This window comes from Nasonia vitripennis, assembly GCF_009193385.2.
Source record: "Nasonia vitripennis strain AsymCx chromosome 1 unlocalized genomic scaffold, Nvit_psr_1.1 chr1_random0012, whole genome shotgun sequence".
Classification (NCBI taxonomy): Eukaryota; Metazoa; Arthropoda; class Insecta; order Hymenoptera; family Pteromalidae; genus Nasonia; species Nasonia vitripennis.
Window position 1 is genome coordinate 1 of NW_022279600.1, and position 1,090,849 is coordinate 1,090,849.

The 1,090,849-nt window shown below is 37.1% G+C and overlaps 21 protein-coding genes and 6 long non-coding RNA genes across 48 annotated transcripts; 8 read left to right on the forward strand and 19 right to left on the reverse strand.

Moving 5' to 3' along the window:
• Positions 1 to 6,865: 6,865 nt before the first annotated feature.
• LOC107981821 lies at positions 6,866 to 135,905 on the reverse strand. The gene is made up of 4 exons (XM_031921489.2): positions 135,675 to 135,905; positions 135,098 to 135,222; positions 39,160 to 39,448; positions 6,866 to 7,112 (listed from the first exon to the last, which is right to left on the reverse strand). Exons 3-4 carry the CDS (start codon positions 39,414 to 39,416, stop codon positions 6,872 to 6,874), a joined length of 498 nt encoding a protein of 165 aa, XP_031777349.1. The 5' UTR covers positions 39,417 to 39,448; positions 135,098 to 135,222; positions 135,675 to 135,905; the 3' UTR covers positions 6,866 to 6,871.
• Positions 59,488 to 62,274, reverse strand: LOC107981823. Its single transcript, XM_031921490.2, has 2 exons — positions 62,191 to 62,274; positions 59,488 to 62,114 (listed from the first exon to the last, which is right to left on the reverse strand). The coding sequence occupies exons 1-2, from the start codon at positions 62,239 to 62,241 to the stop codon at positions 61,842 to 61,844; spliced, it is 324 nt and encodes a 107-aa protein (XP_031777350.1). The 5' UTR covers positions 62,242 to 62,274; the 3' UTR covers positions 59,488 to 61,841.
• LOC116415882 lies at positions 95,787 to 98,562 on the forward strand. Its single transcript, XM_031921476.1, has 4 exons — positions 95,787 to 95,964; positions 96,274 to 97,683; positions 98,265 to 98,461; positions 98,545 to 98,562. The coding sequence occupies exons 1-4, from the start codon at positions 95,787 to 95,789 to the stop codon at positions 98,560 to 98,562; spliced, it is 1,803 nt and encodes a 600-aa protein (XP_031777336.1).
• Positions 135,906 to 237,634: 101,729 nt separating the features above from the next.
• LOC100680454 (cyclin-dependent kinase 14) lies at positions 237,635 to 369,976 on the reverse strand. 8 transcript variants are annotated; one of them, XM_032601408.1, is made up of 8 exons: positions 369,770 to 369,976; positions 369,087 to 369,533; positions 354,693 to 354,782; positions 337,577 to 337,705; positions 319,097 to 319,293; positions 282,440 to 282,825; positions 269,903 to 270,447; positions 237,635 to 238,605 (listed from the first exon to the last, which is right to left on the reverse strand). In XM_032601408.1, the coding sequence occupies exons 2-8, from the start codon at positions 369,130 to 369,132 to the stop codon at positions 238,514 to 238,516; spliced, it is 1,485 nt and encodes a 494-aa protein (XP_032457299.1). In that variant the 5' UTR covers positions 369,133 to 369,533; positions 369,770 to 369,976; the 3' UTR covers positions 237,635 to 238,513. The 8 variants fall into 8 exon arrangements, with proteins under 8 accessions (XP_032457299.1, XP_032457300.1, XP_031777372.1 ...); XM_032601409.1 differs by having other exon boundaries at positions 369,738 to 369,853; XM_031921512.2 differs by having other exon boundaries at positions 369,623 to 369,853.
• LOC116415898 (dihydropteridine reductase-like) lies at positions 345,726 to 346,815 on the forward strand. The gene is made up of 2 exons (XM_031921522.2): positions 345,726 to 346,527; positions 346,600 to 346,815. Exons 1-2 carry the CDS (start codon positions 346,463 to 346,465, stop codon positions 346,697 to 346,699), a joined length of 165 nt encoding a protein of 54 aa, XP_031777382.1. The 5' UTR covers positions 345,726 to 346,462; the 3' UTR covers positions 346,700 to 346,815.
• Positions 369,977 to 384,605: 14,629 nt separating the features above from the next.
• On the reverse strand, positions 384,606 to 386,130 carry LOC116415897. The gene is made up of 2 exons (XM_031921521.1): positions 385,002 to 386,130; positions 384,606 to 384,917 (listed from the first exon to the last, which is right to left on the reverse strand). Exons 1-2 carry the CDS (start codon positions 385,106 to 385,108, stop codon positions 384,617 to 384,619), a joined length of 408 nt encoding a protein of 135 aa, XP_031777381.1. The 5' UTR covers positions 385,109 to 386,130; the 3' UTR covers positions 384,606 to 384,616.
• A 6,378-nt stretch (positions 386,131 to 392,508) lies between these two features.
• LOC116415883 lies at positions 392,509 to 393,152 on the forward strand. Its single transcript, XM_031921477.1, has 2 exons — positions 392,509 to 392,873; positions 392,953 to 393,152. Exons 1-2 carry the CDS (start codon positions 392,509 to 392,511, stop codon positions 393,149 to 393,151), a joined length of 564 nt encoding a protein of 187 aa, XP_031777337.1. The 3' UTR covers position 393,152.
• Positions 393,153 to 397,912: 4,760 nt separating this feature from the next.
• Positions 397,913 to 477,577, forward strand: LOC100118582 (pre-mRNA-splicing factor SPF27). The gene is made up of 3 exons (XM_031921517.2): positions 397,913 to 398,249; positions 398,348 to 398,613; positions 477,047 to 477,577. Exons 1-3 carry the CDS (start codon positions 398,163 to 398,165, stop codon positions 477,375 to 477,377), a joined length of 684 nt encoding a protein of 227 aa, XP_031777377.1. The 5' UTR covers positions 397,913 to 398,162; the 3' UTR covers positions 477,378 to 477,577.
• On the reverse strand, positions 411,601 to 419,694 carry LOC103317193. 2 transcript variants are annotated; one of them, XM_031921516.1, is made up of 5 exons: positions 419,571 to 419,694; positions 418,516 to 419,082; positions 416,252 to 418,071; positions 415,376 to 415,798; positions 411,601 to 411,790 (listed from the first exon to the last, which is right to left on the reverse strand). In XM_031921516.1, exons 1-3 carry the CDS (start codon positions 419,665 to 419,667, stop codon positions 418,013 to 418,015), a joined length of 723 nt encoding a protein of 240 aa, XP_031777376.1. In that variant the 5' UTR covers positions 419,668 to 419,694; the 3' UTR covers positions 411,601 to 411,790; positions 415,376 to 415,798; positions 416,252 to 418,012. The 2 variants fall into 2 exon arrangements, with proteins under 2 accessions (XP_031777376.1, XP_031777375.1); XM_031921515.1 differs by lacking the exons at positions 418,516 to 419,082; positions 419,571 to 419,694 and having other exon boundaries at positions 416,252 to 418,016.
• On the reverse strand, positions 419,802 to 421,194 carry LOC116415896. Its single transcript, XM_031921520.1, has 4 exons — positions 420,995 to 421,194; positions 420,773 to 420,892; positions 420,104 to 420,277; positions 419,802 to 420,026 (listed from the first exon to the last, which is right to left on the reverse strand). The coding sequence occupies exons 2-4, from the start codon at positions 420,822 to 420,824 to the stop codon at positions 419,824 to 419,826; spliced, it is 429 nt and encodes a 142-aa protein (XP_031777380.1). The 5' UTR covers positions 420,825 to 420,892; positions 420,995 to 421,194; the 3' UTR covers positions 419,802 to 419,823.
• On the forward strand, positions 446,537 to 447,614 carry LOC116415895. Of its 2 annotated transcripts, none has more exons than XM_031921518.2 (2): positions 446,537 to 447,241; positions 447,313 to 447,614. In XM_031921518.2, exons 1-2 carry the CDS (start codon positions 447,087 to 447,089, stop codon positions 447,593 to 447,595), a joined length of 438 nt encoding a protein of 145 aa, XP_031777378.1. In that variant the 5' UTR covers positions 446,537 to 447,086; the 3' UTR covers positions 447,596 to 447,614. The 2 variants fall into 2 exon arrangements, with proteins under 2 accessions (XP_031777378.1, XP_031777379.1); XM_031921519.2 differs by having other exon boundaries at positions 447,319 to 447,614.
• LOC100117424 (major facilitator superfamily domain-containing protein 6) lies at positions 448,344 to 829,297 on the reverse strand. 8 transcript variants are annotated; one of them, XM_031921504.2, is made up of 13 exons: positions 828,022 to 829,297; positions 827,470 to 827,869; positions 777,825 to 778,274; positions 720,404 to 720,525; positions 655,361 to 655,586; positions 655,144 to 655,278; positions 634,729 to 634,998; positions 634,406 to 634,664; positions 596,354 to 596,647; positions 534,318 to 534,418; positions 449,074 to 449,142; positions 448,928 to 448,996; positions 448,344 to 448,793 (listed from the first exon to the last, which is right to left on the reverse strand). In XM_031921504.2, the coding sequence occupies exons 1-12, from the start codon at positions 828,429 to 828,431 to the stop codon at positions 448,964 to 448,966; spliced, it is 2,769 nt and encodes a 922-aa protein (XP_031777364.1). In that variant the 5' UTR covers positions 828,432 to 829,297; the 3' UTR covers positions 448,344 to 448,793; positions 448,928 to 448,963. The 8 variants fall into 8 exon arrangements, 7 of the variants coding, with proteins under 7 accessions (XP_031777364.1, XP_031777363.1, XP_031777362.1 ...); XM_031921503.2 differs by having other exon boundaries at positions 448,344 to 448,796; XR_004226442.2 differs by lacking the exons at positions 448,344 to 448,793; positions 448,928 to 448,996; positions 449,074 to 449,142 and adding exons at positions 511,060 to 512,017; positions 513,232 to 513,400; positions 513,480 to 513,881.
• Positions 688,346 to 698,850, reverse strand: LOC107981724. 3 transcript variants are annotated; one of them, XR_004226443.1, is made up of 4 exons: positions 698,285 to 698,850; positions 697,880 to 698,006; positions 688,936 to 692,629; positions 688,346 to 688,866 (listed from the first exon to the last, which is right to left on the reverse strand). XR_004226443.1 is itself a non-coding variant. In XM_031921509.1 (3 exons), the coding sequence occupies exon 3, from the start codon at positions 692,620 to 692,622 to the stop codon at positions 690,853 to 690,855; it is 1,770 nt and encodes a 589-aa protein (XP_031777369.1). In that variant the 5' UTR covers positions 692,623 to 692,624; positions 697,880 to 698,006; positions 698,285 to 698,850; the 3' UTR covers positions 688,346 to 690,852. The 3 variants fall into 3 exon arrangements, 2 of the variants coding, with proteins under 2 accessions (XP_031777369.1, XP_031777368.1); XM_031921509.1 differs by having other exon boundaries at positions 688,346 to 692,624; XM_031921508.1 differs by having other exon boundaries at positions 688,346 to 692,629.
• On the reverse strand, positions 745,341 to 748,910 carry LOC116738635. Its single transcript, XR_004345159.1, has 3 exons — positions 748,092 to 748,910; positions 747,874 to 748,019; positions 745,341 to 745,965 (listed from the first exon to the last, which is right to left on the reverse strand). It is a non-coding gene; the product is annotated as an uncharacterized LOC116738635 (long non-coding RNA).
• On the reverse strand, positions 750,841 to 752,543 carry LOC103318145. Its single transcript, XR_004226446.1, has 5 exons — positions 752,516 to 752,543; positions 752,203 to 752,337; positions 751,977 to 752,096; positions 751,376 to 751,908; positions 750,841 to 751,302 (listed from the first exon to the last, which is right to left on the reverse strand). It is a non-coding gene; the product is annotated as an uncharacterized LOC103318145 (long non-coding RNA).
• LOC107981560 lies at positions 804,125 to 807,618 on the reverse strand. The gene is made up of 3 exons (XR_004226447.2): positions 807,108 to 807,618; positions 805,811 to 806,185; positions 804,125 to 805,687 (listed from the first exon to the last, which is right to left on the reverse strand). It is a non-coding gene; the product is annotated as an uncharacterized LOC107981560 (long non-coding RNA).
• Positions 829,298 to 872,935: 43,638 nt separating the features above from the next.
• On the reverse strand, positions 872,936 to 876,190 carry LOC100679825. 2 transcript variants are annotated; one of them, XR_004226441.2, is made up of 7 exons: positions 875,289 to 875,475; positions 874,909 to 875,190; positions 874,424 to 874,586; positions 874,137 to 874,347; positions 873,888 to 873,972; positions 873,105 to 873,271; positions 872,936 to 873,034 (listed from the first exon to the last, which is right to left on the reverse strand). It is a non-coding gene; the product is annotated as an uncharacterized LOC100679825 (long non-coding RNA). The 2 variants fall into 2 exon arrangements; XR_004226440.2 differs by having other exon boundaries at positions 874,909 to 876,190.
• A 572-nt stretch (positions 876,191 to 876,762) lies between these two features.
• Positions 876,763 to 880,605, reverse strand: LOC116415891. Of its 2 annotated transcripts, none has more exons than XM_031921495.2 (2): positions 877,221 to 880,605; positions 876,763 to 877,146 (listed from the first exon to the last, which is right to left on the reverse strand). In XM_031921495.2, exon 1 carries the CDS (start codon positions 877,826 to 877,828, stop codon positions 877,229 to 877,231), a length of 600 nt encoding a protein of 199 aa, XP_031777355.1. In that variant the 5' UTR covers positions 877,829 to 880,605; the 3' UTR covers positions 876,763 to 877,146; positions 877,221 to 877,228. Both variants share the same exon structure in this region, with proteins under 2 accessions (XP_031777355.1, XP_031777356.1).
• An 867-nt stretch (positions 880,606 to 881,472) lies between these two features.
• LOC116415884 lies at positions 881,473 to 884,349 on the forward strand. The gene has a single exon (XM_031921478.1). It carries the CDS (start codon positions 881,473 to 881,475, stop codon positions 884,347 to 884,349), a length of 2,877 nt encoding a protein of 958 aa, XP_031777338.1.
• A 451-nt stretch (positions 884,350 to 884,800) lies between these two features.
• On the forward strand, positions 884,801 to 885,626 carry LOC107981673 (protein phosphatase 1 regulatory subunit 15A-like). The gene is made up of 2 exons (XM_031921493.1): positions 884,801 to 885,332; positions 885,385 to 885,626. Exons 1-2 carry the CDS (start codon positions 885,260 to 885,262, stop codon positions 885,591 to 885,593), a joined length of 282 nt encoding a protein of 93 aa, XP_031777353.1. The 5' UTR covers positions 884,801 to 885,259; the 3' UTR covers positions 885,594 to 885,626.
• A 5,800-nt stretch (positions 885,627 to 891,426) lies between these two features.
• Positions 891,427 to 893,225, reverse strand: LOC107981613. Its single transcript, XR_001729486.2, has 4 exons — positions 892,819 to 893,225; positions 891,977 to 892,730; positions 891,838 to 891,895; positions 891,427 to 891,749 (listed from the first exon to the last, which is right to left on the reverse strand). It is a non-coding gene; the product is annotated as an uncharacterized LOC107981613 (long non-coding RNA).
• A 5,307-nt stretch (positions 893,226 to 898,532) lies between these two features.
• LOC116415892 lies at positions 898,533 to 904,647 on the forward strand. Its single transcript, XM_031921497.1, has 5 exons — positions 898,533 to 902,490; positions 903,167 to 903,333; positions 903,395 to 903,563; positions 903,626 to 903,777; positions 903,886 to 904,647. Exons 1-5 carry the CDS (start codon positions 902,424 to 902,426, stop codon positions 904,135 to 904,137), a joined length of 807 nt encoding a protein of 268 aa, XP_031777357.1. The 5' UTR covers positions 898,533 to 902,423; the 3' UTR covers positions 904,138 to 904,647.
• A 14,004-nt stretch (positions 904,648 to 918,651) lies between these two features.
• On the reverse strand, positions 918,652 to 1,004,915 carry LOC103316169 (inositol polyphosphate 5-phosphatase E). Of its 2 annotated transcripts, none has more exons than XM_032601400.1 (4): positions 1,004,799 to 1,004,915; positions 980,006 to 980,568; positions 932,529 to 932,982; positions 918,652 to 918,737 (listed from the first exon to the last, which is right to left on the reverse strand). In XM_032601400.1, the coding sequence occupies exons 1-4, from the start codon at positions 1,004,867 to 1,004,869 to the stop codon at positions 918,731 to 918,733; spliced, it is 1,095 nt and encodes a 364-aa protein (XP_032457291.1). In that variant the 5' UTR covers positions 1,004,870 to 1,004,915; the 3' UTR covers positions 918,652 to 918,730. The 2 variants fall into 2 exon arrangements, with proteins under 2 accessions (XP_032457291.1, XP_032457292.1); XM_032601401.1 differs by lacking the exon at positions 1,004,799 to 1,004,915 and adding an exon at positions 999,544 to 999,649.
• A 23,300-nt stretch (positions 1,004,916 to 1,028,215) lies between these two features.
• On the reverse strand, positions 1,028,216 to 1,029,076 carry LOC116415885 (uncharacterized protein K02A2.6-like). Its single transcript, XM_031921479.1, has one exon. The coding sequence runs from the start codon at positions 1,029,074 to 1,029,076 to the stop codon at positions 1,028,216 to 1,028,218; it is 861 nt and encodes a 286-aa protein (XP_031777339.1).
• Positions 1,029,077 to 1,029,962: 886 nt separating this feature from the next.
• LOC116415887 lies at positions 1,029,963 to 1,032,045 on the reverse strand. The gene is made up of 4 exons (XM_031921480.1): positions 1,031,989 to 1,032,045; positions 1,030,549 to 1,030,960; positions 1,030,136 to 1,030,453; positions 1,029,963 to 1,030,063 (listed from the first exon to the last, which is right to left on the reverse strand). Exons 1-4 carry the CDS (start codon positions 1,032,043 to 1,032,045, stop codon positions 1,029,963 to 1,029,965), a joined length of 888 nt encoding a protein of 295 aa, XP_031777340.1.
• Positions 1,032,046 to 1,042,103: 10,058 nt separating this feature from the next.
• On the reverse strand, positions 1,042,104 to 1,043,475 carry LOC116415889. Its single transcript, XR_004226439.1, has 3 exons — positions 1,042,654 to 1,043,475; positions 1,042,515 to 1,042,572; positions 1,042,104 to 1,042,426 (listed from the first exon to the last, which is right to left on the reverse strand). It is a non-coding gene; the product is annotated as an uncharacterized LOC116415889 (long non-coding RNA).
• Positions 1,043,476 to 1,071,527: 28,052 nt separating this feature from the next.
• Positions 1,071,528 to 1,074,366, reverse strand: LOC100680328. The gene is made up of 2 exons (XM_031921494.1): positions 1,074,114 to 1,074,366; positions 1,071,528 to 1,073,918 (listed from the first exon to the last, which is right to left on the reverse strand). The coding sequence occupies exon 2, from the start codon at positions 1,073,896 to 1,073,898 to the stop codon at positions 1,071,835 to 1,071,837; it is 2,064 nt and encodes a 687-aa protein (XP_031777354.1). The 5' UTR covers positions 1,073,899 to 1,073,918; positions 1,074,114 to 1,074,366; the 3' UTR covers positions 1,071,528 to 1,071,834.
• Positions 1,074,367 to 1,090,849: the final 16,483 nt, after the last annotated feature.

Here is a 1,090,849-nt window from a genome sequence, read left to right on the forward strand (position 1 = left end):
AGAGATTATGCAGTTGGAGGGCACAATGATGAAATTCAGGCCCAGTCGATGCGAGGGGCGAGTAACCTCTTCCCAAAGCGTACTCTACCGCCATATATACCTACTTTATTTAAACATACGAGTAATGAATTGTTTATAATAATCATGCCCGTACTAAACTGATATTTTTGTTCATTGGGTCTCGATTAGCAAAATAGAACAGTGTATGGTGATCAGAGTCGAAGCTAATTATATTTTAAACCATCTGTGTTCTGTATAAAAGTAGGAATTTTGATGATTTCATCAAAATCAGTAGTGTTCGTTGCGAGTGCGTAAAGTGCGCCTTTAGGCCCTATTAGACGATTGATACACAAGGACAGATGACAACTGCCAAGAGATTATGCAGTTTGGAGGGTACAATGATAAAAATTGAGGCCCAGCCGATGCGAGGGGCGAGTAACCTCTAACAAAGGCGTACTCTACCGTCAATTATACCTACTACATTTAAACATACGATTAATGAATTGTTTATGAAAATCATGCCCGGTACTAAGTGATATTTTTGTTCATTGGGACTCGATTAGCAAAATAAACAGTGTATGGTGATGAGAGTCGAAGCTAATTATATTTTAAAACATCTGTCTTCTGTATAGAGTAGGAATTTTGATGATTTCATCAGAATCAGTAGTGTTCGTTGCGAGTGCGTAAACTGCGCCTTTAGGCCCTATTAGACGATTGATACACCAGGACAGATGACAACTGCAAGAGATTATGCAGTTTGGAGGGCACAATGATGAAATTCAGGCCCAGTTGATGCGAGGGGCGAGTAACCTCTTCCAAAGCGTACTCTACCGTCAATATACGACCTACTTTATTTAAACATACGATTAATGAATTGTTTATGAAATCATGCCCGGTACTAAGTGATATTTTTGTTCATGGGGTCTCGATTAGCAAAATAGAACAGTGTATGGTGATCAGAGTCGAAGCTAATTATATTTTAAAACCATCTGTCTTCTGTATAAAAGTAGGAATTTTGATGATTTCATCAGAATCAGTAGTGTTCGTTGCGAGTGCGTAAAGTGCTCCTTTAGGCCCTATTAGACGATTGATACACAAGGACAGATGACAACTGCCAAGAGATTATGCAGTTTGGAGGGCACAATGATGAAATTCAGGCCCAGTTGATGCGAGGGGCGAGTAACCTCTTCCAAAGCGTACTCTACCGCAATATACCTACTTTATTTAAACATACGAGTAATGAATTGTTTATAATAATCATGCCCGGTACTAAGGGATATTTTTGTTCATTGGGTCTCGATTAGCAAAATCGAACAGTGTATGGTGATCAGAGTCGAAGCTAATTATATTTTAAACCATCTGTCTTCTGTATAAAAGTAGGAATTTTGATGATTTCATCAGAATCAGTAGTGTTCGTTGCGAGTGCGTAAAGTGCTCCTTTAGGCCCTATTAGACGATTGATACACAAGGACAGATGACAACTGCCAAGAGATTATGCAGTTTGGAGGGCACAATGATGAATTCAGGCCCAGTTGATGCGAGGGGCGAGTAACCTCTTCCAAAGCGTACTCTACCGCAATATACCTACTTTATTTAAACATACGAGTAATGAATTGTTTACAATAATCATGCCCGGTACTAAGTGATATTTTTGTTCATTGGGTCTCGATTAGCAAAATAGAACAGTGTATGGTGATCAGAGTCGAAGCTAATTATATTTTAAACCATCTGTGTTCTGTATAAAAGTAGGAATTTTGATGATTTCATCAAAATCAGTAGTGTTCGTTGCGAGTGCGTAAAGTGCGCCTTTAGGCCCTATTAGACGATTGATACACAAGGACAGATGACAACTGCCAAGAGATTATGCAGTTTGGAGGGTACAATGATAAAATTGAGGCCCAGCGATGCGAGGCGAGTAACCTCTACAAAGCTACTTACCGTCAATTATACCTACTACTTTAAATACGATAATGAATTGTTATGAAAATCATGCCGTACTAAGTGATATTTTTGTTCATTGGACTCGATTAGCAAAATAAACAGTGTATGGTGATAGAGTCGAACTAATTATATTTTAAAACATCTGTCTTCTGTATAAGTAGGAATTTGATGATTCATCAGAATCAGTAGTGTTCGTTGCGAGTGCGTAAACTGCGCTTTAGGCCTATTAGACGATTGATACACCAGGACAGATGACAACTGCCAAGAGATTATGCAGTTTGGAGGGCACAATGATGAAATCAGGCCCAGTTGATGCGAGGGCGAGTAACCTCTTCCAAAGCGTACTCTACCGTCAATATACGACCTACTTTATTTAAACATACGATTAATGAATTGTTTATGAAAATCATGCCCGGTACTAAGTGATATTTTTGTTCATGGGGTCTCGATTAGCAAAATAGAACAGTGTATGGTGATCAGAGTCGAAGCTAATTATATTTTAAACCATCTGTCTTCTGTATAAAGTAGGAATTTTGATGATTTCATCAGAATCAGTAGTGTTCGTTGCGGAGTGCGTAAAGTGCTCCTTTAGGCCCTATTAGACGATTGATACACAAGGACAGATGACAACTGCCAAGAGATTATGCAGTTTGGAGGGCACAATGATGAAATTCAGGCCCAGTTGATGCGAGGGGCGAGTAACCTCTTCCAAAGCGTACTCTACCGCAATATACCTACTTTATTTAAACATACGAGTAATGAATTGTTTATAATAATCATGCCGGTACTAAGGGATATTTTTGTTCATTGGGTCTCGATTAGCAAATAGAACAGTGTATGGTGATCAGAGTCGAAGGTAATTATATTTTAAACCATCTGTCTTCTGTATAAGAGTAGGAATTTTGATGATTTCATCAGAATCAGTAGTGTTCGTTGCGAGTGCGTAAAGTGCTCCTTTAGGCCCTATTAGACGATTGATACACAAGGACAGATGACAACTGCCAAGAGATTATGCAGTTTGGAGGGCACAATGATGAAATTCAGGCCCAGTTGATGCGAGGGGCGAGTAACCTCTTCCAAAGCGTACTCTACCGCAATATACCTACTTTATTTAAACATACGAGTAATGAATTGTTTATAATAATCATGCCCGGTACTAACTGATATTTTTGTTCATTGGGTCTCGATTAGCAAAATAGAACAGTGTATGGTGATCAGAGTCGAAGCTAATTATATTTTAAACCATCTGTCTTCTGTATAAAAGTAGGAATTTTGATGATTTCATCAGAATCAGTAGTGTTCGTTGCGAGTGCTTAAATTGAGACTTTAGGCTTTATTAGACGATTGATACACAAGGACAGATGACAATTGCCAAGAGATTATGCAGTTTAGAGGGCTCCATACCAAACCTGAGACCCAGTAGATGTGAGGTGTAAGTTAGATCTGCCAAAGAATTTTACAAGTCCATCTCTCCTACTTTATTCGAAAAAATTTATATACAAAAATCATGCCAGTTACTAAGTCATATTTTTGTTCACTGAGTCTCAATTAGCAAAATAGAACAGTGTATGGTGATCAGAGTCGGAACTAATTAAATTTTAAACTATCTGTCTTTCGCATCAAAGTAGTAATGTCGATGATCCCATCAAAATCAGTAGTGTTCGTTGCGAGTGCGTAAAGTGCTCCTTTAGGCCCTATGAGACGATTGATACACAAGGACAGATGACAACTGCCAAGAGATTATGCAGTTTGGAGGTACTAAGTGATATTTTTGTTCATTGGTACACAAAGACAGAGGACAAGTGCCTAGGGATTGTGCAGTTTGGACGGCACAATGCCGAACTTCAGGCCTAGTAGATATGAGGTGTAAGTTCGCTCTGCAAAAGCGTACTATACCGTCAATTATACCTACTTTATTCGAGAATACGAATTATGAATTATTTCTAAAAATCATGCCCGGTACTAAGTGATATTTTTGTTCACTGGGTCTCGATTAGCAAAATAGGATGTAGTGTTTGGCGATCCAGAGTCAGTAATAATTCGTTTTTTAACTATTTGCCTTTTGCATTGAATTGGGAACGTAGATGATTCCATTAAAATCAGTATAGTGTTCGTAACTATTGCGTTGGTAATAGCGCGATGTTTCTTTTGTATATATAAATAAATATATGATCCAATTCACGTACAAAAAATGACAAGTACTGCGAGGATTTTGGTGGAACAAGCGCCTCTTTTTCACACGTGTTTGTCGCTCTTCCTTTATATGTCTTTACTTGATCTGTCGTGTTCATTTACGTGCGTGCAGAACTTTATAGAAAAATCATATTAAAATAATTGTCTTTTTAGGGCTTACAATAACGGATATTGCAATAATATTCTCAAGACAAATAGTCTTATTCTTAGGTATTATAGCTAATTTTAACGAAATAGTGATCGACGAAATTTTCGAACAAGGTGCAGGAGCCTGTCTACAATGGTTTCTGTTCCGTTGTTCTGTGTTCTGTTTCCTTGTTTTGTTGTGGTACGTGAAGTTAGTAGCATAAATATAATTGGCTGATTATCTTAGATTAACTCCGTGTTTAAGGATTCAGCTAATCAGAACAATGGAAGGGATCTTATTGTATAGACAGGATTTCAAACAGCTGTTAGTGTAACAAAAACAACATTGATAAAGACGTATATACATACACAGTATATCATTGAAAATAAAATTTGTGTATATTCTAAATATTTAATATGATAATATGATTAGAGTGAGTCAATGGCTTGAGTTGATAACTCTTTAAAAAGAAAATAATATTTGTAGAATTTCATATATTGGAACAAAAGCTCTTCAGATAAGTATATTTATTGCTACATTTATGGACAATAATTATCAATTTTAAGAAATCCTTACTTTGTGGAAAATATTATTTTACAGGTAACTATTCAAGTTTGATGAAATTATTTTAATGGTTTCACAGAAAGTTTATTTCCAATCAAAAGGTAACAAATGAAATTTTGGAATAATTATTTTGAAGAAATATAAATTAATCTAAGTTATTTACTTTGATATATTAATAATGTAATAATATATCATTTTTTGTATGCTGATTTAAGCAGAGTTCTCAAGTAAAATAAATAAGGAAATTGTAAAACATTTGCGTAACGGTTTTAATTTTTTGCTTTTTAACTTGACTATTCTAATTATTCTAAATGCTTACCTTTGATATCTTCCTTGATGATTTCAAAATACTTTGTTACAAATTTTTCCACTGCTTTATAGCTTGAAATATGCCAGTTTTTGTAAATTCCAAGTACTATGCTTTTAATTTGATCAACTTGCAGTTTGGGTTCTTCAGTCGTTTCTGAGATTATTCTATTAATTTTTAAAAATTCAATAAATATTCTATAAAATTCATTGTCATAAGCTAACCCTTTTTCAAAATTATTATTAGTCTTTCGTTGGCATTTTCCATGAAATTCTGACGGTAACATTTTTTCTGTCAATGTTTTGAACTCAATTAGTTTTCTGGCAATAATGTTTGATGTTGATAGATTTTGATACTAGAAAAAATGAATTCTTTTATCATTTTACAAATTGAAAAATCAAATATTTTAGAACTAATTATTAAAGTAAGATACATAAAGTTGACTGACTAGTAAACACAAGTAAATATCATGCCACAGTCATCTCTTTCTGCCGGAGTCTCAAGAGTGTATATTAATAATATATGCTCTTGAGCATAATGATATAGCGCGTGAAATTGTTTTATATGTTATAGAACATTTCTTATAGTCGTATGTGCATAGTATAATCAATCAAGATTTGACTATCAATTACTAAAAAATATAACAATAAATAAATAAAAATTTACATAATTAATATAAATAGAGTTCTTTTCTATTTAATAGTCTATTTTAACAGTGCGATCATTATGATAAAAATCTTCTTTCACACTAAGTATATACAATTTGTATTTTATTTCACAAGAACAATTATATTCATCTTTCAAAATCTAATAAAAATAAATAAACCTATTATATTAGACATAAAATATATATGATTTTTGTATGGAATTTTAAGGCTGTGGCAGTTAGTGTATTAATATGTACAGAAATAGATATTTTAAAAACTTTTAATTCATTTTTTGAGCTTTTTTTGTGGCATTTCTAACCTGAAATGTCTATAATTTGAAACTGTTAAATCTGCATTGTCTAAATTTAGTGTGTACATCTAAAAAACATATGAATTAATAAAATGGTTTCAAATTAAGTTAATTAATTTGCTTGATAAAAAATCTGCATATGTAAACTTGGATCCGGCTTTTCATTATTTGGGTGCAAATTTTTTGAAACGACTTTGCAGGCAAAGTTTTTTTATAATACTGTATAGTAATTGATATTCAAATATTGAATCAATTGAAAGCTTTGAGGATAAACCGACTGTTTGCATTGGCATGGTATATGATACATTTAACTTTATCTATAAAAAAGGACTTGTAACAATTACAAAACTATTATACGGGTAGCATTTAATAAAAGGTATATATATAGATAAACAAAAATGGAAAATGAATTTATAAACTAAACATTTTAATGCGAATAAATTCAAAATTTAATAACAATACCTATAATAGTCATTATTTATTACTTAACGGCAAGATTTAAGTAATTTATCATGTCAATTTATGACATGATCAATTTTTAACAACTTATGAAAGAAAGAGATACCGATAGACTGTTATAAGCCACCTTTTTTATTTTGTACGTTAAAATAAGTGTAAAATCATAAATATAAGATTAAACTGATATAACTTTCTATGCGCATATTATAATTAAATCTTACCTTAGTGGGAATAACACTCAATATGTCCCAAATTATATTCTTTTCCATGAGGGTAAATAAATAAGTTAAAAAAAGATAAAAATATAGTTACCTGAATCGGTTTTAATTGTCTTTTATGTAAATGTTTTGCATCATTGCATGTCTTACATTCACAAAGTAAATTATTACTTTCGAAATAATCATTACTGTAAACACAGGTGATTTCTTCGCCTTTTGTATTTTTCTTTTCGAACTGAGATACATGATTCCTTCAACATTTGATGTATAACTACAATTAGCATTACAGTCATGGTTCACTAAAGCGATTGGTCCGAGTAATACTACATAGGTTTTCTTCCTACAACTATACATGATAGAAAAATCATTTCCTTCTTTAGATAATTTTTTCTCTTCTTCTAAAGTTAATGGGGTATACAAACCCGTTAATTCGATTTTCATATTTTTTTTAATCAATGTTTTAGCTGTAATCTTAGTTTGTCGTTCAAAACTTGAGTATTGAAATGTTTCTTGAACTGTATTTACTAAATTATTAGGATCAATTAATTCTAAATACTTATGTAAACTATCTTTGAAATCGTTCGAGTATAAATAAGAAACTTCTGGTAAATTTTTATTTATCAAAGTAAAAAATGTAGATATTGTACTGTCATAATCAACTTTTTCAAGAAACTCTTTTATAGTTTTAATGATATCCTGACTGTCATCCTTAAAAAGGTTTTTAACATTTATGTCATCAATTTTTTTTGTTTCAAATCCTAAATATGTATCTATAATTAAAAATTTGGTAATATCATCTATAAGAGAGATTTCTTTAAATTGCAACATTTTGAAAAAGATGATGTACTCGTATAGTAATTAGTTTTCTATAGCGTTAGAAGTAAAATACTATAAAGTCTAGAATTGATTATAAATTATTTCCAGGATCCTAGAAGTTGTTTTCATGATCCCAGAAGTAAAATATTATAAACCCTCGGATGAATTATAATTATTTCCGGGATCCTAGAAGTTTATCATTAGAGCCTAGAAAAGTTGCAAATTATTTCTGGGATCCCAGAAAAAATTGCAAATTCTTTCTGGGATCCCAGAAAAATGATATCCCAGAAGATCACCTTGTAGATATATATATATATATATATATATATATATATATATATATATATATATATATATATATATATATATGTGTGTGTGCATATATATCATAAATTCTATAGGCTATTGCTAAGAAATGGGATAGCTTAAACATCGATGTTCAACAAGAACACATCTTGGAAACGACGTACGCGTTAGTTCATCTTCCAGCGGATAAAATCAGTGAAGGCGTTACACACATAACAAGTATGATTGATCAGCTAGAAGAAGCTAACGATGGCCAAAAATTGCAAACATTTGCACGATATATCAGGTGATTTTGAAACTGCAACAATTTCAATTACAAATAAATTCTGTGGCTGACAAGCAAAGTGACATAAGTCCACTTTTCGTGTTTTCAAGAAAAAGCGGTTTCAATGTTTAGACTTATATGTAAGATCAAAGCAAACGACATGGGGCGAGATAGGGTACAGGTTAGTTCACACATGAAGTGTACATATCCATACATCAGTATGACCGGGTTAAACATTTGCTGCCTCAAAAGAATCGGGTTATGTCTTTGTTCGGGAACTTTATACTTATTCACACTGCGGCTTTCGCCCGCGAAACGCGCATTGCAAGACTTATTGCGTGGCAATCAGCACACCAGGTATACAACGTTACTCGAATGAGTTTTTAAAACAATTACAAAATCGTACTCCTAAGACAAGTCCATAAGTGCAAATCTAAAAGACACAAGTCCATTATTGATTTACTACCCCTAGATTTAATAAATTTAGATCGATTATTGGTTGTTTTTCCGAAATAACGTTTGAAATGTCTGGAAACAGATTGAAAGGTAATGTTTTGTTTTTAATCAACAAAACCAAGTCCTAGAGGAAACTACCACCACATAACTCATTTTGAAGTAGACTTGTGTCGTTTTGACGGGAGAAAAATCGGAAAACAGGACTTATGAACTTATTTATTGGGTGTATCCTAGCTTAAGGGCAACCTTTTAGCAACTCCCAACATCTTTACATGAAAAGGGTCTGTTTGAAGACATCGAATCCACAGTTCTCTCAATTTTCGCGAAAAGTGGACTAATATAATTTTGCCCGTCAGCCACAGAATTATAATTTTAAAAAATCAAAGATTCTATTGTTATCATTATGTCTAAACTGTATCTAAAATTACGAACTATTATTATACGTGAAGAACATTTTGGCTCCTTTTGGCCAATGTCATTTCCGTGTATGAGCAACCTATCCGTAGCAATAATACATGCGAGAACACAAATCTGCATCTTGGGAAGAGAATTGGACGTCACCCTAATATTTGGAACTATTTAGGTAATTACAAGAAATTCTACCTAACATGACCATGAAATGGGCCTTTCTTCATGCTTGAAAGTCGCATAGAAAATCGTGCATTCCAAGCGTGTTTAAAAGTTTGAATTTGACTAAGTAAAATAGTATATTGTGCAACTAGGGGGGGGGGGGGGGATCGGATTTTTTTCCAGAGAGGGATGAAAAAGCCCACTTTACGCCCTTGGTATGCAATATACTATTTTCGCGCTGTTAATTTATACCGTTATGGCCTATTTTTGCAAGTGAGGATTGTTATAAAAAATAAAAATTTTAATACATAAGAACTTCCAAATTCGTTGTGCTTAACTCGAAATGTACTATCGCCAGTTCAACTTTCGTGCATAAAAAAGCTATTCACGAGATCGTTGGAAAAAATACGGCGTGTAATGCTGGAAGAACAGTTATTTCAGACTCGGGTGAGGTGTTATTAAATATCAGCAATCTCGCTTAAAATAGCTTATAGCTTCTTTTCTACCCTTGTTGCACAATGTACTTGTTGTGTATTGTATCTAGTTATTTATTTAAATTTTGTATTTTATAAACAAGACTATGGTATATACTTCGGTATTAGTGAAAAACCTTGGACGAGTCTCGCGAGGTCTTACTGTTACTACCAGAAGACCCCAACAACTAGTAGAAGCTGACTTAAGCATTATGGAAGCAGAACGACTTTTTAGATTAGGAAGGCGAGTCATATTATAAGTATAATTATATACTGTGCACCGATAGTAGAAAAAAGGTGATAACGACAATCGTGAAATTCACTATATATGCAACGCAAGAACAGCAAGAATCACAATAGTCGTTTTTTTACTTTCTGCCCCTGATACATAATAGTACAGACAAGCATAAATCCGCTGTCACGCCTATCCGTGGCTTTAACAGTCCATTTTTGCACCGATCAACACGGTGCATTAATGGACTATTTATGCCACAGATAGGCGTGACATAGATGCAGATTTATACCACCCAGCGCTATAAAGTAAACGCGACTGCTGCGCCAGAGCAGGACCCCTATGAACATATATAAATTATTAAAACCACAATGTATCTTTGATTTACAATAATTTTAATGTTTTAATCCTACTTCAAAATTTAAAAAAAAAAAAGATGCAGCATTCTATTCATTATCCAATTGGCTGTTCATTCACGCGAGCGATCTCTGCTTCTGTTTGAATTCCTATAATCTCAATTAGTATAGTTAAAATTTAGAACGCGCTACACGCGCGTCTAATCGTTACGAGTAATTTGAATTTCCGATATTAAAAGTTTTTGGTTATAATATTTAACAATTTTTATCTTTTTTTATAAAAATTTAGCGTTGACCGTTTTATAATTTTATAGTACATATGTTTGGTATTACATTGTAATCCATATTTTACAGATATACTGTACCTGAATTATTGCTACTTATCTCGGCGTTAAGAAGAGTTAGCTTAGCAAGAAGTGTGTTAAATTTTTTTTAATAAATATCTATATTAATGAGATGTCGGTGCAGAGTACAGATTCTTACATAGTAATTTGACTAATCATAATAGAAGAGATTTTTTTGTTTTTCATTTGCTTTATGTTTGTTATATTTAAATGAAACAATTGGGTACGTGTATGAACATTTTCTTTGGTGCGGTATCCATGATTCGCCTAGAGAATACAAACCAACACAATTTTATAACTTTACAATAGTAGATTACGCAACTAGTGCTCAAAGAAGGTATTTACAATTTTTCTTAACGAGCTGCGCGAAATTCGACAATTTATACAGCATTTATTACTTGACCAAAATCTGGGCCATATAAGGAATGACATGCTGCATCAGGTACTTGTGTCAGTAATGTGCTCAGGGGTAAAGAATTCTTTTGTGCTCTTGTCGATAATAATTACATTGTAGCACTAGTGCGGGAATGTTCTATTTAGCGCGCTAGTCCCTGGAAGAAACGTTAACGGGTTTCCAGTTGGAAATAAGCGAGACCTGTTCCAATATTTACAGTTTCGGTTAATAATTTACCTATACAGCGAAATTACTTCAAATACGTTAACAGGCTAATTAACATATTTTCAGCTAAAAACTAGCCATAAACCTGCATTGCATATTAGCTAACATTTTTAACTACTTTTTAATAAGTTAACGGGCGAAACTCGTTGACGCTCTATCAGGAGTGTAGGAAATGCCACAACATGATAAATAATAGTTTTTTGCAAATTTCAAACGTTTACAAAGAAAATAACACACGATCTATCAAATTAAAACATAAAAACATTGAGTTCATGGACCCAAGTATGCTTATTAACTTAATATAAAAATTATTCAATAAGCGAAGCGCCAATAGGTACATAAAACTTAAGACTCCGACATCTTTGTAAGCATAAGAGATACAAGTTTGTAATTAACTATATTTATATTGCATAATGGTCCAAAAATATCTTAAGCTTATCATTATTTACAGTTACGATGTACAATCAATGGGTTACGCTCGATAATGATAACGTTAATCTAAACGCAAATGAAGCAAGGACAGATGTTGAATTTTTGGGTGAGAATCTTCAACAGAATCCTGGAGCAGGTACCAGCAAAAATAGTTTATTACGATACAAGTAGCGTAAGTGACACCTTCTGGCACGGCGATTTTCCGTGCTCGAAAATGTCATTGGAGACATGTGTATCGTACCATATTTTATAGTAGTGCCTGCTTTAAATTCGTCCAAGACACGCTAAGCCGTTGCGTAAGCAGCTCTTTCTGGCAGCGTGAGGCATCTGACCACTAAGTGTCTTAAATGTGGATTTAAGCCACGCATTGCTATAATAACTATTTTACGTTTAGGCGTAATCTACAAGTTTCCTCCATAAATTTTAACTTTACGTTAACTAGCTTAATCCAACGCGGGCTTCGCACGCTTCTTTTTTTTAATGTTGAAAGTTCAAAATCGTAATTAGGATGTTCGTAGGTTGATTGTAGTTGCAATAAAACTTGATCGTTCTTGCACTTAAGCATCATAATGATCATTCAGTTTAGAAATGAGAGGCGAAGTAAACTGCATTCCCTACATTTGGTCAAATGTATGAAATCATATTGTGATAATGTTTTGCTATAAAAGTACACTCACATCTAATACCTAAAACTGGCCATTAATAACAGACATTTCAATGAATTCAAAGAAAGTAATATATTCTCTTCGAATTATTAATAACATAGATTGTGGTTGGTGGTGAAGATGATTGGGATATGCTGGCGCCTAACCATCAGGCTTGGTTAGATCATCTGCAACACGAAGCTGCTCTTGATGCACAAGTAAATAAATATATATATATATATATATATATATATATATATATATATATATATATAAACAATTTTATAGAACTGTCTAGCATAAATCCGCTGTCACGCCTATCCGTGGCATAAGTAGTACTTTATTGCACCGTGCATATCGCCTAACTACGGTAACCTTACGGTGCAAAAAAGGACTGCTAATGCCACGGATAGGCGTGACAGCTGATTTATGCTAGACAGTGCTATAAAATATCGTACGATACACGCGTCATAAGTCGATCTTCATGGCACTCGCTACGCTCGGGCGCTTATACACGCCGTGCCGTAAAGTACGACTTATGCCACTAGTATCGTAAAGTATTATATTAAGTTAATTTCTATTAGGACAACGCTGATGATAATGCCGATGTCATTATTAATGCACATGTAGCAGACATTGACCAAATGCTTGATGATATTAATAATGAGCCGCAAGTTGTAAATGAGATTCCTAACGTATTGCCAAGACGTAAGTATATATGTTGATGAAATGTTTTTAATTTACCGGATTGCAATGATAAGTTTATAATTTTTGGCACTTCCCTGGTAGAAACGGTATCCAAGTTATTTGGAAGTTCTGAGGTTGTCAATCTCAGAACTTGGTAGTTTTCTTTGTCAGTTTCTGTTACAAAATGTAACGCTTTTTATCCTAGTTCTTTAGGTTAGTTAAAGTTCTTAGCTTTTTCACCATTTTAAATCGGCCAATTTTTACCAGGGTTACAACTCGTTTAGTTGCTTAACAATGAAACTATATTCATTGTAAATCTTAAGAATTTAATTAAAAGTATAATGTATAGCAGGAAACATTGAAATTAGATTTCAGTTTAAGGGAATGCAGAAGCCTCGTATTTTGTATTACGATGTTTTTAGATCGACATCTAATTCCGCTAAAACGATTCATCAAACTTAACACTATGGCACTACAGACTTGGTTTTTCATTGCAAGCTTTGTTTAATATGTTATATGTAATAGAAAAACACTGTTTTTAGCTCCCGCATCCCTTTAACTTATGTATTATTTGCAAAATCTCCAATTTCTCAACTATTTTTTGCGTTATATTAATTGTGTGAGTTGCGATTCTAAACTTTTTATAAATCCGGACATCTTTCTCTACACATTCATATCATAGCAAACGCTGGTTGCAGTATACACTTTACATAGGGATTATTGTTGAGAAACAATAATAAAAAGTAGAACAATGAACAGTGTTATTACAGACAGAGACTCTATCATATCTCAGAAACACGAAGTTACCACCATATGGTGTATATACATATACATCAATAATATTTTTCAATTACTAGGTCCGATTGACGAAATTCAGTAGTCCCGCATAATTATTTCTGGTACATAGTTAACGATCTTTAAATCTTCTGCCGGAATATCGGACTACATTTATTAGATTATAAAATATACAATAAAAGTGAGAATAATTTCATTGAAAGGAAATATTTTTTATTTTAATAAAAACTTATGTCCCGCATATAAACCCGGTGTGAAATGTATACTCTGACTTGCCATATTACCTGATCGGCAGAGGCGCGATAGTATTTTTCTTTGCCAATGTCTGTCTGCAAGACCATCTATTACATATAAGCTCAAATAGTCTTCCACCTCCTTTCGGATTGTATTTATTCATCAGCACCTTAGTGGTAACTTTAAGAAATAAAATCAGTTTAAAATCATTTTAAAATCAGGGGTAAGGGGAAGGTAACACAACCGCATAAGTAACATAATAGTTATTAATATTATATTATAATATAGATTGTACCAAATCTAGATCATTATTAACATAATCGATTTTTATCTACGATATAGAACCAGAAAACAGGACAAGAAGGCGTCGAAGAGGAGCAGGCAAAAACAATCGTAATAACAATTTGAATTATGTTATATTGTGTAAAGTGTATTGAGTTAAGGGACAGTTCTATTAAAACAGTAATTTATTTGTAAGTATGATAATATACGGCTCTTTGACAGTTTCATGAGAAGTTAATTAGAAAATATGTAAAAATTTCTTATATTTAACTATAATTAAATTTATTTAAAACAAATCTTGTTGAATAAACAATATTATTTTTGAATAAGTTAAATTTTACGATTGCAAAAATAATCATGACCTTAACTCAAATATATCGTTATAAAATATAACATGCCATTTAAATGTTATTACTGGTGAAAAATATGCACAAAATTTATGAGACTATTAAAAATATACGACTTTATATCAATTTTATAATAATTATTGTAAACAGATAAGGTAACTTAATCGCTAATGAAAATTTGTAACTTTATAAAATTTAAGTTAACTAGCGGCTTATGAAAAGTTAAGCACGATTTTATCGTCATTTTTCAATATTTTCTTTAACATTCGTTTAAATTCATACGTATAGAAAAACAATAATTCAGCAAGTTCACAATGAGGTTGTAATCACAAGTAAAAAATAACAACCAATCAGAGGGTGAACAAAAATGTTGAAGATGCTATTAAGGGGTGCCATAGTTTCCCGTTTGTAAATTATGGTCAGGTTGACTGTAGACAATGAATATGGTAAATCTAGTATCTACACTAAATAAAAGACCGAATCGTTTGTTAACGGATTTTCTCGAAATTATTCCATAGGCTCTTCTCATTGTATCGCGAATAATAAAATTTAGACAAATTCTTATTTGAAAAGATCTGAATTTTTACAGTTTATTATTTATGCACTTAACATTTCTCACGATCAAGAAAAAATCTTTACAATGCTGTAACAAGCGCTTATTTGATTACTAAGAATATGCGAGCACGACCGTGTTCCTACTCTTTGGTCTTCAAGTATCGCATGTAATAGACGTTTACACTTTTATCTGCCCCAAGTATGCAAGCACGACCGTGTTCCTACTTTGTGGTGGTTAGAAGATGCTATTAAGGAGTCCCATAGTTTCTCGTTTGTAAATTATGGTCAGGTTGAATGTAGACAATGAATATGGTAAATCCAGTATCTACACTAAATAAACGACCGAATCGTTTGTTAACGGCTTTTCTCGAAATTATTCCATATGCTCATCTCATTGTAATCGCGAATAATAAAATTTAATCGAATGCTTAATTTGAAAACATCTGAATTTTTACAGTTTATAATTTATGCACTTAACATTTCTCACGATCAAGAAGAAATCTTTACAATGCTGTAACAAGCGCTTACTTGATTACTAAGAGTATGCGAGCACGACCGTGTTCCCACTCTTTGGTCTTCAAGTATTGCTTCTAATACACGTTTACACTTTTAGCTTCCCTAAGCATACGAGCTTATGATAAAGTTGAATGTGACCAATGATGATTTTACTACCTATATAGGTAGTAAAATATCTGTATTTGGTTAATGTAGTTACTTTATCATTCATTTTTTGTAAACACGATGGCAGTATTATTAAAATCATTTGAAAAAATGTGAAAAGCTTTTTTGAATATAATAGCAGAATATTATTTTAGTATATTATATAACCTTTAAATAGCATTATAATCCATTATCAAATGCAATAACATGATTTCATGAAGTTAATAGTTAAATTTGTTTTAATAATTATAATTTTATTGAATATGCATGAGAAAATATGTACAGCTTACGTAACACGATTTCTTTTAGCTAGTGTAGTGCATAATATAAAGTCGTGTATATATATATATATATATATATATATATATATATATATATATATATATATATATATATATATATATATATATATATATATATATACGACTTTATATTATTACAGATATATATATATATATATATATATATATATATATATATATATATATATATATATATATGTGTGTGTGTGTGTGTGTGTGTGTGTGTGTGTGTGTGTGTGTGTGTGTGGCTTACATTGAACGATTTAAGTACACTTTTTATCTCTAGTAGAAATTGATTCTATTTAACATATTTTTGATTGAATAATAAAATGCATTGGTATAAAAAAAATTAAAAAATGAGAAAATTATGAATATATTTATGATGCGTGTCCTGTATATGAGTTTTATCTACTACAAGTTACAAAACTGAAAAATTAATCGAAATTTTCAAAATTCTTTGCAATTTAGTGTAGAATACAAAAAGTTACAAAAGGTAAAGTCAATATTATGGTTTTGAGGTTAGGTCTATTCTAGAAAATGATCAAGAAATGGAAGTAAAAGCGTTTTATCACTAGCTAGTTATAGGCTATTTCTCCTAGTCATTTTGTAGTATCCAGCTTATTTTAAATATTCGAATTTCTACCAGAGATGCTTTAGTGATGATCAAATTTAAGAAAATCTATTATAAAAAATGACAATATATTGTTTCACTTGGCGTTAAAAAACGATGTATATACAATGTAGTTTTTATTGTTATGTATATTCTGAAAAAGGCTGTTTCCTACATATATATAAGTGTATAGTGACCGTATAGGAAAACAGCTAATTTACTCCTATTTCGTAGTTGTGAAAAACGCGAAAATCCATACATTCGTTACAAAAACTATATCAATTCGAACTGCAAACTTCACACTACGTCTAAAGCCCACTTTACGCCCTTGGCACACATTATACTAATTGTTTTAAGGGTACGTTTTAAACATGAACTTAAATCGATTTTCTTATAAGCCACAGATATAATTTAATATCACAAATAATCACATAAATATGTCATATGTATAACACCAAATTTATCCAAAAAGTATGCTGCGTCTGCTCGGGTCGCTCTCAGATTTAAAAACTTTGGCCCTGCGGTCATCGAATGTGTACACCCTGCATTCGGAGTATCCTTAGACCGATCTGCCCTTGTTGCCGAGCACGGATCCGGTCCTATCTCCCCGCAAACATGATGGGAGGTGAAACGTATACTCTGAATTTACCATCATATGATTGGAACGATGTTTTAATCAGAGAATATGGTCCAGTAATTGGTTAATAAAATTGTTGAAAAATATCAGGCATTGTTCTTATTATAATTAAGATTTTGCTATCATACTTTAAAAAATAATTTCTTCTCAATTGATAAATTATGATAAAACAAACTATATTTTGGTAACTAATAATTCATACATATATTTATTATTGCAGCAGCAACAAAATTTGAAAATCAGTCATCGTAATCAAAACCACTTGCAACTATTAAAAGTCAAAATTCTTATTAATGCATTGAGAAAAAAGGCAAATTTATTGTAACTTTCTACATATAAAAATACACTAGAAACTAGAAATACAAGTGACTAGAGTTATTAGATCCTCTGGAACAAGCCTAACAAGAAATGTCACCCGCCAAATCCAAAATTTCTCATAGCCCTCGAGTTGACAATTCCAACTAGGACATTTAAGTAAAAACTGATACGGTGACTAATTTCTAAATAATTTAACAAATATCTGTACAAAAATTCAGATATCTAGCTTTTATATAACACAGATGGAATAGTAATAATGAACTTGGATGACGACTACTAAGACTATGGCTACCAATTTAACTTAAGTCACCAGCCAACATAACCAACATGTAAAATAATGTTTGATATCACTTAATTAAAAAATAATCAATAAAAATATAAGCCTTTATTAATAAATCATTTTTATCTTATATTGAATAGGTGTTATTATACTGCATCATAATAACCTCAAAAGGTTATGTTATATGCGCGCGCATGCAAATTCGGCTTCCCGAGTTGTTGCCGAGGTTTTTTTTAAATTTGTGAGAAACAATTCGTCTTTGGAACTCGCGATGTGCTAGTGTACTGACTAGTTCAACTCGTCAATTTTCTACCAGGGTTAGGACCGTGAGAATTGCACAATCTGCAGGATTTACTTGCTGTTATAAGGGCCTTTGATGTACTGTATAGTACGGCCGTTAATTTTGCAAAATGAACAAATAGAATTAAGCAAAATTGTAAAAGCTAACATGGGATATCGGAAAAGTGTCGCCCAGATTAGAATACCATTGATATTTACAATAACCAATATATGTATACACTGCAAACGTCCGAAAACCATTAAAATGCTTGCGTTATGCTTTGTACAAGAGATAAGATGATTAAAAGTTGTTTTGATTATCTTTTCATATTTAAGATTTTAACTCATTAAAGCTGTAAATATAGAAAACAAAAAACTTGCAATAAGCTTTGATAGCATAATTTTGGAATTATAAGAAATTACGTCCATTTTCATAGAATAGCAACACAATACGCGATTTACTATTCCGCCAACATAACAAATTAGTTCTTGTTGTGAAAGAAGCTTAATTTAATTAAAATAGACAACTGTAAAGTACTATATATAAATTTTCCAACATGTTTACTTTTTATTGATATTTATTCATAAACAAAACCATGAAAGGTTCCAGACATGGTGATGAGATATTTACTCTTGAGTTTCAGAATTTCAGAACACGAAAAGATTCATTATATATACCTAGACTCTTCGCCTCAAAAGATCAAACGTTCACGGCAAAATTCGGTGCTTCAGTCGTTGTTTTTAACAGTGTTCAGACGATCAAGGAAATCTGGAAAGTCATGGAATTTTCTGGGAAATGTATCAGAAAAAATAGGAAATTTCAAATAAAGTCTAAAATTTCTAAAATGCAACTTTGCATACACTAAATCAGAATAGTACCTTGTGCAACTAGGTTGGGGGAAGATTGGTGTTTTCTACAGAATATTGTAGGCAAAACTATAAATTGTAAATTGAAATTTATTGCAAAAACACTTTTCAAAGATTTTCAAAATTTTTATAAGCTTCATTATGTTATAAATTATAATTTTATAAATTATATATATATATATATATATATATATATATATACACTAAAAAAACGCTTATAACGATCAAGGTTCATACATATAAAGTATATATCGTCGCTCCCTACGAAGAGTAGCACTGTTCAAATTTCCCGTCATAAGTACAACTCATTTGACAAACGCTAGACTAGCACAACTCAAAATTTCCCGCGGAGACTAAGTAGCACAACTCAAACTTTAAACGCAGCTAATTTCTGTAAAAATTTCCCGATTTTTGTGAAGCTGTCCGATCATTTTTAAATATTCACAATTTACAACTTTTTACCTAATATAAAGTTGTTTTAAAAAATACAATATTTTACAAACATTTTTTTAAATTATTCATTTTTTTAGAAATCTACTAAAATTTCTGAAACCTTTTAAAAATTTGTCCAAGGGTTTTCATTAACTTAACCAACAAAATAAACCAATAAAAACGTAAAATACTCACAGTTTAAGTAAAATAAAGTCGCGAATTATGTTACTCTTGACCGCATTTCTGAACTGTGCCACTCTTCGCGGCAAATCGTGAGTTGTGCTAGTTTTTGTTTGTAAATTTGAACTGTGCTAGTCTTCATACGGAGGGAAGATATTATCTAGGCTGATCTTTATCTGGGATAAATAGGACTTATAGGAAAAACGCTCAAAAACGACCAAATTTATTTTAAACTTGTTTTTTATGACCCAAAGGGTGTGGACGCTCCTCGTAAGTGTTTTTTTAACCTCGTGTGTGGTTTTTAAGTACTCGTCTCCGTTTCGCTAACACCCACTTGCCTTCGTGGTAGTTCGTCTTTAATTCGAATCGCAAACTACACACTCAAGCTAGAACACACTTTGGCATAAAAAGTATCCTACTTCTTAGAATACTTAAAGAAATTATAACTCATCAGCACGCGCCTCAAAAAAAAACTTGGCGATCTCTTTTAAAACTATCTAGTTCAGTTAGTGGTTAACAACGTCCACTAAATCAAGAGCGTTTTTTTTTGTTGCGGAAATCCTGTAGGGTTTGGGAAAAATTCTGCAGATGTCAATTGCACAAGATTTTTTCTCCATCTAGGTGTTAAGACATTGCCCGATCGTGGTGTGTATAATACGTTGTGTACAAAAGTACGAATTAATAATAAAATTTTTCCATGGATGTAGAATAAAAAATATTCACAACACATCAACTGGCCAAGTGTAGAATGCTTAATTAATATGTACCATTGTGAACAATAAAATGTATAAAACTTTGGTATTACTTTAAAACTTATTCTAATGTGTATAAACATAGGTGTAGAAAAAATGTTATTTTGCGTCTATATTAGGACGTATAAAATATTTTTATGTTAGTGTAAAATAAATCATTACCAAACAAAAATAAAGTTGTGTATAATTTAATTGTGTATAATAATATGTGTTAAATACCAACCACTCGTAATTATTTTCTAAAAAATTTCAGTGCACAATATATTGTGTACAATTTGGAGGTATATTAAATATTGATTTCTTTATCGTGTAAATTTATACGTGTAGAACGATATCTAAATATTTATATTTTCCATGTGTGTTCAATCAAAAACACATTGCGCAGAATAAAAACTTCATAAACGTTTGTGTTATATTAAATCGTGTATAATTCTTATGTGTATGAAACTGACCCTGCCGATCAGTCGCTTAGTTTTCGATTAGCATTATTGTTAATTAAAAAAATTGCAAAAAGTTGATCGCGCGTACAGGCTTAAATAAAGGTTTAAAATGACCGCCCGATTGTTTACAGTTACTTCTTTCCATAAGAAACAATGAGCAATAATAAAAAAATACATTTTCAAACTTTAACAAGTGTTTTGAATCGTTTAAAAATTTTTACATTATAAACATTTTCTTGTATGCGGAATAGGTTCGGTGGAATTAAAAAATTCTTGCACATATTAAAACTGCTTTTCAGACCCTTTAATTTCTGCCCAGAAAGTCGTAATTCTACCGCATAGATTGTGAATTTTAGATGTCCGAAGTTAGCAATAATTACTAGCTTACCGAATCATGAAGTCGAGAAACGAAAGATTCGTTATTATAGCTATTGGCAAATACATTTTGTTCCCGTTTACTGCATATTCAGCAGATAAATGCTTAATGAAAGATAAATCAAGAAAGATATCCCGATCACTGGAATTCGTCGGCCGAGCGGCGTGGAAGCAGGAGTGGGGTTGACTGAGAGCAGTTGCGCTTCCGTGCGGCCCGTGTATTTCAAAATGCGTACGCGCGGTAAAATATCATTTATCTCGGGAACGGTAGCACTTATAGAGATGATTTTTTTTATTTGATATAGCGAAATGAGAGAACTAAGAATATGCCTTTCAAAATTTAAAATATTACAAAACTTCGCCCGAGTTTTCTGTTCAAAAAAGTATGCGATTTTTGTTTACTTTCTAAAAATAGTTGTGTGATTAAAATTTACTTTTGTTAGTTATTGTTCATCAAATCATACCACAAATAAACGTTTTAATGATAAAAATTTAAAAAGTACTTTTTTAATTTTTTCATAGTGTTTGTTAATCAAAACTAACTGTCCTTCTTTGTAAAAATGTTATAATTTTATAAAAAGTATAAAAAGTTATATATTAAAAATATTTCTTCATTCAATTGTACATAATTTCAGATTGTAAGAATATGCGTTTTTTTAAATAAAACGGCATTATCACAGTACAATAAACAATTACAGGACTCTTACAGTTCCTTCTTGGAATTCATAGCTTAAGCTCCACCTACTTTAGGACTGTACTATCCGGCACCCTCATTGGTTACTCGGATACGACTACATATAATTTTTGAAGGTTTTTAGCATATTATTAATGCAAAAATCAACTTTTTCGATTCGCGAGTCTCATAACTATATAAAAAATGGTCAAATAAACCAAAAATCTGAAGTAATTTTTTTCGATTTAAGGCTTCGTTTCAAAGTTTAGCGACAAATATGTCGAAAAACAGGTCTATTTTCAGTATTTTGTTATATTAGTTGCTCGGCTGAGTTTAGCAATAACTTTTTTGAATAGGCAACCACGGATTATTGTTGTACATACCTTTAGGCAATTTGAAGTGCAAAAATTTTTGCGTCTTTAAAAGCGTACACCAAACCCTACTTTTACTGCTCTACCGCCTGGACTATAATTCAACTTCATGCCAGCAAAATCTTCTCGCGGCCCGCCTATCTCGAGTGGGAAGAGTAGCAGCACTAAATCGGCGTCACAAGCATCTCTTCTTGCACTGACGACTTTTCTGCGAACCGCGTCGTCTTCGGGTTCCCGAGAACGATGGTTTCCGTTGCTGGCTTTAGGTTGCTACCATGAACGTCTTCGCTGATGCTGACCAGGCTTGTAACATCAGCCCGACCACCTCCTCTATCTGCTGCCATCGCCTTGGCGCGTGCAGGCTGCAGTGTAGGCTCCAGAGCAACATCAGACTTTCGGTCTTCTCATTTTTCAAGTCCGTTTACTTTTTATAGGTTTTACCTGGATATTCACTCTTAGCTTTTTTGTATCCTTATCACCGGACCATGGTCAGGGTGGCTGCGAACGGCTTTTGGACGTGTCCGGTGGTTCAAATGCAGGTAGTGGAGTTTGCTCGCGCGAAAGAGTGACCACGATTGTTCCGGACGGAGGGATTCGCGGGCTGCCTTCGCCAGCACTTGGAACGCTTGGACTTTGCGAGATGCTGGCACGAGAAAATTTGAACACTTGCATTGGTTCGATTGAACCAGGAGTTTTACCCGACAGTGGTTCCTGAATGGTCATTTCGTCGCTGCTAGAGCTACTTGGCTCCGGTGGCATCTGACCTTCGCTTTTCTGCAACTTTTTCGTGTTTCGAGTTTCGCGATCGGTGCTGGCGACGAGTTTACGTACAGTCGGAGCTCTGGTGGGATGCTAAAGCTCTCTGCCTAGTCCGAGATTACCGAAATCACGGTACACGTCGATTCGTCGTGATCCGCGGTGATATCGCGCTCTTGTGATGGGCTTGAAGGTCGTGCCGCGGTATTTGGATACGTGCACATTCACGCTTCTCTAAAAGAAGGCTATTTTCGCCTATCCTTTTTAGCATGACACTGGTTTTGTACCGAATGAAATCACAATAATCTGGTGCATAGATGAAGTCGCAATCTTTGGTTGCCGACAGCCATTGAATGCGCAGCTTTTCATCATCCTCGTGCACGTCCTACAATGAACGGCAGAGGTAGAAGTCGTTGAATTCGTTTCGAATCGCAAGCATCTCGACTTTCGGGATAATCAGTGCGCTTACACCGCATTTATTTTTGGCGGCGGCACGATGTGCAGAGGTTCCCGAGCTAGACTGTTGCTGGTTTTCGCGTTGTCCACATCGGTTCGGTACTTGACCGCGGCGCGCCAAACACTTATCCTGGCAGTGCGCCTGCGCCCTCGTCCGGGTTTTCTCCAATTTGTTTTTCGGCCAGAGCGTAGATCTCGAGACGCGGTAAATTCGGTTCACTTCGCCTTTTGCGATTACTGGATTGCGAGACAACGCGTCCACGTTCGCGTTCTTTAATTCCGGCCAGTATATGATTCCGTAATCGTAGCCTGTAACCCCTGCTTTAAGCCGGTTCAATCGCAAAGCCGGCATTTTCGTCGTATGAAAGTGCTTTAACGCTTCATGGTCGGTGCACACGACGACTTTTCTGCCGTCTAAGTAGCAGCGGAACTACTTCTTGGCAAAAACGATGGCGAGCATCTTCTTATGGAAGGTGGGTACTTGAGTTTGCTGCCTTTCAAGCATCGCTCGCATCCGTCTTGACTATGAACGATAGCGTTAGATCTGGTGCCTTTAGTACCAGCTCTTCAAATGCCGAAATTTTTGCCTTGCCTAAAACAAACTCTACGTCTTTTTAGAGCCTGCGGAACAACAGAAATGTAATTTCAAAGAAACCATTGATAAATTGGCGATTATAGTTAAATAAGCCAAGTGTTTCTTTTAACTATCTAGCAGCGTCGCCGTAGGGTAGTGACTATAGCATGGATTTTAGCGGGATCAGTCTTAATGAATGTTCCTCCAACTACGTGTCCCGGAACGTGCGATTTTTTTTAACAATTAGCACTTTTTCGGCTCGACGGTCATATTTGCGTTAAGGAGTCGTTTAGAACGTGGCGGGGGCGGTCTCGGTGCTCGTCAAGAGTTTCACTAAAGACTTTGAGGTCATCAAGATATTTTTAGACTTTCTCGCCTCGTATTTCTGTCATCGCCAAGGACATCGCCCTCGTGAATGGCATGGTTGCTTCCTTGAGGCCCAAAGCCATTCTATTAAATTGTAACAGCTGATTGCCGTATTTGCCGTTGGTTGCGTAGAACGCCGTTAGATGGGCCGAGTCGGGTGCATCTTAATTTGGTGGTACCCCCATTTGAGGTCCTCGACGGTGATGTGATTCGCTACAGCGAGGTGCTCAAAGAAGTCATTGGTGAACAGCAGGGGGTGAGAACTCTCCTCCATTTCTTTGTTCAGTGTTCGTAAATCGGTGACTAGCCGAAATTTCCTAGTTTCTTGAGCGTCTGGCTTTTTGGGCACAATCCAGAGCTACAACGAGTAATTGGCGATTGAAGGGACCACGATATTTTGTTCGCGCAAGTTTGCGATCTTTTTGATCATGTACTCCTTGATGGCTGAAGGAAAGCAGAAACAGTGGCCTCGAATCACCTTATCTGATTTTATAACTATTCTGTGCTAAAGTAGGTGAGTTGTAGGCAGGGGTTCTCCTTTGAGTCAGAAAACGCCTGCAAACTCAACAATTTGCCGTATGTACACTTTTTCCTCATCGTTGCAGCCATTGAGATCAGCCACCTCCATTATTTTCTCGGTGTGTGTGCGCCTCAAAGTTGCGTCCTTTTGTAACTAAGGACATTTTCGGAATATTTTGCAACATTTTCGGTGATCCCGTCGTTATCGGCTAGGGATAGTGGGTATCCCTGGTGGACTCGCATTCGAAAAGCTTGACTGTGGAAGTTTATTTTGATACCTCCGATTCGCTCGTATTTATGCACCCAGCACACACACATGACCACTCCTATTTTTGGCTATTAAATTTCTGAACAGCAGGTCGGGGTATAGATCTGCCAGCAGTACCCATCTGACTTTTATATTGTCATTGTTGACCCGTGCACTAATAATAATTTTAACCCACGGAGAAATTTGTAACGAGGTGGTTTTCTTGTGCCTGAGCTACGTGCTCAATCACGTTTATCCGTTTTCGGAGCTGTTTTTATTTATTTATTTACCTCCAGAGTTAAAAAACAATTGCATTCGATAAAGAGTTGATATTATTTGCACAATAACACACTATAACGACGCAATCCTGCAGAGGAAAACAATATTTCCTGTTCGCAGGTCCAGATTAACAATACTAAAAATACATGAGTACTGGTTAGTTATTGCTGTTTCTTCAGCAATAACATCCAGACATACAACATAACATACAATCTCCATTCATGCTTAAGGATAATATGAAACCATGTGGGACTTCCAGACACAGTTCATACCACCCTTCTCATTCATACAAACGTAGGTTGGGTTACAAGAATCCTTAGGCTCTCTTCGTTCCAACTCTGATGACAATATATATTATTTTCTAAAAAAAAAATTAACAGTGACATATAATCCTTTTAATATTAATATATACAAATTTTGTTAACATTTTCTTAATTATTAGTTACGACATTTTCTCTGTTGGGTTGAGCCTAGCCGAGCGCATAAGTCCAACCGCACCGGTAACTCTATAGTATGGAAACATTTCTTTGTGCTGATTAGTTGAGTCATATTTACAGTTTGATGTGAAAATTATTTCATCTATTATTACTATGACCCTGGTATCAAATGGCGGATAAGTTCTGGCCCGTTCTCTAGCGACTCGGTTTATACAGCAGAATAGCATAGCAGACAGAACTACAATTTTCACAGTTTCAGACAATGTTGAATGATGAATATTTAGCCTATTAATTCATCTAGAATGATTTTAAAGGGAAAATGTGATTTTCAAAACCTGCCCATTAAGAGTGAAAACCTAACCCTACACATGCATACTGTCATGTATGAGCTACAAGCGTGCTGTACTGACTGACTTTGTGTTGTTCAAGTGCAATTACTGTGTGAAAAGTGTCATCGATGCTCAAATTCACCAATGATGAGGTTTGCACAGATATTTCAAATCTTATCAGTATGTGAGCGCAGTCGCTGTCAACCACCAAATCTCTCATAATCATGCTAAATCCATGATATTGAAGTTTGATGTCTGTTCTTTTGCATTAAGAATTATTTAGAAACAGACTGCTATATCAGATTTTACTTAACAGTCTTGGTTCAGCTTTGCACCCTGAACCCTATGGCTTTGGCGTCAAAAATACAGGTGGGTCTATACATGAAAGTTGAATTCATATCAGCTAGAATGAATTCAACTTAATACAGGGTGTTTCATTTTAATCCGACCACGACAAAAAACCATGGAAAAACTAATTTTAACGAAAAATGACCTTAACAAAAGTTGAAGGGGGTAAAGGGGGCCATCGAATGACACAAACACCTATGACCTTGAACTCGATTTTCAAGGTCATTTGAGGGTAATGGTGATTTTTTTAAATAGGAACCTCTAATTTAGACCTTGGAATCGGATAGAGCGGAAAAAATTACGTCGCAAAAGATATTTTAAGTTTGCTTTGGTGACCTTGAGAAGGTCAATTCAAGGTCAAATAACAAAAAATCTGCTAAGCAGCTGTTTGTCTGGTTTTATTTTTACTGATGTCGAAAGATGACCTTGACAAAAGTTGAAGGGAGCAAAAGGGGCCATCTAATGACACCAACACCTTTGACCTTGAACTCGATTTTCAAGGTCATTTGAAGGTCATTGTATTTTTTTAACGGGAACCCCTATTTTTGACCTCGGAATACGGAGCAGCGGAAAAAATTACGTCGGAAATGACATTTCAAGTTTGCCTTAGTGACCTTGAGAAGGTCAATTCAAGGTCAAATATGAAGTATCAGCCTAAGATTGTTTTCCTTTCAATTTTTTCGTAGAATTATCATTTTGTTATTGTAATAAACATTAAGAGAATAATTGACTTAAAATGTGATTATGCTTTGCCGACTTTAAAGCCATTTTGTAAAGTCAAAAGTGCAAAAATGCAGTATCAAATGTTATGTGAAGTCCATATTTATATCCTAACTTTAGCGTTACCCAGGAACAACGACATGGACGTAATAGGATTGTGTTCCCTTTGGGGTGCTTGACTATAGTGAGTCCCCTTGCCTCTCACTTTTCGGGGTGCTTGATTAGAGTGAGTCCCCTTGCCTCTCACTTTTCGGGGTGCTTAATTAGAGTGAGTCCCCTTGCCTCTCACTTTTGCTCAAAATTCAACGCAGGTGCTCAAAGACACCACCATTTTGTTGGATACACAATTCAATTCGCTGCTGAAAATGTTCTTCTGTTCTGAGTAATACAGCTCTTGGGATGTTTTCACAAGCGGTTTGAATTCTGTGGATCATATCTTCCCTTGTTGTAGTGTCATGTTCATAAACAACATCTTTCAAATACCCCCACAAATAGAAATCGGGTGATGTCATATCTGGAGATCTCGGTGGCCATCGAACACCCAAATCTCCACGTCCAGTGCGTCCAATCCACCTGTCACGGTAATTTTGTTTAAGATATTGTCTAACTATTCGAGCATAGTGCGCAGGAGCTCTATCTAATTGAATCCACATTCTTGCTCTTGTGTATAAATCTACTTCTTCAAGAAGTACTGGAAGACGTTCTCTCAGGAACTGTAAAAAATTATGGCCATTTACATTATCATCGAAAAAGTATGGGCCTACAAGGTATCCGTTAACAATTCCACACCAAACATCAAGACTCCAACGATTTTGGTTATCTATCTGCCTATACCAATGCGGATTAACATTCGACCAATAATGACAGTTGTGTCGGTTAAGCTCTCCATTGCTTTTGAATTTTGCTTCATCAGAAAACATTACGTATTGAAAAAAGTGACGATCATTAGCAATCATTTGTCGTGCCCATTGGCAAAACTGTAGCCTTAACCTCATATCAGCAGGTGTGAGATCCTGAGTCAAAGTAATATGATATGGATGATAACGTTGACTTTTCAGTATTCTCCAAGCAGTAGCCATAGGTATACCACTTTGCCTTTGAATTTCACGGGTACTAACGTGGGGATTCAAATGAACCATTGCTAAAACGACCATTACACGAAGAACATCTTCGTTGTAATTACGACGTTCTCTAACCCGTGCTAGTTGCCCTTGTTGAGCTCTACGGTAAATCTCACGAATGGTTGTATGACTTGGATGTCTTCTATCGGGATACCGAATTCGATACAAGGCTGCAGCTTGTCGATAATTACGTCTAGATTCACCAAGAATCATTAAAATATCAACCCTTTCAGCGGCTGGATAATCAGCCATTGTTAAAAATTTATAACAAGTTCAATAAAAAATTTTGTTTTTACCAAACTGAACAAATTAGATAGCTTTCGATGAGTAATAAATTTTAATAGAAAAAATAAAGGTCAATGAATGAAAAAGAGAAAATGTTAAACAAATGATATTTGATTAGTTTGGCTAATCAAATACTATTCAATAACTAGTAAACTATTGAATACTAAGTGTAAGTAACAATGAGTAGATGATAAATTCATATAAAAAGAGATCTCTTATTAGAAAAATTGTCTATTTCAACAATGAGTCGCGGGAAAATTCAACATGAAAAATCATCTTTACAAAATAAATTATTTATTTCAACAATAAATTCAGGCAAAATTCGATGATTAGTAGCCGATGATTAGTAATAGACGAAAATTAGTAGCCAATTGTGTCCACGTCGTTCCTGAGTAACGCTAAAGATAGGATAAAAATTCGCTTACGAAAACATCCCAAGAACTGAATAGAATCCAAAAAAATGGTGGTGTCTTTGGGCACCTATTCAAATCTGTACATAATAAAAGTGAGAGGCAAGGAGACTCACTATAATCAAGCACCCCAAAGGGAACACAATCCTATTACGTCCACGTCGTTGTTCCTGGGCAACACTAAAGTTAGGATATAAATATGGACTTCACATAACATTTGATACTGCATTTTTGCACTTTTGACTTTACAAAATGGCTTTAAAGTCAGCAAAGCATAATCACATTTTAAGTCAATTATTCTCTTAATGTTTATTACAATAACAAAATGATAATTCTACGAAAAAATTGAAAGGAAAACAATCTTAGGCTGATACTTCATATTTGACCTTGAATTGACCTTCTCAAGGTCACTAAGGCAAACTTGAAATGTCATTTCCGACGTAATTTTTTCCGCTGCTCCGTATTCCGAGGTCAAAAATAGGGGTTCCCGTTAAAAAAATACAATGACCTTCAAATGACCTTGAAAATCGAGTTCAAGGTCAAAGGTGTTGGTGTCATTAGATGGCCCCTTTTGCTCCCTTCAACTTTTGTCAAGGTCATCTTTCGACATCAGTAAAATAAAACCAGACAAACAGCTGTTTAGCAGATTTTTTGTTATTTGACCTTGAATTGACCTTCTCAAGGTCACCAATGCAAACTTAAAATATCCTTTGCGACGTAATTTTTTCCGCTCTATCCGACTCCAAGGTCTATAATAGAGGTTCCTATTTTAAAAAATCACAATTACCCTCAAATGACCTTGAAAATCGAGTTCAAGGTCATAGGTGTTTGTGTCATTCGATGGCCCTCTTTACCCCCTTCAACTTTTATTAAGGTCATTTTTCGTTAAAATTAGTTTTTCCATGGTTTTTTGTCGTGGTCGGATTAAAATGAAACACCCTGTATAATGTTTCAACATGCCAATACAAATTAAGCAAAATTTCAGCTCTCTAGGTATGATAGTTTTCGAGTGAGAGCGAAATCAAATTTTTATTGATTTCGATTACTTTTTTCTCAGTTTTATTTTGGCTCTCTCAGACATCCACCTTTAATATCATAGATTTACCATGATTATGAGAGACACTTTTCACACAGAAATTGCACTTGCACAACACAAAGTCAGTCAGTACAGCATGCTTGTACATACTGTCATGTTTGAGAGCATGCATGTGTAGGGTTAGGTTTTCACTATTAATGTGCACCTTAAAAATCGTGTTTCCCTTTAAAAGACATTGTAGATGAATTTATAGGGTATATATATTCATCAATTTATGAATATTTTCAAACAATGTCAATGAAGAGCAGGATCATTGGATGTTCATCCGTTAAAATGAACTGCGGATCTCATCTATCGACCAATCGTCCGGATGCTTAGTATGTACCGAGCATAGCGCTCTCGAAAGGTTATCCGGGCGATTATCCCTCTCTCCAAGTAGTATATTAGATTGTAATCTTCTGTACATTAAGCTTAAATATATGAATGATTATCTTCTCTAATTCAAATCTGTTCAACCTTATTTTATCCACCTCCCATCCCCTCGTCTTCCTCTTCTTAGTCAGGACTGCGGATCCCTGCCTTGACTAAGTCGGTGCTAACTAGATGTGGATGTGAGACAGTGGTTCCTCCTGAAGCATCCCCTAATTGCATAGACCATTGATCATCACTCGCAGTGTCGGATGATCCTTGGTCATTAATTACATTCATCGGGTGTGCTTTTATCTTCTCTAATAACTACTCTGGCATAGAACTTACACGCGGTTCGCGGCTAACATAGATCAGACCGTTTCAGACCGGCTCAGCTATTGGTACATGCAGTCAAATCATGTTTTAATTATTTTTTGTTTATAAAAATGATCTTTCTAATAGTAAAACATTTTTTCAACATTATAAAGTGATATTCTTTTCACTGATTACCCATTGTATCGACTTCGTTGAATTTTAAATATTGAAATTCAAAGAAATATGTTTGCTAGGTGCTTAAGTGTCCCCATTGGTACTTTTACCTTGGTAGAGATCTTATTTGAGATTTATTAATAGAGATGACTATAGATAACTGATGAAAATATAAAAAAATCAAAAATTCACATCAGCTTGGGGTGTGCAGTCACACGGCTCGCGGAAATATATGCAACTACAAATTTTTATAAGATATATTTATATATTATAATAATTTCATACAATGGGTCTTGTGCAGACACAGTTATATATGAAACGGTACTTATGCAGACTTTTGAGAACTTATGCGGACTGGCGCATAACTTTTCGGGAATGCTTTAGCACAATGGATGTTGTGCAGACACTCTTATACATACACCGTCACTTATGCGAACGCGCTTCGCGCGTTTATAAATATATAGAATCCGTTTTATAAACATATAGAATACATTATTCAAAGTATATAATTTATTGTAATGTTTGTTTAAAACATCTATTTGATTATAAATTATGGTTTATTTAAAGAAATCTACTATTATATTATCTACTATTATATTAAAGTGCTTAAAGTCCCCGTGTGCCGTGAAGCCTTTCACATCTTTTCCCAATAACTTAACATCTAGAATATAATTTTGTGCCTTACAATTTTTGGATCTTAAAATTTATAACCTTAAAGTTTTTGGGCCTCAATAATTTCGGGTAATTTAAATATTCCTGTGTGCCGTGAAGCCCATTCATATCTTTTCTCAATAACTGACATATTTATATCTATTAGTATAATTCTTATCTCATTTGGATTTTTGGAAGTCCTATAAACTGTGTAACAACATAGACTTAAGGGTAACAATCTCAGACCCGTCTCAACGATCGTCGAAGCGAACATCGCCCTTGAAACCCATAAAGTCGACAGTAACAACAAGTTTGTAGCACAAAAAGTTCAAATAAAAAACTATATACTAGACCAAAGCTAATATGATAATACAAAGCAAAATAAAAATTGAAGATCTACAAATTTCAAAGGCCAGAGCAGACTGAGCAATCAAACCAATTTCCCCGGCTATCTATACATATTGGTACGCATGCGCGGACTGCATTGATAAATATCAGATATGTATATGAATATTATCGTTCAAAATTGTTATAATCTTTTTTAAATTGGCCACTTCTAAAGTTCAGGGCAGACTGAGGAATCGAAACCACTTTCCCGGCTATTTATCCATATTGGTACGAATGCCCAGATGGCATTTGTGAATATCAGAAAAAAAAATATATATATATATAAACTTACACTGCCTTCCAAAGTTTAGTCGGCTTTGACACTATGATTTTCTGCGTCAAATAATATATTAGAAAAATATTACACATAAACTTATAGGAATATTATCGTACAAAATGTTTATGATTTACTGATCATTCGCACAAAAATTGTCAATGTCGAGTCCATTAACTGTGTTTTGTTTGTAATTAATACTGTTTATAAAACGTACATTCTATTTCTAGACCATATTGCAGATACTTCTAATCAGTTTGATTGACAAAAAATGTAATGTCTCAAAAATATTAACTTTTAACAAAAGTAAACGGTTAGCCGAGTTAGATTTATTCTATATTACAGTGCATGTCAATAACAATATATGAAACATAATAATTTCGATTGAAACTAAATTACAGATCTAAAAATAAATATGATTAATCGAATAAAGTAAATTATAGTATATTAAATAATATAAGTTATACAATATTATAGTAAAATTACAATATTATTTTATTCATAACTGGGGGGGGTACCCCCCTGCTCGCTTCGCTCACCAACCCCCTAATTTCAATTTTTGTTTTTAATTGTATAATTTTATAATTTCTAAATCCTCTCATTACGATTTTGATTGTTCATTCCAAAATGATTAATTTTTTAATTGAACTCGCTTCGCTTGCCAACCCCCAATTTTAAAATAAGTAGTAAAACCCAAGACTTTATTTTCCAATACCCTAAAACGGTTGTCCACTTGCTTAGTGAGAGCCCCCGTTTCGCACCCGTACAGAACCACCGGTAGTATTATTTTCCTGTATATTCTTATTTTAACGTTTTTAGACAACAGCCTTGACTTAAGTAAATTACTCACGGCGAGAAGCAAGCATTACCCGAATGGAGTCTCTTGTTTATTTCGACATTAATCTCGTTTCTATCATTTATGGTTGTACCCAGATACCTGAATTCGCCAACCTTTTAAAAAGTAAAATCCCCAACTCTGAGATCTCCCTCCCCTCTGCAGATGCCTAGTTTATCTACAATCATGTACTTTGTTTTTGATTCACTCACTTCTAACCCTGTATACTCCGCCGCTTTTATGAGGATTTCCGCGTTTCTTGCTACTGTTTCCCTACAATCCCCCAGTATATCCAAATCATCTGCGTAGCCTAGTATCTGCGTTGTTCCATTAAGCGTTGCGCCCAGCTGGCTAATCTGCATTTTTCTAACGACATACTCTAATGTTAAGTTGAGCCCATCCCCTTGTTTTAAACCATCACGTATCGTAAACGGTTCTGATACATTACCGCCTACTCGGACCTTTCCCGTGCTTCCGTTCAGACATATTTGTATCAATCTCACGAGTTTTTTCGGTACACCGAGAAGTACTAGAATTTGATACATTTTGCATCGCTTAATAGAGTCGTACGCTTTTTTAAAATCTATAAATAGTTGGTGTATGGTTTCGCAAAATTTCCACTTTTTCTCTAACAACTGTCTTATGGTAAACATTTAATCGTTCGTCGATCTGTTGCGCCGAAATCCGCACTGATAATCTCCTACTATATCTTCCGTGAATGGAGTGAGTCTAGCTTGTATTACGTTTGACAGAACTTTGTAGCACGTTGCTAAAAGTGAGATAACCCTATAGTTATTGCAGTCTGTCTTATCCCTCTTTTTAAAAATCGGTATAATGATAGATTCCTTCCAATTTTCGGGTATTGTTTCATTTTTCCAGATGGCACATACTAGTTTATAAATTTTAGAAGTAAGCTCGACGCCCCCATATTTGAGTAACTCAGTGTCGTAAGACGCAAACTGATCAATTACCTGCTCTAAATTTTCGTAATAGAGATCCTTAGCTTCTTCTTCTTTGTCCTCTGTAGGACAGTGTACATTAATAAATACATATACAGGGTGAGTCATTTTAATCTTTAATCTCAATTATCTCGTTGGCAAAGCATGCCAGCGAAAAAAGTTTCGGGTAAAAGTTTTAGGATTTTTCCCTGGCTATCTGATGATGACCTTGACAATGTCATTGAGCATGACCTTCAAGGTCATTTGAAGGTCAAGTCGATTTTTTCAAATAGAAACCCCTACTTTTGGCACCAGAAATGGAAAGAGAGGGAAATTTTACGTTCGAACATGTGATTTTGGAAACAAATCATCTTTTGTGCGGAAATTACCTTTGACATCAGCCGAACCCAGGATGCACCATCGAGGAGGTTGTCAAAAGGATTTAGCATCCCATTTTTTGTTTTATTTGTTTTTTATTTGTTTTTTTTTTTGTTTTTTCCCTTTTTGTTATTTTTTTGGTATTTTTATGGAATGTTAACTGGAGTTAACCATTGATTAATTGTTCAAAATTACCGCCGTTTTGTTGGATGCAAAGATCAAGTCGAGCTCTGAATTGTCTTATGGTTCTAAGTAGAACATCTCGAGGGATTGCTGCACAAGCTGTACGAATGCGTTCGATCATATTATCTCGCGTTGTTGGCCGTTGAGCATAAACAACATTCTTAAGATATCCCCATAAGTAAAAATCGGGAGGGATTAAATCAGGTGAACGAGGGGCCAGGCAACTGGGCCACCTCGCCCAATCCACCTGCCATTGTAGCGGGTGTTTAAATAATCACGAACAATGCGTGCATAATGTGGTGGTGCTCCATCTAATTGGATCCACATTCTTAGCCTTGTGGCTAGGTCTACATTTTCTAGTAATTCAGGTAAAATGTCTCGAAGTAATCTCAAAAAGTTTACCCCATTCACGTTCTCTTCAAAGAAATAAGGACCAATCAAATAGCCATTGATGATTCCACACCAGACCATAACACTCCAGCGGTGTTGATTGTCTATGGGCCTGAACCAATGAGGATTTTCATCTGACCAATAATGGCAATTATGTCTATTCAATTCTCCAGTGTTTCTGAATGTTGATTCATCTGAAAAAAGAACGTGCCTGAAAAAGTCTTGATCTTGTTGAATCATTCGTATTGCCCATCGACAAAAACGTACTCGCAAAATCATATCATTTGGAGTTAACTGTTGTGTTAATGTTATGTGATAAGGATGATATCTTCTCGCTCTCAATATTCGGGATGCTGTTGATTGAGGTATACCTATTTCTCTTTCTATTTGTCGAGTACTAATGTGAGGATCAAGATGAATAATCGCTAGAATGGTAATAACACGAGGATCGTTTTCGTCGTATTCATGATGACGGCGTTGACGAATAAAAGCTCCATTTCGAGCTCTCTGAGTTAAGGTTTGAATAGTAACATTACTTGGGTGTCTCCTATTGGGATAGCGTTCAGCATAAAGTCTGGCAGCTGCTGCATAATTATTTCGACTTTCTCCCAAAATCATGATCATATCAACGATTTCGTTGGGACCATAATCAGCCATGATCAAAATCAAAATAATTTGTTACAGACCAGTAAACAGGGAAACAGATTTTTTTCAATAATAATTATCGATTTACAAGAAGTAAAAAACACGATTAAGCTTTTCTGCACTAATTTGCTATCTACATAACTGTTAAGAGTAGTTCACTCTCAAAAATTGACACTAATAAAAAATAATGGAATGACTTTGAAAATTTCTGGAAATTTTTGTGGGTAACATTTTCTCCTTGAATGCATTAGAGTTCAGCTAACCAGTTGTACTGTTATCGGCATGACCAATGACCTTGACCATTGAATTCAAGGTCAAGGCAAGGTCATATTCAAACGTAAAATTTCCCGCTCTTTCCATTTCTGGTGCCAAAAGTAGGGGTTTCTATTTGAAAAAATCGACTTGACCTTCAAATGACCTTGAAGGTCGCGCTCAATGACATTGTCAAGGTCATCATCAGATAGCCAGGGAAAAATCCTAAAACTTTTACCCGAAACTTTTTTCGCTGGCATGCTTTGCCAACGAGATAATTGAGATTAAAGATTAAAATGACTCACCCTGTATATACCATTCACCTTCGATGATGATGTACGAGAGCCTATCATTGACGGATTTGAAACTTTTAACCGAATGTATGATGCTTTTGCTTACGAGAAATCCGGTGCCTAGGGATCCCCCGCTTCCGGCCCCATACAGGTACGTGAAGTTACCCGATGCCAGTACTCCACCATCTGACCACCGCGATTCCTGTATTGCTACCAAATGTAGATTGTACCTATCAGCTTCCTTTATGAGTTCTTTAAACGCGCCTGCTCTGTATAGACTGCGAACATTCCAGGTTCCGACCCTTAAGACCCATTTGGTTTGGTTTTGATTTTTTTGAGCCATGATAGTATGTTAAACCCGCACGCTTCGGATCCTGTTCCGATCGCAGGTGAGTCCACTGTTCTAGAGGTAATAACCCCCATACCTCTCTAGAACTAAGTATGAAAGCTTTCCGACTTTGACAAGGACAGTGTCAACTCGTTGTCAGACACACTACGGTTTCATTCTCGCATCCTAACGCCCCCCTGCAAGGCAGCGCGCCTTCGCTGGCATCGTTACCGAGTAAGACCAGGTGACGAATCATTCTACACATCCCTATTCGGGGCAGTTGTCATCGCTCCCGCATCCTCCTCGGCAGCAGGATTTTTGCCCATTTTTGTAATGTGTGATGAAAGAGATAGATTAAGAGATGAGATAATGTGAAGTGTTTTTTGTTGTGGTGCTTGCGTAGTGTTTCTAGATGAATGCGTTCGACAGTGTGGGCTCATCACACCCACGCCTGTTCCTATCGGCTGTCCGCGGCTGCTTATTCAATTTATTCGCAGCTAACCTTTTTCTCAGGGGCTGTTCCTTAAAAAAATAAAAAATAATTAAACATAAAATAAGAGGTTATTTAAAAAAAATTATATTTTCTTAACACGTGCATGAAAAAGATCCGTTTCCATGCCTCTAAAGTGAATGGCAAGCTGCTCATTTCGAGCGTGCGAGAGAGAATGGCTATTCCCTCCCGCTACTCACAAACACTCAAAAATAATCAAATTTTTGAAAATGTTTGAAAAATATTGATATTTTTTGAAAGAGAGTGGTTTACGACTCAAAATGCGCAACTTACTATGCATGAAAACGGGTCTTTACAGGCACTTGTCAAAAAAAGTACAGTGTGCAACAAGGGGGGGGGGGAGGGTAATTTCTACCTCGGGTAAAATTTGTGCACTCGTCTCCGTCTCGGGCGCTTTCGGCGCCCTCGACTCCAACTCGTGATCAGATCTCACCCTTGTTAGAAATCGCCCCCCCCCCCCTAGTTGCACAATATACTATTTAAATGCAAGCAAAAGTTTTATAATGCAAATTATAAGAGTCTAATAGGCCTACTGGGGATACCACTTTTTTTATTAATATACGTTAATAACAAAAATTAAATAAATTTGATACTAAAAAACATTTTACTCTAATAATAAGTATAATAAACATTAAAGAAAAACACATTGTTGATGTTTATTAACAAAATATAAAAAACAACCGCACCAACAACATACTCTACTAAATTTACAGTATGCTCATGGCAGTACCCCTTGGGTGGTGTGGAAATCTGTCAGTACTTTCCGAATTGTATATTAAGTAAATTAATAGATAATAATTAATCATAGCATATTATATCCAAATGAGGCATTGGCGAGCGAAGCGCGGGGAAGTTATAATGAAGGCAAGCCAAAATGAGGGGGAGCTAATAACCCAAAATAAGGGGGAGCCAGAAACAATAAAATCACGTAAAAATCATTCATTATTAACCCAATAACGAAAGTTAGGTTAAAAATAACGTGAAAAAGGCATACTTTTAACCCAATAACCCAAATTGAGGGGGAGCCCAATAACCTAAAATGAGGGGGAGCCAGAAACAGTAAAATTACGTAAAAATCGTTCATTATTAACCCAATAACGAAAGTTGGGTTAAAAAAACGTGAAAAAAGGCATAATTTTAACCGAATAACCCAAATTGAGGGGAAGCTAATTTCTGAAACGGCGGCGGCGAAGATTTTTTATTAATATAGAGAGATATAACAAACACAGAATTGTTGGGATCAATTAAGTTTTGAATCTAATAATAACTGAATAAAAACTTAAATAATATATTAATCAGATACAAACCATTCTTGTGTACTTACTACGTATCTTACCATGCCTGTTTCATAAATATTAAACTGAGCCCATCATTGAACATAGTTGGGGGGGGGGGGGGAATACAGTTTGGGAAATAAGTTCCAGCCACATATACATAGATAGTGGGACAAAAGTACTTTTGCCCCGCTACTCGAAAATGCTTATAAACGCCATTTTCGCATTACTATTAAGGAAACGAAAAGAGCCTTTTTGATATAAATGCTATAAAAAATAATTTGTTTAAACAATTTTGCTGATACAAATAATTGCAAAATTAGGTCGCAAAAAATACAATCAATTTTAAATAGAATAATTTTAAAATGTGTGAGATGCGATATTTCACGCAATTTTCGTTCGATCGGGCTGAAATTTTAGAATGAGCCTCTTCTCGCACAACTTATAAAACTATGTTTTTCATCCCGATCTCTTATGTTTTTTTCAAATGCTGGCATAATTTGAAAATACGTACAGGCGTTGTAACAGCGCTTTTCAATTTTTCTACAATAAACAAAGTCAATACTGAACACTTTCCACTAACGTCAAATTAAATTATCACTTTTGCTAGGCGTCTTAAGACTTTCTTTCATGTAAATAAATAACGTGTTTTTACCTTTAGTTAATTAATTAAATTTATACTCACGAATGATTTGATCTCGTTTCTTCGCCAAGTTTTTCAAACAAAGCTCGAGCATTGTTAAATCTAGCAACATGACTTTCTGTACGTACGACTGTCACTTGAGTCGCTGATTCTTTCAATACCTTGGTAGCATCATTCATTTCAATGTCAAATCCTGATTTGTTATCATAATTGTCCGTAATAGATTTTGATTGAAATTTGTTAGCAATAGCCGAGACTTTTATCCCGCTTAGCTGTTTCTTTTCTTCCATGAATGACATTATTGAACTGGTATAATACAATCCAAAATATCCTACAAGAAATATTACAACTATTTATATATATATATATATATATATATATTGGATTTCAGTTGACGCTAAGATCATCGTAATTTTATAAAATATAATTATAATTATAACCCATCATGCACGTGGAGCACAAACCGGGCTATCAACGCCAGCGAATGTCTTTTTTAAGTCTAAAAATTTGTGTTCTTCTGGGCTTATGCTAGACTAGTATACCAATTTATATTTGCATTTTAAACCTTTAAATTTGAAAATCTGAATGTTTGATCCGGACTCCGACCACCTCAATACGGTAAAAAGATACCTTTTTATAGTAAAAAAGTAGCTGTAAAGTTTTAGTATGGGCCTGACCTTCTACTAGAAGTTATGTAGAAAACAAACATGATATAATGGCTAATAAGTGGTTTTACATTCAAATTTGACACTTTTAACCTAGTACATTTCATGTCGACCGATACATATCGGGTATCGTATCCGTAGACATGAAATGTATACATATTAGGCCAAGCTATAGAGCATTTTCACATGCCATAATTTATTACAGCAAACGCATTGTTCGATCATGTAAAGGATGATAAGCAGATGAAAGGGTATATGTTTTTCACTCACATTTCCGTTCCTTATTGTTAGTTATTAACAATTTATTGCAAAAAACGCGATTATTGTCTTTTTTTACTTATAACTTTTAAAATAAGGGAGCTATCAGTATGCCTCAATGAGATCATTTGTAGAGAATGAAAATATCTAAAAAATGAGAGGTCAAACGCCTCAATCGGATAATTAGATTCTGAGATGATTAGGAAAAACCGAAAACTAGGCGTTTTTTCGAAAATCCATAGCTCCGTCATTTTTTGAGCTGGACCTTTAAGGTTATTTCAAGGTCAAAGTGATTTTTTCATATAGGAACACCTAGTTGAGTCCCCTCGCCTCTCACTGTTCGGGGTGCTTGATTAAAGTGAGTCCCCTTGCCTCCCCTTTTGTTTTGTACAAAAAGCATCGATGCTATTTTTTTTAGAATCGAGCTATTAAAAAAAACTTAATATTAAAAATGGGCGGAAAATCTTAAAATCGGTGAACAGTTCAGATTTAATTAAAAGAACCATTGACGGAACCTATTTTCTTCGTAGATGTGTTTTTAATGATTACATTATCAAAATTAGTATTTCTGAAATTCGAACGTTACTAATTCACATTATTTACATAAAACAAAAAAATAAAAGGAAGTTTTAGTTTTATTTGCAATCAAAATAAGAAATGATGCTTCATTGAATTGAATACCTTTAATGTTTTAACGATTATTTTAATTTAAAATTTTAAATTAATAAAGTGTGACAAACGAAATATTTATGGCAATTACAGTTAGCTAAATAAAGTTACCGTAATTTTCCAACGTTTTTCCTTTTTAGGCGCAACCGTATACAGGCAAGCCTTATAATTATTACTATTTTTGATACCATTTTACTATTTAAATTTAATAGTAATCAATAGCTGGCTCTGAAACGGCTGACTATCCGCCCAACGAGATCGTTGATATGATTTTGGTTTTAGGAGAAAGCCAAAATAATTATCGTGGTGCGGCAAGACTTTATGCTGAACGCTATCCTGACAGACGACACCCTGACGAAAGAGCTATCAGACGTTTAACTCAAAGAGCTCGTGGTGGACACATGGTTCGTCTACGTAGGCGCCATGCGTATGATGTAAATGATAATCGAGTTGTAACTACCCTTGCAATAATTCATCTTGACCCACACATTAGCGCTCGTCGAGTCGAAAGGGAAATTGGTATTCCAAGAAATACTTTTTTAAGAATTATGAAGGTGCTTCAACATCACGCATATCATATTACTTTGGTTCAAGAGCTACAGTTTGAGCATTTCCAACAGCGTATTGTGTTTTGCCAGTGGGCCAGGGTTTTACAAATGATAGAAAATGATCCAGACTTTTTTAACTTTGTTCTTTTTTTCTGATGAGGCAAAATTTCAAAGTGATGGGGAACTGAATAGGCATAATTGCCATTATTGGTCTGATGTGAATCTTCATTGGGTCTAAACTGTAAACCATCAAAGACGTTGGAGTATTATGGTATAGTGCGGGATTATCAATGAATATCTGATCGGCCCTTATTTTTTTGAAGAAAATGTAAATCAACATACCTATTTGACACTAATAAGAGATGAACTACCTGGATTGATGGAAGATGTTGATTTAGAAACGCGACGAAGAATGTGGCTCCAGCAGGATGGCGCAGCACCCCATTTTTCGCGAATTGTAAGGGCTTTTTTAAATGAGCAGTATGGTAACAGATGGATTGGTCGAGGAGGTCCGGTTAACTGGCCTGCTTGCTCACCCGATCTTACATCACCAGATTTCTATTTATGGGGGTATTTAAAAAATACTGTTTTTGAGCAACAACCCACTACAAGAGCAGATATGCAGGATAGGATTCGTCAAGCATGCGCTGCCATTCCAAGACAAACTTTGCAAAACACCGTTCGCCATTTTCAAAGGTATTTGACTATGTGCCTTGAAGCAAATGGTCGTAATTTCGAACACTTGCTTCGAGGTTAATTAAAAATTTATTTACATTAGTGAGAGGCGAGGGGACTCACTTTAATCAAGCACCCCGAACAGTGAGAGGCAAGGGGACTCACTTTAATCAAGCACCCCAAAGGAAACAATCCTTACTACGTCCACGTCGTTGTTTCTGGGTAGCGCAAAAAGTAAGGTTAATAAATTTATAACAGAAGCTTCAACGATCTTAAAGTTTCCGTTAACAAATCATTTTGCCCTTGAGAACAAATTTTCAGGGTTCAGGATGTGTGGGTTTGGATGTGGGATTAGCATGCGTGGTGTAGGGATGTGTGGGACTGGGGGATGTGGAGTATGGTTGTGTGGGACCGGGGTGTAACAGTTTAGCATGTGAGGGCATCAAGTGTATGGGGTAAGGAAATGCGAGTTTGAGTTTTGTTTACTAGGATGTGTAAGTTTTTGGTTTGGGGTGTGTGGGTTCCCCTATTAAGCCGAAGATCAATTTGAACCAGCTTAGCCTGTGGTTCATGGAAAAAACTGATTTTAAACGCACTTTTCGGAGATTGACCTTGATTTGACATTGAAATGACCTCGAAACAAATTTCTAAATATGATTTTGAACGTAAAATTTCCCGCTATTTCCGAATCCGGGGTCAAAACTAGGTGTTGCTATATGAAAAAACCACTTTGACCTTGAAATAACCTTAAAGGTCAAGTTCAAGGTCAAAAACGTTAGCGCCATTGTGTGACCCCCTTTGTCCCCTACAACTTTTGTTTGAACTGTTTTTCTCTATCTAGCTTAGGTTCCGAGAAATTCGGGTGCGGCGATTAAAATGGGTCACCCTGTATATATATGTATATATATATGTGTGTGTCAATGTATACACACACACACGCACACTAATTTACTTATTTTGTTGTAGAAATACTTATCTTCGAAATAAAAATAACAAAGCAACTGCATAACCTTCTAAAAATCGCGAAAAATGCGACTTCTAATGACTTGTAATTTTCTGTGTTTACTAAGTTCCCCCCTGCTTGCTTTGCTTTCCAACCCTCCATTTTTAGTTAGAAATCAAATATATACGACATTACTAATAACAAATTAATAAACTAATTCTAAGAATACATTTTTGACATGTGTTACTACAAATATAGTCGAACTTTTATCACTGAACTGAAAATCCTCTATCAGGTCAACTTCCGGTTGGGGTGAACCGGAAGTTGACCGGAAGTAGACCAGAAGTCGGGCAGAAGTAGACCGCAAGTCGACCGCAAGTGAATATAATAGAGGATTCTTATAAGTATAACTCATTTTCAAAACTGTACATTTGAATAAATGTTTAACGCAGTATACAGTTGAACATACCTCAACGTTAATGTGACAGTTGAATTTCAATAATAATATAGTACCTTAAGTTCCTCCATATTTTTTTTATAAAAATTAATTTGAATTCAGTAAATTTTATTGCGTGAGTAACATTTCTTATAATTAAAATTGTATCAATTGTTTCAAAATTAATTTTATTTTTATAATCTTTTGATATCAGAAAAATGATAAAATAATGTATCATACATTCTAATCAAATGTTCTCGCATTTTACTAATATTAAATTGAAAATTGCATGGGCAAATATTAAATGCAATAGCGACTACAAATGATAGAGCAAAAATGCCACAATCATAATTAGTCTGATACTGTACTTGTTCAAAAGATATACGTAAATCATCTTTATTTGGAAACAGCCTATCAATAAACATTTTATGATCATCATCAAAACATTTTTCGTTAATACTATAAAAAATTTGTATTACATTGTCTTTGTACCACAAACAAATTCAGTGTCCGTTTGTACTTAAACCAAAAAAGTATTTGAATATATGTTTTATGTCTATCAATAGGTTGAATAGTAGACAACCTCTGAAAATTAACTGTGGATTGCATATCAAAAATCAAGTAAAATTTTGAACTGCTGTTGAATTCAAGTATATGGTTATCATTTAATTGACTTTTAGAATCAGAATAATTTCCAATTCCTTTTAAACTAAGTACATCTATAGTATCAAAAATGTGATCATAATCATGCAATCATAAATTGTGATACAACATAAAATAATCTATTTTTCATTTTCATTTTTATCAGGTATTTCTGCACTAATTAATTGGTTTCAGCGATTTGCAGCATACACTTTTTACCTCTTTTTTAAACAACTGTCACATCGAATGTGACAAATTGACGTAGAAAACTATAAAATTTTAATACATAACAAAATCACGTCAATGTTCTCGCCTGTGATAAATAACTATATGCATGGATGACATTTTTGATAATATAAAAATTTCACTTTGCTTACTAGATAATAATCAGACATTATATTTTTCTATTTGTTGACTAAAATTTTAGCGTCTTTATTTTCATGATAATCAGTTAAAATTCGAAAAAATTAAAGCATAAAAGGCAAAAATTAAACAATTTCTCAAACGAAAATTTCGAATTGAAATATTAGGAAATATAAAATAACAAGAGTTTAGAGTATTTTTGTTTTAAATTTAAAATTTAAAATTTATTCTTTTGACCCTCATAGTTTTTTTTAATAGCTTTAGTTTCAAAATTTTACCTTCCATTAAAATTTAATGCGTAATCTCGTGTTTCAAATCTTTATTATTTAAATTTTTTCACTTCCACTCCTATTAGGTATTGATAGTGGAAAAAAAGATCTTAACAAAACTTGAATTTTATTACAATTGCAACATATATTTTAACCAAGCGACGTTAGGAGTGAGGTGAATCGCACTAGTATTTAATTATGATACTTCCATCGTTTTATAATTTTTCCGTTTTTATCTTGAGGGGGTTAAGAGTCCATTCAAATTTCGACTACGTGCCGCAATGTTAATATCACATAGAATTAAGTTTAAATAATTTCAAGACATTGTTAAAACTACGAACTTTGTAAAATGTTAGGTAATTAGATTACTAAAAGTATGTCGTGATTTATTGTCATTTTGTTTTAGCAAAGTATAAATTATAAGTATTAACTAACTTTTATTTTATAACATTGTATGGCCCAAAATTTGGAATGATTTTTTAATACCGTAAGTCTCCTATCCTTTAGCCTTTCTCTCAACGTATTTTGGAGGTTAGAGTCATAATATCCAGACGTATTAGTCTGTAGGTTGCTTGGCCCTCGTTCTGAAACCAGGCGATTCGGACATATTGGCTGGTCCCTCTCTCTCCAAGCATTCCCACTCCTTTGCTGGGAATCACCAGTATTTTGTGGTTGGTTTATTCTATGCTGATCGCACGTCTGGCAGCACTGGCTTTGATGACATGTCAGTACTTGTACCTGTTGTGCCATTCTGTTCTGTGAAAAGATATTCCTCTCGTAACTCGACTGTTGTGACGTATACGGAGGCTGAATCGGCCGTAGTTGGCCAGGCGTATGGTTGTGTGGTGTCGACTGTTGACTTAGCCTTCGCTGAGGTTGCTGGTATATGTTGCTATCTTCTAATTCTGAAGTTGAGAGATTCTTGTTCGTTATTTCGAACTCGGCAAGCACTCGGCCGTCACAATATATATATATATATATATATATATATATATATATATATATATATATATGCACACACACACACACATATTTATATATACTAGCAAAAAATGCTCGCTATGCTCGCGATTTACAAATTAATTGTAATGATATTTAATTATTTAAAGTGTCTTTCTTAAATATACTATTAAATATTAGACGTACACTCGATGGTAGTTAATTCTGGTGAAACGTTTTTGAAATGTTCTAATCAGATTGCCGGATTGATAAATTCTAACCAATCAAAAGCGTTCAAAAATGTTCCACGAGAATTAAATACCATCAAGTACAAATGAATATATTTAATACGGCCAGCATTCTATAAAAGCAGTTATAGCTTCTAGTATACAGGAACGGTTTTAAATCTATAGAATAAATGAAAATAAATTTTAAATATTAAAAAATGTTTTCAAACTCTTTATGATTATTTGATGAAAGTATTAATTATATAAATAAGATATAACAATAAAATAATATTATTTGAATTTTTCTTTATTAACGTTTATAATATAATGTAAATTGTAGGATTATAACAATCATTACACTTATATATTTAATAATAATTATTATTATTATTATTATTATTATTATTATTATTATTATTACTATGAAGGGGGGACCACCAAGATCCCTGGCACTTAGGCTGTAAACCCATTATACCACCCTTCGTCAATACATAATACAATATTCACTTTTATATTAAATGATAATGATATCTTCAATCCCTAGCGAAAAAGAAAAATGAAAACAACTAAAGAAAACAGTTGTGAACAGTTATGAACTGCAGATGACAGCAGAAAAATGTCGCAATTAAGACACAGACAACAATAATCTTCTGTTGTCTTCAGTTTTATTTAGTTTGCTACAGTTTTTTTCAGTTGGCTTCAGTTTTCAGGTATAAAATTTGACAATTTTGTAAATGAGTATAAAATGAATATAACAGACAATAACTATTAATAAGCACAGACAACAGGTTTCATAGTTTAAAAGTTTTCTTCATTTTACGATTGTTATCTTCTGCATTTACTAGTTGTTTTCGAATCAAAACAGATATCTTCGGATTTCTACTGATTTTTCTTTTCAAAACACGCCTTTGATAACATAATAGAATAGAAAACTGTAAAAAACTAATAATACCTGTAAATAACTGTTGTCTTTGTCTCTAGTCCGACATACTTCTGCTAAAAATTTGTTTTGTTCAGTTATCTTCTGTTTTAGTCTAAACGTTTCAGATAAAAACTGTTACGCGCAGAATTTCTTTTCCACTAGGGATCAATATTAGTATGAAAAATTATGTAATTTGATATAAAATCATATATTATATCCTTACATAAAGATCAATTAATTTCTACATCTACTCTACATAATATTAATTTGCTTAAATTTCTGTCCAAAACGTCATTTCCAGTTCAATTTATTCAAATCCCTCCAATTCTAACAAATGTTTTTCCTAACATTTAAGAACATTTCTATCATTTTATTTTATTTTTTTGTGCGCCAATATTGTGATATTTTAATGTAAAGATGAAATTTTGCACTTTCCGGGTTTTTCAGGGAATGTTTCTGAACTTTTCAGAATTTAGTCTTCCTGGAATTCTAACGCTGATGATATATTTATGATTATAAACGAGGTTTTTTGTGGTTAAACTTTGTATAACTTGGAAGGTAGTATCATATAGCATGTATACTACATTTATAATGGATCAACCTCAGGATCATCCTAACACCTAGACATCGACTACTGAAAATAAAATTTTTTTAGTACATTTGCTGTATACTAAGTGCGTTGTATCATAGACTATGACTCGTCATTCGGAAGATAATTTTGATATCTGGACATCGTCTACTGGAAGTGGAGATTTACTTCTGGTACATTTGTTGTATACTAAGTGCGTTGTATCATAGACTACGTCTCTCCATCCGGGAGGTGATTTGGACACCTGGACATCGTCTACTGGAAGTGAAAATTTTATTTTTGATTTTCCAGACCTACATTAAGCCACACCTCTCACATCTTTTGCTTGGTCTTCCACGGCTTTTTGATCATCACTCTGATGAACGGCTCCTTCTGTCCTCTTTGACATTTCCAAACAGCGCTGGTTTCTTGGTGCTCTTCTGGCGTGGGTTATCGATCTGAAAAATTATATCTTTTAATTGTATGTGTATTTCCTACCCATACCATGGCTTCCTATGTCTTCTGCCGTGATAATCTCTGGGTAGGCTTGCTCTACTGCGTTGTAAAACAGACTTTTCTTCGGGGTTTCTGTCATTTTGTCTATATACTTATTGCTCTTGTATTTTCTGACAAGATCTTCGAACTTTAGGCAGAAGTTAAACGCTGATGCTTTGTGCTTATTAAACTTTAGATTCAACAGTGGTTTCCGAGCTGTGTGGGCGTTGTTTCTGAACTCGTTTCTTTTCATTTCTTTAATCGTTTCCAGCAGTTCTAGTGGGTCTTTTATATTCATTGTGTACAGATGATATTTGTCATCTATCTTAATTCAAGATAATTTTCCGTACAATGTTCTTATCGTGGTCGAGTTCTTCTTGGTTCAGTAAACTGTGAGCGTGATTTTCGAAAATATAAAATAATTTCCGTGATTTCAACTCCTAGAACAGGAAGTCTTCAAAGTCCTCTCGTATTCTGAGTCTAGCTTTAACTTGTATGTTCGCGTGATGTTAGTTTGTTTTAGTTTCGTATCGTTCACGTTTGTGTTGGATAAGTTCCCTGACCTGGACTGATTTAATTTACTTAGTCGTATTAGATCATATTCAGATGATCCAGGGAAGGACGGACTTATTAAAGTTGTGACCATCCGTACCACCAATTCCGAGTTCCAGCGACCTGTGGTGAAAGTCATCTTTTTGCCCACTGACGAGAGTGCCCAGAGAGCCATCTCCAGCATTCAATCGGGGTCCAGTCAAGAGTGAAGATCTGCTCAGCTGTCGTCATCTGAAGAGCTTACATACAACACCTACATTGTAAATTCCCTTAGTTCGTGGCTAGATAGCTTCTTGGTCGACTGTTTAATTGTAGATTTATTAGAGTCAAGTTTTTTTTGTTATTTAGTCTTAGCTTTGCTAACATTTTGCATTAGATCTTTCAAGAATATAGGCGAATTTAACTTTGTATTAAATATTGTTGTAAAGTTGTTAAACTTGTATAATTGTAAACTTGTTTGTTGATCGACAGTTCGTTAACTGGACTAGTTTCTCTCGAACTTGGCTTTCCTATCCTAAAAATAATTTATTGTTGTTTGCCGGACTCTTTGTTGCTGCGAGGCAGCACGAGGGAGGTATGAAATAGGGAGGTAAAAAATTAATATTTTTCAATGAAACAAATTGGAGGTTATTTCTTACAAAAAGAGCAAGTATTTCATGGTGATTTGAAGAGTAAGGGTAGCATCCCCTATTTTTTAGGGGTTGAAAACATACATTTTTTGGCATAATTTTATAATAAAAATGTTTAAACCGACTAAAAAAAAATTGGAAAAAATGTTTAAACATCCTTAATAACAAAATTTAGTTGACGTCTTTCGGTGTTTTCATAAATATTACCCCTAAGGGGGTAAACCACCCCTAACACAAAATAACTGTAAATATGTAATTCAATACATAATATTTCGTAGAAAGTTTGTATATAGAGGTTTTCGAGGTCGCTGATTACAAATCTGTTATCAGATTTTGAAAATTCAAAATGGCTGATCCAATATGGCGGACGGAAATATCGAAAAAAAATTTTATATAATAAAAAAGTTTTAAACGACTAAAAAATTTGGAAAAAATTTGTAAACATCTATAATAAACAAATTAAGTTTTTCGGTTTTTTCATAGATACTTCCCCTTAGGGGGGTAAACCACCCCTAACACAAAATAACTATAAGTATACTTCAATCCATAATATTTTGTAGAAGGTTTGTATATAGAGGTTTTCGAGGTCGCTGATTACAAATCTGTTATCAGATTTTGAAAATTCAAAATGGCGGATCCAATATGGTGGAGGGAAATATCGAAAAAAAATTTTAACTTTCAAAAAAACTTGTTTACAAATGTGTGATCTTTGTAGCCTGTACATGTGAACTAAAGAGCCTTAAACCCTAAACCCCTAAAGAACAAATAGGCTAAATGGTTGTGCATTTTAACCAAACGACTCCAAACCCCTAACCTCCAGACAAGCCGAAGGCCTATGCTTTACCGTAGACACGAGTATAGACATATTACCGATATTTTATTCTATCATTTTGTATGTAACAAATAACGTCTCGTTTTATGTTTCAATCAAAGATTATTTATTTTTCTGCTTTTATAAATTAGCATAATTTCAAAAGTAATTTCATAAATTATAAAGTATTTCATAAATTGCATAATTATATAATTTTATAAATTCAAAAAGTCCACAGTTTTTTGCAAATGAAAAAACATAGGTTAATAAAATTAGTTTATCAAACTCTTTTGCGTTTTGTAATAAAATTTAATGTTGTCAAACTTGGGAGTTTTTCATTGTTACAATTATTTCGTAAGCCAAACGTTTTTTAGATGAATTCTCGAAGTAATGATTATTGTATCTATAGTAAAATATTTACAGTCTGGAATTCCATAATAATACTATTTGATACGATTTAATGAATTTATCAAAAAATCTAAATTTAATAATAAATATTATTCTAATTATTATTATTATTTTTCATTATCATTGCTATTATCAGTATTACTGTTATTATTGCTATTGCAATTATGCTTATTCTTCTTCTTATTATTATTATTATTATATTACTATGATAATTTTTGTTATTGGTAAAAATACATAAAAGAATATTAATACTCGAACTTCATTTGCAATTAAAGAACACGTTGTTATTGAAAGGGAATTTTATATGCATTCATTAGTTTAATGAATGTTATCGTACATTCAATGATAATTCCACAGATAAATGTCTTTCACTCATAAAAGTTGTTGACAATATGTGCGAATCAGTATGTTCTTTTTTTAGATTGTTTTCATCGAGTGTTTACCTCAGCTGCCTGTGTTATTTTTTAGGCAGTGAGTGAGTTTTGTGGGTATTCTAGTTCGATGCTGGAAAGTACGAATAGTACGTCTTTTTGTTTGTCAGTGGTATCATACAGTTGTAGAAAATTTTCTTTAGTGATTTTATATAGATTTACATTATTCAATTTCAAAGTGAATAAAAGTTGAATAAAACCAAAAATAGAGTTTTCCGAACATCACAAAGTGGAACGAGAATTCTTCTCCAATGCATAAATTAATGATTTGATTCAATTTACATTCACTCGTTTTATTCTGGTAGAAATGTAGCAGTCGTGCCTTACATGCAAAAACACAGCTTGTATAAATTTTACCGCTTGTTTTCATTTTAGATTGAAAAATGAAAATCAATCCGTTAAACGTTCTAAACTTATTATTAGCATACTTTCAAGCGTTAAACATACCAGATAGTGTCACGAATTATCACGAAACAGAGTTGGCCGAAAAAATAAAAGAAATTTTAATAGATGCAACACATGATTTCAACGATGTAGAAATGATTACTGATGACTCTTTGGATTTTCAAGAAGAGTATAAAGACCATAATGTGGAAATAATTGAAGATGAAGTGCAACATCATTTTCCTGATCCGGATATAGCACCAACAAATCAATGTACAGCAGATAATGAAGAACTAGATTTTGAATACAAAAAAAGAGAGATTCAAAAAAGTATCATCTATTAGTCAGCTACGTCGTTGGGCTCATTCAATTAATAAAGGTGGCACGTATAGAGAAAAAGTAGCACAAATTTGTCAGTATACCCTGGATAATTTTCAAGCAGCTCTCGACAGTGGTTCAATTATCCATGATGAAGATATAATTCGATGGGCCTTACAAGCTAAAAAAGAAATTGGTTTTGATGATATTAGATTCAAAGCTTCTAAACATTGGTTACTCAAATTTAAGCAAGCACACCGAATAGTTTCTAGGAAAATAAATAAGTTCATAACAAGAAAAACACTAGAAAGTAGTGCAGAACTTACGGCTAAAGCTGAAGCATTTATCGATGACGTTAAATCGTGTATACCAAGGATTGGACTCGAAAATTTGTATAATACAGATCAGAGCGGATTTCAGCTAGAAATGCATTCTGGAAGAACATTAGCAGTAGAAGGAGAAAAGCAAGTGCAATGTCTGGTACAGTCAATTTCAGCAACAACGCATAGTTATACTATACAGCCACTAATATCAGCTACTGGACAACTGTTGTCACCGCTATTTCTTGTTTTAAAGGAACCAAGTGGCAAGTTTGGCCCTATTGTAGAACAAAACATATTTAGACCAGAAAACGTGTACGTGGAAGCATCCAAATCTGGAAAATTAACAACAAGTAAGGGAACTAATAACAATTTTTACATTGTAATATCGTTGATCAGTTAATTAGTAAGTCGTTTAATTGCAGATCACTTCAAAATCTGGTTGGAAAAAAAATTTTATCCCTATGTAGGCCATCACTCAATACTATTACTTGATTCTTGGAGTGGTCATTGTGACAAAGTTATAGAAGAAACAATGCCACAAAATAAAATTATTAACATAAAAAAATTCCAACTAGATCCACAGGAAAAATACAACCACTTGATGTCTATGGATTCCGTATTTGGAAAAACTTTGTCCGAACATTTTCTGATAATGTAATGTTAATGGATCATGATATGAATTTACATGTGAGAAATAATATAATTAAACTTCAATCATTGGTTCACAACCAACTGTCTTCACCGAGACATATAGATTTGTTTAAATATTCCTGGTATAAAAGCGGTTACGTCAATGAAAAACCAGATAAATTTGATAATCCTATAGATTTCAGTTTTGGAAAGTCTTGTGCAACACATTGTGAAATAGAAGGGTGCACAAACATTGCAATTGTACGATGTGGTTGGTGCAAAAAAGCATTGTGCTTTAAACACTTTTATGAGGACTACCATTATTGTAAAAACATCGTAATAATATATTTTATGCTCAATACAAAAAATGCACTATGGCAAAAGATAAAAGATTGTAGATTATTATTATACTCTAATATTATAAACAAAAATACATTATAAGTTGAATTTACAATAAAGGAATTTCAATAACATTCTGATAACAATTTCTACGGAAATTATAAAACTGCTTCACACACAGAATTTTCTTGTTTACAAATTTAGGAATTTGAGGTGGTTTGGTTAAAAAGCACAACCATTTAGCCTATTTGTTCTTTAGGGGTTTAGGGTTTAAGGCTCTTTAGTTCACATGTACAGGCTAAAAAGATAACACATTTATAACAAGTTTTTATGAAAGTTAAAATTTTTTTTCGACATTTTCGTCCACCACATTGGTTCCGCCATTTTGAATTTTCAAAATCTGATATCAGATTTGCAAAGAGCGATCTCGAAAACCCTTATATACAAACCTTCTACAAAATATTATGGATTGAAGTATACTTATAGTTATTTTGTGTTAGGGGTGGTTTACCCCCTAAAGGGTAGTATCTATGAAAAAATCGAAAAACTTAATTTGTTTATTATAGATGTTTACAAATTTTTTCCAATTTTTTTAGTCGTTTAAAACTTTTTTATTATATAAAATTTTTTTTCGATATTTCCGTCCGCCATATTGGATCCGCCATTTTGAATTTTCAAAATCTGATAGATTTGTAATCAGCGACCTCGAAAACCTCTATATACAAACTTTCTACGAAATATTATGTATTGAATTACATATTTACAGTTATTTTGTGTTAGGGGTGGTTTACCCCCTTAGGGGTAATATTTATGAAAACACCGAAAGACGTCAACTAAATTTTGTTATTAAGGATGTTTAAACATTTTTTCCAATTTTTTTTAGTCGGTTTAAACATTTTTATTATAAAATTATGCCATAAAATATATGTTTTCAACCCCTAAAAAATAGGGGATGCTACTCTTACTCTTCAAATCACCATGAAATACTTGCTCTTTTTGTAAGAAATAACCTCCAATTTGTTTCATTGAAAAATATTAATTTTAAGCCGAGATATTTAAAAAAAAACGCTTTTTGGGGGTTAACTTTAGGGGAGGTTTTTACCCCTTAAAAGTGAAAATTAGCCGATAAAAAAAATACGTGTCTCTTATTTTTTTATGTTCTACAACATATATGAAAATCATCAAAATCGGTGAGTTCGGGTTGGGTACCTTTCCTTGTGAGTGGTGGTGAGTTCTGTCTTGTGAGCAGAACAGTGAGAAAGAGGCGAATTGTGGCACGTGTCTTTATTGGATGATAGGCTGAGCTCTGCTCGGCTCGACGGTCGTCGGAGATCTCCCGCTATGCCTGCACTGCTCGCACCTATGAGCGCGTAATGCGCGATAAGGTGCTGCATCAAAACCTTCGCGCCGCAGAGCATTCGCTGGCTGTGATACGAACAGGCAGCCACGGGCTTACCGTGACACATTAAAAAAATGCTGCAGCTGATTCTAATATTTTCAGCGCTGCATTTAAAAAATGCTGCAGCCGATTCTCATATTTCCCGCGTTGCATTAAGAAAATGCTGTAGCCAATTCTCATATTTCCAGCGCTGCTTTAAAAAAATGCTGCAGCCGATTCAGATAATTGCAGCATTGCATTTAAAAAATGCTGCCGCTGATTCTGATATTTTCAGCGCAGCGTTTATAAAATAACCACCATTTGGATATATAAGTGGATATGTCATTGGATCAATGTGTTACTTATAAGAGGTATGTTAATCGGTTTATCATGCGTAGAATATATATCAATATCACGTTCGATTAAGGGATGGCCATCTTCACCAACAAATAACATTGCAATTTTATTACATGTAGCTTCATTATATCTATTCTTATCTAATTCATCATTTCTTGTAATAGATATTATAATATATTTTGGTTTGCGATTCTTTTCTTTAGAACGTCTTAATTCTACTTTTTCTACCTCATACATTATTTTATAAGCTTTAGCATATGGATTAAATTTTCTCAACAGACTGTCTAATTGACTTAGTAAATCTAATTTTGCATTATGATTACTATTATTATTTTTTCGTATAGTCGTTGTCATTTCATTATCCAAAACATATAATTGACCATATTTTCGTGTATCATTTTAATTTGGATGAAAAGCATAAACATTGTGATATACTTAACCACAAATTCTTATAACTTGGACCCATACCAGATAATTTGTCGAAATCAGCTCCAAAACTTGCAAACGCGAAAGAATTATATATGATCGTATATTTTTACAAAAATTAATACTTTCAGATGAAAATCCTGTAGGCCAATAATTTTAATTCTTCTGGGTAATAAGGATTTTCTGGTAAATTTATTTTACCTTTCTGACAACAATTAGAGAATTTATTTCGAATATACTCAAAAGCAAAATGTTTTGCATTGCAATATTTACAAATTTCAAACATAGGACCTAAATGATTTTCTGTAATTAGATTTTCATTGAATTGTATGTTTGCTATTCGGCCTACTATATTCAAAGTTTGAGTAAATGTTACATTTCTTTGAGTTCTGTTTTTAATATATTCATTATTTTTTATAACGTTATAATGAATAATAATAAACTTATTTTAAATTCAAAACCTTGTCCTATATGTTGAAAATTTAACAAATATAATAGAAAATTCTAAAAAACTATTAGACGTCTCAAAAAATTAAGTAATTATCTACAAAATGCCTTGAAAAATAATTTACCATGTTGGTATTATAAAAATACATCTTCAAAAAATACATTTTTAAATTATTACTATTCTTAATCATGCTTACTTATGATATTTTTATGCATTAATAAATTTATTTTAGCAAATAAGTAAACTACTACAACTGCTGTACTACAGCTGCTCATGTTTCAAATTATTGTCAACGTCAAAATTCAACAATGGATTCACTTAATGCAAAAAATAATTTGCATAAACATAAAAGTAATATATATATATTACATAATGATAAAAATATTTTACATCTTTAAAAAATTTTTCAGGATAATAAAACTAATTGTTTAATTGTAGGGAAATATAGAGCTACAGAAAGCGGAAAAAAATATCAATTCAAGATTTTAAACAATAAACATCAAAAGGCGATCCAAAAAAATTTGTAAACTAAGTTTTCAGCTAAAAGTGCATAAAAAATATTAAAATTTGTATACTGTATTTTCTAGAAAAATTACAAATAAAGTACATTAAAATCTGTGAAATAAACTTCTCATAGCCTTTCGAAGCATGCTGATTGACCCGGCGAAGTACCAAAAGAGTTGCTAAACTCTATGAATAACAGATTATAATTTTTTTTTTTACATGCATAAGTTTTAATTAGATTTATATACTTAAAAAAATACAACTAACTTTTTTAAAAAAATTTAATTTGCTTAGTGTTGATGTTGTATATTAAAAAATAACATTATGATATTTTGAAAATTTTTATTTATTCACGACTGAACTATAATAGCCAGATTATTCCCTGAAAAGCGGGACTAAAGTAGCATTTTATTCCCTTATATTTTTTTTCTGCAAAAAATTTTTTCCCGCAAAATGCGAGAAATAAATTCTTTATTCCCACAAAATGCGGGAATAGAGTAAATTTGCGATAAACTAAATTTAAAAAATTTGAATAAAATTTAAAAAATTTTGAAAGAATGTTAAAAAGTAGAAAAATGTATTTATTTTATATAAATAATCAAAATGATTGTTATTTTGTTTTATGATATATGAAATAAGTATAATAGAATAAAAATAAAATAATAATAAACGTATATTTTCATTAAAATGCCGATAACTAATTAAGTCCCACTTTTCAAGAAATAAAGTGGCTACATAGTTCAGTCGTGAATACAGCACTATATGCAACACGAGAGTAAATTCGATTATTTGCTCGGGCAGTAAACTCTTATCCGCGAGAAAAATCAACGACTTTACTCCCTTGTTGCATAATGTACGTTTTTTATTCGATTATAACGTAACATGGCTTATTTTGTTAATAAAAAACAAGACAAAAAAGACAGCACGTATAATTAAATATTCTAAAATATAAAATCAGGTGATAGTTTTTTGGATTTATTAGTTTTATAAATAAATCCAAGAAAGACAACTTATATATCTTTTTGTTTTGCTTCCTCCTAGAGTAAGCTTTGTAATAGTAAAATTTTGAGTTTCGTCAAAACTTTTAGAAAATACTTTTTAGTGTGTTTTTTTCTATTTTCTAATTTTCTAAAAAATGTTTCTAAAAGTAGCGATATCTTGTGCATTTTTTATAGGTGAGAATTATATTTCATGAAAATATCAAAAAATCAATTAATTTTTCGGATCTAAGATACAAAATTATTAATATTTAGGCGTAAACTGAACAATTTGAATAATTTAAACATATGGCGAATCTCGTAGGGCTTGTGTAGAACAACGTCTGCGTGGCTCAGTCGGCTAAGGCGCACAGCCGTACTTATTTGGCTTCGTGCAGGGTGTGGGTTCAAGTCTCCGATTAGACAGAATTTTTTCTGATGCAAAAAATTATTCTATATTTTCCTTTGAACTAAAAACTTAAATCCAAGCCTGCTAGCTACCATTTTCCAATCCCAACCTCAAACCGTGATAAGCCACGTGTAACCCAGCTGTGTTACTCGACTAACTATAATGGGCAGTTTGTACTTAAAAACAAGGTAAAAGATTGAATCCAAGAACTGCCCATTAAATTGAAGAAAAGGCGTTACATTCTACCTAAGAAATGGCAAAGAAAACTGTCCAGTTCTTAGATTCCATGCCAAGAACTGGACATTAAGTGGGTTACCGATTCTACCATAAATTATATTTATAAATTTGTAACTTTTTGAAATCATTGTGATGAATATTTATTAAGATAAAATTTAAAATTCATAGAAATACACGGCGATGAATACATAGATTTACGTAACAGGAAGACGTTACCACGTCACAAAACGGCGCCCAATGTAGCGCCCCTCTCTTCCGTCCGGCCCATCCCCAAGCTAGCAGACAGCAACACGTGTCTCCGCCGGCATAGCGTCAATGTCAGCCAAACTGCACACACCACGCATGCCACGCCAAGAAGAAGTTATTTTTGTGTCTACACAATGGCCGACCATCCGTCGCATAGCGACTCGTCCACCAGCGAAGACAAAAAGAAGGTAGTAAAGTTCTTACTAGAATACGTGCAAAGAAAATGCGAATCATGGAAGAGCAGAGCGAAAAAAGAAGCCGCACGCAGCAGCACAAAAGCAGCGCACAAGCCAAACGCAAGAAAGCAGCTCGAGCCGCAACCCGTAAAAATAAACAATAGTGCAAGTGCAAGTGCAATTGCAAGTGACAATCAAGGCACCGGCGCAAGCACAAGTGACAAACACGGTGCAAATGAAACGTCAGTGCTACACATATTAGGCTCATGACGTAGAGAAACACGTAACGACATACCACGCGGCAGAATACGCCGCAAGCTCCGAGAAAATCAGAGGCGGTACGGGCAAGAGCAGGAAAGAATAAGAATATTAGAAAACAGCGTCCGCTACACATCTGCACAAGCATCTGAAGAAGAGAGATTGACGCGCCAAGAGGTCGAAAAATACAACAAATTTAGCATGTCCGACGCACGGGAACGTCGTCACAAGAGAATAAATAAAGGTGCAAGAAAATTACACCGCCGCGCTTCCTTCATCACCGGCGACGACGACACCAAATGGCTGCTAGGAGCAAAAGAGACAGTGAGAGAGCCGCCGACAGCTGACGCGGAAAACACTCAAGAGCGACCCGCACAACCGACGGACAAGGCACGAGAGAATTTGGCCAGCGCAGTCAGCGCATTACAAGTAAATCAGCCAAACAGCAGCAAAACCTCAGCCACCGACACTCGCTGCAAGCCGAAAACCGAACAAAAACCGTAGACTCAAGATTCGAAAAAGACGCACAGCGCACCAGCGCGTAGAGGAGACGTCCTTTCTCATCCCTGCCACCCACCTTAAGCACAACAACAAAAAATCTAGAAACAACGCAGTCGATTATTATTAGGATATTAGCTATTAGTATTAGGATAAATAATAGAACAAATTATATACAGCGTAAACAGTATGCTACGTTGTATGGGTTATGAGTGCGAAATATCTATTTTGTAAACAATACGTCAGTAACATAAAAGTTTTTTTTCTTATTCTTCGTTTTTATTTCGCACATTCTATAGTTATTTAAACAATTGTTATTTTATTTTTAAATTCCTCAAGTTTAGTTATTTTTAGAGCGTTTTATAAACGTTTATAAAATGGTTTAAAAATGTTTGGTGCTATTAGGGAACCACGATTATTAAGAGTTTATAGAAATTGATAAAATACATTATTGACATAAATAGTATCAAACAAGGGGTCAAGCCTGGGTTAAATCCTGCAAAAAAAAAAAAAAACAAAAAGATATTCTTCATACCAAAAAATTTTGTTTGATGTAATTTGAAAAAAAAAATTCTATCAAAAATATATAAAATATACACCATTTTTATCGAAAAAAAATCACGTATATACCTTGTAAAATCATTGACCAAAATTCATGCCATTTCACTATATAAATAAGTGTTTTTAGTCACTTGCCATAGCTTTCTGAAAGATTCGGACCGTCCTCTTTACTCTATCCGGACTTAAAATGTACCTTAAACATGCCCCCTCAGACAGATTGAGAGACATTTCTAAAAAATATGAATTGAATATAGTTAGCAACAAATTTTTTTATCTAAAAAATATCAATTAAACATTGCTAGCAACAAATTTCCTTGCTAGCAATGTTTAATTGATATTTTTTAGATAAAATCCTTGTGCATGCGAGGCGCTAGATGTTGCGCACCTGTGTTGAGAGGCACAGAGTCGCATATTATACTTATTTTTTGTTTATTTATATATATTTTTTTTATTTTGCTTATATCTGTACCCTTTTCCTGTTAGATTTTCCGTATATACCGTTCAAGCTTATTTGAATTCACTATCCGTGTTTTATTCCCTTTTTGGATTTTTGCATTGTGTGTTGAGTAGTTAATAGCTATGATTTCGCACGGGCCCTTATATTCAGGTTTAAACTGTCTGACTTTGGGTTGATAGTGCGCAGTTGACGAGTACTTATTTACTCTGAATATTCATGCAAATTCTTCTATAACTCGGTTCATAAAGTGTGCTCCCAGGTCGGATATGAGGGTTGCGGGTGCACCGGAATAGCAAATTAGTTTTTCTGTAAGTGCTCGTGTTAGTTTTCTTGCCGTTGCGTGTTCGACTGGTACTAGTATACTAGTTTGAGGCTTTGGCCCGCAGAAATCGATTGATATTTTGTCGAATAGATGAGATGGGGTGTCCGTGGTGATCATTGGCAGTTTTGTTTTTACTCGCACTAGTTCCTTTCTGGCACCCTGTGCATCCTCGAACAAACCGTCTAATGTCTGCTTGACTCGTGATATTCTTTGATAAGTCTAGATCTGTCTTTGACCTTTGGTACTGGTGTTATTTTTAAATAAAACGATCGACATTGATTTTCCTCTAGAAGGTAATTCAAGCGTCGTCTACGGAGCAATCGGATACAACCGAGGCCAACAACATCCAGGCGCGTTCACGCATCGTAATGACTGTTACTGCTAAAGTTCGTACACACTTCAATATTTCGGATTCCGCAAAAGAAATATAGGACAAAATCAAAGCTGTATACGATGATGGGGCGCTAAGTAACGTGTGCGGTACTCTAATAGATTTGTGCATGACTACTCTAAATGATTGTAACACAACAGAAGAGTTCTTGGCAAAAAAGTGAAATGCCGCGAATCGACTTTGCGCCCATGGAATGGATGTGTCGGATTAAATGATGAATATGTTGATGTAAATGGGACCACCCGATGATCAATATCGTCTGATGAAAATGGCTCTCAGAAATTCAGTAACGAAAATGACAACAGATTCAGCCAAAAGAAGCATGCTTGAGGAGGCCGCTTAAAGAGAGACTACTGAGTCTCATGAGGCGCATGGTTTTTACTCTCGCGCACAATCAAAATACTCATCGCCACCATACAACTAGGGCGCTTAAAAACATCATACAAGAAAGCTAAATGCCACATTTGCAACAGATATGGACATCCTGCCGAAGAGTGCAAAGCGAAACGTAACTCAGCTAAAGCCGCATATACTCTCGAAAAGGATCTATCGGGCGAAGATTGTCACACGGATGATGATGAAGAAAACCCCACAGTATCGGCCAATTTTTGCACATTTCTTAGCTCCATTGCTACAAATAAAAATTCACAAGACCTCGATCCGTTGTCTTCTATATGGATTATAGACTCAGACGCGTCGAAGTATATGTGTTCTCCATAACACAACATATCCATGTTTACAAACTTTCAATCGTGTGACATCAAAAGTATCTCTATGGCTAAGTCAAGGAAAATCCCAGTCATAGGCGAAGGCAATATAAAAAATCAATCCAAATATAATCCTTGAGTGCCAAACAAATAACGGTTTCTGCCAGGTGACGCTTACAAAAGTTCTGAGCGTACCAGAGATAGTCTCTGATTTGATATCTATGAGTTGTATGACGGATAACGTTGCACATATCTCATTTAATGATAATTCTTGTATAGTAAAAAACTCTCAACGTCAAATTGTTATGTCAGCAGAGCAAATGAATAATGGAATTTACAAATTAAATCTTGCTACTGGTTCGAATAAAAACATCACACCTAATGAGTCTCAAACAATCGCTCTGTCAGCTACTACCAATAAAGCATCAATGTTTACTTGACATCGTCGACTTGATCACCTCAACTACTAATATGTTTCTTAACTCCTAAATCAAGCAGAGGGAATCCAGTTCTCTGATAAACTTAAGCCTCGCAGAACGCGAGGCATGCATAAATGGAAAGCAAGTCAAGAATCCGTTTCCACTATCGTACAAAAAAGCAGACTCTGTCTTAGAATTATTGCATACCGATTTATGTGAGATCAAGCCAACATCCATAGAGGGTCACAAATATTTCATGGTGGTATATGATGATTTTTCGAGAATGATTTTGGTTTTCCTGCTCAAGAAAAAATCTGATGCCACATAGTCTCTTGAAAAATGCATTCTCTTCGCACAGAATCAAACTGAATGAGCCAATCTTATCCCATGACACGTGGGAGCTAGTGAATTGTCCTCGTGAAACCAATGTCGTCGGAACAAAATGGGTATACAAACAAACTCAAACAATCGTCCGATGGAGAAACTAGATTCAAGGCAAGATTGGTTGCTCAGGGCTTCAAACTGAGATCGGGGGCATTGACTATCACGATATTTTCTCTCCAGTTGCAAGGATACTCTACAATAAGGATCCTTTTTGCGTATTCAGCTAAGAATGATCTTGAGATACGACACTTGGATGTGATCACAGCGTTTTTTAATAGTCCAATAGATACGGAAATATTTGTTACCCAACCAATAGGCCTGGAAATGAGAATAAAGTGTGCAGATTGAAGAAGGCTATCTATGGTCATAAGCAGGCCAGCAGGACGTGGTACATTAACCTGGAATCAATTTTTGAGTTAATGAAGTTAATCAAATCAAGGAAAGATCCATGTCTTTACTATTTATACAAGTTACCAGTTGATTGTAATAATATTTGTGGACGATCTGCTTGCTTTCTATGATCATGAAAAAGCCATCACCTGGTTTATTTCCGGTCTGCAAAAGAAGATTGCAATTAAGGATTTAGGTCCAGCTAAAAAAATACTAGGCATTAATATAGATAGGAATCTTGAAAAGGGAATAATCAAGTTGCATCAAGAAGACTATATAAAAAGAATGTTAACAGATTATGGCATGGGTTAGTGTACCAGTCGTTCAAAACCAATTGATCCAGGAGTGACCCTTTTGCCTAATTTGACAACAAAAATTTTGGAGGAAATAGATCAATTGAGGAAAATATTGTATCAAAACGCCATTGGATCGCTGATTTATCTATTGCAAGCTACAAGGCCAGATATAGCCTATGCCATCAGTCTGCTGAGCATATTTAAGACTTCCTACAACCAGTCTAACTGAAACGCCGTCAAAAACCTTTTTAAATATATAAAAGGCACATTACAGCTAGGATTGACTTTTAAAAGGGACGCCTATGGTGAAGTTGAAACGGTCACGGCTCTTCTAGATCCAGTGCAGAGTATTCAATTTATATTATTGTTAAAGAGCTATGAACATTTACTGCCTTGTGTCGTAATTCTGACGACAGGTCAAGAAAGAGAGAGAAAATTGAATATAATTGATGATTTAATTATAGGTCAGGTCCGGGATACCAGGCAGTGGAGTTTTATCAAAATAATAAGATTTTGTTGTATGTTTAAATAGTAACTGAAATATATTCAATGAATCGTTTTTATGTAGAATATTGCGTAAATTGGAATATTCTTTTTAACAAAAAATGCGTAAATCCGCTTTTGATTTTTACAATAAGTTTTATTGGATACGCGTTATTTTGCGTTACCCCTAACAAATTAAAGTGCGTTTTATAGGTGTCGTATAAAATCTATATATTATATTTGATTCGTAAATGATACGCTTAAATTGCGTTATCTTTTTATATTTAAATGCGCAAGTTAAATTTAAGTCTAAATGATACGCCAAAATTGCGTTATCATTTGAATAAGTTTAATTTGAAATAATATTTCTAAGTATTTCTACTCAAGGCGTAAATTGCTCTTGAGTAGAGACTAGTGCGCTTAAATTGCGCCAGAGCTAGTGAATATACTAGGCCGCGCAGGGCCTTTTATATCATTCTATGCGAGCGCGAATCGAGCCACCGAAATTGATCACACCCTGGCATATCACGCACGTGTGCAAATATTAGCGAGCAAAGCTGCGCACGCTTCGCCGCTGCCGCGTCATCGCTCGCTCCTAGACATCACGCATACATGTATTCATAGGTGAGAGCTACGCCGGTGCGTGCTCGCTCTTGTTACGCAATATTTATTATGCTCCTCTCCCGCCGCTGCTGGCTACTGTGCGGTGTTGTTTACGTGCCAGAGCGGGGCAGCGGAGCATTCTTGGATTTCTGAAAAATAGTCGAGTGACTTTAAAATTTATGAATTATATTATATTGATTTGATTTTAATTGAATCAGCGGATCGTGGGCGGGGTATTGCAAAGTGTTTGGATATTGTGAGGCCAGCTATGCATCAGATAAGACGAAGATGGATCCATTACGATGGATCCATTACGGGATATGTCTGTTAAGTCACAATTCCGATCTATAATTATTTATTGAATTTTACTTACTTGGGTTTAACTGCTTGGGCTGAAAACTCTGCTGCTGTACTGTGGTCAGGCTTATACAGGCTGGATTTATTCAAATGAAAAACACTTGCAATTAATTGACTTTCACGATTTATTCAAGATAAAGTTCTATATAGGTATCGGAATCGCAACCTTAGCACGGGTAACTCTTGTCGACGGATAGGAGCGTCGTACAAGAGTCCAGATCGAGTGTATAATTACAACTGGTTGCTCGGAGTATACGGGGGATACTTATTAACATCACTGATCTACTTATTAATCTGAGTAATCAGTTTTCAGCTTCGCAACGACTACGCTGATTTTGCTTAAATGCAATACGTCGCAGGACGTCACATGTCTTTCTGATGCAAGCAACTGACTGTAGGCAAGTCCAGCACTAAGGCGGAACTTCAGTCTCTGCCGGATGCAGTGGATGAAGCTCTTTGGCTCAGAAAAATCATTGGTGAACTCAAGCTTAAAGATGGGCATCCAACCATAATTATGTGTGACGATAAAAGTACAATTTAGTTCAGTAAGAACTCTAAATCCAGTCATGCGTTAAAACATATAAATGTAAAATAACACTCCATAAAAGAAAAAATAGATGAGCAAGAGGTTGAATTAAAATATGTTCCAACTAATAAGATAGTAGCAGATATGTTGACGCAGGCTGTTGGACCCACCAAAATAGAAGAATTTAGAGATAGTATAGGTATGATCAATGTATAGTGTAGTATTTTGTGAAAATAATTTAGTTTTTAACCATTGGGAGTAGACTTTCAGTCGCGACTATGTCTTTTGATTTTTTAGCTCTCAGTGATAATGTAATTGCCAATGTAACGGTTTAACTTTCCCCAAGAGACTGGATAGTCAGTCGGTTCCAGGATCAGGATAGGGAAAAGGAGCGAAAAAGAGTCTGTTTTTATATTCTCAACAATAACAAAATATATTTCTTAATTAAAGAATAGCAATTTGGAATCAGTTGTTAAATCCCGGCTGAAACAGAAATCAATTATGCGTCTTGTTAAAAATACTTCGCCTTAACAAATAGAATTGTTTAAACTAACGCGGTTGACAATTTACAAGAATATATACGCGATTTCGTTACAAGAATGATTCGGTGTTCGCGGCTGCGGTGTATCGGTTCGGTGGCGGATTTTGAGGTTACGAATTCATTCGGTACGGTGCAGTCGTGTGCGCACGGCTACGCCAATCCGAATGTGTCGTGAAACAACGATTTCGACTGCTCTGTGTGCGCACAGTAACAGCCGGGATAGTGTCACGGTGTTTTGAGGTTATCCCTCGGATTTGTGGAGTCGTGAGCGCACGGCTTCACAAATCTTCGTCGCTCGTCTCGTCCTTCTCTTTATCTTGTCTGCACACAGAGATAAAGCGCGTCGTGAGATGTCGGCGTAAGGCTGGCTTTTTTGGTCAGGAATTTACCTTTGTTTCACCAGGACGTGAGCACACGACCGGGCGAATGGCCGGCGGAACTATTATTACTCCCTTAACCCTGTGGGATCACAGTGGCAGAGGGTGGCAGCAACGTGTCGGAATGTAGGTTAGGATTTTACGGTGGCACCGGGTGTCGCCCACGTGTGCTCACGTAGACGAGGCTCGGTGTCGCTCGGGTGTTCCGGGTTGCCTCGTGTGCTCACGATGGCAATTCGGAGTTTCGAGTTTTGGTTCGTCTACCAAATCGTCACGTGGGCTCACGAGACGATTTCGTCGGCGTAGGTCTATCTCTCGCGGTTCCTTGTAGTAACGTGTGCGCACGATACTACCCGGAGTGGAGCTCGAGCAGAACTGCCCGTTGCGCGGCGCGATCCGCCTTATAAAGGCGCGCGGCGCGGATGTGCATAGGTGCGTTCACGGCGCACCGCGTGCGCCGCCTGGCGCGTCGCCGCTGAGTCGCTCGCTGGCTGCCGCGCTCCGCGCTCGTGCGGACTCGCCTTGCGAATGTTGCACGCGCGCGCTCTATCCGCGTCGTGCGGATTCGTCTTTTGTTCGTTGCGCGCGCTCGCTGCGCATGCCGCGTCTACTACGACCGCCTTCACACGTATTTACATGTGCGAGACTCATGTCTCGTCGCACAAAGGAGAAATTAAATTGTCGATGTCAATATGTTTAATCAAAGAATAAGCGTTAAAAAATGTTTGGTGCAAATGTAAAATAATGGAATTTTATTTTTATCGCGTCTCTATTAAGGGAATGTGTTGTAAACGTCTTTATAATAATGTACACGCATGTGTGTGCTATTGCGTGCGCAGCTACAGGCGAGATTATGTATGACAGAAGACATGACGGAAGATATGTATGTTTGGATAGCTAGTTCGCTCGGAGCTATCGCTCAAACCATACATCATATTTATAAAAATTAAAGTATAATTATATATTGTATCTTTCACTTATCACTTAAACCTCACACTCGTTTGGTACACGTGGCAATTAAAAAGTTAAATTACTACAGTGTCTTTATACACCCAGAAATATCTGGTCTTAGGGGTTTGTCGTGTAGATGTTTCTTTAAAATTATACCAAACATGTACGCCTCTCTGTATTTTGTTACGATTATTTCGCCTATAAAACGTGGTGTTTCTAATAGCTTTTCTTCTGTATGTAGCGTCTTTCTATCAAAGCGTTTAGTACCTCTGTGTTAAGGATTATGTCTTCTGCCAAGAATTAAGCAAGGTTGTACTAATGCGAGAACGAGTAATTATTCGAGCTTATACCCGAGTGAATAGATCTTTGGCATATGGATCTGTTTCCCACTCTGTTGCATCTTATTTTGGTCGCGCCTCGACTATTAAATAGCGTGCCATGGCTTCTCTCACGTGAAGGTTTCGTTAGAAGTTTGCAGGTTGTTATTCCTCCTTGCTCGGATTCTGATTCGGATTCTTCGGCGCGAGAGGGGAAGGAGAGCGGGCGAGCGAACGGCGCGTGGCGTCGTGGCCGAGACGAGAGCGGGAGCATAGCGCGCTGCCTTACCGACTTCGTCGGGACAAGTCAGGCCGAGTGAGCAAGAGAGTCCTCCGAGATCCCAAGGAGATTCGGAAACGTTTATAAAAATAATAGTGTCGCGGATTCGGGGCCGCGGTGCTAGAAAAAAAAATAGTTTCGCGGGTTTTGCCACGTCACATAGTCCTCTATTGTTTGCACAGATTTGTGAGTGCTTCCTTTTTTTATGGGACTAATATTATCGTGTTTGCTTGTATCGTAATGACGTTGGTCAGTGTTTCCCCTGGATGCCTTTGAAGCACTGCTCTCGAGCAAGGGTATTGTGCTGGCTCAATCGTCTATTTGCGGTGTAATGTGATAAAAATCTTTCCTTGGTTTGTATATGGAAAGAATACGTTTTAGAATGCTAAGATGACTGTCGCGTGAAGCTAAGGGAATATGTGTGGTAAGAATCAGCTGTAGAGAGTCTATGCTTTCGTATGGTGTTTCTGCACAAGGTTTTCTCTTATTGACATTCTTTTCATAGGATATCTCGTTGTTGCTTTGCACGCCGTTTTCGCATATTTTGAACACCTGACTTATCTTGTTTACTTATCTCTTCTACGTCTACAATGAGGCAGGTCCAGAATTTTTTTTTTTTTGCCAAATAGTGTTTGCCGGAGTTTGCTAACAGTTATTCCACGCTTGTAGGTTTATTACCGAGGTCTACATTACTCAGCTCGCTGTCTGTTTTTTGAGGGATTGGTCTTGATGTTTCATGACTATTTTTAGTGCTTGATGTTAGTGGTTGTGATAAGTCGTGGTGATTCAGTGAAGGTTCTATCTTAATAAGTTTGCGTGTTATTTCTACCTAGAACCACGTGCACGTCACACCCTAGTCCCTCTAAACTTATATTTATCCTACCTAAACTTAAATATTCTTCCGGGGTAACTCCGTTAATTGCAATCACGTATTGTGTATCAATTATCCCCCTACTCGTGGCATTACTCGCTTTAATCTATGTAACATCAGCTTCACTATCCGCATACAAACGTGCTTTCCTCTCCTTTAACTTTTCGCTTGTAAGCTCTACGGTTTTTTGTCTACGTACTGCTGTGGCAAATCTTATAAAGTACTTCCTATTATTTATTTTCTCTTGAACATTAGCTTCTTTATCCCGTTTCAACTTTTCTTTTAACTTATTAAACTGCACAGCTATCCTTTATTTGCTTCTTTGAATTTTCGATTTTCTCCTGATTTTTACTGATTTGCCATCTTCTCTTGTTTTGGCGTCAGTTTCGGATTTGGTAGATTGTTGCTTGGTAGATCTATTAATTGCCCGATACCCCTGACTTTAAAAAATCCCTAGACTGATTTGTAGAATTTCTGTTATCTTATCTTTTACTATTGTTATGATTGCTATTATTCTGAACATTGTAACGATTGTTATTATTGTTGTTGTTAAACCGTTGTTTCTTCTACCGTCATGGCGTCTATTGTCAAATTCTCTTTCATTTCACCGATTATCAAAATCCCGATTGTTTTGGCGATTTTTAAACCAGCGGCCATTACTCCTGTTGTCGTATCATATCTGTCATCGTGCCGATCATTATAATTTCAATTATCATCTCTATCATTGTTGTACTATTATGGTTGTTATAATTCCTATTATCGTATCCATTATTGTTGTTAGAATGTCTGTTATCCCCGCCATTGCATTCTTCCGAATACTTGCGTACGTTATTCTTTCGATAACCGCTATTTTGCTTTCAATTATTTTCTTAAGGAGCGCTATTATTCTGGGTCGCATTATTTTCTTGCGGCGCCGATACGACGTATAGTACCAGGGCTGGAGTGGGTACGGGGATGGGAGTATACGCTACTGGAGAGGCACTGGCAGCGGGTGCTGACACAAGTCTTTCAAGTTTTTCTTTGCTAAGTTGACAATTATTTATCGCGTTTTTTAACGGAAAGCATTCGACTTAGGTGTGGCCCACGGTATTACAGTATTAGCATACCTTCGTTTTGCAATCTTTTTTTAAGTGTCCCTGTTGTCGACAATAATTGCATACGCTTATACCCGTAGTGTATCTGACGGCTTTACTAGCTATTGGCGTGGCCTTTGGTTCATATGCTGCGTTTTTAATACTCATAAGCTCGGCTGCCCACGACGGAATTTTAGTCTTCGCTAATCGAGTCCGGTGGCTGACTATATGTGCAGCGCGCGCTGGTACGGTGTTTAAAGGCTGCGGCCTTCCTGATGGCTTTTCCGAGGCATAATGAATTTTTAGAATGAACTTGGTGTTGTAATTCTTCGTTTAGACCAAATAAGAATTGTTCGAGGGTCTTTTTATCAGAGTATTTATAGTCTCTCGAACAAACGTTAGAGACTTGTGGATCTCGATGGACTAGTAGGCAATAAACAAAAACACTCTCAACCGTTAATTGGAATTGATATACCGTAAGAAAAGGCTTTGACTTTTATTGAAAGATTGTATTTACAAGTGTATATACGATAACAGCTCGCCTCTCGAACCTTCTCGCTCTCTCTCTCGGCGTAACCGTCTAATTTTTCGAACATACCGCCTCTCTTGCTGCCTCGCAGCAACAAAGAGACCGGCAATCAACAACTAACATTATTTAAAGATAGGAAAGCCTACTTCGAGAGAAGCTAGTCCCTATCATGACTCTACCGATCGAATGTTCTCACTAAAATTTCTTTGGAATCAATCCTTATAACGAACATTCAATCAACAAACAAATTTACAACAATTTAAGTTTAACAAATTTATAATAAATTTAGTACAATGTTAAATTCGCCTATATACTTGAATAATCTAATGAAAAATTTCTAGCAAAGCTAATACTAAAGAACAAAATAATAACTTGACTCTAATGAATCTACATTTAAGACAGTCGACTAGGATGCTATCTATTCACGAGCTAAATGAGTTTACAGTGTTGGTGTTGTGTGTAAAATCTCTTCGATTGATGCCAACTGGGAAACTCTTCAGTCTTGACTGGACTCTAGTTGAAGGCTGGAGACTGCCCTCTACGCACTCTCGTCTGAGGGCAGAAAGATGACCTTCACAACAGGTCGCTGGATCTCGGAATTGGCAGTACGGATGGTAACAACTCGAACTAGACCATCTTTCCCTGGATGTACCGCTGTAATTCGACCCAGTGATCACTTGGACGGAGGACAGAGGTCGTCTTTCAGAAGCACCAAGTCGCCGACGACGAACTGTCGTCCAGGAGTCAGCCATTTAATTCTCTGCTGTAAATGATGTAATACCTCCAGTCGCGATCGCTCCCAGAAATGGTTTCTCATAACCGATAGATGCTTCCACCTGCAAGTGCGAGATTTTAGATTCACGTCTTCAAAGGGCTCGGGTAATACATTGAGAGGAGCGTTCACAAGAAAGTGACCAGGCGTAAGCGCCACCGAATCAGTGGACTGTTGATACCCTCTTTCAACTTAGCATCACTTATTACGGGAAACTTTTCTTGCAAGTACCGAAAACAGTCTTTCTCTTAGGATAAAGAAAAGAGCAAGAAAAATTCAGAGCGTCAATATACACTGAAATCATGTATAATACACTCATAAGAAAGCTTTCTAACATCTACCAACGTCTATAAATGCGATTTTCAGCGATTTTTCACGGTTTTTCGCTATTTACTCAAAATGTTGGGGGTATACGGACAAAACGGACATCGAATTCGGATTCAGCGCGTCAAAATATACTGAAATAAGGTATAATACACTTATAAGACATCTTTCTAACATTTACCAACGTCTACAAATGCGATTTTCAGCGATTTCGCGTCGTCCGAAGTTGGCGGGAATGCGGTACCAATATGGCCGTCTTCTTCTTATTTCCCCTCGTTGTGCCCCAAAATGGCGAACTCGTGGCGTCCCTCGAAGTTCAAATTTTGACCGTTGACCTCTAGCCTCTAAATCTCTAACCTCTAGTCCTCTAAACTTCTAATACGTTTAACCTCTAAACAAATAAATACTTCTAGTCGTCTAAACGTCTAAATTGTTACAACAACAACAAGCAGCTAGGCCCAATGCGGCCAACTGCGAGAGCGAATTCCAGGAAGTTTCTGGACGCTCTCCGACCGTTGCGACTTCGATTAGTCGAACGGCTGCCGAAATACTTTAACACACCTTCACTATGCAAAAAAAAAACTTTTCCGTACACAATACACTTATTGCCACGATACTGCATGCTCTGCTACCAATATTTATAGTCTCTCGAACAAACGCTAGAGACTTGTGGATCTCGATGGACTAGTAGGCAATAAACAAAAACACTCTCAACCGTTAATTGGAATTAATATACCGTAAGAAAAGGCTTTGACTTTTATTGAAAGATAGAGTGTATTTACAAGTGTTAAATCTAAGGAAAAGTAATGAAAGCTTCTGTATTAATGTACCGATGCGTGAACAACGATATTTTTACGGACGACACTGTGAGGCGAGTACGTGCGCTCACAGTGTTTCGGCAATACATACTGACTATACAATCAGCGAGAGCGGCAGAAGGCCGCTCGCGCAACCGGCGGAGAGAGAGAGAGAGAGAAAGAGAGAGAGAGAGAGAGTAGTACGCGTAGGGAAGCATAAAAGGAACAGAAGTAGACGGAGGGCAGGCAAAAGAGTGATTAAGTAATAGGAAAAATAGGGAATATCTTAACGAGATACCGGAATCGATGGAAGAGCAGGAAATGCAGTGGGAAATTAAGGAAAGAAAAAATAGGAAAAACAATATAATGATGAGAGGGGTGGGAGCGTTAGGAAAAAACATAAAAAAGGAGGTCAGGGAGATAATGGGAGAGTTTGGAATAAGCATTAGAAATATGGAGGTAAAGGGGAGTGAGAAGGTAAATATAATAACCTGCTACAACAATGTAGGAATAAGTGAGATAGAAAAAGAACTGATAAAAGTAGTACATGAGGGAATAGATAAAGGGGGGAGAGTAGTGTTAGCAGGAGATTTCAACGCGAGAGTAGGGGAGCAGCAAGGGGAAGAGGATATAGGAGAGAATAGGAGAAAGTGGACGGATAAGTTAACGAACAGAGAAGGAAAGAAACTATTATGTATATGTGAGGAACTAGGATTAGTGTTAAGAAATGGAAATACAAAAGGGGACGAAGAAGGAGAGATAACTTACATCGGGGAGGGAATGGGTTCGGCGCTCGACCTGGTGATGGACATAGAAACAGAGAAGGGAAGCATAATAAAAGAAATGGAAATCATAAAGCGTATAGAATCGGACCATCTTTTGATAGCCTTCTCAATCGAAAAGGGGGAAAGAGAAGATAGAACCGCAAGAGAGGGGGAGGAGAGAAAAAATAAAAGATTTAAATGTGAGGAGAGATGGGGGGCGGATTATAGGAACTTAATGAAAGAAAAGGCGAAAGAGTTAAAAGAGGGAGAAAGGAGCAACCAGGAAAGTTGGGAAAGTTGAAGAGGGAAATAGAGAACACGGCAGAAATGCTAAATTTAAAACCGAACGGGGGGAGGGGTAGGGGAGAAAAAAATAGAAAGTAGTTGGTGAATGAAAGAACAGAAAAAGAAAGTATTTAAAGCACTGAAACGATGGATAGGAACTAAAGGGGAGAGGAAAAAAGAAGAAAAAGAAAAGCTATGAAAGGAAAGGGCGATTCTAAGAAAATTAAGGGGAGAGAAAAATAGGCAATGGGCAGAAAAAAAGGGAGAGAGTAGAAAAATGCAGAAATATAAACGAATTCTGGGAGGTAATAAGATGGTTTAGGCCTAGGAAAGAAAGAAAAGGGGGAATGATAGAAAAACAAAAGTGGAGAGACCATTTCGAGAGGTTACTGGGAGGTGGGGTGGAAATAAATAGATATGATGAAGCAGGTCAAAAGGCCAGGGAAAAAAGAAGGGAAAAAAGAAATGAGGAGGGGGAAGAAACAGAAAATCTAGAGAGGGAAATATCACCATGGGATGTGAAGCAAATATTGGCGAGAATCAAAAACAATAAAGTCCCCGGGGAAGATGGTATAACGGTAGAGTTTTTAAAGGGACTTCCAATCGAATGGGTAGTGGAAATAACTAAGATACTAAATGGAATAATGGAAGAAGGGAAAATAGTAGAAAACTGGCAAGGATATACCTCATCTTCAAGGAAAGCAAAGAGGAGGAGGTAACAAATTACAGGGGGTATCACTACTGGACATTAAGTACAAGATGCTTACAAATATAATAGCAAGAAGGGTAAATGAATGGCTAAAATCAAAGAAGAAGCTGAAGGAGAATCAGGCGGGTTTTAGGGGTAAAAGAGGATCGAGGGACCACCTTTTCACGTTAAATAGTAAGGGAGGGAAATTGTATGCGGCGCTAATCGATTTCAAAACGGCTTTTGACTCGATAAACAGGGAGATTCTAATAGAAAAGATAGAAAGAATTGGGATAAAAGGGAAAGTACTAGAGACAATAAAGGGAATATATAGGAAAACAGAAAACAAGGTAATCACAGGTGATGGGATAACGGAGAGTTTCGTCACATAAAAGGGAGTGAGGCAGGGCTGCCCGTTAAGTCGAGCCTTATTTAGCATTTATACAAAAGATTTGGAGGAAAGAAGAGAAAAAAGAGGGGGGGGGGGCAGTAATTTAGGGAGTAAAAATTTACTGCTTGAAATTTACAGACGGCGTGATCGCACTAGAGGACACAAGGAAAGGATTACAAAGTATGTTAGGGGATCTAAGCAAATATTGTAAAGAAAATAGGATGACTCTGAACACGAAAAAAACGAAAGTCATGTGTTTCAGAAAGGGAGGGAGGAGAGGCAAGAAAGATAAATGGTGGTTCGAAGGGAAGGAGTTAGAGATAGTAAACGAATATAAATATCTGGGACAATGGTTTACGACGACGAATTCATACGGGTTGCGGGTAAAAAAAGGGGCGAGGAAAGCTAGGAACGTAACAAACATGGTATGGGGGATGTGAAAAAGGACTAGGATAGAAAGTTTAAAAAAGAGGATTTACTTATTAGAAGCGATAGTAAGGTCAAGCTGTTTGTATGGAGCGGAGATATGGGGATAGAGAGAAGAGAAGAAATAAAAAGGGTTCAAGGAAGGTACATGAAAATGGGGATGGGGTTAAACAGCAACACACCGGAATACATATGGAGGAGGGAGGCAGGAAGGCATAGTATAGAGATAGAAACTAGGAAGAAGGCAAGCAGATATCTAGTCCAAGTACTAGAAATGGGAAAGGAAAGATGGCCGTATATATGTCATAAGTAAGAACTGAGAGGAATGTTAAACAGATATCCATCAAGGTGGGGAATAGAGCTAGAAAAAGCAACGGGGGAGGTAGGGGATCGGGAATTAATAAGACTGATGTAAATGAATATAATGAAAATTTTTATCGTTTTTTCGTAAAATTGCGTATTTTTCATTTTTTGTCTAATACGACTAATAATTTTAATTTTGAGTTTTATAAATTTAATCTGAATAAAATTTGTATTGTTAATGTTGAAAATACTATTTTTTTAATGTAGTATATACGTATATTATGCTCCGCATACATATTTTAGTAAATAAATTAGAGCGTATTGATAAGATTTTTTGCGTTATTTTCGAAATAAATTTCTAGTTTCGCTTCTTATATAAGTCTCCGATGGATACATAGGGACATTTATTTGAATTCAAATATCGCGCGCCACCTGCGGGCAGGTTAGAATTAATGTGTCGGAGAAGGACAAAGCGACCGTTTTGCTGTTCTGCTAGCAGACAGCAAATATTTCAAAACACGGCTGATATAGTCCTGGGATGTGTTTTACACTGATTAAACACAGCTGATGTCTTAATACATAAAAAAAGTTGATATTTCTTAAAAGTGTTTTTAAATTAATCTAAGTAGTGTTTGTAGTGTTTTTGGGGTTATAGCTTATAGCTTATAACCCTTAAAAGAAAATAAAGTGAAGTGTTTGTCTAAAAGCAGAACAGTGAAGTTTAAAAAAAAAAATGTAAAATTCAGTGATTTTAAAAATATATGTGATCTATCTAAGATAAGGAATAGATTGATTGATATCAACATTCTATTTCCTGCGCTTGAGGAAATTTTGATTTACAACCAATGTCATGACACAGTTCAACTTGGCGAATTCAATCCGAAGCTTAGGGATTACGATACAAGATTGAGTAATGTGTAGTCAGCTGACAGCTTCTAACTCATGCAGAAAAGTTTGCGTCAAGAACCATGCTTGGGTGAACAACAGAAGAGCATAAGTGACATTTCTTGCTCTTGGACTTAGACACGCTGATTATCATCTATTTTGTGAGTTGATGGACTACTTAATACCCATGGCTCAGTGTGCATGTGACCAAAAGAAAACATAAGTATAAAGTGTTATCATTATCAAAGATAAAATGTCCTTTTTATCAAATTTTTCAAAAATTCATGCAATGCATTTTTTTGTTTGCAGGTAAGAAAAGCCGTACAGAACCCAGAGGTATAAGTAAATATACCTCATTATTGTTGAGAGTCAAGGTCTATGTGTGTGGAACAAAACTTGATCCCAAAGGATTTTGTAAGCACTAATTTATGTTACACTTTTAACAATTTTCATAAACTTTAAAGTTGATTTTCTCTAAATGTTGTTTTTACTGATTTCAGCTCACTGTCCGTAGGATTCCAAGTGAATGCATGGTTCTTTTGGGCTCAAGCTCAAGAAGGATACTTTGTACACCTGTAGTTCTGGTTTGAATGCAGGGATTTTGATTTGAATGTTTAGAAAATGTTTTATACACAAAAAGGTGCCAGAATAAGCGAAAAAAAGAAAAAAATGCAGTTTTTTCATCGCCAAATCATTTCTAAACATTTAAATTAAAATCCCTGCATTTATACCAAAACTACAAGTGTATAAAGTATCCTCCTTGGGTTTGAGCCCAGAAGAACCATTCGTTCACTTGGAATCCTGCGGACAGTGAAAAAGTTTACAAATTCTTGCACCGAGTGCCACAATGGGCCATCAGGAATAATGAAGGTTTTAGCATGATAAAATTGAAGGTATTTATGCTAAATATATCTATAAAAAATTTCAAATGATTTACTTAAAATTTATGAATTTTTCTCAGAGTTCTTTTTTTCAGGCTTTAAAGGTGTTGTGTCCCCTTAAATTTTAAGTTAGACTTAAGATGTCAAAAGCGTAAAACTGTAAAACGACGTAAAAGTGCCGCGACCTATGATAATTCGAATTTGCTAAATAACCTATTTACGTTTCACGAATTCTGTATGTATTTTTTGTAAAATACTGTTGTAACAAAAATGTTATAAAAGTGTAAATTTAATGAAACCGTAAACAGATGTAAAAACTATACAGGAAATAAAGATAAATACATACATACATACTTGACGTGTCATCATTTGTAACGTGGCCAATCTGGAGGTGAAAAACTCGCGTTCCAGCTTCGTCCCAAAGCCTTGATACTATTATTTCATTGAGTAATGCACGAAGGGAGTTCCGCGGGAATTCCACTGTTCGGGATTACTGTGGTGTGTAAGACGGGAAATCACAACGCTTTGATTCTATAACAATCTCCTTTATTGCGCTATTTCGTTACAAGTATTCGCCGCCGCTCGACACACACGTTTCCGGTCCTGGGCTCGCCTAGCGTCGCTGGGATGGCCGTTATTTCAACGAGTACGCCGAAGTACTTGGCACACGTCGAGTCACCTCGTCGCATATTAAATATACTATTAAATATCAAGTGGCGCGGCAGCGCCACGGAGATGAGTTTGAGAAGCAGACGAAGCCGCGGCGCCCGTGACACTATTTATTTCTATATTGGTGTTCGGATTTTTCATTATACAAAAAAAAAAAATACTTACCATTACTGTTGGTAGGTTTTTTGGCTTATTAGAATGTTTTCTGAGCTAAACTAATTTCCAACAAAAATATTAGTGAAAAGGCTACTTATTTTTATAATATGTGAGTTTACAATCCATAAATGCTAAAATCACTTTTTTCTTCTTCAGCCCGAACTGTGTTAGGACCGTTAAATTAGCCGCAAAAAGTGTTAGGACCGTGAAGTTGGCCGCACAGCTATAAACAGATGGGAATTGCTTTCTCAAGAAAATATAATAATATATTACGATATTTAGAATTAAGAGGTTGCCGGTGCATACTTTGCGTTACGGAGCGTCCTGTAACAGTAACTAGCTTGCCAGGGTAGCCGATGACAAGGTTCAGTTTGTTTCCGGGGTTTTAGTATAAAAATCATTCAAGTACGGTGTCTAGGTGTACAGGGTGGCGACGACGTCTAGATAGTTCGCCTCGTGGTTTTTGGTGTCTAGGTGAAAAATCATTTAAACGCGATGTCCAGGTGTACAGGGTGGCCGATGACGATGTATAGGTGGTGCGCTCCGTGGTTTTTGGTGTTTAGGTGTAGAAATAATTTGAGGGTGGTATATATCAGAACAATCGGTGATTTCATATTAGTGATAAAAATGTTACAAAAAAGCTGTGGTCGAAAGGTGATTTACTATTAAACATAGTAAATCACACGAGGACGGCGTCTAAGTGTACAGGGTGGTCGATGACGTGGTCTGGGTAGTTCGCACCGTGGTTTTTGGTGTCTAGGTGTAGAAATAATTTGAGGGTGGTATATATCAGAACAATCGGTGATTTCATGTTAGTGATAAAAATGTTACAAAAAAGCTGTGGTCAAAAGGTGCTCTGAAGATGCTTATATTTTGTTTTTACGACGTCGAATATGAAAAACTTAAAAAAAATTACTAAATGGATTGAAATCTCTAAAAAAAACTATTAAAAAAGTAAAAGGTTAGGCGAGTTTGATATATTCCGCAACGAAATTTCAGAAAGAAAAGAACTGAGATCAATCAAACAAAGTTTATTTATTTATTAATTTATTTATGACTATATACATAAGCCTTTTAAAGTTTAGTTTATTATCTTTAATCGTAATAAAGCGAGGAACAACTCTTAAGATAATTACTACGTAACTTGCCATGCCCGTTTCATTTATTTTGATTTCAACGCTATAAGTACAATGAAACGGGCATGGCAAGTTACGCAGTAATTATCGTGAGAGTTGTTCCTCGCTTCATTGCGATTAAATATAATAAACTTGACTTTGTTTAATTGATCTCAGTTCTTTTCTATCTGTAATTTCGTTGCGGAATATACCAAACTCGCCTTTATACTGGATTGTTGTAGACTCTTGTGAAACGTTTTTGAAATGCTCCAATCAGATTGCCGAATTGATAAATTCTAACCAATCAAAAGCACAATTTCAAAAACTGAGAATTTACTACCGTTGAGTATGAATAAATTTATTCAATACAGCTAACATTCTATAAAAGTAGTTATAGCTACTAGTACACAGGACTAATTTTAAAATTATAGAATAAAATAGAAATAAATTTTAAATATTAAAAAATGTTTTCAAACTCTTTGTAATTATTTGATGACAGTATTAATTATATTAACAAAATATAACAAATAATAATAATTAAAATTGTTTTCAATTTACATTCATAATATAATGTTAATTGTAGAATTATAACAGTCATAACATTATCTGCACTAAAATGTAACACATAATGCAATATTAACTTTTATATTAAATGATAACGATATCTTAAATTCCTAGCGAAAAAGAATAAATGAGTAAATAAAATAAATACAACAGACAATAGCTATTAATAAGTGAAGACAACAGTTTTTTCATAGTTGAAGTGGACACAACACCTTTAAATAATGAAAAAAAAAAAAAAAACAATTATGAGTAAAAATGACAAAATTAAAGTAAATCATTTAAAATTTTTTAAGTGATATTTAGTATAAATACCTGTAACTTTACTGTGCTAAAAACATAACTATCCCTGCTGGCCTATTGTGGCACTTGGTACAATTTTTTGTGAATTTTCTCACTGTTCGTAGGATTCCAAGTGAACGAATGGTTCATTTGGGCTCAAATTCAAGGAGAATACTTTGTACACCTGTAGTTTTCGTATGAATACAGGAATTTTGATTTGAGTGCTTAGAAATCGTTTGGCAATGAAAATACTGAATTTTTTCTTTTTTTTTTTGCTTATTATGCCACTTTTTGTGTATAAAAGATTTTCTAATTTCTACGAAAAAAGACTGGTGGCAAACTCTGCAAGGTAAAAACTAAACTAACGATTTGGATATTATATCAATAGAATATAAGACGAGGGAACGGCTAGTGTGCAATAAATAATAATTTTTAAATTTGCAACTTACTCTTGGTTTTATATCTTTTAGTAAAATATTATTTTTTGATAACTGCTGAACAGTTGATTTAACTTACCTGCTAAACTTCAAGTTAGAGCTAAAGTTTAGTCTAACCGATAATAGATGTAGTCACTTAAACCTCAGCTCAAAATAAAAAATAATTTCTTTTCCCGAATTCAGAATCTGAAAAAACATAGACATGTCAAATTTTGTTGACATTCATTATTCAGATTTAAAAATATTAAGGTACATATATAGCCATACTAATATTTTCCAAACAAACGTGATTGGAACTCTGCATCCTTTCGAATATTTTTCTAACCGATTTTTGATAAAGTCGAAAATTTTACTATTACAAAGCTTCTTATAGAAGGAAGAGATACAACTGCTGAATCGTGGGAAATCAACTAGCAAATAATTTCTCTTAAGACAGTTGAGACACCATTTTTCATTTTTAGAAAGTTTGAAAAAAGCAGATGAATTCATACCAAGGGATTTCAAACATGAGTAAAGAGGATCGCCTAGGGAGGATGACTGTTACACAAGATGTAATTAGATGAACTTGAACAATTTTTCTCACCTGTTTATGTGCGTGTAGCACCTTTTGTAACTAATCCTTGTAGGGGCCTGAATTGTTATGACATGAATGACTAACGCAAGAAGAATCAAGACATACAACTTATTCCTGCTCAACGGAAGAGGCGTTTTTGAAACGTCTTATTGGTGAAAACCACAATTATAGGTAAGTTCCCTGGCCTTTCATTGGTTATTCCTTCTATTTACATTAGTATTTTCATTCATATTTAAAGTAGAATAGAATAGCATTGTACCTTGCACTTGTGCAGGAAGAAGAACAGAGGTGAAATAGGAGAAAGCTAAGTGCCAAGGTTGCTAAATGCTATTTCAAAAATTTTTTTGAAATAGCATCAGTTAGGTAAGGTCGCTACAAATCACCTACTACAAATTAAAAATTGTACATTGTGCAACAAGGGGAGGAAATAAGCTATGTCAGCGCTGGTGAGTTCTTGCTGAAAACACCTCACCCGAGTCTGACATAGCTTTTATTCCCGTGTTACACACCATGTTTTTCCAAAAAGGGCATGAAAGGGACTTTTTTATGCGTGAAAGTTGGGTAGGAGACCGTGCATTTCAAGTCGTGCATAAAAAATTTAAGGAATTTGAAAAAATTGAAAAATTTATACAATTTAAAAAAATTGAAAAATTTGTGAATTTTGAAAAAATTGAAAAATTTGAGCAATTTAAAAGAATTGAAAAATTAAAAAAATTGAAAAATTTGAGAAATTTGACAAAATTGAAAAATTTGACAAAATTGAAAAATTTGAGAAAATTTGAGATATTTGAAAAACGGGTATTAACAGAGGGGAGAAAAAAATGTCTTCCCGCTTGAGCTCAAACATTTTCTAACACGCTTGAAACAAACGATTTTCTACGCTACTTTTAGGCATGAAGGAAGACCGATTTCATGCGCGTGTTGGAAAAAAAGATTTGTGTAGTTTCTTTATCATATAATTTTTAAATTCAAACGTGGTGAAAACGTGGTCTTTCTTACTAGTTCAGAAAACGCTATGGACTACAAAGCTGGTTTTTATTTTTATAATAATAAAGGAAATGTGATTAGGATACGAAGTAATCAAAGTTCTAAGTCGAAACAACTGTTATTTATTTTCAGAACTGGAGACTCATATAAAAAATCTTACATCTTGCTCGTCGTAGTTTTCCCCAAAATTTGTTCTTGATTTTAATAATATGTGAACAATACTGCATAAAAAAAGTACTGTTACCGATACAGTCGATATATAAATAAATATATTATATTCTTGAGATGCCTTATACACACAATTTTTGTAATAATAGCACCAACTTCACACTTCCACATTTGTTCATTCACGATCCATTAAGTTTTGAGACCATGCGCAGAACACCAACTCGATTTCATGCACTTTCGACTTAATATAGTCATACTAATCAAAAACCTTTAATTCCGACTAAATATAAAACAATAAGCTGTAAAAAATAAGAAATAAAAACATGAATTTGATTTAATTTAATATGAAAAATAATTTTTTTCGTAATATTTACAGTGTATACAAAATACTCAAAGAAACACCTTTATACAAAAATGAATGTTATTAATTTAAAACTAAAGTGGCAAAGCTATCAAAAAAAAATTATTTGTCCCATTCAAACAAGAATAAAAAAAAAATTAAACAAAAAATCAGTTGATGAATATGATTTCAAATAAAAAATGATATTCTAGAGACAATTGCACAAATTGAATAATGTTGTTACATTCAATAATCTAATAAAAAAATAATTCTAAGATGAATAAATACATAGGTTAAATTTACAACTATACAGTGTATTAATTCGCATAAAACACTCATCTAAACTTTTATACTTCTGGAACTGTTTCGTTTCATTCATTTTTACGTTATATTTAAAAATTTTAAAGTCCTCTCTAGTGATGGGCGATTCTTCAAAAAAGTATCGATGCCAAAGAATCGAATCGTCAAAAGAATCGATTTCTGAAAATCGATTATTTTCAAAAATAATCGAAGTATCGATGTCAGAATCGATACCAAATTTTCGTAGCGCGAAAAATTAAACAATTAATAATTAATTGAACATCAAATTAATACTGATAAGGTTATTTATTAATGAATGTATATAAAAATACATTAAATTTTAATTATTAAAACGGATATATATTATACATGATTTTAAGAAAAATCGTGATCACTTGATTTCAACTTTTTGAACTTGATTGAAGCTTTCGAGACACAAGCGATTTAGATGTGATTTAGAGGTTAGACTCACGTAGATGTTTTCTCTCTCTCTCTCTCTCTCTCTCCCTCGTCAGCTCAGAGTGGTAACTGACATAGAGAAAGAGAACAGAGACTACTGAAAATATATAGATATGTATACTGATTCCCTCTCCCCCCCCTGTTTTCGTGCGACACGATTCGATTCTCAGTTCAAAAAGAATCGATTCCCGAGAATCGCTTGTCGAAAATAATCGACGAAATAATCGATTCTCCAAGAAAATAATCGTCGATTTTTAAAGAATCGAGTAGAATCGCCCATCACTAGTCCTCTCCCATCCTGCCACAACAACTTTACAATTTTGTTCACACTTGCAATTACAAATTTTCATGAAAACTTCGACGTTTTTTATACAAGAATGACCGCTCACTGAATATTCAACAATTAATGATTTAGTTTTTCTATATCGGTTATAAAATATTGGGTCAATTAACATATCATTTTTGAGAATTCTATAAATAAAGTGTATTTTTCTCGTCAAATTTGATATTTCTTAAACAAAATATTATATTATCTCTAGGTTGCGCTATTTTCTTTTTACTTTTTCCAACATGTGACGGCCACCGAATAATTTAATTAAACTTAATATCGATAAATCTCAGTAGTGTACATCACGGCACGGCTCGGCCAAGTCATATATGTCCACACGATCGTGTGGACCGGCGGAGACGGCAGGATTCGTGGATAGGTGCCACTGGACACAGGACGGTTGAAAACTTAATCCTGATGTTTATTCGAAAACGATGATGTGACAAACGTTCGTCTATAGGACGAACAGTGGCTACTCTGCACGAAATGTTCAAGAGAGAGAGAGAGAGAGAGAGAGAGAGAGAGAGTAGGGCTATCGCCCAAATAACTGTAGTAAGAGATAGAAAGTCAGTAATTAAAAGCAGGTTGATCTGCAGCCTGAACTCGCACGTAAAATGCAGTTGATCGCTCGAACGTCCGTCCCGATTGCATTTGAAAAAACGACCGCGGAAACACGGTCCAGTGCCAGTCTGATAGTTATCGGATGGTAACACGGAGCCTCTCGTTATTCCTGATACAATAATCTCGATCGTTATGTCAGAACGAGTTTTTTATTTTGACTACAGTGTAAAGTGACAGGCGACTCTCTCTGTCTTTCTCTGCATCAATGTGCTGCGCTGATAGTAGCCGAAAGAAAGAATATATAGATAACATGTTTCGATTATCCCAGAGGCGTTATAACGGAAGATGCTCGCATAAATAATTATTTATGCATCATTGCATCAGGAACCGTCATAAAAAATAGATATGCTTTCTCCTTTAATATAATATAATTTTTCAGTTTTTAATCTAGAATGTGATTCTAAAGACCTACAAAAGTAGTAGACTGAACTTTTTAGGCACAAATATTTTTTTCACCACAACACGCGTAAAGTGCGTATTTTACTCCCCTCTAGCGGGGACTAAAGTGAGTCATGTACTTCCTCGGCCGATAACAGTTGAAGGACGAATAAAAAGGCTATATCATCATGTATAAATATAAAATAAAAATGTCAATACTACGGTAGTATTCAAGTTTCCAAAATCCAAGCGTTAATTATTTGCATACATTCTTGTATTTCAAAGACCTATTAATTCGTTAGAATTATACAATATATATAAATGTCACTTTAAGGACCCGAAATTACCAAAATCCAAGCAGAACAAAGAGCTTTGAAAAACATAGAAAGTATTTTATTATTACATGGGTTGAGACTAAATGATTTCTATATATCCAGTATCGAAAATAATTATGATGATGAAGAGTATAATAACGAATTATAAGTATGTAATGATGGTGAAAATTTAAAAACATCGATTGGTTCTTTGTCTGTCGATCAAAAAATATTGTATGATCTAATCATTAATGCTACAATTAACAATATAGGAAATAAATATTATTTTATCGATGGTCCAGGTGGTAATGGTATAAGTTATTTACAAAACGTGATGATTAAATATTTAATTTCAATGAATGTTCTGTTCATTACAATGGCCTGGACTGGTATTGCTGCTAATTTATTAATAAATGGAAAAACTGTCCATAGTACTTTCAAATCACCATTAAATATTAATGAACAAACTACACGTAGTATTTGTCTAAATTCAAAATTTGGTGAACAAATTACAAATGTAAAAATTATAATTTGAGATGAAATATCAATGGCTTTAAGACATGCTTTTGAAGCAATTGATAAATGTTTTCGTGATATATGTAAAAATGACCTTCCTTTTGGAGGGAAAGTTATCGCGTATCAGCATAGCGCTAATCCGAGACCTCGAGATGCTGACGCCGTCTGAATGGGCAAAACTAATAAAATTATTTGACGACACATTCATAAACAAGCGTGTTGCCGCGGTACTCTACAAAAATAACCTGCCGGTACTCCTAGTTAATGAGCGCTTTCAATTAATTCAGGAATACTGTATAGCGGCGATGGGTGGACACCGTGAAATGACGCAGACGTACAGCTAGATTGCAAACGATTTCTATTGGCGTAATATGCGCCCAGACATTAAGCGATTCGTCGCCCGATGCACCACCTTTCAAAGCAATAAGTTAGTCCGCGTAAAAACTCCCTTGTCAATACTAATCAGCAACACATTATCAACTCCATTCGCGCAGATAGCGTTATTCAAGACTTATTCTTTCAAGACATGTTGACAAAATACATCATTTTAATCCCTACAAAGCATGCAAGCGCTGACGAAGGGATGCGAGCCCTAACCGAAAAGGTCATTTGCGTATTCGGGCCACCAGTCGCTTGTGACGTCGGCCAATTCACAGCCAAACTTTTTCGATTCTAAAAAGACAAATAATACTTTACAATCAAATCAGAAATCAGAACGTAGAAAACCATACACTGCATTTGAACCCATTACCATGACTAGCGTCGATAACTTACCGACAACTGCTAACCCGTTTGAACATAGAGAGTTGTTACCCCGCGGTACCGACTATCGCATGGTAACCGACTACCGTGTGGTAAATGAGAAATTATCCAAAGAAGATAAATAAATCGAATAACAAACGAGTCATGCTGCGTAAAAACGCACTTACAATACACATATATTATTATTAATTTACTAACATTTATTTCTATTATATCCGTTAGATTAAGTCATGACCTTAAGTGCCTTATATAATCTCTCTGCTACGAGTAAATTTAGAAGTTTAGAAAATTATATTATTCATACATATAAAACACATTTTATTTTAGCTTTAGAAAAACGCACTCTTTCTACAGAAATCAATAGTAACAGAAACCATGATAAACTACCTCCTGAAATCCAGTACTAATAGAAACCATTATCAGCCGCCTCTCAATACCGTGACGTACCTCCTTAGATCTCCTGCTCTCCTGATACTTTTCTCGTCTTTCGGACCTCATATCTTCCTTAATATTGCAGTCAGAAAAATAATGTAAAATACTAAAATCATGTAAAAGCTCTCACCTACATTTTAGCATCGAAACCGCAATGAAATTTATAATAATTATTTTATACTAAAGAACAAAGTTATATTATTCTTCATGCGTATAAGAAAGAGGCGTATAGAGCAAGAAAGTGATTATAGCCAACTTCGGTAACACTGCTTTTGTATTCTGAAACCGATAAGTCCTCGACTAGACCTCTAACTGAGCAGTCACTTTATAATTTTCGCTCGAATAAATTTCATAGTATTCTTTAACCTTTTTGATCCTTGAGTTTTATTTTCGAGTATTAAAACTTAGAGTTATTACGTCATTTTTTTTTTCATTTGCTTACTGCTACAAAATACATAGTCTTACGACTATTTGATACCATTTCATCCAATTTGTAAAATAAGTATAATACAGGATTATACTCATAAAATCGAGGAGCGGATAGACCGGCTTGAGGACAGAGTCCACTCTACGGCTTTCTTACCCGGGCCTCCTGACCCGGCACTTTCAAACATCTTCAGGAGTGGTGACAGCAGCCCTAAGCAGCCAAACTTAACATATTCTCCTTGCAACAGCACCAGCCCTTTGCAGAACTTGTAAAACTGCCTTGACAGTGGAACAGTTAGGTCTCATTTCTACCATCAAAAGTTAAGTAATTAATTTTTATTAAAAACTCAGCTTCACACGCGGAGACTTTATTTTTTTTTCTCTTCTTTCGAACTTGTGCTTAAAATTTTAATTTTGAACTTTACTTTTACTGAATTTGATTTTTCTTTTTGATTTTTAAATACTATCACACTTAAATGATACGTAATGTTCGTAACACTTAATAAAATACATAGGCGCGATACACTCAGAGTGAAATTACTCAAACTTAAATTCTTTGAAAAAATCGTAAACGAAACCGACGGTACGGCTATCTACAGTAGCATAGAAGCAAAAAACATAGCTTATATAATCGAATTATATCGTGCTAGGCACGCTGATTTTAATTAATAATTATTTATACTGTCAATTCGAATTTATACAAGTGACAATATTTTAAATCTCGATTATTGTTTCAAATAATTTCAAATTTATTGAGGACTCAATTAATTATTATTTCATATTTTTACTCAACTACATAATCTTTACAGTACGTATTTTATATTTTTATAAGAGCGAAAATTTTATTATTTTTGAATTGTTATTATTTGTTAATACACCATTTTTATTTGCCAATTTATACAAATCTTACTTTTATTGCGACATTTGTATATATTACGATATTGTTATTTTCGTGTACACGTATTTGACTTTAATAAATTTTGATACAAAATGGCCGATGATTACGCGAATATGAATGCAGTAGAAATAGAGTATCGTATTCAAGAACTTGTGAATAGAGAGAGAAGATTAAATACACGGGAAGCCGAAATTGAACGACAGGCAAGAGAAGTTGAAATACGCGCACGTCAAGTGGAGGATGTTAATCAAATTAATAATTTAGATAACGTCGCGGCACTCGAAGCACAATTAAATGAACGCGAAGCAGAATTACAAGAAAGAATCGAAAGTGAACGCCGATTACACGCGCAAATAGAGAATTTAGAAGGCGCAATTGCCGATATTCAAGAGCAAGCTTAACTCAACGAAGCAGCTCTACCTCCAGAAAATTTTATAACACGAAGTATTGCAAATTCTACGCCCAAAAGTGAAAGATCAAATCCGCCTAATCGTAATTCTGATAGAACATATGAATTTCCTGCGCGTAATATTTTCGAATCGGGTAGCGGCGAGTCAAATAATGTAGGACAGCGCCGTGTTGCATTTAACGAGGAGAACAATCCTCGAAATGTCGAACAAAATCCGCAGCCACGAAACGTAGTTGATCCACCTAATAAAGATATTATACGGTCTCTCCCGCCTGTAAATTACCTACCGTCTAATACATTTATTAAGGAAGCTATCAAAGCAATTCCGATTTTTGACGGTATGAATCTTTTTAAATTCTTAAAGGCTATTAAAAAAATTTGCGATCAATTTCCTGCTGCCGCACAACAAGATCTTGTTAGTCTACTAAAATTCCGGTTATCTGATAACACGAGTACGCTTATTGATGACGTGCAAATTAACACGGTAAATGAATTAATTCAAACATTGAAAACTATCTTTGCTTCACACCAATCGTCAAGCTATTACAGAGGTCAGCTCGCGAACCTCCTTAAAAGAAATAACGAAACTATGCTCGCATTTATTGATAGATTCGCAGAAATTTATGCCGCGATTATAGACTGTACGTGCCTCGAAAATAACCGTGATTCTTTATCTCCGCGAGAAATATTAAACTTAGAGAGAGATTGCATTAAAGAGTTTTTAAGCGCATTACCGCCAGATTTTAGATTACAAGTAAATATGGCACATTAACGTTAACACAACTGTATGCCGAGGCAATACGTACAGAAAAACGTGTCGAAATTGATCGCATGAAACATAGAACAAATGCAGTTCAAGGTGCTCCGCAACAGAGCCCAAATCAGGGCCGTAATAATCCAAATTATTCCGGGAATAATAATCCTGCTAACAATAGTGAGCCCCGTAATGCTCCTACTAATAATAAAAATAGTGGAGATGTAAGGCGTGACTCAAATTATAACAAAGCTGTACCAAATCGTCAGGATCGTACGTATCCGCCTGACAATTCCAGACGCGCACCGCGAGATGATAATAAAATTTGCACTTATTGCGACCGCAGAGGTCATGAATACGATTATTGTCTAAAAAGACAACGTTTAGAATTCGAACAAAAATCGGGAAAAGACAATGCTCGGAACGACGCAGACCGATTTCCGAGCGCAGAGAAAGAGCAAGTCCGCCCAGTGAATCATTTGAGCAGCTCCCAGTCTACCAATTTCAAAATTATGGCACAACGCGATTAGGGAAAATCCCGGTCGTTAGATTGGAGTCCCGATTTTTTGTGGAGAAGTAGAGACTATGATTGATACGGGCGCGATGCCAAATATTGTACAAATTTCCGCTCTCAAGTTTCATTCGAGAGTCGATAGATCATCTCTCGCTTTAGTTAAGGGGATCGGTGACAACGCTATTCCCACGATTGGGCTAATTACGGTCGCGTTGACGCAGTTTCATTTCGCGCACGCCAATTTCCTCGTTGTAGCCGACGATTTCCCCATTTCGGTACCTGCAATACTCGGGTCGGAATTTTTAAGCGGAGGAGATATGTACATTGACTATTGCTCGGAAACATTACAATTTTTGGACGTTGAACTCCATTTTATACAGGAAGAAACGCGTCTAATTTATCCACATACGACCACTTGGGCTGTTGCCAAAACTCAGCCAGGAACCAAAGAAGGAGACGTCCCCAAAATCGAGGTATTTCCCGGAGTTTCACTCGGAGGAAATTTCGCAAAAAATCTCGAGGGCAACGCCATCGTGCCTATTAAAAATGGGAATTCTTTTCCGGTAGATATTAGAATACCGCTTGTGCCTTTAATTCCGCAAAATACGGATAATAATAACAAAGATAGAATTAATCATCGAGTTAACAATAGATATGCCGAATCTAGTTCATCGGAATATTTTATAAATACGCGTACCACTCAAGCGGAAATTCACGAAACGCCACGTAAGAACGCGGTATTAAATTCATCGAATTGCTTACTTAAGGCTCCTCAGCCGACCACTTTTAATAACGATAGTCTCAACGAAGCTTCATGTTTGAATTATATTACACGTGCGTCAAGTATAAACACTTTCACGTCTTTAGAGCCCAGGCCTTTGCTGTGTGCCGCACCATCGTGTTGTGCCCAGTCGCCAGTCAAAGCCGACTCGTGCTCACCTTTTATTATTTTTTCGCCGCGTGCTGCATCATTGAGTCATGCCCCGTCACCGCTCGAAGCTAATATTGTTTTCCCTTTACTTTACATCCGTTGCATCATCGTGCATCTCTCTGCCGAATGCAGCCGATAATGAAGCAATCATTGACGCTATACACAATAACTTATATTTTGATCTTGATTTCGATGACGAAAGTAAATGTAAGGAACCGCCCGGTCTGAACGGCAGTGTTCCTGATATAAACCATTACCCGAGTGCGGCTAGTGATTGTAAGCTTCAGCCAGTCGTTAAAGCTGAAAAATTGAATACTGTTAAATTTGATATTATTGAAGATTCTGATAAAAGTAAACCTATAATCATCGATACAGATAAAACTATATCTACCGATGACAGAAAGCTATCGGATGTTATTTCACCACCAGAGAAAGACGGGCAATGTAATCAGAACTGTGATAAAATAAACGTGCTTCGTATTTATGACGTCGCGAATAAACCGGAGCGCGCTGTCAGAAAAAGTAATCAAAGAGACTTCTCAGATTTACCAATGACAGTTGACACTCCGCTCGCACATACAAATTCAATCTCAAGCATTGATTGGAAAAATTTATTTACTGATAGAGAGTGGTATCCGTGGCTCAAACCGAATAAAAGACCCGATTGTCAAATATATAAACAAAAGCTGACTGACTACGACAGTGACTCACATACAGACGACTTACAAGGAAAGGTACCCAACCCGATCTCACCGATTTTGATGATTTTCATATATGTTGTAGAACATAAAAAAATAAGAGACACGTATTTTTTTATCGGCTAATTTTCACTTTTAAGGGGTAAAAACCTCCCCTAAAGTTAACCCCCAAAAAGCGTTTTTTTTAAATATCTCGGCTTAAAATTAATATTTTTCAATGAAACAAATTGGAGGTTATTTCTTACAAAAAGAGCAAGTATTTCATGGTGATTTGAAGAGTAAGGGTAGCATCCCCTATTTTTTAGGGGTTGAAAACATATATTTTTTGGCATAATTTTATAATAAAAATGTTTAAACCGACTAAAAAAATTGGAAAAAATGTTTAAACATCCTTAATAACAAAATTTAGTTGACGTCTTTCGGTGTTTTCATAAATATTACCCCTAAGGGGGTAAACCACCCCTAACACAAAATAACTGTAAATATGTAATTCAATACATAATATTTCGTAGAAAGTTTGTATATAGAGGTTTTCGAGGTCGCTGATTACAAATCAGATTTTGAAAATTCAAAATGGCGGATCCAATATGGCGGACGGAAATATCGAAAAAAAATTTTATATAATAAAAAAGTTTTAAACGACTAAAAAATTTGGAAAAAATTTGTAAACATCTATAATAAACAAATTAAGTTTTTCGATTTTTTCATATATACTACCCTTTAGGGGGTAAACCACCCCTAACACAAAATAACTATAAGTATACTTCAATCCATAATGTTTTGTAGAAGGTTTGTATATAAGGGTTTTCGAGATCGCTCTTTGCAAATCTGATATCAGATTTTGAAAATTCAAAATGGCGGAACCAATGTGGTGGACGAAAATGTCGAAAAAAAATTTTAACTTTCATAAAAACTTGTTATAAATGTGTTATCTTTGTAGCCTGTACATGTGAACTAAAGAGCCTTAAACCCTAAACCCCTAAAGAACAAATAGGCTAAATGGTTGTGCTTTTTAACCAAACCACCTCAAATTCCTAAATTTGTAAACAAGAAAATTCTGTATGTGAAGCAGTTTTATAATTTCCGTAGAAATTGTTATCAGAATGTTATTGAAATTCCTTTATTGTAAATTCAACTTATAATATATTTTTGTTTATAATATTAGAGTATAATAATAATCTACAATCTTTTATCTTTTGCCATAGTGCATTTTTTGTATTGAGCATAAAATATATTATTTTACGATGTTTTTACAATAATGGTAGTCCTCATAAAAGTGTTTAAAGCACAATGCTTTTTTGCACCAACCACATCGTACAATTGCAATGTTTGTGCACCCTTCTATTTCACAATGTGTTGCACAAGACTTTCCAAAACTGAAATCTATAGGATTATCAAATTTATCTGGTTTTTCATTGACGTAACTGCTTTTATACCAGGAATATTTAAACAAATCTATATATCTCGGTGAAGCCAGTTGGTTGTGAACCAATGATTGAAGTTTAATTATATTATTTCTCACATGTAAATTCATATCATGATCCATTAACATTACATTATCAGAAAATGTTCGGACAAAGTTTTTCCAAATACGGAATCCATAGACATCAAGTGGTTGTATTTTTCCTGTGGTTCCAGTTGGAATTTTTTATGTTAATAATTTTATTTTGTGGCATTGTTTCTTCTATAACTTTGTCACAATGACCACTCCAAGAATCAAGTAATAGTATTGAGTGATGGCCTACATAGGGATAAAATTTTTTTTCCAACCAGATTTTGAAGTGATCTGCAATTAAACGACTTACTAATTAACTGATCAACGATATTACAATGTAAAAATTGTTATTAGTTCCCTTACTTGTTGTTAATTTTCCAGATTTGGATGCTTCCACGTACACGTTTTCTAGTCTAAATATGTTTTGTTCTACAATAGGGCCAAACTTGCCACTTGGTTCCTTTAAAACAAGAAATAGCGGTGACAACAGTTGTCCAGTAGCTGATATTAGTGGCTGTATAGTATAACTATGCGTTGTTGCTGAAATTGACTGTACCAGACATTGCACTTGCTTTTCTCCTTCTACTGCTAATGTTCTTCCAGAATGCATTTCTAGCTGAAATCCGCTCTGATCTGTATTATACAAATTTTCGAGTCCAATCCTTGGTATACACGATTTAACGTCATCGATAAATGCTTCAGCTTTAGCCGTAAGTTCTGCACTACTTTCTAGTGTTTTTCTTGTTATGAACTTATTTATTTTCCTAGAAACTATTCGGTGTGCTTGCTTAAATTTGAGTAACCAATGTTTAGAAGCTTTGAATCTAATATCATCAAAACCAATTTCTTTTTTAGCTTGTAAGGCCCATCGAATTATATCTTCATCATGGATAATTGAACCACTGTCGAGAGCTGCTTGAAAATTATCCAGGGTATACTGACAAATTTGTGCTACTTTTTCTCTATACGTGCCACCTTTATTAATTGAATGAGCCCAACGACGTAGCTGACTAATAGATGATACTTTTTTGAATCTGTTTTGCACTGTTTTGAGACTTAAATTTTGCTTCGTTTTGCTACTTCTCCAAAATTCTACAGCTCTTTTTTTGTATTCAAAATCTAGTTCTTCATTATCTGCTGTACATTGATTTGTTGGTGCTATATCCGGATCAGGAAAATGATGTTGCACTTCATCTTCAATTATTTCCACATTATGGTCTTTATACTCTTCTTGAAAATCCAAAGAGTCATCAGTAATCATTTCTAAATCGTTGAAATCATGTGTTGCATCTATTAAAATTTCTTTTATTTTTTCGGCCAACTCTGTTTCGTGATAATTCGTGACACTATCTGGTATGTTTAACGCTTGAAAGTATGCTAATAATAAGTTTAGAACGTTTAACGGATTAATTTTCATTTTTCAATCTAAAATGAAAACAAGCGGTAAAATGTATACAAGCTGTGTTTTTGCATGTAAGGCACGACTGCTACATTTCTACCAGAATAAAACGAGTGAATGTAAATTGAATCAAATCATTAATTTATGCATTGGAGAAGAATTCTCGTTCCACTTTGTGATGTTCGGAAAACTCTATTTTTGGTTTTATTCAACTTTTATTCACTTTGAAATTGAATAATGTAAATCTATATAAAATCACTAAAGAAAATTTTCTACAACCGTATGATACCACTGACAAATAAAAATTCGTACTTTCCGGCATCGAACTAGAATACCCACAAAACTCACTCACTGCCTAAAAAATAACACAGGCAGCTGAGGTAAACACTCGATGAAAACAATCTAAAAAAAGAACATACTGATTCGCACATATTGTCAACAACTTTTATGAGTGAAAGACATTTATCTGTGGAATTATCATTGAATGTACGATAACATTCATTAAACTAATGAATGCATATAAAATTCCCTTTCAATAACAACGTGTTCTTTAATTGCAAATGAAGTTCGAGTATTAATATTCTTTTATGTATTTTTACCAATAACAAAAATTATCATAGTAATATAATAATAATAATAATAAGAAGAAGAATAAGCATAATTGCAATAGCAATAATAACAGTAATACTGATAATAGCAATGATAATGAAAAATAATAATAATAATTAGAATAATATTTATTATTAAATTTAGATTTTTTGATAAATTCATTAAATCGTATCAAATAGTATTATTATGGAATTCCAGACTGTAAATATTTTACTATAGATACAATAATCATTACTTCGAGAATTCATCTAAAAAACGTTTGGCTTACGAAATAATTGTAACAATGAAAAACTCCCAAGTTTGACAACATTAAATTTTATTACAAAACGCAAAAGAGTTTGATAAACTAATTTTATTAACCTATGTTTTTTCATTTGCAAAAAACTGTGGACTTTTTGAATTTATAAAATTATATAATTATGCAATTTATGAAATACTTTATAATTTATGAAATTACTTTTGAAATTATGCTAATTTATAAAAGCAGAAAAATAAATAATCTTTGATTGAAACATAAAACGAGACGTTATTTGTTACATACAAAATGATAGAATAAAATATCGGTAATATATCTATACTCGTGTCTACGGTAAAGCATAGGCCTTCGGCTTGTCTGGAGGTTAGGGGTTTGGAGTCGTTTGGTTAAAATGCACAACCATTTAGCCTATTTGTTCTTTAGGGGTTTAGGGTTTAAGGCTCTTTAGTTCACATGTACAGGCTACAAAGATAACACATTTATAACAAGTTTTTATGAAAGTTAAAATTTTTTTTCGACATTTTCGTCCACCACATTGGTTCCGCCATTTTGAATTTTCAAAATCTGATATCAGATTTGCAAAGAGCGATCTCGAAAACCCTTATATACAAACCTTCTACAAAATATTATGGATTGAAGTATACTTATAGTTATTTTGTGTTAGGGGTGGTTTACCCCCTAAAGGGTAGTATATATGAAAAAATCGAAAAACTTAATTTGTTTATTATAGATGTTTACAAATTTTTTCCAAATTTTTTAGTCGTTTAAAACTTTTTTATTATATAAAATTTTTTTTCGATATTTCCGTCCGCCATATTGGATCCGCCATTTTGAATTTTCAAAATCTGATTTGTAATCAGCGACCTCGAAAACCTCTATATACAAACTTTCTACGAAATATTATGTATTGAATTACATATTTACAGTTATTTTGTGTTAGGGGTGGTTTACCCCCTTAGGGGTAATATTTATGAAACACCGAAAGACGTCAACTAAATTTTGTTATTAAGGATGTTTAAACATTTTTTCCAATTTTTTTTAGTCGGTTTAAACATTTTTATTATAAAATTATGCCAAAATATATATGTTTTCAACCCCTAAAAAATAGGGGATGCTACCCTTACTCTTCAAATCACCATGAAATACTTGCTCTTTTTGTAAGAAATAACCTCCAATTTGTTTCATTGAAAAATATTAATTTTAAGCCGAGATATTTAAAAAAAACGCTTTTTGGGGGTTAACTTTAGGGGAGGTTTTTACCCCTTAAAAGTGAAAATTAGCCGATAAAAAAAAATACGTGTCTCTTATTTTTTTATGTTCTACAACATATATGAAAATCATCAAAATCGGTGAGATCGGGTTGGGTACCTTTCCTTGTTAGACATGTTGCTACTTGAGAACTCGCTCGAGATGACACCATACGTAATCAACTTTATAAAAAATCACAAACATTCCGAAAAATTTGATAGCGCAAGCTCGCAACCTGCGTTTAATTGCATAAACGATATTGAATTTACAATTGATTTTGACAACGAAGTCATGGTAATTTGTGATGATAACCTTGCTTATCATATGAATTCATCGAGTTTTGAGTCTCCCCCTTTGAATGTGCAAGGAGACGAACGAATCTCCATTGTAAAAAAACTAGTAAAACTTGATACATACACCGACGAAAAGTATCAAAGATTGAATCTTATGTGTGAAATGTATGCAGACGTTTTTCAATTACCCGATGAAGACTTACCTGCTACATTACTAACTGAACATAGAATTATTTTAAAAACCGATATTCCTATCAATGTTAAACCACATCGTCCTCCGGTAATCATGCAACAAGAAATGGAAAAAGAAGTTGACAAATTATTTAACAAAGGAATTATTGAACCATCTACCTCCGCGTACAATAGCCCGATTTGGATGGTTCCTAAAAAAACTGATTCAAAGGGCAAACCCAAAAAACGATTAGTTATAGATTACCGATAGTTAAATGAAATTACGGAACCAGATGCCTATCCTATTCCGAATATATCCGATATTATCGAAAAATTGGGCGGAAATTTATTCTTTTCGGTTCTCGACTTAGCATTGGGGTTTCACGAAATCCCAATTCGGGAGTGCGACAAACCATACACGGCATTTTCTACCTCTTACGGTCTTTATCAATTCAAAAGAATGCCCTTTGGATTAAGAAACAGCCCTAGTACCTTCATGAGGGCTATGAATGATATATTTGTTGGGTTGCAGAACAGAGAAATTTTCATATACATAGACGATCTAATAATTTTCGCTAAAACAATGGATGATCACGATAGGAAGATGTCTCTCGTAGTAGAACGACTGAGAGAATCTGGTATGAAACTCGAACCAGAAAAATGCGAATTCTATTGCCAAAAGGTAGTTTACTTGGGATTTGAAATAGGAATAGACGGAATTCGACTTAATAAGAGTAAAGTCAACGCAATGGAATTTTTTCCTATCCCAAAAACTCAGAAAAACATTAAACAATTTCTCGGTGCAGTCGGTTATTACCGTAAATTTATTCCTGATTTTGCAAAGGAAGCCTAGCCGTTGACTTCACTCTTACGAAAAGGTACGAAATTTGAAGGGACGGATGCATGCCAAAAGGGTTTCGATTATTTACGTCAATGTTTAACAAAAGAACCTGTACTTGTATACCCCGATTATACAAAACACTTCTACGTAACGACTGACGCCAGTCAGTTCGCTATTGGCAGCGTGCTGAGCCAGATTTATGGAAAGGACGATAAGCCGATCGCGTTTTATTCAAGAATTCTGAAAAATGCAGAAACTAACTACTCAACTATTGAAAAAGAACTTTTAGCCAGGGTCGATTCAGCCGCGCAATTTAGGCACGCATTGTACGGTCGTCGATTCACATTCATGACAGATCATAAGCCTTTAGTATGGCTTCACAATTTGAAAGATCCGACTACGCGTTTGAAACGATTCTATTTTAAACTCAGCGAATTTGATTATAACATTGTATATAAAGAAGGAAAGACAAATTACGTCGCAGACGCTTTATCGAGAAATCCACCGTCACTCGAGCCGGATGGCAAAATCTTTGTTTTGACTCTGGCCTCGTCTGAGTCAGATGAAATATTCACTCCAGCAGACATGCCTAGCACATCGTGCCGTGTCTTTCTTTTCGCGCCAAATTCCAAGGTACCGATAATTAAACATACGCGCAAACGAAACGTGATCCGATCCGATTCTACCAAGAGCGCGACTACGCCTGTCGAATCCGGTCACGACGACACAAATGAAAATATTGAAAATGAAACATCACCGGATGATGAAAATGATATCACAGCACTCGCTATGGACAATAACCCTCCAGAGTTATCCGACGCGGCTGTCAGTTCGATAAACAACTCGAGCGATCAATCGTCTGAGATGATTGAACCGCCTGCCGTTACATATGATATCATGAGACGAGCAAAGAATAACGTAATCGAAATACGTGACTCGTTTCTCATATACAAAGATAATCTTGCTTACTTTATCACAAGCAAGAACGAACCGGTCTGTAGTGGAGCGCAAGCCCTGCATGACGCAAACCGTTATGTACATCACGACAGAGTGGAGCTTGGGTCAGTAGTCACTCGGACAGTCAGTCGAAAGGTTCTTCTTGCTTTGTGCGTGAAAAAGGACGATCGTGTTCGAGTACAAGTCGACACACTTGACTTAGCTTTCAGTCATTTGAAAGATTATTTGCTTGAGAAAAAACTTAAAACTATTCGATTCTCGGTTTCGCAATCAATAGACGACGTGCCGTGGATCACTATTCGAGAAAAATTAGAACACTTATCGCAATTAGTGCCCGATACGAAGTTTCTCTTGTGTAAAAACCTAGTGCGTGTACCGGACGAAGAAGAAAGAATTGATATTATACATACGATCCATTCTTCACCCGTCAATGGTCACAAAGGAGTCACAAAGACGTACTTGCGTATTAGACAAGATTACTACTGGCCTTCTCTTAAGCAGGACATCCAGACTTACATAAGCCGTTGTGAGACTTGTCAATTAAAGAAACTGGTAAGACGTAAGGTTAATCAGCCCATGATCTTAACTGACACGCCAGGCGAGGCATTTGATAAAATTGCTCTCGATATCGTTGGGCCTCTGCCAACGACAATGAACAATAATACATATATACTAACTATGCAGTGCCTTCTGACAAAATACGTAATTTTATGTCCTCTTTCGGTAGCGGACTCTATACACATCGCGACTGCATTTTTGAACCATTGCGTGTACATATACGGTTCACCTAAATTAATTCTGACCGACCAAGGCTCAAACTTCACTTCCTCCCTTATGAAAAATATTGCAAAATTCTGTAAAATAAGTCAATGCACAACGACGGCTTATCGGCCTCAGAGTAATGGCAGCATCGAACGTATGCACCACGTCATGAAAGAGTATATCAAATGCTATGTAAAAAGCGAAACGACATGGGATGAATGGATTCACAGCGCCACATTTTGCTATAATACGAGTGTCCATGAAGGCACCCAGTTAACACCGTATAAATGTGTTTTTGGAAAATAGCTCGCGTACCTTCAGACCCCGTGCGTGTTGACGAAAAACAAAATAATGAGTCATATTTTTCATACCTTCTAGAATTAAAAAGGCGAATTAGCAAACTTCAGGAGATCGCTCAAGAGAACTTGAAGTCGGCTAAGAAAAGGTCAAACAAATATTACGATAGAAAAGTTAATCCTTGCACATTCCAAGTCGGAGATTACGTACGACTTTTGGCGGAACCAAAGAAGGGCGTGTTCGGGAACGAATTCTCTGGTCCATACAAGGTCATACGAGTAAACCGAGATAACAATAATGTAGATATTATTGTTAAAAATAAAATCAGAACTGTTCATACTAACAAATTACTTTTAACTAGATTAAGAGACCCAAGTGAGATAAGTAGTAGTGAAACTGAAACATCTATTTCAGACGAGGATCGGAACCAAGATGGCCTCGACGATCTTGATCAACCTAATGGCTAGCATCATCTTCACAACACTCTTTGCTGGCGCGACAGACGCCCTTATTGGATACGACTGCGGAAGAAAATCTACACCGAACATCACTACAATATCACTGCGTCATGTCGGTAAGTGCGATTTTAACAGCATGACGACCGAGACGGAAATGCAGTACGTAAATTTATTACAGAAAGCAGAATTTGAAAGAACTATGATAGAATCATGTCGAGTCATTATTACACAAAACGTTAAATATTGTGGTATGGGTTCTCATACAGCCGAAACTAATAAAGAAAGAAAATACGCAAAACGCATTTCTCGCGAAGCTTGTCATGAAATGTACAAATTCGGGCAATATAAAATTTATGATCAGATTATTACAAATTTGGAAACAAATCGTACAAACTACCGAACTGTTAGAGTCAAACGCTCAGTCGATGGTGACTCGAGATGCAAAGGAGAACTCTTTGAAGGTCAAAGTGACCTTCCTGTCCTACTTACCTTAGAAATTACCTTATCCACTTCTTTAGCCATTATACGTAGAAACGAAAATTCACTCATTCTAAATTCTGGAACCTCTTGTGTGTATTCAACTGAACAATGCACAGAGCAAGATGATACTTATGCATTTTGGGAAAAAACAGAGGCACCGCCCTGTGGTTTTAATAACTTCGTTATATTATTCGAGGGTAATGTAGTCAAAACATTTAGTAAAGCAGTTAACGCACGCGCCTTATTCTTTAACAACAACACAGGTACAAAGTTCGCGTATACGGACTCGGGAAACGAATTGGTATGCGGTCATACTTTGAAACTAACGGAACAAAGTAATATATATATATATATATATATATATTCGAAACCACAATCGGTAATTCTTTTCCAACAAAAAACGTGAAAATTAATCCAAAAGATATAAGAATTGACGCGTACTTCAACGCTAAAATATTATTTATTGCTCATCATTTCAAGAACGAACTAAAATCTTTATACCAAGACATTATCACGCAAAGATGCTTACTTGAACAACAAGTGTCAATCCGGACGAATTTGCATTCACCATTATGAAAAGCCCCGGCTATATGGCTATCTTTGCGGGTGAGGTCGCACATGTCATTCAGTGTGACGCTGTTCCGGTTAAACTACGGAGAACAAACTTAACGTGCTTTGCTGAACTACCAATCACTTATCAAAATCAATCTTATTTTATCACACCGAAGTCGAGAATAATAACGAATCGCGGAACACAACGCGATTGTAACAGATTATTACCTACAATGTTTGAAATTGATGAACGTTGGTATCAATTAGATCCGATTCCGACTACTGCAGACACGCCGCAGGTGCAGCAGCCTTTGAATAAGCCAACATGGAAATATACTGATCCGGGCGAACTCGCGAGAAGCGGTATTTACACAGATAATGATTTAGAAAGTTATAAAAATGCACTTATGTTTCCGGTAACAAAGTCAGCCGTATTAAATCAAGTTGCTCGCGGAATAATCGGAGAAGATGTTTCTACCGACGACTTAAATGTTTCAAACTTAATGAACGAAAATACATTAACTAGTTTCACTGAAAATACAGTAAATAAATTGTGGAAGAAATTTGTGACATTCGGATCAGTTAGCGCAGGCATAATGATGATTGGGATCATTTTAGGATTATTAAAATATATATTAAATACAATTATACATGGGTACACACTTTATAGAATTTATGGGCTCGGATTAAGAATGGTAGGAGCTCTTTGGGGTACAATAACAAATTTATTGATACACCTAGGCCAAGGGCCATTACCCAAGAAACAAAACAAAAACAATACAGACGTAAAAATTAGTGAAATTTCAACCTTTCCTCCAGACCTTCCTCCAACAGCACCTTCTGGAACTCCGCCTCAACTCCCAGCAATACCACCTAGAACAAACATAGAAAAACCTACAACCTTATACCCAAGACTTTCTCATTGTCCGACTTCCGATGTTTTGGATCAAACTCGAGCTCATTCTTCGCACGGCTTTGATTCTAACAGGAGGGGTGTGACGTCGGCCAATTCACAGCCAAACTTTTTCGATTCTAAAAAGACAAATAATACTTTACAATCAAATCAGAAATCAGAACGTAGAAAACCATACACTGCATTTGAACCCATTACCATGACTAGCGTCGATAACTTACCGACAACTGCTAACCCGTTTGAACATAGAGAGTTGTTACCCCGCGGTACCGACTATCGCATGGTAACCGACTACCGTGTGGTAAATGAGAAATTATCCAAAGAAGATAAATAAATCGAATAACAAACGAGTCATGCTGCGTAAAAACGCACTTACAATACACATATATTATTATTAATTTACTAACATTTATTTCTATTATATCCGTTAGATTAAGTCATGACCTTAAGTGCCTTATATAATCTCTCTGCTACGAGTAAATTTAGAAGTTTAGAAAATTATATTATTCATACATATAAAACACATTTTATTTTAGCTTTAGAAAAACGCACTCTTTCTACAGAAATCAATAGTAACAGAAACCATGATAAACTACCTCCTGAAATCCAGTACTAATAGAAACCATTATCAGCCGCCTCTCAATACCGTGACGTACCTCCTTAGATCTCCTGCTCTCCTGATACTTTTCTCGTCTTTCGGACCTCATATCTTCCTTAATATTGCAGTCAGAAAAATAATGTAAAATACTAAAATCATGTAAAAGCTCTCACCTACATTTTAGCATCGAAACCGCAATGAAATTTATAATAATTATTTTATACTAAAGAACAAAGTTATATTATTCTTCATGCGTATAAGAAAGAGGCGTATAGAGCAAGAAAGTGATTATAGCCAACTTCGGTAACACTGCTTTTGTATTCTGAAACCGATAAGTCCTCGACTAGACCTCTAACTGAGCAGTCACTTTATAATTTTCGCTCGAATAAATTTCATAGTATTCTTTAACCTTTTTGATCCTTGAGTTTTATTTTCGAGTATTAAAACTTAGAGTTATTACGTCATTTTTTTTTTTCATTTGCTTACTGCTACAAAATACATAGTCTTACGACTATTTGATACCATTTCATCCAATTTGCAAAATAAGTATAATACAGGATTATACTTATAAAATCGAGGAGCGGATAGACCGGCTTGAGGACAGAGTCCACTCTACGGCTTTCTTACCCGGGCCTCCTGACCCGGCACTTTCAAACATCTTCAGGAGTGGTGACAGCAGCCCTAAGCAGCCAAACTTAACATATTCTCCTTGCAACAGCACCAGCCCTTTGCAGAACTTGTAAAACTGCCTTGACCGTGGAACAGTTAGGTCTCATTTCTACCATCAAAAGTTAAGTAATTAATTTTTATTAAAAACTCAGCTTCACACGCGGAGACGTAACACGCTATCGTAACAGACCAGGACTTACACTTCCAGAATCGGGTACTGGAAAAGCTTGCGAAAATTTTTTAAATCTAAAAGTTTTGCACCACAGCTTACCACCCGCAATCGAATGGTTCAATAGAGCGCATGCATCACACGCTCACGGAGTACTTACGCAAATACGTGAAAGACACTATGCGATGAGGCAAGTGGACAGCGAATTTCCAACATGCGTACGACTAGTCGGAGCACTCCATCCAGCTTTACGCCGAGCATCGACGACGTAACGTACAAACAATACATAGACGAGATGACGACTAATTTAACGGCGCTACAGTCGACCGCGGCCATGAATCTTGTCCAATGAAAATACCGGTCAAAATACTACAACAATCGGAAACTCAACACAAAACACTTTTAGGAGGGCAAAACCGTCTTCCTACTAAAAGAACCCAAAAAGGAAAAGCTTGACGCGATCGAGTATCTCGGTCCGTTCGAAATCACCGATATTAACAGAAAAACGCACAAAGTGACAATACACAACAACGAAATTACCAAGACCGTAAATTTAAACAAATTAAAGCGGCCGAGCGAACTAGCCAGGCAGATGAACGCGTCGAAAGAAGAAACGAAGTAGGATGTTTTTTTTCTCGGCACTGGACGTGCCGCTCGAAAAAAAAGTAACATTTATACCCCAGAGAGGTCAGTCTTCGTCGCCTTGCTACAAGCACCAGCGAGCTACCAACAATAAACACTAACGCCAACTAATATTTTAGGGTAGCCGCAGGAAGCCGCCAGAAGAACTTCAACGCGATCCCTGACCCCGGGTCGGCCTATTCATTCGCCTATTCGAAGATAACGTAGGCTTCATCACCGAAAAAATTTCACCTCTCCCCACGTCCAGCACAGACTGGAAAATAATCCAGAAAGAGGACCTACGGCCGTAGTTCAAAGCGAGCGAAATGCTTGAGAAGCACACTGCGTTGGTGGCGCACGCGTTGGGCTCTCTCTGCAAAATCGGGGAGCTGCAGCAAGCGATTAAAAAAGCCGTACGCCAGACGGGAAAAGTGCTAGATTTGTTACTCGTACATAACATCGGGGATGAACCACGCCGTGCACAAATATCGCTACTTCCATTTATCGGTACAATACACAAATTCCTGTTTGGTACGCTAACAGAAACCGACGAGGCCAAAATCCAAGAGGCCGTAAGAACCATAGCAAATGACACCAAAACGACTGCTACTCTGTTGGCGAACCAAACAGAAATCATCGATCGCGCCTTATCCGACCCAGATACAAAGTTAATATAGACCACGACAGCTATTCTAATAAATAAGTCAATCACATCTGACAACGAAATCGCGATACGCAGCGCGGTACAAACTGTAAAGGACAACCTGTTGCAGTTTAAAATGGACACGGAAGTGACAGACGCAATTCTCTTCGCGACACAGGGCATGGATCATCCACGAATGCCACCAGAAACACTATTACACGCCGCGAGAACAGTAGCCATCACCGTAGCAAATGCAAAATTCCCCTCGCGGGGAGCGTCTGGCACCACCGGGTTACCGTCCAAGCCCCGGGCGAGGAATTGCATAGTAGCTTGGGTAACACGAAAACCCAAGTTACAACTTCCAGATAGAATCAACAAGCTACGCAAGCTCGGTGACGTATTGATCGCAGTTAACCCCGAACCAATCAGAGAAATTCGAAATAACGTCGCGTGCAAAATCCAAATCGCGTCAGGGCACGCACTGGGAAAGGCCGAACACTGCGATATTTGGATAAAACAGCTACGCGACACGGTGTGGCACAGAGAGAACATTTACATACAATGCCAGCGAGCCGAACAAATAACATCTGAAATAAGCGGCACGGGGGTACTCGAGTTACGCCCAAGGTGCTCAGCGCACACCGCGAACGCGCACTTGGCCACCTCGCACTCGCTAGCATCTTACGCAAACGCATCGGTTTTCGATACAGTCGCATTCATCGTATTCAACGTCTCCGCAATGCTGATCGAAACAAGTAGTATCGAAGGCAAAGCAATCGAACTGCAACAAGCAATCGAGATCGAAGCTAAAAATCTAGCAGAGAATTCGCATGGCGTGAAATTCGAAACTTTGGAAATTGACACGGCTCTTCGCGATATAACGACAAATGCGCGTGAAATCGCGGACCGCAAAGAAAAGTTATTCGAGTTAAAGAATTTGTCAAGCTTCACGTCAAAATTCAGCTACTCAAGCTGGACGGCCGTAATAATAATAATTTTAATCATAAGCGGCGTTTTAATTATCAAAAAGCGTCGCGCCGGTCAGCCGATGCGCAAACTAATTAAGCAGCAGGAAAAACAGCTAGAGCTGCAAACGTTGAGGGAAATGAATCGGGCTATGAGCCGTGATTAAAACTGTCATTTACGCGCAACGTTCACAAAATTAAAATTAAAACAAAAAGGAAGAAAGATTTCAGCCCATCCCGGATATCTAATAATTCTGACCCAACTACCCTAAGAAAAGTGTATTTTAACAAAACAGAGCGTGCAATACCCAAATCTTTTTCTCTCTCTCTCTGTACCCCATTCACCAGCAAGAGAATCCTTCCGTCCGCAGTTGGATACTTCTCCGTTCGTAGAGGTACGAAGGCTACGAAGCCGTATAACTGGGACTAATTTACGCGCAGTGAAACAATAAATGCTTTAATATATTATGCGCTCAAGAAAATAAAGCCAAATTGCGACTAGTACTAGTAATGAATGATTCTCTTTCAGGAATTAGAAAATTAAAGTGTAATCATTAAATAATTTACTATGTCACTTACATTATTATATGTTAGCTTTCCATGGGTTTTATATATTAATATTTTTGATAATTTCAGACGTACTACTATTAATATTTGGGCATAAAATAAAATAATGTCTAGTTAATTTTTCATGAAATATCATTTTCTCATAAAATAATCAGCAGAATTATTATTCAGTCAACTGCATATCTAGTATTAAAGAATAGAATTATGTACATACAGAAGCTCCGATCCATACAATTTGTGAAGCAGCAGCAGCTGCTAAGGATCAACATCCGCGTTCCCATGCTCACACTCACACTTACACACACAAAACACATTTGTCTAGCGTCTCGCACACAGAGGACGGAAGAGGACGAACCTATACACACGCGCGCACACTCTCACGATCCAACTGTAAGCTATTAAAAAAAAAGGGACATATACACACCCCTGCACTCTCCGGCACGGTGTTCCATTTTCTCTTATTCCATATTTTCTGTTTTTTTTCGGGCGACGGGGACGTCTGCTCACGCGACCTCGGACGTGTCACGGACGAACCTTGGGCTCGCCGGCGGCATCTCCGATGGCCTGCGTTTCCGGCGACGCGCTAGACGCATCGTCAGCGAAGGAACACCGCGGCCCGAAAGTCTCCCTCTCTTCAAGTGCAAAGCTGCACTTCAGCACGTGGAACCACTCGCCGTCGACGAGTCGCGTGGACGAGCGAGCGGGCAGATCACCGACAACTACGAGCGAGGACGGAGCTCCTCCAGCATTATCAGAATAAACGCTAATCACCGACACCAGGACTTCTTATTCCCTCCTCGTGACACCTCCACCTTTCGTCACAACTTAATGACCACTTCTTGGTATAGAATCTAATAACTGGGCAGTTTTCTTTGCCATTTCTTGGGCAGAATGTAACGCTTTTTCTCCAACTTAATGGGCAGATCTTGGATTCAATCTGCTTACCTTGTTTTTAAGTATAAACTGCCCATTATAGTTGGTCCAGTAACACAGCTGGGTTGCACGTGGCTTATCACGGTTTGAGGTTACAATTAGATAATGGTAGCTAGCAGGCTTGAATTCAAGTTTTTAGTTTAAAGGAAGTACATAATAATTATTTGCATTAGAAAAAATTCTGTCTGACCGGGGACTTGAACCCACACCCTGCACGAGGTCAAATAAGTACGGACGTGCGCCTTAGCCGACTAAACCACGCAGACGTTGTTCCACACAAGTCCTACGAGCTTCGCCATATGTTTGAATTATTCAAATTATTCATTTTACGCCTAAATATTAATAATTTTGTATCTTGCATCCGAAAAATTAATTGATTTATTGATATTTTTATGAAATATAATTCTCATCCATAAAAAATGCACAAGATATCACTACTGTTGGGAAATTTAAAATGTCCACTTTTTTAAACATTTTACTTAGCCAGTTTTTGCCTTTACGGCCATTTTAAATGGGTGCTTTTTTACCAGGGTACATTACTAAAATTTAAATTATATATTGATTAGCTGCGTTATCTCCATTAATAGTACATTACTAAAATTCAAATTATTTATTAATTGGCTAAGTAATCGCCAGATATATTTCAATAAACTTAAGTATATTTACCGAATACGTACAAAAAATTATAAAATTTTGTTTTATTATTTGTCAATTAACGGGATGTGGGAGCTGAAAACACTGTTTTTCTGTTCCATATAACTTTTTGAATAAAGCTTACAATGATAAACCAAGACCAGAGCGCCATAGTGTTGAGTTTAGTGAATCATTCTACCGAAAAAAAATACCAATCGGACTTTTGGTTTTTGTAAAAGTTGTGAAATACAAGCGGGTGTTTACATGTGTTTATGCGATTACAGCGCCAACCTCAAACACCAATTTTACTTATTAACTTTTTTTAATTTGAAACTTCATCAATATAATGAGCAGAGCGCTATAGGTTTGAGATAAGTGAATCATTCTACCGAAAGAAAATGTCAATACGGCTTTTAGTTTTTTTTTGGCATTTGAAATACTAAATACCCCGTGGTGGATTTGCGAAGCTATAGCTCCCACCTCCCCTTAAAACAGTTATCTAATAAACGTATTAAAATATCATTAAAAATAGAATGGCTTAGTAATTGCCAAATTACATTATTGTAAAATTTATAAGTTCATCATAGTATACATTTGTTTAAATAAAAACATGATTTAATAAATATTATTCTAATCAATTGCATTGCATTATTTGAATATATTATAAGTTTTATAAGATTTGGCTGAGCAATTGCCATTAACCCATTAAGGCCCAGGCCAAAACTGGATTAGATAGCATCAAACTAACTGTAGGAAACGGGGCATAACGAGAAAAAGTACCCATGCTTTTCTTTTGTCTTTTGCGATTGTTTATAAAAATTATTTAAACCAATAACCAAAAAAATCAATTTTTCGCAAATCTGATCACGCCAATCCATTTTACGGAAAAATTATGACAAAAATCTATATACAAATTTTTTCATGATACGTGCACGAAAAAGGCCACTTTCCATGCATGTAAAATAAATAGAAAATCGAGTTTTTCTTAGCAGCGGGAAAAAATTACTCCCAAGGGAGTAGTTTTTTCCACACTCTGCAGCCTATACGATGGATGTGTGTCTATATAAGCATTTTCGAAATTATCAAAATTTTCGAAATTTTCAAAATTTTCGAAATTTTCAAAATTTTCGAAATTTTCAAAATTTTCGAAATTTTTGATATACTATATTGTTTTACTTAGAAAATTCCTCGAATTTCCCATTTCTTTCATATGCATGATAAGTGGCCTATTCGTGCACTTATAAAAAGTACGGTGTGCAACAAGGGGGTAGTGGCTTTTTCAGACTCGGGTGATGTTTTGAGCACTTGTGTCCGTCTCGGGCGCCTCCGTAGACGCCCTCGGTTTCCACTCGTGCTCAAACCATCATCCTCGCTAGAAAAGCCAATGTTCCCCTCTAGTTGCACAATATACTATTTCTCAGACTGTTATTTGTTAATGCAAAACAGTGTTTATTGCTGTATTACATTAACAAATTACGGTCTTGGAAAATATTTTATGCAGGTTGTAAAAAATTGCAAAAAACGAAAGAAAAAACACAGGTACTTTTTTTTCGTTATGATCCGTTTCTAACAATTTTTATGCTATCCAATCCACTTTTCATCTGAACCAAATCTTCAGATTACATCTTGTAATATGCATGAATACCTACAGTATTAAAAAGATCAAATCTACACAAATAATTATTGGCAGCATCTCTTTCATCTGGACCGAATCTGTAGATAGCATTTTGTGATATATATATATATATATATATATATATATATATATATATATATATATATATGCGTGGTTCTCTGTGAAATCAAAGATGAAATTTTTAATTTTTGCCCAAACTGTATATATATGTTCTAAATGTTGTACCTGACTTCCAAAAAAAATTTCAGCGTGATTCCTTCATTTGGCTTTAAGTTCTAGCTGGTCAAAGTTGAGGTTCTAAGCAATTTTTATATTTTTTGCTTTATTTCAATGATTTGTAGCTCATAAGGGATGCATTTTTAACTAAAACTACCCTAATAATTTTTTTATGAAATTTTCTAAAATTTTCAATAAAAATACTCATGTGTTTGTATCGGTAGACATGAAATTTACTAGGTTATAAGTGTCAAATTCGCATGTAAAACCACTTATTAGCCATTATATCATATTTGTTTTCTACATAACTTCTAGTAGAAGGTCAGGCCCATTCTGAAACTTTACAGCTACTTTTCTACTATAAAAAGGCATCTATCTTTTTACTATATTGAGGTTGTCGGAGTCCGGATCAAGCATTCAGATTTTTATATTTTAAGGTTTACAATGCACATAAGGTAGCCTTAACAAGTATTTTTATTGAAAAATTCAGAAAGTTTCACAAAAAAAAAGTATCTAGATAGTTTCAGTTAAAAATGCATCCCTTATAAGCTGCCAATCATTGAAAATAGGCAAAAAATGCAAAAATTGCTTGAAACCTCAACTTTGACCAGCTAGAACTCGAAGCCAAATGAAGGAATCGCGCTGAATTTTTTTTTTTGGAGTCAGGTACAACATATAGAACATATATGTATAGTTTAGGGAAAAATTAAAATTTTCATCTCCGATTTCACAGAGAACCACCTATAGTGGTTATTTGTTTTTATATGTGGTTATATATATATATATATATATATATATATATATATATATATATAAATTAATGATAAAATAATATATATATAAATTAATGATAAAATAATATGTAATAATTACCGATAATAACTGGTAGAATTGACTTTTTTATCTGTTGTTATCTGTCATTATTTACCAACATCATCAAATATAGGTTATTATCGATTATCATGTTAATGCGGTTTATGCCGAGTAACTAATTTTCGTATTTATATTAGTTATATATTTATATTAGTTCGTATATACGAAAATTTATATTAGTTACATAAACCACATAAACATGATAATCGATAATAACCTATATTTGATGATGTTGGTAAATAATGACAGATAACAACAGATAAAAAAGTCAATTCTACCAGTTATTATCGGTAATTATTACATATCTAAGATTTTGTCGTCAGATTTCATATGAGTTTTTGTGATGGGGAGCATTCCTCAGTTTTAACTTGGCTCAACTGATTATTTTTCATATATTTTTATTCATATGGACTTCAGTGTTTTATAAATAAAAATAATTACTTTTAAGCGACCAGTGCCACGCTTATTCTCTGCTGAAAATTTGCACATACTATCAAACGCTTTTTAAGAATTTAAAAAAAATGTAAAAGCCATGTAATAATGCATGTTTTTAAAAACATATTATAAATACGTGTAAAACATGCACTAAGGTACGTATTTTAGCATGTACTATCACAAGCACTTTTTGGACCCCGACTTAGAACATGGGATAATACATGATTTAATACGTGATGTACATGAAAATAAAAATTTTCTGGGCTTCTATATTATTAATAATCAAATCCTAATGCGTAAATAAATTGTTGCATACTTCAATTACATAATTAAAATTTTATTTATTAATTTAAAAAATATTAAAAATCATAGTTATATTATTAATTGTAATCTAATTTTTATACGATATTTGTAGAAAGAGTAATATTCTCTTAAGTTGACTCAATCCCTCGGTGGATATTTAAAAATAGATTGATGTTGATTGTATCGGTCTTCTCGAGGCAAATTGATCGATGCGTAAGGAAGGAGAAAAAAACCATAATAGTTTTTTCTATTTTCTTTCTTCCCAATAGGAGAAAAAACTTTTACGGTATTATGGTTTATGGTTTTTTTCTCCTTCCTTACGCACAATTTGCCTCGGGAAGACCAATAGGGTCAACATTATTCTATTTTTTTAATTTTATACGCATATATTGACTGTAAATAATAGAATACAGATAAAAGTACTTGTCGTTTTTTTTCTAACTTTACAAAGCGATTACCCATCCACTTACAAACCCCGGCTAATGCTACTTAACTTTCGTGATCAATCGTCTATACTTCTGTCATCAATGCAGGACGGCGTCTATGTTGTATAGGGTGATCGATGACGAGGTCCAGTTGGTGCACTCCGTAGTTTCTGGTGTCTACTCTGTAATGCTCCGTAAACGATCCGTCGCGTATTGTCATCAAAATAAAAACAAACTAAAGTCATTATAGAATCTGTTCGGGGTTTTTCCGTTTCATCACTTTTCCCGTCAACACTCCAGGCTACAGCCGAGCAGCCAGCAGCGGCACAACACTCAAAGCGCTGACATAATAAAGGCATACGTATAATTATAGATATATAACAAGAGCGAAAATTCAGCAACATCTCGAAGCGCGCACTTGTACCGTATATAGTGCATATGTATGTTTGTGTGGAAGAGAAGCGAGCGATGACGCAGCAGCGGCGAAGCGCGCGCACCCTCTTATGCTTGTATGAATGTAAGTATGATGTATGAATGTGCGAATAATTTTGACGGATCAATCCATGCTTTCTTAGCTTCCTATAAAAGTCCATGCGCGGCCTATGGCTAAGCACTAGCTCCAGCACAACTTAATCGCCTAGTCTCTACTCAAGAGCAACTTACGACTTGAGTAGATAAAATTAGATAGATAGATATTTCGACATTTCATAAACTTGTAAAATTTATCCGAACTTGTAAATTTCCTTAATTCAGAATAGATAACGCAATTTAAAGCGTATCTATCAAAAACCTTTTGTAAACTAAAGCCTACTTATTAATTTTCTTTGTTAAAAAGAATATATGCAATCATAATGCAATATTCTTACTATAAAAGAATTGACTAAATATATTTATTTTATTATCGAAACATAATCTAAAAAAATCTCATTATTGTAATAATCCCCTACTACTTGGTATCCCGGACCTCTACATTCTTATCAAAAATATAACACAAATTAATTGATCTGGTGTCATAATTACGCCGCAGATTAGGTAAATGCGAACTACTCTTTCATAATAATTAAATATCCTGGACCAGGAAAAGTGGTGACCATTTCATCCCTATGAAAAAAATCACGTGATAACCCCGTGATAATCGCGTGATAATTGCGTAATAGTTCCAACCAAATTATCATGTGATTATCACGTGATAATAAAGCGATTATCGCATGATTTACAATAAACATTGTTAAATATTATTGAAAAGGCTAAAAACAACATTTATAAATGAAAAATACATGATTAATAAGAAATAAGGAACAACAAAAATTCTCTGATCGATAGTTGAACCCAGAACTTTGGCGTGATAATCCATTACTCTGCCAACAGAGGCGTTTGCTTTTTTAAAGCATAACGCATAAAAGCAATTTTTATATGCAGATATTTATTTTGATCTTTGAACTCTTTTAGTAATATTCTATTTGAAACTAATCTAAATAATAAAAAGTAAACTTATTGTGATTAAAACAATAATAGGCAATTTTTATTATTCTTTCATTAACTTCACAAAAATTCAAATTATAAAATTAATTAATGTTACAACCAATTATTATCTGAATCTCAATAAATTAAGATGTTATTATTATTTATTTTTATTCGGAATAGAATATCTAAAAAAATTACCTTTAAAAAAAGTAAAAGGTTAGGCGAGTTTGATGTATTGCGCAAAATTATCATGGAGTAATACAATAATCTATTTGATAAGGTAAGCCATAGTATAAAAAAGTAATGAGATCAATGGAAAATAGTCAAGTTTTAAATACTGTTACGTCCGGGCGGCCGCACGGAGCGAATACTCGCACGTTAGAAATAATTACGAATTCCGAATCGATGAGACCTTTTATTTAGCACAGTCCGCTTCCGCGACACCGCCTAGGGAAAAGGTAAAGAAGCGCATGATCTGACCGGTAGCTCGACTGACGGTGCGGTAGTGATAGCTCACGGAGTAACGAGGCTCAGAGTGACTTCCAAATATATTGAAAAGGTTAAGATACGATACTATGAACTGACACAATAACGTTGCATGTGACACTGATATTAATGTATGGATAAGGATAAGGACAAACGACTTACTTTGAAGGTGCTGGCTTGTAGTTACCGACTGGCTGGCTCTCTCTCGTTCTGGCGCTGTAGCTCGTCTTAAGGGAGCGGAGTTTTGAATGTAATAATTTGTACGCAAGATTTAATAGTTAAGAGAAATGATTTATTCAACTCGTCTGATTATAGACGGTACAAGATATAGGGCCTCGACTGAGTACAACTCGTGTCTGAGGCAGAAATTCGACTAAGTCCGAAAACTAGGCGAACGCTCCGAATCTAAGTTCAATTACGAAAAAAACAGTTTAAGTCGCGAGTTGGGCAAAGCTTCGCCCTACTAGTAAGAACTTCGGAATCCGAAAGATGCTCCTCCTTGCTCTCTATTGGTATTTATAGGGATGAGGGTAATACATAAGCATAGGGAAGGTTCTAGCCAATTAGGAATTTGAGAGGGTGTGTGTCTCAGCGGGGGTATTGTTTATTTATTGTATTTATGGTATTTTTTTGACGTTCTAATACATGAAAATAAAATTTTAGTTGTTCACCAATAAACAAAATGGCATGGCAAGTTACGTAGTAAGTATCTTGAGAGTTGTTCTTAATTGATCATTATATAACTTAACTTTAAGTTAAGTAAACCCTTTATTAACCAAACAAAATTTTGTTGCTTTATTATAATTAAATATAATAAACTTGACTTTGTTCGATTGATCTCATTCTATTTTATCGGTAATTTCGTTGCTAAATTATTTATAATTATTTATGTATTTAAAACTTGACTATTTTCAATTGATCTCATTACTTTTTTAATCTATGGCTTACCTTAGCAAATAGATTATTGTATTGCTCCATGATAATTTTGCGCAATACATCAAACTCGCCTAACCTTTTACTTTTTATAAAGTTATTTTTTTTAGAGATTTCAGTCCTTTTTAGTAAATTTTTCGAGTCTTTCATATTTATTCTAATAATAAAATATAAGCATTTTAAGCACCTTTCGGCCATGGCTTTATAGTAATACATATATATCTAACATGAAACCACTGATTGTTCTGTCGCAAGATATTAGTATAATGACCTTAAAGAATATTACCATGATGGAATGCTCTACTAATAACTTTATACTTTTTAGCATTGATATCAACTTTACATGTTGGTATTGCGTTTATTTTCAAGTTAGTTATTTTGTTTATACCTTCATCAGTATGCTCGAATAACATTAATTGTAGAATTACGACGGTATTGCTGATTATTAAATCAACTTTTTTAATATTTTTAAAACTACACCCATTGTCACATTTAGTATCGATTTCTTGCCAATTTCCAATATTATAATCTATAATTTCTTGTAACTTGCAAATTCTAATATTTTCTAGCAAGAAGAGATTGATTATATAATTACACGTGTCATTATGTTGTTGTTCATCGCATCCAGAACATCTAATTATTTCACTGACTTGGTTTCGAAGTATTTAGTAATATTAATAATTTATTACATAAACATAATAAAAATTCTCCTGCATCTTGCTGCACATGCGTCTTAAATTCTACTCCAGCGAACTCTCTTAATGAATGGATATCAACTTTTGTTTTATTAATATATTGTTGAAATACTGATTTAAAAACGTATGTATGATGACGTTGTAATAAAATTCTTCTAATAATTGTGCAGTGAAATAATCTTTGTGCACAGGCATTGGCGTAGCAAGAAAATCCATCATTATTCTATCTACGTAAGTACTATCTACACTATATTAAAACACTTAATAGCAATTATGTAAAAATTCACCGGAACTAGTGAATCATTCCAGGATGATAATTATTTTATGCTAGATATGTAGTACAAACATAAATACATAATTCTACTGAAAAAAAATCAGAATTAAGTACATTTTTTCGATAAAGAATGATTCACAAAAAGTGACCGGGTCATGAAACATTTCATATAAATTACATATATGTATGAAATAATGATAAATATTTATATTTATGTGATCTTTTTGGTAGTTGATAAGAAATAAAGTATATGTATACATATATCAATAACGCAGTAAGATTGGTCCAGATGTGTCGGATGCTGTAAATGATAATCTTTTTAGAGAAATATGGCAAATATGTTTATTTGTATTTATAATCTGAATTATTTTTTAAATCATATACGCCACATAGATACATATGTATGTTTTACATATATCATTAGTAGTGATCTTGAGATTGGGTCCGGATGAAAGGGATGCTGCGAATAATCATTCGTGCAGATACGATCTTATTTTTTAAAGATTTGCTTGTGAATATGAAATGACGCATGCTCTATGAATTTACGCATTTCACAAGACGTAATCTAAAGATTTGGTCCGTATGAAAAGGATGCTGCAAATAATCATTTGTGCAAATATGATCTTGTTTCATGCCTGTTTTTGTAAAGAAGCCTGGAAATGATACTATTGTAAATGATTATTTATATTAATATTAGTTGTAAATTTGCTCTCTGCGTTTCACGGGGTAGTGACCGTCATTAATTATTAAATGTAACATTTTTAATATTAACGCCCGCATTACAATTTATTTAAAAATGTGTCATCATATATATATATATATATATATATATATATATATATATATATATATATATATATGATGATGATAGTATTAATATATCGCTACAAAATTAACTTAACGATTACTTATCTAATATTTATACAATTTATTATTAAGGGGATGTCGTCCCGAAAGCTTACAGACTCAGTTTTTTATTTGCAAACTTTATTCAAAAAGTTTTATGTAATAGAAAAACAGTATTTTTTGGAACAACATTCCCTTGATTATATCTAACATTTGGATTTTGAATATAATTTCTGTGGCGATTATTTGGCCAATATTTTACATTTCAAATTTCAATATAATTATGTCGGATTCACCTTTTATTTACAACTGTTACGTGACAACTTTCCCGATTCGCATTTGAAATAATAATTTCAAATGTAGGATCGAGAAAGTTCTACACGTATAAAGGTACAGCGAGACTCAAGGCCACAAAAGTATCAAGTGGCTAAGAATCTCGCTAACCTAAACAACTTCCTCGCCAACGGCTAGAGGCGCACGTTCGGAGCTACGTTGCAGTTTCGGCGCGCAACTAGTTACCAGGCCGTGTAAGGTCTAATGAGTGCAACAAGCGTCGACACTATCACGCGGCTAAGGGGAAGTAAGCTGGCACGATGTGGGAGGTCCCGAACCTCTTCCGAGCGCTCTCGAACCACGCTGCTCTCTCACTCCGTGATCGGGCGACGAAGCCGGCGGACCATTAGAAAGATTTCTTTTAGAGCTTACATTTTTGTAGAACAGATTATTTAGAGAAAGGGACTTATAATTTAGAATTAATTAAGAGAAATTTACGGCCATTCAATTGTGATCAATTACTAATACAGAACAAGTAAATACAAACAAATTTGGTTTCAACATACTGGAATAATTCATTTTTGTCCAACCCCCTGGAATTATTAAATAAATCATTTGGAGAAATCGGATTCCTTGAAGCAGAATATTAAGAAGAAGGAATAAGATAAGAAATCAAAGTAAATTATAAACAGGACCAGGCAAATAACAAAATTAAAGGAGAGAATAAGAGAGTCGATCGTGGGAGCAAATCGTATAACTTGACCATTTATGCATTTGCTCGATAACTGTATAGTTGTCCGTCCCCACCAAACTCGTTAGAATAAATAATATTTTTTTGAGGGAGAATTATCCAAATTCTACCGTAACAACAACTATCAATATGACATATGATATTTAGTTTCAAGTGATAACTTGGTTATTCAATATGTTATTTAAATTTTAGTAATGTACTATTAGTGGAGATAATTTAGCCGATCAATAGAAAAGTAATATTTTAACAATTTATAATTAATGGCGATTACTCAGCCAATCAATATAAATTTAATGTTTTGATAATGTATTATCAGTTGCGATTAGTCAGCCAATTAATTTAAATAACTTAAATTTTATTAGTTTACTATTAGTGGAGATAACACAGCTCATTAATACATAATTTTTATTTTAGTAAAGTTCAATTAGTGGAGATAACTCAACCAATCAATGTATTGTTTAAATTTTGGTAATGTATAATACTGGTAATATATAATTAGTGGCGATTATTCGACCAATCAATAAATAATTTGAATTTAAGTAATGTACTATTAGTGGAGATGACGCAGATTTCAGTAATGTACTAATAGTGAAGAGTTCTCAGTAAATCAATATATAATTTATATTTTACTATTGTTGTATTAGTAGCGATTACTCATTCAATCAAAAGGTACTTCATATTTTGGTAATGTTATATAATTAATATAATTAATTTTTGAATATTTCAGAATAGACTATGTTTTTTGTGTAAATTTTCATTTCATCGTTTAATTTTCGTTTTTTACATTCGTTATTTGTAATATTTTTATTATTTTTGTATGCAGATGCATTATTTAAACATTTTTAATTTCTCTTTTGATGTTGTTCTTGATAATTCAACATATAACTGACTGTGACTGAATACTGGAGTGGATAAATATAAACTAACTTTGTCAAACGATTGGCCTCGAGATTTATTTACTGTCATAGCAAAGCTAAGTCTTATTGAAAATTGCCTTCTAATCATACCAAATGGTATTTCATCTAGTGATGGAGCCTAAATCGATACGAGGCAATAACACTTTTTTACCGGAATATTTTCCAGTAATAATTTCTGCTGTAAGAACATATTGTTTCATGTCTTTAATTAATTATCAATCTTGTACCATTACAAAGACCACCGTCAATGTCTAAGTTTCTTAAGCAACTAATTATTGCACTTTTTTTTTAATATTAGTTTATGCGGTGCTAATCCATTAGGTGTTAATGAATTCAAAAATTCTGTAGGTATCGTGTTTGTCAATTTGTCATCTGCGTCACTTTGGATTCGATCATCACTATAGTGTATATAGTGGTCTCCATCTATTCTTTCAACTATACTTTTATTTATTTTTAGTACATAAGAATTTAGAGATAATATCACTTTATTTTTTAATGTACAATTATTAGGATCAATTTTATGTCCAAAAATTTCTGTCATTAAATCACGTTCTTTCTATATTTAGTCATATTTTTGTTTTCACCTATGGCAAGTAACCAATTAGTTATATAATGATCAATTAGGGAACAACTCTCAAGATACTTACAACGTAACTTGTCATTACTGTTTTATTGTACTTATTTTTTTTTTTTTTAATTCTTTACAAGATTATAAATCGAAAATGTTCTCATAAGATTTTCTGAAAAAGGCTTTGTTTTTGAGTAAAAAATTAATCTATATCGAAAATGTTCTTTATAGCACAGTGTGGCTAAAATCCGCTGTTAAGTCACGCCTATCTGTGACTAAAGTAGTCCTTTTTTGCACCTTGTTTATGACACTCGCTACGCTCGTGCGCTAACCTCACGGTGCAAATAAGGACTACTTTAGTCACGAATAGGCGAGACTTGCGGACTTTAGCAGTCTGTGCTACAAAATTTTATACGATACTCTTGACTTAAATGGTTCAGTTTTACACGGCGCTTAGCGCTACTATTGCAACGTCCAAACACGCATAGTATTCTTGAAAAAGTTTTATCTCGGGTATCCCACAGCCGGTCTCGGGTATAACAACTCTAGCACTGTTAACGAGTTTTATAGCCTTCTCTTTTTGCCATCTGCCATTACATTGTCTGATTCTGTCCCACATTTTCTGCAGATACCCCGTGCGAACGTCACCGCGGATAGCATGCATATGCGCGCAAACAAGCGATCGAGGCAGACAGAGATTATCCGTATTTTGAATTTTTAAAATAGATCGTTTAAAGGTGGTCTCAGAAATGAGCGAGACCCGACCAGCCCCTCGAGGCACGGACACACTATTAACATTAACTAACAGTGTATTATCAATCTCAAAGTCCATGTTACACTGTGTTACACTCTGCATTATCTCTGCCGTTTCAACTGCGCTCAGTTCTCGCACTAATCTATATGAAATCCACACTACACCCTGTCTAAACTGCTCTGAGTTTATTGTTATATCGACAAAGTCGTCGGGTGTTGTGGTCTCGCACACATACCTGTACAGATCATGCATAGCGAGCCCAAGCCACTCTACGACGTCTGCATTCTGCGGTGGCCGCCTGATGGTGCTCAGCGCCTCACGACTATTCAGACGGAAAAACGGATTACATCTCGTAAACACCCGATGAATAACGATTTGCTGTCTCGGCTCAACGCCAGCGCCCTCCTGCAACCATAATGCTAATATATATTTTTTATTAATTTCCACACTTTACATTTTATTCTTGTGGTAATGTGCATGTGAGAGGGCTTTTACATTCATCATCATCATCATGATCATCAGTACCACCAGATATGCCCTCTGTGCTCCTGTGTCCTGATGTTTCATCAACTACCAACTCGGTGGCTGAGGATGAACCAACTGAAGAGGAGTAGAAGGAAGCAGTAGAGTCAGACGATAAGGACGATGCATCAGAGACTTCTGTGTCATCATTATCATTATAATCCTCGTTAATTCCCTCGTCATCGTTTTCTTGAAGCGACGTTATCGCGTGCACCTCAGATGGCGCTGGCTCAATCTGCGATGTATCGACATTCATAGCCGTGGTAGCAGCATTCGCGACGATTGATTCTGCCAGTGTCTCAGCAGCAGCAGCGGCAGCAGCAGCAGAAGTAGTAGTAGCCTCATTGGAACTACCTGTATCTGTTGAGGCTACGTCGGGTGATGTCTCGTCAGCTTCGATCTTGACAACTACGGCAGTAACACCGGTTGTATCTGCTGCTACTGCTGTAAGGTCCAATGGCATCTCGTTCTGCTCCCCCTCCTCATTATCTAGTTGTACGAGCGCAATCAGCGCATCTCCTTCAGTGTCAGCAATCAGTTTATCAAGATCTGTGCATTCAGATTTCACGATCAAAAATACGCTCACAACGGACTCTTGCATATGCTTTAAGAGAGAGAGAGAGAGAGAGAGAGAGAGAGAGAGAGAGAGAGAGAGAGAGAGAGAGAGAGAGAGAGAGAGAGAGAGAGAGAGAGAGAATCTTACCAAGAATTTGCTGATATTGCTGCATAATAGTTTGAACTTGCCAGGCAGTCTGCATACCACGACTCACGATAGACTCGCCGAGAGCACGGATAATATCCACCTCGCTCTCCAACAAGCCACGATTAAATAAGTACATAATAGTACGCAGACTGCAGAAGCCCAAAATATATTTTAACCGCTTCAACAAACAGCTGACTGAGCAGTGTTTTAAAGATCGACGCCATGCTTCATTACAGAAAATGCGTGCTGTTGGCTCACGTACAAGAACCGCGCTCAAGACGGTTAGCACGATTCTCAAGACTTGAAGCTTGTCCATTGTGGATTGTACAGTTCTCTCCGTTTTCGTGGCTACTGCTGGATACTGTTTAATGGCTAGCAGCTTAACTCAGACCTCTTTTATAGTGCCACTAAGCTATGAATCTCGACAGTAGAGGATGCTTTTGCGTAGCAAAAATATAGCCAGCTAGCAAAAAAGTGGAGTTCTTGTCACGATACTGCATATCAGAAAACGCAGAAGCGAGAAACTCTGCATAATATGAGTACTTTTTAAGAAATTCTCCAAGAATATATCAACTTGGTGGTTTCTTTTTTATTAACACAACCATTCTCACCTTATTCAGCAGCCTATGCAACGTATACTTGCGTCACTAAGCCATACGTTCTTGTGTAAGGTAAAATAACGCCAGATGTATAGTGTTTAATTAATATTTCTAATTATTCGGTTTCAGGCTACATAGAATTGAGAAACCTGATAATTTAGTACGTATAAATGGTTGTACTAGCAAAATATCAGCAATTTTCAAGATAAAATATCTAATCTAGTAGTATAAAAAGAGATTATCTGCGCATTTATATACTGAATGTCTATAAAACTAAAATTGGCGGGCACGCTCGTTCTTCACTTATAGAGACTGTTTCGGTTTATATTTATGTTAGTACCCCGTGTAGATGTGTATGCGCGCGCGCGGGTGTGTGTATGTGTGTGTGCGCGCGTGCGTGCGTGCGTGTGTCTGTGTAGCGTAGCTTTTACATAGTATATAGTACAGACTGATTCATTGATATTGTCTATCGATCAATTCTTTCTAAAATTTGTCGTTGTGACTTGTGATCGAGTGCATCGTATAGCTATTGGAATGTACATAACAAAGTTTTTATGTTGCGAAAATATCTGATATATATCGGTTCGATATACATCAGATATCAATAGTTTCGGAGATTTGGCCCCCTAATTTCGGAGATTTGTACCCGCACGTATTAGGCTAGTAGAAGCCCGAGGAGGTGTACTCGAGATAATTTTTTCAAATGCCATTATGTCGTGGCGAGAGAAAAAAACGCCATCACGACGCTTGAATAGAAGGTGTGACGGAATAGGTTTCGTAACCACTTAAAGTTTAGGGCGTGTAGAGTATCAGAGATAAGAGCCGCCTCGCTGCAACTGTAGCTGCAGTGATAACACACCCATCTCCTTTCTCGCTCTCTCGCTCTCTCTCTCTCTCTCTCTCTCTCTCTCTCTCTCTCTCTCTCTCTCTCTCTCTCTCTCTCTCTTTCGTCTTAGAAGTAGCTACCTTCTTGACATGCATGTTCTCTTGATACAATCTCGCCGTTTTCGTACCGATTTTTACGCGGTTTTCGATAATTAAAAATATATTATCGATTGTATTATCGACTAAATGCCAAGAGAGAGAGAGAGAGAGAGAGAGAGAGAGAATGAGAGATGCATATGCTGACATTACTTCTCCCGAATTCATACACTTTGCGTAAAAAGTGCATCTCAGTATCGTGGCTGCGAGCGAAAAATACCGTTCTCACGTAAACTCGAGATATTTTTTGGTCATCTGATTATTCTAGAGACCAAGATTCCACACATTTTACACTTTTTAATAAATCTGAGATGCACTAAGTCGAAATATAAGATATGAAGATGATAACTGGCGACTTCTGTCTCACGGTTTTGACGAAAAGTGCCAATGCAGGGCTTTTTAAAACTAAAAAGTGGTGGAAAACGTGTGTGGCGGGGGACGAAAATTAGCGCAGCTTCTCCAGTCCTTGACCAACTCTCGGAGTAACGAAGTGCGACTATTTTTTATATAGACATGCGGATTTTGAGCATCGCCGAAATCAACATGCGCGCGGTTTATCGGCATCGCGTTGTTTCACCACCACCGCGCCGCGACCCTATGCTGCCGCAATATTTGGAGGATGCGGTACTCGACGAGGAGGTTGCCGCTATAATGGCGAGCAGCCCAATTAATGTGGCACCGCTTATTTTGTGTAGCGAAGGTATTTCTCCGCAGCCGCTGTACCCGGAACTAGTGCCAGAAGTCGACGACGAAAGCGACGATGAAGAAATTGTTCGGATATGGCAGGCTCGGGAGGAAGAAGAGAATGCTGCGAGGGTAATGACCAGACAGGCCGAGGCTCAAGCCGTGGAGGAGGAGGAAGTAGCGAGAATTCGACTATTACGTGATGCTGAAGAAGATGATGATGATGAGATGGAAGAAGAAGACTGGGCTGCCGAGTAGGAGGAGGAGGATCCAGTGTATGACTCTGGATTAGAGTCGATGAACAGCGACGCTGAGACCGTCGAAATATCAGTGATAGTAGTAGCAGCAGTGATAATGATAGTGAAAGTGACAATGATGATGAACCATACGACCCGGCAAGAGATCCTGAAAAAGAAGCCCGGTTACACAGGCTTCTCGGCATTCAAGGTCATTTATATCATGTACAACAAAAAATATTATGCCTAAAACAGCGAAAGGGCTTATTAAAAATTAAAAATAAAATACGCCGTGTGCGGGATCGTCGAGTGCGATTTATGCGAAATCTCACTCGCGCTAAACGACGCGCCCTTCCCGTACTACAATGAGAACCTCGAGACTTTTGTTACGGCTGTGGTCGATTTTATTTAGTGCAGCTTGTGCAGTGGTGGTGACGGTGTCAAGAATGCAGGTTCTGGTTGTGTCCGGATTGTAACACGGAGCTGTTACACTGCCAACGGAATGAACTTATATAAAATATGCCTAATAATAATAATTATTAATAAAAAACAAAGTGTTAGTATTAGTGATTAGTGTGTAAGTTTTAGTATAAATAGTGTGAAGAACGCATGAACTGTCAGCAGCATATCAACACATCATCGTAAAAAAGGTGAGAAAATTTAAAATTAATAATTGTATATCTATCTATCTATCTATCAATCTATATAAATATGTGTGTGTGTGCGTGTGCGTGTGAGTTGCTCCGTAGCTCCTCAAAGTGCCCTGAAAAATCAAGTACTAAACTTGCTAAACGTTTAGCTCGTGGTGATTCAGGAATAAATCCTCTAGACGCTACTTGAAAGGAACACGACATTGCCCTCTCGAAAAATCCAAAACATTCAAAAGAGAAACGCTGCTGATACAATTTTAGCAGAGAAGGCGTGGGAGAGAGTGAAATCTAGAGACGCTGGTTTGAAAGAAAAAGCGACAGCTTTTGCTATAGAAAATACCATGAAGTTAAAATCAAAGCTTGGTATGGGTATTGGAAGAGGAGGAGAAGGAGGAGGAGGAGGTGGTGGAAGACTTAGATCTAATAAACTTAAGAAAAAGATTTCAAAGAAAAAGATTACACTGAAAAAGTCAATGGGAAAATCTATCGTCCCTGGCAACGATTCTCGCTCTATTATTAAGTCAGCACTAAAGATGGCCCGAGAGCATGTGAAAAATGTTAGTGGAAAAAGTAAAATTAATGTTTCACGCATATTGCCTGTTCCCAGCAAAGTAGATGGCTTTCTTCCAGCACTTATTCCACTTTATGCTGGCCTTAGTGCAATAGGCTCACTTGCAGGAGGAGCTGCGGGAATCGCTAAAGTAATAAATAAAGCAAGTGCTGCTAAAAAACAAATGGAAGAGCAAGAAAGACATAATGAAAAAATTGATATGTTGGCGCTTGGTAAAGGACTGTTTCTGAAACATCATCGTAAATGTTTCGGCATCTTTCTGAAGAAGAACAAGAAGTGTAAAGGAAGAAAAAAAAACTTCGATGAAATAAGATTGCCTAAACGTGCACTTACCGACTATGATCTGCTCAAATATATAAACTTAATGAATATACCAAATTTTCGAGGAGTTTTTATCCGAAATGCTCTGCCTCCAAACGGTTGTCGAGCCACAGAATCGGCAGTCATTAATCTGGACTATGAAAGTTGACCTGGCACGCATTGGGTAGCTTATCGAAAAATTGGTAATGAAGTTACATACTTTGATAGTTTCGGTGATTTACAACCACCGCGAGATCTTTCAAATTACTGGAAAGTATCTCAAGTTAAGTACAATTATCAGAGGTATCAGGAATTTTCAGCTTTCATCTGTGGTCATCTCTGTCTGAAATTTCTCTGCAATCAGCTCAATCGTAAGGATAATTTTTTACTATATAAAAAGAAATCTACATGAGTGATTTGAATTAGTCTACTCAAGATGGATGTTGAATCAATGACTCTCAGCCTTTCCGGCACCTCCTCGATCCTTGAGACGCACTATTTTCCTCCAATAGAACTGGATTCGGATAAGCAATACAGTATTGGAATTGTTCAGCTGCTAACTTTTAATTATATACCCAACGTCGATGAAAACTGTAATTAATTTTATGTTGGTCAAGAAATAATTGAACTACCTACTGGTAGTTATAAGATTGAGGATATTGATCGAACTCTACAAGGTATCCTCGATACTCGAGGTATAAAAGTTAGTATCAAGCCAAATAATACGTTGCGAAGTGTTATTATGTGTAGTCATGAAATATATTTTCAACCGACTGACTCGATTGGTCGTCTACTAGGATTCACACCAAGACTTTTAACGCCCTATATAAGTCACAACTCAGATTTACCAGTAGCTATTCTCAAAGTGAACGCTTTACGAGTTGAGTGTAACATTACGACAGGAGCATACCTAAATCAGCAGAAAGTTCATACAATACATGAATTTTTCCCAGCAGTTCCACCAGGCTACAAGATAATCGAGGTGCCTAAACAGATAATTTACTTACCAATATCTGTGAAAGTGATCGACCACCTACAACTACGCATAGTAGATCAAGATGGTGATTTCATTAATCTTCAAGATGAAATTATTACAATTCGTCTACATTTAAAAAGCAATTGAAATGGGTATTGTTTTTAATGCTGACAAAAGCTATATTAATAGCTCAGTATGTCGTCAGACAGTCAGGCAGCAACGAGTGATCAAACGATTAACACGTCAGAACAGTCAGTTTCTACAAAGTCTCGGTCTCAAAGTGCGTGGTGGTGGAGGAAGAACGGGACCTCAAGCGAGAAAAATACTGAAAAAATAACTTGTACGTTTATCTGTTGTTGCTATGTGCCTCAGAAAAATGGAATCAGTTCTTAACGTACAATCTCCTGTCATCTTTGATGAATCTGTCTCGCATTATGAGGTTTATGCGCATCAACCCTATACCTCACTTGCATTCAACAATAGTGATGAAATTCGAATAGCTATACAACATCAAGATTTGTGTGTTCTACCATCAAAAACTTCTCTACATATTTGTGGAAAGATTATTAAACGGGATGGACAAGCAGTACAACACACCCTTTTTGTGAACAATGTTATTAGTCATCTCTTTGAAGAAATTCGATATGAGATGAATGCCATAGAGATTGATCGATGTAAGAACGTTGCTGCTGCAACCTTGATGAAAGGTTACACATCTTTCTTACCTAGTCAACTAAAGTATCTTGAAAATTCTGGCTGGACATCTATTACTAACGTGGGAAATATACATAGATGATAATAATGGAAACTTTGATGTGACAGTTCCTACATCAATCATTTTTGGTTTCGCTGAAGATTATCACAAAATCGTTGTAAACGTTAAGCATGAACTTATTCTCACAAGATCGAGAAATGATTTGAATGCTGTTTTGCAAGAGGCTTTAATGGCGGACGGGAGACCGACGTATGAAGATTACAAAATCGAGATCAATCGTATAGAGTGGCTTATGTCCTACCTTGTGCTGTCAGGCCGACGAAAAATACAACTATTCAACTATATTCTAAAAGATATACCGATTTCGATGAGTTTTCGTTTATGGGAGTAGTATGAGTATCCAGTAATTCCAACAACCACGCAACATGTATGAACTGTGAAAACATCGAATCAGCTGGAAAAACCTCGTATTATTATTCTCGGTTTTCAAACAGGGAGGAAAGGTGAACGAAGACAAAATGCTAGTCATTTTGATCATTGTGATATTAGTAATGTCAAACTTTTCCTTAACTCTCAGAGCTATCCGTATTGAAATCTGAATCTTGATATTTTAAACAATCAGTTTGACATGCTTTACGATATGTATGCTAATTTTCAGAATGCGTATTATTCTGATAGAATTGTAATAGATCTCCTTTTAAGTAAAGAAGAATTCATTACAAATGCTCCACTCATAGTTATCGACTGCTCCAAAACAATGAATGTAAGCGTAATATACCCGCGAATACTACAGCGTATTGTCTTATTCTACATGCACATCGCATTGTCAAGTATAATCCTATAAGCGGTGATATTAAGAAACTTGTATAAAACGATATAAAGCTTGTATGAACAAACAATCGAATCAGTATTATTATAAACCATCAGTCATGATAGATTTTGAAAATGAAACGAAATAGCGTGGAGAATATCGTGGAGAACCTTGTTCTACTCCTACTAATAAAATTGAACGGGGGAAAAATACTTTTGAGAAATTTTCCACTAACACAAGTCCATGCCAGAACATCAAAGTTATAAGAAGTTCTGAAAGATTTTATAATATACATGTCTTTACAAATAATGTTTTGTGTACCTACCTTTTTTTGAATAAACTAAAATAAAAATGAATATTTTGATGTATTGTTTTATTAATCTTAACCTTTAATCCTACGAATCCTATTCCAAATTATCCATCACTGTTGTTATAATAGTAGTAGTAATAGTAGTAGCCGATCGCATCCCAGGTCGATAAAGTAAATTACCGATGCTCACTCGGAGCTATGGAAGGGGTCGGTAACGGAGGCACCACCGTCGACAACACTAGTTTATGGAAGGCGCCACCGTCGAGAACACTGGTTTATGGGGGGCGCCACCATCGACAACACTGGTTTACAGGGGGGGGGGCACCATCTCTCGCAGCACGGTCGATATGCAATGATCTGTCGGTAAAACAGGGGCCTACTAATATGAGTTACCATGCGTCGGTATTTGGTGTCCCAGAACTCGCTTGGCCCAGTAGCCGTGCAGCCCCTACTACTATCTTAGAATTAAAATTTTATTGGTGTAGGATAAATTCACAAAATTATGTTCAAATGATGGTTAAGATAACATTTTTTTTTATTTACATTAGTACAAATTTTTCGAAGGGAATCATTTATTACTAATTCTTTTCAGATAATCGTTGTTGAAGTCGTAATGTGTACTTATTCTTTAACCCTTTCGTGCACATAAGCGTTACAGCTATGGTGCGGGGAAACTGTTTATATTTCATAGGGTCCCGAGCCGCGCTGAATCCGAATCCGAGGTCAGATTTTGAAAATTCAAGATGGCGGATCCAATATGGCGGACGGGAATGTCAAAAAATCGAGATTTTGAAAAACAAAAATTTTTTCGTATTCTACGTGAAAATACAAATAGAAACTGTTCTTGGTGTTTTTTCGATATCTCTCTTAGTTCTTGAGTAAAAAATTCATAAACTTTGAAAATAACGCAGACTTATTTACCGTTCGTACACATAAGCGTTGCAGCCACATGAGTAGGAAACCAAAGTTTATGAATTTTTTACTCAAGAACTAAGAGAGATATCGAAAAAACACCAAGAACAGTTTCTATTTGTGTTTTCACGTAGAATACGAAAAAAATTTTTGTTTTTCAAAATCTCGATTTTTTGACATTCCCGTCCGCCATATTGGATCCGCCATCTTAAATTTTCAAAATCTGACCTCGGATTCGGATTCAGCGCGGCTCGGGACCCTATGAAATATAAACAGTTTCCCCGCACCATAGCTGTAACGCTTATGTGCACGAAAGGGTTAAATTAAGCCTATAGCCGCATACAGGCAAATGTAATATAAGGCACGAATTCTAAGACACATACATAATATCCACAGTCAAAAAAAAAGGGTAAAAGAAATTTAATCTCTTCACAATTTGCTAGTATTTGTTTTACATCTTCTTAGTAAATAGCTAACTCTCATATCTAAATAATTTCTATATGTACTTCGCGAAAAATCGTAAATTACTAGAGAAAGATATAGGGACGGAAGATCCAACTAACTATGAAAAATATCAAACTAATTGATTATTCGTCCTTTACGCCGATACTCGCAGATTTCACCGGCTAGCCTCATTTTCTTCAAGAAATTTATGCTGAAAATAAACCAGAAGAAAAACCTTAGTAGATAAGGACTGCCAAAAATCAAGGGGGCCAATTGCACAACCTGACGGTTCAAATAAAAATTCTTACGCATAATCACCTGCGTCGCAACCGGATCTCCGAATTGATAGTCAAGACTCCACAACTCGTCAACTTCAAAGCGATGTAGCCACGCCAACATGGGTTCCTGAATAACAGGACGAATCACCAAAAACTCGACCAGCATCGGAAGATCCGCCCCCAGAATGGCAAGATTCGCCCGAACTGACTCCGCCCCTCGGACAACACCAGACACTCACAATCGAGAAGCCAAGTTCGATTTTCGACGTACCACTCGGCCAATCTTATTATTAAATTGAAAATATCGCCGTGTACGTTCCTCAAGGTTTCCATGTTCACTCTTCAAAGATTTTTCTCAAACTAAAGCTAAGGCCCTCACTCCACAGTATTTAGAGCCCAGCGGAAGGAAAAACATATCGCACGCAATAAACATATGCGACAAAGAAATGCTAGCCATTCCATCCCAACTACGAGGCGTTTCATTCCGAAGAAAAATCCGACGCTCGAACAGTCGTGAAAGGGCCGATCTAAAAACAAAGGAGGCTTTCAGGCTCATCGACTGCCAGCCATACAACTTGACACTCGAAGACCCAATATCGCTGCCGGGCCGACAGCGAAATCTGGCCTGGGAAGTGCGAGGATCAGCGTTATAAATTTTTCGTTTTTTTTTTCTTTTATATATTAATCTTTTTCCACCAAATTTCCGTCCCGATCTTTCTACAGTCTAATCAATGCAGATCAAAAGGTGAAACACACTGTTGCGTAACCCGAGCTCACCTATTCGGCCTAGCTAGTTTTAATGTCACGCGGAGCGTCGAATGTAATGTTAACATAATAAAAGATGCGCCCGGCCGAAATAAAAGACATGCGGACTGGCCGTCGAGCAACTAGTTTCGAATAAAGTCTTCTAGAGTAAAGACCACGGCACGCAAGAGCGCGCGTATGTTAATTAGTTCAATCACACTTTAAGAGTCACAGCGCTCAAGAGTATTAATAATAAGTCTAAATAAATAAGTTGTCGGAATTTATAATTAAGAGGTTTTATGACGCTAATTCGTTAAATTAGTTGTAAAGTTATAAGTGCATATACGCAAGTAGTCAACCCAGAACCATACACACACACACACACACACACATATATATATATATATATATATATATATATATATATATATATATACGGATTCAATCATATAAATAAACGCCTACTAAGGATTTAGTACGGAGAGCAAAAACACATATTATTTATCGAAATAAATATTACTCCAAATTATACGCTCTCCCGTGTAAGATAATTAATTGATTAAATAGTAATTATTTGTCATCTATTATAGTATATATTCTGTCTCGCATTATTTTTCAAACATATTCTATCCTTGAGTACTCCCTGAGGAGGACAGAAGCAATCCCGTAACCACCGCGTCCGAATAATAAACGCTCGCGTTACCATAGCTTGTTAAGTCAATTGTTTAATTAACAAAAGGGCTCTCTCTCTCTCCCTCCCTCCCGGAGTTTCCGAACTCGGCATAACGGAGGAAGACGAGTGAGGTTTACAAAAATATTACAGCTTTGCAGTTATTTTACTCTTGCATTTTTTATTTCAGAAAAATAAATTATGTACAAGTTATGTAAACATACTGTTCAAAATTTTATGATTCAAGAGTACTCATTTAAAGCATCCATTCATATTTACAAATTATTGTACAACTACAACGTATTGTATACATGCTTGCTTACAATAATTCTCGCAATTGCTCGACTTTCTCCGCTGTACCGAGTACGGAAACTCGCAGTGCATGGAGTAGCCCTGCTGGAAAAAGTGAATAGAAATCGATTGAAATCGATTAGAATTCATCATTAAAGTCGATAAGATGTCAATTGACTTGAATAGTGAATCTTAATTCCATTTTTTGCATTAGAACTTGATAAAACGTGATAAAATACGATAAAAATCGATATAAGTCGATAATACTCAATATGAAAAATTGCAATTGAAATCGATAGACCGTGATCTTCTTGAAATTCTATCAATTTCAATTGTAATTTTTCATATTAAGTTTTATCGATTTATATATATATATATATATATATATATATATAAAAATCGATAAAACTTAATATATTGATTTTTATCGTATTTTATCACTTTTTATCAAGTTCTAATGCAAAAAGTGAAATTAAGATTCACTATTCAAGTCGATAAGTGATCTAATCGACTTCTATCGACCTTTTCCAACAGGGAGGTGGGTTTAAGAGTTCATGATTTTTATATAAACTTGCCGTACGTGGAGTAGGTGGATTTTAGTTTAAGATCAAATTATCCCTCTCGCTCGTCTTCCTCCGATGTGCCGAAAGGTTTTTAAGTACATTATTACTCTCAGGGAGCGTGGTGTAGTTGGGTTTAAGCACTTTGGTTTATGGTTTATTACTTGCTTCGCTCGTCTTATACCTTTAGGGAGCATGGGAAGCTGGGTTTAAGGGCTTTGGTTTCAGATTTTATCCTCGCTCCGCTCGCCTTCCTTCGATGTGCCGAAAGGTTTTTAAGTACATTATTACTCTCGGGGAGCGTGGTGAAGTTGGGTTCAAGCACTTTAGTTTTTGGTTTATTACTTGCTTCGCTTGTCTTCCTCCGATGTGCCGAGGTGTTGTTTAAATAAATTATTACCTTTGGGGAGCATGGAGTAGCTGGGTTTAAGCGCTTTCGTTTAAGATTTTATTCTCGCTCCGCTCGCTTTCTTTCGATGTGCCGAGGTGTTGTTAAAATAAATAATTACTCTCAGAGAGCACGGGGTAGTTCGATTTGTGCATTTAAGTTTTTGATTTTATACTTGCTTCGCTCGCCTTCCTTCGATGTGCCAAGATGTAGTTTAAATAATTGATTGAGCTTGGAGAGCGTAGGTTAAATGGGTTTATTCATTTCGGTTTTAGATTTATTTATTCCCTCCTCATGCTTGCCTCGCCTTCTCCGAAGTTGAGTCTAAAGCTTATTGCATTCTGTTGCAAAATTGATATAAGATTTATCATCGGTGACTCCGATATCCTTGTTAGTACGCAAGATTTTGGTTTAACAAAAATAAAGGACTGAATTTTGAAATTTATTTCGTATGAAGTTGTTATATGTATCATTTTAGAAATCTAATTACAGATTTGTAATCAGAGACCTTAAAATCCCCTGGTAGTACATAGCTTTTTTACGAATCTCGAGTTGTGCAGTAATTAACATCAACGAATTTGTTTAAAAAAATTATTTAGCAAAGCTGATATCAGATTTGTAGCCAGCGAGCCCAAAAAACTTCTTATAGTACATAGTTTTCTCTTTAAACTCCAATTATGCAGTAATTTGCATTAACGAAATTGTTTAAACAAATTAATTTGCAAATCTGAGGTCAGATTCGTAATCAGCGACCGCAAAAACACCTTGTAGTACATAGGTTTCTCTCAAAACTCTAATTATGCAGTAATTTGCATAAACAAAGTTGTTTAAACAAATCATTTTGCAAATCTGATATTAGATTCGTAATCAGCGACCCCAAAAACCCTGTAGAGTACATAGGTTTCTCTCAAAACTCAAATTATGCAGTAATTTGCATAAACAAAGTTGTTTAAACAAATTATTTTGTAAATCTGATATCAGATTTGTAACCAGCGACCCCAAAAACCCCTTATAATTCATAGGTTGATGCGTAATTAAAATATTTTACAATTCCAGTACATAGTGTAAAAGGGGCTTTATCGTTTTATTACATTAATATTGTTATTTAAACGTTTAGATTATTCTAATTATGTCTACATAATTCATACTTTTCATATATCTTATTATTCAACCGTGTTCAACCGCCGGTAATGCTGAAATTGAAAATTTTTACGAATTCAATAATGCGATTCTGGTAAAAGTATGTAAAATGTTCAATGAATGTTATTAAACTTAAAAAATCATTTTTTTACAGTAACTTTTATTCTTTTAGTACCCAATTAGTGTCCCGATATTCAAAATTTAATTACAGCAATTTATTTTTTCGGATTTTAAACTATACTGTGCCTTGTTTATTATACCTGTTTTATACGTGTACTATACGTATAGTATACATATAGTATACTTACGCAAGGTGGATTAACATCCCTGCTTTTAGTTTTTTTTTGGCATTCGAAATACTAAATACCCTGTGGCGCATTTGTGAAGCTTTAGCACCCACTCCCCCTTAACTACAATTTGACATTCCACAACAAAATATATTATTATTTTCTAATTGTAATTGATTAAGAAGGAGTTGAAGCCATACAAAAAGGTTTAAGTGTTACTTAACCTCAAAAATTGTTTAGGGTGCGTCCACAATTGAGCGTATACGTTAGGGTTTACAAGGGGTTTACGTAGAACATAACGTTTTGGGCAGTACTGCCAATCCACTGTAGCAGACTGCAGTTGAAACGAAGGAACACACCTGCTCAAAATTTAACCGATAAAAATGTTTAAATTTAAATTGTATGGTAATAAATTGTAAAATTCTTTTTTCAAATAAAATTTTAAAATGTTGTAAGAGAATGTATTATAATAAATTAGTTTCTGATTAAAAAAAAAGGTCTACCACTGTCTCAAAAAAGGAAAGGAGAATAAAGAACGCACATTTCCAAATGAAAATTTTATTATTATAATTAGTTAAATATCATAGTAAAATATATAGTAAAATAATAAAATTTTCATTTGGAAATGTGCATTATTTATTCTCCTTTCCTTTTTTGAGACAGTGGTATACGCTCAATTGTGGACGCACCCTTAGATCATAAATAATAAATCATCTCCCTTGCATGGAAATTCAAAATGCAGTGTTCCACGGTCGCTATAATAATAATTTATATTAGCTAAGCTTCCCTGGTAAAAATAACTTATTAAATCCGATTCAAAAGGTAATAGATTGTAATTGGATTTCTTAATCGGAAATTATTGAATTAAAACCTATTTAATCGATTAAAATCTATTTAATCTGATTATAAGTTTTAGTCGGTCTTAATCAGATTTAAACAGTTGTGTTTTTAAATAAAATGTTATATTTGTTGAAAAATACAACTGATTGAATCCGATTAAAACCGACTAAAAGTTATAATCAGATTAAATAGATTTTAATCAATTAAATTGGTTTTAATTGAATAATTTCCGATTAAGAAATCTAATTACAACCTATTACCTTTTGAATCGGATTTAATAAGTTATTTTTACCTGGGTTTATTTATGTGTAATTATGCAATTTTTCAAATAATAAAAACTAGAACACGAAGTAAAGGCAACAATATTGGTAAGATGATGCCACTTTTAGATACATTATTGAATAAAATAAAACTTTTACTAGTTAAATCAACAAAAACTCTGTGTTCCGTTTTAGCCTACGTATTACAAAACAATTATCAATTTTATTTCTGATGGTCCAAAGAATTGAAAGCAAACAATCTAAACTACAACTCGAGTTGGCGGTCACAATTGGTCACACTGGCTCCAACATCCCCTTAATACTTATTGCAGATGCCAAAACTCATGATAATGTTTGTCAATTAATTGTAATAAACAAAACATTTTCTACAGTAGGTGGTAGGCAGTGGGTTAATCAAGGGGTGGATTACACTTAATTCAACAAAAATCTGCGCTCTGAGGTAACATATACAATAATAAACAATTATCAACTTGATTTTTCATAATATGAATTAGATTGTAAACTAATAAATAGAACCACCTTACAAATCATAATCATGATTGATCATGTTGGCTGTGGCATCCCCTTAAAAAAATTGATATTATATTTGACTATGTTTTTTTACTTTTTTCTCAAATATTAAACAATGTTGGATGTATTACATTTTATTACGAGACATTTTGGAATGTTCCAAAATGAACAACAGAAGACTGATATAAAACGTTGCAAAATAAAAATTTGAAGCAGATTTTAGCAGAATGAATGAACCATCTGTAGACAAATCTTTAGCAAATATAATGATAACGTACAAACAAGTTACAAAGTATCCAGAGTAACCTTGAGGGTCATCCAGGGCTCTAAGTGCTAAATCAAATGTGTGCAAAAATCAAAATTATGGTTAGGTTATGTTTTAAACAGTCTGTGTCATGTTTGCAAAGATAATTTTTAGTGACATATACTATAAATTTTTATTAGAAATCATTCTAACACTAGTTTTCTGTTTTTGATATTGGAACATTCTGAATTGTCTTGCGGGTTTCAAGACAAAATAGAATACACCTTTTAACATTTCATGTTGCTTTCAATCCAAAAAACAAAAAAATAAACAAATGTACGAAAGTGTAATAAAATATAAGAAAGCATGAGTAGCTTATTATTTTAGGTAGTACTGTGTAAAGTTATTAACTAAATATCATTGAGAAAAAAATTATAAGCATTTTAATTTTTACCCATTTAAGGGGAGGTGGGAGCTATAGCATCGCAACTCCGCCACGGGGTATTTAGTATTTTAAATGCCAAAAAAAAACTAAAAGCCGTATTGACATTTTCTTTCGGTAGAATGATTCACTTATCTCAAACCTATAATAAGTAAAATTGGTGTTTGAGGTTGGCACTGTAATCGTATAAACACGCATAAACACCCGCTCGTATTTCACAACTTTTACAAAAACCAAAAGTCTGATTGGTATTTTTTTTCGGTAGAATGATTAAGTAAACTCAACACTATGGCGTTCTGGTCTTGGTTTTTCATTGCAAGCTTTATTCAAAAAGTTATATGGAACAGAAAAACAGTGTTTTCAGCTCCCACATCCCCTTAACATGTAATCTGAGGGGAATCGCATCTCCAGCAGCAGTTACTCTTAAATTTTATAAAAACTATTGTCCAGTTTTTGTTGAGAATTTTTGTAGTAAAAGATAAATGTTTAAAGAATTTGTATAATTTCAAAAATTATGATAAGGTAGATATGAGAATTCATACTAATTAACTGAAAGCAAAAAATTAACTCACTTAACCTTAAAAAATAAATCAAATCAGCTTCTGTATAAAAATTTTTATTAAAAGTTAGGACGAATAAAATCATTTAATGCCAATATATAATTAATATTTGGTGTATGTTCATTTATGCAGCTGCTTTAGTAAAGTAAATATCGTGAATCAACAAAAAATAAAAAGGACACTCATTTTGACTAAGGATATGGTCAAAGTATTACCTTAAAACATTTTTTCTAATACATGTTTTTGCCTTTTGATGTTCTTCAATATTTTCTTACACATTGTTGCATTTCCCATTTTTTAAATATAAGATAGAGCATACAAGGAACACATTGGTATCTCACTGGAAGTGTAAAATTGATAAAAATAAAAATATATAGGCATTATTAAGTAGTCATTAGTGTTTTGGATTCAGATATATATGTCAGTTTTTATTATTTGTAATTATGTTTTAAGACTTATCATTATTTATCTGTATTATTAAATACCTATTATTATTAATCATCCTAAAGTAACTATAATGATTAATTTAAACAAGCCCTATAGTATATTCTTATTCTTGTTCATTCATGGACTAACACTTAAATAATACTATGCTGAATTGAATTATTATGAAGATAATGAATAAAAAATTAGTAAATATAATATCTAAAAAAAAACTATAAATATATAACTTTATAATACAAGTGATGATAATAAAATGTTAAATTCAATTTTATTAAAAAATGTAATTGGTAATAATAATACTTGGACATTTTTAGTAAAAAAATGTAACAAACATTGATTACAGCATACCAGAAATTTATTTAAAACTTGAAGGATTATCATTTTTTAACTCTGGTATAAATTTGATTAATAAAAACATTCATTGTTTGGTATTAAGATTTATATCCTTACTATTATTGTAACAATAACAAAGTAAATCATATTATTCTTAGTATTAGAGAATTAAAGAAACAATCTAAAAAATAGGTTTTTGTATACATATTTGAAGATTGTACTATATTTTTTCACGTTACATGAACTAACTGGACTCAAGAAATGCAAATCACAAGCTACATGGGGATTGAGGAATCCAGTGCAGGGCTTCGAGGATTTAAAAGTGGCACTCCTCGGCCAACTTCATAGTACCAAAATAAATTGTGTACTGTGCGGCTATGTTCATGTTATACGGCGTAGCCAAAAGTGGCAGAACAGAAAGCGGTAAATATGAATAGTTTAAAAATCGAAAAAAAAAATTGCTATAATTAAATTTTGAATATCGGGTAATTAATAAGGTACTAAATGAATGAAAGTTACTGTAAACAAATCTGTTTACTTTAAAAACAATTATAAACATTCATTGAAATTTGTACGTACTTCTACCCGAAAACGATAAAGCCCCTTTTACACTATTGTAACGAGTTGAGCACCACAGCCAACTCGGCGGTCCAGCGCGGTGACCAAGTCTTGCGACTTGTCCAGGATTACGAACGTCGTCGACGAGAGAGAGAGAGAGAGAGAGAGAGAGAGAGAGAGAGAGAGAGAGAGAGAAGGTTTGTGTGACGCGCAGTGCATGGGAGAGAGTGCATGTGTGAGTGTATATCACCCATGGGAGGGTGATCTGGCGCGCGCGACCTTCACGACGATACACGCGTGCGAGCGCGATTATTCTGGCGTCGCGGCAAGTCGCAAAGTTGTTGGCGACTCGCATATTATTATTTTATGATTGTTTCTTTCGTTACGTTTATTTCGCGACTAGCAAATATAACCCTGGTCTTATTATTTTACGTGATTTGTCGTCATTTCTAAACCTCGCTCGCTTATTTCCGATTCCTGTTCCTTCCTGCGAATACCGTCGCCTCCGCGGGCGTTATTTATAAGTACTTATTTAATGCAGTTGAGCAGCCGAGCACACGCCAGGCGGCGCGTAGACCCAGCAAAACAGAAGCAGCTGAAACAGCTGCATGCAACGAAGGTGTTTCGCGGGCGGAAAGGAGTCCTCCGCCGCATCGAGGGAACGCGATCCAGTCGTTTAACGAGTTATTCGTTGATCGAATTTACACCCCGTTACAAAATGATTTGTTTAAACAACTTTGTGTATGCAAATTACTGCATAATTTGAGTTTTGAGAGAAACCAATGTACTATAAGGCGTTTTTGCGGTCGCTGATAATAATTTGTTTAAACAACACCTTAGCACATTGAAAGAAGGCGAGCGAAGCGAGGATAAAATCAAAAACCAAAATGCACAAACCGAACTACCCCGTGCTCTCCGAGCTCAATAATTTATTAAAAAAATACATCTCGGCACATCGGAGGAAGACGAGCGAAGCGAGGATAAAATCAAAAACCTAAATGCACAAAACCAACTACCCCGTGCACTCCGAGCTCTATAATTTATGTAAACAACACTTTAGCTTAAACCCAACTACATCACGCTCCCCGAGCTCAATAATTTATTTTAAAAAACTCCTCGCGCGGCACATCGGAGGAAGGCGAACGAAGCAAGGATAAAATCTAGAACGAAAGCGCTCAAACGCAACTACCCCATGCTCCCCGAGAGTAATAATTTATTCAAACAACACCTTGGCACATCGAAAGAAAGCGAGTAAAGCCCCTACTGAAAAAAATCAGATGACAATCAACTGATAATCAGCTGATAATCAGCTGATAATCATGCCAAAACGTCAGCTGATTATCAGGTGATTTCAGCTTAGTATTTTTAATAAAGCTGATAATTATAAATATGCGTTTATGTGAGATAAAATGTTGATAAAATGTTGATGATAATCAGGTGATAATCATTCAAAATTTGTAACCTTTAATACATTTATTATAAGTTGTTTAAAATAAGTAAAATTTATAAATTTCAAATAATGAGGGCCAATACTGGTGTTACAATCAGGATGATAACATGAAAACTCTGGCTGTGAGCTCCAATATTTTTATTTTTTAACAATTAAAAAAAAATTTGTTTAAATTAAATTATTGTAAAACAAAAATATTGGAGCTCACAACCAGAGTTTTCATGTTATCATCCTGATTGTAACACCAGTATTGGCCCTCATTATTTGAAATTTATAAATTTTACTTATTTTAAACAACTTATAATAAATATATTAAAGCCCTGGTAAAAATAACTTATTAAATCCGATTCGAAAGATAATAGGGTTTAATCGGATTTAAACAGTTGTGTTTTTAAATAAAATGTTATATTTGTTGAAAAATACAACTGATTGAATCCGATTAAAACCGACTAAAAGTTATAATCAGATTAAATAGATTTTAATCGATTAAATTGGTTTTAATTGAATAATTTCCGATTAAGAAATCCAATTACAACCTATTACCTTTTGAATCGGATTTAATAAGTTATTTTTACCAGGGAGGTTACAAATTTTGAATGATTATCACCTGATTATCACCTGATTATGATCAACATTTATCTCACATAAACGTATATTTATAACTATCAGCTTTATTAAAAATACTGAGCCGAAATCACCTGATAATCAGCTGACGTTTTGGCATGATTATCAGCTGATTATCAGCTGATTATCAGTTGATTGTCATCTGATTTTTTTCAGTAGGGGCGAGTATAAAACCAAAAACCAAAGCGCTTAAACCCAGCTACTCCATGCTCCCCGAGAGTAATAATTTATTTAAACAACACCTCGGCACATCGAAGGACGGCGAGCAAAGCAAATATAAAACCAAAAACCAAAGCGCTTAAACCCAGCTACCCCATAATCCCCCCTACCACTCCTAGCATTGCGAGTTTACGTACTCGACACAGCAGAGGAAGGCGGGCGAGAAGGATGATTACATGTAAATCTAAAATCCACCTACCCCTTACACTGCGACTTTCCGAACTCGGCATAGCAGTGGAATGCAAGCGACGTTTACAGCAATAGTACAGCTTCGCTGTCATTTTTCTCTCGTATTTTTTATTTTAGAAAAACAAATTATGTACAAGTTATGTAAACATACTGTCCAAAATTCTAAGATTTGAGAGTACTCATTTGAAGCATCCATTCATATTTAATCCACGCGCCAATTTTATAGCGAATGCGTGGCTTATGTCGATTGTAATCGTTTGTACAATGTTCATGTACAAATTATTCTACAACTACAACATAATTTATACATGCTTGTATACAATAATTCTCGCAATTGCTCGCCTTCCTCCGATGTGCCGAGTACGGAAACTCGCAGCGCGTGAAGTAAGTGGGTTTAAGAGTTTATGTTTTTGATAATTATGGCACTCGCTCGTCTTCCTCTGATGTGCCAGAAGGTTTTGAAGTACATTATTAATTTCGGAGAGAACGGGGTGGTTGGGTTTGTGCATTTTGGTTTTATATTTTTTTCTCGCTTTTTACAAATCTGATAGCAGATCTGTAATCAGATATCCTTAAATCTCCTGGTAGTACATAGATTTTTCACAAAACTCGAGTTATGCAGTAATTGGCATCAACGAAATTGTTTAAACAAATTATTCTGCAAATCTGATATCCGATTTGTAATCAGCGACCGCAAAAACCCCTTATAGTACATAGTTTTCTCTTTAAACTCCAATTATGCAGTAATTTGCATTAACGAAATTGTTTAAACAAATTAATTTGCAAATCTGAGGTCAGATTCGTAATCAGCGACCTCAAAAACCCCTTGTAGTACATAGTTTAAAGCGTAATTAAAATATTTTACAATTTCAGTATATAGTGTAAAAGAGGCTTTATCGTTTTATTGCATTTATATTGTTGTTAAGACGTTTTGATTATTCTAAAATGTTTAAATAATTCATACTTTTCATATAGTTAATTATTCAACCGTTTTCAACCGCCCGTAATGCCGAAATTAAAATTTTTTACGATTTGAATAATGCGATTCGGGTAGAAGTACGTACAAATTTCAATGAATGTTTATAACTGTTTTTAAAGTAAACAGATTTGTTTACAGTAACTTTCATTCATTTAGTACCTTATTAATTACCCGATATTCAAAATTTAATTACAGCAATTTTTTTTTTTCGATTTTTAAAATATTCATATTTACCGCTTTCTGTTCTGCCACTTTTGGCTACGCCGTATAACATGAACATAGCCGCACTGTACACAATTTATTTTAGTACTATGAAGTTGGCCGAGGAGTGCCACTTTTAAATCCTCGAAGCCATGCACTGGAGTATCGCGTTCTTAGTCGTCATATAAGTATGGGATACAGCGTTCTGATCACCTTTTTCTAGATGGGCACTACCGCGGTACGACAAGAGCCTTATATATATATTTTTTTTTTTTTCGTAAGCAAGAAATGTGTGAGATATATCCAATATCTCGCGCAATTTTCATTTAATCAGGCTATTATTTTTGTAGAAGTTTCCTCTCGCAAAAGCTAACAATAGTATATTGTATACCAGGTGGGTCTCACATTTGATTCTCACTTGATTCTCATATTCTTATCTGATTTTCATCTAAGGGTTTTCAATAGGGTGGAGATTGTAGTACGAGCCGAGGCAAAACATCCTTTTATGCTCGCTTTTTTAAAAATTTGTAATAGTATATTACGATACGTATGGCTTAAGTAGCACTTTATTGCACGGGGCATAGTCAACCCTAGCTACTGGTAATAATCGCTCGATTATTCGCGTAAATTTATCGAACCTTTATCGACGCGATTATCGCACAATTAACCGCGTGACTAATCGAAACATAAATTGTTTAATGAAATAAAATTGTTGAAAATGCAAAATTATTAATCGGGGTAGCCAATTTGGAAGTCACCATCCGGATGGTAACACCTACACTGGCCAGCGATTAGTCACGTGATTAATCCTGCAACTAATCACATCGAAAAAAGTTCAATAAATTAACCCGATTATTCTCGCGATTAATCACGTGAATAATCGCGCGGTTTTTTGTTTCAGCAGGGTAGGCGTTGACCTAAGCCTGCATTTAAGTCACGCTTATCCGTGACCTAAGTATAGTCCTTATTTGCACCGTATTTATCACATTCGCTACGCTCGGGTCCTAATCTCACGTCGTGCAAAAAAGTGCTACACATGTATCGTACCCAGTTGCGAAGGCCTAATGAAACGGTCTAATAAGTCCAAGTGCAAATACCTAATAGGAAAGCAATCTTATATGGTATTTTCACCCGGACTTATTAGGTTTTATTAGGCCCTTGCAACAAGGTAATTTACTACAAAACATGTACTGACACACACACACGCACGCACGCACACATACCACGCGGGGAAGCCTGACACCCGTATGTGGCGCGTCTATCGGGTGGCGGATGGGGGAGAGCTCGCTAGGATATATATTATACCTCGGAGGGTAGAGCAGCAGAAATAAAATATGCTCCGTGGACCAAATTGGCCCGCCGCAGTTGCCGTGCGGTGCAACCCGTAAGCTGCCAAAAGGAGATTCTGGGTCAAGAGGCAATCTGAGGTTGAGAGCCAAAGCCGGTCACATAGCCAGTACCAGTCAATCGGCTGAGGCGAGCGCGTGATATTGCTTAATGTCTGCCAGAAATTCTCCAGAGAGCCAAGCACTTTGTTCGGGGTGGGAGGTTCGAGAGAGTAGAGGTGGGCTAAAGCAATATCGCGTCCTATACCCTGGTATGATGTTCTCAGTCTGGCACCGCTTACAGTCATGTGTTAGGGCCATGTCAGCTGCCTCCATAGACGAGAGGATCGAGGGTGGTCCGACACATACTGGGATGAAGACTATTATCGAGCATGGATAATTTAACCAAGCAAGAAGAGAAAGCAGGAAAAGAATCTCTCGAAATCTGGAATACAATCCGGGGTGCTGAGCGAGAACGAGAAAGCATATGGAAGAAGATCCGAGACATGCTGGACTCTACAGATAATGTTGTGTCAAGCGCATCCAACATTTATAAGTCTGCTAAATGCGTTCTATCGGCGATTATCAATCAGGTTAAGCGGCTTGAAAGAAGACAAGTGGCGCTGAAAAAGAGCAAGGAGAGCCTTCGATTGATGCTAAGTATTATAAGTTGTTATTATATTTTATTATATCCTGATGGTAACACCAGTACTGGCCATCATTATTTGAAATTTATAAATTTTACTTATTTTGAACAACTTACAATAAATATATTAAAAGTTACAAATTTTGAATGATTATAACCTGATTGTCACCTGATTATCATCAACATTTTATCTCACATAAACGCATATTTATAACTATCAGCTTTATTAAAAATACTGAGCCGAAATCACCTGATAATTAGCTGGCGTTTTGGCATGATTATCAGCTGATTATCAGCTGATTATCAGCTGATTATCAGTTGATTGCCATCTAATTTTTTTCAGTAGAGTCAAACGCGGTGACGACAAGAACGCTAAATAAGCGTAAGGCAATGTCACCAAGCCAGGTAGAAAGGTGACAAAAAAACTACTCTAAGATAACAAAGAAAGATAAGGAAGTAGCTTCTGTGGTAGTCACATCAAACAGCCAATCAGAGGTGACTTCGGAAGAAAAGGCAGACCCACCCGGCAGGAGGCTATCACCAGAAAGGAGAAAAGGAAAGAAAAGAAATGGAAAAGGGAGATACATGAAGGCACTGGTGCCAAGAACAAAAATGGCACTATAAAACTACGAGAGCGACCCACCAGGCCTGATGCACTTGTTATAAAAGCTGCTGATATTTTAAGCAAAATAAAAGCGGACCCGAATCTGACGGTGCTTGTTGACAGCGTAAATAAGATACGCAAAACGGTGGCAAGAGATCTTCTATTGGAGCTACGACGAATCAAAGACGTGAAAACGCAGGAACTTCAAAAAGCGGATAAAGCGGTGCTGGTAGAAGAAGCCACAATCAAGAGGCTTCAGCATGAAGTAGTCTTTGAAATAAAAGACCTTGACATGCTTACCTCTAAACAAGATATTCTAGAAGCCCTGAGAAGAGAGTTATCAAAAGAGAAGGAAGTAGTAGGGGAGACGTTCGTAAAGACCCTCTGAAAACCTATGGAGATACGCAGACCGCCGTCGTACAGCTGCCTGCCCAGATTGCCCAGAAGGCGATCGCAAGGGGGAAGTTTAAAGTAGTTTAAGTTAATTACAGAATCAGGAAGATTAGTCAAGACATGCGATCACTAAGATGCTATAAATGCCTGGGTTTTGGCCATATCGCAAAAAAGTGTACAGAGACGTACGACAAAAGTAAATGCTGTTTTAAGTGCGGAACGGAAGGACAAGAACGCAGCATTACAGAGTGACCATGCAGCTGGTAGCTATACATGCCCAGCCTACCAAGCCGCATAAAAATAACTAAAGAAACAACGAAATTGAAGATAGTGCAGTTAAATCTAAACCACTGTGAGACAGCACAGGACCTACTTAACCAGTATGTCCGCGAGAAAGAGGTAGACGTAGCTATCATGTGCGAAGAAGGATTTATACGGGCTAAGGTAGCAGGTGTCACTGTTTACAGCTGCTACGCTTCACCTAACGCTCCAATCAAGTAGTTCGAACAACTGCTAGATCAGCTCATACAAGACGTAGTAGGGAGGAAACCGGTACTGATTGCAGGCAACTTCAATGCGTGGGCTGTGGAATGGGGCAGCATAAGGACTAACCATAGAGGTCGAGTACTCCCTGAAGCATTCGCTCTCCTGGATTCGGTCCTAGTTAACCAAAAATGTACCCGAACATTTATAAGCGGAGACGCAGGGTCTTTTAAGGACCTGACGTTTGTTAGCAGCAGCCTTATTGGCTCAGTTGCTTCATGGACAGTAAGTGAGCACTACACACATAGCGATCACCAGGCCATAATAATGAAGGTAGAAATATCAAAACAGGGACTTAACGCGAGTACAACGACTAATAGAGTTACTTGGAAAACGAAGGATTATGATGAGGAGATGTTCCTGTTAGCACTAGAAGAAATGCAACTGTCTGGAACGGCGAACAGCAAGGCGGAACGGGTGACGGTAAACATAATCCAAGCATGTGACGCTGCTATGCCTCGAAGAGCTGCATACAGTAGACAACCGCTAGTATACTGGTGAGACAAGGAAATTGCGAGTGCAGGTAGCGAGTGCCACTAAACCAGAAGACGAGAATAACGGGCAAGAAATAAATACTATAAAACTGGTACAGGCAAGGAAATAGTAGATGCCCGCGGACAAGAAATGAAGTACGCTACAACGAGTCTTAAGAAGAAAATCCGCGAAAACTAACGACGGTGTCTTAAGGAATTACAGGACGAGGTCGATCAAGACCCTTGGGGTTGACCGTATAAAATAGTAATGAAGAAGATTGAAGGAAGTTACGTGCCTCAAACAAAAGGCCCGGAACTATCACACCGGGTAGTGACCACACTATTCCCCAGGCAACTAAAAGAGCCAAGTGTCATCCAAAGAAGTGTAAATGAAGAGGCTATCCCACACAATCACGATTGAAGAATTATTAGCATTCTGCAGAAAGTTAGGAAACAAGAAGGCCCCAGGGCCGAATGGCAATACAAATATTGCATTGAAGCATGCCATTCACGCTCACCCACAGGTCTTCATAGACTTGTACAATACATGTCTAGAAGAGGGAACATTCCCCACAAACTGGAAGAAATAGTGACTAGTGCTTCTGTCAAAAGAAAAGAAACCACCTCAGGAGTCCTCATCATACAGACCGCTCTGCATGCTGGATACCCCAGGCAAGATCCTGGAACGCATTATCTGCGTCAGAATGGATCATTTTATAGAAGGAAAAGGTGGATTAGCGGAACACTAATATGACTTCAGAAAGAAGCGTTCAACTTTGGACGCAGTTAGTCTAGCGATTGACACTGCACAAACAGCGATAGAGAGGAAAAGATGAAAGGGAGGAAAAAAGAAGTATTGCGCTATAGTTACATTGAATGTCAAAAATGCATTCAATTCAGCCAGATGGAGTAAAATACACAAAGCACTCCGTAAGCAGGATGTACCCTTATATACAGGGTGGGCCATTTTAATCAAACCAGTCTAATAACTCCTAAATTAAGCCATGAACAGAAAAATTGTTCAGATGAAAGTTGTCCAGGATCAAGGGGGACATCTTTTTGTGCAATTAGTTTTGACCTTGATCTCAAATTTCAAGGTCATTTGAAGGTCAAAATTTTTTTTTAATAGGAACCCCTATTTTTGATAGCAGATTCGGAAAGAACAGGAAATTTTACGTCCGAAACGTCGAAAAGTCAACATCCTCTAAAAGCTCTGGCAGTCTATCTCTGAGCAATGCCAAATAGCTATTCTGGTTAACATTTTGACCGAAAAAATATGGCCCAATCAGGTAACCATTAATGATCCCACACCACACCATTAAACTACATCGGTTTTGATGGTCAATAGCCCTGTACCAGTGAGGATTTACAGGTGACCAGTAGTGACTATTGTGCCTATTTAATTAACCATCACTGCGAAATATAGCCTCGTCAGAAAACATAACAAATCTGAAAAAATCTGGATCATTTTGTAAAACTCCTAAAGCCCACTGGCAAAAGTTAATACGCATTAGAAAATGGCGTGGCCTCAGCTCATGAACTAATCTTATGTGGTAATCGTGATAGTGGAGATTATTCACTCAGATATTTAAAATTATCATGTTTACTTTAAAATTTACTTTTGACCACTAAAAATTTGTTAACGAATGTTAAACAAGCATCCTAGTGAGAGGCAAGGGGACTCACAGTAAACAAGCACCCCAGTGAGAGGCAAGGGGACTCACGTTAAAAAAGCACCCCAAAGGGAACATAATCCTAATACGTCCACGTCGTTGTTCCTGGGTAGCGCTGAAATTAGGGAATTATTTTGTTTTCAAGGTAAATATTTTCATGGTCATTGTCACATTGGGTTTGAATATTCATCATAAAAGTACATTAACTACGATTATTCTCTCAGAAAATGCGATTAAATAGCAATTACAGTATTTCTTAACATTTGACCTTGAAATGATCTTGTGAAGGTCATGAAAAAAATTTTGAAATACCATTTCGGATGTAAAATTTGAGTTCAAGGTCAAAACTAATTGCACAAAAAGATGTTCCCCTTGATCCTGGACAACTTTCATCTGAACAATTTTTCTGTTCATGGCTTAATTTAGGAGTTATTAGACTGGTTTGATTAAAATGGCCCACCCTGTATAAGAAGGTTGGTGTCCGACTACTTAAAGGACAGAATTTTCCCTGTTCAAAATATCTGGCTGGATATCCATGTAGATTATTCACGTGGATATTTACATGGATTCCACATGGATTCCACATAGTTATCTACGTGGATAATCCACATGGATATCCAGCTGGATGATTTAGAAAATAAATATAAAAAATTCTTTACATAATACTTTTTTTATATTTGATGACCATTAATGGTAGTACCATCGAGATGTTACCACCGTGGGTTAATTTTTTTTCTCCCTGCTACTCATCAAGCGGGGAGAAAATACATTTTTTTCGCTTGAGCTCAAACTTTTTATAACACGCTTGGAATTGACGATTTTCTGCGCTACTTTTAGGCATAAAAAAAGGCCCATTTCATGCGCGTGTAGGAAACAATAATTTTCTTCCCGCTTGAACTCAAATTTTTTGCTTCCTCCTAGAGTAATTTTTGTGGAACTACTCCGTCAATATCAATAAAATTTGACATGCATATCTATTTTTCGATTCTAAATTCGGGAAAAATAGTTTTTTTTATTTCCTTAACTACTTTTCTTTATGGCTATTTTTATGATTTTTGAATAACACTATTTTGCGTTTTTTCAATCATCCCATTTCAAACAATTCAACTATAATGCATTTGAAAGAGAATAAAATTACCTACTTTTCCTCATTTGGTCCTCGGGATCGACTGCTTCATTTGGCAGATGAAATGAAAAAGGTATTTGTTTTCTAAAAATTCATATTTCTTAAACTAAACCTCATAATTTTACGAAAAAAATCATGTCGATGGGTCATGTGTCAAACTATGTCATATTAGAATTTCAAGCAATTTGACTACTTATTTTTTCAATAATAAATCGAAAACTGAAAAAAATGAGTTTTTTTGTGTCTTGATTACGGACGTAAAAAGTCCTTATTGCACTTGAGATTTTGAGAAAAAGTAGATATTTTATGTGTTTTGGCTAAGTTTATTGCGCAGCTTTCACACCCCTATGATTCGTAAGATATCAAGGTTTCAATTTATTTTTTAAATTTTTTGATTCCTTTTATCCCTAAAACAATGTAGTCAAATGCTTCAAAATTTTATTTGGTGATACAATATAAAAAAAGCTATCTGCTGCTAAAATTTTAAACGATTTCGTTGAGCGGTGTTTAAGTAAAGATTATGTAAAAATCGTTTTCTCGAAAATTGCGCGAACGACCTATTAAATGAATAGCCTGTTGTTTGGATGGTTAGGTTGGTTAGGAGCACATGTAAAAATGCGTAAATTTCTGTGAAAAAAAATTGACGGAAACAAACTTTTGGACAATGAACCATCCAAAACTTATATATTAAATTATGTATCAAAAACCTCATACATTAGCAGGCATATATACTGTATATTAGAACAATATTTTATTTATTGGACCTATAAATTTAGTTTAGTAGAGGAAACTACGTGCCAATGAATCGGCAGCGGTTTTCTTAAACGCTTGGAATGAACGATTTTCTACGCTACTTTTAGGCATGAAAAAAGGCCCATTTCATGCCTAAAAGTAGCGTAGAAAATCGTCGATTCAATGCGTGTTAGAAAAAGTTTGAGCTCAACCGGGGAGAAAACTATTTTCTCCCCGCTTGATTTTGTTCTCCTGGTTCGAGCGGAGAGAAAATAATTAACCCACGTTATCTCTGTTAATACCCGTTTTACAAATCTCTCAAAATTTGAAATTTTTTCAAAATTTGAAATTTTTTCAAAATTTGAAATTTTTTCAAAATTTGAAATTTTATCAAAATTTGAAATTTTTTCAAAATTTGAAATTTTTTCAAAATTTGAAATTTTTTCAAAATTTGAAATTTTTTCAAAATTTGAAATTTTTTCAAAATTTGAAATTTTTTCAAAATTTGAAATTTTTTCAAAATTTGAAATTTTTTCAAAATTTGAAATTTTTTCAAAATTTGAAATTTTTTCAAAATTTGAAATTTTTTCAAAATTTGAAATTTTTTCAAAATTTGAAATTTTTCAAAATTTGAAATTTTTTCAAAATTTGAAATTTTATCAAAATTTGAAATTTTTTCAAATTTTTAAATTTTTCTTATGCAGGACTTTAAATTTACGATCTTCTACCCAACTTTTACGCATAAAAAAAGTCACTTTCATGCACTTATTGGGAAAAACACTGTGTGCAACACGGGAATAAAAGCTAGGTCAGACTCGGGTAAGGTGTTTTCAGCAGTATGTGCTTGACATAGCTTATTTTCTCCCCTTGTTGCACAATGTACTATGTATTTCTTGTTATACTATCTGACGTAAGAAATTGAGATTTAATGTCATTATAGTGTAGGCTTAAGGAGATGTCGACGCAAAAGCTTCGCAAATCTGCCACGGAGTATTTTGTGTTTCCAAACTTCTAGAAAAACAGAAAGCCTGATCGAATTTTTCTTTTGGTAGAATGATTTGTTAAAAAACTTAACACTACGGAGCTACAGACTCGGTTTTTCATTTGCAAGCTTTATTTAAAAATGTTTATGTAAAATTAGATTTTAAGTTTGGCGCTGCAATCGCATGAGTACGACGAAGTACGCATAAACATCTGTTCGTATTTCCAAGATTTTAGAAAAACAAAAAGTCCGATAGAAATTTTCTTTCGGTAGAACGATTTATTAAATTCAACTCTAAGGCGCTATAGATTTTTATTTGCTGTATGTTCGTACATACTTTAGCATTTACGTATATGTATAACGCCTGTACGACTGCATTCGTGTACTCATACAGACGACGTATACTAAACCGATTGCGACAGTACGAAACGGATCGCCGAACATCGTAGCGAGTGCTTTGACCTATGAGTCAGCACTTCTCATACGCGCGTATTAGTGACTTACTTTTGTACATCATCCTTGCACGTCAGATGTTGATTGGTCGATCGTTGCCGCATTTCATTTAATTTCACAACTCCTTGAATCGTTACCGAGCCTTTAAAAAGCCAGGAAACGATCCACGGAGCGCCTTTTGTACAAGTAACCTGTTGTCGTGTGGCTGTACCCGGTCAGCGAGTACGAGTGCTATTTCTCAGTACGCATCGTTTATTGAGTGTGTGCAAACTACTCATACTCTGCGTGCGAGATGTAGTAGACTCCTTGTTTTCTGGTAGAGAGTCTGCATCGTGCAATAGGCCCGTTAATAAATCTGGCGTTCGTGGTAACACAGCTTAGATAAGATCGTAAAACTTGCTACGAGTAATCGTGTAGAGTTAAGGCCAATCAGTATCTGACGTGCCACGAAGGACTATCCAGTTTCCAGGTCACAAAAGAGAACGAATATATAAATATAATAACAACGATACTATAATAACTAAACCATACAAAAACTGTAACATCTGCTGAGTTCCGGGTTGTTTCCAATAAAACAAAAATCATAACAATTAATCAGTGTATAATTATTATTAATAATCAATAATATCCATAAAACAACCTAAAACCATCGAGACGAGAACAGAAGGAGTAAACACGCTTGCTGACAACAACATAAGCCACACAAGGTAAGGGCAAGCAACATAGTCGTGGACATTTCCTAGTCCGCGATACTACAGCGTGACTATACTGCTGGGACACCAACAACGTCCACGCAAAACGAACCTGTCCGCTTTAGCAGGCAGCGGGGACAGAATACCGTCTGCGCATAAAAACGCGTCCGAGCAGACGAGAAGCGCGGGACATACTTAGATCTTTTAGTCTGCGTGTAACTCTAGTGACATAAGGCTCTCGAGATGAAGGCTAGTTCCTTTTGATTTAAATAATTATTTGTAGACTCGCGCAGCCCATCCTTATGTGAAGTACGGTCTTTACAATGCCATAACTTATTATGCTTTGAAAGAAAGCGCAATAAATCATACGCAGAGTTTCAACTGTCATTGTTTTTGCGATTTTATAAAATATACCAGATATGTATATTTTTTTTAACTATGTATTGAATTTGCTTGTTCCATTTTAAATTGTAATCGATGACAATCCTTAAATATTTAACGCTTTCGACCCTGTTAATTGTTCTGTCTCTTATTGTAATATTGGTTTGTGCTGGTACACTATCGACATAACAACACGTATTCAATGATAATTTATCTAGTGCTAACCTCTTAGATATAACTTCTAGGTAATTGTTTATATTATTTTGGGTATCTTTTCAATTTTCTCCCGATGCTACTATTGCCGTATTGTCAGCGTATGCCATAATTGCCTCACGTGGGTTTCCCCCAAGATATTATTAATGTACATGAATAGCAGTGGTCCCAGGATAGTTCCTCGTGGGACACCTGTATTTACTAATAAGAATTCGCTCTATTTTCCGCCTACTTTTACTCTTTGGTATCTTTTGTTTGGATAGCTTGCGAGAAGATGCAACGCCTGGCTTCTAATCCCTATACAACACTATTTGTTCAGTAATATATGGTGGTCAACCATATCAAAAGCTTTCGCAAGATCTAAAAAGGTTATAATAGTTGGTATTCGTCGATCAACATTATTGTACAGAATGTTCATTAAATTATTGAGTGGTTTTTTGTGCCGATATTCTTTATAAAACCAAATTTTTGCTTGGATATAACATTGTGTTTTTCAACAAAATCATATAATCAATTATGAATAATTCTCTCGAAAATCTTTGCGATATTTGAAATGAGGGAGATTGATCGATAACTAGTTATGCTGTACTTTTCACCAGATTTGTAAATCGGTATTACTTCAGCTTGTTTGAGCGGATCAGGCCAGACTGCTCTTTTGATACATAGATTGAATATATGTGTTAACGGTTCCGCAATATAGTTGCAAATTACCTTTAGCGTCTTAGTATTTATTCTGTCAACGCCACTAGTTTAAAGTTTTAAATTATTGATTATAGTTTTGACTTCTGTCGAATTCGTAGGTTATAAAAAAAATAGAATTTGCATTGAATTTGGGCAGTTTAAGTTTGGCATTATTAGGTTTTACAATAATATCAATCAATTCACGGCCTATCTTACAAAAAAAATTTGATCATGTTTGCAGCTATTTCTACTTTATCTATAACTTTATTATCATTAATCTTGTGAAAATATTGTCTATGCAGGATCCTTTAGAAAATCCTACAGGCGGCCTTGTGATACCAACAAAGCCCGTTATATATTCCTTTTTAAAGAAATTGTACAAAAATTCTTGACTTACATGATCATATTCAAGAAGATCAATATTGAAATCTCCTATTACTAAAAGATTTTTAGTATTTTCCTTTGTTATCAAATATTTATTTAAATCTAATAAAAACTCACTCTTTGGTATACCATGTGACCTATATATAGCAGAGATTTCAATATTATTACTGACATTTAATTTAATTTAGGTATTTACAATCTTAATCCTACCCTGTTGAACGATTTCCGTATTTTAAACTAAGTTCTTATTTACAAAAACAACAACTCCATCATTTCTATTAATCCTACTATCGTTGTAGTAGGACCTTTATTCAAAGTTATTGTCGATCAATTCATATATATTATGATTTACTTGCTCAAACTTTCAGTACAAATAACAACAGTTGGTTAGACTACAAATAATATCTTAACTTTATTAAAATTTGCATTTAGATTTCTTACATTTATGTTCATAACTAAATAATTTCTGTTACTTATTGCCTTATTTATGTTGTCAATACCACTGTATGTTTTTTTCTTTTTGCACTGAATCATTTTGTATCGTCGAGTTAATCAAAAGTATCCATAATGTTAGTAGTTTATAGATTTGCCGCTTTTTAACCTTGTATACGTCTGTTAAGCAGGTAGTAGTTGCTGATGTTGAAGTTTGAGTGGCTGTTGTTGCTTCTTTGCTGGCTCTGAACGTTCTTGCTGTGTTTTCTTTGTAGATTTCGATTGTTCTTGTTTTTGCGTTTGAGTTATCATTCTTGGATGGACTTTGAGGTTGTTCTATAGATCCCTGTTCAAGGTAAACTGGGAGTACAGCCGGTGAAGTAGGTTTTACCGGATAGTCCGTAAACTCGATGTACATGTTTATTTTTTATTTTGAAAATGCTGCATTGCTTTGAATCACTATCAATGCGTTTGAAGTCTAGATTTGTCTTGAATTTACAATTTGAGTATTCACAGTTTTAACATTTCATTGTATTATTTTTGCAGGTACTGGTATTAAGATTTTCTGCGCATTTAAGTCATACACTGCTATTGTTGCATTTTTGCCGTTACGCTCAAACCTCCCACAATTATAACAGGGTCTTATGTTGATTAAGTCATAGACTTTGCAATTCTGGTATCCCACGAAAATCTTGCTTTTATTTTGAATATAAGTTAAAACTCATAATTGTTTATTTGTAATATTACATGCAGATAATCATACTTCCAGTTTCAATATTTTTATACTAAACCTTCAATGATTTAGAAACACAAATATAATAACTTTTAGTATAATCATATTACTCATACGTTTATCACATAAACATACATTATTATAATAAATTCTTTTATCAATTCATAAAGTATACAGAACTTTTTAATACATCCTGTCTATTGTACCGGCATCACCCGTCATACCATATATGACTATGATTCATAATCATCTGAATCAACCAAGCTGATTTACTCAATCCGATTCATCTGTTTTCATATCAGATTTCGATACTGCAACTGGATACTTTTTTATTACCTAGCCAGGCTTTCACATTACTCTGATTTAAAATCAGGCATACTAATTTTGACTCGTCAGTCAGATGCATCAGTTTCAACATTATCCAGTAGCTCAATTTTAATCACATCCATGATTCATTTCAGATTTACTGATTTTGACTCATGTCAGATGCATCAGTTTATCATTATCCAGTTGACCCATTTAACTTTATCTGATTCATTCCAGATTCACTGATTTTGACTTATGTCTGTTAGATGCATCAGTTTTCACCATAGTCGTTGTCAACTGGATTATCTATTTTTCATCGTTGCATTTCTGTTCCACTCTTAATTAATTGTATTTAATAATCATTAATTTTAACAAATTAATAAATCAACTTTTATATTTTAATTAGATTAATATAAGAATGAACCAACAACTAACCGAAATTTAATTTGAAATCAAGATTATATATAATATATCACAAAACTTCATTCAATTATATCTAATTTAAACAGAATATATGAAACAAATCTTCTAAATTTAAAAAAAAAGCTTTTTATTAACTTGCTATATAGGTATTTAACTGGAATCCATAGGTGTACTTTGCTATAACCACTTATTTAACCAGTATCTAATATCAATCAACAAGTGCAATTTAATGTAATTACTAATTTAATCAGTACTTCAGATCAAGCAAGAAATGTTCTTTTCTGTAATTACTAATTTAACTAGTACTTTGCAAAATGTACACATACTAAAATTCGTGGAACAAACCTTATGCTATTACGTAATTAAGTCTCTTATTCTGTACCTTGCACATTTATAGTCATTGTCATATTTGAATCAATAACATTCAATTTCAAATGAATCCATGTATCTCTTGTTACATTTTTAATTTGAATCATATAAACAAAACTGTTTCTAGTACTGCAGTTGTACTTGTAGAAATATACTTTTATGTATATACTCTGAACTCGGTTGTACTTTTACAAATATACTTATATGTATATACATTTATATGGTACCCAATCATATTTTTGTTGCCTTTGATTTATTTTAATTTACATAATGAACAAAAACTAATTTTTATATACACTCATATTGTGTATATTTTATCTTATTGAAATAGACTAAAGAGGTGATTAGAATTTTATACAACTCATTCTTTAACTTAATTCATACATAATTTTATAAACATATTTGTCATCATAAAATATCTTTATTAAAGTGACTTTAAATTTAAAGCTATGCCACAAAATATTGCAAAGTTATTTTAAATAATAATCTCAAAATACATTTTTCATAATCAAATATAAGTTAAAAAAAAACTGTTTAACTAACAGTTAAACATAAATTAGTTTACCACTTGGATATTTTCCACCATCTATACCTTTCTCTCTTTTATGGAGGCTTTAGTTTTCGGGTGCTTCTGGACAACTTTTTTTATGCGTCACAGTTTTTATACACAGCTTGTATATTCTTTGTCACGAAATTTTTATAATATTGTAACTAATAACATTGAAACAAAATATATTTGTTTAATTCATAATTCAAATTTTTGCTATTGACAAGAAAGCAAATTAATTTTTCATATCGTTCATAATGTGTATTCTTTTATAGAAAAATACTTATCCACCAATGGTTAATCTGAGCAAATTTATTGCTTTTCATTCTTGTGCTCAATACTGTGATCATTAAGCGATTCTTCTCATAGTTTTTAATTATCCAACAAGTTGAAATCTATTATACTTCCAATTGTATCACTGGAATCATTCTTTGTTTTCTAGATTCACAAGTTTCAAACAACTTTTCAAACAAATACTTCTAGATATTTTTGAACATTTGCGTGGTTCCTTTTATTTCTTTTCTGAAGTTTCATTTTCAAAGTTATCACATTTTTAAAATGTCTTTCTTTTCACGTCTCACATTAGTCATTATATACTTCTTTTCAATTTAAATGTAATTTTATATAACTCAAATGCACGCTCATAATGTAGATTCAAAATAACTACATTTTTAAATAATAACGCTTCGTTTAAAATTTTCCTTTTCAATATTTAAACTCTTAATGAATTTTCCTTTTAATAATGCATGTAATTTTGAATTCACTTTAGCATTATCACTATTTAGAATCACTTATGACATTTTCAATCTTCTTATTTAAATGCAATCTGTACTACAATGCATTTCACAAACGGAGATATAGTAATCAAACAAAACGATTTAACACATTTTTACACAGTGAAATTATTTACTTTTTAACCACGTTATCTGGGCCCATAACCTATTGGAAATGGGTGAATATTAAATAAACCAATCAGTAATTTATACCAAACAAATTAAGTCTCATTTATTGAACTGGTATAAGAAAGAATTCACGTCTGATAAATACGACTGCTCCAGCGAGACGCCTGTGCGAGACTGAAACACTCGACAAAGGGTCTACAGGCTTTTGACGCATATGCGTAGTTTTCTCTCTTTCTAGACTCAGATTTCATGCTACAGTTCTGGACCTATACATAAACAAGTCGAGTGATTTTTGTATAGTGCGTAATATCGTGAAACAATATTTTCAGTTATAGTATAAATTCATAGCAATATTCCAACAAATGCAATAACATTAGCAATCCATGAGTCTAGATAAATAAAAAATAACATTAAAAGATGTAGTCAGATTTGAGTGTTGGGTCACATGGTACCATATCTGAGCCGCTAATAAAAATGTTGAAGATCTGATCCCGGCATCGTGTTCAGCAACCCCGAAAGCACCTGAGTAGCCGCGAATTAACCAATCCTAGTTGTTTTAGCCGGATTCGACTTCTAGTAAATACATTTTTTTTTATTTTTACTTTTTGCAACAAAAAAAAATACTTTTTGGTTTTGGACAGAGCGAAAGATCTAAATATTATGCGCCCAAATTTTACATACGTTCTATTTAGCATGAGAATTTTCTGCACTATAACAAATCTCAAATTTAAGAAAAATATTCTATACGCCCTATTGTATATGTGTGATATATGAATATATCGTCGGTCCTTACGAAAACTAGCACGTTTCAAATCCCACTAGAAGAGTAGTACTTTTCATTTTTCGCCGCAAAGACTAGCACTTTTCACTCGTTTGCTGCGAAGACAAAAATTATTAAATTATCATACGTTTTTCTCATACTACAAAGAGCATTAGTTTAAGCCGAGAAATGTACTACTCTTTGCGGCGAAAAGTGAAAAGTGCTAGTCTTTGCGGCAAATAACCGAATGTACTAGTCTTCTGTGCGAGATTTGAAATGTACTCCTCTTCGTAGGGACCGATGATATATGGATTAATGAATTTATATGAATAATAGCGTAATAAAGATATATTGGGGTTTGTATTTTGTTCTTTTAAATTTTTCATATAAGGTTCTTATCCTGATTTACCAAAATGAAGCATTAAAGAATAAATTATCGTATCAAGGTGCATACTGAGAATATTTATTCTTTGTGGTTCGTCTAAATTTGGATATATACATATATAACGATCTATAGTATGTAGCAATATATGATTATTTTCAGTACAATCATCGTCAGTTAATCTCATTATACTACTTATCCGCTTTTGCATTTTCTTCTGTTTTTACTCTTTACATCATTTTATAAACCTCAATATAAAGATTATTATTATTTAACAATTTTTCTAAATATTCTATTAAACTTAAACCAATTTTGTCAGTCTTACACTCGTTTATCCTATGTTTATTTGCTATTTCACACACAGCAGAAATAAAATATGCTCCGCAGACCAAACTGTCTAGGAAAAGAAACTCTAAAGACAAATCAAACGTGGATAGTGAGTTAATAACATTACTACTTCAAGCGGGTCAAGCCACAGAGCCCAGTCCCGCCGTCGATTCCGATCGGGTGAAAGCCCCGGTGGTCGGCGCTGACCCCATGGAGTTTGGGGAATGGGGGGTGCCAAACTCACTTAGGAGCCACAGAGGTTTGTCACCTGACCCCCGCTGCATGTAGAGACGCAGGTGATATGGAAATGGAGGTTGATGCAGACAGGGATAAGAGAGCTGTTTGCATAACGCAAAGGAATGCGCACTTGAACCGCCTTGGCAGCAGAATCGATGAATTGATGGACTATGTCAGGGACAGACACAATGTGCACAAACAAATTAAAGATCTTGCATAAATCATAAAAGCAAGCTATAAGAATCTCTGCATGGCATATGAAAACTTCAATGCCAACGTCCGGGACTCAGGGTAGGGAAACCCAGACAACCCAAAATCTTAGATCTCGGAAGGCGGGTACAATAAAGGAAGCCCCAACTACTCCGCAGGATAGAAATGGAGAAAATAAAGGAGAGGATAATCAACCTAAAAAATCAGCGTGGCAGGAAGTCGTCACAAGAAAGTCAAAGAAAAAGGAGAAAAAGACAAGCAAAGAAGACAAAAGTGTCCCTGGTGTTACATACCAGAATAGGACCAGTAAGGATAGGCCAAAACGGGCAAAACCTCCCAGACCAGATGCTTTAATCATCAAGACGGCAGGAAGAAACAGCTATGCAGACATTTTGTCAAAAATGGAAGCGGGAAGCGGCTCCGACACTTGACACACTAGGGAATAGTGTAAATAAAATACGCAGAACAGTTGCAGGAGATCTTCTGATCTGGTCTGAGCTTAAACGCACAAGAGAAGTCGAAACCTCCGAAACCATTGAAGTAATAGATCTTGACATGCTTACCTCAAAAGAGAAGGTACTATAAGCACTACAGAAGGAAATTAGCGAAGGGAACATAATAGAAGACTCTACGATAAGATCTCTGCGAAAGACGTACGGTGAGTCGCAGATTGCAATGATGCGGGTACAAGCTCAGATAGCAGCTAAGATCACTAAGCTACAGAAGATCAGAATAGAATAAGTAGGATCTGGGTAGCTAACCGCAAAAACGAACCGCTTAGGTGTTATAAATGCCTAGGTTTTGGCCATATCGGCAGAAACTGCACAGTAACTGAAGATAGATGTAAGCTTTGCTTTAAATGTGGAAAAGATGGGCATAAAGCAAAGGAGTGTAAGAACCAACCCAACTGTGTACTCTGCAAAGAAGTCACAGGTAAACAGAGTGACCACGCAGCTGGTAGCTATGCATGCCCAGTTTACCGAGCTGAAGAAAAAGCCACTGACAGACGAAGAAAATAAAAATAGTGCAGTTCAACATAAATCACTGCGCGACGGCACATGACCTACTGAGCCAGTATGTCCGTGAGATAGAGATCGACATAGCCATCGTCTGCGAACAATACAAAGACCAAGACAAACCATCGTGGGATAAGGACAGTATGCGCTAAGGTTGCAGGCGTACACATTTACAGCTGCTATGCTTCTCCTAACGCGCCAATAGGACAATTCAGACAACTGTTGGACCAGCTAGTACAGGATGCTGTAAGAAGAAAACCAGTATTGATAGCAGGCAATTCCAACGTCTAGGTAGTAGAGTGGGGCAGCCAAAGTACAAACAAAAGAGGACGAGCGCTATTGGAAGCATTTGCCCTCCTTAACTTGATCTTAGTTAACCAGGGATGCTCTTACACATTACGAAGAGAAGACGCAGGGTCCATCATAGATCTCACGTTTGTTAGCAGCTACCTGATTGGATTGGTAAAATCATGGACGGTAATCGATGATTACACAAATAGTGACCATCAAGCGATAATAATGAAGATAGGAAAACCAAAACGGAGATAAAACGGGAGTACAAGAATGAAAAGAGTGGGTTGGGAAACGAAGAATTTTGACAAGGAGACATTTCTGCTGGCTCCAGAAGAAATGCAGCCGTGCGGATCTCCGAATGATAAGGTCGAGAAGATGATAGGAAATATTATCCGAGCCTGTGACGCAACGAAACTGAGAAGAGCGCCCAATAATGGACGACCTCCAGTACACTAGTTCAATGAAGAAATAGACGCAGCCCGCAGCGAGTGTTATCGAACTAGAAGACGGGAACAGCGGGCCAGGAATAATACCACAAGACTGGTAGAGGTCAAGAAGTAGTAGAAGCGCGAAACAAAGAAATAAAGGATGCTTAACGGATACTCAAGAAAAAAATCCGAGAAAATAAACGGTGGTGCCCTAAAGACTTGCAGGACGAGATTGAGCTGGATCCCGGTGTGCGACCATACCAAGTAGTAATAAAGAAGATAAAGGGAGGTTATATTTCTCCTCATAAAAGCCTGGAATTATTAGAACGTCTTGTGACTACGCTATTTTTCCTTCAACTAGAAGTAACTGCTTTCCCTGAAGCGAACGCAAAAGATGAAATCATTCCAACAACTACCACAGAGAAACTACTGGCTGCATGCAAAAGGGTTAGGAACAACAAGGCTTAGACGGCATAGACAATAATGTATTGAAACAAGCTATACGCATAATTGGCGTAAGAAAGAACCAAGTCATTGTAGAACCAGGTGGACTAGCGAAATATCAATATGGCTTCAGAAAAAAACGTTTCAATCTTGACACCGCGCCGTAAGCTTAGTAGTTGACACCGATAGAACTGAGATAGAAGGGAAGAGATGGAAAAGAGAAGCCAAAAACTACTGTGCTCTTGTTACGCTGGGTGTTAAAAAATGCGTTTAACGCAGCCAGCTGGGGCAAGATACACGAGGCACTACGGAAAAAAGAGGTACCCGCATATATATGAAGGATTATGTCTGACTACCTGAAAATCAGAATCTTATTGTATGGCACGAAGAACGGCACAAAAACCTATGAACCAGAGAGGTCCCACAAGGGTCAATGCTTGGCCCATCATTGTGGGACATCATGTATGCTGGAGTACTCAGGCTAGGACTACCCGAAGGGGCAACATTTGTAGGATTTTCAGATAACATTGCAGTAGTGGTGTGGCAAAGCAAAAGGAAGAGGTGACAGAAATCGCTAACGAGGCAGTAGGTATAATCTACGATTACCTAAAGCAGACTGGACTTGTGCTTGCTAGCCATAAGACGGAGACTACTTTTATATCAGTAGGGAGAAAATAAAGACAATAACACTGACAATGGGCAGACACGAAATGGACTCTCAGCCGACCATTAAGTACCTGGAAATCACTATGGACGCCACACTAACGTTTAAGCAGCATCTCGAGAGGGTGAGCAATAAGGCTACAAAAGTCAGTGCTGCACTATCGCGACTAATGTCAAATGTGAGTGGACCAATGCAGGGTCAAAGGTTACTCCTAGCCAGTGCAACTACATCAATTATGTTATAAGGTGCCCCAATATGGGCGGACGCCATATTGGTAAAGTCCTACGCACAAAAGTTGTCATCAGTTTATAGGAGAAGTGCATTGCGGGTCACTTTTGCTTACCGAACAGAATTAGAAAATGCAGTGTGCGTTGTCTCAAATATGCCGCCTATGGACCTTCTAGCAACAGAAAGAAAGAATATATACAAAAAGAGCCGGCATTGTGACAATACACAAAAGAAAGTTTGGAAAACCGCGAAGGAACAAACCCTAGCTAAATGGTAAAAACGATGGGACTCCAGTGAAAAGAGGCGATGAACGTTGACATTTTCATACATCCCCCATTCACCAAGGTGATTGGGGATTCAAGATCAAACTCGTCTTTTTTATTCTGCATCGTCCAGCCGTCTGCTTACTGCAGTATCTTCTAGTCGTCTACTTCGTGCAGCATCGACCGGTAATTCTCTGGACAGACTCAACCCCGACACCTACGTCCCTCTTCATCGGTCTAAGAAGTGTTTTGTATTTACGACTAAGTGGCCTTAGTCCAGCAATAGTTTTACTCGGCTGTTTTGCCTTATCTTTCCCTTCTTTTCTCTACGTCATTTCTAACCTTCTTGAAAATAGACCTTACGTAGTTGTTTACAGCGTACCAACAATTCCATGACGTCAACATAGCTGTCATCATTGACTCAAGTGTCACTGTGGTCTGAAAGTAAAACTCGAGTTTTTCTCGCTCCATTTGGTATCGCGAATAGTCACAGAAGACATGTTCTACATCTTCGTGAGCACCCAAGCAGACTGCACAGTTTAGACGGTCTATTTTAAATCTATGTAGGTATGCCTGAAAGCATCCGCACCCCGTCGAAAACTGTGTGAGGTCATAATTGACCTCCCCATGTCCTCTTTGTATCCAGCCCTCTATTCTTGGTATAAGGCGATGTGTCAATCGCTTCTTATTATTTAAATCCCATCTTTTTTGTCATTGTCTGCTTTCATGCAAAGTCCCAGATTTCATTCTGCGTGTTGTCGCTTATCCGTCACTCTGCCTTGAATGTGTCCTTTCTCTCCATTACTAAAAGGTTAATAAGCGGCATGCTACTATGATGCAGACCACCTCGTCCGATACCATACAGTAAGCCGACGCGACTTTTTATGCCCTTCTCTTGTACACTGTCGATATCTTTTGTGCATAACTTTTTACCAACATGGCATCGGCCCATATTAGGGGGCCCTGCACAAAATAATCGATGTGATTAAACAGGCTAGAAGTAACCTTTGTTTTTGCGTTAGCCCTCCTACATTTGGCATCAACCTCGATGAAGTAGAGTCAACCTTTGCTGCTTCATCACTTACTACTTCAAGATGTTGTTTAAACGTTAGTTTCACATCGATGGTGAGTCCCAGATACTTAATGGTCGGTTGAGATACAATCTCATATTCGCCCTCTATCAGTGTTATCGGTGCAAATTGTGCCCGCATTTAAAAAAAAACGTAGACGATTAGGATAAAAAAAAATAATTTTTTAGGTTTGTGCGAGAGGAGTTTATGCTCACACATTTTTCGATGACAAAACTATAATGCACTTCCGTGTCGCGGTATTGCCTAAAAAGACGCATTCGATGCATAGTAGTTATTAAAATGAATCGAGCTTTGCTACTTCGGGGTTTTGGGGGTTGCTGAACATGAATATCGCGACGGCAACAGCCTCCGAGGTACCTGGTGCCCAGGGTGGACAGTATCAACGTCGTTTTCAAGAGTTTTATGAGAATTTGTAGCATAATTAGTCGATACTCGTTACTCAAGGGTTTCAGGGGTCACTTATCTCTCTGTAGTTTATGAGGTATGTGTGGATACTGGTTGTAGGTATTGCTGTGGAGATAGATTCTAGCGTGTACATTTATTTATTTTACAAATCTCATTTGATGGTTGCTTTTGAACTAAATCTAATACTTACTATTTTAACAACAGTTTGATGATTCTCTTTTAAGTTAGTGACGGATAATGTAATATATCTATCGAGAGGATAGTTTTTATTATAATTATTACCCTTAAAAATTCGTGAAATCTTTAAAATAAAACCTTTCTCAGAAGGTAAAAGATAGGCAAGTATTAACTGGTTTTTATTCACTATTAATTTTTTATTTGATGATGATATAATTTATTCAAATAATTATTTATATAAGTGACAAATTATGGTAAAAAATATATGATATCAAATAGTTAAATGGCAATTACGTATTTGAAATAAATTTATCAAATTATTCTTTAAAACGATTTATAATTTCATTGTTTTCCTAACGTTATTGTTAATTTACTGTCGGTATTCTACACTGCTGTGAACATACTAATTGGTCAGCGCGTCGCGGCCCGACGTTTCGCTCGCTCGCAACACTATCGGCTCACGCACCGTTGCCGCGTCGCGTGGCCGCGTATGCGCACTGATATCCCTGCGGACACACTGTCGGAGAAAATAGCCGCAAGATTCAAACTCTCGCAACACACAGGCAACCCTTCACTCACAGACAAACAAGATAGCGTGGGGCCGACTTGAACACCCTGTTGAGGTATATGGTTGCTGCTGCTGCGCCAAAGTTGCTCGTCATCTCCCCGCGTTTCTTACTCGCAAGGCGGTGACGTGCGTTGTCCTATTTGTCCGTCGCAGCCACTGCTCCTCTCTCGCCGTTTACTCGAAAAAATAAACGGCGCAATTAATCACATGCACTCTCTCCCTCTCATTCATACAGCCTTGAGACGGTCTACCCTGACCGTGCCAAACGCCGTTGTTGCACGGCGAAATTTCGTTGTGTTACAAATTATATAATTTTTGTACATGATTTTATTACATGAATATTTGTGACTAAAAAATCATATAATAAAAACATGTAATAAAATTATATAACAATATCATATACTGAATTCAACTAATTATATTCAACCGGTAGGTGCAGGAGGTCGTCGATGACAGGGTCTCGTTGATGCGCTTTTGATGTCTAAAATCAATTTTTACACTTAGACAATGAAAGCTATGGAACGCACTACCTCGATCGCGTTATTTTCAACTGCATGTATCTGAACAGTAAACATAACTGATTGCCTGACTCCATTATCGGTCACCCTAGACCGCATTCATGGCCGATATTGAGACGTAGATACAAAAATCTACAGCGCGCAATATATATCGACAGTCTCGTCATCGAAGACCCTTGGCACCTAAACATCGAGCGCAAACGGCTATTGCGAAACGATATCTGCATGTATGCACAAAAAGTCAAAAAATACACTTCCTGGGCCCCGTCATCAGTGACCCCGAATACTCAGAAAGTTTGTGCAGAGACAGTGTGTCAGCTGTTCAAAAACATAACCTTAAATTCAAACAGACAATGTAAACACATTTACTCTGCGCAACTTATAGAAATCTGTGGGAAAGCGATACCCAACTGTATTACTTATAGAAATCTGTGGGAAAGCGATACCTAACTATATTACATATAATAGCTTGTCCGACCAACTTCACGGTCCTACCACTTTTAGATTAAAGGCATTTTACACTAAAATAACATAATTCTAATCAACAAAACAATACATTGAATTAATCTAATACAAACATTAAACTAAGAAAAGATTGTTCAGACAATAATGACATAAAGATCATCATTTACAAAATGGACTGCAATGACTGTGACGCTACATTCATTGGCATGATCACGAAACAACTTTAACACAGAAAAAGAGAACGATGAAAGATCTCCTTTTGCAATACACTGGATTGCATAAACACTGGACACACATTTAAAATAGAATACACACATACATACTAGACAAAAAAGACAACGTATTCAAATGCTATACATACACCTCCACAGCCACACAATCAATAGAGCACAAGACACCAAATTCCTTATGAACCTATACAAAGAGTCAATAGACATTATAAAACTACACAACAAAAAACACAGAAAAAATGTAACTGTCTCGAGGACAGTCGATAGAAGTGAATACTTAAATAGAAGGTGTGGAGTTTTGAGAAATTTTGAAAAGTTTCGTTGCCAGAGAATTAAACGTATACGTAGTGAGAAATGTACTAGTTTTCGCAGCGGGACTGCAAATGTACTTTATAGTCATCGACGCAAGAGTTAAAAAAAAAATGTATATATATGTGTGTGTGTGTGTGTATATATATATATATATATATATTAGTCTTCGCGGCAAAACTGAAATGAATTAGTCTTTGACGCAAATTCAAATTCGTCTTCATTGAGTGTAAAGTAGTAATCTACAAGGATAAATTTAATTGTGACTTTTTTGATAAATTTTTATAATTTTTTGTTCTAGTGATTTTACTGCGTAAATAGCGGCCATTTTCTTATTTTTCCAACTCAATCGCGACTTTGACAGAGATGTAAAAATTTTAGGAGAGTAATTATTGATCTAGTAAATTTAAGATAGGCAAACTATAATACGAATAAAGAAAATATAATGAGAATAATAGTATCGTACGATATTTTATTACACAACGTACAACAAATAATTGCTCGTGGCAATTATTTACTACGTCCTTAAAGTTTTAATTATTAATGCTTTTTTCTTTAATTAATATCCGAGCAATTAATGCTTGAAATTGTTTAACAGAATATGGTTTTTGTTTTTTTTTTTCGTATAATTTTTAAATATGCGTGCTTTTATATTACTAATCTAATAAAACAGTATTCAAAATTTTCGTGTTCTAAAACTACTTATTCGACCGATTGTACTACCTTTAACACACGAATTAGCAATAAAAACAAAAGGTACTCGTTATGGCGTAAAAACCCTCACGGAATAGAGGGAAAACCGTAGCGAGCATAAACTTTATTCAACAAAAAGAAAGGAAATTGTACACAATAAAAGAATAGAAAGTGACTCTATGAGAGAAATACGTCTTAGAGAGACGCACGCAAAGACGCGAGGTACCTTAACGCACGCAGAGAGATCTCTATTACCCTGGGCTTTTGTAGCCTACGCCATCACCGCTACGTCGAACGCCGTCGCCAAGGGAAGACGCTGAGTCGCCCGCTCGTTGCACGCTGCTGCAGCTTTTCGACAAGTCCTGGTAGTCTGGCAAGCCGGGCCTGAGGAGGGAGTATAATGGTCCGCGACGTGCACCAAGTGCACCTCGACGTCTCGAAGATACGTCGAGGTACACTTGGTGCACGTTGCGGTTGGTGCATAGGCCACAAAAGGTGTTGCCGCTGCTCACTCGCCCCGAAGGAGTCAAGTCCAACACGTGGACACCTTCGCCAACAATCCTTAAGATAATGGCCTTGAGACACGCATATACTCACACACAACACGACGAACGTGGTCGTGAAATTTGATCGAAGCACGCTGTACATTAATAATCGCACACGAGGTGGCTAATACTCGCCCGCATTATTTCACCTGAACAGAGAGCGCAAAAAGAACAATGTTCTACGTACATTCATTCATGTAACGGATTATTATTCGATTTTCATTGCCCTCAATAATCTGAAGACAGTGATTACCCTGGTAAAATAATTCACCAAATATATAGCCAGTTGGCCAAAACTTCGCCAACATGTTAATAAAACCGCTGGTAAAAAGAGATCGATATTATAGATACAAATACTTGTATGAGCCTATACGCCTGCAGCTGGTATAACGCACATGCGCGACATGCGTGTCGCGCTCGAGCCATATGCTCTCCTAACTACGTATTCTAACCTATACAAAATTGTTTTATTTACTGATTTTGCGGCGTAGAGTGGGTTTACTATTCATCTTCTGTTTGTTCATCCATAGTATAACATTGTGAATGTGTTGTTTGTGCTATAAATAAAGTTTATTTGACGTGTTTTACTATTTGAAAATTGTACTAACATTTGGCTAACATAGGATCATATGATCAAAATCGATTATTAGTTAATATCGATTTTAATAATTTGCATGATCATTATAACTTTATCTTGTGTTACAGTGTGCGCAGAATACTTGTTTACGCATGCTTCTGTTAGAGGACACAAGTGTCAAGCAGTCAAGTCTGGTGATTAGCAATAAAAATATTGCGTAAAACGAAAAAGTACAAAAACTTTAGGGGACTAGCCTGAGTTAATTTGAGGGAAAAAATTTAAACTATTTTTGCGCATAAAAGTGTTAATATTTATTAAGAATAAACAAAACTTTTTAGGCTTTAGCGTATGTGCAACATATGGTATTTTTATTTCTTCGTTGATCAAGTATCCCTCTATGGACTTAGGGGATTATTTTTCTGAAAAAAAAAAAAATTAAAATTGCTAGGCATATGTATAAGTGCATGTTTACGCCATTTATGAGTTAGGTAGTATAAAGACGTATTTTTAAGTTTGAATTTTTTCGCCTCTGCGTGCTCACCGTTGCGACGTCGCATAGCACGTGCATGCAACGAGACGTACGCCGCCTGCCTGGCCCGCGCGCGCTGTCACATTTTTTGGCATCCTTACTTACTACCGTTGCTTTATTAAGGTGAATCACTGCTTACTCCGTATCTTTGTTTAGTGTAGCTTGTCTTTTTTGCGTGAAATTCGCAACCGTGTCGGATCATGTGTGCGTTCATCCGTATTTGTAAGTGTGTGCCTCGAGGCTCTAGTTTAAGTGTTCTTAGGAAGATGCCCACGTAGTGGACTTGGTTCCTTCCAGGACGAGCGAGCTGCGGAAACACCCTGTTGCCCTGGAGCCAAGCGTCTGGCTCCTCGAGAGGTCAAGGCGCGCTTGGTGCACAGTTGCGGACCATTTTCCCGCATCCCTGACCCAGCTTTCCAGACCTCCAGGACTAGGAAGAAAGTTGCGGCGCACAATGGGCGATTTTAAAAAATCTGGTTTAAAATTAGACGGCTTGGGCTAAGAATAAGCCAGAGGATTAAAACTTTACAGAAATAAAGTTTGAATCATATAGAGTAAATAAAAATTATGAAAAAGATAATTTGTCCACGTTCAATGCCGCTCGGTTAAAATATATATTGCAATAGTGATAAAATTCGAGTTTTGTTAAGATCTTTTTTCCAAATGTCAATTCCTAACAAGGGGAGGGGGGAGGGGGAAGTAAAAATTTTGAATAACAAAGATTTGAAACACGAAAATGACGCATTGATTAATGATAGAAGGTAAAATTTTGGAACTGGAAAAATTAAAATACTATGCAAGTTAAAAAAAACGCTGCCAATTCATTGGCACGTAGCCTCCTCCAACTAAATGTATAGGTCTCATAAATAAAATATTGTTTTAATATACAGTATAATCTGCCTGCTAATGTATAAGGCGGTTTTTAACACATAATTTAATACTAGCAAAGAACGCTCGCTTCGCTCGCGATTCACATATTGATTAAAATGATATTCAATCATTTTGATGTGTCATTATTATTATTCAATTAGATTGTCTTATTGAAAAATTTCAATTAATCAAAAAGCACGATCCTCTCTTAAAAAAATGATGGTCTTTGTTGTGAAGCATTTAATACGTGATTCAGATTGGTTGCTGGTTGGTTGCCTAGGCAACGTGATCAGAACTGCGCTTTAAATTCATAACCCTCAAAACAATCATAAGTCATAACCCTGGTAGAAATGTTTGAGATGTTTAAAATGAAATGTGGAAACCTTGATAATAAATAAAATATATGTAATATAACTAGCAAGATATTAAAGTAGTAATAAAGTGTGTGAATATTATTTATTTTTTTTTAAATGTCAGTGAGAAGTTCAATTAAAAGAATAAAGAGTTTGAAGATATACTGTGTCTCTTTGCCCAAAGTCGCCCTCGGTGAGGTTTGAGAGGTGAATTTAAAGAAAAGTTCAGTATCCGAGTCAGTAAGTTCAAGTCTATCATTATACAATGCTCTTTGAATTGTAAAAAGGCTACTAGACAACTAAAATATGACACTGCCACTTCCTATGTACCTAGAAATATGTAACCTAGATGATTCTGATTTAACTGTTTTCGTTCATATTTTCATATCCAGGCTATGCGAATTTTTTAATTGAGCAGGTCAAATTTTACTTATAGCCAGTTACGCAGAAACTACTATCTCTAGCACATTGTATTTCTGGTTTCTAGCATATTTTTACATGGAGAAAGTGATAAATGTTTTGGCTTTTTTGTCAAGGTAAAAGAAATCTATATGCAAAATATGAGCTTTCTAGACCTGTTAGTTTTCCAATGAGAAAAAGTGCAAAAATGAAGAAACAGTGAACGGTCTCAAAATCTCTAACACCTGTTAAAAGTCAAAATTCTAATTAATGCCTTGACGAAAAAGCTAAAATACATATCACTTTCTTCATGTAAAAATACACTGGAAACCAGAAATACAATGTGCTCGAGATGGTAGTTTCTGCGTAACTGTCTACAAGCAAAATTTGATACGCTAAATTAAAGAATTCATATGGACCTCGATGTGAAAATATGAATGAAAACAGTTAAATCATAATCATGTAGGTTACATGTTTTCTAGGTAGCATAGTAAGTATCCGTGTAAAATTTTAGTTGTATAGCTTTTTTATAATGCAAATAAATGTCATTTTAATGATAGACAAACCCACTGACTCTTATACTGAACTTTTCTTCAAATTCACTATTCAAACCAATGATTCCGACATTGAGCATTATTAATATATTTATTAAAAAATAGTTTTGAGGGATTTAGTAACATGTTACATGCTTATAAAATATTAGCAGACGTTAGTGTGCCACCTAACACTTATGGTAGATTTTCTACCAGTGTTATTAGACAGAGATAGAATCAAGAGCGCGCGAAGCGCGCCTTCAATCCTAGTTTCAAAAACGTTTCATAAGAATTAACTATACTGCCTAGTATAAATAAATCTATTTAATACAACCTATATAATACAACATTTTATAACAGTAGTTATAACCACTAGTTTCAATACATGTATATTCGAATAAGGTTTTACTATTTAAAAATTGTATTATTTAATTATAATAACAAACTTAATAAGCGTATCTTAGAATTTTAAGTAAATTTAATAGGGTGTATATATATATATATATATATATATATATATATATATATATATATATATATATATATATATATATATATATATATATATATATATATATATATATATATATATATATATATACATGAGTGGTTCTCTGTCAAATCGAAGATCAAAAATTTTCTTCTCCAACCCACGGTAAATATGTTCCAGAAACAGTTTTCGATGCACCTGAATTTTTCAGATTTTTGAATTACTTTTTACCAAAATAGTAGGAAGCCAAAGATGTCAATTTTTGCAATTTTTGGGTTTTCAGCACAAATTAATTAATTCATAGCTCCTGTGAAATGCTCACTTTCTTTCGCATTCTTAAAATACTAAAAACTAATAAGATTAGTTATTATAAAGTAAATCCATCGATACCCTTCCTACTAGAATGCAGTGTATACTAAGATATAGCAAACTCGACAAATTCAATATTTAATTGAATTAATAAGAATAAGGAACGACAACGTAAGGCGAAGTAAACATAAAAACATAATTAAACTCGAAGTAAAATCAGTTAGGAAAATCAATAATAATAGTAAATTCACGTAAAATAATAAAGATAAAATAGAACACCGAGATACATACACACGGATGGATGGATTATAGAAATGATTCAAAGCGATAAATATGACGCCGAAAAAGTGTATGTGTGCCACAATAAAAACGATGACGCTTATCCGACGGATAGATTAACAGATAACATTTTAGGAAAAATCAGAAGATTTGAGGATTTATATGAATATACGCTCGACTGCCAGGAGAGCAGCGCACGCGAGTTAAGTGCTAATGAGAATTATGAAGATTTTAATACAAGTGATTATTATGAAAATGATGAAAATATAAAACAAGATAAAAATAAAAATTTGGAATTTAGTGCGCTAATATCTCTATGCCACAGAGGTCAAGCACAGATTGCCAAAGATGATTATGAAAATTATGAAAATGAAATGATAAAAAGTTGTAAACGAATTGAGCAAAATGCAGAAATTGAATTGAAGAAGTAAAATTAAAGAAATTGAAGATTGTGATCCGAGAGAATATAATGAACAAATTCAAGAAGAAAAACAGCCCTACAGCGACGAGCATGGAGCCTTGGCGAGTCAAATAAGTCCAAGAGAAAACGCGAGTAAAAGAGAAGATTTCGAGAGAAAAATTCGGGATGAAGCACACGAGAAATTCGAACCGATGTACGCAAACGTTCCCAAAGAAGTCACACTTGAGAAAAATGTGCGTTTTCGAGATGAAAATGTAGAGCAATATTACGATTTCAAATCCAATTTACAGAATTCTGAAAATAATAGTAACAATATAATCAGAGGAATAAGTAATGGCGATGAAGTTTCAAAAATAAATAGTTGTAAAAAGCGTGTAATTAGTAAAGGTGCGATTCCGAAATCTATAAAATTGAGAAAGAAAAGAAGAAAAAAAAGAGAGCGAGAAGCCATTGAGCAAATTGTTGACACTTATCACGAACAATTTCATTTACCCGGGGAAAAACTTACTACTACGCACATAATCCAGCATCGTATTCCAACCATAGATAATAATCGACCCATAAATATTAAAACGTACCTCCCTCCTAGAGCACACACGGATCTAATCAATGAAAAAATTAAAGAATTTTTGGATGGCGGACTTATTTCACCGTCGAATTCTGATTATAATAGTCCGCTCTAGTGTTTAAGAAAAAAAGACGATAGTCATGGTAATCAAAGATACAGAATAGTTTTAGATTATCGAAAATTGAACGAAGTTACTATAACTGACAACTATCCTCTTCCGAACATTCAACATATTTTCGATCAACTCGGCGGTTCGACATATTTCACGGTTCTAGATCTCGCGTCGGTCTATTATCAAATCCCATTACACCCGGAAGATCAACATAAGACTGCATTTACTGCAATGAATTCTGGATTTTATGAGTGGAATGTTTGTCCACGAGGTTTGACATCTATGCCTGCGACATTTATGCGATGCATTAATAGAATTATATATAACACACCTATGAAAGAAGGAGAGAAGCCTGAAAGTGCTCTCACTGTCTCGCCCGAAGACGCGAAAGAATTATATTCACGGTCACTCGATGTTTGCGTATATCTTGATGATATCGATGATATCATTATTTACGCAAAAACCGTAGAAGAGCATAACGAAAAATTCGCGAAATTGTTAAAAAGATTAAAAGCCGCCAATTTTAAATTATCACCTGATAAATGTGATTTCCTCCGCACAGAAGTAAGTTTTTTAGGACATTTGATAAGCAATCAAGGAATCTGCCCCGATCCTAAGAAAGTAGAAGCCGTAAGAAAATTTCCACGGCCGAAAACTGTTAAAAACATATGCCAATTTTTGGGACTAGCCGCTTATTATCGGAGGTTTATCGACGGATTTTCAAAAATAGCTAAAATATTGAGCAATCTACTCAAACAAAATGTATCCTTTGAATGGAATGAGAAGGCACAAGAAGCTTTCGATATACTACGAGATAAATTATGTAAAGAACATGTATTCATTTTTCCCAACTTCTCTAAACCTTATATACTCACTACCGACGCTAGTCTGACTTGTATCGGAGCAGTGCTTTCTCAAGGCACGATAGGCCAAGATCGCCCAATTGCATATGCTTCGCGGGTGTTGAATGACGCAGAAACTCATCAACAAACCATTTGTCACTATGTTGGTGGAAAGACTCTTGAGATCCCGATTCACGTGCAACACGATGGAGGCTTAAATTGTCGGATTATAATTTTGAAGTCGTCTACAAACTAGGCCGAATCAATCTTCATGCTGACGCACTCTCTCGAAATCCAATCGAAGAGAATACAGAATCAGTAATTCAGAAAGTCATGCAAAAACTCGAGTCGAAAACGGGGACCAATCACCCCTAGAGTCAGCAACCACGGAAGTTACAACAGGACGAATGACGCGTACGCACGCAGGTAAATTAAGTCGTCCTGATTACAGAGAAAACCGAAAGAAAATTCCCAATGCAAATAAGGGGACTAAGGAATTTAGGGGGAAGGAGAGATCAGAAGAAAATGATAGCGCATCTACTAAAAAGATTACAAAAAAATCTTATAAATTACCTGTCAGCAATCAAAGTACGTCAGAAACAATTAATCTCGACGATATTGGCACACATAATGTCAGTGATCAAAATCAAGGAACTATGATTAATCATGAAGTCGACGATTACATTATAAATCCGAATACACAAAAGCGTTCTAAAAGTTATGGCAAAATGTTTGCTGAGACCCGAGAACAGCTGTCGATGCGCAAGGATAATTATTTATATTTCTTATCCTCTATGCATCAGCCCTGCGATGAAGGAGCACTACTTCTGGAGAGTCGTAAAGAAGTAACGCGGTTACACGAATTGACTACAGGAGAGTTAAGGATAATGCCGAAAAGCAACAAACGACACTTTATCATAATATTACGGGGACTTGAACGCGAAAGTATCTCGAAAATTACAGAAAATTTAGTTTCCGGTTTAAAGCAATTAAAATCATTTATCCTGAAAGAACAAATCAAATCAATTAGTCTTGCAAAAAGTGTCTCGATTGAAAATGTACTGAACTACTTTACTATTGAAAATGAGACGATGTGATTGATAAAATTCGAAGCACGCTAAGGGGATCGCAAGTTAAAATAATAATTTGTAAGGGTACCGTTATTTATCCGAGTTTAAGCGAGCGCGCAAAGATTATAGAGGAGTCTCATTGTTCTGCTATCGGCAGACATAAGGGCGTGAATGAAACCTATAAGCGCGTAAAGCAGCATTTTTATTGGGAAAATATGAAAATCGACATACAAATTTATATTCGGAAGTGTTTACCCTGTCAATTAAAGAAATTAGTTCGAGTCAAGACTAAAAATCATATGGTCATAACGGATACACCTGTTCAACCCTTTGAAAAACTTGCTTTAGATATAGTTGGCCCGTTTCCGCGAACAGAAGACGGACACGATAATATATTAACAATACACTGTTGTCTAACTATAAATTCTCTTGCGATCGCTCTTAAAGACGCAACGGCGCGATCGGTCGCCGACGCGCTGATAAAACGCTTTATCTGCACTTAGGCGCCCCTATCGCGATTTTGACTCATCAAGGTACAAATTTCTTGAGCAGTCTAATGAAACGAGTAGCAAAAAGATTTAGAATCACGCAATTCAAGACAACGGCCTTCACCCACAATCAAACGGCTCTCGTAAGAGAAGTCACCATGTACTTAAGCGAATATTTGAAACAATTTAACTCGCAAGACGAACAATGGGACCAATGGCTAGAGATGGCTGCTTTTTCGTATAATACGTCCGTACACGAAGCAACACAACACACGCCCTACGAGTTGGTTTTCGGAAGATTGGCTCGCTCCCCGTCGAGCGATCCACTCGAAACAGAGGACAGACTTCCGACGTATGCCGATTATATTATATACGACTTCATACGTATGCCGATTATACTACTAACAACAAGGTTGAATAATATTCAAGAAATTGCGCGAGAAAAACTAATAGCAGCAAAGTGGCGTGCAAAATATTATTATGACAGGAGTGCAAATTCACGAGATTTTAAGGTTGGCGATTATGTTTGGTTACTTGAAGGCGGAAAAATACATAAACTCAAAGACCAGTACGAAGGTCCCTATTTAGTCGTAGATATACTGCGTAATGGTAATATTAAGATACAACTAAAAACTAATAAGTATAAAGTAGTGCATATGAATCGCGTACGTATATCATACATTGAACCAGAAAAGACTTGAGTCTAAATTAATTAGATGATACATGTCAAATATAGTTTAAGTATAAAGTATGATTCTATTTTATTCTATTCAAATTAACATAATGCATAATTACAGTATTAGCGTTAATCGATTAAACAAGTGAGATAAAAATTGAAAAAAAAGTAGTAGAAAAATAACCGTTGAAATCTATATTTAAAGAAACTAAGCTTAAGAAAAAAATATAATCAAAAGATAAACTCGCCTCAAGATACACTGTGATCTGTAAGAGTGTACCAAGAAACTCGGTAGCACCTTCATAGCAATACTAGACACGAACGCTAGTGCCCTGATGGCGATTATATAGAGATATGCGCTTGCACCCCGATGGCAATGATATGTACATCATACATATGTCGATTATAGGCATAGGCAAGCGAGAATCAGTATTAAGCAAAAATTTTGCCTATACAACGGAAATCGTGATATAACTATTATAATCCGAGAAAATCTAAAAATTCTAGCTCTCAAAAAAAAAAAAATTTTAGTCATTTTCAAATAAGCAGGAGAATCTTTGTTGTGTTTCACATACATCTATATACTACTATTTTGAATGATAAGCAGAGCCATTTTAGTAATTTCATTACAATTTAAATAACAACAATCACATCAGCTCTTTCATTACACAATTAAAATTTTTTTTTCTCTCTCTATTATTTCTTCATCATAAACTAACAATGAATATTCCGAAGTTCACGCCATGCGATAAATTAACAAGGATCATTAAAAAAAAAAAAATTATTTGATATAAAAATTAATGAGAAAATACAAATATATGCTCAACTTTCACTCATAAAACTCACAAAGATATCACTTTTACTCGGACACAAAAACAATTATCACTGAGTTAAGAAGAATCACGTAGTTAACCATTTCAACACTCGTAAAACATTAATACAAGATTTTACACAACTCAAAGAACACAAAAGAGGAGCAATTCTGTTTTATTGTTTTAGATTCCGCCTACGTTGAAGAATCCAATTCTTAGACTACTTAGAGTTGAGTTAACTCGAAAATTCAGTTGAGTTAAAAATGGCTGTTTGTGATACCAGTACGGAGGATCAAGCCCTAATGAGAACTCTACTGTACATATCCACGAACAACTCCCCGAATTCCAAGCATCCTGAATACACCACCTATAAAGACAGACTATACACTTTCATACTATGGTCAGAAGGATAAAGTCATAAACCGGAAGTTCTAGCAGAGATGGGCCTCTGTTATAATTATTACAAAAATCAAGTCTATTGTTTTTACTGCGATTGCAGAATGTCTCAACTTCAACAAGGAGTGGATCTATGGATTAGACACGCCATCCTTGCACCAGACTGTAATTATCTAAGAACCCGGAAAGGAGAAGAATTCATAGAAAAAGTATGTTCAAGATTAAACTTTAATAGAGAACCACCACCAGAGAGTTTACATTGCAATGATCAAGATTCTAATTCGGATAGATCAGATATTGTAATAATGAAACCACTAGATCGTAAAATATGTTTCAGAAAGGAAGTCAAGATCCTTTTACTTCCTTGTTCTCACTTAATTGCTTGCGCAGAGTGTGTCGTCAAATTAGAAGAATGTTGCATATATAAACAAGCAATCGAACATATGATTCATCTAAAATCTTAAAGAGGAAATAACTTGACGATTCCATCGAACGTATAAGAAGAGAAAAAAATCATAAAATTATATCTAATCCGACCACTCAGAAGAATTAAGAACCATTATATAACGATTTCAACAAAATTCAGAGAAAATATTATCCGAACAATTGCAAGAAGAGATAAAATAAATGAATATATAGAAGTACGATTAAAAGTAGATGATAATATTATTGATATAAGAAGAAATAGTCATCGCGTGCAGAACTATCGTATAATTAGGTATAAAAAGAAGAGAAAAAAAAAATAATTATAAAAAGTACAAACCGTGCCCAACATTCCGAAACTGAACGACGAACGAGAAGTTGACTATACTAAACATTCAACAAGAACTAATTCATCAAGGAAGCAGTCAAACAAGGGTATTCTTGAGCCGACTTCATGTACCACTGTAACGTTCCAGAACAAGACTTCAAAACAATAAACAAATAAATAGAGATTAAGAACAAGATATATTTTATGAGGGGATCGGGATCCTTTTTTCTATTATGTTACGTTCGGGTTAATTAACAAAATATTTGACTACAAAAGGAATATTAAATTTCTTGTAGGACCAAAGACGTAACATTGAAAAAGGGAACATGATCCTGTGCATGCATTAGTTATAGAAGAGAATTAATAAATTTAATTGACAACTATTACTAAATATTAAGAATTACATAATCAATGAGGCTACATAGTGATACCAAAAGAATCATGTACTAACATGAAGGAAAACAAAAATTTACAAAAAAAAGAAGTTTTTGAAGAGTAAATACTATTAATATTATTAAAAATAACGATATCATTGTTAAATGCACATTCCCCCGATAAAGTACAGGGACCAATATAAAGGAGTATATAAAATCAAAACTATTATTAAATTTAAATTAAAAAAAGTTAAAGTTGCTTGCATTATAGCCATATTATATGCATTTGCATGACAATTATTAAGAATTATATCTAGAAAAACCAAAACAGAATAAAATCAAGAAAAAAATTAAGAATTAATTAAGCATTGTAATTGAAACCAAATGTATTAGCAATTTTTTTTTACTATTAAGCGATAGAATATTAAGTAACATCAGTATCTATACGAGTATTGTCGAAACAACCGATAATTACCTCATTTACAAACAAATACTGATTACTAAAATTAAGGATACCAGATGTAAAATGTCAATCAAAATATATATGCAAAGAGAATATCAGAAAATATGTTAATAAAGAAAAAAATACAATTCCATAACTATAAAGCATGTTATATAGATATTAAGAAATAATGTAAACGCTCGCAAGATAGAGAAATAAGATTAAGAAACGAAAATCACAAAAATTAATTGTGAGCGTCAGAGGCTCACCTCAGAACGCTCATCCTAGGGGGAAGGTGTGAAATGCTCACTTTCTTTCGCATTCTTAAAATACTAATAACTAATAAGATTAGTTATTATAAAGTAAAGCCATCGATACCCTTCCTACTAGAATGCAGTGTATACTAAGATATAGCAAACTCGACAAATTCAATATTTAATTGAATTAATAAGAATAAGGAACGACAACGTAAGGCGAAGTAAACATAAAAACATAATTAAACTCGAAGTAAAATCAGTTAGGAAAATCAAAAATAATAGTAAATTCACGTAAAATAATAAAGATAAAATAGAACACCGAGATGTATACACACAGTACGACTCTACGGCAAGAAGCCGAGCGAGACACACCGATATCCACGCACACATCTCGGCTCCACGGCGGGAACACAGCAGACCCAAGTAGAGAGAAAAAAACAAGAGGCCTACTGTACATCATGGACCGCGCATGCCTGAAAGCGATACACGTGCAATGAAGAGAGGCCGCGGAACGCGCAACGCTATCGGCAAGTGACACATAAGTCACGCGCGCTGGAAGCTCGAGGAGCCGCCAAAGAGGACACCGCGCAAGTCGGCTCAAAATGCACAGAGGAAGCTTCTATGAGCCTGCAGATAAGGAAGGTAAATCAGAGGCGAGTTTGACAGGAGAAGAGCACGAGGGGACTCGATGTACTAGAGGAGAGGATTACTCTGGTTTTCTGATTGGCCCTCTCTGCAACGTCACATGCTTAAAAAGCTCCAAATAAGGCAAGAAGCTGCATCTAGGTCTCCTAATTGGCCGAACACCCACCCCGCCGAGGAGACGAAAATCGGAGATCGCCTCTCCTACGAGAGCATAAAAGAGCCCAGCAACAGGTCCTCACGTGGTCAGTCTGCTTCAAAAATCGTTGCAACGCGAAAACTCTGCCCGAGCCCGGTCCGGTATAACATCTTGGAACTTAGAATATTTTCGACCGTTCGGGACTTAGAATATTTCGGGTTAAATTTAAATTTAAATAATTTACAGTTGTAGAACATTTACATTGTGGTTCCTTGTTTTCGATAAATAATTCAAAAGTTTTTGATAGTTGCGAGCGAGCGTTATCTAAATTCTGTGGCAAATTGAATAAACTGCATTAAAATTTAAATCGCGAGTGGATAATTAACCCGAAAGCTCCTGATCCCTGTCGCCCCGTTCAAATCTAAACCATCCGCTTTGGAAAGCTGAGTCGAAGTCGCTGAGAGGACGTGCGGGAAGCGGAGCAGGTCCGACGCAGAGAAAAAATATAAGGTAAGTGATTTCGATTGAATAAGCAGTATACTTCCATCGCGCGCTTCTCTTTCTCTCTCATAATTAGTGGTTTAAGTAGCATCATATTGCGATAAAGACCTCACGGTTAGGGTTACGTTTATTCGGCCAGTTATTCGGAAAATAGCAGAATCCGAATTAAGAAACTTAAATTAAATTTGTGCGTGTCGTGAAATTAATTCGGTTTTAAAAGACTTTCTGGCGGCTTCGCGCCCCGAAGCTTTGTCCCCGTCCGTGTTTAGGGAAGCAGAATAACCCGTAGAGTTACTGTCCGGCGACAGCTTTCAATAGCTTAGGACATAACACTCCTCAGGGAAGTATTTTTCACTATAGACATAAATATAGTTTTTTTTTGGAAATTTTATCACCTTTTATAAAAATACCCTTAAAGTCATATATATATATATATATATATATATATATATATATATATTTGTGTTATACCTATCTTATAAGACATTTAAACCTTAATATTGGTGAAAGTAAGAGTTCAATCCGGATTCCGACCACCATAAAATTCATGGAGATACCTTTTTATAGTGCAAAAGTTCCTGTATGGGTCTCAGAATTGCAGAGACCCTGTATCTTTGGCTGAAAATGAAGATATTCATAAATTTGTGCTAAAATGATTAAAATTCATATTTAAATATGTAGCAAAGCTTATGAGCAAAGCAAGGGCAGTAAATCACCCGAGGGAATAATCGACTTTACTCTCGTGTTGCATATAGTGCTTTATTCACGACTGAACTGTGTAGCCACCTTATTTCTTGAAAAGTGGGACCTACAACAGCTAAATTGACTAAATTGATACAATTTTTTTTTTAACATTTAAAATATTCAAAATTTATTCAAATATCTAAAATTTTGCGGGAATTAAGAATTTATTTCCCGCAAAATGCGGGAATAAAATAAATTTGTGGGCAAAAAAATATGAGGAAATAAAATGCTTCTTTAGTCCCGCTGTTCAGGGAATAAAGTAGCTATTATAGTTCAGTCGTGAATAAATATTATTTTATTGATGGTCTTGATGGTAGTGGTAAAAGTTATTTACATAACGTGATGACTAATTATTTAATTTCAATGAATGTTCCGTTCATTACAATGGCCTGGATTGGTATTGCTGCTAATTTATTAATTAATGGAAAAACACTATTAAATATTAATGAACAAACAACGTGTAATTTTTGTCCTAATTCAAATATGGTGAACATATTAAATTCATTGTCTAAAAGTTTGCAGACCCCTCTGTCTTATTATTAAAGAATACGAACACTGCCGTCAATTTTTTTTCACAGAAATTCATGCATGTTTACATGTGTTCCTAACCAACCTAATCATCAAAACAACAGGCTATTCATTAGATAGGTCGCTCGCGCAATTTCGAGAAAACGATTTTTATATTCTAGCTTTTTACTTGAAAACTGCTCGACGAAATCGTTTAAAATTTTAGAAGCTGATAGCTTTTTTATGGGAAATCACCGAATTAAAGCATTTTTAACATTCTAAAACATTGTTTTAGAGATATAAGGAATCAAAAAAATTAAAAAAAAAATTGAAACCTCGATATCTTACGAACCATAGGGGTTTGAAAGCTGTGCAATAAACTTAGCCAAATCACATAAAATAACTACTTTTTCTTAAAATCTCAAGTGCAATAAGGCCTTTTTAAGTCCGTAAACGAGCACAAAAAAACTTATTTTTTTCAGTTTTCGATTTATTACTGAAAACATAAGTAGTTAAATCACGTGAAATTTAAATGGGATATAGTTTGACACGTGAGCTATCGACGTAATTTTTTCGCGAGGTTATGATGTTCAGTTTCAGAGATATGAATTTAAAAAAAAATCACCTTTTTTATTTTATCTGCCGAACAAAGCGTCGATCCCGAGGATCAAACGAGGAAGAATAGGAAATTTTATTCTCTTTCAAATGTATTATCGCTGAATTGTTTGTAACATTGGAATGATTGAAAAAAAAACTGTTTTTCCCGAATTCAGAATCCAAAAATATATAAGCATGTCAAATTTTATTGATATTGCCAAAATAGTTCCAGAAATACTACGATATACATACATACACACACAAGCATTTCGGAAACAGGATGTGCTCTTATATATAAGAAGAATGATGTCCGACTATTTGAAGGACCGAATCCTATTATATGACACGGGGGACGGTACCAAGGCCTATAAAGTTACAGGAGGCGTTCCCCAAGGGTCAGTGCTTGGCCCACCGTGGAACATCATGTACGATGGGGTACTAAGACTACAATTACCTAAAGGAGCAACAGTCGGGAGCTTCGCTGACGACATAGCAGTAGTGGTAGTAGCGAAGCATAAAGAAGAGGTGACAGAAATAGCGGAAGAGGTGACCGGTATAATAGACGAATGGCTAACGGAGACGGGTCTGGAACTTTCAGCCACAAAACGGAAGTTATTCTTATCACTAGTAGGAAGAAGATGGAGGAAATTAAACTGACGATAGATGGATATGAGATATATATGAGCTTCTCAACCAACCATCAAGTACTTGGGCATCATCATCGATGCAAGACTAACTTTTAACAACATCTGGAAATAGTAAGCGATAAAGCAGCAAAAGCCGGCGCTGCTCTATCACGATTGATGCCAAATGTAGGAGGCCCAATTTAGAAGAAAAGGTTACTCTTAGCCAGTGTAACCACATCGATTATGCTATATGGAGCCCCAATATGGGCAGATACGATGCAGGTGAAATCATATGCCCGATTGCTAACCACTGTGTACAGACGAAGTGCACTAAGAATGGCTGCTTACCGTACAGTATCGGACAATGCGCTGTGCATTATTGCTGGTATGCTGCCGATTGACCTATTGGCAATGGAAAGTAAGGAAGTATTCCAAACTAAAAGAAGAACAAGTGACGAAACTCAGAAGGAGATCTGGGATGCAGCAAGAAAGAAGACAATTGCTAAATGGCAAACAAGATGGGATGTTAGTGACAAAGGGCGATGGACACATCGCCTTATACCAAAAATAGAGGATTGGACTGGAAGAAAACATGGGGAGGTCAACTACTACCTCACACAGTTTTTAACTAGGCACGGATGCTTCCGGGCTTATCTGCACCGATTTAAATAGACGACGGTCCGAACTGCCCAGCTTGTTTGGACGCTAACGAAGATGCGGAGCATGTTCTCTGTGATTGTTCGCGATACTAAGTGGAGCGAGAAGAACTCGAGTATTATCTCCAGACCAGAGTGTCACCTAAGTCAATGATGACAACTATGTTGACGTCGGAGGATGGTTGGAACGCAGTAAACAACTACGTAAGAACTATCCTCAAGAAGTATCCTCAAGAAGGTTAGAAATGACGAAGAGAAAAGAAGGCAAAGACAAGGCGAAACAGCGGATTAAAATATAGCTAGACGACGGTCGCTGAGCCGCGTCAGGGTTGAGGCTGTCCAGAGGATGGCCGGACGATGCCGCACGAAGCAGACGACCGGACGATGCGGAAAGAAGCAGACGCCCGGACAACGCAGAAATAAGAAACGTGAAACGTGATAACGACCACATCAATTAGAAGAGGGCATAAAAGACTTTCGCCCCCCCCCCGCGAAGCACTACTCGATGGTCGTACCGCGGGGAACAAGGGCACAGAAGATGGAGCTAGGTGCGACTTTACCGAGGGTCGATAAAGGCAAAGAGGGCGTTCCTTGGTACGGTTGGGTGTTTTTCATTTGACCGTAAACAGGATGGGTTTAGTTGGTGTGAATCCGACACACGGCTGACATTGCGGATGGGGCTGTTTCGACGACCCCATAAACAAAATCACGCTATGGTCTTTTTAGATTTTCCCTAACACTTCTTCTCCGAAAGAGAAAAAAAAACACACACGCACACACACCCATACGGACATTTTCTAAAAACACTTGATTTGAACTTCTAACACACCAAAAAATATTTTCAAGAAGTTTTGACGAAACTCAAAATTTTACTATTACAAAGCTTCCTCTAGGAGGAAGCGATAAAAATTATAATTTGGGATGAAAAATCAATGGTTCTAAAACATGCTTTTAAAGCAATTGATAAATGTTTTCGTGATATATGTAAAAATGACCTTCCTTTGGAGGGAAAGTTATTGTAACATCTGGTGACTTTAGACAAACCCTGCCTATAGTATGGCATAGAAAAAGAACAACAATCTTTGAAACACGTGTAAAAAGGAATGTTTTATGGTCAACATTTTTAAGACTATCATTAAGTGAGAATTTACGATTACAAAATCCAGATAATAAATTTAAAAATTGGTTACTTGCCGTAGGTGAAAACCAAAATATGACTAAATATGAATTACAAAATAATATAAGAGAAATACCAAAACAATTTATTTGCGAAAATGATTTAATGACAGAAATTTTTGGACATAAAATTGATCCTAATGATTCGACATTAAAAAATAAAGTGATATTGTCACCGTTAAATTCTAATGTACTAAAAATAAATGAAAGTATAGTTGAAAGAATATATGGAGACCACTATATATACTATAGTGATGATCGAATCCAAATTGACCGAATCCAAACACCTAATGGTTACTTAGTAATGCCACTAAATGGTCGTGTGGGGAGGGAACCCAACTCAAGGCTATTGGGATAAGAGACTTCCAGAAGCTGGTCAGAGCGATGATCTACGCCCCTTAAGTGAATTCTCCGAAGGTCGTGGTGAAGCACTTAAAAAGGCAGAACACAACACTCACACCGGACTCCTGGGTGGTCGCCGAAACCAAAACGGTGACAGTGGGCACCGAGGGGAAAAAGAAGGAGGAGACGGCCATTCGGGTGCTGCTGGAGAGGACTGAGGTCAAGGCACTGAACTTTCTGTGGAGGCGGCAGGGCACATGTCGTCCCGTTCAAGGAAAAGACAGAGGAAGAGCCGGGACAGACGGAAGTCGAGGTTATGGAAGTCGATCCCGGCCTTAATAAGGTAAATATAGAGGTAGATGCGGGTAGCGGTGCTTTCGAACAAGATGGCTGACCGGGAGTAACGCAACAGCGTGAACAATACGAATGGGGCCGGATCTGTACCAGACACCACCATAGAGTTTACGCAGATTAATCTGCACCATTGCAAGAGTGCCTAGGCCGTTCTGGCTAGACGTATGGCGGGGGTGCGTACAGACATTTGCCTAATCCAAGAACCTTGGATTCACAACGGCAAAATCGCAGGCTTAAACGAAATAGGTACACTGATCAGCGGCAGTCCTGTTTCGACTAAAACGAGCCTTATTGTTAAGGGGCTTCAGGTGGAGACGGTGCCAAAGTATGCTTTCCTTACGAGGAAGCGTGCCCACCAGAGGAAATGATCGCATCAATTAGAGAATGCGAAGCCGAAGGCAAGCTTACAATGGGTTGTGATGCAAACGCACATAACACATGTTAGAGCAGCACAGACTGCAATTCTAGAGGAGAAAGTCTATTGGATTTCTTAGCAGCAACGAACATGGACTTTCTCAATACGAGCAGCAGACCCATGTTCAGAAACGCCGTAAGGGAGGAGGTCATAGACATCACCCTGGCCTTCAGGAACGTGTGGTCCGAGGTTATGGACTGCAGCGTGTCGGAACTAGTCTCCATATCGGATCACCAACACATTGTGTTAAGATTCGGCGGACAAAGTACGCTCGACCAGCTCATAAGAAACCCTAGAAAAACAAACTAGGTAGGTTACAGAGAGGAACTTAAGGCCAAGATTAGTTGCTTCCCTGTCAAATACGGGACGACGGAGGACATCGATCACTGCAGTAGGATCCTAAGGGACATAATAATAAGCTCTTACGAGAACAATTGTGTACTTAGTCTGAAGAGGCCATCTAAGGGCGCTCCCTGGTGGAATAAGTGACTGGAGGAGCGCAGAAAGAAAGTAAGGCGGCTATACAACTGGTCCAAGCACACGAAGAGTGTCAAGGACAAACGGGCGTATATTGCGGAGCGGCAACTACAAGGCAGCAGGTCCGGACGGTATTTTCCCGGCTCTGCTGCAGCAGGGCATCGACGTATTAGTTCCAGCGTTGGAAAAATTGTACCGAGCCTGTCTGGCACTGGGATATGTGCCGGAAGAATTGGGGCAGGCGAGGGTGGCTTTCCTGCCGAAACCAGGTAAGACATATCACGCAGTCGCAAAGGACTTCAGGCCAATCAGCATAACCTCGTTTTTACTTAAAACCCTGGAAAGGCTGGTTGACAGATATATTAGGGAGTCATAACTAGTAGAAGCGCCGCTGCACAGCAAACAGCATGCCTATCAGACAGGAAAGAGTGAAGAAGCACGCAATACCAGCAAATGGCGCCAGGTGGATCAGCGTTATGCTGAGGACCAGGACGATAGTGGCTACCTGGGGAGCGTACTCTTGCAAAGGAGTGGTGAGGAAGGGATGCCCACAAGGAGGTTTACTGTCACCGACACTATGGTACCTGGTCGTGGACAGCTTTCTCTGCATCCTGAACGAGGCTGGTATAAACGCACAGGGATATGCAGACGACATCGTCATCCTGATTAATAAGGACGACGAGTACATGCTAGCAGGTCTAATGCAGTTCGCACTGGGCCTGGTGGAGAAATGGTGCATTAAAGTAACTGAGGGTTAACCCTAACAAAGTCAGTGTCATGCTGTGTACGGACAGGTATAAAACCAAGCCGATGGAAGGGATCCAACTCCATTGAGTTCCCCTAAAATTGGCAAAGGAGGTCAAATACCTGGGAGTCACACTCGACGCCAGACTCAACTGGGGGAAACATATCAAAGATAAATGCGAGAAAGCGATAGGCATTTTTTGGGCCTGCAGGAGGGCTTTTGGTAATTGGGGTCTAGAACCGGATAAAGTGAGATGGCTATATGATGTAATCATAAAACCAAGACTCACTCGCGGGGCACTGGTATAGGGCCACAAATATGAGTTGAAAACTCACACAGGGGCACTAGACAGGGTGCAAAGATTGGTTATGGGAGGAATCACGGGATCCATGCGAACGACACCTACGGTCGCTATGGAAAGACTGTTGGGACTCCCTCCACTAGGCAAGGTAATAAGGGCAAATGCGTGCCGGACGTTCTGCAGAATAGCGGAATCAACGAACTTTCGGATTTCAAGGATGTGGCACTTTTGGAACAAGTTATGCCGCTAATGGAAGAAAGAGGTTGTGACAGAATAGTGGAAAGAATTTATTTTTCTAAGCCGTTCTCGATCATAATCTCAGAAAGGGAAGAATGGAAGACGGGTTCACATGAACTCCTTGAACACAGTGTGGTGTGGTTTACTGATGGCTCAAAAAATGAGAACGGTGTAGGAGCAGGTGCCTGGGAAAAGGGGGACAGAAATTGTGTGCTCACTCGACCACTATGCTACGGTTTTCCAGGCAGAAATCAGGGCCATTACAGAAGCTGCTAAATGGCTTTTGGAGAGAGGCACAGGACAAAGAACTGTAAGCTTCTGCTCGAAGAGCAGGGCAGCTCTCATGGCGCTGAACAGTATCAGTATTGCCTCAAAAGAGGTACTAAGGTGCAGACAGGTGCTGGAATCACTGGCGGAACACAACGCGGTGAGACTGGTGTGGGTACCGGGACACTCCGGCGTGGTGAGTAACGAAAAGCGGGTAGGGGAGCGGACGGCATTCGAGCAAAAAGGTGCGCAGTCGCTGTCCCAACCTACAAGGTTAATAGAGCAATTAAAGACTGGCTCAACTCGCAACTGAGCGACAAATGGACCAATGCCAATGGGCAAAGACAGGCTAGGGCTCTGATGGGCAGCAGCCCACCTGAGGAGTGGCTGCGGACCATTGGGGGCCTAAGCAGGAATAGGTTGAGGCTGGCTGAAGGGACAATGGAGGGTAGAACTCCGGGAGTTGCAGGTGGTGCGAGCATGAAACGGAGACCACCTCCCACCTGCTGTGTGAATATCCAGCTTTCGGGGGGACAAGACAGAGGGTGTAGAGGGTTTCCATGATAGGGTTAGAGGGGCTAAGGTTAAAAAGCTTGGCAACAATTTCCCCGTGCAGAGGCCGACGCAGACACCTCCGCCTAATATGACTATGACTATGACTAAAGTACCATTAGTAAAAATACCTTAGTTAATCAATATATTATTTAAATTTTGGTAATGTATAATTATAATGGCGATCACTTAGACAATAAAAAAAAATTCAAATTTTAGTAATGTACTATTAGTGGCGATTACTCAGCCAATCAATGTAAAATTAATGTTTTTATAATGTATTATTTATGGCAATTATTTAGCCGAGCAATATATAATTTATATTTTACTATTAATGGAGATAATAATTAACTAATACATAAGTTAGATTTCAGTAATGTACCATTAGTAAAGATACCTCAGCCAATCAATATATTATTTGAATTTTGGTAATGTATAATTAGTAGCGATTATTCGACCAATCAAAAAATAATTTATAGCACAGTGTGGCTAAAATCCGTTGTTAAGTCACGCCTATCTGTGACTAAAGTAGTCCTTTTTTGCACCGATTTTATCACACTTGCTACGCTCGTGCGCTAACCTCACGGTGCAAATAAGGACTACTTTAGTCACAGATAGGCGAGACTTGCGGATTTTAGCAGTCTGTGCTATAAAATTTTATATGATACTCTTGACTTGAATGGTTCAGTTTTACACGGCGCTTAGCGCCCTCGCTCCCTTAATTTTCGTTTTTTACATTCGGTATTTGTAGTATTTTTATTATTTTTGTATGCAGATTCATAATTTAAAAATTTTCAATTTCTCTTTTGATGTTGTTCTTGATAATGCAACATATAACAGACCTCGACTAAATATTGGAGTGGATAAATATTGTTATGATTGTCTCTCTATCTTTCTTTAACTTATTATGTAGATCTACATTATTATAACTTTAGCGACTTACCTGTATCTCTATCTTGAACTTTGTCTATCTACTTCTGTATCAGTCCTCTTTTTCATACGTATTTCCAATGTTATCGATATTTCTGACTACATCGATATCCCTATACATTTATCAACGATTCTGGATATTATCACGAATTTCATCGTTACCTGATTTTTGTCTTTATCTCCTGATTCTCAGATTTCTCATCTATCCCCGGTCTTCGTCATTACGTTTTTTTTTAAGGTTTTGTCGGAATCGACATCTTTACCCATATTCCCGTCCTCCCTTTTTCTTTATGGTGAATTTTATTCTTATCTTTAATATAATTCTAACATTTTTAGCTTGAACTTCATCTATATTAAAATCTATATTTTTATTATTTTGTTATCTTTTTCGACTTCTTATCTATTACTATCTCTATGTAAATTCCAATTTTCGTCTTTATTTCTTTATTTTCTATTTCTTTTTGACACCCGGTCCATTGCTATGTTTTTTAAAACTTTTCATGTGGATCCACACGGAGAATTTCTGATGGCAGCTGTACCTAGAACGTCATAAGTACGGAAGCGCAATGCTCTTCGTAGAGAGAGACCGTAGTGCTCAGTGCCAAGTACAACAGTTGCCCCTGTATATGGCAGCTACGGACATTGATGGCAGGGAATGCTGCGGCCCGTAAAGGGACGCTGCGGTTTAATAAAAGCCGATGCGTACAGGTCGAGTTGCTGGCTACCACTAAGAAACGGACAGCACCGTTCTCTGAGACTGCGCTGCGTACCCTGTGAAACAGGAACTGTAGCCGTATCTTAAACGTAAGAGATGCTCTGTCCTTGCTCAAAGACGGCTCATGTCAGAAATTTTTCTCGTGTATATTTCTACCCTTTTAGAAACCCAGCGATCGGCGGCGGCGAAACTTTTTTTATAATATAGAGAGATTATCTGGATTTTGTAGTCGTAGATTCTCACTTAATGATAGTCTTGAAAATTTTGACCATAAAAAACTTCTTTTTACACATGTTTCAAATAAGGTGGCTACACAGATCAGTCGTGAATAAAGTACTAAATGCAACACGAGAGTCAACTCGATTATTTCCTCGGGTGATTCATGGCTCTCGCTTCGTTCGGGCAGTAAACTCTTACCGCGGGAATAATATTCTTCATCATCGTAATTATTTTCAATACTAGATATATGAAAATAATTTAATCTCAACCCATGATAATAAGATACTTTCTATGTTTTTCAAAGCTCTGTTCTGTTTGAATTTTTGGTAATTTCGGGTCCATAAAGTGACATTTAGATTTATCATATAATTCTAACGAATTAATAGGTCTTTGAAATACAAGAATGTATGCAAATAATTCACACATGGATTTTGGAAACTTGAATACTGCAGTTTCTGCCAAACATTTATTCCATTCTTCATCAGTACTAATAATACTTCCTGATATACAAGCATTTCCATATTTATTATAAATAATTCCATCTACAGTACGTATATCCGCAAATGATTTTGCACCACGCACATATAATAATAAAAGTCGTAGGAAAAATGCTTCACGCTTATTTGGATTTACAAAATACATTCTACTAATGAGAGATTTTATAAATTATTTTCTATTATTCTATTTTTTTTTTCTTTATTAAAAACCTAATGGTACGGAATTTCGTGATATAAATATTGCGTTGAATTTTTATCTTCTTTATTTAATTTAAACCAAGATGTTAATGTAGTATAGACATTTTTATCAATCATTTTGTGTTCACATCCTTCTTGATAATAAACGTATTGTTCATCTTCTTCATGAACAGTTAATCTTTTAATTACATAAGATGGCTCATGTAGTAAAAATTCCCATATGCGATATGTAGCTTCAGGTGCACATACATATCTGGTGGAGAGATGTTGTAATATTTCATCATATTTATATGTATCGTTATTTTCGTTTACATTGTCTTCATTACCTGGATTATGTTCATTTGCAAATTTAACAACAGCTGTATCAGGACCTTTATGAAAATATTTAAACAAATATTTTATAGTTTTAATCGTACTACATATTTCTACATTAATATGACATTCTAAAAGTAATAATAAATATGGATTATACGGTACGACAAAACTATTATCTGCGATCCTATATTTTTAAAACGTAATTTTATTATTATTTTTTCTTTGTCGGTATGAAGGGTAACTATCAGGATTATAGTGGGTTTGATTGACATAAGATTTAGGAAAATTTTTAGTACAACGTGTTTCATCTTCATTCATACAAACACAATTTTTATTTTGTGATCCACGGGGACCGTGTATCATATTATTTTTTACTATATTGTATAATCTTGGATATTTATTTTCATTTGGTATTTCAGCACTTATGATAGAATCAATTTGATCAGTATCTCGGAATTTATCATTGGTATGTAACCATAATAACATATGAATATGTGGTAATCCCCTTTTTTAAAATTCTATTACGTAAACATAACCTTTAACTTTACCACAAATATTATCTTTTAGTAGTTCGGTTTTTAAAATTTTAACTTTTTCATGGAAGACTCTTGAGATTAAATCAGGACGATCTATTGTGCTTTCATAGGGTAATAAATTCTCTTGAATTTCCTTCCAATTTGGATTACATGTCATTGTCATGATGGTAATATTACCATTTTTCTAATTCGAGAATTATTAATATGTGCCCGATTGGAAACGTAATCCACTAATCCTTTATACATTTCAGTTCTTAATTGTGGTTGGTGAGTACTTGAGTAATATAATCGACATCCTTCGATCCTTGTCCAAACAACAACAATGAATTGTTGTGATTAATTTTATAAATTCAAATAAGGATTGAAATCACTGCGACGTTGCAAACGTCGCAGCCGCGTCGATACGAGGAATCTCGTTCGATGCGGCCAAGCTCTGAGTGCGCGGAAGAAACAAGCGAGTTGGATTGTTGTTGTCGGTGCCAGCCTGACCTCGAGTTCGAGGAACGGGCCGGCTAACCGTCCACGTTAGCGCGAGAGTGAGCATCGTTGGCGCGAGAGTGAGCCTCGACGGCGCGCGCGCTGATTGGTCCTCCGCATGTCGCGAGCCAATCAGTGGGCGCCGATGTGCGACTCGCTATCCGCGCGGACTGCCAGCCAATCAGGCGCGAGGAAGATGCGCGGGCCCGACGAGCGCGAGTGGAGAGTAAGCGCGAGAACGAGCGGGAAATCGGGGAGTTCTCTCACGACTGTCGACGGAGTACGTCTCCCGAGGTTGTGCGAGTGTGCGAGAGTGTGAGAGAGTCATAGGTGCAGCGCGTTGGCACGAGCAAGTGCCGACACCCGGACGAGCCAGCAACCATCCGCACGAGAGGAAGGAAGCTAGCCAGTCCGCCATCATTGTCCGGAGGACCAGAGCAACCAGCAGCCTTGGCGTGGGAGAGCCGAGGAAGCTAGCCGTCACCAGGTCCACGAGAGTCAGGGAGGCGCCGGCGGGAGCACCGACGGACGTCCACCAGGGAGAGAGCGAGTAAGAAAGTATTAGAGAGAGAGAGAGAGAGAGAGAGAGAAAGAGAGAGAGAGAGAGAGAGAAAGAGATAGAGAGAGAGAGAGAGAGAGAGATCCGAGAGTGAGACGAGTGTGGTGCGGGCACACTAGAGAGAGAGAGAGAACTCGAGAGACCAGGGTGTTGGTGTACAGTGCGGGCGCACCCCAAGACGTCTTCTGCGCGAGGCGTCTGGCCAGCGCACGCGAGAGAGAGAGAGAGAGAGAGAGAGAGAGAGAGAGAGAGAGAGAGAGAGAGAGAGAGAACAGTGCGAGGAGACGCGTGTGCGTGAGATAGAGACAGCACAAGACCCTATAGCTGCGCGGCTGCAGCAGGTCGGGCTTGCCACAAGCGGGAGGCATAGCCCGCGCGCGCGCGAGAGAGAGAGAGAGAGAGAGAGAGAGAGAGAGTCAGCCGTCAGCGGACTGGACCTGGGCCTGTGGCCAGCCGTCTGCTGCACGAGCGTGGCTCGTGTTTAAGCGTCCCAGTGTAAGCCCTGCGTGGCTAAACTGTGCGCGGGAGGCACTACAGCCACCGTATTGTAGGGAAGGGCTGGGCGAAATACATGTGCAATAAAACTTAACCATTGTGTGTGATCATTTTCCCCTCTCCCTAGCGTTCTCCCAAACGTGATGATCGCGGTCAAATCCTACGTTTAGAAAAATCCTAGTGCATGCGAGGCTCTAGGTGTTGCGCACCTGTGTTGGGAGGCACAGCGTCGCATCACCACGTATGCTTAATCTATATGAATAAAACTGTAGTGTAGATTTATTATTATTTTTATATTCTTTTTTTGTACATTTTATATAAGGTTACCATCCTGGATGACCAAAAGGAAATAACAAGGATGTGTCATTTGGTCAAGATGTTTACTGAGAATATTTATTTTTTGTGGTTTTTCAGTTTTTGGATAAATACATATATCACGGTCAAACGGAATTTCGCCATCATTTCCTATATATACAACAGCAACTTCATTTCATGTTGCGAAATATGATTTATTCTTTGTATGATTATCACGTGTTAATGACATTACTATTTCAGGAGGTGTTATATTATTATTATGAGCATTAATATTTTCTTCGGGTATCTTTTCAAGCAAGTGCGGACGCTCTATAAACGAGTATGTTCCATGAATGAGGTCGCGGTGCCTCCTGGGTATGAGTGCAGGGGCACACTGCAGGGCCTTCTTATGAGGTGGAGGAAGCGTTTAAGAGGGGGTCCTCCCGTGACTGTAAGCGTGCCGACTCTGGAGGGTACCTCCGTTAACACCAGACTAGCACTCCTGGGCCGCCAGTAGTTGGAGGGGTCGGACCCGGCTTAGCCAGTCGGGAGGCTCGCCCTGCACAATGGTAAAGCGCACCAGCGCCAAATCCCGCTCCTTGTAGTAATGCCGGTTGGCGACCGGATGGGCCCTTGCTGCGGGGAGAGGGGGAGGAACGGACGAGGCCACCGGACTCTGGGCACGCTCTTTTACCGGGAAAACTCAGGACGAACTGCAGAAATCATCACTCGGACGAACCCCTGACCTCTAACACATAACACACGTAGTAGAAGAAGGAGATTTAAAAAAAAAAAACATGAATAAAGAAATTCAGCAAGCAGGTCTCAGAGTGCTACCTGCGACGAACATCCTAAGTGGACCATGGGGGCTGCCCAGCTCTCCTACTACACCGGTAGGTAACCTGGCCGGTGTGGTTGACAACAAGACAGGAAAACATGACAAGACGGGCGGAATCATCGTGGAGGCGCCACAAAGCTGCGAGGCTGCGGAGAGAAAGCTAGAGAAACAGCTACTCGCAATACGCAGCAACCTAGTGAAAATGAAGGCGAAGACAAACTGTTAGTCGCGCGATAATGGACGGTATGGGAGAGATTGAGGAATCAGTTGAGGTTGGGTTGTATGAGCTCCAACGTATGAGGCAACTCCGACAACTGACGAAAACCGAGGGACAACGGACCGACGAGGAACCGGAGACACCGGGAGCGAAAAGGAAAGCGTACAGACAAACTCCAAGCCCAGATCCGGGAACCTCTAACCAACAGAGTAACCCGGCTAAGGATGCTTGGACGACAGCGACGAATCGCAGAAAACGGAAAGTGACCACAGAACCGGAAACGAACACAAACGGGACTGGACAGGCAAGGACTCGAGAGCCCAAACCGCGTAAGACGGATTGCCCAAACCTGAAACCCAGGCGAGGTGCGATCGTTATCAAACCAGTCGAGGGCAAGACTTACGCAGACGTCCTACGGTCTTTACGACAGAACGTGGACCCGGCGGCTAGCCAAGTTAATGTGAGAGCTATACGCAAGACCAGAGACGGATCCGTACTCCTACAGCTCGACCACGAATAAGAGCCACAGGCTTTCCAGAGGACTATAAGGACACACTAGGACAGACTGCTACAGTAAAGGACATGACTTCCAAGGTGACACTGGAATTCATGGACTTGGACTGCGTCACAACAGCACAGGACATCGTGGACGCGATTAACCGCGAGACGGGGACCCCGACCGACCGAAAGGTCCACGTCTTTGAAGCGAATAACCGCGGACAAGCCTTGGCTGTCTGTGAGTTTGATGCAAAGGAGGCAACGGATCTACGAAAGATCGAATTAAAATCCGGTGGATTAATTGCCGGATTAGACCCAAGCTTCGCGTTCCGAGGTGCTGCAGGTGCCTTGGCTATGGACACGTGAAGGTTGACTGCAAGGGACCGGACAGACAAGACTGCTGCTGGAAATGCGGCCGAAGGTGGCATGTAGGCAAGGCGTGCACAAGCGCGTCTTCCTGCTTCCTCTGCGTTGGACGAGCCAACCAAGATCTGGCACACGTGCCTGGCACGGCCTCGTGCGAAGCATTTAAAGCAGCCCTGACTGAATGCAAGACGAAACAGACAAAATGGACCTGACTGAATACTTCAATGCAACCTGAACGGGAGCAGCGTGGCACATGCGCTGCTCCCATAAATTGTGGCGGAAACGGACGCGAACGTGCTCGTGATAAGCGAGCAGTACAGAAACCTCTCCGAGCCATCGTGGATCGCCAGCAGCTTGAACACGGTGGCGGTGTGGGTCCGAGGGGCGAGCGCGGCGCGAATTATAGACATTTAATCCAATTGTTTAACGTGTGGGCTATGCTAGGAGCTTCCCCACATGGGCCACGGGGCCGAGATGCGCTCGGCCAACGCGTCGCGGCTCCACCTTGAGCATGGTTTAAGGAGGAATGCACAAGGCATTTCACCCCAAACCGCACCCTTAGCTTCTCCGCGAATACCGATTCTCCCCTTGGCTGGGAAGGCCGCAGGGAACCCTTGGTGGGGGCCGGGACCCATCCAATCCCTAACGGCTAAGCAGGCCGCTCCCCGAGTTGAGACCGCAACTCACACGTCGAGGCCAGAGAAGAGTTCCAGACTCCGATGGTGCAGAGCACCCAAGGAGCCTTTCACTCAACCCCGGCCTCTAGCCCTAAGCGATCTGGGCTACAACCACTGCCACCACGTGTCCATACCCAGTGACCGGGGCGGGGCGGACGTAGTCCCCCCCCCCCCCCCCGCGGGCCTCCCGGTCGCCCGTGGTACCGTTTAACCTCTGGTATGAGGGCCGGTAGAGGTCTTGCCACCTCAGCACCGGCAGGCCAGCTCGGGTTCGTGGGTAAGCCAGGCCCAAAGGTTACCCCCCCCCCTGCGATAAATCAACAATCATCTTTTCAAAAATAAGATCTATAACAATAAACAACATAACATAACAACACAACGGACAGTAAATAATATAACAAGCAACTTTAACAACATCAGATACAATCATTCATCGGGTACACATTCAATCTTTATTCACATCGTCTTCGTTTATATATTCTTCATTCATCGCTTCTTCGTCCAATCTCGCCTTCATTGAATCTCTCATCCTGTACGCACGTTCAGTAAACTCACACAGACAATCATACTTAATTTTATCTTTTAAAACCCCACTCACATCCCATTTATTCCCATCCCAAACAATACCCATACTATCTAAATTTCTAAATCCAGCATACATATCGCATTCACACAACACATGCACCCAATCTTCTCTCGTAGCTCCACACATACATTCGGGAGTCTCATGTAGGTTCCTCTGGTGGAGGAACGCATTGAGACTCCCGTGCCCAGTCAGTATATAGCAGACCCTCAGACCAGGATCGAAGTAATCTCTCCTGGCCGAAAGCCGCACCATCTTTAATCCATTCATACGTAACTCGTCCATTCACACTTGCATCCCATCTCCTCTGCCATTCCTCATAAGCCGCATCTTCAACTCTCTTCTTTCTCGCAAAAACATCCATACCTTCCAATTCATCATTCGTAACTAAGTCATTCTCATTCATACTTAAACCCTAACGCACTTTATAACATGCACTCTGTTTCAAGCATTCCAGGTCCCACGGAAGCGACCCCGCAATCACTTGCATCGCCTCCATGGAAACCGTCTTACACACTCTCATCTGTTTAATTCCTCACGCACCTTCTTCTTTCGTAACTCACCACTCCACACACTCGCTCCATACATAACAATCGGCACAATCATTCCAGTTACATACACTCTCACAGCCCTCTTTTTCATTCCCCAGTCTTTCCTCATCACTCTCCTCATCGAACCTATCTCCTTCCACACACGTTCTTTGAACCCATCCACATGCATCTGAAAATTCATACCCACACTCAGGTTCACACCCAAATACTTCACGTCATTTACAAATCTCAACACTCCTACCTCTCGTTCGTCCACATGTACCCGTACCACTCTCTGCATCATATTCAATCAACCTTTAAGCATCATACATACCGTTTTCTTTTCAGACACCTCCACACCAGACCTACTACCCCATTCATACACTACACACATCGCTTCACTCATTCTACTCTCAATCATAGCGCTTACATTCCCCTCAATCAACACCAACAAATCATCCGCATATGCAACCACTCTTATATTCATTCCTTCTAACTCATTCAGCAACTCATTCATACACAAGTTTCACAGGGGTAGTCCTGAGATCGACCCCTGTGGAACAACCTCTGCTTACATTCTTCCAAATAACATTCATTCCATTACACATACACACCTTCCTATTCCTAAAATAATTTCTCCATAACTTCATTTCCGCTTCCGTACACCCATACACAACCAGCTTCTCCAAGATCACACGCCACAACAAGTAGTCAAACGCACCTTTAAAATCTACGAACACTCCTGCAACATATTTAGATTCACTCACTGATACACACTCTTTCACTCGTTCCCATGCATCCTCTGTACATTTATTCTTAACAAATCCAAACTGACATTCATTCCATTTTCCATGCATACGCGCCATCATACTCGCAACAAGCATCCTCTCTAGGACCTTACCCAGGCCACTTAGCAGACTTATAGGTCTGTATGACCTAGGTTCGGTCCTATCCTTTCCTGACCCTTTTAATAAAATAACCACTCTGGCCTCCTTCCACTGTTGTGGAAAGAGGCCCTCACTCAAACATCCATCAAATACACATTTCACATATTCAGGAATCACTCTAAACACACATCTAATCATTTCATTTGTAACACCATCCATACCTGGCTTACACTCATCAACCTCACCGCACTCATAAACTCATTCATACTAAATTCATTTTCGTCAACTTCATCCTTCTATCCATTGCCTTCTCTTGTTCACTCAGTCTCATCTCTAATCTTTCATTTTCTACACTCATCCTACCTATAATCTTTTCATACCTCTCCATACACCTATACAGACTGGGTGTCTCTGGTTTTGGTATTTTCCTACTCTTTACCAGGACCTTTCTCACCAGTTCCCTTACATTTCCCAATTCCTTGTCCAAGTTGTCGTAGTCCACATCCATCATTTCCTCTTCATTATCTTCATCCATCTGCGTGTTTAACACTAGTCCTTTTGTTACGTTACTGCTCATAGCTTCTTCTACCGTTTTCTGCGTCTCTACTCTTTTCTTTTCAGCGTTCTCTAATGCTCTCCTTTCTTCTTCTCTCTTCATCTTTCTCACCCTCTTTTCTTTCTTTGCCAACATTTCGTCCTGTACCCCCTTCTTTTCCTCCTTTACATAGTACTTCTTCGGGTCATCCTTTCCATCACCCTCGTTCACTGCGTCCGGTTTCCTTTTCCCCAACTGCAACTCACCCAACTCCATTCTTTCAACATTTATCACAACATCCGTTTTAACATTCAGCGCCCCTCCTTCCTTCATCCCCTTATCTTTCTCTACTCCCGAGCCTTTACTCCTGTCTGAGTCCTTACCCGATATCTCACCTGATTTCTTACCCGATTCTTTTCTTGGCCCCTTCCTTAATCTCTCCTGTTCCGCCCTCTTTTCCCCAGTCTTCTTTTTCCGGGCTGCGCTTCTCAGATGACGTCCAGGAGGGGCCATGCGCCAGAGATCCTCCCCCTGGCCGTCCTCAGAGCCAGAGCTTGAAGACGTACAAGAGTCGCAATCCTTCTTCTTCAGTCCTGAGCGTGAGCGCTCCTGGAGAGGTATCTCCCGTTCCGTTTCTGTCCTCACAGGGTTTGCTCCTCTGCCACGCCTATCCTCAGCTCCCCTCCCATCTTGATCCTCCTTCTTCCTTTTCTCCACCTTATCGCTAAATATTTCCGAGGCTTGGTTTTTAAAAGACATATCATCTGGTTCGTACCGCTTCCCTTATTGGCCGGAGCCGTACGGGAAGCGAACAATCACAAGGCACGATACAAGCAGTCCACCGGGGTTACGGCCCTACCCCGGTAAGGCAAGTACACCCCGTCAGCCGCCACAGCCAACGGGGGTGGTGGGCTTGGGACTCCTCACCCAGGAGCCATTCATCCCATAGCCGCCCACCTGAGCGTAGGATTGGGGGGTTTTATAGAGGACCCCACCTCGCGGCCGGGCGGTTAAGCCAAGCCCCCGTTCCCTACACCGCCAACGTACCAACGCTACGCCCTGCGAAGGTTGTTGAAGACGGTGCAAGGTTTACGGGCCAAGCGACGGCGCTCATCGCTTGGGACTAGAAACTCCGGGGTCGTCACGCCCGGTGGCTTCAGATCCAGCGCTCTGGTTTGCGTTTCCACACTTCTCAGGGTCTCCTTTCCGCTTGTGCGGAACGGTTCCTGAGAGTGGGGTCGGCAGGCCGAGGCACTGGATCCTCCACCACTTGCTGGGATTGGATCACTTTGGCGAAACAGGAGCTCGCTTGCGCAAACTCCTGAACTCGGGCCCCCTCGGCGCGACAAACCAGTGATCCGTGAGGGGGCGGATTATAGTCAGTGGGGCCGGAGAGACTATGCTTGGGCAAGGGTGGGCTCTGTCACTATTGTCAGTGTCTACCTTTCTCCGAACAATAGTGCGCGCGAATACGAAGACAAGCTAAAAGTCCTGGAAGACGTCGTCAGAGACCTTACTGCCGATGTAATCGTGGCGGACGATTTTAACGCGAGAGCGATCGAATGGGGGATGCCTACGACGAACAGACGAGGACGACTGATTCTACAAATGGCCGCCCGGCCAGAATTGGAAGTCATAAATGACGGAAACGTGTACACCGACAGACGACCCGGCTTCGGTAACTCTATACCAGATATAACCTTAGCCAAAGACAGGATGTTGACAAGGCTAAGGGGATGGAGAGTGCTCGAGGACTACACGGCCAGTGATCACCAGTACATCATCTTTAACCTGACCAGTGACGCTGCGTTGAGGCAAAGACAGAGTATGCGGACAACACGATGGGACATCGGACGCATAAACAGGGACGAAATCAAGAGGCAACTGCAGAACGTAGCAATCCCTTCTGCTGATCTGTCTCAAGAACGGACGGACCGAATCGCGGCTAATGAACAGAGTGCTAATGACCTGGAAAAGTATCTGCAGCGCATCTGCAAGGCCGCGATGCCACGGAAACGATACAGACAGGACAGAAGGCAGACCTACCTGGTGGACGCAGGAAATCGCCGAAATCAGAAAAGAATGCCTCCGACTCCGCAGACTAGCGGGAAGGGAACGGGACTCGGACGAAAGAGAGGCTATCTCGCGGGAATACAAACTCCCGAGACGGCTACTCAGACAGACGATCAACAGCACAAAACGACGGTGTTGGAGACGACTGGAAGACGAAGTAGAGTCAGACCCCTAGGGGGAGGGCTACAAGATAGTGACTCGCAAACTTGGCGTCTGGAACCCCCCCCCCCGAGACGAAAGACGCGGACACAATGGAGAGGATTGTCTACGATCTCTTTCCTACCTATCAGGACAGAACGGACGATACGGACATAGACACCGCAGTGGAATGTCCACTTTTCACGGTGACGGAGCTTCAGAGTACTGCAGCCAAACTGAAGCCTCGAAAAGCCCCGGGACCTGACGGCTGAACATCCCGATGCGCTGTTGAGGCTCTACAACGGCTGCCTGACGGTGGGAGTGTTCGGTGGGCCTTGGAAGGGCGCGCGGCTGGTCTTCATTGCCAAAGGTAAGGGGGACCCTGCTTTGTCGTCCTCCTATAGGCTTCTAAGTTTCCTGAACACGCCGGGTAAATTGTACGAATTACTGCTACGACCGAGACTATTGCAAGCGGTGGAAGCCGCCGGAGACCTCTCGGACCGACAGCACGGATTTAGACGAGGACACTCAACAATAGGAACTATAACACATGTGGTACACATTGTAGACAAGACAAACAATATATGTCATGGAGCCCGACCACTGGTACTCTTGGCAACGCTGAATGTACGGAACGCTTTCAATTCTGCGAGGTGGACGGACATCCTGGAGGCGTTGGAAACAACCTTTCGGGTGCCTGTCTACCTCTTGCGAGTTGTAAAAGACTATTTACGGGACGGTACTCGATAGAGAAAGTTGACAGCAGGAGTAGCACAGGGCTCAACCCTGGGTCCTGACTTCTGGAATATACTGTACGACGGACTGTTAAGACTAGACATGCCGGACGACAAGTGCCTCATCGCATACGCGGACGACGTGGCGGCTGTAATTACGGCACGGGACACCCACCTGGCGCAGCTAAAACTGAACCAGGTGATGAGACGCGTAAGCACATGGATGACGGATCACGGACTTCAACTGGCGCTACAAAAGACTGAGCTACTGCTACTAACAAGGAAACGTGTAGATACAACTATGAATTTGGGGACGGAACAAACGATTACCAGAAACGAAGTAAAGTATCGGGGGGTGACTCTAGATACGAAACTGACTTTCTGGGCACACATACGTAACGCTGCAGATAAAGCAGCAGAGACGACGAAAGCTTTCAGCAGACTCATGGCCAACACGCGAGGACCAAAACCGAGTATACGGCGACTTCTTATGAGCGTCACCCACTCGATCATGCTCTACGGAGCAGAGGTATGGGCGGATACGTTGCAGGTAAAGAAACGGGCAAAGGCTATGACGAGCGTTCAACGAACTGGGGCACTAAGAATCACATGCGCGTACCGGGCCGTATCTGAAAACGCGATCTTCATGATAGCGGGCGTAATCCCGATAGCTATCCTCGCGCGTGAGCGGAAACGCTTATACTTACGGAGTTCGAACGCTGGAAGGGCAGACGCTGCGACAGAAGAACGGACGAGGACGATGGAATAATGGCAGACGAGATAGACGACAAACGGACAAGGTCGGTGGACGCACGGATTCATACCGGAGGTCGGACCTTGGAAACACAGGAACCACGGCGAGGTGGACTATTACCTCACGCTACTGTCGGGACACGGGTACTTTTGAAAGTACCTACACAGAATGAACAGAGTGACCACACCGGAATGTACGTACTGCGGACAGGCTTGGGACGACGCGGAGCACACATTTTTCGGGTGCAGCCGTTGACTGGAAGTAAGGAATGAATGCGCAAAGTAAGCGCAAAGGACAGCGGCCCAGTTCGAAGTAATGTGATAAACCGTACCGGGCTGGTGTCGGGCGTACAGGGTGATATGTGTTTAGTAGGTAGGGGTGGCCGCCGCCGCCGAGTCCCACACTTGGAGTTCTCGCAAGGGAACACCAGTCAGTCCGTTACAAGGATTCACAGGCTCCTACAAAAAAGAAAAAAATATTTTCTTCATTTTCTATTTCATACATCATTTTATATGCTTTTGCATAAGGATTGTTTAAGTACATAAAAATTCTAATATGTTTGAATCAGGTTTATAAATGTTATAGTTATCTGCTCTATATTTATTTGCAATTTCATTGTCAATAATATACAATTTGCCATAAATTATGATATACCTGTCCACATATCTTTAATACTTGTGGCCCCGGATTATTAAAGTATACTAATTTAGACCCAAAACAGGCAAATGCAAATGAATTTTTGTAACCTCTTATATTTTTCATAAAATTATACTTTTTGAATTATTTTGAAATAGTAGATCCTTCAATTCTTGAGGATATGATGTGTTATCATCAAGAATAACCTTATTTTTATGACAACAATGATTGTATATTTTATGATAGGATATTGCTCCTTTAAAAGGTTTTGCTTTGCAAAACTCACATGTATTATCTAATATATATATATATATATATATATATATATATATATATATATATATATATATATATATATATATATATATACACACACACACACACACACACACACACACACACACACACCCTATTCAATTTACTTAAAATTCTAAGATACGCTTATTAAGTTTGTTATTATAATTAAATAATACAATTTTTAAATAGTAAAACCTCATTCGAATATACATGTATTGAAACTAGTAGTTATAAAATTTAAGTTATTTATTAATTGGCTGAGTAATCGCCATTGATTATACATAATTAAGGGGGCACACCACCTTTGAAATAAAAATAAAAAATTTTTAAATTTCATAGAAAAAGTTTTATAAGCATATTACTGATTTTTTTATCAATTTTTGATTAATTTTAACATAACTATCATGTAACTTTTTTTCTATGAAATTTAAACCAAATCCCCTCATTCATACCATAACTAATGTACTTTTAAACAATATCCTAGAGTTTGAGCTCATTTGGGCCATTCGTTCCTTTGAAATCTTACGGTAAGTGAATTATGGACTCCCTACTATACGTAGGTATTATAGCGGTATATAGAAGGTCTAAAACCATCAAAATAAAGGTAATTATGTCTATGAATAGTAATAAAAATTTGATTCATTTATATCAGTATTTATAAATTTTTAATGAAAAATTTTGATTTTAATTTCAAAGGTGGTGTGCCCCCTTAAATTATAAATCATATATTGATTGATTATAAAGTAATCGCCACTGATAATACATTATCAAAACATTAAATTTTTATTGATTGGCTGAGTAATCGCTATTAATTATAAATTGTTCAGATATTACTTTTCTATTGATCGGCTAAATTATCTCCACTCATAGTACATTACTAAAATTTGAATTACATATTGAATAACTAAGTTATCACTTGAAACTAAATATCATATGTCATATTGATAATTGTAAATAAAATGTGAATTCAACATAATTATATTGAAATTAGAAATGAAAAATATTGGCCAAATAATCGCCACAGAAACTATATTCAAAATCCAAATGTTAGATATACTTAATAATAAATTGTATAAATATTAGATAAGTAATCGTTAAGTTTATTTTGTAGCAATATATTAACACTATCATAATTTATATACAGGGTGAGTCATTTTAATCTTTAATCTCAATTATCTCGTTGGCAAAGCATGCCAGCGAAAAAAGTTTCGGGTAAAAGTTTTAGAATTTTTCCCTGGCTATCTGATGATGACCTCGACAATGTCATTGAGCATGACCTTCAAGGTCATTTGAAGGTCAAGTCGATTTTTTCAAATAGAAACCCCTACTTTTGGCACCAGAAATGGAAAGAGCGGGAAATTTTACGTTCGAACATGTGATTTTGGAAAAAAATCATCTTTTGTGCGGAAATTACCTTTGACATCAGCCGAACCCAGGATGCACCATCGAGGAGGTTGTCAAAAGGATTTAGCATCCCATTTTTTGTTTTTTGTTTTATTTTTTTTTTATTTTTTTTTATTTGTTTTTGTTTTTCCCTTTTTGTTATTTTTTTGGTATTATTATGGAATGTTAACTGGAGTTAACCATTGATTAATTGTTCAAAATTACCGCCGTTTTGTTGGATGCAAAGATCAAGTCGAGCTCTGAATTGTCTTATGGTTCTAAGTAGAACATCTCGAGGGATTGCTGCACAAGCTGTACGAATGCGTTCGATCATATTATCTCGCGTTGTTGGCCGTTGAGCATAAACAACATTCTTAAGATATCCCCATAAGTAAAAATTGGGAGGGGTTAAATCAGGTGAACGAGGGGGCCAGGCAACTGGGCCACCTCGCCCAATCCACCTGCCATTGTAGCGGGTGTTTAAATAATCACGAACAATGCGTGCATAATGTGGTGGTGCTCCATCTAATTGGATCCACATTCTTAGCCTTGTGGCTAGGTCTACATTTTCTAGTAATTCAGGTAAAATGTCTCGAAGTAATCTCAAAAAGTTTACCCCATTCACGTTCTCTTCAAAGAAATAAGGACCAATCAAATAGCCATTGATGATTCCACAACAGACCATAACACTCCAGCGGTGTTGATTGTATATGGGCCTGAACCAATGAGGATTTTCATCTGACCAATAATGGCAATTATGTCTATTCAATTCTCCAGTGTTTCTGAATGTTGATTCATCTGAAAAAAGAACGTGCCTGAAAAAGTCTTGATCTTGTTGAATCATTCGTATTGCCCATCGACAAAAACATACTCGCAAAATCATATCATTTTGAGTTAACTGTTGTGTTAATGTTATGTGATAAGGATGATATCTTCTCGCTCTCAATATTCGGGATGCTGTTGATTGAGGTATACCTATTTCTCTTTCTATTTGTCGAGTACTAATGTGAGGATCAAGATGAATAATCGCTAGAATGGTAATAACACGAGGATCGTTTTCGTCGTATTCATGATGACGGCGTTGACGAACAAAAGCTCCATTTCGAGCTCTCTGAGTTAAGGTTTGAATAGTAACATTACTTGGGTGTCTCCTATTGGGATAGCGTTCAGCATAAAGTCTGGCAGCTGCTGCATAATTATTTCGACTTTCTCCCAAAATCATGATCATATCAACGATTTCGTTGGGACCATAATCAGCCATGATCAAAATCAAAATAATTTGTTACAGACCAGTAAACAGGGAAACAGATTTTTTTCAATAATAATTATCGATTTACAAGAAGTAAAAAACACGATTAAGCTTTTCTGCACTAATTTGCTATCTACATAACTGTTAAGAGTAGTTCACTCTCAAAAATTGACACTAATACAAAATAATGGAATGACTTAACTACATCAAGAATTTTGAAAATTGACACTAATACAAAATAATGGAATGACTTTGAAAATTTTTGAAAACTGAAAAAATTACGAAAATTTTAGAAAATATTGAAAATGTCTGGAAATATTGAAAATTTTTTCATTTTTGAACGCATGTCACTCTCTTTTCATTTATGGGGCTAAAAGTAGGGGTTTCCATTTCAAAAAATCAACTTGACCTTGAAATGCCCTTGAAGATTCTGTTTAACGACAGGGTCAAGATGACCATTCGACAGCCGGGGAGAAAACTGAAAACTTTTGTGGGTAACATTTTCTCCTTGAATGCATTCGAGTTCAGCTAACCAGTTGTACTGTTATCGGCATGACCAATGACCTTGACCATTGAATTCAAGGTCAAGGCAAGGTCATATTCAAACGTAAAATTTCCCGCTCTTTCCATTTCTGGTGCCAAAAGTAGGGGTTTCTATTTGAAAAAATCGACTTGACCTTCAAATGACCTTGAAGGTCACGCTCAATGACATTGTCAAGGTCATCATCAGATAGCCAGGGAAAAATCCTAAAACTTTTATCCGAAATTTTTTTCGCTGGCATGCTTTGCCAACGAGATAATTGAGATTAAAGATTAAAATGACTCACCCTGTATATTAAATCTGATGACACATTTCTAAATAATTTGTAATGCGGGCGTTATTATTAAAAATGTTACATTTAACGACAGTCTCCACCCTGTAAAACACAGCGAGCAAATTTACAACCAATATTAATATAAATAATCATTTCCAGGCTTCTTTACAAAAACAGGCATGAAACAAGATCATATCTGCACAGATGATTATTCGCAGCATCCTGTGAAATGCTCACTTTTAGCACCAAAAATTACTTTATGAAAAACACAAACAAATAAAAACAATCAAACAAAATTTGAATAAAAAGACAAATTAATATTGAAATGAGAAATGCCCTTCCCGATAGGAACCGAGACAGATTAGGCGCCTCGATTCCGAGAAGCGATAAGAAACTCGGCATCGAAAACCAGAAAAAATTATCCGAACTCAAGGCGATGATACAAGAAATATAATTAAATATAGAAAAAAACAATAAGATTTTATTAATGTAAATTGAATATTGAGACACTTGCAAATAGAACCGAATTCGCGAACATAAATATCACGATGTAAAATTTTTAAGCGCCCAGGGCATTCGTTACGATCCGAATCCGAACCCGAATCTGAATCCGTCAACAACAAAAAGGACACACTCTAAAAGGACTTTATTTAACTAAACACCACAACGAAGCAGTGATAAAAATGATGTTCGCACACCAGTATACGACAAGCATACCAAGAATAGAAGGAAACAGCAAGAAGGAGAAATCGAGAAGACAAGATAATGAAATTCACTTACACATTCGCAAGAGGCACAACGCTTGCACTACATACACACGTCTTACGAATATATGTAATATTACTAGAATATAATATTACAACACAACAAGTGCACGTGTTCCAAAGCTGAGAAGTCGTTGACATGCGTAGCCTACACCATGGCGAACATACGGACCGACCGCAGAGCAGGTCGTAAAAGTGGCAATAACTCAGATAATAGAGCATGGCAACACATCGGAAGGCGAGAGAAGACCAGCCGTATTACTAGAAGAGGAGAAATTCTTATCGATACAATTCTGATTGGTCCACATTACTCCAAAATTCAAACGCCGAGAGGAGAACATTGACGTCTAAGCATCTAATTGGCCAAGTACTCACCCCTCCAGGAAATCGGAAGAAGACGGTTACAAAGAAGTGGAGGATGTATAAACTCTGTAGCGCAAGCCGTGGCGGCACTCAATCGTTATAAAATACTTGGACCATGCGGAAGCTCTGCCCGTTTCCGTATCGGTCCTCGCCTCTTTATATCGAAAGTAAATATTTAGACAGTCCATTTTATAAAATTCTTGGACCGTGCGGAAGCTCTGCCAGTTTCTTAAACGGTTCTAAATTTTGTCTCATTGAACGAAACTTTACCTCGCGAATAATGTTCTATTCCGATAGTGCGCCAGTTCGGTTCAATTAATGTTAATCTGACTATCTTGTATCATAGTCATAAATTGGTATACGCAAAACACTATAAATTTTATAAAATTTCGAACTTCCGTATGTGTACAACAGTGTATTTTTGGTTATGTCGAGACGAGCAGTTTAAATAAATCAAAAAAAAACTCACTAATTATCCGAGTGTGTCTATCATTTCTGCGGCCTCCCGATCCTATTGCGCTTCCAACTGAGAGGAAGAGCAGGAAGCGGGGCTGTTCAATCCAGATAAAATCAAAGGTAAGTGTCTTGCAATACGGCAATAGGCCACCACTGGATTTTCTCTTTCTCTCATCATTTTTTAAATTAAAAGCCGTGTAGTTCTCCTTTCTTAAGAATTAATGACGTAACAGACAAGAGTTACGTACAGCAATTAATAAGTCGCGCATCGGTTTTCTTACTGTTTCATTTGTTCTCGCGGACAGTTGTCTCCGGCTGTTCTTCAGGATCGCAGGGATAGCTAAGTACCGTCGGCACCTAAATCTATTACTTAGGTTGTCTGTCGCCCCTCGTAACCCCACGTATTAGATAACCAGTAAACGTTACTGACCGATAAAGACCGCCGAGTCTAGGGCATAACAGGTTATTTATCATTAACTTTTTGGTGCATCGCATCCGGGAAACATTTTTTAAACATAAAAAAACCGCTTGATTTTGGAAACTTTTAAAACTTTTGAAATTCGAATTATATTAAATCAAAAATGTATAAAGAAAATGATAATTATTTCGCAATTAGCGACCTGTTCTATTCCAAACAAAATTTTGCGAAGAGAGAATCGCTTTAATTAGCGACCCGATTTTTAGGACGAGGCAAGTCATAGTTATAAGCAAGTCGAACATAGCTTATCAAAGTATAATTCAGAAACCCCTTATACTTTGCACAAACCTCGAACGCTAGCCCATCAAGCCCGGAATCTTAGGCGAACCGTATTGAGCGAATATCGGGAAAAAGAATTAGACGGTAGCACTGAAGGAATCTCTGTTGCGCAAACCAAAGAGACTTTGACGCCTTCGAAAAAGGATCTCCTCCGAAACTGTTTCGTTTACGACCCTCTGTGTTAAAAACACAAGAGTCGGATAAGCCGAACTCGGGCGCTGACAGAGCCGTCGAACTAACCGAATCTCCCGCGACTCCGCCCTTCTTCTCAAATCTCGATCACGAGCAACAAAAAAATTTGACCGCTGATTTAAACGGCACTATTCAGAAATCAACAGTAGAAAAACGGGAGATAAGTTTATTAAACGGAGTAGTCCCCGAGTTAAAAATCTCAGAATCCACCATAGATAAAACCGCAAGTGATTTTTCAAACAATTTAAAAATAAATAAGACTACCGCGTTTATTGCAAGTGAGACGAATTCGCTACACGAAAACTCTGTAAATAATTTAAATTCTGTAGAATCAACGAAGTCAGTAGAGTCACCGGTAAATAAACAAATAGAGACATTATCCAAATATTCGTTAACTGCGTCCGAGGAAGAAGACGTGCAAGAAACCAAGAATTTACGCGAAAAATTCATAAGCAATTCAAAAACTTGATTAAGCCCTTGTATAAACTAGCGCGCCTCGCGCGGCCTTACGGCCGCGGTGGCTTGCCGCCTTGCATCGCTGCGCGAAGTGTTTTGCGTTTAAGGCACCACCGCTGACGCTCGCGCTTTGCGCTCGCCATCAGGCCCACCGATGCTTACGTATAACTCACGCGTCGCGCTCGCTATGTCCATCGACGCTCGCGATACGCGCTCGCTATTATTTAACGTTTGTGTTTTACATTCGCACTGTTATCTATTTATCAAAAAAACGAATCGATAAAAGATCGTTTTTTATCTCTTTCGTTTACAATTAAAAGAAGTGTTGGTATATAATATATGGCCATGCATAGATTACATTTTTCTAGTTCTTCTAGTATTTAACTCATAATTTTCAATATTGTTTATTCTGGAATATAAATTCATAATTTTAACATGCATTCTTTTATCTCAATGAGATTATATATTATAAATATAATAAAAAACCATGGTTATTTCCAAAAAAAAAATTTTTTATAAAATAATTATCTTTTTATAGAACTTGTCTCGGTTTTGCGCAATTTGAACAGAAAAAGTATTGGTCATATTATCATTTAAACAAAAGTCGTACAACAGTTTATTGGCTCTGTCGAAACGAGCTTGACTACTGCACATACATTGTGCGCATCGATCTGGCGACCGGCCGGTGACATGTCCACGCAGCCGTCTGCCGTGTGTCTTTTGACGTTTCGAAACAGCTTCCCGGCCACCGCTTACCGCAATGTGTTTCTCGGTTCAACTTTTCGGCGATATTATAAGTGAGTGCGTAGTGCAAAACGACAACAACGGCGTGATGCAGCAGTGTTATAAGTAGTTCAAAAATCAGAAGTGCTGCTATGGTGCCTTTATGTGTTTTAAAGCAGCATCTGCTCACCGCGATCTCGCTCGCGGATCGGCTGCTCGCGGTTTTTGCTTTGTAAAACGGTTCAAAACGTATTTAAAAGTGATGCACTCAGAATGGTTCTGACGATGCGATGTGTGAGTGTCAGTCCATTGAAGAATGCTTCAATATGGGAAGATACGTAACTCCAGCAAGAAACTTGACTTTTTGCTTGGAGGTTATCTTTTGTTTTTGTGACTACTCCTGCCTTCATTCATCCTTTTTAAAACAGATATTTATTGTGTCATGTGAGTTAAATCAGTGTTGTAATTGTAATCTCTCCTACTGGTGGCTATGTGGCATTGGTGTCAGAGGACATTAATCCAATTGTTTAACGTGTGGGCTATGCATTGAGCTTCCCCACACGGCCCCCCATGGGGCGCGGGGCCGAGATACGCTCGGCCAACGCGATCAATGAATGCACGTTAACATTCGATGACCTACCGATGCCTGGTGACATTAAGTGGGAAGTCAATCGGCCGCTCGGATGGGCGGCGGGATCCCATCCAATCCCTCATGACTCTGCAGGTCAATTCCCGAGTTGTGCACTGCAACTCAGACATCGAAAGATAAACTTTCTGCCCAGCATGCGGGCTAACCACCGCCATCACGAGTCTTTACCCTGTCCGGACAGGATTAGCTATCCTGCGGCTCCCCGACCCCGTGGTACTGATTTTATCCTCCCCAGTAGAGAGTTCACAAACGTCTCCACCTGAGTGTACTAAGCAAGCTACCACGTTTTAAATGTCCCACTCGTTTTTGGCATTGGCCAACCATACATTACGCCGGTGCGTTCCCAGGGCTAGAGTCCCAAGCAGCTAGTTAGAGCCCGACTAGCTTACAAGGGCCTGGGTATACTAGTTTTGGCCTTCAGCACCCTCAAGATGGTCCGTTGATCACTCGACTAGTTCCAACTCGGAACATTACTGATCCTTCCTCCTTCCTCTCGTGGGGGGTATACCCATGTTATTGGATACTTTAACCACTTTAATATGGCTCTCGAGATGGGTTTGTACTATCGGACATGGTGGTAATATTCAAAATATTACAATGACTTGTACTGCATGTTTGATTAATAACATATCTTTAATAAATTTTAATTTGAAATGCAGTGTGCATGTTATCAGTTTCTTAAATAGATATTTTTTCTTGCTTACGGGCACTTTAACAGTGATTATTAATATATTGCGTTTTCTGTTTGTAAATATAAACTATGTGACTGAAAAACATTTTTTGACGTTGTTATTCTAAAAGATCAGTGGACTCAATCTATCAATAATGATTTGTAAGAAAACTTTGTAATATATTTTCCTGTGTATCTAGGTGTACAAGCAATGCTACATTCATTGGCATCGTAGTCTACTGCATGCACCAGAGTATAATCGAAGATATTATTGACGTTGGTATCTGAAGCATCGCAATCTTGAAGTTGGAAGAAAGCTTCATTAAGACTCTGGCTGGAGGGGAGCAATAATTTCAAGGGCACCGGTCTCATGCCTGATCATCGATAACACTGGATTTTCCTTAGTGTGTGACTTTCAGGTACAATATGTTCTATATAATTCAAATACATTTCATGCAATTGATGACATCCTTCCCGCGGGCTATGAAGAGGACTGCGCGCGCCTTATTCTTATGCGACTTTTCGATGACGCGTTATCATGTGCGAGAGGGAGTACATTTAAAACCATTGATAAAGTAATACAATTTTTTGAAACGAACTTTGGGTCATCAAAAACCTATCATGAAATTTCGGGCGCATTCGAAAAAATCAAGCAGCGTCCATCAGAAAGCGTAGTATTGTATTCGAATCGATTGCGCGAAGTCGAAAAAGAGATTAAAAAAGCGGCAATTCGCGAAGGACGATCTTCAAGTAAAGATGATGCATTCTTCACAGGACTTGACAAAGATTGCATTAGATTTTTCATACAAGGGTTAAGGTGGGAAATTCAGACACGAATGGGCAGTCCCGCCACACTCCAAGACGCGCGTAAAAAAGCAATTGAAATTGAGCGAGATTTCACGTATACGGGCAAAGATGACGAAAATATCAGACAGGAAGAGGCTCGATCTAAGCCTAAAGAAACTCAACACGTAAATGTTGTAGAAACCGTCTCGGAATCAACGTGCCATTCGTATTTACAGGCATAGCCGCAGAATAATGCGAGAATAACAAAGATGAGTGGCAAAGCTGGGAAGAGTTCTATACAGCGGCGACAAGATGGTACGACACGAACAGGCGATTCTAACAACGGACGCAGAGAGAAGATACCAAGGCGATACCAAGGGACAGTTCCCAAAGAAGCCGAAACCGTACTGGTATGCGGCCAAGAGTACCGCGCGCCACCACCACTGGAGCAAACTCTACTAGCATCACTTACGCACGTCTTACCGACGGAACGCAAACAGCCTGGCGCCGCAGCTGCAAAGTGGTATAGACAATTACCGCAAAATTGCGCAACGTTGGCCCAGCCTTTAACGCGGCTGACAAAAAAAGATCAGCCGTTCGTTTGGGGCGATAAACAGCAATAAGCATTTGAGACGATAAAAGCTCTCATCATCTTGGCTCCAGTACTGCATTGCCCGTGCTTCGATCAGCAGTTCGTCATACAAACCGATGCAAGTGATACAGCGTTATGTTGGCGCAGACGGACAAGACTGAGTCCTCGAATTCGCCAGCAGAGTACTTACCCTCGCAGAGAGGAATTACACGGTCAGCAAACGAGAATGCTTGACTGTGCTTTTCGTCATACGCAAGTTTCACCAGTACATTGAAGGTTATACATTCAGAGTCATAACAGATCACAGCAGCCTAAGGTGGCTATGCAATCTCTGTAAGCTGACTAGAGTTAAACAGCGCGCACCACTAGGTTTCGTAGATAAACGTGTGGTGCAAAGGCCTTGGCAATAGGTAGCCGGAGATATTATGGGTCCCTTGCCGAAGTCTGCTAAAGGCCACGAGTACGCACTTATCTTCAAGGGTTTGTTTACTTGATGAATAGAGTGCGTGCCACTTTGCAAAGCCAACAGCAAAACAATACTTGCCGCACTCAAGGAGAGACTGATTTTGAGATTCGGTGCACCCGAGGTGTTTCACTCGAATAATGGTACCAAATTCAAAAACAAGACAATAAAACAGTACTTGGCAGAGCAAGGAATCCACCACTTGTAATTACCGCCATATCGCCCACAGGTGAATCCAGTGGAGCAAATAAACCGCACTATAAAAAAGAAATTTCCACGTTTACTCAAAATAACCATCGAGCATGGGACGAATACCTCAACGAGATAGCGTTTTCCCTCAACACCGCAGTGCATGAATCTACGGGGGCTTCGCTCGCAATGACGAATTTCGGCAAGCAGCCAAAAATGCCGGCATCTCTTAGAGGGAAAGAAGATCAAGAGTTTGCACAGTAGGAGGCTGTAGGAGCGTGGCGAAACCGCCTCGCCAAGCTGTCAGCTCTGCACGAGCGTGAAAATGCCCTGTCCAGCGAATCGCAAGATCGCCAGGCGGCATTTTTCGATGCCCGCCGACTAGTGCTAACTTTCAAGGTTCAGGCGATGTTGCAAATAGGAGACACGGATTGTTGTCTGCGGCGAAAGGCATCACGGTAAAATTGGCTTTTCCGTACATAGACCCATATACGATTACGGCCCAAGACGATTCGGATACATTCGAGCTAACCGATAAAAATGGAAAAGTGCAAAAGCTAGTGTCGGCCAAAGAAATGAAGATCTTATGACAAAGACGACGAGGAGGGAGACGACAATGAGTCTTGATCACCGGGGCAAGCGCGCCGACGACGAATTAGCAGGATAGAAAGCGTAAGCCCGGCTCGACTAAAGCAAATCGGCCGAAACAGCTGATGCCGACGGCGTTATCATCCCGAAAGGTGTGAGCAAGGTGCCGCAACGGGTGATTATTGACATCTTCATAATATATCATATTGACACGGGCTCGCCACAAGGAAGAAGGCGCGCGGATAAAGGAGTAGTAGCGCGTCGAGTATCTCCGGAAGAAGAAGGAGAAAGAGCCGAGATGCTACATCTGCGGCCACCCGGGCGTGAAGCGGTCGCATCAATGCTCGGAGCAAGCCGCACGCAAGAAGATCTTGTCAGAGATCCTACGGGACCGCAAGAAGAACTAGGGAAAAAGAAGATGTAGAAGAAATATTGGCTAAAGGGAATAAAGAATACCTCATTTCCCCTATATTCTGTGTATTCTTAATTGACTACCTGATATGCCATTTCACTGCATCCAAGCATCTCATTCTTTCGCATGATCGCGCAACGGCGCACAGTGTACCAAAATCAGATTTTTATGGCCAAAATTCGCTCGACAAGCCAAATCGCAATAATTCTTAATGAAAAAAATTGCAAAATACTTCTACGATAATTTCCGTTTATGTAGAACTACTTATATTCGATAACGCGTTACATACCCTATAAGAAAAATGGAAAAAGTTACAGCATTGGTTTCATAATCTATAAGGTGTTTAAGACCCCTTCAAGTTTCTAAAATGCCGATTAAGTGATAGTGGTTTATAAAATAAGGATCTAAAATATATTTTATCAGTTTAGAGTTCAGAGATCCAAAATCAGCAAGTATATATTCTTTTTTTTTCTTCTTCTTTTTTTTTTGTTCTTACAGTTTTAGAGATTTTAGTACATTTCGATTATAGAACATTTCGATTATTACGTTGTTCAGTCTTATATGTTTTCCTATTTTTCTTTTAAATTATGTACTCTTTTATTAAATATAAGCAGTTCTACACGGACGAAAATCATCGTACAAGTATTTTGCAATTTTTTTATTAAGAATGATTGCAATTTAGCTTATTGAGCGAATTTTGGCCACAAAAATCGGATTTTGGTATACTGTGTGGCGATACAGAGTTCTTTTAAAATTTTTATGTACTCATATTATTTTAAATAAAAGTCATAAATGTATTAAATATTTACGAATAGAAAACATAATTCAAGAATATTCAAATTTCTATGAGATAATTAATCTAAATTTTAAATTTAAAAATAAGTTACATAAAACATAACATTATTGTAAACAGAGAAAAAACGCGCCTTTTTATTTACCTCATGGGTGGTGTCAAAAAATAGATGTATTAATAATCATCACCTATTTTGTTATTTAGATAAATGTCAAATTAATTGTATTGGGGGTGGGCGAGCGGAGCGAGCAGGGGGAACCCCCCTAGTATATATATATATGTATATATACAGGGTGAGTCATTTTAATCTTTAATCTCAATTATCTCGTTGGCAAAGCATGCCAGCGAAAAAAGTTTCGGGTAAAAGTTTTAGAATTTTTCCCTGGCTATCTGATGATGACCTTGACAATGTCATTGAGCATGACCTTCAAGGTCATTTGAAGGTCAAGTCGATTTTTTCAAATAGAAACCCCTACTTTTGGCACCAGAAATGGAAAGAGCGGGAAATTTTACGTTCGAACATGTGATTTTGGAAACAAATCATCTTTTGTGCGGAAATTACCTTTGACATCATCCGAACCCAGGATGCACCATCGAGGAGGTTGTCAAAAGGATTTAGCATCCCATTTTTTGTTTTATTTTTTTTTTGTATTTTTTTTTATTTGTTTTTTCCCTTTTTGTTATTTTTTTGGTATTTTTATGGAATGTTAACTGCAGTTAACCATTGATTAATTGTTCGAAATTACCGCCGTTATGTTGGATGCAAAGATCAAGTCGAGCTCTGAATTGTCTTATGGTTCTAAGTAGAACATCTCGAGGGATTGCTGCTAAAGCTGTACGAATGCGTTCGATCATATTATCTCGCGTTGTTGGCCGTTGAGCATAAACAACATTCTTAAGATATCCCCATAAGTAAAAATCGGGAAGGGTTAAATTAGGTGAACGAGGGGGCCAGGCAACTGGGCCACCTCGCCCAATCCACCTGCCATTGTAGCGGGTGTTTAAATAATCACGAACAATGCATGCATAATGTGGTGGTGCTCCATCTAATTGTAAATTTCAAGTTTCTTTCTGTTTTATCTCTTTCCCAGCGTGTTACCATCGTATAACATCTACTGCAAACTTTTTGTCGCACCCAGTTTACATTTTGATTGGCTACTTCAACACAAAAGCATTCATAACGGAAACAGGTTTGCATCCATTCCCATAGCTCACTCGACTAAGCTGAAAGAGACTTATGAAAATTTAGAAATTGTATTGGGAAAAATAAAGTACTTGGAACATCAATGGAAAATTTGTGGTGATCTTAAAATTGCAACCATGATCTTAGGACAACAATCAGGTTTTACTAAAAATCCCTGCTTCTTGTGTTTATGGGATAGTAGAGACAGGGTAAATCACTACGTTAAGAAAGTATGGCCAACTAGAACACATTTTGAACCAGGATCGAGGAACATTATACGTACGCCATTGATTGACCCATCAAACTATCTGCTACCACCACTTCATATCAAACTTGGCCTCATGAAGCAGTTTGTCAAAGCTCTGGATAAAGATGGCGATTGTTGCTAGTGGAAGCTAGTGGAAAAAAAGCAAAATAAGAAAAAAATATAAACGAAAACAACTTTTCTCTATACACAAGATATTATGTGATTAAATAAGATTTTTTACAATTTTTCGATATCTTTTTCCATTTTTGGAAAGTTTTGATATGACATTTTAATCGGTTTAAACTGTTTCTTCTCAGTTTGACCTTGAACTGACCTTGACCCTGACGTGATGGGGCCAAACTGATTCCGGATTTGGATTCAGCGACCAAAAAAACATGAATATATGGCATTTTAATTTTTTTAACCGTTACTTTCCAATTTGACCTCGAACTGACCTTGAACCTGACGTGATCGGGTAAAACTGACCCCAGATTCAGATTCAGCGACCGAAAAAACATTAATGTATGGCATTTTTATTTCTTTTAATCATTTCTTCTCAGTTTGACCTTGAACTGACCTTGAACCTGACAAGATGGGGCCAAACTGATTCCGGATTTGGATTCAGCGACCAAAAAAACATAAATATTGTAACGTGGTGAGACTTTTGACGTGAGTGGAGAAAATCACAAAAGGAGACGCCGGGACCGAGAATCGATCCGGCGCTCCCGAGATCTCTAGGCGCGCGTGCTACCGCTTGAGCCAACGCCGCCCTATTTCGTCACACTCTATTCTGCCTCGATTACCGGCGTGGCGAGGGACGTTGTTTCCTCGTTACAATATATGGCATTTTAATTTTTTTAAACCTTTTCTTCTTAATTTGACCTCCAACTGACCTTGACCCTGACGTGATGGGGCCTAACTGACCTTATATTCGAATTCAGCGACCCGAAAAACATAAAGATAGATAGGTCTGATTTCTCGCGCAGACAACTTTTTTTTATTTTGTGTGCCGGTGTTATTTATTGAATTATTTTCGATTCACTCCTGAGTAGTACTTCAGCAAATATACATCATTTTTGTCACTTCCTGTTCATTTTTGGTATATTTTTTGTTCATTGCTGGTTATTTTCGGTCATTTCCGGGTCATTTTGTATTTTTCCGATTACTTCCGGTTCACTTTCGGTTCGCTTCCGGTTCACTACCGGTCAACTTCCAGTCAACTTCTAGTCTACTTTCGATTAACTTCAAGTCTATCCCAACCACTAAGGGGGGTTTTGGGAATGAAGTGAACTCATAGCCGGAGACTACCTAACACATTTTAATATAATAGAGGATTATTCAAATTTAATTTCTGTAAATTTTCAATCCTCTAGCTCATTCCTAACCTGAGCCGTCGGATTTTGAAACAGATTTTTAAAAATCTCCTACTGTGCGTCGGTGCCGCGATTCTAATTCAGAATCTTCCTCAACGAAGGCGTTCAGCTTGCGAGAAATTGCGGTAAGAGAGCTCTCTGCGTACAAAAAAGGTACCTTGCGTCTTTGCGTGCGTCTCTGTAAGTTAATTCCTTTCTCCTAGAGTCTCTTTCTCTTCTTTTATAATTTCCTTTCTTTAGTTTGTATAAAGATTACGCTTGTTACGGCTTTTCCCTCTATTCCGTAAGAGTTTTTACGCCATAGCAAACGCCTCTTGTTGAGCCTCGAAATCATGAGTTTTCATTTACAGAACCCTTTACTCACTGAACCCTCTTTTTGTCAGAGCTCACTCTAAGTTCTTCTACTTATTATTAGATCATTGTTCAGTGCAAAATATTAACAATAATATAAATATAAGTTAATGCTCCCAGCATAGTACTTACTTAGACTCACTTTTTGTAAAATCTTGTAATGTGATATGTTACCCCATAGAATATACACGGAAAATGGGTTTCAGCGATTTTTCGCTTGCTTGAGCAGTGGCGAGTTCTTGATTCCGCTTTTCGCGGTGCTGAAATCTGGTTTTCGGAAGCAAAGCAGCGAGTTTCGACGCGTTCTCCTGCCAGTCAGGCCTCAAGCCTGGCGGTAGAGTAGGAAGAGGGGGGGAGCAGAGACAAGGATAGAGATAGTAAACACGTGCGCTAATTGGCCCACGCATTATGACTTTAGGTAGTGGGGCGTGTGTCGAAAAAAGTCGTGGCGTGCATCCGAAAAACAGGTTCCATGCTTGACACGGAATGCGAAAAACCGTTTTCCGTATAGCGTACATGGGTAGTTTTCTGACAAATCGTGCGCGAACAAATAAATTCTTGCCCAAACTTAAGGGGATGTCGTAGCCAGAAATTGCGAGTTGTGGGGTCTACTGCTTGTATCACGTGACAGGTGGAATTATATAATGGCGCCATCTATCATAACAAAAATTAGCCGATAGATGGCGTCCCGCTTTTAAAAAGCGATACAATGTGAACACAATCAGAACCGTCCATTCTTGTCAATTATTAGAGACGCAACGGTCATGACTGTGGTTTTTTTGCACATTTTATTTTTTTTATAAATATATAATTTTTATACTGCACATGCGGTATAATAAAAAAAATTTTGACTTACAAAAATTTTGCATAACTAAAAAACTATTTTTCTATTTCCATTTTATACTCTTTTCAACTCCGTTGAAGAGGTTTTTTAAAGCGTCTACAACTCACTTTAGCATATACCATACATTCTTTTTTTTTTCTTGATAAAGTCTTATAATTTTGTATATTTCTGTTGTATATATGCAAATATACACACATGTTCTTGTAGAACAACTTCCAATAATATAGGAGTATAATAAAAATAAGCGTGGACTACAATAAATGTAGAAAGTTATAAAAAAGCGTATGAGATAGAGCATGTGATAGACATAATTGACATAAAGCGGTTTCCATAAGCTGTCATTGATGTTGTTTGTACAATATTTGTGCCAGCATTTTTTTTTTATTTATTGTAATAATTTTGTTTTGCTTTATATAATTTGTTTTTTTGCACCACAACTAATGATAATTTTTTTAATACAGAAAAAGTAAGCATGTACTGCACAATATATAGTAAGTAATAAAAAGTAAGAAATTTAACATACAATGAATTATTTCTGACATTTTCATGTTTTATTGTAAAGTACATTGCATTTTATTTCGCTTTAGTACGCATTTGTATCTTTTATTTATTTAATTTTTTTCTTTTTATTTATAAACTATTATAATAAAAACTAAAAATAGTATCTTGTGTACCAAGGGCGTACAATGGGCTTTCTTAGACCTAGTGTGGGGTATGTGTATGGTGGAATTAGCAGCGATAAACAGTAGGTTTGTTCGATTATTGAGATTGGACATGAACTGGACAGTCTAGTTCACTAAATATAGACATACTGCAGCATGCGCTTCGGACAGTTCCGGGCAGAACTGAATTGTCTAATCTCCAACATTAAACGAATCTAGTACTTAAATTATTTCTGTCCTCTGATAGCAATGTCACATAGCTACCAATAGGAGACATGGGAATTACAACATTGATTCCACTCTAAAAACAGATCACACAGTCACATAGATACTTATTTCACTGCACATAACACGATAAAGATCTGTTGTGAACATAATAAACACAAGAATAACGAAAAATCTATTATCAATCTTATGTGATGGTGAATCTTTATCAAGACAGCATCTAGCAAGAAGAATGTATCAGTACATCAGTAGAATCAGCAGGAGCAGTCAAAAATACAAGGGATAACCTTCAAACGTCAAAATCTCAAGTTTCTTACTGGAGTTACGTATCTTCCTATACTGCAGCACTCCTTGATGGGATGACACTCACGTATATCATCATCAGTGCCATTCCGGGTGCATCACTTTTAAATACTTTTCGTACTGTCTCATAAACGAAGAACCGTGAACAGACGATCAGCGTGTGAGATCGCGGGGAGCCGAGCGGAGGTTATGTCTCAAAACAGATACGGGCGCCACACTAGCACTTCTGATTATATAACTGACACTTGTAGCTACATCGCGTAGTCGCTATCACTGCGTAAAAATGTCCGAAAAGTCGATCTGAGCAAAATATCGCGGTTCGCGGAGGTCCTCAAGTGGCTTCGAAACGATCAAAACACGCACAGGCGGGAAGGCAGAACATGAACGTGCTAGCCGCTCGCCAAATAGACGCGCATAATGCTGCGCATAGCGCAGAAAAGCTGACAGCCTGTCGAGCTCACTTCTTCAGAGCCAACGAACAGCTGTTCGACTAAGTCTGGATGATAGTAAAAATAGGAATAAAACATTTTTTTATTCGAATTAATCAAATCCAGGACACATAGTTGCCGTTTGGCAATAATCTATCCATGTAAATTTCATGACTTTAGGAACGTGATGAAATTCCCATCTAATACTTATAAACGAATTAAAATACTATAAATAGATAATTTTAATAAATTTTTTTAATTTCCGGAAATAATAATGTTTTTTAATAATATTTATAATAATTTCGCTGAGATAAAAGAACTCATCTTAAAATTATGAATGTATATTTCAAAATAAACAATATTGAAAATTCGAAGTCGTGAGTCGAAATTATTCACAAGGAACTAAAAAATTCGCATATGATATTGGATACTTGTAGAATGGTCGTATATAACTAAAATAAGCTTGTATAAAACTACCGAGAGCACTATATAGAGCCGATATTTTCACGTAGAGCTAGAGTCTGCGGGGACCGGGTAGCAGTTCAAAAGGACCGTTGCTCGGTCCCCACAGGTTCTAGAACTTTGTTTATATCCTCCTCTATTTACATATGATATTGAATACTGATTTCGAGGTCGAGTATACTTTATTATATCATTTTTATCATATGTATATAGAGGAGGATCTAAACAACGTTCTAGAATCTGCGGGGACCGGGCAGCCGTTTGAAGCATTGTTGCCCGGCTATAAATATGTTTTTCGGTAGGTTAGGTACCTACATTGCCGACATTCTGGCTCCGACATCCCCTTAAGGCATATGCTCTAGAGGTCGCCACGATGTCACGTGTCAATTTTCAAATCGATTTGATCAATTCTCTTCGAGTTGCAAGGGTTCAAAGTTAATTATTTAAGCATTTTTTGCCAATTGTCAATGATTTATAGCTCTTAAACAACGCATTTTTTACTAAAAAAAACACGGAATGTTTTTGTTGTAAATTTTGTTCAGCTTTTCGATAAAAATGCCCTTATAGCCCTATATACATGCTATAACTGACCTATCTGCAATTAAAACCTCAAAATATGAAAATTTTAGTGTTCGATCAAAGCTACGGCTACCAAAAGATTCATGGAGATACCTTTTGCTTCCTCCTTGAGGAAGCTTGGTAATAGTAAAATTTTTAGTTTCGCTAAAACTTCGCAGAAACGCATTTAGAGGTGTTTAGAGTTCAAATCATGTATTTTTAAAAAATGTTCGTGCGGATGGGTGTGTGTGTGTGTAATGTAACGGGGCGATTCGACAGACTTCCTTGCGGCCGCGAAGATGCCGCACGTCACCTCAAGAAGATCTTTTTCCTGGTCGGCGTTCCCTTGATGACGGCCGAGTGATAGCAAGCGGACGTTAGCCGCTGGGTGCAGTGCTATCACCAATGCTTTGGCCTGCCGGTGCTCGATACAAATGCGTGGTGCGCCCGGAGCAGCACGCTTTCCTCCGTGTATCCGTGGGTAGACAGAAAGACACTAGCGTGTGGATTTAACAGAATGAAAATATATTGTCAGAATGTAAGTTGAAATACAGAATGTTACAGTGTTCCGAATACGACGCTTGAGCGCGCGATTGCGAGAAGGACGCGCGCGGTTTCACAGGCGAAGCCGGGCCGACGATTCGGGGCGACGAATCTCGGCCTTCGACGGCTTCGTCCCAGATATCGATAAAGATCTTACTTACTCGGTCGCTGTCCGAACGCTCGATTCCTCGTCCTCACGACCGACGACGACCTCGGGAGTAGGTGCTGGCTGAGGTGGTTCTGGAGCTATCTAAACACTCTTGTGCACCGGTGCGGTAATCGGCTCGCGGATATCGACAGTTTGCTGCGAATAGCTGTGATCACGGCCGAAGCGAAAACGAGTCTGAGCGCGTGCTCGCTTCTCGCGGAAAATCTCTTGTCGGCGCCGCCGCTGACGTCGTCTACTATCATCATAGTTCTCATCGCGCGACATATGAGCGCGCGAGATCCGAAATCTCAGTGCTCGTTACAGTACGTATACCGTTATGATTCTGGAACCACGCGATAGATCGTAATAAAATTTGACATGCATATAGGTATTCTAATTCTGAATTCGGTAATTTTTTTTATGATTCTGACCATTTCATGGCCATATTATAGCCATTTTTCGATTTTTGAAAAAATATTTTTGCTTTTTTTCAATGATATGATTTATACTATATATTTAACAATAGTGTATCTAAAAGAGCATAAAATTGCCTACTTTTTCCCGCAAGCTTTTCCAGATTGACCGTTCCGTTCCATTTTTATGATAAAAAGGTGATTTTAAAAAAAAATGTAATATCTTTAAAACTAAATTGTCAAACTATTTGACAAAATTTATGACAGTAAAAAACAATATCTATTTACTGTAAAAATTTTAAAACTAAATTATATAAATTTTACCAAAAAATATTGACTTGATTTTGTGATGTATTAAAATTATATATTTCTTAATGTAATTTTCATACGTGATTTGTGACATCAATTTGTTATGTACTGATTTCTAACGTACGTTTCATCACGTAACTTTATGACTTTTTAGAAAAATTGAAATATTTCAGATTCACGAAACATTTTTACATGATTTAAGTATGTTCTTTGATTACATAAATATTTAGTTCTAAATAATTACACTCTTAAATACTTTAAATTTGTTAAAATGGGATATAGGTGCTACCATGCAGATGGTAGTGCGGAAAATGGGGACTTTTACCTCAGAAATTAATCATTTTTAATACTTTCACTAAATTAAAGAATATAAAAAGATAATATTCATCACTCATTAGCCCCTATTTTCAGCACTATTATCTGCATCGTAGCACCTGTATGGCCACTCATTTAAAAAAATTTAAAGTATTTAAGAGTATAATCCAGGGGCGCGACAGCGCCGCGCTGGCAAGAAAAAGTAGGAAGTACAATTTGTCGACGGCGCAACCCTATATACTTTGAAATTGGGTTTTCTTAACGAAGATAGAATCGACATCGGGTCGATAGATCGATTCTAGGGAGGGGTTGTAACGAGTTGAGCACCACAGCCAGCTCGTAACGGTATGAGTACCGCTGCGGCGCGACGAAATCGCGTAGAGTCGCGTGCGTGATAATAAACACGTGCGAATTCGGCAATAGGCGCGAAAGAGATAGAGAGAGCGAGCGCGCGGGCTAATCCTTCAGGAGCGCGCTCAGATAGCTCTCGGCCTTCGCTAGATATACACGCGACTTCGCTAAGATTTCAAAGTTCGCGGTATTTTTTGTGCTGTGCTGTGTCCAGCGATTTCGAGACGCATTTTGTGTGTGTGAGTGTGACGCGAAGCCAGGTGACCCCAGCCTTAGCATAGCGGTCCAGGGTGGTTACGGAGTCTTGCGTCATGTCCAGGACTACGAGCGTCTTCGACGAAAGAGAGAAGGTTTGTCTGGAGCGCAGTGCATGAGAGATAGTGCCTGGTGAGTGGATATCACCCATGCGAGGGTGATCCGGCGCGCGCGACCTTCACGTCGATACACGCGTGCGAGCGCGAATATTCTAGCGTCGCAGAGAGTCTCAAAATTGTTGTCGACTCGCGTATCATAATTTATCATTGTAACTTCACTTTTACTTCGCGACTGACAAATATAACCCTAGTTTTTTTATTTAACGTGAGTTCTCGTCATTTCTGAACCTCGTTCGCTTATTTCCGATCCCTGTTCCTTCCTGCGAATACCGCCGCCTCCGCGGGCGTTATTTAAGAGCATTTATTTAACGCAGTTGAGCAGCCGAGCACGCGCCGGGCGGTGCGTAGACCCAGCAAACAGAAGCAGCTGAAACAACTGCATGCAACGGTGGTGTTTCGCGGGCGGAGAGGAATCCTCCGCCGCATCGAGGGAACGCGATCCAGTAGTTCTACGAGTTATTTGTTGATCTAATTCACACCCCGTTACATTGGAGCCCAGTTCGTGGGTCAATTAGGGAGGAACGCGCAAATATTGTAATTTTCGCGATTTTCGGCGCGAGCGAGAAACCGTTGCGAATTTCAGAGGGTCGCGCGAGCGACGTAAGCACCAGCATCCCCGTGTTGTTTACGTCGCGCTCAAATCAGGCGGATTTGAGCGACGTTCGAATTTATTCGTCCGTCGTATACGAATAATTCGAACGCAATTCACACGAGAAGTCTGCGAATAATAAGCGGAGATTTTTGTTGCCAGGCCGAGAACAAATATCTACCGATATTATCACACGACGTAGAATTAAATGACTCGGAGCAGCTAAACTTGAAGCTGACACTAGAATCGCATGCTCTCCGAGTCGAACAATTTTCTATTTGTGGTCGGGAGAATTTTAAAGCACTCTCGTTAGGATAGAGAGTAGCATAATTATTTTTTCGTGACGTCTCGTGTGAAAACAGAGCGTATATGCGAAATTGTAAGTTGTTTAATTATTAATAATTAAACAACAAACGGCAGAAAAACGGCAACACAAACGCGTGTAGCCGCGAAGTATAGCCCACGAACGCTATAGTGGAGCGAAGCGCGCAGCGGCGCGAGTGTGTGAGAGAGAGTACGTGCGCTTGCGGCGCTAAATAGAGGCAATTCTACAAGAACACGTTGGGCGCGAGACATACAGTCACTTCCACGGGAAGACGCGGAACAGTATACGCCCAGTTTTCAGCCAAGAAGACCTCAAGATTTCTTAAGAAGAGAACACACTCGACTCGCAGATCGATATATACGAACAATTCCGCGAAAAATATTTTCGTTTTTTTTTCGGATTTCTTTTTCGGGTGTATGAGTGCGTATATGCCTGTAGCACAAACTGTGCGTTGTAAGTGAGAGCACAGCGGTGCTACGAGTGCGCGCGCCAAAAGTAATTCGTGCTTATCTGGCGTAATTAGTTTTTTTTTACGGATTTCGCTCCGATTATACGAATTCGATTTTTCGTTTTATTCGATTTCGCGTAATAATCTACGTCACAGCGACGCGCTTATGTGTGCAAGTGTGTGAGTAGAAAGGTTGTATTTTTGTAGCTTACGTTGTAGCAACAAGAATACAATCTAGGGGCTATCTGGAGTGAGTGCGGAGGATAGGGAGCTGCCACGTCGTTGTTGAGCAACGGCGAAACGTTGTTAGAAGCAGAACACACAAACATGGCGAAGAAAGTAGAGAAGGTCGTCGAGAATTGGTGCTTGGGCATCGACGAAGAAGAGATGGACGATGCCCTCGAGAGTATGCAGTTGAAGCCAGACGGCAAGCGATTAGATCGCGTTGCTAGGCTAAACAGATGGCTCCTCGCAGAGTATACCGAGTCAGATTTTAGACAGAGCCTAGACACCTCGACAATAATGGCGCGAGTGAAGAGGGAAGAGTTGCGAAAGTCATTCATCGACGCAACAGCCGAGCAAGTATCGACACGCTCGATTTATACGGGCGATTATCACGCCGAACAGCCACACCCTCTGAAGCTGTTACAACAAGAGATCGAGGCCAACGAAGTCGTGGTGACACCGGCGATCGAGATGAACTACGGTCAACCGGCGCAAGGATTATGCCAACCGACAGGGCCTTACCTACAACTGCTAAACGCGATGACAATGCGAGACACGTACGCAGAAATGCCAGTCACTGAGGACAGTGAACAGGCACAAGCGCCAGCGTCGACGCCGGAAGACCAAGCCAGGTTAACGGCGCAGTTGGCGCAAGGACGAGACCAGAATGGAATAGGCACAATAGAGGTGCCGACAGGGAATCTGGTCACGACAGTAACCACGACAACGACGACAACGATGACAACTACGGCGAGCGAAGGCAGAGGCGAATATGTCTGGCAAAACGGAAAGTTCCGCAGTGTGAAGGTCACTGCACCATGCGCAGTCATGGGCGCAGCGGCAGTGACAAGCGGATTAGACGCCAGATCCTAGCAAAACGCTGCAACAACGAGCAATCGACCGCTCAACCGAGGTTACGGTAAAGACGAGCGTTGCAGCGCACAATACGCCCACAGTTACGAGGTATCAGCGCAAAATTCGGTAGTTCAGAATGACATGCTAAGTCAGTCGATAGCTGAGAATACCGCAACAATGAGGGCACTGATGTGCAAGATGGAGGCCATGATGTCACAATGGCCGACTAACGCCACCAGCAAGCGCGGGCAATCCACAGAGCTCACGCAGAGCCGGTCATGTGAATTTCCAGGATACCTATAGTATCAATCATATGAACCATAGCAGCTTCCGCGAAGACGCAGGCGCGGTGGCTGGTGGAGCTTTGAACACTTGGATCCCGGCGAATCCTCTCTCAACAAGAAGTCAGCCCCTCAGCGAGGACGCTCCGGACCTAGGAAAGAGAGAGGCAAGTCTCCTAGTCCGAAGTGCAAAAGCCAGAGGTCTGGCGAGAATGCCGGTCAATCGGACCAAAGAGAGCAAAAGAAGCCAATAGAATGCTTCAAATGCCGTGGAAAAGGTCACATTGCCCGAGAATGTCCCTTGGGTAAGGGAAACGGCAAAAAGGAGGAGTAGGCGAGGTTACTGCTCCTCTTGAACCGTCGAGGAGTCTTACCGAGAGGAGAGGGACGTGACGGAGGTCGTAGCCGATACCTCGCGCGGAACCTCAGGCGATTTTGATCGCATGGTCGCACTGTTGTCCAGCGAGTCCCGCCAGCCGACGATATCGCCCAATGAAGACGAGTCGCGCTGGTGGGTACAAGTGGGCATCGGAGGGTTCAGAGTTAGAGCTCTCTACGACCCAGGCGCCGCTATGACCGTGATGAGGTCGTTAGGACTTCAGATCGCTAGCGCCTGCGGTCGACCTTTGCGACAACGCGATGGCCGTCAAGCACAGTGTGCAAATGGTCAGACGTCGCCGATCGTGGGATTTGTGGACTTGCCATTCGACGTTGCGGGTGTACAACGCGACGTAACGGTGGCGATCATGCCCGAAGCGACCAACGAATGTCTAGTTGGGACGAATTTCGGACGTCTGTTCGGCGCAGTCCACGATCCAAATGAAAACGTCCTGTATCTGAAGAAGGAGCGAAAATTGTCCAACTTCAGGTGGCTGCAATAGCTACAGCAGGGGCGATAGATATCGCCGCGGTTGGACTCGCATACGTCAGTGACGACGTGCACGCGCAGATTCGCAGAATGCTGGACAGCATCCTGCCTAAATCCAATCGTACAATTGGACGGACGCTGTTGATTGAGCACGGGATAGACGTTGGATCGGCCAGGCCGATAAAACAGAAGTATTATCCCGTGTCGCCAAAAATAGAGGAGGAGATGTATCAACAAGTACGAGAGTTGCTTGCTGCGGGAATCATCGAACCCTCCGACAGTGCTTGGTCAAGCCCGGTAGTGATGGTGCGCAAACCGAACGGGCAATATCGTTTTTGCGTCGACTTCCGGAAAGTTAATGCGCTGTCAAAGGCTGACGCATATCCATTACCTAACATGGATGATATCCTTCGTAAATTGCAGAAAGTGAAGTACATATCGACGTTGGACCTTAGCAGCGCGTACCATCAAATACCGTTGAAGCCGGAGGCGAGAATGTCACGACGAGCCATCAGCCGGTCACCAGGGGCGTGAGAAAACTTGTGCGCGCGTCGCAATGTACTATTACTGGCCCGGTATGTACACCGACGTCGCTGAGTATGTTCGACGATGCTTCGTTTGTCAGCAATGCAAAGTCGAGCAGCGCTCGCCAAGCGGCCTGATGGGGAAACGAGTAAACATTCCGATTAAGCGGGCGAACGCAAAGACAATCCTGCTGCATCTCCGAGAGCGAGTCTTCTTGGTACGCGCGCTCATCGAGGAAAGCCATAACACATGGGACGAGCGATTGAGCGATATCGCCTTTGGGTATAATACCGTACCCTATTCCTCGACAGGTGTGAGTCCGGCTATCCTAATGTACGGGACTCAGCCGAGGAAACCTTCTGCGGCAAGGCGCGAGCAGGACGCGGCCGCAGAAAAAGAATTACAGCGTCGCGCGATCGATGCATGGCACGATCGCATGTGGGATTTATCCCAGCTGCGCGAGCAAGCGTCACAGAGGACGCAAGATGCGCAAGATCGTCAAAACCGTTACTATGGATCCAAGCGTAAACCGGTGTCATACAAAGTCGGAGACTTAGTGATGAGGCGAAATCACGTGTTGTCTTCTGGAGCAGAACAACGCTCCGCAAAGTTAGCGCCACCATATATTGGGCCGTATAAAATAGTAGAAATGCGCGGCACCAATACCTATCGACTTGTCGATGAGGTAGGCGCGCAAGTAGATCTTGCACCAGCTGAAGCCTTTCTTTCCGTCAGCGACGGACGAACAATCGCAGAAGAGCGAAGGAGATGGCGACGCTCAACCTCCGAGGGATGCGAGCGCAGAGGCGGGTACTAGCGAAGTACCAGCGCAAAGCGAGCGAGACTCTGTCTGCGAATAGAGCGAAGTAGCGTCCGAAGCAAGCGAAGTCGCCGGTCATCCGAAGCGAGCGGAAACGACGCGCGGAACCGTAATAAACCCTGCGATCAAGAAGAGAGGTCGTCCAGGAAAAAAGGTGTACACGGCTAGGCGTGTGAGACCGACGCCAGAGACTCCCAGAGCGGAGATCGACACCGAGAAGAGGAGGCCTGGTCGTCCGAAGGGTTCGCGCAACCGCGGGCATGCAACGACAACTACTAACCCGTCGACGTCACCGCGGAAAACGCGCGCACAAAGGACTGCGGACCTAAAGTAGGAATTTTATATGCTTAGGGATGAGTCCAGAGGAGCTGCAAGCAGCCTTTGAGCGGGTGATGGCCGCCTTAACCCGTGAGGAGGAGCGGCCCCATGTGGTCATCAGGGAGGTGGGCGAGGTAGAAGATCCCTGGAGTGACTTCCCGATGATGAGGTGGAAACGTACCTCGCTCCGGAGACGGAAGGAGAGGAAGAGGGGGCGTTGGCGATGTACCGCCAAAAACCACCTGCGCTGGCTGCTGGCGTGGGCGAAACCACCGCGACGGGTCTACGCCGCCCACGTGCGCCAGAACCAGCGTCGTCGCGGATCGGGCGACCCGTAGCTGCCCGACTGCAACGCGAGCCTGTCCTCCGCGAAGACAGCACCGCGGAGGGACGTGCGCCGCCGGCTGGCTCGAAAGCGATGGAGGAGCCTTCGAGCAAAGAGGCAGCCGAAGCGGCGTGGAACCAACACCGCGCTAAGTTGGTGGAGGACTGTATACGCAGTCGGTGCTCAAACACGGCGATGCATTCTGCCGGTGCGCCGGCAAATGGGCGCGCCTGCTCGAGGAGGGGCGAACGGCGTTTTACGCCGCAGAAGACGCGCGACGTAAAGTCGCTGAACGTCCCAAGCGGGAGGACCGCGATCGACACCTAGCTGCGGCGCGACGAAATCGCGTATAGTCGCGTGCGCGATAATAAACACGTGCGAATTCGGCAATAGACGCGAAAGAGATAGAGAGAGCGAGCGCGCGGGCTAATCCTTCAGGAGCGCGCTCAGATAGCTCTCGGCCTTAGCTAGATATACACGCGACTTCGCTAAGATTTCAAAGTTCTCGCGGTATTGTTTGTGCTGTGCTGTGTCCAGCGATTTCGAGACGCATTTTGTGTGTGTGAGTGTGACGCGGAGCCAGGTGACCCCAGCCTTAGCATAGCGGTCCAGGGTGGTTACGGCGTCTTGCGGCCTGTCCAGGACTACGAGCGTCTTCGACGAAAGAGAGAAGGTTTGTGTGACGCGCAGTGCACGAGAGAGAGTGCCTGGTGAGTGGATATCACCCATGCGAGGGTGCTTATTGTCTATCGAATAGATCAAGAATTCATGAAGTGCAATAGCAAGGAGGATATGCTTTGTAAAAGATGTGGAATCTCCCAAAAAAACTTTTTTCAAAAGTGAAAACCTTGGCAAGAAAAAGACTAATAAACGTAGTGAAATCTCTAAATATTAAAATGTCAAGTAAATGTTTTTTGCTATACGCATTAAGATATAAAATTAAAGTTAAAATTAGTTTTCCCAAAAAATGATACCACTACGTTTATTAGTCTTTTTCTTGCCAAGGTTTTCACTTTTGAAAAAAGTTTTTTTGGGATTATTTAGAACTAAATATGTATGTAATCAAAGAACATACTTAAATCACATAAAATGTTTCGTAAAGCTGAAATATTTTAATTTTTCTAAAAAGTCATAAAGTTACGTGATGAAACGTTTGAAATCAGTACATAACAACATAAAATCACTTCAATATTTTCACCAAGGTCTATTTAAAATAATGTTTAAATTTTTTCTTTGAAAATTATATGATTTGATATTGTGACGGCAGCTCCTTGAGTAAAATCATTAAAATTGAAAGTATTTAAAAAAATCATTAATATACTGTATATTTGAACAATATTGTATGGGTGGAGAGAAATATACCAAAAGCTTATTTTGCAGATAAATAAAAATACCAAAAGTTAAAAATACTGAAGAAACAAATCCCGTCAAGTAAAGTTGCCGTCGTGAATAATTTTTCGGCACTTTTGAAAATCGAATAGTCTGACCGTTGACACTTCCATCTTTAGGTAAATTTACCCTTCGGTAAGATATATTCAGCATTAATATATACAGGGTGGGCCATTTTAATCAAATCAGTCTAATAACTCCTAAATTAAGCCATGAACAGAAAAATTGTTCAGATGAAAGTTGTCCAGGATCAAGGGGGACATCTTTTTGTGCAATTAGTTTTGACCTTGAACTCAAATTTCAAGGTCATTTGAAGGTCAAATTTTTTTTTAAATAGGAACCCCTATTTTTGATAGCAGATTTGGAAAGAACAGGAAATTTTACGTCCGAAACGTCCGAAAGTCAACATCTTCTAAAAGCTCTGGTAGTCGATCTCTGAGCAATGCCAAATAGCTATTCTGGTTAACATTTTGACCGAAAAAATATGGCCCAATCAGGTAACCATTAATGATCCCACACCACACCATTAAACTCCATCGGTTTTGATGGTCAATAGCCCTGTACCAATGGGGATTTACAGGTGACCAGTAGTGACTATTGTGCCTATTTAATTGACCATCACTGCGAAATATAGCCTCGTCAGAAAACATAACAAATCTGAAAAAATCTGGATCATTTTGTAAAACTCCTAAAGCCCACTGGCAAAAGTTAATACGCATTAGAAAATGGCGTGGCCTCAGCTCATGAACTAATCTTATGTGGTAATCGTGATAGTGGAGATTATTGAGAATTCTCAATCTTGTTCTTCGTGGTATATCGATTTCTCTTTCAATTTGTCGACTACTAATTTGTGGATTGAGATGAACAGCTGCTAAGGCGGCTATAACATTAGGATCATTTTCGTTGTATTCGTGGTGTCTGGGTTGACGACGAAGATGTCCATCACGAGCTCTTCGAAGTAATCTGAGTAATGTGTCGTGAGTAGGACGACTTCTTAGAGGAAAGCGTTCAGCGTAGAGTCGCACCGCGCCTCTGGCATTGTTTTGGGTTTCGCCTAAGATCATTATCATATCAACAATTTCATTGGATTGATAAACGCCCATGTTGAAAATTTTGTTTATAATAAGAAAAACTATTTTATTTACATTCACTCTTTATTGAAATTGAAACTAAACCAAAATAAGAAAGTGGCAACAAAAAAAGGAGGAATTTTCAAAATGTATAATTTTGAAATCAAATTTGTTACTTCTTATTTTCTTACGTTAAGACATTGTGATTTAAATTGAAGACAGCGTGAGAACAATCGTTACAATTCATATTAGATTAAAGAAATTCAACTTAAAAAAAAACATCTAAACTGGAAGTGATGCACTTTGGCAAATACAATTATTAAAATTTTTTTGCATATTACAAAAGCGAAATGCTGTTTAATATTTTATCTTAAATAATGTATTTTTTAACACCCTACCTTTATTGTTTAACCATTTTTTACGCTTTTGAAACGTTAAACTTTTACTTGACTCTGCTTCGACCGTGAATGAATTGACAAGATTGATTTTTAACGTTCCATTTCCCACTCCCATTAAGAACTCAGATATTTAAAATTATCATGTTTACTTCAAAATTTTCTTTTGACCACTAAAAATTTGTTAACGAATGTTAAACAAGCATCCTAATGAGAGGCAAGGGGACTCACAGTAAACAAGCACCCTAGTGAGAGGCAAGGGGACTCACGTTAAAAAAGCACCCCAAAGGGAACATAATCCGAATACGTCCACGTCGTTGTTCCTGGGTAGCGCTGAAATTAGGGAATTATTTTGTTTTCAAGGTAAATATTTTCATGGTCATTGTCACATTGGGTTTGAATATTCATCATAAAAGTACATTAACTACGATCATTCTATCAGAAAATGCGATTAAATAGCAATTACAGTATTTCTTAACATTTGACCTTGAAATGACCTTGTGAAGGTCATGAAAACAATTTTGAAATACCGTTTCGGATGTAAAATTTCCTGTTCATTCCAAATCTGCTATCAAAAATAGGGGTTCCTATTTAAAAAAAAATTGACCTTCAAATGACCTAGAAATTTGAGTTCAAGGTCAAAACTAATTGCACAAAAAGATGTCCCCCTTGATCCTGGACAACTTTCAGCTGAACAATTTTTCTGTTCATGGCTTAATTTAGGAGTTATTAGACTGGTTTGATTAAAATGGCCCACCCTGTATGTATACAGGGTGACCCAATTTAAACGGGCACCGCTCATAACTCGTCAGGGACAGCCACAATCGAAAAAATGGTAGAGACCAAAGTTGTAGGATATCGAAGGGGCAACCCGATGGTGACCTTGGATTTGACCTTGAACGCGTTTTTCAAGGTCATTTGAAGGTCAACTTTGGATTTTTAAATAGGAACCCCATTCTTTTATTGCGGGAATGGAAAGAGCGGTAAATTTTACGTTCAGAATGGTATGTTCGGTTGCGGCACTGAAGGTCATCTCAATGTCCTGCAGCCAGAATGAAACCCCGCCTACGTAATTCCTCTAGCAACGCCAAATTAAAAAAAAGTGGTAGAGACCAAAGTTGTTGTATAGGGGGGGGGGGGGGGGGAGAATTGTGACCTCGAATTTGAGCCAGTCCTACAAGGTCATTTCAAGGTCAAATTATTTTTTTTCAAACTTTACTTTTACTTTGTATCCGAGATGAAATCCCTTCTTAGATGTTCTCTGTCCAGCGGCCAAGACGCAAATGAGCCCTCGCTAGCGTCCAAACATAAGTCTCGCTATTCCCCAAATGATCCCTTCCGACGGTTAACTTGCGAATGACTCCTCTAGGTGGTCGCCACCTACCTACCCGAACTCCTGATGTGCGAAAAATAAAAATGGCTCCCGAAATAAGCCTTTTAAAATAAGTCCCGCGCTCAGTCTTGCCACCGCGACTCCGTCGAACCTTCCCCTACGACGCTTAACTCACGAATGATTTTCAAGCAGGCGCCCCGGCCCCGCGCCGTACCTGCCGCCCGAACTTTCGATTTGCAAAAATAAAAATAGCCTCCGAAAATTGTCGAAAGAGTCTCACACTCGGCCTTCCGCCAAAAATATTAACGAAAATTTTTATTAAAAAGCCAATCATCGATACAGAAAAAGATTAAGTAAAACATCGAAGTATTGTAGAAAAACGTCAAAGTTTGATAAAAACGTAAAAAAAATATTAAATGTTTTATTTTTAAAAAATCATAAATTGATAAACCGTAATGCCAAAATATGAATAGAATTTTACAATAAAAAGCCATCGATACAGAAAAAGAAAAAGTAAAACATCGAAGTATAAAGTAAAAAAGTTTTTATATTTATTTTACACACATTTATTATTTGAATCAGAAATAAATTGCATTATGTTTTTTTAAATAACGTTGTTGTTTTTCCATTTAATTTATTCATAAATTATTATTGTTTTAAGTATACATAGATATACATACATACGTATGTTTGTATACATATGCTATACACACATACATGTAAACACGCATGTTGAAAATACATATGTATAAGCAGAATTATAAAGTTTGTAATACATACCATGTCGTCACACAGATTATACATACAATTACTGGCAACAGTTAATATAATTATTTAGTGATAATTCCACTGTATAAATATTTTAATTCTATTAGAAATATTTTTGCAGCAGAAATTGGTAGGTACTTAAATTTTTTGCACTTTTCTATTAGATAAGTAATAATAAACAACCAACAACACTAAAAAATGTATGTTCATTATTTAAACTTGTACAATATGTAAGCTGTAAAATATTGTATTTAACACGATAATAATTAATTAATAACATACATATTAATATAAAATATTGCATCTAAAGTTATGTTAATGAACAAAATTTTTATCTAACGTAACAGAATATTTATTATTGTTAACAAATGAAGATTGTACTTTTTACATCATTTCATTTAATATTAAAAATAATACGAATATACATTTTCTATTAAAATTTTTGTAGTAATGTCTTGTATAAAAAAAGTTCTGCAATACGTAATGAAGGTATTTCTTGAAGAATCAATTTACTTAAAATTAAAAAATGTTTGATATAATTTCAAGTCATAGCGATTATTCTAGAAAATATTGTTTAAGAGCTAAATATTCCGATTAATTACCCATATTTTAAATGTATGTATAAGTTTGATTTCACTTCATAAAATTTAATAAGTTAAAATAAATCTTTTACTAAAATACAATTTTAACTATTTTATAAGTTATCTATTAAAATTTACTTTTAACACTTTTGGAATTACAAAATATTTATTTATTATCTATTTCATAAAAGCTTCCTAATCAATAAATTATTTTATAATAAAAAATTAATAATTACTATTTGCAATTAAATAATTGTTTAAGTAGTTTTTTATTTATTATTTTTTGCAGAAAACAGTCTAAGTTCTAGTAATGCAGTAGAATTTTTTAATTTATTTAGATATTTATCGACTTCAAATACTAATTTAATAATTGAAAATATGTGATTTGAGTCATTTTTTTTATTTTTGTAATATTTATAATCTAAGTAAATATGCCGGACTATAGTCGAAGCGAAATTCTTGATATTTTATTGATTTTGGGAGAGTGTCGAAGAAATTATAATGCAGCAGCACAATTATATCGGAGGCGTTTCCCAAACAGAAATCATCATCCATCTCGAAGTACGATCCAGAGAATTGAACAGCGAGAGAGGCGAGGACCTCAAAGATCATGGTACGCTAAATGATTAAAATCTTTTCTTCTATTTTAAATTTACTACTTCGTTTAAAGTGCAACATTTTACACGCTTTCAGGATCCGGAGTCGAAAAAGTGGGTGCTGTTTGAAAAAAAATAATTTGACCTTGAAATGACCTTGTAGGACTGGCTCAAATTTGAGGTCACAATTCTCCCCCCCCCCCCCCCCCCTATACAACAACTTTGGTCTCTACCACTTTTTTTTAATTTGGCGTTGCTAGAGGAATTACGTAGGCGGGGTTTCATTCTGGCTGCAGGACATTGAGATGACCTTCAGTGCCGCAACCGAACATACCATTCTGAACGTAAAATTTACCGCTCTTTCCATTCCCGCAATAAAAGAATGGGGTTCCTATTTAAAAATCCAAAGTTGACCTTCAAATGACCTTGAAAAACGCGTTCAAGGTCAAATCCAAGGTCACCATCGGGTTGCCCCTTCGATATCCTACAACTTTGGTCTCTACCATTTTTTCGATTGTGGCTGTCCCTGACGAGTTATGAGCGGTGCCCGTTTAAATTGGGTCACCCTGTATATATATATATATATATATAGACACACACACACACACACACACACACTCTAAAAAGGCCTTTCGCTTCAGGCTTGAATAACTCTACTTTCGCTCCACTTTTTCGTAGGCGAAAAGCGCGTTTTCGATGCACGTGGTATTAAAAATTATAACTATTTAGATCATTTACAAACTACTTATAGATGTAATTTACATTAGTACTCTAGCGAATCTGACAGTTACAAGATGGTATTGAAGGTGCGTTGCTTAATAAAAATGCGAGTTGCGCCCATAAATAATATCGGCAACGCGAGCTGCGATACGAGTCAGCAATAGGAGTCCGCACAACCGTACTACGATGCATAGCATGCGCTTGTATCGTAGCCGTTTGCTCAGTGGTTAGAGCTCCCGCTTGTTAATCTCGGAGTCCGCAGTTCAAGCTTGCGTCTACTCTTTTTCGCTTTTCGAATCGTCTCTTTCATCCGTCACAACTACATGCTTTTACAAATGGTGTCAGTACGACAGACTATGTTTATTTCAAGTAAATTTATTTTTTATCCGCAATAAATGTAAAGTTGTTTAATTATGATCAAAATAAATTAAGATATTATTATAATAAGAGGCTAGTAAATAAAAAGTTTTGTAATAACTTCTTTTTACGCATAACCGTAAATCCAAAAGCAGGTATGCAATAATTATTTGTAGTTTGCTTTCATCGAAATTTCTATCATGCTACGAAAAAATTCGTTTGAACTTTTTCGCTATACTAGATAAAAGCACTTATGCGTATAAAGAGTTCTATTATTAACTACGTCTACAATATTTTTAGGAATGATCCGAGTAGCAAATGCTTGGCGATAAATATACTGAATATTTTCCTGTTTTCGCTTATTATGCAACCTTTTTATTTATAAAACATTTTCTACTTATTCAAATTAAAATGCCCGCATTCATACCAAAACTACAAGTGTACAAAACAAAGCACCCTCCTAAAATTTCAGCCCAAAAGAACCACTTGTTTACTTGGAATCCTACGGATGGTGTAAAAATTCCCGAACCATTGCACCGAGTGTTACAAAGGGAAAATGGATGTAATAAATGATTTACCGCGGTAAAAGTAGAGATAATATTACCAAATATCACTCGAAAAAATTTCAAATAATTTACTTTAAATTTGTAATTTCTATCCCAAATCTTTTTTTCAGGGTTCAACATTGATTTCGTCCCCTTAACAGAGTTATATGTGGAATAAAATAATTCTGATATTCCTTTTTAAAAAGTGATACCAAACATAAAGCCAAAAATGGATTAGTTGATTTTAATGAATCGAGAAATGTGATTAGTTAATGGCGTCACTGTAGCTAATATCTGATAAAAATTTACCATGATTGGTTGTTTTAATGGCGCTAAATTTAAAAATTATAACCTTAAAATGTAGCGCGCTCTTAAAAACACTTGGTAGAAGAAATAAGACATAAGTTTGTAGGATACTATGTGCCAAAGAATGGATAACGATTTTATGAAGTCTAGTAAAATAATAATAGATCAGTACAAAACAACAAAACTATAGAAATCTTTATTTTATTAGTCGTAAAAAATTTTAAGGAAAAAACTAGTTATACTCAATTGGATTAATTGAAAAAAATGCAAGAATTGAAATTAACTACCTACAAAATTTTAGATTTTTGCAAAGATTTCTACCTATGGAGTGTTATAATTGAGGTTTGTACTAACCTTGATTCCACAATTTAAAAGTTTAATTTTTATTAATCACATTCTAAATTTACAACTTTACTTACAAAACCAGTAGTAAGCCGTATGCAGAGAAAAGATAGAATAATTTTAATAAAGGAAGATATGTCGGAAAATACGTCGTATTTAGAAATTGTAAGAACGTTAGTTAGGCATGATTTCTCACGTGAAAAATCACGTTAAAAATGACGTCAGAAATCACTCATAAAATTGAAATATTTATTTTAATTGAAATGAGTTAAATTATTTTGTCTTTACTAAATATTATAAAAATAGATAAATATCAATGTTAACTATGAAAATATTTTAGATCTTTTCAATTTTTATGTTAAAGTATACGTCTAAACTGAACAAAGTTATAAATCTAACATATTTTCAGGTAAAAACAGTATAGAATTTTAAGACTCACAAATAGCTCAGGCGGTCAAATAATGGATTGTGAAGTGGAGGGCCGGGGTTCAATCCTCGGTTGGGGCAAAATTTCTTTTCATTTTTTTGCAGTCAGTTTATTTAGATTAGCAACAAATCTTTTTTTCATAATTTTTTAGTAAAAACAAAATAACTTAATTTATTTCTATTAAAACAAATACTTTCATGAGTGATAATTTCATGAGTGATTTCTGACGTTATTATTAACGTGAATTCTCGCGTGAGAAATCGCGCACAATAGTCACGTGATTTAACAAAAATTCAAGTGATCTATCGCATGATTAATCGTGTAATAGTCACGTGATTTTTCTTGTCAGTGTTTACAATCTGACCGAGACTGAATTGAAATTGTCAAACACAATTTTAGGTTGTTGAAAGGAACTCGTAAGTTTCGCTTTTTAGTTTGGAAGCTTAAACAATTTGCAAGCAAGTTTTTCCTAACGTAAATTTGGATGATTGTAAGAATTTGCAAGCACGAACGACAAATACGCAAGCAAAATTATGTGGCATTATCCATATATCAGGCTGTCATAATGAGTGATGCATGAAAACAATTGATGTTATTAAATAATTCACCAAAAGATGCAATAATAGAGCAGCTGAGTCTAGTTCAGAAATTGATGTAAGTAATAAGGAAATACATATGCCAGACTTTAAAGAACATCATTATATTTGTATTTCAAAATATTATACCTATCTTAAATTATTTATGTAATATAATGAAACCATGCATCGTAGCTAAAAATCATGGCTGACTTACATTCGCAGTATATATCTATTTTACTAATAGGTTACATGTTAAAAAAAAATATTCTTAGAAATATGTTTTTGTAAATTTTCATAGCAGTAAGAAATCATTATAATAAAATGAATAAATAACAAATACAATAGAAACATTTGTTTAAATAATCCAAAAAATTCGAAGTAAAGGTACAATATGAAGTAACCCATTTGCGAGTAGCTTTCGTAGAAAGTCACATTTATTAATCGTCGCTGAATTAACAGAGTCCACTTTAACTGTATTTACTTTTTTGACTATTTACACATTACTACTGTCCTTCATATATCTTTTCACTGTTTCCTTTTTAATATTGATTAACAACAATTCTAACGAGAAACCTATACCGTCTAGTTTACTCATTTTACTTTGACAACTGTTTTGAGCGATGATAAATTAATATAAATTGTCAAACATACAGTAATTTGTATAGATAAATATTATTTAAATCATCGTTTGATCTAATGGTAAATAATATTTTTTATATTTTCTTTGATGTAATGGCTAAAATGCAAGCCATGGCGTATTCAAAGAGCACATTTAAACTAAGTAGTTTTTCAAAATTGATTTTAATTCTTCTCTTTTTCTTTATAGCGTACGTCATAAAGTTTTGGATGTTGAGCCTTTCAGGCCTCTCTTTATGGATGGTCGTTACACGTGCTTCCCTTATTTTGGATTTCATTTTAGTTGTGTCTCAGTCAAAGTCTAAAATTGTCAGACAAGTGCGACAACAAGTTGTTCTATAATTTCCCGTCCGACACATCTATATCAGACATGTTATTAAATAATTTTTCAGATTTATTTTGTATTCAGTGCATTTTAGAAAAACTTCTCAGGCATGGAATATCAGAGTATTTCCTATACTCTTCAAATTTTCTAATCATTAAATATTGTTATGTACTGTACTATGCCGGTTAACCACGAATAAACAGCCGTTCAAGTTTTAAGAACTATGTGTCGGGAATCTGTATAAGTTTGTCGGATTTCAGTATGAAGATGACATCCTTCCACGCTGAATATAGAAACTTCTGTAACCATAAAATATAAATTATTTATTTATAAACTAACATTTCTGATTATTTTAAAGTTATTATAATAGTAAAATAGGCTTAAAAATGAATAAATTAACTATGAACATATTGATATATTTAACAAATTTCATAAATGAAAAGGAGCCACCCAACGTGTGCAAAAATAAGCACGGACCTGCAAACCCGACTACCATTTCTCTACAAAATATATATGTTTATAAAAGCACTGAGTTGTAACACCCCGTACAAGCTACGCAGTGTACGCATAAGATATTCAAAAAACTAAAGTCATCCAAATATAATTATAGAAAATACTCGGATATTTTCCGCTTCCCCACTCTTCATGCCGACGCTCCGGGCCACAGCTGAGTAGTCAGCAGCAGCAGAACACTAGCAGCGCCACTGGTCAGCGGCGGCAACAGCGGAAGCTACGGCGGGCGGCGAGTGTATAACTATATATTTAGAGATTGATGGTTTGATCTCTTCTTCTACGCTTCCTGATAGGAGATAAGGTAGGAAAGGACGAACAGACAGGGAATAATAATAAAACTGAGTGCTGATTCAGATTAGATTATATTAAACTATGTACAAGTTGACTAGGTCTGTTCGCACCGGCGGCCATGCCGAGACTGCCTGATAAAAGTGACTGAGCTTACAAGCTTCCCTCGCGCTCGCCACACCGTGGTGCTCCGCTAGGCGCCGCGTCGGGCCGCGTGTGGTGGTAGGAGGGGACCGCCACAGCTACTCTCCCACCCAGTGACAAGGGCGGACTTCCCAAGGAACGATGATGAGTTTCCTGAAGAGGGGGCCATGCCTGGAAGGGAGGCTGCGGATGCGTGACGTGGCGCCTGTGCTGATAAGGGCTGCTGAGCTCGGATGAAGCGAGGCTACGATGATGATGATGAGCCAGAGTCGCCAGGTCCTTATTGACTGGATGGACTTGGGCCCAGAAATATGTCCGCAGAAGCCTATGGCCAATGATGCTGAGTTGAAAAATAAAAAAAAGATGTCTGCCTGGGCTGCAGTGTCCTCGTGTGGAGGTTGCTGCGCAGCGTCCAGGAGTCGTTAGCGGAAGGCCTGAGGAGTAAAAAGGTCACCCTCAGGAATGGCTTTGATGATGTTGACGTTGCTGAGGCTGACGACCCGGAGCTCTGGGTTGTCGGTGTTTAAAGGCGTCCTCTGCTGAGCATCCACGGGTACCGGGATGTGCCAGGACGTCAGTGCCGAGGATGCGGTTGAAGGTGACGCTGCACGGTGGACTGCTGCTGCCAGGTCGACGATCAGCTATGCTGGGTTGTCGTCGGGAGGATGCTCCGCTGCTGGCAGGAACAGCTTGCTGGATGCAGCGAAGCCGCTCGGTGACAAGCGTGCTGGACGACGGCGATCGGCTGCTGGCGATGGCTGCATGATCCAGAGCGATGAGCTCGACGGCAATCGTCGGTGTCGTCGTCACGGTATCGTTGACCCAGCGATATACTGGACTGCGCGGCGTCTGTCGCTGCGAGCGAGTCGTGCGGCTGCTCGCTGTGCCGTGCACGACGCGAAGAGACGCTAGAGAAGAGCGCGCGCGATATGACGCAGCTTGGCGCGTTGCTGGAGCGGCTGAAAATGGCCGGTGTCAGCGTGAAGCGAACGGCGTATGTCGGCGATGTTGGCGTCCATGGCTGCGAGGCTGCTGATGATGCTGCGCTTGGCGCTGTTGAGCCTCGATGGGTCTGTCCGTGATGACGGTGGACGCGGCATCGGCGCGCTGGCAATGTTGTTGCCGATGATGTTAGTGATGCGCGGCGCGCGATGTGATGTGCGGCTCAGCAATGACTGTTTGCGCGCGAACGAGACAGCGTGGTGGGCGAGCGACGCGAAATGGCGGCTTTGCGCGACGCGACGGCGTTCCCGCCTTCAAGCGACACGTTTCGCAAGGGCGCGACGGAAAGAGCGACTCGGCCCTTGCGAGAGGATCTGTCTGTCCTGGTGATGCTGCTGCAAGGCGACAGGGACCGTGATGATGACCGTGGTGTCGGAAGCTAGCTAAGCTGCTGGTGTTGTTGCTGCTGGCTGACGCGGCGTCCGGCCTCCGTGCGTTGCTGATGGCTAACGCGGCGTCTGGCGTCCGTGCGATGAAGCTGGCTGGCGCGGCGTCCGGCGTCCATGCGTCGGTGCTCGGTGATGGAGTTGTTGATGCTGCTGATGTTGGCTCCGCTGCTCGCTGGTCTCGGGACCGATGTTGCCGTGTTCTGCGGGTCTCGCCGGCTGTAGATGAGCCGGTGAGAGTTGTCCTCTGCGGCTGTGCGTGGGCAGTTGAGGATTAAAAAGGTGTCGGCGCGGGCTCAAAATGGCCGACGCGAGACGTGGTGATGTTGAAGAGGATAAAAGCGTCGTCGCGCGGCTGTAAAGGGGCCGGCGCGAGAGGTGATGTCCAAAATGATAAAAGCGTCATCGCGCGGCTGTAAAGGGCCGCGCGAAAAGACGTGGTTTTGTCGGTGTAAAGACCGAGATGAGAGCTGGCTAAAAGCTCGAAATGAGCGAAGGCTGCTGGCAGCCGGGTGAGGAAGCCGAGGCGAGCTCTGAAGAGAGCAAGCTCGCGGTCAAGGTTTCGCGAAATGGCGCGGCGTCGAAAATAGCTAGACTGACTGATGAAAGTGACTGAGCTTACAAGCTCTCCCGCACTTGCTACGTAATGGTGATCCACTAGGCGGTGGAGCACAAAGATTAAAAAAAAAAGAAATTATCTTGTTTTGGGGAAACTATTGGGAAACATTTTTAACACAGGCAAATTGAAGGATTTTTTCTCTACTTTAATAATCTGGCATAAATCTTTGTCCTAATTTCCTCTATACTTATGTTTGAGGAGAAATAGTCAAAAAATGTCACAAACCATGGTTTCAGCGGAAAAGGCTTTCCCTTGTAGGAATCATTTTTCTCTTATTTTTCCATAAAAGTACATCATCAGACCTTCAAAAATCGCCCTGGTTATTTTCTGTTGCCCTATTCTATGAGGCACTGTTGCTTTTTGTCCAAAAAAAGCCGTCTCAGACTACTGTGCGGCGCGTCGGGCCACGTGATGTGGTAGGAGGGGACAGCCACATATATACAGCGAAGCGAGCGGCGCGACGTGCGCGTATGTGAATGTGCGAGAGTGGGAGCAGTGACGCAGCGGAGGCGCATCATCGAATGCTAGTATGAATGGAAATTGTATACAGGGTGACCCAATTTAAACGGGCACCGGTGATAACTCGTTAGGGACAGCCCTAATCAAAAAAATGGTAAGATTATCAAGGTCAACTTTGATTTTTTAAATAGAAACCCTATTTTTTTATTGCGGGAATGGAAAGAGCGGGAAATTTTACGTTCAGAGTGATATTTTTGTTTTGGGTAGCGAAGGTCATCACGAAGTCATGCAGCCAGTTCAACAAGATCCACCTGCGTAATTCCTCTGGCAACGCCAGAATCGAAAAAATCGTAGATACAAGTTGTACGATATCGAGGTGTTGCGTAACGGTGACCTCAAATTTAACCTGTTCTCAAAGGTCATTTCAAGATTAAATTTTTTTTTTCATAGAATACCCATATTTTCGACTCCGGATTCTGAAAGCGCGTAAAATTTTGCGTTTTAAATCAGATAGTCAACTTAAAATCGAAGAATGGATTTTTAACATCTAGCGTACTATTTCACTTTGAATTCCGACAACTGCTTGATGAGAATTCCAAGCACGCTTTAATCTAGGTAAGGTCGAAAAGGACCCAAAGTTCAAATGCGCCAGATGCTCATGTATAGGTCTATGGCTACGCAGATTTTAGGATAATTGTCTAACTTAGAAAAGGTCGGAGAGCGACGGACAAATCATAAATTTACGAAAAAGTAGGCATGACCAGAGTATTGTAAAGATAAGTAATAAGAGATATGTTGGAAAAGTCTCGAGTAGTTCGCTTCACAAATCCGATCAGCCCACGATACCTAGAGACCACGTAATCCACATGATGTGCGAAAGTCAAACGTGAGTCAAATAAAACTCCCAAGTCCCTAACCACCTCCGTGCGAGCAATAGCCGATCCGTCAAGCTCATACTGAAACGGTAGTTGCATCCTGCCCTTAAAAAATTACACTACCTGATATGTCATGATAATAGGTTACAATAAGGTTATCTTCAGCAATCAGTGCAATATACTATACTATGCCGCGAATGTCTCCAGAACATATTAATTATGTGCAACTCTAATAGTAAAAGAGTAAGAGAGGTATCCGCTAAGCGTCGCTGCCTTTTACGAAACCAATCTAAGTTTGGTCGCAACTATAAGTTTGGTCTCCACCCTGGCAGAAAATAACCCAACAGTTGAGTATGGTTGGCCAACGAACCAGCTAAAACCGTCACTTTGGCCAACAGTTTACCGTTGGTAAGCATTTCTACCAGGGCATAAATATACGCTAATGAATGTAATGAAATCAATTTTATATATGTCATTAAGGTTTAGCAGGTGAGATAAGATCAGCTGACTAGTGGTTATTAAAAAAAAGGTTACAATTTTCAATTTGTATTTACCGGTGCGTATTGTTTATTCGAGCCCTGCCAAGTGTCGGGCTGTCGCGTAGATCGTCCCCAGTCAACAAAATGTCGTCTCGGCGACGACGAAGGTCTTACCTCGGCTGCTCAGCGTATCCGTTTTGACGGACCGTGGAGAGTGGCGAAATTATGTTGTGTTTGGCTGAAATTGTTTGTAGGAATCGGGACATGCATGCGCGGATAAATAACACGGGCTTATTATGCCGTAAGCTTAGGCGGGCTACGGTTGCTTCCGCGACCCTAGTCTAGCTAATTATCGGGCTATTCGCTTTTGTATTTGCAAGAAAGAGAGAGAGAGAGAGAGAGAGAGCGAGAGAGAGAGAGAGAGAGAGAGAGAGAGAGAGAGAGAGAGAGAGAGAGAGAGAGAGCACTAAGTTAGCTTGGCGCTTACACGCACGGCGGACTTACAGGTGTGATGCCGTAGATGCGCTGGCGCTGGAGGTGATGCTCCGGTCGTTGTGGAAGACGCCGCTGCATAGAACGTGTCCGTCGGCTTGTAGATTAGCCGGTGGCTTCGTCCACGTGTGCTCGATAGCGCAGCTTGGATCAGAGAGAGACTTTCTAATCTCTCCGCTTTGAACTATCTTGTCTGTTTCCCCTTCTCTCGGGCTCCTTAGCGTCGCCCGTCTCTCTCTTTCTTACAGATTCTATGTAGGCGTTGCGATGGTCAGCCCGCTCACTCTTGTCGCGATGCTTCCTCAATTCTCCTTCTCTTTCTATGAGCCTTACATTGCCACTATGCTTCGCGTGCGGCTTCTGCCACCTCGATCGTCGTCTCGTTGCGCGTGAGTGTGTACGTTGTCTGTGTGTATGTGTGTGTGTTGTTACGCGCGTACTGTGCTGGACACATGCTGCGTAGCTTGTATGCATATGCACTGTCACAATATGTTTGTATACAATATTTTTTGTTTTTTTTTTAATTTATCCCCTTATATTTTTGCATGATTTAGTAACAAAATTTTTTTCTACTCCTAGCTCTTGATAGAGCAACGTATAATTGGCCATGAAATTGTTTTCGACGCATGTTAAACAGTATTTCTTCTTTAGATGGCGATAGAGTTATTCGTGGTGTTAATACTAACTTTTTTGTATTGTTTCCATTTAATATTTCAGCCTGAATTGAATATTTCATTAGTTTTTTTATTAACAACCTTGTTCCATTACCATTATCATCTTTTGCAGTAACAATGCTTATATATTCAACAGTCGGCCCTTCCATAATATCCAGAATTTTATTGTTGATATCTAAAACCTCATTGTTTGTAGGAGCCAATATAATATAACTTTATCCTTCAAACTTTCGTCATTTATTTTTATTTTATCTCCGAATATTTCTACAATGATATTATTATCTTTTATGACTATATCATCAGAAATTTCAAGCAATTCATTCTCTATTTCATACGAATTTGATCATTTTCCTTCGCCTACATCTAATAGCCATTGTTTAAAATTATTGTCATTATCAGATGCTAGATTTTCATTCAGTGTCATACGTATAAAATTTGACCTAATAACTTCAATACGACTACCATGTTGGACAAACGGTAATGTTTGTCTAAAATCTCCCGAGACAAGTAAAATTTTTCCACCAAATATTTTCTTAACATCACATAAATCTTGCACAAGACCGTCGACTGCTTCGAAGGCATATTTTGATGTTATAGATATTTCATCCAATATTATAATTCGTACTTCTTTTAACATTTGACCATCCTTCGAATTAAATTTTATGTTACATATAGTACTTACTGTTATATTAAATGGTAATTTAAATATTGTGTGCACTGTTTTTCGATTGCGTAAAAAATTTGTCTCAATTCCTGCCCAAGCAGCACATAAAATTGGAATATTCGACAGTTGCATGATGTTGTTACATCATCATATTTTTTGTGCGTATGATTATTTCTGGTAAGTTAAAATCACCTAAAGAAAATCCGTTTATTTGTGAATTTGTGTCAATTATATGTAATGCTAAGTTTTCACCAACACTTTTTTCATATTTTGGGTGATAAAACAAATGTTTCTATTTTTCATATAAATGTCTTGCATTAATAGGATTATGAAAAATACAAATAAATGTCAACAATTCACAAAGTGCAGTAAGAAATTGTATTTGAGTTGCTTTTTCTAAACATGTCACATGTGTACACACGTCACGGGTTTCTAATTACTATAAGAAGACGAGTAGAAGAGTGCAATGCGGTGGCGGCCGTGGCGCGACGACAGAACGTCTGCCTTGCAAGCCAGAGGATCTCGGTTCAAGCCCAGGGTCCGTCACTTTTTGGTTGCACTCTTCACTCGTAACAATAATATATTACTCAAATTATTGCAAAAAATAGTTAAAAATTGGGCTTACTTGCTAAGGTCTCTCGCGCACTCCTTTTCAATTGAAACCAAAATTCTTACAGCCAATGTTTGCATTTATTTGAGAATAAAATTTCATAGTGATCCGGTTTTTAAAAAGTCAATTAATAAAATTTGGTACGTAAAAAATTAGTTTTTGAATGAAAAATTAGTAGAACTTTTTGTCCAATAATCGATTTTCCACGTCCCAAATTTTATTAATTGTCTTTTGCTTCCTTCCAGAGCAAGCTTTGTAATAGTACAATTTTGAGTTTCTTCAAAACTTCTAGAAAATACTTTTTTGCAGACCTTTGAAAGTAAGCCCAATTTTTAACTATTTATTTGCAATAATTTGAGAAATATACTATATATATGGCGAAAAATTTACAAATCTTCCTTTTTTTTGTACCGAATATGAGTGCAAAGTTTTAGAAAATAAGATTATGATATAAAAAAAGTTAGAAAATTCACCAGAACCCCACCTTAACAATAATATCTGGTCTATCAATTGCAGTTTCATAATTTTTTTAATTTTCAGTTATTTTCTTCCAATTTGGGTAACATGTCATTGTTATAAATAAGTCTGGCTTTCCATAACAATTTCATAGTCATTGAATGAATATAATTTTGTTTTAAAAATCTACCACTTCCAGTAAAATTTGATGGTAAAATAAACATTTTTCTTATTTTTGATTTTCCGGATTCTTTTTCCTATGTAAATAATCCATTACACCTTTACATAAATCACTTCTTAAAACATTTTAATTTCTTCTTATAAAATAAAATCTTGAACTTTTAACTTTTACAAATGCATCAATTATTGCCCGTTGAGAAATTTTACACAAATTAAGATATAGATTAAATTAATTTCTCACAGAATGTCTATAATTATAAAATTGCAAATTTGAAATACTATTATTGCTATTTAATTTTCATATTGAGCATCCATCCGTATCATCCGTTCGGATAAATAAGTGGATATGTCATAGGGGCAGTGTGTTTACTTATTAACGGAATACTAATAGGAAATTTCTTGAATATCTAACAGTGTCGCGTTCTGCAGGAGATGGCCCATCATTTCCTACAAATACTATCGCAACTTCATTACAAGAAGCTTTATTATATATATTTTTATCTAATTTATCGTTTCGTTTAATCGGCATGGCCACTGCTTTTGGTATGCAACCGTTTTTCGTGCAACGTTCTTACTCTTCTTTTTCTACTTCATGCATCATTTTATAAGCTTTAGCATAAGGGTTAATATCTCTCAATAACCTATCTAATTGACTCAACAATTCTAATTTTGTATTGGGATTATTACTATAGCTTTTTCGCTGAATAGTAGCTAATTTACTATCAAGAACATATAATAGCCCATATTTTCGAGCTTTACTTTTATTCGGATAATTTATCATAATTAGCCCAAAAACTTGCAAAAGCATTATTATATGATAGAATATTCTTTTGAAAATTAACTCTTTGGATAGTCCTGTGACTAATTGCTCCAACTGATTTGGATAAATAGGATTATCCGGAAATTCCACGTTTCCTTTGTGATAACAATTAGTAAATTGTTTGCCTTGCAAATATTCAAAAACAAAATGCTTAGCATTACAATATTTACAATTTTTAGTCATAGAACCTAAATAATTTTTGTAAATCAATGTTTCATTAAATTGTAAATTTGCTATCCTGCCATTTATACATTATAAAATTGTCCAGTATCATCAATTTTTAATTTTTCAATTAATATGATTGGTTCTTTTATTTCATCACTGCACTCTATATCTATTTTTCGTCTTTTAAAATTTTTCTGTAAATAAATTTGTACTTATTCATCTATATTTTATTTTCTTTTGTCATTTAACATTTTTTCTTTCGAATTTTTTCTTTTTTATCATACTACTGTGACGAGGTGAGCTCGTCTGTAGCCGTTGCACAGATGATGGCCGAGTCCGCACTTTATTCGCAAGTGCGACAGTATCCCAACGGTTAGGGCACTTGACTCTCAGCTAAGTAGCTTGAGTTCGATTCCCGGTGCCGTCGCTTTCTTTTCGTATTTCCGAAAAATGCTCACCCTATTACACTACATTAATCATTTTTGTTATTCCAATAAACTTGCCTTTTACGCAGTGCTTCTTTTTCTTGTTCCATTTTTAATTCATTGCTATTCATTTTTTGCAATTTCACCGATCTTTGTTGTTTTCTCTATTTTTTTTCTTCTGCTTTGCAATCATTATCCAACAATATAGTTATATCAGAGTAATTAAATACATTAGAAACTGTCATTCGAATTTCCATTGGAATAATAGAACTAGTGTGAGTTTTTCTACGTCCACTATATAAATCCATTATTTTTTGTTGCTCAATAATTAAATGTCTTTAACTATTCTTTTTTATCATTTTAATTTTATGATTACATTGGAATTAAAACTTAATTTTTCATCAACACAAGTAAATCTATGACTGATGGTTCGTAAGAAAATCAGAGCAGAGACCCAGCGCGAGTAAAAGGACCAACAGAGTCGGTTGGAAAACGAAGGATTATGATAAGAAGATGTTGCTACTGGCACTGGAAGAATTGCAACTCTCAGGGACGGCGAACAGCAAGGCAGAACTGGTGATGGATAATATCATACGAGCCTGTGACGCGGCCATACCGAGAAGAGTGCCCAATTGTAGACGAACACCAGTATATTGGTGGGATAAAGAGGTTGAGAGTGCGCGCAGCGAGTATCACCGGACCAGAAGAAGATAACAACGGGCAAGAAAGAAATACTATAAAACCGGAAGAGGCCAGAAAATAGTAGATGTCCGCGGACAAGAAATGAAGGGCGCTAAGAGGAAGCTTAAGAAGACAATCCGCGAAAACAAGCGACGGTGCCTTAAAGAACTACAGGATGAGGTCGAACAGGACTCTTGGGGTCGACCTTACAAAATAGTAATAAAGAAAATTAAAGAAAGCTACGTATCCCCTCCAAAATACCCGGAACTATCACACCGGATAGTGACCAGACTGTTCCCCAGGCAACTGGAAGAGCCAAGTGTTATCGAAAGATGTGCGAATGAAGAGGCTGTTCCACCGATCACGATTAAGGCATTGATAGCTGCCTGCAGAAGAGTAGGAAACAACAAGGCCCCAGGGCCGGATGGCATTCCCAATATTGCATTGAAGCATGCCATCCATGCTCATCCAGAGGTCTTCGTAGACTTGTACAATGCATGTCTAGAAGAGGGAACATTCCTCACAAACTGGAAGAAACAGCGTCGCGTGCTTCTGCCAAAAGAAAAGAAGCCACCCCAGGATTCCTCATCATACAGACCGCTCTGCGTGTTGGACACCCCAGATAGAATCCTGGAACGCATAATCTGCGTCAGAATGGATCATTTTATAGAAGGAAAAGGTGGATTAGCGGAACACCAATATGGCTTTAGGAAGAATCGTTCAACCCTGGACGCAGTTAGCCTAGTGATTGACACTGCGCAAAGAGCGATAGGGGGGAAAAGATGGAAGGGAGGAAAAAAGAAGTACTGCGCCATAGTTACGTTGGATGTCAAAAATGCATTCAATTCGGTCAAATGAAGTGAAATACACGAAGCACTCCGGAAACAGGATGTGCCCTTATACATAAGAAAATTAATGTCCGACTATTTGAAGGACAAAATCCTATTATATGACACGGAGGACGGTACCAAGACCTATAAAGTTACAGGAGACGTACCCCAAGGGTCAGTGGGCTTCGCTGATGACATAACAGTAATGGGAGTAGCGAAACATAAAAAAGAGGTGACAGAAATAGCGGAAGAGGCGACCTGTATAATACACGAATGGCTAAAGGAGACGGGTCTGGAACTAGCCAGCCACAAAACAGAAGCACATATCTCTAGTAGGAATAAGACGGAGGAAATTAAACTGACGGTAGATGGACATGAGATAGCTTCTCAATTAACCATTAAGTACTTGGGCATCACCATCGATGCAAGACTAATTTTCAAACAACATTTGGAAATAGTCAGCGATAAAGCAGCAAGTCAGCGCTGCTCTATCACGATTGATGCCAAATGTAGGAGGCCCAACTCAGAAGCGAAGGTTACTCTTAGTCAGTGTAACCACATCGATTATGCTATATAAAGTCCTAATATGGGCAGATGCGATGCGGGTAAAATCGTATGCCCGAATGCTAACCACTGTGTACAGACGACGTACACTGAGAGTGGCGTCCGCTTACCGTACAGTATCAGACAATGCGGTGTGCATGATTGCTGGTATGCCGCCGATTGACCTATTGGCGATGGAAAGTAAGGATGTATTCCAAAGTAAAAGAAGAACAAGTGACAAAACTCAGAAGGAGACCTGGGATGCAGCAAGAAAGAAGACAATAGCCGAATGCCAAACAGGATGGGATGTTAGTGACAAAGGGCGATGGACACATCGCCTTATACCAAAAATAGAGGATTGGACTGGAAGAGAACATGGGGAGGTCAACTACTACCTCACACAGTTTTTAACCAGGCACGGATGCTTCCGGGCTTATCTGCACCGATTTAAATAGATGATAGTCCGAACTGCTCAGCTTGTTTGGACGCTAACGAAGATACGGAGCATGTTCTCTGTGACTGTTCGCGATACCAAATGAAGCAAGAAGAACTCGAGTGTTATTTCTAGACTAGAGTGACATCTGAGTCAATGATGACAACTATGTTTACGTCGGAAGATGGTTGAAACGCAGTAAACAACTAAGTAAGGACTATCCTCAAGAAGGTTAGAAATGACGAGGAGAAGAGAAGGCTAAGACAAGGCATAAAAATGTAGCTAGACGAAGATCACTGAGCCGTATCGGGGTTGAGGCTGTCCAGAGGATGGCCGGACGATGCCGCACGAAGCAGACGACCGGACGATGCGGACGATGCATCAATTACAAGAGGGCGTAAAAGCCTTTCGCCCCCCCCCCCCCCCCCGGGGAAGCACTACTCGACGGTCGTACCGCGGGGAACAAGGGCACAGAAGATGGAGCTAGGTGCGCCTTTACCGAGGGTCGATAAAGACAAAGAGGGCGTTCCTTGGCACGGTTGGGTGTTTTTTATCTGGCCGTAAAAAGGATGGGTTTAGTCGGGGTGAATCCGACACACGGCTGACATTGCGGACGGGGTTGTTTCGACGACCCCATAAACAAAGTCACGCTATGGTCTTTCTAATATTTTTCCCTAACACCTCTTCCCCGAGAGAGAAAAACACACACACACACACAACTGTGTACTCTGCAAAGGAGGTACAGGTGAAAAGAGTGACCACGCAGTTGGCAGCTATACGCACTGAGTAAAAAAAAGTTAGGGTTACACATTTTGCTTCTGGTTATACTGTATTAATCAATCATATTATATCAATCATTGATAATTTTCTAGTTTACAAACAATGTAGATGCGGTAGCACTAGTTCGAAAATTCATCTACTCTGGCCTATGGATTTTATCTGGTACTGGCCACCGGTCTTTCTCCGGTCAGGGCTCCTTAACATGCTTACTTGAGCAACTCCGGTAGTGGTAATTATAACTTTTTTTTCTCTCAGTGCATGCCTAGTTTACCGAGCCGGAGTAGAAGCCACTGACAGACGAAGAAACTGAAAATAGTGCAGTTGAATATAAATCACTGGGCGACTGCACAGGACCTACTGAGCCATTATGTCCGTGAGACAGAAATCGACATAGCATTAGAGTCCTGGACAAATATTGTGGGAAATGGACAGTATTGGTAAAGCGGCAATATGGGCATGAGGAGACGCTGCTGTCCAGGAAAAAATAACAAGACGTAATGAAGGCTTCATATGCGCTAAGGTCGCAGGCGTACACATTTACAGCTGCTATGCTTCTCCTAACACGTCGATAGAACAATTCAGACAGCTGTTGGACCGGCTAGTACAAGATGCTGTGGGAAGAAAACCGGTACTGATAGCAGGCGATTTCAACGCCTGGACAGTAAAGTGGGAGAGCCAAAGGACGAACGAAAGAGGACAAACGCTATTGGAAGCATTCGCCCTCCTTGACTTGACATTTGTTAACCAGAAATATTCTTACACATTTTAAAGAGGAGACACAGGGTCCATTATAGATCTCACGTTATTCAGCAGCTGCCTGATTGGCTTAGTTAGATAGTGGACAATGAGCGTTCATTACACAAATAGTGACCATTAAGCGATAATAATGGAGATAAAAATATCAAAACAGATATCCAATGGGAGGACAACGACAAAAAGAGTCAGTTGGAAAACGAAGGATTATGATAAGGAGACATTCCTACTGGCTTGCTAAGAAATACAGCTGTTTGGATCGACGAATGATAAGGTTGAGCAAGTAATAGGAAATATTACCCAAGCCTGCGTCGCAACGATGCCAAGGAAGGCTCCCAATAATATACGACCGCCAGTATACTGGTGAGATAAAGAAATTGACGCTGCCCGCAGAGTGTCATTGAACCAGAAGACGGGAACAGCGGGCTCGGAAGAAATACCACAAGACTGGTCTAGGTAGAGATATAGTAGATGCTCAAGGAAAAATCCGAGAAAATAAATGACAGTGCTTAAAAAAGTTACAGGACGAGGTTGAGCTGGATCCCTGGAGACGACCGTACAAGTAGTAATAAAGAAGATAAAGGAAGGTTATATTATCCCTACTAAAAGCCCGCAATTGCTGGATCGTATTGTAACCACACTGTTTCCCCTTCAACTAGAAGTAACAGCTATCCCTAAAGCGGAGGTTAATGAAAAAATCATTCCAAAAATCACCACAGAGGAAGTACTGGCTGCATGCAAAAAAATTGGGAACAAGACTCCAGGCCTAGATGGCATACACAATATTACATTCAAATAAGCAAGACGGGCAATTATAATACAATTCATGTCTCGAAGAAGGGACGTTTCCTAAGAACTGGAAGAAGCAACGCCTGGTGCTACTACCAAAAGGAGATAAGCCACCTGGAGAAGCTGTCTCATACAGACCACTCTGCATGCTGAACATTCCGGGCAAGATTTTAGAGCGCATAATTGGCGTTAGAATGGACCAAGTCATAAAAAAACCAGGTGGACTAGCGGAATATCAATACAGCTTCAGGAAAAAACGCTCCACTCTTCACGCCGTAAGATTAGTAGTCGACACCGCTAGAACTGCATTAGAAGGAAAAAGATAGAAAAAAGGATCCAAGAAGTATTGTGTTATTATTACACCGGATGTTAAAAATGCGTTTAACTCAGCCAGCTGGGGAAAGATACACAAGGCACTACGGAAAAAAGAGGTACCCGCATATATAAGAAGGATTATGCCTGACTACCTGAAATACAGAACCCTTTTGTTCGATACAGAGAGCGGCGAAAAAATCTATCAAGTAACCGGAGGGGTCCCACAAGGGAGTCGTCAGTGCTTAGCCCATTATTGTGGAACATCATGTACGATGGAGTATTTAGGAGCTACCCCAAGGGGCAACGGTTGTAGGGTTTGCAGATGATATTGCAGTAGTGGTAGTAGCACAGCAAAAGGAAGAGGTGACGGAAATCGCTAACGATGCAGTAGGTATAATCCACCATTGGCTAAAGCAAACTGGACTTGAGCTTGCTAGCCATAAAACGGAAGCTATCTTTATATTTAGTAGGAAGAAAATAGAGACAATAACGCTGACAGTGGACGGGCACAAAATAGACTCTCAGTTGATCATTAAGTACCTGGGAATCACCTACATACAAATGTAGGTAGGCCAACGTGGGGTCGAAGGTTACTCCTAGCCAGTGTAACTACATCAATTATGTTATACGGTGCCCCACAGTATGGGCGGACGCTATGTTGGCGAAGTCCTATGCACAAAAGCTGTCAACAGTTTATAGAAGAAGTGCATTGCGGGTCGCTTCTGCCTACCGAACAGTATCAGAAGATGCAGTGTGCGTTATCTCAAGTATGCCGCCTATTGACCTTCTAGCAACAGAACGAAAGAATATATACGAAGAAAGCCGGCGTGGTGACAATACTCAAAAGGAAGTTTGGAAATCCGCGAAGAAACAAACCCTAGCTGAGTGGCAAAGATGATACGACTCTAGTGGAACCAAGCGATGGACCCGCCGCCTCATACCACGTATTGTTGGCTGAACCAATAGACGACAAGGGGAAGTGAATTACTACGTTACGCAGTTTTTGAGCGGGCATGGGTGCTTTCGAGACTACCTACACCGCTTCAAGATAGAGAATAATCCAAATTGCCTAGTATGTTTAGAAGCAAACGAAGATGCGGAGCATGTCTTCTGCGACTGTTTGCAATAGCAATAAGAAGTGAAACAAGAAGAACTCGAGCGTTACTTTCAGACTAGGGTGACCCCTGAGTCAATGATGACAGCTATGCTAGCGTCAAATGATGGCTGGTGCGCAGTAAACAACTACGTAAGCACCATCCTCAAAAAGGTTAGAAATGACGAAGAGAATAGAAGGGAAGGACGAAGCGAAACAGCTAAGTAAAACTGTTGCTAGACGAAGGCTACTAGGTAGTAAATACGAAACGCTCCTCGGACTGATGCAGAGAAACGTAGGTCACAGAGTTAAGCTCTCACTCTCCTGCCCGATGCAGAGGAACGTAAGAGCTAGGGTTGAGTACCTCTAAGTGCTCCTCAGACCGATGTTGAGGAACGTAGGTAAATGAGTTGGAGCCCAGACTCCCTCACCTAATGCAGAGGAACGTAGGTGTCGGGGTTGAGTCTGTGCAGAGGATGGCCGGTCGATGCTGCTCGAATTAGACGACCGGACGATGCTGCAGGAAGCTGACGACTGGACAATGCAGAATGGAGAAGACGAGTTTGATTCTGAACCCCTAATCACCTTGGTGGATGGGGAAAGTATGGAAATGTCAAACTTCAAAAGAGAAGCCAAAAAAGGCTAGTTAACGGGCCCCACGGTAGTATTGTTCAACGATAGTACCTGTGGGGATCTGGTGTCGGAGGGTCACTTGTGTAGAGCCTGTTCAGTCTAAGCCACATTAGAAAAACACACACACACACAACTCCACACTGAGAAAAAAAAGTTAGGGTTACCGGAGAGTCCGGTAGCCAGTACCGTAGAAAATCCATAGGCAAGAGTAGATGAATTTTCGAACTCGTGCTACTGCATCTACATTGTTTGTAAACTAGAAAATTATCAATAATAGATAATATGATCGATTAATGCAGTACAACCAGAAGCAAAATGCTATTTACGAGCCAAACAGCGTAGGTACATTTAGAGGTTATGTTGGACTCCGGCTCTGGCTACAGGAAACTCTCCGGTTGGTGCTACTTTGTGTTATCAAGTAACCCTAACTTTATTTTTTTCTCAGTGCATACGGAAATTTTCTAAAAACACTTGATTTGAACTTCTAACATACTAAAAAAGTATTTTCTTGAAGTTTTGACGAAACTCAAAATTTTACTATCACAAAGCTTCCTCTAAGAGGAAGCAAAAGAGAAAGATACATAAATTTTGAGCAATTTTCATAAATTATTTAATGAAATATTGCAAAAAAAAACATTAAATAATGGGGTTACTTGCAAAAGTCTCTTTCTTGCGCACTAGGTTTCGACTATGACAAAAAATGAATGGTAAATGTTATTATTAATCTAACATGAACAAAGTTCAATGCAAATAATAATAATAATAATAATAATAAGTTCAATACATCAAATTTTAAAAAAAGCTTTCAAGTATTTTTGACAGAGGATAAACTGATTTTTGAGCAAAAAAGTGAACAAGAACCGGTGAGAGAGTTCGCTTTAAAATGACAGACTATTAGACCTTTAGACAGAGATACCTTAGAATCGGATGAAGACATGGCAGATAGGCTTGATGGTGAGTGTGGTAGAATGATGCGTGTATGTCGAAGCTTTTGCGTTGATTAATGTTGTCAGCGGGCGGAATCCAGGCTGAAAAAGTGTTTAGCTCGGCGTCGGTGGTGATAACGATGGCGCGCTCGTTGTCATCATTACAGCGCATGTAGAGTTTCCCGCCGATCACGTAGACTCGGTAACCCTGCCTTCTCTTGGCCTCTAGCCTAGCTTTCTAACGTAACTTGTGGATGTCTGAAGGAAGCAGCTCGTTGATGTTTATGAGCCCTTGATGGTCAGGTCTCAGAGCTTTTGCCTCCTACAACAAGCTGGTGTCCACTTCGAGGAGGTGCAGCGAGATGTCACGGGTATAGACTAGACCCATAATAACAAGAACACTTTTCGAGGTCTGTTCTTGCCGCCTCTTGACTTCAACGAGTTCACTGCGAAAACTCTCTGAGGTACACACGCGTTTAGAAAATCACAACACAGAATTACAAATAATCACCGCTACGCTCAATGAACACGCTGTTCTCTTAAACAACATCTTCAAAAGTAATAATGACGCTCAGCCCCTTCTACCTGTAACAGTAAAGCAAATTTAGGATACCACCAAATTAATCATCTCTCGCATACCGTCCGATCTACAGTTCTCTCCATATGAGATCGTTATCGCTACTCTTATTGCTCTGAATGTCCAACGCTTGATCAGTGAAGTGCTGTTTGCCGAGGAATTCCAAAGTACATGCCAGCACTTAATAAATGCACCCAAGTCCACCGAACAGGGATCATCTAGTGTACCACAAGCTCCATCACGACGCGATTTCAGGAGTGTCATCGTGCTATTCAAATCAGCAGCTATGCGTGACTTCATTATCACGCTGAGTCTGCGCAACTGAAATTTCTCAGCATCAGCCGTATTCTCGCAGACTGAGCAAACCAATATCGCCATTCGTCCGCTACCTGAAACCTGTCTTTGCTTTTCTTCAGCCTGTACGCTTAAGCTTTGTACCGAATTGGGCTACAAGGATGCCCGCGTGACTAACCTCGTGGTACAGGTTTGCAGAAATGCTGAATCATAATTCATACATACACAGCGCCGACAATCTCAATAAGTTTACGAAAGGACTATCTATATCCAGTCACGCCTCATCTTCTCCAGGTCCTACAATCTTCAACGATGGTAACAAATTAATAAGTCATGCCAATATAAACGGTTTAATTACTCATTTTAACGAAGTCGAATGCTTTTTACATCTGAATTCCAGACATATCTTTCTCATCACTAATAGTAAACTCAACAAACTTGATCCTAACAAATTAGTTAGCATCGAGAATTACTCGCTACTCCGGAATGATAGAGCCCTATGAGAGGGTGGTAGAGTTGCTCTTTACATCCACTATTCCATCAGGTGTAAACCTATCGCAATATCCGCCCGCAAAGCTATTGTGAATCGTCAATCGGAATATATAGTTATCAAAATATCTACTTGTAAAAGTAATAGCACACTTCTTGCTATAGTCTAACGTATCCCTTATTGTGCCTTACCTAACGACATTTTCGACGTCATCGCCGAGCACTGTACCCGATGCAATAACGTTGTCATTAACGATCGAAACTTTAATATGCTATCCGACTTATACAAGGCACAATTCATTCGTGAAGATATCGATTTATATTCGCTCTATATGGTGCCATCTACTGCTTCTCACCATACGTTAAATATTAATCGCGAGATGAGCCACACATGGCTTGATTTATTTTTGTCTCACAAACCGAACTTATTATTGCATACGACAAGTTATTTACTCCATTTATGATCAACCAAGACCAAATCGACTTAATTGTCAAATTTCAGCCCGAACTGGTCGCGCCGAAGGTCGCTCAACACCGCACAGTTGGCGGTTTTTAAAAATCTGTTTTAATATTAGACGGCTTGAGCTAAGAATAAACTAGAGGATTAATACTTTACAGAAATAAAGTTTGAATCATATAAAGTAAATAAAAATGATTAAAGGTTGATCTCCACGTTCAAGGTAGCTTAAGGTGGTCTGTTTGTAATATTAGTGCCAAATCGTGGAATTGACTTGAACCGTTTTAAAAATGGTCGGATGATCTTTTCTATATTGTTTCTCAAAACTATACAATAAAGGATGTAATTTCAAAGGATATTTCATCACGCTAGCATATTTTAGCCTGATTTGTGTTATTTTAAACTAATTTTTTTAGTCACTCCCGTAAATTTGGCACTTATAGCCATGACGACTACGTTAAACAAAGTCGGATGAGCTTTTCAATAAAATTCCTATAATTTACATAATTCATACTTCATTTTTGTATATTTTCAATCCTCAAGCTCATTTCTAGCGTGAGACGTCTAATTTTGAAAGGAATTTTTAAAGATCTTTTACTGCGCGGCTCCCTTCCATGCTCTTGGTTTTAGATTTTAATCTATATTTCCCATAGAAGCAATCATTGCGACTCATATCAATACAAACAATTTCTATAGTCTTGCAAAAGTAAAACTATTTTTCAGAACACGTGCATCAAGAACGCGCTTTTCGCCTACGAAAAAGTGGAGCAAAAGTAAAGTTTATTAAGCCTGAGGTCAAAGGCCTTTTTAGTGTTTTTGTGTGTATTAATACATATAAATACACCCACACATACATATAAGAGTAAGCACTTTCGCCTTAGATATTTGTATTTTTAACGCACAGAATGATATAATTTGTTGCCCTCCCATTGGATGTCTGTTTTGATATTTTCATCCCCATTATTATCGCTTAATGGTCACTATTTGTATAATGATCGCTCACCGTCTCCTCATTAAAATGTGTAAGAACATCTAGTTTTTATTTATTTATTTTTTACCGTTCAAGGATAGTCGGAATAGCGCTGCCACCAGCCGCGTATCGTGCGACAACCGAATACTAGATAAATTTTTAGAGGCGATCAACTCAGAAAGAGAGAGAGAGAGAGACCTTTTGTTAATTAAACAATTGACTTAACAAGCTATGGTAACGCGAGCGTTTATTCTTCGGACGCGGTGGTTACGGGATTGCTTCTGTCCTCCCCAGGGAGTACTCAAGGATAGAATATGTTTGAAAAATAATGCGAGACAGTATATATACTATAATAGATGACAAATAATTACTATTTATTCAATTAATTACCTTACATGGGAGAGCGTATAATTTGGAGTTATAGTTATTTCAAGGCTTTTCGACAAATAATATGTATTTTTGCTCTCCGTACTAAATCCTTAACAGGCGATTAGTTATATGATTGAATCACTATATATGTGGTTCTGGGTCGAGTGCGTATATGCACTTAACTTTACTACTAATTTAACGAATTAGCGCCACAAAACCTCGTAAATGTAAATTCTAACAACTTATTTATTTAGACTTATTATTGATACTCTTGAGGGCTGTGACTCTTAGAGTGCGATTGAACTAATTAACATATGCGCGCTCTTGCGTCGCGTGGTCTTTACTGTAGAAGACTGTGTTCGAAACTAGCTGTTCACCGGCCAGTCCGCATGTCTTTTATTTCGACCGGACGCATCTTTAATTATGTTAACATTACATTCGATACCTTCCGTCCCTATATCTTTCTCTAGTAATTTACGATTTTTCGCGAAGTACATATAGAAATTATTTAGATATGAGAGTTAGCTATTTACTAAGAAGATGTAAAACAAGTACTAGCAAATCGTGAAGAGATTAAATTTCTTCTCCCCTTTTTTTTGACTGTGGATATTATGTATGTGTCTTGGAATTCATGCCTTGTATTACATTTTCCTGTATGCGGCTATAGGCTTAATTTAAAGAATAAGTACGCATTACGACTTGAACAACGATTATCTGAAAAAAATTAGTAATAAATGATTCTTTTCGAAAAATTTATTCTAAAGTAAATAAAAATAAATGTTTGTCTTAACCATCACCTGAACATAATTTTGTGAATTTATCCTACACCAATAAAATTTTAATTCTAAGATAAATTAGAAAAACATAATGGAGTTATAATTCAATAACAGTTTTTACTGTGTCGTAATTCATAGTATTTATTCGCACGATTCCCGCCGAGGTTTCTTTTTATTAAAGTAACTAAATCATTTTTTATTTCAAGAGCTTAAGGAAGGGAAGCGATTGCAAAGGGAGAAAAGACGACTGCGCTGTAGACAGGATAAGATGGGTTAGATGGATTCCAATATGGGTGGTAATGAGACTATCCAGGTAAGAGTCATTGTTTGTCAGCGTCAGTTTCGGACATTGGGTCAGCGGAAGATTTCATTACATCTAAACTTAATTACGGAGAACTAAACGTCGTGTGTTAGGAGTCTAATGGCATAGCATAATGCGTATGCTGTCTATGTTTCGGCGAGGAACTTATTCTAACTTGTGTGTGTTTGTTGTGTTTGAATGTGTGTACGCTTTTTTTCGAATTTCCTTTGTATACAGTAGTTCCCAGGCCAGATTTTTCTACGGCCCGGAGAAAACTCTACGTGCACACATTCAATCGCCACTGAGGGGTTATTTAACTTTGTTAGTTTTTAGTGGGTATGAGATAGCTATGTTAGCTGATGTACAGAAAAAAAAAGGTTTGTATGACGGAAAACAGTTCTGTGGCGCATTTTTCTGTTGACGTTACAACGGGCCTTTTCGTGAGCATGAGTTCAATTTAAAAGTATGTAGTTGCACACCAGGCTGGTAATATTATTACTTCTCCTTCCATTTTATACCACAGCTCGTGCGTAATATAGGCTTCTATGCACGCGGCGCATGAATCCGCCGGTTTTATCTGTAGAAGATGTCTATTGCACTTAAAGGAAAGGTACCCAACCCGAACTCACCGATTTTGATGATTTTCATATATGTTGTAGAACATAAAAAAATAAGAGACACGTATTTTTTTTATCGGCTAATTTTCACTTTTAAGGGGTAAAAACCTCCCCTAAAGTTAACCCAAAAAGCGTTTTTTTTCAAATATCTCGGCTTAAAATTAATATTTTTCAATGAAACAAATTGGAGGTTATTTCTTACAAAAAGAGCAAGTATTTCATGGTGATTTGAAGAGTAAGGGTAGCATCCCCTATTTTTTAGGGGTTGAAAACATATATTTTTTGGCATAATTTTATAATAAAAATGTTTACACCAACTAAAAGAAATTGGAAAAAATGTTTAAACATCCTTAATAACAAAATTTAGATGACGTCTTTCGGTGTTTTCATAAATATTATCCCTAAGGGGGTAAACCACCCCTAACACAAAATAACTGTAAATATGTAATTCAATACATAATATTTCGTAGAAAGTTTGTATATAGAGGTTTTCGAGGTCGCTGATTACAAATCTGTTATCAGATTTTGAAAATTCAAAATGGCGGATCCAATATGGCGGACGGAAATATCGAAAAAAAATTTTATATAATAAAAAAGTTTTAAACGACTAAAAAATTTGGAAAAAATTTGTAAACATCTATAATAAACAAATTAAGTTTTTCGGTTTTTTCATAGATACTTCCCCTTAGGGGGGTAAACCACCCCTAACACAAAATAACTATAAGTATACTTCAATCCATAATATTTTGTAGAAGGTTTGTATATAGGGGTTTTCGAGATCGCTCTTTACAAATCTGATATCAGATTTTAAAAATACAAAATGGCGAAACCAATGTGGTGGACGAAAATGTCGAAAAAAAATTTTAACTTTCAAAAAAACTTGTTTACAAATGTGTGATCTTTGTAGCCTGTACATGTGAACTAAAGAGCCTTAAACCCTAAACCCCTAAAGAACAAATAGGCTAAATGGTTGTGCTTTTTAACCAAACGACTCCAAACCCCTAACCTCCAGACAAGCCGAAGGCCTATGCTTTACCGTAGACACGAGTATAGACATATTACCGATATTTTATTCTATCATTTTGTATGTAACAAATAACGTCTCGTTTTATGTTTCAATCAAAGATTATTTATTTTTCTGCTTTTATAAATTAGCATAATTTCAAAAGTAATTTCATAAATTATAAAGTATTTCATAAATTGCATAATTATATAATTTTATAAATTCAAAAAGTCCACACTTTTTTGCAAATGAAAAAACATAGGTTAATAAAATTAGTTTATCAAACTCTTTTGCGTTTTGTAATAAAATTTAATGTTGTCAAACTTGGGAGTTTTTCATTGTTACAATTATTTCGTAAGCCGAAAGTTTTTTAGATGAATTCTCGAAGTAATGATTATTGTATCTATAGTAAAATATTTACAGTCTGGAATTCCATAATAATACTATTTGATACGATTTAATGAATTTCTCAAAAAATCTAAATTTAATAATAAATATTGTTCTAATTATTATTATTATTTTTCATTATCATTGCTATTATCAGTATTACTGTTATTATTGCTATTACAATTATGCTTATTCTTCTTCTTATTATTATTATTATTATATTACTATGATAATTTTTGTTATTGGTAAAAATACATAAAAGAATATTAATACTCGAACTTCATTTGCAATTAAAGAACACGTTGTTATTGAAAGGGAATTTTATATGCATTCATTAGTTTAATGAATGTTATCGTACATTCAATGATAATTCCACAGATAAATGTCTTTCACTCATAAAAGTTGTTGACAATATGTGCGAATCAGTATGTTCTTTTTTTAGATTGTTTTCATCGAGTGTTTACCTCAGCTGCCTGTGTTATTTTTTAGGCAGTGAGTGAGTTTTGTGGGTATTCTAGTTCGATGCTGGAAAGTACGAATAGTACGTCTTTTTGTTTGTCAGTGGTATCATACAGTTGTAGAAAATTTTCTTTAGTGATTTTATATAGATTTACATTATTCAATTTCAAAGTGAATAAAAGTTGAATAAAACCAAAAATAGAGTTTTCCGAACATCACAAAGTGGAACGAGAATTCTTCTCCAATGCATAAATTAATGATTTGATTCAATTTACATTCACTCGTTTTATTCTGGTAGAAATGTAGCAGTCGTGCCTTACATGCAAAAACACAGCTTGTATAAATTTTACCGCTTGTTTTCATTTTAGATTTGAAAATGAAAATTAATCCGTTAAACGTTCTAAACTTATTATTAGCATACTTTCAAGCGTTAAACATACCAGATAGTGTCACGAATGATCACGAAACAGAGTTGGCCGAAAAAATAAAAGAAATTTTAATAGATGCAACACATGATTTCAACGATGTAGAAATGATTACTGATGACTCTTTGGATTTTCAAGAAGAGTATAAAGACCATAATGCGGAAATAATTGAAGATGAAGTGCAACATCATTTTCCTGATCCGGATATAGCACCAACAAATCAATGTACAGCAGATAATGAAGAACTAGATTTTGAATGCAAAAAAAGAGCTGTAGAATTTTTGAGAAGTAGCAAAAAGAAGCAAAATTTAAGTCTCAAAACAGTGCAAAACAGATTCAAAAAAGTATCATCTATTAGTCAGCTACGTCGTTGGGCTCATTCAATTAATAAAGGTGGCACGTATAGAGAAAAAGTAGCACAAATTTGTCAGTATACCCTGGATAATTTTCAAGCAGCTCTCGACAGTGGTTCAATTATCCATGATGAAGATATAATTCGATGGGCCTTACAAGCTAAAAAAGAAATTGGTTTTGATGATATTAGATTCAAAGCTTTTAAACATTGGTTACTCAAATTTAAACAAGCACACCGAATAGTTTCTAGGAAAATAAATAAGTTCATAACAAGAAAAACACTAGAAAGTAGTGCAGAACTTACGGCTAAAGCTGAAGCATTTATCGATGACGTTAAATCGTGTATACCAAGGATTGGACTAGAAAATTTGTATAATACAGATCAGAGCGGATTTCAGCTAGAAATGCATTCTGGAAGAACATTAGCAGTAGAAGGAGAAAAGCAAGTGCAATGTCTGGTACAGTCAATTTCAGCAACAACGCATAGTTATACTATACAGCCACTAATATCAGCTACTGGACAACTGTTGTCACCGCTATTTCTTGTTTTAAAGGAACCAAGTGGCAAGTTTGGCCCTATTGTAGAACAAAACATATTTAGACCAGAAAACGTGTACGTGGAAGCATCTAAATCTGGAAAATTAACAACAAGTAAGGGAACTAATAACAATTTTTACATTGTAATATCGTTGATCAGTTAATTAGTAAGTCGTTTAATTGCAGATCACTTCAAAATCTGGTTGGAAAAAATATTTTATCCCTATGTAGGCCATCACTCAATACTATTACTTGATTCTTGGAGTGGTCATTGTGACAAAGTTATAGAAGAAACAATGCCACAAAATAAAATTATTAACATAAAAAAATTCCAACTGGAACCACAGGAAAAATACAACCACTTGATGTCTATGGATTCCGTATTTGGAAAAACTTTGTCCGAACATTTTCTGATAATGTAATGTTAATGGATCATGATATGAATTTACATGTGAGAAATAATATAATTAAACTTCAATCATTGGTTCAAAACCAACTGTCTTCACCGAGATATATAGATTTGTTTAAATATTCCTGGTATAAAAGCGGTTACGTCAATGAAAAACCAGATAAATTTGATAATCCTATAGATTTCAGTTTTGGAAAGTCTTGTGCAACACATTGTGAAATAGAAGGGTGCACAAACATTGCAATTGTACGATGTGGTTGGTGCAAAAAAGCATTGTGCTTTAAACACTTTTATGAGGACTACCATTATTGTAAAAACATCGTAAAATAATATATTTTATGCTCAATACAAAAAATGCACTATGGCAAAAGATAAAAGATTGTAGATTATTATTATACTCTAATATTATAAACAAAAATACATTATAAGTTGAATTTACAAGAAAGGAATTTCAATAACATTCTGATAACAATTTCTACGGAAATTATAAAACTGCTTCACACACAGAATTTTCTTGTTTACAAATTTAGGAATTTGAGGTGGTTTGGTTAAAAAGCACAACCATTTAGCCTATTTGTTCTTTAGGGGTTTAGGGTTTAAGGCTCTTTAGTTCACATGTACAGGCTACAAAGATAACACATTTATAACAAGTTTTTATGAAAGTTAAAATTTTTTTTCGACATTTTCGTCCACCACATTGGTTCCGCCATTTTGAATTTTCAAAATCTGATATCAGATTTGCAAAGAGCGATCTCGAAAACCCTTATATACAAACCTTCTAGAAAATATTATGGATTGAAGTATACTTATAGTTATTTTGTGTTAGGGGTGGTTTACCCCCTAAAGGGTAGTATCTATGAAAAAATCGAAAAACTTAATTTGTTTATTATAGATGTTTACAAATTTTTTCCAATTTTTTTAGTCGTTTAAAACTTTTTTATTATATAAAATTTTTTTTCGATATTTCCGTCCTATTGGTTCCGCCATTTTGAATTTTCAAAATCTGATAACAGATTTGTAATCAGCGACCTCGAAAACCTCTATATACGAACTTTCTACGAAATATTATGTATTGAATTACATATTTACAGTTATTTTGTGTTAGGGGTGGTTTACCCCCTTAGGGGTAATATTTATGAAAACACCGAAAGACGTCAACTAAATTTTGTTATTAAGGATGTTTAAACATTTTTTCCAATTTTTTTTAGTCGGTTTAAACATTTTTATTATAAAATTATGCCAAAAAATATGTTTTCAACCCCTAAAAAATAGGGGATGCTACTCTTACTCTTCAAATCACCATGAAATACTTGCTCTTTTTGTAAGAAATAACCTCCAATTTGTTTCATTGAAAAATATTAATTTTAAGCCGAGATATTTAAAAAAAACGCTTTTTGGGGGTTAACTTTAGGGGAGGTTTTTACCCCTTAAAAGTGAAAATTAGCCGATAAAAAAAAATACGTGTCTCTTATTTTTTTATGTTCTACAACATATATGAAAATTATCAAAATCGGTGAGTTCGGGTTGGGTACCTTTCCTTGTTAGTACATTCTGTTTTTACATGCTGGGATTGTAAAATTTTATGTAGTCGAGGCGTGAATTCTAGCGTTCCCGATTTGTTCGGGAGGAAATTCTTGTCTAAGGCACAGTTCATGCAGTATAGGTCTTCTGTTTTTCTCATCATTACACACGGAGTGTTATAAATGCCGTTGGATACGCATTTGCTTTTTAGTAACACATCGAATCGTTCAGGATGCAATCTTGGTATCTCTCCATCTATGTGGCGGTTCGATTCGTTATGCTTTCTACCTGTTGGTGGTGCCATTCTGAAATATTTTATTAATTAATGTGTCGAATGCCTGTTCCGTCGAACTTTGTCGGTGGATGATATCATTAACACCTCTTCGGAGTCTGTGGGTGTGATTTGTGTAGCAGAGTGAATGTACGCACGGCTGTGGGGTTGGAGTTGCGTAAATGATTTCTTGCGTCGCGGGCTAGTTTTCCAACGATAAAGAGTTTGAGTTATAAGTTTTCGAGTCGAAGTTGAGTAAATTAATTTTTCGCGTGATTAAATGATAGATACATGCTTTTACTATGAAAATTATGGTTACAATGATTATCGCATTAATGCCAAAACCTAGCTTCATCATCGCAACGGTTTGTTTCCTGCTTCTGTGGTTAGATTCGATTTCCTTGATCTTGTTTTCCAATTCTTGTATTGATTCGGCATCATCAACGGCGGGCCAGACGTTTGCTGATGCATGTATTTGTTTGAAATTTGGTAACAGTTCTTTGTTTTCGTGCGCAGCAGCAAGTTTGAGGACGTGAGTTTGTACGTCTAAAAAGATTCTTGGCAGGTAGAAGAAATTTACTCCGTCTTGGATTTCGTGTACGCCGATTAACATAGTGGACTCGTGTCAACCGAAACATCTTGGTCTGAATTGAACTATGCCAATGCCGTCGATTTTTGTAGTTTCCGCTCTTTCTTGTAAACAGTATATCTGTAATAATTCAGGTTTACTGAGAGAGTATAGCCATCCATTTACTGCTGTGATTCTAGTTCAATATGCTCTGTGATTAGGCACAAATCTTATGTCGCATAGTGAGAATACGCCTTGACTTGGATTGTGTCTTCTTCGTAAATTGGTCGTTCGAAGTTGCAGAAGTAGTAATAAATTGACTCTTTACATCTACGGAAATGATCAGTAGTTAAAAAGGTGTGTTTTATCTTCGTCATCTGTCGTCGGCTAGTGCGAGGTAAGGTGCTCGAGGCATTATGTATGAGCTGGGCGTTGTATTTCTTGAGATGTTTTGGGGTATCGGTAGTGGATGTATTCGGTATAGGTTATACGAGTGTTTGTCTAGAAGGGGGATGAAACTTTCTATTATGATTCTATTTGCAATTTTTCTAATTTGGACCGTGGCGATCTCGTTTTGTCGTTCTGCTCGGATATGTTCCTTGGGGATTGGGAATTCGTATCCTGGGTTTATGTCGTGCACGTGTTGTTGGATATCTTGAAGTTGTAGTTCTGTATGTTTCCATATGCGAGTTTAATACAGCTTATACGGCGTAGAACCATTCTATGAGATGTACTGTGTAGATTAATACGGTGATTTAGTTACGAGCGTCGTACATGTTTCTTCCTAGAATTTGTGTTTTGGAAAAATACTCTTCTTGTCTGTCTTGTAGGTCCATCAAATTTTTAACTAATTTGTTAAATCTGCTTTGACTAAGGTGAGCCTGTTCCTCTACTAGATGCACTATTACTTTTTGATTCTTGAACAATTGGTCTATTTGTTCATTATAGTATACGCTGTCGTCTTCGGATAGTGTTTCGAAGAGAGTTTTGCTTAAGCTACCAATAAAACCGAATGGCACTACTCTTTTTACTATAGACGTGGGGTAGTTTGCCTTGCTGTCCAGGTTTTTATGAATTCTGCTGTGTCGTCGCGTAGTTGCCTGAACAAATTTTCTGCCTGCTCGTTTTTGTCTAGTAAACAGTTTGCCCTGGAGAAAAGTAAGGAACATTCGGCTCTTTCGGTGGGGCATGTTGTATTTAGAGCTTGTAATCGGCCTACGACGAAAGATCCGTTGTGATATAGTGAACCTATATCGATGAATGTTACTATTTTCCAATCTGCTTAAGTGAAACGGAGGTCGTCTCTTTTTTCATAATACACTCCTGGGTTGTGCTCAAAGGATGTGATTTTATAGTTTTTATACCCACAGACTGAAGAGGTTAATGATAATAAAATAGTATTTGAAAATTCCAAATTCTAAAACTAGACTACTAGACCGAGTGAACTACCTTAAACCAATTTAACAATTTCACTTTTAAAAAAGATTTAAGTTTCGAGGATGAAAGTAGAAATAATGATGATTCAAATAAGATATATAAGAAAAATATCGTATATCATGAAATATTAAATTAATAATAAACTAATAAAATATATCAGTTATTGAGAAAAGATGTGAATGGATTCACGGCACACAGATACCTTAAGTATACTTTAATATAATAGTAGAAGTAAGTATATATAAATTAATAATAAACAAATAAAATATCTCCTATTTTAGATATATATGGGCAACATGTAAATAATGCGCTATGAATTATAAATAATAATAAATAATAAAATATGCCAGTTGTTGAGAAAAGATGTAAATGGCTTTACGGCACATAGGAAAATTTAAATAGCCCAAAATTTTTAAGGCCCAAAATTATATCCGCCTCATAGATGATGTCTAGGTGTTAGGGTAACCCCTAAATGTTAAGTTATTGAGAAAAGATGTGAATGACTTCACAGCACACAGGTACATTAAGCACTTTAATATAATAGAAGAAGTAGAAGTAGATTGTTGGACTTTGTGCAAAAACAAGTAGGAAGAATGTTTTGATGCCTTTTTAGTGGAAAAATAGTATTTTTATAAAATGTCCGTACGGATGTATGTGTGTTCGCAGAGGAAAAAAACATGAAAAAAATGAAAAAAGTCGTTTTTCTGTAGCGCACAATAACTAGAGTGAAAAAGCAACTGTATAAATGAAAACTGCATCACTTGGATTTCAGTTTAATAATTATAGCAATGCGAAAGAAGGAGAGGGATAGAGAATTATATTGATATGTGTATGTAGTTGATTAGAAATAATTTTATCTATAAAACAAAAAAGTAAAAACTTTATAGAATTATACATGAAGTAAAAACAATTTTGATATCAAAGTAATACATAATGTTGAAGGAAGCTACGTGCCAAGGAATTAGCAGCGGTTTTTTTACGTTCATATACGTGAAACTGTAGTTTTATATCCTAGTTTAGTAACCTAATTACAAAGCAAGCATTTAAACAAGAGAAAAATGAAAAAACTTTATCATTTCTATCTACATAAGCAATGTATTTTCTACTTGTAAGCGCTAAGATTCTATGGTGATTAGTATACAAGACCACTCAAATTGTGTCTCAGTGCGATCGTGTGTTGAACGTTTGCTGTATGATATAATAACATTAAAATAATTTAAAACTATTAATTCCAGCTTAAAATGGTTGTTTACAGATTCTAGGTCAGAATTGTGCAAAAAATGGATCTACCAGAAAATAGAAAAAATAGTATAGTGTGTACCAAGAGCGTAAGATAGGCTATTTAGACTGAATGTAGATTGCAGTACGAGCCGCAGACGTGTACTACAATATCCACAGAAGATCAAAAAGCCTGCTTAGCCCTTGGTGTACACTATAGTTTTTGTAACGAATATATTGATTTCCGCGTTTTTTGTGCCTATAAGCGGGGCTAAGGTGACTTTTTTTTGACACGGTACCTTAAATTATTTGGTTCTTTAAATGTTATATATTGTTATGACCGGGTTCGGATAATAAAAATAACAACACGTTATTTATAGAAAATCACTCTTGAACTCGGACTCTTTATTCAAACGTAAACACAACTGTTCTCAACAGCTGACAGAACCAGATTAAACATAAACAATAACATCCGTGACGTCGTTAATCTCGTTGCTAAGGTCGCTATGCGCGATTCTTGGTGTTCGAATCGCGCAACGTTCAGGCTCGGTCACAACAATATACCTATATTTCTTTATGTGTACATGTTTTAATTATTTTTACGAATTTTTCAAAGAGCGGGCAAAATAGCTTTTTTGCCCGCTTTTTTCAGGCCGGTCAAAAAAGGCCACTTAAGGACCGCTTTTTAGGTCTAAAAAACGCTGAAATCGTGCATGTTTTACAAAAAATCTTTTTATTGCATTAATACAAAGTACGGTTGATTTAAGGACATAAATCGATGGATCATACAGCAACAGTCGTTAAATCAACAGCACAGGTCTGTTAGATCAACAGTGCCAGGGCTTTTGGATGGATGTTGTTACTCTTATTGAAGGGGATAGAGTCTGTTTTTTCATCTTGATTTTTTTCGCAGTTACAATTGTTACAAAAAAAATTATATACGTTGGTAATTAAAACTTTTGCATTTTGAAATTGCTGGCCCCAGGTTAACTAGAGTTATGTGAATCCAACGAGCATGGTGATCCATTCTTATCTAAAGCGTATGCGCATCAGCCCCAATTACCAAATAAACACATCATTTAGTACAAAAAAACTTTTAAATATCATAAAATTTACAACAAAAAACTTACCATCGGGCAATTCATAAATTTTTTTGGGTAATGAAGCAAAATAAAGATGATGTAAAGCATCCTCAGCACCAATTCTTTCTTCTGGATTTAATTTAAGAAGAGATGATGCCATATTATCAACTTCGGCAATATCGTACAATCTCGGGAATGAAAGGCCAAGTTTTCTTATAGGGTAAAATGCTAATCTATTGGGTTTATAAGCAGGTAACTGAGAGACTCCAGGCCATGTATCTTCAGTAGGTGTGCCAAGGATTTTAAAAATTTTATCCAGCTGATCATAAGTGCAACGCACACCTGGGAAAGTTGGCACTCCTGTTAGCATTTCTACAAAAATACATCCAACGCCCCACATATCTAATGAAGTAGAATATTCTGTCGAACCGAGTAAAACATCTGGAGGCCTGTACCATAAAGTGACTACTTCATGGGAATACGTATGTGATGGAACTGATTTCGCTCTAGCCAAACCAAAATCAGCTAGCTTTAATTCACCAATTTCACTTATGAGTAAGTTTTGTGGTTTCACATCTCGATGCAAGACTCGCCTAAAACGAAAATAGAGATATAAAACTTAAATAATAAAGATTGTAGTAAAAGAAAGAAACTCAAAAATAATGATTGCTTTATTTATTTTTTGGAGTAGAGTATTTATAGACTATTATTTTTAGGTGCTTATGAACATTTGCATACGTTAAAAAGATATAATTCATTGACTTCATAATCAATCGAAGTTTATCGAATTAATCATAGGGGATTTTACTATCTTCGATTGTCATAAGCTGCTTATTTCTACTTTATTATTTGTAATGTTAAAATATCGGGAAACATTTTATTTAATGGTATTTTTTAACAATATCTAGGAACTACCAAAATATTGTGCAAATAAAAATAACATAAAATATGCTCTTAATTGCTATATTCTCAAAAAGATATATTTGCAAAGCGTCCGCACTTCAATTACTAGTCATCACCAAAATAATTCAATCAAAGTCTAATTATAAAGTTGTGACACTTGACATTTTAATTTTTACACTTGTGGTTTATTCTTTTTTTTTTTTATTAAATATTTTCTGGTGAAAATATTGATGTGATATCAAAAACTCGGTAAATATTGATGGAAAAAAGTCCAGTTTTATTACTCGGGGGTTTTTGGGGTAGCTTAACACGATTTTCGCGACGGTCATACTCTCAGAAGTACCTGGTACCAGGGTAGACAGTATAAAATGTCGTCTTCTGGAATTTTGTTAGAATTTGAAACATAATTAGTCAAAACTCGTTACTCGGGGATTTTTCGAGGTCGCTGAATACGAATATCGTGACGGCAACGCTCCCCGAGGTACCTGGGGCCGAGAGTGGCCAGTATCAACGTCGTTTCCTAGAATTACACGGGAAATAAGTAACATATTTTGTTGAGACTCGTCAGTCGAGGGTTTTCGAGGTCGCTGAACACGAATATGGCGACGGCAACGCTCCGCGAAGTACCTGCTGCTCAGGGTGGCCAGTATCAACGTCATCTCCTAAAGATTCACGAGAAATTAATAACATGATTCGTCGAAACTTGTTATTCGGGGGTTTTTGAGGTCGCTGAACACAAATATAGCGACGGCAAGGGCCTTCTGCGTACCTGGTGCCTGGGGTAGACAGTATTAATGTCGTCTCCAAGGATAATGTTGAGCATAACACCATATCCATATTCAGTGACCCCTGAAATCTTTGAGTAACGTATTTCACTTAATTACTATCAAATTCCCACAAAACTCTAGGAGAAGAAGTGATACTGCCCCCCCCCCCCCCCCCCGGGAACCAGGTACCTCGGGAAGCGTTGCCGTCACGATATTCGTGTTCTGCGACCGCAAAAACCCGCGAGTAGCAAAACTGGACTCATTTCCATCAACATTTACGAAGTTTTTATTTATGATAGAATGATACGCAGATAATAAGGTATATGTTTTTCTCTCGCATTTCCGTTCCTTATTGTTAGTTATTAACAGTTTATTGCAAAAAAACGCGATTTTGGTATTTTTTTGGTTATAACTTTAAAACTAAAGGAGCTATCAGAATGCCTTACGAAGATGATTTGTAGAGAATAGAAATATCTACAAAATTAGAGGTCAAACGCTTCAATCGGTATAATAATAATTAGGTCCTGAGATAATTAGGAAAAACCGAAAAATTAGGCGTTTTTTCGAAAATTCATAGCTCCATCATTTTTTGAGCTGGAGCGCGAAAATTTTAGGGAAAAGTAGAGATTATAATGTTCTTTATATGTGCAAAAGTTGAGTGATGTCGGATTGTTAGTTTGCTCAAAATCGCGATTCAAAGTTTGCAATGAGTTTTTTTGGCAGACCTATGTGCTCTACCGTAAGTCCGATTGAAATTTCAAAAGAAGGGTCGAAAAGTTGACATCGTGGGCTACAAAACGTATATTTTAGTTTTTCGATCAAGTGCCTGGAAACATGCGAAAACCCGTTATAAAGTTCACGAAAATCGGCCGAGCACTCGCTCGCAGTCGAGTGGTCGGACGGGGCAGCGGCGGAGGAGACGCGTATGTATAGTAATAGGCGCGCGCAGCACCCACGTTGCCTATATTTGTACCAACATTTCTCAGTATCTACTACAGCTATTTGAATGATTATTTTTTTATTTTGGGGTAACGGAACCAAAGGAATCCGATTCTTCGGTCTGTTTTCTATTACTATACATAGCAAGTGCTCGGCCCTGACAGAATCTGATTTATTTAAATATCTATTTTAAGTTTTATATTTTTCGCCAATTCAGTTAAAATCTTCTTGTTTATTAATGTTATTACTATTAATATTAATAAAAATACTTTCTGAAATTATTATTTTAAAATTATTTGGTTCTTTATCTAAAATTTTAACATTTTCAAAATTGAAACTATGTGAAAAATTATTTATATAGGATGGGATGGGTGATATTTTATCTAAAGAGGTTTTTTTATGCTCATCTATTCTCTTGCTTAAATTTCTCTTGGTTTGGCCTACATAAGTAGCATTACAATTATTACAAGAAATCTCATATACGACATTAGTCTCACACCATTTATCCAGCTTATCTTTTCCTAACTTGATAATATTACTTAATTTATTCGACATTCGAGGTACAATAGTAAAACCATATTTTTTAAAAGAAGACAACTGTACAAAACAATTGTTCATGAAACGGAATCGACATAACATTTTTTATAGTAGGCACATTATTTTCAATTTTTGAATTCTAACACGATAACGAATACAACTATCAATAAATTTTTCCGGATAACTATTTTCGCTGAGAATTTTTTTAACTATCACTAAATTTTCTTTATGGAATTGTTTGTATGAGAAAAGAAGAGCTCTATATACTAGATTGTAAATAATGTTGCGTTTTAATTGGATTGTATGATTTGAATAAAAATTTAAAACTCTATTAGTGTTTGTAGGTTTTTGATACCAATTTTTAATAATACTATTGTTATTTATTGTTAAAGTAATGTCTAGAAATGGAATCATGTTCATATTTTGTAACTCATGCGTAAATTGTAAGTGTATATTATAACTATAAAATTTGTTTAGAATTAGATCTAACTCATTCTCTCTCACACATAAAATTGTATCGTCAACATATCTAAAATAAAAAAGAGGTACGCAGTTATGGTTATTTTTCAATTCACTGAGCACAGTAGTTTCTAAATCCTCCATAACTATATCTGCATACAACGGTGAAATAGGAGAGCCCATAGGTGTGCCAAAGATTCGTTTATAAATTATATTATCAAACAGAATGTATGTGTTATCAAATAAGAATTTTACTATCTCTATTATGTTTTCAAAAGGAATTTTAGAATGACTTTGAATTTTTTTAAAACGTTTGTCTAAACTGCATAAAACTAGCGCCAAAGGAATGTTTGTAAACAAAGAATTCACATCGAGGAAAACTAATATATATCCTTGAGGAATAATTATATTAGTTAATTTTTCTTTCAAAGGAAAGCTATTGTCAATGTGTGAAGCCGGATTTTTAAAACAACGTCTAAGAGTTTTATAGATGAAGTTGGCTAAAAAATGTGTGGGACTATTAACTGTTGAAATAATAGGTCTAAGAGGTACATCTTTTTTGTGGATCTTTGGCAGCCCATATGCTCTGTGTGTGCGTGTGAATAAGTGAGCTAGAGTTCCTTGGGGTATCTCCGCTGCGCAGTCTCAATACATACTTGTGATTTATACGCGTCTTCTACTGACTGAGAAACCTTTATGACTATTGAGACGTTATTGTCTCTTGTGATATTATTTTAGTTTATTAATATGGTACGACCATTTATTATTTAATTATTGTTTAACAACAAAGTTTATGATGTTCTATACTTTTTGTAAAAAATATTTTTATACACTTATAAGTTTCTTTTTCTGTTTTTCTTAATAAAGGCTTGAAGAGGTCCTCGCCCAGGACGAAACGTTGCCAAGTTTATTCATTAATATTGTTGTTTGTTTTTCTGGGAAACCAGGGGTTATCCTCCCACGTTTGACTCTACTACATTTATTTTTAAAAATAGTAATTTTAAGTTACACAGGCTATACAGGGTGAGAGACAAAGAATTTGAATCCTCATATCTTTTAAACTAAATGGTTTCATAAGCTGCACAAAGAACCTAGCCGAGGTGATCAAAAGATCGATATTTTTCCAGAATTCCAACCTAAATAAAGCATTTTTACTCCTGTAATCGTACGACATAGAAAACCCATATTTTTTAGTTTTTGATTTTTACAGCAAGTAGATATTATTATTTTATATTATCATAATTTGTTTTCAAATTTTTTGACTATTTAGTTTTAAAGATATGGATTTTTAACTAAAGAACGCCATTTTTATCATAACAATTGAACGGAACGGTCAATCTGGAAAACCTTGTGGCAAAAAGTAGGCAATTTTATGCTCTTTTTGATACACTATTGTTAGATATATTGTATAAATTATTTCATCAAAAAAAAGCAAAAATATTCTTTCAAAAATCGATAAATGGCTATAATATGGCCATAAAATGGTCAGAATCATAAAAAAATTTTTTCTCCCGAATTCAGAATCAGAAAACATATGTGCATGTCAAATTTTATTACGATTGGTCGCGTGGTTCCAGAATCATAACGGTATACGTAAATACACACACACACACATCCATCCGGACGGATATGTTCTAAAAACGCATGATTCGAACTCTAAACACCTCCAAATGCGTTTCTACAGAATTTTAGCGAAATTAAAATTTTACTTTTACAAAGCTTTCCCTAGGAGAAAGCAAAAAGTTGGCTCAAGCAAGTATGATGCGTAATATAAAGTCACTTCTTATGAACATCAGGTCCTGCGCACGGACGGGAAGTTAATTTTTGGTGAATTAGGCTTCGCTACTTGGAAAACTTTTTTCAGTTGGGTATTTAGAATTTTTAGATACTGTGAATGTGTTCAAAATTTAATTTACTTAAAAAAAGCCGGAGTAGTTTTATGAAAAAACCTAACTGTAAAAAATGGCACAGAGAGCAATACTAAAGATGATTGATAAAAATAATTTTATTGTGCTCGATAACCCTCTAAATTTAGAGCAATTATTTACTTTTGAAGGACTTAGACTGCACTACACTGATTCTAAAATACAATTCCAGATTTCTACTAGTGTTACTAGGAATAAATGTTTTATTATACACAAAAACAATATAAGAGAAAGTGATAAAAATAGTATTAATAAAGCTATCCTTACTTATAATGCGATGCCAAACAATCTGAAGGTACTAGATTTAAGCAAACGACCAGGTATTAAGTTATTCAAATACTAGATAAAACTGAATTGTTAAAGTTTTAGAATTTAACAATAGTAATAATTTGTTATAGCTAGCGAAAAATGTCTAATTTTGTTATCGTATCGCTGCACAGATTTAGGTTATGCAGAAGGAATAAAATATCAAATATACACACACACACACACACATACACACCCGCGCGGGGATGTCGATACCCCGTATGTGGCGCGTCCCCTGGGTGGCGGACAGGGGAATGCTCATCGGCGCGTCGAGGTTTCCTCAACCGGCCAAAGGGTAGAACGAAAATAAAATATGCTCCGCGGACCAAACAGGCTAGGGGAAAAAACCCCGAAGATGAATCAAACATGGATAGTGAGTTAATAACATTACTACCCCAAGCGGGTCAAGCCATAGTGCTCAGTCCCGCCGTCAATTCCGATCGGCTGAAAGCCCAAGTGGTCGAGCTGGCCCCATGGAGTTTGGGGGGAGGGGGGGCGGGGTAAACTCACTCAGTAGCCGCATAGGTTTATCACTGATGCATGTAGAGACGCAGGTGATATGGAAATGGAGGTTGATGCAGACAGGGATAAAAGAGCTGCATGCATAACGCAAAGGAATGCACACTTGGATCGCCTTGGCAGCAGAATCGATGAACTGATAGAGTATGTCAGGGACAGGCACAATGTGCACTAGTAAATTAAAGATCTTGCCCGAATCATAAGAGCGAGCTATAAGAATCTCTGCATAGCAGAAGATAACTTACAGCAATGCCAGCGCCCGGAAACTCAGGGGAGGGAAACCCAGACAACCCTAAATCTCAGATCTCGGAAGGCGGGTACAACGGAATAGGCCCCAACTACTCCACTGGATAGAAAGGGAGGAAATAAAAAAGAGGATAATCAACCTAAAAAGGCAGCATGACAGTCCTCACAAGTAAATAAAAAAAAAAGAGAAAAAGGCAAGCAAAGAGGATAAAAGTGTCGCTGGCGTTACAAACCAGAATAGGACCAGCAGGGATGGAACGAAGCGGGCAAGACCTCCCAGATCGGATGCTTTAATCATCAAGGCTGCAGAAGGAAAGAGCTATGCAGACATCTTGTCAAAAATGAAAGCGGCTCCGTCACACTGGGAAATAGCGTAAATAAAATACGCAGAACAGTTGCAGGAGATCTTCTCATAAAGCTTTAACGCACAAGAAAAGTCAAAACCTCAGACTTCCAAAAAGTAGTTAAATCGGTACTTGTGGAAAGCGCCACAATAAAAGCACTTCAAGAAGGAAAAACCATTAAAGTAAGTGATCTGGATATGCTTACCTCAAAAGAGGAGGTACTAGAAGGAATACAGAAGGAAATTGGCGAAGACAACATTATAGAAGTCTCTACGATAAGATCTCTGCGAAAGACGTATGGTGACGCGCAGATTGCAGTGATACGGGTACCAGCTCAGATAGCGGCTAAGATCACTAAGCTACAGAAGATCAGAATAAGATATGTCAACTGTAGGATCCGGGTGGATAACCGCAAAAACGAATTGCTTAGGTGTTATAAATGTCTAGGTTTTGGCCATATCGGTAGAAACTGCACAGTAACTGAAGACAGAAGTGAGCTTTGCTTTAAATGTGGCAAAGATGGGCACAAAGCAAAGGAGTGTAAGAACCAACCCAACTGTGTACTCTGCAAAGGAGGCACAGGTGGGAAGAGTGACTACGCAGCTGGTAGCTATTCATGCCCAGTCTACCGAGCTGCAGTAAAAGTCACTGACAGACAAAGAAAATGAAAATAGTGCAGTCGAATATGAATCACTGCGCGACTGCACAGAACCTACTGAGCCAGTATGTCCGTGAGAAAGGTATCAGGCGATTTCAACGCCTGGGCAGTAGAGTGGGGCAGCCAAAGGACGAACAAAAGAGGACGAGTGCTATTGGAAGCATTCGCCCTTCTTGACTTGGTCTTAGTTAATCAGGGATGTTCTTACACATTTTAAAGAAGAGACGCAGGGTCCATCATGGATCTCACGTTTCTCAGCAGCTGCCTGATTGGCTTAATTAGATCGTGGATGGTGAGCGATCATTACACAAATAGTGACCACCAAACAGTAATAATAGAGATAAGAAAATCAAAGCAGAAATCGAACGGGAAGGCAACGACAAAAAGAGTCGGTTAGAAAACGAAGGATTATGATAAGGAGACATTCCTGCTGGCTCTAGGAGAAATACAGCTGTTTAGATCTGCGAATGATAAGGTCGAGCAGGTAATGGGAAATATTACCCGAGCCTGCGACGCAACGATGCCAAGGAGGGCTTCCAACAATAGACAACCGCCAGTATACTGGTGGGATATCGAATCAGAAGGAACAGCGGGCTCAGAAGAAATACTATATGACTGGTCGTGGTAAAGAAATAGTAGACGCCCTACATAAAGAAATGAAGGATGCTAAACGGATACTTAAGAAAAAAATCCGCGAAAATAAACGACGGTGTCTGAAAGAGTTACAGGACGAGGTTGAACAGGATCCCTGGAAGCGACCGTACCAAGTGGTAATGAAGAAGATAAAGGGGGTTATTTCCCCCCTCCTGAGAGCCCGAAATTGCTGGATCGTATTGTGACCACACTGTTTCCTGTTTAACTGAAAGTAACAGCTATTTCGTAAGCGGTGGCTAATGACAAAATCATTCCAATAATCACCACAGAGGAAGTACTGGCTGCATGCAAAAAAATTGGGAACAAGACTCCAGGCCTAGATGGCATACACAATATTACATTCAAATAAGCAAGACGGGCAATTATAATACAATTCATGTCTCGAAGAAGGGACGTTTCCTAAGAATTGGAAGAAGCAACGCCTGGTGCTACTACCAAAAGGAGATAAGCCACCTGGAGAAGCTGTCTCATACAGACCACTCTGCATGCTGAACATTCCGGGCAAGATTTTAGAGCGCATAATTGGCGTTAGAATGGACCAAGTCATAAAAAAACCAGGTGGACTAGCGGAATATCAATACAGCTTCAGGAAAAAACGCTCCACTCTTCACGCCGTAAGCTTAGTAGTCGACACCGCTAGAACTGCATTAGATGGAAAAAGATAGAAAAAAGGATCCAAGAAGTACTGTGTTATTATTAAACCGGATGTTAAAAATGCGTTTAACTCAGCCAGCTGGGGAAAGATACACGAGGCACTACGGATAAAAGAGGTACCTGCATATATAAGAAGGATTATGCCTGACTACTTGAAAGACAGAACCCTTTCGTTCAATACAGAGAGCGGCAAAAAAATCTATCAAGTAACCGGAGGGGTCCCACAAGGGTCAGTGCTTAGCCCATTATTGTGGAACATCATGTACGATGGAGTACTTAGGTTAGAGCTACCCCAAGGGGCAACGGTTGTAGGGTTTGCAGATGACATTGCAGTAGTGGTAGTAGCAAAGCAAAAGGAAGCGGTGACGGAAATCGCTAAAGATGCAGTAGGTATAATCCTCGATTGGCTAAAGCAGACTGGACTTGAGCTTGCTAGCCATAAAACGAAGGCTATTCTTATATTTAGTAGAAAGAAAATAGAGACAATAACGCTGTCAGTGGACGGACACGAAATAGACTCTCAGCCGACCATTAAGTACCTGGGAATCACAATAGATGCCAGACTAACATTTAAGCAGCATCTTGAGAGGGCGAGCAATAGGGCAGCAAAAGTCAGTGTTGCACTATCGCGACTAATGTCAAATGTAGGTGGGCCAACGCAGGGTCGAAGGCTACTCCTAGCCAGTGTAACTACATCAATTATGTTATACGATGCCTGAATATGGGCGGACGCTATGTTGTTGAAATCCTATGTACGAAAGCTGTCAAAAGTTTATAGGAGAAGTGCATTGCGGGTCGCTTCTGCCTACCGATCAGTATCAGAAGATGCAGTGTGCGATACTCAAAAGAAAGTTTGGAAATCCACAAAGGAACAAACCTTAGCTAAGTGGCAAAGACGATGGAACTCCAGTGGAAAGGGTGACCCCTGAGTCAATGATGACAGCTATGCTAGCGTCGAAAGATGGCTGGTGCGCAGTAAACAACTACGTAAGGACCATTATCAAGAAGGTTAGAAAGGACGAAGAGAATAGAAGGGAAGGACAAGGCGAAGCAACTGAGTAAAACTGTTGCTAGACGAAGGCCACTAGGTAATAGATACGAAACGCTCCTCGGACTGGTGCAGAAGAACGTAGGTCACAAAGTTGAGCTCTCACTCCCCTGCCCGATGCAGAGGAATGTAGAAGCTAGGGTTGAGCACCTCTAAGTGCTCCTCAGACCGATGCGGAGGAACGTAGGTAACTGAATTGAGCCTAGACTTCCTCACCCGGTGCAGAGAAACGTAGGTGTCGGGGTTGCGTCTGTCCAGAGGATGGCCGGTCGATGCTGCTCGAAGTAGACGACCAGACGATTCGGCAGGAAGCAGACGGCTGGACGATGCAGAAGGAAGAAGACGGCAGGACGATGCAGAATGAAGAGGACGAGTTTGATCCTGAACCCCTAATCACCTTTGTGGATGGGGGATGTATGGAAATGTCAAACTTCAATGGAGAAGCCAAAAAAGGCTATTTAACGGGCTCCACGGAAGTATTGTTCAACAATAGTACCTGTGGGGATCCGGTGTCGGAGGGCCACTTGTGCAGAGCTTGCTCTGCCTACGCCACATAAAAAAACACACATGTTTTAGCAAGTTTTTCAGAAAGTAGATCTAACTGGAACGGCAAAAAACAAGGCTAGGCAGGTGACAAGGAGTCTTGTCGGAGCTTGTGACGCGATGATGCCAAGAAGATCACAAAACCATAGACGAGCACCAATATCTTGGTGTAAACAACTCGTAGATCGTGCTCATAGCAAATGTCATCAGACCCGAAGACGTGAACAGCTGGCACGGAAGAGACACCATAGAACAGGCATAGGACAGGACAAGGTTGAAGCCTGCAGCCAAAAAATGATAATAGCTAGACGTACTCTTGAAAGATTAATTAAAGAAAGCAAACAACGAAGTCTGAATGAGCTCCGAGAAGAAGTTTACAAAGATCATTAGGGCCGACTATATAAAGTGGTGATGAAAAAAATAAAGGAAAGTTATGTACCTCCACCAAGATATCCTGGGGTACTGCATGGAAATAGTAACGCCACTCATCCCTTTCCAGCAGGGTGAGCAGTGTATTATATTAAAAGAGACGAGCGAGAAAAGTATACTACCAGTCGCCAAAGAAGAGATACTTGCCGCTTGCAAGAGTGTAGAAAATAAGGATAAAGGATATTTCCGATGAAGTACAAAGTACAAAAGCTAGTGCTATCACCAAAAGATGACAAAACTTCAGGAGAAGCCTTATCACACAGCCTACTCTGCACGTTTGACTAACAGAGTAGAATCCTTGAGCGCATCACCACTGACAGGATGAAATGGTTGTCAACATAGCACGGTCAGCGATCATTGAAATCAGTATCGAAACTCTAACATAATTCGGTTAAGACGAGACTTAGACTTTAACGCGATTGTCACTATAAACTTAGAAATTTTTAATCATTCGAAGCCTAAAAGATTTGATCTTAACAGACTTAGAATCCTAACGTTTGTCATTTATCGTTTCAAGAGAGTTTATAATTCTTCAAAATACTTTAGTTTGTTGCGAGCGAACGTTAAACAAAATCTTGATACTTGGAATAAACTTGATTCAGAATTAAACCGCGAATGCACATTTAAATTCTTAACCACCTGACTCTTGGCGCGTCCATTTATACTCGAGATCTATTCGATTTGGAAGCTAAGCCGACGCCCTACTGAGAGGATGTACTGGTAACAGAGCACGTCAGACGCAGAATAAAACATTAGATAAGTGAAATACACACACATAGACCGCACGCCTCACTAAATATTCTTTTTCTCTCTTTGTCTTTATCATAATTCGTTGCACAAGTCGATCGCATCTTTCAAAAGTCTGAAATATTATTAAGGTAAAATGCCCAGTACTTGGACGGATATTGAGACAAAACCATAAAGTTATTGATTTTTTGTATGGACGAATATATTAAAAACTTTCAACACCGACATAATTATTTTTTAATTAAAACTTAACCAAACCTAAAACCATCAGTTTTAACAATAAAATTAAACTTTTAAGTGTGGCATCAAAATGCCGTACAATTGTACATCATTTGACGCGATTAGACTAGTGCAAACTTATAAATCAGCTTCTTGAATTTATTTCTGTTAAAAAAGTAATCAAAATCATAAATATATTATCCGTAATGGCGTTTACAATGCTGATTCGCTTTAGTTTTTGAGGTCAAAAGGAGTATCACAATAGCAAATATTTGAGTGTCCAAGTATAGGGCTAAATTTTCAATTTGTCCAAGTACTGGGAATTTCACCTCAGCCCGTGATTCAATGGTAACGATAGGAGTGATGTCCTACTTTATTGATTGCTAAGGGAAGCTGAGCTTAGCTTGCATTATCAATCGCAGTGTTTAATTTAGACTAAAAATACATAATGATCTGTGGCGGTTTCAAAAAACTTTCTGGCGGCTACGTAAGGCTGTTCCTTCGTAGATCGCGAAGGTAGTAAAGCAACGATGGTGCTAAGACTTTGTGTTTCGAAGCTTCGTTGTCATCCGTGCTTATAAAGCCAATGAACCCGTAGAGTTACTGTCCAATGACAACTCTCATAAGTTTAGGACATGAAAATTATAAAACTTATTTACTAAAAGGTTAAAAATTGAATCATCGTTACCTGCGATGGCAATAAGCAAGTCCACGTAAAAGTTGAAATAAAAAGAGCTTAACATTGCGTGGATCTAGTCCTCCACCACCCGTACCATACCTTTCCATATATTGTGAAAGATCGGTATGAACGTATTCAAAAACGAAGGTCAGAGTTTCTCTTGTATGAATGATATCGTGAAGCGTAACTATATTGTTGTGTTTCAACTCTTTAAGTAAGCTTGCCTCACGAATGGCAGTAAATGGAGCACCTTCCTCTTCTTGCAGTCTTATTTCCTTCAATGCAACTACTTGATTCGTTAAATGACTAAAGCCTTTAAATACTGTTGCATAAGATCCCTCACCTAACTGTTCCAATTTAACGTATGCTTCCGATTTTCCGAATGGGGAATCGCCCTGTAATGTAACGTTTTATTTTAAATAAGAAGAATATTTAAAAATTTTTTTAAATACATTATCCAAACACTATCGATAGATTTATGAAACTTAGCATAACGAAATTTCATTTAGTAACAACTAGCGTGATTTATCTCGCTCCTGACGTCACTCGGCTAAAATAATATTGTTCTCAGTAAAGTTTATTGTTATAAATAGTACATTGTGCATCAAGAGGAGAAAATAGGCTATTTCATGCAAGGGTGAGGTGTTCAGCACGAATCGGAGTCAAGGGCGCCGAAGGCTTAAAATACTGTGTGTGTATGTGTGTGTGTGTGTGTGTCTGTGTGGGTCCGTCCATATACCGTTATGATTCTAAAAGCGCGCGACCCATCATGATAAAATTAGACATGCATATTGCGCATTCCGCGCCAACTGAGACAAACCTGTACCCAAAAATCCTTAGAACCTAAAAATTTTTAAAAAATCATAAAAATTAGCGTTTTTTATCTACTTTCGATTACTGCGTGGCACTTTTTTAAATTTCGGACCTAGGAAGAGCTGCACGTCCCTTAACCTCAAAGAAAATACTGTATTACGACTGAAATGCTTATAACTTTTTACAGGAGCGGTCATTTATAATCAGCCAGGGCTTAAATGAAAGCTCTTTTATTCTACTTTTAATTTAAAAATTTATATTGAGTGCCTGTTTGTAAGTTAGCGATATATATTCTTATCAATTATGACTGTTTCTTTCCCTTCTTGATTTCCACACACACACACACACACACACACACACACACACATATATATATATATATATATATATATATATAGCTAACCAACAAACAGGGACTTAGTATAAACTTTTCAAACGAAAGTAGAACAAAAAAGCCTCAATTTAAGCCCTAAGTGGTTAAAAATGACCGCCTGGGTCGACAGTTATGAGGATTTTAAAAAAGCAAAAACGGCGCAGGCTTTTCTTTGACCTAGACGACGAATTAGTGCAATGAGACAAGCTCGAGCGAACGCGAGCATAGTGCGCATGCCTCGCGCATATACTCTAAGCGCATACTATACTGTATACTCGGCTCCGTGGAGTCAGACTATGCGATGCTGTACTATACTCTGTCTCTCTCTTGCCTGTTACACTCCGAGCTGAACGGATGTACTGCCGACTCATGGCTTATGCCACTTACATTCAACAATATATTTACAATTATTATTAACCTCACAGTGTCTTTATTTATCCACCACTCCAACATGGTAGCAGTCCATAGTTAGTATGTTTGAATTTATTCCTACACCGACCTTCGAAGAGGTATAGAAATACTTATAAACAGTGAGTTTAGAAGAGCCACGTGGAAAAGTAGTTAACGATTACTGTTAACGAAGTGAACCCACAGTGAAAATTATACAGTAAATTAAACTAGAATATTTCTCGAAAAATTTGTATACTTGTGAAGTATTGAAATTCGAATTTTCATGTCAAACGTCTGTCGACAGAAGAAAAATTTCAAGTGAAGATTAACCGGTCAGAAAGGGTTAAAGTAAAAAAAATATACGCTCAGTGACGAAGATAAAGTCCTCAGCTACTGAAAAATAAGGAGATTTTTGAAAAATAATTAAAATTTAAGTGCGATGCAAGCAGATTGAAGTCGGCAAGTAAAACACGTGGTGAAGTGCTATTACAGAGCACGTGGCAAATTTAGAGGTTAAGCACATGTTCTCGTATTCTAAGGAAAAAGTGGATCCAGAACAAGATTTAGAAGATAATGCAGCTGTTTGAAAGAAAAATATAAGAAATCCATTTAGAAGAATATTTTGTCTGATAATAAAACCAACGTCACCACAGTAGGCAATGCACGAGACCACAGCAACAGAGCAACCGGAGACTAGGTGTTCACTCCAGCCAAAATCAACGAGGTAATCAACAAGGCTACAACAAAGGCTACAACAGAGGCTTCAACAGAGTAAACTACTGAGGCCGTCAACGAGGTAGAGGACAAGGTCAACCCAGAGGCGAGTCTTCACGCCAACAACAGGGCGACTACACATCCGAAGCATGGCTGACACAAGTCTGCAATTCAGAGGTAAATCAGATAACTGCGTTAAATAATAGTAGCGAAAATTTAGGACAAATAAATTGGATTCTTGATAGTGGCTGTACAGACCACATTGTAAATTTTGTTTAAAAGAGCCTATTGAAGTAAAATTACCAGATGGTAAAAATTTGAAAGCCTCTGAAATCGGAACTGTAAAATTACTTTTCAAAAATTATTACAATGAAAAACAAGTAGAAGTAAAAAATGTTCATTATGTTCAAGGTATCAAAATATATTGAGTTTATTAAAAGTCACTGAAAATTATACAGTAGTACCCAAAAATGATAATGCCAAAGTTTACAATAAACGTAGAGAATTAATAGCAGTTGCTAATAAAAAAGACAATCTATATTTCATGAAAAGCTTCATAGTTAAAAAAAGTACTAAATTATGTATGTTAATTCGGTCAAACTGATTGATAAAGAGAAATGGCATAGGGCACTTGGCCATGTAAATTTTCAATATTTATCAAAATTAGTGAATTACATATTAGTCGAAGGCCTGCCGGAAAAGATTGAAAGAATTGAATGTGCAAATTGCATTGGAAGCAAAATGGCGAATGTACCATTTGAAAGTAATAGAACAAAAACTACCGAAATCTTAGAACTCATTCATACTGATTCGAACGGCCCACAAAACACAACTGGTTATGGTGGAGAAAAATATATTGTAGCATTTGTTGATGATTACAGTAAATGTACTAGAATCTTTTACAAATAAATCAGAAACTGCCAGTTATCTGAAAGAATTCGTAAATTTGGCAGAAAATAAATATAATAAAAAAGAAAAAAGGTTGCAATGTGATAACAGTAAAGAATATTTAAACCGTGAGATTTATGATTTTGTAAGGTCTAAGGAAATAGAACTAGTAACATGTCCACCGTACGTCTATGAACTGAATGGAGAAGCGGAAAGATACGATAGGTCAGCTATGGATATAGGTAGATGCTCGATGCGAGAAGCAAAAATACACAGGCGATATTGGCCAGAGATTATGAAAACTGTTGCTTATCTAAAAAATCGTACAATTGCCAATACAGCGGAGAACAAAACTCCTTATGAAATATTTTTTGGTAACAAACCTAACGTAGAAAATTTGAAAATTTATGGAAGTCGAGTCTTTGTAAGAGTTCCAGAAGCGCTGCGAAAGAGCAAATGGGATGATAAAGCCCAATTAGAAGTATTAATAGGTTATGTAGAAAATGGCTATAAAGTTCTAGTCAACTGCAGAGTTATTCATGCTAGACATGTACAAGTAGTTGAAGAAAATACTAAAATTATTTGCTTAGAAAAACTTAATGATGAAAAAGATAAAAATTTGAAAGATAGCGAATCTATAAATGTAGAAAATGAGATATTGGAAAATGAATCCGAAATTAATGACTATGATGTAAATTCAAATCGAACTAAATCTCATCTCTACTCAGACCTTCGGGGAAAGTAGAGATAACGAATTAAATTCTGATACTGACGAAAATGCTAATTCAAGCTTAAAAGTGCTAAGAAAATTCAATAAAAAGAAAAGTCCTGTAAACAGATATGGAAATCCAGTAACTCTTTTTATTTATGTAAATCACATTGATGCAAACGTACCGAATACATTTAAGGAGGCGTTAAACTGAAATGAATATACACAATGGATAATTGCGATGGACTTTAAAATTAATAGTCTAAAGAAAAATAATACTTGGCAAACTGTTTAAAAGACCAAAAGATAAAAAGGCCATCGATGTTAAATGGGTTTTTAAAAGAAAAAACAATAATGTATATAAAGCAAGACTAGTTGCTTTCCAACAAAAAGAATACATTGATAATGTCTATTCACCTGTAGGTAAAAAGCAAACTTGGATAATTTTATTGTCATACATCTGCAAAAATAATTTGTACATAGAACAAATGGATGTAGAAACAGCCTTTCTGAATGGCTATGTTAAAACAGAAGTATATATCAATTAACCTAAAGGTTATGAAACAGGAGACAATATATTTGCAAATTGCATAAGGTACTCTATGGACTCAGAGAAAGCCCAAGAGCTTGGTATAATTGCTTTAATAAATTCATGGAAAGTTTAAACTTTGTTAAGATACAATATACATACTAGTCTTTTTAGATGATCTTCTAATTTGCTGCAAAGATAAAAACAAAATAAAACAAGTAAAATCTAGTCTAATGAAAAGATTTGCAATAAAAGATATGGGAAAAGTTACTCAATACATTGGTATTGATATTGATTATAGTGATAATAGAGATAAATTGACCTAGAGTCAGACTAAGTATATTGAATCTTTAGTTTCTAAATATAATCTAGAAAATGCCAAACAATATGATACTCCAATGGAGACAAACTTAAAATTAGGTCAAGCTAGCGAAATAGATGAAACAATTAAGTATAGAAATTTGATTGGCGAATTATTATACAGGGTGTTTCATTTTAATCCGACCACGACAAAAAACCATGGAAAAACTAATTTTAACGAAAAATGACCTTAACAAAAGTTGAAGGGGGTAAAGGGGGCCATCGAATGACACAAACACCTATGACCTTGAACTCCATTTTCAAGGTCATTTGAGGGTAATTGTGATTTTTTTAAAATAGGAACCTCTATTTTAGACCTTGGAATCGGATAGAGCGGAAAAAATTACGTCGCAAAGGATATTTTAAGTTTACTTTGGTGATCTTGAGAAGGTCAATTCAAGGTCAAATAAGAAGCATCAGCCTAAGATTGTTTTCCTTTCAATTTTTTCGTAGAATTATCATTTTGTTATTGTAATAAACATTAAGAGAATAATTGACTTAAAATGTGATTATGCTTTGCTGACTTCAAAGCCATTTTGTAAGGTCAAAAGTGCAAAAATGCAATATCAAATGTTATGTGGAGTCCATATTTATATCCTAACTTTAGTGTTGCCCAGAAACAATGACGTGGACGTAATAGGATTGTGTTCCCTTTGGGGTGCTTGATTAAAGTGAGTCTCCTTGCCTCTCACTTTTATTATGTACAGATTTGAATGTAGGTGCCCAAAGACACCACCATTTTTTTGGATTCTATTCAGTTCTTGGGATGTTTTCGTAAGCGAATTTTTATCCTATCTTTAGCGTTACTCAGCTCAACAAGGGCAACTAGCACGGGTTAGAGAACGTCGTAATTACAACGAAGATGATCTTCGTGTAATGGTCGTTTTAGCAATGGTTCATTTGAATCCCCACGTTAGTACCCGTGAAATTCAAAGGCAAAGTGGTATACCTATGGCTACTGCTTGGAGAATACTGAGAAGTCAACGTTATCATCCATATCATATTACTTTGACTCAGGATCTCGCACCTGCTGATATGAGGTTAAGGCTACAGTTTTGCCAATGGGCACGACAAATGATTGCTAATGATCGTCACTTTTTTCAATACGTAATGTTTTCTGATGAACCAAAATTCAAAAGCAATGGAGAGCTTAACCGACACAACTGTCATTATTGGTCGAATGTTAATCCGCATTGGTACAGGCAGATAGATAACCAAAATCGTTGGAGTCTTGATGTTTGGTGTGGAATTGTTAACGGATACCTTGTAGGCCCATACTTTTTCGATGAAAATGTAAATGGCCATAATTTTTTACAGTTCCTGAGAGAACGTCTTCTAGTACTTCTTGAAGAAGTAGATTTATACACAAGAGCAAGAATGTGGATTCAATTAGATGGAGCTCCTGCGCACTATGCTCGAATAGTTAGACAATATCTTAATCAAAATTACCGTGACAGGTGCATTGGACGCACTGGACGTGGAGATTTGGGTGTTCGATGGCCACCGAGATCTCCAGATATGACATCACCCGATTTCTATTTGTGGGGGTATTTGAAAGATGTTGTTTATGAACATGAAACTACAACAAGGGAAGATATGATCCACAGAATTCAAACCGCTTGTGAAAACATCCCAAGAGCTGTATTACTCAGAACAGTAGAACATTTTCAGCAGCGAATTGAATTGTGTATCCAACAAAAAGGTGGCGTCTTTGAGCACCTGCGTTGAATTTTAAGCAAAAGTGAGAGGCAAGGGGACTCACTCTAATTAAGCACCCCGAAAAGTGAGAGGCAAGGGGACTCACTCTAATCAAGCACCCCGAAAAGTGAGAGGCAAGGGGACTCACTCTAATCAAGCACCCCGAAAAGTGAGAGGCAAGGGGACTCACTCTAATCAAGCACCCCAAAGGGAACACAATCCTATTACGTCCACGTCGTTGTTCCTGGGTAACGCTAAAGTTAGGATATAAATATGGACTTCACATAACATTTGATATTGCATTTTTGCACTTTTGACCTTACAAAATGGCTTTAAAGTCAGCAAAGCATAATCACATTTTAAGTCAATTATTCTCTTAATGTTTATTACAATAACAAAATGATAATTCTACGAAAAAATTGAAAGGAAAACAATCTTAGGCTGATACTTCTTATTTGACCTTGAATTGACCTTCTCAAGATCACCAAAGTAAACTTAAAATATCCTTTGCGACGTAATTTTTTCAGCTCTATCCGATTCTAAGGTCTAAAATAGAGGTTCCTATTTAAAAAAATCACAATTACCCTCAAATGCCCTTGAAAATCGAGTTCAAGGTCAAAGGTGTTTGTGTCATTCGATGGCCCCCTTTACCCCCTTCAACTTTTGTTAAGGTCATTTTTCGTTAAAATTAGTTTTTCCATGGTTTTTTGTCGTGGTCGGATTAAAATGAAACATCCTGTATATAAGCTCAGGCACAAGGCCAGATATATCATACAGCGTAAATTATTAAAGTCGATATCAAAGTTGCTTTGATCAAACTCACTATAAGTATGCAATGCGAGTCTTAAAATATTTGCGCAATACTAAAGACTTAAAACTAACATATTGTGATAATGTAAATAGCGAAATACTAGATTGTATGATAGATTCCGATTTCGCAAGTGACAATATAGATAGAAAATCAACGACCGGATACATAATTAGATTATTTGGAAATGTAATCTTTTGGAAAACCCACAAACAAGGTGCCGTAACAAAATGTTCGACATTTGCACAGTACGTTGCTCTATCCGAAGCAGTCTTTGAAATATTGTTTATAAGAAACTTATTAACTAAATCTTTCAATATATATTATTATGATCCTACAACTATATACGAAGATGATTCTGGAGCAATCGCGATCGTTAAATTCGTAAATTTTACTCCAAACTCATAGCACATCGAAGTGCAATATCATTATATAAACGAAAGTTACGAAATGGGCAAAATCGACATTGTAAAAGTTGACTCAAAATGTAATATAGCAGACATCTTCACAAAGAGTCTGGATAAAACAAAGTTCCTAAACAATAGAAAAGGTTTAAGACTAATCTAAAGCGTTTATACAAAATCCTAAGTTCAGTTGTAAAACCCAAGTAATAATCGCCAAGTTCAACTCTAAAACCCAAGTTCAAAATAATAATCGCCAAGTTCAGTTGTAAAACTCAAGTTCACTTGAAATGCTCTTAATTCAATTAATCTAAAATGCGATTGTATACGTAACTGAAAATCCACGTAACACAAACGTATCGAATCATAATGTAAAAATATCACGACTGCAAAATTCAGGAGGCGTATTGTAATATATGAATTTATACAGTCGTAATACATAAAGAGGTACTCGTCGCGCCATCTTTTTGTTGGCGACAATTTCGTGCAACGAGACAAGCTCGAGCGAACGCGAGCATAGTGCACACGCCTTGCGTATATACTCTAAGCGCATACTATACTGTATACTCGGCTCCGTGGAGTCAGACTGCGATACTGTACTATTCACTATACTCTCTCTCTCTCTCTCTCTCTCTCTCTCTCTCTCTCTCTCTCTCTCTCTCTCTCTCTCTCTCTCTCTCTCTCTCTCTCTCTCTCTCTCTCTCTCTCACCTGTTAGACTCCGAGCTGAACGATGTACTGTCGACGCGTGGCTTATGCCACTTACTTTCAACAATATATTTACAATTCTTATTAACCTCACAGTGTCTTTATTTATCCACTTAATGTATATTAAACAATGTTTTATCAATTGGGACTATAAGTTTTGTCGGAGGAAGCAACGTGCCAAATTTTTTAATACATCGGCACATCAGAGGAAGGCGAGCGAAAGCGAGGATAATATCTGAAGCGAAGCACTAAATTCCACTTACCCTAGGCCGCCCGAGTTAAAATAAAAGAATGTTTTTTATAATAAAGCACCGGCATATGAGGGGACGGCAAGCGTGAAAGTGGTATATAATACTACAGAAAACTTGGGACGAGAGTTGATTTTTCCTTGTATGATTACTGCCCTCGCAAGAATATTTTTTCTTGTGTGATTACTTGCAAGCGAAAAATCTACTCGCTCAGGCAGTAAATCCACCGGTAGGAAAAATCTGCTGCTTTCGCCCCTGTTACGTACTACTTTGGAAAGAAAAGAGGTCGACCACACATGCATACGTTAATTTTTTCAGATAATGTTTGAAAAAATTTCAATACATGTAGTTATCCGATTCACGGACAAAGAAATTATGGAAAAAATAAGACCGTTGTTAAAACTACGACAGACGGCTTTCTCGAGATTATCTGTCGTAAAAATACTCGAAAATCGTCATAAATGCAGGCAAATGTCGTAAAACAAATTTATAATCTTTAAAGTGAACAAAAATTATCGCTAACGGGTTAAATAAAAGCAAATTCTCCGGACCTAAAAAAATCTGTCGTAAATCTGTCGTAGAATCGTCTGCAACAGCGTGTAAACGAAAAGATGGGCAACGGTATAGCATCTTTCATGGCGGTCGCCAACGCCGCTAGGTGGCGATACACAAGGAACAGGGAATTAAACCGATTTCAATTTATAGTCGTAATAAAGTGAAATAGAATGTTCATTTGTTAAAATAGAAATTTTTATTGTAATAACTTGAAATAAAACCAAAAAAATTTATGAAAAGAGAATTTTATTAAACAGGCACATAAATATCAATGAACTTATGGTGACCACAATTGAAACATTTGAATCGGAGGATACTACTATTGATGTTGTAAATAAAATAAACTCTATTATTTTTATTCAGAATATTCTTGATAAGGTTTGTCATGCTAGTATAAAAATTAGTAAACTTTTCAATGTCAAGTATAAAATACAATCGTTTCCCTGTAGAATCTTCCTCTCTAGCAATACACATGATTTGTCTTTTATGAGCTAGCTGGGAATAATTATCCAACATAAATTTTTGACAGTAAAACTTCATATCGTACCACCAGTTTGACATGATTTTAGCTTTCAAAGATAAGATTCATATAAACTTTGATAAGAATATAAATACAAATTGCTAGTGCGTCTGCATAGAAACGAATACAAATACGTAATACATAACCTAAAACAATGGATAAGTAGAAAACCCAGCAAAATTCAAACGAACTAATATATAAACAGTTAAATTTCACTGTTGTCTATAATACGAAACCAGGTTTGGGGGGGGGGGGGGTAAAATAGCACAGTTACACGTTAATAATAGGTAATCATAGGTGTAATTGATTTTACATTTTTAGTACTACTTTAGTAATAACTAGTTATGAATAATTACAATGTTACAAAACATTTTGAAGATTTTAAACAAAAAGTAATTATCAATATGATTATTGAGCCTTGTCAATACTTTCTCAAAATAGAAATTCCATTAAAAAAAATACATATAAAAAATTATTTTATTTAATTATAATCAATTTGTGAAATTCGCGAGCGCCTTGCCCCTTTACCCAATGATGGGTTTGAGAGCGCAACGTCCGACATAGAAACGCGGAATACGGATACGGAATGGGACGAATTGGGCATGGGTCATAAAATTACCTAGAAATTTATAGCGTACAACAGATCTATCGTATGTTTAATATTGCCAAAAAAATAATCTTTAAAAATAAAAATAAGATAACATACGCAAAAAATAGACCTGTTGTTTCAGATAATCCATACTTGTTATTAAAATTTAACTGTCACATTAATATTAAAGTGTGCTCAACTATACAGTACATTAAATATTTATTCAAATAGTACATTACGATACTAGAGGCATAAGTCGTACTTTACGGCATGGCGTGTATAAGCGCCTGAGCGTACCAAGTGTGCTTAACGCCGTTTCATCAAGATCACTTCTCACACGTGTATCGTACATTATTTTATAACACTGACTCGCATAAATCCGCTGTCATACCTATACGTGGCATTAGCAGATTTTTTTGCATCGTACAGTTAGCGCCTGAACGTAATGAGGGCGATATGCACCGTGAAATAAAAAACTACTTATGCCACAAATAGACATGATATAAATGCGAATTTATGCCACGTAGTGCTACGATATTGTTTTACAGGCCACGATTGCGTGTTTTTAAAAATAACTAACATTGATGTGTCTTATATTGTTTTGGTAATAACTGTGAAGACAAAAAGAAATCATAATTATGATGAAATTAAGCAATATATAAATACCAAAATTTGTTTATCTCATGTAATGTTTGCAAGCTTATAAAAAATGTACAATACTTCGTTTTTTAATTATATCTTGAATGTTTATTGAACTCTAAATTATAATCAAAAACAATTCCAAGGTATTTCCAAGCTCTCTACACTAGTCAACAACCTATCCTTGATTTTTACTTCTATTTGTATCGGTACACTATTACAATAGCTTCCGAATGTCATGCAGACTGTCTTATTTACATTCAGTGATTATTTATTTACCGCTAGCCAGTTATCAATCACAAATAGGAATCTATTCATGTTACTTTGCACCTCTAACCAAGTCTCGCTTGTGGCTATTATAGTAGTATCGTCAGCATAAGACAGGATAGACTCCATATGGCGATGTCTTTCGAAACATCATTAATATATAGCACAAATAGCAGTGGACCCAGAACGGTACTCTGAGGGACAACTGTATTTATTACCAAGTTATTACTTTCACTATTTTTTATTTTAACTGTCTGATATCTGTTATCAAGATACCTTGAAAGAAGATCGAAAGCTTGACCCCTAATGCATATACAATGAAGTTTTTTAAACAATTGGATCTTATCCATTCTATAATTTTTCTGTTTTGAGAGTATTTTTCTATATTTAGTACTTTTAGTTGATTAGGAAGCTCATTATAAATATTTATTGCTTTCATATAGCTATTCTTATAGCTAATTATCTTATTAGTCTTAGGTATAACGATACTTCTATTTCTAGTAATACTATCTGATGCTAGGTATTTTTCTTTTAGATCATAATAATGCAGCTTTAAAAATTCAAGAGCAAAAAATTGTACTATATTTAAAGGATTGTCGTGTGATGGAAACTTATTTTTATTTATGATTTTTATAATTTTATTTTGTAGCTTTTGAACTTGGTCTCGACTATTACTATAGAAAAAAGCATAATAGATCATTCTGAGAGTTTCTGTAGGCATGGTTTTTGAAATTTTGTAAAAAATATATACAAGGTATTTTGTCTTCCCGATTATATGTTTCATGTGATTTTCCCACCTTAGGTTACTATCAAAAACAATTCCTAGATATTTAAAATTTTCTACCCTAGTTATATTCTTGTCAATAATTTTGATGTTTACTAAAGCTGGTACACTTCCGATACTGCTCCCAAAAGTCATACAAACAGTCTTTCCAACATTGGATGACAACTTATTTAATGCCAGCCACTCCGATATCACACTTAGGAAATTGTTCATGGTATCTTGGGATTCTATCCAATTATTACTACTGGCTATAATAGCAGTATCATCTGCATACGAAATTATAGCCTCGGGGGGATCTCCCTCAAGACATCATTTATGTACAGAATAAAAAGTAGCGGTCCTAAGATTGTTCCTTGTGGAACGCCTGTGTTAACCACAGGGCTATCGCTTTGAATACCTTCTATTTTGACTACTTGGTATCTGTCACTCCAATAGCTGGAAAGGATATCCAACGCTTGGTCCCTAATTCCAATGCAATAAAGTTTTGTCAGTAGTATGTTATGGTCAACAGTATCGAAAGCTTTGGCCAGGTCAAGGAAAGTTATAATCGTAGGCTTACTCTTATGAACATTATTATATAGTGCATTAGTTATGTACTTTAAAGCATCTTTCATACCAATCTTTTTCGTAATTTTATGTTTCTCACCTGATTTATAGACTGGCACTACTTCGGCCCTTTTTAAAGAATCTAGTCACATCGATTTCTCAATACACTTATTGAAAATATGGGTTGGAGGACCTGCAATGTGTTTACATAGCAGTTTCAAGGTCTTTGCATTTATCTTCTCAACTCCTCCATTTTTCAATTTCAGTGCATTGATTATACTTATTATTTCTGCTGTACTTGTTGGCTTTAAAAAAATAGCAATAGGATCCATGGCAGGCAGCTAAAGTTCAGTATTTACTGGTTTAACGATATTAGCACTTTCGATTTCTACCTATATCACAAAAGAAAGTATTCATATTTTGAGCTATCTGGAATTTATCAGTAATTTTTTTATTATTTATTTTTATGTAATTTATGGCATCATTGCATTTTTGAACTTTCCCGATTTTTGTATTTATTATTTCCTGAAGTTTTTTTGGGTTATTGGAATTATTTTGAATAAGATTTGATTCATATTTTATTTTAGCGTCGGTAATTACCTTATTTAACATTTTTGCATAAGTTTTATATTGTGTTTTTAGTTGATCGTTCTGCACATCTAGTTGCTATAAATTATTTAAAAACTCTTTAGTTTCACACGACCTCACTATTGCATCAGTTATCCAGTTTTTTCTACTAATCTGTTTTTTAGCTTTTTTCTTTGTTTTTTTTTCAATTCTACGCATAGAATTGGCAAATTCTATGCGTATATTGAATTTAGATTTGCATCTGGTTGTTTAAATTCAGCATTTTTAGGTTTCACAATATCATTACTCAATTTGCGGCCAATATCACAAAAAATTTATTTATTTTCTTCGCGCTATCTCTACTTAATCCGTAATTTTAGTATAATTAAGGGGACAGATATACATTAAATAGCCAAAAAATGAAAAATTCAATTTTTAATTCCTGGCTCAAGTAATCGAATACTAACAGGTTTACATTAAAATCACGTATTACTAGATGATTTTTTATGTTCCTTTTTTATCAGGCATTTATTCAGATTCAGTATGAGTTTAGTCTTTGGTATTCCATGAGATCTGTATATAGATGATATTTCGATATTACTGTTACCATTTATTTTAATTCTAGTATTTACAATCTTAATTCTAAGATTTTGTCTTTATTCTCCTTGATAAACTTGCAATACCCCGCACATGATCCGCGGATTAAAACTAAAATCAAATCAATATAATATAATTTATAAATTCTAAAGTCACTCGACTATTTTTCATAAACACAAGAATGCTCCGCTACCCCGCTCTGGCACGTAAACAACACTGCAGAGTATCCAACAGCAGCGAGAGAGGAGCATAACAAAGATTGCATAACAAGAGCGAACACGCAGCGGCGTAGCTCGCACGGACGAATATATGTATACGTGCTGACTAGGAGCGAGCAATGACGCGGCAGCGGCGAAGCGTGCGCAGCTTTGCTCGCTAATAAATGTATAGATGAGAGATATGCGAGGGTGTGATTAATTTCGGCGGCTCGAATCGCGCTCGCATAGAATGATATAAAAGGCCCTGCGCGGCGGCCTAGTATATTTACTAGCTTTAGCGCAATTTACGCGCACAAGTCTCTATTCAAGAGCAATTTACGCCTTGAATAGAAATATTGACTAAGAAATATTATTTCAAATTAAACTCGCTCAAAAGATAACGCAATTCCGGCGTATCATTGATACGCCAATATACATAATATATTGATTCAAACTTAATTCGAGTAGAATTAGGTGACGCAATTTATGCGCACTTAATTATAAATTGATATCACCGTAATCAACACTTACGCATTTAAAGTTAAAAGATAACGCAATTTAAGCGTATCATTTACAAACCAAATATAATTTATAGATTGTATACGACATCTATAAAAAGCACTTTAAATTAGTTAGGGATAACGCAGAATAAAGCGTATCTAATAAAACTCCATTGTAAAAATCAAAAGCGGATTTACACAATTCTTTGTTAAAAAGAATATTGCAATTTACGCAATATTCATCATATAAAACGATTCATTGAATACATTTTAGTTACTATTTAAACATATATCAAGATCTTATTATTTTGATAAAACTCCACTACCTGGTATCCCGGACCTGACCTATACTTAAATCATTAATTATATTCAACTTTCTTTCTCTTTTTTGACCTGTCGTCAGAATTACGACACAGGGCAGTAAATGTTCATAGCTCAATAATAATAATATAAATTAAATATTTTGCACCGGACCTAGAAGAGCCGTGACTGTTTCAAACTTGTATATCTCGGAAGCAACCTGCATTAAAACTGTCGTTGTATCACTACTTTTACTTTTGTACATATGCAGGGGTAGACTTTTGTTTGAAAAATTGCTAAAGTTCTTCCAGTTAATATCGCTCTCTATCTCAGCTGGACTCCAGTTCATGTAGATGTCCAAACCAACTATTTTTATTCTAAATTTAAATTTAAAGTTCTTCTTCCTTAACCTCACAAACTCCTTCTAGATTTTCTTTTAAAACAGATTCCGTTAGTTCCACATTATCACTATTTACACAATTAATAACTAGTTCTTTTTTTTTATTATAAAACATATTTTTAGTTCGAATCTTTTTCTCAAGCGTTAAACATTCTATAATTATTTTTTTTCATGTCTATAGACTTATTGCCTATGTTCTTTACTATTATTTTTGGAAGTTTTTTACGGAGTGGTTTAAATTAGTTAATCAACGCAGTATATGATACCCCAGGTGATACACTGTCATACTGCTTAGTCTCTAGTTTTTTCTTCAAGTTCCTTCCTAGTCTCTTGTTTTTTCGCCCAGTTTTTCGACTAGCTACTTTAATAGTAGATTTTCAGCTTTCAGTAGGTTGAACTTTTCAGTAATATCCCTGTCCAGTAATTCTTTTGTTGAACTTAAGACTTCCATTAACAGTTCTTTCCATACTTTCTCTGATTCCTTTAACGTTATTTGTACAATTAACAATCTTGCTGACTCACTTATGCTGTCGTTTTCGATTTTTAAGGTTACGTCTTTGTAGCTATGTTCTGGGCAGACCATGAAGTTGTTACTTACTTGCCTGCAATTTTTATCTTTCTGCGCCAAGCAGCTCGAGTGATACACTGCATCGCAGATAATACAAACGATTGTCATTGCTTTAGTTCGTTTGTGACAATGGAAACAGATGAGACAATTGTCACAGAGCGCGAGTGCGGTTGCCTCCCGACAAGTGTCGATACATAGAAAACATGAATTATCTTACTTCATGTATAGATTGACATCACATCTTATGAATAAATAATATGTTTCTTTTAAAGACGGTTGTAAAACAATGTTATTAAACAAAATTTAAATATAATGTTAACTGCGTGATTTCTATTTAATTAGAATAATACGAATGCAAGAAATTATTTATCTACGGATATACCATACATGTATAATGTGCTTCCTTCCTAAGGAAACTTTGTAATATTAATTCTTAGAGTTTCTGTACAAACATGTTGAAATTGTGTTCTGATGCATTTTAAGTCGAAAAATAGTGTTTTTAAAAAATGTCCGTATAGATGTATGTGTGTGCGCGTATGTATACAGTAAGGGGAACGAGGAGACAGAACTTCGGGAATCCAGGAGTGCGAGTGAGAAACATAGGAAACGCGTATTAGTGCGAGAGAGAAAGACTCTCCCTCCCTTAATTCTTGCTCATTCTCCACACCTCCTTTTTGAGTTGAAGGACAAGAGCAGAAGGAGTCCAAAGAAAGGGTAGAAAAAAAGGTCAGGCTCAATCGCGCTCGGCAAAGGGTCAGTTTTTTCCCTACGACAAAATATTTATTATTTCAAATTAGACAATATTGAGTACAAGTAATAAATAAAAAGTAATAATAGTTTTCAATTATTTCGTATAAATAGTTAATAACAACGAATTTGGAATTAAAAAAGTCAGTTAATAATTGCTCATTTTGCTTCCACCATTTTTCAAAATTTATAATAAGTTACTGTCATTAGCATTGTTAGTAAAACTTAAATAAATTTTAAGAAGTTTTTTTTTCATGCATGGGGGTCTTTCTTCTTCTCTTCTGATGAGATTCAGCCGCTCGATGATGTTAGTGGCGAGGGTAACCACGGCATCCCACCCACTTTGCGACTCGAGCAAGCACGCCCCTAGGCCCTCGGGTGTTAAAGGGCCGCTCCAATACTCCTGGAATTGCTGTCGTTCTTCCAGGAATCTTGGGCAATGGAATACGACGTGCTTCACGTCTTCGTTTACTCCAGGACATATTGGATACTCCGCGCTCCTGTACACTTTAATAAGATACAGGTAGCTGCGGAAGCATCCGTATCCGCTTAGCACCTGGGTGAGATGGAACGTGAGGAAGCCGTGTTTCCTTCTCGACCACCTGCTGATGTCCGGGATGATGCGGTGGGTCCAGCGACCCTCGCTGGCTGAATCCCACCGTTGCTGCCACTGCCGATATGTGTTGACGGCCCATCTTGAGTCAAAGTTGTCCTGTTCTTCTCGATCTGTACGCGACGCTTCACGATATTTTTCAGCTGTCTCGGATGCTAGGAGGTCGATGGGAGGTTGACCAGCGACTGCCGAGAGAGCGGCATCCGACACTGTGCGGTAGGCTCGGGCCACGCGTAGCGCGGCGACCGTGCAGGCCCGCCGACAGGGAGCTCCAAAGCTCGCATTCCTCATCAATGCATCAGCCCAGATTGGGGCTCCGTATAAAATAACGGAGCTCACCACCGATGCGAGGAAGGACCTTCGAGGCTGTTTTGGTCCCCCGATATTGGGCATGATGCAAGCGAGCGCACGAGCTACCTTTGTTGCCCTTAAGCCTGCGTTCTGAAGATGTTCTTTGAATGATAGTCGCGCGTCTAGCGTGACCCCAAGTTATCGGATGGAGTCTACCGATCGGACTTCCTTGTTACCAACCATGAAGGTAGCGTACATCCTCTTCTTCGTGCGAGAGATGAACACCGCTTCCGTCTTTTCTGCCGTCAAACTTAATCCATGGTCGCTCAGCCAGTCCGCTACTACCTGAATGGAGACGTCTCCGAGGTATTGCACCTCCTCAACGCTCTTCACAACGACGACAAGAGCTAAGTCGTTGGCGAAAGCCACCATTGAAACCCCCTGGGGGAGCCGCTGTCTTAACAGACCGTCGTACACGACGTTCCAGAACAGCGGCCCCAGGACCATACCCTGTGGTGCGCCTCCAGTAATGTTGTATGAGCGCACACCTGCATCGGTGTCGTAGAGCAGGATCCGGTCCCTCAGGTAGCTCGAAACGACTCTTCGTAGGTAGAGTGGCACCTTGAGATGTTCATCTAACCGAGTTGAAGGCGTTCCTGATGTCTAGGGCAATGACTGCGCACATGCGTCTGGCACTTCTACTGCCACCGATGGCGTTGGTGTCGAGCTCGACAACTCGGCTTATGGCGTCGATGGTTGAGCGACCCTTCCGAAAGCCGAACTGGTTTTCGGAAAGATCTCCTTCCGATAGGATGGCTGCCTCCAGCCTGGCACTTATTATTCGCTCAAATAGCTTCCCGGGTATATCCAGCATACAAAGTGGTCGGTAAGAGGATGGCTCCTCCGGGGGTTTACTCCCCTTCGGTAGGAGTACCAACCTTTGTACCTTCTACTGATCCGGGAAGTATCCTTCCTTTAAGCATGCGTTGAAGGTGTCTCTAAAAAGGCTAGGGACCTCCAACGCTGCGGTCTTGACTGCCAGGCCAGGTATACCATCCGGCCCTGGGGCTTTTCTGGGAATGATCTTCTGAGCAGCCATCCTCAACTCGGTTTCTGATACTTCTGGCGGCTCGGCTGCACCGTCCGCTACCATCAGGCCCGTATCTAGTGCCCTTTCCCGTTGTGGGAAAAGGTGGCGAACGACCCTGTCGAGGAAGTCGGGGCAGGTTGGCGTTGCCGCACCCCTGGCGTTGATCTTGTTCATGACCGTTTTGTACGGCCTGCCCCAGGGGTCGTTTTCTACTTTCTCACAGAAGTCGCGCAAGCACTTTCTCTTCGCAGCCTTGATGGCAGCTTTGAGTCTCTTCCGTTTAGCCTCATATTCCGCGGTCAGCTCCTCAAACCGCGGCCTATTCCTCGCTCTCTGGTGCAGCCTTCTGGCCCGCAGACACTCGCGGCGCAGCTCTGCGATTTCCTCTGACCACCAATAGACTGGTGGTCGGCCACGGGAGTTTAATTTTGTGGCCATGGACGCATCGCAGGCTGCTGTTATGGCCGTCGCGAGGTCTCGGCTCTCTCGGTAGGTGTCCCTTCCACCACTGCTCCCTCCAGGGAGCAGAGGAACAACTTCTCGGTCAAAGGAAGCTGGTGACCACCTCTTCTTCACAGCTCGCAGCTTTGCCCCGGATCTTCTGTTGGTCAGCTGGAGCCGATACACGATAGCTTGGTGGTCGCTACCCGTGTATCGACCTTAAGAAAGAAGACCGTGTAAGACTAACTTTCCAGTCATGCCCTTCCCCCACCATGATTGGATCGATGAAGGTCAGGTCAACTATGGACGACTTGCTACCCTTAGCGTAGGTAGAAGTCATCCCTCTGTTAGCGATCTCCAGCTCCAGTGAGGAGAAGGCTTCGAGGAGTGTGCGTCCGCGAACGGTGGTCTACGCGCTGCCCCATTCCGTCGCCCAGGCGTTGAAGTCCCCCCCGATTACAACAGGCAACCAGGAGGATTGGGCGCTGGTGACGATGGCGTCCAGGGACCTCGTGAAATTCTCGATGGTGTCGCCGGGCGGAAGATAGCAGCTGTAAATGCGTACCCCGGCTACCTCCACCCAGGTAAAGTTGGGGAGGGGGGCGGCCATATTGCGGGATATGTGGAGGCTTCCACATACCCAGATAGCCGCTTTGCTGGTACTGTCCCTCACCCAGCTTGGGTCCTCCAGATCCCTATACTCCTCACTGATGATGACGATGTCTGCCTTCTCCTCCCTGACCAACTGAGGCAGGAGGTCCTGAGCCATCCTGCAGTGGTTCAGGTTGATCTGGAGTACCTTAGTCATTTCTAATAGGTACTCCCAGGGTCAAACTCATCTTCTTCTTTCTGTATCATCCAGTCGTCTGCTTCTTGCAGCATCGTCCGGTCGTATACTTCTTGCAGCATCGTCCGGTCATCCTCTGGACAGACTCAACCCCGACACCTACGTTCCTCTGCATCGGGTGAGGGAGTCTGGGCTCCAACTCAGTTACCTACGTTCTAGCGACTTTTTACTCGTATATTTCGTCTTGTCTTTTCCTTCTTCCTTCTTCGTCTTTCCTGATCTTCTTAAGAATGTCCGCGGCATAACTGTTTACCGTCTTCCATCCTTCCTCTGAAGCCAGTAATGTTTCCATTATAGACTCAGGGGTAACTCTGGTTTGTACGTAGCCCTCAAGATTTTCTCGCTCCAGCTGATATCGTGGCCTCCTGTGGGGCCTTCACTATGGCCCCGCAGTCCACTACTTTATGGCCCTCTCGGCCGCATCGGTAGCATTACGCCGACCGGTCGACTGCGCTTTTGCAGTCCCTCGCGATGTGTCCAGCTTCGTGACACCTGTAACACCGCGAGGATTCTTCTCGCAGTCGAACTCTGCAGTTGACCCATCCGATCCTTATTTTCCCATTTTGTAGCAGCTTTCTAGCAGCTGCTGCCGGGAGTTGGATGGTCGCCGCTAGAGTGCCGCTATAGGACCATCTGATTTTAATGCTGTCAGGGGGCAGCACATTTGGCCCGATCTTTGCCGTAATCACCGCGGCTACCTCCAGTGCTGTTGCCGATTCGTCCATGTCCTTGATAGTGATGGACTCTTGGTGAGTCAGCAGCCCGACCTCTGCTGACCCGCTCAGGGTAGACGAGACCACTGTCTTCAGGTCTGCTGTTTCCGTACCCGGTCGCCCCAGTTCGAGGAGAAGCTCCCCAGCCCTGGTGCTCCTGATACGGGTGACCCGATCTCCTAGGGTTTTAAGCTCCGGTGCGGACTTGACCTTCCGGAGGATGTCAGCGTAGGAGGAGCCCCCGCTTGATGCCTTGATTTTGATGGTCTCACTCCGGCCTTAGACTCGGACGTGCCTTTGGCCGGTTTGCTGGCACCTCTCTGCTGTTGTTGTTGCTGCTGCGGCTGGCTGCCCTTTGTCCTCTTATTGCCCTTCTTTACTACGGTGGCCCAGTCAGGGGCCTTTGACTGGCCTTGCGTGTCGCCTTCCGCCTTCCTCTTTTTCGCCGCCGGTGGTAGTGGCGGCGATGGCAGCTCATGCTCCCCGGCGTTCTGGGGGATATTCTGGCGGAAGATGGGGGAGGTTTGGCATCCCCCATCCTTCCTCTTGACCGTCGGTGTTGCCAAGGCTGGGCTAAGATGGCGCAGTTTGGCATACTCGCCAAGCGCCTTGCTAGTAGCCCTAGCCAGCATCTTAATCTCCTTGTGGACATTGCTCCTTGGCAGAACAAAGTCCACAAGGGACTTAATCCGTTCGCTGAGGAGGGTAAAGGCTTTGTAAGCCTCCTCCTCGCGGTCCTCCTTCTTTGCTCTACTGTCACTTGTAGCATTGGATGCTGCAGGGGCCGAGTGACCAACCTCTGCAGCATTGCGGTCGCCGGATGACGACGCCTGGTAGCCCGCTTGCTCACTCCCTGTAGGCGCCGGTACTAGGGTATCCCTCCCCTACACCGTAATGGTATTCTCCTTCACTACCCTTTCCATATTTGGTTTATTTTCGGGGTTCCTTCCCCTAGCCGCTTTTTTTGTCCACCTCGTGTATTTTATTTCCACGATACCCTCCACTAGTGGCGAGCGTTCCCCTATCCGCAACCTGGGGAGGTGTCAGATGGGAGAAAACAGCAAAACTCCGCACTAGATGTATGTATGTATGTACGTATGTATGATTTTTTATGTGGCGTAGGCAGAGCAAGCTCTGCACAAGTGACCCCCCGACACCGGATCCCCACAGGTACTATCGTCAAACAATACTTCCGTGGGGCCCGTTAATTAGCCTAGTTGGCTTCTTCTTTAGGGTTTGACATTTCCATACATCCCCTATCCACCGAAGTGATTAGTGGTTCAGGGTCAAACTCATCTTCTTCTTTCTGTATCATCCAGTCGTCTGCTTCTTGCAGCATCGTCCGGTCGTATACTTCTTGCAGCATCGTCCGGTCATCCTCTGGACAGACTCAACCCCGACACCTACGTTCCTCTGCATCGGGTGAGGGAGTCTGGGCTCCAACTCAGTTACCTACGTTCTAGCGACTTTTTACTCGTATATTTCGTCTTGTCTTTTCCTTCTTCCTTCTTCGTCTTTCCTGATCTTCTTAAGAATGTCCGCGGCATAACTATTTACCGTCTTCCATCCTTCCTCTGAAGCCAGTAATGTTTCCATTATAGACTCAGGGGTAACTCTGGTTTGGAGGTAGCCCTCAAGATTTTCTCGCTCCTGCTGATATCGTGAGCATTCACAAAAGACATGCTCTACATCTTCGTCAGTGTCCAAACAGACATATATATATATGGGGCATTTTGCGTCAACTGAGACAAAGCTGTACCCAAAAATCCTTCTGACCTAAAAATTTTTAAAAAATCATAAGCGTTTTTTATTTACTTTCGATTACCGAGTGGCACTTTTTTAAATTTCGACCCTAGACAGAGCGGTACGTCCCCTAACCTCAAAGAAAATACTGTATTACGATTTAAATGCTTATAACTTTTCACAAGAACTGTCATTTTTAACCATTCAGGGCTTAAATTAAAGCTCTTTTATTCTACTTTTGTTTGAAAAGTTTATACTAAGTCCCTGTTTGTTGGTTAGCTATATATATGGAAATCAAGAAGGAAAAGAAACAGTCGTAATTGATAAGAATATATATCGCTAAAACTCTAGGAGACGACGTTAAAACGGTCCGCCCTAGACACCAGGTATCTCGGAGACCGTCGACGTCGCGATATTCGCGTTCAGTGACCCCAAAAAACCCCGAGTAGCAGAACTGGATTAATTTCCTTTAATATTTACAAAGTTGTTAACTATGCATTGCCTTTATGCAATGCACTTCTAAAATGCTTATTTTTAATGCACAAATGTATTTTTCAAAAAGTAATTTATCAATATAGGTCACAAAGTTTTTGGACGCACTCACGAATCGAATGCAAAAAACCGCATTAAGATCCAACTTACTGTTAAAAAAATCGACAGTTATCAGTGCTTTATTTCCTCGATAGAAAATATAGGTGATGGTTTCACGGGATTTTTTTTTACGTAAATATGAAGAAAATTATTATTCCTACAGTTCTAAACAATCCTTTGAATCGTTAATTATTATCATAACATATTTAAATCCATTTAAAAGGAATACAAATATATTATATTTATTACTTTTATTTGTTCTTGATATTATACCGAGAACAACGTGCAAAATTCATGTGACTAGTATAGGGTTTTCAGGTAGATCAACCAGACAGAATCTACTGATAATGTCCATTTCTAGACGAATTCTACTAGAAAACCCGGCAACGTTCATACCAGGGATGGTCCCGAGAAATTTCAAACTTTTAGAAAGTTTAAAAGTATAAATTCAAACTTTTTCTAAAGTTTAAAAACTTATTTTTAAACTTTCAACGTGTTCCCGTGAAATTTTAAACTTTCAGAAAGTTTGAAATTACAAATTTGAACTTTTCTGAAAGTTTAAAATGTTATTTTTAAACTTTTCAAACCGTCTCATTAAATTTTATACTTTTAGAAAGTTGAACATGATCAATTTCAACTTTTGGAAAGTTATTTAGAAGTTTAGATTTTCTTCTTTACACTTTTAAAATATTTTATGCGATTCCAAAGTATAAAGTCATCAATTTAAACTTTCTTAAAGTACAAATCTAAGGAGTTATTCTATTCCTAAAGTATAAACTGATTTATCTATACTTCCTAACGTCAATTTTTCTACTTTGGGGTTTAGAGTATACGTGCAGGTTATGCGATCTCATTCGGAAAATCGTGCCTGAGCAGGCCCCGACGAACATACGCGCTTATTTGCATGTCGAAAAACCCTCGGAGCATCTTTTGATCATCGAAAAATACTCGAAAGTACTTTCGATCGTCGAAACACACTCGGAGCATCTTTCGATGGTCGAAAATCATTTGGAGCATCTTTGGATCGTCGAGAAATACTCGATAGTCGAAAAACCCTCGGAGCATCTTTCAATCGTCGAAAAGCACTCGAAGCATATTTCAATCGTCGAGAAATAATCGCGAGTAATTTTTGATTGTCGAAAATCACTCGGAGCAATCTTTGATGGTCGAGAAATACTCGTGAATACTTTTCAATCGACGACGCGGTTTCCCGAAGGAGATCGCATAACTTGCACGTAGCAGACGACGCACTAACCTCGAGTCACAACAGTACGGAAGTGCGTCGCATGCCGCCATCTTCGGTTGCCCGGCGAAATATTTCCTCTTCAGAAATCGATTTTAAAAATTGATTTAATATTTAATAAACATAAGGGTAATAGTGGTTTTAAGCATTATTTGCCACGGACTATCGAATGGAAGGGCTTAGAGAACCTTACCTAACTTTTTTTATGCATCGATGCATTATACCTATTGCCGTAAAAAAACTTTACGACTCAGAGAAAAAAGGATATGGTAACTTTGTAGAGCGTGATTTGACCTTTAATTATCCCCCTCAGTTTCATTTGTGTTCACGCTATTTTTTTCTGAATCACCAAAAATGAAATGTGTCCGCTTTATCTGCGACATACTTTATATAACTATACTTTTTGTGTTAAAAAAAATTGACTTCGTATTAGTAACATTGTAACAAACTCATTTTGTGGTCACTTTACCGTGATTTACCTTTTTGAAGATTTTGACTTATAACTTGTTTTTTCGATTGAATCGGCAAAAGCCAATCGCTCCATTCATTTAATAAGTTCAGAATACATAAAAATATATGTTATTAAACAAAAATTTCCAACTTATCACTGATTATAAACCTACAAAAGTCCATTTTTACACGACTTTTTGCGATTTTTCGAGTTTTTCAACAATTTTGGCTTATATCTTTTTCATTTCACTATTACGGCGAAAACTAATAGCGCCATTCGATTCAGCGGCTTAATATAAATGGGAAAATATACTTCCAAAGTTGAAACTTTGGGTGCTTTGAGGTACGTGAAAAGTCGATGTTATGGGTTCAAAACCTATATGCGCATGGTTTTTGAGATGTATAGAAGCTATTTTTGCCTGGCCCGAGTGAAAAATGAAATAAAAAAAATTAACGCCCACCCTAGTCCACACACACGATACTCTCTCGCTCTTTCTCTCTCTCTCTCTCTCTCTCTCTCTCTCTCTCTCTCACGCACTTCTTCTCTCACGCACACAATCATACTAACTTAATAACTAAACCACTCCGGGTGTGGGACGAACCCTGCTTTCCGTTCCTCGAACACGCCGCGAAAGAAGGTCGCCTAGGATCCGCTGCTCACGGCGCTCGGGTCTGGGTCGGCAGGTCCTCTGTCGTGACTCTCTTTCTGCTTTCTTCTCTCTTCTTCTCCTCGTTAGTTCGTCCAGGCGTCGACGTCTCAGACAATGGGAACGACTCTTGTTGTCTGGGTCGGGGACGACTTTCGCAGTTCAGGACAGCTCTCAGCAGCTTCGACTCCTTGAGACTTCCTCGCATTGCTCTCTCCGGGGAAACTCCTCGAGTTCACAGCAACAATCTCTCTTCTCTTTTCTAGCTCGAGGTTTGTGCGAGCACCTCAAGATCCAGTACAAGACTCTATTTTCAGGCGAAAACGGACTCCTGTTCGCAAAAACACCACTCTACCTCTCCCTACGTCGCGCAGAAGAGAACCTCGCATTGGCCCCGCCACTCTACGCAGTCCTTCGAGACGGAGATACTGAGCAGCTGGGGCGAGTTCCTGGTTGTCATCCGACGATTTTTTTGTTAACGTAGTAGCTTTGCGCGTCGGTCCCTAAGCTTGGCGGGACATAATTAGCTCCATTACGCGTACGCAAAACCACTCTGTTGCACCCTCCTAGTACCTCCCACAAAAATAAACGAGGTTATTTCTTGGTGGGTCTAGTCGTAAAACCTTTCTTATTATTATCTTACATACTAAAACCTTGACCTAAATTTAATAAACTAAATGCTTAAAGCGAGATATATTAGATTGATATCATTGGTATTGAGTGACTTGTGACTATCTATTGAATACTTGTAAAATAATAAGTTTTTATCATTATAAACTTTGTTTAAATTACTAGATATTTTCAATTACCAATATCTTTAATTTACTTTTCTTATTTATGTTATTCAGAATCTTTAAATCATTAGGTAAATTATTGTATATTCTTTTATGTATCTATTTTTACTGCTATTGTTTTGTTCCTTGACGGAATTTGCAAATTCTTATTTCTTGTTATATTTATTGATGAAGAAAATTTCAATTTCAGTGTGTTATAGTGATAAAGTAAAGATTGTATTCTATATATTTAATAGAAGAGATATACTATTTGCGTAAGCTTCCCCCAAGCGATAATACCATAGCTTATTATACTATTAAATAATCCATAATTTATCATTCTGTTTTTTTTCATACAGAATTTTCGACAATTTGTGGAATAAGAAAATTAAATATTTGGTTTTGTTTACTAAATGTTGTATGTGCGCATCTCATTTCATATTATAATCAAATATTATGCCAAGGTATTAACATTTTTTAATTCGAGTAAGTTTTTTTATTAAATATAAAATCGAAATTATCTGGTACACTATCACGGTAGTTACCAAACGTTATATACGTTGATTTGTCTACATTGAGAGACAGTTTGTTCAGTGTAAGCCATGTGGATAATGATTTTAGTTTATTATTCATTTTTTTTTTCTACACCTTTCCAAGTATCATCTGAGACTATTATAGTAGTATCGTCTGCATAAGATATTGTATTTTCGTTATATAATAAATATACGTAAATGATATGTAAAATATCTGACCCCGACACATGACACATGTATTCCTATGTATTTTGGCTCGCTAAATCCGAATCCGGTACAAGAATGGCTTCATCACCTTCCAGTTTTATTTAAATTGCAGTTATTGATCAGAAAATTCGAGAAATAAACATTTTTGCCAATTTTTTGTTATTTACTAAGTTTACAGGATAATCTAGTATTAAAAAAAATATATTCTTTTTTGTTTATTTCGACCCGCGAAATACGAATCTGACACAGTTTTGATCCAATACCCTTCATTTTTTTTCAATCACGAAAATTAGTCAAAAAAATAGAAAAAAGCAGCTTTTTTCACGATTTCTGCGCTGTTTACTATACTTAAAGTCGAACTTTCTATTTAACAGATATTTTTTAACATTTTTTACACCAAAAAAAGATTCACTTACAATGCAGGGATTAGGAGACCCAGTATCAGCGGCTGGTCAGGGTGGGAAAGAGGGCCTGCAGTAGTCGTCATCCAGCAACCGTAGATCTCTATCGGTTGGCAACTTGGCCGCTGAAGAGTATAGGATTACAAGAAGAAGAGATAGGGCGTTTTAAATGTTTACCAAAGACAATAGTATATTGAGTACTAAGGGCGTAAAGTGGGCTTTTTTTAGGCCGAGTGTTGAGTTTGCAGTACGAGCCGTAGACGAGTACTGCAACCACACAAGGCCAAAAAGCCCGCTTAGCCCTTGGTGCACACCATATTTTTTGTAACGCATGTACTGATTTTCGCGTTTTTAGAGAAGCAGGCGAGTACTTTTGCGCCCGCTGCTACATTTTTTCGCCCGCCGGTTGGAAACCGACTACTTTTGTCCCTAATTTTAGGTCAAAAAAACGCGAAAATCGTGTATGTGTTACAAAAAGACTTTTTGTTGTTACGACTGTGGAGATTTTTAAGTATTTATAATACTAAATTATCGTGTAAACTTCGTAAATACGGAAACATTGGCGAAAATTTCCATTTCTCGAATTTACTGATCTATACCTGCAATTTGAATAAAACTGAAGGGTGATGAAGCAATTCTCTTATCGGTTCTTGCTAGTTTAGTATAAATACCTTTAACTTTACCGTGCTAAAACCTTAATTATCCTTGCTAGCCCATTGTGGCACTCGGTGCAATGTTTTGTGAATTTTTTCACTGTCCGTAGGATTCCAAATGAACGAATGGTTCTTTTGGGCTCAAATTCAAGGAGGATACTTTGTACACCTGTAGTATCGGTATGAATGCAATAATTTTAATTTAAATGTTTAGAGAATTTAGAAAATCTCTATATTCATACAAAAACTACAAGTATACAAAGTATCCTCCTTGAATTTGAGCCTAATTGAATACTACGGACAGTGAAAAAATTTACAAAACATTGCCCCGAGTGCCATAATGGGCCAGCAGGGATAATTAAGGTTTTAGCACGGTAAAGTTAAAGGTATTTATACGTAATATCACTTGGAGGTTAGGTCGAGCGGGAATAGAGAGCACATGCGTGTGAAACTGCTCTGACCAAAATTGGCTATAATAGGGAAAAAAGACGAGAAAAAAAGCTGAAAAGGTGAGAAAAGTGGGAAGCGGAAAAAAAGGAAGGCAAGGAGGGTGAAAGCCTGAGCGAAAAAAAGCGAAAGGGAGGAGAAGAGAGCAAGAAAAGATGAGACGGACAGGAGAGAGGTTAGACAAAGGAAAGATGGCGGGTGACGCGAGTGAGAAAGACAAGGACAGCAATATGGCAAAGGAAGATTTGACGACCGCGAAGGCGACAAAGAGAGGTAGAGAAAGGCCGAGAAAAGATGCCAAAGATAAGGAACAGGCAATCCAAATGAAGAACTTCCTGGAGAAAGAAAACTGCGGATTCGACGTGACCTTCGGAAGTAGGACCAAGGTAGAGCACTCGCCGATAAGAGATAGAGATAGCAGGAATAGAGATGGAAAAGAAAAGGAAGGAAAGGCAGATGAGAAAAACCAGGAGCAAGAAAACGGGACGACAGAAAGCAGCAGCGAGGGAGAAGGAAGCCTCGATGGCCAAAGCGAGGGAGACGGAGAGCTGGATGATAAGCAAGGAAATGAGAGAGAATCACAGACCCAGCAGAAGGAGAACAAAGATAATGATGGAGCTGATGGCGAAGAGTGAACGGAACTTAACCTAAACAGACTGATGGAAGAAATAAACAAACTAAGAGGGGAACTGGAAACAGTCAAAGAAGAAAACAGAAAAAAGGAAAAAGAATACGAGCAAAGCAACAGAGCATGGGAAATTTTAGTGTGAAAAATGGCAAATAAAAGGTTGGAGATGAACAAAAGATAAAAAAATGAAATAAAAATATTAAAAACTGGAGTAGAAAATCTGGAAAGCAAGGAAAGGCAGAAGCAGAACTCGAACGAAATAGCGGATAGAGAAAAGAAAAACCAAGACACGGAAAAAGAAAACGAAAATGAGGAAGGAGAAGAAGAAGGAGAAGAGGAACCAGGCAGAGAGTACCTGAACGAGATGCCGGACGATCTGGGAGAAGGAGAGTACGAGTGGGAGAAGAAGGAGCGGCTAAGCAGAAAGAAAAATATATTTATAAGAGGGCTAAGAACAGTAGAAAAGGGTATAAGAGAAGAGTTAACCAGGTTAGTAAGAGACTCAATGAATTTACCAATTTATATTAAAAAAAACGATAGGAGGGTTTGTAGTGGAATTAGAATCATTGGAAAATAAAATAGAAACCATGAAAAAAAGAATAGAATTAGCGAAAATGGGAATTAGGGTGGAAGACGATTATACAGAAAGGGAAAAGGAAGTAAGGGAATGGCTAAGAAAATTAGAGAAGCAGCATTATTTTATACATAGATTTAAAAAATTTATATAAAACAGCTTCTGCAAAACATTTATCCCATTCTTTATCATTACTAATAAGAACTCTTGTTGCACATGCTTTGTATGTATTGAACACGATTTCATCCTTTACAAAGCCAAGCGCGGTCTGTGCAAGGCACTTTTTCGTTCTCTGCGCAATGTTAAGCGCAGGAGCTTCCGCTCCAAGAGCAAGTCACACTAGCTCTAACGCAACTTAAGCCCCTAGTCTCAAGAGCAATTTACCAAAGACGATAACGCAACTTAACCCGTATATGTCAAACACCATATTGTAAAATCAAATCATTCATAATAATTTATTGAATATACTTATTCTCTTTCTCAATAAATACAACGAATTCTCATCATTGCGATGATTCTCCACTAGCTGGTATCCCGGACCTTTATTAATTATTATTAAATTAATCAACTTAAAATTATGAATTCATTTTACTCTACTTGATTTGGCGTCAAAATTACGACGCAGGTCAGAAAAGGTTCACTGCTTTTATTCGATAATAATTTGAATTAGCCTTATTATTTTTCATATAAATAAATGCACCCAGGACCAAGCAATGTGTTGACCGTTTCAAAGTAATCTCCAAATAAGGAGATATGCAGAGTCAAAGCTTTCTCATTGGTCGGGCGGTCCTCTAATAGCTGCTAATACACGCATATCAAGGGTGCTTGGAGCTAGTAAGAGACGAAGCTAGAGAGAGATAAGCGAACACTGTATAAGAAAATTACTAGTACATACGCATGAAAGAATTCACAGTGAGGGCTCTTCTGGGTATAAAAGGCCTGGGCCATAACACATCAACTTTTCACGCATAACTTTCGTCGGGACTTAGAATTTCATACGATTAAAATTGTCGGGACTAAGAAGAACTTTTGATTGGTCAGAACTTAGTATTCATTTGCACACTAAAAATCATCGCCACTCGTAAGCTTTGTCGATTCCAGTTCAGTACGCATATAAAGACTTTAACTTTTCTCGTTGAAACTATTATCAGGACTCTAATATTATTTGGTCACGATGGGACTTACAAGGAAAGGTACCCAACCCGAACTCACCGATTTTGATGATTTTCATATATGTTGTAGAACATAAAAAAATAAGAGACACGTATTTTTTTTTATCGGCTAATTTTCACTTTTAAGGGGTAAAAACCTCCCCTAAAGTTAACCCCCAAAAAGCGTTTTTTTTAAATATCTCGGCTTAAAATTAATATTTTTCAATGAAACAAATTGGAGGTTATTTCTTACAAAAAGAGCAAGTATTTCATGGTGATTTGAAGAGTAAGGGTAGCATCCCCTATTTTTTAGGGGTTGAAAACATATATTTTTTTGGATAATTTTATAATAAAAATGTTTAAACCGACTAAAAAAAATTGGAAAAAATGTTTAAACATCCTTAATAACAAAATTTAGTTGACGTCTTTCGGTGTTTTCATAAATATTACCCCTAAGGGGGTAAACCACCCCTAACACAAAATAACTGTAAATATGTAATTCAATACATAATATTTCGTAGAAAGTTTGTATATAGAGGTTTTCGAGGTCGCTGATTACAAATCTGTTATCAGATTTTGAAAATTCAAAATGGCGGAACCAATAGGACGGAAATATCGAAAAAAAATTTTATATAATAAAAAAGTTTTAAACGACTAAAAAAATTGGAAAAAATTTGTAAACATCTATAATAAACAAATTAAGTTTTTCGATTTTTTCATAGATACTACCCTTTAGGGGGTAAACCACCCCTAACACAAAATAACTATAAGTATACTTCAATCCATAATATTTTCTAGAAGGTTTGTATATAAGGGTTTTCGAGATCGCTCTTTGCAAATCTGATATCAGATTTTGAAAATTCAAAATGGCGGAACCAATGTGGTGGACGAAAATGTCGAAAAAAAATTTTAACTTTCATAAAAACTTGTTATAAATGTGTTATCTTTGTAGCCTGTACATGTGAACTAAAGAGCCTTAAACCCTAAACCCCTAAAGAACAAATAGGCTAAATGGTTGTGCATTTTAACCAAACGACTCCAAACCCCTAACCTCCAGACACGCCGAAGGCCTATGCTTTACCGTAGACACGAGTATAGACATATTACCGATATTTTATTCTATCATTTTGTATGTAACAAATAACGTCTCGTTTTATGTTTCAATCAAAGATTATTTATTTTTCTGCTTTTATAAATTAGCATAATTTCAAAAGTAATTTCATAAATTATAAAGTATTTCATAAATTGCATAATTATATAATTTTATAAATTCAAAAAGTCCACACTTTTTTGCAAATGAAAAAACATAGGTTAATAAAATTAGTTTATCAAACTCTTTTGCGTTTTGTAATAAAATTTAATGTTGTCAAACTTGGGAGTTTTTCATTGTTACAATTATTTCGTAAGCCAAACGTTTTTTAGATGAATTCTCGAAGTAATGATTATTGTATCTATAGTAAAATATTTACAGTCTGGAATTCCATAATAATACTATTTGCTACGATTTAATGAATTTATCAAAAAATCTAAATTTAATAATAAATATTATTCTAATTATTATTATTATTTTTCATTATCATTGCTATTATCAGTATTACTGTTATTATTGCTATTGCAATTATGCTTATTCTTCTTCTTATTATTATTATTATTATATTACTATGATAATTTTTGTTATTGGTAAAAATACATAAAAGAATATTAATACTCGAACTTCATTTGCAATTAAAGAACACGTTGTTATTGAAAGGGAATTTTATATGCATTCATTAGTTTAATGAATGTTATCGTACATTCAATGATAATTCCACAGATAAATGTCTTTCACTCATAAAAGTTGTTGACAATATGTGCGAATCAGTATGTTCTTTTTTTAGATTGTTTTCATCGAGTGTTTACCTCAGCTGCCTGTGTTATTTTTTAGGCAGTGAGTGAGTTTTGTGGGTATTCTAGTTCGATGCCGGAAAGTACGAATAGTACGTCTTTTTGTTTGTCAGTGGTATCATACAGTTGTAGAAAATTTTCTTTAGTGATTTTATATAGATTTACATTATTCAATTTCAAAGTGAATAAAAGTTGAATAAAACCAAAAATAGAGTTTTCCGAACATCACAAAGTGGAACGAGAATTCTTCTCCAATGCATAAATTAATGATTTGATTCAATTTACATTCACTCGTTTTATTCTGGTAGAAATGTAGCAGTCGTGCCTTACATGCAAAAACACAGCTTGTATAAATTTTACCGCTTGTTTTCATTTTAGATTGAAAAATGAAAATTAATCCGTTAAACGTTCTAAACTTATTATTAGCATACTTTCAAGCGTTAAACATACCAGATAGTGTCACGAATTATCACGAAACAGAGTTGGCCGAAAAAATAAAAGAAATTTTAATAGATGCAACACATGATTTCAACGATGTAGAAATGATTACTGATGACTCTTTGGATTTTCAAGAAGAGTATAAAGACCATAATGTGGAAATAATTGAAGATGAAGTGCAACATCATTTTCCTGATCCGGATATAGCACCAACAAATCAATGTACAGCAGATAATGAAGAAGTAGATTTTGAATACAAAAAAAGAGCTGTAGAATTTTGGAGAAGTAGCAAAACGAAGCAAAATTTAAGTCTCAAAACAGTGCAAAACAGATTAAAAAAAGTATCATCTATTAGTCAGCTACGTCGTTGGGCTCATTCAATTAATAAAGGTGGCACGTATAGAGAAAAAATAGCACAAATTTGTCAGTATACCCTGGATAATTTTCAAGCAGCTCTCGACAGTGGTTCAATTATCCATGATGAAGATATAATTCGATGGGCCTTACAAGCTAAAAAAGAAATTGGTTTTGATGATATTAGATTCAAAGCTTCTAAACATTGGTTACTCAAATTTAAGCGAGCACACCGAATAGTTTCTAGGAAAATAAATAAGTTCATAACAAGAAAAACACTAGAAAGTAGTGCAGAACTTACGGCTAAAGCTGAAGCATTTATCGATGACGTTAAATCGTGTATACCAAGGATTGGACTCGAAAATTTGTATAATACAGATCAGAGCGGATTTCAGCTAGAAATGCATTCTGGAAGAACATTAGCAGTAGAAGGAGAAAAGCAAGTGCAATGTCTGGTACAGTCAATTTCAGCAACAACGCATAGTTATACTATACAGCCACTAATATCAGCTACTGGACAACTGTTGTCACCGCTATTTCTTGTTTTAAAGGAACCAAGTGGCAAGTTTGGCCCTATTGTAGAACAAAACATATTTAGACCAGAAAACGTGTACGTGGAAGCATCCAAATCTGGAAAATTAACAACAAGTAAGGGAACTAATAACAATTTTTACATTGTAATATCGTTGATCAGTTAATTAGTAAGTCGTTTAATTGCAGATCACTTCAAAATCTGGTTGGAAAAAATATTTTATCCCTATGTAGGCCATCACTCAATACTATTACTTGATTCTTGGAGTGGTCATTGTGACAAAGTTATAGAAGAAACAATGCCACAAAATAAAATGATTAACATAAAAAAATTCCAACTGGAACCACAGGAAAAATACAACCACTTGATGTCTATGGATTCCGTATTTGGAAAAACTTTGTCCGAACATTTTCTGATAATGTAATGTTAATGGATCATGATATGAATTTACATGTGAGAAATAATATAATTAAACTTCAATCATTGGTTCACAACCAACTGTCTTCACCGAGATATATAGATTTGTTTAAATATTCCTGGTATAAAAGCGGTTACGTCAATGAAAAACCAGATAAATTTGATAATCCTATAGATTTCAGTTTTGGAAAGTCTTGTGCAACACATTGTGAAATAGAAGGGTGCACAAACATTGCAATTGTACGATGTGGTTGGTGCAAAAAAGCATTGTGCTTTAAACACTTTTATGAGGACTACCATTATTGTAAAAACATCGTAAAATAATATATTTTATGCTCAATACAAAAAATGCACTATGGCAAAAGATAAAAGATTGTAGATTATTATTATACTCTAATATTATAAACAAAAATACATTATAAGTTGAATTTACAATAAAGGAATTTCAATAACATTCTGATAACAATTTCTACGGAAATTATAAAACTGCTTCACACACATAATTTTCTTGTTTACAAATTTAGGAATTTGAGGTGGTTTGGTTAAAAAGCACAACCATTTAGCCTGTTTGTTCTTTAGGGGTTTAGGGTTTAAGGCTCTTTAGTTCACATGTACAGGCTACAAAGATAACACATTTATAACAAGTTTTTATGAAAGTTAAAATTTTTTTTCGACATTTTCGTCCACCACATTGGTTCCGCCATTTTGAATTTTCAAAATCTGATATCAGATTTGCAAAGAGCGATCTCGAAAACCCTTATATACAAACCTTCTACAAAATATTATGGATTGAAGTATACTAATAGTTATTTTGTGTTAGGGGTGGTTTACCCCCTAAAGGGTAGTATCTATGAAAAAATCGAAAAACTTAATTTTTTTATTATAGATGTTTACAAATTTTTTCCAATTTTTTTAGTCGTTTAAAACTTTTTTATTATATAAAATTTTTTTTCGATATTTCCGTCCTATTGGTTCCGCCATTTTGAATTTTCAAAATCTGATAACAGATTTGTAATCAGCGACCTCGAAAACCTCTATATACAAACTTTCTACGAAATATTATGTATTGAATTACATATTTACAGTTATTTTGTGTTAGGGGTGGTTTACCCCCTTAGGGGTAATATTTATGAAAACACCGAAAGACGTCAACTAAATTTTGTTATTAAGGATGTTTAAACATTTTTTCCAATTTTTTTTAGTCGGTTTAAACATTTTTATTATAAAATTATGCCAAAAAATATATGTTTTCAACCGCTAAAAAATAGGGGATGCTACTCTTACTCTTCAAATCACCATGAAATACTTGCTCTTTTTGTAAGAAATAACCTCCAATTTGTTTCATTGAAAAATATTAATTTTAAGCCGAGATATTTAAAAAAAACGCTTTTTGGGGGTTAACTTTAGGGGAGGTTTTTACCCCTTAAAAGTGAAAATTAGCCGATAAAAAAAAATACGTGTCTCTTATTTTTTTATGTTCTACAACATATATGAAAATCATCAAAATCGGTGAGTTCGGGTTGGGTACCTTTCCTTGTTAGATTCAAACGCGATCATCGTTGTGAAGACTTAGCATTTTTCAGTCAGTAGAGACTCTGAAGATTTTAATCATATCGGACTTGTTAAAGAATAGTTAGTGCGAGCGAGCGTCAACCAAATTTTTTCTATTTTTGAATGAGAATGAAATTGCGAGTGCACACTTTTAATCATCAAACTCCTATCTCCTGATGCGTTCATTCACACTCGAAATCTATCCGCTTTGGAAGCCAAGCCGACACCCCACTGAGAGGACGTACTGGTAGCAGAGCAGGTCAGAAGCAAAATAGACACGAGGTAAGCGAAATACTACTGGAGGCTATTCTTAGTTACATTGCGAAGGCATTCAGGCACCGACAGCGCTAAGACTTTGTACGTCGAAGCTTTGTCGTCGTCCGTGCTTATAAAGTTCATTAACCCGTAGTTAATTTTTAATATGGCCATAACTTGGAATTATGTAAAATAGATAACATTGTCCGCTATTTCAAATTATATTTATTATTGCCAAATTTTAAATATATTAGAAAATGCAAATATTTTAACGTTTATTCTACAACTGTATATTTATTTAATTCTAATAATCCCGATTATATATATGAAAATGTAACAGAATTGATTTGTATATATATACATATATATATACACACACACACACACACACATATATATTAAAGTTTTATAATCTCAAATTTTTATTTTATTACTAATAATATGTGCGATGAGCTTTGTTGATTATAAATATTAGCCAATTATTCATTACTAGGCTACTTCGGTTGGGTTATTTTCAACCAGAGAGATGCTGCTGTCCTGTCATAAATTTTCAATAGCATATGCTATTAAAAATTTAACCCTATTTCTGGGCAGAATTTCTAGTCAAAATTTTTTAAAATAAAGTACTACCAGAAATTCGTTTCAGAGTATTTTCAGTAATTTCATTCATTCTAACACTCATTGGCCATAAATTCTGCCCAGAAATAAGGTCATTTTTTTACTAGAGGCATAAATTAATATTTTGTGAATTGTAATAATCTTACTAAAATAAAAAAAATTCTTACACCAAAGGCAGAGAAACGTTTGGCTCTTCTGTGTGGTTGATTTGGGCCCAGAAAAACTTCAGATTTCGGTCGTGGAGGACGCCGAGGTCGAAGGATTACTTTAGCTTCTTCCCGGATATCTTCGTCTAACAGTTTAGAATCACTTGACACAGATAATTGCCTGTGTACTCGTTCATGCTCACCAATGTCTGACCAATCTACAAAACAAAAAATAACTTTGAGAATAATCTATTTCGTATATCTACTCAAGGAAAATGCGCCAAATATTGAATATTGCCCAATATGGACTGACCTATTTTTCTTAAAATCTTACAGCTAAATAATAATTTTGTGAAGTATTGAAAAAATAACTAGAAAAAAAGTAGCTCGGTGCATTTGCATAAGAATTCAATTTTTCATTGCTTTAATAATTTTTTATACAGTTAGATGCATTTCTACTGAATCGTACTTGCACTGTACTGTATGAAGCAAAATTTGCAGTGCGACGATGGCTCGGTGGTTAGAGCGCGCGCCTATCTCGGAGTCACGGGATCAATTTCCCGTCTCGTTTAATTTTTGTAAGGTTTCAATTGGAGAACGCCTATTTATTTAAAAAAAGGGATATCTGTTAACACGCACATAAAAAAACTATTTTTCTGGATAAATAATGTATGAAAAATCGAGTTATCCTTTATAGCTGGTATGAAAGTAACAGTAGGTGTAAAAGTACTTTTTTCTGCTGATCTTAGTCAAAATTTTTAAATTCAAAGTTTTTAGGAGGTTCATTACCGTATGTATCGGACGGAGAGGAGACGAGTCGGATTACGGCCTCGAGATTAACAAGCGGGAGCTCTAACCACTGAGCTAACGTCTACGATACAAGCGCATGCTATGCATCGTAGTACGGCTCTGTGGACTCTTATCACTGACTTGTCTCGCAGTTCGCGTTACAGACATGTGCGTCTGTGACACGTGCCAATAGTTCAGCTTGCTGCTGCGCTCTCTAAACATTGCTTCCCCCTCTCCACAGCGCAGAGAGTTTTGAACGCTTCTTATTCGTCGCACGCACACATGGTTAGGCGCACCGCGTTGGTGAGCAAAAGACTCACATGTGCACGCCAGCGGCCTGACGACAGCTTACTTCAGATTACAATGACTCGGGAACTAAACGACAAATCATTGTTCGCGAGGTCTCAAAAAATTCGTAATATCTTCCTTAACCTTACTTTAGTTTTTCAGCAAGATAATAAGAAGCGTTCGGCTACAATCAATAAAAATGTAGTAAAAAAACATTTTAATTTTAAAAATTAAAAATCTTAGAAAATTTAAAAGTCTTAAAAATTTAGTTTGTATCAACAGTAGATGTGTAGGTCCCACTATTCAAGATAACAAAGTGACTACGCAGTTAAGTCATGAACAAAGTTCTATATGCAACACGGGACTGAAGTCGATCATTCCCTTATGTGATTACTCCCACAGGAATAATCTACGACTGAACCCACCCGTGGGAATAATCTACGACTTTAGTCCCTTGTTGCATAATCTACTATTATTATAATTATATAAACAGTGAAGTTCTTGATTTTCTATTCATCTACCATGCGTAAAGAAGAGCCCACTGATGTTCTTGTTAAAAAACAGCAAAGCGCGTGTTAAGCCTTCGACTTCTACTTGTGCGCAGCCGTTATCTATTAGGGAAATTAGGTGAAGGTATACTTCTGCTGAGAGTCTGCATAAGTCCCGCTGTGTATGTACTTTTTGTCAGCATAAGTTACAGTACATAGAAATACACACACACACACACACACACACACATATATATATATATATATATATATATATATATATATATATATATATATATATGGGTTGCTCTCCGTGAAATCGAAGATATGAAAATTTTAATTTTTGCCTAAACTGTATATATATGTTCTATATGTTGTACCTGACTCCCAAAAAAAATCAGCGCAATTCCTTCATTTGGCTTCAAGTTCTAGCTAGTAAAAGTTGAGGTTTTAAGCAATTTTTGCATTTTTTGCCTATTTTCAATGATTTGTAGCTCGTAAGGGATGCATTTTTAACTACCCAAATACTGATACTTTTTTTGTGAAATTTTCTAAATTTTTCAATAATAATACTTTTAAAGCCCTATGTTTGATCCAGACTCCGACAACCTGAATACACTGACCTTCTACTAGAAGTTATGTAGAAAACAAACATGATATAATGGTTAATAAATGGTTTTACATGCAAATTTGCCACTTATAACCTAGTAAATTTCATGTTTACCGATACAAAAACATGTTGGTACATCCCTTTCTTTCAATTTCACATTTCTCCATTATTAAATTCAAATATAAATTATTTAGCTACTTCCCTAAATGCTTTTCTTCATATACAAATTTTGAATTAACATATGTAAATAAATCTAAGTTTACGCTATTTATATTGCTAATTTTATCGTTTTGAAAATGATACACATTTAAATAACTTCCCTTTTCTATGATTAGTAATTTTGGATGTTCTGTACGTATAAATTCTCTATTACAACGCATGATTTTATCATTAATAGCTAAAGCGAACGTTATACTATTCGAATTTTTTGCGTAAACAATTTCATGATTTGTATCGCTAACATATTTTGTTGCTATACGTTTGAAAAGAATATCAAAATAGTTTCTAAAACACTCCCCTTGCGGTAAAACTTCCCAAATCGTGTGTCCGCCTTCCATATCGATACAATATTTTTCTGAAAATTTGCACACCGTTCCTGAGCTTAATCTTAATTTATCGTTATTTAAACTAACCTTAGCACTATTTTGAATTAATGCTATTTTAATTAAGCCATGAACAAATACCTTTTTGCACGATCAAAAACTATCAGCGTAAGATGCACCTGAGCAAGAGTTGCCCTCTGCACTTTCGGCAAAATCTATTCGTTTTGTAATTGTTAAATTAACCTTTAAATTTGCTATTGTGTAAATATTATCTTAAAAATTCCTGTATCGTGAATAAGTTTACATTGTTCATGACTTGTTACATAAATATATTCCTGCTCTCCATTTTCTTTAGGAATAATATGTCCGAAGATTCCACAGCTTGATACTGTTCGGTGGATTTCTATTTTACATTGTATTACCGTGACTTCTCGGAATTTAGCGACTTGCAGCAGCTCGATGCTGAGGCTTGTTGAATTTACTTGTATTGTAGAAGTCGCATTCCCCTGAGTCCAGTAGAGAGAATGTTATGTTTGGTGTTGTTGTGCCATAGTCGTATCCTATTATAGCGTGGTTGTTTCGAAAAAGTGTAAAAATAATAATCATTTGAATAATCATGTTGTCCATATTCCTAGAAAAAGAAATATTTTAGTATCAAGTATGGCAACGATTTAGTTTATGTGTATGAACTGTTTTTGGTTTTCCATTGTAATTGATAGTTACATTACTATTCTGATGTACTTTCAAGATCTCGTATGGACCAAAATTATGGTTTTTCTCCAATTTTACTGTTTTTGATTCTTTTATTAACCAGACTTTTTCACCAATTTTTAAGTCGATTGGATCTCTAAAAAAAACTTTTTTTAAAGGTAAAAACCTTGGGAAGGATGAGTCGAAATGGTTATTATAAATGGAGATTAAGTTTACAAAAAGTAGTGATATCGTATAATAAAATGGCAACCATATATTCTTAATAATATCGAATCATTTCTTGTTAGAATATATTATGTCTTAATTTAGTTCTTACCTGTGATATTTCAACCTTATAATCAAATTTATTTTGTTTGTATAATATTAAGTTTTTTGTATAAAAATAGTCTTCATTGATACTAAATTTGGAGATCAGGACTAGGTCAGTTACAATTACAAATTTATTTCCGTAAGTATAATTTTTAAATGTTTTTATAGCATACATAATACCAAGAGCTTCTTTTTCATAGGTGGCATATTTAAGTTCTGCAAGCTGCAGTACTCTTGATGCATAAGCTATTGTTGTGTCTTTGCCTATCTCAATTTGGAAAATTACACAATCTAACGCGTATTGACTTGCGTCTGTCGTTATTATAAACGGTTTATCGAATTGCGGATATTGTAAGACCGGTGCTGAACATAATGATTCTGTGAGTTTGTCAAATGCAGTTTGTTGCTCCAATCTCCACGTAAATGGCCTATCCTTTTATAGTAATATGGTTAGTGGCTTGGTAATTTCTGCTAAATTTTTAATCAACCTTCTATAATAATTTACAAAACCTAAAAACTGTCTAACTTTTTTTACGTTATTGGGAATTGGGAATTTCTTTGCTGCTTGAATTTTGTTTTCATCTGGTTTTATACCTGCTTCACTAATAAGATGCCCTAAGAAACACACGTTTGTCTTGCCAAATTCACATTTTTCCGGCTCTAATTTGAGCCCTGCTCCTATTAATGCTTGAGCTATTAAGACCGAATCTTTCCTCTAATTCTTTAATCGTGTCACCAAAAAGAATGATGCCATCAATATAATTAAAACATATTTTATCAATATATTTGGCTAAAACTTTATTTATAACCCGCTGAAAAGTCCGGGCTGAGTTTTTAAGACCGAACGGTAGGACGACAAATTCAAATCTTCCTAATGGATGTAGACTAAATGCAGTTTTGTGAATATCCGAAGGTCTCATCTTTACTTGATGAAAGCCAGATTTTAAATCTAATACATCAAAATATTTTCTCTTTCCAATTAAGTCTAAAAATATTTCATTAATATTCGGAAGTAAATATGGATCGGCTATAGTCACCTCATTCAAGGCTTTATAATCTATTACCAATCTATATATTTTCTCTTTCATTTCAAAATTCAGTTTCTATATTTAGAATTAATTTCTCATCAATATTAAGTTCTTCTACTACTTGAGCGCCTTCTGGTATAATCGATGTCTATTGAAACGTATTAATATTTTTTTTCTTCAAAAATTCTTTTTTTATCCGCTTTTGATAGGTTTACATTATTTTCCATCATAATAGTTAATATCTCCTTATAATTCAGCTTTTTGGTTTTGGTTGGCGCTTTTTCATGCGTTTCTTGCTCTTGTAATACTGTATTTACGTTAAGTATAAAATTTTCCATATGTTTATCATCATTTTTCAAAAAATTTTCCAAGTTCTTAGGCTAGTTTTCATTTATCTTTTTTTGTTATGAACTTTGTAATTCTAATTTGTCATTAATTTCGTGGATTTCCAATATTGTGTTTAAAATGGCGAAAACATCATTATTAAATGTGTTTTCTGTGACACTATATTTTTTAATAATTGTTCCGCCTCATTTATCTCAGTATTCTGTTTTTTATGTGATTGTTCAGTTTGCTTTAACTGATCCTCTATGTTACTGATTTTGCTAGTCCTACTCTCTTCAAAAATCTCTTAATTTGCTTCATCTTGCATTCTGATTTTATCTATATTATTCTCATGATCCGTTTCTTTTAAAATATTTTGTTGTTCGATATCATATGCATCATTGTCGCGAATAATTTCTTTTAAAATTATATTTAGTGTTTCTTTTTGGCTCAACTTCATTCCGGTTTTTGTACTCGAACCTCTCTGTAATTTTAATTTTACATTATTAACCTCTAAGTATTCTTCATCTAAACGTAGTTTACTTCCTCTTAACAATTAAAATTCCCAATATTCCGTCATATGGAATCACAAAATCATTAGGTGCTACTTGAAAATCGAAATATTTGCCATTTAACGGTTCTTAGTTCTACTATACCTAATGTTTTTATAGAACTATTTGCGATACCAGATAATAATATTTTTTTATTTAGCAGTTGTGTTCCTATAGGAATTTGATTTTATTTTATTATATTTATTTGTGCTCCACTATCGACAAGTAAATTACATAAATTTTTAGAATAGGGATTTATTATTTTAACATATTCTAATAAATCATCCAATTTTAAATGATATATTTCTAGTTTGATTTCTTTTTCATCGAGTGATTGAACCTCCTGCTGATCGTGATCTTCATAATTTGCTCTGTTCTGATTCTGAGACGCTATTACGACATTTGTTTTAACAGTGTTTTCTGTATTGCAATGTATCGCAAAAGATATTCGAATAATAATAATAATAACAACACAGTTTAATGTTTGAAATTGATTTTTAATTAATTCTTGAATAATTATAACATTAAACCTTTTAAATTATTAATCATAGTAAACATGCAAACAACATAATAAATCAGAACTATTATGTCCAAATCTTTTTGTTGTCAATATTCTTTTTTATGATTTTAAATTTTATTAGTATTCCATATTTCTTTTTTTTTTCTTCAAACGAGCACATTATAATAATTAAGTATTTTATTTAATTATTTATCGATTAATAATGCTTTAAAATACAATTTAACCCATTAACGTCCAAAACAGAGAAATCGTAACTCTGTTTTCAACCGTAAATCTATCACATATTCCACGGATATATTCAAAGCAAACATACTTTTTCTGAAGTATTTTTTTCTCTACTTTTCATTTCTGGTATCAGCATTGCGTATTTTTCACTCAAAAATCCAATATGGCGACGTTTAAAAGAAAAAATGCAAAATTTCGATACTTTTTTTTTTTAAATCCAATTTCTTGTTGTGTTAACGTTGAGGACGGAACTTTATTTTTCAACTATGAGTGCATAAATGAGTTGTACTTTAAATTCAGTTTGGTCCCGAATCCAGAAATTCAATATGGCGGCTAGAAAATGGTGCCTGAAGCGCAAAATTTTGCCCAAACTTTCACGAATTTTTTTCACGAATATAATGCATTCGACGAAAAAATCAATAAGAATAAAAAGTGCTTAGAATCAATCAAGGAATATGTCTAAATTTTTTCACTGAGTTTTGAGCAACTTTTTTATTTTTGCCAATTGGCAATTTATGACAAATTGGAAAATTTCATCGAATCGTCTCGAAAAAATTCAGATATACTTCTTGGTCAATTCTAAGTACTTTTTATTCTCTAACTTTTTCTTATATATCGCTTTGTTTTGTAAAAAATCAAAAACCTTAAAATTCTTAAGATTTTTTGAAATTCAAAAAAAAAAATCAAAAACTTTAAAATGTTTTGTTCCATATTCACTTTTTGGTCAATTATGAGCAAATTTACTTCAAATTTGTGCCCGAGTATCTGTCACATTCCAGATGATATGATTTTTGCATTGAAAAATTCTCATTTCTTAGCCGTTGATGTACAACGTTTCCCGACACTTTTTGGCAAAATTCGGCAAATTGAATATAGTAATTAAATTCAGACTTTTTCGATTGAGAATTCAATATAGTTTATGAAACAATTCCAAAAGTTGCATAACTCAAATTTTTTAAGGTTTTTGATTTTTTACTCAAAAACAAAGTGTTATATAAGAAAAAGTTAGAGAATAAAAAGTACTTAGAATTGACCAAGAAGTATATCTGAATTTTTTCAAGACGATTCGATGAATTTTTCCAATTTGTCATAAATTGCCAGTTGGCAAAAATAAAAAAGTTGCTCAAAACTTAGTGAAAAAATTTAGACATATTCCTTGATTGATTCTAAGCACTTTTTATTCTTATTGATTTTTTCGTCGAATGCATTATATTCGAGAAAAAAATTCGTGAAAGTTTGGGCAAAATTTTGCGCTTCAGGCGCCATTTTGTGGCCGCCATATTGAATTTCTGGATTCGGGACCAAACTGAATTTAAAGTACAACTCATTTATGCACTCATAGTTGAAAAATAAAGTTCCGTCCTCAACGTTAACACAACAAGAAATTGCATTTAAAAAAAAAAGTATCGAAATTTTGCATTTTTTCTTTTAAACGTCGCCATATTGGATTTTTGAGTGAAAAATACGCAATTCTGATACCAGATATGGAAAGTAGAGAAAAAAATACTTCAGAAAAAGTATGTTTGCTTTGAATATATTCGTGGAATATGTGATAGATTTACGGTTGAAAACAGAGTTACGATTTCTCTGTTTTGGACGTTAATGGGTTAAGCGTGGTTTTATAAACTTATACGAATTCTGATAAAATTCCTATCGTTTTGGTATTTCCTTGTTCCGGTCTATCCGCTTGTTTCACTTGCCGTCAAGGAACGTGAAACAACCTTTATGTGGCTACATTCGCGATGTTCTCGCTCGCAGGCGATAACACCAAAGAAGAAAGATCTTAATAGAAGCGCAAAGCCCCATCCTAAAGTGAGGCACCCCGAGCGCAAGTACGCACCCTGACCACCGCAGCGCATCAGTCTAGTTTCTTGCGTTCTGACGGTAACCCCCTTCGCCTTGATTCAGCACTGAGAACAAATGATAAATAGCATGTTTGCAATATCTCTTTTTAGCACTTTGAATATGAAAACTAAGTTGAAGCATGACCGATATGTTACCGACTAAGCTGCACTCTGTTACCGTCAGAACGCAAGAAACTAGACTGACACGCCGCGGTGGTCAGGGTGCGTACTTACGCTCAGGGTGCCTCACTTTTAGATAGGGCTTTGCGCTTCTATTAAGATCTATCTTCTTTGGTGTTATGGCCGGCGAGCGAGAACATCGCGAACGTAGCCACATAAAGGTTGGTTCACGTTCCTTGATGGCAAGTGAAACAAGCGGATAGACCGGATCGGAACAAGGAAATAGACCAGAACGATAGGAATTTTATCAGAATTCGTATAAGTTCATAAAACCACGCTTAAATTGTATTTTAAAGCATTATTAATCGATAAATAATTAAATAAAACACTTAATTATTATAATATGCTCATTTGAAGAAAAAAAAAGAAGTATGGAATTTTAATAAAATTGAAAATTACCAAGAACAATATTTACAACAAATAAATAGTTCCGATTTATTATGTTGTTTGGGTGTTAACTGTGATTAATAAATTAAAAGGTTTAATGTTATAATTATTCAAAAATTAATTAAAAATCAATTTCAAACATTAAACTGTGTTGTTGTTATTATTATTATTATTATTATTAAAATTTCTCTTGCGCTTTAGCGCTTAATAGAACAAGCGAATCTCACGCTCCCTTCGAACCCAGAAGAACAAAACGGACTTCGAGCGTTTTATTATAATTAACGGTCTAATTTTCATTTATGTATGGGAAAAAGAAAATTTTTTAAATAAAGCGCGATTTCCCGGCTTCAAAAAATTTGTTTTTAAATTGTAACAATATATTTAGATTCTACGTTAAAATTTGCATAACAAAAATCTATATCAAACTCATTTCAAGCATTTGACAAAGATGAGTAAAAAGCTACTTTCCCTTTTGCACAAAAAATCGGGAGTTTTTCCACGTAAAACGAGATTTTTCGGCTTCAGAATTTATTTGTTGATAAATCTAACTATAAATTCGGATTCTTCGTCGAATTTTACATAAGAAATGATACATTAGAACCCTGAATTTTTTTCGTTAGGTAGATGCTTAAACTAACGCAATTTCGCAAGATATTTCGCAAATAACAATATTTGTGAAAAAAGATGACCATACAGGCACGGTTACAATATTTTTTTTCTTCATACCTCGGTCGAAAGTACGCATATCCCACATCGATTTCAATGTAGAAAGCCTAAGATTTGTGACGACCGCGCGTACTATAACCTCAATTTCTCAAAGCTACGTACCATCAGTGTGCAGTGTGCATCGAACGCCATAATTAAATTTCAATGAGTGCTACAGTTGTTAGGTTATGTTCCCTGATAGGAAATGTTGTGCTGGCATGATATTGAGCTTGATTTAATAAATATTGAATATTAACTTTTCATATTAAAATTAGTACGCGAATGTTTTGAACCGAAATCACTGTGAGTTTAAAGTGCTATAAAGTAGCAGTGTACAATTATTCAAACTGCGTGCTTCGTCTGGTCGCTCGATAAATCTAGCTATTTCACTTTTCGATGGCAAATTTCGCTCCCCGCATGTAATCGACCCCAAAATGCGAGCTCTTCCGCGATGTCGTCTGCTGATCCGTACTATAGGTAGTGTATATAACCTTAAAGCCACTATGGATTTATCGGTGTGGCGAGTCAGTGTTTATTTCTTTATATTTGACTTTTGCATGTGTTTTCGATGCCTGCCCCCGACCAGCAGCACAAGCTTCGCTCGTGCTGGCAAATGTCGGGGCAGGCATCGAATCCATGCAGAAAAGTAAGTAGCAGAAAGAAAGAAAGAAAGAGAGAGAGAGAGAGAGAGAGAGAGAGAGAAGTTTCGCGAGTGCCCGAAAGAGGGCGCTCGCGATCGAGGCCCGTCCAAAAGAGCAGTCGGCTTAAACGTGATTGCATTGTTTTTGATAATTGGAGTTAATTAGTAAATGGGCAGAAAGTTGAAAGCCCTGTACTGCGCGATATGATGTTCTCGGCTTCGCCTCGGGCATCATGTCGCGCAGTGCAGGAATTCCAGCCTTTCTGCCCTTGTAGCGTAATATACTATTAAAATCCCGGACCTGTTTCTCTCTCATTTTTTTGTACAAACGAAGTGATTCAAGGCTGGGGAGCGAAGATTCCTGCAACTTGGGAAATAAGAAACATCACACACACACACACACACACACACACACACACACACACACACACACACACATATATATATATATATATATATATATATATATATATATATATATATATATATATATATATATATAATGTGAAACAAAATTGACGGCAGCATTCGTATACTATAATAAAAAAACAGAGGAGTCTGCAAACTTTTGGACAATGAAGTATCCAAAACTTATATATTACATTATGTATCGAGAACCGCCTCGTACATTAGCAGGCAGATTATACTGTATATTAAAACAATATTTTATTTATTAGACCTATAAATTTAGTTGGAGGAAGCTACGTACCAATGAATTGGCAGCGGTTTTTACTATTTGCATTATTAAAACTTTGCTGTTTATTACCTATTTGAGGACAGTTTTTAGCTTAGTGGCTTTTTCTATCACAGAGTTGACATTGAATATTCGTTTGAAAAGATTTTGTCTTGTGTTGCGCTACTAATATTTTGACTTCTTCACATTCTGTGGCTTTATGGCCTTCTGCATTACAAATTTGAGAACATTATAAATCTGTTATTTGCAATCGGACTTCATACTAACGGGCAGTACTTTACTAGATGTCCAAGTTGATTACATCTTTTGCATATAAACTCTGGGCATGCTTTTATCATATGGCCCGCGCTATTGCAAAATTCACATAAACTGCAAATATCTGCCTTTTTTGTACAGGCAGTTAGATCATGACCACTTTCCTTACACTTCCAACACAATTCATATTCTATGATAAATGGGCATTGAGCCACTGTATGGCCCATTCAGTTTACACGCGTCTAATATATTATTTATTTTATTGCATAAAATTCCTCTTTTATTCAATTTCGATTCTATTTCTACCGCTTTTGTAATGGCTTCTGTTAAATCGGTTACTGCTCCCAATTCCATTCTGATTTCTTGCTTTAATCCTTCCTTAAAACCTTGAAAAGCATCAGTACTTATTTTAGTTTCAAACGCGGCCATTTCTGTTGCTGAGAAACCTTGTACTTCTTTGCTGTCTTTAATCTTCAGCACAAACTCTTGCAATCTATTGGCAAAACTGAGAACAGATCTGTCTGGTTTTTGCAAAATTTCTTCGATTTGCCCATACAGAGAGTGCACATTCTCAGTGGATGGGTATATTTGTCGTATTGCTTTTATGAAATCTTCATTAGTATTGATTGTTACATTTAACATTGCCTTGTATGTTTCCCCTTTTAATTTAATTTTTAAAACAGGAATTAACTTAGCTTGATCTGCTTGTGATGGCATGTTTCAAATTTTGGATGTCTTCATTTACCGAAATATTTTTTCCATCAAATTCTGGTACCAAATTAGCTACATATTTTAACGATAAGCGTAACGGATTCTCCGCCATGTTGATATCGTTAGCCCGATTTCTGCCAAGAAGATTCTCAAAATCAAAAGTAAAATTAAACTTTGAATTACTTGGGTTTTTAATTAAGCTAGGCTGGTCACTAATACCTTCTATATCTATTAACGATGTCTCCTTAACTCCTTGTAGAAATTTGATATTATTAACTGTTCTGTCTAGGCCTATTGGAATCGCTGTGGCTGGTGTTATAGGTGAAAATATTGAATGATCTGGCTTTTCTAGTGTCTCGAATTCTTCTTGTTTTGCAGGTGTTAGCGGTATATTTAAGCTTAGATGGTTTTTATTAAGCTGCTTGATTTGCTTTTTAATTATTCCCGTAGTACGCCCTGGTGTTGTATCTTCCTGCATTAATTCCTTATTTTCTTTCGAAATTTCTTAAATTTCTAGATTCAGTTTACTTTGTTGATTTGTATCAAGTGTTACTATTTGTTGGCTATTTTCTAGCTTTTTATTATTTATATCAGATAATAGTACTTGCTGACTATCTTTTATCCATCCACTGTTTGTCGGTGGCGATCGAATAACTTTCTTACGTTTTGTGAATGGGTTTTGATAAGAGATTACTATGTCCTTTATTAATGCTGGAAATTCACGAACAGCGTTTCTAGTTAATCTTGGCCTCTGTGTCTTGCTTTTATTTACTTCTTCCGTATTATCACTCATTTGATGATCTCATTTTTGTTACCTTTTTATTTATTACAAAATCTTATTCAGCCCAAATTTTAGATTTTCAAATTACATACAAACAATTCAAACAAAATTTTACTGTCCTACTTATATTTCAATGCTTGACTTACTTTCCACGTTTTTGCAGACTATACAAATTTCAGTCAGTTCGATTACCGCGGCTATACGCGTAACACCGAAATTTTAGTCGACTCTGCGATATAAGTAGTCTTTAAACGGTTTTAGGATTATGCATGATTCTATGATTTAAAATTTATTTATTTTTAGTCAATTCAATCATAGCAAAATTAAACAACTCCTCAAGTTTGTTGCCTATTTCTATTTGAAACTCTGATCGTTCTACTTGTTTGTTTACTATTTTTGGCTGCCTAACTCGAATAACTGAATCTATTTTTTTATTTAATTGTCTCAATTTTTCTATTAATTTAGATTTTTTATTTAATAGTTTCCGTAAAAATATCTTTTTACCGCCTCTTTTATGATTATTCTTTTTTACCGTACCTCTTACACTAATATTATATTTTATTGAATAAAATAACGCGCTTTTATATCGATTAATGAATTACTAATTACACGTTAGATTAGACATGCGCAAAATTAATTTCTTCACATATGTTTTGAATATTCTCGATTGACCTAGTGACACAAGCGCTACCAATTTGAAGCGCTTCGTTCAATCGCCTTGCTGACACTGCAACGTAAGGTGAGCGCGATCGCCGATGAGCGCAAGCAGGTCAATCACCTAATATTTCTTTGAATTCGCGATTTTATTATTTTGTTTTATTGATTGATTTTCCAATCTAACTATAGTTTTATTTGCAAATTTTATATTTTATCTATCTCTATTTATTCAGATATAATTTTATAGTTGTCTAACTGACTTTCCCGAGTTATATGGTTTTCGTTAGGATATTGCTTTTATGGAAAAGAGTAATCGCTAATTAAGCGATCAAAGAATAAGTCGCTTTTCAGCGTATTTAGAATAGGTTTTTGCACAAAATCGGTATGGATATTTATATATGTAATTAATATTTGTTTCAATTTACAAATTCAACTGTAATTTGATTAATTTGTTTTAATTTTTTTTTCTTTTTATGTAACTTTTCTTTAAAGACTCTATAATTCGATTCGTATCGGAACCAATGTTAACAATTCCGATGTATAATTATTTATTAATTTTACTTACGCGGTGGTCTAAAATCGTGAAAAGGAGGTTTTGCTAAGTCGAAAGAACCGGGCTTCGGGGCGAGTCCAAGCTGTTGCTATCCGCGTATTTGGCAATCTATGCATCGCTTGCACTTCAAAAATTAATCAGTAGGAATGTTCTTCGATGTTAGGACTCATATAACAGTTTCAATTCAAATTAGAGGAATTTGACTGAATCGAACTGGAAATGATATATTGAACGTGATATAATAAGCCAATTAATATTATGGAGATTTCCTAATCTAATCTCTAATCGCAATACCCCACGTGTAACAGGATTCCAGTGCTCGCTTAACTATTATGGGCAGTTTCTATAAGAAAACTTAATCTAAAAAGAGTGTTACATCTTGAAACAAAAACTGACAAGAAAACCTACTAAATTCTTAGATCGAGAACCTAAAAACTTGTTAGATTTCGTTTCTACCAGGGGTGCATACAAGCGACAATTGCGAAAAATTATTTATTTAACCATGTTTTAATAAGTTGCTAAGTTTAAAACATCGCTAGGTGTCGAGGTTCTTTGCTAATTCCTTAAAAATATGTAGACGAAAAACCATATAAAATAACTAAATAGTTATGTAAGAATTGGTTAACGTTTTCACCAGGGATAATCATATTTTTTTGAAATTGCTTCCTTCCTAAGGAAGCCTTGCAATAGTAATTTATGGAGTTTGTGTAAAAACATGTAGGAAGTGTGTTTTGATGTATTCTTAGTCGAAAAATAGTGTTTTTAGAAAATGTCCATACGGATGCGCGCGCGCACGTGTGTGTGTGTGTGTCGTATAACCTGTATCTCAGCTTCTACTCGGTGGATTCTAACCCACTAAGTCTCATTTTCTTTGTTTTTACTAGTATACATAATGGAAAAAAGTCCGTTTTTACATTTTGTTGATGCGTTTTTTTTCTGTGGTGATTTTATAGTTTTTCATTTAATTTTTTCTAATAAACTTATTGGAAAAGTTAATAAAAGTAAATTGCTTAATATCTACCTGAAAGAGAATAAAACTACCTATCTTTTTACTGCCGCTGTTACAATGCCGCTACCCTAAGCGGGTCTTGGGCGTTGTCGTCCAGATCGTCCTCAGGTTGCGGATAGAGGAACAGCCCCCTGAGAAGGAGGTTAGCTGCGAATAAATTGAATAAGCAGCCGCGGACAGCCGATAGGAACAGACGTGGGTGTGATGAACCCACACTGTCGAACGCATTCATATAGAAACACTACGCACGCACCACAATAAAAAACACTTTACATTATCTCTTGTTTCTTAAATCAAAAATTGCAAAAATCCTGCTGCCGAGGAGGATGCGGGAGCGATGACAACTGCCCCAAAAGGGGATGTGTAGAATGATTCATCATCTGGTCTTACGCGGTAACGATGCCAGCGAAGGCGCGCTGCCTTGCAGGGGGGCGTTAGGATGCGAGAATGAAACCGTAGTGTGTCTGACGACGAATTGACACTGTCCTCGTCAAAGTCGGAAAGCTCTCATACTTAGTTCTAGAGAGGTATGGGGGTTATCACCTCTAGAACGGTGGACTCACCTGCGATCGGAACAGGATCCGAAGCGCGCGGGTTTAACATAACATCATGGCTCAAAAAAATCAAATCCGAACCAAAAGGGACTTAAGGGTCGGAACTTGGAATGTTCGCAGTCTATACAGAGCAGGTGCGTTTAAAGAACTCGTAAAGGAAGCTGATAGGTACAATCTAGATTTGGTAGCAATACAGGAATCGCGGTGGCCAGATGGCGGAGTACTAGCATCGGGTAACTTCACGTATCTGTATGGGGCCGGGAGTGGGGGATCTCTAGGCACCGGATTTCTCGTAAGCAAAAGCATCATACATTCGGTTAAAAGTTTCAAATCCGTCAATGATAGGCTCTCGTACATCATTATCGAAGGTGAATGGTATAGATATGTATTTATTAATGTACACTGTCCTACGGAGGACAAAGAAGAAGAAGCTAAGGATCTCTATTACGAAACTTTAGAGCAGGTAATCGACCAGTTCGCGTCTTACGACACAAGAATAGTATTAGGCGATTTCAATGCTAAAATAGGTAGGGGGGAAATGTTTAGGCCTACTATAGGTAAGGAAAGCCTGCACGAAGCCAGCAATGATAACGGTATTAGGGTCATAAATTTCGCGGCGGCAAAAGATCTTATAATCAAAACTACGTGTTTTAAGCACAAGAACATACACAAGGCAACGTGGACATCGCCGGACGGGGCCACACAGAAGCAAATTGATCATTTCCTCATTGAAAAAAGACGTCATACTAATGTTCTTGACGTAAGGGCTTACAGAGGGGCAGATAGCGACTCGGACCACTTCCTAGTAGTAGCCAAATTAAGAGCTAGACTAGTAGCGAATCAAAATAGTAAGCGAGTAAACAAGGTAGAAAGCTTCGATATTGAGAAACTACGAGATAGAACAGAGCGAATTAGGTACCAGATAGAAATTAATAACAGGTTTCAGGCACTTGAAGAAGCAAACACATCGCCGGAGGGGAATGACGAACCGAATAGCTTATGGGGGGACATCGAAAAAACGGTAAAAGAGGCAGCGAACAAAGTACTGGGTAAAAAGAAAAAGCCAAAGAGCAAACCATGGTTTGACGAAGAGTGCGAACTCTGGTTTGAAAGACGCAAAAAGGCTAAATTAGATAGCTTACACAATAGAAGCGATAGGACCGTAGAAGAGTATTCTAACGTAAGGAAAAAGGCGGGCGCGATCTACAGAAATAAGAAGCGGGAGTATCAAAAGAATCTTATTAGGAGAATACAAACAAACAGTAAGGAAAATAACTCCCGCGAAATGTACAGAGGGATTAACGCCATCAGAAAGGGTTTTAGGAGTAGAGCGCAATTGATGAAGGACGAAAACGGGGACCTCGTAACAAATGACAACGAATTACTGTCGCTGTGGAAAAACTATTTCGATAAATTATTAAACGTGCACGAAAATAGCAAAGAATTAGGGGACAAAATTTACACTGCTGAACTCTACGTGGAGGAACCGAGCTACCAAGAAGTAGAGGCCACGATTAAACATCGCTAAAAGCGAAACGCTTTGCTTTTCACATAAGGCACTCGCCGATGTTTAAAGGTTAGCCGATGAATACACACATACACACACGCACGCGCGCATACACACACACACATAAAGTATGCAGATATTCAAATATTATTGATAAACTGTAATGGGGTAAGAGTTAACGATGAAAGAAGACGGGTGCGTTTGATTTAGGAACGTACGTTCGTTTTTAACATGTGTAGTATATCTATATATACTGATGTATATAGATGGGAGGACAACGTAAAAGCGGATCTAGTAGAAATAGGACGGGTGGGTGTCGATCGGAGGGGTGCATCTTGGGTGGGGTTGACACAAGACAGGGCAGCGTGTAAAGCTTGCGTAGAAGAGGCAATGAACTTTCGAGTTCCAAATGCCACCTAAAAAAAAAAATCCTTTTACTGTCGAAAATGTATACTATCATTCGTCGTTCTTTTGTCACCATGAAGCGCAATTTTTTGAAATTTTTTTAACTCGAAAACTAAATGTCGAACCTTTCTAAAGAAAACATGATTATTAAAGGTTATTAGGACTATACAACACTTTAATTCATAGTGATTTCATGGGGCAGATCCTGAGAAAAATATGAAAAACTGAAAAGTTGTTTTCCTATGTGACGCGATAACTGAAGTAACAAGGCAATAATCAAGTTCAAATTTTAGATTTAGTCAGCATTATATAGTACCTTGATCCCTTTCTTTGAGCTGTTTATGAAACCAGTTAGTTTCAAAGATATTAGGCTTAAAAATTTTGTTTTTTCACCCTGTATACTCCATACAACTGAAAACTGCATCATTTAGATCTCAGCTTCTATTTAATGGATTTTAATATATACCTAGGCTCGTTTTTTCTATTTTTTGTTTACCAATTCGTAAAAAACAAGATTTTTAGTTATGCATGTGCGTTTTTTTTTCGTGGCGATGTTTCGATTACTAGTGATTTTGGACACATTCCGCAAACTATCCTAACCATTATAACTCGGAAACAAAAGGTTGAACTTTTCTGGAAAAATCATTATTATTGAAGGTTATTATAACTATATAGACTGCTTTAATTCCAAGTCTTTTCATGAAGCAGATCTGGAGTCCTTCTGTTTGTTTCTCTTTGGCAAATGTCGGGCGTTATCGTAACGAATGTTAAAAAGCACAAAAACTTTAAATAATTATATATAAAGTAAAAACAATTCTGATATTAAAGCAATACATAATCTTGAAGAAAGCTACGGGCCAAAGAATTAGCAGCGGTTTTTTTTGTAGAGTCTAAAAATAACAATTTTATGACCTATATACCAGGACGTGTACCACAAAAAATAATAGTGCGGTTATGCACCACCTCTTAAAGATTTAAAAAAAGACTACTTTCCTTAGCATAAAACCTTTAAATCTAGACGAGGTAGAATTTAAGGTTAAGCATTACACATTTTTCATCATAAAAAGAGGTAGTACGTCGATTCTTTATGACTAAAAATGTGACCGTCAAACTCGCTTTAATGTGAGTAGAAAGATTTTCCTTTTTTTTATTGATAGAACCCTCGAATAGTCAAATTACTTTTTTGTCAAAGTACAATAACATCGAAAGTTAAAAAGAAAATATTTGTACATACCATACCGCCTATCTCTTTTAGAAGGCAAATTTCCATTCTGTTCTAATCGATCTAGGAACTCTTCAGAATAACCATTATAAGGCAACTGATTTCGAGTTACAGTATCATCAGCTTCCTCTTTTGAAATTGCTGCAAAAAAAATGTTTCATTGATTACTTGAATAACAAAGATTTAATTTTATATAAAATAATAATATACCACTGTTTCAAAAATAGCTCTCCCTCAATTTGGCTCAGTGAGGTAGAATTAAGACCTTTCACACGTTATTTTTAACCCAACTTCAGTTATTGGGTTAGTAATAAATGATTTCAAAGTAATTTCACTGTTTTTCGGGCGTCTCTTTATTTAGGGTTATTGGGCACCCCGTTAATTTGGACTAAGAATTCATTATTACTAACGTTATTTTTAACGTAACTTGTGTTATTGGGTTAAGAACAAGTAGTTTTGACGTAATTTCACCGGTTTTTGGCTCATCCTTATTTCGGATTATAGGGCACTTCCTTAATTTTGGTTTCTGGGATATTAATTGAGGTTTAAAACTGAATTTATTAAAAAATTAGTAAAAAGTCCGGAAAATCAAGGAGTGGAAGTTATCATGATAAGATTTTGTCAAATTCTTTCAAAATAGTGATAGATACATTAAAAAAATTATTGTCAAGGTGAATCTTATAGAATTTTGCAATATTACGTGTAGCAAAATTTAGTCGTGAATTCGAAATACGTCTTCAATCGCGTTATTTTATCTCCGAAAAGAATTTTTGTAAGTATGAAATATATTAAAATTTTCACCTTCATCATTTCCGCCCTCGTTCCTTTTTCATTTCCGCCTTCAGTCGAAATAAGTATATTTCGACTGAAGGCGGTAAGTTGCTCTTGAGCCATGACTAAAACGTTTAAGTTGCGCTGGAGCTAGTGCGACTTGCTTTCGGAGCAAGAGCTCCTGCGCTGACCATTGTGCAGGGAGCAACTGCACACACACACACGCGCGCACACGCGCGCGCCTTTCAACGCCTGGGTAGTAGAGTAAGGCAGCCAAAGGACGAACGAAAGAGGACAAGCGCTATTGGAAGCATTCGCTCTTCTTGACTTGGTCTTAGTTATACAGGGATGTTCTTACACATTTCAAAGAGGAGACGTAGGGTAGATCATAGATCTCACGTTTGTCAGCAGCTACCTGATCGGCTCAGTTAGATCTTGGATGGTGAGCGATCATTACACAAACAGTGACCATCAAGCGATAATAATATAGATAAGAATATCAAAACAGAGATCCAACGGGAGGGCAACGACAAAAAGAGTCGACTGGAAAACAAAAGATTATGATGAGAAGACTTTCCTGCTAGCTCTAGAAGAAATACGGCTGTCTGGATCTGCGAATGATAAGGTCGAGCAGGCAATGGGAAATATTACACGAGCCTGCGACGCAACAATGCCAAGGAGAACTCCTAACAATAAACGACCGCCAGTATACTGGTGGGATAAAAAAATCACACATTTTGCTAATATATATCTAAAAAAACTAAACCATACATTGTGAATTACGATTAATAAACGAACGCATTTACCGATAATAATCTATTGTACTCATTTCATCGCCCCGATATTTTCGCAGCAATCGTGAACTTAACACCTCACGGAGAACAAAACCATCGACTCTCACATGTAACATTTGTACGATAATATTCATATATTACAATAGCAGTCCGCGCATGCGTACAAATATTTTATAAGATAATATTTGTAGATTTTTCTAGTTTTTGCGACAATATGTGCGTGTGTATATATATATATATATATATATATATATACAGGGTGAGTCATTTTAATCTTTAATCTCAATTATCTCGGTGGCAAAGCATGCCAGCGAAAAAAGTTTCGGATACAAGTTTTAGGATTTTTCCCTGGCTATCTGATGATGACCTTGACAATGTCATTGAGCGTGACCTTCAAGGTCATTTGAAGGTCAAGTTGATTTTTTCAAATAGAAACCCCTACTTTTGGCACCAGAAATGGAAAGAGCGGGAAATTTTACGTTTGAATATGACCTTGCCTTGACCTTGAATTCAATGGTCAAGGTGATTGGTCATGCCGATAACAGTACAACTGGTTAGCTGAACTCGAATGCATTCAAGGAGAAAATGTTACCGACAAAAGGTTTCAGTTTTCTCCCCGGCTGACGAATGGTCATCTTGACCCTGTCGTTAAACAGGATCTTCAAGGGCATTTCAAGGTCAATTTGATTTTTTGAAATGGAAACCCCTACTTTTAGCCCCATAAATGAAAAGAAAGTGACATGCGTTCAAAAATGAAAAAATTTTCAATATTTTCAAAAATTTTCGTAATTTTTTCAGTTTTCAAAAATTTTCAAAGTCATTCCATTATTTTGTATTAGTGTCAATTTTCAAAATTCTTGATGTAGTTAAGTCATTCCATTATTTTGTATTAGTGTCAATTTTTGAGAGTGAACTACTCTTAACAGTTATGTAATAGCAAATTAGTGCAGAAAAGCTTAATCGTGTTTTTTACTTCTTGTAAATCGATAATTATTATTGAAAAAAATCTGTTTCCCTGTTTACTGGTCTGTAACAAATTATTTTGATTTTGATCATGGCTGATTATGGTCCCAACGAAATCGTTGGTATGATCATGATTTTGGGAGAAAGTCGAAATAATTATGCAGCAGCTGCCAGACTTTATGCTGAACGCTATCCCAATAGGAGACACCCAAGTAATGTTACTATTCAAACCTTAACTCAGAGAGCTCGAAATGGAGCTTTTTCATCTTGATCCTCACATTAGTACTCGACAAATAGAAAGAGAAATAGGTATACCTCAATCAACAGCATCCCGAATATTGAGAGCGAGAAGATATCGTCCTTATCACATAACATTAACACAACAGTTAACTCCAAATGATATGATTTTGCGAGTACGTTTTTGTCGATGGGCAATACGAATGATTCAACAAGATCAAGACTTTTTCAGGCACGTTCTTTTTTCAGATGAATCAACATTCAGAAACACTGGAGAATTGAATAGACATAATTGCCATTATTGGTCAGATGAAAATCCTCATTGGTTCAGGCCCATAGACAATCAACACCGCTGGAGTGTTATGGTCTGGTGTGGAATCATCAATGGCTATTTGATTGGTCCTTATTTCTTTGAAGAGAACGTGAATGGGGTAAACTTTTTGAGATTACTTCGAGACATTTTACCTGAATTACTAGAAAATGTAGACCTAGCCACAAGGCTAAGAATGTGGATCCAATTAGATGGAGCACCACCACATCATTACCACGATTTTTACTTATGGGGATATCTTAAGAATGTTGTTTATGCTCAACGGCCAACAACGCGAGATAATATGATCGAACGCATTCGTACAGCTTGTGCAGCAATCCCTCGAGATGTTCTACTTAGAACCATAAGACAATTCAGAGCTCGACTTGATCTTTGCATCCAACAAAACGGCGTTAATTTCGAACAATTAATCAATGGTTAACTCCAGTTAACATTCCATAAAAATACCAAAAAAATAACAAAAAGGGAAAAAACAAAAAAAAAACAAATAAAAAAAAATAAAACAAAAAATGGGATCTAAATCCTTTTGACAACCTCCTCGATGGTGCATCCTGGGTTCGGCTGATGTCAAAGGTAATTTCCGCACAAAAGATGATTTGTTTCCAAAATCACATGTTCGAACGTAAAATTTCCCGCTCTTTCCATTTCTGGTGCCAAAAGTAGGGGTTTCTATTTGAAAAAATCGACTTGACCTTCAAATGATCTTGAAGGTCATGCTCAATGACATTGTCAAGGTCATCATCAGATAGCCAGGGAAAAATCCTAAAACTTTTACCCGAAACTTTTTTCGCTGGCATACTTTGCCAACGAGATAATTGAGATTAAAGATTAAAATGACTCACCCTGTATATATATAAGATTCGAGCAGACTGATCAATGAAACAACTTTCACGCATATATATATATATATATATATATATATATATATATATATATATATATATATATATATATACACACACACATATATATATACACATATATATGCGTGAAAGTTGTTTCATTGATCAGTCTGCTCGAATCTTTCGATATAGTATGATCAGTAAATCATAAACATTTTGTACGATAATATTCCTATAAATTTATGTGTAATATTTTTCTAATATAGTATTTGACGCAGAAAATCATAGTGTCAAAGCCGACTAAACTTTGGAAGGCAGTGTAAGTTAAATATATATATTCATATAGATTTCTGATATTCACAAATGCAATCTGCGCGTTCGTATCAATATGTATAAATAGCCTGGAAAGTGGTAGTGAAAAAGTGACCAGAAGTGGCCAGTTCGGAAAAATTATAATAATTTTTTACGATAATATTCGTATACATATCCGATATTTATCAATTCAGTCTGCACATGCGTACCAATATGTATAGATAGCCGGGGAAATTGTTTTGATTGCTCAGTCTGCTCTGGCCTTTGAAATTTGCAGATCTTCAATTTTTATTTTGCTTTGTATTGTCATATTAGCTTTGGTCTTGTATACAGTTTTTTATTGGAACTTTTTGTGCTTCAAACTTGTTGTGACTGTCGACTTTATGGGTTTCAGTGGACGGGCGCCGTTCGCTTCGGCGATCATTGAGACGGGTTTGAAATTGTTACCCTTAAGTCTATTTTGTTACACAGTTTATAGGACTTCAAAAATGTCAAATGAGATAAGAATTATACTAATAGATATAAATATGTCTGTTGTTCAAAAAGATATGAATGGCTTCACGGCACACAGGAATATTTAAATAACCCGAAATTATTAAAGCCCAAAAATTGTAATGCCGAAAAATATTTGAGGCCCAAAATTATATGCTAGATGTTAAGTTATTGGGAAAAGATGTAAAAGGCTTCACGGTACACGGGGACATTAAGTACTTTAATATAATAGTAGAAGTAGATTTTGCCAATTTTCTATTGAGTGAACGCAGGTTGATGTTCAATTTTAAAATATGGAAGTGTAACCAAAGGTATAATGTTTTTATAGTTTCTGCTATTATAATAGCTCTACTACTATTCTTTACAACAGGTAGAATTTGCCAAAAGTCTCCTCCTAAAACTATTAATTTTTTCTCGAAAGGAATGTTAGTAATACATAGATCACATAAAGTTAAATCGATTATTTCTAGAGCCTTTTTAGGAATCATAGAAGCTTCATCCTAAATAATTAAATCTGTTTTTCGTAACTTTTCTTTATCAGATTCAAATTGTAAACATGCAAATTTAAAATTTGTCAAATCTAAAGGTAAGCAAAAAGTTCTATGATTCGTCATTCCTTTTGGGAATAATATTGAAGCTATACCAGTTGATGCCATTGATACAATTTTTTTATTCTGTGAACCTCGTTTTTCAAACTCAACTGTATAAACATAAATTAATACTTTACCAAAAATATTTTTTTGTTTAAAACAGTCTAACGGTAATGTGAGGCATATTATTTGGAGTTGTATTTTTTGGAAATTGTTTTAAAATTGATTTTAATTCTTTCCATTTTGGATTGCATGTTACATATCATAACTTGCAAGTTTCCAGCTACATCTGTTGGAGATCATATGAATAATTGATAGATGGCGGCAGCTACAAATTAGGAGTCGGAAAAGGAAAAATTGAAATTAATTTTGAAAAAAAATTCTGAACCACCTATCATTTAGATTTATATTTTTCAAAGATTCACATAGAAACTTAAATGGGAGGTTAGCGAACGAAGCCCCACTAGTATGTATATATGTATGTGTGGGTATGTTTATACGCATATATACACACAAAAACACTAAATAGGCCTTTCGCTTTAGGCTTGAAAAACTCTACTTTCGCTCCACTTTTTCGTAGGTGAAAAGCGCGTTGTCGATGCACGTGTTATGAAAAATGTTTTATGCACAAAAAGGTGGCATAATAAGCGGAAAAAAGGAAAAACATTTTCTAATCATTCAAATTCAAATCCCTGCATTATTACTGTTGTAATATTAAGTATTATAATCTTGATGAGATACCATAACGATACTCGTCGCGCCATCTATTGGCAGACAACGATTTTGTGCAGTGAGACGAGATCAAGTCAGAGCGAGCATATCGCGCATGCTTCGCAACTATACTCTAAGCGCCGACTACACTGTTATACTCTGTTCTCTTTCTTCCCTTGCCTGTAAGACTCCGATGTGATCGGACGTGCCGACTACTGGGCTCTCAAGCCTAACTACTTTGTCAATATACATTATTATTATTAACCTCAGTGTTTATTATTTATTCCACCACTCCAACAATTACCAAAACTACAAGTGTACAAAGTATCCTAAAATTTTAGCCTAAAAGAGCCACTCGTTCTCTTGGAATCCTACGGATAGTGAACAAATTTATAAAACTTTCTTTACTTTTGGTCAACTATTTTTGAATGTATCTTTATACACTAGTTTTTTATGAAATGTCACAGGTCTTATTTCTAAGAACTCTCTACAACTGGGATGTCATAATATACAGGGTGAGTCATTTTAATCTTTAATCTCAATTATCTCGTTGGCAAAGCATGCCAGCGAAAAAAGTTTCGGGTAAAAGTTTTAGGATTTTTCCCTGGCTATCTGATGATGACTTTGACAATGTCATTGAGCGTGACCTTCAAGGTCATTTGAAGGTCAAGTCGATTTTTTCAAATAGAAACCCCTACTTTTGGCACCGGAAATGGAAAGAGCGGGAAATTTTACGTTTGAATATGACCTTGCCTTGACCTTGAATTCAATGGTCAAGGTCATTGGTCATGCCGATAACAGTACAACTGGTTAGCTGAACTCGAATGCATTCAAGGAGAAAATGTTACCCACAAAAGTTTTCAGTTTTCTCCCCGGCTGACGAATGGTCATCTTGACCCTGTCGTTAAACAGGATCTTCAAGGGCATTTCAAGGTCAAGTTGATTTTTTGAAATGGAAACCCCTACTTTTAGCCCCATAAATGAAAAGAGAGTGACATGCGTTCAAAAATGAAAAAATTTTCAATATTTCCAGAAATTGTATATCCAGTATCTGTATGACCTACCATGAGTACTTTTACCGATACATTACTGAATTTAGTCTGTTTTTGGTAGTTTGATGTAAGCAATGCACCCAAATCTTCTAATTTGTTCTATCTTTTGAATTTTAATAAAAATTTTAAAATTAGTACCTCTTTATAAATTGAGTTGAGAGGGATGATATAATAAAAATGAATAGCTTTTTCTGTTGCTAATTCTTACATACTTGCCATTTGGATAATTTAACCATCAGTGTACTAAGTATCTCTATCCAATATAACGTGACATACTTTTGCATTTGTACCTAGAAGATTTCGAGAAAATATTAAATAATTGATCTTAGACAAAATATTCAATAGAGAATAATAATCTACAAATGTCATAATTTACTTATTTTCTCCAGGGCGTGTACTAGGTTAAATTGGATTTATTAAATGAGGATGAATAATCTGCAATGGCCTTTCTGCATTACTTATATTTTGTTTAATTGGTAAGTTTTCTATTTTTGACAGTATACATATTTACTAGGGTTGTGCGAGTTCCCGAAAAACTCGAGTCTGGTCGGGTCGAGTTTTTTTGTCGAGTTCGAGCCGAATTCCCGAATTTTCCGAGCTGCGGGAAATTGTCGATCGGCTCGAAATTTTTGATCAGCTCGTCAACTTCGAGCGGCTCGAAAAGTTCGATCGACTCGAAGTTATTATCGAGCAGATTAAAAAAAATTAATTTTTAAAACATTTGTTTTTAAAAATTTTTATTTTAGCGGCTCGAAAAAGTCGAGCGGATCGAAATTTTTGAGCAGCTCGAGAAATTTGAGCAGATTGAAATATTTGAGTGGCTCGAACAGTTCGAGCAACTCGACTCGACTCGAGACTTGACCCGAGCTCGTCGAGTCGAGTTTTCGGGCGGGAAACTTGACTTTTCTGGAACTCGCACAACCCTAAAATTTACAATCTCATTGAGTCTTCGTAATTTACATGCTGTAAACTATTTTCTTTCTTTTGTAACATTTTAAAGCAGTGCAAAGATGCATGACCTAATCAGAAGTGCCGTACAATCACTTTATTTTATTTGACTTCTGAAATTAACATATCGGGTGGATTTTCCACGAGTATCTCTTCTAATTTTTCATTTTTATGTAGTACTTACGTCTTCTACTTTAAAATCCTTGGGTACGCAAACCATGTAAGTATTTCAACGGTTCCAGGGATTTCAACTCCAGCTCATATAAGTGAATATTTTTATAAATGCATTGAAAAGGCGAAATAATGGCAAGTTTCTTGATGTAAAAATAAACTAGAAATCAAAAATATAACTTACCTGCGTTGATAGATCCTATGTACCAGTCTGTCTAAGAAATATCAGTTGCTGTATACAAAAAAGGTTCATAATAGGACTCGACTAACAATCAAACTGCGACATTCATGTAAAATCTGACATAATAACTTAAATCTACATAATTAAAGAGTAATAATGCATGTTTGTAATAATAATAATAATAATTATTATTACTAGGAAGGTACACCGGCCGGTAATTGAAACTTTGAATTCCGGAAACGGGCGCCATGACACTGCCAACTCCGGTCCGATTGTTAACTGGGGTTACGGACGCGCATGCGCCACGCGAATCGTTTGGGCTCGTTCGCAGAGCGCGTAAATATATTTTAACCGTGTAATTCGTAATTCGCGCAAGTCTCGTTTGTTTGAAATTGTCAGCCTCATTTTTAATAAAGTTTTTGCAATATTCAAATAATAGCGTCTGCGTTAAACTTGCTGACTCCTTGGTTGCTAGCATCTTACCCATCACCTTAGATACTCCTATGAATCGCAAATGGATGCCAAAAGCTGATACTACAACTTGGACTCCTTTGGAATTCATTTCCGAGTAAGAATAATTCATAAAATAATAAGACTTCTAAATGTAATTCGTCCAATAACGCTTTATGAAATTTTTCAGACTCTTCTGGAAATGGTCACAAAAACAAGAAAGACCCATCAATGGCAGTCTCTTACAGTTAGTAACCAAAGATAACAAGACAGAAGTTATTCCTGCCTAATTGACAAATTAAGATGCTTCAATGAAATCTCATGAAATGAAAGTAAAAGTGCGCATGACAATACTTATTTTTTATATTTTTTTTTTCCAAAAATCTGTAGCAATACTTATGTAAACAAAGTCGATGAAAAGTTGCATTTAATGTTCTTATTTATATCAGACTAGTAACTTAAGTAGTCAAAATGATGGGTGTCTAAAAACGACACTTGAATTAATGCATTTCCAGAATTTAATTGTTATAAAAATATCTTCTATAATTGTATAAATGTTCTGATGCATAAGTTCAAATACAAAAACATTTTTGATTACAATAAATCTATGTTATTTGTATAGCATATCAAACCTTATTTACACGTTTAAATAGTAAACTTATAAATAATACTAAATAAATGATGATACTAATATAATAAAAAGTATTAAGTAGCAACTGTGCATATTTTATTTATTTCAAAGATGTAGAATTTGTATTCGTGGCGTAGAAAGAAATTTATACTCGCACAGGTTTTACGATATGATTTTAGTTTAAATAGATAGTGTATAAAAAACTAGTTAGAAATAGCAGATAGGTTATAATAGTAATAATATTAATTTCAAATAATAATAAAATATTGTAATGGAGATTTTAAATTTTAAAATATCAAGTTATATTAAGTTTAAATTGATTGCAATAGTAAAATAAAATCATAATTGATAATTATTATATTACATGAGCAAAAATGTAAAATGTACAAATTATTATCAAATAACAAATAGAAAAGTTGAAAATGGTACAGGGAGGGCCATCTCGCGAAAAATCGGCAAGGCTAGGAAAATAGCGTGGGTGAGACCGAAGGTGGAGTGGAAGAAGATGGGAAGAGGCGGTAGCTAAGCTGAAAGCAGTGATGCTACAGGTCTATGACCGATATAGAGGGCGCAGATGCGGACCCAAAGGGATGGGCCTATGGAAAAGATGCGATGCGGGGGCAAAAGGAAGAAAAGTGTGCGAAGAAAAGTTCAGTCTGTATGAGAGTCTCGTCGAGGAGTTCAGCCGAGGTGGCTGCTCCTAAGTAACATCTAAGTTTAAAATTTTGTATTACAAGCCGTGGTGGCTGGAGAGTGGACAACAATTTTCAAAGATTTCAAAATATACATTAGTAAAACATACTTGTAGTAAAGTTCATTTAATTATTTTTTTGGGACATGCATCAATCACTAAAAATTTTATCATTTATCAAAAACAAGAAGGAAGGAGTTTACAATCCAGTAAACTCTGAATTTGCTGCAATCTTCTAAAAGAAAAGTAAGTGAAAATTATATAAGTTAATTAATAAATATTTAAAGGTTTGGGAATTTGTAAAGTGTGCAGGCTTTGAACGATGCCGCTTATTTTACAAATATATTTTAAGAGAACTTGTCAAGTTGCCTGGAGGGTTGGCTGGACTTCGCTTGTCGGAGGCCTTTTGACCTACAGTTCAACGAGACCTGTTCGTTAGTTTGGGAAGGGTTTTGAATAAATTCACCCGGGATATTAAAATAAATAAGGGAGCGACTCCATCCAGAGTTCAGTGGAAGGTGACTCAAAACGGAGAATATTACATTGTGCGCCGACGTTCGGACGTAACATCAGAAATTTAAAAAGTAAAGTAAAGGTAGAAAAGAAAAGCAAGCTATGCTATACAACTGAATTATAATATATACTACATATTATTATAATACGGCAAATGAATTGAAGTTACTATAAAGTCTTCTAAAAATTCTTGTATGTTTTCCAAACAGTTTGTGCTAATGGTCATTTATTTACGATTAAAAAGCAAAAAACAAACTTAATTGCTTTGGTTACTGCTGTTTCAGTAAACGTTGAATACGTTTTATTTTCTAAGTTTTTTAAATCATCAAATGAGGTTGCCCCTTTAACTCTGTGTAATATTAATTTTAAGTAAAATGACTCTTGTTTGTTAGGAATCACACAGATTAATCTTCCTAAAGTATTTGAATAGTTTTTACGTCTAATCCACTTCTTTTCCGTAAAAACATTATGTTATAAAAATAAGTGGCTAAATCACTTGAAATTTCTACATATTTCTTTCGACCTATTTCTTTTGGGGGAAGGGGTTTCAGATAAACATAAAGATCATAATAATTAGGTTTATACAGGCGCAGGAGAAGGTAAAAGGGTTAAACACACTTGGACGTGCGCACTTAACTTTCGAAGCCACTGGAGAAAATTAAGGGGGAGAATTAGGGGGGGGGGGGAATTAGGGGGAGAAATGTCAACCGGCGGCGAAACTTCTTTTATAATATAGAGAGATTAAACTATATTCTTTTCTTTATAAAAAATATATACAATATTTAGCAATTTATCAACATTCTTTCGAACTTCCAACTTTCTTCTAATCTTTTTTTTTTTATGTGGCGTACGCAGAGCAACCTCTGCACAAGTGGCCCTCCGAACACCGGATCCTCACAGGTAGTATCGTTAAACAATACTTCCGTGGGGCCCGTTAACTAGTCTGGTTGGCTTCTCCTTTGAAGTTTGACATTTCCATACATCTCCCATCCATCAAGGTGATTAGGGGTTCAGGATCAAACTCGTCTTCTTCATTCTGCATCATCCAGCCGTCTGCTTTCTGCAGCATCGTCTGGTCGTCTACTTCGGGCAGCATCGAACGGTTATCCTCTGGGCAGATTCAACCCAGACAACTTGCTTCTGATCTGCGTGTACCTGTGTGTGCATGCGTGCGAGCGTGTATGTGTGCGTGTATGTACGTGTGTGTACGAGCGTATGTATATGTGTGCGTGCGAATGTGTATGTGCGAGTGTCTGACTATGCTGTGTACTAGTGGTTGTGCTATCGCGTGCGCGCGTCTGCTTGACTCTATGTCGTGTGCATTTTTGGCAGCCGTAGTCCGACCCTTACTCCATTCTCACCAGCCTGTCCTACTCCTCGTTCCATCTGTATCTCTCACCTTCCACCTCTGCGACTATTATGACCTTTATAATTAGGCCTCCCTCTTCCTCTTCCTTTTCTTCTCTCCTGCTTTTTTCTCTCATGATGAGAGCCTTTGCTTCTCTCCTCTTTCTACAACACTGCTCTATTCTGCTTCTATCTTACCTTTGCATTTAGTTCCGCCGTCTTCTCGCATAGCATCTTCATGTCTGCCTTGGACTGAGAAATTATTTTTTTTTTATTCCTTCGTTTCTGGTGTCCTTCATCTCACATTCAAGTTCTTCCATAATCTCATTCAGCCATCCTTCTACTTCACTCTTCTCTTTCCGTTGGTTAATGTTCGCGATAAATTCTCTCTCCCACACCTTGCATCTTTCTTGTTTCCTCTTCTTCGCAATTCTGCATCCTTTTACCTTTCTTTCACCGCTTCTTTCCTTTCTTAACCTCTGAATCTTTGCGCTCCTCGCGAACGGATTCTCTGTTACCTTCTCTTTCACTTTTTCTTTCTTTACCTTATTCCCCGCTTCCTCTGGGCTTTTCACCTACCTTCTGTTCGCTTCCCTCAGTCTGCTTGAAACACTCTTCTAAAATCCTCTGCCTTAAACCTCTTGTCCTATACCGCCTATATCTCCTCTCTTTCTACCCCCTCCTTCCTCCTATGAATCCTATCGATGTTTCTTTTCTAATTCCCGCCACTGCCGCTAGGTTGTCTTTTAGTTCCCCCGGTGTTTCAAAGGTTTGTTTTTCTTCCCCCGCTTCTAGTCCTGTTCCAATAATATCCCAGATCTCCCTATTGCTTAGGCTCATACTCCAATAACTTCACTCCTATAGCTATCCTTGTCTCTCTCTTCCTTAATTCCCTGTTCAATCCTCTCGTTCACCCCCTTTTTACTGCCCAACCCTGTATCTATCCCTTATTACCTAGTCTGGCCTTATTCTTTACGCTACCTCTCACTCCACTTCAACACACTTCTCTCGCTTCCTCTCTGCTCTAAACGTCTCCTAAAATATGCGCCACCGTGCACTCCCGACTACTCTATCATCCACCAATTTAAACTCGTAATAATAATTACTTTAACCAACAATAGTCCCGACATTCAAATTTAGGTTATGTTGAAATCATTTTTTAGGGCGGATCGTATAAGCTTATTTTAGGCGAAAATAAGCTGATTAACAGTTTATTTTTAGCTTCTGCTATAAACTCATCATTGTTAAGCTAGCGATGCTAAAGCTTATTTTCCTACTAGGGTTCGAGATTGACATTATTTGACCTCATTTATCTCTGATTGCTTTAAAAATGTATTAAACACGAAATTTAATTATAGTTATAGCAAATTCTTAAAAATTTCTTTTGCTGTAATTACATATGTTAATTTAATAAGATTTTTATTGAAAATGTTGTTTTTTATTTTTTATTGATAATCTTAAATCTCTCTTTTCATATATCCTAAAATTACTCCGAACAAAACCATTATTTGCGATATGTTTGGCTACTCCCAAATCTGCTATAAATCTGCTATAATTAACAACGCTTTTGGGACAACCTCTGCCTTGACCTAAATTATCTCTAACGTTGGCCGGGCCTTTGCTATAAGGTATGTTCATTTAAGCAGAATGTCCGTACCATTCACTGTCTTTGTTGGCATTTCTTTTATTTTGTCCTTGAGATAAGGAAACGATCGCAATCATCACTTTTATGGTTAGCTTTGTTGTTGCATACGTAACAGAACCAGCGATTGGATTTTATCACTAGGCACTCTTGTTGCTAATGTTGTATCTAAAACATTTATTTTTATCTGTTCTGAATGTTAGTGAGCTTACTAATCTGGATGCTATTGGTTCTTTGTACTCAGGCTTCTTTAAATTAGCATCGTTGTCTTCTTGGATGCAGATAATAACCTTCCTTAGAGCACTTATATTTATTTTTTTTTTGTCTGTAGTTGTAATAACAGTAGAATCGTATTTCAGGCATGACTCCAATGTCTGCTGGATAGAATGTATTTTAGATCGTTTCTTCTACTCTGTTTTTCTGTCTCATTTGTTCATTCAGATTGTAGTTTTGTTCTTATTAAAGTTTACGTAGAGCTAACTTTACCTTTTCTGCTTACTTTAAAACTAAAAGTTTTCCATGGGCTCTGTTAAACCCGGGACCTTCTTATGATGATTTGAACTTTGAATTTTTTTCAGGGTAGTTTTAATCTCTGACACTCCAGTCAGCTGTGGTGTTTAAGGATCTATCCGATAAAGTAACATTCTTCTTGTCAACTTTGTTTTAAAGCAATCTAAGCATACTTCAAAACTCGCTTTTGTGGGTGTCTTGAATTTTCGCTCTCATATTCATGATGTTATTTGTGCAAATCCTCCATGCACATTTGAAGTCGATTTCAAACTAGGCTTTTTTGATTCAAGAACTTTGTTGTAAATCAGTGCTAGTTTGTCTACTGAGTCTTAGACCAAGCCTCGAGTAGCTTAATCTATAGATAAATTTAATGACCCACTTTGATCCTACATTCGAGCTGGTAAAATGACACTCTTCAATTCCCCAGTATTCTTGTCAGGAATCATTACCGTTATCCAACTCTCAGATTATCGTTGGTTAATACTCAATGGTACGCAAGCTCTCAATGGTGTACAGGCAAAGCAAACTCAGGACCGTTTGCTTACCGAACAATATTAGACGAGGCGGTCGGTGTTGTTGCAGGATTACTGCCCATAGACCTGCCGACAATAGAAAAAAAGGGATCAACGAGTGGCTGCAACGATAAAGAAATATAGGATGCAGCTAAAAAACAGACAATGACTCAGTGGCAAAATAGATAAAGTAGTACGACAAGGGACGACAGACCCCTTATACCGCCAAATATCAAAGTCTGGACAGGAAGAAAATACGGAAAACTAAATTACTATCTCACGCAGTTCTTAGCTGAGCATGTATGCTTCAGGACCTACTTGCATAGATTATAGACTCAAAGACTGCTCCAACTGCCTGGTATGCACAGACGCTGTCGAGGATGTCAAGCATGTCTTTTGTAAATGCTCACGCTATCGCAAAGAACGAAAAAAACTTGAACGCGACCTTCGGATCAGGTTAACACCCGAGTCGATTATAATAGCTATGTTGACTTCGTCTGAGAGATAGAGTACGGTAAACAATTATGCTGCGGCCATCCTGAAGAAGGTAAGATAAAGACGGAAATATAAAGAAGAAAGAAGAAAGAGGCAAAGCTGAAATGCCGCTTATGAATGTTGTTATACTGATGAAGAGGAACGTAGAAGATAAGGTTGAGGATTTGTGAGTACTTCTCGGACCGATGCTGAGGAGCGTAGGTAACTGAGTCAAGCCCATACCCCCCACCCGATACAAAGGAACATAGATGCCGGGGTTAAGTATGTCCAGAGGTTGAGGCAGGTTAAGATGACGGCAGGATAATGCTGCAAGAAACGAACAACCAGACGATGCAAAAAAAGCAGGCGAGTTTAATCCTGAAGCCCTAATCACTTTGGTGAACAGGAAGTGTACTGAAAAGTAAAACTTCAAACGAGAAGCCAACTAGGCTTATAAACGGGACCCACAGACGTATTGTTCAACGATAGTGCCTGTGGGGATCCAGTGTCTAAGGGCCACTTGCACATATCTTGCACCTCCCATGCGACATACCCCCCCCCCCCCCCCCCGCCCCGCACACACACACTGAAAAAGCAGTACTTTCTCACCACAGCGTGATTCCACAAAAATAGAAATGATAATATAGAAACAGTATCAAGTGCTCATGTGCGCGGATTACCCGTAAAAATGACAGTTTTCAGAAAAAGTGGACATAATAAATATTAAAAATTGGACATGAAGAAAATAAGTCGACAAGCATTTAAAATAATGATCTCGTAAATATCGCAACCCCAATCAACAGCAGCAGATTATAAAAACAAAGTATGAGGAAGCATATAATAGCAACCACATCATAAAAATCACAGTGATAAATTAAAGCAAGGCGGAAGATTTGGGATTCATACGCAAACAATGCTAGAGGACTAGAATAAAAACAAAGCACAAGCAAGGCGTTATTGGACAACTGTTCGAATTTAAATTGAACACCTGTTTACATCGTCGCAAAAAAGTGTGTGTGTGTGAGAGAGAGAGAGAGAGAGAGAGACGCAAAACAGCGCTAACACCTTCGTCATATTCGAACTAGCAATCGCCGTGCTCGGGCAACTTTCGAAAGAGCTGGCTAGCGGCACGCACATATATGACCAAGCACACTACTACCAAATAACGCGCGTGCACGAGATCCAAAATTCTCGCACGCTCGTATTTCATTATCGCTCTCTCGCGATAATCTGAGTGACCGTATCACTCTTCTTTCTCTCGTCGTAAGCGACCACGCAGCTAGTAGGACAACTGACACGGCTGCATGTAATCGTAGCTAATTATAGTACATTACGATACTAGTGGCATACGTCTTACTTTACGGTACGGCGTGTGTAAGCGCCCGAGCTCGCTATGCTCGGGCGCTTATCTCACGGTGCAAGAAAGGACTGCTAATGCCACGGATAGGTGTGACATAAATGCGGATTTATACCACGCAGTTATAAACAAACATTAACTCGCTTCTGATTTTGTATCACGAATAGTTACTTTCCACTATTCTTACCGCAAAACTAATTTGATGACTTGTGCCTTGTTACTAACGAAAATAAGGATAAGAGTTATAAATTGCTTTTTAAACAATTTCGGAAAACTTTGAACATAATATTGAATTTTTGCATTTATGGACGATTTAAGGTGTATCCACCCTTTTAATATTACACAATTTTTTCTCTTCCATTAAACAGTATCAAGCAGTAATATTGCATTAATCGGTTCAAGACATCTATTAAATAAGTAACTAACTACACTTTAAGTATCCTTACTCTATCTATTGAAATAAAATTATCTTAGTAGTAACGAAAATTGAAACTTAATAATTATGTTTATATATCTTTATATTTTGCATGCTTTGATGCATGCGTTTACCGTGAAATTTTGCTTATAACTACAGCAAGCATAATTTTAAAACGTACAAATACTTACAAAGTCGACCAAAACTATGGCTTAACCGCTTCTTCAATTTTTGAACGCGGCTGAGAGCACCGTTTTTTTTCTCTCTCATTGTTACATGTCCTGTAAAATAATAATAGCGAGTATTATAAAACTTAAGTATAACACAAATGATAGTATATTATAATTTTTTTAACTGTATTTTTGACATGATGATTGATCTATCATGCAATTCTCACACAACTAGGAAATCTTAGTGCGCTTCGCATACTTTTTATTATGTAATCCATTATATCTTTACAAAAATATTCTAAATTTCACCGCCTGCTGAGCACTAACAGTTTGAATTATTTGTAGGTTACGTAATAAAATTCGCGTTCCTAAATTCTTGTACCAGGCGACCAATCATCAATTAAGTGCTTTACAACGAAACCCATAACTTTTTAAAGATGAGATATCTTAAAACAATTATCAAAATTAAGTTTATTGATTTTAACGAACTTTAGTTAAATACATCTCTACAGTTTAGGGCGTTCAATGACAACATGCTTCAAAAATCAAAACTGCAACGAAATTTTGAATTCTTGGAATAAAAAACTGCTTTTTAAGTATAAGCTAGTAAACGCCTTATGCACTAACATATTTAAGGGTTTTGATAAAATCAATCATGCTAGGCTACTATAAAATTTTAGTGTGCGTATAGTCCTACACGCGCTTTTGGCGTCGTACTTAACTAAACAAACAGAGGCAGTTCGTTTCGGTTCGAGAACAGAACTGAAACTTGTTGACAATTGTTGCTATGCGAGAGAAAGAGGGAAAATCATAATTGATTATGAATATATAATTTATTAAAAATAATTTGTTGTAACACATGCACGATTTCCGAGTTTATTAGACCTAAAATGCGGCCCTAAAGTGGCCATTTTTTGATCGGCCTGAAAAAAACAGACAAAAATCTACTTCTACTATTATATTAAAGTGCTTAATATCCCCGTGTGCCGTGAAGCCTTACACATCTTTTCCCAATAACTTATCATCTAGGATATAATTTTGGGCCTTACAATTTTCGGGCCTCAAATATTTTTGGGCCTTAAGATTTTTGGGCCTCAAATATTTTTGGGCATTAAAATGTTTGGGCCTTAATAATTTCAGGTTATTTAAATATTCCTGTGTGCCGTAAAGCCATTCATATATTTTCTCAATAACAGACATATTTATATCTATTAGTATAATTCTTATCTCATTTGAATTTTTTGAAGTCCTATAAACTGTGTAACAATATAGACTTAAGGGTAACAATTTCAGACCCGTCTTAACGATCGCCGAAGCGAACAGCGCTCCTCCACTGAAACCCATTAAAGTCAACAGTCCTAACAAGTTTGTAGCACAAAAAGTTCAAATGAAAAACTATATGCAAGACCAAAGCTAATATGACAATACAAAGCAAAATAAAAATTGAAGATCTTCAAATTTCAAAGGCCAGAGCAGACTGAGCAATCAAAACAATTTCCCCGGCTATCTATACATATTGGTACGCATAAATATTAGATGAATATTATATGAATATTATCGTACAAAATTATTATAATTGTTCCGAACTGGCCACTTCTGGTCACTTCTTCACTACCACTTTCCAGGCTATTTATACATATTGATACGAACGCGCAGATTGCATTTGTGAATATCAGAAATATGTATGAATATATATATTGAACATACACTGCCTTCCAAAGTTTAGTCGGCTTTGACACTATGATTTTCTGCGTCAAATACTATATTAGAAAAATATTACACATAAACTTATAGGAATATTATCGTACAAAATGTTTATGATTTACTGATCATACTATATCGAAAGATTCGAGCAGACTGATCAATGAAACAACTTTCACGCATATATGTATATATATATATATATATATATATATATATATATATATATATATATATATATATATATATATATATATATATATATATATATATATATATACACACACACACACACGCACATATTGTCGCAAAAACTAGAAAAATCTACAAATATTATCTTATAAAATATTTGTACGCATGCGCGGACTGCTATTGATATATATGAATATTATCGTACAAATGTTACATGTGAGAGTCGATGGTTTTGTTCTTCGTGAGGTGTTAAGTTCACGATTGCTGCGAAAATATCGGGGCGATGAAATGAGTATAATAGATTATCGGTAAATGCGTTCGTTTATTAATCGTAATTCACAATGTATGGTTTAGTTTTTTTAGATATATATTAGCAAAATGTGAAGCCTCTCATATCTTTTTCGTGCAAATAATATAATAGTGCGTATTAATCTAATCACGCGCCGCTAGCTTACGTCACTGACGTAACCGATTTAGGCGGAGCCCGCTAACTGAAAATTTAAGAATTTTCTGCAGTTGCAATATATAAAAAATAACTTAATAAGAAACTTCAATTAATGTAATTTTTTTTTCATTAATCGAACTATGTTTTTTACATAGTTCTATCACATAAAATCAATTATGATTCAAAAATTGTCAATGTCGAGTCCATTAACTGTGTTTTGTTTGTAATTTAAACTGTTTATAAAACATACATTTTATTTCTAGACCATATTTCAGATATTTCTAATAAGTTTGATTGAAAAAAAAAAAAATGTAATGTATCAAAAATATTAACTTTCAACAAAAGTAAACGGTTAGCCGAGTTTGATTTATTCTATATTACAGTACATATCAATTATAGTATGTAACATAATAATTTCGATTGAAACAAAATTACAGATCTAAAAAGAAATATGATCAATCAAATAAAGTAAATTATAGTATATTAAATTATACAATATTATAGTAATATTATTTTATTCATAATATAACAAAACACAGAATTTTTGGGATCTATTAAGTTCTGAATCAAATAATTGCTAAATATAAAAACTTAAATAATATATTAATCAGATACAAACCATTCTTGTGTACTTACTACGTATCTTACCATGCCTGTTTCATAAATATTAAACTAAGCCCATCATTAAACATAATAATTTTGAGTTTGTGTTATAATACGTTTGTAAAAATATTGGTCTAAAATCGACTTACTTTGATTAATCTCACTTTATTTTTAATATGTAATTTCGTTTTAATTGACATACATACATACTCTTATATTAAATTTGTAACTCATTACACATTATGTTATTAACATGCTCAGAAAAATAATCAAACTCGCGCAACCTTTTAATTTTTTGTGTATATCATTACAATATCATTTTATTTAAATTTTCCTTGGAGATATAAACATTTATACCTAACATCAACCGAGCGACGTTAGTACATTATACAACAAGGGACTAAAGTCGTAGATTATCCCCGCGGGTGGGATAACTGCCCGAGCGAAGCGAGAGCAGTAATCATCTGAGGGATTGACTTTAATCCCGTGTTGCATATAGTGCTTTATTTACGACTCTGTTAAAAATCACGGATTGAAATCTATTGAATTCGATTAAAATTTAATCGACTTTGAACTTTTTCAATACAACCAATAGACTGCTCCATACATAGTTTGCATTTTTTGTCCTCAAATTAACTCCTGGACATCGTCTACAAGAATACCGGGTCACTCGATCATCATCTTCGAGCATAACTTACACCTACACGTACATCATTATAAATTACAATTTCAATTAACACTTGTTTAAAAAAAGTCTCGTGTAATTAATAAGGACGATTCGAATTATCACGCAAAATGCGGGAATAAAGTAAATTTGCGGAAATAAAGTGAATTTGCGGGAATAAAGTAAATTTGCGGGAATACAATGCTACTTTTGTGCCGCTTTACAGGGAATAAAGTGGCTATTATAGTTCAGTCGTGAATAATAGTATATTATGCGACATAGGAGTAAAGTCGTTGATTGTTCGTGCGGGTGAGAGTTTACTAGTTATAAAGAATTTATTAGTAAATCACCCGAAGGGAATAATCGACTTTACTCTCGTGTTGCATATAGTGCTTTATTTATAACTGAACTGTGTAGCCACTTTATTTCTTAAAAAGTGGGACCTACACTGAGAAAAAAAGTTAGGGTTACCGGAGAGTCCGGTAGCCAGTACCGGACAAAATCCATAGGCCAGAGTAGATAAATTTTCGAACTCGTGCTAGCGCATCTACATTGTTCGTAAATAAGAAAATTATCAATAATAGATAATATGATCGATTAATGCAGTATATCCAGAAGCAAAATGCTATTTATGAGCAAAACAGCGTAGGTACATTTAGAGGTTATGTTGGACTCCGGCTCTGGCTACCGGACTTTCCGGTTGTAGCTACCGGAGACTCTCCGGTTGGTGCTACTTTGTGCTATCAAGTAACCCTAACTTTATTTTTTTCTCAGTGTACTCTAGTGGAAATAAAATTTTTGAAATTTTGAAAATGTTCAATATATCACTTTGAAAAGTCCTCGAATTTCCCATTCCTTTCATATGCATGATAAGTGGCCTATTCGTGCACTTATCATAAAAAGTACAGTGTGCAACAATGGGGAGACTACGGCGCCCTCGACTCCCACTCGTGCTCAAAACATCCCCCCCGCTAGAAAAAGCCAATTTCCCCCCCCTAATTGCACAATATACTATTATTACATTTTTTTCCACTAGGGTACTCAGCTATCGGCATTTTAATGAAAATATACGTTTGTTATTATTATCTATTTATTCTATTATACTTATTTCATATATAATAAAACAAAATAACAATCATTTTGTTAATTTATACAAAATAAATAAATTTTTCTATTTTCTAACATTTTTTCAAAAATTCCCAAAATTTTGTGGGAATAAAGAGTTTATTTCCCGCTATTTACGAGAATAAAGAGTTCGTTTCTCTCAAATTTACTTTACTCCCGCATTTTGCGACATTTTACAGACAAGTACTGCAACCACACGAGGCCAAAAAGCCCGCTTAGCCCTTGGTGCACACAGGCCTGTGCCTAGAACCATTTCAACATGGCGTCGATGGCCAAAACCGACATACCAACCTCCAAAAAGTTCACTAGCAGCATGGCTCACTACTACACTCCCAGCGCGACCGTGTCGGTGTGAGCGCTCGGCCGAGTGATGGCCTGCAAGCATGCGCAGTAAGTTCGGCCGAGCCAAGGCGCGGATAAAAATTTTTGAATTTTGCTGGTTATGTGTATGGGTTGCAAGATATGCAGAAAGAATAACTTTCTGTTTAACAACTGAGCTGAATATCTTGTTCTTTTATTTAAAATTGCAGCTGTTATAAGACTTTGATTGAATATCGAGTCTTGATGATGCACAAGATTTGACCAACGCAATTTTTAGTCGAAGAAACTTTAAAAAACTTAATTTATGTGAAAGTGATGTATCGTATAAACTTGAAACTTGTCGTTCAAGCCATTTGCATGTAATTAAACATATTTATAAAGTAAAACCAGAATATCCAGTTCGTACCAAGTAGACGCTTTTGGCGAAGGTTTTTTCAGACCAACTGAATCTTCTAGTCATCGCTCATTCATCAAACTTTGGAAATATTTAGAGACACATTACAAGGGCTGGTGTATGAAATTTAAAGTGTAAAACATGCACCATTATTGAGATTTGTTATATTCAGTGATAAAAAAATTTTAAGACCGTACTTATTTTTTTATTGAAACGCAGAACTCCAAAACGGTAACCCTTGAAACTAGCTACCCCACGCTCCGAAATCCATAATATCAGTATTTTTTTAATATACTGATACGACCTCAAAACGAAGGAAGGAGAGCGTGAACAAGCAAAAGAACTACAAAACAAAAAACCTCAAAACTAGCTACCCCACGCTATAAGATTTCTAATAAAAAAGTATTTTTTAAAAAGCAAGTACGTCGGCAAATCGAAGGAAGGCGATCAAGAGCGAGAATCAGAGCTCCAAAACGAAAACCCTCAAATCTAGCTACCCCACGCTCCGAGATTCCATATAGGAGAATTTTTAAAAAGAGAGTACGTCGGAAACCCAGAGGAAGTCGAGTGGAGCGAGAACTTAAGCTCCAAAACGAAAAACCTTTAAGCTAACTACCCGACACTTCAAGGCTCCTTGAAATAAACTATTTTTAAAAGCAAGTACGTCGGCAAATCGGAGGAAGGTGAGCGAGAGCAAGAATTGTACTCCAAAACGGAATCACTTTAAACTAACTACCCCACGCTCTGATACTCCAAACACGAGAATCTTTTTAAACAAGACTTATAATTTGGCAAATCGATTTTTTATATATTATTTATTTTCAATAAAATACGGTATTAATATTTTTTAATTTTTTTCAATAAAAATAAAATAATATTTTCAATAAAATACAAATCGCAGGGAGGCGAGCGACAGGCGAGAAACCAAGCACCAAATAGAAATTCTAAAATCTAGCTACGTTACGCGCCAAGATTCTTTATTAGAGAGTATATTTCGAAAAAACGTATATAATAACACATCGAAGAGAGGTGAGCAAGAGCGGGAGACCAAGCTTTAAAACGTTTTGGAGCTTTGATTCTTGCTGTCACTCGCTTTCCTCCAGTTTGCCGACGTACTCTTTATTTAAGAATATTCGTATAAGGAGTCTCGGAGCGTGGGGTAGCTGGTTTTAAGGGTTTCCGTTTTGGAGCTTTGAATCTCGCTCTCGCTCGCTTTTCTCCGATTTGCCAACGTATAAATTATTTTTCAAAATAGTTTTTTGTAAGGAGCCTTGAAGTGTGGGGTAGCTAGATTTAAGAATTTCAATTAACGAAGAGTACGGTCTTTAAAGTTTCTAGTCACAGGCCTGGGTACATACCATATTCTTCGTAACGTATGTACTGATTTCCGCATTTACACACGCATACACACACATTTATGTATGTACATAATCACACACACACATACACACACACACACACAAAAGTATATTTGATGTGAACTATTGACCATTTTTTTAAATATTTTAGCGGGCATTTTTAATTTTTTTTTGCCCAGGGGCGTTTTTTATTTTTTTTATGCCCGCAATTGCGGGTAAAAAAAATGAAAAACACTCGCTAAAATTTTGTTTTGCCCGCCGGTAAAAAAACTCATCCTTTACCGCATAATAGGTACGAAAAACGCGAAAATCGTGCTTGTGTGAAGAATGAAACTTTGCATAGTTTTGTAATGGTTTTTTCTATACGCAACTAAAATTTCAGATCGATCTGAGGTCCGGAAGCTGAGATATTAGACCTCAGTTTCACCTTTAACACGCATTTCTTAGGCTGGGCTCGCGCGAAACGTACTATTTTGTTGATAGCAGCTAAACGCTTCTTACGATCTTGTTGAAAAACTAAAGTAAGATTAGGGACAATATTAGGAATCTTTTAATTCTTTTCTCTTGATCTCCTCCTTTTCCAACTTCAGATCTGCTACGTCAACCCCTACTGAAATAAATCGCGCGATTAATCGTGCGATTATTCGCGTGATTAATTGCGGAAATAATCGCGTTAATTTATCGAACTTTTTTCAACGCGATTAGTCGCACGATCGTTACCATCCGGATGGTAAAACCCAAATTGGCCACCCCGCTTAATAATTTTGCATTTTAAACAATTTCATTTTATAAAAAAGTTTATTTTAAACGAATCACGCGATTACTCAAGCGATTAATCGTGCGACTAATCGCGTCGAAAAAAGTTTGATAAATTTAAGCGATTAATAGCGCGATTTTTTTAGTAGGGATATGATCGAGTCTAATCGGTTCTTATAGTACTCAAACTGTAATCGTATTTTGAAGATAAGCGTTGAAGTTGGTAATAATCGGTTGTAATCGGAATCGGTTGAAACAGGTAGCGTCCGATTTTTCTCCCTCGCAAGCACAAAGAATCTACGATGTTTAGTATTGGGAGTTTAAAGTTGCAATGCGATACTAGCGGCAGCTTCGGGAATTAAGAAGCATGGCGTCAACAAAGTCTCTGTTTACATTGGTGGTATATGGGAGTACAGTATTTTCAGTCAATTTTTGAATAACAATTATTTTAAATTGTATGTAAACTCATTAAATCAACTTCTAGAGTTGACTATTATCTAGGGCAAAACGTATTTTTGTACCGAATACAGAAAACTTACTAAAAAAAGAGTCTGCTGCACTAATTCGTTCCTTAAGTACTGTAATTCCAAAATGCAGAAACTCTGTCATTGAGTTTTTACTAAATACTCAGCAAAGGAACGATATTTACCACAAATTGACTTAAAAAAATGTATTTTGAGTATCTGACGAAGAGTACGAATAGTCCATTTTTCAACTACCACTTCTACGTCATTTTTATTGTTTTCAATTTAGTAACAATATTCCTGTGACCAAATAAGGCTTAGATTTTAAAGAACTTGTTTGTAAAACCAATGAATATAGCTCAATTTTTTCTGCAGCTTTTACGGAGCACCACACATGTTAATCATGCCAGAATTTATAACGTTCTGGCCTTCTATCATGTATCTTGACGACGGTATAGCCTCACTCTATTCACACGGAGTGTGTAACGACACTGACAAGATTTTTTATCATGTAAAAGTTTATATTTCTACTTTTTTTTAATAAAGCTCCATAAGAGTCCTGTGTAATTCCCAAACCGAGCGCTCGAACCAAGTTTAAACTCCCAATATTAGGCCGTTCAAATTACCATATACTAACAAATTAATCATAAGATACGTGCGATTATAACTCATTGGAACCGATTAAAATCAATTTGTACAAATTTCGATCGATTAATACCAATTACTACAATAAATACCTATTTTAACTAATTAAAAAACCATAACATACTCTCTGGTAGAAATTCGAATATTTAAAATGGGCTGGAAACTATGAAATAGCTATGAGAAATAGATAGCCTAGTCATAACTTGTAATGAAACGCTTTTTCTCCCATTTCTTGAGCATTTGTTGGAATGAGCATATCCTTAAATCTTTCGTATTGATATTAGTCCTTGTGTCGTACACTAATTTCAAAGAGGCTTACGGATTTTAATCGATTTTCAAACGGCTTACACAATTAACAGTCAATTAGAGTATATCACTGAGAGAAAAGAGTCCTTGACACAAAGAAGAATTCTTAACTGCTAAGAAAATTGGATTAAAATATGGAGAAATCCAAATTAACAGTTAGGTTTTCAGATTTTTGAATTTTCGTAACTTTCTTTCCATCGACGTAAAATCACTAGCACTTTATAATTACTTGTTTTCACTTCTTATTATCATTTAGTATCGCTCTGAGACTATTCGATGTTGAAAGATTCTTTGTTTTTGCATAATATATTCGAATGATAGCACGATAAGTATCATACGGATATAACCTTACACATAACCCCGCTTTTCTGTGTGCATGAAACTATCACAAAAGTATTTATGCATACAGAATCTTGGACTACATCGAACAAGCCCTACGATATTTTAAATGTTGTGCATCAATATGCTTTCTTCCAGGTACGTAAAAAAAGCATATCACGCGTGAAATAGTATAAACGCATGTACGGGTCTCCGATTGCAGCCGACACGTTTCGACGCCTCGCGTAGTCGCGTGCCGACGAGTCGCGCTGTTGCTGCACTCGGTCGATAAGCTTTAGGCATAAGGTCGACTGAAATCAATTAAAATTTAATCGACTTTAATCGTTTTGAATTCATTCAATCGATCTATAAGAATTCGTTAATTAAACCCCTTACGAAAATAACCTGCACACAAACCTACAGAACTTTCTACAAAAATTGTTGTATGCCAACATACAGGTAATGTGCAGGATTATGTGTAAGATAATGTACATGACAGTCTGTAGGTAGACCAGTTGATAGTATATCAGGATGACATATAGAAATAAAACCTAAATGCAGTATGCAAGTTGGTTTACAGACAACCTGCAAGAAATTCTGCGAAAAATTCGCGACACAAAAATTTGTTGTTAAAATTAAATTAATGAAAAATAAAATTTTGGAGTTCAGGCCCACAGTTTTAGTGTTATTATCCGGATGGTAGTACCTAAATAGACACGTATATTATATTAAAGTTATTTATTATCAAGAATTATTATAGAACCTAGAGTTTTCTCCACATTGCTTGCGAGTCCAAATTTCCTGCAGATATTTATGCAGAGAGGTCAGCAGAAAGTTCTGCTCAAATTTCTGAACATTTGTTTTGAAAGCGAATGTCAAATATTTCGCGAATTTTTTGCAGAATTTCTTGCAGGTTGACTGTAAACTAACGTGCATACTGGATGTAGGTTTTCTTTAGGATTTTATGTACGATATTTTCTGCATGTTACCCTGCTGAACTATCTACTGGTCTACCTACAGACTGTCATGTACATTATCTTATACATAATTCTGCACATTTTCAAAGATTGGTTTCAATGTTACTTTAATCGACTCTAACAACCAGAACAATAACTATATTTCTTTAGCCATATTTCTTTCAACATCTTTTATTTGTAATTTTGCCAATAAATTTGGATCTGTTTGAATGCCAAATTATTTGAATATAATTGAATCGGTTTTAATGACTATTCAATTCTAAAATGGCTATAATAAAAATATTAAACTGATATCACCCATTAATTAGCAGACGATTTAGCACGATTATCAGCTGATTGTCATCTACCTTTTTTCAGTAGGGATTTATAATTACTCAAACTCTGTTTCTTATAGATCGGTGAATACAGAATCTGTAGCTGTATGTTCCCTAATTTTCATATAGAATTTCAATGATATTATTAACATTTAAAAGTATTATATTTTTAACTGCAATAGAAATTCAATTGTTTTTTTTTAAATTACATCTTTTTCCAGGTATCAGAGGAAGAAAAGATTAATACGATTGTCAGCAAGTTTACAAACCTTATGTATTCGCTTCCTAAACATAAAGTAAATGAAGGTATCATCTTTGCTGAAAATATATTAGAGAATTTAGAAGTAAAAGTACAACATGAGCAAATTAATACATCTTATGAGAATGTTAGAATGACAGACAGCATTAAATCAATTGGTCATCCAAAAAAAAACTAACTTATTATTGAAACGTCAAATACAATAACCAAATCATTTAATTTGTAAAAACTAAGTAGGCGAATATTTTCAATGCTTGACTGATTGCAATTAAAGTCTAATATTTTGCAAAATACTCTACAAAAATGAATATTTATTGAAAATGAAAGATTTAAAGAATTTTGATACAATTGTGCAGCTTTCTTAAATGATAAAGTTAATGTAAATTATTTAACAAGTTATATGAATGCAAATGATTTTAAGTTGCATAAGACAAAAATTAAACAATATATTACAAAAATAATTATTAATGTAAACATTGCTTTAAAGAAGTTTCGTGATCAAGCATTGAATGTGACCATATTGCATGAATTGGATTCATCTAAAATTTGCTGGGTTTTCTTCTGAACCCGATGTTAATATTTAGTATTGCCAACTTTGTGAGGAAAAGTTTAAAAAAATAGTAAATATGTATAAAATGATATAATATTGTAATCAAAAAAATTTTGCACACACTCATCATAAGTAAAGAGTTATTTATATCGGAAAAACAATTTCTATCAATTTGTATTCAAGTGTGTGTTTAAGTTTTGTTTGCAAAAATACGGTATTGAACCAAACCATTTACCATGTGCACACTTTAACATATACGTACACAGGTTAAATATATACAATAATATATACTCTCCAAGAAAAATGCGGTGTACCGTGTACCATTTGTTGTCTACCCCGGATGCAAAAGTCTAATAAAACCTAATAAGTCTGAGTGCAAATACCTAATAGGGAAGCGATTCTATACAGTATTTGCACCTGGACTTATGAGGTTTTATTAGATCTTTGCAACTAGGCTGTACACGGGTGGCCTTATAATTAAGCATTCAAGGGGCAAGAGCTTCAAGGATATCAGCAATAATTACCAAATTGTCGATTACTCTACAAGCAAGTAATGCATTGTGAAAGTTATATAAAGAGTATATTGGACTAATTTTTAAGATATAATCATGATTATATATATGAAAAACCAAATTGCTGGCATGTGCAGCAAGTCTAAGACAACATATTAGTAAATATAGTAAAATTCAAGTTTTATACAGGGTTAACACAGTTTGCACATTTCTTAAATCATTAGAGAATCTTGAAATAAAAACTACTAACTTTGGATGCTTTGTTAACAACATAATCAGTGTACTGTTAAAATGTTAGGTCAGAGTCTGGGAATAAGCTAGGTCCTTTCTCTTAGTTACTTAAATTCAATTTAATGTTGCTCATGCAATAGTTAAAGATTCAAGGCTGCTTGGATTAATTAAAGGAGATAACATTGCACTTTGCTATATTCAACTTAAGACCATTAGCCAAGGACTATTCGAAAATTCTATTCAAGCCATCTTGTATCTTGCTATAGTTCCTTGGAAAATTTACTATATTGAAAATCTTTATATTGTCCGCATAAGATGGCCAGTAATTTTATATGATAGCAAATTTTTAACTTTTACAATTTACTACTAATAAAATCAATAATTTAGTAGAATTTATAACTCGTAGTTAATTACAAGGAAGGTTGAATGAATTTATGTCTACGAGTTAAATAATCAAATATTGAACTTTATTAGTCAACGTTTCGGAGGCTTAAGATTTGTAAAGGTTTACCTTCTACTCTCTAGGTACCTTTACCTTCCTTCTCAAGACACAATTGCATTGTGTAAAGATGCATACAGTCAAGTAACTAACTAGCTTAGTCAGTGTTATTTATATATACTGGAAATTGGCTTACACTGTAAAAAACTTTTTCGTAATATTACTAACCCAGTAGTAAACCAAATGGTCCTACGCCCAGCACAGTAAATTTACAACGGTATATAGTAATTTTACTATTTTGCATGCTATAATTTTACAATGGCGGTAGTATTTTCACACTGAACGCGAGAATCTGACCCCTGTAAAATTACTATGCTAAGAGTAGTAAAATAATCCGACCTATGCTGGGCGAAGCAATTTTACAACAAGGATAGTAAAATTGCTAGATTTTTATAATTTTACGTAGCTGATCGTAGTAAAATTGCTATACAAAGGGTTGGAACCTCATGTAATTTCATTACTTTTTAGTGATTTTAAAAAATAATTTTTTACAGTGTAACGTGTGTGCTGCACGCGTTGATTTTGTTGTTGTTGAACTCTCTGAAATTGCTCCCTATTTCCACTGTACTCACCAATGAAATTTTTTGATAACAGTCTGAATTGGCTCTGCAAGAGCTTTAATTAGATATTATCGCAATCTCTCTTTTAGAAATGGAATATCTGAGTGGCCAAAGGGAGTGGAGGAGGAGAAAAGGGAGGCTTAAGCCTCCAAAACGTCAATTAATAAAGTTCAGTATTTGATTATTTAACTCTTAGAGATGGATTCATTCGACCCTTCTCGTTACTAGTGTTATTTAAAAAAAAAAGTTATACTACTCTAACCTCAAAATCACAACTTTAATGTGAATTTTCAGCTCTCGTAGTATAAACTATCGTATGTAACTTGTACATAAATACAGTATTTTCAAAACTCGTTACAGCACGTGCCTTTGGCTCGAAAATACAGTCTTTCTGTACCCGTTGCAAAATATACTATAAAAGTAGACTTTGATTCAAGTACCAAAACTATATATGAGTGTGACAATCTCAAAAATGTAGAATCAACTTTTAGCACATATATTCTACGTTTTTTTTTATAAAAGGGATGAAAAATGCAATTCAACGCACATCGTATTAAAAATTATTTATTATAAATGTTCTAACCCACAGACATCACAGCTTGCATTTGTACACGAATTGTACATCAAACAAAATCATATATTTGTTTCTAAGCCCTAGGTATAGCAGTTTTTTTAAACTTTGTGGCAAAAGAAACATACATTTTTTTGTATATTATGTACATGATGTATCAATATATTCTAAGGCCCTTAAGCATTTTCTTAATCAAACCTATCAATTATGAGGAAAAAAATACATATATTCCTTACACACATGCATGTGTGTGTGTTTATTTCTTGTGCAAAGATAAGAAATGCTTCTATAACAATACAAAAAATATTACCCAAAACATTAGATAGCATAAAAAATCCCATCATTTTTACTTCAGTTAATTTATTTCAGTTATGATATTTTTATAAATGCTTACATCAAATCTAATAATAAACACAATAATAATATCAATGATATTTATTTTAATCCTCACTATTGCAAACAAAATTTCACATAATTATATCAAACTACAATTTACAAGGTTATTATACCAAACTGATGTATACAATGCATTGTAAATATTCTTTTTGAATACCTTTACGCAGTGATAGTAACAAAAATAGTGATTTGCATCGTTCAGTTTCCAAATTAACAATTAAAAATATTATTAAGATATTCATCAAATCAAATACCATCTTTGCTTCTTGTCGCAGCAGAAGTTTTGTCTTGGCAGTACATGGCTATTTATCCACAACGCACATGACATAAGTGCTTATGCAGGATACATAAAACTTAACTCAAGTTATATCGCCAAAAATTTAGATTTTTACTAAAATCTATATTATGCTTTCTATAAATACTGTTCAACTGGATTCCTTTTATTTTTATTTTTATACTTCATAAAAAGCAGATTCATATTTAATATTTTCCATCAAACAATTGAATACATCAAGAATTTATAACAACCATTAAATACACGCGCATTCAAAGAACTAGAATTATTTATTTATTCTTGTAAACTAACGGATACGCTCCACCGCTTTTCAGCCTCGGTTCGGTTTCTTGGGCTGCGTCCACAATAAATAACCGTATACGTTTACGTACTGTCAGCAATGCTACCAATCTACTGGAGCAGACAGCTATAAAAATAAGGAACAGACTTGTTAAAGAGTATAACCTACCCTACTGAAAAAAATCAGATGACAATCAACTGATGATAGTCTAGTACATTTCAAATTTATCAATTTTTCCGGAGAGCATATTTCAAATACTTGAAAAAGTGGTAAATTTGAAATGTACACATAGTAGTCTTCGTTAGGAACAACAATATAATGAAAGTATACAATTTTTGTGAAAAAGAACCCGCGATAAATACATTTTTGCAGTTTTTTGGGGCTGCTGAGTGCTGACGCAATGGAGTTGCTGAGAAATGAACAGTCTGACTTAGAGGATTGTCATTGATCTGTTAAATTTTGCCGAAGAGTTAAATCATTGGTTATGGCAATGAATAGTCGGACGCCTATAGATAATTTAAAACCTGGAAATGCAATGTACAAGGTGCATACTTTACTATTGTCACGGAAAGATGGGGGTGCAGTTGACACCGAATAAACTGTATACATAAATACCCTACACAAACACATTTTTCTATACTAATAAATTCTATACAATCATTCTCTACACCTATTTTTTATTATTTTACTACACTGCAAAACTCTACACAAGCGTATAACCTTTTATTGCAAAAATGATGTAACAATAGGTTGTAACGGGGCGATTCGACCCGACTGAAAATAATCATATGATACTTCCGACCGAATTAATCCTCATATGAGAATCATATGAGTGTCGTATGATATATTGTGAACACGTGGCACTCACTAAGCACTTGAGCGGTGTGCTCTTTTAATTATTAAAGGTATGTGTTACAGGTGTGAGTGTTTTAAATGTAAATTTAACAATAATAATTTAATCGTGTAGTGTGGATTTCGTTGTGTGTGTGTAAAAGAACTAAGCGCGCGACAATTCGAATGGCGCGAACAAACCAAGACAATCTAGAGGTATGTACATTTGCGTCATAAGTATGATATAAAATTATCCATTTCGCAACCTCTTTGAGCTTTAAAAGCTTTGCAAGCTCTATAGCGAACAAATTTTTAATTAATGATGATTATAATTAAAAATACTTTGTCTCCATTCTATATTCCTGGCCGTAGTACTTACGCGATTTTACGTGCCCAAGCAATCGAAAAGTGACATTTATCTGTCCGAGCAGCGGACGGGAAATGACACTTTCCAGCCGCTGGCCCGTAAAAAATATTCATTATCCGCGTCGTTGATTGTTATTAAAAAAAATATTTTTTTAGCGATTTTTGGAATGATGCGACATTGTTGTGGGTCAAATGATCACCCTGACTCAGCACTTTTTATACAGATGTATAATATATACACATATTCCTTGATTAAACCACCCAAGAGCTCCAATTTTTCTGGAGGGGAAATCGTTGATGTCTTGTTAAGCACCCTGGTAGAAAAGCACCTATTTAAAATGGCCGTAAAGGCAAAAACTGGCTAAGTAAAATATAGAATTTTATCGACTTATATCGATGTTATCGCGTTTTATCAAGTTCTAATGCAAAAAATAGTATTAAAAATTAAACTCAAAGTCGATAAAAAATCTTATTGATTTCTATCAACTTCTATTAACTTTTTTTACCAGGGAATTCAAACATATGGCGAAGCTCGTAAGGCTTATGTGGAATAACGTCTGCGTGGCTCAGTCGGCTAAGGTGCATGGCCGTACTTTTTTGGCCTCGTGTAGGTTCAAGTCCCCGGTCAGACAGAATTTTTTCTGATGCAACAAACTATTCAATACTTTCCTTTAAACTGAAAACTCGAATTCAAGCCTGCTAGCTACCATTTTCTAATTCCAACCTCAAACCGTGATAAGCCACGTGTAACCCAGCCGTGTTAATCGATCAGCTATAATGGGCAGTTTGTACTTAAAAACAAGCTAAGCAGATTGAATCCAAGAACTGTCCATTAAGTTGGAGAAATGCGTTACATTCTGCCTAAAAAAACTGCTTAGTTCTTAGATTCCATGCCAAGAACTACCCTACTAAGCTGAAGATTAAAAGCAATAAAATTTGATTAATTTTAATTACATTTTAATCGTTCTTAATACTTCTAAACCTCGTGATCATTTTAGAAGAATCAATTTTAATACATTTTAATCGTATAGCAATTAATGCTTATTTTTAGCATTAATTTTAATCGTTTTCGATCCGCATTATCACTAACAATTCCATTTAATCAGCTATTTTAATCTATTTTAATGTCCTTGAAATCGCTGAAAATAATGAGGCAACGTCAGGTTTAATCCAAAGTAATCGTATAGTTTTTAAAAGACTATATTATAACTAACTGTTACAATGCCGCTACCCTAAGCGGGTCTTGGGCGTTGTCGTCCAGATCGGACGGGTGGGTGCCTATCACCACTACACAGCGCGTCCTTAGGTTGCGGATAGAGGAACAGCCCCTGAGAAAGAGGTTAGCTGCGAATAAATTGAATAAGCAGCCGCGGACAGCCGATAGGAACAGGCGTGGGTGTGATGAGCCCACACTGTCGAACGCATTCATCTAGAAACACTACGCAAGCACCACAACAACAAAAACACTTCACATTATCTCTTATCTCTTTCATCACACATTACAAAAATGGGCAAAAATCCTGCTGCCGAGGAGGATGCGGGAGCGATGACAACTGCCCCGAAAGGGGATGTGTAGAATGATTCATCATCTGGTCTTACGCGGTAACGATGCCAGCGAAGGCGCGCTGCCTTGCAGGGGGGCGTTAGGATGCGAGAATGAAACCGTAGTGAGTCTGACGACGAATTGACACTGTCCTCGTCAAAGTCGGAAAGCTCTCATACTTAGTTCTAGAGAGGTATGGGGGTTATCACCTCTAGAACGGTGGACTCACCTGCGATCGGAACAGGATCCGAAGCGCGCGGGTTTAACATAACATCATGGCTCAAAAAAATCAAATCCGAACCAAAAGGGACTTAAGGGTCGGAACTTGGAATGTTCGCAGTCTATACAGAGCAGGTGCGTTTAAAGAACTCGTAAAGGAAGCTGATAGGTACAATCTAGATTTGGTAGCAATACAGGAATCGCGGTGGCCAGATGGCGGAGTACTAGCATCGGGTAACTTCACGTACCTGTATGGGGCCGGGAGTGGGGGATCTCTAGGCACCGGATTTCTCGTAAGCAAAAGCATCATACATTCGGTTAAAAGTTTCAAATCCGTCAATGATAGGCTCTCGTACATCATTATCGAAGGTGAATGGTATAGATATGTATTTATTAATGTACACTGTCCTACGGAGGACAAAGAAGAAGAAGCTAAGGATCTCTATTACGAAACTTTAGAGCAGGTAATCGACCAGTTCGCGTCTTACGACACAAGAATAGTATTAGGCGATTTCAATGCTAAAATAGGTAGGGAGGAAATGTTTAGGCCTACTATAGGTAAGGAAAGCCTGCACGAAGCCAGCAATGATAACGGTATTAGGGTCATAAATTTCGCGGCGGCAAAAGATCTTATAATCAAAACTACGTGTTTTAAGCACAAGAACATACACAAGGCAACGTGGACATCGCCGGACGGGGCCACACAGAAGCAAATTGATCATTTCCTCATTGAAAAAAGACGTCATACTAATGTTCTTGACGTAAGGGCTTACAGAGGGGCAGATAGCGACTCGGACCACTTCCTAGTAGTAGCCAAATTAAGAGCTAGACTAGTAGCGAATCAAAATAGTAAGCGAGCAAACAAGGTAGAAAGCTTCGATATTGAGAAACTACGAGATAGAACAGAGCGAATTAGGTACCAGATAGAAATTAATAACAGGTTTCAGGCACTTGAAGCAAACACATCGCCGGAGGGGAATGACGAACCGAATAGCTTATGGGGGACATCGAAAAAACGATAAAAGAGGCCGCGAACAAAGTACTGGGTAAAAAGAAAAAGCCAAAGAGCAAACCATGGTTTGACGAAGAGTGCGAACTCTGGTTTGAAAGGCGCAAAAAGGCTAAATTAGATAGCTTACAAAATAGAAGCGATAGGACCGTAGAAGAGTATTCTAACGTAAGGAAACGGACGAGCGCGATCTACAGAAATAAGAAGCGGGAGTATCAAAAGAATCTTATTAGGAGAATAGAAACTAACAGTAAGGAAAATAACCCCCGCGAAATGTACAGAGGGATTAACGCCATCAGAAAGGGTTTTAGGAGTAGAGCGCAATTGATGAAGGACGAAAACGGGGACCTCGTAACAAATGACAACGAATTACTGTCGCTGTGGAAAAATTATTTGGATAAATTATTAAACGTGCACGAAAATAGCGAAGAATTAGGGGACGAAATTCACACTGCTGAACCCCACGTGGAGGAACCGAGCTACCAAGAAGTAGAGGCCGCGATTAAAAAACTAAAAAACAACAAAGCCGCGGGAAATGACTCTATACCAGCTGAGTTACTCAAATATGGGGGCGTCGAGCTCACTTTCAAAATCTATAAACTAGTATGTGCCATCTGGAAAAATGAAACAATACCCGAAAATTGGAAGGAATCTATCATTATACCGATTTTTAAAAAGGGGGATAAGACAGACTGCAATAACTATAGGGGTATTTCACTTTTAGCAACGTGCTACAAAGTTCTGTCAAACGTAATACAAGCTAGACTCACTCCATTCGCGGAAGATATAGTAGGGGATTATCAGTGCGGATTTCGGCGCAACAGATCGACGAGCGATCAAATGTTTACCATAAGACAGTTGTTAGAGAAAAAGTGGGAATTTTGCGAAACCATACACCAACTATTTATAGATTTTAAAAAAGCGTACGACTCTATTAAGCGAAGCAAAATGTATCAAATTCTAGTACTTCTCGGTGTACCGAAAAAACTCGTGAGATTAATTCAAATATGTCTGAACGGAAGCACGGGAAAGGTCCGAGTAGGCGGTAATGTATCAGAACCCTTCATGATACGCGATGGTTTAAAACAAGGGGATGGACTCTCTACGGTGCTGTTCAACTTAACGTTAGAATATGCCGTTAGAAAAATTCAGGTTAGCCAGATGGGCGCAACGCTTAATGGAACAACGCAGATACTAGGCTACGCAGATGATTTGGATATACTGGGGGATTGTAGGGAAACGGTAGCAAGAAACGCGGAAATCCTCATAAAAGCGGTGGAGTATACAGGGTTAGAAGTGAGTGAATCAAAAACAAAGTACATGATTGTGGATAAGCTAGGGATCTGCAGAGGGGAGGAAGATCTCAGAGTTGGGAATTTTACTTTTGAAAAGGTTAGCGAATTCAGGTATCTGGGTACGACCATAAATGATAGAAACGAGATTAATGTCGAAATAAATAAGAGACTCCATTCGGGTAATGCTTGCTTCTACGCCGTGAGTAATTTACTTAAGTCGAGGCTGTTGTCTAAAAACGTTAAAATAAGAATATACAGGACAATAATACTGCCGGTGGTTCTGTACGGGTGCGAAACGTGGGCCCTCACTAAGCAGGCGGACAACCGTTTTAGGGTATTTGAAAATAAAGTCTTGCGAAAAATATACGGGCCGCAGAAAGATGAGGAAACCGGGGAATGGAGGAGACTACACAATGATGAGCTACACAATCTGTACGCGTCACCAAATATTAACAGAATAATAAAATCGCGCAGATTGGGATGGGCAGGGCACGTAGCGAGAATGGGAGACGACCGAACGGCAGCGCGTGTCATGAAGGGCAGGCCGATGGTAACGCGACCTCTAGGTAGACCTAGACGTAGATGGGAGGACAACGTAAAAGCGGATCTAGTAGAAATATGACGGGTGGGTGTCGATCGGAGAGGTGCATCTTGGGTGGGGTTGACACAAGATAGGGCAGCGTGGAAGGCTTGCGTAGATGAGGCGATGAACTTTCGAGTTCCAAATGCCATGTAAAAAAAAAAAAATATTATAACTAAAAGCAATAAATTTTAATTATATTTGATTGTTTGTTAGTTAATCGTAATTAATGATGAGCCAAATGAAATTGTTTCTAATATAGCATATAATTGAAATCATTTTAATCATTTTTAATATTGGGAGTTTAAACTTGGTTCGCGCGCTCAGTTCGCGCGCTTGAAGGTTAACGATGATGGCGGCCAAAAAGTCTTCGAAATACACAGGGCTCTTATGGAGCTTCATTAATAAATGTAGAAATATAAACTTTTACACGATAAAAAATCTTGTCAGCGTCCTTACATACTCCGTGTGAATAGAGTGAGGCTACACCGTCGTCAAGATACATGATAGAAGGTCAGAACGTTATAAATTCTGGCATGATTAACATGTGTGATGCTCCGTAAATACTCCAGAAAAAATTGAGCTAGATTCATTAGTTGTACAAACAAGTTCTGTGAAATCTAAACTTTATCTGGTCACAGGTATATTGTTACTAAAATAAAAACGATAAAAATGACGTAGAAGTGGTGGTTGAAAAATGGACTATTCGTACTCTTGCTCAGATACTCAAAATACATTTTTTAATGTCAATTTGTAGTAAATATCGTTCCTTTGCTAAGTACTGAGTAAAAACTCAATAACAGAGATTTTGCATTTTGGAATTACAGTACTTAAGGAACGAATTAGTGCAGCAGACTCTTTTTTTAGTAAGTTTTCTGTATTCGGTACAAAAATACGTTTCGCCCTAGATAATAGTCAACTCTAGAAGTTGATTTAATAAGTTTACATACAATTTACAATAATTGTTATTCAAAAATTGACTGAAAATACTGAACTCCCATATACCACCAATGTAAACAGAGACTTTGTTGACGCCATGTTTCTTAATTCACGAAGCTGCCGCTAGTATCGCATTGCAACTTTAAACTCCCAATACAGTATTAAAATCGCAAATAATACATAATTCTATCGTTTTTGATCGTAAATGCAAATCATTGAAATTATTTCCCTACTGAAAAAAATCAGATGACAATAAACTGATAATCAGCTGATAATCAGCTGATAATCATGCCAAAACGTCAGCTGATTATCAGGTGATTTCAGCTCAGTATTTTTAATAAAGCTGATAGTTATAAATATGCGTTTATGTGAGATAAAATGTTGATGATAATCAGGTGATAATCATTCAAAATTTGTAACCTTTAATACATTTATTATAAGTTGTTTAAAATAAGTAAAATTTATAAATTTCAAATAATGAGGGCCAATACTGGTGTTACCATCAGGATGATAACACGAAAACTCTAGCTGTGAGCTCCAACATTTTTATTTTTTAACAATTAAAAAGAAATTGTTTAAATTAAATTATTGAAAAACAAAAATATTGGAGCTCACAGCCAGAGTTTTCGTGTTATCATCCTGATGGTAACACCAGTACTGGCTCTCATTATTTGATACTGAGCCGAAATCACCTGATAATCAGCTGACGTTTTGGCATGATTATCAGTTGATTGTCATCTGATTTTTTTCAGTAGGGTTTTAACTACTTATAACGCAATTAAAAGTGATGAATTTTAATTCTTTGTGATTGTTAGTTGATAAATCCGAATTACACCAATATAAAATTCGGCGCGCACTCCCTGTGACCCATCATGGCTGACCCGAAACACCGATACCGTTTGAAAGCATTCTTATAACTACGGAGCGTTCTTACTAGACTCAGTGATCGGCGATCTGGAGCTCCTAGATAGAAGTTGCATTACTCCACTCTCAAAAATTTGAGTGCATTAAAACTGTGCATCTTAGTTTTTATATTTAATAATATTTTGTAAATGTGAGATAATACATCATCGCTCCCTACGAAGAGTAGTACATTTCAGATCTCGCACCGAAGACTAGTACATTTGGTTATTCGCACCGAAGACTAGCACTTTTCACTTTTCGCCGCGAAATAGCACGTTTTACGGCTCAAATTAATGCTTTTGTAGTATGAGAAATACTTATGATAATTTAATAATTTTTGTATTAGCTGACTCTTTGCATGTGAATATTACTATGTACAACATCATCATATCGTAAACATCATCTATTGTTTAAGCATAAAGCCCCGCAGCCACTAGTGTTTTCGTGAAATGTGCTAGTCTTCGGAGCAAGGACGCAAAACGTGCGAGCCTTCTTAGGCAGCGAAGATATTATACTCTCTCCATGTAAAATAGTGAAATTTCACTGATTGATAGTGCATATGCGCTAATTTATACAGTGAAAAGTATGCAACTGCCAAATAGTGACTATTCACTGAATGAATTAGTGAAATGGTCACTGCTTAAATCAGTGAAAATGTCGGATTATAAATCGATTAGAAATGTACACTGAGGAACAAAAAAATTAATTTCTTTTTTTGTGTATTTATTTTAGACTTACTTTAGATTTGTAAAGCGTCACGAAGCAAGTTTCCGATTTGAGAGTAGTCATGTCCATCCGTTTTCCACCTGATGCCATGATAATTATGTTTGAGCCATTTGTTTTCCCTTTGCCTTTTGTCTGAGAGTTTTTTCCATGAGAAGGGATTTTTGAATGTTAGAACAATAGGATCTGCACTATTTTCCTTGAGAGGTATGATTGCTAATTCCTTTAGAATATAATCTTCTTCGGTTTGCTTGAAACCAGTCATGTCTACTGCATACTCCATTTTCCGGTGCAGCTTAGACGAGCTTCTTAACATCTCCACTAATAGGATTGTACTGAACGATGCGATCGTGTAAGATCAGACAGTAGGCTGAAGTGTTAGCAGGAAAATCTTTTTTAGCCTCAAACTCCAGACGTACATCGACAGGAGCGCTCTTGAGAGATTCGTTTTGTCGTGAACAGTCAATAACTACGAGTGGTGCAAAGTTGAGAAACGAAGACTTTGTCAGCAGCGGTGGCGGATCTCTTCCATAGTAGGATTTTTGAAAATTAGCGTACATATCATAGAGAATGGCAAACTGGTTTTTAGCTATGTCGAGGTTCATATTGTTGTATGGATAATATTGTGAATTCAAGAAAAGTTTCACATTACTCAACTCACAATGGTCAAATCGACTGGCGTTTGCAGTTCTCAATGATTTTCTCTTTGTTTGCAGTCCAAGAATCACAAAACGAAGTTTTTCCAATTGATTTGATGTTTTCACCGTCCAGGCGTGTTTAGTAGTGCTTGGGAGAAGAGGATATTCAGATAATTCCCAAGAACAGAAACACATGAAGATAGGATTATCTTTACCAATGAAATTCAATAGCTGGATTTTTTGTTTATCAGATGCAACAACATATGGCATCAACCACTCTATCTTTGATACTTTTACTTCGTAATCTTCATAAGTAGTTACACCAGATGCTACAGTACCTTCCTGGATTATTACGTTCAAGTCGCTTCTCGATCTTGTGAGAATGAGCTCATGCTTCATATTAACTATAATCTTTTTATAGTCTTCTGCAAAACCCAAGATCATACTCAGTGGAATCGCAACGTCAAAATTTCCCTTGTCATCTACGACCGATTTGATATTGTCTTGAATACCAAGCCAGCCTGCATTTTCCAGCATATCATTCTGATTCAAATTAAATGAAATCAATCCTTTCATAACACTGCTCAGACCAACATTTTTACTTTTATCTATCTCCACAGCATTAATCTCATAACGAATTTCATCAAACAGATGACAAATGCCATTGTTGACAAATTTAGTTTTAGCAAGTGCTGCTGATCCACCTTTTACTTGCAACTTTCCACATATATGGATAGAGCTGCGCGATGGTAAGAGACATAGATTTTGATGTTGGATAGAAATACGAATTTCATCACTGTTGTCAAAGCTTAATGATGAGTATGGTTGATGTGCGTGTACTTCGTAATGAGCAATAGACTCATCGAATACGACACCTGATCGAATGCTTAGAATTTCGTCCATTTTTCTGGAAGCAGCAAAGAATTATACACGTGAATTTTTTCCACGAACTTTTAGTCCTAAACTTTTCAGAAATTGAATGCTCTTGCGTGTTAACGGTTTGAGTTTCTTCGGTCGACTGATGACTGGTTGCCATGATGACTGATTTATATATGATCCAGAATTGTAAACGATGCCCATTATACAGATTTGATGTGAAGTCTAATAGTTATTTCCTCTCCTCGAAAATTCACTAAATTTCCATCCTGATCAACAATTTGAATTTGTAGATGATCTATGCACTTGACACTGACCGGTAGATATATGACGTGTGACAGAACTTCTATGATTTTATATCCCGGAGGCACTCTGGGAAAGAACTCATGGATTGTATGAACTTTCTTATTATTGATATAAGCACCTCCAGTAATATTGCACTCAACTCTGAGTGCATTGATTCTCAATATTTTCACTGGTAAATCAGAGCTTTGTTGAATGTTTTCTTCGAGAGTGCGAGGAGCAAAGCCAAGGAGACGGCCTATGGAATCGTGAGGTGTGAGATCTATCGGATGACTGCAGAGAATTTCACTTCTAAGAGTATTGTTGTTAGCTTTCAACGAGAATTCGATTCCTTTGGATTTCAAATTTGCTTGTAAAAATTTATTAATAGCATCAATCTCATAACTGCCAGTAGGAATATTAATAATAATATCTCCGTTTAAATGCAGTTTATTATTTGAATAGTCAACATTTGGAATAGAGTTAAATGATAAAAGTTCAACTAAACCCAAGACAAAATTTGTATGCTTCGGTAGTTCAATCGAAGGAAAATATTGCGCTTCTAAGACAGATGAGTTTTCTGAGAGACTCAGAGTGAAGCTATCTTCCATGACTGATCGGAAGATAATGATTCTATTCGTCAGTGAGCATCTCTTTTATAGTCTCCCAGCTAAGAAAAAGAGACAAAGATGACCACATATAAATGAGTCAAAATTTTGATATCTTTTATAGTTGTATTTCACTTCTTTCACGTTAAAATACAACATGAGATCTTTAGGAGGTTTAAGATCGCCAAAACTATCAAAATAAATCACTTCAGGACCACGTTTGCGATAGCAAACCCAGTGAGTGCCTCTATTTTGGAAGTCGTCCAAGTTTACCACTGCTGTTTCATTATGCCATGGACCATCGGGTGGTAGATTATTTCTCATGAAAACACTTCTGAAATCTGAGATTTTCATCGTATGAGCATATTTTTTTAGATCGTAATCAGTCAGTGCACGATTTGGCAAAGCTAAATCGAAGTTTTTTTTTCTACTGACTTGATGACCACGACCGATATGAGGTTTCATAAATAATCCCATTCCAGTTTTATAGGGCTTAAGATGAAGACCTTTGTCTAAAGCAATAGCTTCCATGGCCTTATTATGCCTCTTACTTTCTTCATGACTTTTTTGCGCAGCTTTAGCATCATTAACTGCTTTAGCTATTCCAGCAGCGCCTCCTGCTAGAGCACCGGTTGCACTTAGTCCTGCGAACAATGGAATGAGAAAAGGAAGAACTCCACCAATGTTTGATGGAAGCGGCAGAACACGTGGAATGATAACTTTTTTCTTTCCACCTACACTTTTAACAGCTTGACGTGCACCCTTCAAGGCTGATTGAATAACCTTGCGAGAACTTTTACTTGTTGACATTGATTTTTTAGCCGCAGTCACTAACTTATTAAATTTCAGTCCCATTCCAGTTTTTCCTTTTAATTTCATAGCATTGCTAACAGCAAAAGCAAAAGCTTTTTCGCCAAGACTAGCATCCTTAGCTCTGACACGTTGCATAGCTTCCTCAGCAAGCATCTTGTCAGCAGCTTTACGATCTCCGTTTTTATCGGAGTAAGCTATGTCGTGTTTTTTACAAGCCTGATCAAGCGGATTAATACCAGGATCTCCTCTTTTCATTCGCTTTTACAATTTAGTTCCTGGATCGCAGTATTGATATCCAGGAAGATGCATTTCAACAGGTAAGTTATTGATAACTTTATCAAGCAATCCATAGCCTTTCGGCTGTTTCTGAGATTTGTGTATGATCATCTCTCTTCGAGTGTTGATTCACAACTGACGTTCATGGTATAAAACGAGCGTTTATATTTCGAGAGCTCAATGTTATATTTTACTCTGTTGAGTGAACATGGATTTTACCGAGCAGAACGTCAAACTCCCTGTCACGAATTTTGATTTTGGAAAAGAGAAGAGAAAGAAGCGTCATGGGGAATTACTACCAGATAGTATACGAGCAGTATTCTGTGGTCCATCAAACTGTGGAAAAACAAATAGTTTATTGGCTTTAATTACACACCCCAATGGTCTTAGGTTTGAGAATTTGTATGTATACTCTAAATCCTTGAATTAGCCAAAGTATCAATTTCTCAAAAATGTCTTGGATCCGATTGAAGGAGTGTCATATCTTCCGTTCAGTGAGCATGAATCTGTAGTATCTCCAGATGAAGCCCTTCCAAATTCAATAATGATTTTTGATGATGTGGCATGTGAGAAGCAGGATAACGTCAGAGCATTCTTCTGTATGGGTTGACATAAGAGTGTAGATAGCTTCTATCTATGTCAATCTTATGCTCATATAGGAAAACATCTCATTAGAGATAATGTCAATTTGTTAGTAATTTATCGACAAGATGATGTAAATCTTAAACATATCTATGAAGATCATGTGAATACCGATTTAACTTTCAACGAATTTCGAAATCTTTGTTCTGAATGTTGGAAGAATGATAGATATGGATTCATCGTTATTGACAAAGATAGGCCGATGAATGAGGGTAGATACAGAAAAGGATTTGACTGTTTTGCAATAAAAAAGGAATTATGAGTTTCAAACTTACAGTTCAGTTGTAGACATCGCCACGTCAGCATGTCAGACTTCGAGAAAGAGAAGAATGTTCTTAGTGAGCTCTTGCGAGCTCGTGAGGGTATTAAAAAAAATACACTTTATTAAAACAGGAGAAAGATGATTTTGAAAAAGTCATCGGTGATAGTCTAAAACCAGTCATCACACCACTTGAGAAACTTGTTGAGATGAAAAGTGAAAGCCCACTACAGCAACCATCCAATCACATTTTGGATCAAAACAGCAGTAAAAAAATGAAAAAACGAATGAGAATCGATCGATCGAGTTTGCTCAACGATCAAAATAAGAACAATAAATCAAGTTTATTGGATTATACTGTTTATGATTATGATGATGATGATGATGATGATGATGATGATGATGATGATGATGATGATGATGATGATGATGTTTATGACACAATAATCAATTCTACATTTAGATCTGCGAGTGAAAAAAATGAATCAGCTGAAGACTTTTTATCATTGCTAGATAAAAGCAGTAGTGTATATGATTGATGATAAATATGTCAAAGTCAGAAATGAAAGTTATCCTAAAACGAGTGGACTGATGGAATTGCTATTTAAAAAATATCCGGATGATCTTCTTCTGAGCTCATCAGATCGTACAAATTATCGCAAGATTCTGGAAGCAACAAATGCTCATCGGAAAAAATTCAGCAAAGATGAATCTATACGAATGTCGAGAAGTAATAAATATAAGAATATTTTAGCACCAATGTTCCGCAGCACTCCACGTAAAAAGAACAGTAGCAGCGGAGGAGGACTCATACCTAAATATAAAATAGCTAAGAAAAATTCTTCCATTGATCTCGTCTACTGGGATGATCCAAACGAGCTTACTGAGAGACTTCGACTATTGATTGCCGAACGATCATCTGGAAATAATAATCACGACAATGAAATCCAGTCGATTATTGAGGAATTACGTGAAGCTGGGCATATATATTGATACGCAACTTTCTTCTTTGCATCAGTACTACCATGAGTTTCGATGTGTTTGGAAGAAAACTTGAGGGCTCGCAAGTGAGTGGTGGTCCTCCAGGCATTGGTTTCAATTTTACACCGGACGGTGATTTTGATCTAGAAAACAAGCGACTTTGCAACCTAGGACCGCCCAATCATTCACACGATGCAATCACATTGCATTCACTGAAAGTTATTCTACAAACTGAAATAAATTATATAGCTGCTAAAATTGCTGGAATCGGTGAAGTTATAGAAGAATACAAGCAGCAAGTTGAAAAACATCAATTGGAAGTGAATGCAAAATTGCGTTATCTTTATAGTACAACTCTTCGCAATTACTCTGGTGTAGATTATATCATTGAAGAAGTGAATAAACAATTAAAAGTTCGTATAGATGAATTTCCAGATAGATTTTCATCTACTGTAAAGGAAGATGGAACGTCATAGAGTAGCTGAAGAGCTGCACAAACCAGCACGTCGGCGATACAAGAGAAGAAAATATGACATACGTGATATATTTTCAAAGTATGCATGGGCCGTGCCAGTCAAGTCAAAGAGTGGTAATGATGTTACTACAGCTATGAAGTTAATACTAAAAGAAGGACGAGTACCGAAGAATCTACAAACTGACCAAGGAAAAGAATTTTACAATTCAATTTTTCAAAAACTTATGAAGAAGCACAATATACACTTATACTCTTCACATAGTACTCTTCATGCAAGCATATGCGAACGATTCAATAGAACATTAAAAAATGCAATGTGGACAGAATTCAGCAAACAAGGAAGCTATAAATGGTTGGATATTCTACCTAACTTCCTCAAAGCATACAATTTGAGAAAACATCGGACAACAGGAATCGAGCCTGAAAATGTTACACTGGCAAATGAGCGAGAAGTCAAGAGACGTTTTCCAAATGAAAAGTCGCCAGTGAAAAAACCGAAATTTAAAGTAGGAGATAAAGTACGAATAAGTAGGATAAAAAATGTTTTTGAAGAAGGTTACACGCCAAACTGGTCAACGGAAATTTTCACAATAACGCGAGTTGTAAAAACAGATCCAGTAACTTACCATCTCAAAGATTATTATGATAAACCCGTCTCTGGCGGCTTTTATGAAACGGAAATTCATAAAACTATGTATTCGGAAATTTATTTAGTAGAAAAAGTTTTAAAGAAAAGTGGTAAACGCGTATATGTTAAATGGTTAGGATTTAGTGACAAGCATAATAGTTGGATAGATAAAAATTAGATTGTATGAATTATTCAAGGTTCAAATAAATAAGAAAGCAATTGTTATTATATTTAATAATGTATTTATTCATGTAAATTGCACACAAGTTTGAACAAATAAATAAATAGTATTTAACAATTATCAGTCTTTGTATTTCATTATTTTAGCATGTGGTGAACTTAAAAGAAGTTCCACCCTGATATGTTATAAATAAACTAAGTTTATTTGCTGTGTTAGAGAGATTATTGAAAAGTTCTTGACCTTTCAAGATTGCTGATGAGATCTTTTCTGGAAGAAATATTTGAAAGCTGTCATCGATCTCGGCCACGATCTTCGTGCCGAATCTCGTCTTTACTTCCTTGAGCGCAGTCACCATGTATGCGTGATCTTTTTCTAAGTCCGTGGCTTTCTCCTTGGGCAAGAACTCGCGCTCAGCAATTTTGTTAAGTGCAGATAGATCCATTCTGAAAAGTAAAAATATAAGAATTTGTATTAGAGAAAATACTTTCTTTGAGAAGAAAAATAGTGAGAATCAGCTATGAACTTACTTGGAAATGTTAAGTGAGTCTTGGTTTCTTCTCCAAAGGCAGGTAATTTTCAAGCTCGACTGCTCGAATGTGCTCTTCACCGTGCTGCGTCGGTTGATATAGCCCATTCCCCACCATGATGTCTGCCCCTTCCATCGCTTCTTGTAGAATATCCCATCTATCGGAAGATGCCCCCTCCATCGATGGATTCCATTCGTGCATTAGCTCCTCACAAACATCGTATTCGATAATGATTTGTTCACCTGTATCGCCATAAAGTGTCACCTCCACTCGTGCTGCACTTTTTTCATTGGTCACTTCGTTCCCCCTCTCCATTGCTCTCTCGCTTTCTTCTTCAGTATTGGTCACTTCATACCCCTTCTCCACTTCCATCTCCCCCAGTCTTTCTTCTCTTGTATCAGCCATTTTTTCATCCCCCTCCATTTGAATTACAGCCAGCGCCATCTGTTCCTGAATAATTTGGTAATGACCCCAAGGCAAAGTGTCTGTGCTATGCGGTAATAAGTATCTTTTATCATCATGCGGACTTAGTGCTATTTTATTCTGTTTTTCAGTATGCACTACATGCAATTTAGAGCAAATGTTGCACTGCTCACGTTTAACAATAATTTGTTCTTCAAGACATTTCCGATAATCTTCGAACGTGATTGTTTTCTTCACAACACTCGATTGTATGCCTTTGGCTTTTTTCACAGTCTCAGATCCATCTATCAAAATACTATACATTTTGCTACGTAAACCAATAAATTCCGTCATAATCTTGCCACAGCATTCATCTTTCATTAATCCAGGCACTTTTTTATTAACATGCGGGATTCCAAATTGATTGTTCTCTTTGTAATCAGAAGTATCAAATTTGTGCAAGTCTTCTTTCATTATTTTATACATATCCACGTCAACGACTTCATATATTAGACTATCTGTGTCGGTGTAAAGGAGTTTACATTTGTCCCTAAGTCGACGCTTCATATATGAATAATGAAAATCGTATAACAATGTTTTAGACAAATCGAGAATGCTGAGACCAACGTATATTGGTTTTTTAATTGTAATACTTGTTCTCTTTAGCTGTACAGCAACCAAATTTTTATCAAAGATAGCACAACTATGAAAATTTGGTTGAGCTTCTGCTCCATATCGACTTGTAAATTTATTCACTAATCGCACATCAACGCGAGATCGTTCTCGCTCGATGTACTTACCATATACTGCATTAATTAATAACTTGTAGAAAAGCTTTTTAAACTCATTCTTGGCCTGCTTTCTCTTCTCTGTATTAAATTCAACATATGGTTTAAGCCAATCCTATGCACTTTTTTTAGTCGAAGTCCATTATCTAATACCTGTTTTAACGCAAGATAATGAATGACATACCTTTTCTTATCATTCAAAGTAGTCAACAGTTTCTTTTGCTTTGAGCTAGGGGGTGTACGATGCTCTGCACAAAAAGGCAAATCTTGATGATCATCATGTATTTCTTCAGGATACTCTAAATCTACTTCAGCAAAGTAGCCTGTATCAGAGCCTGTTGGTGCATTGAAAAAATTTGAATTCGTTTCATATTCGATCCATTTGAATTTTCCCACTGGTAAATACTGCACCATATCCCATCCATAAAGATTATTAATATCAAAATATAAGAGTGTCTTCGTTTTCTGATTCTTATCGTATGATGGTCCCATGTACGGATTGTTCGCCTTAGCATACCGATTGCAACATTGACTTATTCCTCCTCGAATGCCTGCTTCAATAAACATCAGCATATCTATATCTGTAAGAAGCTCCAATTCCACTTTTGTCATTTTTAGAGCTGCTGAAAATGTGAGACCTGGAGTCGTGTAAAAGTGTGCAGGACATAAACTATACGCTTTCAGAGATGTCTCTCAAAAACTTTCGAAGACTTCAGCTAATAATAAAACATCTGTTTTCAAGTACAAATCTGAATATTCACCCAAAGTTTTTATAGTAAACATATTCCATACTGTAACAACATGGTGATAGTCTTCGTCAATAATATGAGAATCTGTTAGTTTATTGTAAAACTCATTCTTCTCTGGCAGTTTTGTAGTCATCAACTTGTCCAATCCATCTACGAAATCATATGGAAATATACCTTTTCGTCTAAGAAGATTGATTTGTTCATCTGTAAATCCATCATTTTTAAACTCATTTACTGCTATCGGCACGGTTTCCAAATATGATGCAAGCTTTTCCAACGATGATGGTAAAAAACGCCATGAATCTATAAATCTCAGACTGATGTCACAGTCATCTATACAGGGTGTCCCATTTTAATTTACCACCACCTAAAACAGGTTAATAATTTGCTCTGAGAAAAAAATGTTTCAAATAAAATTTGTTGGGTTCGAAGGGGGGCATCTTTTGGCTATTTTAGCTGCGACCTTGAACATAACCTTCAAGGTCATTTGAAAGTCAAGACCAAATTTTCATATGAAATGTGCATATTTTTATGGCGGATTCGGATTCTACTAAAAAAGAGAAACACTTTTTGGCTGAATCATTTTTTTAAAAATCCCCAAATTTTTGTTGTAAATGGCTTTAAAAAAGTTGAAAAAATCACTAATATCTCTTATTGCCCCACCCTTTAAAAGAAGTTAAAAATTTGCTCTGAGAAAAAAATGTTTCAAATAAAATTTGTTGGGTTAGAAGGGGGGCATCTTTTGGCTATTCCAGCTGTGACCTTGAACATGACCTTCAAGGTCATTTGAATAAGATTTATCACAGATTCGGGTTCTACCAAAAAAGTAACACTTTTTGTCTTAACCATTTTTTGATCATCAATAGGTAGCTCTCCCTTTAACTGAAAAGAGAATTTGTCCTAGAAATAAGCTGTTTTAGATGAATGTTACTAGCTTCAAACAAAGACAGAGGTATCCTTTTGATCACTTAAGGCAAGACCTTCACGTCCAGCCACTTAAGGCAAGACCCCGTCCAACCACTTAAGGCAAGACCCTATCCAGCCACTTAAGGCAAGACCTTCACGTCCAACCACTTAAGGCAAGACCTTCACGTCCAGCCACTTGAGGCAAGACCCCTTCGTTCAGCTAGTCACGGAAATTTCAACGCCTCAAGTGCTCTATCAATTGCCCATTTTGTTGAATGCACATTTGTATTCTCTGCCGAAAACTTCTTTGGACATCTATTAATGTTTGTGGGGTGAACGCCTGGAATGCTGCAACAATTCTCTCCATCATATTTTGTGCCGTCGTCGGGGCTTCCGCGTAAACTCTCTGCTTCACGGCCCCCCACAGAAAGAAGTCCAATGGGGTCAAATCTGGCGATCGCGCAGGGAATTCACAGATTGGACTACCAATTCCAATCCAACTATTTGGGTATGTCGCGTTCAGAAATCTCCTGACAAGTAGTCTACGATGAGCGGGAGCACCATCTTGCTGGAACCACATGTCTCGCCTTATTTCTAGCGGAATGTTTTCTAGAAGAGGTGGAATTTGGTTCTCGAGAATATCTAAATAAAGCTCGCCGTTTAAATTACGGTCATAAAAAATTGGACCCACAACGTATTCCCCAACTATGCCCGCCCAAACATTAATTGACCACCGTCTTTGTGTACGGTGATCTCGCTGCCAATGTGGATTTTCTTCTGCATAATAATGCGCGTTATGAAGATTAACTCCTCCCATATTGTCGAACTTTGCCTCGTCTGTAAAGAGAGTCCGATTAAAGAAAAATGGATCTATGCGCATTCGTGTTTCCGCCCATTGACAGAATCTAAGTCGCCTGGCAGGATCACCAGGCTCAATGGCATGTGTAAGGTGCAAGTGATATGGATGAAATCTAAAATGACGCAATAAACGGGAAACTGTTGATCTGGGTACTCCATGCATTCGCTGAATTTGTCGCGTCGAAATATGAGGATCCTCGGCAATTACAGCACGAACCCCAAGTGCAATATGCTCTCTTGGGCCCGTCCGTCGCCTCTTCCTTCTTAAGTTACCTCCTTGAGCTCTTATCGTTAGAAGTTTAATATTCCTCCTAGTAGGATGACGAGCGTCCGGATACCTTTCAGCGTACAGCCTCGCTGCAGCCTTGTAATTGTCGTGACATTCTCCCAGAATCTTGATCATGTTGACTATCTCTACTGGCGTGTAGTCAGCCTTTATCTGTTGTAGGTAGATTTTTTAGGGAATATTTAATCTTACTAGAAATAATTTATTATAAGTATTTTTCTGCTCTGAAATTCAGAAAGTCAATGAAAACCTAATGATGAGAAGCTTTGAGGAGCTGTAAGAATTTACAAGCTTTACCAATAGAACGATAACGAAGCAAAAAAATGTCTTTTAGCGAGAAATAAAGCATTTACGAGAAAAATATTTCTTAAAAAGATGCGTACTTTATCAGAGAATCTGAATATGATTTAAAATATGTACAATTTTCATTAAAAAAACTAAGCTTGATTTTGATTCTCAGTTGAAAACATGCCCCTTACTGCTCAAACTTGCCCCAGATGATGTCAAACTTGTCCCAGTTGTGACCGTAAACTTGCCCCAGATGATGTCAAATTTTCCGCAGATGACGTAAAACTTGCCCCAGAGAATGTCAAACATACCCCGAAGATTGCAAACTTGCCCCAGAGAATGTCAAACACACCCCGAAGATTGCAAACTTCCCCCATGTGATAAAAAATGAATCAGATTAGCGTTCTAATGAACTTTGGTTCTGTTAATAAATTTTTTGGTAATTTCATTTCTTTGAAAAAGAGAGTATTTTCCAATAAAGTGATGGTTCTTTCTTAAAATGAATTTAAGGTTCGAGGTCAAGGTCATAGCCAAGCTTCAATTGCCGGAATAAAAATCGAGGATTACCGTTAAATAAATTGACTGACCTTCGAATGACCTTGTTGGTTAAGGACAAGTTCATGGCTAAGGTCATACTTGGACTTAAATTTGTAAAATTGTGTACGTTTCTAATTCCTCGGATAAAATGTAAAATTTTTAACTTCTTTTAAAGGGTGGGGCAATAAGAGATATCTAGTGATTTTTTCAACTTTTTTAAAGCCGTTTACAACAAAAATTTGGGATTTTTTCAAAAAATGATTCGGACAAAAAGTGTTTCTCTTTTTTAGTAGAATCCGAATCCGCCATAAAAATATGCACATTTCATATGAAAATTTGGTCTTGACTTTCAAATGACCTTGAAGGTCATGTTCAAGGTCACAGCTAAAATAGCCGAAAGATGTCCCCCTTCGAACCCAACAAATTTTATTTGAAACATTTTTTTCTCAGAGCAAATTATTAACCAGTTCTAGGGGGTGGTAAATTAAAATGGGACACCCTGTATACTTCGTAAATGAAATATATTTTTCTTTATTGTGAGGTATCAGAGATACTCGTCCATTCATTATTGTAGAAGTAGCTATCTCTTTCAAAATGAAGTGTGTGTCATAATTGAGGTTATGAAAGATAACCGGCACAAACCGCACAAACCTCGAATCCTTGTAATTTAAATTGCATGAATTGTGAGCTGCACCTCTGAAACTAAATAGAAAAAAAAGTCTTACATGTTGTATAGCATTTAAGTTAAATATTTGTATACATTAAAAACTAGCGTACCGTCCTGTTAGATGACAATGGTCTCGTCTCATTGGTTTTGGATTTTTGTAGAGTAGATCAATCTTTTCACTAATTCCTTTCAGTTCTCGAACAAACCATTTTGTCGGTGTCTCTTCATCTTCATTTTCTTGTCTGTATGATTTATAAACAGATAAACTGTCATCGAAGCTGCACTTTATATAATAGCCTATGCTATATGCTTCATGAAGCTGAAAAGCATTTTCATTTTTAGTAGGCTTTAACAAACATTCAAAATTTGCATAAATAACAAAAGGAACTTTTTCACTTTTATTGTAATCTTCAAATTTAAGAATTTATTCTTAAAGTCGGGCAAATTAATTCGACATTTATTTAAATTTTTGCAATCATTTTCATGCATTTCCAACCTTTCTTCACAGTAAAATATTTGTAAACACCTTTCACAGTGGTATGATTTTATATGAGATTTACTTAATTGAGTGCTTAAAAGTCGAGACAGATATTTAATCCAAACGTAGTGGTATTTAAGCAAGCTTCCGCCATCACCATGATTATTTTCTTCATTTTCATCTATGTAAAAATCTTGAATGAGGAGTAGATTAACATGTTTTTCTTTCTTTTCTTTTGTAATATGACATAGCGATACTTCAAACTTTGCATTGTACTTTTTTAATATGTATACATTTATTGAAATATCATTTAATTTTTGGAATTTCGGAACATCTTTGAGTTTCACTGGAAATTCTATATCACCAAAGTTCAGCTCGTTCTCATACAAACGATATTGATTAACTCTATTGGGATTAGTTTCACTAGGATGCAATGCTGAAAGTATAGCATACTTGAAACAATGATTATCATTATTACGAACATTAACACATGCCTTTTTCTTTTCTATAAACTTTGGAAGTGGAATGAAGGAACTCCCCTTGATTGGAGAATATTTTTTCATATTGATACACAAACTGATAATACTCGTCAGGGTCCAGCCAGAATCTTTCTCCTGGAATTCTTCAAGCTGGGTGAGAATAGGTTCTTTGATATGATCCTTGAATCATTCTTCCAAATTCGTTGACATGAATGCTATAACACTTTCACTTGTAAAATATTTAATGTCTGTCGTTTCCTCACCATTTTTTTGCATAGAAAATTCTGCGATAAAGTCAGAATTTATTTTTACAGCGTTATATTCCTTCAAGCAATCTTCTACTTTAACCTTGAAGAGCTTTTGCGCATCGTTAAAAAAACTTAGAATGTCTACATGCTTTATGTTTACAACTACACCTGTTCTAATTCGATTTTGAAACGCTGATTCTACATCTCGCCACTCAACTCTAGCTTCAGTTTCTTCCGATTGTAGACCATCTCCTTGCTGAAGATATAGTTGGAGTTGAACTTGCACACATGAAAGATGTGTCGTACAAGTTTGATATTTCTGCTTTTCTCCTCTTGCAAGATTAGCTTTGTCGATTTTTTCGTTCAATTCCTTTATTGTGGAATTGCACATGTCCAGCCAATAATGAATATCATTATTGCTCATTTCATGTATATTTGGCAAAGTATCACGCACTACTTCAACAAGGCGTTCAAAAAGTTGAAATGAAGCCATATTTACTTTTTCATTTAACACTCATAAAACAGAATTGTATAAAGAACGAGTTTCGTGTACTGTTGTGGACGAAGTCTGCTCCTCACAGTAAAAATTCTTGCTATATATAGACGAGACCACGAAAGAAAAGGAGGAAAATTTTAGAAACTACCAATGAATAGAAAGTTTGACAAGGAGAAGGGATATTTTCTTGGGAATGGATGGATTTTCTATCTTTGCTCCAAAGAGAAGTGGTCATCTTCGACATTGAAAAGCTGAGGAGTAAGTCATGACGAGGAGAAGGGATATTTTCTTGGGAGGGGATGAATTTTCTATTTTTAGACCATAGATGTTTCAAAATACCATACTAAAATATCCGGAAGAAAATGTTTATATTGTTGACATACAAGGATTTCAAAGAATTGCTGCGGATACTTTCATTTTCAAGGAAATTAGTTTTCGCAACATAAGAAAAACAGCTTTACCAACTGCTTACCTCTTCAAGTCTCCAATGCCGTGGGAAGAACTTACCGAGGAAGAAAAATGTATGATACATTGGCTAGAAAAAAGTCACCATGGAATTGAATGGAATTCTGGTGACATTCCATACCATCGACTTCAACATGTCTTACAAATCTTTACACGAGATGTTAAAAAGATATTCGTTAAGGGAGAACAGAAAGCACTGTGGTTGAAAAATTATTTGCCGAATACGTAAGTATTTATACATTCCTTCAGTTCTTTTTTTTTCATGCTTTTAATACTTCAATTTATCCACATTATTTTTTTTCAGTCTAATATGTAATGTCGAAGATCTTGGATGCCCTCCGCTCGAGAACATAAAAAGTAATAAAAATTACTTTTGCTTGCACCATCATCTTTCGATTAGAAGAAAACCATCATGTGCCGTCCATAATGCTCTTTCAATAAGAGCATGGTTATTAAATTATTTGTCTGAAAAATTTAGTCAAGACGAAGTTGATAATTATTGAAATGTACTATGAAAAAAATTATTGAATAAAATGATTTTTTTAGAAAAATTAAAATTTTGTACACAGTTGTTATTTTTTATTATAAAAAAATATGACAACTTTTATTATTAATTTGAAAAGGGATTGACATTTGTCATCACCTCTTATTCACACGTAGTCAATTTATTAGATTAGTTTATTTATTTACTTAGACTAAAACGAAGACAAAGAGCAGAGTAATTCAATTTAAAAATCATACCTAAATTTTCTTAAATATTTTACAATTTTTTCAACTTTTCTAAAAATTTCGTACACCTATCGTTAAATAAAACTTTGAATTTGGGAAAACTCCCGCCAGTGTCCGTCGTAGGTTAACCAATGGTCAGCGCTGGCGGGAATTTTCCGGAATTCAAAGTTTTAATTAATGGCGAGGTGTTCACAGTTCTTTAAATTTATTTTTTTTTATAATTTGTGTAAATTTTATTTACGTTTACATGATCTATTATTATCTCATCATCTATAATCCTCGGTAAATTGCGTTGTTGTTGCTGTGGTCGCTGTTGTTGCTGCGGCTGTGGTTGCAGCTGCTGTTGTTGCTGCTGCTGCTGCTGCTGTTGTTGCTGTTGCTGATGTTGCTGATGTTGCTGATGTTGCTGCTGCTGTTGACTGTCTGTCCTTTTCAATTGTAAAATACCACGGCGAGACCGTCTTCTTCGGGTCGCCGAGGCTGCTCAGTCATTGGGGATCGTCCAGACGAGTTAGCAGCTGGGGATAGCTGCGGCGGGTCAGCCGCCGGGGATCGTTGAGGCAGGTCAGCCGCCGGAGATCGACGAGGTGGGACAGCTGTCGGCGTTCGATGCGGCGGGTCAGCCACTGGGGATCGTCGAGGCGGGTCAGCTGCCGGCGATCGTCGCGGCGCCAATTGTTGCAAAACAGCATTCGGTGGTTGCGGCACTGCAACATTAAAAAAATTCAAATAAATTAATTAAAAACTTAAAAAATTCGTGACTTTAAAGTGGAGTAATAAGAAAATTAACTTACATGTTTCTACTATATCCATGGCCCAGGACACGTAGTCTAGCATCGTCAGGAGAGTCGGTGCGTTGGCGATCAGCCAACGTATACGCTCCTGAGCATCCTGTAGACTTCGTCGGCTCCGAGAAGTCTGCATTGATGAACTTTTCTTTGAAGACATTTTCTTGACAGCTTGCAAGAAAACCTGCGACTGACTCGGGTGTATCTTGAGGGGTTATTTATACTCGAAAACAGGAGCACACTTTTCATTATTTTGCCGAAAATCCTCGGATTTGCTGAGCTTCTTTTCCCACTACTATCCTGAAAAGTCCTCTACTTGGAGAAAAATGTTCCTTCCTTAATTTCAAAAACATCTCCCTTGACCATGCTCCTCCCCGTCAAATAAAAATTTCACTTGCCTTCGTGAGATAGTCTATGGGTACTTTTGCAGACCTTTTCCGAAAAATAATTGATTTTCACCGTGGGTAGCGAAACAAAAAGAAAGGTATTGCCAGCGGGTATAGTTTCTAGATTCCTGCGGCCCTCTTCGGTCATTCGTCAAACGCTAAAAGCCTTTACAACGTTCATCTCTGCAGGTATCTTCGACACTCACGCATTTTGGTCCACTGCTAGCGAAACGAAAAAAAGGGAGGGGTATCTTCATAAAACTTATCGGTGCATCTGCATCTTATTGGGGATTTCCTGCAGGCCTCTAGGAAACTCGTCAAAGTCAGTACGACGTGTTAATCTCCGCGCTCCCTGCAGGTAGCGCAACAAAATAAGGGATCTCCTGCCAAAAATGACTATCATAAGACCCGGCCGTCCGCGCGTGTATTTCAGGCCCTCTTCGGTCATTCGTCAAACGCTAAAACCCTTTACAACGTTTATCTCTGCAGGTATCTTCGACACTCACGCATTTTCGTCCACTGCTAGCGAAACGAACAAAAGGGAGGGGTATCTTCATAAAACTTATCGGTGCCTCTGCATCTTTTTGGGGATTTCCTGCAGGCCTCTAGGAAACTCGTCAAAGTCAGTACGACGTGTTAATCTCCGCGCTCCCTGCAGGTAGCGCAACAAAATAAGGGATCTCCTGCCAAAAATGACTATCACGAGACCCATCGGTCTTGGTGCATGCCTGTAGGTTACTCGTCAATCACTGTAAGTATTGTTTGTCGTTCTCTAGTCCTATCAGCTTATGTTCATCTTCGGGCTCTCTGCAGGCCTATCGGTCTGAGTGCATTTTTGTGACCATTGTCTCTACGCCACTTGTCAATCGCTAAAAGCGGATCTCTGGAAGGAAAACTGCCTAGCTTTTCTGGGAAAGCTAATTGGAACTTAAAATTAGGGGTGGTCCCACAAGCAGCCAACAGCATTTGTAGGCAGTGAGAAAATAACATTAATTATAGCATTAATATAACAGATTAGATTTATAAATGCAGTAATTAGCATCAAAACGAACCCGGATCCTTTGGGTTAGTCAGCTGGAGGTCAACCACTGAGCCATGAGTACTCGTTACAGTTAATACAAACATTTAGACTCGTGTACTTTAAGCAGCTTTAGATACTTATTACTTTTACAATATTAATTAACAATTGCTCGTTATTGCCTTAAAGCTGCTGTCCGACGTAAATGTTGGAAAAACATGCCTTAACAGGGGAATCCGCCCAGAATTCAAGTTTTCCGAATTTTGACCAAAAATTTTCTAAGTCTTCAATTTCCGAAAAACCCATGTGTGTCAAAATGTGCCAAAGTGTGCCAAAGTGTGCCAAAGTATCCCAAGGTATTCCAAAGTGTAGTAAATTTCCCAATTTGAATACTTTGGAACATTATGGCACAATATGGCACACTTTGGCACAAAATCCATTTCCACTAGGGAAGGAAAATAAAACGGTATCGGAGGCATATAAGCTCATTCGAATGCGATCTAAAGGTTATTTGTGTGAACCTTCTGTTAAAATATTTGACTTGATTAGTTTATTGGAGAGGGCTACACTAAAGGTTTTGAATTCTGGATAAATAAATGCTGACACTCTGTTCGAAATAACGTCAGTATGTCAAAAACTAGCACCAATTCCGTACGTCGGTTGCGAGCAGCACAAGGAGAAACTAACGCACAGAATTATATCTTTTTATTTAACAACGGGAATGTTTTTTATAACAAAACAAGTAAATAAAAATGATTCGATAGAGAAAGAAAAAATTAGAGTGAAAAGGAAGTTGTTAAAACTTTCTTATGCTCCGAATCATAGAAATAATTTTGATGTTCAGAATTCCGAATCTGTAAAAAAGAAAAACAAAAAAAAATGTTACGTCGAGTAAAAGAAAAAAGGCTGCATCTACAAGTGAAATCGTACCAAAGAAAAAACCTAAAATGTTATATGTTTTATGATAGCAGCTATGCTATATTATTTTGCATTAATAAAAAATTGTTGTTTTGTAATTAATACGTTTTCCATATTTTCATACATTTTATGAAAAATTAAATTTTATATGGCATACAACATTGATTTCAGCTGAAAAAAAAAAATTATCGGAGCGAGATCCGAACCCTGGACCAAAAGATCTGCAGCTAGCGACTCACGCCACTAGACCACGAATGCCAACAGCTTCAGTGTATTGAAAGTCGCATATGTTTATAGCTTATTAGGAATAACGTGGGGGGTTAAATTAAACCCCGTAAAGGATTATCTACTGAAAAAAAAGCAGAGGAAAATCAGCTGATTATTAGCTGATAATCTGCTGTTAATCGTGTCAAAACGTCAGCTGATTATCAGGTGATATCAGCTTAAAATTTTTATTTAAGCTGCGATAGTTACAAATATGCGTTTATATGAGATGAAATGCTAATGATAATTAGCTGATTATCAGGTGATAATCATCAAAATTTGTTTAACCTTCTTCATATTTTTTCGAATTTGTTTTAAATTAATAAAATTTATAAAATTCACATGATGAGGGCCAATACAGTTTTATCATCCAGATGATAACACCAAAACACTGGCTGTGAGCTACAACATTTTTATTTTTTAATAATTTGATTTGAACAAAAGTTTTTTAAAATATTAATAAATAAAAATTGTGTAGCTCACAGCCAGTGTTTTGGTGTCATCTGGATGATAAAACACTGTATTGGCCCTCATCATGTGAATTTTATAAATTGTATTAATTTAATAAAACTTCGAAAAAATGTTTGATGATTATCACCTAATAATTGACTGATTATCATTAGCATTTTATCTCATATAAACGCATATTTGTAACTATCAGCTTAAATTAGAATATTAAGCTGATATCACCTGATAATCAGCTGACGTTTTGACGCGATTATCAGCTGATTATCAGATGATTATCAGCTAATAATCAGCTGATTGTCATTCGCTTTTTTTCAGTAGGGTTAGCTTAAGCTTATTATCCTGGGGTGCTGAATTTTATTTATAATAAGTATTTCGCACCCGCCCGTGCTATAGGATATTTTGGTTTATACATTATTCAATGTAGCTTCTTGATTTAAAATTTATTTTTATGTTTAAAGGGGCATCGGTTATACATGCCTGTACTATATTTTATTATATGCGCAACAAAAAGGCTATAAAAGAAGTTCCCCACACGGGATTTGATACCCGGTCGGCTGTCGCCACTCGCCAGCTCCGAAAGCACACAGCGCTGTTTAGTACGTTTGATTCCCGCGAGAGGCTCTGTTACTCGTTAAATATCAGCCGTTCCGCCGTGCGACACGGCGATCTTTGTCGGAAACGTCTGAACGGAACACTTTCGGCTTTCCGATATTGGCAGTTCGGTCTCCTTCTCTCTTACTCTCTGGGCAAGGGCCTGAATTTCTGCTATAGGGAGCAATTTCAGAGAGTTGAACTAAATTTATATTTTTAAATATAAATAATGAAGTGATAAATATTATGCTAGTTTTGAAGTTATTACCATTGAGTTATTGTTTATTCAATATTTATTTGAAATTTTAAATTAATTAATTTTTTTCATGACAGAGCTATTTTTATAGTTTATATGGATATAAAAATGAGTAGTGAGGTTATAGTTGATGCATTGCCGTATATTGATCAAGGTTATGATGATCCAGGTGTCAGAGAAGCGGTAGATAAATAACGATTATTAATATGATAAGAATGATGAAAAATGATTGATAGAATTTTGGTTTCTTTTATTAAAAAAATATATTTAAATTGTTCCAGGCTATTGCAATGGTTGAAGAAGAAACAAGACGTTATAGACCAACAAAAAACTATTTAGAAAATATATCTACCTTAAATGTTAATAGTTTTGAAACTGAAGTTTTAAAACATGAATATGAACGATTGCAAAATCGTCTTCCTATGGATGTGCTAAGTATGAAACGCTATGAATTGCCTCCACCAGCTCCAGGTAAAATGAATGATCTTTCCGCTTGGAATGAAAGTGTTGAAAACAGTTGTGCACAGTTGGAGCACCAATCTACAAGGTAGGAAAAAACTAATAATTCAATATCAGTTATAATGCATGCTCTATTGCATTTATGCACGCTCTTTTTAGTATATAGAAAAGTAGGACTTTGCAAATATTAATGCATTTACTAAACCAAACTTTGTGCTTGGAAGTAGCAAAACAATTGTAAATTTTCAATAGAGGTAATTAAATTACCTGTTCATAGTCCTGGCTAATGTACTCAAAACTAGTTGATTTTAATTAACAAAACCTGTCAATTTAGATCTCCAAGCAAAAGTGGCATCTCTAGCAATAATAAGTATATGACAAAACTGATGACGGGACCAAACCAGAAACTAAAGATTTTGTAACCTAAAAATATAATGAACTAAATATAAGCATGTAAATATATATCTCTTACAAAAATTAACTTATTTATCCACTGACTTTGAAAAATTACGATCGAGTGTATGATTTGTATTATAATTTTTTGCAAGAGACATAATATATTTAGATTCTTCGACTTCGGTAGGAATATTTGTAACAATAAAATCAAGTTTTATGATTTTTTTGGCTATGATATAAGTGAGTGCAGTTTATTTCTATAAGCAAACATGTATTTAAATAATTTATGACTAAGCTTTGAATTTTTAGTCAATGATGGACATTAAGGAACAATTTTCTGCTACGGTGACTTTCTTTATTTTGATGTTAGTTTGCAACCTCTGTGATTTTTTTTAGAAATGCACCAAGCAATTCATAAGCTTTGCCACAGGCTTTAAATATGAATTTTAGCACAAATTTATGGATATCTTCATTTTTAGCCAAAAATACAGGGTCTCTGCCATTCTGGGACCCATACAGGTACTTTTGCACTACAAAAAGGTATCGCTATGAATTTTTTGGTGATCGTAGTTCGGATCAAAATCTTACTTTCACCAATATTAAAGTTTAAATGGCTTATAAGATAGGTATAATATATATATATATATATATATATATATATATATATATATATATATATATATATATATATATATATATATTAAGTTAATTAGCGTTAATTAAGTAATAAGCTACAGGTATTTTAAAATACCTGTAGCTTATTACTTAATTAACGCTTTGTCTGGAGTAGAAAAAAGTAATCTTATGAAAGAGATTTTAATGGAATGCCATATGCGTGATATCGATGTTCGAAACATTACATTTGATAGTGCTTCCTTGAATATCAGCATGGTGGAGAATCTGGGTGCCGAAATTTACGACAATACGTCAACTTCATTTTTTGTAAATCCTGTAAATGACAAGATCATTTATGCTTCTTTAGATGGTTGTCATATGCTGAAGTTAGCCAGAAATACAGTAGCTTCTACGAATATTATTGACGGCGATGGTCAAGTTATAAGCTGGAAGTACATAAAAGCGTTAGTTGATCTTCAAGAAAAAGAAGGACTACATTTAGCGACCAAAATACGCAGAAGGCATGTAGAATTTCAGAACGAAAAAATGAAAGTAAACTTGGCTGCTCAAACATTGAGTTCAAGTGTCGCGGCAGCCCTAGAAACTTGCGAAACTGATCTAGAGTTAGATGAATTCGAAGGTGCTAGTGCAACTGCTCGTTTTTGCAGAGTAATAAATGACTGTTTTGATTTATTAAATTCGAAAAACAAGTTTAATAAAAATCCCGGGAAAGCTGCTATAAGTCGAACAAATTTAGAAGAAATCAAAATTCGAGCCAACGCAAACATTCATTACATACAAAGTTTAAAAATTAATCATATAAGTATTATAAAAAGCAATAAACGAACTGGATTTTTAGGTCTAATTATAAGTTTACAAAATGCCGTGAAATTGGCCGAAGATTTATTTTTGGAAAATAAAAACGTCATTTTTGCTCACGTTTAAATTATCGCAGGATCATTTAGAGACATTTTTTTCTTGCGTGCGACGTTTTGGTGGATTTAATAATAACCCAACGACGAAGCAATTTAAAAGTGCGTATAGAAAATTATTCTCTCATGTAAGCATCAGTGTTCCCCTAAGCGCAAATTGTATACCAGACGACGATACGCTCCTTTTGAAACCCAATGTTCGCGATGGCAAGGAAACGAAAAATTGCGAAAATAACATTGATGTCGATGATTTGCAATTGCAAGAGATATGCGGTAAAATTCCACGGTTGTATTTAAGCGAATACGTTTCAGAAATAATCGCTTACATTAGTGGCGCCGTTGTTAAAGTGGTGAAAAAGAAAATACAATGCGAACTATCCTTGAAAAGTTTAGAGACAGAAGAAACCGAAGAAGTTTTATCGACACTTCAAAGGCGAAAAACCTATGGCAAATTAATATCCGCATCAAAAGATGTTATAACTATCTGTGAAATAGCTGAAAAAGTTTTTCGTGTTCAAAGCTCCTTTTATGTTAAAAATGTGCTTGAAAAGCTCATTATTTACACAATGAGTTCGTTACCGATTAATTCGCTATTTGTAAAATATGAACATGCCTATGATCAAGCGCCTCTATCTGATCATAGAAATCAAATGATAAAATAGATATTGAATCAATTTTTTCAAATACGGCTGCATTACGAAGCTTCTACAATGCAACAATTCAAAGAGAGAGTGCGAACCAGAAACAATAAATTGACGCTGTTTTACAATCAGTAAATAATTGTTTTGTATATGCTAATATTATAGTTATATAAATAAAAAATGGCACGTTTTCACCTTAAATATTAATCTTCAATTTTATTTATTGAAACACGCCAAAAACTAATGCTAAATTTTGAAGATTATCAGACTACGACTATATATACTATATTATAAATAGAATATTACATTTTTACTGTCATAGTTTATTAATTTATATAGTTATAAAATGAAAAAAAAAAAAATTCGATGTCAGTCGGGCTTGAACTCAAAATCTCGGCGCGGCAAAACGAGTAGACACGCGCCTTAACGCTCACAGCCACCGAAGCTCTTGGGAGAGAGAACGCGAAAGTCGCATATGATCATCGGGACCAGAAGAGCTTAATCGCAGTAGTTTAGGCTTATGTTTGAATGTTTGTTGTGTTTAAGTTTGTTTATGTATAATAAACTAGGTTTTAAATTAGCTTAATAGTGATTCTACTTCTACTTCTAAGGGTCTAAGCGTATAAGCGTTCAGTAGAAGAGTCGCATATTTATATTGTATATCAATAGATTTATCACAAATTTAAATAGTATTTTTCGTCATAAAGGGGTGTATATAATTTAACTTTTTTGTTATTAATATCAACATGCAATTATTAAAAAAAAAGTTAGTAAACTTATCTACGGTTCGGTGCGTTAATATTTACGTTTTTATTTATTCGCAAGTCCATCTACTTGTTTATTGTATAGTATGGAGTGAATTTGTCATACTCCGATGATAAAAAAACAACTTTGTTTAATTAAATAAAAAAATATTCGCGTTGTCGGTCTCGCGACTCGCTGTTTCAATCCGCTCAGTTTGCTGCGCATGTGCAAGCGTTGCTCCGCCCATTAGAAAGAGACGGACTGCTCTCGTTAAAGCAGTCTCTCTCTCTCGCACCGGGAGCCACTTTCCTCCTATCTCATCCGCGGTCTATACTTATTATGTCTATGGTCTTCCCGAGGCAGGTTGTGTGGTGAGAAAGGAGAGAAAGATCTTTAAGACATTTTCTCTTTTCTTCTTAACGTTTCAGAGAAGAAGAACTTACCATTATGGAGAAGATCGATACAAAGTTTTGTCGAGAAGGCGGTTCCCCGCCGCGCGAGTCGAAATTCTTGTCGTGTTTAGATAGCGCGGAGCATTGAGAAGAGAGTCGAGCAGCCGTGTTGACAATTTCTTCCGCTATTGACGTCAGAGCCTGGCTTAGGTTTGTTTTGTTTTCAGCTGGTGCATAAGGTGTGTGTATACTGTATTTAAATTTTGAGTGTCTTCCTTCTTATTAATACCGTTTTTTTGTAGGTGTATGTGTAGCATTTCGGAAACTAATCCTGTATTTAAATTGATCTCTCTGCCTTTAACCCATTAAAGCCCATGCTAAGACTGGTTGAGATAGCGACAAACAAACTGTGCTATCCTTTGCATAAGTGAAAAATAAAATATACGTATTTTTTCTTATGTCATTTGCAATTGTTTATAACAAATTATTTAAACAAATTACAAAAAAATTTATAATTTTCAAAATCTGAATGCGGGAATCGATTCTGGAGGTAAAATCGAGACGAAAACCTATATAACACTTTTTTGTCAGAGTTCAATTTGTTAGTGTAATGTAGGAATAAACAATTGCATGTTGGGGAGAAAAAGTGACCATGTCAAGTCCCAAGCAAAATCTATCTGGAATAGCAAAAAACAAACTGTGCCATCCTTTGTATAGCTGAAAAATAAAATATACGTATTTTTTCTTATGTCATTTGCAATTGTTTATAACAAATTATTTAAACAAATTACAAAAAAATTCATAATTTTCAAAATCTGAATGCGGGAATCGATTCTGGAGGTAAAATCGAGACGGAAACCTATATAACACTTTTTTGTCAGAGTTCAATTTGTTATCTTTATGTAGAAATAAACTATTGACAAATAAGTGTTTTCAGTCTCTTGCATGTTATGTGGAATCATATCAGTATTTTGTACTGATAAATTTTGAGATCTTATACTGTAATTGGATAAGTTTATTTCATTTCGCAAATCCTTCGATTTCCGCATTCAGATTTTGAAAATTATAATTTTTTTGTAATTTGTTTAAATAATTTGTTATAAACAATTGCAAATGACATAAGAAAAAATACGTATATTTTATTTTTCACTTATGCAAAGGATAGCACAGTTTGTTTGTCGCTATCTCAACCAGTCTTAGCATGGGCTTTAATGGGTTAATGCGGTAGTTTTCAAAATTGAAAGCGTGATTCAGATTGTTGACGTGACCAGAGTTGACGTCATCAAAAAACCTGACTCATATGTAGAATACGGCTATGATTTCATAGAAAAAATTAAAAATGTTGTAGTCCCACCGAACCACCGCTTAAACAGCCTTGATGTAATATCACTCTATACCAACATTGACAAATCATTAGTCAAGAAGAGCATCGAAAAAAGATATATACAAATTGTACCAAAATCCGAAATACCTCTCAATGAAATCTTGTTGGCTTGTGAATTACTTATGGAGAATACGTTTTTTCAATTCAATGGCAAATTTTACAAATAGCTATTTGGCACACCAATGGGCTCTCCGATCTCGGGTTTCTTTGCTGACATTGTCATGGATGATCTCAAAACGGATTGCTTATCTAAACTATCGTTCAAACCAACATTCTTTTATCGATATGTTGACGACAATATTACATGTGTGTCGAATGACAAAGTCGACGAAATTTTAAAAACTTACAATAATAGATTACAATTTACTCACGAGACCGAGATCGATAACTCCATTAGTTTTCTAGATGCTTTATTGATTAAAGACATTGATAAAATAGTGATTGATGGTACTGATTGGTACACCAAACCGAGCTTCTCTGGGACATTTTTAAATTACACATAACAACATCCTATGTCTCAAAAAATCGCCATGGTGTACAATCTTGTCGATAGAGCGATAAAATTATCCAACAAGAAATTTCACAATAAGAACATTCAAAACATCAAAAAATAACTGCATGAAAATCATTATCCACCCGCATTCGTTAACAAATATAAACGAAAAAGAATGTCAACGTTAACATCGAACACATTGTCAAGGCAACAGGTTAGCGGTAATGAAAAACGCAATATTGTAAGCCTACCCTATATTCAAGGGTTTTACGAGGAGACCAGTCATGCATTCAAGACTCTCAACATTGAAACTCTACCGAAAATAAATAGCCAAATGAAAAATATCATTATAAAAGGCAAAGACAAGAAAGATAAAGATCTAGAAAACAACGTTGTCTATAAACTTGAATGTAACGATTGCTCTGCCATGTATGTAGGCCAAACAAAAAGGAATGTGTGTATAAGTATAAATGAACACAAAAAAAAAATCGAAAAATACTGCAATCTCCGATCACGGCAACAATCTGAATCACACTTTCAATTTTGAAAACTACCGCATTAAAGACAGAGATCAATTTAAATAAAAGACTAGTTTCCGAAATATCATAGTATGAGAGAGAGAGAGATTTTTTAGATTTTAGATTTTATTTATTTATTTTACTGTACACTGTGTTGCACAAAATTTTATAAAAAATAAATACGTAGTAAATTAATAAATTATGATGTTGAGTGAGGTGAGACTGAGATGACTGTGGAGATAATAAGCTATGTGTTTTCAAGGGTGAAAAAGTAGTATCTGGCTTGTTTCTTGAAGTTGTAATGGATCTATTGTCGCGGAGCTGTGAAGGTAGTTGTATTACATAGGTATGAGGCGCTTATGTGGAATGAGTTCCTCAGCGTCTGTGTAGCGAAGGTTGGGATGTCCAGAGGTGTCATCTCACCCCTGACAGGACGAAGTGCGACGTGGAAGTCAAAATAGGCAGTGATGTTTGATGGTACTACTGTGTTAAAAAGTTTTCTTAGAAAGCAAGCCATGAAGTACTTCCTACGTCCGGCGGTGGTAAGCCACTGCAACTCGCGTCTGTAAGGGGTGATGTGCTCGTCCCTGAGAGAGAGAGAGAGAGAGAGAGAGAGAGAGAGAGAGAGAGAGAGAGAGAAAGAGAGAGCATATAAAGTTAAAGCTGGTAATAATCTCGCAGATATACAAAATAAAGTTTTCCGTCGTTATATTCTAGTTCAACGACGCTTTGCGTCCGCTACTAGTATACTGGTGGTCGTCTATGATTTGGTGCTCTTCTTGGCATGGCGGCATTGCAGGCTTGTGTGATGTTGAAGGGGGTAAAGGGGGCCATCGAATGACACAAACACCTATGACCTTGAACTCGATGTTCAAGGTCATTTGAGGGTAATTGTGATTTTTTTAAATAGGAACCTCTATTTTAGACCTTGGAATCGGATAGAGCGGAAAAAATTACGTCGCAAAGGATATTTTAAGTTTGCTTTGGTGACCTTGAGAAGGTCAATTCATGGTCAAATAACAAAAAATCTGCTAAACAGCTGTTTGTCTGGTTTTATTTTACTGATGTCGAAAGATGTCCTTGACAAAAGTTGAAGGGAGCAAAAGGGGCCATCTAATGACACCAACACCTTTGACCTTGAACTCGATTTTCAAGGCCATTTGAAGGTCATTGTATTTTTTTAACGGGAACCCCTATTTTTGACCTCGGAATACGGAGCAGCGAAAAAAATTACGTCGGAAATGACATTTCAAGTTTGCCTTAGTGACCTTGAGAAGGTCAATTCAAGGTCAAATAAGAAGTATCAGCCTAAGATTGTTTTCCTTTCAATTTTTTCGTAGAATTATCATTTTGTTATTGTAATAAACATTAAGAGGATAATTGACTTAAAATGTGATTATGCTTTGCTGACATTAAAGCCATTTTGTAAGGTCAAAAGTGTAAAAATGCAATATCAAATGTTATGTGGAGTCCATATTTATATCCTAACTTTAGTGTTGCCCAGGAACAACGACGTGGACGTAATAGGATTGTGTTCCCTTTGGCATGCTTGATTAGAGTGAGTCTCCTTGCCTCTCACTTTTATTATGTACAGATTTGAATGTAGGTGCCCAAAGACACCACCATTTTTTTGGATTCTATTCAGTTCTTGGGATGTTTTCGTAAGCGAATTTTTATCCTATCTTTAGCGTTACTCAGGAACGACGTGGACACAATTGGCTACTAATTTTCCTCATCGAATTTTGCCTGAATTTATTGTTGAAATAAATAATTTATTTTGTAAAGATGATTTTTCATGTTGAATTTTCTCGCGACTCATTGTTGAAATAGACAATTTTTCTAATAAGAGATCTCTTTTCATATGAATTTATCCTCTACTCATTGTTACTTACACTTAGTATTCAATAGTTTACTAGTTATTGAATAGTTATTGATTAGCCAAACTAATCAAATATCATTTGTTTAACATTTTCTCTTTTTCATTCATTGACCTTTATTTTTTCTATTAAAATTTATTACTCATCGAAAGATATCTAATTTGTTCAGTTTGGTAAAAACAAAATTTTTTATTGAAGTTGTTATAAATTTTTAACAATGGCTGATTATCCAGCCGCTGAAAGGGTTAATATTTTATTGATTCTTGGTGACTCTAGACGTAATTATCGACAAGCTGCAGCCTTGTATCGAATTCGATATCCCGATAGAAGACATCCAAGTCATACAACCATTCGTGAGATTTACCGTAGAGCTCAACAAGGGCAACTAGCACGGGTTAGAGAACGTCGTAATTACAACGAAGATGATCTTTGTGTAATGGTCGTTTGAGCAATGGTTTATTTGAATCTCCACGTTAGTACCCGTGAAATTCAAAGGCAAAGTGGTATACCTATGGCTACTGCTTGGAGAATACTGAGAAGTCAACGTTATCATCCATATCATATTACTTTGACTCAGGATCTCACACCTGCTGATATGAGGTTAAGGCTACAGATTTGCCAATGGGCACGACAAATGATTGCTAATGATCGTCACTTTTTTCAATACGTAATGTTTTCTGATGAAGCAAAATTCAAAAGCAATGGAGAGCTTAATCGACACAACTGTCATTATTGGTCGAATGTTAATCCGCATTGGTACAGGCAGATAGATAACAAAAATCGTTGGAGTCTTGATGTTTGGTGTGGAATTGTTAACGGATACCTTGTAGGCCCATACTGTTTCGATGAAAATGTAAATGGCCATCATTTTTTACAGTTCCTGAGAGAACGTCTTCCAGTACTTCTTGAAGAAGTAGATTTATACACAAGAGCAAGAATGTGGTTTCAATTAGATGGAGCTCCTGCGCACTATGCTCGAATAGTTAGACAATATCTTAATCAAAATTACCGTGACAGGTGGATTGGACGCACTGGACGTGGAGATTTGGGTGTTCGATGGCCACCGAGATCTCCAGATATGACATCACCCGATTTCTATTTGTGGGGGTATTTGAAAGATGTTGTTTATGAACATGAAACTACAACAAGGGAAGATATGATCCACAGAATTCAAACGGCTTGTGAAAATATCCCAAGAGCTGTATTACTCAGAACAGTAGAACATTTTCAGCAGCGAATTGAATTGTGTATCCAACAAAATGGTGGTGTCTTTGAGCACCTGCGTTGAATTTTGAGCAAAAGTGAGAGGCAAGGGGACTCACTATAATTAAGCACCCCGAAAAGTGAGAGGCAAGGGGACTCACTCTAATTAAGCACCCCGAAAAGTGAGAGGCAAGGGGACTCACTCTAATTAAGCACCCCGAAAAGTGAGAGGCAAGGGGACTCACTCTAATTAAGCACCCCGAAAAGTGAGAGGCAAGGGGACTCACTCTAATCAAGCACCCCGAAAAGTGAGAAGCAAGGGGACTCACTCTAATCAAGCACCCCGAAAAGTGAGAGGCAAGGGGACTCACTCTAATCAAGCACCTCAAAGGGAAAACAATCCTATTACGTCCACGTCGTTGTTCCTGGGCAACACTAAAGTTAGGATATAAATATGGACTCCACATAACATTTGATATTGCATTTTTGCACTTTTGACCTTACAAAATGGCTTTAATGTCAGCAAAGCATAATCACATTTTAAGTCAATTATTCTCTTAATGTTTATTACAATAACAAAATGATAATTCTACGAAAAAATTGAAAGGAAAACGATCTTAGGCTGATACTTCTTATTTGACCTTGAATTGACCTTCTCAAGGTCACTAAGGAAAACTTGAAATGTCATTTCCGACGTAATTTTTTCCGCTGCTCCGTATTCCGAGGTCAAAAATAGGGGTTCCCGTTAAAAAAATACAATGACCTTCAAATGGTCTTGAAAATCGAGTTCAAGGTCTAAGATGTTGGTGTCATTAGATGGCCCCTTTTGCTCCCTTCAACTTTTGTCAAGGTCATATTTCGACATCAGTAAAATAAAACCAGACAAACAGCTGTTTAGCAGATTTTTTGTTATATGACCTTGAATTGACCTTCTCAAGGTCACCAAAGAAAACTTAAAATATCCTTTGCGACGTAATTTTTTCCGCTCTATCCGATTCCAAGGTCTAAAATAGAGGTTCCTATTTAAAAAAATCACAATTACCTTCAAATGACTTTGAAAATTGAGTTCAAGGTCATAGGTGTTTGTGTCATTCGATGGCCCCCTTTACCCCCTTCAACTTTTGTTAAGGTCATTTTTCGTTAAAATTAGTTTATCCATGGTTTTTTGTCGTGCTCGGATTAAAATGAAACACCCTGTATATACATATACGTATACATATATATTATGTATACATATATACGTGTAATGCCATGTTCAAGGACATTCCGTATGTGTAAGGCCAACTTCCAGGACATTTTAGAGTTTCAAGGATGGTCCTTGAAACCCTCTATGTTTAACAACATTTTCAAGGACAGTCCTTGAAGTTTCAAGGACTATCTGCAGTTTTCACACTTAGTCCTGGATATTCCCACTCACATCCTGGATATTTTTACTTAAGTCCTGGATTATTTACAAGGACGTATATTTTGTTACAGCATGGTCCTTGATTATACCAGGTCTAGGAGTCCTTGAAGATAAGGCTATTTCGAAATATAAGTAATTAAATAAGTATGGTCCTGGAATATACCGGGTCTTGCAGTCCTTGAAGATATAGTTCTATAAATGAGTAATTTTAAGTCCTTGAAGTTACTTTTTTTAAACTAAAGTCCTGGAATATATTTAGTCTATAATGCGTACTCCCTATAACCTAATTAAACATTTTCGATAAATTATTATCAATGTCCTGGAATATCGTATAATAGATATTTAGAATTCTGGAAAGTCGGTTTTCATTTCGTTGTCAAAATATTAAGTTATACATAAGAAGGGCCCTGGATTATCATATAATAAATACTTAAAGATCTGGAAATTCGCTTTTTATTCAATTGTTGAAATACTACATTATATAACAAGCGTCCTGGAACATAGTATATATGTTTAAAATTAAAATATTTTGCGTTACGTATATTTAAGGTCGCGGAATATTTTTTTATGAATATAATATCACGATGTATATACATTTATATGATGTATATTATTTATAGAATAGCAAAAATGTATGATTTATTAACTGTAGGCAAGTTAGTATGAGTGTAAGGGGAGTCATAGGTAAGTGGAAGACGAATACTACAATCATTCTAAGTCATAAAGATTATTTTCTCTTAAAGGCATCGATTTTCGCGATAAACGTAATTGCAGAACAATTGGTAAGCAACATAAATAAGTGTAGGTATACACAGTAGTTAGTTTTTTGTACCATTTTGCGGTGGTATGCACCGCAGCATTTAAGGTACAGTAGAAGAACAAAATAATTTTAAATTCGTTAAAAAACATTTAGTTTTTTCTGTCAGTTGTACTGATGGATGTGCTATCTTAGCCTCATCTAGTACAAAGAAAATTGTTCTTTTTGATTTTCTTTCACCTGACATTTACTACGACGAATGCAAAGTTAGTTTGCACGGCAAATGTTTTGAGTTCAAGTGACTTAACGACGCTCAACATTTTCTCTTTACCCACTAACTAGATCACACAGCAAAATTTCTTTCTACGTGACCTATTACGAACTAATACGAAGGAAGTCAATTTACAATGACGATGCACGGATTTTACAACGCGCTCGCCTCGAATTAATATTTTTCACTTTTCCGCCTTTAGAGAAAAATTAAAAACCAGAAATATATATTTATTCCCTGCACTGTCGGTGTGCGTCCAGTTTTAAGTCAGTGTTTAATGCGTCTAAATTTAATCGTATACTTCGTGTTGAGCACATATCTCCTGTATTTGTATGCATATTGCAGTAGTGCGGGAAAGTATTTTGAGCAGCAGTGCGGGAAGGTACTATTTTGAGCACTTATATCGGTGCACAAAAATAAATTTATCACACTTAGTTAGGAAAAGTGTATCACGAGTTTACTTCTACGCAATGGCGTTTGTGATTTGAGCGTTAAGATACGAAGCAGTATTTGACTTCATCATATATGAGTACTTGGTATGTTGCTTGAGTATGCGGCGTCTACGTTCCTTGCAGCTCACGAAAAGGCAAATCTCCAGGTAAAAAATACAGAATAAGTATTTTAGAATAGATGTTCTCGAATAAGGGGTATTTTAAGCTCATATTTATTTATCATATCAAAATTACTTTTATTTAATAAACTCTTCAATCACAGAACATAAGAATGTAATACAAATATCAATTTGTAAATTACAGAGAAACAGATTTTAACTTTAGATAACATGGTATTTGTTTAAGATTAACCGTACATGTTTGTTTTCTTGCTTAATGATAACAACAATTTTTAAATGCTAACGAAATTATTACATAATGACTGTTAGAAAAAAAATATTTTGATTTGACTAAATCATAACATCTAGTTATATCTAACTTCAAACTAAAAATGACTTTGTTGATACATTTGATTGTATATTATGTAATAAATTGTTCTCCATTATTTCTATATCGATCGGGCGTTTTAAAACCCCCATAACTATTTAATAAAAACCAAAGAAGAAAACGTGCATGTTTTGCAGCGCTTATGAGTTACGGGTTATGGGGCTTTTGAAACGCCGAGCTTAGGGATTTTCGAAACAGCTCCCGGGCTTTAAGGCACTTCCTCAAAAGAGTCGATATATAGAGATCTCTTTAACATTCAGTCAGTAGTCTTAATTCTAAAGTCAACGGAAATTTGGTATCGTGTTACGTTTTCCTTTAAACTAATTTTTATTTTTCAAATAGTCTTATTAAATATCAAGACATGAATCTTGATCCAAATGCAAAATCTAAAATCATATAACTCTCTATATTTGGTATCAAAATTAAAACGTATAACGTGTCTTTTCTTAATATAAATAAAATAATCTAAATATAAGCTTTGTATTTAGCAGGATTGTTAACTAGATTAGTTAAATATGATCTAATCGTTTTTAATGGTTTATCTTTGATACATGGCAAATGTTGTTGCGCATTTCGCATTTGTGCATTTGAAGGTATCTTCTTCCTTATCAAGTAACTTTCAAAAAATTTGCACATCTGATTTTTTTTCATCCTCCGTGTATCTTTTGTAATTGTTTTTTGGTTTTACCATTGATGTATCTGTAAAAAAATGACATATGTAATTATTGTTAACAAGATATATTTTTCAAGTTTTCTTTTATATATACAAATTTGCTACAGTACTATACGAGCGCGACTATCTGATGATCAAGATCTGACACATTCTACTTTCGAACATAAAAAAATACGTACTACGAAATTTCTTATCTAAACAACATTCCCCGGAGAGCAATATATTGATAGCGGCTATTGAAAATTGTATTATTTGCATGTTCTCGACACTGGCACATTTAATATAGACGTTTAATTCGTTGTTTAGTAATCGTAACGTATTTCAAATGTCATTTCAAAAGGTCATGCTCGAGGTTATGTTTCATACTTAATTATCAAGTTTTCAATACTTAATTATCCAAGAAAAGCTGCTCGAAAATGGATTTAAACCATGAATTCTAAATTAAAAAAAAAAGTAGCCATGATTTTGACTGACTATACTATAGTGCTGTAGTGAATTTGTGAAATATTAAATCTAGTATCCATTTAAGATAGGATTTTGGTATTTTTTGACTAAAAATTCGAACATATACATTAGGGTGTCCCTTATTTCCAAGGTTGCAAAAATCTTCGCTCCCCACCCTTGAATCACTTCTTTTGTACAAAAAAAATGAGAGAGAAACAGGTCCGGGATTTAAAAAAAAATTTTTAACCGTGCCTGTAAGCTCATCTTTTTTCGCAAATATTGTTATTTCCGAAATATCTTGCGAAATCGCGTTAGATTAAGCATCTACCTAACAAAAAAAAATAGAGGGTTCTAATGTATCATTTCTTATGTAAAATTCGGCGCAGAATCCGAATTTATAGTTAGATTTATTAACAAATAAATTCTGAAGTCGAAAAATCGCGATTCACGTTCGAAAACTCCCGATTTTTAGTACAAAAAGGAAAGTAGCCTTTCTCTCATCCTTGTCAGATGCTTGAAATGAGTTAAATATAGCTTTTTCTTATATAAAATTCGACGCAGAATCCGAATTTACAGTTCGATTTATCAACAAATAAATTCTGAAGTCGGAAAATCGCGTTTTACGTTCGAAAACTCACGATTTTTAGTGCAAAAGGGAAAGTAGCTTTCCTCATCCTCGTCAGATGTTTCAAATGAGTTTAATATAGCTTTTTCTTATGTAAAATTTGACGCAGAATCCGAATTTATAGTTAGATTTATCAACAAATAAATTCTGAAGTGGGTGCAACGCATCACACGGCCACATCTGATACTTGGCTCGACTTTTTTCTGGTTGACAGTCAGGATACGGCCCTCTCCTACTGGAAAACTGACACAGCGTTCACTGCAGGGCACAACCTTATCGCTGCTACTCTTGATACTCAACTCCTGCAATTATCACCTGTATCATATCCTTTTGAAGACTTCAAATTAATCCGTGCTGAAGCTCTCATGAATTTTCTGGATGCATGTGAGTGGTCAGCAATTGTGACCTTCTCTCTTGACGAACGCGTGGATATCTTGAACTGTTCGTCCAGATAAAAACCATCACCGTGGTATACTATGGGTTTTCGTAAAAGTATACGAGAGCAAGACTGATTGTATGATCGGTCCTCTGAATCACGTCTACCTGCTGAAATCTATTCATTAGCTCGTTATCAAGTACATAGAGTCATTTCGGAGGCCAGGCTAAACTATCACAAATCTAGAAAGAACTTGAACATCTTGGCCTTATTGATTCAAAAAAAGCTCCACCTCACTAACTACTATAGATCAACTAAACGATCACATCACTTCAGTGCTGTATTATATGCTGCGAATGAGCCAGGCGTTGATGGTTTTTTGAATGAACTGAATGACTTTGAGTACCATGAGGACTTCACTTTTGTTGAGATTCTTGACATTGACGCTTCTGAGGCTATCCAGCATTTCTCAACACAGGCTCGCGGTCATGACTATGTTCCGTAATCATTCATTCTCAAGACACTTTATTTTGTCGCCGGTCATCCGCAGAATATTCAAACCCTCTTTGAATAAGTCCTGCTTCCCTCTAGTCTGGAAGAGGTCTATTAATCGTACAGTCAATAAGGTTTCTAAGCCCACTGGTCGCGTTTATATATTGAACTCTTTCAAACCCGTTTTCGTAAGGACCATAGTACCCAGACTGGCTTGATCAAGCTTACTGAGGATTGATCGAAGAAGGCCACCCTCCTCCTTCTGTTTGATTTCTCTAAAGCATTTAATATGGTGTATCATGCTCGACTCCTCAAGAAGCTCTTATCTATTGGTCTTGCTAAACCAGTAATCAGATGGTTACCGTCCTACCTCTTGGGAGGAGAGCAGGTTGTCTTCGACGACAAGAGTTCGTTGTCTCGTTTTCGTCCTCTTAACAGAGGAGTGCCATAGAGATCTGTCCTTAGCTCACTACTGTTATTTCTCTACGTAAACGACATCAACCAGTGTTTCGACCTTGATATGCTGCATATCATCTACGCAGATCTCTTGAGGTGTTATATGTACTTTTCATGAGGATGAGCAAAATTTCTGAACGTATAAATAGCTGGGCCACATTTAACAGACTAAAGCTTAATGTTTCTAAAACTAAAGCCATTGTGATTGACTCATTCTACATCAATAAATTTTCCACTTTGGTCAATAGCTTCATGGGTGGTCTAAGGGTTGATTATGAGTCTTTAGCACGCAGCCTGGGGGTTATCCTGGACTTGAAACTTAGTTGGAAGGAGCATGTGTCATATTGGTTTAAACGTGCTCATTCGCTTATATATCTTATTAGGATGCTTATTTTCCCCATTATTGACTATTGCTCTCTCGCTTTTCTGGATATCTCGCAAGAGCTTGACACGTAACGACAGAGGCTGGTCAATAAGTTGATTCTATATTTGTTGATTCTACATTCACCCACACTCACACTCACATACACTTAACTGCACGTACACCCTCACCCATCTACACACACGTTAACACATACACTAGCACACATACACGGAAAACACATTAAACTCTTATTTACCTACTGGGCTTACATTACATCTCTTATACTTATTATTTTTAAATTATATAACATAATGTACGCACAATAAAACTGTTATCTAATCTACACGGAAAAAAATTTTGAAATGCTACAACTCCTAAATCCTCGGAGATAAAACAATAACGTGAACTGTATTTTTATATTACGAGAAGATGCATTGCAGAACGTCCGAGTATGTTGGTATTGAATGAACTCGGTGTTGGAAATCCCTGGGTTGTTGACGTTCGAGTATTTCGGAAGTTCGCGTGTAAACACGCGCACCTCGGTTTTGGAAATCAGGGATTTCCAACGCCGAGTTCATTGAATACCAACATACTCGAACGTTCTGCACGTCACATTAGAATTGAAAGAAGTCAAATTTTTGGTTTCTACAAATACCAAGATTTCTTTGAATCAAGAATTCGCAACCCTAGAGGTGTGGCAGTTCAAAATTTCTTTCCGTGTAAATCTAATCCCTCCCTTTCCCTCTCTCTCTTCCACTTTCACTCTCCCTTTCTCTTTCTTGCTCTCTCAGGTCAATAATTCAAGGACATAGCATTAAAAATTACTAGTTTGTGATCAATCAAATATTACTTACTACTTATGTTTAAAGAACTGTCCGTTGATTCTTCACGTGCATGATTTGACTTTTTACTATTATGCAGTTTTCTCCTTTGTTCTGAATATGCTGTTACTGTGATACTAGTCTCCGAATCGTTACTTGAATTGAATACTTTTTGTTTCCTATTCTTCTGTTGGACCAAATCTGAAGTAGAAGAATCATTATGGGAATCGTTGCTACAGTTAAATACTAATCGTTTTTTTGACTTTGATTTTTTTGGTGGGACTACTTCTGGTGAAGAGCCCTCATTTTCAAAATCGCTCCCAGTGTTTGATAGCTTACGCTTCCTTGTCTTTTTTTTTAAATTTGCATCCTCTTGTGTAGAATTTAATTCTTCTTGTGATGAGTTTTCCGTAAAGGATTCGGTCATGTTTATTCTCTTATTGTTTTCTGGAGTTTCTAAATAAAAATTATAATGAAATATATGAGTGAATTGACAATAAATTATATAAAATAAGTTTATAGCACTGTGTAGCATAAATCCGCATCTATGTCACGCTTACCCGTGACATAAATAGTCCATTATGTGCTCGGTGGATTTAGGTTCATCAGTGCTATAAAATAACGCGCGATATACGTGCCATAAGTCGTATACCATATGTCATATGCTACTTGTATCGTAATATACTAATTTTAAATCGTCATTTGTAAAAAGACTAGCACAGTTTAAATGTTTTACTAGGCCCAACTCAACACATAATTAGCACAAATTTCTAATAACGCATTTTTTTCAAAATATCACGACAATGTAAGATTTTTTTTAAATACGTATGAAACAAAGGACAATTATAGCAAATATTATGATAAAAACCCTACTATAAAAATAATACAATTTTGTAGAACGAACATTACCATTTTCAACATTATGTTTAGACTCTTGTCGCTTATCAGTTTCCTTTACTTCTTTATCCTTAATATTTTTCTTCCAGAAGCTTTTTCTAGGTGCTTGGATACTGTTACTATATCTGCTACAGTATCCTGCTGATATACGTTTTCATGAACGGCATTACGGTGACCCATAAATTTTGATATCCAAACAACTTCACCGCCGGTAGCACCGTCATTATATGATTCGGTAGCTAAGTGTTTCCTCGTTATTGTTCCGCGAAGTAAATGAGGTTTATCTGCCCCACATTGTGTCGAAAATTTACGTATTGTATCACAAGTTCTGATATGCATATGTTTATGCACATTCTTGTTAGGAATTCCAAACACGTAAGGATTGCTGTACCTTACCTTAGCTAAACCTCTAAATTTAATAATAACATTAAAACATTCTCTTAAGTGCTTGTCTAACAGAATTGGAACCGAATTATACAATTTTCCGACGACCTCAAATCTACCGTATTGGGTTGCATGTTTTCTATCTGAGACATTCATATTTTTCCAATTAGGATGAGACTTATTTATAACAGTTATTTTTTTAAAATCATTTATTTCAATTCATTCCGTTTCCCCGGCTCTTTTCTGTTAAAATGCATCACTCCCACCAATGTTGCATCTGCAAGATCACGCCAAATATTATAATATTTTTTGCACCAAGCATCTGCGTCAATATCTTCAACGTCCTCGTTTATTCTGTTTAAAGTCTTTAATGCATTCAAATGTTTATTTTCTAAAAATGTATCTAATTTATTAATATCTTCTGTACTTACAAGCTCAACTTGCTTATTCTGTTTGTTTTTCAAGTAAGTTGTAGTTGCTATTTTATTAATATCTTCTCCAAATCGATCTTCGCACAATTTGGCATAACCCTCAACTTCCTTCTGAACTGCTTTTCTGCCTGGATCTTTACTCATCAAGATATCGCAATGATTAACTTTAGCTGCTTTTTTAATTAACATTGTTAAAGATGTTGCTGTTCCAGGGTGCGCAAAGCCACTTCTTGAAAACCCAGCCACCTTTTTAATTGCTAAACACGTGTCTTTGTAATAGTGTGGTCTCATAACCAATTCAAAATCTGATATTTCTGAATTAATCTTTCTGATTTCTATTAAAAAATTAGCATATGCTCTTAAATATCCGCAGATCATATAGTTTTGTCTAGCTTCAAGATATTTTTTGCAAAACGATTCACCACATTCTAGAATTAAAAAATCACTTTTAATGATTTCGAAATATTGTTCATTTTGAATTGTTGGTAGTATTTCTACTCTCATTCTTTCCGACAATCCTTTATCACAGTGCAAAAATTTTTGTCGGCCACGTAGAAGTAGTTCTCTGGTTTTGTTTGGAAGATTCTCTGTGTCTACTTTACAGTTGTGGTTTTTTATACTTAAATTTGTATAAGTACCATTACAATCAGGACAGACTTCCAGAGCTCTGCTCTTCATTTCTTTCTGTGGTTCAGGTCGTCAAGCACACAAGAATTTTCCCTTGTGATATTCGAAGTTTGAATTATGAATCACTATTCCTTTATTTCTGATAAGGGCAATGGCATTGCTTCTTGCAGCTGACTTTTTTGTAAAAACTACGAATGATTTAACTTCTGCTTGGTCCTTGTGCTTTTGTTCTAAATGACGGCCCAATTTACTAAATTTATCCTTACAATAAGGACAGAAATATTTTTTTCCATAGCCTTTATTATTTGTATTTTGTTTCATATCATACACCTCAGATATTTTCTTCTTCTATCGTTACGTTTTGCGCTGTTATCAATTGTTTAGATTTATCTGAAAATTAAAAAATCATCTATAATAATCTAAAATGAAATAGCTTCACTAACTAAATGATTCTACAATTTAACAAATTCTATAAAATAATTACTGTACATATAACTAAAATAATTATTTAGAACACTTAGTTTACGTTTAAAATGGTCTTTACCGTACCCCTAAATAAATTATCGTATTTATTCCCAGTTGCCAGTAAATAAAACACCGCATAGACTAACTTCTATAAATTGCAACGCAGAGATTTTTTAAAAATAGAAACGAGCCATCGCTTTGAAGCTTCTAGAAGTGAGGTTAGGCGACGTTTTTTTCTTTATAGTCGGAGATTAAATACAATACATTACGTGAAAGACAATGAAAAATATAAATTAATGCGAATAAAAATTAACTTAAAAAGAGACAAGAAAAATTTATAAAAATCAATATTGTAAAATTAATACTCACTTTTTTGTACTCGTGAAGCCTTCTTATTCTTTGGATTAGAATCTTTAGTATTTTTCGATAAAACATTTAAAACTTCAGATTCCGTATTAGAATAATCTATAAGACGACCATCTAATTTATTTTCTTTATTTTTATCAGATCTATTAGAGGTTGGAGATTCGTTCTCTACAATCTCGGTTTCCAGAGGAGAATCTGCTAACATATCAGTGTCCGGTTTTTTAGTACTTTTTTTTTGTTCTCGTGGAACCTTCCTATTATTTGGATTAGAATCTTTAGTATCTTTTGATAAAACATTTAAATCTTCAGATTCTGTATTAGAATAATCTATAAGACGACCATCTAATTTATTTTCTTTATTTTTATCAGATCTATTAGAAGCTGGAGAATCGTTTTCTACAATCTCGGTTTCCAGATGAGAATATGCTGATTGAGGTATATTAGTTAATTCTAATAAAGGTGTTGCAGGAACATTAGTATTTGATCCAGAATTTTTACAAGAATTTTTATCGAAGCTAGAATCTTTCTTAGAGTTTGTCGACTGCTTTTTCTTCGATTTATTCTTTTTCGCTGAAAATTCGAAAATAAACTATGAAAATGATTCCTCATTAATTTATTAGTTACATATAAACTAATTGTATGAGAAAAGAGAGATCAGGAACATCAAGAAAAAACCTAAGGAGGGAAGGGTGAGAAAAGCAAAACAAGAAATACAGAAGATGTGTAAAAAATAGATCCAACTATCCGAAACATTACTAATGAAAATTGAGATTTAGTTGTAAGCAATACTGCATCAGTAAAAAGTGAGATGGAACATTAGAAAGTGTAGAAAAGGCGGATTAAAAAGGTTTCAAAAAGATTATTTGTAAAGATGTGAAAAAAGGAATACAAGTAAGTGAATTTAGATTAAGATGAGGGCTTGAAGGGTGGTATGGGAAGATTGCGTAAACTGGGGAGATGTATCAGGACTAGTAGGATTAGAAAAAATAATAAGAAAGAGAATAACAAAACTTTTGAAAGGAAAAATAAATTATTTTTTATAAATCGATACTACTTACTTATTTTCACTAGATGAATCTCCCTACGATTTCGGTTAGATTGATCTGTATCTTTCGGTAAAACAATCGTAAAACAATCACTCCGAAAGGGAGACATTCAGAGAATCAGAAGGTGATTTCATTTCTTTACTGTTTTGTAATCCATGCGAGACGTCCGATAAATTTTTATCCTCCGACTGAGGTTGCAAAAGGCAATCTAATGTCGTATGAGTATCCAGTTTTTCCGATCCATTGGACATATTTAATAAGTCATCTATAGTCTCACGTTGCGAATCGGCTGACGCACTGATAAGTGGATCTTTTTTCGACTTTCTTTTTTGTCAATAGGTATACCTAATAAATCATCTGCTATAACACCAGTATCAATAGGAGAGTTTCCTAAACAATTTTCAAATGATTTAATTGATGAATCCAAATCATTTCCATCACTACTAGAAAACATCATTAAATCCAAAGCTGAAAATCATAAGATTTTGTTTAGGATTAGCCAGTACATTACTATAGCTAAAGAAATATATATATGCAAAACTTACATTTATCTTTTCCTTTCCTCCTTTTTGTTTTACGATTTTTATATTTCTTAAATGTTTTGACTACTGAATCATTTGATTGCAAAATAGAATCTCGAGCATCATTCGCTAATTTGTCCAGTACTTTGGGAGAGGAAGTTTTGCCTTTGAAAGTTGAAACAAAACTATATTCTAGATCTGTAATTTTTAAGTTTTATTTTTAATTTAGACGTTAAACAATCAAGTGTTTGTAAAGTTATACTGTTTTTCTTCAAAGTTATCAAGGACATGTTGGGCAAATAGCAGCGCTTTTCGATTCCAAATAATTGTAACATTCAAAATGATATTCACAATGAAAAACAGATATCAAAACACAATTAAATTAAATTTAATCTACCGATTTGCCGAAAGAAACAGTTGTTTATGTAAGTACACCTTCTATTAAACTCATAATAATAAGCTGCTGTTAAATTTTCGACAGATTAAGATATTCTTGTATATTAACATATATTTTTATGTATACAAAACCAGAGGGAGAAAGGTGGGGGGGGGGGTGATAATAAAATTTCACAAATTTGATTTTAATAAACGTGACTAACAAACAGCTACAGTAGTAAATTGGATTAATAATATTACAGGGAAAAAGGGCTTTTAAAGAAGAAAAATTCAGTATCAAAAAATTAATAAAATTACCACGAGTATTGTTCAACGCTGATTTTTCAATAATGACGGAACAATCAGCCATGCTTAGGGACTTAGCATGGTTATCACCCTCTCGGTTTTTTATAAAATCTTGCAGGAACTGTAAATTTTCTGAAATCAGATAAATAAATATAAAAAATTAACATGCAAAAAACATAATACGCTCCACGAGCGCATTTGTACCTTAAATATATTAAGAAACATATGTCTAACCTTGATGATGTAAAACAGTGCATGAGACTTTAATTCCAGCAATTTTAACCTCATGAAACTTTTTATTCGTAATAATGTTATTACTTTCAACTATCGGCCAAGTTTTGTCGCTGGTTAACTCAATTAGCGACTACATATTTCCGCTGCAAATAAAAGATTACTCATGAAAGTAACATAAAACAAATCTACAAAGTAGTAAAACATTGTATTAATTTTATCATTTTTATTATCTTTATTATTTTTTGTAATAATTTAATGACCACATATAAAAACTCCGGCAGAAATGGAATCATAGTTTCTTGGTAGTTCTAAGAGTGCCAATCTAAGAACTAGGAAGTTTTCTTTGTCAGTTTTTGTTACAAGATGTAACGCTTTTTATCCTAGTACTTGGGCGGTTCTTAGATCGAGTATTCTTAACTTGTTACTAAGTAGAAACTGTCCATGATAGTTAGATAACAAGTAAAATCCTAATTTCATTAAGATACACTTAGATTAGTAATATCCGAGGTTAAATGTGAAAAGCTCGATATCAAAGGGTTTAGATAATATAGTTTTTCGTAAAGCAAAGTATTAAATAATGGTTTACATGCGAAAAATCATTTACGAAAAATTTCGACTGATCCGAAACTTGAACCCGCCCCCTGCACGAGGACGGCCGCTCGCCTTAGCCGACTGAGCCACGTGGACATTGTTACATGACATGTACGAATTGCGCCATTATGCATAACTCAATAACTTTATTCTGATAACGCATAATCATTGATAATTATTTAGTTCTTATAGTTGTAAAGAATACTAGATCTAAGAACCGCCCAAGAACTAAGATAAAAAGCGTTACATCTTGTAACAAAAACTGACAGAAAAAACTTCCTACTTCTTAGCTTTTATCCCATTTTCAATCGGCTAAATTTTACCAGGGAAGCTAAATTAAAATGATTGTATCAATTATTGAAAAACAATTTTTGCCCATCCAGCTATTAAAAGAAATTAACTATTATAATATAAAAAAATCATTAAATCGACTGTTCAATCTATATAATCTACAGCCTAAGCGCCAAAAACAGTTATAACCATTAAACTATGTATGCAAGTAAGCTTTGCAATATTACAATTTATTGTACATGTACAATGGATTGGCAACCCATCGTATTGGCATTTCGACAAATAATGCTTGCGCGAACTATCTCTTTTTAGAATTGACAGATCTGGTGGTTTAGCCAAAAGTTTTTCTTGCTCTTTTAGTAATCTAATTTGATTATTTTACAACATGAAATCTAGGGAATCAGTAAAAGATTGTCCATAAACAATTGTCATTGTTTGATTGATAATTGCCGATCTAAATGTTAATTTCGTAAGGATCAAGGACTTCTCAACCGAATACGAGCTTTATTTCACGCGAGCATTAGCGACAATACTCGTTAGTCCACTTAAATGAGTTTCATAAAAAAATTGCGATTGTTCAATAAAATATTAATGAACAAATATGCTTTCAGCATTGGGACAACTAATTGAAATTGTTTGATCGCTTAATGCTTGTCAAATTAATAATCTCGTAAGGATCCAGGACTTCTCAACCGAATACGAGCTTTTCTTCCGAAGAGCATTGTTCAACCAAATACAAGCTTTTGTTCACGTGAGCATTAGCGATAATACTCGTTAGTCCTCATAAATGAGTTTCATAAAAAAATGGCGGTTGATCAATAAAATATTAATGAACAAATATGCTTTCAGCATTGGGACAACTAATTGAAATTGTTTGATCGCTTAATGCTTGTCAAATTAATAATCTCGTAAGGATCAAGGACTTCTCAACCGAATACGAGCTTTTCTTCCGAAGAGCATTGTTCAACCGAATACAAGCTTTTGTTCGCGCGAGCATTAGCGATAATACTCGTTAGTCCTCATAAATGAGTTTCATAAAAAAATGGCGGTTGATCAATAAAATATTAATGAACAAATATGCTTTCAGCATTGGGACAACTAATTGAAATTGTTTGATCGCTTAATGCTTGTCAAATTAATAATCTCGTAAGGATCCAGGACTTCTCAACCGAATACGAGCTTTTCTTCCGAAGAGCATTGTTCAACCGAATACAAGCTTTTGTTCACGTGAGCATTAGCGATAATACTCGTTAGTCCTCATAAATGAGTTTCATAAAAAAATGGCGGTTGATCAATAAAATATTAATGAACAAATATGCTTTCAGCATTGGGACAACTAATTGAAATTGTTTGATCGCTTAATGCTTGTCAAATTAATAATCTCGTAAGGATCAAGGACTTCTCAACCGAATACGAGCTTTTGTTCCGAAGAGCATTGTTCAACCGAATACAAGCTTTTGTTCGCTCGAGCATTAGCGACAATACTCGTGAGTCCTCATAAATGAGTTTCATAAAAAAATGGCGGTTGATCAATAAAATATCAATAAACAAATTTGCTTTCAGCATTTGGACAAACAATTGAAATACCTGAACAATTAAAATCGTTTTTGGGGGTTTATACTGATCTTTTAATGATCTAATTTAATTATTCAACAGCGTAAAATCTAACGGATTAATAGATTTAGATTTAGATTTAGATTTAGATTGATTTTATTTTTGTACATTATGTTGTACATATACATTATAGAAGTTTGGTGAAATAAAGATAATACTTGTTGTGTCAGGGTGTAAGTGTGAAAGTGAGTAATGGAATTAAGTGAGATGAGATGAAAGTGTGTTCATGAGATGAAATGTTTGCGTTATGTTTGTGTATTTTCCAAATTGTAGAAGTGATTTTTAGCCGCCTGTTTAAAGTGTGATATGGACAGGGTGTTACGTAGGTGAGATGGAAGGCTGTTCCAGAGGTAGGAAGCGCTGATGAAAAATGAGTTCTTCAGCGTCTCCGTCTTGAAGGGCGGGATGTCCAGGGGGGTCACCTCACCCCTCACAGGCCTGAGCGCGACGTGGAAATCAAAATAGGCTAATAAGTAAGAGGGTACTGAGGTGTTAAAGATTTTTCTAAGAAAACATGCCATAAAGTATTTCCTACGTCCGGCGGTGGTAAGCCATTGCAACTCACGCCTATAAGGGGAGATGTGCTCGTCCCTCCTTACACCGTAGATATAACGGATCCCCGTGTTGACAAGCCTCTGAAGCTTCAGGTCGAGTTCTTGCGTCAGGTCATAGTAAGCCAGTGAACAGTAGTCGATGATGGGAAACAGGAGTGCTTGCACTAAATGTTGGCGCAATCTGAAGTTAGTGCTCTTCCGAAAAAAGTAGAGACGATACATTAAAGAGTGAGTACGTTCGCAAATTTGTGTGACGTGCTCTTTCCATGATAGTTTGGAATCGAGCACCAACCCCAGGTTGCGTACAGATGATTCGTAGTCGACCTGGGCTCCCCCTATATTTATATAGGTGTTGGCAGTAGAGGGAAGAGCATTGATATAGTAGGGGGAAACCAGGACGATTGCCTTAGTCTTACTGACATTGAGCGTAAGCCTATTTAGTGCTGCCCAGCCCATTATCCTTTCGGCGTTAGCACTCATCCTGACAGAACAGGAGTCGAGCTCCTCAAGGGGGCATTGGCAGTAGATTTGCAAGTCATCCGCGTAGATTAGATGGGATACATCTGAATCTAGGCAGAAGCCAATGTCATTGATGTACAACGCGAACAACAAGGGGCCCAAAACTGACCCCTGTGGGACACCGGTGTTTAGTGATAGGAATGTTAAGAGTTCGTTGTTGTCACCAATGACGCCTGTTCTCTTCCGGAAAGGTAAGATGCAAGCCAGCGGATGACCTGCTTGGAGAAGCCGAAAGAGGATAGCTTTCCGAGCAGCCTGACGTGACACACTGTATCAAACGCCTTGCTGAAGTCAAATAGAAGTAGCAGAGTGACTTTCTTCCTGTCTATTCCAAGCCTGACATCATCAGTCAGCTTAATCAAGCCAGACTGCGTGCTGTGGCCAGTGCGAAAGCCAGTTTGGAAGTTGTCAAGGTAAAGCCTTGTTTCAAGATATTCAGAAATTTGCTTGTGCACCAGCCACTCCAGCGCCTTGGACAGGAAACAGAGTAGAGAGATCGGACGGTAGTCAGTTACAGCTGTTGGAGAGTTGACTTTATTTAGTGCTCTTACGAGCGATGATTTCCAGGCGGAGGGAAAGCGTGCCTCGCTCAGAGACAGGTTGAAAATTTGACAGAGTAAGGGAGCGAGTATTGGCAGTGCTTTAGAAACTACAACCTGTGGGATGACATCACTTCCTCTGGCCTGGGTGTTAAAGTGTGTTACTGCAGCCGACACGTCCGATTCTGTGATTTCCCTGAAGATGAAGTGTTCAGGGAGGTCCAGACTCTCCAGGGTTCGCAGATACTCCTCAACAGATGGAGCTTGAGGGTCATTTGAGATGGAGCTAAAGCGTTCGTTGAGAGCATCCGGAGAGAACCGAGCAGGTGAAGGAGTTTTAGAAGTAGTAATACCAAGATTCCCAAGCTCTCTCCAGATCTCTGCAACGTCGGTCAAGGAGGACAGGCGTGAATAGTAGAAATTCAACCTGGCCTCCTCAATCCGTTTATGAGCGTCGTCCCGCGCGATTCTATAAAAGTATAGGTCCCACGGTAAACGACTTCTGCGAAAACGTCTGTAGAGTCTGTTCCTTTCAGTTAAAAGGTCACGAAGAGCCGCGGTAAACCACGGGTGACGTTTACGTCCAGGTGTCACGGTCTTTAATGGGGCGAGATGATTTATGGCGTTCGAGATGTTGGTGTTAAGAGTGGTGATGCATTCGTCAAGTGATGGCGTGGCGAAGGATGACCAGTCACATGCGCTAAGGAAGTCCCTTAGCTTCTCAGCACAGATTCCTTTGTAGTTTCTGTAAGAGTATGTAGTAGGTACGTGGCGTGGAATCTGTACGTCGAGTGTGGACGTGATCAGGTTATGTCCGTTGATGAAAGGAGTGTCAGTCTTCCAGTGTGAGAGCAGGCGATCCTGCTCATCAATCAAGCACAGGTCAAGCCAGGTGTCAGAGTTCTGTCTGTGATGGGTTGCACTATATGGTGCAGAAATAAGGGAGTTCTCATCAATGAAAGCCCTGATGAAATTTGCGTCTTCAGATGAGGAAATCTGATCAGCATTTAAATCTCCCATGATGACCTTCGTGGAGTAGTTGTGCATATGCATTGTTAGTTGTTCGATGAAGTTAGATCCCAGGATAAAGGGTGAGTGAGGAGGGCGATACACAACTCCCACGAAGATGGGCGATATTTCCTTAGATGTGATTTCACAAAAAAGATACTCTGGCTTACCCGGCTTGCCCGACCATTCGCCGTCAGATGACGAGATAACGCTAGCAGTCAGTGAATGATGAATGTAGAGGGCCACACCTCCACCGTTCCTGTTTCTGTCCCGTCTGTACAAAGTGTAATCATCCAATGAAGGGATGGATAGTATCTTGTCACTCAGCCAGGTCTCAGTTACAGCCACTACGTGAAAGGGGGGACGAGTGGACAAAAAGAACCTGATTATCTCAATGTGACCCGTAAGGGAGTTCGCATTGAAATGACAGACCCTAAGACCCTCAGACAGAGACACCTAGGAGGCAGATGTAGATGAGATGAATGATTTAGATGGTGGTTTTGGCAAGATGATAGGTGTGTGTCTTAGTGTGTGATGTCCATGCTGGCTGTTGGCGGCGATCGGGCCAAAAAAGCCTCAAGATCAGCATCGGTGGAGATGATAGTGGCCCGCTCACTGTCCTCGCCAGAACGGATGTAAATTCTCCCATCCCTCACGAAGGAACGGCAACCTTTTCTCCTCTTCGCCTCGAGCCTGGTCTTGATGCGCAACTTATGGATGTCTGGAGGAAGGAGCTCGTTAATGTTGACAAGTCCCTGGTGATCTGGGTAGAGAGCTTTCGCTTCCTCCAGTAGTGCATCATCGAGTTCGCTGGTATGAAGTTTACGCTTCCTGGCTTTGGCCACTATGATGGAGCGGGCCAGCGCACTGGAGGAGAGAGTGACAGCTAGGGGTGGAAATCTGCTGTCACCTTGGGCGTTGATGGTGTTAGCGTCGAGTCTCCCCATGGTTCTGACGGTTGCAACATCCCGCCTTAGGACCGTGGGGTCCAGTGCAGCCAAGACGGTAAAGGCCAGGAGATGCAGTGACGTCTCCTGGGTGTAGGCTAGGCCGGAGATCACCACCACATTATTCGCAGAGCGCTCCTGCTTCCTCTTAACCTCAGCCAGTTCACTGCGGAGGTTGTTGATCTCCTCGGAGGCAGGAGCACTGCTGATGTTGTGCTGCTCTGCGGGACTCCTTGACGACAGCTCTTGATATTGAGCCTGCAGCTCGGAGATGGAGGACTCGACATTGGTTAGTCGAGTCTTGAGCGCAGGCAAGCCGTCAAGGGCTTTGAGGCGGCTTTCAAGAAGGCCAAGCCTACTCTCGATTCTTGAGACCCTTTCAGACATGGTGTTTTGTGCCTGAAGGGCCTCATTCTGGATCTTCCTAATGTCATCCAGCACCGCGAATATGTCCTTAAGGGACGTTTCGATGAACGAAACCTGTGTTCTTGCAGGCGACTGGGTTCTGGAGCCCGCAAGAGAAGGAGGTGCCGTTGTTCTTTTTGTGCGCGCCCGTTCCAGGCGTGCCCTTGGCTGACCTATTTGCTGCTGCTGCCGCTGCTGCTGTTTGAGCTCTCGTCTGCGTGGTTTTTGGTGTGACGGTGGCATATTCCTCCGCACAGACTGCGCAAGCGAGCGTTGCAGTATCACTAACCATTATAGACCTGATGTTGACACAAATGGAGTGGAACTGCCGATTACACAGCTCGCAGATCTTCATTTTCCCTTTGGCAGCTTTATTACATTGAGCACACGTGAGGAGCGACTCGGCATTCTTCACACCAATTCCACTAATTTTTGATGTTATTAAGTCTCCGTCGACAACTTACTGGCAGTCGATAATGTAGAGCGTGTTGTAAAGTAGTAGCAGGTGGTAGGTTATCGACTGATAGGTAAGCTAGAGACTTAATACTCTCGAAAGCCAGATGGGGTGCTAATCGAGAGAGGTGAGAATTGACCGACCTGTGATTGATGATGTTGCTGGTGGTGTTCCGTGTACCCGACAGGTGGCTCCACGTGGATCGCTTTGAGGAGAAATAGACGCCGTGCAGCAAGGAGAAAAGCCGTGCAAGTTTGCAGGTTAGGTTACAGCAGGTGATGTTGGAGCAAGAAATTAGCGTTGAAAGAAGTTGCAGCCTCCAGTGATTATTATCTCACGATGAAGGTTGCAGAAAGGCGCATGCAACAAACTACAAAACAATAGGCCCAAAGGCAGCGTGCGGCAGTAATAAATCTTAGAAAAGTAAGCAGAGCAAAGCAGACTGTTGTACTTACGTGCGAGAGAGAGAGAGAGAGAGAGAGAGAGAGAGAGAGAGAGAGAGAGAGAGAGAGAGAGAGAGAGAGAATAGAAGATTGCCTGTAAACAATTGTAATTGTTTGATGGCTTAATGCTTGTCAAATTGTTAATCTCGTAAGGATCAAGGACTTCTCAACCGAATACGAGCTTTTGTTCCGAAGAGCATTGTTCAACCGAATACAAGCTTTTGTTCGCGCGAGCATTAGCGACAATACTCGTGAGTCCTCATAAATGAGTTTCATAAAAAAATGGCGGTTGATCAATAAAATATTAATGAACAAATATGCTTTCAGCATTGGGACAACTAATTGAAATACCTGAACAATTTAAATTGATTTTGGAAGCTTTTATTGATCTTTTAATGATCTAATTAAATTATTTAACAGCGTAAAATCTAACGGATCGATAGAAGATTACCTATAAACAGTTGCAATTGTTTGATCGCTATGTGCCGATCTGAATATTAATCTTGTAGGGATCAAGGACTTTGCAACCGAATACTAGCTTTTGGTCGACAGAGCATTATTGACGATACTCGTTAGTCCACTCAAATAAGTTTTATAAAAAAATAGCGGTTGGACAATAAAATATTAATGAACAAATATGCTTTCAGCACGTGGACAACCCATTAGAATACCTGAAAAATTTAAATCAATTTTGGGAATTTTCACTGATCTTTTAATTATCTAATTTAATTATTTAACAGCGTAAAATCTAACGGATCAATAGAAGATTGCCTATAAACAATTGTAATTGTTTGATCGCTAAATGCTGGTCTTATTTTTAATATCGATAGGGTCAGGTAAAAATAAATTACCAATAAAGACCTAAATTATTTTCTCTACTATATCTATATTAGATCATATTTATTGCAATATATCAAACTTTGATATAATACGTAAATATGCATTCTACTTGAATATATACTAAGCATTATCACCCGGCATAATCATGCATAACTAATCAGGTTTAGATAATTTTATATCTTGTTTCTCAAGTAAATTTTCTCTGGCTAAATGTATGAGATTCAAGAAGTTGCACTGTTAATTTTGTACAAGAGTGATAAAATATTTGTACATAGCTAGGGAAATACATCAATTATTATTTTTTTTTACATATAAATAGATATTTTAATGTTGATGTTTGCGAATAAAAAAATTTATAGCTAAATATTGATTTCAATAATTTATAATGGGAATTCTGGAAATTGAAGTGTTTATTTTGTGTAAGGGATGGAAACATGTGTCATGCATACTGCATGAATATAAACTATAATATAACCATATACTTAGGTCTCGACGATAAGCATACATGCACCATCACCTCACATAATCATGTATAATGAATACAGCTATGGATAATTTTATGTCATGTTTCTTAAGTAAATTTTCTCTGACCAAATAAAAGAATAAAAATCATCTAATTAATAATGGTATTATAGGAGCTTTGAAAATTATTAGGTTATTTTTCAAAGTATATATGATTCGTTTACTCTGTTCTGCGACATAATTTTGTACATTAGTAATGCAAAAGATCAAAGTTTTATGATTTCTATGCCAATTATCTAGTGCGAGTAACGATTTGTTAATTATGTGTTATATGAACACTGTATTTTAATAAGGTATTAAAAAGATATATATTTCTAATAAGAAATACCCATGCAGTATTAACTTTTGTATTCTTAAAATATCTTTCTTTTTATGCAAACTAACTCTATGAACGTGTTGGTAGTGAGCGTTGTACATTAACATGTTATTAGCATCTTTTTTACATCTAAAAAACTACGCTATAAACCACATCCTTGTTTACAACTAAGTTATTATTAGCAATAGTATTATGAGAATGACTATATGGCTCAGTAGGCAGAGTGTGCATTGATACCATACAATAGTACCAGCCAGAGTCCTATAGAGATTTTCAGAGACACTTATGTATAAAACATACCGATGTGCTCGGAAACACTGCCTAGTGAGTTATCGTGGCTCTCATAATATTGTTACTGATAATAACAGTTGTAAACAAGGATGTAGCTTACAGCGTGGTTTTAGGGTGGAAAGAATATGCTTAAATTCATATAAAATCATTGACAATAATTCACTTGTGCATAATAATAGAACAACCTTGTTGAGCCACACTGCACAACTAACAGTTAAACAATTCACATGCATATAGATAGGTTCTGTTAAAATATCCGATTCACAGCTGTATTAATTTACAGCTATTTTTCATAGCTATCATGTTGCATACAATCATGATGGAACACCACATACTTTAGTAGGTAGTTTTTCTGACGTAATATATAGATTTAAACTTTATAAATGTAAATAGTATAAAATAATACTATTTTTATTTCCTAAGAGAGCAAGCAAAGTTGCGGATAACATTCTAAATAATGAACTTCCACTAGTTGCCATCACAAATATCTTTTACGTAAAATGAGGATACAAAACTTTATAAACATAAAATGCTCTGAAGCACCTTAAACCAGGGTAGATCAGTTGACGAGCATAAAAATTAAGCATTTGTTCTACTAATGAAACTTGAGAAAAAATAGTGGGCGCATTGGCATGCTTATGAAATGAATCTGAGCATGGCAAAATGAAGGAAAAGCTCTCAATAGCCCAATGAAGATGAGATGCCCTTCAATTGGGAACTCAGGGAAGTTTATCAGTTCGTGATGGCCCTGTACACTGACATTTTTTTTTAATATCAATATAATTTAATTCACTACATTTTTTAACTTTTTTTAATATGGTTAAATTTTCAGTATAAAATAAACAATTTATAATGTTTATCGCTTGAAGACCACGTCCAGAACTCTACAAGAATTTTATTAGAAATTATTGTTTTTTTTTCTCTAAATACATATTACATATATAAAAAAATTCTAACTAGCTCTAGTACTATCCTTATGTAAAGCTCTATACTTTGTATTTTTTATTATTCTGTGCAAAAATCTTTTTTTGTTGATTTTTTTTTATAAATAATAGCGTTACTAATTTTCACGTATAGTACTTTTACAAAGAGCATTTTTATGTATAAACTTTCTTTAAAGATTGTTAGAATAAACTGTATTGCAGATATACTGCAAAAATATGCTCAATTTTTCAAAAATTAGCAGTCTATTCTATAAATAAATTATATATGTATATTTATATATGTAATAAAAGAAATACTTTTTGGATGGCCATGCACCTTCTGGGTGTCCCTGCACAGGACTGGTTGCTCCAAGAGTGGGATTGCTCTTGGGCCTGTGGTTGTTGCGCTGGGCCAGGCGCTCTCAGCCAGGCAGGTCCAGTCCACCACAGGCTGTGTTCGGAGAGTCCCTGGACGTCGGTGCCTCAAGACGCGATGTCTCCCGGGGTTCTCGTTCGTTGGCACGTAGTGACACTTTGCTTTGGGATCTAGTTTGTGAATGTGCGCGAAGAGTCGATCAAATCATCCAATAGTGATGTCGAAATAGCCTTGATTGTCCGTCAAACTTTACGTCTCCGCAACGTCAATCCAACCAGCGTTTTCCACAAGCACATTCTGACTCGGATTGAGCTATAGCCAACCTTTCATGAGGATTGTCAAGCCAACGTTCTTACATTTATAGATTTCAATGGCATTGATTTCATAGCGAATTTCCTCGAACATGTGACAGAAAGCGTTGTTTACCAGAGTCGTGTGAGCTACTACAGCTCCGTCTGACTTGGCGAGTCTACCGCTAATGTATATCATACTACGCGAGGGTAGAATGTACAGATCTTGATGTTGAATAGCGATGCGAAATTCATCACTGTTGTTAAACGATGAAGCGGTGTAAGGTTGATGAGGATGCAATTCGTAATGAGCAAGAGACTCATCGAACGTTACAGGAGACTGTATGTTTAGAATGTCTTCCATTTTTCGCGAGACAACAAAAGAATATACAGATTACTTTCCAGCGTGGGTGACAGCGACTCTTAAGTTTAGGCTTTTCAGAAACTGAATGTTTCGACGTGTTAACGCTTTGGAGGTCTGTGGAAGACTGATGTTTCGACTGCATGTCGGTCTGCTTTTATACTCTCTACCTACTTTGATATTATAAACAATTCCCATTATTGGGTTGGTTTAAGATGTAATCTAACGGTAATTACTTCTCCACGAAAATGAACAAGATTTCCGTCTTGATCGACTATGCGTAATTGTAGATGACTAATGCTTCGGACGATGACCGGAAGATAAATGACTTGAGACGGCACTTCAATGATCTTATATCCAGGTGGTACTGCAGGAAAGAACTCGTGCATGGTGTGAACAAGTTGACCATTTATATAGGATCCTGAAGTGATATTGCACTCCACTCGAAGAGCGTTCACTTTGAGAATAGTTACAGGTAAGTCTGAACTATGAGTTAAATTTGCTGGAAGTAGTTACTGCGTGAAACCGAGTAGTGAGCCGATCGAATCACGTGGACGAAAATCGATATCGCAACTACACTTGATTATACTGCGAAGTGTATTATTGTTTGGTTGCAAGCTGAATGAGATACCCTTGTGCAGCAATAGTTCTCGAAGGTAAGTATCTATATCCTCGATTTCGTAACTTCCTGTAGGTAACACAATCACTTCTTTACCAACATACAACTTATTAGCGTCTGTATCGATATTAGATATAGAATTGAAGGTTAAGAGTTTGACTAAGCCAAGGACGTAACTTTTTATACGGTGGCAGCTCGATTGCTGGAAAAAACTGTGTCTCCAGTACGGAATAAGTGTTCGAAAGACTCAAGGTTAATGAGCTCTCTTATGACAGCTTGTAGGATAATAACTGAATCCTCCGTTATTCCCCCTTTATATACAGCCGTTAGACAGGAATTTGAGACAAAGATGGCCACATTTGAAGGTATTATAATCTTGATATCTTTCATGGTTGTACTGAACTCTGTCAACTCCCAAGTATACAACAGATCTAATGGCGGCTGAAGGTCTCCAAAACTATCAATGTAGATTACATCATTTCCACGCTTACGATATGCTACCCAATGAGTTGCTGGTCGATCAGCATCGTCCAGATTCAGAACAGCTGATTCATTACGATGCGGTCCATCGGCGGGTAACACATTTCTCATAAACACTCCACGGTAGTTAGGAATTTTCAATATCTTAGCATACTTTATAATATCAGCATCAGTAAGTGCTCTATGAGGAAATCTCACATTGAGGATGTTGGAATCCGTGGGTAAATTGAGAACACTGAGGTTAATGTTAAATGAATAATAGTAATTTATTTATATATGGCAATAGCCATAGTCGGCAGTACGTCCGTTCGGCTCGGAGTCTTACAGGCAAGAGAGAGAGAGAGAGAGAGAGAGAGAGAGAGAGAGAGAGAGAGAGAGAGAGAGAGAGAGAGAGAGAGAGAGAGAGAGAGAGTATAGTACAGTGTCGAATAGTCTGACTCCACGGAGCTGAGTATACAGTATAGTATGCGCTTAGAGTATATACGCGAGGCATGCGCATTATGCTCGCGTTCGCTCGAGCTTGTCTCGTTGCACGAAATCGTCGTCAAACAGTAGATGGCGCGACGAGTACCGTTTTATGTATTACGACTGTATAAATTCACATATTACAACACGCCTCCTGAATTTTACAGTCGTGATATTTTTACATTATAATTCGATACATTTGAGTTTTCAATTTCGCATACAATTTGTCATCGCATTTTACATTAATTGAATTAAGAGCATTTCAAGTGAACTTGAGTCTTACAACTGAACTTGGCGATTATTACTTTGAACTTGGGTTTTTACAATTGAACTTGGAATTTGGTATGGACATTTGAGATTTATCTTAAGCCTTTTCTATTGTTTAGAAACTTTGTCTTGTCCAGACTCTTTGTGAGGATGTCTGCTAAATTACATTTGGAGTCAACTTTTACAATATTTATTTTGCCCATTTAGTAACTTTCATTTATATAATGATATTACACTTCGATGTGCTTTGAGTTTGGAGTAAAATTACCGAATTTTGCGATTGCGATTGCTCCTGAATTATCTTCGTAAATAGTTGTTGGTTCGTGTAAATTTATATCAAATGATTCGCTCAATAAATTTCTTACAAACAATATTTCGGAGACTGCCTCTGACAAAGCTACATATTCAGCAAAAGTTGAGCGTTTTGTTACCGCACCTTGTTTGTGGGTTTTCCAAAAAATTACATTACCATATAATCTAATTACGTATCCACTTGTGGATTTTCTATCTACATTATCGGCAGCAAAATCGGAATTTATCATACAATCTAGTATCTCGCTATTTATATTATCACAATATGTTAGTTTCAAGTCTTTAGTCTTGTACAAATATTTTAAGACTCGCATCGCATACTTATAGTTTTATCGTAGCAACTTTGATATCGACTTAAATAATTTACGCTGTACGATATATCTGGCCTTGTGCCTGAGCTTATATATAGCAGTTCTCCTATCAAGTTTCTGTACTTTATTCGTTCGTCTATTTGGCTAGCTTGATCTAATTTTAGATTAGTCTCCATTGGAGTATCATATAATTTTGCATTTTCTAGATTATATTTAGCAGCCAAAGATTCAATATATTTGGTTTGACTTAAGGTCATTTTGTGTCTATCATCGTTATAATCTATATCAATACCTATATATTGACTTATTTTACCTAAATCTTTCATTGCAAATCTTTGCATTAGACTAGCTTTTATTTCGTTTATTATATGTTTATCTTTGCAACAAATAAGGAGATCATCTACAAAGACTAGTATGTATAGTGTATCTTTGGTTGTATTATGTATATATAGGCAATAATCATAATTACTTCTCACAAAGTTAATACTTTCCATATATTTGTTGAGACAATCATACCAAGCTCTTGGGCTTTCTGTGAGTTCATAGAGTGCCTTATGCAATTTACAAACTTTATTGTCTCCAGTTTCATAAACTTTCGGTTCATTAACATATACTTCTGTTTTTACATAACCATTTAAAAAGGCCGTCTCTACATCTATTTGTTCAATGAATAAATTATTCTTACAACAATAAGACAATAACATTTTTAAGGTTTGCATTTTTCCTACTGGTGAATAAACATTATCAATGTATTCCTTTTGTTGAAAACCTCTAGCAACTAATCTAGCTTTATGGACATTATTGCTTTTCTTTTTGTACACCCATTTTACATCAATAACCTTTTCATCTTTTGGCCGTTCAACAATTTGCCAAGTATTATTTTTCTTTAAACTATTAATTTCGGAGTCCATCGCAATTTTCCATTGTTTATATTCATTTGTGTTTAACGCCTCCTCAAATGTATTCGGTACATTTGGATCAATGTGATTTACATAGATTAAATGAGTTACAGGATTTCCATATCTATTTACAGGACTTTTCTTTCTATTAGATTTTCTTTGTACTTTTAAACTTGAATTATCATTTTCAGCGATATCAAAAATTAATTTGTTATCTCTACTTTCCCCGAAGGTCTGAGTAGAGATAAGCGATTTTGTTTGATTTGAATTTACATCAAATCATCCAATAGTGATGTCGAAATAGCCTTGATTGTCCGTCAAACTTTACGTCTCCGCAACGTCAATCCAACCAGCGTTTTCCACAAGCACATTCTGACTCGGATTGAGCTATAGCCAACCTTTCATGAGGATTGTCAAGCCAACGTTCTTACATTTATAGATTTCAATGGCATTGATTTCATAGCGAATTTCCTCGAACATGTGACAGAAAGCGTTGTTTACCAGAGTCGTGTGAGCTACTACAGCTCCGTCTGACTTGGCGAGTCTACCGCTAATGTATATCATACTACGCGAGGGTAGAATGTACAGATCTTGATGTTGAATAGCGATGCGAAATTCATCACTGTTGTTAAACGATGAAGCGGTGTAAGGTTGATGAGGATGCAATTCGTAATGAGCAAGAGACTCATCGAACGTTACAGGAGACTGTATGTTTAGAATGTCTTCCATTTTTCGCGAGACAACAAAAGAATATACAGATTACTTTCCAGCGTGGGTGACAGCGACTCTTAAGTTTAGGCTTTTCAGAAACTGAATGTTTCGACGTGTTAACGCTTTGGAGGTCTGTGGAAGACTGATTTGTTTATATTCATTCATAGACATTGTTTATATTCATTTGTGTTTAACGCCTCCTCAAATGTATTCGGTACATTTGGATCAATGTGATTTACATAGATTAAATGAGTTACAGGATTTCCATATCTATTTACAGGACTTTTCTTTCTATTAGATTTTCTTTGTACTTTTAAACTTGAATTATCATTTTCAGCGATATCAAAAATTAATTTGTTATCTCTACTTTCCCCGAAGGTCTGAGTAGAGATAAGCGATTTTGTTTGATTTGAATTTACATCATATTCATCAATTTTGGATTCTTTTTCCAGTATTTCAGTTTCTACGTTTTCAGATTCGCTATTTTCCAAATCTCTATCTTTTTCGTCATCAAGTTTTTCTAAACAAATTAATTGAGTTTTCTCTTCAACTACTTGAACATGTCTAGCATGAATGACTCTACCATTGACTAGAACTTTATAGCCATTTTCTACATAGCCTACTAGTACGCCTAATTGGGCTTTATCGTCCTATTTACTTTTTCGCAACGCTTCTGGAACTCTTACGAAGACTCGACTTCCATAAATTTTTAAATTATCTACATTAGGCTTTTTTCCAAAAAATATCTCGTAAGGAGTTTTATTTTCCGCTGTATTTGCTATTGTACGGTTTTTTAAATACGCGACCGTTTTTATGATTTCAGGCCAGTAACGCCTATGAATTTTAGCTTCTCGCATTAAGCATCTACCCATATCTATTGCGGATCTATTATATCTTTCCGCTACTCCATTTAATTCATAGACGTAGGGTGGGCATGGCAATAATTCAATTCCTTTAGATTTTACAAAGTCATAAATTTCTCTATTCAGATATTCTTTGCCATTATCACATCGTAATTTTTTAACCTTTATATTGAATTTATTTTCTACTAAATTAACAAATTCTTTCAAACAACTTGCAGTCTCTGATTCATTTTTAATACAAAAGATTCTAGTGCACTTACTATAATCATCAACAAATGTTAAGAAATATTTTTCTCCACCATAACCAGTTGTGCTATGTGGACCATTTAGATCAGTATGAATTAGTTCTAAAATTTCAGTAGTTTTTGTTCTATTATTTTCGAATGGTGCATTTGCCATTTTACTTTCTATACAATTTGCACATTTCATTTCAACATTTTCTATTTTATCTGGCAAACCTTCAACTAATTTATTATTTACTAATTTGTTCAAATATTGAAAATTTACATGGCCAAGTGCCCTATGCCATTTTTCTTTGTTAGTTAATTTTACTGAATTTACATACATTTCATTACTTGCTCTTTTTGATACAAAACTTTTCATATAAAACAAATTTTCCTTTTTGTTTGCTACAGCTATTAACTCTCTAGATTTATTAAAAATTTTTGCAATATCTTTATTTGCTAATACTGTATAATTTTCAGTTATTTTTGCAAGACTCATCAAATTTTGTTTAGTGCCTTCAACATAATAGACATTTTTTAGATCAACATATTTTTGATTATAATAATTTTTAAAATAAATTTTAACATTACCTATTTTGGTTGCTTTTAACATTTTACCGTCTGGTAATTTTACATCAACAGGATTTTTCAAATCTACACATTTATCAAAGAATTTATCACGTTTTATAATATGATCTGTGCAACTACTATCTAATAACCAATCGATTTCGCTACAATTTTCACCTGTTACATGATTTACTTCACTTGTTTTATCATTCTTATACTTTTCCCGAGGGTAGGTATAAGAATTGTTCGAGTCGTGGCATACCTGTGTTGTCCATGATTCAGATGAATAGTTGCCTTGTTGCTCGCTTGAAGAGTCACCTCTGGGTTGACCTTGTCCTCTGTCTCGGCCACGACCTCTGTAGTTTCCACCTCTGTTGTAGGCTCTTTGATGACCTTGTTGACCTTGACTGGATTGAGTACCTCGTCCTCGGTTACTCTGCTGTGGTGGTCTCGTGCATGTATTTTTGTAAAGTCCAACTTTTCCACAGTTGTAACATTTACCCTCGAACTTGGCTGTAAAAGTACTTACATTATCAGAATCGTTTTTTGTATAATTTTTCTCTTTAATTTTTGATTTGACATAATCTATTGTCTTTTGATCTTCTGGAATGCCATCAATGAAGTCTCCTATGTAGCTGTAGCTTGGTGGTAGTGCTCGTAGTAAATACCTCATCTTCTCTGTTTCCTCTAGTTTTCCACCAGCCGCCTTGAACTCGTTCACGGTTTTCTTGAATTCTGCGAAAAAATCGTCTACTTGATCAAAATTCTTCATATTTACTTCTTCCAGCTTTCCTCTGCAAATTATTTGTAGTGGCGTGGATTGCGTCGAATATATTTTATCGAATTTTTCCATCATGTCAAATGCTGACATTCTAATTGTTTATCAGATACAGTGCTTATTATAATTGTTCTTGCTTTTAAATCTTTTTTTCTGCCATTCACCTTCTTTATCTTTATATGCAGCTGTTATTTTACTAGTTGCAGGTTCGTTACACTCTTTATATTCTAATAAAATCATCAATCTTATTTTCCAACTGGAGTAATTTGCACCATCAAACACGGGTATCATGATATCTTCAACTTTAGCTTGCTTCGCCATTTTTATTTCTTCTTCTTTGACACGTATATTCTCGTACACTTGATTTTTCAATACAACAATTTTCTTGATTTCTTTTAAAAATATTTTTCTAATCTTATTTCTTATTTTCTTTGTTAATTCAATATCTGTAGCATCTAATTCATTCTCTTGTTTTACTCTATGTTTAAGCCACGAGAACATGTGCTTAACCTCGAAATTGCCACGTGTTCTGTACTAGCACGTTACCACGTTTTTCACTTGCCGACTTTAATCTATTGACATCGCACTTTAATCTTTATTAATTTTCAAAAATCTTCTTATTGTTTAGTACCTGACAACTTTATCTTCGTCACTGAGCATATATTTTTTGACTTTAACCTTTTCTTAACTGGTTAATCTTCACTTGAAATTTTTCTTTTTTTGACGGACGTTTCGACACAAGATTCAAATTTCAATGCTTCACAAGCATATAATCTTTCTGAGAAATTTTCTCCTTTAATTTCACTGCTCAATTTTTCACTGTGCGATTCACTTTGTTAACAATAACCGTTAACTTCTTTTCCACGTGGCTTTCTTCTAACCTCACTTTTTACTCCCCTCAATTTTACATTTCCCCGAATGTTAATGTAAAATTGAAAAAATAAAGTTAACCACGGTCTGCTACCATATTGGAATCCGTGGGTAAATTGAGAACACTGAGGTTGATGTTAAATGAATAATAGTAATTTATTTATATATGGCAATAGCCATATTCACACCCAATCCGAGTTTTGACTTTAACTTCATAGCGTTCGTTACTGAGTATACTTTTTCACTAATTCCTGCGTCTTTTGCGAAAACTTTCTGCCAAGATTGATCGGTTAAAACTTTGTCAGCTATATTTCTAGCTTCGATGTTTTCACGATTCTGCGAATAAGCTATGTCGTGTTCTTTACAGGCTCTATCGAGAGGATTGACTCCTGTATAACCGCGAACTAAGCGTTTAGCTAGTTTCATACCTGGACCACAATACTGATACCCGGGCAAATGAAGTTCAAACGGGAGTTTATTGATTAGACTGTTCACTAAACCGTGACACTGAAGACGACGATGACGTCGTTGCTGACAGCGTCTATGTATGATCATCACACCTCAAAGGTTTGATTACAACTGAGGCGTAAGGCATATAAGCGCGCTATTTATAGTGTCGTGCACAGTCGCAAACGAACTCTCGTGTTGATCACATGAACTTCAAGGAGCAGTCTGTTAGGCTTCCGATAGTAAACTTTGACACTATCGTGGAGCAGGAAGAAAGTAGGAGAAAATGGCACTGACAACTACTTCCCGAAAGCATACGAGCAGTATTTTGCAGTCCATCGAACTGCAGTAAAACTAACAGTTTACTCGCTCTCACAACGCATCCTAATGGACTGAGATTCGAAAATATATACGTTTACTCAAAGTCTCTCAATCAGCCAAAGTACAAATTTCTCAAGGATCTCTTAGAACCTCTCGAAGGTATACAATACTTTGCCTTTAGCGAGCATAATGAAGTTGTAGCTCCTGACAAAGCGATGCCCAATTCTATCATGATATTTGACAATGTAGCCTGTGAAAAGCAGAATCATATAAGAGCGTATTTCTGCATGGGAAGACATAAGAATGTTAAATGCTTCTATCTCTGTCAGTCATACGCTGATATACCCAAACATCTTGTGAGAGATAATATTAATTTACTTGTTGTCTTTCGACAAGATGACGTCAATCTAAATCATCTTTATGACGTTTATGTTAATTCCGATATGACGTATGTTAAGTTCAAAGATTTATGCATGAAATGTTGGATAGATGGTAAGCATGTCTTTTTAATGATTGACAAAGATAGTCCGATTAACAATGGTCGCCATAGGAAGGGTTTCGATAATTTTGCTATAAATATAGTACATGCATAAGCTCAGATTATCAGTCTGTCGTCAACCTCTGAGGCCTTAACATGTCGTACTTAAAACGTAAAAAATATATTCTGCATCAACTAGTTGAAGCTAGAAAGGCTGTTAAACGCGAGTACAATTTGTTGAAATTCGGGAAGGAAAATTTTGAGAAAGTCGTGGGCGAAACATTAAAACCTATTGTCGATCATCTTCAAAAACTCGTTACCGAGACGTCAAGAAAAAGTAATAATTCACAAAGCGAATCCAGAGAGAAGTCGGTAATAGAAGATTCTAATTATACATCAGATATAGGATCATACAGTAATGATGATAATGATCATGAAAAAAAGATTTCATCTATTACTAGCTCGATGATACCTATAAAGACGATAGTGAGAATACTACAATACAGAACGAACTTGTTGATAGACTACGTCTATTGATTGCTGAAAGATCGGCAGGTAACCCTAGTCACATTAATGAGATTCATTCAATCGTAGAAGAGCTTCGTGAAGCAGGCTATATGCATTGAGCTGCATGCTTGAGTTATACTCATTTCAATTATGAGTGTTGACGTGTTCGGACGTAACCTTAAGAGAAGTGAGGGCAATCGTGGTCCTCCAGGCATTGGTTTTAAAGTCACTGTTGAAAGTATTATGTCATGTAAAATAAAAGACTCTGTAACGTTGCCTCACCAAGTCAATTGAATGAAGCAGTTAATCTGGATACTCTACATCGTATAATCACAATGGAAATTGATAGAGTACACAATGTTACATCAAGATTAAGAACTGATTAGAACAATTTAGATGATATTATGGAGGTTCACAGAGATGAAATAGATGCTAAATTTAGAAGCCTAGATAATGAGATAAGAACTATAAAAGATATAATACTCAATATATCTGAAAACATTCACTCGTCAAACGTTAAATAGTGAACATCGATAGATGGAACATAAGAAAGTTGTCGTATAAAAAAGAGTTGCATAAGCCTGCTCGTCGAAACTATCGTCGTCGGTCGAATACCAAAAAACTTGCAAACAGATAGAGGTGAAGAATTTTATAATACTACATTTGATAGTCTTATGAAGCAATATAAGATTAATCTTAATCTACGTATAGCAATCTTAAGGCATCAATTTGCGAAAGATTTAATCAAACATTGAAGAATAAAATGTGGATACAGTAAATGGTTAGATCTAATCTAATAGAAGCATACAATGATAAAAAACATCGAACTATTGGCGTAAAACCTAAGGATCTTACTCTAGCAAACGAAGTTGAAATTCTGAATCAATTTTCATGCATAAGAAAGAGACTTTTGAAGAAGCCCAAATTCAAACTCAACGATCGAGTGCGTGTGAGTAAAATTAAGCTTAAGTTTTTGAGAAAGGATATACTCCAAATTGGTCCACAGAAGTCTTTACAATTGTCAAAGTATCTAAAACAAATCCAACTACTTACCATTTAAAAGATTATAAAGATCAGCCAGTGAGTGAAGGTTTTTACGAAGAAGAACTAGCAAAAGTAAAATATCAAGTGTATACCTTGTTGAGAAAGTTCTCAAGAGACGTGGTAATCAATTATTTGTAAAGTGGTTAGGATTCGATGATACTCATAACAGTTAGATAAATTAATCTGATATGTAAACAAAATATCTATGTTGTAATAATAATAAGAAATAAAGAGAAAGGGATATAAGCCCCGACTTTTGCCCACACCTGTGAGAAGCAACCATCAAACTCATCATCATCATCATCTGCGTAACTTACAAATGATTTATTTCTCTCCGTTACCTTTTCCTTTATTTATTTATTGTTTTATTTCTAATAAATACAAATACAAAAAATTAATTTATTTACATTTATACACTACAAAATTCAAATTTATGATCAGCATGATAGACTAATCCTAAAGCGTACTTATTAGCCTTTTCAGCCATTTCTTCAAATAGACTTTTATTTTTTTCAAGAATTTTAGAGGTTCTATCTGGTAGAAATACTTGAAACTCCTCGTTAAGTGTTAAAACAAATCTCATTCCGAATCTTGTTTTTACTGGTCGGATTCGTGTAACCATATAGGTCGCATCCTTCTCTAGCTCAGACATATGCTTCTTTGGAAGGAAAGTGTTGTTGCAAACTTTGTTTAATGCAGAGAGATCCATACTATAAGAACAAAATACAATATTATTAGAGAGGATAAACTAAGAGAAAGAGAGAGAAAAAGTATAAGTTAAGAAATTTTACCTCAATAAGTTTATCGTTGCTTTTGAGTTAGAGTCTTGGTCTCTTATTCTGAGGTTCTCCTCTGGATCGTCCAACGAATGAATGTGCCTGACCTCTCGCTCCGCTCCCTTTCGTAGCTCTCTCCCCACTATGTTGGGTTCCCCCTCTTCTACTGTTTCTTCTAGAACTCGTAGTAACTGCTAATCATCTAGAATACTCCAGTGACCCCAAGGAATCGTGTTTGTGCAGGTTTCGACAAGATGTCTCTTGTCATCAAAAGGACTAAGCGCTACTTTCTTTTCGTTCTCAGTGCGAACCACGTGTAATCTAGAAAGTATATTATTCTGTTCGCGACTTATTATTTTTTCATCGAACAAACATTTGCGATAATCCTCGAAAGTGATGATATTTTTAACAACTCTAGATTTTACACCTTTTGCCTTCTTGATGAGTTCACTATTTTAAATGAGAATGTTGTACATTTTATTACGAAGGCCGATGAATTCCGTCATTATATATCCATTGCATTCATCTTTCATAAGACCGATAACTTTCTTATTCTTGAGAGGTATTCCAAATTCATTATTCTCAGGATAATCAGACATATCGAATTTATCAATATCTTGTTTTATAATATCATACATGTTAACATCTTGAACCTCATATATCAAACTGTCAATATCAGTATACAATAGCTTGCAGTTACTACCAACTCTTGCCTTCATATAGCCGTAGTGGAAATCATAAATGAGCGTTTTAGAAATATCAAGTACACAGAGTCCCACATATATTGGTTTTCTTATTGTTATTTCTGTACGGGCTAGTTGTATAGCAACAAGATCTTCAGCAAAGATTGATCTACTGTGGAAATTAGGTCTTGCAATTAATGTCTCTGCCCCATATCGTCCATCCCATTTAGACACTAACTTAATATCTACACGTTTTCGTTCATTTTCCATTGTCTTACCATAGACGGCATTAATGAGAAGTTTGAAAAATAGTTTCTCAAATTCATTTTTAGCTTGTTTTCTCTTCTCTGTATAGAGATCAACGTAGAGCTTTAATCAGGAACTCTATTTAAATTTAAGTGCTCTGTAAATTTTCCTTAAAATGAGACCATGCTTCAGAGCTTGTTTGAGAGCACGATAACGAACTACATAGCGCTCTTTGTTGTAAAGCATAGTTAATAATTTGTTCTCTTTTGAAGTAGGAGACGCCATGTGTTCAGGACAAAGCGGAAGATCTTTGTGATCATCATGAATATTTTCAGGATAATACAACTCAACTTCTAGAATGTAGCAAAAATAGTGATCATCAGGTACATAAAAAAAAATTAGATTCGTCAAGATTTTCAACCTATGTTTTCCGCCTTCTGGCAAAAACCGTGCCATCGCCCATCCATACATATTGTTGGCGTCAAAGTACATTAAATGTTTTTCCTCTTCTTCAGGGTTTCAGGGCCTTTAGTGCATATATTTATTATTCGCTTTTGCAAAACGGTTTGAACACTGGCTCACTCCACCTCTGATGCCCTTCTCAATAAACATCAACATATCTGCATCTGTTAACAATTCAAGATTGACTCCAGTATATTTTAACATAGCATTCCAGGTCAATCCAGGCGTCGTGTAATAATGTGCAGGGTCTAAGCCATAGGCTTCCATACACGTTGAGCGAAAATTTTCAAACACACCAGCTAGAAGAAGCACATCCGTTTTGAGATAAATATCTGAATATTGACCAAGAGTTTTCACATTTAAGGCAGCCCACACTGTTTTTGCGTGTTCGTAATCAGCATCACTGAGATTACACTCATACAACTCACTGTAAAAATTCTCTTCTTGCAGCTAATCAAAAGAGCTTATATAATCGTAGGGGAAATATGTAATACTTGTAGAGATAAGTAATGACTATGTCTAGCAAGTTCTTTAGAAGTCAGACACAGAACGAGAAAAAACTTGCATCTCTTGAGCAGGTATGAACTTGTATCTTTCGAACATGCTAGATCTTATCTAGCTCCCTATATAAAGATGCTCTTCCGCACGACCGGCATCAGTTTGTCTCAGTGTGTCAAAGGAGAAGATCACTGAAGAAGATGGACTACGATCGTCGATATTTAAGGGTTCCAGAAAGTCCCAAATGAATTTATATTTAAGGAAGTAGCCATCCTTGCTCTCCAGGAATCTGCTGTGCCTCTTGTCTTCAACTTCCGACAGCCGCACAGTGGGAGAAAATGGGGAAAATTCGAGCCACGTGTCATTTTTAATCGTAGAGCCATGATTTTTTTTTAAACTCTTTAAAAAAGCATCAAGTTTAAGCTACAGGTGCGGAAATTATTGTATCACCTTCCCCTAAACCCATGCGACCCCTAGAAGCCACCCCTACCAAACCACAAGCAGTCTAACTCATCTATCCCAGGGAACAGAGAGTTAAATCGCCATAAGCCAGCTAATAACCTAAATACCTACCTCTAACCCGCTTAACCCCTAGAACCACCCCTACCAAACCACAAGCAGGCTAACTAGCCTAACCATGGGAACAGCAAGTTAAATTGCTTAATTTTTTCTTAAAATAATAAAGCCACACACCAGAAGCCAGCTAATCACCTAAATACCTACCCCTAACCTGCTTAACCCCTAGAAACCACCCCTACCAATCCACAAGCAATAAAACATGGTGTAAAAAAAAATCTTTATTCATGTCGATTTTTCACATTGAAATCATTTAAGATTTAATGTTTAGAGCGAAGAAATCGTCTCCTCGAGACTTAAACTTCAGTGTCACAGTTTAAATTTTGAACAAAAAAGGTAAAAGCACATAAAATGGCGGCTAACACGGGAACATCGTGAAAAATTTCCAGAATTTTTTACTTGACAATGATAGACTTTAGAAAAAAATTTACTGAAGAAAAAGTTCTTAGATTAAATAAAAAAATACGTTGAAATTCTATCAGAATTTTTTGAAAATTTCTCGAATTTATTATATTATAGTACAATTTAATATAATTAAATCTATTGATCATACGAGTGTTTGATGGTTCAATGTTTACTTTTTGAATTTATTAGATTATAGTATAATACGTACAAATGTTTATTTTATCATATGGAAAAAAATAAGTTTAAATTTAAATTAAGTTTTCTTCCGTCAAATCTAAGAATATTTCTCTTCAGTAAAATGTGTTCTATTACGTCTGTTATAACATAAGGCATACGTGCGTTCTGTTGATTCTAACTCTATGTATTTATTTTTTGTTAATTAATACAGCTGCGACTAAAGAATCAATCAACTTTTATTTCATATTTTCTGTTTCTACGTTAATAAACACATGGACTTCAATTTTAATTGAGGATGTAAAATTACTTGACTTTTTTCTTATATTTCATATCAGCAGTAGTGAGTTTTAAGATTTATTTAGAAATGAAATAATGCAGGATACAGACATCATATTGATTTTCTTAATAAAATAAATACTTAGGTGAAAACGAAATGGTATTTACTTTGTCAATAATAATTTTCTGAAGGGGTATAAAATTTATTAAATAACTACAACCTACAATTATTTAAGAGCTAAAATAATGTTACTCAATATAGAACACTCATATTTATGTCAATTAATATGGAATCATCCTAATGAGCAAAATTGTATTCTCGACTGTAGTTGTAAATGATGTAAAAAGAAAGAATGCACTTTCTGAAAGACATACACAGTATCTAAGAAACCAACTAACCAAATCATTTTTTCCAAAATATAAACTAAAATGGCAAGATGTTTCTCGAAAGAAAGATGTTTTTAAATCGAATTTTATGAAAATTGTTGTGTGATTCAGTTACTTGACGAAGCTTCAACGTCAAATATAAATACTTCAACATCAAATATGAATACTTCAATATCAATCATGAATAATGAAGCTTTAACATTGTTTACTAGTAATAATTCACGTACTTCTGAAAAATTTTCTAATGTTCGTAATATAGGTCGACCTCGACGACAGAAGAAGCAATGGTTAGTGCTGAGACTTTCAGGAACAATGTAAGTATACTTGAAACCGAAACCTTTTTGCAAATTTTATGAATATTATTATTATAAATTGATCTCGAAAGTTACAGATCAATTATCGACTTAGAGGAGGAAATTGCTTGTCCCACTCTCAATGCTGTTTGCAAAAACAACGACGAAGTTCACTGTACGAATCATAAATTATGTTCCAAGGATTCCGTATGCGCTATCAAAAATGCATTCGCACTAAGGAAATGGCTTAAAGAACAGGAGAGAACTTGCTTGAAGGAGTCGATGAGGTTAATAGCGACGCATTCGAATCCAGATTCTGCAGTAGAGATGCGAATGCGGAATTTTACTTATCAATGTATAATTGATAGTAAATAAATATCAATACATTTTTTAAGAGAGAGAGAGAGAGAGAGAGAGAGAGAGAGAGAGAGAGGGAGAGAGAGAGAGAGAGAGAAAGTACTTGGAGAGGAAAAATGGCATGCATAGGTTGTTCCTCACAGGTCAGGGCGTGGATGGGGCTCGCACCACTTTCTCTCTCTCTCTCTCTCTCTCTCTCTCTCTCTCTCTCTCTCTCTCTTTCAATTTTGTATACAACCAGACCCACACACACGCGCGCGCATAAACTCATGCATACTCGTACACTCACACTCTAATTATACTACATTCATATCAACACTCATAATTTCCATGCATATATTTTCTCACATGATCGTTCACTAATAGATATATTCATCATTCACACACGCGCGCACACACTCATACAACATGCCTACATTCTTTCGATACACTCCATTTCTCATTCACTTATTCTTACCACATTCTACATTTACTCACTTAATACATTCATACTCTCATTATACTGCGTTCATATCAGACACATTCATAATCTCTAGGCATACATTTTTTTTACTTATCATTTACTCATAGATATATTCATCCATACACATATCTTCTCTATTCATATCACATTCATACTTCAATTATACCATACATTCTTCGATATACTCAATTTATAAATATACATTTTACTTATCATTCACACACACACACACACACACTCACTCACATATACATCTACCCTATTTATATCACTCTCTAATTATTCTAAATCATAACAGTTTAATTAAATTTTCATTTTTATTTATTACAAAAATAAACAGTAATAACAATATAATATAAACTTTAAAATTATTTAAGTTGACATGTAAGTAGCGCTTCGGGTTGCGTTAATTTTCGGGTCCTGAGATTTCTGAGGTTGCTGAGGCTGTTGAGGCTGCTGCTGCTGCTGTTCTTTGATATAATCCACAATTATTTCGAGGAACTCATCCCCAACAAGATCCTCCACTGGGGGCAGCACGCAATTTCTTATGCAGGATCTTGAGAAAATCTCGTGCGGAGTTGGCGGCAGCAGAGTTTTACAGTTCAGTGTAAAACCTACATGAGATTGTACCGGTAGAGTCAATACCGGCAAACTGTAGTGGGAAACTTCACGCTGCGGTGATGACGGTTATGTGATGTTTTCCACTTCAGGTTTATAAATTACTACCGGTGCAATCTCTATTGGCTTATGCTGCTGCTGAAAAAGAATTAGAAGGATTAATTAGAGAGAGAGAGAGAGAGAGAGAGAGAGAGAGAGAGAGAGAGAGAGAGAGAGAGAGAGAGAGAGAGAGAGAGATTATAATCTATCAAGATAATTCTAAAACTTACTTGTAACTCCGCTGCCGACGAACTCGAGTTGTCCAGCTATGTCAACTCCTGCAGTAGATCATCGTCACACTAAAATAATGAAATATTATATATATATATATATATACACATATATATCTGAAAAACAATATTAAAAAAATACTAACAAACAACCACCAAGTGAGCTGCTTCACTTCATCCGCCGACACGATGGCTGCTATCAACTGCTGCTGCTGCTGTAAGTATAACAATTTATTTAGTTAACATGCGTTTGAATATATGTACACATTCATACACATGCATTTATCCGTATGGATCTACATTTCATTTATTAATATACACACACGTACATTCATTCATACAATCATACACACGCATTTGTACAATCGCACAGGAGGAAAGTGCTGGAATAATGAGGGGTTTTGGCACAGGAGGGGAAAGTGCCAGAAGTAATGGGGGTTCTGGCTCAAGGGAATGAGCCAGAAGTAATTGGGATTCTGGCTCAGGGGAGTAAGCAAGAAATAATGGGGATTCTATCTCAGAATGAGCCAGAATCCCCATAGCTTATCTACTGCAAATGAATGCGGAAAATAAGAAAGAGAGTACACAGCGTTTAAACACGGTATACACACACCTGGTGTACTAGCTTGAACTATAAAAAATATGAGTCATAGTTCTGACGTCAGTAGCAGAAAAAAATGTCAGCAAAACGCTCGACTCTCTCTCTCTCTCTCTCTCTCTCTCTCTCTCTCTCGCTGCCTAGCGTATGTATATAAGCCCGGCGAAATTCGGGCTCGCGCGAATTTCGAAGCGAACAGCCGAGAGAAACACACCTACTTCCCCCCAACGTTTGGTGGGGAAGTGGATTTTTAAACGATGTACTGTCGATATTCCCATAACTGTTATATACCCATAAGCTTACAACTAGTGTTAATCATTTTCGTATCATATACACAACATGTGACGTGGAAAAACATGCAAAACGATTTTTCTCTATTGATTCACAGCCCCGAATCCGCGACACTATTATTTTATTAAAACGTTTCTGAATCTCCTTGTGATCTTGGAGGAGATCCCGCTAGATATTCTCGAGTCGGGTTACTCGAGGATGATTGGAACACTTACACTTTCATTTCTGTTAGACTCTCTCTTTATTCACTTCTCTCGAATTCACAAAATTTCACTCCTCTGCGTGACAATACGATACTCCCAACTCTCCACCGCACGCTCTATCCCTCTCGCACTCACGCACACTCGAAACTCTATTTCGCTCGCTCGTACACTCAACCGACCCGATGAAGTCGGTAAGGCACCGCCCGGCGCTGCCGCGCCTTGGACAGCTCCGTCGCCACGCGTCGTTCGCTCGTCCGCTCTCCCTCTCTTCGCGCGCGCGCCAGCAACACAAAGCGGCCCCGACTTTTCAAAATCGGTTCTGAGCGATGCCCGCGTTTCTCTCGTTTCTCTGCGGGTTATCCTTCGTTTCCATGCGCGCTTTCTCCCGAAAGTTCCTCTCTAGTAACTCACGCACTCACAACTCACACGCTACACTCTTACAACACACTCATGTCTCTCTCTCTCTCTCTCTCTCTCTCTCTCTCTCTCTCTCTCTCACGTGAGTACAATAGTTCCTTTCCGCTTTGCTCCTTTTATAGCACTCTTACTGCCGCACGCTACCTTCGGGCCTATTGTTGTGTAGATCATTGCATGCGCTTTTTTGCAATCTTCAACGTGAGATAATAATCACTGGAGGCTGCAACTTTCAACGCTATTATTCTGCTTCAACATCTTTCTCTGTAACCTAACCTGCAAACTCGCACGGTTTTTCTCCTCGCTGGAAGAACGCCAAGTCGCTCGTCACGGCAGAAAAACAGCTAGAGGAAAAATGAAGACTTGTAAAATGAGTGTGAAAATGAGTTGTGTGACCAGCATTTCCACACCATATGTGTCGCCCTTAGGTCTACAATGGTGAGGGATGCTGCCACACTCGCCTGTGCTGCTTGTGCGAAAGAGTACGTCACCGACACGCCAAAGACCACGCAGACGAGGGCAAAATCAGCGGCAGCGGCAAATACATCTGCCAAGGGCACGCCTGCAACGGATGTGCCAAAAAAGAATAAATCGGCACCCGCATCGCTTGCAGGCTCCAGGACTCAATTGCCTGCGAAAACACTAGCGACGTCTGTCGAGACGTCCCTTAAGGACATTTTCGCGGCACTGGATGACATCCGTAAGTTCCAGAATGAGGCCCTTTAGGCGCAAAACACCGTGTCTGAAAGGGTCTCTCGATTTGAGAAAAGGCTCGCCCTCTCAAAAGCCGCCTCAAAGCCCTTAACGACTTGCCTACGCTCAAAACTCGACTAAACAATGTCGAGTCCTCCATCTCTGAGCTGCAGGCACAATATCAAGAGCTGTCGTCAAGGAGCCCCGCAGAGTAACAGAACATCAGCATTGCTTCTGACTCTGAAGAGATCAACAACCTCCGCAGCGAGCTGGCTGAGGTTAAGAGGAGGCAGGAGCGTTCAGCGAATAATGTGGTGGTGATCTCTGGCCTGGCCTATACTCAGGAGACATCACTGCAACTCTTGGCTTTCACCGTCCTGTGTGCACTGTATCCCACGGTCCTAAGGCGGGATGTGGCATCCGTCAGGACCATGGGGAGACTTGATGCAACCAACACCAACGCGCAAGGTGACAGCAGATTCCCATCTCTAGCTGTCACTCTCTCTTCCAGTGCGCTGGCCCGCTAAAATGCAAGCTTCACACTAGTGAACTGGATGCTGCCTCACTAGCGGAAGCGAGAGCTCTCTGCCCAGACCATCAGGGACTTGTTAACATCAACGAGCTGCTTCCTCCAGACATTCACAAGCTGCGCATCAAGGCCAGGCTAGAGGCAAAGAAGAGAAGGGGATGCCGCTCCTTCGTAAGAGACGGGAGGATCGACATTCGTTCTGGCGAGGACAGCAAACGTGCCACCATCATCTACTGATGCTGAACTTAAGGCTTTTTTAGCCCGTACGCCGCCAACAGCCAACACGGACATCACACACTAAGACACACTCATCCCCTCAAAACCACCATCTAAGTTATCTAACTCACCCACATTTTCCTCTAAAACATCTCCGTCTGAGAGTCTGTCATTTCAATGCGAATTCCCTTACGGGTCACATTGAGATGGTCAGGCTCTTCTTGTCCACTCGTTCCTCCTTTCACGTAATAGCTGTAACTAAGACCTGGCTAAGCGACAAGATAGCATCCATCCCTTCATTGGATGATTACATTTTGTACAGACGGGACAGAAACAGGAACGGTGGAGGTGTGGCCCTCTACATTCATCATTCATTGACAGCCAGCGTTATCTCGTCATCTGACGGCGAATGGTCGGGCGAGCCGGGTAAGCCGGAGTATCTCTTCTGTGAGATCTCAGCTAAGAGAGTATCGCCCATCGTTGTGGGGATTGTCTATCGCCTTCCTCACTAACCCTTTATCCAGAGATCTAACTTCATTGAGCAACTAACAACGCATATACATAACTACTCCACGAAGGCATCATGGGTGACTCTAATGCCGATCAACTTTCCTCATTTGAAGACGCCAACTTCATCAGGGCCTTCAACTCTCTTACCTTTGTGTTATATGGTGCAACCCATCACAGACAAGACTCTGACACCTGGCTTGACCTATGCTTAATTGATGAGCAGGATCGCCTGCTCTCACACTGAAAGACAGACACTCCTTTCATCAACAGACATAACCTTATCACGACCACACTCGACTTACAGATTCCACGCCACGTACCTGCTACATACTCTTACAGAAACTTCAAAGGAATCTGTGCTTAGAAGTTAAGGGTCTTAATTAGCGCATGTGACCGGTGTCCCTTACCACGCCATCACTCGACGAATGAATTACTATTCTTGACGCTTACCTAACGAACGCCATAAATCATCTCGCCCCATTAGAGATTATGACTTTAGGACGTAAACGTCGCCCGTGGTTCTTCGTTCCCTTTTAACTGAAAGGAACAGACTCTACAGGCGCTTTTGCAGAAGTCGATTACCTTGGGATCTATACTTCTATTAAATCGCAAGGGACGACGCTCATAAACAGATTGAGGAGGCTAGGCTGAAATACTACTATTCCCGCTTGTCTACCTTTACCGACGTTGCAGAGATCTGGAGAGAGCTTGAAAATCTTAGTATTACTACCTCTAAATCTCCTTCACCTGCTCGGTTCTCTTGAGATGCTCTTAACAAACACTTCAGTTCCATCTCTAATGAATTTTAAGCTCCATCTGTTGAGGAGTATCTGCGAACCCTCGAGAGTCTGGACCTCTCTGAAAACTTCGCTTGCGGATCATATATGTTGTTTATTATTTTTCATTATGGAGCAGATTTTACAAGAATAAAATATGTAAAAATTACTTTTTTTGTATAAAATATGTCAATATAAATATTTTATCATTTTAATATAGTTTGTGATGCGATAGGATAAGATACAGAAATACTTTTTTCAATATGTACTATTATCAAATATTTAAATTTATTTTTATAATGGTTCAATAAATCTGTATGTAATTCTGTTTGATTATTATTATAAATAACAATAAAAAACGATATAACAGATGATTAAAGCGTAGAAATAGCAACAAAAATATATAATAATACGACAAAATAATAATTAAACATTACATACTTCAATGATATATCGGAATTATACATGTGTATATATATGTACTTATATGAAAATATCTTCCTATATTATATAGTTATTTTGGCTATACTCCGCCTCATAGCCCCCCCCCCCCCCCCCTCACTTGGCCTCCCCACAAATAACGTAAAAGTCGTTTATTTTTATGTTATTTTTAAAAATGTACATGCCCCCTCACAGCCCCCCCCCCCACACACACAGAAATTACACGAATTCGGTATGATTAACTTACTCTAATTGTACTGTTGGTTCATTTTCAGTAAACTCTTCTGTAAAACTCTTGTATTTATTCCATATATCATCACCTTGAATATTTTCTCGAAGTAAAAACCATGCAAAAAAACTGTCTTAACTGAATAGGTAACATAACAGTGCTTGCTTCTTCAAAAATATCCATAATTTGAGAATCATATTCTAATAAACATATCACAATAGCTGTGTCTTTATATGCACTGTAATTTATGTTTTCGTGTGTTTTAATCTTCAAATGAGGTTGCGCCTGTTATTTTATTGAGAGAGAGAGAGAGAGAGAGAGAGAGAGAGAGAGAGAGAGAGAGAGAGAGAGAGAGAGAGAGAGAGAGAGAGAGAGAGAGAGAGAGAGAGAGAGAGAGATTAGATTAGATTAGATTAATTGCTCTTTATTTTTGTACATTTTGTTGTACATATAACAAATATAGTGTATTATGATAAAGGAATAAATAAAATTTGTGTAAGGGTATATAGTATAAGGTGTGTGTGATGTTGAGAGATGACATGAGATGAAAGAGAATGTATGTATGTTTGTGCGATGTTTATGTGTTTTCCAAATTAAAGAAATAATTTTTGGCTGCTTGTTTGAAGTGTGATATGGATAGTGTGTCGCGAAGTTGAGATGGAAGGCTGTTCCAGAGGTAGGAGGCGCTGATGAAAAATGAATTCCTCAGCGTCTCCGTCTTGAAGGACGGGATGTCCAGTGGAGTCACCTCGCCCCTGACAGGCCTGAGTGCGACGTGGAAGTCAAAATAGGCTAGTAGATAAGCTGGTATTGAGGTGTTGAAAATTTTTCTAAGAAAACAGGCCATGAAGTACTTCCTACGTCCGGCGGTGGTGAGCCATTGCAACTCACGCCTGTAAGGGGAGATGTGCTCGTCCCTCTTTACACCATAGATGTATCGGATTCCCGTATTGACAAGCCTTTGCAGTTTTAAGTCAAGCTCTTGAGTCAGGTCGCAGTAAACAAGTGAGCAGTAGTCGATGAGGGGAAATAGGAGTGCTTGCACCAAATGTTGGCGCAACCTGAGGCTAGTGCTCTTCCGAAAGAAATATAGCCGATACATTAAAGAGTGAGCACGTTTACAAGTTTGTGTAACGTGCTCTTTCCACGTAAGTTTTGAGTGAAGCACCAGCCCCAGGTTGCGCACAGATGATTCAAAGTTGACCTGGGCCCCCCCTATATTTATATAGGTGTTAGCAGTAGAAGGTAGAGCATTGATATAGTAGGGTGAGCCCAGGACGATCGCCTTAGTCTTACTAACATTCAGCTTAAGTCTGTTTAGTGCTGCCCAGCCCATTATCCTCTCGGCGTTAGCACTCATCTTGTCAGAACATGAATCGAGCTCCTCAAGGGGGCATTGACAGTAGATTTGCAGATCATCCGCGTAGACTAGATGGGATACATCTGAGTCAAGGCAGAGGCCAATGTCATTGATGTATAACGCGAACAATAAGGGGCCCAAGACTGACCCCTGTGGGACACCGGTGTTTAGTGGTAGGAATGTAGAGAGTTCGTTGTTGTCACCAATGACGGCCTGTTCTCTACCAGAAAGGTAAGATGCAAGCCAGCGGATAACCTGCTTGGAGAAGCCGAAGGAGGGTAGCTTTCTGAGTAGCCTGACGTGACACACTGTATCAAACGCCTTGCTAAAATCAAAAAGAAGCAGAAGGGTGACCTTCTTCCTGTCCATTCCAAGCCTGACATCATCAGTCAGCTTAATCAAGCCGGACTGCGTGCTGTGGCCAGTGCGAAAACCAGTTTGGAAACTATCAAGATAGAGTCTAGTTTCAAGGTATTCAGAGATTTGATTGTGCACCAGCCACTCCAGCGCCTTGGATAGAAAGCAAAGTAGGGAAATCGGTCGGTAGTCAGTTACAGCTGTAGGAGAGTTGATCTTGTTTAATGCTCTTACGAGCGATGATTTCCAGGCAGAGGGAAAGCATGCCTCACTCAAAGACAGGTTGAAAATTTGACAGATTAAAGGAGTGAGTATTGGTAGTGCTTTAGAGATTACAACCTGTGGGATGCCATCGCTTCCCCTGGCCTGGGTATTGAAATGTGAAACTGCAGCTAACACGTCCGATTCTGTGATGGCCCTGAAGATAAAGTGTTCAGGGAGGTCTAGACTCTCGAGGGTCCGCAGATACTCCTCGACAGATGGAGCTTGAGGGTCATTTGAGATGGAACTGAAGTGTTCGTTGAGAGCATCTGGAGAGAACCGAGCAGGTGGAGAAGATTTAGAGGTGGTAATGCCAAGATTTTCAAGTTCTCTCCATATCTCTGCAACGTCGGTTAGAGTAGACAAGCGTGAATAATAGTAATTCAGCCTGGCTTCCTCGACCCGTTGATGAGCGTCATCCCTTGCGATTCTATAAAAGTATAGATCCCAAGGTAGACGACTTCTGCGAAAACGCCTGTAGAGCCTATTCCTTTCAGTTAAAAGGTCACGAAGAGCCGCGGTGAACCACGGGTGACATTTACGTCCAGGTGTCACAGTCTTTAATGGGGCGAGATGATTTATGGGAGAGAGAGAGAGAGAGAGAGAGAGAAGTGCAAATGTAATAGAACTAAAAAATAGAGAAAAGCAAATAGCTTAATTGTATGAAGAAAATACGTGCTACATATGCATAATAAAATAAAAGAACAAGAAGAATTAACACAACAGCTGGAACGTGCACAAATAACACAACTACAGACATATAAAATAAGTCAAGCACAATCAGTTAGAATGGAATTAGATCGAACATTACAGAACGAAGATATATTTAATAAAACGGATATGGAGTGTATAAAAAGAAAAAAACAACGGGAATTATGCAAAAAGCCAAAAAACTAGCAAGGATAGTAATAAAGAAAACGAACAAAAACGAAACTCCGCAGGAACTCACAAAAGCAGTAAGTCATTATTTAGTAAAAAATAAAATGATACGAACAAATGCGATTACAAATAGGGAAAAATCAGAGGAAGTAATCGTAACGTGCAATGATGAGCAAAGTGTAGTTAAAGCTGTAGAAACTTTGAAAAATAAAATTAAAGGTAACGTAGCTATAGAAGAGAAAAACAAACCAAAAGTGAAAATTGTTGGCATAAATAACTTTGAAAATATGAACGACGTACAACTACAAATGGATATAAATGAAAGAAATTTTACTAACTACAAAGATCAAAGTTGCAAGATTTTCCACTCATATATTAATAAAGAAAAAGGAACATTATCTGTTCTAATAGAAGTAACGGCGGTCATACACAAACACATAAAAAAAACAAAAATAAAATATATGTTGGGCATAAAAAATGTACAGCATATGATGTTGTTGACATTAAGCCATGTTATATATGTGACAGATATGGACACAAAGGGAAAAAGTGCAGAAATCAAGCCACGTGCACTAAGTGTGCAGGTGCTCACAAAGCAAGCGAGTGCAGATCAGCAAATTTGAAGTGTACAAACTGCATATATGGTAATAATAAATATAAGACGAAATATAACACCGACCACGAAGTAACAGACTACGAGAATTGCGGAATATTCAAAGCCAGAGTAAAGAAATATATAGATACAACGGACTACAGTATCAAGGCTGAAATTCCAAGAGACATAGGTAAAATAGGTAACTATCTTAACAAGCCGATGACGGCTCGAAATACAAGTATTTCTGTAGAATCACTGAATTCAGTAAGTAAAAGAATAACAAATCGAACAAATCAATCATTAATAACGACATTATCAATTTTGATGAAATAGTACAAAAAGAAAAATAATTTATGATACTACAGAATTAAATAATAAATTAGCGAATAAAAATTTTGTAATATTACACGTAAATATTAGAAGTGTGAATGAAAATTTTAATAATTTGGAAGTTTTTATAAAAACGCTAAATAATAAACCATCAGTAATTGTGTGTTTAGAAACATGGACAATTCACCACATCGAATATTTTCAATTATCAGGATACAACATTTTTTATAACAATAATAAAAATAACAAAGTTGGTGGCGTGATATTATTTATAAGAGATGATATAAATGAAGATACAAAAATAATTGAAATTGATATATGTATCAATAATAATAAAAATTTCAGAATATCAGCTGTATACAGATCTCATGACTTACCTAAGACTGAATTTGTATCGTTGTTCAGAAAATTCTTGATTGAAAACAGAAATGTAAAAAGTCATTGTATAATTGGCGACTTTAACATGGACATAATATATAGGGATTCTCAAAATTATGATAGCAAAATTAATCAAGAATTTTTAAATAATTTACTAGCATATGAATATGTTCCATGTTTCCATGGTGTAACTAGACCTTCATCTGTTGGGCAAGGAGAAACATGTATTGATAACTTTTTTATAAAATCACATAAAATAACTACAAATTCATACAAAATCACGAATCTATTTAATGATCACTTTCCATTGTTTGTACAATTTTATAATATGAAAATAGTTTAAAACGAAAAAAAAAAAAAATAAGAAAACAAATTAACTATAACAAACTACGAAATATCAGCGAACACGTGGATTTGAATCAGATATTCACAATACAAGATTCAGATTGCGACACAGATGAAATTATAAAATTAATAAATTTATGCGTAGAGAAAGCAAGTAGTGTAGTTAAACAAAACAGATACGATAAAAGCTCGATACCAAGGAAAACATGGATTACAAAGGCAATAATGATTTCGTGCTAACAAAAAGAATTGCTATATAATCTATGGAAAAATAATAAACAAACTAAAACTTTACAAAAAGAATACAAGGATTATGATAAGATATTAAATAGGGTAATTAACGATGCCAAAACAAAGTATGAAAAAGATAGGATTAATGCTAAACCTATGGCAAATAATAAACGAAAAAATTAAGAAAAATAAAAAAGTAGATAATAAAATAAAAAACCTGGAATATTGTGGTACCAAAATCAAAGAGAAAATCGAAATAGCAAACATAATAAATAATGTCTATTGTACTCTAGGGAAAAAATTAAGCAAACAAATAAAAGAACCAAATATAAAACCAAAAGTAATTGAAAGTAATTGTAAAACAATATTTTTAAATCCTACCAATGCAAATGAAATAATGAAAGCAATAAAAGAGCTTAAGAACAAAGCAGGCCGAGAAGATAAAATAAATGCTGTGACTTTAAAAACAATTGCTACGCATATTGCTCTTAGCATATATTTTTTCAATCTCTCAATAGAAAAAAGTGTATGACCAGTAGCGCTAAAGAGCGCAGAAGTAATTCCCATATATATATAAGGAAAAGCAGGAAAAAGAACTGACGTTGCAAATTACAGACCAATCTCGCTTATTTCGAATATTGCAAAACTGTTTGAAAGAATTATCTACAGTCGTATGTATGATTTCTTACAAAAATGTAACATTTTTTCTAAATACCAATTTGTTTTTATTAAAAATACAGGAACTACATTCATAGATCTTGCAAAAGCTTTCGATACAGTAAACCATACACTATTATTAGAAAAATTGGTAAGATATGGCATTCGACGTAATGTCCTGGAATTGTTAAAAATCTATCTAACTGGTAGAAAACAAAAAGTAAGAATAGATGATAAATATAGTACAGAAAGCATAATTGACACAGAAGTACTACAAGGAACAATCCTGGGTCCGCTATTTTTTATTATATATATGAATGATCTCCTGTTATATATGTCTTAGAATTCTGTATTGTCGTATTCAGATGAGACTGTCATCATCTCTAATAAGTCATGGTATAATAGCATGGGGAGGTGCGTATAAAATCACGATAAGTCCATTACACAATATTCAAACTAGGTTGTTGAAAACTATTAACAAAAATCACTTTTCAATGAACAATCCTTTAAATATCAAACAAACGTTCACACTGGTATCAGTTATATATCATTATGACAAACTTAAAAATATTTACTCACTAAGTGAGTTAAAGACTAGAAATAAGAATATAATAGTGCCAAAAATGAACAAAGCAATAAGTGACAAGAACAGCTATATAGAGGCCATGAAAATATATAATACTCTACCAAAAGATTTAAAGTGTTTAAATAAAAGTAGAAAAATTATTAAGAAAGATATTAAGAAATTTATAAAATCTAAGTAAAATGTATATATTGATGGTAACATTTTTTTAATAAATATTGGATATAATTTATTGGAATATTAGTTTGTTTTAGTTTAAAGTTTTAATTTTAAGTTAAATTGTTAAGATATGTACAGGTAACTGCGTTTACTTCTGTAGGGTTTACTTTATGTAATTTTCTGGTTTAAAAATAAATGAAAAAAAAATGTGCATGTGGTAAACCTCTATTTCTATATCATATGGAGTTGTTCTTTTTGGAAATTTTCTCAAAATTTCATCGTTACCACAACGGTCTGCTCACATTCAAACTTATGCGTAAATTCATGATTTGTCCGTCGATCTCTGACCTTTTCTCTGTTAGACACTTATCTTATAATCTGCGTTATCACAGACCTATACATGAGCACCTGGCGCACACAAACTTTATGTTATTTTCGACCTTACCTAGATTAAAGCGCGGATGGAATTCTCTCCCGCAACGTATCGCTGTCATCGAGTAGTTATCCGAATTTAAATCTAACCTCAAATCATTCGTGTCGGCATTTAGTTAGTAAACTCTGTTATAATATTTTTCTTTATCTTTTATACATGTAAATGAACCTGAATTTGTATATTTTTGTAAGGGCATTTATGCCCGTTGATATGATAATAAATAAATAAATAAATAAAAAACAAATAAATAAAATTAATTTAAATTCTTTTTATTTTGGATTGCACGTTACGGTTATAAATAAATCTGTTCTACCACATTTCCTCATTCTAGCCATTCCATTCTGATAATGTTGTTGCATATATCTAGGACCTCCGATGTATGTTGATGGTAGTATATAGAGCTTTCTAATTTTTCCTTTTTTTCAAAATTATTAGCAATATTTGAAGCACTATTAACGACAGCATCTAATAGACGATAACATTCCATACTTAAGGGGACACAACACCTTTAAACGCTGAAAAAAAGAACTCTGAGAAAAATGTATAAATTTTAAGTAAATCATTTGAAATTTTTTATAGATATATTTAGCATAAATACCTTCAATGTTATCATGCTAAAACCTTCATTATTCCTGCTGGCCCATTGTGGCACTCGGTGCAAGAATTTGTGAACTTTTTCACTATCCGTAGGATTCCAAGTGAACGAATGGTTCTTTTGGGCTCAAACTCAAGGAGGATACTTTGTACACTTGCAGTTTTGATATGAATGCAGGGATTTTAAATTTGAATGTTAAGAAATGATTTGGCGATGAAAAAACTTCATTTTTTTCTTTTTTTCGCTTATTCTGGCACCTTTTTGTGTATAAAACATTTTCTAAACATTTAAATCAAAATCCCTGCATTCATACCAGAACTACAGGTGTACAAAGTATCCTCCTTGAGTTTGAGCCCATAAGAACCATGAGTTCACTTGGAATCCTACGGACAGTGAGCTGAAATCAGTAAAAACAACATTTAGAGAAAATCAACTTTAAAGTTTATAAAAATTGTTGAAAGTGTAACTTAAATTAGTGCTTACCAAATCCTTTGGGACCAAGTTTTCCACACACATAGACCTTGGCTCTCAGCAATTATGAGGTATGTTCACTTATACCTCTGGGTTCTGTACGGCTTTTCTTACCTGCAACCAAAAAAAGGCATTTTATGAATTTTTATAAAAATGTGATAAAAGGGTTATTTTATCCTTGATAATAATAACACTTTATACTTATCTTTTCTTTTGGTCACTATGTAGAATCTTCAAGTTAAAACTGCAGAAAATTAGCAGTCTAACCTCCAAATGTTTGATCCGGGTGCTCCAATCTCTGTAGCGGCTTTTTCTTCTATCACTGCAGTCTTCATAGAGTCCTTGGCAACTTTCTCACGTACTTCACTAAATTATTCGTTGATTGTATCATATGCAGACTGAGCCATGGGTTTCAAGCAGCCTATCAACCCACAAAATGTTGATAGACCACCGTCTCCAAGTCCAAGAGCACGAAAAGTAACCACTGCTCTTCTGTTGTTCTCCCAAGCATGGTTCTAGACGCAAAGTTTTCTGCATGACTTGATAGCTGCCAGCTGACCACACTCAACGCACACTATTTCAATCTTGAATCCTAATCCTTGAGCTTCAGATTCGCCAAGTTTAATTTGACCATGGCATTGTTTGCAAATAAAAGTTCCTCGAGAGCAGGAAATAGAATGTTGATATCAATCAATCTATACCTGACCACAGAAGTTCCTTCCGTTGCTGGAGTTTGTATCTTTCTTGCTGAACTTGAAGTTCTTGTCCTGTTGGCAGGTTCATCCTCGCATGTTGCTCCTAGAAATCTTCTTGGCCTCTTCTTGCCTCTTCCTCGAGAGTACTTCTTGTCAGGATGGGTACTCGCAAGCTTTTCCTTGGCATCTCGATTATCACACATATTTTTAAAATCACTACACTTCACACTTTTTTAAATAACTTCACTGCTCTGCTTTTACACTAACACTGCACTTTTTTTCTTTTAAGGGTTATAAGCTATAAGCTATAACCCCAAAAACACTACAAACACTACTTAGATTAATTTAAAAACACTTTTAAGAAATATCAGCTTTTTTAATGTATTACGACATCAGCTGTGTTTACTCTTTGTAAAACACATCCCAGGACTATATCAGCTGTGTTTTGAAATATTTGCTGTCTGCTAGCAGAACAGCAGAACAGTCGCTCTGTCCTCCTCAGACGCATTGATTCTAACCTACCCACAGGAGGCGCGCGGGCGCGCGATATTTGAATTAAAATAAATATCCCTACGTATCAATCGTAGCCTTAATAAGAAGCGAAACTAGAAATTTATCTCCAAAATAACGCAAATACATCTTATCAATACGCACTAATTTATTTACTAAAATATGTATACGGAGCATAATATACGTATATACTACAGCATAACGGTAGCATGGCAGCCGGCAGAGTAAATTGCGTACATTATTACACTAATAATAATATTAATTATTTTAATTTTATGGTTTAGTGTTAGCTATTCATTATATATATATATATATATATATATATATATATATATATATATATATATAATATTTCGAATATATACATATATATGTATATCCGAATTTATATATATATATATATATATATATATATATATATATATATATATATATATATATATATATATATATATATATATATATATATGTGTGTGTGTGTGTGTGTGTGTGTGTGTGTGTGTGGATATTTTTTGTTTCGAATTTAGAATTTAAAGTTTATTTTTCTAACTGTCGTAGTTTTTTAATATTTCCGGTTTCAAAATTGTACTTTCTATTACAAATCAATGTATATTTTTCGTGTTTCAAATCTTTATTATTTAAAATTTTTACTTCCCCCTACCCCCTGTTAGGAATTGACATCAGGAAAAAATATTTTAACAAAACTTGAATTTTATCACAAGGTTAATCGCGCTAGTTACTATTACAAGGCTTTCAGAAGAAGGAAGCAAAACTCGACAAGTAAAAAGTTTAATAATGAAAAAAATATAATACATTTCTCTTAATAAAAATCGTCTTAATAAAAATGGTATATTTTATACTTAAGACGAAAATCACTGGAAAAATGTTTACTTGTCCAGTTTTGCTTCCTTCTTCTGAAAGCCTTGCAATAACTAGCGCGATTAACCTCACTCCTTACATTAAAATATTTATTGTAATAGTGATAAAATTCAAGTTTGGTTAAAATATTTTTTCCTAAAGTTAATTGCTTAATATGTACCTGAAAGAGAATATAATTACCTATCTTTTTATTGCGGAACATTTATGTTATCGTTCGTCGTTCTTTTATTATACGCCATAAACCGTAATATTTAAAAATTGTTTCAACTTGAAAACTAAATGTTGAATCTTAAAAAAAAACATGATTATTGAAAGTTATTACGACTATATTCCACTTAAATTTTAAGTTATTTCATGGGACAGATCCTGAGAAAAACATCAAAAACTGAAAAAAGTCGTTTTACTATGTGATGCAATAACTGGAGTAAAAAAGCAATAATCATGTTCAAATTTTGGATTTAGTTAGGATTATATAGTACCTTGATCCCTTTCTTTAGGCTGTTTATGAAACCAGTCAGTTTCAAAGATATTAAGCTTCAAAATTTTGTTTTCTCACCCTGTATACTATGAGTCGTTTTTTCTACGTGACGCAATAACTTGAGTAAAAAGACAATAATCAATTTAAAATTTTTGATTTAGTTAGCATTATATAGCACCTTGATCCCTTTCTTCGAGCTGTTTATGAAACCAATTAGTTTCAAAGATATTAAGCTTCAAACTGTTGTTTTCTTACCCTGTATACTCTATATAACCGAAAACTGCATCGCTTGGATCTCAGCTTCAATTTAATGGATTTTAATCTATACCTAGGCTTGTGTTTTTCTGTTTTTGTTTTACCAATTTTTCGACAACAAGATTTTCAGTTACGCATGCGTGTTTTTTCATGGCGATTTTTCGATCACTAGTGATTTTAGATACGTTCCGCGAACTATCCTTATCATTATAATTATTTCTAGGTACATACATCATACGTGGACGGCGTCTTGGTGTACAGGGTGGCTGATGAGGAGATCTAGGTAGTTCGCACTTGGTTTTGGTGTCTAGGTGTAGAAATCATTCGAGGGTAGTGAACGCGAGCGAAGCGAGCGTTTTTTGGTAGTATATATTTAAATCTACATTTTTAAAAATGATTTATATTGATGTGATTTTTAGGCACTCGCCCCGTATAAAGAGTTTCGAAGATCTCACTGCAACTGTATATTATCGCACTCATCACCATGTATATCTATATATGGGACGTTTCACGTCAACCGGGCCATCAGTGCACCCAAAATTTGGGTTAACCTAACAAGACGTTTGAGGTCTCAAAATGATCGTCTGGTCAAGGGCTTTTGAAAAAGTTCTGGTCTTTTCAAAAATCCAATGTGGCGCATAAAATATGGAGCCTGAAACCCACGTTTTCATAGCACATTCAACAAAAACAATAGTAAAAATGTTCTAATTTGTGAAATATCCCACCAAAAAGCATGTACAACTCATGATAGGACATATTATTGACAATGCTGACGGAATATCCGTTTTATGTAAAATTAGATTTTAAGGTTGGCGCTGCAATCGCATGAGTACAACGAAGTACGCGTAAACATCCGTTCGTATTTCCAAGATTTTGGAAAAACAAAAAGTTCGATCAAAATTTTCTTTCGGTAGAACGATTCATTTACTTTGAGGTAGTTCACTTAAAAAATTAATATTCTTACAGATTGCTGCAATTTTTTAAATATATCCTATTATGTGCTCTCTATAACGTGATAAAAATTTGTACCCCCCAAAGGGTATGATTTTTCAGACTAAGTCTAAATTAAGTGTACATTTTGTTTAATTACGAAGAAAATAAATCTTACATCTTTTTCAAAAACTAGGTCATGATTTAAAATCATAATACAAATCAAGGAAATAAAAATTTGATAGGGCAAGCGGTGCTTTTTACAAAGTTACAGCAATCGAAAGTTTCAATTCTATGCTATTAGTATATCTATATATGCGCGCAGTTTTTCTCACTTTTCTAAGTTTTGAGGATATTTGATGCTCGAAACACTTTCTATCAATATTTTGATATACAAAACAAAAAATTCTAGAGTTTTCACACTTGATAACACTGCATAATATTTAAAAAAATTAATTTACTAATTCAACCTCGAATTAAGAATGACTAGGCCAAGTGAACTACCTTAACACTAGGGCACTACAGACTCGGTTTTTTATTAGCAAACTTTATTCAAAAAGTTTTATGTAATAGAAAAACAGAGTTTTTTGGGACGACATCCCCTTAAATATCATCACAATTAATTTGTTAATCGCGAGCGAAGCGAGCGTTTTTTGGTAGTATATATTTAAATCTACATTTTTAAAAATGATTTATATTGATGTGATTTTTAGGCACTCGCCCCGTATAAAGAGTTTCGAAGATCTCACTGCAACTGTATATTATCGCACTCATCACCATGTATATCTATATATGGGACGTTTCACGTCAACCGGGCCATCAGTGCACCCAAAATTTGGGTTAACCTAACAAGACGTTTGAGGTCTCAAAATGATCGTCTGGTCAAGGGCTTTTGAAAAAGTTCTGGTCTTTTCAAAAATCCAATGTGGCGCATAAAATATGGAGCCTGAAACCCACGTTTTCATAGCACATTCAACAAAAACAATAGTAAAAATGTTCTAATTTGTGAAATATCCCACCAAAAAGCATGTACAACTCATGATAGGACATATTATTGACAATGCTGACGGAATTCCAAAATCAAAAATGGCGGAATCAAAATGGTCGACATTATACCTCCACCAAACCCATTTTACCGCAACAAATGATTTTTGATCAGTTTAAAGTATCGATATGGGGGTTTTCAGGGTCACTGAATCTTATTTTAACCTCGACATTTCAAAATTCGAAATGGTGGATCCAAAATGGCAGACATTATACCACCACCAAACCAATTTTACCGCAACAAATGATTTTAGATCAGTTTAAAGTATCGATATGGGGGTTTTCGGGGTCATTGAATCTTAGCTTGACATCGAAATTTCAAAATTTAAAATGGTGGATCCAAAATGGCGGACATTATACCGCCACTAAACCAATTTTACCGCAACAAATGATTTTAGATCAATTTAAAGTATCGATATGGGGGTTTGTGAGGTAAATGGTTATAAATGTATTATCGGAATCAGTATTTGTGCACATGAATCTTATATTTTTCCGGTCTATTAGATTTAGAATTATCTGTCTGCGGTTTTTGCATTTACATTTTTCTATTGTTCTGTGTATATGTATATGCCTGCGTGGATGAAAAAAATATATAATTTAGCCAAATGAATCAATCTTTAATGACATTTTGTGCACTCTTATCAATTCTGTCTCCTCGTTCGTTGAGTTTTTACTGGTGATAAATGGCTTTCGTCGATATCATAAATTACTCTGTTCCTAGGTTTATTGGCATTTGAGTAATGCATGACTTTCAACGTTCCATTATTTTCTGGGATAAATCCATGCCCCATTTGTATGTTTGTGACAGGTGAACAATTTTTATCTATCGGTTGATTGCCACGTGCTGAAGATGACTTGATCAATATTGTGCTCATCCATAATGTTCTCAACGTAATTAGAAAACTTTTGAATGTCCGGACAAAATTTGCATTCATTCAAATAACAACTTGGTTTGGGATCCTCGCATAGAACGAAATTCAAACAATCTTTATAATTCTTCAGAATATTGTTTGAGATTTTTTCTATATGTACTGCGTCAATCATCGCTTTGAAATTTTGGTGTATCGTACATACACATACATTGTGTGTACCATAGGATCCTGCAAAGACACAACATTTTGGTCTCAGTTCCGCAAACTTGGTAAGCCCAATCGGATGTTCAGGAAACTGTTCTTTAAATTGATTATGAAGGTTCTTAATATCAGTAAATAATAATCTTTTCTGCACTTTTATTTTTTCACCATATAAATAAATACTGACGGTATCTTTTTTATTTGGCATAATTCTGCTGTTAAGATCATTTTCGTAAAAATTTTCAACTTTCTGAGTAGTTTCTGCAGGTATTGTTTTTCCACGTTTTGCAACAGGAGAAGCCAAAACTCCATCTGATTCTCTTAACTGTTTTGCTTTACGAGCAATTCTGTGAGACACACCAAATTGGTTCATAATTTTACGTATTGCCGAGTGTTCGGGCAAAATAGTAAGAATACTGACACGTAATGGATCGTTCTCCGGCAGGGACTGGAATTTGTTTTTAAGTCCAGTTAAAATATCTGTAAGATCATCTTGCATAGGTGCATCCGTGTTTGAAACCGAAGGTGAGTCAGTCTCTGATTCAAAATCAACACTCATACTGACGTTTGGAGATGATAAATCATGTAGTTTGTAAAAGGATTTTCTACATGTATTACAAATCAGTGAAGATGTTGGATAATCAGGATAGACATCTTGAAATTCTTTGGAGATCTACCTAAGAGATTTGCTGTGTCCTATATTAATATCAAATGGATTAACGCATCTATCGATACGATATTTTTCGTAGGAGAAGACATTGTTGTAGGATATGAGAAAGCACAACCAAAACAAAAAAAAATGTTAGAAATAACAAAATTACGGCTAGTACAGTTGAACAAGGAATTGCGATAAAGTAAGACTTACTCAACAACTGCCTTAAAAAGGATGTTGAAGAAGAAGTCACCAATGTATCTATTAATGTACCTATTAACTATCCTAAAAAGGACTGTTGGAGAAAAAGTCGCCGATGAATAAAGCATTCCTTGAAGAAAATATTCCTTTCTATGGGTTGCTAAACGTGGGAAGGAGTTGGGTGTGTAGGTAAAAAAGAGGGATGAATATATAAGGAATGAAATAAATCACTTGAAAGCAATAAATTCCTTTGCCACAAAACAGTTTTATTTGCTGAAGTCTTTGCACAAGTTGTCATTGGACACGAGCCGTGTACTTGCAGCATTAGGCTGTTGGAAGAGGGGCGAGGTACAGCGCTGGACCGGGCCTCCTTATGTGCCCTCCGCGGCGCTACTTCATTTGTAGGTAATGCGCAGCCGCCTAGCGGCGCGCCGCGGTGATAAGCGCTGCAGCATGCGTGGCGTGTTCGGCGGGTTGCGCATTAGCAGGGGCTTTTCGCGAGAGAGCCTGTGGGTGGGTTATGACAAATATCCGCCAGTTTATATTGGCTATATTGAATTTTGAAATTTCGAGGTTAAAATAAGATTCAGCGGCCCCTTAAACTCCCATACCGATACTTTAAACTGATTTAAAATCGTTCATTGCGGTAAAATAGTTTTGGTGGTTGTATAATGTCCGCCATTTTGTATCGGCCATTTTGGATTTTAAAATTTCGAGGTTAAAATAAGGTGCAGTGGCCCCAAAAACCCTCATATCGATACTTTAAAGTGATCTAAAATCATTTGTTGCGGTAAAATTGGTTTGGTGGTGGTATAATGTCCGCCATTTTGGATCCACCATTTCGAATTTTGAAATGTCGAGGTTAAAATAAGATTCAGTGACCCTGAAAACCCCCATATCGATACTTTAAACTGATCAAAAATCATTTGTTGCGGTAAAATGGGTTTGGTGGAGGTATAGTGTCCACTATTTTGATTCCCCCATTTTTGATTTTGGAATTCCGTCAGCATTGTCAATAATATGTCCTATTATGAGTTGTACATGCTTTTTGGTGGGATATTTCACAAATTAGAACATTTTTACTATTGTTTTTATTGAATGTGCTATGAAAACGTGGGTTTCAGGCTCCATATTTTATGCGCCACATTGAATTTTTGAAAAGACCAGAACTTTTTCAAAAGCCCTTGACCAGACGATCATTTTGAGACCTCAAACGTCTTGTTAGGTTAACCCAAATTTTGGGTGCACTGATGGTCCGGTTGACGTGAAACGTCCCATATATATATATATATATATATATAAAAAAAAATATATATAATATATATATATATATATATATATATATATATATATATATATATATATATATATATATATATATATATATATATATATATATATATATATATATATATATATATATATATATACACGCGCATACTTTTACTAATTTTTATACGAAGTGACCTTTATTACACTTTTTGCACTCACACTCACTATATATACTGAATATACATTATTCTACACTACGCCTCGCTACGCTCGGGTGCTAACTGCGCCGTGTAAAATAGAACCATTTAAGTCACATGTATCGTAATGTACTAAAATTGGTGAATTTTGTATTATACTCTTGCGTCCACTAAACACTTACGTATGTGTAGATGTGTATGACATACATATACAACTACCGCATATAAACACAAAGTCTAAAACGATACATCTTTAATCTTACTTGCTCTGAACGTAACACTATGCCTGATAATTATAAAAATACATATAAATGATCAAAATGTAAATCATTAATTCAATGATATATGATTACTGCATCAAAGAATCGACTTCTTAAACAAATATTAAACAAGATACTTTTACTAAATTGTAATTTATGCATTGTATACATTAATTAAATTGTAACTAGATTATACAGGGTGAGTCATTTTAATCTTTAATCTCAATTATCTCGTTGGCAAAGCATGCCAGCGAAAAAAGTTTTAGGATTTTTCCCTGGCTATCTGATGATGACCTTGACAATGTCATTGAGCATGACCTTCAAGGTTATTTGAAGGTCAAGTCGATTTTTTCAAATAGAAACCCCTACTTTTGGCACCAGAAATGGAAAGAGCGGAAAATTTTACGTTCGAACATGTGATTTTGGAAACAAATCATCTTTTGTGCGGAAATTACCTTTGACATCAGCCGAACCCAGGATGTACCATCGAGGAGGTTGTCAAAAGGATTTAGCATCCCATTTTTTGTTTTATTTTTTTTGTATTTATTTTGTTTTTTCCCTTTTTGTTATTTTTTTGGTATTTTTCTGGAATGTTAACTGGAGTTAACCATTGATTAATTGTTCGAAATTACCGCCGTTTTGTTGGATGCAAAGATCAAGTCCAGCTCTGAATTGTCTTATGGTTCTAAGTAGAACATCTCGAGGGATTGCTGCACAAGCTGTTCGAATGCGTTCGATCATATTATCTCGTGTTGTTGGCCGTTGAGCATAAACAACATTCTTAAGATATCCCCATAAGTAAAAATCGGGAGGGGTTAAATCAGGTGAACGAGGGGGCCAGGCAACTGGGCCACCTCGCCCAATCCACCTGCCATTGTAGCGGGTGTTTAAATAATCACGAACAATGCGTGCATAATGTGGTGGTGCTCCATCTAATTGGATCCACATTCTTAGCCTTGTGGCTAGGTCTACATTTTCTAGTAATTCAGGTAAAATGTCTCGAAGTAATCTCAAAAAGTTTACCCCATTCACGTTCTCTTCAAAGAAATAAGGACCAATCAAATAGCCATTGATGATTCCACACCAGACCATAACACTCCAGCGGTGTTGATTGTCTATGGGCCTGAACCAATGAGGATTTTCATCTGACCAATAATGGCAATTATGTCTATTCAATTCTCCAGTGTTTCTGAATGTTGATTCATCTGAAAAAAGAACGTGCCTGAAAAAGTCTTGATCTTGTTGAATCATTCGTATTGCCCATCGACAAAAACGTACTCGCAAAATCATATCATTTGGAGTTAACTGTTGTGTTAATGTTATGTGATAAGGATGATATCTTCTCGCTCTCAATATTCGGGATGCTGTTGATTGAGGTATACCTATTTCTCTTTCTATTTGTCGAGTACTAATGTGAGGATCAAGATGAATAATCGCTAGAATGGTAATAACACGAGGATCGTTTTCGTCGTATTCATGATGACGGCGTTGACGAACAAAAGCTCCATTTCGAGCTCTCTGAGTTAAGGTTTGAATAGTAACATTACTTGGGTGTCTCCTATTGGGATAGCGTTCAGCATAAAGTCTGGCAGCTGCTGCATAATTATTTCGACTTTCTCCCAAAATCATGATCATATCAACGATTTCGTTGAGACCATAATCAGCCATGATCAAAATCAAAATAATTTGTTACAGACCAGTAAACAGGGAAACAGATTTTTTTCAATAATAATTATCGATTTACAAGAAGTAAAAAACATGATTAAGCTTTTCTGCACTAATTTGCTATCTACATAACTGTTAAGAGTAGTTCACTCTCAAAAATTGACACTAATACAAAATAATAGAATGACTTAACTACATCAAGAATTTTGAAAATTGACACTAATACAAAATAATGGAATAACTTTGAAAATTTTTGAAAACTGAAAAAATTACGAAAATTTTAGAAAATATTGAAAATTTCTGGAAATATTGAAAATTTTTTCATTTTTGAACGCATGTCACTCTCTTTTCATTTATGGGGCTAAAAGTAGGGGTTTCCATTTCAAAAAATCAACTTGACCTTGAAATGCCCTTGAAGATCCTGTTTAACGACAGGGTCAAGATGACCATTCGTTAGCCGGGGAGAAAACTGAAAACTTTTGTGGGTAACATTTTCTCCTTGAATGCATTCGAGTTCAGCTAACCAGTTGTACTGTTATCGGCTGACCAATGACCTTGACCATTGAATTCAAGGTCAAGGCAAGGTCATATTCAAACGTAAAATTTCCCGCTCTTTCCATTTCTGGTGCCAAAAGTAGGGGTTTCTATTTGAAAAAATCGACTTGACCTTCAAATGACCTTGAAGGTCACGCTCAATGACATTGTCAAGGTCATCATCAGATAGCCAGGGAAAAATCCTAAAACTTTTACCCGAAACTTTTTTCGCTGGCATGCTTTGCCAACGAGATAATTGAGATTAAAGATTAAAATGACTCACCCTGTATATAGCAAATTATAACAATCATAAATAACAATCATTATTGCATTGAAAAATTAATAATAATAAGAATAATAAAAATTAAAATAAGAACGATATTTTAATTATAATTTTTAATTAACCGTAAACAAATTTTTATGCAATTTTTTACTATAATGAAATATTAATGACATTATACTTTGCAATAAAATGCAACAAAATCATTTATATACAAGATAAATGATAATTTTAATAAATTAAAAATAATATACTTAACTTCATCATTTTTCTATCAGCCTCTTGACTAGAGGCTGATAGAAAAATTCCTCTGCTACAAAAATCATAAACATTGAAGAACCTGCAACAATAAAATAAATTCCACAAAGTAAATGCTCAATAAAAAAAGTTTTAAACAATAATTTTTGTTTCTAATTTATAATAAATCACTCAAATCTAATAATTCCATTGAAGTACTTTATTGAAGGCAGGATACACATACATGGAACACTTGTGAAATTCAACTAATTATATACATACACGCACATATATCACTAATAATTAGAGAAAAATAATAACGATTAAACAATATTATTATGCACCAACAATACATGCAATACAATTTACAATTTAAAATTGAAAAGTCAAAACAAACTTAAATCATATTTAGTTAGTATATTAGGAGTGTGAACTTCAATATTAAAATTGGATAAACGATCCGAATCATAAACTACATAATTGTAACTATAGAATAACATCATTAGTAATCTAAGGCAACTTCACTCCTTACACAATTTGATAGCACGACTCCATGGCTTTTACGGAAAATCAGAAAATTATTAATTTGTTAAATACATAAGCTTATACTTTTAACGCACAGAATGATATAATTTGCTCCATAAATAGAATTAAGAACTATTTAGATAAGAACACATCTATTTCAGAGAGAGAGCACACAGTGGCGCTGTCGTCGTTCAGCAAGTCTCAAAATGTCGGCCTTAACAATACGACATAAACCGTCATAAGTGTTATACAAAGTGTCGTAGATGGCGGGACTGTCGTACGTTGCAGTGTCGAACTGTTATTCCGGCTCCGGTATAGCCGTGGCTGCTAGACAGATGGAAGTTTTGCCACTGTCGTGACTAAAGATTAGGCCCGTTACACGTAAAAAGGAAAAGAAACAAATAAATACTGACTTACCATGTTAAATAAGTATTATCCCATAGTGCAGCATTTATCAGGAATAGGTTAGTCTGTTTCCTTAGCTCCCTGTTAAAAATAATGACGTCATTTTATGACGGCTTTGAGAAGATTATCATTAGATGACGTCATTTGAAGCTACAGATTGGAACCTTTTGTGACGTCCTTTAATGACGTAATTATTTTCTACAGGTTGTACTTCTAAATACTTATACTCTTAAATAATTCAAAATTGATAAAATGGTCGCCTATATAGGTGCTACCATCCGGATGGTAGTACGGGAAATAGGGGCTAATGTCCAAGAAATTAATAATTTTTAATAATTTTACTAAACAAACACTCACTTTCCGTATCAACGAGTGAATCGACTTCGATATTTTCGAAGAATATCTTAATTTCTGGGCAATGTGATATCTCTACTTCGCGACAGTCCGAAATAATATCGTGTAATAGCTCATTACGCGGGTTCTCCATAATGGACGCGATTTGTATAGCTGCGTCTGTCTTCCTTTGAGGTGGAAGCGCATCTGTTTTTGACGCAGCTACTGTAAGTTTCCTGAAGCTGATTTAGTTATAATATATATTAATAAATAAAAAACAATATTTCTTTGACGTTAGCCTCCATTTTCCCATTGCTAGAATAATGCTATTGCGAAAAAGGTCTCGTTGATTATTATGATTTTCCAATCGTATTATTAATTTTTCATAAGACTTGCATCGAAAACGCGCTTTCCGTCTACGAAAAAGTGGAGCGAAAGTCGAGTTTGTCAAGCCTGGGCGAAAGGCCTTTTTAGTGTTATTGTTTGTATATGTATAAATAAACACACACAGATACATATATCTTAAGGCGAAAGTGATTTTTCCCTAAGGGCGAAAGTGAGCACTACCGCCCGGAAGCGAAAGTAGACAGCACAGCCTCCAAAATTTTCAAAATTTTTTATATTTTCAAAATTTTTTAATTTTCAAAATTTTTATATTTTCAAAATTTTTTATATTTTCAAAATTTTTTATATTTTCAAAATTTTTTAATTTTCAAAATTTTTTATATTTTCAAAATTTTTTAATTGTCAAAATTTTTTATATTTTCAAAATTTTTTAATTTTCTAAATTTTTTATATTTTCAAAATTTTTAAAATTTTCATAATTCTGCATAGGCAGGCTAAAAAGAGCGCTATTTAGGCCCTGATTATAAAAAACGTTGCACAACAAGGGGCGAATTGGCTTTTTTAGACTCGGATGATGATTGAGCCCTCGTGTCCGTCTCGGGCACCTGCGGCGCCTTTGACTCCCACTCGTGCTTAATCATCATCCTCGCTTGAAGATTTTAAAATATTAGATATAAAAATTCACATGCACGAATAAAATTGTAAAACTTAACGTAATATTTCACATTAAATTTTACATACTGATCTTTACGTACAATTATATTTAAAATTTTAAGTAAAGTTTTACAATTTAATTGATTCATGTAAAATTGTACACGTTAAAGTTCTAAATTATTGCATAAAATTTGATGTAAAATTTGGTGTGAATGTTTTTAACAGGGTATCATTACAATCCCTAAAATGTTTTATACACAAATCAATGGTCATTAAAATTCAACATTATTTTTTGCTGCAGCAGATCAATAAAAGTATCCAAATAAAACTAGTCAGTTTTATTTGGATTATGCAATTGACGAATCTGAAAAATTGATCTGTTTCATAAGAATACGAATTTCTTCTATAAAGCATGGTCAGTATATTGAAAATACCACCAGATAACACAACCGGTAATTAGAACAGGAAAAAAAGACGATGTTTCCTCTCATCGTCAAGTCTTACCCCATTACAGTTTAATGAAATTATCAACAATATTTGAATATCTGCATACTTTGTGTGTATATGTACTGTGTCTATGTGTGTGCATGTATGTGTGTTCATCAGCGAACCTTTAAATATCGACGAGTGCCTTATGTGAAAAGCAAAGCGTTTCGCTTTTAGCGATATTTAGTATTAGATACAATTAGAATTGTACATAATTTTAAACATTTTGATATTTCAACACTAAAATATTTATATATGTATATATTTATGTTAAAGAAATGATTCAACATTATTTACAGTTTATGAATAATACTTTTCAAACTTTTCAAAATTTTTATCAATTATTTATTGATTAATTTCCGATTTACCCCTTAAGAGTACTTCAGTAAAGATACGTTATTCTGGTCACTTCCTGTTTATTTTTGGTATATTTCCGATTCATTCCCGGTTATTTTCGGTCAGTTCCGGGTCATTTTGTATTTTTTCCGATTACTTCCAGTTCACTTCCGGTCGACTTTCGGTCTACCTCTGGTCAACGTCTGGTTTACCCTGATCCCTAAGGAGGCGTAGTTTTGGGGATAAAGTGAACTTACAGCTGGAGACTATTAGACACATTTTAATATAATAGAGGATATTTGTGCATAATGTACAGAAGATCGCAAACTGATATTCTATTTGGAGAGAGAGATAGCCCCGGACATATAAAGAGCCTCGCTGCGCTGACGGAGTCATTACCCAGTCCCTAAGGAGGTGTAGTTTTGGGGATAAAGTGAACTTATAGCCGGAGACTACCAGACACATTTTAAAATAATAGAGGATTTTTTGAGTCCGTAATAAACATTTTAGAATATTCACAATTTACAACTTTTTACCGAATTTAAAATTGTGTTCACAAATACAACAATTTTTTACAAACATTTTTTTAATTATTTACTTTTTTCAGGAACCTTCTAAAATTTCCGAAACCTTTTAAAACGTTGAGGTTTGTCTGTCTTTGTCCAAGGTTTTCATGAACTTAACATCGGATATAATCCGAAATGTACAAAAAAAATGTATGTATATCATATCGTTTAAATAGTCCTTATCATGATTATCCTCAGCATCATCTGATCTGGACCATGGAAATTTTCATTTAGCATTTTTATACGTCTAAACTTGTACTATGAGTGTATACAAAAAAAGATCTTTTTCTGTTTTAAATAATACATAAGTATGTTTGTATGTGAGTACATATACACGTACAAACATACTTATCTCTTATTTGAAAGGTACGTACGGTACTTTGCTAGTGTTTATTGTTAATATTTGCAAAAACAAATTATTCAAGAATTACATTTTCCGAGACGAATCTAGGCATTTATATGCAAAAATAACAATCGATGTTGGAAAATTAATTTTTATTGAATATTTTTACGAAGTATAGGGATATTTACAGAAAACATCGTTTCCCAAAATAAAGAATTTTAATATTACGTAGATTGAATATTTTCACGAAATATAGGGATATTTACAGAATACATCGTTTCCCAAAATAAAGAATTTTAATATTACGTATAATTGATTCCCAAATGATAATATAATATAATATTGTTCAATGTTATTATTTTATTATTATTAAGATTATAATAAGAATAATTATTATTATTATTATTATTATTATTTTTATTATTTTTAGAATATCTAACTTAGAGCTTATGATGGTATATGGATGTGAAGCTTGGAAGACTTATTTAGAAGTTTTAATGAAATTAGTTGCAGAAGCTCAAAAACAGGTTCAAACACTAAAAAAATGCATTCAAGAAATAAACTGGCAAAGAAAATCAATGCAGACCCAAGGAGGAGAAAAATTAAGATCTTTAGAAGCTGAATGGGTGAAATTAGTTTCAAAAAATTATGAGATAGAGCAAGCTTGTGCTAATTTAGAAAATAAAACAAAAATCAATTCAAGGATTCATACTGATTCAAAAGTTGTATACATCGAAGAACACAAAAGTCTCTTGTATTAAAATAACATTACATTTTTTATAATTATTAAATTTCACAAATCATGTTTTATTGTTTTACAATATTAGCATCAAAACTTCCTGTTAGAAAATTCAAGATTCATTAAAAAAAATGTTTTTGAAAGATTATAACACTTAATTAAAAACTTCCTGTAATGTTATTTACAAATGTAACTTCTCTAAATAAATAAGTAAATAAATAATAAATGAATAAATATTTTATAAGTAGTACCATGGCACCATAGAGAGTAAACAAAACTAACCTTGGCCTCCCACCCGAGCCACTGAGGAGGTCAAGGTCGAAATTGTTTATTCTCCATAGTGCCATTTGTACTTTGAAGAGAATCCCCACTCTTCCTCTTTCTATGCAAAGTGCCTCTGATTTTTCGAGACACTTTGGAGAGAACCCTTCCCTCAACAAACTCGTATATGATGATATAAATATCTTCTTAAGCTAATTGTATATTTTTATCTTTTAATATTTGATCTATTTTATCTACAAGCGTCTCGTAAAAATCTCTAATTGTACATTCAACATTGTAAGCAGTGAAATATGTGTACTGTGCATTTTCGCTATTTACTAATTTGTCTTTGCTAGAGTCACTCAACTTTTTCACAATAATTGCTGTAGCCTCTTTAACTTTTAATAATGACTTAATTCTAAGGTCTATTATTTTAGATAAGGCTTCTAACCTGTCAAAGGTTACTCTTTTAAACACTAGTGAAGGCTTACGCACTTTTTTCGCCCTAGACTCGCCAGAGTCTTTGTGTATTGTCGTCTCACCGTCCTCCAGCAATTCAAATGCACGATCGGAGTAGCTGATCATAAATCTGATGCTGAAGCCGGAAATGGTAATTCGCTGATCCAGCATATCCTTCTCGCTGTACGCCTGAAAGTATCGGTCAATCTCGTCAAGCTGCTCCCGGAATCGTAGCCAGGTGGCGAGCGGCAAAAATAGTCCGTCAAATTCGTTATTACTCGGTCAAACAATCGGATTGAAGTCATCAGAACCGACTGAGGTATTTTTCAGCCCTATGTAAATAATTTTTCCGTAAGATGTTCAAGCCGAATACCATGGGGAGAATTTAATACGGCCAGGCGTAAAAAATACTTTATGGCATGCTGTCTAAGAAAAATTTTTAACACTTTAGTGCCTACCTACATATTAGCCTTTTTTGATTTCCACGTTAAGTTAAGGGGTCAAGCCTGGGTTAAATCCTGCAAAAAAACAAAAAGATATTCTTCTTATCAAAAAATTTTTGATTTGATGTAATTTGAAAAAAAAAATCTATTGAAAATATACACCATTTTTATCGAAAAAGAACATGTATACATGGTGTTTCATTTTAATCCGACCACGACAAAAAACCATGGAAAAACTAATTTTAACGAAAAATGACCTTAATAAAAGTTAAAGGGGGTAAAGGGGGCCATCGAATGACACAAACACCTATGACCTTGAACTCGATTTTCAAGGTCATTTGAGGGTAATTGTGATTTTTTTAAATAGGAACCTCTATTTTATACCTTGGAATCGGATAGAGCGGAAAAGAATACGTCGCAAAGGATATTTTAAGTTTGCTTTGGTGACCTTGAGAAGGTCAATTGAAGGTCAAACACCAAAAAATCTGCTAAACAGCTGTTTGTCTGGTTTTATTTTACTGATGTCGAAAGATGACCTTAACAAAAGTTGAAGGGGGTAAAGGGGGCCATCGAATGACACAAACACCTATTACTTTGAACTCGATTTTCAAGGTCATTTGAAGGTCATTGTATTTTTTTAGCGGGAACCCCTATTTTTGACCTCGGAATACGGAGCAGCGGAAAAAATTACGTCGGAAATGACATTTCAAGTTTGCTTTAGTGACCTTGAGAAGGTCAATTCAAGGTCAAATAAGAAGTATCAGCCTAAGATTGTTTTCCTTTCAATTTTTTCGTAGAATTATCATTTTGTTATTGTAATAAACATTAAAAGAATAATTGACTTAAAATGTGATTATGCTTTGCTGACTTCAAAGCCATTTTGTAAGGTCAAAAGTGCAAAAATGCAATATCAAATGTTATGTGGAGTCCATATTTATATCCTAACTTTAGTGTTGCCCAGGAACAACGACGTGGACGTAATAGGATTGTGTTCCCTTTGGGGTGCTAGATTAGAGTGAGTCTCCTTGCCTCTCACTTTTATTATGTACAGATTTGATTGTAGGTGCCCAAAGACACCACCATTTTTTTGGATTCTATTCAGTTCTTGGGATGTTTTCGTAAGCGAATTTTTATCCTATCTTTAGCGTTACTCAGGAACGACGTGGACAGAATTGGCTACTAATTTTCCTCATCGAATTTTGCCTGAATTTATTGTTGAAATAAATAATTTATTTTGTAAAGATGATTTTTCATGTTGAATTTTCCCGCGACTCATTGTTGAAATAGACAATTTTTCTAATAAGAGATCTCTTTTCATATGAATTTATCCTCTACTCATTGTTACTTACACTTAGTATTCAATAGTTTACTAGTTATTGAATAGTTATTGATTAGCCAAACTAATCAAATATCATTTGTTTAACATTTTCTCTTTTTCATTCATTGACTTTTATTTTTTCTATTAAAATTTATTACTCATCGAAAGCTATCTACTTTGTTCAGTTTGGTAAAAACAAAATTTTTTATTGAACTTGTTATAAATTTTTAACAATGGCTGATTATCCAGCCGCTGAAAGGGTTGATATTTTATTGATTCTTGGTGAATCTAGACGTAATTATCGACAAGCTGCAGCCTTGTATCGAATTCGATATCCCGATAGAAGACATCCAAGTCATACAACCATTCGTGAGATTTACCGTAGAGCTCAACAAGGGCAACTAGCACGGGTTAGAGAACGTCGTAATTACAACGAAGATGATCTTCGTGTAATGGTCGTTTTAGCAATGGTTCATTTGAATCCCCACGTTAGTACCCGTGAAATTCAAAGGCAAAGTGGTATACCTATGGCTACTGCTTGGAGAATACTGAGAAGTCAACGTTATCATCCATATCATATTACTTTGACTCAGGATCTCACACCTGCTGATATGAGGTTAAGGCTGCAGTTTTGCCAATGGGCACGACAAATGATTGCTAATGATCGTCACTTTTTTCAATACGTAATGTTTTCTGATGAAGCAAAATTCAAAAGCAATGGAGAGCTTAATCGACACAACTGTCATTATTGGTCGAATGTTAATCCGCATTGGTACAGGCAGATAGATAACAAAAATCGTTGGAGTCTTGATGTTTGGTGTGGAATTGTTAACGGATACCTTGTAGGCCCATACTTTTTCGATGAAAATGTAAATGGCCATCATTTTTTACAGTTCCTGAGAGAACGTCTTCCAGTACTTCTTGAAGAAGTAGATTTATACACAAGAGCAAGAATGTGGTTTCAATTAGATGGAGCTCCTGCGCACTATGCTGGAATAGTTAGACAATATCTTAATCAAAATTACCGTGACAGGTGGATTGGACGCACTGGACGTGGAGATTTGGGTGTTCGATGGCCACCAAGATCTCCAGATATGACATCACCCGATTTCTATTTGTGGGGGTATTTGAAAGATGTTGTTTATGAACATGAAACTACAACAAGGGAAGATATGATCCACAGAATTCAAACGGCTTGTGAAAACATCCCAAGAGCTGTATTACTCAGAACAGTAGAACATTTTCAGCAGCGAATTGAATTGTGTATCCAACAAAATGGTGGTGTCTTTGAGCACCTGCGTTGAATTTTGAGCAAAAGTGAGAGGCAAGGGGACTCACTCTAATCAAGCACCCCGAAAAGTGAGAGGCAAGGGGACTCACTCTAATCAAGCACCCCGAAAAGTGAGAGGCAAGGAGACTGACTCTAATCAAGCACCCCAAAAGGAACACAATCCTATTACGTCCACGTCGTTGTTCCTGGGTAATGCTAAAGTTAGGATATAAATATGGACTTCACATAACATTTGATATTGCATTTTTACACTTTTGACCTTACAAAATGGCTTTGAAGTCAGCAAAGCATAATCACATTTTAAGTCAATTATTCTCTTAATGTTTATTACAATAAACAAATAAACAAAATGATAATTCTACGAAAAAATTGAAAGGAAAACAATCTTAGGCTGATACTTCTTATTTGACCTTGAATTGACCTTCTCAAGGTCACTAAGGCAAACTTGAAATGTCATTTCCGACGTAATTTTTTCCGCTGCTCCGTATTCCGAGGTCAAAAATAGGGGTTCCCGTTAAAAAAATGCAATGACCTTCAAATGACCTTGAAAATCGAGTTCAAAGTAATAGGTGTTTGTGTCATTCGATGGCCCCCTTTACCCCCTTCAACTTTTGTTAAGGTCATTTTTCGTTAAAATTAGTTTTTCCATAGTTTTTTGTCGTCGTCGGATTAAAATGAAACAACCTGTATACCTATAAATTATTAACCAAAATTCATGACATTTCACTATATAAATAAGTGTTTTCAGTCACTTGCCACGGCTTTTTGAAAGATCCGGACCGTCTTCTTTACTCTATCCGGGCTTAAAATGTACTTTAAACATGCCCCCTCGGACCAATCGAGAGACATTTCTAAAAAATATGAATTAAATATAGTTAGCAACAAATTTTGTTATCTAAAAAATATCGATTAAACATTGCTAGCAACAAAATTTGTTGCTAACTATATTTAATTCATATTTTTTAGAAATGTCTCTCGATCGGTCCGAGGGGGCATGTTTAAGGTACATTTTAAGCCCGGATAGAGTAAAGAAGACGGTCCGGATCTTTCAAAAAGCCGTGGCAAGTGACTCAAAACACTTATTTATATAGTGAAATGTCATGAATTTTGGTCAATGATTTTACAAGGTATATACATGTTTTTTTCGATAAAAATGGTGTATATTTTATATATTTTCGATAAAAATGGTGTATATTTTATATATTTTCGATAAAAATGGTGTATATCTTATATATTTTCGATAAAAATGGTGTATATTTTATATATTTTCGATAAAAATGGTGTATATTTTATATATTTTCAATAGAATTTTTTTTTTTTTTCAAATTACATCAAATCAAACATTTTTTGGAAAGAAGAATATCTTTTTGTTTTTTTGCAGGATTTAACCCAGGCTTGGCCCCTTAAATAGTAATTATCTTGAGAGTTGCTCCTCGCTTCATTACGATTAAATATGATAAACTTGACTTTGTTTGATAGATCTCAGTTCTTTTCTATCTGTAATTTCGTTGGGGAATATATCAGACTCGCCTAACCTTTTACTTTTTCAAAAGTTAATTTTTTTTAGAGATTTTAATCCTTTTTTGGAAAATTTTTTGAGTATTTCATATTCGACGTTGTAAAAATAAAATATAAGCATCTTTAACCCTTTGACCACAGCTTTTTTGTAACATTTTTATCACTCACATGAAATCACTAATTGTTCTGATATACACCCCTTTTGAATTATTTCTACACCTAGATACCAAAAACCACGGTGCAAACCACCTAGACCTCGTCATCGGCCACCCTGTAACCTAGACACCGCGTTCAAATGATTTTTACACCTAGACACCAAAAACCACGGTGCAAACCACCTAGACCTCGTCATCGGCCACCCTGTACACCTAGACACTGCTCTTGAATGATTTTTACACCTAGACACCAAAAACCACGGAGCGCACCACCTAGACCTCGTCATCGGCCACCTTGTACACCTGGACACCGCGTTCAAATGATTTTAACACCTTGAGACCAAAAACCACGGGGCGCTTCACTTAGACCTCGTCATCGGCCACCCTGTACACCTGGACACCGCGTTCAAATGATTTTAACACCTTGAGACCAAAAACCACGGGGCGCTTCACTTAGACCTCGTCGCCGGCAACCTTGTACACCTAGACACCGCTTGAATGATTTTTATACCTATAATATAAACTCTTAATTTAATAGGACGCCGCAGTAATATTTTTTTTTTATGTAACCCCGCCAGTGTAAGCAGACGCTACGTCCAAGACCCGACTTCGACTAGCGAGGTTACCCCTGAAGTCGGCGCCATAATGCCTTCCGGCCGACGCCCCCGGTCGCCATTCTGGGTTCGGCCGCTGAGTAGAGCGCACGCTCTCTCACTTTCTGTCATATTAGAGTCTTCAGAGTGTTAAGTTATAATAAATCCGAGAGAGTATTTCATTTGCGTCGCCTTCTCCTGTGTCCTGTCCATCAGCGATAGCGTGAAATATGAAGAAGAATCCTCTTAAATTCTGAAGTGGTGACCCCGTACAGAAGACGCTTCGGAGTCGGGTACAGCGCCATCAACCGACGCTACTCTCGCAACGCTCCATCTCTCTCACTCTCGGCAGCCAGCCCTCCTTTCTCTCTCGGCGCACAGTGGGAGAAAATGGACAAAATTCGAGCCACGCGTCATTTTTATTCGTAGAGCCATGATTTTTTTTAACTCTTTAAAAAAGCATCAAGTTTAAGCTACAGGTGCGGAAATTGTTGTATCACCTTCCCCTAAACCCATGCGACTCCTAGAAGCCACCCCTACCAAACCACAAGCAGTCTAACTCATCTATCGCAGGGAACAGCGAGTTAAATCGCTTTATTTTTTCTTAAAATAATTAAACCATACACCATGAGCTAGCTAATAGCCTAAATACCTCCCCCTAACCCGCTTAACCTCTAGAAACCACCCCTACCAAACCACAAGCAGGCTAACTAGCATAACCCTGGGAACAGCGAGTTAAATCGCTTTATTTTTTCTTAAAATAATTAAACCATACACTATGAGCCAGCTAATAACCTAAATACCTCCCCCTAACCCGCTTAACCCCTAGAAACCACCCCTCCCAAACCACAAGCAGGCTAACTATCCTAACCCTGGGAACAGAAAGTTAAGTCGCTTTATTTTTTCTAAAAATAATAAAAACCCACTCCACAGGCCAGACCGGAAACACGCAGAATCGTATAACCCGCCAGTTGCGTCATATAGTCATCTGCGTTGAAACATATTTAAGCCCCTTTACCACGTCAAGGTTGCAGTCTTCAAAGAGGTTTCTTTGTTGTTTTTTTTTTGTTTTTAATTTTTTTTAGTTTTTATATCTGTAATGTTTTATAATTTTTACATAGCAAAGTTGAGACATTTATTCAGGATTAGAATTACTAAATTATCATTTCATCAGAAATGTTTGAGCTTGTGAAGTTAATTCTTTAGTTTTTTTTTTCTTCAACATCTCGCAAGCTGCTTATGACTGGATCTGATAAAACTAAGCAATAATGAATTATATCTTCATTCGTCTTTCTTCTTTCATACATTCTGTTATGTCGAACTCGAGCATGGCGAAATATTTTGTTGTTGGATTCCTGGGCTTCTTCTGAAAAATATCCAATAGGTCCATCAAATTTCCTCATAATGTCACATCCATGTATTAGTACTTTATACACAGAAGGTGGCATTTTATACCACGGGTATAATTTGTAGAATTACATGCATTCTAATTAATAACTCTTCGTCTACACCGATAATTTGAGATACTGCTTTAGATTTGGCAAAAAAAGAACGTGCCACATTTCCTGTGTTAGTTGTTCCAGAACCTTGCTTGACTACATCTACCGTTAAACCAAGTTTGCTCTTTAAAGACTGCTGAACTAACGATTTTCTCTCTTTTTTCAAATCTTTATCTGAACCTCTTGCTGATCCTTTCTTAAAATGTAGATTGTAAGAAATATGTAAAATATATTCCATGGATCGAATCCAGGTGTTTAAGATAGGAAATCCCCATTGGTAAAACTCTGTATTGCCCTGAAGTTTTAAGACAAAATTCATATCAATAATATCTTTAGGACTATTGATTACTGAAAACATTGCATACGTTGCCATCTATCATGGTACATTTTATGTCAAATGCCATCTCCATACATTCAAAGTTATAATTTTTTATTTTCTTTAGCAATGCTGAAATATTTTCGTAATGTTTCTCGGTTACTTTATCGCTTTCTTTAAGAAATTTGAAATTTATTGGACGACAAATACGGATGAAGGTTTTTTGTTAAACCAAAAAATTTCGTTTTTTGTAGTCCTTAGCTGCAGAGGTACAAAATTATAAATAAATACAGATGCGTCAGTGGCTGTAGTTTGATAAACAGAATTATCATCGCTTGATTCAAGATCGGTGGAGTCGACATCACCAAAATTCCATTTTTGTCTTGTCGTCTGTTGTCCTGAAGCTCCAGCCATTCCCCACTTGCCCACAAATATTAATCTTTTCGTTGCATTTGTTAATACTTCTTTATCTAAAGTCATTAGAATCCGTTTTATAGTATGTTCTAGCAAAGATATAAAATGTACTTTCGTTCCACTATTAGAACAAGTGATATGCTCAGGGTAACAAGCTTTCTTAGCGTCTACGATTGCAGAATAAGGTGGATATCATTTATTTCCATGCATATTGTAAGTGTGTTTCCTTAATTTCTCATATGTTCGTTTTGTTAAATCTAAGTCCATAAACATTGCTAATACTTTATTTGTATATTCGGTACTAAATAAATTTTCTATAGTATCCGTAGTATTATCTGCTGAAGATGTTTGTTCTTTTAATTTTAGCGCCAACGATAGCTCCTCTTTAGAATGCTTTACAGAGATTTCACGAGCTCGTCTATTTTTTGTTTTTGAACATCCTTTGTCATAACTTATATGAGGTCGACCTATATTACGAACATTAGAAAATTTTTCAGAAGTACGTGAATTATTACTAGTAAATAATGTTAAAGCTTCATTATTCATGATTGATATTGAAGTATTCATATTTGATGTTGAAGTATTTATATTTGACGTTGAAGCTTCCCTGGTAAAAATAACTTATTAAATCCGATTCGAAAGATAATAGGGTTTAATTGGATTTCTTAATCGGAAATTATCGAATTAAATCGATTAAAATCTATTTAATCTGATTATAAGTTTTAGTCGGTCTTAATCGGATTTATTTATTTTATTAAGAAAATCAATATGATGTCTGTATCCTGCATTATTTCATTTCTAAATAAATCTTAAAACTCACTACTGCTGATATGAAATATAAGAAAAAAGTCAAGTAATTTTACATCCTCAATTAAAATTGAAGTCCATGTGTTTATTAACGTAGAAACAGAAAATATGAAATAAAAGTTGATTGATTCTTTAGTCGCAGCTGTATTAATTAACAAAAAATAAATACATAGAGTTAGAATCAACAGAACGCACGTATGCCTTATGTTATAACAGACGTAATAGAAAACATTTTATTGAAGAGAAATATTCTTAGATTTGACGGAAGAAAACTTAATTTAAATTTAAACTTATTTTTTTTCAATATGATAAAATAAACATTTGTACGTATTATACTATAATCTAATAAATTCAAAAAGTAAACATTTAGCCATCGACAAATCGTATGATCAATAGATTTAATTATATTTGTATGTATTATACTATAGTCTAATACATTCCAAAAGTAAACATTTAGCCATCGACAAATCGTATGATCAATATTTGTATGTATTATACTATAGTCTAATAAATTCAAAAAATAAACATTTAACCATCAAATACTCGTATGATCAATATATTTAATTATATTAAATTATACTATAATATAATAAATTCGAGAAATCTTCAAAAAATTCTGATAGAATTTCAACGTATTTTTTTATTTAATCTAAGAACTTTTCTTCAGTAAATTTTTTTCTAAAGTCTATCATTCTCAAGTAAGAAATTCTGGAAATTTTTCACGATTTTCCCGTGTTAGCCGCCATTTTATGTGCTTTTACCTTTTTTTTTCAAAATGTAAACTGTGACGCTGAAGTTTAAGTCTCGAGGACACGATTTCTTCGCTCCAAACATTAAATCTTAAATGATTTCAATGTGAAAAATCGACACGAATAAAGATTTTTTTTTAACCATGTTTTATTGCTTGTGGTTTGGTAGGAGTGGTTTCTAGGGGTTAAGCAGGTTAGGGGTAGGTATTTAGGTGATTAGCTGGCTTCTGGTGTGTGGCTTTATTATTTTAAGAAAAAATTAAGCGATTTAACTCGCTGTTCCCAGGGATAGATGAGTTAGACTGCTTGTGATTTGGTAGGAGTGGCTTCTAGGGGTCGCATGGGTTTAGGGGAAGGTGATACAATAATTTCCGCACCTGTAGCTTAAACTTGATACTTTTTTAAAGAGTTTAAAAAAAATCATGGCTCTACGATTAAAAATGACGCGGGGCTCGAATTTTGTCCATTTTCTCCCACTGTGCGCCGCCCTGCCCCGCCAGCCCATCCCTCAACAGGCCCAAGAAGACGGTATCGTTCCGGACGCAAGACACGTCTGGCACTGGCGGGGGAGTAGCTGTATATTTACCTTCTATATGTTGTACCTGACTCCCAAACAAAATTTCAGCGCAATTCCTTTATTTGGCTTCAAGTTCTAGCTAGTCAAAGTTGAGGTTTCAAGCAATTTTTGCATTTTTTGCCTATTTTCAATGATTTGTAGCTCATAAGTGTTACGTCCGAACGTCGGCACATAATGTAAAATTCACCGTTTTGAGTCAGCTTCCGCTGAACTCGGGATGGAGTCGCTCTCTTATTTCTTTTAATAACCCGCGTGAATTTGTAAAGATTCCCTACCCTCACCAACGAACAGGTCTGGTTGGTCTGTAGGTCAAAAGGCCTCGAACAAGCGAAGTCCAGTCAACCCTCCAGGCAACTCGATAAGTTCTCCCAAAATTATTTCATAAAATGAGCGGCAGCGTTCAAGGCCTGCTCACTTTACAAAATTACCACCCTTAAATATTTTTAAATACTTTTTATTTACTTACTTATTTATGTGGATATTTTAAGTTTACTAGGACGTAAGCTTCTTCCTTTCTTCTTGAAGAGATTGATTAATTTAGAAGAAATATTTAGAAATTGAAAACTCTAAACTCAGTATTTTTAACCTTTAAAAAAATATTTTTTTATTTTTGAAACTCAAGTGAACTTAATAGATTCCTTTAACCACCAAGGTATAGGTTACAAAATAAAACTTAAAAATTTACTTGAGAGCAGCCACCTCGGCTGAACTCCTCGACGAGACTCCACTTTCCTCCGCACGCTTTTTCTCCCTTCACCACCGCGTCGCATCTTTTCCCTTTCCAAACCGATTTTTCTGACAGGCCCATCCCTTTGGGTCCGCATCAGCGCCCTCTATATCGGTCATCGACCTATAGCATCGCCTCTTCCGCTTCACCTACGGTCCCACCCACGCTACTTTCCTAGCCTTGCCGATTTCCCGCTAGATGACCCTCCCTGTGCCATTTTCAACTTTTCTATTTGTTATATTATAATAATTTGTAAATTTTACATTTGTTTGATTATATAATATAATAATTGTCAACTATGATTTTAATTTACTATCGCATCAATTAATTTTTTTATTATAACTTTATGTATTAAACTTTCACTCTTTATTAAAAATGCTTAATACTATCCAAATTTAATATTATTATAACCTAGCTGCTATTTTTAACTAGTTTTTTATAACTACCTATTCAAACCAAAAACATATCAGTGCATAGCAGTGTTCGTATTCTATAATAAAAAAACAGAGGGGTCTGCAAATTTTTGAACAATGAAACATTCAAAACATATATTAAATTATGTATCGATAAACGTCTCATACATTAGCAGGCAGATATACTGTATATCAAAACAATATTTTATTCATTGGACATATAAATTTAGTTGGAGGAAGCTACATGCCAATGAATTAGGAGCGGTTTTTTTTCTCTGATGAGAAAAATTTTTAAGTTTTAGAATTATAAATTAATATAGAATCTCATAGTAATTTTAATAAGCAATGATATTTTATTCGTGAATTTTTAATACTTTCTTCTGTAACGAGCGGTCGCGAATTCATATTACGCGCGCTCGTTTAATCGCGCGATGTTAACTCAGCATGCAAACACGGTGTTGCCAAGTCGTGCGCGGAGGCGCGCGTGAGACACTAAGCGTGAAGGTAGACTAATTCAGGCTTGCGACCAGTAAACACACGTGCGCAGAGACCGAACTAAAGTATCCCGGTAAACGTATCGTGTCGACGAGCATCATCCGAGCAATCAACTCTCATGGCTAGCACCTTCGATCTCAGCTTGACGTCCAAAAGCAGCTATCTAGGAGCCTTCCGAGGAGCGGAGCAGCTTGGCTAGGAGGAACGCCTCCTCGCCACGAACAACAGCATTCCGTCGTTTGACCTTGATCACCGCAGTGCATAGACAGACAAGACCGAGTACTCGAATTCGCCAGCAAAGTACTCACCCCCACAGTCAGGAATTACACAGTTAGCGAACAAGAATGCTTAGCCGTGCTTTTTGCCGTATGCAATTTTCACCAGTACATCGAAGGTTATGAATTCAAAGCAGGGTTGCAAAAATGGCTAATTATTCATTTTTTAATTAATAATTAAAAGTTTTATTTATTAATTATACGGCCTATAATTAATTATTGAAAGTTTTAATTATTAATCATAAGGTTTATAATTAATAATTGAAATTTTTAATTATAATTAATAATTATAGGCCATATAATTAATAATTAAAGGTTTTATGCCTAGAAATATAAGAGATATTATTTAAATCTTAATTATGTAGTAAAATTACGTTATAAGAATACGTAACAAAATGTTTAAATTTGTTACTAATGACATACGTAATTTACGTCATCGCACCATGGACTTCCTGTTATGAAAGTTAAGTACCAAAATACGTGTTTCATACTTGGATGGGTGACCATTAACACATAAATCTTTTAAAATAAGTAATATTTTTTTCCTTTTTTGCCGATCAATCTAAATCTAAATTTTATCGCGAAAAGAACGAAACACAAGAGTATTATGATATAACTCTTATAGCTACAGTTCGCGTTTCAAAAGCATCAAAACATACATAAGGCTGTATGTGTGACTTCGAGTTGAAATTCGTATAACCTTGCTGTAGTGAATCTACGTGGTATATTATATTTCTATACAAAGATTTGTGAATGCTAATAGAAAGGTAAGTTGATATTTTTTATGATACACGTGTGTGAATTCTTTTATAATTGCTTACAAGAAAAATCGGAAAAAAATTATGTATACATTTGTCATGCAAAAAGCGGGCTGCTGTATAGTAAATATTTTTGTATAATATCTTAACAAATTTAAAACATTTTAAAAAATAGCAACGATATTTTATATAATTTTTCTTATTTATTAAATATCAAAAATAACAGGAAGACTTCCAAAACCTTTGTACTGTGACAGTGCATATGCCCTCACAACTGCTCGGCATAAGCCCAACACATACACGCGCGCGAGGCGCGCACACACACATACAAATACACATTGCGACGACTATCAAGGCGGCAGGAGCCGCGCGCGAAGCATAGAAGTAGAATAGGAGAGAAAGAGGGGGACAAAAGGAAAGCAGCATGACAATAGCCGACGCTGACTAATAAACGCGCAACAAGAAAGAACGAGATAGCAGAGTCGGATTCGCACGAAGCAATCCGATGGGCCCCGAATCGATCGAAGAAGGACTATCAATCAGCAGAGAGAAGCGCGACTCGCTCTCTCGACTCCCGATTCTGGTTGCGACCACACGTGGCCAGGAGCCGCGGAAGCCGGCCAGCCGTCGGAGCCGCTCATCTCTGAGGGCGCGGATCCAAACCAGACCGTCAGGCCGACATCGTGCCCAGGCTAAGGCAACTTAGTGCCTGCAGCTCTCGCCAACGCCACGAGGAGGATTTCAGTGGACCGCCAACCAAACGGCGCTGACGAGGTAGAACCCAGAGCAATCAGCCCGTTCAGCAGCGGCAACACGACGTTCATCGGTAAACCCGTGAGTCTGTCCTTTGTCGAAGAATAGCCCACCTATCTCTCTCTCTCTCTCTCTCTCTCTCTCTCTCTCTCTCTCTCTCTCTCTCTCTCTCTCTCTCTCTCTCTCTCTCTCTCTCTCTCTCTCGGTTAATTTGGCGCATGACACACCACGTGCAGAAGAGCACGAGCGAGTATATAACTTAGTGTAGGGCCAAGGACAAAGCCCGATTGTCGCGCATAGTGCGCCGGCCGATCTAGATGGTCGTCTCGACGCACAACAAACGCACACACGATTGCACGTAGTGCACATTGTTATTTCGAGGGAATAAACGTTCTGAGTGCAGATAAGGCCCGAAGGCTCTTAGCACAAATTATTAGAGTGTCATTATTGTGCATGCTAGAACCCTTGCTTCCATTCATAAATAAGCCGAGCACAGAAGGACTCCGCCACTCTCCACGGTCCGTCAAGACGAAGATACTGAGCAGCCGAGGCGAGTTCCTGGTCGTCACCCGACGATCCTTTTGTTAACGTGGTAGCCTTGCGCGTCGGTCCCTAAGTTCGGTGGGACACACTTACCCGATTCCGCGCTAGCAAGGCCACAACGTTACAGTACAATTGTTTTTTATACCAATTCTTGGTAAAGTTATATCTACTTTTGAGATTGCAGTATAGGCGCATTAACTCTAGACCTTAAAATAAGAATCTATTATTAATAAAAATTTGAAAAAAAGTGTATACAATCTGTCGTATAAATAGCAAATGTTAGAAACTGTGATAAAAACGTACTTTAATATCTCATGAGATTTAAACAAATTTAAAATATTAATTGTAAATTATACTTACGGCGTTCAAAATTCGTATATTCTTCTTTTACTAGCAATTGATTCGCGATGTCAACAAAAATTCGGATGGTTTTGTCTCTCTTTATTTCATATAAAGTCAAACCTCGCTCTAAATAAATATTGATTTGATCCAATACTGCAGGAATCATTGCATGCTCAATAGTTGATCTCTCATCTTCACTGAGTAGCACTCTTCGCACGTGACTAAATTCAGCCAATAATAACATATTTACAATTGTCTTTCTGAGACGAAGACTTGAAGCGAACTGAATAACAGTAGTATCCTTGATTAAGCGTTAATAAAACCTCGAGTAAGTACATACATACATATATACTGAGATTTTTGATAGGTATATTGCCATTATATAAGTATAGCATGCGTCTGTTATAGCTATAGATATATTCTGTACATACCTACACGGAGAGAAATGTATCACTAAATATTCCTACAATTTTCATAAAAAATTACTATACTGTATAGCAACGAGGAGACAACTCGACTTATATTAAATTTTAGTATACGGTATAGTAAAATTTCAGATCACCAGATTTTACTATACTACATAGCAATTTTTACTGTACCGCATATCAAAGTTTATAGATACTCAAGCTTTTTAAAAATATTTTTGCCCTTTTATTTTGTCGTCTGTTGGTGCTTTTCCTCTTATTTGTGTTTTTTGGGTGTTGCAGGCGAATTTTCATTTGTTTATTTGTTACATTTAATCTCGAAGTCGCATCGCACAGCATTTTATGATATCCTAATTTACATACATCGCAATATAATTATTATACATGTCGCAACCTATCAACGCATCGCTAGACTAATCGCATTTATATTTTTATATAATGTTCCGATCTGGAAGGTCCTTATATACTAACCGAACAGTTTTTCGTCACTTGCGAGTAGAGTTTACGAGTCGCCCCCTAGTGGCAGTGATGCGTGTGTGTGTGTGCGAGCGGCTGATACGAGTTGGCGACGAAGCCGACCGCCGGAGCGTGTAAGCTTGAATCGTGTAAGAAAGAGTTTGTAATAGGATTGAACGTATTGTGATTTTTGCTCCCATTACACACCGCTGTAACCCGAACTCCGAGATCCACTCATAAAATAATAGTGTCGAAGCTTCGGGACGGGGCTGAGACGCGAGTTCTCACCCCTAGATTGACCACGTCACATGTTAGATAGATTTTAACGGTCAATTTATAACGTTGTCCTTCTAGCGGCCATTTTTAACGTTCAATAACAGACACACAGCGTTATGAAAGTATGAAAAAAAAAATGTATTAAAGAGCTCGGTTAACCCGCGATTTTTCATAGTACAGTTAAGGCTCTCCGACAACACGGGTGCACGCTATGCCGGTTTATTTAACGAGTGAAATAGTACAGTCAACTTTTTTTATTATTCATGGTGTACTGTCGAACTCTCGGTGAACGCGGTCCGACTGCTGAATTTCCGAATTTGCTCCTGTCGACGACATACGCACTTAACAAATCCAGCACAAAGAAAGTACGCATTGGACTGGAGTACAGTGACGGCTACTATCCTCAGGTTATCAAACTCATGAGTGACGGACCTGAGTTCAAAAACGTAACTCTCGGCAAGAACAGCTGGGACCTTTTAAAAGATCAGTTTGACGCTATAACAGCATACTTTAACAATTCTTATTCGTTTTAACCATTAAATTTTTTAACCTCGTACGGCACCAGATCTATCGGAATAGATTGATCTATCGCAATCGACGAAAGACCTAAAAATTCTTAGCCTGCTACAGAAGACGAAGAAAAAGAAGTAGATATCGTTCAGACTGTTTGTAAAAAATTGGAAACATCTAACAACCCACCAGGCATCGTCATGCAACAGTCGACGTTCGAAGGACTCCGATTATACAGTTCACTGGTCGATCAGCATTTTAACGTTTTGAAAACTTTATTCGGAAAGGTAAACTGTACTTACGACTACGTTCTAGAATATTTAAAGGCAGCAATTGAAGCAGCAGAGGCGCAAAACCTTAAGAACATTTTGATAGATTTCAAAGAATTAAAACAGTTTTTTTCGCGACATAACGTTGCGATAAAGGGGGTTTGTAATGGATAAAATGGTCCACAACAACGACAGTTTTAAAGGACAATATTTGAGAATTGTATTATAAAAAATACTTGCGTGCGGTTTGCCGTTTATAGCAAAAGTTGTGCAAAATTATGTAAAATTCGAATAAGCAAATTAACCTCCTGCGTATACCATGTACATATTCTCATGGTACATTTTATATACGGACACCCGAGATTACGCAACAGATACACTATATACACACATAAATGGTAAGCGTAAATATATCAAATATATCTCTTCACAATGACATGCCACCCGTCCACTCTCTCAAATAGGAAAATATCTGGACCATTATTCAAAACCACGCGACAACAGGTACTCTACACATAAAAAATCGACAACAGACCACGCCGTGACAGACCCCAGATGTCTGCGACGGGAGATAATGCGTTAGAGGGAGACTCAATTTTTGCCTATTTTCAATGATTTGTAGCTCATACGGGATACATTTTTAACTAAAACTACCCAAATACTTTTTTTTGTGAAATTTTCTGAATTTTTCAATAAAAATACTTTAAAAGCCCTATATATATATATATATATATATATATATATATATATATATGTATGTGTGTGTGTGTATGTGTGTGTATTAAGGCTACTTTATTTGCATTTCAAACCTTAAAATATAAAAATCTGAATGTTTGATCCGTACTCCTACAACCTCAATACAGTAAAAAGATTTATAGTAAAAAAGTAGCTGTAAAGTTTCAGAATGGGCCTGACCTATTATTAGTTATGTAGAAAACAAATTGATATAATGGCTAATAAGTTGCGACGGAGTCGCCAGCGATCACCTGACGTGTCTCTCTCCTTCTACTTCTCTCTTCTTCCTCTCGATGGCTCGTCCGGGCGTTTTAACTGAAAGGAATAGACTCTACAGACGCTTTCGCAGAAGTCGACTACCTTGGGATCTATACTTTTATAGAATCGCAAGGGACGACGCTCATAGACAGGTCGAGGAGGCCAGGCTGAATTACTATTATTCACGCTTGTCTACTCTGACCGACATTGCAGAGATATGGAGAGAGCTTGAAAATCTTGGTATTACTACCTCTAAATCTTCTCCACCTACTCGGTTCTCTCCAGATGCTCTCAACAAACACTTTAGTTCCATCTCAAATGATCCTCAAGCTCCATCTGTTGAGGAGTATCTGCGAACCCTTGAGAGTCTAGACTTCCCTGAACATTTCATCTTCAGGGCTATCACAGAGTCGGACGTATTGGCTGCAGTATCACACTTCAATACCCAGGCCAGGGGAAGCGATGGCATCCCACAGGTTGTAATCTCCGAAGCATTGCCAATACTCGCTCCTTTACTTTGTCAAATTTTCAACCTGTCTTTGAGCGAGGCACGCTTTCCTTCCGCCTGAAAGTCATCGCTCGTAAGAGCATTAAACAAGATCAACTCTCCAACAGCTGTAACAGACTACCGTCCGATCTCTCTACTTTGTTTCCTATCCAAGGCGCTGGAGTGGCTGGTGTACAATCAAATCTCTGAATACCTTGAAACAAGACTTTATCTTGACAACTTCCAAACTGGTTTTCGCACTGGCCACAGCACGTATTCCGGCTTAATTAAGCTGACTGATGATGTCAGGCTTGGGATAGACAGGAAGAAGGTCACTCTTCTACTTCTATTTGATTTTAGCAAGGCGTTTGATACGGTGTGTCACGTCAGGCTACTCGGAAAGCTATCCTCCTTCGGCTTCTCCAAGCAGGTTATACGCTGGCTTGCATCTTACCTCTCGGGAAGAGAACAGGCCGTCATTGGTGACAGCAATGAGATCTCTACCTTTCTACCACTAAACACCGGTGTCCCACAGGGGTCAGTTTTAGGTCCCTTGTTGTTCTCGTTGTACATCAATGATATTGGTTTTTGCCTAGATTCAGATGTGTCCCATCTAATCTACGCGGATGACCTGCAGATCTACAGCCAATGGTACCTCGAGGAGCTTGACTCCTGTTCTGTCAGGATGAGCGCTAACGCCGAGAGGATAATGGGCTGGGCTGCGCTGAATAGACTTAAACTAAATGTAACTAAAACTAAGGCTATCGTCTTGGGTTCCCCCTACTATATAAACGCTCTACCTTCTACTGTTAACACCTATATAAATATAGGGGGAGCCCAGGTCAACTTTGAATCAACGGTCCGCAACCTGGGGCTGGTGCTTGACTCCAAACTTACGTGGAAAGAGCACGTTACACAAATTTGTAAACGTGCTTACTCTTTAATGTACCGTCTCTATTTTTTTCGGAAAAGCACTAGCCTTAGATTGCGCCAACATTTAGTGCAAGCACTCCTGTTTTCCCTCATTGACTATTGCTCACTTGCTTACTGCGATCTGACTCAGGAACTTGACTTAAAACTGCAGAGGCTTGTCAATACGGGGATCCGTTATATCTACGGTGTGAGGAGCGACGAGCACATCTCCCCTTACAGACGTGAGCTGCAATGGTTTAACACCGTCGGACGTAAGAAATACTTCATGGCCTGTTTTCTAAGAAAAATGTTCAACACCTCAACACCTACTTATCTATTAGCCTATTTTGATTTCCACGTCGCGCTCAGGCCTGTGAGGGGTGAGGTGACTCCACTGGACATCCCGTCCTTCAAGACGGAGACGCTGAAGAATTCATTTTTCATCAGCGCCTCCTACCTCTGGAATAGCCTTCTATCTCATCTTCGCAACACACTATCCATATCACACTTTAAACAAGCAGCTAAAAATTGCTTCTTCAATCTGGAAAACACATAAACATCACACAAACATACACACATTCTCATTCATCTCATTTCACTTCATTCCATTTCACACTCTTTACACGCACTAGCACCCTTACACAAAACACCCTTACACAAAATTTTGATTCTTTTTATAATATACTATAATTGTATATGTACAACACAATGTACAACAATAAAAAAAAGAATTAAATCTAAAAATCTAAAATCTCTCTCTCTCTCTCTCTCTCTCCGAACCAAGTCGACAACACCTAGCGTCTCTCCCCACCAGCAGACGCGGCTCGCGGCGTCGACGGCGTCTGCAAATACGCGGTCAGGGGTTCGGGGCCGCACACTATGGGCCATTTCAGGAAAAGTATTGTCAAAATCAAATTGCGCCTCTCAGGAAAGTGCTAGGGACCTAATTTTTTTTTAAATGAAGGTTGTACTTCTCAGATATAGGGAAAAATATCAGAATATTGTTTTCTGATGATATCGAGCGGGGGTATTTTTTTTACCTACATAACCTAAAAATTCATCTATTTCGGCCTATTGTACTAAGAAACGTGAATCCGGGACTTAGAATTATCATAAATCACGGACCTCTAATTTGATTAGCTTCGAATATTATATTCTAATAATACGGCACTATATAAACAAGAAAACATGTTATTTTGAAGTATTCTAACCTACAGGAATTTTAAATCTGAGAAGTTTCATTCTGTAGCATGAAAGATTTCAAACTTAACACACATAAAATTGTTGATAAAATAAAATATTATTATTCTTACCACATATAACGTACATAAATTGTTATATATATATATATATATATATATATATATATATATATATATATATACATATATATAATTATGTAACCTAGCCTATTACATTACATGTTAACGCTATAGTATTTACACGTTATATAGTAACAATTAGCAACGAAATAATAACTATGTGATACTATAAGTACCACTTACCATTACTTTATATAGATAATATCAGATAATAGGAAATATTAGGATATAACAAAAAATACTATAAATCAAAATTATATAAATTTTTCTGTCATTATTTGCAATTATTTGTTTTTTAATTTTTATTTGGAAATGGATATAGTGATAAGTGATCTTATTTGTCATTATTTTTTCAAATGTTATCATAGTGTATCATAGTAGTATCATACAGAGTACATGGAGTTCATGTTCAATTTTCTAAAATGATTTTTCTCTTTGTAATATTTAATATTGTCATGTTTTGATCATTTAAATATTATGAATGTATATAAAAATATATTATATAATATTTATATTATTTTTATATGCATTCATAATAATTTCATATTGATCGAAAATTGACATTATTTAAATATTACAAAAGGAAAAATCATTTTAAAAAATTGCGCATAAAATCTATATACTCTATGCACTACTTTAACAGAAGACGTTGTTTCCCATAACTAATTAAAGAATATATATTTATGTAAATCCTAGTTTTGAAAAGCAAGCAAATGTTATTTTTCACGAGGTGTTGTTTTATACAAAGTATTATTGTTTACAAAGTGTAATTTTTATAAAGTGTTATTTCAGTTACGAAATTGTTCAAACGGTAAGTTTTAAAATATTCAACAATTAGAATCTGTCGCCAAAGATAATAAAAGAAAATGATTCTGTGGCTCAAAACCAAAATGACTTGAGTACATATTACAAAAAAAAAAAAAATTAAATTTGCTAATATCTAAAAACTACAAAAAATTAATTAAAGTCGTTTTGCCGTAAATCCACAGAATTAGATTTGATAAAACTCATGATTGTAGCATTTTTTCGATAAATTTCTGTGGCATACGATAAATACTTACTTAAAATAATTAAATAAAATAAGATCACAGTTTCATCACAGCATAAATTCCGACAAATTAATGCACATCTTTCCAAAGATATAGTATGTTGTTTTTTTTTTTTTTTTTTTATTAAAATTAGGTGCAAAAATTATGAGAATAAATCGTGAGTGATATCATATAATTACTTTTACACAAAAAAAGACAAAAACGAAGAAATGCCAAAATTTCTATTTTAAAAAAGATACGCAAATTTAAAAATTCATCTTAAAAATTTTTCCTTGCAGAAGGCTAGAATCAATTTTTTTTCGGCATACCCCCTGTATATGTTAAATTTATTGAAGATCATACACGCTATTCACAAAATCATATATCGTTATAATTCATAAGATGGGCGGACGAAAAAGAAAAAATAAGCATAATAAGGTATGTGGCTTCGCCCAAAATGATGTTGAAATTTTAGAAATAGCGTTAAGTCTTGTAAAGAAATTCACCGTAGATGATACTGATTTATCCAATGGAACGCAAAATGAGAATAATCAACAGTGTGAGTCAAATATATTGAAACATATAGCAGATTCAGCTGCAGCATTTTATTTAGAGAAAAACTTGAATAAAAATTCTTACATAAGTTTATCTAAAGATTGTAAAATGAGAAATGCTCCCATTTATCCCTGCTATTCAGGAATTTCCAAAGCTTTGTCCGAATGTCTACCAAATGGTGACGATATTTGCGAGGTACAGATTGTGGTATCCATGCAGGAGATGTTAAATAAAACTAGTGAGCGACTTTGCAATGCAGTTGTTTTGGATTGGAGTGTCAACGACTTGATTGATTTAACGCTTTCTGTAACTGTAGGGTTCGATAGTTCTTCAGGCCATAAAAATGTACATCAAAAATGTAAGGATGCTGTAAATGAAAGCGAAGCTTCCGAGCAATCCCTCTTCGTTACAAGATTCATTATCATTAAAATAAGCTCCAATAAGTCTGATGGAAAATCATGGATCAATCCAATTTCTCAAAGTGTAAGGCTTTGTCGACATTGAGGATTGCATTCGAAAAAGAAACAGATGATTCGACCATACGTGAATACAATCGATTAGAAAATGAAATAACGAATATCTGTTCTTATAAATTTAGTCTGTCCGATGGAAAAACATTTGCGTTTCTTATGATTTTACACAAACTCTTTTTGATGGCAAATGTTTAAATGTAATAGTGGGAAATAGAGCAACCAGTAGATGTCCAATTTGTAAGATAACGTCTCATCAATTTGGAGAATTTGGCAATAATTTCACTCCTGTTGCTGAATCACTGAAGTATGGTTTGGGATTATTGCACGCGGAAATTAATACATTTGAGCATCTACTAAACATTTCTTATAGAATGCCATTTAAAACGTGGGATATTCGAGAACCGCTAAAAGGTGCATCTATAATAATTATGTCCATGATGTTTTATTCTGAGCCTTTTAAATGCAGAAAAAAGCTTAAATTAGACGAGTTAGAAAGGTTCTGTATAAATACATATCAACTGTACTACAATACGTATCCATGGTGTCGAATGAATCCAACGCTTCATAAAATTTTAATGCATGGTTGTCAAATTGCCAGGCAATTTCCTATGCCTTTAGCATACTATGCCTAAGATGCTAATGAGTCTTGGCATAAGTTTTATAGCAGAAATATGACAGAACACTCCAGACAGACAAGTAGATTAGCACGAATTACGGATGTATTTAACAGAGCAGTGCATATGAGTGACCCAAAACTATCTTTGATGTTCATAGGCAATCGAATAAAATTAGCTAAGAAGCGCATATTCTTTCAAAATGCACAGGCATTGAACTATATAAAAGAAACGTAAGTTTATTTACGAATTTAATTTTGTCATGAGCTCAGAATTATGATTTCATCCTCAATCTATTTTATAGGCATATTATGAACGAAGAAGAGTGGGAAGAAGAAAACCAGAACACAAGTGATGATGAAAGTAATATGACTTATGATAATTCTGATGAAGAATCTATAATGTAATTATTATGAAATAATAGAAGGTTATCATATTAATTGGAAATGGAATACTTATATCACATAGTTATTATTTCGTTGCTAATTGTTACTATATAACGTGTAAATACTATAGCGTTAACATGTAATGTAATATTTTAATTCCTGTGAGCACGATGGAGCTTTTCTTTCAGCGGTTTGACATGCTCCAGGATCAGCTTGATGGGCTGAGGGCTCTCGTGAGTAGGGGTTCGGTGCCACGTGGCATCTTCTCCGTCCTAGCAAAAGTGGGCGCCACAGTCGGCATGGAGGAATTGAATACCCGTATCTCTGCTCTCGAGACCCAGCTAGCCGATAACATCAGTGCGTCAAATAGATTGCTCGACACCAACAGGCTGCTCCTGGACGAAAATAGCACTCTTAGGGACGAGTTGCAACAAACGCAACAACTACTCAAAAAGCTTCATCGTGCTCGCCAGGACCATGACACGGGCTCGATGCCAGTTTCGGACAGCGGCCCGATGCTGGCCTCGGGTCTTAGTATTATTATCGAGCGTGAATCCACCGAGTTAGCGGGAGCACGAAAATGTTCCTCTCCTCGGATGGCACCTACTGGCGACGGCGCGGGGTCGGAAAGGGGCGATGCTGAGGGGTGCGAGGTCATAATCAATGGATTAATACAAAATGGTGATAATTTCAACGAGAAAATCTTGGATGTAGCTGCCTTCGCACTTCTCAGCACCGTCCTTCCGGCCCTGCAGAAGAGCGACATTACCAGTACTCTAGTACTGCGCATACGTAGACCAGACAGGGCTCAGAGAAATGGCACGACCGCGACAAAATCAGCGACACCTCGTGGTGTGCTGCCATCACTCATGGTCAAGCTTGGTCAGAGAAGTCATGCGAGCGAAAAGCGCACTGGCTAACAACTACCTGACCACAAACGACATCAAGCCCGGTGTTCTAGATCCGGAGGCTGCTGCCTGCTTGACCGGAAATAAAGTTTTTATAAATGAAATGTTGTCCCAGGAAAAATTCTCGTTGTTCAAAAACTTGAGGCCCATTGCACAGGGACTGGGCTTCAAATATGTCTGGCACGCGGGTGGCAGGTTCCTGGCTAGGCGCAAGGGGGGGGGGGGGTTGAGCGCGCGCACGTGTTTGCATCTGCTGCCGATTTGCAGGCCATTCTCACGGCGTGTCAGGCCGGCTCGAAACAACCTCGACGACAGAACACATGCATGACTGTCACTGAAAAGGACGTAAACTCTGACACTACTTCAAGTAACGGACCTGAGTCGGACCTGGCAAGCAAATCGGCTGCAGCTTTGCCGGCATCGTCGCCATCATTGACGACTGTATCATCTGCATTAACATCCATACAGTCGTCATCATAGCCATCATCATCATCCGCGCCCTCCATATGAGGCCCCTTGACAATGCGCCGGGTGCTGGGAGTAGTTTGAGGGCGGGCTTTCTCAATGTGAACTTGCTCAGAGCTCGCATTGGGATCGTCCGTAATTTTCTAAAAGAGCACCCCTCGTATGACATCTTCGGCTTTGCAGAGACATAGCTGGGTCCGATTGTGGATGACAGCCTGGTTAGCATCGGGGGATATTCCATCAACAAGCAGGACAGAAATGTAAACGGAGGTGGTGTCGCCTTATTTGTACGCAATTGATTGAAAATTAAAAAGCTTGTTTCTTCTGATACTATGGGTCTAGGAAAATCTGGAATCCCAGAGTACCTATTTTGCAGCGTACAAAGAGGCGACTCACCTCCGGTGCTTCTAGGTATTATTTACAGGCCCCCGAAAATTCCCATGCAAAAGGACTCAGACCTTTCTGATGTATTGCGGGACTTATGCGGCGAATTTAGTCATAAGATCATAATGGGTGATCTGAATTCGGACCTATTGTCTGACTCGGACGACGCTACTACTATCAAGCGTCTGTCCGAAGAGTTATCTCTTCAGATCATCCGGCATGGTCCCACGCATCATACCTCATCGTCTCATACATGGATTGACCTTATCATGACCGACGACAACGAGACGATTCTGGAATCTAAGAATGAGTGGCTGCCTAGTTTCGGCAAGCATTGTGTCATAGATGTCTCGCTAGACATCTACGCTCCCACTCCCGTGAGTGACACCTTCTCTTAACGAAATTACAAGTGCATAGACACTTCTAGTCTTGTCGACCTTGTCTTGTTTTGTCTTTTTGTGACTGGACAGCCAATAATTCCATCGAAACCGATCTGGAGGGCGCCTTATGCGTTTTTAATAACAATCTAAAATTAGCAATTGATGAATTGGCACCTTTGAAAACGGTTTGCCCACGTAGGAAATATGCTCCTTGGTCTGGACCAGAGCTGAGGATCCTCATGGATAAACGCAATGCTACACTCAGGCGCTATGAGCGCACGGGAGAGCTGAGCTTTTCGATAAGGTTCTTCGACTCACCAATGAGGTCGACATGCGTTCTGCTCAAGAGCGTGAATCCTTCCTTCGCCAACAACTATCGGACGCTCTTGATGATAACAGAAATATATGGAAGGTAATGCGTCATCTCGGCCTCCTGCCTGGGCGTAAGGACGAGGAGTTTTTTGGTTTCACGCCGGGGGAGCTAAATGAGCACTTTCCGGGAGTATCGGTGTCACCCCTCGAAAATATAGACAATGCAATGGAGACTATCTTACTTGCAAGCAAGGAGGGCTTTAATTTCAGCCCTGTTAGTATGAGCGATGTCGTCCTTGCTATATCACACCACAGCGTGGTCGTCAAGGCCCTCCCAATTATTGGCGAATTTATTCTTAATCTATTTAAATGCTCCTTTGCTCAGGGAATCTTTCCGAGAATCTGAAAGCAGGCACAGTTAATCGCGCTAAGAAAGACCAGCGCTCCTTCAAACGTTAAGGACTTTCGTCCAATTGCACTGCTCTGCTTCCTCTCAAAGGTACTCGAGAAGATTGCGCACTCCCAGATCACGGAGTATCTTAACAAAAATCATATACTCGACCCCTTCCAGGCCGGTTTCAGAAAACACCACAGTACATAGACTGCGTTATTAAAAGTGACCGACGACGTACGCATGGCTATTGACAAAAAGAAGGTGACGATTATGTTGCTGTTTGACTTCAGCTAGGCCTTTGATACCATCTCACCTTCTAAGTTACTATCTAAACTGCGACAGTTGGGGTTCTCTAGGGCAGCTCTCCTATGGATTAAATCAGGGGCGATCTCGGATGGTAATTTTGAATAAAAATGGAACCTCAGAGTAGCTTAAAACCAATCTGGGAGTTCCACAGGGTTGTCCTGGGACCCCTGCTGTTTCGTCTCTACGTCAATGACCTTTAAACAATACTCGACGGCACCGCAATTAAACATCTTTTTTACGCGGACGACCTCCAGATTTACAACCAACAAAGATAATTTCCTGGACGGTGTGGTTCGACTAGCAGAAGCGGCACGGCTGGTTTCTGGCTGGGCGGAGGGCTCCGGTCTGCGACTCAACTCCGGCAAAACTAAGTCCATATTTTTCGGTTCCATGAAAAACGTTAATGATATTAAATCATGGAACTTGCCTGGGGTTTCGTTGCCGGACGGAGTGGTCGTCCCGTTCAGTGATACGGTCGTGAGTCTTGGTGTTGTATTAGATAGCAAACTTACTTGGAAACCGCAGGTGGATGCTAGCACGAAAAAAGTTAACAAAGCCCTGTATAGCCTGCGGTTTATCAGGGGCTGCACCACTGACACTCTCCGCAGAAGGCTAGTTGAGATACTGATACAACCACACATCGACTACTGCACTGTGACCATCCCGAACGCATCGAATGAACAGAGAATACGGTTACAGAGTCTGAGCAATTCATGTGTGAGAATCATCTTCGGGGTTAGAAGGGATGAACACATCAGTCCCTACCGGAGGCGTCTTGAATGGCTTCGCACCGATTCCAGAAGGCTCTACTTTGAGGCCATTCTACTCTACAAAGTAATTCGGATCGGTGAACCCTCGTATCTGGCCTCATTTTTCAGTAAACACAAGCCGAGACCCTCCAGTAGGGGAGTTACTCCGAAGCTGAGCATCCCTACCGTAAGCACTGAAACCGGAGCTAGGGCCTTCCAGGTCCAGGGAGCTCGGTTCTGGAACTCTCTCCCTTCTACTCTGCGAAGCCTACCATCACTCGCCTCCTTCAAGAGGGCACTGCGACGACACTTGCTGGCCTCTGAATCGTAGCGACTCTGGGCAACGGAACCCCAGACAGTTTCCACGACTTAATATCATTAACATTTCTCGTGAAACCAAAAATAATAGACTTAGTTTTGCCGGAGTTGAGTCGCAGGTCGGAGCTCTCCGCCCAGTCAGAAACCAGCCGCGCCGCTTCAGCCAATCGAGCCACGCCTTCCTGAAAATTATCTTTGCTGGTGTGTAGATAAATCTGAAGGTCGTCCGCGTAAAAAAGATGTTTAATTGTACTACCGTCAAGTATACTCTGTAGGTCGTTAACATAAAGACTGAATAGTAGGGGTCCCAGCACAGATCCCTGTGGAACTCCCAGATTGGTTTCAAGCCATTCCGAGGTACCGTTCTTATTTGAAATTACGATCTGAGATCGCCCCTGTAAATTTGCTTTGCTGAAATCAAATAGCAGCATAATCGTCACCTTCTTCTTGTCAACGGCCATTCGTATGTCGTCAGTTAATTTTAGTAACGCTGTTTGTGTACTGTGGTGTTTACGAAAACTGGCCTGGAAGGGATCCAATATTTGACTTTTATTAAGATACTCCGTGATTTGGGTGTGAGCGATCTTCTCAAGTACCTTTGAGAGGAAGCAGAGCAGCGCAATTGGACAAAAGTCGATGACATTGGAAGGAGCGCTGGTCTACCTTAGAGCAATTAACTGTGCCTGCTTCCAGATACTCGGAAAGACTCCCTGAGCGAAGGTGCAGTTAAATAGATTAAGAATAAACTCGCCAATTATTGGGAGGGCTTTGACGACCACCCCGCATGGAACACCGTCGACACCCCTCGCTTGCGTGGAAAAATGTGATATAGCAAGGACGACATCGCTCATATTAACTGGACTGATGGTGAAGCCTTCCTCCCTCTTTTTAAGGAGGCTTGCAGTAATGCTCCTGCGCGTGGAGCCTGCGGGAGGCTAGATATTCTAAAAATAGAGAGAGAGAGAGAGAGAGAGAGAGAGAGAGAGAGAGAGAGACAGAGAGAGAGAGAGAGAGAGAGAGAGAGATTGTAACAATCAAGCCGGTACTTGCAGTTGCAACTCGTGCGAACTCGCAAGGATGCCTCGTGGCTTCGGCGCTGGACGGAAGATGCACGCGCTGTGCAGCCGGGTGGATGCCTCGTGGCCTTGGCGTGTGCGCGTGGCCGGGTGCTTCTGGACGACGAGTGGCGATTGACAGCACGTCTCGTAACAATTGATGCAAGTCCAGCTTCACTGGAGAACTTCCACACGGCGACACGCAAATGCACGCCGGAGTAGCAGCAGCAACTCCTTTGATTTCGCACGCACGCTAAAGCTAGAATTCGCGGAATCCAGAAAAGCCGTGACAATGAATAGCGGACTATATAGCGCGACCGTTCAGCTCGGCGGTTGACTGCTAAGTGGCCTCTCTCTCTCTCTCTCTCTCTCTCACTCAGATTTTTGGTGACGCACCCATGCACGCGTGCGGTTCTCCCTCTGTATACGTCCGAAGGGCTGTCTGCTCTCCTGCTTACCTTGCTACTGAAAAGACAATGTATTTACAAAAGCAGATATATTTGATACATAGATATGGTTAGAATATAATATGGGAGAGAGAGACACACACACATATATATATATATAATATATTTTTAAAATTTGTTTTAATTAAATAAAATAATGATTTATAAAAAAATTTTATTACATAAAATGATACTGGTACACCTGTACTTTAAGGTACATTAAATAAATACATTCTGATCTTTTTGTTGTGGTAGGATTTTAGTAAGAAGTTATATGATATATACGTTCGTGGAAGTATTTTTGTACAAGTTTAGAAAATTTTCTTTTAACATACAACATAATCACTAATTTTTGCTTATGTTGGAACTATTGATGAATCATCAAATTTATTTTCATTAGATCATGATATGTATTCGATAAAATCTAATTATTCATTATTTTCGTAACAGAATATAACTGCCCTAGTCACCAACTTAGAACAACATAATAGCCTATTGTATATTAAAACATAACAACCCTTAAAATATTAGAAATAAAACAAGAACTTTAAATTCAAAAACACACTTTAAATTCTCTCCATTATACTAACCTAATTACAAATCTTTATTATTTACGCAGTTTATTCAGTGTGTGATAGATAAAGTGTATGCCTCAAAACGTACTGCAGAATATAGTTTAATCCAAAAATAAAATTCCACTAAAACACTGTATGATCATAATTTCTGATAGTAGTAGAAATTAATTTTTGGTAAGTAGCTATCTTACATTTTTGGATTAGCTACTTCTAATTTTACCATTTCAAAAATGTAAAACTATTTTCACACAGGTATTATACAAAAATATCTTTTTTAAAATTTGCAGTTTTGGTGTTAGTTTTATATAAACAAACTTTTCACAGAATTCATTTTTTCTTATGAATCTGGTATGACATAAAACTTATACCCAATGGTTGGAGTTGAAAAATATTAAAGCTAGTAATAAAAAAACGATATTATTCCTAAATCAATTACGAAAATCTTACTCAGTAATAATGCCAATAAGATTATTCTACTAATTAAAATCCTTAAAGATTGCGAACTTAAAAAAAAACGTTATAAATCTGATATAATACAAGTCTAGCAGATGTTGTTGAGTACTTTAGTAAAATACACTAAGGGGACAAAATAATGTCAAAGGTTCTTGATTTGCCGGTAATATTTGTACACACATGTTCGCTCCGATACGTTAACTTACAGCGGCTCCCCCTATTGCAAATTTTTTGCAAGATCTGAGATGAGATCGCACGAACAAAGATCTGGTATAAGATTCTGTTCAAGATTCTACACGAGATCTTATCCTTTTCAACCACGAACCTACTTAAGAACTTAAATAAAATTTCATACGGATATTATTTTCATGATAAGAAAATTCATCTTCTACACAAGATCTTACACAAGTTCATATGTTAAAACTTATGTTTTACTTTAAAAACAATTTTTTTTTAAATTTCACTCAAAATCTTACAGAAGATCTTGCATAAGATCTTCAGTAAATTATCAATGAAAAGGTTTTTCTTTTGGTGTTACAAAAGATCTTATATCAGAAGTTACATAGAAATTGAAATTACGTATTTCTTCATGTAATTTGATACGTGATTTGTGTCGTCAGTTTATTATGTATTGATTTTAAACGTTTCATCACGTAATTTTATGACTTTTTAGAAAAATTAAAATATTTCAGCTTCATGAAACATTTTTACGTGATTTTAGTATGTTATTTAATTACATAAATATTTAGTTCGAAATAATTATACTCTTATTAAATACTTTAAATGTATTAAAATAAGTGGCCATATAGGTACTACCATGCGGATGATAGTGCAGAAAATAAGGGCTTATGACTTAGAAATTAATCATTTTTAATTCTTTCACTAAATTACAGAATATAAGAAAATAATATTCATCACTTATTAGCCCTCATTTTCGGCACTACCATCCGCATAGTAGTACCTATATGGCCACTCGTTTTAACAAATTTAAAGTATTTGAGAGTATTTAGTAGTAAGTATTTAGAACTAAATATTTATGTAATTCAATGACATACTAAAATCACGTAAAAATATTTCATGAAGCTGAAATATTCCAATTTTTCTAAAAAAGCCATAAAATTACGTAATAAAACATTCAAAATCAATGCATAACAAACTGACTTTACAAATCACATATCAAAATTACATAAAGAAACACATAATTTTAATACATCACAAAATCACGTCAATAATTTCACCAGGGATGTTACACTTACAGAAAAACCCTTTTTTTGACAATTGACTCAATATCTTATACGTAAACTTAAGTAAATCATTAACGAACAAGTTTTTACAAAGGAACTTATGTAAGATCTTATGTAAGAACTTGTAAAAGATCGAATATACTTTCTTGTGCAAAATCTTGTACACGGTCTTAGGTAAGATCTTGAATAAATATTTGATAAAGATAATTTTTCTTATTATGAAAGTAAGATCTTATATCAAATCTCATGTGAGATTTTACGTTGGTTCATGGTTAAAAATCAATGATAAGATTTTATAGGATCTTGGACAAGATCTTAAACCAGATCTTACATAAAATCGTTTATAGGATCTTATCTCATCTTTGCGAAAAAATTTCAATTTGGTCTAGCCCCCCTCCCTCAAAAAAAATGCGGTACAGTGTCATGACATGTAATCACGGGAAATTTACGAAATCAAGAATATTTAAAGCTATTTTGTCCCTAGAGTATATCACAGTTTTGAAATTTATCAATCATAATTTATGTATATTTCTCTGACCTTAATTTAAAATGATTAACAATTACATAAATACACTAAATATTTTTACTGTAAGTGCTTGAACCACCTTTTTTATGAATATTATCTTATTATTTTGACTTTAAAATAAAAAATAATCATTAAAAAAATGTTAATGAGTAGAATAGTTTTCACGTTTTGAAAAATCGAACAAAGTTCGTAGTAGTATCATGGTTTCGCCCATGTCTTACGAAAATCAGAAACTATATTATTTACTACAACTATTGAGTATTAAGTACAGGTTTATTAATAATATTAGAATAAAAAATAGATTTAAAAAACAATATGCCAAAATCGAGTGTAAATAGTATATTGCGTACCAAGGGCGTAAAGTGGTCTTTTTTAGGCCGAGTGTGGAGTTGGCAGTACAAGTCAAGTCGAGTTAGCCCGAGCCGCAGAGAAGTACTGCAACCACACGATGCCAAAAAGCCCGCTTAGTCTTTGGTGCACACCATATTTTTTGTAACGCATGTTTTGATTATCGCGTTTCAAACTGCACTTGAATTTCTTGCAAGTTTAGAAAATTTGCCAATGAATTGTGTAGCGGGCGCAAAAATACTTATAGCGCCCGGTAACAGCGGGCGCAAAAGTACTTTTACGCCGGCTCCTCGAAATTAGCGGGCGCAAAAGTATTTATGCGCCCGCTGGTCGGAAAATAACTACTTTTGTCCCTAATTTTAGGTCAAAAAACGCGAAAATCGTGCATGTGTTACAAAAAATAATTTTTGGATCATCTAGTTGAAGGCATTTGTGACATAAATAGTGAGATTAAAACTTACCAAAAATTAATTTTATTTGCCTAGAAAAAAAAAACACCTAAATCACACAGCATTTTATTTCGCTAACTTTTCTATAATTTTTACCAGAGAACTTTGTGATAACATTCATTGCCTTTTGCTCCTGAATACTTATGCAATAAAAAAGGTAAATTTTTTAGTTGGCATCGTTACCAATCGTAATTATGCTGGTGAAATGGATTGGTACATGGCTGCTGTGCATGTACATGGGTCTGTAATTGTGGTATCTTAATGTTCCCAAAATCAGCATTTAATATTTCGTTGTAGCTCTGTAAAGGAATAATAATAATAATAATTAGAAAAAGTATCGTCATGTGAACAGTTATATATATATATATATATATATATATATATATATATATATATATATATATATATATATTTTTTTTTCTAAGTAGTTCATGGGAATATTTTATTCTTAAGTATTTTACTGAAACAATATTTGAAAAATCAATCTAACAAGTTCCTGCATTTAATCCCTACAGGAATTTCTGTAGGTTACTTGGAAAAATATTTTTTTTTTAAATCCTGCAGGGGATACTGCTGGAAAAACCGCGAAATATGCATGCATGATTTCCTGCTGGATATCCCACAGGATATCCTGCAGGATTACCTGTAGGATTTACTGCAGAAAATCCTGCAGAGTTTATTTGTAAGGAAAACTTTTATTCTTTTGTCTCATTCCCGGAAACTCATCTCTGAAAAATATTCATGCACAAATCTACGATTTGTCTATTGTCATATAAAATACTATTATTTCATTTTTCTAGAGGTTATTAGTTCTGAATAAAATTAAAAGAGTATTTAAAATACTATTATTTATTTTCAAGTAAAGCAAAAAATATATTTACAAATGTACAACAAACTTTATTTATTTTTATCATTTTATTATTCAGTTTTGAATTTTTTTATTAATTTCTTTTTATCAGAATTAGCTAGTAAGTTTTTTCGGCTTTTGTCAACAAACTGAAGAAGATACTTTATACCGATGATGTTGTTATGGCCGGTTGGCGTCAAAGCGGGAAGGCTACCGCGCTCCGCTCCAGGTCCTGCGTCCCTTAAGATGCTGGTGAAACTCACCTCGAAGAAGGGCTGGCTGTCGACTCGATCGAGAGAGAGCTCGGCGTCGGTATGTGCGCCTCGCTCACAGCAGCGGTGTTCAGCAAGGTTCAGCGCGAGTTGGGAAGAGCCAAATAAGCAACACAGTTGTTAAGACAAAGTTTGAGCGTTTATTGAGCAGAACCAAAACTTCTAAATGCCCGCTGCCGCTCGCCTCGGCCGTGGCGTCGTTGGGCAAGCACCTTGCGTGTTTGGAGATTTGGAGCTGTAGATTCGGTGTGGTCTCGTGTGTGGCTCGAGCGGCTCTGATCGTCCCCGCTCAGATTTCCGCTATCTCTCCCTGCTCATCCAAATCTTTGCGAGGGCGCAGCACTTGCTTGCGTTGTCGCTTCCTGTCGCCATCAGAGCTTTCGGCGGGAAGCGCCCGAGGCGCCACAACTTTTCTTGTTCTTCATCTTAAGAACGGGAATTCACATACTCTTTAGCCAAATAAACTACCCTTTTGGCACAATCGTTCACTACCCTTGAGGTGTTTTATTTTTTCGCGACACTATGCACGAAAGATTGTTCTCCCATAACCTACATTCATATTTCAAAAACTTGTAAACCTTTGAAGCTCGTAAAATAGTTCAAACTTTGACTATTTGTAAAATAATCGAGGGTTTTGTCGTCTAGTGCCCTCATGCCCTGCTCAGACGTGTCAAATTTTTTTACATTTTGATCTTCATCATCCGACGGATGGCTTTGCAGTGATTCTACAATTTTCTTTTTAACGGTGATTTCAACATTATTGTCGCGAGCTTATACATGTGTCTTCACTGAATGTTAGTTGCTGCGACGTATCTGAACCTAAAAACATATATGATATAATTTATTAAAAGTGCTTTTAATCCCTGAAACAATTTCTTGCATATTCTTAATATTATGGTGTTACATTCAGTGTTTAAAGTTATATATCTAATTTTTTGCACAGAAACTTGTAAAATTGTATAGAAACAGACTACGATGACAGCATTTAATTAACTGTTGTTGTTATATCTCTCGCATCACACCCTATGGCTCGAGCGTGCAATTTTGCATACAGGTGTCCGATATGAAAATCAAAATTATATGAGCTAAGATAAAAACAAGTTGATATATTGTTCGAACATGTCAAAACAAATTTACATATAAAATTTCAGCTCTCTAGCTATGATAGTTTTTAAATGAGAGCCCAAAATAAGAGTTTTAGTGATTACTTGTTTTACGATTGCTTGTTTTACAATTTTCTTTTGTCTCTCATTTAAAAAATACTTAACTTCAAGTAATGACTCAAGTCAGCTTCTATGTGAAACTTTTTATTGATAATTACGGTAATTAGAATAATTGCTTAATGAGACTATATAATCATTATTTATTATACCTTGACATATGCAACTTCTGTTATTAAGAATATGCCAAGAATAAATAACCCTGTTAAAAATAAATACATATTTTTTGTATGTATCTTTAGTAGATACTAAAAACATGTAATTTGCCTGGTAATACGTATTAAAAATATGTACTGATTTGGGACTGACTATTTTAAATATATTAAATATAAATATAAGTATTTGATGTGGCCATAAATGGAAGTACCATAAGGATAATAACACCATTTATGGCTACATCAAATACTTATATTTATATTTAATATATTTAAAATAGTCAGTCCCAAATCAGTACATATTTTTAATATGTATTACCAGCCAAATTACATGTTTTTAGTACGTACTAAAGATATATACAAAAAATATGTATTTATTTTTATAGGGAAGAAATAAAATATCGACTTGCTTTGACTTGCAACGTTTGTATAGTACTACCTTAAAATAAATTTCTTACCAATTTCGATTTGTACAGATAAAAATTGGACAATAATTTTATAGACGTCTTACCACCTAAGTAGATTTTTTGATACATTTAAATAATAATAGATAGAACCAGAACAAATAGAAACGTTTTTAGATTAGGTTAGGCTTAAAGCGAGAAACTTTTTTAAAGCATTCATCTAGCTTTTGCATTGATGTGAAGTAAACACTTACTTGGTACTGTCTTAGTCTTTACTACTACCAGAAATATTAACGGAACTATGATGTGAAGTTATATTAGCACCTTCACTAATCGTTGCATTTTGGCTAAATGTTTGGCTTAGTTCCGATTTAGACTTAATTACTTCTGGAGATTCATTCAATAATTCCAAGGCTTCTTAATCTGAAATATCATTATTTGCAATTAATATAATAGTGAAAAAAATGTTTGAGTATCGCCAAATTATAAGAGCATCATTTACCTGACATTTCTATACAGTCTAGCATAGGTAATTTATTTTTTTTGTATACAACTGGTTTAGAGAGAAACTCATTTTTTACTTTATTATTTAATGACCTAAGTATTTTGATTAAATAATCTTGGGATACGTCAAATATATTAAACATTTGCCCAAGAAACTCAATGACTTTCTTACTCTTATTTTCAAATATTTTTACTTCTGTATCGGAGTAATACAATATACGTAACTTTGCCTCACAAAGATCTATTCTTCTCAATTTTATTAACGATTTTTCCTATATATTTCTTAATTCTTTGATCACAACCTTAAGAGCATCAACTAGTTTAGATTTATCAATCTGAGTTTTGAACAGTAGTCTTCTAAGAGCATCTGAATTAGATGGCAGATAATTTTTATCAAATGCTGAAATCAATATCTCAGTTATATTAGACAGATCCAAATTCTGTTAATCAGAAGCCATTTTTCATCTCTATACAGGGATCTGCTGAATTTTTTTAAAAAGAATATTGAAAGAATGTAATCGATATCAAAATTATAACAGCTTACTAATAAAATCAGTAATTAATGAATCGGTTTAGTTTTTCGCATTAAATTTAAAACCTGAGTACACTGTTTACATTCGCATATGTTTCCTTGTTCAGAAGTTATTTAAATTCATTCGTTTCAACGAGCAGCGAAATCATTAACAAATCCGGAATGAGAGAAAGGGAATCCACTAAACATTTTTGCGCTCTAAAGTTAGCGTTTGGACTCGCGGAATTTCGATTTTCTTACCAAATGAGCATATCTCGGAGACGATAACACCTAGAGTCGTAAAAATACGACAAAATTAAAGGTTTCCGTCTCTATTTTTGGGCAGTATAAGTTACTTAACATCCATTAGTTGTAACACATCGATATTCTTAAAAAACGAGAAAAATAAGAACGTTTTTCTGAATTTTTCAATAATATAGGAGCTGAACCTTAGTCAAAAAAATTTTTTTCGTCCCAAATCACCGCAGGGCACATTGCTTTCACTCAAAGAGATGATATAAGACTATATCAGGTTTAAAAAACAATTTATAGAGAAATAAGAACCTAAAGGTATGAACGTTGACGAAATGAAAATTGTGAAGAAATGCGCAAAAAAACGTTTTTTAAAAGCTAGGTCGTGTTAAAAACTTTTTTAACCGAATTTTATTGTTGCATTCATAGTTTTTGGGTATAAGGAAGTAATTGTCGACATGGGAGTCGGTATTCGAGCACTTTGGGAAATAAACGCCACCCTAATACACACACACACACACGCACACACACACACACACACATATATATATATATATATATATATATATATATATATATATATATATATCAGCATGACATGAATTTATAGGGAGGGACTTTAACGCCTTGTAAAGACACCCCTACAAGAAGAAGCCAAGGTTTGAGAAAAATCGGTGTTTGCATTTTAGCTCTTTACTTAAGAACCGCCTGACAAAATCGTTAAAAATTTTAGCAACAGATAGCTTTTTATGGTAAATCACCAAATAAAATTTTAAAGCATTTGACTACATTGTTTTAGAAATATAAGGAATCAAAAAATTTAAAAAACAATTTGAAACCTTGATATCTTACGAACCATAGGAGTTTAAAAGCTGGGCAATGAACTTAGCCAAAACAAATAAAATATCTACTTTTTCCCAAAATCTCAAGTGCAATAAGGCCTTTTTGCGTCCGTAATCAAGGCACAAAAAAACTCATTTTTTTCAGGTTTCGATTTATTACTGAAAAAATAAGTAGTCAAATCACTTTAAATTTTAATGGGATATATTTTGACACGTGACCCATCAACATGATTTTTTTCGCGAGTTTATGATGTTTAGTTACAGAGATATAAATTTTAAAAAATCACCTTTTTCATTTTATCTGCCGAACAAAACAGTCGATCCCAAAGACCAAACGAGGAAAAGTAGGTAATTTTCTTTTCTTTTGAATGCATTATAGTTGAATTGTTTGTAACAATGGAATGATTGGAAAAAACGCAAAATAGTGTTTTTCAAAAATAAAATAATGGGCATAAAAAAATAGTTGAGAAAATACAAAAATAACTGTTTCTCCCGAATTCAGAATTCAAAAATAGATATGCATGTTAAATTTTATTGATATTGACGGAGTAGTTCCAGAAATATTACGGTATACATACACACACATCCACACACACACATACAACACACACACACGCGGGTAAGCCTGACATCTGTATGTGGGGCCCAAATCAGGCCACCGCGTTTGCCGTGCGGTGCGACCCGTAAGCTGCCAAAAGGAGATCCTGGGTGGGAAGGCAATCTGAGGTTGCGAACCAAAGTGACCTGAACCATCTTAGGCTCCCGTTAACGGCAAGACGGGAGGCCGGTCACATAGCCAGTACCGGTCAATCGGCTGGGTGAGTGCGTGATATTGCTTGATGTCTGCCAGAAACTCTCCAGAGAGCCAAGCACTTTGTTTGAGGTGGGAGGTTTGAGAAAGTGGAGGTGGGCTATGGCAGTATCGTGCTATACCCTGGTATGATGTACCAAGTCTGGAACCGCTTACAGTCATGTGTTAGGGCCATGTCAGCTGCCTCCATAGACGAGGAGATCGAGGGTAGTCGGACACATACCGGGATGAAGACTATTATCGATCATGGATAATTTAACCAAGCAAGGAAAGAAAGCAGGAAAAGAAGCTCTCGAGATCTGGAATAAAATCCGGGATGCTGAGCGAGAACGAGAAAGCATATGTGAGAAGATCCGAGGCAGGCTCGACTCTATGGATAATGTTGCGTCAAACGCATCCAACATTCATAAGTCTGTTAAAAGCGATCTATCGGCGATTATGATTCAGGTAAAGCGGCTTGAAAGAGGACAAGTGGCGCGGGAAAAGAGCAAGTGGAGCCTTGGATTCATGGTAAGAAAAGCGGAAATGTTACTGAACCAGCAGCATATTCAGAAGGAGGACAAGGCATCACAGACGATAGAAGCATCAAACGCAGTGGCGACAAGAACGCAGGTGTCTTCGGAAGAAAAAGCAGACCCACCCTGGTAGAGAATATTACCAGAAAGGAGAAAAAGAAAGAAAAGAAGAGAAAAAAGGAGATACGCGAAAGCACTGGTGCCAAGAACGAAAATGGCACTAGAAAACCACAAGAGAGACTCACTAGGCCTGATGCACTTGTTATAAAAGCTGCTGAAGGAAATTCGTACGCTGATATTTTAAGGAAAATAAAAGCGGACCCCAATCTGACGGTGTTTATTAACAGCGTAAATAAGATACGCAAAACGGTGTCAGGAGAACATTTTTTGGAGCTACGACGCACTAAAGAAATGAAAACGCAGGAACTTCAAGAAGCGGTTAAAGCGGTGCTAGTAAAAGAAGCCACAATTAAGAGGCTTCAACATGAAGTGGTCTTTGAAATAAAAAACCTTGACATGCTTACCTCTAAACAAAATATTCTAGAAGCCCTGAGTAAAGAGTTCTCAAAAGAGAAGAAAGTAGTAGAGGAGACGTTTGTAAAGACCCTCCGGAAAACCTATGGAGATACGCAGACCGCCGTCGTACAGCTGCCTGCCCAGATTGCCCAAAAGGCGATCGCAAGGGGAAAACTTAAAGTAAGTTGGGTTGATTGCAGAATCAGGGAGATCAGTCAAGAGATGGGTTTTGACCTGGGTTTTAGCCATATCGCAAAAAAAGTGTACAGAGACGTACAACAGAAGTAAATGCTGTTTTGAGTGCAGAACGGAAAAACATGCAGCGAACGAGTTGAGTTGCGTTCTCTGCCGGGAAAAGGATGGAGAATTAAACAGTGACCATGCGGCTGGTAGCTATACATGCCCAGCCTACCAAGCTGCATTAAAAGTACTAAAGAACCAACGAAAATGAGGATAGTGCAGTTAAATCTAAACCACTATGAGACAGCACAGGACCTACTCAACCAGCATGTCTGCGAGAAAGAGGTAGACGTAGCTATTGTGTGCGAACAATACAATCTAGACGAACCATTGTGGGAAATGGACACTACGGATAAAGCAGCGATCTGGGCATGTGGAAACGTTGCTTTCTGTGAAAAAATGAAGATCTGTGAAGAAGGATTTATACGGGCTTCGGTAGGAGGTGTCACTTTTTACAACTGCTACGCTTCACCTCACGCTTCAATCGAGCAGTTCGAACAACTGCTAGATACTGATTGCAGGCGACTTTAATGCGTGGGCTGTAGAGTGGGACAGCATAAAGATTAATCACAGAAGTCAAGTACTCCTGGAAGCATTCGCTCTGCTAGATTTGATTCTAGTTAACCAAGGATGCACCCGCACATTCAGAAGAGTAGACGCAGGGTCTATTGTCGACCTGACGTTTGTTAGTAGCAGCCTTATTGGCTCGGTTGATTCATGGACAGTAAGTGAGCACTACACACATAGAAATTACTAGGCCATAATAATGGAGGTAGGAATATTAAAATAGGATCTCAGCGCGAGTACAACGACCAATAGAGTTAGTTGGAAAACGAAGGATTATGATAAGGAGATGTTCCTGTTAGCACTAGAAGAAATGCAACTGTCTGGAACGGCAAACAGCAAGGCGGAGGAGCAGACGGTAAACATCACCCGAGCATGTGACGCTGCTATGCCTTGAAGAGTCGCATACAGTAGAAGACCACCAGTATACTGGTGGGACAAGGAGATTGCGAACGCGCGTAGCTAGTGCCACTGGACCAGAAGAAGAGAACAATGGTCGAGAAAGAAATACTATAAAACTGGTAGAGGCCAGGAAATAGTAGAGGCCCGTGGAGAAGAAATGAAGGACGTTAAAAGGAGTCTTAATAAGAAAATCCGCGAAAACAAAAGGCGGTGCCTTAAGGAATTACAGGATGAAGTCGAACAAGACCCTTGGGGTTGACGGTACAAAATAGTAATGAAGAAGATTAAAGGAAGCTACGTGCCTCCACTAAAATGCCTGGAACTATCACACCGGGTAGTGAGCACACTATTCCCCAGGCAACTGGAACACCCAAGTGTCATCAGAAGAGGTGTAAATAGAGAGGCTATCCCACGGATTACGATTGAGGATTTGTTAGCCACCTGCAGAAGGGTAGGAAACAACAAGGTCCCAGTACTGGATGGCATTCCAAATATTGCATTGAAGTATGCTACTTACGCTGATCCAGAGGTCTTCGTAGACTTGTACAATACATGTCTAGAAGGAGGAACATTCCCACAAACTGGAAAAAACAGCGACTAGTGCTTCTGCCAAAAGGAAAGAAACCACTTCAGGAGTCCTCATAATACAAACCGCTCTGCATGCTGGATACTCCAGGCAAAATCCTGAAACGCATTATCTGCGTCAGAATGGATTATTTTATAGAAGGAAAAGGTGGATTTGCGGAACACCAATATGGCTTCAGAAAGAAGCGTTCAACCCTGGACGCAGTTAGTCTAGTGATGGACACTGCACAAACAGCGATATAATGGAAAAGATGGAAAGGAGGAAAAAAGAAGTATTGCACCATAGTTACATTGGATGTCAATAATGAATTCAATTCGGCCAGATGGAGTGAAATACATGAAGCACTCCGGAAGCAGGATGTGCCCTTATATATAAGAAGAATGATGTCCGACTATTTGAAGGACAGAATCTTATTATATAACACTGAGGACGGTACCAAGACCTAGAAAGTTACAGGAGGCGTCCCCCAAGGGTCAGTACTTGACCCACCAACTTGAAACATCATGTACGAAGGGGTACTAAAGCTACAATTATCTGAAGGAGCAACAGTCGTGGGATGGGCTGACGACATAGCAGTAGTGGTTGTAGCGAAACATAAAGTAGAGTTGAAAGACATAGCCGAAGAGTCAACCCGTATAATACACGAATGGCTTACAGAGACGGGACTGGAACTAGCCAGTCACAAAACGGAAGTCATTTTCATTTCCAGTAGGTAGAAGATAGAGGAAATCACACTGACGGTGGATGGACATGTGATTATTTCTCAACCAACTATCAAATACTTGGGCAACACCATCGATGCAAGACTAAGTTTCAAACAGCATCAGCAAATAGTCAGTGATAAAGCAGCAAAAGTTGGTGTTGCTTTATCACGATTGATGCCAAATATAGGAGGGCCAACTCAGAAGCGAAGGTTACTCTTAGCCAGTGTAACCATATCAATTACTCTATACGGAGCCCCAATATGGGCAGATGCGATGCGGGTGAAATCGTATGCACGAAAGTTGACTACCGTGTATAGGCAAAGTGCACTAAGAGTGGCGTCCGCTTGCCGTTCGGTATCGGACGATGCTTCTGCATTATAGCAGACATGCAACCCATTGACCTTTTAGCGTTGGAAAGAAAGGACGTATTCGAACCTAGGAGACGATCGAATAACAAAAGTCAGAAGGAGATCTGGGATGCCGCAAGAAAGAAGACGATGGCTGAATGGCAAACAAGATGGGACGCTAGTGGCAAGGGGCGATATACTCATCTTTTTATACCAAGGATAGAATACTAGATTGGAAGAAGACATGGGAAAGTTAACTACTACCTTACGCAGTTTTCCACCAGGCACGGATGTTTCCGGGCGTACCTCCATCGGTTCAAACTGGACGACCATCCGAACTGCCCAATATGTTCGGATGCAACAGAGGATGTTGAGCACGTCTTTTGCACGTGCTCACGATATCATTAGGAGCGAGAAGAAATTGAGAGTTATCTTCAGATCATAGTATTTCCCGAGTCGATTATGACGGTAATGCTGACCTCAGAGGATGGATGGTGCGCAGTCAGCAACTATGCAACGGACATTCTCAAGGAAGTCAGAAAAGACGAAGAACACAGAAGAAGACGAAGAGACTGAGTACGTATGTGTGTATGTGCGAAGGAGAAAATGAAGGATGACTATAGTGATGACGACCACATCAACCAGAAGCGCGCAAAAGCCTTTTGCCCCCCCCCCCCCTGCCCGCGAAGCATTGCTTGACGGTAGTACCGCGGGGTTTAGGGGCATCGAAGATGGAGCTAGGCACCTTTACCCAGGGTCGATAAAGGCAAAGAGTGCGTTCCTTTTTACGGCTCGGTGTCTTTTCACCTGGCCGTAAGAGGGATGGGTTTAGTCGGTGTGAATCCGACACACGGCTGACATTGGGGATGGGGCTTTTTCGACGACCCCATAAACAAGGTCATGCTATGGTCTTTCTAAGATTTTTCCTAATACCTCTTTCTTCGAGAGAAAAATAAAAAAAAAAACTACACACACACATCCATGCGGAGATTTTTTTAAAACACTTGATTTGAACTTCTAATACACCAAAAAGTATTTTCTAGAAGTTTTGACGTAATTCAAAATTTTACTATTACAAAGCTTCTCTAGGAGGAAGCAAAATTATATAAGCGTTTTCACGGGTTCTTATGTTTATTTCGAAAGGTATCAATGCAATATTATTATTGTTTTTTGGAACCGCAATGCAAAAACGGACATTACCTTTTACAGCAGTATTGCTGGAAATTATCAAGAATATTCAATAATCTGCCTGAAATATTTATGAATCTGACGAATCTGCCGATGTAACCTTCAGACAATATTGCCAAAAGATTGCTATTTGGTTGCTATGGAAACTAAAATTTTTTTGGCATTTTCGTCTGCAATATTGGATCTGCCATTCTGAATTTTCAAAATCAGATAACAGATTTGGAATGAGCGTCCTCAAAAATCCTTATATACAATTTTTATACAAAATATTACTCATTTAAGAGGTCAACTTTATTTTTCTATCGTTGATGTTTACAAATTTTTTTCAACTTTCTTTAGACAGTTAAAACTTTTATTATAGAAATATGCCAAAATAGATATGTTTTTAACCTCTAAAAAATAGGGGAAGCTACCCTTACTCTTCAAATTACCATGAAATACTTGCTCTTTTTGTAAGAAGTAACCTTGCATTTGTTTTGTTGAAAAATATCTATTTCAAGCTGAGATATTCAGAAAATATGCTTTTTGCGGGTTAACTTTAGGGATCGTTCTTGTTTTGTCAAAATGAGTGCTAACGCTGAAAGGATAATGGGCTGGGCTGCACAAAATGACCTTAAACTAAATGTCCTTGAAATTAAGGCATTCGTTTTGGGCATCCTTTACTACATCAATGCTTTACCTACCGTTGCTAACACCTGCATCAACATAGTGAGAGCCCGGGTCGACTATGAATCCTCAGGGCGCAATCTAGGTGTACTCCTCGACTTTAAACTTACGTGAAAAGAGCTTATAACACAAATATGTAAACGTGATCACTCATTAAAATGTACCAGCTATACTTCTTTTAGAAGAGTATCAACTTCAGGCAGCGCCAACACCTTGTGCAAGCGCCCCTCTTTGCTACCATAGACTACTGCTCATTAGGATACTGCGACCTGACCCTAGAACTAGACACTCAACTCCAGAGACTTGTCAACATGAAAATTCGTTTCCTCTATGATGTAAGGAGGGACAAGCACATCTCTCCTTACAAGTGTGAGTTGCGATGCCTTACCACCGCCGGACGATCAGCTACAAATTCCTTTTAGAACTGGAAAATACTTAATCTTCACCCAAACACCTGAGCTCTTTCATTTCATTCCACTTTACATGCTTCATCTTTTACGCACTCACACAAATTTTTTTATACTAGCGACTTTAGACGCGCTTCGAGCGTTCTAGTTATCATCTGTTTATCTATTGGTTTTTGAGGTTAGAAGCTCATGTATGTACCAAAACTAAACCAGAATTCAAATTTAAATTTTGAATCGTTTATCAAACGTGCCCTTTTCTCTATTGACCAATCAGATGACGTACAAGATCAAGTCAGATTAAATAAAGAAGGCGAAACTTGTGAATGGGATAATGCCATTTTAAGGTTATGTACCGCGAAGCTGCTGTCTGTTCAAAGCATCACTGCACAGGCGCGACAAACTCTCGATGTTTTTACTTGATTCGATTATTTTAAATATAATTAATTACGTTGTTATTTATAATTTTATAACGGAATTCTTATTTTTACAGCTTGGGTCAAGCCTTTTATAACTTGAAAACGTATTGCGAATGAAAAATAATTCCATCGAAATGCACACGATCAATTGGCGAGGAACATGTGATTCGATATACATTCGATATATTTTGTAAAAGGCGTGGCTCGGCTAATTGAAGCGGCACGGTTGGTTTCTGGCTGGGTGGGGAGCTTTGATCTGCAACTCAACTAAGTCCATATTTTTTGGTTCTATAAAAAATGTTAAGGATATTAAGTCATAAAACCTGCCTGGTGTTCCGTTACCGGACGGAGTGATCGTCCCATTCAGTGAGACAGTCGTAAGTCTTGGTGTTGTATGAGATAACAAACTTACTTGGAAACCACAAGTAGACGCTATCACAAAAAAAGTTAACAAAGCCATTTATAGCTTGCGTTTTATTAGGAGCTGCACCACTGAGACTCTCCGCAGAAGGCTAGTTGAGATACTTATACAACCACACATTGACTACTGTACCGTGACCGCCCTGGATGTGTTAAATGAACAACGCATACGGTTACAGAGATAGAACAATTCTTGTATGAGATTCATTCATTTATTCTTCGGGGTTAAAAGGGATCAACATATTAATCCCTACCGGAGGCGTCTAGAATGGCTGCGTACCGATTCCTGTAGGCTCTACTTTGAGACTATTCTATTATACAAGACGATTCAGGTCGGTGAACCTATGTGCCTGGCCTCATTATTCAGCAAATACAAGCCGAGACCCTTTAGTAGGGGGATTCCTCCGGAACTGAGCATACCTACCCTGAGCACTAAAACCGAGGCTAGGACCTTCAAGCTCCAGGGTATGTAAGCTGGTTAATGACGGGGGGGGGGGGGGGCTGAAAAGGCCAAGCAGAGGAGGACGTGTGTGCGAGCTTGTTGTGCCACGCAGCTGCTCGTATGACGGAGCTTGCTCTCTGTAAAGCAGAGCGGAGGACGGCCTACTCTAAGGTAGGCAGAGTGGGCGGTGAAGCAGGCAGGCATACAGAAAGACCTGCTGGGGCTCCTTGCAGTGGCTTCTTCGTTGCCTACATAACGGACACTGCTTGAACCTCTCTAGGTCGACTCTTGGATCAAGTCTGGATGAGGGAGGGCCGCTTAACCCGGTGAAGGCTACACTACCCAGTTCATAAAAGGGGGAAAGAGAGGGAGACTCCCAAGAGTCCTTATGTTTGAGTTTATTACAGGCCAATCCCAAATAGGGATCGGTTCACTCAAAAATGACTAAAAGGCGATATAGCCCGCTTTTATAGCATTGCCTAACCAAACCTTAAGTTGAGACGGCGGCCCCACCTGGTAGGTAAGAGAGCAGCAACGGATAACTTCCTGGTCTTAGCAAGTTACCGACCATGTGGCGCTAGCGTCAACAATGTAATAGTCTACCTAAGCGTAGGTAGATGGCGTTCGTGTATAAAGTATTGGAGAGAGGGGTATAGCCCTGGCCATATACGAAGCTTCGCTGCGCTGACGGAGTCATTCGCTCTCTGATATATGAATCTGGTCGATAGTTTGAACTGTGGATCTTATCTACTGTCCAATCATCCGGATGCTTAGTATGTAACGAGCATAGCGCTCGCGAAAGGTTATCCGGGGAATACCTTCTCTTTTCTAGTAGAACATCAGTTTGCGATCATCTGTATATTATACACAAATATATATATATGGGATAGCATTTTTTATGTACTTTTTTATAAACTTAAAAAATTACTACTTTACGAAATGATCAAGCTGTCAGAAATCATAGGAGCTCAGAAAAATTCTAAGCAACGACTATTTTCATGTATTTTGTGCTGCTGAACACGAAACCGACCGTATTTTTTACCGATACCTCAAGCGCTCGTCCCTAACCTCAAAAAACCATCCAAAATGTCTTTTTTACGCGGTTAAGAAATTTACATCTAGAGGAAAATCATTGACGAAGGCTATTTTTATGAATTTTGGTCCACTGAATTTGATCACGAAGCTAAATTTTATTTTTTTTACTTTTACTTCAGTGCACTTAAATAATGTAACTGATTACTGATAATATGGTTTATACTGTGCAATTTTTTTATTGATTCCTATGAAAGTTCTCTGCGTTTTACAGGGTTGAGACTGTCTTTATTACAAAGCCAGCATTACTTTATTTTTTTAAGTTTTTTAATTATATATTGTACTATGGATAATGGACTTCGTGCATTAGAGTATCTAAACACAGTAATTTTTTTGTCGGGAGAAACTAAAAACACATGTCCTTCTGAAATTTTTGTACCAGACGGTGCAGCCGAGAATCTTTTCTTTAGTGATCTTGAAGTTTTTTCGTAATCTTTTTTGGAATAGTGAATTGGAATAGTGTGATTGTTTGGAACTTTTGTCTCGCCCAGTCATAAAGTTGTTTAGAATTTAAAATCGCTTCCGTAGCTTTGGCCTGCAAGCTGTTACGAGTAGCTTCTCTTTTTAACACGGTTCCTACTCCGTCACATGAACCCTTTCCATGAGCAGTAGCATTGAAATGCCAATCCACCATTATTTGAAAATCTGTCTCATGATTAACCAAGTTCATCATTTGATATCTATTTTTATAGTGCTGCTTTGCATCATCTGTGACGTATATAATCTTATTCGTTTTTGAGAATCTTTTCTTTATTTCAGAAATAATCGTTTCTTGTAAATATAAACTGTGGCTGTATCATGAGTAGTACATTCAGAAAGTGCTATAAAACTACAATGCCTTGTTTCATTATCTTCTCTGTAATATAGTACTGCAACATTTATTGTACACTAATCATTGTTAAAATGAAATTGCTGAGCAGCATCCTGAATGACGTAAGCAACATTTTCAGAATAATCCATCTCCAGAAGCCCGTCGTTCTCTTGTAAATTGTTCTTCTGATCTTTTATATATTTAGATTGATTTTTTGCGATGAAATGATATGGTATAAGTTTTTTTAAACTCAAAGACAATTCAGAAATAAAATCATCCACCGGCCAAAACACGCCATTTTGGACGTAGTTCGGCGAATTTACTAAAGCTGATAGGAAATTGTGGACATTCTTCTTTAAAAGTTCGGTACAACACATAAAATCACATAGTAGCAATCTTTTTGGAACATACTGAGTTTCACTATTTTCGATAATTTTAACTACATCTTTCTTATTGGGCATAACTCGACTGTTAATATCAGATTCATAAAATTTGTTTACCTCTTTAATTGTAATTTCAGGTAAACTTTTCCCTTTTTTCGGATCAGGAATCGCTAAGATACCGAATTCATCTTTCAAATCTCTCGCCTTTTTTGCAATTCTTAAAGAGACATTAAACTCTGATTCTATATCGCGTAATGTCCAGCGTTCAGGTGCTATTGTCAAAATAGAAACTATCAATGGATCATTTGGAAGTAAAGAAGATAACTTACTTTTCAGACCATCCAACATTTGTTCTAGTTGAGTTTCTCTCGACAGATGAATTCTCTTATTTTGTCGTCTTTCATTTTCTTCCTCACTCGGCTCATTTAGAGAGTTAATCGATAAATTAAAATTTACAGAAGAGTACGACTTTCTACAAGATGAACAAATCATAGCTGTTTCAAGTATATCTGAATAATCTAACAAAAATTTTTTTAAAACTTTGCGAAGACTTTTACCTCTATGTCTATTAATATTAAATGGATTAATACATCTGTCAACATGAACTGTTGGAAAAGAATGCTTTGCAGTAGACTCAGACATTATAAATATTTTAGATGCTTCAATTAATCATGGACAAGTATAAAAAAGCTATATCAGCTTAAAAGTTAATTGTATCTGCTTCAAACTAATTTTTCTGTCATTAAAAATACCATATGGAAAGTAACAGCTAATAAATTTTGTAGAATTTGAAACAAAACTAATCTATAGAGAAAGATTCTGGACTACAACAGTATACAAAATAATATTATTTTAAATATACTTGAAATCAAAATTTAATAAATGAGAATAATAATCTAAACTTTGATTTAAATATTTTAAAAGAATTCTAGGTAAAACAACGTGTGATACAATTTTTACTAAAACTTTACCGTCAGAAAATATATCAAAGACAAGAGCAGCGTCTGCAACGTTTTCACAGTGATAGCAAGTACAACTCAATTAATATCATTAAAAAATTATAAGCTTAGAATAATTTTTAAAGTTTAGAATCTTTGTTGGTTACATTGGACAGCAGATGAAGTTGTTTCGATGAGAAGGTTTTGTAACTTATATTTCCAAAAATTCTGATTAGAAAAATATGTTTACCGCAAGCGAAGCAAGACCGAACGTGCACGCGCTATGAAATTATCTTTTAACTTGTTTTCGTTTTTTTAACAAAAATGATAATGATATTTATCTCTTGAAAATAAAATTAAGTAAAGTAAACTAACTTTACTATATGTCATAATATTTAAAATTAAAATATAAGTAAATATTTTGATATTTTTTACAATAAAAATTCTCTTTAGCGAGTATCAAAATATTACCAAATTTTGATAGTATTAAGTATACTGCAAACATAATATCTTATTGGCAATAATAATGATGAAATAAACAATAAATATGTTTAGTGACTGTTTTAATATAGCCCTAACATGAAACGGTTCTAAAAACATTTTAAAAACTTTTAATACCACACTTTAAAACGCTGGAATGAAAGTTTAAGAAATATTGAAAAAAACGATAAATAAACGATCGAATGTCCACACTTTTTGGATTTTATTAATTTGATAAAACGTTTATTTAATGTTATAAAGTTGTACACTGTAAATTGTTATAAAATTCTAATAAAAATAGTTAATCACTATAAAAGATTGTTTGTATTTAGACTATGCTTTACAGTTTTTTACAGAATCATACACTTTTTACATTTTTTTTATATTTATTTTTACATTGTTTTGCAGTTAATAACATTTCTAAATTTGATAAATTTTAAAAATTTTAAACTTTGAAAACGTTATAAAGTGCAAAAAAATAAAAAAATTGAAAAGATGTTTGATTGCACAAAATGTGAAATAAGTAAAAAAAAATATAAAATATAAAAGGGTAGAAATCTGTAAAATCTTGTAAAGCATGCTTCTTTACGGATCTCTACTATTTTTAGTATAATTTTATAGCTAAACAGCTAAATTTCTTTTTTATTTTGGTAATTTTTAGAATATCCCAACTAAGGCTTTTCAGAATAAATTCAATTACAACGCGGGCTTTGTTCTGATTACTTGTGAAGTTTATTAATATTTGGTCATTATGAACGCCATATGGAATTGACGTAATCGAGTTAATGAAATCAATAAATTTTCTAAAATGACAGGTATTTCAATCATTTTCCAAAAGGGATCAGTCCATTTCATCTATTTATTTCTTTGAATCCATGAATCAGTATACACGACCAAAAATGTTTTTAACAGGTATAAAGTAAAGGTCCGTCCATCTAATTATTTATAGGTTTTAAAGGCATTTGGTTTTAATCGAATGTACTTAACTAATAGAAACCAAAAGAAATAAGCTTCGTGTTCAAATTCAGTGGCTCAAAATTCATAAAAATAGCCTTCGTTAATAATTTTCCTCTAGACGTAAATTTCTTAACCGCGTAAAACAGACATTTTGGTTGGTTTTTTGAGGTTAGGGACGAGCGCTTGAGGCATCGGTAAAAAAGACGGCCGGTTTCGTGTTCAGCAGCACAAAATACATAAAAATATTCTCTGTCAATAATTTTCCTCCCGTCGATCACAGGATAAACGTCTCAACTGCGTGAAGAGTAGAGCATGAACTAGAGTACACCAAGAACCTAAATAGTGTTACAAAAAAGAAAAAAAATTAATATTTTGTGTGAAAGAAGCCTAAATGCAAATTACGAGAAATTAAAAAAGTTTATTGAAAATATGTCGAAAAAGCCGTGTATTAAATATGGACGGAAACATGGAACTTGCAACATTCAAATTACCATCAACTACATGCTTATGAAAATTGCTATTATGAAAGTGAAATTAATAAGCGTTGTACGTATAAACGATTATTAATGTAAAGTGGGAAATGATTTGAGTAACTAAATTCCAAATTCAGGTGTCAATTAACTAAGACCACCAGATAATAATAAAAATTTTTATTCGTCCAACAAATAGTCAAGGAATATATAAACTTATAAATGACCTAAAAAATAAGGTTGAGGGATTAATATTATCAACCCAATAACGCTGAATTTAGACTACCGGATATTAATACAAAGTCTAATTTTCTAAAACCTACAAATGCTAATGAAGTGAAAAACATAATTAATACATTGAAATTAAAAAATGGTGGAGTGGATGAAATAAATGCTAAGTCTTTAAAAGTAATCTGTAATTATATTGCCGTACCCTTAACGCATATTTTTAATTTGTGCATAGAAAAAGCTATATGACCAGATGCACTAAAAAAGGCCGAAATTATTCCAATATATAAAGCAGGGGAAAAACACAACATTACCAATTATAGGCCTATCTCAGTAATATATAATGTTGAAGTATTTGAAAGAATTATCTATAACAGATTATATGACTTTATCAAAAAAAAAAAAAAAAAAAAAAAAGACATAATTTCCAAACATCAATTTGCTTTTATGAAAAATATTGGCTCAAAAAATACTGTACAATAATAACGTAGATAAAACGATACCAACAATAGTAGCTTTTCTCGATTTGGCTAAAGCTTTTGATACAGTCGACCATAAATTGTTATTAGATAAGCTGTATTGTATAGGTATTAGAGGTCGGCGTCGACTCCTATTTATTTTATATATAAATGATGTTTTGAAGGAGATTCCACTTGAATCAGTTCCATCATATGCAGATGATACTGCAATAATAGCTACAGACAATACGTGAATAGAGGCGCAAAAAATATGAATGAGTTTCTTACTGTTGTTAAGTCGCAAATTCGATATTTTATTTATTTATCCTTACTTGCTTGCGTTTAACTGCTTGGGCTGAATTGCTGCTGCTGTGCTGTAGTCAGGCTTATACAGGATGGGTGTATTCGAATGAAGGACACTTGTAGTTGGCTGATTCTCACGATTTATTCAAGGCAAAGTTTTCTATAAAGACCGAAATCGCGGCTTAAGACTGGTAGCTCTTTGGTAGCGACGGATAGGAGCGTCGTCCAAAGAGTCCAGGTTGAATGTGTAATGTCCCACGTTTATACTCTTAAATTATATATTTGTACATCCTGCGAACCGGCAACCGTATGAGCACGTAGAGAATGCATACGGATCGTAGTTGCATCCGACTGCGACATTATACAACTGAGCGCCGAAAATCGGAGCGAGTGCTCTGACCTCTGTGTCAGCACTCCTCGTGCGCGTGAAAGACGACTACAGGTGTACGCGTCGATCCTTTGTGGCGAATGCTGATTGGACTACCACGATCTTTTTCATCTAAATTTCATAACTGCGTGAATCGGTACCGAGACTTTAAAAATCCTGGAGCCGATCCACGCAGTGCCTTTTTGCGTAGTGACTTACTCACTGTCGGCTACAACTGATTCTAAGGTGAAGCGGCGGTGTTTGTTAGTGTTAGTGTTGGAGCGTGCTAAATCCGTCCCGTGGCATAGCATACACCGGAGAGCTCTTTGAATACAGATCAGTGCCACAGAGAGAAGTACAAGCTAAGGTCCGTCGAGTGGAATCTCCGGCGTTAGCAAGAGCAGTTGACCATCCCCATTTTAAATTGCCACGTGAACGCGTGTAGATAATACAGTCAGCATCTGCCACGAAGGGTGATTAGAACCATCTAGAGTGCGCAGGATTATAATAATAGTAAGTTGTTAAGATAAATCATAGGTACTTTACAATTAATAAATAAATAAGACTAAACTTACTAAATACATCTGTAAAACGACAACATCCTAAGCTAAATATAGCGAATCTCTATCAACTCTGTAAACTGAACGTCTATGAAGTGCTCTGGGCTAATAAAAACATAACAATCAATATAAATAAAACCCTTGTGTATTAAATTGATAATAATAACTAAACCTCAATCAGAACAAATAAATTCGAATCAGCTTCGCAGTCACGACGTGCAGGTAAGAGTACTTTACTTGTGGACTAACCATCAGCATCCACACACGAAACGAGTTAAGCGGACATAACGTAGAGTCCGCATGACACCGAAGTGTCACAAGCGACTTGCCTGCAACGACCGTAAGTACAGCGGACACTCACACGTCCGCCAAACGCAGTCTAGGACAGAATACCGTCCGCACGCAAAATACGCGTCCGCGCAGACTAGCAGTGTGGGACATCCTCAATTCCACAGTCCGCATGTAACTTTAGTAACAGAACAGGCTCTCGAGCCGAAGGCTAGTTCTCGCAAATAAATAATTATTTGTAAGACTCGCGCAGCCCGTCCTACTATCTAGTACGGTCTTTACAAATGTACAAACACAACTGATCGCGCGGAGTATATAGAGTATACTCATCAACTTCGCTGTTCTACATATTATTCTGACTCAACGATTTTTTTTTGCTACTATTGTTATATACTAAGCTTGTACATAGGTAACTTAGTTTACCTCTACAAGGCTTGCAGGTATGCGCAATGTGAATGTATACTATGTAAGCTTTTTTCTTGGTTTAAATAAATAAATAAAAAAAATCAATGCAAACACCTTACATATGTAATCGCAAAGCATGTTATGATTCTTTTTGAGCATATTTTTAATCTCCGTATTCAGCGATAGACATGGCCAGAAGCACTCGAAAATCTGGCATTATTCCTATATAGAAGACTGGTAGTGGTGATAGTGGTGGTAAGTCTAACTACAGGCCAATATCACTCACATCAAACATTACAAAATTTTTCGAAAAAATTATTTACAATAGACTTTGTACGTTCTTAATGAAATGTAATGTAATTTCTGATAGACAATTTAGATTTGTAAAAAAAGGAGGAACTCCAGACGCACTCTACTTTATTTCGAATATTATTTATAAAAATCTTAATAAATGCAAGCCTATTATCAAAGCACTTTGAGATGTAGCTAAAGCTTTTGACACTGTGGATCATAGAATACTGCTGAATAAGTTCGAGAGTCATGATGTAAGGAGCAGTGCCCTAAGCTTTTTAGCAAACTATTTATCTGATAGAGAGAAATGTGTAAAAATTCTAAATGATAAAAGCGAGATCAAATCGCATACGAAGCAACATATTAAAGAATGAAGTAAGATTTTTGGTTTGTCTATTGTGTGGTCCCACGACCGGAGTCTCTAAGTGTACTAACTACTAAGTGTCTTGACAAATTTATTAACGAGCGTGTTAAGTCATTCATTAAGAACGAGCTACAGCATAACTCTATGTCACCTAGAGCCAGTCGTTCAAATCAGAAGGGATCCGGCAAGCATTTTAGTCGATAGTCGACAACGGATAATGATACTAGCACAGCATCAAGTAGTGACAATCGGTAAAGCTTGTCATGTTGTCTTTGCAAAGGGAGTTTTTGCTTCATGCATATTTTTAATTCAGTGGAATGAACTGCTTCGCTTGAGTTGAGTTTTGCAAAAGAGAGAGTTTATGCCTCAATTGCCTCAGAAATGGTCACTTTATAGACTGCCCGTCTCAAATTAAATGATTTTGTTCCACACCTGCACTAAAAGTACCACATTCCCTCCTAGGCGCCTGGAGAGGAATGTGCATTTTCGGTGCTGGTGTAAAGAAAAATAGTATACGCACCACGGGAGGAAAATTGAACAGCCCATATCTCGTGTTTGCCACCCTCGCCTTCGGCTCGGGTGACGATTTACACGAGATATGGGCTGTCCAAATTTTTCCTCCCTAGGCACGTAATATACTATTTTTGTAAAGGCAGACATCACTAGAAGCTACATTAGGAATTTTAAAAGATCAGCCGGGTGGAAGTTCAGTATCAGCTTAGTGTTTGATGGGTCCATGCGCAAAGATGTTGTCATTTCTCAGAAGATGGTGCAACGCTTTTCAGTTTTCGTTAACCCAGTGTCGATGTCAGTTATTGGTGTGAGCGCCGATACTTCTGCGGAATCTAAGGGTAAAGTTGATCTTTAACTGCGATCTTGATAAGACCGAAATTTAGGTTTTGATTTTTCTAACTTGTTGTTGAAGGAGGTGACCAAATTCTCGCCGAGAGAGGAAGAAGAGTGTTCGATATGGGAATATATTAGGGGTTTGAAGCTCGCAGATCCGGACTTCGCTAGGTATAAGAAAATCGAAGAAATTCTCAGGTTGACAGGGCTGAAGATAGGCGTTAAACACTCTCTAATTGCTTAGGCCACTGTCTTCGGGTGGATCCTGACGGGTAAAGCCGGTTTTCAAGGTGATTCCGATAAACCATCATTCGCACAGGTATGCCATGCCAACATTGAGTCATCCTGGTTCACTTTTCTCTAAAGATTTTACGAGATGGAGAAACTCTTTTCGTCGAAGCCGTTGCCAGAAGAAGACCAGTAATGTGAAGATTATTTTACTAAAAATATCTACCGTGATGGGAGATAAGTTTTATGTTCGTTTTTCTCTCTATGAAAGGGTTTGAGAGGTGTTGCTTGTTTTATTTGGGGAAGTGTAGAGCTCAGGACACTCGGCTGGATGTAACATATGTCAAGTTCATGGAAAATTACCTTAAATGCGGGCAAATTATCAGTGCTCTTCGTCTTGGCAACACATTTTATTTTACACATTTATTCTAGTGTATCTTGAAACTTCAGAACTTGAGAGCGAATTTCGATTTGTTTTCCATGGCTTGCATAGCAAAGTGTCACTCAATGACATTTATAGTACAGTGTGGCTAAAATCTGCTGATAAGTCGCGTCTATCTGTGACTAAAGTAATCCTTTTTTGCACTGTGTTTATCACACTCGCTACGCTCGTGCGCTAACCTCACGGTGCAAATAAGGACAACTTTAGTCACGAATAGGCGAGATTGCGGATTTTAGCAGTCTGTGCTATAAAATTTTATACGATACTCTTGACTTAAATGATTCTTTTTTCAAGTGTCAAGTGATGTCACGGAAGCCACGTGGATCCGAGATCAGCTGCCTAAGCTGCTTGCGTCTAATGGTATGGAGCTTGAAAAGTGGGCATCTTAACAGGCAGAGCGCATACAGAATATTTGAGCAGTTCTGTTCACTAGTTTGGGTATCGGCTCATGGATTGAAGTTGATTACAGCCATAGATCAATTTCGCTTTGAAGTGTGTTTGCCACCTTCTCCTTAGGTTGTTTCTAAGAGATTAATTTTTAGAAGGATCCAGTTTGTTCAATTCTCTTGGTTGGTTGTGTCCAGTTCTCGTCAAAGCTAACTTTATTAATGTTGTAGGATCTTTGAATTAATAATGTCGATTGGGATATTACGTTGTCAGGTAAGTTGCTTAAGCAATCTATTTTGAATGAAGTAGTTCTTGTAAAAAATTTGAATTTCATTGATACTTTATTTTAGATTTATATTTTTTTGCATGTTCGCAAAAATCTAATCTATGCATTTATTAAATTATCTGTAATATAGGTTAAAACACCTCAAGTCAACTGAAAAGACGCTTTATACAATGGTTATTATGCGAACAGTATGAACTATTATCTGAAAAAGGTTGACTCACGTGTACCACGTTTCAATACAGTATCGCAACAATTAGTTTTACTATTTAGCTCAACCAAGCCAAAAAGCTTGCTCAGTATTGAGAGGATGTGATTATTATTAGTATTTTTTTTCATACAAATGCGTTCTGAAAATACTCATGCATATTATCAAAGAAATATAATAAATTCCAAACTAAAACAAAACTCAAAACAATAGCTCACCTGGAAGCTTCTGCGTATAAATTCATCATTTCCTTGACTTGTTATACTATAATTTAATTCTCTTTGATTGGAATTATTCAGAAATGGATTGTGTGGATTGCCTAAAATTAAATTTTACGATCAAAAATATTTTAATACGACGAAAAAATATAAATATGTCATAAATATAACTAAATTTTTTCAATAGTGGCGAATGAAAATATTAAACTAAGTTTAGTGAGTAAGTCTCGTTGAGTACTGCTGCTGCAGTGATCGCGTTGAGCAAGTCGTGGAATCAACGATAAGTGATAACGAGTGTACGAAAAACTGGAATAGTACTAATTGTTACTTAACGATTAACGACATTTTAATCAAGTGCAATATTTATTTTAGAATAATTATTTTGTTTAACGGGACAACCCCTGAAAAGAGATTTATGATAGAAAACTAAAAATTGAAAGTAAATTATTTTAAAATTGTTCTAGTGATATATGGATATATTACCTCTACTTTTACCGTAGTAAATTATATATTACACCCATTTACGCATTGTAGCCCTCGATGCAATTGTAACGTCGCCACTATTTTTGCGACTTTAATAAAGATAATTTTTCATATTATGAACGTAAGATCTTATATGAGATCTTAGGTGAGACTTTACGCAGGTTTCTGTGTGGAAATTAATGATTAGATCTTGTTTAAAATCTTGGACAAGGTCTTATACCAGATCTTACATAAGATCGTTTGTAGGACCTTATCTTAGATCTTGCGAAAAAATTTTAGTATGGTAATGCATTGCTGCAAATTTACATAAATTAATATTAATTAGCTAAAAACTCACTCGCTAACGCTCGCTCGTTATATTTAAACATTGATTCAACTTATAAATATATATAATCCAAAAATTTATAATAATAGGAATATGAAACAAAAACAATAATAAAATAATATGCCGGCATTATTAACATATAATTTCATTTTAAAATCAGAAGTAATTACATCATAACATAAAAGCATAATACTTATTATTTAAAGTTAACATATTCGTAGAATGTATTGTTATTGAATAATATTATGTAGTTATCGAAAAAATATATTTATTTTGATGTGATGTGATGTATTAAACATGATACCGAAGATATTAGATTTTGTTTACGACGGACAAAACATCAGAGAAAAAGGACTAAATTTTACGTCAAGACACAACTACATCACTATAGACGATAAATGGGAAATTGCGGAATGGTGACGGTCATAGTTTTTTAGATATTCTTTACATTGATATCTGACGATGAGACAAATTAACTTTAAAAAGGCGCGATATAATATAGATGTTGATGTCATGTTAATTGAACTGCTTTGATTGGTTGTTAGAGTAGTACAACAGATATATGACATTATGATTGGTTTAACTAGGTTTTCTAATATACCTAACACGGGATCTGTTGCCATATTATGGCGCGTTTATCAAAGTTACTATGTAAGTTCTGTCTATTTATTAGTTAATACTATAAACTTAATTGTAAACTAATATAAAAATTTAAGTTAATAACATTGAAGTCTTTAATTTAAGTTGAATATAATAATAAGATAATTTTAACTTTATAAGTTAAAAAATATTCAATGAAAAAGTATATTAATATAATAATATAAGCCATGTTTCATGGAGCGTTAGGTATCAGAATCACCTCCTGGATGGCGACACATGGTTTATAATACAACGCACTAAATATGCAGCAAATATACTAAAAAAATGTTGACTTCCTGTAGACGACGTCCAGGTGTCAGGATGATGACTGAGGTTAACCCATTGTAGTTATGGTAAATGATGTATGGTGCTACCTTTAAAATTACTCCAAGTTTAACCACCAAGAAACCTCGTTTATAATTATAAGTATATTATCAGTGTTAAAATTCCAGGAAGACCAAACTTCCAAGAAGTACGGAAAAATTCCCTGAAAATCCGGAATGTGCGTTATTTCATCTTTACATTAATATATTGCAATATGGGTGCGCAAAAGAAAAAAAAAACAGTAGGAATATTCTTAGATGTTAGGACTCATGTGACAGTTAAAAAAACCGCTGCCAAGTCATTGGCACTTAGCTTCCTCCTATTCCGCTAGTGGAAGATAATTACATGTTTTCTAAAAAATCTGTACGGATGTATGATATTCTTTTGACGATTTCAGAGTTTAGATGCATGTACTCTATATGAGTCAATCAAGTAGAGGGGTGGGGTGTCAGTTGAAGGGGTGAAACCAAAAATTTGATTATTATAACTTTTCCTCTAAGAGGAAGCTATATAAGAAAAATTATAATACTAATAGTAAAATTTGATATAATTTTATTAATAAAATTTATAGCCTTACCCTGGTGAAAATATTGACGTGATTTTGTGATGTAATAAAATTATGTATTTCTTTATGTAATTTGTGACGTCAGTTTGTTATGTACTGATTTTGAACGTTTCATCGCGTAATTTTATGACTTTTTAGAAAATTCAAATATTTTAGCTTCATGAAACTTTTTTACATAATTTTACGTAAAAAAGAGAATGTTGCTAAAACAAGGCTTCAAAAATATGTCCTATTTATCTAGAGTTGATTGGTAAAGAGCAGAGTATCTACTTTTTTGGGCGTAATGTAAATTCATATTTTCTTTGAAATTTATAAATACAAAGGGAAATAATATATAAATAGTCTGTAAAATAGATAAAGTATTTCTATGTATCTTTTTTACGGTATATACTTTCCCTTTTACTGTTATTAAAGATAAGACTAAAAAATAAAAGTAATGATTTCCCCTTATGTAGGGTTTAAAACTAAATCAGCATGTCATGCAGTTACTCAATGGAAATTGATATTAAAAATTTATTGTATTGTATGTATTATATGTTAAAAAGGTAATATTATTTACTTAAAATAATAAATTTCAATTAGAATTGAAGGAATTTGAATAAGTTAAACTGGAAATGACATTTTGGACAGAAATTTAAGCTAATTAATAAACACGTGGAAACTTAAAACAGAAAAACATTATTAAGGGGACACAACACCCAAGGTTTAAAGGTATTGTGTCCCCTTAAGACTACAACAACGGAAAGTAAGAATTTCAAGTCTACTCCAGGAAATAAAGAGAAACAAAACAAACAAATTATGCTGGCAGAAAACTGTGAAAATTGTGACGAACCCAAATCCACTACAACAAAACAAAAAGCAAAAGGTAGAAGATGATAGTACAGAACATATTAAAGAGATAAAAAAACGAATCAAATCAGTATTCACTGAGATTAATAAAATGATTGAAAACAGTAATACGAAAGCTTTACTATCAGAGGTGGTGACAGCACCTGGGCAGCCTATATTGCAGTCAAACAATATTTGCATGTCATATGGTGATCTTAACTACCTAGGATCAAATAGAGCAATATTTTATTTCTACAGAGGAGTGAAGGGAAAACAAATCTTCACAAACTTGGTGGATAAGCTAGAAAGACAGCCACCGCATAAAGAAATCGTAATTATAGATGAGATAGATTTTACAGAGCCGTGCGAATGTGACTCTGCAAATCAACATAAAAAACCGCTGCCAATTCTTTGGCACGTAGCTTCTTTTAACATTATGTATCACTTTAATATCTGAATTGTTTTTACTTTATATATAATTCTATAAAGTTTTTGTACTCTTTCGTTTAATAGATAAAATTATTTCGAATCAGTTGTATATGCATAATCAATTATAGTTCTCTCTCTTTCTCTCTTTTTCTCGCATAACTAAGGCTTAGGTATAGTTTAAAATTTATTAAATAGAAGCTGAGGTCTAAGCGATGTAGTTTTCAGTTATATAGAGTACACAGGGTGAGAAAAAAAATTTTGAAACTTAATATCTTAGAAACTAACTGGTTTCATAAACAGCCCAAAGAAAGGGATCAAGCTGCTATTTAATTTTAACTAAATCCAAAATTTTCTATTCCATTCTATATGCGCCTGCGGCGCCCTCGACTTCAACTCGTGCTCAAATCTCACCCTCGTTAGAAATAGCCCCCCCCCCTAGTTGCACAATATACTATTCCTCCTGCGACTCAAGAGTTTTACAAAATTTTCATCCTTTTTAAAAACCTTGAAACTTTCTGAAGTTTTTTTTCACACTTTTTTGACACAAAAAAGGACCTATCTTTCTTATGTTATAATGAAGACGGGTAATGGGGGCGACGCGTGCATAAGACTATAATATAGAAAGTATAAGTATTTAGAATTAATTCTGAATCTATGAAATAAATAACGAATTTATTTCTAAATTGTCTATTTTGAATAATAAAAGAAATAAAAAAAGATAAGTGACACAAAAATAAATATAACTAATATTTTGATTACTATAAGGAGACGTAAGGTTTGTTGATACATTGTTAGTTAATGAATTAACATTTACAGATATATTTTTGTTTGTATTCGTGAGTAGATGGGAAGTTTCAGTACATTTGGATTTACTATTTAAATAAACATTATAACCTGAAACATGTAGAAAGAAGATACGCTAGTATTACTAAAAATAATATTCTGGAATAAAGCAAAAACTTTAAGATTAATGCAAAATATTTCAGACTATACAGATATTTTACGAGGATCGACAAAAATTGCACGCAGCAGTAATCTATTGGCATACACACCGACGGGGATATCGGCCGTGATATTTGGAACAAAAATTAAGAAACGAACTTGTGAAATTCACACATATATTAGTGTTAATGCATATACTTCTGGTTAGGGCTTGTAGTTACTTCACGTAGCATTTCTCTCGAAAATCTTCTATTCGCGTGGTGCCACTAGGAAAACTTAAAGCTGATCACGTAGCATGTATAAAACTCCAGAAGAGCTTGGCACTATATTTTGATGCAAAACATCTTATCTCGTGCTTTGCGGGTAGCGACTGTTGGTGGCACGATGCGTGACGTGTAAACTTCAGACAGCCCTATAACTTGTGAAGAGCCGGACACTCCTGGTTTGACGGGCTACTTTGGCAGCTAAAATGTAAATTTATACTATAATATGATTTTTTCTACTGATTCCTTAAGCGATAAACTTTTGTTTGATACCTAATATGTCATTTTTGGAGGCAGAAGTGAAAAAGTAATTCCCTACACATCCCATCAGACCTCAGATAGAAACGACGAACGTGCCGACAGAACACCTTTTTTACTGAGGGCGAACTGATCGGCTAAGTACCTGGGTGTGACGCTGGATACGAAGCTGAATTACGGGGCACATTGAGATCGCGTGTGCGAAAAGACGACGATAAGAGTAGTCCAGCTTAGTCGGCTAATGGCCAACGTGCGCAGGCCGAGACCAACTGTTAGGCGGCTTCTAATAGCGACCACTAACTCCTTTCTACTATATGGAGCAGAGCTGTGGGCTAACGCTATGGAAGTAAAGAAATACCGGAAGCTAATAACGGCGGTGCAACGTAAAGGAGCATTACGAATAACGTGCTCCTTCCTAAGGGTCTCGGGAAAGGCGGTAATGATAATCACGGGGGTGATCCCCGTCGACCTGCTTGTTATCAAGTGCAAGCAGATATACGAGGGTCGACTGATTTCGGATAGCATTTCGTTGGACACCGAACTTAACTATAATAAAAATTTTGAAAATAACGAAAGATTAGGTAACTTGTTTGTTTTGCCATAAACGTCTATAGGAAGTCCTAGATACATGCACCAAAGTTTTTTACCACATAAAATATCTACTTTTTTCCAGAACCTCAAGTGCAATAAGGACTATTTACGTCCGTAATTGAGGCACAAAAGAAATCATTTTTTTCAGTTTTCGATTTGTTACTGAAAAATAAGTGGTCAAATCACTTTAAATTTTAATGGGATATAATTTGACACGTGACCCATCAACATGATTTTTTTCGTGAGTTTATGATGTTTAGTTACAGGGGTATGAATTAAAAAAAATCACCTTTTTCATTTTATCTGCCGAACAAAGCGGTCGATCCCAAAGACCAAACGAGGAAAAGTAGGTAATTTTCTTTTCTTTTGAATGCATTATAGTTGAATTGTTTGTAACAATGGAATGATTGAAAAAAACGCAAAATAGTGTTTTTCAAAAATAAAAAAATGGCCATAAAAAGATAGTTGAGAAAATAAAAAATAACTGTTTTCTCGAATTCAGAATCTAAAAATAGATATGCATGTCAAATTTTATTAATATTAATGGAGTAGTTCCAGAAATATTACGGTATACATACGCACACACATCCATACGGACATTTTCTAAAAACACTTGATTTGAACTTCCAATACAACAAAAAGTATTTTCTAGAAGTTTTGAAGAAACTGAAAATTTTACTATTACAAAGCCTCGTCTACGAGGAAGCAAAACAAGTTATTCTCGATACTGGCACACCAATTTGCAACGAACGTGGGGGGTTGGCGAGCGAAGCAAGCAGGGGGGGGTACCCCCTAGTAATAATAAGACCCATTCGACGATGAATACGCGATCGTTACACGAAAGATGGGCGAAATGAAACACACGGAACCCGTGGAAGCAGAAACAATGGAAAAAGTAATCGATGGCTTGTTTCCTACACATCCCATCAGACCACAGGCAGAAGCGACGGAAATACCGGCACACGAGATACCTCCTTTCATAGAAGGCGAACTTATCGCAGCAACTTTGTCCCTCAAGAGCGGTAGGACACCAGGATTGGTTGGCATTCCTGCAGAGGTACTCAGGATCGTCGTGTTACAACGGCCTTAGCTGCTCTTGGAGATGTACAACCAGTGTTTGGTGCAGGAAGCTTTTAGCTTGCGGTGGAAAAGAGCGAGACTTGCACTGATTGAAAAACTAAAAAAAAAAGCATGCGAGGACACCTCTTATCGACCACTGAATACCTACCATCATACCAATGAAGATAGGCGGCGAGACTATAATAACGAAACCATCAGCCAAGTATTTAGGGCTAACTCCAGACACGAAACTGAACCATAGGGATCGTGTCTGCAAGAAAGCCACGACTAGGATAGCGCAACTTAGCCGACTCATGGCCAATGTCCGCGGGCCTAGGCCAACAGTCAGGTGGTTACTCATGGCGACCACTAACTCTATCCTGTTATATGGGGCAGAGGTGTGGGCCCATGCTATAAGTATGAATTAGTATTGGAAAAAGATAATGGTGGTACAGGGAAGGGGGGTCCTAAGAATAGCGTGCTCCTACCGGACAGTCGCGACCGAGGCTTTGATGGTGATCGCGGGGATAATCCCCGTGGATCTTCTTGCTATAGAACGCAAGCGGATCTACGAGGCTCGCTTAGCGTTGAATAGCACCTCGATCGCCGCGGATGAAAGAGAAATAACAATACCTAATTGGCAGACTAGGTGGACCGAATGTCCAAAGGCTAGGTGGACCAGGACCTTTATCAAAGATGTTGGCCCGTGGGTCGACAGGAAGTGGAAAGAGGTCAACTTTTACCTTACACAGTTTCTCTCTGACCACGGGTACTTTAGGAGCTACCTTTTCGCGATGAACAAAGTCGCTACACCGGGGTGCAAATACTGCGGTGACGAACGGGACGACGTGAGACATGTATGCCTGGCGTTGTCCCGCAACAAGAGAGTCCCACACACGGGGAGTCTTGCACGGCTCCTGTCATGGTGCATTCAGCATTTCTCCAACTCTTCAGATAAACAAAAAAAAAAAAATCATAATCTTTATTGCATGATATTATAGTATTTACAATGTTTTAGTATAAACATGTAAACATGTAAACTTTAACACTTCTTATATTCTGACTTAACCGGCCTTACAATCTACGGAGCTTTTATCTTTTATTTTTATTTCATTTTTATTTTTCACGTTATTCTTTCTCTAATCTTCCTTTTTCCTTCTGGCTTCTCTCTCCTTCTCTATGTCTCTGCTCTCCATTGTTTCTACCTTTCTGATTCTTCCTTCATCCTCTCTCCACTCAAACTCCTTTTCATCTACTCTCATCCTGATGTCGCCTTTTCTATAAAATTCCCCTCTTCTCATTGCTTCTTCTATCTTTCTCTCCCTTACTGTCATGGCCTTCTTTTTAGCTTTTCTCTCCTCCTAGCTCGTACATTGCTCTATCCTTATATCTCCTTCTTTTTTACTATTTCTCTCTTTTCAAATCTCCTCCATCTCCTCTTTTTTAGCGAAAATTATTTTCTCTGTCTCCTTGTTGTATATGTCCTCAATCTATTACCCTGTTCCGTCCAAAAAGTCTTCCGGCAACTCGTTCAGATCCTCCTTCTCGATCCATTTATCTCCTTTGTATACAATGATCCCTCTATTCCATTCCTTGATTCTTCCTTCCTCTATCCTCTTCCTCTTGCTTAAACTCACTAACTCAACCTCACTTTTCACTTTTTTTCTCTTCCTTTTTCTCCTTTCTTTCTCTTTCTCTCCTTGGCTTTGCCTCCACCTTTTTGGCATTTTCCCTTATCTCACCTATTATTCTGCCTATCTTCTCCATCTCTCTACTTTTTAAAGTTTTCTTTTAAAATTTCGACATCTTCTAGATTAGTCAGCTTCCTCTTCGCTGCTGCTCTTTTTCCTCTCTCCACCTGCAGTTTAACTTTTAGACGGCCGGGATTTGAGAGTTGGAATTGTCCTTGAAAAGTGGCTAAACTGGTGTCTGGTATCATGTATCAACTATATAAAACGTTCATATCACAGGGTGAACTGATATATCGGTTTTCCGGTCCTCTAAAGGTTAACGCTCTACTCCTTCATCTTCTCCTTCATATCTCTTAGTTCTCTTTCCAGTATTCCTTTTCGACTTTTCCTGGTTTATCTCTCATTTCTCTTCGAGGGTTTTCTTCAGTCCCTATGTTTCTTGTCCCATGTTCATCCTTCATCCTGCGCATTTTATTTGTTTTTCCTTTATCAAATAATTTTGATTTGGTTTCCTATCTGAGTTGTTTTCCTCCGCATACTTCCTGCCATTTCATCCCAGATATCTTAGTTTTCACATCTCCTCTTCTTTTACATACATCCTGCATCTTCTCTCTTCTTCCGTCTTCCAGTATTTATTACCCTTTATCTCACTTCCTAGCTTGAACCTTGCAATGATTCCTAATGATCCTCTTCTGTAGTCTTCTCTGTCAGTCAGGTATTCCGGGATTTCTCCTTGTTCTATGAGAATTTCTTTAATCTCCCTTGCATATTTTAAGACCCTTATTTCCTCTCTCCACTTTCGCCACTGCGTGTCTTTGTTTATTCTTTCAATCCCTTCTTCTATTCCTTTTCCTTCTTCTACTCTTCAGATCTATTCCATCATTGACAATGATATGATTCCGCATTACTCCAGTTCGTTTTTTCTCGCGTCCTTCCCTCTCCCCCTTTATTCTCCTCTCTTACCCTCTGCCTTTAGGAATCTCCTAGAATTGTATTTTCGTTTGCCTTTCTCAGTTTTCCTTCATACTTTATCACTCTTTTCCTAGTCCTCGTCTCTAACTTGAACAGTTTTGTTTCCCAATGGATCACGTGCGCCGGTGTTGTCCTCTCCAGCTTTATTATCAATTTCACATATCTTCTTTGTACCTTTTCCAGTTCTTTTTGGCTTTTTCAACCCCATATCTCCGCTTCGTATTGCATTATTGTGCTTCGAATGTTCTTATTTTTAACTTCCGATTTTTTCTGAATGTTGACTCACCTATTCCCCCTACCATGCTTATCAGCGAGTTTGCCTTCTCCTTTAATTTTTTGATCAGCTCCTTTTCCTTTCCATTTTCCTTCATTGTCTATCCCAGGTACTTAAATTTCTTCATCACTTCTAATTCCTCTCCCTTTCATTTGAAGCTCTCGTCCTTTTTTCTCCTTCCTCCGTTTTGAAGATTGACCTTTGTCTTTTGAATGTTCAAGCTCTAGCCCTTTTCTTTCTAAACCTTCTAAAACTTTTTCAGCATTTGTTTTAATCCTCCTGCGTTAGTTGCCAGTAACATTTCTTCTTCCCAGTACTATCTCTCTCCCTCTTGAATATTGCTCATCTCTCCTTTCAAGTCCGCCATTGCCGCGTTGAACAAAAGTGGACCTTATGGGCATCCCTGTCTCACTCCTTTCTGCGTTTCGAAGCTGCCTGCGCTCCTTTCTCCTATTTTCACTTCAAATTTCCTTTACCCTTTCTTTTATTTTCCTGCTCACTCCGAGACTTCTCATCATTCTCCTTAACTTTTCTCTCCTTATTTTATCAAAAGCTGCCTCATGTCCGCGAAACCTTTTCTCCTTTTTTCCTGAGCTCTAGCTCTACTGCTTTGCTTACCACGTATATTACGTCCGTTGTGCCTCTCTTCTTTCTGAATCCCATCTGTGTGTGACTGAGTCTTTTTTCTTCTTTCAGTTTCTTCTCCATTTTACCCCTTATCAGCTTCGCGTGTATTTTATATCCCGAGTCCATCAGTTTATCCCTCTGTAGTTTTTACAATCTCCTTTCTTGTACATTGGTGTGACAGTCCCTTTTTTCCATTCTTTTGGCAAACCCTCTCCGTCCTATATTTTTTCTAATATCTCTGCAAGTTCGTCTATCAGCCATTCTTCCCCATATTTGCATGCCACGTTCTAAATTCCATCTTCCCCCTGTGGCCTTCTTTTCTTTCAGTTTTCTTATTATACTTCTTACTTTTTCTGTTTCAATCGCGTCTTCTTTGCTCTCCTCATTTATGTGTGCCTTTTCTGTCTCCTTTGTCCTCTAGTTCTTCCACCTCTTCAAAGTTTTTTCTCTTTCTTCCTTCATATATGACAAATCTATTCACCATTTTATTCCCTTAATCTGAATTTCCCCCCCTCCCTATTAATTCTCCTGATCTGGCCCTTAGCCATTCTAGTCTATCTCTCTTATTTTTTAACCTTCTTTCTCTACTTCCTCCCTTTTAGGCCTCTCTTACCTCTACTTCGTATCCTTGCAGCCTTTTTTTGTTTTGACCTCTTCACCTCTCTCCGTCCACGTCTCTAGGAGGCAGATAACATCGAATGCCTGTATATTGTAGTTCCATCCCTCTTTTTCTATCCCTTTTAATCCTGCTACGTTCCAGCTTACTACCTTTACGCTTTCCTTTGTTTTTTTCGATCCCCTCTCTCTCCTCTTTTCTTCTTGTCTTCTCTCAATCTGCGTCTCTCTGAAAAAGTTTCTTATCTCTCTCGTTCCATCTGTATTCGATATCGCCGACCATTAGCCTGTTTCTCCCCACTTTCACGACGTGCCCTTTTTTCCCCCATTCCTCAGCCGATTCAATAAATTTCTCTCTGATCCTTCTCTCTTTCCAGGTTAAGTCTTGGTCGATGAGTACCTTTGTCCCTTTCAGCCTATTCTTCGCTTCCATTAATTTTACTTTCTCATCTCTATCTCTGCATTCTGCTCCTATTCTACTAGTGTTGCTTCCTCTAATTTACCACATTCTTTTTAACTTTACACTCACCCCAGTTGTCTCTCTATCCATCTCTCCAGCTTTGGTTTGTCCCATCCTTCTCGTCTTAGACCTGTCATCACTACGTTGTTTCTTTTCCTTTCTCTTTCTCCCTCCTCAATTCTCCACTCTAGTTCTTTCATCTGCAGAGTCCTTCTCCCCTCCTTCCTTGTCTTCTCACGTGGGTCCTTCTTTGATCTTTCCTTCTAGATTCCTTGCTTTGGTTTCCAGTGCCTTCTTCAGCTCCTCCCTTTTCTCACATTGATTTTCTACCTGACCCTTCATTCTCTCCTCCATTTTGATCCTTTTCCTTCTTCTCTCTTCCAGCTATCGTCTCAACTCCTCCAGTTCTCCATTTACCTTCTCCTTTATCTCCTTCAATTTTCTCTCCCATTTCTTCTTCCACTCTTCGATCATCTCTTTTCTTTCTCTTCTTTCCGCTTTCATCATTTCCCATATTTTATCCATTGTTCCTTGTACCTTCTTAATACTTTTTTTCTCCTCTGTATTTTTCCTTTCTCCTTTCGTTGCCTCACTATCCGTTTTACTCCTCTCAGCTGCTTTTTCCTCTTCTCCTACATTCTCCTTTTTTTCCCTTTTCTGGACTTCTTTCTTCTCTTTTTTCTCCTGATTTTTGTTTCTTTCTGGAGCTTTCCTCCAGGTTAAGCTGCTTTAGTACCTTTCTTCCTCCTCTTGCTCCTCTTTCACCTCTCTTGCCTCTCAATGTACTCGTTTCGCCTCTCCCGGATTCTACTCCTCTTGAAACCAATTTAAATCCTCGTGGGGTTCCGTATTCCTCTTTATTTCTCTCGTCCCCCTCTGTTCCTAATATTACCTGGATCTGGTTACTGTTAAGGTTCACGTTCTCTCTCCTCTTCTCCTTCTTTCCTATCTCCGTCCTTTTCTAATTTTCCTGACCTCACTTAGCTTCTTTTTCTCTTCTCTGTACACTTGTTCATTTTCACGCTTCTGCTGTGATTTATTACCTGTTACTTTCCCCACTTTTTACTTTCTCTCCTATACCTCACTCCTTCTCACTTTTTCACTCAATTCTATCAAAAACACCGCAAATTGTACGCACCTCATTCTACTGTGTCTGACGCTATCGAGCAAACCAAAACCTCTCCCTGTTTGATACCCGATATGTATTAAATGAAATTAAAAAAAAACATTACTAAAATTGAATATTTCACTTAAAGTAAGACGCTTGCACCGATATTTTAATCAGATGGAAACCATGAATAAATTACTAAATTTACTTGCGAATGATTCGACTTTCAAACTTTTAATTTCTTTTCTTTTATCAAGATTGATTAAACATTAATTATGATATTTTAATTTGAAATAAGATATCGAGCGGGCATATCTGGTAAGTTTAGGCGGGACATAATTGGCACTAGAAGCGCTGTGTCGCTGACTTACACATCGCGAACATAATCTCACTTTACATGTACAAGCGTTTCAAAGTTAATCTAGTCAGTACTAAGAAGCATTATCCAGTTAATAATTGGATAACCAAACAAAGTCTTAGCGACTAAATGTCCCTTTAAAAAGGTAAAAAGACTTTTTGAAAAAAAGACCTGGTGAAATTGCACTCGACAACTGCAAGCCGATCCCTATATCGACGGCGAAGCGAGTACTAATTGATCCCCATGACGTCGTGAAAAATAAATTCAAGCCTGCATAGGAAACGATAAATGCAGTCTTTAATTCAGTGAATCCTCTAGAAGCGAAACTAAAAGCTAATTGTACCTAATTTACGCTTAATAATGATTTTGTCCTCGAAGCAGACAACATAGATATAGATTCGCTCCGTACGTACCCAGCGTTAGCAGAGGCTTGTCAGGAGGTTAAAGAGGATGAGAAGCTCAATCCGCGAATCATAATTCACGATATTCTGGTAGGCGAGTGTTTATACAAACATGATGAGGAACCACTATGTATTTTTGAATTTGAAGTATTGCTTAGCTTTTCGTTTAAAACGTGTATCAGAAGTAGTGTTGCATATGTGTGAAGGTAATATATTCCATAGATATGCGGCGCTTATATGGAATGAGTTCCTAAGCACCTCTATCGCGAAGGTCGGGATGTCCAGGGGTATCACCTCATCCCTCACAGGATGGAGTGCTACGCAAAAGTCAAAGTAGGCAATGATGTAAGATGGCACTGCTGTGTTAAATAGTTTTCTTAAGAAACAGGCCATTAAGTACTTCCTACGTCCGGTGATGGTGAGTCAATGCAACTCACGCCTGAAAGGGATGATGTGCTCATCCTTTCTGACATGGATGTAACAAATTCCCGTGTTCATGAGTCTCTGAAGTTTTGTGTCAAGTTTTTGCGTCAGGTCACAGTAGATTAATGAGCAGTAGTCAATGATAAGAAATAGAAGGGCCCGCACCAGATGCTTGCACAGACTGAGAAGGGTGCTGTTTTTGAAAAAAAAAAATAACCTGAACATTAGAGTATAAGCACGCTTACATAAAAGTGTAATATGCTTTTTCCACGTCTGCTTAGAGTCTAGCACCACATTCAGACTGCGCACCGATGACTTATAATTGACCCAAGCTACTTATACTTATTAAGATGCACCTAACCTGATAGTTCCAGCCGCACTTATTGCAGATTCTACGTAACTTGCCTCTGCCGATAACTTTCGTACAAGTTTTACACGACGTTGCCATTAGCTGCTGATCTTGAGGTGTCTTCTGTACTTCTTCATCTTGAGTCGACTTAGAGCCACCGTCATTCATCATGGTATATTCAGTGAAGAAAGAAAGAGTCAGTGGAAAAACGCCCTTACTGATCTAGTGCGACGGGACCATCGTACACAGATGTAGCGGGCCACAGTGCGCGCTAGTGCGCCGGATCCTGCATGCAGCATTTCGCAAGACCGCGGCAGAGGCTTTATCTTTGAACGTACCGGGAGAATCATCATTGAAGCAGCGAAATTGCGCTACCCAGATTCAAAGACAACCAAGAGGGCGGTTCAAAAGTGCGTTAACCCTGTCCAACTCAATCTTAAAGTAAATCGTTTAAGATTTTCGCGCTGCTCTTGATGCTGAGGGCTTGGAAATTAAAGCCCTCTATACGCAAGAGGATAAATACTGATACTCGGTACTTCCTTTGCAGACACATTGACGCCGAGTACATCATCGCATACCTTCCCAACATTCATACGCTAACGGCATGCCTTAATCCTTTGACTGTAGGAGTAAGCAAATTGTTTCTCAAGCCTGATAAGGGGGACTCCCTAGCCGCGATCCTTTACTATAAACTTTTTAGACACGACAAGTTACATAGAGCCAGAGGTGGCGTAGCACTATATGTTTACGAGGCAGCTTGCTGCAGAATTGTCGGGGCATCAGCTAGAACAGATCCCTATCGACGTCGTCCAGTATTTCTCATAGCCGAAATTATCCATGGCAAAGATTATCTGTTGTCTCGTCTATCGTCCACCGAGAACAGGTTTCTAGTCGGACATAGAGAATGCAATCGTTAACTGCAATATAGTATTTCAGCAGTTAGTTCTGATCGGTGCTTTAACATCGACTGGAAACAGCATTCTCCGAGTCGTTCAAATCTGATGGTCTCGCTGCAAACTCTAGGTTTTTCCCCTATGCCTTTGCAGTCGACATTTCACTAGAACTCTGAATATTCTACGTTGGATTACATATGCTTCAACAGCGCGATAGCGTCCTCGTCAGTTACCCAAGTGATGCAGCCTGGTGTTTCAGCTCATGACGCCATTTTTGTCGCGTTCTCGCTTGATGCACCGACAATCAAGCCTTGCTCTATTACACGTCGCTCATCCAGATATTTTGACCAAATCGCCTTCATGGAGAATCTCTTTGAAATTGACTGGCCCACGGTGTGCCGGCATAGCGATGTCGATGTCAAGGTCCAGGATTTCATAGCAGTGCTCGTTGAGCTGTACGATAAACACGCTTCTATGCGCACTTTTGTTATTAAAAAGAAAAGCGAAACCATGATGGCTGAGTCTCTCCAATGTATAATCAAAGCCCGCAAGAAGGCACACGAAGATATACGAGACTAGAAGCTCGTTTAACCAATGGCACTTCAACCATCTGCGAAACCGAGCAAAACTGGAGATCCCCAACAGGGAGCATAGCTACTACTCGGACAAGCTCTCTGGTTGTCACAAAGCAAAGGGAATGTGGCAAATCATTGATAAAATGGGCTACTTCCCTTCGCACGTTCCATCGGTATTGTGCGACACTTGGCTAACGGTTCGCATGTCGCCCGATAAATAGTTCTACGTCGGGCACGTATAGGCGGATGAGGTGCTAAAAGCTTGTAGCGTAGCTCAACCCAATGCACTAGGCCCTGACGCAATGCCATTCAATTTTTTGAAGCCTGCCTTAAACACAGCCTTCCCACTCTACTGCATATTTTTGATACGACATCGAAGTCAGGAATCTTTCCTGCATTTTGGAAATGTGCATTTGCTTTACCGATGCCCAAAATTAGCTGGCTGCTTCGTCTGGAGGACATCAAGTTGATTAGCTTTCTTTGTGTCTCTTCAAAAATCTTTGAATACATAGCGTGCCTTAAAATCAATGCTTACATCTCGTCAAGGAATCTATTCAATCGCTTCTGATTGGATTTTCGGAAGAGGCACAGCACACAAATAGCACTAATCACGATTTTTGACGCCATCAGAGAGGGCATCGACGAGGGAGATGTCACGCTCCTCATATAAATCGATCAGTCATGGGCATTCGATCTGGTCAACGTCGGCCTGCTCGTTAACAAGCTGAAAGCATTTGGTTTCTCTAACTCAGCATGCAGCTGGGAACACTGATTTCTAACTAAGCATTTCCAAGTGGTGAGGGCTAAATCAGCAAGGTCATCAGTCTTTTTCTCTAGACTACGTGAGATGCCATAGGGTTCGCTCCCTGGTCCATTCCTCTCCATGCTGCACATAGATGACCTGGCGGGTGGTGCAACGGAAGCAAATATCATCTCCGTACTGATGACTTTTGCTTTTACGTTTACGGTAGCAACAAGGATGCAGCTAAACTTATTTGGAGAGTCAATCAGATTCTCGCGAACATCAGCTTTGGGGGGTCTCACAATGGACTACGTATCAACAGCACCAATACGAAGGCAATATGATTCGGCTCTCGTGGCTTCCTAAGAAAGCTTAATTCGCAGCATTTACCAGACATTTAAATGAATGAACAGGTCATCAGCACAGGCGACTCTATCAAGCTTCTAAGGGTCACTCTGGACAGTTGTCTAACTTGGAAGCCGCAATGCGGTATTACCAGCAACAAATGCTTCGTAGCGCTGGGTCACCAGCGTAGAAGCGGACGCTTCTTACCGCACAGCACTAAGTTCACGCTAGTCAACGCTCTAGTTAGGTCCTATCTGGACTTTCCAAGCAACTGGCAATGAAGTAGGAAAAATGCCTTAATGGGACACAACACTTTTAAACCGTGAAAAAAAGATTAACAAGGGAAAATTATTAGTAAATAATTTGATATTTTTTTTAGTGATACTTGGTAATAAAACCCTTAAATTTACCGTGCTTAAACACGAATGACCCCTAGTTACCCATTGTGGCACTCGGTGCAATCTTTTGTACACTCTCCGTAGGATTCCAAGTCAACAAGTAGTTCTTTTAGACTAAAATTTTAGGACACTTTGTACACTTTTAGTTTTGGTATGAATGCAGGAATTTTAATTTATGTTGCACTGTGTTTCGTTGAAGGACCCAGGAAATCAGACCATATGACCTCTGTGTACAAGAAGTGTTTCGTACTGTGTCAGACGGAATCGCATTATCCTTTTGCTTCTGGCTACTACGTTGGGGATGTCTACAGCTACTTATAACGACGACCACAGACTGCTACAAGCTATCGTTCAAGATTAGAGTTTCAAGGCTCTGGAATAGTCTCCTGAATGAAATAAAGAAGCTCCACATACATCCCTGCTTCAATCGTAGGCTGCGAGAGCACTGCAAGCTCATCGATTCAAGATTAAAGAAATTAAATCCCTAGTTAACACGATTTTAACCTTTAGATCTTAGATTGTTTTGGTTTTTATCAGACTTGCATCAATTTGTTTTTTTTTTTTATTTACAATATAAGGATGGATTTTAATATAGGGACTTCCTTTGTAATAGTTTTATGCTGTGATCACATTACTTACATTTAAGTTACGCTATTTTAAGGTTAATTTTAGGTTTATTTATTTTAATTTACATTTTCTGCGATTATACCCGATGTTTGGAAAGGCCTTTACTTTTTACTTTTTACTTTCTTTGTAATCTACGAATTTCGTATAATACAGTCGGGCGTTTATGTTTAACTAAACAAAACATAATTATCAGATTATGAAAATAAATTTCAAAAACATATAGGTGTGTAAATGATTTTACGCGAGTAATGCTCAAGGTGGAAACTTTTGTTAATGGCGCTCGGTCTGGCTATGATGATGGCAGTTCTAGTTCTAGTCTTAGTACCGGTGGTGATGCGAATAATAATGATATACGTTATAAATAAAGATTGTGATGTCAATGCATCACGAGTTTTCGTATCGCTCAGAGATATAGAGTCCGCTGATGCGAATGGTGGCGCGGACGCTTTCACGCCGACTGATACAGACGATTTTGAGATCTGTAAAAGTCGACGCCGCGTCTGGGGTCGCAAGTGTAGTAGGGGGGTCTGCGGTCACTCTGCTGGCGGGAAATCATCCTTCTTTTCAACGGACCGGTTGAGCAGTGTTGAGTCTACCACGGAAATAATTGTTTCCAATATTTTTGATGGCTCCGAGCAAGAGCGTGGAGACGTAGCCCACGCAATTCTCAGCACTGTTATGCCCTCCGTTGTAAGAAAAAATATAGTATCTACACGGTTGCTGCGTGCAAATACGAGCATGAACGACAGCTGCAAGCGCCTATCGCCGTTGGTGGTCCGTCTTTCGAGCAGAACCATTATAAAGGACATAATGCGAGCGAAACATAGAATCACTGGTCTAAGTACGCGGCATATCAACGTCTCGCATTTACCTTTGGAAACGAGTAATAGCCTGTTACAGAGTAAAATCTTCATAAATGAAATGTTAAGTAAAGAAGTATTTTTGTAATTTAATAGTCTGAAAAGTTTAACCCACGGTCTTGGTTTTAAATACGTTTGGCATAGAGGTGGTCGTTTCCTAGTAAAAAAAAATGCGGGACGGGGAATTGTCGCATTTGTTTAAAAATGCAGCTGACCTGCACGCGATTACTTCATCTTATGACTGTGCAATAGGCACTGAAAATTGTATAAATAGCGGTAAAGTAGAAAGTGTAGACGCAGCGAGCGTAGACTCACAGACGCTGATTAGTGAGAATTGACTAGATCGCGAGAGGGTGACAGGAGCAGAGTGTGACGGGTTCAGGGAGGGTTTTCTTAACGCTACCTCCCTATATGCGCATATGGGATGTTCCGTCAATTCCTGGACACTGCTTGGGCCCTCGTATCACATTTTCGGCGTGGCGGAGACGCGATTCGGGCATGAGGTCAATGATGTGTTCGTTCGGATAGAAGGATTTTCGATTATGAGACAAGATAGGAATAAGCGCGGCGGAGGTGTAGCTCTGAATATCAGAAATGACTATAAAGCCACGCTAATGTGTTCATCAGCTACACAGGTAGAAGGAAAGCCGGGTATTCCGGAATACTTAATGTGTCGGGTACAACAGGGCACCCTAACGCCGATATTCATTGCTGTAATTTACCGTCCACCAGGTATCTCTCTCGAAAATTCAAGTTTTACTGATGATCTGCGAAATCATTCGGTGGGATACGATCGTAGGATAGTGATGGGAGAACTGAACTGAACATGTTGTCGGCCTTACGTGATGCTAAGTTTTTCCGAGATCTCGACTGTGATTTTAATTGTAATGACGTGATGGAATAAGTGTAAGAAAACGTGATATTAGTATTATAAAAAGAAATGATAATCAAGCAATGTACGAACTGTGATAGGACTGCTGTGTCAATCAGCTATTCAAATGCTAATCGGACGGTACAAACTGTAACACTATTTATAATACTATGTATATTTTGTTTTTTTCAATCATAATAATAAAACTTATTTCTATTCGATTCTATTCTAATATTAAGGATTTTTTCTCAATAATTAGAGTGTTTACTTATGCTAATGTTAAGTCGCAAATTTTATCTTTTATTTATTTATCCTTACTTACTTGCGTTTAACTGCTTGGGCTGAATCGCTGCTGCTGTGCTGTAGTCAGGCTTATACAGGATGGGTGTATTCGAATGAAGGACACTTGTAGTTGGCCGATTCTCACGATTTATTCAAGGCAAAGTTCTCTATAAAGACCGACATCACGGCTAAAGACTGGTAGCTCTTTGGAAGCGACGGATAAGAGCGTCGTCCAAAGAGTCCAGGTTGAGTGTACAAACACAACTGATCGCGAAGAGTATACAGAGTATACTCATCAACTTTGCTGTTCTACATATTATTCTGACGATCGATCTCATCGATTTTGAGTTTTCGGCTTCGCAATATTGCTCAACTGCAATACGTAGCAGAACGTAACACTAAAATCTTTTTCAAAGGGGATTATCGCGACGCTTAGTAAGTTTTTTTCCTCTAATATTAAGAATTTTTATAACATCTCACATTAAAAGTATTATTCAATTTATAAATCACAATTTAATTACTATTAGATTTATATAGGTTTATAACGTACTCCAACAGTTCTCTAATGCTATTTATAACAAATATTTGGAATATACATATAAATAAATAAATAAATAAATATATATATATTTATTTATAAATAAATAAATAAATATATATATATATATTTATTTATAAATAAATAAAAAAATATATATATAGGCGGTAACTTTTGGCTTAAGACTATGTATCATCAAGGGGTGCGGTAGCGCCCTGATGGTAAGTATAAGTTTTATACACTGTGCCGTTGGAAGCGCACCGCGATCTCATATATACATTTATTTTGTATTATTATTATTTGCTAAATTCTATAATTTATACCAACTTTAAAGATTTTTGATATGATAGATATGATTACAAAAAATGGATTTACATAGAAAAATTAACAACAATGGATCGATGGATGAGTGTTCGGTTTTGTAGTCAAAAAAAAAATGGCACACATTTATACTGCGTTTAGCTTTAGCTGTTTAGTTGCGTACTTATAATTGCATTAGATAGTCACATCAACGTATAAGTTAAGTAACTATATATATATATATATATATATAATATATATATATATATATATAATATATATATATATATATTATATATATATATATATTATATATATATATATATATATATATATATATATATATATATATATATATATATATATATATTATATATATATATATATAATATATATATATATATATATATATATATATATATATATATATATATATATATATATATTAGGGTGTCCCTTATTTCCCAAATTGCTGCTAGCTCGGTTCCCAATACCCAGATCTATTGGTTATCACTAAAAACTACGAAATCAACTGAGAAACCCCTTTTAAAAAGGTTTAAGTCATTGTTTGGAGCAGCAATGGCTAACGGTGCTTCATACCATGATTCGATGTAAACTAATACAATAAATTTACATATGCTGTAAAATTTGTTTGTTTCCTGAGTGTTCACTTTAAATTGTTTTCTTAATAAAAAAATATTTAAAGAATAAATGGCCCTAGTCATCCATTGTGCATGATGATATGCACCAGGCCTACGAATTTGAATGTCATTTTTAACTCCTAAGAATTGTAGACATAACTCTAATAATTCTTTGTAATCTTCTCTAAAATGTTGCTTTTCTAAATGTTCTATTATAAATTTTTTAATATAGGGAATTTTTAGTTGCAATTGTGGTTCTAGCTCTTATAAACCGTTTCCAAGTTCTCTACATACCATGTTATCCCATTCTGAACGGAACCTTATGAAAATAGGATTATTTGCACCACTAGTACTAGGAAATTTTTCTAAAAAAGCTGCCCCTTAAATGATCTCTAAAACATGGTGCCTGCATGCTATATGCAATAAATCTTTATTTATCATTTGCTCTAATATTGCAGCCGCTCCACCTCTTCGTCCTAAATTTACATTCGTCGTGTCTACGCAAATAGCGTAGTATATATATGTGCACGGTATTTCATATTTCTTCTTAAGGGTTAACATGTTTAGATGTCGATATCACTATTGTATTTCTTTCAAGGATTTTCGTGTTTATTTAAATTTATTTAAAAATTTTTTATATATATATTTTCGTTATAAGAATATAAATTCATGTAATAAATAAAAATTTTGAGATGCGTTTCAGTTATAAGAGCTTTTTTATATGTTTTAGCTATAATACAATATGTATACTCATATAATAAATAAGGATTTTTATAAATGTCTATGTTATCTGCCACTTAACTTTTAAAAGTTTATACAAAACAATTCAAGTTGCATATAACATAGACATATGACTTATTTTTGGTGTTATCATCCGCATGGTGCTACCATTTATGGTCACCAAATATAATAAATGTGTCGCTTCTAAGTTTTATTTTTGATTAACAATTAATCAGAAGAGTTATTAGTATATGCTTTTATTACATGTTTTTATCGTATGATTTTATCATATGTTAAATTGAAATCACAAAAACATATGATAAAAGTACATATTTTTAACATATTGATAAAAATATATGATTTTTTTCAACCAGGTAAAATATATTATAAATAATGGATTTATATTTGTACTATCACCAAATCCGTAAATCCTATTACTTCATCAGTAGCATCAATAACTGATGAAGTCTTTGTCTATGCCTAAATATTATTAGAAATTTCGTAAGCACTCAGGATGGCTAGATGCTCATTGCTCAGAGACTTAGCCAGCGTCTAGATGCTGGCTCCTGAACAAATCAGCCATGTTGAAATTTCAACCAATTACGTTTGATAAAACAGGTTAGGTCGGTAACGAAGGCGCCACCGTCGACAACACTGGTTTATGGGGGGCGCCACCGTCGACGACACTGGTTTATGGGGGCGCCACCGTTGACAACACTGGTTTATGGGGGGCGCCACTGCTGGCAGCACGGTCGATATGCAATGCTATGTCAGTAAAACAGGGACCTACTAATGTGAGTTACCATGCGTCGGTATTTGGTGGCCCAGAACCCGCTTGGCCCAGTAGCCGCGCAGCCCCTACTACTGTTGATAAATGCATTAAACTGTGATGGGGTAAGACTTGACGATGAGAGGAAACATCTTTTTTTTCTCCTGTTCTAAATTAAATATAATAAACTTGACTTTGTTTGATTGATCTCAGTTCTTTTCTATCTGTAATTTTGTTGCAAGATATATCAAACTCGCCTAGCCTTTTACTTCTTAAAAGTTAACTGTTTTTTAGAGATTTCAATCCTTTTTAGTAAATTTTTTGAGTATTTCATATTTGTCATAAAAATAAAATGTAAGCATCTTTAGCACCTTTCGACTATGGCTTTTTTGTAACATTTTTATCGCTAACATGAAATAACTGATTGTTCTGATATACACCACCCTCGAATGATTTCTACACCTCGACACCGAAAACCACAGAGCACACCACCTAGACCTCGTCATCGGCCACCCTGTACATCTAGCACTGAATAATCCGCGTCACTTGATATGATAGAAGTGTGTGGGAAAGCAATATCCAACTACACTATACGTATAGCTAGTTTACAAGTGGCAATCTTTAGGGTCCTAACATTTTTGGTCCGGAGAATCTAGAGAATAAAGGGATGATTTGAACATTCGGGAATTATACATCCATTTATTTTGAAAATGAAACAGTTTTTTTGCAAAAACATGCTAATGATTTAAAAATTTAATTGAAAACAGTAATAATATGCATTTTTTCAGGATACTATAATATCCGAACACCAATATAGAAGTAAATAGCGTAGTGGCGCCGCGGCTTCGTCTGCTTCTCAAACTCGCCTTCGTGGCGCTACCGCGCCACTTGATATAATGACCATGCTTTATAGAAGAAATTCATATTCTTATGAAATAGATCAATTTTTCAGATTCGTCCATTGCATAATATAAATAAAACTAAGGTAAAACGCCCAATACTTGGACAAAATGAAAATTTAGACCTATAGGTCTAAATTTTCATTTTAGTCCAAGTATTTATTAGTCCATATTAGTCCAAGTATACTTGGACACTCGAATATTTGCTATTGTGATAAAATAAAAAACGTAACCTCAAAAACTAAACTGGATCAGCATTGTAAATACCATTACTAATAATATACTAATGATTTTGATAACATTTTAACATAAATCAATTTTTAAGGATGATTTGAAAGACTGCTCTCGAGTCCGATAAGAGCAATCAGGAACGTCGCTTCTTCTGAATACTCTCATCTTGAGAAATGTCGAAATACAACTGATGCGTTCGCGCGAAATTGCCGCGTTTTTATGGGCAGCGCCAAAAAGTTCCCCCACTCAATGCTATCGCCGCCGGGCGAGTGAGTGGAGGGAGTCGCCGCCGGTTGGCTCACTGCGATGCTCGCGAAGTCTATAAGGACAGCCTTATCCGCGCTTTGGTCATTAGTTGAAAAGCGCTGCTTAAAGAAACGTCTCGATAGACCAGACAAAAACGGCTGCTTGTAGAACAAAAGCAGTATAGGACATCCAAGGCCTTCTACGATGACTGCTTAATAAGCACAATGAGGACCGGTGCAGAACATTCGAGACCGACAACTACAACGACTACGACGACGACGCTGTCGATGACGACGAACATGGTCAAGGACAATTTGATATTCAAGGCCTACAAAGACGACGAGCATCCATCGAGGCATTCAACGGATACCAGCGGCTACTCAGAAGAAGAGGATCGGTGTTGAACATCCGAGGCTGACGACACATAATTTTATTTCACGGGGAACAAACTATTTATTGATCCAAGGCAGCTAATTCGAACGCGAAGCTGCCGCGAGTCTCTTTCGAGTTAAAAGAAGGACAAACTATTAAGGAAGGTTATTAATATAACCTCTATTGCTCAAGAGCAAATATATAATGTAGTCTACCCTACTGAAAAAAATCAGATGACAATCAACTGATAATCAGAGGACGTTTTGGCATGATTATCAGCTAATTATCAGCTGATTATCAGTTGATTGTCATCTGATTTTTTTCAGTAGGGTAAATCCATTAGCTCTTTTCAGAGCCCCAATATTCTACGTGGGAACTTCTATAAGAAGAAAAATATTTATTGTTTGAAAGAAATTTATTGTTAGCATTTAACTAGAGAATGCTGATAGTAGTTTATAAGACTCTATCTAGTTAAGATTAAACTATAGAGAAAGAGAGAGAATGCCAATAATAGTGAATAGGTTAAATGCATCATAGTTACTAAACTTATGATAGAAGTAAATGTTTTAGGGATATAAGACCTGGAAAAAAGAAAGGAAAGCTTATTTAAAGCTTTATTATCAAAAAGTTGTGTAATCGAAACCAGAAATGTCCAGTGTTGCTAAAAGTGGGAAATCTATCTCAAAGAAATTTGACTTATTGCAGTTTTTCGCCTTCTAATAGGGATAGAGATCTCAAACTTAGTTTAGAAGTGCGTTTAAACATGGCATGCAATAAAAAACCCACTTTAAATGATCCTGAACGAAAATTCAGTTCAGCGTAGCCAAAAATGTAAAAATGTTGTAAAATCTGTGACTGCGATGACAGCCAAATTCACATTATTGTTCACAACTCTTTATCTATGATAGATAAAGAGTTAAAACTTTATATAGATATGTATTTGAACATAATATATAATAGAAGCCCATTTGGAATGGTCCTAAACAAAAATTTAGTTCAGCGAAGCCAAAAATGTTAAAATTTTGTGAAATTAGAAACTGCGATGGTAGCAAAATTCACATTTTTGTTTATAACTCTTTATCTATGATAGATAGGGAGTTGAAACTTTGCATAAACTTGTGTTTATACATAATGTACTATAAAAGCCTAATTGGAATGGTCTTGAACAAAAAATTAATGTCAGCAAAGCCAAAAATCTTGAAATTTCATAAAAGGACATGAGTTGTTGGAACCAATTTTTACATTTTTTCACATATATTTTTGTCTATTATAGATAGAGATGCGAAACTTTGCAAACAGCTTTGTTATTCAATAATATAACATAAGAAAGCTTATCTATCTCATTATAATGATTGATTTAAATATTGAGCTCTAAAAGCATGTAATTCTGCTGGACCTTGAGGTAACGTTATGGGACTTTATAATCCTCAAACTATGTGAGTTAGAGTTTAAAATTTTCTAGGTAAGTTTATTTTGCATTAATATAATATCTCTTTTAACTGATTTGATCAATTTATTTCCTTTGAAAACATGCATTTTCATGAAAACTGAAATATATGGAATGATTAGCTTTTCATTTTTTTCTCTTAATTTTTATTTTTGAAACTTCGCATGCAGGTTTCTTATAGCCTAATAAAGCAGAAAAATGCATGACACAATATTAATGGTTTACTACATTAATTATGCTAAGATTTTTTTCCAACACACACACACACACACACACACATACACACACACACATACAATTTAATATTGATTATTATTATAAAATGATTTTTCATACATATGTAAAAAAAATATTCAGTTCTTATAAACTATTTTCATTTTAACTGTACATAAAAGAATTTTGTCAATGCAGCTGCTGAAAAAAACCAGTCTCTCAGTGCAGAAGCATTTTTAGACGCGCATACAGGAGAATTGTAGGCAACGTGAGAAACACATGCATCTTCATCGGTTGTCAGTTTTTTCAATGAGGGCAGTTCCAATCCACGAGGTTGTAAATGGTTGTTAGAGAAAGCAGCTGTTGCAACCATTTCTTCTTTTCGAGCCCTTTAACGTATATCTCAGAACTCTTGAGAAAACCCTTGAGGATGCACGGTAGCAGGCAGTAGGGGTGTGTCCTGAGCTCCAGAGCATTCCGTGGTAGTTGGCCTCCAGCCACCAATTCTCGCTCTTGTACTTGGCTGGTAGCCACCCCCTTGAAAAACAAACTCATTGTCGGGAATCTTAAAACCCTCGGCATCTACGATGTATTTCATCATCTTGAAGGAGGAGAAACTTCTCAGTCGATGAAGAACTGAAAGACTGATCTTTGGAGATTTTTGAGCTCCTTATATACCCTAACTTCTCGCTCTGAAATTTAAAAGCTTCCCCCTCTACCAATTATTCAATACTACCCCTTCTTAGCAACCACTACCCCCTCTCCTTTTAAAATCTCAATATAAGGCGGTGGTTTCACTGGGAAAAATCAATCAGTGCTCAGCGACCTAGTAAACATCAACGTCTCTCTTTAAAGAATCAAAGGCTTTCTCTAAAGATCATGGCTCAATACTTCAAGGATACGTCTATTCACCTGTGGAATTGCTATCTGAACGTCTTAGCTGGTGACGCCAGTTCTGACAAAATGATGTTTCAGTCAATGTATACTTCTTGAAGAAGAAAGGTGAACAATATATCGTTTTACCAAGACATTTGACTGCACAGAAGAAGGATAAACACGTCAACCTACTTCTCGTAGAGAGCGTATACATTGACAAAGATGAAGAAGAGCAGCAAGAGACAGAACCTGCGAAGCCATATCATTTCCATTATGTATGGATCAAAAATCTTTCTCGGCTATTACTGAGGCAACTAGGCAAGCACTGTAACAAAATACATCTGTGCGATCGTTGCCTACATTATTTCCAGACCGAAGAAAAATTGAATGAGTACAAGGTAGTGCTTCCAAAGGCAAGAGACAGCGTACTGCAGTTCAAGAACTTTGTGCACAGAAAAAGAGTACCGTTCGTTGTATATGCTGATTTTAAGTGTTTATTGGAACCAGTGGACGATCATAAGCGTGCTTACCAACAGCACTAACCGTACAGTGTCGGATACTTTGTCAAGTGCAGCTTCAATGACACTCTATCTTTGTACAAGTCATATAGACAAAGTACCAAGGAAGACACACCTGCCAGATGGTTCGTCAATAGTCTCCATGCTCTCGCTTTGGAATTACAAAATATGTACAAAAATCCAATAACGATAAGAGATTTGACGGATCAACAAAAATTAGAATTCAGCATGGCTCGTAAATGCCACATATGCAACAAACCTTTTAATGAAAAAGATGCAAAGGTTCGAGATCATTGTCATCTCACAGGAGAGTAAGTAATTTATCTCTCTCTACGTTTATCAATGTATATGCATAACTAAATATTTTCTTATATTTCAGATACCGAGGTGCTGTCCATAATTCATGCAACCTGAACCATCAGGATTCCAGGACCATTCCTGTGGTGTTTCATAATCTCAGTGGATACGATGCCCATCTATTTATCAAAGAGATTGCAACGTGCTTTCCTGGTCGTATATATCTGCTGCCTCAAACTAAAGAGAGATATATATCTTTCACAAAGTTTGTCGAAAGCACAGATATAACTCTGCGTTTTATAGACTCCTTCCGGTTCATGCCATCGTCCTTAGACAAGTTATCATCGTACTTGACGGAACTGGACATGTTAGAACGAGTATTTCAGAAAGACGGCTTCACTCCTGAGCAGATTACATTGCTGAAAAGGAAAGGAGTCTTTCCATATGACTATGTTTCCTCTCTCGCCAAACTCGACGAAGTAAATCTTCCGACGTAACAAGATTTCTTCAGCAGCTTATACGATGCTCATATCCCCGATGAAGATTACGAGCACGCTAAACGAGTTTGGCAGGAACTTAACATACAGACTTTAGGACAATACTCCAATTTATATCTCAAGACTGACGTCATACTCTTAGCTGAAGTCTTCGAGAATTTTAGAAGTAATTGTCTGCAGGCATATGGGCTAGATCCAGCTCAAATATACACAGGTGAATATATAACCAAGATAATCTTAAGACTATGAAAATGTGCAAAATACTTATATTATTCAAATATTTCTAGGTACGTTTGAATCTCTTGACGGACATCGACATGCTCATGTTTGTCGAGGGTGGAATCCGCGGAGGAATCAGCCAGTGTTGTAACCCCATATAGCACCCAATCTTGCGGCAATATTTCCTCAAGGTTGCATTTGTAGATTCGTCAGATTCGAAAATATTGTACGAAGGTTAAATAACCTTCAAGAAATTTCCCTGCAATATTGCTGTAAGGCATCATGTCCATTTTTTGATTGCATTTCTAAAAGACAATAAGCATATTGTGGCAATATTGATCAAAGATTATTTGCATCCGGATGGTAGTCCCCGAATAGGGCATGGGAGCCCCTGAAAAAGCTTATTTAATTTTTTTAACTATAGTGTTTTTCGCCTATATTTTACAATATTGACACAATATTACAAATAATATTCGAGCAATATTGCCACAATATGCTTATTGTCTTTTGGAAATGCATTCTAAAAACGGACATGATGCCTTACAGCAATATTGCAGGAAAATTTCATGAAGGTTATTTAACCTTCACACAATATTTTCGAATCTGACGAATCTACAAATGCAACCTTGAGGAAATATTGCCGAAAGATTGGGTGCTATATGGGCGATACGCGAAAGCCAATAATCCATATATTAACGAAGGTTACGATGCTAATGCTGATGAGAAGTACCTTGTATATTATGACGCTAACAACTTGTACGGCTACGCGATGACCGAGGCGTTACCCTACGGAAAATTCAAGTGGATAGCTGATCCCCAGACGCCTAATTTCTTCAACGTTCCTGACGACGGCCCAAAGAGATATATCCTCAAAGTGGATCTCGAGTATCCGATAACGCTTCATGGAGCTCATTAAGACATGCCCTTCTGTGCCGAACACATGTCTCCACCAGGTTCAAAGCAAAAGAAACTGATGACGACACTTTATGATAAGAAGAACTAGGTGATTCATTACAGAGCATTGAAACAAGCTCTTTCACACGAGCTTCGTCTGAAGAAAATTCATCGTGCTCTGGAGTTCGAGCAGAGTAAATGGTTGAAGCCGTATATTGACCTAAATGACTGAGCGTTTTGGACTTGTCCAAGACTCTGATATATCGGTTTCATTATGACTATATGCTCGAACGTGCTGGTGACAAGGGCAAGCTTCCGTACATATATATATATATATATATATATATATATATATATATATATATAATCATACGTTATCGGTTTTATTGATCCAGCTATTGTGAGTGCTGTCAAAACCGAGCCATTTTACAAATATTCTATTTCCTTTTCTTTTCAAGACTTTTTCCACTAGATATACATCCGGATATTTAGCTTTCAACATTTCTTGCTCATAAAAGCATCCAGAGATTGGCTGATCTTGATAGTCCTTTAGATGATACGTCGTTGGTTTAGTAGCAGCTACTTTGGTGATCGTGAAGATCTCAGTTGACCAGTTTGGAGTATACACTTTTTCAAATACTTGTTTCGCGTTGCTCACCCGTACTTTGTCACCGACTTTGAATTTTGACTTCTTCGCAGGTTTAACTTTATCAGTGAAACGATTCAATACATCGCCTTCGTTAGTACGCGATACATCTGTAGGCTTCATACCAATAGTTCGATGTTTGCTTACATTATAAGTTACTTATAATCCAGGTAAAATGTCTAACAATTTGTAGTTGCCGCGTAAGCTGAATTTTTTCCACATTGCGGATTTCCGAGTGTGGTTGAATCGTTCGCAAATGGAAGCTTTCATTTTGCTATACGTTGAGTACAAGTTGATCTTATATTTTTGCATGAAATTTTTAAAATTAGAATTGTAAAATTCTTTTCCTCTGTCTGTGTGTAAGCTTTTCAGTACTAGACCTTGACTCAGCACTGACTGAATCGCAGCAGCAACTTCTTTTCCAGTTTTTTTCTTCACGGGGGCTGCCTAAGCATACTTTGAAAATATATCTATTACAGTGAGCAAGTAATTGCAGCCTTTGTTCTCCTTGGAATAAAATAGCATTTCTACCAAATCGGCCTGCCAAGTTTCATCCAATCCTCGTATGACAAACTTGCGACGAGGATAGTTACGTCGAACAGGCTTGTGAAGTTCTTCTACAAGTTTTTCATGCTCCATTATAAGCAGTTTTTTCTAATGTTGTCGTTTTGAAGGCAGATATAGCATTAGCTTCGGCTATCTCTTTGAGAGCGTCTTTTATAGCTTTTACATCTGCTTGTAGTTCTAAAACTTGCCTATACATTTCATCTCTGTGTGCTTCAATTAGATAATCTAAATCCTTCCATTCCTCTCTCAATTTATCCGTGGCGTCTTGCACCTTTTTATGTTCCATTTGGTGTATAGTATGGAGCGTACCCAAGTCGACAGCTTGATTGAGTCTTTTGCATCTTTTGTAATTTTAAAATAATGATAATGCCGTTTAAGGAAAATGCTCAGCCTTAACCATCTTCGCGGAGCTCTTCTATGATCGAGTGAATCTCGTTTACGTGACAGGGATTACCAGCCGATTGTTCAGCAATAAGCAAATGTAGACGGTCGGCCCAATATACGTAATCCATAGGCATGTTCATTCTAGCAATTTTGTATCGAGGCAGTGCTCCACCTTCCTTCTTTCTCTTTCCGAAGAAAATAGGGCCGATGAAGTCCGTATATTTTTTGCTATTTGACGATCGAATATCTGCTCTAGGGTCTAGCTTCTTCTTGTGAACACTCGTTGCTTCTAAAATGCGATAATTTTTCATATCATCATAACTGACAATTTTTTTGTCAGGATTTCTGTAAGCGATCCAATCCATCAACCCAGCAGTTTTCGGATACTCGACATTGTCGACTACTTTCTTCTTATTTTCAAACTTCACTATTGAGATTCCGAGCATGAAGTTTTCATTCTCTTCGCGTAATCCATATATTTTGTCCAAATTCGCCTAATTAAGTATAGGTAAACTGGGTTTACTAATGTTTCATTCTCACTATCAACTGTATCATAAGCTATTTCAGCTCCGTCATCTTGCATAGTAGAATTCGCGAAAGAAGATTCATTATTTTCGTCAAATTTGTAAGTCTCATCATTGTCATCACTGCGTTTCTCAGGCTTAATCTTTTTTACTTTTCGTTTATGAAAATTTTTATGTAAGTTGTCCTCTGGTGTTACAACAGTGACCGATTTCTTACTTTCCGATTCAATTCGCTTTTGAAGCGGATCGACGATTGGTCTGAAAGTTTCTTCAACAGTTTTTTCGAAATTTTCCTTTCAAAATTTCAGTAAGTTGTATTTACGCTTGACAGCATTTCGTGCTTTGACCAACTGATGAAGTACGTTTTTTTCTTGATAAAAATCAGACATGTTAGCACTTTCGCATTCGATGTCAAACGAAGTATGTGATACTAAGCACGAGCTATATTTATAGCAAACTTATCAAATCCCTTTCAATATTGTCCAGCGTTGATTGGACTATCTTTGTCAATTATAAGAAATCCATGATTTACGTCTGACCAACATTGCGCGCATAAATCCTTGAAGCGAGCATATATCATGTCGGATTTTACATGGTCGTCTTACAAGTGCTTTAGATTCACATCGTCTTGTCGAAATACCACCAACGAATTGACGTTATCTCTCACAAGGTTTTTAGGAACTTGCGCGTATGACTGGCAAAGATAGAAGCAGTCAACCTTTTTATGCCTACCCATACAAAAAAATGCTCTGACGTTATTCTGCTTTTCACAAGCTATATCGTCGAATATCATTATTGAGTTAGAAAGTGCGCTATCTGGTGCTATAACTTCTTCGTGTTCAGTGAAAGGAAAATACTTTATACCCTTGAGAGGCTCCAACGATTGTTTTAAAAATTTACTGGCAAAAAAGCTCGCTTCGCTCGCGATTTACATATTGCTTAGAATGATATTCAATCATTTGATGTGTCATTATTAAATATACTGTTAAATATTAGATGTATCATCGATGATGATGAATTTTTGTAAAACGTTTTTGAAATAGTTTAATTAGATTGTCGGATTGAAAAATTTCAATTAATCAAAAAGCACGATTTCAAAAACGTTTCATAAGAATCAACTATACTGCCGAGTGTAAATGAATCTATTTAATAAAACCAACATTTTATAACAGTAGTTATAACTACTAGTTTTAATACATGTATATTCGAATAAGGTTTTACTATTTAAAAATTGTATTATTTAATTATAATAACAATCTTAATAAGCGTATCTTAGCATTTTAAGTAAATTTAATAGGGTATATGTATATAATGAAGATATCCATAAATTTGTGCTAAAATGATTAAAATTCATATTCAAAGCCTGTAGCAAAGCTTATGAATTGCTTAGAGCATTCCTAAAAAAATCACAGAGGTAGCAAACATCAAAATAAAGAAAGTCACCGTAGCAGATAATTGTTCCTTAATGTCCATCATCGACTAAAAATTCAAAGCTTAGTGATAAATTATTTAAATACATGTTTGCTTATGGCAATAAATTGCGTCACTTGGATCATCGCCAAAAAAAATTACAAATATTCCTGCCAAAGTCGAGGAATCGTAAATATATTGTGTCATAATACATATCAAAAATAAAGAAAAAAATTAATTAATTGCGTCTATGTTTGTTTTAATTGTTTTAACAGCTTCCAATCTACCTGGACCAAATCTTGAAAATGTTTTTTAGTAGAAATGTATATTTTTATCATATGTACCTGTCTTTACTAATCAATAGTTTTTTGTTTATAAAATACATCAAGTTTTGTGGAATAAATGCAAAAAAAAATCCGGATGGACGAATGGACAGACATTTTTTAAGTTCTTCCACTGCCAAAAACTAATTGAAACTTGATACATTTGATATTTTTTTTCAACAACTTGAAATATTGAAGTTCAAAGAACATTTCTACCCTAAAATAGATCTAATTTTTGCTTTTTACGAGTTTTGGAGGGTTTTTACAAAATTGACCAAATATAAAATTTTAATATAGTGTAGATACTTTGATTGATTAAGCGACTTGGAGTATACGTACACATTTTCAAATCTAATACCATTGGGATTAGTTATAAGCGCAAGCAAGCTGTTAGTTTTACCGCAATTCGAGGGACTGCAAAGCACCGCCCTTATGCTATCAGGCAATAGATCACCATGCCGTTTAACTTTTTTGTCTCGCTCAACGACGGAATCAAAGTTCGGTACCGGGAGATTGATAGGCTGTTCCTTAAAATTCATGCTTTGAACAGTCTAGATACTCGACATCGACTAGTCGCTCAGCTATAAATAGGGTGCTTATATACTCTCGCAATCAGTTAATCATAAACCTTTAAAGGGGAATGATCGTACACAGACGACAACGACGTGGTCGTGGGTTCGTAAACAAAATTATCAACAAGCTTACGGTGGAACTTCACTTGCCAGGATATCAATACTGCGGTCCAGGTACTAAGCTAGCGAAACGTTTATGCACAAGGAGATCCAGAAATTAATCAACTTGACGTAACCTGCAAAGAGCACGATGTAGCATATTCACAGAATCGTGATAACGACGAGACGAGAACCATTGCTGATAAAATTTTAGCTGACAAAGCTACGAAAAGAGCTTCTTCGAAAGACGCTAGTATCGGTGAGAAAATAGCTGCTTTTGCTGTTTTAAAAACCATGAAGTTAAAGACAAAACTCGGAATAGGTGCGAAGAAAAGAAGAACTAAGCAAAGCTTACGATTGAATAATATCGTAAAAGCTGCTGCCAAGTCTATGATACCAACCGATAATGCTCGCAAAGCCATTCTTTCTGCATTGAAAGCATAAGGTACTATTTCTACGCGTTTTACCCGTACCGTTCAAAGTTGGTAGATTCTTGCCATTCCTTGTGCCTATTTTCGCTGGGTTGAGCGCTGCTGGCGCACTGGCAGGAGGAGCTGCAGGTATCGCGAAAGCGGTCAATGACGCCAAAGCAGCTAAGTTACAGCTGGAAGAAACTTCAAGACATAATAGAAAGATGGAGGAATTGAATATCGGCAAAGGACTTTATTTGAAACATCACAAAAAGGGAATGGGTCTTTATAAAAAAAAACGTCACTCAAACTAATATTACCACGGAGACCGCTCATTGACTCCGACATCGTAAAGTATGCCAGAATTTTAAAAATACTGCATGTTCGAGGCGTGTTCATGAGAAACAATTTGCCTGTTGACGATCCTCGTTACAACGAATCAGCTGTCGTGAACTTAGATGATGCCAGTGGTCCTGGAACGCACTGGGTAGCATACCATAAACGAGAAAAATCAATAGTTTATTTTGATAGTTTTGGCAATCTTCAGCCTCCTACAGACTTGATACTGTACTTGAACGTTAAAGGAGTCAAGTGCAACTCAGAAAGATATCAAGACTATAATTCATTTAACTGTGGCCATCATTGTCTCAAATTTTTTAGCAACAGGCTTCATACTCCTCGTCGAACTATATAAAAATGCGAAAAGTCTGAGTTGGCTCATTTCCAATTTAACGATCATGGAGAATTCACGTACTCTGACTCTTTCCGGCACTTCATCGATATTCGAAGCTCAGTATTTTCCACCCATCGAATTATCACCGCATAAACAATACGTTCTTGGATTGGTTGAACCTTTAACTTTTAATTCGATATCCAATATCGATGAAGGAAATAATAAATTTTACGTTGGTAAGGAGGGAATCGTCTTACCTACTGGTAGTTACAACATTCAAGATATTGATAGTTACCTTCGTGAAACTTTGAGTAACAACAATACGCTCCGGAGTATTGTAAAGTGCGATCGTAAGATTTATTTTAGACCGCAAGATTCGATTAGTGAATTACTCGGCTCCACTCGACGCGTTCTGCAAAAAAATATGAAGCATTCTTCTGACTCGCCAGTTGCTATTCTTAAAGTTAATGCTCTGCGAATCGAATGCAACATCACTAGCGGTGCCTATATAAATGGGCAGTTAGCGCATACTATTCACGAATTTTTACTATTCCCGCAGTGCCGCCAGGATATAAGATCATCGAAGCCCCGTCGCAAGTCATTTACCTTCCAATCACATTCAAGAGCATAGATCACTTACAAATTCGCATAGTCGATCAAGATGGACATCTGGTAAATTTTCAAAACGAAACTATTACGATCCGATTGCATTTAAAACCAACGTAATGGGAATAGTTTATAATAGCAAAGTCGGTAGAGGTTATATAAGCAAACTGACATGTCGCTCAGTTATCAGTCGTCGGCGAAACGCCAAAGTACTAACACGGCAAAACATACAGTTCCTAAAAAGCCTAAATTTGCGAGTCATCGCTCCTGGTGGAAAATGAATTGTATACTATTCTGCTGTTTGACAAAAAATGGACGAGATTCTGAGCATACAGTTACCAGTAAGCTTTGATGAGTCATTGGCACACTATGAGCTGCACGCTCATCAACCCTACACGGTTTCATCGTACAACAACAGCGACGAGATTCACATCGCCATTCAACATCAACATTCAAGCCTTTTACCATCGCGTAGTTCGCTGCACATTTGCGGTAAATTAACGAAACCAAATGGTACTGGTCTAGCACGTACTAAGCTTGTAAACAATGCTATCTATCACATGTTCGAAGAGATCAGATATGAAATTAATGCTGTAGAAATCAATAGGTGTAAAAACGTGGATTTGACCACAGTCACGAAAGGCTGAATTTCACATAATCCCAGTCAAAGTTTAATAATGGATAATGCAGGTTGGTTAGACATTGCAGACACTAAATCACTGACCAATGACTCCGGCTACTTCGACGTGAACATACCGCTGAGTATGATATTCGGGTTTGCCGAAGATTACAGAAAGATCGTAGTCAACGTGAAACACGAGCTTGTACTAACGAGGTCGCGAAACGATTTGAATGCAATTATTCAGACGGCAACTGTTGCGGATGGTGTCGCTACCTTCGAGGAATATAAATTAGAATTGAGAAAAATTGAATGGCTTATGCCGTACGTCGTAGCATCCAACACTAATAAAATTCGACTTTTAAATTACATAGAAAAGAATCGTCCGATTTGTATGATTTTCCGCAGTTGGGAGTTATACGAGTACCCGGTTCTTCCAACCTCGACTAAAAATGTGTGGACTGTCAAGACTTCCAATCAGTTGGAAAAACCACGCTTCGCAATTTTAGGATTCCAAACAAATCGTAAGAATCATCAAGCTGCGAATGCCAGTCAATTTGATCATTGCGATATAAGCAACGTGAAGCTTTTCTTAAACTCGCAGTACTATCCATACGGCAACTTAAATTTGGACATCGACCGTTATCAATATGCCGTATTATACGATATATTCGTAAATTTCCAGAGCCCCTACTGCGATAAAATTTCGGAGCCCGTCGTAAATAAGAACGATTTTATTTCACGCTTACCACTCGTAGTAATCGACTGTTCGAAGCAGAACGAGTCCTTGAAAAGTGCTCCAGTTGACGTTCGTCTCGAATTTGAATCTCGAGACAACTTTCCAGCTGGAACCTCAGCTTATTGCTTGATCTTACACGATCGCATAATTCAGTACAACTCTGTCAGCGGTGACATCAAGATACTCATATAAGATGGAATACGCAGTGGACATGCAGGGCTTTAATAAACCAGGAAAAGACTTCGTCTTGAAGGAGCTGGCTATACTACCTCTCGAGGAAAACGCTGAGCCTATTGTACTCTTGTTCAAGGAACCATTTCCTTGGTGCTAATTAACTCAGAAGTATAAGCGTGAGAACTTATGGCTTGAACTTTATCATCACGGCTTAAGCTGGGACTCCGGTGATCACGAGTATACTGAAATAGGAAATATTCTTTGAGACGCACTCAAGAACGCCATCAACATTTTTGTCATGAGTGATTTAAGTAAGAAGTGACTCGAACGTTTTAACTTTAAAGTTACGACATCACTGATTGATTGATTGATATTGATAATCCAAAATGAGTCACCATATACACGAATCATAATGGAGCACACAAAGCCACCTGCACAGAACGTCAAACTCATGAGACAGTATTACTTGGATCACGTGTTAATGAAGTGGGCTGTCATCTCGTCCGATAAAGCATAAATACTCGCGTAATCCCTCATTCGAGTCATTTGATCAAGATGAGTTCAAACCGAAGTAACTCCGGTAACACGAGGCTCCCAAATGACGACGATAAAACAAAAAAAGATTCCTCGTCATCCTCCTCCTCTAAATAGAAAGAGTATTCGTAAAAATACAAACTCTGTACCTGAAAAAAAATGGCTACAAAAGATTCAAGTAGCGCACTTTAAACAGAAGATCAGAATGGGTAAGTCGCTTAGGCGACAGGCTCGAGATCGAAAAATCTCGAGTTCAAATACCGCTGACTTCAATTTTTGTTTCACTTACGCAAAATAATCTTAAAAAAATGTTTGTTTATACTTAGAGTCACTGAAAAAACATTTGAAATTCACATGTATTAGATAAGCTTATAGAGATAATTACATAATAATTTTCAATGGGTAAGTCGGCATGATGCTCGGCTGGCAACCAAAAGGTTCCAGGTTCGAATCCCCGCACACCCGAAATTTGTTTCCTACTTCGCAGTGAATTGGGAAGAAAAAGAATTTTAACGCAAGTGAAGTAGAATCAACTTGAATTAGTATCATCTTGAATTAGTATCATCCTGCCGCAGTATCATCTTTGTTTATCTACTAGCAAAGTATATCATTCTGTGCGTTAAAAGTATAAGCAAATGTATTTTAGCAAATTAATAATTTTTAGATTTTCCGTAAAAGCCATGGAGTCATGCTAGCAAATTGTGTAAGGAGTGAAGTTGCCTTTGATTACTAATAGTGTTATTCTATAGTTATATTTATGTAGTTTATGATTCGGATCGTTTGTCCATTTTTACTATTGAAGTTTACACTCCATATTTAGTTAGTATTTTAGATTTTAGTTTGTTTTGACTTTTCAATTACAAATTGTTAATTGTATTGCATGCATTGTTGGTGCATAATAATATTGTTTAATAGTTATTATTTTTCTCTAATTATTAGTGATATATGTGCGTGTATGTATATAATTTGTTAAATTGCACAAGTGTTCCATGTATGCGTATCCTGCCTTCAATAAAGTACTTCAATGGATTTATTAGATAAGTGATTTATTATAAATTAAAAACAAAAATTATTGTTTAAAACTTTTTCTATTAAGCATTACTTTGTGGAATTTATTTTATTGTTGCAGGTTCTTCAATGTTTATGTTGTTTGTAGCAGATGAATTTTTCTATGAGCCTCTTGACTAGTAAAGTATATTATTTGTAATTTATTAAAATTATTATTTATCTTGTGTATAAATGATTTTGTTGCATTTTATTGCAAAGTATAATGTCATTGATATTTCATTATAGTCAAAAATTATGATTAAAATATTGTTCGTATTTTAATTTTTATTATCATTATTATTAATTTTTCAATGCAATAATGATTGTTATTTATGATTATTATAATCTGCTATATATAATATATTTACAATTCAATCAATGTATACAATGAATAAATTATCATTTAGTAATAGTACATTGTGCAACAAGGGGAGAAAATAAGCTATGTCAAGCGTTGGTGAGGTGTTCAGCACAAGACGTAGACGAGTTCTGAAAACACCTCACCCGAGTCTGACATAGCTTTTATTCCCGGGTTGCACACCGTGTTTTTTCCAACAAGGGCATAAAAAAGACTCTTTTTATGCGTGAAAGTTGGGTAGGAGATCGTGAATTTCAAGTCGTGCACAAACAATTTGAGAAAATCGAATAAATTTGAAAAATTTGAAAAATGAGGAAATAATTTTCTCCCCGCTTGAGCTCAAACTTTTTTCAACACGCTCGGAATTGACGATTTTCTACGCTACTAGTCCGAGAGCCCGTGACAGCAATGCGTGACTCATTTCATTACACATCGGAAACAGATTTCTCCCTCACTGGGTGTGATTATAATCTTGCTTTTTATCGGAAGGGAAAAAACCGTCCTTTTGGTATACTTCAATGTTCTGAACAATATATCAAAGAGTGCGCCGACACAGGCAATTATCCAAACTGCAACGAATCAACGATGTTAATTTTGGAGAAATTCGTAGGCCAAATGTACAGATCAAAACAGATAAAGTTGACCAATGAAATGCGATTGGCATTATTCTCTAAAACGTACAAGTTCATGGATAAGGATGATTTATTTCATGTAAATGCAAAGAACTTTGGTGCAATTTCATGTCTACCGATACAAACACACGTTGGTAGCGGTAGTCATGAAATATACTAGGTTATAAGTGTCAAATTTGAATGTAAAACCACTTATTAGCCATTATATCATGTTTGTATTCTACATAACTTCTAGTAGAAGTTCAGGCCAATTCTAAAACTTTACAGCTACTTTTTTACTATAAAAAGGTATCTTTTTACTGTATTGAGGTTGTCGTAGTCCGGATCAAACATTCATATTTTCATATTTTAAAGTTTAAAATGCAAATAAGGTAGCTTTAACATACATATAGAGCTTTAAAAGTATTTTTATTGAAAAATTTAGAAAATTTCGTAAAAAAAAGTATCTGGATAGTTTTAGTCAAAAATGCATCCCTTATAAGCTACAAATCATTGAAAATAGACAAAATTGCAAAAATTGCTTGAAACCTCAACTTTGACCAGCTAGAACCCAAAGTCAAATGAAGGAATCGCGCTAAAATTTTTTTTTGGGAGTCAGATACAACATATAGAACATATATGTACTGTTTGGGCAAAAATTAAAATGTTCATCTTCGATTTCACGGAGAACCACCCATACATATAGTATCACAAAATTATATAATATTAGCATTTTTTTTTACATGGCATTTGGAACTCGAAAGTTCATCGCCTCATCTACGCAAGCCTTCCACGCTGCCCTATCTTGTGTCAACCCTACCCAAGATGCACCTCTCCGATCGACACCCACCCGTCCTATTTCTACTAGATCCGCTTTTACGTTGTCCTCCCATCTACGTCTAGGTCTACCTAGAGGTCGCGTTACCATCGGCCTGCCCTTCATGACACGCGCTGCCGTACGGTCGTCTCCCATTCTCGCTACGTGCCCTGCCCATCCCAATCTGCGCGATTTTATTATTCTGTTAATATTTGGTGACGCGTACAGATTGTGTAACTCATCATTGTGTAGTCTCCTCCATTCCCCGGTTTCCTCGTCTTTCTTCGGCCCGTATATTTTTCGCAAGACTTTATTTTCAAATACCCTAAAACGGTTGTCCGCCTGCTTAGTGAGAGCCCACGTTTCGCACCCGTACAGAACCACCGGCAGTATTATTGTCCTGTATATTCTTATTTTAACGTTTTTAGACAACAGCCTCGACTTAAGTAAATTACTCACTGCGTAGAAGCAAGCATTACCCGAATGGAGTCTCTTATTTATTTCGACATTAATCTCGTTTCTATCATTTATGGTCGTACCCAGATACCTGAATTCGCTAACCTTTTCAAAAGTAAAATTCCCAACTCTGAGATCTTCCTCCCCTCTGCAGATGCCTAGCTTATCCACAATCATGTACTTTGTTTTTGATTCACTCACTTCTAACCCTGTATACTCCACCGCTTTTATGAGGATTTCCGCGTTTCTTGCTACCGTTTCCCTACAATCCCCCAGTATATCCAAATCATCTGCGTAGCCTAGTATGGGCGTTGTTCCATTAAGCGTTGCGCCCAGCTGGCTAACCTGCATTTTTCTAACGGCATACTCTAACGTTAAGTTGAACAGCACCGTAGAGAGCCCATCCCCTTGTTTTAAACCATCGCGTATCATGAAGGGTTTTGATACGTTACCGCCTACTCGGACCTTACCCGTGCTTCCGTTCAGACATATTTGAATTAATCTCACGAGTTTTTTCGGTACACCGAGAAGTACTAGAATTTGATATATTTTGCTTCGCTTAATAGAGTCGTACGCTTTTTTAAAATCTATAAATAGTTGGTGTATGGTTTCGCAAAATTCCCACTTTTTCTCTAACAACTGTCTTATGGTAAACATTTGATCGATCGTCGATCTGTTGCGCCGAAATCCGCACTGATAATCTCCTACTATATCTTCCGCGAATGGAGTGAGTCTAGCTTGTATTACGTTTGACAGAACTTTGTAGCACGTTGCTAAAAGTGAAATACCCCTATAGTTATTGCAGTCTGTCTTATCCCCCTTTTTAAAAATCGGTATAATGATAGATTCCTTCCAATTTTCGGGTATTGTTTCATTTTTCCAGATGGCACATACTAGTTTATAGATTTTGAAAGTGAGCTCGACGCCCCCATATTTGAGTAATTCAGCTGGTATAGAGTCATTTCCCGCGGCTTTATTGTTTTTTAGTTTTTTAATCGCGGCCTCTACTTCTTGGTAGCTCGGTTCCTCCACGTGGGGTTCAGCAGTGTGAATTTCGTCCCCTAATTCTTTGCTATTTTCGTGCACGTTTAATAATTTATCGAAATAATTTTTCCACAGCGACAGTAATTCGTTGTCATTTGTTACGAGGTCCCCGTTTTCGTCCTTCATCAATTGCGCTCTACTCCTAAAACCCTTTCTGATGGCGTTAATCCCTCTGTACATTTCGCGGGGGTTATTTTCCTTACTGTTAGTTTCTATTCTCCTAATAATATTCTTTTGATACTCCCGCTTCTTATTTCTGTAGATCGCGCTCGTCTGTTTCCTTACGTTAGAATACTCTTCTACGGTCCTATCGCTTCTATTTTGTAAGCTATCTAATTTAGCCTTTTTGCGCCTTTCAAACCAGAGTTCGCACTCTTCGTCAAACCATGGTTTGCTCTTTGGCTTTTTCTTTTTACCCAGTACTTTGTTCGCGGCCTCTTTTACCGTTTTTTCGATGTCCCCCCATAAGCTATTCGGTTCGTCATTCCCCTCCGGCGATGTGTTTGCTTCTTCAAGTGCCTGAAACCTGTTATTAATTTCTATCTGGTACCTAATTTGCTCTGTTCTATCTCGTAGTTTCTCAATATCGAAGCTTTCTACCTTGTTTGCTCGCTTACTCTTTTGATTCGCTACTAGTCTAGCTCTTAATTTGGCTACTACTAGGAAGTGGTCCGAGTCGCTATCTGCCCCTCTGTAAGCCCTTACGTCAAGAACATTAGTTTGACGTCAGCTTCCTTTACAAGTTCTTTAAACGCAACTGCTCTGTATAGACTGCGAACATTCCAAGTTCCGACCCTTAAGTCCCTTTTGGTTCGGATTTGATTTTTTTGAGCCATGATGTTATGTTAAACCCGCGCGCTTCGGATCCTGTTCCGATCGCAGGTGAGTCCACCGTTCTAGAGGTGATAACCCCCATACCTCTCTAGAACTAAGTATGAGAGCTTTCCGACTTTGACGAGGACTGTGTCAATTCGTCGTCAGACACACTACGGTTTCATTCTCGCATCCTAACGCCCCCCTGCAAGGCAGCGCGCCTTCGCTGGCATCGTTACCGCGTAAGACCAGGTGACGAATCATTCTACACACCCCCTTTCGGGGCAGTTGTCATCGCTCCCGCATCCTCCTCGGCAGCAGGATTTTTGCCCATTTTTGTAATGTGTGATGAAAGAGATAGATTGAGAGATAAGAGATAATGTGAAGTGTTTTTGTTGTTGTGGTGCTTGCGTAGTGTTTCTAGATGAATGCGTTCGACAGTGTGGGCTCATCACACCCACGCCTATAATATTAGCAATAGAAATTTAAAATATAGTGAAAATAATTTGTTCTGTGCTACGAGCTGTTGCTGCGCGTCAACGTACTTCAGACCGCTATCAGAAAGACATATGTTACGATGCCATATTTTGTTATAGATTAAAATAAAATTTAAGATTTTAAGTAGTATGTAAATATTAAATGTATATACGTATATATACATGGTGATGAAAGCAATATAAGTGACTTGCTGCTGTCAGTCACAGGCAGCGTAGCACAAAATTTGTGGACAACATGAGAATGTAGTGGTCGACAACGACAAGCCTCAACCGTTCACAGGCTTATAGGATACGGGCTCTGCGATGATATATTAGCATGATGCAAGTGCTTTTAATAAAAAGGAGTGATAAGAAAGTAAAAGGATTACAAGATTCACGAAGACAGAGGAACGGGAAGGTTTAGTCAGAAAACATGTAAAAGGAAGTAAGAGAAAAAACATAGAAGACTGAGCCTTCAAAAAATAAATATATAATGTTTGGTTTACGTAAGAATAAATGCCCTACTAAAAAAGGGGGATGATAATCAGCTGATTATTAGCTGATGATCAGCTGGTAATCTGCTGATAATCGTGTCAAAACGTCAGCTGATTATCAGGTCATATTAGCTTAATATTTTTATTTAAGCTGATAGTTACAAATGTGCGTTCATATGAGATAACATGCTAATGATAATCAGCTGATTATCAGGTAATAGTCATAAAAAATTTTTTAACCTGTAGTATATTTTTTCGAAGTTGTTTTAAATTAATAAAATGTATAAAATTCACATAATGAGGGTCAATATGGTTTTATAATCCAGATGATAACACCAAAACACTGGCTATGAACTGCAAAATTTTTAATTTTTATTAATTTGATTTTAACATAAAATTTTTAAATATGAAACGGTCACGACTCTTCTCGGTCCGTAGCGCGTATGAGATTTTTAATTTTTTAGAGAAGAGCAGTAATCATTTACTGATCTACGTCCGAATTTTGACAACAGATCATAAATAGAAAAGTAATTATATATAGTAGTGTATTATTATCATATAAGACAGGTCCGGGATACCAGGTAGTGGAAATTTATTTGTGTCACATAATATATGAATAAATCAGCTTTGATTTTTACGAATAAGATTTTAAGTAAATATGCTTAAATTTACGTTATCTGCTTTAGTTCGGATTTTTATAAGTGTTTGACAAGTCTTTGATTTTATGACAAGTGTAGGACTGATACGCTTTAAGATACGATATCGTGCCTGACTCGAAATTTTATAAGTATAGAAACGATTCGAAATAATTCTAAGTCGTTTATCTTCTCTAGGCATGAGTTGCTCTTGAGAAGAGACTAGGCGCTTAAGTTGCGCTGGAGCTAGTGAGCTAATACGGGTTGTGCGGGTCCTTTTATAGGCCACGGAGAGAGCAGGAATCGAGCCGCCGGAAAATCTATCACATTCATACTTGCACACACTCATTCACACCTATATACAAAAATATAGGCGTAAGCTCCTCTATTTTTTCTTTGAGTATTTTATTTTCTTGTGAGAGCAGAGAGAGATTACTATGCATTTCTTCCAGCTTAGAGTCCTGCATTACTATTCTCTCCTCAAGTGAGGAGACCCTAACCACGAGTCTATCGATCATTTCTGGTACCGCTGGGCCAGGGTCTGATCTGCGACTGATGGCATCGAGCCTCCCACAACAAGAGTCTTCAGATCATTATTATACTCAATGGATAGGAATTGTTAAACGAATTCAATAATGTTGTAACCATGATGTATGAGATAAACATCTCTAGTATCAATTTCTTGCTTTAACTTCTCCCCGTCAGTGTTGTTTTCAACAAGGAAGGCATTCACTTTGGTGGGTAGGAAAACGTCGAAATTTGCATCTGACTCCAGCACCATATTCGCGCCAAATTTTGTCTGAACTTTCTTATGTTTGGATATTTTATACTTCTTGTTGATCTCCAAATCCTTAATTTTTTTCATAGGCAGGAATGGTGGAGCTTTTGCCACAGCGTTTAGCGACTTCATCCTGTAAACATAATGAAACAATATGTATAAGCTTATTATATTTATTTATGTATTAGTTATAAGAATATATTATACTCACATAATAAATTATCCTTTCAATGTTGACGTTGTTGTATCAGAATCAGATGAGGAATAATAATCCTCAAAGAAATGCAGAGGGAAGATAAGATCTTGCCGTACTGCACGAAACTACTTGTTTATTGCGTGAACGTTTTGAACTGCACAATTCTCCTTCCAGTCAGAAAGGTGATGTGCACACACCAGCGGAACTCGAAATCCTGGTGTCTTTAAGTATGGACAGCCAAGATTTTCTATATTACTAACGTCCGGGAAATATAGCTGCAGCCACTCTTTTTTCTGCGCACATTTAACCCAAACAATCACGTTTCTTATCGGTGATAAATCGAGGAGGCTGGAGCAAACTTCAGCTACCTTGTCATATGGAAGTTAACCATCGCTTCACTGCAACCCGTGGAAAGAATACTTAAGCCACAGATTGGCACACTGGACATCGCTCGACAAGTCTTACCAAGAGTACGGTGGTTGAAATGTTGCTAGTTGAGCTACTGCTGCTGGCTCGTTAGAATCAATGTAGGCCAACTTCTTTATTATAAATTCACCGTTTTGTCCCTTGGAGCTCTGGGTATCAAAAATTAAATCCATTTTATCTATGAAAATATTACTTATTATTAAGAATAAATTTATATATAAAATATTTCAAATATACTTACAAATGCTACAGCAAGCTTTCTCAACTAATGTAATGTAGAGCACAGTATACTGATTGAGTACACTCGAAAATGTATACAAACACGAAGCAGAGGACTGCTTAAATATACTCGAAATTTGTACCCCCTTCACTAAAAAAGCTTCTCAAGCTCGATTCATTCACGCTTACGACGTGCAACGTCTCTTTTTATGTTTCTTTGGACGAAATCAGCTACCCTCTCTCTCTCATACGTTTAAATGCGTTTCCCATAGTCCCCACTCAGGTATCTGCAGACGTATTTTCGTTCAAAGGGCACCAATTCTCTATAGCGCGCGCGGTGCAGCAGATACAGCTTGATCCTTGGATTTTTCGACCACCCTCTCTCTCGTACTTCTAAATGCGTTCCTTATAGTTTCCACTCTAGCGTATTTTCGGTGCATCGATTCTCTACAGCCCGCGCAGTGCAGTCGAAACAGCTAGATCTTCGAATTTTCCACTACCCTCTATCTCGTACTTTTAAATACGCTCCCCATAGTCCCCACGTAGGCGCTTGCAGGCTTGTGTTTTCTCTACACTGACTCTCTACAGCGAGCAGGAGCTGCAACCGATACAGCTTGACGCTACACAGATGCTCTGCAGGGTGCATCTTCACTGCGTATTCTTCGGACGAGGTCTGCTACTCTCTCCATCGTACTTTTAAATACTTTTCCCATAGTCCCCACTCAGACGAATTTTTTTACATAGCGCCTCAATTTTCTACTCTCTTTCTCATTTCTTCGCTACCCCTCTCCCCCGTACTTTTAAATGCGTTTCCTATAGTCCCCATGCGGGCGACTAAAGATGAATTTTCGATGCACTGACTCTCATCGATAGCCCTCATTTTTCACACCTAAAAATAATGAAACGCAATTAAAAATTATCCCCACCCTTGCATCTTATTTAAGTAAGAGTGCTGATGAAATTTATTTTAGTTGTCTTTCTACAGGGATTATTTTATTATCACATTGAAAGAAGTCTTCTACACAGATTATATCAGCAACATTAAAATAAACTAATAGTAGTATGGATATTACTATTTTACATTGAATTAAACGAATTATTTAAAATATCAGTATTCTGAATAAATAGAATTGAGTAAAAGCATCTAAAACACTTAAAAGCTCAAATTTCTTTAGTTAAAAGTTTCTTATCCCTCGAACAGATATAGCTAGTTTATTTGACAAGTATTGCACCCAGATGTGTGAGAACCAAATGCTTTGGATACACTTGCAAGTCGATAGTACCATTCGAATAGTAGCTCTCGGTAAAGTAATATCATGCGTACTTATGTATGCATGTGTAAATAAACACGAAACAGTTGAAAAAATTTTGTTTATACAAGTGATTTTAAAAAAAAATTTATCATCATCATCATCAATATCAGCATGGTAAATTTCTCTCTCTCTCTCTCCCTCTCTCTCTCTCTTTCTCTCTCTCTCTCTCTCTCTCTCTCTCTCTCTCTCTCTCTCTCCCTCTCTCTCATGAAAAATTCACGCAATCCTGGTCGATAATTAGTTCATCAGTTATTGAAAAATTAATTGAAAAGATAGAAGAGCCGGTAAAAAGATTACAGCAGCAAAATAATAATATATTGAGTGAACTTATAAAAATGAACAAACATTGAGAATGATTCTTGCAATTAATAATCACACAACAGCAGCAGCAGAAAAAGAGAAGAAACGGAAATCAACTGAAAATAAACCAAAAAATTGTAAAAAAAGTAAAAAAGAAGAAAGTAATCCAGAAAAATGTTTAAGAGAAATTTAAAAATTAGCCTCAAATGTTCCTCATGCCTTAAACCAAAATAAAGAAAAAACGAATAAGAATTCAAAAATACGATAAATTTTGTAATAAGTTGTATTTTTTGTTGTATTTATGTAGTATTATAATTATAAGTATAAAATCAGATTTTTTTATAATAAAATAAAACAAAGTTAATAATAACATTTGTATTATTCAATTGAGTAATCCTCATCCTCCTCCACTTTTTCTTACAAACACAATCACACAAACACACACACCTACACACCTCTCTCTCTCCACTACACCTCTCTCTCTCTCTCTCTCTCTCTCTCTTTCTCTCTCTCTCTCTCTCTCTCTCTCTCTCTCTCTCTCTACTGCATACACACACGTGCGCACTAGCTTTTTTTCTTGCGCATTGCTCACACATCTGGCAGTGGTCAAGTAGCAGGCACACGCACACTACTCTCACATTGGGCATTAGACCTCTGTTTTACCATCCAACACTCGTATAGTTGTATCCGATGGTAAAGATCTCTTTTATCGCTCTTCTTTTTTCTCATTTGCATTGCATCTCAAATGTTATAATAATATTTTACAATATCAATCTCAATATAAATTAAAATATATAAATTATAAAGTATACCAAGATTTGAAAAGCAAAATGATACAATATCAATAAATGTGTTTGGTCTAGATAACCAAAATATTACACCTCTCTATTTAACATCATGTAAAAAGAGTAATCATATAAGTCTTCTTTTACTCACAAATGATAATTTGGATGGTGGTGGTAAAAGTGATAAGTTGTTATCTCAATCACATTATGTGTACAGTAAAAGTCTGTCACGTTTAATCAGTAATAATTTGACAAATAGAAAATAGAAACTATGTTTGCGATAGATGTTTAAATTTGTTGTATAAAGAAGATGACTTAATAAAGCATGAAGAGCATTGCAAAATATTAAATAAATGTAGAATGAGACTTCTTAATGAAGAAATTAGTTTGATAATGTATAAAAATCATCGCTACAATGAAAAGTTACCTTTCATAATCTATGCAGACTGTGAGTGTTTGTTAAAACCAATAAGTCAAATAGAAAGATGAAAAAACAAACACACAACCAATACAAAGTCATGAAATTTATAGTATGGGTTACTATCTGAAATGCAGTGACAACGATTAACTATCAAAATATGACTTTTATAGAGGACCTGAAACGTCAAGATGGTTTGCTGAACAGTTAAGAAACATAGAAAAACAAATTAGTGCTTTATATGCGAACCCTTTACCTATACCAGTTCTATCTCAGACTGAATTAACAGATTATTATGATTCAAAAACATATCATATTTGTAAAAAAATGTTGAATGATGATACAAAGGTGCGTGATTACTGTCATGTCACTGGAAAATATCGAGGATCTGCACATGCTACCTGCAATCTCAACTATCAAGATTAAAAAATACTTCCAGTTGTGTTTCATAATTTAAGTGGTTATGATGCACACTTTATTATTTCTGATGTATCAAACCATTTTCCAGGACAGATTGATTTACTACCTCTGACAAAAGAAAAATATATTTCATTTACAAAGCATGTAGAAAACAGCAAAATTAAGATAAGATTTTTAGATTCATTTAGATTTATGTCTACATCATTTGAAAAGTTAGCATCATATCTTCAAGACTATTCAATTGTTAATAAGGAATTTAGTGATCTGAGTACGACACAAATAAACTGTAAACAAGAAAAGGTGTTTTACCCTACGAGTATATATGAGAAAAACTAGAAGAGTGTAAGTTGCCTGAAAAAGAGGATTTTTTCAGCATTCTCAATGACTCATCGATATCGGATCGAGATTATGAGCATGCACAATATGTATGGAGTACATTTAATATTAGAACACTTGGCGAGTACTCAGATTTGTATATGAAGACTGATGTTTTGCTGTTAGCAGACGTTTTCGAAAATTTTCGAGATCAGAGCACGAATGTTTATAATCTAGATCCTGCTCATTATTACACTACTCCGCGTTCTTCCTGGAACGCTATGCTTAAACATATAGGTGTACCATTAAAACTTCTAACAGACATTGACATGGTACTTTTTATAGAACAAGGAATTCGAGGTGGTTTGAGTCAGTGCTCTAATCGGTATGCAGTAGCTAATCATAAGTACATGCTTGAAAAGTATAATAAAGATAAAGCAAATGAATACTTGATTTATTTAGATGCAAATAATTTATATGGATTTGGGCTTTCACAATGTCTTCCGTATGATGAATTTCAGTGGCTTGAAAATTGTGAAAGTTTTGAATTGTTTTCCATCGCATCAGATGCTTCTCATAATTATATTTTATAAGTCGATTTAGATTCTCCTCCCGAAATACGTGATGATCATAATGATTTGCCATTCTGTCCAGAACATGCAAAACCTCCTGGATCTAAGCAAGAAAAACTTTTAGCTACACTTCTACCTAAAAGAAATTACGTTATTCATTATACTGCTCTGCAACAAGCTCTTTTAAACGGTCTTCGACTCGTTAAAATACATAAAGTTGTAAAATTTAAACAGTCTCCATGGCTCAAATCATATATTAATTTGAACACTAGTATGAGAGTAGTAGCAAAAAATGGATTTAAAAAAAAAACTTTTTCAAACTAATGAATACTGCAGTATTTGGCAAGACCATGGAAAATATTAGAATACGAGTAACAGTCAAACTAATGAGTCAATACGATGGAAGATATGGTGTAGAAGCTCAAATTTCATAGCCAAACTTTCACAGTAGTTCCATATTTAATGAGAATCTAGTTGCAATACAGTTAAATAAGATTAATATACTTATGAATAAGCCAATCTATGTTGGGCTTGTAGCTTTAGATCTCTCCAAGACACTGACGTATGATTTTCATTATAATTATATACGACAAATGTACAAAGATAATTGTAAATTATTATACACAGATACTGATAGTTTTATACATGCTGTTAAATGTAATGATTTTCATAAAGATATAAAGAAGAATATTCATAAATTAGATATATCAGATTATCCTGCAGACAATGTATTTAATATGCCACGTGTTAATAAAAAGGTCGTAGGACTTATGAAAGATGAATGTAATGGTTAGATTCTTACAGAATTTGTTGGATTAAGAAGCAAAATGTACAGTACACGTGTTAATAATCAAGAAAGTATGAAAAAAATCTAGGGTATCAAAGCTTTAGTTGTAAAAAAAAAACCATTGAATTTAATGACTACTTGGACTGTCTACGAAATTCATGCATTCAGAGTCGAGAGCAGTACGCTATAAAATTCAAACCTCACAAGGTGGAGACCATTAGACAGAGGAAGATTGCTCTCAGCCCTTACGATGATAAAAGATTTTTTTCAAGACAATACTACTGATACACATGCCTAGGGACACTACAAAATATCGCAAAATGGGTAAGTTCGAATTATACACATACGCACATGTTTCACATAAAATTCAATTTAGAAACATCTGATTTCAGCAAATAGCAGCGTGTACGATTCAAGGAAGAGCCAACTATACACTTGATGTATGCATGGAAATTTGCGCATCATGAAGCTCGATGTGGCAAGTGGGAGCAGGTCGCGAGTGATCGAGAACGTTTTAGGAGAAGAATTTTACAAATAAACGAAATTATAATGCCAGTATTTGTGAAAAAATTTAAGGAAATGTAAAATAAATGAACAATTTACATCAATTATAATTTATTAATGTCCTTTTTACATATCATTTTTATTAATCCAACTGTTGTGAGTATCGTCAAAACCTAACCATTTTACATAAACTCTATCACTACTTTTTTTAAAAACTTTCTCAATTAAATAGACATCTGGATATTTAGTCTTGACAACTTCTTCCGCGTAGAATCCTCCAGCTATTATATAGGGCTTCGTAGGTGAAACTCACTAAAGGTACTTTATCTCCAATTTTAAATTTATCTCGTTTAAACAAATTTAGGCTGTTTGACTTTTTCCTTTGAATTTGATTAAGAATACGATTAACTTTGCTTTTGTCTACTTCTGCAGGCTTCATTCCTATTGTCCGATGTCGACTATTATTATACTGCAATGTTAAATCTTGTAAGATATCCAACCATTTGTAGCTACCACGCAGACTAAATAACTTCCACATCATGCTTTTTAGAGTGCGATTAAAACGTGAACAAATTGATGCATTAAGATTACTATAGGTGGAGTATAGATGAATTTTATAAATTTTCATTAGTTTGTCGAAATCTTTATTGCAAAATTCTTATCCGCGATCTGTTTGCAAATTTTTGCAAACAGATCGCTGTCCGAGCATACTTTGAGAATACATCAATAACTGTCAGCAGGTACTTAAACCCTTAATTTTGCTTGGCATATGGAATCATTTCAACAAGATCTGCTTGCCAAGTTTCATCGATATCTTTGCTGAGAAAAGAACGACGTGGATAATTACGTCTAGCAGGTTTATGAAGTTCCTCCACTAGTCCTGCTTTCATCATGATTTAGAAGTTTATTTATTCCAGAATCCAAGATTTGTAATTTCTCTTGCAAATCTCTTAGCGTATTATTTATTCTAGAAAATTCAGCCTCAGTATTTATAATTTTATCATTTACTAGACTCTCCACATCCTGTAAATCTTTTTTAAATTTATCAGCTTTAAATTTCCATCACTTATCAGCTTGAATCCTAGTCTAATCCCAGGCGGTCCTCAAGATGTGCTTGCAAGAACTAGTTGACGTCCAAACATTGTTACAAAATAATTTCAGCTTTACGAAGCTCCTTAATGATTAATTGTATTTCATTGATATGGTTATTATTGCCAGCAGGTGTTTCAGCTATAAGTAATCTTAAATTATGTACAAGCTCATTTGGATCATCCCAATAACGGTATTCAGTATGGATATTTTTACGAGCAATCTTATATGACATAAGCCCCTTACCACTTGTATTAATCTTGAGAATTTTACTCACAAAATCAGTATATTTCTGACTTGTATTTTCACAAATATTTTCTTTCGCATTATAGTATTTTTGTGTGCATTCGTGTCTTTTAAAATCTTAGCATAATTCTTTTTTTCATTATCCGTGATTAAAGTGTTATCAGGATATTTTTCCAACAACAATCCCACTAGACCGAGATCATTTTTATACACTTTATTACCAACGATAATTTTATCTTTGTTAAAACTTATAGGAGTATTTCCAATCATTAGTTTATTATCACGCATTTTCCGCACTCCATATACTGTATCTAATGCTCGTGTTTGCCCCTTAAGCAACAATCGAATATTATTATGTCTGCCCATGCAGTAAAAAGCTTTGACATTATCCTGCTTCTCACAGGCAATATCATCAAAGACAAAAATTGAGTTGGGTTGAGCTTCATAAGATGATATGACGAGATCGTGTTCACCGAACGATAAGTATTTAATACCTTTTAGAGGCTCAACAAGTTATTCCAAAAATTTATATTTAGGTAGATTCAAAGATTTCAAGTATACGTAAATATTTTCAAATCTCAAACCATTAGGATGAATTAGAGATAAGAGAGCGTTCGTTGTACCACAATTAGACGGGCCACAAAATACTGCTCTTATACTGCTAGGTAGCAATTTTCCATGACGATTGTGCTGTTTTTTCTGCTGCTGCTGGGTCAAAAGATCGAAATTAATCGCTGGCAACTTTGCTGCCTGCTTCTTAAGATCCATCATGCTTCTTAAAATTTAATATCACGAATAACTCGATATATTATAAATATGAGCATTTATAGTACCCTCAGTTAGTCTCGCATGAGCTTGTTAAGAGCTAGTATCATGCATCAAAAAAAGGTACAGGTTTAGTGAATACATTGATTAACAAATTACCCATTAAACTTCATGTGCCTGGTTATCAGTACTGTGATCCAGGCACTAAACTTGCTAAATATTTAGCTCGTGGTGATTCAGGAATAAAGCCTCTAGACGGTGCTTGTAAACACAACATTGCCTACTCGAAAAATCCTGATAACATTCAAAAGAGAAACGCTGCTGATAAAATTTTAGCAGAGAAGGCGTGGCAGTGAGTGAAATCTAGAGACGCTGGTTTGAAAGAAAAAGCGACAGCTTTCGCTATAGCAAATACCATAAAGTTAAAATCAAAGCTTGGTATGGGTGTTGAAAGAGGAGGAGGGGGAGGTGGAAGGCGTAGATCTAATAATCTTAAGAAAGATTTCAAAGGAAAAGATTACACTGCAAAATTTGATCGAGTCAATGGGGAAATCTATCATTTCTGGCAGCGATTCTCGCTCTATGATTAAGTCAGCACTAAAGATGGCATAAGAGCATGTGAAGAATGTTGGTGGAAAAAGTAAAATTAATGTTTCACGCATATTGCCTGTTCCCAGCAAAGTAGGTGGCTTTCTTCCAGCACTTATTCCACTTTTTGCTGGTCACAGTGCAGTAGGCTCACTTGCAGGAGTAGCTGTGGAAATCGCTAAAGCAATAAATAAAGCAAGTGCTAAGAAACAAATGGAAGAGCAAAAAAGACATAATGAAAAAATTTTAATGTTGGCACTCAGTAAAAAAATGTTTCTGCAACCTCATCGTATAGGTTTCGACATCTTTTTGAAGAAGAACAAAAAGTGTAAAGGAAGAAAAAAAAACTTTGATGAAATAAGATTGCCTAAACGTGCACTTACCGACTACGGTCTGCTCAAATATGTAAACTTAATGAATATACCAAATTTTCGAGGAGTTTTTATGCGAAATGCTCTGCCTTCAAACGGTTGTCGAGCTAGAGAATCGGCAGTCATTAATCTGGATGATGCAGGTGAATCTGGCACGCATTGGGTAGCTTATCAAAAAATTAGTATTGAAGTTACATACTTTGATAGTTTCGGTGATTTAGAACTACTGGAAAGTATCTCAAGTTAAGTACAATTATCAGAGGTATCAGGAATTTTTAACTTTCATCTGTGGTCATCTCTGTCTGAAATTTCTCTGCAATCAGCTTAATCGTAAGGATACTTTTTGTCTATATAAAAAGAAATCTACATGAGCGATTTGAATTAGTCTACTTAAGATGGTTGTTTAATCAGTGACTCTTAGCCTTTCCGGCACCTCCTCGATCTTTAAGACGCACTATTTTCCTCCAATAAAACTGGATTCGGATAAGCAATACAGTCTTGGACTTGTTGAGCTGCTAACTTTTAATTCTATACCAAACGTCGATGAAAACTGTAATAAATTTTATGTTGGTCAAGTAATAATTAAACTACCTACTGGTAGTTATGATATTGAGAATATTTATCGAACTCTACAAGGTATCCTCGATACTCGAGGTATAAAAGTTAGTATCAAACCAAATAATAATACGTTGCAAAGTGTTATTATGTGTAGTTATAAAATAGATTCCCGACCAACTGACTCGATTGGTCATTCACTAGGATTCACTCCAAGACTTTTAAAGCCCTATATAAGTCACGACTCAGATTTACCAGTAGCTATCCTCAAAGTGAACGCTTTACGAGTTGAGTGTAACATTACGACAGGAGAATGCATAAATCAGCAGAAAGTTAATACAATACATGAATTTTTCCCAGCAGTTCCATCAGGCTACAAGATAATCGAGGTGCCTACACAAATAATTTACTTATCAATATCTGCGAAAGTAATTGATCACCTACAACTACGCATAGTAAATCAAGATGGTGATTTGATTAATCTACGAGGTGAAATTATTACAATTCGTGTACATTTAAAAAGCCATTGAAATAGGTATTGTTTTTAATGCTGACGAAAGCTATATTAATAGCTCAGTATGTCAAACTTTTCCTCAACTCTCAGAGCTATCCGTATGGAAATCTGAATCTTGCTATTTTAAACAATCAGTTTGCCATGCTTTACGATATGTATGCTAATTTTCAGAATGCGTATTATTCTGATAGAATTGTAATAGATATCCTTTTAAGTAAAGAAGAATTTATTACAAATGCTTCACTCATAGTTATCGACTGCTCAAAACAAAACGAGTCACTCAAACAGGCAGCTGTAGACGTACGTATGGAATTTGAATGTGAGCGTAATATAACCGCGAATACTACAACGTATTGTCTAATTTTACATGATCAAGTATAATCCAATAAGCGGTGATATTAAGAAACTTGTATAAAACTATATAAAGCTTGTATGAACAAACAATCGAATCAGTATTATTATAAACCATCAGTCAGGATAGATCTCAAAAATATAACGAAATAGCATTCCGTACACACCTCTCATGATAGATAAAAGCGCTAGAAGAGTGCAAGATGAAAAACAATGTAATACGTATCGTGGAGAACCTTGTTCTACTCCTACTAATAAAATTGAACGGTGGATAAATACTTTCGAGAAATGTTCCACTAATACGAAGTCTATGCCAGAACATCAAGGTTATAAGAAGTTCTGAAAGATTTTATAATATACATCTCTTTACAAATAATGTTTTATGTACATATCTTTTTTGAATAAACTAAAATAAAAATGAATATTTTGATGTATTTATTTATTAATCTTAACCTTTAATTCTACAAATCCTATTCCAAATTATCCATTACTGTCGATATAATAGTAGTAGTAATAGTAGTAGCCGATCGCATCCCAGGTCGATAAAGTAAATTACCGATGCTCACTCCTAACTATGGAGGGGGGGTCGGTAACGGAGGCACCACCGTCGACAACACTGGTTTATGAAGGGTGCCACCGCTGGAAGCGCCGTCGATATGAAATGCTCTATCGGTAAAACAGGGACCTACGAATATGAATTACCATGCGTCGGTATTTGGTGGCCTAGAACGCGCTTGGCCCAGTAGTCGCGCAGCCCCTACTACTATCAACAATATTTGAATATCTGCATAATTTGTGTGTCTATGTGTGTGCATGTGTGTGTGTGTTCATCAGCGAACCTTTAAATATCGACGAGTGCCTTATGCCGCAAAGCGTTTCGCTTTTAGCGATATTCTATGTCTAGCTTTAAATATTAGTTGCGGGCTCTGTCTAGGTGTTTGAGGTAGGCGATGACGAGGTCTACGAAGTGCGTGCCGTAGTTTTTCATATCTATTTGTAAATATTTATTCTAGGCTGTACCTAAGTGTTTGAGGTAGGCAATGACGGGGTCTAGAAGAAGGCACGTTCGGTAGCTATAAATGTCTATATGTGTAAATATCTGTTATGATAGTAATTTTTTGCAGAGGAGACCGTAAGCTTTGCATTTTCTAAATAAGCTTATTCTTACAACACAGGAAAATTGCAGTGAGGAACTCTATTATATATAATTATACGTAAAAACCGTATTATACTATTAACATAATATGATTATAGTATACGATAGCAATTTTTTTTACGCAACAAGTATAAAATTTGAATATTTTAACGAGAAAAATTGCTGGACTTTACAGTGAATTAAATCGGGCGTAAAGTAGTTTTAATTTAACTTATATCTAATTATCACAGGCGTAGAAGAAGTTGCGAGAAATAATAGTACATTAAATACAAAAATTAGCCTGGCACAATGAAAGCTCTTTTTGAATTTCGACGACGGGTTACCATAAAGTTTTGCTTTCATGCGAAAATTTTTTTTGTGGTACTTTTCACAAGATAATCTGCGGGCGACGGCTCTACTTTTTTCTGGAAATCTATTTTAAGCCACATACATGTACTATTTCATGTTCACGTTCTAGGATATCCTGTAAAAATTACATAGTAAAGTAAGTTTTCATCGTAACATTTTTGCATTTAAATATACGAAATTTGATTGCAGCTGCGGGCAGGTATACTATCACGCGTACAAACGCCTCCACGCATACGAAGGCCTCCTCGTGTATATACACCTTCACACATATGTACATCTTAACGCACGGAAACGTAATTATCTTTTATAATGCTGCTGGAGCTGTTTATTCTCGTTGTATGAGTAGCAGCAACCAACATTTGAGAGGTTTGATTAGGCCCCTGAGCTTCACGATTCTCTTTTTTCCTATATACAAAAGTATACAACGTATCTATGAAGATCAGTAACAAGTCGATAAGTGAAGTAAGAAATTATAATGTTATTTACTGTATAATAATAGATGATGCAAACGTACAGTGCAGAAAATCTCCGCTACTGAAATAATATATATTTTGGAGACTGCTAAGCAGAGTTTCATCGCAATTGTCACGTTCATAACTTATAATGCCCAAAGCTGAGATTTCCGCTCGGATTTTCGTCCATACGATTGTCATTGTGATGACCGATAACTTTGTCAAAATTAGAATCTTCATCTACGATGTTATCATTGTCATAATCTGTAACTTTGTCAAACCTAAGATACTGGGTTACATATTTACTGCAACTAGAGCTGATTTCCAATTGCAATTCATTATTACATACCTTTGTTAAGATCATTCTATTATGCGAAGTTATTTTATAGTGAAGTAGAAAAAACATACATTTTAAAACAGCCATAGAGAAAGTACAGATAAAGAAAGTAAACTGTGCATTATGGGAGGAACAAAGGGCAAATAAAATCAAGCTAATTAGTATATTTCGACAAGAGTGCGCAAGTCTAGATTCTACGTGAGCGTGAGGTTTGTCGCTCAAGCGAAGCCAGGGTGCATGAAAAGTGCATTTTACGCACACTGTATCGAAAAGGAAACAGTTTAAAATGCGCTAAGTTAAAACATTCATTTATCATCACTTCCTGGGGTAGTGTCTAACATCTCCTGCTCGAAAACATATGAGAGCTCATTTGAATATTTGTCACTGTTCCATGAATTGCTTTTCCAGTTAGTTCCAAGCTTCCAAGATTTGCTTAACGCATTAAATTTGATTTTACTATTTCTATATATGATTTTTTCAGTCAATTCATTATCCTTGGAATATTTAGAAGTTCCACTATAACAGCATTTTAAAAATAATATTAGTTATGCGAAACAGAATATATGATAAAATTTAAGATAGGTATTGGAATATATACATTACCAAAAAATTTGTTAAGCCCAAGACTTTTACGCATCATTGCATTCACAATGCGATGATATGATTCAACAACATTGTTTGTTCTATTTGTCTTTCTATAAACACTGAAATTTTGAGTCCAAGGTAGCTTTTTATTCATATAATATTCTATGAATTTCGAGATTTTGCTGTTGTTCAAAAAGTTTGCTTTGCATTCGTTCTCAATCAATGTGAAGTTCTCAATTATTTTCTCCACACCTGCACCGAAAGTACGACATTCTCTCCCGGGCGCCTGGAGAGGAATGTGCATTTTCGGTGCGGTGTGAAGAAAAATAGTATACGCATCACGGGAGGAAAAATGAACAGCCCATACCTCGTGTTTGCCACCCTCGCCTTCGACTCGGGTGACAATTTACACGAGATATGGACTGTCCAAGTTTTTTCCTCCCTAGGCACGTAATTACTATTTATCAGGTGGAAGCAGAACCGATGAATAAATTGCTTTACAAGCTTCATGATTTGGGGAGCATTGTTTTTGTTTTTTTTCTTTTTTATCAATTTATACTTTCTTGCGTTTTTATAGATAGCCTGAAATAGTTTGTAAAAAATGTAAAATACACAAAAAAATTATTTTTCGATACAGCGTGCGTCGAATGCACTTTTACGCACGCTTCGCGTGCGTTCAATCGCATTTTCGCCCCCTATATAAAAAAATAACTTTAAGATACATGTGAGCTAAAGTTAATTCTACGATCGTGTAGAATCAACTTTTGCACACTTGTATCGAAATATACTATCACTCACTTGGGCATAGTGAAAGTAGCATCCTAGCAGTTTGGAACTTTTTTTGAATGAGTTTGCGCATGGTCAACTTACAATCTGTTGTAATAATGGATGGATCCAACTCTGCAAGCTTTTCTCTCAGGTGGTTGAAGAGGTTGTTATATGATCCAGTGAGTTTATTATTCATCATCGCCCATGGAATAGGAACCTTCTAGAAAAAATAAGTATTTTGGGTAATATTATAAGGGGCCAAAGAAGCATATTTTGTCAGAAAAATAGTTTTGCAGGGCAAAAGTACATTTTTCCGTGCGGTGATTACTATTCTCGCTTTGCTTGAGCAGTAAATGCACCCTCCGAAAAATTATTCTTGTTCAAGCAGTAAACCATAGGAAAAATCTGATGCGTTGTAAGTGCCATCAAAGTATAATTTTGCTTTTTTAAAAATTATGAAGAATTCCGTATCGTATCATAATACGGTCCAGGCATCCTTATTATCCTTGCTCTTTACAGCTGGTATTAGCGTGGTCGTCAATTTTCTCCTGTTACCATCCCAGTCGTATGGTAATGACGTTTTAACTTTTGACAATCGGATACCCAATTCGTGGACGTCAGAAATATCTTTCAAAGTACCAATGTTGTAACCTTTCTCAGTCGTTCTTTTTCGGACACGACGTCCATGTAGTTTAACCTTTGAGTATTTGAAGTTTTTGACGGTCTCATTATTTTTTCATCAGCAATAAAATAATTATGAGAAACAGCAGAATTATTGGGGACGTAAAGTTATAATTTACGAACTCAAAAGCTCCTGCTGTACATACGTACAGGACACATTCGGGAGGCAGTCGCGACGGTGCTAATTGCCGTATTCCTCTACTTGCGGGTGAGCGACCAGGCGTGAACAATAACGTACACTCGCCTATTGCTTGCATTAATGCTCGTTAATCAAAGCTCTCTTAGGAAAAAGAAAGAGAGAGATAGAAAGACTCCTCGATGAGATTATCAACGCTTATCGTAGGGAGGAGTCATGGGATACATTTGTTAAAGCCCATGTATGAGTGGTCCATGTGCAGTGTATTATTTTCTGATTTTGTTGAAATGTGCTACTGTGCTAGTATACATTGTATGAGTAGGGATTTATTGCGGTTGGTTTTCAAGATTTCCAAAATTACGTGAAAACAAACGAATTTTACGTTATTTGATAGGGGGGGGGGGGGGGGTGACATAGTGGGATGGTGGTGGGAAAGAGTATTGCCAAAATAACTATTTAATATAGAAAGATATTTATATATGTATAATCTCGTGTCTGTATTTGCGTTTCTCGATTGTTTTCGAGGTGTTTGGCTCGACAGATTTTTGAATTTCGGAATGCGCGAGTTATTGATCATTATAGTTTAACTTACTATTTACACTTCTATATTCCCTTAAATGCTTGATTTCTCGTGTTAACCACAACATAAACTATTGTATGCATGTGAGTAACTTGAAAATAAACTGTGATTCTATTCTATTCTATCATTTTCTATCTTTAGATCACCACTCCATTGTACGCATGCGCAGGCCATGTAATGCATCTGCCCTCAACCAGAAGGCTGATATTCTAAAAATTTGCGTAATATTTAGTTTAAATTAGTTATATTCGAACAGTCAAGCTAAGTAGTGGTTCTCTACTCTCATGTACATATCTTACACTAAATAAAGTTTAGCCTTACGCTTTATTATGATACCTTAGATATTTAATTCATTTCTATCTATATAAAGGTACATCTGATTAAATTCGCGTGCACAGCGTATTTACACACTTGCATTAATGAGATTTTATGTTATATGCTAAGTCAAGATAAAACAGTTGTCAGACAAAGAGATTTAGAATTGAATTCTTGTTGAGATCATGGCACTCCCTTCTATCAACTCTTCTATCAAATTTTCAACTAAAACCAAAAGGCCAACATTTGCATTTATTCAAAAATAAAATTTCATAGTGACCCGATTTTTAAAAAAGACAATTAATAAAATTTGGTATGTAAAAAATCAGTTTTTGTATTAAAAATTAGTAGAATTTTTTGCCCAATAACTGATTTTTCACGTACCAAATTTTATTAATTGTCTTTTTTAAAATCGGGTCACTATGAAATTTTAATTTTAAATAAATGCAAACATTGGCCGTAAGAATTTTGATTTTAGTTGAAAAGGAGTGTGCAAGAGACTTTTGCAAGTAAGCCTAATTTTTAACTATTTATTTGCAATAATTTGAGAAATATACTATACAAATGGCTCAAAATTTACAATTTTTCTCTTTTTTTGTAGCGAATATGAGTACAAAGTTTCAGAAAATGGGACTATGATGTAAAAAATTTAGAAAATTCACCAGAACCCCACCTTAAAAAAATGTATTATTATGGCACTTTTTGCTATATTCGTTCTTACGAATATCCATGCCTTAAACAATCCATTGTTGCATCGTGCAGTAATTGCCCTAGAGTAGTATATAAGCACTGTAGAATAATGGACTTCTTAAAACGTGGATCCATAATTTGTTTGCGTAATTTAAAAAAAAAAATTAAAATGCTTTTATGCTATTATTTACCTCCGTTTCCTCCGGGAACGTTTAAATTACCACCACTAGTTTGATGAGTAGCTCCATAATTTAGATCTTGACTAGTAAGTTCGTTAAGACGATTTGAACTCAGTGCTCTAGGAATAGCATTGCTTGGGACTCCATGAGGAGCTAAATGTGTGACTTCTGCAACTTGATGAGGGTCTTCTGTTTGAGGCAAATCTGATACAAAGCCAGTGTCTTTGCGATAAAAATTTATAAATATAAATACTGCCAGCACTATTAAACAAATCAACCCATATGCCCGAAAAGTTGCAGTGGTACCTACAAAACCGTACAATATTTTACATATTTACATGAACTTTGTCTTTTTGTTTTATATATTTTTCTCACAATCATCACTAATTTAATTGATATGATCATTGATTTGAAATAAAAATATTGTAATATATTTTACACATTTTATATATACATATTATTTACAGCACCTATTATTTCTTTATATCTTTATTGAAAAAACTTTTAGGATACTGAGGATTCTGAAAGTAATATATACTATCTATCTAGAAACTTCAGCTTACAAAACTAGCGTGTCACGCGCGGGTTTACGTCAGTGGTGACTTGCCGCCTTGCATCGCATTACGATGCAAGGCACGACTGCTAATGCTCGCGCTTCGCGATCGCCATGCCCACCAACGCTTACGCTGCGCGTTTGCTATCTAACTTATCTACAAATTTTCTACCTAACTTTTTTTTATAGAATGCTTATACTTCGTGTTACAGCCAAAAACCAGCGTTTTTAGCTATTTTTGGATATGACCTTGTTTTGCGTATAATAAAGTGCGGAATTAAGCTTAAAATTAAATCACAAGGTTTTAGAGATAAAAGGAGTTCGAACACAACTTTTAGCCCGATCGATTAAAGCCTTTCAGAGATAATCATGTAACACCAAAATTTTAACTTAAAAATACACGTAAAAATTGAACAAAATGTGTCTTTATTTTTAAATAACGTTGAGGATCGGGTTAAAAAAAATAGTTTTTTAGTTTGTGCAAGAGGAGACTCCTCCTAAAATTTCAGCTTGATTGGTCGAAAATTGCATGAGATATCGCATCTCACACATTTTTCGCTTACAAATCTATAAAGCACTTTCGTACCGCAGCCGTGCCTAAATAATATCATGTAGAGTTAAAACCGCGTAGTTAAGTCTCCAAGATTCTCAGAGTATTGTAGACTCCAACTTTGGCAGTTTGATGCGCCTATTTTTGCATGTAAGCCTTCTATCACTACGCTAACGTAATAATTTGCTAAGAAACATAACGGTGGTAAGGAAAGATTGTTTGCAATAATGGAAACTTTAGACTGCCTTGAGTGGAATCGCTAAAACTCCAAGATTTCCGGACTCCCTTCTCAATAGCACTCAATATTTACTGAATATTGCATTAGGCTTGCATTTTAGTCAGATTCGACAATATTGCTAATGAGCCAAATAATATTACTGCAATCATCAGGCAATATTGCTAAACACCGAAATGTCCGCTTTTACATTGCAAGGTGAACATCACAACCCCTGCAGCACCCAATATTTTCAGAACATTGCCTCAAGGTTGCAATACCAGATTTGGTATTGCAACCTTGTATTGCACGGGTATAATAATGTTGCTGTGACTATTAGACAACATTTCTACCAGATAGTAAAATATTCAATCAATATTATCATAATATTTGAAATAAGTTTTCATTAATAACAATTTTTTTTATATCAATACAAAAATTTTTAATACTTATAAAATATTGTTTAATCTGGTAGAAATATTGTCCAATAGTCCAAGCAACATTTTTGTGCCCTTGTGCAATATTGCGGAATCTAGTAATGCAACCTTGATACAATGTTCTAAAAAGATTGGATGTTGTGGACAGACCAGCCCAGGCAGGACAAACATTGATAAGGGTAAAACGGACATAACTGTTTACAGCAATATTGCTCCAAACGCTCAGCAAGGTTATATAATCTTCTAAAAATATTATTGAATCCAGCGAATTTGTAAACGCAACATTCAGGCAATATTGTTGAAAGATTGAGGTCATATGGGGCATTACCTGATATCGCAATACTGCACCTAGCCACAATAATGATGCTGCAACTATTAGGGAACATTTTTACCTGATTGTACAGTATTTTAGTAGCATTGTTATAATATTGAAACATTTGCGCATTAATATAAAATGTTTTTATAATAATGCGAAAATATTTAAATAATTTTACAATGTTTATTAAATTTTGTACAATCTGGTAGCAACGTCTCTTGATACTTGCAGTATTATTGTGGCCAATTGTAGTATTGCAAAATCTGGTACTGCAATTTTAAGATAATGTTTCGAGACGATTGGATTTTGAAATGGTCATAAGTTTAACCTTGCCATCTAAAAACGGACATTTTAGTTAGATTTAATATATTGCCTAATGCTTGCAGAAATATTATTATTCTGCCCATCAGCAGTATTGTCAAATCTGGAGAATCTTGAGATGCAACCTTAAGACAATATTCAGTAAATACTGAGTGCTACAGGGGCTAGGATGCAAAAAGTTTTTTTCAAGTTACATAAATGGGATAACAGTCCTTTATAAAACAAAACTTCAGCTGCCTCCCCATATAGCACCCAATCTTTCGGCAATATTTTCTGAAGATTACATCGGCAGATTCGTCAGATTTAAAAATATTGCAGGCAGGTGATCGAATATTCTGGATACTGTCCAGCAATATTGCTGCAAAGGGTAATGTCCGTTTTCGGATTGCATTTCGAAAAAACAATAACAATATTGCAGTTATATTACTCAAAGATTACTTGCAATATTGTAAAATAAAGGTAAAAAAACATTAAATGAAAAAAATTATATAAGCGTTTTCACGTGTTCTCTTGCCCGGTTCGGGAGGTAACATCCGGATGATAGTGCCGTAATATACATATTGTTTTTTGATAATGCAATATAAAAACGGACATTACCACTTTGGACATACAGAAATATTGCTGGACAATATCCAGAAGATTTTATAATCTTCCTACCATATTTTCAAATCTGCTAAACCTGCCGATGCAACCTTTAGGCAATATTGCCGAAATATTGGGCTCTGTATGGGTCTAGACGCACGGCAGATGTGAAACATACGTTACATAATACTATACGAGGAAAGTTGTGACGATCATTGTTACAATTGACAAATATTATTATACATATATAGCATTAAATACGTTGAACGTGATCTTTTTAGTTTTTTATTAATTTAAACTCTCTTAAATATTATTATTCATAGCATAAAATAAGTTGAATGTGATCTTTATAGTTTATTATTGATTTAAACTCTTAACAAATAAATACTGTATTTTTAATTTTTGTTTCCTATAACTTTGGGGTCACGAGAAAGTTTAAAAATCATCTATGAATCACGTCTGTGCCAAAGGATTCCACAGGTTTGGCATCTTGGCAGTCTCTAAGATAAAAATGTTATCGTCTGATACTAAAAACGTAAGATTTTTAATGGTCGTGTTTTATCTAATCAAGATAAAGAGCGGATGAGTAAAAATTTAAGCAAAATCTTAAATTCATCAATTGTTGCTTTCTCCAAGAGAAAGCTTTGTGATAGTGTAAATTTCGATATCAAAGATTTTGATGGATTTCGATGTTTTCGAGGTTCCTAAGTCAGAAAAAGTGATTTTTGAAAAATGTATGTCTGTATGTATGTATGTATGTGCGTGTGTGACCAAAAATGGTTACCATGAACCCCCGAACGCATTTGTATTTTTCGCTGATACTTTACAGATTCATCAAGTATACCCTAATAAAGAACTGATCAGATTTTTGGGTTAATTGACAAAAATAACGTGTTTTTTAAAATTTCTTTTAAACATTAAAAATTAAAAAACAGTTGTTTTCGTTAATTATTGTTAGTTACGTAGGAACTGTAACCTATTCGTAATTATTTGAAACGCTCTAATCAAAGCTCTCGATTCACAAGAACTAATTAATGAGCTTGCGCCATTTCTAATCTGCAAAAATACCTTACAGCCAAGTGTACATGAGTGCGTTAGCTCAGTGGTAAAGCACGCGCCGTGAGATCTCGGGGATATCGGGTCAAATCACCCTCGTCGCTTTACTGTTTGTAACGGGGCTTGTTTTCTGGGGAAAACACGGCAATATCCGGCCAGATGACAATCCCTCGGTGCGGCGGAGAACTCTCTCGACGCCTGTGATTAACCCGCGTTGCAACGCAGCTCGTTGCGAGAGCTGCTTCGTGAACGTCGTGTTCGCACGTGTGCTATCTCTCCGCACTCTACTGTGCGGTGCCGGCTTCTCAGTTTTGGGTTGTTGCAACGACCGTGGTGGCGGTGGTATTCGCGGTGAGGACGTAGGGAACGGGAGAGAACAAGTCGGGAAAATGAATCTAGTCCCGATTAAAATAAAATAACAAAATAATGTATTGTGCGGCCAATATTGTTTCTATACAAATGTGCGCCGAGTTACCTCAATGTCGACTCGGCGTAGAGAGTATCTCGCGAAGCTTGCGTGCGCGAACGAAAAAGCCGTTACTTGGTGCCGCTGCACCGAGACGCAAAGCTGTAGCTGCTGCTACTGCTGACGCGATACAGAAAAAGGGCTCAGCCATACTTACTCGCAGTCGCCGTTCTCGGTAGGCGCATACCACACACTCACACAAACTCTACGCCGCTGGTGTTTCTGGCTCACTCCCAGGAGCCGACGTCCTCTCGTCCAGTCGCTGCTCGACAGGCCAGGTCGTCCTTCCCTATGGAAGCAGAAGTTGATAGGGACGTCTTCTTTTCGTGATCACACACACTCTCACTCTCTCGCACGCAATTGGTCATCGCTCGATTTGGTCTCACACACGTTAGCTGACGCATTCGCTATTATGGCCGGAAGCTATCTGTCTGTCCGACGGACCGCGACTTGTAGGCAAGGCCCCAAATCTTGCCTCGCACTGGCGCAACGTCGCGTTTCAACGATGCGCGAATCTACCCGATTTCGCACCTCGTTACATATTATTTATTAATAAAATAGAACTTTTCATTAATTGTTTGGAGCTGGTAAAAATTGTAAAAATATAAGGTTTTAAAAAGGACATCATTTTATTAAAGAAAAACGATTCTTTTATTCATCACATCTCTTGGAGAAAGCATACTGTTAATGAAGTTGGCCGCAGTTTTTTTTGTTAGCGTTCTGTCGCAAGTGCAAGTGAGAGATGGCAACCACGCATGTACAGAATGGACTATTTTCCTTCACTTATGGCTAAACATAAAATCAGCAATAAAAACACTTTTATTTATTCATGTATTTATTTATTGGACCAGTCATATTTACAGAGTATACCGAATAACCCGCAAAGGTAAACAGTGTTACCTGATCGCAGGATATACAAGGAAATATAAATACATATAAAAAACAATACTTATTCACTAAATTTTTACAAAATAACTAGCGCGCCACTTGCGGCCTGATGGCCGCAGTGGCTTGCACCTTTAAATCACTTCGCGACGCTGAGCACGCAAAACGCATCGCGTTTGGCATTTAAGGCACGACCGATGACGCTCGTGCTTTGCTCTCGCTATCTAACGTTTGTGTTGGTTATCTACTTCAAAAACCGTTTTTGAGAATTTGAAAAAATATTTGTCGAATGTTTGTTCTATTTATAATTTTAATCAATGACAATCCCTAAATATTTAACGATTTCGACTCGGATGATTGTTTTGTCTCTTATTTTGATATTTGTTTGCGCTGATATACTATTAACGTAGCTGCTATAAGTTATACATACTGTTTCATCAACATTCAATGATAATTTATTAAGTGCTAACAACTTAGATATTACACCTAAGTAATTGTTCATGTTGTATCGGGTGTGTTCCCAATTTTCCCCCGTTGTTACTATTGCCGTATGGTCAGCGTGTACCATAATGGCCTCATGATGGATCTTCCTTAAAATATCATTTGTGTACAGGATAAATAGCAGTAGTCCTAGGATAGTACCCTGTGGGACACCTGTGTTTACTAATAAGAATTCGCTCTCCTTCTTTTTATATTTACATTTTTGGCTTATATTGTTTAGATAGCTTGCAAGGAGATCTAACGTCTGGCGTCTAATCCTAATACAATACAATTTGTCCGCAGTAATATATGGTAGTCAACCGTATCAAAATTTTTCTTAAAATTTAAGTTACCTACTCTTTATCTCAATTGAATAGTGATGCTGAAATTTTGAGCGCATTTCGTTAAGAATTCATCGAGAGGTTTGACGTACCGCGTCCTTAAGAAATGGCCAAAGGTTTATAAGGCAGGTACGCCAGAGGAATCGATTTCTCTTTGTCAGCCGTCCTTTAACAATAGGACAGACCAACGTGAGTGAGTTCCTGCGTTAAATGGTTTGTTGCCCTGAAAAGGCCAAATTAGAATAGTTATATACGCTATACACGGGGTACAACCAAACTGTCTAAGCCTTGATCAAACTACAGCTCGAGAAAATCGGCACCGTCTTGGGGCTGAACTAATGGCAACCAATATAAATGCTAACGAGGGTAATATACGAAACAATCGTCAAAAAAGAAGTCGAGTACAAGTAAGATGTGTCAAAAGGCGAGTATCTGTAGATCCAATCGATCGGGGAAATAATTTAATAATTCTGAAAGAAGAAGGAGATGAAGCAGCAGGCGTAAGACCAGAATTGGTTGACATTGACATCAGTGCATCACCAGGTAATGTGCTACTACGATCGCCGAACGATTTCTTACTAAATAAAATTGTTGTAATATGTGAATTTACACAGTCGTAAAATTATACAGTAGCAGCCAAGAATGATGATGCCAAAATTTACAATAAATGTAGAGAATTAATAGCATTTGCAAATAAAAAAGATAATCTATACTTCATGAGAAGTTTCGTTGTACAAAAGAGTACTAAATCAATGTTAATGTTAATTAGGTCAAATTAACTGATGAAGAAAAATGGCATGGAGAACTTGGTCATGTAAATTTTTAATATTTGTCGAAACTAGTAAATAATAAATTAGTTGAAGACTTGCCAGAAAAAAATTAAAAGTACTGAAATGAAATGTGCAAATTGCATTAAAAGCAAAATGTCTTGGGCTTCAAAATGTTTGGGCCTTACAAATTTTGGGTTATTTAAATTTCCCTATGCGCCTTGAAGCCATTTACATCCTTTTTTAAACAACTGACAAATTTCATTTGTTTATTATTATTCATAATTCAAAGAGCACTATTTACACGTTGCCCATATATATCTAAAATAGGAGAGAATTTATTTGTTTATTATTAGTTTATATATATATATATATCTACTTCTACTATTATATTAAAGTATACTTAGGTTCATTTGTTGCATAAAATTCCTTATAATTTATGTTTCCTTAACATACTTACTAAATTTAGGTAAATAGAAATCAGTCGGTGTATATCCGTGACTTGTTAAAATAGAATTGATATGTTTCAGCGAGATATTTTCACGTATTTATTTTGTTAACAATGGACTGTAAAAATATGCTTTATATTTTTCAAATAATTCTTTAACATTTACTGGGTGATAAAATACGCATATGTAACTAAACAGGTTACACAGAGCTTTAGAAAATTCAATCTTGATTGTTTATTCCAAGCATTTGTCGCATTCTTCATCGGTGGTTATTAATTTTCTAGCTACAATTACTTCATGAAATGTTGCGTATGTAACATTTTTGAATGTTTTTAATTCTTCAAAAGATTGAGTCCATTTTACATGTAATAATAATAACCGTAAAAATATTTTTCACGATTCTTCGGGCTTACAAAGTACATTCTACTTATAATTGGCTTCCAAACTCTTCTTTGTTTTTTTTATTGAAAATGTAAAAATATTGTATATCAACATACGAGTACTGCCTAGCTTGCGGATCGTTCGCATTTAGTTCAAACCATGCAGTCAAAGTTGTGTTTAAGTTTTTATTAAGGAAACACAACATTTTAAAATCCCGAAAAAAAAGAATTATGAGTAAAAATGACATAAATCAAGTAAATCATTTGAAATTTTTTTCAGTAATATTGAGTATAAATACCTTTAACTTTACCGTGCTAAAACCTTAATTATTCCTGCTGGTCCATTGTGGCAATGTTTTGTGAATTTTTTCACTGTCCGTAAGATTCCAAGTGCATAAATGGTTCTTTTGGGCTCAGATTCAACAAGGATACTTTGTACACCTGTAGTTTTGGTATGAATGCAGGGATTTTAATTTAAATGTTTAGAAAATATTTTATACCCAAAAAAGTGACAGAATAAGCGAAAAAAGGAAAAAATTCAGTATCTTCATCGCCAAACCATTTCTAAGCATTCAAATTAAAATCCCTGCATTCATACCAAAACTGCAGGTGTACAAAGTATCCTTGTTGAATCTGAGCCCAAAAGAACCATTTATGCACTTGGAATCTTACGGACAGTGAAAAAATTCACAAAACATTGCACCGAGTGCCACAATGAGCCGTCAGGGATAATTAAGGTTTTAGCACAATATGGTTGAAGATATTTTTACTTATGTCACGTCAGCCTACTATGATCTAAACTGGCCGGTCAATACTCACGCTAATACCACGCTCGACCAAAGGAGTACCTCACCACGGTAAATGGAACTGTTCCACGGCAGGCATAACGGAGACCAACAAACCAGCAACAGTCGGCAACGCAGAGCACGACAAAACAGCCAAGCCACTGACACGCGCGACGGCAGATGAAAGGGCGTCGATCCTGAATAAACCAGGTCAAACAGGGAGAGACACCCCAGATCTACCAAACAATAAGGAAGCTATAAATCTCAGCCGAACGACCCAAATAAGCGGAAATCGATACGACCATGAGGGAAATTACAATAAAGAAAACCATTACAGCTGGCCAGGCTAGGGGACACGTACTACGGAACATGACTAATAAAAGGGGAGCCACCCCGCTGAGACATACACCTTCCTTAAATCCTGATTGGCCAGAACCTTCCCTATGCTTATGCATTACCCTCATCCCTATAAATATCAATAGAGAGCAAGGAGGAGTATCTTTCGTAGTCCGGAGTTCTTACTGGTAGGGCGAAGCTCTGTCCGACTCGCGACTTAAACTATTTTTCTGTAACCGGACTTAGACTCAGAGCGTTTGCCAAGTTTTTGGGTTTAGTCATATTTCTACCTCAGACACGAGTTGAACTCAGTCGAGGCCTTATATCTTGTACTAATTATAATCTGACTAATTGAATAAATCACTTCACTCAGTTACTTAATCCTTGCATACGAATTATTACGTTACAAACTTCGCGCTCTTTTGAGACGAGCTACAGCGCCAGAACGAGAGCGAGCTAGCCAGTCGGTAACTACAGGTCCGCTTCGTCAAGGTAAGTCGTTCCTCCTATCATTATTCACAATTTCACGTCAGTGTCGCATGTAACGTTATTGTGTCAGTACATGGTGTCTTAATCTAGCTAATATCAACTCGTACAGAAGTCACTCTGAGTTACGCTACTTGGTGAGCTATCACTATCTCACCGTCAGCCGAGCTACCGGTCAAATTGCGCCCTTCTTTACTTTTTCCCTAGGCGGTATCGCGTGAGCGGGCTGCGCTAAATAAAAGGTCTCGTCGACTCGGAATTTGTAATTATTTCTATCGTGCGAGTAATCGCTCTGTGCGGCCGCCCGGACGTAACACTTTATATCACTAAACAAATTTTAAATCATTTACTTTAATTTTGTCATTTTTACTCATAATCCTTTTTTTCAGGATTTAAAGGTATTATGTCCACTTAATCAACTCTTCTTCTGAGCCTTCCTTAAAGAATGCAAACTGTTCATTTTTTAAATGTACAGCTAATCGGTAAATTACGTGTGATAAAACGTACATTGCATATTGTAGTAGATTATATATTGCTTCTGGAGGGCTTACATATCTTGTATTTAAATATAGTTCATCGTAATTGAAATTTTCTTCTTCACATTCGTTTTCATTATTACCTTGACTCACTTTTATAAATGCACAATCATGCCCCTTATAACAATATTCAAAAAGATATTTGAAACATTGAATAGTTAAACATACTTCCACATTAATATGACAATTAAATTTCAACAATAAATACGGATTGTATGGAACTACAAATCGACTATCAGCTATATTGTTTTTATTGAAACGAATTTGTTTTCCACTGTTACTTCGTCGATAAAGGGTATATCCAGTATCATTAGAAGTATTTTGCTAATCAAACTATTTCGGAAAGTTTTTGGTACATATTTTTTGTTTTGCTATCCATACATGATGAATTTAAGTTATTTTTACCACAAGAGCCATGTATCATTGATTGCTTCACGATATTATGTAACCTTGGATATTTCATTTCATCAGGTATTTCTGTACTTATAAGTTTATCAACATCATCTGCATGGTTCAATTTATGATTTTTATGAATAAAAGCCAACAAGTGCATATGTGGTAAACCTCTTTTCTAAAACGCAATTACATAAGTATATGCAATACATTTTCCAAAAATGTTTTTTTTTAAGAATTTTATTTAATAATTCATTAACTTTTGGATTAAAAACTTTTTCTACTTAATCAGGTCTATCAATAGCTGATTCATTTTTTCTCAAATTTTATTTAATTTCCTTACATTTTGGGTTACATGTCAAAGTAATAAAAAGATGTGGTTTACCATACTTTGAACTATTGTCATTGAATCTAAAAAGTTTTGTTGTAACGATCGTGAAATTCCTGAAAATGTTGGAGGTAATATAACCATTTTTTCAATTTTTGCGTTGCCATCCTTACTTTTATTTTTTAAGTAATCCATGACACCTTTGTATGAATCTGTTGTTAATTAGTGTTGATTTTTATTTAAAAAAAATAATCGTCAACCTTCAACTTTCATTTGAGCATCAACAATGTATTGTTGAGTTAATTTTTCCAAATTTAAATAAGGATTAAAATCGTTTCTAATGCTAAATTTATGACAATAAAATTGTAGCATTAAAATATTGTTTTTGTTATTTTTATTTTTAATATTGGGCATCTATCTTTAACCTCCATTAGGATACATAAGTGGATATGACATAGGATCTACATGTCCACTAATGTACAGTATATTATAAGGTGTTCTATGTTTTGAATATGTAGTGTGCGTTTGTATTGGCCGTCTCAATAAACTGTATGCCTCGGTGTCACGTTGTGAAATTTAAAAGCACCGAGCGCTAAGCTATCTGACGGAGTGGGGTTAAGCAGGAGACTGTAAGAGACCATGGTCGACGAGCAGGACCTCAGAAGAGATTCGGCGCCCGAAGGGTCAGGTGCTCATTCGAAACCTAATAAAGACACCACCCAGAGTCGCTAAAATAGGGCCGTCTTCTCGTCCAAGTTTGTAAAGATCAACGAAGCAATCAAACCTCACCACGTCCACGGGAACGGGGAGGATTCAACCGAGCACTTAAGCCTCACTACGTCCACAAGAACGGGGAGAACTCAAATATTATCCGCCTCACCAGGTCCACGAGAACAGGGAGGAAATACGCACAACGAGCAGCGCTGCCACAAAAAGCCACTACAGACGCCTCAACCCGGGCAACGAGTCATCATCACCACGGACGAGCAACGGTGGACAAGGACAGGGTGTGAGTGTATAAATGTGTGTGTCTGCGCGCGATTCTAGAATAGTAAGTTTTATTTTAAAAGAGAAAACGCATCCATCGTTAGGAAATACTCGACTCTTATTGATTTAATAAAATAATTACATAGTTTTATGCTTTTTAAATTCAAGAGAGTTTTATTTATTAATTTCCCTCTTAAACATAGACCTATAAAACTTTCACTCATAACAAATATATACATACATCTCGATCATATGGTGTTGATCATTTTCACCTACAAATACCACAGCTACTTCATTACATTTAGCTGCGTTATATCTACGTTTTTCATAATTAGAATTGCATATTAAATACATTATAATTTCTTTACTATTAAATCCAAAGTTGTTGTTTTTCAAACTATTTTTTTCTTCCATTTTGACTTCGTGCCTCATTTTGTATGATTTAGCGTACATGTTTACTTGTCGAAAAAAATTATCTCATTCCTCTTATAGCATTAAGTTCATGGCACATTAGTTTGTAATCGTGATTACAAGGCGATTTCATTATCAATGATGTATAGTTGCCCATATCTTCTGGCTTCGTTTTCGTCTGAATGTAAGGTATAAATATGGTGGAAAATATGACCACTTATTTGAATAACTTGAAGGCTTTCCCGAAAAGAGCGTCAAATCTAGCTCCAAAACTTGCGAATGCAAGTGCATTATTATATTGTCTAATATTATTTAAAAAGTGTTTACTTTTTAAATAATACTCGTCAGTATTTCCAGAAACTAATTCTTTTAAACGTTAAGGATAAGTGATATTGTCAGATAATATAAAGTTTTCTCTATTGCAATATTTAGAAAACTTCGTATCACATAATATTTTAAATTTGAAATGTTTAGCATTACAGAATACACATATTTCACTCATGCTACCAAAATCATTCTCCATAATGGCTGATTCATCGAAATCAAAATCGAACATGGCATCTAATTTTGTGATTGAAAATTCATTGAAATTTTTAATATCGTAACCTTTTAATTTTTTGTAGTTATTATTATAATCTTATTACTTTTCAATTTTCTTCAGAGCTATATATATATATATATATATATATATATATATCTAATCAACTGAGCGACGTTAGGAGTGAGGTGACCCTGCTAGTATACAATTAATATTCTTAGAAAAGAACGATGATCTAAAAGACAGAGAATTGATAAGCAAAAGTGAATTCGATACTGATATAGACTCGAACAAAATAAATCAATTTACTTATACTTCGACTTTCGAGTCGAGTAGGAGTAACGAAATTAATTTCGAAAATCGTATAAATAATGATGAAAGCGACGATGAGTCGAAAAATGTAGAAAATGAAAATAGAGAAGATTTGTATTTAAAAAGAACGTCACAGAGAAAGAAAAGTCCTGTAAATAGATATGGAAATCCTGTAACTCATTTCATTTATGTAAATCACATTGGTGCAAATGTACCGAATACATTTGAGGAGGCGTTAAACTCAAATGAATATAAACAATGAAAAATTACGATGGACTCCGAAATAAATAGTCGAAAGAAAAATAATACTTGGCAAATTGTTGAAAGACCAAAAGATAAAAAAATCATTGATTGATGTTAAATGTGTTTTAAAGGAAAAACAATAATGTATATAAAGCGAGATTAGTTGCGAGAGGTTTCCAGCAAAAAGAATACATTGATAATGTTTATTCACCAGTAGGCAAAATGCAAATTTTATTGTCATACAGCTGTAAAAATAATTTACACATAGAAGAAATGGATGTTGAAACAGCCTTTTTGAATGGCTTTGTTAAAACAGAAGTATATATCAATGAGCCTATAGGTTATGAAACAGGAGACAATAAAGTTTGCAAATGGCATAAGGCACTCTATGAACTCAGAGAAAGCCCAAGAGCTTGGTATAATTGCTTTAATAAATTCATGAAAAGTCTAAACTTTATTACTTTGTTAGAAGTAACTATGATTATTGTCTGTACACAAACAATACAAGCAAATATCCAATATACATATAATTATTTGTAGATGATCTCCTTATTTGTTGCAAAAATAAACATATAATTACCCTATTGGAAATAATTGGGTGTGCCAAAGTGTGCCATACTGTGCCGAATTGTGCCAAATTCGGAAATTTGCTGCACTTTGGCACACTTTGGCACACTTTGACACACATGGGCTTTTCGGAAACAAACATCTCTTTTTTGACAAAGTATATCACAGTATAGCACAGTTTGGCACGGTATGGCACAGCATGGCACACTTTATTACACTTTGGCACACTATGGCACACTTTATTACACTTCGGCACACTATGGTACACTTTGGCACACTTCGGTACAGTGAGATATATTCCGCCGCCCGCGCGCCAAAACATTGCCACTGCACAATGCCGTCATATCGACGGCACGCATGGAGCTTGAAGTCCCAGTTATCGAACGTAACAATAAATAATTTAATAAAAAAAAAAAAATCTAGCGTCGGTAAGACTTGAACCCGGATCCTTTGCGTTAGTAAGCTGAAGGTCTACCACTGAGCCACGAGTACTTGTTACAGTTAATACAAAAATTTAAACTCATGTACTTCAAGAAGCTTTAGATACTTAGTACTTTTACAATATTAATTAACAATTGCCTGCAATTGCCTTAAAGCTGCTGTCCGCCGTAAATGTTGGAAAAACATGCCTCAACAGAGGAATCCGTCGGGAATACAAGTTTTCCAGATTTCGTGCAAAAATTTTCTAAGTCCTCAATTTCCGAAAAACTCATGTGTGTCAAAATGTGCCAAAGTGTGCCAGAGTGTGCCAAAGTATACCAAGGTATGTCAAAGTGTAATAAATTTCCGAATTTAAACACTTTGGAACATTATGGCACACTATGGCACACTTTGGCACACTTTGGCACACTTTGACACACTTTGGCACACAATCCATTTCCACTAGGGTAACGAATTAAAAGCTAGTCCAGTTTGCAATGAAAGATCTATGACAAATAAGCCAATATACACGCGTAGATATAAACTATAGTGATGATAGAAGTAAAATGACATTAAGTCAAACAAAATATATTGAATCTTTAGCTGCAAAATACAATCTAGAAAATATAAAATTATCTGATACTCCTATCTGAAAGATCCAGAGTGAGGCCCTTCAGGCGCAAAACACCGTGTCTGAAAGGGTCTCACGAATTGAGAAAAGGCTTGGCCCCCTTGAAAACCGCCTCAAAGCCCTTGACGACTTGCCTGCACTCAAGACTCGACTAAGCAATGTCAAGGAGCCCCACAGAGCAGCAGAACATCAGCACTGCTCCTGCCTCTGAAGAGATCAACAACCTCCGCAGCGAGCTGGCTGAAGTTAAGAGGAGGCAGGAGCGCTCCGTGAATAATGTGGTGGTGATCTCTCGCCTGGCCTATACCCAGGAGACATCACTGCAACTCCTGGCTTACACCGTCATGGCTGCACTGGATCCCACAGTCCTTAGGCGGGATGTGGCAACCGTCAGGATCATGGGGAGACTTGAAGCAACCAACATCAATGTGCAAGGTGACAGCAGATTACCACCTCTAGCTGTCACTCTCTCTTCCAATGCGCTGGCCCGCTCCATCATCGTGGCCAAAGCCAGGAAACGCAAACTCCACACTAGCGAACTGGATGCTGCCCTACTGGAGGAAGCGAGAGCTCTCCACCCAAACCACCAGGGACTAATCAACATAAATGAGCTGCTTCCTCCAGACATTCACAAGCTGCGTATAAAGGCCAGGCTGGAGGCAAAGAAGAGGGGGGATGCCGCTCTTTCGTGAGGGACGGGAGAGTCTACATCCGTTCTGGCGAGGACAGCGAACGGGCTACCATCATCTCTACAGACGCGGATCTTGAGGCTTTTTTAGCCCGTACGCCGCCAACAGTCAGCATGGATACCACACACTAACACACACACATATCATTCCACCAAAACCACCATCTAAATCATCCAACTCATCCACATGTGCCTCTAAAACGTCTCTGTCCGAGGGTCTAAGGGTCTGTCATTTCAATGCGAATTCCCTTACGGGTCACATTGAGATGATCAGGCTCTTCTTGTCCACTCGTTCCCCCTTTCATGTAATAGCTGTAACTGACAATGAGACCTGGCTAAATGATAAGATATCATCCATCCCTTCACTGGATGGTTACACCTTGCACAGACGGGACAGAAACAGGAACGGTGGAGGTGTGGCCCTCTACATTCATCTTTCATTGGCTAGCGTTATCTTGTCTGACGGCGAATGGTCAGGCAAGCCAGGTAAGCCGAAGTATCTTTTTATGTGAAATCACAGCTAAGGGAATATCGCCCTCCTCGCTCACCCTTTATCCAGGGATCTAATTTCATTGAACAACTAACAACACATGCACAACTACTCCACGAAGGTCATCATGGGTGACTTTAATGCCGATCAGCTTTCTTCATCTGAAGACGCCAATTTCATTGGGGCCTTCATTGATGAGAACTCCCTCACTTCTGTGCCATATGGTGCAACCCATCACAGACAGGACTCTGACACCTGGCTTGACCTATGCTTAATTGATGAGCAGGATCGCCTGCTCTCATACTGGAAGACAGACACTCCTTTCATCAATGGACATAACCTTATCACGGCCACAGTCGACGTACAGATTCCACGCCACGTACCTGCTACATACTCTTACAGAAACTACAAAGGAATCTGTGCTGAGAAGCTAAGGGACTTCCTTAGCGCATGTGACTGGTCATCCTTCACCACGCCATCACTTGACGAATGCATTACCATTCTTAACGCTCAAATCACGAACGCCATAAATCATCTTACCCCATTAAAGACTGTGACACCAGGACGTAAACGTCACCCGTGGTTTACCGCGGCTCTTCGTGACCTTTTAATTGAAAGGAACAGACTCTACAGGCGCTTTCGCAGAAGTCGTTTACCTTGGGATCTATACTTCTATAGAATTGCAAGGGACAACGCTCATAAACAGGTTGAGGAAGCCAGGCTGAATTCCTACTATTCACGCCTGTCTATCTTGACCGACGTTGCAGAGGTCTGGAAAGAGCTTGAAAATCTTGGTATTACTACCTCTAAATCTCCTTCACCTGCTCTTCAGATGCTCTCAACAAACACTTTAGCTCCATCTCAAACGACCCTCAAGCTCTATTTGTTGAGGAGTATCTGCGAACCCTGGAGGGTCTGGACCTCCCTGAACACTTCATCTTCAGGGCTATAACGGAGTCGGATGTGTCGGCTGCAGTATCACACTTTAACACCCAGGCCAAGGGAAGCGATGGCATCCCACAGGTTGTAATCTCCAAAGCATTGCCAATACTCGCTCCTTTACTTTGTCAAATTTTTAACCGGTCTCTGAGCGAGGCACGCTTTCCTTCAGCCTGGAAATCATCGATCGTAAGAGCACTAAACAAAGTTAACTCTCCAACAGCTGTAACTGACTACCGTCCGATCTCTCTACTCTGTTTCCTGTCCAAGGCGCTAGAGTAGCTGGTGTACAAGCAAATCTCTGAATATCTTGAAACAAGACTTTACCTTGACAATTTTCAAACTGGCTTTCGCACTGGCTACAGTACGCAGTCTGGCTTAATCAAGCTGACTGATGATGTCAGGCTTGGGATAGACAGGAAGGGGGTCAATCTGCTACTTCTATTTGATTTTAGCAAGGTGTTTGATACTGTGTGTCACGTTAATCTACTCGGAAAGCTATCCTCTTTTGGATTTTCCAAGCAGGTTATCTGCTGGCTTGCATCTTACCTCACGGGAAGAGAACAGGCCGTCATTGGTGACAACAACGAGCTCTCAACTTTTCTACCATTAAATACCGGTGTTCCACAGGGGTCAGTTTTAGGCCCCCTGTTGTTCACGTTGTACATCAATGATATTGGTTTTTGCCTAGATTCAGATGTGTCCCTTCTAATCTATGCGGATGACCTGCAGATCTACAGCCAATACCACCTTGAGGAGCTTGATTCCTGCTCTGTCAGGATTAGTGCTAACGCCGAGAGGATAATGGGCTGGGCTGCATCAAATAGTCTTAAACTTAATATCCTTATGACTAAAGCAATCGTCCTGGGCTCCCCCTACTATATAAATGATCTACCTACTACTCCTAACACCTATATAAATATAGGGGGAGCCCGGGTCTACTACGAATCATCGGTGCGCAATCTGGGTTTGGTGCTAGACTCCAAACTCACGTGGAAAGAGCACGTTACACAAGTTTGTAAACGTGCTCACTCTTTAATGTACCGTCTCTATTTTTTAAGGAAGAGCACTAACCTCAGGTTGCGCCAACTCTTGGTGCAAGCACTCCTATTTCCCATCATCGATTACTGTTCACTGGCTTACTGTGACCTGACACAGGAACTTGACTTGAGGCTGCAGAGGCTTGTCAACACGGGGATCCGTTATATCTACGGTGTAAGGAGGGACGAGCACATCTCCCCTTATAGGCGTGAGTTGCAATGGCTTACCACCGCCGGACTTAGGAAATACTTCATGGCCTGTTTTCTAAGGAAAATGTTCAACACCTCCGTACCTATCTACCTATTTTGATTTCCACGTCGCGCTCAGGCCTGTAAGGGGTGAGGTGACCCCCCTGGACATCCCGTCCTTTAGAACGGAGACGCTGAGGAACTCATTTTTTATCAGTGTTTCCTGCCTCTGGAATAGCCTACCATCTCACCTTCGCAACACACTATCCATATCACACTTTAAACAAACAGCTAAATCATATCTCTTTAAATTGGAAAACACGCAAACATGACACAAACATACACACCCATCCATCTCATTTCACCTCATTCCATTTACTCTTCACACTATCACTTCTTACACAACAATTGTTGATCTTATCTGTATTTTTACTATATTTAAATATTTACAACATAATGTACAACAATAAAAGCATCTAAATCTAAATCTCTCTCTCTCCCTTTCTCTCTCTCTGCTGTAAGACTCCGACTTGAACGGACGTGCCGACAACTTGTGGTTATGGCCACTTACTAAGTTCATTATATTACAATATATACACACAGTGTTATTATTTATCCACTTTTGAATTCCAACAAAAGTAAGAAGACAATATAGATATATAAGTGTTTAGTAGACGCAAGAGTATAATAATAAAAAGTTCACCAATTCAAGATTTTAAGTAATATGTAAATATTAAATGTATATACCTATATATACATGGTGATAAAAGCAATATAAGTGACTTGATGCTGTCAGCCACAGTAGCGTAGCACAAATTTTGTGGACGACATGACAAAGTAGTGGTCGACAAAGACAAGCCTCAACGGTACACAGGCTTACAGGATATGATCTCTGCAATAATATATTGTGATGATGCAAGTGCTTTTAAAAAAAAGTAGTGATACGAAAGTAAAAGGTTTACAAGATTCACAAAGACGGAGAGGAAAGGAAAGGTTTAGTCAGAAAATAGCTAAAAGGAAGTAAGAGAAAACACATGAAAAAGTGAGCCATCAAAAAACCGCTGCCAACTCATTGGCACGTAGCTTCCTCCAACTAAATGTATAGGTCCAATAAATAAAATATTGTTTTAATATACAGCATATTGATGGTTTTCAAAATACTTTTAATCTTAATTATTTTACCGAAGGAGCACCCGCCACAATATCAAATCATATAATTTTCATGAAAAAATTTAAACCTTAATATTTTAAATATGATGGGGTTTTCATAACATTATAAAATCATAAATTTTCTTAAAAAATTCTAAACTTTAGTTAGCGAGTGATAAGGTTTAACAAAAATAGTAATTTTTAGTTGTACCGGATATACAGGGTGAGAGACAAAGAATTTAAATCCTGATATCTTTTAAACTAAACAGTTTTATAAGTTGCAAAAAGAACTTATCCGAAGTAATCAAAAGATCGATATTTTTGCAAATTTCCAACTTAATTAAAGCGTTTTTACTCCCGTAATCGTACGACATAAAAAACTCATTTTTTTTAGTTTTTGATTTTTAGCTCGAAAACTAGTCATCAAAATGGTTTAAAATTTTTACAGCAAATAGATATTATTGTTTTTCATTGTCATAAAATTTTTTAAAACGTTTGACAATTTAGTTTTGTATATATTAATTTTTTTTTCTAATCACCTTTTTTATCATAAAAATTGAACGGAACGGTCAATCTGGAAAATCTTGCCGGAAAAAGTGGGGAATTTTATGCTCTTTCAGATACACTGTTGTTGAATATATTGTATAAATTATTTCATCAAAAAAAAATAGCGAAAATATTTTTTCAAAAATCGAAAAATGGCTATAATATGGCTATAAAATTATCAGAATCATAAAACCAATTTTTTCCCGAATTTAGAATCAGAAAACATATATGCATGTCAAATTTTATTAAATCGGTTGGTAAATATGTAATACAAGGTTATTTTAAAAATTTAGTCTAGGCATGGTGTAGAGTACAGTATATTTCTAATAAAAAACTTTTTTTAAAGGTAAAAACCTTGGAAAGGATGAATCTATTTTCACGTTTATTCATATAATAGTGACAATAATAGAAACATACCTGAAATTAAGTTTTTTTGAAATCATTCAATTTAACTGGGAAATGCTTAATGTCTAAATAAAGTAGTGAAATCGTAGAATAAAATGGCAACGATTTATTTTTAATAATATTATCGAATCATTTTTTGTTACAATTCATTATGTTTTAATTTTGTTCTACCGGTGATTTTGTAACTTTTTAATTAATTATTGATCAGTTTATAGAATATGTATTTTTTTAATGTTCTTAATTGATACCAAATCCGGCGATGACTAAATCGAATTTATCATTTTTCAGGTATATTTCGATTATTGTCACTATTATATGAATAGTATTATAAACGTGAAAACAGATTTATCCTTTCCAAGGTTTTTATCTTCGAAGAAAGTTTTTTTTAGAAATATACTATACTCTTTACTACGCCTAGACTAAATTTTTAAAATAACCTTTTATTACATATCATACTTGATTAAACCAACTTTTTTCACTCAAACTCACTATATATACTGAATATACTATATTCTACACTACGCCTGGACTAAATTTTTGAAATTATGCAGGCCAGTGCAGTGGCCTGAACACCTGAAGCTGGTGGATGTGCCAGCTCGACTTATATCTCTCAACCTCAGAGCACTCCTAGAGAACTTTTCAGCAACCTCGACTTCAGCAGCTGCACCTCCGCCAACGAGGCTATAGATTATCAGCCGCAAAATAACGGCAAGGCGAGCTGCTCAACCAGAGCCCCGCAAGTCCAGATACGTCTCCTCGAAGAAGAGGAAGTAGCCGGCAGAGAAGCAGGTTTCGACGAAGCGCAGGCTGACCGCTCCCAGACTATTGGGTTTTCGTCGTAAGCCGAGGATAGTCTCCAACGAGATCCTAGAGACTCCTCTATTCCCATCAGGGAGAACGGCAGCTTACACTCTTTATTCCCCGGTGTCTCTGGCCGAGAAAAAGGCCCCTCTAAAGTCTATGGCTACATTGGCGGTCGATCTCACGACCTACGACTAAAGCGCTCTGCGCCTTTTAGTCATTTTTGAGTGAACCGATCCCTATTTGGGATTGGCCCGTAATAAACTCAAACATAAGGACTCTTGGGAGTCTCCCTATCTTTCCCCCTTTTATGAACTGGGTAGTGTAGCCTTCACCGGGTTAAGCGGCCCTCCCTCATCCAGACTTGATCCAAGAGTCGACCTAGACAGGTTCAAGCAGTGTCCGTTATGTAGGCAACGAAGAAGCCACAGCAAGGAGCCCCAGCAGGTCTTTCTGTATGCCTGCCTGCTTCACCGCCCACTCTGCCTACCTGAGAGTAGGCCGTCCTCCGCTCTGCTTTACAGAGAGCAAGCTCCGTCATACAAGCAGCTGCGTGGCACAACAAGCTCGCACACACGTCCTCCACTGCTTGGCCTTTTCAGCCCCCCCCCCCCCTCATTAACCAGCTTACATACCCTGGAGATTGAAGGTCCTAGCCTCGGTTTTAGTGCTCAGGGTAGGTATGCTCAGTTCCGGAGGAATACCCCTACTAAAGGGTCTCGGCTTGTATTTGCTGAATAATGAGGCCAGGCCCATAGGTTCACCGACCTAAATCGTCTTGTATAATAGAATAGTCTCAAAGTAGAGCCTACAGGAATCGGTACGCAGCCATTCTAGACGCCTCCGGTAGGGATTAATATGTTGATCCCTTTTAACCCGAAAGAATAAATGAATGAATCTCATACAAGAATTGTTCTACCTCTGTAACCGTATGCGTTGTTCATTTAACACATCCAGGACGGTCACGGTACAGTAGTCAATGTGTGGTTATATAAGTATCTCAACTAGCCTTCTGCAGAGAGTCTCAGTGGTGCAGCTCCTAATAAACCGCAAGCTATAAAGGGCTTTATTAACTTTTTTTGTGATAGCGTCTACTTGTGGTTTCCAAGTAAGTTTGTTATCTCATACAACACCAAGACTTACGACTGTCTCACTGAATGGGACGATCACTCCGTCCGGTAACGGAACACCAGGCAGGTTTTATGACTTAATATCCTTAACATTTTTTATGGAACCAAAAAATATGGACTTAGTTGAGTTGCAGATCAAAGCTCCCCACCCAGCCAGAAACCAACCGTGCCGCTTCAATTAGCCGAGCCACGCCTTTTACAAAATATATCGAATGTATCGAAATGTATATCGAATCACATGTTCCTCGCCAATTGATCGTGTGCATTTCGATGGAATTATTTTTCATTCGCAATACGTTTTCAAGTTATAAAAGGCTTGCCCCAAGCTGTAAAAATAAGAATTCCGTTATAAAGTTATAAATAACAACGTAATTAATTATATTTAAAATAATCGAATCAAGTAAAAACATCGAGAGTTTGTCGCGCCTGTGCAGTGATGCTTTGAACAGACAGCAGCTTCGCGGTACATAACCTTAAAATGGCATTATCCCATTCAAAAGTTTCGCCTTCTTTATCTAATCTGACTTGATCTTGTACGTCATCTGATTGGTCAATCGAAAAAAGGGCTCGTTTGATAATCGATTCAAAATTTAAATTTGAATTCTGGATTAGTTTTGGTACATACATGAGCTTCCAACCTCAAAAACCAATAGATAAAAAGATGATAACTAGAACGCTCGAAGCGCGTCTAAAGTCGCTAGTATAAAAAAATTTGTGTGAGTGCGTAAAAGATGAAGCATGTAAAGTGGAATGAAATGAAAGAGCTCAGGTGTTTGGGTGAAGATTAAGTATTTTCCAGTTCTGAAAAGTAATTTGTAGCTGATCATCCGGCGGTGGTAAGGTATCGCAACTCACACTTGTAAGGAGAGATGTGCTTGTCCCTCCTTACATCATAGAGGAAACGAATTTTTATGTTGACAAGTCTCTGGAGTTGAGTGTCTAGTTCTGGGGTCAGGTCGCAGTATCCTAATGAGCAGTAGTCTATGGTAGGAAAGAGGGGCGCTTGCACAAGGTGGTGGCGCTGCCTGAAGTTGATACTCTTCTAAAAGAAGTATAGCTGGTACATTTTAATGAGTGAGCACGTTTACATATTTGTGTTATAAGCTCTTTTCACGTAAGTTTAAAGTCGAGGAGTAATCCTAGATTGCGCCCTGAGGATTCATAGTCGACCCGGGCTCTCACTATGTTGATGCAGGTGTTAGCAACGGTAGGTAAAGCATTGATGTAGTAAAGGATGCCCAAAACGATTGCCTTAATTTCAAGGACATTTAGTTTAAGGTCATTTTGTGCAGCCCAGCCCATTATCCTTTCGGCGTTAGCACTCATCTTGACAAAACAAGAATTGAGCTCCTCAAGGTGGCATTGGCTGCATATTTGCAGGTCATTTGTGTGGATTAGATGGTACACATCTCAATCTAGGCAAAACCAATATCATTAATGTACAACGCGGGTAACAACAGGGGACCGTAAACTGACGGACTCTTTCCGTGAGGTAGGATGCAAGCCAGCGGATAACCTGGCTTAGAGACGCTGAACAAGGATAGCTTTCTGATTAGCCTAATGTGACACACAGTATCAAACGCATGGCTAAAATCAAATAAAAGTAGAAGAATGACCTTTTTTTTATCTATTCCAAGCCTGATATCATCAGTCAACTTGATTAAGCCAGACCGTGTGCTGTGGCCGGTGCAAAAGCCTGTTTGAAAATTTTCAAGGTAAAGTCTTGTTTCGAGATACTCAGAGACTTGCCTGTGCACTAGCCACTCCAGCGTTTTAGAAAGTAAACAGAGTAGATAGATCGGACGGTAGTCAGTCAAAGCTGTTGGAGAGCTGACCTTATTTATAGTGCTCGCACCAGCGATGTCTTCCAGGCAGAAGAAAAGCGTGTCTTCCTCAGAGACAGGTTGAAAATTTGACATAGTAATGGAGCGAGTACTGGCTGGACCTTAGAAATTACAACCTGTGGGATGCTATCACTTTTGGCACCTGGCCTGAAATGTTCAGGATGGTCCAGATTGTCCAGGGTTCGCAGATACTCCTCAACTGATGGAGCGTAAGGATCATTAGAGATGAAACTAAAGTATTTGTTAAGATCGTCTGAAGAGAACTGAGCAGGTGAAGGTGATTAAGAGGTGGTTATATTAAGATTTTTAAGTTCTCTCCCGATCTCAGCAACATCGGTTAAGGTAGACAGGCGTAAATAATAATAATTCAGCCTAGTCTCCTCAATCTGCCTGTGAGCGTAGTCTCGTGTAATTCTATAATAGTGTAGATTCCAAGGTAGTTGACTCCTGCGAAATCGTCTGTAAAGTCTGTTCCGTTTGATCAAAAGGTTACGAAGAGCCGTGGTGAACCACGGGTGATGTTTGCGTTCTGGTGTCACAATCTTTAATGGGGTGAGATGATTTATGGCGTTTGTTAAGTTAGCGTTAAGAATGGCGATGCATTTGTCAAGTGATGACGTGGCGAGAGATGACCAGTCTTATGCACTAAGGAAGTCCTTTAGCTTCTCATTCTCTCCCTTCCTTTCCTTCGCAGTTTCTGTAAGAGTATGTAGCAGGTACATGGCGTGGGATCTGTACGTCGAGAGTGACCGTCGTACGGTCATGTCCGTTGATGAAAGGAGTGTCTGTCTTCCAGTGTGACAGCAGACGATTCTGCTCATCAATTAAAGTAGTTCTTACTTAAAATACTAGAGTTGTCAAAAATATGTTACCTATAATATTTAAAGAAAAAAACTCAATTGTTCATAAAAATCAAATAAAATTTTCCAAACAATTGCATTTTTCTTGATGAATATTAATTTTTTAGCTAATTCAAGATGGTGAAGTTGTAGATATTTATTTAATAAAGTAAACTAGCTTTGGTTTATTGAAATCGAATAATAATTAAAAAATTAACATGATACTTTATTTCATTCTCTTATATAAATGGTATATCGATGAATGAATTAGGAGAAATTTTAGAAAAAAATTGACAATGTACCTTAAGTATAGAACAATAACTAAATTAAATAAAAAAAAATAAATTAAAATTAAAATCCAAATGATTGTATGAAAGCTGAAAAAATGGTAACATTTTTTTGATAACTAGTATTTTGGGTAAGAACTACCTTAAGTATAGGTCAAACCAGGTGTCGGAGTCTTGCCTGTGATGGGTTGCATCATACGGCACAGAAGTAAAAGAGTTTTCATCAATAAAGGCCCTGATGAAATTGGCGTCTTCAGGTGAGGATACTTGGTCAAAGTTGAAATCACCCATGATGACCTTCGTGGAATAATTGTGCATATGAGTTGTTAGTTGTTCAATAAAGTAAGAAACTTGGATAATGGATGCATGCAATAGGCGATAGACAACTTTCACGAAGATGGGTGATACTTCTTTAACTGTAATCTCACAAAGCAGATACTCCGGCTTACCTGGCTTGCCCGATTATTCGCTGTCAGATGACAAGATAACGCTGGCTGTCAAGGAATGATGGATGTAGAGGACCACACCTCCACTGTTTCTGTTTTTGTCACGTCTGTATAATATGTAACCATCCAGTGAAGGGATAGATGTTATCTTGTCATTGAGCCAAGTCTATTTAGTTACAGCTATTGCGTGAAAGGGGAAACGAGTGAACAAGAAGAGCCCGATCATCTAAATGTGACCCGTAAGAGAGTTCGCATTGAAATGACACATTCTCAGACCTTCAGACAGAGTAAACTTAGAAACGAATGTAGACGTGATTTAGATGGTGGTTTCGGTGGGATGATTGGTGTGTGTCTTAGTTTCTGTTGCTTATGTTGGGTGTTGGCAGCGTCCAAGCTAAAAAGCATCCAGCTCAGCATCAATAAATATGATAGTGGCTCGTTCGTCGTCCTCACCAGAGCGGATGAATATTCTCCCGTCCCTCGCAACAGTGGCATCTGCTTCTCTTCTTTACCTCCAGCCTTGCCTTGATGCTCAGCTTGTGGATGTCTGGAGGAAGCAACTCATTGATGTTAATGAGTCCTTGGTGGTCTGAGCTGAAAGCTCTTGCTTCCTTTAGTAGGGCAACATCCAGTTCATTTGTGTGAAGTTTGCGTTTCCTCGCCTTGGCCACGACGATCGAGCAAGCTAGTGCAATGGAAAAGAGAGCGACAGCTAAGGGTGGAAGTCCGCTGTCACCTTGCGCGTTGATGATAGTTGCGTCGAGTCTCCTCAAGGTCCTAACGGATGCTACATCCCTTGTTACGACCGTGAAATCCAGTGCAGCCAGAACGGAGAAAGCCAGGAGATTCAGCGATGTTTCCTGGGTGTAGGTCAGTTCAGAGATAATCACTACATTATTCGCCGATTGCTCCTGCCTCTTCCAGTGATTTATATATCACGTTCAAGCTCGCAATACCTCCATCCTTTACGTTAAAATATTGCAATATTGGTGCACTAAAGAAAAAAAATAAAACGATAGGAATATTCTTAGATGTTAGAACTCATGTGACAGTTAAAAAAATTTCAATTAGAATTGGAGGAATTTGAATAAATTTATCTGGAAATGAAGTTTTGGATAGAAATTTAAGCAAATTAATATTATGTAGATAATAAGGTTGCAATAAGGTGCATGCAACTATTTACAAGAAAAGCAGTCCCGAAGGCAGAGTGCGGCAGTAACAGTGCTACTAAGTGCGACAAGAATATAACAGGTGTTGGAGAGAGATAATTATAATTGATTATGTAAATGTAATTGATAGCGGTTTTTTATTTTGCACGGACAATATTGCAGTTTAGTTGATTTTATTCACTACTATGATTAGTTTGTTGTAGTTAATGTATGTTTCATTTATATTATGATATTGCTTTAAGGTTATTTTATCTAGACTTGTCATTAGAGGAAAATGATATGTGATTGCATAGTGTAATTTATGTAATTTTTGTTTAATATTTTTACTTTTTGCAAAAATATTGTCAATGCAAGTACCACTAGAGTGTCTATCAGACGGTTTTGTTACTGCTTAGAAGCAGGGTGTAAAATAGGGGCTATAATATAGGGTGTTCATTTTTTTTTTACATGGCATTTGGAACTCGAGAGTTCATCGCCTCATCTACGCAAGCCTTCCACGCTGCCCTATCTTGTGTCAACCCCACCCAAGATAAACCTCTCCGATCGACACCCACCCGTCCTATTTCTACTAGATCCGCTTTTACGTTGTCCTCCCATCTACGTCTAGGTATACCTAGAGGTCGCGTTACCATCGGCCTGCCCTTCATGACACGCGCTGCCGTTCGGTCGTCTCCCATTCTCGCTACGTGCCCTGCCCATCCCAATCTGCGCGATTTTATTATTCTGTTAATATTTGGTGACGCGTACAGATTGTGTAACTCATCATTGTGTAGTCTCCTCCATTCCCCGGTTTCCTCATCTTTCTGCGGCCCGTATATTTTTCGCAAGACTTTATTTTCAAATACCCTAAAACGGTTGTCCGCCTGCTTAGTGAGAGCCCACGTTTCGCACCCGTACAGAACCACCGGCAGTATTATTGTCCTGTATATTCTTATTTTAACGTTTTTAGACAACAGCCTCGACTTAAGTAAATTACTCACTGCGTAGAAGCAAGCATTACCCGAATGGAGTCTCTTATTTATTTCGACATTAATCTCGTTTCTATCATTTATGGTCGTACCCAGATACCTGAATTCGCTAACCTTTTCAAAAGTAAAATTCCCAACTCTGAGATCTTCCTCCCCTCTGCAGATGCCTAGCTTATCCACAATCATGTACTTTGTTTTTGATTCACTTACTTCTAACCCTGTATACTCCACCGCTTTTATGAGGATTTCCGCGTTTCTTGCTACCGTTTCCCTACAATCCCCCAGTATATCCAAATCATCTGCGTAGCCTAGTATCTGCGTTGTTCCATTAAGCGTTGCGCCCAGCTGGCTAACCTGCATTTTTCTAACGGCATACTCTAACGTTAAGTTGAACAGCACCGTAGAGAGCCCATCCCCTTGTTTTAAACCATCGCGTATCATGAAGGGTTCTGATACATTACCGCCTACTCGGACCTTTCCCGTGCTTCCGTTCAGACATATTTGAATTAATCTCACGAGTTTTTTCGGTACACCGAGAAGTACTAGAATTTGATAAATTTTGCTTCGCTTAATAGAGTCGTACGCTTTTTTAAAATCTATAAATAGTTGGTGTATGGTTTCGCAAAATTCCCACTTTTTCTCTAACAACTGTCTTATGGTAAACATTTGATCGCTCGTCGATCTGTTGCGCCGAAATCCGCACTGATAATCTCCTACTATATCTTCCGCGAATGGAGTGAGTCTAGCTTGTATTACGTTTGACAGAACTTTGTAGCACGTTGCTAAAAGTGAAATACCCCTATAGTTATTGCAGTCTGTCTTATCCCCCTTTTCAAAAATCGGTATAATGATAGATTCCTTCCAATTTTCGGGTATTGTTTCATTTTTCCATATGGCACATGCTAGTTTATAGATTTTGAAAGTGAGCTCGACGCCCCCATATTTGAGTAACTCAGCTGGTATAGTCATTTCCCGCGGCTTTATTGTTTTTTAGTTTTTTAATCGCGGCCTCTACTTCTTGGTAGCTCGGTTCCTCCACGTGGGGTTCAGCAGTGTGAATTTCGTCCCCTAATTCTTCGCTATTTTCGTGCACGTTTAATAATTTATCGAAACATTTTTTCCACAGCGTCAGTAATTCGTTGTCATTTGTTACGAGGTCCCCGTTTTCGTCCTTCATCAATTGCGCTCTACTCCTAAAACCCTTTCTGATGGCGTTAATCCCTCTGTACATTTCGCGGGGGTTATTTCCCTTACTGTTAGTTTCTATTCTCCTAGTAAGATTCTTTTGATACTCATGCTTCTTATTTCTGTAGATCGGGCTCGTCTGCTTCCTTACGTTAGAATACTCTTCTACGGTCCTATCGCTTCTATTTTGTAAGCTATCTAATTTAGCCTTTTTGCGCTTTTCAAACCGGAGTTCGCACTCTTCGTCAAACCATGGTTTGCTCTTTGGCTTTTTCTTTTTACCCAGTACTTTGTTCGCTGCCTCTTTTACCGTTTTTTCGATGTCCCCCCATAAGCTATTCGGTTCGTCATTCCCCTCCGGCGATGTGTTTGCTTCTTCAAGTGCCTGAAACCTGTTATTAATTTCTATCTGGTACCTAATTCGCTCTGTTCTATCTCGTAGTTTCTCAATATCGAAGCTTTCTACCTTGTTTGCTCGCTTACTATTTTGATTCGCTACTAGTCTAGCTCTTAATTTGGCTACTACTAGGAAGTGGTCCGAGTCGCTATCTGCCCCTCTGTAAGCCCTTACGTCAAGAACATTAGTATGACGTCTTTTTTCAATGAGGAAATGATCAATTTGGTTCTGTGTGGCCCCGTCCGGCGATGTCCACGTTGCCTTGTGTATGTTCTTGTGCTTAAAACACGTAGTTTTGATTATAAGATCTTTTGCCGCCGCGAAATTTATGACCCTAATACCGTTATCATTGCTGGCTTCGTGCAGGCTTTCCTTACCTATAGTAGGCCTAAACATTTCCTCCCTACCTATTTTAGCATTGAAATCGCCTAATACTATTCTTGTGTCATAAGACGCGAACTGGTCGATTACCTGCTCTAAAGTTTCGTAATAGAGATCCTTAGCTTCTTCTTCTTTGTCCTCCGTAGGACAGTGTACATTAATAAATACATATCTATACCATTCCCCTTCGATAATGATGTACGAGAGCCTATCATTGACGGATTTGAAACTTTTAACCGAATGTATGATGCTTTTGCTTACGAGAAATCCGGTGCCTAGAGATCCCCCACTCCCGGCCCCATACAGGTACGTGAAGTTACCCGATGCTAGTACTCCGCCATCTGGCCACCGCGATTCCTGTATTGCTACCAAATCTAGATTGTACCTATCAGCTTCCTTTACGAGTTCTTTAAACGCACCTGCTCTGTATAGACTGCGAACATTCCAAGTTCCGACCCTTAAGTCCCTTTTGGTTCGGATTTGATTTTTTTGAGCCATGATGTTATGTTAAACCCGCGCGCTTCGGATCCTGTTCCGATCGCAGGTGAGTCCACCGTTCTAGAGGTGATAACCCCCATACCTCTCTAGAACTAAGTATGAGAGCTTTCCGACTTTGACGAGGACAGTGTCAATTCGTCGTCAGACACACTACGGTTTCATTCTCGCATCCTAACGCCCCCCCTGCAAGGCAGCGCGCCTTCGCTGGCATCGTTACCGCGTAAGACCAGGAGACGAATCATTCTACACATCCCCTTTCGGGCAGTTGTCATCGCTCCCGCATCCTCCTCGGCAGCAGGATTTTTGCCCCTTTTTGCAATGTGTGATGAAAGAGATAGATTAAGAGATTAGAGATAATGTGAAGTGTTTTTGTTGTTGTGGTGCTTGCGTAGCGTTTCTAGATGAATGCGTTCGACAGTGTGGGCTCATCACACCCACGCCTGTTCCTATCGGCTGTCCGCGGCTGCTTAATCAATTTATTCGCATCTAACCTTTTTCTCAGGGGCTGTTCCTCTATCCGCAACCTAAGGACGCGCTGTGTAGTGGTGATAGGCACCCACCCGTCCGATCTGGACGACAGCGCCCAAGACCCGCTTAGGGTAGCGACATTGTAACAGAATATAGGGTGTTCATACTCTAAAAAAAAAAAAAAATTATATAAAAGCTCCTAGCTGATATTATCTAAACCCATCAAATCAATATCAAAGTCTCCAACTATGTAATGATTTTCAAGATTCCACCAATCGTAATAAAATTTGACATGCATATATGTTTTCTGATTCTGAATTCAGGACAAAATTTTTTTTTATTTATGATTCTGATCATTTTATGGCTATATTATAGCCATTTTTCGATTTTTGAAAAAATATTTTTACTTTTATTTTATGAAATGATTTATATAATATACCTAACAATAGTGTATCTAAAAGAGCATAAAAGTGCCTACTTTTTCCACAACATTTTCCAGATTGATTGTTCCGTTCAATTTTTATGATAAAAAAGGAGTTTTTTATTTAAAAATTCATATCTTTAAATGAATATTGATTTGTCTCTATCAGTCTTCCCAAGCCAGGTTGTGTGGTGAGAAAGGAGAGAAAAAACTTCAAAACATTTTCTCTTTTCTTCTCAACGTTTCTACGAACAATGCCGCCCTCATCAGGAGACTGATGTAAAAAATTTGTATTTATTAAAAAAACTCTCGCCCTGTATACCCTGCATGACTAAACATTATTATTTTTGTTAATATTTATAACTGGTTATCTAAAGCTCAAAATGTTTTGAAAACATTTATGGTTTTATAAGGTAGAAAATGTCCGTGCAGATGGCTTTTTGTGTGTATGTGTGTATGTACGTATACCGTGATGATTCTGGAATCACGCGATCGATTATAATAAAATTGGACATACATATATGTTTACTGATTTTCAATTTGGGTACATTTTATTTCAAGATTCTAACCATTGTATGACTATTTTATGATCATTTTATGGTAATTTTATGTCCATCCCGTATGGAAATTTTCAACAGTATTATAACGCGAGAGAATCACCGTATGATTGTGATACATTTCGGTACATTATCGTAGACTTGTGCACGTTGGCGTACATTCGCGTACGTTTTGGGTGGAATTCGGACATTTAATACAGCATTATACGTAATCGTACGAAACATTGCTGCAATATGTACAGCTTTATATATTTCAGTGATAAAACAATTTTTATACGTAAAATTTCACTGTTCTAAAAAATACTCGCATGTGCATAAACGTAACTAAGCGTACGCGAACGTACGTGAACGTACGCGAACGTATTCGTGAACGTACGCGAACGTACACAATTATACAAGTTTATACACAATTGTACAGAAAAATAATATTTCTCAATTTTCTGATTTTTTTATATAGAAGTACACAAGAGAATTTTTAATGAATTGCGGGAGATGTTTTATTCATATTGAATATTTTATAAAAAATATTTATTTATGTAATAATTATATCTTAAGCTAGTTTACATATTTAGTAAGCATTGCTTTGTTAAGGAAACTTATATTATTTAAACAAATTTTTGTTTAAATCAAATTATTAGAAAATAAAAATTTTGTAGCTCACAGCCAGTGTTTGGTGTTATCATCTGGATGGAAAAATCGTATTGGCCCTCATTATGTGAATTTTATAAATTTTATTGATTTAAAACAACTTCGAAAAAATATACTAAAGATTAAAAATTTGTTGATGATTATCACCTGATAATCAGTTGATTATCATTAGCATTTTATCTCATATAAACCCATATTTGTAACTATCGTTTTGGCGCGATTACCAGCAGATTATTAGCTAATAATCAGTTAATTGTCATTTGCTTTTTTTCAGTAGGGCCATGTCCTAATAAATTACAATTTCCAATTTTTTTATACTTATTTAGTCGGTTATTATTACATATATTGTTACTTAGATTTCTTGTATTGTCTGAAATATAATGTTTTTGATAAAGTAATAGTAATTGCTGATATACCATTAGTCTATAAACAATTTGCTGCGCAATACGATTCTTACATTTTTTTTAGTAACATTTTCATTTTTAAAATTTATTAGTCAGTTTTCCGAATGTCCGAATTCCACTCAAAACGTACGTGAACGTACGCGAATGTACAGCATTGTAACAGTTACGTATTGAAATGTATTCCAAATGTACGGTTATTATTTCCATTCCGGATTTTTCGATTTTGGAAAAACTGTTTTTGCTTTTTTTTAAACTAAATAGTCAAGAGATTTGAAAAAATTATGATAACAGAAATTAGATAATATCCACTTACGGCACAGTTTAGCACAATATTGGCAGAGTTTGGAACAATTTGTCATACTGAAAATTAATAAAATTGTGTGCAATTTTTATCGCACTATCCGGCACAGTGTAGTACAGATTGGCACAATATTGGAACAGATTAACACAATATTGGCTCACAATGGCACAGTTTAGAACAGTTTTGGAATAGTTTGGCACAGTTTTTTTTTCACGAGGAAAGTTTTTCAGAATTATTAAAATTTATAAAATTCACATAATGCAGACCCAAATAGGTGTTACCATCCGGATGATAATACCAAAACTCTGGTTGTGAGCTCCAAAATGTGTTGATTTGTGCCAAACTGTGCTAAACTATGCGAAAATCATGCTAACTGTGTCAAACTGTGCCTATGTCATGCCAAACAGTGCCAATATCAAGCAAAACTGAGCCAATATCATTCGAAAATGTGCCATAATGCACGAAAATTGAGTGGAAAATTGTAGTTAAACTGATTATGTCATACTGATTATGCCAAACTGTTTCACAGCTGTGCCATAAGTGTGTCAAATGTCCAAAATGTTCACGTTTTGGCAAAGTTTGGCACAGTTTTGGCACAGCTCTGGCACAGTTTTGGCACAGATTGGCATATTTTTTATTTACACTGGGGAATCGCCATACGGTTGAGAACTCAGAAACTAAATTTTAAACTCTGAGTTCTAATGATTAGGGTAGTTCGTGGAATGTATCTAAAATCACAAGTGATCGAAAAATCGCCACAAAAAAAAAACGCAAAAGCGTAACAGAAATTCTTGTTTTCAACAAATTAGTAAAACAAAAACAGACAAAAATGAGCCTAGGTATAGATTAAAATCCATTAAATAGAAGCTGAGATACAGGCGTCTATATACGCACACACACAAACATACATCCGTACGCACATTTTCCAAAAACACCATTTTTCGACTCAAAATGCATCAAAACACACTTCCCACATGTTTTTACACAAACTTCAAAAATTACTATTACAAAGCTTCCTTAGGAAGGAAGCAATTATACATGAAGTAAAAACAATGCTGATATTAAAGCAATACATAATCTTGAAGGAGGCTACGTGCCAAAGAATTGGCAGCGGTTTTTTTATTGCTTAATCTGCAGTTTGGGCAATAATACATGGACGTGGATGCTTTATCGCATTTTTATGTACGATAAGATCCTGCGCATTTTAAACATATACTGTCATTTTGTACCGCTGTGGCCAAATCTTTCACAATTAAAGCATGGTCTTGCATTTATAATATCATGCACTTTGTAATTTTGATAAATTAGAAATACTTTGTTTTTTTTTGTATTGATGTATCTTAGTGGGAACTTATTATTGCTGTTTGTGTTTGCGCTCTTGGATTTTTGTATACGTGCACTATTAATGCATCATATTTAATATAGCGCGTAATTTATTGAAAGAAGCCTAAGTACATGCAAAATTTTGATTTGCTAGTATATGTACTGCGTTGTATTTATGAAATATTTTAAATAAAAAGCCAAACATTTAAAATTTAAAACTATATGGAAGTAGAATCTTTGTTAAGAGACCAGAAAAAAACGATGTTAAAATTGGAGTTAAACGGCGGATATGGAAATTTTGTTGGATTATAGTAAAGTATAGGATATAGAGTTCTATGAAACGGTAGAATAATAGTTGCGAGACATGTCGATGTTGTCGTAAAAGATATTAAATGTATAGGACTCGATGAGAATGCATCAAAAAATATTTCTCCTCTGACTTCGACTCTCGAGTCGATTAGAGGAGATGAATCTAATTTTAATAATAAAATTGATGGAGATGTATTTAGCAACACAGAAGAAAATGAAAATGTAACCGAAAAAGACAAACAAATGTGATATATCGATAGAGATAGTTTGAAGTAAAAACTTTACGTTGATCGATACGTGAGAAAAAGAGTTCGATAATATATCCAAAGAATAGCTCGCATAGAGTATCGGTACATTATTGTAGAGTAGATACATGTTGTAAATTTGAAGAGCCGATGAATAGCGTTGAAAGTGAAAATTGGAAAAAAACGATGGATAGAAAGATGAATAGTTTATATGGAAATAACACATAAATATTAGTTGATAAACGAAAAGGAAAAGAGATTCTAGATGTATAATGGACTTATACTAAATAATCTAAGGATGTCTTTTAAGCCAGGTTAATAGATAGAAGTTTTTAACAAACAAATGTGATTGATGGCATATACGCTTCAGTCGGAAAAACTTAAGCGTTAAAAATTCCATTTTGCTTTCCCCAAGAGAAAGCTTTGTGATGGTAAAAATTTCAATGATTTCAATAGATTTTTATTTTTTTGAGGTTCCTGAGTCAAGAAAAGTGGTTTTTGAAAAATGTATGTCTGTATGTATGTATGTGCGTGTGTGCACAAAAATGTTACAACTCCCTAACGCGTTTACATTTTTTGCTGAATTTTTACAGGCTCATCAAATATGATCTAATAAAGAAGCGATTAAATTTTGGAGCTGATTCGCAAATATTAAGCACGTTTAAAAAAAATTTTTGTTTATTAAGGCATTGATAACATTTTTTTTACTATAACTCCCAAATACAATTGTACATTTTGCTGAAACCTTACAGGTTTATCAAGTATAATCTAACGAAGAACTGATTAAATTTTGAAGCTGTTTGATTGAAGTAAAGTGTGTTTTTATTTAAATTTCTTCTTAAATATTACAAATGGCATATTTTGCCCAAAAATGATTACCACGATAACTCCCGAATGCAATTGTATTTTTCGCTGAAACTTTACAGGTTCATCAAGTATAATCTAACAAAGAACTACTTAAATTTTGGAACCGATTTTCTAAAATAAAGCGGGTTTAGAAAAAGGTTTGACCATTCAAAAATTAAAGAAAATTAAGCGTTTTGCGCTTCGCGATGCAAAGCGGCAAGCCACCACGTCCATAAGGCCGCGTGTGGCGCGCTAGTTTGTTTTGTATTTGTGGGAATAAAGTACTTCATTTTCACAAATGAGGGAATAAAAGTTACTTTATTACTGCAAATGAGATAATAAAGTTACTTTATTCATGCAAATGCGGGAATAACATTTTTGATGATTTCAAAATTCTTTCGATTTTTGGAAAAGTTAAAAATGTTTTAAACTTAAAACACTGAAAATTTTGAAAAATTTTGAAAATTTAGTTTGCATGACCAATGGATGTGTAGATCCCACTTTTCAAGACAAAAAAGTGGCTGCATAGTAAAGTCATAAATAAAGTTTTATATGCAACGGGACTAAAGTCGATCATTTCCTCGGGTGAATACTGCCCGAGCTTCGCTCGGGCAGTAAACCCACCCGTAGGGATAATCTACGACTTTAGTCCCTTGTTGCATAATATACTATTATTTTACCCAGGGGATAAGACAGGTAACTGCGAACAGACAATCCACTTGTAGACGACATGGTAAGATCCCACTTCATAGATACCAGAAAATGTTACAAGTGGAAGGGCAATGAAAAAGTGACGGACCTCGAGCATGAACCGAGATCCTCCGGCTCGCAAGGCAGAAGCTCTGTTGTCTCGCCACGGCTGTCACCCATATTAAACTTTTCTACTTGTACTTTTATAGTTATTAGACACCAGTGACGTTTCTCCACACATGACAATCTTATGAAAATATTTAAAATTAAAGATTTAGGTGAGATCAAAGGTTATTTAGAGATAGTTATTGAATGCGATTATATGATTTGTGAAATCAAACTAAGTCAAACTTAATACATAGAGCCACAAGCGTTTAAGTATCAATAACGAAATAGAAAATTGTATTGTTCTCTTACGGAGACAAATTTAAAGATTGATAAAGCTGAAAATCGTCAGTCTGAAACAAAGTAAGAAATTTAATAGGTACTTTATTGTATACAAGCTCAAGTACAAAACCAGACATAAGTTATAAGTAATATTATTGATTGATGCAGATGCAGATTGGGCTGGCGATTATTGAGACATTAAGTCCAGATCTTATTATATAATAAGGTACTTTGGAAATGCAATTGATTAGAAATCACGCAAATAAAAATGTGTAATAAACGCTTCGACGTACACGGGTAATGGATCATTATCTGAAGTTGTAAGCGAGTTAGAATACATCAGGAAGTTAGTAAAGATATTCGTCATGAATGTAAATGGTGGCAAATAATAGTAGATTTACAGACATTTCTAAGCACATTGAAATTTATTATCATACTTATCATGAAAGTGTGAAAAATAAATTGATCGAACTGCTTACGATTGATACTTTTACAAAAGCTCTTTGTAGAGAAAAGTTTAAAAAGATCTTTGCATAGATCACTGCACATTATTTTCGCAAGAAACAATTTGTGCAAGACAGAGCAATTGTTTTACTACTTCCAAACTGCCTTTTGTTTCTGAGATTACTGTGTTAATAAAGTGGAAATTGATTACTGTTCTATACTCATTAATTTGTACTATATCTCTCTACAAGTTTTTAGATGAAGCTTATAGTTTTTAATAAAAAAATCTTTAAAAACATTGGCACTGGTTGCAGAGGCAATACTAATTGTCAGAGGAGCTTCAGCATTAAAGTCTGTGGAAACGCGTGTACTTTCAGCGACGCTTTCTTTATTGTCAATACACCTTTTTGTCGATCTTGGCATGTAAGAACATTGCTTCCTAGGTAAAATCGACAATAAGAATTCCTAATTATCTTGGTGGATTAAATATTAAAAATTGTCACACTTTAAAGGAGAAGCCGACTAGGCTAATTAATGTGCCCCACTCGAATATTTTCTAACTATGGTGTCAGTGAGGATCCAGTATTGGAGAGTCACTTGCGTAGAAATTAATTTGTTTATTTCTATGTCGAGGCACACACGCACACACGTATATACACATATACACACAGCCATACACCCACGCACACATATACACGTAAAGATATTCATACTTGCACTATATATAAAACTCAAAAATTTAGAAATTTGCGATGAGAAATAGTATTTGTATGCCCTGAAAACTATACAAAAAATTTAATAAGAACTATTTTTGCCAGTTTATTCTTACAAAATCATGTTAATAAAATAGGTACACTTACCATACATAGCTACAAACATTCCACCAATGACAGCTCCACAACCTCTACCTAGACCATGATGTAAACCTTGCAATACACTCTGTGCACTCGATCGAAGATGCGTTGGTGTATTATGTGCAATATAACTACAGCATGCGGCCCATACAGCGGCGTGGGTTATTCCTTGCATGAATTCAAATGGTAATACCCACCAAGGATTCTTCAACCATGAAATGTATAAAAATCTTATGACGTTTCCACTTAATCCAAGACAAAGAACCTTAAATCAAAGTTTTATAAAGTAACTGAAAAATACAGTAGAAAAATAATATAATATTATATACCTTAACGTGACCAATCTGTCGAATAAGTTTGAAACTAAAGAAGTAGGCAAAAATCTCAGAAATATGATTTATAACTGAAGCAACACCAAATAAAGTTGGTGTACCACCGTAGTCTTGAAGATGCCAGAATAAAAATGTAAAAATAAGACCAATGCCAAATCCCATGAACCAAGCAACAAAGAGGAATGAAGCACATTTAAGATCTTTAAATTGCTGAAGTATAGTCACCCACTCCGGAATTTCTCGTGTTGTTTGTGCAAACATTTTAGTCTATAAACAAGAAATGCAGTTTATAACATAAGCTATTTATAATTAATCATAGTATTACGATAGCTAAGCAAAACAAGGTGATTTTTAGAAAACATTTTGAAAAAGCTCTATCTTGAAATGAGTTCTGCAAATGCATAATCTCCGAACGCGCTTCAATAAGATGCTACTACAGAAAAGGGTGTAAAAGATTTTTCAATGCACTATCGAAGGGTACAGCTTAAAAAGGCGCTTTCCTAAAAAGAGACAAAAGTGAATAACATCCGTTTCTTATTCCATTACTTAATTAGCTTTATAATAAAGTTGTTCTTAGGCTATGAGGTATCATATTTGATCGTTTATTGTGAATCAACAGTAAACAGTAAATGGCATCTGATTCTATTCTCAACATTTATAATATACTAATGTTTCTTATTCTATCAATATGATAATTATGTATTGTAATAATTATGGTCTCTAATTCAAACATCTCATCGATAGCGCCTTTTTTAACAACGTTTTCAAATAGCTCGTATTTGGACCACTTTTGGAGATACTGCCTTTTTAAAACATATTTTGCAATATTGTCTGTTTTAAATATGTCTATTTTTAAAACGCTTTCTAAGATAACACTTTCTGCTCAGCCAATCATTTATTATATTTGTATATGGAAATGTATTAAGCTAGGGTTTCTAGTCTAATTAGATTTTATTTTTCAAAAAAAATTGTTAAATTTGAGAAATATAATTGTTCGAAAATTAGTTTGATATGCGGAGAGAGAGCGAGAAGGTTCGAGAAGCTTGTCATCTTAATTTCAAATTCGACGGTTTTCGCTAGCCCGGCACTAATGAGGTTGCCATGGCAACGCGCGCTCGCTCGCTCCTACTCTGTCTCTCTCCACCTGTTTCGCGAGCGGTCTTCTGCCGCTTTCGCTGATTTGTTTAGTTCAGTTTTTCGTATTGTCGAAGTGCTGTGAGGACTCGCCTCACAGTGTCGACCTTTAAACAATATCGTTTGTTAACGCGTCGGTGCTCTAACACTCTTCTAATACTCTTCAATTTTCCATAGTGAATACATTTGTAATCACACTATTTCTTTTCAATAAACATCAATAGTTTTATGGTATACATAGTATACCTTTTCATCTCAAATTTAAAGAGCGTGTTATTATGTTTACATTAATTGTTTTGATCCACAAGTCTCTATCTAATTCGAGAGACTATAAATAATAATTTTAAAGAGAACATCTGTACTGAAAAAATAAATCCAAAAGAGAAAAAATAGTAAATTTTTGGATTTTTAAAATATATTTTTTCTAATTTAAAAATCGATAGATTCTTATAATACAATAAAAAAAAAAATACATCAATCAATAAAAAAAGGATTATTTTCGCAATTCATGCAATATTATGTTAGAAAGGGAAATAAACAAGTTCTAAAACCATCTGTTTTAACGGTGACACACCTTACTTATTTTGACACGTACATGTGAAGGTCTTCATTTATTTATATAAGAAAGTTCAAATGTAGCAACAGCAGTGATAATGAACGGTTCATAAATATATTGTCGTGCCCCATATAGCACCCAATCTTTCGGCAATATTGTCTCAAGGTTGCATCGGCAGATTCGTCAGATTCGAAAATATTGCAGGCAGATTATTGAATAGTCTGGAAACTGTCTAGCAATATTACTGTAATTTTTTTATAATAATCTTTGTAAAATAATCTTTGAGTAATATTGCTGCAATATTATTATTGTTTTTTGGAAACGCAATCCAAAAATGGATATTACGCTTTACAACAATATTGCTGGACAGTATCCAGAATATTCAATAATCTGTTTGCAATATTTTCGAATCTGTCGAATCTGCCGATGCAACCTTCAGACAATATTGCCGAAAGATTGGGTGCTATATGGGGCTCTACGAAGACTATTAAATTTTAAGTTATATTAACTAAGATTGATACATTAATAAACCTTCTCGTGATAATCTTGTAACTTATAAATTAGACTATTTCAACTATTATACGATATTTAAAAGATTTTAATGAATTTACCAGAAATATTTTATTGTTTTGAGTTTTTGAGTGGTCTAGATTTCGTTTCAACATGTGCAGAAAGACATTTCGTTGCGACTGATCGGTCGAATCTCGCGTGCGCTTTAGTCTGGAGAGTAGCTTCTCTCCAGCCAGCTTCGCTGGGGGTACGTATGAGCCCGGCAGTCAGGATCACGCGATACGCCTTCCTCGTCACCCCCGCACTTCAAACAAAACAAATTGTCTTGAGTTTTATGGCCTCTTTTCGCCCAGCTTGCGGCCTTGACCGGAGAAATCAGTGCAATATACCAAACTTAAACTCGCTACGGGTTAATACTAAATCCAAGTTTATTTTAATTAAAATCACACTCTACACATTGTTATAATCGTTTTTGTTGGTCAACATACAAGCCGATGGAGAGAAAAGAAGTGTTATTTTTCCATGTTTTCCCTATAGCCATATCCCGTTACTTGCATATCTCGCCACTATCCTAAAATCAACAACTAATTCCAGCGATTTTCTTTGTTGTGCGTTTTGTTAAAATTAATTAAGTAGGCAAACGGACGATCACATTTGTATGCTTATTTATAAAAATTAAAGTGTATATACGTACACTATCAATGTATAAATACATATGAAAATTTGGAATTAATGGAAGCGCTCATGCATACCCCTAAAGCACGCTGTTATTCTATTGAGAATTCAGAAATGCTAAGGACGTTACGGTTTATAGGATCATTATTTTTTATGCATAAATGAATTTCCATAGTTTTCCACTTACACGCATACACACACCCACACACAAACACACACCACGTGGGTGTGCCGATAGCTCATATGTAGCGCCTCCCCTAGGTGACGGATAAGGAAATGGCTATCAGAAAATAGAGTAGAAATAAAATATGCTCCGTTGACAAACAGGCTAGGGGATGGAACTCCGAACAATAAACCAATAATGGATAGTGAATTTAAAAATACAGTTCCCCAAGTAGGCAAGGTAATAAAATAAAATCCGACCATTGATTCTGATCAGATAAAGGCCCTGGTGGTTAACGTTCGCCCCATGGATTTTAAAAGTGAGGGGGGACGAACTTACGAGCCGAATACAAAGGTTTTTCACCTTGCCTCAACTGGAACTCTAAGAACAATTAATATGGCAGTAGAATAAATCGACTGCAACTAAGAAAGATGCACCTGCTTGGAACGCAGGAGCGCACAACTTGACCGTCTAGGCGACAAATTTAATTAACTGGTCAATTTTGTCAGAGACAGGAACAATGTATACAAGCAGATCAGATATCTTGCTCGGAGTATGAGCTACCCATTAGGCTCTCTGCTTCGCGGATGACAGGTTGCTTGGGGTAAAGGGGGCCATCGAATGACACAAACACCTATGACCTTGAACTCGATTTTCAAGGTCATTTGAGGGTAATTGTGATTTTTTTAAATAGGAACCTCTATTTTAGACCTTGGAATCGGATAGAGCGGAAAAAATTACGTCGCAAAGGATATTTTAAGTTTGCTTTGGTGACCTTGAAGAGGTCAATTCAGGTCAAATAACAAAAAATCTGCTAAACAGCTGTTTGTCTGGTTTTATTTTACTGATGTCGAAAGATGACCTTGACAAAAGTTGAAGGGAGCAAAAGGGGCCATCTAATGACACCAACACCTTTGACCTAGAACTCGATTTTCAAGGTCATTTGAAGGTCATTGTATTTTTTTAACGGGAAGCCCTATTTTTGACCTCGGAATACGGAGTAGCGGAAAAAATTACGTCGGAAATGACATTTTAAGTTTGCCTTAGTGACCTTGAGAAGGTCAATTCAAGGTCAAATAAGAAGCATCAGCCTAAGATTGTTTTCCTTTCAATTTTTTCGTAGAATTATCATTTTGTTATTGTAATAAACATTAAGAGAATAATTGACTTAAAATGTGATTATGCTTTGCTGACTTTAAAGCCATTTTGTAAGGTCAAAAGTGCAAAAATGCAATATCAAATGTTATGTGAAGTCCATATTTATATCCTAACTTTAGTGTTGCCAAGGAACAACGACGTGGACGTAATAGGATTGTGTTCCCTTTGGGGTGCTTGATTAGAGTGAATCCCCTTGCCTCTCACTTTTATTATGTACAGATTTGAATGTAGGTGCCCAAAGACACCACCATTTTTTTGGATTCTATTCAGTTCTTGGGACGTTTTCGTAAGCGAATTTTTATCCTATCTTTAGCGTTACTCAGGAACGACGTGAACACAATTGGCTATTAATTTACCTCATCGAATTTTGCCTGAATTTATTGTTGAAATAAATAATTTATTTTGTAAATATGATTTTTCATGTTGAATTTTCCCGCGACTCATTGTTGAAATAGACAATTTTTCTAATAAGAGATCTCTTTTCATATGAATTTATCCTCTACTCATTGTTACTTACACTTAGTATTCAATAGTTTACTAGTTATTGAATAGTTATTGATTAGCCAAACTAATCAAATATCATTTGTTAAACATTTTCTCCTTTTCATTCATTGACCTTTATTTTTTCTATTAAAATTTATTACTCATCGAAAGCTATCTAATTTGTTCAGTTTGGTAAAAAAAAAATTTTTTATTGAACTTGTTATAAATTTTTAACAATGGCTGATTATCCAGCCGCTGAAAGGGTTGATATTTTATTGATTCTTGGTGAATCTAGACGTAATTATCGACAAGCTGCAGCCTTGTATCGAATTCGATATCCCGATAGAAGACATCCAAGTCATACAACCATTCGTGAGATTTACCATAGAGCTCAACAAGGGCAACTAGCACGGGTTAGAGAACGTCGTAATTACAACGAAGATGATCTTCGTGTAATGGTCGTTTTAGCAATGGTTCATTTGAATCCCCACGTTAGTACCCGTGAAATTCAAAGGCAAAGTGGTATACCTATGGCTACTGCTTGGAGAATACTGAGAAGTCAACGTTATCATCCATATCATATTACTTTGACTCAGGATCTCACACCTGCTGATATGAGGTTAAGGCTACAGTTTTGCCAATGGGCACGACAAATGATTGCTAATGATCGTCACTTTTTTCAATACGTAATGTTTTCTGATGAAGCAAAATTCAAAAGCAATGGAGAGCTTAACCGACACAACTGTCATTATTGGTCGAATGTTAATCCGCATTGGTACAGGCAGATAGATAAACAAAATCATTGGAGTCTTGATGTTTGGTGTGGAATTGTTAACGGATACCTTGTAGGCCCATACTTTTTCGATGAAAATGTAAATGGCCATAATTTTTTACAGTTCCTGAGAGAACGTCTTCCAGTACTTCTTGAAGAAGTAGATTTATACACAAGAGCAAGAATGTGGATTTAATTAGATGGAGCTCCTGCGCACTATGCTCGAATAGTTAGACAATATCTTAATCAAAATTACCATGACAGGTGGATTGGACGCACTGGACGTGGAGATTTGGGTGTTCGATGGCCACCGAGATCTCCAGATATGACATCACCCGATTTCTATTTGTGGGGGTATTTGAAAGATGTTGTTTATTAACATGAAACTACAACAAGGGAAGATATGATCCACAGAATTCAAACCGCTTGTGAAAACATTCCAAGAGCTGTATTACTCAGAACAGTAGAACATTTTCAGCAGTGAATTGAATTGTGTATCCAACAAAATGGTAGTGTCTTTGAGCACCTGCTTTGAATTTTGAGCAAAAGTGAGAGGCAAGGGGACTCACTCTAATCAAGCACCCCGAAAAGTGAGAGGCAAGGGAACTCACTTTAATCAAGCACCCCGAAAAGTGAGAGGCAAGGGGACTCACTCTAATCAAGCACCCTGAAAAGTGAGAGGCAAGGGGACTCACTCTAATCAAGCACCCCGAAAAGTGAGAGGCAAGGGGACTCACTCTAATCAAGCACCCCGAAAAGTGAGAGGCAAGGGGACTCACTCTAATCAAGCACCCCAAAGGGAACACAATCCTATTACGTCCACGTCGTTGTTCCTGGGTAACGCTAAAGTTAGGATATAAATGGACTTCACATAACATTTGATATTGCATTTTTGCACTTTTGGCCTTACAAAATGGCTTTAAAGTCAGCAAAGCATAATCACATTTTAAGTCAATTATTCTCTTAATGTTTATTATAATAACAAAATGATAATTCTACGAAAAAATTGAAAGGAAAATCTTAGGCTGATACTTCTTATTTGACCTTGAATTGACCTTCTCAAGGTCACTAAGGCAAACTTGCAATGTCATTTCCGACGTAATTTTTTCCGCTGCTCCGTATTCCGAGGTCAAAAATAGGGCTTCCCGTTAAAAAAATACAATGACCTTCAAATGACCTTGAAAATCGAGTTCAAGGTCATATGGGTTTGTGTCATTCGATGGCCCCCTTTACCCCCTTCAACTTTTGTTAAGGTCATTTTTCGTTAAAATTAGTTTTTCCATGGTTTTTTGTCGTGGTCGGATTAAAATGAAACACCCTGTATATAGCTATATTATATAGTTGTTTTGAGCCAAGGTGAGATTCATCCCCCCTCGCCCACCCCCTTAGCCCCTCCTCAGCTCCTCCTCAAAATAACGTTAAAACGTTTTAAAAAACGCATTATTTTTAACTCTTGAAGCTACCCCTCGCCCCCTCTCACTGGTCCCCCCTCTGTCCCCCTCCCCTCAGTCATACTTCATTTAATATTTTTAGTAATAATATTAATTATTATATTAAAAATTCTATTTTTTTACGCTACCCATAACGTAAATAAAAGAGCCCGTTTTTTTCTAATGTCAAACATTTTAATGTTTTAGTATTAGAAATTTACATAGAATCTTATAGTAATTTGAATAAGCAATGATGTATTTTTTGTAAATTCTTAATACTTTATTTTGTAACGAACAGTAGCGAATTCATATTGCGTGCGCTCGTTTAGTCACGCGATGTTAGCTCGGCATGCAAGCGCGGTGTTGCCAAGTCGTGCGCGAAGGTGCGCGTGAGACACTGCGCGTGAAGGTAGACTAATTCAGGCTTGCGACCAGTAAAGGCCGTGACAGCTAAAAAAGCATAGAGCGCAACCACAAGGCACACCGGACTTGTGTGGCGCTGTGCATCGTTGTGTGGTCTATGCTTCTCGTAGTCGACCTAACCTATTGTAATCCAAGATCAAAATTGGAAGAAAAATAATTACATTTTAACACAAATAATTAAAATAAAAAAAATTACATAAAAACAAATCGATATGTTTAATCTAAGATTGTAAATAGTTGAATAAATTAATTAGTACGAGCGCAGAATGGTACGAGAACAACAAAGATGAGTGGCAAAGCTGGGAAGAGTTCTATACGGCGGCGACAAGACGATACGGCACGAATAGGCGATTCCAACAACGGACGCAGTGAGAAGAAACTAAGGCCCGCACGAGCCCGTTTTGTGACATGCCTGGGAGGCATGATAAAGGAAATAAAACCATAACCAAGCCTGAAAAACCAATAAGACCTTTTAGATAAAAATCTGAGGCCAGAACTGCAAAGGTTGACCCCTCGTATGAACTGCCACGTCTGGGACAGTTTCTGAAGAAGCCGAAACCATACTGGCAAGCGGGCAAGAGTACCGCGCGCCACCACCACTAGAGCAAACTCTACTAGCATCGCTTGCGTACGCCTCAACGAGGAAACGCAAACAGCCTGGCTCCGCAGCTGCAAAGTGGTACAGACAATTACCGAAAAATTACGAAACATTGGCTGAGCCTTTGACTCGGCTGACAAAGAAAGATCAGCCGTTTGTTCGTGGCGATGAACAGCAATCAGCATTCGAGATGATAAAAGCTCTTATCGCCTTGGCTCCAGTACTGCACTGCCCCTTCTTCGATCAGTAGTTCGTCATACAAACCGATGCAAGTGGTACAGGGCTCGGCATTGTGTTGACGCAGTGCATAGATGGACAAGACGGAGCACTCGAATTCGCCAGCAGAGTACCCACTGCCACAGAGAGGAATTACACGGTCAGCGAACGAGAATGCTTGGCCGTGCTTTTCGCGATACGGAAGTTTCACCAGTTCATCGAAGATTATACATTCAAAGTCATAACAGATCACAGCAGCCTAAAGTGGCTATGCAATCTCAATAAAAAGACAGTAAACAAGTACTTGACAGAGCAAGGAATCTACCACTCGTACTTACCGCCATATTACCCGCAGGCGAATCCAGCGGGGCGAATAAACCACACTGTCAAGAGATAAACTTCCACATATACTTGCAATAATCGTTGAGTATGGAACGAGTACCTCAACGAGATAGCGTTTTTCCTCAACACCGCAGTGCATGAATCTACGGGGGCCTCGCTCGCGATGATGAATTTCGGCAGGCAGCCAAAAGTGCAGGCATCTTTTAGAGAGAAGGAAGATCAAGAGGCTGCACAGTAGGAGGCTGTGAGAGCGTGGCAAAACCAAGAGAGTCGCAAGATCGTCAGGCAGCATTTTTCGATGTCCGCTGACTAGCGCTAACTTTCAAGGTTGGCGGCGTCACTAAGAGGAGACATGTATTGTCGTTTGCGGCGAAAGACATTACGGCAAAATTTGCTTTTCCGTACCTAGGCCCATATACGATTACGGCCCAAGTCGGCTCGAATACATTCGAGCTGACCGATAAAAAAAGAAGAGTGGAAAAACTAGCGTCGGCTAAAGAAATGAAGATCTTTTATGACAAAGACGGCGAAGAGAGGGACGACGGTAAGTCTCGATCACCGGGGAATGCTTGCGAGGAGAAGGCGATGAGCGAATCGCTAGATGCGTGTAAACTCGAGTCTGAGCTCAAGCCGACGGACGTAGTGGCAAAAGGGAGCGCTAGCAACGGCCTGGTAGATATGGGTCGACATCCGCAGTAGCGGAGAAAAGTTTCGGACCCGTAAAGGAAGCGACTCCGAAACCCTCTCGCCGCCCGCGCGGGCGACCTCGGAAAATCGTAACGGCAAGCTCGCCGACGGCGAATGAGCAGGATGGAAAGCGTAAGCCTGGCCAGTCTAAGGGTTTGACTAAAGCAAATTGACTGAAACAGCCAAAGCCGACGGCGTTATCATCTCGAAAGACGTAAGACATCATCATAATATATCACATTGTCACGGGCTCGCCACAAAGAAGAATGCGCGCGAATAAAGGAGCAGTAGCGCGCCGAGTATTTCCAGAAGAAGAGGGAGAAAGAGCCGAGATGCTACGTCTGCAGCCACCCGAGCGTGAAGCGGTCGCACTAATGATTGGAGCGAGCAGCACACAAGAAGATCTTGGCAAAGATCCTACGGGACTTTATTTATTCAAATAAATGTCAAATTAATTGTATGGGGGTCGGCGGGCGGAGCGAGCAGGATGAACCCCACTAGTGTATATATATATATATATATATATATATATATATATATATATATATATATATATATTGTAACTTGGGTTTTTGTGCAACCCAGTTACTATGCAATTTATCGCCCGGAACTTAGAAAATAACCCAATGGCGCCAGACGCTCTCCGCAAGCGTCAGAGTCTCGCAACTCTTTATTTCGTTGCGAGGTTCTGCGTAGGGTTTTGCTCGGCTAGCTGCAGCCCCGAGAACAGTAAGGAGAGAGGGTGGTTCGGGAGAATCTAAACACGTGGGTAACTAGACGATATTCTACATCCTATTTGAACCTTTTACAATCGAAACACAGATCCGACCTTATTAATAAGATAGCCTGTAAACATATATAACCGTAACAAACATATATCCGTACATAAAAGATACCCCACTTGATTTGTGCACGCCTTACGGCTCGAGGAACAACCGATTAAATGCTTCGTTACACACACACTTACGCTTTTGTCGAACGCGAATTTCGCAAACGCCAGAATGACCTATTTTAACATTGCCCTAATACCTTACGCCTCGTGCGTCCAGGTGCCGGTGTTCAGTATTATCCTACGATTTTCACTAAATTCTTATTCCTACGATAACCTGTATTTCGCACTAGCCTCGCACGCCAGGGCCATCTTCACGTCTTCGGCGCCTTGCAGCTTCACCACTCTCGCAAGGGCCGAGTCGCTTTACCCGTCGCGCCCTTGCGAAAACTGTCACTCGGCGCCGAGAACGCCGCCGCGACGCGTAAAGCCGCCACTTTGCGTCGCTCGCGCGCAAACGGCCATCTTCCGGCCGCTTGCGTGCCGCAAACGGTCGATACCGCGTCCACCGTCAGCACGGAGAAGCTGTTCGAGGCGTTGCAGCATCATCAGCAGCCTCGCAGCCACGGACGCCAGCATCGCCGAGATATGCCGCTGCTTCACGCTGACACTGGCCTATTTCAGCCGTTCCAGCATTGCGCCAGCTCGCGCCGAAGCCACGGCATCTCGCGCGTGCCCCACTCTCACGCTTCATCGGGCCGAGCTCCGTCATGTTGCACGCGCCCCACTCTCGCGTCTCTTCGCGTTCCGCACGGCACAGCGAGCAGCCGCATGCCTCGCTCGTAGCGACATACGCTGAGTGGACCAGCACATCGCTGGGCCTATGTTACGCTGACGACGACGCCGACGCCGGATCCTGCAGCCATCGCAAGCATCTGATCGCCGTCGTCCAGCACACTCATCACCGAGCGGCTTCGCTGCATCCAGCGAGCCGTCCCTGCTAGCAGCGGAGCATCCTCTTCACGTCGACGCAGCATAGCTGATCGTCGACCTGGCAGCAGCAGTCCACCACGCAGCGTCACCTTCAACCGCATTCTCGGCACCGACGTCCTGGCACATCCGGTACCCGAGGATGTTCAGCGAAGGACCCCTTTCAACGCCGACAACCCAGGGCTCCTGGTTGTCGGCATTAGCACCACCAACACCATCAAGGCTATCCCTGAGGGTGACTTTCTCACTCCTCAGGCCTCCTCAGGAATTGACGTAATCGAGTTAATTGAATCAATAAATTTTCTAAAATGACAGGCATTTCAATCATTTTCTAAAAGGAATCAGTCCATTTCATCTATTTATTTCTTTGAATCCATGAATCAGTATACACGACCAAAAATGTTTTTAACAGGTATAAAGTGAAGGTACGTCCATCTAATTATTTAGGTTTTAAAGGCATTTGGTTTTAATCGAATGTACTTAACTAATAGAAACCAAATGAAATAAGCTTCGTGTTCAAATTCAGTGGCTCAAAATTCATAAAAATAGCTTTCGTCAATAATTTTCCTCTAGACGTAAATTTCTTAACCGCGTAAAACAGACATTTTGGGTGGTTTTTTGAGGTTAGGGACGAGCGCTTGAGGTATCGGTAAAAAATACGGCCGGTTTTGTGTTCAGCAACACAAAATACATAAAAATACTCTCTGTCAATAATTTTCCTCCCGTCGATCACAGGATAAACCTCTCAACTGCGTGAAAAAGCAATTTTGGGGGGTGTTTTTTGAGGTTAGGGACGAACGCTTGTGGTATCGGTAAAAAATACCGTCGGATTCTTGTTCAGCAGCTCAAAATACATGAAAATAGTCGTTGCTTAGAATTTTTCTGAGCCCCTGTGATTTCTCATAGCTTGATCATTTCGTAAAGTAGTAATTTTTTAAGGTTAGGGAACGCGTAGCTCCGTCTGGAAACAAAATTTTAAAAAACGCCCCTCACTAATTGAAAGTACATAAAAAATGCTAAATTTTCCATATTTTAAAAAATTTTTAGATCAAAAGGAATTTTGGCGCAGAGCTTTGTTACCTTTGACGTGGAACTTCCCATATATATATATATATATATATATATATATATATATATATATATATGTGTGTGTGTGTGTGTGTGTGTATGTGTATTACAGTTATTACCTGGAATTTTTTGATACAGAGCAGTTATTTCCGGGAATTCCTGAAAGTTCTGTATAGATAAATGTGAATTCCGGGAATTAAAAAATAACAAAACATCTTTAATTTTTATGTTTCAAGTTAGATTTTAAAAAATACACAATGATAAAACAAAAAATTTAAGACTAGATCCACATGGCCCATAAAGAATGTCAAGCGTAGAAACACATTAGTCGAGAAATCCAAGAACAACTTTTTCCTATCCCTTTCAGTTACTAAATGACGGGGAAACATTTTTTTTTGCACAAAAACCATAAAGATAAATATTTTTTAAAAATTACAGCTAATCCTTCTGTATAAGTGAGGGATGGGATTACAATGACCTCGTTAAAGATAAAATAGCACTACTAGGATTAGGACGACATCGTCATAAGCTAAAAAAGTATTTCTAGCCCAAACTATTTCCAGCTAACGGAGATACATTCTTAAACATGCGAATAAAAGGCGATTATTTGTTAAAAAATGTAGCATTGTAAAAAATGACACATTGTTTTGAGGTCAGAGATGAGATTACAACGACGTTGTGTAAGTCTTTTTGATTCAAATGATCGCCGCATCGATAAAATAATGTCGAGAAAGACAGTAGGCGTGAACAAAGATATATTCCAACAACAAATATTGACACTGGTATTATTAATGATTAAACAGTACAATGAGGATTAGGATGACATTGGCATAAGCGAATAAAGAATTTCTAGCCCTACCCATTTGCAACTAACGAGGTACACTTTTAAGCATTTGAAGAAAAGGCGATTATTTTTTAAAAATTGTTTGCTGATCTTATGCTTTAGAGTTTTAGATAAGATTAATTACAACGACATTGTGTAAGTGTTTCTGATTAAAATGATCGCCGCATCGATAAAATAATGTCGAGAAAGATACTTTGTGTGAACAAAGGCATATACCAACAATAAATATTAAATTTTGTACTATTAATGATATAACACTACAATTAGGATTAGAACGACGTCGTCATAAACGAATAAACTATTTCTGGCCCTACGCTACCCTACAATCGCTTTAGGATATGCAGGACTGCTACAACAGAGTCGAGCGAGATCGACACCGTGATCGACGGAAAATCTATGAGCTCGTCTTCAACTTCACGAGCTCTCACCACTTGAGCTCGACAACGACCCCGTCTTCTGCAATGCCGACCTCCACGTCTATGGTTGTTCAACTCATACTTCAGCCTTCTTAACGGCAACTATATGCTCTCTCTAAGACCTCATACGATTGTTGCTTCGGAGTTCGGAATAAGTCGACAATAAACGTCAAGGTATTCCTTCTTGCGTTACAGTGGTTTGAATCTCGACATAAGCAGGCTGCGACGGCACCTCGATCACGGCGACCCCCCCCCCCCCGAACTCGGCTAGCCCTCACATATTAGTGCAGCAGAATTCGCCACAATTGGTGAGCGCCGCAACGACGACAACCGGAGCTGCTTCGACGACCAGCAAACGACACTTGGCGCTCAAGACCATCATTTCGAAAACGGCGTGTTAGACAACGAAAGCCCGAGAACAAGGTTGCGACAAAACGTCTCATCAAGTTTAAGGACGAGGGGGAGGCGATAGACGACAACGAGGAACCCATGCGGCCCTCATGGATCGGCAGTGCCGAAAGTCCGACCAACTTCACCGCTGGAGCTTAGCGTACCCGTGACACTCGGCCACTGCTGTCTACTGCTACTGCCTGCCGCGGCCCCAAATCCGCGACACTATTATTTCTATTAAAAACGTTTCCGATCTCTTCTTGCGATCTCGGAGGGGGTTCTGCTAGTTCTCCTCGAGACAAAATACCCGAGGACGATTGAAATAATTACACTCGAATTCTATTTCTCTCTATTTGTTATCTCACACGGAAACATACACACCCATCCATCTCATTTCACCTCATTCCATTCACTCTTCACACTATTATTTCTTACACAACAATTGTTGATCTTATCTGTATTTTTACTATATTTAAATATGTACAACAATAAAAACATATAAATCTAAAATCTCTCTCTCTCTCTCCCTCCCTCTCTCTCTCTCTCTCTCTCTCTCTCTCGATTCCGCCACATCTACCTTTCTCCCTTCGTCTTCTCGTCAAAACCTCTCCCGCTCGTCTTTTTTCACCGCTTCCTGGACTTCCTCGCGCTCGTTTTTTTCTTCAGCTTCCTCGCCTCCGCTCTCCTGCGTCCTATCTCAGCTTCAGCTGTCCTCCACGCCTTCTCTCGTACTGGCCGCCAGCACTCAAATCTTCTTCTTCTGGACCTGGTGTCCGATGGCCATTGCTCTCGACGTACTCTCCTCGCACTTTCTCTCTCTTTAACCCCACACACGATACTCGCAAATACCCACGTAATCCCACACCTCGCGTACGTCCTTACTTGCGGTCGGCCCGAGGCTCACTGTCGGGCTGAGCGCTGCGACTCGCGGACGGAACCAAGGAGCCTGAGGAGTCTGCTGCGAGTCTAAAAACAGACTATTTCGCAGCTGACTTCTCCTCGAGTCCCTCACTCCGCGTTCGCCCGATTGGCCCCGCTGTTGCTGCGCACGTCTCTATGCTCTCTCTCTCTCTCTCTCTCTCTCTCTCTCTCTCTCTCTCTCTCTCTCACACACACACTCACGAACAACATACGTTTCTCGTCGCAGCAGAGTTACAAATTCGCGCCCGCGATCACGCATTCCGGGAAAGCTCTCCCCTCGATGGCTTTCTTGGAAGTCGCTGTTGATGCTTGTGGCTCTGCTGTTTTCTCCAAAACTCCCGTCCTCTTTTCACGATGTTCTCTTCCTCTCCAGTTCTTACCACAACAACAAAACATACGCGGATTAATAATTGCAAAAGGCAGGCATTATATTATTATTCGCTCAGAAAAGGCAGCCTTGCGACGGATAATACACGGTCGCACATCAAGACCCTCACGCCCCAGATGATCATGGTTGCACAATTGTAACATCAGCAGGTCTTTGAAGACAAGATACGCAAGATCATAAGGAGAGGTCATTCTTCTTTTAAATTTTAAAGATATTCCTATGTTTTAGCCAAATACCGCAAACATCAGCATTATCCGATGCGTACCGCGAAGAGTTTGGTCGGACTTATGCATCATTGTGGCCCTGAATAGGGCCGATTGTTTGAACCATTTAGGATAGCTTCCGGGGCACACATTTTTTTAATGTAACTTGATAATTTTGCATGAACGTTTAGGAAAGGTAATTCGTCAGCGAGGTGGTAATACACGGCATTAAAGGCCTCAGACGCATAGGGTTTGAAGTCAAAAAATACTGCAGAAGTGACGAGCCGCGTGGTCCTTAATGTAGGAAACGGTTCACACAATCAGCCCTTGTTATGGCCTCAATGATACGTAAGTCAGACTAAGAACCTCCTCGTGGTATGCATCGGGTAATGCTGATGATGGCGGTATTTGGCTAAAACATAGGAATATCTAAAAATGACATAACTCGGTCAGGAAAAATCGTATAGGGTCGATATTTTATTAATGCTTGTTGAAAAGTGTACTTTAAGATGGTATTTGTTTTTTTTTTTTTTTTTTGAAGAAAAATGTTTGATAACCTAGGTAAACGTGCAAACTATTGTGTTTTTAAGAAAAAAAGTTGATAGGCCTGATTAAGACATAGCAATGTGGCATTATCTCGCAGCTATTGCGATGAAAATTGACCGAGTTACAAGCATTTAAAAAATGGCAATGTTTCAATAAAAAATTTTGCTGCGATAATTTTGTTGCGGAGTGTAGTTTGAAAGCGATTTTTTATTTTTGATTGTTCAGTTTTATCCGATACACGAAAAAATTAATTAAAGTAAATTGCTTAGTATGTACCTTTAAAGGGATGTCGGCGCAAAAGCTTCGCAAATCTTTCACGGGGTATTTTGTATTTCCAAACTTCTATAAAAATAGAAAGTCTGATCGAATTTTTCTTTCGGTAGAACGATTCATTAAACGTAATACTACGGCGCTAAAGACTCGGTTTTTCATTTGCAAGCTTTATTAAAAAAGTTTTATGTAAAATTAGATTTTAAGGTTGGCGCTGCAATCGCATGAGTACGACGAAGTACGCGAAAACATCTGTTCGTATTTCTAAGATTTTAGAAAAACAAAAAGTTCGATCGAAATTTTCTTTCGGTAGAACAATTTATTAAACTTAACACTACGGCACTACAGACTCGGTTTTTCATTTGCAAACTTTATTCAAAAAGTTTTATGCAATAGAAAAACAGTGTTTTTTGGGACGACATCTCCTTAAGAGAATAAAATTACCTATCTTTGTACTGCGAAAATTCATATCATTGTTTGTCATTCTTTTATTATACACCATAAAAAAGTGATTTTTCTATGAAATTTGATAACCGGAGTAAAAAAGCTATAATCAAGTTCAAATTGTGGGTTTAGTTAGCGCTATACAGCATAATGATCCCTTTCTTTGATCTGTTTACAAAACCAGTTGGTTTCAAAGATATTGAGGTTCAAAAATTCGGTTTTTTACCCTGTAAACTTTTTTTAACTAAAAACTGCATCATTTCTATCTCTGCTTCTATAAAGTGAATTTTAATCTTCCTAGGCTTTTTTCTCATTCTCTGTTCATTGATTCTTGAAGCTTGTTGCGCCACGCAGCCGCTGGTCCGGCGGAGTTCGCTCTTTAAAGAGCGGAGTGGAGAAAGGCCTGATCTTAGGCAGGCCGAGAAGACGGCGAAACGGCAGGCAGGCAGTGAGGCCTGCTAAGACCCTTATTTTTGGCCTCTTTGTTGCCTAGAAAGCGGATACTGTTTGGACCTCCTTAGGTCGACCCTTGGATCGAGTCTGGACGAGGGAGGACCACCCAACCCGGTGAAGGCTACACCACCCAGTTTGCAAGAGGGGTAAGAGGTGGAGACTCCGAGGATTCTTTGTGTTTGAGTTTGTTACGGAGCCATTCCCAAATAGAGATCGGTCCGCTCAAAAATGACCAAGAGGCGCGGAGCACTTTAGTCGGAGATCGCAGGATTGACCGCCACCGTAGCCGTAGGCTCCGGAAGAGCCTTCTTCTCGACCAGGGGCACCCAGGAGAGAGGGGCGCGAGCCACCGTCTTCCACGGTGAATGTAGCAGTGGGATCTCAAGGATCTCGTTAGAGGTTATCCTCGGCTTCCGACGCTGTCTCGGTGGCCTGGGAGTGGTCGGAATCCGCTTCATTGAAGACGGCTTCCCTGCTGGCTGCTTCCTTTTCCTCGAAGAGATGTAGGCGGACTTGCGTGGCCCTGGATGAGCAGCTCGCTTTTCCGGTATCTTGCAGTTGATAATCTGCAGCTTCATTGGTGGAGTTGGTCAAAAGCTCATAGGTTCATTGGTCCAAAAGCGCGAAAGAAGCGCTCTGAGGTCCGGATAAGCCGAGGGTCGCGCTGGTATGTCCACCAGCTCCAGGTGTTCGGGCCTCTCGGCGTTTAGCACATCGGATGACGACTCCGGGGTGTCTGGCTTCGGCTTAGGCGCTGGAGCGGCGAGGAGCGACAGATCCATCTTTGCGCTGTTGTCCTGGGGCACTGGTGCTGGCTCGGTCTGGGTGGCGAGGTCGGCTGTTGGTGGATTCCGACGCTGGCAGTGCTCTAGAGCGAGTGCTCGGTTGATCTTAGCGAACACCAAGTGCACGAGATCGCACTCAGTCCGCAGCTCTCGAAGAGTTTGACGTGTCTTCAACAACTTGGACTGATTGGATACTGATTACTGATTGGAAAAGGGGTAAATAAATTATACGAGGTCTTTTTTTAATCAAAAATCAGATTTATTGCGTCCTTGTGTACTGTGTAAGTAGCCTAGGCTCCGTACTTCAACGCAGACGTGGTCTGATGCAGGGAAAGGGATGCCTTGGCCTGGACCCGGCCCACCTATATGCCCTTGAAAGCGCCACTCCTATTTAGGGAGTTCGCATACTAGCGGTTCGGTGGGTGTGCTGGGGCGCATGCAGCGCTGTCAGGCGGGTTGAGGATAGCCAGAGCCTTGTGCGAGAAAGCCTGCTCTCTAAATAAATAAGAGTGATTCTTATGATACTTTTACAAAGTGATTTAAGAATCACTCACTTTCGAGTTATTCTTCTATATACATCATCCTTGTTAGAGTGATTTCTGACACTCTTTGATACCGACTAATAAAATCACTCTACAGCCCCGTGTGATAACTATCCCTTTCAACGGAGAAGCGTGCGAATTAACGCGTTTGAAAATGCCGTCAAAAAATTGAAAGCTCAATTATTTAAGGCTCAATTCAAGTTGTACGTACCATTAAAATATTGTTCGGAATCAAGTGTAGAATGAGTGCATTAATTAACTAAGGTAACTAAAATTAAGATGTTTGCGTAATGCTTGGCCAAAATAAGTAAGAGACAATTTTGTGATTAGGTCCCTGGTAGAAAATTAACGGTTTTAAGACCTTTAGACTTAGTTAACTGTTTTGATGATTTTTAAAACCGAGACTTGAAACCTGGTCCTCAACTTCACAATCCATTATTTTACTCACCGAGCCATTTTTACTTGTCCTAATAATGATAACTTGTAGATCATAATATAAATCTTAGTAATATATCATTTACGTGTATAGTCTATCTGCTGTTATTTAATAAAATTAGGAAAACAATTTTATTACATAATAAAAAAAATTAATTTATCAAGTAAACATACGTTTATTTTGTGTTTTAATCCTTATAAATTGTAGTGATTCTTCTGTACTAAATAATATGTATTATTTAGTAGTACAAATTTATATTATAAATATCAATTTTAACTTCAAAAATATTTTAGATCTTTTCAATTTTTATCTTGAAGTATACGTGTAAACTTTACAAAGTTATAAATCTAACATATTTTTAGGTAAAAGTAGCATAGCATTTTAAGGCTTACCACAGTACAAATAGCTCAGGCAGTTAGATAATGGATTATGAAGTTGAGGACCGGGGTATAATAGAAATATAAAAATTAGAACTTTAATTATTAATATAAATTGTTGTTCAGTTCATTATTCACGCTCGGACGAGATTGCGACATACCTCACTTTATTGTCCTAGATCCAACACTTTCGTCCTTGTATCGAAATATACTATATTGTGTAGGGTGTAGGGTTATTTTTCTATAAGGTTTATATGGTGTTTTTCCCGGGAGGATCTGAGCTGTACTACTCTTCGCCGCAGGAATCTGAACTGTACTACTCTTCGCCGCAAAAACATATACTGTACTACTCTTCGCCGCAAAAATCTATACTGTACTACTCTTCGCCGCAAAAATCTGAACTATACTACTCTTCGCCGGAAAATCTGAACCGTACTACTTTTCGTAAGAAATCTTAACCGTACTACTATTCGTAGGGACCGACGATATAAGTATTAACATGTATATAGCAAAACCACGTCTGTTACCTATTTAAGGATAACTATAAGCTCCTCTCCTATTCTGTCAATGTGTATGGTATCAACTCATCCATGTTGATGAGGTCTTAGCTAAGTTTGATATTGCCAAAAAAGCTGCACTAAATGAGGGATTTTCATTGGTCCCATATACCCAATTAGTATACCTTATAATTTTTAGAAATGACAGAAATCACTCAAACATTGAAAAGTGCAGAAATTATTTACCTGATTTTGTTAAGTATGCATTGATATAAATAAGTCAAAAATGCCTAATAGTATATTGTGCAACTAGGAGGGGAAACGGGCTTTTTCTAACGAGGGTGAGATTTGAGCAAGAGTTGAAGTCGAGGGTGCCGCAGGTGCCCGAAACGGAGACAAGTGCTCAAATCTCACCCGTGGTAGAAATTGCCCTCTCCAGAATTGCTTTCTACACACTGCACTTTTCTTGACAAGTGCCTGTAAAGACCCGTTTCCATGCATATAGAGTGAATGGTAAGTTGCGCATTTTGAGTTGTAAGCCACTCTCTTTCAAAAATTTTTAAACATTTTTAAAAATTTGATTCAATTTGAGTGTTTTTTGATAGCGGGAGGGAATAGTCATTTCCTCCCACACGCTCGAAATGAACAGCTTGCCATTCACATTAGATGCATGGAAACGGGTCTTGCAAGTGTTAAAAAAAATACATTATCAATAAAAATAATTATGATAGGATATTATAACAGGGGCGCGTGAAACGTGTTTGTAACATATTAAAAATTGTTACGATGGTGCATAATTACAATTTGGATTTTTTAACTTTTAACTAATTAAATTGAACGCGCGAATCACGCGCTGAAGTTTATTAGTCCTTTTAAAATGAAAGCAAATATAAGAAAAAAATATTTGTCAGTAATATATTACATACCTTGCCCTCCAGTGGTTGTGTTTTCGGTCTCATAGTAGATGATGTTTCTTGTAAGCCTGGAAGGTTTAACTGTTGAGAAAGTTGACTTTGTAACTGTTCTTCTCTTGTTGGTTCTGTTGGAGATTTTTCTGCATCCTAGGATATTGAATAGAAATATATAAATTTATTTTGTACGATATAAATGTTGTAAATGTTTTATTGCTTCTCACTAGCTTACAGGTTCTGCTGTAACGGGGTCATATTTAAAGTTTATTTGCGTTGCTGTAATTAATGCGGCGCCCATTAACACACTAAATATTGCAAAACAAATAGTATAATTTTTTTCTTTTGTATCAGGTCCACATGGATGATCAGGAAAAGCCGTACTATGATCTAAAGCGATTCCAACAAAGAACATTGCTAGTCCCCAACCAAGGCTTCCAAACATACGCTGATGACCATATCTGCAAAAATTGACAACATAAATTTTAATTAATTGTTGTAGTAATTTTTAACTAAATAAAAAAAGTTACAAATTGTGCCGGCCCCAACGTTACTGTCAAAGAGTTGAAGTTCGAGATCAATGAAATCACGATTCACTCGAAGAAGTGATTAGCCAGAATGCTTCTAAGAGGATAGATAGATACAATGCAGTCATCATGACAGAAAAGTACTCTCCTAAGAGAACGAGTCAAGAGCATTCGTGAAGACTGAGCTTCCATATTTGGATAAAAAAGCTTTTTCCCAACACGCGCATAAAATAGGCCTTTTTTCATGCCTAAAAGTAATCTAGAGAATCGTCCATCCCAAGCATGTTAGAAAAAGTTTGAGCTAAAGCGGGGAGAAGACTATTTTGATAGCAGATTCGGAAGGAACAGGAAATTTTACGTCCGAAACGTCCGAAAGTCAACATCCTCTAAAAGCTCTGGCAATCGATCTCTGAGCAATGCCAAATAGCTATTCTGGTTAACATTTTGACCGAAAAAATATGGCCCAATCAGGTAACCATTAATGATCCCACACCACACCATTAAACTCCATCGGTTTTGATGGTTAATAGCCCTGTACCAGTGGAGATTTACAGGTGACCAGTAGTGACTATTGTGCCTATTTAATTGACCATCACTGCGAAATATAGCCTCGTCAGAAAACATAACAAATCTGAAAAAATCAGGATCATTTTGTAAAACTCCTAAAGCCCACTGGCGAAAGTTAATACGCATTAGAAAATGGTGTGGCCTCAGCTCATGAACTAATCTTATGTGGTAATCGTGATAGTGGAGATTATTGAGAATTCCCAATGCTGTTCTTCGTGGTATACCGATTTCTCTTTCAATTTGTCGACTACTAATTTGTGAATTGAGATGAACAGCTGCTGAGGCGGCTATAACATTAGGATCATTTTCGTTGTATTCGTGGTGTCTGCGTTGACGACGAAGATGTCCATCACGAGCTCTTCGAAGTAATCTGAGTAATGTGTCGTGAGTAGGACGCCTTCTTAGAGGAAAGCGTTCAGCGTAGAGTCGCACCGCGACTCTGGCATTGTTTTGGGTTTCGCCTAAGATCATTATCATATCAACAATTTCATTGGATTGATAATCGCCCATGTTGAAAATTTTGTTTATAATAAGAAAAACTATTTTATTTACATTCACTCTTTATTGAAATTGAAACTAAACCAAAATAAGAAAGTGAACAAAAAAAGGAGGAATTTTCAAACTGTATAATTTTTAAATCAAATTTGTAACTTCTTATTTTCTTACGTTAAGACAAGGCAGGGGCAAGGGGACTCACAGTAAACAAGCACCCCAGTGAGAGGCAAGGGGACTCACGTTAAAAAAGCACCCCAAAGGGAACATAATCCTAATATGTCCACGTCGTTGTTCCTGGGTAGCGCTGAAATTAGGGAATTATTTTGTTTTCAAGGTAAATATTTTCATGGTCATTGTCACATTGGGTTTGAATGTTCATCATAAAAGTACATTAACTACGATTATTCTATCAGAAAATGCGATTAAATAGCAATTACAGTATTTCTTAACATTTGACCTTGTGAAGGTCATGAAAAAAATTTTGAAATACCATTTCGGACGTAAAATTGCCTGTTCTTTCCGAAGCTGCTATAAAAAATAGAGGTTCCTATTTAAAAAAAAAAAAAATTGACCTTCATATGACCTTGAAATTTGAGTTCAAGGTCAAAACTAATTGCACAAAAAGATGTCCCCCTTGATCCTGGATAACTTTCATCTGAACAATTTTTCTGTTCATGGCTTACTTTAAAAATTTTTTAAAATGTGGAAAATTTAGCATTTTTTATGTACTTTCAATTAGAGAGGGGCGTTTTTTTAAATTTTGTTCCCTGACGGAGCTACGCGTTCCCTAACCTTAAAAAATTACTACTTTACGAAATGATCAAGCTATGAGAAATCACAGGGGCTCAGAAAAATTCTAAGCAACGACTATTTTCATGTATTTTGAGCTGCTGAACAAGAATCCGACAGTATTTTTTACCGATAACACAAGCGTTCGTCCCTAACCTCAAACCCCCCCCCCAAAATTGCTTTTTTACGTAGTTGAGAGGTTTATCCTATGATTGACGGGAGGAAAATAATTGACAGAGAGTATTTTTATCTATTTTGTGCTGCTGAACACGAAACTGGCCGTCTTTTTTACCGATACCTCAAGCACTCGTCCCTAACTTCAAAAAACCACCCAAAATAGCTATAAAATTATACTAAAAATAGTAGAGAATGATCAGTGTACAATAAATGTTGCAGTACTATATTACAGAGAAGATAATGAAATAAGGCATTGTAGTTTTATAGCACTTTCTGAATGTACTACTCATGATACGGCCGCTTATATTTTACAAGAAAAGATTATTTCTGAAATAAAGAAAACATTTCCAAAAATAAATAAGATTATATACGTCACAGATGGTGCAAAGCAGCACTATAAAAACTATAAAAATAGATATCAAATGAACTTGGTTAATCATGATTTCTAAATAATGGCGGATTGGTATTTCCATGCTACTGTTCATGGAAAGAGTTCATGTGACGGAGTAGGAGCCGTGTTAAAAAGAGAAGCTATTCGTACCAGCTTGCAGCCCAAAGCTACGGAAGCGATTTTAAATTCAAAACAACTTTATGACTGGGCGAGACAAAAGTTCCAAACATTAACATTCTTTCACTATTCCAAAATAGATTACGAAAAAACTTCAAGATCACTAAAGAAAAGATTCTCGGCTGCACCGCCTGTTACAAAAATTTCAGAAGGACATGCGTTTTTAGTTTCTCCCGACAAAGAAATTACTGTGTTTAGATACTCTAATGCACCAAGTCCATTATCAACAGTATAATATTAATACTTGAATTTAAAATATGTTCAACAAAATAATACAAATATACAAAAATAAAAGTAATAATTAAAAAACTTAAAAAAAATAAAAAAAAGAATGTAATGCGGGCTTTGTAATAAAGACAGTCTCAACCCTGTAAAACGCAGAGAACTTTCATAGGAATCAATAAAAAAATTGCACAGTATAAACCATATTACCAGTAATCAATTACATTATTTAAGTGCACTGAAGTAAAAGTAAAAAAATAAAATTTAGCTTCGTGATCAAATTCAGTGGACCAAAATTCATAAAAATAGCCTTCGTCAAAGATTTTCCTCTAGATGTAAATTTAACCGCGTAAAAAAGACATTTTGGATGGTTTTTTAAGGTTAGGGACGAGCTCTTGAGGTATCGGTAAAAAAGACGGCCGGTTTCGTGTTCAGCAGCACAAAATACATAAAAATACTCTTTGTCAATAATTTTCCTCTCGTCGATTACAGGATAAACCTCTCAAATGCGTGAAAAAGCAATTTTGGGGGTGTTTTTTGAGGTTAGGGACGAACGCTTGTGGTATCGGTAAAAAATACCGTCGGATTCTTGTTCAGCAGCTCAAAATACATGAAAATAGTCGTTGCTTAGAATTTTTCTGAGCCCCTGTGATTTCTCATAGCTTGATCATTTCGTAAAGTAGTAATTTTTTAAGGTTAGGGAACGCGTAGCTCCGTCAGGGAACAAAATTTAAAAAAACGCCCCTCTCTAATTGAAAGTACATAAAAAATGCTAAATTTTCCACATTTTAAAAAATTTTTAGATCAAAAGGAATTTTGGGCAGAGCTTAGTTACGTTTGACGTGGAACGTCCCACATATATATATATATATATATATATATATATATATATATATATATATATTGTATCGGGTGGGGATAGGACCCGTAAGAGCTAGTCGGCGCGAGTGCAGGGTAGTGCGTCGTTGGCTCGGTGGTTAGAGCACGCGCCTTGAGATCTCTTTTAAAAAAAAAAGTAAAATTTTTTACAGTGGGATAAAGCGTCCATATTTTTTGCACATACATACCGTACAGAAACATAGCAATAATATGTATAGTTTTAAAAGAATTTATGTGCTAGGTGACCCTGGACATTTTTCCAATCAACATTTTGCCTAAAATATGTTTAAAACAAAGAACAAATGCAAATTTTTTACGGTAGGATACGTCCAATCACGTTATTTATTGATGTCATTTTATTACGTCATTTAATAACGTAAATTAACGACGTAATTGTTTTCAACAGGATATTCACCAACTTGATTGTATTGCATTGTACTGTCCTTGTAATTTAATAATTGTCATTATAAACCTAATCTTATGGAAAATTGTTTTTGACGCATATTAAATGGCAATTCTTCTCTAGAGGTAATAAAGTTATTCTTGGTACTATAACTCATTTTTAATATGTTTTCCACTTAAATTTTCTGCTTGATTTGAACATTTTAATAACTTTTTTACTATTAACCTTGACCCATTACAGAGACCATCGTTTATATTTAAATTTCTTAAAAGAATTACAATAGCACCAACTTTTAATCGTGATATGTGTGGTGAAAGTCCATTAGGAGTTAATGAATTAAGAAATTCTGTGGGTAACATGATATCTACTAGGTGGGGAAGCCTGACACCCCGTATGTGGCGCGTCCCGCGGGCGGCGAATGGGGGCGTGCTCGCCGAGGCACACACCGAGGGTAAAGCAGAAAGAAAATATGCTCCGTGGACCAAATGAGGCCGCTGCGTTTGCCGTGCGCTACCAAAAGGAGATCCTGGATGGAGATCCTCTAACGGTCTCTTTCTAAGACCTACGGTTGCGTGCCGAAGTGAACCAAACTATCTTTGGCTCCCGCTGACAGCAAGACGAGAGGCCAGTTACGTAGCTAGTATCGGTCAACCGGCTTGAGCAAGTGCGTGATATTGTGTGATATCTGCCAGAAACTCTCCAGAGAGCTAAATACCTTTGTTCGGAGTAGAAGGCTCGAGAGAGTGGAGGTGGGCTAGTGCGATAGCGCGTGCTATACCCTGACATGATTTACCCAGTCTGGCACCGACTACAGTTATGTGTTCGGGCCATGTCAGCTGCCCCCATACACTGAAAAAAAAATTTCGTAACCGCAAGTAAAGGTATTTCTTGGAAATTGATTTATTTGAAATTACAAAATATTTGGTTTTAGTGGAAGCCATAGCAAATATTTTAGTAAATATTTGTTTAAAATGTATGCTCGATTTGGTTACCCAGAATTTAAGTATATGTTTACTTAAATTCAAATGATTTATTAGGTTGAAGTAAATCTATTGTTAAAATGCAAAAACCAGATTTATTAAAATGCAATGTTAACAGTTAAGTAAATTATTTATTAAAATTTAATTTTAATAATTTTGAATTTACATAATTTTTATTTGACATCTATGACATAAATTATCTTCTCTGAAAACGGAAAATAAACAAATCATTTTGTAATAAAAAGTAAATAACTACTATTTGCAATCGATTAATTTTTATAATTTAAGTACTATTGTTTGTAAAAACTTTTGATGATATTTATTAAATTTCAAATAAATATTTTTTTAATACAAATCGAGAATTATTAAAGTTAAGGAAATGGATTATGTAAAAATTTGAGATATTTCATTGACAAATATTTTCTTATTTTAATAAATTATCATCTACAATACAAACTCTATTTATTGAAGTGTTCTTTTGACTTTTTTATAAAACTGTTTACTTAAATATTTTATATAATTTTTTGTATTTAGGAAAATATTGATGTGACCCAACAACTTTCAAATTCCATTTAGATTTAAACCATTCATAAAATAAAGTAAATATGTGCTTCAAACAAGAAAATATCAAATGCTCTTGATGCAATTTATCACTGTAGAACCAAAGATTTTGTAAAAATTACAAAATATTTGATTCAGTTGACTGAACAGTTAAGTTAGAATTTCAAATAAATTAAATTGGTGGGTATAACCAAATCCCTTTCTCGCACTAACGGCGAAAGAGAAGCGCCCCGATTGGCTAAGTGTATAAGCCGCGACGGAAGCGCCGCGTCTCCCGGTTTCCCGCTACTTCGAGTGCACGAGCGCGAGGCCATTTCAGTTTCGATGAGCGAGAAAGGCGGAGGTAATGTTCGACCGGTTCGACGAAAATGAAGAATTCTCTGCCTTTAGAACGTTGAATGCTAACGACTCAACGGGTTCTAATCAGCATCGGAACAAGTTTGACGTGCGTGACTGAACAAGCTGCGTAGTCCGCGAAACGCAAGAAGCCGCGACGTAAGCGCCGCGTCTCCCGCGATTTCTGACGCAACACGTGCGAGACGCCATATTAGTTTCGATCACCGAGCGAGGAAGACGTGCGCAATGTGACATCGCTGCGACAAAAGTGAAGTGATAAAGTGTAAAACGTTAACGACTAACCACTTATTGGCATCGGGAAAAGTGTGTCGTGCACGACTGAACAAGCTGCGTAGTCTGCGAAACGCAGGAAGCCGCCGGACATAAGTGCCGCGTCTCCCGCATTTTCTGATACAACACGTGCGAGCCGGCATACTAGTTTCGATCGCCAAACGAGAAAAACGTGCGCAATGTGGCATTGGTGCGTTGCATCAGGAAAAGCGTACGTGCACGACTAGACAAAGCCCTCAGAGAAGCTGCCGAGTTCGCAAAGAACGTCTTGACCGCTCTGCATGCTCACTCATTGTTCGCGCCTTCTCACATCAGCTCCGTCAACCTCTTTCATTATCTTTAACAAAGAGGAACAATGGCCGACGAAGGAGTCACCGAAATTCTACGAGAGTTGGAATTGGAAGACTTAAATGCTAACTTCGAAAGTAAGTAATTTTTCGTATAGTTCAATAATGATTTGCTTAAAAATAATATTGATACGGCCCTTTGTGTATTATTTGTTAGATTCAAGTAAATATTTATTAAGCGCATGCACATCGTTCATCTATTTTGTAGAAACAGTTTCATCATCTTATACGATCGGTTCGCGATCGAACGTGTATAACGTGATTAACCTCAAACTAGACACAACCGATGAACGACCTGGGCGCGATATTAGAATCAGCAGGTAGTTAGAAAAACGGACAGCTTTTTACTCATGACTCGTATTTCGAACCGCTCAAGATTTGTTAGGTGCACGCATAAATTAATTTTTTTTTCTTTCGGTTAAGCAAATATTTGTTGGATTGAAATGTATTGGACTATGAGGAGTTTAAGTATATTAATATTCGTTTGTTTAAAAAAAGTATTTTAACGTTTTGCCTTTATAAAGATTTTCTAAATTGCAATAAATCTTTATTAAACTAAGATTATTACTATATTAATACCCTTATGAAATTTTACTAGGTTTTAGTAAATTTTTATTAGATTACAAAATTTTAGTGGTTACTTTTAGACGTGCATATAAATGTGATAAAATGCGAAAACGTAGCGGGGGAGGGGAGGGACACTGCAGCCACGATGCCTGAGCGCTGGTACGTGTGAATTGATTTCGCACCGCTCATGATGTGCGACGCGGCTTGATAGTGTTGGCTCCCATCAACGAGCTCGAATGTCGTACGACGCTGTACAGCTTACTTAACCTAAAGTGTACTGTGCACCGAGCAGCTATGAATCAGAGCAGCAGTACAGAAAAAGATAGCGAATGTATTTTTCGTACTTGTTCTTTTTTACAGCAGTTACTATAGAAAGTATGCATATATAACATTAAAAAAATCTTTATTAGGTTTTAGTAAATAATTATCGAATAGCGAAATTGTATTGCTTACATTCAAGCGGGTAATATTTTTAACATTTATAGGATAATTTTATATGAAAATGATTTTAATCTGATTTTAATATTACATCAATAGAAACATAATTTAATTTTTTACACTTAGGCAATAAAATATCCTTGGCAGTTCTACCAAAAATGAACGAGGAGATGATAAATTGTTTGATACCAGCCATAGGAGATAGAGCCGTTTTTCTTGATTATTGGAAAAAAAAATTTAAGGAAAAAGATACTGATAACAATTCAAAGGAGGCTGTGAGTAGCAAGAGAGTAAGAGTTTGCTATTTTTATATTGTAGGGAAAAAGTTAATAGTTATCTGATTTCTTGGACACGGTTATAAAAATTGTAATTATTATTTTTATGTAGAAACAGAGGGATGATAACAATGGCGAAGGCAGTAGTGCACCAAAAAAAGAAAAAAAATGCGTTGAAAAAGAAAATGACACCATCAGTGCCAATAACACTTTATCCAGTGACATTTACAATGTAGCTTCAATTCCTTCTCTAAAAAAACTCCTCGATGCAAATGACAAAGGCAGACAAGTCCTTCTAAAATATGATTCATGCAAAGAACTCGATGAAGTGGACAGGAAAAAAATCTGTAATGTAATTGTAACTGAAATTATGAATAAGAAACAAAGATATTTAAAAAATATTTTTAATTAAATTTTAATTTTATTAAAAATATAATTTATATTAAAACTATAAAGTCAAATATAATATAAATATAAATTATATAAATTTAATATATTATATAACAGATTAATTAATGACGTTGCAAAACAAATTGCAAACAAAATTGTCGAGTTATTTCCGACGGAATCTGTCAGAACTTACTATGTACCGCCTATAAGTAAACAAGAAAATGAGAAGAAGCTACAGAAAAGCGGGGGTGCGAAAAAAAAGAATATGTCCATTCCATCTAAAGGAAAGCTCATGAGTATGTACAAAAATAGGCAATCGGAAAATAAAAAATTAGAACGGTTGCTGGCCCAGGAGAGCCAACGCACAAATGAAATACCTGACGCTGAAGGTGATTTAAAATAATAATTTTAAAAATAAGTTGATTGTTTGAATAAAATAAACATTTTGTATAAAATTTTTTTCGTAGAGTCTGAAGAAGACCATGAGGAGATTAAAGAAAGCGTAGACTGGTTGGCCGCCAATGAAGTTCCTTGGGACTTAGTGTTATCACACTGGAAAAAAACTACAAAAATTCGCTGCAAAGAATTAAAAGAAGAACAAAACAAAAACTTAGTAAATATTTTCCAGTCTGGAAGTTGTACGGTCATGTCCAAGGCTATGAGTTGATAGATATAGATTTCAAACATCTAAATTTAACTACAATTGATTTATCAATAGAAGCTTGGGATACATTTTTTGATACTGTAAAAATCAAAATAAACAAAAGAGATGGAACGGCTGTTACGTTAAATCAAAAACTAAGCCATGCTGAGAATTCCGGTAAACACTTATTATTTTATATTTTTAAAATTAAAATCTAACTGAACTAAATTTTATTAATTTATTTACAGATTCCAAGGTACTTTTAGGTTTGGCCTTGATATGTCACATGTATCCTGCAAAACAAATGAAACAAATTCAAGGAAAAGCTCATAGGCTGTCGATCGGTCTGTCTAAAGAAAGCATGTTTAAAATTGCAGAAGTGAGTGTAATGATATTTTGGCCAATTTGTAGTCTTGATATAAACTTCTCTATTGTTTTTAAGCAAATCATTTTCGTACATGATACTAATCTATAAAAATCAATTATTTCTAATCTATAAAGAATTTACGAATTTTAATTTTTTCAGACGCCTGGAGATATACAACGCGTTAAAGAGACTGCTAAAAAAGGCAGTTGCACAGAAGTTACCTATTCAACCCTATATTTTAGTAGTAGGCTCATTGGAAGAGGTTGATGACGTATACATTTGAGAAACTATACAAAGTGAACAGCATTTTGCAAGCTCTCGATATTTCTTTTAAAGCATTTCACGTGTTTAATCTCCAGTATCCTGTCTCTAGTGAACATGTATGGCTTATGATTCAAAAAGGTATTTACAAAATCAGTTTGCAGTATGATCTAGTAATTAGTTCTATTCAACATGTATTGAAGAAACTTAACGACGAAGAAAACCAGGCCACGTAAAGTAGCTTTCCTTAATTTATAACTTTAGTTTTGTTATTTAAATAGTATTCAGTGGAAGGTTAAAATGAACCTAAATAATCAAACTAGAATAATCTGCGATTATCATCACAATTTAATTTTAGTCTTTTAACTGTTTAAACTTTAGTAAAGTTGAGATATTAAATTGTGATATTTGTTACTTTTAAAGTATCAAAAAATAAGATTAAAACAACTTAGTTTTTAAACTGCGTTTAAAAAAATGACTTATATAATATTCGTTTGTTTTTTATTCATATTTACATAGTTTACCTATTAAACTTAATCATTGGTAAAATATGTTTAAATATAATCGCTTACGAAAAATGACTCAGCTTCCTATATTTAGTTATTTAAGTAACATTGCGTACATCGAAATTCGATAAAAGCAAGTTCAATTATTATTTTGTATTATCGATCAGTAAAGGTTTATCAAACTTCGATATAATACTTATCATTTGAAACAGACTGATTTAGTCGGTAAAAAATTAGAGATTAGACTATAACTTTTTTCAAAGAGACTGACTTATACGATATTATCGGTTTAAGATATATATGTAAAATAAGTTTCACAATGGTTTCTTGTGCTTTTTGTACTGATTCGTTCGCATCGCTCATATCATTAAAATTACATATGAAACTAAAGCATAACAATGTTTTCTATCATGAAGTGCAATGTAGTTTTAGTGATTGTTTTGACAAATTTAGTAATTCACATTCTGTATTAAGACATTTAAAAACTTGTCATAAAATACCTGAAAATGCGACCCTGTCTGAAGCGCCTGTACCCAATAATTACGAGCCACAATTAGATATATCCAAAGAAAAATCTCAAGAACAAATATTATCAGAAAGTTTTAATGAATTATCTGAAACCGATGAGGAGTTTTGTGATTCATCTATTAATGTGGACCAAAACGACGCTCAATTAGACCATGGTAGTAAACCAGAAGAAATTACTGTAGAAGAGTGTGTAAATAGGGTATTTTCTTATGCTTTACAATTCATAACACATATGTACGCTTTCAGTAATTTATGTCGAAAGTCGGTCAATGAAATTATTAGGTGCATGTGCGATGATTACATAACAAATTGCATTGATCTTATACAGAAAAAATTTGCAAGGATTTATTTACTATAACAGAATTAATAAAAAATGGTTTCAATCGATTCAAAACAGAACATTTGACATTTAAATATCTTGAAAAAATGAATTATTATTTCCCCCCAAAACAAATTATAGTAAAGTCATTTTTAAAAACTAAAAAAACGAAACGAATAAAGAAAATAAGAATTATTAAAAATAGTTTAAGTTTAATCCCTATAAATTTAGTGCTAACAAAATTTTTAGAACTGCCGAATGTTTTTAATACAATTTTACAGTATATGGAAAAAATAAAACATAACCCTTTTATTGATTCAGTCATAAAAGCAGATTTTTGGAAATAAATACAAAATAAAAATGAGAAAATAATATTCCCCTTGACTCTTTATTTTGATGACGTCGAGATCAACAATGCTCTTGGCACGCACAGAACTATTAAAAAAATTGGAGCATCATATTTATCAATTCCAGTAATACCAAATAAATATTACAGTAAGCTAGAAAACATTTTTCTTTTTCAATTGCATAGTTACGAAAATCACAAAAGTTTGGGCAATCAAAGAATGTTTAACAAATTAATTGATGAATTAGTCAAGCTAAAAACGAAGGGGATTTCGATTAATATCGACGGCGAAAAAAACAAGTATTCTTTGTATTAATGTTTATTGTTGGTGACAATTTAGGATTAAATACTATTTGAGGATTTACCAAAAGTTTCAATGCCTTACATTGCTTTCGAGTGTGTATTATTCCTAAAGCTAAATTAAAAAAGTTAACAAAAGAAAATGTAAAATATTTAAGATCAGAGGTAGACTATTCTAAACAGTGCGATGACAAAATATTTGGCTTACTAGAAAAATGTGCTTTCAATAAAATTCCTAATTTCCATGTATTACAGAATTTGTCAGTGGACCCAATGCACGATTTGCTAGAGGGTATATGCAGATATGATGTTGCCAAAATTTTAGATGATTTTATTAATGTTGCAGAATTTTTTTCTCTTGAGATTTTAAACGAAAGGATATCTAGTTTTAATTATGCGAGTAATAGCAATATTCCACCTCCATTAAAATTAGACTCTATTAATAATCATTTAATAATTTTATCAGCATCTGAAATGTTCCATTTAGTCAGTAACTTGGGTTTAATCATAGGCGACTTGATACCATTTAAAAATAAACAATGGCAGTGCTATTTACTCTTAAGAGAAATTCTGATAATATCAACGGCAGAGGCAATTACTTTGGAAATTATTAACCGATTCGAATCATTAGTTACATAATATTTGACATTATATAAACGCCTATTTAATTCAAGTTTAAAATTTAAACATCATAATTTACTTCATTACCCGCGCATTATGCGCATGGCCCACTGAAATTCATGTCTAGTATGCGATTCGAAGCCAAACATAAGCAATTAAAAGAAACTAGCAAAAATACAACTAGTCGCCTAAATCCTTCAAAAACTTTGTCAATAAAACATCAATTAAAATTTTGTTATAGGTTGTTAAAAAATCAAGGATTTACAAATAACATATCTTTTGGGACTGAAAAATTGAAGTTAAAAAATTCATTGCATTTCACACATTTTAAAAATTTATTATTATCAAAAAATTTTACTAAAAATTGTTATAGCTGGATTAGTATATATGGCACTCGGTACGAATGTAGTGATATCATTAACGTAAATTCAACTCCATTTGATGTATGTTTTGCAAAAATTGAACATATAATTATGAGCGATGCGAACCAAATCTTATTTATTTATAGGAAATTAATGGCAAAAAAAATGACCATGTCAGTGGTTATGAATTGTCGGACTCTTCTGAATGGGGAGTGGTTGATCACGAAACTCTAGTAGATTACCGTGCGTATAAAATACATACTACGTCTGATAGAAAAAAAATACGTTCTATCATTTTGTATCAAATGCACTTAAGATGTAAAAGATTAATAAAATACTATTCATAAATAAGAAAAAATGGCTTACATTAATGGTATTTACCAACTTTTTTCAAAGTAAATATTTGTTTGCCGTAACTATATTGTTATTAAAATTTCAAAAATATATAAAAAACTAATTTAGTTTGTATGCAAACAAACTTTTTATACAAGCAAATAAATATTTACTAAAATCTGCCCTGCTTTTCTCGTTTCCTTCTTTTCAGTAAATATTTCTACTTTTCAGCAAAGATTTTTTAGGTAAAAAATGTACTTGCTATGCAATAAATATTTATATTAAATCAACAAATAGGTAGAAAAAAACATAACTTTTCTTGTATGCAACAAGACTTTTATTGGATCAAATAAATATTTGTTTTAATGATTTTCGATTCTGACACAATCATTGTCTTTAGTAAATATTTTGATATTGAAATAAATATTTTTTAGACAATAGATAAATTATTTTGGGAAGTAATCGATTTGATCGAATGTAACTATAATTATCTAAGAGCATGATCGACTTTAGTTGAATAAAGAAAAAAGCATATTAATATAAGTAAATATTTACTAAAATGATTCAGAAAATTGTTCACACTTTTTATAATACAATAAATACCACTCTAAATTTTAATAATTATTTATTACACAAAAATAAGGTTATCTTGAATAAAGATTAGCTTCAATTGGATGCAGCAAAGATTATGTTCAATTAAGTAAATGCTCGTAGCTATGAGAATCATAATTTTTCAAAACACAAAAAATGTTTTTAATGTAAGTAAATATTTATTTAACCGTATTTTATGATTTTTAATCCTTATTTTCTATAATATAATATTATCTGTCTTTTAGGAAATATTTTGTCGGTAAAGATTGAAGCATACTAAAAAAAAGATCAAGTTTTCTTAAATATAACAAAAATGTTGTATAATTTAGAAAATATTTATTCCCATAGACGATGAAATCTTTTCAAATTATTCTTTTATGGCAAATTATTTTCTGTGTTGTAATAAATATATTCTTGATTTAAAATTAAGTAATCTTATAGCGAAACTGCATTTTTTTAAATGCAGTTACTTTTTTCTTAAATTGAATAAATATTATTTTAATATGATTAAAAAAATTCATATTTTCATTCATCATAATATATAATTTTTTGCATTTTAGTAAATATATTTTTGATGTAATTAAATATAGATTTAATCAGAGTTAAAATTATTTCTAAATTTGTTTGCTATTTTATAATTCTAAGAAATTATTTACTTATGTCAAGGATATATTCCTTCTACTATGGTACACTGCATTACTTAGATTTAAGTAAATATCTTCTAAGTACATACGTAGTAAATGATTTACTTAAATTAAAAAAAATTTGTTTAATTCTACCAAATTTTGTTTTCAGTGTAGACGGGGGAGAACCTGGAAGTGAAAACCTTAAGGGTGCCAACAACACAAGACGGTGGATATCCAATCCACAAATCAAGCAGCAGTACCAGTATAGGTAGCGCCATAAGTGCTGTAAGATACCGATACAAGAATGAAACGGTAGGCGAAGAGAGCCAGGCCACGAGGGAATGGCTACAAGCCCATGCCAGCTTGCGTGACAAGATAAGGAAGGTGAGAGAAATGGCCAGGGAAATGACCGAAACCCTGGATAAGCAGAAAGGCGTGAACTCCAAGATTGAAGATGGATTACCTTTAATGGGATCCATGTTAATCGAAGCTGTCATGCTTATTGACAAGATGGAGGATGCTGTGAAGAGGCAGCCTTTCCAACAACATAGAGCGGACAATGCAAAGTCTCAAAAAACGGCAAAGTCGAAGAAGAGGGCACGAGCACCATCTGACGGAGGAAGCGGTACCCCTGCCAAAAAAAAAAACAAGAAGGAGGTAAACAGCGCATCTTCGAAGTAGAGACAGCGAGGGGGATGCACAGACTTCTCATGGTCAGACACAATAGGAAGTATCTGCCAGCAGGAAGGCAAAAAAATACAGCAGAACAAACCGGGTGAACCCAACCGAAAAAGAAAGAAGAAAAGGCTCCACGTCAGAGGACGGATGCTATTCTTATAAAACCAGAGAACGGCAAGACCTACGCTGACATTCTGGGATAGATAAGGGCGTAGGTAAAGCCAGAAGAACTAAATACGGAGGTCAAGTTCGTCCGTAAAACAAGACAAGGTGGCGTTTTGGTAGAAGTGGGTAAGAGCAACGACAAAATGAAGTCATTGCAAAAAGCCATCCAAGACGCATTTGGACAAGTAGGCACGATTGAGAAGAAGATCTCCAAGACAACACTAGAGATCAGGAACATTGATGGACTTACGACGAAGGAAGAGGTCAACAGTGCTATCGCAGCCGTGACGGACTGTGGCAAAGATGATATCAAAGTCCATCTGTTCGAGCCAAACGCGAGAGAGCATTAGAAACGATTTTAATCCTTACTTAAATTCAGGAAAATTAACTCAACAACACATTGTTGATGCTTCAATAAAAGTTGAAGGTTGATGATTATTTTTTTTTAATAAAAATCAACAGCAATTAAGGATAGATCTATACAAAGGTGTCATCGATAACTTAAAAAATAAAAGTAACGATGACAACATAAAAAATGGAAAAATGGTTATATTACCTTTAGCATTTTCAGGAAGTTCACGATTGTTACAACAAAACCTTTGAGATTTAATGACAATAGTTCAAAAGTATGGTAAACCAGATCTTTTTATTACTATGACATGTAATCCAAAATGGAAGGAAATTAAAGAAAATTTGAGAAAAAATGAATCAGCTATTGATAGATCTGATTTAGTAGCAAAAGTTTTTGATGCAAAAGTTAATGAATTATTAAATAAAACTTAAATAGAAACAACATTGTTGGTAAATGTATTGCATGTAATTATGTAATTGAGTTTCAGAAAAGAGGTTTACCACATATGCACTTGTTGACTTTTATTCATAAAAATCATAAACTGAACAATGCAGATGATGTTGATAAAATTAAAAAAACTTAATCAAAGTAAAGAGGTTAGGCGTGTTTGATATTTTGCGTATCATCATGCATGTCAATAATTTGGTTTACAGTGAAATTAAAGATTAAAAAACAACTTTAATTTAAACAAGATTAATTAAAAAAAGTCGAGTTTAATCAATCATAATATTTTATTGATAATGCGGCAAACAAAAAATCGTTATGTTTATTTTAGGGCTGAGTCAAATGATTAACAATTTAAACCTAATTAATATATTGATCAATTACAAATAACTCTTAAGATATTTATTACGTAACGTGTCATGCCCCTTACATTTTGTTCATGGTACTTATACATTTAAAATATTTCATTTTATTGAAATAACAATTTTATAAGTTTATGTACATAAATAAGATATGCAGAAAGTAACACTTGCCATGCCCCTTACATTTTCTTCATGGTACATACTTGTTCATGGAGTTGTTTCATAGTAAGTTACGTAGAAAATATCTTGAGTTATTTGTAATTGATCAATATATTACTTAAGTTTAAATTACCAATCATTCGACTCAGCCCTCAATTAAACATAACGATTTTTTGTTTGCCGTATTATGAATAAAATGATATGATTGTAAACTTGACTTTTTTAATTGATCTCAGTTGTTTTTTAATCTGTAAACCAAATTATTGACATGCGTAATGATACGCAAAACATTAAACGTGCCTAATCTCTTTAATTTGGTTAAGTTTTTATTTTAGAGATTTTATGTCCTTTTAAGCAAACTTATTGAAGTACCTTCAGTTTGTTCTAAAAATAAAATACATGATGATGGGGTTCAGTTAGTGCACACTGGGATTTTTATTACGGGAATATCGGTATCTCTCGTGTATGGTATTCAGGTGCATGAGGTCGCCTATGAAAATGTCTCGGTGATACGCTTTATAGTTTTTGGTGTCTAGAATCAATTTTTACACTTAGACAATGAAAGCTACGGATAGCACTACCTCGATCGCGTCATTGTCGACCGCATGTACCTGGACGGTGAACATAATTGTTTCAAACATTTTCGCACCAAGAAGTACGGTGCACACTATCTGACTTTGTTATTGATCACCCTAGACCGCATTCGTGGCCGATATTGATACGTGGATACAAAAATCTACAGCGCACAATACATTTCGACGGCCTCGTCATCAAAGACCCTTGACACCTAGACACCGAGCGTGATCGGCTACCACGAAACGATATTTGCATGCGTGCTCGAAAAGTCACGACATCCACTTCCTGGGCCCTGTCATCAATAACCCCGAACACTCGGAAAGTTTGTGCAGCGACAGTACAGCAACTGTTCAAAAACATAACCTAAAATTCAAGAAGACAATGTAAACATATTTACTCTGCGCATCTTATAAAAAACTAAGGGAAAGCGATACCCAACTGTATTACACAACACATAATAGCTTCTGCGGCCAACTTCACGGTTCTACCACTTTTGGGCTAGAAAGCCAACTTCACGGTCCTACCACTGGAGAAAAAAGTAGAGATACTGTTTTGAGCATTCGTGATATATAAACTCGTTTATGGTGAAACGAAACGACTTTTTTACAAGTATTTTTGTTGGAAATCATAGTTTAGCTTAGAAAATATACTGATAAGTCAAAAAAACTCACGAACAGTAATGATAAGCATTTTTTTCTGTATCATGAAAAATCCGAAAACCAATATAGAAGTAAAAAGTGTCATGGGCGCCGCGGCTTCGTCTGCTTCTCAAACTCGCCTTTGTGGCGCTACCGCAATAAGTGCATAAATACCTGATGAAATGAAATATCTAAGGTTACATATTATAGTTAAGCAATCAATGATACATGGCTCTTGTGATAAAAATAACTTAAATTCATCATGTATGATCCTTAAGTATCATACATGATGAATTTAAGTTATTTTTACCACATGATACCTTAAGTATACTTTAATATAATAGTAGAAGTATATATATATATATTTAAATTAATCATAAACAAATAAATCATCTCCTATTTTAGATATATATGGGCATCATGTAAATAATGCGCTATGAATTATAAATAATAATAAAAAAATTAATTATGTCAGTTGTTGAGAAAAGATGTGAACGGCTTCACGGCACACAGGTACATTAACACTTTAATCTAATAGTAGATAGATATTTCTGATTATTATTTAGTGATTCCACCTTTATTTGTAATTTATTAAGTGTATTAGTTCTGTTATAAAATGTTTTTGCATCATCACATTCTTTTATTTTTGTGATTATATTAGGTAGATTAAAATCGGTTAAAAAAAATCCATATAGATATAAAAATAAAATAAAAATATCCATATAGATGTAAAATTCTATCGATCGTATTTAGCGCTATGTTCTAACCAACACTTTTTCCGAATTTAGGATGATCCGAAATTAGTTTATCGTTTTTTATTTTGATGGATTCTGTCATCATTTTCTCTGAAATTGACATCTGCATCACGTATTTCTACAAATGCACAATTATGACCTTTATAAAATTATATAAGAAGGTATCTTATACATTGCGCAGTTCAACAAAAATCGCTGCCAATTCTTTGGCACCTAGCTTCCTCCAAGTCAATTTATAGTTCGAATATATAAAAACCGCTGCTCGTCTTGTGTGTATACACGTGTGGGTGTGACTGCCCTAACAATAATTAAATTCAATGTTTGAAACTGTAAAGGTTTGTGTGTGTGTGTGGATAACGCGTTCGCGACTGAGTTTTATTCTTGGAAGAGCAGCCGGAACAGAGAGCGAGCGCCGGTGCGCACTCTGGTTTTGTTAGCCTTGGTGGTGATAGTGGGGGTGCCACTATTGTCACGATACATTTCGAGTATGATTTCCGGGTCACCTGACGGTCACTCTCGGAGATCATGCGCGAGACTGTTTGCAAGTGCGCGTAAGTTTAAACGGCCCGAATACCGCCTGCCTCGTTGAAAGCTCAACGAAAATGGCTTTAACGAAGTCAAATACAGAAGTAGAAGCTACTGTGAAATGCTTACTTTTTTATATTTTTAAATCGTTTATAATAAAAAAATATAAACAATTGAAAATAAATAAGCAACATGTAAATAGAAAAGTAAATTAAAAATTAAGATAAATGCCCTTCTCCATAGGAACCGAGAGAGATTAGGCGCCTCGATTCCGAGAAGCGATAAGGAACTCGGCATCGAAAGTCGGGTAAAGATATCTAAATTTAAAACGGCGATACAAAAATAATAATTAAATCACAATAGAATTTTATTAAATGAAATACAAAATATTAAGACAATTGCGAATAGAACCAAATTCGCGAACATAAAAAAAATATTTATGTAAAAATTCAAAGCGCGCAGGTCATTCGTCACAGTCAAGGTCCGAGTTCGAATCTAAATTTGAACTCGAATCATTATTTGCCAACAACACGAAGTACATTTTCCAGGAACATCTTAATTAATTAAACACCGCAACAAAGGAACGATAAACACGATGCTTGCACACAATACTCGACAAGCACACGGAGAATAGAAGAAAACAGCAAGGAGGAGAAATTGAGAAGACAAGATAAGGAATTACTTAAACATTCGCAAGAAGCACAACTTTCACACTACATTTGCACGTCTTACACATAATATTATAGAAAAATATAATATTACTACACATCAAGAGTATGTGTCTCAAAATCGTCAACACACGCATGGACCAAGTGCAGAGCAGGTCGTTAAAGTTGCGATAACTCAGATAATTGAGCGTGGGGATACGGCGGAAGGCGAGAAGAGGACCAGCCACATTACTAGAAGAGGAGGAATTCTTATCGACCAATAATAAAATTCTGATTGGTCCACACACTTCTAAATTCACACGCCGAGAGGAGAAAATCGACGTCTAAGCCTCTAATTGGCTAGGTACTCACCCCTCCGGGAAATTGGAAGAAGACGGTTACAAGAAGCGGAGGATATATAAACTACGGAGTGCAAGCTGAAAAGACTCTCAATTTTGATAAATTTCTTGGACCGTGCGGAAGCTCTACCCGCTTTCTGATCGGTCCTCATTGTAAAATCTCTGTAAAAACATTACTTCACGAATAAGGTTCTATTCAAATAGTGTTACGAGTTCGGATCGAATTATATCTATAGTGCAACCTTGTATCGCCGTCGTGAATTATAATATTCGAGCTTCGTAGTAATCAAAGATACGAACACCGGTGTGTGCAACTGTGTAATTCGATTGTGTCGAACAAAACCATTGAGTGCACTAAAGAAAAGACTACGAATCAATAAGAGTGTGTATCTTATTTCTGCGATTTCCTGAACCTGCTGCGCAGTCCGCCTATTTCCTTTGCGCTACCATCTGAAAGAACGAGCAGGTAACAGAGCGGTTCGAACCAGGGTGAATCGGAGGTGAGTGTTTTTTAATACGGCATTAGGCCACTACTGCATTCCTCTCTTTCTCTTACCCTTTTCACACTAAAAGCCGTGTAGTTCTCCTTTCTTAAGAATTCACGACGTAACAGATAAGAGTTACGTATAACATTTAATTAGTCGCGTATCCGTTTTCTTGCCGTTTCATTTGTTATTTCGGACAATTGTCTTCGGCTGTTCTTCAGGATCGCGGGGATAGCTAAGTACCATCGGCGCCCGAATCTATCATTTAGATTTCCTGTCGCCCTCCGTACTCCCACATTTTAGATAACTAGTAAACGTTACTGTCCGATGAAGACCGCCAGTCTAGGACATAACACTACAAAATAAGAATAAATTGCTAGACTAAGAATAACTAAAACTAAAGCTACTATACGCGAAAGTTTGAGTGTGAGGCTCTACAGTGTGCATGTGCGTGTATGTGTTGGGTTCTTGAGTGTCTTCTAGAGTCGTAGACCCTCCTGAAAGGCGATCGAGCCGCCCGCCATGGCAACTTTCCTAACATCTCTCACGGCAGCAGTAGGACCTAGCTGGTTACGGCGCTCAACACTGAGTGATGCGCTGATGCCACCTCGTTAACAGGCAGCGGGACGACCTTTACCAAAGGCCGCTTGAGGGTGGTCGTTGCGATGCGCAGAGTGGCTACTCTAGGCAGGCCGTCAGAGCCTGGATATAGGGCCTCGATGCGGGCCAGCGGCTACTTGAGCGGGGGCACCTGTCCTGCTCGAACCACTTCGAGCGCTGTTGGAGGTGGTGCAGAACTTCCTTGTGCCATCTGGTCCAGAAGTATTGATGCATCTGGCTGACGATTTTCCATCTAGGTAGACCTACAATATTCAAATTAGAATAAGGCTCAGGGGGAGCCGTCAGCGCAGCCCCAATGAGAAAGTGGTCTGGCGTAAGCGCTGCTATGTCTCCAGGGTCAGTGCTGAGGGGACTGAGAGGCCTGGAGTTCAAGCAGGCTTCGATGCAGGGTGTCAAGGTGGAGAATTCCTCGAAGGTCAGCGTGGCATCGCCGAGGAATCGCTTCAGATGGTGTTGGGAGGACTTGACAGCCGCTTCCCACAGTCCTCTAAAGTGCGGTGCCCTGGGTGGAATGTAGCTCCAGGAAATGCCGTCCGCCTGAATGGCTTCTGCAACTTCCTGGCTGAAACAGACTGCGCAGTTCTGAGTCTGCTCCCTGAAAGCTGGTGCCGTTGTCGCTGAAGACTTCATGGCACAGGCCTCTGCGCGCGACAAATCTTTTGAAAGCTGCAATTAAGGTTTTAGACGTGTAGTCGCATACCACCTCTATGTGAACTGCTTGCGTTACGAAGCACGTGAAGATGGCGACGTATCCTTTGTACGAGCGCTGACCACGTCCTTTTGATATGCGGATGGCAAAGGGAGCAGCGTAGTCCATTCCAGTGATGCTGAACGGCCTAGCTGGTGTAATACGTTTGCTGGGAAGCGGAGCCATCTGCTGCTCTATCGTGCGGCTTTGAAAGCAACAGCATCGCACGCATCGCCTGCAGAGTGACCTGACCTTGTTCCTCGCCTGAGGAATCCAATAGTTGCGGCTCACGTGGCTCTAGAGTAGTTGCGGTCCTCCGTGCAGCGTGGCTCGATGGGTGTCGCGGATGAGCAATTCTGTCAGGTGACTGTTCCTCGGGATTATCACCAGATGTTTCTTGTCCTGGCTCAGGAACGAGTACTGCAGTCGGCCGCCTACTCTCAGCAGGCCAGGTCCGCCGAAGAAAGGCAGCAAGTGCCGAAGAGGGCTGGCGCGGTGTACAGGTTTGCCCTGCTGTTGAAGAGCCAGCTCCTTCTGGAAATGGTGAGCTTGGATTGCTACGATGAAGCGACGGCGCGTACTGTCTAATTTCTCAGCCCTTAGCATTGACGGGGGTCGATGCACAGCTGGCAGTCAGTCATTCGCCGTCTCTTTCGGCTCCGTTGTCTGGATGTCGCTGGCACGGTTCGCGAAGAAGACCTTTCAGGAACTAGGTGACCCTCTGAGCCAAGCCAGTACAACTTGAGAGTCCGACCAGCAATAGACGTGGGACTAGTAGTCGTTGAAGTCAGCCTGTGCCTTAAACAGAAACCTGGATAGCAGGAGAGCACCACAGAGCTCCAAGCAAGACAGGGGCACGGCCTTGAGAGGAGCGACCTTGCTCTTGGCAGTAACCAGCGTAGATCGGCGGACTCTTTGAGTGTCCATGGCGACGACGTAGATGGCTGCTGCGTAGGCCTTCTCAGAGGCGTCTGAAAAGCCGTGCAATTGGATGGATGACGTGCTCGTAGTTCCAAACCAGCGAGGCACTCGCAGCTGCTTCAGAAGAGGAAGCTGCGCTCGAAAATTCTCCCAGTGCTGACGTGTCTCTGCATCTACGGGCGTGTCCCAGTCCTTGCCGGTGATCCAGAGAGCCTGCAACAAAATCTTGGCGCGAACTGTGACAACTTCGCTCGGGCGACAAAGTACTCCCGTGCGAGAATCCCGCCAGCAATCTGCTTTAAATCGGCAAATTTCTACCAGGGAGCTTTCAAATTTTTTAATCATTTATTATTTACTTTCAAAATAGTGATTTAAATTTAAACTATTTCTACGCTTATGTAATTTTATATCTACAAAGTTTGCAACATCTAAAATGTATTAATTGAGAAAATTTATTACTACGTTCAAGCGAGACCGCTGACATATTGTAGCTCGTATTATTGTATCCAATCACTATACCTGATATTAAACACCATACAAAATTTTTCTTTCCTTACAACAGTTATTTTGAGTTTATAATACTGCTTTATTGAATTTAGAAATACCCCTGGTAGAAAATTGAGCAGTGAAACTGCTCAGTAAAGTAATTCTTGGGTAGTACCAACTGCCCAGTTCAAATCATAATATACTGCTGAATGATTAATATAATCGAAAGGAGTATTATTTATACTACAGTTTTGCATAAATAATTCAAAATCAAATATCTAATATAATTTATTATGTATGTACACAATTAGCAATAATAAAATATTCATGCAAAGTTATGACGACAGCAACCTTGTAACTACCCATAACCGCGCATACTGTGTCTGCTATATCTGACCATATGCTAAGTAGACATATACGCTTACGTTACACTATGCAGCAGACAGTAAAGGTCGATGGTCGTCACGGTCAGGCCGTCGATAAGTCGCCTGTTCGTGGCTTAAAAGAAACGACGCATTTACTCGCTAACTTCTAAACGCGCTGTAGTGCTCCAAATTGCGCATTTTCTTATCAGCTATTTGTAATTGTACAATGCGTGAGAGTAGCAGGCAGTGGTCTAAAAACTATAGACAAATAACTAAAAAGAGAAAGCTTAGTGAAAAATACAGTCTCTTTGAAAATCTCTCCAGTGAGGAAAAAATTTCATGTGCTCAGCTATCAAAAAGTGCTTGCTCCAAAATAGATAATCATGCATGTGGTGTAAGTGATAAAGAATCAGTGTATTCTGAACACAGTGATTAAGAAATGCAAGAAAATCGTGAATCTATAAGTAGTAGTGATAATAATGAGGAAGATAACACAGATTTACTATTAGAAATTCAAGAGTTGCGTCAGTGGGCCATAAACTACAAAATTCCTCACAATGCTTTAGACTCACTATTAAAAATTTTAAGCCGTAAACTCCTGCCAGATCTTTCACTGTGTTCGAAAACATTTCTGGCGAGTAATATTCAATTTGATATCAACCCAATCGAAGTGTCGGATGGTCGTGCTGGAGAATACTACTACTTTGGGATTACGAATCAACTTCAAGAAATAGTGAAAACAGATGTACATACATCAAGTATTCTAGATTTGACATTTAATATCGATGGTGTTTCTCCTTTCAAATCTAGAAGCATATCCATATGGCCAAAACTTTGTAAAGTTTATACAGACAATGATCTTTACAAGTCTTTTATCGTGTCCATCAACTCTGGACACGGAAAACCCAAAAGTGCTACCCAGTATCTAAAGCAGTTTGTCTTGGAACGTAATAGTTTGACCTCATCTGGGATATACATTAGTGATAAACATTTTGATGTGAAAGTTAGATTTTTTTCATGCGACTCACCAACCAGGTCATTAATCAAATCTGTTCTTTTTCATATGGCAAAAAAGGCTTGTAAAAGATGCAATGTGATGAGTTATAAAATCGATGGTGTCATGGTGTTTCAAGATACACATGCTGAAAAAAGAACTGATCAAGATTTTCGAGCAATTGCAGATCCAGACTACCATAAAGGTGTGTCAATTTTAACTAAAATTAAACCACTTCTTGATATGGTCCATCAATTTGTTTTGGATCCGATGCACATCTTGTATTTGGGGTGCACGAAGAGAATTTTAGAGTTTCTAATGAGTTCATCTACTTTTTGCAAGTCACGATTGAGTTCTGTTTTGAAAGAAGAATAACAACGCAGAATCCAAGACATTCAGAAGGATATCCCAAACGAATTTCCGAGGAAGATGAGGCCAATAAACTCTTATGCCAATTACAAAGCAGTCGAATTTAAATTATGTATGCTGCGCCAATTCTTTAAAAAAATTGCTGTCAGATGAACTTTATAATCATATCATGTTGTTTGTGACATCCATTCGTCTACTTTCCCGAGAGCGACTGTAATCGACGAACCGTAAGTGTCAGCTCTCTACTTCTCTCTCTTTTTGAGAGAGAGGGAGAGAGAGAGAGAGAGAGAGAGAGAGAGAGAGAGAGAGAGAGAGAGAGAGAGAGAGACGATGGATGAAGTGTTTCTGATTTGTGATGGCAGGTTATTCCATAAGTATGAAACGCTGATATGGAACGAGTTCCTCAGCGTCTCCGTCGCGAAAGCAGGAATTTCCAGAGGTGTCACCTCGCCCCTCACAGGCCGAAGTGTGACGCGGAAGTCAAAAAAGGCCAGTACGTATGATGTTTCGACCGAGTTAAACATTTTACGTAGGAAACAAGCTGTGAAGTACTTCCTGCGTCCGGCAGCGGTTAGCCACTGCAGCTCCCGCCTGTACGGGGAGATGTGCTCATCTCATCATTGGAGATCGAGCTGAAATGCTTGTTGAGTTCATCTGTGCTAAAGCGAGATGGTGAAGGGGCCTTGGTCGCAGAAATTCCAAGTTTCTCCAGCTCTCTCCAGATCTCGGCAACATCAGTCAAGGTTGACAGGCGTAAATAGTAATAATTCAGCCTGGCTTCCTCGACTTGTTTGTGAGCATTGTCTCTAGCTAGCCTATATATGCGGAGATCCGAATCGAGCCTGGAGTCCCTGAATCGCCTGTAAAGTCTATCTCTCTCAGATACAAGGTCACGAAGAGCCGTGGTGAACCACGGGTGACGCTGTCTTCTTGGTGTCACAGTCCGTAATGGGGCGAGATGATTGATGGCGTTAGTGAGGTTAGCGTTAAGTGTAGATATGCATTCGTCGAGTGATGAAGAGGTGAGGGATGACCTGTTACATGCGCTAAGAAAGTCCCTTAGCTTCTCAGCGCTGATTCCTTTAAAGTTTCTGTAAGAGTATGTGTTAGGTACGTATCATGGAATCTGTACGTCGAGAGTGGCCGTGATAAGGTCATGTCCGTTAACGATAGGTGAGTTTGTCTTCCAGTATGACAGCAGGCGATCCTGCTCGTCGTGGCACCATAGGGAACAGATAAAAGGGAGTTTTCATCAATGAAGGCCTTGATGAACTTGGCATGTTCAGATGAAGAAAGTTGGTCAGAGTTGAAGTCTCCCATTATGACCTTCGTGGAATAGTTGTGCATGTGGGTTGTTAGTTGGTCTATGAAGTTAGAGCCTTGGAAGAATGGAGCATGAGGTGAACGATACACAACCCCCACGAAGATAGGAGAGACTCCCTTTGTCGATACCTCGCAGAAGAGATATTGAGGCTTGCCTGGCTTGCCAGACCATTCACCGTCAGATGATGAAATAACGCTAACTGTCAGTGATTTATGTATGTAGAGGGCCACACCTCCTCCCTTTCTGTTTCAGTCTCGTCTGTACAGTAGGTAGTCGTCCAGTGAAGGGATGGACGTTACCTTGTCGCTCAACCAGGTCTCAGTAACAGCTATTACGTGGAATGGGGAGCGAGTGGATAAGAAAAGCCTGATCATCTCAATGTGACCCGTAAGCGAGTTCGCATTAAAGTGACAGACTCGTAGACCTTCGGACGGAGATACCTTAGAACCGGATGAAGACGTGTCAAATGAGCTCGATGGTGGGTGTGGTGGAATGATCTGTGTATGTTGAAGCCTCAGTGTTGGACGATGTTGGCAGCGGGCGGAAACCGGGCTAAAAAAGTCTCCAGCTCGGCGTCGATGTTGATGATGGTAGCTCGCTCGCTGTCATCGTTGCAGCGTATGTAGAGTCTCCCTTCTCTGACGAACGTTCAGCAGCCCTGCCTCCTCTTGGCCTCCAGCCTAGCCCTTGTACGCAGCTTATGGACGTCGGAGGGGAGCAGCTCATTGATGTTTATGAGTCCTTGATGGTCAGAACTCAGAGCTTTAGCCTCCTCCAGCAAGGTAGCATCCAATTCGCTAGTGTGTAGCTTGCGTTTCCGGGCTTTCGTCCTTTTCAGTGACAGTCATGCGTGTGTTTTGTCGTCGAGGTTGTTTCGAGCCGGCCTGACACGCCGTGAGAATAGCCTGCAAATCAGCAGCAGATGCAAATACGTGCGCGCGCTCGCCCCCCCCCCCCCTACGCCTAGCCAGGACCTGCCACCCGCATGCCAGACATATTTGAAGCCCAGTCCCTGTGCAATGGGCTTCAAACTTTTAAACAACGAGAACTTTTCCTGGGACAACATTTCATTTAAGTAGACTTTATGTCCGGTCAAGCAGGCAGCAGTCTCCGTGTCTAGAGCCCCGGGCTTGATGTCGTTTGTGGTCAGGTAGTTGTTAGCTAGCGTGCTTTTCGCTCGCATGATTTCCCTGACTAGGCCCGGGCACGCAAGCTTGACGATGATTGATGGCAGCACACCTCGACGCGTCGCTGAATTTGCCGCGATCGTGTTATTGCTCTGAGCCCTGTCTAATCTACGCTGGCGCAGTACACGAGTACTGGCGACGTCGCTCTTCTGTAGGGCGGCAAAAACGGTGCTGAGCAGTGCGAAGACAGCTGCGCCCGAGATTTTCTCGTTGATATTATCAATCTTCTGAATTAGTCCGTGTATTATGACCTCGCACCTCTCAGCAACGTCCTCGCCAGTAGGTGCCATCCGAGGAGAGGAGCATTTACGTTTTCCTGCTACCTCAGTGGCTTCACGTTCAATAATACTAGGACTCGAAGCAAGCAACGGGCCGCAGTCCGAAACCGGCAACGAACCCGTGTCGAGGTCCTGGCTAGCACGATGGAGCTTTTTAAGTATTTGTTTCGTTTGTTGCAACTCGTCCCTAAGAATAATATTTTCGTCCAGGAGCAGCTTGTTGGCGTCAAGCAGTCTATTAGACGCGCTGATGTTATCGGCTAGTTGGGTCTCAAGAGCAGAGATACGGGTGTTGAATTCCTCCGTACCGACTATGGCGCCCCCTTCTGCTAGTGCAGAGGAGACACCATGTGGTACCGAACCCCTGCTCACGAGAGCCCTCAGGCCATCAAGCTGATCTTGGAGCATGTCAAACCGCTGAAAGAAAAACTCCATCGTACTCACAGGAATTACAATATTTGAGACACCCAGTAGGCTGGTGTCTCCCAATGGCGCATCCTTTGCACTATTCTTCTGCAAAATTGCAGGGTCCAGTGCAGATGAGTCATTAATCGACGCTGATGTGAGCGAAGAGGGCGCCTGTGAGTCGGTGACCCGCCCGACAGACGCATTCGGGCACCGCTGACCATCCTTCAGCTGTTCCGGTGAGGCAGGCGCCTGAGAGTCAGTGACCCGCCCGGCAGAGGTATTGCGGCTCGGCAGGCTGATCCCGCGCTGTTGCTGCATCGTGTTGGAGCGGAGAGGGGAGACCATCGCCGCGGTACAGTTGCCGCGATCGCCTGACCGTGTTTTTGCACACGGCGTCGACGCCGCGCGCTGCGTCTGATGGTGGGGCGAGACGCGAAGCGTCGCCGACTTAGCTCGAAGCGCTGGCCCGGCGCGAACGCTCACCTGATGTCTTCCAGGAGCCTCTTGCAGACTGTACAAAGCCCGACTAGTAGAGCAGTTTGCTTCACGTACTCGTCCTCGAACACGTGAGCCCGCAGAGGCATCGGGCAGCAGGAAAAAGAGCGGTAATCGGCTGCCCTGCTCGTAACCAGTACGCTGAGCGGACTTGCAAGAGTGGTTATTTCACCTAGCGACACACCTCGGAAGCAGCAACAATCCTCCAGGATACGCACGCACGCGATGGACAATGCTAAGCAATTAAGGAAGAGAATTAGAGTATTCAGCTCGGCCATTCAAAGCTAATGACAACGCGGGACGCAGCAGCATGGGTATCGCGGGCTTTTTCGCACTTTCTCCTACTCTCACAATTAGCGACACACACACACACTCACGCGCGCGGTTCTCTCTCTCTCTCTCTCTCTCTCTCTCTCTCTCTCTCTCTCCTAGACTGCGTTTGGCGGACATGTGAGTGTCCGCTGTACTTTCGGTCGTTGCAGGCAAGTAGCTTGTCCGCTTAATTCGCCTCGTGTGTGTATGCTGATGGTTCGTCCACAAGTAATGTACTCGTACCTGCACGTCGTGACTGCGAAGCTGATTTGAATTTATTTGTTCTGATTGAGGTTTAATTATTATTATTAATTTAGTACACAAGGGTTTTATTTATATTGATTGTTATGTTTTCATTGGTCCAGAGCACTTAACAGACGTTCAGTTTACAGAGTTGACGAAGTTTCGATATATTTAGCTTAGGATGTTGTCGTTTTACAGTAGTATTTAGTAAGTTTAGTCTTATTTATTTATTAATTGTAAAGTACCTATGATTTATCTTAACAACTTACTATTATTATAATCCTGCGCTGTTCAGATGGTTCTAATCACCTTTTGTGGCAGATGCTGACTGTGCGATCTACACGCGTTCACGTGGCAATTTAAAATGGGGATGGTCAACTGCTCTTGCTAACGCCGGAGATTCCACTCGACGGTCCTTAGTTTGTACTTCTCTCTGTGGCACCAATCTGTATTCAAAGGGCTCTCCGGTATATGCTATGCCAGGATTTAGCACGCTCTCAAGGTATTGGACGGATTTAGCACGCTCCAAACACTAACACTAGCAAACACCGCCGCTTCACTTAGAATCAGTTGTAGCCGCCAGTGAGTAAGTTACTACGCAAAAAGGCACTGCGTAGATCAGCTCCGGGATTTTTAAAGCCTCGGTACCGATTCACGCAGTTATGAAATTTAGATGAAGAAGATCGCGGTAGTCCAATCAGCATTCGCCATAAATGATCGACGCGTATGCTTTGCAGTAGTCGTTCACGCGCAAGGAGTGCTGACACAGAGGTGCAACTCGAGAATAACGGAATCTACGGGATTGATGAGTGTTGGGTGGTGATTTTAAATCTACTTAAGGAAACCCTTTCTTTCAACTATAATGCTTCTTCCTTCAGTTTCATTCTTTGCTCTCGTTTTCTTATTCTATCTTTCTCTCTTCTTTTTGCCTTTTCTTCCTCTGATTCTAGATGTTTGCTCGATTTTTTCGGATTTTTTTTCTTGCCTGTTGATTTTTTCAACAGACCGTTTTAAGGGCTTTTTCTTTTAATGGTTTGTTTTCAAGAGGTGTACTTTTTATCTCTTTATATTTGATTCTTCTGGTAGCTAGTCATTTCCAGAGCCAGGTTATCCAATATAAAAATATTTTCGCTGTTACGAACAAATTTTGTTTGTTATTTATTAGAACGAACCGGTTCTCTATTTTTGGTTTCTTCTTTTTGGGTTCTTCCTCACAACGCGTTAGCTGGAGTCTGCAATGTTGTGTCCTCTTTTTATTGACGATATTGGTTGTTATTTCTTTGCGCTGACTAGGTGGACTCGGCTGCACTAGCGGGTTCAACGGACTCGGCGGACTTGGTGGACACAGCGGGCTCGGCGGACTTAGCTGAGTCGACGGACATGGCGGACTCGGCGGACACAGCGGAGTCAACGAACACAGTCGACTCGGCCGAGTCGGCGTACGCTGCGGGCTCAGCGGACTCAGCTGAGTCGACGGACATGGCGGACTCGGCGGAGTCGGCGGACTCGATTAATGTCTGCTCTCTTCCTCCTGCGTATGCATCGTGACGTCAGAACAGGCTACTGCTTCAGCGGACTTGTTGTTTACCGTGACACACATATTTTTGGCTGAGTTGCTTCTACGTCCGTTTGCACTTGCTCTTGTTGTAATACAGGTACATGTGCGTTTGCACCCCATTCTGCGTTCACTTTACAAATGGTCGATAGCACTGCATTCTTTTCAGATTCACTTTTTCTGTCACTTAAGCGGTAATGCTCTACTGCTTGCCAGTAGTTTTCTTGTGCGGTTGTAACTGCACGGTGTGTTTTTTCGAGATGTTTGATAGCTTTATCAAGTATCTTCTGGCCGTTTCTACCACTTCAATATTAAAAGTTTTATTCGTGATGGTGATACGATGTATACGCAATGTAAACGTAGACTGAGTAGATGTGGCTTTGCTAAATCGTGCAGCGGCGAATAGCTGAGGTCAGCATTTCGTCAGGCAATGTACTTTCCACTTCACTTCATTTTTGTATGCGTTGCGACTTTGAATTTAAAAGTTGTGCTTCTTCTATATGTCATTTTTAAATCGAGCGATGGCAGCACTTACTGGATTATCGACTTCAGTTTTTATGCTACCTGTATTTTCAACATTTTATATAAAAGTTGGCGACTTTAATTGTTGCTTTACAATTTGTTTGATTTTACATTAAACGTTTGATTTTTCAGCGTATACTAGTATAATTAATGTTGTAACGGTTGCCAGTGCAATTAACGCACGTTGAGCACGTTACGGCGTCTCTCCGGGAAAGAATCAACATTCTGTATAATACTTCTGTTGTTACAGCTACTAAAGGCGCAGCATGTGAGAGAGTAAGAGAGACAGAGAGAGAATAAGCATCGAGAGAGATTTAAATTCAGCAACGTACAATGTTGCCACCTGCTCGCACACTACTGTCAAGAGTTGACAACAGTGTGTCAGAGGGCATAGGTAAATCTGTGCTCGCGCTAGCAAGCCATTCCGAGTCTGTCTTCGCTCCGCTCATTTTCGCGAATAGACACTCTGCGATTGCGATTATTGTGTGCGAGGGTTGCGAGGTCAACCGAACCGAGGACAATCCGTCCGAGACCATCTTCGCGTGGGTTAGAACGGCCATGCCGGCCACGTACATCTGTAAGTACTAGTTCTTATCAACTCCCGCTTACTCGGGCGACTTTAAGCCTCCTCTCTCTCTCACCTCGACTACATGCTGGTAGCTGGCATGCGCCCGTTTGGCGCGCTTGTGTAAGCCAAGCACCAATAAACAGTTATTCTAAGTTTTACAATAATCCGCGAGTGTTCATTGACTTTTCCTCCTTTTGAATCCACGTCCTGAGTACTTCTATCAACGCTGCGTGTTCATACGTCTTTACGTCCGTGCGCGGATAGATTATAGTCGGTAGAATCTAGTGCCTTCTGCACAGCCGACGGAAACGGTGAATAGTAGCATAAACAACAAACAACTTAAAATAATAATGACGGCCGAGCTACCGTCATAATGTTAAACGATATAAATTATTAATAGTTATTATGCTCAACTAACAATTCAGCAATAATTCACTAAAACTCATTAATTATTAAAAAATTTCGAATTCTGATACTTTACCGCTCTTTAGGGTATTGATTTATACTTAAAAACGAAAGTTGCGAACCATTGTTTATAGGCTTATAATAAACAAACTAGCAGTGTGAAAATTATTATTTTAGTCTCTAATTTGTTAATTAAGCATTCTCTACTTATATATAGTTTTAAAACTTTCAATTTATTTAAACTACAGTAACTTCATTAATAATGATTGAATTGTCAACTAGTATAAAAATAGTATTTTTAAAGATAATAGTTTAATACAGTCTTGAATAATTTATCTAATTTTAATACAAAACAAACTAATTTTTATTATGCCCAGCAGTAGTCAATTTAATGCCGGTCCTGGAAGATTCTAATTGCAATGCTGAGTTTCGCGATTTTTGTCTACTCAGATCTGTGAATTTCTTTTCCAATTTCTGATTTTCGCTCCTCGCAACAGTCTTAGTTAGTACATTATTTTGATCAAACATTCAGTTATTCGACGTTTTATTGTGAAAGATTCTAATTTTGCTTATTTATCGCAAAATAGTATTAATAATTTATTAGTTTATTTATAAAGACACATGGCGCAGGAGTAACGGAACAGGAAGTCGAAATAAGTTTGCCACACACAGAATTTGATGTAAAAAAAATATTCAATATATTTATTTATTTTGTTTTGAAATAGGGAAAGGAATTTTTATGTATTCTTTATTAAATTTAAATTCATTGAATTATAACGTAAACGAAAATAGATATTATGTGAAAATTGATCAGACAAAATATTTCATAATTAAATTGAAAATGAACTTAATTTTTATATGCAAAAATAAATTTAAATACTAATTTCAGAAATGTTGCTAGAGTAATGAATAAAATCTATTGCGTGATACGCCACGTGGAGACGTATGCTCAACGTATAGATTTAGGTAAACTTTTATGAGTTCTAGAAATTTATATTCCACGTAAAGATAATGAAATTGACGATACAATTATTTACGGAGTTGTTAGTAAATCTGAAATGAAGGATATCAAATGACGAAGTGCGTCCTGGGGTAACTGACTGGGGTCTGACGTAGCCAGCCCAGTCAGACGGCACGAAGCGGTATTTTTACACCCTTTTGGAGGCAGGTTAGTTTATTAATTTTGTGCTGGAGACGAGCTGTAGCTTGTCTCCCCCAGTTTGGGCTTAACGCCTTATTCCTGGGTGCACGTTAGTATAAAAAAAAATAAAATTGCTTTCTCAGTGAAAAAAGTTCAGTGAGAAATTACCAAATAATCACTACTGATGCTTGAGTTGATGTCACAGGATGTCACGTTCCTTGTGATCTCGTGGCTGCAGTGATTGAGTCTCTCTCTCTCACACGACGAAAGGGCTGATAAGGATGATGTGCGCTGCGGCGTGGTGTATTGTTTAGAAGTTGTAGAGAGAGTGAAGATGGCTCCGCACGACGCCAGCATGCGAGCGTACCCCGTGCTCGACAAGATAAACTCAGTAACGCATTTACATAAACGTAATGCTGTTACTGAGTTTAATTACGCGCAGACGCGACACGAGAAACCCCGAAGAGACCCGAGCCGCCGGCAGCAGCGTAGGAGCGAGAGAGAGCGAGAGAGCAGTCCGAGCTCCGAAGCGAGAAAGTAGGCGGGGCTAGCGCGCACTAGCGTACTATGTGCTTTTCGCTCTCGCGCTTCATGAAAGGCCCGTACCTACAAAAAATACTATTTCGGGCGCAAGTGCCCGCTTACCTTGATTCGCGCCAAACTTATACCTTGCAATTGTGACAATGGTTCGTCGTTATAAGAGGTTAAGTCCCGGTGGAAGGTGGGAGTGCGTAAACGTAAGTATTAATTATTTTTGTTTGCAGTAATTACATTGCTTCTGTTCGGTCGTAAATTTATTTACAATTTTCTTTATTATATTGTTCGTAGTTCACTCATTGGAATACGTTGCGCGCTTTCCGGGCCGACGATCGCCATATGAATGAGAGACTTCAGGGTTGTTTCGAGTTCCCTTTTTACGACTGGCATTTGGATCGGTTATTTTTATCAAAGGAGTTCCAGTTCGTTTCGAAGGCTTTTCCGTAAAGGTCGAAGTTTTCCAGGACCTCCTTGTTCTATATGTCAGTCGCTTCCCAATACATCATTAACCGCTGGATCGGGAATTGTTGAGGACGTCACGAATTCTTTTGTCTCTGAGTTCGTCCGTTTCGCTGTCTAGTTTAGTTATATCGACTTTGAATGCTATTGTAAAAATTGTGTGCTTACATATTCTACATTTGCTGCACGACTAATAAAATAAATATTTCACTAAATTTTTTCTTTTTTTTCATCAAATTCTGTACATTAAATTTGTCATTTTTAGAAAAATTATTCTTCTACCCTATTATTATAGTATAGGATGTCCCATTTGTCCGTGTATACGTTGCGTGGACCGTCATTCTACTGAAAGTCCGTCTCTTGTGGTTCGTCTGCTATCGTCTCCGCGTCCCAGTACGTCTCTCCTGCGGAGAATCGTTTGTCCGTCTCTCGTACTACATCGATGTTCCTTGGATTGGCAATGGTTCTATACCACTATTTATTGACTTGATGCTGGAGGTCCTGCCTCTGTCTAATAGAAGGTAGGTCGTAGTTGCTGGATCCGGGTTCTGGTAAACTGCTATCTCCTTGCAATCTTGGATGACTGGTGGTGACGTTTGTATTGCCGTCTCTGCTGTTGATATGTGACAATGTACTTGTGGTGTCAAATACTCCATGCTGTACGCTGTGTATCTCGTGTAAGGTATTAATGTAGGACGAGGTGGATAGTGGACAGAGAAGATGCCTCGCCTACGTGTAATAAATGCTTTATTGCAGTGTCTCTCCAGACGTCTGACCGTGTGCGTGGTCAGTGCAGAACTGAGCGGCGGCGACGGTGCTCGCTCGCTCGCAGCATGGCTGCTCTCTCTCTCTCTCTCTCTCTCTCTGCAGCGGTACGTGCCGCCACCTATCCGTGTGGTACCTACAGTACTCCCCCCGAAAAAAAAAAAATCTAGCGTCAGAGGCTGGAGGATGTTTACATGGATATTTTTCTTAGAGCTATTCGCTGGTGCGTGTGGTTCAACGCTTTACAAAATAATAGTCTATAAATAGGAACTGAGATCACAAGTGTTTGATCGTACAAGTATTTTCTTGTATTCGTAGTTGTACTTAAGTTTCCTTTGGTGTTTTGCTGATTTCGCACGTGTTGCTTGTTCGCGTAATTTGAACGTGGTTCGCCGCAAAGTAGTTGACGAGATTATTCGGAATTGCTATTTTGCAATTGGTGAGCTTAATGTAAAGCTGATCTCGAGAATGGAACAAGTCGCGAATGCAGAACATGTCCATCGCTTTGGTTTTTTTCTTACCTAGTAAGTTTACTATTTCTATAGACTTGACTCTAGTCGGAATCAAGCTATACAACGTGCTAACTAGGTTTTCTTCGTAGTTAATTTTGATTGACAAGATTTGCTCACAGCTACTTAGAACTAAGACTTGATCGATATCTAATCCTAAAATATTTACATGTTGTACATTAGGCAGTTTGGAAAGCAAGGTGTTGGCATGTTTTTGAAAGAAAGTGTTGTTCTCTAAATCGATGGATTTGATAGACTTCGACTCGTTCCAGATTAAGTCTGGGATCAAGTGAGTTCGGAAGGTTTTTGCAGCTGAGTAATTAAATTGAAACTTTTCCAACACGTTACTTCCCGAAATCGCTGCTACGCTTAAGTCTACGGTATGTTGGTTTCTGCTTTGACTGTCGGTGAATACCAACTCTTCGAGTCGCTGGTTGCAGATTACAAAACTAAAAAGTTTGTCCATGGGGACTTCGTTGCACCCTACCATTCTTAATGTACGTAGATACGAGAAACAGTCTTTTGTTAGGAATTTAAGTGATAAGTGTAGATTGTTGTACAGGCTTAACGTGCTTAGTTTTTCTAATTCTAAGTTTTCTTCAGAGCCCCCGGGTGTTTTACCGAGAACAAGCTTGTGGACTGCGAAGTGATCTGCTAGGATTTTGATCGTTTCGCGAGTGATCGCAACCGCTGAGAGATCGACTAGGTGCTTGCCTACTCGTCTCGTAGAGTTTTTACAACGATTTGCGCATGCTTTGAAAAACTTATTTACAAAGGGTGTCTCAAAGACGTTTGCGTTTGACGAAAAACTAATGCTACGAAAGGTAAATGTCGTTGCGTCTTCTAGCATTTGGTTTAGGCCATTCGGACCAGAATATCTAATGCTAGATGAGTCGAAAGGAATACCTAGGCGATGAAAAATCGAATTTTCATGGCATGCTATATACAAGTTAAAAATGTCGTCCGCGCTAAGGTAATTCCACAGCGTAAGCACTGGGTCGCTTTGGTTGAATAAGCGAGTAAGGTTATCCGGTAGGATGGAAGTTTTCCGTTTGATCGCTTGTGCAGGTAGCAGCGCGTTTTGAGTGATAAACTGATCCGGTTTAGTCTTGATGTGTGACTGTTTGCCGTTGGGATCAGTGAAAACGAGTTCTTTTTTACAAGATTTAACCTGCATCGCGCCCGATGATGCGAGCGAGTTGCAGAGTACTGTCGCTACCGACCCGGATTTTTTTGTTTTAACGCTAACGATTTCGAAATCGGTACAACCTTGATCTAGTAGACATTTGTGAAGAGCTGTTTTGTTAACTCTATATCGGATGTCGCGTAAAAACAGTCGGAGCGCTGGCTCGTTGTTTACAAAAAGTTGCGGTAATTGAGGATCGTAGAGCACCGGGTGGCTAGAGGAGTTGTGATGTCTGGCCATGAGGAGATGCGTCTCCCGGCGGTCGAGTGTTGTTCGGAGATATGACTCGAAAAGTTCCAACTCCCGGTCTGCCCGGAAGCAGTCTGCTCGAGTTTGCTCGTCAGCTGAGGCGTTTCTATACGCCCTGAGCTGAGATCTCAATTCGCCTACTTTTTCCATGTCTAAACTGATCGGAATTTTTAGTTAATAGAGAGTCTATTATTGTGGGCACTACGTCTCCTCGCACATGAAGTTCGCTTCGCGTGACTGAATTTACTCAGTGTTTCTATTTCTCCTAAGAATGTTCGGAACAAACTTGGTGCGCTTAGGCGTCGGTTGTGTAGGAGGAATAGGTTGGATCGTTGGTTTTTTGTTGTGTTTTGGAGGGAGAGGAGCGAACCTGACGTGTTTGGGTGCGGGAGGTTGAGGTAGTGGTTGATCCGGTGGATCGACAGTAGGAGGGGTCGGAGGTGCAGGTTGATCTGCTGGATCTTCCGCAGGAAGCTGCACTGGCGCGGGAGCGTCCGCTGCGGGGCGAGTGAGAGCTCCGCTTGAAGGGGAAGGGATCCTGATTGGTTCAGGCGTGGTAACCTTAGTGCCGTCAGGATCTTCTTGAAGGATAAATGCTGGCTTCAACCGTTGCAGCGTTACTGTTTCCTGCGTGCCGTTGAAGTCTATGTTGAAAGTCTGGTTTTGCATGTTGCGGGAAATGACTTTGTGAGGGCCAGTGTAAGGCCGAGTCAATGCGGGCTTGATTGGTTTTTCTTGTAGCCAAACGTGGGAGCACGTTTCCATGCCTTGATGAAGGAATGGTTTAATTGCTGTTTTGTGGCTGACTGGCACTGGTCTCAGTTGGTGCATAAAGTCGCGAAATTCGTTGTAGAAAATGCGAACGTTTGGCTCTTCGCTGGTGAGAGGTGAGAAATCACCCGGGATTTTCACTGATTTTCCAAAAACTAAGTCGGCCGGACTGGCGTCTGTGTCTAGACGGATGCGTGTGCGCAGTCCCAGCATGACTGTTGGAAGTAGTCTGACCCATTCCTGGTTGTTTCCGTGGCACATGAGAGCTGTCTTGATGTCTCGGTGGAGGCGCTCCACCATGCCGTTGGAAGCAGGATGGTATGATGTTGTACGAATCCTGTTTACTCCGAGGATTGACAGGAGTTCGATGAACAATCTGGATTCAAACTGAGCATCTTGATCGGTGGTGATCGTTGTCGGTGCGCCATAACGGCAGATCCAGTTGTCATAAAGGGCACGAGCTACCGATGCTGCAGTGGTGTCAGCAATTGGAATTGCCTCAGGCCATCTCGTATAGCGATCGATGATGGTGAGGAGATGAGTGTAGCCGTGGCTGTAGGCGAAAGGTTCTACGAGATCCAGGTGGATGTGATCGAATCTTGCATCTGGAGTGATGAAATGCTTGGGCAAAAATTTGTTGTGCTTTGTCACTTTGGATTGCTGACAAGCTAGGCACGTTTTGCACCAAGTGGCTATGTCGCGACTCATGTTAGGCCAGACGTACTGTTGGTGGATGAGTCGGGATGTGACTTTAACTCCAGGATGCGATTGTGAGTGGAAGTTGTCGAACACTTCTTTCCTCAGTTTCTTCGGGAGGTAAGGACGAATGACATCTTCGTGGATGTCGCAGTAAAACGCTGCGTGCTGGGAGCCCCATGTAAGCTTGCGAAGCTTCAGCGGATGGTTTGCATCGTTGAGGATCTCCTTCAGCTGATCGTCCTTTTCTTGCTCTTCGCTCAGCTGTTTCGCGTCGAACAGCGTCGGTAGCTTGAAGGCGTCTAAGTTTGCTAGGACTTTACGAACTTGTGTGTCGGCTAGCAGTTCGGGATCGCTCCAGTCAAAAATTGCAGGCGAAGTGAAAGCGTTGATTCGGGAGAGTGCATCCGCAACGACGTTCTCTTCTCCTGGGAGATAGTGTATCTCGGTGTTGAACAGGGCGATATATGATAATCTGCGAGCGCGAATGGCTGGCATCTTGTCAGAGTTCTGTTGAAGAGCGTAGATTAAAGGTTTATGATCCGTGTAGATTTTAAATTCTACGCCTTCGAGATAGTGGTGGAAATATCTGATGGCTTCGTAGATGGCCGTCAGCTCTCGGTCGTACGTAGCATACTTCTGTTGCGCAGATTTGAACTTCTGCGAAAAGAAAGCTATCGGTTGCCAAGAGTCGCCTGGGCGTTGTTCGAGGGCTGCCCCCATTGCTGTGTCGGAAGCGTCGGTGATGAGGCGCAGCTCTGCGTTTTCGCATGGGAACGCAGTGAACGCTAAATTTATAAGGTCCTCTTTACATTTCTTGAAGGCTGCTTCAGCTTCTGCGGTCCATGGGACTGGACGTTTGTCCTTTTTCTTGGCACCTTTCAAGAATTCATTTAGCGGACGTTGCGTGTCGGCAGCGTGCGCGAGCAAACGTCTGTAGCTGTTCACAAGACCCAGGAATCTTCGTAGTTCCTCGATGGTCTGTGGCAAGGGGAATCCTTGAACCGCCTTGACTTTCTCTGGGCTTGGCTTGAAGCCGTTTGGCGTGATAAGATGACCCAGGAAAACGAGTTCGGAGACGCCGAGACTGCATTTCTCGAGATTGACTTGCAGCTCGTACTCCTTTAGGCGATTAAGCACTATTTCGAGGTGCTTTTGGTGCTCTTCCTCTGTCGTGGAGGCAATAAGTATGTCGTCAATGTAGACGAATACGAAATCTAAATCTCCTAACGCTGAGTTGATGTAGCGTTGGAACGTCTGTGAAGCGTTTCGAAAGCCGAACGTCATCACTTGGAACTCGTAGAGTCCGAACGGAGTGATGATCGCTGTTTTGGGAATGTCCTCCCGGGCCACCGGTATCTGGTGGTAGGCTTGGCGTAAATTGAGCGCCGAGAAAATCTTTTTGCCGTGGCAAAAGGCCATGCAGTCGTGCATGTGCGGGACTGGATAACGGTCTGGCACTGTAGCCGTGTTTAGTTTTCGGTAGTCACCGCATGGACGCCATTCCCCGTTTTTCTTCATTACCATGTGTAATGGACTTGCCCATGAGCTGTCCGAGGGGCGACAGATGCCCAATTCGCACCATTTGCGAAACTCCTTTTTGGCTGCCTTGAGCTTGGCTGGAGATAACGGACGAGCTCTTTGCGAGGCAGGAGGACCTTTCGTTAGTATGTGATGAAATACGCCACGTTTCTTGGTTGATCTGAACTGATCAGGACCAAAAACTTTGGGATACTTGTTCACGATGTTGGCATACTTGTGGTTCGGTGCCATAAAAGAAATTTGCACGGGCTCTACTGATTTGATAAAGGCAGGAGCGTGCGTCAACTGATTGCCGTCTACCAGTCTCTTTAGCTTGAGATCTGGTAGGAGATGGTAATGTTTCAGGAGATCGGCTCCTATAATCGGGTGCGGGACATCGGTGATGGTAAAATTCCACGCGAGTTTCTATGGCAAGCCGACGTCCAGTTCGCGACGCGCGACGCCGTAGACGTTGATGGTTGTGCCGTTGACGGCGTAAAGCTTGAATTCAGTTGGCTTGCCTTGCCAGTTTGATGGCTTTGGGATTACCGAGATGTCTGCGCCCGTGTCTATCAGAAAGACTTCTTTCGAGATTCGATCTCTTACGTGGAGACGTGTGGCTGCGTGTAACCGGCTGTCAGTCTCCACGACAGCAGGATTATTTAGTTTTCCTGGTCCTTGGAATTCTTAGGTTTTCTTACCTTATAGTCCTGACCCGGAGCGTGCTTCCAGGTGCAAGGAAGTTCGCAGTTCTTTGCCTCAGTGCCGAATTTGCGGTGGAAGAAGCAGAAGCTTTTATCGTTTGAGAGTTTCGACCTGGATTTCGATCTCGCCGGAGTGGAGTCTCGGTTTTTGGAATTTGAACGAGACTGGTTGCGTCGATTCTTGGTTTTTGAGCGGCTGGCGTGGTTGCTGTTATGTGAGTTTTGGACAGCAGCAATCAGTTGATCGATCTTGTCGATGGGAGTGATGGCGGGCTGGCTGTCTGACTAGCGCGTTGATGTTGTGCGATTGTTGAAGCACATCAAAAGCCATGTCTGCACTCTTAATGAGTTCCGATTCTTCCTTGTAATTCCAGACCATTAGCTGAATCTGAGCTGGGAGACGGTTTCTCCAGAGAGATATTACAGTGTCTCTCGGTACCTTGTCCTGAGCGAGACTGATTAGTTCGGCGAGGAAGTCGGATGGTCTTTTGGAACCTATTTCTAGACCTTTGAATAGTCGGTCTAATTGTTGCTCCGGAGTTTCAGCATAACGGTCTGTTAAGATCTTCTTAATTTGCTGATATTTCTGCCCTCTTGTGAGGGTGTTCAGCTTGAATTGGATGTCGACATGGATGTCTTGTGTTAGATATCTCATGACGAAGTTAAATCTGGCTTCGTCTTCGTTGACGTTGTGTGCCAAAAATAAATCTTCTAATTGGCTGAACCAGCCCTGTGGGTTGTGTTTGTAGAAGTTCCAGAAAAGCAAATGCCTGGTACTTGAGAAGGCAGATGCGTAGTGCTGTTGGCCGAGATGAGGGTCTCCCTGCGAGAGATTCGGCAGGGGTAACCCGGTTCCCAAGTTTTCCGAGTTGGCAGCTTGTGACGGATGTGTGTCTGTGGATCCTGTTGGCCTCTTGCAGTCGTAATCTCGATGCTGTTGGACTAGAGCCAGGCGTTCCAGAAACGCGTTCAGTTTACAGTCCAGCTGCTGGTTGAGCCGTTCTGTTAGCTGTGCTAGGTCATCCGCAGTGGCGTAGTTGACTGCTGATGACTGCTGTTTGTTTAGCGGGCTGTGCTCTTTCCGCCGCGTTCCTGAGTTCTGGAGATGACTGTCGTTGGCCGATTCCGCAGTTGGGAAGTGTGTCTGTCTGCCATTTGCTGTCTGTGTCGTTGTGCTGGTTGAACGTCGGCACCGTGTTGGCTGAATGTGGAAACTCTGCATCTTCCATTGCGTTTGGAACGATCGGTCGCCTCGAGTGGTTGACGTTCATCGTGAAGGGAGAATTTGACGAAGAGACAGTCGTGAAAGTCGGAGTGAGCTGCAATGTCTCTGAACTCGTCGTCGTAAACGAGAAGGTTGGGCTTGATTGACTCTGACTCGTTGTAGTTGTTAGGGTTGTTTCTTCGTCTGCACTCGTATTTTTTGTTTTGATTGGGGAGTGCGTGAGTGTCATTTTCGGTTTCCTTGGTTTACGAGAGGAAAAGGGTATTTGAGGGATTTCTTTGCCCGACCTAAGCGTTAATCCCGGTTCGTGCTCATTCATGTGCGGCGAGACGCAGTGCCGTGCCTAACGAGATGTTGCAACAAGACGTACAAAATTATTATTTGACTAAAGTGTACTCGCAGGTACATATAGAGGCAAAGCAAAGTCTTGTTCAACCGCTAGCTAAAGTATTGCTGACGCTCTTAAAATAAATTTAAAAGAGATTTTTACCTCGTTAGAAGGATGATGAGCGAAAGGTGCTGTTGGCTCTCGTGTGTGACGTCAGATATACTCTCCGAGGGGACTGCCGTCCGGGGAAAGAGTACACTGGACTGTCGTGCACGGGAGTTGCGTAGCACTGGACAAAACAAAGCGATAATTAATTGTTTGTCCCGAGAAATGCGGTTCGTCAAATGACCGCGTCGTTGTAAAATAATGCGCGTGAAAAATCGTGCGTCGCACTGTACAAAAATAAAGCGAGGTTGCAACTATGTTTTGATAAGTCGAGCGCGCGACCGTTGCGCTGTACCGCGAACTGTTTACTCGACTCGCTCGCTGTTCTCGGAATCCGAGTCGGCGCCGCTCGCAAGATGGTCGCTCGGTGTTGTGTTTTTGTTCGCGCGCGCACTGAATTACCTGTAGATTTCGGTCTCGGGGATATCGCCTTGTGCGGCGCACGACGCTCGACGAATCCGTTGACACTGCCGCTGAGGAGGTTCCGGATGGTCGTCGTCGGGAGATGCGCTGGTGTCGGTGGCCTCGTGCGAGGGACTTGGGTGAAGCGCCGTTGACCGGTGAAGCTGCTGAGATGAAGGGCTCCGGTGACGGTGGCTTCACGCAGTGACCAAAGTCCCACGGCGATGGCTTCCACGTGGCACGACCTTGAGGTGTCGCAGTAGTGTGCGCCGGCGTGCCAGCACGCACACTTTGTTTAAGCTCAACGCTTGTCGTTGCGAGGCTCTATACGCGCCGGCGTGCCTGCACGCGTATAGAGTGAAATGGCGGCGGGTCGCTAGGACCTGTTGCCGCAGCTCGACACGTGTTGAGACGTGTGTCGAGGAGGCCGAGTTGGCCGAGGATTGTCCCTCTCGTGTGCACCGGCGTGCCAGCGTGCACCCGGAAGGTGGCGGAGTGCTGCGCGTTGGATGACGCAAGCACTGCCTGTCTTTGTCTGCCGTCGTGCAGCACAAAGACACCGCTGCTGGAGAAGCACAAAGCTGCGTGGTTCGCTGCTCCTAGAGATGTTCCAGTCGGGGTCACCAATGTAGGACGAGGTGGATAGTGGACAGAGAAGATGCCTCGCCTACGTGTAATAAATGCTTTATTGCAGTGTCTCTCCAGACGTCTGACCGTGTGCGTGGTCAGTGCAGAACTGAGCGGCGGCGACGGCGCTCGCTCGCTCGCAGCATGGCTGCTCTCTCTCTCTCTCTCTCTCTCTCTGCAGCGGTACGTGCCGCCACCTATCCGTGTGGTACCTACATTAATACCGACTGTATCGTCGGTATTTCCAGGCTTTTGGCCTTATTTACTGGCACTCTGCTTTTTGTTTTATTAAGATTTTTCCGCCTATAGCATGTACTGCATGAAGGTATTGAACAGCAATATTTATAGGCTAATATAACTATGGCAATCAAAATTAGTGGACTGATTGCTGCGGACGAGATGTATGTTGTACTTAAATACTTTTCTCTCTTTTGTTGAGCAATTACAGCAAACTTGTCATTAATTTGCTGGAGTGTGATGGGTCCTCGCTTTTCGCCCATCGTTGAACTTGCTGTTTTTCTCAGTCCGAGAATTCCAGAATTTCTTTGACAGACTCGTAGTCCTTGATCATATTGAACGTTGTAAACGATAGGTTGAATGCCAAAGCTGGGTTATACAAATAGGTTTTATTTGTTTGTAAAATATTCACTCCGTACAGTATATTCTGGTTAGTGTGAGCATAGCATTGTCCGCGTAGCGTGAATATACCCGTTCCCGTTATTGTCAGTTCTGCCTTTCTTTCCTCTTTGCACATAATTCTCATCTGTACTGGAAACATGGTTGAATACAGCCATTGGTCCGTGCTTTCTAGCTTACTCCAATAGGGTGTGGACTGTGATGATATAGCCAACTTACATAACCGTAAGGTAGCTGCAGTTGGCCTAGCTAACAATGCGAACTCGCACGGACTATTTTGGTTGTCCAAGTTGAATGGTAAAGTCGGTAGACATATTAGGACGTTTTGGTAGTTACTACAAGTATTCATGTAGTCCTTTGTAGCCAATAAGTATTGCTGCATATCGTGGGACACTATTATGTGATAATATTGCGGTATTAAAGTTACGTATGATGTCGAGTTTGTAACTACTTCTTTTGGTATTGGCAATGGGTGAATTTTGTACTGTGAGTACCTAATTTTGTCGAATAATAATGGGTGCAGGTGTCCTTGGGTAGCTGTTTCAATAGTATTCACTAAGGTTTTATAGGAATTTATGCTATTATCCAATGATTGTTCGAACTGGTATACCCATTTATTTAAAGTCTCGGTGACTAAGGTATGCTCCACCAATACTTGTAACTGTGATGTTTTATTTATTATGTTTGACAATTGTTGGTGTTGCTGATGCAGTATCATTTTGTCTTTCGCAAGTTCTTCATGCATTGATTCGAGATTGGACTTTACTATATGTGTTTGTTTGGCGGCAAGAGCTGATATGTTAGCCGTCCTATGGTACAGAGCATCGATGTCCTGATTGAGTTGGTCTCTGTCTCCTGCGTCCATAGTCCCGAAAAGTTGTCGACTGACCCAACCAACAAACTCTAGCGGGGCTCCTCGTTTTGCTAGGGCGTGAGTATATGGTCAAAATTGAGGGAGGATGTTGGCTGCTGGTTTTGCAAAAAATACATCAATGTCTAAATTTAAAGACTTTAGTAATTTTAAATCTTGTATGAACTTGTGCGTTGGAATAAGTTCCCGGCATTCCTCAATACCCAGCTTCTCTTTATACGTGTCGGACATCTTGACCATCTGCTTCTCTCTCCAAATTACGGGATTTTCCTATTTACTGAGGTCCAAAGTTACTGCGATTCTCGATTTAGTTCTTTGAATCTTCACCTCACCCATATACTCGTAGTATATACCTGGGTTTTGCTTAAGCTCTGTAAGTTTGTAGAAAGGTGGACTCTCCACGTCCAATCCTTGGTAGCTCGGCAGCCAGATTAGCGTCAGAAGCAGTGTTCTCCACATCTTTTAGGCGTACTGAAAAGATAAATATTTATTTTTACTAGCTGCTCTATCTATACAATTTTTCTAATTTATCTTTATGTTTAACAATTAGTTTTCCTTTCGATGATTCTACAACCACATTATTATTTTCTCTGATTTCTTTTACTATGAACTGTCCATTATAATATTTATCTAATTTCCCATATCTTGGTTCTTTTAGAACTCTGACTTCTTCGCCTACCTCTAGTTTTAGAGGTCTAGCCCTTTTATCGTAGTACTCTTTCTTTTTAACTTTGGAATTTATTAAATTGTTTCTGGCTAGGCTTTGCATTTTTTTTAAGCATTCTGTTAGTTCTTGTACGTAATCGTTGTAAGTTTCAAGCTCAAATTCGTCCGGAAATCGGTGTGGTGCTCTGGCTGGCGTCTGTACACTATCTCGAACGGTGTAAAACCTGTTGATGCATGTATTGATGTACTATACTCGTGCATGGCAAATGGAATGACCTTGTCCCAATCTTGTTTGCAAGACGCTTTACTCCTTAAGAAATCCGCAAGGACAGCGTGACTCCGCTCTAGCGATCCATTCGACTGCGGATGATATGCGGTTGTAGTATTAAGTTTGAACTGATAAATTTCTGACAACTCTAATAGTAGTTTATTTTGAAAACTTCTGCCTCTATCACTCATATGATACGGAGTACTCTATGTTGGGTAAACAAATATCTTGTTAAAGCGTTTGCGATGGTGATGGCTTTTATATTTGGAATAGGTACAGCTATGCAGAACTTGGAAAACTGACATTGCATAGTGAGGATGTGCATATTCCCTTCGGTTGTTTTACACAGCGGACCCACTGTATCGATGGCTACTTTATGGAAAACTTCCGAAGGTGTATCAGTGACGACCATGGGTTCTCTGGTTTTTATTCTAACTAGTTTTTGTTCTTGACATTTTTCACACTTACGGACGTAGTCATGTACGTCCTCTTTCATTCCTTTCCACTGATATGGCTCACGGATGCGTCTATACGTCTTACCCATTCCTCTGTGTCCTCCGAATAGAATGTTGTGATAGTCCTCTAACACAGCTAGACGATACTCCTGAGCTAGCACTTTGCACGTTCCGTAGCAGAATGTTATCGCTATTTTAAAATGTTTAAAGAAGTTCTTGAATGTTTGCACTAAAACTTTTCTAGGAAATGTGTCCGTGAGTTCACATGTTCTAGCTATCCTGAATGAGCGCAGATTCTTTTCTGTTATAAGTTCTTTTAACGTTTTCAGACACTTATATAAGCTGCTGGGTTTAACTTCATCGCTTACTGTTTCGGTTACCACCAGGCTGAAAACGTATCTCTTGCGGTTGATGGTTGTTATTACATCTCCCACGTCAGCTTCAGCTTTCGTTAGATCGTCTCGATATATGGCTTCAATGTCTGTAAGCAGTTTATTAGTGCTTGTAGACAGATTTAGATCTTTAGGCACGAAGTGAACTATATTGTCCTTTAAATAAGTCACACACTCTCTCGCACTTAATAATTTCAAGCTAGTCATAGCGGCGATCGGCTCTGCTATACTGAAACGCTCCGACTTAGCTCGGTTTGAAAATTATTATTTTTGTGGTCCGGGATGTCGTGGTATTTGAATTTCTTCTTATTATTTGACTTATGCGTTAGTATTTCGTACTTGGCTAACGTATTGTAGCCAAGACTAATATAGCTAGAAGTAAATTTTGTGTTTGAATTTTATTTTAAGTTTTTCACTTAAACAGATATATTACTGGTTACTCTCCTTATCTAGAATTTTCTTCAGAGACGTAATGCCCTTGAAATATTCTAGAGACAAAAATTTTATAGTATAAGCGATTATTAGTATGTCGTCGTTGACTAACGTATTGTAGTCAAGGCTAATATACCTGAAAAGAGAATTATGTTTTCATTAGTTTAAAAAAGATTTTCACTCAAACAGCTGTATTACTGTTTAAGCTACTCGTCTTAATCGGAGCTCTCTCCTGAGACGTAATGTTTCTAGAGTGTTCCGTTTGACAAAAGTTTTGTATAGTTGACCTTCAGAGGACGTATTGCCTCTGAAGTCGTACTACACAGATATTAAAATAAAAAAAATGTTAAAATATATATTTATATCAGAGGCATATAATTTTATTGTTCTCTACGTTTTAATGTTTTTTTTTTTTTTTTACATGGCATTTGGAACTCGAAAGTTCATCGCCTCATCTACGCAAGCCTTCCACGCTGCCCTATCTTGTGTCAACCCCACCCAAGATGCACCTCTCCGATCGACACCCATCCGTCCTATTTCTACTAGATCCGCTTTTACGTTGTCCTCCCATCTACGTCTAGGTCTACCTAGAGGTCGCGATACCATCGGCCTGCCTTTCATGACACGCGCTGCTGTACGGTCGTCTCCCATTCTCGCTACGTGCCCTGCCCATCCCAATCTCCGCGATTTTATTATTCTGTTAATATTTGGTGACGCGTACAGATTGTGTAACTCATCATTGTGTAGTCTCCTCCATTCCCCGGTTTCCTCATCTTTCTGCGGCCCGTATATTTTTCGCAAGACTTTATTTTCAAATACCCTAAAACGGTTGTCCGCCTGCTTAGTGAGAGCCCACGTTTCGCACCCGTACAGAACCACCGGCAGTATTATTGTCCTGTATATTGCGACGTTGTACGTCGCAGCCGAGCAAATCGTGCGTTGCTGTTTGCGCGGCAACCTCACTCGATGCGAGGAAGAAAAGGCGATCGGTTCCAGCGAGGCCCGCGTTTTCTCGGACGCGAGCTACGTCCCGGGAATTCGTGGAATTCGCTGGCCGACGTACCCAAGGGGGGAGCTCGCCGGTTCGAGCTGGCGCGAAACGAGCAGCCAATTAGCACGTCTCGCGCCTCGCGCAGCCAATCGGGCTACGTTATCAGCCGGGCCCGACGGACGACGGCGAGACGCCGAGCGCGCGCGGCAGAGCGGCTCGGCAGTTCCTTTCCGAGCCTTGCCGATAACACTTCGAAGTGACGAGAGCGCGCGAGAGGGAATCACGAAAAGAGTGAGAGTGAGAGATAGAGAGCAGCAGCGCCACGACCTGGACCATCGCTCCGAGGAAGAGATCCCTCCCCGGAGACGACTATCCAGCCGTTCAGCCAGAGGAAGGAAGCCGGAACGGGAGCCAGGCCTTCATTCCCCTGTCTACAGAGAGAGAGAGAGAGAGGGAGAGAGAGAGGAAGAGCGAGAGAGAAAGAGTACGGGAAGCCAGCACCTCCTGGGCTAGCGAGGCTTCCACTGAGGGACGAGAGACTGGTGTTCGTCTCTCCTACATCAGGTAAGAATTCTTGGGTTGCTCGGGATACTCTCGGTGCGAGCCATTAGGCCGCCGAGAGAAGCGAGAGAGAGAGAGAGAGAGAGAGAGAGAGAAAGTCGCGAGTGTGTACGAGAAAGAGTGAGCGAGACGAGAGAGCGGTGTACGGTGCGGGCGTACACCTCGACGTCATCTACGCGGGGCATCGGGCCAGTGTACACGAGAGCGAGAAAAGAAGAGAACAGCGTAGCGTAGAAGGATCGCGGGAGAGTGTGTGTGTGCGAGAGCGAGAGAGAGAGAAGCATCGGGGCGTCCGAGAAATCCTCGCTGCTCGGTAGCAGCAGGTCGGGCTTGCTGCCAACGCGCGGCAAAGTCGGTGCGCGCGAGCATCGAGAAGAGCGGGAGAGAGTAGAGAAGGGAGGGCAAAACAGATAGCTACGCCGGCGTCGGTTCAGGCATCGCCAGGCCGGGACCGCTGGCGCGAGCTGTTAGTGAGCGCGCAGATACGTGTGTGCGTGCTCGAGAGTAGAGAGGGGGGGCCGCGTTGGTTCGGCCGACAACGCTGCCGTGAGCGCGCGCTGTGCTCGCGAGTATACGTGCGGGAGAGAGAGAGAGAGCGAGAGAGAGCGAGCGCGCCGGCCGTATCGCTACTCGAGCGGGTCGCGCCGAGCCGAAATTCGGGTGTGTGAGAGAGAGAGCGCAGACGGGTCAGACTGCGCGACGTCAGTGGCGAGAGACTCGAGGCGCGCGCGTGTATATGAGAGTAGAGGTGTGACGGCGAGCCCTGCGTGGCTATTGTGTGTGGGCGACTACGGCCACCACGTTGTAAGGAAGGGCTGGGATAAATATACGTGCAATACAAGTTACTAAATTGTGTGATTACTTCCTCCTTCTTTCCCCCACGTTCTCCCAAACGTCGGCGATTACATTAAATCCCGAGATTAACGAAAAATCTTGGCGCGTACGAGGCGTCAAGTGTTGCGCACCTGTGTTGGGAGGCACAGCGTCGCAATATTCTTATTTTAACGTTTTTAGACAACAGCCTCGACTTAAGTAAATTACTCACGGCGTAGAAGCAAGCATTACCCGAATGGAGTCTCTTATTTATTTCGACATTAATCTCGTTTCTATCATTTATGGTCGTACCCAGATACCTGAATTCGCTAACCTTTTCAAAAGTAAAATTCCCAACTCTGAGATCTTCCTCCCCTCTGCAGATGCCTAGCTTATCCACAATCATGTACTTTGTTTTTGATTCACTTACTTCTAACCCTGTATACTCCACCGCTTTTATGAGGATTTCCGCGTTTCTTGCTACCGTTTCCCTACAATCCCCCAGTATATCCAAATCATCTGCGTAGCCTAGTATCTGCGTTGTTCCATTAAGCGTTGCGCCCAGCTGGCTAACCTGCATTTTTCTAACGGTATACTCTAACGTTAAGTTGAACAGCAACGTAGAGAGCCCATCCCCTTGTTTTAAACCATCGCGTATTATAAAGGGATCTGATACATTACCGCCTACTCGAACCTTTCCCGTGCTTCCGTTCAGACATATTTGAATTAATCTAACGAGTTTTTTCGGTACACCGAGAAGTACTAGAATTTGATACATTTTGCTTCGCTTAATAGAGTCGTACGCTTTTTTAAAATCTATAAATAGTTGGTGTATGGTTTCGCAAAATTCCCACTTTTTCTCTAACAACTGTCTTATGGTAAACATTTGATCGCTCGACGATCTGTTGCGCCGAAATCCGCACTGATAATCTCCTACTATATCTTCCGCGAATGGAGTGAGTCTAGCTTGTATTACTTTTGACAGAACTTTGTAGGACGTTGCTAAAAGTGAAATACCCCTATAGTTATTGCAGTCTGTCTTATCCCCCTTTTTAAAAATCGGTGTAATGATAGATTCCTTCCAATTTTCGGGTATTGTTTCATTTTTCCAGATGGCACATACTAGTTTATAGATTTTGAAAGTGAGCTCGACGCCCCCATATTTGAGTAACTCAGCTGGTATAGAGTCATTTCCCGAGGCTTTATTGTTTTTTAGTTTTTTAATCGCGGCCTCTACTTCTTGGTAGCTCGGTTTCTCCACGTGGGGTTCAGCAGTGTGAATTTCGTCCCCTAATTCTTCGCTATTTTCGTGCACGTTTAATAATTTATCGAAATAATTTTTCCACAGCGACAGTAATTCGTTGTCATTTGTTACGAGGTCCCCGTTTTCGTCCTTCATCAATTGCGCTCTACTCCTAAAACCCTTTCTGATGGCGTTAATCCCTCTGTACATTTCGCGGGGGTTATTTTCCTTACTGTTAGTTTCTATTCTCCTAATAAGATTCTTTTGATACTCCCGCTTCTTATTTCTGTAGATCACGCTCGTCTGTTTCCTTACGTTAGAATACTCTTTTACGGTCCTATCGCTTCTATTTTGTAACCTATCTAATTTAGCCTTTTTGCGCCTTTCAAACCAGAGTTCGCACTCTTCGTCAAACGATGGTTTGCTCTTTGGCTTTTTCTTTTTACCCAGTACTTTGTTCGCGGCCTCTTTTACCGTTTTTTCGATGTCCCCCCATAAGCTATTCGGTTCGTCATTCCCCTCCGGCGATGTGTTTGCTTCTTCAAGTGCCTGAAACCTGTTATCAATTTCTATCTGGTACCTAATTCGCTCTGTTCTATCTCGTAGTTTCTCAATATCGAAGCTTTGTACCTTGTTTGCTCGCTTACTATTTTGATTCGCTACTAGTCTAGCTCTTAATTTGGCTACTACTAGGAAGTGGTCCGAGTCGCTATCTGCCCCTCTGTAAGCCCTTACGTCAAGAACATTAGTATGACGTCTTTTTTCAATGAGGAAATGATCAATTTGGTTCTGTGTGGCCCCGTCCGTCGATGTCCACGTTGCCTTGTGTATGTTCTTGTGCTTAAAACACGTAGTTTTGATTATAAGATCTTTTGCCGCCGCGAAATTTATGACCCTAATACCGTTATCATTGCTGGCTTCGTGCAGGCTTTCCTTACCTATAGTAGGCCTAAACATTTCCTCCCTACCTATTTTAGCATTGAAATCGCCTAATACTATTCTTGTGTCATAAGACGCGAACTGGTCGATTACCTGCTCTAAAGTTTCGTAATAGAGATCCTTAGCTTCTTCTTCTTTGTCCTCCGTAGGACAGTGTACATTAATAAATACATATCTATACCATTCCCCTTCGATAATGATGTACGAGAGCCTATCATTGACGGATTTGAAACTTTTAACCGAATGTATGATGCTTTTGCTTACGAGAAATCCGGTGCCTAGAGATCCCCCACTCCCGGCCCCATACAGGTACGTGAATTTACCCGATGCTAGTACTCCGCCATCTGGCCACCGCGATTCCTGTATTGCTACCAAATCTAGATTGTACCTATCAGCTTCGTTTACGAGTTCTTTAAACGCACCTGCTCTGTATAGACTGCGAACATTCCAAGTTCCGACCCTTAAGTCCCTTTTGGTTCGGATTTGATTTTTTTGAGCCATGATGTTATGTTAAACCCGCGCGCTTCGGATCCTGTTCCGATCGCAGGTGATTCCACCGTTCTAGAGGTGATAACCCCCATAACTCTCTAGAACTAAGTATGAGAGCTTTCCGACTTTGACGAGGACAGTGTCAATTCGTCGTCAGACACACTACGGTTTCATTCTCGCATCCTAACGCCCCCCTGCAAGGCAGCGCGCCTTCGCTGGCATCGTTACCGCGTAAGACCAGGTGACGAATCATTCTACACATCCCCTTTCGGGGCAGTTGTCATCGCTCCCGCATCCTCCTCGGCAGCAGGATTTTTGCCCATTTTTGTAATGTGTGATGAAAGAGATAGATTGAGAGATAAGAGTTAATGTGAAGTGTTTTTGTTGTTGTGGTGCTTGCGTAGTGTTTCTAGATGAATGCGTTCGACAGTGTGGGCTCATCACACCCACGGCTGTTCCTATCGGCTGTCCGCGGCTGCTTATTCAATTTATTCGCAGCTAACCTCTTTCTCAGGGGCTGTTCCTCTATCCGCAACCTAAGGACGCGCTGTGTAGTGGTGATAGGCACCCACCCGTCCGATCTGGACGACAACGCCCAAGTCCCGCTTAGGGTAGCGGCATTGTAACAGCGTTTTAATGTTACATTTGAAAATTTAATTTGATTTAATACCGCAAGTATAAGGAACTGGCCGTATTGCCAGCGCATCAACTCGCGCACAAAAATATTGTTCTGGCCGAATTCTACTTGAAGAGGGAGCCGTATTGCTCCATCCCGTTTGAGCTCGGTCGAGCGAATGAGGCTGAGGAGCTGGATAATGATGGAGCTACTGCGCCGAGCCACTGCCGTGCGCTTCCCCCTCCAGTGCGCCGGTGCTACTACTGCTGCCGCTTCCCCTACCAGGCGGCCGCCGCTGCTGCTCGCTGATTGGTTCGGCACTGATCACTTTTTTGATATACTCCCTTTTCGGGATTTTTTCGCGTTCGCATTTCTCGCGCGTCGCTCGCGGAGTACATAAGTCCGGACCGTTACAATACCGAGCAACGGTGCTGTGGCTGGACATTGCTTATTGATGTCGGTCGTAGCTGGCCCATTATCCGGCATACTTACGGGACTTACACCGTCGTCTACTGGTTTTTGGCTGTCCTTATTACCGGCTTGTTCAAGTCTCTCGTTCTCTTCCATTAATTTGTCTGGAAGGTTCTGATGAACGAACATTTCATCCTCAGATTCTTCTTCGCTGTCCTCCTGCTCTATTGTTGATAGATTTTTCCATGAAGGTGCTTCCGTCAGTTCGCCATGTCAAGCAGTAGAGCAGGCGTTAGTGTTTTTCAGAGGGGATTTAGCCCGGATTGAGCTAGCATACTTCTGTGCGTGCCCCAGCATCCATTCCCTCACTGTACTGCTTGGTATTGAATTGTTTTTATTAAATCTTCCGGCAATCCGTCCGCTGGTTTGGACGGTGACGGTGATAGAGACTTAGCTTTCCGCTCTAGTACAAAGCTGGACGCGTTCTCGATATTCCACTCTTCGTCTGTGAAATCCTCGCCCGCTGCAGTATCCTCCACTATAGTTAGCCGGGAGCTGTTCCATATAGTTGTCCCAGCATAGCGATGACTTCCCATTATAAGTTGTCTCCTGGGGCCTCTCGTCCACCGAACCCAACTCCTCTGCGCTCACTTCTTGGTCCCCTTTTGTACTATTTTTCTCAATACGTGACAACTCATCTAACTCTTCTTCGTTACATACTTGTCCTGATACGGACCTTCTCATAGTAGAGTGCAACTGAGGGTTCAATAATTCGCCTTCACTGCTGGAAGACGATGAGTCTTTCATAAGTGTTTTCAGTATACTTTTTGTTAATTTTGTTTGTGCTGGTAAAACGGACTTCACTTTTCTTATGGGCTTATCTTGCAAAACTTCCTCAACTTCGCTTTCCCCCAAGCTTTTACCTGAATTTAAAGCTTCTTCTGAATCGATGTCACTTTCTGATTTTAAATCGTTTCCTATTAGGCTTGGAAGAATCGACCTTTTTCTTAACGGTATAGGCGGTGCGTCTGATGTATCGTTGTTGTTCTCTACCGTTAGCGTGACATCCGTGGTTTGCTCTTCACTTGCGGACGAAAATTCTGTTACCTCTGGCTCTGAAAAGGCCACAGTCTTCACCGTGTCCTTTCTCCTTTGTCTCAATCTTTTTGCAATAGTACTTCCGTCTAAATTGGCCTGCCCACCCTCCATACCAGCAGGAATCGGTGGTGCATCTTTCCTTGAACTTGGTTTCGGTCCGGTTTTCTTTTTGTCCGTTTCTTTCGTATCGTCCCACTTTTTTTTGCTTCTATTGTGCCTAATCAACGATGTTTTTGTTGGTTTTGGCCTAATGGGCATCACTCGCACCTCCTCCCCCTGGTTTTCCTTTCTTCACTTTTACTCTCATCGTCTGAATTCTCTTGGTCGTGCTTATCGACTGGATTTCTAGACAATGCGTCCGCATTGACATTCAGTCGTCCGGGTATATACTTAAAAGTGTAATGATAATTTCGCAAGCGCATTCTCCATCTGTTAAGCCGACTAACAGGCTCTTTTAAAGAGCCCATCCAGTTTAGAGGTTTATGGTCTCCGAACACCGTAAAGTGCCTTTCGTACAGGTAGTGTCTAAAATAATCTACGGCTTCTACCATTGCCAGACATTCTTTTTCAGTTGTTGAATAACTTTTCTCCGTCCTGATCGGATGTCCACTCCCATTTCTTGTTCTTTTGCAAAAGGGAATTAAGGGGTCGGGCTTTGTCCGCGAAATCTTTAATGAAGCGTCTACAGTATCCCGCTAATCCAAGAAATTGTCGGATTTCTGTTTGATTTGTTGTTTTCGGAAAGTTCTTAACTGCCGAAATTTTACTCGGATCTGGTTTTACTTTATAGCAGTCAATTATATGTCCAAAATATATGATTTCTGGAGTTAAAAACTGACATTTATCTATCTGCAAGCGTAACCCTGCATCAGATAGTCGGTCAAATACTTTATAAATTTTCTCCTCGTGCTCTTCTCGGGTCTTTGCATAAATCACGATATCATCTAGAAAAACGTACATTTCTACACACTGTCAACCCGATAAAACGCAGTCCATTAAACGTTGGAATGTTGGGGGTGCGTTAGCCAAACCAAATGGCATACACACGTACTCAAAATGGCCATACTTGGTGTTGAAGGCAGTCTTTTGAATATCCTCCGGTTCTAAATCTATCTGGTGAAAACCCATAGCTAGGTCAAAAACCGAAAAGTACTTTGCGCTGTCAATTTGTTCCAAAATTTCTACAATGTTAGGTAATGGATAAGCGTCCTTTATCGTTTTTGCATTTAATTTACGATGATCAATCTCCAATCTGTATTTCCTTTTGCCGTCCGTGCCCGGTTTCTTGAGAACAATTCTGCAAGGGCTGCAAAATGGACTGGTTGAACGTCTGATGACACGTGCATCCAGGGGTTTCTGTAGTTGATTAATTAACTCCTCTTCTTGTCCGGTTCGCCCTCTTTTATATTTAACAAGGACTAGTTCGTCGTCCGTCGTCCTAATCTTATGTCTCACACAGGACGTTCTTCGTGCTTGATCGCCGGGCAAATAAAACAAATGTGAATATTTCTTCACTATTCGTTGTATTTGTCTCAATTCGTGTCTCTTGTGGCACGTTTTTCTCACCTTGGCCATAATAAACTTTACTCTGTTTTCTGCATTTCTCGTAGCCTCTCCTTCCAGTGGAAAGTCCAGAAAATCATCATCTTCACTTAGATCAAACTCTTCGAGATCATGCGGCGAAATTTCAATTTCTACTGGGTCTTCTCTCGTGTTAATTGCCATAGCGTAACAATAACCCTTTTCATTAGTTACTCCAGCTTCCCCTATATATACTCCCGGGACGGTCTTGATTAGCCTTAAGTAGGTCTGTCCTTTTACTGAATCTTCCGTAGCTGGGATTCTCACGGGTACTTTGGCTCTTGCTGGTAGCTTGAAGATCCTGTTGCCCTTTGATTTATATCTGTTTGGATTAAACGTTCTGGTTGGGAAGTCCTGAACTTTAGAATCGATGGCTTCGGACTCATAAGGGAACTCGAAATTTTCTACTGTTGTCTGGGTGTTCTCAGCAGGTAGTATTTCGGGACTTATCGGACCATATTTTATGTCCGCGTCCACTTCATTTTCAGGAAAGTTCCTATGCACAAAAGGCACTGATGTTATAGGGTGACTTGCGGTGATTAGTACTTTATCGCCGAACATAATATTCACTTTCTTAATATTAACTGAACCGAACATAATATTAACTGCTCTTGCTAACGCCGGAGATTCCACTCGACGGTCTTTAGCTTGTACTTCTCTCTGTGGCACTAATCTGTATTCAAAGGGCTCTCCGGTGTATGCTATGCCAAGGGACGGATTTAGCACGCTCCCAAGGTGTTGGACGGATTTAGCACGCTCCAAACACTAACACTAGCAAACACCGCTGCATCACCTTAGAATCAGTTGTAGCCGCCAGTGAGTAAGTCCCCACGCAAAATGGCACTGCGTGAATCGACTCCGGGGTGTTTAAAGCCTTCGTACCGATTTACGCAGTTATGAAATTTAGATGAAGAAGTTTGCGGTAGTCCAATCAGCATTCATCAGTTCACGCGCAAGGAGTGCTGACACAGAGGTCAGAACACTCGCTCCGATTTTCGGCGCTCTACATGTTTTGCAATCAAGTTGCTTCGTCACGTTCGGATATACATTGTGTGTGTGTGTGTGCATGGTTGCAGTCACGCAGGTGTCATTTGTATATAAATACATGCAAATATTCACATGTACTCTTACATACATACTTAGTCATACATACACACATGTATAAACATATATTCATGCAATTTGAACATGGCACATTACATTATTATTAAGGTGTAAATCTGATAAATCATATTAAAATTACAACATTTTTTTAATATAATCTAAAAGGAGCTTTGCTTTATTGTAAAATTTTTTAAATACATCCGTAAAGTTTGTAGCAAAGAAAAATCTCAGGCAAAATTTAATAATTTGCAAAAATACTAAGTATTTTTGGAATCATATTGGCTTGACGATTCGTTTTGCACCATAAACTTTTGCGTATGGATGATGTCTTTAATTGAATGTCTCTGTTTTCATTAAAAAGGCAATAAATTTGTATATATGTGTGGGGAATGATCGTTAAGTAATAAATAAGTTGATTTTTATTTTTACATCTAGAAAGTGTAACGGGGTGTGAATTCGATCAACGAATAACTCGTAGAACGACTGGATCGCGTTCCCTTGATGCGGCGGAGGATTCCTCTCCGCCCGCGAAACACCTCCGTTGCATGCAGCTGTTTCAGCTGCTTCTGTTTGCTGGGTTTACGCGCCGCCCGGCGCGTGCTCGGCTGCTCAACTGTGTTAAATAAGTGCTCTTAAATAAAGCTCGCGGAGGCGGCGGTATTCGCAGGAAGGAACAGGGATCGGAAATAAGCGAACGAGGTTTAGAAATGACAACAACTCACGTTAAATAAAAAGACTAAGGTTATATTTGTCAGTCGCGAAATAAACGTGAAGTTACAATAATAAATGATAATACGCGAGTCGCCAACAACTTTGCGACTCGCTGCGACGCTAGAATATTCGCGCTCGCACGCGTGTATCGACGTGAAGGTCGCGCGCGCCGGATCACCCTCGCATGGATGATATCCACTCACACAGGCACTCTCTCTCTCTCATGCACAGCGCGCCACACAAACCTTCTCTCTTTCGTCGAAGACGCTCGTAGTCCTGGACAGGCCGCAAGACTCCGTAACCACCCTGGACCGCTATGCTAAGGCTGGGGTCACCTGGCTCCGCGTCACACTCACACACTGCAGTGACAGTTAACATTCACATACTGCAGTGACCTAACTCACACGTTCAAGAGCGCGTTCATGAGTATATATATATATATATATATATATATATATATATGTCAACATTCGAAAGTTTTCCCCACCGTTCCTTGTTCTACTTTACAGATGTTTCACAAAGGAACGATATATATATAGCTTAGAACGCACATGTCAAACAACGGCAATAATGCTATTCTATAACGTAAATATAACCTATACAAAAAATCTTGTACATTGTATATTTACATTTTACATTGTAATTTAAAAAGCTATTAAAAATAAGAAGATTGAAAAAATTTTTATTATTTTCAAAACAAATTTGAAAAGTAGATAAATTTTATCCTCAGAAACAGTAATTTTTTGTAAATATATAAAAAAATTCGCATGAGGTTGAATAAATTGAAAAGTTATTTTATATAGTTAATATGAAAAATAAATAGATGATAATTATTGTTGGGATGTGAGCGATTATTATCAAAGGATATTGTGATAAAGTTTTTGAGAAGATTTATAAAATGAACAGATACAAAAGAAATTTAGAGATTGGAGATGACGAAGCAATAACAAAAAGAACAGCGCAAAGATATAAGGCTGCCATTAATCAAGAAGTAAATTTAGACGAGGTAAAACATGAATAATATTAATCAATGTAATTACAATTTGTAAAGTGAATTATATTTTATAATAAAACGTTATTTAACCAATGTTATATTGTTTATAGGTTCAAAGTAGCGAAAGTTCATTTTTCGAGGATGTGGTGGATGCACATATGACAAATAAAGAAATCTTATGTGCAGAAAACAGTAGTGATGTTACGGTCAGTATAATACAACAATTAAAATATTTTTTGTAATAGGGGAACATTATTTTATGCAAACTATGTTTACTGATTCGCATTTATGCTAATTTACTAATTAATTCATTAGCACGCAGCTTTAATCAATGTGTTAGGTATAAACTACGCATACAAATTATGTTACTTAATTGATATCATTTTTATAAGTCTGTATTATCATTAAGCAATAAGACTAACAAAATTGATATGCGTGGCTTATATTTAGCTTTAATACTGAAAAATACTGACAAATGACGACAAACAGTAAGCAATACTAGCTGTTGAGTTGAAATTAGGACATTTTTATTATATTATTTGTTATTATATTTTGATATTTATTTGTATTATGAAATATGGACCATTATAAATAATTACTGGGGCTTATTTTATCGACCTGTACTCGTACCAAAGAAACATATATGGTAAAGCATGTTTATGCACTTTATAATTTTACATGAATTACACTAAAATAATATATTTAGTTAGTATCTGTATTATTTTTTTAATATTCAAAAATAGCATCTTTAAACCTCAATATTTTAAATAGTATAGGGTCCTCATAACCTCAAAAAAGTTAGCAAGTTATAAGGTATAACAAAAATAATAATTTTCAGTAATACAGGGTATACAGAGTAAGAGAAAAAGATTTTAAATTTGAAAAGATCTTTTTTTTCCCCAAAATTTCAACTTAATTAAAGCCTTTTTACTCCCGTTAACGTACGACATGGTAAAACCATTTTTTTAGTTTTCGATTTTTAACTTAAAAAGTAGTCCCCAAAATAACTTAAAATTTTTACAGCAAGTAAAGAAAATTACGGGAAAATCACGAAAAAATCACGTGAGATATTCGACTAATTTCAGCAAATTAAAGCAAATAGCTTAAATGGTAGAGCAATGGAGTTTCACGCCAACGTCTTGGATCTAAATCTCGATCAGAGAAAATTTTTATTATTTTGATTCTTATTTATTGTTAATTATTCATCTTCCTAATTTATAAATATTGTTTTAACATTTTTAATAATATTCCTAAGTTGTATTATAAATCACAAGATAGTCACGCGATTATCACGAGAAATTTTTTCGAAATATTCACGTGATTTTCTCGACATTTTGTCGCGATTTTCCCGTGATTATCACATGTTTTTTTTAGTAGGGCATATAGTAGCCATAAAATGGTCAAAATTATAAAAAAAAAATTATGCATGTCAAATTCTACTACAATTGGTCACGTAATTCCAGAATTATGATTGTGTACGTACATACACTCGACCTACCAAACACCTGGGAAGACCGATTTGAAAATGTGCAAGTGTAATGCGGTCTTTGCGTAAATTAGGTTAGGCTGCAATCGGTTCCTGTTAGCGTAACTTTCGACAGTCTAACCTAACCTGCGCAAAGACCACATTACCCTTGCAAATTTGCAAATCGTTCTTCCCAGATGTTTTTTCCGTTGATTGTACATACACACACACACAACCATCCGTACGGACATTTTCTAAAACACGTAATTTAAGGTGGTTAGTTTCCCTTAATGTATCATTTATTCCGCATTTACATGCAGCACCACATACATGACATTCAAGACAGGTACTCTCTACTAAAAAACTCACGTGAGTACTCACGTGATTACTTAAGATTAATCACATTATTAATCTTGAGATAAATTGTTTTATTACATAATCACGTGAATACTTACGTGATTCTTCACGCGATAACTCACGTGACTTTTGTCAGTAAGTATGCCATTTTGAATGAAATGATAAATCTAATGAAATATCACATGATTAATTATCTGATTTTTTTATTTTTGGCTGGGATTAATTTCTTGATTATATAATTGCATGATATTTTTCTAGAGTAGGGCTACCTTCTAACGGCTGCAGAATATAAGTGATTAAAATAATTAAAACGATTCAAATGAAACAATTAAAATTGCCGATTAAAATAGATTAATTATTCCACTTTCATCGGGAATTACGCTTCATGTTAATAATTTTTAATCGACTTTAATCTCCAAGTGTTATTAGAATAATGTGATTTTTCATGCGAGTTATTCGCGGGATTTATCTATGGATAATGTTGGCCATTAATTACGCAATTCATCGAATTAGTAATCGCGTGACTAAGCTCGTGATTAATCACGTAATTATTCTAGTAGGATGGGCGTAGAAGACCAATTAAAGGACTGTTTTCGTGTGTAGGTGGACAAGTTTTAGAATGTCTGCGTGTGTGTGGGCGCGCGTGTTTTTTTGTGTGTATAAGTGGATATATATTAATTGAAGCTAGGTGCCTATGAATTAATAGCAGTAGTTGTATTTAAAAGTAATGGTTGCGTGATTTTTAAAATCGCGTATGATGTACTTCAGACATACTATTTATCTATATGTAAATTTGTTTACGTAATATCTATAATTAAATGAAATCAACATATTTTAATTGGTTTTTCAGAATCGCATCTTGGCAGAATCGAATGACCTAGATTTGAGTAGTTACCTACGCAGTTCTTTATTAGAAAATGATAAAGAATATCTTCACCAATCATACAGTAACCCTAAAAATTTGGATGAGATGTTACATAATGTAGATTTTCTTCAATCCATTACGACTCCTGTTGATGTTAAGAAAGGAGAATTATTTTGAATGATACTTAAATTTTGTGTTACGAATAAGTTAGCAGTTTCGGCTATGACCAATCTTTTTAAGTTATTTAATGTTATTTTTAAGTCACCAGTTACGCCTGATTCGCGATATTGTGTGGATAAATTGTTGAACCCAAAAGAGAGTGCCGAATTTCATGTGGTATGTCATAATTGTTCAGCGTATATAGGTAAATTAGGCGAAATAGCGTCTGTCAAAGTTTGCCAAATATGTCAAGAAGAACTAAATTTAGACCATTCAAGTAATAAAGTTCAATAATAACAAAAGTTTTTTTATTATTGATCCATCGACACAAATAAAAGATTTAGTTCATTTCTATGAAGATCATTATGACTATTTAATCAGTAAAAGGGTTTCTAAACCTGGCTTTATAGAAGATGTATATGATGGAAAGGAATATCGCGCATTTGTTAATTCACTACCGCAGGAAGATAAGTATAGTTACTTAACTGCTGTTTTTAACACAGATGGAGCTCCAAAATTCAAAAGTTCGCAGTATTCTATTTGGCCTCTGTACCTTATGTTAAACGAATTGCCTAAACAAGAGCGAATGAATAAGTTAATCACATGTGGACTATGGTTTAACAAGAAAAAGCCTGATATGAGTGTTTTTTTATCGACGTTTGTTGATGTTATGAATAAATTAACGAATGAAGGAATTTCATGTAATGTAAAAAATGAAAACAAACTTGTAAAACTCTACATCGTCACATGCTGTGTTGATTCTGTAGCCCGTGCTCCTGTTCAGGGTCTTAAACAATTTAATGGTAGTATGAGGTATCCTTTATTAACATATTCTGTAGATTGTCGAGAACATGAAAAAACTGTTAGTGATATGATGATTGCAACTCCTGATAACCCAATTGATGGTATTAAATATCCATCACCTCTTATAAATTTGGGAAACTTTAATATTATATCAGGTTTCATAGTTGACTACCTTCATTGTTCCTTAGAAGGTGTTGCAAGGCAATTTACAGAATATCACTTGATTTCAATGCGCAAAGATGACCTGCACGAACTTGATCTAAAAATAAATAAGATTACTGCTCCTCGTCAAATTTCATGTTTAAGCCGGCCTTTAAGCTCCAGAAACGATTGGAAAGTACGCGAATGGGAAAACTATGTTTTGTTTTATAGTGTTCCAGTTTTGGTGGATCAGTTAAGCAGAAATCATCTTTTTCATTGGATTCTCTTTGTTGAAAGTATGTATATACTATTACAAAGTAGTATTGATATTAAGGATTTAGATCGAGCCGATCAGATGTTGCACGAATTTGTTGCTAAATCGGAAGAATATTACGGAATAAAATCAATGACGTATAATGTCCACCAGCTACTACATATCTCTAAAAGCGTATTAAATTGGGGACCCTTGTGGTGTAATTCCACATTTTCTTTTGAATCAGCCAACTACAATTTATTAAAAGCCATCCAATGTTCAAAGGGAGTCATGTTACAAATCGTAAGATTTATTAATATTAACCATTTAATTTCTGTTGTACATCCACATGAATATGTATATCCACATGCGGATGTTTTAGTCAAAATGTACTGTGATGATTTTCTCAATTCAAAAGTACAAAATTACTGCAAAATAACAAATATTACATACTTTGGCCTAGGCAATTACGTACCGAATAATTTATTAGAAAAATTATAGTTGTTTGAAAATTCTACGAAGCTCTTTTTGAATATGGTTAAAAGTGGATGCTTGTATGAATCTTCTATTAGAAGTAAAAGAAGATCAAATAATTCATATGCACAATTAAAGGATAAAAGATTTGTGCAATTTGTTAGTTTTATTGCTGATGACGAAACTAAGCAAGAATTTACTATTTGTAATATCATAAGTACAAGACATCGCTTCAACAATCTTTACAAAAACCTCAGAGTGATAGAGAATATTAACACGGAATCAATAATTATTAAAACTGATGAAATCATGACTATTTGTATTTTCATGCAAGTTCTTGAAGTCATGTATATTTGCCCTTTACCTAATCTACTTCATTATTAAATATAGAAGCTAATTTCAAAATGTGCGTAAGCAATTAAATTAATGTGTCTACTGTACAATTAATATCATATTATATTGTTAATTAACGTATTTGATAACATTAAACTTCATCTGTATTATTACAATTGTAATTTGTATATTATTTACACTTTCGTAGTAAGTTACTTTTAATATCTATTATGTTGTAGCTATTAGCCGGTAGGCAATTCTGCTTCTTACAGGGATTTATATGTAAATTTAAATTTATTGCGGTTAACAATGAATAAATAAATATTTAAAAAAATATTTTTATCATTAGAATTAATAATAATAATGATATTTGCATTTTCACTAACGATTCAACTTGAGAATCACTTGAGAATCACTTGAGAGTCACTTGAGAATCATTTGAGAATCACTTGAGAGTCACTTGAGAATCACTTGAGAGTCACTTGAGAATCACTTGAGATTTTGGCATGACTCTCACTTGAGAATCACTTGAGATCTCACTTGATTCTCAAGTAAGTTTTATCCGTAGGGCTACATATTTTAAAATTGGAAAAAAAAATTAATCATTTTGGAATGAACAATCAAAATCGTACTGAAAAGATTTAAAAATTATGAAATTATACAATTAAAAACGAAAATTGAAATTAGGGGGTTGGTGAGCGAAGCGAGCAGAGTACCCCCCCCCCCCCCTAGTTACTAATAATCTAGTATACCCATGGGACTGGAAAAAAATCTAGTATACTACGCTGCTGTTTGCCGATATACAACAACAATATTTAGCTACATAATAAGCACAAGGTGGTAGACAACTGCCTCGCAGTAGCAACTTTCCAGAAGGTTGTCAAATACATTTTCTTATAAGTTTAATTTAAATCATAAAAAGGTTATAAAATCAGTTCAAAAACACCTTTAACAAAGTAAAATGTTAGTGACTATAAGTTATAAAGCAATCTCCACAAATCTGTATCTTTGTATTATATTTCTAATATTTCATCTAAAAAGTTACAGTTTCAAATGGATCATCAAATGTTTGCACTTTGAAAAGTTTCTCTATATGCTTACCTATGTGCGTTAATGAATGTAGCAAAATCAGTTCTATTACCCAATTTTCAAGCATACAAAATTTCTGTTATTCTCTTTTTCTTTTGTGCAACATGAGAAAAGAAACTATATTGGACTAAAGTGAGGCATTTTTAATACTTATTCAAGCCTTGTGCCAACACTTCGCCTTTGCTTAAATTAGCTTATTTTTTTCGCAAGTTGCACAGTTTAATATTATTACGATGTATAACAAATATTGAACTTTACTAGCACATATAAACATAACTAACCTGTCAGCATCTTCACCAAGGAGTGTTATAACAGCAGAATCTGCTAACGTTATAGCTGGGGCAGAAAAGAATTCTCCAACAATAACTAGCAGTAAAAGTAAGAAAAAAGTTTTTTGTATATCCTGTAACATATGAATAATATAAATATATATATATATATACATTACATATTATTTATAAATAAGTTATTTTCTACCTAAAGTCTTATCAATAACAATATTTTCATTTAAGTATATCCTGTAACATACGAATAATATAAATATATATACATTACGTATTTTTCATAAATAGGTTATTTCCTACTCTATAGCTGTATCAATAAAAACATTTTCATTAAAGCAAGAAAATCCATAACTTATTATGACCTACTGTAGTATATTAATCAGGGAGCATTTTAGGTTACACCAAGCTATAGAAGAGATAGGCTGTAGGCATCTAGGTTCACACAAATTCTGGATCACTCCCTCCTTTTAAAGTGATACAGTCCCTGAAGAGAAAGAGAGATCGATAATCTCTCTCTCTCTCTCTCTCTCTCTCTCTCTCTCTCTCTCTCTCTCTCTCTCTCTCTCTCTCTCCCTCTCTCTCTCTTACTGGTGTCTACTTTGGCTACCTCCGAGAGAAAGCTTTGTAATAATAAAATTTTCGCTTTCATAAAAAACGGGTTAGACATTCAGTCTACGGTTGTTGACGTTCGAATCATTTTTTTTTAAATGTTCATATTAATAAGCGTTTGTTTTTTATATGTGGCATAGACAGAGCCAGCTCTAGGTAAGTGGCTCTCTGACACCGGAACCCCACAGGCATCATCGTTGAATAATCGGTTCTAGAAGCACCTCATACAAAAGCTCTATGGCCTCGCATCTGGCGATATCCTGATAAGGATTTTCAGTCTCGTGTTCTTCTTCTTTTCTCTTCGTCTTCTTTAACCTTTTTGAGAATTGCTACTGTATAATTGCTCACTGCACGCCACTTATCCTCTGATGCCAGTAAAGCTGTCATAAGTGACTTAAGTGACACTCTGGTTTGCAGAAAGCTTTCTAGTTTTTTCAGCTCTCGCTAATACCTTAAGCACTCGCAGAAGATGTGCTCTGCATCCTCGTTTGTGTCCAAATACATTACGCAGATTCTTCTGTATGTTTTTTTTTTAGTCCAGTCTTCTATTTTTGGTATGCGGTGATATGCCCATCGCCCCTTACTGCTGGAGAACACCATGTTTCGTATTTGTAAGCCCATCACTAATCCTTGGAGGAGGCTTCCTGTAAATTTGTAGGCTTCTGTGCCATTTTCTCCCTGGTTCAAAAAATTACTTGATTTATCACGTGATTTATCAAGGGATTTATCAATTTATCACGAGATGTTTTGTTATTATTTATCACTTCTAACAGTGCTCGTTTTTAGGGGAAAACTCGGCAATGTTAAACCGGATCTCAATCACTTGATGTGGCGGAGAACTCTCTTAACGCCTGTGATTTGCTCGCGTTGCAACGCAACTCTCTGTAAGCGCTGCTTTGCGAACGTCGACTTTGCACGTGTGCTATCACTCCGCACTCTCCTGTGCGAAGCCGGCTTCTCAGATATGCGTTGCGATCACCTGTTGCAACTTCCGCGGAGATGACGTTATTCGCAATTAGGACGTAGGAAAACGGGAGAGAACGATTCGGGGAAAATAAACGAATCCCGATTAATATAAAACAAAGAAATAATATACTGTGCGGCCAATCTTGTTATTATACAAGTATGTGCCAAGTCACATCGATGTCTACTTGACGTAGAGAGTATCTTGCGAAGCATACGCTCGCGAACGAGATGACCGCTACTAGATGCCGCTACACCGAGTGCAAAGCTGTAGCCGCTGCTACTGCTGACGCGATACATATAAAAGGACTCAGCCCTACTTACTCGCAGTCGCCGTTTTTGGCAGGCGAACACCATACATTCACACATACTCTACGCCGGTGGTGTTGCTGGCTCACTCACAGGAGCCGACGTCCGCTAGTTCGGTCGCTGATTGACAGGCCGGGTCGTCCTTCCCTATGAAAGCAGCGGATGGCTGGGACGTCTTTTTCTTGCGATCACACACACTCTCACTCTCTCGCACGCTATCGATTGTCGCTCGATGTAGTCAGTCTCACACACTGGAGCTGACGCGTTCGCTGAAAGCTATCTGTCTGTCCGACGAACCGCGATTTATACGCGAGGCCCCGAATCTTGCCTTGCGCTTACGCAACGTCACGTTTCAACGAATCTATTCGATTTTTCACCTTGTTACACACTTGATAAAGCACTCGAAAAATCAAACAATCAAACAATTTTATTATGAAGAAAGGCTTTGAAAAGCCCTCCACGCAACTAAACAAGCAGTTCGTAGTCAGTCGTGGGCTTTGTACGTCTCCGTCCGAAGATTAGCGATATTGTAACACGGCAAAATTTCGGCGTGCAACAACGGCGTTCGGCGCAGTCGGGGTAGAGCGTCTCAAGGCTGTATAAATGAGAGAGAGTGCAAGGTAATTAATTGCGTCGTTTATTTTTCTCGAATAAACGTTGAGAAAAAAGCAGTGGCTGTGACGGATAATTAGGACAACGCACGTCGCCGACTTGCGAGTGAGAGACGCGAGGAAACAACGAGCAACGTTGGGGCAGCAACAGTAACCATTTACCTTGATAGGGTGTTCAAGTCGGTCCCGCGCACCGTAAGACAGCTGATACAGGTAGCGGAGCCTCTCGTAGGGTCTGCTTAAGTAAGCGTCTGATGCAGCAGGACCAGCGTGATAGCAGCTTGCCCGCACAATCTTTAGGAGTAAAAACTACAGCGTCTCGCGTTCGTAGTGACAGATACCAACCGAGTCAAGGGCTCTGACGACGGGACATTAGGAGTTGCTACGGATTCCACAATCAAGAGCTATCTTGTTTGTCTGTGAGTGAAGGGTTGCCTGTGTGTTGCGAGAGTTTGAATCTTGCGGCTATCTTCTCCGACAGTGCGTCTGCTGGAATATCTGTGCGCATGAGCGACCGCACGACGCCGCCACGGCGCACGAACTGATAGTGTTGCAAGCGAGCGGGCCGTCGGGCCGCGACTCGCTAACTAATCAGCGCGCGCGCACAGCACGGTGCACGGTGTGAAAAAATTGTTTTTTCGTATTAAAACCTAATATCTCACGATTGAGTGAACGGAATTAGATGAAATTTGGTTAAAGTATAGTTAGAGTTGGAAGGCCAACAATAGTTTTCGGGGGCCCCAAAATTCAAGAAAAAACGCCTATTTTGCAATTTTAGCGATGCAATCTTTGCTTTTTTCAATATTTATAATATTTTTTGGGAAAAAACTATGCGACTTACAAATTTTTGTCTACTGAACTTAATTCCATCGAGAAAAGTTATCTTAATTTTTTCAGTTTTCAAGAGAATCCACTTAAATATGATAAATCGTGTATTTTTTTTACCAATAGCGAGTAATTAAGAATAAACCAATACCGTAGTTTCATGTATATAATATTAATATGAATTAAACAGTTTTCTAATGAGGGTGGCATTGTCCACCGAAACGTCGAAGGAAGAATAAAGAAAAATCCTGGTTTTGTATCTCCTTTCTTATGTACAAATTGCCTCGGGAAGACCGATAGAGCCAAGATCATTCTATTTTGAATAACCACCGAGGGATCGAGTCAACGTAAAAGAATTACTACTCTCTATACAAATAATTGTAATCGGAACTAAAGTATTTGGAAAAAAGGCTGGCAAGTTCAACATTATCGGAGGCCCTGGAGGAACCTCAAAAAATATTGGACGGAATACTTGAGTCGCTTCTCAAGTTTTTCACGAAGAACCAAAATGTTCAATTTCGCTTTAAGCCCGTCTTAACAGACGAGATATAATCGCGATACTTAGACCTAGACATTCTGATACACACGGCTCTTAATCTCTTAAACTCAATTTCATCGCACTTAAATTTAGACGATTTCCACGTAATGTGAGCGATTTTCTTTTTACCAATCGCTTCTATCAGATCAGCGTCATACCATATCGGGTAAGAACTAAGGGACCGCTTCGAGATTGAAACGGACTGAGCAATGACATCACATAAAATGTTATTAAATTTATCAACAGTCAGGTCTGGATCATCAGACAATGAACTAAAAATAGTCTTCCAGCTCTCCTCCGACAGGCAAACTCTAATTGCCTCAAAGTCGGCAGCATAAAATTTACGTTTACAAAGTTTATCTGTACGAGACTCTACAGTATCATTACATATACTGCACATAAACACGCCAGGAATGTGATGATCATCGCAGAGCATAATATCCTCATTGAAGTCAAGCTGCGAGATAAAGTCCCTCTAAGCGAAGAGAAGATCAAGTGAGTAGTCCTTCATAGGATGGATCCGAAAGTGCCGAGTCATGTCCATTGATGCACAAAAGTTCAGGATGTGGTCAGCAGAAGCCCCAGTAAAGCAGATTGAAGTCTCCAAGCAGGATCATACGATGGTCAGGATACCTATTGCAGGCATCCTCGAGGGCACTTACATGACTGGAGTACACCTGAAGATAAGAATCAGGGCGTAAGTAAGATGCAGCAATAAGAAGCTTACAGCTTTTTAACATAACTGATTTAAACATTTTCGCACAAAGAAGTACGGTGCGCACTGCCTGACTCCATTATCTTCCGAACGGCAGAGCCCCGGGAGGGTGGCATTTCTGCCAGGACAGTTGGGTGAACCCTGAGATTTCGGTAGCCTCGGTATACCCCCCACGAGAGGAAGGGGGAAGGATCAGTAATGTTCCGAGCTGTAACTAGTCGAGTGATTGAAGGACCATCCGGTTGGCGAAGATCAAAACTAGTATACCCAGGCCCTTGTAAGCTAGTCGGGCTCTAACTAGCTGCTTGGGACTCTAGCCCTGGGAACGCTCCGGCGTAATGTATGGTTGGCCAATGCCAAAACGAGTGGGACGTTTAGAACGTGGTAGCTTGCTTAGTACCCTCCGGTGGAAACGTTTGTGAACTCTCTACTGGGGAGGATAAAATCAGTACCACGGGGTCGGGGAGCCGCAGGATAGAAATCCTGTCCCGACAGGGTAAAGGACTCGTGGTGGCGGTGGTTAGCCCGCATGCTGGGCAGAAAGTTTAACTTTCGATGTGTGAGTTGCAGTGAACAACTCGGGTATTGACCTGCAGAGTTATGAGGGATTGGATGGATCCCGCCGCCAATCTGAGCGACAGGTTGACTTCCCACTTAATGTCACCAGGCATCGGTAGGTCATCGAATGTTAACGTGCATTCTTTGATCGCGTTGGCCGAGCGTATCTCGGCCCCGCGCCCCATGGGGGACCGTGTGGGGAATCCTAGTGTATAGCCCGCACGTTAAACAACCGGATTAATGATTAATGCCTGACTCCATTATCGGTCACCCTAGACCGTATTCATGGCCGATATTAATACGTGGATACAAAAATCGACTGTGTTCAATATATTTCGTCAGTCTTGTCATCCACAGTGCAGCAGCTGTTCAAAAATATAACCTCAAATTTAAGCAGACAATGTAAACACATTTACTCTGCGCAGCTTATAGAAAACTGTGGGAAAGCGATACCCAACTGTATTACACATAATAGCTTGTGCAGTCAAGTTCACGGTCCTACGAATTGTGGGCTAGAAAGCCAATTTCACGGTCCCACCTCATTGGAGAAAAAAGTAGAGATACTGTTTTGAGCATTCGTGATATATAAACTCATTTATTATGAAATGAAACGGATTTTCAACAAATATTTTCGTCGATAACCATGGTTTAGCTCAGAAAACATAATGGTAAGCCAAAGAAACTCACGAACAGTAACGATAAGCATTTTCTTCTGTATCATGAGATATCTGAACACCAATATAGAAGTAAATAGTGTCACGAGAGCCGCAGCTTTGTCTGCTTCTCAAACTCGCCTTCGTGGCGCTACCGCGCGATACCTGATGCATTCATCCGTAAATAGTACTCTGTCGTCGCAAGGGTCTTTTTCGATCCAAAGTATATTTTAGTCTAATGTATATTCTTTATATAATATGTACTTATATTATGCATTCAAATCAATTCAATATAATAATGGTTTTGTTGGCCTGCATATCATCTGCATTTTTTGTAACTTTTTATTTCTGAATTAACTGGCTATTACTATTGTAATATGCGAAAATGGCAATAGCGATAACTCCGGAACAAATACTAGTGTATATACAATTTATTTTATATAAGCTACTCTATAACCCAGATATCTTCCGTAGTCGATATTTACATCGAAAACTATATCGCTAAGATAACCTACAATCGGTATATAAATACAACGTTAATATCGAATTTGCCAACCTTTGTTGTTTCGTTTGCCGAACATTCGAAAGCGTATTAGTTGAAAAAATTGGCGAGTAATTGGTTTATTGGTTCTAGCATTTTCTACCAAGGTAAACGCGTGTATATATACACATACGTGTATACCCTGGTAGAAATTTCCGATAGCGATGGCGGTCCTTGCAATGAAAAAAAATAGTCATTAAAAATATTAAAAACTATCATTTTATACAACGGGTCTTGTGCAGACATACTTATAAGTTGTTCATGATGGTATTGTTTTTATAGTCGTGCTGCGGTGGCTTATCAAGGGGCGCGGTAGCGTCCCGACGGCAAGTATAAGTTTTTATACACTGTGCCGTCGGGAAGCAGCGCGATCCCATTATACTTTGAATTTTCTAAATAACCTAAATGCGTTTTATTGTTTTCAATGATTTCTTGTCTGATATGTCTTAGATGCTTATGTTTGGGTAATGTATCTTAAAGATTTTAATAAGAACTTTCTAGTGATCATAATATTTTGCTTTGAAAATTTCTCTTTTAGCAAAATAATTATGATCAAAAATTAATTTGCGATGATTTCTTAAAATTTTGGTCATGTGCGATTCTCATCTTTTTAAGTACAACAATACAAAATATGTCATGATAATAGGTTATAAGGTTAGTAAGCTGTTTCTATTTACACATATAAAAAAGCAAGAAGTTGTTGAGTAAGGTCACCTAAGCATTATCATAAAGAATATGTGAGAAACGAGGATTAAATATTCTAGGCTAGAAGTTGCCATTTGTGATCGTGGATCAGTTTGTGACTATATGCAGCTTAAAGAGGCTCACACGGCAGCGCATGTATCGGGACTCGTGTAACAGTGTAAATATAGAACATAGCCTAAAACAGTGCGGTGTATCGGAGCTTGTCGGTGTACGGGTATAAAGACTCGCTATATAATCGAATTCTCTTAAATCAGTCTGTGTCCGTGGTTATACGTTTGCTGAAGAGCCCTCGTGCTTCCGATAGTGTACCGTTCGACAATAATTATAATGTGTCTAATAAGCGCCGAGAGCGCCAGCCAGGACGTAATGCAAGCTCTCGCGTAAGTATATCATATACGACGTGTAAATGTTTAGTACAGAGTAAACACAGCAGCGTACTCTATATCAACTGGGAAAGTCTCGGAACCTTTGGCTCACATCGAAGGATTGAAAATTTGACACTGGTCAATCGCTCCAGGATATGTTGACTGCGACATGAGAACGCGATACCCGAAGGCAGGGGAAACAGCTCTTTAATAAGTAAGATCACGATTGTTCTGTTCTTTCGCAAGCTCATACGCTACTGTTTTCCCGAAATGAGCCAAGGGCTACAATGTTTTCCTCTTGATCTTCCGCAGCTTAGAAACAAGTTTGAGGCGGGATGCGACTGTGTCAACGATCTCACCGTGTTCGGGGACGAGAAGAACCACTAGGATGCGAGGGAGATGGACTAGACACATTGAAAAATCTCACCGACATACTGGACTGCGATATCAAGAACGAGACCAATAGTGTGACCAGCGGCCCCTTTGTATAAGCTCGTCTTCAACTTTATGAGTTCTGACCGCTCAAGCTTGACGGTGACCCCATCGATTGTAAAGACGACCTCTACGGCTGATGCTGGTTGTTCGACTCGTACCAGAGCCTTTCTAAGCGGTAACTATATACTCTTCCTCCGAAACCTTATACGTTTGTTCCTCCAGAAAAAGCCAAAAATGAACGACAAGATCTACCTTTCTCTGTTACAGCTCTTTCAACCTTGTCACTTTTTAACCTTTTCAAAACTGATTTCACTACATTCACTAACGTATATATTTATGAGAATATATAGAGAAACTTTTGTAAGCTACAAACATTCGACAATTCTTTTAAGAATTTCGTAAATTTTTAAGAAGAAATAAGAATCATAATACAAAGATACATCATATTTGTGAGGATTTGTAATAACGCTTGATTATTGTATAAATAAACTTAACTTACAATATGTTCATATAATTTCTCTTTGTCGTGACCTGGATGTTGGAAACTCCTTCGTGGCACGGCAGATGCTGATTAGTCTTTTTCTACACGATCACTCGTACGTGATTGATGTATGGATGATACAAGTTGTTTTATGGGTTCCCACTAACGCCGGTCTGCTATCGACGGGTCCTTCGCCTATTGTTCGATGCAGACTCTCAAACCAGAAAACAAGGAGTTTACTATATTCTGTACGCAGAGTTTAAGCGGTTTTCACATACTCAATAAGCGATGCGTACAGAGAGATAGCACTCGTACTCGTTGACTGGGTAGCAGCTACACAACAACAGGTTACTTGTACAAAAGGCGCTCCGTGAATCGTTTCCTGGTTTTTTGTAGCCTCGGTGACGAATCAAGAAATTGTGAAATTAAATGAAACGCTGCAACGATCGACCAATCAACATCTGACGTGCAAGGATGATGTACAAAAGTAAGTCAGTTTTATTTATTTATTTATTTAAATCCAGAGTTACAAAACAATTGCATTAGATACAGATTTGATATTATTTGCACAATAACGCACTATAACGACGCAATCCTGCAGAGAAAAACAATATTTCCTGTTCGCAAGTCCGGATTAACCGGATTAACCAGTTACGCGGACATTTTTGCCAATTTTTCGGTATTTACTTAGATTACAGGATAATCGAGTATTAAAAAAAAATATTTTTTTTGTTCATTTTGACCCGCAAAATACAAATCTGATACCAGATTTGATCCATTATTCATTTTTTTTAATCACAAAAATTAGAAAAAAATCAGCTTTTTTCATGATTTTTGCGCTGTTTACCATGCTTAAAGTCAAGCTTTCTATTTAACAGACATTTTTTATATAATTTAAGTCACTAAATACAAATTTAATTTTGTTTTCCAGTGATCGCAGTTCTCTATCGGTTGGCAACTTGGCCACTAGCGAGTATTGGATTATAAGAAGAAGAGATAGGTCGTTTTACATATACTACATTTTTTTGATTAATTTTTGTAATTGAAAAATGAAGGGTAATCAATCAAATCTGACATCAGATTCGTATTTTTCGGGTCAAAAAAAAAACAAAAAAATATATTGTTAATACTCGATTATCCTGTAAACTTATTGTTAGTAAATACCGAAAAATTGGTAAAAATGTCCATTTTTTAAAATTAGTGCAAATTAAATAAAACTGGAGAGTGATCAAGAAATTCTTGTACCAGATTCGTATTTAGCAAACCAAAATACGTAGGAATACATGTGTCATGTGCCATAGTCAGATATTTTTGTTTTTTTTTTGTGTGCCAGTGTAATTTATCCACTGCCTAAAAATCATGTTTTGATGTCATTGTTATTTTATACCAAATTATGACTTCTACATTTTTTTATTATCTTTAATTGGGCGTAATGTTGCATGTTGAATCTTCATTTAATGGTGATTGAAAAATTACATGTGAATTTCTTTCATTTATTAATAAATTTGCTGCTATACCAGGCCATGCTACATGTAAAACACTTATTTTTTCTTTATTTAAATGAGTGATAATTGTATTTAGTAAGTAGCTTTTTCCACTACCTCCAGATCCATCAATAAAGAAACACTTCACTTGATTAGCTTTATTAATTACAATTTTTATTACTGCACCCAACAATTTCACGATGTTTACTCGTTACAGAGCTTATATTGTATAATAAATCATTTTTAATTTCATTTGTTGCATAAAGTTCTTCATAATTTGTTTCCATAACATCCTCACTAAATTTAGGTAAATTGAAATCAGTCAGTATATACCAGTGACTTCTTAAAGTAGAATTGATATGTTTCAGTAAGATATTTTCAACTATTTATTTAGTTAACAATGGACTGTGAAAATATGCTTTATATCTTTCAAATAATTCTTTAACACTTACTGTGTGATGAAATACGCATATATAACCAAACAGGTTATACAGAGCTTTAGAAATTCAACCTTCATTGATTATTCAAAGCATTTGTCCCATTCGTCATCGGTGCTTATTAATTTTCTAGCTATAATTACTTCATGAAATGTTGCGTATGTAACATCATTCATTTAATTCTTCATAAGATTCAGCCCCTTTTACATGTAATAATAATAATCTTAAAAAACTCTTTCACGATCCTTCGGATTTACAAAGTACATTCTACTTATAATTGGCTTTAAAATCTTTTTTTGGTGTCCATTTCTTTGTTTTTTTTTTTTATTGAAAACGTAAAAATATGGTATATCAACATACAAGTATTGTCTAGCTGCGGATCATTTGCATTTGGTTCAGACCATGCAGTCAAAGTTGTGTTTCAGTTTTTATTAATCAACTCTTCTTCTGATCCTTTCTTAAAGAATACAAACTGTTTATTTTTTAAATGTACAGCTAATCGGTAAATTACGCGAGATAAAACTTACATTGCATATTGTAGTAGACGATACATTACTTCTGAAGGGCTTACATATCTTGTATTTAAATATTGTTTTATTTCATTGTAGTTGAAATTTTCTTCTTCACATTCGTTTTCATTATTACCTTGACTCACTTTTATAAATGCACAATCATGCCCCTTATAACAATATTCAAAAAGATATTTGAAACATACTTCAACATTAATATGACAGTTAAATTTCAACAATAAATATGGATTGTATGGAACTACAAATCGATTATTAGCATTAGAATATTTATTAGAATTGGTTTTCCATTGTTACTTCGTCGATAAAGGGGATATCCAGTATTATTAAAAGTAGTTTGCTAATTAAACTATTTCGAAAAGTTTTTGGTCAATTTTTTTGTTTTGCTATCCATACATGGTAAATTTAAGTTATTTTTATCACAAGGGCCATGTATCATTGATTGCTTAAGGATATTATGTAACCTTGGATATTTTATTTCATCAGGAATTTCTGCACTTGTAAGTTTATCAACATCATCTGCATTGTACAGTTTATGATTTTTATGAATAAAAGCCAACAAGTACATATGTGGTAAACCTCTTTTCTGTAACTCAATTACATAAGTATATGCAATAAATTTTCCAAAAATGTTTTTTTTAAGAATTAAAGAATTAAAGAATTATAGTAAGGATTAAAATCGTTTCTAATCCTGAATTAGTGACAGTAAAATTGTAGCATTGAAATATTGTTTTTGCTATTTTTATTTTTCATATTGGGCATTTATCCAAAACCTCTATTAGGATACGTAAGTGGATATAACATAGGATTTACATGTTTACTAATGTACAATATATTATTAGGTAATTTAAATATATACATATATCTCTATATATGTTGATTTCTATATGATAGATATACGTCGTCTGCTGGAGTCTCTGCTGTCTGACCTGCTGCTGTGACCGCTGCTGTGTCCCCCTGGGTGTCCTTCGTCCTTGCACAGGTGTTGTGACTTGTGTTCGTCCTGCTGTGTTCTGCTGGCGGCTCCAACTTGTGTTTGTTGCTCCTCCCTCATTTGGCGTAATGGCAGGTGTCAACACCTGCTTCCACTGCAGTGTTGCCGTGGAGGAGGGATCTGGAGTCGTGTGCAAGGTCTGCTTTGCGACCTTTCATGTGTCCTGTGGAGGTAGAAGTAGAGCGTGGAAGGCCGGCAGGCTGAGGTGTTGCATGAGCAGCAGCATTCTTCTGAACACCCAGAAGTTTCCACAGACTGATGGAGACTCTGGTGTGAACTCCAGAGCGGCTTCTCCATTAGCTCAGGGTGCGGATGGTGGCAGTGCGGTGCTCCACAACATAGATCATCGCCTGGGCACAATACTCTCTCAGCTCTCCTCGCATATGCAGCTGACTCGCACCAACTGTAAAGATATTTGAGCCCTTGAGAGAGAGGTTGAGGACATCAAGGCTAGATTGGATAGTCAGGCAAGCCCAGCGACTGGCCCTGGTGGCCCGCCTGGAGGTAACGAACTCAGCCCTGGCTCTTCAATGGACTGTGAGTTGCAGGACAGGATTCGCAGATCCTCTAACCTGATGCTGTATAACGTTCCTGTTCAGGCTGATGTTGACGACATTGAGGCTGTTCGCGACCTTCTGACCAAGATTAATGGTATCAACACTGGTGCCATCACAGTCCATCGCTTTTCTCGCCCATCCAGGAGCAGCGCATTTCCTCCAATTCTTATCCGTCTTGCATCAAGTGCAATATGCAGCACTACAATATTTTTAGATGTGACCGTAATCTGTCGTCGCTTGGAGTTCAAAGGGGTGGAGGTTTCCTGATTGGAGTGAAGAAGTTCCTCCAGTCTCAATTGGTCCCTTCGGATGGTACGATTGAGCAGATTATAGTCAGGATCTCACTGTCTCGCTGCATCCTACTTACGCCATGATTCCTCTGTTCAGGTATACTCCAGCCATGTGAGGAGCCTCGAGGATGCCTGCAATAGGCATCCTGACCATCGTTTAATCCTGCTTGGTGATTTCAATCGTCATCACATCTCCTGGAGTTTGGACCCTCTGTCGTACTCATCAACAGGCTACATTAGCCCTGTGCTGAAAGCCTCTGCGGACCATATCCGGAGCTTCTGTGCATCAATGGACATGTCTCAGCACTTCCGGACCCATCCATCGAAGGATTATTCGTTGGACCTTCTCTTCGCTTCGAGGGACCTTGTCTCTCCGCTGGACATCAATGAAGCTATTCTGCCCTGCGATGAACATCACGTTCCTGGTATATTTATGTGTAATGTGTGCAGTGTACCCGATGTATCCCGTGTATTTAGATTTTGTAAACGTAAATTCTACGCTACCGACTATGAGGCAATCGGGGTCCGCCTTTCGGAGGTGAACTTGGAGACTGCCCTCAGTTCACTGTCTAATGATCCTGACGCAACTGTTGATAAATTCAATGTCATTCTAAATGATGTCATTGCACAACACGTCCCAATCTCTAGACAGTCCCTTAGTTCATACCCGAAATGGTATGACTCTGGCCTCATCGATGCGATCCGTAAAAAGAAAATCGCGCACATTACGTGGAAATCGTCTAAATGTAAGCAAGATGAAATCGAATTCAAAAGACTGAGAGCCGTCTGTCTCAGAATGTCTAGGTCTAAGTATCGTGATTACATCTCGTCTGTCGAGTCGGGCTTAAAGCGCAATTTGCGAACGTTTTGGTCTTTTGTGAAATAATTGAGAAACGACTCTTGTATCCCGTCCAATATGTTTAGCGGTCCCTCCAGGGCCTCCAGTGATGTTGAAGTCGCCATCTCTTCTCCAGATATTTCGGTTCTGTTTTTAGAACTGATGCTCTGAAGGACATCGACATGGTTGATGATCCTACATTTAGCCTCTCTGACATCGTACTGTCTACCGAAACCCTACGTGGCATTGTGGCCAATCTCGACGACAACATCAATGGAGTCTCGAATTATCGTCCCATTTCGACTATTGGCTGCATCCCCAAGATTCTCGATGCGTACTTGGCATCTGAATTATCTAACTCTCTTCTTGCGAAGTTGTCCTAGTGACAGCACGGTTTCATTAGCGGCCGATCGACTTTAACGAACCTCTTAGTATTTAATGATTTTGTGTCCGAATCTTTATGTATCCGCATTCAAACTGATGCTATTTATACTGATATGTCGAAAGCTTTTGATTCTGTTAACCACAAGCGACTTATATCGAAGCTGTGGAACTTCGGTTTGCGCGGCAAACTCTTTGATCTCCTACGTTCCTATCTAACTGACCGATCGCAAGCAGTCAGAGTCAATGGGGTGGTCTCATCTCCTGAGCGTGTAACGTCGGTTGTTCCTCAGGGCTCCCACTTGGGGCCACTCCTATTCTGCATTTATATCAACGACCTTGTACCGAAGATCGAATCTGCGCAAGTTTTAATGTATGCTGACTATGTAAAGATTTTTATGCAGGTCTCCTCTGTTGCGAATGCCGCTAGACTTCAGAGGGACCTGGGTTCTCTCTCCGCGTGGTCGATCGACAACGGCTTATCTCTTAATGTTAGTAAGTGCTCTGTAATCTCGTTCTGCAAAAGCAGATCCACGCTGTTGTTCGACTACAGCATTGACGGTGTCGTTCTGCCCAGAGTGGAGTCGATCAAGGACTTAAGTGTAATCTTTGACTCGACATTAACGTTCTGCCAGCAGATCGATGCCGTGGTCTCCAGGTCCTTCCGCATGCTTGGTTTTATCGAACGATCAACCGTTGATTTCTCGGACTCCTCCGCAATTATTTACCTTTTCAGATCTCTAGTTCTATCTCATTTTTTGTACTGTCCTCAGATCTGGTGTCCTCATTGCCAGTATTAACAAACTAGAATCTATCCGTCATTCCTTCCTTAGATACATAGCTTATAAACTTGGTAAACCTCTACATAAATTCTATCACGATTACTCAACAATTGCGGAGGAGTGCGATATTCTAACCGTTGACTCTATCCTTTATCAGTTCGACTGTGTGATGACGTTTAAGATCGTTCGAGGGCTCACTGACTGTGAGAACCTGCGTGGTATTTTTGTTAGAAGGACGGCCGCTTATCCAATTAGAAATTTTAGACCTGAATGAAAGCACCTTTACCTTGAATCTGGGCTTTTATAGCTCTGTTAATCGTATGAAGCGTCAGTGGAACTCACTGCCGCAAAGTGTTCAATGTAATGAATCTGTTATATTATTTAAATCATCAGTTCGGTCTTTATCCTTAGCTTATTAACTATGTGATTTGACTTTCTGTATTCTGCGGAGCTATACTAGCTCACCCAATTTATTCCTTGTACATCTGTTTAACTCATCGCTTTGTATTACTATCATTTTATTTTATTTTTCTTTTGTAAATGGCGTTTCGCCCGTTGAACAATAAATAAATAAATAAATAAATAAATACTAAAAGACTCTATAATGTCTTATGCAGACGACACAGTCATCATCTGGAGTGATGACTCGTGGTCGGCAGCACAGGACAAGATGAAATTTTTTGTTAGCAAGGTTATTAAATGGCTGATGTTAAATAAACTATCGTTTAATGTAAATAAAACTGTATACATAACCTATGGCAACTACTGTGATAGTGTTCCAGAGGATATAAATATTAAAATTGGAGGCAATTTTATAAATAGGGTTGAATGCCATAAATATTTAGGGTTACATTTCGATTACAATATGAAATGGAATATACACATTGACTCTATTGTAAAAAGAACAAGATATTTAATTTTTGTCTTTGCAAAAATTAAAAGTATAATGGATAGAAAAACCTTAATGATGATCTATCATGCATTCTTCCAGGGCCTAGTCAATTATAGAATAATTGCCTGGGGTGGGGCATGTAACAGTTGTATGTACTTGATACAAGGAGTACAGAAGAAGTTATTAAAAATTATTAACAGAAATCATTTTGAAACACAAAATTCCCCACTAACAGTTAGGTAGTTGATCCAAATTGAAGCAATAACATATCACTATGGGAAACTAAGGGATATTTATAGTGAAAATACGGAAACTACTAGGAAAAAGCGTATATCATTGCCAAAAATTAACAAATCTATAAGTAAGAAATCAGCTACTACATGGCTGTGAAAATTTTCAATTTACTCTCTAATGATCTCAAAGAGTTAACAGTTAGAAAAGTAACTATAAAAAATAAATTAAAGGATTTCATAAGAAATCTAATAGTATAAAATGTATTAGAGACACTAGTTTAACTTCTGTTATAAGTACAAGGAAGAATAGTACGAAAAGATTAATTTTAGTTTTTAGTTTTTAAACTATCTGTATAATTATTGTGCCATACCTATGTACAGGCAACTTGTTTGCCTCTATAGGAAGCCTTTAAAAGGCTTATGTATATGGTCATAAATAAATAAATAAATAAATCTCGATATTCTAGAGGTTGACCATTTTCACCTAAAAATACCTCAGCTACTTGATCATATTTAGCTACGTTATATCTAGTTTATCATGATAAGAATTGCGTGTTAAATACATTATAATTTCTTTACTATTAAACTTGACGTTATTGTTTTTCAAACCTTTTTGTTCTTCCATTTTGACCTTATACATCATTTTGTATGATCTAGAGTACTAGAGCTTGAACAGCACGCTTCGTGCACCCTAACCTACAAGACGTTTAGACTTCTTGACTTTTTTATATAGGGATATGTTTACTTTTCGAAAAAATTATCTAATTCCTTCAATAGCATTAAAGAACATGACACATTTTTATTATCAATGATATACAGTTGCCCATATCTTCTGGCTTTGTTTTCGTCTAGATTTAAGGTATAAATGTTGTGGTAAATTTGACCACTTATTAGAATAACTTAAGGGCCTTTTCCGTAAAGAGCATCAAATCTAGCCTCAAAACTTGCGAAGGCAAATGCATTATTATATTGTCTAATATTAATTAAAAAGTGTTTACTTTTGTTAGTATTTCTAGAAACTAATTCTTTTAAAAGTTAAGGATAAGTTATATTGTCAGATAATACAACGTTTCCTCTATTGCAACAATTAGAAAACTTCTTATCACATAATATTTCAAATTTGAAATTTTTAGCATTACAGAATTCACATATTTCACTCATGTTACCTCAATCATTCTCAATAATTGCTGATTCATCGAAATCGTACATGGCATCCAATTTTGTTATTAAAAATTCATTGAAATTTTTGATAGCGTAACCTTTTAATTTTTTGTAGTTATTATTATAATCTTGTTACTTTTTAATTTTCTTTAGAGCTATAAATATATATACCTAATCAACCGAGCGACGTCAGGAGCGAGGTGACCCTGCTAGTATTTATTGTTTTAATTCTCCCTGCTTCAACAACTTTAGTATTTTGGACTAGATTGCTATTAACAAAAACAATGTCTTCATCATTTCTGTGTATCCTACTCTCGTCAAAATAAGTTTTATAATATTCATAATCTAAACCACTCAGTTAATACAAATGCTAATTCCATGCTGTGAAAGATCGATTCAGTTGCAGGTAGAGTTGGTTTTATCGGGTAATCGATAGAGTCAATATATCTATGAATTTTCTTTTTTAAGATGCTGCACAAGTTTGAGTCATAAGTATGATGTTTTGTATCTAAAGTTGACTTGTATTTTTTGTTACAATAGTGAAAGTTACTACACTCAGCATAATCTTAATCACAATTACACGTATTATGCTTTCCAGAACATTTCAAACACCGAATCTCATTATGGCATTTCCTGGTATTTTGTCCAAATCTACCGCACTTGAAACATGGGCAAACGTTAACCAAGTCATAGGCTTTGCATTGCTGATATCCAACAAATATTTTGTTATTATCTGGAACTTCCATTAGGACCGTACTCACGCTGCTATGATTATTCTTATACATGTGTAGAACTTGTCCTCCCTTTTCAAAATTACAGAAGATGATTTTTGTTCGGATTTTTTTTTCAGCTGTAAGACATTCAATAACTGACTTCGTGACATCAATATTGCTGTTGTTGTTTTTTCTTACGGATATTTTAGGAACTTTTTCCTGAGTTGGTTTAGAGTACTTTACGGCATCTGAGTAGGTAAGGAAATTGTTGTCAGTTTTACTTCTGGTGTTTTGTAATTTTTTTCACAAGAGGTCATTTTTCTCAGTTAATTCATATACACTACATATTCACTGAGGAGAATATGTACTTGAAATAAAATTATTTATCTTTATACTGTAGAGAATTAAGATAACCGTTAGTCATTCATTCGGGCTGTGAGCTCCAATATTTTTGTCTTTCAATAATTTAATTTAAATTAAAAATTTGTTAATTGTTAAAAAATAAAAATTTTGGAGCTTAGAGCCAGAGTTTTCGTGTTATCACCCTGATGGTAACACCAGTACTGGCCCTCATTATGTGAAATTTATAAATTTTACTTATTTTAAACATCTTATAATAAATATATTAAAGATTACAAATTTTGAATGATTATCACCTGATTATCACCTGATTATCATTAACATATTATCTTACATAAACGCATATTTTTAACGATCAGCTTTAATAAAAATATTGAGCTGAAATCACCTGATAATCAGCTGACGTTTTGGCATGATTATCAACAGATTATCAGCTGATTATCAGCTAATTATCAGTTGAATGTCCCCTGATTTTTTTCAGTAGGGACACCAATGTGTAATTCAGACAAACAATGAGACCTACAACGCAAAGGTGAAGGCAACGATAAAAGTGAGAATCATTAAGATGACCATCACTATCTAGTACAATATTTTATGATATAAAGTTTTTAATAATAAAATCACTAAAAACTCTGTGTTCTGAGGTCACTTACGCAATAAGGAACAATTATCGATTTGATTTTTATTGATTCGGAGTATATCAAAAGCAAAAAATAAAAACTACGGCACGAGGTGAGGTCACAATTACTAAAGTTCGCTCCGACAGCCCCTTAACTTCGAGCAAACATTGACTAGTTCATTCTTTTGACGAATGCGAGCAATTTGTATTATAAACTCTATCCACCAAAAATCATTCGGGTGTGTAGAAGCATTAGTTCATAAGCGCAACGTTTTAATATGGAACAGATATGGCTTTGCTATATGTATTTAAATACTTATATACAGTAGAAAATAGTATAAGAATCAAGAGGAACGGTAGCGCTCCAATGGCAAGTATAAGTTTTATACACTGTGCCGTCGGGAGCGCGTCGCAACCCATTATACTTTAAATTTGCTAAATGACCTTCTTACGTTTTTCGTTACATAGCAATTTTTTGCTGATTTAGTACTTCTAGGGCTTAATATGATTAATAGAAACTAGCAAAAAACGCTTGCTTCGCTCGCGATTTACAAATTAATTGTGGTGATATTTAATTATTTGACGTTCCATAATTAAATATACTATTAAATATTAGATGTACACTTGATGGTAGTTAATTCTTGTGGGACGTTTTTGAAATGCTCCAATAAGATTGCCAAATTGATAAATTCTAACCAATCAAAAGCACGACTTCAAAAACGACTCATAAGAATAAATTACCGTCGAGCATAAATAAATATATTCAATACAGCCAACATTCTATAAAAGTAGTTATAGCTACTAATACACAGGACCGGCTTTAAAATTATAGAATAAAATAGAAATAAATTTTGAATATTAAAAAATGTTTTCAAACTCTTAGTAATTGTTTGATGACAGTATTAATTATAATAACAAAATCTAACAAAAAAATAATATTTATTGGACATTTTTTTATTTACATTTATAAAATAATGTAAATTGTGAGATTATAACAATCATAACATTTATATTCTGTACTAAAATATAATACATAATACGATATTTACTTTTATATTAAATAATAACGATATCTTCAATTCCTACCGAAAAAGAAAAAAGGAAACAATTGAAAAAAAAGGTTATGAACTGCAGATGATAGCAGAAAAATGTCGTAATTGAGACACAGATAAGAGTAATCTTTTCTTGTCTTCAGTTTTATTTAGTTTGCTAGATACTTCACTTGGATTTATTTTTTTCAGGTGTAAAATTTTACAATTTAGAAAATAAATAAGAAAATAAAAACAACAGACAATAATTATATAAGTGAAGGCAACAGTTTTTTCATGGTTCAAAACAGTTTTCTTCATTTTATAATTGCTGTCTTCTACGTTCACTAGTTTGTTCATAATCAAAACAGCTATCTTAGGATTTCTACACATTTTTCTTAACTTTTTTAAAAACATGCCTCTAAAAATATAAAAAAGGAAATTAACTTTTGAAAAAGTAAAAGGTTAGGCGAGTTCGATATATTCCGCAACGAAATAACAGATAAAAAAGAACTGAAATTAATCAACCAAAGTCAAGTTTATTATATTTAATCATAATGAAGCAACAACATTTTTTTTGGTCAATAAAGGGCTTACTTAACTTAAAGTTAAATTATATACTGATTATTTAGAAACAACTCTCAAGGTACTTACTACGTAACTTGCCATGACCGTTCCATTGTACTTATGGTGTTTTTATGGCGATCTAATACATAAAGAGAAAATTTTAGTTGTTCACCCATATACAAAATGAAACGGTCATGACAAGTTACGTAGTAAGTATCTTGAAAGTTTTTCTAATTGATCAGTATATAACTTAACCTAACTTAAGTTAAGTGAGCCTTTTATTGACAAAAAAAAAAAAAATGTTGTTGCTTCATTATGATTAAATATAATAAACTTGACTTTGATCGATTGATCTCAGTTCTTTTTTATCTGTTATTTCGTTGTGGGATATATCAAACTCGCCTAACCTTTTACTTTTTTAAAAGTTAATTTTTTGAGATTTTAGTCATTTTTAGTAAATTTTTTTTATGTATTTCATATTTCTCCCAAAAATAAAATTTAAGCATCTTTAGCGCCTTTTGACCATGGTTTTATTGTAACATTCTTATCACTAAGATAAAATCACTGATTGTTCTGATACATTACCCCCGAATGATTTCTACACCTAGACATCAAAACTAAGTGCGAACTACTTAGACCTCTTCATCGGTCACCCTGTATACCAAGACGCCGTCCTCGTATGATTTATGTACCTAGAAATAAAAAATCACGGAGCGCACCACCTAGACCTCGTCATCGGCCACCCCTTACACCTAGACACCGTATTCGAATTACATCTACACCTAGACACTAAAAACTACTTGTGAGCAAGCATGCAGAAAACCGATGAGAAAGCAATATGTATCTGTGTAAAACATCTATTTGATTATAAGTTACGTATTATTTAAAAAAATTTATATTGTTTAATATTAATTTCTCTTTCTCTACTGATAAACTCATGTAAGGGCTCTTTATATTAAGAAAATAATTACATAACGATTTTTGTCATTTCATATTCACAAACACATAGCTTTGAAAAAAGGATCACATCTGCAGAAATAATTATTTGCAGCATCCTTTTCATCAGGATCAAATCTGCAGATTACATGTTGTGATATGCATAAATGCATTCAGCATTAGTCATTTTATATTCACAAACAGATAGCTTTAAAAGAGAGATCATATTCGCACAAAAACTTATTCTCAGCATTCTTTTGATCTTGACCAAAACTGCAGATTACATTTTGTGATATGCATGAAACCATACGGCATTCGTCATTTCATATTCAAAAAAACATAGTTTTAAAAGAAAGATCATATCAGCACAATAAAATTATTCGCAGCATGCCTTTCATCTGGACCAAATCTGCAGATAACATCTTGTGTTATGCATAAATGCATACAGCAATCGTCATTTCGTATTCACAAACACATAGCTTTGGAAAAAAGAGAATTTCTGCACAAATAATAGTTTTTAGCCTCCTTTTTTCTCGGCCAAAACCGCAGATTTTATCTTCTGAGATGCATGTGCGTCATTTCATATTCACAAACACATAGCTTTAAAAAAGGAGTATATCTGCACAAATATCTATTTGCAGCATCCCTTTGATCTCAACCAAAACTGCAGATTTTATCTTGTGATATGACTGAATACTTTGTAACGGGTGGGGATAATGCCCGTAAGAGCTAGTCGGCGCGAGTACAGGGCCGTAGTGCGTCGTTGGCTCAGTGGTTAGAGCACACGCCTTGAGATCTCGGGGACGTGGGGGCGAATTCTTCTCGTCGCTTTACTTTTGTGCGAATTAGTTCCCGAAAACCCCGTTACAACTTACAACATTCGTCATTATATGTCACGAACACAAAACTTTAAAAAAACGATTATATCTGCACGAGTATTTGCAGCATCCCTTTTATGTAAATCGATTCTGCAGATAACATTTTGTGATATGTATGAATACGTAAATCGTCTTTCTATATTCACAAACAAAGTAATCTTCACACACCGAAATAATCTTTCCGCGGTATACCTACGAGTTTTTGGGTTTTCGGCTTTTCCGTTCCCAGAGACCTTTCTTAGTAAACATGATAATAAGCCCAAGTGGAAGCTCGAATGTCGCCGTTTTCCTTCGGAGACGCGCTGCTCGAATTGTCACTGAGTTTATTTTTCCTTAAAACTATAGGCGAACAGGGCCAGCTGCAAACCATAAAAATTCAGATAAAGCCCGACCGCTCGAACTTTTACGACCGTAAGTGCTGGGAAAGCTTGGAAGGTCGGAAATCTGGATACCCTCCAGATAGCCGAGCTTCGAAAAGGTCGCCCGCTTAATTCAACAAATCTTTTCCCGAACCGATTCCACCCCCGGCTTGTTAAGTGCCCTGGCAGAATAACGAAAAAAAAACTATTTTTAGCGACACTGCATATTCTTCAGGTTAAATACTAGATGAATAGTTATAAGTTATATGCATAAGTTTAAAGATTGTTCACGTTTGCGTCGTACTCACTAAAACATTCTACGGAATAATCAATAATGTACTAACTATATACGATAAAAATATTCAAATTAGCTACAAAGAAAATGAAAAAAAATAAAATAGGCATATTTGAAATAATTATTAAACCACATCGGGTACGATTGACAATCCCTACAATTATTATTTTTTTTTTTTATTATTTACTATTAAGTCTACTTTTAGAAGATCGCACTCGTTCATTATTATACATCGATAATTAAACTCATTGTGAACCGTCAATGAACTATATTACTGCACACTTTACACGATTAAATTATTAAAAAGTATGTTAAAGTTTACGCATTAAAAGGAAATCACTATTTCAACGCGTCGTGCGATCTACAATTAATGTTAAGTTACTACAACTCTTATTATATTTAGTAATCATTATTATTATCATTTTGCGTAAAAAGGACTGAGTTTTTTTCTCTTTCACCACAAAATTTTATAGTTATATAATTTACTACTATGATCTCAAACGAGAGAGGGGAGGGGCGGATAAGATGGCGCACTACCCTATCGAAAATAATGACGTCATAAAATGACGTTATTGAATGACGTTATTGAATGACGTTATAAAATGACGTTATAAAATGACGTTATTTTCTGTCAGGAATTGGAACGAAAAATTACGTCATTTTTTCATTTTCAAATTGATTAAGCAGCAAAATGACGTCATTTGCTTTTCAAAATAATGTTCATACCTAAGTAAATGACGTTATTTTTCTTATTAAACAGGCACCAAAAAAGGTAATAACGTCATTTTCATACAATTTTTGTTTCGCGCATTGAAAGAAATAACGTTATTTTCATTAAAAATAACCTCATTTTCGTGGAATGACGTAATTATTATAATTATGAGGATTTCAGTTCTACGAATTTTTTGTTTGGTTTCAGGGACAACTATTAATTATAATTTGTATGATTTTGTCTTTTATTGCTTTATTGTTCATTTTCAAAAAATAATTATCGATAAAAAAAGCTATTTTAAGCATAAATGTCACTTTTATACAAAAAAGTTTGCATACTAAAAACTATTACAATTTTCGTATTGATAACTTTCTATAATCTTTTTCTTGAATCATTAGATTCAACTTTGGACGTATATTGGTCACTTGATTTTTTTAAAATCTTTATCGCATTCACATATAATCGTTCTTAATTATACTAATTATAGATTTAATAATTAAATAATGAAGAACACTAAATTTGTTGTACATTAGAAACGTTGTACGTAACAAAATCCTATACGATGAATACAATTTTTCAAACGCTAACATATTCTTTTGAACTATTAATAGATTCATCAACTTGAGTCTGATCATCTGAATCGATGTTATTCTTATTGTTGGAATCAAGTTTCATTTTTGAATGTTCTTGGGAGATTATTATTCCCAATTCTCGTCCAAACTTATTTATCCGTGAATTTCTTTTTTTCTTTTCTTTATCGGTTTCAACATTAATTTGGATAATACCTCTTTCAACCAAATATTGTACATAACCCCCTGAAAATGAAAATTTTCTAAAATAATTGTTAAATAATTTTTAGAAAACATAAAGTAAATATTAATATTCATACGCTTCAAAGCTTCCTTTTTCCTTGGTGTTACGTCCACTCTATCCTCGTAATCACCAATTCTTTGAACTTGAACAGCTCTTCTGACAAATTGATCTTGGCTCCAAATGTGTGGTACGACGAGTTCTCGCAAAAACCCATATGAAGATTTAGCAGCTAAGGCATTCTTCCAATTGCGGTTTGGTACTGATACACCATAGTGGATATGAAACATGGTTTTCTGCAGAGATTAAATTAGCAATTATTTCATAAAAGTATTTTAAATAATTGTATATATATATATATACACACACACACACATTGACCAGTAATCCAGTCGTTGCATCTATCTCCGTATGCTCCCATTTCGTAAGTCTCTCTTTTCTAACTCAGAATTATCATAATCATCCGAGACATACAGGCAAGCTTTAATTTTTTTTTTTCATATTTCCTTGGCTTTTTTGTACTTTTATTTTTATGAATTTTCTCATCTGTCTGTTTATTTTTTAAATTTTTACCAGATGGCCCTGCAACTGCATTCAGCATCAATGATACAGATGGAATATTGTTTGACTTTATTTTCCCTGATTGATCCACAGTTTTATTTGTAATAAATTAATGGGTTGATTGTGAATATAAAACAAACTATGCTTTTAATACAAAACTATTATGATTCAATAGTATAATATAATAATTATGACTATGCCTATAAACTCACCTTTTGATATTAATCGAACTGGTTTTAGTGGTGGGCGTTTGTTACGCTTAAGTGGTTTAGAAACAGATTTTCTGTTAGAACAAAACACTGGAGATGAATGCGGCCTGTCTTGATTTCCTGGGGAAACATCAGGAGACTCTGGCAAATGTATTTTTTGACGATTTCCTGGGATAACAGCAGGAGATACTGGCGAATGTACTCTATGATGCTTTCGTGGGGTAATGGCAGGAGACGCTGATGAATCTGTTTTTTGACGTTTTGCGCGTCTACTACGAGAAAACTTATCCTGATCTATCTTGGAGGACTTTTTTAATATCAATGAAGGGGATTCTGGTGAATCTGAAACTGCGCCAGTGGAAGATACGTGTGACAGTATATTTTGATCAGAATCTGAGGGATCATTGCCAGCAAGAGTCTCAGACAAATTTTTCTTTCCACGAATCTTTTCTAACTCTCTCGTCAATCTTGCTATTATCTCATCTTTGTTCTCCACATCTTCAATGCTGCTGGACAGTGTCGATTCGGGCAATTTCTCTTTGGTCCTAAAAATTAATTTTTTTTTCTCCAAAATATTCAGTTTATCCGTCACATCTGGTTCTTCTCTTGATTTTTCATAATGACCATTCTGAAAAAAACAACTACATTTAAATATCTATAATTATGTGTGAGTAAGTGTAAAAAGTCATAAAAATGCGTAAAATAGATACACATTTTTATGAAATAAATTGCAGGTGTGAAGGAAGTTAAGATTCATGAAGGGGACGGATACACCTTAAATTGTTAAAACATGAAAAATTGAATTTTATTTTTATATTTGTCTTAAATTGTTTAAATAAACCATTAAATTATGCTATACATTAAGGTATACTGTAAAAAAATATTGAACAATTTTTATATATGGCATATATCAGGTCAATATTTCTTTACAGGCTACAATTTATAATTTTCATTTTTTCATTCACCGCCCTGGTAGAGAACTCAACTACTTTTAAGGAGTTTTTTTAATTTTATTAATAACTTTTAAGCTATAAACCAAAAGTTATTGATTATTACTCTTTTTGGAAATACCAGAAGCTGATGAATAGATATTTGTTAAATTATGTAGATTTAAGTTGTCATGTCAGATTTTACATAAATGTCCTAGTTGGAATTGTTACTCAAGTCCTATCATGAACCTTTTTTTGTATTTAGCGACTGATATTTTTTAGACAGATTGGTACAGAGGATCTATTAACCCGGGTGAGTTATATTTATAGTTTCTAGTGTATGTTTACATGAAGAAACTTGTCATTACTTTGTCTTTTCACTCTATGCATTTATAAAAATATTCGTCATAAGAGCTGGAATTGAAATCCCTGGGTACGCCAACTTGGTTTTGGATGACTTTCGAATACCAACATAGATAAGTTCTTGATCCCAAGCATGTATAATTCTTTTGTAATAATAAAACAATGTTTAAAGTAGAATATGACCCATGTGATGTACTTTTAATTTCTTTTTGAACACCCATGTGAATATTATGTTCATCTTTGAAATGCTTACATGGGTGTTCGGAGGGAAATCAAAAGTACATCACTTGGGTCATATTCAACTTACATTTATTATTACAAAAGAATTATACATGCTTGGGATCAAGAACTTATCTATGTTGGTATTCGAAAGCCAGCCAAAACCAAGTTGGCATACCCAGGGATTTCAACTCTAGCTCTTATGAGCGAATATTTTTATAAATGCATAGAGTGAAAAGACAAAGTAATGGCAAGTTTCTTCATGTAAAGATACAGTAGAAACCAGAAATATAACTCACCTGGGTTAATAGATCTTCTGTATTAATCTGTCTAAGAAATATCAGTCGCTAAATACAAAAAAGGTTATGATAGGACTAGGGTAACAATTCAAACTGGGACATTTATTTAAAATCTGGCATGACAACTCAAAACTACATATAATTAAACAAATAATGCATGTTTGTAATAATAATTACTTTAACGAACAATAATCTCGACATTCAAATTCAAATGAGGGTTATGTTAGAATCAGTTCTCTGGATAGATCATAATATAAGTTTATTTTAACCGAAAATAAGCTTATTAATGACTTATTTTCATATTCTGATATAAGCTTATCGCTATTAAGCTAGCTGATGCGTAAGCTTATTTTTCTACCAGGGCATAGGTAAGCTTTCTTTGTTTCTGGGCATCGATAAGCACATTTACAGTTACAGATCTGTTTCAAACAAAATTTTGTTATTAAATTAAAGACTTTGTTAAATTAAATTTATTTTCAAATCCCCACATATGCTTCAAGCAGAAATTCAATGCTTCAGATCCATTGATTTTGATTGATTTGATTGATGTAAAAAGGCTCATCCATGCCCAGAAAAATATTCATTTTGGCCTTTAATCTCCTAACATGTTTTTTAACGTACAATAATAAAAATAAAAAATAAATAATTTTTTCCCATATAAGGTGCACATGTTTCCTTAAACACACATTTCGTTACCACATGTACACTTTGCAGTAGATTACGCACCTTTTTAGATGGATTTTTTCTATTCCTATTTAAGTTTGACTTTTCTTTCTGTAGTGCTTCTTCAGCCAATTGATGAACAACAGTACTCCTACGTTTCTTTGGTTTGGGCCATCTTTTGGATCGATTTATCAGTTTATTCTGATCATCTGAAAGATAAAAGTAATTAATTATTGAGTTAAAGTTAATTTATGAAGTATTATTTTTTTTTAAATACTCACCGGTAATATCTAAAATTGCTGCAGGTTTGTACACAATTTGGTCATCTTCATCAGTCCCATTAGCCACATATGCATCGTACGGGAAAATCGATTTTGTTGAATCAAAATCTTTTATATTACTCGTAGATATAACATCGACTTCTCCTTTTCCAACATACAAACGAACTGCAGCGTACAGTTAGTGGCTCTTTCCATTATGTTCAGGACCGTTGCTTTGAAGTATTCCACCGTCCACATGCTTTTTTGAACTACCTTCCTCCTCTGAAAATCCGCTCTCATTGTTGTCATCAGCATCCATTACAACTAGAAAAGAACGATTACTTTGTGATAGCATCAGCAAGAATAAAGAACGATATTGAAATATATATGCATAGATATTAGAGAGATAGATTGTGGGTGCAGGTTAGTGAGAATGGCACCTTTAACCCTGTGTATTTTGTATTATGTTATTGATATGAAAACAAGCAATCCACTCCATAAGTGATAGAAGGTATGTTGTAACACTCAAACAATAATTCTGCCATCAAGTTTCTAGAATAGATTCAATTCAAAAAAGTTTCAGTTAAAATAACAGGGTGATTAATGCATCACTCAGTGTCGATTCCCATGGGGGTAAATGTATAATCAAATATTTGTTCTTGGGCTTGAAAGTGAGTGACCACATTTCTATAAAATTGTATTTTTAGCTAGAACCTCATCGCTTCAATATTCGCAATATCATTTCCAACTTGAATATCCCCATCTGAATTTCTCAAAGTAGACATGAATGATGTTAGGTACTGCTCTTACATCTTTTAATTCGAGCAACTCCATTTTTTAACTTTGAAATATTGTACACTTTATAAAGATTAATACATTCTTGATTTTTTTCTGAAAATCACTCAATTACTATCTCTCTCTTAACATGTGCCACTTTTGATAACCTGTATACGCAGTCTATCTCTCTTTTTTCAATGCATATATATATATATATATATATATATATATATATATATATATATATATATATATATATATATATAAGTTGAAACTTATTGCCGGCTAAAAAAATAACCTTGTAACGTATCAGATACAAATCATGTACAAAATATGTAGCAAAGCAGTAAATCGATTGCTTACCTTGCGATGAAAATATGCGATGGTTTTACCAAGTTTGACTGCTGGAAAAAGCATGCGAGCTCGAACTATTAATGAAAAAACTCTCGGGCATAAGTACACATATAAACAGAGCCGCGAAAACACACTTTATTCAGTCTGTGAGTACAGACTACATTGTACACCCCCCCTACCCCAGCCTATAAAAGTATATTTTTTGTAATAATAAAAATACTGACCGATGTATTTTAATTAGCTCTATCCAAAAACATCGCCAGATTAAACTGCTCCACCTTATATTTCTAATGAAAAATCAATAAAGATTTGGGGAAAAAAAAATTATCTTAGTTTTGATACCCATATCTTTTGATCTATTTGATAGCCATATCTTTTTAAATAAACAATATTTCAAACTGCCCAAACTGCCCCAAACTGCTCTACAGCCATATAATACTGCTCCGTAGTAATTTTTATCGGCTCCGCTATAGTTAACTGCAAAATAAGTAAAATTCATTTTGTCAGAAATGAGCTGACTGAAGCGCGTAGCGCGCAGCCGCATTCATTGCCGTATTGCCGGGATAAAGTTTAAATTAAGGTAAAGAATTCATGTGTTTCAAGCTAAGTTTCTAACGAAATAAATTTTTTTATTATTATTTATTGCCAATGGTGTTTAATGAAAACGTATTTTATTTTAGATTCTGCCTTAGGTGCCACTGTATTAACTATAAGAAGGAGATTTTTAGTCAAATAATCTGTGATAATCTAAGAAATAGCGATGGCAGTTTTATAATACTAATAGGTAGTGAGAAAGAGTTAATTCTGACACGCGTGTGAGGTTGCCAGTCAAACGAGTGGGAGAGAGTTATCTTTCGCACGTGCATCAAATATTGTTTTTCAATTCAGGGTGTGTAAACTGCGACTAAAAATTCGTATGACGCATAAAGCGGCACTCGACACACACTGCATCGAAAAGTATATATTTTCAAGTTTACTAATATCAATACAGTAAAATAAATTTATTCAACTTCAAATTTCCATAACTTAGAGAAGATCCTGATCTAATTATCCGCGCGAATCACTGTTCCAAAAATAAAACCACTTCAGTGCCGGGATATTCTCGCAGGAGGTGTACACGTCGCTTTTGGAGTCCTCGATTCGGCGCTCATTTAAATGCAAACTTGTACGGAAACACGCGAAAAACCAAGAGACGAACTATTTTCCCGAAGAAAGACAATAGCGTGTAGCGTATGTCAGGGGCTGATTATGACTCGGCTCGTTGCGTCGTATATTCTTTCGCTATATCGAGCATGCGCGAATCAGCAGGGGATCTCGATCAGGACACGGATCGTTTCTGGAATCCCTGCAGCCTTGTTTTTTTCTTCCTCTAATTTTGGATTTTCCCGCATCTCGAGAAACTCGCCAGATGAGCAGATGCGCGAAAGATTAATTAACGAAGCGACGCGAACGACGCTATATGGATTTGCTTACAAGTTGTCGCGTCGCGCTTCGGAATATGGGTCACATACTGCGAGACGTACAAAAAGCTTTTCGCCGCGTGTTTGTAACTTTGAAAACGGCAATTTGCTTATCGGAAGCCTCAATGAACTTGGGAGATACAGACATTCGGAGCAGTCAATAATGAAAATTCTTTGCATTTATAGTTTATGTGATAAGTGGTTTTAGATTTTTCTTTTATTTTACAATAAAATTTACAAACTTACTAGCAACAATTTCATGATAAGATCCACTGACTTCAAACTTATATCGTATATAATAACACGCATCGGTCTTATAATATGGGCCTTATTTATACTATTTAATAATTTAATAAACGTCCTAGTAAATGATTATATATTCTGTAAACACGGTTGAGCCTCTCACTTCGTTGAATCTTCAAGCATCGAAAAACTGTGCTAACGCCTTTTTCATCCTAGAAACAGTCAACGTACTTATCAAATAGCTGTGTGTCCTTCGTGCGTCGCAATTGCAGTGAAATCCTATATAAACTCAATTCTTTCAAACGAGCCTGACGCTGCGCCGCTCCAGCCTCCTCTCTCCAAACGAGATTGCAAACGCAAAATATTGCTGCTACTTGTAGTTTGACATTGCTATGCATCTGAAACGAATCATAAAAATTATAAGTCATTGACATACTAACTCTTACTTTAAACATAGTTAAAAATATTTACCATGTAATCCATAAGTTTCTTCAAAACATCTTCGTTTGTCATTATATGGTCTCTCGCTCGGTCTCCGTCTGCGTCGTTGGCCAGAATACAAAGCGCTTGCTCTTTTACATCGGCAGGATGAACTGGATCTTCGAAAGCCAAAATGACAGCTTGCATTACATGCGCCGCATGATCAGCCATGATTCAATCCATGTGAGTTTTGGTTGACAGGGGATTTCTTAATAAGCCTAACGTTTTCATCAAGACAGCAAATTCCGGATCAGCGAGTAGACGAAAAATTTGATCAGTTCCTAATCACGTTAATATCTGCGATTTTACTCTTTGCTCTGCTTGAAAAGCTACATTCATCAGAGCCCAGATTCCATTCAGTCTCAGCGCCGGGTATGACCTTTTAGTTAAAGAGCAGAGAAGTTCGACTCCTCCGGACTATAGAATTGGTTCCTTGCTAGGACTGAACTCTAAAAGTAAGTTACATAAAGTATCCGATGCAACGGTTAGTAGATCGTCTTCCTCCTCGCTTTTTCCTAAAATTCCTAAAAAGTCGTATTAAATGATAATTTACGATATTTCGCTTACGAATGAAAGTCTAAAAAAAACGTACCATTAGATCCTTTATCCGTCTCGCGGAGCAGCTGCATCAATGGTCTCCAAACGGCGTGATCCTGGAAAGTGGTTCGAAGCTGTTGAACACTTGGTTGCCAGCTCAGATTATGCTAAAGATCTGAAAATAGATATACAGAATTTAATAACAAATTTAAACAACATACCAACAAAAATCACAATTCACCAACAAATTTATATCCTTGGAGGTGTAATACGATACATACCACCCATGGGTGATAGTCAAATAGGCCACTACGTTGCTTACTGCTATACTGCTCAAAAGCGATGGATTGAAAAAAATGATCTCTTGAAAAATAGTGTTGTTCTATCCGACAAGCAGTTGCCATCATTCAAAGTTTCTGCAATTTTGTATGTTAAACGTTAAAGAGTGCTCTTGTTATAAAAAACTATTATTAATTCTAACTTGAAATTTCAATAGTTGAAAATTGTGTTTTAGTATTAACTTTAAGACTGAATTTAAGTGAAATAAGCGTTTGTGAAAAGTAGAACAGTAAAATATTGTAATATTATTGATACCTTTATTTATATTATGTGATTAAAAAACAAATAAGTATTGTGCTCCGAAACGGTACATGCTTCAAGCTCCGAAAAAAATATATTTATAGGTTATAAGTACTTAGCTTGTGTATTAAGATTGTGAGTTAGCGTCAGTACCTATAGATGGCCCTGGGGGTCACAAATACTCGAAAAAAAGAAAATATGTGTTCGAGTACTTATGAAACGTAAGAATATTTTTACAAAATCAACAACAATAAAATCATTAAGTACTTGTATTAAGTTACTTGGTTCATTTATTTTCCATCTCAGTTACCTACACTATTTTCTAAACTGTTTAATCTTGTCATATAAATTAATTGTTCACCTTGAAATTAATTCAAACTTTATCCCGGCAAAACGGCAATGAATGAGATCCGCGCCTGCGCGCTACGCGCTTCAGTCAGCTCATTTCTGACAAAATGAATTTTACTTATTTTGCAGTTAACTATAGCGGAGCCGGTAAAAATTACTATGGAGCAGTATTATATGGATGTAGAGCAGTTTGGAGTAGTTCGGAGCAGTTTGAAATATTGTTTATTTAAAAAGATATGGCTGTATCAAAATTAAGATAATTTTTTTTTCCCAAATCTTTATTGATTTTTCGTTAGAAATATAAGGTGGAGCAGTTTAATCTGGCGATGTTTGTGGATAGAGCTAATTAAAATACATCGGTCAGTATTTTTATTATTACAAAAAATATACTTTTATAGGCTGGGGTAGGGGGGGGGGGACATTGTACCGAGAACAACAAGTTTTAAATCCGGTAATACGCACAACTCTCGGCGAAATTAAGTCGTCTCTGCCTCGAGTCATCAGCGACACGTATTTTCGCTTGCAGGTATTTTCGTGAGAAAGTCTGTGGGGTCTGCTGCGGCTGAACGGCTGAAGTGAGCTGAACGCGGCAAATGGACGCAACGTCGCAACGATCGACGGGACTAGCGGGAGTCGTGGGAGAAGCATGGAAGGAGCTTACGAAAATGCCACCGAGATGGCGCCACAGGTGGGTTAACAATGGAAATATGACCGTTACACGCACAAGGGAACAAGAAACAGATACATCATATGGGTTAATATATCTATAGGTATGCGCGAACTGTCGTGAGTCGACGATCTACTTTATGCTGTATATAAATAACGGTCAAGTGATGCCAGCATTATTACAACAATAATCACATTTGTTCATCGCTGCATTGATTACGTCGGAATAATTTCATTAAACCTTGACAAACGTTTTGTGTTTATCTTAGTTCAAATTTATATCCAGTAGTGTTGAAAATATTTCAGCAAATATAAGTAAAAATATAACGCACACACACACACGCACACACATACACACACAAGAAAATTTACAATATACTTGTGCATAAAATGTTTAAATTTTAATACAATCCTTGCATCACATATCCATACATATATCAAACGTACCTAACCTACTGTTATGTATAGATATATGTATAAAAGTAGCGAGGATTATTAGGATGTAGAGGAGATGGAGACGTGCGTGAATGTGTGAGCGGGTGTGAGTGTGTGCGAGCCGCGAGGGAGTTGGAGTCGGCAGGCGACTAACGGTGTGTGGCACTTGGTCGGTGACTCGCCTATTATACGTACCCCTGTACTGGTTATACAACTTAAATAAAAGTATATTACAAACTACCTCTTACGTCCTTTGGCTCTGAGTTACCTTTATTGTTCTCACCTCAACATACATACACAACAAGTTGGCGACGAGGATCGAAGAATCCATTACACGGATAAAATATCGCATTGACCACGCGTGAAAGTGATACGATGGCACCCACAACGGATGGAGAGCAACAGACAGCACAGCCTACACAGCAGCCTCATCGGACACAGCTACACATACAACCTTTCATACCCGGCACGTCTTTGTGGAACCGATGGATTCAGAGACTGGAAGAAGCTTTTACTATCATGAAGACAGATGCGGCGGACAAGGTGCCAAATTTACTGCATTACATTGGTGAGGAAGTATTTAATAATCTGTGCGACAACTATGGTTCAGAAGATCCATATAGCAAAACGTACGAGGACCTGAAAGAGAGACTGAAAGAGTTATACGCCCCGAAGGCTCTCGAAATCGCGGAAAATTTCAAGTTTAATTCTCGGAAACAGCAAGACGGTGAAGATATACAAACATTCGCAAACGTACTCAACAAGTTAAGTCTCATGTGCGAATTTGGAAGTTTCCAGAAAACCGCGTTGCGTAATCAGTTTGTGCTCGGGCTAGCAAACGTACGGATTCAAAGCAGACTGTTAGAAACAAAGAATTTGACCTTTGAGACAGCACTATAAACAGCTTTAGCCATGGAACTTTCCGAAAAGGAAGCAGGAGCGTTTAACAGAATTCGGTGTCGGTCGACTATTTACATGCAAATAAGAGTCCAAATCGTAAACAGCAAAAGTCAAACTTTAACCATAAATCCGAAAAAAGTTCGACAAATACTAAGACAAGCAAGCCGCAAAGTAATAGAGCGATCACGTGCTACAGGTGTGGAGATAATCACACAATACCTCATTGCCAAGTATCACCGAGAATAACATGCAATTTCTGTGGACGTCAAGGACACATGGAAAGAATTTGTCTAAAGAAAAGAGAGGAGACGCATTACGTCGATGAAGAAAACTCAGAGGAGGAATACGTAGATATAGTGGAGATTTGCCCAGTAGATGAGCCAAAGCTGCGAGACAAGATATACACAGTCCTAAACATACAAGGTAAACCGATCAAAATGGAAGTAGATACCGGCGTAGCAGTCACCTTGATGTGGCATCATCAAGCGACAAAACTATTCCCGGAATTACAGATCAAGAAGACGACATTACGATTAGTCACCTTCTGCAAAACTACAGTAAACGTCACCGGTTACTTAACGGTAAAGGTAACTTACAAAAATAAAGACTACTAAGTGAAATTATATTTAACAGAAGTCGAACGCGCGCCGTTACTAGGACGCGAATGGATACGCTGTTTGATTTCAGGGGGAAGCGCAAGTGGCTTATTCAGTGAAATTTTACAAGTAGAATTTAATGTACAGGATGTAAATAAAGAAGTGTTTATAAAAAAATTATTTAACAAATATACCAATGTAACAGACCCAAATATCACTGGAATAAAAAAACTTACAGCTTCGCTAACCCTCAAGCCAAACGCGCAACCGGTTTTTCTAAAACCGCGACCAATTCCGTTTAAACTGACTCCTTTAGTGGATACAAAATTTGATAAGTTGATAAACGACGGCGTTTTCGAGAGAGTAGACACATCGGAGTTCGCGACACCAATCGTACCGATTTTGAAAATAAACGAAAGGGGAGAGGAGGTGTAAGCGCTTAATGTACGGCGTCGCGGCTGCACCAGCGATATGACAAAGAATGATGGAAAGCATTTTAGGCGGTATAAAAGGGATTAAGGTATTTTTAGACGATATACGCATCGCTGCTACAAATGTAACGGAATTTATCTATACTTTAGAATCAGTAGTACAGATTCTTAACAACTACAATATAAAAATTAATGTAAAAAAATGCGCCTTTTTCGAACACCAAATAAGCTATTGCGGGTACGTAATAGATAAACAGGGTCTACACAAGGATCAAATAGTAAATTCGAAGCAATTACAAACATGCCTACACCCAAAAATATGTCTGAGGTCCATGCTTTCATAGGTATGATTAACTATTACCATTGTTTCATTAAAAACGCTTGTTTCATTAATCTCTCCTTGCCTTTTCTGCCGTGTCCAGAGCACATCCGACAGTTGAAGAAATGAGCCACGTGCTTACCTCTTTTGTGCAATCATCTTTGCAGAGGAAATAACTCGGCCATGCTGGCATCAGGCCAGACAGTGGCCAGATTCTCCGCATTTATAGCAGATTTTTGTAGCTTGATCTACACTATATACTATGACAGTGCCCAAGTGGCTGAAAGCTACGAATTGCTCTATCTGAATCACACCATCAGGAACCTTTACCACCTAGACATCGTCCCGGTACAAAATTTGCATCTAGGTACACAAAATTACGAAGTACACTACCTGAACCACGTCATCAAGAACCTTAACCACCTAGACACCGTTCTGGTACGTAGAGCACACTTCGATTCAGAAAAAGATGGAGTTCAACACCTGGACAACGTGATCGAAGATCTCCACCACCTAGATACTGTCCTGCAATGTAGTGTACGCCAGATGCAAAGGCTACTATGCGCACTCCCAGGAATTCGTCATCGGGAATGCTACGTAGTCACCTAGACGTCACCCCGCTACGCAATGCACGTATGGATAATACAATCGTTAAATTAAAAAAATGTTTGAATACATATGTGTATATCCATAATTTCAGTCAAGTATATTATTTAAACCCCTAATCACCTTGCTGGATGAGGGGTGTACGGAAATGTCAAACTTTAATGGACAAGCTGAATAGGCTAGTTAAAGGGTCCCACGGAAGTATTGTTTGATGTTGGTGCCAACAATTTAAACGACTTAATATACAGCAAAATTGTATTAAAAGCCAAAAATCTACGCAAACATATTAGGCACACGTTCTAGCTTCCACGACGTCAAATAGAAACCCTGGCGAGAAAAATCACGTGATTAATCACATGAGTGATTACGTGATGGATCACTTGAATTTTCACGTGATAAATCGCGTGATCTATCACGCGACTATTTAGCGTGATTCTTACGTAAGTGAGAATGGTGCTAATCAAAATAAATTGACTACAAAAAAATGAAAAAAACTGCCTTAATGGAGGATTGTACCTTAGTCCTCAACTTGAAGATCCATTATCTTACTTCCTGAGTCATTTTTATTTATCCTTATAACAATGACTTAAAGATCATATTGTCGCTTCCTACGAAGACTAACACAGTTCACATTTTCAAACAAAAACTAGCCCAACTCACGATTTGCCGCGAAGAGTAGCACAGTTCATAAATGCCGTCAAGACTAGCACAACTCGCGACTTTATATTACTTGAAATGTGAGTATTTTGATTTTTATTGGGTTATTTTGTTGGTTAAGTTCATGAAAACCTTAGACAAAGACAGGCAAACCTCAAAGTTTTAAAAGGTTTCGGAAATTATAGGAGGTTTTAAAAAATGATTGTAAAAAATTATTGTATTAGTAAAAACAATTTTAAATTTAGTAAAAAGTTGTAAATTGTGAATATTTAAAAATTTATTTATTTATTTATAATTACCAGAAGAAATTTAAAATTGAAATGTTCATTAGAATCTTTAACTCTTCTTCATTTGATTCTAGGTCTTCCTTTTTTATATATATATTTTAAATCTTTTTAGAATTTTCGTTACCCCGATAACATCGCGTGCCGGGCATTTTAGGGTCACGCATGCTGGCCGCTCGTGCCGTCATTGTGACGTCCCCAAGACACCTTTCGTTGGAATTTTCAACAATTTTTTTTCCTGCCATTTGGGAAGTCATAATGTTGACATTTTGGCGGCATAGCGTGCCAGCACGCGTGCTCACATTGCGACGGCACGAAACTTTGTCAGAATGACGGCCATGTGTGCCGGCTGTATGCCACCGGCACGAACGAAGGCAGAATGTCGGCATTTTGCAGTCACGCCGTGTTGGCACTCATGGCAGCAATATGACGACTTTTTGAGGAGCTACCTGACGGCATTGTGCTTTCGACCCGTGTTCAAAATTTATTAACATTTGGCGCTGTCAGAGTGCTAGCAGAATGCCTGCTGGGAGTGCTGCTCGCTATGACAGCATTCTGTCGTAACGAAATTCCCGCAGAATGCTGGCTTTGTTAGCTGCGAAACTTAGAAAATTTTAAGCCGCACAATTCACGAAATAAGGCTTTTCAATGTATTATATTTTAAGGCAGTTGATTTTGTTAATTCACCTATACCTGCCCAGCACAATGCCGTCATTTCCGTGTCCCGGAGCAGGGGTACCTGGACGTCACGCGTGGCCCATTCCGTGCAGTCTCAGTGCCGTCATTCGGCCGACATCATGTTATCGGGGTATCCCTTCCTCATTGTTTGCCAACAGGACTATGTCATCTACGTATTCTATCGAGCATACCTTTCTGTTGCCTATTGTCAGCCCTCCTTTCTGCACTTTTTCCCTCTCTTGTTCTAAGTCTGCCAAGGCAATATTAAACAGCGCTAAGCTGAGTGGGTATCCTTGTCCTACTTCTTTTTCCGTTTTGAGCTTCCTCGACTTGGTTTTATCGATTCTTACTCTGCTATGTGTATCCCTGTACATTTCCTTCACTTTCTTTACAGTTTATCTTTTATTTTTTTCTTTTCTAACATTTTCCATATCTCCTCTCTTTTTAGTTTGTCAAATGCCACCCTCATATCTGCGAAAAATAAGAACACTTTTCCTTTTTTTATTTCTTTCTCCACTATGGCTTTAACTACATATATTGCATCCACAGTGCCTCTCTAACCCCATCTGTGTGTCGTCTAGTACTTTCTTCTCTTCTAATTCTTCTCTCAGTTTTTTCTCTATTATGTTTGCATATATCTTGTATCCTGTGTCCATCAAAGTTATTCCCCTATAGTTTTCTGCCTCATCCTTGCTTCCTTTTTTGTATATTAGCCCCGTGTTCCATTCCACTGGGAAGCCGTTACCTTCTCATATATCATTTAGGGTTTTGTAAAGGAAATCTTTAGCTCTGCCCCCCCCCCCCCCAGAATATCCATGCTTCATTCTGTATCTCGTCTTCTTCTGCTGCCTTGTTCTTTTTCAGTTTCCTGATTGCTTTCTTGATCTCTTCACGTGTAATGTCTATTTCTTGTCGTCCTTCTTCGTTATGTTTCTCTTTTCCGTCTTTTTCTTGATCTCTTGCGTTTTTCGTATCTTCCTTCTCTTCTTTTTACCCTCCGTCTGCGTTTTTTTTCTCGTTTAGTTTCCTGAAGTGTTTCTCCCACTCTTTTCCTGATATCTTCTCGCTGGGATTTTCCCTACCTTTCCTTCTTGTTTTGTTCACTACGTCCCAAAATCCTTATTCTCCTTTTTATTTCCTCTCTCCTTTTATTTATCTTTTTATTTTTGTTATTACATTCTGAACTAAATCTTTGAGGTCTCTCCAGTCCTTTGGCATCCAGGCTTTTCCCAGCCAGTCTCTATATTCTGCTATTCCTTTTTCTGTCCAGTCTGTTGTGAGTTCTTCCTCTTCCAACTCTACCTCTTTTTTTAGTTTCAGAGTCGCTTCTATCGGGAAGTAGTCCGATCTTCATTTTCCCCCTATCAACATCTTCTCTATCGTTTCTCTCTCTCCCTTATTTGTTATCATGTAGTCTATCGTTGAGCAGCCATTTCTTCCTAGGTACGTCCATTTTCCCTTCATATCACCTTCTATGTCTCCGTTCACTATGTGCATCCCTATTTTTTCCAGTTTCTCTATCATGTATATTCCTTCTTTATTTATGTTTTTGTCTTTCGATTTTCTATTTTTCTCCTTGACTTCTATTGTAAGGGGTTTTTCTCCTTTTTTAGCTGTTCTTGCATTGAAGTCTTCGTCTATTGTTATTATTTTTCCCTTTTCCTCTTGTTCGCAGATCTTCTCTATCTGTTCCCAGTTTTTTCCTGTTTCTTCTCTCATATATACTACTCCCGTTCATAGCTTATACTTTCCATTTCTCATGTTTGCTGTTATTATTTCATTTGAATGTTTCTCTCCCCATATTATTTCTAGGTCGTTATTCTTGTTTTTAATTGCCATCATTACCCTTCCTCTTGCTTTTCCCTTTTGATGAGACCTTTTTGCTGCTTTTGTCCTGAATTCATATCCTTTAAATCTATTCTCCCATATTTCGCTATTTTTCACTTCTACCTATGTTTCTGATAGACCTATAATATCGAACTTTTTACTCTCCACCTTTTATATTTTCTTTCTCGACTTTGCACCATAAACAATTTGTATACTACTCACTTCAAAAACATATCCGTTTTCCACGGCCGCCATTTTCATCATCTTATTAACTTAATTAAAAATGTTAATTTATCAAATAAACATTTTGATAAATGACCATATATGGTTCAGCAGTTTCGGGCTCTTAGAAGGGGAAATATAACCTCTCATTATCTTCTTCATTACTACTTGGTACGGTCGCCCCCAGGGGTCCAGCTCAACCTCGTCCTGTATCTCTTTCTCGTCCTGTAACTCTTTCAGGCATCGTCGTTTATTCTTCTGGATTTTCCTCTTAAGTATATGTTTAGCATTCTCCAGTTGTTTATTTAGGGCGCCTACTATTTCTTTATCACGACTAGTCTCGCAGTATTTCTTTCTAGCCCGCTGTTCCCGTCTTCTGGTTTGCAGACACTCTTTGCAGGCTGCGTCGATTTCTTTATTTCACCAGTATACTAGCGGTCGTCTATTGTCGGGAGTTCTTCTTGGCATTGTTGCGTCGCAGGTTCGGGTAATATATCCCATTACCTGCTCGACCTTATCATTCGCTGATGCAGACAGCTGTATTTCTTCTAAGGCCAGCAGGAATGTCTCCTTATCAAAATCCTTCGTTTTTCAGCTGACTCTTTTTGTCGTTTCCCTCCTGTTAGATCTCTGTTTTGATATTCTCATCTTAATTATTATCGCTTGGTGTTCACTGTTTGTCTAATGATCGCTTACCATCCACGATCTAACTGAGTCAATCAGGCAGCTGCTGACAAACGTGAGATCTATGATTGACCCTGCGTCTCCTCATTGAAATGTGTAAGAACATCTCTGGTTAACTAAGACCGAGTCAAGGAGGGCGAATGCTTCCAATAGCGCTTGTCCTCTTTCGTTCGTCCTTTGGTGGCCTACTCTACTGCCCAAGCGTTGAAATCGTCTGCTATCAGTACCGGTTTTCTTCCTACAGCATCATGTACTATTTGGTCCAACAGCTGTCTGAATTGTTTTATTAGCGTGTCAGATGAAGCATAACAACTGTAAATATGTATGCCTGCGACCTTAGCGCGTACGAATCCTTCATTACGTCTTGTCATTCTTTCTCTCAAAGCGGCATTTCCGCATGCCCATATGGCCGCTTTACCCGTATTGTCCATATTTCACGATGGTTTGTCCAGGTCTCTGTATTGTTCACAGACGATGGCTATGTCGATTCTTGTCCCGCGGACATACTGGCTCAGTAGGTCCTGTGCAGTCACGCAGTGATTTATATTTAACTGTACTTTTTTGATTTTCTTAGTCTGTCAGTGGCTTCTACTGCAGCTTGGTAAACTGGGCATGCATAGCTACTAGCTGCGTGGTCATTCTCCCCCTTACGCCTTCTTTGCAAAGTACACAGTTTGGTTGGTTCTTACACTCCTTTGCTTTGTGCCCATCTTTTCCACATTTAAAGCAAAGCTTATTTCTGTCTTCAGTTACTGTGCACTTTCTACCGATGTGGCCAAAACCTAGACATTTATAACACCTAAGCGGCTCGTTTTTGTGGTTAGCCACCTAGATTCTACAGTTAACTCATCCCATTCTGATCTTCTGTAGCTAAGTGATCTTAGCCGCTATCTGAGCTGGCACCCGTATCACTGCTTTCTGCGTGTCACCATACGTCTTTCGCAGAGATCTTATCGTAGAAACTTTTATAATGTTCTCTTTGCCGATTTCCTTCTGTAGTGCTTCTAGTACCTCCTCCTTTGAGGTAAGCATGTCCAGATCTCTTATTTCAATGATTTCTTCTTCCTAGCATGCTTTTATTGTGATACCTTTCACAAGTACCGCTTTTACAGCTTCTTGGAAGTCCGAGGTTTTGACTTCTCTTGTGCGTTTAAGCCCTCTTAGAAGATCGCCTGCAACTGTTTTGCGTATTTTATTTACGCTATTCCCCAGTGTGTTAAGTGACATAGCCACTTTCATTTTTGACAAAATGTCTGCATAGCTTTTTCCTTCTGCAGCCTTGATGATTAAAGCATCCGGTCTGGGAGGTCTTGCCCGCATCTGTCCATTCTTGCTGGCCCTGTTCTGGTTAGCAACGCCAGGGACACTTTTATCCTCTTTGCTTGCCTTTTTCTCCTTTTTCTTTGACTTTTTTGTGACGACTTCCTGCTACACTGTCTTTTCAGCTTGATTATCTGCTCCTTTGTTTTCTCTAATTCTCTCATGTGGAGTAGTTGGGACTTCCTTGGTTGTGTTCCTCGGCGCTGGCATTGCAGTTATCTTCTGCGATGCAGAGATTATTATAGCTCGCTCTTATGGTCCGGGCAAGGTCTTTAATTTGCTTGTGCACATTGTGTCTGCCCCTGACATACTCCATCAGTTCTTCGATTCTGCTGCCAAAGCGATCCAAGTGCGCATTCCTTTGCGTTATGCACGCAGCTCTCTTATCTCTGTTTGCATCAAGCTCCATTTCCATATCACCTGCTCCTCTACATGCAGCAGTGGTCAGGTGATAAACCTCTGCGGATTGTAGGTAAGATTGGCCCCCCCCCCCCAAAATCCATGGGGCCAGCGTTGACCACCGGGGCTTTTACCCGATGCGAATCGACGGCGGGACTGTGCACTGTGGCTTCACAGTGATCCATCACGTGATTGACCGTGTGATGAATCACGCAAGTTTTTTCGACAGGAAAGCCAGGTCACTATCAAATTTTCACAAAACAAAGAAACATTTTTAATAATTTTAATTAATTTTAATTTATTTAATAATTTTTATCAAAAATAGTCTCGTTGTCTAGCTAAAGCAATTCTTTCAAGGATAATTGGTTAGAACGTTGTAGGAATAAAGGGAGAAGATGAAAGGACATGGGGTTACTTAAGAGGGTTTGATTAATTTGTCTACAGGCAATGTGGCTTGATGATAAAGAAGAAAAATTTTGGGAAAAGAAATAAGGAGGTTTTGAAGTCAGAGCAAGAAACGCGAAAAAAGGGAGAGAAAGAGGGAGAGTGAAAAGGGGAACGGTGATAGCTGTCAAATTAGCAGAGAAAAGAGAGAAAATAGAATGGAAAGAAGAAAAGACAAATTAATTTATAGGAGCAAAGATAAAGAGAAGGGGAGATAGATGGTGTATAGGAACAATAAACACGAGAGAGAAAAAAAACTTTAAGGAAATAGAAGAGATGGTGAGGAACGCTAGAAGTGAGAAAATGATATAGTGCGGAGACATAAATGCGAGAACGGGATATGAAGGAGGTGAAATAGACGAAGAAGAAAACAATAAGGGATTCAAAAGACGAAAAGAAAAATAGACAAGGGAAAGAATTACTTGAAAAAGTAAGAGAGATGTGCCTAAGCATAATAAACGGAAATACAGAAGGAAACGAAGCAGAAGAATACACATATATAGGAGTAAACTAAATATTAATTACAGGTTAGAATCGGATCAGAACGCAATGGAGATAAAGACAAGCAAAACGAACTGGAAAAAAGAGAAAGAGGAAGAAAAAAGTATAGAGAGGGTAATATAGACGGAAAAGGCAATAGAACAATTCCGAGAAAAACTGGAAAAGGGAGAAGGGACAACGGAATAGTCAGAACTGAGAAGAAAACTAAAAAAAGCAATTACAAAAAAAAGAAACGGCACGATAATAAAGAAAAATAGGTGGTGGGACGAGTAATGCAAAATCAAGAAAGCAGAGGTAAGGAATCTAGGTAAGGCTATAACGAAAGGAGCAGGAAGAAAAGAGTATGTTAAAACGAAAAGAGAATGGGGAGTATTAGTGGAAAAGAAAAAGGAGGCGAAAATGAAAAAGAGGATAAGAGAAGCGGGAAAAAATAAAACAGGGAACAAATTCTGGGAAGTGGTAAAATGTAGAAAAAGAAAAATGAGAACAAGATGTAGCAGCGCGATAAGGAATGAGGAATGGATAAAACATTTCAAAGAACAATTGGGGGAGGAAGAAGAGAGAGAGGTGGGAACAAGTGTACAAGGGACAGAGGAGGTAGAAGAAGATACGGAAGAAGAAGAACACATTACCGAAAACGAGGTGAGGAAAGTAATTAGAAAAATGAAAAAGGAAAAAGTACCATGGGCAGACAGGCTTCAAAACGAGGTATGCATACACGGGAAGGAACAGGTAATAGGATAGATAACTAAGATCCTAGATAACATATGGAAAGGGGGAAACGTACCAGAGCAATGGAAAACAAGACTAATAACCCCGCTATTCAAGAAGGGGAAGAAGGAGGACGCAAAGAATCACAGAGGGATAACTCTTATAGACACAGGTTACAAACTATACGCAGAAATAATAAGGGAAAAGATGGAAGAAGAGCTGGAGGTCAAAGAGATGATAGACCATACCCAAATGGGCTTCAGAAAAGGGAGAGGCACGGCGGACGCGATTAACATATTGAGTAAAACAGTAGAAATAGAGTTGAAAAAGAAGGGAGTTAAAGTCTACGCGTTTTTTGCAAATACGAGAGCGGCTTTTGACAAGGTGAATAGAAAAGAAGTGTGGGAGATGATAGAGAAGCTAGGGTTAGGAGTCAGAATAAGGAAAAGAGTCAACAAGCTGTATTGCGGAAAAGGAGTGAAATCAAGATAAGGAAGGATAGGATAGGTGTGTTTGCGCTACACAAAGGGGTTAGGCAAGGGTGCTCGCTTGGCCCGACGCTGTTTAATGTAGTGACGGCAGATACGGAAAAGAAATTGAGCAAGGTACAGGAAGAAGGGATAGTTCTTAGAAGAAAGAAATTCCGTCAATCTTATACGCGTACGACCTAGTGATGCTAGCGAATATCGCGACTGGATTAAAGCAGATGCTAAGGAAATTTAAGAAATTAATAGACTGGAAAGGTTTAGAGTTGAATTCGGACAAATCCTAGATAATGGTGTTTAAAAACGAGGAAAGGAGAAAGAAGGAGGATAGGTTCTTCTGGAAAGATAAAGAGATGGAGGTAGTAAAAAATTTCGAATATCTAGGGTATATGTTAAAAAAAACGGGGAAGAAGAGGCACAAATTAAAAAGATAAAGGAAAAAGCAAGTACAGTAATGCGCTCGATCTAAGGATTGACACCTTGTCGTGTACCTGTTGGGCCGGTGAGAGGGCTCCTCTGGTCGATTTTGCGGCAGATCTCAGACCCGGTCCCGGTGAGAGAGAGAGAGAGAGAGAGAGAGAGAGAGAGAGAGAGAGAGAGAGAGAGAGAGAGAGAGTGAATGTTTTCGGTTGTGTTTGATTCCCTGTAAACAGGCTCACAAATGTATGTAGATCCCCGTAAAAAAGGCTCTCACTTTAGTGCGAGATCCCCTTAAAAAGGGCTCTCCCTTACTTCGGACTCTCAACGGGCCTGGGGGTGAAACTCATTCAACTCTCTTCGTCTTAGAGGGAAAAGAATGGAATCTGCCTATCATACCGACTAGAGGCTCGGAACAATCCTCTAACTCGGCGAAGGCATAAGTGCTGGTTGGGAAACACTCACGAACACAAACGTTACACTTCAACACTCCCATACCGCCAACCCGTAAGGTCAGTCTACTAAACATGACCTGGCTGCCCTATCAGCCGACGAAGAATCCCGCCTGACCGACAGTGTTGGTGAGCCGGTTGGTGACCAGATAGGGCCATGTTTGGTTGGAGGGGTGGGGGCTGCTGCTAAGGCCACAGGTGTTGGAGTCGGCTTTTTTGCGGTGGGTGAATTTCTTGGGGGGCTGACTGGTCCGGGAAGCGGGGGCAGGGCTCAGTCCACACATTCTAACACATACGTTCACTCACTTATAAAAAAAAATTATGTTATAAAAACGGTTGCAAAAGTTCCAGCAACAAAGGAGCTCCCCAGCTCAAACCACGTCCTTACGGACGGTATTTTGGAAGACCGGGCGGCTGTCGTTGAGACGATAAATACCGGTGAGAGTTCCCAGAAGAGTCATCGGGTGGCTGCGGGGTCCACCCCAGCGGCAAATACCGATGACTCCTCGGGAACAGAAAACGGTAATAATAAGAAAAGAAATAGGCATGCGAATAGGGAGCTAACCTCGGGGGCGAAGATAAGGGCAAAGCGTCTGGAGGGCGTTCCTGGGGGTCTTAGGCTGGGACCATTAAGGGCGCACGCAAAAGACAGCATTTCGACAGTTCCACCCTTAAGGGAGCGTAAGAAGAGGTCGGTTAGGGACGCTCTAAAGAGTTACAGCTGAGCAGTTGCCACTGACTTAAAGGTGGCTACCGGTCAAGTGACCGGAGGAGCGTCTTGATGAGGACCAGGGAGAGAAGGTCCTGAAGGCCTTGAAGGGGCAAATGGATGACGCCCCAGACGAAGGCTATTTTACAAGTTTTTTGGACAATTGGTTTCAGAGGAGTGCACAGATCTTCCGCTGCAAGGACCAAAAGGACAAGGAGTGGTTATTTAACAATGCCACTAAATGGTCGTATGGGGAGGGCACCCAACTTAAGGCTATTAGGATAAGGGACCTCCAGAAGCTGGTCAGAGCGATGATCTACGCCCCTAAAGTGCATACTCCGAAGATCGTGGTGAAACGCTTGAAAAGGCAGAACACCACACTCGCACCGGATTCCTGGGTGGTCACTAAAACTAAAACGATGACGGAGCATTTTTGTGAAAGTAGTAGGGCTAACGTCATCCAGTTTGAGGAAAAGACAGAGGAAAAGAGAGGACAGATGGGAGAAGAGGTGACATAGGTCGATCCCGGCCTTAATACGGTAACCAAAGAGGTAGATGCGGGTGGCAGTGCCCTACATCAAAATGGCTGATCGGGAGAAACGCTACAGCGAGAGCAATATGGGTTGGGCCAAATCTGTACCAGATACCACTATAGAGTTCACGCAGATTAATCTGCACCATTGGCCGTTCTGGCTAGACGTATGGCGGGGGTGCGTACAGGTATTTACCTAATCTAAGAACCTTGGATTCACAATGGCAAAATCGCAGGCTTAAACAGAATAGGTACACTGATCAGTGAATCCCGTTTTGACTAGAACGTGCCTTATTGCCGCCAAGGGGCTTCAGGTAGAGACGGTGCCAAAGCACTGCTCAAGAAATCTATGTACAGCTACACGGAGAGACCTTTTACGCGGGATATCAAGTGTATTCATCGAGTAAACGCATGCGTTACTCCCGTTTCCGGGTGAATGTTCACCTGAAATTGCAGTGAACGGTTTACAGCGCGGAATAGCATGGCTGCCACTGAAAAGCAAGTGTAGTGCGCTGTACGAGTTGACGCGCGCGGCGGGATAACTGACTATATACGCACAAAAACACATTTTTACTTATAATTACTACAATATTACAAACAAAAAGCATTTGTTTAACATATAATAAATACTTTCTTGAGAATATTCGTGGAAATAAAGCAATAGACTATCGATTCTTTGAACAGTAAGACGTATCTTAATGCGGTTTTTTGCCCTAGGAAATTTATTACCTGGCCAAGCAAACATTATTTTTCTGACATTACTGAACACCTCAGGCCGAGATCTTGAATTAAAAAAAAAAATGGTTGAAAATGACCGTCCCTGTCAAAAATGCGAGCTATTTGAAGTAGGTTAGTATTGTGGCTTATTATATTTGTTATAATTTTATTGCATTGTAAAAAAATTGCAATATAACTTTGTAAAATCATGTGTAGTTATACGCACGTAACCTACTTATTAATTTAAGGGGAGGTGGGAGCTATAGCTTCGCAAATCCGTCACAGGGTATTTAGTATTTCAAATGCCAAAAATAAAAACTAAAAGCCCTATTGACATGTTCTTTCGGTAGAATGATTCACGTATCTCAAACCTATGGAGCTCTTCTCATTATATTGATGAAATTTTAAATTAAAAAAAGTTAATAAGTAAAATTGGTGTTTGAGGTTGGCGTATCGCATAAACACGCGTAAACACCAGCTGTAATCGCAACACCCGCTCGTATTTCACAACTTTTACAAAAACCAAAAGTCCGATTGGTATTTTTTCTCGGTAGAATGATTCACTAAACTCAACACTGTGGTGCTCTGGTCTTGGTTTTTCATTGCAAGCTTTATTCAAAAAATTATATGGAACAGAAAAACAGTGTTAAGCCCTATTTTTTGTAACAATTTATCATCTCAAGCAAAACACGACGCGCGCGCGAAACGCTTACACATGTGACTAGCCAGTGACTAGCGTTCACTGGAAAAATCGGTGAATGCCTCTTGACATTCGAGTAACGTTCACGTCATATACGTGTAAAGCTCAATCACCTACAGACTCGCCGTAATCACACGTTAAAACAGTGGCGCCACCGGATATTCAACGGTACAATTTTCAATAACCGAATATTCTGCGTAAAAGGTCTCTCCGTGTAGGTTAAGCTACAAGGCCATCGAAGGCGAACGAAAAGTCATCATGATCGCCGCGGCATACGTTCCCTATAAGGAAGCGTGCTCCCTGAAGAAAATGGTCGCATTAATCAGAGAATGCGAAGCCGAAGGCACCTAGCTTATAATGGGTTATGACGTAAACGCACATCACACATGTTAAGGCAGCACAGACTGCAATCCTAGAGGAGAAAGTCTATTAGAGTTCTTAGCAGAAACGTACATGGACTTTCTCAATACGGGCAACAGACCTACGTTCCTAAACGCCGTAAGGAAAGAGGTCATAGACATCACCCTGGCCTCCAGGAATGTGTGGTTTGAGGTTATGTACTGAAGAGTGCCAAAAGAGATCTCCATGTCGGACCACCAACATATTGTATTCAGACTTAGCGGACAAAGTACGCTCTATCTACTCATAAGGAACCCTAGAAAAGCAAACTGGGTAGGCTATAGAGAAGAACTTACGGCTAAAATCGCTCACTTTCTTGTCACTCACAAGACGGTGGAGGACATCGATCACTGCAGCAGGATCCTAAGGGACATAATAATAAGTTCTTTTAAAAACAATTGTGAACTTAGACCAAAGAGGCCAACAAAGGGCGCTCCCTAGTGGAATCAGTCACTGGAGAAACGAAGGAAGAAAGTAAGGCGACTATACAACCGACCTAAGCACACGAAGAGTGACAAGGACAAACGAGCGTATAAAGCGGAGCAAAAAGAATATAGTTAGAAGCGATACTGCAAAAGCTGAAGAACGTTATCAGACACGGCCAGGCTGTGCAGTGTCCTGCAGCATCTAAAGAAGCCACTGACTGACTCGATTTGAATGGAAACCGAGGACTGGGAGAAAAATGGACAGAAGGTCCTAAAGGGCCTGATGGAAACCTACTTTTCAGACTTCAGGGAAGGAGCGGGGTCAGAGGCCGTACGACTGACGGCCCGCGGAGAGAACTGGAGTCTGGCGAAACGGGTAACAGACAAGGCAAGGATCAGGTAGGCTATAGGGAGGTTTGAGCCTTACAAGGCGGCAGGACTGAACGACATTTTTCCGGCTCTGCTGCAACAGGGCATGGACATATTAGTCCCAGCCTTGGAGAAACTGTATCGAGCTTATCTAGCACTAGGATATGTGCTGAAAGCATGGGGTCAGGTGAAGGTGGCATTTCTGCCCAAACCAGGTAATACACAACACAAGGTCGCAAGGGATTTCAGGCCAATTAGCAAGACCTCGTTTTTACTTGAAACTCTGGAAAGACTAGTTGACAGATACATCAAGAAGTTATAACTTGTAGAAGCGCCGCTGCACAGTAAGCAGATTACGTTCTAGACAAGGAAGTCGGTGGACACAGCGCTGGTGGAGGCAGTTAGCTTTATTCAAAGGGACATGAATAACAGGGGTTTGGTATTTGTGGCTTTCCTAGACATCAAGGGGACTTTTAATTACACGACCGGCGAGACAATTTCGGCAGGCATGGAGGAGCACGCAGTATAAGCAACTGTCGCTAGATGAATCAGCTTTATGCTGAGAACCAGAAAGATATTGGCAACCTGGGGAACGTACTCTAGCAAAGGAGTGGTGAGGAAGGGATGCCCACAAGCAGGGGTGCTGTTGCCGACACTATGGTGCCTGGTGATGGACAGCCTGCTCCGTATCCTAAACAAGGTGGGTATAAACGCACAGGCATATCTAGACGACATCGTAATCATGTTAAGGAGGGAAGACAAGGACTTGCTAGCAGTCTAATGCGATTCGCACTGGGCCTGGTGGAGAAATGGTGTGATAAAGTTAATTGACCCCAACAAAGTCAGTGTCATGCTGTGTACAAACAGGTATAAGGTCAAGCCGATAGAAGGGTTTCAACTCCATGGTATCAAACTAAAATTGGTAAAAGAGGTCAAATACTTGGGAGTCACGCTCGACGCTAGACGTAACTGGAGGAAACGTATCAAAGAACAATGCAAGAAAGCGAGAGGCACTTTCTGGGCCTGCAGGAGGGATTTTGGCAATACCTGGGGTCTAGAACCGGATAAAGTGAGATGGCTATATGATGCAATCATCAAACTAAGACTCACTCATGGGGCACTGGTATGGAGCCACAAATGTGAGTTGAAAACTTACACCATAGGGCACTAGACAGGGTGCAAAGATTGATTATGGGACGAGTCACGTGATCCATGCGAACGACAACTACGGTCGATATGGAATAACTGTAGGAACTTTCTTTACTAGGCAAGGTAATTAAGGCAAATGCGTGTAGGACTTTCTGCAGAATAGCGGAATCAACGAACTGTTCGGACTTCAAGGATGCGGCACTTTTTGAACAAGTAATGTCGCTAATGGAAGAAAGTGGTTGCGACAGAATGGCGGAAAGGATTTATTTTTTGAAACCATTCTTGATTGTGATCCCAGAAAGGGAAGAATGGAAAACGGGATCACCCAAACTCCTCAAAAACAGTGTAGTGTGGTTTACTGACGGCTTAAAAAATTATAACGGCGTACGAGCAGGAGTTTGGGAAAATGGACACATAAGAGATTGTGTGCTCACTTGACTATCATGCTACGGTTTTCCAGGCAGAAATCAGGGCCATTACAGAGGCAGCCAAATGGCTGTTAAAGAGGAGCACAGGGTGAAGAACTGTAAGCTTCTGATCGAATTGCAGGGCAGCTCTCATGTCGCTAGATAGTATCTGTATCTTTTCAAAAGAGGTACTAATTGCAGACAGGAGCTAGAATTACTGGCGGAACACAACGTGGAGAGACTAGTGTGGGTACCAGGGCACGCCAGCGTAGTGGGTAACGAAAAGGCAGACAGGCCAGCAGGTAGGAGCGCGGACGGCGTTTAAGCTAGAAGGTGCGCAGTCGCCGTTGTTACCTGCGAGGTAAACAAAGCAATCAAAGACTGGCTTAACCGGCAACTGAGCGACAAATAGACTAACGCCATAGGACTAAGACAGGCTAGGGCTCTGATGGGCGGCAGCCCACTAGAGGAGTGGCTGCTGACCATTAGGGGCTTAAGCAGGAACAGGCTGAGGCTGGCAGTTGGCTGGCCGACGGGACATTGGAGGGTAGGATTTCACCTGTGGAACTTAGGACTAAGAGCCTCTGGGAGCTGTAGGTGATGCTAGTATGAAATGGAGACCACCTCCCACCTGCTGTGTGAATGCCCAGCTCTCGCGAAGACGAGACAGAAGGAGTGGGGGTTCCTACGTCGGGGTTAGAGAAACTAAGGTCAAACAGCTTGGCATCAATTTGTCGAGTTGCCGAAGCTATAAACAAGGCTTTATAAAGTAACTTTTTAAGATACAGGAGGCACAGCACAATGAGCTTCGCTTGAGTGCTTGACCGGCACGTCCCCGTGGAAGGGCCGCCGCAGTTCACCTCCGCCTAACTGATTATGGCAATGACTAATGAGCTCGATGTGGGGGCTAGGAGAAGAACTCTTTAGAGATAACTGGGAACTGAGGATGAGGCTATATGATACGATAGTAAAGAGCATAATGGAATATGTTGCGGAGGTGTGATGATGGAAAGGTAAGGAAGAACTGAAGAAGATACAGAGAAGGTATATGAAATGGGTAATGAAAGTAGAGTGATACTCCGGAGCACGTACTACATTTGGAAACAAAGAAGTGCAAACTCAAAACAAGGACAAGAAGAAGAGCTATAAAATACGAGGCAAAATTGAGCAAGATAAAAAAAAGGTACCTTGTGAAGAGAATGCTGGAGAACTCTAGAAAAAGAAGAGGAAGAAGAATGGGAAAGATAAAGGAGGAACAAAACTAAAGAAGAGGAACTGAACAAGAGAAGCTGGGCAATTTCAGAATATCACAAAAGGTTGAAAAAAGGAGAACAGATGTGGGTTGAGTTGGAAAGAGTAGAAAAAGACATATAGTGGCAGAAATGGGAAAGCGAAATGAGAAAATCAAGGCAGGTGAAAGATGTAAAAAATTAATAAAACCGCAGGGTGAGATTTCGGAATATCTATAAAGAAAATGGAACACAGGGAAAAAAGGCTGGCTGGGACAGCAAAATTCAGATCAGGCAACGAAGCAAAAAGATACAGATTATGGATGAAGGAGGAGAGAATATGTAGGCTATTCAAAGAAGAAGAAGAGACGCTCGAGCACATATTCGTAAGGTGCAAGAAAACAGGTGATAAAGACAATAACTAAAAAAACATTTTGAACGGGGAAAGGAAGAATCTGGCAGCATTATACAGAATCATATGAATGAGGAAAGAGAAAAAGAAACGGGGAGAAATGTAAGAAAAAAGAAATTAGGCAGAAAAGAGAAGCAGCAATTAAAAGAAAAGTAAGAGCAATCAAAAGAAAACAGTAGCAAAAGGGAAGAGAAAAAATGCAGGAAAAGCTATAAGTAGTAAAAGAAATAAACTGGACGAAGGAACAAGAACAGTGCATGGACATTTCGCAGGAAGTGGAGACGAGAGGAACAGTCATAGAAACAAAAGTTACTAGGAAAGAGTCAGAAAACGATACAGGTGGAACAAGGAACATGGACAGGGAAAAAGGAAACGGAATCGAGCAGATAAGCAAAATACGTGGTGCAACACGGTAGTGAAGAGGTTAGCTAATCCAAAAATAAGTACAGAAAGGAGAAAAGCAATACAAAAGGGGAAGATGCCGTTCAGAGAAAAGAAAAAAGAAAAGGAGATGAGGGATTTGAAGGAGGAGATAGAAGAATGGAAATCAATGCAAGATTTGAGAGAGAAAGAAGCGAGGCATTGGAAAAGAAAATTGAAGAGGTAAGTAAGGACGTAGAATTATTATTTTTTATCTTTCCCTTCATTAAGGGAAAGATAAAAAATATGTAGAGAGAGATGGACGAAATGAGATAAGGGATGAGAGGAAACAAAAACAGAATCAAGGCAGTAAAGAAGAGGCAGGAGATGAGAAGGGGGAGAAAAATTGCAAAAAGAAGAGACGGAAAAATTTTGAAAAAGAGAAGGGTGAATGCTGCAGGTAAAAGAATAAATGATAGCAGGTAAGGTATGGGAGTAAGGTTTGATAGTGCACCTGAATAACTGGACCGAGGAGGACTCTGTTAAGGATTGGCTGGAGGATATTATAGAGGGAGTGGAATGGAAGTTAGAGGATGCCAGGACAGATGAGATCAAGAAGGTCATTTTTAAAAGAAGGGAAGATATGAAAATGATCTGGGAGAAAAAAAACCGAAATTAGAGAAGGAGGGAAGATCAGACTAGACCAATGGCTTTCCTTTGAAAAAAGAAGGGCCAAAGCTCTAATAATGAGAGAGAAGAGAAGGAGGAAGGAAGAAAAGAATAAGACTCCTACAGGAAAGAGTGAGTTGCAGAGATTGAAGAAGAGTTCTTACATACTATTGGGACGAGAAAAAAGAGAGAATCGTCAAAAAAGGAAGAGGAAATGATCAGGGGGAAGAAGATAGGTATAAGAAGTGGAGGTTGGGAGAGTCAGAAGAGGAAGAGGAGGAATAAATAGAAGAATAAGAAAGAGAAAATTGAAATAATGTTCACACACACACACGAAAAAAGTGAGCCTGGGGGACACCGGCACTCGTGTGCAGAATGATAGTCGCTGAATTATACCGATACAGCACATACTTGTGCTTCCTCGTTCTCAGCACGCTCTCTACAAAGCATGCGCGCGCATAGTGTCACAGAGGCATGTTTTCATTCGGTTCGGCGTGTGGCATCAAAGTTCTAGTTGTAGCATGTAATGTGTATTACATTTGTTATAATTTTATTCAGAGTGTAACAAGCGGCCGCGAATTTGTATCGCGCGCGCTCGTTTTGTCGCACGATGATGGCTCGGCAGCTGAGCACGGTGTTGCCAAGTCATGGGAGAGATGTGCGCGAGAGGGCGCGCGCGAAGTTATACGAATTCGGGCTAGCTAACTGTTCAGACACGGGCGCGCAACCGATATTATACACCCGGGTATAAGCATCGTTGAGACAAGATTCCAAGACTCACGAGGCCGAGACCATCCTGCATTCTGATCGATCGCGCGAGTTCGAGATCACCCGCATTCCAGACCACCAAGAAGCTGCGCAGCCAGGCTAGGAGGGACGCCTTCTCACCATCAGCCGTCGAGAGACCGCTGTCGACCATGCACGCCTATTCCAAATAGTACCAGAAAATAGCCTTTATTGCGCCCCGGGTAATTTATAACGTGACCAAGCAAACCTTATTTTTTTTGGCATTACTGAACAGTTTAGCCATAAAATACATAAAATATCTACCTTTTTCCAAAATCTCAAGTGTAATAAGGTCTTTCTACGTCCGTAATCAAGGCACAGAAAAAATCGTTTTTTTTCAGTTTTCGATTTATTACTAAAAAATAAGTAGTCAAATCACTTGAAGTTTTGCTGATACCCCGTATGTGGCGCGTTTCCTGGGTGGCGGATAGGGGAATGCTCATTGGCGCGTCGAGGTTTCCTCAACCGGCCAAAGGGCAGAAATAAAATATGCTCCGCGGACCAAACAGGCTAGGGGAAGAAACCCCAAAGATAAATCAAACATGGATAGTGAGTTAATAACATTACTACCCCAAGTAGGTCAAGCCATAGTGCCCAGTCCCGCCGTCGATTTCGATCGGGTGAAATCCCCGGTGGTCGACGCTGGCCCCATGGAGTTTGGGGAGGGGGGGGGGGGGCAAACTCACTCAGAAGCCGCAGAGTTTTATCACCTGACCACTAATGCATGTAGTAACGCAGGTGATATTGAAATGGAAGTTGATGCAGACAGGCATAAAAGAGCTTCATAACGCAAAGGAATGCACACTTGGATTGCCTTGGCAGCAGAATCAATGAACTGATACAGTATGTCAGGTTCAAAAACAATGTGTACAAGCAAATTAAAAATCTTGCCTGAATTATAAGAGCGAACTATAATAATATCTGCATCGCAGAAGATAACTTACTGCAATGCCAGCGCCGAGGAACACAGGGGAGGGAAACCCAGACAACCTCAAGCCTCAGATCCCGGAAGGCGGGTACAACCAAGGAAGTCCCAACTACTCCACATGAGAGAATTAGAGAAAACAAAGGAGCAGATAATCAAGCTGAAAAGACAGTGTAGCAGGAAGTCGTCACAAAAAAGTCAAAGAAAAAGGAGAAAAAGGCAAGCAAAGAGGATAAAAGTGTCCCTGGCGTTGCTAACCAGAACAGGGCCAGCAAGAATGGACAGATGCGGGCAAGACCTCCCAGACCGGATGCTTTAATCATCAAGGCTGCAGAAGGAAAAAGCTATGCAGACATTTTGTCCAAAATGAAAGTGGCTATGTCACTTAACACACTGGGGAATAGCGTAAATAAAATACGCAAAACAGTTGCAGGAGATCTTCTAAGAGAGCTTAAACGCACAAGAGAAATCAAAACCTCGGACTTCCAAGAAGCTGTAAAAGCGGTACTTGTGAAAGGCGCCACAATAAAAGCAGGCTAGGAAGAAGAAATCATTGAAATAAGAGATCTGGACATGCTTACCTCAAAGGAGGAGGTACTAGAAGCACTACAGAAGGAAATCGGCAAAGAGAACATTATAAAAGTCTCTACGATAAGATCTCTGCGAAAGACGTATGGTGACACGCAGAAAGCAGTGATACGGGTGCCAGCTCAGATAGCGGCTAAGATCACTTAGCTACAGAAGATCAGAATGGGATGAGTTAACTGTAGAATCTAGGTGGCTAACCACAAAAACGAGCCGCTTAGGTGTTATAAATGTCTAGGTTTTGGCCATATCGGTAGAAAGTGCACAGTAACTGAAGACAGAAATAAGCTTTGCTTTAAATGTGGAAAAGATGGACACAAAGGAGTGTAAGAAACAACCAAACTGTGTACTTTGCAAAGAAGGCGTAAGGGGGAGAATGACCACGCAGCTAGTAGCTATGTCTGTGAACAATACAGAGACCTGGACAAACCATCGTGAAATATGGACAGTACGGGTAAAGCGGCCATATGGGCATGCGGAAATGCCGCTTTGAGAGAAAGAATGACAAGACGTAATGTAGGATTCGTACGCGCTAAAGTCGCAGGCGTACACATTTACAGTTGCTATGCTTCTCCTAACACGTCGATAGAACAATTCAGAGAACTGTTGGACCAGGTAGTACAGGATGCTGTAGGAAGAAAACCAGTACAGATAGTAGGCGAGTCAATGCCACCTATTGACCTTCTAGCAACAGAAATCCGGCGTGGTGACAATACTTAAACGGAAAGTTGGAAATCCGCGAAGGAACAAACCCTAGCTGAGTGATGGACGCACCTCCTCATACCGTATTGTTGGCTGGACCGACTATTCGCGATACGAAATGGAACGAGAAGAACTCGAGCGTTACCTTCAGTAACGGCTGGTGCGCAGTAAATAATTACATAAGGACCATTTTCAAGAAGGTTAGAAATGACGAAGAGAATAGAAGGGAAGAACATGGCGAAACAGCTGAGTAAAACTGTGGCTAGACGAAGGCCACTAGGTAATAGATACGAAACGCTCCTCCTAAACACCTTGGTGGATGGGGGATGTATGGAAACGTCAAACATTAAAGGAGAAGCCAAAAAAGGCTAGTTAATGGGCCCCACGGAATTATTATTCAACGATAGTACCTGCTATGCCTACGCCACATAAAAAACACATATACACACACATTCATACGGACATTTTCTAAAAACACATATTTTAACTCCAAACACTTTGAAACATGTTTCTACCGTGTTTTTGATGATGTTAAAAATTTTACTAATACAAAGTTTTCTCTAGGAGGAAGCAATTTACATACAATTCTTTTTTAAAAACCTGATTTGATTTCCAAACACCTCAAAACATGTTTTTAATGTTTTTTTTTTTAACAAAAAATTTTACTTTTCCAAAGCTCCCGCTAAGATGGGAACAAACACTTTAATAACATTGTTAAAAGACGTGTGTATTCTGTGCCTACTTCTGATAAACTTATAGCGATTGAATTGCACTTATGTCTTGCAATCCTAGTTTTTTGTACAAGAATTTTATGCACAAGTTGCTATCAAATAATCAGCTTATTTAACATTAATTTAGTTTACTTACTGGTAATCTATAGACAATTGAACTAAACACTGGTTTGACCCACCCTTTGTGTTCTTTTTCCTTATAATTTATAGCATAACTAACTGACACTGGACTTTGACCAACAGAGACTTGTTTTGTACTTCGACGATATCTAAAAAATATCTCTTCGTCATCTGACGTATATCCAACAGCGTTCTGATTAAAAATATTCTTTTCTTCATCAAAAATAATTGGTCGATCTTGAATATTTTGATAATTTCCGTATGCCAATCTATTATCTTCTGTATTTAATAATTTTCTTGTTTTGTGAATTTTTATTATAAAATCGTTCCATTTTTGTAATCGGTAAAGTGGCATTTTATCATTTTCAACGTTTTGTTTGTCTTGAAAAGAATCGTCTTTAGTTGAAATGTCCAAATTTTTTATTGATGATTTTCCAATTATTGGGTCGTTAAAGGTAAATTTATTCTGTAAGATAATTGATGGATTAATATGCATTCATGAAGATTTATTAAAAGCATTCGATAAGCCAACTAACAGTTTAAATTCATTACGACTATCTCGGAATTGTAAGTACATTTTTACGGACGCTTGGCAGTGTTCGATCAAATTTTCCTAGATTTATCGTAGTCCCAGAAATTCGCGAAACTCGCCATTGTACCACCAGATATTCTGTATATGTGTTGCGTGCGTGCGTGTGTGTGTGTGTGTGCACTATGGTATCCAGGGCACTAGGGAGAGGTCACTCGCCCCTTTTTTACTGTTAAAAGTGACTGATTTTTAAAAGGCACTTTGAATTTGCATTTGTTATACTACCTAGGGCACTTTGAAGGGTTCATCGCACCCTTACCTTGTTATCTAAGAGACACTTTCGATAGCCGCACGTGCACACAAAACTTATCTTAAGGTGATGTTCTCGTGACTACATGCATCAGAGGACTGACGGGATTTATTTTCCCGCTACTGTCTTAAAATCATATTCTGTGTGTGTATGTGAGTGCGTGTGTCTATAGGGACAACGTATAAGTTCAACGCATTTACCATGCGGTCCCAGTAAACATTTGAGGTAATATAATAAGTATGATGGATGTTTGCAATAGGTGGTGGATACAGTATGGATAAGTGAGTAGAAATATATAACGTTTTTTAATATATTTATTCATTAAACTAAAAAAAAAAAAAATTTTACAGCTGAATCATTATAAATAGTTGTATTCAGGTTAGTTACTAAAATGTAAAAATGTAAATTGATAAATTCATAAATTATAATAAATATATCTTCTGTTGCTTAATGTACATTTTTATCCTTTAAAACTTTATCTATCTTATCTACTAGTGTTTCTTCAAATTCGCCTATAGCGCTTTGAACATTATAAGAAGTAAAATACTTATATTGAGCATTTTCACTATTCATCAACTTACCTTTATATTATTCGCCAACCTATTTAACAATAATATTTATGGGATCTTTTACTCTTAAAAGATACTTAATCCTATAATCGATGATTTTAGATAAAGCCTGTGAAAGGTTACACGTTTAAATACTAATAAGGGCTTAAGTTGTCGATTCGTTTTCGCTCCACCAGTCTCTTGCCGCTCCACCTTTTCCTCAATCAGTTCAAAAGCTCTATCCACGTAGCTGATTGTAAAACGAATTGTAAAACCAAGAATGGTGATTCTGTGATCCAACAACTCTTCCTTGTCGTAAGCGTGAAAAAATCTATCGATCTCGTCAAATTGTTCTCGAAACCGCATCCTACTGGTGAGCAAGAAGGCGATTCCGTAAAATTCTTAATTGCTGAGTCGGACGACAGGATTAAAATCATCATAACCAACTAAAGAATTCTCTAGTCTCATCTTGTCCATCGTTTCGTCTTGTTTACCAGTCATCTTCTTTTGTGTACTATCTGGACTTGAGATCGAGGATACTGTGATCTCACCTCTCTAACAGGGTCGGTTTATACTCAAAAAGTCTTCAAATTTGGTAGGGGTAAAGATAATGAGAGTGTGATCTTTTAGAAGTGGAAGACTAATAAAATTAGTTCTCTTAAGATGGGTGATCCAATATAAATTTACCGCTGTACCACTTTTATTGAATAGTGTAAGTTATAAGCTCATATAACTCACTGCTTCACAGCTTTCTGCTGATGTAGTAATTTCGTCCCCACTGCTGCGTGTATTTAGCCAGCTCTTCAATTTATATGCATTGTTGAGAGCACAATTTAACCGTAAGTATCCCGATTTGATAGCGTGTTGCACACAATACTTTTCACACCAAAGTAATCCGTGAAAAGTTTGACAACTCTTTTCGTGCTCTAAATCAATAATTTCACGAGTTTTAATCTTATTCAGAAATTTTGCCTTTTCCTTTTCACGCTACTACAGCCATTTCTTTCGGCACCATACGGTCTTTATTATCTTTGAAAAACTCAAAATCCATACAACGACTGACTTGAAAATGCGTTGGTGGAGTGATTTATAGTATTACAAAAAACGCCATCTGTCTTATCTACTAATACTTGTCGAGACGAGACGATCTCTAATAAATTGTCATTGTTGGGTTTCGTGAATAAAAGAATAGACTGATCACCGAGGTTAAAGGGGATGTCGGCGCAAAAGCTTCGCAAATCCGCCACGGGGTATTTTGTATTTTCAAACTTCTAGAAAAACAGAAAGTCTGATCGAATTTTTCTTTCGGTAGAACGATTTATTAAACTTAACACTATAGCGCTACATACTCGGTTTTTCATTTGCAAGCTTTCTTAGCGCATGTGACGGATCATCCCTCACTTCCTCATCACTCGACGAATGCATATCTACGCTCAACGCTAATCTTACGAACGCCATTAATCATCTCGCCCCATTGCGGACTGTGACAACAAGACCCGATGTAGCGTACGCAATTGCATTTTTTATTTAAGCGTTGTATTTATAATGGATTAGTGTAAATTTACACTTTACAGCGGCGCACGTCGGCACCGGCCGAGTGTGGATTCGCGAATCAAAATACCGATTATCGCGAATCGAGTCCCGAGATGCAAACAAGCTCGGCTGTGAAAGACTCGAGACAAAGCCGAAAGAGATTCGGCGAATGTGAACATTGATATGAGGCGGACAAAGCCTCTCGCATGACATTTGCGATAACCGCGAATATTCTTAGCGCCACCCGCATTTTGTCAATCTAATTTTAAGCGTAAATTAATTCTAATAATATTTTGAAAACTATGTAAAGCGACGCCAGAGATTCGGGGAAAATGACATTAGAAAATGCGCTCCGAGCCATCACCAAAAATATGCCGTGCTGTGTCGGGAAAACCCAAGGTTTTTCCGTGATCCGGAAAATTTACCCTTGCGAGACAGACCGTGCCGTGCCGGGAGAACGTATGGTTCTCGAAAGCTGTAGTCTCGCGCGGGTGGTTTTCCGGGCAGAAAATCTCTGGTTTTCGAAACCAGGAAAATGGGTCAGAAACCGGCTGACAAATGTCAGGACTGGGGCCGAAAGGCTGACGTGATACCAGGCGGTGGCTCGGAGGTGACATGATCGCACAATGATCGGGGGTTTCTGCGAAATGAAATCCAGAGAGGGGTAATCTCGGGCGAGCGCTTAAAAGGGCAGCGCGACACGCGCTCGGCTCAATTGACCTCTGGCCTCGCTGAAAGAATAAGGTAATCGTCGTTATAATTTTTTCATCCATTAAAATGTGATTTCTACAAACACCGTTTTTTCCTCAAACCTAAGCATTGTCCTTTACACCCTATTAAAAATTTTACTCAAAATCGTATTTGAGAACTTACGTAAAATTATACATCAGATCTTCTCGAAGATCTTGTGTAAGATCGTACATAAGATCTTATCAGCGATTTTCGACCAAGAACGAAGATCTTATGGAAGAGAGAGAGAGAGAGAGAGAGAGAGAGAGAGAGAGAAAGAGAGAGAGAGAGAGAGAGAGAGAAATTCAATGAAATTTCGCACTGTAGTCAAAATGTGACAATAGTGTGAGGGGTCAGCAAATCAATGTGCGCGCATTCTGTGCGCCAGTTTCGTTTTAACCGAGATATTTGTCGCAAGTCCCGTTATCTTGTCTTCATCTGCGTTATAGTTACTTAAAATATAATAAACGTAGCTCTTCTAATAATCGGGTGGCTGTTACAATTTTTATTAACTTTTATGGAGTTATTATTATAATATAGTCTAATTATAATTTTTTCAATAAAATTTTAATCGATTTGAAGGGCATTATTCATTAATAAATAGCCAATCGATACGAATACTGATTTTACGAATAGTTTCGAATATACTCGAATGAACTACAATAAAAAGAATTACTATTTTTGCACTGTTATTCAATTGTTATTTATCAATGTATATAAATCTGTTTGAATAGCAATTAATTTTTTTATAGCGAATTAATTTGTAATTTTGTCAACAAACTTGAATCTTTTCGAATAGTAATTTATAAGTATAACATTGAATCGATCCTAATCTTTTATAAAAGATCAGTTTTAATATTTAAAATAGTACATTAGGATAAAAGTGACATAAGTCGTACTTTACGGCACGGCGTGTAAGCGCCCGAGCGTAGCGAGTGCGCTTAACGCCGCGCCATGAAGATCGACTTATGACGCGTGTATCGTACAGTATTTTATAGCACTGACTAGCATAAATCCGCTGTCACGCCTATCCGTGTCATTATCAGTACATTTTTGCAACGTGAGGTTAGCGCCTAAGCGTTTCGAGGCGTGACATAAATGCGGATTTATGCAACGCAGTGCTATAAATCTTTATTTCAGCCTTAAAGGACCAGAAACGGGCTTGGTTTACAGGATTGGTTTTAATAGTACTTTAATCGTTTCAAATAATGAAAATAATAATCATTTTTCTAACATGATTTATTTGTGAATTTATCAATAAATTTGAATAGATTTATAAGGCAATTCATTTATATAATATTTAATTGATCTTAATACATTTTTACGGCTAGATTCAATTTTACTACAATTGGTTCAGATAATGAAGAAAGAATCCCTGTTAAAAATACTAGAATTATTTAATTGACGTATTAAATTATCGATGTCAATCGGTCTCAATCGCAATCTAAATATAAAATTAAAAATACTATCTTATCGACTTTTATGCGATGATTATTTTAATGCGGTTTAATTGGGAATTTTGCAATAAAATTGAATCTATTTATTAGTGGATATTAAATCGGTATAATTTTATAAATGGGATTGACAACACTTTAAGTGACTCAAATGATCGGAGTTTTGTAATATCCCTTATGAAAAAAACTTCATATTTTCATTAGAATCGATTAAATTTATTGCAAAACTAATCGATTTTAATTGACTCTATGTTTCTTAATACGACCAATTGGTGTCGCTTTAAATGTTCATATTGACAAGTGACAAGATGTCTTCTCAATACTGTATACTATAGATGTCTTCTCAATACTATATAAGAAAGATCAAATGCAGTAAGATAGACTAGACTCATTAACTACAATTGGTTTGAATTGAAACTTCATTAAAATCGATTAACTTTATAAAATGTCACATGATTAAAAACAATTCATGTCGATTCAAATCCATTAACTCCACTATATACACATCAGTTAAAAACAATTGCATCCCGAATGGAAATTGAAATCGTACGTTTTTGTTATTGTTTTGTTCAGTAGGAACGAGGTTTGAACGTAGAAAAAAAGCGAACTCTGAAAGTAGCTCTAAAATAAGTAAAATTATATTTGAAAAATAAGAGTTTAGAAAATTACGCTGTTGCTATCGCTCGATGTTCACTCGATTGAAACGACGCTGAGACTACCAGAGCTCTCGCACTCTGGCTTACAAAAAAGCTCGGTCTGCTGACCTGAGGCCTGATGTACGTTAGGTTATAAAGACTTAAACCACAACCTGGGTTTTCCCCAGCTAGGCCCCGTGTGGTCTCGCAATAAAGCTCAGACTTCGGACGGGAATTTCCCGCACGCAGCGTCGCTTATAAAAAAGAACCGCGTCCTCTTTATATTCCTATCATAAAAGATGGGACAAAGGTACGCGCTTCTTCGTACAGTACGTGCTAGCATGCCTAGCAATAAGCTTAACGCAGGTATACATACTTCGGGAATTTTTCATTGAAAATGGACGCTCTCAATCCAACGGTTATATTACGTGACACTGCCGTAGATTTTTTTTTTTAGATTTTTGCCGTATGTTCACGTACGTTCGACTACGTTTTGGTTGAGATTCAAACATTTTGTACATCATTATACAGAAACGTACGCGAATGTACGCGAATGTACTAAAATACAACAAAGTTCTACGTGTCATTACCTTATTTTACTAATCAATATTTTTATTTGAGATAGTTGCATACAGTACAATTAAATAATATTCGATGTTATTATAAATATAAAAAAAAAATCATTAAAATCGTTTTTTTAGTGAAACACACCCTGCTGAAAATCACGGATTGAAATCGATTGAATTCGATTGAAATTTAATCTACTTTAAACTTTTTCAATGCAACCAATTGACTGCTCCATACATTGTTTTCATTTTTTACTTCAATGAACTCCTGGACGTCGTCTACAAAAATACTGGGTCACTCAATCATCATCTTCAAGCAAAACTTACACCCACACGTACATGGTTTACATTACAATTTCAATTAACACTTGTTTAAAAAAAGTCTCGTCTAATTAATAAGGACGATTCGAATTATCACGCACTATGAAGTTGTGATAGTGTAGTCGGTAACATGTCTGCTTATCAATCTAGAGGTTCCCGGTTCAATCCCCCACGACGGCTAGGTTTTTTTCAGTTGATTAACGTTAGCTGCAAAATGCATTTAAGGCAAATTTGTAAATTAGCGCGAGCAAAGTAACAAATTCGTAAATAAATTGATATAAAAACTATTTAAACAATCAGATTTAATTCATAAAAACATTGAATCGATTCCGAGTCTATATCTTAATTCCTTTTTGAACATTACAAATTGATTCAATTTATCATATAATGATATACTTATCTAATTAAATTGATTTCAATCGTAATTTTTTAATCAGTTTTAATCGACTTCGATATCATACATTTTACGCTTTAATAGATTTAAATACTTTAATTTAAATACCTCTTAGCAGGGCAGATACATTGGTTCTGATTTAAATAAGCATTTAAATAATCCCCCTTTAGGCTATTCATATGGATTCTGGACGTTAAGTTTAGAAGTATCCTCTTTAGAAAAGTGATACCGAAAAATTGAAGCCGAAAATAAATTGGTTGGGGCCTTGCGTATAAGTCGTGGTCCGTCGGACAGAGAGATAGCTTCCGGCCATAGTAGCGAACGCGTCAGCTCTCGTCTGTGAGACTGACTACATCGAGTTCTAGCAGCGGTTACAGCAGTAGTATATGGGCTGGTATGGAGAGACTGGGCGTGGCCTAGAGTGACGTCACCAGTCCCATAGCTGGCGCCAGTTGTTGTAAACAGAAGCCCATGTTTATATCAACAGTAGCTGATTAGGTTAATAAACATGATTTACGACCGCTACTGTCATAAACAGTCTGTCATCGATGGGTGACTTTTGTTTGTTTACTTATAAATAATTATAAATAATTTTTAAACAAAAGCTTTATTACAGCATTATCTGCTGGTAGCGCTCGAGCTGGCCTTTCAGCTTCTCCATTGCACGTTTTTCAGCTTCGATACTTGCGAGAAGCGCATCGCGTTGGGCTGCTAATTTTTTCAATTCTGCCATGATGGTGGCTGCCATGATTCTGCCACGTGTGTGCTCTCTGTAGGGACTCAGAGCGGACTGATCGGTGCAAGTCGTTTCATAAACGTAAGCCGTTGGCAAAAATTTCTGCACGTAGGTAGAGGGGGACCGCACCTCTTCACTCTTTGCCTTTTAACGACGTTCGTTGTCTTAAGAATGCGAGACCATTGGTAACGCTATACTCGGACTAGATTATTTGTATACACTTGAGCTCCAGCGTCGTGGGCGAACGAGGGCTTCCACTTCGAGGAAAAAATGAAGTAATAGGATCACCTAATAATGGGAATTTTCTTGGCGTCATTGAATTACTTGCTCAGTTTGATCCCTTTCTGGAAGAGCACATTAAACAGTATGCTCACAGAGGCTCTGGCACAGTCTCGTATTTATCGAAAACTATATACGAAGAATTTATTGAGTTAATGGCTACAAAAGTATTGAAGCGTATTATTAATGAACTACACAGTGCTAAATATTGGGGACTCGCAGTAGATTCTACCCCATATATATCCCACGTTGACCAGTTGTCAGTCATTTTCCGATACTACTTAGAAGGTCACGTTTATGAACGTTTTTTACAAATAAAAAGTCATAAAGGTAGGTCGCTTAGTAATGACGTATTAGATTTACTACAGGAGCACGGTATCGATATTGCAGGGCAAAATTGCAGAGCTCAGACCTATGACAACGCTTCCAATATATCTGGTAAATATATTGGACTTCAAGCTTGCATTAGAGAACAAAATGAATTAGCGTTTTACGTTCCTTGCGTTGGCCATTCTCTAAACTTAGTGGGAGAATGCAGCGTCGATGTATGTCTTGATGCTACAAATTTCTTCGGAATTTTACAGCGGCTATATGCATTTTTTAGTGCATCGACACATCGATAGGACATCTTAATGACTGAAAATGCTAAAGTAACGAGCTTATGAAAAACGAGATGGTCATGTCGTGGAGACGCCACAAAAGTTGTAGTAAAGGATCATGAAGGTATTTGTAGGGCTCTAGAAATCTTAGCGAATGACGAAGAACAAAAACGCGATACTCGGAAAGAAGCTCAAGATTTATTGAAACATATAAGAAAGCTTGAAAATGTTTTTATGGCGATTCTATGGAATAATGTTTGAAATCGCTTTAACGCGACTAGTCAATACATTCAAAAAGTTAATACAGATTTAATTTCTGCAAATAACATGCTTCTATCATTAGTAGATTTTGTGACGGATTTGCGAGATAGATTTTCTGATATTGAAAATCAAGCCAAACAATTGAGTGCTTTTGTGGATCAAAAATATTCTGATGCAAACAAACGAAAGGTCACAAGAATACTAACTGACAAGGAATCACAAGCTAGTAGCTTAAGCCCGGTTGATAAGTTCCGAATAAACACATTTTATGTGATTATAGACAAACTAGTTGCCGAGTTGCAGAAACGGAGTGAAGCATATGATCGAATCATTCAACTATTTGGCTTTCTCACACAATTATTATTTATAGAGATAGATGTCTTAGAACAAAAAGTAAAGAATCTCGTAAAGATTTACTCTGACGATTTAGAAAGCGATTTATCATTAGAATTAAAACAGCTTATCTAAAATCTTGTGTCCCTTAAAAGTTTTAAATTGGCTCCAGGATATATTGCTTACAGGATATTACTTACACTTCCAATCGCAAATTGCGAATCAGAACGATCATTTTCAGTTCTAAAAAGAATAAAGAACATGTACATATCAACGATGTCAGACAACAGACTACCGGCTCTAACAAGATTAAGCATCGAAGTCGACTTATTAAGATCAATTGACTTTGATGACTTAATTAATGATTTTGCTAGAGCAAAATCAAGAAAAAAATGTTTCTAATAAAATAATTGTTTATATTGTATTTATGTCATTGTATTTATAAATATTAGTTTATAGCAAATTAATAAATCAATTTTTTATATATTTGATAAATTGCCTTTTTCGCTGTCCTTAAGTGGGCCCCTTCTCGATTTCAGCCCCGGGCCCCATAAAGTTGAAATCCGCCCCTGCTCTTGTCTCGAAGATATTTAATTCAAAGTCAGCAGCAGCAGCAGCAACGGAAGACTAAAATGGATCGTGCAAGAAAAATGATTATCGTGCCCGAAGATATATTTTCGCGCATGCAAAACGTTCAGCCAGCAGCAGCACCGCCAGTAGTAAACGAGTCGTGTGAAAACTCTGTTCAAACGTGCGGCGACAATCTCTCGAGACTCGATTCCGAAATGCACCCAATTCTACATTCGAATAAATTTACAGATGAGCGTGAAAAATGTCAAAACTATTTACAAGTACTGCGACGATATCTGTTTTTCAAAGATTCCGAACGTCACGCTGAACACGACTACGAGCGCAACGTCGACGAAATAGAGGCCACATCGGCACCAACGAATGAAGAAATAATACTCGACAGCGTGCCCAAGAGTTACGCTCAAAAAACGCGCCTTCTGCTGAAACACTGGAAAACCGTTGCCGGCGATCGTCTCAAGTGGGATAGCACTGGCAGAGTCAGTATAGACGGCCGGCCCATACAAGATTCCAACATTATAGAACTGATTAGCGACGTTGTTGCACGCAGGAAAAAAACACTGGATCAGTCCGAAGTGCCCATCGGCCGTTTACCTTTCGCCAAATTCATCAAGACAGTCGACACGCCGATAAAGCTGATTGGAAACCCGGAAATAGTGAAAATTGGTAAAAATTTGACAGAGCCGAATAATACAGCGAAAAGACGATTGCCTAGTAAAGAGAGTATCGAACGCGTTGATGGAAATACACAACTCTAGCAGCACCAGCAGCACCAGCGAATCACCGGCATCGCCTGCTTTGACGAGAAATCGAGCAAAGAACAAGTGGCTACGTCTCGCAAACTTTTAAGCATGGCGCCGTCGTCGTCGTACGAGCAGCAATACTACGATGTCTCGCACGAGGCTGGATACGCGGGTGCGCGCAATCTCGTGCGTGTAAATCAAAAAGGCAAATTATTTAGCGCGGCTGACACGCGGGAGAAAGAACGTATATACGAGTGGCTTAGTAATCAAGACGCCTATACTCTTCACAGACCCGTTAAGCGTAAATTTCCGCGATTAAGTTACAACGTGAGCAACATTGACGACGTATGGGAGTGCGATTTGCTTCAATTAACCACGATCAAAGAGCACAACGACGGATACTGTTACCTACTCGTAGTGGTGGACGTATTGAGTAAACACGCGTGGCTGGAGCCTCTACGCGATAAAACTACAGCCAACGTCACCGCAGCCTTCGGACGAATACTCGAATGCAGGAACGGTCGCGTCTCGATACTCTTACAATCCGACAAGGGTAAGGAGTTTGTAGGCTCGACGTTTCAGGAATTTTTGAAAAAAGGCGACATCAAATTCCGTACAGCTCGAAACCCCGATATCAAAGCGGCTGTGGTGGAAAGACTAAACCGTACTATACGCGAACGAATGTGGCGATACTTTTCTCACAATAACAGGCAACGTTACATCGACGTGGTGCAGCAAATCATCGAGGCTTACAATCATACGCAACACAGCGGTACAAAGATGCGCCCCTGTGACGTGAGCATCTACAATGCTGCGAAAGCGCGCAAAAATTTAGCGAAAAGAGCTCGTCTGCAATCGACTTACAAGAATCGCGAAAAGATGGCGTCAGGTGTAATCAATAAATACAAGCCCAGATCTTACGTACGCATTAGTCGCACGAAAAATACTTTCGAGAAGGGATACGAAAAAAACTTTAGCGAGGAAGTTTTCAAGATTAAGCGCATATCCAACAGACAGCAGTTAACAACGTTTATCCTGGAAGATTTGAACGGCGAGGAGATTGACGGCTTTTTCTATCTCGAGGAGCTCGCTCACGTTGGCACGAAACGCATGTCGGGCGCTGCAGAGCAATTCAAAGTAGAACGCGTAATTCATACAAAGGGTCGTGGCTCGAAGAAGCAGCTACTCGTCAAGTGGGCTGGCTATCCGGACAAATTCAACTCGTGGATCAAAGCCTCTGAAGTACAAAAAATTAAAAAATGGACCAGAACGATTTTTACCTAGTTCTGCCTAGCAACAGCAGTATGACGTACTACAACGAAAACGCCACCAGCTGCTTTACAACGCAGCTCTCGCGCAAGCTTAGACTCAGCGGGAATTGGTCCGTTGCGCTCGTCGAAATTCACGTGCCGAGTACTGTCACGCACATTCAAGAATCGGACGCCTTTTACACGTTTAAACAGTCGGAAAAGGCAGAGCAGGAAACGCATTTTTTTCCGCACGGCATTTACGACAAGATCGAGCAACTAGCCAACGAAATAAATAAATCAGCCGCCTTTCACGATCACCTGCGTCTCGAAGTTGCACCCTTTCAAAAGGGCTACTACATGCTACAGCGCAAGTGTGCCTGCGTTGATCAGCATCAGACAACGTTTAACGAAAAAATTTGCCGTATTTTCGGTTTCGAAGATTCCGAGACTCGGCGAAAAAACGGCACCTTTGTCACATCGTCAATGGGCGTGACATCGTGAGTGTAGTCGTGCTAGGAAACAGACCAGCATCGCTTTCCGGAGCTATTCCCGATCAGCTCTACGTGTACACGGATGTATGCGAGCAAAACACTGTAGGCGACACTCAAACTGCTCTACTGCGTATAGTTTCCGTGGATAGTGCAAAGTACAAATTCGGCAGTAATATCGTGAGACATTTTGCACCTGCTCATTATATTCCACTTTTACATCACAGTTTTCGCTCGATTGTCATAGATATAAGGGATCAGCACGGAGTGCGAATACTATTCGAATATGGAACGCTGACGGTTACGCTTCACTTTAAACGTAATCGCTAGAGAGATTAGATTAGATTAGATTAGATTAGATTTATTTGACGTACAATATGTTGTACGATAAATTGTATACAGCAGCAATAGTAGTACAGCAAAAATGTGTATTGTGAAAGTATGATAATGTGAAGATGGGTCAAGCGAGAGTGTGTGAGTGTGTGCGTTTGCGTGAGTGTGTACAGGCGTGTGTGTGTGCGTTTGAGTGAATGTGTACAAGCGAATTCAAGTGTTTGTGTTTTCAAGCTCAAGAAAGTGCTCTTTAGCTAGTCTCTTGAAACCTGAGACAGATGTAGTGTTACGAATGTGAGATGGCAGGTTGTTCCATAGGTATGAGGCGCTGATATGAAACGAGTTCCTCAGCGTCTCCGTCGCGAATGTCGGAATATCCAGAGGTATCACCTCCCCCCTAACAGGCCGAAGTGTCACGCGGAAGTCAAAGTATGCCAGTACGTATGATGGTACGGCTGTGTTAAACATTTTTCTTAGGAAACAAACAGTGAAATACTTCCTGCGTCCGGCAGTGGTTAGCCACTGCAACTCCCGCCTGTATGGGGAAATGTGCTCATCTCTTCTTACACCATAGATGTACCGAATTCCTGTATTCACGAGCCTCTGAAGTTTTAGGTCGAGTTCCTGCGTCAGGTCACAGTATACGAGGGAACAGTAGTCTATAAGAGGAAACAGGAGGGCCTGCACTAAGTGCTTGCGCAACCTGAGATTGGTGCTTTTCCTGAAAAAGTAAAGCCTGTACATTAGTGTGTGAGCACGCTTACACACTTGTGTAATATGCTCCCTCCACGTAAGCTTAGAGTCGAGCACCAATCCCAGATTACGCACGGAAGATTCAAAGCTGACCTGGGCACCCCCTATGTTAATGAAAGTGTTAGCTGTTGAGGGTAATGCGTTTATGTAGTAGGGAGAGCCCAGGACAATTGCTTTAGTTTTAGCAACATTAAGTTTTAGCTTATTCTGTTCAGCCCAACCAGTAATCCTCTCAGCATTGGCACTCATCTTGTTTGATAAAGAATTGAGCTCTTCGAGGTGGCATTGACTGTAAATTTGCAAGTCATCCGCGTAGATGAGATGGAAAACATCGGTATCAAGGCAGAAACCGATGTCATTGATGTACAATGCAAACAGCAGTGGACCCAGAACGGACCCCTGCGGAACGCCGATGTTGAGACGCCGAGGAGAAGAACGTTCGTTATTGTCACCAACGACGGCCTGCTCTCTACCAGAGAGGTAGGAGGCAAATCAGCGGATGACTTGCTTTGAGAAGCCGAAGGTGGATAGCTTTCTCAGGAGCCTGACGTGACACACAGTGTCAAACGCCTTGCTAAAGTCAAAGAGAAGGAGTAGTGTTACTTTCTTTTTGTTTATCCCAGCTCTGGCATCATCAGTTAGCTTAATTAGGCCAGACTGAGTGCTGTGACCAGTGCGGAAGCCTGTTTGAAGATTATCTAGTAATAGCCTTGATTCAAGGTATTCTGAGACTTGCCTATGCACTAGCCACTCCAGAGCCTTGGAGAGAAAGCAGAGAAGTGAAATCGGACGGCAATCAGTCAGGGCTGTTGGTGAGCTGACTTTGTTGAGTGCGCGCACAAGTGACATTTTCCAGGCAGATGGGAAGCAGGGTTCGCTAAGGGACAGGTTGAAAATATGACTTAGTAAGGGAGCAAGAACCGGCAAAGCTTTTGAGACGACAACCTGTGGGATGCCGTCGCTCCCCCTGGCCTGAGTGTCAAAGTGCGATACCGCAGCCAACACGTCCGATTCCGTTATAGGTTTGAATTCGAAATGTTCCGGGAGGTCAAGACTTTCCAGGGTAGCAAGATAATCCTCAACAGCAGGAGCCAGCGGATCATTTGAGATCGCGCTGAAATGCGTGTTGAGTTCATCTGTGGTGAATCTAGATGGTAAGGGGGCCTTGGTGGCAGAAATTCCAAGTTTCTCCAGCTCTTTCCAGATCTCAAGTGGTAGAGTCGTTGTTAAAACTCTTACGGCTAGATGGAGCGTTAGTGTAAAGAGCGAGAAAGCACCGACCTCAAACAATGTGCAGACGCCTTAGAAGTTCTCCCTCGATGCGGTAGATGTCTCCTCGATGTTGATTAGGAGCCGAGACAGACGCCGTGCGAGCGGGAAACCAAGCCAAGCCGAGCCGAGTAGATTTTGAGTTTAGAAGCCGTGCAGAAAGTTTGTGCAGAAAAGATGTTGAAAATAAATTGCAACCTTCAGCGATTTATATGTCATCGTAAAGGTTGCAAAAAAGAGCGTGCAACAATCTACAACAAAAGAGGGCCCGAAGGCAAGAAGCGGCAGAAAAGCAGTGCGAAAGTAGGAGCAGAATGAAAAGCTGTCAAAGCGACTCACCAGAGAGAGAGAGAGAGAGAGAGAGAGAGAGAGAGAGAGAGAGAGAGAGGAGGGAGAGAGAGAGAGAGAGAGAGAAATATCAACGCTATGATATGATGAGTCACTACATGCGCTACTATAACAAACAAGTAGGCGGTGGAGGAGTGAGACACGTCTATTCCGGTTCAACGTATCAGCGCGGACGAGGTGTAGGTGCGTGGCTCGGAGGTTTATTTCGCAAAATTCTTCCGTACATCGCTTCCGGTGCCAGAGCTGTGGACAAAGTGGCTGTGCGCACAGGCATCAACGTGTTGGACGACATTGCAAACAACGGCTCGAATTTCAAGGAGGTGTTCAAATATCGTACTAAAGAGTCTGGAAACAAATTGAAGAGAAAAGCTCGTGAAAAGATAGCACGTACATCGAGTACAATCGGCTCTAGCAAAAAACGCAAACAACATACGACAGGACGGAAGAAGAGAGTCACGAGAAAAACGAAGAAGAGGCCTAAAAAGAGAAGTACTCAGTAGCAGCATCAGCAGAGTTTGAGAAGTGTTACGGATATTTTTGGTCCTAGGCGTATTTAGTTTGGGGTAACAATGGCATTTTTACATTCTCACTCGACGGAATTCATGTCCAGCGAGCTGGATCTTTTCACGCTTTCAGCCACCCAAACGTCCATTGAAAGCAGCAGCTTTCTGCATTATAAGCCTGTGTCGTCTCTTAGCGACGATGTCGACGCACCATTGGAATTTGTCGTGCCGGCAGGTAGCGAGCATTACTTTGATCTGGCTCACACTATGCTTCATGTTCAAGCTAAAATTGTACCCACTGACGAGGCTACCGCAACGACCGAAGAGCTTAAAGTCGGACTGATCAACAATTTCATGCATTCAATGTTCAATCAGATTGACGTTTTTTTCAATCAGAAAATTGTTTCGCCGCCTAATAACGCCTATCCTTACAGAGCGTACATCGAGACGCTTCTTAACTACACTCCGGCTTCTAAAGAGTCACATCTTACAGCGAGTCTGTGACACGAGCGGCGGTTTCGATTCGCCAGCTAATGCGGTGAGCACTGCCACAGCACCTATGATCGTGAACAAAGGGCTGGAAAATCGCAAATATTTTACACAGAATCGACGATACTTTGACATGATTGAACATCTACATCACGACCTATTTAATCAGGATAAAATGCTGATTAATGGCGTAGAAATGCGCGTACGTCTAGTGAGGAGTAAGGATGCTTTTTGTCTGATGGACGCGACAACCGATGGAAAATTCAAACTCAGCATCAAAGAAGCTACACTCATAGTTTGCAAAGTAAAAATCAGTCCTGGAGTTTTACTGGCTCATGTGCAAGCATTATCGAAAACCACGGCTAAATATCCCATAACGAGATTCGAAGTTAAGTCGTTTACTCTTCACTAGGGAATATTGGGTGATTCGATCGACAACGTTATACACGGTCAGCTGCCGAAGAGAATAATCTTGGGCTTTGTGGAAAACAAAGCATTCAACGGAAACCGCGCGTTAAACCCTTTTAATTTTCAACACTTCTCTATAAATTATATTTCTCTCAACGTCGACGGCGTACAAATTCCAAGCAAACCTTTGCAGCCACGTTTCACGGGTCTCGACAAACTCTACATTGACGCTTTTCAAACACTTTACACGGGCACAGGCGTGCATTTTCTCAACGAAGGTTTTGGCATCAATCGCTACAACTATTACAAAGGCAATCTTTTGACGGCCTTCGATCTCACTCCTGATTTATCGGCACACTGTACCACACATTGGAATCTCGTGCGCTCGGGTAGCATACGCATAGAAGTGAGATTTGAGACAGCTCTTCTCACTGCTATTAACTGTATCGTTTACGCAGAGTACGACAACGTTCTGGAAATCGACTCTAGTCGCCAAATCGTAACGGATTTTAACGCTTGATGCGCACGCACACTCGACCGCAGCGCCTCAAAAAAATTAATTATTTTTTTTGATTCGCGCTTCATAAGGCGAATGCGTTGACAGTATGCAGTTAGTCTCCCTCTCAAAACAGCCAGCACCTAACGTACTCGAGCAGCAACAGCATCATCGTCATCATGACGGACTACGTGATCGATATTCAAGGCATTCGGGATATAAATAAAAAATTTACTCCCAAAGAAGTCGGAGTTTTATCTCTCCAGAGCCGTATAGTTGGTCATTGGATCATTCGCGCGCCGTGCAGTTTTACCGAATTATCCGCGGATATGCAGCAGACGAATAATTACTGCACTCTCGATGTACACGGTTTAGAGTGGCGGAGATATCTCCTTCAAGAATCTGCGTCGTAATCTGTGCAACTTGGTGAAAGACGCGCGCCGTATATACGTGCGTGGCCAGGCAAAAGCCAAGTTTTTGGAAAAAGTAGTGGCTCGAAGAATCATCAATTTAGAAGATTTTAGTGCGCCTTCGTTTGACGAACTCTCTATGCAATTCCCTAACGTCTTGCTATGCACCAGCCACGGTATCAAGAAATTCGAGAACAAGAAAAATTTTTGCGCACTGCGTCGAGCCTATCAAATCAGAAGGTGGATACATTCAATCGTTGCCAGTCCTCATCGAAGCGACCCGTACGACATAAATAGCCAAGTAATGTACCAAGCTATATTAGATTACGATAGGCTGCAGATGGAGAGATATCACTATCCCGAAAGATTTCGTGCTAGCGACGTTGCGGACGGCATTAAAAAAGAAGCTGACGAGAAAAAAGACGGTGCGGTAGAAGAATAGTACGTAGATGCACCATCATCATGAATACGCGTCAAATAATCACAGCTATTAGAGGATTAAAAGCCGATTCAATAGGAGTTTACGCTGCTAATCACGTTCCGAAATTGCTATCCACACCGACAGCTATTGTAACGAATCTCGACACCTCCGATCAGCCAGGATCACACTGGGTTGCCATCTTCATAGATAAAAATGGATACGGAATTTACTTTGACAGTTACGGAGTTGCACCCGTATCAAAGCATCATCTTGATCGACTCGGAAAAAACTGCACGCCATTCGACTGCAATAAAAAACAAGTGCAGAGCGTCGACTCTAAAGTATGTGGCGAGCACTGCATTATGTTTCTGTATCATATATGTAGTGGCATTTCTTTGCGAAAATATCTACGTTTTTTTTCATCAGACTTTGTCAAGAATGACGCATTAGCCGTTAAGTTTTATCGAAGGCTCATGAGAAGAATGCAAAATAAAACAATGCGTCATCGCCATCATCGAGTCAACGCATTCCCACACACGAGTTCTACAGGACGGGGTTACTGTAATCAGATCTGCACAGCCAAGACCGGATGTTTGTTATCTGAACGTTAAACAAAACAACTTCTATCGATATCAAACGTGTCTCGTTTCACTATGGAATGTAAATACTGTAACGGCCGTTTCTAGAAAGAACTGCGACTCGTTGACGCTCGCTCTTTGTCCTCCCATTCTTTATAAAGGTGTCGTGGCGCAGTCGCCAGCCATCAGTCGTAAGAACACTCTCGTCAAGTAGACCTCGTGTGTAAAAAATCTTTGCAATGGATTCAGCAGCACCAAGTGCCGAGTCTTGGAAAAATAAGCTGATCACCTGCAACTTGTTGTACTCGACGACGTACGCGCTTAACAAATCAAACTGCAAGCGTGCAACCATAGGCCTGGAGTATTACGGCGTTTACTACAGAGCAGTGTTAAAAATTTGTGCCAATGGATCGCCAGCCAATTATGTGACACTCGCGTGGACTCAATTTTAGATTATATAAAAGACGCTTTGAAAAGAGAAGAGGCTGAACTGTGTCGTGGAATTCTGAAAAATGTAAACTCGTTCAAACAGTATTACGCCCTTCATAAATATAAAATCGACGAAATTGTTAAGACAAACTTAAATTTCGCCACTGTAAGCGTCGACGTTTTAGATGTAGTTTTAACAGAAATCTATGCGTTTGGCTTAGCCAGAATCGCAAAAGATGTGTACGACGTTATGTTTCCGCTATAACTTTTTGTATTCATCTCCTATCGTTAGTTTCTAAGCTGTAAATATGCTTCATTGTTCTACGCACACACACACACACGCGCGCATAAATATATCATGTATTCAATTTTTACTGTTTTATTAAATAAATATAAGAGTGTATTAAACAAAAGTTTCTCTATTTTAATGTGTACAAATCCCATCAATAAACCCCAAAGCTGGAATTTATAGTAGGCTTTGCCGCACCGTGTAGTAGGAAATCATACAGGTTACATATTATTACAGTGCAGAAAGGATCAGAGCCGGCGCTAGGGCAATAAAAGCCAAACAGCAGGTATACGCGAGCGACAGGTAGACGGCGGCTTTGGCGGACGCGCACGAGTATGGCGTAGAGAGGGGAGAGAGAGAGAGAGAGAGAGAGAGAGAGAGAGAGAGAGAGAGAGAGAGAGAGAGAGAGAGAGAGAGACAAGCGGGTCCAGTACAGCAGCGGCTGGAGCCACCGCGTCAGAGCTCACGGGCTACTATAGTGTAAAAGGAAAGGGGGTTACGGGCTGGTATAGCGAGAGTCGCGCACGTGCGTTCGAGCTCGGGGCCGGTATGGAGTAGACAGCAAAAGAGAGAGAGAGAGAGAGAGAGAGAGATAGTCGCGCTCGGGTCTGCTTGAGTAAAAGGGGGAGGGCTGGCATCGTATGCGTGATATAGCTTTTGTTTAAAAATTATTTATAATTATTTATAAATAAACAAACAAAAGTCACCCATCGATGACAGACTGTTTATGACAATAGCGGTCGTAAATCATGTTTATTAACCTAATCAGCTACTGTTGATATAAACATGAGCTTCTGTTTACATAAACAACTGGCGCCAGCCACGGGACTAGTGACGTAACTCTAGGCCACGCCCAGTCTCTCCATACCAGCCCATATACAACTTACAGCTTTGCAATTTGGTGGAGCGGCATCGAGTAGCGGCCTTCTCGTTCGCGCACGTATGCTTCACGAGATACTCTCCACGCCGAGTTGACATTGATGTGACTTGACGCGTGCTTGTATAGAAACAAGATTTGACGCAATACATAATTTCTTTCTATCGCGAATACCGCCACCTCCACGGGCGTTGCAACAAGCAGTTGCGATGCAAATCTGAGAAGCCGGATCTGCAAAGGAGAGTGAGGAAAAATACCACACGTTCAAACTCGACGTTCGTGAAGCAGCTCTCACAGGGAGCTGAGTCGCAACGCGGGTAGATCGCAGGCGTTGAGAGAGTTCTCCGCTGCGACAAGATATTGTGATCCGATCTAATATTGCCAAGTTTTCTCCCTCAAAACCGGGCCCCGTTACATCCTAGTCAATTTAAAAACCGCTGCCAATTCTTTGCCACGTTGCTTCCTTCAACAATATGTATCGCTTTAATATCTGAATTGCTTTGACTTCATATATAATTCTATAAAGTTTTTGTACTTTTTCGTTTGATAGATAAAATTATTTTTAATCAATTATATATAAATAATCAATTATAAGTCTCTCTCTATTTTCTCGCATAGCTATAATTGTTTATATAATATTTTTATATATAGTTGATGGCATGTCATCGGTACGAAAAGAAAATTTGTAAACTTTTTATTTATTATTCAATTTCTTATTCATTTATTGCATTTATTTAGCTTCAAGTATTTTTCTACTGTGCAATCACATTATTATAAATAGGCTCACATACTGCCATCATACGGGAGGTATACGTGGGTGCCTTACTCAAGAATTGACATTTGTCACGATAACGCGTGCCGATTACCAAAGAGAAACAAACAGAAAAAGGAACTCTGCACGTTGGGGTTAAAATTCCTCCTTCTCGTTTTTCTCCGAACATGCTCCATGAAATAACTTAAATTTAAAGTAGTCTATAGTTATAATAACATTCGATATCATCATGATATGATCATGATGTTTTTAAAAAAAGTTCAACATTCAGTTTCCGAGTTATAATGGTAATGATAGTTCGCGGAACGCATCTGAAATCACTAGTGATCGAAAAATCGCCACGAACAAACACACACGCATAACTGAAAATCTTGTTGTCAACGAATTGGTCAAACAAAAACAGAAAAAAACAATCCTAGGTATAGATTAATATCCATTAAATTGAAGCTGAGATCTAAGCGATGCAGTTTTCAGTTATATGGGGAATTCTATGGGAAAAATGCCTTTTTCTGGTTAGAGCAACCGAAAAAACAAATGTTGGGGCACGAGCCCGTAACTTTTCGTTTTCTTATTGTACATGTTTAGAACAATGCAAACCCACGTTTCAACATCGAAAAAGTGCCTTGTGACACTGTTTTATAGGCCCTTCAAATTCGTCGAAAAATAGCCATTGTTCAATGGCATGTACCTAATGCATAAGGGCACAAACGCATTTTCAACGCATTTTTTTTAAATTGGAGCTTTTTCTCCGTTCTTTCATTTTACTAGAATACATTTTCTGTCTGTGCCTTTATTTTCGATGTTGAAACGTGGGTTTGCCTTGTTCTAAACATGTACAATAAGAAAAAGAAAAGTTACGGGTGCGTGCCCCAACATTTGTTTTTTTCGTTTTCTCCAACCACAAAATGGCATTTTTTCCATAGAATTCCCTATATAGAGTATACAAGCTAAGAAAACAAAATTTTTAAGCTTAATATCTTTGATACTAATTGGTTTCATAAACACCCCAGAGAGAGGAATCAAGGTGCTATATAATGCTAACTAAATCCAAAATTTTAAATTGATTATTGCCTTTTTACTCCAGTTATCGCGTCACGTAGACAAAACCGCTGCCAATTCATTGGCACGTAGCTTCCTCAAACGAAATTTATTGTTCCAATAGATAAAATATTGTTTTCAAAAACAGTATGTGAATGCTATTTTAAATATTTCAAAGCTTAATTATTTTGTTGTAGGAGCAATTTTCTTATAGCAAAATATATATAATAATCAGAAAAATCCGATCAAAATCTCTCAAAATCGCGAAAAAGCAGAGATTGATGAAAGGATAACTCTGTAAAAATAAAGTTATCGTATTAAGAGAATAAGATTGTAATCTAAAAAAACTTACGTATAATTTTACTATAAAAAACAAATATATATTGTGCCGTATAATTATACTCTCAAAACATATTGCATAGGGACAATTCATAGGGAGGGACTTTAACGACGTGCAACGACACCCCTATAAGAGGAAGAAAAAGTTTCGAGAAAAATTGGTTTTTACTTTTTAGCTCTTTACTTGAGAACCGCTTGACGAAATCGAAATTTAAAATTTTAGCAGCAAATAGCTTTTTTATGGCGAATCAGCAAATAAAATTTTGAAGCATTTGACTGCATTGTTTTAGAGATATAAGGAATCAAAAAATTAAAAAATAAATTGAAACCTTGATATCTTAAGAACTATAGGGAAAGATGCGCAATAAACTTAGCCAAGACACATAAAATATCTACTTCCCAAAATCTCAAGTGCAATAAAGCCTTTTTACTTCCGTAATCGGGGCACAAAAAAACTCAAATAACTTGAAATTTTAATGGGGTATAGTTTGACACGTGATCCATCGACATGATTTTTTTCGTTAGGTTATGATGTTTAGTTTCAGAGATATGAATTTAAAAAAAAATCACCTTTTCATTTTATCTGCCGAACAAAGCGGTCGATCCCGAGGACCAAACGGGTAAAAGTAGGTAATTTTATTCTCTTTCAAATGCATATTAGATGAATTGTTTGTAACGATGGGATGATTGAAAAAAACGCAAAATAGTGTTTTTCAAAAATCAAAAATTGGCCAAAAAAATAGTTAGAAAAATAAAAAATAAATGTTTTTCCCGAATTCAGAATCCAAAAATATACATGCATGTCAAATTTTAATGATATTGACGGAGTAGTTCCAGAAATATTACGGTATACTATAACACTCGGTTAATACTTTTCTGCCGTGTTATAACCAGGGCCAGAAGGGCCCTGTTTATTGTAAATTAACGTCGGGCGTGCAGAAGGCACGGCTCGGCCGACTCAGATCATGCACGTGTTTTTACACGAGCCCGCGGAGGCGGCGTAGGTCGGGTCGTAGGGAATAACACACGAGAAGTTTAGATAAGGAAATGTATATTCAATTGTAACTATACACGAAGGTGCAAACGCCGCACACTTCGACGAACGATAAAGAGAGACGAGAGATATTAATTACCCCGTCGACATGAGAGAGTGAGAGTGCAGGTACTTACAACTCAGTAGTGGCAGTAGTACTTGACGCAACGGACGCGGTCCAGTCTCGGACGTGGAGATGCAACAGTTCGGACGGGCGTCGCAGCGACTCGTCGGTAACGCACGGACGAATATCGTTCGCTCTCGGGATGCTCGCAGGACTCACAACAAACCCGCGTATAGTAGTAGCGCGAGCTACTCGTGTGGATAGCGCAGCGAGACTAACTCTAGTCGCGGCTCTCCCGGCCGCCGGCACATCGTTGTCATATCTCGCCAACGCTGTGCGGCCAGGCGGCAACCGCGCTACCTATGCTTTCACTCTCTCTGTCTCTATCTTGCTTCGTTTCTCATTCTCACTCGTTTCGGCGCTCGTTGGCAGCTTGCTGAAACAATAATCTTATTACAATTAGTACATGATTAGCCGTTAGACATTTGACGTGCACTCGGCCGTCACAATACATACACACACACACACGCACACACATCCATACGGACATTTTCTAAAAACACGTGAACTTCTATCACACCAAAAAGGATTTTCTAGAAGTTTTGACGAAACTCAAAATTTTACTATTACAAAGCTTCCTAGGAGGAAGCAAAACGACTTATAGTATAGAGGGTGAGAAAAAAAAATTTTGAAGCTTAATATCTTTGAAACTAACTAGTTTTATAAACAGCCCAAAGAAAGGGATCAAGATACTATATAATGCTAACTAAAGCCAAAATTTGAATTTGATTATTGCTTTTTTACTCCAGTTATCGCGTCACGTAGAAAAACGCCTTTTTTCAGTTTTTGATGTTTTCCTCGGGATCTGTCTCATAAAATAACTTAAAATTGAAGTGGAATACTGGGTACTAACTTTCAGAAATCATGTTTTTTTTAAATAGATTCAACATTTAGTTTTTAAGTTAAAACAATTTTAAAAAATTGCGCTTTATGGTGTATAATAAAAGAACAACAAACGATAATATCAATTTTCCGCAGTAAAATGATAGGTAATTTTATTCTCTTTCAGGTACATATTAAGCAATTTACTTTTATTAACTTTTCCAATAACTTCATTAGAAAAAACTAAAATATCAAAACTAAAAAATCACTATAAAAAAACACGTACACAAAATGTAAAAACGGACTTTTTTACCACTATGTTCTAGTAAAAACAAAGAAAATGAGACTTAGTGGATTAAAATCCACTGAGTAGAAGCTGAGATACAGACATACGCACACACACACATACACACGTATGGACATTTTCCAAAAACACCATTTTTCGACTAAAAATGCATCAAAACACACTTACCACGTGTTTTTACATAAACTCCAAAAATTTCTATTACAAGGCTTCCTTAGGAAGGAAGCAAAATACATATTAATTGAAAGAATACACAGACGATTTGATTGAGTGAATACTAATACTTATGCATTCGAATCCGATTAAATCGGCATTGTTCGATCGTTTTAAATCAATTTTAATGCCATCATCATATATTACGCGCACTTCATGAAACGGTCACCACTCTTCTCGATCCTATGCGCGTAAATGAATTTACATTGTTAGAGAAGAGCAATGCACATTTACGGATCTGCGTCGTAATTATGACGACAGGTCATGCAATAGAAAATTGATTCTAAATTTGCGTATATGTATGTATGAATAGAGATCCGGGATACCAGGTAGTGGGAAAATGTTACAATAATAAGCTTTCTTTAAGTTATGTTAAAGTTAAAATTAATATATTTAGTCAATTCTTTTATATTGCATAAATATTGCATATATTCTTATTTAACAATGAAAATTAACAAGTCGTTTTTTATGTTACACGATGTTTGTTATTAGATACGCATTAAATTGCGTTATCTTGAGCGAATCGCGATATTTTTATAAATATAGAGTATAATCTATATTGTACATGAATTTTCAAATGATATGCTTAAGTTGCGTTATCAATTTGAGAGAAATTAACAAGTATTTTTTTTATTATATAAATTTTGCTATTAGATGTGCGTTAAATTGCGTCATCTAAAACGAATCAAGATAATTTTATAACCATAGAAAATATTCTTTATTCATACTAAGTTTTTTTAATTGATACGCTGAAATTGCGTTATTAATTTTACAGTCTAAGAAATTTTACAAGTTTTGAATCTATCTAAATAATTCGAAGTATTTCTACTTAAGGCGTAAATTGCTCTTGAGTAGAGACTAGTGCGCTTAAATTGCGCTGGAGCTAGTGAATAAGGATAGGCCGCGCATGGCCTTTTATAGGGAGCTAAGCGAGCGCGAATTGAGCCGCCGAAATAAATCGCATAATCACGTCGTGTCACGATAGCCGTGGCGAGCGGAAGTTCGTCGCGTAGCGAAGCACAAATTTTTTATAAATGTCATCAATCGCAAATTGTTAAGACTGTGGTGTGCAAAATTTGTGAAAGTGTATATCATACAAGTGAGTTTGAAAGATTGGGTGGAACTCTTAAACTAAGTGCAGTGCTTGGAATCTGTAATGAACACGATGATAGAGAATTAACCTTAAAAGTGAATAGCAGAACGCTGAGTAATGAGGCGAGACTTCTACTTGGTCAAGTGAAGATACATGAAAGAAAAAAATTAGAAATTAGATATTAAAAGAACTTCAAAATAAAATAAATGAGAATGAGGATGAACTACAAGATGATAATTTAAAACGTGAAAATGGCCTCTTGAGAAAATTGAACAAAGAACTCAAAGAAAAAAACCATATTATTGAAACAACTATTAGAAAACCAGAAAAGCGATAAATCAATTGTTAAAAGCAGAACTTTTGCCGAAGTTATCACAAGTGATACAAATTACAACATGCTAAAAAGAGTACTTAAGATCATAGTAAAAAGTTTGAGAAAATGAAAATATTGAAAAAGTAAATCAACTAGTTTCAAACTATTTAATTAAAGACAAAACAATCCGGACGAAAAGAGTAAATAAGAAAAAGAATAAAGTAATTATAATTTGTTTGGATGAAGAAAGTGTTAGTAAAGCACATAAATTACTTAAAGCAAAACTGTCAGAATCATGTGAAGTCAACAAAGAATAAGTAATGAACCCTAAAGTAAAAGTAGTTGGAATTGATAATTGTGAAAATATGGACGACAAAAGTATATAGAATGACATAAATGAGATAAATTTTAGCAATTTTAAAAGAAAATGTATTATCTTGAACTTCTACAAAAACAGTAGAACTAAACTGCAGACAGTGACTTTAGAAATGCCTGGCGAAATTTACCAGCATTTTGGAGAAAATAAGAACAGACTCTTTGTTGGATATCAAAACTGTAAAATCTATGATTATTGTAATGTAAAATCATGTTTCAATTGTGGCAGGTTTGGCCACAATGGTAACAAATGTAATAATAATGGTATCTGTTTAAAATGTGCTGGGGAACATAAAACAAAAGAATGTCAAGTCAATAAAATTATATGTGCAAATTGCGATTTAGCAATAGCAGGTATAAGACAAAGTATAATATAGAACATGTAGCAACAGATAGCCACGAGTGCCAAATTCCGCAAGCTAAGTTGAAAAAGTTTGTTGACCTCACCGATTATACTATACAGCCTACATTACCAAGATACGTTGGTACAGTAGAAAAAACATCAGCTAAATGTATGATAAAGAAAGTGTCGGGAATATCTACGAATTCACTACCATCAATCAATACACAAATATCGGAAAGATTAAGAACCAGGGAAAAAACAAAAATGAATCAAGATCACAATTTTCGAAGATATAAGCAAGTTTGAATGTGAAGTAGAAGATATTAAAACGCTCAATCAGACAATAATAAAGTAAAAGAATTTAACTTGATTTCTGCAATGTACAGCTGCCATGATATACCAAAGTTGGAATTTGTAAATAATGTAAGAAAGATTTTGTCCAAGCATAGAAATATTAAAAACCATTGTATATTTGGGGATTTTAATATTGACATATTAAAAAAAAACGTAGTGAAAAATGTAACTAGTGAAAAAACAATTAGTAAAGAATTTATAAATAATTATCTTGAACATGAATATATACCATACTTTAGAGGAATTACGAGACCGTCTCGTCGGTCCCTACGAAGAGTAGTATGGTTCAGATTTCCTACGAAGAGTAGTACGGTTCAGATTTTCCGGCGAAGAGTAGTACAGTTCAGATTTTTGCGGCGAAGAGTAGTACAGTTCAGATTTTTGCGGTGGAGAGTAGTACAGTTCAGATTTTTGCGACAAAGAGTAGTAGAGTTCAGATTCCTTACAACCTTTCCATAGAGCAAGAAGTTCATCTAACCATTTGTGTATATTATTTGCTGAATGGCGATCGTCCAATTCCATTACTCCAATCATAATCGATCTTAACGCACCATTATCTATGAAATGGCTTGTTAAACCCAAATAGCTTCTGTTATTTACAGTATCAGTCCAGATATCTGTTGTTAAAACTATATCATTTAGTTTAGAAAACATATCTTTCACATTATTTGAAAGTGCTTTATACTTGTCTTCCATTGTCTCGGTTATTTGATTCCTATTTGGAATTTTGTAAAAAGGCACCGTATAGCTAACGAAAGTTTTGAAACCTTCTTTTTCCACTGTGGATAACGGCATCTTATCTTTAGCCAGCATAAAAATAAGTCGTTTCGTAGTTTCAGCAGCCTTTGCACCATCATCTGAAAGTCAATAAAAAATGCCATCATTAAAAATAAATGTATACTGTAAATATTTATAAACATATTTGTATTTTTAAAATAACGTTCAATTCTGTCTTTTTTTCAAATGATTCTATAATTTACCTGCGTATGATCGCTGATGTTCAAAAATACTATCTACCGTCAATTGAGATTTTTTCCGCTTCGGCGTTGCAACTGTAGGGGTCGTAGGAGTTGTAGGCGTCCTCGAGATCGAATTTTTTGTTTCTTCGTCACTTTCCTTGAGGTTCAGTTTTTTACAGGGCGATTCCTCATCTACCTCTGTCTCATCAGAAGCTTTTCTTTTAATTGCTCCTGTCAGAACTTTGACATTGACTTTTGGATGATGCCGTCGTAAGTGAGCACGTAAATTTGTTGTATTGCCAGTTGATTTAATGATGGTATTGCAGACTAAGCATTCCGACTCCGACTGGTCTATCCTTCAAAAATACTTCCAAACGTCACTCTTGAATTTTGACACTAGATAACAAACAAAATTTAATTTTAATATTATGTACATAGAAACTTTGAATATTAATTTATAAATACAAAAATATCCAGTCAACTATCTCGTGAGAGAGATTTCACTGCGATTTAAAAAAAATGATTGTAAAGAAAAAATGTAGTTTCTAGAAATATGAAAATAATAAAATTAGGTAATTAGGTAACTATACTATGCGTACTATTGGATAAATATAAATATGAAGAGTTTGAAAGGTAAGGGAGACAGGATCATTCTCTGCACACGATTAATTGTAATCTTAGATTCATTCAGAAGACTCAACCTCAACCAAACGATAAGACTGATAAGCTGAAAGAACAATAGTATTAAATTACGTTATATTGTTTTCAAGATTTTTAAACAACATATAAATAACCAGTAGTGTAATTGATATACCTATTATAATATTCAATTATTAAAATTTTAAAAATCTTCCTCGTCACTACTAACGTCGCTGCCGTTAATTAAAATGGTATCATCTAAGTCGTATGAATCAAAATCAAACAAAGTATTTAAGATACTTTTTATGCGTGACAAATTTTCTTCAACTTGCATTTTTACTTTAGCAGTAAAACTCCAAAATAAAGTATTTTGTAAGGTTTTTGCATTGCGTTGCAATATTAATTCAATATCAAGAATATCTTGCTTATATAGATTACTTTGATCAAATAATCGATTTTCTAATAAAATTAAAATATATTTCTGTTGTTCTAAATATTTTAAAAGATCATCTATTATTGCATTATTCATCTGCAAAAAATTTAAGAATTTCAATTTTGAATTGGTTGTAGACAAAAAAATAGTTAAACAACTAACTAATAATAATTACCTAATGCATGCTAAAACGTGGACCGCTGACTCACATTTCTCGCAGATCAAGATTACATATATATCGCTTACCTTATTATTATATCCATAGTTTTCTTGAAGCCTCGGTCAGCTTGCTCTGAGTTGCGTTTTGAAGGTTAAAATTTCTTGGAATTCTGTTTACGCAGTTCGCACTTCGCAGCCTGGGAGCCGTCTTTGTTGCGATCGTCGTCTCCGTCTCGTACTCCCGTGTCGGCCGTGTCCTGCTTGCGTGTAAGCCGCCTTCCACGTAATGGTGAAGTCGTGTATTAGGAAGCACTGAATTAGACTCGACGCACTCGAAAATATCCGGCTCACAGTCGTCTTCGTTTAGAAATAGTTTCTTACTTTCTTGTCTTTCTTGTCTTAGATTTTACTTTCGTTCTCGTTGATCGCACGGCTCACCTCGTTTGGCTGCTGTCGAACTTGTGCTGTCGATTGTCGAACTTGGCGCACTACGCAGTGATGCTACAGGCATAGACTATATAGTATATAATGTTCGTAATTTCGAAACCCGGGCGTCCGTTTTTCTGTCTCTCTCAGACACAAGCAACTCACCTATGGCTGAGAGAGAGAGAGAGAGAGAGAGAGAGAGAGAGAGAGAGAGAGAGAGAGAGAGAGAGACAGAAACACCAGCGCCCGAGTTTCGGAACACGCACAATATCTCATGACTTTGACATCACTGCCCGCGAGTCGTGAATCTCGAATGACGCTGTGGCGTGAAATATAAATCGGACATTTTTTTTAATATCGGAAGCCGATATCTCCTGTAATATATCGTAATATATCGATATTCCGATATTATCGGTGGAGAAAATATCGATAAAAATTATCGATATATCGCGAAGAAAATATCGATATCTCTGAATATCGATACATATCGCCCATCTCTAGTACATCACCCATGTTTGAAAATATTGCAAAATCTGGAATCTTTATAAAAACATGTCACATATATCTGTGTTTAGTATATTTAACTTAGCTATAATATATAAAAAATAAATATTTGTACTAACCTTTTCAAATTTGTAAATAAAGAAAAATCACTAAGCCCGGCAAAACGATGTTTGCAGTAAGCAAAATAAATATTTCTGCATTGAATATCTTAAAATTGTATGATTGATAAAAATAATATGTTTTTCTTTAACTGTTACAATATATACAGTGCAGCGTGTTTTGTAGGTTATACGCATACATGTAAATGTGCTCTAAGTGCTATGCCACATTGACCACGAAGCTTTGTAGACAAAATTCTATTTTGCCGAATGTTCTAGGTCCACCGACACCGTTCTAGAGATGGGCGATATGTATCGATATTCAGAAATATCCATATTTTCTTCGCGATATATCGATAATTTTTATCGATATTTTCTCCACCGATAATATCGGAATATCGATATATTACAGGAGATATCGGCTTCCGATATTAAAAAAAATGTCCGATTTATATTTCGCGCCACAGCGTCATTCGAGATTCACGACTCGCGGGCAGTGATGTCAAAGTCATGAGCTACTGTGCGTGTTCCAAAAATCGGGCGCTGGTGTTGATGACAGATGACAGGCTAAAGAAATTGCGAAGCAATCTCGTTCCGGAATACCAGAGGAATTTCGGTATTATTTATCCCAGCCTCCTATTGAAAGAACACAAAATCCAATAAAATACTGGAACAGGATGCCAGATTCCGCCTTGTCGAAATTAGCTTTACGCTATTTAACAGTTATTGCAACATATGTACCATCAGAGAGACTTTTCTCTCAAGCATTATTAATTTTGACTGAGAAAAAGAAGCAATCTGACGCCGGAACATTTCCAACAATTATTATTTTTGGCAACTTTGCCCACAGAATATTGGTGTTTATAAAGCAAACTATTTTTAGATTATTTTTGTGTATCACGGTAACTTACATGTAAATCCTGATAAAATAAACAGTACTTTTCTATAAAAATCTGTCTAAACATAATTTGACATCTGCACTTTACTTTAATTAAAGAATACTATTTTTTTGATAAGCTCCGATTTTATCAATATTTTAAAAATCGATATTTCAAGTACGATATTTTATTCATATCGATGTGTAATACGTATCGATACGTAATATCGATATTTTTCAAAATATCGCACATCTCTACCGTTCACTGTACCGCTGTACCGTACGGAAGCGCCTATAGGCACTCGGTAGTGTGTGCCGAAAGTAAATAAATTAAAAATTGATTAATTCGAATTAAACAGTTTGCTGTTATTTACTTTAGCCAATCGCAAAGAAACACGGTCCGACGATCGCGGGGGTGCCGAGTGCCGTGCTTTGAACGGAAATTAAAAACGGTCTACAGCATGCCTGAAGATGACGCATAGGCGCTTACTGACAAGTAACACCGACCATTCCGTAGTACCGCGTAGTCTGTCCGCGTCCCTCGTTTACATGGTCGTCTCGTTTTTTCTCTTAAAGAAAACTTTTGAAAAAAAGGATGTTCCTAACCTACTTAATTTTGCAGTTCATTGTGCATCTCACTTTTTGTTGTTTATATGAAAAAGACGTTATTCACTATATTAGTAAGTTAATGAGAATTTTCAATAATACATTTTTTCGAGGAAACTTTTTTTATTTGATACTTCTTACTTGATTATTTTCGGTTAGAATCTTGGCAGACATTTTATTGTGAGAAAAATGTCCAATGAAAGTTAATACGATATAAGCAAACTGGGCAATGTGGATAACGATAAGTGCATTCTCGTAGAGTTTATAAATGAGAGAGATCATGAAGACAATGAGTTGCAATAAGTAGGGTATCTATGCTGGATAGAAGGTATAGAATCGTTGAATATTCATGAACATATTGAACGTAAAACTGGCATTACCATACATTGGTCTAATTGTAACATTGGGAGTGCAAAGTATATGAAAACCTCATTAAAAAATGCTTCTTTTGAGAAACATAGAGCAAGAATATTAGCTTATGGCAGTGAGTATCAAAAATTCATATATAACCCTATTGCGGGGTATATAGTTATGTTTTATTCACTTCAATCAAACATTTATTAATTTATTTTTATTTTATTATTGCAATTTTAGATTGGGTTGACATGAAATCAAAATAAAAAATTTGGAAAAGTATAACATTGTTGATAGTCCCACAAAAGATATATTTAAAAAGGTTAAAAATAAGCGTGATGAATCCGATGATGAGTTTTCACAATCTCTAATTCATAAAACAAAAAAGAGAAAGAAATTCAAACCAACTGAAGAGAAATCAGAAAGTGACGATAGAAAACTATTAGAAAAAATTTTGGCTAATAAGAATTTGCACGAAATAGATGATTTGGTAACAAGTTTATTTCAACGCATATCTTATATTCAAATGTTTTCTTTATATCAATTTTATATTTTAAAATATTATTATTTTTTGTCAATTAGGAAGGTGCGTGCATTATATTATATTCATTATATATATATTGGATTCAGAGATTGACGAATTAAAAATTTGGTACCAGTGGGATTTAAGTTCCGTCTAATAAGGTAATTGGAGGGCGCTTTTGGCCTATCTGTCTGCTATTTCATTTCCATTAATGTTTTTGTGGCTTGGGATCCAGACTAGTTGAATGTTGTTGCCGGATTTCGTTATAAAATTTATGTTGAGTTTACAATCTAAAGCGGAGGCAGGTATTTTAGCATTGGGATTGCTTGATTTTATAAAGGCTAGAGCCTGGTTAGAGTCAGAGAGAATAACATAATTTTTAATGATATTGGATTTAATGTATCTTAGCGTCATTAGGACCGCGTATAGTTCTGATTCCGTACTAGTAGTTAGATTTGAAAGTTTTTGTTTTAAGATTATATTTTTGTTTTCGAAATAGAAGGCGTATTTGTGTTTTCAGACTGCAGCGTCGGTGTAGAAACGGTTAAAATCGTGGTATTTAGTCCTAAGGAGTTGGTCTGAAAATTGGTCATCGTTTGTTGTCTAGGTATCTTGGGTTGCCACATTTGCATTCTTGAGTTGGCATTGTAACGGGAATTCATAAGTTAAGGGTAGGTCTGTTTGGAAAATATTTTGAAGTTTATTTTTACTTAGGTTATATCTATTGATTATAGTTTTCATTATAAATTTGGATTTGGATTTTTTGTTGTTTTTTATATTTTCAGCCAGTAGTTGGAGTTTAGGGATGAGAGGGTGTTTTCTTAAACTGCCAGATTTTAGGAGGTATTTGTCTATTAGAGTTAATCTACGGTGAGAAAGAGTTGTTTGATGGGATAAGTTGAGAGTTAGGTCGTTGGATGCAAATTTTGGGAGTCCAAGACAGATTTTTAAGCCCGTATTGTGTATTGGTTCTAATTTTTTAAGATGTGTCTCAGCTGCGTTTGAAAAATCCCCACTCAAGAATTGATCGCGTTAGTGCTTTATATGTGTTTATTAAAATCGTGGGTTTTACTCCCCAGGATTTGTTAGAAAATGCTTTTATTATATTTAAGGTGTTTTGTGCGCGTTTTTTAATATAATTTATATCGGTCAACCTAAGTTTTGAGTCGAATATTACTCCTAAGAATTTAACTTGGTTGGTTAGATACACGTGTTGTCTATTTTAAGAGATATGTTTTTTAATAATTTTCTACGGTTATGGATCAGTATAAAGTTTGATTTATGTGGAGCTATATTTAATTTCCTACTTTTTAACCATCTTTTAAGTTTCTTTACCCCTTCTTCCAGTTTTAGATTAGCTATTCCTGGGTTTATATGAGAAAAAGTTAGTGCGTAGTAAAGTTAGTAAGTAGTAGTCAGCAAATTGGAGGTTTTTACATTCACCGATGTTTCGGGTTATATTTCTTACGTACAAATTAAATAGAATTGGACTAAGTACCGATCCTTGAGGAAAGCCTTTGTTTGTAGTTTGTGTATGGGATATTTATGGTTTCGGCATCTGTATTTATGCAGAGTTTTTCTATAGTGGCTTTTATTTTAGGATCTTCGTAATTAAAGTTTGTAGTCTTTTGGTTTGTAGTTAGGAATCCTTTTAAACCTCCAATCATTTGCCAAATTGAATTTGTCGGGGTATTTACTCCTAAAGATTGCATAAAGTTTTGAGTGTATTTGGACTTCGTGGTTTTTGTTAGTGATTTGAGTGCGTTCACTGATTCGATATATTTCAAGTAATTTTCGGAGATTTTATTATTGCGATATGCGTCTAAATTCGATTTTCTGATTTCTACAGCGCAATCGAGCTCTGAGTTCCACCAGGGTGGTTTGGAGTTAATGACTCTGTCACCTTTGGATATCTTTGCTCCAGCATCCATTATAGTGTCAATGATTAGAGAATTTATTTTGTCATAAGCTTCTATTGCGTTTAAAGAACTAAAGTCAGTGTCATGGGTTTTTTCTTCCAGGTCTACTCCACATAGAGTGATGAGCGTTGAAGTCGCCACAAATTACTACTTTATTGAAATCTGTAATATATTTGATTAGATTTTTGATAGTTTTAATTTCTGTTCTGATTCTTTGATCCCTGTATAGATTAAAAACCGTGATGGTTTCTTTGTGAATTTTTATTTCGGTGATTAAAATTTCGAATCCGTTGAATTTTTCGGACAAAGGAATATTTTTAAAACTTATGTTATTTCTGACTGCAGTGCTTAATCCACCACCATGAGTTTCGGTTAAACGGTCACTTCTGCTGATATTGAAATTTTTTAGTCTAACAATATCTTGGCTATTTAGCCACGTTTCTTGAAGACACGCAACATTGTAATTATATAATAGAGAATCTAATTCATACGCTTTCCCCTTCAGGCTACGACAATTCCACTGCAGAATTTTGAAATGCTTGTCTAGGGCCATTTTACTGTCTTACTATCGGAGTGGGCTTTAAGGTTGCAGTGCAGTTGAGAAGTTATGGAATAGATTTTGGAGAAAATTTTTTTATGTCTAGTTGAGAGTTGGGTAAGAAGCTTACGAATCACCTTGGTGTAAGGGTGTGTAGCGGCAGATGTTTGTATGGTAGGGCTATGGAGAAAGAGGTATTTGGACGTTCTCATTGTGTTGGCTGGTATAATGGTGTAATAGCGAGGATTGATTGTGATGATTTTAAAGCCGATATTATTTTGGTCGAAAGAATCAGAGACGCGGCTGTAATAGCGAAAGTTGGTGAAAAAGGTATTGGCGGAAGGTTCCGTCTTATTTGAAGCTATTTGAAGTCGCACTTTATTGAACGAGATGTATGATAAGTCTATAGGCATGCGCTTATTAGGTATCACAGATATACTTATAATTTTAATGTTAAAAATTTTATTAAAAACTATATTGATCACGTTTGTTCTACGATTATAACGATTACTATTTACATGGATAATTGTTTTCGTGGATTCAGTTGAATCCCTTTTTCTTTGGCAAGGATTTCGGTTAAGGTAAAAACCGTCGCGTGCATAGCGGCATTTTGTTTTACTAGATCGAGAATGGAATCTATGAGTCTAATTTGTCATCGCCTTGCTTTTGCGAAACTGCAGTATGTCTTGGGATATAGTCCGATACCCGGCGGTTTTCTGGAGTTTGAGTATCATCGTCGCTTAGCTGTACTGTTGGCGAATTAGATCTTCTGCGTTTGTTTATCTTTGCGGGATTATGAAGCAGGTTCTTGCTTTCAAGACTAGGATGTTTACTAACACTGTTGGTTCGAGCATGAGGATAAGGGCTTTCTGTTTGCGTATTTCGATAATGATTGAGATATCCCGAGTAGAATAAACTTTTCGCGTGATTGAGAGAAATATTTTTGGTCGCCATGGCGTATTTAATTTCTTTCTGTTCTAGATATTTTAGGCATGATTTATCCAGGGCGGAGTATTTCCCTTTACAATTGATACACCGTTTTGATAAGGTACAGTTGGAAGCAGAGTCATGCTCCGAAGAGCATTCCGCACAAACGGAATTTCGGATGCAGTTGCTTGCTGAATGGCTAAATCGGTAACAATTTTTGAATTGCAAAACGTTAAAAATGTAGGGGTATACATTAACAGAGACGCCGAAAAATTTGACTTTTTCGGGAAGTTTGATGGATTTGAAAAATATTTTAATCGAGCTTATTGGCTCAAGCTCTTCGTTCACTTTTTTGGAAATTCTTTCGATTTTCACGTCTTTATAATCAGATTCTATGGCTAACTTTAATTTATCAATAGAATAAGTAGTATCGATTCCGTGGACTTGGCCGATTTTCAGAACTTTGTAGTTGGGGATGTAATATATCCAGTGCTCATAGATAGCTTTAGGAGTTTCTACCGTGAGATTCGCTTCCTCAAGTGAGGAGAATGTCAATTCTATTCTTTTTGGGGCCCACTTTTCGGACATTTTCGAAGTTGATTTGTGCTTTGATTAAGATTTCGCCTAGTCTAATGGGATCTATATGACCGATATTATTCTTGTTATTAGTTGATTCTATGTGGACTATGAATGGGGCTTGGGTTTTGCAAATGTATCTATTTATTTGAAATTCTGTAATGTTAGGGTTTGTAATGGAAGGAGACATTTGTTCGTCAGACATGATTTCAATTGTTGGGATTATAAATAAAAAATGAAAAATAGCGGCCAAAAGTAAGTTTAAATTACTACTTTTCAAGTTATTCTTTATTTCGAGAAATTGGTATTTGAAGCATAATTTTCTAACTATATGTTACTTTTTTATAGATCAGTGTATGAAAGTTTTTGGAACACCAAAGAACTGGGAAACCATATTTCATTACGGTGTAAGGAATAAATGTGGCTATCACAGACAAAGATTAAAACAAAAAATAAAGTAGTAATTATTAGGGATTCAATCCTGCACTACGTATTATTTGTATGGTTTGAAACCAAAAACGTATCCAAAAGTTATATTTATATAATGTAGGAAAAACGAGTCAAAATTGTGACTCATTGACGTTCTCTGATATTGTTTATGTATTCTCAAGAAGAGAATTGTTTATGTATTCTTACAAAGTGCATTTTCGCAAGTATGTCAAATCGCTATAAATAATATGAGACATAAATAAATGTTACTTCAAATTTGTATTTAGATATTATTATTTTGATTGCTCCCTTTTAATTGTATGTAATTTTTTAAGGGATTTTCTGAAGAATTTGTTGTAGAAATTAATGTATAAATCAGCAAAGATCCCTGCAGGAAAGTCTGCAGAGAAGTCAGAAGAGATCTCTACTGAGCTGAGCATATAATAATGTCTGCAGAGAGTCCCAATTCCCTGCAGAGAACTCTACAGAGATCTCAGTAAATTTTTCTGCAGGGATCTCTGCAGATTTCTCTGCAGGTTTTTTTCGTAAGGGAGGTGGGATCGAACCTAATGTTCCCGACACATGTTGACTTCACGTATATATTACCTTTCCATCAGAACGTTATTACATTTTTATTTTGTTAAAAACTTAACTTTACATTTTTCCGCTTTATTGCATTTTGCCATTAAATCTCAACGCTTCTAGAACTATCATATAACATTTCTTCTAAGATGCTTCTTAATTACTAAAAAATCATAATTAAAGGAATATATTTTATATAATCTGAGACGGCAGGCCCCGCCCGGAAGATAAGAGAGCAGCAACAGATAAGGCGTAGGCAAATTACCGACCGAGTGTTAATAGCCAGTGTAAATAGTAATGTAATAATCAAGTGAATAAACGAACATCATTTATAAATACAATATAATACTGGCTTAATCCCTTAATTAAATATTATCATCCACTCCTTTCCCCCCTTCAGATGTTTCACCGAATCAGGATGGTAGTACCCTGTTCTATATAATATACACGCGAGCATATAATACCCGGACCGAGCGACGGCCGGAAGAAATTTTACTTGCCAATCTAGGTAAATTAAGGTTATACCGGGCGAAAGCGGACCGAAAAATTTAACACAAATATATCGAGTGAGAATCTTTGTTCTGCATGCAAACCCTGCTTCTAACTTCCATTTCAGTCAGCCAAGCAGAGAATCATCCCGCCACTCTCCGCAGTCCGCAGTAAGCGGAGACGCTGAGTCAGCCGAGGCCGATCCTCGTCGTCAAATCGACGACTTTTGTGACACGTTAGCTCCTTGTGCGTCAGCCCGAAGCTTAGCAGGTTTCATTCAAATAAATAACGCGCGAGCTAGAAGTCAACATGTTACAACACTATACAGTATTGTAACATGTTGACACACAATATACAAAAGAACCCAACAGTTGATTATGGTTGGCCAACGAACCTGCTAAAACCGTCACTTCAGCCAACAGTTTACCGTTGGTAAGCATTTCTACCAGGGCATAAATATACGCTAATAAATGTAGTGAGATTAATTGTATATATATCAAGCATCAAGCATAAAAGTTCAGCAGGTGAAATAAGATCAGCTGACTAGTGGTTATTTAAAAAAAGGTTACAATTTTCAAAAATATTATTTTAATGCACACTTGCCGTCCCGTCGTCTTATAGTCTACGACGTGTACTGACTTTAAACAACTTATTTATTACTTAACGATCATTCCCCACACAATTATGCACATTTATCGCCTTTTTAATGAAAACAGAGAAATTCAATAAAACACTTCATCCATACGCAAAAGTTTATGGTAAAAAAAGAATCGTAAAGCCAATCTGATTCCAAAAATTCTTAGTATTTTTGCTAATTATTAAATTTAGCTTGAGATTTTTTCTTTGCTGTAAACTTGGACGGATAAATTTTAAAGATTTTTACAATATAGCAAAACTCCTTTTAGATTATAATAAAAAAATGTTGTAATTTTAATATGATTTTACAGATTTACACCTTAATAAAAACAATTAGAATGTTTCATCAATAAATTATAAGAAGACGCGACGGCAAGTGTGCATTAAAATAATATTTTTTGAAAATCGTAACCTTTTTTTTAATAACCACCAGTAAGCTGATCTAATCTCACCTGCTGAACATTAATGCTTGATGCTTGACATATATAAAATTGATTTCACTACATTCATTAGCGTATATTTATGCCCTGGTAGAAATGCTTACCAACGGTAAACTATTGGTCGAAGTGACGGTTTTAGCAGGTTCGTTGGCCAACCATAATCAACTGTTGGGTTCTTTTCTGCTAGGGTGGAGACTCAACTTATAGTTGCCAACATTTTACCTTGTAAAAAGTGTTTTTCAAACTGATTTTCTACCGGTTTAATGCGTTTAATTAAAGTTCAGAATTACTATGACTTCTCTAGAGCCTTATTATCTTGCATATCTTGTCTTTGAGGACCTGCTGCTGTTGCTATTGAGCAACCTAGATCATTTCGGACGTGAGGGTCTTGATGATGCTGGCGGATAGCGGCGGTAGGCTTGGATTTGTGGCCGGGTGTCACGGATAAGCTAAGCTTGAGGTTGGTCGGACTTTCGACACTGCCGATCTATGGGGGCCGCGTTGGCTCCTTGTTGACGTCTATCGTCTTCTCCACGTCCTCGAACATGATCAGACGTTCCGTCATAAACTCGTTCTCATCCTCTCGTAAAGTTGAAGACGAGCTCATAGGTTTTCCGTGGATCGCGGTGTCGATCTCGCTCTTCTCTGTTGTGGCAGACCTGCATGTCCTAAAGCGATGTGCTGGTGCCCAGTTTCCAATCCACCGATATGAACCAAGGGTCACAAGATGTTCACACGTCGTGTTTGTGATGATCCACGCGAGTGCTTGCGTCGAGTCTTGGCAGATATTTTACGTCAAAGTTTTGACACATTAATTTTGTCGAGAAGGTGCACTAGCGGTAGCGCGAAGGTTCTTTGATAAACGTATGACTATGCACAATCACGCACAATAGATTGCTGTAGATAACCTTATTGTAACCTGAGGTAAAAGTACCAATGCTAGAACAAATTTGAGGGGTTTTTTAGAGTTGATAGTCGTTTAAATTAATAAATGTATATTCATAGGTAATTCATACATCATTTTGAAGTTCACATTTTTACGAATTCAAACGAAATTTCAAACTTTGATTTAGACTTATTGCTTCCTCCTATAGGAAGCTTTGTAATAGTAAAATTTTAAGTTTCGTCAAAACTTCTAGAAAATACTTTTTGGTGTGTTAGAAGTTCAAATTGAGTGTTTTTAGAAAATGTCCGTATGGATGTGTGTGTGTATATACCGCAATATTTCAAGAACTACTCCGTCAATATCAATCAAATTTGACATGCATATCTATTTTTGGATTCTGAATTCGGGAAAAACTGTTATTTTTTATTTTCTCAACTATTTTTTATATGGCAATTTTTTGATTTTTGAAAAACACTATTTTGAATTTTTTTCAATTATCCCATTGTTACAAACAATTTAGCTAAAATGCATTTCAAAGAAAATAAAATTACCTACTTTTCCTCATTTGGTCCTCGGAATCAACCGCTTTGTTTGGCAGATAAAATGAAAAAGATGATTTTTTTTTAAATTCATATCTCTAAAACTAAACATTATAACCTAGCAAAAAAAATTATGTCGATAGGTCACTTGTTATACTATATTTCATTAAAATTTCAAGTGATTTGACTACTTATTTTTTTCAATAAGAAAACAAAAACTAAAAAAAAATGAGTTTTTTTGTGCCTCGATTACGGACGTAAAAAGGCCTTATTGCACTTGAGATTTTGGGAAAAAGTAGATATTTTATGTGTGTTGGCTAAGTTCATTGCGCAGCTTTTAAACTTCTATGGTTCTTAAAATATCAAGATTTCAATTTTTTTTTTTTAATTTTTTGATACCTTATATCGCCAAAATAATGTAGTCAAATGCTTCAAAATTTTATTTGGTGATTGACCATAAAAAAAAAACTATCTGCTGCTAAAATTTGAAATTTTGATTTCGTCAAGCGGTTCTCAAGTAAAGAGCTAAAAAGTAAAAACCGATTTTTCTCAAAACTTTTGCATCCTCTTATAGGAGTATCGTTGCACGTTGTTAAAGTACCTCCCTATGAATTCATGTCATACTGATATATATATATATATATACAGGGTGAGTCATTTTAATCTTTAATCTCAATTATCTCGTTGGAAAAGCATGCCAGCGAAAAAAGTTTCGGGTAAAAGTTTAAGGATTTTTCCCTGGCTATCTGATGATGGCCTTGACAATGTCATTGAGCATGACCTTCAAGGTCATTTGAAGGTCAAATCGATTTTTTCAAATAGAAACCCCTACTTTTGGCACCAGAAATGGAAAGAGCGGGAAATTTTACGTTCGAACATGTGATTTTGGAAACAAATCATCTTTTGTGCGGAAATTACCTTTGACATCAGCCGAACCCAGGATGCACAATCGAGAAGGTTGTCAAAAGGATTTAGCATCCCATTTTTTGTTTTATTTTTTTTGTATTTTTTTTTATTTGTTTTTTTTGTTTTTTCCCTTTTTGTTATTTTTTTGGTATTTTTATGGAATGTTAACTGGGTTAACCATTGATTAATTGTTCGAAATTACCGCGGTTTTGTTGGATGCAAAGATCAAGTCGAGCTCTGAATTGTCTTATGGTTCTAAGTAGAACCTCTCGAGGGATTGCTGCACAAGCTGTACGAATGCGTTCGATCATATTATCTCGCGTTGTTGGCCGTTGAGCATAAACATCATTTTTAAGATATCCCCATAAGTAAAAATCGGGAGGGGTTAAATCAGGTGAACGAGGGGGCCAGGCAACTGGGCCACCTCGCCCAATCCACCTACCATTGTAGCGGGTGTTTAAATAATCACGAACAATGCGTGCATAATGTGGTGGTGCTCCATCTAATTGGATCCACATTCTTAGCCTTGTGGCTAGGTCTACATTTTCTAGTAATTCAGGTAAAATGTCTCGAAGTAATCTCAAAAAGTTTACCCCATTCACGTTCTCTTCAAAGAAATAAGGACCAATCAAATAGCCATTGATGATTCCACACCAGACCATAACACTCCAGCGGTATTGATTGTCTATGGGCCTGAACCAATGAGGATTTTCATCTGACCAATAATGGCAATTATGTCTATTCAATTCTCCAGTGTTTCTGAATGTTGATTCATCTGAAAAAAGAACGTGCCTGAAAAAGTCTTGATCTTGTTGAATCATTCGTATTGCCCATCGACAAAAACGTACTCGCAAAATCATATCATTTGGAGTTAACTGTTGTGTTAATGTTATGTGATAAGGATGATATCTTCTCGCTCTCAATATTCGGGATGCTGTTGATTGAGGTATACCTATTTCTCTTTCTATTTGTCGAGTACTAATGTGAGGATCAAGATGAATAATCGCTAGAATGGTAATAACAGGAGGATCGTTTTCGTCGTATTCATGATGACGGCGTTGACGAACAAAAGCTCCATTTCGAGCTCTCTGAGTTAAGGTTTGAATAGTAACATTACTTGGGTGTCTCCTATTGGGATAGCGTTCAGCATAAAGTCTGGCAGCTGCTGCATAATTATTTCGACTTTCTCCCAAAATCATGATCATATCAACGATTTCGTTGGGACCATAATCAGCCATGATCAAAATAATTTGTTACAGACCAGTAAACAGGGAAACAGATTTTTTTCAATAATAATTATCGATTTACAAGAAGTAAAAAACACGATTAAGCTTTTCTGCACTAATTTGCTATCTACATAACTGTTAAGAGTAGTTCACTCTCAAAAATTGACACTAATACAAAATAATGGAATGACTTAACTCATCAAGAATTTTGAAAATTGACACTAATACAAAATAATGGAATGACTTTGAAAATTTTTGAAAACTGAAAAAATTACGAAAATTTTAGAAAATATTGAAAATTTCTGGAAATATTGAAAATTTTTTCATTTTTGAACGCATGTCACTCTCTTTTCATTTATGGGGCTAAAAGTAGGGGTTTTCATTTCAAAAAATCAACTTGACCTTGAAATGCCCTGGAAGATTCTGTTTAACGACAGGGTCAAGATGACCATTCGTCAGCCGGGGAGAAAACTGAAACTTTTGTGGGTAACATTTTCTCCTTGAATGCATTCGAGTTCAGCTAACCAGTTGTACTGTTATCGGCATGGCCAATGACCTTGACCATTGAATTGAAGGTCAAGGCAAGGTCATATTCAAACGTAAAATTTCCCGCTCTTTCCATTTCTGGTGCCAAAAGTAGGGGTTTCTATTTGAAAAAATCGACTTGACCTTCAAATGACCTTGAAGGTCACGCTTAATGACATTGTCAAGGTCATCATCAGATAGCCAGGGAAAAATCCTAAAACTTTTATCCGAAACTTTTTTCGCTGGCATGCTTTGCCAACGAGATAATTGAGATTAAAGATTAAAATGACTCACCCTGTATATATATGTGAATAAAAATTGACGGCAGCGTTCGTATTCTATAATAAAAAAACAGAGGGGTCTGCAAACTTTTAGACAATAAACCTTACAATTTCATACATTAGCAGGCAGAATATACTGTATATTAAAACAATATTTTATTTATTAGACCTATAAATTTATTTAAAGGAAGCTACGTGCCGATGAATTGGCAGCGGTTTTTTTTAGTAATAATAAAAAACCGCTGCCAATTCTTTGACACGTAGGTTCCTCCAAAAAACTTATAATTTCAATAGATACAATATTGTTCAAATATACAGTATATTAATGATTTTTTAAATACTTTCAATTTTAATTATTTTACTGCAGAACCAATATAATTGGTAGTTCTAAAATCTGGTCTGTAGAAGTAAACTCTGTCGAACTTAGAGCATTCTCATTTACAGATTCATCTATAGGAATTTCATTTATACATGCTGACGTTTCAAGCGTAATACTGTGGTTCTCAGTATCTTTATCTAAATTTTGTTGCGTAGATCCTTTGTCACTTTCAGCAGGGGCTGATATTATAGCGTCTGCTAAGATTTTGAACTGATGTGATTTTTGGTAAAGAGCGGTTATTATGTTTAACACTTGTATCGGTTTTATCTAAATATGTAAAACATCTAAATGATTGTAAATAGATTATTTGTAAATATATGTACAATTATAAATCACTTATTGATAGATGATTATATACCATTATTTTTGTGCTTGATACCAAGCCAGTAATCGTAGAGTCCCTTCTTTTCAATATTACCAGTCCATTGACCCCTTGCTTCAGCATTATGAAATTCTTCTAAAGTTTAAGAGTCTTAAGTTTGCTCAAATACTTCCAAAAATTGATTTGCTTAATCTTGCTGGTGTATTTGATTTCCTTGATTCCTTAATTATTTTACTGCAGAACCCGTCACAATATCAAATGATATAATTTCCATGAACAAATTTAAACCTCAATATTTTAAATACCATAGGGGTCTCATATCCTCATAAAATTATGAATTGTCTTAAAACATTCTAAACTTTAGTTAGCGAGTTAGATGGTTTAACAAAAATAGTACTTTTTAGTTATATAGGGTATACCGGGTGAGAGACAAAGAATTTGAATTCTGTTTTTTTTTTAAACTAAACGGTTTTATAAGCTGCAAAAAGAACTTATCCGAGGTGATCAAAAGATCGATATTTTTGCAAAATTTCAACTTGACTAAAGCTTTTTTACTCCCGTAATCGTACGACATAGAAAACGCATTTTTTTAGTTTTCGATTTTTAGCTTGAAAACTAGTCATTAAAATGGTTTAAAATTTTCCAGCAAATATATATTATTGTTTTTATTGTCAAAAAATTTTTTTTAAATGTTTGACGATTTAATTTTGAAAATATTAAATTTTATTGAAAAATAACCTTTTTTTATTATAAAAATTGAACGGAACGGTCAATCTGAAAAATCTTGCAGAAAAAAAGTAGGCAATTTTATGCTCTTTTAGATACACCATCGTTAAATATATTTAATAAATCATATAAAAAAAAGCAAAAATATTTTTTCAAAAATGATTAAAATTATTAAATTAGCTATATGGTCATAAATAATCAGAATCATAAAAAAAAAATTTTTGAATTCAGAATCAGGAAACATATGCATGCCAAATTTTATTACGATCGATCGCGTAGTTCCAGAATTATGACGGTATACACACACACTCAGCCATCCGCACGGACATTTTCTAAAAACGCATGATTCTCGTACTCCAAACACCTCTAAATGCGTTTCTAAGAAGTTTCGGCGAAACTGAAAATTTTACTATTACAACGCTTTCTCTTAGGAGGAAGCAAAAGTAAATCACCTATTTGACTACAATACGGAACAACAAAATGATGCCTTGTCCCCATGTTCCATACCTTTTGTACATAATAAGCGTTAGACATTATAATAATTTTCTTTTATTATAATATTTTGAATTAACAGGGTTCATATCAATAAATTATAAAATTGAATAACATAATTAAAAGTACTTATACTTTTATTCGATATAAAAATTTTGTTTCACATATAATCTTTTACACATCAATTTTTCTTGCGTTTGTCTACGTAGAACAATATTCAAATAAGTCACTTATAATAGTTTAAATAATTATAAATCATAATTTTTTAGTTTTTATCCTTTGGATTTCTTTCATCTGAGTTTCCAACTTTTTCTTATCCTCGGCTATTTTTCTTTCTTCTCCTTGTAATTTTTTCCTCTTTTCTTTTTTTTCTTTTTTAAGACGCTTTTCTTTTTCCTTCTCTTTTTGAATCCTTAGCCATTCATTTGACGTTCCAGCTGATGGTAGTTTAGGTTTTTTAGAATTTTTCAGTTTTACTTCTTTTTCTCTGGTAATTATTGTTTAGGCAATGTAGAAACTCGATTAAAAGTTACAGGATCAGTGACATCAGTGCCTGTAATAAAACAATGTTATATTTAACCTATTATAATTAACATAATTATACAGTCAATAATTAAAATCTAATATACGTTGATTAGTCAGTGTTTTATCATTCTCCTTGTTCACTTGGCCTTCGGTTATACTCGTAGTTGGTTGAAGCTCTAATACATTATTGGTTTCAGGCAGGATAGCAATATTTTCAAAAAACTCAGCTTTCAAAGGTATTAAAAGGTTGCAATTATTAGAATTATCCATCAGTGTTAAAGGTGCTATTATTTGAGAGTTACAGCTGTTTACACTGACTGCTCCAAAGTCAGTGTTGCTAATTTCTTCAACGACCACAATATTCTCATATTCTGACTGTACAACACTTTCTTTGATAGGATTTCCTTGAAGGGATGAAATAGTCCTACGTCAATTGGCTGAAATATATGAGTTGCTTGCGGGTACAATGAGATTAACTCTATGCTTCTCTCTCTGCAAAACTTGACTAAAGGTATACTACAGTGCGATGAGTGCCCATCAATGTAAACGATAACTGGGAACTTGATTTTTTCAGTTACTAGCCACTTGTAGAATACATTTGTGAAGTATTCATAAAATTTTTCGGTTGTCATCCAACCACTTTCTGACAATCCTATTCCTCAATTACTAGGGAAACTGTCGACTACCTTCTTAGGTCCTTTGACTTTATAGGTATACAAAACCATGGGTGGAGCTCGTACACCACTGGCACTATACATAAATAGAGCTGTTACACTTTCCTTTTTGTTAGCATCTATCACTTTATATACAGTTCGAGCACCTTTCTTAGCAAGCACTTTTTCAGGCTTTGGACACAGTTGGATGTTTGTTTCATCGCAATTAAAAATACTTGGAAGTTCAACATTGAATAAATTCTTATCGTCCAAGTAACTGTGTACTTCCGCAAACCAGTTTCTTAACTTTTCCTTAGTAACAGAAGCTCGATCAAGTCCTAAATTTTTTTGCTGTGCGTACTTTCACAACAGGATGTCGTTTACATAAACCTTCATACCAGTACCTGTCTGGTCTGATATCGACAAACGGTCAGGCAATCAATTAAAGCTTTTGGGCCAAATAGGGCGTGTCACACCGAAATTGTTATTCAATTATATGTACCAAAAATCGTTTCTAGGGTTGTTGTTTAATAAAAGAAAATTATTATAATGTCTAACGCTATTCCATATTATGTACAAAAAGTATGGAACATGGGGACAAGGCATCATTTTGTTGTTCCGTATTGTAGTCAAATAGGTGACTTACTTTTGCTGTCTCCTAAGAGGAAGCGTTGTAATAGTAAAATTTTCAGTTTCGCCGAAAATTCGTAGAAACGCATTTAGAGGTGTTTGAAGTACGAATCATGCGTTTTTAGAAAATGTCCGTGCGGATGTGTGTGTGTGTGTGTGTGCATATACCGTCATAATTCTGGAACCACGCAATCGATCCTAATAAAATTTGGCATCATATATTTTTTCTGATTCTGAATTCGAAAAAATTTTTCTTATGATTCTGAATATTTATGACTATATAGCTATTTTTCAATTTTTGAAAAAATATTTTTGCTTTTTTTTAATAATATCATTTATTAAATATATTCAACAATAGCGTATCTAAAAGAGCATAAAATTTCCTACTTTTTCCTGCAAGATTTTCCAGATTGACTCTTCCATTCAATTTTTGCAATAAAAAAGGTGATTTAAAAAAAAGTACTATTTCCAAAACGTAAATCGTCAAACGTTTAAAAAAAAATGTTGACAATAAGAACAATAATATATATTTTCTTGAAAATTTTAACCCATTTTAATGACTAGTTTTTAAGCTAAAAATCCAAAACTAAGAAAAATGGGTTTTCTATGCCGTACGATTACGGGAGTAAAAAGGCTCTAAGTTGAAATTTTGAGAAAATATCCATCTTTTGATCGCCTTGGCTAGGTTCTTTTTTCAGCTCATAAAACCGTTTAGTTTAAAAAAAAACAGGATTTGTGTAAAATAGCTAGTAACCAAAAAATTGCCATGAAAAACTGATGCCAACTCCATTAACAGTATGTTTTCTCCAAGAGATGTGATGATTAAAAGAATTGTTGAATAAAATTTGTAAAATGAGTAAAAAACCGCTGCCAATTCATTGGCACGTATCTTTCTCCAACTAAATTTATAGGTACAATAAATAAAATATAGTTTTAATATATCTATATATCAAGGGTTGGATGGTTCACTGTCCAAAAGTTTGCAGACCCTTTTGTTTTTTTATTATAGAATACGAACACTAACGTCAATTTTTTTTTCACAGAAATTTACGCATGTTTACATGTCTTTCTAACCAACCTAACCATCAAAACAACAGGCTATTCATTAGATAGGTCGCTCGAACAATTTTCGAGAAAACGATTTTTACATTTTAGCTTTTTAGTTGAGAACCGCTTGACGAAATCAAAATTTAAAATTTTAGCAGCAGATAGTTTTTTTTATGGTCAATCAACAAATAAAATTTTGAAGCATTTGACTACATTGTTTTAGAGATATGAGGAATCAAAAAATTAAAAAAAAAATTGAAACCTTAATATCTTGCGAACTGTAGAGATTTGAAAGCTGTTCAATGAACTTAGCGAAAACACACAGAATATCTACTTTTTCCTGAAATCTTAAGTGCAATAAGGCCTTTTTGCGTCCGTAATCGAGGCACAAAAAAACTCATTTTTTTTCAGTTTTTAATTTCTTAATAAAAAAAAGTAGTCAAATCACTTGAAATTTCAATGGAATATAGTTTGACACGTGTCCTATCGACATAATTTTTTTCGCTAGGTTATAATGTTTAGTTTTAGAGATATGAATTTTAAAAAAATCACCTTTTTCATTTTATCTGCCAAACAAAGCGGTTGATTCCGAGGACCAAATGAGGAAAAGTAGGTAATTTTATTTTCTTTCAAATGCATTTTAGCTAAATTGTTTGTAACAATTAATGCCCGATGTTAAGGTAGAGATATTTGTAATTTTTTCAGTAACGGCGTTGATGGACACGTGAACACTGCCGCTGACAAGTACCTATACGTAGACTCGAAAAACACACTCACTACATGTTTTTATATAAATTTCAAAAAATGCCATCACAAAGTTTTTTTTAGGAAAGAAGCAAAACAAAAATAATGATGAAAATAATGCAGAAGATCAATGCCACAAGCACTTCGTTAAGGGCCCTCTGGAGTATAGATATAGCTATACAAAAAATCCTAACTTTTGAATCAATTAGTGCGCCGATGACGCTGGAAATTATCCTTGCAATTGTTTAATATACCCTTTCTACAGGCAAGCGACCTATTTCGTTGTCTATAAATTGCAAAAAATGGTTATTTAGTTATTACTCGTCTTGGGGTTAGTATAAAAACAAAAATAAATGTGTTGTTTTTACGTTTTGTTCTGACAGCATAAAAAGCATTAATTTTAAATAATCATTTTTTATTCACTGAGCTCACGAAGGTTTACGAGCTCGTTTTCCCGCAGAAAGAAAATATCAGACAATAACATACATACAATTTTCAGCTTCATCGGTGCGCCAGTTGATTTAAAAGTTAGGATGCATTATACTATTTTTTTACTATATCTATACCCCCGAGGCCCTTTAATTCTTATTTACTGTAGTTAGAATAAGTGTATTGAATCAGTAGTAAAAATAGGAAAAACTCACCTTTAAATTTGTATCTAGTAAGGGTATATCAGCAAGTTTTCTATTTTCATGGAATTCCTTTACCTCTATATTTGTATGGATCGCATTATCACTATTAAACTCATTATCTTCAATATATCTTGAAGTGTTTGGAATTTCATTTTCTTTTAGATGTAATTGATTAAATGAAATGTTATTAACTGTTCTAAATTTTGTGTCTGTAATGAATATTTCTGGTGAAAGTTGATTGTCTAAGGATCTTTTGACCATTTTTTGGTCAGCATCCGGTATGTATAAATAATTTGTATGATTTTTATAAAGCATACACGATGTAGCTGGAGGTTGAATAAAACCAAGAGGTAGCGTGAAGATGATCCAACAAGACAAGGAGGCCAAAAGAATTAATTTACCTTTCTGCCACCTACGATAAATTGGAGAAATTAATTAAATATGTATCAGAAGATAATGTAGGATTTGCATACAAATGTCCGTACTTATTTATTAATTGTGTGTGTGTGAGCGCGCGGGTGTGTGTGCGTGTGTGTGTGTGTGTATTTATTAACACTTACTGACCTGTCAGCCCATGAACCCCAAAACGGCGCACTAAAGAATTCTATAAATGGTCTTAAACCAATCAGTAGCCCGCACTGACCAGCATTCATGCCCATTTGTTTAAAATAAACGCCCATAAGTGGAAAAAGTGAGCCAAATGCTGAGTAGAAAAAAAAGTAAAACGTCTTGACAGTGAGAAGCTCTTGGTCTACAGCACCAAAGAGATACTCGATAAAATCATTTTTACCGCGTATTTTGTGCGTTGCTTCTTTTGGTTGAGGATATATACTAGGGTCAACAGTGCCTTCAGCTTCTGGATTTACAATAGGTCGTGCTCCAGGCACTTGAGGTAAATTTTGACTAGTTGAAATACTTTCATTATCGTATGTCTCTGCCTTGTAATCATATTCCTCGTGCCCGAAATTTTGCATGGTTTCGTATTTATACCTTTTCTAAAAATTTATGGATGTGTATATGACTTAGAAAACAATTTTTCTTAATATTATTGCTTTTTACGTTTTTTAGCGATGATTTTGATCCGGAGAACTGTTTTTCGCCAGCCAAGCTCTGAATCAATGACACAGTACACAACGTATTACTACACTGTTCAATCAATAAGAGAGCTACTGCGTCCGCGCATAGCGTATTTTTGTCTATCTATACCGTCATTCTCCTAACCTCTAAAATATAAAATTACAAAGAATTTTCAATATCTAGACTAGATGCATTATTTTAACGCTTATAAAAATAAAAAATATGTATGTGTATGGGATTGTGCATTATGTAAATATGGCCTATTCTAAATCTGTGCGGTCATTCATATTAACAATTCCTTAGTGAGGATAAAAAAGTATATACAAACAAATATAAATGAATACAAATGCATGAACTGAACAAAAGTGTATTAAAGTGTGTATTTCTGTTCTGTGATGACAATTTTTTTATATGTTTAGGAATTTAAAATATTTGTATACACTTTATTTACAATTATAAATGTATCAATTCATTTTTTATTTTCATATACATAAACTGTATATAACTTGTATAATGTTGTATACTTTGGCATTCGAATTCCATACCGAATTAAAGACTACTATGAAATGTATCATGACATATTACATAAATATTTCATATAATATTACAAAATAGTATAGAATAAACATTACATAAAAAATTCCATAAAATATTTCTGTATTATTACGTGCAATGTTTATAAAATTTCTATATAATTGTGCGAAGTGTTTGTCAAACTTAATCAAAGATTCTTTCTAAATCGTTTTGTAAAATAGCCTATAAAATAGCCTACATAGTGCATACAGGCTTACAGAACATTTGTTCAAACATTGTTATATACGTCTACATACAGTCAAACATGTAGGATGCTGTGCAAGACAATATATACATACATGAAAATATGTATATAAATGAACCAGTTCATAATATTGTCTGTTGAAATGTAGACAAACAATTATACGTATTTTTTTGTACAATATACCATATATTAAAATAGTTTAAAAAGATGATTGATAATATATGTACTGTCGTGAAAGTAGTAGAAAAGCAGAATATATATATATATATATATATATATATATATATATATATATATATATATATATTCTGCTTTTCTAATAATAAAACATAATATAAATAATAAAACATACATATCCCGAATTCGAATAACTTCATATAGTTTTTAATGCGTATTATTGTGCCTATAATATAATATATCTTAACAAAGATTTTTTTAAATATTTGCTTAGAAAAAGAAAAATTGTAGTACATTTAACTTTATAGTCAGAGTTTTTGCACATGCATAATAAGCAATGATAAAAAATAATAGAATTTCGTTTTAATTTTATTTTATACAATAATGTTAACTAACTATGAATCTTGAGTTTATAATCCATTATCTATAATTATATCCTTAATACTACATGTTCACGTGGTAGTAGTTGTTTTTTCTTAAACTTTTTTGAAATTGCGTTTTTTGATTATTATACATATTATTATTATCATTACACACAGCAAGAAAGATGTGAATGAAATGTTTTGAAAAAAAGCAATGAAATAATTAGACGGAATATTTCTTACACCTTGCAGCAATCTTCCATATAAAATTAATTAATTAATTACCTCAATCAACATATTTTGTGGAATCTTTACGAAATAGTTCATAAATAATCTTGGGCGAGGGTAAAAATGTTGAAAAATAAAAATTAGGAAGGGTAAAGATTAGAAATTCAAAATTCATAAACTGAGATTTTAAAATGAAAGAATTTATATAATAAAAATGTTAAATTAAAATATTGCAAAAGATGATATTTGTGGTTAAAATATTGCGAAAGGGATATTTTTAGGAATTTCTGAATTTAGATTTTCAAAAATTATACCTTTCTACTATTTTGGGACTTAAAATTTTACCTTTGTTATAAATCAATTTGTAATTTTCTCCTTTAAGAATCTTTTTTTTTCAAACTCTTCACCCTTACTTAATATTTCTTTGAAAGCTTCAAAATTATTTTCAAACATATAAAAAAATTATTCATAGAATATTCCTTTGATATTCCGTAAAATATTTTTCAAAATTATATTAAAATTACTAAATAAAAGAAACGTTTAAGGATTAAATAATTTTTAAGTGTTAAATAAGTAATTTATGGAAAATTTCATATATATTCTATTGAATATAGCCTTAAATTAATTACTAAGTATTTTACAGAATTATGTCATAGAATATTTTTGAATTCATTTCGTAATATCAAGGAGCGTGATAGCACACCGATGGCAAGTATAAGTTTCATACACTTTGCCGTTGAAAAGCACCGCGATCAAGGGGTGCGGTAGCGCCCTGATGTCAAGTATACGTTTAATACACTGTGCCGTCGAAAAGCATGGCGACTTACTAATATACTTTAAAATCACGTTTTAATTTGCATTTTAAAGGTTTTTTCATTATTTAATTTGATCTGTTTATATGAGCATCTAATTTTACCGTGTATATGAGCATCTTTAGAAGACTTTAATCAGATCTTTCTAATCATAGCACTGTTTTCTTCAGAAAATTGCTCCTCTAGCAAGATAATAATAATTGAAAATTATTTGAGAAAATTTTTCTTAATTTTTGCCTACCCGCGATTCTCTTTTTTTTCCAGGTCATCCAGTTTAACTTTGGAAAAAGTAGGTTATATCGTCGCTCCTGAAGAAAAGTAGTACATTACAAATTTACCACAAAGTTTAGTAGGGAAGGGTGGGGCACAACCGAGTAAGGTGGGCCGGTTTGTCACTGTTATATTATTTAAATTAGTCAATGATTGGAAGCCAATAATTATAAAAATGCGTTATATACGAGTTAACCATTAAGTGATATGCAAATTTAAACAAAAAAAAAACGTTAAGAATTATTATTACAAAGCCAAATTCGAAGCTGCAAAAAAATGGTTGGACTCATTTTTCATGAATTTGTCCAAAGTTACATATAGTATACTTGTCCGATCGAAAATATATCCATAATATAGTTCGAATATTGCGCTTTCAAGCTCTATTTTTTTGTTTTTACCTAAAATGTTTTTTTTAAACAATATGCAAGTGTTAAAAAAAGTCATCAAAACGGGGCACGAGTAGCACCTTGAATGGAGACGAGTAGCACACGCTCTCCCTTTCGATAAACAACTGTTGGATTCTTTTCTGCTAGGGTGGAAACCAAACTTATAGTTGCCAACATTTTACCTTGTAAATGATGTTTTTCAAACCGATTTCATACCCGTTAAATGCGTTTAATTAAAGTACAGAATCACTACGACTTCTTTAGAGCCTTATTATCTTGCGAATCTTGTCTTTGAGGACCTGCTAATTTTGCTATTAAGCAACCTAGATCATTTGGGATGTGAGGGTCTTGATGATGCTGGAGGATAGCGGCGGTAGGATGGATTTGTGGCCGGGTGTCAAGGATATGCTAAGCTTGAGGTCGGTCGGACTTCCGACACTGCCGCGTTGGCTCCTCGTTGACGTCTATAGCCTTCTCCTCGTCCTCGAACTTGATCAGACGTTCTGTCGTAAACTCGTTCTCGTGCTTTCGTTGCCTAACGCGCCGTTTTTGACTGGATGGTCTTAAGCGCCAAGTGTCAATTGGTGGTCGTCGGAGCTGCTCCGGCAGTCATCATTGCGGTGCTCGCCAATTATGGCGAACCCTACTGCACTAATATGTGAGGGCTAACCGAAATCGCTATAACGGAAGAAGAAGGTAGACCTTGTCGTTTATTTTCGACTCATTTCGAAGGAACAAGGGTGTAAGGTCTTGGAGAGAGCATATAGATGCCGTTGTGGAGACTGAAGTACGAGTCGAACGACCATACATGTGGAGATCGGCATGGCAGGGGACAGGGTAGTCGTCAAGCTCGAGCGGTGAGAGCTCGTGAAGCCTCATTTCTACCAGGGCATACATATACGCTAATGAATGTAGTGAAATTAATTGTATATATGTCAAGCATCAAGCATAAAAGTTCAGCAGGTGAGATAAGATCGGCTGACTAGTGTTTATTAAAACTATATATATATGGCGATGGCTAAATATCCAGTGCCAACTGACGCGAAGAAACTGAAACAGGCGGTTGGCCTGTTCAGTTATTATCGGCGATTCATCAAGGACTTCGCCAAAATCGCTAGGCCACTGTTCTTGCTCCTACAAAAAGACGCAGAATTTGTCTGGGGCGAGGAACAAGAGACCGCGTTCAACATATTGCGAGAACTCATGTCGAAAGAACCAGTGCTTAAAGCTCCCGATATGTCGCAGCCTTTCATTGTCACGACAGACAGCAGTGATTGGGCCCTCGGCGCAATTCTGAGCCAGGGAAAACTCCCGCCGGTAATTGCCTGTTCTTCTCCTTAATAAAATTAGCAAAATTGCATCTATCAGCGACCGAGTTAAGAGATCTCCTCCTCGAGTCGCCAATGCTTCACGCTTGTGGAGAACCGGCCGAAACTGAAAGGATTTTGCGCTCTGAGTCCGAATACGGAAACATCGACTGCGCGTTCCTCTTCGCGCATGCCTTTAAAATGAACGTGTGCATACATTACGACGTAACACAGAGCAAACGCATTTTCTGTCATATCGTAGTGGACGGCGCTACCGACATGGCACATTTAAATCTATCGGGACTACACTTTACGCCATACGACCGCGTGAAGGCTCGACAACGCACCGCCAAACTACCCGAGATACGACGCGCGCCTTCGCCCTCGGGCGACAGCGATGAGGAGATGCCACGCTCCCCAGTGCTCGGAAGAAAACGAAATAGAAAACCTAAAGGATGGGTGATAGACAATCAAAGCAAAACTCGCGAGCCCGAAGATAACGAAAAGGGCGAACGCTGCGGAAGCAATCAAGAATCGATCGCTAATCAATCGCCTGTCGAATCATCACCAGGAGCAAGTCCGAACAATCACGGCGATCAATGAAGTAGCGCGTGTCAACCTCCCGCTGACAATCCTCAGCGAAGCCCAACCGAGGACGAGATGTATCCTGCACAAGAGCCCAATGAGTCGCCGAACGAGCAAAGCCCACACGGTCCGCTGCAGACAAACGCAGCAGCTGTCTCGGCATGCGACATCGGCGCTAGTAACAGGGGCGATGGGCGTACCGACGCGATCGCGGCTGCTGTGATCAAAGACGCACTCGACAGTAGCAACAAACTTAAGCAGTGCGTCGTCGCAAAAGCGAGACCGCCAGGCAAGAAACCACCATGGGCGATAGCTAACGGGCAAGTGATATCGCCGTTTGTACACTTGAAATCCTACAACGTACACCCATATCGGTATAGAGAGAATATGGTGTATTTGGTCTCGGCGGACGATTATTTAGGAACTGAAGTCCAGAGATCCCTCATCGAAAGGGGTTACCTAAAGAGCGATGAATTGCAAATTAAAGGATTTAAAGTCGGAGAAATAAACGTAACATCGTATCAAGGGTTGGCTCTGGTAGGCGTATACATCAAAGCGCACATAGACATCCGACCGTTAAAAGTGGAAATCCGTAAATGCTTACGTACGCTCAAAAACGTGCTGAGGTCAAAAAACATTAACAGCTTCGCCATAATCCGCGATCTCGAAATACTAACTCAAGCCGAATGGGACAAATGCATCGAGTTATTCGATAACTTATTCGCAAACGAGAAAATAGTTGCCGTACTGTATAAAGATAACCTGCCAGTACCACCGGTGAATTTGCGCTATAAAGTAATCAAGCAATACCACGAGGCAGCTATGGGCGGCCATCACGGCGTGAGCAAGACGTACGGGAAGATCGCCAACGACTTCTATTGGAAAAACATGCGGCAAGACATAAAGAAATTTGTCGCCCGCTGTCCGACTTGCATGACTAACAAGTTAGTGCGAATAAAAACCAGATTGCCAATGCTAATTAGCAATACTCCGGCCATGCCTTTCGATCAGATTGCCATGGACATTTACGGGCCCCTGGAGGCGTCGGACAAGGGAAATAAATATATTTTATCAATTCAGGATATGCTCACTAAATACATAGTCCTTACTCCAACTCGGCACGCCAACGCGAAAGAAGTAGCGCGAGTATTGACTGAAAAGGTAATATGCGTGTTTGGGCCGCCAGCCGCCATCGTAACTGATCAGGGAACCCATTTTCAAAATAAAGTATTGGAAAAACTTGCTGCAATTTTCGGTATAGAGAAATTCAGCACGACGGCATACCATCCGCAGTCAAATGGGTCCATAGAGCGGATGCACCACACTCTAACCGAATACTTGCGCAAATACGTAAAGAAAATCAACAAGTGGGATGAATGGACTGCATTGTGCCAGCACGCATACAACTCAACCGAGCATGAAAGTACTCGCTACTCACCGCACGAGTTGCTGTTTGGATTTAAGCCGCGTACTCCATCGAGCTTTCCTCGTGCTGCAAACGTATTGTCCTACAACGAATATATAGATAATATGACGTCGAATTGGACCTTACTCCAAACAACGGCGGCGATGAACCTCGTTCAGTCAAAGTACAGGTCAAAACATTATTACGACAGAAAGCTAAACATGAAACATTTCCGGGAGGGTGAGTTGGTATTCTTGTTAAAAGAACCCAGAAAGGGTAAATTTGCCACCGAATACCAAGGCCCCTTCGAGGTAATCAAAATCAACCGAGCAACGAACAACGTAAAAATCCAAAACCGTGAAATAGTAAAAACCGTACACATTAATAAAATTCACCGGCCGAGTGAACTTGCAACTAGGTCGGAAAGCCTCGACGAACAGCCCGAGGAATAGTCGTTTTTTTTACCGTTTTTTTTGCGCGGCACCGGGCGTGCGCGGTACTACGCAAAAATTATTTAAACACCTAAACAAAAAAAAAAACGGTGAAGCCATCAAAACAGCCCGGTGAGCCAAGCGGTACATTTATTTTTCCAACTAAAACCGGCCAAAAACATCGTTCGTTTTTCAGAGCGATCAGTACCCGCGCCCACTCGGAAAACGACAGCGCCGAAAGGAACCGCAACCAGCCAATCTATTTATTGAAAGAAAACTTGGGCTTGATCACAGAAAAGATCGCGCCGCTAGCGACATCCAGCACAGACTGGAAAATCATTCATAAGACGGATTTGCGTCCATACTTCCAAGCAAGCGCAGTCTTGGTGAATGCAGCTTCGAACGTCGTACAAGCATGCGGTCCTAGGTGCCAAAATTCAAGTCTAATCGAGGAAGCGACATCAGCCACGCGTCAAGCGGAACGTGTAACAAGCCTTCGAAGGCTCGACAAGCTAATGATCGCGGTAAACCCAGAGCCAGTGCGGGAAATAAGAAGCAATGCCGCCTGCGAGGTAAAGATCGCGTCGGGTCGACAAGTCTCCAATCCCGAAGTGTGCGACATCAGATTCAGGCAGTTGAGAGATACCTTCTGGTTGAGACTGCATAAAGCGAACTCGTGGATATTTTCCGCCAAATCACCGGAAGATATATTTATCCAATGCCTGCGATCCGAGCACGTAGCAAACGCTCGCCTAACCGCGTCCCGCGCTTTCTCGACTAACTCAAATCAATCAAAATTCGAAACTATAGAGTTTAACGTATCCGAAGTAATTAAGCTTCTAAACGAATCAGAAATTGCCGAAGCGGAATTCAGAAACGCAATCGCATCCGAAGCAGCGAATCGGGTAAAAAGCTTGCACGGGGTCAAGTTAGAAAACATAAAAGCAGGGGCGAGATTACACGAGATCGCAAGTAAAGCACGTGAAATCGCGCACAGGAAGGCGACCGCCCTCGAGCTCGAAAATTTGGGCAGCACAACTGCAATCTTCGGGTGGTCCTTAACTTCAGCCGTAATATCTATAGCTATCATAATCACAATCGGCTGTATAATCTATCGGCGGCGTTCAAACGGAGCAATAAATCGCTTTGTCAAACAGCAAGAGTCTCTCCTTATGCTAGAGCAGATGAGCAGGTATTCACGAGAGAGAAAACGCGCCGAGCGGAATCAAGAATAAAAAAAAAAAAAAAAAAAAAGAAAATTCTTATCCGCTCTATATTTTAACTATAACTATGATTATCAATTACGAATAAGCCAAGCTGCGTACCATCATGGACAACGCCCTAATACATAATCAAATACAATTAAGTCCGTTTCAATTTTATACTTTTGACAATATAACTTGTATAATACATAACCATTTACAGTTAGATTGATAGTATATAAGAAAATTGAAGCGCTTATTAAAACAGACTGCTCAGCGATGAGCAAGCTAAAAATAAATACTGTATCTAGGTTAATTTTCACATATATGCACCAGAATATGTCAAATAATTTTTGTGCGTCATAAAGACATTCTAATAACCATGTAAGCCTATCGATAACAACCAAATATTCATAACAAACATTTTATAATCTTTTGTAAGAGCTCCGCTCGAAAGAAATGTAAGACAGCAGCGGCTGCCAGGGTAGAAAAACACCCGGGCTCACAACACAGACATACATTCAGATACTACACACACCTTTGGATTAGAACCCCAATCAGCACCTCGCGAGGCTCAAGCCTCTGGCATCCCACGACACACATAAAATAGAAATTTTTTTTAACACTTAGAACAGATACACACTCGAGCGTACACGCGACCTCCATGCGTCGTTCCTGGATAGCCTGTTTTTTTTTCAGGCGACGAGGGCGTCGGCCAGCGCGGTCCGGGCATGTCACGGACGAGCCCCAGGCTCTCCGGTGACGGCTCGGGTCGCCGCTGCCGACGGCGCATGCAATGCTCCGTCAGCAGAGAACGGCGGACTCGGAGAGTTCGCACGGGCAAAGGTGCATCGGGTTGCACCTTCGCGCGTGCGACCGCTAACCGTCGACGAGCCGCGTCGATGGCAAAGCGGGGAGTTGATCGGCGGCAGAGCTCGCGAGCGGAGCTCACAACCTGCAATAAAGTTTACTAGAGCAAGGTCAGTCGTTGTCTTTGGGGCAGGACCCCGTCATCACCCGTCACATAATATATTGTAGATTCATTTGTTCATAACATTTAAACGTTTTTCTTACTTTTCTCACTCACCCCATTCACACACAAAATTACTTAATCCATCTAAGAAATTTGCAGTTAACAAAATGTTCCACAACAATAAACAAATTTACAAAAAAAAATTAATAAACAAACACGCTTGAACGACACAATCCCGCCGCCGCTGAACAATACCGTACCCCAAGACTGACCACCACCCACCTTCGCCCAGCTAAACTATAACGGACCCCGAGCAGGCCACCACTTTGGATCAATACCGTCCCCCAGGCCAGACGCTCCACCACCAGACCCCAATCTTGCCTCTCCCCTAGGATAGATACCGTATCCAGAGCCAAAAGCCCCTCCATTAGACCCAGGCCTCACTTCGCCCATGGATCGGTAGCGTCCCCAGACCTTCATGCCCCGCCCTACTAGGATCGATAACGTACTTCTTTTACTGTTGGTTGACGTCTTATTAGTGTTTGCTTTGACCAGCCATTCTAGGTAATGATGGGCTAACGTGACAATTGCTACATGTTTCTTAGTTCCTGAATAAGGTAAAACTTTTAATGTTTTGCCTGGATTGACTATAAACGCATGTGAAGTTTGAATTTTTGGCACGTAAGGAGTTTTAGAAAATCTTCTTGCAAGGTGTCATCTGATTCTCTTGTATGGTTGTTTATCATAAGAATTAAGGGGGCACACCACCTTTGAAATTAAAATCAAAATTTTTCATTAAAAATGTATAAATACTTATATAAATGAACCAAATTTTCATTACTATTCTTAGATATAATTACCTTTATTTTGATGGTTTTAGGCCTTCTATCTCGAAAAAAAGTTACATGATAGTTATGTTAAAATTAATCAAAAATTGATTAAAAAATCAGTAATATGCTTATAAAACTTTTTCTATGAAATTTAAATCAAATCCCCTCATTCATACCATAACTAATATACTTTTAAACAATATCCTAGAGTTTGAGCTCATTTGGGCCATTCGTTCCTTTGGAATCTTACGGTAAGTGAATTATGGACTCCCAACTATACGTAGGTATTATAGAGGTATATAGAAGATCTAAAACCATCAAAATAAAGGTAATTATGTCTAAGAATAGTAATAAAAATTTGGTTCATTTATATAAGTATTTATAAATTTTTAATGAAAAATTTTGATTTTAATTTCAAAGGTGGTGTGCCCCCTAAATTACCGTTGAGTATAAATGAATATATTCAATTCAGCCAACACTCTAGAAAAGTAGATATAGCTACTAGTACAGGACCGGCTTTAAAATTATAGAATAAAATAGAAATTAATTTTGACTAGTAAAAATGTTTTTAAACTCTTTGTAATTATTTGATAACAGTATTAATTATATTAACAAAATCTAACAAAAAAATAATATTATTTCAACATTATTTTTATTTACATTTATAAAATAATGTAAATTGTGAGATTATAACAATCATAACATTTATATTCTGTACTAAAATGTAATACATCATACGATATTTACTTTTATATTGAATGATAACGATATCTTCTAATCCCTAACTTAAAAGAAAAATGAAAACAATTGAAAAATAACGTTATAAACTGCAGATGATAGCAGAAAAATGTCGGAATTGAGACACAGATAACGGAAATCTTTTTTTGTCTTCGTTTTATTTAGTTTGCTCGATACTTCAGTTGGATTTATTTTTTTTCAGGTGTAAAATTTTACAATTTAGAAAATAAATAAAAAAATGAATTGTACTTATAGTGTTTTTATGTCGTTATTATAAAATACGTAAAGAGAAAATTTTAGTTGTTCACCAATAAACAAAATGATTATACATGCGCTATAAAAAAAAATTATACCTGCACAAATAAATATTTCCAGCATCCCTTCGATCTTGACCAAAACTGCGGATTTCATCTTGTGATATAAATGAATACTTACAGCATTCGTCATTATATGTCACGAACACAAAAAATTGAAAAAAAGGATTATATCTGCAAGAGTAATTATTTGTATCATACCTTTTATGTAAATCGAATCTGCAGTTAACATTTTGTGATATGACGAATACATAAATCGTCATTTCATATTCACAAACAAATAATTTAAAAAAAAATTATATCTGCACAAATATTTAATCCCAGCATCCCTTTTATCTGGACCAAATTTACTGATTAAATCTCATATTTAATCAAATATTTAATCGCAGCATCACTTTCTTCTAGACCAATTTTAAAATAATCTTTATTCACCTATGTATATATATATATATATATATATATATATATATATGTACGTATTTCAATATTAATAATGTACTATTAGTGGAAATAATTTGGCCAATTAATAGAAAAGTAATATTTCAACAATTTTGTAACGAGGAACAACGTCCCTCGCCACGCCGGTAATCGAGGCGGGATAGGGAGCCAACGAAATAGGGCGGCGTTGGCTCCAGCGGTAGCAGGCGCCTAGAGATCTCGGGAGCGCCGGATCGATACTCGGTCCCGGCGTCTCCTTTTGTGATTTTCTCCTCTCACGTCAAGTCTCACCCCGTTACATTGGCGCCCAGTTCGTGGGTTACTTAGGAAGGAACGCGCAAATATTGTAATTTTCGCGATTTTCGGCTCGAGCAAGAAACCGTTGCAAATTTCAGAAGGTCGCGCGAGCGATGTAAACACGAGCATCCCCGTGCTGTTTACGTCGCGCTTAAATCAGGCGGATTTGAGCGACGTTCGAATTTATTCGTGCGGCGTATACGAATAATTCGAACGCAATTTACACGAGAAGTCTGTGGATAATAATCGGAGATTTTTGTTGCCAGGCCGAGAACAAATATCTACCGGTACTATCAAACGATGTAGAATTAAACGACTCGGAGCAGCGAAACTTGAAGCTGACACTAGTATCGCATGCTCTACGAGTCGAATAATTTTCTATTTGTTGTTAGGAGAATTTTAAAGCACTCTCGTTAGGATAGAGAGTAGCATAATTATTGTTTCGTGACGTCTCGTGTGAAAGCAGAGCGTATATGCGAAATTGTAAGTTGTTTAATTATTAACAATTAAAAAACAAAAGGCAGCAAAGCGGCAACACAAACGCGTGTAGCCGCAAAGTATATTCCACGCACACTATAGTGGAGCGAAGCGCGCAGCGGCGCGAGTGTGTGAGAGTGTGCGACCGCTTGCGGCGCTACGTAGAGGCAATTCTACGAGAACGCAATGGGCGCCAGGTATATAGTAACTTCCACGAGAAGACGCGGAACAGTATACGCTCAGTTTTCAGCCAAGAAGACCTCAAGATTTCTCAAGAAGAGAACACACTCGATCTGCAGATCGAGATATACGCGTAATTCCGCGAAAAATATTTTCGTCTTTTTTTCGGATTTTTTTTTTCGGGTGTATGAGTGCGTATATGCCTGTAGCACAAACTGTGCGTTGCAAGTGAGAGCACAGCGGTGCTACGAGTGCGCGCGCCAGAAGCAATTCGTGCTTATCTGGCGTAATTAAAACTTTTTTTACGGATTTTTATTCGATTTCGCGTAATAACCTACGTCACAGCGACGCGCTTAGGTGTGCAAGTGTGTGAGTAGAAAGGTTGTATTTTTGTAGCAACAAGAATACAATCTAGGGGCTATCTGGAGTGAGTGCGTAGGATAGTGAGCTGCCACGTCGTTATTGCGCAACCGCAAAACGTCGATAGACGCAGAAGACACACCAACATGGCGAAGAAAGTAGAAAAGGTCGTCGAGAATTGGTGCTTGGGCATCGACGAAGAAGAGATGGACGATGCCCTCGAGAGTATGCAGTTGAAGCCAGATGGCAAGCGATTAGATCGTGTTGCTAGGCTAAACAGATGGCTCCTCGGAGAGTATACCGAGTCAGATTTTAGAGAGAGCCTGGACACCTCGACAGTAATGGCGCGAGTGAAGAGGGAAGAATTGCGTAAGTCATTCATCGACGCAACGGCTGAACAAGTATTGACACGCTCAATTTATACGGACGATCATGACGCCGAACAGCCGCACCCTCTGAAACTGTTACAACAAGAGAGCGAGGCCAACGAAGTCGTGGTGACGACGGCGATCGAGATGACCTACGGTCAACCGGCGCAAGGATTAGGCCAACTGACGGGGTTTAATCTACAACTGCTAAACGCGATGACAATAAGAGACGCGTTCACAGAAATGCCAGTCACTGAGGAGAGTGAACAGGCACAAGCGCCAGTGTCGACGCCGGAAGACCAAGCCAGGTTAACGGTGCAGGAGGCGCAAGGTCGAGACTAGAATAGAGTCGTCACAATAGAGGTGCCGACAGGGAATCTGGTCACGACAGTAACCACGACAACGACGACAACGACCACAACGACGACAACGGCGACAACGACGACAACGACGACAACGACGACAACGACAACTACGGCGAGCGAATGCAAAGGCGAATACGTCTTGCAAAACGGAAAGTTCCGCAGTGTGAAGGTCACTGCACCACGCGTAGTCATGGGCGCAGCGGCATTGACTGGCGGATTAGACACCAGATCCCAGCAAAGCGCTGCAACAACGAGCAATCGACCACTTAACCGAGGGTACGGTGAAGACGAGCGTTGCAGCGCATAATATGCCCAGAGTCACGAGGTATCAGCGCAAAATTCGGTAGCTCAGAACGACCTGCTAAGTCAGTCGATAGCTGAGAATACCGCAACGATGAGAGCGTTGATGTGCAAGATGGAGGCCATGATGTCACAATAGCCGACTAACATAGCGTTCAGTACAAGGGTGGAGCCACCAGCAATCGAGAGTAATCCACAGAACTCACGCAGAGCCAGTCGTGTAAATTTCCAGGATACGTATAGTATAAATCACAGCAGGTTCCGCGAAGACGCGGGCGCGGTGGCTGGTGGAGCTTCCAACTCTTAGATCCCGGCGAATCCTCTCTATTCGCAACCCCCAGTAGTTGCTAGGGGGGGGAGGGGGATGCGAATGCGACGAACGCGTATACGCAAGCGCTGAGTGAAAGTAGCAACTACGATGGGTCGCGAAGATGGAACAACCCACAGGTCCTGCGGTGAACAAATGGGGGAATAAGTTCACCGAGGACTCGTCACAGAGCGTTGAAAACTTCCTGCAACGCATGGATGGACGCAGAATGCTGGACGACCTGTCCGATGCGCAGATGTTAGCGTCATTACAAGAAGTATTGACGGATAATGCGTACGAGTGGTTACAGAACCGGCTCTCCGAACAGGGAGAATGGTCTAGCTCTGACGACTTCTGTGAGTGCATCAAGCGATGATACGGGAAGACGCAAGGCCAGCTACTGAGCGAAGTAAATTCGAGGACGCAGGGGCCTGGCGAACGCGTGCGGGTGTACGTGAATAACCTGCAAGGTATAATGCGGAGGATGGTTCCCCGACCAGACACTAGCCAGCAACTGGATCGGATCTACCATAATATGCTACCTACTATCAAATGCGGGCTCCAGCGCAAGGATTTCTCCACCGTGGAGCAGTTGCTCGAGGCAGCAGTCGAAGTCGAGGCCGCTCTAGCATGCGAAGCCTCGTATCGAGCACCTCCGAAGCCCGGTGTAGCAATCGTCCCCGAATGCGCCATTAAGGGCGAAACGCCGAAGACTGGCGGTAAAACGCCGGTGGCAGCCATGGGGTTTGCGGGGCAAACCGACACCCTGTCCTTATTGGTTGACGCCATAGGCAAGCTGTTTGACACGAAGCTTGCAGCAATGGCGCAACCGGCGAAACACGCCAACGCGGGAGGAGGCAACAAGAAGTCAGCCCCTCAGTGAGGACGCTCCGGACTTAGGAAAGAGAGAGGCAAGTCTCCTAGTCCGAAGCGCAAAAGCCAGAGGTCTGGCGAGAGTTCCGGTCAATCGGACCAAAGAGAGCAGATGAAGCCAATAGAATGCTTCACATGCCGTTTAAAAGGTCACATTGCCCGAGAATGTCCCTTGGGTAAGGGAAACGACAAAAAGGAGGAGTAGGCGAGGTTACTGCTCCTCTTGAACCGTCGCGCGAGGAGTCTTCCCGAGAGGAGAGACACGTGACGGAGGGCGTAGCCGATATCTCGCGCGTAACCTCAGGCGATTTTGATCCAGCGAGTCTCACCAGCCGACGATATCGCCAAATGAAATCGCGCTGGTGGATACAAGTGGACATCGGAGGGTTCAGAGTAAGGGCTCTCTACGACCCAGGTGCCGCTATGACCGTGATGGGGTCGTTAGGACTTCAGATCGCTAGCGCCTGCGGTCGACCTTTGCGACCACCGATGCGCCGGCAAATGGGCGCGCCTGCTCGAGGAGGGACGAGCGGCGTTCTATGCCGCAGTAGACGTGCGACGTAAAGTCGCTGAGCGCCGCAAGCGGGAGGACCGCGAGAGACAGCTGGCTGAAGAGCGGCGCCAGCGCCAGCCCTTGCCGAAGCCAGAGCCCGCGCACGCCGATTTCAGGCGTCAGGACGGTCTAGCGCGCCGGACGAATTGCGGTGTCCACGCGCGAAGAGCGCGGAGCGCGCAGCAACACCGGGGGCCGCAGACAGGACGTCTCAGAAATCCTGTTACGTCTGCGGACACCCCAATGTGGCGAGGAGCAACAAGTGCCCTAATTTCCGGCTGCATAAGGCCAAATAAAGCCTAGGCACGAGTACACCCAAAAAAACGTGTTTTTCTTTTACTACCCCAGCATTCCCAGATCCATGGTCGCGACGCACGATACGACGGTTCGTCGCGGACGTAGGAGGGTAGAATCGCCATCTGATCGATAGAGATCGATTCTAGGGCGGGGGGGGGGGGGGGGGGGTTCTAACGAGTTGAGCAACACAACCAACTCATAGCGGTATGAGTACGTTGGGCACCAATGTAATGGAGTATAAATTTGATCAACGAATAACTCGTTAAACGACTAAATCGCGTTCCCTCGATGCGGCGGAGGACTCATCTCTGCCCGCGAAACACCTCCGTTACATGCAGCTGTTTCAGCTGCTTCTGTTTTGCTGGGTCTACGCGCCGTCTGACGCGTTCTCGGCTGCTCAACTGCGTTATATAAGTACTAATAAATAACGCCCGCGGAAGGAACAGGAATCGGAAGTAAGCAAGCGAGGTTTAGAAATGACGAAAAATCACGTAAAATAATAAGACTATGGTTATATTTGCTAGTCGCGAAATAAACGTGAATTTACAATCATGAAATAATAATACGCGAGTCGCCAACAACTTTGCGATTCACCGCGACGCCAGAATAAACATAAGTCGCAGAAGGTAATTAATTTTTGCACTTTGTGTCTTAAGTTTTTGGCTCTATCATCTCTTTTGGAATCATGATTTTATATGAATCTGATTGATTCTTTTTATATATAATATTATTTTCAATCAAATACGTAGATTTGTTTGAATCTTTATTATCAGAATATTTTGAAATTAGTTTATTTAAATATTCGTCATTTTTTGAATCTGATAAATTTTTTAATTTTTTAATTAAATCTTTTGAAAAATCTTGCTTTTTTATAATTGTTATTATAATTTCACGCGGTTTTGCTTTATCTTCCGGATTATATGTAGGATGACGACTACGCATATCAGCAAGTACATTTTTTTTTCCGGATACGTGGTCTATTTGCAAATTATAATCTTGCGTTCCGAGAATCCACCAACGGATACGATTGCCAACAAATTTACATTTAAATAAAAATATTAACGCTTTATGATCAGTTTTTACATACATTTTTGCAGTTAGTATGTAAGTACTTAATTTGTTTAAACTCCAAACGACTGCGAGTAACTCTTTCTCTGTAGTAAAATACGTAAGTTCTGCCGCTTTTAATGTACAACTAATATAAATTATTACACGTTCGTCTCCATTATCGTCGATTTGCGAAAGTGCACCAGCGATAGCAAAATCAGACGCGTCGCAACGTAAAATATATGGTTTAGATGGATCAGGGTAGGCTAGACAGACATATTTTTCAAATAATGTTCTAATTCTTTCAAAGGCTATCTGCTGTCTGTCCCCCTACTCCCAGTTCTTTTGTATCCCTTTTTAATAACTCTAATAACGGTATCAATTCATTAGCGTGATACTTTGTGAATTTAGCGTAAAAATTAATTGTGCCGAGAAATGCTTGTAATTGTTTTATATTTTTAGGAATCGGATAATTTTTAATCGCTTCAATTTTGTTATCTTGTGGTTTAATTCCCGTAGTCGAGAGAATAAAACCCAAGAATTTTGTTTCTTTTTTAAAGAATTCTGTTTTTGTAAGATTTAAGTGAAATTCCATTTAATCAAATTCTGGAATAGCTTTTCTAAGTGTTCTAGGTGATCTTTTTCACTTTTGTTGTATTAGCATTGTTGTAAAAGCTCTTCTATGTTTTGAGGTGATTCGAGATTATCTTCCATCATTTCATTAACTTTACGAGCATCTAAACACAAACGAATAGAATTATCTTTTTTAATAACCGGTACAAAATGACTAATAAAACCACTGCTAAAATGGCGTATAATTTTCCAATCCAACATTAGTTTAATTTGTTCACGAAGTTTAGCTTTCATATTAATATCCACTGGATATGGAGGGATAAAAAATGGTTCAAGATTTTCTTTATTTATTTATTTATTTTATTTATTTATTTAACTCCAGAGTTACAAACATTTGCATCCGATACAGAGTTGATATTATTCACACAATAACACACTATAACGCCGCAAATCCTGCAGAGGAAAACAGTATTTCCTGTTCGCAGGTCCGGATAACAGAGGTAACGAGAATACATATAAATACTGGTTAGTTATTGCTTTACAGCAATAACCTCCAGTCATACTACATACAGTCCAGCCTCCATTCAGGAATAGCATAAATCCTTGTCGGACTTCTAGACGCAGATCATACCATCCTTTTCATTCACACTTAACCTAGGTTGGGTTACAGGAGTCCCTGGACTCTATTCGTCCCAACTCTGATAACAGTATATAATATTGGTATTTACATAAAAAATTAACAATGACATATAATCCATTTAACAGTTGTATATAAAAAAATAAGTTATTAGTTGGTATTTTCTAAAGTGTTCGTAAATGATTCTATATTTTTGTCTTTTAAACCAGTAATGCTACGACGACATTAAATATCACATTAAATAAGATTATATTGCACGATTCTAAGATTCTATATTTTTGTGTTATAATTTGATGTTGTTTAACGGTAAAAACATTTGAAGATTAAAATTTCTACTTTGTATCATGGCACTTTTCACAGCTTTCACAATTTCACCAGTTCCGAACTAACATTTGTCTTGCTGTCATAAATCTGTCCGTTGTTGCATTTTGTTCTCTTATGTATGACAGTTTCTCTGTAGAGGTGAGCCTAGTCGGGCATGTGAGTCCGACAGCACAGGTAACTCTATAGTGTGGAAACATTTCTTTGTGCTGATTAGATGAGTCACATTTACAATCTGACGTAAAAACAATATCATCTATGATTACTATGTCTTTGTAGGGTGATTGTAATTTAAGTGAGGACACTGAGTTCTTAAAAAGCTGTTTTCCTCGTATTCCTCTATCAAAATAGAAAAAAGCTTTGTTGAATCCTAGATAGTTGATATCGCCATACGTCATTCTGAGACTGGCTGATTCTGTGATTTTTAGGCCCGGTGCGGCCGTCGCTTCTCTACTCCTTGCTTTGTTGCTATTTTCTACAGCCATTTCATCTATCATAGAGAAGACTGTTTCTATTGGTTTGTATTTTTCAGTGTTTACGTTTTTGTTATCATCCCATTCATTTGCAGTTGCTTTTACGAAATTAATGAATTTTATATTTGCTTTATTTTTTGTAGTTTTGACCATGCAGGTATTTATTATTTCATTCGTTATGTTGTCTAAACTATCTGTAATATTCTGATATGTTAAAATCATTTTTTTATAGTTGTAGTTGGAGATGCGTCGATGTTTACGTATTTTGTGAGAGTTACATTTGCCCTTAGCGCAAATGTAAGTTCTAATATCTAAGTAAACAGAATTTATTTCAGTTTTTTGTCTATTACTTTTCATATCATTTCTAGGCTGCATTAAATCCTGTATTAATGAAGATATTACTTTCTGTTGCTCACCATGCTCCTGATTGGACATCTCTAAGAACCATGATTTAAGTTGCTTGCAGTCAATTGTAGTGGGAGTACTTATCTCACTCATTATTTCTCAACCAATCTTGTATTTTCTTGATGTTTGATTTTTTCCGTAAATCTATGATTTTGAGATTATTTGGTAGATTATTGTAGATGTTGATAGCTTTAATGTAGCTGGTTTTTGTACTAATAGTTTTAGCATACTTCGGTAGGATTATTAGCTTTTTCCTTGTTATGCTTGATAATTTTGTATACTGATCTTTGAGGCTATTGAGGGTACTGTAGGCTTTCGTAGGCGAATAATTGTTGAAGGTTAAGTGGGTTAATACTTTGAAAGGTATTTTTGTTTATAATTCTTATGATTCTTTTTTGGACCGCTTGTAACAGTTGTAGTTTATTTTGATACGCACCACCCCACGCAACTATTCCATAATTAATCAGGCTATGAAAGAATGCGTAGTAAATTATTCTTAGAGTAGTTGTGCCCATGAATTTGGAGTTTTTACTGAAGATAAAAACAAGGTATCTTGACTTGTTTATAAGGTATTCAATATGTTTATCCCATCTCATGTTCGTGTCAAAAATTAAGCCTAGGTATTTCGTTTCTTCTACTCTCTTTATTATTTCATTATTAATTTTAAATTCAATTTTTTTCGGCACACTAACGCAGTAATTTCCAAAAGTCATGTATACTGTTTTTTAACATTGAGTGTCAATTTATTTAGCCTGAGCCATGTAGAGATATCGTCGCGATGTTTGTTCATTTTTACTTCAACCTCGGACCAAGTTTTCCCAGTAGTTATTACTGCAGTGTCATCTGCATAAGAAATTATGGAGTTTTCTGGCATATTTATTAGCAAGTCATTTACGTAAAGTATAAATAGCAAAGGGCCAAGTATCGTACCTTGGGGGACGCCGGTATTTACATTTTCGAATTCGCTTGTATGCGAACCTATTCTTACTTTTTGCTTCCTATTGTTTAGGTAACTTGTAATAAGTTGGTGCCCCTTGCCTCTTATACCATATGCATAAAGCTTGTCTAGAAGTATTATATGATTAACAGTGTCAAATGCCTTTGCTAGATCTAGAAATGTAATAGCTATCGGTGTACTTTGATCCAGGTTTTCATATATTATTTTTGAGATCGTGTTTAATGCATCCTTGGTTCCAATGTTTTTTCTAAATCCATATTGATTTTTACTTAATATTTTACTTTGACATATAAATTCTATTATTCTAATATGTATAATTTTTTTGAAGATTTTAGCAATGTTTGATATTAGTGATATAGGCCTATAGTTTCCCATTTCGTTTTTTTCCCAGCTTTGTATATTGGTATCACTTCAGCTGCCTTCAATATATCAGGCCAGATTGCCATTTCGATACATTGATTGATTACGTGGGCAAGGGGATCTGCAATAATAGTAGCTATAGTTTTCAGTGCCTTTACACTTATTTTATCAATACCACCTTTTTTAAGTTTCATGTAGTCTATTATTTTTATAACTTCAATTTCGCTGGTTGGCTTGATGTAGATTGCTTTTGGATTGCTTTTAGGTAATTCTAGATTTTTATTTCTTGGTGTAGTTATTTTATTACTCAATGTTTTTCCAAGTTTGCAGTAAAATTGGTTCATATTGTTGTCAATTTCGTTCTTGTCGGTTATTGTAGTATTGTTTTCAGTTTTTATTTGACTGATAGCAGTATCTGTTTTATTTTTATTTTTGCTTATCTTGCTATTAATGCAGGCCCAGAGTTTTCTGGGATCATCCCTATTTTTCTCAATTGTTTTTTTTTTCATGTTCGATTTTCGCTTCTTTAATAACTTTATCTAGAGTTTTAACGAAATGTTTATAGTTTGCTTTTAGTTCTTCATTATTCGGATTTTGTTTGAGTTTGTTGTAAAGTATTTCTTTTGTATTACAGGAATTTAGAATCGCTTTTGTTATCCAGTCTTTCCTGGGGGTTGGTTTGGATTTCCGCAGATTTGGTTTTTTATATTTCGAACTCTCCACGCAATATTGGATTTCTTTTATCATTTCGTTTATATTCTCATTTGGATCATTTGTATTCTTAAATTTTGACCAATTTATTTGCCTAGCAGTGTTATATAGTTTTTTATAGTTGTAATAGTATATATCTCCTTCTGACTCTTTTTTATTCTGTTTTAATACTCCATTTTTTAATTCTAGGAAAAGTGGGTAGTGATCGGTAATGGGCGTCATAAGAGTTAGTGATTTTGTACGTAGAAAATCAGTTTTGACAAAGATATTATCAATGCAAGTTCCTTCATTTGTAGTTATGTTTGTAGGTCTGGTGGTGTTAGTAAAAGCTGGGAGGAAACCTTTTTCCTGAATGTTGTTCATGAATTCCATGCTTACATGATTATAGTCTTGAATATTTATGTTAAAATCACCAATTATAATATGGTTTTTTGCTTTTTTTTATGTTCTAGATAAGTTTTTAGGTTCTGATTAAATTCTATGCTACTCAGTCCGTGTGATCTATATAAGGATGAGATCTCAAGTATTTTATTATTATTTAGAGGGATAGTAGTGTTTAATATTTTAAGCTTACCTATAGCTATCATTTCGTTAGTATGTTTAACATTTTTATTTACATAGACCACAACACCATCATTTTTGTTGATGTCTCCGTGATTATAATAAAGTTCGTAATCTTTTATTCTATAATACTGATAGTGTGTTAGTTTCCATACATCTGTACATTCAATAACGTAAGGTTTTATTTTTAGACTTTTAAGAAAGATTTGTAATTTATCGAAATTGGCATTTAGGCTTCTAATGTTTAAATACAAAATTAGATCATTACTACTAGTCCTTTCCTTATTGAAAGACTCAATATCCATATATGTTCGCTCTTGTTCATTTAGGCTATTTTGTATTTCGTCGAGTAAATTTATTTGTGCTTCCATTATTCAACTGATGAATTTGCTGTGTTCTTTGGAATAATATGCTGACTGTTGTTTTCTTGCTGCGTATCAAAACGTAGATTTCCCTCTTTTTTTCCTCCCGTTATCGATCTGTGGTATAGTAGTTTGTTTGTTTGTAGATTGTGTATTTGTTTACGTGCGCTTGTTTCGTCCCACGTCGGTAATACAGGTGCGATCGGGTAATCAATAGAGTTGATATATTTTTTGATCTTCTTTTTAAGAATTGTACACTTTATTCTATCTGTTGGCAAATGATCCGTTGGTAGACTTGTTTTGTATGTGGCGTTGTTAAATATACAGTTCACACACTCAATTCTGTCATTCTTACAGACACTTACGTTGTAGTTATCCGAGCACTTTATACATGCTGATTTGTTCCTACACTTTGATGCACTATGTCCGTATCTTCCACAGTTGTAGCAAGGGGTAATGTTAATAAGATCGTAGGCTTTGCAGTACTGATGACCTACAAAAACTTTATTATTGTTTTCACGTATGTGCTTTTAGATTTCTGGTGGGAGTTCCATTAGAACTGTGCAGGTTTTTTTTTAGCTTCTCATAGTCACTTTTATGATAAACATTTTCGCATATTATGCAAATCACTGTTTTCACTAGCTTTTTTGGATGGCTTATCCGGAGGTGTTTTCACGTTCGATGCCATATTGGCAAGATAATGTATAACTATTTAAACAATTAACATGTTTAAATTTTAAGTCACTAACTAATCGTATACAAAGTTTTATATACTACTCCGAGCTGACAACACGCGCGCGAAACACGACCGATCGCTCCGAGCGCAGCTGATTGACTGATTGACTGATCTTTTGCTTTTAATTTATACTCGAAATGTGCTAATCGACCAGGTTTCTTATAGAACACTTTGCGATATTTTTTAATTAAAATTCTTAGTATATCGATCGTATCAGGATTCTCTACTATACAGGATTTTAACTTTTCGTTGATTTTCATATCGGTAATATCGTATGGATCAACTAATGAATTGCGGTTATTATGACAATACGTAAATTCATTTAAAAAATTTGAGTGTGAATCAACTACATCGGTTGTATCCTCCTCGATTATCTCTATATAACGATGATCCATATTCGATTCTATTAAACTTTTATTTTTATAAGATATTTTTGCTAATTTATCTTCAATACGTATAGTTATTTCATCGTACTTTGTATCTATAAGAAAACCATAATAAGAAAAACTAAATCTTTAGTGAAAGTACCGATTTGTGTACAAGACAATATCTGTTTGGTTAAGCGAGTTGATTTTAAGCCAGTCGCGCCTCAAATTATCGTGCCTACAACAGGTAAAGTTGGAACATTTTTGAATTTATCAATGTTAGAGGCGTAAAAACTTTCTGATATGCAAGTAACTTGACTTCCCGTGTCGATTAAGGCTTTTACTTTAATGTCGTTTATTTTGATATTGATTTCTGGACACGCACAAATTTTGTTTTCATTTATTTTCTCGTCAGATTCATAGAGTAAGTCATCACGAGGATCGTTAAAAATTGTACAGATAGGAACTGGTAGTGCAGTTGCTTCTTGTCTATTCGTGAGACAGTCAATAAATTTATCCGAGGCACAAGAAGCAACTTCTATTGGTTTTTTGGCAAAATCCAGTGGTCTTCTAAGCATTTATCTAAAGATTCATTAAAATTAAAAGTGACCGTTGATTTTTTCGAATTTTTATCTTTCGGTACAGTTCCCGTGTCTTTTTTCTGCGTATCTTTAGTTTGTAAAGATTTTGCTGCTTCAATTATATTTAGAGTTTGTGTTTGAGGCGTTTTTTGAAAATTTTATTTGTTTTGATACTGTTTATTAGTATTTGATTTGTTAGCCTCATTTCCGGTATTCGCCGTAATCGTATTACTTGATTTTTGAGCAGAGCTTTGAGAGGTGTTGAAATTTGACTTTTTCTGGTCCGGACCATTATCTTTAAATGCGAATAATTCAAACAATTTTTCTTGAGATCTTATGTCTTGGGATCTAACCGTATACCGTATATCCCAATCAAAATGATACGAAATTTTACGCACGAGTTCTGTTTCCGTAAAGGCTCTTTCGAGATCTTGTGCAAAGCCCCATACGTAAGTTGCGTATTCAAGACGGCTATATTTTGACGAAGGATTATAATGATTATACTCAACTTTACGCGCCCATTCATCCTGAATGTCGGAGTTCCAAAAACGCGCTTTGAATTTAGTTTCAAAATCCTCGATTGATTTTATCGATTGTTGTACAATATCGTACCACGAAGATACGGAATTTTCTAACGTTTGTCCGATCGTTAGGATCATTTCATTGTTATCAATATTCATAAAGTTAATATATTTTTTAAGTTCTCTTAAATATCTCATGGGTTTATCTTTAGAGTCTGCTTTGAAAACTGGTGGTTTTAATTTTGGAGATTTTGAAAGTAGAAGCGTATTTTCTCCTATAGGTAAATTGAAATAACTAGAGTTTCTTTGTATTTTTGTCATATCATTCGAGAGTTTATTTATTCGATCTATAAGATCTTTTTTAGATGTTTCTATATTTAATTTAGTTGCAGTCAAATCTTTATCTACATTGTATATCGCGTCTGTAACTTTTTTGCAATATATTCGTAAATTTTTATTGAGAAAGTTACAGGAGCGGAGTAAATAACAGCGGATGTTAAGAATAATAAATAAGAGTTTTCTTTATTAGACTAATATAGCGTGAGAAGATGCCTAGGACAGCGACAATCTCCACCTTAACTTTATCGCAACATGGGTTTCCGAAAATTTTCACCATCTAACTCATAGCTTGGTCGGGGCCAGACTGACTAGCCGACGCATCGCTCGCTACGCAATTATTCGCGTGTTGTCACATGATCCTAATACCTGTAAACGGTAGTCGTCTATGTATATTCATACACAATTATACACAAGTGCGAATCTAACGGACGTAACTAATTCGAGGAATTCTCCTTCACAATTTTTAATCTCGTTCTCATTTTGAGAAACTATCATTACTAAATTTTCTTTAACGCTAGTTAAAGACTCTATTTTGTCGTACATAGATTTTTTACTCGTTTCGAATTCTTTTCCGATTTTTCCGGTTTCTCTCTTGATTAATTTTTTCTACCAAAGGAGTAATTTGACTCATAAGGTCTTTACACGTATTTCTAATATCTCCAAGAGAAGATTCATCGACAGAAACTTGAACTGCGGGTGTTACAGTACTGATTTTCTCGTTTATTAAATCTGTTAATTTATTTTCAAGAGTTTCTAAATCAGACTTTGTAGTGGATTGAGCTAATTTAGTTTCAATCTTTTAGTTTTGATTTAATTTTAACGTAATCTTCGTATAATACAGAGCATTTATGACTGTTTCCTTCTACACTTGTTGATAAGCCAGATATTTGTTTTTCATAATCTTGTAAAATTTCTACTGTCTCATCCGATCTTTCCAACAAGTGCACTAAGGTGTCTTTTGCATGACCATCCATGTCTTCAGTAATAGTTAGATTTCCGTCTTCTGTTGTTATGATTTGGCTAAACGATTGGTTTAAATTTCCTAAAAGTGTATCTTTAATTGTAATCGGTTTGCGCGTACTCGAAAAAATATTAGCTACCGCCATTTTTAAATGATTAGAATTTATACAAGAGATTTCCGATTGTTATTTTAACGTTAGATTCTTTTACGTGATTCGAGGTAGATTTTAGAATAAATTCAAAATTTACAACCAGACATCCTGGCAGGATCGCCAATGAAACGCTCTGACTTAGCTCGGTTTGAAATTTATTATTTTTGTGGTCCGGGATGTCGTGGTATTTGAATTTCTTCTTACTATTTGACTTATGCGTTGTTAGTATTCCGTACTTGGCTAACGTATTGCAGCCAAGACTAATATAGCTAGAAGTAAATTTTGTGTTTGAATTGTATTTTAAGCTTTTCAGTTAAACAGATATATTACTGTTTAGGTTACTCTCCTTATCTAGAATTTTCTTCAGAGGCGTAATGCCCTTGAAATATTCTAGAGACAAAAATTTTATAGCATAAGCGATTGTTAGTATTTCGTCGTTGACTAACGTATTGTAGTCAAGGCTAATATACCTGAAAAGTGAATTATGTTTTTATTCGTTTAAAAAAGATTTTCACTCAAAAAGCTGTATTACTGTTTAAGCTACTCGTCTTAATCGGAGCTCTCTCCTGAGACGTAATGTCTCTACAGTGTTCCGTTTGACAAAAGTTTTGTATAGTTGACCTTCAGAGGACGTATTGCCTCTGAACTCGTACTGCACAGATATTAAAATAAAAAATTTTAAATATATATTTATATGAGAGGCATATCATTTTATTGTCATCTATGTTTTAATGTAGAAAATTTAATTTGATTTAAAACCGCAAGTATAAGGAACTGCTGCTGCCGCTTTCCCTCCAGGCGGCCGCCGCTGCTGCTCGCTGATTGGTTTGGCGCTGATCACTTTTTTGATATACTCCCTTTTCGGGATTTTTTCGCGTTCGCATTTCTTGCGCGTCGCTCGCGGAGTACATAAGTCCGGACCGTTACATACCAGACCCCAACCTTGCCTCCCCCTTAGGATAGATGACGTATCCAGAGCCAAAAGCCCCTCCATTAGACTCAGGCCTCACTTTCCCTATGAATCGGTAAGCTTCAGGAACTACACGAGCGACTTGCATATATCATAATAAAAAAATTGCAATAATTGCGGAATCGTTGGCAATGTTTGCAAATATAAATAAAAAAATTGTGGGTCGCTTAGTTTTTTAATGATAAATAAAAAACTTTTTTCGTTGCGAGAAACCCATAATATATGGTTTTCTCAACAGATACATATGCTGGAATGGTAAAACCAACTTGATTCGTTTGCAAATTAATTGCGGATTGCAAATATATAACTTTATTTGCGTAATTTGCTATATTTATTTAAATATAAATTAATTTAATTTGTCCAATGCGCAGATTTATGCTTCTCGCATAGCCCGCGTAGGTGGCTCTGGTATAGCACGGTCTGCTAGGACTCAAAACAATGAAAATAAATAAATGCAAGTTACTAAATATAAGTATAGATTCGGAGCAGAATACTTATACGTTTTCAACGTTTGTTTCGGTGTTTTGCCAGTTCGTCAATATTATTTTCGGATGCAGGAGAATATAGATAACTCATTCGACACGGGAGAGCACTCATTTCATGAAAAAGAGAGGCACAATGATAACTCTATTCAGCATCGACTGTCCGAATCAAGACCAAAGTTCAAGCCTGTGCTGGTGAAGAAGTTGTCAGCTGATGAGAGTGACGATGATAACGATGATCCATACGGTCAAGTTCAAATCATTCAAACGAAGTTTCGGAAGTTTCATGATTTTAAAGGTGATTTTCAACCGCTTTCTGAGGAAACTGCTGACGATTCCAAAACCTAACCTAGTTTAGTTGCTAATAGTTAAAGTAGATGCTGCAGTCAAGGATGAAGCCGCTGTTGCTACTGTTAGTGTTACAAGCACTGTTCAAAAGGTTGAAGAAAGATTCTTTGAGAATTAGAGTATGTAGTAAAAAAGAGCGAGGAAGAAAAGTTACTGTTGGACAAAGCTTCTGTTAAATCAAAGCATACTGCTGGAGCAAGCGTACTTAAGTTTTAAGATCTAAAAAGTGTCACCAAAGAGATTTCAGTGCCAAGCCTAAATATTTTCCTGACCTAAAGCGTCATTCTTGCAATTTTGTCGTAAATCAAGAGAGCCATGAGCATCATAGATTTTCTTGTTCAAGTCTTCATAAACAGCATAGTAACGCAAGGAGTGACGAGAAAGCTACAATGGCCTTGATGGCAAACCAAATGCGTACTACAAAATGTTCCCAGTTGACAGCGAATGCATCAATGGTAGCAATGGATATTCCAATGGAGCAACCACAAGGATCTGCTAGATCGAATCCTTGCTACTCGCATAGAAATACCTTTCAAACTTCTCAAAACAAGATAGGAAGTGAATTTGCTAAGAATTCTATACACATCTGCTACTATATTTTCATATTGATCACAACAACACATGGCTCCAACCAATGCAAAGTCAAATGTATTCATCAACAGTATTGCTCAATGCGACGCTGTGCCTCCCAACACAGGTGCCCAACACCTAGAGCCTCGCATGCACTAGGATTTTTCTAAACGTAGGATTTGACCGCAATCATCACGTTTCGGAGAACGCTAGGGAGAGGGGAAAATGATCACACACAATGATTAAGTTTTATTGCACATGTATTTCGCCCAGCCCTTCCCTACAACACGGTGGCTGTAGTGCCTCCCGCGCACAGTTTAGCCACGCAGGGCTTACGCTGGGACGCTCAAACACGAGCCACGCTCGTGCAGCAGACGGCTGGCCACAGGCCCAGGTCCAGTCCGCTGACGGCTGACTCTCTCTCTCTCTCTCTCTCTCTCTCCCTCTCTCTCTCTCTCTCTCTCTCTCTCTCTCTCTCGCGCGCGCGCGCGCGGGCTATGCCTCCCGCTTGTGGCAAGCCCGACCTGCTGCAGCCGCGCAGCTATAGGGTTTTCTCTCGCGCTGTCTCTATCTTACGCACACGCGTCTCCTCGCACTGCGCAGAAGACGTCTTGGTGTGCGCCCGCACTGCACACCAACACCCTGGTCTCTCGAGTTCTCTCTCTCTAGTGTGCCCGCACCACACTCGCCTCACTCTCGGATCTCTCTCTCTCTCTCTCTCTCTCTATCTCTTTCTCTCTCTCTCTCTCTCTCTCTCTATCTCTTTCTCTCTCTCTCTCTCTCTCTCTCTATCTCTTTCTCTCTCTATCTATCTCTTTCTCTCTCTCTCTCTCTCTAATACTTTTTTAGTCGCTCTCTCCCTGGTGGGCGTCCGTCGGTTCTCCCGCCGGCGCCTCCCTGACTCTCGTGGACCTGGTGACGGCTAGCTTCCTCGGCTCTCCCACGCCAAGGCTGCTGGTTGCTCTGGTCCTCCGGACAATGATGGCGGACTGGCTAGCTTCCTTCCTCTCGTGCGGATGGTTGCTGGCTCGTCCGGGCGTCGGCACTTGCTCGTGCCAACGCGCTGCACCTGGGACTCTTTCGCACTCTCGCACACTCGCACAACCTCGGGAGACTCTCCCAATTCTCCTCGTAACAGAGGAGGCCACGTATCTCTCTCGCACGTCGACGTACTCCGTCGACAGTCGTGAGAGAACTCCCCGATTTCCCGCTCGTTCTCGCGCTCACTCTCCACTCGCGCTCGTCGGGCCCGCGCATCTTCCTCGCGCCTGATTGGCTGGCAGTCCGCGCGGATAGCGAGTCGCACATCGGCGCCCGCTGATTCGCTCGCGACATGCGGAGGACCAATCAGCGCGCGCGCCGACGAGGCTCACTCTCGCGCCAACGATGCTCACTCTCGCGCTAACGTGGACGGTTAGCCGGCCCGTTCCTCGAACTCGAGGTCAGGCTGGCACCGACAATAACAATCCAACTCTCTTGTTTCTTCCGCGCACTCAGAGCTTGGCCGCATCGAACGAGATATCTCGTATCGACGCGGCTGCGACGTTTGCAACGTCGCATCAATCATAAAGTTCTAGACATGAAAATCCAAGGTTTGTATAAGTTTTTAACATTTTTTTGAGTATTCTTTTCTTTTTCAATAACTATGTACGTATTATTAGGTATTTCACTGGAGAAAGTAAAAGTATTCGCAGATGACTAGCAGAAACAATGTATTCAGACCCAACAATTTCAAGAAACAGGGGAAATATAGTCAAGCGAAATCTACATGAAATTTTTAAAAGCGAAGGTTATGCAAAATTGTCAGTATTTGAATCAAGTTAATTCCCATATATATTGAATGCAAGCCGAATATGCAGTATCATAGTAATGCTTATAATAATATGTAAGCCGCAAGAACATGTAACGGGCTCCTGAAGGATTAGCTCGCGCGCTCGCCCTCTCTATCTCTTTCGCGTCTATTGCCGAATTCCCACGTATTTATTATCGCGCACGCGACTCTACGCGATTTCGTCGCGGCTCAGCGGTACTCATACTGCTACGAGTTGGCTATGGTGCTCAACTCGTTACAACCCCTCCCTAGAATCGATCTATCGATCCGATGTCGATTCTATCTTCGTACGTTCGCAATGAATTGTCACATCACGCAGCGCGATAATGGATCTGGGGGTGCTGGGGTAATAAAAGAAAACTACGCTCTCATGGTTATATTCGGGTCTAGTCTTATATTTGGCCTTATGCAGCCGTACATTTGAGGATTTGTTGCTTCTTGCGACATTGGGGTGTCCGCAGACGTAGAAGGACTTCTGTGACGTCCTGTCTGCGGCCCCCGATGTCGTTACGCGTACCGCGCTTTTCGCGCGAGGGCGCCCAGACGCCTGGAACCGGCGTGCGCGGGCTCGGGCTTCGGCGAGGGCTGCCTCTGCCCTGGCGACCTCGCGCTCGGCCTGGCGACCTAGTGACCGGCGGATGACTCGTCATGACATTCTCGCTAGATCTCTGCTCGCGTTTCTTTTGGCACGACGACTTTCCATGCCGTATCGTCATTCATAGACGCTGGCAATTTCTCATCCGGGCAGAAGTAGTACAGCTGCCCGCCGTACATCTTATACAGCGGATCTTTGCTCGGATGCAGTTGTATATCACGGACCTTTTCGCAGTACCATTCGTCCTGGGTCTCGCTTGCCCATCCGACTGCCTCGACTGGTACTGCGTCCTCTTCGTACATACGCCACGACGCGTCTGGTACGGCATTTAGCAGGCCTTTCGTATGCTCCACAGTGTAGACGTGGCCCTGCATTTCTAGTGCCTATCTGTCTAGGCGTCCGGTGGGATTATGCAAGTTGCATAACCACCGCAAACTACTGTGGTCCGTGATGACCTTAAATTGATACCCCACAATATAGGGTCTGAACTTCCGTATAGCCCAGATGACAGCGAGACATTCTCTCTCCGTGACGCTGTAATTTCTTTCGGCATTCGACATCGTGCGGCTCGCGAATTCTAAAACCCGCTCTTCTCCGTCTGCAACACGAACTGTGATTCGAAATCTGGGCGATGAAGAATCGGTACAGACGCTATTAGCGCTTTCACTCGTTGGAAAGCGTCTTGTTGTTCCGTCCCCCACTCGTACTTTCTGCCTTTCTTCGTCAGGCGATGGAGTGGTTCAGCGACGGTCGCGAATTCTTGCAAGAATTTGCGATACCACGACGCCATTCCTAGGAAACGTCTCAGCTGTTTTAGGTTTTTTGGCGCTGGATACGCCACAATGGGCGCTATCTTCTCTGGATCTGGCCGAAAACCATCGTGATTAACCAGGACGCCGAGGTACTTCACCTCTTCTCGGCAAAAGACACTTTTATCCCGGTTTATCGTCAATCCAGCCGTTAACTCGCTGGAGCACTTTCTCTAAGTACTCGAGATGCTCTTCAAACGTCTCCGTCGCGATGATGATATCGTCGAGGTACGAGTACGCATATGTCTGGAGTTCTGGGCTGATCACTTCGTCGATCATTCGCTGGAAGGTCGCTCCAGCGTAGGCTAAACCAAACGGCATACGCGTGAATTGAAATAAACCTAGCCCAGGAACTGTAAAGGCCGTCAGAGGTCTCGCCTCCGGCTTCAACGGTATTTGATGGTACGCGCTACTAAGGTCCAACGTCGATATGTACTTCGCTTTCTGCAGTTTACGAAGGATATCATCCATGTTAGGTAATGGATATGCGTCAGCCTTTGACAGCGCATTAACTTTCCGGAAGTCGACGCAAAAACGATATTGCCCGTTTGCTTTGCGCACCATCACTACTGGACTTGACCAAGCACTGTCGGAGGGTTCGATGATTCCCGCAGCAAGCAACTCTCGTACTTGTTGATACATCTCCTCCTCTATTTTTAGCGACACGGGATAATACTTCTGTTTTATCGGCCTGGCCGATCCAACGTCTATCCCGTGCTCAATTAACTGCGTCCTACCGATCCTACGATTGGATTTAGGCAGGATGCCGTCCAGCATTCTGCGAGACTCGCTGGACAACAGTGCGACCATACAATCAAAATCGCCTGAGGTTCCGCGCGAGGTATCGGCTACGCCCTCCGTCACGTGCCTCTCCTCTCGGTAAGACTCCTCACGCGACGGTTCAAGAGGAGAAGTAACCTCGCCTACTCCTCCTTTTTGCCGTTTCCCTTACCCAAGGGACATTCTCGGGCAATGTGACCTTTTCCACGGCATTTGAAGCATTCTATTGGTTTCTTTTGCTCTCTTTGGTCCGATTGACCGGCATTCTCGCCAGACCTCTGGCTTTTACGCTCCGGACTAGGAGACTTGCCTCTCTCTTTCCTAAGTCCGGAGCGTCCTCACTGAGGGGCTGACTTCTTGTTGCCTCCTCCCGCGTTGGCGTGTTTCGCCGGTTGCGCCATTGCTGCAAGCTTCGTGTCAAACAGCTTGCCTATGGCGTCAACCAATAAGGACAGGGTGTCGGTTTGCCCCGCAAACCCCATGGCTGCCACCGGCGTTTTATCGCCAGTCTTCGGCGTTTCGTCCTTAATGGCGCATTCGGGGACGATTGCTACACCGGGCTTCGGAGGTGCTCGACACGAGGCTTCGCATGCTAGAGCGGCCTCGACTTCGACTGCTGCCTCGAGCAACTGCTCCACGGTGTAGAAATCCTTTCGCTGGAGCCCGCGTTTGAGACTAGGCAGCATATTGTGATAGATTCGATCCAGTTGCTGGCTAGCGTCTAGTCGAGGCACCATCCTCCGCATTATACCTTGCAGGTTATTTACGTACACCCGCACGTGTTCGCCAGGCCCTTGCGTACGCGAAATCACTTCGCTCAGTAATTTCTGCTGGTAGCCTTTCGTCTGCCCGTACCATCGCTTGATGCACTCGCAGAAATCGTCCCAGCTAGACCATTCTCTCTGTTCGGAGAGTCGGTTCTGTAACCACTCGTACGCATTATCCGTCAATACTTCTTGTAATGACGCTAACATCTGCGCATCGGACAGGTCGTCTAGCACACACTTGCACACCTAAGCGCGTCACTGTGACGTAGATTACTACGCGAAATCGAACAAAACGAAAAATCGAATTCGTATAATCGGAGCGAAATCCGTAAAAAAAACTTTAATTACGCCAGATAAGCACGAATTGCTTTTGGCGGGCGAACTCGTAGCACCGCTGTGCTCTCACTTGCAACGCACAGTTTGTGCTACAGGCATATACACACTCATACACCCGACAAAAAAAAATATTTTTCGAGGAATTACGCGTATATCTCGCTCTGCGAGTCGAGTGTCCTCTTCTTAAGAAATTTTGAGGTCTTCTTGGTTGAAAAATGGGCGCATACTGTTCCGCGTCTTCCCTTGGAAGTGAGTGTATACCTCGCGTTCTCGCAGAACTGCCTCCATGTAGCGCCGCAAGTACTCTCTCTCACACAATCTCGCCGCTGCGCGCTACGCTTCACTATAGCGTGCGTGGACTATACTTCGCGGCTACACGCGTTTGTGTTGCCGCTTTGCTGCCTTCTGTTGTTTAATTATTAATAATTAAACAACTTACAATTTCGCATATACGCTCTGTTTTCACACGAGACGTCACGAAAAAATAATTATGCTACTCTCTATCCTAACGAGAGTGCATTAAATTTCTCCCGACCACAAATAGAAAATTGTTCGACTCGGAGAGCATTCGATACTAGTGTCAGCTTCAAGTTTCGCTGCTCCGAGTCGTTTAATTCTACGTCGTGTGATAATATCGGTAGATATTTGTTCTCGGCCTGGTAACAAAAATCTCCGCTTATTATTCACAGACTTCTCGTGTGAATTACGTTCGAATTATTCGTATACGCCGGACGAATAAATTTGAACGTCGCTCAAATCTGCCTGATTTGAGCGCGACGTAAACAACACGGGGATGCTCGTGTTTACGTCGCTCGCGCGACCTTCTGAAATTCGCAACGGTTTCTTGCTCGCGCCGAAAATCGCGTAAATTACAATATTTGCGCGTTCCTTCCTAATTAATCCACGAACTGGGCGCCAATGTAACGGGGTGTGAATTCGATCAACAAATAACTCGTAGAACGACTGGATCGCATTCCCTCGATGCGGCGGAGGATTCCTCTCCGCCCGCGAAACACCACCGTTGCATGCAGCTGTTTCAGCTGCTTTTGTTTGCTGAGTCTACGCGCCGCCCGGCGCGTGCTCGGCTGCTCAACTGCGTTAAATAAATACTCTTAAATAACGCCCGCGGACGCGGCGGTATTCGCAGGAAGGAACAGGGATTGGAAATAAGCGAACGAGGTTCAGAAATGACGACAAATCACGTTAAATAAAAAGACTAGGGTTATATTTGTCAGTCGCGAAATAAACGTGAAGTTACAAGATAAATTATAATACGCGCGTCGCCAACAACTTTGCGACTCGCCGCGACGCTAGAACATTCGCGCTCGCACGCGTGTATCGACGTGAAGGTCGCGCGCGCCGGATCACCCTCGCATGGGTGATATTCACTCACCAGGCACTCTCTCTCTCATGCACGGCGCGCCACACAAACCTTCTCTCTTTCGTCGAAGATGCTCGTAGTCCTGGACAGGCCGCAAGACTCCGTAACCACCCTGGACCGCTATGCTCAGGCTGGGGTCACCGGGCTCCGCGACACACTCACACACGCAAAAATCCTCTCGAAGTTGCTGGACACAGCACAGCACTAACACTACCGCGAGACCTTGGAAAACTTAGCGAAGTCGCGTGTATGTTTAGCGAAGGCCGAGAGCTATATGAGCGCGCTCCTGAAGGATTAGCCCGCGCACTCGCCCTCTCTATCTCTTTCGCGCCTATTGCCAAATTCCCACGTGTTTATTATCGCGCATGCGACTTTACGTGATTTCGTCGCGGCGCAGCGGTACTCATACCGCTACGAGTTGGCTGTGGTGCTCAACTTGTTACAAACAGCAGATAATTATCAAGTCAAAGAAAGTCAGAGTGCACACCCCCCAATTACAAGTCAACCAGAGCAAATGCAAACGATTCAGTGCTCAATTCCTCAACAGCTTAATTTGTTGGCTTAATTCATGGAATTCAAGACAAAATGAAGTAATTACTATCAAAGTTCGACAGTATTTAGTTTTGGGTGTACTTTGCCAGTGAATGAGCTGTGTAGTTGTGACGGTACAAGACTTATCTAGTTCAGAACTGAGGGCTATTAAGGGTGTTATTCCGGGTAAAATGGGTAAAGATGAAGTCATGCCAGGAAAAGCTGCTTGTAAATGGGTAGAAAACAGCAATGACAGCAGATTATTCCACGCGGAGAGGGAAAAACTGGCAAGCACCAAGGAGACACGCGTTACCAGGAGAAAAGCTCGAGAGGAACTACAGGATGATGCATATGGAGCAGGTGAAAATTAAATTTTCTAAATACTTAATCTAATATTATTAATATTTTCATTTTATACTTTCAAGTATTTCTTTTTAAAAGTTATTCTTATCACTTTTCAGCTAATCTTGGACTAAGTGGGTTACCACAGCTGCCTCATAAAGTTGAGGTTATGATGGACAGGATTCACCAAATGCCTTGTGACTACGGTGAAAAAAAGATAAGAGCATTGAAGAAATTTTATTAATAAAAACATGCTTTTAAATGAAATGTACTAATTTAAACTTTTTGTGTTCTAGATACATTTACACCCCAACAGGAGTTTTTATGTGTCCAGACGCGACAGTCTGGTACAAAATGTTATACATAATCACCGTAATACTTATCTCTATCATTTTTTTATTGCTTCAATCATTGATATCCATCAAAATATAACAAGTATTGTAAGTCAAAACTTTAAAACCCATTAAAGCCCATGCTAAGACTGGTTGAGATAGCGACAAACAAACTGTGCTATCCTTTGCATAAGTGAAAAATAAAATATACGTATTTTTTCTTATGTCAGTTGCAATTGTTTATAACAAATTATTTAAACAAATTATACAAAAATTTATAATTTTCAAAATCTGAATGCGGGAATCGATTCTGGAGTTAAAATCGAGACGAAAACCTATATAACACTTTTTTGTCAGAGTTCAATTTGTTAGTGTAATGTAGGAATAAACTATTGACAAATAAGTGTTTCCATTCTCTTGCATGGTATGTGGAATCATATCAGTATTTTTTACTGATAAATTTTGAGATCTTATACTGTAATTGGATAAGTTTATTTCATTTCGCAAATCCTTCGATTTCCGCATTCAGATTTTGAAAATTATGAATTTTTGTGTAATTTGTTTAAATAATTTGTTATAAACAATTGCAAATGAAATAAGAAAAAATACGTATATTTTATTTTTCACTTGTGCAAAGGATGGCACAGTTTGTTTTTTGCTATTCCAGATAGATTTTGCTTGGGACTTGACATGGTCACTTTTTTTCCCCAACATGCAATTGTTTATTCCTACATTACACTAACAAATTGAACTCTGACAAAAAAGTGTTATATAGGTTTTCGTCTCGATTTTAACTCCAGAATCGATTCCCGCATTCAGATTTTGAAAATTATAAATTTTTGTATAATTTGTTTAAATAATTTGTTATAAACAATTGCAAATGACATAAGAAAAAATACGTATATTTTATTTTTCACTTATGCAAAGGATAGCACAGTTTGTTTGTCGCTATCTCAACCAGTCTTAGTATGGGCTTTAATGGGTTTTAAAGTTTTGACTTACAATACTTATACATAATCACCGTAATACTTATCTCTATCATTTTTTTATTGCTCCAATCATTGATATCCATCAAAATATAACATTTTGTACCAGACTGTCGCGTCTGGACACATAAAAACTCCTGTTGGGGTGTAAATGTATCTAGAACACAAAAAGTTTAAATTAGTACATTTCATTTAAAAGCATGTTTTTATTAATAAAATTTCTTCAATGCTCTTATCTTTTTTTCACCGTAGTCACAAGGCATTTCGTGTATCCTGTCCATCATAACCTCAACTTTATGAGGCAGCTGTGGTAACCCACTTATTCCAAGATTAGCTGAAAAGTGATAAGAATAACTTTTAAAAAGAAATACTTGAAAGTATAAAATGAAAATATTAATAATATTAGATTAAGTATTTAGAAAATTTAATTTTCACCTGCTCCATATGCATCATCCTGTAGTTCCTCTCGAGCTTTTCTCCTGGTAACGCGTGTCTCCTTGGTGCTTGCCAGTTTTTCCCTCTCCGCGTGGAATAATCTGCTGTCATTGCTGTTTTCTACCCATTCACAAGCAGCTTTTCCTGGCATGACTTCAAATTGCTCCATAATCTTCAGAAAGCTCGTACGACCACCATTGAAGGACGTAACAGCTGTGTACACTCCAATATTGAGCACTGACAAGCCACTAAATGATGATTTAGGAACCAGCTTCCACACAGAATTGTTGAAACTTTCATTAGAATTCTGTGTGAAAGCTCCAACATCTTTCCAGAAGGTTTGGTTCCTTTAAATCTTCATAAATAGGCTTAATCTTCTCCATAATAGCAGATGGAATGCTGCTTTTGTGCTTAAAATTCTTCAAAGTCTTGTGCACTTTGGCTTTCTGCCATTTACACCAGCTGCTGGCTCCTTTCGGACACAAGTGGTGCTGAGGCTTTGCGTCTGTTGACAGCTGGTGATAGAAGGTTGCCCAGATTGCATTGAACATGTCTTCCACGGAATCAGAGTGATACCTGATTGCTTTGCCGTAGTATGAAGACAGTCTGTCGATCACTTTGGCAGTCAGTCGTCCTCTTCCTCCAATTCCTTTTCCATCCGAGAGTGTCTGTCGTCCTAGTGATTACTTCAAATTCCTGAGACGCGTACCCATCCTCTTCTGCACATGACCGATATACTATTTTTTTGCAACGGTCAACCTGCTGCCATAGGGTTGCGCTTCTCTCACTGCTTTGTAAACTTTCGAGTCACCATCACCAATATAATTTTTGTACATTATACCACTCTTCTTTTGAACGTTGAAACATCTGGACGATTCCATCCACTTCTATTTTTCCTGCACTGCCTTGATGGTTAGCATTATAATTTGGTTCATGCTCTTCGTACCATTCTTGATATGGAATCGTGTCTTCTTTGCCTGACCAGTTATCACATGCTTTGCAGAAGCTGTTCTTGATGGCGACATCCAAAACCTTTACTGTTTTATTTCCAATGATGCTGGCAAGGCCTTGTAAAGATGCAAAGCCCTTCTTCCTCCAGGAGCCATCGCCAGAAACATCTAATTGATTGCTTCCTGTAGCTTCCATCTCCTCTTGAACTGCAGCCTTCATAGAATCCTCAGCTACTTTTTGACACACTTCACTTAATTGATTCCTAATTGTATCGTAAGCAGATTGTGCTACTGGCTTTTGCAGATCCATGATGCCACAAAAGGTAGACAATCCAGCGTGCCCATGGCCAAGTGCACGCAGTGCGATAATGCTTCTTCTGTTCACTTCACATGCATTGCTTCTTGAACCCACTTTCTTGCAAGAGTTTATCGCACTTATCTGACCACACTGTTCACAGACAACATCAATTTTGAAAGCAAGCCCTTGTACACTTGATTCACTAAAATGTACATTGCTGTGACAGACACCACAACACAAAACATCTTGAAGTTCACTGTACAAAATGCTGACATCAATAAGCCTATTTTTTGTAGAAGCAGCATCTGGAACTGTCGATGTGCTGATTTTCTTCGCAGATGCTGAAAGTCTTGGTCTCTTCTCCACTTGATCATCTTCATTGTTTTTAAAGCCAAAAAATCCTCTTGGCCTCTTCTTATTCCTTCCTCGAGAATATTTTTTGTCTGGATGAGTGCTGGCAAATCTTCCTCTAACATCTCTTCTTTTAGCCATTATGTTACACTTACACTATTTAATTTAAACTTATCACATAACACTTTCACTGACACTTGCACTTTTTGAAAAAACTTAACCTATATAAACGCACCTATCACCCTCGCAGATTCACTCACGAACGCGCAAAAAAATCCACATTTACACTGACTGACAATTGTTAATTAATTAATATATCCTATTTTTCAGTGAGATTAAACAACCATAGATTTATGCATGTTGTTATGGAAACAGGTGATACAGATTTGAGTTGTTTATCATGGAATAAAGATAACTTTTTTTACGACATTTTATGAATCATTAAGGTAACATAAAACTCATAATAGTAATAATAATATATATGGAAAAGTAAAATCAATGCTTATTGAGACATGGAAAGTACAAGTATTATCTGTTATTCGAATCACATATTATTTGTATGGTGCTTATAAGCACTTGATATTTCTCAGAAACCTTTCGAATTATGACAAATAAGAGACCAGTAAATGAAACTTGACACATGATTTACAGGTTATAAAATCTTTAAAAAATTATAAAGCTAATATTTAAAAATGCCTAAAAAGATTTTTTTATCTCACTGCTATATAATTTGAAAACCTTTTTTGATCGTATACTCAATTCGAACTCTTTTTCTCTTGATTTTCTCAATACTTTTTCTTATAAAACTACAATCAGCGCACTAATCTTTGCGTAAATGTACATAAGTCAAGTGGCTCTAATCATACACGCAGAAAGTCAATAACGAAGCAGCTGAAAATATCTTATAAGGAACATGAAAGTTCTTAAGTAACAAAATCGATATATCTCTGCGTCGTTTGGTTTGGTACTAGTGAAGCTTCAGCAGCTTCTTGATTTCATTCTTCTGGGCAGCATCTAAATAGCTGGTGCCATCTGGGGTTAAGCCGTTTGGTTTTGCTCGCTCAGTCAATTCAATGAAAATGTAATCCATGAAAAGTTTGAATTAGCTAAAAAATATAACAAGGTAAATAATTTTTTGCTACCATGCAAAACATTTCTAGTTAGATATAACAATTTTTTCATAAAATTTAATTATTTTCAGGTCCTTGAAGATGAAATAAAGATGACTCCAGAACAGTTAGCGATTAAGGGACATTTGGAATAGAAAGTAAAAAATCTCATGACAACAAATATTGTTCAATGCTTGGGAGTAATTTATACCTTAAATTAACTATATAATTTGACGTGCTATACAAATTTACAATAAAATATATATTTCTAATACCAGTTTGAAAATTTTTCTTTTTTTATTATAATCTATTGAAAGCACCAGAAGATATGTAAAAAAACTTATAATGTATTCAAAATATTTTAGGACTTTTAATGAAAATAGTAAATTATTTTTACAAAACTAATCTAGTCACGAATCGTCTGATTTTCATTTCCTGAACCTTATCTCTTTCATAATCGGCTTGTGAATATACATTCTAATATTACATTCTTTGATCTATTATAAATATTTATAAACAGCTTAAATATTCAATGATTTGCATGTATAAACATTACATAAAAGTTATAACTTTAGCAATATCGAGTAAAGCTAAATATAATTAACACACATACATCATTTTATATCAACTAGCTAAAAACTCGTTCGCTCACGCTCGCTCGTTCTATTTAAACATTATTTCAAGTTTTAAATATACATTCCACAAATTTATGATAATAAAAATATGAAACAAAAACAATAATAAAATAATATATCAATATTTAAAAATAACTTTATTTTAAAAGCAAAAGTAATTGCATTATAACATTAAAACATAATACTTATTATTTAAATTTGTGCGATGTGATGTATTACCATACTGAACAAAAATCAGATGACAATCAACTGATAATCAGCTGATCATCAAATTATTTTTAATTGTAATGATATAATTTATACTTTGGATTAAAAAAATTAATAGAATTTTCAATTGTTCTGTTTTTTTAGATTGTTAAACAAAATATTATGTAATAATATTAATTGAATTTATGTTTTAAGATATAAGTTTCAATGAATTATTATTAACTTTATATACATTGATAAAATTTTATTTTTATTACTAACTAATTATAATCTCTTATTTATATTAGGAATTAGATCAGCGTGATTTGAACTTGATAACTTAGATTTTATCTGGTAATAATTTAATCATTTTTTTTAATACTTAGAAAAAAAATTTAATTCATTATTCCTTAGAATCATATTTATAAAAAAATATACATCTTCCACCCTTTGAAAATTTACAACATTATAAAATATATTCCAAAGAATTTAAGTATAAAGTTTAAAATATATATAATTAATCAAATTAAATGATAACGCTAAATGTAAAATTTCTTTTTGAAAATATCATTAATTCCATATTAATACTACATTCAAACTTATATATTTTATATAACATCTTAGTACATATTTTATAATAATTGCACAAAGCGTTTCATAAGTTTGTGAAGTTTTATTATCATAAAATTTAAACTGTTTTTTTTTAATGTCATTATTTTTATACTGACACTAAATCTAGATTTTATGCTTTATTTTTGATACCTTGTTATATGTTTTACAATATTCAAGAGATTTGTCAAGTTTTTAGAAAGCAAAAAATTTACTTTCTTCTAAAGCATAGACGTTGATTCCTTCCCACACAGCATGAAATATTTCGGAAATATTGGAACGAAATATTTTAAATCTTCCAGGAATCTTTCGACGAAATATTTCTGAAATAATGTTATGTCCCTCGAATTCCTATATTGAAATATTTTTTGAAAGAATTCAGAAATATTTCTGAAATTTTTCACGAAATATTTCAGAAATATTACTGCAATAATATCATTTCATAAAATGCCCCGCCTTGCAAATCTCTCATGAAATATTTGCTTGAAATATTTCTGAAATGTTTCTAAATTATTTTGTGGCACGAAGTCTCCTGGGATTTGTATTTGAAATAATTCTGGAATATTTAAGCAAGCCTCCGTAATATATTTCTTTAAAATATTTCTGATTTCTTTCAGAATTATTTCTGTGTTTAATATTTACTGGAAAATTTGCAGTAAAATAATTCCGGAACATTCAAGAAAGCTTTCATAAAATATTTCTTTCCTAGATTTGAGAAACACTTCTGGAATGTTTCTAAGTTTAATAACCACTATAAGTTACTAGTGAAATGATGATTCTGAAGAATTATTACATAAGTATTTCAAGAAATGTTCCATTGGAATATTTCCGAAATAATTACATGATAGTTTGCGAGACATATGTATGGAAGAATCCTGAAATATTTCAAGAAATATCCAAAATTTATTTGAAAAGTTCCAATAAAATATTAAAGAATTATTTCATAAATATTTCAAGAAATATTCTATTGAAATATTGCAGAAATAATCATATAAAAGATTGCGAGACATGTGTATGGAATAATTCTGAAATCTTTCAAGAAATATCCAAAATTTATTTGAAAAGTTCCAATAAAATATTAAAGAATTATTTCATAAGTATTTCAAGAAATGTTCCATTGGAATATTTCCGAACTAATTACATGATAGTTTTCGAGACATATGTATGGAATAATCCTGAAATATTTCAAGAAATATCCAAAATCTATTTGAAAAGTTCCAATAAATTATTAAAGAATTATTTCATAAATATTTTAAGAAATATTCCATTGTAATAATGAAGAAATAATTATGTAAAAGTTTACAAGATATATCTATGGAATATTTCATAAATTTTTTGATAAATGTTTAAAAATTCGTTACAAAAGTTCCAAAGAAATGTTTAAAGAAGATTCCAAAAAATATTTCGGTGTGTTATTAAGTAAATAATTCTGAGCAATATTTTATGAAATATTTATGTAAGATTTCCTAAAGAACATATTGAAATATTTAAAAAGGAATTTCATAGATTCCAACAAAATATTTATGGAATATTTCTGAAATATTTCGAAATCTTTCATGCTGTGTGGGTTATTAACTCTTTAAAATAAATCTTCCTTTTTATGAATCATGATTAATCTTAACGAATATAATAAAACTTACATTAAGGAGTCATGTATTCTTTGGATAAGTATGTGGCATATCGTAACCATGTGTCCCTACTGTTAACGGTGATGGTAAGTGGGCATAATATGTCAAAAAAATTATGGACATTTCAAGAATAGCAACCTAACCTTGCACACATTTATGTATTTGTATAAACATGACCACATTCACACTGACATATATAGTTTTTAATATGTACTTAAGTGTGGATATTAGAAAACATCAGGTGGAATCTGTGTGTTCAAGATTACCAATGATGGAGTTTAAATATGTTGATCTTGATAGATATTCTTCAACTTAGTGTTTGAGTCAGTCGCAGGCAATATCCATCATTTGAGTGTCTTATATGCAGTGTATTCATGTAAGTTTGTGATGTAGATGTTTGTTTTATTATGTATAAACAGGCAAGCGTAACAATTTTTACTTTACTAGACGGCGTCTTTGCTAGCTAATCCATACTGAATCTTATGGTTCTGGGTGCGAAATTTACAGATGGGTGTTTACATGAGAATTTAAACTACAGCACTTGAAATAAAGGCATGTGGATATATTGTTTTAACAAATTGAAACAAATCACCATACAAACTTTTAGCCCTCTAAGTATGGTAGTTTTTAATTGACAGCAAAAAGAAAAATTGAAAAAATTAATCGTACAATTATTGAGAATTTGATTTTGCTCTTAATCAAAAACCATCATATTTAGAGGGTTGAAATTTTGCATGGTGATTTATTTCAAGTTGTTAAAACAATATATCCACTTGTTTTTATCTCAAGTGCTGTAGTTTAAATTTTCATGCAAACACCCATTTATAAATTTTGCTCTCGGAACCATGGGTTTTAGTGTAGATTAGCTATTTAACCATTTACTTTTGTGTGATCATAAAAACCTTTATTATTTTTTAACATCATTTATTTGATGTCTGCTACAAAGTTAATGTAACGACTCCGGATTATGTCACATAACCACAAAACTTGTTAGTAGTAGTAATAAAATAGAATCGAAATTTAAATCGAATTAAGTTTAAGATTGTGAAATTAATAATGGACCAGAAAAATTAAATCATTGCAATCTATTGTAATTTATTTGAATAGGTTTATATTTAGTTTTTAGTGTATTGTAAAGAATTGAAAAAATCAAAAGTGTGTATTGTAATAAGTAGTGCATTTAGTTATTTGTAACTATAAATATATACAGAAGTTTTGTGTATCGTAGTTTTATTGTTTATTAGAATTGATAAATTTGGTAGTTTTTTTGTAATATAAAAATGCAGTAATGTTAAATATTACAATTTATGAACATTAAACACTGTCAGATTACGTAACATATCAAATGAAATATTCAAATTTTTTAATAATATAAATTAAATCAACTTATTAAAATTTATATTGAATCTGAAAATGAATATCATGGTTTTCAACTTTTATTAATGAACATAAATATACCTTAATGTAGTTTTATAATTTTTTTATTTACTACCTGATTATTATGTTATACATTTTGTTAAATTAATTTTATTATTTTACATTTTCTGATATCCAGGATTGTAATCTAAAATAAAATAATTAAATTAGTATGTATTATTATTATTGTATTCAATAACTGAATTTTAATAATTTACCTTAAACTTAATTCTGATGTTAGGTCTTGTGATATAGTTGACGTGGTTACACATTGAATATATTTTTTATCACCATATTCTCCTACTTTTGCTCCACGGATTGACCAAATTGAATTAATTGGATATTTATTCTCCTTTGATTTGAGACCCCATAATACTAGTGTAAACTGAAATTATAATTTATTTATTTATTGATATAAATGGCCTCTAAAGTCCTAAACAAAAATACATAGTAATGAATGAGATAGTTTGCATGCAGTCACTCTATATACACCGATTCATCTGTTTAAATTTAATTTTTAGATTAAGGTTTTTAAGTTAGTGTCATGTTTATTAAAATATTGAACGAAGTGCAAATTAAAATAATTTAAAATATGAGTAAATTAATGACAAGTAATAAATATTTTTCGTGTTGTAAATAAGGTTAGAAATTGAGTGTGAATATAGCTAACTTTTAAAATATCTTTAAGCATTATAATTGATCAAAACTGCTAACTAAATAGTTTATTTCTGAACACAACTTTTATTCATTTTATTTTTTCTGCGTTAAATTTTAAATACCGAAAAATATATAATTACATGTACATGGTATAAATTATATTTTATCGTTATTTAAATTTTTATTAAAGGATTTAGTTTTATAGTACATAATATATTTGCATTATATTTACTGTATTATGTATGAATATAATTGTTTGTGTATTTTAATTAATTTATTGATATTGAAATTAAAATAAAATAAAAATATAAATTTATTATGAAAATGAATATAGTTCAACATACCGAATCTTTTGTATTATCATAAATTATGACGTCTCGTTTGTCACTACAACTGCATCTTTGACTTCTTTAATGGCAATTTTAACGTCTAAAAAGTAAGTGTTTTTTATTATTATATAATATATTGTGTTACAATGTTAATTTATACGGTTGAATAATAAGATTTATAATTTATTTATTCTATTATCTTAATAAATTATGAATATGATTATATAATTTCAAATAAAATAAATAATATTAAAAATATCTTACCTATCAAAGTACCTTTAGGCATCATTTCAATTTCTTCCAAAGTTTGGAAATTGGAACTGGACTTATAATGAGATACGTCTAAATCACTATCTTCAACTTTTCGAATCTCAGTAAATTGAGTGCAGCATAATTCACATAGAGTTCCTAAGTTATTGAAATTCGAATTGGTTGGCTTCATTAGCATATTTCTAAATTCATATATATTATCTTCCTAGATGGAATATTAAAATAATTATATTTATAACATTAGATATAAATTTTATTAGGTATATAAGAAATTAGAATACTTGAATTAAAGGGTGAAACTCATCACAGTCGTTATCAAACATAGTTCAACGTATTATGCAGGATTCATCACTAATATCAAAAAGACATGACTTTTTACAAATTTTTGAGTTTGTACACAACCTTATATCAGATTTAGTTATAATTTTTCCTTTGAATGTTGCCCTAAAATAAAATATGAATTTTATATATTTAAATTAATAAAATATAAAACTTTTACAATAATAGAAAATATATGAGAATGTTTTACATATAACATTAGTAATTTTATAATTTTAAAATTAATTTAAATTAATTTTTAATGATTACCTTTATTTATTGTGCAAGGCTAAATGTAAATTAATTCCTTTACCACATAATTATTACTAATAATGCAATCAATACAATTATTAAAATTATTTTGTGATACTGAATAGAAAGTTCTAATACTTTTAATTCAAAATAAAAATAAATTATTGCTTGTTAATAATATATTTGATTTTCTTACTTGTATACGAAATCAATTGCATCTTGAAACGATCGTAGAGAGTCAAATTTAATTTTTTTCGTTGATGCAGGACCCTTAGGTGTATCGGAATTTCGTTTACCTTCGCTCATTTTATTTAATTGAAATAAAATGCGTCTCGGTGGGTTTTGGTACGAATTTTAATTACGCACGTGTTTCTCCTTCGAAAATTCTTCATGTTATGCGGTGCTACTAAACTAAACGTGCGTCGTATTTGATTTTTCCGCGAACCTGACCACAGTTAAACTCAAGTTTGTATATGGACTGTAAAAAATCCGATCGTATATTTACCAGACTGAGAGTTGGAAATTTTTTATACTATACTCAGTGTAGTAAATATGTCACTAAAATAGCTGAAATACTATGGCGTTGTAAATCTACTGATGCAAGTGATCTGCGAGTTTTTAAGGTTATAAAATTACAAATGCGCTGTATTAATACGAATCTCTGATATCATAACCAATTTTATGGTAAATTAACGACCCAACGCTATTTTTGAAAAATTACTACTAAAGGATACGTAGATCTAATAAAAATTTTGTATCTAATACATAGGAAATGAAAAAAAATGGTTTATTTAAACTGAATGGTTTATTGCATGACCAATTTTATAGTAATTAAATTACATTATAAATAATCATGTACATTTTGCCCGCTTATGAGAGACTTTTTTTTTAACTTATAATAATACATTATATTTTATAATCACAATAGTTACGCTCATTTTTTACAGTAGTAGGGACTGCGCGGCTGCTGGGCCAAACCGAATACCGACGCATGGTAACTCATATTAGTAGGTCCCTGTTCTACCGACAGAGCATTGCATATCGACCATGCTGCCAGCGGTGGCGCCCCCCATAAACCAGTGTTGTCGACGTTACCGACCCCCCCTCCATAGCTCAGAGTGTGCATCGGTAATTTACTTTATCGACCTGGGATGCGATGGATAATTTGGAATAGGATTTGCAGGATTAAAGGTTGAGATAAACTAATGTTGCCGACGGTGACGTCTCCGTTTCCGACCCAACCTGTTTTATCAAACATGATTGGTTGAAATTTCAATATGGCCGATTTGTTCAGGAGCTGACATCTAGACGCTGGCTGAGTCTCTGAGCAATGAGCATCTAGCCATCCTGAGGGCTTATGAAACTTCTAATAATATTTAGGCAGGGCATATACAAAGACTTCATCACTTTTTGATGCTACTGATGAAGGAATAGGAATTTAGGATTTGGTGATAGTACAAATATAAATCCAGTATTCATGATATATTTTATGATTTATTTATAAAAATCCTTATTTTTTATTTGAGTATACATATTGTATTATAGCTAAAACATATATAAAAGCTCTTATAACTAAAACACATCTCAAAATTTTTATTTATTACATGAGTATATATTCTTATAACTAAAATATATGTATTAAAAAATTTTTAAAATAAATACATGAAAATTCTAGATGAAATACAATAGTGATATTGGCATCTAAACATGTTAACCCTTAAGAAGAAATGTGAAATACCATGCCTATATATATATATATATATATATATATATATATATATATATATATATATATATATATATATATATATATATATATATATATATATATATATATATATATATATATATATATATATATATATATTATTTTTTTTTTTTTTTCAAATATTCGTTAGAAATAGCATTAGAGAACCGTTAGAGTACATAATAAACTTATATAAATCTAATAGTAATTAAATTGTGATTTATAAATTGGATAATACTTTCAATGTAAGATGTTGTATAAAAATCCTTAATATTAGAAGAAAAAAAAATTTACTAAGCGTCGTGATAATCCCCTTTAAAAAAGAATTTAACATAAATAAACACTCTAATTATTGAGAAAAAATCCTTAATACTATACGCAGTGGAGGTAAATTATTACATGAATTCAATAATGTTGTGTCCATAATGTACTAGATAAACATCTCTAGTATCAATTTCATTCTTCAACTTCTCCTCGTCGGTGTTGTTCTCGATGAGGAAGGCAATTACTTTGGTGGGTAGGAAAACGTCGAAACTTCCATCCAACTCCAACACCATCTTCGCGCCAAATTTTGTCTGAACTTTCTTATGTTTGGATATTTTGTACTTCTTGTTGATCTCCAAATCCTTAATTTTTTTCGTAGGCAGGAATGGTGGAGCTTTTGCCACAGCTTTCAGCGACTCCATTCTGTAAAAATAATGAAACAATATGTATAAGCTTATTATATTTGTTTATGCATTACAAGAATATATTATACTCACATGATAAATTATTCTTCCAATGTTGTCGTTGTTGTATCCGAATCAGATGAGGAATAATAATCCTCAAAGAAATGCAGTGGGAAGATAAAATCTTGTCGTACTGCACGAAGCCACTTGTTTATTGCGTAAACGTTTTGAACTGCACAATTCTCCTTCCAGTCAGGAAGGTAATGTGAACACACCAGCGGAGTTCGAAATCCTGGTATCTTTAAGGATGGACAGCCGAGATCTTCTATATTACGGACGTCCGGGAAATATAGCTGCAGCCACTCCTTTTTCTGTGCACCTTTCACCCAAATAATAACGTTCCTTGTCGGTGATAAATCGAGGAGGCTGGAGCAAACTTCGGCTAGTTTGTCGTATGGCTGTTCACCATCGCTCCACTTTAATCCGTGAAAAGAATATTTGAGCCACAGATTGGCACACTGGACATCGCTCGACAAGTCGTACCAAGAGTGAGGTGGTTGAAATGTAGCTAATTGAGCTACTGCTGCTGGCTCGTTGGGATCAATGTAGGCCAACTCCTTGACTATGAATTCACCGTTTTGCCCCTTGAAGCCCTGGATAACAACAATCAAATCCATGTTATCTATGAAAATATTACTCATTAAGAATAAATTTATAAATAAAATAATAAAATATTTAAAATATACTTACAAATTCTACAGCTTTCTCAACTATTGTAGAGAACAGTATACTGCTTGAGTACACTCGGAAATGTATACAAACACGGAGCAGAGGACTGCTTAAATATACTAGAAATTTGTACCCTTCCACTACAAAAAAGCTTCTCAAGCTCGATTCATTCACGCTTGCGACATGCAACGTCTCTTTTCATGTTTCTTTGAACGACATCAGCTACCCCCTCTCTCATACGTTTATATGCATCTCCCATAGTCCCCACTCAGGCCTCTACAAGCAGTATTTTCGTTCAAAGCGCACCGATTTTGTATATCGCGCGCGGTACAGCAGATACAGCTAGATCCTGGGATTTTTCGACTACCCTTTCTCTCATACTTTTAAATGCGTTCCCCACAGTCCCCACTCTAGCGTATTGCATCGATTCTCTACAGCCTGCGCAGTGCAGTCGAAACAGCTAGATCTTCGGATTTTCCATTACCCTCTCCCCCGTACTTTTAACTACGTTTCCCATAGTCCCCACGCAGACGCCTGTAGGCTTATGTTTTCGGTACACTGACTCTCTGCAGCGAGAGCTGCAACCGAACGTCTGGAGACAAATTTTCGAGCAAAGCGCGCCGATTCTCTACTCTTTTTCTCGTTTTCTCAGCTACCCTCTCCCCCGTACTTTTAAATACGCTCCCCATAGTCTCCACACAGGCGCCTGCAGGCTTGTGTTTTCTCTACACTGACTCTCTACAGCGAGCGAGAGCTGCAACCGATACAGCTTGACCCTACACAGATGCTCTGCAGGGTGCATCTTCGCTGTGTTTTTTTTTCGGACGAGGTCAGCTCCTCTCTCCATCGTACTTTTAAATACGTTTCCCATAGTCCCCACGCGAGCGACTAGAGATGAATTTTCGATGCACTGACTCTCATCGATAGCCCTCATTTTTCACACATGAAAATAATGAAAAGCAAATGAAAAATTATCCCCACCCTTGCATCTATTGTATTATTTAAGTCAGAGCGCTGATGAAATTTATTTTAGTTGTCTTTCTACAGGGATTAGTTTATTATCACATTGAAAGAAATCTTCTACACAGATTATATCAGCAACATTAAAATATACTAATAGTGGTATGAATATTACTATTTACATTAAATTAAACAAATTATTTAAAATATCAGTATTCTGAATGTATAGAATTGAGTCGAAGCATCTAAAACACTTAAAAGCTCAAATTTCTTTGGCCGAAACTTTCCCAATCCCTTAAACAGATACGGCTAGTTTATTTGACAATTATTGCACCCAGATGTGTGAGAGCCAAACGCTTTGGATACACTTGCAAGTCGTTAAAACCATTCGAATCATAGCTCTCGGTGAAGTAACATCGTGCGTACGTGTGTGGGTGCATGTGTAAACAAATACGAAACAGTTAACAAAATTTTGTTTAAACAAGTGATTTAAAAAAAAATGTATCCTCATCATCAACATCAGCATGGAGAATAAAGTAAGTAAAATTTTATACATCTCTATCTCGCTCTCTCTCACTCTCTCTCTATCGTTCGCTCTCTCTCTCTCTCTCTCTCTCTCTCTCTCGTTCGCTCTCTCTCTCGCTCGCTCTTTCTTTCTCTTGCTCTCTTTATCTCTCTCTCTCTCTCTCTCTCTCTCTCTCTCTCTCTCTCTCTCTCTCTCTCTCTCTCTCTCATCTACCTCGTACTGAAAAGACATGCAGATACCTGTACTTTCTCTCTCTGTCTCTTTCTCGCACACAAGCTACACGCTCTATGCATACACGTGGACTTTACAATTTCTTTCTCTCTATCACTATCTATCTCAAACTAATGCTAGTAATCTTATATATTTATTGACTATTTGCTATTTTTCAGGAAAACGTGAATCCTATATGGTATCAGGGCAACTCCGTATTAAGCTGTGAAATCGACAAAGTAAGAAATAATTTAAAGCATGTTTTTGTTTCTAAGTTTAATCTTTATAAAAATAATTAATTTTTAAATTTATTTTATAGGATGGTTTAAATTATTCAATGGGGTTAAACTATCTCTTAATTGATACTAATAGTTAAGAAGCTGATAAGAATAGTATGAAACAGCACCCACAACTCCCACAACTTCAAGAAAATCAGTCAAAAAGTGACAAAAATAAAATTTGTGAAACGGTACAGTTACAGCAGCATGAAAATACGTAAAATGCTAACATAAGTATATTGGAAGAATTTGACATTGATATTGAGTAAAAATTCAAAAATACGATAAGATTTGTAATAAGTTGTATTTTTTGTTGAATTTATTTAGTATTGTAATTATAAGTATAAAATCAGATTTTTTTATACCAAAATAAAACAAAGTTTTAATAACATTTGTATTATTTAATTTATTAATCCTCATCGTCTTCCACATTTTCTTGCACACAAAATCACACATACACACACAGACACGCTCGCACACACACGCACACACATACACACAGCCACGCTTGCACACACACGCACACACATACACGCACACCTACACATACCATTATTAACGACCGCTCTTACAAAAAGATGATTCGAATTTCTTTTACGTTAGTCACATTCATGCAGTCGCATCCGCAGGTATCCAGTAGACCTCTGTTTTACCAATTGGACCAATCGGTTCTCTCTTACGCTAGTGACACAGCAGCTATCTCTCTCTCTCTCTCTCTCTCTCTCTCTCTCTCTCTCTCTCTCTCTCTCTCTCAGAGGCTTGTCAATACGGGAATCCGATACATCTATGGTGTAAAGAGGGACGAGCACATCTCCCCTTACAGGCGTGAGTTGCAATGGCTCACCACCGCCGGACGTAGGAAGTACTTCATGGCCTGTTTTCTTAGAAAAATTTTCAACACCTCAATACCAGCTTATCTACTAGCCTATTTTGACTTCCACGTCGCACTCAGGCCTGGCAGGGGCGAGGTGACTCCACTGGACATCCCGTCCTTCAAGACGGAGACGCTGAGGAATTCATTTTTCATCAGCGCCTCCTACCTCTGGAACAGCCTTCCATCTCAACTTCGCGACACACTATCCATATCACACTTCAAACAAGCAGCTAAAAATTATTTCTTTAATTTGGAAAACACATAAACATCGCACAAACATACATACATTCTCTTTCATCTCATGTCATCTCTCAACATCACACACACCTTATACTATATACCCTTACACAAATTTTATTTATTCCTTTATCATAATACACTATATTTGTTATATGTACAACAAAATGTACAAAAATAAAGAGCAATTAATCTAATCTAATCTAATCTCTCTCTCTCTCTCTCTCTCTCTCTCTCTCTCTCTCTCTCTCTCTCTCTCTCTCTCTCTCTCTCTCTCTCTCTCTCTCTCTCTCTACTGCATACACACACGTGCGCACTAGCTTTTTCTCTCGCGCTTTGCTCACACATCTGACAGTGATCAAGTAGTAGGCACACGCACACTACTCCCACATCAGGCATTAGACCTCTGTTTTACCATCCGACACTCGTTTAGTCGTATCTGCTGGTTAAGAATAGATCTTTTTTATCTACTTTTATCTTATTTACTTTACAATATTTTGTTTATTTTATTAATAGATATCAACTGTGAAAATGGAAGATATTATAAATGAATACCTGCAGCAAGTTAAGCTCTTGGAAGAGGTCGAAAGATTATTATTTTCTGCTACAAGTACAGTTGATTTATCCACTGTAATACGATGGAACCATCAATTTCTTTTAACATTAAAGACATTTCGTAAAGTTTTGAGTAATAAAAAGCTTACCGTTCAAGAACGACAAAGCATTATATGTACAATCGGAAAAATAGAATGTATGAGAGCAAGACTTGAAATTATGACTAGAAGAAAAAGCGGTGCTGAAGTACAAGTAAATAAACAAAATACTGTCACTGATCGCGTGCGTTGGATTGATATGGATAACGCCTTTGAAAACCGCATGAGGACTGCTGTTATAGCAAATTTGACACATATTGATATAATTAATTTCCTACGAGACTCTGCAATATTATTTTCACGAAGAATAAAAAGTATGATGTACTCAAATGATAAAACTTTTAAAATTAACACTGTTTTATCATGTAAATTTACAAAAACATGTGTAGAGAATAATGAAAATGTCAAAGAAAAAGAAGGAGAGTACATTGAGACTAAATATTTCAACACGAAAAATCATGAAATTTTATCTACAACATTGTTAAACAATTGGTTCAAGTCTAATGTTATTGAACCTCTACTCACAGATATTGAAGAATTTCAAGAACGTGATTCTGGTTGGACTCTACATTCTATTGAAAACATACAGATAAATATAAATAAATTTAATCCAATGCGTGCCGGTAGCTCTTATATACCATTACCAGCATTCATAGAGAAAAGGAAAGCATGCATAAATGTTAAAAATTATGATAACAAATGCTTTATATGGGCAATTTTATCTGCATTATATCCAGTAAAACATGGAAATCATTCTAATATATTGAATAGTTATATTCAGTATGAAAACATTTTAAATATGAAAGGTATTGAGTTGCCAGTATCATTGAAAAGTATCCCAAAAGTTGAAAAGCAAAATAATGCAATATCAATAAATATGTTTGGTTTAGATAACAAAGATATTACACCTCTCTATTTAACATCATGTAAAAAGAGTAATCATATCAATCTTCTTTTACTCACAAATGATAATTTAGATGGTGGTGATGTTGATGAAAGTGATGAGTTTTTATCTCAATCACATTATGTATACATTAAAAGTCTGTCACGTTTAATCAGTAATAATTTGACAAATAGAAAAAAGAAACTCTATGTTTGCAATAGATGTTTAAATTTTTTTTATAAAGAAGATGACTTAATAAAGCATGAAGAGCATTGCAAAATATTAAATAAATGTAGAATTACACTGCCTAATGAAGAAAATAGTTTGATAATGTTTAAAAATCATCGCTACAATGAAAAGTTACCTTTCATAATCTATGCAGACTGTGAATGTTTGTTAAAACCAATAAGTCAAGATGAAAAAACAAACACGCAACCAATACAAAGTCATGAAATTTATAGTATAGGTTACTATCTGAAATGTAGTTACAACGATTCACTATCAAAATATGCCTTTTATAGAGGACCTGAAGCGTCAAAATGGTTTGCTGAACAGTTAAGAAACATAGAAAAACAAATAAGTGATTTATATGCGAACCCTTTACCTATGCCAGTTCTATCTCAGACTGAGTTAATAGGTTATTATGATTCAAAAACGTGTCATATTTGTAAAAAATTGTTGAATGATGATGCAAAGGTGCGTGATCACTGTCATCTCACTGGAAAATATCGAGGACCTGCACATGCTACCTGCAATCTAAACTATCAAGATTCAAAAATAGTTCCAGTTGTGTTTCATAATTTATGTGGTTATGATGCACACTTTATTATTACTGATGTATCAAACAATTTTCCAGGACAGATTGATTTACTACCTCTGACAACAGAAAAATATATTTCATTTACGAAGCATGTAGAAAACAGCAAAATTAAGGTAAGATTTTTATATTCATTTAGATTTATGCCTACATCACTTGAAAAATTAGCATCATATCTTCAAGATGATTCAATTGTTAATAAAGAATTTAGTGATCTGAGTACGACACAAATAAACTTGCTAACAAGAAAAGGTGTTTTACCCTATAAGTATATAAGCTCATGGGAAAAACTAGAAGAGTGTAAGTTGCCTGAAAAAGAGGATTTTTTCAGCATTCTCAATGACTCATCGATATCTGATCGAGATTATGAGCATGCACAAAATGTATGGAGTACATTTAATATACAAACACTTGGCGAGTACTCAGATCTTTATATGAAGACTGATGTTTTGCTGTTAGCAGACGTTTTCGAAAATTTTCGAGATCAGAGCATGAATGTTTATAATCTAGATCCTGCTCATTATTACACTACTCCAGGCTTTTCCTGGGACGCTATGCTCAAACATACAGGTGTACAATTAAAACTTCTAACAGACATTGACATGGTACTTTTTATAGAACGAGGAATTCGAGGTGGTTTGAGTCAGTGCTCTAATCGGTATGCAGTAGCTAATCATAAGTACATGCTTGAAAAGTATGATAAAGATAAAGCAAATGAATACTTGATTTATTTAGATGCAAATAATTTATACGGATTTGGGCTTTCACAGTGTCTTCCGTATGATGAATTTCAGTGGCTTGAAAATTGTGAAAGTTTTGAATTGTTTTCCATCGCATCAGGCGCTTCTCATGGTTATATTTTAGAAGTAGATTTAGATTATCCTCCTGAAATACACGATGATCATAATGATTTACCATTCTGTCCAGAACATGCAAAACCTCCGGGACCTAAGCAGGAAAAACTTTTAGCTACACTTCAACCTAAATTCATTATATTGCTCTGCAACAAGCTCTTTCAAACGGTCTTCGACTCGTTAAAATACATAAAATTCTAAAATTTAAGCAGTCTCCCTGGCTCAAATCATATATTGATTTGAACACTAGTATGAGGGCAGTAGCAAATAATGAATTTGAACAAAACTTTTTCAAACTAATGAATAATGCTGTATTTGGCAAGACCATGGAAAATATTAGAAAACTAGTATGAGGGCATGTATGAACACTAGTATGAGGGCAGTAGCAAATAATGAATTTGAACAAAACTTTTTCAAACTAATGAATAATGCTGTATTTGGCAAGACCATGGAAAATATTAGAAAACGAGTTACAGTCAAACTAATGAGTAAATACGATGGAAGATATGGTGTCGAAGCTCAAATTTCGAAGCCAAACTTTCACAGTTGTTCCATATTTAATGAGAATCTAGTTGCAATACAGTTAAATAAGACTGATATACTTATGAATAAGCCAATCTATGTTGTAGTTTTAGATCTCTCCAAGACACTGATGTATGATTTTCATTATAATTATATACGGCAATTGTACAAAGATAATTGTAAATTATTATACACAGATACTGATAGTTTTATATATGCTGTTAAATGTGATGATTTTTATGAAGATATGAAGAAGAATATTCATAAATTCGATACATCAGATTATCCGGCAGACAATGTCAATACTTAATATGCCATGTTTTAATAAAAAGATCGTAGGACTTATGAAAGATGAATGTAATGGTCAGATTCTTACTGAATTTGTTGGATTGAGAATTAAAATGTACAGTACACGTGTTAATAATCAAGATAGTATGAAAAAAATCAAGGGTATCAAAGCTTCAGTTGTAAAGAAAACCATTGAATTTAATGACTATTTGGACTGTCTACGAAATTCACGTATTCTATAAGATCCAACTTCACAAGGTGGAGACCATTAGATAGAGGAAGATTGCTCTTAATCCTTACGATGATAAAAGATTTCTTCAAGATAATACTACTGATACGCTTGCCTGGGGGCACTATAAAATATTACAAAATGGGTAAGTTCGAATTATACACATACGCACATATTTCACGTAAAATTCAATTTAGAAACGTCTGATTCCAGCAAAGAGAAGCGTGTACGATTCAAGGAAGAACCAACCATACACTTGATGTATAAATGGAAATTTGCGCATCATGAAGCTCGATGTGGCAAGTGGGAGCAGGTTGCACGCGATCGAGAACGTTTTAGGAGAAGAATTTTACAAATAAATGAAATTATATTGCCAGTACTTGTAAAAAAATTGAAGGAAATGTAAATAAATGAACAATAAATTTTACATCAATTATAATTTATTAATGTTTTCTTTTTATTACATATCATTTTTATTAATCCAACTGTTGTGAGTATCGTCAAAACCTAACCATTTTACATAAACTCTATCACCACTTTTTCTTAAAACTTTCTCAATCAAATAGACATCTGGATATTTAGTCTTGAGAAGTTCTTCCTCGTAGAATCCTCAAGCTATTGGTTTGTCTTGATAATCTTTTAGATGATAAGTATAGGGCTTCGTAGGTGAAACTCGCGTTATTGTAAAGACTTCAGTTGACCAATTGGGTGTATAGCCCTTATCGAAAACCTCCTTGATTCGGCTTACACGTACTTTATCTCCAATTTTAAATTTAGCTCGTTTAAACAAATTTAGGCTGTTTGACTTTTTCCTATTAATTCGATTAAGAATACGATTAACTTTGCTTTTGTCTACTTCTGCAGGCTTTATTCCTATTGTCCGATGTCGACTATTATTATACTGCAATGTTAAATCTTGTAAGATATCCAACCATTTGTAGCTACCACGCAGACTAAATAACTTCCACATCATGCTTTTTAGAGTGCGATTAAAACGTTCACAAACTGATGCCTTAAGATTACTGTAGGTACAGTATAGATGAATTTTATAACTTTTCATTAGTTTGTCAAAATCTTTATTGTAAAATTCTTTTCCACGATCTGTTTGCAAATTCTTAGGCACTCTTTTTTGCAATAGTATTGATTTCATAGCTTGAGTTACACATTTTCCAGTTTTTTGTTTCACTGGCACAGTCCAAGCATACTTTGAGAATACATCAATAACTGTGAGCAGGTACTTAAACCCTTTATTTTACTTGGCATATGGAATCATTTCAACAAGATCTACTTGCCAAGTTTCATCGATATTTTTGCTGAGAAAAGAACGACGTGGATAATTACGTCGAGCAGGTTTATGAAGTTCCTCTACTAGTCCTGCTTTCATTATAATTTACAGGTTTATTTATTCCAGAATCCAAGATTTGTAATTTCTCTTGCAAATCTCTAAGCGTTTTATTTATTCTAGAAAATTCTGTCTCAGTATTTATAATTTTATCATTTACTAGACTCTCCACTTCCTGTAAATCTTTTTCAAATTTATCAGCTCTTTGTTCAATCAACTTTTTTACAGACTTTAAATTTACACCATCATCTTGATCCACAGCATCATCAACATAACACAGTTTTCGATTCTCTAAATCAAAATTTCCATTACTAGTCAGCTTGAATCCTAGTCCAGGCGGTCCTCGAGATGTGCCTGCAAGGACTAGTTGACGTCCAAACACATCAATACTCATTTCGATACTGAGTTGTTACAAAATAATTTTAGCTTCACGAAGCTCCTCAATGATTGATTGTTTTTCATTGACATGGTTATTAATGCCAGCAGATGTTTCAGCTATAAGTAATCTTAAACGATCTACAAGTTCATTTGGATCATCCCAATAACGGTATTCAGTATGAATATTTTTATGAGCGATCTTATATGACATAAGCCCCTTACCACTTTTACCAACCTTGAGAATTTTACTCACAAAATCAGTATATTTCTTACTTGCATTTTCACGAATATCTTCCTTTGAATTATAGTATTTTTTGTGTACATTTGTGTCTTTTAAAATCTTAGCATAATTCTTCTTATCATTATCAGTGATTATCAAAACTTATAGGAGCATTTCCAATCATTGGTTTATTATCATGCATGTTTCGCACTCCATATACTGTATCTAAGGCTCGTGTTTGTCCCTTAAGCAACAATCGAAGTTCGGTTGAGCTTCATCAGGTGATACGACGAGATCGTGTTCACCGAACGATAAGTATTTAATACCTTCTAGAGGCTCAACAAGTTGTTCCAAAAATTTATATTTAGGCTGATTCAAAGATTTCGAGTATACGTAAATATTTTCAAATCTCAAACCATTAGAATGAATGATTAGAGATAAGAGTGCGTTCGTTTTACCACAATTAGACGGACCACAAAATACTGCTCTTATACTGTTAGGTAGCAATTTTCCATGACGATTGTGTTGTTTTTTTTGCTGCTGCTGGGTCAAAAGATCGAAATTAACCACTGGCAACTTTGCTGCCTGCTTCTTAAGATCCATCATGCTTCTTAAAATTTCATATCACGACTGACTCGATATATTATAAATATGAGCATTTATAGTACCCTCAGTCAGTCTCGCATTAGCTTGTTAAGAGCTAGCATCATGCATCAGAAAAAAGGTACAGGTTTAGTGAATACATTGATTAACAAATTACCCATTGAACTTCATGTGCCTGGTTATCAGTACTGTGGTCCAGGTACTAAACTTGCTAAACGTTTAGCTCGTGGTGATTCAGGAATAAATCCTCTAGACGCTGCTTGTAAGGAACACGATATTGCCTACTCAAAAAATCCTGATAACATTCAAGAGAGAAACGCAGCAGATCAGATTTTAGCAGAGAAGGCGTGGCAGAGAGTGAAATCTAGAGACGCTGGTTTGAAAGAAAAAGCAACAGCTTTTGCTATAGCAAATACCATGAAGTTAAAATCAAAGCTTGGTTTGGGTGTTGGAAGAGGAGGAGTAAGAGGAGGTGGCAGGCGTAGATCTAATAAACTTAAGAAAACGATTTCAAAGAAAAAGATTACACTGAAAAATTTTATCAAGTCAATGGGAAAACCTATCATTCCTGGCAACGATTCTCGCTCTATGATAAAGTCAACACTAAAGATGGCTCGAGAGCATGTGAAAAATGTTGGTGGAAAAAGTAAAGTTAATGTTTCACGCATATTGCCTGTTCCCAGCAAAGTAGGTGGCTTTCTTCCAGCACTTATCCCACTTTTTGCTGGTCTTAGTGCAGTAGGCTCACTTGCAGGAGGAGCTGCGGGAATCGCTAAAGCAATAAATAAAGCAAGTGCTGCTAAGGAACAAATGGAAGAGCAAAAAAGACATAATGAAAAAATTGAAATGTTGACACTCGGTAAAGGACTGTTTCTAAAACCTCATCGTAAAGGTTTCGGCATCTTTCTGAAGAAGAAGAACAAAAAGTGTAAAGGAAGAAAAAAAAACTTTGATGAAATAGGATTGCCTAAACGTGCACTTACCGACTACGATCTGCTCAAATATGTAAACCTAATGAATATACCAAATTTTCGAAGAGTTTTTATGAGAAATGCTCTGCCCTCAAACGGTTGTCGAGCCAGAGAATCGGCAATCATTAATCTGGATGATGCAAGTGGACCTGGCACGCATTGGGTAGCTTATCGAAAAATTGGTAATGAGGTTACATACTTTGATAGTTTCGGTGATTTACAACCACCACGAGATCTTATGAATTACTGGAAAGTATCTCAAGTTATGTACAATTATCAGAGCTATCAGGAATTTTAAACTTTCATCTGTGGTCATCTCTGTCTGAAATTTCTCTGCAATCAGCTCAATCGTAAAGATAATTTTTGTCTATATAAAAAGAAATCTACATGAATGATTTGAATTAGTCTACTCAAGATGGTTGTTGAATCAGTGACTCTCAGCCTTTCCGGCACCTCCTCAATCCTTGAGACGCACTATTTTCCTCCAATAGAACTCGATTCGGATAAGCAATACAGTCTTGGACTTGTTGAGCTGCTAACTTTTAATTCTATACCGAACGTCGATGAAAACTGTAATAAATTTTATGTTGGTCAAGAAGTAATTGAACTACCTACCTGCAGCTATGAGATTGAGGATATTGATCGAACTCTACAAGGTATCCTCGATACTCGAGGTATAAAAGTTAGTATCAAACCAAATAATAATACGTTACGAAGTGTTATTATGTGTAGTCATGAAATAGATTTCCGACCGACTGACTCGATTGGTCGTCTACTAGGATTCACTCCAAGACTTTTGAAGCCCTATATAAGTCACAACTCAGATTTACCAGTAGCTATTCTCAAAGTGAACGCTTTACGAGTTGAATGTAACATTACGACAGGAGCATACATAAATCAGCAGAAAGTTCATACAATACATGAATTTTTCCCAGCAGTTCCGCCAGGCTATAAGATAATCGAAGTACCTAAACAAATAATTTACTTGCCAATATCTGTGAAAGTGATCGATCACCTACAACTACGCATAGTAGATCAAGATGATGATTTGGTTAATCTCCGAGGTGAAATTATTACAATTCGTCTACATTTAAAAAGCCATTGAAATGGGTATTGTTTTTAATGCTGACAAAAGCTATATTAATAGCTCAGTATGTCGTCAGACAGTCAGTCAGCAACGAGTGATCAAACACATCAGAACAGTCAGTTTCTACAAAGTCTCGGTCTCAAAGTGCGTGGTGGAGGAAGAACGGGACCTCAAGCGAGAAAAATACTGAAAAATAACTTGTACGTTTATCTGTTGTTGTTGTGTGCCTCAGAAAAATGGAATCAGTTCTTAACGTACAATCCCCTGTCATCTTTGATGAATCTGTCTCGCATTATGAGGTTCATGCACATCAACCCTATACCTCACTTGCATTCAATAATAGTGATGAAATTCGGATAGCTATACAACATCAAGATTTGTGTGTTCTACCATCAAAAAGTTCTCTACATATTTGTGGAAAGATTACTAGACAGGATGGACAAGCAGTACAACACACCCTTTTTGTGAACAATGCTATTAGTCATCTCTTTGAAGAAATTCGATATGAAATGAATGCCATAGAGATTGATCGATGTAAGAACGTTGCTGCTACAACCCTGATGAAAGGTTACACATCTTTCTCATTTAGTCAACTAAAGTATCTTGAAAATTCTGGCTGGACACCTATTACTGACGTGGGAAATATAGCTGATAATAATGGAAACTTTGATGTGACAGTTCCTCTATCAATGATTTTTGGTTTCGCTGACGATTATCGCAAAATCGTTGTAAACGTTAAGCATGAACTTATTCTCACAAGATCGAGAAATGATTTGAATGCTGTTTTGCAAGAGGCTTTAATGGTGGACGGGAGACCGACATATGAAGAATTCAAAATCGAGATCAATCGTATAGAGTGGCTTATGCCCTACCTCATGCTGTCAGACCGACGAAAAATACAACTATTTAACTATATTCCAAAAGATATACCGATTTCGATGAGTTTTCGTTCATGGGAGTTGTATGAGTATCCAGTACTTCCAACAACCACGCAACATGTATGGACTGTAAAAACATCGAATCAGCTAGAAAAACCACGTTTTATCATTCTCGGTTTTCAAACAGGGAGGAAAGGAGTACGAAGACAAAATGCTAGTCATTTTGATCATTGTAATATTAGTAATATCAAACTTTTCCTCAACTCTCAGAGTGAATGAATATTTTGATGCATTTATTTATTAATCTTAACCTTTAATCCTACAAATCCTATTCCAAATTATCTATCACATCCCAGGTCGATAAAGTAAATTACCGATGCTCACTCTGAGCTATGGAGGGGGGGGGGTCGGTAACGTCGACAACACTGGTTTATGGTGGGCGCCACCGCTGGCAGCATGGTCGATATGCAATGCTCTGTCGGTAAAACAGGGATCTACTAATATGAGTTACCATGCGTCGGTATTTGGTGGCCCAGAACCCGCTTGGCCCAGTAGCCGTGCAGCCCCTACTACTTTTTACGCATCATTAATATACTACTTTTCAGAAACAATATCCTTTCTAACATGGGATAAACAATACAATTGCTATGAAATACTGTATGAACTTATAAGTTATAATAAAGCTGATATTTTATGACATGTAATATCAGCAACTTTTATAATAATAAAATAACTTTTTTAAAGTAATTCCTTTGGATGATTATAGAAATTACAAAAATGAACCGTCGAAAAGTAAAGTACTAATTTACATTAACAACGTCTCCGAGAACAACTTTGTTTAGTTTGTTGAAGAGAGTAAGTACTTTGCTAGTTACTGTTTTTGATGTAGATCTTGTTGCGTCAGAGGAAAAAATGTTGCAAAATTTCATTTGTACAAATTCTAATAGATGTTATGAGCATCTGGATATGGTCGGTTAAAAACAAAGTACAGTGAAATTAAAAATTGCAGAGCTTCAACGTAGTTACTTGCATACTCAATAATATCTTTATTTAATATAATGATATATTCTGATGGTTCGTTATCTGAAATTTGAAGAAGTTATTATGGAATGATACAAAAGAATAAAAATATAACATAAATAAATAAAAAAAATGATAATACGAAATTTACCTATGATACATAATTGTGGACCTGGATTTTGACCTGTTTCGAAGCTCTCCGTACCTGCCTGCAAAAATATGATAATATTGAATAAATAATAACATAGATTATTTTATTTTGTGAAATAAAAATAATTTCAATAACTTACAGGACATCGAATAATCAATGTATCCAATTGTTCTTTGAAATGTTTGCTTCAAAAAATTGATTTTCCTCACTTGTATCGGTGAAATTTATGTCTGTCAATCTTTTCATAATCCCATAAGACAAAATTCTGGGAACGTCATCTTTAATATTAACAGCAATTTCGTCTATTGTGTGACCAGTCAATTTTTCGTAATGCCAAAAAATAAATGGTTTATGTGTAAGACATGGCCATACCTCACGAACTTAAGGTAATAAATATTTTTCTTTACTGATGTCATTTAAAAACAATCTTTGAGTTACGTATGAGTTACAAAAATTTACTTTGATTACTTCTAACATTGGAGGATCAGTTTGATCGTATAAGTTATAAGATAATAACCATACTCTTTTTTCTTCTTGAGTTGTCTCGTCTTCATTTTCTGGTAAATGGTCAGGCTGCCACTGACTACATCCTGCTTGGATACAACTCAAGCTCTTACGTTGATTAATTGGAACCTTAAGCTTTTGGTTGGGTTGTCTGAACGGTGGGGCCGATTACTATTATTATTGTAATTCATCATTTTCCTGACAGTATTTTCAAAGCCTTGACCACAGCGCTGTCCATTTCTTAATTTTTCTTCAAAACTCTTTGGGTAAAAATGCTTTGCATAACACACATTACTGTACTCGGTTACTTGATATCAAGTATGCTTTTACTGCTTTTGTGAGTATTGCATACGTATTGAAATGCATAGCTAGTATAGAAAAACCAATAGCTATAGAAATATGATCATAATGTAATTATATTATGCTGTAATGCATTAATTCCAAAACTAAATAAGCACATTTTCATAAATAACTTACTTTGGATCATATTCAAGTTGACTCCTTTTCAACTCTATCCCTTGGCACTCGCTTAGCAAGAAAGTGGGTTGCGATGGTGCTCTAAGTGTATGTCAAGTGTGTTCGATGATGGACCTTAGTAAACATGCCAATATTCATCAAGTGTAATAAACGACGCTTATCCTCACAGTCTTCCTAGACCATCAAAATACAGCACAGCTTCCGTCAAACTATATGAGTAACATTTAATAAATAAATGAACATATATACGTATGTTATAATCAAGATAAAGTATTATAGAAAGATGTGAAAATTTCTTTACAAGGACCTTTATAGAGAAGATTTGATAAAGTGCTCAAGCACCAATCTTCTTGCTGAGCAAGTATAGAAAATGATAAACTTGATATGAATCATCAACGATTAATGACAAGCTGAGTATTCTAAAAACAAAAAGATTTTAGAGTTTTATTAAATGTGTACTAATATATAAACGCAATAGAATTTAGCATTGAACTTAACCTACAAAAATTTTCAGAATATCGCATACCGGCCTGCGATACATTTCTTTACACTATTGCATAATAAGAGCACTAAAATAAGCACACTTACTTGTAAACTTTATTTAGTTGCTGGTAAAACTCGATCAGAAATCAATAAATTGTGCAATAACGCACGCAGCTAGCCCATGCGCCCAAGCCATCAGAGGATTTCTTTCTTTTCTACGAACTTACGATGTTCCGTTGTGTATTCACTAGGTTTTCTAGATTTATTACTAGTATTTTGCCGTTTTACAAATATTTGTAAATTTAAGACGTTGGTAACAGTGTGTGAGTAGTAGATTTTTTTCCACACATTCTACACATGCAGATACGCTTACTCGCACATACATACACGCACATTATATACACACGCATACTCTAAATCCCACAATATTGTTCCCTTTTACCCGCTCTATTTCCTCTGTAATTTTTTTTGGGAGTCCAATTATAATAATCATAATTTGATTCGTCTAATTGATCGTAATAATTTTGTTTCTAAAATAAAATTAATAAATATGAAATAGTATGTAAATTGTATCATTTAAATATAACGTAAAATTAAATGAATTTTACCTTAATGTATCTATAAGGTTGGTAATTTTTGTAGATTTTTCCTTTATTATTTAAATTCTGTTTTCCTTTTATCTTAAATTTAATGAGATAGTATATATTAATATAATAAATATATAATATATAGAATATTAATTTAAAAATATAATATTAAATACCAATTTTAGATTTTTGTAACAAATATTGCAAATTTTTTGATCATCATCATTGGAATCTTCATTATTTTGAGAATCACATTCCCAACATTTGTGGCCTTTAATTTTGAATTTTTCTTCCTGAAATTATGTATAAATTAAAATGTAATTAATAAATAATAGAAATGCTATTTATATTATAGAAATCTTAATTATTATTATAATTTATTACGTTCTCCTCCAACGCTTTGATTCGGTCCAAAAGATTCTTTTTTGTATTATCTTCATCATTTTTTAATTTAATTATAGAATCATCATCTTTTTCGATCTCTGACTTTTTTTGCTAAAACATTACCAATATTTATATATTTGTGTACATTATGGTATGCAAATTATGAATATTACATATACATAAATTAGATTTAAAAAAATATATTATTTGATATAATAAATATTTATCAAAGTTAGTTTACCTGATCTTCCAAAGCTTTTAATCGATTTAAAATTTCTTCGGAAGCATTATTATTTTCTAATTTTATTGTAGAAAAATTTTCCTCTTTTTTTGTTTCGATTCTATTACTCTAAAATAATACAAACTTATTAATTTTAATCATATCGTTATTTTATTCATTAACTAGGTCTTATTTCTGTTACAATGCCGCTACCCTAAGCGGGTCTTGGGCGTTGTCGTCCAGATCGGACGGGTGGGTGCCTATCACCACTACACAGCGCGTCCTTAGGTTTCGGATAGAGGAACAGCCCCTGAGAAAGAGGTTAGCTGCGAATAAATTGAATAAGCAGCCGCGGACAGCCGATAGGAACAGGCGTGGGTGTGATGAGCTCACACTGTCGAACGCATTCATCTAGAAACACTACGCAAGCACCACAACAACAAAAACACTTGACATTATCTCTTATCTCTCAATCTATCTCTTTCATCACACATTGCAAAAAGGGGCAAAAATCCTGCTGCCGAGGAGGATGCGGGAGCGATGACAACTGCCCGAAAGGGGATGTGTAGAATGATTCGTCTCCTGGTCTTACGCGGTAACGATGACAGCGAAGGCGCGCTGCCTTGCAGGGGGGCGTTAGGATGCGAGAATGAAACCGTAGTGTGTCTGACGGCGAATTGACACTGTCCTCGTCAAAGTCGGAAAGCTCTCATACTTAGTTCTAGAGAGGTATGGGGGTTATCACCTCTAGAACGGTGGACTCACCTGCGATCGGAACAGGATCCGAAGCGCGCGGGTTTAACATAACATCATGGCTCAAAAAAATCAAATCCGAACCAAAAGGGACTTAAGGGTCGGAACTTGGAATGTTCGCAGTCTATACAGAGCAGGTGCGTTTAAAGAACTCGTAAAGGAAGCTGATAGGTACAATCTAGATTTGGTAGCAATACAGGAATCGCGGTGGCCAGATGGCGGAGTACTAGCATCGGGTAACTTCACGTACCTGTATGGGGCCGGGAGTGGGGGATCTCTAGGCACCGGATTTCTCGTAAGCAAAAGCATCATACATTCGGTTGAAAGTTTCAAATCCGTCAATGATAGGCTCTCGTACATCATTATCGAAGGGGAATGGTATAGATATGTATTTATTAATGTACACTGTCCTACGGAGGACAAAGAAGAAGAAGCTAAGGATCTCTATTACGAAACTTTAGAGCAGGTAATCGACCAGTTCGCGTCTTACGACACAAGAATAGTATGAGGCGATTTCAATGCTAAAATAGGTAGGGAGGAAATGTTTAGGCCTACTATAGGTAAGGAAAGCCTGCACGAAGCCAGCAATGATAACGGTATTAGGGTCATAAATTTCGCAGCGGCAAAAGATCTTATAATCAAAACTACGTGTTTTAAGCACAAGAACATACACAAGGCAACGTGGACATCGCCGGACGGGGCCACACAGAACCAAATTGATCATTTCCTCATTGAAAAAAGGCGTCATACTAATGTTCCTGGCGTAAGGGCTTACAGAGGGGCAGATAGCGACTCGGACCACTTCCTAGTAGTAGCGAATCAAAATAGTAAGCGAGCAAACAAGGTAGAAAGCTTCGATATTGAGAAACTACGAGATAGAACAGAGCGAATTAGGTACCAGATAGAAATTAATAACAGGTTTCAGGCACTTGAAGAAGCAAACACATCGACGGAGGGGAATGACGAACCGAATAGCTTATGGGGGGACATCGAAAAAACGGTAAAAGAGGCCGCGAACAAAGTACTGGGTAAAAAGAAAAAGCCAAAGAGCAAACCATGGTTTGACGAAGAGTGCGAACTCTGGTTTGAAAGGCGCAAAAAGGCTAAATTAGATAGCTTACAAAATAGAAGCGATAGGACCGTAGAAGAGTATTCTAACGTAAGGAAGCAGATGAGCGCGATCTACAGAAATAAGAAGCGTGAGTATCAAAAGAATCTTACTAGGAGAATAGAAACTAACAGTAAGGAAAATAACCCCCGCGAAATGTACAGAGGGATTAACGCCATCAGAAAGGGTTTTAGGAGTAGAGCGCAATTGATGATGGACGAAAACGGGGACCTCGTAACAAATGACAACGAATTACTGTCGCTGTGGAAAAATTATTTCGATAAATTATTAAACGTGCACGAAAATAGCGAAGAATTAGGGGACGAAATTCACACTGCTGAACCCCACGTGGAGAAACCGAGCTACCAAGAAGTAGAGGCCGCGATTAAAAAACTAAAAAACAATAAAGCCTCGGGAAATGACTCTATACCAGCTGAGTTACTCAAATATGGGGGCGTCGAGCTCACTTTCAAAATCTATAAACTAGTATGTGCCATCTGGAAAAATGAAACAATACCCGAAAATTGGAAGGAATCTATCATTATACCGATTTTTAAAAAGGGGGATAAGACAGACTGCAATAACTATAGGGGTATTTCACTTTTAGCAACGTCCTACAAAGTTCTGTCAAACGTAATACAAGCTAGACTCACTCCATTCGCGGAAGATATAGTAGGAGATTATCAGTGCGGATTTCGGCGCAACAGATCGACGAACGATCAAATGTTTACCATAAGACAGTTGTTAGAGAAAAAGTGGGAATTTTGCGAAACCATACACCAATTATTTATAGATTTTAAAAAAGCGTACGACTCTATTAAGCGAAGCAAAATGTATCAAATTCTAGTACTTCTCGGTGTACCGAAAAAACTCGTTAGATTAATTCAAATATGTCTGAACGGAAGCACGGGAAAGGTTCGAGTAGGCGGTAATGTATCAGAACCCTTTATAATACGCGATGCTTTAAAACAAGGGGATGGGCTCTCTACGGTGCTGTTCAACTTAACGTTAGAGTATGCCGTTAGAAAAATGCAGGTTAGCCAGCTGGGCGCAACGCTTAATGGAACAACGCAGATACTAGGCTACGCAGATGATTTGGATATACTGGGGGATTGTAGGGAAACAGTAGCAAGAAACGCGGAAATCCTCATAAAAGCGGTGGAGTATACAGGGTTAGAAGTGAGTGAATCAAAAACAAAGTACATGATTGTGGATAAGCTAGGCATCTGCAGAGGGGAGGAAGATCTCAGAGATGGGAATTTTACTTTTGAAAAGGTTAGCGAATTCAGGTATCTGGGTACGACCATAAAAGATAGAAACGAGATTAATGTCGAAATAAATAAGAGACTCCATTCGGGTAATGCTTGCTTCTACGCCGTGAGTAATTTACTTAAGTCGAGGCTGTTGTCTAAAAACGTTAAAATAAGAATATACAGGACAATAATACTGCCGGTGGTTCTGTACGGGTGCGAAACGTGGGCTCTCACTTAGTAGGCGGACAACCGTTTTAGGATATTTGAAAATAAAGTCTTGCGAAAAATATACGGGCCGCAGAAAGATGAGGAAACCGGGGAATGGAGGAGACTACACAATGATGAGTTACACAATCTGTACGCGTCACCAAATATTAACAGAATAATAAAATCGCGCAGATTGGGATGGGCAGGGCACGTAGCGAGAATGGGAGACGACCGTACGGCAGCGCGTGTCATGAAGGGCAGGCCGATGGTAACACGACCTCTAGGTAGACCTAGACGTAGATGGGAGGACAAGGTAAAAGCGGATCTAGTAAAAGTAGGACGGGTGGGTGTCGATCGGAGAGGTGCATCTTGGGTGGGGTTGACACAAGATAGGGCAGCGTGGAAGGCTTGCGTAGATGAGGCGATGAACTTTCGAGTTCCAAATGCCATGTAAAAAAAAAAAACAAGGTCTTATTTTTACAATAATAATTACTTTATCATCGTGAGAATTTGTTGTATCCGTGATTGTTTTTTTTTTTTTAGATTTAAAAGTTACTAAATTTCCCATTGTATCGTAGAATACAAGTTTAACACGACTGCACGATTCAACATGTACCTAAACACTGTAGAAGCTTATATACGCGTATTTGTTTTGCTGCTACAGCGTTGGACAACACAACATAATAGGAGCTGTCAATGTGAAAAGGACGCATACTTTAAATTCTTACCTCAGTATAGTATATTGTAAAGTATGTACACCAGTGTAACATCTAAATTATCGTATAGAATCTATCATCTACGCATTAATGGATTATATAAATAAAGGATGAGCCTTTATTTTTTGACGGTTCAAAGCAAGTTTGCGGGAAATATAAAAAAACAATAAATATTATGCTTTATCGCGAGGAGGGACATTTTGATTTAATTCTAAACTTGGTAGGCGTGCGAAGTTGGATGTATTTTTGTGAACCGTGTAATTATGCACGATGAAACCCGTTAGTCTTAATAAAAAGCAAAAGAGCCACCTTGAAAACTGCTTTGCGTTTTACGATTTCGAGACTAGGAAAGAACAAATTACAGAAAATAATAGTACGTATAATTAATTAAAACCGGTATTGTGTGTAGTGCAGCTATGTTGCGACGCGTGTTACAATGAAAAAACGGCCTATTCGTGCTCTTTTTGCGGGGATCGTAAACATATATTTAATGGCGTAGATTGTGTCGGTAATTTTTTAAAGTTTATTGTCCGTAAAAAAACACGTGGTTGTACCAATTTTATTTGTATAGCGCACAACGCAAAAGCTTTTGATGCACAATTTATTTTAAAATATTTAGTTGATAATGGCGAGCAACCGGACGTTATTTTGAACGGGCGTAACGTTATAAAATTGAAAATCGGAATAGCGCTGTTTACGATTCATTAAATTATATACCATCGAAACTGTCGGCTCTACCGAAAACGTTTGGTCTTAATGCTGATGTTAAAAAAAGGCATTTTTCGCATCGTTTTAATACTATACAAAACGCCGACTACGTAGGTGCATATCCATCGGCTAATATGTATTCTTCTGACAGAATGACTGTTCAGAAGCGCACGGAGTTTTATAAGTGGTACGCGACGATACCGCCTGATTCTGTATTCGATCTGAATAAAGAATTATTCGAGTATTGTCAGCAAGACTTTACATTTTTTTTTAATTTTTAAACGAAAAATGTTTTTAGATATTGCAAATGTCGATCCATTTGCCGAGAGCGTGACACTTGCCAGTGCGTTCGCGCGTATTTCGTAAAAATTTTGTACAGCATAACACGATCGGTCTTACTCCGACGAATGGGTATTTGCGCGCGGAAAATCACTCTAAAAAATACATAGAGTGGCTTTTGTGGGTAAAGCGTGATATAGGCAGGGACATAATACATGCCGGAAGATCTCGCGAATATCGCTTACAAGAGGGCCCCCTCGTTGATGGATTTTTGGAGATAGACGGAAAAAAGGGCCGGGTTTATCAGTTTCACGGGTGTTATTGGTACGGGTATGAGTGCTGTTTTACAAACGATTGCGCGTGTGTTCTTTCTGACATAACGGCATTTAGACAACGGTTTGAAAATACAAATATAATGTCAGCAATAATAAAATCATACGGTTACGAGTTAGTTGAACTCTGGGAGTGCGATTTTGACAAGACGTGTCATTGTAATGCCAAGTTTAATAATTTTATCAGCCAGCACCCATCAGCAAAGAACATAATGCTAAACCCGCGTGCGACTTTCTTCGGAGATCGCACAGGAAACGTCGTAACTCTAGCTAGAGCGAAAGCTGGCGAGCAGATACGCTATCTCGATGTCTGTTCGCTATACTCATATATCTGTAAAACAGGTAACTTTCCGATCGGACATCCAAAAATATATGTCGGAAATATGTGTCGCAAGCTAGTCGGTGATAATTTCGAGCTTTTTACTAAAAACGTCGAGGGCCTTGTGCAGTGTGAGATACTTCCGCCGCGCAATTTATTTCATCCGGCATTACCTTTGAAACTGCACAATCGCTTACTTTTTCTACTGTGTCGCTCGTGTTGTGAAATGATAAATCAGGATGACTGCGATCACAATAACGAGAATGATCGTATTTTGTCAGGGACTTAGGTCGCGTTAGAAATAAATAAGGCGTTAGAACACGGTTATGTACTAAAAACGATACGATTATTTGGCAGTATGAGGTTACAAAATACAATCCGGCAACGCGCACTGGCGGTTTATTCGCTTGGTATATTGATACTTTTTTTAAAATTAAGCAGGAGAGTTCAGAATTTCCTGTAGATGTTGTAATTGAGCGGAAAAGCACACATACACGGAGAGAAATGTTTCCGTTAAAATTGCTATACTTCTCACTATTGAGGAGACAAACTCGACCTTCGAGCAAATTTAGTAAATATACGTGAAAAATTAATATGTACGTACGAAAACAATGATACTCAGCGTATGAAAATATGCTGTGTATTATAGTAAAAATTGTACATATACTTTTTGGTAGTCAATATAGTAAAATTTAAGTAAGTTTGTTTCAATTATGTGCAGGTTAGTTAGCAAATATCATTGAAAACAGAGAAGGGATCGCCGTGACAAAGAAATACCGCGTCTAGTGACCGTCATAATTTATTGATGGCGCGAAAAACCTATCCGGCGGCCGGCCGCGTAAACACGTGCTCGATCGCGGACCTCGCGGTAGTGTGTGCACTGATTTGGCAGACTCGGACGCTCGGCGGACTCACTTATTGTCGAAGAGGACTTCTCTATTCCTGCACTCAAAATCGTAAGCAAACATCTTGAATCTTATTTTAAGTTACTATTGCTATTAAGTTGCATGCCAATTGTTCAACTTTTTAATTTGTTTCAATGGTGCCAACGATAAAAAAAACTAACCTATAAATTGAGGTTAGCTTTTCAAAAGAAATCGTTGCTAAAGCTAAGTGCAGTATTATAATTGAAAAAATGTGCAACATGTGGGTTTTTTTATTTGTTAGTGACTGAAGAATGGAACAAGGAGAGGTAAGGACGTTATGTAGCACCGAGTATGGTTGCATGTATGGATTTGTATATACGTGTTGACAAAGGTCAAGGTAACTTCATCCACAATCTAACATTTCCTTCTCAATGTTCTTTTTATATCTGTGTAAAGCCAGTTAGTTAATTCTAGTTAATATAAGTTCTAACTTTGATTCGACTCTTTGTTAATTTAAGTATTATATAAATAAATTATTATAGAGCCAGGTGGGTCTGACTGAGAAGGAAGTCGACGAGACGCTTGCTAACCAGGAGGTAGACGACAAGCTGGTTGAGAACAAGGAGGCAGTCAACAGTGGACCAGTGTTGGTCGTCGCTGTGGAAGCAGATGTCCCAGTTGAAAATGCCCAGGCTGGAAATGTCGAGCATACTCCTGTTGAGGGGACAGATGCAGCAGCAGCGAATGTTGCTCAAGGAGAAAATGCAGTAGCTGATGAAGCGAGCAATTATATAAGCACAGTATGTATGATCTTGAGATTTAATCAACAGTTATATGATAGAATTTTAATTTTATTATTCGTTTCCCTAGGATCTCCTTGTTTTACTATACGTACTATGTTTTAACAGAACTTTGACGAATATTAAAAGCTCAAATCTGTATATTTCAATAAACTAATTAAATTTTTACTTGTAGGGACTCCTGCAATATTTGAAAAAAACAACAATAGGTAAAGAAATTTTGAAATCATATGAGAAGAAAAAAGACAAGGGGATTCTACCAAGCACCATCAGATCCAAGCTTGTACGTCTGATCATTGCGAGAGAGAGAGAGAGATTGGCTTTTGAAAGATGTGACTGAGACTCAGCGACTTGAGAAATTTGTTTAAAATAAATTTCTATTTTTGCTTCCAGTTACGTAAAAATACTGCAATTGTTTCCTTTTTTTTAGGATCAAACGACAAAGGTTCGAGATTCTAGCTAATGAAGTAGCGCATCTTTTCAAAGGAGAATCTGCACTGACATATTTTGTGCCATTTATTCAAGAAGGAAAATTTAAAAATATAGCTAGCGGAAAGCTATGGAACCACTATAATTATGCTAAGGAATGCATGAGAAATGCAGATCTGTTAGCAAGGCGAAAGAAGAAAGATATCGAATATGTTGCGACTGAAGGAGGTAATTTTAATACGTCGCTTGGAATAGTGGAGTATACAAGTAGTGTACCGAAGCGGTCCTGCACGACGTCACCTCTGAGCATGACATACTGTCGTACCGTGAGCCTTCCCGAGCGACTCGACCTTCCGGCCCGCGGATGTATTGCATACCCTTCTTATCACGACTCGCTTCTCTGTAAAAAAAACGAAATTGCGTGTCCGGAGCGAAAAAAGAGTATCCTACTAGAGATGTGTAAATCCGATAGAAAATTTGTAGCTGCACTGTGAGCCTATAAACACTCGCGTAAATACGCTGCATGTACACGCACGCATGTACATAGAAAAAGAAAGAAAGGGACACGCTGCGGTCCTCGGGATAAATTCAGGCGCGCATACCGAGCACGGTTCTCGAGATCTCTTATTTGACTGTTGCGAAAACAAGTTCAGTCCCTCATTATTTTCACATGAAGCATGCGATGTTCTTATTATTTTCTTCATCGAAAGATCATGCGCGCTCGAATATTACATCATAAAAAGTAGCAGCGTAAAAAGCGAGGACCACCGATTGTTAATTTTTCGTCATCAATCTGCAACTAAAACTATACGTTCATATCTCGCACTCTCTCTCTCTCTCTCTCTCTCTTACGCATATGCGCAGACATACGACAGTTTTAAGCCCTACAAAAATATATTTTCAGATGTTCAAAAACTGAATTGGCTATCCTCGAACTTAGAGCCATGGGACCAAGTTGAAAAGTTATGGCAGGAATCATTTGAGAGCAGGCGGATGGTGTTGAAAAACCTACAAATTCATGAGTATATTGAAAAATTTCCCTGTCTAAAAACACAAGCTGGAAAGCGAATGGTGAATATTATATACATATATGTTTGTAAATCAAATCTTTTACTAAAAATTATTGTAATAGTTTTTATTAGATTTCAAAAGACTGTACCCCAATGAAGATTTTATTGAAACTAGCAAGTGGAGTAATAAAATAAGACCGTGTCTTGTAGAACATTTAGGCAAGGTCAATTTCAAGTCGGTGCATGAAGCCGCATTACTTGAGGCTCTTAAGTCAAATGATTTAAGTGAAGGTACTTAGATTTAATTTATATTCATATTTTAGTTATTCATACGTCTAAATTTTTTGCCTTAGAAAAACAAAACTTTGTAACGCTCTATTTATTACCACATATAATTCCAACAAAACGAAGTGGTAAAAGAAAGAAAGATAACGCTGAACCTGTGGAAAGACCTCATCGCTTATCTTTACAAGAGAGAAGAGAATCATTCATTTTAAATGTCCAGGTAATTATTGTACAAACTCGCCTTCGTGACGCTTCCGAGCCACTTGATTTATATTTCAAAATATTGATGTTATACATTACTTAAATATTATTTTAATTATTTATATAGACAGCCAACGATGTCCAGACACGTATAAACGACTTAAAACAACGCTTACTGAGAAGTAAACTGACATTTCAACCACTTATCGTTGCTGTTGGACCGGAAACAAACATCGAGAAGCTTTATGTAGCTGTCAACGATCAATTGTATTCGATTAATTCCATTTTAACTGCGATAAAGCTAGCTATAGCAGTATTTTTTTTTGGACATTTTTACAAAGGGTTTTCACTGATATTAAGTTACCTACAGATATACTAAACATTCAATCGAATATTATTCTTGGTCACATTGAAGGTATCTTGGAACAATAAATTAATAACAATGACGATAACGTGCATATATTGTTCAAGTGAGTACGCAAATTGCTTTTTATTATTTGATCATATTGCAGAATCACATCGATGTGAAACTAATTTTTATTGTATTTTTAACGATTGTAATAGAGTGTACTCGCAATTTCATTCATTCAGAAAACATTTTACACAAAAACATGGATCATTTAAATCTAGCTCTCTTTGTACGTCAGTATTAAATAATGATATCGATAAGGAAGAAAAAGATCTTCTAGTTACTAATTCAACTTACACTGTGACTGAGAATACTATTACAGATCTTAGTTTTAGTGATTCGGAATCGGATGACGAATCAATAATTTACGAAGAGAATATGTCTGAACAAATCAACGATAAGGCTGTGACAGATAACTCACCTCAAAGGTACAAAAGTATTGTAAATGACGCGTGGTTAAAGTTTACTGCTTCTTTAAGCTGTTTCTTCTCTGTTTGACCTTGAACTGACCTTGACCCTGACGTGATGGGGCCAAACTGATTCCGGATTCGGATTCAGCGACCGAAAAAACATAAATGAATGGCATTTTTATTTCTTTTAACCATTTCTTCTCCGTTTGACCTTGAACTGACCTTGAACCTGACGAGATGGGGCCAAACTGATTCCGGATTTGGATTCAGCGACCAAATAAACATAAATATATAGCATTTTAATTTTTTTAACCGTTACTTCCCAATTTGACCTCGAACTGACCTTGAACCTGACGTGATCGGGTAAAACTGACCTCGGATTCGGATTCAGCGACCGAAAAAACATAAATGTATGGCATTTTTATTTCTTTTAATCATTTCTTCTCAGTTTGACCTTGAACTGACCTTGAACCTGACGATATGGGGCCAAACTGATTCCGGATTTGAATTCAGCGATCAAATAAACATAAATATATGGCATTTTAATTTTTTAAACCGTTACTTACCAATTTGACCTCGAACTGACCTTGAACCTGATGTGATCGGGTAAAACTGACCCCGGATTCGGATTCAGCGACCGAAAAAACATAAATGTATGGCATTTTAATTTTTTAAACCTTTTCTTCTTAATTCTACCTCCAACTGACCTTGACCCTGACGTGATGGAGCCTAACTGACCTTATATTCGAATTCAGCGACCCGAAAAACATAAAGATAGATAGGTCTGATCTCTCGCGCAGACAACTTTTTTTATTTTGCGTGCCGGTGTTATTGAATGTGTCAATTACTATCGGTTTCGTATTTAGGGTCTGTTTAATGATAATTTGATAGTATCCCGATGCCAAGTATAGTGTTATACTTTGTCCTATCGGGAGCGTATTTTACTATACACTGCATTCTAGTGGGAAGGGTATCAATTGATTTGCTTATAATAATTAACCTTACTTGTTTTCAATATATTAAAATGCGAAAGAAAGTGAGCATTTCACAGATAATTTATTCAGAATGTAAGTTGGACCTATTTCTTTTGGAGGATTCTTTGGATAAACACAAAGATCATAATCGAATGGAATCTCTCCATTTTATGAAACAATAAATGCTGCACATTCTGAGGTAGAAGGTTTATTATATCTATTTTTATCTAAATTAATATTTCTTGTAAAATACAAATGATATTTTGTTAATTTTTGTGATATTGTTAATTCGTATAAGTTTTTCAATTTTTTTTGTATATGGATTATTTTGAAGAACTTGAGAAATAATTTCTATATTTTCTTTAACTAACTTTTTATCTTCATTTAATCTCATTTCAATAGTTTTTCAATCATCGTACAAATAAATTTGTCCTTTTTGAGAATTATGATCTACAGATTTTTGAATAGAATTTGATGCTATATGACAAACTTGACCTTGAATTTTCAAGTTATAAATTCCAGATTGCAGATCATTAACAACGTTTGCTTTAAAAGTTGCAAATGAGAAAACGTTATTGTAATAACGAAACAATTCTCTAAATTTTTAATCACCAAATAATAATTTTTTAAAATCTTTTGGATAATCTTTTAAAGGAGGTAATTTTACTTTATCCATTGTGTCAACAACTTTTTTTAGAATATTCTATAGACCAAAATGAAGCATTACAATTTCAACAAATATAATCCAAGTTCTACAAAATCTGAGTATTTATTTTTTAATACATATTTTCTTAATTTGTTGAGTTTGTCTACGTTTATTTATCTTCTTTCATATTTTGAACCACATCCTTCCGTCTCTTCGCGTTCAATTTTTCTTCATTTATATTTTCAACCATATCCTTCCGTCTCTTTGCGTTCAATCTATCTCCTTTCATATATTCAACCACATCCTTCCGTTTCTTCGCGTTCAATCTTTCTTTATTTATATTTTTCACTAAATCTTTTTGTCTTTTTATTTTTAATCGAATTGCGTTCATATTTGTGGTTTTATTCTTGTACTATACACTGTAACAGAGACTTGCTGTACGGTAACAAATGCTGCTATTTCAATTTCTCCGCCAAATCTACCATCTACTGTCATATTACTTCTATATATATCTGCATTCGTTATTTTTAGTGTAGGACGTATTTGTTTCAATATAGGTTTTGTATTTTTAGTACAAAAAAATTTACAGTGTAGGACGTATTTGTTTCAATATAGGTTTTGTATTTTTCCAAATTTTATATTTTATAATTATTGTTTTTACTTTTTCATACTTATCTTCAGTATTGTATAAAAAAATATAAAAAAGTACAAAATAAACAATTAACATCACCAATTTTTTTTTCAACTTTAGTGTTTTGAATAAATTCTGAATACATTTTAAATTTGAAGTTTTTGATTCTAAAAAATATTTATGAAATAGAATATATTATCTCTAAACTTTAGAGATTTAAACACATACATATCTACACATAATAAAGAAGCGAGCTCTCTTAAGAAAAGTACTAATAAAAGATATTATGATTCAAAATATTTCCTTTGATTACCGAAATAGTAGGAGCAGATTGGAAAGGTGAATAACAATGCGTCAATTGGTTTTACAGTCAAGCCGTTCATAGATCTGTTATAAAAAACATAAAACTATAACTGTTGAGAATAAGCGAGCAGAATTCGAGCGACTGCAGAGAGCACGATGGGACTGTTCTTCCCTCTCTCCCCGTCGAACTACGGCCAGCGTCGACGTCGCGGCTGCGGCAGCGGCGCTCACTTCTCTGTGTGCTCTCATGCGAGAAAGACGCGTTCGCGATACGATTGCATCTACATAGTTCCTTTGTTTGTTAGTTCGATTTATAGTTCATTACTTGTGTTAAGTAAGCTCGAGAATAAGCTCCAATTAATAAAGTGTTTTATATGAAAATAGGTGTTATTTATTTTCCCAAGTCACGCCAGGCCTAGTATAGGTCCAACAGGTTATGGGCCCAGCACGCTTCCAATGCGCTGCTTGGGATTTTCTAGACCTGCGCGTGCACTTGAGAATACCTCGCGAGTGAAGTGCCAAAATTACGGATTTACCTTTTCGGGGGTGAAACCGTTGGAAGTGCATAGCTGGATTAAAAGCTTGAAGACAAGTTCGACGTGTTGTGTTTTCGTTCCCGTTTTCGATTAGCAACGGTTGACACCTGCCGCGGAGGAGAAGGCCAAGGAGACGACCTGCTGCTTTGCTTTGTTTCAAAAAGCGACTTCTCATCTCGAGTGACAACATGTCCGATCAGGTAAAGAGAGTATCTTTGCAGATGCCAAAGAAACAAGAAAAGTCGCAGTCTTTTGTTCATGAAGTGCCCGAATAAAAAAAAAAAAAATTTCGTGAAGACAGTAAAATCTTCATGACGCAAAATCCGTAACGCGGCATGCGAGGCAGGCGATTCCGAGAATCAGCCCGAAGCCGGTAACGTGTTTAAGCGTGCCTGTGCGCGCGCGGCGAAGCAAAATTGCGGCGCCCGGCAACGCGGGAAAAAGAAGTCGTTGGCGCGGGAAAGAGAAGCCGTTGGCGCGTTCAAGCGCCAGCGCCATCTTGCTCTCAGTGCACATGAGAGCGCCGGGGCGAGTTAGTTCCTCGTGCGCACAAACGATGGCGCTAGTTCCGTTAATCAAAGCTTTACTGCACGTACGTAAACACACGTAAATGCTCGAAAATGCTATGTTGCAAACTGAGAACAACGGCTCGAATTTTGATTAAAAATTCATTCTCGAATAAAATCTTAATCTATGTTGCGACGCATTGATCGAATCGGGAAGCGGAAATGTTACTAAAACTAGACTCAAGTTCGACTAACCTTTTATAAATAAAAATTGCAATTTTAAGTCCGATTAAAAATTATAGTGAAACAGTTAACTGACTAGCTTGAATTTAACAGACGAGAAAAACCTGCAGTTGTTTCTGCTGCTCCAGGACCAGGAGCTGGAAATTTCAGAACTGTATCCCGATGACTCCTTTTATCCAGAGTTGGATATTGATGGGAACATCTACATAATGACGTCAAGTGGTAAAAGATTCGATTTAGGTAAAGTTTGAATTTTTCTGATAAGTTCGAAAATTAAAACTCGATCTTCCACAACAAAATATGTACATATTAAATTTTCAAAAAAAAAAAAAATAAATAGCACGCTGTTCAGTTCCAAAATTTAAATGTTGGCCGGTACATGCAGGGTAGTGTATGTTGTTGCTGCTACACTGTGTGTGCTGTAAAATCACAGTTTTATTAAAAAAAAACAAACAGGCAATTTGCATTGCTTTCTTGATTGTTGTTCGTCAACTAAGCACATGCTTAATAAATTGCTACATATGATGGAGTATTTATTTTGATTGTCGTTCGTCGAAACAAACAACTCATTTACAAAATGTTCTTAGATAACTCTCTCGTCGAGGAACATTTACTGGAATCCGTGAAGAAGGAGATCAAAAGGATTCGAGCTGAAGAGGTGGCTCCAGCTGAAACGGTTGACCCAAGCCAACGTGGGAATACCTTGTCCCCAAAGCTGGATGTTAATACTGTAACTGCTGACGGTGGGCCGGCCTATAAGTTCGATGAAGGGAAAGAACAAAAGTCCGATTTTGTGGATAATGACAGCTGGAAAATTAAGTTTGAGAAAAGCTTGAAAAGTAAATCCACCCCTGTTGTTAAATCGAATATACCAATACAACTGAATTTGGGACTGAACAAACAAGTTTTCTTTGAATGATTCTAATGAAAATATTGAAATTTCAGAGGTAACGGCTAAGCTGGATAAATTAGAAAAAGAAAACAAAGAATTGAGAGGGAAAATCGAAAGTGAGTGCAATCGAGTACACGATGACGTACTCACCGAATTGATCAGGCACAAATATGCAGTGAATGAGAGGTACAGCTGGATGGAGGAAAAAGTACAGTATTGGGCAGAACAAGATCGACTGTACGAGGAAGAACAGATTTTATCAGCTGGAAAATCTGCACAAAACAACTTTCGATCATCGAATCAAAACGCTGCAAATGAAGTAGTTACAAAACCTCATGTGAGTAGAGAATATTTAGCAAAACTAGTTCAGGATGAAGTTAATAAAATTGATTCGAATAAAAGTACTGGTATAAAAGACAAAATACAGATCGAAGTAACAAATAGAGATAGTACTTTCCGTAGAGAACATAAATTAACACAAAATTTGAATGTTAATACCTTTTTAGACTTTTTAACTTCAGAACTAACTCTTACTGATTTATTGTACGTGATTGATTCGACGGTTCAGCCATCACGCGAGCCTGATCAAACTAAGTTTTAAGATTAGTTCGATTGTACAATAAGTTGCCCGACATACCTTCCTTATCAGATGACGAAATTTGCGATGCATTCTATGAGGCCATTGTCGTATATTTACCTCAAGTTAAAGAGTCTAAATTTTTGAATAAGAATACGACTGGCAAACTTTTAACTTTAAACCAACTTAAAGATTATATTGTGCGACAGGAAACAGCTCGAATTGGATCAATCGAATCAGCTGGAAAGACTACAGAAGCTGGAGCAAAAGCATATTACGTGTCTGATCCTGCGGCGCTTTATTACAAATGCGGTAACAAGGGCCACCATCAGGACGAATGCACAAGGTCAGGGAAGATGTGCTTTAGATGCAAGAGGTACGAAGGGCATGTCCGTGCAAATTGCCCATACACAGAGAGTCAGCTGGAAAAGGTTTTGACGGAGAATGAAAGTCAAAGAAGGTATGAATCCTCAAATTCTAATCGGGGTGGTAGACGAGGTGGCTTTAGTCGTGGTGTAAAACGACGCAATTACGAGTTACAGAAGGGTAGCAACCCTAAGAAAATCAAGTCCGAGGCAGATCACGGGGGAAACGTAGACAAAATAGACAAAACAACAATAATTCTACCAAAACCTCCGAATCTGGTGAGTGTACAGGTCTGTATGTAGACAGTACATTTTTTTAACGCGGAAGAAAGCGATAAAAACCGACTGATTAGATTTCTGGCGGACTCTGGTGCTACGGAGCACATGACTAATTCTAAATTAATTTTTAAAACGTTTAATAATACTAAAACTCTCGAACATACACTTCCAACGTATTTACGCCGGAAAAATATTATATATCTCATATTACACATACAAACATGTTGCAAAATTACCGATATCCACGAGACTCCATCTCGCGCGAGTAAATTGAATTTCTTTGAAAATTTATTGCGCGCGCTGCCTACGTGCTGTATTCGCGTATGCAAATGACACAACGTACGACTTTATGGTAATAATTTAGCGAAACTTTGCACTCGCGCGGCTGCAAAAATTTATCACCGCACTGCAAATATGATATTTTCGCCGAAGACGCTCGTAACGCTCGAGCCTGTGTATATGAGAGATTATTAAATAATCATAAGCGATTGCGATCGGTCGAATTTTCCTCCAAATTCGATTCATCAGTGAACAGCTTTTTTTCTCATCGTCGCATCCACATTTGTTCATATGCGCGTTTTCACGGTTGGAGTAAGTGAAAGTTCGAATCGGAACTGAATTTTGATTGCAGTTGGTCATCGTGGGTATTTAAATAATCACATGCGATGCAATTATATACCTGGATTAGTGAACGTATGCGGCTCGCAAGTCGAATGAGTATGAAAATTTATTCCACGTGATGTGAAAATGTTTATAAACGTCTTTTGAATAACGCACACACACCTACGAAAATTGAGTAAACAAACGTCTTTTATATTTATGCTCGAAGTCGATTCACGAATATTTCTCAAAAATAAAGCAGTGTCCCAACTTCGATACTTTTAATGAATAGGTGGAATTATCCTGCGCCGTCGTGAGTTAGCTCGCCGTCGAGATTTCTATACAAGATAATCTATACAGCTATACTTTACATGAAATTTTAAAACTTGGCCTTTTTGGCCTGAAACTTTTACTCTCAAGACTAATTACACGTTAAGCTCGAGCAGGTGCAGGCCAATTTCGAGAAACAGGGTAGCGCATTACGGATTTATAAATTCTGCCCGCCGCGGCATTTGCATATACTCGGAGATCGTTTATCAGCTCTCACTTAGGCACTCGATTCATTTTCCAAAAGGGTCGAGCGAGAAAGAGCGATCCTTAATATTCATAAACTTTAAGCAGGTATTAAATCAGCCGGTAATTCTCGATTGCGAGCCTAAACATCGTGAAAATTTATGACTTTATTTTCCCGCAAAATTCAGCGCACGGCGAGTATGATGCTAGTCGATGGCTCGGTGTGTCAATTTTCCCCAGGAGCCCTTTTACCTAATCACCGCAGAGGCGCTGGAAAAAAGCGCGGGAACGTTCGCCTCTCTTACTTACTCTCCGCATGCAAGCATCTCGGCTACAAGCAGTTCGAGCAATTACAGAGTTCTACGAGTCGGATAAAAAGAGCTGCTGTATAGTCTAGTGCCTTCGGGGTCTGCCGATAACCAAGTGCACGCGCGACATCTTCAAAGAAACGAGGACGAGAGCTGCACACGTGGTCCTACTGGAATATATTTTAGTTAGGCCGTGCCGCTACCACGATGGATTATCTGGCCTTTCGCTGTCATAAATCATCCCACGCCGGTCGCGCGATCAAGTGCACAGCGCCTCTTAACGAGCGCGTTATTAGCCAACACTACACTCCTGCGGCGATGGTTTGGCATTTCAGGGCGACCGGATCGGAAAAAGCGCCTGCAGCCGGACTTCGACCCAGGTGCGCACACGCGTGTGTGAGTGTCGCTAATCCGCGTGTAGAGCGCAATCATCGAGCTAGAACTTAGCGCTTGTAAAAGCCGCGGCTCTGCGTAATTTGGAGATAGAGCGACGCCCGCGAGCGCGATCACTGCCAAGTCCTTGACGAGCAAGCGAGTTCCCACATCTTGTTCTCGTGCGCTCGCGCGTTTCCGCGTTATTTGCGTCTCGCGGGTATTTTTTTCCTCTCCGCGCTCCTCCCGCGAGCTTCGGCACACACTTGGCTTCGCAGAAGTTTACGCCTGCGCATACCTGCGCACACTATTTCGATTTAGAGAGAGAGAGCGAGAGAGAGAAACGAAAAAAGGACGGCCGCGAGTGTAACGCGCGCCATACAGTAATACATTGTAAAAGACCGGCGGGAAAATTTCGATGACGATACTCGGCGAGTGCGAGCTGACGTTGAAATTCGAGAATAAGGCCTAACGCTGCCGAGTTACAAGCGGCGCATCCGCGGCTATAGAGAGTGTTTAAGCGCGCTAATCAAAGTTTATCAACATACAGCTCAATATCGCATTTAACCTCTATGTGAAAAAAACGACTTAATAGCTAACAGTTCTCATTAGACAAATAAAACTTATTTATTACCTTTAATTATTGATATACGCTCAAAAAAACTGCTTCAGCAGATTGCAGTGTCAGCAATAATAACGGCAACAAATCAGACAATGTTGACGTTCCTACTAATTCCCCTTTTTAGAACGAAAATTTATTGTAGTGAATTAGTCAAAACCCCTACACTCTTCCGATTCACTAAAATTTAAACACTTCCGTTTAATTTAAAACTTAACTTCCGTCATATATACATCGAAAATATCAGCTGAATCAATTGACGCGGTGCACTTAACGTTTTGTACGAAACTGAATGACATAAACAAAAAACAACTATATAAACAAACATCGCTACACGAACATTGCTATATATAAAAGTCGAACGTATTTATTAATTTATGATATATAAAAGTCGTAAAGTGCACTCATGGGTGGATATGCGTGGCTTGAAAAAGACGCGATACTGGAAGATTTGGAACTGGTTCACCGGTATATGTATATATGTATATGTATATACACTCGCGTGAGCGCGAAAAAGAGAGATTCCGTGTTGAAGCCGTCTAAAATTGTACAAGTGCGAACGTAACGTTTCGAGCAAAAAATGATTTGCATTTTACAAAGTGTGGCGGCAGGCCCAGCCCGGGGATAAGAAGACAGCAACAGAGCATTAATGATCTGGCTCTCAACTGAGTAACGTGCGAATGATAGTACTCGCTGCTTGCTCCGGTCTCCTCCATACCTACTAGTCCATGAGCCCCAGGCTCTCGAAGAGTATGTGTGCAGTCCATTCCATCTCCTGTAGGCTGAGATCCAGTATCGCTCACAAATATTTATTAAAAGAATAAATGAATAACTCTTTGCAAAATATAAATAATTTTGACCCTTTATTAGAACGTCTTCTCCCATCTCCCCATCAGTTGTGTCATCGGTGCAGGATGGTAGTACCCTATTCTTAGGTGGCTCATCTGGTTGTAGATTCATGGTGAGATGGTAGTACCTCACACATCAGTCTAATAGCTGCCTGGTTTACCTAAGCGTGCGGGGCGTGCGTAGTGGATAGACCCTACTCACCTCCTTCAACACGCGAGCAGCTCTCCACTCAACAGATATTACCGGGTGGATCAGAGTTCGTCATCGTTCTTCGTATGTGCTTGTCTCCTGATTTACTAACCTCGGGACATGAATTCCTCGCGTTCGCGCTCTAACCGTTTCATTGGCGCCCGAACAGGGACCAGAGTTTGTTATAATACGGAGATTTATCAAGAGAAATCATTGACGAATTTTATACACTAGTTTACACATTGGAGATCAGAGGACTCCACTACGCTCAATGATCCCCCTTCTTCAGTTAACGCTCGCGGAGCAACATATACACAAGCGCATCGATAATCTTTGCGAGGCAATCTGGGAATTGACCAAACATAAATCACACCATTTCGAGTACCTCGAGAACATCCATCGGAATGTCAAGATCTGCCATAAAAATGTTTTAAATCTCGATCGGGATATGCGCATCTTGGAAAAGAGATTCGATGAATTCGTCGACGAAGAAGCGGAACTAATCAGACTGATCGAAGAAATATCGGCGCGTACTGATAAAAAATTCCGAATCGTAAACAAACGTCTCGACTCGCTTGACCGGGAGATATCGAAAATCACCAACGGAATGAGTAAGTTAACGATTCACGAACCTACATGCAACTTGATGTAAGACGCGGAACGTTCCCCCCATCTGTGTGGCAATCTCAGCTTGAAATATAAATAACCTTTGGATACATTTTTTTTCTTTTAGCCTATAGACCTTTCCCTATCTTTGTCTGCGGCACTAAATACTATAAAAAAAAAAAATGGCGGTCGCCACGGGTAAAACCCACCACAGACGCTCTCTAGCGATCCTGGAAGAAAACCAATTACAAGATGAACGTAATCCAGACAATGCAGTGAAAGAGCTAGAATGGAAAAACGCCGTAGTATACGAGCTTGCCACATTAGATAAAAAACAAAGCACACTCAAGGAACGAGTAGAAAAATTAGAAACAAACGAGGACCTAGATTCACTCGGAGAGCCACAAATCCGTACGAGTCTTTTAAATACGAGTAAAGAACACAAACAGTTCGACACTATCGAGCGCATAGATGCTCTTGCCTTAACATTAGAAAAGATTAAAAGAGAGAGCGACAATCATAAGATCGACATAGATAACTTACAACAAAACCATGACACAATGAAAAAGAGGCTAGAGACCGTTGAGTCAGATTATGATGCCCTCTCCGATCAGCATAGTAAACTACAGTCAGATTTTAATGACATACGCGGACTAATCGAAAATAAAGCATCCCAGACGGAACCATGTCTACGAATGCAAGAAATTATCGAAACACAGGCAAGAGAGTCTACACGACTCGAAAAACTTATAAAAAGTAACGGTGGCTCTTTGGAATCTACTCCTGACATTACCAAACGAGTAAAAATAGCTACGCCGAAATTCAAAGGCCTAGCAAGCGAAAGACCCATGAAGTTCCTATCAAAACTAGACAATAGAGAGCGACGCGCATAACTGGTGGTATCTGCTTCAAGCAGAGGTGGATAGTTTCGAGACGTTTTCAACGCGCTTCAGGGAACGCTACTGGAATAATCAAATTCAACGAACGAATGGTCGTAAAGTAGAATTCGGACAGTACAGCCCTGGGCCTCGAAGCCCAGTCAGCTATGCCACTTATATGTTCGGTCTAGCCCGCGAGCTAGAACTAAATCTAGAAGAGCACGAGCTTGTGAAAAAGATCGCGGAGCACTTCGACCGAGACATACGGCGCACGGTAACCGGGCACAAGATAAAATCGGTCAACAAATTTCTCGAGATACTTGCCGACTACGATAACGATGACACAAATCGAAATCCAGCCAACGCGCAAAATAATCAGAACGAGCAAAACAAACAAAATAACCAGAATCATAAAACCACCTACCCACCCGCGGGTAATAACGAGTCAAAAAACAGTCAGCCTAATAAGCCAACAGGCAACAACCCCGGTCAGAAAAAGACATGGACGGGACATGGCGTGAACATTATGCAGACAGCAGACGACACATCCAACAAAGGATCAGGGTCACAAAACAAGGGTGGTAGCAAAAAACAAGGAAATAATAAACCCTCTCAAAAGGATGCCTATGACATCGACGTCTTGGATTGTTTTCAAGACACAAATAAACAAAATTCGGGAAACATACAGTAGCTGCGTTCAAGGCGGATGCACTTCCTTATCTAGGGGAGAACGACGCAGCTGCTCAAATCGCCTCCATCATGGAAAACCCGCGCAACGAACTATTGCACGGCATAAACCCGGACGGTCGCGAAGTGGAAGTATCCCACTGCCCAGAAATTAAAATATTCATAGAAAACATCGAGGTAGATGCACTCATAGACACGGGAAGCGAGGTAACGGCCATCTCCGAAGAATTTTATCCTCAAAATCACGAAACTCTTAAGCTTTATCCAACATTACCTATCTGCGGTAAAGGCATAAAAGGCGCTACGGGTAGCAAATCGGCTCGGCTTAAAATACAATTGCGTTTAAATACGAAATTCGAAAAACTGTCTGAAAAAATCATATTCTTAGTTATACCAAAACTAGTCAAGCCTTGTATAATCGGGTTCGACACAATCAAATCATTAAAAATGTTAATTGAGACGGTACACGAACAAATTCTCTTTTCGGTAAAAAATGACGACGGGGTAATAACGTACGTAGACAAAAAATGCCGCGTAACGAATTTACGTCGCTAACAATTCAAGACGCCGGTGGATACACCGAAAAAGGGTACCACACGGATCTCAATGATCTTTACGAAGATTATGAAAATAATTATGAAAACCCATACGAACTCACAATCGAGGAGATCGACGGGAAAGTAAATTCTTGTGAAAACCTCAACGAGGCACAAAGAAATATATTAAAAAATCTAATTATCAAAAGAATAGAAGTATTCGAAATGAAACCCGGTCTTTTAACTATGAGCACGAATTGATTATTATAGATAACACACCTTGGTTTTGCCGACCACACCCAATACCCATCGCTGACAGACAAGACGCACTAGATGAGTTTGACAGGATGTTAAAATTAAACATAATAAGACGCTCAAATAGCGTATATATAACCCCGATACAGATTGTAAGGAAATGCGACGAATCGGTAAGGCCGTGCCTAAACGCACAAAAATTAAACATGGTTCTCCAAAGTAATTACGAGGGACCTCCCGGTATCGACGAGGTACTACAACGATGCGCTGATAGGCCAATAACAAGCGTATAGATTTCACGGCTACTTACTGGCAAATCAGACTAGAAGAAAATTCTCGAAAATACACCGCGTTCAAAGTCGATAGTCACGTCTACGAATTTAACGTTGTACCGTACAACTACAGAAGACCCTGGATGCTCAGCTGTAGATCCTCAATGAGTAGCAGTTGTAAAACCTGTATGTGAGACAGCAGCAGCAGACTTTCGATGAGCACTAAAAGCTCCACAGATACAAGTAGCAGCAGCAACAGCATCAGCACTAGGCCAGCACTAGTCTCTAGACGTCCAGCTACAGTAGAGCCTGGACTAGTGGCAGCAGCAGTAGCAGTATATTCTGGGCGAGAACTTCAGGTTCTCCAGGTGGCCTGCAGATAGTTGAAGTAGACAGATAAGCCAACCAGCAATGCCAGAAATTCTAAATAGATCTCCAGGGTAGTTTCTTGGTAGTTGAAGTAGCCAAAAGTTCCAACCAGCACTGCCAAAAAGTATGAATACACCTGTACACTGCCAAGACAGTGTGAATCCAGGTCCAGAGTCGTCTCCATCTGGTTGAGGTAGCTAGCTACGCCTTGGTTAGCCTAAACATTGGGCTGCCCTGTGGTAGTATAGCCAGAAACGCTAGTCTACACTAGCCAGGCAGTCTAGGGTCATATCCAAGTGGGTGTACTAGCCAATAGCGTGTAAATCAGCTTGTGGGTCGTCTTAAGGTAGTTAACATCAACGCCAGACATTCACCACTAAGAGATCTTTGAAGAAACTGTTAGTTTAGTTCTGAAAGTAGATTACACAATCGCACTGTCATAGATTTCATGTCATATATATATATATATATATATATATAATATAAAAAAAAATGGGGACAGTAACGATATGTTCAAATATTGTTTTGTTTATGACGTTACTGTCCCCATTTTTTTTTTTTTTTTTTTGGATCTCCGTAAGGAGCAGGATAGCAGATTCTTGTTCTCAAGTGGGTTATTCGATACTAAGATAAGGTCGATAATCCGATAAGCGAGACTGTTGATCCTCATATACCTGACTGCTTCTGCAAGGATTTGCCTAATTGTGTGAAGTCTGTGGAGTAGATTCTTCTCTCCAGCTTCCAATACACATGATCATCGTCCCTCTTTCGAGAAAATCACTACAGTGGGTGGGAACGGCTTAGGATTACCTTATTATAGGTAATAGTGGATGACAACGACGTTCCTAAGCGTATCGTTCGCGCCCCCACTAACTTCGAGACCAGAACTCCCTCGGATTTCGATTACGTATCGCAACCTTGCTTTATCCGTTTCATATATAACATTAAAGAAAACTGAGATATAATGAATTGGTAACAGTAATTATTATTCTTTGAAATACATGAGAACTTTAAGTAAGAATATAAAAGATCATCTGGTATATTTCTAATTATATCCTTATAATTTTTTAATACAATTATCAGCCTGGTTAATTTGTCGTATAAAACTTTGCTTTATATTTTTCTTTACATTTTCTGAAAATTACAGCTTATTTCCTGAAAACAAATAATTTTTTGTTAGAGCAATTATTTAAATATTAAATATTATATATGCGTATCTTGAAAAAATCAAATAAACTTATTTTGCATTTGCAATCATTTGAGTTCGCTTGCATCAATGATATAAATTCTAAATTCAAAAAATTCAAGAAAAAATAAAAGAATCATTTTGATCTTCAAGTAATATATCACATGAACAAAATGTAGCAAGATTATTTAAAGATAATAATCTCTCAAGTAGATATAATTTATTTGTTTTAAATAGAATGTTCGCACTAATTAATCAAGGGGCAGCCTGATCTGCAGCTTCGCAACGCTGCTACAAGACATTTCGTATATCCAATGCCAAAAAAAAACTAAATATTGGTTAATTTAAGAATTCTTTATTAATATGCAAACTTTATTTATTATATAGAATACAATGCATGATCAATGCACGACTCAAGGTTACAGAGAATATAAAGGGTGACCCAATTTAAACGGGCACCGCTCATAACTCGTCAGGGACAGCCACAATCGAAAAAATGGTAGAGACCAAAGTTGTAGGATATCGAAGGGGCAATCCGAGGGGTGACCTTGGATTTGACTTTGAACGCGTTTTTCAAGGTCATTTGAAGGTCAACTTTGGTTTTTTAAATAGGAACCCCATTCTTTTATTGCGGGAATGGAAAGAGCGGTAAATTTTACGTTCAGAATGGTATGTTCGGTTGCGGCACTGAAGGTCATCTCAATGTCCTGCAGCCAGAATGAAACCCCGCCTACGTAATTCCTCTAGCAACGCCAAATTAAAAAAAAGTGGTAGAGACCAAAGTTGTTGTATAGGGGGGGGGGGGGGGAGAATTGTGACCTCGAATTTGAGCCAGTCCTACAAGGTCATTTCAAGGTCAAATTATTTTTTTTCAAACAGCACCCACTTTTTCGACTCCGGATCCTGAAAGCGTGTAAAATGTTGCACTTTAAACGAAGTAGTAAATTTAAAATAGAAGAAAAGATTTTAATCATTTAGCGTACCATTTCCTGCGTTTTGTCATCATTATAAAACTTGATGTCCAGGACCCACGACGAGGACGTAGCAGGGTGGATTTTCAGGTCCCATTTTGATCCGGCCGAGGAAGGCAAGACGTGAAGACACCGGCCGATTAAGGCAAGAATCATAGCCCGGCCGATGAAGGCAAGACGTGAAGACACCGGCCGATTAAGGCAAGAATCATAGCCCGGCCGATGAAGGCAAGACGTGAAGACACCGATATAATTGTGCTGCTGCATTATAATTTCTTCGACACTCTCCCAAAATCAATAAAATATCAACAATTTCGCTTCGACTATAGTCCGGCATATTTACTTACAAGGAAAGGTACCCAACCCGAACTCACCGATTTTGATGATTTTCATATATGTTGTAGAACATAAAAAAATAAGAGACACGTATTTTTTTTATCGGCTAATTTTCACTTTTAAGGGGTAAAAACCTCCCCTAAAGTTAACCCCCAAAAAGCGTTTTTTTTAAATATCTCGGCTTAAAATTAATATTTTTCAATGAAACAAATTGGAGGTTATTTCTTACAAAAAGAGCAAGTATTTCATGGTGATTTGAAGAGTAAGGGTAGCATCCCCTATTTTTTAGGGGTTGAAAACATATATTTTTTGGCATAATTTTATAATAAAAATGTTTAAACCGACTAAAAAAAACTGGAAAAAATGTTTAAACATCCTTAATAACAAAATTTAGTTGACGTCTTTCGGTGTTTTCATAAATATTATCCCTAAGGGGGTAAACCACCCCTAACACAAAATAACTGTAAATATGTAATTCAATACATAATATTTCGTAGAAAGTTTGTATATAGAGGTTTTCGAGGTCGCTGATTACAAATCTGTTATCAGATTTTGAAGATTCAAAATGGCGGAACCAATATGGCGGACGGAAATATCGAAAAAAAAATTTACATAATAAAAAAGTTTTAAACGACTAAAAAAATTGGAAAAAATTTGTAAACATCTATAATAAACAAATTAAGTTTTTCGATTTTTTCATAGATACTACCCTTTAGGGGGTAAACCACCCCTAACACAAAATAACTATAAGTATACTTCAATCCATAATATTTTGTAGAAGGTTTGTATATAAGGGTTTTCGAGATCGCTCTTTGCAAATCTGATATCAGATTTTGAAAATTCAAAATGGCGGAACCAATGTGGTGGACGAAAATGTCGAAAAAAAATTTTAACTTTCATAAAAACTTGTTATAAATGTGTGATCTTTGTAGCCTGTATATGTGAACTAAAGAGCCTTAAACCCTAAACCCCTAAAGAATAAATAGGCTAAATGGTTGTGCTTTTTAACCAAACCACCTCAAATTCCTAAATTTGTAAACAAGAAAATTCTGTGTGTGAAGCAGTTTTATAATTTCCGTAGAAATTGTTATCAGAATGTTATTGAAATTCCTTTATTGTAAATTCAACTTATAATGTATTTTTGTTTATATTAGAGTATAATAATAATCTACAATCTTTTATCTTTTGCCATAGTGCATTTTTTGTATTGAGCATAAAATATATTATTTTACGATGTTTTTACAATAATGGTAGTCCTCATAAAAGTGTTTAAAGCACAATGCTTTTTTGCACCAACCACATCGTACAATTGCAATGTTTGTGCACCCTTCTATTTCACAATGTGTTGCACAAGACTTTCCAAAACTGAAATCTATAGGATTATCAAATTTATCTGGTTTTTCATTGACGTAACCGCTTTTATACCAGGAATATTTAAACAAATCTATATATCTCGGTGAAGACAGTTGGTTGTGAACCAATGATTGAAGTTTAATTATATTATTTCTCACATGTAAATTCATATCATGATCCATTAACATTACATTATCAGAAAATGTTCGGACAAAGTTTTTCCAAATACGGAATCAATAGACATCAAGTGGTTGTATTTTTCCTGTGGTTCCAGTTGGAATTTTTTTTATGTTAATAATTTTATTTTGTGGCATTGTTTCTTCTATAACTTTGTCACAATGACCACTCCAAGAATCAAGTAATAGTATTTAGTATGGCCTACATAGGGATAAAATATTTTTTCCAACCAGATTTTGAAGTGATCTGCAATTAAACGACTTACTAATTAACTGATCAACGATATTACAATGTAAAAATTGTTATTAGTTCCCTTACTTGTTGTTAATTTTCCAGATTTGGATGCTTCCACGTACACGTTTTCTGGTCTAAATATGTTTTGTTCTACAATAGGGCCAAACTTGCCACTTGGTTCCTTTAGAACAAGAAATAGCGGTGACAACAGTTGTCCAGTAGCTGATATTAGTGGCTGTATAGTATAACTATGCGTTGTTGCTGAAATTGACTGTACCAGACATTGCACTTGCTTTTCTCCTTCTACTGCTAATGTTCTTCCAGAATGCATTTCTAGCTGAAATCCGCTCTGATCTGTATTATACAAATTTTCGAGTCCAATCCTTGGTATACACGATTTAACGTCATCGATAAATGCTTCAGCTTTAGCCGTAAGTTCTGCACTACTTTCTAGTGTTTTTCTTGTTATGAACTTATTTATTTTCCTAGAAACTATTCGGTGTGCTTGCTTAAATTTGAGTAACCAATGTTTAGAAGCTTTGAATCTAATATCATCAAAACCAATTTCTTTTTTAGCTTGTAGGCCCATCGAATTATATCTTCATCATGGATAATTGAACCACTGTCGAGAGCTGCTTGAAAATTATCCAGGGTATACTGACAAATTTGTGCTACTTTTTCTCTATACGTGCCACCTTTATTAATTGAATGAGCCCAACGACGTAGCTGACTAATAGATGATACTTTTTTGAATCTGTTTTGCACTGTTTTGAGACTTAAATTTTGCTTCGTTTTGCTACTTCTCCAAAATTCTACAGCTCTTTTTTTGTATTCAAAATCTAGTTCTTCATTATCTGCTGTACATTGATTTGTTGGTGCTATATCCGGATCAGGAAAATGATGTTGCACTTCATCTTCAATTATTTCCGCATTATGGTCTTTATACTCTTCTTGAAAATCCAAAGAGTCATCAGTAATCATTTCTACATCGTTGAAATCATGTGTTGCATCTATTAAAATTTCTTTTATTTTTTCGGCCAACTCTGTTTCGTGATAATTCGTGACACTATCTGGTATGTTTAACGCTTGAAAGTATGCTAATAATAAGTTTAGAACGTTTAACGGATTAATTTTCATTTTTCAATCTAAAATGAAAACAAGCGGTAAAATTTATACAAGCTGTGTTTTTGCATGTAAGGCACGACTGCTACATTTCTACCAGAATAAAACGAGTGAATGTAAATTGAATCAAATCATTAATTTATGCATTGGAGAAGAATTCTCGTTCTACTTTGTGATGTTCGGAAAAGTCTATTTTTGGTTTTATTCAACTTTTATTCACTTTGAAATTGAATAATGTAAATCTATATAAAATCACTAAAGAAAATTTTCTACAACAGTATCATACCACTGACAAACAAAAAGACGTACTATTCGTACTTTCCGGCATCGAACTAGAATACCCACAAAACTCACTCACTGCCTAAAAAATAACACAGGCAGCTGAGGTAAACACTCGATGAAAACAATCTAAAAAAAGAACATACTGATTCGCACATATTGTCAACAACTTTTATGAGTGAAAGACATTTATCTGTGGAATTATCATTGAATGTACGATAACATTCATTAAACTAATGAATGCATATAAAATTCCCTTTCAATAACAACGCGTTCTTTAATTGCAAATGAAGTTCGAGTATTAATATTCTTTTATGTATTTTTACCAATAACAAAAATTATCATAGTAATATAATAATAATAATAAGAAGAAGAAGAATAAGCATAATTGCAATAGCAATAATAACAGTAATACTGATAATAGCAATGATAATGAAAAATAATAATAATAATTAGAATAATATTTATTATTAAATTTAGATTTTTTGATAAATTCATTAAATCGTAGCAAATAGTATTATTATGGAATTCCAGACTGTAAATATTTTACTATAGATACAATAATCATTACTTCGAGAATTCATCTAAAAAACTTTCGGCTTACGAAATAATTGTAACAATGAAAAACTCCCAAGTTTGACAACATTAAATTTTATTACAAAACGCAAAAGAGTTTGATAAACTAATTTTATTAACCTATGTTTTTTCATTTGCAAAAAAGTGTGGACTTTTTGAATTTATAAAATTATATAATTATGCAATTTATGAAATACTTTATAATTTATGAAATTACTTTTGAAATGATGCTAATTTATAAAAGCAGAAAAATAAATAATCTTTGATTGAAACATAAAACGAGACGTTATTTGTTACATACAAAATGATAGAATAAAATATCGGTAATATGTCTATACTCGTGTCTACGGTAAAGCATAGGCCTTCGGCTTGTCTGGAGGTTAGGGGTTTGGAGTCGTTTGGTTAAAAAGCACAACCATTTAGCCTATTTGTTCTTTAGGGGTTTAGGGTTTAAGGCTCTTTAGTTCACATGTACAGGCTACAAAGATCACACATTTGTAAACAAGTTTTTTTGAAAGTTAAAATTTTTTTTCGACATTTTCGTCCACCACATTGGTTTCGCCATTTTGTATTTTTAAAATCTGATATCAGATTTGTAAAGAGCGATCTCGAAAACCCCTATATACAAACCTTCTACAAAATATTATGGATTGAAGTATACTTATAGTTATTTTGTGTTAGGGGTGGTTTACCCCCCTAAGGGGAAGTATCTATGACAAAACCGAAAAACTTAATTTGTTTATTATAGATGTTTACAAATTTTTTCCAAATTTTTTAGTCGTTTAAAACTTTTTTATTATATAAATTTTTTTTTCGATATTTCCGTCCGCCATATTGGATCCGCCATTTTGAATTTTCAAAATCTGATAACAGATTTGTAATCAGCGACCTCGAAAACCTCTATATACAAACTTTCTACGAAATATTATGTATTGAATTACATATTTACAGTTATTTTGTGTTAGGGGTGGTTTACCCCCTTAGGGATAATATTTATGAAAACACCGAAAGACGTCAACTAAATTTTGTTATTAAGGATGTTTAAACATTTTTTCCAATTTTTTTTAGTCGGTTTATACATTTTTATTATAAAATTATGCCGAAAAATATATGTTTTCAACCCCTAAAAAATAGGGGATGCTACCCTTACTCTTCAAATCACCATGAAATACTTGCTCTTTTTGTAAGAAATAACCTCCAATTTGTTTCATTGAAAAATATTAATTTTAAGCCGAGATATTTAAAAAAAACGCTTTTTGGGGGTTAACTTTAGGGGATGTTTTTACCCCTTAAAAGTGAAAATTAGCCGATAAAAAAAATACGTGTCTCTTATTTTTTTATGTTCTACAACATATATGAAAATCATCAAAATCGGTGAGTTCGGGTTGGGTACCTTTCCTTGTTAGATTATAAATATTACAAAAATAAAAAAAATGACTCAAATCACATATTTTCAATTATTAAATTAGTATTTGAAGTCGATAAATATCTAAATAAATTTAAAAATTCTACTGCATTACTAGAACTTAGACTGTTTTCTGCAAAAAATAATAAATAAAAAACTACTTAAACAATTATTTAATTGCAAATAGTAATTATTAATTTTTTATTATAAAATAATTTATTGATTAGGAAGCTTTTATGAAATAGATAATAAATAAATATTTTGTAATTCCAAAAGTGTTAAAAGTAAATTTTAATAGATAACTTATAAAATAGTTAAAATTGTATTTTAGTAAAAGATTTATTTTAACTTATTAAATTTTATGAAGTGAAATCAAACTTATACCTACATTTAAAATATGGGTAATTAATCGGAATATTTAGCTCTTAAACAATATTTTCTAGAATAATCGCTATGACTTGAAATTATATCAAACATTTTTTAATTTTAAGTAAATTGATTCTTCAAGAAATACCTTCATTACGTATTGCAGAACTTTTTTTATACAAGACATTAATACAAAAATTTTAATAGAAAATGTATATTCGTATTATTTTTAATATTAAATGAAATGATGTAAAAAGTACAATCTTCATTTGTTAACAATAATAAATATTCTGTTACGTTAGATAAAAATTTTTTTACATTAACATAACTTTAGATGCAATATTTTATATTAATATGTATGTTATTAATTAATTATTATCGTGTTAAATACAATATTTTACAGCTTACATATTGTACAAGTTTAAATAATGAACATACATTTTTTAGTGTTGTTGGTTGTTTATTATTACTTATCTAATAGAAAAGTGCAAAAAATTTAAGTACCTACCAATTTCTGCTGCAAAAATATTTCTAATAGAATTAAAATATTTATACACTGGAATTATCACTAAATAATTATATTAACTGTTGCCAGTAATTGTATGTATAATCTGTGTGACGACATGGTATGTATTACAAACTTTATAATTCTGCTTATACATATGTATTTTCAACATGCGTGTTTACATGTATGTGTGTATAGCATATGTATACAAACATACGTATGTATGTATATCTATGTATACTTAAAACAATAATAATTTATGAATAAATTAAATGGAAAAACAACAACGTTATTTAAAAAAACATAATGCAATTTATTTCTGATTCAAATAATAAATGTGTGTAAAATAAATATAAAAACTTTTTTACTTTATACTTCGATGTTTTACTTTTTCTTTTTCTGTATCGATGGCTTTTTATTGTAAAATTCTATTCATATTTTGGCATTACGGTTTATCAATTTATGATTTTTTAAAAATAAAACATTTAATATTTTTTTTACGTTTTTATCAAACTTTGACGTTTTTCTACAATACTTCGATGTTTTACTTAATCTTTTTCTGTATCGATGATTGGCTTTTTAATAAAAATTTTCGTTAATATTTTTGGCGGAAGGCCGAGTGTGATTTTCGACAATTTTCGGAGGCTATTTTTATTTTTGCAAATCGAAAGTTCGGGCGGCAGGTACGGCGCGGGGCCGGGGCGCCTGCTTGAAAATCATTCGTGAGTTAAGCGTCGTAGGGGAAGGTTCGACGGAGTCGCGGTGGCAAGACTGAGCGCGGGACTTATTTTAAAAGGCTTATTTTGGGAGCCATTTTTATTTTTCGCACATCAGGAGTTCGGGTAGGTAGGTGGCGACCACCTAGAGGAGTCATTCGCAAGTTAACCGTCGGAAGGGATCATTCGGGGAATAGCGAGACTTATGTTTGGACGCTAGCGAGGGCTCATTTGCGTCTTGGCCGCTGGACAGAGAACATCTAAGAAGGGATTTCATCTCGGATACAAAGTAAAAGTAAAGTTTGAAAAAAAATAATTTGTCCTTGAAATGACCTTGTAGGACTGGCTCAAATTCGAGGTCACAATTCTCCCCCCCCCCCCCCCCCCTATACAACAACTTTGGTCTCTACCAATTTTTTTAATTTGGCGTTGCTAGAGGAATTACGTAGGCGGGGTTTCATTCTGGCTGCATGACCTTGCGATGACCTTCAGTGCCGCAACCGAACATACCATTCTGAACGTAAAATTTACCGCTCTTTCCATTCCCGCAATAAAAGAATGGGGTTCCTATTTAAAAAACCAAAGTTGACCTTCAAATGACCTTGAAAAACGCGTTCAAAGTCAAATCCAAGGTCACCCCTCGGATTGCCCCTTCGATATCCTACAACTTTGGTCTCTACCATTTTTTCGATTGTGGCTGTCCCTGACGAGTTATGAGCGGTGCCCGTTTAAATTGGGTCACCCTGTATATATATATATATATATATATATATATATATACACCTATAGCGATGATGTAGCAGCGACGAAGCGCGCGCATTCTCGTATACTAGTGTGATGTATGAATGCGAGTATAGTGTAAAACGTATGAATGTGATATATAGTGCGAGTGTTTTGTCGGCTCAGTCCACGCTCTCTTAGCTTCCTATAAACGGCCATGCGCGGCCTATAGCTAATCACTGGTTGCAGCAACTTAAGCGCACTAGTCTCTACTCAAGATCTTGCTACAACGATTATGCTAATTTTACGATATATTTTGGTGTGAGAAACTCTGGCTCAATACGTACGAGAGGCTTGCGAGGAGACGAGTCTGATTCCAGGATTTCCCGGGGGAGATCCACCTACAGCAATCAGCGGTGATAGAAGGAAAACTTAATGAGTGGCCTGTTCGTGGAAGTCTCTCGACATTAAGACAAATAATAAAATTATGGAAAGTGATTTCAAAATTGTGCTTCGTAGCAGTGATGTGCCCGAATTGTGAGTCTCTACTCAAGTGCAATCACAGCGTTAAGTAAATACTTTGATACTTATGTAAATGCTATTGTACTTGTGAAATATGTCACTTCCAGACAAAAATGCGCAATTTACAGCAATTTACATATTTTTTTTTATTATATAAGTTTGATAAACCACTTTTTGTAAACACTAGCTCCAGCACAATTTAAGCGACTAGTCTATACTCAACAGCAATTTACGCCTAGGGTAGATAGAATCATTTAGACATATTAAAAACTTGTAAAATTTCTTCGATTATAAATTGATAACGCAACAATATTTCCTATACTTATAAAATTATCGCGATTCACTATCGATAACGCAATTTAAAACGTATCTACCAACAAACTTTTTGTAACACAAAAATTACTTGTTAATTTACCTTGTTAAAAAATAATACATGCAATGAATATGCAATATTTGTACTAAGAAAGAATTTACTAAATACATTTATTTTCTCACTTAAACATAATCTAAAATGATTTCATTATTGTTACATTCTTCCACTACCTTGTATCCCGGACCTCTATTATTATAATAATATATACATAAACATAAAATCAATTTTCTATTTATGATCTGTCGTCATAATTATGACATAGATCAGTAAATGTGTACTAAATTATCTGCAAACGTTTCGTGTTGGGTAAAAAAGTTTCGTCATATAGTTGACGCTCCAAGTTATTGTATGATTCACTAAAAAAATATGTTGTCCCTGTAGCCGACGTCTTTGTGTCAGTGTTACCTTCATATCGACGATGCATCGTCTACAAAGAACTTGTCTTTAACTTGTACTAGCTCTTGAATTAAGCATAGTATTGTGGCGGTTGCTCCACCCGGACTGCTGGCACCATCTCGCGGTCGCCGCAAGCAGCTCCTTCAGCCTCGGGCGATCTACTAGAGAGCGCTGCCCTCCCCCGAGCGTTTCCTGCCGGAGACGAGCAAGCCGCTCGCTCTCTTGGTCACAGGCAACGGCACGCGACACATCGTCCGCCAGTACGACACCGACACACAGTAATCTGTCCGCCACGCGATCTCGAAGTTTGTGATGTTACGTCTATTAATAAAGTCTAATTTGAAAACTATAGTTGGCCGAGATCCGGGCAACTTCCATCCACGGCGTTTCCATGGTCGCAGGCCCCAGCTCCAGTGGCAGTCCGGACGCATACCAGCGGTTGCTAGCCGAGTTCGCTGATCTAGCCCAGCCACACGAGGGGTGTGCTACGCCCACCGGCTTCGAGGTCAAGCATGAGATCCACACAACGGGGCCACCGGTCCATTCTCGTCCTCGTCCTCTCTACGGCGAGCGTCTCTCAGCTGCGAAGGAGATCTTTAACAAGCTGCTACAGCGAGGCATCATCCGCCCAGGTTCAGGGCAATGGTCCAGCCCCCTTCACATGGTGGCCAAACCGAAGGGAGGATTCCGCGCCACTGGCGATTACCGCAAGCTGAATGCCGAGACCATCCCGGACCGCTACGCTTTGCCGCGGATAGAGGACCTTCTGCAAGACTGTCGGGAGTGCCACGTCTTCTCGGTCATTGACCTGGAGAAGGCGTACTACCAGGTGCCAATGGACCCAAAGGACATCTGCAAAACGGCGGTGACGACACCTTTCGGACTCTTCGAGTTCTGCTCTCTGTCTCTAGGCCTCCGGAATGCTACGCAGACGTTTCAGCGCTTCATGGATAATCTCCTTCGAGACCTTCCATTCACGCGGGCCTACATAGACGACATCATCGTGATGTCCAGGAATCACGAACAGCACCAGGCACATTTGCGAGCACTGTTCGAGCGCCTGCGTCAGGCACGGCTGACCGTCAACATCGACAAGTGCGCCTTTGGTCAGAGCGAGGTGGATTTCCTGGGTTTCACCGTCTCCAACCAGGGCTTCCGACCACCAGCGCGGAAGATCGATGCAATCCGGAGCTTTCCGAGACCAGAGTCGCCCAAAGCTCTACGACGTTTCCTGGGAATGCTGAATTTTTACAGACGCTGCATTCCGCATGCAGCTCAACAGCAGGCCCCACTCAACGAGCTTCTTAGGGGCATCCACAAGGGCAGTCGACAGGTACTGAAGTGGACGCCAGAAGCTGAGACCGCTTTCGAGGTCGCTAAGGCCAGCCTTGCAGGTGCTTCCAGGGCCTCCTACCTCTCTCCCACGGCGCCTCTCTCGCTCTCAACCGACGCCTCCGACATCGCCATTGGGGCTGCTTTGGAGCAGAAGGTTGACGACTGCTGGCAACCTGTAGGCTTCTTCTCCAGGAAGCTGTCACCAACCGAGACCAGGTACAGCACGTACGATCGCGAGCTTCTCGCTGTCTACGAGGCAGTGAAGCACTTCAGTCGCATACTGGAGGGACGTGAGTTCGTCGTCAAGACGGACCACAAACCGCTGGTCTACGCAGCTGCCAAACCAGCGGATAAGGCAACGCCCCGGCAGCAACGACATCTCGACTACGTGCTCCAGTTCAACGCCAGGTTCCAGCACGTCAAAGGCGAGGACAACGTGGTGGCTGACGCGCTTTCGAGGCCATGCTCGACCATCAGCATGCCGTCAACCCTCGAACCGGCCGCCATAGCTGAAGCTCAGAAGGACGACCAGGAGCTCCCACATCTCCTGGAGGCAGGCACGCTCGCTCTCCAACAGCTCGACATCCAAGGTCACAGCGTTTACTGCAACGTCCTGGACAAAGTGGTCCGTCCTTACTTGCCAGCTCAGCTTCGTCGAGTCGCCTTTGACTTGCTCCATCGCCCAGCTCATCCCAGTGTGCGAGCCACCGTCCGCATGCTGACTGAGAAGTTCGCCTGGCCTGGTATTCGCAAGGACGTCAACTCCTGGGCGCGCTCCTGCGACTCTTGTCAACGTTCAAAGGTCCAGCGTCACAACCGAGAAGCTCTCGCATCGTTCGAGGTACCTGACAACAGGTTCGAGCATGTGCACATGGACATCATCGTCATGCCACTCGTCGGGAACCTTCGCTACTGCCTCACGATGATCGACCGCTTCTCCAGATGGCCTGTGGTGGTGCCGCTGGCAGACATCAGGGCCGAGACCATCGCCAAGAGTTTCTTCGAGCACTGGATAGCTCATTACGGTGCTCCGATCACCATTACGACTGACCAGGGCACCCAATTCGAGTCCGCCTTGTTCACTTCACTCGCTCGAATTGTTGGCTCTCACAAGATCCATACGACGCCGTACCATCCTCAGGCAAATGGCCTTATCGAGCGGTTCCACCGGACCCTGAAGGCTGCCTTGATGTGTGAGGAATCCTCGCCATGGCCCGACAGGCTGCCCATCACCATGCTGGGTCTCAGATCTTGCCTCAAGGAAGACCTCCAGGCCTCTCCAGCGGAGATGTTATACGGGACGACCCTGCGCATCCCTGGAGAGTTCTTCGTCACCAACAGCGCTCCCGCAGACCCAGGCTCCTTCGCTGGGAAGCTGAGGGAGCTTTTCAACATCATCAGGCCAGTTCCGGCTTCTCATCACGGCAACTACAAGCCTTTCCGGCTGAAGCTCCTGGCTACATGCACCCACGTCTACCAGCGCGTCGACTCGGTGAGGAAGCCACTGGTCCCGCCGTACGTCGGCCCTTTCAAGGTCGTTCGAAGGATGAGCGAGAAGGTCTACATCATCCTGGTCAACGGTGTGGAGAAGGCTGTCACCACCGACGCTCTCATCCCAGCCCACCAGGACACATCCGACCCGCTGACGCCTCCTAGCTCCACGGCACCAACGGCATCCTCACCAGCGTCCGAGCCGAGCCAGGTCAACCAGGAGTCAGAAGACAACGGGCCGTCCAACAGCGAGGTCCAGTCAGAAGACCTCGTGCCGTCCAACAGCGACACAAGACCTTCTGTTTCAGATCACCCCGTCGTCCAGAAAAGGGTTTCGTTCGCTTCCCAGGGGAAGCTCACTAAGGGGGGAGTACCTGTGGCGGTTGCTCCACCCGGACTGCTGGCACCATCTCGCGGTCGCCGCAAGCAGCTCCTTCAGCCTCGGGCGATCTACTAGAGAGCGCTGCCCTCCCCCGAGCGTTTCCTGCCGGAGACGAGCAAGCCGCTCGCTCTCTTGGTCACAGGCAACGGCACGCGACACATCGTCCGCCAGTACGACACCGACACACAGTAATCTGTCCGCCACGCGATCTCGAAGTTTGTGATATTACGTCTATTAATAAAGTCTAATTTGAAAACTATAAGTGAGGAAGTGTTACTCTTTATTGTGCGCGAAACCCTGCACCTCGATTCCTCGCTAAAGTATATTTACTGGCTTTATGCCTGCGTCGCGTTACGCACTAGTGAATATTTTTTTTTGTTTGCATACTCAAAAAGAGAAGAAATACATGTGTATTCTCGTAAACATAAGATCACTAATACATTAGAGTGAACAAGTGAAGTATAAACATGTATTAATTATATAAAAAATTAAGTAACGTACGTGTATATTATTCCTCTCACTTCTACGGCAAACATTCCATAGACAGGTTTATGATCCGATAAACAAATACTTCTTGCCGAATCGTAAGCTAAACATTTGATGCACTGGTGTGAGTATATCTCATTATCGTTATCAGTACCTTTGGATTGATTTCGACTTTTATATAGAATTCTATCAGTATATGAAGGAATACGAAGTTTGTTGCTCGAATCTATTACTTGGCTTTTTGGATCGTATTTGTAAGTTGGAGGGAAAGTTATTGGAGCTTCATTGAAACTATGGAGATGTGTCTTGGAATTTAACAAACAATTCAACTGATCTTCTTTTACAGCAACTGGAATTTTTCTACCGAAATGTGTTTTTTCTATCCATTTGATTACATCATTTCTAGATTCATCAATCCGGAAATTTAAATCTCCAAATAAAAAAACATTATCAAAATCACTGATATCATCTAAAAAAATAATTTGCACCATATAATAAAATGTATGTTTGTTTGAAAAAAAAAAAAAATGTGGCAGTCGTAGATTCTATAGATGGATTTTGATTAATTATTTCCAGTAAATGTACCAAAGCTAAAGAAGATTGGCGCGCACTATCTTTCGTTTACTGAAAAGAATGGTGTATGCACTGTCTTCTATCTTGCTCGCTCAGCGTGTCAGGTTTTTTTATGTCCTCCCTGCTAAAATAAGCAATTAGACCCGATAAAAAAACTAATCGGTTTGAATACATCTTTGTGATCCGGTATTTCGGAATATAAACCGATTTTCACAATTATAACCGATTTGCAAGTATTGGGCAAAATTTTTGACGATGTTTTAATCGGTTAAAATCGGTTATAATAGTGTTAATCGGATTATATTCGGAAATCCCTGATCACAAAAACGTATTAGATCCGATTGCTATTTCTTTTCATCGGTCTAAATCGTTTGCAATTGTGCAAATGTTGCGGTCTAGTATGCTATGGTTCATTAATCGGTTTTAATGGGTTATAGTCGCACATATATCTTATGATTAATTAGTTAGTGTAGTAACTTGAACGGCCTTATATACTAACCATCATAGAATCTTTGTGCTTGCGAGTGAGAAAAACCGAACGCAACCTGGCGGCACGTCCGTAACAGTTTAATCGATTTTTTTTAAATCAGTCTAAATCGTCTGTAATTGTATAAATGTTACGGTCTAGATTGCTATGGGTTTTTAATCGATTGAAATAGGTTTTCATTGTAGTAATTGGTATTTATCGATCGAAATTTGTACAAATTTATTTTAATCGGATTTAATGTATTATATTTGCACGTATCTTATATGATTAATTGGTTAGTATAGTAACTTAAACGGCCTTATATGCCGACCACCATAGATTCTTTGTGCTTGCGAGTAAGAAATACCAGACGACCCCTGGCGGCGTGTCCGCAACAGTCACTTTGTTCGCCTTATACATGTCCATTTTGGATAGAAATAAAATAAGAAGCACCCGTCACAATATCAAATCATATAATTTTCATAAAAAATTTTAAACCTCAATATTTTAAATACCATAGGGTCCTTATAATATCATTAAATTATGAATTCTCTTAAAACATTCTGAACTTTAGTTAGCGAGTTATAAGGTTTAACAGAAATAGTAATTTTCAGTTATACAGGGTATACAGGGTGAGAGACAGAGAATTTAAATCCTGATATCTTTTAAACTAGACGGTTTTATAAGCTGCAAAGAGAACCTAGTTAAGGTGATTCAAAGATCGATATTTCACCACAATTTCAACTTAATTAAAGCCTTTTTACTCCCGTAATTGTACGACATAGAAAACACATTTATTTTGGTTTTCGATTTTTAGCTTAAAAACTAGTCATTAAAATGATTTAAAATTGTTACAGAAAATAGATATTATTGTTTTTAATTGTCATAAATTTTTTCAAGACGTTTGACGATTTAGTTTTGGGAGATATTAATGTTTGTATCATAAAAATAGAACGGAACATTAATCTGGAAAATATTGCAGAGAAAAGTAGGAAATTATTTGCTCTTTTAGACACACTATTGTTGAATATATTGTATGGATCATATTATCAAAAAAAAGCAAAAATATGTTTTCAAAAATCAAAAAATGGCTATAATATGGTCATAAAATGTCAGAACTATTAAAAAAATTAAGAATCAGAAAACATATGCATGCCAAATTTTATTACGATCGATCGCGTGGTTCCAGAAACATGACGGTATACGCGCGCGCGCACACACACACACACAGACACACACATACACACACAGCCATCCGCATGGACATTTTCTAAAAATGTATGATTCGTACTCCAAACACCTCCAAATGCGTTTCTACAAAGTTCTAGCAGAACTAAAAATTTTACTATTACACAGCTTCCTCTTAGGTGGAATCAAAACCAATAACTGATGAACCGAAGTAATGTTTCCCAAGGTACTTTGTCTGCCCTTTAAATGAAGTAATGAATTATTAGTCAACACAAATTTCTTAAACACTGTTAAGTTTAGAACAACAATATTAGAACTGATCAATTCTGATCATACAATATTGGTTGAGTACTGATTTTGAACCAATTTCGATTACAACCGATTATAATAGACACAAACGCTACCCTACTTAAAAAAAACGCGATTGTCGCGCGATTCTTTTCAGCAGAGTAATCCTTCAAAACACGATAACATTTGCACCACTATAAGAACGGTTAAATACTGATTGGGACCGATTACGATTACAACCGATTATTACCAACCTTAACTCTAATCCTTTAAACACGATTACATTTGCACCACTATTGTATTGTTATAATGAGAGAGGTCCGGGATACCAGGTGATGAAAAGATATTCTAATAATAAAATTTGTTTTTTCTTTTCAATAAACAAAATAAATATATTTAATTAATAGTCTTTTTAGATAGAATATTGCGTAAATTGCAAATATTCTTGGCAACAGAATAGTTTATATATTCGCTTTGATTGTACAATATAGTTATAAGTTAATACGCTTTATTTTGCGTTATTGGCTTTAGATCACGATTTGCTAAATATACAAAAGATTTGAAATTATTCTAAGTTTCAATTTATAATTGCTCAATTTATAAGTCTTTTATGATACCGAAATATTTCTAAGTTTTTTTTTTTATGGCGTAAGTTGCTCTGGAGAGGAGACTAGGCGCTTTAGTTGCGCTGGAGCTAGTGAGCTTGAATAGTCCGCACAAGTCCTTATATAGGCTGCGGAGAGAGCAGGTATCGAGCCGTCGAAAAAACTATCACATTCATACCTGCACACGTACATTAACACCTTTAAACATTTATCATTCATACACATATATTCTAATGTGCGCGCCGCACCGCCGCTCACCCGATACTCCTTCTCTTATCTTATCGCGCAGCTGCGCTCGCCTATCACTGTGTATATATATTGTTGAAATATGGTACATTTATTGTTGTAATATAGTAAGTATCTTAATTAATATAAAAGTAAGAAGGTGTGTTGAATTGACTTTTATATGGTAAAAGTATTTAATAAGAGTAGTATGAAATCATGAAGATTTGTATATGCACTGTTGGAATCAGAAGAGAGAATTGCATTTGCTTATTTATTGTAAAAGTAGAAGCCTAGCAACAAATATAACGTATTGTAATACGACGCGTAACGGCTGGTAAGCGCGCGCCACAAACACACACATGTACGTCTCCCCACTTATATGTATGTGAGCATCACGTGACTGCGAGAGCTGTTGAAGCCTCTGCGATGATCTCGCGTCTCACTCTCTGCTGTAAGACTCCGAGCTGAGCGGACGTGTCACCGACTATAGTTATTGCCATATACAAATAAACTGTATTCATAGTTTAACCATTAAAACTCACAGTGTCTATTATTATATTATAGCGGTACGAAAAAAGTTTTAAACTGAAAATATAAGATTAAAATTCAAAAAGACAAAATGTAGAAGAAAGAATTTGCTATACCGGTGTTCTAAGGAGAGGATTATACTATGTGGAAGAAGAGAATCAGTTTGTTTTTGAAGCTTAAAAAATGTGAAACAGTGATAACAAGAGAAAAAGATGTAACAAAAGATAAGGAACCATGGGATGAACAAGACTTAAAAGCTATGAATATAATATATAGCTTGATCTCAAATAAACAGTTGGAATTTGTGTGCGAAGAAACTACTGCTTTTGGGATAATAAAAAAGTTTGATAGTATGTATCTGAAAGAATCTACAGCACAACAAATTGTATACAGAAACAAAATTTAAAAAGTTGAAACTAGAAAAATACTGTGACACTGTGACACTCTTCAGTGATTTTGAAATAGCTGTGAATGAGTTGAAAGGCGCAGATACCAAAATAAGTGAAAAGAAGAAGCTAAATTATATGCTCAACACTGCCAAACCAATACAGTTATATTAGTGTTTTAATAGACACGTTACCAGAAAGTAATCAAACAGCAGAATACGTAAAAAAATTTAAATAGCCGAAATGAAAAACGGAAACAAAGACTCAGAAAGAAAGTCAAACGTCTTCGTCACAAAAAAGGGAAAATGTTTTAAGTGTGGAAAAACCGGGCATTTTGCAAGAGAGTACCAAGATGGCGGCCAAGCGGGACACAGCGGCGCAACACGGCGAGTTTTAACACGTGGCCGTGGCTGCGGCAGAGGAGGAATAAGCAGGTAGCAACAGTGCACGCAGTACATGGTAATATAGGTAATGATGAATCAGAAAATGAAATAAAATGGCTATTAGATAGCGGGTGCTCCGATCATATTATTAATAATGAAAATTATTTTGAAAATTGTATTAAATTAAAGAAACCAGTAAATATTTATTTAGGAGACAATCGATCTGTAAAAGCCATGAGAATTGGAAATGTCGTAAGTTTTTTTGATACATTGCGACGGTGCCTTTTGCACGTCACGTGAAGGCGAGTTAGCCGAACGCGGAGAACCACTGACGACAGATAAGTTGCCAGGGCTCTTCTAATTTTTGTGCTATTTTTCCCGAGATACATCGCGAGTGCGCGTAGTGCACGTGAATATGGAACATCACTGGAGCGGAGGAAGGATGGCACCGAGGAAGAGCGAAGAGAAACAGAGAAACGTCTAGAGAGTGGCACTGCTACGCCAGTGCAGAGATAGGGATAGTATGAGTGCGAGTGAGAGAGCGTGAAAGGAGAGCGCGTGCGCCAATCGACGAGCCGTGCCGAGCTTCGCGCCGTCGGGGCAACAAGGAGCGGGGAAGATGAACCATGCAAGGCTGATGCGCGTCGATTTTCGGCCGATGGAACCGCGCGCGAGGAGAACCGAGGGGTGGGAGAAGCGGGAGCGAGCGGTGAAGAGCGCGGTTTTCTCCCGTTCGCGCACTTTTTGTGTGACGCCCGAGCGGAACACACGAGCCGGAGAAATTTAAGTTAGAGTCTTTGTGAGATTTATTGTGGGGTGTAAAGTTCGAGGGTTATCGTGGGGACGTCTAGAAGAAGACGAAATGAGCAGCCAGATTGAGAGGACGACCTGGACTGCCGAGGCCACTTCAACCGAGGAAACGAGAGAGGAAGCTGCGCCAAGGTCATCTCCAGGAAGTTGCCATCCCGAGTCGAGCTGCCAGCATCAGTCTAGGCGTCGAGACGAAGACTAAGTAGGTACTCAGAGGCACGAGTTAGGAGATTCGCGGACGCGATCGTGAGAGGAGCGCGAAGGCGAACGTGGTTGAGAGAGTGTGCTTGTGAGAGTGAAAGAACAAAGATAGAGAAGCGTGATCGCGGACGCGAGGATATCGTCGTGCAGCAACCGCGTCGTCGAGGAAATTCGGCCTTGGCCGCGACAGCGTGGCTCGCGTGAGAGCGCGCCTTCGGAATCGGAGGTGAACGCGAGAGAGTTTATGAGTGAGAGAGAGAGAGAGAGAGAGAGAGAGAGAGAGAGAGAGAGAGAGAGTGAATGCGTAGAGATTTTGTAACGGATCGGAGGACGGGTGAGAGAATAAGGTGCTGTAAATAGGGAACTCGAGAGTTATAATTTCTGATTATCCCCTTGCAAACCCGAGCGAGTGAGAGAGGATTCGGCGGAACCTCTTCCGAGAAAACGCGGAGAAAACGTATAAAAAAATTAGTTATGCGGGCCTTCAGGCCTCGTGGGAGACTTTCAAATTTCCCCGAGTTTGGCTACGTCACAACTTTCGATAGACAAAATAAAGTATATATGAGTAAAGTTTTTTATGCGAGAGATTTGAACATAAATTTAATTAGTGTTTGTAAATTAACAGAAAAGAATAAAAAAATTATTTCACAAGGAAACTATGCAAAGATTATAAATGAGAATAATATATTTATAGCGGTAGCACATAAAGAGAATAGTACGTATAAAATGAAAAGTAAATTAAATATAAATTTTGTAAATAGTGCTGAGCGAACTAATAATAACATTAGTTCCGAAGAAAGATGGCACATAATGTTAGGTCACATAAACTTAGGCTATTTAGATATATTATGTAAACAATAATTGTTAGAGGATACTCCAAGTAAACTCGAGTTGGTAAAACCTGTATAGAAAATAAAATGACAAATTTACTATTTAATAATAATCGAACTAAAGCTAAAAACATATTAGAAATTATTTACACAGATGTATGTGGTAGTTTTCCAACACCTGGGTTAAAAGATGAGAAATACTTTGTCTCGTTTGTAGACGACTATAGCAAAATAGCCAAAGTTTATTGCATTAAAACGGAAGATGAAGTTTTTTATTATTTAGTTCAATTTATTAATGAGAGTGAAAATTTAACAGAAAAGAAACTAAAAACAATAAGATGTGATAATTATACAGAATACCTGAATAATCGTTTTTATAAATTTGCAAAAGAAAAAGGTATCTAAATTAACAATTGTCCAGCGTACGTACATGAATTGAACGGTACTGCCGAAAGATTCAATCGAACAATATTAAGCTTGTCGCGTTGTTTATTAGAAGAGACACAAGTACATAAAAAGTACTGGCCTGAAATAGTATGTGCGGCCATATATCTGAAAAATCGTACGTTAGCAAATATAATTGAGAGAAAAACTCCGTATGAAATATTGTTTAAGGTAAAATCAAATGTTAAACATTTAAGATTATATAGGAGTAAAGTTTTTGTGCGAATACCAGAACAAAAGAGAGTTTCTAAATGGGATAAAAAGGCAAATATGGGAATATTACTAGGTTATAGCGATGTTGGCTATAGAGTACTAAAAAATAATAAAATAATAGTAGCGAGATATGCTGTTATTGTAGAGAAAAATGTATTAATCTTGATGAAAATGACAATGATAATGATAATGAAAGCAATGCGAGTTCAGATGGTAGTTTAATTGATAATGTTTTTGAAAGTGGTGATGAAGATGAAAAAGTACAAGATGAAATCAAAAATAATCAAGAAACTCTAAAGCCAAAATCTCCACGTAGATCCACACATGAAAGAAAACCTAGTGTTAGGTATCCAATCAATAACACTTTTACTTCATTTATAAATCAACTCCCGGAAAAATTCAGAAATGACATTTCTAAAAATATCTATGTAAATCATTGTAGGATAGATGCGCCTTGTACATTTAAGGAGGCGATAAATAGTGATCAAAGTAAAAATTGGGAAAATGCAAATAAAGAAATAGATTGCACAAAGAAAAATAAAACTTGGAAATTAGTAGATAGAGTAAAAGATAAAAAAGTTTTGGACGTTAAATGGGTATATATGGGAAAATCAGATGATAGATATAAGGCTAAGCTAGTGCTTTTCAACAAACAGATGTAATTGATGACAAAGAATCAAACATTAAAAATTTTATTTTCTTATTGTTGACAAAACGGCTAAAAGATTAAGCGAATGTATGTAGAAACTGCCTTTTTACGTGGCAAAATCAATTCAGAGGTATATGTTTATCAACCAAACGGTTATGAAGACGAAACAAATAAAGTATACAAATTGTCAAAAGCGTTGTATGGATTGAGAGAAAGTCCTAGAGACTGGTATGAGTGTTTTGAAGAATGCATTACAAAATTAGGATTCAAAAGAAGTAATGTAAATCTCTGTTTATACAAAAAATGGAAAAGAAAATGATGAAATTTATATTATTTCATCATATCATATTTATTATATTTTGATTTATGTAGACGATTTGTTAATTTGTAGTAAAAACGAGGAAAAAAGACAAAGTATTAAGGAAATTTTGTCAAATAAATTAAAAATGAAAGACCTAGGAGAAATTAAAGAGTATCTTGGAATAAATATAAATTACAATTATTTAGATGATAAACTCACTTTAAGTCAAACGAGATATATAGAGTCACTAGCCGATAAATATAAAATAAAAGATAGTAGATTGTATAGTACTCCTATGGAGACAAATTTGATAGGTGCTTTGTTATACATAAGTTCAAGTACTCGACCAGATATAAGTTATAGCGTCAATTATCTTAGTAGATATCAACATAGTTATAGTAAAACACATTGGAAAAATGCTTTGCGAATTTTGAAATATTTGTATTTAACGAAAGATTTAAACTTACATTATAGAAAGAATGAAAATTGCGATATTATACATTTCTATGTTGATACTGATTAGGCAGGCGATTATTATTATTATTATTATTATTACTATGAAGGGGGAACCACCAAGATCCCTAGCACTTAGGCTGTAAACCCATTGTACCACCCTTCGTCATGGCATCCCCTACGCAGGTAAGCCTGCCCTTCTCCAGAAGGTCAATATGGCTCCCGCGTCGAGTGCCCTAATCTCTTCATACGTGGGGAAAAGCTCCCCCAAGCACTGATGTCTGAGCTGCGCAAATTTTGGGCAAACAGTCAGTACATGGGTAGGCGTTTCTTCCGCCCCCTCGCACCACCTGCATATACCCGTAGCCTCCTTCCCCATCTTCAGACCGTGGTACCTAGCGGATGTGCCCGGTCACTATCTGTGTCAGGAGTCGGGAGTTATTTCTGCTGCCTCCTGCGATGCACTCGGTCCAACCGACATTGGTGTCCTGTCCCATTATCGCTTTGGCTTGTCTGCATCCTTGAGTTCCTTGCCATTCCTTAGTATGCTCCCTCTCAACCCAGCCCCGGATTTCGCCCGTTAGCAGGCACCTTAGGGCACCTGTGTAGGGCTCCGGCCCGATTGGAGGATGTTTAGCTCCCAAAGCTGCAACTCTATCTGCTATTTCGTTACCCCTGATCCCGGTGTGCCCTGGGACCCAGAGCAGCCTGACCTTGTTGTTGTAAGCGGTCAGCTGATTTACAACCACTTTGCATTCCCAGACCATTCTGGAGGTCGTCCTATGAGCCATAAGTGCTCTAAGTGCCGCCTGACTGTATGAGCAAATGATGATAATTCTATCCCTTGCGCCGAGTTCAATGTTCCTCTGAGCGCAGGTCAGTATAGCGTAAACCTCGGTCTGGAAGACCATAGCATACCGCCCCAGGGAAAAGAAGGTTCCCCTTCCATTCCTTTGGCAGTAGTACCCCCCTAACCAGTGCCAGTCTCTGCCCTAGAGCCATCTGTGTACCAGACGTCCCCAGTTCCTGGTAGACTGTTCCTGCGGGCCTTCCATTCTTCTCTTGTCGGTATCACGACCCCGTATCTTCTTCCAAATAAGTAGCGCGGGATCATCATATCAGTTTTGATGGAAAATTCCGGCAAGAGACCCACCTCACCCGGAAGCCGGGTATACCTCGTGCCTTGTGTCCATTGTCCGTACGCATTGAGTCTGTGCGCTGCCTTAGCAGCCATCCCAATGATAGTAAGATGGAGTGGTTTCACCTTCACAAGGATTCCAAGTGCCTTGCTAGGCGTGGTCCTATAGGCCCCTGTCGCCCCCCTTAGCACCTGTCCCCTGACTTTCTCTAGCGCTGCCCTAGCACCCGCCAGCTCCGCTCTTGGCCACCAGACCAACGCGGCGTAGGCCAGACGAGGTACCAGGACGGCCCTGTATAGCCACAGTATAATCCGGGGACTTACAAGGAAAGGTACCCAACCCGAACTCACCGATTTTGATGATTTTCATATATGTTGTAGAACATAAAAAAATAAGAGACACGTATTTTTTTTTATCGGCTAATTTTCACTTTTAAGGGGTAAAAACCTCCCCTAAAGTTAACCCCCAAAAAGCGTTTTTTTTTAAATATCTCGGCTTAAAATTAATATTTTTCAATGAAACAAATTGGAGGTTATTTCTTACAAAAAGAGCAAGTATTTCATGGTGATTTGAAGAGTAAGGGTAGCATCCCCTATTTTTTAGGGGTTGAAAACATATATTTTTTGGCATAATTTTATAATAAAAATGTTTAAACCGACTAAAAAAAATTGGAAAAAATGTTGAAACATCCTTAATAACAAAATTTAGTTGACGTCTTTCGGTGTTTTCATAAATATTACCCCTAAGGGGGTAAACAACCCCTAACACAAAATAACTGTAAATATGTAATTCAATACATAATATTTCGTAGAAAGTTTGTATATAGAGGGTTCCGAGGTCGCTGATTACAAATCTGTTATCAGATTTTGAAAATTCAAAATGGCGGATCCAATATGGCGGACGGAAATATCGAAAAAAAATTTTATATAATAAAAAAGTTTTAAACGACTAAAAAAATTGGAAAAAATTTGTAAACATCTATAATAAACAAATTAAGTTTTTCGATTTTTTCATAGATACTACCCTTTAGGGGGTAAACCACCCCTAACACAAAATAACTATAAGTATACTTCAATCCATAATATTTTGTAGAAGGTTTGTATATAGGGGTTTTCGAGATCGCTCTTTACAAATCTGATATCAGATTTTAAAAATACAAAATGGCGAAACCAATGTGGTGGACGAAAATGTCGAAAAAAAATTTTAACTTTCAAAAAAACTTGTTTACAAATGTGTGATCTTTGTAGCCTGTACATGTGAACTAAAGAGCCTTAAACCCTAAACCCCTAAAGAACAAATAGGCTAAATGGTTGTGCTTTTTAACCAAACGACTCCAAACCCCTAACCTCCAGACAAGCCGAAGGCCTATGCTTTACCGTAGACACGAGTATAGACATATTACCGATATTTTATTCTATCATTTTGTATGTAACAAATAACGTCTCGTTTTATGTTTCAATCAAAGATTATTTATTTTTCTGCTTTTATAAATTAGCATAATTTCAAAAGTAATTTCATAAATTATAAAGTATTTCATAAATTGCATAATTATATAATTTTATAAATTCAAAAAGTCCACACTTTTTTGCAAATGAAAAAACATAGGTTAATAAAAATAGTTTATCAAACTCTTTTGCGTTTTGTAATAAAATTTAATGTTGTCAAACTTGGGAGTTTTTCATTGTTACAATTATTTCGTAAGCCGAAAGTTTTTTAGATGAATTCTCGAAGTAATGATTATTGTATCTATAGTGAAATATTTACAGTCTGGAATTCCATAATAATACTATTTGCTACGATTTAATGAATTTATCAAAAAATCTAAATTTAATAATAAATATTATTCTAATTATTATTATTATTTTTCATTATCATTGCTATTATCAGTATTACTGTTATTATTGCTATTGCAATTATGCTTATTCTTCTTCTTCTTATTATTATTATTATATTACTATGATAATTTTTGTTATTAGTGAAAATACATAAAAGAATATTAATACTCGAACTTCATTTGCAATTAAAGAACACGTTGTTATAGAAAGGGAATTTTATATGCATTCATTAGTTTAATGAATGTTATCGTACATTCAATGATAATTCCACAGATAAATGTCTTTCACTCATAAAAGTTGTTGACAATATGTGCGAATCAGTATGTTCTTTTTTTAGATTGTTTTCATCGAGTGTTTACCTCAGCTGCCTGTGTTATTTTTTAGGCAGTGAGTGAGTTTTGTGGGTATTCTAGTTCGATGCCGGAAAGTACGAATAGTACGTCTTTTTGTTTGTCAGTGGTATCATACAGTTGTAGAAAATTTTCTTTAGTGATTTTATATAGATTTACATTATACAATTTCAAAGTGAATAAAAGTTGAATAAAACCAAAAATAGAGTTTTCCGAACATCGCAAAGTGGAACGAGAATTCTTCTCCAATGCATAAATTAATGATTTGATTCAATTTACATTCACTCGTTTTATTCTGGTAGAAATGTAGCAGTCGTGCCTTACATGCAAAAATACAGCTTGTATAAATTTTACCGCTTGTTTTCATTTTAGATTGAAAAATGAAAATTAATCCGTTAAACGTTCTAAACTTATTATTAGCATACTTTCAAGCGTTAAACATACCAGATAGTGTCACGAATTATCACGATACAGAGTTGGCCGAAAAAATAAAAGAAATTTTAATAGATGCAACACATGATTTCAACGATGTAGAAATGATTACTGATGACTCTTTGGATTTTCAAGAAGAGTATAAAGACCATAATGTGGAAATAATTGAAGATGAAGTGCAACATCATTTTCCTGATCCGGATATAGCACCAACAAATCAATGTACAGCAGATAATGAAGAACTAGATTTTGAATACAAAAAAAGAGCTGTAGAATTTTGGAGAAGTAGCAAAACGAAGCAAAATTTAAGTCTCAAAACAGTGCAAAACAGATTCAAAAAAGTATCATCTATTAGTCAGCTACGTCGTTGGGCTCATTCAATTAATAAAGGTGGCACGTATAGAGAAAAAGTAGCACAAATTTGTCAGTATACCCTGGATAATTTTCAAGCAGCTCTCGATAGTGGTTCAATTATCCATGATGAAGATATAATTCGATGGGCCTTACAAGCTAAAAAAGAAATTGGTTTTGATGATATTAGATTCAAAGCTTCTAAACATTGGTTACTCAAATTTAAGCAAGCACACCGAATAGTTTCTAGGAAAATAAATAAGTTCATAACAAGAAAAACACTAGAAAGTAGTGCAGAACTTACGGCTAAAGCTGAAGCATTTATCGATGACGTTAAATCGTGTATACCAAGGATTGGACTCGAAAATTTGTATAATACAGATCAGAGCGGATTTCAGCTAGAAATGCATTCTGGAAGAACATTAGCAATAGAAGAAGAAAAGCAAGTGCAATGTCTGGTACAGTCAATTTCAGCAACAACGCATAGTTATACTATACAGCCACTAATATTAGCTACTGGACAACTGTTGTCACCGCTATTTCTTATTTTAAAGGAACCAAGTGGCAAGTTTGGCCCTATTGTAGAACAAAACATATTTAGACCAGAAAACGTGTACGTGGAAGCATCCAAATCTGGAAAATTAACAACAAGTAAGGGAACTAATAACAATTTTTACATTGTAATATCGTTGATCAGTTAATTAGTAAGTCGTTTAATTGCAGATCACTTCAAAATCTGGTTGGAAAAAATATTTTATCCCTATGTAGGCCATCACTCAATACTATTACTTGATTCTTGGAGTGGTCATTGTGACAAAGTTATAGAAGAAACAATGCCACAAAATAAAATTATTAACATAAAAAAATTCCAACTGGAACCACAGGAAAAATACAACCACTTGATGTCTATGGATTCCGTATTTGGAAAAACTTTGTCCGAACATTTTCTGATAATGTAATGTTAATGGATCATGATATGAATTTACATGTGAGAAATAATATAATTAAACTTCAATCATTGGTTCACAACCAACTGTCTTCACCGAGATATATAGATTTGTTTAAATATTCCTGGTATAAAAGCGGTTACGTCAATGAAAAACCAGATAAATTTGATAATCCTATAGATTTCAGTTTTGGAAAGTCTTGTGCAACACATTGTGAAATAGAAGGGTGCACAAACATTGCAATTGTACGATGTGGTTGGTGCAAAAAAGCATTGTGCTTTAAACACTTTTATGAGGACTACCATTATTGTAAAAACATCGTAAAATAATATATTTTATGCTCAATACAAAAAATGCACTATGGCAAAAGATAAAAGATTGTAGATTATTATTATACTCTAATATTATAAACAAAAATACATTATAAGTTGAATTTACAATAAAGGAATTTCATTCTGATAACAATTTCTACGGAAATTATAAAACTGCTTCACACACAGAATTTTCTTGTTTACAAATTTAGGAATTTGAGGTGGTTTGGTTAAAAAGCACAACCATTTAGCCTATTTGTTCTTTAGGGGTTTAGGGATTAAGGCTCTTTAGTTCACATGTACAGGCTACAAAGATAACACATTTATAACAAGTTTTTAAGAAAGTTAAAATTTTTTTTCGACATTTTCGTCCACCACAGTTGTTCCGCCATTTTGAATTTTCAAAATCTGATATCAGATTTGCAAAGAGCGATCTCGAAAACCCTTATATACAAACCTTCTACAAAATATTATGGATTGAAGTATACTTATAGTTATTTTGTGTTAGGGGTGGTTTACCCCCTAAAGGGTAGTATCTATGAAAAAATCGAAAAACTTAATTTGTTTATTATAGATGTTTACAAATTTTTTCCAATTTTTTTAGTCGTTTAAAACTTTTTTATTATATAAAATTTTTTTTCGATATTTCCGTCCTATTGGTTCCGCCATTTTGAATTTTCAAAATCTGATAACAGATTTGTAATCAGCGACCTCGAAAACCTCTATATACAAACTTTCTACGAAATATTATGTATTGAATTACATATTTACAGTTATTTTGTGTTAGGGGTGGTTTACCCCCTTAGGGGTAATATTTATGAAAACACCGAAAGACGTCAACTAAATTTTGTTATTAAGGATGTTTAAACATTTTTTCCAATTTTTTTTAGTCGGTTTAAACATTTTTATTATAAAATTATGCCAAAAAATATATGTTTTCAACCCCTAAAAAATAGGGGATGCTACCCTTACTCTTCAAATCACCATGAAATACTTGCTCTTTTTGTAAGAAATAACCTCCAATTTGTTTCATTGAAAAATATTAATTTTAAGCCGAGATATTTAAAAAAAACGCTTTTTGGGGGTTAACTTTAGGGGAGGTTTTTACCCCTTAAAAGTGAAAATTAGCCGATAAAAAAAAATACGTGTCTCTTATTTTTTTATGTTCTACAACATATATGAAAATCATCAAAATCGGTGAGTTCGGGTTGGGTACCTTTCCTGTTAGTCCCCATGTACTACCAAATGCCCTGCGACATGTCCAGAGAGCCACCAGGACTTTATCGCACTGGGCCGTGAGATGCTTCTCCCAGGTTAACTTTGTATCCAGAACAATGCCGAGGTACTTAGCTGAGTCCTTTACCAGTAGGGCGACTCCAGAGAGTTTGGGCGCTCTGTAGGCATCTAACTTGTACTTGCGGGAGAAGATCACCATTTCGACTTTATCTGGGTTAACCGAAAGTCCCGTCGAGCAGCACCATCTCTCCACTTTCCTTAATGCAAGCTGCATGGCGTCCATGGCTGCGCCAATTTCACTTCCTTTTATCAGTATCAGGAAATCGTCCGCGTAGGCTTGAGCATAGCAGCCCCACCCATTCAGCGCTTCCAGTAGCCCATTTGCCACCAGGCACAAAATGGTGGGCGACACCACCCCGCCCTGCGCGCATCCCTTACTGACCTTTCCGGAGACCGTTACGGTTCCGAGACTCGAGATCACAGTCCTGCGTGTAAGCATGCCCTGAAGCCATTTTATTAATGGTCCAGGCATCCCATGTAGTCCTGCCTCTTTGCAACTGCTTCGATAGAGGTGCATTTTACGCTCCCTCTATGTCTAGAAATACTCCCACCATTACCTCCCCCCTTTTCAGCTGCTCCTCAATGCGCCAAACCGCCGAGTGTAAGGCAGTCTCTGTAGAGAATCCCGCCCTGTACGCATGCTAGTTAGGGTGAAGAGGAAGCACGGTTAGGATATTGTCTTGAATAAATCTATCCACCAATCTTTCTAGTGTCTTAAACACAAAGGAGTTAAGACTTATAGGTCTATAATCCTTGACGGTGGTGTGACTTGACTTCCCTGTCTTAGGAATAAACACAACCTTGGCCGTTTTCCATATTTCAGGTACATGAGCCAAAGCTACACTTGCTCTGAAGAGCTTTACTAAGGGGCCAACCAGTTTCTCCAGCTCCTCTTGAAGGAATGCCGGGTAGATTCCGTCGATGCCCGGCGCCTTGAAGGGTTGAAAGTTCCTTATGGCCCACTTGACCTTTTTCGGTGTAACGACCTTCGCCGCCAGATCCCATGCCGCCCTCTGCTGCCTATTCCTACCCGAGCTCTCATCCCCCATCTCATGGGAGAGCTGAAAGCCCGGGAAGTTGGCTTCCAGAAGTAGTTTTAAACACTCCTCTTCCGAGGTTGTGTATTCTCCTGTAGGCAGTCTGATTGCTTCAAGTCTTACCGAGGTTTCGGGTATGCTGAGCACCAGAAAGGTTCCACAGTATGGTCCCTCCCTGCTTTCGGTATTCAGCACCCTCCACCTACTAATCAACAGGTCCGGATGCCTATGACTCAGTCGGCTCAGAACCACTCCCGGCTCAAGCCTGTTTCCAGGCACGCGGAGAATGGCCCTTCGAGGCTTCTTGAGCTCAGTCATCCTAACCATGAGGAGCTCCTAACGCATGTGATGCGTCAGCTCCTCGTCAGGATATCCCTCGCACACGATCGCCCTCGTGAGGGGGTCCACCATCCTGGCAGCCATGATTTCAGGCTCCACGTTGGGTCGTTTTCTGGCGGTCTGATTCGACGGCGGACTCAAGTCGGTGTCCTTGCGTCGCTTAACGCCTGGAGCTCTCCCATCCCTGCCCGCTGACCCGGCCGTCAGGTTCTTAGGGAGAGAGGAGGGGACAGACCCAGAGCTCCTGTTTTCGCCTCTGGGCCTCTTTTCTCCGTTGTGCTCCCGAAATTCTCGGTCGCAACTTCAGAGATCGAAGCCCGTCGGTTACTAGATCCGCCTGAGGGTTCTGTGAGCCCCCCCCCCCCGGCAAGATCCGTGTCGGAAACACTGGCAGTGCGGGTATTCGCCCCTGCCGGCGGTTGTTGCAGGCCCACCCCCATGCTGACCTGCCCACCCTGAGGCGGCTCCGGGTTCCCCGAAGGTTCCCCAGAGCTTCCACCCGCTACGACCTCTGTTGGGTTCTGCGAAGAGTCCCCAGCAGTTGAGGCCCCAGCGGGGTAACTATTCAGGTTTTTACTGGTGCTAGCTGCCCCAGTAACCCATCGGGTCAGAGTATTATAGGCAGTGTTGCCCTTGACACTCTTCCCCTCCGGTTTCGCGGTGGGGTGCTCCACCTCCAGCTGACTAGGCGGTGCTGCCCTGTAGCCTTCAGCTTCACTCCCCCTTCCTCCCTCATCTAAATTTTTTGTGTAAGGTTGCATAAAAAGTCCCACGAGTAGCTAGGGAAGTAAAGGTCCGCCACCACAGAGCCCCGCATGTGGCAGTAAGGCTAGATACTCGGAGATTTCGCCAGGTTTCCCCTCAGCATGATGGCTCACACCTTGGGATTAGGGGTCGGATGAAATACCCATTGTGCCTACTCCCGAATGCAATGGGGGGGCTGCCCCAGTCCATAGGTCGCCCTTGGGAACCCCGAGGCCCGACCTCGGTCAGGGGAGAGACCTGATAGCAGTGCCCGTTTTACGGGGATCCTGCCAGGGAGACTACTCTTGAGCCCGAGGGCGGTATCCCGCATCAGCCCAATTTCGCCGCCACGCCAGGACGACCAGAGTTCAGGACGTCACCGGAGCCGAAGCGACCACGAAGACTCGCAGGACGAGCCCCCACACCAGGCCCTAAAAAGCGGGCACTAGACAAGGTAGCAACCCCCGGTGGAGGCGATAATATTGATCGAAAATCTACGTCAGGTTATGTAATAAATATGTATGGAAATGTAATTGATCGGAAATCAAGAAAACGAAAATGTATAACCAAAGCTTCGACATATGCAGAATATGTAGCATTATCTGAGGTAGTAAGCGAGATAAAATATGTGAGAGAATTAGCAAAAATATTCGACATAGATATAAGTGGACCCATAAAAATTTATGAATATAATTTAGGACCAATAAATATTGCTAATAATGGTAATTTTACGAAAAATTCTAAATACATCGAAATACATTATCATTTTGTACATGAGAGTGTAAAAGAAAAATTATTTGCTGTCTGTAAAATCGACTCCAATGAGAATGTCGCGGATATATTTACTAAAGCGCTATGTAAAGAAAAGTTTAAAAAATTCAGAAAATTGTTAAATGTAAAAACAGAAAGGATAATATGAATGTAAGGAGGCGTGTTGAAATATAGTACATTTATTGTTGGAATATAGTATCATAATCTTGATTATTATAAAGGTAAGAAGGTGTGTTAAAAGGCTAGTACTTTTATATGGTAAAAGTCTTTAATCAGAGTAGTATGAAATCATGAAGATTTGTATATGCACTGTTGGAATCAGAAGAGAGAATTGCATTCGCTTATTTATTGTAAATGTACAAGCCTCGCAACAAAAATAACGTATTGTAATACGACGTGTAACGACTAGTAAGCGCGCGCCACATACACACGCATGTACGTCTTCCCACTTATGATATGTATGTGAGCATCACGTGACTGCGAGAGCTGTTGAAGCTATACGACGATCTCGCGTTTCATTCTATGCTGTAAGACTCCGAGCTAAGCGGACGTATCGCCGACTATGGTTATTGCCATATACAAATAAACTTTATTCATAGTTTAATCATTAAACCTCACATTTATTATTTATCCACCACTTTAACAGATATACACGCGTGTTGCGCGCTTTCCCCATTTTCTCGCTGCTACCTGCTGTTGCCGCTGACTGACTTGTGGCGCTGCTGGTGTTCTGCTGCTGTGAGCTCAGCTGTCAACTGTGGCGCGGAGCTTTCAAATAGAGAATGGGGGAACGCGAGATACTCGCGTACAATCTAAAAATGTTATTCAATGAATTTTAGTTTTTATTTTACATTTTTTATAATTTTCTGCGGAGCTTGTACGGGGTGTTACAACCCCTTACAGGCCTGAACGCGACGTGGAAATTAAAAAAGGCTAATATGTAGGTAGGCACTAAAGTGTTAAAATTTTTTCTTAGAAAGCAGGCCATGAAGTATTTCCTACGCCCATCGGTCGTAAGCCATTGCAACTTACGCCATAGTTACGTCCCTTCTTACACCATAGATATAATGGATTCCCGTGTTGACAAGTCTCTACAGTTTCAAGTTACAGTAAGCCAGTGAATTAGTCAATGATGGGACATAGGACTGCTTGCACGAGGTGTTAGCGCAGCCTGAGGTCAGTGCTCTTCCAAAAGAAGTAGAGTATGTACATCAAAGAGTGAGCACGTTTACAGATTTGTGTAAGGTGCTCTTTCTAGGTAGGCTTGGAGTCGAGCACCAACCACAGATTGCGCACTGATGGTTCATAGTCGACCAGGGATCCCCCTATATTTATTAAGGTGTTAGCAAAAAAAGGTAATGCATTTATGTAGTAGGGGAAACCCAGGACGATTGCCTTAGTCTTAAGGACATTTAGTTTAAGTCGATTTAGTGCAGCCCAGCATATTATCCTTTCGGCGTTAGCACTCATTCTGACAGAACAGGAATCGAGCCCCTCAAGGTGGCATTGGCTGTATATCTGCAGGTCATCCGCATAGATTAGAAGGGACACATCTGAATCTAGACAAAAACAAATATCATTGATGTACAACGCGAACAACAGAGGGCCCAAAACTGACCCCTGTGGGACACCGGTGTTTAATGGTAGAAAGATAAAGAGAGTTCGTTGTTTTCACCAATAACGGCCTGTTCTCTTCCCGAGAGGTAAGATGCAAGCCAGCGGATAACCTGCTTAGAAATGCCGAAAGAGGGTAGCTTTCCGAGTAGCCTGACGTGACACACAGTATCAAACGTTTGCTAAAATCAAATAGAAGTAGAAGAATAGCTTTCTTCCTGTCTATCCCAAGCCTGACATCATCAGTCAGCTTAATTACGCCAGACTGCGTGCTGTGGCCAGTGCGGAAGTTGTCAAGGTAAAGTCTTGTTTTAAGATACTCAGAGATTTGCTTGTGCACTAGCCACATCAGCGCCTTGGACAGAAAACAAAGTAGAGAGATCGGACGGTAGTCAGTCAAAGCTGTTGGAGAGCTAACTTTGTTTAGTGCTCGTACGAGCGATGACTTCCAGGCGGAGAGAAAGCGTGCCTCACTCAGAGGCAGGTTAAAGATTTGACATAATAAAGGAGTCAGTATTGGCAGTGCTTTGGAAATTACAACCTGTGGGATGCCATTGCTTCCCCTGGCCTGGGTGTTCAAGTGTGATACAGCAGCCGACATATCCGAGTCTGTAATAGCCCTGAAGATGAAATGTTCAGGGAGGTCCAGACTCTCCAGGGGTTCGCAGATACTCCTCAGCAGATGAAGCTTATGGGTCATTAGAGATGGAACTGAAGTGTTCGTTGAGAGCATCTGAAGAGAACCGAGCAGGTGAAGGTGATTTAGAGTTGGTAATGCCAAGATTTTTGAGCTTTCTCCAGATCACTGCAACATCGGTCAAGGTAGATAAGCGTGAATAATAGTAATATAGCCTAGCCTCCTCAACCTGTCTATGAGCGTCGTCCCTTGCGATTCTACAGAAGTATAGATCCCAAGGTAATTGACGGCTGTGAAAGCGCCTGTAGAGTCTATTTCTTTCAGTCAAAAGGTCACGAAGAGTCGTGGTGAACCACGGGTGACGTTTATGTCCTGGTGTCACAGTCTTTAATGGAGCGAGATGATTTAAGACATTTGTTAAGTGAGCGTTAAGAATGATAATGCATTTGTCAAGTGTTGACGTGGTGAGAGATGACCAGTTACATGTGCTAAGGCAGTACCTTAGCTTCTCAGCACAGATCCCTTTGTAGTTTCTGTAAGAGTATACTCTTATGTAGTAGGTACGTAGTGTGAAGTTGGCGTCTGTAGATGAGGAAAGTTGATCGGAATTAAAGTCACCTATGATGACCTTCGTAGAGTAATTGTGCATATGCATTGTGTGTTGCTCAATAAAGTTAGATCCTTGGATAAAGGGTGCATGTGGAGGGCGATACACAACCTCCACGAAGATGGGCGATACTTCCTTAGCAGAGATCTCACAGAACAGATATTCCCGCTTACCTGACTTGCCTGACCGTTCGCCGTCAGATGAAGAGATAACGCTGGCTGTCAGTGAATGATGAATGTAGATAGCCACACCTTCACCGTTTCTGTTATGTCTGTACAGTATGTAGTCATCCAGTGAAGGGATGGATCTTATCTTGTCACTCAGTCAAGTCTCAGTCACAGCTATTACGTGAAAGGGGCAACGAGTGGACAAGAAGAGTCTGATCATCTCAATGTGACCAGTAATAGAGTTCGCATTGAAATGACAGACCCTCAGCCCCTTACAGAGACGCTTTAGAAGCAGATGTAGATGTATTAGATATATTAGATAGTGGTTTTAGTGGGATGATATGTGTGTGTTTTAGTTTGCGATGATTGTGTTGGCTTTTGGCGAGAGAGCTCTTGCCTCCTCCAGTAGGAAACAACCAGTTCACTAGTGTAAAGCTTGCTTCTCTTGGCCTTGGCCACGATGATCAAGCGGGCTAGTGCACTGGATGAGAAAGTGACAGCTAAAGATGGGAATCTGCTGTTACCTTGCGCGTTGGTGGTTATTGCGTCGTCTCCCCATGGTCCTGACGGATGCCACATCCCTTCTTAGGACCGCGGAATCCAGTGCAGCCAGGGCGGTGAAAGCCAGGAGTTGCAGCGAAGTTTCCTGTGAGTAGGCCAGGCCAGAGATTACCACCACATTGTTCGATGAACGCACCTGTCTCCTCTTAACCTCAGCCAGTCTCCGCGGCAGGAGCAATGCTGTTGTTATGTTGTGCTGCAGCGCTCCTTGACGACAGCTCTTGATATTGTGCCTGCAGCTCAGCAATGGAAGACTCGACGTTGTTTAATCGGGTCTTGAGTGCAGGCAAATCGTCAAGGCCGTTGATGCGTTTCTTCAGTGGGCCAAGCCTCTTTTTAATCCGAGAGACTCTTTCAGACACGGTGTTTTTTGCCTGAAAAGCCTCGTTGCCTGGACTTTCCAAATATCCTCTAGCGCCACGAAGATGTCCTTCAGGAACGTCCTAATAAACGTCACCTGTGCTGCAGAAATCCGCGCAGGTGATTGAGTTCTGGAGCCAGCGAGCGATGCGGGTGCCCTGCGACACGGTGCATTCCAGCACCGAGCACAATTCCTTGCGCCGCAAACGCGCTCGAATTAATTTTATAGCCACGCGCACTAAGTCCGTTCGGGACGAGCTCTGCGTCGAGATCTTCCTCTGTCTGTCAACTTATCGACAATTTCAGCTTTCTCACCGCGCAATCTTGAAGGAGCGCTAACATCTTTGCAACGTACGCTGTCTCCCTGGCAGCCCGCTGCATGTCTGAGCGTCCGCCAGCTCGCTCTTTGTTCTCCCCGTCTAAATTTCGTCTCATCGCGGCCTTTCACACACACACTCACTCTTTATCATCCCGATTTTTTCTCTCCTTCACCAACGACCACAGCTATCCCCACAAGGAATGCCAATTGCGACACGGTGCCTCCCAGCAACGGGCACAACTCGTGGAAAAAAGGAAAAAAAACAGTACACTTCTTTTTTAGGTACTTAATGCTAATATTTATTTTGCCTAAATTTCCCCCTACAACACGGTGGCTTAGCAGCTTTCCGTGCAACTCAGCCACGCAGGGCGTAAGTTATCCTCTCCTTTTCTTTGTTCTGCTTCGCCTCTGTTCTCTAGGCCACGCGCCGCGAGTCTGGCCGCGCACGTGGTACTGGCTGTCCCGCCTGCAGCGTCTCTCTCGTACTCTCCTCTGCTCACAGCCCATGGCTGATTCCTCAGAGCTGTTAGGCACCGGGTCTCGTCGTCGCCGCCTTGACTCTACCCGCAAAATAATGATAAGGTGCCGGGTCTACCGTCGGATCGGTCAGAATTAGTCGCAGACCCCCAAATCTCTCCCCGACTCGTCCTTGTGACCGCTCCCGCGCAATTAGTTCCTGTAACGGGCCTGATTTTCCACTCCTTTCTCCTCTCCACTCATTTCCACTTCTGATCTTTGCGGAGCAGACGGGTTAGCGGGACTTTAAGGTCGGCTCTAAGTTCCTCATTATCCAGCAAGAAGCCCAGATACGAGATTTTCCAACAGCAAAACTGAGACTTTTCTCTATTTACTGTCAGCCCGGCCTGGGTGAGTCGCTTTAAAACGAACTCGAGCCACTCTGCTAATACCGTTAGCAAATAGTTGCCACTCGCCCTCACCGGTGCGCCATAATCCTCTTCCCAGGCGCACGTCACTGTCGAACTTTTTGCAAGTCCATCACTAGAATCATCGGCTGTTCGAGCGTTGATGCAGCCTTGAACGTCTCCACTTCCATTTCTTCTCCCACCTCCATTATTACCTCTAGTTTCCCAAGTACCTTGTTGATGCGTCTCGTCGCGATACGTGTCACTCTTCTTCAGACGATCGCGGAATTTCTGTGTGATTGCTGGGCTGATTAGCGACAGCGTGGCGCCAGGATCCAGTAACGTCTGGTAGTCCTGTCCACCTTGGTGCACTGTCAGGAAATTCCGATTTTCTGTGTTTACCCCGGCAATAGCATCTTCCGTGTCGCTTGACGTATCAAGCATGTAGAGAGGTCTAAGAGATGCGGGTGGTTGGCTTGATACCTTGTTCCTCCCCTCCATGCTCTTGCCTCTTCTTTCACTAGATAACCAACTTGTCATCTCGTTCTCCTCCTTCTCCACTAACACCTTCTTCCTTATCTCTCATCTCCTGCGAGTGTCTTTGCTACTGTCCTTCAGAAGGGCCTATAATTATTGCCCTAGATCTTCCAAATCTGCGAAGCGCATCGACTTCTAGCTGTCGTCGCTCTGCGGCAAAAAGACCTCTGGGGGAGCTGGCGAAAACGTTACTCTACTTTCTAGCCTCGCCATACTAGGTTGTTTGCCTGGGAAAACAGTTTAGCTTCTCCCTGCGTTCCTAATACCAAGTTTTCCAGATTTGCGGCTAATCCATTGCCATCGGGGCACTTGAAAGCCATGTGGCCAACGAGGCCGCACAGCTGACAGCTTACTGGTGCCTCTTTTTTGGACTTTGAAGAGGGTGTCTCCTAGACGTGTGTCCCTGCTGTCGGCAGGTAAAACAGGTTACCTCAGGACATACTGAAACCCTGTGTCCTACCCGGTGACATGTGAAACACGCTCCCAAAAAATCTCAGTTGTTCACGTTTGTGAAACTAAGAAACGACTGAGCCGCCCCCGCACCTCCAGGTTTTGTGGCATGTGGCTGCTGCTCTCCGTTCGCCTTCTTGTTCCCCGTCTCCTGCGCTAGTGCCGCTGCTCAACCACGCTTCTGCTTTTTTGCTGGCGTGCTCACACTAGCAGCCTTCTCTGACGCCGAGGAAATGGGTGTCTTCTCCTTTTTCTTGGCTTTTTTCTCTTTCTTCGAAGCCTCTTTCTTCTCCTAAACAGTCGTCTTAACGGTTGCCTCGACGGACGCTACCTTCGGTTTTACTGCTGCGCCACTAAATGTCGCGCTGGGAACATGCATTTTCTCGGCTGGCAAGGGTGGCGCATAACGGCTGTCAAAGTCTCGCTGCTTCTCCCAACGACATCCGTACCGTTTTAGGTCCTCTAAGCAATTAATGAGCTTATCCCCAATGGCTTTTCTGTATTCAGAAAGTATATTCTGATAGGCAATCTGCAGCTGCACTCGCTTCGACGGTGGATACGCGACAGAATGTATTCAAATTTCGAGAGATACGTGGCGATCTTCTTGCCCTTGTGTTGCGTCCGCCGCCACAGGTCTTCCATCAGATCTTCTTGGTTATATTCAGGCACATAACGATGTCGAAACGCACAGCCGAAATCCTCCCACGAATAAATCCGGTCTCGTTTGGCTCGATACCAGCGGCCAGCCTCACCCTGGAATATACAAGGTAAAACACTAAGCCATTCTGGGTCCGTGCCCTTAGCGCCCTTCCGACAATCACTCAAACGTTCTAGGAATTTCTTCAGGTCCTCGTTCCGGCCTTCGGCCCAGAACTAGAAACCCCAGTCTTTCAAACGCTTGGTTATGTCCTTTGATGGGTCATATCGTCCTCCACCTCGCGGCTGTGGGCTACTTCTCCGGCTGGATGCGCGGTCCGAATTGCGCTCAAACTCGCGGTCACTGCTGAGAAGACTCATATTTTCCCTTAAACTCCGTTCCCACGACCTCTGTTCACCATTCTTTTCTCCACTCTCCCGACGGTGTCTCACTTTCTTTGAGCGAGGTTTGTTTGAAGCTGGCGATTCCACCGAACTACTCGAGCTCTCACTCAACAAATCCTGTACTGCCTTGCAAGGCACCAAAAACCAAAGGTCCTTCTTGTCTGTCTTCCTTTCCATCTTTATGGCTCGCGGCAAATCGTTCTCCCCGTAGATGGTTCGGTGAAGACTTGCAGGTCCCCGCCCGTCCTCTCTCGGGAATGACTTGCGTCGGCTTTGGGCTTGGTGAAGCTGCCGTGCGCTGGCTCGTGCGGCCCCGCGCGCCACGTGGAGTTAAAACTGATGTTCAATCCTGCGTCCTCTTCCTCCCGTTTCACTCTCTTCTCCTCTAACGTTTGATGAACCTCGCATTCACTCTCCTGCTCTAATTCCTCCTTTTTCACGGACTCGCGAGCTTCTTCGTAAGTCATACTGCCTGTCTGGTGTTCCTTGATGAGCGTAGCTCGCTCGTAAAATCGATCACTCAGCTCGCTTAATCGTTTACGTCGGTTATCTGACTCATTGTTCGAGCTGCTTCCAGACGATCGATTTTTCACTGTTCATCTTCAATCTACTCCTGGCATTGTTGCCGGTGGTGTATAGTACCGCTCGTGTGCACTTCCGTGCCGATCGACGGCTGACATGGTGTTCAGGTCAGTCTGAACGGCGATTCTCGGAGGAGACGCTCCTTCCAATTCTCGAAAAACTCTCGTGGAATAATATTCCCATACAGGAAGATCACCCGTCCGAAAGCCTCGTGTTCCCCAATCGGCGCCGTGGCAACGACGCCGTCGTAAAGACTATTGCTACATTCGCCTGGGACGTCATGAGCACTTGGGCAGTTTATGTGACGGTGGTTACAACAGGTGGCGCCAATAGCGCTTGCTCACTGAGCCGTCCCTGCTGCGACCTCGCCATGTTGGCTTCCATCTCGCTATCGCTCGTTTGGGCACTATCCACCGGCGTTATCAGCACTTTCTTCTGCTGAATCTGCCGTTTCTTCCGATTCGCGGTTTCTCTACCAAGAATCACTCTCTCTATCTCGCTCTCCGACTGGCATTCACCAGGCCCTGCGACGTCCCATGCATACCACGGAACGACGGACCCGCCATCTTGCAAATACGTGCGCAACAGCCGGTCTCGCCTCACCTTGACCATCGGCTTGCGCTATACGAATTCGTTGAAGACAAAAAACAGTACGTGCGCACCGTTCGCGTGAGTGTGAGAATAGCTGTTTGCAAGTGTTCAACGATTTCACTAATTTTACGATATATTTTGGTGTGAGAAACTCTGGCTCAACACGTCCGAGAGAGAGGTTTGCGAGGAGACGAGTCTGATTCCAGGATTTCCAGGACGAGATCCACTCAGAGCAATTAGCGCTGATAGGAGGAAAACTCGATGAGTGGCCTGTTCATCGACGTCTCTCGACATCAAGGCAAATAGTAAAATTATAGCGAGTGATTTTAAAATTGTGATATGTAGCAGTGATGTGCGCTAATTGTGAGTGGCGCGTATCGTTAATGCTCGTCGCGAATCACGAATCAGTAAAACTCAGAAAAATATAATCTGTAGAATCGTGACAGCGGAGTTGAATTTTCGCGAGTTTTCGGTGTCAGTGAGATCCCGTCAGCGATCACCATGTGGTGATACGTAGCGTCAGCCATTTTGGCATCGGTTGCGGTTTCGCGTGTACAAGTGCTTGAATTAAGTGAATATTTGTGATTATTTAGGTTTTTTTTTTGGATGCAGTGCAAATTTAACGTCGCACTAGTAACTATGAAATGCGGCGAAGCATACTCGAGGTATGAGACAAGAAAAAATGTGAAGAATGCTCTTTCTTGGTTTCACAAAATTTGCTTATTTTTGTCAACGTATTTTGGAATAGTTTCTTTAGAAATTTTGTCGAATTAAGCTTGTGTAATTGTGTTTAATCATCGCAGAGCGAGTTCCAAAAATTTTGAGCTAGTCAACCGCCGAGAAGAAGCATGCTTCGTCGTACAAATTTATGGTAGCACGACTTCAACAATTTATTTGCAATAGTAATTTTCAATACGAGATCTAGAGTGGCTAGTGACCATAGCAAATTTTAGTCGCGCTGTTGATCCAAATCGTCGCTGTTGCGACCTGAAACTGTTGAATTGTGTCATTGTGGTGAAGTCTCGATATATAGTGTATATTAATTTCGTCGTGCTTCAACGCAAGAGTTCAAACAATTATACCAGATTTAGTCAGGATGATATATAGGTAGGTGAAACATCGTAAAATTTTCAGGCAAGACTGGTGGTTCCTGCGACTTCGCTGAAAATTTTCGTAATTAAATTAATTGAATTATCGATTTCGAGCGTGCGGAAGAAAATGGCTATTCCCTCCCGCTACTCAAAAACTCTCAAAATTGATCAAATTTTTGAAAATTTTTGAAAGAAAGTGGCTTACAACTTAAAATACGCAACTTATTATTCATGTTATATACATGAAAACGGATCTTTACAGGCACTTGTCAAAAAAACCGCTGCCAATTCATTAGCACGTAGCGTCCTCCAACTAAATTTATAGGTCCAATAAATAAAATATTGTTAGAGGAAGCAAAAGTTTTAGGAAAAATAGGTTTTTACATTTTAACTCTTTACTTGTAAACTGCTCGACGAAATCGTTTCAAATTTTAGCAGCAGATAGCTTTTTTTATGGTAAATCACCAAATAAAGTTTGGTAGCGTTTGACTACATTAAAATAAGGAATAAGAAATCAAACAATTTAAAAAAAATTGAAACCTTGATATCTTAAGAACCATAGGGGTTTGAAAGCTGCGCAATAAACTTAGCCAAAACACATAAAATATCAACTTTGTCTCAAAATCTCAAGTGCAAGAAGGCCTTTTTACGTCCGTAATCAAGGCACGAAAAAACTCATTTTTTCAGTTTTCGATTTATTTCTAAAATAATAAGTGACTAAATTACTTGAAATTTTAATGAGATATAGTTTGATACATGACCCATCAACATGATTTTTTTTGTGAGGTTATGATGTTTTTTTCAGAGATATGAATTTTTGAAAAAAAATCACCATTTTGATTTTGTCTGACAAACAAAGAGGTCGATCCCGCGGACCAAACAAGGAAAAGTAGGTAATTTTATTCTCGTTCAAATGCATTATAGCTGAATTGTTTGTAACAATGGCATGATTGAAAAAAACGCAATATAGTGTTTTTCAAAAATCAAAAAATGACAATAAAAAGAAAAATAGTTGAGAAAATAAAGAATAACTGTTTTCCTGAATTCAGAATTCAAAAATAGATATGCATGTCAAATTTTATTGATATTGAAGTAGTAGTTCCAGAAATATTACGGTATACACACACACATCCATGCGGACATTTTCTAAAAACACTTGATTTGAACTTCTGACACACCGAAAAGTATTTTTCTAGAAGTTTTGATGAAACTTAAAATTTCACTATTACAAAGCTTCCTCTAGGAGAAAGCAAAAGTACAGTGTGAACAAGGGAGGGAGGGCAATTTCTACCTGGGGTGAAATTTGAGCACTCGTCTTCGTCTTGGGCGCCTTCGACGCCCTCGTTAGAAGTAGCCCCCCCCCCTTCTAGTTGCACAATATACTATTTATTAAAGAATTCAAAAAATTTCACAAAAAAAAAATCAGGGTAGTATTAGTTAAAAATGCATCCATTATTAGCTACAAATTATTAAAAATAGGCAAAAAATGCAAAAGATGTTTGAAACCCCCACTTTTGACTAGCTATAACTGGAAGCCAAGTAAAAAAATTAAGCAGTAAAGAACTACGTAAGGACTATTTTCAAGAAAGTTAGAAATGACGAAGAGAAAAGAATGGAAGTAAAACTGTTGCTAGACAAAAGCCGGTATGTGGTATATATAAAACACTTCTCAGACCGATGCAGAGGAACGTAGGTCACAGAGTTGAGCTCTTACTCCCCTGCCCGATGCAAAGGAACGTTGGAGCTACGGTTAAATACCGTTAAGTGCTCCTCAGACCGATGCTAAGGAACGTAAATAATTGAATTGAGCCCAGTCCTCCTTACCCGATGCTAAGGAACCTAGGTGTCGAGGTTGAGTCTGTCCAGAGGGTGACCGGTCAATGCTGCACAAAGTAAACGACCGGACGATGCTGCAGGAAGCAGACGGCTAAACGATACAGAATGAAGAAGACGAGTTTGATCCTGAACCCCTAATCATCCTGGTGGATGGATGACGTATAAAAATGTCAAACTTAAAAGGAAAAGCCAACTAGGTTAGTTAATGAGCCCTACGAAAGTATTGTTTATTTATAGTAACTGTGGGGATCCGAAGTCGGAGGGCTACTTTTGCTAAGCTTGCTCTGCCTACGCCACATAAGAAAAAACCGCTGCCGATTCCTTGACACGTAGCTTCCTCCAACAAAATTTATAGATGCAATATTGTTCAAATATATAGTATATAAATGATTATTAAAATACTTTTAGTCTTAATTATTTTACTAAAGGAGCAGCCGCCACAATATCAAATTATATAATTTTTATGAAAAGATTCAAACCTCATTATTTTAAAAATATTAATTTTTAGATATACAGGGTATCCAGGGTAAGAAACTATTTGGTTTCATAAGCTGCAAAAAGAACTCATCCGAGGTGATTGAAAGATCAATATTTTCCTAAAATTTTACCTTAAATAAAGTAATCGTACGACATAGAAAATCCATATTTTTTAGATTTCGATTTGTAGCTTGAAAACTAGTCATCAAAATAATTTAAATGTTTTACAGCAAGTAGATATTATCGTTTGTTATTGTCACACATTTTTTCAAAAAGTTTGACGATTTAGTTTTTGAGATATTAATTTTTTTTCGATTCACCTTTTTTATCATAAAAATTAACCGAAACAGTCAATCTCGAAAATCTTGCTGAAAAAAGAAGGCAATTTTATGCTCTCTTAGATTACACTATTGTTGAACATATTGTATGAATCATATCATCAAAAGCAAAAATATTTTTTAAAAATCGAAAAATGGCTATAATTGGCCATAAAATGGTCAGAATCATAAAAAAATCCAGAATTGAGAATTAGAAAACATATATTCATGTCAAATTTTATTACGATTGGTCCCGTGGTTTCAGAATCATAACGGTATACGTACATACACACACAAACCCATCAACACGGACATTTTCTAAAAATGCATGATTTGAACTCTAAATACCTCCAAATACGTTTCTACGATGTTTTAGGGAAACTGAGAATTTTACTATCACAAAGCTTCTTCTGGGAGGAAACAAAATAAAAACACGCACACATTTGTACAAACAGTTTCCAAAACTACGATTTTTTGACTACAAATGCATCGAAACACACTATCTACATGTTTTTACACAAACTACTATTTAATTTATGTTTTTTCTCAACTAATTATGAATAATTTTCCATACCTTCTTTATATAACTACTATTAGTTCTTATCTATTTATTTCTAATCTGACGGTGGGACGGAACGCCGAGATTTTTTATTTATTTTTGAAAGGTATGCCTGTTCGAGATCTCAAATTTTGAGAATAAATTTATCTAATACTTTTGCATGATTTTTAGAATCATTTTCTATAGTTTCACACTTTTGTTTTATTTTCCATAAAGAATGTTGCACTTCTTTTGTTCAACATGACACTAATATTGCACCACTTTTGTTCTTGGTATTATATTCGACTTTTTCTTACTTTTTCTAGGCATTTTGAAACAGGTGATTTAATATAAAAAAGTGGTATTTGAAAGATTTAATATATGTTTGTAATAAATGTATTTACGAGTTAAGCACCGTGGCCAACTTGTAGCGGTATGAGTACCGCTGCGCCGCGATAAAGACAGCGTAAACTCGCATGCGCGACGATAACACGTGCGAATTCGACAATAGGAGAGAGGGAGAGAGAGAGAGAGAGAGAGAGAGAGAGAGAGAGAGAGAGAGAGAGAGAGAGAGCGAGAGAGAGAATCACAAGCATCCTCTTGTTTACGTCGCGCTCAAATCAAGCAGATTTAAGTGGCGTTCGAATATATCCGTGCAGCATATACAAATAATTCGAACGGGATTTACACGAGAAAAAAAAGATGGTACGGGCAGACGCAAGGCTACCAGCAGAAGCTACTAAGTGAAGTAATTTCGAGGATGCAGGGGCCTGGCGAACGCGTGCGGGTGTACGTAAACAACCTGCAAGGTATAACGCGGAAGATGGATCCCCGACCAGACGTTAGCCAGCAACTGGATCGGATGTACCATAATATGCTGCCCGCTCTCAAGCGCGGACTCCAGCGGAAAGACTTCTCAATCGTGGAGCAATTACTCGAGACAGCAGTTGAAGTTGAGGCCACCCTAGCCTGCGAAGCTTCATATCGAGCACCTCCGAAGCCCGGAGTAGTGATCGTCCCCGAATGCGCCTTTAAGGGCGAAACGCTGAAGACTGGGAGCAAAATGCCAGTAGGAGCCGTAGGATTAGCGAAGCAAATCGACGCACTGCCCTTATTAGTCGACGCCATAGGCAAGCTGTTCAATTTGAAGCTTGCGGCGATGGCGCAATCGGCGAAACGAACCAACACTTCAGGAGGCAGCAAGAAGTAAGCCCCCTCAGCGAGAACGCTCCGGACCTAGACAAAAGAGACGCAAGTCTCCTAGTCTGAGGCGCAAAAGCCAGAAGTCTGGCGAGGGTTTCGGACAATCAGACCAAAGAGAGCAGCAAAAGCCAATAGAATGCTTCAAATGCCACGGAAAAGGCCATCTTGCCCGAGAATATCCTTCGAATAAGGGAAACGGCAAAAAAGAGGAGTAGGCGAGGTTACTACTCCTCTTGAACCTTTATGCGAGGAGTCTCTCCGAAAGGAGAGGCACGTGACGGAGAGCGTAGCTGATACCTCGCGCGAAACCTCAGGCGATTTTGATCGCATGGTCGCACTATTGTTCAGCAAATCTCGTTAGCCGACGATATCGCTAAATGAAGACGAGTCGCGCTGGTGGATACAAGTGGGCATCGGAGGGTGCAGAGTAAGGGCTCTCTACGACCCAGGCGCCGCCATAACAGTGATGGGATCCTTGGGACTTCAGATCGTTAGCACCTGCGGTCGACCTTTGCGACAACGCGATGGCCGTCAAGCACAATGTACAAATGGTCTTGTCAATTGACGTCGCGGGTGTACAACGCGACGTAACGGTGGCGATCATGCCCGAAGCGACCAACGAATGTCTAGTTGAGACGGATTTCGGACGCCTGTTCGGCGCAGTCCATGATCCAAATAAAAATGTCCTGTATCTGAAGAAGGAGCAGAAGATTGTCTAACGATAGCTACGACAGGGGCGATAGATATCGCCGCGGTTAGACTCGCGTACGTCAGTGACGACAAGCACGCGCAAATTCACAGAATGGTCGACAGTATTCTGCCTAAATCCAACCGTACGATCAGACAGACGCAGTTGATTGAGCATGGAATAGACGTTGGATCGGCCAGGCCGATAAAACAGAAATATTATTCTGTGTCACCAAAAATAGAGGAGGAGATGTATCAACAAGTACGAGAGTTGCTTGCTGAGGGAATCATCGAACCCTCTGATAGTGCTTGGTCAAGCCCGATAGTGATGGTGCGCAAAGCGAATGGGTAATATCGTTTTTGCGTCGACTTCCGTTAAGTTAATGCGCTGTTAAAGGCTGACGCATATCCGTTACCTAACATGGATCATATCCTTCGTAAACTGTAGAAAGCGAAGTACATATCGACGTTGGACCTTAGCAGCGCATACCATCAAATACCGTTGAAACCGGAGGCGAGACCTCTGACGGACTTTACAGTTCCTGGGCTAGGCTTATTCCAATTCACGGGTATGCTGTTTGGTTTAGCCTACGCTGGAGCGACCTTTCAGTGAATTATCGACGAAGTGATCAGCCCAGAACTACAGTTATCTCGAGTACTTGAAGAAAGTACTCAAACGAGTGAACGCGGCTGGATTGATGATCAACCTGGACAAGAGTGTCTTTTGCCGAAAAGAAGTAAAGTACCTCGGCGTCCTGGTTAATCACGATGGTTTTCGGCCAGATCCCGATTTGAATAAGAAACGGTGGTTATAGAAATCACAACTTTAATGGATGAGAAAAATTATAACGACGATTACCTTATTCTTTCAGCGAGGCCAACGGTCAATTGAGTCGAGCGCGTGTCGCACTGCCCTTTAAAGCGCTGGCCCGAGATTACCCCTCTCTGGATTTTGTTTCGCAGAAACCCTCGATCATTGTGCGATCACGTCACCTCCGAGCCACCGCCTGTTTTCACGTCAGCCTTTCGGCCCAAGTCCTGACATTTGTCAGCGGGTTACTGACCCATATTTCCTGATTTTGAAAACCAGAGATTTTCCGCCCAAGAAACTACCCTCGCGAGACTACAGCTTTCAAGAACCATACGTTCTCCCGGCACGGCACGGTCCGTCTCGCAAGGGTAAATTTCCCAGATCACGGAAAAACCTCAGATTTTCCCGGCATAGCACGGCATATTTTTGGCGATGGCTCGAAGCGTATTTTTTTATGTAACTTTCCCCCGAGTCTCTACCGTCGCTTTACATAGTTTTCAAGATATTATAACAATTAATTTAGCTTAAAATTAGATCGAGAAAATACGGGCGGTGCTAAGAATATTTGCGGTTATCGCAAGTGTCGTGCGAGAGGCTTTGTCCGCCTCGTGTCGACGTTCATATTCGCCGAATCTCTTTCGACTTTTTCTAGAGTCTTTCATAGCCGAGCTTGTTTGCATCTCGGGACTCGATTCGCGATAATCAGTATTTTGATTCGCGAATGCACACTCGGCCGGTGCCGATGTGCGCCGCTGTAAAGTGTACATTTATACTATTCCATTATAAATTCAACGCTTAAATAAAAAAAATGCAATTGCGCACTCTACAATTGAGGTTGTCGGAGTCCGGATCGAACATTCAGATTTTCATATTTTGAGATTTAAAATGCAAATAAGGTAGCCTTAACTTATATATATATATATATATATATATATATATATATGGCTTTAATAAAACATTCGGAAAAATTTGCAAAAAAAAAGTATCTAGGTAGTTTAAGTTAAAAATGCATACCTTATGAGCTACAAATCATTGAAAATAGGCAAAAAATGCAAAAATTGCTTGAAATCCCAACTTTGACTAACTATAACTCGAAGCCAAGTTAAGCCAAGTACAAAATACACACAAATGAGACCAAATCCTATCCTGGAGTCATAAAAGACCAAAGGAGGATGCCCATGAGTATAGGGGATTTCTGCCCGTAACGCAGTACCTACGAAACCTATACCAGCGTATAGGGCACGACAAAATATGATGTTTAAAAAAAATTTCAGCCCCATTACGCTCGGGAGCATAGAAAAAAAGCTACATGAAACTTTCATCACCTAAAAGGCGATAAATTTTGTAATACTGCAAAAAAATAATTAAAACACAACTGTAAGGGGTTCCTATAAAGCTAGATATAAAATAAGAAAAAAAAGTAATTTTTAATTGGGAGCCACCCCTAAGTCAAAAGTCCTTTAAGTCTCTTAAAAAAAGTAATTTTTAATTGGGAGCCACCCCTAAGTCACGATTAATAGAAGAATGATGAGCGTAACATCGACTCGCCCTCGAAGTACTTTGCGTTTTAAATGTCTTGGCACACTTTTTTCTAAACTATCTAGGTGTCTAACTTAAGTACGGCTGAACTCAGAGCAATTCTCTGTTTTCGTCCGCAATTGCATAAATTCCTTACTTTGAAGTGTAAAAATATGACAATTTTACGTGCTAAAATACTTTAACCTTCAAGGTTAAACCTTCAAGGGGTGACTCCAAAGTACTACGGGGGTGAGTCGATCATTTTTCTATTAATCGTGACTCAGGGGTATATATATATATATATATATATATATATATATATATATGTTAAGGCTACCTTATTTGCATTTTAAATCTCAAAATATGAAAATCTGAATGTTCGATCCGGACTCCGACAACCTCAATTGTAGAGTGCGCAATTGCATTTTTTTTATTTAAGCGTTGAATTTATAATGGAATAGTATAAATGTACACTTTACAGCGGCGCACATCGGCACCGGCCGAGTGTGCATTCGCGAATCAAAATACTGATTATCGCGAATCGAGTCCCGAGATGCAAACAAGCTCGGCTATGAAAGACTCTAGAAAAAGTCGAAAGAGATTCGGCGAATATGAACGTCGACACGAGGCGGACAAAGCCTCTCGCACGACACTTGCGATAACCGCAAATATTCTTAGCACCGCCCGTATTTTCTCGATCTAATTTTAAGCTAAATTAATTGTTATAATATCTTGAAAACTATGTAAAGCGACGGTAGAGACTCGGGGGAAAGTTACATAAAAAAATACGCTTCGAGCCATCGCCAAAAATATGCCGTGCTATGCCGGGAAAATCTGAGGTTTTTCCGTGATCTGGGAAATTTACCCTTGCGAGACGGACCGTGCCGTGCCGGGAGAACGTATGGTTCTTGAAAGCTGTAGTCTCGCGAGGGTAGTTTCTTGGGCGGAAAATCTCTGGTTTTCAAAATCAGGAAATATGGGTCAGTAACCCGCTGACAAATGTCAGGACTTGGGCCGAAAGGCTGACGTGAAAACAGGCGGTGGCTCGGAGGTGACGTGATCGCACAATGATCGAGGGTTTCTGCGAAACAAAATCCAGAGAGGGGTAATCTCGGGCCAGCGCTTTAAAGGGCAGTGCGACACGCGCTCGACTCAATTGACCGTTGGCCTCGCTGAAAGAATAAGGTAATCGTCGTTATAATTTTTCTCATCCATTAAAGTTGTGATTTCTATAACCACCGTTTCTTATTCAAATCGGGATCTGGCCGAAAACCATCGTGATTAACCAGGACGCCGAGGTACTTTACTTCTTTTCGGCAAAAGACACTCTTGTCCAGGTTGATCATCAATCCAGCCGCGTTCACTCGTTTGAGTACTTTCTTCAAGTACTCGAGATAACTGTAGTTCTGGGCTGATCACTTCGTCGATAATTCACTGAAAGGTCGCTCCAGCGTAGGCTAAACCAAACAGCATACCCGTGAATTGGAATAAGCCTAGCCCAGGAACTGTAAAGTCCGTCAGAGGTCTCGCCTCCGGTTTCAACGGTATTTGATGGTATGCGCTGCTAAGGTCCAACGTCGATATGTACTTCGCTTTCTACAGTTTACGAAGGATATGATCCATGTTAGGTAACGGATATGCGTCAGCCTTTAATAGCGCATTAACTTAACGGAAGTCGACGCAAAAACGATATTACCCATTCGCTTTGCGCACCATCACTATCGGGCTTGACCAAGCACTATCAGAGGGTTCGATGATTCCCTCAGCAAGCAACTCTCGTACTTGTTGATACATCTCCTCCTCTATTTTTGGTGACACAGAATAATATTTCTGTTTTATCGGCCTGGCCGATCCAACGTCTATTCCATGCTCAATCAACTGCGTCTGTCTGATCGTACGGTTGGATTTAGGCAGAATACTGTCGACCATTCTGTGAATTTGCGCGTGCTTGTCGTCACTGACGTACGCGAGTCTAACCGCGGCGATATCTATCGCCCCTGTCGTAGCTATCGTTAGACAATCTTCTGCTCCTTCTTCAGATACAGGACATTTTTATTTGGATCATGGACTGCGCCGAACAGGCGTCCGAAATCCGTCTCAACTAGACATTCGTTGGTCGCTTCGGGCATGATCGCCACCGTTACGTCGCGTTGTACACCCGCGACGTCAATTGACAAGACCATTTGTACATTGTGCTTGACGGCCATCGCGTTGTCGCAAAGGTCGACCGCAGGTGCTAACGATCTGAAGTCCCAAGGATCCCATCACTGTTATGGCGGCGCCTGGGTCGTAGAGAGCCCTTACTCTGCACCCTCCGATGCCCACTTGTATCCACCAGCGCGACTCGTCTTCATTTAGCGATATCGTCGGCTAACGAGATTTGCTGAACAATAGTGCGACCATGCGATCAAAATCGCCTGAGGTTTCGCGCGAGGTATCAGCTACGCTCTCCGTCACGTGCCTCTCCTTTCGGAGAGACTCCTCGCATAAAGGTTCAAGAGGAGTAGTAACCTCGCCTACTCCTCTTTTTTGCCGTTTCCCTTATTCGAAGGATATTCTCGGGCAAGATGGCCTTTTCCGTGGCATTTGAAGCATTCTATTGGCTTTTGCTGCTCTCTTTGGTCTGATTGTCCGAAACCCTCGCCAGACTTCTGGCTTTTGCGCCTCAGACTAGGAGACTTGCGTCTCTTTTGTCTAGGTCCGGAGCGTTCTCGCTGAGGGGGCTTACTTCTTGCTGCCTCCTGAAGTGTTGGTTCGTTTCGCCGATTGCGCCATCGCCGCAAGCTTCAAATTGAACAGCTTGCCTATGGCGTCGACTAATAAGGGCAGTGCGTCGATTTGCTTCGCTAATCCTACGGCTCCTACTGGCATTTTGCTCCCAGTCTTCAGCGTTTCGCCCTTAAAGGCGCATTCGGGGACGATCACTACTCCGGGCTTCGGAGGTGCTCGATATGAAGCTTCGCAGGCTAGGGTGGCCTCAACTTCAACTGCTGTCTCGAGTAATTGCTCCACGATTGAGAAGTCTTTCCGCTGGAGTCCGCGCTTGAGAGCGGGCAGCATATTATGGTACATCCGATCCAGTTGCTGGCTAACGTCTGGTCGGGGATCCATCTTCCGCGTTATACCTTGCAGGTTGTTTACGTACACCCGCACGCGTTCGCCAGGCCCCTGCATCCTCGAAATTACTTCACTTAGTAGCTTCTGCTGGTAGCCTTGCGTCTGCCCGTACCATCTTTTGATACACTCACAGAAATTGTCCCAGCTGGACCATTCTCCCTGTGACTTCTCGTGTAAATCCCGTTCGAATTATTTGTATATGCTGCACGGATATATTCGAACGCCACTTAAATCTGCTTGATTTGAGCGCGACGTAAACAAGAGGATGCTTGTGATTCTCTCTCTCGCTCTCTCGCCGCTGTAAAGTGTACATTTATACTATTCCATTATAAATTCAACGCTTAAATAAAAAAAATGCAATTGCGCACTCTACAATTGAGGTTGTCGGAGTCCGGATCGAACATTCAGATTTTCATATTTTGAGATTTAAAATGCAAATAAGGTAGCCTTAACATATATATATATATATATATATATATATATATATATATATATATATATATATATATATATATATATATATATATATATGGCTTTAATAAAACATTCGGAAAAATTTGCAAAAAAAAAGTATCTAGGTAGTTTAAGTTAAAAATGCATACCTTATGAGCTACAAATCATTGAAAATAGGCAAAAAATGCAAAAATTGCTTGAAATCCCAACTTTGACTAACTATAACTCGAAGCCAAGTTAAGCCAAGTACAAAATACACACAAATGAGACCAAATCCTATCCTGGAGTCATAAAAGACCAAAGGAGGATGCCCAGGAGTATAGGGGATTTCTGCCCGTAACGCAGTACCTACGAAACCTATACCAGCGTATAGGGCACGACAAAATATTAAGTTTAAAAAAAATTTTAGCCCCATTACGCTCGGGAGCATAGAAAAAAAGCTACATGAAACTTTCATCACCTAAAAGGCGATAAATTTTGTAATACTGCAAAAAAATAATTAAAACACAACTGTAAGGGGTTCCTACAAAGCTAGATATAAAATAAGAAAAAAAAGTAATTTTTAATTGGGAGCCACCCCTAAGTCAAAAGTCCTTTAAGTCTCTTAAAAAAAGTAATTTTTAATTGGGAGCCACCCCTAAGTCACGATTAATAGAAGAATGATAAGCGTAACATCGACTCGCCCTCGAAGTACTTTGCGTTTTAAATGTCTTGGCACACTTTTTTCTAAACTATCTAACTTAAGTACGGCTGAACTCAGAGCAATTCTCTGTTTTCGTCCGCAATTGCATAAATTCCTTACTTTGAAGTGTAAAAATATGACAATTTTACGTGCTAAAATACTTTAACCTTCAAGGTTAAACCTTCAAGGGGTGACTCCAAAGTACTACGGGGGTGAGTCGATCATTTTTCTATTAATCGTGACTCAGGGGTGGCTCCCAATTAAAAATCATTTTTCCCTGCTACATTTCTTGCGAGCTTCAATTTGAACTGTGATTAAACCCCCCAATTTTTTTAAATCAACATCAATTAAGAACAGATTTATACAAACGTGTCATGGATCTCTTAAAAAATAAAAGTAACGATGATAACGTAAAAATTGCCAAAATGGTTATATTACCTTCAACATTTTCAGGAAATCCACGATCGTTACAACAAAACTCTTTAGATGACAATAGTTTAAAAGTATTTCAATGACAATAGTTCAAAAGTATAGTAAACCAGATCTTTTCATTACTATGACATGTGACCCTAAATGGAAGTAAATAAAACAAATTTTAAGAAAAAAATGAATCAGCTATTGATAGACCTGATTTCGTAGCAAATGTTTTTAATGCAAAAGTTAATGAATTATTAAATAAAACTCTTAAAAAAAACATATTTGAAAAATGTATTGCATATACTTATGTAATTGAGTTACAGAAAAGAGGTTTACCACATATGCACTTGTTGGCTTTTATTTATAAAAATCATAAACTGAACAATGCAGATAATGTTGATAAACTTATAAGTGCAGAAATACCTTATGAAATGAAATATCTAAGGTTACATAATATTATTAAGCAATCAATGATACATGGCCCTTGTGGTGAAAATAACTTAAATTCACCATGTATGACTTAAAAGGATAATTGGAGAGTTAGTAATTGTGTCAAAGAGTTTAAGCAATGACTATTTAAAATTGGAGATGGAAAATACTCCAACAAATTTGAAATGGACAATGATATAATTTTACTTTGAACAGAATTATTATCAACCAATGATATAATTATAGAAATTTATGGGGATTGCTTCGATAGTAATAATGCCAATAAATGGATGTTACTAATAACATTTTTAAATTTACTTACGCTACATGGCCTACCGCCTCATAAGTTACGTTTAAAGTTGTTTTAATACCACGAATTGATTTGACTTCTTTAAAAGAAGAAATTTCTTTTAAAAGAATAAGACGACAGTTTCCAGTACGATTAGGATATGTCATGACAGTCAACAAATCACAAGGCTAAACATTTAACAAAGTTGGTGTCTATTTACCAAATCAAGTTTTCAGTCATGGTCAATTATATGTAGCATTATAAAGGGTAACTTAATAAAAAATTTAACAATTTTACTTTCAAAATATTCAAGTTTCAAAGATAAAAATGAAAATAATAATGATTCAAATAAGATATGTACGAAAAATATCGTATATCATCAAATATTAAGATAAAAATCCTCTACTATATTGAAATGTGACTGGCAGCCTCCGGACATAAGTTCACTTTATCCTCAAAACTACCTCTTCTTAGGGGGTTAGGATAAACCGGAAGTTGACCGGAAGTGAACCGGAAGTGAACCGAAAGTGAACTTGAAGTAATCGAAAAAAATACAAAATGACCTGGAAGTGACCAAAAATAACAAGCAATTGACCGGAAATACACCGAAAATGAACAGGAAGTGACCAGAATAATGTATATTTGCTGAAGTACGCCTGTTACAAGGCGGGTACGCTGAAAGATCGTAAGATGCTCTCTTTGACAGCCGACCTTCAACAATAAGGCGGACCAACGGGAGTAAGTTCTACGTTAATATTTGGTTGCCCTGAAAAGGGCAGATTGATAAATCGTGGTAGTCAAAAAGCGTGAAAGAGACAAGCACTGCTTGTCTGTACGTAGCTGTAAGAAGCCTGCGTTAGTAAGAAAGGGGGGGGGGGGAGAACTGTATGTGGAAGATAAAGAAAGTCGAGAATATGGAGCAGCGATGACCTTGCGCTCTAATCCGCAGACACGACCAAAACGGGTTCCGAGTGCCCCCTAGTATACCTTCCAGGACTAAGTCAACCGGTAGATAATTCGGTAGACCTCGGTCGTTTGGCCGTTTGAGCGTCAAGGCATCGGGAAGGAGAGGACTTGGTCCGGGAAGCAAGCTTCGTCCGGTCGCTCGTCCGAGAAGGAAGGGAAATCTCGACGTAGTGCGAGTAGTGTCGGAGCGTCCAAGAGCGCAGGGCTCTGCCGGTCGACCGTCTTGCTCGATTGCACGATATGAACTGGTGAGAAGGAGTCAGAACCGGACCTATAGTGCGGGAGCGCGGATCTTGCCAAGAACTCTGTCCGAGAGGGTAGGGAGGTCTGCACCGGGCCAAAGCCGGGAGACAACTGATGATCGCGTTTGAGCGCGCCCCATACTTATAGGCGTTCAGCGAGCAGCGTCGATACGCTAGTAGAAGTGGGGGTACTTGAGCTCAAGGGACTGTGGGAGAGAGGGAATCGGGTATGGAAGCAACTGCGCGCGGCAGTCGTTGAGAGGTGGGTATTACTCCTAAGGGGTGAATCGGAAATTAATTAGTAAATAATTAGTTAAAATTTTGAAAAGTTTGAAAAGTATTATTCATAAATAGTAAATAATGCTAAAGCTTTTCTTATACATAAATATATACATATATACATATTTTAGTGTTGAAATATCAAAATATTTAGAATTATGTAAAATCCTATTTGTATCTAATACTAAAAATCATATAAATATGAATTATTTTAAAAAATGTACATTTAAATAAATATTTAACTCAGTATACAGTTGAACACCCGCCAACGTTAATGTGACAGATTAATTTTAATAATAAGTATAGGCTATATGAAACAAAAAAATAATTATCTATTGACCTATTATCTGTGTATTTTATAGTATTTTATCTAATGATCTGTTATCAATAAGGTATTATAAAGTACTATACTCATTTAACCAAATTTTTGTTTTAATGAAGTTTTTTTTTTGTTATTTTGATTTTATAAATGTTATATATACAATGTTATTGTTATCCACATCCATTGATATGAATTTTTTAAAATTATGAATACAATTATTAGTTGTTTTATCAGCTAAACTTATTATTTTATTATCTATATCCTTTTTTGATTGATTTTTAGTAGTTACTTTTACTTTGTGTTTGCTTCTTAAAGAGTTAATTTATGATTGCTGTATGTAATACCTTAAGTTCCTCAATATTAATTTTATCAAAATTTTTAATTTAAATTCAGCAAATTTTATTGCGTGCATTCTTGATATCTCTCAATAGGTTGAAAATAAGACAACCTCTGAAAATTAACCGTAGATTGCATATGAAAAATCAAGTAAAATTTAAAATGTTGTTGAATTCAAGTATATGGTTATCATTTAATTGAATTTTAGAATTAGAATAATTTCCAATTCCTTTTAATATAAGTACATTTATAGTATCATAAATGTATTATAAATTGTCGTACAACAGCAAATAATCTATTTATCATTTTTTTTTCATCAGGTATTTCCGCACTAATGAATTGGTTTGTGATTTGCAGCATAAATTTTTCTTACCTCTTTTTTAAACAAATGTCATCGACAGTGACAAATTAACGTAGAAAACTTTAAAATTTTAATACAGAACAAAATCACATTAATGTTTTCGCCAGTGATAAATAACTATATGCTGTAACGAGTTGAGTACCACAGCCAACTCGTAGCGGCATGAGTACCGCTACGCCGCGCCGAAACAGCGTAGAGTCGCGCGCACGAAAATAAACACGTGCGAATTCGGTAATAGGCACGAAAGAGATAGAGAGAGCGAGCGCGCGGGCTAATCCTTCAGGTGCGCGCTCAGATAGCTCTCGGCCTTCGGAAGGTGAACACTGGACGTCGCTTGTACAATTCAAAAACCTTCGTGATACCGTGTGCTGTGCTGTGTCCAGCGGATCGAAGTGTACCTTGTGTGTGAGTGCGACGCGGAGTCCGGGCATTCCTGATCTTGCCTAGCGGTCCAGCGCAGTGACCAAGTCTCGCTGCCTGTCCAGGTTTAGGAACGTCGTCGACGAGAGAGAGAAGGTTTGTGTGACGCGCAGTGCATGGGAGAGAGTGTATGTGCGAGTGTGTATCATCCATGCGAGGGTGATCCGGCGCGCGCAACCTTCACGACGATACACGCGTGCGAGCGCGATTATTCTGGCGTCGCGGCGAGTCGCAAAGTTGTTGGCGACTCGCATATTATTATTTTATGATTGTAAACTCACATTTATTTCGCGACTAGCAAATATAACACTAGTTTTATTATTTTACGTGATTTGTCGTAATTTCTAAACCTTGCTCGCTTATTTCCGATTCCTGTTCCTTCCTGCGAATACTGCCGCCTCCGCGGGCGTTATTTATAAGTACTGAGACAGCTGCATGCAACGGAGATGTTTCGCGGGCGGAGAGGAGTCCTCCGCCGCATCGAGAGAACGCGATCCAGTCGTTTAACGAGTTATTCCTTGATTGAATTTACACCCCGTTACAATGCATAGATGACTTTTTCGATTATATAAAAATTTCACGTTGTTTTACTAGAATTTTAGCGTTTTCATTTTCTTGATGATCAATGATTGAATAATCAATTTAACATGGCGGCAAAAATTTAGAAAAATAAAAATTCGAAAAAATTAGAGCATACAAGGCAAAATTTAAAAACTGAAATTATCAAATGAAACAATTTCTAAAACGAAAATTCTGAATTAAAATATTAGGAAATATAAAATAACAAGAGTTTAGAGTATTTTTGTTTTAAATTTAGAATTTAAAATTTATTGTTTTAACAGTCATAGCTTTTTTTATATTTTCGGTTTCAAAATTTTACCTTTTATTATAAATCAATGCGTCATTTTCGTGTTTCAAATCTTTATTATTTAACATTTTTACCTTCCTCCTGCTAGGAATTGAAATTAGGAAAATAACTTTCAACAAAACTTGAATTTTATAACTATTGCAATATATATTGTAACCGAGCGACGTTAGGAGTGGAGCCGTACGACAGTCCCCCCATCTACGACATGTCGTATGACACTTATAACGGTTTATATCACGTTGTTGCGGTTTATAGTTTTTGATTTATTGAACGATGACAGCGCCACTATGTGCATTCTCTTAAATAGATGTGTTTTTATCTAAATAGTTCTTAATTCTGTTACTAAGGTTAAATGAGATATATATTTATGGAGCAAATTGTATCATTCTATGCGTTAATAGTATATTGAGCAACAAGGGGGAAAACAGGCTATTTCGAACGAGGGTGAGATTTGATTTATCAAATCTCACCTGAGGTAGAAATTGCCCCCCCCCCCCCCTTGCTACACACTGTACTATTTTGACAAGCGCCTGTAAAGATTCGTTTTCATGCATATTTAGTTAATAGTAAGTTGCGCATTTTGAGTCGTAAGCCACTCTCTTTCAAACATTTTCAAAATTTTTAAAAAATCCGATTCATTTTGAATGGCTATTCCCTCCCGCACGCTCAAAATGAACAGCTTGCCATTCACTTTAGATGCATGGAAACAAATCTTTGTCATGCACGTGTTAAGAAAAAGTATACGCTAATGTATTTTAGCAAATTAATAATTTTTAGATTTTCTGTAAAAGCCATGGGAGTCATGTTAGCAAATTGTTTAAGGATCGAGTGAAGTTGCCTTTAATTATAATTAGTCTTATTCTTGTTATATTTATGTAGTTTATGATTTAGATTGTTTGTCTAATTTTTGAAGTTACCACTCCATATTTAGTTGATATTTTAGATTTTAGTTTGTTTTGACTTTTCAATTGTAAATTGTACTGCATATATCATCGGTGCATGGCTAACGTACACCAAAAAATTTAAAAAAATATATTTTTGCCATTTTTAGCTGATACCGCGCCGGTACTACTGTGCCAATGCTGCCCACGCCTGTCCGGTACGGCATAGAGGACCCTATTCGGTATGCAAAGTGTCAGGGTGAGTTTTTTTTTTTAAATCCCGAGTGATCTAGGAATTAATAAATTTATTTTAAGTATTATTTTTAATAGAAAAAACTCACCCTGGGTTGGATTTGAACCCTGAACCAACATCGGGCCAGTACAAGCAGTTTCCACTTGATGCAAATTAGCCTTGTACTTAACGCTCGGGAGAACGCAGCGAGTCTAAAGAAATTTTGCGAACTTTCTATCTGAAGCATTCTTTTTTACTCGACATAAAGTCGCATTTCACTCTTCCGAAAAGTGATTTTCAACGAAAATCCATATCACTATTATGATTTGAGTGACTTCCCTACTGAAAAAGCAGATGACAATCAGCTGATTATTAGCTGACAATCAGCTAATAATTTGCTGATAATCGTGTCAAAACGTCAGCTGATGATCAGGTGATATCAGCTTAATATTTTTATTTAAGCTGATAGTTACAAGTATGCGTTTATATGAGATAAAATGCTAATGATAATCAGCTGATTATCAGGTGATCAAACATTTTTTAACCTTCAGTACAATGTTTTTATCTATTAACATTTAAAAAATTTTTTGTTCAAATCAAATTATTGAAAAATAAAAACTTTGTCACAGCCAGTGTTTTGGTTTTATCATCTGGATGGTATAACCGGCCCTCATTATGTGAATTTTATAATTTTTATTTTCAAAACAACTTCGAAAAAATATACTGAAGGTTAAAAAATGTTTGATGATTATCACCTGATAATCAGCTGATTATCATAAGCATTTTATCTCATATAAACGCATATTTGTAACTATCAGCTTAAATAAAAATATTAAGCTGATATCACCTGATAATCAGCTGACGTTTTAATACGATTATCAGCAGATTATCAGCTAATTATCAGCTAATAATCAGCTGTTTGTCAACTGTTTTTTTTTCAGTAGGGTTCCATCACTCTTTTCATTGGACTGGTTGTTTTTAACTTTCGAAATTAAAAAATCGGTCATTATCACTCTTTAAAGAGTCATTCAGGTAGTCGTCATTCTTTTAATAAGTGAAAATTCAACTCTTGCGATTTTAGGGATTAACGGACGGCAACTATGTCGTAGTACATTGTGATTTGGCTTAGTTTTCTTTTTTATAATAAAAAAATTTTCTGTCTGTTATATTGTAACGCAAAATTTTTATTTTCAATTGACATTTGAAAAGCCCGCATAATTTTAAAATAAATCTAATAAAGCGGATTTGTAACTCAAACTGAATAAAATGGATTTATGAGATGGACTATCTATTATTTTTAGAAAGTTTCAAGTTAATTCGTAGGGGTTAAATAAAATAACAAAATTAAATGTGACAAATCTTGTGACTTTTGTCAACTTTTATTTACTATTTTGAAAGAGTATTGAAGTTATAAATACTTATATACCATATAAATACTTATATACCGGATCGTAACAGATTATAACTTAAAATTGATTCGAATGGATTAGGTAATCTAAACGGATTGATACGGATTAGTAACGTTTTTTATAAACTCTTATTAAATGTTCTTGAATGTATTAATTAAAATAAATCTATATTAGTTCATGTTTATAAATGGGAGGTTCTCTGTTCTCTGACGTCACTGACTCGGTCGCCGGCTGCCGCGCTCCGTGCTCGTGCAGACTCGCCCTACGGATGCTGCGCGTACGCGTTCAATCCGCGTCGTGCGGATTCGCCTTGCGTTCGTTGCGCGCGCGCTCGCTGCGCATGCCGCGTCTATTGCGGCCGCTTTCACACGTATTTACATGTGCGAGACTCGTGTCTCGTCACAAATCAAATCGATAGATTTATTTGATACCTACAACTTTGTTATTTAATCTATTTGGATCGAAGCTATAGTTCTTTAGTCGTTTTATAAAAATCGCTATTTACACTTTGCCGATTTTTTAGATTATGTTTACCATTAAGGATCGAGTTGCACCTCATAGAGACTTACCTTGAAATTTTATTTTGTAAACGCTTGTATTTTTTCAGGTATGCATTTTTACATGCGCAACGTTCGGCTGTTTCCCTATTTTTTGGAATAATAAGGCACTTTTCTTCCGCTATTGTGCCTAACAAATGGTTTTTGACTAATAAGTTCACAACTAATATTTTTATAATAAAAAACGCAAGCGGGAAATAATGCTTATCTGATGTGTATTAAGAAAGCAATGTCGACCATATATTAAAGGAAGTGTTACCACGACTATTATTGCACAACAAGTTATTTTTCCAAAATTTTTAATCTAAATTGAATTTATAATATACATACCGTCATTTTTTTTTCTATTTAATAATCTATTCATACAGTTAATCCATTTGACCAATTTTTCAATTTCCATGAAACGTTTGTCAATATTTTTTGTGTGAGGTGTCAAATGCGTCGTAATAAATAAAAAACTCGTTCCAAAAATAATTATTGCTATAGCTATAGCCCCTTTTGTTTTTAATATTTTATATCTATTATTTAATAAAGTTTCAGATTTAATAAAAGAAATGAACTTGGATAGCTCACATCGCATAAATAAAACTAGTTGTAGAGTTCCTAATGATTCTTTCATTACAAAATTAAAATCTGGACCCAGTGTATTTTGTACAATATATTCCCATTTATTGGTACTACAAAAGTAAGTTTCTTGCGTTCCTATTATTAGAATATCAGCCCGATTTTGAATGTTTTTTGGTAGTATAAAGTCACTTAAATCAACAACTGGTTTCCGTGCGTTCATGTTCCAAGTACCAATAAAAACGTTCAATCGTTTATCAGGGATAAGATTATTTAACTTGATTAATTCGGATGACCAGTCTGTTCCTAAACGGCCATGTAAAAAATTACTGCAACAAAAATCAGATATCAAAATGTTAGTTTTTTGAATGAAAAAAAATTAAAATTAACAATAAGATTAGCACAAAACTATTTTAAAAAGTTTAAAAAATGTTTTTTCGAAACCTAAATACGTTTGTAGATTTATCTGCGAAAAATATTTTATAAACGCTTTGTAATAGTAAAATTCTGAGTTTCGTCAAAACTTCTAGAAAATACTTTTTGGTATGTTAGAAGTTCAAATCAAGTGTTTTTTAGAAAATGTCTGTTCTGCCTCTGTGTTTGTGTGTGCCGAAGTTTGGGGACGTTTTATACATCGCTATACAAACACTATATATAGATGTACATGGCATCATTGAGCTCAAAAAACATGATTTTTATAGTTTTTTGAATTTTTATAGTTTTGACAGAGTTTTTTGAAAAATTAGTAGTTTAGGCCTTTTCATTTACGTGTACATCGTATTTTGAGGACTTAAATATGTATACAGTCATTTGAAGCCAAATAAATATATCTACACCAAATTTTGGGGACTTTAGGCCATTACACGTAAATAGGAATAGGAAGAATAGCGAAGAACAGCGATGAATATAACATTATACATGTTAAAATTATTATTTAAAAATGTCAAAAGTTGATTTTTTAATGTTTGTTGAAATGGTCTACTTAGCAGGTAATTTTATTTTCTAACCTTATCCCTGTTAAAATATTTACATAATATTTTATGCAAAGAAATATATATATATATATATATATATATATATATATATATATATATATATATATATTTCTTTGCATAAAATATTGCTGTTCCACGTCAACCCGTGGAAAAATTTTTTAAATCTTATCCAACATTTTTTTCCCAGTTCAGTATACCCTTAAGGATGTTCTATGCCTTCAACCGGCGAGGTGAGGAACGGGGCTTCCCCCGCACCGCGCGCCGGCTCCCCTCTCACCGCGCACCTCCTCGCGCAGCTTACATGCTTAGCGTTTTATTTATATTACGCTTGATTTCTTAGAGATTCGTGCGACAACCCAAACTGAAATTTCGCGTAGATCTTCTTAAGATTATGCCGAGTATGGCCGATAGTTTTTTATTTCATTCTCTTAACTTTGAAAACATCGCACTCCATGTCAATCAACTATTTTTGACCGCGCTTCATAAGAGCCCGTGTATAAACTACGAACTTTGAACTCGAATATTATGAAAATATGTTCGGTAACGAATATCGGGAAAACATGGATCGTTTCGTATACACTAAACGAATACATCTACAAAGTTTAAGTTCATTCTCTTAACTTTCGTGTAACCATAGAACATCCTTAAAAGAATACAAAAACTCATAAATACCTTTTTGTTTGAAAATGTTCTGTAGAATACTGTAAGATTTTTATACAAAATATACAAAGATTTTTTTATATTGCTATAACTTAAATTCGGCGCTCCAATTCCTTTGAAAAAGATCACAAAATTCTTTTGCAACAATACCTTTAAAATGGGCCAAGTCCGATGTTGAGATGAGTCGATTAACGCAAGTTATATATATATATATATATATATATATATATATATATATATATATACACACGGGCTATTCGAGGTGAACCCGTGGAAAATTTTTTTAAATCTCGGTTAAAATTCTTTTCCCAGTTCAGTATACCCCGAAAATAACACAAAATAAATTTAAGACCTCAAAGTGTCCCTATTGCAAAGTTATGGCCTTATCATAAATTGAGATTTCAGATATTTTTACTTTAATTGCCAACTTAAAAGATTTTTCAAGGCATAATAGAAGGATTTTAGATAAAACTCATGTGGGAATGAAGGATTGCATGGACAGGATCTGCCTCGTCGCCTGCGTCGGGCCCTCCCACTGACCGACGCTCTCGGCCGACGGCGTCCCTCCCTCCCTGCACCCCTGCGGGCTCGGATAGGTTAGAACGCTACCGCCGCCGCTCGCTCGGAGGGCTTCGGGGCGTTCCGTTGGGACTCGGGGCTTGGGTTTTCCCCGTGACGTGCGGGGAAAATGAAGCGTCGCTTCGCCCGCCGCCATCTGCAACGGGAAAGCGTCGCTTGGCCTTTGGACTCGGGACGCGCGGAAATGCCTTCCCACACTCATGAACACCTTTTTGTTTGAAAATTTTCTGTAGAATACTGTTAGACTTTTTTTGAGACCAAATTAGCTCGTTTCTGATTAGTTGACATACGGTATTTATATATACATATATATATATATATATATATATATATATATATATATATATATACACACACACACACACACACACACACTAGGAGTGGTTCACCCCTGCTCGCTCCGCTCACCAACCCCCAAAATTCAATTCTTAATTTATAAAAATATAATAATAATAATAACTGTAAAAATAATTAACAAGAATGCTTTATCTAAATAAATCTCTTATTTTTAATCTAATATAAATTACACACATAGAATTTACCATATTCTTTCATTTTATATTTGATCAATTTAAATCAAAATATGAGCTTTAAAATCTTACTTTATTGCTTCCTACTAGAGGAAGCTTTGCAATAGTACAATTTTTTGTTTTGCTAAAACTTCATAGAAACGTATTTTAAGGTGTTTGGAGTTTGAATCGTGTGTATTTAGAAAATGTCTGTACGGATGGCTGTTTTAAAAATGTCAAGTGTTAAAAATCAGCACACTGACAAAAATCATTACTAACTACAAGAAGAATCAATCTCACTATAACTTCAAGGTGAAAATCTGTTTTATGTTCCATGATTCTATCACATCTAATCTGAATGTGCTAAAACTAATCCAAATCATCTTGTACAAAAAAAATGAGCAAAATCATAAATAAAAAAATCAAGTGAATTCCTTCTAAGTATATAGAAGAATCATTTAGACACAACGCCGATTTTTATCTTATATGAAATATAACCACCACGATGCCATGCCGTGGAAACGCCTCAGTTGTTTTAGATTCGTTGGCCATGGGAAATTCACTATCGGAGCGATCTTCTCCAGATCTGGCCTGAAGCCGTCTCTGTTTATAAGGACGCCGAGGTATTTCACCTCTTATTTGCAGAACCTGCTCTTCCCTCTGTTGACAGTCAACCCTGCTTCCTTGATTTTTTTTAACACGCACTCGAGGACTTTAACATGATCCTTGAACGTTTCTGTCGCGACGATTACGTTGTGATGTCCTGCTACTTATTGCTTTTAAGCAATATCAGCGAAATCGTTACGAAGCCGAAAACTGACGACTCAGATTAATAAGTAGATCAGCGAGGTAAATGAGTATCCCCTGTGTACGCCGAGCGACCAGTTATACACTCGATCTGGACTCTTGTACGACGCTCCTATCCGTCGACAAGAGTTATCCGGGCTTAAGTCGCGATCCCGATACCTATAGAACTTTATCTTGAATAAATCGTGAAAGTCAATCAACTACAAGTGTTTTTCTATTGAATATATCCATCCTGTATAAGCCTGACTACAGCACAGCCGCAGAGTTTCCAGCCCAAGCAGTTAAACCCAAGTAAGTAAAATTCAATAATTAATTATAGGTTGGAATTGTGACTTAACAACGTCATCTAAATAAGAAAAGGGGTGTGGTTGCAGCTCCGGTGTAATTATTTTGTCCGTCAGCCTTTGAAACATGGCTCCCGCTTCTGATAAACCGAAAGGTAGGCGCTTAAACTGGAAAAGCCCCATCCCAGGCACCGTGAAGCTGTATACTGCTTGCTCTCCTTGCTCAGCCGTATCTGGTGGTACGCGCTACTTAAATCGATCGTAGAAATGTAGCGCGCTTGCTGCAATTTCCTCAGTATCGCATTCATCTGCGGTAGTGGATAAGCGACGTTCCGTGTGATCGCGTTGACTTTTCTAAAGTCGACGCAAAACCGATATTTTCCATTCGTTTTTCTCACCATCACCACTGGGCTCGCAAAAGCACTGCTCGATGGTTAGATTATTCTTGCGAGCATGACTTTCACTTGCTTGTGCATTACCTCCTCTATCTTCCTAGAGACCAGAAAATATTTTTACTTTATTGGCATGGCAGTTTGCACTTCGATGAGATGTTCTATCCACGTCGTGCACCCTATTTCTTCTGTCTCTGGGCCAATAATTTTGTCGAGGAGCGCTCGCAGCGCTTCTCTTTGCTGCTCTTCTACGTCCGCTAGCCCCATAGAGGCTAGAGTTAGCGCGCCTCCTTCCATCGCCGTTAACTCGGCGTTGACATACTCTTTATTCTCCTAGAAGTGCAGTCTTGATGTCGTAGGGTCTAATAGTGCCTTGAATGTTAGCATAAAGTTGATGCCGACAATGCAGTCCGTCGGAAGGTCCGGTATTATTGCCACACGGACTTCCTTCTCGACATTGCCGACTCTGAAGGACAGCCAGGCGTAGCCTACGATCTCTGTGTAGCTACCGTCTGCTAGTTTGGCACCGCGGCCGTGATTCGGCATGAGTTGCCGTCCCAGCGCACTCGCTAGCTGCAGTCCGATCGGACCCATGCATACACGAGATGCGCCGTTGTCGTTTCAAGCGCGAAATCGAAAACTTTCGACCCTTGCCCCATCCACTAGCGTTTCTCCTGGGGATTGTCTTCGTCGCCTGGGAGGTTATCTTCCTCTCCCGCTTGACTCTCCAGAATCGAGTCGATTACGTCATCCGTATTCCGCTCGCTTCTGACAGGCTCACGGTGCTCTTGCGTGCACTGGACAGCCTCACCCCCCTCGTCAGCTGTTTCTGCTGACAGTGATGGGACTTCTGCATGCTCCCGCCCGCCTCCCACGCTTTATTCTTATTCTTCGGACTCGGCATTATGATCGCGTTGTATCGTAAGCTAGACAATACTTGTATGTTGATATACCATATTTCTACGTTTTCAATAAAAAAACAAACTAAGGAATGGAAACCAAAAAAAAAATTTTGGAAGACAATTATAAGTAGAATGTACTTTATAAATCCGAAGGATCGTAAAAGATTTTTTTAAGATCATTATTATTATAAGTAAAAGGGGCTCAATCTTATGAAGAATTAAGAACATTCAAAAATGTTACATACGCAACTTTTCATGAAGTAGTTGTACCTAGAAAATTAATAAATACCGATAAAGAATGAAACAAATGCTTGGGAGAAGCAATCAAGGTTGAATTTCCTAAAGCTTTGTGTAACCTGCTTGATTATATATGCATATTTTATCACTCAGTAAATGTTAAAGAATTATTTAAAAAATATGAAGCATATTTTTACAGTCCATTGTTAACTAAAGAAATACGTAAAAATATCTTACTGAAACATATTAATTCTATTTTAACAAGTCACGGGTATACACTGACTGATTTCAATTTACCTAAATTTAGTGAGGATGTTAAGGAAACCAATTATGAAGAATTTTATGCAATAAATGAAATTAAAAATGATTCATTATAAATATAAGCTCTTGGACGAAATAAGAACGCGGAATTTTTGATGCAGTAATAAATAGTGTAATTAATAAAGCTAATCAAGTGAAGTGTTTCTTTATTGATGGACCTGAAGGTAGTGGAAAAAGCTACTTACTAAATACAATTATCACACATTTAAATAAAAGAAATGAGTGTAGCATGGACTGGTATAGCAGCAAATTTATTAATAAATAAAAGAACTTTACATGTAATTTTTAAATTGCTATTGAATATGAATAAAGATTCAACATCAACTCCCAATTGAAAATATAAAAAGAATCTAAAAAATATAGTAGTCATAATTTGGGATGAAATAACAATGACATCAAAACATGCTTTCCAGGCAGTTAATACATTATTTAAAGACTTATGTAATAATGACTTTAAATTTGGTAGCAAAGTAAAGATTGTATTAGGTAACTTCTGACAAACACTACCTGTTGTCAAACATGGAAATTAAACAACATTTATTAAAAATTGTGTGAAAAATCGTCATTTATGGAGTAAATTCCAAATAATGACTCTATTGAAAGTAAAGTTATATTATTGTCTATTTCAAGTTTGTTGAAATATTTTCCATTTGCAATTTTTAATAGCCATTGTTATTTGACAATAAAATATTTGACCATAAAATTTGACATTCATATCTATTTTTGGATTCTGAATTCAATCTTCAAAGAAAAACAGTTATTTTTTATTTTCTCAACTATTTTTTTATGGCCATTTTCTGATTTTTGAAAAACACTATTTTGCGTTTTTTTCGATCATCCCATTATTACAAACAATTTAGCTAAAATGCATTTAAAGGAGAATAAAATTACCCACTTTTCCTCGTTTAGTCCTTGGGATCAAACGCTTTGTTTAGTAGATAAAATGAAAAAGGTGATTTTTTTTTAAATTCATATCTGAAAGTAAACATCATAACCTCACAAAAAAATTATGTGTATTGGTCACGTGTCACTATATCTTATTAAAATTTCAAGTGATTTGACTAATAATATTTTAAATAATAATTTGAAAACTAAAAGAAATGCATCGGCGCAAGGAGCGTTTTGTATTCACGACTTATTGGCTTTCGTCTAGCAACATTTTACTCGGCTGTTTTGCCTTGTCTTTCTCTTCTTATTTCTTCGTCATTTATAACCTTCTGAAGGATATATTTTACGTAGTTGTTTACTGCGTACCAACCGTCTTCCGATGTTAGCATAGCTGTCATCATTGACTCCGGTGTCACTCTGGTTGCAGATTACACTGGAGTTCTTCACGATCCATTTGGTATCGCGAACAGTCACAGAAGACATGCTTCGCATCTTCGTTTGCGTCCAAACACACTGGGCAGTTTGAACGGTCCTCTGTTCAAACTGCCCAGTGTGTTTGGACGCAAACGTCCTCCATCTGTGCCCCGTCAAGAACTGCGTGTATGTGTTTGTGTGTCTATGTGTGTGTGTACACGCACACGGCGCCAGCGTACTTGCAACGCGCAATATTATCTCCACTTAGCAACTAACATAGCAACCGCTACGCGCTTTCACTTAATCAGTGTTTTTTATTGCGATTCCCAAGAAAAAAATTAATTCTGAAACCATTTCCCCGTAAAGTGGAATCTAAGTTATAGTCTAGTCAGATTAGACTTTCAAAGGCCTGTTTTGGAAACTTAATAGATGAAGGTAAATAGTACATTACGATACGTGTGACTTTGTTCGGGTTATGTAAGAGCGGGAGGGTGAATTTTGAATTTCGCGCCGTAGCGCTGCGAGCCCTGCAGCGAGAGCGATCGAGCGCATGCGCGCGCTGATGTGGGCCTCTCCCGTTTGCGCGGGCTCCGGCGCGAGGGAGCACGTGCAGTTCAGTTCTGACAGCTCCTCTCGAGTAATCAGTTGACATTTTGCACTTTGTACTTGCAATTGCAAAGGCCTCTTTGTAAATTGCGTGCGAATAGAGTCGTCATCATCGTCCTTTTCAGGACGATCGACACTCTTTATTGTATCACCATGCGTTGCGTAGTGTGTGTGCATTTTGCGTGCGGTGTGCAGATTCTGTGAATTCTTCGAGTGTTGGGATTTCGGCCACGTGTGAGCTTCCTCGCCGTGTCGATCTCCACCCGGCGATTGCTACCTACGTGGCAGGCCTGAAAAGGCCTGCCCGTGGTCCAGGATCGGTTCCCTCGAGACGTCGAAGCGTCCTGCGACCGAGGAAGGTGCATCCCACCAACGTGCGGCCAGGGCATTACGTCGCGCCATCCACGTCTCGTTCTGCGAATAAGGTAGGAGAGCTCTCCAGCGTGCGAAAGGTACCTCGCGGCGATAGAATTAAGCTACGTGCATTTCTTTCTCTGTTGTTGTCTATAGTAGAGTCACTTTTTTTTGGTATAAGCGTACATTGTAATTGCGTTTCTCTCTTTTTGTTTAGTCTATCCTAGAGTTACTTTTCTTTGTATAATTTCCTTATTTCTAAAATAAAGCTATAGGCTTGTCCCGGCTTTTCTCTCTACTCCGTGAGAGTTTTTACGCCGCGGTAAGTCTCACCTATTCGTGACTAAAGTAATCCTTATTTGCACCGTGAGGTTAGCGCATGAGCGTAGCGAGTGTGATAAACACGATGCAAAAAAGGACTACTTTAGTCACAGATAGGCGTTACTGAACAGCGGATTTTAGTCACACTGTGCTATAAAGATTATTAGACGTTGTTTGAAAGGATGTCAAAATATTAGGACAATAGATTAAGCACGATTTCCGGCATCAGAACATTGTTTAAATAATCAAAGAAAATGCAAAAAACCGTTCGCATAACTCTTAAGGGGATGTTGGAGCCAGAATGTCGGCAATGTAGGTACCTAACCTACCGAAAAACATATTTAATGCAATAAATAAATAATAAAGCACGTATGGCCCAAAAACGTTGTGTTCCGCGGTACCTATCATGATTATCAACAATATGAAGCCATCAAACTCACATTTACTAGTGTATTTTTTACAAATAATGAAAACTACGACGCGAGGTGGTGCGATGCCGTGGGATGGCATACGGTTATCAGAATCGCTCAATACGGAAGAATAAAGCACTACACATCACAAACTTTTGTGTTCCGCGGTGCCTATAACTTTTAGAAACATGTGTAGGCCTAAATTAACACTGATAAATAAACAATTACGGCAAACAATGATAACTACGGCACGAGGTGGAACGACAAGAACGACGCCATGTCCGCCATGAAAGTAACTGGTAGCAGTACATGGCTGTAGATGGAGCTTGCAATGTTTTCCCGTGCCAAAATATAAGTTATTATCTCTACACATAAATAAAATATTTATTCATAAATATAATATTAAAGTCATACCCTCAAATTTATTCATGTATATTATCTATAAAATAGTATATTATGACACAACAGTGATATTTTATAGCACAACAATCTCAAAATCGACAATGAAGGCATTTCGAGGTTAGTGTGTGTCGGCTGTAATCGCAGCGAGCTTCGTGCCTCTCGGTACTGAAGGCGCCATCTCGAGGTGGTTTTTTTGGAAAAAACCCCACCTCTACTCTCAACGCTTTGGCGCCGCGCCGTTTTTTCGTCTCTGTCCTTTTCCGACTCTTGTGCTGTGCACATCAGAGAGAAAGAGAGAGAGAGAGAGAGAGAGAGAGAGAGAGAGAGAGAGAGAGAGAGAGAGAGAGAGAGAGAGAGAGAGAGAGAGAGAGAGTACAACGTATGGCGTGTTTCTTTTTGTATTCAGACAACATAAAATAAAAGCAGTGTGCATTAGTGGAAGCCGATAGAGTGTCTTGAATCATTCGCCGTGAACTCCGCCTAATCCTCACCTTCCAAAAGGATATTAAATCCAACAGGTTACGGGCCTCTGCACGTGAAGGAGAGGGCCAGTTTCAGCAATTCAGAGTTGAAGAGAGAAAAGCAAGTAAGTAAGTGATAAATAAAAAGTAAAAAGTGCTATAGAGAAAAAGAAACGCGCGGGAAAGAACGAAACAGTGTATCAGAAGTGTTCAGAGCGAGTCGAGACTAGTGCCGATTCTCGGAAATCAAAGCGAGCCGCGTCGCTCACATTTGTTCGCGGCACATAAATACGAGAAATACACGAGAGAAATATACGCGCTGGGTATGTTTTGTTTTCGATATACATATAAGTCTGAGACGGCGTAAGCCGAAGTTTCTCTTGTCTTATATAGATATAGTTCTATTCTAGAGAACTATAAAATTCAGAATTGCAGAGACAAAGAGAAGTACTATATCAAATTTTTTCCTTGTGCGCGAGCGTATAGTGATATGTCGCTACACTCAAATTTTCATGTGAATCTCTCTCGACGAGCGAGACGCCGTTCGTCCGAGAGCCGGGATGTGTCGTACACGGAACGGGTTGTGAAAACATGATAGAGTAGGACGCAACAGCCACTATTATTCAAGACGATAATATAAGTTAAGAGAAATCAATAGTATATCGAACTGAATCTAACAAAATCAATTTTTCAAAATGTGAGATCGGTACAGACGTACTATACCATGTATGCGATCGCCCCAGCCCTATAGTAACGACAAAACCATTGTATGGCTAGTCGGATTGGGAGGGAGTGCATGTGTGTAGGCCTAAGTACATCGATCTGAATATCAATTTGTCGTACAAATGGTATTCATGTGTGTGATAATTAACTAATAAGAAAAATAATAAGAAAACTAATAAGAAAAATGTTCGGTAGGAAAATCCAGAGAAAGTGGCAGAAGCGCCAAGAGAAAACCCAGAAGAAAAAAACAAAGAACCAGAATACAGAGACAGCTCAAGCGACAGCGACAGTGATGATGAGAGAAAAGAACGAAAAACAGATAGAGAAGGTAATGAGACACACACAGAGTTCACAACTCAAAATAAAAGAAAGAGTGGATCCATAGTATGTATTTATGTTCTGTACGCAGAAATAATATGTACTAACAGAGAATAAGTAGGTGCTTATGCCCTATACGTAGGGATAACATGTACAAAAAATAAAAAAAAAATAAAAAAACCGAACATTAATTGAATAAAATATTTTTCAGAGACCAAAGCATTCAGAGAAGCACTAATAGCGGTGCTACAAGATCAAAAGGTAGCATTCAACAGGATGTGTGATGGAATGGAGAAAATGGAGACCAAACAACAGGAGATGATCGAAAGCATAAGGAGCTTGAATGCAGGTCTGAAACTCTAGGAGTACAAAGAGAAGAGGTACCCCATCCAATATCTAACTCTACCACGGTCGAAAACAATGAAACACAAAACAAATCAGTAGAGAAAACACCCATTCAGAGTCAAAATATTACACACGATACACAAAGTTTAGAGTTATTATCATTATTAAACGTAACTTTCGAGAATATAAATAAACAATTAACACTTCAGAATGAAACAACTTCAAAACTACAAAATAAAATATCAACTAACAAAGTACACGTAAATAGAGATTACAAATTAAACACAAAAGGAAACATAGATTTATGGTTGGATCTATTAGATTCAGAGCTGGCAGAAAATTACTTACTATGTATACTAAAAAATCCAGTGAAGTTTGAAAATGATGAAACAGAAACTACATTGAAAAAGAAAAGATCAGTAAGAACTATAATAGTAAGTCATTTAGATGCAAACTATCACCAGAAGGTACTGCAAATTACAGAGCCACTTAAATCATAGAAAAAATTAAAGAAATAAGGAAAATTGAAGCAAATCTTTCAGAGATAAATATTAGATAAAAACTTTATGCAATTAGAAAGGGATATAAAGAAAAAGTAGCAGACTTCTGTGATAGATTTGATAATATTATAAGAGAACATGAAAATTGTAACCCAGAGACACCGCTGTCAAATGAAGAGAAAAGAGCAACATTTTATCAAGCAGTGTGTGATATTAGCCCACAACTGGTATCAACACACTTAGTGAGATGTCAAACAGGAGAAAAAATGACAGTGGATGATATGAAAAAATGCTTGTTACAGGTAGAAGCATAGAGTACCTCAAATACAGAGAAACCCAGAGCACAATTAGCACAGAGAACTGGAGGCAAAGATTCAGAGAAGAAGTTCTACAAGGATTCAGAGAAGAAGTACAAGGATGTAAAATGCTATAGATGCAACGAGACTGGACACTACCAGACTTCATATTATCTAATAAAAGATGATCTCTGGTTTTGCTACGTGTGCAATAGAGTCAGAGAACACAAGGGAGACGAATACTCCAACAAAGTTCAGAGGTATGAAAATAATAATCCTACACAAACCAATCAAAACACTTACACCCGTGGTAGAGGTAATGGAAAGGGGGGTAAAATCAGAGGCAGAGGACACTATCAGAGAAGAGAAAAACCTTATGATAGGCAAAATCAAGAGAACAATCAAAATGTAAACGCCAAGTTTGCAGGTAAGAAACACACACACGACACAGTAGAGAATGAAGTTACGTTTATAGCAGATTCAGGTGCCTCACACCACATTATAAACAAAGGGTTTATATTAAGAGATTATGAAAAAAGTAATATTGGAGAAATAAAAAGCGCAAACAAAAATAAAAATTCTAACATTAAAATAGAAGGTAAAGGAAATTTGTACTTAAAATCTATACCAGAGGGTGAAAATATTTTCCTATCTAATGTTATATTAGCTTCAGATGTCTCCGATAATCTTCTTTCCTTCCGAAAATTTGCAGAGGCTGGAAACGGTATTTATTTAGACGATCTTAAGTTAAAAGTTTTTAATAAAGAGACAAGGGATGAATATCTATCAGGAAATTATGAATCACCTAATTTGATAGTAAAATTTAACGTTAAAAATTCAGAGACAACAGAAGATACGTGTGACAAATATATAGTAAGAGCAAGCCTAGTGACCGTGGAGGATTTCCTGTCGCAATCTCAGACTACCTCATTAAATAAAGAGAACCAAATTCAGAGACCGTCTGAGATTGGGAGGGAGTTTGAAAAGGAAAGTCCCCAAGAGAACAGTCTAGAGTCAGGAATAGGTGAAGATGAGTTAAAAAGAAAAATACTTGATTTAAATAATGTAATAGCAGAATCAGAAATAAATAAATTATACAATAACAATCAGAAAACTAATTCAAAGAACCCAATGCAAAAATCGAGCCTAGGAATGATATGGCATAGAAGGTTGGGATATACGTCACTCGAATACATGAAACAAATGCAAAAATTCGAAACTGAATTAAAAAATGTAAAGTTTGACAAAGAAATCATGGATTGTGAGTCGTGTATTTTAGAAAAGATGGAAAATCAACCATTTAAAAATAATAGAACTATATCAGACAAACCTCTTCATACTATTCATACCGATACAATGGGTAACTTACTAAATAACTCCAGCGTCTTATCCAGGGGAAAATCGTTTTATCATAGTGTTTATAGACGATTACAGCAGATATGCTAAAGCATACTGCGTAAAACAAAAAAGTGAATCAGGCAAATGTCTTGATAATTTTCTGACACATACGAGAAACATTCTAGGGAAACATGAGAAGGTATGTTATATCAGAGCGGATAATGGAACAGAATTCACAGGTGGCGAATTTGCAAAGATAATGAAAAGAGAGGGAATCACAAGCGACTTTGCACCCCCACATACTCCAGAATTAAATGGAACTTCAGAGAGATTTAATAAAACTATTCAGAAGAGAATTAGAGCAATAATGATAGACTCAGGCGTACCAGCCACTATGTGTGTATTAGCAACCGAAGCAGCTATACACACATACAATAGAACCCCTCATAAAGGAAATAACTACAAGACACCGTTATTCATGTTAAATCCAAACAGAGAAAGTCATGTGAAAGAACTAAGAAGATTCGGATGTGTAGCATACGTAAAAATTCCAATTCCAGAGAATAAATTTTCAGAGAGAGCGATAAAAGCCATACTCGTAGGTTATACTCCTACAGGGTATTTACTATGGCACCCACAAACACTAAGATTCTAAATTCAAGACACGTAAAGTGCAACGAGAAATTGGTGTATAAAGACACTGTAGACCAAGTAGATAATATTGAATTAGAATTCAGAGATTTAACTGAGAACCAAATTACAGAAGAAAACACAGAGCAGTCGGAGACTGAAAGTCCCAACAATACAGAGGTAATACAGGAAGAAAAGAAGCTAGATTCCAAAACAGAGATCGACAAATCACTAAAGAGGAAAACTAAGTCGAAAGAAACAACAGAAACTTCAATGAGAAAAATTCCAAGAAGACAAGCGAAAGAAAATCCGCTAAGAGATCCAAAATTTATATATAAGACTTAAGTCAGCAATTCAGAGACAAAACATGATCAAGATGCTGATGAACAACTCTATGTGCAACTAGCGCAAATAAACAAAGACCCTATAAACTTTAAGGAAGCAGTAAACTCTTCTGAAGGAGAAAATTGGAAAAACGCAATAAGGGAAGAACTAAAGTCGATGGAAGAAAATAATGTGTGGGAAATTGTAGATTACCCGAGTAAAACTTCAGAGAATAAGAGACCAAACGTGACATTAAATGGGTATTTAAGAGAAAACTAGACAAAAACGGTCAAGAAGCTTTCAAAGCCAGATTAGTCATAAGAGGGTTTAGACAAAAATAAATATGAACTCAGACAACCCTGTATCTCGTCTCCCAGTTATTCGAGCAGCCTTGGCAGTAATAAATAAATACGACTTAGACGCAAGTCAATTGGATGTAAATACGGCTTTCCTAAACAGCGACCTGGAGGAAAATATATTCATGGAAATACTAGAGGGAATAGAAAATTCAGAGACCATGAAAGGAAAAAAGTCTGTAGACTAAAGAAAACACTATATGGATTGAAGATCAGCCCAAAGAAGTGGAATTTCAAATTCGCAACTGAAGTAAGCAAACTTGGACTTGAAAGAGACATCAACGAACCATGTTTGTTCACTTGGAGGAGAGAAGGTAGAATGGTGATGATGATACGTGGACGATATTATCTTAGCAGGAAACGATTCAGAGAAAATACAGGAAATAAAATCAAAGCTAAGTAAAACATTTCAAATGAAAGATCTGGGAGAGCCTATTATATATTTAGGTATGAAGATACAACGAGATCGAGAGAATAGAACAATGACTTTCAGCCAAACGGAGTATACAAATAAAATATTACAGAGGTTCAATATGAGTGAACGCAAACCGCAAACTACACCGATGATAACGAGACAAGTCAAGAAAGAGAAGTAAAATCTAATCCAGAGAAACTTGAAGAGAAAGAAATCCAGTGCAGAGCCCCGTATAGAGAGGCTATAGGAAGTCTATTATACTTGTCAGCAGTAACAAGACCTGACATATCTTATGCAGTGAATTACCTGTCCAGAAAACGACTGGACAGAAGTAAAAAGATTATTCAGGTATCTGAGAAAAACTACCGAGACTGGTATAATATTCAGAGGACAAGAGAATGTGATGGAAACTTTTACAGACTCAAGTTTCAGAGACAATGAAGGCTCTACTTCGACAGGAGAATACGTAGTTAAGTTATATGGAGATGTAATTGCTTGGAGAAGCTATAAACAGAACTATGTATCATTATCCACTTGTCAGGCTGAATACTTAGCTATGAGTGAGGCCTGCCAAGAGATAATATCCTTAGACAAGGCAATCAGAGATATGACAGGAAAAACCTGTTATCCTGTCAGTATTTGGTGCGACAATAAATCAGCCGGAGATTGTACTCAGATGGACGGATCACACAAGTTGAAAAACTTTGATGATGATCAAGCTGAGATTCAGAGAAAATTAAGAGAAAGAGAGAAAAACGGCAGCAAATAACACATAGCAGAAACTCATGGGGATTACATTAAGAGATGTGTGATAGAGGGTAAAGCTATGGTAAAATGGGTAGATACTAAAGAGAACATAGCAGATATAATGACTAAACCTCTACCAACACAATCACACAATTACCTCGGAGATAAAATAAATAATTCAGAGATGAATACAAATTGAAGTGACTCAACAGTGTGCTATAAATGATATAATAAGTTATACTCGACCTCGAAATCAGTATGCAATATCATATGTAAATAGAGGAGGATATAAACAAAGTTCTAGAACCTGTGGGGACCGAGCAACGGTCCTTTTGAACTGCTGCCCGGTTCCCGCAGACTCTAGCTCTACGTAAAAATATCGGCTCTATATAGTGCTCTTGGTAGTTTTATAAAATTAAATATGACCATTCTAAAAGTATCCAATATCATATGCGAACTTTTTTATTTCTTTGTGAATAATTTCGACTCATGAATTCGAATTTTCAAAATTGTTTATTTTGAAATATAAATTCATAATTTTAAGATGCGTTCTTTTATCTCAGCGAAATTATTATAAATATTATTAAAAACCATTATTATTTCCGGAAAATAAAAAATTTATAAACAATTATCTATTTATAGTATTTTAATTCAAGTTTATAAGTATTAGATGGGAATTTCATCACGTTCCTAAAGTCATGAAATTTACATGGATAGATTATTGCCAAACGGCAACTATGTGTCCTGGATTTGATTAATTCGAATAAAAAAAATGTTTTATTCCTATTTTTACTACCATCCAGACTTAGTCGAACAGCTGTTCGTTGGCTCTGGAGAAGTGAGCTCGACAGGCTGTCAGCTTTTCTGCACTATGCGCAGCATTGTGCGCGTCTATTTGGCGAGCGGCTAGCACGTTCATGCTCTGCCTTCCCGCCTGTGCGTGTTTTGATCGTTTCAAAGCCGCTTGAGGACCTCCGCGAACCGCGATATTTTGCTCAGATCGACTTTTCGGATATTATTACGCAGTGATAGCGACTACGCAATGTAGCTACAAGTGTCATTTATATAATCAGAAGTGCTAGTGTGGCGCCCGTATCTGTTTTGAGACATAACCTCCGCTCGGCTCCCCGCGATCTCGCACGCTGAACGTCTGTTCACGGTTCTTCGTTTATGAGACAGTACGAAAAGTATTTAAAAGTGATGCACCCGGAATGGCACTGACGATGATATACGTGAGTGTCATCCCATCAAGGAGTGCTACAGTATAGGAAGATATGTAACTCCAGCAAGAAACTTGAGATTTTGGCGTTTGAAGGTTATCCCTTGTATTTCTGACTGCTCTTGATGATTCTACTGATGCTGTCTGGATAAATATTCACCATCACACAAGATTGATAATAGATTTTTCATTATTCTTGTGTTTATTATGTTTAGAACAGATCTTTATCGTGTTATGTGCAGTGAAATAAGTTTCTATGTGACTGTGTGATCTGTTTTTAGAGTGGAATCAATGTTGTAATTCCCATGTCTCTTAATGGTAGCTATGTGACATTGCTATCAGAGGACAGAAATAATTTAAGTACTAGATTCGTTCAATATTGGAAATTAGACAGTTCAGTTCTGTCCGGAACTGTCCGAAGCGCATGCTGCAGTATGTCTATATTTAGTGAACTAGACTGTCCACTTCATGTCCAATCTCAATAATCGAACAAACCTACTGTTTATCGCTGCCAATTCGACCATACACATACCCCACACTAGGTCTAAGAATGCCCATTGTACGCCCTTGGTACACAAGACACTATTTTTAGTTTTTATGATAATAGTTTATAAATAAATAGAAAAAAAAATAAATAAATAAAAGATACAAATACGTACAAAAGCGAAATAAAATGCAATGTACTTTACAATAAAACATGAAAATGTCAGAAATAATTCATTGTATGTTCAATTTCTTGCTTTTCATTACTTACTATATATTGAGTAGTGCATGGTTACTTTTTCTGTATTAAAAAATTATCATTAGTTGTGGTGCAAAAAAACAAATTATATAAAGCAAAACAAAATTATTACATTAAATAAAAAAAAAGCTGGCACAAATATTATGCAAACAACATCAATGACAGATTATGGAAACCGCTTTATGTCAATTATGTCTATCACATGCTCTATCTCATACGCCTTTTTATAACTTTCTACATTTATTCTAGTCCACGCTTATTTTTATTATACTCCTATATTATTGGAAGTTGTTCTACAAGAAAATGTGTGTATATTTGCATATATCCAACAGAAATATACAAAATTATAAGACTTTATCAAGAAAAAAAAGAATGTATGGTATATGCTAAAGTGAGGTGTAGACGCTTTGAAAAACCTCTTCAACGGAGTTGAAAAGAGTACAAAATGGAAATAGAAAAATAGTTTTTTAGTTATGCAAAATTTTTGAAAGTCAGCATTTTTTTATTACACCGCATATGCAGTATAAAAATTATATATTTATAAAAAAAAATATATTTTACAAAAAAATAAAATGTGCAAAAAAACTGCAGTCATGACCGTTGCGTCTCTAATAATTGACAAGAAAGCACGGTTCTGATTGTGTTCACATTCTATCGCTTTTTAAAAGTGGGAAGCCATCTGTCGGTCAATTTTTGTTATGATAGATGGCGCCATTATATAATTCCACCTGTCACGTGACACAAGCAGTAGACCCCACAACTCGCAATTTCTGGCTACGACATCCCCTTTAACCGTTGATGCAATTAAACAAAAAAATAAAGTTTGATACATTTTTCAAGTATTAAAAATACTAAATTAAAATCCGTTCACTTGTTCACACAAAATCAAAAAAAACGTCAATTTTAGCGTTTGTTTGAAATTTTCTATAATTAATTTGGTTTTGCTTCAAAAAATTGTAGAATAGAATAGAACTTTTTTTAAAGGTCTTTGTACACTTTTTAAGTGGTATAAATTTTAGCTTAAAATATTCATTTTTGTTCATTCCTTTTTGTTATGTAAAAATGGCTCTCGCCAAATTCTGAATAAGTATTTTTTGAGACGTCGGAGAGACTTCTTCGAGGGTCTATTTCACTCGTAAAGAGTTATACTATAAGGTACAATAAAGAGTTGATTACTAAAGGGTAAATTGTTTCAACATTAAGTTGGAAATCATGAATTTATAATGTTAAAAGTAAATTATTTTTAGATAAAGTTTCCACATCGATTACTATTATAATAAGTTTTATGCAAATTTTAAGCGTTTAATTATTGCTTTACGATGATCTGTAGCTGAGATAATTGCTTCTTTGGAAATTTTTATAAGAAAAAGTATTTTGACTGCATCAATCTGTATAGTTGATAGAGATACATTTTAACCCGTTCTTATCAAAAATTAGTTTTCTTTATGAGGAGAGCACTCATTGTTTGTCAGTAATAAATTAAGAGTTTATTAAACAATAAAAATCTTTAAAAAGCCCAATCATTTAATAGTATTTACAAGTAAGAAAATTTTTTCAGAACAGATACTTGACCAATAAGCTTAGTTTCAATATATTCTAAAAAATGCAAACAAAAATTCTAATTTGAAATTACTGCAATATAGTGTAAATTTTGCCTGTTTTACAATATATTATCTTTGCTAGGAACTGTTAAATAATTTTTTAGTCGTGAAATTCTATATGTGCATATTACAAAAGTACACATATTTTTTTTTATTCCTGTTATAGTTTATATATGTTTTATTCTCATGTAATAAATTAATACAGTACCTTCTTAGTGTGTTATTAAACTTAAAATTTTTCACTGACTTCATTATAGGAATATTGTTTACTCTCAAGAATCCTGTAAATGATTTTAGATAGCTTAGTAATCTAGTTACCATGACTACCGAATGAATACAAACTCACTTAGGGTTAAGCCCATTATACGCTAGAAGGAACATGGAACAAATACAAATACAGACACAAAATAACATTAGTTTATATATATATATATATATATATATATATATATATATATATATATATATATGGGTGGTTCTCTGTGAAACCGAAGATGAAAATTTTAATTTGAGCCCAAACTGTATGTATATGTTTTACATGTTGTACCTTATTCCAAAAAAAAAAATTTCAGCGCGATTCTTTTACTTGGCTTTGAGTTCTAGCTGGTCAAAGTTGAGGTTTTAAAAAATTTTTTGCATTTTTTGCCTATTTTCAATAATTTGTAGCTCATAAGGGATGCATTTTTAACTCAAACTACCCAGATACTTTTGTTGTGAAATTTTCTTAATTTTTTAATAAAAATACTTTTTCTTAACACGTGCATGAAAAAGACCCGTTTCCATGCCTCTAAAGTGAATGGCAAGCTGCTCATTTCGAGCGTGCGGGCGAGGGAATCATTCCCTTCCGCTGCAGCGGGAGAGAATGGCTATTCCCTTCCGCTACTCATAAACACTCAAAAACACTCAAAAAAAATCAAATTTTTGAAAATTTTTGAAAAATATTGATATTTTTTGAAAGAGAGTGGTTTACGACTCAAAATGCGCAACTTATCATTCACTCTATATGCATGAAAACGGGTCTTTACAGGCACTTGTCACAAAAAGTACAGTGTGCAACAAGGGGGGAGGGCAATTTCTACCTCGGGTGAAAATCTCACCCGCGTTAGAAATCGCCCTTCCCCCTCCCCCCTTAGTTACACAATATACTATTAAAGTCATATATATATATATATATATATATATATATATATATATATATATATATATATATATATATATATATATATATATATATATAACATATATATATATAAATGTTAAGGCTACCTTATTTGCATTTTTAATCTTACAATATGAAAATCTGAATGTTTGATCCGGACTCCGACAACCTGTTTATAGTAAAAAAGTAGCTGTGAAGTTTCAAAATGGTCCTGACCTTCTACTAGAAGTTATGTAGAAAATAAAGATGATATAATGGCTGATAAGTGGTTTTACATGCAAATTTGACACATATAACTAAGTAAATTGTGAGTCTATCGATACAAACAAAGTTACACGGCTAAGTTTGAGTAGTAAAAGAGCAGTAAGCAACAAGTAGTTCACAACTTCAAGAGCTGGGCTTAGCCCGTAGCAACATATCATAATATAATATCAGTATATAACATAATTAGTACAAACTTCAATATTTTTGTCTCCAATTGTTTTTTTAAGTATAAAATAATAATTTTTGTGCTGCAAGATAGTGTTTAAAGTTTACAAATTCATGATGACTCAGAATGTCGGCAATGTAGGTACCTAACCTACCGAAAAACATATTTATTGCAATAAATAAATAATAAATCACGTATGGCCCAAAAACGTTGTGTTCCGCGGTACCTATCATGATTATCAACAATATGAAGCCATCAAACTCACATTTACTAGTGTATTTTTTACAAACAATCAAAACTACGACGCGAGGTGGTTCGATGCCGTGGGATGGCATACGGATATCAGAATCGCTCAATACGGAAGAATAAAGCACTGCACATCACAAACTTTTCTGTTCCGCGGTGCCTATCACTTTTAGAAACATGTGTAGGCCTAAATTAACACTGATAAATAAACAATCATGGCAAACAATGATAACTACGGCACGAGGTGGGACGACAAGAACGATGCCATGTCTGCCATGAAAGTAACTGATAGCAGTACGTGGCTGTAGATGGCGCTTGCAAAGTTTACCCGTGCCAAAATATATAGTTATTATCTCTAAACAAATAAAATATTTATTCATAAATATAATATTAAAGTCATACCCTCATATTTATTCATGTATATTATCTATAAAATAGTATATTATGACACAATAGTGATATTTTATAGCACAACAATCTCAAAATCGACAATGAAGTTGGCATTTTTAGGTTAATGTGCTATAAATGATAAGTTATATTCGACCTCGCGATCAGTATTCAATATCATATGTAAGTAGAGGAGGATATAAACAACGTGCTGGAACCTGTGGGGACCGGGCAACAATCCTTCAAACGGCTGCCCGGTCCCCGCAGATTCTAGAACATTGTCTAGATCCTCATCTATATACCTATGATATTTACCTATGATAAATATGATATAATAAGTTATACTCGACCTCGAAATCAGTATGCAATATCATATGTAAATAGAGGAGGATATAAACAAAGTTCTAGAATCTGTGGGGACCGAGCAACGGTCCTTTTGAACTGCTGCCCGGTCCCCGCAGACTCTAGCTCTACGTAAAAATATCGGCTCTATATAGTGCTCTCGGTAGTTTTATAAAAGCTTATATAAGTTAAATATGACCATTCTACAAGTATCCAATATCATATGCGAACTTTTTTAGTTCTGTGTGAATAATTTCGACTCACGAATTCGAATTTTCAAAATTGTTTATTTTGAAATATAAATTCATAATTTTAAGATGCGTTCTTTTATCTCAGCGAAATTATTATAAATATTATTAAAAACCATTATTATTTCCGGAAAATAAAAAATTTATAAACAATTATCTATTTATAGTATTTTAATTCAAGTTTATAAGTATTAGATGGGAATTTCATCACGTTCCTAAAGTCATGAAATTTACATGGATAGATTATTGCCAAACGGCAACTATGTGTCCTGGATTTGATTAATTCGAATAAAAAAAATGTTTTATTCCTATTTTTACTATCATCCAGACTTAGTCGAACAGCTGTTCGTTGGCTCTGGAGAAGTGAGCTCGACAGGCTGTCAGCTTTTCTGCGCTATGCGCAGCATTGTGCGCGTCTATTTGGCGAGCGGCTAGCACGTTCATACTCTGCCTTCCCGCCTGTACGTGTTTTGATCGTTTCGAAGCCGCTTGAGGACCTCCGCGAACCGCGATATTTTGCTCAGATCGACTTTTCGGACATTATTACGCAGTGATAGCGACTACGCAATGTAGCTACAAGTGTCATTTATATAATCAGAAGTGCTAGTGTGGCGCCCGTATCTGTTTTGAGACATAACCTCCGCTCGGCTCTCCGCGATCTCGCACGCTGAACGTCTGTTCACGGTTCTTCGTTTATGAGACAGTACGAAAAGTATTTAAAAGTGATGCACCCGGAATGGCACTGACGATGATATACGTGAGTGTCATCCCATCAAGGAGTGCTACAGTATAGGAAGATATGTAACTCCAGCAAGAAACTTGAGATTTTGGCGTTTGAAGGTTATTCCTTGTATTTCTGACTGCTCTTGCTGATTCTACTGATGCTGTCTGGATAAAGATTCACCATCACACAAGATTGATAATAGATTTTTCGTTATTCTTGTGTTTATTATGTTTACAACAGATCTTAATCGTGTTATGTGCCGTGAAATAAGTATCTATGTGACTGTGTGATCTGTTTTTAGAGTGGAATCAATGTTGTAATTCCCATGTCTCTTAATGGTAGCTACGTGACATTGCTATCAGAGGACAGAAATAATTTAAGTACTAGATTCGTTCAATATTGGAAATTAGACAGTTCAGTTCTGCCCGGAACTGTCCGAAGCGCATGCTGCAGTATGTCTATATTTAGTGAACTAGACTGTCCACTTCATGTCCAATCTCAATAATCGAACAAACCTACTGTTTATCGCTGCCAATTCGACCATACACATACCCCACACTAGGTCTAAGAATGCCCATTGTACGCCCTTGGTACACAAGACACTATTTTTAGTTTTTATGATAATAGTTTATAAATAAATAGAAAAAAAAATAAATAAATAAAAGATACAAATACGTACAAAAGCGAAATAAAATGCAATGTACTTTACAATAAAACATGAAAATGTCAGAAATAATTCATTGTATGTTCAATTTCTTGCTTTTCATTACTTACTATATATTGAGTAGTGCATGGTTACTTTTTCTGTATTAAAAAATTATCATTAGTTGTGGTGCAAAAAAACAAATTATATAAAGCAAAACAAAATTATTACATTAAATAAAAAAAAAAGCTGGCACAAATATTATGCAAACAACATCAATGACAGATTATGGAAACCGCTTTATGTCAATTATGTCTATCACATGCTCTATCTCATACGCCTTTTTATAACTTTCTACATTTATTCTAGTCCACGCTTATTTTTATTATACTCCTATATTATTGGAAGTTGTTCTACAAGAAAATGTGTGTATATTTGCATATATCCAACAGAAATATACAAAATTATAAGACTTTATCAAGAAAAGAAAGAATGTATGGTATATGCTAAAGTGAGGTGTAGACGCTTTGAAAAACCTCTTCAACGGAGTTGAAAAGAGTACAAAATGGAAATAGAAAAATAGTTTTTTAGTTATGCAAAATTTTTGAAAGTCAGCATTTTTTTATTACACCGCATATGCAGTATAAAAATTATATATTTATAAAAAAAAATATATTTTACAAAAAAATAAAATGTGCAAAAAAACTGCAGTCATGACCGTTGCGTCTCTAATAATTGACTAGAAAGCACGGTTCTGATTGTGTTCACATTCTATAGCTTTTTTAAAGTGGGACGCTATCTATCGGCTAATTTTTGTTATGATACATGGCGCCATTATATAATTCCACCTGTCACGTGACACAAGCAGTAAACCCCACAACTCGCAATTTCTGGCTACGACATCCCCTTAAATATCTACTCTACATAATATTAATTTGCTTAAATTTCTGTCCAAAACGTCATTTCCAGTTCAATTTATTCAAATCCCTTCAATTCTAATTAAAAATTTTTTTAATGTCACATTAGTCCTAACATCTAAGAACATTTCTACCGTTTTATTTTATTTTTTTGTGCGCCAATATTGCGATATTTTAATGTAAAGATTGAATTTTGCACTTTCCAGGTTTTTCAAGGAGTTTTTCTGGACTTCTTGGAATTTTAGTCTTTCTAGAATTCTGACGCTGATAATATATTAATGATTATAAACAAGGTTTTCTTGGTTAAACTTTGTATAACTTGAAAGTATATCATATATCATTTGTACTACATTTATAATGGATTAACCTTAGTATCATCCTAGCACCCCGACATCGTCTACTGGAAGTGGAAATTTTCTTTTGGTACTTTTGTTGCATACTGAGTGCGTTGTATCATAGACCATGTCTTGCCATTCGGAAGGTGATTTTGACACCTGGACATCGTCTACTGGAAGTGAAAATTTTTTTCTGGTACATTTATTGTGTAACGGTTTAACTTTCCCCAGTTGTTAAATCCCGACTGAAACAGAAATCAATTATGTGTCTTGTTAAAAATATTTCGCCTTTACAAATTGAATGGTTTGAACTAACGCGGTTGACAATTTACAAGAATATCTGCGCGATTTCGTTACAAGAATGATTCGGTGTTCGCGGCTACGGTGTTTCGGTACGGTGGCGGTATGACGGATCGGTGGCCGATTTTGAGGTTAGGAATTCATTCGGTACGGTGGAGTCGTGTGCGCACGACTGCGCTGATCCGAATGTGTCGTGTAACAACGATCTCGACCGCTCTGTGTGCGCACAGTAACGGCCGGGATAGTGCAACGGTGTTTTGAGGTTATCCCTCGCATTCGTGGAGTCGTGAGCGCACGGCTTCACAAATCTTCGTCGCTCGTCTCGTTTCTCCCTTTATCGTGTGTGCGCACAGAGATAAAGCGAGTGGTGAGATGTCGGCGTAAGGCTGGATTTGTTGGTTAGGACTTTACCGTTGTTTCACCAGGATGTGAGTGCACGACCGGGTGAATCGCCGGTGGTTTAATTGTTACTCCCTCAACCCTATGGGCTCATAGTGGCAGAGGGTGGCAGCAATGTGTCGGAATGTAGGTTAGGATTTTTACGGTGGCACTGGGTATCGCCATGTGTGCTCACGTAGACGAGGCTCGATGTTGCTCGGGTGTTCCGGGTTGCCTCGTGAGTTTCTGGTTTCGGTTCGTCTACCAAATCGTCACGTGGGCTCACGAGACGATTTCGTCGGTGTAGGTCTATCTCTCGCTGTTCCTTGTAGTAACGTGTACACACGATACTACCCGGAGTGGAGCTCGAGTAGAACTGCTTATCGTGCCGCGCGATCCGCCTTATAAAGGCGCGCGGCGCGGATATGTATAGGTGCGTTCACCGCGCACCGCGTACGCCGCTCGCGGTGCTTGGCGCGTCGTCGCTGAGTCGCTCGCCGGCTGCCGCGCTCCGTGCTCGTGCAGACTCGCCCTGCGAATGTTGCGCGCGCGGGCTCATTCCGCGTCGTGCGGATTCGCCTTTCGTTCGTTGCGCGCGCGCGCTCGCTGCGCATGCCGCGTCTATTGCGGCCGCCTTCACACGTATTTACATGTGCGAGACTCGTGTCTCGTCATAATTGTATACCTAGTGCGTTGTGTAATAAACCATTTCTTGCCATTTGGAAGGTGATTTGGACACCTGTACATCGTCTACTGCAAGAGAAAATTTTCTTTTGGTACATTTGTTGTGCCAACGGCAATGAAATTAGTTTCTGCTATTTTATTTGTTTGATGCTAACTATATAAAATTTTTATAATCAAATACTTATATTTTGCTATTAAATTAATTTATTCTGTAAAAATAATAATATACAAGCGCTACCAATGGCAATGAAATTGGTTGCTGCTATTTTTATTTCTTTGATGCTTATTGTTTAATTGTTAGGCAGAACATACTTTGTAACGGGGTGAGACTTGACGATGAAAGGAGAAAATCACAAAAGGAGACGCCGGGACCGAGAATCGATTCGGCGCTCCCGAGATCTCTAGGCGTGCGTGCTACCACTTGAGCCAACGCCGTCCTATTTTGTCAATCTCTATCCCGCCTCGATTACCGGCGTGGCGAGGGACGTTGTTCCTCGTTACAACTTATACATATTCATATTAAAAATGTTAATGTATAGAAAAATAAAATTGATCTAATATTTCGTCGTTAATTTTTAAAACATTAATATTAGTCGGTGCTAATATTACTTTTTGATATAATATATTTTTTTTCAGAATGTATTGCTTTTATAACCTCGTTAAAAACATCACGTTGTTTCTTATTAAGTGAGTGAATAATGTTCGAATCATATGAAGGTGCTAATGGAGTAGTTTCGCAATCATTAGAATAATTGAAAATTTAAATAGTTTCATCAATTAAAGGTTAATCAAAATCACGTAACGTTATTCCATGTGAAATTAAAATATTATTAATTTTCGTTAAACAAGTTTGTTCTGCAATTTCATAATTTAATTTAGGATCATAAAAATAAGTTTTATATTGAAACGTAAAATCATGAACACACATACACAAACTAGTAGTAGCAATTTATGCTCACTAGTAAACACTTTATTGCAATTTAGGCGTAGAATACACACTTGCGATATTTATAAAATTTAATATACTTATAAAACTGTTACAATGCCGCTACCCTAAGCGGGTCTTGGGCGTTGTCGTCCAGATCGGACGGGTGGGTGCCTATCACCACTACACAGCGCGTCCTTAGGTTTCGGATAGAGGAACAGCCCCTGAGAAAGAGGTTAGCTGCGAATAAATTGAATAAGCAGCCGCGGACAGCCGATAGGAACAGGCGTGGGTGTGATGAGCCCACACTGTCGAACGCATTCATCTAGAAACACTACGCAAGCACCACAACAACAAAAACACTTGACATTATCTCTTATCTCTCAATCTATCTCTTTCATCACACATTGCAAAAAGGGGCAAAAATCCTGCTGCCGAGGAGGATGCGGGAGCGATGACAACTGCCCGAAAGGGGATGTGTAGAATGATTCGTCTCCTGGTCTTACGCGGTAACGATGCCAGCGAAGGCGCGCTGCCTTGCAGGGGGGCGTTAGGATGCGAGAATGAAACTGTAGTGTGTCTGACGGCGAATTGACACTGTCCTCGTCAAAGTCGGAAAGCTCTCATACTTAGTTCTAGAGAGGTATGGGGGTTATCACCTCTAGAACGGTGGACTCACCTGCGATCGGAACAGGATCCGAAGCGCGCGGGTTTAACATAACATCATGGCTCAAAAAAATCAAATCCGAACCAAAAGGGACTTAAGGGTCGGAACTTGGAATGTTCGCAGTCTATACAGAGCAGGTGCGTTTAAAGAACTCGTAAAGGAAGCTGATAGGTACAATCTAGATTTGGTAGCAATACAGGAATCGCGGTGGCCAGATGGCGGAGTACTAGCATCGGGTAACTTCACGTACCTGTATGGGGCCGGGAGTGGGGGATCTCTAGGCACCGGATTTCTCGTAAGCAAAAGCATCATACATTCGGTTAAAAGTTTCAAATCCGTCAATGATAGGCTCTCCTACATCATTATCGAAGGTGAATGGTATAGATATGTATTTATTAATGTACACTGTCCTACGGAGGACAAAGAAGAAGAAGCTAAGGATCTCTATTACGAAACTTTAGAGCAGGTAATCGACCAGTTCGCGTCTTACGACACAAGAATAGTATTAGGCGATTTCAATGCTAAAATAGGTAGGGAGGAAATGTTTAGGCCTACTATAGGGAAGGAAAGCCTGCACGAAGCCAGCAATGATAACGGTATTAGGGTCATAAATTTCGCGGCGGCAAAAGTTCTTATAATCAAAACTACGTGTTTTAAGCACAAGAATATACACAAGCCAACGTGGACATCGCCGGACGGGGCCACACAGAACCAAATTGATCATTTCCTCATTGAAAAAAGACGTCATATTAATGTTCTTGACGTAAGGGCTTACAGAGGGGCAGATAGCGGCTCGGACCACTTCCTAGTAGTAGCCAAATTAAGAGCTAGACTAGTAGCGAATCAAAATTGTAAGCGAGCAAACAAGGTAGAAAGCTTCGATATTGAGAAACTACGAGATAGAACAGAGCGAATCAGGTACCAGATAGAAATTAATAACAGGTTTCAGGCACTTGAAGAAGCAAACACATCGCCGGAGGGGAATGACGAACCGAATAGCTTATGGGGGGACATCGAAAAAACGGTAAAAGAGGTAGCAAGAAACGCGGAAATCCTCATAAAAGCGGTGGAGTATACAGGGTTAGAAGTGAGTGAATCAAAAACAAAGTACATGATTGTGGATAAGATAGGCATCTGCAGAGGGGAGGAAGATCTCAGAGTTGGGAATTTGACTTTTGAAAAGGTTAGCGAATTCAGGTATCTGGGTACGACCATAAATGATAGAAACGAGATTAATGTCGAAATAAATAAGAGACTCCATTCGGGTAATGCTTGCTTCTACGCCGTGAGTAATTTACTTAAGTCGAGGCTGTTGTCTAAAAACGTTAAAATAAGAATATACAGGACAATAATACTGCCGGTGGTTCTGTACGGGTACGAAACGTGGGCTCTCACTAAGCAGGCGGACAACCGTTTTAGGGTATTTGAAAATAAAGTCTTGCGAAAAATATACGGACCAAAGAAAGATGAGGAAACCGGGGAATGGAGGAGACTAGACAATGATGAGTTACACAATCTGTACGCGTCACCAAATATTAACAGAATAATAAAATCGCGCAGATTGGGATGGGCAGGGCACGTAGCGAGAATGGGAGACGACCGTACGGCAGCGCGTGTCATGAAGGGCAGGCCGATGGTAACGCGACCTCTAGGTAGACCTAGACTTAGATGGGAGGATAACGTAAAAGCGGATCTAGTAGAAATAGGACGGATGGGTGTCGATCGGAGAGGTGCATCTTGGGTGGGGTTGACACAAGATAGGGCAGCGTGGAAGGCTTGCGTAGACGAGGCGATGAACTTTCGAGTTCCAAATGCCATGTAAAACAAAAAAAAAATATACTTATAAAATATGTTTGTAGCATTGTCAGTACTTTAGCTAAAAATTCTGATGCATGTTCAGCGTTAAGTATAAATATGATAAGATATAACAATTTATTCCATTTAAAAACTTAATAAATGTACAATAATTATTATATTTTTAAAACACATCGTAAAACTGACAGAACTGTAACTATTTTCTATCAATAAGAATAATTGCACATTTAAGCATTATTCTTTTGTTAATTAATTTTTATAATAGATGTATTATTTCTATGCAAAACCAAAAGTTTATGTGTTACGTGACAACTTTCTGGAATCACATTTGTAATAATAATTTCAAATGTGGGATCGAGAAAGTTCTACACGTATAAAAGTACAGCGAGACTCAAGGCCACAAAAGTATCAAGTGGCTAAGAATCTCGCTGACCTAAACAACTTCCCCGCCAACGGCTAGAGGCGCACGTGCGGAGCTACGTTGCAGTTTCGGTGCGCAACTAGTTGCCAGGCCCCGTAAGGCCTAATGAGTGCAACAAGCGTCGACACTGTAACGCGGCTAAGGGGAAGTAAGCTGGCGACAGCGTGGGAGGTTCGAAACCTCTTCCAAGCGCTCTCGAACCACGCTGTTCTATCACTCCGTGATCGGGCACCGAAGCCAGCGGACCAATAGATTTCAAAGTTACATTAAGATTTTATTCAGAAATTTAGATTCGTTTTAGTTAGATTCAATAGCGTTTATTTCCAAGATTCAATCTAAGAGAATTACTCACATCTGTACAAAATTTCTTTGGAAGAAAATATATAATCAGATGGTCCATAGCCTTTTATCATTTAAAATTTTTCCAAAACACTCACTCCAAGTTTCCAAAATAAAAGGGAGAAAAAAATAGAACAAGGAAGAGCAAGCCATCTAGGAACTTCTTCAACTAATAAACCCAAGGTAAGCTTTTCAATTATTGATTTGGACCACCACCAAAAAGAAAAGGAAACATTTGTGGGCAGGGACACGAATCCTGACCAGATTCCTCCCTGGACACCTGTAGAGCGTGTCAGATAGGCAAACTCGCACAAAAGGGGAAACTCTTCAAGTTTCCACCTAACAAAATTGGAGGTCCCACCGAGATATCGCCTATCTCAAAGCAAATTTGATTCTCTTTTCTTTTGGACCACAATATACTAATATTAACGTAAATGCAGTGTCCGCGACGCTAAAACAAAAAAATTTTAAATTAGAAAAATCGTGAAAATTAAATGGTGAAATAAAATAAGTGAACGCGAAGTAATTAAAAAAATTCTTTAAGAGTAAAATCACGCGAGATAATCGTAACAAAGGCAGGTTTTGAATTTCAAACTGCGCGCAGCAGAGTCGAAAGCGTCGCTTGGAAGCTTGGCGTCGTACCGTGACGTCAGAGCCTTAGTAGTGGTTCAGTGCGCGTGGGTAGTTAAGGGGGCGGCCATCTTGCGAGCTTCGGTTTTCCCAAACTTGAAATCAATCGTTGCTTTGTTCATGTTCGTTCAGCCTGTTGAGAAGAAAAACGTGTTAGGAGAATATTCGAATCGAAAAGAAAAATTATCGAGGATCCAGACTTCAAAAGGAGAAATTTCCAAATTTTCAACATTTGCTGAAAATAAAATCATGTTAGTCAAAGGCATCTTAATTCTCAAAAATTTCGACAAAAGCAACTTTGCAATTTTCAAAAAAGGAACGAAATCATTGCTTGTAAATGGACCCCAAATGATAATGACTAAAATATTTATGATTTTAATATAAAAAAATATATATATTTCATGAACATATAAAAATTTATATAATACAGCTGACAACAAGTTGGTAAAGCTGTGTTACTTTAGAGAGAAGGGCCTGTTAGTTGTTATGCAAAGGGAAAGATACACAAGCGAATCCAATATAAGTATAATATACATACCCCAATCTGGTCGACGAAGATTAAAAATCATTGGCATTTACCAGCTGGAGTCGAACCAGAGCATCCTTATTACGCAGGTGCTCTGGTGCTGAAATTCGATTTTCACAGCAAGAGTGAATGTTGACTGTTCAGAAGTATTCGCTCCATTCTATAAAAAGAAAATCAAAATTGGTATCAGAGGTTATTAGGAAAGAAAGAGTGCGACTGACAACAAATTGGTAAGGTCACACTCATTGTTTGAAGTTGTGAAAAGAAATAGAATATCAAAAACGCATTTTGAAGTACTCGTGCGAGTCCCTTTTTATGCATCTGTACACTAAAAAGTTAAGTTAAGATAATTAGATATGCATAGCATTTGAACATTTTTCAGTTAGTAGTGTTAATTTGAAAAACACGTCATTCTAAAATACTTCAAAAAGGAAAATGTAAACAAATTAGCCTCACCAGCATTTAAGAAAGTGAAAAGGTTAAGAAAACACGTTAAAACAAGACCATTTAACTTTTGTTGTTCAACAAATGTAATCAAACACTCAGTTTCAAATTGTTCATTACTAATACACGAACAAACACTTTTTACTTTCACTATCATTTATTAAAAGGACAAATGTTAAAACGCGTCAAAGTTAGTTTCATTTGCAAACACTTGTAGAAAACAATGTAAAAGCACATACACTAAAAGAAACACTCATCTGGTTTATTCGGCTTTGTAACATTGTTGATCACTGCGTAGAATCAAAGAAATCAAAACGTTGACGTCGATCGTGGAAGTTTCAACCAGTAAATACAGTTTGGCCCCGTGAACAATATTTATTGCACAATTTCCACGACTCTAGAAGGAGCAAATAAGTCGTAAATACATTGAATAATCGTTTTAATACACAATTTTCCCACAGTTAGAGAGTAGAATCAGAATTCTAAAAGCAAGTTTGAAAAGGAATTTTTATCACATGGCTTAATAATCGATTCAGAGAAAGGAAATTTTACACGGATACACTTAATGAATTGTTGTTAACGTATGTTTTAATTTATTGTCAATATACTTTAACATCAAAGTCAGAAAATTAACAATTTTAATAATTTTAAACAAAAACTTGCAAATGAATAAAAATCTAAGATAAATGGCATTGTTTATGTTAAAGCCAACCCGTATAACTTATTCAAACAATATAGAAAGCAAAAATTTCAATATTTAAGGAAATAAAGCGTGTGACAATACTCAAAAACTTTATACTTGCGTGCATTTTCTTGAGTCGTCGCAGGTGAAAAGAGGTCATTGAGAAACTTGTGGTATCCTAGAACAAGTAAAAAGTTTATTTAACACAAAGCAACAAGCTCTAGTGTCATGCGAACGATTTATGTTTGAATAAATTGTCAGGAGAACTTATCTGATTAGTAAGCAGCAACTGGTTGTACTGCTTGGGGTAGAGAGTCCTGGGCCCACACTTATATTTCCACCTTTTGCCAATAAACACCTTCGAAGGTCACTGTCACAGGTAGAAGAGACACTCGCGAACCAGTAGATTACACGTGCGCACTATTATCACCGCGATTTAATAACGATAATTTAATAACGAAACGCATATCCATTACCGAACATCGCAGCTATCATGGACCAATTGGGAGGTGCAACGTACTTTCCATCTTCGACTTAGCAAGAGGCTTTCAACAAATACCAATGGCACCCGAAGACTGCTATAAAACAGCTTTCACAACAATCAATGGACATTACGAGTATACCAGAATGCCAGAAGGTTTGAAAAATGCCACAGCGACTTTCCAAAGACTAATGGAAAAAGCACTTAGAGGACTTCAGAACATTGAGATGCTTGTGTATTTAGATGACATCATTGTTTATAGCAAAGATCTACAAGAGCACGAAAGTAGAATCAGAAATTTAATGCATAGACTAAGGGAAGCGAAATTGGTTCTGCAACCAGATAACATTGAATTCTTCAGAAAAGAAGTGTGCTTCGTAGGACACATAATCAGTGCAAGAGGCGTGGAATCAAATCCAGAGAAAGTTGCAGCCATCGCTAAATTAGCCACACCCAACAGCGCAAAGAACTAAAGGGAAGTACTTGGAATGTTTGGCTATTATCGAAAGTACATTAAAGATTATTGAAAAAGAATGTTAAGTTTGAGTGGACCGAAAAATGCGAAGAGAGCTTTGAAAAATTAAAACAGTGCCTACCCAGGGAAAACGAGAGAAAGCAGATCATAGCACATCTACACGACAGTCTAACAGGTGGACACAAAGGTATAAATCAAACGTACCAGAAAATAAGAGAAAGATATTATTGGCCCGGAATGAGGAATGGCATTTTAAACTACATCAGAAGGTGCGAAAGCTGCTAGGAGAAGAAGATAGAACGATTCAAAACAAGAGAATCCATGCTAATCATCGATACTTCTATTGAAGCATTCGACAAAGTATCAATAGATACAAACGTAATTTGACCAAATATCTCATTGCAATACCTATTAAAAATTTAAACGCCACTACAATAGCAGACGCATTAGTCAGATACCTTATTTGTCAGTTCGGAGCACTCAGAGCAATTTTATCCGATCGAGGGACCAGTTTCCTATCTAACATAGTTCAATGCATGCTAAACTTATTCAAAATAAATCGCTTGACCACTTCTGGCTATAGACCCCAAACCAATGGCTCTCTCGAAAGAAGCCATGCGCCCCTCGTCGAGTTTATCAGAATTTATTCTGAAAAATACGATGATTGGGACAAATTAGCACCCTTCGCGACATTTATTTTTCAGCAACTAACTTCACCCCTTTCGAATTAGTCTATGGTAGAATAGCCCGTTTCCCCATAAAAATACCCTCAGATGAGAAGTTAAGAACCTATAGCATGTACATTAGAGATCTCATATTGCGACTCGATGAAATGAAACTCTTAGCGGGGGAAAAACAAATTGAAAACAAACATAAATCGAAACAAGTTTACGACAAAAAGGTTAGGAAATTTAAAGGAAAAGTGGGAGGCTATGCCAGACTAATTACTGAACCTCGAACAGGAAAGTTTGATGGTTATAGAAATAAGCCCTTGAAGATTATTGAATTTATTGGTAGGAAAAATGTAATTTTAGAATATCCTAATGGTAAAAGAATTCGAAAGCATATAGATAAATTAAAACATGTAGCGGACGACTCTGATACCAATTCTGATTAATTAATAACATATAAACATAAATAAATTTCAAATAAAACATTCATAAAATTCTTATAAACTCCCATTAACTCATATAAAAATTTGCAGGATGAATAAATTAAACAAACTTTTGCTCATAATTTTAAATATAATAATAACGGCCCAAAGTCAATCCCCATATCAAATGGACCCATTGGACCCGAATTCTGGCATCTACTTTGAGAGAGTGGACGTCATGAGAACAAGGAGAGCTGACTAGAAAATTCAAATCTACATCGAGGTGGATGAATTCATGTAGATACATGCACCATTGGAGTCATACAAGGCCGTCTACAACAGCTGTTTAACGCGAATCGAAGAGACAAAATGCAAACATGCACTAGGACTAGATCTTATAAAGTTAAAAGACCAAACTTTGAAAGAGGTACAAAAGCAAATAAATGAAACCATCAAAACAATGACACACCAATCGTATCCAGCAATAAGAAACTCCAGAAGCATTCGAGTGAAAAGAATAGCACCCCTAGGAATAATAGGCTCAGTAAGCAAAAGCTTATTCGGTCTAGTCACCACTGACGACGTAGAAAATATCAACAAGAACATAGACACGTTATTTCAGAACCAGACGAAAATGGTGCAGATAATGGACCAAAATGCGCATATAGTTTCAGCGCAATTTGAAGAACTATATAACATACCCAAAAATCGCCAGAAAGTGCTCCAAGGATTCGAAGCAAGCATGACCAAAACAATAAACAAAATGTTAAAAGAAGACGATGAACTAAAACATCTAGTACAAATAACAGTATACGTGAGACGCCTAGAATCAACACTGAACTACTTAATAAAAAGCAACGAGACGGTTTTGAAAGTACTCATCCACCCGGAACTTATAACAACAAGCATGCTACATCAAATTATGACAGACGTAAAGAGAACTAGCGAAAACCTGGACTTTGTTATACCCACAGAGCATTTAAGAATAGAAGAAATAATCAAAATATTCACCAAGACGGAAGAACCATTGCCGTAATACATGTACAACTTGTGGACAGAGAACCATATGAAATTTACAGACTACATCCGGTGGCAGTACCACAAAATGATCAAAACCAAACAACAGAAATAGTCTTCGTGAAACCATCGCATAAATATATAGCAATACATTCCAATCAAGAAAGATACGTTAAGTTTGATGTGGAACCCAGAATTAAATGCACAAAGATACACTATGCCCTCATTTGTCCAATACTTGGTCCATTTGGGAGCACACCTACATCAAAGGACTGCGAAGTAGCAATGCTATTAAACCCCAACGATCACTCGAATTCTAACATGATAAATCACGTGATTTATTACGTCAGAAATCGTTCAAAATCATGTCAGAAATTACTCATAAAATTAAAGTATTTGTTTTAATTAAAATAAATTTAATTATTTTATTTTTACTTAACAATAATCAAAAATAGATTTGTTTTTAAATCAAATAAATTAACCACAAAAAAATGAAAAAAAATCTTTGTCCTAACCGAGGATTGAACTCCGGTCCTTAACTTCATAATCCATTATCTTACTGCCTGAGCTAAATGTGCTGTAATAAGCCTTGAAATTCTATGCTACTTTTACCTGAAAATATGTTAGATTTATAACTTTGTAAAGTTTATACGTTTACTTTAAGATAAAAATTAAAAATATCTAAAATATTTTTGAAGTTAAGATTGATATATATAATCTAAATTTGTACTACTAAATAATATATATTATTCAGTATAGAAAAATCACTACAATTTATGAGGATTAAAACACAAAATAAATTTTTTATTATGTAATAGTATTGTTTTTCTTATTTTATCAAATAAAAGCAGATCGTCTATACATGTAAATGATATATTACTAAGATTCATATATGATCTGCAAGTTATCATTATAAGGACAAGAAAAAATAGCTTAGTGAATGAGACAATGGTTTGTGAAGTTGAGGATCAGGGTTCAAGTCTCGGTTAGGGCAAAGTATTTTTTCACTTTTTTGCGGTCAATTTGTTTAGAGAAGCATCAACAAATAAATATTTTTCATAATTGTTTAGTAATAACAAAATAATTTATTTCAATTAAAACAAATACTATAATTTTATGAGTGATTTCTGACGTGATTTTAACGTGATTTATCACGTGAGAAATCACGCTAAATAGTCAAGTGATTAATCGTGTGATAAATCACGTGATCTTTCTCGCCAGGGGAACAACTAAAATTTTCTCTTTATGTATTCGAACGTCATAAAAACACCATAAGTACAATGAAACGGTCATGGCAAGTTACGTAGAAAGTATCTTAAAAGTTGTTCCTTATTGATCAGTATATAATTTAACCTTAAATTAAGTAAGCCCTTTATTGACCAAAAAAAATGTTGTTGCTTCATTATGATTAAATATAATAAACTTGACTTTGGTTGAATGATCTTAGTTCTCTTTTATCTGTTATTTCGTTGCGAAATAAATCAAACTCGCCTAACCTTTTACTTTTTTAAAAGTTAATTTTCTTTTTTATGTTATCAAAGGCGTGTTTTTAAAAAAGTAATGAAAATTGTGTAGAAATCCGAAAATAGCTGTTTTGATTGGTAACAAATTAGTGAACGTAGAAGACAGCAATTATAAAATAAAGAAAACTGTATTGAACTATGAAAAAACTGTTGTCTTTACTTATTAATAGTTATTGTCTGTTGTATTCATTTTTTTATTTATTTTCTAAATTGTACAATTTTACACCTGAAAAAAAAATCCAACTAAAGTATGTAGCAAATAAATAAAACTGAAGACAACAAAAGATTACTGTTATCTGTGTCTCTATTCCGACATTTTTCTGCTATTATCTGCAGTTCATAACGTTTTTTTAATTGTTTTCATTTTTCTTTTTCGTTTGGGATTGAAGATATCGTTATCATCTAATATAAGAGTAAATGTCGTATTATGTATTTCATTTTAGTACAGAATATAAATGTTATGTTTGTTATAATCTCAAAATTTACATTTTTTAATAAATGTAAATAAAAAAATGTTTAATTAATATTGTTTTCTTGTTAGATTTTGTTAATATAATTAATACTGTCATCAAATAATTACAGAGAGTTTTTTTATTTTATTCAAAGAGTTTAGTATTTTTATTTCATTCTATAATTTTAAAGCCGGTCCTGTGTACTAGTAGCTATAACTACCTTTATAGAATGTTGGCTGTATTGAATGTATTCATTTATACTCGACGGTAATTAATTCTTATGAAACGTTTTTGAAGTAGTGCTTTTAATTGGTTAGAATTTATCAATCTGTCAATCTAATTGGAGCATTTCAAAAACGTTTCCACAAGAATTAACTACCATCGAGTGTACATCTAATATTTAACAGAATATTTAATAATGACACGTCGAAATAAGTAAGGAATGTCGGCGCAAAAGCTTCACAAATCCACCACAGAGTATTTCGTATTTTTCGTGTAAGTTCGATCGAATTTTTCTTTTAGTAGAACGATTCATTAAACTTAACACTACGGCGCTACAAACTCGGTTTTTCATTTTCAAGCTTTATTTAAAAAGTTTTATGCAAAATTATGTTTTAAGGTTCGCGCTGCAATCGCATAAAAACAAAAATTACGATTGAAATTGTCTTTCGGTACAACGATTCATTAAACTCAACACTACGGCGCTACAGACTCGGTTTTTCTTTTGCAAACTTTATTCAAAAAGTTTTATGTAATAGAAAAACAGTGTTTTTGCAACGACATCCCCTTAAATATCATCACAATTAATTTGTCAATCGCGAGCGAAGCGAACGTTTTTTGCTGGTTGGAAATTATTCTAATTCTAAAAGTCAATTAAATGATAACCATCCCCAGTGGAAATGAAAAAAATGCCAATCTGTGCTAAAACTGTGCCAGAGCTGTGCCAAAACTGTGCCGAATTGTGCCAAAACGTGAACATTTTGGACATTTAACACACTTATGCCACAGTTTGGCACAGTTTTGGCACAGCTGTGGCACGCCAGTTTTGGCCCAGTTTGGCATAATCAGTTTGACATAATCAGTTTTAATACAATTATTTACTCAATTTTCGTGCATTATGGCACAGTTTAGTATGATTTCGGCACAGTTTGGTACAAATCAACACATTTAAGTATTCGATTTAAAATTTTGTTTAAAAAAAATTATTAGAAAATAAAAATTTTGGAGCTCACAACCAGAGTTTTAGAGTTATTATCCGGATGGTAACACCTATTTTGGCCCTCCTTATGTGAATTTTATGAATTTGTAACGAGTTGAGCACCACAGCCAACTCGTAGCGGTATGAGTACCGCTGCGCCACGCCGAAACAGCGTAGAGTCGCGTGCGCGATAATAAACACGTGCGAATTCGGCAATAGGCGCGAAAGAGATAGAGAGAGCGAGCGCGCGTGCTAATCCTTCAGGTGCGCGCTCAGATAGCTCACGGCCTTCGGAAGGTAAACACGCGACTTCGCTTATAGCCTAGCGGTCCAGCGCGGTGACCAAGTCTTGCGGCCTGTCCAGGATTAGGAACGTCGTCGACGAGAGAGAGAAGGTTTGTGTGGCGCGCAGTGAATGGGAGAGAGTGCATGTGTGAGTGTATATCATCCATGCGAGGGTGATCCGGTGCGCGCGACCTTCACGACGATACACGCGTGCGAGCACGATTATTCTGGCGTCGCGGCGAATCGCAAAGTTGTTGGCGACTCGGGTATTATTATTTCATGATTGTAACTTCACGTTTATTTCGCGACTAGTAAATATATATATATATATATATTTACTTATTTCTGTATAATAAAGGCTTCAAAATTATTTACAGTTTATGAATAATACTTTTGAAACTTTGTCAAATTTTTATTAACTATTTGTTGATTTATTACCAATTCACCCCGTTAGAGTACTTCAGCAAATATGCATCATTCTAGTTAATTCCTGTTCATTTTCGGTATATTTCTGGTTAATCGCCGGTTACTTTCGGGCACTTTTGGGTCATTTTGTATTTATTCCGATTACTTAATTTTTTTAATGATAATTTACTTAATGAATACGCTGGGACATCGAAGAGTGGCGAGCGCGAGCAAGGGTAGCCTCTTAATGAAAGCTCTTGAACTACCTACCCACGCGCCGCGAATTTTTATGGGAGAATACTCATTTAGTACTCCAGCACATCGGAGGATGGCATGCGAAGGCGAGAACGTTATCTTGATTGAAAACCCACCTACACCTCGGGCCATGAATTTTATACAAAAAATATACTGTTTTGAATAGAAAGATAAATTATATAATAAAAGATAAAGATAAAGATAATAAAAGATAAATGCGTGACATTTTTTCTTGACTTAAAACCGATTACTCATCCATCGATCCATTGTTGTTAATGTTTCTATGTAAATCCATTTTTGTAAATATATCTATCATATCAAAAATCCTTAAAGTTAGTATGAATTTGCAAGCAAAGCGAGGAATAAATCTAAACCCAAAATACTTAAACTAAAGTACCCCACACTTTCCGAGTAAAATAATATATTCAAACTACACCTCGGCATATCGAAAAAAGGCGAACAAAGCGAGGAATAAATCTTAAACCTGAATGCGTAAACCCACTTACCCCATACTCTCCAAGTTTAATAATTTTTATAGCACAGTGTGGCTAAAATCCGCTGTTAAGTTACGCCTATCTGTGACTAAAGTAGTCCTTTCTTGCACCGTGTTTATGACACTCGCTACGCTCGTGCGCTAACCTCACGGTGCAAATAAGGACTACTTCAGTCACGAATAGGCGAGACTTGCGGATTTTAGCAGTTTGTGCTATAAAATTTTATACGATACTCTTGACTTAAATGGTTCAGTTTTACACGGCGTTTAGCGCTCTTGCTACGCTCGGGTGCTAACTGCGCCGTGTAAAAAATAACCATTATAGCACAGTGTGGCTAAAATCCGCTGTTAAGTTACGCCTATCTGTGACTAAAGTAGTCCTTTTTTGCACCGTGTTTATGACACTCGCTACGCTCGTGCGCTAACCTCACGGTGCAAATAAGGACTACTTCAGTCACGAATAGGCGAGACTTGCGGATTTTAGCAGTTTGTGCTATAAAATTTTATACGATACTCTTGACTTAAATGGTTCAGTTTTACACGGCGTTTAGCGCTCTTGCTACGCTCGGGTGCTAACTGCGCCGTGTAAAAAATAACCATTATAGCACAGTGTGGCTAAAATCCGCTGTTAAGTTACGCCTATCTGTGACTAAAGTAGTCCTTTTTTGCACCGTGTTTATCACACTCGCTACGCTCGTGCGCTAACCTCGCGGTGCAAATAAGGACTACTTCAGTCACGAATAGGCGAGACTTGCGGATTTTAGCAGTTTGTGCTATAAAATTTTATACGATACGTGTGACTTAAATGTTTCTCTTTTACACGGCTCAGTTAGCACCCGAGCGTAGCGAGGGCGCTAACCGCCGTGTAAAACTGAACCATGTAATGTACTAATTTAAGCTACACCTCGGCACATCGAAGGAAGGCGAGCAAAGCAAGGAATGAATCTAAAACCAAAATACTTGAACTTAAGGACCCCCACCCCCTTAAACTCACCTGCCCCACGCGCCGCGAATTTTTATGGGAGAATACTCATTTAGTAAATACTCCAGCACATCGGACGATGGCATGCGAAGGCGAGAACGTTATCTTGATTTAAAACCCACCTACATCTCGAGCCACGAGTTCTATGCAAAAAATATACTGTTTTAAATAGACAGAACATTGGAGAAAGCCGGGCAAGAGCAAGCCATCGCTTAAAACAAAAGTTTCTGCACCCGCCTACTCCACTCGCCGCAAATGTTGAAGGCAAAAATATATTACTTAACGAAATACGCGGGCATTTTAAAGGGAGGCGAACGGCAACAATGATAGTATTTTAAAAATAACTGAAATAGGATACCCTACGCTTCGCGAGTTCTCTGCAAGAAAATATTTCTATTAGAAAAATATGCCGTATATCGAAGGGTGGCGAGTGAAATTGGAGGTGGCGTTTGAAACGAGTGCTCTTAAAGTCACGCGCCGCGAAATACTCCATGCGTCGCTGTCACTATATGATCTAACATTAAAATATACTTTGCGAGAATTAAAATTCCGCACGCGTTGCAATTTCCAATGGAATAATAGTGTAAATGAATAATGTTATTTTTCCACCACTACTTAAGTATTTACTCGCGATTATACGTAAACGTGATAAATTTTCATAGATGTAACAATATTAAGAGCATTATTTACTCGTTTTTTGGCAGCGCTTACGGGCTGTATATCTGTAGTCTACAGGGTGATTCTAAAACAATACAACATTTTGGCACCAACGTGATCAGCGTGAAAAACTGAGTCCAGAGGAATTTGTCCGAAAAATTTTTCTCCAATTTCAATTTCCCAGTTAGGAAAAGAAAATCCCCCCACCACTGCGCCAGGCGGAGACGCGCGTGAGGGGAAGTGAGCGCGGCGGCACCGCACGGTGACAAGTGAGGGAAACCGTTACTAAGGAGGTCGGCGATGGCTGCGAAAGACAAAGGGCAGACGCGATATAAACTATTTTCGCAAAATCTGATGATCGGCTTGCACTGAAAACTAATGTTCCATGAGCAAAATCTTTGCAATTTGAGAAAAGCTAGGAGGTGCGTAGCCCAACGCATATCGAAACGTAACCTATTTACAGGTTATCTAGTTCTTACATTTTAATTTCAAATGAGTCTGTGCTTCGCCGCATAACCCAAACTTGATCGGTACAGCTGATTACAAACTATCGAGAGCTAGGCGCAAAAAATTTCAAACGAAATACCGCTTTTATAGCATAAAACGTGCTTCCTCTTGTTTCCATTGCGTGAGCGGTGATTAGAAATGTTTTGTGTGTACGACTGTCCAAGTCTCTACGCCCGGTTTTACTTTTTTTAGCTGAAAAGAACGTAGATATAAAGCCCCGTAGAGGTAGCGTAATTTTGGAGCATAGTACACAAGACAGCATGCTTCCACTTGCCTTCACCGCAAGGGCGTAAGGTTTTAGAATAGAATAAAAAGGCGTTTTAGCAGAATATCCTAACTTTATATCAGACTTTTCTATACCACAGAATATTTCATAACCTTATTCCTTTTCCTTCATTTCCAGATTTCCTCGATGTCCTGGGCATTCTCCGATCACAGTGAATTGTAAGCAGCAAAAAACTCTATTCTGATGCTAACTTTTAGGGCTTTCTTTAAAAAAAATTTAATAAAAATAAATGTCTAAGAAAGTATTAGTTGTTATTACTCAGTATCTGTTTATTACTAAGAAACTTATTGTGCTTTGAATGGCTCCACGGCGAAGTCGCGCGTTGTGCACACGCGTACCAGCTACTCTGCATTACAGCATCGGAAAATCGGCGGCAGAGGGACCCTGCTCGTTCTCCGAAAAAGTTCTCCATCTTAACTGACGTTTTCGCGGCGGCAAACAGCAACTTATATTTATTCGCTGTTCCGCGCTACTAAGATTTTTGCAAAAGTGCGCTGAGCCAAAGAATCTCCCTTCTCTTAATTTAAAATCACTAGCAATGCAAAATCACAGCGTCGCCTCGACAAATCGTTTCCCAAGCGCCAGATTTTGCACCGCCTCACCGGTCGAAACCCACACTCGTTTTAGCGCGAAACTTTAAAAAATCGCAGGGGCTCCTCTGTCGGAGTAGCCGTGGTAAGTAAGGATCTTGCAATAAGAGAATCTTTGCCCACTCACACGTCGCACGGGAAGCTCGCATGGCCGGGCTGATAGAAAAAAGCTCCATTTCGACCGAAATTTGAAAAAAACGGCGGGCTGTTTTCTGCGGGAATCGCTGCTGCGAAGATATCTCAAACACAAGAGCTTTTTTAGGTGTGTCGCGTTAAGGGCTCGCGCAACCTTGCCGCACGAAACACAAGCTCTTTCCCTCGCCCAATATTAGAAAAACGATGAGCTACCGTCCGCGGGCGTCTCGGCGGCCAAAATCGAGCAATCAACCAAGCTTTTCTGAGTAGCGTGTTGCGCGAAGGGCTCGCACAGTCTCGCTGCACGAAACACAAGCTCTTTTATTTACCAAAGATTGAAAAAATGGCAAATTTTTTTCTGCAGGCTTTTCTGCGGCAAAGATCGAGCGATCGAGCAAGCTTTTCCGGGTTACGTATCGCGCAAAGGGCTCGCACAGCCTCGCCGCACAAAACACAAGCTCTTTTACTCATTAAAGATTAGAAAAACGGCGTGCTCCTCTACGCGAGGGTCGCTACGGCGAAGATCGATCGATCTCAAGAGATTTTTTGGGTGGTGTCTCAGGCGAAGGGCTCGCACAACCGCACTGCATGAAACACAAGCTCTTTTACTCATTAAAGATTGGAAAAAGGCGGGATTTTTCTAGCGGGCCTATCTGCTGCAAGAATCAAGCGATCAAAAGAGCTTTTCCGCGTGGCCTATCGCGCGAACGGCTCGCACAGCCGCGCTGCACGTAACACAAGCTCTTTTTCTTAACGAAGACTTGCAAAATGGCGCGCATCTCTCCGCAAGCTTCGCTGCCGCAAAGATAGGGCGATCTAACGATCAGACGACGTACGGTGTAAAAAAAATTTTTTTCGTATTAAAACCTAATATCTCACAATTGAGTGAACGGAATTGGATGAAATTTGGTTAGAGTATAGTTTAAGTTGTGTGGAATAAGAGAAAACTATTGAGAAGAAGCCTACAATAGTTTTCGGGGCCCCAAAATTTAAGGGAAAAAGGCTCATTTTCCGATTTTAGGGATAAAATCTTTGCCTTTTGATATATTTTTAATATTTTCTGGAAAAAACTATGCGACTTATAAATTTTTGTCTACTAAACTTAAATCTATCAAGAAAAGTTGTCTTAGCTATTTCAGTTTTCAAGAGAATTGAGTTTCTCTTGAAACTGAAAAATTCACTTCAATATGATAAATCGTGTTTTTTTTTTTTTTTTTTTTTTTTTTGACTAAGTAGGTTAGTTTTACCTAAGTTTTAGGTTTTAATACGAAAAAAATTTTTTGTTTATACTGTGCGGCGTGTTACCCAAAGGGCTCCCGCAGTCTTGCCACAAGAAACACTAGCTTATTTTTCTACTTGAGCTTGAAAAATCGGCGTACGCTATGGGATTCGAGCGATATCAAGAGCTTTTTTAGGCCGCGTGTCGCGCAAAGTGCTCAAAACATGATTTTTCACACGTAAAAACTGATTGCAGTCAACAATGTCGTACGACTCATATGCGCGCATAACCACCTGAAAAAGCTGAATTGTGGGAGGGTTCGAATTTTGTTTACAAAGAAATCAAAAGTGCTTATTAATAGCATTTATTTTCTTATGAATATGAACCTACACTGGATTACGATGTATGTGAATTCATAGGCAATTAGCACAGAACCAATCACTCTTTTTAACTTCAGATATTTTAGCCAGATTGATTTTGACGCATGTGCAACGATAACAGATCAAGCATGAATCGCACTGAACTGCGTTGTTGACAAGTACATGTTTGCATTTTCCGCAAGTGTACTTATTCATTTGCTTTAGACTGCACGAAAAATTTTAATCTTTCAAAAGCGTCAATTGTCAAAAAGTTTTCCAAAATGCAAATGTCGACGTCATCGTCTTGAAATGATTCCGATATGCTTGAAATTTTCTTAATTTGGTCAATATCTATTGAATTTCGGCCATACAAATCGTCAACTATAAATGCTTCAGTGAATGCTAGCCATTTAAGCATAGTTTTAACTTTGTCCACTAAGCACATGTCCCAAAAGTTTTTAATTTTGATGTTGTTAAAATGAACCAACGTATTCTGAAATGTATAAAAGTGATTTTTCTATAAATTATATTGTACAAATGTTTAGATGACTTTAATGGATCGGTATTGAGAAAATGAATGTGCGAAATCACGTAGCTTTGAAACGTACTTGAATAATCCTATATCCTTTGCAGATATCTGGAAGATCCAAATCTTTATTTTCTTTGTTGGCTTCAAATTGCTTCCTCACGTAACTTATTGTCAACGATACACCATTTGTCGGTCTCACTGAGCCCTGTGTTTTAGTAATAATCGCTGTTAAAAAGTTAACTTTCTCATTTAATCTTTCCATCTTCAAATTTTTCACGACATCATACAGCCTCAGCTTGTTCATAATTTCGGAAACGTGTTCATCTAGAAGTATTATCAAGTGAGGCTTCGTTTTGCATAAACTATTCAAATAGAACATTTTTACATATAAGATAGTAAATCAATAAAAATAGTTATACAAGTTGATCATACAAAAATATTTACTTGATGTAATGATCAATTTTCTGTTTCCGACCAGCAATAAAATTTCGCATCTGCAAGATCTGACTGGTAGAAAGTGATCGCGCAAAAACGCTCTTGTAGACATCTTGTAAGCGAGCAGAAGAGAAAAAGTCTGCATCTTCATAGGTAGCCAATACCTGAATGAGACACTGATATACTTCTCTGGATTTGACATAAAGTGAGCCGTAATCGATTTTTCTCCTGCCATTGCAACTAATAAGTCGTGTTACAATTTTGCATTAACAACAAAAAGCAGCTGTCAGAATCTGACTGAATATGAACAATAACAATGCGAGATCGTTGATCTTGTTGATAGAGGTTGCTATGCGCGATTCTCGGCGTTCGAATCGCGCAACGTTCGATCTCGGTCACAACGATATTTACCAAATGACAATAGAGGACAACCTCACGATGATATTGAGCGTTCTACGGATGAGTGACGAGACAATAGTACATTGTGCAACGAGCGCGGAAAGTTGCTAATAGCGCACGCAAGCGGCGTTGGGCGCAGGAGCAAAGCGATTGCGACCAGCCGGCTGCGTGTGTTATGGGCAACTAGGCACGAGTTGCACATATTATTTTTTATCAGAAGTGCGACAGATGTATGCTATTGGGCGTACGAGTTTTCGTGGGTTAACGAGCGAATAACCCTCGCCGTGAAATCATTTCAAATGTGTACGTCTCTCGCGTGGCAGAATGTTATACTGACATTTTCTGAAAATGTCAATGCGTGCGCCAAATGGCACTTTCCAAGCTTGCGTGAAAAAAAGTAATAAACCTATCTAAACTTATGTTTTGTTCGGCGAGGCTGTACTAGTCTTTAGCGCTACACACCATAGGAAAAAGCTAGAGAGATCTTTGCAGTAGCAACGGCCGACATTTACGGAGAAAATCCTGCTGTTTTTCAAAACCTTACAAGGAAAAAAGATTGCATTTCGAGCTGATTCTCGCCTTGCAAATAGCGGCAGTTACTCAAAAGGAGACAAGCTTGCTAACAAGTTTTTCAATAAACAGGCGAAATATCGCGCGATCTGCGATTTTGGGTACAGTCTAAGTATAGTTTAAGCAGTTTATACAAAATGTTAACGCATTCACGATTTTGCTCTCGCAAACAGCTGCACCGACTTCACGGGAGGCAAGCTTGCAATTACAAGCTTATGCTTTTGATAAAAAATTTGAAAAACTGCATGCTCTGCGATTTAGGAGCAGTCGCATTAAAGTTCTGCCAATCTTAATCTGATTTCTTTCTAGAAAACAGCTGCAGCGACTCGAGAGGAAACGTGCTTGCATGTAGAAATAATGTAACATCGAAATACCGCTTTCTCTCTGTTCTCAGAGCTGACGCGTTGTATTCAAGAAACTCGACTGTGATTTCCACCTCGCAAAGTAGTGCGGTAATTCAAGAGAAGATGTGATTGCAGGTACAAGCTCATCTTCCCATAAAAAAGCGAAATACCACGGGCTTTACGATTTCGGAGTAAAGGCGCAAAAGTCAAAGCAGCTTACTACGATTTTTTTCTCGCTAACAGTTGCAGCCATATCTCGTGTAGGAGTCATATACCCGAGCCGAAGGTGAGGGTGGCAAACACGAGGTATGGGCTGTCGAAATTTTGAACGACAGTTATTATTTACAATCAATAATATGAAGTTGCATGAAAAATAAAAACTTAAAAAGAACGTTAATTGAAATATACTACATTTTCTCCCTTCTTTATAAAGATATGTCGAATTATCATGGTGGAGAGTAAATAGTTCGTGATTTGCGTATCCGAGATGATCGTGGAATCGGCGGTGTGTTTGGAATGAAAAATGACTGTTCTTGAGGTAAATGTTCGGTACGTTGATCTTGAGTTTGTAACGGAAATTCTTCTTGAATAGTTGCAGAGGTAGATTGATTTTGGAATGAATCATTTACGGTAGGTGGAAGAGATGCGCAAGATGTTGAGGATTGAGCTTCCGTTGTAGTCGTAGACATATCAACACTTGAAGATGGTAAAGATTTTGAAATTAAAGATTCTTGAGTTAACGTAGCTTGTATAGTCGGTGATTCTTTAAACGACATAGTCTGAGAAGTCGAAGGAGCCTTATATGATTGTATAATTACTTCAGTATTTACGTCTTGTTGTGCACTCATAGATCTCTGAGTTACGTTATTTTTGTAAAATCGAGTACGACGTCGTGTGCTTGTGGTGGGAAATTTTGTTAAATTAGCACCAATTTTATCTTCAAAAAATGTTACTCTTTCTGGATTGTAAAAGCACGAATTTGATCGACGTATTGTTTATACATTTTATCCATGTAACTGATTTCATAATGCAGATCTCCTAGACGAGAATTAATATGTCCTGGAATCCATTTATCTAATTCTGGATTACCGGAAAGAAAATAAAAATGTTCAAGTGGTTTAAATTCTTGGTACGTATTGATAAAATCAGCTTGATGTTTCTCAGAAATCTTCTCGTTGATAGGTTCGGGTCGAACAAGATCTAATCGTGTGTGAATGTTTCGTTTTAAAAATAATAAAGCAGGTGGTTGTCCAGTAGTTGAATGAGGAGCTTTTCTATATTGTCTCAAGAATTCATTCAAGTTCCGATGCAAAGAACCTTGTGTTGTATCCATTTTAAGTAAGGCTCTTTTTGTTGTACCCACGCATTTTTCTGCTTGACCATTTGTCGAAGGGTAATAAGGAGCAGTAAGTTTGTGATATTTCACTCCACTTATCTTGAGAAATGTTTCAAACTCATCTGAAACAAATTGACAGCCATTATCTGAGACAACAATGCTAGGTATACCATAAGTAGCAAATGACTGATCGTCAATATCGATTGTAGCAGTGCTAGTACTGTAACTTGTGATCTTGACTTCAAGCCATTTACAATAAGCATCAGTGATTACTAGAACCTTTTTACCAGCTACTGGTCCAGAGTAGTCTATATGGATACGTTCCCATGGACCTTTAGTATATTTCCAATGATGTGTGTTGAATTTAGGAGGAGCATGAGCATGCTTGGCACACACAGCACAAGATTTAGTAATAAGTTCAATATCTGCATCAATTCTTGGCCAGTAAACAAATGATCGTGCCAAACCTTTCATTTTGACAATGCCCAAATGCGCTGAATGAATGTCGTTTAAAATTGCTTGACGAAGAAACGATGGAATCACAACTCGATGTTCAAAAATAAAGCAATTTGAAGATAGACTATAAGAAGACTCAGGCGCTTTGTATCCATGACGAGATAGATCTTGACCAGCTTCGAGTAGTTGAACAATTTTAACTAGGTTAGAATCTTTACGAGTTTCCTTCGCAATCTGCTCTGCTCGTACAGGAAGCTAATTGATCTAGTTGATAATAAATGTGACAAAAGAATCAAGTTCTGTAATTTTTTCAATAGCGTCAACCGTTGAAGGAAGTGGAGCACGTGAACAATAATCTGCATTTGCATTAGCTTTAGTCGGCTTGAACTTAATATCGTAGTTGAAATGAGTTAAGTAATCAGCACAATTAGCCATTCGACTGATACAAAGAATAGCAAGTGATTTTTCAGGATGAAAAATCTGTGTTAATGGCTTGTGATCTGTAAACAGCGTAAAAAGACGAGCGTATAAATAATTGAAAAATTTTTGACAATCCCATACAATAGCTAAAGCTTCCTTGTCGATTTGAGGATAGCTTTGTTCAGTAGCAGTTAATGTACGGCTCGCATAAGCAATTGGCCTTTCGATTCCGTTGCTAAGTTTATGTGATAAAACAGCTCCGAGTCCTACTTTGCATCAGTGGCGAGTATGAGAGGTAAGGATGGGTCGTATGGCATCAAAACTTGAGGAGAAATGAGAATATTTTTAAGCTCTTCGTATGCTTTATCAGCCGTTGGCGACCATTGAAAAGATGATGTAAGAAGCATATCCCGAAGTGGTCGAGCTTTTGTAGCTAAGTCAGGAATGAATGAATTGTAGTACGTAGCTTTACCAATAAACAATTTTAATTCTTGATAGGTGTAGAAGGTTTAGGTGCATCACGAATTGCCTTGATGTGAGAATCAGATTTATGAATTTGTGTATCTAGTTTATGACCAGAAAATTCTACAGAATTTGTAGCGAAAATACATTTACGTCGATTAAGACGAACACCATTTTCAAGAAAACGGATCAAACGCGTTTCCAGAATAATCAACAATTCTTCGAAACTTTCAGCCCATACAATGATGTCGTCGAAAAAATTTTCAACGTTTTTTAGATCTTGTAAGATTTCTTTTAATCGACGTTGCCAAACTGCAGGAACGTTAGCTGCGCCGTAAACAGCTCGTGTAGGACGAACCAACCCATGTGTATGAGTATTGAGAGTTAAAGCATGACTGTACTCGTCGTCAGCAGGAAGATGAGTATAAGCATCTGTAATATCAAGATGTACGTAAATTTTGGCTCCTTTTACTTTGTTGAAAATGTCACTAGGTTTTGGAATAGGACATTCATCTATTATTATACGTGGATTCAACGTAAGTTTATAATTTCCAGTTATACGAATATCACCTTTTTTTTTAATAACGACGTGTGTAGGCGAAGCTCACTCGGAAAAATCAACTTTTTTGTAAAATCTAGACGCAAGTTTAGCATCAACTGCTTTAGAATATTTGTCGCGTAACGCATATGATCTTGAGCACGAGCAAAAACAGGAGAAGTTCCAGGTTTAAAATGTACCTTAACTGAAGGTCCAGTAAGCTTTCCAGCTGTTTCACTGAAAACTTCAGCGTACCTTGTCAAAAGTTGATCCAGCTGTGCTTGTTGATCACGAGTTAATGAAGATGGAAGAGTAGAAAGGACATTAACCTTGATTGGAGAAAAGAGTTCGGTCCAATCAATTTCGTGACTGAATTGTGCGATCCATTCACGACCAAATAAGGAATCGTAAGAGCCTTGAATAACGTAGACCGGAAGTTGACGAGATGTAGAACCAAATGAGACATTAAGGGGGCACACCACCTTTGAAATTAAAATCAAAATTTTTCATTAAAAATTTATAAATACTTATATAAATGAACCAAATTTTTATTACTATTCTTAGACATAATTACCTTTATTTTGATGGTTTTAGACCTTCTATATACCTCTATAATACCTACGTATAGTAGGGAGTCCATAATTCACTTACCGTAAGATTCCAAAGGAAATGGCCCAAATGATCTCAAACTCTAGGATATTGTTTAAAAGTACATTAGTTATGGTATGAATGAGGGGATTTGGTTTAAATTTCATAGAAAAAAAAAGTGACATGATAGTTATGTTAAAATTAATCAAAAATTGATAAAAAAATCAGTAATATGCTTATAAAACTTTTTCTGTGAAATTTAAACCAAATCCCCTCATTCATACCATAACTAATGTACTTTTAAACAATATCCTAGAGTTTGAGCTCATTTGGGCCATTTCCTTTGGAATCTTACGGTAAGTGAATTATGGACTCCCTACTATACGTAGGTATTATAGAGGTATATAGAAGGTCTAAAACCATCAAAATAAAGGTAATTATGTCTAAGAATAGTAATAAAAATTTGGTTCATTTATATAAGTATTTATAAATTTTTAATGAAAAATTTTGATTTTAATTTCAAAGGTGGTGTGCCCCCTTAACAGAGCAAGTCCCGATGCAGTTGAGGCGATGTTGCGAGTAACTCATGAATTTCTTAGAAGTTGGCTGTAATTAAAAATTAGATTTGAGGTTATGAAGTGTATCGCTACCAATGAAGCCATATGGTGCACCAGAATCTAATTCCATATTTAATTTGTGTCCTTCAATAAGCACTTGAAGTATTTTCTTACCACAAGACTTATCAATAACGTGGATTTCTTCGACTGCGTTTCAAAACATTTCAATGTATCTATTTGTTGTGCAGGCTCTTCAGAATTTTGTATTTGAGAAGTAGAAAGCGAAGATGAAGCTCTGCAAACTTTCGCTATGTGCCCACGTTTTTTGCACTTATGACACTCAGAAGTACTAAATGGACACTCACTGCGTTTGTGACGTTCTCCGCATCCATAACAAGCGTACTGACCTTGTTGTTCACCATGATCTTGCTTCCGAGAAGCACTGCGCGATGTATGTGAAGCATTCCGTTTATGCTTGAAATGCGTCGTTGAATAAGATAGCGCATGTATCTTATTAGAAGTAGAGGTAACCTCATCCGCTGTTTGACGAGTTGACTCCAATGTATGTGCTATTTCGTAAGCGTCTTTGAATGTAGTAGGTTTCTTGGCAATTATTTCGTCGCGCATATCACGATCGGTGAGACCATGTCGGAGCTGTTCAATCAGCATCCTGTCGAGAAATTAGCAATGGATTCATTCTGTAGCTGTACAACTTGTCGGAACTTAACACTTTCTGCATATTTAAAATTATTGTATATGTATAGAGTAAACTTAGAGAAAGTGCCAAGATGTGTACTCAAAGATAGGTTTACTTTTAATGACGGTTATTATTTACAATCAATAATATTAAGTTGCATGCAAAACAATAGAACTTAAAAAGAACGTTAATTGAAATATATTACACAATACTAGTGCGGTAAAATAGTTTCACCCTCGTGAGGACGTTATCCGTCCCCATGAGGGTAAAATTCCCTAGTATCGTACGATATTCTATGACACAACGTACGTAAACCGAGATTTAGCATATGCACTTTTGCACGAGCGTGCAGTAAATCGAGGTTTATGCCACGGCGTGTGAGAAAAATAGAAATGCTAAGAACAGTCGGCTTTGTAATTTTACAGCAGACGCTGCAGAGTTCACTTGCGTAGCTGACCTTTTTCTAATCACGAACTGCGTGAGAAACTCGTTGCGCGTCGCTGCTTAAGTGCTGCTATTTTAGCGCAGCTGCTGGAAAGTTCTTTCGCTTACTGGTTATTGACCGAAAAATGCGTTACAGGCTTCGCTCCTCGTTGTACCAAAAAAAAAACAAGCTATTTTTACAATACAATTTTGGGGTACTGCTTTATTCTAACAGTTGGTGCAAAGTTGAGACTAGTCTTTATCCGGAAGAAAATGCTTTGTTTATTTTAATTCACAATAAAACTAGCGCTGTGAATTCGCAGCAGAATTTGCTAAAGAAATTTTAAAACTGTACCACGTAGCTTTTGAAACGTCAAACATATTTTTTTAGCTAAAAGCCGGAAGATCGATAAGATTACAACTTCATAGCAGTGGCTAGAAATGTATTGCGCTCATAAATCGATAAACAATTAACAAAGTCAGCTGTCTCTTCGAGCGATGTTCTTTTCTTTCGTTCAGTATGATGCTTCTGAGAGAGTGTCTGTCTCCGTGGACTCCACGATCGCGTATTTCTTTTGTTTTTACTTTTCGCATCTTGACACATTCCTCGTAACATTCAGTGCTGTTAGTTAACTCGGTACATGCACATCCTTTAATAATATGGCTGAAGCAGGACGACTCGCGTGTAATGCTGGTTACACAAACCAGGAGTACGCCGATATGCTACTAGTATGTGGTGCCTGCGATCGGGTGGGCCGTGCAGCAGCCACCGAATATCAACGGCGCTATCCTAACCGCTGACACCCGGATGCGGGCACTTTTTCGCGCGTTTATCAACGCCTGGCTGAGACGGGTACTGTGCAAGTGCAAAATCCTGATGGAGGTCGACGAAGAGGTGCGAGAGCCGAAAACGAAGAAGCAATTTTAGATTGCTTTGCCAATGACCCGACTACGAGCTTGCGACGGACTGTCCGATTGCTGGGAACATCGTACCCCACATGTCAACGTGTTATGAAGAAGGACAACAGTACTGATTTATGCGCGTTCACCATAAACATAATCATTTGATACATGAAACATATTAACTTATATGGTACATTCTACAAAATTGATGTTATATTTACGCTTTTTTATAGTGGAAGGTGATCGCGAAGATAGGCTTATATTCAGCAACTTGATCGTATCGAAAAATAAAAGGGACCCTGATTTTCTCAACCGCATTTTATGGACCGACGAGGCTACCTATGTGCGAAAATCCACATCTGGCTAGAGAAGGTAATAAGTGGTTTAATGATACGCTGTTTTCCATATCAGTGCGCCATTAAAGTTTACTTTCAAGATTTTTTTATACCTATAGAACATGCTCATTTGTCTGCCTAAAAACAACGAATATGCATGAAGAGAAAATCAAAATTCTTAAACAGCATGCCAAAAAAATTTAGTTTATAAATAAGATTTTTTCTCTATGTTCACAGATCGCTTTCAGCAGAGGTTCTCGATCAACATGTGGGAGGGACTTATTGGAGATCGGCTGGTGGGACCATGGGAGCTACCGCATCGACTGGATGAACAAAATTATCTTTGATTCCTACAAGAGGATCTACCTAAAGTGTTGACTCCCAAAGAGCAGCAAAACATAATTTGTATGCATGATAGTGCACCAGCACATTTCTTGATTGATGTCCGGAGGCATCTCGATAACGTTTTCCCGGACAGATGGATTGGACGTAGAGGGCCGACACCATGGGCAGCTCGCTCGCCAGATTTTAAGCCGTTGGATTATTTCTTTTGGGGACACTCCAAGGAACAAGTGTACCATAATGGTGCACCAGAAAACGCAGAGGAGTTGCGAAATCGCATAATCCAGCATGCGAAAAATGTTCCTAATGAACTGATTATACGAGCCACCCACGACATCTTGCGTCGCGCACAAATGTGCATACAAGAAGGAGGGGCTTTCGAGCAATGCCGAAGAGGGGCAAGAGCGAGAGATAATGTTTAAGTTTTATAGTTCATTTACGTTTTATGTTTACAATATATTTTATTATCTTACATATTTGTTTATTTCTCTATCAAACGAAAAGCGCGCCGTTTTTATAATCTTTGGTGAACGACGGAACTTGTGTTTCATGCGACGAGGCTGCGCTAGACCTCAGCGCGACACCCAGTAAAGCTCTTGAAATCGAGTGATCTTCGCCGCAGCAAAGCCCGCGGACAATAGCCCACTATTTTTCCAGAATTCGTTAAAGAAAAGAGCTTGTGTCACGTGCGGCGAGGCTGTACGAGCCCTTCGCACGACACGCCACCGGCGTACTTTTGCAAAAATCTAAGTAGCGCGGAACAGCGAATAAATATAAGTTGCTGTTTGCTGCCGTGAAAACGTCAGTTAAGGTGGATAATTTTTCCGGAATACGAGCAGAGTCCCTCTGCTGCAGATTTTCCGATGCTGTAAGGCAGAGTAGCTGTGTACGCATGTGCACAACGCGCCACTTCGTCGTAGAGCCATTTAAAGCACAATAAGTTTCTTAGTAATAAACAGATACTGAGTAATAACAACTAATACTTTCTTAGACATTTATTTTTATCAAATTTTTTTTAAAGAAAGCCCTAAAAGTTAGCATCAGAATAGAGTTTTTTGCTGCTTACAATTCACTGTGATCGGAGAATGCCCAGGCCATCAAGGAAATCTTGAATTGAAGGAAAAACAATAAGGTCATGAAATATTCTGTGGTATAGAACAGTCTGATATAAAGTTAGGATATTCTGCTAAAGCGCCTTTTTATTCTATTCTAAAACCTTACGCCCTTGCGGTGAAGGCAAGCGGAAGCATGCTGTCTTGTGTACTATGCTCCAAAATTACGCTACCTCTACGGAGCTTTAGATCTACGTTCTTTTCAGCTAAAAAAGGTAAAACCGGGCGTAGAGACTTGGACAGTCGTACGCACAAAACATTTCTAATCACCGCTCACGCAATGGAAACAAGAGGAAGCACGTTTTATGCTATAAAAGCGGTATTTCGTTTGAAATTTGTTTGCGCCTAGCTCTCGATAGCTTGTAATCAGCTAGATAACCTGTAAATAGGTTACGTTTCGACCTGCGTTGAGCTACGCACCTCCTAGCTTTTCTCAATTGCAAAGATTTTGCTCATAAAACATTAGTTTTCAGCGCAAGCTAATCATCAGATCCTGCGGAAATAGTTTAAATCGCGTCTGCCCTTTGTCTTTTTCTCACGCATCCGTCGCCGACCTTCTTAGCAACGGTTTCCCACATTTGACACCGCGCGGCGCCGCCGCGCCCACTTCCCCTCACGCGCTTCTCCGCCTGGCGCAGTGGCGGGGGGAATTTCTTTTTCTGACTGGGAAATCGAATAGTGGAGGAAAAGTTTTTGGACCAATTCCCCTGGACTCAGTTTTTCACGCTGATCACGGTGATACCAAATATTGTTTTAGGATTACCCTGTATACACCTAAGACTAATGTGCTACTCAACGCCCCCAGAATTTAATAATTTATCTTATCTACGCTTTTGTATATCGAAGTAAGGAAACATTTGATGTACCGAAGTGTAGTTTATAGTATATTACGGTACGTGTGACCAAAATAGCTAATTATTGCACGGCGTGTATTAGTGCCCGAGTGCAGCGAGAGTGATAAAACTCCGTGCACTAATAGGCTGCTTAGTTCACAAGTATCGTATACGATTTTATAGCACAGCTGCTTAAATCCGCCAAGTCACGCCTATCCGTGATCTAAGCAGTCCATTATTGTACTGTAAGGTTAGCATACCGTCCATTATTGCACCGATATTAGGTCACCGATAGGAGTGATTTAAACGCGGATTTAAGCCACACTATACTATAAAATAAATTATTAAACTTGGAGAGTATGGGATAAGTGGGTTTAAGCGTTTTGGGTTTAGGTTTATTTCTCGCTTTGCTTGCCTTCCTTAGATGTACCTATGTGTAGCTTAAATAAATTATTAAACTTGGAGAGCATAGGAAATTATATTGAAATCAAGGTTCAATCCAGGTAGTATCAACTTTGATATCAAGGTTGATACTACCTACGCTTCATTCCCATTGTCCGATGTCGACTATTATTATACTGCCATGTTAAATCTTGTAAGATATCCAACCATTTGTAGCTACCACGCAGACTAAATAACTTCCACATCATTCTTTTTGAGTGCGATTAAAACGTTTACAAATTGATGCTTTAAGATTACTATAGGTGGAGTATAGATAAATTTTATAACTTTTTAATTCTTTCCGCGATCTGTTTGCAAATTCTTGGATACTCTTTTTTGCAATAGTATTGATTTCACAGTTTGAGTTACATATTTTCCAGTTTTTTGTTTCACTGGCACAGTTCAAGCAAACTTTGAGAATACATTAATAACTGTGAGCAGGTATTTAAACCCTTTATTTTGCTTGGCATATGGAATCATTTCAACAAGATCTGCTTGCCATATGCAATCATTTCAACAAGATCTGCTTGCCATATGGAATCATTTCAACAAGATCTGCTTGCCAAGTTTCATCGATATCTTTGCTGAGAAAAGAACAACGTGGATAATAACGTCGAGCAGGTTTATGAAGTTCCTCCACTAGTCCTGCTTTCATCATGATTTACAAGTTTATTTATTCCAGAATCCAATATTTGTAATTTCTCTTGCAAATCTCTTAGCGTATTATTTATTCTAGAAAATTCTGCCTCAGTATTTATAATTTTATAATTTACTAGACTCTCCACTTCCTGTAAATCTTTTTCAAATTTATCAGCTCTTTGTTTAATCAACATTTTTACAGACTTTCAATTTACAGCATCATCTTGATCCACAGCATCACCAATATAACACATTTTTCGATTCTCTAAATCAAAATTTCCATCACTAGTCTGCTTGAATCCTAGTTCAGGCGGTCGTCGAGATGTGCCTGCAAGGACTAGTTGACGTCCAATCACGTCAATACTTATCTCGATACTGTGTTGTTACAAGATAATTTCAGCTTCACGAAGCTCCTCAATGATTGACTGTATTTCATTGACATGGTTATTATTGCTAGCAGATATTTCAGCTATAAGTTATCTTAAACGATCTACAAGCTCATTCGGATCATCCCAATAACGGTATTCAGTATGGATATTTTTATGAACAATCTTGATATGAGCCCCTTACCACTTTTACCACTCTTGAGAATTTTACTCACAAAATCAGTATATTTCTGACTTGTATTTTCATGAATATCTTTCTTCGTATTATAGTATTTTTTATGTGCATCGTTATAAACATGTTTCAAGTTTACATCATCTTGTCGAAAAATTACCAACAAGTTGACATTGTCACGCACTAAATGTTTCGGTACTTGCGCATACGACTGGACGTTGTCACCCACTAAATGTTTCGGTACTTGCGCAACTGACACAAGTAAAAGCAATCAACGCTTTTACGTCTACCCATGCAGTAAAAAGCTTTGACATTATCCTGCTTTTCACAGGCAATATCATCAAAGACGAAAATTGAGTTGGGTTGAGCTTCATCAGGTGATACGACAAGATCGTGTTTATCGAACGATGAGTATTTAATACCTTTTAGAGGCTCAAAAAGTTGTTCCAAAAATTTATTTTAGGTCGATTCAAAGACTTAGAGTATATGTAAATATTTTCAAATCTCGAACCATTAGGATGAATGATTAGAGATAGGAGAGCGTTCGTGTTACCAAAATTAGACGGACCACAAAATACTACTCTTATACTGTTAGGTAGCAATTTTCCATGATGATTGTGCTGTTTTTTCGGCTGCTGCTGGGTCAAAAGATCGAAATTAACCACTGGCAACTTTGCTGCCTGCTTCTTAAGATCCATCATGCTTCTTAAAATTTCATATTACGACTTACAGGTTATCAGTACTGTGATCCAGGTACTAAACTTGCTAAACGTTTAGTTCGTGGTAATTCATGAATAAATCCTCTAGACGCTGCTTGTAAGGAACACGACATTGCATACTCGAAAAATCCTGATAACATTCAAGAGAGAAACTCTGCCGATAAAATTTTAGCAGGGAATACGTGCGTAGCAAAGACCATGAACTTAAAAACAAAGCTTGGTATGAGTGTTGGAAGAGGAGAAGGAGAAGGAGGAGGTGGAAGGTGTGGATTTATAAAACTTAAGAAAACGATTTCAAAGGAAAAGATTACACTGAAAAATTTGATCAAGTCAATGGGAAAATATATCATTCCTGGCAACGATTCTCGCTCTATGATTAAGTCAGCACCAAAGATGGCTCGAGAGCATGTGAAAAATGTTGGTGGAAAAAGTAAAATTAATGTTTTACGCATATTGCCTGTTCCCAGCAAAGTAGGTGGCTTTCTTCCAGCACTTATTCCACTTTTTGCTGGTTTCAGTGCAGTAGGCTCACTTGCAGGCGGAGCTACGGGAATCGCTAAAGCAATAAATAAAGCAAGTGCTGCTAAGAAACAAATGGAAGATCAAAGAAGACATAATGAAAAAATTGATATGTTAGCACTCGGTAAAGGACTGTTTCTAAAACCTCATCGTAAAGGTTTTGGCATCTTCCTAAAGAAGAACAAAAAGTGTAAAGGAAGAAAAAAAACTTTGATGAAATAAGATTGCTTAAACGTGCACTTACCGACTACGATCTGCTCAAATATGTAAACCTAATGAATATACCAAATTTTCGAAGAGTTTTTATGAGAAATGCTCTGCCCTCAAACGGTTGTCGAGCCAGAGAATCGGCAATCATTAATCTGGATGATGCAAGTGGACCTGGCACGCATTGGGTAGCTTATCGAAAAATTGGTAATGAGGTTACATACTTTGATAGTTTCGGTGATTTACAACCACCACGAGATCTTATGAATTACTGGAAAGTATCTCAAGTTAAGTACAATTATCAGAGCTATCAGGAATTTTCAACTTTCATCTGTGGTCATCTCTGTCTGAAATTTCTCTGCAATCAGCTCAATCGTAAAGATAATTTTTGTCTATATAAAAAGAAATCTACATGAATGATTTGAATTAGTCTACTCAAGATGGTTGTTGAATCAATGACTCTCAGCCTTTCCGGCACCTCCTCAATCCTTGAGACGCACTATTTTCCTCCAATAGAACTCGATTCGGATAAGCAATACAGTCTTGGACTTGTTGAGCTGCTAACTTTTAATTCTATACCGAACGTCGATGAAAACTGTAATAAATTTTATGTTGGTCAAGAAGTAATTGAACTACCTACCTGCAGCTATGAGATTGAGGATATTGATCGAACTCTACAAGGTATCCTCGATACTCGAGGTATAAAAGTTAGTATCAAACCAAATAATAATACGTTACGAAGTGTTATTATGTGTAGTCATGAAATAGATTTCCGACCGACTGACTCGATTGGTCGTCTACTAGGATTCACTCCAAGACTTTTGAAGCCCTATATAAGTCACAACTCAGATTTACCAGTAGCTATTCTCAAAGTGAACGCTTTACGAGTTGAATGTAACATTACGACAGGAGCATACATAAATCAGCAGAAAGTTCATACAATACATGAATTTTTCCCAGCAGTTCCGCCAGGCTATAAGATAATCGAAGTACCTAAACAAATAATTTACTTGCCAATATCTGTGAAAGTGATCGATCACCTACAACTACGCATAGTAGATCAAGATGATGATTTGGTTAATCTCCGAGGTGAAATTATTACAATTCGTCTACATTTAAAAAGCCATTGAAATGGGTATTGTTTTTAATGCTGACAAAAGCTATATTAATAGCTCAGTATGTCGTCAGACAGTCAGTCAGCAACGAGTGATCAAACACATCAGAACAGTCAGTTTCTACAAAGTCTCGGTCTCAAAGTGCGTGGTGGAGGAAGAACGGGACCTCAAGCGAGAAAAATACTGAAAAATAACTTGTACGTTTATCTGTTGTTGTTGTGTGCCTCAGAAAAATGGAATCAGTTCTTAACGTACAATCCCCTGTCATCTTTGATGAATCTGTCTCGCATTATGAGGTTCATGCACATCAACCCTATACCTCACTTGCATTCAATAATAGTGATGAAATTCGGATAGCTATACAACATCAAGATTTGTGTGTTCTACCATCAAAAAGTTCTCTACACATTTGTGGAAAGATTACTAGACAGGATGGACAAGCAGTACAACACACCCTTTTTGTGAACAATGCTATTAGTCATCTCTTTGAAGAAATTCGATATGAAATGAATGCCATAGAGATTGATCGATGTAAGAACGTTGCTGCTACAACCCTGATGAAAAGTTACACATCTTTCTCATTTAGTCAACTAAAGTATCTTGAAAATTCTGGCTGGACACCTATTACTGACGTGGGAAATATAGCTGATAATAATGGAAACTTTGATGTGACAGTTCCTCTATCAATGATTTTTGGTTTCGCTGACGATTATCGAAAAATCGTTGTAAACGTTAAGCATGAACTTATTCTCACAAGATCGAGAAATGATTTGAATGCTGTTTTGCAAGAGGCTTTAATGGTGGACGGGAGACCGACATATGAAGAATTCAAAATCGAGATCAATCGTATAGAGTGGCTTATGCCCTACCTCATGCTGTCAGACCGACGAAAAATACAACTATTTAACTATATTCAAAAAGATATACCGATTTCGATGAGTTTTCGTTCATGGGAGTTGTATGAGTATCCAGTACTTCCAACAACCACGCAACATGTATGGACTGTAAAAACATCGAATCAGCTAGAAAAACCACGTTTTATCATTCTCGGTTTTCGAACAGGGAGGAAAGGAGTACGAAGACAAAATGCTAGTCATTTTGATCATTGTAATATTAGTAATATCAAACTTTTCCTCAACTCTCAGAGTGAATGAATATTTTGATGCATTTATTTATTAATCTTAACCTTTAATCCTACAAATCCTATTCCAAATTATCTATCACATCCCAGGTCGATAAAGTAAATTACCGATGCTCACTCTGAGCTATGGAGGGGGGGGGGGGTCGGTAACGTCGACAACACTGGTTTATGGTGGGTGCCACCGCTGGCAGCATGGTCGATATGCAATGCTCTGTCGGTAAAACAGGTATCTACTAATATGAGTTACCATGCGTCGGTATTTGGTGGCCCAGAACCCGCTTGGCCCAGTAGCCGTGCAGCCCCTACTACTTTTTACGCATCATTAATATACTACTTTTCAGAAACAATATCCTTTCTAACATGGGATAAACAATACAATTGCTATGAAATACTGTATGAACTTATAAGTTATAATAAAGCTGATATTTTATGACATGTAATATCAGCAACTTTTATAATAATAAAATAACTTTTTTAAAGTAATTCCTTTGGATGATTATAGAAATTACAAAAATGAACCGTCGAAAAGTAAAGTACTAATTTACATTAACAACGTCTCCGAGAACAACTTTGTTTAGTTTGTTGAAGAGAGTAAGTACTTTGCTAGTTACTGTTTTTGATGTAGATCTTGTTGCGTCAGAGGAAAAAATGTTGCAAAATTTCATTTGTACAAATTCTAATAGATGTTATGAGCATCTGGATATGGTCGGTTAAAAACAAAGTACAGTGAAATTAAAAATTGCAGAGCTTCAACGTAGTTACTTGCATACTCAATAATATCTTTATTTAATATAATGATATATTCTGTTGGTTCGTTATCTGAAATTTGAAGAAGTTATTATGGAATGATACAAAAGAATAAAAATATAACATAAATAAATAAAAAAAATGATAATACGAAATTTACCTATGATACATAATTGTGGACCTGGATTTTGACCTGTTTCGAAGCTCTCCGTACCTGCCTGCAAAAATATGATAATATTGAATAAATAATAACATAGATTATTTTATTTTGTGAAATAAAAATAATTTCAATAACTTACAGGACATCGAATAATCAATGTATCCAATTGTTCTTTGAAATGTTTGCTTCAATTGTATCGGTGAAATTTATGTCTGTCAATCTTTTCATAATCCCATAAGACAAAATTCTGGGAACGTCATCTTTAATATTAACAGCAATTTCGTCTATTGTGTGACCAGTCAATTTTTCGTAATGCCAAAAAATAAATGGTTTATGTGTAAGACATGGCCATACCTCACGAACTTAAGGTAATAAATGTTTTTCTTTACTGATGTCATTTAAAAACAATCTTTGAGTTACGTATGAGTTACAAAAATTTACTTTGATTACTTCTAACATTGGAGGATCAGTTTGATCGTATAAGTTATAAGATAATAACCATACTCTTTTTTCTTCTTGAGTTGTCTCGTCTTCATTTTCTGGTAAATGGTCAGGCTGCCACTGACTACATCCTGCTTGGATACAACTCAAGCTCTTACGTTGATTAATTGGAACCTTAAGCTTTTGGTTGGGTTGTCTGAACGGTGGGGCCGATTACTATTATTATTGTAATTCATCATTTTCCTGACAGTATTTTCAAAGCCTTGACCACAGCGCTGTCCATTTCTTAATTTTTCTTCAAAACTCTTTGGGTAAAAATGCTTTGCATAACACACATTACTGTACTCGGTTACTTGATATCAAGTATGCTTTTACTGCTTTTGTGAGTATTGCATACGTATTGAAATGCACAGCTAGTATAGAAAAACCAATAGCTATAGAAATATGATCATAATGTAATTATATTATGCTGTAATGCATTAATTCCAAAACTAAATAAGCACATTTTCATAAATAACTTACCTACTTTGGATCATATTCAAGTTGACTCCTTTTCAACTCTATCCCTTGGCACTCGCTTAGCAAGAAAGTGGGTTGCGATGGTGCTCTAAGTGTATGTCAAGTGTGTTCGATGATGGACCTTAGTAAACATGCCAATATTCATCAAGTGTGATAAACGACGCTTATCCTCACAGTCTTCCTAGACCATCAAAATACAGCACAGCTTCCGTCAAACTATATGAGTAACATTCAATAAATAAATGAACATATATACGTATGTTATAATCAAGATAAAGTATTATAGAAAGATGTGAAAATTTCTTTACAAGGACCTTTATAGAGAAGATTTGATAAAGTGCTCAAGCACCAATCTTCTTGCTGAGCAAGTATAGAAAATGATAAACTTGATATGAATCATCAACGATTAATGACAAGCTGAGTATTTTAAAAACAAAAAGATTTTAGAGTTTTATTAAATGTGTACTAATATATAAACGCAATAGAATTTAGCATTGAACTTAACCTACAAAAATTTTCAGAATATCGCATACCGGCCTGCGATACATTTCTTTACACTATTGCATAATAAGAGCACTAAAATAAGCACACTTACTTGTAAACTTTATTTAGTTGCTGGTAAAACTCGATCAGAAATCAATAAATTGTGCAATAACGCACGCAGCTAGCCCATGCGCCCAAGCCATCAGAGGATTTCTTTCTTTTCTACGAACTTACGATGTTCCGTTGTGTATTCACTAGGTTTTCTAGATTTATTACTAGTATTTTGCCGTTTTACAAATATTTGTAAATTTAAGACGTTGGTAACAGTGTGTGAGTAGTAGATTTTTTTCCACACATTCTACACATGCAGATACGCTTACTCGCACATACATACACGCACATTATATACACACGCATACTCTAAATCCCACAATATTGTTCCCTTTTACCCGCTCTATTTCCTCTGTAATTTTTTTTTGGGAGTCCAATTATAATAATCATAATTTGATTCGTCTAATTGATCGTAATAATTTTGTTTCTAAAATAAAATTAATAAATATGAAATAGTATGTAAATTGTATCATTTAAATATAACGTAAAATTAAATGAATTTTACCTTAATGTATCTATAAGGTTGGTAATTTTTGTAGATTTTTCCTTTATTATTTAAATTCTGTTTTCCTTTTATCTTAAATTTAATGAGATAGTATATATTAATATAATAAATATATAATATATAGAATATTAATTTAAAAATATAATATTAAATACCAATTTTAGATTTTTGTAACAAATATTGCAAATTTTTTGATCATCATCATTGGAATCTTCATTATTTTGAGAATCACATTCCCAACATTTGTGGCCTTTAATTTTGAATTTTTCTTCCTGAAATTATGTATAAATTAAAATGTAATTAATAAATAATAGAAATGCTATTTATATTATAGAAATCTTAATTATTATTATAATTTATTACGTTCTCCTCCAACGCTTTGATTCGGTCCAAAAGATTCTTTTTTGTATTATCTTCATCATTTTTTAATTTAATTATAGAATCATCATCTTTTTCGATCTCTGACTTTTTTTGCTAAAACATTACCAATATTTATATATTTGTGTACATTATGGTATGCAAATTATGAATATTACATATACATAAATTAGATTTAAAAAAATATATTATTTGATATAATAAATATTTATCAAAGTTAGTTTACCTGATCTTCCAAAGCTTTTAATCGATTTAAAATTTCTTCGGAAGCATTATTATTTTCTAATTTTATTGTAGAAAAATTTTCCTCTTTTTTTTGTTTCGATTCTATTACTCTAAAATAATACAAACTTATTAATTTTAATCATATCGTTATTTTATTCATTAACAAGGTCTTATTTCTGTTACAATGCCGCTACCCTAAGCGGGTCTTGGGCGTTGTCGTCCAGATCGGACGGGTGGGTGCCTATCACCACTACACAGCGCGTCCTTAGGTTTCGGATAGAGGAACAGCCCCTGAGAAAGAGGTTAGCTGCGAATAAATTGAATAAGCAGCCGCGGACAGCCGATAGGAACAGGCGTGGGTGTGATGAGCCCACACTGTCGAACGCATTCATCTAGAAACACTACGCAAGCACCACAACAACAAAAACACTTGACATTATCTCTTATCTCTCAATCTATCTCTTTCATCACACATTGCAAAAAGGGGCAAAAATCCTGCTGCCGAGGAGGATGCGGGAGCGATGACAACTGCCCGAAAGGGGATGTGTAGAATGATTCGTCTCCTGGTCTTACGCGGTAACGATGCCAGCGAAGGCGCGCTGCCTTGCAGGGGGGCGTTAGGATGCGAGAATGAAACTGTAGTGTGTCTGACGGCGAATTGACACTGTCCTCGTCAAAGTCGGAAAGCTCTCATACTTAGTTCTAGAGAGGTATGGGGGTTATCACCTCTAGAACGGTGGACTCACCTGCGATCGGAACAGGATCCGAAGCGCGCGGGTTTAACATAACATCATGGCTCAAAAAAATCAAATCCGAACCAAAAGGGACTTAAGGGTCGGAACTTGGAATGTTCGCAGTCTATACAGAGCAGGTGCGTTTAAAGAACTCGTAAAGGAAGCTGATAGGTACAATCTAGATTTGGTAGCAATACAGGAATCGCGGTGGCCAGATGGCGGAGTACTAGCATCGGGTAACTTCACGTACCTGTATGGGGCCGGGAGTGGGGGATCTCTAGGCACCGGATTTCTCGTAAGCAAAAGCATCATACAGTCGGTTAAAAGTTTCAAATCCGTCAATGATAGGCTCTCCTACATCATTATCGAAGGTGAATGGTATAGATATGTATTTATTAATGTACACTGTCCTACGGAGGACAAAGAAGAAGAAGCTAAGGATCTCTATTACGAAACTTTAGAGCAGGTAATCGACCAGTTCGCGTCTTACGACACAAGAATAGTATGAGGCGATTTCAATGCTAAAATAGGTAGGGAGGAAATGTTTAGGCCTACTATAGGTAAGGAAAGCCTGCACGAAGCCAGCAATGATAACGGTATTAGGGTCATAAATTTCGCGGCGGCAAAAGATCTTATAATCAAAACTACGTGTTTTAAGCACAAGAACATACACAAGGCAACGTGGACATCGCCGGACGGGGCCACACAGAACCAAATTGATCATTTCCTCATTGAAAAAAGGCGTCATACTAATGTTCCTGACGTAAGGGCTTACAGAGGGGCAGATAGCGACTCGGACCACTTCCTAGTAGTAGCGAATCAAAATAGTAAGCGAGCAAACAAGGTAGAAAGCTTCGATATTGAGAAACTACGAGATAGAACAGAGCGAATTAGGTACCAGATAGAAATTAATAACAGGTTTCAGGCACTTGAAGAAGCAAACACATCGACGGAGGGGAATGACGAACCGAATAGCTTATGGGGGGACATCGAAAAAACGGTAAAAGAGGCCGCGAACAAAGTACTGGGTAAAAAGAAAAAGCCAAAGAGCAAACCATGGTTTGACGAAGAGTGCGAACTCTGGTTTGAAAGGCGCAAAAAGGCTAAATTAGATAGCTTACAAAATAGAAGCGATAGGACCGTAGAAGAGTATTCTAACGTAAGGAAGCAGATGAGCGCGATCTACAGAAATAAGAAGCGTGAGTATCAAAAGAATCTTACTAGGAGAATAGAAACTAACAGTAAGGAAAATAATCCCCGCGAAATGTACAGAGGGATTAACGCCATCAGAAAGGGTTTTAGGAGTAGAGCGCAATTGATGATGGACGAAAACGGGGACCTCGTAACAAATGACAACGAATTACTGTCGCTGTGGAAAAATTATTTCGATAAATTATTAAACGTGCACGAAAATAGCGAAGAATTAGGGGACGAAATTCACACTGCTGAACCCCACGTGGAGAAACCGAGCTACCAAGAAGTAGAGGCCGCGATTAAAAAACTAAAAAACAATAAAGCCTCGGGAAATGACTCTATACCAGCTGAGTTACTCAAATATGGGGGCGTCGAGCTCACTTTCAAAATCTATAAACTAGTATGTGCCATCTGGAAAAATGAAACAATACCCGAAAATTGGAAGGAATCTATCGCGTGTCATGAAGGGCAGGCCGATGGTAACACGACCTCCAGGTAGACCTAGACGTAGATGGGAGGACAAGGTAAAAGCGGATCTAGTAATAGTAGGACGGGTGGGTGTCGATCGGAGAGGTGCATCTTGGGTGGGGTTGACACAAGATAGGGCAGCGTGAAAGGCTTGCGTAGATGAGGCGATGAACTTTCGAGTTCCAAATGCCATGTAAAAAAAAAACAAGGTCTTATTTTTACAATAATAATTACTTTATCATCGTGAGAATTTGTTGTATCCGTGATTGTTTTTTTTTTAGATTTAAAAGTTACTAAATTTCCCATTGTATCGTAGAATACAAGTTTAACACGACTGCACGATTCAATATGTACCTAAACACTGTAGAAGCTTATATAAGCGTATTTGTTTTGCTGCTACAGCGTTGGACAACACAACATAATAGGAGCTGTCAATGTGAAAAGGACGCATACTTTAAATTCTTACCTCAGTATAGTATATTGTAAAGTATGTACACCAGTGTAACATCTAAATTATCGTATAGAATCTATCATCTACGCATTAATGGATTATATAAATAAAGGATGAGCCTTTATTTTTTGACGGTTCAAAGCAAGTTTGCGGGAAATATAAAAAAACAATAAATATTATGCTTTATCGCGAGGAGGGACATTTTGATTTAATTCTAAACTTGGTAGGCGTGCGAAGTTGGATGTATTTTTGTGAACCGTGTAATTATGCACGATGAAACCCGTTAGTCTTAATAAAAAGCAAAAGAGCCACCTTGAAAACTGCTTTGCGTTTTACGATTTCGAGACTAGGAAAGAACAAATTACAGAAAATAATAGTACGTATAATTAATTAAAACCGGTATTGTGTGTAGTGCAGCTATGTTGCGACGTGTGTTACAATGAAAAAACGGCCTATTCGTGCTCTTTTTGCGGGGATCGTAAACGTATATTTAATGGCGTAGATTGTGTCGGTAATTTTTTAAAGTTTATTGTCCGTAAAAAAACACGTGGTTGTACCAATTTTATTTGTATAGCGCACAACGCAAAAGCTTTTGATGCACAATTTATTTTAAAATATTTAGTTGATAATGGCGAGCAACCGGACGTTATTTTGAACGGGCGTAACGTTATAAAATTGAAAATCGGAATAGCGCTGTTTACGATTCATTAAATTATATACCATCGAAACTGTCGGCTCTACCGAAAACGTTTGGTCTTAATGCTGATGTTAAAAAAAGGCATTTTTCGCATCGTTTTAATACTATACAAAACGCCGACTACGTAGGTGCATATCCATCGGCTAATATGTATTCTTCTGACAGAATGACTGTTCAGAAGCGCACGGAGTTTTATAAGTGGTACGCGACGATACCGCCTGATTCTGTATTCGATCTGAATAAAGAATTACTCGAGTATTGTCAGCAAGACTTTACATTTTTGTTTAATTTTTAAACGAAAAATGTTTTTAGATATTGCAAATGTCGATCCATTTGCCGAGAGCGTGACACTTGCCAGTGCGTTCGCGCGTATTTCGTAAAAATTTTGTACAGCATAACACGATCGGTCTTACTCCGACGAATGGGTATTTGCGCGCGGAAAATCACTCTAAAAAATACATAGAGTGGCTTTTGTGGGTAAAGCGTGATATAGGCAGGGACATAATACATGCCGGAAGATCTCGCGAATATCGCTTACAAGAGGGCCCCCTCGTTGATGGATTTTTGGAGATAGACGGAAAAAAGGGCCGGGTTTATCAGTTTCACGGGTGTTATTGGTACGGGTATGAGTGCTGTTTTACAAACGATTGCGCGTGTGTTCTTTCTGACATAACGGCATTTAGACAACGGTTTGAAAATACAAATATAATGTCAGCAATAATAAAATCATACGGTTACGAGTTAGTTGAACTCTGGGAGTGCGATTTTGACAAGACGTGTCGTTGTAATGCCAAGTTTAATAATTTTATCAGCCAGCACCCATCAGCAAAGAACATAATGCTAAACCCGCGTGCGACTTTCTTCGGAGATCGCACAGGAAACGTCGTAACTCTAGCTAGAGCGAAAGCTGGCGAGCAGATACGCTATCTCGATGTCTGTTCGCTATACTCATATATCTGTAAAACAGGTAACTTTCCGATCGGACATCCAAAAATATATGTCGGAAATATGTGTCGCAAGCTAGTCGGTGATAATTTCGAGCTTTTTACTAAAAACGTCGAGGGCCTTGTGCAGTGTGAGATACTTCCGCCGCGCAATTTATTTCATCCGGCATTACCTTTGAAACTGCACAATCGCTTACTTTTTCCACTGTGTCGCTCGTGTTGTGAAATGATAAATCAGGATGACTGCGATCACAATAACGAGAATGATCGTATTTTGTCAGGGACTTAGGTCGCGTTAGAAATAAATAAGGCGTTAGAACACGGTTATGTACTAAAAACGATACGATTATTTGGCAGTATGAGGTTACAAAATACGATCCGGCAACGCGCACTGGCGGTTTATTCGCTTGGTATATTGATACTTTTTTTAAAATTAAGCAGGAGAGTTCAGAATTTCCTGTAGATGTTGTAATTGAGCGGAAAAGCGCACATACACGGAGAGAAATGTTTGCGTTAAAATTGCTATACTTCTCACTATTGAGGAGACAAACTCGACCTTCGAGCAAATTTAGTAAATATACGTGAAAAATTAATATGTACGTACGAAAACAATGATACTCAGCGTATGAAAATATGCTGTGTATTATAGTAAAAATTGTACATATACTTTTTGGTAGTCAATATAGTAAAATTTAAGTAAGTTTGTTTCAATTATGTGCAGGTTAGTTAGCAAATATCATTGAAAACAGAGAAGGGATCGCCGTGACAAAGAAATACCGCGTCTAGTGACCGTCATAATTTATTGATGGCGCGAAAAACCTATCCGGCGGCCGGCCGCGTAAACACGTGCTCGATCGCGGATCTCGCGGTAGTGTGTGCACTGATTTGGCAGACTCGGACGCTCGGCGGACTCACTTATTGTCGAAGAGGACTTCTCTATTCCTGCACTCAAAATCGTAAGTAAACATCTTGAATCTTATTTTAAGTTACTATTGCTATTAAGTTGCATGCCAATTGTTCAACTTTTTAATTTGTTTCAATGGTGCCAACGATAAAAAAACTAACCTATAAATTGAGGTTAGCTTTTCAAAAGAAATCGTTGCTAAAGCTAAGTGCAGTATTATAATTGAAAAAATGTGCAACATGTGGGTTTTTTTATTTGTTAGTGACTGAAGAATGGAACAAGGAGCGGTAAGGACGTTATGTAGCACCGAGTATGGTTGCATGTATGGATGTGTATATACGTGTTGACAAAGGTCAAGGTAACTTCATCCACAATCTAACATTTCCTTCTCAATGTTCTTTTTATATCTGTGTAAAGCCAGTTAGTTAATTCTAGTTAATATAAGTTCTAACTTTGATTCGACTCTTTGTTAATTTAAGTATTATATAAATAAATTATTATAGAGCCAGGTGGGTCTGACTGAGAAGGAAGTCGACGAGACGCTTGCTAACCAGGAGGTAGTCGACAAGCTGGTTGAGAACAAGGAGGCAGTCAACAGTGGACCAGTGTTGGTCGTCGCTGTGGAAGCAGATGTCCCAGTTGAAAATGCCCAGGCTGGAAATGTCGAGCATACTCCTGTTGAGGGGACAGATGCAGCAGCAGCGAATGTTGCTCAAGGAGAAAATGCAGTAGCTGATGAAGCGAGCAATTATATAAGCACAGTATGTATGATCTTGAGATTTAATCAACAGTTATATGATAGAATTTTAATTGTATTATTCGTTTCCCTAGGATCTCCTTGTTTTACTATACGTACTATGTTTTAACAGAACTTTGACGAATATTAAAAGCTCAAATCTGTATATTTCAATAAACTAATTAAATTTTTACTTGTAGGGACTCCTGCAATATTTGAAAAAAACAACAATAGGTAAAGAAATTTTGAAATCATATGAGAAGAAAAAAGACAAGGGGATTCTACCAAGCACCATCAGATCCAAGCTTGTACGTCTGATCATTGCGAGAGAGAGAGATTGGCTTTTGAAAGATGTGACTGAGACTCAGCGACTTGGGAAATTTGTGTAAAATAAATTTCTATTTTTGCTTCCAGTTACGTAAAAATACTGCAATTGTTTCCTTTTTTTTAGGATCAAACGACAAAGGTTCGAGATTCTAGCTAATGAAGTAGCGCATCTTTTCAAAGGAGAATCTGCACTGACATATTTTGTGCCATTTATTCAAGAAGGAAAATTTAAAAATATAGCTAGCGGAAAGCTATGGAACCACTATAATTATGCTAAGGAATGCATGAGAAATGCAGATCTGTTAGCAAGGCGAAAGAAGAAAGATATCGAATATGTTGCGACTGAAGGAGGTAATTTTAATACGTCGCTTGGAATAGTGGAGTATACAAGTAGTGTACCGAAGCGGTCCTGCACGACGTCACCTCTGAGCATGACATACTGTCGTACCGTGAGCCTTCCCGAGCGACTCGACCTTCCGACCGCGGTATTATGATTTTTCTCTCTATGCACTACATCTGTATTGCATACCCTTCTTACCACGACTCGCTTCTCTGTAAAAAAAACGAAATTGCGTGTCCGGAGCGAAAAAAGAGTATCCTACTAGAGATGTGTAAATCCGATAGAAAATTTGTAGCTGCACTGTGAGCCTATAAACACTCGTGTAAATACGCTGCATGTACACGCACGCATGTACATAGAAAAAGAAAGAAAGGGACACGCTGCGGTCCTCGGGATAAATTCAGGCGCGCATACCGAGCACGGTTCTCGAGATCTCTTATTTGACTGTTGCGAAAACAAGTTCAGTCCCTCATTATTTTCACATGAAGCATGCGATGTTCTTATTATTTTCTTCATCGAAAGATCATGCGCGCTCGAATATTACATCATAAAAAGTAGCAGCGTAAAAAGCGAGGACCACCGATTCTTAATTTTTCGCCATCAATCTGCAGCTAAAACTATACGTTCATATCTCGCACTCTCTCTCTCTCTCTCTCTTACGCATATGCGCAGACATACGACAGTTTTAAGCCCTACAAAAATATATTTTCAGATGTTCAAAAACTGAATTGGCTATCCTCGAACTTAGAGCCATGGGACCAAGTTGAAAAGTTATGGCAGGAATCATTTGAGAGCAGGCGGATGGTGTTGAAAAACCTACAAATTCATGAGTATATTGAAAAATTTCCCTGTCTAAAAACACAAGCTGGAAAGCGAATCGTGAATATTATATACATACATGTTTGTAAATCAAATCTTTTACTAAAAATTATTGTAATAGTTTTTATTAGATTTCAAAAGACTGTACCCCAATGAAGATTTTATTGAAACTAGCAAGTGGAGTAATAAAATAAGACCGTGTCTTGTAGAACATTTAGGCAAGGTCAATTTCAAGTCGGTGCATGAAGCCGCATTACTTGAGGCTCTTAAGTCAAATGATTTAAGTGAAGGTACTTAAATTTAATTTATATTCATATTTTAGTTATTCATACGTCTAAATTTTTTGCCTTAGAAAAACAAAACTTTGTAACGCTCTATTTATTACCACATATAATTCCAACAGAACGAAGTGGTAAAAGAAAGAAAGATAACGCTGAACCTGTGGAAAGACCTCATCGCTTATCTTTACAAGAGAGAAGAGAATCATTCATTTTAAATGTCCAGGTAATTATTGTACAAACTCGCCTTCGTGACGCTTCCGAGCCACTTGATTTATATTTCAAAATATTGATGTTATACATTACTTAAATATTATTTTAATTATTTATATAGACAGCCAACGATGTCCAGACACGTATAAACGACTTAAAACAACGCTTACTGAGAAGTAAACTGACATTTCAACCACTTATCGTTGCTGTTGGACCGGAAACAAACATCGAGAAGCTTTATGTAGCTGTCAACGATCAATTGTATTCGATTAATTCCATTTTAACTGCGATAAAGCTAGCTATAGCAGTATTTTTTAGTATAGATTGCGAATACCCAGAAAATACCCAAACGATTTGGACATTTTTACAAAGGGTTTTCACTGATATTAAGTTACCTACAGATATACTAAACATTCAATCTAATATTATTCTTGGTCACATTGAAGGTATCTTGGAACAATAAATTAGTAACAGTGACGATAACGTGCATATATTGTTCGAGTGAGTACGCAAATTGCTTTTTATTATTTGATCATATTGCAGAATCACATCGATGTGAAACTAATTTTTAACGATTGTAATAGAGTGTACTCGCAATTTCATTCATTCAGAAAACATTTTACACAAAAACATGGATCATTTAAATCTAGCTCTCTTTGTACGTCAGTATTAAATAATGATATCTATAAGGAAGAAAAAGATCTTCTAGTTACTAATTCAACTTACATTGTGACTGAGAATACTATTACAGATCTTAGTTTTAGTGATTCGGAATCGGATGACGAATCAATAATTTACGAAGAGAATATGTCTGAACAAATCAACGATAAGGCTGTGACAGATAACTCACCTCAAAGGTACAAAAGTATTGTAAATGACGCGTGGTTAAAGTTTACTGCTTCTTTAAGCGCAAAAAAAAGTATTCCGCGTGTGTTCATCGATATTATCGTACAAGAAACAAATGATCTGCTACTAAGCGTCTTAACAACTGTAAAAGAAGAAGTTTGTTCGTGTATTAAAAATCTTAGTGAGGAAGAGCTTGACAACATCAGCGTTTTATTTTCTGATATACTTGACTGCTCCTCAAGTTTTAATTCTGAACAAAAACGTTTCAGCAAATTTGAAGCGTTGAAAACTTTTGTACTGCCACAAAGCTATAATATCGGAGAAAGGGTTGAATATAAAAGAAAAAACGGTATCATACAACTGGTTCATATTCCTCTTAATGCACAATTTATTTCTTTATGTAAGGTTTTGAAACTATTTTTTGAGTTGCCTGGTATGTTCAAAGAAACAATTGAATACTTGAATAATTTAAAATCAAATGAACAAATAATAAGTAATCTTATTCAAGCCAATTATTGGAAAGAAAGGTCAAAAAGTTTTAATGATAAAATAGTATTTCCCTTGATTATGTATTATGACGATTATGAGAACAACAACCCGCTAGATACACAAAAAGGGATAGCAAAATCAGGTGCAGATTATATTCAAACCCCAGTGCTTCCTCCCAAATATCAATCGAAAATTGAAAACATATTTTTGTTTATACTTTTTAATACGATAGATAGAAAAGTTTTCAAGAACGAAATCATTTTCACGAAAGCCGTTGATGAGTTGAATCGTTTAAGTAATGTAGGTATAGAAATTGAATTGCTTTCTGGTCGTACAAAAATTTTTTTTGAGTTAGTATTATTTGAAGGGGATAATCTCGGCGTTCATACCGTTGTAGGTTTAAATGAATGTTTTTTAGCTAACGTATTTTGTCAGCATTGTTTGACTAAACAGATAGAAAAAGATAAAATTTTATTAGAGAAAGATTGCGTTTTACGAACTATCGAAAATTACGAATCATTACTACAGTTGAATGATCCAAAGATAACAGGAATAAAAGAAAACTATGTTTTGCACAAAATACATAATTTTCACTCTGCGAAAAATATCGCTGTAGATGTAATGCACGATCTCTTAGAAGGCGTCTGTCGTTACGACATTGCATTGGTTTTAAATTATTTCATTAACACTTTAAAACTTTTTACTCTAGAAGAGCTCAATATAAGGCTGCAAGGGTTTGACTATGGATTAAATGCAAATATCAATAAACCGCCAGAATTGAACGAAAATTCATTAAAAAAAAATTGTTTAACTATGTCATCCTCTGAAATGTTTTGCTTAGTAGATAATTTAAATGTAATTATAGGCCCATTAGTTCCAATAGACAATGAATATTGGGTATTCTATTTGACTTTGAGGGAAATAGTCACTATAGTCACGAGTACAATAATTACTTCTTCAACTCATATCCTTTTAGAAACAATCATTTATGAATATTTAGATCAGTTAAATCGATTATTTCCAAACAACTTCAAGCCGAAGCATCACTTATTGGTGCACTACCCTAGGTGTATGTTTGAATTCGGTCCGCTGTGGAAAATTTCATGCATGCGTTTTGAGAGCAAAAATCAAGAAGGAAAACAAATATCAAAATCGACACCGAGTAGGATTAATATTAACCGAACCATTGCGATAAAACACCAACTTTATCTAATTTTTAGATTTATGCAATCCAAATCATCAGATACTGTTCTCCCGACAAGTTCAATAGTGCCTGTATCTAAATCAAAATTTCACCATCGTTATATTGATTTGTTGAACGTTTCAGCATCTGACAATATTATAAGCGTAAAGTCCATCGATTATAATGGTAAGAAAATCCAAAAGAATACTGTTCTTATTAGTTGTACAGGTCCGGAAATCAACAAAGTGCATGAAATCGTTGTAATAGAATCTCAATATGTTTTTGTCACACTAAAATTCGATGATTGTTATCTCAACTGTCATTTACAGGCGTATAAAATCTTCGACATAAATAGTTTTAAGTATACCATAATTACAGAAGAAGATGTACGCAATTGTGTAATTTCTCATATGACCATGCTATCGGAAGGTTTGTATTATGTTCGAAAAACATGGATTTGATATTTGTTACATAATAAATAATGCAATAAACAATTAACTTTACTACTTTTTTCTATGCTTATCGTACATTAAAAAGTATTTACACAGGATTATTGTATTTCGCGCGCAACATTCTTAGCTTTGAGAAATCGGTTAGTTCACTTTTAACACTAGAGGGCGACGCGTAAACTCTGCCCGCAAGTGCTAAGAATACTGAGCGATTGCTATATAAGAAATTTTTTTAACGTCTCTGACAACTAGAAAAGCGATTGCGATGATGCGTTCTTAGGTTAGGTTGCGATAAAATGTACAGCGTGCGATGTATATATGTAAATTTAGGGTCTTCATGATTGATCTGCGAAATAGCGTTCTCAAACTGCGATTAAGTATATGTATATATATATATATATATATATATATATATATATATATATATATATATATATATATATATATATAAGTTGACAAGATTGATTAACAAACTTTCCCCACTAATCAACCAAAAGAAGAGAGGGTTCGCCATTAAAAGAAATTCAATATTTTGAATATTAAAAAACAAATTGCATGAAATATAATTTAATACACAGTAGAATAAAATTTGCTATGTAATATGGTAAAATTTGAGATCTCCAAATTTTACTATACTGTATACTAAAATTTAGTGGAATTCGAGTTTGTCCCCCCATCACTATACGGTATAGTAATTTTTCCTAAAAGTTCCTGCAACTTTTACGTAAAAATTTCTTTCCGTGTACATTCAAAATTACGAGCGTGAAGAAGGTATCAAATTAGATTATGATAAAATTAACAAGAATCCCGGTTTACGCTCTGTAGCTAAATTGTACCTAAATATATGCTATGGGGTAAATTTGGTCAGCGGGGCAATCTGCCGCAAACGCATGTGACTCGATCATGAAAAGAAATGTTGGAATTTGTCACGAATCCTGATGTAGTAATCCAAAATTTTCTCCCCGCAAGCGGTACGGTTATGTACTACACATATACGTATAGAGATAAGGTAGAATCCAACTCGCCTTGCACTGACGTTGTCATCGCCGCATATACGACAGCACAAGCACAATTGACTCTGCTGGATTATCTAATTAAATTAGACGAGCGTGTTTTATACTATGACACGAACTCGGTTATTTTTAAAACTAAAATCGACGGCTCATGCGGGTATGAACCGCCTACGGGGCCGTATTTGGGGCAGCTTACGAACGATTTGGAAGAATACGGTCCGGGGGCCTATATAGAGTGTTTTGCCTCTGCGGTAAATGTTATGCATACCGCGTGCGAAAGAGCGATGGAAGCTTTAAAGATATTAGTAAAGTAAAGGGCTTTAGGGAAAACTACGAGAATGAAGAAAAAATAAATTTCGGCAGCATAGTTAAATTGCTTGAAAAGTATCACAATATTAATGATGAAGACGATACTGAGAATTTAGGTGGTAATGCTATAACCGTAACGAATAATGTATTGCGCCGGACAGCTATACACGAAGTAATATCTGTTAACTAAGAGAAAATTTGTTTTGTAGTGCTAAAAAAGAGACGGTTTGTTAATCCGACAATATCGTATCCCTACGGTTATAAAAAAAGTAAATTGTTTCAATAATTTTTAGCTAGTCGTCGGTATTTGGCGTTTTGCGGTGCTAAGCAAACAACTGTGCTATTCTGAACTGCAAGCACTATCCGGAGTATACGAAGAGTTTAACGGGCCTCGCACGGCACGGCCTTCTATATAGTTTAATACAGACAAAATATATGTTGCGCCACCGATATTATAACGAGCTAATATCAGTAGTAAATTTGTTCAAATATAATAATGATATAACGATGAGCGTATATATGAAAGGTTTATTTAAGAAATATGTATGTACTGATTGTATGTCTTCAAAATGCTGTCGCTCTTCTTGCTCTAAATCTAAAGTGAGACTGATTAGGGAAAACTTGCTCTCTCTAAATATGTTGGAGTGATTTATGACTCGAATCAAGTGAAAAATCATTCCTATTGTTCTGACAAAATAGAGCCTATCCGAGCCTAGCCGGTTTAGAGTGATATTTTCACTCAAATAAAAAAAGTGATCGCGTAACTAGGATACAGCATTCTCTCACCTAACCTCGAAAGTAAATATTAAAGGCTTGTTTGTAAATTCCTGCTTGAGATTAGAATTTTTATTAATGAATATAAATTTACCTACGCATAATTAATTATGATTAAAATAAGATTACACGAAGAAAAATGTATTGCAAAATATTCCTACAATTTTCATGAAAAATTACTGTACTGTATTGTAACGAGGAGACAAACTTGACTTATATTAAATTTTAGTATACGGTACAATAAAATTTCAGAAATTAAAAATATTTTTCAAGATTTTCAAAAATATTTTTGGCCATTTTATTTTGTCGACTGTCGGTGCTTTTTCTCTTATTTGTGTTTGTTGGGTGTTGTTGCAGGAGAATTTTTATTCATTTATTTGATATCCTAATTTACATACATCGCAAGCTAATTATTACACATGTCGCAATCTAACAACGCATCGCTAGACTAATCGCATTTATATTTATATATAATGTATCGATATGGAAGTCCCTTATATACAAACCGAACAGTTTTTCGTCACTTGCGAGTGGAGTTTACGAGTCGGCAGAATTTTTGAGCTCTGTCGGTAATTTTTTACTGACGTAACACAGCGAGTCAAAGCGGAGTGCAATTTCTACTATACTGGTATAGCAATTTTTGATGAATGAATAGTACATATTCAGACAAATATACTATATTTTCTGCATAGGTTGAGTTTGTCTACCGATAGGAGAAAATATAGTAATTTTTAGTGATACATTACTCTTCGTGTATAGGAAATGAAATTAGAATATAAAAAAATTTGTAGAAAACATATTCAAGTTATAATTAGGTCCACACACTTAACAAAGTTAAGTTATGTGATACGCATCCTTTATTTTAACTTTTCATCAACTTTTAACAAAAATAAACTTAAAATGAACTCATTCAAAGATTCATTGTGACTTCGAGTACATGAGATAAAAATTTCACATTTTGCTTGACACCGGTGATTTGGACCAAAATCTCAAATTCAAATCTCAGTCAATTAAAGTGATAACACAATAAAGTATGTTTTGATTGATAGTTTAGAAACTATTAGAAAATTCTTATCTTTGAAAATTGAAAACCACGACCCAATGCTTAAAATTCTTTTGAATTTTTTGAATAGTTTCTGAACTATCAATCAAAACCTATTTATATGTACTCTTTTTGGAAATGCCGAGAGCTAATGAATAAGTTTAAGCAATCTTCATTGTGTTATCACTTTAATTGACTGAAATTTGAATTTGAGATTTTGGTCCAAATCACCGATGTCAAGTAAAATGTGAAATTTTTATCTCATGTACTCGAAGCCACAACGAATCTGTGAATGGGTTCCTTTTAAGTATAGTTTTGTTAAGCAAGACACTTTGTACTGTCCTCATGCTAGTATACACAATAATATTAATTCGTTTGATCAGATAGTATGACATATAAAATAATGGTTTATGACTTGGTACGGTCAAGTGAAATTTAGTGCATGCGTATCATATAAACTTCATAGATAGTGGAGTAAGACTGTATTTAATTCAAGAAATGAAAGAAGTAATAAAATCAAACTGATTTATTGAGATGGTGATGATTCTAACCTCTTAACCTCAAATTAGCCTCCGGCAGATATCTTGAAAACTAAACGGTTTTTAAACCACGTTTTTCTTTAAATTTTAGCTTAAAAAACATTAAAACAGTTAACTATGTCTAAAGGTCTTTAGACCGATAATTTTCTACTAGGAGATATAACCACAACATTATCTCTTACTTATTTTGGTCAATCATTACGCAAACATCTTAATTTCAGTTACCTCAGATAATGCACTTATTTTACACTTGATTCCGAACAATCTTTTAAATGTACGTACAACTTGAATTGAGCCTTGAATAATTGAACCTTTTAAATTATTTGACGGTACATGTATATGCGTTAACTTGCATGCTTTGCCGTTAAAAGGGATAGTTATAACACTATGCTGTAGAGTGATTTTATCAGTCGGTATCAAAGAGTGACAGAAAGCACTCTAACAAGGGTGATTCATTTACAAGAATCTCTCTAACGTGAGTAATTTTTGAATCACTCTATAAAAGTGTGATAAAAATCACTCTAATTATTCATTTAGAGAGTGTTGTATAGAGATGCGCACTTATCGGACTTGGTGCATATGATAGAAAAAATGTGATAAGTTCTATAGAGTTTGGTCGTTCGAATATTTGGGAAAATTATAGAGCGGCAAAAGTAGATGTAAGATTTAAATGTAAAGCGCACAGACATGTTATAAAAATGTATAAAAATAATTTTTGTATATATAAATGTATTTTCAAAACGAAATTATTTTTCGGTACATTATTTCAAAAACGACTTTTTCTTATGAGATTATACGTGACTCGTAGCGTTCTGTAAATTAGCAGGCATGCTGTGTCTTTATTCGCAGAAGGTCAAGGATTTAGAAATTTTCCGGCTTTTTGCAAAAATTTTATTGCACAGCTGCAGACTAGATTGCAGGTGAAGGGGTACCTTGCAAGCAAGGGGTTGGAGAAAGCGGAGGAGGGACGAGAGAGGTAGATAGAGCTCAAGTGCGTATAAATGCCAAAGTTCCACAGGCCCAGATACACACTCGTCAGCAAACTGTTCTCGTAGTAGCAGCTTTATCAGCATCGCCAATAGTAATACCAAAACCAGCAACAGCAGTGTCTAGTCAACTTTCTTGCTAAAATCACCAACAGCATCGTAACGCTAGCGACATTAGTCGGCATAGTAGGAGGATAAACTATAAAGTATTTATTTTAAATCAAATTTTATCTTTTAAAATTTTAAATATTATTTGTTGTATAAGCGTCGTATCAAATTCTAGTACTTCTCGGTGTACCGAAAAAACTCGTGAGATTAATTCAAATATGTCTGAACGGAAGCACGGGAAAGGTCCGAGTAGGCGGTAATGTATCAGAATCCTTCATGATACGCGATGGTTTAAAACAAGGGGATGGGCTCTCTACGGTGCTGTTCAACTTAACGTTAGAGTATGCCGTTAGAAAAATGCAGGTTAGCCAGCTGGGCGCAACGCTTAATGGAACAACGCAGATACTAGGCTACGCAGATGATTTGGATATACTGGGGGATTGTAGGGAAACGGTAGCAAGAAACGCGGAAATCCTCATAAAAGCGGTGGAGTATACAGGGTTAGAAGTGAGTGAATCAAAAACAAAGTACATGATTGTGGATAAGCTAGGCATCTGCAGAGGGGAGGAAGATCTCAGAGTTGGGAATTTTACTTTTGAAAAGGTTAGCGAATTCAGGTATCTGGGTACGACCATAAATGATAGAAACGAGATTAATGTCGAAATAAATAAGAGACTCCATTCGGGTAATGCTTGCTTCTACGCCGTGAGTAATTTACTTAAGTCGAGGCTGTTGTCTAAAAACGTTAAAATAAGAATATACAGGACAATAATACTGCCGGTGGTTCTGTACGGGTGCGAAACGTGGGCTCTCACTAAGCAGGCGGACAACCGTTTTAGGGTATTTGAAAATAAAGTCTTGCGAAAAATATACGGGCCGAAGAAAGATGAGGAAACCGGGGAATGGAGGAGACTATACAATGATGAGTTACACAATCTGTACGCGTCACCAAATATTAACAGAATAATAAAATCGCGCAGATTGGGATGGGCAGGGCACGTAGCGAGAATGGGAGACGACCGTACGATGTCATGAAGGGCAGGCCGATGGTAACGCGACCTCTAGGTAGACCTAGACGTAGATGGGAGGACAACGTAAAAGCGGATCTAGTAGAAATAGGACGGGTGGGTGTCGATCGGAGAGGTGCATCTTGGGTGGGGTTGACACAAGATAGGGCAGCGTGGAAGGCTTGCGTAGATGAAGCGATGAACTTTCGAGTTCCAAATGCCATGTAAAAGAAAAAAATAATAAGCGTCGTATCAGGCGGTGGACTGGAGAGCGTACACTCCAGCGACCTCCCTACCTTCTGTTTGGGACGAAGAGTGTATAGATTCGGAGGAGTATGGGTGACGCTAATATCCACGCCGTCCGAAGAACCAACCCAATTACCGGGTTGGTTTGGAAGATACTGAGGACGTGGAGACACAGCCGTTGGATCTTCCGCGGCTATCGGGAGAGGACGTGTCGGAGGAGCTGACAGGGTTGACAGACGAAGACTCGACCGACTCGGCATATGCTACGTTTGAATCCTTGAGCGGGCTGTCGTCGCTTAAGGTGTTTGCTTACGGCCCCTTCCTGTCATCATCATCGCTGCAGTAGGGTGCTTCTGTGCAGGTATACAATTTACCAGCAACGCCAAGTCCTCCGCCACGAGAACCGTCGCACAGTGGACGGAAAAGCCGAAAAAGTAATCAAAAGTCTTGACTCACTCGAAATTACAGCTAAAATGACTCTATAAGGGCTCATTTTGTTCATTGTGTAATAGGGAACCAAAAAAAGTATATTGCTAAAATATCTGACAGTATGTATATGTGGGAAATTAACATGGGAAAGATTAACGAGAACTAGCCATTGCTCAACTGTACGTACTTAATGTCTGAAGGCACATTTAAAAAATGTATATTAATACGATTAAAGCATTAGAAGAAAGCTTTAATTGTAGGGCTGGTGAGGGAAAAATGGTTGCCTAGGCTGTTGGATATTTCGCGGCTTTCGAGCATGGATGTGTCGGAGGAGCTGTCATCATCTCTGCAGGAGGGTGATTCTGTACAGGTATACGATTTACCTGCAACGCCGAGTCTTATGTATATTTTTTCATTTTAAAGTTTATAAATGAAATAAAACAATGTAAATAAAATTTATATTTATTTTTTTAAAAACATCCTTTACATTTCCTCATTATCCTTTATTTAATTAATTAATAATACATGAAATTGCGTATTTTTTAAGAATAATTAGTCGGTAGTTCTTTAATAACTTTGCCGGGTTTGTCGTATGTTAATATTGGATGTCTTAGCCCCACTTGCGCTTGCTCTGTGACGTTAAAAGTTATAAGACTAGTATTAAGAAATTGTTATGTTCTCTTGGGGCCCGATATTTTTTAGATAAACGTACGCCGAATTTTTCAAAAGACCCCTGTTGGTACAATATCCGCGAATTTTGCAACCTTACGTTTGTAATTTGAAATAGCTACAAGCCATTTTTGTCCAATAACGGCCGTCTGGTCTATAATGCGGAAGAATATAGTCTAAACCACATACTATTGCTTGCGGTGGCAGCATCCGGAAATTGTTTTCTAAAACGTAGATTCTTCGGTTTTCGTGCTCTTTTGTCAGATTGTAGCGCTCGCCAGTATCCACATTTTGACCCGCTCGTCGATACAGGCTGTGACACATACGACGATTTTCTTTGGCGATGCATCGCGTGCGAACTCCACATTCAAGTAGAGAGATGATCGTCTCTGGCTGCGATAAAAAATAAAATTAGCTTTACATATATTGTAACGAGTTGAGCACCACAGCCAACTTGTAGCGTTAGGAGTACCGCTGCGCCGCGATGAAATCGCGTAGAGTCGCGTGCGCGATAATAAACATTTGCGAATTCGGCAATAGGCGCGAAAGAGATAGAGAGAGCGAGCGCGCGGGCTAATCCCTCAGGAGCGCGCTCAGATAGCTCTCGGCCTTCACTAGATATACACGCGACCTCGCTAAGATTTCAAAGGTCTCGCGGTATTGTTTGTGCTGTGCTGTGTCCAGCGATTTCGAGACGCATTTTGTGTGTGTGTGAGTGTGACGCGGAGCCAGGTGACCCCAGCCTTAGCATAGCGGTCCAGGGTGGTTACGGAGTCTTGCGGCCTGTCCAGGACTACGAGCGTTTTCAACGAAAGAGATAAGGTTTGTGTGGCGCGCAGTGCATGAGAGAGAGAGAGAGTGCCTGGTGAGTGGATATCACCCATGCGAGGGTGATCCGGCGCGCGCGACCTTCACGTCGATACACGCGTGCGAGCGCGAATATTCTAGCGTCGCGGCGAGTCTCAAAGTTGTTGGCGACTCGCGTATTATAATTTATCATTGTAACTTCACGTTTATTTCGCGACTAACAAATATAACCCTAGTCTTTTTATTTAACGTGAGTTGTCGTCATTTCTGAACCTCGTTCGCTTATTTACGATTCCTGTTCCTTCCTGCGAATACCGCCGCCTCCGCGGGCGTTATTTAAGAGTATTTATTTAACGCAGTTGAGCAGCCGAGCACGCGCCGGGCGGCGCGTACACCCAGCAAACAGAAGCAGCTGAAACAGCTGCATGCAACGGTGGTGTTTCGCGGGCGGAGAGGAATCCTCCGCCGCATCGAGGGAACGCGATCCAGCCGTTCTACGAGTTATTTGTTGATTGAATTCACACCCCGTCACAAAGGTAACAATAGATTATCCCTGTGCGACAAATTAGTTTGAAAATTTATAGCAAGCAGAAACAGAAATCGCGACAGAGGTCAACATAGGTACAGAAACAAAATCGAGAATGAAGATGCAATCTGTGAACAAAAAGATAGACAAAGAAATAGGAATGATGAAACAAAAGGATTAAATGTAAAGCTCAAGATAGAAATACAATAAAATTTGGGATAACGATGGCATTCGTGAAAGATTCGGAGATAAAAGTAGAGATAGCGATAAATATAGGAACAGAGCTGGAGTAAATTATAAGTGTAAAATATAAAATTCAGATATAAAGTATAAGAGAAGGATAATGAAAGAGAATGGGATAGATTTTGGAGTTGTTAATGGATAGTCAGAGATATGAACAAAGAAGTAAAATACTAATGGAGAGGTAGATACATAGTTAAAGTTTAAAAAAGAGATAGAGGAATAATAAAAGGATAGATATAAATAAAATTTAGGATAGATATCGATAATCTGGATAGAGTTAGACATAAAAATAATTTAAATTCAGAGTAATATTAACGAAAGAATAGAGATGGTGATACAGATAATGATAGCGATGGGATAAGACTCACATGGAAAGGTACCCAACCCGAACTCACCGATTTTGATGATTTTCATATATGTTGTAGAACATAAAAAAATAAGAGACACGTATTTTTTTTTATCGGCTAATTTTCACTTTTAAGGGGTAAAAACCTCCCCTAAAGTTAACCCCCAAAAAGCGTTTTTTTTTAATATCTCGGCTTAAAATTAATATTTTTCAATGAAACAAATTGGAGGTTATTTCTTACAAAAAGAGCAAGTATTTCATGGTGATTTGAAGAGTAAGGGTAGCATCCCCTATTTTTTAGGGGTTGAAAACATATATTTTTTGGCATAATTTTATAATAAAAATGTTTAAACCGACTAAAAAAAATTGGAAAAAATGTTTAAACATCCTTAATAACAAAATTTAGTTGACGTCTTTCGGTGTTTTCATAAATATTATCCCTAAGGGGGTAAACCACCCCTAACACAAAATAACTGTAAATATATAATTCAATACATAATATTTCGTAGAAAGTTTGTATATAGAGGTTTTCGAGGTCGCTGATTACAAATCTGTTATCAGATTTTGAAAATTCAAAATGGCGGATCCAATATGGCGGACGGAAATATCGAAAAAAACTTTATATAATAAAAAAGTTTTAAACGACTAAAAAATTTGGAAAAAATTTGTAAACATCTATAATAAACAAATTAAGTATTTCGGTTTTTTCATAGATACTTCCCCTTAGGGGGGTAAACCACCCCTAACACAAAATAACTATAAGTATACTTCAATCCATAATATTTTGTAGAAGGTTTGTATATAGGGGTTTTCGAGATCGCTCTTTACAAATCTGATATCAGATTTTAAAAATACAAAATGGCGAAACCAATGTGGTGGACGAAAATGTCGAAAAAAAATTTTAACTTTCAAAAAAACTTGTTTACAAATGTGTGATCTTTGTAGCCTGTACATGTGAACTAAAGAGCCTTAAACCCTAAACCCCTAAAGAACAAATAGGCTAAATGGTTGTGCTTTTTAACCAAACCACCTCAAATTCCTAAATTTGTAAACAAGAAAATTCTGTGTGTGAAGCAGTTTTATAATTTCCGTAGAAATTGTTATCAGAATGTTATTGAAATTCCTTTATTGTAAATTCAACTTATAATGTATTTTTGTTTATAATATTAGAGTATAATAATAATCTACAATCTTTTATCTTTTGCCATAGTGCATTTGTTGTATTGAGCATAAAATATATTATCTTACGATGTTTTTACAATAATGGTAGTCCTCATAAAAGTGTTTAAAGCACAATGCTTTTTTGCACCAACCACATCGTACAATTGCAATGTTTTTGCGCCCTTCTATTTCACAATGTGTTGCACAAGACTTTCCAAAACTGAAATCTATAGGATTATTAAATTTATCTGGTTTTTCATTGACGTAACCGCTTTTATACCAGGAATATTTAAACAAATCTATATATCTCGGTGAAGACAGTTGGTTGTGAACCAATGATTGAAGTTTAATTATATTATTTCTCACATGTAAATTCATATCATGATGCATTAACATTACATTATCAGAAAATGTTCGGACAAAGTTTTTCCAAATACGGAATCCATAGACATCAAGTGGTTGTATTTTTCCTGTGGTTCCAGTTGGAATTTTTTTTATGTTAATAATTTTATTTTGTGGCATTGTTTCTTCTATAACTTTGTCACAATGACCACTCCAAGAATCAAGTAATAGTATTGAGTGATGGCCTACATAGGGATAAAATATTTTTTCCAACCAGATTTTGAAGTGATCTGCAATTAAACGACTTACTAATTAACTGATCAACGATATTACAATGTAAAAATTGTTATTAGTTCCCTTACTTGTTGTTAATTTTCCAGATTTGGATGCTTCCACGTACACGTTTTCTGGTCTAAATACGTTTTGTTCTACAATAGGGCCAAACTTGCCACTTGGTTCCTTTAAAACAAGAAATAGCGGTGACAACAGTTGTCCAGTAGCTGATATTAGTGGCTGTATAGTATAACTATGCGTTGTTGCTGAAATTGACTGTACCAGACATTGCACTTTCTTTTCTCCTTCTACTGCTAATGTTCTTCCAGAATGCATTTCTAGCTGAAATCCGCTCTGATCTGTATTATACAAATTTTCGAGTCCAATCCTTGGTATACACGATTTAACGTCATCGATAAATGCTTCAGCTTTAGCCGTAAGTTCTGCACTACTTTCTAGTGTTTTTCTTGTTATGAACTTATTTATTTTCCTAGAAACTATTCGGTGTGCTTGCTTAAATTTGAGTAACCAATGTTTAGAAGCTTTGAATCTAATATCATCAAAACCAATTTCTTTTTTAGCTTGTAAGGCCCATCGAATTATATCTTCATCATGGATAATTGAACCACTGTCGAGAGCTGCTTGAAAATTATCCAGGGTATACTGACAAATTTGTGCTACTTTTTCTCTATACGTGCCACCTTTATTAATTGAATGAGCCCAACGACGTAGCTGACTAATAGATGATACTTTTTTGAATCTGTTTTGCACTGTTTTGAGACTTAAATTTTGCTTCGTTTTGCTACTTCTCCAAAATTCTACAGCTCTTTTTTTGTATTCAAAATCTAGTTCTTCATTATCTGCTGTACATTGATTTGTTGGTGCTATATCCGGATCAGGAAAATGATGTTGCACTTCATCTTCAATTATTTCCGCATTATGGTCTTTATACTCTTCTTGAAAATCCAAAGAGTCATCAGTAATCATTTCTACATCGTTGAAATCATGTGTTGCATCTATTAAAATTTCTTTTATTTTTTCGGCCAACTCTGTTTCGTGATAATTCGTGACACTATCTGGTATGTTTAACGCTTGAAAGTATGCTAATAATAAGTTTAGAACGTTTAACGGATTAATTTTCATTTTTCAATCTAAAATGAAAACAAGCGGTAAAATTTATACAAGCTGTGTTTTTGCATGTAAGGCACGACTGCTACATTTCTACCAGAATAAAACGAGTGAATGTAAATTCAATCAAATCATTAATTTATGCATTGGAGAAGAATTCTCGTTCCACTTTGTGATGTTCGGAAAACTCTATTTTTGGTTTTATTCAACTTTTATTCACTTTGAAATTGAATAATGTAAATCTATATAAAATCACTAAAGAAAATTTTCTACAACTGTATGATACCACTGACAAACAAAAAGACGTACTATTCGTACTTTCCGGCATCGAACTAGAATACCCACAAAACTCACTCACTGCCTAAAAAATAACACAGGCAGCTGAGGTAAACACTCGATGAAAACAATCTAAAAAAAGAACATACTGATTCGCACATATTGTCAACAACTTTTATGAGTGAAAGACATTTATCTGTGGAATTATCATTGAATGTACGATAACATTCATTAAACTAATGAATGCATATAAAATTCCCTTTCTATAACAACGTGTTCTTTAATTGCAAATGAAGTTCGAGTATTAATATTCTTTTATGTATTTTCACCAATAACAAAAATTATCATAGTAATATAATAATAATAATAAGAAGAAGAAGAATAAGCATAATTGCAATAGCAATAATAACAGTAATACTGATAATAGCAATGATAATGAAAAATAATAATAATAATTAGAATAATATTTATTATTAAATTTAGATTTTTTGATAAATTCATTAAATCGTAGCAAATAGTATTATTATGGAATTCCAGACTGTAAATATTTTACTATAGATACAATAATCATTACTTCGAGAATTCATCTAAAAAACTTTCGGCTTACGAAATAATTGTAACAATGAAAAACTCCCAAGTTTGACAACGTTAAATTTTATTACAAAACGCAAAAGAGTTTGATAAACTAATTTTATTAACCTATGTTTTTTCATTTGCAAAAAAGTGTGGACTTTTTGAATTTATAAAATTATATAATTATGCAATTTATGAAATTACTTTTGAAATTATGCTAATTTATAAAAGCAGAAAAATAAATAATCTTTGATTGAAACATAAAACGAGACGTTATTTGTTACATACAAAATGATAGAATAAAATATCGGTAATATGTCTATACTCGTGTCTACGGTAAAGCATAGGCCTTCGGCTTGTCTGGAGGTTAGGGGTTTGGAGTCGTTTGGTTAAAAAGCACAACCATTTAGCCTATTTGTTCTTTAGGGGTTTAGGGTTTAAGGCTCTTGAGTTCACATGTACAGGCTACAAAGATCACACATTTGTAAACAAGTTTTTTTGAAAGTTAAAATTTTTTTTCGACATTTTCGTCCACCACATTGGTTTCGCCATTTTGTATTTTTAAAATCTGATATCAGATTTGTAAAGAGCGATCTCGAAAACCCCTATATACAAACCTTCTACAAAATATTATGGATTGAAGTATACTTATAGTTATTTTGTGTTAGGGGTGGTTTACCCCCTAAGGGGAAGTATCTATGAAAAAACCGAAAAACTTAATTTGTTTATTATAGAAACAATTAAATGTCATCGGTAATTTTCAGAATCTTAGGAATTCTAACTTCTATTAGGTTAATTGGTAACGTTTAAGTTTTTTTTTGGTTACTGGTTTACGGTTTTGAATTTAATTATTAAGATATAGCTATCTGATCCCTGCTGAAAACAGGGGATTGGATCGGATTCATAGGAGATTCAAAAAGATTTGCTGAATCCGGTGACTTGACATGAATCCAAAGTTGTGAATCCGAATCGAAATGAATGCTTTTATTTAGGATTTATGTCAGTTCATTTGAATCTATTTCAATATCAAAATTATATATAGCAATTCGATGTGTGATTATATACGTGATAATCGGATTAACGCGAACCCTTTTTAAATTAATTTAAATACGTTTACTGGAAATTATCTTTAATGCTTCTTTTTCAAAATCTTTATGAATACGCACAAATTCCATTTTTTTTTTTTTTTTTTTTTGTATAGAAGGATGCACACGATTATATTCGCGATATTCGGATTTACATGAATCTTTTGTAATTAATACTTAATACGATATAGGCTCGTTTGCTTTAATACTTTTATAAATTATACACTATTATTTACTATGAATCCGCACGAATTCCATTTTTTGTATAGAAGGATGCACACGATTATATTCGCGATATTCGGATTTACATGAATCTTTTTTAATTAATACATAATACGATATAGGCTCGTTTGCTTCAATACTTTTATAAATTATACACTATTATTTACTATGAATCCGCACGAATCCCATTTTTTGTATTGAAGGATACACTTGATTCGACCACACTATTAATTGGATTCACATGAATCTTTCTGAATATGATTTGAATACTATATAGGTTCATTCGTTCTAATACTTTTCTATATAATTTATTACTATTTACTATGAATCCTCTTGAATTCCATTTTTTGTATTTAAGAGTATAATACTATCGATTTTATTTGCGTTAATCGAATTCATATAAATTTTGTTCAATAAGGTTTCAATCAGTGTTGAAAAAGTTGTTAATTATCCATTTTTAATTAATAATTAAAACATTTAATTATTAATTACAGGTTCATCATCATAAAATATTTGCAATCCGTTATTTTAAAATTGTAGGTATGTTTCAGTACTTTTCAATCCTTATTTTTAATGTTTGGTGAATTTCATTAATCTTGTTTGTATATTTATTGTCGTGGATATTATATCAATTTAGTATTTATTATTAGTTTTGAGCATAAATTAGTTGTTTTCCAATGGGTAAAATATTGTGACGTGGAATTTGAATTTTTAATTGACTTCGAGACCCTCTTGATGTATCAATTTATATTTGGTATTGTGATGTATCAGTATTGTGCATAAATTATTTTAAATTGCGATTTCAATAATTTCTTAATTAAAATTTTGGATTCAAACATATTGAAACGGAACTAAAATGCTTACAAAACGGATCTGAAAAATATTTTATCATAATCACATTCTGATCAGTTTTAATTTGATTACGCCGAATTCATATACAGATTTTTGAAGGATAATAACGGACTGTAGCGGATTAAAAAATGATTGATCGACTTGTTCGTTGCAATCCATTTCAATCTATAAATTTATTGAGTTATACGTAATAATCCCCATTTGAAGTAAATTAAAAAAATTTATTTTTGATATTACTTATATATACTGTAATATTTTATTATATCTTATTATTTTATTTACATATAATTTATACACATTTTCATTCAAATATTAATGGCATATATTGTAAGGGTTATTACTGCACTTCAAAGTCATTTGGTAGCTGACATAAGTATCTAGATGTTCGAATATTTACCAAAACAATTTTACATTTTACCTGAGTAATTGGAACTACTGTAAAATCTTTGAAGTCTTCAGAAAAAATGTTTCTTATATGTGGAACGTTAAAAGGATTTTCCGTAAATGTAGTTATTTTAGATAGTTTCAAGTGACATTGATTTCCAATTTTCATAATATCTATTATTTGACCAAAATCGTTTGAATGTAGTTGAACTGTTGAATCGTTGGTCTTAGTCACATTCGTATAGTTTATACTATGTAAAACTTTTCCTCTGAATATACATTTCTTGTACACTTTACAATATGTTTCATTGACTTTTTTGAAACGTTTTTTTTTCCAATAAAAATAACATCATCTTCTCCAAAATCATAATGTGTTGAAAGAGTTTTGTATTTATATAAATTAGAACAATAATTTCTTATTTCATCAGAAGAATAATCTACGGTATCAGTTTTGAAATGCAATCTTTGTAAATGTTTCCTTATCATTTGTTTATCCATTCCGTTCGGACCATTAAGTAATTGTTTCAATTGGAAGATGTTACTTTCAAAAGGGAATGTTGAATTGGACCAAAGAGGACCATTTTTTTTCACGGAGTCAACAACATGTAGTAAAGTGTGTATGTTAAAGGTCATATTTTCAATGCCGTAATATATCTCATATTTCCCAACAAATTCCAGTAAGTCACTTTCACATTGATCCAATTCTTCTTTAGTAATATTATTTTTTAGCAATACGTATAAACTTTTTACTAACAAAGAATAGTGTTTTAAAGCTGTATCATCAAGTATGCCTTGTAAACATGGCAAGCTGTAAATTAAGCACCAAGACTTAATTTCAGCACTTTTCCAATTTGCTTTTTCTTTTAATGAGCGTGGTTGCCTGTGGATGTCTTGCGTTGGTTGAATGGATAATAATCGTTGATTGATTACTTTTATTTCTTGATTAGTCAATTTAAAGTTGGATGTTGATTTTGAATCTGTCCATTTTTTTAAAATTTGTTGCTCTACACCAGCAAGAAGACCATCCATATAGTCATATGAAAATGACCAAACCATGTCTATGTGTGGTAATTTTGTTATAGAAGTAATGTCGCCTTTAACCCCTCTTTCACTTATTATTTTATCCAAATTTAAATTCTTAGAATTTATGATTTTTATATCCTTCAAATGACTGGCGTGACTTCTAATTTCTGGATCGATTTCTAATAAACCATATCTTATTCCTGATACATCTTTTATATATTCTCCTCGGTGGTAACACCAACTGCATCCGAAATAACCGTTGAATTTAATACGATTCTGTACAATTGGTCGACATACAGAATCTACGGGAATTGCTAGTGGATAGAATTTAATAATAATTTTTTGTTCGTTCAAATCAGTCTCTGAAATACCTTCATTATACAAAAGTGCTGCTTGCTCCTTAAAATTGTTGAAGTACAGATTAGCTAAATCGCTATTGGGTTCTTCAGTACATGTTAACATTCCACAAATAAGAGAATATTTAAACCTACTTTTTGGAGGTAAACAGTTGAGAATTATTTGAAGAGGCCAGAAACCTCTTTTGCCACTTTTAGTCAAAGGCGCCCCATCAGTACTAAGGTTATAAGTTATGTACTTCATATTTGTATCACTATTTATTTTTTTATACAATTCACTATCATAAATATCTCTAATAGCGATCTCATCATTGTTTCTATTATCCATCTTATTAATAAAATCAAATATTTCTTTTTTAATTTCTACGGAATCAAACATCATTTTCAGTTGATACTTCAAATCGACAGACATGAAATAATTCTTCGATTTCGTTGTTATTTCACATTGAGCGTTACATATAGCACATGTTTTTTTTTGTTTCCTAAATCGCTCTTTTAAGTTGATATAGTATAGAATTTGTTGCTTACAACTCATACAGTAATAATGAATCATACTTGTTTCATTTGGTGGATCAAATTTTTGTTGAAATCTATACTTAGAAATATTTATATCATTAACTCGTGGTCCAGCAAATAATTTAATCATATTTATTAATTCCGATCTTCCTACGTCTGATATCTTGAATCTTATTGAAAAAGCCATAACTAACGTCATTACATCATTTATAGCCAATTTCGAAGTTTCAAACATTATTTTACGATCGTCGAAATGCTGATCTTCATAATCGAATTCATTTGCCTCACTATCGTCAGTATCAGTAGTTCGAAATGAGAAATCATCAGTATCTCGGATACCATTTGAAAATAAATCACTAATTGCATCATCGTCACTATAGCGCTCTTCAATGTCATAAGTTGATTCATTTTCCATGTCATTGTTTCTAACTGCATCTAGGTAAATAAATAAATAAACTAGATTAATTATTATAATTTATATTTAAAAATTAAAAATAGTATTACACTAGCTGTCTTTTCGGATTAAAACGAATTTATGAAATATTACAACGAACTGGATCGGATTAAAATGGTTAGCATTCTATTCAGTCCATTTTAATACGAAATTTAACAATACGATACATATTTTACCTGTATTTTTAATATCATTAGGAGATATTTGATTCTGTTCTTCACAAATATTTGCACTTTCAGTCAAAGCTGATTCAATTCTCTGACTTATTGATTGCTCTACATTTTCATTAGTTTCATTTCCACTTACTACAGCTGAAGAGTAGCTGGTGCTGCTATTAGCTAAGAAAATAATAATAATCACTATAATTCATATGAAATAAGCAATTTTATTTTTAACGCGTTTACAAGAAAAAGCTAAAAACAGTTCATATTACAAAAATGATTAATTTATAAGTTAAGTATTTATAAGTAAGACTATATACAGTTATTAAATAATAAAGAAAATGGGAATGAAAGCATTGGATTCAAATCTGATTTTCCTCAGTTTATAGAAAAGCAGAAGACTAATGATAACGAGAATGAATTGTAAAAAATAAAATTAATAGAAAAGAAACGGAGTATAAATTAGAGATACAAACGGATGGTGCGATCTCTCTAAAACTTAAATGCTTAAATCCACCTGCCACGCGCGCAGCGAGTTCGATAATAATTTAGTCGGCAAATTGGTGGAAGGCGAGCGATCTCTCTAAAATTGAAATTTTTAAATCCATCTACCCCGAGCGCAGCGAGTTTAGTAATAATTTTGTCTGCAAATCGGAGGAAGGCGAGTAAAAGCGAGCGATTAATCTTAAACTGAAATGTTTAAATCCACCTACCCCGAGCGCAGCGAGTTCAATGATAATTTAATCGGCAAATCGGACGAAGGCGAGCAAAGTCAAGTGATCTCTCTAAAACTTAAATGCTTAAATCCACCTGCCAAGCGCGCAGCGAGTTCGATAATAATTTAGTCGGCAAATAAGAAGAAGGCGAGCAAAGTCGTGCGATCTCTCTAAAACTTAAATACTTAAATCCAATTGCCCCTAAGACGAGAGATCACTCTAAAACTGAAATGCTCAAATAAACCTTCCCCGCGCGCAGCGAGTTTAGCAATAATTTGGTCTGCAAATCGGAGGAAGGCGAGCAAACGCGAGCGTTCACTTATAAAGTGAATTGCTTAAATTCACTCACCCCAAGCGCAGAGAGTTTAGTAATAATTTGGTCTGCAAATCGGAGGAAGGCGAGCGATCTCTCTAAAATTGAAATGTTTAAATCCTCCTACCCCGAGCGCAGCGAGTTTAGTAATAATTTTGTCTGCAAATCGGAGGAAGGCGAGTAAAAGTGAGCGATTAATCTTAAACTTAAATGCTTAAATCCACCTGCCACGCGCGCAGCGAGTTCGATAATAATTTAGTCGGCAAATCAGAAGAAGGCGAGCAAAGTCGTGCGATCTCTCTAAAACTTAAATACTTAAATCCAATTGCCCCTAAGACGAGAGATCACTCTAAAACTGAAATGCTCAAATAAACCTTCCCCGCGCGCAGCGAGTTTAGCAATAATTTGGTCTGCAAATCGGAGGAAGGCGAGCAAACGCGAGCGTTCACTTATAAAGTGAATTGCTTAAATTCACTCACCCCAAGCGCAGAGAGTTTAGTAATAATTTGGTCTGCAAATCGGAGGAAGGCGAGCGATCTCTCTAAAATTGAAATGTTTAAATCCTCCTACCCCGAGCGCAGCGAGTTCGATAAAAATTTAGTCGGCAAATTGGTGGAAGGCGAGCAAAGTCGTGTGTTCTCTCTAAAACTGAAATGTTTAAATCTACCTACCCCGAGCGCAGCGAGTTCGATAATAATTTAGTCGGCAAATCGCAGGAAGTTGAGAGATCACTCTAAAACGGAAATACTCAAATAAACCTGCTCCGCGCAGCGAGTTTAGCAATAATTTAATCGGCAAATCAGAAGAAGGCTAGCAAAGTCGTGCGATCTCTCTAAAACTTAAATGCTTAAATCTACTTGCAGGTGAACAAAGTAAAGAAAACAAAATTCAAGTTGTTCAAACGAAAAGTGATAAAATTAAACCAAAGGTATGTATTATAAAGTGACTTTATTTATAATTTTCGAATATTTTTTTTTTAAGCATAAGCTGCTGAGATATAATTACTTTAAATAGCTTCATAATTACTCAAAATCTCTCTTTTGATTAATAATACTTACAAAAATAAAAATTAATTGTACGTAGATTATGAATAGTGGTGTAAAAAATTTATATTTTGGGAATTTTTAGGTGTATATATATATATATATATATATATATATATATATATATATATATATATATATATATATATATATATATATATATATATATATATATATAATATATATATATATATATATATATATATATATATATATATATATATATATATATATATATATATATATATATATTATATTATCTCTTTAAATAATGTTTTTAATAACAACAACTCTCTATATAAAATTTATGGCAATTAAACACAAAAAGTTCTGTTAGATCTGACATTTGTAATCTTCACTAAATACAAAAATTTTAAAATCAATATTATTTGCAGATAGTAAGAAATGAGATGGTTAACATTCCATTTCAAGATTTAATAAAGATAAAAATGACTGCATCAGAAACTAAGAAGAAAGTACCTGCAAATTTTCAAAGTGACAACGAAGTTCCTGCATTGCAAACTGATGGCGATATAAGTACATTGAAGAACACAATTAAAAAATTGAAAAGTGAAAATGCAAAGTTAGAGAAACGAAAAAAGGAGTTAAAACTGGAATTAGAAGAGAAAGTAAAAGAAATAAAGAGATTAATGGATTTAAATGAGAAACTTCAAAATCATTTAATCGAAAAATGTGAAGAACAAAAAGGTATAGAAATTTTTAGCAGCATTATCAGCAACAGTTACAGGCGTACAACGAGAACAAAAACACGAACCCAGCGGGTCCGAGCAACAATCAGCCGAAGGCACCAGTGACCCAAGGTTCGAAAACGAAAGTGACGTAGACGATGTATGGAGAAAAGGTGTCCAGAAACTAATAAAACGAGCACGAGAGAAACTACAAGAAGCATCAGGTCAAGAAAATACAGGAGGTGAATCAGACGTCGACAGTGTAACAGATATTATACCTCCACCAGTAAGAAGAACCTTATCTGTGACACCTACGATAAAAAGTGACAGCCCTACAGCCCGAAACAAACTCAAAAGCAAAAGAAAACTAGGAGTACTGAGCGAGATAGAGGCCGAAGAAGGGTCAATAATAGACATAAGATTTTCTAAGCCACCGGAACCAACCATGCCATTTCTTATACCTACACCACCAGACTTGGAACCGCTAAATAAAAATTGTGCTTCCCACCAAGTCGATGAAGAATCTGACAGTGCTTTAACCCACATGACGGCAAGAATGATACGAGCTCCTCACAACATAATCACTGTGAGAGAATGTCTCACACACAAGAGGGACAACCTTGTACATTTTTTATCAGCCGATTGTGACAACACGTGGTCCGTCACCAGACTGCTCGAAGAAATAGGAGCCATTGATTTAGCAAAAATAAAAACAAGAAACCAAAGTCAGGACAAGTGATAATTACTCCTTTTAAGAAACATCACATATTTACGGTGATAGTGAAAGACAGTAGTAAGTAAGCCGGTATGGGGAGACATAACAAATGACGTCATCACTGGCGCATCCTTATCTTATCAATGTAAACAAGTAATAAAGATAAGATAAGGTATTATGTTTATAAACAGGTAATTAAGATAAGAGTATCATGTTTATACCGTGTACGTCAGATATCATGTTTACATAAACAAATAAGATATCTAATACCACAATATTAAACAGTATGTTTATTACTTGTTTGTATAAACAAACATGATACTTAATCTTTATTACTTGTTTATAAGATAAGGATGCGACACGTGTGACACCTTATTTACAAGATAAAGATTATCTTTATGACACGTGTATAAGACATCTTAACGATATGTTTACATGATAACATATCATAATTATTTGTTTAGAAGATGAAATTTTAATGATGTCACCATCCTCTAATATAAACGTCAATCTTATATGGTGTATGGGATGAGGAATGTGTATATTATTATTTTGCGCTACGTTTATGAAAATATTGTGGTCCTTAAAAGGACCGTTTTAGATAATAAAATGTATAAATTCAAAGATTATTCATCCAAGCTCTTGTAGCCTTGTTGTCTCGGAAACGAGAAGGTGTTATTAGAGTATTCATACTTCTTAAATTTGGATTCTGACGTCTTATCTTTTTCAATGAGAGGCTTTTTCTTCTCCTTCTTCTTGCTCGAAGAGAATACGTTTTTTAATTTATCCATTTTTTCAATAATGATGATGATACTTCAAGGAGGTACATGTGAGAATGAGTATCTCCCCGAATCGCGAAGGTATTTATACTGATGCGTAGGGAGAGTGGAAGGGGAAAAGTGAGGATTGAACGATGTAACAAGAGAAAATATGTTTATTTTTTCAGTTTTATTTGAAGTAAAAAGTGTATATGTACAAAGCGTAATAACGAGGAATAACATGATAAATTGTTATGATTTGACGATAGTGGTGTATATATATTTCATTTACCCTTGTAACGCAGGCTTCAAGTTTCTCGAGACGTTCGTCGACACATGGTAAGACAATCCTCAATCCATCGAAAGTAACTTTCTGCATGCAAATAGCAGGTTGAATGTGGGACGTTTTTTGTTTCTTCGCCCTTGGAGGTTGATATCTCCCGCCAACAGGAGTAGCATCACTACCACATGTAGCACTTTCAGCGAAAGCAGCGGAAGCGCTATTAACTTCGTCCTCGTCTGCTTCATCTAGTAAAAGATTTGGAAAGAGAGGTGTTCCAACAGGTCTTTCCTCAATCAGTATAGACTTTGTGTTGTATGAAGTTGTAAACATCAGATCGTGGTTTTCCATGTATATCTTTGTAGGTCGTCCGTACTCACTTTGGAATCTGTACGCATCTTGGAAATAGGTATTGATAAGATCGAAGTAATTCTTAAAAACTTTCCAGCTGGCCACATCGAATTTTATGGATTTGAAACTCCCTGTAGCTGTAGAAAGCTTAACTACAGGACGGAAGCTATCCTGATGACACTCCAATCCAAGAGAAATCCTTTTGGAATTCGACTTATTAACTGCGTAGGTTGTAGACAGCAGCATGTTTGGGAGGATATTCTGCAAACGAGGACAATGTCGCTTGATTGAACCATGGCAAATAAAACTTTTACACTGTGAACGTCACAAAGGTTCTTCTCTTGAGAAACGATTTGTGAACACCACAAGCCTGTACTGATGTGTCTCCTGACAGTGCTCGCTCTTTTTATCCACTGTTGAATGAATCCCCCCACTATCTCAGAGTAAATTATTCAAGAGTAGTAGGGATGCATTTCTGCACGTGTATTCGCAGAAGAACACAAAGAAGCCTGCTGACGCAACAGGAAAGAAAGTATCATATTCGTCAACGGTCAAAAGCTCAACGGTCAAAAGCTAGGGTTACATCTCGCAAACTTCTAAGAACAATATGTTTAGACTACGAGCACTTTCATCGGTTTCTACTTACAGTGAGAGCATGATGAAACAGGATGTGAAAGTAAAACATAAATGTCTCTGGATGTCAACGGCTATATTGATAAAGTTCTTATATTACAGTATTTCAGATAACAGGAATGTAGAAGCAAGTAAAGTATTGTAAATGAGAACATTTTAGATATTTAAGATTGTAATTTATTCATATTTTTACTCAATGATATTTAACAATTGTTTCAATATTTCGCAGATATTCTCGAAGTACATGTTTGATTGCAAAATCCTGAACCAAGAGAACGCTCAGTTCCGAATCTCTTAACATTTCTTGAACGTAGGCGCACTTTTTTATTTCTTAAAAGTTTTTTATAAAACGCATCCACTAACGCATCGTTCTTTTTGGAATCTCGTGAAAACTTATTACAAAACGTGCGTAAGTTAGGTATATTAACCATATGATAAAGAAACATAATGCAGTATTGACCACACACTTGCGAATCGATGATTTGTAATTTTTGCTTATTCCACTGATATCGTTTACAATTTCTTTTGAGTCTTTTAACATGATGTTGTGAGATTGGTGGTAATCCATAACTGTCAAAGTATATAGCCGTAGGATGTTCCATAACATTAGGGATTCTATCTGCAGCGTTTACACCAACTGTCTTGGCAGCTAATGGTTTGAGGGCCCTTAGCAGTTGTCGTGTATTCATTGTTTTAGCTATGATCAACTACGTCGCATCCACGTCCACTATAAATAGATGTTGCTGTTCTAACACGAGAATGAAGTTTACAGTATAAAGCGTCGCTAAATTTTTGCGCTGAATCTTGGGTTATATCCTCGGCAATAGAGTGCAACCACTTTCTCAATAAATATGCCTGGTTGACAGCACAATCACGAGTGTTGTTTATATCTTGGATACTGTGATTTAAACACATAAATCTATCCGGATAATTCTTTTTTAATTCTTGAAAAGTCGGCGCGTACATTTCCTCCACATTCACAACTTCACGAGACATGACAGTTTCTAAATATCTCCAATTATCGTGTCCACGAGTAAAAATACGTATAGCCACTTTTGCCACTTGTTGTAAATGAAATTGCAATTGTTCCATACTAATGTCACCTTCATGCCAGCGGACACCATGAAACTGATTAGAGATGTATTCGTTAGACCTTTTTATTCCAATAGACAATTCTGTGAAATTGTGGGGGGCCTTTACGATCCAGAGTCTAATAGCTCTATTTTTTAGACCAAGTATAGCTACTTCTTTAGGAATAAATTTGTTATTAAGATCTCTCAGACCTTGAACGTTAATAATGTAATCCATGACAGTTTAATAGCAATTAGTATCAGCAGCAGCAGAAGGTAAAGTAGCACTAGTGAACTGTATAAACGTTCAAAGAGAACTGAGCATAGTGTCTCTTGTTCTCTGACCGTTAACGATGTAGAAGGCGCTGCTGTTGTTTCTCTTTCTATCCCCACCATCTCTTCCTAAGCATTGAAATCCGTTATGATTTGTCGACTTGAATCTATTTCCAAGACATTGTCATATTCGGCATAAATTATGCAGTTAATTGTTGCTGCTAGAGCGTGTTCAAATTTGACCTCTACTCGAACACTATCATGCTTGATAAGATTCAAATGATGAGTTTGCAGATAAATCAGGTGTTAGATCAAAAGCAAAAAAGCAATAGCCCTTATTGTAATCTGTTCATTCAGTGATTCATTCAGAAAGTGTATTCCAGAGTAAGTGTACCAGAGAATAATGTGTGATAACATTCTACGAATATTGGATTACTCGCCGTAAATCATGGCTGTAGTGGTTTGCTGGGAATCTGTACTCCATCCACATAAAGTGAAAGATAGTTTATGTTGAAATGTTGTAGTAATCTGGCCTAGGATAACATTGTCAAGTGTATCGCCATGAACACCACTATGCAATGTAAATGCTTTCACTTCTGCACGATTTATTGGATATTTAGCCGTGGCTTTTGGGAGAGTGTTCGCATGTGCTAACATAATCCCTGGACTCACTTTAACACGACGTAAAATCAGTGATGCTTCTTTAATATGTACGTTAAATTTGTCGTTATCAGACGCATCCATCAAGCAAAATGCATCCTTACTTCTCACTAATCGTAAGCGTAGTTCAACACCATTTAGCAAAAACTTATTTTGATAAATGTCCAATTAGATCAACAGTTTGGCCGTTAATTGAAAAATACTGACGATAAACGTTTCCCTTATTTGCTGTTGGATCAGTGACTGGGGTGTTGGGTGGTGTCTCCATATTACCAGGAGTATCTAAATACCAGAGTGCTGATGTAAGATGAGAATTCATTGTAGGCGCTGAATAATTTAGCAGTGTTTCGATGTATGCACGGTATGGATATGCATTATTTGGCGGCGATACTAGTTTTTGATTAAAGAACACATCTATCTGATTAAAGAGTGAGTGTAAAAGATTATTCACTGGTGCTACCTTAGAGTACTCTGTTGCACTCTCATTAGCCGCAATTTCAACATTAGGTAATATCTGCAGGCGTATACTGAGCATTGTATGCGCAAGATCAAGATAATCACTTCCTCCTGGACAAATTCCAATGGTCCATCGTCGGTAAGAGATGAAACGGGCTTGTAATGTATGAATTGTGAATTTTCCACTGACGTTTGCGTTGGTGGTAAAGTAAATAAATCTAATTCGGATTTCATGCACTCGCATGAGTTTGAATGCAGAAAAGCCATAATGTTGATGTTGTTTATCCAAAAATATCGGAGACACTGCGTTTCCTCTTCTTTCTATTTACTTTCTTTTTTTTTCGAGCTTCTAACTTTACTCTTACTGACACGTCTTTTCTTCACACTACCGCTGGTGCTACTGCGTCCAGTTATACGACTCTTACGCGACTGACGTTTCTTACTGACTTACGCTCATCGGCGTTTCGCATATTCACTTTGGCAGGAATCATTTTTATACCACTGTGCAGTGTGTGATTGTAGGCATAAACAATATTTTGAATAACATCAATATATCTGTGTGTATTTTTATGTGTGAAATACCTAAACATTCTTTCTTTGAGGGTTCGATTAAGACGTTCCACAACTGCTGCTTTAACGTCAGGATTACGTGCAACTCGAAAAGGCTATAGCCGGGTTACTATGGTGAAATGGCCCCCTTGGAAAATGTATATATGTTATATACCATTCGATGGGGGATAAAAAAAAACTCCCATAGCCAAATTTTTAGCTCTCTGCCTAGTGCGCATGCGCAGTAACGTCGATAAACGTGTTTTTTTGATTTTATTTTTTTCTGAAGTCCCTATAGGATAAAAATTTTTTTAAAAATTCACATTGGTGTATTTTTATGTCATGAATAACTGCAATTTTTTTGGGATTACATAACCTCAAATATCGGATCTAAAAAAATTATTAAAGTTTTCAATCGATATTTTGACCCCCTTGTTTTTGAGGTGCAACTTTTTAAGTAGACTTTTTTTGTGTACTTTTTCCCGTTCTTTACGATGGCACTAACGTTTTTTCCTTAAAAATGGTGGCACAACTCGATTTGAGCCAAAAACTGATTTTTTTGCCATTTTTTCACGTTTTTAGCTGGTTATGTTACAATTTAGTTACTAAAGTGACTCCTTTTGAGTAGTTTTGCATATCTTCCCATGAAAACATAATCAAATGAAATATTTTGTTCGCTCCAAGCCGTATTTTTTATATTATCTTACGTTTTCAATGATGGTCTTATCAGAATTTGAGGTAATAAAGGGTTTCTCTCTATATATAAAAAGAATATCGCCGCTGTCAGTGTCTGCTTTTCTCTTTAACCTAAAAATGCCCTCATTTGAGTGATTTAACGCCGAAAAAGGCCATTTTTGGTACCATGTAACCCAAAACTAACCTAAAAATGTCATAATGCAAGGGTTTTCACGCAAAAAAGCCTGTTTTTAGCTAAACATAGCCTTGAAATCGATCGTTTGAGGGTACTTTTGGCGTCTTGTGGTCTTAAAAAGGCCATATTTGGCTTATCTGCCTCTACTTAATTGATTATTCAAAATCTATTGACAGTAATAATTATCAGGTAAAAACGAATTGAAGTTAAGTATGTTCAATTCGTACAAAGTATAATTTATTATCTTCATAGGCTATTTAAAATAAATTATGGAACGTATACAAGTAGCTTTTTAAAAATAACGAATGTTCACAATAGAAAAAATGATTCACTCATCATTGTCACTATCTTCATCAATACACACTTCAATTTGATCATTAAGAAACATTTTAGACAGAATTTCAGCTGGTCGTATGATTTTTGATAAATATCTTCCATGTGAAAGATAATAGATTATGGCAGCAATATGCGCACAACATCCTATAGTACGGTTACCGTTAGCACAATCACAACAGTGTCTTAAGATGCTAGAATAACCAATACCATTTGGTTTATACTCAACGAAACATTTGTATTGTTTTCTGTTAATATGCCTGGATTGAACTTCAAGTTTGAGAATATTGTTAGTCTCTTTTGAATATCCAATCTTCAAATTATTATCTGCGTCAAGCATTTCCGCTAAGTAAGATATTGTCTGTTTAAGCTGATATGTTCCTGTAAACAGAATTTTCAAATCTTTTATTGTTAATTCAGGAAAGTCTGGTAAATCATCCGAAGTTATTATTTTAAATGGTAGTTTCCGACGACTCCATCTTTTGTCTGCTACTAAAACTGCTAATGTATTTTCAACATTTTTTCTAGATTGCATAGCACTAAATATTTCATCTTGCATGTCTTCATCAGAATCTAGGCGTTTGCCAAACAAGTTATTTAAGTAGCAAGAAATTTTACAATAAGATCCAGTATTTTTCACCATTTTATTATCAAGTTTGTGATCTAATAACCTATATTTTTTCTTTTGAACTCCGTGCACTGCTTCAACAACCCATCGCAGTTTTGTCGTGAATCTTGTTTCATTTGATTCTTGCGTAGAAAGTTGAGATTTTGAACCTTTGAGTGCAGGCATCAAAACAATATAACCCATATTTTCTAATTTTTGTTTAATGTCCCTGAAACCTCTATCCAGTATAAAAATGTCCCCTTGGCGAAGAAGTTTCTGTAAAATATTCTGCTTCTCTTCCAATATTTCAATCAGTATTGTAGCATCATTTTTATTTGCAAGATATGGACCTAACTGGTCAACAACATAACCATTAGTAGTACATATAGTAAATGGTTTAGTCAGAGGAACTTTTTTTTGGCCTGAATAAGATTTTCTTTGGTACTCGTTATTAGAGCTTTTTTCATGCCTTATATAAGTACCATCAGCAATCAAAATAAGTTGTTTACCAGGATGTAATTTCTTTGCCATATTAGAAGTTTGATTTTCAATCAATTCATTTCTGTCTACATTTTCTAATCCAAAGTGTTTTGGTAGTAAATCTTTTTCGAAAGATAATAATACTGATTGACAAAACCGAGATACTTGTTGTTCGCTTTCAATGTCAAATATTGTAGAGATGAGCGAGTTAGAATTCCCAGAGCGCATTTTGAATAAAAATACGACAATGGCTTGTGTCGCTGTCCTTACACAGGAATTCTTCAGAGAAGTGAGTTGATCTTTAAGATAATTAATATTTTCCCACGTTAATCCCGTAAAAACTTTCAATTTTTTTTCAGGCATGGAAAATTCAGCTACTGTATCTAATAAAGTTTCGTCTGCTTTCATTGATAATTGACTCAAAAATTGTAGTAATTCATCAATATATACCGTACTTGTAGTGGAAAAAATATTAATTTTATTTAGTTCATCTTCATAAAATCTTTTTTTAATTAAATGTGTGCAACAGCATCTATTGCCATGTGGAATAAAAACATTCATTTTACTATAAACTTGAATTCGGGCCTCTAAAGGAACTAATATATTATTAGTCTGTTTTTGGTACCCACAAACAAAGCAATATTTATGTGTCGCAATCGTCCTTTGAATAAGTAATTCCGTGGTTGCTCGTACTTTTTGTTCCTTTATTGTGTATACAGATGATTGTGTACTTTCCTGAGATGATGAAGTGACAGTTAGCTGAGAAAATGATTCAGAAACATTTGAATCTTGAGACGAAGCAGTTGCTGGAACATTAACCTTTTTGGGTTTAGAGCTTGATATGTATTTGGCTAATCGCTTTCTACATGAATCACAAATTACATCATGGATGTAAATATCTTTATTTGATAATTGTTTAGCATATTCGATTTCAACTTCAGATTCGATTTCCTTTTCTCGACCAATTGATTTTCTAATATAAATATTATACATGGCACATCTTCGATCATCGCGTTTCCTGATGTTATCTGACTCTTCATTACTATTAGATGCCATATTTATTTAACCATTAGACAAGAAGATCACTTCTGAAATAATAAAATATAAATATTTTACAATACATTTAAAAATGCTGTTAGTTAGTTTTTAAAAATCTAAAAAAATTGTTTGCCTTTTTTTAAATTAAAAACTAGAATGAATAATAAATATTACAAAAATATTATAATCTAAGTTCTTGTATAATCCAGTTTTCTCAGTAGCTTTACATGAAAAGTAAAAAAATAATATTGCCTAGTAAAAGTGAAATAAGTTGTATTTCATTTATAAGTTTTTTAAGCAAATAATTTTTTTTTGTCATAAAAACTGTATTGAAGTGCTTGCACCTAGTGATTTTATAAAATCAACAAACCTATGAAATTATTATATTCAATTTGTTTTTTTGTAAAAATATGTTCTTGTATCTAGACATGAATAATAGTGTATTTTAAAATTGATGAAAAAGGTTGGATCAATAAACAACAACTTGAGGTTTAATTTATTGTTGAGTATATTGTAAAAGGCTTGAGAGCCTAGTCGGCGGCACGTCTGCTCACATCGAAATCTTACAGGCAAGAGAGAGAGAGTGTATTGTAGAGTACAGCATAGTCTGCTCTACACACGGAATATGATATAATACGTAATAGGCGATTAGAGTATAGCGCGAGACATGCGCGATTCGTCAGCTCTCGCGTGAGCTCGTCTCAATGTACAAAATCGCAGTTGACCAATAGATGGCGCGACGTGTACCATTTTGGTACTGATAATCAAGATTATAATACTTACTATATTACAACACGCCTCCTTAAGTTTATAATCTTGATCTTTAGCATTAACTTTTCATTTTCGATACATTTTTCTATTACATTTTAAATTAATCTTAGCGCTTTTCTATTTTCTATAAACTTTGTTTTATTTAGACTTTTCGTTAACATATCTGCTAAATTGAATTGAGAGTCTATTTTTATAATATCAATTATGCCATTTTCATAATTCTCATTAATATAATGATATTGCACTTCAATGTGCTTCGAGTTTTTAGTGAAGTTACCATATTTTGCAATCGCAATTGCACCTGAGTTATCCTCATACACATTAATTGGTTTATCGAATTCTACATTGAACATTTCGCTTAATAAATTTTTTACAAACAATATTTCTGTTACTGCTTCTGACATAGCAGTATATTCTGCGAAAGTTGAACATTTGGTTACAGTGCTTTGTTTATGAGTTTTCCAGAAAATTACATTACCATAAAGTCTTATTACAAAGCCTGTTGTAGATTTTCTATCTACATTATCACCTGCATAATCAGAATCTACCATACAATCTAATATTTCGTTTTTCAAGTTATCACAATATGTCAATTTTAGATCTTTAGTTTTATACAGATATTTTAGGATTCTCAACGCATATTTATAATGTGTTTGGTCGTAGCAACTTTGGTATCGACTTAAATAATTTACGCTATACGCAATATCTGGCCTTGTGCCTGTACTAATGTATAATAATTCTCCTATCAAGTTTCTATATTTTATATTTTCATCAATTTCACTAGCTTGATCTAGTTTTAAATTTGACTCCATTGGAGTATCATATAATTTGGCTTTTTCTAAATTATATTTAGTGGCTAAAGATTCAATGTATTTTGTTTGACAAAGTCATTTTGTGTCTATCATCGCTATAATTTATATCAATACCTATATATTGGCTTATTTTGCCTAAATCTTTCATCACAAATCTTTGCATTAGACTAGCTTTAACTTTATCTATTTTATTTTTATCTTTGCAACAAATTAGGAGATCATCAACAAAAACTAAAATATATATTGAATCTTTGTTCGTATTATTTACGTATAGACAGTAATCGTAGTTACTTCTCACAAAATTTAAGCTTTCGATAAATTTATTAAAACAATCGTACCAAGCTCTAGGACTTTCTCGCAGTCCGTATAATGCCTTTTGCAGTTTGCAAACTTTATTGTCACCTGTTTCGTAACCTTTTGGTTCATTTATATACACCTCGGTTTTTACATCACCGTTTAAGAAAGCTGTCTCTACATCCATTTGTTCTATAAATAAATTGTTTTTACAACTGTACGACAATAAAATTTTCAAAGTTTGCATTTTTCCTACGGGTGAATAAACATTATCTAAGTATTCCTTTTGTTGAAATCCTCTTACAACTAATCTCGCTTTATACATATTATTGTTTTTCTTTTTGTAGACCCATTTCACATCAATGACTTTTTTGTCTTTTGGCCTTTCAACAATTTGCCAAGTTTTATTTTTCATAAGACTATTGATTTCGGAATCCATCGCAATTTTCCATTGTTTATATTCATTTGAGTTTAACGCCTCCTCGAATGTATTTGGTACATTTGCATCAATATGATTTACATATATAAAATGAGTTACAGGATTTCCGTATCTATTTACAGGACTTTTCTTTCTATTAGATTTTCTTTGTACTTTTAAACTTGAATTATCATTTTCAGCAATATCAGAATTGAATTCATTTTCTCTACTTTCATAATTATCTATACGATTTTCGAAATTTATTTCATTACCCCTACTTGACTCGAGAGTCGAAGTATGGGTAAAAGAGTTTAGTTTGTTTTCTACATTTTCAGATTCGCTATTTTCCAAATCTCTATCTTTTTCATCATCAAGTTTTTCTAAGCAAATAATTTCTGTATTTTCTTCGACTACTTGTACATGTCTAGCATGAATAACTCTACCATTGACGAGAACTTTATAGCCATTTTCAACATAACCTACTAGTACACCTAATTGGGCTTTATCGTCCCATTTGCTTTTTCGCAACGCTTCTGGTACTCGTACAAAGACTCGACTGCCATAAATTTTTAAATGATCAACATTTGGTTTTTTACCAAAAAACATTTCGTATGGCGTTTTATTTTTAGCTGTATTTGCAATTGTGCGATTTTTTAGATAAGCTACTGTTTTCATAATTTCAGGCCAATATCGCCTATGAATTTTTGCTTCACGCATTAAACATCTGCCCATATCCATTGCGGATCTATTATATCTTTCCGCTACTCCATTTAATTCATGGACGTACGGTGGGCATGGCAATAGTTCAATTCCTTTTGATTTTATAAAATCATAAATTTCCTTATTTAAATATTCTTTGCCATTATCACAACGTAATTTCTTAACTCGCTTACTAAATTTATTTTCTACTAAACTAACAAATTCTTTTAAACAACTGGCAGTCTCTGATTTATTTTTAATGCAGAAAATTCTAGTACACTTACTATAATCATCAATGAAAGTTACAAAATATTTTTCTCCCCCATAACCGATTGTGTTATGTGGACCATTTAAATCTGTGTGAATTAATTCTAAAATTTCCGTAGTTTTTGATCTATTATTTTCGAACGGTACATTTGCCATTTTACTCTCTATACAATTTCCACATTTCATTTCGACATTTTCTATTTTTTCTGGCAATCCTTTTACTAATTTATTTTTCACTAATTTGTTCAAATATTGAAAGTTAACATGACCTAGTGCTCTATGCCATTTCTCTTTATCAGTTAATTTTAATGAATTTACAAACATTTGCTTATTTTGCTTTTCAATTACATAGCTTTTCATAAAATATAGATTATCCTTTTTGTTTGCGACTGCTATTAATTCTCTATTTTTATTGTAAATTTTGGCATCATCATTTTTTGCTACTACTGTATAATTTTCTGTGACTTTAGAGAAACTCAGTATGTTTTGTCTAATGCCTTGAACATAATAAACATTTTTTACGTCTACTTGTTTTTGATTGTAATAATTTTTAAAAAGTAATTTTACAGTTCCAATTTTAGTAGCTTTCAAACTTTTACCATCAGGTAATTTTACTTCTATAGGATTTTTTAAATATACGAATTTATCAAAATATTTATCATTATTTACAATGTGGTCTGTGCAGCCACTATCTAGTAACCAATTAATTTGACCTAAACTTTCGCTACTATTTTCTAACGCAGTTATTTGGTTTACCTCTGGGTTGCAGACCTGGGTCAGCCATGCTTCGGATGAGTAGTCGCCCTGTTGTTCGCCTGAAGATTTAGCTTTGGGTTGACCTTGACCTCTGGCTCGCTGATTGTCTCGGTAGTTGCCTCGGTTGAAGCCTCTGTTGAACCCTCTGTTGTAGCCTCGTTGATTTCCTCGTTGGTGACCTCGTTGACCTTGACTGTATTGAGCACCTCGTCCTCGGTTGCTCTGCTGCTGTGGTCTCGTACACTCGTTTATGAAGTGGCCAAATTTTCCACAGTTAAAACATTTGCCTTTGGTTTGTACCGCAAAGGTACTGGCATTACTTTTATTATCTGACTCAGCATTAGTCATATTTTTCTCTTTTATTTTCGACTTTACATAGTCTACTGTTCTTTGGTCTTCTGGGATAACATCTATAAAATCCCCAATGTAACTATAGCTTGGTGGTAAAGCTCTAAGTAGATATCTCAATTTTTCGACTTCTTCTAATTTCCCACCAGCTGATTTGAATTCATTAGTTACTTTTTCGAATTCTACAAAAAATTCTTCCACTGAATTATAATTATTTAATTTGATTTCTTCGATTTTTCCTCTGCATATAATTTGCAAGGCTGTTGATTGTGTTAAATACATTTTATCGAATTTTGTTATCATCTCGAGAGCTGTTTTACATTCACCGATGTATTCTAATTGTTTGTCTGAGATAGCACTAATTATCATAGTGCGAGCTTTTAAATCAATCTTTTTCCAATCATCTTCTTTGCCTTTATATTTATCAGGCATTTCATTTATTGCTGGTTCGTTGCACTCTTTATACTCTAACAGGATCATTAATCTAATTTTCCAACTGGAATAATTTGCACCATCAAACACTGGTATCATAATGTCTTCGATTTTCGCTT

What these genes read in the sequence shown, in the direction of transcription:
- LOC100680454 (XM_031921511.2), bottom strand. Translation starts at nt 369,089, where the DNA reads ATGGTATTTGATTTGATGAATATCTTAATAATATTTTTAATTGTTAAT. An exon ending in TAAAAGAGATAGGCGGTATG is followed by an intron (nt 319,294 to 337,576) that starts GTATGTACAAAT and finishes TTTGTTTTGTAG; the next exon opens with ATTGGTCAGACATTGGTGAG. An exon ending in AATTTATGAATTGCCCGATG is followed by an intron (nt 238,606 to 269,902) that starts GTAAGTTTTTTG and finishes TTATGGTTACAG; the next exon opens with AAGTTTCTATATTCAGCGTG.
- LOC103316169 (XM_032601400.1), bottom strand. Translation starts at nt 1,004,869, where the DNA reads ATGCAACAAAAGTACCAAAAGAAAATTTCCACTTCCAGTAGACGATGT. An exon ending in GGTGCTAGGATGATACTAAG is followed by an intron (nt 980,569 to 1,004,798) that starts GTTAATCCATTA and finishes TTTTTGTTGCAG; the next exon opens with TAATTTTTTACATGGCCGTT. An exon ending in AAATAGAAAAAAAAATGACG is followed by an intron (nt 932,983 to 980,005) that starts GTATGTATATTA and finishes TTATTTTTTTAG; the next exon opens with ATGATATCAGTGATTTTGAT.
- LOC116415896 (XM_031921520.1), bottom strand. Translation starts at nt 420,824, where the DNA reads ATGGCTGATTGTTCCGTCATTATTGAAAAATCAGCGTTGAACAATACT. An exon ending in AGCGTTGAACAATACTCGTG is followed by an intron (nt 420,278 to 420,772) that starts GTAATTTTATTA and finishes TAAAAATTACAG; the next exon opens with ATCTAGAATATAGTTTTGTT. An exon ending in GAGGAAAGGAAAAGATAAAT is followed by an intron (nt 420,027 to 420,103) that starts GTAAGTTTTGCA and finishes TATGATTTTCAG; the next exon opens with CTTTGGATTTAATGATGTTT.
- LOC107981673 (XM_031921493.1), top strand. Translation starts at nt 885,260, where the DNA reads ATGATAAAAGATTTCTTCAAGATAATACTACTGATACGCTTGCCTGGG. An exon ending in TATAAAATATTACAAAATGG is followed by an intron (nt 885,333 to 885,384) that starts GTAAGTTCGAAT and finishes AATTCAATTTAG; the next exon opens with AAACGTCTGATTCCAGCAAA.
- LOC100118582 (XM_031921517.2), top strand. Translation starts at nt 398,163, where the DNA reads ATGGATATAAAAATGAGTAGTGAGGTTATAGTTGATGCATTGCCGTAT. An exon ending in ATCCAGGTGTCAGAGAAGCG is followed by an intron (nt 398,250 to 398,347) that starts GTAGATAAATAA and finishes AAATTGTTCCAG; the next exon opens with GCTATTGCAATGGTTGAAGA. An exon ending in TTGGAGCACCAATCTACAAG is followed by an intron (nt 398,614 to 477,046) that starts GTAGGAAAAAAC and finishes TATTATTTTTAG; the next exon opens with AATATCTAACTTAGAGCTTA.
- LOC116415898 (XM_031921522.2), top strand. Translation starts at nt 346,463, where the DNA reads ATGAATCGCAAATGGATGCCAAAAGCTGATACTACAACTTGGACTCCT. An exon ending in CCTTTGGAATTCATTTCCGA is followed by an intron (nt 346,528 to 346,599) that starts GTAAGAATAATT and finishes GAAATTTTTCAG; the next exon opens with ACTCTTCTGGAAATGGTCAC.
- LOC116415892 (XM_031921497.1), top strand. Translation starts at nt 902,424, where the DNA reads ATGAGAAATGCAGATCTGTTAGCAAGGCGAAAGAAGAAAGATATCGAA. An exon ending in GTCAAATGATTTAAGTGAAG is followed by an intron (nt 903,564 to 903,625) that starts GTACTTAGATTT and finishes TTTTTGCCTTAG; the next exon opens with AAAAACAAAACTTTGTAACG. An exon ending in CATTCATTTTAAATGTCCAG is followed by an intron (nt 903,778 to 903,885) that starts GTAATTATTGTA and finishes TTATTTATATAG; the next exon opens with ACAGCCAACGATGTCCAGAC.
- LOC116415895 (XM_031921518.2), top strand. Translation starts at nt 447,087, where the DNA reads ATGAATACTTCAATATCAATCATGAATAATGAAGCTTTAACATTGTTT. An exon ending in CTGAGACTTTCAGGAACAAT is followed by an intron (nt 447,242 to 447,312) that starts GTAAGTATACTT and finishes TGATCTCGAAAG; the next exon opens with TTACAGATCAATTATCGACT.
- LOC107981724 (XM_031921509.1), bottom strand. Translation starts at nt 692,622, where the DNA reads ATGGAAAAAGTAGGCGAATTGAGATCTCAGCTCAGGGCGTATAGAAAC.
- LOC116415885 (XM_031921479.1), bottom strand. Translation starts at nt 1,029,076, where the DNA reads ATGAAAGGTTTGGCACGATCATTTGTTTACTGGCCAAGAATTGATGCA.
- LOC116415897 (XM_031921521.1), bottom strand. Translation starts at nt 385,108, where the DNA reads ATGGGCTATATCAACCGACGCAGCACGGTGAAGAGCACATTCGAGCAG. An exon ending in GACTCACTTAACATTTCCAA is followed by an intron (nt 384,918 to 385,001) that starts GTAAGTTCATAG and finishes TTTACTTTTCAG; the next exon opens with AATGGATCTATCTGCACTTA.
- LOC100117424 (XM_031921502.2), bottom strand. Translation starts at nt 828,431, where the DNA reads ATGCAAAATTTCGGGCACGAGGAATATGATTACAAGGCAGAGACATAC. An exon ending in GACAGATTGGTCACGTTAAG is followed by an intron (nt 634,665 to 634,728) that starts GTATATAATATT and finishes CTTTGATTTAAG; the next exon opens with GTTCTTTGTCTTGGATTAAG. An exon ending in AATGTTTGTAGCTATGTATG is followed by an intron (nt 596,648 to 634,405) that starts GTAAGTGTACCT and finishes ACGGTTTTGTAG; the next exon opens with GTACCACTGCAACTTTTCGG.
- LOC103317193 (XM_031921515.1), bottom strand. Translation starts at nt 417,732, where the DNA reads ATGAAGAGCAGAGCTCTGGAAGTCTGTCCTGATTGTAATGGTACTTAT.
- LOC107981821 (XM_031921489.2), bottom strand. Translation starts at nt 39,416, where the DNA reads ATGTCATTCATGGAAGAAAAGAAACAGCTAAGCGGGATAAAAGTCTCG. An exon ending in GAAACGAGATCAAATCATTC is followed by an intron (nt 7,113 to 39,159) that starts GTGAGTATAAAT and finishes TATCATGTATAG; the next exon opens with TTGTAGGAAGAAAACCTATG.
- LOC116415884 (XM_031921478.1), top strand. Translation starts at nt 881,473, where the DNA reads ATGGAAGATATTATAAATGAATACCTGCAGCAAGTTAAGCTCTTGGAA.
- LOC116415887 (XM_031921480.1), bottom strand. Translation starts at nt 1,032,045, where the DNA reads ATGGTGAACAACAAGGTCAGTACGCTTGTTATGGATGCGGAGAACGTC. An exon ending in CGGAGAACGTCACAAACGCA is followed by an intron (nt 1,030,961 to 1,031,988) that starts GTGAGTGTCCAT and finishes TTAATTTCAAAG; the next exon opens with GTGGTGTGCCCCCTTAATGT. An exon ending in AAAAAAGTTGATTTTTCCGA is followed by an intron (nt 1,030,454 to 1,030,548) that starts GTGAGCTTCGCC and finishes GTATAATAATAG; the next exon opens with ATGAATGTCCTATTCCAAAA.
- LOC116415882 (XM_031921476.1), top strand. Translation starts at nt 95,787, where the DNA reads ATGCCCTTTGGATTAAGAAACAGCCCTAGTACCTTCATGAGGGCTATG. An exon ending in AGAACGACTGAGAGAATCTG is followed by an intron (nt 95,965 to 96,273) that starts GTATGAAACTCG and finishes GTTTAACAAAAG; the next exon opens with AACCTGTACTTGTATACCCC. An exon ending in ATTAAAGAAACTGGTAAGAC is followed by an intron (nt 97,684 to 98,264) that starts GTAAGGTTAATC and finishes CATACCTTCTAG; the next exon opens with AATTAAAAAGGCGAATTAGC.
- LOC107981823 (XM_031921490.2), bottom strand. Translation starts at nt 62,241, where the DNA reads ATGATCATAGAAAGCAAGCAGATCGTCCACAAATATTATTACAATCAA. An exon ending in AATATTATTACAATCAACTG is followed by an intron (nt 62,115 to 62,190) that starts GTAACTTGTATA and finishes AATTGATTCCAG; the next exon opens with GTTAATGTACCACGTCCTGC.
- LOC116415891 (XM_031921495.2), bottom strand. Translation starts at nt 877,828, where the DNA reads ATGAGTAATATTTTCATAGATAACATGGATTTGATTGTTGTTATCCAG.
- LOC116415883 (XM_031921477.1), top strand. Translation starts at nt 392,509, where the DNA reads ATGTTTCAAAATACCATACTAAAATATCCGGAAGAAAATGTTTATATT. An exon ending in AAAAATTATTTGCCGAATAC is followed by an intron (nt 392,874 to 392,952) that starts GTAAGTATTTAT and finishes ATTTTTTTTCAG; the next exon opens with TCTAATATGTAATGTCGAAG.
- LOC100680328 (XM_031921494.1), bottom strand. Translation starts at nt 1,073,898, where the DNA reads ATGGAAAATGAATCAACTTATGACATTGAAGAGCGCTATAGTGACGAT.